Source organism: Callithrix jacchus, chromosome 1 (genome assembly GCF_049354715.1).
Source record: "Callithrix jacchus isolate 240 chromosome 1, calJac240_pri, whole genome shotgun sequence".
NCBI classification, from domain to species: domain Eukaryota; kingdom Metazoa; phylum Chordata; class Mammalia; order Primates; family Cebidae; genus Callithrix; species Callithrix jacchus.
The window spans coordinates 202,805,962-203,959,394 of record NC_133502.1 but is presented as its reverse complement, the minus strand read 5'-3'; the positions used below and the strand labels follow the sequence as shown (position 1 = coordinate 203,959,394).

The window sequence follows — 1,153,433 nt, the reverse complement described above, 5'->3', positions numbered from 1 at the left end:
AAACTTTTTTCTGAATCATATTATCTGCTTCCTTATATTCAGCACAATGTCTTATAGAGGACAGGGGATCAGGCAGCACTGCATAAGTGAATGAATGAAAGTGTGAGCCAACAGAGCATTCATGTAGAAAGGGACCCCAAACTTTCCATCTCTTCTGGATTCTAAATCCAGTGCTGACTCTTTAAATCCCATTGAACAGTACCCCTCAGGATTCCTTCTTGAGTCAGGAAGGTGTTAAACCATTGCCAGAAGAGACCCTCTACTATTCTTGATGCTGAAGCCTCACTTTCAAGCTGCCAGAACTCAGACGCCATGCCTGGTGGACTTATTGTCCAGCCTGCCCACGGAGCAGGTAATTAGTCTGAAATGTAGAGCAACGGCAAAGGTCAAACTCCCCCACTGTTGCAAGGGACAGTTTGTTTCCAACAAACTCTCATAAAGGACCTGGAATCCTCACCTCACATAGCCTTAGAGTCCTGAGAAGAGAGGGAAAAAAATGCTTTCCCATAAAGGTCCACTGTAACCTTGATTGTTGTTGTAGCATTCTACAAGGGCTGATAACTGCTGGGATCATACAACCGACGGTGAATTTGATTCAATCCTGAATTCCACTGCAGAGGGCTCTGGTGAGAACTGCTAACCTGTCTTAATGGAAGAGGACAAAGAAAGGCCACCTTTAGATTTGTGAGGTCACGCACAGCTCAGGAGGCATGAAATTTACTAAATTTGCTGCTAGCTCAAGCCATTTTCTCAAAATGACCATCTCTCTAGGGAGAGATATTATGCTAATACTGTTAGAAGCTCAGAGGTTAGGTAAAAAAACAATATAAGTTTGCTGTTTTGTCAACTTTGGTTTCTGCTTTAGCAGTTTAAAACGTAAAAAAAAATCAAGGAAGAATAGAAAAATAAGCAAAAAGACTAAAGTGGGAGGGAAATGGAGAGTCAGCATGCAAAAGGGAAAGAGCAGAGTAAATACAGAGAATGATAAAAGAATACAGTGGAGAGAAAGGGGGAAAAAAGTAGATTCTACCTCCCTCCTTTTTCATTTGAAGAAAGCTTGGGCATAAGCTTTTCATTTTCCTGACCCATAAAAATTGTCAGTGACCTTGTTTCTTCTCTTCTCTGAGCCTGGAACAGGTATTGAGGGATAATCTTAGAAAGTTTTAAATTGCCTGAGCACGGGGCTGAAGCCGCCCATTGACTACTGGGAGTCTGGTGAGTTCAACAGAGGATGTAGCATAGAAAAGGAATCAATCTCTGAATCTTGTACCTTTATCAGCCCATGCTGGCTGCCCTCCTCCCTCTCCTACCATCTCCCAGAAAAGCTTTCAGCTGAATCCTTCATGCTCACTCTCTTGGATAAACAGCTGCATGTAATCCCTTGCTATGCAGGAGACAAAGATTCAGCCTTGCATGGTTAGAGCAAGGACTCTGGGCTCTGATCTCATTCTCATTTTCTCCCTCTCTTTCTCTCGCCGCCCCCCCCCCCCCACACCCACCACCACAGGAAGATCAGGGAAGATTTCTGTGGGACCCCTGAGTTTCCCACTCAGTACACCCTCCCCAGACACACCTGGAAGCAGAAGTATAGGATATCCTCCTATCATTAAGAGACTTATAAAATGATATGGTCCACCTATCTTCAGCTTAATACCTTGCCCCTCCCCCCCCTCTTTTTTTTAAAGAGAGCAGGAGTAACACAAAGGAATTAAGCAAAAGGCTATTTCCACACAGAATTCTGATTACAAATTTCATGCTGTTTACATCTCTAGCAAGGTCAATTACAAATCATCTAGAGGAAATGGCTCTGCCAGTTTTTCCCATGTCTCCACTCTCTCTCCCCTGCCACTCTTGATATTCTTCTGCAAGGCGCCACCTGCTGAATAAAGATTGGGACATAGTTTTAACTTAAATTTTACTGCTTCTTAGCATTAAAAAGATGCAAGTTATTTAAAAATGGATATATGTCTTCAAGGTCACTATTCTGGAATTCAAAGATCAAGCAGATGTTGATTCATCAAAGAAAATTTGCCTTTATTTCAGTAGTTGAGGTAGAAAGACTAGAAAAGTGTAACCCAGCTATTAGGTGGATATCAGTGGCGTATACCTCTCCCCAGTGCATTGCCTGTGGAAGCCCAAAGATCTTCTCTTGTATTTTTGGAAAGTCTTGGAATCTTCCTTTTCCATACCCGCTTCTTCTTCCTGGATGCTGACTCATCATGGACTGCCTCTTTTCTGGGCTCTGGGTTGACCCAGATATGGACCTTCCTGAAGTGTCCACCCACCTAATAGGAACCAGCCCCACCAATGATTTGTGACACTAAAGGCCTTACGAAAGTCTTTAAAGGGGAAGAGGAGGTTACATGATAGTAATAAGCACACCACCCTTCTTAAAATATCTAAAACCCCCAAGAGCAATGGCAACAAAAGCGAAAATAGACAGATGGGATCTAATTAAACTAAAGAGCTTCTGTACAGCAAAAGAAACTATCATCAGAGTCAAAAGCAACCTACAGAATGGGAGAAAATTTTTGCAATCTATCCATATGACAAAGAGCTAATAACCAGAATCTACAAGGGACTTAAATAAATTTACAAGCAAAAAACAAACCCCATCAAAAAGTTGGTAAAGGATATGAACACTTTTCAAAAGAAGACATTTATGCAGCCAACAAATGTATGAAAAAAAGCTCATCACCAGTCATTAGAGAAATGAAAATCAAAACCACAATGAGATGCCATCTCACGCCAATTAGAATGGCAATCATTAATACGTCAGGAAACAACAGAGGCTGGAGAGGATGTGGAGAAATCGGAATACTTTTGCACTGTTGGTGGAAGTGTAAATCAGTTCAATCATTGTGGAAGACAGTGTGGCATTTCCTCAAGGATCCAGAACCAGAAATACCATTTGACCAAGCAATCCCATTACTGGCTATATACCCGAAGGATTATAAATCATTCTACTAGAAAGACACATGCACATATATGCTTATTGCAGCACTGTTCACAATAGCAAGGACTTGGAACCAACCCAAATGCCCATCAATGATAGACTGAATAAAGAAAATGTGGCACATATACACCATGGAATACTATGCAGCCATAAAAAAGGATGAGTTCATGTCTTTTACAGGGACATGGATGAAGCTGGAAACCATCATTCTCAGCAAACTAAACACTGCATGTTCTCGCTTATAAGTGGGAGTTGAACAATGAGAACATATGGGCACATGGAGGGGAATATCACACACTGAGGCCTGTTGGCGGATGGGAGGCAAGGAGAGGGATAGCATTAAGAGAAATAAATGTAGATGACACGTTGATGGGTGCAGCAAACCACCATGACATATGTATACCTATGTAACAAACCTGCATGTTCTGCACATGTATCCCAGAACTTACAGTTAAAAAAAAAAGTGGAGGCCACATTGGAGCTGGTGATAGGTAGAGGCTGGAGCAGTCTTGAAGCAAATGCTGGTAAAGCCTGTATTGCTGTGAATGGAGCTGAAGGGCTCAGAGGAAAAGCAGAGCTGTAGAGAAATCCTCATTCTTCTTAAAGATTACCTAGATGGTCAGCAACAGAATATTGGTAGAAATAAGAATAGTAAGAGGTATTCTGATGAGAGCTGAGATGGAAATAAGGAACAAGCTATTGAAGCTACAATATTGGTAGAAATATGGTTAAAGGGCATCTGATGAGATCTCAGATGGAAATAAGAAACAATGTATCCAAGCTGGAGGAAAGGCCATCCTTGTTACAAAGGGGCTGAAACCTTAGCTGAGTTAAGCTGCATCCTAGCACTTTATGGAAGGCAGGGAATAAGAGCAATGAACTAGAATATTTAGCAGAAAAAGTCTCTAAGCAGCAAAGCATTCAGGGTGTGGCATGGCTTCTCTTAACTGCCTATAGTAAAATCCAAGAAGAGAGAGTGCTTTAAAGATGGGAATTTATAATTAAAAGGGAGGCAAAAGGTAAAGATCTGGAAAATTCTCAGCCTGGCCATGTAAAAGAATAATAAAGCACACTTTGGAGAGATAATCAAGGGCACGGCCAAGCAACCATTTGTTAAGAACCTTAGTATTAACAGCAGAGAGCCAGGTTCTAGTCACCAAGAAAATGGAAGAATTCCCCTGAAAGTATATCAGAGATTTTTGAGACTCCTCCTCCCATCATAGCCCTAGAGTATGGCATGGGGGCAGAATGGTTCCCAGGGCACCAGGAGGACCCAGGGTGGTCGTGCAGCCTTGGGGGTTTGCTGTCCAGGGATACCCTCAAGTCTACACTCCTTTTCGGGCCCAGCTCTCCTCAGCTGTCCCAGCTGAGGCCAGGCTGTGTAACACAATGGAATGTAACTACATTGCAAAGTCCACACTTCAGAAAATTCTAATTTTGCATTAGGTTGGCAAAAAAAGATAATTTCACGTCAAAGACCAGGATCCCTAGAAAATGGAACCTGAAGGAAAATCCTGCCTGCAAACACTTCACTAGGAAGCCATTCTCTCAGCTAACCAGGTATGAGATCAAAGAGGGAGTGTGGCAAGGAAGGAGGGAGAGCAAACAGAGGAGTGTGCTGGTGACTGGCCTCAGCTTTGTAAAGGGCCAAGACATTTCTTGGTCTCTGAGGTCATCTTCAGAAGTGCTGCCTCAAATGACTGTCTTGAAATACTTGATGGGAAGAGGAACGGAGAGGAATTTTTCTATTTGAGCACATTTCTCGAACTGGCCAAATATGCCTGTTATTTATATATTTTGTTTTTCCCAACCCCCAAAATTTGTATGTTGAAGTATTAGCCAGGGCTTTAAAGGACAATTAAGTTAACATGAGCTCTTTAGGTTGGGCCCTAATCCAATATTACCTGTGTCCTTATAAGAAGAGAAGAGGACAGAGATACACAGAGAGAACCCACATGAAGACACAGGGAGAAGATGGCCATCTACAAGCAAAGAAGAGAGACAACAAAAGAAACGAATCCTACAAACACCTTGGTCTTGGACTTCTAGCCTCCAGAACCATGAGAAATAAATCTGTACTGGTTAAGCTACTCGGTTTGTGGCAGGGGCTCTCCCTGAAGACACTGCAGGTTTCATTACACACCACTGCAATAAAGAAATACCACGATAAAGTGAGTCACAAAGGTTTTTGTTTCCTGGTACATATAGAAGTTATGCTTACACTCTGCTGCAGTCTATTTAATTTGCAATAGCATTACATCTAAAACAAAGTATGAACCTTAATTGATGTATCCTTTAAATATATATTGCCTCCAAAATGCTAACAATTATCTGAACCTTCAGCGAATCATCACCTTTTTGCTGATGGATGATCTCGCCTTGACGTTGATGGCTGCTGACTCATAGGTTGCTGGTTGCTGAAAGCTGGGGTGGCTGTGGCAATTCACTGAAATAAGACAACAAAGTTTGCCACATTGACTCTTCCTTTCATGAAGGATTTTCTGTAGCACCAGATGCTGTTTGATAGCATTTTATTCATAGAATTTCTTTCAAAACTGGAGTTGATCCTGCTTTATCATTTAGATTTATGTCATGTTCTAAATGGCTCATTGTCATTTTAACAGTGTTCACAGCAGCTTCATCAGGAGATTTTATCTCAAGAAACCACTTTCTTTGCTTATGCCTAAGAAGCCACACCTTACCCATTCAAGCTTTATTAGGAGCTGCAGCAACTCCACACTCACTCCTAATGCTGGTTCTCTTGCTATTTCCACATGTGCAGTTTCTTCTTACACTGAAATCGTGAACTCCTCAAAGTCATCCATGAGGGCTGAAATAAACTTCTTCCAAAGTCCTATTAACTTTGATATTTTGACCTCTTCTCATGAATCACAAATATTCTTAATAGTGTCTAGAACCTAGAACAGTGAATCCTTTGCAGAAGATTTTCAATTTACTTTGCCCAGATTCACCAGAGGAATCACTGTCTATGGCAGCTATAGCCTTATGAAATGTATTTCTTAAAGAAGAAGACTTGAAAGTTAAACTTACTTCTTGAGCTGCAGAATGGGTGCTGTGTGAAAAGACACGAAAGCAACGTTAATCTTGTATGTTTCCATCAGAACTGTTGCACGATCAGATGCATTGTCAATGAGCAGTAGTAATATTTTGAAGGAAATCTTTTTTTTCTGAATGATATTTCTCAACAGTAGGCTTAAAATAGTTAGTAAATCATGCTGTAAATGATATGTTGTTACCCAGGCTTGTTCCACTGATAGATCACAGGCAGAGTAGATAGGACATAATTTTGGGGGCTCTAAAGTTTTTGGAATGGTAAATGAGTACATTTGCCCCTCACAAGAGAGTCATCCTGTCCTTTGAAGCTTTGAAGCCAGGCATTGACTTCTCTCTAGCTATGAAAGTCCTAGGTTTTTTGTTTTGTTTTGTTTTGTTTTACCTTGAAAATCTGTTGTTTAGCGGGGCCACCTTCACCAATGATCTTAGCTGGATCTTCTGGATAACTTGCTTCAGCTTCTCCATCAGCACTTGCTTCTTCACCTTGCACTTTTTGTGTTATGGAGACAAATTCTTTCTTTAATCCTCACGAACAAATCTCTGGTAGCTTCACACTTCCTTCTGCAGCTTCCTCACCTCTCTCAGCCTTCACATAATTGAAGAGAGTCAGGGTCTTGCCTTGGATAAGGCTTTGGTTTAAGGGAATGTTATAGCTGGTTTGATCTTTATTCAGACCACTCAAACTTTGTCTATATCAGCAATAAGGCTGTTTAGCTTTCTTATCATTTGTATGTTCACCGAAGTCACAGCACTTTTTTCTTTTTTAAGACAGAGTCTCACTCTGTTGCCCAGGCTGGAGTGTAGTGGTGCAATCTCGGCTCACTGCAACCTCCGTCTCCTGGGCTCAAGTGATTCTCATGCCTCAGCCTCTGGAGTAGCTGGGACTATAGGCACGTGTTACCACACCCAGCTAATTTTTTGTATTTTTAGTAGAGAAAGGGTTTCACCATGTTGGCCAAACTAGTCTCAAACTCCTGACCTCAAGTGATCCACCTGCCTCAGCCTCCCAAAGTGCTGGGATTAGAGGTGTGAGCCACCGCACCCTGCCTCACAGCACTTTTAATTTCCTTTAAGAACCTTTCCTTTGTGGTCACAGCTAGACTGTTTGGCACAAGAGGCCTCTTTGGCCCATCTCCACTTTTAACACGTCTTCCTCACTAAGCATAATCATCTAGCTTTTGATTTAAAGTGAGAGGTGTGTGAGTCTTCCTTTCACTTGAACACTTGGAGCCTTGTAAGTGTAACACTTGTAGGGTTATGAATTGTTATTTCCATACTGCTGTGTCTCAGAGAACAGGGAGGCCTGATGAGGGGGAGAGAAATGGGGGAATGGCCAGTCAGAATATTTATAGATTAAGTTCTCTGTCTTACATGGTTCATGGAGCCCCCAAACAACTAAAATGGTAACATCGCACATCACAAATCACAGATCACCATGACAGATATAGTAACAATGAAAAAGTTTGAAATATTTGAGAATTACAAAAATGTGATACAGAGACAGGAAGTGAGCAGGTACTGCTGGAAAAACAGCACCAATGGACTTGCTCAATGCAGGGTTGCCACAGACCTTCAATCTGTAAATAATGCAACTATCTTCAAAGTTCAGTAAAGTGACTTGCAGGAAAATGAGGTCTGCTTGTGCCTTGTTAGGGCAGCCACAGCCAGTGAATGCAAGACCCCTGGGCAATGACTCCCCCACATTTTTGGGGAGCCATAGAGGCAACTGTGGTGTGAACATAAGGAAAGCCTGGGAACAGGGGAGAGCCAGAGAGGTCCAGCAACCACCTGCAGCCCAAAGAATCAGGCCAGGTGAGCCCCTGTGCATGTGAGCGTCCAGTGCTTTCTCTATGGCAACAGGGGTGGAAGCATGCATGGTATAGTGGGTCAGGCTTGAGGCAAGGTACCATCAGGCCATGTCTGTTGGTGATATAAGGCAGCGGGCCTGGTGGCAGGGCAAACAGCATGAAGGCTAAGACTGAGTTCAAGGAGCATCTCCCTCTGAGGCCTCCAGCAATGAGGTTCAGCCCTGTAGGCCTCCTACAGCATCGCCAGTAGCAGGGGACAGGAAAGCATGACTGAGCTAATTCAAGGCAGCACACAGACCAGGTTCCACCAATGACATTCTCTTGTCCTTTTCCAGAGAATGGGACCATTACATTAACTTCATTTTGTAAACCGCTAGATGTCACCATTGTGCCAACTCCATCTAGCTGTACCAGACCACGCTCTGTGGAAGGCAAACAGGACAAGGACATAAGCCACAAAGGCCTGTGGAGGCTGGGAGGGCAGCTGGTAGAAACCCCTGAGTGAAGGACCAAGGTTGAGAAGGAGCTAACAGAAAGCGACAGTCTCCTAGATCTGGAGAACACGGCTTCGGATGACTTTCCAACAGTGTTTCTCAACTGTGGCTGCATACCAGGAACTTTCAGAAAACTTTAAAAAACTGATGCTTGGGTCCCACCCTCAAGAACGTCTGTGTGAATTAGTAAAGAATTGGGGCAGGCACTAAGAGTTTTGAAAAATCCCCCAGTAGTCTTAATGTAGAGCCAAGATTAAGATTGAGAACCACCGCGGGGCGTGGTGGCTCACACCTGTAATACTAGGTGATGTGGGAGGCTGATGTGGGAGGATCCCTTGAGGCCAGGAGTTCAAGACCAGCCCAGGAAAAATAGTCGGACCCCATCTCTACAAAAAAAAATAAAAATACGATTACTTGACCTGGTGGTTCACCCCTGTAGTCTCAGCTACTCAGGAAGCTGAGGTGGGAGGATCACTTAAGCCCAGGAGGTCAAGGCTGCAGTGAGCTATGATTACACCACAGCACTCCAGCCTGGGCAACAGTGAGACCTTGTCTCTGTTACCCAAAAGAAAAGATTGAGAACTACTACTATAGGCTATAATTGTAAATCCAGATTTGTATATGGAACAAATATTTATCAATTGCATTACAGTTGAAATGTACTCTAGGAGTTTGTTTTCATGAATAACAGAATAAAGGAAAGGCAATGGATATTTTGGAGCAGGGGTCAGATTGTGGAAATTGAACCCACTACATTGTGTTTTCCTATGATTGAATTTAATTTGAAAGGTATCTAACAAACATTTTATGTGGCACCCTGTGTGAGTATCACAACGTACGATCACTGTGAAGAACTCTGATGTTGAGGGCAGATTACTGTATGTCGCATCTGCTACCTCCTACCTTTGCAACTGTCAGTTCTGGAGGGTGAAGGTGGTGTGGAAAAGAACTTACAGAAAGGTAGGCAATGAAAGCTGTAAAGAGCTTACTACATAGTTATTAAAATGCGGCTGGTTTTTAAAGGTTAGTGAAGAGTCCATCTGAGACTCTTCTTTCTTTTAGAAGAATGCTCATAAACCTCCAATGGCCACTACCCTGGGAAAGTCTGGAATGCAGTGACTACAATGAATAACAGTGTTTGAGTTTTGTGACATGCTTATCTTGTTGATTGCTATGAAATCCAAGCAGCTTTGAAGACTTGGATAGCTTGAAACCTAAAACATTCATGCAAGGTGAAGGGGACCGACATATTCTTATTTTGGAAGCAAAAATAGAGAGAACTTCCAGCCTATTCTACATGGACTACAAAATTTTCATAGATCTTATTTCCTTGGCCTTCCATTTCTAAAATCCTCACCCTACTTCCTCTCTTTTCTAGAACACCTGCATGTAAACAGGTAAGAGTAAGATGGTAAATAGACTTGGTGAGACTGGAAGCTAACACCCCAAAACAGAGCACAGTAAGCTGTATGCATCCCAGCCTGTAAAATGAAAGCATAGCTTTCCTCTCCAGGCTTATTACAATGAGGTAAAGCTAGTCCTATGGCCAACACTCATTCATACCCTCTCCAGTCTAAAGAAAAGACTAGAAATTTGAAAAAGTTTTCTAAACTAAATGGAATTTGTGAAAATGTGGAGTAATTGCCTTTAGGGGAGAAAAATTGTATTTTTTCCTCTCCCCATCCAAGTCAAACTAGGGAGTACTCTGCAAAGACCACTTGAAGAAACTGCATGCCTAAAAGACAGGGGCCTGGCATCCCCTTTACCTTGTTAAATACCTGTAGGAGCAGTGGATCTGCCAATCTTCACTCTCTGTGTGAGCAAAGGAAAAAGAAAGAAATACAGTAATGGCTGGGTAAAAAAAAAAGAAGCTTGCAATAGGGTGGCCGGCACTTTCACTCCGTGGCAGGTAAGTATCATGAGTTTTCAGTGGGCCACATGGAAACTGATAATCAGCCAGTATTAAGCCTGTCTTGCCAGTGCCCCTCCCTCCCACCTGCAAGGATTCTGGCCAGTAGGGGTGGAGTACCATAGCAATACGGTATTTTTGAAAAGTATCACCTGGGGCAGAAGATATTTGGAGAAGTCAAAAAGTTTCTCCTACATGAGAGAATTATGCAGTGAGAAGCCTCAGGGACCTCTGGAAGCACTGAAATAGCCAGGGAAGAAGTGTCAACTGTAGCTGCAAAATAAAGGTGCTTTTGCTGCTTACCTATAATACCCACTTTCAGATCCTGCTTTTGGAGAACCCCAAAGCATTAGGAGGAAAAGAGAAGAGGCAATGAAAGAGAATCAAAAGGGCCTACTTCCCAGCATGCAGGGCAGTTCTGAGCTAGAGAGGGGAAATGCTTTGAATTGAACATAAAAACAAAATTTCAAGCTAGACTAACTGGGCCAACCATTTTAACACCACCTGTGGGATCTGCCTAATATGACATGAAGGAGCAGGAAAGGAAGAGCCAACAGCATTTGTGTGAAGACTTATAGAAAAAAATAATCATTTTGTCTTCTAGTCCACCAAATACATGATTGTTCAAAAAATTATGAGAGTTTCACCCTAGACACAGAATCCAACTTTTCTCGAAGACAGTTATTATGGAGGAGCAGAGACCCATTTGACTGTCCTATGCTTTTCCTATGATTTCTTTTTGGCTGCAGGCATGCCAGCCTGCACATGTGTCCTTGGGTGGCTGGTTATACGTTCTAGATCTTCAGTAAATGATCTGTCTCAAAGCACTTGTGACTCAAAGTTTCAACCCTAATGCAAAAAGTCATAGAAAGCATAAACTCCTTTTAAAAAATCTGAATCTGTAGGTAAGTAGGGCAGTAGGGAAGGGAACACTTGGCATAGCAAAATGGAAATAAGAAACCATGCAATTTGACCGGGCACAATAGCTCACACCTGTAATCCCAGCACTTTGGGAGGCCGAGGCAGGTGGATCAGTTGAGGTCAAGGAGTTCAAGACCAGCCTTGCCAATATGTTGAAACCCCGCCTCTACTAAAAATACAGAAATTAGCATGGTGTGGTGGCAGGCACCTGTAATCTCAGCTTCTCAGGAAGCTGAGGTGGGAGAATCGCTTGAACTTGGGAAGTAAGTTGCAGTAAGCCGAGATCACGCCATTGCACTCCAACCTGGGCATCGCAGCGAGACTCCATCTCAAAATAAAAACCAAAACCAAAATCAAAACAACAACAACAAAGTCATACAATTTAATCAGCTTTTAATGTTTTCTCCTCTCTTGAGTAGTACAAACTCAGTGACTCTCCTCATGTATCATATGCTAGAGACGAAATGTCCAATTGTTTTTGCTGGAAACTTGACAAGAGCCTGTTTCTTTAATCTTTCTAATGAGTTTTTGAAGGAATCCTGCTTAATAAATTCTCCTTTTGTAAAACAATTCTACTGGCTACAAACGCGAATGCTGAGGGAAGCACTATTACATCACCCAGTTTTCTTGTCCTTAAAACACTGAAACTTTTTATTTGTTTATGTGCTACTATGGCTTCATCCACTGAAATTTAAGCTTAAAAAGAACAGAGACTTTTTCTAGTTTGTTCAACTTATTGTGCTCAGCATCTGAAACTTTTTAAAAGCTGGATTAGGGGTCTCCCTTAGAGACTCAGTTTTAGAAAGAGATTTTCCCTGTGACAGACACACAGTAGTAGCCCAACTTATTTTACGTATTTTTTTTTTAGTACATGATCTCTCATAAAATGTAATAAGTGATGAATGTCATGTGAGCCATGCCCAGAAGCAAACGGCTTCGTGTTGATTAATTATAGACAGAAGTGGCCAGGCATGGTGACTCATGCCTGTAATCCCAGCACTTTGGGAGGCCGAGGTGGGTGGATCATGAAGTCAGGAGTTCAAGACCAGCCTGGCCAAAATGGTGAAACCCCATCTCTACTAAAACAAAACAAAACAAAAATTAGCAGAGTGTGGTGTTGGGCACCTGTAATCCCAGCTACTTGGGAGACTGAGGCAGAGACTGCTTGAACCCAGGAGGCAAAGGTTGCAGTGAGCCGAGACATGCCATTGCACTCCAGCCTGGGTGACAGAGCAAGACTCCTGCTCAAAAAAAAAAAAAAAAGATATTAGGCAGAAGCCTAATGAAGGGGGCAGCATTTGAGAGAGAGATTTTTAAGGAATGAGTATGATTTGGGGTGGAAATAAAGGGACAAGATGTGACCAGTATATACTGTAGTGATCAGGAGCTACACAGACTGGTAAAGCTATTTTATTTTCATCCTAATATGTCCTTCATGCTTGTCCCTTCGTTTATTTTCATTTATTACTTTGTTTTATAAATGTGTTCTGGGCATTCTTTTGCTATATTTCATCCACGTGCTAGAAAAGACTACAAAGATCCTTAAGCTGTATACTCCTTTATGCTGCTTCCAGGCAGTGAGGAGCAGATCAAGATACTTTCAACAAAACTTGTCTGCAGTAATTTCTACAATAGAGCCTTGAAAAAAATACTGGAATAAGGGCATAAACACAGTGCAAGGGGAACGCAGTTGAGGAATGGCCACCTTTGCTGTGGAGATGGGAAAGTCTCTTCCCAGAGCTGAGTCTCTAAGGGAGATCTCTAATTTAGCCTTTAAAAAAAAGGGATTCAACCGTTTTCCCAGCAGAGGAAACAGCACATTTCCACTCAAAGGTGTGGAGAAGTCAGAGTGTTTGCAGGTAGTTTGAGGTGTTTAAGAGACATTTCTGGGATAGCAGTGCTTGACTGTGATTAATTGGGTGTTAGAATTAGGGAAAGTGGAAGTTTATGGAACTCTTGAAGATACTGAGATTGAGAAGCTGATGAGCCCATTAAATGAGACGTTTTCAAGCAAAAAGTCTTACATTTTAGTGAAATGCAAAGCTGGAATCCTCTGATGGTTTTAGTGATCTTCTGAGTTGCAACCCTTCAGTAAGCCATTCTATGACTCTCTTGTGCTTCTGAGATAATAACCATGATTATATTAATTCTAGTATTACATAAATAGCTCTTCCTCTAGCAGTGAAATGAGTTATTTTCTACAACTCAGTAACATTCCCTGTTAGTTTCAGCTCCCTCCAGCCCCTCAATTCTGGTATTTCTTCCCTCAGTTCTGGTATTTCTCGCCTCTCCTAATAACATTGGTTTTTCTGCCTTAAAGGCTTTTCATCTGATTTTTACAAATGTTATATGCATACTATTTATTTTTTTCACTCATTTATTCATTCATTCATTCATTTATTCATTTGCTCTTTCAAAGATATTAATGAAAGAACTGCTAAGCCTTGGGGAAACACAGAACAATAAAACAAGTTCAGTCACACTTCCAGGGCCTCCAGGGTCCATGGGAGACAAATATGGAAATGTTGAGACCCACCCTTAAGTTGTATAGGGAAGAGGCTATGATGGAGCAGAATGAAATCCCTGATTCTACCAGGGTAGGGTCCGGGGAGCGGTGATCAGGCAGGGCTTCCCAGAGAAGGCAATGCTTCCGCCAGATCTCTGAGAAGCATGGGCCTTCACAAGGCAGAATCTGTGGAGAAAGCATTCTGGGAAGAGGTAGCAGCAGCGACAAAGTCACAGAAATCCAAATGCTTGAGTCACCAGGGAAATCCAGAGCAGTTTCTAATGAGTTTTTCCTTAGCATGCATTCTATCACCTCTGCTTGCCTCACTAGCTTCCTCTCATGCCCCTCTCCCCTCACTATAAACAACCTCTCCATCCCCTAGCTGAAAACACTGACAGCTGTGGAAGCCTTCACACCATCACCAACACATAGATATTGTGGGCATACCTGGGAATCCACCCAGCCATACGGAGTTGAGGAGCCAAAGGACCATTGCTAGGTGGTTCCCACTATCTGAACACAGGGAGGCAGTGTCCACCCACCAAAGAGAAAGGCTAATTCACAAACCTGGTTTCCAGCATTTTCCTGGGAGATCAGGCTCTAATTATCCTGTATGGGATGTCTTGTAGCATCTCAGAATTTTAATGAGGGAGTGGGAAAGCAGATGACCTTCGCATGTGACAAATAAAAAAATCTAGTTTTGTTTGTGGAGAAAGAACCTATCTGTTTTTCTGCACCAGGACCTTGAATCACCAGAGTCTGTCTGTCTGTCTCTGTCTCTGTCTCTGTCTCTCTCTCTCTCCCCGCACCCACCCGCCTTGAATTACCGGTCTGTCTCTCTCTGTCTTGTGCACATGCACACACACACACACACACACACACACACACACACAGTTTAGACTCTGTTTTTCTAGCTTCTATCTTGCCTGTCAAACTTCAGAGATACATTTTTTAAGCTTTATGTTTTGGACCCATATTATATTATTACCCTACAATAATGAACCATCACTAGCAAAGGGTGGACAAGAACTTGGCCAATTCCTGCTAATGCCTTGCTTTCCAGAAACTTTTCCCTCCCATCCATGCTAACTTTTAGGTGCTGTCTTTTTCACTATGTCCTTTGGTTCTTCCTTAAGACAGCCATGGCTGGGCGCAGTAGCTCTTGCCTGTAATCTCAACACTTTGGGAGGCTGAGGCAGGTGGAACACTTGAGGTCAAGAGTTCAAAGCCAGACTGAGCAATATAATGAAACCCCATCTCTACTAAAAATAGAAAAATTAGCTGGGAGTGGTGGTACATGTCTGTAATCCCGGGTATTTGGGAGGCTGAGACAGAAGAATTGCTTGAACCTGGAAGGCAAAGGCTGCAGTTAGCCAAGCTCCCACCATTGTGCTTCCAACCTGGGCAATAGAGCAAAACTGCATCTAAAAAAAAAAAAAAAAAAAAAAAAGACAGCCATTTTCAGAGAAATCAGCAGGTCTCTGGCTCTTGGGCTTAACCAGATTTGAGGGATTGATGTAAACACTGTAGAACTTCATGGGGTTTCCAGGTATCAGTTGCCATCTCTGAAAATGAAGACCTTGAAGAAGACAAGGCGAATGAGGAAAAAATATGAAGAATGGCATTATGCCTTATTGGGCAGCTACTGCCTATCTGCACTGTCCTAGACAGTAAACTTCAGGTTATTTAGACCTTTGGTGACCAAAGGCTGGCCTTTCCCAGGTCCTCCGAGCCTCCCATCTCAGCCCCTGACATGGCTGTCACCGGCAGCCTCCTGCTGGCTGCTCAGGCCTCTGGCTGCCACTGGCCCACCCACCCACCCACCAGCTCTGAAAATCCCTCCATGAGCCCTGAAGACAGACCAGCATGGGTGCGTGTGTGGCTGGCCCACCCTCAGCACCATTTCCTCTTTTGCAGGGGACTATGGCAGGTTATTTCGTCCTCAGACACCTTTCCAAAGGCAGCAATGTTGTAAGACCAAGGAAATGAAGTGCCAGCCTTTATTGGCCTGGCATAAAACATAATTTTAGGTCTTCTTGAAATAAAATGAATGCAATTAATGGCTTCAGGATCCCTTTAAGAAGGCCACACTGGCCTATGGTTTCATGCCTGAGAAAGTACATTTCTCATGTGGAACAATAACGTGGCCATAATGTCTACCGCAGACACTGAGGTCAAGGAGACATGCCACTCTTGCTGAACGTGGCAGAGACTCTGCTCACAGATAGAAACAGTGGATCACATTCACCTGTCACTTTCTGAGGTCACTTTCTAAAGCCCTTAACAGATTGTATTCACCTGTCACTTTCTAAAGTTTGCAGTGGGGAGAGTATCTCTTTCTCTGTTCCAATGTCCCAGCGCTTCATGTCAAAGCAGACCTAAGCTCCTAATGTAGTAACAATTGTTACATTTCTCAGCACAGCAGCCAGAATTTTTTTTTTTTTGAGATGGAGTTTTCATCAAATTAAGAAAATTTTCTGCCATTATTGTTTCAAATCCCCCCTTCTCTATTAAAGATTCCAACTGCATATATATGCAACCACCTGATGTTCTCAATTTAGTGACTGAAGAACTTTTAAATATGTTTAATATGTTTTGCTTTTGTGTGAGTTGTTATTGTTGTTCTTGTTCTTGAAGCAAAGTCTGGAGTGCAGTGACGCCATCATGGCTGACTGTAGCCTGAAACTCCTGGGCTCACGTGATGCTCTCACCTCAGCCTCTGAGTAGCTGGGACTACAGGAGCATGCACCACACTCATCTGGATTTTAATATCTATTTTTGTTCAGCTGGAGTCTCACTAGGTTGCCCAGGCTGGTCTTGAACTCCTGGGCTCAAGCTCTCTGCCCATAAGAGCTAAACTATATGAATCTCAGAAAAAAAAAGAGCATAAATCTTCATGAGCTTGGATTTGCCTATAAATTCTTAGATATGTAACCAAAAGCATAAGTATAAAAAAAGAATTAGGATTTAATCAAATTTAAAATACTTTTTGTGTCAAAGAATACAATCAAGAAGATTACAACCCACAGAATTGGAGAGAATATTTGTGACTCCCGTATATGATCAAGACTATTAGCCAGAGTAGAGAAAGAATACTGACAAATTAATGATAAAATCTCAAATAGATTTAAGAAATGAAAAAAGAATTTGCATAGCTATTGCTCCAAACAAGATGCACAAATTGGCAATGAACACATGGAAACATATTTAAAATCATGAGTTATTAGGGGAATTTCAGTCAAACCACTGAGCTACCACTTCACACCCACCAGTAGGACTGTAATTAAGTAACAAAGCAGTGTTAGCAACAATGTGGGGAAACTGAGACCTTCCTACATTGCTTGTGTGAATATAAAAAAGAAAAGATTTGGCAGTTCTTTTAACAGTAACAAACGGAATTACTGTAGGGCCTAGCACTTCCACTCCTAGGTATACATCCAGAAGAAATAAAAAATATGTTCACACAAAAACTTGAATATGGTGTTCACAGCAGCACTACTTATAGTTTAAAAAAAAAAACCCATCTGTCCACCAACTGATAAATGAAAAACATAACCAATTATATGCACACAATGGATGTTATTCAGCCATAAACAAGCGAGGTATGGATACATGCCACAACATGGAGGCACCTGAATACCTTCTGCTTACTGAAAGAAGTCAGAGGCCGGGCGCGGTGGCCAAGCCTGTAATCCCAGCACTTTGGGAGGCCGAGGCGGGTGGATCACGAGGTCAAGAGATCGAGACCATCCTGGTCAACATGGTGAAACCCCGTCTCTACTTAAAATACAAAAAATTAGCTGGGCATGGTGGCGCGTGCCTGTAATCCCAGCTACTCAGGAGGCTGAGGCAGGAGAATTGCCTGAACCCAGGAGGCGGAGGTTGCAGTGAGCCGAGATCACGCCATTGCACTCCAGCCTGGGTAACAAGAACAACACTCCGTCTCAAAAAAAAAAAAAGTCAGACACAAAAGGCAGCCGATTTGATGACCTGATGTGTATGAAATGTCCAGAATAGAAAAATCCATAGACAGCAGACTGGAGATTGGTAGGGTGAGTGGAGAATGAAGTTGGCTGATACAGGTAAGGGGTTTCTTTTCAAGGTGATGAAAATGAACTGAAGTTAGGTAGTCCAGGTAATAGCAAAACCAGAATATGCTAAAATCCACCAAACTGTATTCTTCAAAAAGGAGAATTTATGGAATATGAATTACATATGTCAATACAAAACAATACGACTTAAAATTTTATATTTTGTCAGCTGGGCCATGTGGCTTACACCTGTAATCCCAACATTTCAGAAGGCCAAGGCAGGATAATCACTAGGTCAGGAGTTTGAAACCAGCCTGGCCAACGTAGTGAAACTGTGTCTCTACTAAAAATACACAAATTAGCTGGGCATGGTGGTGGGCACCTGTAATCCCAGCTACTCAGGAGGCTGAGGCAGGAGAATTGCTTGAACCCAGGAGGCAGTGACTGCAGTGAGCCAAGATGACGCCACTGCACTCCAGCCTGGGTGACAGTGTGAGACTCTGAGGAAAAAAAATACAACGCACTGAAAAGTAGTCTACTTTTAACTCAGTTTTGGATTGTTGTTTGTGAAGGCCCTCGCTTGGGATAACAAAAACAAAGGGAGGAGAAGGAGAAACAAGAATAGATTCAAGAAATAGAAGCAGCAGCACATGAAAATGATAAGGAGAAGACAAACCAGACTGGAAGAAAGGAAAAAGAACAAGTAAGGGAATCAGGAGGCCCATCATACCTTTTGTCCACTTCCTGATTCATGAAATTTGAAAAAGTCCAAGACTAGCTCAACAAAAAAGCAAGAAGACACATATTCACCCCTGAAACATTGTTAGTAATCACACAATGCTGCCACTCACACCTGGCTCAGGTGCAGGCAGGAGGTCGCCCTCCAGATTCTGCAGGAGAAACAGCGAAGACTCCTCCTTGTCCTGGCTGCGACTCCACCGCTGCCACAGAGTCCCACGGTACAGCACCTGCAGCTTCTTACCCATCCTACCCCAGCTGCATGGGCTGACCCCCTGCAGTGCTCCTACCCACCTCCCTAGCCCCCAGACTTACTGCTGCTGCCACCACTACCACCGATGCCAACCACTACTGCTGCTGCTGCCCTCGACACACTGGCCCATCCTACAAGATTCCTACCACCTGGCCACCACCACAGCCCTGCCCCTGTCCCCGTGGCAGCCAGCCACCTTCCTACCTTGCTGGAGCTCTGCAGTCTCCATCATTGCCACCAGCCGCAATGAGGCAAGCCATGGGGCCACAGGCTCCAGCCTCCAGCATATAGCAGATGGCTCTTCTTTCTCCTGGCATGGAGCAGCTGGGTGGGCAAAGCCAGAAAAGCCTAAAACAGGATGCAGAGAGTGGTAACATTAGAACCCCACCTTGTCATGCTGGCCACTGGGTGGCAGGGGCCGGTTTCAGCAAAAGCACTCACACCCACCCTCCAAAGTTCTGCCTCTCCTTTTGGCCCAAGCTGGCCAGGAACTGGGGCCTGTAGCAGGGACTGGGGATACCACGGTGCCCAGACCTCCCACTCCACAGGAACCACTGGACCCACCTGGGCTGCACTCGGGAAGCAGGAGCAGCAGAAACTCAGCCCCAGCCAGCACTCCCCACCCAAGTGCTGGTTCTGGTTCCTGGCCTCCACCCACAGGGCCCTATCACCCCGTGGTGGCCACTATTGCGTGCCCCGGGGTCCCGAGTGGTCTCCACAACACAGAATGAGAAGGTGCGGGTCTGGGAACTAGGGTGGGTCTGGGCACCCTGCCACGCTCAGGATTCCCGCGGAAATATTGTGTGCCCCACATTCACGCAGGAGGAGATGGCCCTCTAGAGTCTGGAATCTGGGGAGAGAACCGCTCCTCTCTCGGAGACCACCACTGTCACTAACACTTCTGCTGCCCGCCGCTGCCACTGCAACCCCCAATAGAGCCCCTAACCTGTCGCTGGTATTTAGCCCCAGGATAAATCCAACATCCTGCCCCCCGACAGCCGGCAGTGTAGCACCCAATGGCAGCCCCAAACTGCCCCTGCCTCAGACACTGCAGCACCCGATGGCAGCTGCACCCCACCACCTGCTGTGGGCAGCACCCCGGGATAGTGCCCTCAACCTGCTCCCTGCTGTGGGCAGTGTAGCCACGGACAGCGTCTCCAATTAGACTCCTGCCATAGGCAGTGACACCCCAATGTGGCACCCAAACCGACCCCAACCGTGGGCAGTGCAACCCCGGATAGCGCCCCAGTCCAAGCCCTGCTGAGAGCAGTGTAGGCCTGGGTAGAGCCCTCAACCCACTCCCTGCCTCGGGCACTGCAGCCACAGTTAGCACCCAAACTCCCTCCCCACCTCAGCCAGTGCAACCACGGAGAGCACACCCAATCCACCCCTGCCGCGAGCAGGGTAGCCCCCATAGCGCACCCAACCTATCCCTGCCACGGCCAATACGCCGCAGATAGTACACCCACCCGCTCCCTGCCAGGCAGTGCAGACCCCTGATAGCACCCAATCCGCTCCTCCGCCACGGGCAGTTTATCTGGCCCCCGATAGCACCCACAACCAACCCTGCACCCCCTCTCCACAGGTAGTCCGGCCTCCGGTAGCGCTCCCAACAACCCCCCCCCGCCTCAGTGTAGCCCCCGATAATGCCCTCGACACCCCACTCCCTGCCGCGAGTAGTGTAGCACCCTATAGGAACACTAACCCATCCCCCACCACCGGCATTGCAGCCCCTGTGCCCCCAACCCCCTCCCCACTATGGGCAGTGCAGCCATGGATAGTGCCCCTACCAGCTCCCAGACGCCGGCAATGACGCCCTGGATATTACACACCCCACCCACCGTGGGCAGTGTAACACCCCAAAGTGCCCCAAATCCGCCCCTCACCGCCCGCAGTGTTGCACCCGATAGCACCCCCAACCTGTCCCCGACAAAGGCATTGCAGCACCTTGTAGCTCCAACTCCCCCCCACCGCGGCCAGTGCATCCCTGGATAGTGCCCCCAAAACACCACACTGCCACTAGCAATACAGCTTGGAATAGAGCCCCAACCCACCCCGAGCCATGACCAGTGCAACCCTGGCTAGCGCCCCCAGCCCACTCCCCTCTGTGGGCAGGGACACCCCAAGTAGTACACCCCAGCAGCCCCCCAACACGGGCAGTGACGCCCTGGATAGCCCACTGTTCACATCAGGGTGCCCCCAACCCACCCCTCACGCCACAGCCAGTGCGGCCTGGGATAGTGAACCTATCCCTCCACCAACCGTAACAGCGAGGCGAGCCATGAGACTGCAGGCTCCAGCCTCCAGCCTCCAGTGTGTGCGGTGGTGAGGGGCGGGTTGTGGGGGGCTACTCCCCCTTCTTCTCTAAGCCAGCCAGGCACGTAGTAGCTATGCTAGGCAAGCCAGAAAACTCTGGAATGGCGAGACCCGCTCGCTTAGCTTCCTTTATATAGTTCATGCAAATGAAGGGCTTGGACTACATATTCTGATTGGATGAGAGAAAACCTCTAGGTCTACTCTGATTGGTCTTTATTTTCATATTCTGATTGGATGAGAGCAAGCCTTAGGCTAACCAATCAGAACATGATAAAGTGCAATCAGGCAGGCCTATAGGTTTCTCTCATCCAATCAGAACATGAAAAACACTCCTTAGCGGGGGATGTTGTCTTGCCATGTCAGGCTCTTCTGGATTGGCCGATCTAGCTGCTCGTGCCCCGGCTTAGCCGAGAAAGAAGAGAAATCACCTGTCTCTCATGCTGGAGCCTGGCGCTTGCAGTACCGTGGCTTGCCTCTCTGTTGCGCTGTTGCGGTTGGTGACAGCAAGGGAGACTACAGGGCAGCCGAAAAGGTAAAAAAGATGACGGCATAGGTTCACTATCGCTGGCGCACTGCCTGGAGCATGGGGGACAGGTTGTGGGCCCCCTGCCGTTTGCAGTGGGCGCTATCCAGGGTGTCACTGCTGGTGCTCAGGGAGCTGGCTGGGTGTGTTATCTGGGATGCCAATGCCGGTGGAGGGGAGAGGATTGGCGACCCTATTAGGGGTATGCTTCCTGTGGCCAGGGGTGGGTTGGGACACTATCCCAAGCTGTACTACTAGCGGCAGTGGGGCATTTTGGGGGCACTATCCAGGGATGCACTCCCTGTGGTGGGGGGTGAGTTGAGGGAGCTATCAGGTGCTGCAATGCCCTCGTTGGGGACGGGTTGGGGGTACTATCCATGGCTGTGTTGCCCACAGCAAGGAACGGGGTGGGGGCACTGTCTGGGGCTGCAGTGCTGGTGGGGGGGATGGGTTAGGATCACTATAGGGTGCTACACTGCTGGCGGAGGGGAGTGTTGAGGGCGCTATGGGGGGGCTACACTGAGGCGGAGGTGGGGGGGTGTTGTTGGGAGCGCTACCAGGGGCCGGACTGCCTGTGGAGAGGGGCTGGAGGGTTGGTTGGGGGCTCTACTAGAGCCCAATACACTGCCTGAGTAGTGGGTACGGGGGGGCTGGAGGGTTGAGCCCGATACACTGCCTGGCAAGGAGCGAGTGAGTGTGCTATCCTAGGCTGTACTGGTTGTGGCAGGGACAGGTTGGGTACCCTATTGGCGGCTACCTGCACTATTTGTGGCTGCACTGCCCGAGGTGGAGAGGGAGTTTGGGGTGCTATCCGTGGCTGCACTGCTCTCGGCCAGGAGCGGGTTGTGGGCTATCTGGGGTTGCACTGCCCACTTTGGGGGGGGCAGGTTGGGTGCCATATGGGGGCATCACTGCCCACGGCGGGGGTCTGGTTGGGGGCACTATCTGTGGCTACACTGCCCACGGCGGGGTCGGGTTGCAGGCGCCATCTGGTGCTGCAGCATCTAATGCAGGGGCGGGCTGGGGCCGCCATCGGGTGCTACACTGCTGGCGGTGGGGTACGAGGTGTTGGCACTATCTCGGGGCTACACTGCCGGCAGTGTGTCAGAGGCTCTTTTGGGGGTTGTACTGCCAGCCGCGGGCAGCAGAGGTGTGACAGTGGTGTCTCAGAGAGGAGTGGTCCTCCTCTCCCCAGACTCCCTACTCTAGAGAGTCATCTCCTCCAGCAAGAGGGTACTGGGCTTGCAATGTTTCCGCGGGAATCCTGAGCAGGGCAGGGAGCCCAGACCCGTCGTGGTTCCCAGGTGCGTGCCTTCTCATTCTGTGTTGCAGAGACTGCCTGGGACCCCCGGGGCATGCAGTAGCGGACACCACGGGGTGACAGGGCCCTGTGGTGGAGGCCTCAGGAATGGGAATGGGCACTTTGGTGGGGAGGGCTGGCTAGCGCTGAGATTCTGCTGCTCCTGCTTCCCGATCATCAGCCCGGGTGGGCCCAGTGGTTCCTGTCGAGTGGGAAACCCAGGCACCATGGTGTCTCCAGTCCCCACTCTAGGCCTCAGTTCCTGGTCAGCTTGGGCCAAAAGGAGGGGCTGGACTCTGGAGGGTGGGTGTTAGTGCCCTGGCTGAAACTGGCCCCTGCCACGAAGTGGCCAGCATGACAAGGTAGGGCTCTAATGCTAACACTCTCTGCATCCTGTTCTAGGCTTTTCTGGCTTTGCCCACCAGCTGTTCGGTGCCAGGAGAAGGAAGGAGCCACCTGCCACATGCTAGAGGCTAGAGCCTGTGGCACCACGGCTCACCTCACTGCAGTTGGTGACAGCCATGGAAACTGCAGAGCGCTGGAGGAGTAGGAAGGTTGCTGGCTGCCGCCAGGGCGGGCGCAGGGCTGTGGTGGTGGCCAGATGGTAGGAGTCTTGTATGATGGGTCGCTGTGTTTAGGGTGACCACTTAGGGTGACCACCACGCCCAGTTAATTTTAGTAGAGACAGCGTTTGGCCATGTTGGCCAGGCTGGTCTCGAACTCCTGAACTCAAGTGATCCACCCACCTTGGCCTCCCAAAGTGTTGGGATTACAGGCATGAGCCATCACACCTGGCCCCACCTATGACTCCTAATCAGTCAATGTGTGTTCAGAGAGGTGAACCAAATCAATCACAGAGGTGAGTTAATTTGCCCAAACCAATTCACAGAGGTGAGTTAATTTGCCCAAATCACCACTTCCATGGAAGTAAGATTTAAGATTTGAATACTAGCACTTTAAGATGAAAACAATGAAATGGTACATTCTAAAAGCAGTCTATAATGCTGCACACCCACAAAGCCAGCTCCGGCCTCATGGAACAAGAGAGGACACAGCATACCCCAGAAAGCAATTCAGAACTGGGTGCAAGTACCTAAATGAGGACCTGGGCCAGTCCTGGACAGTGAGAAGAGGTCGCGTCCGTTCCAAAACACATTGTGGTCATCTGTTATTTATGATTGCATGTCATGTATTTGAATAAACTCAGGATCAATAACTTTAGTAAGCTGAGTACTGCCTTTTTTTCTTTTGCCTTTGTGGGTGTTTTCAAAAATATCTGATTTGCATCATAGCTCTATAAAGTAGGTAGGATAAGCATGAGAGTATTTCTAAATAGCATGCATTGAGGCCTGCCATGGTCTAAGCACTTTGCTCAATGACTTCCAGCTGTGGTCCTCCATCCCAACAGGTTGACTAAAGATCGAATATGATTTGAGATGCAAAGTGCTTCATACACAGCCTGACCTAGAGTGTTACAAAATAAAACAGAAATTATTATTTATGCCCTACCTAATTTTAAAATGAATTAAACTTACAATGATACATGAGATACTGTCAAATAATATGTTATAAATCCGGGGTGGGGGAAGAGTAAATACAAAACATAGAGTCAGGGTCAAAGTCAATATGCAAATGCTCACCATAAAGTCTTTCATATTTGTTGTGAGGGTAAGCCACAGAGTTGAATATGAATGTTCTCAGTCACTGTTAAATGAATTCCTGGCAAGTTCATTTGAAGTTATTGTTTGAATTAATAAATTGATACCTGGGCAATGAAATAAAAGCAAATCAGTTGCTCAGGAGAAATATGGTTATTCCCCATGGTGTAATAGCATAATATTCTGCGGAACATCCTTTATGTAGATAAAGCAATGATTTCTTAGACCTGTTTATGAGCATGTTACTCACCCAGGCAAATGTCCTATTCAGAGCACAAATAAGCAAGAGCTATGCAGGACGACACCGTGATGGTCAGTTGTATGGCCACAGGGCAGTGAGAGCTTCAGGATCCAAATAATTCATTCCCTCAGACTTAATTTTTTATTTTAAATGCGTGCACTTTTAGTATTTAGTTGTATTGTGTGTGATCTCAGTCCTTTAAAATTTGTTGATACTTGTTTCATGGTCAAGCATATGGTCTGTTGTGGTGAATGTCCAGGTGTGACTTACACCAGAGATGCAAGGATGGCTCAGCATACACAAATCCATAAACAGGATACATCACATAAAAAGCATTAAGGACATAAACCATATGATCATCTCAACAGATGCTGACATTTATTAAATGTTTTTTCTGAATCTCTTCGTGAAAAAAATCCTCAACAAACAAGACATAAAACATACTTCAACATAATAAAGTCCATATATGACAAGACAAACCCATAGCCAATGTTATTCTTAATTCGGAAAAGTGGAACAAGACAAGGATGCCCACTTTCACCACTCTTATAGTACTAGAAGTCCTTACCAGCGCAATCAGAAAAAAATTAAAAAATGAAAGACATCCTTTTATTGAAAACGAGGAGATCAAATTACTGCTGTTTGCTGATAATATAATCTTGTATGTAGAAAACCCTAAAACCTCCACCAAAAAATTCTTAGATTTGATAAATGAATAGGAAAGCTTTAGGATACAAAATTAAGATACAGAAATCGGTAGTGGTGCAATATTGGCTTACTGCAACCTCTGCCTGCTGGGTTCAAGTGATTCCTCTGCCTCAGCCTTGTGAGTAGCTGGGAGTACAGGCATGAGTTGCCATGCCTGCCAGGAAGGGAAGTGCCCTTCTATCCCTCATCTGCTAAGAGGACTGTCTAAAAGCTGGGCTTTAGGTGGCCTTTTCTGCCATCTCTTTCTACTACATTCTGGTTCTTTTTCAGTATGTAATTTTCAGTAATTAGTAAATTAGCTGATTGGCTAAATTAATTATTAAACTGCAAATTTAGTGATTAGTAATTTTAATAATTTCTAGTTCCTGCTGAAACCTATAATCTGTCTAATAAGCCTGCTATCCGAGTCCTGTGGGTCTGTGTCTATTATTGTCTGTCTATGCTAGTTTTTACACTTGGAATTTTACCTCCCTAACAGTGTTTTTTATAACTACGGTGTTCATAATCGTATCATCATGCCCAGCACGGAGGTGCTCAATAAAAATACATTTCCAATGTAAAAAATTTGAAATGTGGTAAAACACAAAAGATTTACTGTAACTATTTTAAAGTACACACTTCAGTGTAAGTACATTCATATTTTTGTGCAGCCAAACTCTGGAACTCACTAAATCCTGCCAAACTGAAACTCTGTCCCCATTAAATAAGTCACTGCTGCTCTCCCCCAGCTCTACTTTCCGTCTCTGTGAATCTGATTACTCCAGGTCCTTCACGTAAGTGGAATCATACAGTATCTCTCTTTTTGTGACTGTCTTATTTCACTTTGCCTAATATCCTCAAGGTTCATCCATGGGCTTGCATGTGTCGGAATTTCCTTCCTTTTTAAGGCTGAATAATGTTTGACTGTATGGAGAGACCACAGCCCCCTAGCCAGAGGGTTCATAGCCACCAGCAGGTGAGGGTCCGGGGTGCTGCTACTCGCCCTCTGGCATAGGCTTGCTCTCTGGCGTGGGTGTATATTTTAAAGAGATATTACTCCTAATATCTTAGTTGTTGTAGAGTATGTTTGAACACTTTTTGATGTTGTTTGTAGTATTCAGCATATGTTATTACTCATAATATCAAAGTATTTGTAAAGTATTTGTGTACACCTTGTGATATTATTCATAATATCTTACAGAGAGATGCTACAAGTCATGGGTATGGCCACTCCTCTGTGAAATGGTTCGTAATATTCAGGGGGAACCCGGGTGATATTACTCACCATATGGCAGGTGGTTGATGTGGGCGGTTGATGTGGGTGTACATTTTAAAGAGATATTACTCCTAATACCACCGTCGGGTTGACATGGGTTTATATTTTAAAGAGATATTACTCCTAATATCATAGCCGGTGTAGAGTATGTTGGAACACTTTGTGATATTATTCGTAATATTCAGCATGTGACATTACTCATAATATCAAAGTATATGTACAGTATTTGGGTACTCCCTGTGATATCATTCATAATACCTTAGGGAGACATATTACTTGTAATATCAAAGTGGCTGTACAGCATGTGTGTACACTCTGTGATGTTAGTGGCAATATCCTAGGAAGAGATGACACTCCTAATATCACAGTGGGAGTGCACCATGTGTGCACATCCGTTGATATTACCTGTAACATCCTAGGGAGATATTACTCCTCATATCAAACTTGGTTGACATCCTGTAATATTATTCATAATATCCTAGAAAGACATTTCTCCTAATATCACAGTGATATTACATACATTACAAAGGCTTAGCGCTCTGCCTCAGGACACTGGGGTAGAGACCACACATAAACACTTATTATGTTCCAGTAACCCACAGAATGGAAGAAAAACTCTGCACAGTAGATTCTTCATAAGTGTCTGTTATCCAGAATGTATAAATAATTTTTACAACTCAACAACAAAGACAATCCAATCTAAAAACTAATGAAGAACTTGAATACACTCTTCAACAGCAAGCACTTGAAAGATGTTTAACATCATTAGTCATAATTAAAACCATAAAGAGATACCCCTTAACTCACACTAGAACAGTTATGCTAAAAAAAAAGAAGTGTTGACAAAGATGTGCAGAAACCTGAACTATTAAACACCGCTCAGGACAATATGAAATGGTGCAGCATATGTGTCAAATAATTTGGTGTTTCTTCAAACAGTTACAAATAGATTTAGTGTATGACTCAGTGGTTCCACTCCTAGGTATATACCCCAAAGACCTGAAAATAGGTGTCCCAACAAAAACTTGTATGCTCTTTAAATGTGTCAAGATCATAAATATGCGGGAAAGTCTTGGGAAGAGTGTCAGGAAAACTGGATCAGAATGAAAAAACACATTATACTCCCAGGTGTGGCAGGAGGTAAAAGTGAAATGAGTTTGTAAACTGAATTATCACGCAGGAACTGTGCTGATTTCCTGATCTAGGGGTTATGTGGTGGTAACCTAGGAGAGTGTCCACGCTTTGGGTAAAATATACCAGAGTATTTTGTGGGACACTGCAAATCTGGTAGAGCAATAATTGCTGAGGACTCTAAGAAAAGAAACAGGTTAAATTTTGCACTGCTACTGCAAGTTTCCTAGAAGTATGACATTATTAAAAAGTAAATTACTTTTTAAAACAACCATATCAATGCTATGGCAGAAAAGCAGAGACATCACCAAAATCCACTATAGAGGATACGCTTCATCCAAAGCTGTGAATCCTTAAAAAGCCTCAATGTCAGCAGACTCCACTTAGTAGATACTATTTTTATTAGTATTAGAGGCTACTGTGTGGATACATTAGTGTTACGGAGCGGGGTGGATGTTAGTGTTAGGGCATGGCGTACATATTATATTGGTGTTGGAGAACAGGGCAGATATTACATTAGCATTAGGTCACCATGCGGATAGTATTACATTAGTATTAGAAGCAACAGGGTGGATAATAGATGAGCGTTGGTGTATGGTGTGGGTATTATATTGGTGTTAGGGCACGTATGGATATCACAGTAATGTTAGGGCATGGTGTGATTATTGTATTAGAGGCCACTGGGAGAATTTATCTTAGCAGCCACTGTGTCTGGGACGTTGACAATGATATCAGGGTGTAGTTGTAAGGATGGGATTTGGGGATTTCATTTTTCTAGATGAATTTCTTCCTTTGCTGAGTACTCCAAAGACTCTCTTCTCTGCACTCAGGGCTGTGGAAAGGAAGCCTTTTACTCACAATGAATAGCACTTAGTTGACAAGACCTTCATGCTGCCCTGAGGAAGTCAAAGCTCTTCGCTGCTTCTGGCACCTCAGAGGGAAGTTGGTCAGGGGTGGGTACGCGCGCCCTCTGGTGATGCCAGAGCTAAGCACAGACTCTTGCTCAGTTTCTCGTCGGATGTGCACCCCTGCCTGGCTGTCCTGAAATAACTATAAAATTCAATATTCAGTTTATTCAGTGTAATAATTTTGCAAATTCAAATGAAAATGAAGCCCACTGTAGCCATATCCTTCCCAAAAATGGTTATGGAAGACTTTGGAAGCCATTTAGAATGAAATACATATATACACAAAATAAAACCAAAAACCTACTCAAAATAGTCCATAGACTGTAATTTGAAATGCAAAACTATAAAAAATATAAAAGAAAATCTATACGACATTGGGTTTGGTGTTGAGTTTTAATGAACAACATCAAATGCCAACTCATGAAAATATTGATAACACAGACTTTATAAAACCAAGTATTCTACTGTAAAAAAATGTCTTCAGAGAACAAAAAGACAAGACAGATGTGAGAAGATAATTACAAAATACACACATGATTTTAAAACTGGTTTAATGACTGAACAGTTACTCAATCACAGCAAATATATCGATAGTAGGCTGGGCATGGTGGATGCCCATCTCTACTAAAAATTCAAAAATTACCCAGGCGTGGTGGTGCATGCCTGTAATCCCAGTTACTTGGGAGGCTGAGGCAAGACAATCGCTTGAACCTGGGAGGTGGAGGTTGTGGTGGGGCAAGATCACACATTAATTAAGCTGTTACTACATGTTAGTTACGGTGCAAACTCATTCCCACACATTATTACACTTAAACCTGCTAGCAAGCTTACAAAGGACATAGTTATTTTTTCCTGAAAAACTGAGTCTTGGACAGTCACGGTGGCTCATGCTTGTAATCCCAATACTTTGGGCGGCCGAGGCAGGTGGATCACCTGAGGTCAGGAGTTCGAGACCAGCCTGGCCAACATGGTGAAACCCCATCTCTACTAAAAATAAAATAAAAAAATTTAAATAATTTCCATTTGAACACTGCATAACACCACAGTGTTAGATGTAGGTCTTGAACGAGTTACTCCATCCATAAAAATAAAGATGGGGCTGGGGATTTAACCGAGGTCTCTCCAAGGTCCATTCTGACTCCAGAACTTTCCTGCCAGGCAGGCTGGAAGCATCATACATAATAATAATGGCAGACATTTATTTAGCAATGCTTCTTTCTCGCCACTCCACCATCCTAAGAGTGGCTGTCTTCTTAGTGCTCTCCACCTCTTCTACAGGTGAGCAAAGCGCTGCTCGGGGAGGTAGCTCCCGCCGGAATCGAGCAGCGAGAAACCGCTCCGCTGGGAATCGAACCCAGGGTCGGTCAGTGACAGCCGCGCTTTAGGACCCCGCGGTGCACGGAAGACCGGGTGGAGCGGCGCGCACCCCGAGCCCAGAGCTCATTAGCCGGGCGCCGCGGGGGCCTTCATTAAAGCTCAGCGACGCGGAGGCTGCCAGCGGCGGCCCTGCCTGGGCGCTCCGGGCCGGCCCGCACCTGCGGAGTGGGCCCAGGAGCAGCTGGAAAGGGGCGCGGGCTGGGGGGCCGTAGGGCCGCCTATGCTCAGGCACTGTCACCCACCCCTCCCCCAAGCCAGGGGAGGATGGGGGAGGCGGCGAGTGCACTCGGGTAAGGGGGAAACATCAAATCGGGGCTGGGGGGCCGGTGTCTCCGAGCTGCCCCAAAACCCTGGACAGGGAAGGCCGACACCCGCCCCACCCCCACACACTATGCACCCATTTCACAGATGCCACGTCCTAGCTCGAGGGTTAGGGCAGGCCCAGAACCGCGTCGCCACCGCCCGTTCGCAGGCCTGATTGAGAGGCGGGAAACGAGGGTGGGGAGGCCCCTGATGGAATACCTGGGCGGGTGCGGAGCGGGCCATCCAGGAAGAAGCCCCCACCCCAGCCTTGCATAGGGTAGTACAGGATAGGGGCGGAGAGAAGGGCCGTGGGCTCTGGTGGCCGACGGTGCCTCCGGCATCCGCCAGGGCGGGGGCAGCAGGAGCAGGAGCCCGCCCGCCTCCGCACCGCCTCGGCTCGCTCTCCAGCCCGACTCTGGTCTCCGCGCCCAGCTGGCCACCCATCCCTCACGGCCCGCCACGCGCCTCCGTCCGTCTCCCCGCTTCCCGCGCTTTCCCCACCTCCTCCCGCGTCTCTTGCGGGAAACTGATCGGTCCCCTCCATCCCACCCCACCGGTTGGCTGCAGTCTCTGCCCATCTCTCCACCCCCGCTGTGTGACTCTAGACCAGTGTCTTAACCTCTCTGAGCCTTGGTAAGTAGGCAAGTGGAAAAAGAAAAGTCAGAACACTCAGGTGACGGAACGCCAGCCTTTAATGGGTTAAAAGCGGGGAGTGGGGGATGTATGTGTATATACTTGCTTTTCTTTTCTTTTTTTTTTTTTTTTTTGAGACGGAGTTTCGCTCTTGTTACCCAGGCTGGAGTGCAATGGCGCAATCTCGGCTCACCGCAACCTCCGCCTCCTGGGTTCAGGCAATTCTTCTGCCTCAGCCTCCTGAGTAGCTGGGATTACAGGCACGCGCCACCGTGCCCAGCTAATTTTTTGTAATTTTTAGTAGAGACGGGGTTTCACCATGTTGACCAGGATGGTCTCGATCTGTTGACCTCGTGATCCACCCGCCTCGGCCTCCCAAAGTGCTGGGATTACAGGCTTGAGCCACCGCGCCCGGCCTATATTTGCTTTTCTATGCATACGTTTGCTTGTCTGTGCAGACAGCCTGGAAGAGGAGCGAAGTCGCTGGCGAAGCTGGCTGCCTCCGGGGAGGCAGCCTCATCCCTGGGGGAACGCGGGGAGGGGAGGGGAGGAGACGGAGACTCAGAATTGCACACTCCTCTTAAATATGTTAATGCATTAGCCACTCTGGCTAATAAACAAAATAAAATACAAACATTTACAAAACTAAAATTTAAGCATAATACTGAAGATTAAGCCAGATAAAGTGTGCGGAGCCAGCAGACACACAGAAGTTTCAGCGAACCGCCCTGTTTTGATGGTCACTGCTCACTAGGTTTGCGGTCTGCGGCTCTGGGTCCGGGTCCCCCTCTTCTTCCCCATCTCCCTCCGTCTTCCTGCCTCGCACCCACCTCGCCTTCCCCTCCCTGCACCCCACCCCCATCTCCTCGGAGGGTGGCAGGACCCTGGATGGAGGAGCAGGGCTGCGGTGGAGCCAGGGGGATGATGAGGAGCGGGGGCAGCTGAGCCATCTGCCAGTCCCCAGGATCCTGCTTGGGAGGGGATTCCCAGTCCAGCTTCAGATATCCCCCACTTCACAGACGCAGTGTCCCAGTGTAACCTCTGATGGCTGGAAGAGGTGGGAGTGAGAACTAAAAGCAGGGGGCGTGGTCAGGCGCGGTGGCTCTCGCCGGGTAATCCCAGCACTTTGGGAGGCCGGCGGATTGCCTGAGCTGAGGAGGAGTTCAGTTGACCAGCCTGGGCAACATGGCACAACCCCATCTTTACTAAAAATAAAAAAAATTAGCCGGGTATGATGGTGGGCTCCTGTAATCCCAGCTATTCAGGAGGCTGAGGCACGAGAATTGCTTGCACCCAGAAGGCGGAGGTTGCAGGGCTCTGAGATTGCGCCTCTGCACTCCAAACTGGGAGAAAGAGCAAGACTCAGTCTCAAAAAATATAAATAAAAAATAAAAGCAAAAATAAAAGTGGTGGGCGAAGCCCCCAGTGAACCACTGGAATCCCTTCTACATGCCCCTCCAAGACAAACACCCCCAATATGCACACACAGCCCAGCATCTCGGGACAGGCCATCCCAGGCACAGGCCCTGGCCTGCCCACCCTGCTCTTCTCAGCTCCTCCCCTCCCGGCCCCCTCCAGTCACAGTCCTGGCAAGAAGGATCCCGGAGATAGCAACTAGTAACTAGCCCAGCAGGCCAGGCTGAGGGTGTGGCAGATGTGGCCTCAAGGCAGGGGCAGGATAGGACTGGCCCAGGAACCAGGGACCCCATCTAAATCAGGGCTCAAGGGCAGGGAGAGGTGTTTGGTGACAGGACAGGGGGAATCACCCTAGCAGCCCCAGAAAGCCTGTCCAAGGGGAACCTTGGAACTTCCCTAGAAAGACCCTCCTCTTCCCGTGGTGGCTCACGCCTGTAATTCCAGCACTTTGGGAGGCCGAGGTGAGCCGATCACCTGAAGTCAGAAGTTCAAGACCAGCCTGACCAACATGATGAAACCCCATCTCTACTAAAAATACAAAAATTAGCCGAGCATGGTGGTTCATCCTCAGCATCCCAGCTACTTGGGAGGCTGAGGCAGGAGAATCACTTGAACCCAGGAGGCGGAGGTTGCAGGGAGCCGAGATGGCGCCATTGCACTCCAGCCTGGGCAACAAAGTGAGACTCCATCTCAAAAAAAAAAAAAAAACACCCTCCTCTCTAGTCTTCCTGCCTCCAGCTCGTCCCCTCCAGGTCACCATCCCCGACGCACAGTTCAGGGCATTTGACATGTGCTGTCTCTTAACAGGGCTTTCCCAGTGCACACCTGCCAGCCTGTCCCCCAGCTCCCCTTGAGGATCAAGTTCAAGCAGGGCAGGCTGGCATTCGGAGCCTCCAGGAGGTCCTTCCTGCTGTCCAGGTGCAGCCTCCTTTCTGAAAGTCCAGCCTCCACCTCACCCTCCATCTGGAGTGAAAGGGACCCACCTGCCTGCTTTCTGTGCTCACACTGTGCAGTCTGAAACCACAGCCCCCGAGCAAGCAACGCACCTAGAGGCCCGGACCTGACTCATTTCTGAGTCCTCGGGGGCCCTTGGACACAGGGAGCCTAGAAGGGCAGGGGAGTGGTGGCAAGTTCTGCAGATCAAGAGGGCTGAGCCAGGGCCCGGTGTGGGGCAGAGAAGCAGCCCTGCTCTAACCACAGACCTGCAAGGCCAGCCTGATGGGTCCCTGTAACAGGAGAGGAAACGGAGGCTCAAAGCCAGTGTCTTCTCCAAGCCACACAGGCCTTGTGGCCTGCACCAGCTGGCTTCCAGCTGGGAAGAGCCTGGAGGGCAGGAGGACAGGCAGGCCGGGGATTGTCCCCGTCTCTGTCTGCCTTGGGCTGGCTCTGGCCAAGCACCCTCCAGGCCTCCCGCTGCTGCCAGAATCGCTCCTCTTGGTTTCATGGTGCTGAAATTCCAGCAAAGCCGCCTCCTCCCTCTGTCCCCTGGCCTCGGGAAGTAGCAACTTCCTACTGTGCTGCCATCTCATTGTCCCTTTTTTTCCTTTTCTTCTCTTTTTATTTATTGTTATTATTAATTTTTTTTTTGAGACTGAGTCTCGCTCTGTTCCCCAGGCTGGAATCCAATGGTGCAAACTTGGCTCACTGCAACTTCCACCTTCCAGGTTCTAGCAATTCTCCTGCCTCATCCTCCCGAGTAGCTGGGATTACAGGTGTGCCCCACCACACCCGGTTAATTTTTGTATTTTGCAGAGATGGGGTTTTACCATTTGGCCAGGCTGGTCTCGAACTCCTGACCTCAGGTGATCCACCCACCTCAGCCTCCCAAAGTGCTGGAATCACAGGTGTGAGCCACCATGCCTGGCCTTCATTGTCCCCTTCTAACTCTTCCAATCCCTTATGCTAAGTTCCTGAGTTCCACGCTGGCGATTTTCAATTCCTGGTCTGGCTGAGTCCTGAGTGGACCCTGTGCAGGCCCCGCCCCATCGCCCCGCTGTTGTTCTTCACTCACAGTGGCCGAAGCTGCCTGACCCATAGGTTCCTTGGCCTCACTGAGTCCTTTGGTGCCTCTGGGTCATGCTGTGTGCCGTTCCCCCTGCCTGGCTGATCTTCTGAAGCCCTTTGCCTGGGCGGCTCCATCTATCCCTCCGCTCAGCAGCCTCTTAGTGGCGCCCTCCGTGACTCCCAGTCTTAATCCAGCTTGCTTCACAAGGTCCTGGCTTCCCCAAAGCCCTGGGCACTCACTGCCTGTGTTTAGGCATCATCTGATTATTTGCTTCATGCTGGGTTTTGCCACAGGACCGCAGCTCGAGAACCCCAGGAGGGCAAGGCACAGGCTCCAGAAATTGACACTGTGCCTGGGGGGGTGTCCTCAGTCAATACTTACTGAATGCATGACTTCATGGAAGGATCAAGGAGGGGACAACAAGATTGGCAGATGGATGCATGAACTGGGCCCGATCACAAAAGGTCTTAAGTGTTAGAGTAAGAAGGTGAGTGGGGCCCAGGGAAAATCTTTCATTTTCCCTTTCCTTACCAGATCCAGGCTTACGTTGAAAGCACAATAAATGCGTTTCCCACATCCTAAAAGTCTTCCCAGCCACCCCGGCCCTCCCCAGGCACACACGTACAAATTGAGCCTGGGAGGCCCAGCAGGGCCTGGGGGTGGTGGCTGTGTCAGGCAGTGTGGGTCACCTGGAGGCCAGAGTCCCTTATCAGGCTTTTCTTTGCCCAGGGCAGCCTCTTGGGCCATGTTGCTGGTTTCGCTCCTGTCTCCTCCCTTACCCTGAGAATCCAGAGGTGGGGTGATGTCAGCACAGCCCGAGGCCGCCCTCAGGGCCCAGCCACAGAGCCACTCTCAGAAAAGAGACACCGAGATTGAAAAGAGGCGTGGCGGTCCCTGGTGGGCTCCCCACGAAACCCCGGCCCGCGCTCAGGCTCTGGGCCCTCCTGGGCAGAGCTGTGTGGCTCTCCTGAATATGTTTTATGATTCCACCAATGGGAGGTACCTGGAATCGTTTCATTTGTAGAGACACAGACCAGTGGTTCCCTCCTCAAGGTGCTGAGGAGGGAGGGGGCATGGCACAGGGCGTACAAGCTTCTGTTCAGGATCATGCAGAAGCCCCAGAAACAGACAGGGGTCATGGCTGCACAGGACTGTGAATGTACCGAATGCTACAGACCTGCATACTTAACAAAGCTAGAATGGTCAATTTCATGTTAGGTACATTTTACCGCAATTTAAAACACACATGAGAAATGGACCTCCTCTACTGTGTGCAGCTGGTTGTTGTGGGGGTCACACCAGGGAAAGGCCGGGGTTCAACATCAGCTGTGCTGAGCCCCCCGAAGTAATGGAAGGGCTGCAGGGTTTTGACCTCCTTCTCAGGCCCGGGACCTTTCCTGAGCTCAGGGACATGGCTGACAGCAGGCCGAGCCCAAGGACCTGGGGTGGAGCCAGAGGGATCCTGGGTGCTCACTCGGTAGGCCTCTCCCAACACCCAGCCCCTCACCTAGTCTACACCTCCATCTGCAGCTCAGCAACACTTTCTCCCTTTAGAGGCTGCCATGGGTCATCAGGCCCACCTTCCAGGAGGGGAGACTGAGGCCCCACCAGGCTCAGAGACACCCCCATAGTCAAATGACCTGGCCCATTCCAAGTGGAGCCTGTGACCCCGCCCCACTCCCAAGCTTCTCCCACTGCTTTTAAGCCCAGCCCAGCTCAGCACTGGGAGCTTTTCTGGAAATAGGGCACTGCCTGCCCCATGTCCTGCCCGGAACTGGCCCCCCACCTACCCCTAAGTGTCCCCCCTTAGTGGGCAAATGCCTCAAGAGTCTTCCTTCCTTCCCTTCTCTCCTGCAGCCACTCTGAGAATATCCTCACAGAGAAGAAAGAGGCAAGGAGATTCCTTAAAAAGCCAAATTTCCTGGTGAGAAACTGCTATTAACCTCCTGGGAAGCTCCAGAGAAGAAATAGCAGGGAGCGGGGAGGCTGCCTGGCTCCTGGGCAGTGATGGAGAGCCGGGCGGCAGACTCCGGAGGGGCGTCAGGTGGTGGGTGGGTGGAGAGGTGGTGGCCAGTGATTCCCATCACACATTCAACGTCTGGCGGCTCCCACTGAATGAGCACCTGCTGAAAGCCGAGAGGCCTCTGCAGGCACAGCAAACCTGAAGGTCAGAGCCGCGTGTGCCAATCCCATGGCACAGATGAGAAAAGTGAGGCCCAGGTGAGGCAATGGGCACATGGAGGTAGCCAAGGTCACGCAGCAGTGGAAGGCCGAGACTGCAGCTCGGAAACCACATCATCTGTCTGAAGCTGAAGTCTAGGAGAGAAATAGATGGAGGGAGGGCGGCAGGGCAGAGATTGGATGGAGAGAGACAAGGAGAGAGGGAGGGAGAAGGGGAGGGATAAAGAGGATGGAGAGAGAGAGGGAGAGAGAGTAAGTAAGCAGCACCCTGGGAGGCGCCCACCGACCTCATCAGCAGCCAGGGGGCAACTGGGTGCTTAGTGGCAACATGGCAGCAAGGGAGGGGGGTGCAGCCTTGAGCGTGCCGAGCAGGCAGACCTCTGAGGCTCTCATGGCGGGGATGTAGGGCAGGAGCTGGAGGGGTTCAGTCCCTCCCTAATCCTGCCATCCCACTGCTGTGGCTAGCTGTCCCCTCCCCTTGCCCATCTCAGGACCTCCTGTGCAGCTGTGGAGGACGGAGACAGGTGGGCAGTGCCTGCCTTTCCTCCCCAGCTCTGGGCTGAGCCCACTGTGCCCACCAGCCTGGGTAGGAGGGAAGGTCTAAAGCCCTGGGTCTTGGTTCCTGCTCTTGGCCACTGCTGTGCTGTGTGGCCCTGGGCACACCACTTTCCCCCACTGGGCCATATTTCCAAGATGGTTGGAGGTTTCCCGGATGGTTCTATTTCTGGGGTTTTCACACTGTCTGAGAACAGCCCAGCTCAGAGAAATTTCTTGGGTGCTATTTGGAGAGAGCAGATTCTGGAGCCCAAACTTCACAGCCTGGCTCTCGTCCCTTCGTTAAGCACCTGCCATGTGCCAGTCACGGGTTCAGAAACCAGAAATACTGGTGCCGTTGGTAAACACCAACCCTTGACGATTCTGAACCTTGGTGTCTGTAAGGTCTGACCACACCACGGACGGCGAGGCAACCCCCATAACCTGCATGTACACCTCTGGAGGGCCTTCCAGAATTGGAAAACCTGAAGTAGCCAGAAGGAAGGACAATCAACCCCGGTGGCGCCTAACGAACCTGAGACCTTCTATTGTTTCTTGCTCTGGCCTCGATGGACAAGGCCACTGGACTTTGTAAATGACTTTGGCCAACCTCGTGACTCCACCCCCTATTACCCCCTCCCAGCTTGCAAAAACCTCCCTAAACCATAAGTTTTGTAACTTTCCACTGCCTTGCCCACAACCTATAAAACCAACCCCTATCCCACCACCCTTTGCTGACTCCCTTTTTGGTCTCAGCCTGCTCGCACCCAGGTGAATAAACAGCCATGAAGCTCACACAAAGCCTGTTTGGGGTTCTCTTCACTCACCGTGTGCATTTTAACACTTTCCTCATCTGCAAAATGGGTCAATGAGGACAGAGCCCCTCCTCAGAATGAGGAAAAGGCACAGATGAGACCATTTAAAGGAATTCTCCCCACAGGCAGGTGGCTACCAGGACCCTCCTCCTGCTGGGGCCCTGGGGTCAGACAGACCTGAGCACCAAGCCCAGCTTACCCACTCCACACTTGCACTGCCCTGAAGGAGCCCTGACCCTGACATTAGACAAGCACAGGGGTGGCCAGCCATCTGCATTAGTCACCCCAACCTGTCCCCTTGACCCCTCCTCCACTGTACCTCCCTGCATTCTTTACACCCCTTCCCCAAGACAGTATGAGGGCTTGGGTCCCTGGAGACCCAGCAAGTCTTCCCCTGAAAGCCCCCGTCCTGAAGAGGCACGGAGCCGAGGAGTGAAGCTGAGCTTTCTAGGTGCCACCCCCTGCTCAAAAACCTTCCCTGGCTCCCTATTGTCCTGCAAATGATCCAGCTCCTCCCCAGCATTTCAGCCCTTCTGAACCGGCCCATCTGCCCCTTTCTCCCATTACTGCCCTTTCTCCAATCTTCCTCTAGCAGCGCCTGTTCCCCAGCATCTCCTGCCACCCCCTGTCCTCCTGCGGAGGAGGGGAGAGAAGGGCCCTTCCAGGCAGAGGGACCATCCTGTGCAAAGGCTCCATGATACCGTGGGAGGAGTGCAGCGCGGTGGGCACCCCCTCCACCAGGTACAGCCAGGTCCTGTACTCTAATGAGCAGGGTCCTCCCTCCCATCAGTCCCCTGCCCACTCCCGGGTCCCACTGCTGCCCCTGGGTTTTTTCCACTCTGCTCTTCCGGAAATCCACTCAAATTTCTCGAGGGGTCTGGGAGCCACTGGGCTTCACTGTTGATTTTTCACAAGTGATTATTTGCGGCAGAATTTGTCACCTGCACAAAGAAGGGAAAATGAAACTTTCATCAGAAACAGTCTGTTGGCCCCTGAGCAGACTCAGCTTCGAGAGCTGAGGAGCAAGGTGTGTGTGTGGGGGGGCGGGTGGGGACAGGAAAAGGAAGGGGGGGGGGAAGGGAGGAGGGTGCAAGGTTACCCAGGGTCAAGCCCAGACAGGCAGGTCTGTTTCAAGCCCCCATTCACTTGGGGAAACTGAAGCCCAGAGAGCCTGAGATCATTGCCTGAGGTCACACAGCAGCTAAGGGACAGCTTAGCTGGGCCCACTCGGCACCCCACTAATGCTGGCAGGGCTAGTCCCCTTGGGCTCAAGTCACAAAAGCAGAGAGGAATATGGCAGATGGTCTGGTCCCAGGCCTCTTAAATTTCATAGAGAAACTGAGGCCCCCAGAGGGACCAGAACTTGCCAAGGACACATAGTGAGGCCACAGCAGGGCGGAGACTGGAAGGCAGAGACTCCTGAACCTCAGCCCAGCTCCTTCCTCTGTCCAAGGAATCCCATGATGAGGGGGGGGCCCCTGCTGCAAAGGTCTGCATCCCAGGTACCCTCCTCCCCACTGCCCAGCCCCTACGCCCCTGGGCTCTAAATGGGTGGCTCTGGGACAACCTGCTCTCCCTGAGCCTCAGTTTCCCCACCTGGAGATGGGCACCTCGCCCACCTATTTCGTTGTCTGCTATGAGGGTTCCCATCTGCTGGCCGATGTCCGCCTCTCCCACTCCCTGCCTCCCCCAGTCTGAGGTTTCTGTCTCTCTCAGCCCCAGCCCTGTGCTCCACTGTCTGTTTCACGCCTCCTCCACCTCCGCTGCCTCCGCCTTGGCCAGCTTCCCTCATTGCTGCGAGCCGAGCTGTCTTGCTCCCTCCCCAGTGCTCCCACTGCTCCAGCTCAGCGGTGATGATCAACACCCACGAGGCTGCCAGCCACCAGCAGGAGGGAGCACAGAGAGTGGGCCTGGCTGGCACCCACCCCTCGACTCCCAGACCCACCCCGTACACCAGCCTCCCCACTCACCTCCAGTTTGCACCCCCCAGCTCTATCCATCCCCTCTAGCTCCCAAACCCTTTCTAATCCTCCGGACCCCCTCCAGCTCTCTGCAACCCTCCTGGTCCTCACCTTCCCCAGTTTCCTCCAGCGCTTTTCCTCCTCATGTCCCTTATACCCACCTGGATCCCTCGGGCCAGGCTGCTGTCAAAGAGGGAGTGGGACAGAGCAGTGAGTGGAGGGGCCCGAGGGCTTATAGCACTGCTCACCCACCTGCCCACGTCCCCTGCCACACCCACCCCTTGCCCATGCCCCTTCACATGCCCACCTGCCCACAGCCCCCTGCCCACACCCATCTGCCCATACCGGTCCAGCCCATACCCACCTGCCCACATCCGTCTGCCTATGCCTGTCTGCTCACACCCCCTGCCCATGTCCATCTGCCCATGACCTCTGCCCACACCTGCCCACGCCCACCTGCCCACGCCTACCTGCCCACACCTGTCTGCCCACACAACCCTGCCCACACCCATCTGCCCATACCCCCTCTGCTCATGCCTGCCTGCCCACACCCACCTGGCTAGCAGGACCAGGGACTCTGAGAGTCATACTCAGCACCTACCACACAGTGGTGGCAGCCACCACCCCTTCTAAAGCCCAGTCACCACACTCACGCAAGTCCACACACACCCCTCCCACAGACCACCTACATTCACACACAAATCACACACTCGCCGCTTACCCAGGAGCCCTGACCCCATCCCAAACCCCGACCATTGTCGGCTCTCAGCACCAGGTGGACAGGGCAGTGGGAGTGGACAGGAGGGGCAGCGAGACCTGTGCGCACGGTGCCCAGAGCACCTCCTGCTGCCCCCACGCAGGTGGCCATCTGGGTCCTGGCCCCCACCCTCATCCTGGTGCCTCTGATGTGGCAGGAGGAGGGGGACGCTGTGACCCACTGTGGCCACACTGTCACTACTCCCCTTCCACAGGACACTCCAAGCACATGGCCTTCATGGGAAGCCCGATCCCCAGCATGGCTGCAAGTGTCCTCGAAGGCTGACCTCTGCAGGCCCCTTCTCCCGTCCTGGCACCACGCGTGTCCCCTCTGCCACAGGTGCCCATCCCTGTCCATGCCTGCCCTCACCCTGCTTCTCAGGTGCAAAGAAGGCACTGAGGGGTGACTTCCCTTAATGAGCGTCGCCATCCCGTGCCACCTCCATGCCCAGAGCACCCATCCCCTCCGCTCTGCCGGGGGCCCTCCCTGCCCTTCCCTGCTGTCAGCACTGCTCTCCCACCAGGGGCCAGCCCAGGCACCTGTCCCTGTGCGGCCACGCTCCCAACAATCCCTGCAGAGCAGGCCTCTCTGCTCTGAGCCCCCTCCACCTGGCGCTGGCCCCATCACAGAGGCCCACTTGGCCCACCACCTATCAACGCCCCTTCCCGCCCCCCCAACCTGTGAGCACGTTGGGTCTTGCCACACTGGCCTCCCCTTGCCATCCCGTCTTTTCCCCTCTTCCTCTGTCATTGTGCCACTTCCTCTCTGCCTCTCCCTCCCCATGATCTTCAGAAGCCACCTCCTCCAAGAAGCCTTCCCAGATGCTCTGTGGGGTGATGCTGTGAAGTGTGGTGTACAGGCTTTGGATCCAGGATGCCCTGGGTTCTCTCCCTGTCTGTGTGACCTCAGCAAGTTGCTCCACTTCTCTGAGCCTTAGTTCCTTACACATAACATGCATGAGTGACATCCCCTGCCAGGGAGTCAAACACCCTGGCACACAGTAGGTGCTCCTTAGCCCTGAGGCATACCCCCTCCCCAATCTCGGCTCACTGCAACCTCCATCTCCTGGGTTCAAGCGATTCTTCTGCCTCAACCTTCTGAGTAGCTGGGACCACCGGCATGCACCACCACGCCCGGCTAATTTTCATATTTTTAATAGAGACGGGGTTTCACCATATTGGCCAGGCTGGTCTCGAACTCCTGACCTTGTGATCCACCCACCTCTGCCTCCCAGAGTGCTGGGATTACAGAGAGCCACCACACCCAGCCTGACAGGGGGCATTGTTTTGTGCCGTCGTTTAGGTTGCTGTTACCCTCTTTTCCCCGCTGGCCCTGACATCTGCTGACCCCAAATCTCCCCGACTCAGTGCTGAGCACTTCCCATCCATCCTCGCCTGGAATCCTCTCCACCATCCTCTCAAAAACACTCACTCACCTCTCTGGGCCACAGACTCTTGGTTTCTTTGTCATTAGGACAGAGATGATAACACCGGCCTGGGGTCGATGTGAGAATTAAGCGAGATAATTCGGGAAAAGCGCTTGGCCCCGTGCCTGGCCCACAACTTGGCGGCCACATCACTCCTGGGTTTATAGTTAAGACTATTATTCTGCTGTGGCAGAGATCTGGCCTGTGCACAGCTGGGCACTTCCTCAAGCCTCCCAGACCAGGCCCCGGGAAGGGCTGGCATCGGGGGCCCTGGCCGAGGAGGGGATGGAGTGACGCTGAAGCAGGCGCCCCCAGCTGAGGCTGGATATGGGCGAGCAGATCAGCAGCTGTCCAGAGTGCCCACCTGCCTCCAGCACCCCCTGCCCCACCCCTCCTGCCCTCCCAACCAGTCCTGGCCCCAGTGGCCCTGGCTGCTGCTCTGTCCCCTCACCACACCCCCCCACACACCCCTCGTGCCTTCTTCTTATTTTTCTCTAAAACTCCTTCTCCAAAAGTTCATTTTGAAGGAAATCGATTTCCAAGCTGTTTGGAGATACAATTTGGTTTTTCATTTTGAAGAAATGTTCGTGAGGGAAAAGTTTGGAGACTTAATCGCCATGGAAGGCCGTGGAAACAAAGAATTCCTCTGCCCTTGGCTGGAAGCGAGGGGCCTGTGTTCATTCTCTTGCTGCGACAGCAGGAAACAAGTGCACATGGGGAGGCACAGCCCCTGTATGACACAGGCATGCACAGCACATGCAACACACAACCACACACACGTTGCAAAACACACACATGCACAGGGACTGCACACACCAAGGCATGCACACACAAGGCCTTTGGTGCCACGCCTCCGACCCATGCCTCCAGCCTCCAGCCCCCTCAGTGGCACCGGGAGACTCCCTCCCTCCCCCCGCCCCAGTTCTCTGTCTCTACCTCACACCCTAATGCATCTTGTTCTTGGAACCATCCCGTCTTCATTTTTATCTTATATAGATATTTTTTGAGACAGAGTCTCTCTCTGTCACCGAGGCTGGAGAGCAGTGGCACAATCTTGGCTCACTACTACCTCCACCTCCCAGGTTCGAGCGAGTCTCCTGACTCAGCCTCCCGAGTAACTGGGATTATAGGCGCATGTCATATTTTTAGTAGAGAGGGGTTTCACTATGTTAGCCAGGCTGGTCTCAAGCTCCTGACCTCAGGTGATCCACCCAGGCCTCTCAAACTGCTGGAATTACAAATGTGAGCCTTTTTTGTTTTTTCTTTTGAGATGGAGTTTCGCTCTTGTTGTCCAGGATGGAGTGCAATGGCACCATCTCAGCTCACTGCAACCTCCACTTGCCAGGTTCAAGTGATTCTCCTGCCTCAGCCTCCCAAGTAGTTGGAATGACAGCCGTGCTCCACTACACCCAGCTAATTTTGTATTTTTAGTAGAGGTGGGTTTCACCATGTTGGCCAGGCTGGTCTTGAACCCCTAACCTAGGCCTCCCAAAGTGCTGGGATTACAGGCTTGAGCCACTACGCCCGGCCTCCCATCTTCATTATTTCCTGGAGGGCTTGACTTCCGACGCTGTTCCAAAGGTCCTTTCCAAATCCGAAGCTGCGGATATTCATAATCAGACATCACTGCCTCACTCAAGAAGCTTCATGAGCTCCCGATTACCTGGCTGGACAATGATCCCATCCAAAATCATGGGCAGAGCCGCCCGCACCTCCGGCCGTGGAAACGCCTCTGCATTCCATGTCACATCTGCCCCAGCAGCCCCTGGCAGGACGGGCAGCTGCTGAGACAGTGCCTGGGGCCTGCAAGGGTGGCCTCCAGGTCCTAGATAAACACGCTGAGCCAAGGGGTTGAGGAACTCACACAAGATTGTACAGGGGATGGGCAGCAGAGCACACGCACACGCACATACACAGACACACACACATCACTGGCTGCAATCTCTCGTTATCAGTCCATTCTTTTATCTGGAAGATTCTCAAGAGTCCACCGTGAAGATGGGCCATCTGGGAAAGTCATCATGATGTGTGACACACTAAGGCAGGGAAGCCCCAAATTCCATGGATTGGGGGAAAGAAGAGGCCCTCAGTTCCATCTAGTTCAGCCCCTCTGATATTTGAACCCCTTTAAAGTATCCTTGCCTACAGCTAGCTACTCAGCCTGTACTTGCACACCTCCAGGGCTGGGGAGCTCACTCCCACCTGCCCATCTCTGATGGCTTGTGAAGGCTGGAGTTCCTCATTACGCTGAGATGAACTCTAGCCCTGGGGATTCTCCCCTCTTAGGTCTTGGGTCTCTGCCTTGGGGATCCAAGCCTCCTCTTCTTCCAGCTGTCCTCAGCCTCAGAGGCCCAGCTGGGATGCCCTCCTCATTCCAAGTCTATTGGCAGAGGATGGGGTGGGCCATATTGAGGCTGGAAGTTCACAGACATGTGCGCACATGTAGGAGGCATTTGGCCTTCACGCTGGGGAAGAAGGAGAGCAGAGGCATCTTCCTGGGGGAGGACCGCTCTCCGGGGCTGGGAGTGTTAGGTGAGCGGCACTGCACAGAGAGCAAGAACAGGCCCTCCTTCTCACAGACATCCTAGCAAGGGGGTTCCAGGCTCAGCGGAGATAGTACAGGCCCACGTGGCTGTGGGTTGATGAACAAGGAGCCCTGTGTTGGGGGCAGGGAAGGAATGAGGGTTTCCTGAGACGTGAAAGGAGAAACGAGGCTGAGGTGGGCACAGGGCCTCAGATGAGGGAGGGGCAGCCTTCCTGAGTGTCTCTGAGCTGATCACAGAAATCTACACACACACACACAACTCATCCCGGAGCCCTGACCCCATCCCACACCCCCATGCTGGGCCGGCTCTCAGTGCCAGGTAGACAGGGCAGTGGGAGTGGACAGGAGGGACAGCGAGGCCTAGGCTCACGGTACTCAGAATCCCCCCTGCTGCCCCCACACAGGTGACCTTCCTGGTCTTGGCCCCGTGCCAGCCTCAATCTTGGGAGCACATTCCGCCTGGCCCTCATCTTGGTTCCTCTGATGTGGCAGGAGGAGGGGGACGCTATGACCCATGGTGGCCACACTGTCACTACCCCCCTTCCACAGGAGACTCCATGCACGTGGCCCTCAGGGGAAGCCTGATCCCCAGTGTGACTGCAAGGGTCCTCGAAGGCTGACCTCCGCAGACCCCTTCTCCTGCCCTGGCACCACCACGAGCATCCCCTCTGCCACAGGCGCCCATCCCCATCCACGCATGCCCTCATCCCGCTCCTCAGGTGCACAGGGGGCAGTGAGGGGCAAGTTCCCCCAATGGGCATCGCCATCCCGTGCCACCACACCAGGGAGAACATATCCCCTCCACTCTGCCAGGGGGCCCTCCCTGTTCCCTTCCCTACCGTCAGCACCACTCTCCCACCAGGGCCCCAGGCACCTGTCCCTGTGGGCCCACACTCCCAACAGTCCCTGCAGAGCAGGCTTCTCTCCTCTGGCCCCCCTCCACCTGGCACTGCCCCATCACAAAGGTCCAGGGGAAAGCAAGGTCCGGAAGGTGAGGCCCAGCCCCGGGCCAGAGCAGACTTCCAGGCAGGGCTCCCGTTCCCAAACCCTTCCCTGTGGTCTGGGTCTCTCCTCAAGGCTGGGCTGTCCCACGGAGGATACTCAGGGGCTTCCCTTCCCTCCCCTCTGTCCTCAGCTCCCAGAACCCACCAATCTGTGTCCTATCTGAGGAATGTGCCACCCAAGGGGCACCTGGGGAGGGCGAGAGTCGGAGAGGATGTGGAGGTCCATCAGACCCTGCTGGGAGGGCAGCAGAGCATGAGGGGTCAGGAGATCATAGTTGCTTGGTGGAGGTGGTATAATGGAAGGCTTCCTGCAGGAGATGAGGTAAGGAGTGAGCCCTGGGGGCCGGGGAGATGTGTGTCTACCCGTCTTACACACTTACCCACTGGCTGGTTTCCCATCTACGGAGCGTTTACTGCATGCTGGGTACTTTACAAGTCAGCAGCGTGGTCCACAGATGTCCACAGGGCATCTCTCCTGCATGCCAGGCACTAGCCTGGGCGGGGCTGGTGACTCTGATGCACAGCTCTGGGTCCCTGCTCCCCACGGCAATGCAATACACCCAGAAACAGGCCAAGGAGGCCTGGGTGCAGATCCCAGCCCCGTCACTTAGTTGTCGTGCAGTCCGAGATGGAGCCAGGAGGTGGCACAGGGCTGTGAACTTGGGAGAGCCAGAGGCTGATGGGATGGGGTGGCCCCGTGGCTCTGCCCTGGCCTCCTCCTGCAGGGACAGGTGGCAGAGAGGCACTGGTGCGCAAGGCACAGTCTTACTGTGTCACCAGGCTGGAGTGAGTGGCGCGATCTCAGCTCACGGCAACCTCCGCCTCCCAGGTTGAGCGATTCTCCTGTCTCAACCTCCGTAGTTGCTGGGAGTACAGGTACCCACCACCACACCAGGCTAATTTTTTCTTTGAGACGGAGTTTTGCTCTTGTTACCCAGGCTGGAGTGCAATGGCACGATCTCGGCTCACTGCAACCTCCACCTCCTGGGTTCAGGCAATTCTCCTGTCTCAGCCTCCCGAGTGGCTGGGATTACAGGCACATGCCACCATGCCCAGCTAATTTTTGTATTTTTAGTAGAGACAGGGTTTCACCATGTTGACAAGGATGGTCTCAATCTCTTGACCTTGTGATCCACCCGTCTTGGCCTCCCAAAGTGCCACCGCGCCCGGCGCCAATTTTTTGGATTTTTAATAGAGGCAGGGTTTCACCATATTGGCCAGGCTGGTCTTGAACTCCTGATCTTGTGATCTGCCCGCATCGGCGCAGTGACTCACGCCTGTAATCCCAAAATGCTGGGATTACAGACGTGAGCCACGGCACCCCGCCTGTTGGGGCCATCTGGCCTTTCTGCTGCTGCAGAGCAGGCTGACACATCCCTGGGAGTCTCATGACTCTAACAGAAGCCCTGGAAGACCAGACTCCCTTGACGGCCAGTCCAGCCCTGAAATCACTCCTCTTACTCTCACTCTAGAGCCATCATCACCCGTGTCCCCTTCTACGACCTAGTCTCCACTCGGAAGAAGAAGATCGCCAGCAAGCAGTGAGATTCCTGGAGGCAGCACTGGGGGCCGGTCATCCTGGGAGTCCCGCGGCCTGCAGTGCCGGGACCCACCTCCCACCCAGTGCACTCTTTTGGGCCACAGACATCACTGCACTCCCCTGTTACCTCAAGCTGACTCTTGATGGGAAAGCAGAGGTCAGGAGGGTGGGTGGGGGGTACAGTGGGCTCAGAGTCCAGCAATGAGGTCCCCTGCCCTACATGCACTACAGGAAGGGGTGAGGAGAGCAGCCAGAGGAAAACCGGCCCAGAACGCAGCATCCTTTCTTCTCTCTGGGCCTCAGTGCCCTCAGCTCTGAAGGAGCTCTTTGTGCCTTGAGATGCTGTCAGGCCTCAAAGTAGGAGGAGCTGTGGGGTCCCCGAGTGTTTCCTCTCCTTGGCAAGGCTCTTCCTTCCACTCAAGTTCTCTCTGCTGGCCCCTCCTGTGTCCTCAGGTTGGGCTTGACCCTCCCTGCCTGAGCAGGGAGGTCCCTGGCCACAGTGGGGAACAGGTGGGATGAAATGTGAGGGCCAGAGAGTTAGCAGCTTGTTGGGAAGCATTGCAACAAGCAAAAAAACGGGAGGGCGAGGGAAGTCAAAAGCCTCAGCTTCCACTCTCCCCAGCAGTCCCCCATCCAAGCACCATCAAGGCCCAACTCCGCTTAGCTTCTAGGCTGAGGCATCCTTGAGCTACCATGACACCCAGCGGCTGCTGGGACAGACCCCCTCAGGGATGCCCCAGGTTGTGGAAGGGGCACAAGCGTGTGGGAGTAGGAAAGTGACAGCCTGAGTGTCAGGAGAAGGCTGGAAATCTTTGTGACAAGCAGGGGAAATTGGGAAAAAAACTGGAAGTGAAAAGCCTCTAGCCCCTGTCTCCCTAGGCAGTCCCCCATCCACACCCAAGCTGGGATGTAGCCTGCTTAGCTTCTGGGCTGAGGCACCCACAGGTTGCAGTGGCTATCAGTTACCTCAGAAGCAGGCCTGTTCAGGGAGGTCCTGGGCCATGGCTTGGGTGCAGGCAGGCTGAAAAGGGCTGGCTAGAGTCAGGGGGTATTTGGGAAGGGTGGCCACATTTGAGGGAAGGAGGGAAAGGAGCCAGAAGCCAAAAGCCTCTAGCCCTTTATACCCTCTGGCCATCCTCCATTCAAGCCCCAGCCAGGGCCAACCCTGCTTAGCTCCCAGGTTGGTGTGCCCTGAGAAAGCTATGGCACCAGGGATCTTACAGGGAGGAAATCTTACAGGGAGGTCCCAGGCCACAACAGGCTTGCAGGCTGATGGAATATGGGGCCAGAGTCAGGGGGCAGTTGAGAAGCATCTGGACAAGTCGGGGAAAGAGAAAAGGGTGTGGGAAGAAAAGAGCCTCCAGCCCCTGGTCTCTCCAAGTGGCCCCCCCCATCCAAGCCACAGCCCGGCTCAACCGTGCTTAGCTTTCACACTGGGGCACATTCAGGGTGCTATGGCACCTGAGGACTGCTGGGAGGACCTTCAGAAGAACGTCCTGGGCTGCCAAGGGGTGCAAGCTGGCAGAAAAGGTGGAGCCAGTGAGTCAGAGGGTGGTTGGGATAAGTGGGGCAACGTGGAAGAAACAGGGAAGGCACCAGTCTCCAGCTGCTGGTCTCCCCGGGTAGTCCCCCATCCAAGTGTCAGCCAAGCAAGACCCTGCGTAGCTTCCGGGATGTGGCACCCTAGGGCTGCTACGGTGCCTTGGGACTGCCGATACAAACCCAAATGGGGAAGGCCTGGGACAAGGCGTGGGTCTAGGCAAGTGGGAAAAAAAGATGCAGATTCGCGTGCGGTTGGGAAGCCCTGGGACTAGTGTGAGAAAGCTTGTTGATGTCTGAAAGAAAATGCCTCCAGCACCTGCCTTTCCAGGCAGTCCCCATCCAAGCCCTGCCAGGCCTGACCCTGCTTAGCTTCTGGGCTGTGGTGCCCTAGGGCTACTCTGGCACCTAGGGGCTGCTGAGACAAACCCACATGGGGAGGTCCAAGGTCTTGGTGTGGGTGTAGGCAAGAGGGAAAGCATTGGGACAAGAGGGAAAAGCTTGACGAAGATGAAGAGGCAAAAGCCTCCAGCCCCCAGTGTTTCCAGGTGGTCCCCCATCCAAGTCCCTGCCAGGCTGGTCCTTGCTTAGCTTCCTGGCCCCCACGGGCCGGTGTTTTCACTGCAGCCTGGTACCTCTTTGTAGTGGTTTGTACTGGCAGGCTCCGTGGGCCCCTGCAGCCTGAGGGTGGCTCATCCTGGAAGCTGAGCAGGGTTTGGCTTAACTGAAGCTTGGATGGGGAACCACCTGGGGAGATCAGGGCTGGAGGCTTTTGGCTTCCCGTTCTTTTCCCACTTTCCTCCTCTCATTGAAACACTTCTTAACCACCCCTGGACTCTCTGGACACCATATCATGCCCAACGTATACTCAGACCTCCCCGTGGGGGTCCATCCCAGCTGACTCCAGTTGGCATAGCAGCCTGAGGGTACCCCAGTATGCAAGCTGAGCAGAGTAGGGCATGAGGGACCACCTTGGGAGTCTGGTGGCTGGAGACTTTTGGACTCCTGCTAACTTCCTGCTTTCCTTCACTTTTGGCAACGATTTCCAACTGCCCCCTGACTCCCTAATCTCCCACTTCCTCCCGCCAGTGCCCCCACCTTGAACTGCAACTTCTCCTGGGGGGTTTGTTCCAGCAGCCTCCCATCACCATAGTAGACTGAGGACCCCCAGCCCAGAAGTTAAGCAGGGTTGGGCCTAACAGATGCTTGGATGGGGTACCACTGGAATGACCAGGCTTTGAGCTTTTTGGCTTCCTGCTCTTTTCGACCTTTTCCCCCTTGTAGCAACATTTCTCAACCACACCCTGACCTTCAGACTGCTATGGTTTGCAGAGGCTGCATAGATGAAGTCCCATAGGGAGGTGCCTGGCCACAGGTGGGGGGCAGGTTAGCTGGAAAAGAAATGCCAGAGAGTTAGCGGGTGGTTGGGAAGTGTCGTGACAAGCATAAAAAAAAACAACGGGAGTGGGAAGCCCAAAGCCTCTAGACCACAGTCTCCCCAAGTAGTCCCCGGTCCAAGCCCCACCAAAGCTCTACCCTGCTTAGCTTCTATGTTGGGGCACCCTCAGGCTGCTATGAAGCCCAAGGGCTGCTATCATGGTCCTCCTCAGGGACACTTCACAACACAGAGTGGGCACAGGAGTGTGTGGAAGTCAATAAGGAAAAGCCAGAGAATCATTGGGCTGTTGGAACGCTTTGTGACAAGCAGGAAAAATGGGAACAGTAAGAAGCCAAAAGCAACCAGCCCCCATCTCCTTGGGCAGTCCCCAATCCTAGCCCAAGCCAGGCTCGATCCCTCTTAGCTTCCATGAAATTTGGTGCCTTCAAAGAGGTGAGGTCCCAGGCCAGAGCAGGGGTGCAGGCAGGCGCAAAAGGGCTGGCCAAAGAGTTGGGGGCAGATAGAAAGAGTTGCGACAATTGGAGGAAAGCAGTAAGGAGGCAAGAAGCCACAAGTCTCCAGCCCCCTGTCCCTCCAGGTGTTCCCCCATGCAAGCCCTAGCCAAGCCTGACCCTGCTTAGCTCCCGGGCTGGGGCACTCTCAGCGTGCTTTGGTGCCTCTCTACCCGTTAAATACAAACTCCCTGTTCCCTCCTCTGCCAGCCCCTGGCAACCACCACTCTACTTTCTGTCTTTACCATTTTGACTATTATTTTGTTTTTGCTTTTGTTTTGAGACACAGTCTCATTCTGTCGCCCAGGCTGGAGTACAGTGGCTCACTGCAACCTCTGCCTCCTGGGTTCAAGTGATTCTCATGCCTCAGCCTCCCAAGTAGCTGGGATTACAGGCATGTGCAATCATGCCCGGCTAATTTTTGTATTTTTAGTAGAGATGTGGTTTCAGTATGTTGGTCAGGCTGGTCTTGAACTCCTGACACGGCCGGACAAGGTGGCTCACACCTGTAATCTCAGCACTTTGGGAGGCCAAGATGACAGATCACAAGGTCAGGAGTTTGGGACCAGCCTGGGCAACATGTTGAAACCGTCTTTACTAAAAATACAAACATTAGCCACGCACGGTGGCGGGTGCCTGTAATCCCAGCTACTCGGGAAGCTGAAGCAGGAGAATTGTTTGAGCCTGGGAGGCGGAGACTAAAGTGACCCCAGATCTGCAACCTCCTCCTCGGGTTCAAGCGGTTCTCCTGCCCCAGCCCCTCCAGTAGCTGGGATTACAGACGGGCGCCACCACGCCCGGTTAATTTTTGTATTTTTAGTAGAGACGAGGTTTCAGCATGATGGCCAGGTGGCTGGGATTCCCCCGCCTCGCCCCAGATCCCCGGGAGAGGCCAGCACGGCCCTCCCGTGGGTGTCACAGAGACAGATGCGATGCGGGTCCCTTTCCCTGGGAAGGGGCGGGCTGGGTCCAGTACGCAGGGTCCCTCCGGGCGCTGACCTAGGATGAAGTTGAGGTGCGGCAGGGCCGGACCCCAGGGCCCCTGCCTGCCTCCTGGGGAGCCGGGTGACCCAGGTAGCCCCGGTGAGGCCCCCGGGCTCCCACAGGACGGATGCGGACAGGGAGGCCGGGGAGGCCTCCCTGCTGGACTGTCCCTCCAGCCCCCCCAGGCAAAGGGAGCCGATCTCAGGACTGGGGTCACAGGGCTCCACTCGTGTGATCTCTAGGGCCCTACAGCCGGAGAGAGAGACCGGGCGAGGGGCCTTTCGTTCACCGCTGGGGCTGGGCAGACGCTCAGCCTGTGCCGCAAAGCGAAGCTGCTTCTGTGCAGTCCGAGCAGCGGCCCCTTTAAGAAGGGGTGGTGCTTCAGCCAGTCGCTAAGGACGCTGCCGGCGTGCGCGCCTCTACGGTAGCCGAGACGGCGCTTTCCGCGGGGCCCCGGCAGAAGCCGCGGCGTCGTTGAAGCGAACGGAAGCGGCTGCGATGTGGTCGGAGCGAGCGAAAGCGGCGGCCAGAGTCTGGGGCGTAGTCCTAGTGGGCAGAAGCGCAGTCGACGTCGCAGCGAGCAGAAGCGACCGCGCGGTCCCAGCCGGCAAAAGCGGAGGTCGCGTCCCAGCGAACAGAAGTGGCGGCGTCCAGAAGCGGCGAGCTTCGGAGAAGTAGTGGTGGCTTCCATGTGATGGAGGAGCTGGAGGGACGCTTCCGCGGTAAGTGGCGGGGCATGGACCCCCCCGAGAACCCTCCGGGCCTCCCTGCTCCTTCCCCACCGCTCGCTTTTGGGCCCTGACTCCTTGTGGGCATCTGGGCCCCAGTAGTCTGCGTGGCGGTGGTTGTGGGGTCCTGGCCGCCGCAGCGTGCGCACCCTGGCCGGGAACGGTGTGCGACCCGCGTCCAGCCTATAGCACCTGGCCCAGAGGCCGCGGTGAAGCGCGGGACCTGGGACCCTCCGAGCCCCAGGCCCTCTGAGCTGAGGTCCAGGGTTATTTTGATGTTTCAGGACCTTAAGAGCGAGACCTCGCTAGAACCCAATAGAACAGGTGACATTTGTAGTGTGAATTCTTTGAGGAGTCTCCAGGTATTTCGCTGTTTTCCTTAGTGTCTATTCTGATTTTCATTTACAGTGTATGAGTTCCCTTTTCTCCAAAACCATACCCGTGTTCCTTTTTTTTTTTTTTTCATTTGGAGACAATCTCGTTCTGCCCCGGCCAGAGTGCAGTGGTGCCATCTGGCCTCACTGCAACCTGCGCTCCCGGGTTCAAGCAATTTTCCTGTCTCAGCCTCCTGAGTAGCTGAGACTACAGGGGCCCGCCACCACGCCAGGCTGATTTTTGTATCAGTAGTAAAGACGGGGTTTCTCCATATTGATCAGGCTGGTCTCCAACTCTTGACCTCAGGTGATCTGCTGCTTCAGACTCCCAAAAGTTCTGGGATTACTGGCGTAAGCCACCGAGCCTGGCCTCTCCTATTTTTGAGAAACTTTCTAGGGATATTTAATAAGTGTGAGATTATCTGTGTGTGGGTTTCAATTAAACCACACACAGTTAATTAACTTTGTTGGATAGTTAATTTTGAGGACCTTTTATCTGTTGTTCGATTTTCTGTCGCAGAATTGTCTGTTCAGGTCCTTTGCGAAATATTAGATTGTTTTGCTACTTTGTAGTGTTTTTTTGTGTACACCTTAGATGACAACTCATGAATTACATGACTACCTGAAATTTTTGCCTAATCTATAGGATGCTTTTTTAATTTGGAAGGTAGTTTCTTTGCCGTGCAGAAACTTTTCAGGTTGATGTAGTCCATGTTTATTTTTGCGTTTTATGCATGTAATTAGGTCACCCATATGAGAAAATACTTATCAGTGACAAAGCATTTAATTGTCAAGGAGGTTTTTCTTCCAGGGTGTTTGTTTCTTTCTCTCTTTGCAAAGGTGAGCAGAGAGTCAAGTGACCCAGAATATATGCTCAACCTGTGTTTTAGTTAAAAACATTTTGTGGTTTATGGTTTTTTTTTCTGATCTTTTGGGGTTTTTTTTTTTTTTTTTTTAAGTAGAGACAGTTTCACCATGTTGGCCAGGATGGTCTTGATCTCCTGATCTTGTGATCCGCCCACTTCGGCTTCCCAATCTTTCTCTTATTTATTTTTTTTTTGAGATGGAGTCTGCCTCTGTCAGATCTTGGCTTACCGCAATCCTCTCAGGATCAAGTGATTCTCCGGCTTCAGGCTCCCAAGTAGCTGGGACTACAGGTGCATGCCACCATACCCAGCTAATTTTTGTACTTTTAGTAGAGATGGGGTTTTACCATGTTGGCCACCTGGTCTTGAACTCCTGACCTCAAGCATACGCCCACCTCCTCAGCCTCCCAAAGTGCTGGAATTACAGGCTTGAGCTACTGTGCCCTTCTTAAATGACACTGCTTTCTGTTGGAGTCCAGAGACTAAGTTTGATACCTCCCATTACTGGGCACCTTTGTACATCTATCTGTTCATTTAATTCAAATAGTTACTGAGAACCTACCAGGAACCAAGCTCTGTTCTAGGGACTGGAGATATGGAGGTAAACAAAACAGACATCCCAGTGAGAGGAGTAAAATCTAAAGAAAATCAGTTAAGTAAAATATATAATGTGGACTGTGCATGGTGAGGCAGGTGGATCACAAGGTCAGGCGTTCAAGAGCAGCCTGGCCAAGAGACCAGCCTGGCCAATATGCTGAAACCTTGTCTCTAAATTTTGTAAAAATACAAAATTTAGCCCGGTGTGGTGATGGGCACCTGTAATCCCAGCTTCTCGGGAGGCTGAGGCAGGAGAACTGCTTGAACCTGGGATGCGGAGGTTGCAGTGAGCTGAGATCACGCCACTGCACTCCAGCCTAGGCAACATAGTGAGACTCCATCTCAAACAAAAAGATAAAAACAAAATTAGCCGGGCATGGTGACAGACACCTGTAATCCTAGCTACTTGGGAGGTTGAGGCAGGAGAATCACTTGAACCCAGGAGTCACAGGTTGCAGTGATCCAAGATGATGCCATTGCACTCCAGCCTGGGGGACAAGAGCAAAAACTTTGTCTCAAAAACAAACAGGCTGGGTGCAGTTTCTTAAGCCTGTAATCTCAGCACTTTGGGAGGTCAAGGCGAGCAGATCACCTGAGGTCCAGAGTTCAAGACCAGTCTGACCAACATGCAGAAACTCTGTCTCTACTAAAAATACAAAATTAGCCGGGCACGGTGACAGGTGCCTGTAATCCCAGCTACTCGGGAGGCTGAGGTAGGAGAATCGCTTGAACCCAGGAGGCAGAGGTTGTGGTGAGCTGAGATCGTGCCATTGCACTCCAGCCTGGGCAACAAGAGCAAAACGCCATCTCAAAAATAAGTAAGGAAGTAAGTAAATAAATAACAAAAACTGGCTGGGTGTAGTGGTGCATACCTGTAGTCCCAGATAATTGGGAGACTGAGGTGGGAGGATCACTTGAACCCAGGAGGCAGAGGTTGCAGTGAGCTGTGATTGTGCCACTGCCCTCCAGCACCCTGGGTGACAGAGACAGACCCTGTCTCCAGATATTAGGTTGGCACAGAAGTAGTTGCAGTTTTTGCCACTGAAAGTAATGGCATTGAAAGTAGTGGCAAGCCGGGCGTGGTGGCTCATGCCTGTAATCCCAGCACTTTGGGAGGCCGAGGCAGGTGGATCACAAGGTCAAGAGACTGATACCATCCTGGCCAACATGGTGAAAACCCATCTCTACTAAAAATACAAAAATTAACTGGGCATGGTGGCACATGCCCGTAGTTCCAGCTACTTAGGAGGCTGAAGCAGGAAAATCACTTAAACCTAGGAGGCTGAGGTTGCAGTAAGCCGAGATTGCTTTACTGCACTCCAGCCTGGGTGACAGCGAGATTCCATCTCAAAAACAAAAGAAAAAAGAAGGTAATGGCAAAAAAAGCAATTACATTTGTGCCAATCTAACAGATACATAGATATGTAGATAATATGATCAATGATGATTAGTGAGAGTGAAAAAGAAAACAGAAAAGTGAACAAGGGTCTGGGTGCAGGGGTTCATGCCTGTAATTCCAGCACTTTGGGAGGCTGAGGTGGGCAGATCACCTGAGGCCAGTAGTTTGAAACCAGCCCGGCCAACATGGTAAAACCCCACTTCTAAAAACACACACAAAAAATTAGCCTGGCATGGTGGTGCGTGTCTGTGGTCCCATCCGCTCAGGAGGCTAAGGGGGAAGGATCCTTTGAACCCCAGAGGCAGAGGTGGCAGTGAGCCGAGATCATGCCATTGCACTCTAGCCCCCCACCAAAAAAAAAAAAAAGAACAAGGAACATAAGATGATAAGTGTGGTCTCCAAGTCTTGTTTCATCTTCCTGTGTCCATTATTTTTTCCACTGTACAAGTGAGAAGGAGGTTCAGAGAGGTGGAGTAACTTTCCCAGGGACTCACAGTGTCAGCTGAGTAGGCTGAGGTGTCAGCGTCCTGGAGGGACCCATCCTGCAATCGCTCTTGGCTGTGTTTCTACCCAGCGCCTAGGATGGAGGTGGAAACACCAAGAGCATCAAACTTGCTCCTAAGGGCTTAAGACCTGGCAAGCAGGTAGGTCAACCCCTGTGATCAGAGGCCACCAAAAGCCCTTGCAGTGCATCCATGAGGTGTCCAGGGCAGATGCTGAGGAATCACTATGGGAAAAGCAGGTGCAGAGGCTGGAGTGGAGGCTCAGGCTGATGAATCAATTCCAGAGATCAGGAGCAGAAGGCAAAGGCTTCCTAGGATTTTCTGAGACTGTTGGTAGCTCCCAGGCCCACCAGTCCTGGCTCTACTCCCATTGTGGGTTCTGCTTCCTGACCCCTTCAGCTCTCTTGTCTCCAGCCCCTACGCCTTCAGGCAGGGAAACCCAACGAGGGAAGTTGCCTAGTAATTAGCCACAGCCTGGCACTGAGGAAGTGACTGTCACATGCAAACAGAGGCCCCCCTCCTTCACCTGGCCTCAGGAGCTTGAGGTGCCTCCCAGACTGCTGGGTCGTGCCAGTGGAGGACGCAGGGGAAATGTATTCAGGCATAGCTGCCAGCCATGAAGGCTGGTCCCCATGACTCAGTTTCTGTGCAGCAGATGTCATGAACAAGGGCGGCAGTGTGGAACAGGGTGGGTGAGAGTCTGGACTTTGGAGCCAGAAAGATGTTCCCTGCCTTCCCCAAGCACACCAACATACTTTTTACACCTCTAAGAACCTAGTGCAGCCTCCCAGGTTCAAGCAGTTCTCCTGTTTCAGCCTCCCAGGTAGCTGGAACTACAAGCACATGGGCTATGCCTGGCTAATTTTTTGTATTTATTTATTTATTTTTGAGACGGAGTTTCGCTCTTGTTACCCAGTCTGGAGTGCAATGGCGCGATCTCGGCTCACCACAACCTCCGCCTCCTGGGTTCAGGCAATTCTCCTGCCTCAGCCTCCCGAGTAGCTGGGATTACAGGCACGCGCCACCATGCCCAGCTAATTTTTTGTATTTTTAGTAGAGACGGGGTGTCACCATGTTGACCAGGATGGTCTTGATCTCTTGACCTCGTGATCCACCCACCTCGGCCTCCCAAAGTGCTGGGATTACAGGCATGAGCCATTGCACCTGGACCCTCTGGTAACTCTCATGCAACCCCATTTTACAGATGAGAAAATTGAGACTCAAGTTTAGGCACTCTGTCCAAGGTCATGCAGCTGCATACATTTAGGAATTTCGGATGTTCATTTATGTAAACACGTCTGCTTTAGCAGTGCCTCTTCCATGAGGTAATGCATGTAAAAGCTTTTTTGTAGTAGAGCCATATAAACACGAAGCATTGTTACTCATTTTGCTGGACTCCAGTTCAGCCTAGGGAGTCCAGGAAGGCTGGGGGCGGGAGGCAGTAATTAAAGTCTAAAGGTCCAATGGCCTCTCAAAATTCCCTATTCTGGTTCCCTCTCTGAGGCACCTCCAGATTTTATCTTCTACCAAATAGAGTTTGTTTCTCAGAAGTTGCAGGATGTGGGCGGTTAGAAAAAAAGTCAGCAGTATCAACAACTACAAAACCCCCAGCAGCAGCCTAAACACAAAAGAGTTTGAATTTTGAACCAAGGGCAGGGTGAGACCTGAAAGTAAATGCTGACACATCCTCTTCCCCAGCTGTGAACTGGGGGTCTGAGGGCTGCAGCAAAGGTCATCTGTCTCTACATCTTTAGGCAGGAAGTGCAATTCAATCCTCCCAGTGACTGATCACTTTGCAAGATTAATGGAATCCTCTCCAACACTGGTCTCTATTCCAACAGCACAGGCAGTGAATCAACCTCTCTTACTCAGCAAGGTCAGCGGATTCCCAGTTTTAAAAGTTCAAAACTTTTCTCCAGGAACTCTGTCCCTCACTATTCCTTTGTGGGGCAAAATTCTGCATTCTAGTCTAAGACTGAAAGGTGGAATTGGAAAGTCTGAGAACTTTTCTAGGCTTTTCATCTGTTGCTACTTCAACTTTCAAATAAAATAAATTCGAAAGGCCTGGTTTTCCCTGAAAGGGTTAACTGCCAGCCCACTAAGCCATCCTCGGGGGATAATCAACCAATGACAATTGAGTATGATGGAAGTAATGCTTGGATTTTTATGTTCATTGGTTAGTGCCATCAATCCAGAGACTTTTTTTTTTTTTTTTTTTTTTTTGAGATGGAGTCTCGCTCTTGCCCAGGCTGGAGTGCAGTGGCAGTGTCAAAATCTCAGCTCACTGCAACCTCCACCTCCTGGGCTCAAGTGATCCTCCTGCCTCAGCCCCCCTAGTAGCTGGGATTACAGGCAAGTGCTACCATGCCCAGCTAATTTTTGTATTTTTAGTAGAGATGGGGTTTCCCTGTGTTGGCCAGGCTGGTCTCAAACTCTTGTTCTTAGGTGATCCACCTGTCTTGGCCTCCCAGAGTGCTGGGATTACAGGTATGAATCACTGCACCTGGCCCAAATAAACTTTTTTTTTTTTTTTTTTTGAGAGGGAGTTTCCCCTCTCACTGGGTGCGGTGGCTCACACCTGTAATCCCTGCACTTTGGGAGGCTGAGGTGGGCGGATCATGAGGTCAGGGGTTCAAGACCAGCCTGACCAATATGGGGAAACCCCATCGCTATTTAAAAAAAAAAAAAAAGCCCAGCACGGTGGCTCACACCTGTAATCCCAGTACTTTGGGAAGCCAAGGCAGGTAGATCATTTGAGGTCAGGAGTTCGAGACCAACTTGGCCAACATGGCAAAACCCTGTGTCTACTAAAAACACAAAAGTGAGCTGATTGTGGTGGCGGGCACCTGTAATCCCAGCAACTTGGAAGGCTGAGACAGGAGAATTGCTTGAACCTGGGAGGTGGAGGTTACAGTGAGCCAAGATTGGGCCACTGCACTCTAGCCTGGGCAACAGATCAACCTCTGTCTCAAAATAAAATAAAATAAGAATTCTAGATAGAAACTAAACTTTTCCCCAAATGGTCAAGGCCTGAAAGTCTATATGCATACATTTTGGTTGTCTTTAGTCCTTTTTTTTCTAAGACAGAGTTTTGCTCATTTCCCAGGCTGGAGTGCAATGGCAGGATCTTGGCTCACTGCAGCCTCCACCTCCCAGGTTCAAGTGATTTCCTGCCCCAGTCTCGTGAGTAGCTAGGTATGTGCCACCATACCTGGCTAACTTTATATTTTTAATAGAGATGGGGTTTCTCCATGTTGGTCAGGCCTCCAACTCCCAACCTCAGGTGATCCACCTGCCTCGGCCTCCCAAAGTGCTGGGATTACAAGGCTGAGCCACCGCGCCTGGCCTTCCTTAGTCCTTTTACTCAATCCACAAAAGACTGAGGAGTAAAAAGACAAGGTCTTTGGGGACCCCAATCATTTTAACAGAAATAATATGTGTCTGTTGCCCTCCCAGATTAAAACAAGTAAGAATGTTTGTTTCAAATTGCAAAGGTCATACAAATACGGCAAAATCTCAATCATTTGGCAACACTTGATTCTAGATGCACAAGTCTTTATTTATTTATTCATTTCTTTTTGAGAGAGAGTCTTACTCTGTCATCCAGGCTGGAGTGCAGTGGCACAGTCTCAGCTCACTACAACCTCTGCCTCCTGAGTTCAAGCAATTCTCCTGCCTCAGCCTCCTGAGTAGCTGGGATCACAGGTGTGCGCCACCACACCCAGCTAACTTTTGTATTTTTAGCAGAGACAGGGCTTTGCCATGTTGGCCAGGCTGTTCTGGAATGTCTGGCCTCAGGTGATCTGGCTGCCTTGGCCTTCCAAAGCGTTAGGATTATGGGCATGATCCACCTCGCTGGGCCTTATTTATTTTATATACCTTTCATTATGTTTGAAATATTTAGCTGGGTGTGGAGGCTCACGCCTGTAATCCCAGCACTTTGGGAGGCCGAGGCGGGCGGATCACGAGGTCAAGAGATCGAGCCCATCCTGGCCATGGTGAAACCTCATCTCTACTAAAAATAGAAAAATTAGCCAGGTGTGGTGGCATGTGCCTGTGGTCCCAGCTACTCTGGAGGCTGAGGTGGAAGAATCGCTTGAACCCAGGCGGAGGTTGCAGTGAGCCGAGATTGCACCACTGCACTCCAGCCTGGCGACAGAGTAACTCTGTCTCAAAAAAAAAAAAAAAAAAGAAATATTTAATAAATGTAAAAGGTCACAATGGTCATTAAAGATGTAAATAATATATAAATATAACCCTCTTAAAATTTTCTTTCCTCCTGAGAGGGGATCAAAGATAATGGTTTGCCATGCCATTCGAAGCTTTTCTTTTCTTTTTTTTTTTTTTTGAGACAGTCTTGCTCTGTTGCCTAGGCTGGAGTACAACGGCACAATCTTGGCTCACTGCAACCTCCACCTCCATGGTTCAAGCAATTCTCCTGCCTTAGCCTCCCAAGTAGCTGGGATTACAGGTGCCTGCCACCATGCCCAGCTAATTTTTGAATTTTTAGTAGAGACAGTGTTTCATCATGTTGGCCAGGCTGGTCTAGAACTCCTGACTTCAGGTGATCCACCCACCTCAGCCTCCCAAAGTGCTGGGATTACAAGTGTGAGCCACCATGCCCGGCCTTGTGTTCTTTTTTTGAGATGGAGTCTCCCGTTGCACAGGCTGGAGTGCAATGGTGAGATCTCTGCTCAGTGCAGAGATCCACCTCCCACCTCCCAGGTTCAAGCAATTCTCCTTCCTCAGCCTCCAAGTAGGTAGGATTACAGGCGTCTGCCACCACACCAGGCTAATTTTTGTATTTTTAGTAGAGATGGGTTTTCGTCATGTTTGCCATGCTGGTCTCGAACTCCTGACCTCAGGTAATCCACTCTCCTCTACCTCCCAAGTGCTAGGATTTCAGACATGAGCCAGTGCACCTGACCTTAAAACCTTTTTGAAAGGGGGCACACATATGTGCACAAATATTACTATATATAGCTTTTTTTTTTTTTTTTTAGATGGAGTTTTGCTCTTGTTACCCAGGCTGGAGTGCAATGGCGCGATCTCGGCTCACCGCATCCTCGCCCCCTGGGTTCAGGCAATTCTCCTGCCTCAGCCTCCCAAGTAGCTGGGATTACAGGCACGCGCCACCATGCACAGCTAATTTTTTGTATTTTTAGTAGATACAGGGTTTCACCATGTTGACCAGGACGGTCTTGATCTCTTGACCTCGTGATCCACCCGCCTCGGCCTCCCAAAGTGCTGGGATTACAGGCTTGAGCCATTGCGCCCGGCCGCTTTTTTTTTTTTTTTGAGACAGAGTCTCACTGTGTTGCCAGGTGGTAGTGCAGTGGCAGGATCTCGGCTCACTGCAACCTCCGCCTCCTGGGTTCAAGTGATTCTCCTGCCTCAGCCTCCTGAGTAGCTGGGACTACAGACACATGCCACCACACCCAGATTATTTTTTTTCCTTTTTGAGATGGAGTTTCGCTCTTGTCACCTAGGCTAGAGTGCAATGGCGCAATCTCGGTTCATTGCAACCTCTGCCTCCCGGGTTCAGGCGATTCTCCTGTCTTGGTCTCCAGATTAGCTGGGATTACAGGCGTGTGCCAATACACATGCCTAATTTTTAATATTTTTAGTAGAGACAGGGTTTCACCATGTTGGCCAGGCTTGTCTGGAACTCCTGACCTCAGGTGATCCGCCTTGCCTCGGCCTCCCAAAAAGTTGGGATTCTAGGTGTGAGCCACCATGCCTGGCCTAAATAATACTTAGAATGGCAGTTCTACAGACAACACATGGAAGGGGGTCCAAGATTATAGTCAGTGAAAAGCAAGATGGGAGACTGTGTATATATTTCTTTTCTTTTCTTTTTTTTTTTTTTTGAGATGGAGCCTTGCTCTGTTACTCAGGCTGGAGAGTAGTGTCATGATCATGGCTCACTGCAACGTCTGCCTCGCAGGTTCAAGTGATTTTTCTGCCTCAGCCTCCCGAGTAGCTGGGATTACTGTGGTGTGCCACCACATCTGGCTAATTTTTGTATTTTTAGTAGAGATGGGGTTTCACCATGTTAGCCAGGGTGGTCTTGAACTCCTGACCTCAAGTGATCCACCCACCTCACTTTTCCAAAGTGGTGGGATTACAGGGGTGAGCCACAGCACCTAGCTGGTGTGTATATTTCTGTGATATAATAATACAAGAAAATACGGCTCATGTCTGTAATCGCGGGACTTTGGGAGACAGGCAGGTGGATCACCTAAGCTCAGAAATTTGAGACCAGCCTGGCCAACACAGCGAAACACTGTCTCTACTAAAAATATGAAAATGAGCTGTATGTGGTGGCATGCACCTGTAGTCTCAGAACTCAGGAGGCTAAGGCAGGAGAATCAATTGAACTTTGGAGGTGGAGATTGCAGTGAGCCGAGATCATGTCCCTGCACTCCAGCCTGGGTGACAGAGCGTGACTCCATCTCAAGAAAAGAAAAGAAGGCCCGGCACGGTGGCTCACGCCTGTAATCTTAGCACTTTGGGAGGCTGAGGTGGGTGGATCACCTGAGGTCAGGAGTTCAAGACCAGCTTGGCCATGAGGGTGAAACCCCATCTTTAAAAAATAAATAAATAAATAAAATAAAAATAAATTAAGCCGGGCACGGTGGCTCACGTCTGTAATCCAGCACTTTGGGAGGCTGAGGCGGGTGGATTACGAGATCAAGAGATCGAGACCATCCTGGTCAACATGGTGAAACCCCGTCTCTACTAAAAATACAAAAAATTAGCTGGGCACGGTGGTGCGTGCCTGTAATCCCAGCTACTCAGGAGGCTGAGGCAGGAGAATTGCCTGAACCCAGGAGGTGGAGGTTGCGATGAGCCGAGATCGTGCCATTGCACTCCAGCCTGGGTAACAAGACTGAAACTCTGTCTCAAAAAAATAAAATAATAAAATGAAATGAAAAAATAATATAAAAATAAATAAATAAAATAAAAATCTATAAAATATAAAATAATATATAAAATATAAAATAAAAATAGTAAAATAATAAGATAAAATATAAAAAAAGAAAAGAAAAAAGAAAAATGCGGATCACGTTGGCTCATGCCTATAATCCTTGGCACTTTGGGAGGCCAAGGCGGGCGGATCACGAGGTTAGTTTACGACCAGCCTGGCCAAAATGGTGAAACCCCATGTCTACTAAAAATACAAAAATTGGGAGCAGGAACCCGCAACCAGGAACAGAGCCCTTTACTCCTCCCTCAGAATAAATGGAGACCAGAAATCAGATGTTTATGCCCAAGAAAAGCAGGATTTCGTTCAGCACTTCTCCTGGATCGTTAGGGTGCTGACTGAGGATGAGATGGGGCACCCAGAGACAGGAGATGCTATTGCCCGGCTCAAGGAGGTCCTGGAGTACACCACCATTGGAGGCAAGTATCACCGGGGTCTGACGGTGCTAGTAGCGTTCCGGGAGCTGGTGGAGCCAAGGAAACAGGATGCTGATAGTCTCCAGCGGGCCCTGACTGTGGGCTGGTGTGTGGAACTGCTGCAAGCTTTCTTCCTGGTGACAGATGACATCATGGATTCATCCCTCACCCGCCGGGGACAGATATGCTGGTATCAGAAGCCAGGTGTGGGTCTGGATGCCATCAATGACGCTGTCCTTCTGGAAGCATGTGTCTACCGCCTGCTGAAGCTCTACTGCCGGGAGCAGCCCTATTACCTGAACCTGCTCGAGCTCTTCCTGCAGAGTTCCTATCAGACTGAGATTGGGCAGACCCTGGACCTCATCACAGCCCCTCAAGACAATGTGGATCTTGACAGATTCACTGAAAAGAGGTACAAATCCATTGTCAAGTACAAGACGGCTTTCTACTCCTTCTACCTTCCTGTAGCTGCAGCCATGTACATGGCAGGAATTGATGGTGAGAAGGAGCATGCCAATGCCAAGAAGATTCTGCTGGAGATGGGAGAGTTCTTTCAGATTCAGGATGATTACCTTGACCTCTTTGGGGACCCCAGTGTGACTGGCAAAGTTGGCACTGACATCCAGGACAACAAATGCAGCTGGCTGGTGGTCCAGTGTCTGCAGCGGTCCACTCTGGAACAGCGCCAGATCCTGAAGGAAAATTACGGGCAGAAGGAGGCTGAGAAGGTGGCCAGAGTGAAGGCATTATATGAGGAGCTGGATCTGCCGGCTGTGTTCTCGAAGTATGAGGAAGACAGTTACAACCACATTATGGCTCTGATTGAACAGTACGCAGCACCCCTGCCCCCAGCTATCTTTCTGGGGCTTGCGCGCAAAATCTACAAGCGGAAAAAGTGACCTAGAGACTGCAAGGGCGGAGAGAAGGCTCTCAATAAATAAATTATTGTGTAAAAAACAAACAAACAAACAAAAAAACAAAAATTAGTCATGGGTGGTGGTGGGTGCTGTAATCACAGCTACTCGGGAAGCTGAGGCAGAGAATTGCTTGAACCTGGGAGGCAGAGTTTGCAGTGAGTTGAAATCACACCACTGCATCCGAGCCTGGGTGACAGAGCGAGACTCAGTCTCAAAAACAAACAAAAAAAAAAGTGGAATATTTTATAAATACAATAGAATTTGAAAAATATTTAACTATGCTTAAAAACAGTCTCAGATGCCCAACAGGTAGATTAAGAAAGTCTCTAATATCTCTGTTTACATTCCATTCCTGAGTGGTCTTTTCCAGCATTATGTGTTAATCATTCCTTGCTTTTATTCCTGTTTTGGGACTTTTGTCCCCCGACCCCCCAAAAAAAGAATGTATGTAGATACAGATATATCCCTTTTGGTCTACCTAAGTGGTCAGCACGATTTAGTTTTATTTTAGTATTCGTGCATCTTGTTTTGTTTTGTTTGTTGTGTTTTGGAGACAGAGTCTCAGGATGTCACCCAGGCTGGAGAGCAGTGGCATGATCTCGGTTCACCGTAATCTCCACCTCCTGGGTTCAAGCCATTCTCCTGCATCAGCCTCCTGAGTAGCTGGGACCACAGGGGTGTGCCACCATGGCTGCCTAATTTTTGTATGTTTAGTAGAGATGGGGTTTCACCATGTTGCCCAGGCTGGTCTTGAACTCCTGAGCTCAGGTGATCTGCCTGCCTCGGTCTCCCAAACTGCTGGGATTACAGGCATGAGCCACTGTGCCTGGCTTCAGTCCTGAGTTTTGAGAATATTCCTATGTCCTTGTGTAAAGCTCCTTTGAATCCTTGCCAAAACTCTATGAGGGAGGGGTTGTAATTCCCCACTTTTATGGCTGAGACTCAAAGAGAGGTCAAGTTGCGTGGCCAAATTTTACGGCTATGAAATAATGATAGTATTTGAACCCAGAGCTTATAGGAATCCAGGACCCACATGGTTGCCCACTTTGCTAAGCCTCCCTTCAGGGCTGTCCCATGGAAGATGCTAGAGATATTCTCTCTTTTTTTTTTTTTTGAAACGGAATCTCCCTGTCGCCCAGGCTTGAGTGCAGAGGTACAATCTTGGCTCACTGCATTGTCCGTCTCCTAGGTTCAAGCAATTCTCCTGCCTCAGCCTCCCAAGTAGCTGAGACTACCAATGCACACCACCACATCCAGCTAATTTATTTATTTTTTTGAGATGGAGTTTCACTGTTGTTACGCAGGCTGGAGTGCAATGGCACGATCTCGGCTCACTGCAACCTCCGCCTCCTGGGTTCAAGCAATTCTTCTGCCTCAGCCTCCCAAGTAGCTGGAACTACAGGTGCATACCACCATGCCCAGCTAATTTTTTGTATTTTTTAGTAGAGACGGGGTTTCAACTTGTGACTAGGATGGTCTCGATCTCTTGACCTCGTGATCCACCCGCCTTGGCCTCCCAAAGTGCTGGGATAATAGGCGTGAGCCACTGCCCCTGGCCTTAATTTTTGTATTTTTAATACAGACGGGGATTTCACCATGTTGGCCAAGCTGGTCTTGAACTCCTGACCTTAGGTGATCCACCTGCCTCAGCCTCCCAAAGTGCTGGGATTACAGACGTGACCCAAGGCGCTCCGCCAATGATTGTATATCTGTACCATTTGTTGCTGTCACTTCTAGCCCCTTCAAATGTAGGTACTGGGGTTAAGGAGCTGAATTTTTTTTTTTTTTAAAGACGCGGTTTCACCATGTTGGTCAGGCTGGTCTTGAACTCCCAGCCTCAGGTGATCTGCCTGCCTTGGCCTCCAAAGTGCCTGGATTATAGGTGTGAGCCACCACGCCCGGCAAGGAGCTGAATTTTACATTTATTTTAATTAAATTGAAGTAGCTGTACGTATGTAGCCTAGTGTATCACATCAGCCAGCGTAGCCTTAGAGTGCTTTCTAGAATTTGTTTTAACTCACTACCAGGCTACATATACCTAAAGGGCTGATTTGATGCAAGCTCCCCCTAATCAACCTTTCACAAACATTTGTGGAATGAGTGAAGGGTCCATGGGGTAAGGGGGCCAAGGACATCAGCAGAGGTTTCCCGGAAGAGGCCATCTGGTTCCAGTGTGAATGCTTGCAGTGTTAGCCCTTCAACCAGTCTCTCTGAGTGCCTGCCAAGAGCATGGCACTGCGTAGACTCCTGGGGATACCAGTTGGATATGAGGTTGTCCCACCTCAGATTTTACAAATAGACTTCTCAAGGACAAATAATTGGTAATAGGGTAGGAATCTGACACGTGGATGAGCACTTTCAGATATATATCCTACTGACAGTCAAGCACAAAGCGCAATCCCATATAGCTCTGTTCGAAATAGAAAAAGCCTGGGGCTGGGTGCGGTGACTCATACCTGTAATCCCAGCACAGCACTTTAGGAGGCCCAGGCAGGTCGATCACCTGAGGTCAGGAGTTCGAGACCAGCGTGACTAACATGGTGAAACCCTATCTCTACTAAAAATACAAAGTTAGCCGGGTATGGTGGCGAATGCCTGTAATCCCAGCTACTCAGGAGGCTGAGGCAGGAGAAGCGCTTGAACCTGGGAGGCAGAGGTTGCAATGAGCCGAGATTATGCCATTGCATTCCAGCCTGGGCAACAAGAGCAAAACTCTGCCTCAAAAACAAAAAACAAGCAAAAAAAAAAAAAAAAAATAGAAAAAAGTTGAATACCATCTAAAAGTTAGGGACTAATTAAATCATTCTTGCACCATTTATCTGCCCAATGAAATGCTATGAAATCATTAAAAAGAAGGCTGGACGCAGCGGCTCACACCTGTAATCCCAGCACTTTGGGAGGCTGAGGCCGGTGGCTCTCCTGAGCTCAGGAGTTTGAGACCAGCCTGATCAACAAGGTAAAACACCATCTCCTAAAAAAAAAAAAAAAGGTAACTATACATGCTGATGTAGAATGATTTCATATCCTTAAATTAAAACAAAACAGGGCCAGGCGTGGTGGCTCATGCTTATAATCCCAGCACTTTGGGAGGCCCAGGCAGGAGGATCACTTGAGCTTAGGAGTTGGAGACCAGCCTGGGCAACATGGCAAAACCCTGTCTCTACCAAAATATAAAAATTAGCTGGGCCAGTGGTGCACTCCTGTAAACTCAGCTCAGCTACTTGGGAGGCTAAGGTGGGAGCACTGGTTGAGCCCAGGAGGAGGCTTCAGTGAGCCTAGATTGTGTCGCTGTACTCCAGCCTGGGCGAAGCAAAAACCTGTTTCTTTGTTTTTTTTTTGAGATGAAGTCTCGCTCTTTCGCCCAGCCTGGAGCGTAATGGGGAGATCTCCCATCACTGCAACCTCCGCCTCCCGGATTCAAGCGATCCTCCTGCCTCAGCCTCCCCGAGTAGCTGGGATTACAGGCATGCACGACCAAGCCCAGCTAATTTTTTGTATTTTTAGTAAATATGAGGTTTCACCATAATGGCCAAGCTAGTTTTGAACTCCTGACCTCAAGTAACCCACCCGCCTCCGCCTCCCAGAGTGCTAGGATTGCAGGTGTGAGCCACTGTGCCCCGCCGTCACAAGACCCTGTTTCAAAAAAAAAAAAAAAAAAATTCCGGAGCTATGATAATCATATATGAATAGGAGAACTATGAATATGAGAACAACTTCAATTTCTTAAGAGGATTCTGGTTTCTGAGAGCTCCATCCAGGGTCTGCCTTTCCTTGAGAAGCAGGTCCCTCATCCTACTCAGCCCGGGATATGTCCCAATGGGAGCTGCATCTTCTTTTCTGTATCTTCTCTCTCTTTGGGCACAGAGTTGCTCAATCAACCTTTGATGAATGAAGAATGGATGGGGGTACCTCAGGCAGGATCTGACTGGGCCTTTTGTAAGATTGATGAGGAGGGTCCAGGAAATCACTATTATTGTTTCCAGTAAAACTGGCCTGGTGTTTTCCTGCAGGAGAAAGTAATCTCTGGGACAAGCACCTTCACCTTCTCTCTTCCCTCACCTACACTCCACTTCTCTGGGACAATTAGCCAACACTGGGAGCTCCAGGGTCTCGGCCCTTCCCCCTTTGGTCCAAAATAACCTCCTCCCCTACTTTGAGCAAATGGTTGGAATTCTTTCCACTGGAGGACAAAGCCTTTCATCTGCCAATTACCGATAAAGAGAAAATGCAAATATGGGGGGGGGAAGGTGATTCATCAAGGACCCAACATTTATTGAGTGGCCACTTAGGACCCGGTGGCAGGGCAGGCATTCTGGGGGCGGCCAAGGGGAACAAATTCCCGGCTGGCTCATTCTTCTGTCACGTTTCGGTTTCCTCTAGGTTTGTAAAGGGAGGGGATTAAATTAGATGACTACCCAGCCCCTTCCCACTCTGACAAGCCAGGAACTCCTCATGAGGTGATATATGGACTTAACTGTTTTTACACTAAGGTGGTTACCTGACGCCAGCTTTTGGGGCCACCATAAGGCCACTTGGGGAGAAAAAAAGGGCCTCAGGGAGAAAAATGAATTAGATCAAGCTTTCCTATTTTTTTTTTTTTTTTTTTTTTTTTTTGCTTTATTTCACTTAATTCACTTTGGATCACTCTCCAAGCTCATACACTCTGCTTTGAACATGTTTATTTCATTATGGGGCAGTAGTGAGGCTGGTAAGTTACAAAAAAAAAAAAAAAAAAGCACGTGATGGCCAAGCCAGGCTCCAGTGTGAGCCCTGGCAGCGGCACATATGAGCTATGTGATTCTGGGTGAGTGGCTTTGCTTTTTTTAGTCCCAATTTCCTCCTTTGCAAAATAGGAGCGAACAAGACTATCTCTTAAAGGGTTCTTGTGAGAAAGATAGTAGCAAATGAAATGGTCCACGGGCTGAAGGCGGAACTCCAGCTGAAGGCAGAACTCGTAGCAGTCAAACTAAGGGTTACTGATTGGATGCCGCAGAGCCAATGTGGGCGATTTCAGTTTGGAAGCAAATTTTGATGTTTCCCAGTCTCATCCTTGCTTAAAAGATTTTTATAGCTAGTGAACATGAATGAAAACAAACTTCAAAGAGCAGCCTTTGGGGGTGGGTGAGAAAGACTACAAAAAGATAGGACTGGAAACTTCTAAGGTGAGTGAGGGGGAAGCTTTCTTAGGGTGACCAATACGATGCTGATAGTGACATCCTATGTCAGGTGGGGAAGCCCCCCCCCCACGTCTATCTGGTAGCTTGGGGACCGTACAGGGGAAGAGCAATCAATCATTCAGAGTTACAATTTCTCTGAGCCTCCGTTGCCCCATCTGCAAAATGACCTGCTCCAACTATCCCACAGTGTTAATGGCAGAAATAAAATGTCAGGCTCAAAGCCTGCTCTCTACAAAGTCCCTTTATACTCGCCCTCTTGCCATGTCATTTTATCATCATCTGTTAACCCCCAAGGGCAGGCCTAGCAGGGCACTGCAGCTGGGGCTGGAGGAATGTTTAGGGCCAGATTAGCCTAGTCGACCTGAGCAAGCCTAGTCGACTTGACTTGCTCATTATGGGAGCACATCCCAGGACCAGTGCTGGGGTTGTCACAAACACTAATAAGTGGACAGGGACCTAATGACAGCCCTGTATGTACGGAGGATGCCGATACCTCTACTAAGAAGCCCTGTATGATTCACCAAGGGGCACCAGGGTCCCCCTCACCCATCCCAGAGCACCATGCACCTTTCGACCGACTCTTCTATAAACCGCAAGCAAGGGCTTACCCTTCGCTCCTGTGCGGGCGCCAGATCCGATTCTTTCCGTCTTTGACTCCTGAGTATCTATCTGCTCCCCTCGCCGAGCGCAAGAGTCTTTAAAAAACGTCCAACTTCTGTTTCAAGGCTGGTCGCCTCGTAAAGGACTCCACAGAGAAGGGCAGAATGAATGAAAGCCCACGTCATCCGGTCAGCTGCGGTCTGCAAAGGCTCTGGCCTGGCTGTATTTCCTGTACGTGTTTGTGTGTGTGTGTGTGTGTGTGTCCATATCTTTGAGTGCCGGGAGTTTAAAAGTTAGGCAATCCTTAGAGGTGTGGAGCTGAGCTAATTTTCTTCTGAGCCCCCCAAATGCCTCCTCCATATGGCAGGTCCGCAAATGGGGGGATCTGCAGAGGATCACCTCCCACGAAAAAGACATGCAGCAGCAAAACAACAAAAAAAATTTTTATATACAGAATGCTTTGAATTTGAGTCGGCCACACAGGTAATGTTGGGGGAGGGGTGGATAAAATAGGAAGAGGGGTAGCCCTGGGCCTTGGGGGCAGGGACGGAGGTGGGGGGGTCGTTTTTGGGGGTGCCAGGCCCCGGGGGCTTTCACGCCAGCTTGTTCGGCTTGCATTTCCGCGCCTCCCGCAGAGGCCAGCCGTGCAAATCTGCACCTCCCTCCCTGCCCCGCCATCTCTGGGATGCGCCTGCCGCCTGCAACTCGGCCCTCCAAAAGTCAGCTCTGCACACAACTCCAGGGCGGCGGCGCCTCCGTGCAGAGGCACACTCGTGACCCAACAACAAAACAGCGATGCCAGGGCGCTAATGGGCGCCCGGTGCCTCCCGGGCTCCGTCCCGCCCCACACCTCCTCGGGCCGCCGCCCCCACTTTCCTACGTCCGGGCCGAGAGCCCCCCCCCCCCCTCAACTCGCCCGGCCTTGAGCTCCGAGCGCGATCGGCAACAATGTTTACGTTCCGGGAATTATGAAGTCTACACCTCCCCGCCCCACAACTGCTGAAAATGGTTTCCTAGGACTTTGCAAACGGATCTGTCTAAGTGTTGGTGCAAAACTTTGTAGATCTCGGCTCTGGCTTGCTTTATTTTTTGGTTTGTTTTCTTTGGTCTTCCCTCCTTCCTCGGCCAAAATGCAGGGGGCAGGAGTGTTGACAATTAATTGGTGAACTCTCCTAAAAAAAATGGAGGCAGAGAAAGACTCTGGAAGAAGATTGGTATGTAGCTTCCCCCCCCCAAATCTGTATCTGGCATATGATAGATTTTTTTGGGGGGGGGTTGTTTCGCTGCCTTTTCTTTCCTTTTCTGTATTTTGCAAGAGGACCAGGAAAAAATAATAATAAATTGCATGCAAAAGGAAGCAAGCTGCTTACTCCAGTCCCTTTTGAGGCTTAGAGTCTCAGACACTTAAGTGGGGAGGTGGTATCGCGCAACGGTGTGGAGGAGGGCTGAGCAGGCTCGGGGTTCCCCCGGAATCTAGGGGGCTGCGGCGCTGGGTGGTGGAGGGAGGAGGCAGGGGAATGCGGGGAGTGCTGGGGGAGTCTCCTTAGGAAGTGAGTGTGCGCGGGCGCTTGTGGGGAGATGAGGCAGCTGTTGGTGCGTTTTGGGGTCTCCGATCGGAGCTTTGTGGCGGGCCGTCTGCCTCTCCCCCTCCCAAGCCCCGAACCTCCTCTTCCCACCTCCTCTTCTGCACTGGCGGGCGGACGGCGGGGGCGGCTGGGGTCTCAGCCCTTCCATTTCAGCTTTCCAGCTTCCCCGGTAGCTCGGGGGCGGCTCCAGCTTTGGAAATGCCGCCGGCCCCCGGTTCCGGCTTCCGGGCTCTGCCGCGGCGGCCGCCGGGGCTGCTGTTACCGCCGAGCTGGGCGCCGCAGCGGCTCCTCCTGGGGCCTACATTTGCCCCGCCAGCCCGTGTCCGGGGGCCCCCTTCCCGGGTAACATAACCAGGCTCCCGGCCGAGTGGCGGGGGGCAGGGGAGGGCCCCCAGATGTCCCTTCAATGGCTTCCAGAGACACAGGAGGGGAGTGCGCGGTGTAGAGCGCAGCTGGACCCTCGGGGTGCGGGCTCCTCTCCTTGTCCTGCTTTTCCGCATCTTTGGCAGTTGCGCAAAGTTGCCTGGGTTGTAATGGTGAGGTGCAGGGGGCGCGCGGCTTTTGCACCTGTTAGTGCTGGGCCCAGTTTTAGAGGCGACCCCTAGCTCCCCCAATAATGTCCCGGGCTCTCTGGTTTGGGTCCTCGCAGCCAGCTGTACCAGGGGGACTTCGTGCACGCCGTGGAGGGCAAAGGTGAGGCGCCCCCTCCCCGGCCGCCCTCTGCGCCGCGGCGGAGCGCACGTGGGGAGGGAGCTGCCGGTGGCTGGGTTCGTATTTCGCGCCCGGGTCCCCCATTCCAGGGGATCCGGTGACGAAACGAGGCCGAGCAATGGGAGGGGGTGTGGGGTGGGGTGGCGAGAGAGGAGGGCAGGCGGTAAGGGGGTGCCGGGCATGGGCCTAGGCCAGGCCCGCGCCCACCACCAGCCCCACGGTGGGCAGAGTCTGGGGGTCGGCGGACAGAGGGACCTGAGGATGGACTGGCAGGCCGAGGGAAGGCGGGAGCGTCGCGTCCTCCCCCTCCCCAGCCGGTTGCGCTCCCTGCGCTGCCAGGGGCCCATCCCCTGGCTGGAACTGGGTTCGAGGAGCCCCTCCGGCATTGGGTGAGGCCCCCCAGGCCTGAAATCTTCACAACCCGGCGCCCGCTCGGGGCCTGCCAGTGAGGAACTGGTGATGGGGGCGAGGCGAATGTTTGGGGTGATGCCCCCTTAGGCCTGGGGTCTGCAGAGCCGCGTTCCCCCGTGGGCTCTGCCAGATTGCACCAGGGACCCCGTGCGCCGCGAAGCTGTTGACCTGAACCCCGACCTGGGCCCGAGCTGTCTTGCACCACAGCCTTGACAGGTTGAAGCCGGGAGTTGGGGTCAGGGGGTGACTTCCCTTCAGGCTTCTGGGGGAGATCCCTGTCCCCTGGCAGTTTGAAGTGAGGAAATGGGTCTCCTCCCAGGTCTGAGACTCGGAGAACTGTGTCCCTTGGGGGCCCACCCAATTTACAGCGGAATTTGGGGACGCCTCCAGGGTTTTGGAGTCCTTCTGGGCCTGGGTTTCTTCCTGGCTCTCCTACTACGGGACTGGTGGGGGTCACCCTCCAGATGTTAAGGTGACATCCTCGCTTGCCTCTGAGGCCTCAGGAGCCCTGGCCCTCCCAGCCTGCAGCCAGTGAGGCTCCTGGTTGAGGAACAAGACTTGCCTGCGCGATTGGGGTTTGGAATATGCCCTACCTAGCCTTCCCAGGGTGGGCTCATTTTTCCCTTTTAGAGCTTGGAATTTTCTTTAAGTTACAAAGTTTCTATTCCTCCCCCCCACCTCTTGGAAAACCTTGCATCCCTCAGTGAGCGGATAACCCGAGTGCCTGCTTCCCTCCAGGTTCTGGTTGAGTGCCTATGGCTCTGAGGTTAGCCCTGAGAAGAGACGGTACCAGCTTCGAAGTTTTGCGATTTGTCTTTTGTGTCCATCACCTCCCGGGGCACTGGGCTCTGGTGCTAAGGGGTAGTTGTTGGGGGAGGGAAGAAGAAATTTCTCCCAGCCTGCCTGGTCCTAGAGCAGGGTGCTAGTCCCAGCTGATTTAAATTTTCTCTGCATAAATGGAATTTTCATATCCTTTCTTCCCCCATTTTTACTGAGTTGAGTCTTTTGCAAACAATATGCAAACTCTTCCTAGTCATTTGGGAGGAATTCTCAGCCCAGGATTTCAGAGCTTTTTCTCAGGCTCATTTGAGGAAGTTGAAGCTGACCCTGGGGGATGGGTGCTTTGGGTGGGTGGGTCTGAGGACCGGTATTTCTGCCCCGGAGAGCTAAAGTGTATCCTTAGATCTGCTGTCCCGGCTTCTTTCAAAGGGGAGGGCCCTGGGCTTTGCTCTTTAATTCAGATCTGGCTTCAAAACTTGAGGGAGGAGCTGAGAAACGGGAGCCCTTAGCCTGGAATCAAAATAGACACTTAAACTTCTCTTCCTTTAACTCCTTAGGAATCCCCATTCACTGTGAGCCTCTGGGGATCTGAGCTGCTGAGGTCTGGGCTTTCCCGGCTTTGGGTTTTGTTCTGTCTCTCTTCGGAGGGGAGTTGTCTTGGCCTCCTCCTCCCCCGAGGCTGTCCTGTGAACTGTTTCCCTGAGCTAGCAGCTTCAGTGGTCTGAGGCCGCTTCTGTCTCCCTTCTGACGGTGGGTCCGGTCGGTCGGTCGGTCAGAGAGGCCTTCTTCCCTTGTGGATTACTTTAGTTACCTGAAGCTTTGGGGTATGTGAAAATTTATCTCAAGCCCCGTCACCTCCATATTCAGGGGTGTATGTTTGGGTCAGATTCACTGGTTTCAGAATTGGGAAAGAAAGGAAATTAGTCAGCGGCCTCCTTTAACCTCCAGGACTTTGGGTAAGGATATGGGGACTGCACTAGAAAACCCCAGACATGGAGCGAACCTGGGAATTTTCCTGGGGTCCTTCTATGCTCCCCTTACGCAGCCTTCCCCCAGGAGCCTCCCTCCCTGTTATCCAGCTGAAGCAAGGACTGTGATGGCTGCAGCAGAATTTCACTCTTAAGACAACAAAGCTGTGCCCAGTTCCCTAGTTATTTTGGCACCAGATACACAGTTTCCAGGGAAACCGGCTTTTCCCCCCTCCCCTTCACTAGGCAGGATATTACAATAAGATTTTCAGTGATGCTCAGCTACAATGAGGGCCCTCCTCCCAGCCTCCTCTCTGGGCCTTCAGATCCTTCCAGGTAGCATTCTTCAATTTTGCAGTCCCTTTGCTTTCTGAGCGCGGCTTGGGATGCGTGTCTCTGACTGTCCCTCTTTCTCAGCTATGGCTGGGGCTCCTTTTGTGCGAGGCTCTTTGAGTCTTCCTCCTCAACCCTTGCTGGCCTTGGGCTGTTCATCGACAAGTTTGGACCGGTGGGGCATGCAGGGAATGACTGACTGAGTAGGCAGAGGAGCTGATCGTTGGCATGGCTTCTCTTGGGCTTTGCCTAATCCATTTCCCTATCATTTTCCAAGGAGCTTTTGCCGTACAGCTGGTGCCTGCACCTCCTGGACCCCCTGCCCCTTCGTCCATCAGTTTTCTTCCCGTAACCAACAGATCCCGGTTCATTTGCTCCTTTGTGACTTAACCAACTTGTTTTAATTCAAACAGATTTCAACTATGAGTACGTACAGAGAGAAGCTCTCAGGGTTCCCCTGATATTTCGAGAAAAGGATGGACTGGGAATTAAGTAAGTTGCTGAGACTAATCGCTCCTTCCCCCGTCTTCCTCCCTAACATACTTTAGAGCTTGGGATGGATTTCTTCCACCCTCTTCCCACCTCTCATCACTGAGAAGGATCTTTTTCATGATCTGGGAACAGCATCTCCTTGTTCAAGGCCTGACAAAGGGGAAAAGCTCTCCAAAGACTGGTCTTTTGCAGGGACTTTGGGCAGAGAGGACGTAGGGGAATTAAGCAGTGTCGACTTTTTTCCCTGACCCACCCCAGTTACACTCAGTGACCTCCTACAGTGAATTGTACCTCTCCTCCTTCCCCTTGCCCCAGAGCAGGAAACTGAGGCAGAGCCTGAGCAGTAAAGAGATAAGTCGGCCTCTAAGCCCAGACCCAGAGCACCTAGATGCACGTTTCTTATGCAGATTCCCACTACGTGTGTTTCCTGGGGTGCCAGTGTCTCCCCTTTCTTTGCCTGCCCCACAGCCTGCCCCTCCACCCTTCCACTGTGTCTGTTTTCATTCTCTGAGATCTGTCAGAGCTCCAGGTGGGGGAGAGGTCCTGGAGGCAGGCTGGAAGAACAGGTTTCTGCCCCTTGGGCATGGGTAGGGGAGGAGGCTTGGGGTGTCATCCCAGGCTGCCTCTCTCAGCATCTGCTGCCAGACTTGCTCAGGAGTCCATTCCTGTGAGTAGGAATGAAACCTTGGGTATCATTGTTAATTAACAGTGCATCGTAGCCCATATTACCAAGTCCCTGGAACTGGTACAGTGCATGTCTTTTTTTCCCTCTGAACTTAAAGGGGTCCCTCCCACTTCCCTTAAAGGGGTTCTCCCACAACTCCTTATGGAGAGTATTTTCTAGAGGGAGAAAGGGCTACCCACCCTGAAAGAAACCAGGTGTTTGAATCTCCAGCTCTGGCCCTTACCTTTGACCCCACACTTCAGGCTTCCTTGGAAAAATCGGGTAGATGGTGGATGTCCCACCCTCCGCAGAGGTTCAGGTTTGAGTTGCCTCTTGGGGTAGGCAAGGGCCTCAGTGCTTCTGGGATGACCTCCCTGGAGGCATCAACGGGTCCTCCTCCCTCCCTCTGGATTTTCTCATTTTGAGTTCTCAAACTGAGGGCAAGGGACCTCTCTTGGAAAAATGGTTTCCCCGGGCCAAGGGTAGCGTCTTGCTCTGCTGTCTGTGGCCCCTCACCACAGGTCTGTGCTCTTTCTCCAGGATGCCTGACCCTGATTTCACAGCCTGAGACGTCAAACTCCTAGTGGGTAAGTCGCTTGCTGTGCGTGTGGCTCAGAGATGCTGAAGTAGGGACGGGGAAGGAGGCACTCACCACCTGCCTGTTTAGACTTTTAACGGCCTCCCAAAAAGAAAGTTCCCACGGGAGGGGGCAGGAGCAGGTGTAAGCTGCAGCCATTTCATTCTGGAGAGCAGGTAGGATTGCAAAGTCAGAAGAAGCTGTATCGGAGGGCGTTGGCCAGTTCACAGTTCTATGAGACCCGTTTGGATTCTGCCTCCAGCCTGGGTGTCAGCAACACAATCTTAGATGTCTCCTCTGCGTTTGTCGGTTGCCTGGTAAATACTGGGTGTTCTGTGATCCCTCATAGACTTTCAGGCTTTCGAGGGGAGGGGCTATTCCTCCTGGTTCCCCCAGGTTCTAGACAGGCCTGGGGCAGGGCTTGGAACTGTGAGCTCAGCAAATGCACATGAGCTCCCTGAGCACCTGCAGGTGGCTGATGATTTCCACCTGCAACCTCTGCCTCCCGGGTTCAAGCAGTTCCACCTCAGCTTCCCGAGTAGCGGGGATTGCAGGCACCTGCTGCCACGCCCTGCTAACACATACAGGTTTTTGTTGAACATACATTTTCATGTATCTTGGGTATATCCTTAGGGTTGGAATTGCTAGATCACGTGGTAACTGTGTTTAACTTGCTGAGGAACTGCCAGACTGTTTACCAAAGCAGCCGTGCCGTTTTATACTCCCATAAGCAGGGTGTGGGGTTCCAGTTTCCCTGTATCCTTGCTAACACTTATTATTGTCTGTCTTTTTTTTTTTTTTTTTCTAAAAGATGGGGTTTCACCATGTTGGTCAGGCTGGTCTTGAACTCCTGAGCTCAGGTGATCTGCCCGCCTTGGCCTCCAAAGTGTTTGGATTACAGGTGTGAGCCACCGCGCCCGGCCTATTGTCTGTCTTTTTAACGATAGCCATGCTAGTGGCTGTGTATTGAGGTGATTTGATTGAAATGTTATAGAAGCCAACTCTGTTGTGGAGGAAAGCAGCTGGCCAGTCAGTGTGTCAGATGATCCAGCTGGAATAATTGACCCAAAAATATGTTAACATATGCAGGCTGGGCGTGCATGGTGGCTCACACCTGTAGTCCCAGCACTTTGGGAAGCCGAAGTGGGAGGATCACTTGAGGCCAGGAGTTCAAGACCACCCTGGGCAACATGGCAAAACCTTGTCTCTACAACAGACACAAAAATGGTCGGGTGCAGTGGCTCACTCCCGTAATCCCAGCACTTTGGGAGGCCGAGGTGGGTGGATCACCTGAGGTCAGGAGTTTGAGACCATCCTGGCCAACGTGGTGAAACCCCGTCTCTATTAAAAATACAAAAATTAGCTGGGTGTGTTAGTGGATGCCTGTAGTCCCAGCTACTCGGGAGGCTGAGGCAGGAGAATCACTTGATCCCGGGAGGTGGAGGTTGCAGTGAGCCGAGGTCGCGCTACCACTGTATTCCAGCCTGGCAACAGAGCAAGACTGTGTCTCAAAAAAAGACAAAAGAAAGCAGGAACAGACTCCGGCCCCCTCCCTTGGCATTTCTGTGATGATCAAGTGGGACAATGAATGTTACAGTGCTCTGCAGAGGGACAGCTGCTCTGAACTGGGAGGAGGCCCCCAACTGCAGTTGGCATGGGAAATTGTGATGCCCATTTTGGTCTTTGAGCTGCACGCAGGCTTCCGGAGAGGGTGATAGGGCACACTTGTTGTGGGTGACCTAAGTGCAAGTGTAACTCCAGCTGTCATAAGCAGAAGAGAATTCACTGGCTCGGGTATAGGTTCAGGGTGTAACCTCCAGGCACACTGACGTCTGGACGCTCCAACACGGGCTTGAGAAGTTGACTCTGTTTCTCTTTCTGCTTCCCACTTTGACTCCCTCTTTCTGCTTCATCCTATTTTGTTTTTAAAGATGTTTATTTGGGAATAGAGCGTTACAATGGTAATATGCGTGCTACAATAAACGATGTGTGTATTCAGAAAGGTAACGGAAGACAAACTTTTTTTTTTTTGAGATGGAGTCTTGCTGTTGTGGCCCACGCTGGAGTGCAGTGGGATGATCTCTGCTCACCACAACCTCTGCCTCCCGGGTTCAAGTGATTCTCCTGCCTCAGCCTCCCGAGTAGCTGGGATTACAGGTGTCCACCACCACGCCCCGCTAATATTTTATTTTATTTTAGTAGTGACAGGGTTTCGCCATGTTGGCCAGGCTGGTCTCAAACTCCTGACCTCGTGATCTGCTCACCTCAGCCTCCCAAAGTGCTGAGATGACAGGTGTGAGCAACTGTACCCAGCTGTCCGCTTCATTCTTGGCAGGCTTCTCCCCATGGGAGGGTAAGGAGGGTAAGGAGGGTGGGTGAAGAAGGAGCCCACAGCAGCTTCAGACATCTATCCTGCCAGCTCAGAGTCCTTCCCAAACTCTTGGTTGTTCCCTTAAGTGTCTCTGGATTGGCTCTGACAGGCTTAGCACAGCCTTGGGCCAGACTGGAGCTGCTGGCTGGGGTCAGCCCATCACAACCATGTGGACTGAAAGTGGGGAAGCAGTGATTCTCCAGGGTTGCTGGGTGACATAAACACGGCCCTAACAGACATGACTAGTTCTGCTGTGGAGGGCAGTGTGTGGGGAAGGCTGGGCCAGTCCTCCCAGTCACTGTGGGGTCATAGCCTCTGTCTTCCACTGTCTTGCCTTGCACCATGGTGGGTGGCTGTTTGAGAAACGGACTAGTGCACTACCAGGTGTCAGGACACAACCTGGGGCTGCAGTCTCTTCTCTAATGTCCTAAAATCACGCTTTTCTCTATCAGCAGTCTGTTCCAAGCTCCAAGCCCCCCCCCTTTTTTTTTTCCCCAAAAAGGCAGTTTCCATTTCTGTAACACTGTACCCTTAAAAAAAAACACCATTTATTAAAGTATAATATACATACCAAAAAGTGCACATGCGGTAAGCACATAGCTTGACTAATTTTAACAAACAGAACACATCAGCGTAACCAGTACCCAGAACCCCCCGTGTCGGCCCTCCACTGCTGGCAAGCCTGACTTCTAGCTGCATGGATACGTTTCACCTGTTTTCACACTTTCTGCCAGTGAAATCGTGGAGGATGTCTTCTTTAGTTTTTGGCTTCTTTTGCCCAGTTTTGTGGTTATATGATTCATCCATATTGTTTCTCAGGTGTAGTTGTAGATTTCTTTTATTTTTGTTTTTTTGTTTGTGTGTGTGTGTGTTTTCTTTTTTTTTGAGATGGAATCTCACTCTGTTTCCCAGGCTGTAGTACAATGGTGTGATCTCAGCTCACTGCAACCTCTGCCTCCCAGCTTCAGACTATTCTCCTGCCTCAGCCTCCTGAGTTGCTGGGATTACAGGCATGCGCCACCACACCCAGCTAATTTGTATTTTTAGTAGAGACAGGGTTTCACCATGTTGGTCAGGCTGGTCTCAAACTCCTGTCCTCGGGTGATCCACCTGCCTCGGCTTCCCAATTGTTGGGATTACAGGCGTGAGCCACCGCACCCAGCCTTATTATAATTATTATTTTTTGAGACAAGCTCTCGCAGCCTTGAACTCCCAGGCTCAGGCAGTCATCCCACTTCAGAATCCCAAGTAACTGGGACAACACGGGCATGCCTGGCTAATTTGGGATTTATTTTTATTGCTATGTAGTTTTCCACTATGTGACTACTTTACAATCTATTCCGTTGATGGTCACTTGGGTAGGTGTCAGTCTAAGGTTATCTGTAGAGTGCTATGAACATTCTAGAACATGACTTTAGGTGAACACTTGGATGCATTCTGTTGGTGATATGCCTATGAGTGGAATTGCTTGGGGCATTGACTATGCATGTGTGTTCAATTTTGTCACTACTGTCAGATATTTGTCCCGGTACTGGCTGTACTGTGTCCTCACCAAGACTGGGTGATTTCTTCTCATTAGAGCCGTGCTCCCATGCTGGTGGAAGTCGTATCTCATTGTGGTTTGAGTTGGCTTTTCTCTAATGACTAATGAAGTTGAGCTCTGTTTCATATGATTTTGTTTTATTTTATTTATTTATGTTTATTTTCATTTTTTGTTTGAGGCAGAATCTCTCTCTGTCGCCCAGGCTGGAGTACAGTGGCATGAACTTCAGCTCACTATACCCTCAACCTCCTGGGTTCAGGTGATCCTCCCACCTCAGCCTCCTGAGTAGCTGGGACCACAGGTGAACCCCATCATGCTCAGCTAAAGTTCTGTATTTTTCGGTAGAGATGGGATTTCACCATGTTGCCCAGGCCGATGTCAAACTTCTGGGCTCAAGCAGTTCTTCCGCTTTGACCTCCCAAAGTGCGGGGGTTACAGGTGTGAGCCGCTGCGCCTGGCCTTTGTTGTATGTTTGGATATCCTCTGAAATGTCTGATGAGGTCTTTTCTCCACTATTTTAAAGGGTCGTCTCTCATTAATTGTAAGTCATATTTACTTGAGCTGCCATAACAAAGTACCACAGACGGGGGTTTCAACAACAATTGACTTACTTAGGCTGGGTGCGGTGGCTCACGCCTATAATCACAGCACTTTGGGAGGCTGAGGTGGACGGATCACCTGAGGTCAGAAGTTGAGATCAGCCTGGCCAAAATGGCGAAACTCAATGTCTACTAAAAATACAAAAATCAGGTGACTCACACCTGTAATCCTAGCTACTTGGGAGGCAGAGGCAGGAGAATTGCTTGAATCCGGGAGGCGGAGGTTACACTGAGCAGAGATTTACAGCAGCCTGGGTGACAGAGTGAGACTGTCTCAAAAACAAAACAAAACAAAACAAAAAGAAAGTGTTTTCTGCCGGGCACGGTGGCTCAAGCCTGTAATCCCAGCACTTTGGAAGGCCGAGGTGGGTGGATCACAAGGTCAAGAGATCGAGACCATCCTGGTCAACAAGGTGAAACCCCGTCTCTACTAAAAATATAAAAAATTAGCTGGGCATGGTGTTGCGCGCCTGTAGTCCCAGCTACTCGGGAGGCTGAGGCAGGAGAATTGCCTGAACCCAGGAGGCGGAGGTTGCGGTGAGCTGAGATCGCACCATTGCATTCCAGCATGGGCAACAAGAGCGAAACTCCGTCTCGAAAAAAAAAAAAGTATTTTCTTACAATTCTGGAGGCAGGAAATCTGAGATCAATGTGTCAGCAGGCTTGGTTTCTTTGAAGGTCTCTGTCCTTGGCTTGTAGATGGCTGTCTTCTTCCTGTCTGCATGTGGTTCTCCTTTTGCATGTCCTAAACTCTTCTTTTTTGTAGAGATGGGGTCTTGCTTTGTTGCCCAGGCTGGTCTCAAACTCCTGGGTTCAAGTGATCCTCACCTTTGCAAAGTGTTGAGATTACAGGTGTGAGCCACTGTGCCCAGCCATTAAACTCTTATTTCTTTTTGAGATGGAGCTTTGCTCTTGTTGCCTAGGCTGGAGTGCAATGGTGTGATTTCGGCTCACTGCAACCTCTGTCTCCCAGGTTCAAGCAATTCTCCTGCCTCAGCCTCCCAAGTGTTGGGATTGCAGGCGCGAGCCACTGCGCCTGGCAACTCTTCTTATAAGGACACCAGTCATATTAGATGAGGGCTCACCCTAAAGATGTCATTTTCACTTAATTACGTTTTTTGTTTGAGACACAGTCTCACTCTGTCACCCAGGCTGGCATGCAGTGGTGCTATCTTGTCTCATTGCAACCTCTGCCTCCCTAGTTCAAGTGATTCCCTCCCTGGTTCAAGTGATTCTGCCTCAGCCTCCAGATTAGCTGGGACTACAGCCACCCACCACCACGCCTGGCTAATTTTTTGTATTTTATTATAGATAGGATTTCACCATGTTGGCTGGAATGGTCTCGATCTCCCAACCTCGTGATCTGCCCACCTCTGCCTCCCAAAGTGCTGGGATTGCAGATGTGAGCCACCACACCCGGCCTTAATTACCTTTTTAAACACCCTATCTCCAAATATGGTTATATTCTGAGGTGCTGGGGGGTTAGGATTTCAGCATATTAATATACACATTTTATAGGCAGACATGATTAAGACTATGACATAAGAGTTCTTTAGATATTCTGGATATGAGTCTTTTGTCGGATATATATATATTCCTAGGCCAGGAGTGGTGGCTCATGCCTATAATCCCAGCACTTTATGAAGCCAAGGTGAGCAGATGACCTGAGGTCAGGCGTTCCAGATGAGCCTGGCCAACAGGGTGAAATCTCATCTCTACTAAAAATACAAAAATTAGCTGGGGGTGGTGGTGGGCCCCTGTTGTCCCAGCTACTTGGAAGGCTAATGCAGGAGAATCACTTGAACCCAGGAGGTGGAGGTTGCAGTGAGCTGAGATTGCACCATTGCATTCCTGAATAATTGCAATTACTGGTGCATGCCACCACGCCCAGCTAATTTTTATTTATTTATTTTTGAGACAGAATTTCACTTTTGTTGCCTAGGCTGGAGTACCCAGCCTAGAAGTTCTGAATTTTAATACAGACTATTTAGCTCTGCTTGGTGCATTAATTCTTTTTGTGTCTTGCTTAAGAAATTTTTGCCTACTCTAAGGTCATGAAGATATTCAGATGTTTCTCAAAAAGCCTTATTGTTTGAACTATCACATTTGGATCTATAGTTCAACTGGAATAGATTTTTTTAATTTGGTAGAATATTAGATTAAGATCCCTCCTTTTTTTGCATATGGACGTCCAGTTGACCCAGCACTAGTATTATTAAAAAAAAAAAAAAAATACTGGCTGGGTGCTGTGGCTCATGCCTGTAATCCCAGCACTTTGGGATGTCAAGGTGGGTGCATCTCCTGAGGTCAGGAGTTTGAGACCAGCCTGACCTACATGGGGAAACCCTGTTTCTACTAAAAATACAAAAATTAGCCGGGCTTGTTGGGAGTTGCCTGTAATCCCAGGTACTGGGGAGGCTGAGGCAGGAGAATCGCTTGAACCCAGGAGGTGGAGGTTGCAGTGAGCCAAGATCACACCATTGCACTCCAGCCTGGGCGACAGAGCGAGACTCCCTTTCAAAAAAAAAGATTGCATTCTCTGTCCAGGCATGGTGGCTTAAGCCTATATATAATGCCAGCACTTTGGGAGGCCTAGGAGGGAGGATCGCTTAAGTCTAGGAGTTTGAGAGCAGCCTGGGCAACATGATGAAACCCCATCTTTAGAAAAAAACCCCAAAAATTAGCTGTATGTGGTGGTGCGCACCTGTAATCCCAGCTACTCGTAAGGCTGAGGCAGAGAATTGCTTGAACCCCAGAGGTGGAGGCTGCAGTGAGCAGAGATCATGCCGCTGCACTCCAGCCTGGGCAACAGAGAGGGATCCTGTCTCTAAAAAATAAGAAAAAGGAAAAGATCGCCTTCTCATGTGACCCTTTGTGTTTCTATATGAATCTTAAAATTACCTTGTCAATATTTCTTTAAAGGTTGCTGTAATTTTGATTGGCATCTTGTTGATTCTGTGGATCAATTGGGGAAATTTCTTATACTGAGTTTTCTATTCAGTGAGCACGGCATATTATTCCATTGATTTGTAGGGTTTTTGTAGATTTGCATCTCTTCGTAGATTTAGTCCTAGGAATTTGATTTTTGGGGGGGTTGCTCTTTTAAGTTAAGTAATTATAGCATCTATTAATAATATAATATCAGCTTTATTTAATCTTTCCAATTGATATGCCTTTTAATATATTTCCTTGAGTTGTGGCACTGGCCGGGACCTCCACGGTATACTCTGTTGTAGGGGTCCTGCTCTGTTGCCCAGGCTGGAGTCCAGTTGTGTGATTATAGTTCACTGCTGCATCTGCCTCCTGGTCTCAAGTGATTCTCCCACCTCAGCCTCCGAAGTAGCTTGGGACTACAGATGCGCCACCATGCCCAGATCATTTCTTTTTTTGGAGACTGAGTTTCACTCTTGTTTCCCAGGCTGGAGTGCAGTGGCACTATCTCAGCTCACTGCTACCTCCCCCTCCCGGGTTCAAGTGATTCTCCTGCCTCAGCCTCCCAACTTGCTGGGTCTATAGGTGTGCACCACCATGCCCAGCTAATTTTTGTATTTTTAGTAGAGATGGGGTTTCACCATGTTGGCCAGAGTGGTCTTGATCTCTGGACCTTGTGATTTGTCCACCTTGGCCTCCCAAAGTGCTGGGATTTGCAGGTGTGAGCCACCACACCTGGCAACCAGATCATTTTTAAATGTTTTCTAAAGGCAGGATTTCCTTATGTTGCCTATGCTTGTCTTTTTTTTATTATTTCCCAGAGACGGAGTCTCACTCTGTTGCCCAGGCTGTATAGTGCAGTGGTATGATCTCGGCTCACTGCAACCTTTGACTCCCAGGCTCAAGTGATTCTCCTGCCTCAGCCTCCTGAGCAGCTGGAATTACAGGTGCACATCACCGTACCCAGCTATTTTTTGTATTTTTAGTAGAGATGGGGTTTTACCATGTTGACCAGGCTGGTCTGGACCTCCTGACCTCAGGTGATCCACCTGCCCACCTCGGTCTCCCAAAGTACTGGGATTTACAGGCATGAGCCACTATGCCCAGACTTTGTTTTGCTTTTCATCCAGCCTACAATTAAAGATCATAAACCGGGTTTATTGTTGTTTCTTCTATCTCCATCACTCTAAAGCACTTCCCTAGTCTTTTTGTTTCTCTTTGCCTTTAGGGACTTAAACTTTCTTTGAAAAAATGGAAACAGTCTCAATTTGTTTCCCAGGCTTTTCTCAAACTCTTAGGCTCAAGTGATCCTCTTGCCTCAGCCTCCCAAGTAGCTGGGGTTACAGCGTGAGCCACCACGCCTGGCACGACTTGAACGTTTTTGAAGTCGCCAGTCCAGTTATTTTCCGGAGGTCCTTTGATGGAGATTTGATTGCTTTCCTGTGATTCTGTTTAGGTTGCATGTTTGGCAGGAAGATTTCATAGGTGAGGCTGTGTCTTTCTTAGTGTGTGACATCAGGGGTACATGCTGTCGCTGGGCCCCATCATCGGTGCCGAGTAACGATGGAGTTTGATTACTTGTCATAGTCGTTATCCATTAGATCTGTCCATTGTACCCTTTTCCGTTTGTAAGGAGTACATATTCTGTGTGGAGGTACTTGGGGTCTGTGAATGTCCCATTCCTCAACAACCTTTGCCTTATGGATTTAGAATATGTTGATTCCTGACAAATTATTATGATGGCGGTTGCCAAAGAATGTTGTTCTGTTTTTGGAGGAATTGGGCCTGGGGAACTTTTTTTTTCTTTTTTTTTTTCTGAGATGGAGTCTTGCTCCGTCACCCGGGCTGGAGTGCAGTGGTTTGATCTCGACTCATTGCAACCTCCACCTCCTGGGTTCCAGCGATTCTGCTACCTCAGCCTCCTTAGTAGCTAGGATTACAGGCAAGAACCACCATGCCCAGCTAATATTTTTGTATTTTTAGTAGAGACGGGGTTTCACCATGTTGGGCAAGCTGGTCTTGAACTTCTGATCTACGCGCCTCAGCCTCCCAAAATGCTAGGATTATAGATGTGAGCCACCGCACCCAGCCTTTTTTTTTTTGAGACAGAATCTCACTCTGTCACCTAGGTGGGAATGCGGTGGCATGATTACAGCTTACTGCAGACTTGACCTCCTGTGTTCAAGTGATCCTCCTGCCTCAGCCTCCCTATCAGCTGGGCCTGTGGCATGCACGGCTAATTGTTTTTATTTTTTGTAGAGACTGTCCGACCTACCCTCTGCAGGAAGACTGGGCTCATTGGGAAAGAAACCGGACCGCAGGCTAGAGGAAATCCTTAAGTTCAGGCTTTATTGAGAGGAAAGAGCCTCCGGGCGGGCCAGCCATGACGAAAAGGATAAATGGCCGCGCCGCTCAGAGGGGCAGGGTTGTTTTATAGGAAGCTGAAGGGCCGAGGGAGTGGGGAAGTGAGAAAGCTGAGGTGGTGGGCAACGTTTGGTCAGTTTGAACCCGGGAAGCTGGGCGGCGGGGAGCCGGGCAGTGCTGATGAGGCAGAAGCGGCGGGAGGGCTCGGGCCGGTATGTAAAGTGAGAAATAAGGGAGCCTCTTTGTGGGGGAGGGAGAGAGAGAGAGAGCTTTCACGGTAGGGACAGAGTTTTCCAAACAGAGATGAGTGTCACTATGCTGCCCATGCTGCTCGCAAACTCATGGACGCAAATGACCCACCCACTTTAGCCTTCCAAGGAGCTGGGATTATAATCAGCCATTGCACCAGAGCCCGCTTATTACGTGTTTTTTTTTTTTTTTTTTTGAGACGAGTCTCACTCTATCTCCAGGCTGGAGTGCAGTGCCACGATCCCAGCTCACTGCAACTTCCATTTTCCGGTTTCAAGCAATTCTGCCTCAGCCTCCTGAGCAGCTGGGACTACAGGTACGCACCACCATGCCTGGCTAATTTTTTGTACTTTTAGTAGAGATGGGGTTTCACCATGTTGGCCAGCATGGTGTCATTCTCTTGACCTCATGATCCGCCCGCCTCAGCCTCCCAAAGTGCTGGGATTATAGGTGTGAGCCCTGAGCCTGGGCATATTATGTCTTTATTGGATTTCTCTCTAATGAAAGAATCCAAGCCAACTGATGCTTTCTTTGGCCCCTTTCTTGAATCTTCATGGCAAATGACTTCATTCGGTATTCACACAATTATACTAATAATCACTGATCTTTTAGCAAACAGGCACCACAGGGCTTCACTTTCTTCTCCTCAAGAGTCGTATGAATTAGGTGTTATGTTCAGTTTTCCAGGTGGGACATTTGAGGCTCAGAGGGATTGAACCTAATTCAATAGTCGTATGAATTAGGTGTTATGTTCAGTTTTCCAGGTGGGGCATTTCCAGGAGGGATTGAACCTCACAGCTGGTAGGCAGCGGAGCCAGAACTGCACCTGGCCCCGGGTGTCTTCAAAGCCCGTGTTATGACCTGCTCTTCCTCCTCCTCCTCCTCCTCCTCTTCCACGCTTTCTTCCTTTACAGATTCACTGGGTGTCTGTGTTGTATCTGGCCTGGTGCTAGTCACAAGCTGTGGGGCTTGCCCTTGATGGACTGTGTTTTAGAAAATAAGTTCTCGGCCGGGTGCGGTGGCTCATGCCTATAATCCCAGAACTTTGGGAGGCTGAGGCGGGAGGATCACTTGAGCTTAGGCCTCACGGCCGGAAACAGTGGGATTTGAATCTGTGGCCAGTGCCCTTGCTAATCAGTGCTGCCTCCGTGACATGGATGAGGAACAAAATACAAAACCACTCCAGAAATGTGAGGATGCTGGAGAAGATTCCAGAACTGTGACGTGGAATGGTTCTGTGTGCGCTCGGCACAGTGGGGATCCAGGGAGTTTGGGGTCACGCCTGTGTATCACATTAGCCTTTAAGATGCCTTTCATCAGCCTTGTCCTGGCCCTGAGCCTGCAGCTCTCGGAGCTGATGGATGGAGCCTTCAAAACAGGGGCCACGGGGCCATGGATTAATTTCCGCAGCTGGAACCTGTTCTGCCTCCTCTGCCCAGGAGCCAGAGCACCCACCGATTACAGATGAGCCTGGGAGGGAGGGAGGGGAAGGAGGAGAGGGAGGGAGGCTGCTGGCCTGCTTAGGAACTCCAGGCACTGCCCCACGTGGAAAATTTCTCCTGTAACCCACTAACTTCAGGAGTGCAAGAGCCCTAGCAGTGTGGATCCCTTACTGGTCCAAAGGGTTGCTTGTCCCTTTCACCTGCTCGGGGGACGGCTGCTCCTAAAAGCTTGGAGGGCTGCATTCCATTGTTGTTACTGATATGTCCCCTCCGTCCCTTTGGGCCACGTGCCTCCCCAGTGCTGAACGTCTTAGAGACTTAGCTCGTGTCCTCGGTTCCCTTTCCCCTGTGACAGATCAGATTGGAGAAACTGGAGTGCTCACTCTTCATCTCTCAGCTCAGGCCAAAAGGGACTGGTGGCCTCCGGGTGTCCCCAGTGACCCCCCTGGACAGGCTTCTTCATCTCTTCCTCCAGCCCCACTGCCAGTACCCACTTTGTACATTTAAGGGAAGCGATCTGAGTGTTCAGGAACTAAAGCTGAGTGTGTCGCGCTGGGAAAGGACCTAAAAATGCCCCAGCCCAGTGGATTTCAAAGGGAAACCCCAGGAATCTTGTTCTGAATCCTGAGCACCCCACACCCACCTCCTGCATCAGCCTGGTGCTTGTTTTGTTTTTATTTATGTATATTTGGCTCTGATCAAAGCTTCTGTTTGAAGAAAGGTTTCTGTGGTGAAGGAAAGAAAAAGTATAAAGTCAATTTCTTCCTGCCTTTACGCACAAAGAGACTGAGGCCTGGAAAAGGATCAGTCCAGGCTGGGTGAGGTGGCTCACGCCTGTCATCCCAGTACTTTGGGAGGCTGAGGCAGTAGGATCACTTGAGGCCAGCAGTTTGAGACCAGCCTGGGTAACAGAGCGAAACCCTGTCTCTACAAAAGAAAAAAAAGCCACGCATGGTGACTCATGCCTGTAGTCCCAGCTGTAGCCTCCTTGGGAGGCAGATGTGGGAGGATTGCTTGAGCCCAAGAGCTCGAGACTGCCGGGGACCATGATGGCACCACTGTACTCCAGCCTGGGTGACAGTGAGACATCTCATAAATAAAAACTAACTCCCTAAAATTATTAAAAGTCCATTTTCATTGATCAAATTTCCAGTTTTTTCATATATATTATATATCATAGATGTTACTTCTTTTATTTATTTTGACAGTTGTATGAATCAGAATATAAATGAGGTCCATACACTGTGATTAGTTGAGATGCTTTTTTGTTTTGTTTTGTTTTGAGACGGAGTCTCACAGTGTTGCCCAGGCGGGAGTGCAGTGGCACGATCTCGGCTCACTGCAATCTCCGCCTCCTGGGTTCAAGCGATTCTTCTGCCTCAGCCTCCCGAGTAGCTGGGACTATAGGTGTGCGTTACCATGCTCGGCTAATTTTAGGAGAGATGGGGTTTCACCATGTTAGCCAGGCTGGTCTCAAACACCTGACCTCGGGCAATCCACCTGCCTCGGCCTCCCAAAGTGCTGGGATAACAGGCGTGAGCCACCTCGCCCGGCTGAGCCACCGCATCTGGCCAGGTTGAGATGCATTTTAAGTCTCCTTCATTCTCTGGATTCTCCCTGTATCTCCTTCAGCTCTTCTGGGTTGTTTGAGGAGGTGACCTGTTGCGTTGTTGACCTACAGAGTTTTCCGTTGCGTGGAGTTTTCCAGTGCCATACCCTTGGAGCTAACATCTTCCTCCTTTCTCTGTAGTTCTGTAAACTGATAGTTCGGGTCAGGGGTTGTGGTTTATGCCTGTAATCCCAGCACTTAGGGAGGCCAAGGCAGGCAGATCACCTGAGGTTAGGAGTTTGAGACCAGCCTGGACAACATGTCGAAACCCCGTCTCTACTAAAAATACAAAAAAATCAGCTGGGCGTGGTGGCGGGCACCTGTAATCCCAGCTCCTCAGGAGGCTGAGGCAAGAAAATTGCTTGAACCTGGGAGTGGGAGGTTGCAGTGAGCTGAGGTCGAGCTATTGCACTCCAGTCTGAGCGACAGAGCGAGACTCCGTCTCAAAAAACCAAAAACAAAAACTGGGAGTTGGATGTAGATGGTTGACCGGATTCAGGGTATCTCTCCTGCTACTGCATATTCATTAATTCATTCACTCATTCATTCATGGTTTCTGGCAGGACCGCTTCATTGTTGGTGCTTCGTTCTTCCATCAGGAGGCACCGTGATGTTGGCTCATCTCTCTCTCTCTCTCTCTGTAATGTCCACAGCCATTGGTGCTCGACACCTAGCTACATCAGGGATGCAGTGTGGTGGTGGCCTAATTTTTCATTTATTTGTCACTTATTGGCTGGAATTTATTAGGTTGGAGCACAACTAATTGCGGTTTTTGCCATTACTTACTTTTTTTTTTTTTTGCTATTACTTTCTTTCTTAATTTTTTTTTTTTTTTTTGAGACAGAGTCTTGCTCTGTCACCCGGGCTGGAGTACATAGGTATGATCTTGGCTCATTGCAACCTCCACCTCCTGGGTTCCAGCAGTTTTTGTGCCTCAGCCTCCTGAGCAGTTGGGATTACAGGCATGTGATACAACACACAGCTAATTTGTGTGTGTGTATGTGTGTGTGTGTGTGTGTGAGTGTTTGGTAGAGATGGGGTTTCACTATGTTGGCCAGACTGATCTTGAACTTGAGACCTGAGGTGATTTGCCAGCCTTGGCCTCCCAAACTGCAGGGATTACAGGTGTGAGTCACCGTGCCCGGCCGCCATCACTTTCAATGGCAAAACTGCAATTATTCAGCAGCGTAATATCTGTGGTGTGAAATGTCCCTTCATTTGTTTGGAGAAGGGACCTTCCTTCATGTATCAGACTTCAAAGCCAGCAGTCACCTCTGTTGCTGTCACCCTGCATCCCTGTGTGGTGGTGTGTCATGTCTGTTTCTACTTCTCCATGGGGGCTGGACCCCCGCTGTGTTGCATGAACAGGTGACCCGTGCATTTCTGCTTCTCGGGGGAGGGGAGGTCCAGGAAGCCCAAGTGCCCAACAGAACTGAATTTGCTTCCTTCTTCCACCACACCTACTCCAACCCCTCCCACAGACCGTGGCTTCCAGGACACCTGGGGGGCTAGAGGGAGCTCCCAGCACACAAAGGAAGCTGTCTTAGCACCAAGCCTCCCAATCTTTTTCTCCTAAGACAGTCGCTTGACCTGCCCAGGCCTCGTCCCTGCACTCTTCCCCCTCTGACTTCATCCCCAGCTGTTCCCCACAGCCCTTCCCTGGTCCTAGGTAGGAATACAGCTGAGTTAAGCCACTCCCTTAAGTCCTGACACCCTTTTTTGTAAATTTTTTTTTTAATAGAGACAGGGTTTCACCATCTTGGCCAGGTGGGTCTTGAACTGACCTCAGGTGATCCACCCACCTTGGCTTCCCAAAGTGCTGGGATTACAGGCGTGAGCCACCATGCCCGGCCCTGACACCCTTTCATCAGAGGGCGGGGCAGGCTGAGGTGTAGTCAGTGGGGACTCTGGCCTGGCCCTGGTCTGGCCGGGAGTCTTGCAACACGGCTCCCAAGTGGCATCTGTGATTCAAAAAGCAGCAAAGTACCAGAGGCCAAGAGGGTGCCTACGAGGTGCTGGGGAGGGCAGTGGTGGCAGTGGGAGGCCTGGTTATTGCTCATGAAAGGAGCCTGGGCCCTGTGGTTCATGCCTGTTATCCTAGCACTTCAGGAGGCTGAGGTGGGCAAATCACTTGAGGTCAGGAGTTCGAGACCAGCCTGGCCAACATGGCTAAACCCTCTCTCTACTAAAAATCCAGAGATTAGCTGGGTGTAGTGGTACGAGCCTGTGGTTCCAGTTACTTGGGAGGCTGAGGTTGGAGGGTTGCTTGAGCCTTGCGGAGGTGGAGGTTGCAGCGAGCTGAGATAGTGCCACTGCACTCCAGTCTGGGTGACAGAGTGTGACTCTGTCTAAAAAAAAGGAAAAAAGGGCTGGGTGCGGTGGCTCAAGCCTGTAATCCCAGCACTTTGGGAGGCTGAGGCAGGTGGATCACAAGGTCAAGAGATCGAGACCATCCTGGTCAACAAGGTGAAACCCCGTCTCTACTAAAAATACAAAAATTAGCTGGGCATGGTGGCACGCGCCTGTAGTCCCAGCTACTCGGGAGGCTGAGGCAGGAGAATTGCTTGAACCCAGGAGGCGGAGGTTGCGGTGAGCCAAGATCATGCCATTGCAATTGCACTCCAGTCTGGGTAACAACAGCGAAACTCCGTCTCAAAATAAATAAATAAATGAATAAATGAATGAATGAATGAAAGAAAAAAGAAAAGGAAACACAGGCCTTCTCCATACATTTCTGTCCCTCTGTGTTGAGCTGTACTGCCCAGGGCTGCTCAGGATCCACCAGGTGTCTTCCAGATGGGGATTCATTTTTTTTTTTTTGTCTTGAGACAGAGTTTCACTCCTGTTGCCCAGGCTGAAGTGCAATGGCACCATCTTGGCTCACTGCAACCTCTACCTCCTGGGTTCAAGCGATTCTCCTGCATCGGCCTCCCAAATAGCTGGGATTACAGGCATGCGCCACCACGCCCAACTACCTTTTTGTATTTTTAGTACAGATGGGGTTTCTCCATGTTGATAAGGCCGGTCTTGAACTCTTGACCTCAGGTGATCTGCCCGCCTCAGTCTCCCAAAGGGTTGGGATTACAGGTGTGAGCCACTACGCGTGGCCAGGGGTTCATCTTTCTTGTTACGCATTCCCAGCCAGAACCACTCCCAGGTCAGCGCTTTCCTTCACTCCATTTGTCTGTGAAGTCATACGTCATATCCCAGACAGAGCATAAAAGTAGATAACAGCCCTCGTTTCTCATTCAACAGAGAGTGAGCTCCTCGCCTGCCCCAGGCCCTGTTCTGGAAATCTGGGATAGAGCAGCTATCGAGACAGGCAAGGCTCCTGCCCTCAGGACACTCACAGAGCAGCAGGAGCGGAAAGACAAGAAACAAGTAACCGAGAAATACAGTATTTAGGATGAAATAGTATGAGGTCAGCAGTGGGCGGCACCTTTCTGTTTGAGAAGCTGCTAGGTAAACTTCGATCTGGTTTTGGGAGGTGTTGGCCATGTGATCAGCTTGTGCCACGCTCTGGGAGGGAGGCAAGGGGAGGGACCAGTCCTCCCCTGTGTAAATATTCCATGTTGATGAAGCCATGTAGGTATTCCCAGTCATTCTCTCGCCAACCCTGCCATAATATTCCTAGGCTGCCATAACCAAGTACCACAAAGTGACTGGCTTAAAACCATAGAAATTTATCCTCTCACACTTCTGCAGGCTGGAAGTCCAAAATCAAGGTGTCTGTAGGGCTACACTGCCCCGAAGTCTCTGTCTTCTGGTGGTGGCAGTGCTGAGTGTTCTTTGGCTGGTATCTGCATCACTGTGATCTCTGCCTCCATCTTCATCCAGCTGTCTTCCTTATGTGTGTCTGTCCAGATTTCCTTTGTCATGGCTGGGCATGGTGGCTCATGCCTGTAATCCCAGCACTTTTAGAGGCCAAGATGGTCAGATTACCTGAGATCAGGAGTTCAAGACCAGCCTGGGCAATGTGGTAAAACCCCATCTCTACTAAAAACCCAAAAAATAATAATAATAATAATAAATAAAATAGAATAAAAAATAGCCGGGAATGGTGGCAGGCACCTGTAATCCCAGCTACATGGGAGGCTGAAGCAGGAGAATTGCTTAAACCCGGGAGGTGGAGGTTGTAGTGAGCCGAGATTGTGCCACTGCACTCCCACCTGGGCGAGTAAGATTTTGTCCCCGCCCCCAAAAAAGTCCTTGTCTTATTAGGCCCATCCTAATCCCATATGACCTGATTTTAGCTTGATCACACTAGCAAAGACTTGTTTCCAAATAAAATCCAATTCACGGATATTAGGGATTGAACATTTATTTTTGGGGAATGCAGTTCAACTCATCATACCCCTCGAGGTATGTGGGTAGCAAAGACCCATTAGCAAATTACAGGGAATGAGCTTAGGCTGGGGAGGGGTGGCCGCCGATTTCTGTTTAGTGCCTTCCCTGCGTCGGCTCTTCGATGTGGGTCAGCTAATCCTAAAACCTTTTTGTCTTTTTAAAATTACACCGTGTTGGCCAGGATGGTTTATTTATTTACTGTCTTAGTTCATTTTGTGTTGCTATAAAGGAATGCTTGAGGTTGGGTTTTTTTTTTTTTTTTTTTTAATATAGTCAGGTTCTGTCGCCCAGGCTGGAGTGCAGTGGCACCATCTTGGCTCACTGCACCCTCCACCTCCTGGGTTCAAGTGATTCTCCTGCCCCAGTGTTCCAGTAGCTGGGATTACAGGTTTGCATCACTAGGTCCAGCTAAATGTTTGTATTTCTTTTTTTCTTTTTTTTTGAGACAGAGTCTTGCTCAGTCGCCAGGCTGGAGTGCATTGGTGTGATCTTGGCCCACTGCAACCTCCACCTCCAAGTTCAAGCGATTCCCCTGCCTCAGCCTCCCAAGTAGCTGAGTCTACAGGCCCATGACACCAAGCCTGGCTAAGTTTTTATATTTTTAGTAGAGACGGGTTTTCACCGTGTTGGCCAGGATGGTCTCAATCTCCTGACCTTGTGATTCATCTGCCTCAGCTTCCCAAAGTGCTGGGATTACAGATGTGAGCCATCGCACTCTGCCTAATTTTTGTACTTTTATTAGAGATGGGGTTTCACCATGTTGTCCAGGCTGATCTCAACACCCGTCTTAGCCTCCCAAAGTGCTGGGATTACAGGCGTGAGCCACGGTGCCCAGCTGGGTTGGGTTATTTATAAAGAAAGGTTTATTTGGCTCACAGTTCTGCTGGCTGTACAGGAAGCATGGTGCCAGCGTCTGTTTCTGGTGAAGGCATCAGGAGGCTTCTAGTCATGATGGAAGGGGAGGCTGAGCTGGTGTGTCACATGGCCACAGGGGGAGCAAGAGAGGGAGGAGGGAGGGGCCAGATGCTTCTAAAGAATCCAGCCTGTAGCCCCAGCTATTTGGGAGGCTGAGGTAGGAGGATTGCTTGAGCCCAGGAGTTTGAGGCTATGGTGAGCTGTGTTCAAGCCATTGCACTCCAGCCTAATGAGCAGAGTGAGGCTTTGTCTCAAAAAAACAAAAAATAAGCTGGGTGCAGTGGCTCATGCCTATAGTCTCAGCACTCTGGGAGACTGCGGTGGTCGGATCACAAGGTCCAGAGTTCGAGATCAGCCTGACCAACATGGTGAAACCCCATCTCTACTAAAAATACAAAAAATTAGCTGGGTGTGGTGGCACCTGCTTGTAGTCCCAGCTGCTCGGGAGACTGAGAGGGGATTGCTTAAGCCCGGGAGGCGGAGGTTGCAGTTAGCCAAGATCTCGCCATTGCACTCTAGCCTGGGAGACAGAGTTGAGACTCCATCTCAAAAAAAATTTTTTTATTTTATTTAAAGGGACCTAATTCCCACTCTATTAGTGGGAATTCACTTATCACACAAGGAGGGCACCAAGCAATTCATGAAGGATCCACCCCCATATCCCACACACCTCACACCAGTTCTTACCTGCAACATTGGAGTTTGGATATCTGTCCCCTCCAAATCTCAATTTCAACATGAGATTTGGAGGGGACAGATATCCAAACTGTATCACTTATTTGTATTCTTACTGAAAATATTAGCTGGGCATGATGGCTCCCGTCTGTAATCTCAGCACTTTGGGAGGCCGAGGTGGGCAGATGGCTTGAGCCCAGGAGTTTGAGACCAGCCTGGGCAATATGGTGAAAACCCATCCCTACAAAAAATACAAATATTAGCCGGGTGTGGTGGTGCATGCCTGTAATCCCAGCTACTCTGGTGGTTTAGGCACAAGAAGTGCTTGAACCTGGGAAGTGCAGGTTGGAGTGTGCTGAGATTGTGCCACTGCGCTCCAGCCTGGCCTAATGTTTTTATTTTTTAAGACAGAGTCTCACTCTGTCACCTGGGCTGGGGTGCAATGTCACGGTCATTACTCGCTGCAGCCTTGACCTTCCAGGCTCAAGCGATCCTCCCAAGTATCTGCCACCAGCTTGGGTAGTCCCAAGCTGGGACTACCAGTATCTGCCACCATGCCCTACTAATTTTTAAACTATTTGTAGAGATGGGGTCTTGCCATGTTGTCCAGGCTGGTCTTGAACTCCTGGGCTCAAGTGATCCTCCTACCTCAGCTTCCCAGTGTTGGGGTTACAGGTGTGTCACCACACCCAGCCTATTCTTGCATTCATCAAATATTTGAGTGCCGAATGAATCCCAGATGCTTGGTGGTTTTTTTTTTTTTTGGTCTACATTTGGAATAAGATTAAAAATAACAACTTAAAAAGGGCAAGTATCATGATACATACAAGGCATACATGTATTTGAAAACACTCCCAGATTTTTTCCCTCTCTGGGACCCTCCATTTAAAAACATATAAAAATCTGTTACTGAGATAGAAGTCACAGACTATACAGTTCACTTCCCCTCTTTTTTTTTGAGACAGGGTCTGGCTCTGCTGCCCAAGCTGGAGTGCAGTGATGGGTTCACTGCAGGCCCAACCTCCCAGGGCTCAAGCAGTCCTCCCACTTCAGCCATCGGAGGAGCTGGGCCACTGGCGTGTGTCACCACGCTTGGCTATGTTTTTTGTGTGTGGAGCTGGCATGTCACTATGTTACCCAGGCTGGTCTCAGACTTCTGGGGTCAAGCAGTCCTCCCAGCTCTGTCTCCCAAAGTGTTGGGATTACAGGTGTGAGCCACCGCATCTAGCCACACTTCACTTGTTTTTAGTATATTCACAGAGTTGTGCAACCATCATGGAAGTCAGTTTTAGAACTTTTCCATCATTCCCCAGCAGAACCCCTCACCCATTAGCATCTTGAATGTGGTATAGGGTCCTAAGCAGTACATTCTTTTTAAGTGACTGTGACGCTGGGCAAAGTCCCTAAGCTTTCCACCTCCTCACCTTCCCCACCTGTAGTTACAGATAAACTGACCGACCAAATAGGTAGGCACTCCACGTGAGTGTGAAGCACATGAACTCAGTTATCTCAGGACTGCTCCTGGGGGGAGCTATTTTTTTCCCCATGTTATAGAGGAAGAAGCTGATTCCCAGAGAAGCCAAGAGTCGAAGGCACAGGCTCGAGGCTCCTCTGGGAACCGAACCCTCTAGGATTTAACTGTGTGAGGGCAGAGGTAGTTGAGCTTGGCCTTTAATGCTCTTTAGCCTGCTTGCTACATGCTCAGCAGACCCTCTTGCACAGGGAACTTTGCATAGATGATTTTGAGCAAGATTAGGGGGGAGGGGGGAGAGGTGGGAGGCTGGCCACAGAGGGACTAGGGCACGGGGGTTGTAACAGGAGGGTTTCTGCCAGGTGGGCCTCCTGGAAAGTCTGAGTGAAGTCCACCTATTCCAGGCACCTGGGTAAGGATGGCGCTGGCCCTGCCAAGATCAAGGCCAGAATATCCAGCGAAGAACGGGACGCCCCCTGGTGGACAAAAGCTGTCCTCCCCTGGATAAGCGGCTTCACTCGATCCCTGGGGAGGGGACCTGGCCACTGGTCTGGTCTGGGTGGTCTGGGATTTTTTTTTTTTCTAAATCAAGACAGAGTCTCGGCTGGGCGTGGTGGCTCACGCCTGTAATCCCAGCACTTTGGGAGGACGAGGTGGGTGGATCACGAGGTCAAGAGATTGAGATCATCCTGGCTGACATGGTGAAACCCTGTATCTACTAAAAATACAAAAAATTAGCTGGGCTATTTGGGAGGCTGAGGCAGGAGAATTTGCTTGAATCTGGGAGGTGGAGGCTGCAGTGAGCTGAGAACATGCCATTGCACTCCAGCCTGGGCAACAAGAGCAAAACTTCATCTCAAAAAAGAGTCTCACCCTGTCAGCCAGCCTGGAGTGCAGTGGCATGACCTCGGCTCACTGTAATCACCACCTCTTGGGTTCAAGCAATTCTCCTACCTCAGCCTCCCGAGTGGCTGGGATTACAGATGTGTGCCACCATACTGGCTAAGTTTTGTATTTTTAGTAGAGATTGGGTTCATCATGTCGGCCAGGCTGGTTTCCAGCTCCTGACTCACGGGATCCGCTCACCTCTGGAGCTGGGATTACAGGCTGAGCCACAGTGCCAGGCCTGGTCTGGAGCCATTTTTCCACCTTAGCGTGTGATAAAGATTCAGTATTTGGGGGATGAGAGAAGAACCTGGGCTTAGGCTTTAGAATGAACTGGATTCAAATCCCAGCTCTGCCACTCAGGAATTGCGCATTCCTGGGCAAGTTAGTTGTCCAAGACTCAGCCTCTTCATTAAATGGGTGTAATTGAAGTTCTGCTTCACTGAGTGTGCGACCCCCTTGCAGACCCCTGCCCGGTACCCGATCCCAAGTAACAGCTCGAGCGAGAGTTGGAAGCCGAGTTCAGGTTTATTGGGACCAGCGGGCAGGCCAGGAAAGGAAGGAGATCGGGACTTGCTGCAACTGCGCAGCTGGGGTAGGAGGGTTTTATAGGGGGGTGGATGGGGCGTGGACACAGGGCTGGCAGAGTGTCGTAGGAGCTTAGGATAGGCTGTCCGTCTCTGGGCAGGCTGCTGAGGTGGCTCAGAGGGTTATGTGTTGGTTCGGGATAAGCCGAGGCTTGGCGGGCTTTTCTGTTGCGACGATTGGCTACTTGTTGCTGGGCAGAACAGAACTGGTTTGGCGGGCTTTTCTCAAGGCAGCAGGAAGCCTGAGGGGAAGGCGGGGGCAAGAGACTTGGGGGAAAGATGGTGGGGCTTTTTACCGAACATTCCCGACTCCTTAAAAAGGAAAAGGGGCGATGGAATCGATCTGGCTACTTCCTGCTGGACAGGGGCGGAGTGGGGTTTTTTAAGGAGTCTGGGAAGTCGGCAGGGGGTGGTATGCGTAGTTGGAGTGACGAGGGGTTGGCTGTAGTAACATCTGATGGATGGTGAGCCGGGTGAGTTCCTGAAACCGGCGCTGTAGAAACTGAAAAAAACATGGGGCAACTGGTAGGAGAAGGAGGAATCCTATGAGGGGGCCGAGGAGGGGAAGGAGATAGGGAAGAATGCCGTTCAGCCCTCCCCAGAGTGGGTTGTCGAGGAGTGCCTTTCTTCTTGCGGCTAGATTTTCCTGGAGGGTTTTTATCTTATCTCTAACAATGCCAGAACGGTTGGCGTAAAAACAGCACTTCTCATCTAGTGCTAGGCATAGTCCTCCTTTTTCTGCGGTGAGTAGGTCTAGGCCTCGGCGGTTTTGCAGGACTACCTCAGCTAAGGAATCAAGCTGATCCTGAATAACTTGTATAGTAGATGAGAGTAAATCAACATCATTAATCAGTTGAAGGGAAAGCTGATGATAAGAGTGTAAAGAGTAGCCAAGACCTGCAGCCCCTGTGGATAGGGCAGCGGTGACTCCAAGGGTAGCTAGCAGAGGAATGAACTGAATCGCCCGCTTTTTCCTGCTCACGATCACATCGAAACTGGGAAGAGGAATGGGATCATCCCCTGAAACTATGCTGGCATCAGGAAACAAGGAGGCCACCATACATATTCCTGTCCAGTTTTGAGGTAGATAAGAGAAGGCCATGTTGCTCCCGCAGACAAAGCTTTGTTCAGCAGGGGCATACATGCTGGAGTTGCTATTTACAAATTTGGAACAATTACAGGAACTCGTGATTGAACCTAAGTCAATGTCATAGGAATTATTCATGAGGGGCTTTTGATAGCAAGTGACATTAATACAGAGGTTTGACAAGGGTTGAACTGCAAAAGGAAGACGGAGAGTTCCATTAGTGCTGAAATTAGCAGTTGCAGGTAAAGCTAGAGGCATAGGTGTACCCAGAGGCATACAGATCCAGCAGTTGTTAGCTAGTGAGGAATTGCTATGTAAGAGGAAACTGTGAACTGCCTTAAGGAAGATTTTGGGTTTGGACATCTAAGTCTATCTGTCGAGACTTGGGTAAGGATATGGGGTGGTAAGATATAGTGGGAAACAATGCCTTTAGGATCTCTTTAACATGGTGGGACCTCATTTGATCATGTGGGCCTCCTCCATCACTGACACCAATGGTCGGGCTGCTTTCCCAGCATGCCATTTTTCCTAAAGCCGGGCAGGGAGCAATGGCATATTTATAGGTGATGCCCAGTGGAGAGGTAGAGGCCCAGTCACCTCCAAATGAGCCAGCATGATCGGCATTGATCCAGGCTGTAAAATAAGTTTTACTATTCCTTATGCAAGTGGTGTAAGTCTTATAGCAACTGCTGTGGACAGACAGATGAATTTCTGTGGAACAGTTACAGGCTGGTTGGGGAGACCCTGGGGAAGTTGTTGCTATGGTGGGTTTGTTAACGCATTTATAGTTTGTCCTGCCGCCGTAGCCAGTATGGTAGGCTGTACGTGTTCCACAATCAACTTGACTAGTGAAGGATGAGGGCGTAGAGAGTATAATCCCTCCTTTGCATTCACAGGGCTCACCATAAACAGAACTTAAAACTTGGTTGAGATCATACTGTTGCCCAAATCCACTACGAACTGTGGGCAAGAGGGTGGAAATTACAGCGAGTAGGGGCCACATGTTGGCTCGGGGTTGGAGAGGTTGAATAGGTCAGAGTTTATGTATTTTGAGTGATAGGGGACCTGTGGGAACGCACTCCCAACGGGGGTTAGGGGAGCAGCTTGGACACTTCTTAACCCTGGAGAGGTGTACCCAGGATGGGATCTGAGCAACCTTGATAGCCGTGGGGGTGGTTAAAATGACAGTGTAGGGCCCTTCCCACCGAGGTGAGAGGGGTTTTGGAGTGAGAGTTTTAATGAAGACAGAGTCACCGGGAGCAACTTTTCCTAGAGCGGGTGAAATTTCTGAGGTTTGGGGTATGGAAGCGTTGGCGTGTTCCCTGAGTAGATGTCTGAGGAGAGTAAAATAGGGAAGGTAGGTGTTCAGGGGGGAACTTTCCGGAGAAGGTGGAGTAGATAGCAAGAAGGGTCGCCCGTATAGGAGCTCGAATGGGCTGAGCTGTGAAGCTCCTCGGGGGCGGGCCCGCAGCCTGGCAAGAGCTAATGGCAGTAATGAGACCCACGACTGCTTGAGCTCGAGAGAGAGTTTGGTAAGTTGATCCTTGATTAGCCCGTTAGCCCGTTCTACCTTACCCGATGACTGGGGGTGGTAGGCCGCATGCAACTTCCACTGAATTCCTAAGGAAGCACAGACAGCATTAGTAACTTTGGAGACAAAGGCCGGGCCGTTGTCTAACTGAATAGTGGCCGGGAGCCCAAACCGAGGGATGATGTCCTGGATGAGGTGGGCAGCAACAGTGTCGGCGGACTCCGAAGTAGTGGGAAAAGCTTCGATCCAGCCTGAAAAAGTATCAACAATGGTTAACAGGAACCGAAATTTCTTATGTCTTGGCATATGAGTAAAATCAATTTGCCAATCTTGTCCTGGTAAGGAACCACGCAGCTGGTGTAGCCGTCGACGAAGGTGACAGGCCCCTTGCGAGTTTGTTTTTGCACAAATGGGACACTGAGCGTGGACCTGGTGGATAAGGGAAGAGAGCCCTTCTGGATGTAATATGGGCAAAAGGAAATGGAGTAGGGCCTTTGGCCCGATATGCAGGGAATCATGAATGTCCTTTACGATTGTAGTCTTTTGTGCTTGGGGGAGTATCAGAAGATCGCGGTTGAAGGCCCATCCATCCCTAAAGGTCACTTCAGGATTTTGCTGTAAAAGTTTGAGCTCAGAGTCGGAATACTGTGGTTTGTAGCAGCGTGACAGGAAGTAGATCTCCTTTGGGGGTGGGCAGGTTTGTGCAGAATCTCTGGCCGTCCTGTCTGCAAAAGCATTACCTAGGGCTACTAGGGACCCTGAGGTTTGATGTCCCCGGCAGTGAATGATGGCAACCTGCTTTGGGAGCTGGATGGCAGAGATGAGATCAGCTATGAGTCTCCCGTTAACTACCGGGGTGCCTTTAGTGGTTAAGAATCCTCTCTCCTTCCAGATCATACAATGGGAGTGGGCAATAAGGAAGGCATACTTTGAGTCTGTGTAGATGTTGACAGTTTTGTCTTTGGCCCACTTGAGAGCCCGGGTAAGGGCGACTAACTCAGCCTGTTGTGAGGTGGTTCCTAGGGGAAGGGAATGAGTCTCAATGACGTCTGAAGGAGTCACTATTGCATATCCAGCAATGCGGGGTTTTCCTGGGCGTAGAAAGGAACTCCCATCTACGAAAAGCGTCGCTTCGGCCTCGATAGGAGTGGAATATAGGTCAGGCCGTGGGGATTGAGTTTCAATGATAACCTCGAGGCATCGGTGATCTTGTGTTGGAGTGGTGGGGGAAGGGAAAAGGGTGGCTGGGTTGAGAGCAGGGCAGTGGGAGAGAGAAATATCGGGGTTCTCTAGGAAGAGGAGGTGTAGGAGTTGGACCTTGGACGGCCCAAGGTGTGGTAAGGCCTGACTGGACACAAGCTCCTGCAGTTTGTGAGGGGAGAATACTGTGAGTGGTTGCTGGAGGTTGATCTTAAGGGCTTCCGTCGTGAGTGTGGCGGCTGCTACTAAGGCTCGGAGGCAAGGTGGCCACCCTTTTTCTGTGGGGCTGAGTTGTTTGGAAAGGTATGCTAGTGGAAGGAGGGTGTTGCCGACCGGCTGAGCCAGGACTCCTACCGCGATGTGGGCTTTCTCGTCTGTATACAGATGGAAAGGAAGATTAGGATTGGGTAGGGCAAGAAAGGTGGAAGCGCATAGCGTCTGTAAGAGCGTACGGAAGGCTCGGGTCACTGTTCCCTGTGAGGTAAGTGGGCCTTCAGGGGTATCTGCAGCAGCTTGGTAAAGTGGCTTGGCTAAAAGAGCGAAATTGGGTACCCAGTGTCGGAAGAATCCCACTACTCCTAGGAAAGAGAGTATTTCAGCGGCAGACTGAGGAGGTGGGAGGGTTTTCAGAGCCTGTAGCCGGTCGGGGATAATGGATTTCTTCCCCGGGGAAAGCTGCAGGCCCAAGTAAATGGCTGATGAGGTAACGAGTTGGGCCTTCTTCCTTGAAACTCTATACCCTTTATCTCCTAAAAAGTTGAGCAGGATCGTAGTGGCTCGGGTGCACTCTCCCTGGCTGGGGGAACAGATGAGTAAATCATCGACATACTGGAGGACAACAGATGGGGCTAGACGGCAGTCTAGAAGGTCGGTCGCCAGGGCTTGGCCAAACAGGTGAGGGCTATCCCTGAATCCTTGGGGAAGAACTGTCCAGGTGAGCTGACAGGAGTTGTCAGTGAGTGGGTCTTCCCAGGTGAAGGCGAAAATGAAATAGGAGTCCGGGTGTAAAGGAATGGTAAAAAAGGCGTCCTTGAGGTCAAGGACTGAAAAGAAAGTGGTATCGGAAGGAATTCTAGAGAGTATGGTATACGGGTTTGGGACTACAGGATGTATAGGAACCACTGCAGCATTGACTAGTCGGAGGTCTTGAACGAGGCGGTGGGGGAGTTCGGGCTAAGAGAACTTGGTGAGTGGAGCAAGAAGAGCAGAGGTCAGGATGGGAACGCAGGTCCCAAAAAGCCTGAACATAAGGCACTTCCTTATCTTTGCCAGTTCGGCGGCAGAAGTTATCTAGGTCGCGGAGCACATTGAAATCGAAAGTGCCGGTGGGAGGCCAGTGCGACCTGTTATGGAGCTGATACCGGGGCCAGGCCACCTGGGAGAGGAAGATGAGCTTTTTTCGCCTAAGGGTTTTGGGAGTAGCCCAAGCGGGTAAAGTCGAGAAGTAAACAACCTAGTGGGGTGTTTTTAGGAATTTTGGACTCCACGCTCCCCATGGTGCGCGTGGCGAAGGATTCCTGCCAGTCGAGGGAGCTCGGAACAGTATCCGAGTGGGCTGGGGTAGTGTGGGGGAGGCGTCCCTCCAACCCACCAGCTACTCCAGAGGGAGGCGGATAGGAAAAGATCAGAGAAGGCGTCCCCTGTCTGATCGTTCCTATTTAATTCGGATTTGGGTGGGTCAGAGAAGGCGTCCCTTGTCTGCCGACCCAAGGCTCCTGGAGCCGGGTTGGAGGATCCTGCTCGGGCCGGCCGGCGCTTGGCGAGGGATCCGCGGACGGGGACTGAGAGGAAGGGCCTTTGCCACACGCACCACAGAAGGAGAAGGTAAGAAACAGGACTTACCTGGTTCGGAGTGCTGAGGCCGAATTGGAGGAGGGCTGGGGAGGTCGCTGGAGGGAGGGGGTCGCTAGGGGGGGCTAGCGACCCTCCGTCCTGGGTTTTCGGCACCAAATGTGCGACCCCCTTGCAGACCCCTGCCCGGTACCCGATCCCAAGTAACAGCTCGAGCGAGAGTTGGAAGCCGAGTTCAGGTTTATTGGGACCAGCGGGCAGGCCAGGAAAGGAAGGAGATCGGGACTGGCTGCGACTGCGCAGCTGGGGTAGGAGGGTTTTATAGGGGGGTGGATGGGGCGTGGACACAGGGCTGGCAGAGTGTCGTAGGAGCTTAGGATAGGCTGTCCGTCTCTGGGCAGGCTGCTGAGGTGGCTCAGAGGGTTATGTGTTGGTTCGGGATAAGCCGAGGCTTGGCGGGCTTTTCTGTTGCGACGATTGGCTACTTGTTGTTGCTGGGCAGAACAGAACTGGTTTGGCGGGCTTTTCTCAAGGCAGCAGGAAGCCTGAGGGGAAGGCGGGGGCAAGAGACTTGGGGGAAAGATGGCGGGGCTTTTTACCGAACACTGAGAACCTAAAATGAGATAAGCTTTGTAGAAGTGGTAATGATTGTAACTGGTAGAAAGAGTGCTCTGGGTGCTTGAGCCAGTCGCTGTATCTCTGGGCCTTGGTGTCCCCATTTGTAAAACAGGAACAGCCTTACCTCGCTTCTCTAGGGTTGCTGTGAAATTTACATTTTGAACTCAAAAGATAGAAATGCGCAAGTTCTCTTACATACTTAAGGGGTTCCTTCCTTCCTTCCTTCCTTCCTTCCTTCCTTCCTTTCCTTCCTGCCTTCATTTCCTTCCTCCTTCCTTCTTCCTTCCATCCTTCCCTCCCTCTCTTCCTCCCTCCCTCCCTTCCTTCTCTTCCTCCTTCCTGCCTTCTTCCTTCCTTCCTTTCTTTCCCTTTTTCCCTTCCTTCTCTTCCTTTCCTTTCCTTCCTTCCTTCCCTCCTTCCCTTCTTCCCTTCCTCTTCCTCCCTTCCTTCCCTCCCTCCCTCCCTTCCTCCCTTCTTCCCTTTTTTCCATTCCCGCCCTTCCCTTCCTTCTCTCCCTTCTTTCCCTTCCTTTCCTTCCTTCCCTCTTTCAAAATGGGGCAGCCTGGACAACACAGTGAAACCCTATCATGCTTGGCATGGTGGCTCATGCCTATAATCCCAGCACTTTGGGAGGCTGAGGCAGGCAGATTACTTGAGATCTTCCGCCTCCTAGGCTGGCCAACATCGTGAAACCCTGTCTCTTCTAAATATACAAGAATTAGGCAGGCATGGTGGTGCATGCCTTTGAGCTGAGATGGTACCATTATACTCCAACTTGGGTGACAAAGTGAGACTTTGTCTCAAAAAAAAGAATAGAGAAAACCCTGTCTCTACAAAAAATAAAAACCTAGTTGGATATGGTGGTGCCCACCTATAGTCCCACCTATTTGGGAGGCTGAGGCTGGAGGGTCGCTTGAGCCTGGGAAGTTGAGGCTGCAGTGAGCCATGATCATGCCATTGTGCCCTAGCCTGGGTGACAGAGCGAGACCTTGTCTCAAAAAAGAAACAAAAAAGGGCGTGGAATCTTGCCGTGTTACCCAGGCTGGTCTCAGACTCCTAGGCTCAAGCACCATCCTCCCAACTCTGCTTTTCTAAGTGCTGGGATTACACAGGGTTAGTGTTATTTTTCAGTTCCTACCACACGAGAGGCTGTGTTTATTCAACAAATATTGACCACCGGCCTGTTACGGGGCAGGTGCAGTGAACGGATGAGACTATTACCCAGATCAGCATCTAAGCTCCATGAGAGTTGCATCTAGTTCAAGGCCCAGCAAACTTTCTCTGTTAAGTGCCAGAGAGTCAGTACTTCAGGGCTTTCAGGACATTCGGTCAGCGTGGCAACTACTTAGCTCTGCCTTGGTAGCACGGAGCCACCCTATACAGTGAGTGCGGCCGTGCGCCAGGAAAACTTTGTAAATGGACCAGAGAATTAAGTTTCATAAAGTTTTTATATTACAAAATAGTATTATTCTTTTGAGTTTTCCCTCTCTGTGAAAAAAAAATGGAAAACCCCTCAAAACTAATAGCTCTTGGTAGGAAAAAAAAAAATTCAGGCTAGGTGTTATGGGTCACGCCTGTAATCCCAGCACTTTGGGAGGCTGAGGTGGGTGGATGACTTGAGGTCAGGAGTTCAAGACCAGCCTGACCAACATGATGAAATGGTCTCTATTAAAAATATAAAATTTAGTCAGGTGTGGTGGCACATACCTCTAATCCCAGCTACTCTGAAGGCTGAGGCAGGAGATTTGTTTGAACTTGGGAGGCAGAGGTTGCAGTGACCCGCGATTGCGCCACTGCGCTCCAGCCTGGGTGACAGTAAAAAAATAGTAAAAGAATGATTAACTTCTGGGTCACACCAGGGTGGGCAGCAGGCTGGATGGAGCCCTTGGGCTGTCATCGTTTGCTGACCTTTGCTTGGTTTAACCTGTAACCTGTTGATATGGCTGTGAACAAAGGTGGTCACTGGCTTCTTGGGGGTTTTCCTGTTTGTATATTTCTTTTCTTTTCCTTTTTTCTTTTTTTTTTTTTTTTGAAAAAATCAGGGCTGGTTGCAGTGGCTGAAGCTTGTAATCCCAGCATTTTGGGAAGCCAAGGTGGGCAGACCACTTGAGGTTAGGAGTTCGAGACCAGCCTGGCCAACATGGGAAAACCCCGTCTCCTACTAAAAGTACAAAAATTAGCCAGGCATGGTGGCCTGCACCTATAATCCCAGCTACTCAGGGGGCCGAGGCAGGAGAATCACTTGAACCCGGGAGGTGGAGGTTGCAGTGAGCCAAGATCACGCCACCGCACTCCAGCCTGGACAACAGAGCAAGATCCATCCCCCCAAAAAAATGAGTATAATTTAAAAAAATGAATAATGAACATTGAGTGTCCTGCCCAGCATGTGTCATATGACGTCACATGAATGACGGCAGAACAGAATGGAACAAATGAGTGAGTGCCCCCTACTCAGGAAGATGCAGCCTGTCCAGAAAGAAGGGAAGGCCCTCTACGCTAGGAGATGGGAAGCTTCTGTGTTAGCCCTGGAGCCCCTACCCTGACAAACCGTCAGCTCTCTCTGCCTTCCACCGTGCTGGGATTACAGGCCTGAGCCACTATGCCCGGCCAGCCTCCATTCTTGATACTTGGAATAGAGTAGCAAGCAAGAGACAGATAGGACTTCTGTCCTCAAAAAATAGTAGGGAAGAAAGAAAAGAAAGTAGACAAAGAAATTTGCTGGCCAGGCACGGTGGCTCATGCCTGTAACCCTAGCATGTTGGGAGACCGAGGTGGGTGGATCACCTGAGGTCAGGAGTTTAAGACCAGCCTGGCCATCATGGTGAAACCCTGTCTTTATTAAAAACAAAATAAATAAATAAATAAACAAAAGGGAATTTGCTATTTAGGAATTGTGATGGGCACTCGGGAGGAACGGGAGGCCCATTCACTTGTGTGTCAGACACTGTGACAGGTCATCATCATCTGATTTCATCTTTAAAACCAGCCCATTGGAATGGTTGGTAAGATGAAGATACAGAGGTTCACGGAAGTCCAGTAACTTTGCTGGCATCACATTCTGGGTGGGGAGACTACTAACAGCTCATTTTCTGCACAGGTAAGTGCTATCCTAGTGCTCTAAGTAGACAGAAAGGCTTTGCATGTGCAGCTAAGGGAGTCTTCAGTAGGCTGTGGGAGCCGTTGAAGGTTTTTTTTTGTCTTGTGTTGTCCAGGCGGAGTGCAGTAGCATGATCTCAGCTCAGTGCAACCTCCGCTTCCTGGGTTCAGGCGATTGTCCTGTCTCAGCCTCCCAAGTAGCTGGGATTACAGGGGTGTGCCACCATGCCTGGCTAATTTTTTTTGTATTTTTAGTAGAGATGGGGTTTTGTCATGTTGTCCAGGCTGGTCTTGAACTCCTGCCTTGGAGTTCCTGACTCCTCAGGTAGTCAGCCTGCCTTGGCCTCCCAAAGTGCTGGGATTACCGCTGTGAGCCACTGTGCCTGGGGCATTGAAGGTTTTAAGCAGAGAGAGGAGTGCCCCTGTCGGGGTTCTGTTTTAGAAAGCTTACCTTGGCTATAGTGTTGAGGGTGCGTAGGAGGGGCTATTCCGGAGACTCCTTTAGGAAGCCCTTTTTTTTTTTCTTGAGACGGAGTCTCGCTCTGTAACCCAGGCTTGAGGGCAGTGTCATGATCTTGGCTCACTGCAACCTCTGCCTCTCAGGTTCAAGTGATTCTCCTGCCTCAGCCTCCCAAGTAGCTGGGACTACAGTCTCCCATTACCATTCCCAGCTAATCTTCGTATGTTTGTTTGTTTATTTATTTCTTGAGATGGAGTTTCACTCTTGTTGCCCAGGCTGGAGTGCAATGGTGTGATCTCAGCTCACTGCAACTTCTGCCTCCCAGTTGTAAGTGATTCTTCTGCCTCAGCCTCCCAGGAGGCTGGGATTACAGGTGACCGCCACCATGCCTGGCTAATTTTGCTTTTTTTTTTTTTTTTTAATTTATAGAGATGGAGTTTCACCATATTGGTCAGACTGGTCTCGGACTCCTGACCTCAGGTGATCCACCCACCTCGGCCTCCCAAAGTGCTGGGATTACAGGCATGAGCCACGGTGCCCGGCCCTTAATTTTGTATTTTTAGTAGAGACAGGGTTTCACCATGGTGGTCAGGCTGGTCTCGAACTTGTGACCTCAGGTGACTGGCCCTCCTTGGCCTCCCAAGGTGCTGGGATTACAGGTGTGAGCCACCATGCCTGGCAATCTTTGTATTTTTAGTAGAGACAGGGTTTCACCATGTTGGCCAGGCTAGTTTCAAACTCCTAACCTCAGGTGATCCACCCACCTTGAGCTCCCAAAGTGCTGGGATTTTGGGTGTGAGCCTCTGTGCCCTGCTGCCCAGGCCCCTTTAGGATGCTTTTGAGGTCATCCTGGATTAGCGTGGAGGCCGTGGTAGTGCAGGGAAGCAGGTGGGTGGGAGACAGATCCAGGAAGGAAATGCAACAGGCACAGTGATTGAACAGTCATGGAAGAGGCATGAGGACTGGGGTGGAGGAGCTGCGTTTGTTTAGTGAGAGGCTCCCATGTAGGATCTGAAGACTTAAGTCCGCATGAGCAACCCGTGTGTCGCTTCTGCCCGCAGGGAGCCGGCGGCTTGTGGACGTGATGGATGTGAACACCCAGAAGGGCACGTAGATGAGCATGTCCCAATACTACGAGACGCCTGAGGTCCAGCGGGACAAGCTGTATGTCATCAGTCTGGAGTTCAGCCACACCAAGCTGGAGCACTTGGTCAAGCATTCGACCGTGGTAGGTCTGGAACCCAGGTACCCTCCCCAGACCCCTTCCACCTCATCTCCTTCCGTGTCCCCTGCCACCTGGGCTGTGCCTTGCAAAACTGCTCATGTGGGTGTGGCTGGCTGGGCTTGGAGGCATGGGCGTGACTAAAGTTGGTAACATGTTTTGTAGAGACAGGGATCTTGCTATGCTGCCCAGACTGGCCTTGAACTTCTGGGTTCAAGTGATCCTCCCACCTTAGCCTCCCAGAGTGCTTGGATTAGAGGTATGAGCTCCCATGCCCAACCCCCAGCAACTTTCATCCCTGTTGAAGGGACTCAATTCTCCCTTCTATAAAGCAGGGGTCCTGTCATCCCTGCCCTTCCTTCCTCCCATGTTGAGAATATGGAACCCACAGTGGGAGGTGGGGGGCACCCAAGGACTCCCCAGGGAAAAGGGGTATTTGTGTCTGGCTCTGCAATGGGGCAGTGCAGCGCTGACGCTGGTCTTTCAGGTAGACCTGGTGGACTGGGTGGACAACATGTGGCCCCAGCATCTGAAGGAAAAGCAGACAGAAGCCACGAACGCCATTGCAGAGATGAAGTACCCGAAAGTGAAGAAGTAAGACTGCTTGGCTGGTGGCTGGGGCTGGGAGGGGGGACTCCCAGTCCTGGGGAAGGGGAAAGGAGCCTCCTGGCAGGAAAGAAGGCTTGAGCGTCACAGCCGCTCCTGTTCAGAACTGAAGGACTGCCTCTGTGGGCACAGCTGGGATGGGAGGGACAGGTCCTTTGTGGGTACAGGTTGGCTGCAGGGCCCCTGATCTCTGCTGTGGACCCAGCTCCCCTGGGGCTCTGTGACCGATCTCTGCATCGGTGTGTGTCTGTGCGCAGGGCACAACTGTGTATTTTTGTGCACTCCCTCTGCAACAGTCTGGGGAGTAGGCGTTGCTGGGAGCCCTGCCCACGGTGGATGCTTCGGTTTCGGTGAGCGATGGGGAAGTCCTGGTGTTCTTTCGTTCCTTGGCATTGAGCCCTGGGTGCTTGTACCCAGGAGTTTGAGATCGCACCACTGCACTCCAGCCTGCGGGACAGAGGAGACTGTGTCTCAGAAAATAAAAAAACGGAAAGGAAAGGGGAAAGAGAGACAGGCTGTCCCAGGCAGGACAATCGCTCTGGGCTTCCTAGAGGAGTTGGCGCTGGCGGCTGCAATCCATTAGCATCTCTCTGCTCAACCCTGCTGCCAGGAATGCCCCCAGGAGCTTCAAGGCTGTGAACTTCTCATTCACTCAGTCCTTAATTCAGTGTGTAGTGAGTTTGGACTGTGTGCCAGGCTTTGTGAGGGAGGCCAGCCGGCCGGCCCTTGGGCTTCTCAAGGTTTTGCTTTCAAGCTCACTTGCTCTCTCCTTCTTTAATTACTTTGTAGGCATTTTTCCTCCCCTTCAAGCCAAAGCTCCATCCATGCCTTGGATCTGGGCTGCATCAAAGGCAGAGACTGGGCTGTGGGTGGGGAGGGAGAGGGCTTGTTTTCTGCTTCATTCTGCTTGGATTCAATCGCAGCAAAATTTACAGAGCTCCTGGCATGGGGAAGTAAAATGGCAAACAACACTAAAAGCCCCTGCCTTCTAGAGAACGTGCTGCACGTTGAGTATCTAGGGGGCTGAGGGGCCCTTCCAGTCCGGGGAGGGGAGCAGGGACAAGAGGAGTCTTGTTTGGCTGGTGTCATCAGGAACGCATCTTGGAGGGGACATTCTGCCAGAGCTTAAATGACAGAGGAGGCCAGACACTGTGGATCACGCCTGTAATCCCGGCACTTTGGGAGGCCGAGGGGGGAGGATCACCTGGGGTCAGGAGTTTGAGACCAGCTTGGCCAACATGGTGAAACCCCGTCTCTACTAAAAATACAAATATTAGCCAGGCGTGGCGGTGGGTGCCTGTAGTCCCAGCTACAGGAGGTGGGAGAATTGCTTGAACCTGAGAGGTGGAGGTTACAGTGAGCTGAGATGGCATCACTGCACTCCAGCTTGGGTGATAGAATGAGATCCTGTTTTAGAAAAATACAAAAGACAAAAAAAAAAAAAAAAGACAGCTGGGCATGGTGACTCAGGTCTGTAATCCCAGCACTTTGGGAGGCTGAGGTGGGTGGATCACCTGAGATCAGGAGTTTAAGACCAGCCTGACTTAACATGGAGATACCCCCTCTCTACTAAAAATACAAAATTAACTGGGTTTGGTGGCACATGGCTGTAATCCTAGCTACTCGGGGGGCTGAGCGGGGAGAATTGCTTGAATCCAGGAGTTGGAGGTTGCAGTGAGCTGAAATCACGCCATTGCACTCCAGACTGGGCAACAAGAGTGAAACTCTGTCTCAAACAAAACAAAACAAAACAAAAACAGCCAGGCACGGTGGCTCAGGCCTGTAATCCCAGCACTTTGGGAGGCTGAGGCGGGCAGATCATCTGAGTTCAGGAGTTCCAGACCAGCCTGACCAACATGGTGAAACCCTATCTGTATCAAAAATACAACAATTAGCTGGGCGCAGTAGCAGGCACTCGAAATCCCAGCTACTTGGGAGGCTGAGGCAGGAGAATTGCTTGAACCCGGGAGGTGGGGGTTACAGTGAGCTGAGATGGCATCATTGCACTCCAGCCTGGGTGACAGAATGAGACCTTATCTCAAAAAATAAATAAATAAAAATAAAAGACAAAAGCAAATGACAGGAGAGATGGGAGAGAAATGAAAAGGGGACTGAAAAAAGGCTGTGCGACTCAGAAATTATTAGTTACAGGCAGATGATGGCTCATTGAGATGATGGCTCATTGATTGAGATGATGGCTCATTGATTCATTGATTCATTCATTTATTCAGCACCTATGTCTTGAGTCCCTGATTGGTGCTGGGTACTGTGGTTACAGTAAGGAGAAAAATTAGAAGAGGTTCCTGCTTTCCTGGAGCCTCCACAGTATATGGGGAAGACAGATGTAAATCCAGTAGTCACAGAAACAGATGGGCGCTTACAGCTGTGGTGAGGCCCATGGTGCCCCAGAGCTGGTGCTAGGGGAGGAGATTCACCCAGTCAAGGTGTCAGGGAAGGTGTTCTGAGCTGGCATCTGAAGGCTGAGCAGGGTTACTTAGGTAAGGATGTCCGGGAGGGCTTTCCTGGCTGTGTGTAGATGAAGTGGGATGGTGAGGAGGGGCAGGGGAACTGTCGAAGGAAGGCCAGCGGGGCTGGAGCAGAGGCAGTGAATGCAGGGTGGGTGCCAGAGGGGCCGGGAGGAACAGAGGATCTGCACTTCCCCTAAGAACAGCTGGAATCCCCTCGAGATTTTGAGCGGAGAGAAATGTGTTGAGATTTGTGATGTGCAGGTCCTCCTGTTGCCATGGGGACGGGAGGGCATGGGGGCTTGTGCACATGAGGAGGCCACTAGGTGGTGTGGAATTGGAAGGGAGAGGGGAAGGGAGGAGGGACATAGATTTAGGAACGCAAAAGAGACTGTATTGGACAGAGTTCAGTTTCATAATTCATGCCTGCCCTGTCTTGCTCAGATACTCAGTATATTGGGCACTTTACTGAAAGATTCCTTTAAATAGTAAGCTCTGTTCATATATTTAGGATCCTAATTACCAAAACAAAAACAAAAACGAAAGCAAAACGTAATGCTCACACATTCCCAGTTTTCTTTTTCTTTTTTTTTAAACTGTTGTCCGTCATTATACACATACTCCCTCCCAGTTTGGTTTTTTTGTTTTGTTTTGTTTTGTTTTGTTTTGTTTTTGACACAGAGTTTTGCTCTTGTTGCTCAGGCTGGAGTGCAATGGCACGATCTCGGCTCACTGCAACCTCCGCCTCCCGGGTTCAGGTGATCCACCCACCTCGGCCTCCCAAAGTGCTGGGATTACAGGTGTGAGCCACCATCGCTGGGCTGATGCTCCTAGTTTGCTAGAACCCTACGTCTTGTGGTCGAATTTTGTGGCACATGGATCTATGGACTCCGTCAGTGGTCATGGAAACCGGTTAGAGGATTTCAACTTCCTTAGGAAGGAAATTGTCATCTTGGAAATAGTCCATTTGTTTTGCTGAAAAGAATGCCAGTTGCAGTTAATAAGCAGGGTAGTGGGTGAAGGGGAGAAGGAAAGAAAAGCACACTGCCATGTGTGTTCCTATGCAACTGTCTTGCATGCTCTGCTCATGTACCCCAAAACCTAAAATCCAATAAAAAATTAAAAAAAAAAAAAATCAGGGTAAACGCTGGGCGAGGTGGCTCATGCCTGTATCCATGCACTTTGGGAGGCTGAGGCAGGCAGATCATGAGGTCAGGAGATCGAGACCATCCTGGCCATGGTGAAACCCCATCTCAACTAAAATACAAAAAATTAGCCAGGATCAAGCCTGTAATCCAGCACTTTGGGAGGCTGAGGCAGGTGGATCACGAGGTCAAGAGATGGAACCATCCTGGTCAACATGATGAAACCCCGTCTCTACTAAAAATACAAAAAAAAAAATTAGCTGGGCGTAGTGGCATGTGCCTGTAATCCCAGCTACTCAGGAGGCTGAGGCAGGAGAATTGCCTGAATCCAGGAGGCAGAGGTTGCGGTGAGCTGAGATTGCACCATTGCACTCCAGCCTGGGTAACAAGAGCAAAACTCAGTCTCAAAAAAAAGAAAGAAACATGCGGGATAAAAAACCCCACCATGATGAAGTCCTCTGGGATCCTGGAACAGTTCTGTGGAATTTACTGACAATGACATCGTTTCTAGAAAATGTGGAGCTTTCATACTGGAGGCCCTGGAGGGCAGAGATGGCTGTCAGCACACCTGAAGGAGGGAAGGACTGCAGGAGGGAAGAGGGAACAGACAGTGCTCCCCACTGCCAGACTCTAGGACTTTTGGTGATGGATATAATGGGTTTAGGAGGTTTTTTTGTTTTTTTGACAGAGACTCACTATGTCACCCAGGCTGGAATCCAATGGTATGATTTTGGCTCACTGCAACCTCCACCTCCCGGGTTCAAGTGATTCTCCTGCATCAGCCTCCTGAGTAGCTGGGATTACAGGTGCACGCCACCACACCTGGCTAATTTTTGTATTTTTAGTAGAGACGGGGTTTCACTATGTTGGCCAGGGTGGTCTTGAACTCCTGACCTCAGGAATCTACCTGCCTTGGCCTCCCAAAATGATGGGATTACAGGCGTGAGCCACCGTGCCTGGCCAGGAATCTTTATATTTATTTATTTTTGATTTTTTGGAGATCAGAATCTCGCTTTGTTGCCCAGGCTACAGGGAAGTGGCACCATCCTGGTTTACTACAGACTCAAACTCCCGGGCTCACGTGATCCTCCTACCTCACCCTCTGGAATAGCTAGGACTACTGGTGTGTATCGGGCTTTTTTTTTTTTTTTTAAGTCTCTGTTTCCCAGGCTGCAGTGCAGTGGCGTGACCTTGAGTCACTGTAACCTCCTCCCAGGCTCAAGCAATCCTCCCCTCTCAGCCTCCCAAGCCGTTGGGACCATAGGCACACGCCAGTACACCTGGCTAATTTCGTTAAAGATGGGGTTTCACCGTGTTCCCCAGGCTGGTCTTGAGCTCTTGGACTCAAGCGATCCACCCACCTTGGCCTCCCAAAGTGCTAGGATTATAGGTCTGAGCTACCACCCCTAGTTGATATTTTTAAAAATTAATTTTTTTTTGGCTGGGCGCGGTGGCTCAAACCTGTAATCCCAGCACTTTGGGAGGCTGAGGCGGGTGGATCACAAGGTCAAGAGATCGAGACCATCATGGTCAATAAGGTGAAACCCCGTCTCTACTAAAAATACAAAAAATTAGCTGGGCATGGTGGCGTATACCTGTAATCCCAGCTACTCAGGAGGCTGAGGCAGGAGAATTGCCTGAACCCAGGAGGCGGAGGTTGCGGTGAGCCGAGATCGTGCCATTGCGCTCCAGCCTGGGTAACAAGAGCAAAACTCCGTCTCAAAAAAAAAAAAAATTTTTTTTTTTTTTTTTAATTTGTAGAGGTGGCGGTGGGGGAATCTCTGTGTTGCCCAGGATGATCTTGAACTCCTGGCCTGAAGTGATCCAGATTGTTGGGAATATGGGTGTGAGCCATCATGACTGCCTGGCTTAGGACTCAATGTTTTTCTTTTTTTAAAAAAAAATTATCATTATCGTTTGAGAAAGAAAAAGAGTTTTACTCTGTCGGCCAGGCTGAAGTGCAATGGCGAGATCTCATCTCACTGCAGCCTCCACCTCCAGGGTTCAAGCAATTTTCCTGGCTTAGCCTCCCGAGTAGCTGTGATTACAGGCTCCCGCTAGCACCCCCTAGTAATTTTTGTATTTTTCGTAGAGACAGTAGAGATGGGGGTTTTGATGTATTGGCCAGGCTCATCTTGAACTCCTGACCTCAAGTGATGTACCCGCCTCAGCTTCACAAAGTGTTGGGATTACAGGTGTGAGCCACTGTGCCTGGCCTAAATGAGTTTCATGTGAGAGGCTAACAAGGGATAGGAGTGATGGAGTTGAGTGGGGTAGCTGCAACTTCACGGGAGACAAAAGGTCTGTGAGGAGTATCTGATTCTGTTTGTTACCTTAGTGCAAGACACGATCCTAGGGAGTAGTGGGTGGACTTCAGTGTGTTAAGTCCCTGTTCTCATGGAGCATCCATTGTGGTGAGAAAAAAGAGACAGGAGAGCAAATGAGGGAATAGTTTAGGTTTCACTGTCATGAAGACACATAACGCAGGAAAAAGGATTGGGCTGATTAAATACCGAAGACAAGGTGCCTCTCTGCCACGGCCTTTTTCTTCATCTCTATCCTGCAGAAATGTGTTGGATTTGTAGAACGATTTGTCTCGGAAAACTCCTTATAACCATCTAGACCGTGGCTGTTAACTTGGGAGTATTCCTGCATGAGTTGCTTATTGCTATGTAATAATTATTCTAAAACTTCACAGCTTAAGAGAAATTTTAGCAGCTTAAAAACAGCCAACATTATCTCAGTTTCTGTGGTTCAGGAATTGGGGAACAACTTAGTTTGGGTGGTTCTGGCTCAGGGCTCTTACAAGCTTGTGTCAAGATACAGGCCTTGGCCATGTGTGGTGACTTACACTTGTAATCAGAGCACTTTGTGAGGCTAAGGGAGGTGGACTGCTCGAGCCCAGGAGTTCAAGAACAGCCTGGGCAACATAGTGAGAAATCTTGTGGTGTGGGGAGTGACGCAGGCCTGGGCTGCAGTCATGTGAAGGCTCAGCTGGGCTGCAAGATCCACTTCCAAGATGGCGCATCCCCATGGCTGTTGGCAGGAGGCTTCAGTCCTCATGACATGGCAGTGGGTTTTCCACAGTGAATGGTTCAAGAAACACCAAAGAGAAAGCCACAGTGCTTCTTTGACCTACTTTTGAAAGTCACATATTGCTTCTGCTATATCCTTTTTTTTTTTGAGACGGAGTTTCGCTGCTGTTACCCAGACTGGAGGGCAATGGCGCGATCTCGGCTCACCGCAACCTCCACCTTCTGGGTTCAAGCAATTCTCCTGCCTCAGCCTCCCGAGTAGCTGGGACTACAGGTGCGCACCACCATGCCCAGCTAATTTTTGTATTTTTAGTAGAGACGGGGTTTCACTTTGTTGACCAGGATGGTGTCGATCTCTTGACCTCGTGATCCACCCGCCTCGGCCTCCCAAAGTGCTGGGATCATAGGCGTGAGCCACCGCGCCCTGCTATATCCTATTGATTAAAAGCAAATCACTAAGTCCAGCTCATACTCAAGGGGAGGAGAATTTAGCTCCACCTCCTGAAGGGAGGTGTTACAATGCATTTGTAGATGTGTTTCAAAGCCTCCACAGTTCCCTAGTTCTATGACATGGGCTCACCTTTTCCACTTAGGACCCTTGGGTTCTGTAATGGATTCTGGAAATGGATTAGTGAGTCTCCTCCCCTCCTTTGCTCCTGTAGGATACAGGGTTTGTAGGCATTAAGTTTCTTGGTGGAATGAAGACACACTGTGGTCTGACAAGCAGTAAAGGGGCTCAAAAGCCCAGCAAAATGGGGACCTTACGTAAACCATGGGTTTAGCCCCCAGATAATTGATAGTTGAGTTCATTCTCTTCCCCATATACTTTGTGGGGGGGTGGCAGGAGGAGGAACTGGGGAAATTTTGGGGAGTGAGAAGCTGACACACAGAGAGGATGAAACGGAGGCATTGAGCTGAGCACATTTTGGGGCAGCCACTGCTACTCCCTCACGCCAGCCTTTCTTTCTTTCTTTCTCTCTCTCTCTCTCTCTCTTCCTTTTTTTTTTGAGATGGAGTCTTGCTCTGTATCCCAGGCTGGAGGGCAGTGACGTGAACTCCGCTCACTGCAACCTCTGCCTCCTGGGTACCGTTTCAATCAATTCTCCTACCTCGGCCTCTCAAGTAGCTGGGATTACAGGCACAATCCACCATGCACAGCTAATTTATTTTTGAATTTTTTGGTAGAGACGGGGTTTCACCATGTTGACCAGTCTGGTCTTGAACTCCTGGTATTACAGGTGTGAGCCACTGTGCCTGGCCACCTTTCTTTTCTTTTCTCTTTTATTCATAGGACTGCCTGATAAGTTAAATTTCCCTCCCTCCTTCCTTCCCTCCCTTTGTTCCTTCCTTCCTTCCCTTTTAATTTTTTTTATTTTTATGAGACAGGGGCTCTGTCACCAAGACTTCAGAGCAGTGGCACATTCATAGCTCACTGCAGCCTCAGAGTCCTGGGCTCAAGGCATCCTCCTCTCTCAGCTACTGGAGTAGCTGGGACTACAGGTGTGTGCCGCTACCCTTGGCTAATATTTTTAAAAACATTTATATGGCTGGACACAGTGGCTCACAACTGTAATCCCAGCACTTTGGGAGGCCTAGGCAGGTAGATTACCTGAGGTCAGGAGTTTGAGACCAGCCTGGCTAACATGGCGAAGCCCCATCTCTACTAAAAATACAAAAATTAGGTTGGGTGCAGTGGCTAATGCCTGTAATCCCAGCACTTTGAAAGGCGGAGGCAGGCAGATCACTAGGTCAGGAGTTCAAGACCAGCCTAGCCAACATGGTGAAATCCTGTCTCTACTAAAAATATAAAACTTAGCTGGGCATGGTCGTGGGCACCTGTAATCCTAGCTAATCGGGAGGCTGAGGCAGGAGAATCGTTTGAACCTTGGAGATGGAGGTTGCAGTGAGCTGAGATCACACCATTACACTCCAGCCTGGGTGACAGAGCAAGACTCCATCTCACACATGCACAAAATTTCATGTAGGCTGGAAGCAGTGGCTCATACCTGTATTCCCAGTGTTTTGGGAGTCCGAGCTGGGACGATTGCTTGAGCTCAGGAGCTCAAGACCAGCCTGGGCAATGGAGCGAGGCTTTGTTTCTAATAAAAAAAAAAAAAGAAAAAAAAAATCCAGGCACAGTGGTGTGCTCCTGCAGTCCTGGCTACTCAGGAGGCTGAGGCAAGAGGATTACTTGAGCTCAGATCATCAAGGCTACAGTGAGCTGTGATCATGCTACTGTACTTTAGCTTGGGCGACAGAATGAGACCCTGTGGTTTTTTTTTTGCTCTTGTTGCCCGGGCTGGAGTGCAATGGCATGATCTTGGCTCACTGCAACCTCCGCCTCCCAGGTTCAAGCGATTCTCCTACCTCAGCCTCCCTAGTAGCTGGCATTACAGGCGCACGCCAGCATACCCAGCTAAATTTTGTATTTTCAGTAAAGACAGGGTTTCTCCATGTTGGTAAGCCTGATCTCAAACTCCCGATCCCAGGTGTTCTGCCCTCCTCTGCCTCCCAAAGTGCTGGAATTACACATGTGAGCCACTGTGCCCTGCTGACCATGTTTATATATATATATATATATATATATATATATATATATATATATTTTTTTTTTTTTTTTTTTTTAGAGACTGGGTCTTTTGATTGCCCAGGTTGGTCTCCAGTTCCTGGCCCCAAGTGATCTTCCCATCTTGCCTCCCAGCTGGGATTCCAGGCCTGAGCCACTACACCTAGCTCTAGCAAGTCTTTCATCTCCTCTTTTCTTGTTTTTTGAGACAGAGTCTCACTCTGCAACCTCACTTCCTGGGTTCAAATGACTGTCATCCCAGCACTTTGGGAGGCCAAGGCTGGAGTATTGCTTGAGTCCAGGAGTTTAACGCTGACATCTGCCTAATTCTCCCCATAATTTCTCCAACATCTGCCTAAAAATTGTTGCATTTGCAATGACATGGATGAAACTGGACGATATTATGCTAAGTGAAATAAGCAGAGCACCGAAAGACAAACCCTGCATGATGTCATTCATGTGTGGATCCTTAAAAAGTTGAACTCTGCTTAGGAACTGATTCATTAAAGAAAATGGAAAGAAAGAAAGAAAAAATAAAAGGAAAAAAAAAATGTTGAACTCATAGAAGCAGAGAGTAGAATGGTGGTTACCCGGGGCTTGCTGTGGGGGAAGAATTAGGCAGATGTTGGAGAAATTATGGGGAGAATTAGGCAGATGTCAGCCTTAAACTCCTGGACTCAAGCAATACTCCAGCCTTGGCCTCCCACCGTTTCCAACCATGAATAGACTTTTCAACAAACGGTGGTGAGGCAACTGGATATTCATGTACAAATAAATTAATCTGGGTCCCTGCCTAACACCATACACAAAAATTAACTGAGAAGGGATCACAGACCTAAATGTAAAACTAAAAGCAATGAAACTCTTAGAAAACGTAAGAGTAAATTCTTGTGATCTTGTGTAAGGCACTGATGTCTCAGATACAACATCAAAAGCACAGTTGAAGACCAGTCAGAACCACCTAGTGAGACCTGGAAAAGGAGGAAAGGGAAAAAGCAAGAAAATAAAAAATTGAGCATCAGCTGAATTTAAACCTTTGGCACAGCAAAAGATACAATCAAGAAAGGGGAAGACAGCCGCAGAATGGGAGAAAAGATTTATAAATCATATGTCTAATAACCAATATATCCAGCAGAACTCTTACAACTCAGTATTAAAAGACAATCCAAGTTAAAAATGGGAAAAGAACATGAAGAAACATTTCTCCAAAGATAATATTTTAATGTCCAATGAGCATAGTATAAAGCATTCAACATCGTCAGTCTCTAGGAAAATGCAAATTAATCCAAAACGCGATGTCTCTTTCCACCCACTAGAATAACTACAACCAAGCAGACGCGTGACACCAAGTGCTGGAGAGGACGTGGAGAACAGAGCCCTCACACACTGCCAGTGGGAATGTAAAATGCTACAGCCACTTTTTTGGAAGATAGTATGACAGTTTTTCAAAACGTTAAAAATAAAATCGCCTTCTCTAGCAGAGCTGCAAGGGGCTCAGGACAAAAATAATAATAAAATAAAATAAAGTCAAATTGCCTTAAAGTCAGCAACTTTACTTCTAGGTATCTAACCAGGAACAATGAAAATGTATGTTCCCACAAAGACTTGTGGGTGAATGTTCACAACAACGCCACTCACAAGAACCAAAAAGTGGAGACAAGCCAAATGCCCATCAACTGACGAAGGAATTCAAATGTGGGGAGTACAAAGGAATACTATTCAGCAATCAAAAATGAGTTCTGAGGCATGCTACCACAGTGATCGACCTCAGCAACGCAAGGCTTCGGGAAAGAAGCCAGATGCAAAAGAACACACGTCGCATGATTTTGTTTATATGAAAGGTACAGAACAGCCTAATATAGAGATAGAAAGCAGCTTACTAGTTGACTAGGGCTGCGAATGAGACTGAAAAGTGACTCTGATGGGCACGAGTTTCTTTCTGGGATGATGAAATGTCCTTAAACTAGATTTTGGTGATTGTCACATAATTCTGCAAATATACTAAATGTACTAAAAATCATTGAATTGGACTAACTGCAGTGGCTCACACCTGTAATCCCAACACTTTGGGAGGCCACGGCAAGATCACTTGAGCCCAGGAGTTCAAGGACAGCCTGGGAAACATCTCTACAAATAATTTAAACGCTTTAACAGGTGTGGTGGCACAAGCCTGTAGTTTCAGGTACTCAGGGAGCTGAGGCAGGAGGATCACCTGATCCCAAGAGGTTGAGGCTGCCGTCAGCCATGATGGCACCACTGCCTTCCAGCCTTGGTATCAGAGTGATAACCCTGTCTCTCCCTCTCTCTCTCTCTCTCTCTCTCACACACACACACATACACACACACACACTCACACACACACACACACAAAATCATTGTACACTTAAAATGGGTAGATTTTAGTTTGTAAATTACACCTCTATAAAGATGTTAATTTTTTAATTAATTTTAAATTTTTTTTTTTTTTTAAACAGTTTTGCTGTTTTTACCTAGGCTGGAGTGCAATGATGCAATCTCAGCTCACCACAACCTCCACCTCTCAGGTTCAAGTGATTCTCCTGCCTCAGCCTCCCAAGTAGCTGGGATTCCAGGCTCCCACTATGATGCCTGGCTAATTTTTAGTATTTTTAGTACAGATGGGGTTTCATTATGTTGTTTAGGCTGGTCTTAAAGTCATGACCTCAGGTGATCCACCCATCTCGGCCTCCCAAAGTGCTAGGATTACAGACACGAGCCAGGCAGTTTTTTAAGTTCTAAAATTATACTATTTGCCCCTAGCACCAAGATTGTGGTCTCAAAATACCATTGCCCAATGAAAGGAAACAAGGCTTCCTGGAGAAAGTGCTGATTCCAGGTCTAGGCCGGAAATGTGTAAGGAGCCTGGAACATACTATCACTCTGGATAGCAAAGAATCCATCAAAGATTATTAGGATGATTTCAACATGTTCCAAGGGCCAATCTGAAGGGCCTCCTTCTAACCAAAGATAGGACATTTTGTACATTAGTAAGGATAATAGTTGCAGTGAATTGAGATATATCAGATATGTTTGAATATCTGCATTCATAATGATCCTTTTGAAAAAATAAAAGTGGGCTGGCACAGCTCCTCGTGCCTGTAATTTCAACACTCTGGGAGGCTGAGTTAGGAGGGTCACTTCATCCAGGAGTTCAAGACCAGCCTGTGCAACACGGGGACTTTGTCTCAACAAAATATTTTTTAAATTACTCAGGTTTGAGGGTCCGTGTCTTTGGTTTCAGCTACTCAGGAAGCTGAGATGGGAGGGTCACCTGACCCTAGAAGTTTGAGGCTGTAGTGGCATGACTGCTTCTCTGCATACCAGCCTGGGCAACAGAACTAGGCCCTCCCTGTCTAAAAAAAGTATAATTAGGCCGGGCGTGGTGGCTCATGCCTGTAATCCCAACACTTTGGGAGGCCGAGGCGGGTGGATCATGAGGTCAAGAGATCGAGACTATCCTGGTTGAAATGGTGAAACCCCGTCTCTATTAAAGATACAAAAAATTAGCTGGGCATGGTGGCGCGTGCCTATAATCCCAGCTACTCGGAAGGTTGAGGCAGGAGAATTGCCTGAACCCAGGAGGCGGAGGTTGCGGTGAGCCGAGATTGCGCCATTGCACTCCAGCATTGGTAACAAGAGCGAAACTCCGTCTCAAAAAAAAAAAGTATAATTAATAGAAGTGGTCACCATTGAAGGATATAAATGAAACAGCCCATGATTTTGAAAAATGGTAAACAAGAAATCAAGCCATGAAGTGGTGTTTTCTATATAAGTTGTACAAGTGAGTAACAGTTCATAAGAAGCAGCATCTCTTTTTTATATTTACTTCATTTTTTTTTTAATGCAAGGCTCTGCCTGGGGTAGCAGTGTCTCTTCATGCACGGCCCTTCTTAGGGTAGCCGTATCTCTTCGAAGGGTGGCAGCTCATAAACGAAGGAATGATACAACCAATGCCTTCATTGTTCAATCCGTAATTGATCAGTGGCCATTAACACCACCAATTAAAAAAAAAAAAAAGATCTCCAGAGAGTACACACCTCCTCCCAGAAGAAACTGGCACAGCCTTTTTGCCCTGAATCAAGTCCAGCCTGAATCTCACCAAGTCTTGAGATTAAACTACTAATTTATCAAAACTAGAACAAAGTGAAGAGCAAGTTAATCAACATCATAAGATACAATTAGCAAAATTCACAGTATGAGAAACAGCATAATGAGAATACACTTAGCATAATTCAAAGTATGGGGAAATGGCCTGATTTATTCAATAAATGGACTGCAAGGGACAGCACAGAGATCAAAGTGGGATGCTGTCAGGATCAAAAAACCCTAAGAGGCGAATCACACAATCCCAAAGAGAGACTTTATTTGGATCCTGATTCAAACAATAAATACATGAAACGACTGGAAATTTGGAGCTAGAAGGAGAGTTGACAGTGATAAAGAGCAATGGTGTGAGATGGTTGGTTGATGATGGTATTGGGATTATATTTTTTAATGACTTCTTGTCTCCGGGCACGGCGGTTCACACCTATGATCTCAGTAGTGTGGGAGGTCAAGGCGGGAAGATCCTTTAATCCAGGAATTGTAGACCAGCCCAGGCAACATAGCAAGACCCTGTCTCCACTAAAATACAAATAAAAAGATGAGCTGGGCATGGTGCGAGTCTGTAGTTGCAGCTACTCAGGAAGTTGAGGCAGGAGAGGCCACAGTAAACCAAGATCATGCCACTGAACTCCAGCCTGGGTGACAGAGACCTCGTGGTGAAAGAACAAACAAGAATCGTATCTTTTACGGACATCCACCAAGACGGTCAGGGAGGAAATTCTATGATGTGTGGGATTTGCTATAAAATCACGAGAGGAAGAGGAGAAGCATGTAGGAGCATACATGTAACGCGATCGGCCGTCAGATAACAAATATCTGAATCTGCTGCTGAGTAGGTGGAAGCTCACTACACTAGCTTCTTGTTCCAAAAAGCTCTAGAATAGAAAGTTTGTCTAAAAATCCACTTCAGGGATTTGTAACAAGCATTGAATAAGATCATGTATACAGAGTGTTTTCTCACCACGGCTTGCAGGTAGTCAGCACACAAACATGGTTCTTAGTTTTGTATAGTCCCCGTCCATGAATCACACCCAAAAAAGGTATGTTGTTCACACCAAGAGCTCTGGCCCGTGGACCTTTGTCCACTTGGTAATTCATTGGACTCTGAGGTTTAGAATGAGGAAATACCAGCCTTCAAAGCCCCAGGCCTGCTATGAAATAGCAAAGCCAATGGTCCCAGGTGCCTTCGTAGCACACCTAGTAAGTAGGATCCTTTTCTCTCACCTTGTAGGCACACTTGAGTCCATGCACTCATTTTTCATTCATTTCTTATATGCCGTGTATTGGGTACTAGGGATCCATAATACAGTGGACCCACAATTGACTGGAAGCATCGCTTTCAAAGCATCATTTCAGGATGAGTATTTCATGTCAAGTGGATTCAAGGAACAGTGCGAAGGATCCATGGCCTCAGTCACCATGAAGAGCCTCCCAAGAGCCAACCGTCCTGGGCACATGTGAGTGGAGACATGGAACTGACCCTTACAAGGTCTAGAACCTGACAGATCATACAAGACAGAAGCCCAAATAACTAAGAAGGGGACACTGAAGGTGAGAGGTGGGCCCCAAAGGATTCTGTGAAAATGCTTTGTGTTTGTGGATTTATCACGCAGAATGAAACCTTTGTTTTTATTCACAGGTTAGACACACTCTATATAGAATCTATGAAGGGACATTGCTGAATTTTTTGAGGCTTGTAGTGAAAAATGGATGATCTCAGGCAGCTCAGGATGAATAATGCAGTCACCAAGAGGGGCAGGGTGGCCACAGGTGGCCAGCATCAGGAATGGGCATTGTGAGCCATTGGATGGGGTTGTGAGAAGTGGCATTGTGAGTCACTGGCCTGACTTTGTGGGGGATAGGCATCAGCCAGGACCAGCAGCCTTGAGTCGGAAGCTGGTAGTGGGAGGAGGAGGAGCTCCGACTGCTCTCACGGAAGTGTTTGTGCCCTTGGCGCTTGCTCTGTTGCTTTGTTTTTTCCTTTGTTTTATTTTATTTTATTTTGTCTGTTGCTTTTTTTTCTTTTGCGTGTTGCTTTGTTTTGTTTGTTTTTGTTTTTTTATTTTATTTTGTGTTGCTTTGTTTTTAAAGTCCCCTTGTGGATCACACATGGGGAATTGTCTACGCCCCAGCGCTGGCCCCAGTTGTGCCTGCTGCAGGCCTGGTGGCCAGTCTGTGGCATCCACCACTGCAGAGCCTGCCGTGTTACATTTCGGAGTGGTGGAGGTCCAGGACACGCAGCCCATAAAATCTAAGAGGCGCAAAGGTAAAGAAGCCATGGGTGCCATTTGCTCTCTGGCACATCTCTGGTCACCACCTCCCCACCTCCTTCCCATCCCCTCACCCCAGCCAGAGACATCCTCAGCTTCCAGCTCCTTCCTGCCTATAGCCAGCTTTCCCGGGGCTGGGCATGGGGGACAAAGGCTAGTCCTGCCTCTTGTCTTCGTTGTTGAGCCTTCTTGCTTGAGGCCTTTTTGGTCTAGTCTCTCCCTTTCCCTGGTGAAAATTCAGATACTCCAGTTTTGGAGTCTCCATCCCATTCTCTAGCCTTGGCTGTCCAGCTACTATGGCACCTCAGTGAAGGAGCCGGTTAAAGGCCCAATGATTTCTTTTCTCCTGTTCGATAGAGAAGCTAACAATTGAGATAATTCAGACTCAAATATTTGGAGACTTGTTAAATTTGAAATCGAGTTTGCCACGGAAGAGATTATATGGTGTTCTTAATAGATGGTTTTAAGTCACCTTGACAGAAGCAGCTTTATGTCTTCCAATTGTAATTTGAAAACCAAAGGAAAAATTGAGGGACATGCTTAAAATGACTGCAAAAGGTGTGAAATTTTTCTGCCTGAGCTGTAAAAAAGTTGTTTTTGTTGTGGTTTTACCCAAAAGTTTAGCCGTGGAGCTCTGATTACTTCAACATTCCCACTTTGACATGAATGTCTCTTCAGCCCTACTCCAGTAACTTCACGGGCTTAGTTTACCTCCTTGTTCTGAAAGACAGGTAGAGCTAGCTCATGGTTACAGGTTCCAAAAGAGATGAAATGACTTTAGACTTGAATTTGGAAGGTAAAGACTTGGAGTTAGAAGGCCAGACCCTGCCTGTGGAAAAGAGTTTGTTTTCATGGCTCCCCTTCCTACAGGATGGAAAAGGGGAGGAGAGAGGAAACATTTCATGTTTTTGCTATGGTCAAATTGAAGACAAAAACTAACACTTGTAAGACAGGAGAGGAGCATTTTGGTACAAAATCAGTCAAACGTTTATGTATCACTATGTTCGTTGAGCAAATGGAAGCTACCAGACTCAGAAAACCAGAGATGCTAATGGAACTGACATTAGTCACCAGGGTTTTCTACTGAGTTCAGTGCCCAGGGTGAGTTTTAATAACAACCACCCTCCCCTCCACACACACACTTTTCTCAGGACTGGAAAGCTCAGGCAGCCCAGGATGAATAATGCAGTCACACAGAGGGAACTTCTGCCCACCTGTGTGGAAGCAGGGATGGGCATTGTGAGCCACTGGGTGGGGCTGTGGGACGGGGTATTGTGAGCACCTGGGTGGGGCTGTGGGGCAGGGCATTGTGAGCCACTGTAGAGCAGGTACTTATTCTAAACCCTGCCTATAGGTAAAAAGATTTTAATATAAAAAGACCTTCAATTGTCCCACACCTTCCTTCTGAACCATCCCTTCCCTGTGGTATACACGCCCTCGGTCTGAGGGCTGTGAGGGGTAATGGCACAGGGATCCACTATCTTGTCTTGCCACCCCTCAAGACACAGACATGGCTTCTGTTTATCAGTCCTTATTAAATGTTTCTAAGAAAAAAAAAAAAAATAAGCTGGTACTTCTACATAAAGGAGAAGTATGGAGCTGTAAAAAAGAGTAAGATGTCTTTTTATTGCTATGGAGTGATTCCCAAGATAGGGTACGCAGAAAAGCAAAGAGAACATGCAGTAATATACACGAAAGAAAGCAGGCAAAATAATGTGTATTTCATTATTTAAAAATAAAAGCCAATGTTGGGGAAGTCTTGATGATGACCTGTGACAGTTTTCTTCTAACTTCACTGGGCAGCCAAAGTGCATATTTTCTCAAAATTTCATTTTGCTATGGGTTCTGCAGAGGACGCTAACTGTGCACTTTTCGCCTTTGAGTTAGAGAAAACTTCGCTTTGTGATTCATTGTGCATTACGTGGTATACAGACTGCTCTTTCATTTTATTCTATCCTCTCAATGTTTCGAGTCAGGTGTAAAGTGGGAATTATACTGTGTTACATAAGAGGAGGCTGGTTCTAAGAAGAAGACTCAGTACATCAAGAGTGTAAATTCTAGATATATGGCATATAAAACTAGAATTTACAAAAGGGCATGCATATGGCCTGCTTTAAATAGTACCCTTTATTAAAAAAAACAAAAAACAAAAAAAAAACAACAACTTTTTTTTTCTTAGCTTACTAAAGCAATTAAGCCTCAGGATGAAAACAGCAATATTAGATAATGAGAAATAAAATGGGGTTACTTGTGACACAGTAATGCTTTTTATTGTGAAAAGACAGGGTCTTGCTTTGTCACCCAGGCAGTGGCGTGATCATAGCTCACTGCAGCCTCAATCTTCTAGGCTCAAACGATCTTCCCACAACAGTCTTCCATGTAGCTAGGGATACAAGGGCTCACCGCCACATCTGGTAATTTGTAGATTTTTTCTAGAGACGAGGTCTCACTGTGTTGCCCAGGTTGGTCTCAAACGTCTGACCTCAAGCAGTTCTTCTGCCTTAACCTCCAAAACTGTCAGGATTACAGCCATGGGCCAGCACACCTAGCCCAGAAATGTTCCTAAAAGTCTGAAACAATAAGTTAAATGCTATTAAGAAATATGTAAAAAGATAAACATATACTATGGCATATGAAATGTCACCGTTCAGTCATGGTCACAACAGTGATTAAAATATCCAACAGTTGAGGCAAGTCTGAGAACTGAGACGGACGTACAGGATTGGTTTGGAAGCCAGAATTAGGATTGTCAGAGCTGGGAAAGCAGAAGCAAGGCAGGAGTGTGCACAGGAGTGGGGCGCACAGCCGCTCCGTGGTATGCCGTGTGTCCTCTTTTACGGCAGGCCAGCTCCAGCCCAGCAGATGAGAATCACCAGATGGGTGGAAAGAGTGGATTCAGGTAAAATCTCAGACCGTGCTTCATAACTGAGACTTAAAATGTTTGCCTTATGGGTCATAAAACTACTAAAAGTGACAACATAGGGATAATAGAGTAGGTCAGTAACTGCGGTAAGCCACCTGCGACCTCTCCAGAGCGTCAACCATCCCACAGAAACACTGGGGCAGCAGGATTTCACAGAGCTTGTGAGAAGAGCTCTCGGTCCGGGGTCCAGGGCATGATCTAGAGGACTCAGGTGTTCCGGGATCTCTCTCCCCGGGGAACCAACCACATGATTACCTCAGACCTATCACTCCTCACTGTGGTGACGGCAAGTCACTCAAAATGTCTGAATTTGAATTCACTGAATTTGAAAATACGGGTTGTAGCCCCTTCCCTGCCTGTCCCTTGGGGCTGACTTGGGGATCAGGGAAATCACAGATCTCTGTCATGAGCTGGAAATCATGCGGCCATGGAAACTGTGAAGTCACTTTCCATCCTACCCTGCGCAGAGACACGCAAGCTCCCTCTCTGTATTCAACCACTACCAAGTGTCTGGATTATTCTTCCCGACATTGATTGAACATTTTAGGGCATTTCCAAAAACATGAGTCTATTTAAGTCTTTATCTGCATTTCATCCTTTTAGACACTATAGAGCTTAGTAGGTCTATAACCTAGATCTACTAATGTTTCCACATCTGAGAATAGGGAAGAGAGGCACAGAAGGGTTCATATCCCTCTCCCAGTTATGTGCAGATTCTAAGTAGGATTTGAACCCAGCCTATTTTTTGGTAACTTGGAACTTCTGCTTCTCTGTATTGTCTCATCTGAATAAAGGTATCTGCCTGCACAAACAAATCTTCCTAGAACCCAGATCTAATTCAGGTCGCATTGAAAAGCAGTCGGTGAAAACTAGGATCAAAAGTTTAAACTGAGAACGTTTTTACTAATTTCTCCGTGGTCCTCTGCCAGCAAGATGTCAAGCACTGTCTATTATGATGCATTTCTGCCTTGCAGGTTTGGCTGGCCGCGCCAGGAGCTGGGCAGCAAAAAGGAGGCGTAAGAAAATTTGCCACAGTGAAAATGAAGGTAGGGTGGAAATTATATCATGAAGTTGATTGAAGCAAATAATTTCAGTTTACTCATCCAGTGTCCCATATGAGAGAAACTCAGTAAATGCTGTGTCAGGTTCTTCATTTATTTCGTTCGTGCCCATTGAAATGCATTTAATCAACGGGTGATGCAACTACACAAGGAAAGTTACGTTGACAACTTAGAGTTTGGTTCTTTTTGTTACTTTATTTTTGTGAGAAGGTCTCATTTTGTCACCCAGGAGTGCATTGGTGCAATCACAGCTCATTGCAATCTTGACCTCCCCATGTTCAGCTGATCCTTCTACCTCAGCCTCCCAAGCAGTTGGCTGTAATGCACATGCTTTATACCAAGCTATTTTTTTTAATGTTACTTTTTTTGTAGAGACAGGATTTCACCATGTTGTCCAGGCTTGGTTCACTTTTGATAGTAAAGGACATCTCGAATATTTAGAGGTTTGCTTTCAGTTTGGGCAATTATGAATACAGCAGGTATAAACCTTCTTGTGTCTTGTTTGGAAACATAATTTTTACAATGTAACTAAGGCAATGCTAAAATTATGGTTACTTGCTTGTATGGTAAGACTACCTTTCTTTGTGAGAATTTCGGTAGAATTTACCGGTGAATTCATCTGAAGGTAGTGTTTTTTTTTTTTTTTTGAGAAGATACTAATTATTGATTCAATTTCTAAAATAAATATAGGCCTATTCAGATGATTCATTTATCCTGAGAAGACTTTTAACCTTCTGAAACAGATCCAAAAAATTAGCTCATTTCATATAATGTATCCAAGTGTGAGCACAGATGTGTTCACAATATTCCTTTATTATTATTTTTGATTCCACTCATCTTCAACTGATATTATTAGTACATCGTGACTTCCTTCTTTTCCTTTGTGGTTAGACAAGGTAGAGGTTTATCAATATTTTTGATCTTTTCAAAGAACTGGTTTTTGGTTTTGTTGATTTTCTCTGATGATTTCCTGTTTTTTATTCCTTTAATTTCTGCAATCATTATGTATTTTTTCTCTATTTGACATTACACTGCTGTTTTTCTTTCATTGCCCAAGGTGGAAGCTAGATTATGAATTTAGATTTTTCTCATTATTGACACAGCATCATGAATGTTACTCACTGAATATAATATCATTAAAATGCACAGTTAATAACTAAAATAATAAATATGTGTGCTTTACTACAATTTTAAAAATACAACAGGATAGATGATAATTGTAGTATGAGGATATGCAGATCCACAGAAGTTAAATAATCCTGTAACGTTTCATAAAATGTTGGGATTCGCCTAGACCTTCACGTGGGCAGCAGGTCTGATGAGATGCTCTCGCTGAGCCATGCAGTGCCTTTCTGTGTTAACCGGTTCTCAGACTATTTCACAGTGATGAGGTTGCCATAGCTGGAAAGCCCAAGGCTCTTTGGTTTCTTTCTGCCCCTCTCCTTTGCCTTCCTTCAACACCAAGGAGAGTGGTCCAGCAGCAGCTCAGTCCATGCTTGTCAGCAGCCCAGCTCCATACACTGCAGCTTCAGTCCACGTCCCCCAAGCCTCCTTGTGGGATTCCTCACAGCACCAGTGCACTGACTGTCTCTCTGTGTCCTCCTAGCTCCCATTCAAGACCCAGAGGAGGGTAGGACTGCGAGGATTGCGGAGGAGACGTCACCTCACGTAAGATGCATTTCTTTGTCTTGAAGAGAAATGTCTTTTTCTGGGGCTTCTAGAATGTCAAGTGAGTATCATTTTTGACTGCCATTGTGAATCAGGCCTCAGCTGTCAGAGCTTATGACCAACTGAGACCTGATTGATGATGTCGGTCCAAAGGTGACATCACTGACAAGCTAGTAGTGAGCCTATTTCTCAGTAGCAATAATTTTGTATTTGGCAGCCAACATGGACTTGCTCAATATCCCATGAAAAACCAGGTTCCCAGAAGGTGGACTCCTCCTGGAAGGCCCCTCTGCCTATTAGCTCTAGAGCCCGTCAGATTGCCCATGTTCCTTTTCATCCTGGGGGGGCGGTCTCTGCGTTCTCCCAACTCCCACCAGGTCCTTACGTGGTCATCCCGTGAATCAGCAGGACCGGCTCCTCCCTCTTCTCCAGGGTGTGGGATCCCTGGGGTTCAGAAACTACTCTCCTGAGCACCCGCATTTATCTCATCCCGGGATTAGGAGCTGCTGCAGGAGGAGAACCGGCAAAAGCTGGGCCTGAGCACCAACCTCAAGCAGGTGGAGGATGAGAAGCATTCCTTCTGGGAACAGCTGGAGAAGGAGAAGGAGGCCACGCACAACCTTGAGAAGCAGATTGCCACCCTCCACGCCCAGGTTTGGAGGCCCAGGGAACTAGCCAGATGCTGCAGGCTGGAGAGCTGCTGGCCTGGGCACTGCAGGGCAGCCTGCCGCTGAGCCAGCCTATTGCCTTCTTTTCCAGGGAAGCCCCCCTCCCCCCTGCTGTCCCACATCAGTGCTCTTAGCCTGAGTCCATAAGAGAGGAATCCAGGGGTCTGTGGACTTAGATGGGGGACACCACCATTTTCACTGCTATTTTACACTTTATGTTCGCCAGTCTAGCTACAATATAGCACTGCTTCCATTATGAACATAGCCACAAGCCATGGTGCTTGCAGTCCCTGCGCCCTTGTCACCTGGAGAAATGGCCAGTTACCCTGTTAGGGTCATGGCTGAGCTCCTTGGCCTCGTGATTGCCAGGCCTGCGCTGAGTTTGCTATCTGATGTGCTACCTGGGGTCACGTGGCTTCCTGAGTGATGGCAACTGCATTTCTCTATACTGGTTGCCTGGGTGATTCCTTATGTTTATTTCGTGCCTGTTAAAACATTGTCATGAGAAGGAGTCCCTAGTCCTCTCTATAGACTGTCAAGGGGTCCCTAGACTAATGTCAGGGCCCCTGTCGTAGATCCTATTTTAGGCCTCCACGTGGCGGGCCAGAAGGCCTGAACCACCTCAGGATGGGCTGGGAGTTCATTCCAAAGTCAGGGTAGGAGTCGCCTTTGAGCACATGTGATTGCAGGTTTATCTGCAGATGCAAGGGCTGAGTGATGGGGACCCCATGTTCACCCCCACAGGGCACTGGCCTTGCTCTCTGGGGGTGGTTCCCCAGAGAGCGAGAGGCTTGGTGTGGATGAGGGCTTGGAGTCCCCACAGCAGGCCTAGGAGTCAGCCTCCCCACAGCTTCACACACTAGATGGATGCCTTTGTGCAGAAACTTCATTTGTCCCCCCCCCATGGAGAGGGAAGTGACTGGGGGAGGCAGTTTCATAACTGGGCAGATCCCTGGTGCCCCTTTCACAGTGTGGCAGGCAGGCTCTTAGCTGCCCCAGGGACAGGTGTGTGACCTAAGCAGGTGCCATCTCGGGGATCTGCTTACTCCTTGCTCCTGCCCAGGTGGCCGACATGAAGAAGAGAATTGACAGTGTGGGGTGCCTGGAAACTGCAAAGGAGCTGAAGAGGCAGCTCCGGGATGACCTGGAGGGTCGACCTGAGAAGATGGAGAATACCAAGACATGGCTGCAGCAGGAGCTGGACAAGCAGCGCCAGAGGGTGTGCAACCTGCAGGAGAAGCAGAAGAAGTTTGACCAGGTGTGTAGCCATCCACCCCATCCTTTGCATTTCTCTCCTTCCGGCACTCAGCCCAAGGTGAGGGCCTCATCAGAGAAAGCCTGGGCTGCCTCGAGACCTTGCCCGGGATGGGTCATGCGGGGCCAGCACTTAGAGGACCCTTAGTCTCTGGCTTGTTGAGGGGCTGGGGGAGAAGGCCAGCGGAAGAGGGTGTCTTCATGCAGTGGGTTGAGGAGGAACTTTTCCTTTCTGGGTTTTCATGTTTGTTTTCAGATTTTCTATAATGAACTGGTTTTCCTGCCATTTACACCATTTATTTGTGCACTCATATTGCTTCCTTATTCCAAAAGATCTGAGGGAAGCTGAGGGAGATGTGAAAACCGGGGCGGGATAGACATCGAGCATGGAACTGCGGCGGCCGGGTCCAGCCCGCTGCGTTTTGGGGAGAAAGCTGGACCGAACGCACACACACACTGTGTCGTTCTTGTGTCGTCTCTGGTTGTTGCGCTGTGGTAGTGGGGTTGAGTTACTGCAGAGACTGTGGGGCCTGTATACTCTAAAGAATGCACTCTTGACTGGGCATGGGCTTATATGCCTATAAGCCCAGAACTTTGGGAAGCTGAGGCGGGCGGATCACCAGGTCAAGAGTTCAAGAGCAGCCTGGCCAACATGGTGAAACCCCATCTGTACTAAGAATACAAAAATTAGCTTGGGCCCAGCTGCTCTGCCCTGCTGGGGGCTGTAGCTCGGAGCCTGTGGGGCTGAGCCTCATGGTGCCCCTCTTTCCCAGCTCCTGGCAGAGGAGAAGACCATCTCTGCCAAGTATGCAGAGGAGCGTGACCGGGCCGAGGCCGAGGCCCGAGAGAAGGAGACCAAGGCGCTATCGCTGGCCCGGGCCCTGAAGGAAGCCATGGAGCAGAAAGTGGAGCTGGAGCGGCTCAACAAGCAGTTCCGCGTGGAGATGGAGGACATCATGAGCTCCAAGGGCAAGAGCGTGAGTGCCGGGCCCGGCAGCCAGGCCTTGGGAGGGGCCCGAGCGGGGTCATCACAGAGGGTCAACGCATACACACGTTCCGGGTCTAGCAGACCCAGGTCCCTGCCGGTCTCTTTGCTCCTGACTTGGGATCTCTGGGGCTCAGGTCCATGAGCTGAAGCCCAGGTGGCTTCTGGAGCTGCAGGTGGAGGAGTTGAAGACCCAGCTGGAGGAGCTGGAGGATGAGCTGCAGGACACTGAAAATGCCAATCTGCAGCTGGAGGTCAACCTGCAGGCCATGAAGATCCAGTTCGAGCAGGACCTGCAGGGCCGGGACGAGCAGAGTGAGGAGAAGCAGCAGCAGCTGGTCAGACAGGTGTGCGTGGGCTCCTGCTACCCCACGGTGGCCAGGGTTGCCCTGGCTTCACCCAGGCTTCCATTTCCTGGGCCCTGGACCACGCCTCCCCTCCCCTGTCCCTCCTGTCCAGTCCACTGTCCCTTGGGTCAGCGACTCACCTTCTTAGAGTTCTTAGAGTCAGTAATGCCCACTGGCTTCCGGAGGCCCCGCAGATCCTGCAGAGGCACCTGGGCTCAGAGCCAGAGCAGGGTCTCTGAGTGGGTCCAGCTTCCCAAGCTGTCAGTGTTCCTTCCTCCAGGTGCGGGAGATGGAGGCAGAGCTTGAGGACGAGAGGAAGAGGCACTCCATGGCAGTGGCCGCCCGGAAGAAGCTGGAGATTGACCTGGAGGCGCACATTGACTCGGCCAACAAGAACTGGGATGAAGCCATCGAGCAGCTGTGGAAGTGGCGGGTAAGGGCGGGCGGTGCCCAGCTGAGCCAGCTTCATGCGAGGGCACTGGGGTGGGAACCTGGCACGGTGGCACCTCGTGGGAAGGTCCTGTGTGCTTCCAGCCCCATCTCACTAATGGAGACACAGGCTCAGAGGTGAGTGGAAACAATAGTCCAACAGCAAACTTGCAGAATGGTGCATGGCTGAGTACATGAAACACAGAAGCAAACAGGCAAGTGCAGGCCCAGGCATGGGGGAGTTCAGAAGGCCTCACCCAGTGCAGACTCTGGGCTCTGGCGTGATGGCCTAGAGTGTGGGATACATCCTTGGAAATTTTCACCTCACCAATAATTGAAGAATAATGAACACATAAAAACAGCTCTGATATGTCATACTATGTAGCAAGAATAACCCTAGGTTTAAAATACATTTGAGTCAGTGTCTTGCTCTTTTGCCCAGGCTGGAGTGCAGTGGCGCAATCTTGTGTCACCACAACCTCTGCCTCCTGGGTTCAGGCGATTCTCCTGCCTCAGCCTCCCGAGTAGCTGTGATTATAGGTGCGTGTCCCCATGCCTGGCTAATTTTTGTATTTTTAGTAGAGACAGTGGTTCACTGTGTTGGCCAGGGTGGTCTCAAACTTCTGACCTCGTGATCTGACAGCCTCGGCCTCCCATATTGCTGGGATTACAGGTGTGAGCTGCTATGCCTGGGCAAAAAAGAATCTGTAAAAACTAACTGTGGGCAAGGTTGTGGGGCATGTTTTGCTGTTAGCATGTTTTGCTGCTGTGGACTGGCTGCACACACCCAGTCATGCACTTTGGCTTGGGGAATCTGTTTTTGGAGTTATCTGCAAATGGAAAAAAGGAATATTTGACAAAAATCTTTAGCATTAAAACAAATAGGAGGTGGGTAACAAAAGGAAAGGTGTTTCCTGCCTGTGGTGGGGACACCTGCCAGGATGGGCACTGGTTTCAAGCGGCAGGTGCGCATTAGCGGTGGCACCGTGGGCACTGGTCTCCGGCCCACACAGGGCACAGAAGTGGAAAATGAAGCTCAGCCTGGGCTTACGTCCACAGTGACCAACACTGTCAAAGTGTGCGTTATGAAGTGGGACACATTTTTGTCCTCAGCTTTTTCTCCCTGTCACCATGGTTGGTTAAATATCGAGCAGAGCACAGCCATCCCTGTGTGCGAGGTGACGCTCGAGGGTGGGGGTGGAGGGCCGAGGGCCAAGGACTTGGGTAGGGTGCCAAGCCTCTGTCCCTGCCCCAGGCCCAGGTTAAACACTGCATGCGTGAGCTGGACGACACACGCGCCTCTCGTGAGGAGATCCTGGCCCAGGCCAAAGAGAATGAGAGGAACCTGAAGAGTGTGGAGGCCGAGATGATCTACTTGCACAAGGTGGGTGGGGTGGCAGTGGAGAGCGGCACTGCTGCCCTGCAGCCAGCAGGTGGATCACCAGGTCAAGAGTTCGAGAGCTGCCTGGCCAACATGGTCAAACCCCATCTCTACTAAGAATACAAAAATTAGCTTGGGCCCAGCTGCTCTGCCCTGCTGGGGGCTGTAGCTCGGAGCCTGTGGGGCTGAGCCTCAAGGTGCCCCTCTCTTTCCCAGCTCCTGGCAGAGGAGAAGACCATCTCTGCCAAGTATGCAGAGGAGCGTGACCGGGCCGAGGCCAGGGCCCAAGAGAAGGAGACCAAGGTGCTGTCGCTGGCCCAGGCCCTGAAGGAAGCCATGGAGCAGAAAGTGGAGCTGGAGCGGCTCAACAAGCAGTTCCGCGTGGAGATGGAGGACATCATGAGCTCCAAGGGCAAGAGCGTGAGTGCCGGGCCTGGCAGCCAGGCCTTGGGAGGGGCCCGAGCAGGGTCATCACATAGGGTCAACGCATGCACACGTTCCGGGTCTAGCAGACCCAGGTCCCTGCCGGTCTCTTTGCTCCTGACTTGGGATCTCTGGGGCTCAGGTGGAGGAGTTGAAGACCCAGCTGGAGGAGCTGGAGGATGAGCTGCAGGACACTGAAAATGCCAATCTGCGGCTGGAGGTCAACCTGCAGGCCATGAAGATCCAGTTCGAGCGGGACCTGCAGGACCGGGATGAACAGAGTGAGGAGAAGCAGCAGCTGGTCAGACAGGTGTGCGTGGGCTCCTGCTACCCCACGGTGGCCAGGGTTGCCCTGGCTTCACCCAGGCTTCCATTTCCTCCTTCCACCTGGATTGTGTTAGGGCCCTGGACCACGCCTCCCCTCCCCTGTCCCTCCTGTCCAGTCCCCTGTCCCTCGGGTCAGTGACTCACCTTCTTAGAGTTCTTAGAGTCAGTAATGCCCACTGGCTTCCGGAGGCCCCTCAGATCCTGCAGAGGCACCTGGGTTCAGAGCCAGAGCAGGGTCTCTGAGTGGGTCCAGCTTCCCAAGCTGTCAGTGTTCCTTCCTCCAGGTGTGGGAGATGGAGGCAGAGCTGGAGGACGAGAGGAAGAGGCACTCCATGGCAGTGGCCGCCCAGAAGAAGCTGGAGATTGACCTGGAGGCGCACATTGACTCGGCCAACAGGAACTGGGATGAAGCCATCGAGCAGCTGCGGAAGTGGCGGGTGAGGGCGGGCGGTGCCCAGCTGAGCCAGCTACATGCCAGGGCACTGGGGCGGGAACCTTGCAGGGTGGCGCCTCTTGGGAAGGTCCTGGGTGCTTCCAGCCCCATCTCACTAATGGAGACACAGGCTCAGAGGTGAGTGGAAACAATAGTCCAACAGCAAACTTGCAGAACGGTGCATGGCTGAGTACATGAGACACAGAAGCAAACAGGCAAGTGCAGGCCCAGGCATGGGGGAGTTCAGAAGGCCTCACCCAGTGCAGACTCCAGCATCAGCTGTGCCCTGATGCTCCAGCCTTCTGGGCTCCAGCGTGATGGTTTTGAGAAGCAGCCTAGAGTGTGGGATACATACTTGGAAATTTTTACCTCACCAATGATTGAATAATGAACACATAAAAATAGCTCTGATATGTCGTATCATGTAGCAAGAATAACCGTAGGTTTAAAATACATTTGAGTCAGTTTATTTGAGTCAGCTCTTTTGCCCAGGCTGGAGTGCAGTGGCGCAATCTTGTGTCACCACAACCTCCGCCTCTTGGGTTCAGGCGATTCTCCTGCCTCAGCCTCCCGAGTAGCTGTGATTATAGGTGTGTGTCCCCATGCCTGGCTAATTTTCGTATTTTTAGTAGAGATGGCGGTTCACTGTGTTGGCCAGGGTGGTCTCAAACTCCTGACCTCGTGATCTGACAGCCTCGGCGTAAGCTGCTGTGCCTGGGCAAAAAAAAAATCTGTAAAAGCTAACTGGGCAAGGTTGTGGGGCACAGATATTCTGCTGTTGGCATGTTCTGCTGCTGTGGACTGGCTGCACACACCCAGTCATGCGCTTTGGCTTGGGGACTCTGTTCTTGGAGTTATCTGCAAATGGAAAAAAAGAATATTTGACAAAAATCTTTAGCATTAAAACAAATAGGACGTGGGTAACAAAGGAAAGGTGTTTTCTGCCTGTGGTGGGGACACCTGCCAGGCTGGGCACTGGTTTCAAGCGGCAGGTGCGCATTAGGGGTGGCACCGTGGGCACTGGTCTCCGGCCCACACAGGGCACAGAAGTGGAAAATGAAGCTCAGCCTGGGCTTACGTCCACAGTGACCAACACTGTCAAAGTGTGCGTTATGAAGGGGGACACAGATTTTTGTCCTCAGTTGCTTTTTTCTCCCTGTCACCATGGTTGGTTAAATATCAAGCACAGCACAGCCATCCCTGTGTGTGAGGTGACGCTCAAGGGTGGGGGTGGAGGGCCGAGGGCCAAGGACTTGGGTAGGGTGCCAAGCCTCTGTCCCTGCCCCAGGCCCAGGTTAAACACTGCATGCGTGAGCTGGACGACACACGCGCCTCTCGCGAGGAGATCCTGGCCCAGGCCAAAGAGAATGAGAGGAACCTGAAGAGTGTGGAGGCTGAGATGATCCACTTGCACAAGGTGGGTGGGGTGGCAGTGGAGAGCGGCACTGCTGCCCTGCAGCCAGCAGGCGGATCACCAGGTCAAGAGTTCGAGAGCTGCCTGGCCAACATGGTCAAACCCCATCTCTAAGAATACAAAAATTAGCTTGGGCCCAGCTGCTCTGCCCTGCTGGGGCTGTAGCTCAGAGCCTGTGGGGCTGAGCCTCATGGTGCCCCTCTGGTTCCCAGCTCCTGGCAGAGGAGAAGAATATCTCTGCCAAGTATGCAGAGGAGCGTGACCGGGCCGAGGCCGAGGCCCGAGAGAAGGAGACCAAGGCGCTGTCGCTGGCCTGGGCCCTCAAGGAAGCCATGGAGCAGAAAGTGGAGCTGGAGCGGCTCAACAAGCAGTTCCGCGTGGAGATGGAGGACATCATGAGCTCCAAGGGCAAGAGCGTGAGTGCCGGGCCCGGCAGCCAGGCCTTGGGAGGGGCCCGAGCGGGGTCATCACAGAGGGTCAAAGCATACACACGTTCCGGGTCTAGCAGACCCAGGTCCCTGCCGGTCTCTTTGCTCCTGACTTGGGGTCTCTGGGGCTCAGGTCCATGAGCTGAAGCCCAGGTGGCTTCTGGAGCAGCAGGTGGAGGAGTTGAAGACCCAGCTGGAGGAGCTGGAGGATGAGCTGCAGGACACTGAAAATGCCAATCTGCAGCTGGAGGTCAACCTGCAGGCCATGAAGATCCAGTTCGAGCGGGACCTGCAGGGCCGGGACGAGCAGAGTGAGGAGAAGCAGCAGCAGCTGGTCAGACAGGTGTGCGTGGGCTCCTGCTACCCCACGGTGGCCAGGGTTGCCCTGGCTTCACCCAGGCTTCCATTTCCTCCTTCCACCTGGATTGTGTTAGGGCCCTGGACCACACCTCCCCTCCCCTGTCCCTCCTGTGCAGTCCCCTGTCCCTCCGGTCAGCGACTCACCTTCTTAGAGTTCTTAGAGTCAGTAATGCCCACTGGCTTCCGGAGGCCCCTCAGATCCTGCAGAGGCACCTGGGTTCAGAGCCAGAGCAGGGTCTCTGAGTGGGTCCAGCTTCCCAAGCTGTCAGTGTTCCTTCCTCCAGGTGCGGGAGATGGAGGCAGAGCTTGAGGACGAGAGGAAGAGGCACTCCATGGCAGTGGCCTCCCGGAAGAAGCTGGAGATTGACCTGGAGGCGCACATTGACTTGGCCAACAGGAACTGGGATGAAGCCATCGAGCAGCTGCGGAAGTGGCGGGTGAGGGCGGGCGGTGCCCAGCTGAGCCAGCTACATGCCAGGGCACTGGGGCGGGAACCTTGCAGGGTGGCGCCTCTTGGGAAGGTCCTGGGTTCTTCCAGCCCCATCTCACTAATGGAGACACAGGCTCAGAGGTGAGTGGAAACAATAGTCCAACAGCAAACTTGCAGAATGGTGCATGGCTGAGTACATGAAACACAGAAGCAAACAGGCAAGTGCAGGCCCAGGCATGGGGGAGTTCAGAAGGCCTCACCCAGTGCAGACTCCAGCATCAGCCGTGTCCTGATGCTCCAGCCTTCTGGGCTCTGGCGTGATGGTTTCGAGAAGCAGCCTAGAGTGTGGGATACATACTTGGAAATTTTCACCTCACCAACGATTGAATAACAAACACATAAAAATAGCTCTGATATGTCATATCATGTAGCAAGAATAACCGTAGGTTTAAAATACATTTGAGTCAGTGTCTTGCTCTTTTGCCCAGGCTGGAGTGCAGTGGCGCAATCTTGTGTCACCACAACCTCTGCCTCCTGGGTTCAGCCTCCCGAGTAGCTGTGATTATAGGTGCGTGTCCCCATGCCTGGCTAATTTTCGTATTTTTAGTAGAGATGGCGGTTCACTGTGTTGGCCAGGGTGGTCTCAAACTCCTGACCTCGTGATCTGACAGCCTCGGCCTCCCATAGTGCTGGGATTACAGGCGTGAGCTGCTGTGCCTGGGCAAAAAAAAATCTGTAAAAGCTAACTGTGGGCAAGGTTGTGGGGCACAGATACTCTGCTGTTGGCATGTTCTGCTGCTGTGGTCTGGCTGCACACACCCAGTCATGCGCTTTGGCTTGGGGAATCTGTTTTTGGAGTTATCTGCAAATGGAAAAAAGGAATATTTGACAAAAATCTGTAGCATTAAAACAAATAGGAGGTGGGTAACAAAAGGAAAGGTGTTTCCTGCCTGTGGTGGGGACACCTGCCAGGCTGGGCACTGGTTTCAAGCGGCAGGTGCGCATTAGGGGTGGCACCGTGGGCACTGGTCTCTGGCCCACAGAGGGGTCAGAAGTGGAAAATGAAGCTCAGCCTGGGCTTACGTCCACTGTTACCAACACTGTTAAAGTGTGTGTTATGAAGTGGGACACAGATTTTTGTCCTCAGTTGCTTTTTCTTCCTGTCACCATGGTTGGTTAAATATCGAGCAGAGCACAGCCATCCCTGTGTGTGAGATGACAGTTGAGGGTGGGGGTGGACGGCCGAGGGATAAGGACCTGGGTGGGGTGCCAAGCCTGTCCCTGCCCCAGACCCAGGTTAAACACTGCATGCGTGAGCTGGATGACACACGTGCCTCTCGAGAGGAGATCCTGGCCCAGGCCAAAGAGAATGAGAGGAACCTGAAGAGTGTGGAGGCCGAGATGATCCGCTTGCACGAGGTGGGTGGGGTGGCAGTGGAGAGCCCCACTGCTGCCCAGCAGCCAGCAGGTGGCAGCACAGGGCTTTCAGCAGAGGGCAGGGCTAGGGTCCTACTCAGCTGGGAACAGCTCTCTTGTTACAAAAGGATTCCCTCCAGGGTTCCATTACATAGTGGGCCTCCGTGGTATGATGAGATTGTGTGTGAGTGAAATGCCTCACATCAGATGAGGCTCCGTGGCCGCCACCACCTCCTGCCATGACCGTGTTCTGGTGAGGGAGGGTCTCAGCATCCCCATGGCTGCTCTGTCTGTGTCGCACCTGAGTCAGTCCTGAAGTGTTTCCTGGGTCTAGAGGGTGCCCTGCAGTGTGACTTGCTGGGTGTGACTGCGTCCAGGGTGCAGCCATCTCCTGCCTGCAGGCTCCGGAGCTGACTCCGGGCTCTGGCTACCCAGAACAGGGCTGGGGCAGCAGTGAGTGGCTCTGTCCACGTGGTCTGCCCTGGTTAGGCCAGGACACTTGTTAGTCATCAACACACCGTGGCACCTGGCTTGATTCCTAGCACTTAAATGTAGTTGAGTTTTATAAACATACAATGCTTTTAAGCTATGACTTTAGGGGGGCACCAGCCCTGTGAGCTAGAGGAATCCTGGAGGAAGAGCTTTCTGGGGAGGTGGGGCTGGGGAAGGGCTTGAGAGGAGGGTGCCCAGGGCTGGGAAGGATGGTCTACTGGGGCTGTGGCTGCCTTCAGGTCACATTCTGGATCTTTGTGGCAGGAACTGGCAGCCGCGGAGCGTGCCAAGCGCCAGGCCGAGCAGGAGCGGGATGACCTGCTCGTGGACCTGGACCACCAGCGCCAGATGGCGTGCCACCTGGAGAAGCAGCAGAAGTTTGACCAGGTGTGTAGCCATCCACCCCATCCTTTGCATTTTCTCTCCTTCCGGCACTCAGCCCAAGGTGGGGGCCTCATCAGAGAAAGCCTGGGCTCCCTCGAGACCTTGCCCGGGAGGGGTCATGCAGGGCCAGCCCTTAGAGGACCCCTAGTCTCTGGCTTGTTGAGGGGCTGGGGGAGAAGGCCAGCGGAAGAGGGTGTCTTCATGCAGTGGGTTGAGGAGGAACTTTTCCTTTCTGGGTTTTCATGTTTTTTTCAGATTTTCTATAATGAACTGGTTTTCCTGTCATTTAAACCATTTATTTGTGCATTCATATTGCTTCCTTATTCCAAAAGATCTGTGGGAAGCTGAGGGAGATGTGAACACTGGGGCGGGGTAGACATCGAGCATGGAACTGCGGCAGCTGGGTCCAGCCCGCTGCATTTTGGGGAGAAAGCTAGACCGAACGCACACACACACTCTGTCGTTCTTGTGTCATCTCTGGTTGTTGCGCTGTGGTAGTGGGGTTGAGTTTCTGCAGACTGTGGGGACTGTATACTCTAAAGAATGCACTCTTGACTGGGCATGGGCTTATATGCCTATAAGCCCAGAACTTTGGGAAGCTGAGGCGGGTGGATCGTCAGGTCAAGAGTTCGAGAGCTGCCTGGCCAACATGGTCAAACCCCATCTCAGGAGCTGGGGGCTGTAGCTCGAAGGCTGAGCCTCATGGTGCCCCTCTCTTTCCCAGCTCCTGGCAGAGGAGAAGACCATCTCTGCCAAGTATGCAGAGGAGCGTGACTGGGCCGAGGCCAAGGCCCGAGAGAAGGAGACCAAGGCGCTGTCGCTGGCCCGGGCCCTGAAGGAAGCCATGGAGCAGAAAGTGGAGCTGGAGCGGCTCAACAAGCAGTTCCGCGTGGAGATGGAGGACATCATGAGCTCCAAGGGCAAGAGCGTGAGTGCCGGGCCTGGCAGCCAGGCCTTGGGAGGGGCCCGAGCGGGGTCATCACAGAGGGTCAACGCATACACACGTTCCGGGTCTAGCAGACCCAGGTCCCTGCCGGTCTCTTTGCTCCTGACTTGGGATCTCTGGGGCTCAGGTCCATGAGCTGAAGCCCAAGTGGCTTCTGGAGCAGCAGGTGGAGGAGTTGAAGACCCAGCTGGAGGAGCTGGAGGATGAGCTGCAGGACACTGAAAATGCCAATCTGCAGCTGGAGGTCAACCTGCAGGCCATGAAGATCCAGTTCGAGCGGGACCTGCAGGGCCGGGACGAGCAGAGTGAGGAGAAGCAGCAGCAGCTGGTCAGACAGGTGTGCGTGGGCTCCTGCTACCCCACGGTGGCCAGGGTTGCCCTGGCTTCACCCAGGCTTCCATTTCCTCCTTCCACCTGGATTGTGTTAGGGCCCTGGACCACGCCTCCCCTCCCCTGTCCCTCCTGTCCAGTCCCCTGTCCCTCGGGTCAGTGACTCACCTTCTTAGAGTTCTTAGAGTCAGTAATGCCCACTGGCTTCCGGAGGCCCCTCAGATCCTGCAGAGGCACCTGGGTTCAGAGCCAGAGCAGGGTCTCTTCCTGCTCTGTGTTCCTTCCTCGGTGTTCCTTCCTCCAGGTGCGGGAGATGGAGGCAGAGCTTGAGGACGAGAGGAAGAGGCACTCCATGGCAGTGGCCTCCCGGAAGAAGCTGGAGATTGACCTGGAGGCGCACATTGACTCGGCCAACAGGAACTGGGATGAAGCCATCGAGCAGCTGCGGAAGTGGCGGGTGAGGGCGGGTGGTGCCCAGCTGAGCCAGCTACATGCCAGGGCACTGGGGTGGGAACCTTGCAGGGTGGTGCCTCGTGGGAAGGTCCTGGGTGCTTCCAGCCCCATCTCACTAATGGAGACACAGGCTCAGAGGTGAGTGGAAACAATAATCCAACAGCAAACTTGCAGAACGGTGCATGGCTGAGTACATGAAACACAGAAGCAAACAGGCAAGTGCAGGCCCAGGCATGGGGGAGTTCAGAAGGCCTCACCCAGTGCAGACTCTTGGAAATTTTCACCTCACCAATAATTGAAGAATGAACACATAAAAACAGCTCTGATATGTCATATCATGTAGCAAGAATAATCCTAGGTTTAAAATACATTTGAGTCAGAGTCAGGCTGGAGTGCAGTGGCAAAATCTTGTGTCACCACAACCTCTGCCTCTTGGGTTCAGGCGATTCTCCTGCCTCAGCCTCCCGAGTAGCTGGGATTATAGGTGTGTGTCCCCATGCCTGGCTAATTTTTGTACTTTTAGTAGAGATGGCGGTTCACTGTGTTGGCCAGGGTGGTCTCAAACTCCTGACCTCAGGTGATCCACCTGCCTCGGTCTCCCAAAGTGCTGGGATTACAAGCATGCACCACCATGTCTGGCCTTCATGGGGCCTTTTTTTAAGCACCAGTAGTCAGTATTGGATGTGAATTTCCTGCCGTGGGATAGAAGGTGCCTGTCTGTGTGAACCCACTGTAGTTCACCTGTGTACCCGCTGGGGCTCAGGTCCATGAGCTGAAGCCCAGGTGGCTTCTGGAGCAGCAGGTGGAGGAGTTGAAGACCCAGCTGGAGGAGCTGGAGGATGAGCTGCAGGACATTGAAAATGCCAATCTGCAGCTGGAGGTCAACCTGCAGGCCATGAAGATCCAGTTCGAGCGGAACCTGCAGGGCCGGGACGAGCAGAGTGAGGAGAAGCAGCAGCAGCTGGTCAGACAGGTGTGCGTGGGCTGTTTTATGAGTTGGAACAGAAGGTGGCATTTCACACTTTTCTGCCTTTCCTGTTGTAACTGTTCCTGTTTGCCTGAACTGTTTGTGTGCTGCTGTTGTGTATGAAGATGTCTGACCACTAAATATTTTGCGGGAAGATGTTTTTGAGAGCGGTCCTGTGCAGCTGAGCTGTGGCTCCCAAGGCTCCGCCTTGCTTCTTTCTGGTGGGAGCAGCCAGACGCCTGATTTCCCTCTCGAATTTGCTTTGGGATTTGTGTGCCGTGCTGCGGCCTCTCTGGCCAGGCCCCACTGACTCTGACTCTGCCTCTGTCCCCAGGCATGGGGACCTGCTGTTTGCCCCGACGAATGCTCGGATGAGGAGGTGGATGGCAAAGTGGATGGAACGGAGGCCAAACTTCCAAATAAGCCTCCTCTCCTGCAGCCTGAGACACATGGACAGGCGGACACTGCAGCCTCCTCTTCCCAGACCCTGCCGAACACCTCCCCCGACCTTGGGACTGTTGTGAACGTGCCTCCCACGCCCATCCCGTCTCCCTCCAGGACCGAGGGTAGTTTACCTGCACGGTAGATTCAGTATGGTTTAAAAATCTGCCACCTGCACAGATATTTTTGAAAGCAGATAAAAAGGTTTTTTTTTTTTTTTCTTTTAATAAAAAAAATTCTGAGGCTTTCTCACTGCCTTTCTTTAGAAGAGAGTAGCTTGTCCTCACTGGTCTACACTGGTTGCCGAATTTACCTGTATTCCTAACCGTTTTCTATATGCTGCATTGAGCCTTACAGCAAGAAGGCATTTTTTTAAAGGAAACAAACTCTCAAATCATGAAGCGATACGAAAGCTGCATATGCCTACAAGGCTCTGAATTCAGGTCCCAGTTACTGTCACAAAGGAGTGGGTGGAACTCCCGCCCTCCCCCCTTTTTATATAATAAAAGTGCCTTAACATGTGTTGCAGCGGTCACCACTGCAGTAAGCTGGTCTACAGATGTTTTCCACCGAGCGTCACAATAAACAGTGCCGTGTGCTACCAGCTGTGTCTGTAGCATTCGCCTGTGGCAGGGGGGCCCTGGATGGGACTGGGCCTGGCTCCTGTGGCCAGTGCCGGCTCTGCCTTGTGGGGGAGCCAGACCGGCTGTTGCGTAGACTGGGCTAGCTGTGGGCAGTTGTGCAGAAAAGGTAAGGTGGAAAGGTGGGCTGGGCCAGATCTGAGGAGGCTGAGAGCATCTTAGAAACCTTGGTTTAAGGCTGGCATGGTGGCTCACGCCTATAATCCCAGCACCTTGGGAGGCCTAGAAAGGTGGATCACCTGAGGTCAGGAGTTTGAGACCATCCTGGCCCACATGGTGAAACCCTGTCTCTATTAAAAATACAAACATTAGCTGGGTGTGGTGTGTGCCTGTAATCCCAGCTACTCAGGAGGCTGAGGCAGGAGAATCAGTCTAACCAGGGAGTTGGAGATTACAGTGAACCAAGATCATGCCACTACTCCAGCCTGGCCACAGAGCGAGACTTGGTCTAAAAAAAAAAAAGCTGGACGTGGTGGCGGCACGTGCCTGTCATCCCAGGTACTGGGAGGCTGAGGCAGAATTGCAGTGAGCCAAGATTGTGCCATTAAACTCCAGCCTGAGTAATGAGAGAAAACTCTGGGATAAAAAGAAACCCTGGTTCATTTCAGATCTGAGCACCTACTAAGTGCAGCACGCTGAGCTGCGTTAGGGATAGAGGCACAAAATTGGCCCAGGCCCTAACGTGGGATCTTTTCTACTTAGTGAACAACACACCTGCTCTATGGAGGGGAAGTCCGGTGCTGCGGACGCCCAGTGGGGATTGGAAGCTCTTCATAGGACTGACAAAGCTTTTGTTCATTCATCCTTTCAACGGAGCCTGAGCGTAAACCAGCCCCTTGCTAGGTGCGGGGAGTAGGAGGGCAATGAAGGCAGATGCCCCTGTGATTGGTTGCAGGGAAGAGGCTTTCCTTGGAGAAGGCTGTGGCATTCTCTGGAATGCGTGCGTTTGGCTGGTGGGGTTGCTAGGGAAACCTTGTGCTGCTACACAGGACACCATCAGGCCTCTGACAGAAACCTGTGCAGCCTCTGAGCAGGTGCCCTTTCAGCCCCCAGGCAGGGAGGAGGAAATGACGGGAGAGCTGCTGAGACCGGGCACTGGAGAGCTTTGTGTGCTTCTCTTTCCCTTCAATAACGTTGGAGTTTCAGGGTATAGAGTCGGTCCATGCTTGTATACATCAGACACTTCTAGGTCAGGTTCCAGCTCCACCACTTCCTGTGACACCGGGCAAGGGGCTTTGCCTCTGTGCTTATTTCTCACCATGGCTCATGTTTCAGGGGTCGGCTTCGGTGGCCTGAGGTTCGAATGCCCTACTGCTTTCTCCTGGGCACAAGGGTAGTTCATCTGTACCATTGACACAGAATAGTTTAAAAAATCTGATGGGGGGCAGTGGCTCAGGCCTGTAATCCCAGCACTTTGGGAAGCCGAGGCAGGTGGATAATCTGAGATCAAAAGTTTATGACCAGCCTGGTGGCCAACATTGTTAAACCCCTTCTCTGCTAGAAATGTAAATTAGCCAGGCGTGGCAGATGCCTGTAATTCCAGCTACTCAGGAGGCTGAGGCAAGAGAATTGCTTGAGCCCGGGAGGCAGAGGTGGCAGTGAACATTGCACTCCAGCCTGGGTGACAAGTGAAACTTAAATAAATAAATGAATGAATGAATGAATGACTGCCACCCACACAGATAGTTTTGAAAGAAAAAAGTATTCTCTCCCTTTCTTGTAGTAAATGATAAAATTCCAAGGCTTTCTCACTGCCTTTCCTTTCGAACTATGTTTAGAAGAGCATAGTGTGACAAGCTCGAAGCAAATATTTGTTATCACTTAATTTGTCAGTGGGATTTAGGTGCGATCTGCTCATTGTCTCCACTGAGTGAGACCCTGTTGGAGGGAGAATGGCCTTGGTGGGAGCACCTTTCACTTAACTTCCATCTCCAGATAACTCAAGCAGACAGCATGAGATGCTATTTTTTGGCCAGGCGAGGTGGCTCACACCCGTAATTCCAGCACTTTGGGAGGCCAAGGCGGGGATCACCTTAGGTTGGGAGATTGAGACTACCCCGACCAACATGGCAAAACCCCATCTCTATTAAAAATACAAAATTAGCTGGGCGTGGTGGCGCGTGCCTGTAATCCCAGATACTCAGGAGGCTGAGGCAGGAGCCTGAGCCCAGGAGGCGGAGGTTGCGCGAGATCGCGCCATTGCACTCCAGCCTGGGTAACAAGAGCCAAACTCCATCTCAAAAAAAAAAAAAAAATTGTAAGTTTATATCTTCCCAGTGAATGGACCTTTTTATAGCAGCACTGTCTCTAAATATCACCGTTCCTCCTCAAGCCAAGTTAGTCTGCTCATGGTATAGAGCCCCAGGCTCACTCCGGCTGGTACTTATCTGTCATCTCCCTTCTCATCATTCTCAACCTTTACGCCTCTTGTAAGCTCCACACATGGGCTGACTCCGACCCCACTTTACCTTCTAAGCTCTATGTCATGAACAAGGGCCTATCTTTTTTTTTTTTTTGAGACAGAGTCTTGCTCTGTCACCAAGCTCAAGTGCAGTGGCGTGGTCTCAGCTCACTGCAACCTCTGCTGCCCGGGTTCAAGCAATTCCCCTGCTTCAGCCTCCTCAGTAGCTGGGACTACAGGTACATGCCACCATGCCAGGCTAATTTTCTTGTATTTTAGTAGAGACAGGATGATCTTGATCTCCTGACCTTGTGATCCACCCACCTCGGACTCCCAAAGTGCTGGGATCACAGGTGTGAGCCCGAGGTCCTATCTTGAGCTCACTGGCAGGGTGAAGTCACAGGGCTGTCAGGACTAGTACCCTCAGTACAGGGACACAGACTAGATTTTCCAGACATGGCCACTGGTGCCTCACTGGGCTCCATGCCAGCGGCCGGGCTGTGCCAGCCAGGGTTCTCAGCTCTCCTCACTGGATGCTGCCACCCCCTGGGTGTGCTCTGGTCTCTGCACCTCCCTAGACCGCTGCCTGGAGGACCTCTCTCCAGCTTTCCATCTCAGCCACTTTCCAGGGCAGCCTCTGCTGTCACCCCAGCTGGGGAACACCCCTCAGGGATGCTTAGCTGTGGGATCACCAGCTCCAGGAAGGTGGGGACCCAGACTGCTCGTTCCATTCCTCACTATGTTCCCAGCCCCAGGCTCACAGTAGGTGCTCATTCATTGTACAGCTACTGACAGTGTGAATGGTGACTGAGGTAAAGGGTTAAATGCACCCAAAGTCACTGTGAATTCAGCAGCTAAAGATCCAATGTGGGTCAGCTCTCCCCACATATGTAATTTCAGAAAAGGGCCCCGCCGGGCCTGGTGGCTCACACCTGTAATCCCAGCACTTTGAGAGGGCAGGTGGATCACCTGAGGTCAGGAGTTTGAGGTAATCTTGGCCAACATGGTGAAACCACATCTCTATGAAAAATACAGAAATTAACCACGCATGGTGGTGCATGCCTGTAATCCCAGCTACTAGGGAGGCTGAGGCAGGAGAATCGCTTGAAACTGGCAGGCAGAGGTTGCAGCGAGCCAAGATCATGCCACTACACTCCAGCCTGGGTGACAGAGAGAGACTCCATGTCAAAAGAAAAAAAGAAAGGGCCCCCCCATCTCCCAATAAAGAGGGTGGTGAAGTGCTTGGACCTGCTGGTGAATACCATGCCTCCACCCACAGCCTGTGACCTGGCAGGTTCCTCTTGGGCATCTGTGAATCAGAGGTGGTGGTGGCGAGGATGACGCCAGCCAGGGTGCTTGCACGGGACTGCTAAGGCAGGCGGATCACCTGAGGTCAGGAGTTCGAGACCAGCCTGGCCAACATGGTGAAATCCCGTCTCCACTAAAAATACAAAAGTTAGCTGGGTGTGGTGGCGGGCCTGTAATCCAAGCTACCCAAGAGGATGAGGCAGGAGAATCCCTCAAACCCAGGAAGCAGAGAGCTTGCATTGAACCAAGATGGCGCCACTACACTCCAGTCTGGGCAACAGAAGGAGGCTCCATCTCAAAAAAAAAAAAACAACAACTAAAAACCCCACAGGCAATTCCTGCGTATGGGGAAGGTAAACGTGTCTCCTCCACAGGTGCATGCAATACCTCTTGGACTTCCTCGTAATTGTATCATGGACTCATGCTTTTGGCTGAAAGACTTACCCTCACTTTACAAAGAAAAGGAGTACTTGTGGTAATACGACATGAATGTAATTTCCTTTGTTCAGCAAAACCTTTTACTGAGCACTTATTAAGCAGCAGGCATTCTCACAGACCCGACGAGAGCACGTTCCACATCATCCTTAGATCGCAGCTCTGAGGAGAGTGTGGATGTGACCCTCATCTTCCTTCCAGGTGAGAAAAGCAATGCTTAAAGAAGCTAAACAGGCTGGGTGCAATGGCTCACGCTTGTAATCCCAGCACTTTGGGAGGTCAAGGCTGGTGGATCACCTGAGGTCGGGACTTCGAGACCAGCCTGACCAACGTGGAGAAACCCTGTCTCTACTAAAAATACAAAACTAGCCAGATGTGGTGGTGCACGCTTAAGATCCCAGCTACGTGGGAGGCTGAGGCAGGAGAATTGCTTGAACCTGAGAGGGAGAAGTTGCAGTGAGTTGAGATCACTCCACTGCACTCCAGCCTGGGCAACAAGAGCAAAACTCCATCACATAAAAAGAAGAAAAGCTAAACAACTTGCTGAGCATGGGCAGAGCTTCAGGTTTCAGTTATGTGGACTGGCAGGCTTGATGCTTCAATTGCCATGGCAACGGGCATCTGTACCCTCCTCACCCATCCTGTTGTTCCTGCTTCACCCTCACTATGACGTGTTCTATCATTACCACCAGCACACAGATGTCCTATGCCCACTCCACATGTCTCTATCACAGCTCATTATATGAACTTACTTTTCAAATTTCCAGATCTCTTACTATTTTATTTTTATTTATTTATTTTTTAGACAGGGTCTGGCTCTGTTGCCCAGGCTGGAGTGTAGAGGCACGATCTCAGCTCACTGCAGCCTCTGCCTCCTGGGCTCAAGCCATCCTCCTACCTTAGCCTGCCAAGTAGCTGGGACTACAGGCACGCATCACCATGCCCGGCTAGATTCTGTATTTTTTGGTAGAGCCAGTGTTTTACTATGTTTCTCAGGCTGGTCTTAAACTTGTGAGCTCAAGTGATCTGCCTGCCTCAGCCTCCCAAAGTGCTGGGATTACAGCTTCGAGCCACCACAGCCAACCTTATTATGCATTTCTTACGGGCATTGAACATGTTTTATAAAAAAGGCTGGGCATGGTGGCTCACACCTGTAATCCCAGCACTTTCAGAGGCCTAGGCAGGTGGATCACCTGAGGTCAGGAGTTCGGGACCTGCCTGGCCAACATGGTGAAACCCATCTCTACAAAAATACAACAATTAGCCAGGTATGGTGGTGGGAGCCTGTAATCCCAGCTACTTTGGAGGCTGAGGCAGGTGAATCACTTGAATTCAGGAGATGGAGGTTGCAGTGACCTGAGGTTGTGCCACTGTACTCCAGCCTTAGTGACAAGAGCAAAACTCCATCTCAAGGAAAAAAAAAAAAAAGAAAAGAAAAATTGTGCTAAAATAAAACGTGCCCTCTTGGGTGCTTTGAAGTGTGCAGCCCAGCAGCGTGTGCTCATGCTGCTGTGTTTTCTGTGCTTTTACAAACCAGGACACCTGTCCAGGCCCCAGGCCCCTGGGCCCTGGCCCCTCGGGCATTTCTGCATTCACAAGCTCTGGTTCTCTGGTATCTTCTGGAAGGGGTTGTTTACCATATGGGACTGAGCCGGGAAGCCAAGATCAGGCTGGGCCGGGGAGGCCGAGTGCTCATGGCCCTGGGCCTGGAACTGCCACTCCTGTGGCTCCTTCAACGCTCTGGGCCCTGGGTGTCCCTGGGGCCTGCAGTAACACCCCAGGCTCCCTCCACTGGCTCGGGGACTGTTCAGAGATTCTGGCTTTGGGGCATCCGGACCACGGGAGCCTCAGACTCCCACTCCAGCCTCCTTTCTTCTGCCTCAATTTCAGCTTCCTTGGTCCGTATGTCACCTGGCATCCTGGCCATGAGAACTCCAATCCCGCCCTTATATGAACCAAGTCACTAACCACTGACCCCCTCTCCAGGCTGGGTCCTGCTGGGGAGTGCCTTCTGCCTGTGAGACAGGGGCACAGGCAGGGCAGCTTCTCATGCACAGTGCACAGAAAGCCACAGCCCCCCTCCAGCCCTGCCTCAGGACTGACTCACCCTTCCAAGAATGTGACAGAAACCAGGGGCACTTCACATCAGAAAGCCCTCGGGAAGGACGGTGGTCTGGGCACCTGAGCCACAGCATGGCCCTGGGGAGGGGCCGGGGAGGCCACCCAGGCCTCTGGTTCTGCCTCCTAGACACCGAGTCCCCCACAGGCCATGCCCAGGCTGGCTCCCACCTACTTCCTGTCCCGGTAATGGGAGGCCAGGACAGCACCCAGGCCACTCCCCAATTCATCTGCAGGCCCACAATAGCCGGCTCACATTCCCAGGCCGCTTAAAATGCCAGAGGCTAAACATTAGCCACCCCGCCTTTTGTCCTGTGGCCCTGCGTGTGGCCCCGAGGGAGCGCACCCACTGTGCCCAGCAGCTGTCACCTCCCTTACAATTAAAGCAATTGGACAGCGGCACCTTCCAGCAGACCCACTCTGAAGTGAGGGGCAGATTGGGGAGCTCCTCTGAGAGCTTTGGGTCTGTCATCCCAGGGTATAAAGCATAAGCAGGGCTCTGAAAACCCTTGTCACGGGGCTTTGTTATGGAAATCCTCATGGACTCTGGCCAGTCCTGGAATGGTTTTTAACTGGTTGATGTGCTTTGTTCAAAGCACTTGCAGTGGAAGATTTTGTTTGAGGAGGGGGCAGACTCGGGGGTAGGCTTGGCGGGCACAGCGGCCACAGGAGGATGCCCACCTCACGCCTGGAGATGTCCATGAGCACCGCGAAGCTGACTGTGTGGCTGCACTGGCACGTGACGTGCGTCCAGTTTCTGGACAGGAGCTCGCATCCCCGAGCAGACCACCCTCCGGTCCCACTGACGCTGCGGATAGGAGAGAGAAGGGGCGGGGGTGAGATGGTTCCCTCCATCCATGAGCCTGTCGGGGGCAGCCTTTGCCCAGCCCTAGGGGCTCACGGGCCACATTGGCCAAACCAAACAGCAGGTACTGTGAATGATGAAAGCCCCGCGTCCTCGCAGGCTGCTCACCACCATGTTCCTCACCAGCCCCCTGCACCGAAAATAAGACACCTGTTTGCCAGGTGTGGTGGCTCGTGTCTGTAATCCCAGCACTTTGGGAGGCCAAGGTGGGTGGATCATGAGGGAAGGAGTTCGAGACCAATCTGGCCAACATAATGAAACCCCATCTCTACTAAAAATACAAAAAATCAGCTGGGTGTAGTAGTGCGCACTGGTAATCCCAGCCACTTGAGAGGCTGAGGCAGCAGAATCGCATGAACGCAGGAGGCAGAGGTTGCAGTGAGCCGAGATCACACCATTGCACTCCAGCCTGGGTGGCAGTGCAAGACTCTGTCTCAAAAAGAAAAATAAATAAATAAAAGCCACCCAATGAAGGCAGGACCATGGGAAATCTCCCTTCCCTCCTGTGTCTTGTCAGGGCCTCCAAGGAGCAGCCTCTGAAGTTCAAGTTCTATGTGTCCTCTGGCAGCAGAACTCAAACAGGGCCGTCTCACGTCCACCACACGCCCTGCTGCTGGAACCGCCCACTGGGGTTCACAGAGCTGCAATGCACTCCTGTCTCCTTCTGAGGACAGACGCTTTCATGAGATCATCTCGCCTTCCTCTGACACTTGCATCTTCAGATTGAACAATGTTTTATGGGAGCTGCCCAGAAGCCAGGGCCCCATGGGGACTTCCACTTTTCCTGATGGGAAGCCCCAGATAGCAAGTTGTTATCAGGTGTGTCTCAGCTTCAGACAGGGCCCTGCCCTCCCAGACTCTGGGAAAATCACACCACCTCTCAGATCCTTAGTTTGCTCGCCTGTAAAATGGGACGTGGACACTAATATGTCTGCCATGAAGTTTATAATCTGGGAATAACAGGTACAGCATAAAGCAGACAGCAGGGCATCAGAGCCAGAGCTAACTGCCAGGATGCAGATGAAGGCCTGGGACAGACGGCTGGCCTGACGTCCCTCATGGTGCAAGGGGCTCCTTTAGTCTCCCCTTTATAAGCCAAGCGCCTATTGCATTCCAGGTACTGTGCTGGTTGCTCATTAACTAGGACTTGGAAGGCACAGAAGCAGGAGAAGAAGGCTGGGCTGAACAGGCTCCTGGCATGAGCTCGCTCACCATGGCGTGGCCCCCCGCACAGCCACCACTCATGGCTCTCCACTCTGCCCAGTAGAATGGTGGTGGGGGGAGGGGGGAGTGTTCCCGCTGCATGGACGCCACCAGATACACAATGTTCAGCCGATTTGAGCCTGGGGGTGCTCACGCTCTGACTCCCCAAGTCCTGCATGGTGTCTCCCCTTCCTGGCACTCCCTCCCAGTATGTGGAGACACATCGGGTCTCCCCACCAGCTTGTGCTCCCATCCTCCCACCACTCCCCAGTTCTAGTGTTTTCTTCTAAACAGAGACAGCAAAAGTGAAAACAAACCGGCAGAGTAGAGGCAAGCTCCTGGTAAAGACAGAGCAACTCAAAGAAGTCCAGGCCTCACATAAACCCTGCAGCTAAAAAGGCAAAGTGAAGAACAAACACCACCGGCTCCCAGGAGAGCTGAGCCACGCGAGTCTGAACCCACTCTCACGTGTGGGTGAGAATGTCATTCTGCTTTTTCTAACTACAAAACACCTTTCCCTCACTGGAACACACGCTGAAACACAGACTCGGGCGCACCACCTCCTGCCTTCGCCACTCTGCTGGCTGGCTCTCTGATGCTGCTTCTGGCCTGTGCTGTGGCCAGATGTGGCCACTTGGGGGTAAAGCCAGTCCCCAAAGCTGGGCTGTGTCGGCCTCTTGGGCAAGACTAGGATTGGGGCCCTTGTCTGGTATGGGGACCGCACACATAGCTGGGGGTTCCCACTGTCAGCAGAAGGGCTCCTGGGCCCAATCTCTGGGTCTGCCCTCCCGTGTGTGAACAGGTCTCTGTCTTATCCAGCAATGAACTGGCCAATACACTAGTATGGCCGCTGCATCTCGGGAGTCCGGCAGGTGAGGAGCCCCTTCCTGGGTGTCAGCCTTGAGGGATCTCTCTGTGCACCTGCATGTCTGCCTCTCCATGTGTGGGTCTGCGTGCACCTGTGTGTGTGCATCTGTGGGCATGCATCTGTGTGTATCTGCCCATGTGCATCTGTGTGTGTGTATCTGTGTATGTGCATCTGTGTGTGAATCTGCAAGTATGCATCTGCAGGTGTGCATCTGTGCGTGTGCACCTGTGGTTGTACATCTGTGGGTGTGCATGTGCACCTGTGCATGTGCACCTGCGCATTTGCACCTGTGCGTGTGCACCTGTGTGTGTGCATCTGTGTGCGCCTGTGGGTTTGCATATGTGTGTGAGCCTGCATGTGTGTGTGGGCCTGCATGTGTGTTTGCATGTCTGTGTCTCCATGTGCGGGTCTGTGTACGTCTGTGTGTGGGCATCTGGGGGGCTCTGATGCTTCCACAGGAGCAGAGCAGGAGGCTGACTGCCCCACAAGGGGCTGGAAGGGGAGACACAGACCACAAGGGACCATCCTCGTGGGACGCTCTACCACCGCTCCCCTGACCCTGCAGTGCTCTCTGACTTGGCAAAGTCCTCACATGGGGATGTGGGGCTCCCGGCGCCACACTTACGCCAGGGAGTGGTTCCAGAACACGCAGACGGGCTTGGTTCGCTCCTCCGTCTCCAGCAGGGCAAACTCCACCAGGACAGGCCTCTCCAGGGGTCTTGGGAGCGGAGCCCCCTCACTGTACATTAGCGTGCTCACTATCGGGGTATTAATGATGGGCCGGTGAGGCAGCCTGAGGTCAAGAAGCCAGAGCATGTGGACAGACACGATTAGGAAACATTCACACAAACGCCCTGAGGACATGCCACGAATGTGGCTCTAGGGGACAGAGAATCACACTCAGAGAGCTCAGAGCCGCAGGCCCCACAATGTCTTCATCCCCCTGCACAATGTGCAGGTTTTATCACTGACACAGCCCACAGGGAGATGTGTCATCTTCGGGTCAGAAATTCAAAAAGAAACAGAAGGCACAGGTGTGAAGACATTATAGTCGAAACAGTTAACGGCAGACAAACAGGTGGTGGCTTAAATGTCCAAAGACAGCAGAATAATGGCAGCTCTCAGGGGTGAATCACCCGGTCACTGAGAACCACGTGATCACGAGGACCCCAGAGTCAGGGAAGTGTCTGGGAAACTGCAAAAGGAGGAAAGGCAGAGGCTCGGGCTGCTCCCACTGAGGGGGCCACAAAGCTGCTTCCCGACATCCATCCTTTCCAGCCGGGACAGGCTGAGCAGCCCTAAAGCCCCAGGGCCAGCAGCAGGCACCACCCACGACAGCCTCGGGTAGGGCCTGTGGGGACAGCATGGGGTCCCTCAGGGCACAAGATGGGGTGTATGCTGAGGAGGGGGCATTTCTGGCAGAAGCACTGGGATAAGCCCAGGCAAAGGGTGTATGGTGCTCCAGGGGATGGCATCCAGTGGCAGACCCAGAACCTCCCTCCAAGGGACACCACAGGGCAGTGGTCTCTGTCTCTGGGCCAGGGTCCCGGTGAAATGCTGCCGTGAAGACCTGTGCTTGATCAAGATCAGAATTTTGACTTGTGGAAGCCTTGGGGACCTCTGAAACGGACCCTCCCCATGTCCACATGCCCAGGCCTTACTGAAGGCTTCGGTGGTCTGGGTCATAGCGCTCGGGCAGGAACTGCCCCAGGGTGCGGTAAATGATGACCAGAGCGACGGCGAACTGGCCAGCATCATCAGGGTGTCGCCTCCGCCTGCTGATCGGAGCCTCCCTCTCGGTGCCTGGTCCCAGTCACGTGGTCTGCGGCATGGTCCTCTGGCCGGCCGGTCTCCCCAGGGGGCCTTCTGCAAAGTGAGCAGAGCGTGAGGACTCTGGCGGGAACACCTGCATTCTCCAAGGCTGAGGTCAGGGCCAGCAGGCATTTCTCACAAACCAACAGATGTTCCACTGAAAACAATATGGCAGGTCCTCAAAAAATCAAAAATAGGATTTACCGCATGGCCCAGCAAGCCCAATTCTGGTTCTACATCCAAAAGATTGAACACAGGGACACAGATGCTTGCACACCCACGTTCACAACAGCACCATTCACACAGGCCAAAAGGTGGACACGACGCAGGCATCCATCAACATGTGAGAGGATAAACACACGTGGTCCATCCACACAATGGAATATTACTCAGCCTTCAAAGGGAAGCAGTCTGACACTTACCACGACATGCGTGAACCTAGAGGACATTACGCTCAGAGAAATAAGCCAATCACAAAAGAACAAATAATTGCGTGATTCCACCTATAGGAGTTCCCTAGAGGAGTCCAATTCAGAGAAAGAAAGCACAGTGGGCACTAGGGCTGGGGAGGGGTGTTGGCGTTTTGCGGGCTAGAGTTTCAGATCTGCAGGATGAAGAGAGTTCTGGAGGTGGACTGCTTCAACATGAATGTATCTGATATAGTCTGGATGACTGGCCCCTCCAAATCTCACGTTGAAATGTGATCAGCGTTAGACCTGCACATGGTCGGGGGTGTTGGGGGTCACAGGGGTGGATCCCCCATGAATGGCTTGGTACCTCCCATTGGTAATGCGCAAGTTCTCACTCTATTAGTTCCGGAGAGAGCTGGCTGCAGGGGCGGGGGGGGCTAGTCAGTTTCAAACCTCATCCTCTCAGTTTCAGGCACAGCCCCGTATCAGTCACCCCTCTTTTAATGACACGAGATATACCTGACAAAATCGCTTTAGTCACAAGGTTTCAGATTCTAAACGGTCCATTAAGGGGTTTACCTTTTCATGTCCTTTTTATTTTGGGACGGTTTTAGTGATTGTCATGGATCTGTGAAAAAGCACCTTAGGAAAATTCGAAATGTTTATACTGTTTTGTATCACCTATCTCAACCCAGGACTGAGGATTTACACATACACAGACGGCATTCTGGTTTGGGTTTTGTGGTTGTTTCTTTCAGGGAGGGGAAGGTGACTCTAAAATTTTTATTTCTATTTAAAGGCGGCCTTCCACCTCCCAACCCCCCACACAGGTTCTTTCTCTGTTGCATAGGCTGGGCTGCAGTGGCATGACCACAGCTCACTGCAGCCTCCATCTCCTGGGCTCAAGAAATCCTCCCGCCTCAGCCTCCTGAGTAGGTGGGACTATAGGTGGGCACCACCATGCCCAGGTAATTAAAAAAAAAAACTTTTTTGGTAGAAATGGGGTTTCCCTATGTTGCCCAGGTTGCTCTTGAATTTCTGGGCTCAAGAGATCCTCCCCATGTCAGCCTCCCAGGGTTGGGGTTACAGGTGTGAGCCATCGTACCCAGCTAGCAGCAGCTTTTCACTGCACACCGAAGACCAGTGTACACACAAATTTCAGTTCTGTTTTCTTGTTCACATTATCAGTTACGTGGCTGAGTATCCATCAGCTGAAATGCTTAGGAACATTTTGGATTTTTGTTTTTGAGACAAAGTCTCACTCTATAGCCCAGGCTGGTGCATCTCAATGCTGCAACCTCCGCCTCCTGGGCTCAAGCGATTCTCATACCTCCACCTCCTGAGTAGCTGGGATTACAGGTGCCTGCCACCACAGCTGGCTAGTTTTTGTATTTTTTAGTAGAGATGGGGTTTTACCATGTTGGCCAGGCTGGTCTCGAACTCCAGACCTCAGGTGATCCGCCCACCTCGGCCTCCCAAAATGCTGGGATTACAGGCGTGAGCCACCGCGCCCAGCCTGGATTTTTTTTTTAAGTATTCATACTTATGCTACAACGAGCACTTCCTTCCAGCGTCAGGTTGGTGCTCCAGAAGGTTCAGATTCTGAAGCAGTTCAGATTTCAGGATTAGGGTGCTCAACCTGTACCTAAGCGCTTGTTTGAAACAACCCGCGGCCACCAAAAGGACCTGGCGCTGGCCAACACTCAGAATACCCCAGCCCTGGATCGTCAGTGCCCAGAGCATGGCATATTCACCCTCCTGGGATGCTGCAGGGGGCCCCCCTCCCAGAACTCTGGGGGTGTCGAGGGCAGCAGCAGGTTTCTAAGAGCTTTTACCTTTTTCTTCAGGTGGTTTGAAGAAGTCAGCTGGGAAGGAGACAGAGGACTGCAGCTCCCTGGGGAACTCTTCCTGAATGGCATCGAACCGTGGCACTGTGGCTCCCCTGAAGTTCAACTTGTCAAAGATGTCGACAGCAAGAACTGGGAAAACAGTTCCTTTAATCAGACATAACCCCCACAGCTGTCTTGAACCCTTGCTGTTTTCTTTTTTTTTTTGAGATGGAGTTTCGCTCTTGTCACCCAGGCTGGAGTGCAATGGCGCGATCTCAGCTCACCGCAACCTCCGCCTCCTGGGTTCAGGCAATTCTCCTGCCTCAGCCTCTTGAGTAGCTGGGATTACAGGCACGTGCCATCATGCCAGCTAATTTTTTGTATTTTGGTAGAGACGGGGTCTCACCATGTTGACCAGGATGGTCTTGATCTCTTGACCTCGTGATCCACCCGCCTCGGCCTCCCAAAGTGCTGGGATTAGAGGCATGAGCCACTGTGCCCGGTCGCTGTTTTCAAAATGACTACAACTGTCACACTGATTGGCTGGCCTTATTTATTTATTTAATTTTTTTAAAAATTGGTTTTTTGAGATGGAGTTTCACGCTGTCTCCCCCGGTGGAGTGCAGCAGTGTGATCTTGGCTGACTGCAACCTCTGCCTCCCAGCTTCAACCACTTCTCCTGTCTCAGCCTCCCGAGTACTGGGATCACATGTATGCACCATCACGCCTGGCTAATTTTTTGTGTTTTTGGTAGAGATGGCATTTCGCCATGTTGGCCAGGCTGGTCGCAAACTCCTGACCTCAAGTGAGCCGCCTGCCTCAGCCTCCCAAAGTGCTGGGATTACAGGCACGAGCCACTGTGCCCAGCCTATTTATTTATATTTATTTTTTGAGACCAGGTCTCACTCTCTCACCCAGGATGGAGTGCAGTGGTTCAATCTCAGCCCACTGTAGCCTCAATCTCCTGGGCTCAAACAATCCTCCCACCTCAGTCTCCTGAGTAGCTGGGAATACAGGAGCATGCCACCACACCTGGCTAATTTATTTATTTTTTTAATAGAGAAGGGGTCTCACTACAGTGCCCAGGCTGGTCTCGAACTCCTGGGCTCAAGCAGTCTGCCCACCTTGGCCTCCCACACTGCTGGGATTACAGGTGTGAAGTACCATGCCTGGTTGACTGACCATCTTTAGAACAGAATCGATTTCCAGCTTCCTGCACCCTACATGTACCTACACCTGTCTGCAGTGAGCCTGGAGGCAGGACCCTTGACACCCACCCTTCTAGAGCCTCACACCTGAGGGTCTGGAGGACCTGCCGGCTGGACACCCAAGATCATGGCCCAACATCTCCCAAGCCTGGGACCTGGCCCCTGGGAGCAATGGGTGAGTCACTGCAGACTGTCTTCCAAAGACTCCATTCACAGATGAGGAAACAGGCCTAGCTGCTGGTTTTTTTTTTGAGACAGTTTCCTGTCACCCAGGCTGGAGTGCAGTTGCCCGATCTTAGCTCACCGCAACCTCTGCCTCCCAGGTTCAAGTGATTCTCCTGCCTCAGCCTTCAGCGTAGCTAGGACTACAGGCGTGCACCACCATGCCTGGTTACTTTTTCTACTTTTAGTAGAGACAGGGTTTCACCATGTTGGCCAGGCTGGGTCATAGGATTTACCACATGACCCAGCAAATCCACTTCTGGCTCTACACCCAAAAGACTAAAAGCAAGGACCCAGATATTTGCACACCCACATTCGCAACAGCACCATTCACACAGGCCAAAAGGTGGACATGACCCAGGCATCCGTCAACGGATGAGCTGACTCCTGACTTCACATGATCTGCCTGTCTTGGCCTCCCAGAATACTGGAGTTACAGGCGTGAGACACCGCACCCGACCCCTAAATTGTTTTTCTAAGAGCATGGCTAAGCATGGCCGGGAGCCCACCTGCTACACCCATGGGCCCAGCTCCTGGGTAGAGCCCCGATGATCGCGGGGTTCCACCCCCCATGCAGCCAGTGCCTTACTCATGTTGGCGGTGACAATGACGAAGGGCCGCAGGTATGTCCGCTGCACGTTGCGTGCCACGTTGCTGAAGTAGCCCTCGAGGTGCTGGAGCAGCTGTGCCGTGCCACCCTCGCTCCACTGATCTGCTCCCACGCTGTGCTGGTGGCCGGGGCCAGGAGGTTGCTGCCCGAGTAGATGACGTCCTGGTTAGACAGACAGCATTCAGTGCTCCGCCAGCGGAGGGAGGCCTGGCTCTCGGGACCAAGGGACACCAGCCCTGAAAGCCTTTGCTCATCTAGTGGGCTCATTCATTCATTCCGGCCCCGCACTTTAGACTGTGCGCTTTAACATGAGTTTATAATTTTTTTTTTTTTTTAGATGGAATCTCATTCTGTCGCCCAGGCTGGAATGCAGTGGTGTGATCTCGGCTCACTACAACCTCCGTCTCCTGGGTTCAAGCAATTCTCCTGCCTCAGCCTCCTAAGTATCTGGGATTACAGGCATGTGCCACCACACTTGGATAATTTTTGTATTTTTAGTAGACACAGGCTTTCACCATGTTGTCCAGGCTGGTCTCAAACTCTCGACCTCAGGTGATCCACCTGCCTTGGCCTCCCAAAGTGCTGGGATTACAGACATGCGCCAACACACCCGGCTAGTTTTTGTGTTTTTAGTAAAGACGGGGTTTCACCATGTTGACCAGGCTGGTCTTGAACTCCTGACCTCAGGTTGCTCTACCCACCTCGGCCTCCCAAAGTGCTGGGATTACAGGCGTGAGCCATTGAGCCTGGCCCAGTTTCCAATTTTTTTTTTTTTAAGTTTACCATCTTAAGAGGAATAGATGGTATATTTTTATATAGCTCACAAAGTATATAAAAATCCAGAGAATTCAAGATGCTTCATATTTTTGGCCTCATTTATTAGATTTACAAGCCCTGTTTAAATGCTTGGAAGATCTGTTTGCTAGCCAAACTGAAATACAAAAAGAAAAATCAAATATCTGACATATGATTCCATTTAAAATACGTAAGGGAATTTGATGGTCTCAGTTTATAAATAGGATCAAACATTAATCAAAGTTGAATTCAAATAGATAAGAAGTATTTTTTAATGTGTGATTTCCATACATCCCGAACCCCACCACATAAACTAGAGAGAATGTGGGTGATTCGCTGCCAGAGGCCCGAACTGTCAGAGTGAGCCCTGCCACAGGTTTTTTCCACATATACCCCAAGATGCTAAGCTGAAGACATGTGGAGATGTCCCTGGTTTTATCAGAACTCCTCCCAAACCCCACTGAGGCCACTGTGGACACACAGGCAGCTCCTCCAAGGGTGACCCTCTGCCTCTGCACCTCGGGGTCTCTGAATGACTGGGTGGAGGTGTGGGGCCATGTTCAGGGATTTGGGGACCACACCCAAGGTAGAAACCAGGGCCGGGCACAATGGCTTACACCTGTAATCCCAGCACTTTGGGAGGCTGAGGCAGGTGGATCACCTGAAATCAGGAGTTTGAGACCAGCCTGGCCAACACAGTGAAAACCTGTCTCTACTAAAAATACAAAAAATTAGCCAGGCATAGTGGCAGGTGCCTGTAATCCCAGCTATTGGGGAGGCGGAGGCAGGAGAATTGCTTGAACCCAGGAGGTGGAGGCTGCAGTAAGCTGAGATCATGCCACTGCACTGCAGCCTAGGGCAATAGAGCAAGACCCCATCTCAAAAAAAAAAAAAAAGAAAGAAAAGAAACCGGGAGGGAACTTGTTTGTAGAGTCACACATGGAGAACAAATGCCACTGGCCCAACTCTCAGGCTGGGACTCAAATCCCAGCGAGAGGACCCTGCCTTGTCTCTGGGAGCCTTGTGCACACCTGAAGCTCTCATGGGGGGCCCTGCATGGACTGGAAGCCCTGTGTGGGGCCTGCATGGATGGGGAGGTCCCTGAGGGCTCCCTGTGAATGGGGTGAGGAATGGGGCATCCCCCACGGGCTCTGTGTGGACAGGCACTCCTCTGGGGGTCCTGCATGGGTGAAGAGACCTGCCCAGAAGTCAAAGGAAACTTCTGGAGCCTCCAAGAGCCGTTTCCAAACATCAGCTGTGTGAGTCTCTTAGCAGACAGTGCTCAGGGGCTGACGACTTCGGCACATGGGGCGGGAGGGTGGAGATAGAGGCGTGGCCCTCTGAAAGCCCACTGCCCCTTAGGAGCTGTGCCTCTGGGCAAACCCCTCAGCTCTCTGTGCCTCCGTTTCCTTACCTGTCAAATGGGTGGATGATATTACATCATAGGCTGTGGGGAAGGGAGAGGGGGCTGATTCAGGTGAGCCACTTAGAACCTTTATTTATTTGTTTCTTTGAGACCGAGTCTCGCTCTGTTGCCCAGGCTGGAGTGCAGTAGCATGATCTCAGCTCACTGCAACCTCCACCTCCCAGGTTCAAGTGATTCTCCTGCCTCAGTTTCCAGAGTATAGTTGAGACTACAGGCACACACCGTCAGGCTGGTCTCTAACTCTTGACCTCAGGTGATCCACCTGCCTCAGCCTCCCAAAGTGCTGGGATTACAGGCGTGAGCCCCTGTGCCCGGTTAGAACCTCTTAGAAGCCACTTAGACCACACTCTGGGCACTACTGAGATCACCCACGGGGCGGTGACCTGCGCGTTTCCTCCCAGAAAACTCCCTAGCCTTCATCGTCAGTTTAGCTGGGGGCCGCACCTGCCGGGGCTCACATTTGCAAAATGAGTGTTTGCCTTGGGGATTCTGGACACAACCATCTTCTACAAGCTGGGGTCGACGCTCGGCCCCATAGCGCCCGCCCACCGGCATCCCTGAGTGTCCCCGAGCTGGGCCTGCGGCCATCCTACCTCGTGGAAGTCAGCATCCTGTGTGGCCGCCAGGTCGAATCCCTGCTGCCGGCTCTCGTGCTGCAGGATGCGGCCCAGCAGCTGGTAGGCCGTGCACCCGTCAGTGCCGGAGAGTGTGGCCGTGTGCCACATGGCGTTGCACAGCGCCCTCACCAGCCGCAGGGCCCCGGCTTCTCATTCTGGAACAGGGAGGCAGTTGCGAGGTGTGCAAACACTTGGTCGCTTTCAGTCCCTGCTGTTACTCAGAAACTCACTACCGTCTGGTGCAAGTTTCCTTGTCAGAATGGAAGTTCAAAAATCCAAAAGCCTGGCCGGGCGTGGTGGCTCATGCCTGTAATCCCAGCACTTTGGGAGGCAGAGGTAGGTGGATCATTTGCGGTCAGGAGTTCAAGACCACCCTGGCCAACATGGTGAAACCCCGTCCCTACTAAAAACACAAAAAATTAGCCAGGCATGATGGTGCGCACCTGTCTGTCCCAACTACTCGGGAGGCTGAGACAGGAGAACTGCTTCCATCTGGGAAGCGGAGGTTGCAGTGAGTTGCGACTGGGCCACTGCCCTCTAGCCTGGGAGACAGAGTGAGACTCCGTATCAAAAATTTAAAAAATCCAAAACCCCTAAAATGAGCACTGCTGATAGTTCGAACATGGAAAGGACGGGCTGGTGGGCTGCAAAGGACTCGGAGAGAGACAGCCAGTGGGAGACCCAGGAACAACCCCCGTGAGACAGGGCAGGATCAGAGGGCAAATGGGGTCAAACGCAGGGACCCTGTGTTCTCAGAACCAAAGACGCAGAGCCGGTGTCGGGGGACAGTACACGTGGGGGTGCCCAGTTCAGGTGCCAACGCTCCCAAGTCACAGGAGCCCATGGGGCCATCCCTGAGTCATCAGCTGTCCCAACACTCCCCAGCCCAGGAGCCCTGGCCCACGCAAACTCTCCTGCATACACGAGCACACATGCGCCCCCGCTGAGCATGCATCCCTGAGGCACCCCTACCACGGTCCTGAGGTCCACGAAGGAGACGGTGGTGCAGTTGAAGAGCTCTGGGGGCAGCCAGCGTCGAACTGCATTTCCTGGGGAAGGAGAGCAGGAATGCAAAGCCTGAAACTCACATTGGTGATCCATGCTGGTGTATTTCCATCCCCAATCTGAATGTACTCAAGCCCAGAACATGGTGTGGCGGTGAGAACCCCATGAGGGCCCGGAGGCACGGTGGTGCCTACAAAAGCCAGAGGCAGGGCCAGTGACTTCAGACGCTTGGGAGAGGCCCTACATCGCAGCACATTTCCTCAGAGACATCCAGACTCCCACCCTCAGGGCACATGTGTCGGCCCCAGGGGTCTGCACCCCTCATGCCAGGGCCATGGCCAAAGCTGCTTTAACACTGACTGACAACCAGGCATTTCAGGCGCCCAGCAAACAGCAGCCAGCACTCCTGAGCAAGTGTGTGAGGAAGAAACCAGCGGCCGGGCATGATGGCTCTCGCTTGTAATCCCAGCACTTTGGGAGGCCAAAGTGGGTGGATCATGAGGTCAGGAGGTCGAGACCAGCCTGGCCAATATGGTGAAACCCCGTCTCTACTAAAAAATACAAAAACTAGTTGGGCATGGTGGTGCACGCCTGTAGTACCAGCTACTCAGAAGGCTGAGGCAGGAGAATTGCTGGAACCCAAGAGGTGGAGGCTGCAGTGAGCCAAGACTGCACCACTGCATTTCAGCCTGGGTGACCGAGTGAGACGTCGGCTCAAAAAAAAAAAAAAAGAAATCAGCAACACCATCTGCCGGGCAGCCATGATGTCACGCGCCAGGGATCCGCTGCAGCTGGGCCTTTACTTGTGCTGCCTCACTGGACTCCCCAGGCATCCCTCACAGCGTGGACATGGTCACTGTCCCCATTTCACAGGGGACACCTGATGCAATGAACAATGAAGCCATTTGTCCCAGTGCCCCAGGCTGAGCGGCAGAGCAGGGAATGGCCGGGTGTGACTGGCAGGCGTCCCTGTACACGCTGTGCCGTTCCTGTGTCTATTACACCCTCTGCCTGCACTGTGTATTTACTGGTAGCGAAAAGGCGATCTAATTTCTCCCAGCACTTGGCCTGCATGTGTTCCGACATCTCGACTGGCTCTCCCACAAGGACGTGTGCCTCGGTTCCCCACCCGTGGACCCCACCGGCCACAGGGACTCACCGACGGACCCCTTGGGGCATGGCACTGCAGCCGGCTGCCCGAACTTGGTCTGTGGCCACCAAATGCTGGCCTCGAACACTTTGGGACAGCCGTTGAAGGTCACTGGGTTAGAGAAAAGAGAAGGCCGCTCAGCAGGGCACGCTGTGCTGACGGCCACAAACGGGCCCTGCTGTCTGTGTGCGCCTCCCCCCTGCAGGAGGCCCTGCTCCCACTAAGAACCGAACCCTAGCATCTCCCCCACCCCCCATCCACGCCAGAGCTGGAGAGGGGGTGACCAGGCTCTGACCCATGCCCTTCACACAGAACCAGGTTTCTAGAAGGTCAAGAGGACGTAGAACACAAAGGAGCCCAGGGTCCCCCCAAACACCCTGAGCGCACGCATACACGTGCACGCCAGCCCGGCGGCCTGTCCCTGCGCTGTGACCTGCAAGGAGTGAAGGGGCAGCTCGGACCTTCGCAGCCGAGTGTGGTGACCTCGGCGAACGGGTTGTCACAGCGGTTGCACTGGTGGCCGATGACACCAGGCTTGCAGGCACACTGCCCAGTGGTCATGTCGCAAGCACGGCTGTGGGAGCCATGGGGGAAGCAGTCACAGGGTAGGCAGGCGTCCTGGGCTGGGGCCTGGTAGTAATTCTCCTGCAAAAGCCAGAGGCAGGGCCGGTGACTTCAGACGCCTGGGAGAAGCCCTATGTCACAGCACATTTCCTCAGCAACATCCAGACTCCCACCCTCAGGGCACATGTGTTGGTCCCAGCCGTCTGCACCCCTCATGGCTACCCTCTGCCCACACCCCACACCCCACACCCGACAGGGGCTGCCTCCCAGGGCCCTACAAGGGAAGCTCTTCCCAGGACAGTGGTTCTCCCAGGAAGCATGACCTCCCTCCCTCACGTCTTAGCAAATCCCAACAGCGGGCACCTTCATATCTGTCCTAAAAAGAATCAGAGATCCAAATGGAGGCCCTTGGGTGTTTTTTTAATGTTATTTTGAAAAATCAGAGGCCAGGCACCGTGGCTCATGCCTGTCATCCCAGCATTTTGGGAGGCCAAGGCAGGTGGATCAAGAGGTCAAGAGATTAAGACCAGCCCGGACAACATGGTGAAACCCCATCCCTACTAAAAATATAAAAATTAGCTGAATGTGGTGGTGTGCACCCGTGGTCCCAGCTACTCGGGAGGCTGAGGCAGAACTGCTCGGACCCGGGAGCTGCAGTGAGCCGAGATCACGCCATTGTACTCCAGCCTGGCGACAGAGCAATATTCCATTTCAAAAAAACAAACAAACTAGAAGCCACCTGAACGTCTACCATTGAGCAGGCCAGGGTGACAATCAAGAGCTTGTGCTTTGGGTTCAGAAAGTCCTGGGTTCGTGCCTGACCCTTTTGTTTACCAGCTACACTGCCTGGGCCAGTCACTGGGCCTCCCCAGGCCCAAGTACCACCCCCTCCCCCCAGAAAATGGTGCAGGCTGTGTGACCTGGGCAGACTCGTGAGCAACGTTCAGACTGTGTGTCAGGTGGGACTCCAGCTAGGTGTAAAATGACAGTGAGTGGCAGGCCCCAAAGAGATGCTAAAACATTCACCACCACAGCTGGGGGGGAGATGGGGTGACCGCCATCTTTGTTTGTTTCTTACATTTTGTATAACTTTATTTTATTTTTTGAGATGGGGTCTCACTCTGTTGCCCAGGCTGGAGTGCAGTAGTATCACCGCTCACTGCACCCTCAACCTCCAGGGCTCAAGTGATCCTCCCACCTCAGCCTCCCGAGTAGCAGGGATCACAGGCATGCACCAGCACACCCAGCTAATGCTTTTATTTTTTGCAGAGATGGGGGGGTCTATGTTGCCTAGGTTGGTCTTGAACTCCTGGGCTCAAGTGATACTCCCGCCTCAACCTCCAGAGCAGCTGAGATTACAGGCACGAGCCACCATGCCCTGCCTATAACTTTGGATGAGAAAAAAATCATAGGCAAGTTTTCACCAAGGCACTCCCCAAGTTCCCTCTGCTCTGTCGCCCACTGTGCCGCCACCACCACCTGGTAACATGTTACACTGTCTCGACCCAGGATAGCTGTTTCTTTCAGGACATAAGTCTCACTTGCTGTTGGAAGCAATGAGGGCACTCGGGACACTACTGACATCACAGGACTACATCCAAGGGTGCCCCAGTGCCAGCTTCCCTCCCAGAGCCGGCCACATCTGCAGGAAGCTCATGTCCCCCGCCCAGGCTCCTGTCACCCTCGGACCTAACATTTGGGTTTCAAGTGACTGTGAGCTCCATGGCTGTGGTGTACATGAAGGTCCTGAAGGAGGTGATGGGAGGGGTCCCTAGCGTCTGTGCTGAGAACACGTGTGCACATCTGGAGACCATGAGATGGGAGCTCCGTGCTGCACGCAGGTTAGGACTGAGTGCCCTGGATGGGGGTGGGGCACAACTTACCAACACAATTAGTCATGCTTTCTATTTCAAAACTGCTATTGTCATGGGATGCTAGCTTGGTGAAGACCATGAAAATGGCCAGGCACGGTGGCTCACACCTGTAATCCCAGCACTTTGGGAGGCTGAGGCAGGCGGAGAGTTTGAGACCAGCTTGGCCAACATGGTGAAATCCTATCTCTACTAAAAATAGAAAAATTAGCCGGGCACGGTGGAGGGTGCCTGTAATCCCAGCTACCTGGGAGGCTGAGGTAGAATTGCTGGAACCCTGGAGGCAGAGGCTGCAGTGAGCTGAGATTGTGCCACTGCACTCCAGCCTGGGTGACAGAGTGAGACTCCATCTCAAAAAAAAGGCCAGGAAAACAGCCAACCAGGAGGCCAGGAGGGCCAGAGATGTGCCAGCCCTCTGAAACGGCTGGGCTTCCCACAGCCATGGACGCTGGGCTGGGAGCAGGTAGGGATTCCTGCTCCATGGATGGAGGCTGGCAGGGTTGAACCCGGAGTTTACATGCAGAAAGCAGCCATGGAATATTCACAGGGCACGGGGAGCAGCAAGGAAACCAAAACCACATCTGTGCACAACTGTGGTGTGATGGGCACAGACAGGTGTGCGTGGTGTGTGTATGGGCAGGGCATGTGCAGGCGTGTGAGTGTCTGCAGGCATGTGAGTGCAGGTGTGTGAGCGTTTACAGGCATGTGTCTGCAGGTGAGTGTTCATAGGCGTGTGTTTACAGGCATGTCTGCAGGTGAGTGTTCACAGGTGTGTGTTTACAGGCATGTCTGCAGGTGAGTGTTCACAGGTGTGTGTTTACAGGCATGTCTGCAGGTGTGTGTGTGTCTGCAGGCGTGTGTTTACAGGCATGTGCCTGCAGGTGAGTGTTCACAGGTGTGTGTTTACAGGCATGTCTGCAGGTGTGTGTCTGCAGGCGTGTGTTTACAGGCATGTGTCTGCAGGTGAGTGTTCACAGGTGTGTGTTTACAGGCATGTCTGCAGGTGTGTGAGTGTCTGTAGGCGTGTGTTTACAGGCATGTGTCTGCAGGTGAGTGTTCACAGGCGTGTGTTTACAGGCATGTCTGCAGGTGTGTGTCTGCAGGCGTGAGAGTGCAGGCATGTGAATGTCTGCAGGCGTGTCTGCAGGTGTGCGAGTGTTCACAGGTGTGTTCACAGGCATGTGAGTGTTCACAGGCGTGTGTATAGCGGCCTCCATGCGTGTGTGTGAGCACACACAGCCATCTCCCTGGGCTCAGAGCCTGGGGTGGGCATGCAGGGACCATGGGGCTTGGCCTCACCTTGCATTGGCACCGGCCATTGGTCTTATTACAGTCGGGATCGAAGCCTTTGCTGACAGCACAGTGGCAGGGTCCACAGATGGGGTTCCCCCACCAGCCTCTGGGGCACGGAAGGTCGAGTCTGTCGGGAAAATGAGAGGGCAGATGGAAGGTTTATGTAACGATGCTTTCTAGAACAAGAGGCCCGCTGGTGGCATGGAGACGGTTGACCAGGAAGCTTGGCTAAGCCCAGCTCGGGGAGCTTCCCTTCCACGTTACATGGCCTCAGTTTGCCCTCTACTGGCTCCCACCCTCACCTCCACCCACAGACTGACCATGCCCAAAGCAGCCGTGACAGCGTGTGTTCACTGTGTGTCCCACGTCCACGCCATGCCTGGATCACTGGGGTCTAATGACCACGGACCCCACTGCAAGGCTGGCCTCTCACATCGCAGCCCCACACAGGTAGACTGAGCTCAGCTGCCTGGCACCACTTCTCCAAGGCCACGTGGGGTGAATGGCAGCATGAGATGCCCTGAGGGAGGTTCCTGAACAGGGAGTTCTGCAGTTTCTGTTGTCCCCCAGCCCTATGGATGCTCAGGGCAGCCACGCCCTGGTGTAGCATGCCCTTAGGTCAGTGGCCCATGTCCACGCACTCAGAATCCAGTGGAAGCCAGTCCTGCTTCCCTGAGCCTCCCCCGCAGGGAACAGCAGATGCTGAAGATGAGTGACACTGCAGGGACAAGGCCAGGCCTCTGAGGCGCTGGCGGCGGCTGCACACGAGTCGCCCTACCCGTTCCTGTCATGGGCGGCACCTCCTGCAGCCCCACCTGCCTGCGATGTCCCCACCCAAGTGTCCTGTGGGCTCTTGCATTCCCCATCCTCGCTAACAGAGGTCCCTCTACCCAGCTGCCAGCCTCTCGAGTTCACTCACTTGGTGAGCAATTATTAAGGACTGACTGTGTACAAATCAGGGTCATAAAGACACCCAGGCAGAGATGGAGTCTGGTGTTTATGGATATGTGTGTGTGCGGTGTGGGGGCCCCAGAGCCTTCGTCTCCCTGCAGCTCTGGTGGTGGTGGTGCCAGGCATGGGGTTGCTGGGTCAGCCTCCTGGTAACACCCCCTGCTCTGAGCTGTGTTCCATGTGGCAGCTGGGGGTTCCCCAAAACCAGACCTGTCACTTTTGTGCTGGGCCCCCACAGCCTCCATACAGCCGAGCTCTGTTCCTGGCTTGTGGGCCCACCCCTGTCCTCACCCAGGCCTCTCTGCCTCCCCAGATGACCCCCAGGTTCTTTAGACCAGCCTCATCCCTTGCTCCTCTCCAGCTCGGCTCGGTTGCTTTTGCTCCCAGAATGCCCTCCCGCTTCAGCCTCCCTGGCTCCCACCTCCCTCTCCACTCCCAGGGCACCTCCTCCAAGCCCTCTTGCATCACATCTTGCTGACATCCAAGTGTGGTGTGGTGCCATCTTCTTGAGAGGTCACAAGCCCAAGGCCACAGGCTGCTTCCCACTTACGGGGCTGCAGCCGGGATCACAGCATCTGCTCTAGGCTCAGGTATACAAAGAAGAGAGTGTAGCAGGTGTCCCTGCACCTGATGCCCACCAGCAGCTGAGGCCCATGAGCCGTGGGGGCATCCCCTCCCTCCACGGGGGCCTGGAACTGTGGTTTATGAAGAACCAAGCTGCTCCACCTTGGACAAACTGATGCTCTGCCATCCCTGTGCAAAGGGCACTCCGGGAGCCCCGAGAGCACGCTACTGCCAGTCCTAACACCACCAGGATCTCCACACACATCAGACACGACTTCAACCCCACCGACTCGAGAAAGTGTTCTGTATAATCACACCCATCTCCCTGCATCTCAAGGGGCCTGTTTGCTCTGGGCACAGGACTCCAGATGAATGAGTCGTGTTACATGTTTCTGGGGTGGACACGTGATCCAACAGGGTTAGTTTGAGATGTCCAAATTGATTCTTACTGCCCAGGTACAGTGGCTCACGCCCGTAATCCTAGCACCTTGGGAGGCTGAGGCAGGAGAACTGCTTGAGCCCAGGAGGTGGAGGTTGCAGTGAGCCAAGATTGGCCCACTGCACTCCAGCCCAGGTGACAGAGCAAAACTCTGTCTCAAAAAAAAATATGTCCCTGTTATCCAGAGTTACACATATCTTTGGGTCAAAATAAGGAAGAGGAGACACCAACTCAAGAGCGAGGATGGCCAGGTGGACTCTGCAGGCATGGAGTCTCGCTATGTTGCCCAGGCTGGTCTTGAACTTCTGGGCTCAAGCAAGCTGCCTGCCTTGGCCTCTCAAAGTGCTGGGATTACAGGCATGAGCCACCTTGCCTGGCCAGCCTTGTCTCTCTGTCTGTCTGTCTCTCCCCCCGCCCCATATATATATATACACACACACATATATATATATTTTTTTAAGATGGAGTCTCACTCTGTTGCCCAGGCTGGAGTGAAATGGCACAATCTTGGTTCACTGCAACCTCAGACTCCTGGGTTCAAGTAATCCTCCTGCTTCAGCCTCCCGAGTAGCAGGGATTACAGGCATGCACAATGACACCCAGCTAATTTTTGTATTTTTAGTAGAGATGGGGTTTCACCACATTGGCCAGCCGGGTCCTGAACTCCTGACCTCAGGGGATTCACCTGCCTCAGCCTCCCAAATTGCTGGGATTATAGGCGTGAGCCACCACGCCTGGCCGGCAATAACATTTTTAATGTAGAGATGTACTACACTTAATTTAATGATTCCTTGGTTTCTGAAAACATGAGCCAGATCGTTCACGTTTCCAGCACTATAAATAACACTGCTATGAACATCTTTGTGCACTTTGGATTTCTTCAGTAAGACAGATTCCTCGACCTACAACTGAGGGATGAAAGGGAAAGCAGCTTGGAGGTGCTGCACAGGGCAAGGGTTGTTCTAACGCACAAAGCATCTGTGAGTTGCTCAGAGCTGCCCTGCCTAGGGAGAAGGCCCCACCTGCAGAGAAGGTGAGCTGCACCTGCTCGTCCACAACCTCCAGGGCAATGAAGTGTTTCTCATTGAAGCGGCCATTGTAGAGCAGCAGGCCGTTCCTTTCCTGGGTGGTAAACCTGCGGAGCCAAGCAGAAGCACATCACAGGCTGAAGACCCCAAGGTCAGAAGGCTCCCCAGGCGTGACAAGCCCAGCCAGAGGAGGGCGGGCGCTGGTGACCACGATTCAGGAAGAAATGGCCTCAGGCATGCATCCTTCCCAGGGAAGCAGAAAGCCCATCAAGCTTGATGAGCAGCATTCTTTTCTGGAAGTAGCAAACCAGAATCCATGGGGAATCTGGATACTACACCATGTAGAATGTGAACAGATCCCATCTGCGGCCAGGCGCGGTGGCTCACGCCTGTAGTCCCAGCACTTTGGGAGGCTGAGGCGGGTGGATCATGAGGTCAGGAGATTAAGACCATCCTAACATGGTAAAACTGTCTCTACTAAAATATACAAAATTAGCTGGGTGTGGTGACACACGCCTGTAGTCCCAGCTACTCGGAAGGCTGAGGCAGGGAATCGCTTAAACCAGGAGGCTGAGCCAAGATCGCGCCACCGCACCCCAGCCTGGGTAACAGAGACTCTCTCAAAAAAAAGGAAATATCCCATTTGCACAACATGCTATAAGCACAGCCCATAGCCAGGACACCTGTTACAGATATGTTTGGACAGAAAGCATGTGCTATATATTCTCTTACTTTCTTTTTTTGAGATGGAGTCTTGCTCTATCGTCAGGTGGGAGTGCAGTGGTGCGATCTTGGCTCACTGCAACCTCTGCCTCCCGGGTTCAAGCGATTCCCCCGCCTCAGGCTCCCGAGTAGTGAGGACTACAGGAGCCCACCACCACGCCCAGCTAATTTTTTGTATTTTAGTAGAGATGGGGTTTCACCATGTTAGCCAGATGGGGGCTGGTGGGCGGGGTCAGTGTCAAACAGCCCTGCACAGCTCCCCCGGCAAGCACCCTCCACCGCTGGGGATGGAGCAGTAAAGATGAGACCCAAAGCCTAGTGGAGGGTCGGAAGAATGCAAGCAGAAAGAGGAAAGGCCAGAAAACAGAAACCAAGGCCCTGAGAGGGACCCTGGGGAAGGAGGAGGAAAAAACAAAGAGCTGGGGGGATGATAGGCAGCTGGGAACGGAGCCCAGAGCCCACTTGGGAGCCCAGACGCTTGGCAAAGAGAAACCAGAAAGAGGAGAAGGGGCCGTGAAAGAACCCACCTGAAACAAAAGCAGCGAGGCGCCCCCCCAACCCGGCCCCTCGCAATGGCTCTCAGAGGCTCAAGAGGGCCCCGTCCCGCCCACAGCCCCACTGCTCCCGAAGTGGAACTGCCCTGGCAGCCTGGGAGGCATCTTACGATTTTGCTTTTAATGGCATTCCCTACAAAACCCTCGGTGATTTAGCATCGGCTCTGCTTGTTCAGCCACCATCACATATAGTTCATCAATTGCTGTCCAGTACCACAGTCTCACAAATATAAAATCTGACAAGCAGCAGCACAGCCTTCTCTTGTGCACACATGTCATTCAACATTTTTGGAGGTGGAGAGGATAGTGGTGGTCACCAGCTGCAGAGGGTGCAGGGAAGGGCTGGAGAGAAGTGGGTTCAGGGGTACAAATAAAGACACAGTAGAAATAAATCATTTTCTGTTGCTGTTTTGAGACAGAGTCTCTGCCGCCCAGGTTGGAGTGCGGTGGCACGATCTCAGCTCACTGCGACCTCCACCTTCCAGGTTCAAGTGACTCTCTTATCTCAGCCTCTTGAGTAGCTGGGATTACAGGTGCCCACCACCACAGCCGGCTAAATTTTGAGCTTTTAGTAGAGACAGAATTTCACCATGTTGGCCAGGCTGGTCTTTAACTCCCAGCCTCAGGAGATCCACCCGCCTCGGCCTCCCAAAATGCTGGGATCACAGGCGTGAGCCACTGTGCTCAGCTAGGAATACACTCTAGTATTCAACAGCATGGGTGGGAACACAGAATTAACAATAGTTTATTGCATATTTCCAGAAAACTAGAATAAAAAAGTTGCAGTGTTACCAATACAAAGAAAACAGAAATGTTCGAGGTAATCAATTTCCAATCACCCTGATTTAATCACTACATATTGTATAAGGTTATCAAAGTATCACATGCACCCCCACAATATGAAAAGCTACTATATATAACTTTTTTAACTTTTTTTTTTTGAGACGGAGTCTCACTCTGTCGGCAGGCTGGAGTGCAGTGGCGTGATCTCAGCCCACTGCAACCTCCACCTCTGCCTCCCAAGTAGCTAGGATTACAGGCACCCACCACCACGCCAGACAAAACCAACAAGAGCCAGGTTTTGCTCTTGTTGCCCAGGCTAGAGTGCAATGGTGTGATGTTGGCTCACTGCAACCCCCACCTCCTGGTTCAAGTGATTCTCCTGCCTCAGCCTCCCAAGGAGCTGGGATTACAGGCATGCGCCACCACGCCCAGCTAATTTTGTATTTTATTTATTTATTTTTTGAGACAGAGTCTCACTCTGTTGCCTAGGCTGGAGTGCCATGGTGTAATCTCAGCTCACTGCAACCTCCACCTCCAGGGTTCAAGCAATTCACCTGCCTCAACCTCCTGAGTAGCTGGGACTACTGGCACGTGCCACCACACCCGGCTAATTTTTTATTTTTAGTAGAGACAGTTTCACCACGTTGGCCAGGCTGGTCTCAAACTCATGATCTGGTTTGAGATCCGCCCACCTTGGCCTCCCAAAGTGCTGAGATTATAGGCATCAGCCACCACGCTCAGCCTAATTTTGTATTTTTAGTAGAGATGGAGGTCTCATTATGTTGGCCAGGCTGGTCTTGAACTCCTGACCTCAGGTGATCCACCTGCCTGAAGTGCTGGGATTACAGGCTAGAGACACCGAGATTGGTCTGGAGCTACTCAACTGTCAAAAGCCACACGTGGGGGACACAGACATCGCCATCTCGAAGGACACGAGCATGGAGACAGCTCGCCCCTTTCCTAAAGAGACCCATGTGACGAGGCGGGAGGCACACTCACGTGAGGGAGACGGTGAAGTGGAAGTGCTGTCTCAGGCCCCGGAAGGTGACAAAGGACCGGGGTGGGAAGCTCCTGGTGGTGACCTCACAGTAGGGCCTCTCGTACTTGCCGTGGGGGGGGGGCACATGCAGTGGAAGCCGCCGATGAGCAGGTTCACACAGGTGCCCCCGTTCTTGCACACCCCGTTGGCACAGTGGCCTGAGCAGGCGTCCACCTCGAAGTGTTCTCCTGCAGGGTGAGAGGAAGACACCAGAGAGGAGGTTACGGAGCAGCCAGGGAAGAGCCCACGGGCCCCTCGAGGACCCCAGGCACATCCCAGCCACAGAGTCAGCTGCTGAAAGAAAACCTGACTGACTCTGGGTCAGGGCTGTGACATGAACAGAATCCCCCCCCCCACCAACCCCAGCTCTTGGGGACTTGCCCAGAGCTGTGCCAGAGACAGCTGCACCCAGCTTCCAGTGGGCAAGCCAAGGATGGTAGCCGATGGGGAGGGGGTTCCAAAAATCACTCCCTGGGGTCAAAGAAAATGCATCAACAAGCCCTTCCCAGGCTCTAACCCCGCTGTGAGCACCCTGTGGGGTGAGCTGGACTCTTCTGAGGGCCTCACGCCCCACCCCACGCCTGTGCCCGTGTGATGGCAGAACATAGGGAGCCTCGTTGGAGATTCAGAGCATGCCGCCATCACACAGCCCAAAGGCCACTTCTGAGCAGGCTGCCTGCCCTGCCTGCCGCACGCCCTCCCACCCCACACACAGACCCCTCGCACTGTCTGGTCACCCCTGGATTCCAACTCGGTTCTAATCTTGCCCGTCTCACTCAGCAGCCTGTGAGCTCCAGAAGGGCAGGCATCATCACCCTGCTCTGATGTCCTCCCCAGAGTTTAAACTCCTCTGTGACAGGAAGGTTCTGGAAGCTTTCCTGGAGTGACCAGCCAGGCGGCCCATCGCACACTGCCTTTGCCCCTCCCTGTCGGCCCTCAGAACAGGAGTGCTCAGAACTTCATCTGCTGGGAGGGGCTCATGTTCGCCATGCTTCCAGCCAGCTGTTCCTGGACTGGCTACTGCATCCTCCTGCAGCCAGGGGTGTGGCCGGTGACACTCCCACCCCCACATGGGGACAGTGGCCTGCAACCCACACAGCCCATGCTTCCTCCTCTGGCTTCTGAGGTGAACACTGGCCGGAGTCTCCTCTCAGACCTTCAGGGGCTTCCAACGACCAGAAAATTTCCAGCAACATTCTCTCCCAGGTATGGAATTTTAAATGAATGCATTTAAAAAAATATTACATTCACATCCTAAACAAACAAACAAAAAAAACACAGTGCAAAATGTATGGTGTGGGCCGGGCGCCGTGGCTCACGCCTGTAATCCCAGCACTTTGGGAGGCCACGGCAGGTGGATCACCTGAGGTCAGGAGTTTGAGACAAGCCTGGCCAACCCGGGGAAACCTGTCTCTACAATATTCACCAACAAATAGGCTGTACCGCCACAACTGCACAGAAGGTTTGTATCATCAAAACCGAATCTGTAAGTTTCACATCTATAAGCAAACAACTGTAACCGGAAGCTGTGAGCAATCCAAGCCCTCCTATATCACAGAATTACAGCCAACCTCGGAAACGAAACAAATCAGAAAGTTAACTTGTTAATTCTTCCAGGGCTCCCGTGGCAATGCTGCGTCCTAATAACTCACTGTTGAAATAGCTCCTCTGAAACTGACTCAAGCAGCGAGCCAATCCGAGCTCTTCCTGGCTGTGGTCTTATAAATAAGGTCGCCTGCCTGCACCAGCACCCTTGGATGCATGGTCAGGCAAACCTCAAAGAGCCACTGGGGGACCTTTATTGTTCCCCCAGCCCCGCCAAGTGCTTCTTTCTCTTCTGCGTCTTCCAATACCAACACATTCTATTAGTACGGCCCCCCACCCCGCAGCACCACAGGCCAGCCCTGGCCCTCGGAGTCAGAGGCGTGGAGGACCTGCCAAGCATCTGACCACGGAGCCAAGGTTTCCTCTCCCTTCTGTGCACCTCCAGCCCCAGGGCCAGCAAGCAAGCTACCCACACTGGCTCCACCACTAACTGGGCAGGCCTCTTCAACAGCTCCCAAATTACAAGCCCGTGTCCAAGAGCAGAAGCCAAGATGAGATGAGGCTATGCTTTTCAAAGAGCTTACACAAAGCCCTGCACACAGCCACCCATCTGTTATTATCTCGAGGAGACAGAAAAGCAAGACCAAGGGGACACCGGCTACATCACAGGGTGACTCAGGGGCCGTCTGACAATCTCCAACGGTGCCACCCTGGAATTAATTGGCACATGGAAGGGTCAGTGATCTCTGATCTTCCCAGAGAGCCCTGTGGCTGGCTGATGAAAGAGCATACACAAGCAAACCCTGTGACCCAGATCACCCGAAGGCCACATTTTAATAGCTGTACTCAGGAGCCACTAGCTTGCTGAGGAAGGCGCTGAGCCCTGGTCTTGAACTTGGAGAAGCGCGGGCCTTCTCCCAAGAAAATGCTGACGGAAGTAGCATGGTGCCTCTCCCCCAGCTGGGCCTAAGTGGGACGCTTGCCCCAACATCTAACTGGAGGCAACAAATCCTTGCAGAGCTCCCCACGCCCGGCCCAAATGCACCCCAGCATGCCAGGCAAGGCCCTTGGTGGGTTCCTGAGGTTCTCCAGGCGGCCCATCCAGAGCCGCTCCTCCAGCCCTAACCGCCACTCACCAGACACAGACACCTCGGGGACGAGCGCCTCCAGTGGCCGCTTGTTGTCCAGGTCCCAGCTGAGCGGCAGCTCGCCCGCGGTGGGGTCCAGTAGCAACAGGTGCAGTTCGTTGCCACGAAGGAAGGTGTAGTTGAGGCTGTCCGACAGGTCGGGGTCATGGGCTGGGATGCAGCTGATCACGCCGGTGAGGAAGCTGTTCGACTTGTTGGTGACAGAGTTGTTGAAGAGGATCTGGAAGTTGGGCAGTACCGGAGGGTTGTCATTCTGGTCCACGAGAAGAATGCACACCGTGGCTTGGCTCACCAGTGGGGCCGATGTGGCCTGCACCACCAGCACGTACTCTCCCACCGGACCTCAAAGTCCAGCTCCACCAGGGCATGCAGGTCCCCATTCAGCAGGTCCAGCTGGAAGAAATGCCGAATGTCGCCCTCCATAATCTGATACATGAGCTGGGCATTGGGGCCTTCGTCAGGGTCCTGAGCACGGATCTTTGCCACCACCGACCCCACTGGGTTGTTCTCCTCTACAAACAGCTCCAGCTCGTCCTTCTCAAACATGGGGGCATTGCCATTAATGTCCAAGATGGTCACTTGGCTTTCCACCGAGGCGCTAAGGGCAGTGGGGCTGCCGTGATCCACAGCCACAGCCCAAAGGTTGTACACAGCCACGTTCTCCCGGTCCAGCCGGCGCTGGGTGTGGATGACACTGGACATGGGCTCGATGTAGAAGTCCCCATAGCCATCGTCCCCACCCTGGAAGGTGTACAGCAAACGCCCATTGGGACCCGAGTCCTGGTCCGTGGCGGAGACCTGGAGGATGCTGGTTGAGGGTGGAGCATCCTCAAAGATCGAACCCTGGTAGAAATCCCACAGGAACTGGGGCGTATTGTCGTTGGGATCGAGGATGAGGATCTCCAGGGTGGTGGTGTCCGACTTCTGCGAGATGCCGTTGTCCAGGGCCATGATGGTCAGCGTGTAGGCGACCTGGTGCTCACAGTCCAGCTCTATCATGGTGTACATGGTGCCACTGTCGGGATCATGGCACGGGGTCCTGAATCATGTAGGTGATGCGGGCATTCTCTCCTGTGTCCTCGTCGTTGGCACTGAGGGTAGCAATGGAGGTGCCCACGGGCCTGTCCTCACTGACGCTCACCGTGTAATGGGCGCTCTGAAAGACCGGCCGGTGGATGTTGGCGTCGGTGACGTTGATGAGGACATGCGCGGTGTGCGCCGTGTGCCGTCCGTCCGACGCTGTCACCGCCAGCACGTACTGCTGCTACTGCTTGTAGTCTAGAGGTGGCGCCAGGGTGATGAGGCTGCCTCCCCTCTGGCTGCTGAGCGCAAACCGGTTCCAGGTGTTGCCGCCCGTGAGCTGATAGGTGATCACACGGTTGGCGTTGCGGTCGCAGGCCTGCAGGGTCAGCACGCTGCTCCCCACGGCTGCATCCTCGTTCAGACGCAGCTAGTAGGTGGTCTGCGTGAACACCAGGTCGTTGTCGTTCACGTCCAGCACCGTGATGGAGACGCTGGTGGAGGAGCTCATGGGAGGCGAGCCGTGGTCCACCGCCTCCACCCCAAAGCTGTAATGCTCCACCTCCTCACGGTCCAGCTCGGCACACAAAGTGATCCAACCGGAGCTGTTGTGGATCTGGAAGGGGAAGTCCGGGGCCGGGACAGGGTTCTTAGGCCCAGCGCTGCCGCCCCCCAGAAAGGCGGAGGCCATGTCCACCAGGCGATAGTGCAGCCGGGCATTCTCCCCAGAGTCTGCGTCTACCACCTGAATGTGCACCACGGAGTAGCCCAGGGGCACGTTCTCCAGCACCATGGCCTGGAAGGGGCTGCTCACAAAGATGGGCTCGTTGTCATTGACATCCAGCACCTGCACAGACACAACCCCGGAGGAATTGATGAGCGGCGGCCGGCCCCCATCCTGGGCTTTAATGCTCAGCAAGTACTTCTGTACATCCTCGAAATCCAGGGGGTTGATGTCATCCAGGATCCCGCTCAGTGAGTGCAGGTAGAACTGCCAGGCCAGGTTCCCGCTGAGGAGGCTGTAGTGAATGGCCGCGTTCTGGCCCTGGTCCCGGTACGAGGCCTGCACGCGAAGCACAGCCGCGTTGAGACCCACGTCCTCGGGCACCTGGACCACGTAGTTCTGCTCGCTGACCTGGGGGTAGTTGTCATTCTCGTCCTCCACCTGGATGTACACGGTGGCCGTGGCGCTGAGTGGGCCTGGGTTGCGGCCCTGGTCGCTGGCCTCCACCAGCAGCTGGTACTCGGCTGCCTCCTCCCGGCCCAGCACCGCGCGCATGCTCACCACGCCGGAGCTCGCGTTCAGCTGGAAGATGTCGCACGCGCCCCCCAGCATGCGGTAGCGCATGTTGGCGTTGACGGGCGAGTCATCTTCGCTGGCGCGGATGGTCAGCACCTTGTAGTCCACCTCGAGGTTCTCCAGCATGGGCTCGCGGTACTCTGACTGCTGGAAGACCAGGCTGCGGTCGTTGGTGTCTTTGACCAATACGGTGATGCAGGTGGTGGCCTAGCGCAGCTGCGTGCTGTAGTCCACGGCTTTTACCCTGAGCACGTGCATCTCCTTGGTCTCCCGGTCCAGCTTGCTGGCCTTGCTCACCGCGTCCGTGGCGGAGCCGATGCGGAAGTAGCCCCGGGAGCGCTCGTCGAACAGCCCCTTCATGTAATAGCCCACGCGCTCCTCCTCGCCCTCGATGGTGTAGTGCGCATGAAGCTGGAGGAGGGGGGTGCCCGCCGGCTCGTTCTCAAACAACGCCACTTGGTAGTTGGGCATCGGGAACTTCAGGCTCCCTCTGCCACTCGTGCCCCGGGACCGTCACACCGGACCCGCCCGGGTTTGGGGCAAGTTCGGCGGAGGCGATGGCGATGGCGACACGAAGGTGTCCCCGAGGCGGCGGCCTCCAGTGCCAGCTCCACCGGGACGGCGCCAGCCGCGCATCGCAGGGCGCACAGCAGACACAGACAGATGGGGCGGCCGGGACAGCAGGGCCCGGGACGCGGTGGGCAGCTGCAGGCGGGGACGGTGGTTGCGGCCGCGCCGCCACCGGGCACCGAGAAGCAGAGCGCCCGGCAGAGCCCAGGCCCTGGGAGCACAGCCCGCGCGCGCCGGGCACGGGCTCGGCAGCCGGGATGGTGCGCGCGCGCCCGCAGGCGGAGGCTCAGCGCCGTCGGGGCACCGCGGGCCTCCAAGCGGACTTGCAGCAGCGGGCGCCGGCCAGGTGCATGCAGCTCTGGGGCCGGGCGCCCGAGACGCGCCGCCGTCCTGCCAGCCGCCCCTCGCGGCCCACGTCCAACAGCTCCCGGGGAGTTTGCGCGGCGCCCACCGCGTAGTACGGCGGGGCCCGAGGGTGAAGGTTCAGGCCCTGCCAGGGACGCGCAGCTCCCAGGCGGAGGCTCGCAGCCCCAGCGCCGGCAGGGCGGCGGCGGCCAGGAGCAGCAGCACGGGCAGCAAGCGGGGGGGAGGGGGGGGGCGCGGAGCCCGAGCCTGCCGGGCGCCCAAACACAATCCACGCACCCGCCACGCCTCCTCATCCACCCGGCGCCCGACCCTCGTGGCGGGCCGCGTCCTGCCTCCCCGGGGGTCCTGGCGGGGACTGTGGGGACCGCGCGCCCGGCCTCCCCCGCAGCTTCCACTTCTAGAGCACTTTGCGAGTTTGCGAAGTTGGTTTCAAGATGGCTCCTCCGCGCGTCCCGGGAGGGCGCTGCGCATCAAAGTGCGGCGGCGGCTCCAGGTGGCTCCTGCATGGGCTCGGCCTGGCAGGCGTGGGAAGCGGGGGCCCCGCCCCCCGCCCCCGGCCCCCGCCGCGTATTGTTCGGCGGGGGAGGGGGGCTGGTGGTCCTGGTTAAGGGAGCAGGGCCGGGAGAGGTGGGGCTGGGGCCCCCGTTGGCCGCTACCCGTGGGGCAGTGGCTCCACACCTCGGGCGCTGGGCCGCGGCTCAGAGCCTGGCTCCTCACCCCGGCAGAACAGATCCACAGAGACCGCCGCTAAGGGTGCCGCGCGGGTGGGACCCGGGGGCTGAGGGCTGGGGCTGAAGGGCCAGGGAGTCCCCCATTAAGTACTGCGGCGGCTGTCCAGAGGGGGTTACCCATTTTACAGCAAGAGGCACGGAGGCTAAAATGCTTCGCGCGGACTAAAACTCCCTGGACTTTGAAACCCAACTGGCAGCTACCGGATCTGCGTCCCACTTGGTATTAACTTAAAGAAGAAAGCCGGGTTGACATTAGGGATTTGGAGCGGAGGGCGGAGGCGCGCTCATCGGCGGCCGGCTCCGAGCGTTCGCGGACGCGCTGCGGAGTCCCAGAGCGTTCAGCTCCTCCCGAAGAGGGTTGAGGGGGACTGGGGGCCCTGGAAGCCGCCTGTGGCGAGCAAACACCCGCGGGGATTTAGAGCTGGCAACGGCCCCGCCCCGGCCTCCTGCGGAGGCCAGCAGTGCGGGGACGAGGGTAGTAGAGACCTTGGAGCTTTCAGAACCGTAACACACACACCCGCCTCCTGCAGGGAACCACGGGCGGGGCGGGGACAGCTTTAGGTCCCAGAGTCCGGTACACCTGCCTCCGGATCCGGCACAGCCATAGAGGGGGTGAGGGCTTAGGACTTCGCGAGCCCCCCCCCCCCCCACGGGCAGGGCTTTGGGACCGTGCGACATCACCCCTCCTGTGGGGCTTTGGGACTGTGCCACTAGCGGCTGGGAAGGACACGCACTCTCCCTCGGTGGCGCTGGGGCGCCTGAATTCAGGGCAGCCCTTAGGCCTCCCAGTGGTCGGGGACCCTAGGTGGAGGGCTCCTGGGGCGGGTCGGAGCCGTGGGTGAGAGTATTGCGCAGTCACCTCTAGAGCGGTCTTTTTGGCAAGGGAGGGTCGGATCCTGCAGCCAAATATCTGAGCTGAGCTTAGATGAGTCCAGTCTCAGCGAGAACCGTGGGCGGCTGCGGAGACCCGGAAGGGTTTCTCGCTGAAGCCAGCGGTATGTCTGTGTGTGTCACACCCATACTCAGCCAACTTCACTCAAAGCGTTTGAAACAATGGTTTCGGGCTGAATGAAGCCCAACGCGAGCATTTTCTTCCCAGTATCAACTATGTGAAGACGTTACATTGATCTAAAAGGTGGAGTTGCGCCGAGCGCGGTGCCTCACGCCTGTAATACCTGCACTTTGGGAGGCCAAGGCAGGTGGATCACGAGGTCAGGAGCTCAAGACCAGCCTGGCCAACAAGCTGAAACCCTGTCTCTACTAAAAACACAAAAATTAGCCGGGCGCAGTGACAGCGCCCATAATCCCAGCTACTTGGGAGGCAGAGGCAGGAGAATTGTTTGAACCTGGAAGGCGGAGGTTGCAGTGAGCCGAGATTGCGCCACTGCACTCCCTCACAGGATGCCAGGAAGGAAATGGAGCTACTACAGAGGTGGTGAGGTGCCAGGGCCCACGGGGGGCCCACCTGTTGCTCGGGGGCGAGCACCAGGCGCTGGGTAGACGGGGGTCCGTGCGTGCCTGTGTACGTGCGTGGGTGTAAGCGCACGTGTGTTTAGACAGCGCGTGCAGGGGCCGTGCGTGCGTTTGTGTGCGGTGCGCGCGAGTGTGTCCTGCGTGTGCACGGGCGTGGCGGCGGCGGCGGGCGCGCGACCTGGCCGCGGTAGTGCGTGCCCGTCGCTTTGCGCGCCCGCCCGCCGGAGCGCAGCATCGCCTGCGGCCAGGAGTATGCATGCGTGGGGTGAGTGAGCGAGTCGGGGGCCCGGGCGCGGTGGCCTGCGGAGAGCAGCCGCGGGGCGCCACCGTTCCGAGGACGCCCTGGCACCAGGCCCAGCCCCCAGGTCTCACGGCCGGCCGCCCCCTCCCAACCAGCTAGCCGCGGCCAGGGGGGCTGCGGAAGAGGCGGGGAGGGGGCGTCGGGAGAGGCCTGCAGGCGGCCAGGCCGAGAACCGCGTCCTCCCTCCCGGGTGCCGGCAGCGGGGGACCGCCGCGGAAGGGCGGGGCCCCCGGGCGGGCAGCCTGAGACCCTTGAGGAGCCCTGAAAACAAAAGGAGATGGCGACGACTCCTCCGAAGTCAAAACAACCTTCGCTGGCGGGGGCCCAATGCTGGGCAGCGGACTCCAAGCCCTCTGCCTTAACCCCTTCGCCGCCGCTGCCTCCTTCCTGCTCCTGGCAGGAGGCTGCAGGGGCCGACCCCACCGGGAGCCGGCGAGGTGCGGGCGAGGTGGGGACTCCTGGCTGCGGCCGGACGGGGGTGGGACGGCACCCAGGCACGCTGCGCTCCCGGCTGCCCTCTGGTCCCCTTTACCGCGCGCGTCCTCCCGCCCCGCCCCGTTTCCCACCTGGATTCGGGGTAGACTTGCCAACTCACCGCTCTGTGAGGCTGGGAGGGGACGGCTCCGACCCCAGCGCTCCGGCAGATTTTTTTATACCCTATCTCCTGTGCAGCTAGGCTTTTGCAGGCGGCGCGCTCCGCACCCTGCATGCGGGGGAGAGAGGTGCTTCCTCTCCTAGGGCGGGGGCACAGGTACGGCGAGGCCTCAGGCACAGAGCGCCCCGGGAGCTGGATTCCTTCAGAGCCCCCTATTCCTTCAGTTCTTCCCCTATCCGAGTGCCCGAAACCTACCTGCGCCTCTGTCCCTCCGTCTCGCCCTCTAGCTCTCTCTCCCTGTTACCCACCCCCCAGTCCCCGCGTCGGAGACACAAGCTGCTTCTAGACAGTGCTTTGGGGCCGGGCATGCCCTGCGCGTGCCGGAGGGCGCCCACCCGGACCCCCACCGGGAGCCAGGGTGGGACCCGAACCCCGCCGGAGATCGGCGTGGATGGCACTGGTGGGCAAGCTTGCACCTCCTGGGCAAGCCGGTGGCAGGACAGAGCCTAAGCCGAGGCTGGCGCCGAAGTGGGTTCGGGAGGACGCGCTGCCTTCTGCACCCGGGGCGCCACCCCACCCCCTCTTCCCTGGCCCGGAACGGGCTTGTTCTCGGGTTCCCGAGGGGTGGGGGGCAGGTCCACACACACCCTCCCCCGACGCGGAACGGGGGAGCCAGGTTCGCCCGCGGTTGGAAAGAAAGCCACCGCTCTTGCCGTCCCTTAGAGCCTGTCACCCGCGGACCTCGCTCCCAGCCCGAGGAGGTCACCCAGCGCCTGGCGTCAGGCTCGCGGGCTGCAAGGGTCCAAAGTTCACTGCAGGGAGAGGAGGGGGCGGTCAGAAGGTGGGGGCGAAGGTAATGAATGAAGAACTAGTCCCAGCCGTGGCCACTCACCTCGGCGCTGACCAGACTCAGGTAGCAGCAGAGAGACAGGAAGAGCGCCCAGCAGCGATTCCTGCCGACTCCGGGCCCGGCCCCGCGGGGCCCCGGACGCATAAACTGAGCGCGCCGCCCCCAGGGCCAGGGTGGGGGTCTGGGGAAGGAGGTGAGCTCGGCTTGGGTCCTCGGCGATCAGGCGCTCAGGCCGCTGCAGCTGCGGCTCCCCCGCATGGCCCCCGGGCGCCACTGCCCCCCGGCTCGGTTGCTGGGGGACAGGGGAGGACCTGGGCACAGGACCTGGATCCGAGGCCGCTACCTGGGCGGATCCCGAGCCCGAGTGAGCATCCATGGCGGGGGGGGGGGGGGAGGCTGCATTGTGAACATGCCGAGGCGTCTAGCCGTGTGGGGGCGCCCAGGGGACTCCAACCTCCAAGAGGAAAAGGAACACGGCAGTCGATGGTTCGTCTTCAATCGCAGGCTAAAGGCGTTTTCCTCTGCCCGCCGGCTTAGCTTTTTTGCAACATTTCCTGAAAAGGCCCCCAAAATAGGAAAGCGCAGGGCTGGGCACCTCAAGGCCCAAGTCTCCCCCAAAAAACTTTTTCCAAAGTTGGCTTTGCAACGGCGGCTCGAATACCCGGGCAGGGAGAGGTGCAAACTCCCGCCCGGGCTGGGTGGGGGGGGCGGGAGCGTGTGCGCCCTGGCGCGGGCCCCCGGTCGGCAGGCACCGCTGCTCAGCGCGCGCGCCATGCCCGCTCTGTGCTCCGCCGGGTTCCGCCGACAGGTGGACTCGGCGCGAGTCGGTCGGTCTGCCTGCCTGCCTGCTGGCTCACGGCTCTGGGCGTCCTCTGCGGGCTGCGAGCTGCGGCTGCTCCGGTTTTCTCTTTGCAACGAGGCTGGAGGGTGGGCTTTTTTTTTTTTCTTTTTGCGCGTGTATGTATGTGTGTGCGCGCAAAATATCTCTAGCTTGGGAATCAAAAATGGGCGCTGGCGGCCAGAGGGGAGCCCTAGGGAGGCAGCGGGGGAGGCTGCGGGCGCACGGGAAGGCAGGCGGGCCTCTCCCGGCTGCAGGAGGAGTTGCCACCCTTTCAGCTGTTCCGGCCTTTATAAAGAGAAGGGATAGTACGAGAGGTGGGTGGAGACAGCCTTTCCTCTTCTGGCCCGGTGTCAGCACCAGGAGCTGGGAGCGGGAGCTGGGGGAGGGCGGGGGCCAGGGCGGGGCGCTTAGGGGGTCTCCGAGAGCCGAGCAGCCCCTTTGTCTATGAATCTGGCCCCAGGGGAAGAAGAACTAGGGGCGACCCACTGTCCCACCCCTCAGCACAGTGACCATGGATAGGTTAGGAGCCCACGTGGTCCAGGGGGATGTCTCCAGAGCCAAGGCCAGCAGTCCAAGCTTTCCACCCTGGCACAGGCGTGGCGGGGAGGGACTCAGGCTTTGCAGCCTGGGAGCCTGAATTCAGGTCCTGCCCTGGCACTTGGGTGACCTTGGGCTAGTCACTTTCCTCTGTTTCCCTCCATCTAACCTCAACGTGAGGATGGGACTATTTTGAGGACTAAATGCCAGCAAAGGCAAAAGGCACCACAAGGTGAACCCACAAAACCAGGCAGCCAGCGCCCTTCAGCTGCAAGCTGGGTCCGAGTCTCCTCCTCCTCGCCGGTTGCCTGGCACAACAGGCCCTGCCAGCATTGGCTGAATTTGAATGTGTTGAACTGCAAAGTCACACAATCTCCCACAGCCTTGCGGCATCTTCCCAGGGCAATTAACAGGATCCTCCCGCCAGTCACCCTGCTGTTCACTATCTCCCTCAGCCCTGGGTTCGAGGCCCAGAGCCCACCCACCCACAACCAGTCTTCACACAGTTAACGCCTTCCACCCCCAGTCAGGGAGCTGCTGTGTCCCTGCCTTCAGCAGTCACACTGTCTCAGTCACAGTCACACGTACTCACGCTGGGCCCAGCACCCTCCTCGGGACATGCAGGCTCCTGCATCACCCAGCCTCCGGGCTTTCCGGCCCCCTTACCTCCTCTGCTTGCACAGTCTCTGTCTGTCATCCATCCTTCCTTTTGGGGTGCCAGCCTGCTTCTCATACAGGAGCACACTGAGAGTCACACCTGCAGTCTCTTCCTAAACTGTCTTCTTGGACCTGGACAGGGTGGAACAGAGGAGGGAGGACATCTCGGGTGGTCTTTACAGACCACTACAGGCACCCGCCCACTGCTGACTGCTACTCAGCAGCATGGCACAGTGGCAGAGAGGCAGTCTGAGGACACATCACCTTGGTTCAAATCCTGGAGTGGCCACTTGCTGGACAGGTGTCTCTGGGAAGGTTTTTTAACCTCAGCACCTCAGTGTCCTCCTTTATAAACTGGAGCTGGGTGTGGTGACACACACCTGTAGTCCTAGCTACTCGGGAGGCTGAGGACGGAGGATCGCTTTGAGCCCAGGAGTTTGAGGCTGCAGTGAGCCGTGATTGTGCCACTGCACTCCAGCCTAGGCAACAGAGCAAGACCCTATCTCTAAATAAATAAATAAATCTAGAATTGGAAGGGGCGAGGGATATCAGAGAGGCATGGCAAAATTTTAGGGGTAATGGAAATGTTTGTCATTTTTGATGGTGGTGATGGGATTGTGGGTGGATACATACATCAGGACAAAATGTGTGCACTTTATTGTACCTCAGGACATACGTAGAGAATTTTCACCCACCTCGAAGAGTGGTCTGGAGGCGCCCATGAGGTCCTCCATGTGGTGCTCAGCAGAACACCTTAGCAGGAAGCTAGTGTGTGGCTTCTTCCATGCGGCCTTGGAGTTGACTGGTGGCCCCACACTGCCCCCAGCCTTCACACAGTTACCTCTGTCTCTGACAGAGTGAACCAACCCAATTCAGGCCCCTATCTTTCAAGAGCCCCGTCGAGAAGGACAACCAGACGTATTAACAGATAAATTAGGAGACAAGGTGACAAGGGAGGTGGGGCAAGGGGAGGAGGAGATTATCCCTAAACACTGTATTTGAAATCTAAGGTCTAACAACTCAGGGATAAAAACCCTGTTCCACCGGATAGCTGGGTCATCTTGACCTTGAAATTCTGTGTCCTCCTCTATAAATAGAATGGTAGCAGCTACCATGAGTAGTGAGCTAAGGCGGTAGGTAGTGTTTTCCTTACTCTACCTGCAGCCTCTCCATACTCCTGTGAGATGTGTCATTCCTATCTTACAGATGGGGAAACGGAAGCACAGAGAGGCCAAGAAACTTGTTAAAGGTCACACAGCTCATAAGTGATAGGGCCAGGACTTGAATCTGAGCAGACCAGCTACAGAGCCCACATGCTGAAACCACCGTGCTGTGCTGTTTTCTGGTGGGTGATGCTGATGACAACGATGACACTTTTGACACTGGGCTTGCTTTGGTGCACACTACATGCATTCATGTATGGGAACATGCTCTGCTGGCTAAAAAGTAAATGCTGGACTTGTATGAACTCTGACTTAGGTACAAGTTGCGGGAGAGGGAAGGCAGGAGCAGCAGCGTGGAACACCTACTGTGTGCAGCCCCTGGGTGAAGCACTGAGAAATGGAATAGGAAGGAGACCCAGCCTTGGCACTCAGGGACTTCCCAGGCTCTGAGCAAGACAGACGCAAACCATGGCAATGCAGGTGCCAGTACATGGGTTAGAAGTGGCAGCAGAGGGCACAGCAGAGGTGGCAGGCACTGCATGCCAGCCGGGCCTGAGTGCTGTGCTAAAATCCTCTTTTTTGTACCCTCTCCTTGCAGGGGAGCAGGCTCTAAAGAACACCGCACCGGGGCCGTGGCTCACGCCTGCATTCCCAGCAATTTGGGAGGCTGAGGCCAGAGAATCACTTGCAGCCCTAAGTCCGAGACCAGCCAGAGCAACATAGCAAGACCTCATCTCTTTAAAAAAATTACCAAAAAAAAAAACAAAAAGTTGAATGTGGCCCCAGCTACTCCGGATGCTGAGGCAGGAGGGAGAACCCCTTGAGCCCAGGAGTTCAAGACTTCAGTGAGCTGAGATCACACCACTGCCCTCCAGCCTGGGTGACAGAGTGAGACTCCATCTCTAAAAACGTTGGATTTTTTTTTTTTTGAGACAAAGTCTTGCTGGACTGCAGTGACACCATCTTGGCTCACTGCAACCTCTGCCTTCCAGGTTCAAATGATTCTCCTGCCTCAGCCTCCTGAGTAGCTGGGACTACAGGCACGCATCACCACACCCAGCTAATTTTTATATTTTTAGTAGAGACAGGTTCACCATGTTGGCCAGGCTGGTCTTGAACTCCTGATCTTGAGTGATCTCTTCCCCACCCTCAGCCTCCCAAAGTGCTGGGATTACAGGCGTGAGCCACCATGCCCAGCCTAAAAATATTCTTTTAATAAATAAAGAACACCTGCTCCTCTTCCTCCTGCCAGGCTGGGCATAGCAGGCACCTCCTCCAGAAGGCCCGCCAGTCTTGGCACTTGTCCCAGGCTCCCACAGCGTGCATCCCAGGCCTCATCATGGCCCGATCGTCAGTCTAGCACTAGACTGAGCCCAGCGTGCTCCAGCCTCCCGCCAGCTCCCAGCATACAGTGGCTGTTCAAGAAGGGCCTGCTTGCTGAAGGAATGAATAAATTATTAAGACCCTGTCTGTTTCTCTCTCTCAGTCCTGACCAGTTATTGCAGAGATGCCAGGCCCTTCCTAAAGGGTGGAAAGAGTTGGGGGCTTGTAGCATGAGCCTCCAAACTTGGCAGCACGAGGCCCCTGCGGGGCTCCGCTTCCTGAGGTGTCAGAACTGGGGAGGGTCTGCAGTTCTGGGGAGGCCACCCTGAATGCACGTGGTCTCATCAACCTCAGGAGCACTTGAATGGGAGAACCAGGAAGGCTCCCGCCCATCTTCACATTCGGGCCACTGAGGAATCAGTTTCTCCAGCAGAGCAAGGGGTTGGGGGGCCCCACACCCCCATAACTCTCCACTTTCCACTCTAAGACAGGTCAGAGCCAAGTGGCCACAGCCCTGGGGGATGGGGGCACTGCCCAAGGTTAGACTGTGTGCTCAGCGCTCTCCAAGCCCTCGTCCATGAAGAGCATCTTACTCCCTGTGTGTGGGGGCCCGGGACGCTGGCTGGGGTGAAGAAATAGCAAGGAAGGAGTTGTGTTCCATCCCAGGGGCAAACTCATGCCCCCAAGTCCAGAAGGCTGAGAGTGACTAGTGCTGGGGGCCTGCCTCCACCAAGAGGGGCCAGCCACACCTGGGCCAAGCAGCTCTGCCTCTCCATACTTGATGGAGAGGAAGTGGGGCTTTAAGCTGGGGACCATCCAAGGCCGTGCCACAAATGGTCCGAGATGCCAGGCCCTACCCCACTCTGCATGGCCCTCCCCAGCTCCCCCAAACCCCTTGCTGCCCCATCCCCTGCCTCCCTATCTACAGGGCCTTTGGCTGGCCACAAGGCACTTCCTTCCCCTCTGCCTGCCTCACCCTCACAGTCACCCAGGGAGAAGCCACTGCCATCTTATGTGCCCATTGCACAGATGAGGAAGGTGAGGCTGAGAGAGGGCATGGGACTAGGCTTCCCATCAAAGACCACCTCGTTCAAAGCCTTGCTCTTTCATCTACTAGTTCTGTGACCTTTATTTTTTGTTTTTATTTTTATTTTTTGAGATGGAGACTCGCTCTGTCGCCAGGCTGGAGTGCAATGGCGCAATCTTGGCTCACTGAAACCTCTGCCTCCCAGGTTCCAGAGATTCTCCTGCCTCAGCCTCCCGAATAGTTGAGATTACAGGTGTCCGCCACCATGCCCAGCTAATTTTTACATTTTTAGTAGAGATGGGGTTTCACCATGTTGGTCAGGATGGTCTCAATCTCCTGACCTTGTGATTCGACCGCCTCGGCCTCCCAAAGTGCTGGGATTACAGGTGTGAGCCCCCAGGCCCGGCCACCTGGCTAATCATCCTGGATGATTTGGGTGGGCCCAGCATGATCACAAGAATCCGTGGATGTGCAAGAGGGAGGCAGAAGAGCGAGCGTCAGGGTTGGAGGGAGCAGGAAAGGCTGTGCCGCTGGCATTGAGGGGTGGAAGGAGCCCCAAGCCAAGGCATGCAGGTGGCCTCTAGGAGCTGGAAAGGCAAAGGCGAGCCCCTGAAGCCACAGGCCCTGCCCGCACCATGACTTCAGCCCACGACACCCATTTCAGACTTCCGACCCCCGGAGCTGTAAGAGCACACTTCCGTGTTATTTTCAGCCGCCACATTTGTGGTGGTTCCTCCCAGCAGCAATAGGAAACGAACGCAGTTGTAGTGTGGGCCCAAAACCACTTTCCTCTGAATTTACGTTTGTTTTGTTTTGTTTTGAACTGAGTCTCACTCTGCCACCCAGGCTGGAGTGCTGTGGCACAATCATGGCTAATTGCAGCCTCAACCTCCCAGGCTCAAGTGATCTTCCCATCCCAGCTTCCTGAGTGCGGGGACCATGGGCATGCAACGCCATGCCTGGCTAATTTTTGTTTGTATGTTTGTTTAGATGGAGTTTTGCTCTTGTCCCCCCAGGCTGGAGTGAAATGTTGAGATCTCGGCTCACTGCAACCTCCACCTCCTGGGTTCAAGCGATTCTCCTGCCTCAGCCTCCCAGGTAGCTGGGATTACAGGCACACACCACCATGCCCAGCTAATTTCTTGTATTTTTAGTAGAGAGGGGGTGTCACCATGTTGGCCAGGCTGGTCTCAAACTCCTGACCTCAGGTGATCCGCCCACCTCGGCCTCCCAAAGTTCTGGGATTACAGGCGTGAGCCCCCAAGCCCAGCCGTGTTGAGGTGTTGGAAATTGTTCTTCCTCACTGGTCTGGGACCCCACCCATTCAGCATGGATCCAGCCCCCTCTTGCCTGTCCCTCTGTGTGGAAGCACTCACAGAGGACTGGCAGGCGTCCAGGACCACTTTTCCTCTTTCACTATGACACACAGTGCCACAAGCGTGTCCATGAGCACGAGGGAGTGTTTCCTAAGACCTCCCAGGCTGTCCCTCACTGTGGGACCTCAGGGACATCACACCCACCCTCTGAGCCTCTGGGTCCTCATCTGTTAAATGGAGCATCATGGTCCCTCCCTCACAAAGAGCTCTCCCTATGCCAAGCTGGTGCCCTCTCCTCTCCTCTTGGCAGGACCCTACAGGGGGGGCGAAGGACACAGCGGGAGACTCCACCCTGACACTTAGCTGTGATCAGCATGTCAGGTCCTGCCCAGCTTGCCCTGTGGAGCGGAGCTCCAGGGAAGGCCCAGCCCAAGCTGCCCACGCACCAGGTTCACAGAATGAAAAATCTCAGTCATGGGTGCTTGGGCTGGGTCATCAGAGCCTCTGAGGTCAGGGGCTCCAGGAGGAAGGATCACAGTGGCACAGGGATGGGGACAGCAGGACGTTGGGAACAGCCGCCACACTGGCCACCCCTTGGCTGGCGACTATGAGCCAGTCACCATCTGTGCCAGGCCTCGGAGTCCTCCCCTGTAAAGGAGGACAACAATGACCCCTCCTGGGCTGTGCTGGGGGCCCTGCAAGGGAGCGAGATGTGAACGGAGGTGGAAATGACACTTCCTGGCCCTCAAGAAGCTCTGGTCTGGGCTCGAGTAAACAGGCTTTGACTTTGCAGGGAGAGGGGCTCCAAGTGGGAGCTGGGATCTCAGAGGACACCCGCTCCCCAGCCAGCCTGGGGAATCAGGGAGGCCTTCTGGAGGAAGGGGCATCTGGAACTCTTGGGGCCATGCAGCTAAACCCAGAAGTGCCCTTCTGTAGGGGTGGCTGTCAGCCCTCCTGAGGCACGGCAATGACCAGGCCAGGGCAGGAAGCCAGGCGGGGGCCTTCAGAGGGGCTTTCTGGGTGGAAGTGGAAATGGGCTTCCTCAAGGTGGAGAACGAGGTCGGGGCTTGGCCAACCTGTCAGGTGATTCCTCCTGGTCAGCCCCTGGCCTGCCCGTCACCAGGCACTGGTCAGGCCCGGGCTGCCTGATGCCCCCTGTGCTGACTCATGTCTGCCTGGCTGTCCCTGGCTGGAGGGAGGGGGTGGACCCTACTCCACACTTGACCTTATCAGGCCTTGCTGGTGTCCAGCTGCCTGGACATGGGCAGGGCCTCAGCCCCACAGGCCCGACTCTGGACCTCCCGACCCCCTCCTGACCCTGGTTGGGCAGGGTGTGCATGAGCTCATGGGAGCCCCAGGTGGGGCAGGATGGGGCAGGGCAGGCAGGGCGGCGGCCCAAGAAGGGATGAGGCCAACAGCCTGGCTGGGGTGCCCGTGGGGCCTGCCTGGCTGCCCCCTGCCCAGCAGGACAGGGCTGGGCACAGGCTATTTTTAGTTTCCAGGTGGGCCATGGATGTAGCAGCTAGTACTGGTACCCTACACTTCCACCCTACAGCCTGGCCTGGCACACAGCGCATGCACCTGGTATGAAGGCACACACGTGTGGACACACCCATGCACAGGAATGCTCTTGCAACTGCTCGATCACACACGAGCATGAACGTGCAGTGGGTGTACATGGACATGTGCCCACATCCGTGTACAGAGACATGCCCACTCCACTTCCAGACCTTCACGCAGACATACCAATGCTATTCACATGTGTACAAACATGCACACGCACCTCCCACAGGCACGCCAACATACACAGAGGCTGGCACATAAGGCCCACCTAGGTGTACACTTTGGGGGACACCAGCTGGCTGAGGGAGACCCAGGACCCCACCTGTGTGTGCACACGCCAAGTGCCAGCTTTAGAGACTTTCATTCCTTGCTGGCCCTGCTAATGATGCCCTCCAGGAGGTCCCAGTCTGGCAGCTGTAAACAGGCATGAGCACAATAGGACTCTTGTTGTTTCAGGCGTAGCACAGAGAAGTGATGACCCAGCCCGGGGTGGTCAGGGAAGGCTTCCTGGAGGAGTGGGTCCCTGAAGGAACAAGAAGGGAAGGATCTGCCTGTTTGAATGAAGCCAGCCTAGACTGAGTCATTTTCTCTGCCTAGGAAAATCACAACCACAGTGGTAAACCCTTGCAACAGCGCCCATTTACCACACACTTCCTCAGCACCAGGCTCCATGCGCGTCATCTCATCTCGTCCTCATGGCAACCTTGGGAGGCAAGTCCTGCTACGGTCACCATGTGCAGATGAAGCCCCTGAGGCAAAGACCGGCCTGGACACGTGGCTGGTGAGTCTGACCCCAAAGCCTGTGTTCTTAACCCAGCCTACAGGCTCTGATGGTGACTTCCTTGGCCATGGAGGCTGTTCCAGTTATCCATAGCTATGTTTCAAATAATCCCAAAATGTAGTGGCTTAAAGAGCAACCATTTATCTTGCTCACAGATCTGCAAGTCAAGCCAGGCTCAGCAGGAAGGCACAGCACTGCTCTATGAGGCATCAGCTAGGGCAACTTGAGTGGGAACTGGAAGTCCCATTGGCTCTGCTGGGGCTGAGAGCTGGCAGGGGTGGAGGGTGTTCCTTCTCACATGGGCCTTTCTTTCTGTGGGGCTGTTGAGCTTCCTCACAGCATGGTGGCTGAGTCCCAAGAGGTGGGAAGTGGAAGTTGCCGTTTCTTAAGACCTAGTTCCAGAAACTGACACAGATCACTGGCACCATATTGATCAAACATCCACAGAGCCCAGATTCAAGCAAAAAGGACATAGACTCCCACCTCTCAAGAAGAGGAGTATCAAATAATTGGGGGGAGAGCATGTTCTAAAACCACCAGAGTGAGGATGGCAGGGCAGGACTCCAAGGCAGGCAACCAATATCTAATGCAGAGCCTCCTGCCCTGTTCCAGACTTCACAACTCCAGCCAAGGCCACGGTCAGCCCAGTGCAGACTGCAGACTGCCCCCACCCACCCCTGCTCTTTCCTACACTTTCTTTTCTTTTCCTTTCCCTCCCTCCCTCTCTCCCTTGCCTCCCTCCCTCTCTCTCTTTCCCTCCCTCTCTCTCCTTTCTTTCTTTCCTTCCTTCCTTCTTTCCATCCTTCCCTCCTTCCTTTTCTCTTTCTTTTGAGATGGTCTCACTATGTCACCCAGGCTAGAGGGCAGAGGCACAGTGTTGGCTCACAGCAGTCTCAACCACCCCAGTTGAAGCAATCCTCCCAGCTCAGCCTCCCCAGTAGCTGGATCCACAGACATGCACCACCACATCCAGCTATTTTTTTTTCTTGTATTTTTTGGAGAGACAGGGTTTTACCATGTTCCCCAGGTTGGTCTTGAATTCCTGGGCTCAAGGGATCCACCTGCCTCAGCCTCCCAAAGTGCTGGGATTACAGGCTCTGTTTACATTTTGTGTGTGTGTATGCCAAGCACAGAGGGGCCACTGTGTGTGGCTACAGAGGCCCAGCTGGCCTGGCACCTCAGCTGGAAAGGCAGCCTCTGGGTAGAAGAGCTGGGTGCCCAGGTGGGAGGAAAGCATTTCACTCACCTGCTGCCAGAGCTCCCTCGTAGCCCCAGAGTTCCAGGCTTCCCAGTCCTATCTCCTCTGCTTTCTCCAAGCCCATTCCAGGGAAGCAGAAACCCAGACAGGTTTTGGAGGATGTCACTCCTGGGTCCTGAAGTGAGGTCTCAGAACAGATGTTCTCCCGAAGTCTCCTCTCCTAAAATTTTATAATTCCAGGGTTGGAAGTGTCCCATACTATAAAATCCAAAAGTCTATTTCCCTGCTTCTCTTTTTCTTATTTATTTATTTATTTATTTTGAGACAGGGTCTCGCTCCGTCACCTAGGCTGAAGTGCAGGGTGGCAATCATGGCTCACTGCAGCTGTGAACTCCTGGACTCCCACCTTAACCTCCCACCTTAACCTCCCAAAGTGCTGGGATTGCAAGCGTGAGCCACCATGCCCAGCCTCCTCTCCTTCTTAAGATTCTAAGTTTCTAATATGTTTTGACTCGGGTGGACAGCATCAGTCAAACTGCAAAGGGGCTTACCCTTTTACCCAGCAATTCTCCTTCTACGGGATCTTCTAGCCTCCAGAAATCATCAAGAACATGCAGAAGAGACACGGCAAAAGTGTTCACAGTGGCTTCGTGTGTAACCAGGAAAATCCGGGAGCTGCCCTCACATGCACCAACGGCCAGAGCCATTTCCAGAATGCAGCGTCTGGTACGTGCCTGTGAAACTTCTGCATTCAACACGCCACAGCCACATGTGGAGAACAGAGAGGAGCCCTGGAGGGAAGAGCTGCAGGTGAAGAAGGGCCATGGGGCAGGTGGCTACTAGTTTCCTGTAATAATTACCATACACCGAGTGGCGGAAATAACGGCTGTTTGTTCTCATAGTTTTGGAGCCTAGAAATCCAAAATCAAGGCCAGGCATGGTGGCTCATGCCTGTAATCCCAGCACTTTGGGAGGCTGAGGAGGGCAGATCGCCTGAGGTCAGGAGTTCAAGACCAGCCTGACCAACATGGAGAAACTCCGACTCTACTAAAAACACAAAATTAGCTGGGCATGGTGGTACATGTCTGTAATCCCAGCTACTCGGGAGGCTGAGGCAGGAGAATCACTTCAACCTGGGAGGCAGAGGTTGCAGTGAGCCGAGATCGAACCACTGCACTCCAGCCTGGGTAACAGAGCGAGACTCTGTCTCAAAAAAAAAAAAAAAAAAAGGTTCTAAAATCCCAGAAGAGAAGATGTCTTCAAAGATCCTTTGCCTCCCAGGGTCAATGTCGCCAGTTTTCTGGGAGGCCCGGAGGACCCCTCAGCAGTGAGATGGAAATGGTCAGCATGGCACGGTGGACGCCTCTGGGACCTGCCCAGCTGACCAGGCTGGAAGTTGTGGAGGCATCCTCAGGTCTCCAGGTGTTAAGCCTCCCTGAGTCACGGGCAATGTGACGGCTGACGATCATAGCCCAGCACTTGCTCTGGGTAGGAGCGGGGCACCTTGGGGTATGGCGGAGCTGGGGAGTAGGGGGCAGTGGACTGGGAGCTCTGCCTGGCACCAGCGACCCACTCGCCTATGACAGGCTCCTCAAGGGTCCTGAGTAGTCACAGATCCCAACCCCTCATTTTTGTTTTGTTTTTGTTTGAGACAGTCTTGCTCTGTTGCCCAGGCTGGCGTGCAATGGTGTGATCTCGTCTCACTACAGCCTCCACCTCCCAGGATCAAGTGGTCCTCCTGCCTCAGTCTCCCGAGTAGCTGGGATTACAGGCATGTGTCACCATGCTCAGCTAATTTTTGTATTTTTAGTAGAGATGGGGTTTCACCACGTTGCCCAACTCCTGACCTCAAGTGATCCACCCGCCTCAGCCTCCCAAAGTTCTGGGGTTATAGACATGAGCCATCACACAGGCCTCCAACGCCTTGTTTTATCGATAGGGAAATGAAGCCTGACAGAGAAAGGGCTTGGCCAGGGTCACCTCCTGAATTAGGAACCATGTGGCCTGTCCCACTGCTGCTCAGCAAGAGGCTCCCCAGCCTCCTCCACACCCGCTGGGGCGGCCCCAGTGCCTCCCTCTGCCAGAGTGGCCCTTCATTCTCCCAGCTCACCCTTCGAGGAGAGCAGGAGATGATCAGCTTTGTGCACAGATGAGGGAAACTGAGGCTCAGGCTGGTGAAGGGGCAGAGGGGGTCAGAACCAGTCGGCAGACACTCACTAGGCTCAGATCCCCCCTACCAGTGCCCCGAGGACACAGAGCCACCAGACCCCCGAGTGTGCTGTGGCAGATTCCATGCAGACCCATCCACCTGGGGCTGGGAGGAGCCCTCCTCACCCTGCCTGGCCTCCGAGGTTCTTTCTTCTTTCTTGATGGTGCCTTACTCCCCATCTCCTGCACGCTGTGCTGTGGCCCAGGACCCAGGATGGAGCAGGGTTTGCTGGACCATGACAGTGACGTCCCTGCCTGTGTCTGTGAGCCTGGAGGGATCGTCTGTGTGCCTCTCTGCTCACATCAGGGGCTGTGAGGCTGGGGTACTGCAAAGAGTGTGCCCTGGTCACAGATACCAGGTGTACTCAACCGAGCCCCTGTAGGTCTTGGGTAATTAATTAATCACTGGGCTGTGTAAAGATTAACAGCAGAACGGTGGGAGAAAGTCTTAACTCATGATGGGGGCACAGAAGGGGGGCTTTCCCTGTCCCTGGCAACCTCTGGACCCTGTGACATGGGTGAGGAGGTATGAAGGAGGCTGGCTCTGCACCCCCACCCCTTCCTTCTTCTCCCCCACCATCCCCAGCCTCTCCTAGTCTCCAAGAAGGGGCTCTGAGCTCACTGTCAGGGGGCTGAGGCATATAAAGTGGGAGCAGAAAGCAAGACCCAGGTTAGGCGTCCCTCCACAGGCACTGGCCAGGCTGTGTGGCCCTAGGCGAGTCACTGCCCAGTCTGAACCTTTGCTTCCTCATCTGCAAGAGGAGGGCACTCACAGCCGGTGGTTGCAGATTGGAGGAGAGGACGTCTGCCCTGTCCACGAGCCTGGTGCGCAGTGGGTGATCAGGACTTCCTCCCAGAGACCCAGCATCCCAGGTCCTCACACAGTGCCCTCAGATCAGAATCGCTCTCCTCCGAGAATAACAGTCAAGTTTGAGTCAAACCCCCAGGCAAGGGAAAGTGGCCCTTTCTCCAGGGCCAGGTGGGGAAGGTGAGTCAGCTTCCTCACCTGGGCTGATTCACACCTGTGTGGAGTGCAGGTGGGGAGGAGACAGACAGAGACGATTCCTCCCTTCGCTCTGGGGCAGCCCATTCCATCAGGCCGGAGCTGGGAGATGAGGGATTCAAGATGAACCAACGCCCCCAGAGGGGGTGATATATTTCCGAGGCCCAGAGAGGGGAGAAGATTGATGGCTTCACACAGCACCCCAGAAGCAATGCCACAACCCTGCATCCTTTCCCAGCTGCCCCCCCACCACCGTTAGGTAACAGAGCCCAGCCCCACCTCCCACCAGCCCACCCAGCTGAACCGGCCACCACCCCTCCCTCCAAAGGCGACCCCTCCCAAGGGGTCAGTGAGTCCCGGTGACTCAGGGTGGGAAAGACCCGTGAAGTTATCCAGCGGCCAGGGCCACCTCCTGAAGCTGTCCTGGCTGCTGGTCTGACCAGCCCAGGGAGTTTCCCAGCTGTCTCCTCCCCTGGCTGCAGGACGGAGCTGCCAGTGTGGACGGAGGATGACCTCACAGGCTCCCAGCCCCTGGCTCAACCCCATCGGCCCCAACTGCAGGCCTCAGAGGAACAGGCCCCTGGCCCGCCCAGCGCCTTCCTCGAATCCCCACCGCAGAAAGGAGTGAAGGAGACGCCTCGAACGCGGTGTTGGCGCAGGGCCCAGGGCTTGGCTGGAGCGGGAGTCAGGGAACACTGTGATCATTTCTATGCTCTGCGGGGCACCCACCGGAGCAGCCAAAGCTTCATCACTGAGCTCATCAGAAAGTGTTGCCCAGGACTGAAGGCCGCAGACACTGGAGAAACAGGGACGAAGGTTCAAATTTGACCTTCCCCAGTCTCGAGGCTTGGACCCCTGCACGCCCTCTCTCTGGGCCTCAGTTTTCTCATTTGCCAAATGGGGCAGGTGAGGACTGCCTGGACTGCTGGCTGCGAGGACAAAATCAGTGTCCCCAAAGGAAACAGGCACAGGGATGTGAGGAAGGAATCTTAGGGACCAGGCCTAGGGGACCAGGTCTGAGCTGTGTTCATCTGGGATGAGGAGGGAGCAGGGAACACCCCACCTCTCCCCACAGCCCCCCTGTCTGTAGTGCCTCCCACTGGCTGGCCCCACTGCCCAGAGAGCCCACTTCACAGGCAGGGGGTGAGGGCAGTGGGAGGGCCCGATGGGAATGCCTTCACAGCCCGTTCCTGCTGAGCACAGCCACAGCCAGGTTTCAGTCTGGGCCCTGGGGATACAGCGGTGCCCAAGACAGCCCAGCAACCCCTTCCACGGGAAGAGAGAGAGGGAGAGAGGAGGGGGTGAATTTGGAGAGATGTTTTAACCAAGGAACACCCAACAGGGTATTCAGAGACCACTGACACAGATGAGGCCCCGAGAGTTGGCATAAGAACCCCGACACCCGCCCCCATCGCTCTCCCAAAGTCCAGAGAGGTTGCTCAGGCTTGCAGGGGGTGGGGACCCAGGAAGGCTCAGTCAGCCAGCACCTCCCTGGGCCATTCCAGGCTTTGAGCTGCCATGTGGCAGGGCAGGCAGGCTGCCAGCCGAGGGAGCCCACCCCAGGGAGCCATGCACATTCCCAGACGGGCACATTCCCGGGCACATTCCTGCCGGGGAGCCACTCTGCCACCCGCACCGCCCCGCCTGCCCCGCACACAGTGCCCATTGTCTGCCCAGACACTTTGAGCTGCTGCCGCCCACCGGCCTCTGCCACATCCCCACGCCTCCCATTCCCGGGTGGGGCTCCACAAGCCCAAGCACCCGTCTCCCAGCCCCCGGCCCTGAAGGGCAGATGTCATTTTTTTTGGAACCAAGCAAGGATTAGAGGAGGGAAGTGACTTGCCCCAGGTCACACAGGCCAAATCCAAATCCAAATCCCTGGACCCGCAATTAATTACTCTTCCCTAAGAATCCTTCCTCCTCCAACCCTACACCTCTGGGCCGAGGGGCACCCTGGGGCAACAGCTTAGACCTTGCCTCCCGAGCACCTGCTGTGGGCCAGGCCCTGTGCTGCCCCCTGCAACCCTGCCTCTCTGGCAGGGCCCAGAAGCCCTGCTGGGTGTGAATTTCCCCAATATCACACAGGACCAAGAAGTGACTCAGGGCAGGAGGAGTTTGCCAAGGCCACCCAGCAAGGAAGCCAGTGAGCCAAGATCCAGGCCCACGAACTTTCCACCTCCTGCAGGGAACAGTGTGGGGCAGAGCCAGCGGGGGTGGGAGGGACCGAGGGAGCGTCCAGGGGAGAAAGTGTGTCCAAACAAAGCCTCGAGGCGAAGGGCCCTGCTCCGTGAAGCCAGGCATGCCTTTGTTTGCTCAGTCACCCAGCACCATCCAAGCCTGTGGTGTAGACGACACACCAGGCTAGGATGCAGGTGGGACATGGGGTCAGGAGTCGAGATAGCCTGCCTTCAGGGAGAGGGGTCAGACAATATGCACTCCTCGGGTCATAAAACCAGGGAGCAGCCAGGCACGGTGGCTCATGCCTGTAATCTCAGCACTTTGGGAAGCTGAGGAGGGTGGATCACCTGAGGTTGGGAGTTTGAAACCAGCCTGACCAACATGGAGAAACCTTGTCTCTACTAAAAATACAAAAACTAGCCAGACGTGGCAGCACATGCCTGTAATCCCAGCTACTAGGGAGGCTGAAGCAGGAAAATCGCTTGAACCAGGAGGCGGAGGTTGCGGTGAGCCAAGATCTCGCCATTGCACTCCAGCCCGGGCAACAAGAGCAAAACTCCATCTCAAAAAATATATAAAATGAAATAAAACAGGGGGCTGCCGAATCTAAAATATCAAGCCCCGCTTCCTCCCCAGCCCCCTTCGTGGTTTCCATCTCTCCTTAGCGCTCACGGGGCCTAGTTCTAACCCACTTCAGAGCCATCCATAGACAGTCACTCTACTGACCTTCCCTGCTAAGAGGCTTTGCAGGTGCCATTCCCTCCCCCAGAGAGCCTCAGGCCTTCTCTCTCGCTTCCTTCAGAGTCCTGTTCAAAAAAGACCACCCTATACAAATAGCAACTCCACGCTCACCCCAGCACCCAGCACCCACCTCCCTCGACCCTGCACCCTGATTCTGGCTCTTCCCACTATCTGATTTACCACTCATTTACTTGCTTTTCATGTGTAATGCCTGCCCTCCCATCCCCCTGCTAGAATGGAAGGTGTATGAGAGTTGGGATTTTCATCTGTTTTGCTGTATGAAGTAGATGAGGGGAGAATCTGAACTGATGATAAGATTATTTTAACTCAACATACCAGTAAAACCAGCTCCAAGATCAAGACAGAAAACGTTTCTGGCCCCCAAAAGCCACCCAGGCCCTCCCTCTGGTCAGTGCCCACCCCTGCCCTCAAGCCCCCAAGGGTAACCACTCTCCTGTCCAGGAGCCCGCCTGGTCCAGACCTCTGTGTCAGTGGGATTGGCGTGTGATTTCTTTTTCTTTGTTCTGAGTTTTGCTCTGGTTGCTCATGCTAGTGCAATTGCACTATCAGCTCATCGCAACCTCCACCTCTCGGGTTCAAGCGATTTTCCTGCCTCAGCCTCCCCGGCAGCTGGGATTATAGCCATGCACCACCACGCCCAGCTACTTTTGTATGGAGATGGGGTTTCTCCATGTTGGTCAGGCTGGTCTTGAACTCCCAATCCCAGGTGATCCGCCCACCTTGGCCTCCCAAAGTGCTGGGATTACAGGGGTGAGCCACAGTGCCTGGCCAGCGGTGTGTTATTTTTTTACAGGCATGGGCTTTCTGCACTCGGCATGAGCTCCACTCACGCTGCTGTCTGCAGCCAGGGTGACAAGTGGGCTTTTACCTTAAGCAGCAGGTGCAGGGATCCGGAGTTCTGGGAGGTGTGGCCGACCAGCCGGGCCCAGATAGGGTTGGAGATGAAAGTGAGGCAACGGCAGCTCATCGACAGCGTTTCAAGCCATGGAATTTGAGTAATTTTCTTTCTTTTTTTTGAGACAGAGTCTTGCTCTGTCACCCAGGCTGGAGTGCAGTGACGTGATCTCGGCTCACCACAACCTCCAACTCCTGGGTTCAAGCGATTCTCCTGAGTAGCTGGGAGGCACCACCATACCCAGCTAATTTTGCATTTTTCGTAGTAATGGAGTTTCTCCATGTTGGTCAGGCTGGTCTCAAACTCCCGACCTCAGGTAATCTGCCCTCCTTGGCCCCAAAGTGCTGGGATCACAGGCGTGAGCCACTGTGCCCGGCAGGAATTTGAGTCGTGTTGAACCGGCCAAGCCGCTGACGGAATCGTTTCTTGCCGCTGCAACCTTCAGGGCCACTCGCTGCAGGTCATGCCTCCTGCCCCCCATCCGCTGTGAGGCGCTAGAAGGACGGTTCGGAAACAGAGCCCTATTTCAGGAACAGAGAGTTGAGGCTTAGCCAGGGAGAGTGACCGGCCCCCACGTCACTCATCTGATAGGGTTGGGCCAGGACTCCTCGCTCTGTGCTGGAGACACCTGCACTGCCCTCTGAGTGTGCTAGGTCGGCTGGGGGAGGCCGGGCTCACACCCAAATCAGGACACAGCCTATAGTGAGGGTCTGGGTGAGCTGGGAGGTGTTCAGAATAAGAGAGCAACCCATGAAGGCTCCCGGGAGGAAGCAAACCTGGTGCTGAGCTAGAGGAGCCTTCAGCAGGGTAACTCCCACCTGAAGTCCCCATCTCCCTGGCAGTGATATCATTAGCAAGACAGAATGCTCGGGACACACAGCTGGAGGATGGGGCAAGCTGAGGCAGGGACCAGGTGGGTGGTTGGAAATACATCACTAGCCAGGGGACCAACCCCCATTAGCAGCCAATGGCCCCTAGAAGATGACTGGTCTTCACAAACCTTGGAAACCAGAGGAAGAGGCCATCAGGGTGGGGAAGGTGGCCCATCACCTCCTGTCCAAGCACCTCATTTACGGGGAGGGGAACTGAGTCCGGGGGTGGATAGTGACTATCCCAGGGTTAAATGGAAGTGTGGGGCAGATGCAGGAGAGGGGCCCAGGCCTCCTCCCTCCCAGCAGTGTTCTACCCTCCAAGCGTGTTCCCTGGGATGTCTCGCCCAGCCGCAGGCCACTCTGCTCCCGCACTGCTGGGCTGGGTTAGCGGAAGAGGCAGGAAGGTGGAGGAAGGCGAGGGCTGTGTTCAGGAGGGACCCCGAGGTCATGAGGACGGTCTACGCCCCCAGGGACTCAGGCAGGTGGAGGAGGGAGGGATCACAACTTAGAACTCATCTTCCTCCCCATCATGCTCCTCCCACAGCCCTATCCCCGCACCAGGTCCAGGAGCTGGCTACTCAGCGATTGTGTTTTCAGGAATTTTGCAAACTGGCTTCAAAACGCAGCCATGATTAGACAGCAATCTATTTTTTTTAGATGGAGTTTCACTCTTGTTGCCCAGGCTGGAGTGCAATGGCAAGGTCTTGGCTCACTGAAACCTCTGCCTCCCGGGTTCCAGCGATTCTGCTGCCTCAGCCTCCCAAGTAGCTGGGATTGCAGGTGCCTGCCGGCATGCCCAGCTTATTTTTGTATATTTAGTAGAGACGGGGTTTCGCTATGTTAGCCAGGCTGGCCTCAAACTCCTGACTCATGTGATCCACCCACCTCGGCCTCCCAAAGTGTTAGGATTACAGGCGTGAGCCACCACCCCTGCCTTTTTTTTTTTTTTTTTTTTTGAGACGGGTTTTGCTCTTGTTGCCCAGGCTGGAGTGCAGTGACTCGATCTCAGCTCTGCAACCTCTGCTCCCAGGTTCAAGAGATTCTCCTGTCTCAGCTTCCCAAGTAGCTTGGATTACAGGCATGTGCCACCATGCCTGGCTAATTTTTTTGTATTTAGTAGGGACGGGGTTTCACCATGTTGGTCAGGCTGGTCTCAAACTCCTGACCTCAGGTGATCTACCCACCTTGGCTTCCCAAAGTGCTGGGATAACAGGTGTGAGCCACCATGCCTGGCCTAGACGTCAAAGTATTTAAATTTACAATTCGGGGCGAGGCGTGTTGGCTCACGTCTGTAATTCCAGCACTTTGGGAGGTCGAGGCAGGTGGATCACCTGAGGTCGGGAGTTCGAGACCAGCCTGACCAACAGGGAGAAACCCATTTCTACTAAAAATACAAAATTAGTCGGGCGTGGTGCTGAGCACCTGTAATCCCAGCTGCTTAAGAGGCTGAGGCAGGAGAATCACTTGAACCCAGGAGGCGGAGGTTGCAGTGAGCCAAGATCATGCCATTGTACTCCAGCCTGGGCAACAAGAGCAAAACTCCATCTCAAAAAGAAGAATAAATGACACAAGACTACAACACAAAGATGCTGCTGTGGCTTCAAGGTCCTGCCCTCTCCTATCCCACAGCTGCAGGGGGTCCCGGCTGATCCATCTTCCTCCAGGCCAGTTCCGGCCTCTCCCCTTCTCCCCAGCTTCTCATTACACAAGCTTCTGCAAACACAGCTCCTCTAAGAGACCCCCCAACCCTCACCCTCCATCTCCCTGCAGAAGCAGGCCCAGCCACTCGCAGACCCAACACCCACTGGATCTGTGTCTTTGCGCAGACCTCTCTGCACCTATCGTCCAGATTGCGTCTGTCCTCACGCTAGACTGGAAGCCCCGTGTGGTGTGGGCAGGGCTTCTCACCGTCCCACTCGTGACGTCTCTCCAGCACCTAGTGCGCGGCCTGGCACACAGTAGGTGCTCAGTAAATACTCAGTGAATGAATTCATAGGAGGGCACAGGGCTCTACAACTGTGATCATCTGTGCCCATGCAAAGAAGAGAAGGGTTGGGGGCGTGGTCAGAGCCTGTCCCCGTCCTCCCCCAGCCCACCACAGCCTGCCCTGCCAGCCCCAGGCCGTGGCTCCCTCCCTACCCTCCCTCAGCCTGGACTTGCAGCAAGTGCTCTGGTCCTTCCCACAGCAACCCCTTCCCTTGGGGCTGGTGGGGAACAGGTGGGAGGAATTCCTGGCCCCGAGTCAGAGGAGGGGCCTGGCAGGCAGGCAGGCAGGCAGGCGGGAGGCAGTGCGCACACGCCAGGGACTGCTCCAAATTCCAGCTACCATGGGGCGGGGAGCTACCGGGGCGCTGGGAGCCCGCCAGACAGGGCTGGGGAGGGGCAGGGAGCCCCTCCTCACAAGAGCCAGGAGGGCATGGGGAGCCTGGGGCAGGAAGACCAAAGAAGTCAGCGTGGAGACAGGGAGGGAGGGCCGGCCTGATGGTCCAGCACCCCCAGCACCCAGATGGGAAGACTGAGAACTCCTGACAGCAAACGCTGAGCTCCTGACTCTTCCCGGGCCAAAGACCTGAGGCAGCCAGTAGTGCATGGAGAGAGGGTCGTCAGGGACCAGAGACCAACATTCAGGGATGAAGGCGGGTGTTTGAGGGCCAATTAACAGGAGACCCATGGAAAGAGCGCCGGACTGGCCAGGGGAGTCCTGGGCTACCTCAGCTCTCAGTGGGACCAGGAGTTGGCCCTGCCCCTGGCTGTGCCTGGACACCCCACTTGTCCACTGGGTGGTTGCCCAAGGTGAGCCCAGCTCTGCCCTCCCTTGAGACTGCTCTCCTGTTGCCCACTGAACTCCTAGTGGCTGAGGAATCTCTGTAGAGGGAGGCTCTCAGCCAAGCCTCTCCTGGGTCCCCATCCTGTCCCTGCCCCCTCCCCTTCCTGGGTCAGGGCCAGGTGCAATGGGCTCAGGCAGTGGCCCCTGCCCAGCTGTCAGCTCTGGAGCTGCCGCCAACACCCACACCAGCACACCTGGCCTGCTCCGTGCCACCCTGCCACCCCTTTCCCAGCTCCTCCCCTGGCCCCACCAGCTCCTGTGGCCCCCTCAGCCCACAGTGTGGTATCTGAACTGTGGACCACTGGACCAGACTTCCAGAACCACAGTGCCTTTGAACAGAGAATTATAGAACGACACAGTCGTACAACCAGGAAAGTCCAGGACCACGGACTACTGTCTGGTCCCAAGAACTCTTGGTACTAAATAATTTCAGGAATGCGTATCTTGCAAACAAAGATCCGACCCCATGGAAACTAGGACTTAGGAAATTTTAGGAGCGAGGGCTCTTAATTCCCAAGTAACACTCCCATTGTCCCAGAGGAGGGGAGCCCCAGGTTCTTCCCAGCACCCAGACTAACAGAAGCCCAGGAGCAGAGCCTGCACCTTGTGAGCCTGCGCCTGGAACAGAGAAGGCGGGAAGGGACAGGGGAAGAGAGAGGGTGCTTCTGTGCAAACTGGAGGCGCTGAGGGCCTCTTCTCCAGGCCCAGGGAGGCTCCCTCCACCTTGGCCAAGAGAGAGGAGCCGAACAGAAAGAACACGGTTGATGCCACAGGGCTTGGGCGGCGGGTGTGTGGTCACCGGGGGTGGCAAGAGCTCTCTCCTTCCTGGCGGGGGTTTGGAATTTTCTTCTGGTGGGAAGGGCTCACCCTCCTAGGCATAGAAAACCCTTGGCACTTGGCCCTTGAGGTGGGAAACGTCTTTGACAATCAAATATGATTGTCCTCCCTGCCCTACCCCCAGCCCAGTGCAGGGGGGAAACTGAGGCAGAGTCTCCATCTACATCAAGATCCAAATCTGTCCCTGGCAGATTCATTCCAGTCTTCCCCATCCCTGACCATGAAATGTCAGAGCCCAAGAGAGACACAGAGGTGGGGCCAGGTGAGTCCCTTCCAGGGCAGGTGGGAGCTGAGACCAGAGAGGGCAGTGGTTTGCCTGAAGTCACTCAACAGGCTGAGGTAAGGTCTCTTATTGCCTCCACTAAGGCTTATCTCCAGGGCCCCTCCTCCAGGAAACCTTCACAGGTCACCCTTCCTCAGGCCCCTCCGCCCCTTAAGCCTTTCTCAGCCACCGAGCAGTGTGCTGTAAGTGGTTCTGGCCTTGTTTTTTGGTGTGATGGAGTTTTGCTCTTGTTGCTCAGGCTGGAGTGCAATGACAGGATCTTGGCTCACTGCAACCTCTGCCTCCCAGGTTCAAGCAATTCTCCTGCCTCAGCCTCCTGAATGCTGGGATTACAGGCACCTGCCACCACGCCTGGCTAATTTTTAAAATATTTTTAGTAGAGACAGGGTTTCACCATGTTGGCCAGGCTGGTCTCAAACTCCTGACCTCAGGTGGTGCGCCTGCCTCGGCCTCCCAAAGTGCTGGGATTCCAGGAGTGAGCCACCACGCCCAGCCCCTGGCCTTGTTTTCTAAATGTTTGATGTGAGTGTCTCACCTTCCCAGCCTGGGCTGTGATGGTGCCTCCCCATCAGCCTGGAACCAGATGGAAACTGAGGCCTCCAAGCCCCTGCTGAAACTCCTCCTGTGGCTCGGCGCTCCAGGACAGTTGCCTCTTCCAGACTGGCTCCCACCCATCTCCTGGCAGCAGCCTCTCAGGTCCCAGAAGCTGATAATGGTGTGATAAATGGGCCTTTCAGAATGGAGGCAAGGGTGTGGTGAACTGAAAATCCTGAGCAAAGGGGTCGTCTCCTCATCCAGGGGAAAACCATTGCCAGGCTTGGGTGCTGGAAGGTAAGCAAGCCCCAAGGGGCAGGTCCCCGTGTGCTACAGGAACATCTCAGTAACATTCAAGCCCCATGGTTAGGCATCGTCTCTAGCTTGGCCTAGAGAAATTATGGCAACCTTCCTGTGCTTCCTGGGCTGTTCTGCTGGACCTCACCAGAAATGTGCCTGTGAGGTTCCAGGGCGAGCCTTACTGTGGACCAAGCTGTGAAACTGGGAGCTGCCTTGAGAAGACACTCCCCAAGAGGTTGCCAAAAACAGTGGTGTTTCTTTCTATGATCAAGGGGCTGCTTCTGTTCTCCTGATCAAGGGGATGCAGGGGACATGCTCAGAGGATCAGCGACCCCCCTGCCTAGACCTACAGAGACAGGGGAGGGTAGCATTGTGCAGCTCCCCAGGGAGGGCTGTGCAGCTGTGACACAACCCCCACCACCCAGTTGGAGGGATCTGGGCATGGCTGAGAGTCTGCAGCTCCACGGGGATCTCAGTGTTCCCCAGGCCCCTCACCCCACTCTCTGTCGTTTCTCTGAGGATGGCTGGAGGCATTCCCTAGCCAGGGGCTGAGGACAGTTCTTTTGTGCTATGAGTGAGCCTGGGGGTCTTCATGCTGCACTCATGGAAGATGAAACGTGAGTCCCCACAAGGGCTTTCCTCCTGTGCCATAGCCTGCCTGCTCCCTGACCTTTGCCTAGTTCTTCTGTTCCACATGTAGGCAAGACAACCAAGAGCTGTGCCAGGACTATTTTCAATATGTTCTGTGGCCTGGAGCCACAGCAGGGCCCCTTAGTGGCCCCAGCAAAGGCAATTGAGGTGGAGAAGCATGGTGACATACTGGGAGCCGCAGAGGTGCTGGCCCCGGGAGAGGCCACAGAGGAGGTGGAGGCCGCTGAGAGGATGGCATGTCAGAGAGGTATGCAGCCAGCAGCTACCTGAGTCTGATGCCTGAGCAGCAGGAAGTTTTCCCTGGACAGGGATTCCTGGGATGCAGTTCTTGCTTGCCTGGGAAAGATGTGGAGCCTAGTGAGGATAGAATGGTGGCCCTGAGAGGGGCGTCAGGGGGACATGAGGAGGGTTCCAGGAGCCCTGCTGTGGGCTAGAGGCAGAAAATCCTTTAGCCCAGGCCATCATCAGAGCAGGAACAGGGCTGAACTTTCTGGTCCCATCCATGAACTCGGTTAGTAGACCATTTACTCTGTGAAAGGTCCATGGTTGTTCCATCACCAAGGGGCATGAAAAGGCTGGAAGAAGGAACACTTCAGTGTAGCTTCCGGTTTTACAATGCACATTAGGTATAACAGCTACTGGCAAGCCCTGCGGTTGGAAAATGGTTAATTTTATGTAACCTTATAAGTCGGTAATTCTGTTCACTGTCCCAACCAACTTAGCAAACTGTAGAATGCTCCCTCAAGACACTGGTGTTTGTGTCACTAGTGCTGACGCGGGGTGAGGCTGAGGCACACAGGTGATCCTCCTCTCATGCTCCTCCCTCGGCAGCTCACTTGCTCCTACACATTCAAATTCTGGCCAGGTGCTGTGGTTCACACCTATCATCCCAGCACTTGTATTGGAGGGTGAGTCCAGAAATCACCTGAAGTCAGGAGTTGGAGACCAGCATGGCCAACATGGTGAAACTCCGTCTCTACTAAAAATACAAAAATTAGCCGGGCATGATGACAGGCATCTGTGGTTCCAGTTACCCAGGAGGCTGAGGCATGAGAATTGCTTGAACCCAGGAAGTGGAAGTTGCAGCAAGTCGAGATTGTGTCACTGCACTCCAGCCTGGGCAATAAAATAAAATAAAATGTATTAAAAAAAGAAATAGGCCGGGTACGGTGGCTCATGCCTGTAATCCCAGCACTTTGGGAGGCTGAGGCAGGTGGATCATGAGGTCAGGAGATTGAGACCATCCTGGTTAACATTGTGAAATCCCATCTCTACTAAAAATACAAAAATTAGCTGGGAAAATCGAGAGAAGTTCCTTATATGTAGACATGAATGGCTATGCTATGGCCACTTGCCTGTCTTAGGATAAATCATGGCTCCGGCCAAGCACAGTGGCTCACATCTGTAATCCCAACACTTTAGGAGGCCGAGGGGAGTGGATCACTTGAGGTCAAGAGCTCTAGACTAGCCTGGCCAACATGGTGGAACCCCATCTCTACTAAAAATACAAAAATTAGCCAGGAGTGGTGGTGGGTGCCTGTAACCCCAGCTACTCGGGAGGCTGAGACAGGAGAATCACTTGAGGCAGGAGAATCTGGGAGGTGGAGGTTGCAGGGTGCAGTGAGCCAAGATCATGCCACTGCACTCGAGACTGGGCGCCAGAATGAGACTCCATCTCAAGAAGGAAGAGAGGGAGGCAGGGAGGGAGCTTTGAAGAGATCCTTTGGTGGAAGGGAGAAAGGGAGGGGTGGACGGCTTTGAAAAGAGCCTTTGGTTAATGTCACATTTCTCTGCAGGGTTAACAGCTGTTTGGCGTTACAGTCTCAGTGTTACTGCTCTTGCAGTTTTGATCACCAGTCTCCTCACCATCTCTCATTGTCTCACTGCTTGCTGTCTCTTGCCATCTCTGTCTCACCATTGCTTCATCAATCACTGGCCACCATCCCCTGCTCTCATGGAGCCGCTGAATTCCCATTTTCAGAGCTGAGCAACCCCTTGTGTCTCAGGAAGTGAAACCCTGAGCAAGCTGTTTTAATTTGAGGTTGGAGGAAAACAGGAAAGGCCTCCGTGTGGGAATCAACAAATTCTGCCCTCTCCCTGCAGGCCTTAAGTACTCAGGTTCTATTGCACTGAGCCTTTTAAGGGCCTTTGGTTGAGTGAGGGTAGCTGAGGACAGCTTGCCTTCCACTGGGTTTTTAGCTCTCTGGCTGAGCGGAGCCTGCTGTCATGTTTTTGATACTTTTGTCTTCCCCAGAATCTTTGTAGCTTCCATGGTTCCTGTGGCTTCAATCCAGCAGGGCCTCTCAGCCTTTTTTTTTTTTTTTTTTTTTTGTGAGACAGGCAGGGTCTCACTTTGTGTCACCCAGGCTGGAGTGTAGTGGTGTCACGGCTCACAGCAGCCTCGACCTAGAGGGACTCAAATGATCCTCCAGCCTCAGCCTCCAGAGCTGGCATGGCTGGTGCGTGCTACCACACTGGCTAATTTAAAATTATTTTTTTGTAGAAACGAGGTCTGACTATGTTACCCTGGCTAATCTCAAACTCCTGGGCTCAAGTGATCCTCAGCCTCTTAAAGTGCCGTGATTACAGGTGTGAGCCATTGTGCCAGGCCTGCAAGCTTCCATCTTGTTAATTCCTGTCCTAACAGTCATCCCTCACTGTTGCCTGTCCTACCTGAGGCCAGGGGCCTGAAGCTGCCCTCAGCCAACAGCATAGGATGTCTGACGTGCCTCCCTCCAGTTCTTTTGGAAGTTAAGTACAGGGAATCATCCCCTGGCAGGGTAGGGAGGGATCACTCATGCTTGCCTCCTTTCCTTAGGGGAAATCTTCAAGCTGAAGGCAGAGCTCAACAGTGACAAGAAGGAGAAGAAGGAGGCAGTGAAGAAAGTGATTGCATCGATGACCGTGGGCAAAGATGTCAGGTATGCAGGAGTAGGCCTGGTGGCAGCTGGAAGCTGGCTGACAGGGGAGGGTTTATAGCTTGGGTCCACTTCAGTCTCTTCTTTAGGTTGTCTAGGGACCCATGTCTCCCCTCATACAGCTCCCTTCATAAAACTTTTTTTCCCCAGTAGAAGGTTTTGTTTACACAGGAAAGCCCCGGTACTGACAGGTCAGGTGGTGATGGAGTGAGTGAACTAGAGGAGGTGGGAAAGGCAGCAGGCGATGGAGTAGGTATGGCATGAACCTTCTCAGAAACTCCAGAGGATAACTACTGGCTGGGGAAGAGGACCCAGCCAGGTCTTATGGTTTTAAAAAAGAATGGGAGGCCGGGCGCGGTGGCTCAAGCCTGTAATCCCAGCACTTTGTGAGGCCGAGGCGGGTGGATCACGAGGTCAACAGATCGAGACCATCTTGGTCAACATGGTGAAACCCCGTCTCTACTAAAATTACAAAAAATTAGCTGGGCACGGTGGTGCGTGCCTGTAATCCCAGCTACTCGGGAGGCTGAGGCAGGAGAATTGCCTGAACGCAGGAGGCGGAGGTTGCGGTGAGCCGAGATCGCGCCATTGCACTCCAGCCTGGGTAACAAGAGGGAAACTCTGTCTCAAAAAAAAAAAAAAAAAAAAAAGAATGGGAAATCTGTGCTGGGTGCTGTGCCTCATGCCTGTAATCCTAGCACTTTGGGAGGCCGAAGTGGGTGGATCAAGAGGTCAGGAGTTCAAGACCAGCTGGGCCAGTATGGTGAGATGCTGTCTCTACTAAAAATACAAAAATCAGCCAGGCATGGTGGTGCATGCCTGTAATCTCAGTTACTCGGGAGGCTGAGACAGGAGAATCACTTGAACCTGGGAGGCAGAGGTTGCAGTGAGCTGAGATTGTGCCACTGCACTCCAGCCTGGGTAACAGAGTGAGACGCCGCACCCCCCTCCAAAAAATTAAATAAATAAAAATGGGAAAGCTGGACTTTTCATTTTAAATCTCCCTGTCTTAAGTGGCCAGATGATATTAAACCAACACTGTATGGTGCAAGTAAAACACACGTGCCAGATTGGATTTCTCTGATTTGTCACCTGTTTGCAACCTCTGTCGCACCTGATGGCTAGAGCAGGTCGTGTGTAGAATGGCTGCTGCACCTTGGCTCATGCTTCCCCTGTGGGAGTGCCCAGTGACCCAGCTTGTCTTCCCATCTTTAAAAACCCAATCAAGGTCTGCCTTTCCCCATTGCCAGTCCACTACCCCAAACTCAAAAGCATTTGCTCTCGGTCCCCATCACCCAGCACTAAATGGAGACTGTTCTCTTATGTGTACTTGTGTTTACCTGCTCACCAGATTGCAAAATCTCAAAGGCAGGGACTGGATTTTATAACAGCTTAATATTTGCACAGTATTTGAGAGTCTGCACAGAACATTTTCAGATTTGTTTTCTTTTTTTTTTGAGACGGAGTTTCGCTCTTGTTGCCCAGGCTGGAGTGCAATGGCGCGATCTCGGCTCACCACAACCTCCACCTCCTGGGTTCAGGCAATTCTCCTGCCTCAGCCTCCTCAGATTTGTTTTCTTAGTAGATCCTTACAACTCCCATATTGTAGGTAATGATGGTTTTACTGCCAAAGAAATAAAAACATAAAGCGACTGCCTAAGAGTCACCTGGTTTATGGCAGAACTAGGACTCAAGCCCAGTTCTTCTGAAATCCAAATCCAGGCTGCTTTCACCCATGCCCTCCTGGTACCCAGCCCTGTGCCTCATAGCTTGGGTGCTGAGATGGAGCAGCTCCCGTTCAGGTCCCAAGATAGGCTCCCACTACTCCAGACTTCCCCATGGATCACTCCCCAGCAAGGACCTCCTGCCAGCAGTTCCGGGAAGCACAGTTCCGGGCCACAAAGGGAGCAGGCGCCTGCTGGACAGCTGGGCCTGCTTCCAAGTCAGATTGCTTCCAGGACAAAGCTGCTCACCTTCACCCAGAACACCACTGTCACCTCCTCACAGAGGAGAAACATCTTTGTTCCTCGGTCTCAAAAGAGCTGGCTTTGTTGATATGATGGGCCCCAAAGAGCAAGTCGTCCTCATCAGCAGTTTTTCCTCCTTCCTCCTCCCCATTCTTCCTGAGATTGCACCAGGTGTGTCATCTTCCAAGGTGATACATCCATTTTGGCTTTGGCAGGACTCCTGCTTGTTGGGGCTCAGGAAGTTCACTTCGACCTCTTAAGTCTCTGTGTTGACATGTCCTTGCCTGTAAACACGTAAGAATTGAGAGGGGATCTGATGATTCCAAGATAGAAAATTGTTCTCTAACCAAATTTCATATTTTAAGGCCTGTGACTCTGGGACCATGGGTGCCACGTTGAGAAGGGTTCCACCCAGTGGTCATGAGCACAGACCTTGTTCCTCCTCCAGGAGCCTGGCTCCTCCAGGCAGGTTATTCGACATTGATGAACCTCAGTATTCTGTGAAATGGGGATCCTAGTTAAATGAGATCATGTATGTAAAGCTCTTAGCACCCAGCCTGGTGTATGGTATGTGCTCCATGCATGCTGTACTGGTTCTTAGTGGGTGTCAGAGCTTGCGGTAAAAGCAGTGTGAGCCATCCTACTTCCATGCGACCCTCCAGAAGCAGCAGCCTAATGTAAGGGGCCGTGTTAAGTATCAGAGAGGGAGAAAGGGTCATTTTCATTTACTCAGCACCTCCCAGATAACAAGGACCAGATACCCAAGAATGTTGTCTCATTCAGTTACCATAAAGGCCCTGTGAAGTGAGTTTCTGTTGCACCTTGCTTGCAAGTGAGGAAATTGAGACTCAGGGCAAGGGGCAGGTGACAAAGGAATTTCTCTGTCATACAGCTAGCAAGAGGCAATGCTGGGTTTGACGGGCTCCAGAATTCATGTTTGAACTGTCTGAAAACAACTAAGGACTTTTTCTGCTTTTATTTTTATTTATTTATTTTTGAGACGGAGTCTTTGCTCTGTCACCCAGGCTGGAGTGCAGTAGTGTGATCTTGGCTCACTGTAACCTCTGCCTCCTGGGTTTAAGTGATTCTCCTGCCTCAGCCTCCCGAGTAGCTGAGGTGCCTGCCACCTTGCCCAGCTAATTTTCTTCCTTTTTTTTTTTTTTTTTTTAGTAAAGATGGGGTTTCACCATATTGGCCAGGCTGGTCTCGAACTCTTGATCTTGTGATCAGCCCACCTCGGCCTCCCAAAGTGCTGGAATTACAAGGTGTGAGCCACTGTGCCTGGCCCTTTTTTTGCTTTTAAAATTACCATTTGGGATTTTCTACCAATAAGTGTTAATTGTTAACAGCACAGTTGATACCCTCCCTTTTACCAGAAAGTCATCCAGTGTGTCTCTCCTCTCTCTCCTACCCACTGTCCTCCCACCTACTAGTTAGCAGCCTGAAAATCTTCCTTTTTTCAGCCTTTCCCTGTGCCCTGGAAGATGGACAGCCTGGGGCTGATGGACAACCTGGAGCTGAAGAGGTATCTGGTATACCTCTACCAGATGAATTATGCCAAGAGTCAGCCTGACATGGCCATTATGGCTGTCTACACCTTTGTGAAAGTGAGCAGGAGCTTGGAAGGTATGGGGGAATGGGGTGCTTAAGGCTCTGTCTCCCCTCAGTCTCTTTGGGGTGGGGCCCTGTGGCGCTGGATGGAATCTGGACCTTTGGACTGCCCATGCCCACCCAGCCTGCAGGCCTCTTCCTCCAGCAGAGGGCTCCCACTTCCCAGAAAACCAGATGCCAAGGCCGCTGCCTAACTCATCCTGTGTGAGGTCCTGCAAGGCCTATTGATCCCCTCACCACCCTGATGGGGCCCTGCTGTGCATGCTTTGCCAGGGCACGAATCAGCAGGTGTCTGAGAGCTTCTCTGTTCCCCTTCTAGACTGCTGCTTTCTCCATTTTCTGTTCTTCAGATTGAATTGTCAGCTCTGTGCACCTTTATTTTAATTTCATTTTCTCCTAATGTTTACTACCTGAGAATCTTAGCTCGCCTGAGTCCTGTCCATGCTCAGATATGGGGAAATGAGGCTTCTGTGGCCCAGCAGAAAAATCGAGGGCTGTGATGCTAGGTGTATGTGAGTTTGAATCACGGCTCTGCTCTGTGGCTTCGGATGAGCTCCCAGCCTTCCTGAGAGCCTCAGTTTCATCATCTATAAAATGGGACCAGTATTGTATTTCTACTGTGAGGATAGGAGGAGATGATGCACAGAGCTGGCATGGGTGCTGGTTACATAGCATTTACTTTGGCTTCTGTTGGCTGTAGTTGGTAGAGATCCACAGCAGCCATCTGATGTTCTCAGCCTAGCAGGGCTCAGAGCTGCAGGCCTGGGAGAATATGAAGCCACAGATGGCTCATCCCACACCTGCCCTGGCTGATGGCTGGTTCCCCTCAGGACTGTGAGGACCCCAACCCCCTCATCCGAGCCCTTGCGGTGCGGACCATGGGCTGCATCCGCGTTGACAAGATCACAGAGTACCTGTGTGAACCACTCCGGAAGTGCCTGAAGGATGAGGATCCATATGTGCGCAAAACAGCAGCTGTGTGCGTGGCCAAGCTTCACGACATCAACGCCCAGCTGGTGGAGGACCAGGGCTTCTTGGACACCCTTAAAGACCTCATCTCTGACTCTAACCCCATGGTAAGCCATGCCACCCACCGTGCCTCCTCCACCGCCTCCTGGGTTACTTGGGAAGACATTGGCTTGACCCTTCACCAGGCAGTCCTGAGTACCTAGCAGTCAGAGCCTGGCGGGGGTGCCAGTTGTTCTTGTGCCTGTGGTGGTTCAGGCAGCCTCTTTGGAGGGAGCTGGACCTGGGTTCCCTTCTCCTCACCCTCTGACTAGCTGCACAACCTGGAGCACTGCCTAGGCTTCCAGGGCTGTCTTTTCATCAGTGACATGGATCTAATTCTACATGGTTGGCAGGAGTGCTTGAAGGTGACGTGCTGGACACACAGTGGGTGTGTGATCAATACTAGTGCCCTCTTCCCCCTCTAGTCACTATTACTGTTGCTGTCCTCTCACCAAGACCAATGCTGCATGTGGGGTGCTTTTCCCTTCCCCCATCTTTGCTGGGTTGTAGAGGGTCGCCCTTGAAGTAGCATAGCCTGGAAGACGGGACATACAGATGTAGCTGAATATGGAACCCCGCAATCTCATTACCCATGGTGGTGGCAGCAGTCTGGAGGGAAGTTTGGCAGCGCCTCTTTAAAATAAATGTTTAAATGAATGCACAAACCCAGCCATCCCACTCTGAGCAGAAACACGGAGCAACTGCCACACACAGTACTGAGTGGCCAGTACAGGGATGGGCACTGGAGCCCTGGACGGGCTGCAGGGAAAAGTCAGAAACAAAGCAGAATACACTTAAAAACAGCTGCCTAAGTCCGGGTGTAGGGGCTCACACCTGTAATCCCAGCACTTTGGGAGGCCGAGATGGACAGATCACCTGAGGTCAGGAGTTGGAGACCAGCCTGGCCAACAACGCAAAACTCCACCTTAACTTAAAAATACAAAAATTAGCTGGGTGTGGTGTCACGTGCCTATAATTCCAGCTACTAAGGAGGCTGAGGCAGGAGGATTGCTTGAGCCTGGGAGGCAGAGGTTGCAGTGAGCTGAGATTGCACCACTGCACTCCAGCCTGGGCAACAGAGTGAGACTCTGTCTCAACAAGAACAACAACAACCACAAGAACAACAACAACAAACAGGCTGGGCGCGGTGGCACACGCCTGTAATCCCAGCACTTTGGGAGGCCAAGGCAGGAGGATCACTTGAGGTCAGGAGTCTGAGACCAGCCTGGCCAACATGGTGAAACAAACCCCATCTCTACTAAAAATACAAAAATTAGCTGAATATGGTGGGGCATGCCTGTAATCAATCGCAGCTGCTCGGGAGGCAGAGGAAAAGCAGCTGCTCTAGTGGAAATGGATTGAGGGCCTGGAGCTTCACCTGGCAAGCCCTCTTCTCCAGCCCCCATACACTCCCAGCAGCCTCGAGGAACTCCACAGGAATCCCTTAGCTCCAAGAGGCACAGCTGACAAGCATTGAAGTGAGCTGCTATTGCTAATACACAGGGGTGCTGTGTTAGGAAGCTGGGAATGCTTTCTATGGCTAGGCACTTGGAGCTAGGTCTTTCTTGTTTTTCTAAGTGGCAGGCACACTTGTTTTTGTGCCAGGTTGCAGAGGAGTCAGCAGGGTGAGTGCTTGGAGTGGGTCTCGTTGCAGCTCCAGACCCTGCCCGCCGGGTCATATTCCTTTCAGAACATTTGACCTCTGACCAGCCTGTATCATCAGCCCCACTGCCCCCTGGCCTGTGAACAGCACCCCAGCATCTGCCCCTTTCACCCTCTCAACCAGGTGGTGGCCAATGCAGTAGCAGCGCTCTCAGAAATCGCGGAGTCTCACCCCAGCAGCAATCTGCTCGATCTGAACCCACAGTCCATCAACAAGCTGCTGACAGCCCTGAATGAGTGCACAGAGTGGGGCCAGATCTTCATCCTGGACTGCCTGGCCAACTACACGCCCAAGGACGACCGTGAGGCCCAGAGGTGAGCAGGCTGCCCCTTGCGTGCCAGCCCAGCCTGAGGACCCTGGCCCTCAAGGGCCCCAACCAGGCACCACCCATGGTGGTGGCAGCAGTCTGGAGGACAGTTTGGCAGCGTCTCTTTAAAATAAATGTGTAAATGAATGCACAAACCCAGCCATCTCACTCTGAGCAGAAACACTGAGCAACTGCCACACACAGTACTGAATGACCAGTACAGGGATGGGCACTGGAGCCCTGGACGGGCCACAGGAAAGTTCTCAGGCCTTAGTGGGCCCCTTTCTATGGCCTTGCCCCGCAGCCCACCCTCAGATACACCGAAAGGGAAGCCTGCCTGCTTCCCACCTCTCCAGAGCCAGGCAGGCAGGAGAGTTGCCTGGGGCAGTCAGCTCAGTGCCTGCTGAGGGTACAGGCACGGCTCGGCCTGGAAGCTCGCAGAAGTCCAGGGCACCTCCGTTGAGTTCAGGAGATGGGTAGCACCAGAGCCACTGCTCACTGAATTCTCACTGGGTGTCTGGGGCTCTGCTGGGTGCTTTCCATACATTACAGTCTTTAATGCAACTCTCATCATCCCCCATTTTCCAGATGAGGGCGCTCCAGCTTAGAGAAGTGGAGGCAATTGTGCAAGTCCCTCAGCTGGGGCTTACCTGACTCTTGGTCTTAACCAACCCTCCAAGTAGGAGGAAATGGGAAGTTGACATCTATACAGCATGTACTATGTGCCAGCACTGTGCTTTTTTTTTTTTTTTTTTTTTTTTTTAAAGGCAGGTTCTCTGTCCCCCAGGCCGGAGCTGCAGCCTCAACCTCCTAGGCCCAATCAATTCTCCCAAGTAGCTAGGACCACAGACGTGTGCCAACCTGCCCAGCTCATTTTATATTTTTTGTAGAGACAGGGTTTACCAGGCTGGTTTCAAACTCCTGGGCTCGAGCAATCCACCCACCTCAGCTTCCCCGGGCCTTGCTTTACATGCATTATCTCATTAAGCCTCTAACAACCCTGTGAAGTAGGGATCATTATCGTGCATCTATTGATGAGGAAACAGGCCCAGAGTGATTTGAACCTGCTGGGGGTTAGTTAGGCAGCAGAACCAGGATTTAGATCTTTCTCCTACAAAAAAAAAAAAAACCATGTTTGTTTGTTTGAGACAGGGTTTTGCACTATCACTCAGCCTGGAGTGCAGTGGCCCAATCACAGCTCATGGCAGCCTCGAACTCCTGGGCTCAAAGCAATCCTCCTTCCTCAGCCTCCCAAGTAGCTGGGATCACAGGTGTGTACCACCATACCCAGGTAGTGTGTAAAATTACTTTTAGTAGAGAAGTGTCTCACGATTTTGCTCAGGCTAGACATGAGCAAACGGGCGGTATCAGATTTCGTGTATCTTTTTTTTTTTTTTGAGACAGGCTCTCTCTGTTGCCCAGGCTGGAGTGCAGTGGTGTGATCTTGGCTCACTGCAACCTCCACCTCCTGGGTTCAAGCGATTCTCATGTGGCTGGGACTACAGGTGTTCGCCACCATGCCTGGCTAATTTGTATATGTTTTGGTAAAGACGGAGTTTCACCATGTTGCCCATGCTGATCTCGAACTTCTGACCTTAAGTGATCCACCTGCCTTGGCCTCCCAAAGTGCTAGGATTACAGGTGTGAGCTACTGTGCCCGGCCTGGACATGCTAGTTTGAGAACCAAAACCAGGATGTTTCCCTTTGTCTTTCCTGTTTGCCCCATTGGAACAGACGGACCCCAGCATCTGTGAGCGGGTCACACCCAGGCTCTCCCATGCCAACTCTGCTGTGGTACTCTCTGCTGTGAAGGTACTGATGAAGTTCATGGAGATGTTGTCCAAGGACCTAGAGTACTATGGCACACTTCTCAAGAAGCTGGCCCCACCCCTGGTCACACTGCTGTCGCTGAGCCGGAGCTGCAGTACGTGGCTCTGCGCAACATCAATCTCATTGTGCAGAAAAGGTACTGAGGTCACTACACACAAGTGCCATTCGTACCCCTTGGGGAGCCTCTTCTGCTGGGAATGGGGGCTCTCAAAGGAAACTGACCTGTCACCATGCAGGAAGTCTCAAATAGCTTAACCCAGATTAGCTTAACCAAAGGGGCAACTTTGCCCCCTGAGGGACATTTGTCAGTGTCTGGAGATACTTTGGTTTTCACAGCTGGGAGGGCATGCTACTGGCTTCTAGTGGCAGAGGCTAGGAGTGCTGGTCAGCATCCTACAGTGCGCGGAATAGCCCTTCACAGTTACTGTCCAGCCCGTGATGTCAGCAGTGCTGAGGTTGAGAAGCCCTGGCTTAACCTAACCAGGAAGCAGGCTGTGTAAAGACTAGCTTGGTGCTTAAACTAGAAATTGGGTTCACGGGCCGGGCGCGGTGGCTCACGCCTGTAATCCCAGCACTTTGGGAGGCCGAGGCTGGTGGATCACGAGGTCAAGAGATTGAGACCATCCTGGTCAAAATGGTGAAACCCCGTCTCTACTAAAAATACAAAAAATTAGCTGGGCATGGTGGCGCATGCCTGTAATCCCAGCTACTCAGGAGGCTGAGGCAGGAGAATTGCCTGAACCCGGGAGGCGGAGGTTGCGGTGAGCCGAGATTGCGCCATTGCACTCCAGCCTGGGTAACAAGAGCGGAAACTCCGTCTCAAAAAAGAAAAAAAAAAAAGAAAAGAAATTGGGTTCACAGTCCACAGAGCCATCCTGAAACGGGCGGTATCAGATTTCGTGCTTCTGTGCATTTCTGGGGACAGGGTCTATAGCTCTAGTCAAATTCTGAGGTTGGAGGACTGCAAGAATTTGAGGAACTGTTGGACTTTGCATCAGTCTCGAGGCCTGGGGGAGGGGTGCATCAGACTCACTGCAAATGCTGTGCCGCCCACATCCCTCCTCCCGTGAGAATGGCTGCAGCAGTGAGCCGCTGCACCCCGGGCACGCAGTCTGGTAGTTGAGGGTAGGCAAGAGCAGAAAAACCACTGAGTGGTGCTAGGTCTGAGGGGTTCATGGCATGATCCCCTTCTTCCTCTGAAGCGGCTCTGAGTGGTGGAGCCCTGCAGCTCTGGGGAATGGGATTGACCTTGAGTTCTCCTCGAAGCTCTTGGTCACATGGCTCAGTCAGCAGTGGGGACTTCACTGTAGCAACTATTGATGATTTGTATGTTACAGCAGGCCCTGTGGCTGGGAATGGGGCTACACAGAGAACTGGGGCCTCATTAGTCATTTTCTCTTAGAAGATAGTACATCCTCCTGGTTGTAACATCATTCTGGGTCTTAGTACTCTCTGGGGGACCTAGAGATACTGGTCGAATTGGGATATTAGGGAGGTAAAGATGGGAAAGCCTTCTAAGTTCCTAAACCAAGGGATGAAACTAGGGCTTCCCGATTGCAGCATTGGTCTTTATACGCCAGTGCCCTTGGGTCACGAATTTAATGCGGTGTAGTGACTAGTAGAGCAGATCAGTGTGCAGGGTTTCCTGTGCTATATTTAACAAGGTAAATCTCTTAAGAAGTTGTGTGTGTCACTCAGACGTGCCCTGCTCTGGTCTAGACATGTGGCTGGGCAGCTTTTGCCAAGTCCTAATTGCAGAAATCATCTTCCTGCTACCCACCTTGGGGTCTTGCCTTTCCCGTGGGGCACAACGAAGGCTCCTTGCTTGACCAGGACCTCTCCGCAGTGCACAGCAGCACAGAGTACTGTTTCCTCCTTTCTCTCTGTCCTGTCTTTCCCCTTCCTCACTGTCTGTCCTCATACCTTTTCCTTCCTCCTTTCTGTTCTGGAAAGGCATATGAGTAGGAGTCAGAGGCAGGTGATTCTTGTCCCACTGCCGTCCTTACTGACATTGGCCATGTGACCCAGTGCCAGCCTCTCATTCTCTCTGAAGTTTCCTTGTCCAGGAAAAATGTGGTGGGTGATACTGGTGGAAGGCAGAAGGATGCAGCCTTTGAGGGAGGAACAATGACACATGTGAAAGGGCTCAGCTCGTGACAGCTCCTGCCTAGCGATGCTTCTCTGAGGCAGGCATCGATCATGCTAAATGCTTCGCATCTCACTCTCATAGCAGCCGATGAGGTCTGTGTCCATGTTGGGGTCCCAAGACCACCCTCGTGCTCAAGATTCACTAGCAGTACTCACAGAACTCAGCACGTTTTTTTTTTTTTTTTTTTTTTGAGACGGAGTTTCGCTCTTGTTACCCAGGCTGGAGTGCAATGGAGCGATCTCGGCTCACCGCAACCTCTGCCTCCTGGGTTCAGGCAATTCTCCTGCCTCAGCCTCCTGAGTAGCTGGGATTACAGGCACGCGCCACCATGCCCAGCTAATTTTTTGTATTTTTAGTAGAGACGGGGTTTCACCATGTTGACCAAGATGGTCTCGATCTCCTGACCTCGTGATCCACCCGCCTCGGTCTCCCAAAGTGCTGGGATTACAGGCTTGAGCCACCGCGCCCGGCCAACATGTTTTTAAATATATTTTTTCTTTTTGAGACACGGTCTTGCTATGTTGCCCAGGCTGGTCTTGAACTCCTTCGCTCAAGCGATCCTCCTGCCTCAGCCTCCCAAAGTGCCGGGATGACAGGTGCAAGCCACCATGCCCAGCCAGGACTGAGCATCTAGCTATACCCACAGCAAAGATCTATCAGCAGCAGAGCAGGGCTGCCCGGCTGGAGAAGGGCATAGGGGAGAAGGACACAGGTGGAGTCTATGAGAGGCCTCCTTGTACCTGCTCCTTGCCATGGGGAGTCACACAGAGCACACTCCTCCCCCAGCAAAATGTGGCATCATGTGTGCAATGTTTCTGCCCAGAGAAGCCTATTTGAGACTTGGCACCCAAGCTTATTATTGGGGGCACCTATCCAAAGTGCAGACTCACAGGAGGGAAGCACGTGTCCAGCATAAACTATGTTCTTTGTATAATGGTCTAGGCACAGTTAAATACCTTTATCATTCAGGGAATGGTGAGAACACTTCCAAAATCCAAGTTGCCACGTGCCAGGCCTTCTGAGGCTAGCAGTCCCAGACCTGCAGTGGTAATGTGTTTCTGTCCAGTGTCATTGTCATTTCATGGGTGAGGAAACAGGCCTGAGGTCACAGGCTGGGGCTGGGACTGAGATGTGTCTGATGCCCAAGCCCATCCCGTGGGACCTGCTGCCTCTGGAGTCTCTTGCTGTGTTCCCTGTCCCTTCCAGCGATGTGCTCTCAGGTACACGGGGGCAAGTCAGAGCCTCGCTCAGGCCAGTTGGTGGGCCCTCTGCCCTGGAGCCATGGCAGTGACTCTGCTTTCACAAACATCAGGCTCCACGTCAGATCCCAGAAATGTCCCAGCAAATGTGGAGGGGGTTTTCTCACGGGGCTTATGGCTTGTTTTTTGCTCTCTGGGCATCCTGCCCCACCACCAGGCCTGAGATCTTGAAGCATGAGATGAAGGTGTTCTTCGTGAAGTACAATGACCCTATCTATGTGAAGCTGGAGAAGCTGGACATCATGATCCGCCTGGCCTCCCAGGCCAACATCGCCCAGGTTAGCAGCATGTGGTGATTAGGGCATGGGCTTGGTGTGAGACAGTTCCACCACCACCAAACTGTGGGCTCTGGGCCAGCTGACCAGTCTCACCATGAACAGTTTATCTCATGAACAGTGTTTAGCATGAGACACAGGACTTAGTAAGCAAGTAAAATAACTGATGCTTTTGTTGCTAAAGACTGTTTCTCGGCCAGGCATGGTGGCTCACACCTGTAATCCCAGTGCTTCAGGGGGCTGAGGCTGGTGGATCTCCTGAGGTTAGGAGTTTGAAACCAGCCTGACCAACATGGAGAAGGCTTGTCTCTACTAAAATACAAAATTAGCTGGGTGTGGTGGTGCATGCCTGTAATCCCAGCTACTCAGGAGGCTGAGGCAGCAGAATCTCTTGAACCTAGGAGGCAGAGGTTGCAGTGAGTTGAGATTGCTCCTTTGCACTCCAGCCTGGGCAACAAGAGCAAAACTCCATCTAAAAAAAAAAAAGAATGTTTCTCCCTATTATCACCTGTCATCCCTTACAAAGTGGTATTGGATATGTTAGCTACATCAACCCATAATAAGGTTGTCCAGCCCTGCTTTCCTTTTCAAGGACCTGCCAGCTCTCTCCCTCCCTTGGGCCTTCCACTTGGAGCAGGAGGCAGAATCCCATTCTCCTAGGGAGTCTGTGTATATTCACTGCCCAGGAGTGTTCCAGGGGATTGCCCTATCAGGTCCCCCCACCCAACCCCATCTTTTCTGTTTGGGCCACAGGTGTTGGCGGAGCTGAAAGAGTATGCAACAGAAGTGGATGTGGACTTTGTACGGAAGGCTGTGCGTGCCATTGGCCGCTGTGCCATCAAGGTGGAGGTGAGGGCCTGGGACTCTGTCCTTGGCTGGAGAAGGGAAAGGGAGCTGAAACCAGGAAACCAGTCTGATTCAAGCAGAATCTACCAGCTTGCTTGTGGTCTGGAAAGGCCTGAGGTTTACCACTGCCGCCCCCATGGCTAGCATGGTGCAGATCTGGTGAGGTTCCTTCTCACTCTCTAGTATCCTTTAGGCCTTTGAGTTACTGCAGATCAAATGAACCCATCATAATCAGGGTTTTCCTGTAGCGTTTGCTAAGATGCTGGGGCAGCCACAAGCTGGTGGTGGCCTTGGTAGACTTAGCATTCACTTCATAGAGCTCTGAGCAAGGGCCCTGCCTGTTGAACATTTTTTGGCAAATACTGTCATCATTCAGCTGCCCACATGCCTCTGTGTCCAAGCATCCCAGTGTCCTGGCATTTTATCCCCTTCCTTTCTCTGTCTGTGGAGATATTCCTTGACCACTAAGCCAGATTCTCCTTAAATGGGTCCACTGGTGACTAGAGGGTCCTGGGATAGCTGGTCAGCCCCTGCCTATGCCCTTGAGGCGTGCTCGCCTTGGAGCCTGTCATGCCATCCTGAGAAATCTCCCTCATAGCAGGCCATGAGAGCAGCATGTGAAAATAAAGGCAGAACCAGTCAGAGGTTCTGTGCGTGTTTTGGTCACAGGAGTCCCCTTTCTGAAACAAGTGAAAAGAGAGGTGGGGCTGGACTGCAGGTAGTCACCTTGCTCTCAGAAGCTCTGCCTCTGGCTTCTCCTCAGTTTCATTTCCTATGTCCCTGCCATCCTAGGGTCATGATTTGGTACTGGTTCTCCCATTTCCTGGGGAGAGGGTTTTCCTGTTTTCCTGTTATGACAAGGAAGGTGCTCGAGGAGTGACTTGGAGCCCTCGGCCAAGGCATGGTCATCAGAGGCTCTACTGGAAATGGGGTGCGGGGACCTGGCCCACATTCTCCTCTTCCCATGCAGCAATCTGCGGAGCGCTGTGTGAGTACGCTGCTCGACCTCATCCAGACCAAGGTCAACTACGTGGTCCAGGAGGCCATTGTGGTCATCAAGGACATCTTCCGCAAGCACTCTAACAAGTACGTGCCTACCCTCCCAGGGAGAGGGCATCTGCCTCTGCCTGGGGACGGGGATGGCGGGGCAGAAAAGGAAGGCGTTATCTCTCTCCTCTTCCTTACTTCTCTGCCACAAGCAGCATTCTCAAAAGAAACAGTTTTTCTTATTTCACCCACACTGCCCGTCCTCTGCTCCCCAGGCCAAAATAAGAGCTAACATGTGACAGATGAAACTCAGGTCTCCTTTACCCACCACCTTGGGGTCTTATGAGGCAGTTCCCCTTTCCTCCTGCCCCCTGCCCCCTGCCTGGCTTCTCCGGGTTGGCTGTTCTTCGGGGCTCACATACGGGCTGTGCTCTGGTCTCCAAGGTATGAGAGTGTGATTGCTACGCTGTGTGAGAACCTGGACTCGCTGGATGAGCCTGAGGCCCGGGCTGCCACGATCTGGATTGTGGGCGAGTACGCGGAGCGGATTGACAATGCAGATGAGCTGCTGGAGAGCTTCCTCGAGGGCTTCCATGACGAGAGCACCCAGGTGAGCCAGCAAGCCAGCCAGGGTGTGAGTCATGACTGGCAGCTCAGCCCCGCTGTGGCCCATACTGCCATGAAACTGTACCTTCCTAATACGTCATCAACAGCACAGACAGACAGATGAGTGCAGTGCGGGCGATGGGCACCACCCCTTTTCCTCCTCACTGCAGTACACTCAAGTCAGGGACACGAGACAGTCTGTGGGGGTGTGCATGGAAGGCAGGCAAAAGTTCTTGGTTAGGTTTTAATTTCATATTCATATTTCAATAGGAAATAACATTGACTTGGTTTAAAATTGCAAAGATACAAAAGCATATGACAGACACACATGCACCCTCCCTTCCTACAACACACACACACACACACACACACACAGAGCTAACATCCATCCATCTATTCATCCATACATACATACAACTGATTCTCTTGGTGCTTCTGTTCCATAGTCATGGCAAACACTGATTAGCAAGTACTGAACCACAGCTCCTGGGAGAAATACAGTGTGGTTTCTGTGAGCATCTAGACACAATGATTTTGTCAACTGATCAGTTAATAACCTTTTTAAATGTGTGTTTCTGTTTAAACACACATGAGTTATATATATTTTCAATTCATTGACACTGAACTCATGGCCATCAATACTATAATTCATGCCTCAGTGAAGCTGATCAAGCACACGTGTTTTCTCTGAGGCACATCACAGCCTTCTGTACTTGGGGACAGTAGGCAAGCCCTTCAGCAGTATATTGGGAGCATTTTAAACAAAGCAGTCAACAAAAAGCTCAAAAATGTGAAAACCATGGCACCAAATAGGCGGTGGGAAGGATGCTTGTTTAAGGATGAGAGCTGAAACACGAAGGCAAAGTGTTGCCTTATCTGACCTCAGCTGCGAATGTGTGTGTCAGGCAACTCAAAGCTTTCATGGCTGTGCACATATCTGCAAATGACTGCAAAGGCGCCACAAGTATTGATTTGGGGGCTACAAGTGAATTTTAGCAAGTAGGCAGATTCACACACATGGACTGCTCAAGTAGTGAGAATCAACTGTATCTATATTGCCCTCTCATTTATTTTTAAACACATTCAGATTGTTCAGGACCTTGCCTTTTTCTGTTACAAACACATCCACAGACCCTGCTCTCATTCATTTATGCTTTATTTAACCAGCCTCTCCTGGTGGATGTTTATTTGTCCAGTCTTGTGCTCATTTAAACAGGCTGCTGTGCGTAACCTGTGTCATTGCCCTCTCCTACCTCTGCTTCGTTTATGCCAGCCTGATAGCTAACAGGGGTACCTCACTGTAGTTCTGTTTGCATTTCTGTTATGAATGAGGTTGAGTGTCTGCTTGTCATTTGTATTCCCTTTTCTCAGTTAACTGGGAACAGTCTGTTAGTCTGTTTGAGAGCTCAGAAATGTTTGCTGCCAAACTGGGGCAGTGTAACCCAGCAGATCTGAGTGCGGGATTTAGTATGAGAGATCCCAGAGTCCATACCCCTCCTCTGAGCCTCAGTTTCTTCATTTGTGAAATGAAATCATTAGACCTTCCCTGATATTGTCAGATCATCAGCAGCATTAGATTCTCATAGGAGCGCATACCCTATTGTGAACTGCACATGGGAGGGATCTAGGTTGTGCCTTCCTTATGAGAATCTAATGCCTGATGATTGAGGTGGAGCAGTTTCATCCCCAAACCATCCCCCCAATCCCCATCTCCCATCTGTGGAAATGTCTTCCACAAAACTGGTCCCTGGTGCCACAAAGGTTGGGAACCGCTGCTGTTGGGGTGTGCTTCTGCCCCTGTAGTAGGTCAGTCTTTTGCAGCTAAGCCTGCTGAAAAGCCAGGGTGAGAGAAGCTGGACAGGGAGGGGTAAGCCAGGAGTCTGGTGCTGTGAACAGAAACAGAGCTCTGAAGTTTGAGATCCAGGCTCCTCCCTGTTGTGTGACCTGGAACACAGTTACTTGAACTTACCAAACCCGTTTCCTTGTCTCTAGTACAGAGTGATTGCAAAGACTGTTGGACATGGTGTGTAAAATGCCCACTCCAACACTCAGTAAATGATAGCTGTGGGGATGTGACGTAATTCAGTAGCCTGTTCACTTTGCGTCTTTGGTTCATGACACAGTTCAAAGCTCTTTTAATAATACTTGTTAGGGCCAGGAGCAGTGGCTCACACCTGTAATCCCAGCACTTTGGGAGGCTGAGGTTGGTGGATCACGAGGTCAGGAGTTTGAGACTAGCCTGATCAACACGGTGAAACCCTGTCTCTAAAAATACAAAAATTAGCCAGGTTAGCAGTTCACATCTGTAACCCTAGCACTTTGGGAGGCCAAGGCAGGAGGATCTTTTGAGTCCAGAAGTCTGAGACCAACCTGGGCACCATAGTGAGACCTCATCTATTAAAATTAGCTGGGTATGGTGGCACACACCTATAGTCCCAGCTACTTGGGAGGCCTAGTCGGGAGGATGGCTTGAGCCTGGGAGGTTGAGGCTGCAGTGTGCCAAGATCACACCACTGCACTCCAGCCTAGGCAACACAGTGAGACCTTGTCTCAAAAAAAAAAAAAAAAAAAAAAAAAAACCAGAAAACAAAAAACAATATTTGTTTAGTGCTTGACGATTTGAAGGTTTTTGTTTTTTAAGAGGCGGAGTCTCACTATGTTGCCCAGGCTAGCCTTGAACTTCTGGGTCCAAGGGATTTTGAATAGCTAGGAATATAGGCGTGCACCACTGTACTAGATTTGGCAATTAAGGAACTCATTTTAGATTGTCTCATTGAACCTCCTCATCCTTGGCTCCTAGGCCTCTCCAGCCATGGATAGCAGACTTAGAAAGTCTTGGTCAGCAGCTGGGAGAGGTGGCTCATGCCTGCAATCCCAGCACTTTGGGAGGTCGAGGTGGGCAGATCACTTGAGGTCAGGAGTGCAAGAGCAGCCTGGCCAACATGGTGAAACCCCATCTCTAGTAAAAATACAAAAATTAGCTGGGTATGCTGGCATGTACCTGTAATCCTAGCTGCCTGCGAGGCTGAGGCAGGAAAATCACTTGAACCCAGGAGGCAAAGGTTGCAGTGAGCTGAGATCACCCGGCTGCACTCCAGCTTGGGCAGGGGAGAGAGACTCCATCTCAAAAAAAAAAAAAAAAAAAAAAAAAAGTCTTGGCCAGGGTGGTATATCAGCCCAGCCTGAGTCTGGGCCTGTCCTGCTGTACCCTGTCTGAATGGCCGGGGTAATGACATCACTGCAGGAAGTCTGCCCTAAATATGCAGGCTAACGGCTTAGTGTGCTGAAGGGAACTGGAATGGATCGTTGAGCAGCACCCTCTGGCAATACAGCCCAAGGCATACCTGACCAGAACCACCCCAGATCTGACAGTGAGGAAAATTCCAGGCATCCAGCTGACTGGGTTGGGAAGAACTTTTTCAAGAGTCCCTGTGTGACGGCAGTAGTGGTGATAATGACTGTGATAATGACACTGGTTTCATAGTGAGCAGAATACATAATGCTGCTTCACATGTGTGGTCTCATCAACTCCACATTAACCTGTGAGGTGTAATGCCTGTTTTATAGATTAGGAAACTGACTCAGAGAAGCTAAATGACTTTCCCAGGGTCACCCAGCTGGGAAGTGATAGAACTGGAGTTCAAATTAGGTATGATCTGACTCCAGCTCCAGGCAAGCCGTTTTTAAAGCTCACAAGAATCCCTGAAGTAGGCCACACCTCTCTGTTACAGATGGGGATGAATGGCTTCCCATTGGCCGCCCAGGCAGGGGCTAGAGTCTAGAAGCCAGATGCTGGGCTGCCTCCTGCCTTGGAAAGAGCCAGCCTGCTGCTGTTGGCCCACGTGTAACCAAATTGCAAGGACTCTGCTTCATCCCAGAATTGGAGGGCCACATGTCCTACATTCCACCTGCTGCTTTCAGCCTTCCCTGCACAAGTGCCCTCCTGCTGGGCAGGTACCGGAGATGCCGCCAGCACGGCTGCTGCTGGGCTTCCTGCACCGCCACTCCTGCCCTCTTGCCGCAGACCTGTCCCTTGCACAGCCTGTGGGTTCCTGCACTGCCCCTGATCCCAGGAGCATCAGGCTGCCCTCTTGTCCTAGGACTGGCCACGACTAAGGAGGGATTATGTGTAGAGACTTGTTCTCGTATAGATATTTCTTCAGTCAGCAAGTATTTCTGAAGTGCCTACTATACAGCAGGTACTAAATCGAGCAGTAACTAGTGACACAGCAGTAAGCCAGCCAGACCTCACTCCAGCCCACAGGGAGCTAACTGCACAGGACAGCCAGCAACTGGTGGTGCTACGAGAGGTGGAAGAGGCTGCAGAAGCGTGGGGGGTCTGGAGGTAGGGTTGGCATGAGATCTGAAGAGCAAGGAGGTGTTGGCCAGGTTGAGGCCAGCTTCAGGGATGTCCAGGTGTGTAGCAGGGGCTGGTGGAAGGCCACTAGGAATAGTTCCCACCCTCTGACAGAAGCACGGCTCCCTGATGGCAGTCTCTCTGGGCCTCCATGGTACTGTCACCACTTGTGGACAGATGGCCCTGATAAGAAGCATACCAGCCACACATGTGAGCCTCTCATAGTGCTACAGCATCTAGAGCTCCGACAGGTTTCTAGAACCCTAGGGCTGGGTGACAGCCCCCAGCCTGCTTGGGTTTGCCAGATAGTCCATTGCTCAGCTCCTTTCTGAGTAGGTGATGCTGAGGTCTGGCTGGTCAGCGGCACCAACAACACCCATGGCGGCCCTTTGTCTGTGTGCTGTGACAACCCCAAACCTAGAATTGCTGTGCTTGGCTTCCAGGGACTTTGAACGCCCTTTTCCTCTTCAAGCCTTTTTGGTTTCCCGCTATCCCCGTGTGAAGCCCGCACGTCCCCCTCGTCACCACTGTTCCCTCCCTGCAGGTCCAGCTGCAGCAGCTGACCGCCATCGTGAAACTCTTCCTGAAGAAGCCAACAGAAACACAGGAGCTGGTGCAGCAGGTCCTCAGTTTGGCCACGCAGGTAGATGCTCCAGCCTCCCCGCCATGGCCAGCACAGCCCTCACTGAAGCAGGGGAGCTTTTGTCCCAGCAAGTAGACCTGGAAGTCAGGCCCATTCCTAAGACTGATATCTTGAGGGTGAGACTGGCTGCCAGCCCCAAAGTAACCCAAGCTCCCTGACTTCAGGGAGCTTAGAACACAAATTAAAGTTCAGTGAGGTCAAGTAGTGGAGACAAACCAGAGAGGACAAAGAGGGCCCGTGGAAACCGGAGGGTGTGCATAGGGGGCAGGAAGGGCAGGCCACAGAGGGCGGTTGGGAGTAGAGACAGAAGTGGCCAGGCTGGAGTACAGCACCATGGGGAATGGGCCGGGACCGGCACACGGCCCTGTAGGCAGTGTAGGGGTAGGCTCGTGGGAGCACTCAGAACGGCTGTCCACACCGGCCAGCCCCGTGCCCCACGTGGATCATGGGGCTGCAGAAAGCTCTCCTCCTCCTCCTCCTCACTTGGCTGCTCTGCTCTTGAGTTTCATGGGCTTCTCCTCACGCCCACAAGGACTCAGATAACCCAGACCTGCGGGACCGTGGCTACATCTACTGGCGCCTGCTCTCCACAGACCTGGTGGCAGCCAAGGAGGTGGTGTTGGCGGAGAAGCCACTCACCTCTGAAAAGACAGACCTCATCGAGCCCACACTGCTGGACGAGCTCATCTGCTACATCGGCACGCTGGCCTCCGTCTACCATAAGCCTCCCAGTGCCTTTGTGGAGGGGGGCCGGGGCATCGTGCACAAGACCCTGCCACCCCGCACTGCCTCGTGAGTGAGAGTGGCCAGTCATGGGCCTGAGCCTCGCACCTGCTTCCCCAGTTCAGCAGCACAGGCGCTTGGGCCTGGTGTGTCCCCCGGCAAGGCCTGGGTCTGAGGAAAGCTGACCACCTTTTAGCAGATGTTTATTGTACATGAGGTATTTGCTAGATGGCCTCATTCCATCCTAACGACAGCTCTGAGAGCAAATGTCCCCATTCGGCAGAACAATAGACAAGGAGAGCTTGAGTGACTGGTCCAGGACCCCACAGCCAGCAGAGCTGGAACTAAGACCAGTTCCGTCTCATTCCAGCACCCCGTCCATACCTCCTCTGCTGCTCCCAGGTGGTTGGTGTGGCCTGGCAGCACCGTTCTAGGGCGCTGGCATCCAGTTTTCTCCTTAGCATGTGCTAAGGGAAGCAGGCGGCCCTCTCCCTTCACTAATCCTCGAGGAGGGCCTAAAAGATGGGTCTGCTGTGGGAATGGGGAAGAAGTGGGGCCATGTGGACAGGCCTGTTGGGGACAGTGAAGAGACCCAGTGCCTGTGCTGGGGGAGGTGCCTGGAGGCTGGGGTCTCTTTGACCTTCCTGAGACATCCTCATGCCTCTGCCCTACTGACCTCCTCTCCCTTCTGTGTCCGGCAGGAATGAGAGCACAGAGAGCCCTAAGACAGCCCCTGCCGGAGCACCTCCTGGGGAGCAGCCAGATGTCATCCCCGCCCAGGGCGACCTCCTCAACCTGGACCTCGGGCCCCTGGTGAGCGGCCCACCCCTGGCAACCTCCTCAGTGCAGATGGGAGCTGTGGACCTTCTTGGCGGTGGCCTTGACAGGCTGGAATGTCGTGGGCCCTCTGGATGACGTTGATAATGGTCTTCAGAGGCGCACTCACTGATCGTGCCTCCAGGCTAGGCACCAGCTAGGTGCCTCCGATACATTCTATTGAGTCCTTACCATCTGCCGTCGGAGACGATTGTGAGCTCCCTACTTATGATAAGACGAAGAGAGAGGCCAGGCAGCCTTCCCTCCAAGGTCACACAGCCTGAGTGCAGACAGGATTCCACTTCCTTATTAGACCTTGGAGTCCCTGGAGACCCCGGGCAGGGAACCCTTCCTAGCCCTTGCCCTGATCCTGGCGTCACGGTCACCTTTGTCCTGTAAGGCAAGGGTGTTCCTGGCTTTGAGGAATCAGACTTGTGTCCACTTACCCGCATGCTGCCCCAGCTGGGAATAGCCCAGCCAGGTCTATTTGAGAGGGGATGTCAGGGAGAGGGGAGTGGTGAGACTAACCTGGGTATCTCCCTGGGGCATCCTCAGGCAACTAGCAGGGCCAGCCTCTTCATTTGGCTGTGCTTGGCTCAGGTCCCCATGAGGCAGCATGAGGGCAGGAGCCTGGCAATCAGTGCCCCTAGGGTGAGGCAGGAGGGTCTGTGGTGCAGGACAGGAGGGTGTTGGGTGAAGGTGTGGGGGTGGTGCCTTTCATAGAGACAGGTATGGGTCTCTTGTAGGCCCCAGCACAGCCTCACACCGCACTCCTCTCGGATGGAACTACAGTTGACTCATCTCTTCCCTTTCCCTTCTCTCGTCTCCGTCTTCCTTCCTGGCTTTTCTCTCTGCATGTGGCTGCCTGTTCTCTTTACCTGCCTGCTTCTGCTTGGAGATGGGGCATGAGCCTGACGGGATACAGTTCAACCCGTGTCACCAAGCCTTCGTTCTTGCTTCTCCCGAAAGCACTGGCCCAGTATCCCAAGGAACGGTTGATGTCAAAGCAGCCCCGCCTGCTGAGTCACTGCCTTGGTCCAGTGTCCTGGCATCCAGCTGCCACTGGGCCCCATAGCCATGGATTCTTGCCCAGACCTCACCACCCATGACACATCACCTTGTCATCCCGGGGATTGCCAGCCCTCAGTCCCACAACTCCCCTCTGATGTCCTGGAGGGAGAGCGCCCATCTGAATAGCGTGTATTGGGACCTCCTTTTATCCATGGGCTGAGTGTCAATTAGGGAGAGTCCCCAGCCCTTTGGAAACAGTGGTTATTCCTAAGGCTCAAGGCTTGCAGGGCATGGGAGGGCTCAGCCTCTCTTCTCCACCCACCCCTCTCTGTCTCATTTCTGTAACTTAGACTTGATGTGGAGGCTGCCCTGCCCCTGGCCCCCAGTGTATTCTAAAGAGCCAAGTGGCTCTACTCATTCCTAGCCTCTGATGCCGCCTGACTCTTTCCCCTGCTTTCCAGATTGGAGGCACCAACTTTGTGGCACCTCCAACAGCAGCAGAACCAGCCAATCTTGGAGCACCCATTGGCAGTGGCCTGAGTGACCTCTTTGACCTGCCAGTGGCGTGGGCACCGTCAGGATCACATGTGGACCCCAAAGCAGTAAGTCACCTGCCTTCTTTCTTGGCAGGAGCAAAGAGAAGTCAGACTGGCATATGGGCTCCTTTAAATGGCCTTGGCCGTGGAACTGGCTCAGGCCAGTGCTGATGAGGAAAGCCAGGGGCCATGGGGACACCGACGAAGAGGAGCTAAGTCAGGCTTGGCGGGGGCCTAGGAAGGCTTCTGAGAGGAAGGGTCACAGGAACTCGTTAGCTGAACAAAAGCAGGTAGAGGACTCCACGCCAAGGGAACAGCCTGCGGCAAGGCCTGGAGGGGAGACCCCAGCCTCTGCTGGGGAATCAGCAGAGGCCTGTCAGCTGGGAGCAGTAGTTCTCGGTGCCATCAGACCCAGCACTCCTTAGTCATCACAGACATTTTACGTTGTCAGTGTTCCTCTCCTTAAATGCAGTTGGTGGGCTGTGTAACCTACCTACACATAGCATTCCAAAAATACTCAGTTGCTTTCATTGCATGGAGACATAAAAGGAAGAGAATACAAGTATATGCATCAGTTTATAAATGCCTGGGCACGCCCTCCCACTCACCCCAGAAGACATGAAGTTGCCAGGTGTTTGCTGCAGGGCAAAGTCACTGTGACTGTCACAGCCACAGCCCAGGTGTTTGTAGTCCGGACCCCGTGTTTTGGTCAGTGGTGCCGTTCATTTCTGAAGTGGTCGCTGCCTTGCAGTAAGATTCTAAGAATGGGCTTCCCTCGATTTTCCTGAGAATTGTGTTCCTGGAAGTCTCTGGGTATGCTGAAACCATGCAGAAAATACTGGAGGACGCAGAACTGTTGCTTGGTGTGGGGTGGCTGTCTTGTGGCAGAACGTCCAGCATCCTTGACTGCAGCCCACTCCATGTTGTGCCGCCTGAAGATGCCCACAAATGCCTCCTGTGCCACCTAGGGTGCAAGCCTGAGACTCCCGGCTAGACTAGGGATCAGTGAGGGAGGAAGCTGGCAAGGCTAGGCTGTGTTTGCTCTTGATCCTGGCAGAGCCAGAGCCATGGAAAGTTTTGAGCAGAGGGATGAAGCAGTCCGATTTGCACTTGAGAAAGCTGGCTGCATCTGCAGGGAGGGGTGGGGCAGAAGCACTGGGGTGGGGGTGGGGGTGGGGTTCTGTGGCAGGGAGGGGTGCTGCTGCAGCTGGACAATGAGGGCGTCCTGTGGGTGGAAACAGACTGGAGAGCTCCCTGGAAGGGAGGAGCCAGGGCTGAGGGAAGGAGAGCTGAATTTCTGATGTGAGAACATGCGGGCCAGGCACGGAGGAAAGCTCAGTGTGGGCCATGTCAGTGTCAAGGAAGCTGCCAGAGGGAGCATGTGTCCCCCTTTCCCCGCTGAGCTGGCTTTCCCCACCATGTGCCAGCCGCACCTGCAGTGGTGGTGACTGGAGCCCCCTGGCAGGGTCTGGGCAGTGAGATGCCCACAGCAGACAGCAGCTCTGACACTAGCAGTCACACACTTCCGTGCAGGGACAGCACAGCTTTCCACAGCCACCGCCAGCACGTGCTGCTTCTGGCAGTCCCTTGCGGCTCTTCCTCCCATTTCGACGTTGAGAAATCTGAGTGCTTTTGCCTAAGGTCACATAGCTGGTTAGAGTCTGGAAGCAAAAGCTGGTGACACTAAAGCCTCTGTTCCAGACCCTTACATGATGGTGACCCCACAGAGTGTGAGAACCACCTATGCCCCTGCCTTCATGTGTGGGGTGTCAGGGCCAGCAGGGCCAAGGGAGTGTAGAATCATGGTATGACGTACAGCATGTGCAACTGACTACCTTGATTGGCTGTGCCAAGGCATGAGGCCAACCTGTACTTGCCAGAAGCCTGATATCACAGGCATACAAAGAACTAAGGGACAGAACAGCAAAGACTCCTGTAACCCTGTGGGTGCCAGCCCTTGCCAGAAACTGCAGAGCTGCCCAGAATAGACAGCCTGGAGCTGGCCTTTGGCAAGCTGGCACTAGACTTGTGTTTTTTTTTTTTTTTTTTGAGATAGTTTTGCTTGTTACTCAGGCTGGAATACAATGGCATGATCTCGGCTCATGCAACCTATGCCTCCCAGGTTCAAGTGATTCTCCTGCCCCAGCCTCCGGAATAGCTAGGCTTACAGGCACCCACCACCGTGCCCAGCTATTTTGCATTTTTGGTAGAGATGGAGTTTCACCATGTTGGCCTGGCTGGTCTTGAACTCCTGACCTCAGGTGATCCACATGCCTTGGCCTCCCAAAGTGCTGGGATTACAGGTGTGTTCATCTTAACAGTGTTATCTCTGCTTTGTCTTTGTAAAGAGTCAGATGAGTGTATCTGATGAGAGCATGCTGCAAAGGTGATCGTATCACCAAGTCAGGAGTCATCAGGGCAGGCTGCCTGGAGGAGTCCTTATGACATGGGCAGGACTTTCCCCACTGCCTTGGTCATGGGAGGGTTCTAGGGTGTGGGTGTACTCTCCCTTCAGAATCAGTCAGTAGGTATCCAAATCTTCCCAACAGCCCTGTGGCCACTTGGAATTGTTCATTCCTCACGTATTTCCACACCCCGCCTGTGGGGTTAAAGACATTGGCCAACCCTGCCGGTCTAAGGCAGTGAGGCTGGCTGTGCATCAGAACTTTTGGGCTCCTCAAGCATTTGGGTCAGCTGGAGGTGACAGTTCATTGGTTCATCCAGTAAAGATTGAAGATTATTACCTCAGTATATTGCTAGGACCTGTGTGAGACATCATGAGTCCCCATCCCCCGCCATGGATGATTGAGAGGAGGTCAGGGGAAAGGAGGCCCGATGGGGAGCCCAGGGAAGTGGTCCATGAGGGAGCCATGCCCCAGGTCAGGTTCAGCCAGCCTCACAGTACTCTTGGTGGCCATGGCACAGCTGGGAGCCGAAGCAGGCTGCTTTCTGTCCTCACAGATCTGGCCAGGGGGCACAGAGGGTGCTCAGGGTTAACCGAGCAGGATGGGGGTGGGAAAGCGTTTTCAAAGCAGAGAGGTCAATGAGCGTGAGCAAGCCAAGCCTGGGGAGCAAATGGGCACCAGGCTGTGGAGGCCACTGCAGTGTTGGAAGGGGCTTCTCGAGGTGCCATCATCAGACTTGCATTTCACAAGATGACTGCAGTGGCTGTGGAAAGGGGGAGAGGGTGAAAATTGGGTGCCACCTGGCAGCTGCTGTCTTACCTGGGGACATCTGGTGGGAGCTCAGATGCTGATAGTTAGTGCCTCTGGAGATGGAGAGAAGTGGGGGCCCTGGAGGCACATGTAGGAGGTGGCCTCTACGGGACTTGGGTTGCGTGACCTCTGCAAGGGGGTTAGGGTGGGGCGGGGGCTGACATCTGATGTTTCTGCAGTTTCTGGCACTGGGTGTGCTTTCGGAAGCTGTCGGTAGGGTCTGGGCCTTTTGATCCAAGGGGCCTGTGAGCTGTCCACAGGAGAGTAACCACCTGAGAAGTGTTTTGAGTCCTCAGGATGCTGCTGGTGGATGTCTGCCCCGGGCAGGGCTGTAACTCATGCTGATTGCTCAGCAAACACTCCCTAAACACTGGTTTCACACCAAGCTCTGAGCCAAGGAGGTAAAGACAGAAAAACAGAGCCTTTCCCTCAGCGAGCTCTCTGGGTACGGGGGAAGACAGACATAAGCTCATATTTATCTGCCATAACATCACTGGGATGAGGGAGCCTGGGAGCAGGCTTCCAGGAGGTGGTTCTTGAGCTGAGACTCGAATGACAAAGGCAGCTAAGCAGCAGAAGGCCTGCCAGGCAAGGGATCCTCTTAGATACTGTCCTTGGTCAGACCAGTTTCTATGGCCAAAGGCCAGCCCTGCCTCCTGCAAGGGAGGACAGGCGGTGATGGCCAGCAAGGCCCAGGCTGTGGCTGAGCCCCAGGATGCCACTGGGCACTGAGCTCTGTCCTAGGCTCATGGCCTTCCTCAGCCCCACTTCCCAAGAGAACCCTCCATTCTCCTCTGAGGACTCACGTCAGCCCTTGAATGCCCAAGTGCCTCCCCACCACGAGCTGCTCCAAGAGGCAGCCATGTCTTGGTGGTGTCCTAGGTGGAACACGGTATTCTCTTCCTGTTATGTACCTGGTCATCCCCTAGCAGTAAAGGTGGAGGTGCTGGATCTAGGAGGACCCTGCAGGAGAAAGAAAAAGCACCCTGAGGTGGGCTTGGAGAAGAGGCACCCACCTGCCCCATCCACACCCTCTTCCCAGCAGGTTCTGGCTCCCAGCCATGAAGGCCAAGGGGCTGGAGATGTCAGGCACCTTCACCTACCAGGTGGGCTCCATCTCTATGGACCTGCAGCTAACAAGGTCATGACTGACTTTGTCATACAGTTCAATTGCAACAGGTGAGCCCCCTGGGGTCAGCACACCTCTCAAGGGGAGGCCTATGAGAATCTACTTGAGTCTGTTCTGGGGATTGCAGGCAGGGGGGAGGGCGGTGTCCCTTTTCCAGAGGATGTTCCCCACCACCCCTTGGGCCAAACTCTCAAGTGCTTTTTTTTTTGGAGATAGTATTGCTGTGTTACACAGGCTAGAGTGCAGTGGTACAATCTCAGCTCACTGCAGCCTCCACCCCCTGGGTTCAAGCAATGCTCCTAACCTCCCTAGGAGCTGGACTACAGGTACATGCTACCCCACCTAATTTTTTGTATTTTTAGTAAAGATGGGGTTTCACCATGTTGCTCAGGCTGGTCTTGAACTCCTGAGGTGAGGCAATCCACCCACTTTGGCCTCCCAAAGTGCTGGGATTACAGGCATGACCCACTGTGCCCAGCCAAGCAGCTGGATTTTTACCCCCAAGTAACCTTTTAATACGGACTCTAAAATACCAGGCAGACTGGGGAATGGCGTCTCTCCTTTTAGTTTTTTTTCTTGAGATGGCAGTCTCAGTATATTGCCCAGGTTGGTCTTGAACCCTTGGGTTCAAGCGGTCCTCCTGCCTCAGCCTCCCGGGTATCTGGGACTACAGGTACATGCCACCACATCTGGCCCCTTATTTTTGACTCTATGTCCAAAGGAGTGTTTTACAGGAACTCCCTGCTCCAGCTGAGTAGCCCACTGCTGGCAAACACCCCACATAGCAGGAGGGGCCTGTCTTAGGGACCACCTCTCAGAAAGCTGGTGGGGAGTGGGCCTGCCTACCAGCCTCCCCAGTGTGGCAGAGGATTAAAGTGTCAGATGGGGCCTCTGGGAGCAGCAGATACTCCAGGTCCCTCCCCACCAGGTCCTCTACACTGGATGTCAGTGGGAAGGCTGCCTGTCTGGCACCATCATAGATCTGGCCAGTGAGGCTAGGGCTCCCTGGAGACCCCTGGCAGCCCCTCCTGATGATTCTTCTTCCTAAGCCTGCTCATGATGAGCCCTGGCCCCAGCCCCTTGCCTGTACCCAGGCCTGCCGCACTGACTGTGGGGCCTCCCACGGCCATGTGACTCCACAGAGGCTGTGAGCAGCAACATCTTCACTGTCACCAAGAGAAACGTGGAGGGCCAGGACATGGCTCTACCAGTCCCTGAAGCTGACCAACGGCATCTGGGTGCTGGCGGAGCTGCGGATCCAGCCGGGCAACCCAGCTACATGGTGAGAGCCCCAGCATCCAACGTGAGTGCCTGCATGTCCTTGGAGCCTCCTCTCCCTCCCAGGCCAGGGGCTGGGTATGGTGGAGGACGTGGTCCAAGCGTCCCTTCAAGCCTGGCTTGAACCAGAATCAGTTCTGTCCCTGGGAAGGACCTTTCTAGAAAGCTTCCAACTCAACCCCGTCAAGTTACCCAGATAAGACACCAGTGGGGTATCAGAACAGTGAGTTGGACTAGAAGATTGTGTAAAATTGGGCCCTGGGAGGTGGTGCAGTTGGCTGGGCACCCCCTGACTGGGAAGTGGCATTGCTGGGCACAGGCCCTGCCCTGTGAGTGCCTGCATGTCCAGCTGAGAGGACATTGGTTCCCAGGCCTTGAGGCAGACCTGTCAGGGGATGGCTTCCCTAGGGCACGAAGTTATCCAGGAGGCCTGTGATGCTTTTCCAGGGCCCTGGATAGTCCCATGCTCTGCTTCTCCCAGCACCCCTGAGTCTCTGGCAGGCATGGTCCTCCAGACACTGCCCCTCCTGGGCCCTGCTGGCAGCACTGGCTGGTGGGGGTGCTGCAGCGTGGCTTCGGTGGTGGTAACTTCTGTTTCCATATTTGGTTGCTGCATGTCACCTTCCCTGCTGGTGCCCGTGGTGCAGGACTTGGAGGTTAGCAGATCACTTTCTCTTTCCTCATCTGCCCTCCCCAGCCTTGGCTCCTGTCCTGGCCCCCATGTACCCCATGTCTCCTGTCTGCACTTCATCTCTTGGCCTCACCTCACCTGGCAGGCTCCAGCCAGGTGGCCCTGATTAAGGTGCTGACACCCCACTTCCACACATTCACAGTGTGCACAGAGCCCTTCCTAGGAGGCACAGAGGAGCCCTGTGGGCTGCTGCTGACCTGCAGAACTCCATTGTTCCCACTTCCCAACTGCACCGTGCAGAACCAGTGCTTTAGAGTGATGGGTGCAGGTTCCTTTCTACTCTGCCTGTGATCTCACGCTCAGTCCGCAGAGTGGAGGCAAAGTCTCTACCATGCCTGCTTCCTATGCAGGAAACCAGGAATGAGCCCAGCACCCCTCGGCGCTCCCCCTCAGCGCTCTGCACCCCTTGGGATTTTCTGTTGGGCTTCAGTCCTGAGGACCCCAGACCTTCAGGGACTCCAGGGGGTGGGGTACTCCCTGGCAGCCTGAGGCTCGTGACTCACACTGCTCGCCAGCAGGGCTCTGGTGACTGGGCTGACAGCAGGTGTGGGCTGCAAGTATATCTGGTCCACTCGGCTGGCTGCGACAGACCTCTCTACTTTCCTTCAGGTTTGTGTGAGGCACAGCTGCCGCCAGGCTGTGTGCACACCAGGCTCTCCCATTGGCTCCTGCTCTCCTCCCCACTGCCTTCCTTCCTGAGAGGAGCCCCAGGGATGAGCACTTTCTTCCCTACCCCTCTTTCCCCTGCAGCTGTCCCTGAAGTGTCGAGCACCAGAGGTGTCCCAGCATGTGTACCAGGCCTATGAGACCATCCTCAAGAACTGAGGCCCCAGCCAGTGCCCACCTCAGCCTCCTGCCCACCCCACTAAGGACCCCCTGGGAGTGGCAGCACATCTTCCTCCTCACAAGAGGGACCAGGCTGGGATCCTGGCCACCGAGGGGGCTCCCTGGTCCAGATGGCAGCACCCACCCAATCCCTAGGGTGGGCACGACCCATTACTGGGGTGAGAGCGCAGTGCACTCTCGTGCTCCAGGACGCCCCTGCTCCTGTGGCTGTGACATGTGGGGTCAGGTGAGGAGGGGACCAAAGGAAACAGCCAGAGCGGCCGCAGAAGCTGTGTCTGAAGGGTGAGTGTGGAGCTTGCCCCTCCAATTCACAGCCCCTGGCTCCTTGGTCTCTTGGGTTGGTGTTAAAGGGCCCCCCCGCTGCCACCTCTCATGTAATGGACCTGCCAACCTAGCTTAGGTCTGCAGGGAGGGGTACCCTTGGTACCAGGAGAGCTGCTTGCTTAGGGCCTGGGGCTCAAGGGGCTATAAGTGCCGGCACAGGGGCAGAGCTGGGTTGGGAGGAGCCCAGGGCCTGCACCACCCCTCTCACAGCCACCAGGCTGGTGCCCTGCAGCTGTGCCAGTTGGGCCACAGCCTTCCGAGGCTGACCTGCATGGTCAAGACCTGGCAGAAGCTCCCAGAGCCCGTCTCGGGTTCCTGTCCCCCTGGCAGCTGCACCATTCCCCACTCCCCACTTCTGCCCCAAGGATGGTCACTTACGATACATTCCTCACTGTCACCTCTGAGCCCACGACTCCTGCAGCAGGGACTGGGCCGAGGGATGGGGCTGGGTGAGCAGGTGTGCCTCCATTTCGGTTTCTTCCGGGTTTCTCTGTAGTGTCTGCTGCCCTCCTCCTGGCCTCCCAGGTTTCAGCTGTGTCTGAAAGAGCATTAGGTTTTCCTGTTACTGCTGTTTAATAATAAAGATTGGCTTTAGGTAATCACGGACACTTTTTTCCCCTCCACGGAATATCAGGATTAAAAGCTGCCTCTGAGTGGTTGGGGATGGTTTTTTGACCCTACAGTAACTAGATCTAACATATATCATCAGAAAATATATACTGTATGTTTATTCTTATTTTCAGAAAAAGAAATGAATAAAAATGATGACATGAAGTGTGTCCCCGGCCAGTGTGTCAGGCCCAAGGCTCTTCTGGGTGGGAGTCCAGGCTGCAGGGACCCCTTGGTCAAGGGCTCCAGTTGTGTGTGCATCCGTGGCCCCTCCCGTGGCATTCTGAGGACAGCACCTTCCCTCCATCCTGTCCTTGGCAAACTAACTGCTTTGGCCTGCTGCTGTCCCCGGCACCTCTCCTTCGATTGATTCCGCCTTCCCGGAGCTGAGGCTCTCACCTTGTGATGCTGGCCAGAAGGCTGGGTGCCCCTTGTGGGTTTCTCCAGCACTCTGTCATCTGGGAGGCTGGTAGGGGGTCCATGGGAGATCCCCTGATCCCCATAGGGGCAGCTGTGGAAGAAGGGGTGGATGCGTAGATCAGGCCAGCCACCGCCAAGGATACCTTGTGTGGCACCAGTCTGGCCCTGGCCTGGCTCCCAGGTGAGGGCAGCCAGACCCTGGGCAGGGCTTTGTCAGCCAAGCTGCCTCCTAGCTGGTAGGCCTCAGCCTGCTTCTGAGGGAGCAGCAGCCCAGCCCAGCCCAGCCCAGCCCAGCCGCCCCTCAGCCCGTTTTAGTCCCAGGCACTCCCTCATGTTCTGTGTGCACTTGCCCCCCCCGCCCCACCGCTGCGTTCCTGGCTGCTGGGTGAAGACAGCCTGCCCTCTTTCAGTCAACACAGGGGCCCCTGGCTCTCCATTGCCCCACCTCTGAGGTGTCACTGTGCTGCCCAGGGACCCCTCCATAGTCTAGAAACAACCCTGATTCTTGCCTCGTCTGAGAGTCCCTGCCCTGCCATGGAACTAGAGGCTGGTGAGCCCTTGATGAAAGGGATTGTCACCCTGCCGTGTCACCTGCCTCCCCTGACCCAACGCCTGTGTGCTCTGCCTACGGAGCAGCTGCAGTGGCTACCACTCGCGCAGCCTGCCGGATCAGCCATTCTGGGGGCTCGGCACTCAGGCTAGGAGAGTGCGAGTATGGGACTGCTGTCCATACCAGAGGTCCAGGACAAGCCACCTGGGTAAGGAGCGCTGGTGAGAAAAGGGGAACACCCCTGGACACCTCGGGTTTGAATCAGTCTGCTCAAGCCTCAGGTGATTGTGAGTGGTGCTTCACCACAATTGGGCCCTCTTTCACCCACACAGTGCCCAGCATATACTGCAGAGGCGTAAGCTACACATGGGGAAACTGAGACAGGGAGGGCCTTCATGCTCCCAGTCCCCCGCACCACTGCATCAGGAGAACAGGCACACAGGATGCTCCTTTGGGGCTTGGCCTTTAGGAAGAGTGCTTTGGAACGTAGCCAGTCTGTGCCCTTCAGCTTCCCTGTCCCTCTCACCTCCAAGGGTCATCACAGGCGGCCTCCCTCCTGCTCGTGTGGCCCTTTCTGGTCCTGACACGCCCAGGCCTCCCCGCCTTGCCTCCCAGAGGCTTTAGCATCCGGCAGCTTGGGGAACTTCCCTGGCTTTTCTTGGGAAGATTTCCCCAGTGTCTTGAACCTTCTCAGCCATCAGGAAATCCAACAAGAGCAACCAGTTATTTCTGGAGGGTCCAACACACCCAAGGGCTGATGGGTTCCCCTGTGCGCCAGACACTGCTAAGGCTGTTGTGGGACCTGGTTTCACACTTTAATCTTCAGCTAGTGGTTTGTGTTTGTTTTTATGGAGCAAGTAATTCAGGACCATGGCGAGGTCACCCAGACAGATTCAAGTTCTCCCTCTCACCCATCCCCGTCCTTAGTTTCCTTCCTAAAGGCAGACGTGGCTAGATTTTGCTTTTCATCCACGGATATTCTGCACATGTGTATAAGCAAATCCATGGAGAGATTTCCTAAACGAATGATAGCACACCTAGACACTGCCAGCCCGGGGCATCTCTGACCTGACAGTCATTTCTGGAGCTGTTTCTCTATCAGTACGAGCAGACAGACCCCCTCAGCCTCCCTTGTGTGGATTAGCCAGTCCCTGCTGTGGGGCATTCAGGCTGTTTCTGCAGCCTAAGAAATGCTGCCTCGAATACCTCCCACATAAACCCTTGCTCATAGGCAGGAACGTAGCAGCAGGATCCAGTCCGGAACTGCTGAACGGAGGGTATACACAAGATGCGTTTTCTATTTTAGCTCTCGTTTTGAAAAGGTAACACATTCACATGGGTCGAAATGTAAAAGACAAGATAGATATAAAAATCTTCCCTTTTCCCTCATTTTCCTCCCCAAAGGAAACCAACGTAACTATCCAATGAGACTCAATGGTGCCTAAGGTGGATTGATTTTTTTCCCTTCTTGTATAGAAATGGTAGCATGGAATATATGCTGGGCTTATATCGCAGAGGTTTTTTCCATTATCAGTCCATTAAGAGTGTAGTGTCCTCTTTTTTTTTTTTGAGACAGAGTCTCACTCTGTCACCCAGGCTGGAGTGTAATGGTGCAGTCTCAGCTCACTGCCACCTCTGTCTCCCAGGCTCAAGCAATTCTCCTGCCTCAGCCTCCTGAGTAGCTGGGATTACAGGCACACGCCACTATGCCCAGCTAATTTTTTTTGTATTTTTAGTAGAGACGGGGTTTCACCATGTTGACCAGGATGGTCTCGATCTCTTGACCTCGTGATCCACCCACCTTGGCCTCCCAAAGTGCTGGGATTACAGGCTTGAGCCACCGCGCCCGGCCATAGTGTAATTTTCTTCTAATTTTTTCTTTCTAGTGCTTGTCTGCTCTTGGCTTTTGCATTTCAATCCTGTCCCATCTGGGCTTTCTGTAGGAATGAGGTAGGGATCCAACTTCCCCTTTTCCCAGATGCTTCCCTACTTATCTCCACAGCATTTACGGAATAATTCATATTTTCCCCACAGATCTGAAATGCCACTTTTATCATATTCTAAATCTCCACATATATTTGGGTGTTTTTCTGGACTCTGTTCTATACCAGAGAATCTGTCTATTCATGCTTTGATAACTTTTATTTTTCTTTATTTTTTTGAGATGGAGTTTCGCTCTTGTTGCCCAGGCTGGAGTGCAATGGTGTGATCTCAGCTCACCACAACCTCCATCTCCTGGGTTCAAGCGATTCTCATGCCTCAGCTTCCCGAGTAGCTGGGATTACAGGTGCACACCACCAAGCCGGCTAATTTTGTGTTTTTTAGTAGAGATGGGGTTTCTCCATGTTGCCCAGGCTGGTCTCTAACTCCTGAGTTCAATGGATCCACCCGCCTTGGCCTCCCAAAGTCCTGGGATTACAGGCATGAGCCACCGCACCTAACCATTTTTTAAATTTTTGAGTCAGGGTCTCACTCTGTCACCCAGGCTGGAGTGCAGTGCTACGACCACAATTCACTGCAGCCTTGAACACCTGAGCTCAAGCAATTCTCCTGCCTCAGCCTCTCAAGTCACCGGGATTACAGGTGTGAGCCGCAGCTCCCGGCCATGCTTTGATAACTTCTTGTACCCTCTTATTCCCACTTCGTTCTATCTGAACTTTAGAACTAGTTTGTCCTTAAAAAAATTTGATTGTATTTGGATCACATCAAATGTTTACATTAATTTATGAAGAATGACCTTCTTATAATGATGCCAACAATAATACTGGATCTGGCCGGACACAGTTGCTCATGCCTGTAATCCTAGCACTTTGGGAGGCTGAGACGGGTGGATCACCTGAGGGCAGGAGTTCGAGACCAGGCTGGCCAGCATGGTGAGACCCCGTCTCTACTAAGAAATACAAAAAATTAGCTGGGCATGGGGGCAGGCGCCTATAATCCCAGCTGCTCAGGAGGCTAAGGCAGGAGAATCTCTTGAACCCAGGAAGCAGAGGTTGCAGTGACCCGACATCGTGCCACTGTACTCCAGCCTGGGCAACAGAGTGAGACTTGGTCTCAAAATAAATAAATAAATAGAACAATAATAATATTGGATCTTTATATGTGAAGATCAGGAGTAGATGCTTTCCCATTGTTTCGGGTTTTCTTTCATGTCTCTGTAATATTTTAAATTTTCTTCATGTAAAAGTTCTTATACACACATTTGTTCTACATATATTCATGAGTATTTCTATACTGACTTCTTTGCAAATGGGCCCTCTTCCATTCTTTTCCATACGTATTTAGAATGCAAACATGTATTTATAAATATATGTGGATATAGAACTAATACGCGTTTATAATATAAAGTAACAAAGTTACATCCTATATTATTTGAAAATGCCCATTTATTTGTTTTTTTTGAGACAGGTGTTACTCTGTCACCCAGGCAGGAGTGCAGTAGCACCATCTCAGCTCACTACAAACTTCACCTCCCAAGTGATTCTCCTGCCTCAACCTCCCGAGTAGCTGGAATTATAGGCATGCTCGACCATGCCCTACCATTTTTTTTTTTGAGACTAAGAATTAACTCTCACAACTCTGCATTCCCCTCCATTTTGCAGGGAGCAAATGGAAGTCGCAAGAGGCTCACTAATGTATATACAACACAAGTAGGTGGTAGAGCTGAAACTGAAAACCATGTCTGCCAGCTCTAAAGCCCATGCTCTAAACCCCTGTGCTTGGGCCCACCCAAGACACTCACTTTGCTTTCCTGAACCTGTTTCCTTGTCTCTTTGGCTGGGGTACTGAACCCAGACATCTCTCTTCATCCAACTCTCTTTCCAAAAAAAGTCCACTAAAAAACTCTACCCCCAAAATACAAAAATTAGCAGGGTGTGGTGGCATGCGCCTGTAGTCCCAGCTACTTGGGAGGCTGGGGCAGGAGAATGGCTTGAACCTAGGAGGTTGCAGTGAGCAGAGATCTTGTCACTGCACTCCAGCCTGGGTGAACTGAGGCCGGGTGTGGTGGCTCACACCTGTAATACCAGCACTTTGGGAAGTTGAGGTGGGCAAATCACCTGAGGTCAGAAGTTCGAGACCAGACTAGCCAACATGATGAAACCCTGTCTCTCTTGAAAAGGTAAGAAAAAAAAAAATAGCCAGATGTGGTGGTGGGCATTTGTAATCCCAGCTACTTGGGAGGCTGTGGCAGGAGAATTGCTTGAACCCAGGAGGCAGAGGTTACAGTGAGCAAAGACTGCAGCATTGCACTCCAGTCTGGGTGAAAGAGTGAGACTATATCTCAAAAAAAAAAAAAAAAGAGAGGGGGGTGGAGCTAAGCAATAAAGTCTAAAATACAGAGTCTTCTCTTATATTTACTAGATGTATAAAGAAGCCCTTGGTGAGACTTTTGGAAACACTGGCCAGGTACAAGGATGTAACGTGATCTAAGAGAGGGAAAATGAGGTTCTAGGTCCTAAGGTGAAAAAGGAAGAAGAAAAAATATTCCCATCTAAAGACTTCGGGTTTTAGCTGCTGAAGTTAGGGTTAGGTTCAAAGGGAAAAAAAGTTCTCAATACTTTTCAAATTTTTTGTCTTTCACATATGTAATTTTAGAAACAAGAAATAGAGACTGTGTTTTAAGCTAATAAAATAAATTTAAATCTATTTTTAAAACATAAGAAAATCACCTCCTTTGAGAATTAAAAAAACATAAGAAAATTAGTATTGAATATAGTATTTTTTCTCCAATGTCTCAAAATTGGTGACAACCTTTAAAAGGAAATTATGTTGAACTGAGTCTACTTCATCTCTAGAATTCAATTTCCCTCTTTAAAATGGGGAGATCAGGCCGGATATTGTGGTTCACACCTGTGAATCCCAGCACTTTGGGAGGCCAAGGCAGGCGAATCGCTTGAGCCCAGAAGTTTGAGACCGGCCCAGGTAACATGGGGAAATCCCGTCTCTACCAAATTAGCACGGTGGTGCGTACCTGTAGTTCCAGCCTGCTTGAGCCCAGGAGGAGGAAGATTGCAGTGAGCCAAGATCGTACCATTGCACTCCAGCCTGGGTGAGAGTGAGACTGTGTCTCAAAAAGAGAAAAAAAGAGGGAAGCGGGGACTGCTGTACCTCACATATTTCTTCTGACAAGGGCTAATGTGAGAATGAAAGCATGTTGACAAGAAAAAATATAAACATCATAAATATCACAAGACTTCATTCATACAAAGCTCTAAGAGGAAAACCTAAGCTATGGTGATAGAAGCCAGGTCAGGGGATGCTTCTGGGTAGGAAGGACTGAAAACAGGCATGAAAGGCCTCTGGAGTAATGGAAATGATCTCCATCTTGATGCAGATACTGGCCACACTGTACACTTAGGAGCCAAGGATTTCACTTGTAAATTAAACAAACATTTAAAAAAATGTGCTGGGTGTGGTGGCTCATGCCTGTAATCCCAGCACTTTGGGAGCCCAAGGCAGGTGGATCGCCTGCAGCCAGGAGTTCGAGACCAGCCTGGCCAACATGGTGAAACCCATCTCTACTAAAAATACAAAAGTTAGCTGGGTGTGGCGGCAGGCACCTGTAATTCCAGCTACATGGGAGGCTGATTTTTACTAAAAATACAAAAAATTATCCAGGTGTGGTGGTGTGCACCTGTGGTGCCTATAATCCCAGCTACTTGGGAGGCTGAGGCAGGAGAATTGTTTGAACCCGGGAGGCAGAGGTTGCTGTCAGCCAAGATTTGAGGCCCACTAGCAATAATCAAAGACTTCAAAATTAAAAGAAACTAAAGGCAGACAAATGTCACATGCAAATGTTCTTGTATCGGCATTGAGTCTCTCGACCTCATTCTAGAATCAGGTGCCAGTTCTCAACTCATCTACCAGCAGCTGTATGTGCAAAGATCTGCTGTGAAGAAAAAGAAAAGAGGTAGGCACGGTGGTCCATGCCTGTAATCCCAGCACTTTGGGAGGCTGAGGTGAGTGGATCACTTGAGTTCAGGAGTTCAAGACCAGCCCGGCCAACATGATGAAACCCATCTGTACAAAAAATACAAAAATTAGCTGGCATTGTGGTGTGCACCTATAGTCCCAGCTACTCATGAGGCTGAGACAAGAGAATCGCTTGAACCTGAAATGGCACCACTGCATTCCAGCTTGGGTGACGAAGCAAGACTCTATCTCAATAAAAGAAAAAGAAAAGCTCCTCCTGACTTGAAAACAAAGACCACAGAACAAGGCTCTTTGTGATCTCGGTTTTCTCATCTACGTAATGGGAACACTTTCTGCTGTGAAATCAACAGTGTAGAGCACCACCCACTCCATGCCTGGAACTGTGCCCCACACAGAAGCATGCTCCCAGCAAACAAAGGACAGTAGTCTTACTGAGCTCTTACAGATTCAGAGGTCAGGTAAAGGACTACAGGGGAATGGCAGTGATCACACCCCCAGAGGAGGAGGATTCTGAGACAGGTGGAGCAGCAAGCCAAGTTCTCTTAGATGAAGAGGGGGTTGGCTGGTCACGAAAAGACAGGTCAGATTTAGAGAGGCAAGAGTGGAGGTCGCACAGAAAGGCACAAGGGAGGGAACTGAGAACAATTAAATCAACACTAGCTGGGGAACAGGTTCTTGCTAAGTGATTTACAACCCTTCTCACTTAATTCTCATGGTAATTCATTTAAAAAAAGATGAATGAGAGACACTGAGAGATGAGTGATTTACCTAAGGCCAAAACAAGAAGTCTGTGAGCGCCCCCTGCCTGGCTGAAGGAAAGGATTTGGAAAGGAAAGGAACAGATGAGGTTAGGGAAGGAAGAACGAGATTCAGAAATGGTCTTGGATGCCAGGTGTGTTAGGTCCTGCCGGCAGAAGACACAATGGTCATGTCAAATGATAAGTCTCATGCTTTGCAGACTACTCCCTCCTCCCCGAAATACTGCCCTCAAATGCCAGGATGCTATGCTCTCTGCCTGCCCTCCTATGCCACTATCTGCACCTTCTCACTCTCCTTTGCTTGTTCCTCTCCCTCTCCTTCAACACTGTGTGCCCCAGGGCTCAGGCTGGTACCTCTTCTCCTCTCCATCTATGCTATTTTGCCTCTTTGGTGGTGTCATCCAGTGTCAGGGCTTTGCATATCATCCACACAGCCCAACCTCTGCCCAGAACTCCCAGCACACATGTCCAAACGTCTGACATCGCGCATCACTGTGGATACGGCTGGCAGGCAGCTCAAACTTAACGTAGTAATAACTGACCTCCTGCTTCCTTCCTTTCCCCAACTGGCTCACCCTGCAGTCTACATCATCTAGTTCCTGCCAGCACCATCTTTAACAGGCCAGGCTAAAAACCTGAGTCACCCTTAACAACATACTCTCTCTTAAATCTATTGGCAAATCCTATTGGATTCCGACCTTCAAAATAAATCTAGAATCCGTGAGCAGCTTCTTATCAGCTCCATCACTAACCCCCCAGCTCCAAGCCACCATCACCTCCCATTGAGAGTGCTAACAAAGCTGCTCCCACACTGCTCTGCTGCCACCCCATCTCAGCAACGGCCAGGACGGGCCTTTGCTAATCTAAGTAAGACAGCAGCACCCCTCTGCTTAACGTCCTCCAACAGTTCCCTGTCTTACTCTAAGAGCCAAAGTCCCTAGCATGGCCTCATAACCCACAGGCCCTGTAAGAGATGCCTGCCCTTCTCTCTCACACATGCACCCGGCTGGCCATTACCCTTTGAACTCTTCTCCCCACCATTCCCTCAGTTCCAGCGGCACAGGCCTCTTTACTCCTTGAACACAACAGGCATCCACCCCAGGGCCTTTGCACGTGCCATTCACTTTGTCAGGAAGGCCCTTTCTCCAGACAGCCTCACGGCTCAGTCCCTCACTCTTCAGGTCTTGGCTCAAATGTCATCTCTTTAAGGCCTTCTTTGACCGCTTCATTTAAAATTGCATACTCCCTCCCCCAATAATCCCCATGACTTCCTAACCCTCTTTTCTCTTTTTCCCTTTGAAGTACTTATTACCTCCATACTGTAAAATACACTTACGTTGTCTATTTTTTCACCCCCATACATTCCATAATGTAAATGGGGGAAAGGATTTTGTCTATTTTATTCACTATCGTATTCCTAATTCCTAGGTGTTCAATAAATATCTGAATGATGAGTGCTCAACTCTCTTCTTGGGGAAATTTCATGTTTTATAAACCAACCTCTGCTAGAGCAGCTTCTCAATGTTCCATTCACTGGGTTAGCCAGGATCAGAGATACATCTGCTCCTACTGTCAAGCTATTCTGACTACATGAAATTGAACATGCCAGATCCCTAGCCTGTTTACAGCCAATAAATGGAAGGTAAGTGAATAAATGATGAGAGAGAGAAGAAAGGGCAAGGGCAGAAGATCAGGTGGCAACATCTCCAGTGCGAGAAATGTTCAGTGAGGCCAAGTCACTGTCACCTGCTCCCATGGTACCAGCACAGAGTGATAGAGCTGCAGAAGGTCAGGGGGCTCTGACACAGGATATGACACAAGCACCAGGTCCTTGCCTCCAGGCCCACATGCCTCCGGTGTTCCTCTAACAGCCAAGCTCTTCACTATCGCTACACTTGCTGATCCTTCTGCTTGGATTATCCTCTCCTATCTGCTTCAATTTATCCTTCAAATCTCAGCTTAGGTGACCTCACTTCAAAGATACCTTCCCTTCTAGTGTGATACTTCTGATGCTTAAAAAAAGGAAGAAAAAGATGCCTTTCCTGCATGTACTATCTCTGTTATTGTTGTTGTTAGAGACAGAGACAGAGTCCTGCTCTGCCACCCAGGCTAGAGTGCAGTGGTGTGATCATAGCTCACTGCAGCATCGAACTCCCGGGCTCAAGCAGTCCTTCTGCTTCAGCCTCCTGAGTAGCTGGGACTACAGGTGTGTGCCATGCCCAGCTAAGCTTTTTAAGAAGAGTGGAAGAAGTCCTGAGTACAAAAAGGTCTCTGTTTGCAGAAGGAAGTAACACTCCAGAAGCCAAGGTCGACAGCCTTCCTCAGACACAGGCCCCCAGCAGGCATCAGCTGGCCTAGAGTCAAAGCACCCAAAATAACAGGCCCTGCACAAATTTTCCCATCTACCCCCACATAAACCAGGGGTGGAGGAGTAGGAGAGGATGGCCCGTATTATTTCAGAGCTGAGGTAAAGGGCCAGCCTATGAAAACCATCCAGGTCACAGTGCCAGGAAGCTGCTGAGCTGGGCTCGAACCCAGGGCTGACTGACTGGGAGTCAGGTGATCTTTCCATCATACCTCTGCGCTCTTCAAGCAGCACAGGGTGAAGCCTCCACTTGATCCACACTCAGCAGATGATCTCCACACAACCTCTGAGGGATCTGACTCTTTGGGAACTACCGAAGCTGCTCCTCATGACAGTTTCTAAGAGGTCGGAGGAGACTGGTGGGCTCACCTCAGGACAGAAAACCAGATGCTCTGCGCTCTGCTCAGATGCCTACTGTCTGTGACAAGTTGCTTCATCTCAAATCCTCCCTTGGAAGGATGGGAATAAGGTGACAATACTAAGTTTCTGTGACTTAAGTGGAACTAGAACAGATCATAGAGCTAAAAAAAAAAAGTATCAGAGTAACATTTATATACAGCTTTCTTCAGAAGCATGTGGAGGAAGCCTTTATGGGTTCACTCGCAGGTACATACCCCTAGGAGTAGACAGGAAGGTGGCAGGTCTTTCTCTTGTTGATGTCAGGGAAACGGAGGCAGAACTGAAGCAAGCTAATATCTGCAAAGGAATGAGGCTCAGATTCACATGGCCTAGTCCTCCAGCCAACAAACCATCTCACCACTCCCAAGTAAGAGGTGCTCTGTCCAGGCAAGAAGTCATGGGGCTTGCCTATGTCTTAGAAAGGTAAAGACTCTTCCTCTGGGTACCTTCTTCCAGAACCTAGGACCAAAAGAGCCCCTAGAGGTCATGTGGTTCCCCTCTCTTTACATTGAGAGGAATGCTGTTCAACCACTCTGAAGAGAAGGTTCTGGATGTCTTCAGCTTTCATGGATAGCCTGTTCTGTGTCTTACAGTTCCCAAAAGTCAGGAAAAACTTAAGACTCTTGCCCTGAAAGGCATCACTCCTAACAGCCTGCAGGATTGTTTTATCCTAAAGAAAGTGAATCAGATGCCCCTTCCGAAGATCAGACAAGAAGCAATACGGCTACATCCTGACACAAATCCAAATAATTACAACGGCAGCTAGAAGTCTTAAATATCCCCTACACCCCAACCTTACTCCATGCTTCCCTTTAGCTCTGTACTTGCAGGTCCCTGAGAACCTGGGCAGGAAATCTGACCTTGCCTCTACTACCTGAATGACCGTACACATGTGATTGAATCGCTCTGTGCCTCAGTGTCCTCGTGGATAAAATGGGGATATTTAATTCCCACAAAGGTTGCTGTGAAGTGTAAATGTGGCACTGCAAGGGAAGTGCTTAGCACAGTGCCCGGTACACAGTAGGCGCTCGATAGCCACTAGCAAGCATCTCCCTCGTTATTCTGCAGCCTTATCACACGTGTCCCCATTCAGTCAACTTGTTTTAGAGAATCCAACAGACAAAACAAAGCCCGCACGGAACCGTTTTCTTTTTTTCTTCATTTTGAACCTTGGCAAAGAGATAACGCCCTGAACAACGAGGAGGCCTCAGGACAGCCATGGGGGTGAGTCTGAAAGAGGAAACCAAAGCCCGAAGAGTTTTCCCTCCAGCCAGAGGCGGGCTCCTCAGGGCCTGAGTCCAGGAGTCTGCCTGGCGGGAGCCCCAGGCGGGGCTGTGGATCTGGGACGGTCGGGGAACAGGCCGGCGGCCAAGTGAGCGCGAATGTACGAATGAACCCGCAGCCCTTCCGTCTCCCGCTGGGTACGCCGCTCGCGCTCCCTGCAGCGCCGCGTCATGTGACCCCGCAAACTCCTCACCTAGGACCCTCGACTCCCCGCCCCACTTCTCCTGCCTCGCCCGGGTCCCCGCTTCCTTACCTGCAGGTCCCAACGGCTCCTGGAGTCACGGATCGGTTCAGCTTGGTACCAAAATGACCGCGGCCTCCCGGCGTCTCCGGACTCCTGGCAGCTCCGAGCCTGGTAGCTATTAACTGCCGGGCGGAAGTGAGCTGTCTACGCTCGGGCACTTCCGGTGGACGCAAGGCCTGAAGGCGGGGTTAAGGGTAAGACCCAGGCCGGGGTAGTGCTCGTGGGGCGGGGCAAAAAAGCTGCGGAGCCCACCGGTATTAACCCCTCGGCAGCCGCGGCGATGCTATGCTGCAGTCTTCCCCAGAGCCCTTGGAAACCCAGTCCGCTAACTAATTCAGCGTGATGCGAGCGGGCAAGGACGTAGGGACTTTGAAGTCCGTCTTCTGTGTAAAGACAGTAAGTCTGAGGTTCTAAGAGGGGCAGGGTTTTGCTCAAGGTCACTTACTTTTTTTTTTTGTTTGAGACAGGGTCTTGTTCTGTCGCCCAAGCTAGAGTGTGCAGTGACTGGAAGATCTGGGCTCACTGCAACCTCTGCCACCCAGGCTCAGGCGATCCTCTCACCTCAGCCTCCCAAGCAGCTGGGACCACAGGTGTGCACCACTACTCCCGGCTAATTGTTATTGTTTTATTTATTTATTTATTTATTTATTTTAGAGTCTGTCTCACTATATTGCCCAGGCTAGTCTCAAATTCATGGACTCAAGAGATCCTCCCACCTTGGCCTCCCAAAGTGCTGGGATTACAGGCATGAGTCACTGCACCCAGCCTTTTTTTTTTTTTTTTTTTTTTTTTTAAAGAGAGGCGTCTCGCTCTGTCCAAACTAGGCTTTTGAAAGCTCTAGTTTGGACCTTTCCATTCTTGTTTTTCTTTTGGAGACTCTGCCCGCTGCGGTCAAGCAATCCTCCTGCCTCAGCCTCTTGAGTAGCTGGGTCTGCAGTTGTGCACCACCATGCCTGGCTAATTTTTAGCAGAGACGGGGTTTTGCCATGCTGGCTAGGATGGTCTCGATCTCCCGACCTTGTGATCCGCCCACCTCGGCCTCTCAAAGTGTTGGGATTACTGGCGTGAGCCACCACAGCTGGCCAAGTAGAGGGTATTTAATCAGGAACTGCAGAACAACAGTGAATGTTTATGGAACACGTAGTGTGCCAGGTAGTGTGCAGAAAATCTCATTTGCTCCTGACCTCAGCCCCATGAAGAAGGGGTTGTTTTAGCTCCATTTCACCTTGGGGGGAACTTTAACTCTGAGAACTTAAATCAAATAGCATGTGAGTGACAGGGCTGAGGGCCTGGTCCCAGAGCCCCACCTCTTATGAGTCCCACTCATTCACCTAAAATATAATTGCCACTCCCACCTGAGCCAGGCACACTGGGGATACAACAGTGAACAGCATATGGCACAACCCCCCCTTGGGGGCTCATTGTTGAGTATGGGAGAAAGACAAATAAAGGGACAATTATAACTCAGCATGATAGTAGTACCACAGAGGCACAGGGGATGCCAGCACCAAAATCAGCCTGGGAAAGTCAGGGAAGGCTTCCTGGAGGAAGTGACACCCAACCTGAACCATGAAGGATGAGACTGTTACTAATAGTTAACCATCAGCCAGGCACTGTGTGAAGCTCTTCCGGATATTAATTCATTAAACTCTCCCAACAATTCCGTGACAGTCTCCAAGTAGAGATAAGGAAATGACCAGTGGGCAGAACTGATTTCTCCCCTACTTCCGTGAGGGCCTGGACCTTCTCTCCCACAGCTTGGTCTGGCAGGAGAGCTAAAAGTGTAATACTAGTAAGAGGAAGTATAGCTCGATGTGAAAGGTTGGATAATTACACCTTGCAGAGGTGGGTGACAGAAGCGGGGGTGGGAGGGGGAAGCAGGTCTCTAAGGGAACTTCACTCTCTGCCCCCATCACTAAACCCAGCTAGCCACACTGCTAGAGTCATCCACACCATCAAATGCTGACAGCTGCACTGGAACAGCCACACCTGGGGCATGTGTGGCTGCCCTGGCCCTCCGAGACCCCAGGCCCAGCAGGAGCTCCTTGCCCCAGGATGGGGGGAGCACAGCCTGGAGAGAGAGAGCACGTTCGCTTCCTCACAAGAAATACACACTTGCTGACAATAATACCACCTTCTGGTTTTTATTTTTATTTATTTATTTTGAAAAGGAATCTCATTCCTTTTGCCCAGACTGGAGTGCAGTGGCGCAATCTCAGCTCACTGCCTCCTACTACTCCTCTCAGGTTCAAGCGATTCTCCTGTCTCAGCCTCCCGAGTAGCTGGGATTACAGGTGCCCACTACCACACCCAGCTAATTTTTGTATTTTTAGTAGAGACCGGGTTTCACCGTATTGGCCAAGGTGTCCTCCAACTCCTGACCTCAAATGATCTGCCTGCCTTGGCCTCCCAAAATGCTAGATTACAGGCATGAGCCACCACACCTGGACCCTATTTATTTATTTATTTTTTTAAGAGATGAAGTCTCACTATGTTGCCCAGGCTGGTCTCAAACTCCTAGCCTCCAGCAATCCTCCTGCTTCAGCCTCCAAAGTTCTAGGACCACAGGTGTGTGCCACTGTGCCCAGCCAGGACACTTTAAAATTTTCCCCCAAATGCTTCTCTTTTTATACCCTGCCTGATTTGAGCTGGCTGGTGGAGACAGGACTCTCCAGATTTTTGTTTTCGAGACAGTTTTGCTCTTGTCCCTGCAATCTCCACCTCCTGGGTTCAACCAATTCTCCTGCCTCAGCCTCCCGAGTGGTAGCTGGGATCAGGCCCACGCCCCCATGCCTGGCTAATTTTTGTATTTTTAGTAGAAACGGGGTTTCACCATGTTAGCCAGGCTGGTCTCAAATTCCTGACCTCAGGTGATCTGCCTGCTTCGGCCTCCCAAAGTGCTGGGATTGCAGGCATGAGCCACCGTGCCCAGCCTGTCCAGTACTTTGGACTTCAGTTTCTCTTCCCTGAGAACTCTGCACCCACCATGTGCCAAACATCCTCATATGCCCTTGACATCGTCACTTCATTTAATTCTCACCGTTCTCGATAGGTAGATGCTAAGATAATCCCATTTTGCAGATGAAGACACTGAAGCCCTGAGAAGTTGAGGGACGTTCCAACTTCCCACAGCAGCAATGGGCAGAGCGGGGAGGCAAGGCCTGGACTGATGACGGCAGGGCCGGGGCTTTCTTCTCCACTCATCCCTGCCTGCCTCATGTGGTTTCATCCGATCCCAGAAGACTGAGAGTTCGTGCGGTCTCGTGAAATGACCACTGTGACCCCTGCCACTGGCATTCTGTGACCCTCAGCAAGTCCCTTCCCCTTTCTGACACCCAGAATCTCAGAGCAACGTCCTTACCGTCCTCCCTCCGCAAGGAACTGGTGCGTGAATACAACAAATTACGTATCCTTTCCCTCTGCGCCCACTAGAGGGCGCACAGGTGCCACTAACAGCCACCGTTCCTTCAAATGCCATCCTTGTGCAGGCCAGGATGCTCTGCCTTTCTGTACACATTCCCAGCCTTTCCACACTCTTCTTCCTCTGTGATTACTATTCCTCTACTCCAGTCTCTGCTTCCTTGCTGGTTTTTGTTTTCATTCTGCAGATCTCTAAAAGTTGCCACAGAGCCTTTCTAAAAGGAGGCAGGAGGTGCTTTTGTCCACAGCCTCAGGAACACCAGCCTCCACCTGCTTGCTGAGGGCAGGCAGCTTCCTGTCCCTCCCGCCCAGCCCAGGCCTGGCACAGCCCCTAGAGCAGAGGGGCCTAGAGCCTGCCGGGAACCCCAGCCTTTGCCCCCACCTATCCTTGCTCCAGATGTCCTCAGTACACCATCTCTGGTCTTCCTAGCAGCAAATTTCTGTTCAGCCTGTCCTGGCTGCACACCACAGGTTCCTTCTTGAAGGGCCCTGCTCTCTCAGGTACCCCTGTGCTGAACTACCCTCCACCAATACACTGAAAAAGCCCACGCTCGGCCGGGTGCAGTGGCTCACGCCTGTAATCCCAACATTTTGGGAGGCCAGGGTAGGTGGATCACTTGAGCCCAGGAGTTCGAGACCAGCCTGGGCAATATGGCGAAACCCTGTCTCTACTAAAAATAGAAAAATCAGCCAGGCCCCGGGTACAGTGGCTCACGCCTGTAATCTCAGCACTTTGGGAGACCAAGGCGGGTGGATCCTTGGTCAGAATATTGAAACCATCTTGGCTAACACAGTGAAACCCTGTCTCTACTAAAAATACAAAAAATTAGCTGGGCATGGTGGCATGTGCCAGCAGTCCCAGCTCCTCAGAAGGCTGAGGCAGGAGAATAGCTTGAACTTAGGAGGCGGAGGTTGCAGTGGGCTGAGATGGCACCACTGCACTCCAGCCTGGGTGACAGAGCAAGACTCTGTCTCAAAATAAGAGAAGAAAAACCAGCCAGGCATGGTGGCACACTTCTGTAATTCCAGCTACTCAGGAGACTGAGGTGGAAGAATCACCTGAGCTCAGGAAGCAGAGGTCCCAAAGTGCTTGGATTACAGGTGTGAGCCACTGCGCTCTGTCACCCAGGCTGGAGTGTATTGGTGTGATCTCAGCTCACTGCAACCTTTGCTTCCTGGGCTCTAGAAATCGTCCTACCTCAGCCTCCTGAGTAGCTAGGACTACAAGTGCATGCCACCATGCCCAGCTAATTTTTGTATTTTTCGTAGGAATGGGGTTTTGCCATATTGCCCAGGCTAGTCTTAAACTCCTGACCTCAAGTAATCCTCTTATCTTGGCCTCCCAAAGTGCTGGGATTACATGCATACGCCACCACGCTTGGCTGAGTTTTGTATTTTTTGTTGAGATGGGGTATTGCCTCGTGTGCTCAAGTGATCCGCCCGTCTTGGCCTCCCAAAGTGCTGGGATTACAGGCATGAGCCACCGCGCCCAGCCTGAACCTTCTTAAATAGTTCCCACAATCACATCAGTTCGACATCTGAGACAAATCTCTTCATCTCTATGTCCTGGTGTTTCTGTTTCTATGCTTGAACCCCGACTGAATCGCGGAGATACATTGATTCAGGTGTTCAACTGGTTCAGCTCCAAGGCAGGTCCTTAGAGCTCAGGATCTCCAAAACCCATCGGTCTTGGGTCCTCCCGTGGACCTGCTCACAGGCCAGTTTTCTCAACTGCTCTGGAGCTATCAGTGGCTGGAGGACAGACTTTTCCCAAGTCAGTGCCAACAGCAAGAAACTGCAGTTACCTGCCCATCCATGGGCCACACAGAACAAAGGAAAACCCAGAATCAGACCTAAAAACCAGATCCTCTGTATCAAGAGAGGATCCTTTGATAAGTGAGGATCTTGGAACTGGGCACTCTGGGAAAAAAAGTGGTGATGGGCCTCTGTGGGTGTTAACCCCCCACTCTCCTATCAGGATAGGGTTATTGCTCCCAGGAGTGGGGTTTGGGTCTCTGCATCCGGGTTTGGACTCTGCTTGTGTCCACTTCCAGTTGGGTAAAGAGGCATGTGAAAGCCAGGTGCGGTGGCTCACACCTGTAATCCCAGCACTTCGGGAGGCTGACGTGGGCAGATTACCTGAGGTCAGGAGTTCGAGACCAACCTGATCAACATGGAGAAACCCCACTTCTACTAAAAATACAAAAAATTAGCCAGGCATGGTGGCACATACCTGTAATCCTAGCTACTCAGGAGACCAAGGCAGAAGAATTGCTTGAACCTGGGAGGCAGAGGTTGCAGTGAGCCGAGACTGCGCCACTGCACTCCAGCCTGGGCAACAAGAGCAAAACTCCATCTTAAAAAAAAAAAAAAAAAAAAAGAGGCATGTGGAAGCTGTGTTTCCATCTGGGGCTGAGCTGGATTTCATGATACCCAGACTGTCCAGCCCAGGCCTCGGCTGGTTCCTAGGGGAACCTTGGACATTCCCAGAGGCCATGTCCAAGAGGACAGTGATGGCCCACAGTGTGACAGGGTGGCTGGGAAATGGGAAGAATCCAGGGAAGGGAGACAGCGTCTTGCTTGCCCGAGGGGTCTCCCATGTTGAACAGGGCAAATTCCCTGCACAGAGCGGCCAGCCACACCTGTCAGAGCTCTTGGGGCTGTGGCCCATCCGCTTTACCCTGGGCAGCTGGGGCTACAGAGCTGGTTAGTGCTATATGGGACCGTCACTGGGACTACACTCATGGGGGTGTGGAGGCTGGAGATGGCAGGCCTCCGCCTTGGGAAGAACTCTGTTACTCCTTTGTGAATTACCAACAGTGATCCACTGACCCCAGTTTAGGCCTCAGTTTCCCCATTCGTACAACAAGGGGACTGGACTGGATGATCACTCATTTGGCTTCCAGCTAGGACTTGTAATAATGGTGATGATGGTGACGACAATGGTGATGCCATTTGCCAAAAACTCACCATGTGCCAGACTTGATGCAAAAATTATTAAATTTGACTAGCTCCCTTAATCTGCAGAATATCCCAATATCCCCATGTGGCAGGCTCGGTTGTTATCCCCATTTCATAGTCGAGGGCATGCAAGCCTCGTGCAGTTGGAAAGGAGCTGAGCTGGGAGGGAAGGAGGACGGCTGGGAGGGGCCCATCCCAGAGTCACATGGATCTGGGTCGGGACCCAGGTTCTGCTGTTTCTAGCTGTGTGACCCTGAGCAAGTCACTTGCCCTTTCTGTGCCACTGTCTCCTCTGATGCCTACTCCTCAGGGCTGCTATATGGTCCAAAGGAGGCAACGAACCATGCCTGGTGCACAAAGAGCACACCGTGGTCGTCAAGCATTGCTCCACATCAAATGCAGCATTTTCTGTGGCTGGGATTTGAACCCAGTTCACCTGATTCCATGCCCTCTGGGTAAGTCCTCATGGTACCAGGAGGTGACATGCTGCAGGGGGTCCAGGACTCTAGGCAGATTCTGGTCATCCCCTAGAGGAGCCAGATCGCCACAGCTGCATCATAGGACAGCCAGGTGCTCAGAAAGCAGCCTGCTCAGCTCCCCACCAGACATTCTCCCCTCACCTGGCCAGCAGCCTCTGCCCACAGGAGCTTCCTCTGTGCCCTTTACCAAATGCTCTCGGTCCCCTCTGCAAGGCCCAGCTTGAATCCCACTTTGCCCCAAGGGGTGGGAGAGCCCTAGGACCAGGTCCTCAACATCAGTCCCATCCTTGGAGTCTCCAGAGCTGCTGTCCACCCTGAGCTCCCAGGGGACCATGACACTGTTGTTTGCCAAGTGTCCTGTACCTGTGCTCTTCCGGTATCAGCCATGGCAGTATAATCTTCCTTACTACCTTCAGGTGGATGCCACATGCCCTCAGCCAGGTGCTTCCCACCTACAATCTCTCTGGGGTCACTCGGCTGGTAGGGGACGGGGACAGGATTTGAACCCAAGACTGTCTAGTCTAAAGTCCACACTTTTTTTTTTTTTTGAGACAAGAGTTTCACTCTGTTGTGCAGGCTGGAGTGTAGTGGCACAATCTCGGCTGACTGCAACCTCCACCTTGGGTTCAAGCAATTCTCCTGACTCAGCCTCCTGAGTAGCTGGGATTACAGGCATGCGCCATGGTGCTTGGCTAATTTTTTTTTTGGCATTTTTAGTAGAGACGGGGTTTCACCATGTTGGCCAGGCTGGTCTCGAATGCCTGACCTCAAGTGATCTGCACCTTGAGGCCACCTTGGCCTCCCAAAGTGGTGAAATTATGGGCATGAGCCACTGCACCCAGCCAAAGTCCACATTCTTAACCACCCTTCTAATTCTCCTCCATCCCTGCTCCAGGCAACACTTCCCTGATTCCCTGACCTTCTCGGGGAAAGGGTCTGATCCAGCCCCTGTTGGACTGTTCGGCTCTGACTCTCAACCGGAACTGGAAGTGGAGCCATATTCACTCCAGCACGCTCCTGTCTCAAATCACTTGTTGAATGAATGAATCAATGTGCTGGTTGCCTCTATCTCAGAGAGTGTGAGGGTCAGAGGACCCAGAGAGGATGGGGTGCCTCAGTCCTCTTTGCCTGAAACAAAACTGGAGAATTTTTCTTTCATTTGTGACAGGGTCTCTCTCTGTCACCAAGGCTGGAGTACAGTGGTGTGACCGTGGTTCACTGCAGACTTGACCTCCTGGGCTCATGTAGTCCTTCCACCTCAGCCTTCTGAATAGCTAGGACTATAGGCACTCACTACCATGCCTGGATCCTTTCTTTTTTTTTTTGTAGAGATGGGGTCTTCCTTTGTTGCCCAGGCTGGTCTTGAACTCCTGGGCTCAAGTTATCCTCCCCTCTCAGCCTCCCAAAGTGCTGCAATTACAAGTGTGAGTCACTGGGCCTGGCCCATTCATTTTTTTTTTTTTTTGACAGTTTTGTTCTTGTTGTCCAAGCTGGAATGCAACGGAGTGACATTGGCTTACCGTAGCCTTAGCCTCCTGGGTTCAAGTGATTCTCCTGCGTCAGCTTCCTGAGTAGCTGGGATTACAGGCATGTGCCACCACATCCAGCTAATTTTGTATTTTTAGTAGAGATGGGGTTTCTCTATGTTGGTCAGGCTGGTCTCAAACTCCCGACATCGGGTGATCCTTGTGTTCCCAAAGTGCTGGGATTGTTTTTTTAAAGAGAGATCTTGCTCGGTTGCCCAGGCTGGAGTGCAGTGGCATGATTATGACTTACTATAATCTTGACCTCCCAATCACGGGTGATCCTCCCTCTTCAGTCTCCCAAGTAGCTGGGACCACATGCGTATATCACCACACTCAGCTAATATTTGTAGACACAAAGTCCCCCTGTATTGCCCAAGCTGGTCTTGAACTCCTAGCCTCAAGTGATGTTCTCTCCTTTGCCTCCCAAAGTGCTGGATTCTAGGCCTGAGCCACCACATAGGCTTTACTTATAACTTCTTCTTGGCTGTGGTCCACGGGTCTTGTTTTCTGAGTCCTCACGATCCCCATCACATGCTTCCAGGTTGACTCACTCCTTGTACAACCCTCTGACCCAGCGCTGTCCACAGCTATGCCCACAACTCTCCACAGCTATGCCCACAACTCTCCACATCTATGCCCACAACTCTCCACATACGGTGTTTGTTGAGCCACTTCCTTTCCTACACAGGCCACCAATATCTTTCTGTGGCATGTGAGACCCACTTCAGATAAATGTTTGGAATCCATGAAAGGCATAATTCCTTCCCTGTCAAGGGATATAGCTCACTGGTCAGAAATTGTATCTGTTCTCTGGGGAACCACTGTGTTCAGTCCCTCCTGGCTGACTTCTGGCCCCTTCTCTGTCCTCCCCTCCTTGTGTGTCTTCATTTCTCTCAAATCCCCCCACCACCTGATCAGATCTCCTTAAAGACCCTGTCTTTGCCCTCTGAGAACACCCCATGCTCTACCTCAAACTCTCCCCGCATTTCTGGCCCTGCATCCCTCATTCTCACACTCTACCTAGACTAGCACTTGCCAGTGGAGGGCTGGGGTGTCACAGCTTTGGAGAAGAGGTTTAAAGGTCTCCATATCCAGGAGCCGGCTCTGATATCTCACCCCACCTGCCTGAGGCTGATCATTAACCCAGAATTGATATAAAGATGGGCCCTGCCTGGAACGGTATAGCACTGCTGCAGCCATGGCCAGCACGGTTAGCCCCAGCACCATGGCTGGGGCCCCAGAGCCATCTCCATTGTCTGATCGAATCCAAAATGCTGCTGACATCTCCGTCATTGTCATCTATTTTCTGGTGGTGATGGCTGTTGGGCTGTGGGTAAGTGGAATCCCAGTGGCTTTTAGGGTGGGCACGAGGTTTGGGGGGGGTTACTTAAGGGGAGGAAAGGGTGTGGTTGTGACAAAGTTTTTCACAGATACCACTGTTATCATCAGAGTCATTTTCTTGCGTGTTGCATAAATAATTCTTAAAAGGAGCGAACTTACTCTCCCAACAATCCCACTGTGTGCAGAGCCAGCACCAGGACCTTCAGATTTACTTTGCATCCCCAGTACCTGCTATAACGAACAAAGATGTTACTTCTATTATTGTATTTCCTTGACTGTCTTTTGTTTGCTCACTTTCTGACTTAGTGGGTTGGACACTTAATTCGTTTATGTGGACTTTTCTTCTTAATAATGAGTTTGAAGCTGCAAATTTTCTTGCAAGCATGGCTTAGTGATACCTCACATGATTTTCCTAAGTGAGAATAATCAGAGCAGTTAAGACAGAAGTTGGGGATTATGATTTTTTTAAAGTCCTTTCAGCTCTGGGTTTTTACAAAGTGATTGCTTTTCAAGTCCTTTAAAATTTGATGCTACAGAACAGTTTCCAGGAAAATGTTTGTCTCTGTAGGAGTTGAAGTCACCTCTCTCAACACCCTGGCCAGAGCCTCTGGGATGTCTGGGCGTGCCTGCTGTGGCTTGACCCTCACCTGTCTTCCCTTCCATTCAGGCAATGCTGAGGACCAACCGAGGCACTATAGGAGGCTTCTTCCTCGCTGGTCGTGATGTGGCCTGGTGGCCGGTAAGTGGACCAAAGTTTCTTGGAGATAAATTTCCTGGGTGTGTGCTTAAAAGTGAACGTAGGCCGGGCACAGTGGCTCACACCTGTAATCCCAGCACTTTGGGAGGCCGAGGCTGGCGGATCATCTGAGATCAGGAGTTTGAGATCAGCCTGGACCACATGGTGAAACCCCATATCTACTAAAAATACAAAAATTAGCTGGGCATGGTTGTGCATGCCTGTAATTCCAGCGACTCAGGAGGCTGAGGCAGTAGAATCGCTTGAACCTAGGAGGCAGACGCCATAGTGAGCCGAGATCGCGCCACTGCACTCCAGCCTGGGCAACAAGAGTAAGACTCCGTTGGAAAAAAAAAGTGAATGTAGAAAACATTTAGAATGTTGACCATCTCTGATGTACATTGGTTGCCTACTCACTGGGGCTCCATTCCTAAATCCCTGACATCATGGCTCTTCCCTGTAATTCCAGGACATTACAATATATCACCTATTATGACAGCAGGTCCAGTCTGGCATTGAAGGACCCCAGTTCAGCCCCACTTCATATTCTTTTCTCCTGCTCCTATCAAGCATCTTCTCCTGGCTTCTTATAAGCTCTGCACATTCCTGCTTTGCTCCCAGTCCAGAGTGGATGCTGGCTGTCTTGTTAGGATTGGCATCCCCATCTCTGCTCTCCTCCTTCAATGCCCCGTCCCACCCCTTCCTCATCTGAGGAGCCTCCCGGCTCTCTCCATGGGTCTCTATGTCCCATGCAGTTACTGGCTGTGTTCCCTGTGATGGTGCTAATGCTGATGCCTCTTGATTCCTGGCCAGTGGGTGTTCTTGTGGGGTTTCGATATGTGGCCCCCACAGCCAGGGTCCCACTGCAGCAGGGGCTGCATCTTCCCCTCTCCATCTGGAGAGCATCACCTTGGCATCATATTATATGGTGGGTGCTTAGTAAATGCTTTCTTCACAGATCTGACTCATTTTCTAAATGGTATGAAGGGAAGTGGAGATGGGGAAATGTTCTAGCTGGGGTGATTGAAGCAGAACAACTGGAAGTTTAAAATGAAATTTTTTTGGGGGGCATCCAATCAGTCCTTTGTAGGACTGTTAACAAAACATGTAAGGCTCAAGCGATCTTGAAGCCACAAACCACCTAACGCCATCCTCTGGCCCCATGGAGCTGAGTAGAAAAGTGATTTTACAGAGTCCTTAAAAAGTGGGGAAAGGGCCGGGCGCGGTGGCTCAAGCCTGTAATCCCAGCACTTTGGGAGGCCGAGGCGGGTGGATCACGAGGTCAAGAGATCGAGACCATCCTGGTCAACATGGTGAAACCCCGTCTCTACTGAAAATACAAAAAAAATCAGCTGGGCATGGTGGCGCGTGCCTGTAATCCCAGCTACTCGGGAGGCTGAGGCAGGAGAATTGCCTGAACCCAGGAGGTGGAGGTTGCGGTGAGCCGAGATCGCGCCATTGCACTCCAGCCTGGGTAACAAGAGTGAAACTCCGTCTCAAAAAAAAAAAAAAAAAAAAAAAAAGTGGGGAAAGCAGCAGCACTGCAGGGTCCCACACCCCAGTTCTCTTCTGACAGAATTGGTGCTGATCCAGGCCCACTCAAGAGACCACTCTTGATCTTTGGGTCCAAAGAACAGCAGGCACTGTGATGGCGAGGGAATGAGTAAGAGGGTCTCCTGGCTGGAAGGATGGAGAGAAGTTTCCTCCTAGGCAGCTTTGTGGTCCTTGCAGCTGATCAAAGGGACAAGAGCTGATGGGAGGTCTGGCAGTGCTTGGCCAAGGACAGGCTCAACTCAAGAGAATTTTAGTAGATTGATCAATGCTTCCCCAAGGCAGGGGCCAACAAACTTTTCTCTAAAAGGCCAGATTATACATATTTTAGGGTTTTCAAGCCATAGAGTCTGTTGCAGCCACACAACCCTGCTATTGTAGGACAAAAAACAGCCCCAGTCCCCATGGAAAACCAATGAGTGTGGCTGTGTTCCAGACACTGAAATTTAAATCATATAATTTCATTTTTAAAGTTTCATATCTTACAAAATATTATGCTTATTTAGATTGTTAACCACTATTTAATAATGCAAAGATGTGAAAAAACAGTCTTGGCTCATGGGCCATATAGAAACTGACTATGGGCTGGATTAGCTCGGGGGCAGACATTTGCTTAACTCCTGCTCTAGGAGTAGTGACCGAAACATCTCAGCATCTGCCTATTTTCAAAAAGTCTGATGTGGATCTTTTAACTCCAATCCTAGTTTATCATCTTGCATTCCAGATGGGCGCCTCTCTCTTTGCCAGTAACATCGGCAGTGGCCACTTTGTGGGGCTAGCTGGGACAGGAGCAGCTTCAGGAGTCGCCACTGTAACATTTGAATGGACTGTAAGTGACTTCATAGGCTTTTCCTTTGAACCAAAACCATATCCAGTGTCTTAGTATGTTTCATGCTGCTCTGAGAGAATATCACAGGTGGGTAATTTATAAAGAACAGAAATGTCTCTTACAGCTCTGAAGGCTGGGAAGTGCCAGGGCTGAGGGACACACATCTGGCAAGGGTCGTCTTGCTTTGTCATCCTATGATGGAAGGTGGAAGGGTACTGGGGTATGAGAGGGAGAGTAAAAGAAAACAAGAGAGAGAAAGTGGGAGAGAGAGAGAGAGAAGAGAAAAGGGGAGAAGAGGGTGAAACTTGTTTTAAAAATCAGAAACCCACTCCTACTATAACTAATCACTATCTGGATAACGACATCCGTCTACGGTAATGCCATCCATCTATTCATAAGGGAAGAGCCCTCATGACCTACTCACTCCTCAGTGGCCTGACCTCTCAGTCCTGTCACACTGAGGATTAAGTTTCCAACACATGAACTTTGTGAGACACATTGAAACCAAAGCATCCAGGTATATTAATGAAAGTCGTTTTTCTGGAAGTCTGTACGGAATGCTTTCCTCTTTGATTTTTTGTCTTTCTTGTAGTCCACTTCTTGGGTTTTTATTTTCTTATTTGTTATTGTTTTGTTTTCTTTGCCAATTTTACTTTAAGTTCTGGGATACATGTGCAGAACATATAGGTTACCTAGGTATACATGTGCCATGGTGGTTTGCTGCACCGATCATCATGTCATCTAGGTTTTACGCCCCACATGCATTAGGCATTTGTCCTCCCCTTACCTCCCACCTGCTGACAGACCCCGGTGTATGATGTTCCCCTCCCTGTATCCATGTGTTCTCATTGTTCAACTCCCATTTACAAGTGAGAACATGTGGTGTTTGATTTCTGTTCCTGGGTTAGTTTACTGAGAATGATGGCTTCCAGCTTCATCCTTGTCACCTATAGGTGAGTGCCACCACACCCAGCTAATTTTTGTATTTTAGTAGAGGTGGGGTTTTACCATGTTGGCCAAGATGGTCTTGATCTCTTAACCTTGTGATCCCGTCTCGGCCTCCCAAAGTGCTGGGATTACAGGTGTGAGCCACTGTGCCCAGCCTAATATTTGCATATATATTTTTTTAGTAGAGACGAAGTTTCACCATGTTGGCCAGGATGGCATCAATCTCTTGACCTGGTGATCCGCCCACCTCAGCCTCCCAAACTGCTGGGATTAAAGGCGTGAGCCACCACGTGTGGCCAAAACCTATAATGTTTTAAGGAAGTTTACAAATTTGTGTTGGGCTGCATTCAAAGCCAGCTTGGACCACAGAATGGACAAGTTTGCTCTAGCACATGGCTGGACATGTGATGGATGTGCCGCCAATAGCTCTTGAGTTGCCTGAGTTTTTCTGTTCTTTTATGTTACTCTTTCTGATGTTTTCATGTACATGCATGTGCACATTGGGCAGAAGAGGAAGGCTGTGTAAAGGAAAGTTGGATCATAGTGAAAGTTTAAACAGACTATCCTAGGCTGAACTCAAAGTGATCGTGAGCAATCACAAATGCCTGTGCCCCGCCCCTGTTGAAGATTCTGCCCCTACTTTTACTTTAGTAATGTCCGGGAGTCCAGGATGGATCCAGCCTCCAGATATGCCCTCTGGCTGAAGCTTTGATAGTGCCATGGACACTAGAATGAAGTCAGTCTCCAGAGGCATGGCCAGAATGACCTATGGACCAAGTGGGTGTGACAAGCAGGCTGCAGAGAACTCAGTCGCCTCCTATGACTATGACCTTGGGCTCCCTTAATCTCTGTAAGGCTCAAGTTTCCCCTCTGTGAGATAAGCATAACTGTGCTTGTCACATCTGCCTCACTTAGACTGACAGCAGCATAAGTGATATATGAAAAGACTCTTCGTAAAAACTGCATATTTATGCTAGATTATTACCATCTTTGGATGTGGCAAGAGGTTGTCAGCACTGGGGATATTCTATTTCCAGATTCCCTTCTCATTGCTCTGTTACTCTGTCATTCATGCAATCCTTTGGCAAAGACTATATGACCTTGTAGGGGTTCCACTGGGATCAGATCCCTTATATTCTTTCCCTTTTCCACCACACATATTTTGTGGCAACTTAAGCCCCAGAAAATGGTGGCCCCTGAGTTATAGAAACACAAAAAAAAAGGAACTCACAGTTGTCTCAGGATAATTGTTTGAATGGGACAGGATTAAGCCAACTTTTTTTTTTTTTTTTTTAATTTTCAGACTCAGAGGTCACAACATAAGGACAAGCTCCACAAGCCAAGCCTCTTTAACATCTCCCTCTCTTATTTTGGTTCCTCATAGTCCTCAGTAATGTTGCCGATTCTTGGATGGATCTTTGTCCCCATCTATATCAAGGCAGGGGTGAGTATCTGTTACCAAAATGCCAGAGTTCAGTTCTAGGCACTGCTGCTCACTGCACAGAAAGTCAATCACTGAGACAATGAAGATTGCCAGGAAAAAAAGGCTTTTTGGGGTGCTGCAGCCAAAGAGATGGGAGCTCAGTCTCAAATCCATCTTTCTGATAGACTAAAATAAGGGGTTTATATAGCAGGGAAGATATGTAACCATGTGTGGGAAAGCAGGAATGAGGGGGCGGATAAGGAAGAGAAGTCGGTCAACAGGAAGCAGATGGTGGGTTAGACAATTATAAAAGGTGAGGGCTCTGGCTTCTCATTGTTCATGTGTGGTGATCTGGTGAGTTTCAGCTCTTTGACCCTATCCAGGAGGCCTGATGATTGATTTCCTGAGAAAGGAACTGAGATAAGACAAAGGTAACTTTCTCCAAGACTGGGAGGATCAGTTTCTATGCTTATTCAAAGAAACCACAGACATCAGTTCTATGGGATGATTGGGCCAGTTCCATATCCATAGGTATATTCTGGGTAAATCTGTCAGGTGTATCTTTCAGGCATTCATTCATTCACTCTTTCTCTTCAATCATGAAACCTGGGTTTCTGTCCTTCACCTGGCCTATTGTTAGTAATATACAGAAGACAAAAATCAAATTTCTTGCCTAGAGACATTTCCAGTATAGAATGTGGCCACAACCAGTTGGGAAATCAGTGGTGTCTCTGCATAATGACCCTGGAGCAGAGATGACAGGTTTGATGGCAGAGTAAAGATGAAGGCAGTGGAGGGGGAGGATTATGATCAGCTCTAAGACTTGAAGCTTGAGGTCACCATTAATGGAGCCAGGGATTCCAGATTAGAGGTAAATGATGGATGAAAAGGTGAGTGATGATTTCACTTTGCAACAGGATAAATGTTTAGTGCATTCAGGACACTAAGGTGGAGACGCCCAACTGGGAAAGTGAGATCTACAGATAGGTCAGGAGAGAGACCTTGGCTGGAGTTACCAATGGGCGTGGCCTTCTCTTCAGAAGCATGGTTTACGAATCCACTTTCTGCCAGTCACTGCGCAAGGTATCAGGGATACCTCTGTGAATAAGAAGCCATGGTTTCATCACAAGGAAGGGGCCATACACAGCTCTTTCACTTACAGGTGCTTAGGAAGTGCTGAATAATCTGAACACACAGGGACTTAAGGGTAAGTTCCTGTCAATGTCTGTCTCTGCAGGTGATGACCATGCCGGAATATCTCAAGAAGCGGTTTGGTGGGAAGCGACTTCAGGTCTACCTCTCCATCCTCTCGCTCTTCATCTGTGTGACTTTGTCAATCTCTGTGAGTTCAGAGCCTCCTGACATTTTAGCTTCAAGAGGTTGTCAGACGGCGCCAGGGGGCTAACATAAGAGAGCTGGATGTGTACAATGTCAACAGCCTTTCAAGGGTCAAGCCATATGGATGTCTTAAACTCTCAGGGGTGTCTCTTCCAAGTCTTATGGGGCAAAAGGGAGCTTCAAAGACCCTGTGTTCATAGAGTGGTAGACTTTTAAGTCATGAGAGACTCCAGGCTATAAATCTCCCCTCTCATCAAGGATATGAAAACAATGAATGTACAAAAAGAACAAAATGTCTCATTCAAGTAACACAGCTCTTTAGTAAAGGGAAGACTTCTCTGGTCTCCTGCTTTTTCCACCTCAAGATAACCTTTATATTCCTTCTCAGAGCATGTCCAGGTTTACGTTTTCATTTTCAGTTTGATTATCTAACACATGAACCACAAGGAAAGTACTTTGTATTATTATACTGATTTTTCTTAAATTCATTCTACTTTATCTAAGACCACCAAGGCAAGACACATGTCAAAAATTGAGTGTTAAAAAATTAAAGTACATTTTAAGTACTCTTTTATACAGTTACATTTTGGGGGCCAGGTGTGGTGGCTCACGCCTATAATCCCAGCGCTTTGGGTGGCTGAGACAGGTGAATCACTTGAGGTCAGGAGTTCGAGACCAGCCTGGCCAACATGGTGAAACCCCATCTCTACTTAAAATACAAAAATTAGCCAGGCATGGTGGTGCACACCTGAAATTTCAGCTACTTGGGAGGCTGAGGCAGTAGAACAGCTTGAACCCGGGAGGCGGAGGTTGCAGTGAGCTGAGATCACACCACTGCACTCCAGTCTGGGAGATAGAATGAGATGCCATTTCAAAAACAACAACAACAGAAGTTACATTTTTTGAAGATAATCAGTGAGGAAAGATGGAAGGAATTTGGAGCTTCAGCAGCACATGTAAAAAACACAGGTTAACTTATTTGCTCCTCGTGTGTCAGTCGCTAATGAAATAGTCTCAAGGTTCCAATCTAAGCAGGTGTATCAGAGTTTGTGAGAGAAAAAGCTGACCTTTCCTATTGCTCTTCTGTCAAACTGAGTCATTGTTGGAAGTGAACCAGCTGCTTAGATTAGACCGCATGAGCCTTCCCAGTGCAATGTGAGCATTGCCCAGCAATCATTGCATATTACTGAGCTTTGTGTTGGGGTAGCAAAGATTCTTGAGTTCACCATTTGGCTAAGGCAGTAAGAATTCTGCACATGAAATAACAATACATGTAAATGTACTAAGATACATGCTGAACTAGAGTGCATGGACAAGTACAGAAAATGTGCTGTGCACACCCTGAGAAGAGGATGCTCTCTGCTCTATGGCACTGGGGGTCGTGCTCTTGGAGAGGGTACTTAGTCCCCAAGATGGGAAGGTTAGGCAAGGCAGAGGGAAGCAGAGGAGCTCACAGGTCTCAGGGGCTTAGGGTCCAAGCGTTCCTCAAATTGCTGGACTTGCTAATCTCCCAGTTCTCCTCTGGTGCTGACATCTACAGCTTTATGGTTCTAAGGAGCATGAGCAGGCATGAAAGCACAGAACAGAGGACAATGCACAGCGAAAGAGCCCTCAAGGGATGCAGATACCCAGGTTGGAGGGTTACTGGTGGATGGAGAGGGACGGAATGTTGGTGAGTTGGGTGCGGGTGCAGGGAAGCCATTTTCGTGTCTGTGGCTGTGCAGAGTCCATGGTTGGCTGGAAAGACACTTTAGCAGGAGTCCATTCTTGCCTGCAGGTTTATGTTTTAAGTGACATTGATCATGATTAATCTTAGACATGACCTTTTGTACACTCTTAGACTCTGCTAACAGATTGTGTCCTAGTTACTTATTAAACAGATAATTATGAGATGTTAGGACAGGACAGTTTTCATAGGTCTCCTCTGCCCAGATCGGAAAAAGGTCATCCTGTTCACTGGTTCTCAACCTGCAGTTACACGTGCATTAAGATTTGATACAAACTATTATCTAATTTAAGTCTTTATTCAGACATTGACTATTGTTTTAATACAGTCCTTTATAGCAAAAAAATCATTGCAATTTCTTTTTACTATGAGAAATAATTTATAATCATTGTTGTGTAATTAATGCCACTGAATTATATACTTTAATGGTTAAAATAAATTTTATATCATATATGTTTCACCACAATAAAAAAAATGTCATCGGTGACTGAGCCTAGTGACTTCTGCCTACAATCCCAGCACTTTCGGAGGCTGAGGCAGGAGGATCACTTGAGGCCAGGTGTTCCAGACCTGCCTGGGCTAAATAGTGAGACCCTTGTCTCAAAAAGAAAAAAAAAATTATTTAGCCAGGTACGGTGGCTCACTTGAGCCCAGAAGCTGAATTGCAGTGAGCGAAGATCATGCTACTGCGCCCTAGCCTGAGTGAACTGGAGTAGTGCCTATCTCTACAAAAACATTTATTGATGCCATGTCAACTAACATATAATTTCAAAACCATGGATTTAATTATTTAATAGTAGTACATAATAGAAACAAAGGTCAAGGAATTCATAAGATGAAGTGTGTTTTAACATGGAAATGATTAAGTAGAACTACACAAAAAGTCAAAATGCTGTGGTGTAACCATCGCCCCTCTGTGGATGAGTATACAATCAGTATGAATGAAAACAGCCATAAATGCAGACAGAGGCAGATATGCACGAGGGGCACCACCACAGCTAACACTTTTTCTGAAATGGAGAACATTTTTTTAAAAGTGAAATCTTCCCTCAATACTAGTTGGTATTCCTGAAAACCCCCGATGTGCAATAGAGTCAGGTGGGATGATAAAATGTTACGTTTCATTTCAAATCTTGGAGAAAAATACAACCATCTCCTGCTAAACCTGTTTCCAGCCCCAAGTTCTACAAAGAAACAGAGACAGAGTCTTGCTCTGTCTCTCAGGCTGGAGTGTAGTGGTGCAAGCTTGGCTCACTGCAACCTCCGCCTCTCAGTTTCAAGTGATTCTCCTGCCTCAGCCTCCCCAGTAGCCAGGACTCAGGCATGCACCACCATGTCTGGCCAATTTTTTTGTATTTTTAGTAGAAATGGGGTTTCACCATGTTGGCCAGGCTGGTCTCAAACACCTGACCTCAAATGATCCACCCCCCTTAGCCTCCCAAAGTGTTTCTCACATGTCTTCAACTATTTGAGATTGTTACATACATCATTGCCCTTTAATCTAAAAAATTTCAGTGTAAATTTCCCCCCAGATTTAACATTCATGGATGATTCTATCTGATCCAATGATTTTTACCTGATCCAGTCTTTACTGTGGCAGTTGTAAAATGATGGTTTTCTAAACTGAGCATTCCCTGTATATCATTACTCCTAGAAGCAGGGATAATATTTTGCAAAACCACAGCAGAAGTATCAACATAGCGTGGATACAGTTATCTCCCATTTAAATTCCAACTCTGTCAACTGACTCAGAAGTACTCCTTTTTATCATCCTTTCTTCTCCAGTACAGGATGTGGTGTACAGTCAGGTATTACATTCAGTCGCCAAATGTCTTTAGCCTGCTTTCATCTGGAACATTTCTATGTACCCCTTTTCTGTCTTTGATGACACTGACATTTTTGAAGGATAGAGTCCCTCCTCCACTCTTCTTAATGTGACAATCTTTATTTTGGACTTGCCTGACATTTCTTCATAGTTGGATTCGGGTTATGTATTCTTCTTGGCTGGAATACTGCGTAAGTGATGCGTCCTACTAAAAGTATCCTATCTAGAAGCATTCGGTATCCATCTGTTCCTTAATGGTGATGTTAATTTTGATCACCTGATCGAAGTGTTGCCCAATTTCTCCAATATACAATTATTGTTTTATTTTCCCCTGTAACCAAAAGGATCTGTGCTAGATCCTTTAAAGCACTCAAATATTCAGTTCCTCTTCAAAATTTTCCAGTAGATTCAGCATTCATAAATGATCTTATCAGATTCAATCTTTACTAGGATGGTTGAAAAATAATTTTCCAACTCTAGCACTTCTTCCATAGTTCCCATCCAGCATTCAGCAGGCTACTGAGGGCAAGTCTTCCCTTCTCTATCTATCTATAACTGATGTGGACTGACACATTCCTATTTATCATTGGCTTACAAATATTATTATATGTAGTTATTTTGATACTCATGCCATATTTGGCCAGTGAGAGCTCCCCAAACTGGATTCTGTGTAAAGGATAGGGCATGATCCCATCATTTTATTGAGAAATTTCTAAAACTCTGGTGTAACAAAATGTTTCAGACTCATCTTGTACCAGACCTCCTCCAGCCCTCGAATCACCTATTTTTCTGGGACATTCCTGGCTCCTTTAGTGGGGAAGGGTTTTAGAAACCAAAATCTGAGTGCTAAGTGTGCTCATTAAGTTGACTTTTTTTTCTTGACTCTATTAGCTGACAGAATTAGGAAATAAATGCATACATACACCCATATAAATGCACACACATAAATACATTCATATACACACATACATATAGTTTCTGGGCAACTATATACATACATATGCATAGTTAGAAATCATGAGTTCACACTAATACCTCCAATTCCAATCCAGCTCTACAGAGTATTTTATTACCTTCTGCAATTCTATATTTATATGTTCCTTCTTCCACAATTGAGAATCCTGACTCTCCAAGTCATACACACACACAGGCACACACACACACAGGTACACACACACAGGCACATACACACATGCGTGCACACATGCACATACACAGGCACACACAGGCACACATGCGTGCACACACACATGTACACACAGGCACACACACAGGCGTGCACACACACACACACACACACAATTTCTTTGCTCCATCCTATAATGCATCAAAAATGGTTTCAGAAATCTTTAGGACATTGGTGTGGGTAAAGATTTTTTTGGATAAGACCTCAAAACCACAAATAACAAAAGCATAAATTGACAAATGGCCTCAACTGATCCACCCACCTTGGCCTCCCAAAGTGCTGGGATTACAGGCATGAACCACTGTGCCGAAAAAAAAAAAATAAGTAAATATTTTTAAAAAGAAAATGATGTCAGAATTGCCTCACCCATACTGCTACAAAAAAAAAAAACAAACTAAAAATGAATTCAGAACTTATTTGCAGTTCTCCTCCATCCGCAGCATAAGACTAGTGTATCATCAAACATGGTGTTCCTCATTTTGCCACATTTTGTTGCCACTTAATAGAAGTTTCTCCTCAGTGTAGGTCCCCATTCTGAAAGGGAGCTTTGGCCATTAGTTTTGAGAGCTTGTTTGACCTGGACTACTCTGAACCCTTTCAAAACTTACCAAGGAGCCCTTACAGATGCCCCCTGGTTATTAAAGCAAAACCCCTTCCATGCTCTGCTGTGGTCCTGCAGTTGTCCCACTGTGCTTCCCAGAGGTCACCTGGGGGCTATGTGGGGATGTCTATAAGTTTCTGCAGGTAAGCTGCTGTTTCTGCCTCCTCCCAGATCTTGCTGCCATGTAGGTTTTGTGGCTAAGGTTGATTTGCACCTGCCTTCTTGCCTTTTGGGCCTTGTGGAAATACCCCATCATCTAATTTTGTTGGTTTTGCTACGCACTTGCTCTGTATAATGTAGAGATTCATGGAAGTTCACAAACTATGCTGCCACATTCACCCTTTTTCTAGAATATTTTATCTATTCTAAGTGTTCCCCCACATATTTCATTAAGTAAAATCCCATGATAACAGTATAACAATATGTTTAACCATATAGGCTTCTGAGTCACACCACACAGGTTTAAATCCTGAGCTTACCACTTTCTATCCACGTCATCCAGGACAAATTCCCTAAGCCTCAATTTCCTCAGATGTAAAATGATAATACCTGCCTGTCAGGTAGTTTGGGGACAGGGAGAAGGGTAGGGGGTGAATTCTTTCAAGGTTTCAAGGAAGAGATAATCCATTGGCAGCTTAAGTTTTTCCAGAAGAGAGAAAATATGTTACCCAATTCATCTCTTAAAACTGTTCTGTTTATAATTTTAGAAAAGTTAAAACAAACAGATAATTATAAAAATTCTCATTGGCAAACAAGAATACTAATTGTAACAATTTCCTGCTAGCTGTTACATATGTATACTAACATATATAACTAATCATATATATATATACACATATACATATATATATAATCATATATATACATATACATATATACATATATCATTAGTTATATGTTAGTATACATATGTAACAGCTAGCAGGAAATTGTCCTGAATTATTCATGTTAATTATGCTGAGCCAAACATTGTAGATAGAAAAATGTACTTCCTACTGAAATATGTTTGCCTTAGAGAGATTTCTAAGTTGATTAGTCTCCTTTCTTTTATGGTTAGACCTAAGGGCCCCAGGATGGTCAGAGACACACTTATTTAGTTGAATTCCAACCAACATCATGAATTTACAGCACAGTCTGCATAACCTAAATTAATTCTGCATTTCTCCCTTGATTTCATAAATAACCATAACCCCCCAATTCAAACAATTATAAATCATTGTTCCATATATCTATTTGGAATATACACGAAACAAAGTTCTTTGGTTGCTTTCTATTTTTGTACATACGATCTTTTTTGTATGTGTGAGATAGAGTCTCACTCTGTTGCCAGGCTGGAGGGCAATGGAGTGATCTCAGCTCACGGCAACCTCCACCTCCCAGGTTCAAGCGATTCCCCCACCTCAGCCTCTCGAGTAGCTACAGGCACAGGCCACCAAATTAATTTTTGTATTTTTAGTAGAGACAGAGGTTTACCATGTTGGCTAGGATGGTCCCAATCTCTTGACCTTGTGATCCGGCTGCCTCAGCCTCCCAAAGTGGTGGGACTACAGGCATGAGTCACCACACCCAGGCCATTTTTGTATATATTTTCTATCCAATATATTAGGTTGTTGCAAAGGTAATTGCGATTTTTGCCATTAATCAATTTTATAGTACATGAAACACACACAATAGAATATATTCTCTGTCACAGTTGAGGGGCTTTCTATAAGCAATTACTCAGCTTCTCTAAGCCTCACGATACAGAAAAAGTTCTCAGGACATGTCACCTCATTTACAAAGCACCTCAACTGAGCAATGAACTAACTTCTATGAGAATATAGAAGAGAGTGAAGATAGTGAAAATTGTTTTTTGAGGCTTTATGAAAGGTATTACTCCAGGGCTGTCTCAGTGGATTCCTGAAAGTTAAGTAGGAGTCTACCAGGAAAAGAAGGGTTGAGAAGAGTGGACATTGGAGCAGAGAAACCAGTGGCCTGAAATGCATGATTCCTTCTCATTCTGACTGTTCCCTTTTTAGTCAGATATGTTTTCTGGAGCCATATTCATCCAGCTGGCCTTGGGATTAGACCTTTACCTGGCAATCTTCATCCTCTTGGCTATCACTGCTGTTTATACCATCACTGGTGAGTATGTTGGATATTTTGCTCACTCAGACTGTCTTCTGCTGATCCCAACCCAACCTGCAATTAGCATTCTCAGTGTTAGCTGTGTCACTGCTGAGGTAAAGACACCATTTCATTCCCACTATGTGAGTCAAGCACAGCACCAGAAACACAACTAGAGCATACAAAACAGGTAATTTGGTTCAGCTATGAGTTTGGTACCCAGATTGGCACTTAGAATTCTGTATATCATCCACAAGGAAACAGCAGCTCAGATAGGAGACTGGCAAATGCAAGGAGAGCTTCAAATGAACACAGGATGCCAGGGCATGGCCATGGCCATGAATGGCACAGTTGAAAGAGGAAAACTGGAGCAGTGGGTTACTGGTGGGAGACGATGTGTGCTGATAGTCCAAGCAGGCCCTGATGAACCAGGTATGTTGATATGCTTCTCATGTATATTAACTTATAAAAATTAAACAATACCAGCTGAGTTGGAAAACCTAAGGAAAAGTACCAGCTAGGACAATTTTGGGGACATTTTGGTGCATTTCAGCTGTCAACCTAAAATAAGCAACTCTCCAAAATGAGGTGTTTCTTTGGGAATAGTTAGGGTTTACAAACAAGGATACATGTGCTATGGCAGACCACAGGCACTTCCAAGGGGGCTGGGGCAAGGGGAGACTCATGAAGACAGAGAGGGAGAATCCACATAAGCTGTTCTGAAAGAAAGATGATTGTTTCACCTGCTTATTGCAGGAGGTAGAGTTTGTTCATTGGTGGCACTGGCTGTGGCTAGGAGACAGCTTCACAGAAGTGGCTTAACCAGAAAGTTCTAGCTGGGATAATGTCTTGCAGCAGTTCCTGTTACAGGTATAGGTGTATCAGGGCCTACCTACATGGCCTCCCAGCCCCATTTCGTTAGGGTGTGGCATAAGTATCTCTATTTTGGAACAGAAAACTTTCACAGAGCATGCATTTCAGAATAAGGGAGAGATAAAGGCATGAGTTTTCAGGATTCATCTTGTTTTCCCATGACAGTCTCATAAAGGGAATACCTTGTTGCCTGGCAGCCTAGTTAGTCTCGAATTGAAAAAGAGTTTTTTTTTTGAGACGGAGTTTCGCTCGTTACTGGAGTAACAATGGCACGATCTCGGCTCACCGCAACCTCCGCCTCCCGGGTTCAGGCAATTCTCCTGCCTCAGCCTCCTGAGTAGCTGGGATTACAGGCATGCGCCACCATGCCCAGCTAATTTTTTGTATTTTTAGTAGAGATGGGGTTTCACCAAGTTGACCAGGATGGTCTCTATCTCTTGACCTCGTGATCCACCCGCCTTGGCATCCCAAAGTGCTGGGATTACAGGCTTGAGCCACCATGCCCGGCCATGGGTTTTTTTTTTTTCACTATAGCAAAACACAAAACACAGTAACCATATCTGGTATTGAATTAATGAAACAATGTTATGTTCTGGCACTAGAGCAAAAGTGGTTTTGCTAGATATTTTAGAGTAGGTACACTGTGCTGAATGGGGGTCAACTGAGGGATTGTTAAGAGAAACTCTCATGGTATTAAAGTGCTGCCTTTTCCCCTACTTAATATTCAAAAACTCACACAAAGATGAAATTTCACAGTAATTCATAGAAACTTAATCAGAGCAAGGCATGAGAAGCAGAACCAATGCTGAGGAGACCATGATGCCAGGACAAGCTTGTGGCTCACCCAGGAGTCTTCTGCTGAGTCATTGTCAGGGTTCTGGGTGGAGAAGAACCTAGTGGTGAAGGTAGTAAATACATGAGGACACATGGATAAAATGCCTGGTCCTTTTCTCTCACCAGGGGGCTTGGCCTCGGTGATTTACACAGACACCCTCCAGACTGTCATCATGCTGACTGGCTCTTTTATTCTCATGGCGTTTGGTAAGTGAGAACCCTATGTGCAGTGCCCAGGGGCTGGAAATCATGGGACTTGTTTCTCTTCAGTTTGTCTGCTCTTTATGGGAATGCCTTCCAGGTCCATCTGGGCATGGTTTCCAGTCATTTATATAATCCCCACCACTGAAATATCTACCTGACTTCTTTCTTGCTTTATTATCTCAGCATGAGGGAATGGGTAGGGGAGGAGGAAAACATGACTTTCTTTTAAAAATTATTGCTTAGATAAGTTATCTCATTTAACCTTAATTTCTCTGTGTTAAGGACAGACAAAATCAGTACCATTGGGTTGATAATTTTACAGAAGTATTTGTGCATTAGATTCAAAGTCTGGAAACCTTTCATTTACATAGAATTTTTATGAAATGAAGGATTTAACAGTAGCAAAAAATCTGAGAACTGAATATTAGTTCGACTGACTAATACACAACCTATGTTTGTGTATTCTAACAATGTATTGCAGTGGATTTTCATCCAAAACATTCATAACCTCATTATGACTATTTTGTATGAAAATCTATTATAATACATTGTTACAGTACAAAAATATAGGTTGGATTTTTCTTCACAATGCTCACTTTATAGTATCAGTTCATTGCCATCAAACAATATTAATTTTCAGCTTGCCAATTTTTGTTTTCTCTTATTACGGTATTTATCTTTGCATAGGAAATCCATGTACACAGTAAAAAGGATACAGGGTGAAAATAAGTATCTCTTCCCTGTCCTGCCAGCATGCTCTACCCACGCAAGCTACACTGAATACAACAATCCTGAATGTGCCTGTATCTAATCACACAGCTTGTAGGTCCATGAAGCAAAAACTCAAAGAACTACAAAGACAACAAATATGCAATGACAGTGGGTGGTTTTAAACCAGTATAAATGCCTCTAGCTACACATGGCTGCTGAAAACTAAAAATTGTTTCTCTTTTACCTAGCCGTATTTCAGGTGTATAATATATGGCTAGTGGCTACCACACGGGACGGCATAAATACGGAACGGTTCTATCATTGCAGAATGTTTCCACTGCACAGTGCCACTCCAGAGGTTGTTAGCATCGATTCTTTCTGTACTTTCTATTCAGTTTTCCAGAACTTCTGTGCTGGTCTTATTCATGGTGCTTTGGTTTCTGACCCTGACTCCCTGGGATCAGGGTCTCTAAGCCTCAATTCCCCCATCTTTAGGCTGAAGAGGGGGACTCTCATCTCTTAGGGTCTCCTATGCATTTCTGTTACAGACCATGTTTAGCTAATCAAAGCAACTTCCCTGAGTTGTCTGTATCCTCCACTTGGCTAAGTTCCTGCCTTTGCACATTTATTTTGCACATGATCCCAGCACAGTGTTTGGCACGTAGTAGGCCTTTAGCTAAATAATCAAGCAAATTAATGTTAACTCAACCCTACAACTGCATAATACCTGATGGATTTTTCATCATTTAAAGCTATACTAAGGGACCCCAGATGCCTGAGCTCAGCTTTTTAAGAGCAAATACAATTCTCTTCTGCACCTGATTAGCCTTTCTAGATTCAATCAGGCTGCCTCATCATTTTCACTTGTCATGTCTAACCTGCCACCCCCAATTTCTGCTCATTATCTTTCCAACTTTTTATTGTAACAGGCAAAATAGAGTGTTGCCTCAGAAAACGAGATTGCAAGTAAGATCGAAAGAGCCGAACTCTGGGTCAAGAAGAGAGGCCTTTGGCTCCTGTTCTTTTCAGAGGAGTTGGGGCTTTCTGGTGGCTGATTCTATAAGGCTCACCTTCCAGTTTGCTTATGCTCTAAATGGTTGTGATACGTCAGTGTCAGCCTGTTGGGTAACAGCTTCATTTTTATCTTAAAAGAGACACTAACTCAAAACTTCAAAGAGCAATATAGGAAGACAAAGTCAGAGTTATTTGCTTTGCGTACTTCGTGAAAGTCAATCTGGTAGCATGGGCAATGCCAGTGGAGGTACCAGAAAGACATGGACCTGAGAGCAGGTCACTGAGGATTCCACTGGGCTGACAGGAGGTGCTTGTGTACTTTCACCAAAAACATAGTCACCATAAACACTGGCCGTCTTAGATTTCAGTAAGACATCTCATTTTACTCTGACACCTTTTCAGCATTTAACGAAGTTGGAGGTTACGAAAGCTTTACCGAGAAGTACATGAATGCCATCCCGTCCGTGGTCAAGGGGGACAACTTGACAATCAATGCCAGGTGCTACACACCTCGGGCGGACTCCTTCCACATCTTCCGAGATCCTGTCACTGGGGATATTCCATGGCCAGGAATTATATTTGGAACGCCCATTACAGCTTTGTGGTACTGGTGCGCAAATCAGGTGAAGTGTGTGTGTTTGTGTGGGCATGTGTGTATGCGTTTCTTGTTCTTTCTTGTCTCATAGAAAGATTTTCTATTTTGCACATATATCATTTAATGAGTCAAACATTTCATTGTTTTTTGAGATGAAGTCTCACTCACCCTGTCACCCAGGCTGGAGTGCAGTGGCATGATCTCAGCTCACTGCAACCTCTGCCTCCCAGGTTCAAGCAATTCTTCCGCCTCAGCCTCCCAAGTATCTGGGATTATAGGCATGTGCCACCACACCTGGCTAATTTTTCTATTTCCAGTAGAGATGGGGTTTCACCATGTTGGCCAGGCTGGTCTTGAACACCTACCTGACCTTGGTGCTGGGGATTACAGGGGTGAGCCACCATGCCCAGCTTCAAGAGTCAAACACTTCTAACAAAGCTGATTTAAAAATAGCTGCATGGCTCCCTGTTTTCTACCCTATTTCTTATACTTTATAGAGGCAAATGCTTTCAGCTCTTTTAAGGGAGTGTTTTGGCATTATTTCTGTTCCCTAAATCCTTGTGCTCAATGTGCAGTCTGTGAGCCATCAGCATGGACATTGTCTTGGAGCTCACTGGGAATAAACTCTATTACCCTATCTAGACCCTTAGAATTGGAGTCTGCTCATTAAATTGATCCCCAAGTGATTCAGATAAATGCTTATGTTGCTCCCTCTTGGTTTTGGGATTTTATCGGTGGCTACCCTATGATGAAGGATGAGTTTAGCTGTCCTTCAACCTTCCCTTCTCAGTCCCATGCAAGCACACCTGTTTCCCCATCCTCCCAATACCTGTCAGTAACAATTTTGAAGAGATCAGCATTCAGTGCCACCATTTCTGTGCTTACCCGAATGTAATTCACAGCTGAACCACGTGAACAGTGCCCGCTTTTGCCTTAGCTTTTTCTTGTTCCTGGAATAATTTCAATTTGTCTTTTCTTTCTTTTTTAAAAATATTATTTTCTAAATAGAGACAGGCTCTCACTATGTTGCCTAGGCTGGTCTCAAACTACTGAACTCAGGAAATCCTTCTGTGTTGGCCTCCCAAAGTGCTGAGATTACAGGTGTGAGCCACCGTATCTGGCCAATTCTTAATTTTTCATTTTGAATTTTCTTGCTAATTATTATTAATTGAATGAAAGGTTCTCTTGGAGCCTTTGCCCTCTCACAGTCTGGCAGCGCTCCTTCTGTTTGGTGTCCAACCTTATCCAATGAGACCTTCACTACCATCTTTGGAAATTTGTTTTTGCCTTGCTCAGCTTATTTCTTTTTCCAGTATCGCCTGTTGTCTTTAGTTTGTTCCGTCTTTCAGGGCAAATCAAAACCTTTAGTATCTTCCTGTGCTAGGCCTCCTAGGTGGTAAACATTGTGAATTAGCATATTTGAAATTGTCTTTACTCTAACCTTTCCTATTCAGTCCTAGGCTGGAAATAATGTTTCTTGGTCATAGGCTCACTGTCTTCTGGATTTCACCATCACTGTGGAAAAGCTTGAAGTTTTTTTTTTTTTTTTTGAGATGAGTCCTGCTCTGTCACCCAGGCTGGAGTGCAATGACACAATCTGGCTTACTGTAACCTCTGCCTCCCGGGTTCAAGAGATTCTTTTTGCTTCAACCTCCTCCGTAGCTGGGACTTCAGGTGCATGCCACCACCCAACCCTAATTTTAATTAAAAAAATTTTTTTTTGAGACAGTCTTACTCTGTCGCCAGGTGCCAGACTGGAGTGCAGTGGCATGATCTCAGCTCACTGCAACTTCTGCCTCCCGGGTTCAAGCAATTCTACTGCCTCAGCCTCCCAAGTAGCTGGGACTACAGGTGTGCACCATCACACCCAGCTAATTTTTGTATTTTTTAGTAGAAATGGGGTTTCACCATGTAGGCCAGGATGATCTTGATCTCTTGACCTCCTGATTCTGCCTGCCTCAGCCTCCCAAAGTGCTGGGATTACAGGCATGAGCCACCGTGCCTGGCTCTGAAGTCATTCTTGATCCTTTGGATATGACCGTGTCTTTCTCTCTGGAAGCTGGCCGTTCCTCAGACCTCAGTATTCTGAAATTTCCCCACAATGCACCATTGTGTGGATCTATAATTGTGAGCTTAGTCTGTTAATTTACGTCTTGGATAACTTGAGGGTATTCTAAGATTTCTTCCATTTTCTTTTCCTTTTGGGACCTTCTCTGTTTGGGTGTCGGTCTTCCTCAGCTGGTTCTCTGCTGTTCTCACCTTTTCTTCCTATTTTCCATGTCGGTCTTTTTGCTCTATCTTCTAGGAGACTTTCTCCACTTTATCCTGGACTTGTTCTGCCTTTGTGTTTACAACTTCAACGATGTTATCTTTTTCTGTCTGTTTTCTGAGTATTCTTTTTTATAGCACCTAAGTTTTTGTTTATTGAAGTTTCCTTCTTCCTGAAGAATCTCTGTCCATGTCAAGCTCATAATTTCACAATTTTTAGCCTGGTGTGAATCAGTGGTCAGAGTTTTATTTTTCTCTTTGTAATGAGTTTACCAAAATATCTACCAAAGAATGCATGATTTCATCATTCACATGTGGAACCATCTTTATCATGTATATTTCCTCTGACTCCCTAGCCTACCTCCTGCAAGTGGCCTCACCTTCCCCTTAGATCTGATGCTGGTCCTGCTCAACTGCTGACAGAGCCCCCTGCTCACCTGTGATTTGTGCTCTACCTCTACACCACCTTTGTCTAAAAATGCTGTCTGCTCCCCCAGCACCAAATGATACCATTGCTATCCTTAATGGATTGCTTCTCCAAAGAGAATTATGCAGAAAAAGGCATCTCTATTTTCTGACAATCCTTGAGAAGAAAAATACCAAGAAATTATGACATTATGGGTAGGCATCCTACTTTGCTACAAAATTCTTAGTTAAGAGATTGCATAACATAAGTAGGAATTCTGAAGTTCTCTGCATTATTTTTTCCAGGACTCTCATATTGGATTAATAACCAGGTGAGGGTTCAGAATATTCTGAAGAAATCTAGAAATCAGTGTCTCAGTGTTTTCTTCCAATGGCTGCTTGACCCTGGTGTTTCCATGACAACTAGGCTTGACTTGCCAAGGAGGTAATTGTCCCATAACAATAGGGAGATACTAACGATGCCTACGATATGAAAGACATGAACTAAACCACAGCTTACTGTGGTGTCAGCAGTGACAGCTTTGTACCCGGCACTTTACTTGCTGTTATCAAGCAAAAGGAACTCACTGCCTCATGCACTAGAAACCAATACTGTAACACTGTGTTTCTGATTTTTTTTTTTTTTTTTGAGACGGAGTTTCGCTCTTGTTACCCAGGCTGGAGTGCAATGGCGCCATCTCGGCTCACTGCAACCTCCACCTCCTGGGTTCAGGCGATTCTCCTGCCTCAGCCTCCTGAGTACCTGGGATTACAGGCACCCGCCACCACGCCCAGCTAATTTTTTTGTATTTTTAGTAGAGACGGGTTTTCACCATGTTAACCAGGATGGTCTTGATCTCTTGACCTTGTGATCCACCGCGCCCGGCCTGTTTCTGATTAAAGTAAAGCTTTTTATCACAAGCAGATTTATAAGCAGACAGGAGTCAAGCTCAAATCTGTCTCCTGCTGGCTTCAAGGCAGTATTTTTATTTAAAAAGGTTCAAAGGTGGATTCGGAGATTAGCACGTGATTGGTGAAAGGAAAGGGAAGGTCTCGAAAGACCCTGGGCATGTCGTTATCTTTTCATGCTACCTTGTAGGTTGCACGTGCAAATTCAGGAGGAGTTCATATGAAATATGCAGTGGAAATTAAGGGTGTTACCTCAGCAACCTTGCTCTGCACAGACTTCAGTGGGCCATTTTGGTCCCAGTCGATTTCAGCCATTTTTTTCTTGATATCATAAGTGGATGGAGTTTCAGTTTTTCTAAGAGTTGTTTCCTTTTTTTTTCTTTTTTGAGACAGAGTCTCTTGCTCTGTCACCCAGGCTGGAGCACAGTGGCACAATCTTGGCTTACTGCAGCCTCCACCTTCCTGGTTCAAGTGATTCTCCTGCCTTAGCCTCCCAAGTAGCTGGGATTACAGGTGCGCATCACCACACCTGGCTAGTTTTTGTATTTTCAGTAGAGACGGGGTTTCCCCAGGTTGGCCAGGCTTGTCTTGAACTCCTGACCTCAGGTGATCCACTCACCTCAGCCTCCCAAAGTGCTGAGATTACAGGCGTGAGCCTCTGTGCCCGGCCAAGTTGTTTTATTTTGTTGTTGCTGTTGTTACCTGCTATCCTGTAGGCTTAAGAATTTAGTCACTGTTTCTTTAATTCTTCGGGGCATGGTTTCACTACTGTTGTTCCATTGCAGCCTGGGAACTGTAGATATTCTAATAGTAGCTAAGGTGTATTGATTTCTCTGTACCAAGGGTCTTACATACATCATACCAAATATTAGGGAAGTCCTGCAACAGATAACCATATTTTCGAGAAGACAAACCTGAGCCTCACAGAGCTCAAATACTATGCAAAAGGAATCAAGATTCAAACCCTGATCATAACTCCAAAGCACATTATTAGACACTGATCATTACACGTTGTATACATGTATTAAAATAACACATGTACCCCCAAAATATGATAAACTATGACATATATAATACATAAAGATCTATATTTACACATATACATCATAGTTGTATATGTATCATATATAGAGATATATTTATATGTAGTTACATATGTATCATATACATATATATCATAGTTGTTTATATATAGTATTTTGGGGGGTACATGTATACATGCATGTATACATGCAGTTACTCTCAGCTGATTCAGAAATTTACATATCCTCAAACAACCTGATTCCAAGATCAGGTATACAACAGAATGTAGGTATACAATGTATAGTGATCAAATCAGGGTTACTGGGATGTTCATTACCTCAAATCTTAATCTTTTCATTGTGTTAACATTACAGTTCTTCTCTTCCAGCTATTTTGAAATATTTGATTAATTATCATTAACTGTAGTCACACTATTTTACTATGAAACACTAGAGTGCACTTCTAACTATATGTTTGTACCTGTGAACCAACTTCTCTTTATGCCCTGCCTCCCTTTCCCAGCCTCTGGCAACCACCATTGTATTCTCTACCTCCATAAGATCTACTTGTTTAGCTCCCACATGTGAGTGAGAATGTGCGGTGTTTGTCTTTCTGTGCCTGGCTTATTTCACTTAATGTAATGACCTCCAGTTCCATCCATGTTACTGCAAATGACAGGACTTCATTGTTCTGTATGGCTGAACAGTTTCGCATTGCGTATTATGCACATTTTCTTTATCCATTCACCTACTGATGGACACTCAGGTTGATTCCATATGTTGGCTGTTGTGAGTAGTGCTGCAATGAACACAGGAGTGCAGACAGCTCTTTGGTATACTGATCCACATCATTTCTTATTGTAACAAACACTGGAAAGGGTGAATGATTCGAAGGCTCACTACCTTTGAAATCATCCCCGGGTTGTTTCATGAGTGTGTCACGTTTTCCTGGCAGGTCATTGTGCAGCGCTGCCTGTGTGGCAAGGACATGTCTCATGTGAAAGCTGCTTGCATCATGTGTGCTTACCTGAAGCTGCTGCCCATGTTCCTCATGGTGATGCCGGGAATGATCAGCCGCATTCTGTACACAGGTGAGCCCTGAATCCGTATGTTCTCTGTTTTTTATGCTTTAATCCTGAGAAGTCTTTATAAAATGTCATAAGCATTGAGAAACCCCATTCTGGATGGGAGTCAAAGCAGAATTCTAGGTGAAGAGAACAGCTTTCTTAGCAGCTGGAGGCAGGAAAATTTGGCACATTGGACATTCTACTCCTTTATTCTTTTCATACTGTCTGCCTGTCTGGTTGACATTTGAGTCTGTGAGTTCTGTTTTCATGAGATGCTTAGATTTAAGGAAGCCCAGAGAATATGGCAAAACAACACTGCAGAATGAGGCAGAACTGGGTTAATTTGAGTCAAGTGAGCTGTACTGGCTGAATTTGGGGACATCTCTGACTGAGGTGGTCTTGGCCTCGCAACTGAATCAATTTTCACTGCTTTGGAATCGGGTTGAGGACATGTAAGTTTCTGGCTCAGCTGAGAAGAACCGCTAGTGTTGAAAATCTTCCTTTAAAAAAATTCAACTTCCTTTCTTTATTATGAAAAGTGAGGGAAATATAACCATATCTTTCTTGGCTAATTGAGGACTCATTTTTATTGGGGTAATCCATCAGATAACACTGAATCCACTTCATGTTTTCTCAACTGGACATCAGTTGATTTCCCTGAAATCTTGTTAAGTGAACATCACCTCTTACTACAGCTTTGTAATGTTTATAATAAAGAATGCTCACACCTGTCGGAGGCGTGAGCATTCTTTACTCTTATAAACATAAGCTGAGGCAGGAGAATCACTTGAGGCCAGGACTTTGAGACCGGCTTCAGCAATACAGCAAGACCCCATCTCTAAATAAAATAAAATAAAATATCTGAGCATAGCGGTGTGCTCCTGTAGTCCTAGCTGCTTGGGAGGCTGAGGCGGGAGGATTACTTGAGCCCAGGAGTTCAAGGCTACAGTGAACTATGATTGCACCATTTCACTACAGCTTGGGTGACAGAGCATGACCCCATCTCTTAAAAAAAAAAGTGTAAGTATCTAACTAGTGGGAAATGGCCAAAGAAATTTTATTGTGCACCTCCTTTATGGAAACAGGAGACCGAAGACTATCTCAAAACTTGGGAAAATACTGAGGTTATGATATTAAATATAAAAAGAGGCCGGGCGCAGTGGCTCATGCCTGTAATCCCAGCACTTTGGGAGGCTGAGGCAGGTGGATCAAGAGGTCAAGAGATCGAGACCATCCTGGTCAACATGGTGAAACCCCGTCTCTACTAAAAATACAAAAATTAGCTGGGCATGGTGGCATGTGCCTGTAATCCCACCTACTCAGGAGGCTGAGGCAGGAGAATTGCCTGAACCCAGGAGGCGGAGGTTGCGGTGAGCCGAGATTGCGCCATTGCACTCCAGCCTGGGTAACAAGAGCGAAACTCTGTCTCAAAAAAAAAGAAACTTGCAAAATAATGTCTCAACAACTATAATAGTTGTACAAAAAAGACATTTCTCTATGGAAAAGGATTAGGAAGGAATAAAAAGAAGCCACTGTGCTGAGGTGTTATTATTCTGGATGATTCTTTATCAGTCCTTCCTGTTGTCATAATGTTGTTTAAGCAAAAACAAAAAACCATCAAAGTATTGTGCAACTGCCACAGAGGGAGGCATGATCACACACGGGACAGTCACCCAACTGACCATCACAAGTGATGCCTCTTCTTAGATGTAGGTCAAAGATACGAGGCTAAATGTGACTGCACACAGGACCTAACTTCCTGTTGTTGCCAATGTCTGGAGTTCTGTGTTCCTATAAGAATTTCTTCTTTTGCTGTTTTCCCAGAGGATAGGGTCCACTCCCTCTCTTTGCTTAACTGCTCTTGCTAGGCCACATCCCAAGGAGGCCCCTGTCCCATGGGTCAGTGCAAGAGGCTATAGGGATGAGATACTTGGGGTTGTGTTCTATAGAGGGACCAGATCTATGGTATGGAGTTCAAAGTTGAATCTCCAGTTTCCAGGCAAATGTCTTTTCTTCCTTACGATCTTAAAACTTTTCTCTTTGCTTAATTGGTTGTGCCTATTTCTCTTTGCTTAATTGGTTGTGCCTATTTGGGCCTCACTGGACACACTTCTGAATCCCTTCCTCAGATGAGGTAGCATGTGTGGTACCTTCTGAATGCGTCAAACACTGTGGTGTTGAGGTCGGCTGCACTAACTACGCATACCCAACGATGGTGCTGGAACTGATGCCCCAAGGTAGGAAAATGTCCCTTCTGGGACAGCCCCGAGGAAGGATTGTGGTACAATTCTTCTACCTTCCATTAATTCAATCCAACTCATCAGACTCTTTCTTGAGCAACTTCCCCAGGCGACCAGCCGTGTGCTAGGCCTGAAAATTTCAGAGATGAAACAGGTACAATTACTGTTTTAAAAATTCTTACTCCTTCAGATTCAAGACTGTCTTCTGAGGCAACAAAGAACAGTTAAATAATCCATTTGTCAATAAAAGAGTTGCATAAGTTATAAACGTATAAACACAGGCCTAGAGGTAAACTATTCATCCTGGTTTTTCGGGGCTAGTGATGATCTAATAATAGCTCTCAATCTATTTAATCTGCAACCATTTACTGAGTGCCTACTAAGTGCCAGGAAATGCTTTGGTGCTAATAAAACATCAGTGGGGTAGGCGCAAAGTCCCCTACCTCTTGGAACTCACAATCTACTAGTGTGAGATGGAAAACAAATCACACATACGAAACACGCAAATAATTAGGATGTCAGAAGGTGATCATCGCTATGGTGAACAGAAACGGAACAGGGTACGGAGCTCAGGACTTGACCGGGTGATCTCGTATCTTAGGCTCATCAAGAGCTGGCTACACTTCTGCTACCTTCCTCAACACACGGAAGGGAAGGAGGGACCAGGGCCCACAAGCATGACCCCACATACTCCCCATTCACACTCTGTCCTGGGAGGCTTAGGGCCATTACTAATGGGCAGAGGGAACTGGAGGATGAAGTTCCCATCATGGTTCAAAGCTCTTGGCTTTGCCACTCCAAAGACTTCTTTAACAGAACCACCTACTGGATTTCTTCCTCTCCAGTTCTCCTAAGTTTTCAGGAAGCCAAGATTCCCTACCCTAAGAAAGATGGTGTGATGTTGTTTCTTCTCTTCTAAAACTAGGTTCCAGTAGATGATCTCTAAGTTCATGTTTAGGACTAAAATTATTTTTGCTTTAATCCGTCCCCTCAAGTATTTATTTTTTTGAGTTGCAAACAATTCAATTACACTCTTTAAGTTATTTTAGAATGTACAATTAAGTTATTACTGATTATAGTCACCCAGTTGTGCTGTCACATAGCAGGTCTTATTCATTCCCTTTTATTTGTATCCATTAACCATCCCCACTGTCACCTCTGGTCCCCCACTACCCTTCCCAGCCTCTAGTAACCATCCTTCTACTCTCTATATCCATGAGTTCGTTTTTGATTTTTAGATGGCACAAGTAAATGAGAACATGTAATGTTTGTCTTTCTGTGCCTAACTTAATTATACTGGATTATTCTCAGGTGACCAGGAACTATGCAGGAAACTCCACATGCTGATGAGTATTGAGAAGGATATCAGTTAACCAATGTTCCAGATGATGCTTTTACCTTTGAACACTCTCTGGTTTAGCGAGGCAGTGTCCAGCTGCTAACCAGTGCTTGTACTCTCTCCTGGCTCCAGGACTGCGAGGCCTGATGCTGTCGGTCATGCTGGCCTCTCTCATCAGCTCCCTGACCTCCATTTTCAACAGTGCCAGCACCCTCTTCACCATTGACCTCTACACCAAGGTGCGGAAGCAAGCATCAGAGAAAGAGCTCCTGATAGTTGGACGGTGAGTGAACCCTGGTTCCCACCTAGAATACTCTGAAGAAGTATGCAGAAGTGAACTAGAGTTCCCTTGCCTTTGGTCAAAGTAATCATAGTGTATCTGGGGAGAAGAGACATTGGAGTACACTGAATTCAAGTGAGCACTTTGAGTCCAGACACGAAAATTTGAATGAAATAATCAATTTTTCAGTCTTTCAAATGCTTTTCATGGGCCCTTATTTCTTCCCCTCCTCACATAACCCCCTGATCAACATCTTCAAAAAACTCCACCAGTGTTTTAACGGGGTGTAAAATTCCCACCTGCTCTGATAGGTAAATGCACTGTCTCTAGCAGTTTTCATGTATATCACATGGAGGTCATGGATTAGGTCCTCCACACACGAACACAGAGGAGTTTATCAGTCGCATTCATTAATGACTGGGCTTTATTACAAAGGAACGGGGAAGGGACTCATTCCAAGAGGATACTTAAGAGAGTTAAGCCAATCCAAGGGATCCTGAGCAGCCTGGGGGCCTTGAAGATAGTGGGAGTTAGATGGAAGAAAACAAGAGGAAAAAATGAAATGACCACACTCTCCTTTTTCCCTTTCACAATTTTCAAGTAGACCCTATATTGTTTTTCTTTTTTAGTTTTAACATAATTATTTATTTAATTAATATTGAAAATTTTCACTGCAAAGCAGCGTTTGATATCTTAGTCCCACCAGATTTGTTTCAAGGATTCATGGCTCTGCAGATGAACGAAGGGGTGAAAAAGTTATAGAAGAAAGATAAGGTCCTCTAGAAGCCCTTGCACACAGGAAGAAGACTGGAGAGTTTACATCATATTTTTGTATATTCCTAGTAGGAGCAAAAATGAGGTATCAAAAAGGATCTCTATACACACATAGACCAGAAAGTAATAAAAAAAAAAGCATGACATAAAAAATACTTCTTTCTATACATTCCTAAATTCACAGCAAGATGGCAATTATTACTTGAGAGTTATAGTCTTAACAGACATTATAGTCTTAATAGACATATATTTTAAAATCCTATCATTTGATAGAAATATTATCTGGCTTAAGCCTTTCATCTTATTTTATTTGTACTCTATTCTATCTGAAATTAGGTTCTGATTGTCTCAGTAGGAGATTCGGGCAATATTTGAGGGAATGACAGTACCTTGAAGGAAGTCTATGAAAATAATTGTGTGCTGCTATATTTCTTTTCACAACTCTACTAACATCATTAGTGAGGAATCCAAACTGCCCTGCATTCAGAACAGTAATATAAATACCCACGCGCCCTCCCGCGTAGCCAGCACAAACAATGGGTGCAAGTTTTCTGACTAAGCAAATACGCTCCCTACTTCCTGTTCTGTTGAGAGGAAGATGCCAAATGCACAAGGCAGCCATGAATTTCGTCTACGGAAAGGACCTTTTTCAAAGTGCTGCTAGTTGTATTTATTTATTTATTTAAATTGCATTTTAGGTTTTGGGGTACATGTGCAGAAAGTGCAAGATAGTTACATAGGTACACACACGGCAGCGTGTTTTGCTGCCTTCCTCCTCTTCACCCACATTTGGCATTTCTCCCCATGCTATCCTGCCCCAGCTTCCCCCCTGCTGTCCCTCCCCTATTCCCCTCAATAGACCCCAGTGTGTAGTACTCCCCTCCCCGTGTCCATGTGTTCTCATTTTTCATCACCCGCCTATGAGTGAGAACATGCGGTATTTCATTTTCTGTTCTTGTGTCAGTTTGCTGAGAAGGATGTTCTCCAGATTCATCCATGTCCCTACAAAGGACACAAACTCATCATTTTTTATTGCTGCATAATATTCCATGGTGTATATGTGCCACACCCAGTCCATTCTATCATCAATGGGCATTTGGGTTGGTTCCAGGTCTTTGCTATTGTAAACAGTGCTGCAATGAACATTCATGTGCATGTGTCCTTATAGTAGAACAATTTATAGTCCTTTCTATATATACCCAGTAATGGGATTGCTGGGTCAAATGGAATTTCTATTTCTAAGGCCCTGAGGAATCACCACACTGTCTTCCACAATGGTTGAACTAATTTACACTCCCACCAGCAGTGTAAAAGTGTTCCTGTTTCTCCATATCCTCTCTAGCATCTGTTGTCTCCAGATTTTTTAATGATCGCCATTCTAACTGGCGTGAGATGGTATCTCAGTGTGGTTTTGATTTGCATCTCTCTAATGACCAGTGATGATGAGCATTTTTTCATATGTTTGTTGGCCTCATGTATGTCTTCTTTTGTAAAGTGTCTGTTCATATCCTTTGCCCATTTTTGAATGCGCTTGTTTGTTTTTTTCCTGTAAATCTGTCTGAGTTCTTTGTAAATTCTGGATATCAACCCTTTGTCAGATGGGTAAACTGCAAAAATTTTTTCCCATTCTGTCGGTTGCTGATTCACTCTAGTGACTGTTTCTTTTGCTGTGCAGAAGCTGTGGAGTTTGATTAGGTCCCATTTGTCTATTTTGGCTTTTATTGCCAATGCTTTTGGTGTTTTGGTCACGAAGTCCTTACCTACTCCTATGTCCTGAATGGTTTTGCCTGGATTTTCTTCTAGGGTTTTTGACCCTATATTGTTATAGCATTTTTTGTTTTTTGAGACAAAGTTTCACTCTTGTTGCCCAGGCTGGAATGCAATGGTGTGCTCCCAGCTCACACTAACCTCCACCTCCCAGGTTGAAGTGAAACTCCTGCCTCAGCCTCCTGAGTAACTGGGATTACAGGCACCTGCCACCACATCTAGCTATTTTTTTTTTGCATTTTTAGTAACAACAGAGTTTCACCATGTTGGCCAGGCTGATCTCGAATTCCTGACCTCAGGTGATCCATCCACCTTGGCCTTCCAAAGTTTACAGGCATGTGCTACCATACCTGGCCCATCATAGCATTTTGTAAAATGTTCTTAAAAATCAAAGTACAGCACACATACAGAAAACAGTTAACACATGGATGCACAGCTAAGAGAGGTGTTGCAAAATGAGGACCCGTGTAACCATCAGTCAAGTCAAGACATGAAAATTACCAGCACCCAGAAGTTCTTCTTGGGCCACATCATTTCAGAGCTAAACACTGTGACTGGTGATGCTATAGTTTAGTCTTTTCCAACTTCAGGCTATTATATATAGAATAAATCAATTTGTATCCCTTGAAATAAGGATTTTTTTTAGATGGAGTCTTGCTCTATTGCCAGGCTGGAGTGCAGTGGCGCAATCTCAGCTTACTACAACCCCTGCCTCCTGGGTTCAAGCGATTCTCCTGCCTTAGCCTCCGCAACAGCTGGGATTACAGGCACCCACCACCACATCCAGCTAATTTTTGTATTTTTAGTAGAGACGGGGTTTCACCATGTTGGCCAGGATGGTCTCGATCTCTTGACCTCGTGGTCCACTGCCTCAGCCTCCCAAAGTGCTGGGATTATAGGTGTGAACCACCAGAGTTGGCCAAAATATGGCTTCTTTTGCTTATGTTATATTTGCAACATTCAGCCATGTTGCTATGTGTAGCTGTAATCATTTTATTTCTCTGTGGTGTTCCACTGTAGTAAGATACCACAATGTGTCTAAAGAAACTGACATCAAGAGAAGCTGACCAACTATTTAAAAGATTGTGCTTTGTTGGTGACAGTAACAACAGCTGTAGTAAATTAAACACTTGGGGAAAAACCCAAGGGCCTCACTTGGCCCAGAGCTTGACTCTGGACCAATGCTGCAGGAGAGGGAGTACAGGGAGGCAGGAGTGTACCTATAGAGGAAAAAGTACTGGTTGGTGTTCAGGAGGCCCAAGATGCAGTCGTGCCACTGAGAGGTATATGGTCTTGGACACATGTCCTCCTTAAATGATAAAGTAATGACTTTTCCATAAAAAACACGTATGTTTTTAAAATTCCTGCCTCATGGAATGTATACCTTTGTCAGGAAGATAGACAATTAATAAAGGTATGCTACCTCAGGTGACCAGAAATGATAGAAGGACAATTAGAGCAAAAAGAAAGGACTGAAGCAACCAAATCCAGGTACTCAGGAAGGCCTCTCTGAGGAGGTGGCATTTGAGCAGAGCCTACAGGAAGTGTGGGAGTGAGCCCCACAGTGCCCTGGGGAAGAAACAGTGAGGGCTGCATTCCTCCCATAGTAATGTTTGTGATATGTTTGAGCACAACCAGGAGTGAGGTCTGTCCATAAGAAGCCAATGGGAGAGCACAGAACAGGGTCAGAGGTGCCTGGAGGCAAGGGGAGGTCATGCAGGACCATTTAAGTCCTAACGAGACTTGGAATTTTATTCTATATGTGACAGGAAACAACTGGAACTGAGTGCATTGGGGAGCACATGATTTGCTTTTCCAATGGTGATCAAAACTAATGACAGGACGTGTAATTTATCGAATCCTTACTATGGTTTAGGCATCATGCTAAGACTTCCCGTGTTTTATTACATTCAGTTGTTGCAAGGGTGAACGATTCTGTACCATTTAAGTGAGACATCTGTGCTTCAGAACTCCTCCACCCCACAACTGCTTCTCTGTTTCATGTGAGCAGTGAGAGATGAATGGCCTTTTAGGCACAGTCTACTAAATTATGTTGGTTCATTTATTCACACAACAGGCACAGACAACCCTGGAGTTTAGAAGGGTGAAGCAGTCATGCTCCCTGGACAACAGGAGCCTTTAACACGCTTTTCACCTGCTGTAGTTCTCAAGTAGCAAAATGTACAAGTTAGCATTTCTTGCCAATTCACTCAGCATTCTGAGCTAGAATATGCAAACCAACTTTGCTCCCTGCAAGCTAGGAAAGGAAGAAAAATGGAAGTCTGCTTTATCATACAAATAATTGCTGGTTAATAGAAATAGTGTGGTATTTATTTCTGATTGATACACTACATGTGGTGCATTGGAGTTATTAATCAGTTGCTGATATTTTAACTATTTATGAATAGATATTTAATCTCATAGATGATGCTGTTATTATTAATTATAGACAAGTAATTGCTTTATTGGCATTTTACTAAAAGATCACCATTAGGCACAGCATGGGTTTATGTATGGGAAAGGACCTTGATTTTGTTGGGAAGAATCAATGAAGGGCAACAAGAGTGAACTCTAGAACTAAAGCACAGTGAAAGTGCCCGTAACGCTTTTGTTTAATGTTTAAATTATGTTGTTGTCTTCCCAGGCTATTCCTTCTTCTGTTAAGTGTCGTGAGCATTGTGTGGGTCCCATTGGTACAAGTATCTCAAAATGGACAACTAATCCATTACACAGAATCAATTTCTAGCTACCTTGGGCCTCCAGTTGCAGCTGTCTATGTGCTTGCCATCTTCTGTAAAAGAGTCAATGAACAGGTCAGTGAAAATGAAAAAATTTTCCCTGTTGGAGTGAGAAAAAAATGGTTTATTTCTCTGGGGTATCAAAATACATTCTTTCTACCCTATTTATACAAGTCATGGCCCATCTTAATTTCAGTTGAAATCAGCCACAATTCCTGATCCTTCCTACAGTATAAAAATAGGGCGCACATTCACAGTACAGTCTTTATATGTTTCTTACAAAATATTATGTACACACATGGTGCAGAGTTGAGGAACATGTTTGGGAGACAGACTGCCAGGGCCCATTCATGGCTATTCCACCTGATAGTATTGTAATCATAAGCAAATTACTTGAATTGAGACTCAAATTACTTGAGTCTCTCTAAAATGAAGATAATGATAGCATCTTTCCTGTGAGATTGCTGTGAGGATTAGGTGAAATAAAATATGTGAAATTCTTAGAAGAAAACCTACCACACTAGTAAGAATTTAAAATGTGTTCATTGCTATGTGATATATGTAATTAATTGATTACTGTGGATCATGTACCCTTAATTTTTTCATTGTTCCTTAGTACTAGCCTTACTATTATGATTTTCAGATGAGGAAAAGGTGAAGAGGGATTAGTATCTATGTGTTTTGCCTATGTTACTTAAAATTAATAAGTGGGATCTTGGGATTCAGGCCTAGATCTTCCTCCATCCAAAGCTCATACCATTAATCTCCATGCAGTACTGCTTTTCTAAAATATAACATCCTGAACAGAGGAACAGGGACACATGTTTCCACCTCATCAACTTCTTACAGAAATAAATTATCAAGCACTTCATAGAACTCTCAAAACTACCTAATATCAGCTCTGGAAATTGTGTAACATAATTGATCCTTCTTATTTTATTAAATAAATCACAAGTGTTTTGATCTAACTATAAAACAAAAGACAAGGAAGACTTCAGCTTGGGTCAGTATAGATCGTAGTGTCCTAGTATTGGAGAATCAACAATGGTGCAGTGCCCTGTGCCGTTCAGGACCATGGAAAGCAGCATCCAACTAAGAAGCATGTGTATTTGCAACTTTCTCGACTTTGGTAACCTTGTGCCCAAGGTTAGACATTTGCTGCTCCTTAGCTGAGAAAGCAGGCAGGACTATAATTATGACTTACTTGAATGAGCTTCTCATATTTACTAAACACTCTGATTTTCTTCTTGTTTCTTTTGCAGGGAGCATTCTGGGGTCTAATGGTTGGACTTGTGATGGGCCTCATTCGTATGATCACAGAATTTGCTTATGGAACAGGGAGTTGCTTGGCTGCCAGTAACTGTCCCAAGATTATCTGTGGAGTGCACTACCTGTACTTTTCCATCATTCTCTTCTTTGGGTCCATGCTGGTCATTCTGGGAATTTCCCTCTTAACAAAACCCATTCCTGATGTACATGTGAGTGATGAGTAATGGATATAAACTCATTTTAAAATAAGAGTTCTGGCCAGACACGGTGGCTCGCACCCGTAATCCCACACTTTGGGAGGCTGAGGCGGACAGATCACAAGGTCAGGAGTTCGAGACCAGCCTGGCCAACATGATGAAACCCTGTCTTTAAAGACACAAAAAATTAGCCAGGCATGGTGGCGGATGTCTGTAATCCCAGCTATTCGGGAGACTGAGGCAGGAGAATCACTTGAACCCAGGAGGCGGAGGTTGCAGTGAGCTGAGATTGCACCATTGCACTGCAGCCTGGGTGACAGGGCAAGACTTCGTCTCAAATAATAATAATAATAATAATAATTAAAAAAATGAGTTATGTGCCTTTTATTTTATGAGTGTATGAGTTCCAGGAAATGTATTCATTGCACCTCTAGAACTAGAAGAACCCTAAGAGATTATCATTCTGTCATTTAAATAAAGAACAGTTTGCACCTAGTATGTGCAAAGCACCAATGAATTAAACAGAAATTAGAAAATGGACATTATATTTTGTAAACTTCACAGTGTAGTCGGGAAGTAAATCTATAATATTGTCATAGGACACTAGGAAGAGAATAATTAGTGTTTCCTAAGATACTGGGAAAGACTGCACAGCAGAGCTGTCATCCGGGCTGTGCCTGTTTGGGCCAATAGGATTTCATATACAGCATGAACACTGATTAGCACAGAGATGGAGGGAAAGTACATGGCATCAGGGGGCAGGAAAAGAAAGGATAGATAATAAGATGCACTTTTGCCTTTCAACTTGGCAAAAATGTTTAACGTGAATAATATTTAATGTTAGCGCTTAATATTAGTGTTGTGGGAATATTCCCACAGTCCAAAACTGTTGGAGAGTACATAGATTTGATAATTTATAGTAGAGCAATTGGGCAGTATTTACCCATTTTTAAATTATTATACCTTATGAACCAACAATCTCAGTTTTAGGAGCTTATTGAATACAAATACTTGTGCAAGTAGGAAAAATATGTGTATAAGGATTTTCTCTGCAGGAGTTTTCAAATAGGAAATAACTGGGAGAAAATCCAGATTTCGCCATGAAGGGAATGAGTATACATAATCCCAATCAACTGACTGTGGTGCAGCTGTTCGGAAACACGAGGGAGCTCTACTATTTGCCTTGAAAGAAATGTTCATGATAAAGTGGAAAAAATATGTGCAGAATAATAATGAATATTAGCACTTTCTGAAATAAAACACATGCAGGCATATAGATGTTTGTCTAAGCATAGAAAAAAAAACCTTAGGGCATACTCACCTAAGATTTTCAACAAGAGGCATCTCAGCGAGTGGGGAGACACTACAGGGGCTCAGCAAATATTAATTATTTTAAAAATATAAATACTACTTATATGCTAATATTGTTTAAATTGTTTGAATTTATGACTAAACGTGGGTAGCTTTTATGTATTTTGTATTTATCATTCATAATTTTGGAAGCAATGCTTGTTTATATATTTTCTTGAGAAGTAGCCAGTAGTTTTGCGTGAATGGGAAACCTGAAATACAGCACAGTTCAAAATGTTTTACCAAGGACACGTCACAGAAATTCCTAAATATTTACACTGAATATTGAGAGTCAGATGAAAGAACACTAGAAAACATATCATAGTTTTAAAATAAATATATAGGTTAAATTCTTATTTGCTCATGGAAATAGCCAGTTTCATTACTAATTTTTAGGAAACAAATACTGTCTGAAGGACCAATGAGACCATTTTTGTAATTGATGTTTATGTTTCATTAACATGCTGTGAGGTGTAACTTTCAGAATGGACTGGTAAATATCATGGTTATTTCAGAAAAAGTCATGAAGAGTGTTGGGAACCCAGCCTACAAGTGCAGAAAATGAGATATCCCAGGATTACAGTCTTTCAGCAAAACTAGAAATTACTCAATGCAAGTTAAACAGAAATTGAAGGACTCCCAAGAATAAAGTTTTTAACAAAGAAAGTGGATCTAATACAAGAAATCCTTTGAATAAGAGCTTATGAAGATATGATTAGGAATCTTAGTGAGGAGGTGAAGGCACATGTTATATCAATAAAACCAATTACAAATTCTGGTAAATTTGTACAAGAAAGTCATGAGCCAAATTAAAATGAGGCATAAATTAGAATGATAGATTATAAATGTTTAAAACCCATTGAATAGGCTGGGTACAGTGGCTCACACCAGTCATCCCAGCACTTCAGGAGGCTGATGCTGGTGGATCAACAGAGGTCAGGAATTTGAGACCAGCCTGGCCAACACAGTGAAACCCTGACTCTACCAAAAATAAAAAATTAGCTGGGTGTGGTGGCAGTTGCCTGTAATCCCATCTGCTTGGGAGGCTGAGGCATGAGAATTGCTTGAGCCCAGGAGGTGGAGGTTGCAGTGAGCTGAGATTACACCACTGCACTCAAGCTGGGCAACAAGATAAAAACTCTGTTTCAAATAAAAAAAGATACTTGCAGCAATTTCCTTAGAATGACCCAGAGCTGGTATTTACTTGTGTCCAATCGGTACATACAGCATCAATTCAATTTTCAAAAAAATTTTTTTTGAGACAAGAGTCTTACTGTGTTGCCAGGCACCAGGCTGGAATGCAGTGGTGCAATCTTGGCTCACTGCAACCTCCACCTCCCGGGTTCAAGCAATTCTGCCTCAGCCTCCGGAGTACCTGGGACTACAGGCGCATACCACCACGCCCAGCTAATTTTTGTATTTTAGTGGAGACGGGGTTTACTATGTTGGCCATGATGGTCTCAATCTCTTGACCTCGTGATCCGCCTGCCTCGGCCTCCCAAAGTGCTGGGAGTAAAGGTGTGAGCCACCGCGCCTGGCCTATTTTCAAATTTTTAAATCAACATACAGACTGAGCATAGAAATCTTAATATATTTACAGAAAGTAATAACATTTATATAATAGTTAAAAATAATGGTATAGCTGACAGAAGTTTGGAGGTGGGATAGGAAAAGGGGTGTGCAAGGGTACTAATTCCGTCTGGAATTCAAGAATAGTATATAGATACTAGCTAAATATGATGGATCCAGAAAAAGAACTTAAACAGATAGTTTGAAAGTTATAAAAGCAACCACTAGATAAACAGAAGGAAATAATGATGTAGCTAATTAACAGGTGGATGTTAAGGACAATGAGTGAAGCTGGGGTATAGTGTAGTTTGCTAAATCTTCAACTTCATTGAAATTACAAATCCAGAAGTAGGTATTTTTAAGTATATCATTTGAGGTTCTGAATAGCAACCAGAAGAATTAAAAACAGAAATAATTTAAAGTGGTTGCGTGTTTTGGTGAGTGTGGCAGGCGGCCTTTTCTTTGTGATCTATATTCTCCTGTGTTTTGATATTTTTAAAACCCCGACAATAGGCAGAGGTACCATTCCAGAATATTATTGCAAATAGGCATTAGTAATCTGCCTATTACTAACATACTTTTGCATGGTTTCTGTTCAGCTGTACCGCCTGTGCTGGGCTCTTCGCAACAGTACAGAGGAACGAATTGATATAGACGCAGAAGAGAAAAGTCAGAAAGAAACAGAGGATGGTGTTGATGAAGGTAGTATTTGGTTTACATTTGGTTTTCATGCAGGAACTCTGCACATGCTTAATGGTTTTCTTTTACTGTCATTAAATTTAGCTTCTGAAAAAGCTGTTAGGTTTATGACAAACTGAAACTTTAACTTTTTACCTTTCTAACAACCAAGACAGCATATTAAATCCATCTATTCATCTGCCTCTCCATTGGTCTGTCTGTCCACCCATCATCCATCCATAGTTACTGAGATGACAATCAGTTACAAACTCACCTGTTCCTAGTTAGATTAAGTGTTCAATCTTGATTGACTGTAACTAAGCATCTAGCCCCACCTTCTCTCCAACTGTATTTCTCAAACATACCCTCCATTCCAGGCAGGCACGTGCCACTTTTCCCCACGTGCCAACCTTCCTAGAATATTTCTTCACTTTTCCCCATGTGCCAACCTTCCTAGAATATTTCTATCTCCTTTCCAAGAGAAGAAAATATGCTTATTCTTTAAAACTAAATTCTAATCTCACTTCCTTCATGAAAATTTCTCCATCATTCATCCCCATGACTCTTTGATTACCTAGTATTTTTTTAAACCACAGAGAAGGTTTAGCACTTCACAATATGTTGTTTTAAACTGAACAACAATTCTTTTGTCTGTTTTAGTTTGGTTCCTTCAAAGTGAAGGAAGAGTCGGTGCCTTCTGTTCCTTCTGATTTTTTTTTATTAGTGTTTCCGAGTATGACTGGTCTATCACTTTCTGGTTTGCTACTAAGTCTTTGGTTTTGATATTAAGATCACAGAGGTATCACGGAATGAATCAGAAATTAGCCCATTTTTCAATTTCATGAAAATATTTCAGTAAGATTGAAATAATGTTGCCACTGTTTTTTGGTATTTTGCCAATAATACCATTAGGGCGCTCTCTCTCTCTCTCTCTCTCTCTCTCTCTCTCTCTCTCTGTGTGTGTGTGTGTGTGTGTGTGTGTGTGAGAGAGAGAGAGAGACAGAGAGAGAGAGAGAGAGAGAGAGAGAGAGAGAGAGGCATACTTCTTAATTATCAAATTTATAGAACTATTTAGAGTTTTCATTTCTTCATTAATTGGTTTGGGAAGATCATATATTATCCTAAGATTGTGTCCATCTAGTGCACATTTTAAATATATCGGCATAAAGTTATTCATTGTGTTCACTTACCCATCTATGCTGCTTCTATAGTTGTGTTATCCTTTTAATCCCTAGTATATTTTTGTGATTTCTCTTTTTTCTCAATAAATCTTACTAAAGATTTGTCTAGTTTACTTTTCTCAAAGAACGAACTTCTGACTTTGTCATTTCTCTCTATTCTTCTTTTCTATTTCATCCCTTCTGTTTTTATTTGTATTCCCTTCCATTTATATTATTTGGGTTTATTCTCTTAATTTATCAAGTTGGATATTAACTCATTCATTTCCAGTAAATCTGGAAATTTTCTTTTTCTTTTTCTTTAATTGTCCTTTTCTAATATAAATAACTAAGGCCACATATATTTCCCTCAAAGTAATACTGTTTTGAATCTCACAGCTTTTAATTTGTATAATTTTCATTATCATTTATTTTTAAGTATCTTACTTTATGATTTTTATAAACATTTACATTTAGAAGTATTAAATTTTCCATTGCTGTAACAGATAGTGATATACAGGAGTCTCCTTGTATTTTTGCCAGCATAAGTTGGGGATAGATTTTGTGGAGTTTGGTTGATGGTAAAAGGGTTCATGCCTATACAATTTTGCAATACGCTAATTCCCCTCCATAGGGAACTTGCTTTCCTAGCGACAATATGGAAGAGTGCCTGTTTCCACGCAAACTCTCTAACGCAGTATGTTGTGAAACCTCTGAATTTTTGCCACTGAGAGATAGTAGTATAGGTTTAGTTTACATTTCTCTTCTTGAGTTTGAGAACCATGTGTCTTTTCTCTTTCAACTGTTTATTCAGCTCTTTAATATGTTGACATGGGGTGTTGATAGCCTGTTCTTATCTATTTTTAGAAACCCACTATATATTAGAGATATTAAACCCTTTGTAATAGAATTTGCAAATGTTTCCCCCATTTTGTCATTTGTTTTTACTTTGCTTACTGAATTTATGCCATAAAAAGTTGCCTGTTTTACATAATTAAATTTATCTACATTTTCTCAGGGATTCCCCTAACACTCCCAGGTGATTGTAATAATTTTTTACAGTCATCTGTACTACATTGACAAGGATTTCTAGTTCCTTTGTGGTCTAGATCTTGTGCGATGATTTGCTTATCTTTGTTTCAGATTATCCTGAGCAATCACGTGGATGCCTCAAGAAGACTTATGACTTGTTCTGTGGTTTGCAGAAGGGACCCAAGCTAACCAAGGAGGAGGAGGAAGCCCTGAGCAAGAAGCTCACAGACACATCTGAGAGGCCCTTGTGGAGGACAGTAGTAAACATCAACGCCATCCTCCTTCTAGCTGTGGTGGTCTTTATTCATGGCTACTACGCCTGAACTCTATCCAAGCCACTAGAATAATGAATAATTCTTAGTAATGAAGCAAAGGATAATTTTAGTGAAGCAAAGGATAATTTTCATTTTACAGTATGTGTGGCAATTTTATCCAATGAGATGACTATAGACTTGATATTTCGCTTTTGTTCTTCGTGTCATTACAAAGAGTTGATAATTTATAAAACTATAAAGTGACCCATAAGTGTGTAAACAAGACACACAGGTCTAAATCCTATTTTTCTGGCTTGAGGCGCAGGAAGAGGCCACCCCTGCCTGAAGTTGAGGAGGAGGTCCCTATGCAAGCGCGTGGCTGCAGCACAGACAGACCAGTGCTCACCGGGCCTGGTGCTCAGCATATTCAGGGGCCTGCAAGGATGGGTGCATGGTGTCAGTTTGCAGAACAAATGGGGCCTTGTTGTGGCAGGGGATGGGGAGCTTCCCTGGGCCTGGCCCTCCGTCTGGTAGAGATGACACCTCAGGCTGTGCAGTACGTGGCCCTCAGTCTGTCAGACATGAACACCTCAGGCTGTGCAGCAGCTCAGGGTCGTCCATCACCACACTCCCCTGGCAACACTTGCCCACAGCGGCTTGGAGAAGATGCCCATGACAGCCCCTGGGTTGAAACTCCGTGGGCCAGCATCTGCCTGAGACGGGACTCCTGGGAGGGGCTGGCCATTGTCTCTCTTGACTCAGCTGCTCTCAGCTCCCTACTGTGTCATCAGGTGCAGCACAGATGCTTCCAGGACAGGCTCTTCTACAAAAAAGGGGTTGTCTCCTGGGCCCGGAGTCACAGCATAGACAATGAAGGCAGAATTTGGATGAGGCCAGACTTACACAAAACCCTTCCACATCTTCATACTGGATTGTGTTAAACATAAACCTCCAAGAACCTACAGAAAAACAGGCACAAGGGCTTCTTAAACAAGAAGATAAACATCCTTGTTCTAGAGGAAGAGCCAAGAGAAAACGGTATTGAAGGAATTATTCAAGTAAAGAGGAAAACAAGGTGAGAAGAAGCCATGAGAGAATGAGGAGTGAGGAAATCAAACCATGGGGCCCCCAACAAGCCATGATGAGAGCTGCAGACATGGCCACTACGGCTGAGGCGGGGTGGCTGTAAGTGGAGCAAACGGAGTGGTAACAACGTTCTGTGATTATGGGTGTGAGCTTGGGGATGTTAGAGCACAATATTAGAATGTGCAACTTAAAAAACAGCAGAGGAAAATTTCATTTCTCCAGTGAAAAACAAGAATGTAGAAAAATGAAACAGAAACAAAAAATACATAATGTAGGGTAATTAACTTCCAATAGGAAAAAGTTCAATAGACATTTACAAAGGAGAAAATTGACTAATGAAATAAAAAGAAAGATAATAATAAAAATAACAAAGCCAGAACTCAAGGTGAACAAGGAAAGTCTTTTTAAGATTTATCATAGAAAATAAAAAACCATAAAGATTACATTACAAAGAAAAGAATTACATAATTATAAAGAGTGCTATTCAACAAGAAGACAACTATCCTAAATATGTGATACTTACGGTTTCTGTGCAGCCAACACAGAAACAAATTCATAAAACGAGTCTTAGAGACCTAGAAGAGACTACGGCCACACAGTTATAGTAGGAGATTTCAAGATCCTACTCACAGTATTAGATTATTAAGGCAGAAAACAAAGACACTCAGTACATGAACTTGACATGTCACCAAATGGACCGAACAGCCATATATGGAACTCTCTATCTCATTTGCACATGGCACATACTCTAAAATCAACCACGATTGGCCATAAAACAATTCGCAGCAAATTAAAAACCAAAATCTTACCAACCACACTCTCAGACCACAGTACAATAAAAATAGAACTCAATACCAAGAAGATTTGCTCAAAACCACACAATTACACGGAAATTAAACAAACTGCTCTTGAAGGACTTCTGGGTAAACAACAAAATTAAGGTAGATATCAAGAAATTCTTTGAAACTAACAAGAACAAAGATACAACATACCAGAATCCCTGGGACACTGCAAAAATGGTGTTAAGAGGAAAGTTCACAGAGCTAAAATCCGACACCAAAAAGTTAGAGAGACCTCAGATCAACCTAAATTGCACCTTACAGAACTAGAAAAACAAGAGCAAACAACCCTGCAGCTAGTAGAAGAAATGTAATAACTAAAATCCACCTGAATTGAATGAAATTGTGATGCAAAAAACTATACAAAAGATCAACGAAACCAGAGTTGGTTTTTTGAAAAAATAGACTGCTAGGTAGATTAATAAAGAAAAAAATGAGAGAAGATTTAAATAAACCACCAGAAATGACAGAAGTGACTTTGCCACCAGACTATTAAGAACACCTCTATTGCCTGGGGGGCCGTGGCTCACGCCTGTAGTCCCAGCACTTTGGGAGGCTGAGGTGGGCAGATCACGAGGTCAGGAGATCTAGACCATCATGGCTAACATGATGAAACCCTGTCTCTACTAAAATTCAAAAAATTAGTTGGATGTGGTGGTGCACGCCTGTAGTCCCAGGTACTCGGGAGGTTAAGACAGGGGAACAGCTTGAACCAGGTAGGTGGAGGTTGCAGTGAGCGGGGATCACGCCACTGCACTCCAGCTTGGTGACAGAGTGAGACTCTGTCTCAAAAAGAAAAAAAAACCACCTCTATCCACACAGACTAGAAAACCTACAAGAAATAGATAAATTCCTGGAAACATACAACCTCTCAAGACTGAACCAGGAAGAAATGTTCAAACCCTGAACAGACCAACAAATTCCAAAATCAAATCAGTAATTAAAAGCCTAACAACCAGAAAAAGCTCAACAGATGGATTCATAGCGGAATACAACCAACCATATAAAATAGAGCTGGTACCATTCCTACTGAAACTATTCAAAAAAAAAATTGAGAAGGAGAGACTCCTCTTTAACTTGTTCTGTGAGACCTATATCATTCTGATACCAAAACCTGTCAAAGACACACAACCACCAAAACTACTTCAGACCAGTATCACTGGTGAATACAGACACAAAAATCCTTGACAAAATACTAGCAAACCAAATCCAGCAGGACGTAAAAATGTAACCCACTACGATGGAGTAGGTGCTATCCCTGGGATGCAAGGTTGGTTCAAAAGATGTAAATTGATAAATGTGATTCATCACATAAACAGAACTAAAATTAACAACACAATCATTTTAATAGATGCAGAAGAGCTATTCATAAAATTCAGCATCCCTTCATGTTAACTCTCAACAAACCAGGCATTGAAGAAACAGACCTGAAAATATTAAGAGCCATCTGTGAGCAACCCATTGCCAACATTACACTGAACAGGCAAAAGCTGGAAGCATTCCTTGAGAACTGCAACAAGATAAGGATGCCTACTCTCACCACTCCTATTCAACATAGTACTGGAAGTCATAGCTAGGGCAATCGGGCAAGAAAAAGAAACAAAATGCATCCAAATACAAAGGAAGGTAGTCAAACTATCTCTGTTTGCAGATGATATGAATGACTTTATATTTAGAAAACCCCATAGTTCCAGCCCAAAAGCTCCTAGGCTGGGTAAATAAATTCAGCAATGTTTCTGGATACAAAATCTATATAAAACACTAGTAGCATTTCTATACACCAGTAACGTTCAAGCTGAGTGCCAAATCAAGAACACAGTACCACTGACAACAGACACACACACACATACCCCAGGAATCTACCCGAATGGGAAGTGAAAGGTATCTACAATGAGAACTACAAAACACTGCTGAAAGAAATCAGAGATGACACAAACAAATGGAAAAACATTCTATGCTTGTGGATAGGAAGAATCAATACTGTTAAAATAGCCATACTGCTCAAAACAATGGTTGTTTTTTTTTTTTGAAGCAAAGTCTTGCTCAACAGAGTCTTGCAACAGTCCAGACTGGAGTGCAGTGGTGCAATCTCAGCTAATCACAACCTCCACCTCCCAGGTTCAAGCGGTTCTCCTGCTTCAGGCTCCCAAGCAGCTGGGACTACAGGTGTGTGTCACCATAACTAGCTAATTTTGTGTTTTTACTAGAGATGAGGTTTCACATGTTGGCCAGGCTGGTCTCGAACTTCTGACCTTGTGATCTGCCCGACTCAATCTCCTAAAGTGCTGGGATTACAGGCGTGAGCCACCACGCCCAGCCAAGATTCAATGTTATTCTTCTCAAACTGCCAATGATATTCTTCACAGAATTAGAAAAACTATTCTAAAATTCACATGGAATTGAAAAAGAGCCTAAATAGCCAAAGCAATTCTAAGCCAAAGGAATAAAGCCGAAGGCATCACATTACCTGATTTCAAACTGTACAATAAGACTACAGTAACCAAAATAACATCAGACTGATATAAAAATAGACACGTAGACCAATGTAATGGAGAACCCAGAAATAAAGCTGTACACTCACAACCATCTCATCTTTCACAAAGTTGACCAAAAAAAGCAATGGGGAAAGGACTCCTTAGTTAATAAATGAGGCTTGGATTTTTGGTTACTTACTCACATGCAGGAGACTGAAAGTTGTCCCCTTTCCTATACCATATAAAAAAATTAACTCAAGATGGATTAAATGCTTAAATTTAAAACAAAACTATAAAAACACTGGGAGAAAACATAGATGCGCCATTCTAGACAGAGGCAAAGATTTGGCAAAGATTTTTGACAAAGATGCCTAAAGCGAGCAATTGCAACAAAACCGAAAATTGACAAATGGAATCTAATTAAACTAAAGATCTTCTGTACAGCAAAAGAAACTCTCAACACATTAAACACAGCTCACGGAATAGGAGAAAATAATTATAATCTATACACCTGACAAAGGTCTAATATCCAGCATCTATAAGGAGCTTAAATTAACAAGGAAAAAATGAACAACCCAATTAAAAAGCGGGCAAAGGACATGAGCAGATACCTTTCAAAAGAAGACAGACATGCAGCCAATAAGCATATGAAAAAACCCTCATCATCACTAATTATTAGAGAAATCCAAGTAAAAACCACAATGAGTTACTATCTCACACCACTTAGAGTGGCTATAACTAAAAAGTCAAAAAAATGACAGATGCTGGCAAGACTGGAGAATATGAAACACACAGTGCTGGTGGGCACACCACTGGCTGGGAAGTAAATTATTTCAGCCTCTGTGAAATGCAGTTTGGAGATTTCTTCAAAGAATTTAAGGCAGAGCTACCATTCAACTCAGCAATCCCATTCTTGGCTATATATCCAAAGGCACTGAAATTGTTCTACTATAAAGACATGTACATGCATCTTCATTGCAGCATTATTCACAACAGCAAAGACATGGAATTAACCTAAACGCCCATCAACACTAGACTGATAAAGAAAATATGGTATATATATACATACCATGGAATACTACTCAGCCGTAAAAAAGAATGAGTTAATGTCCTTCATAGCAACAACAATGGAGCTGGAGGCCATTATTCTAAGTGAGCTCATGCAGACACAGCAACACAAAAACAAACACCACATGTTCTCATTTATAAATGGAAGCTAAACTGAGTACACATGGACACAAAGAAGGGAACAACAGGTGACTACTTGAGGGTGGAGGGTGGAAGGAGGGTGAGGATAAAAAAAAAACTACCTATTGGGTACGGTGCTTATTACCTACCTGGTGACAAAGTAATATGTACATCAAACCCCCAGGACATGCAATTTATCTATAGAACAAACCTGCATGTGTATCCCTGAAACTAAAATGAAAGTTTAAAAGAAGATTAAAGTAAAAATTAAAAGAAAAACTTATCTACAGAAGCAGCAGTGATGGGTAAGCAGATCTTACAAATAACTTTATGCCAATATATTTTAAATGTGTACTAAATGGACACAATCCTAGAAACAAACTGTGAGGCCTTCACAGATGGAATCCTACTCAGCAATAAAAGACAACAAACTATTGAAAAATAAGACACTTTGGTGAATTGCAATATTGTTACACTGAACTCAAGAAGCCAGACTCCTACACACTTAGAGTCCTATTCAACAATAAAAAGAAAGAAACTACTATGTAACCAGCCACCTGGAAGAACATCCAGAGAAATGTGCTGAGTGGGAGGAAGCCCTTCCCCAGAGGTCACTTACTTTATGATTCATCCATAGAACACTCTGGACAAAATCATACATGTGGAGACCAAATGATTAGTTGCCAGGGGTTAAGGAAGGGTTTGGGCCTTGAGCGCTTCTGTGAAAGGGCAACATGGGGGAAGTCTGAGAGGGAAATGTTCTGTTCTTTGCTATATTCATGTCAATATCCTGGCTGTGATCTGTTGTTACAGTGCTGCAAGGTGTTACCCTTGAGGAAACTGGCTGGAGTACCGAGGATCCCTCTGTATTATCACAACTGCATGGGAAGGCTACAATTATCTCAAAATACAAGATTAACTTTTTAAAGAAAGGTTATATACTTAATGATTGTATTTCTGTACTATTATGGATAAAGAAAAACTATAGGATCAAAAAGAGAGCCGTGGTTTCCATGGCTGGGTTACAGACAGGCTTTGACTACTAAAAAAGCATGAAGAAATGTGGGGGGTGGGTGGAAATATGCTGTATCTCGATTGACTACATACGTCAGTGATTTCAAAAGGAAATTCTACTTTTTTTCCTACACAAAAGGAGTGGACTTTATAAATTACTAAAGATAGAAATAATTAAGACACTGTAGTCTGTCTTAAAATGTCTATTATTACAACCATGAAAAATATACTGAATAACTGTTAATATTCCCTACCAAGGATGTCGTGTAGTTTATTTTACCTTCCCCTCCTGTTTGACGTTTTAGGCTGTTTCCACTTTTCCCCCATGAACGCATTTATAATCTTTAACTGAGGGTTTATTTCCTCAAGACAAAGTTCTACAAGTGGAATTACTCGATTTAATCAGTTCCCAGACGCCGGTAATGACGCCCTGGATATCACTCCCCCCACCCACCGTTGGCAGTGTAACACCCCATAGCGCCTCCAACCCGTCCCCGACAAAGGAACTGCAGCACCCAACAGCTCCCACAACTCGCCCCCGCTGGTGGTGCATCCCCAGATAGTGCCCGCAAATGCCCCACTGCCGCTCGCACTGCAGCTTGGGATAGTGCCCGACCCGCCCCCAACCACGACGAGTGCAAACCCAGGTGGTGCCCCCAACCCACTCCCCTCCACGGGCAGCGACGCCCCACAGAGCACACAACCTGCCCCCCAACACAGACAGTGATGCCCTGGGTAGTGCCCACTGCCAATGGCAGGGCGCCCCCAACCTGCTCCCCACACCGCAGCCAGTGCGGCCTGCTATGGTGAAGCTAACCCGCCAGCTTTTTACCTTTCCGGCTGCGTTGGAGTCTCCCTCACCACCAGCAACCGCTACAGCCAGGCTAGCCATGACACTGCAGGCTCCAGCCTCCAGCCTCCAGCCTCCAGCATGCCTGGCAGGAGGCTGGCTAGTTCTCCTTCTGTAAGCCAGGCACCCAGCAGCCAGGCAAGCCAACTAAAAAGACTGGAAAGGCTGACCGCCCCACTTCACTTCCTTTATATATGGCGTTCATGCAAATGAGGTGCCTGGACTACTTGTTCTGATTGGATGAGAGAAAACCTCTAGGTTTACTCTAATTGAACCTTACTTCATGTTCTGACTGGATGAGAGCAAGTCTTAGGCTAACCAATCAGAACATGATAAACAAAGTGCAATTAGCATAGAGGTTTCTCTCATCCAATCAGAACATGTAGTCCAGAAACTTCCTTTGCATAACCTTGGTATATAAAATATGCTAAGGGGGCACTTAACCGTTTCTGGCTCTTCTGGATCAGCCCTTTTAGCTGCCCGGTACCCCTCCGCGCTGGAGGCTAGAGCCTGCAGTATCGTGGGTCACCTCACTGTTGTGGTTGGTGGCAGCAGAGTAGACTACATTACAGCCAAAAAGGTGAAAAGGTGACAGGATAGGTTCGCGATCCCAGGCACACTGCCTGCAGCGTCGGGGGCGAGTTGGGGGCACCCTGCCATGGCCAGTGGGCGCTATCCAGGGTGTCACTGCCTGTGTTGTGGGGGCTGGTTGGGTGTGTTATCTAGGGTGCCACTACCTGCGAAGAGGAGAGAGGGTTGGGGGCCCTATGGAGGGTGCGCTGCCAGTGGCTAGGGATGGGTTGGGGCACTATTCCAAGCTGTGCTGCCAGCAGCAGTGGGGCATTTTGGGGGCAGTATCCAGGGATGCACTGCCCGCGGTGGGAGGCGAGTTGGGGCAGCTATCAGGTGCTGCAGTGTCCTTGTCAGCGACGAGTTGGGGGCACTATCTGGTGCAGCACTGCTTGGCGGCGAGGGGTGGGTTGGGAGCACTATCGGATGTTACACTGCCCACAGTGGGTGGGGGTGTGATATCCAGGGTGTCATTGCCTGCTTCTGGGGGCTGGCTGGGGGCACTATCCATGGGTGCATTGCCCACAGCAGGGAGCAGGTTAGGGTCACTATAGGGTGCCACATTGCTGGCGGCAGGGAGGGGGTGTTGAGGGCGATATCAGGGACTACACTGAGGCAGAGGTTGGGGGGTTGTTGGGAGCGCTACTGGGGGCCAAACTGCCTGTGGAGAGGGGATGGAGGGTTGGTGGGAGGCGCTACTGGAGCCGGAGACACTGCCTGAGTTGAGAGGGCTGGCCGGCAGGTTAGGTGCTATGGGGGTCTGCACTGCCTGGCAAGGAATGGGTGAGTGTGCTATTCGTGGCCACATTGGCTGTGGAACGGGCAGGTTAGGTGGGTGTGCTGTCGGGGGTTACCTGCACTATTCATGGCTGCACTGCCCGAGGTGGGGAAGGAGTTTGGGGCGCTATCCGTGGCTGCACTGCCCGTTGTGGGGAAGGAGTTTGGGGTGCTGTCTGCACTGTCGGAGGCAGGGAGTGGGTTTGAGGGTGCTATCCCGGGCTGCACTGTTCCCGGCGGGGAGCAGGTTGAGGTGCTATCCGGGGTTGCACTGCCTGCGGTGGGAGCGGGATGGACGCCATGTGGGGACATCTCTGCCTGCGGCAGGGGTCTGGTTGGGGGCGCTGTCTGTGGCTACACTGCCCATGGCAGGGAATGGGGTGGGGGTGCTATCCCGGGCAGTGCTGCCCATGGCAGGGGGAGGGTTGTGGGCACCATCGGGGGCTGCAGGGTCTAAGGCAGGGGCAGGTTGGGGGCTGCCATCAGGTGCTACACTGCTGGCAGTAGGGGATGGAGTGGTGGCACTAACCTGGGGCCAAACTGATGGTGGTGGGTAAGGGACTCTTTTGGGGGCTGCACTGCCAGCGGCAGGTGGCGGAGGTGTCAGTGACAGTGGTGGTCTCTGAGAGAGGAGCGGTCCTCCACTCCCCCGACTCCGGACCAGACTCTAGAGGGCCATCTCCTGTGCGGCGGGCACACAACGTTTCCATGAAAATCCTGAGCACAGCAGGGCGCCCAGATCTGCCATGGATCCTAGGCCTGTGCTCTCATTCTGTGTTGTGGAGACGGTCTGGGAACCCTGAGTACACAGTAGCAGACACCACGGGGTGACAGAGCCCTGTGGTGGAGGCCTCGGGAATGGGAACCTACACTTTGGTGGGGAGGGCTGGCTGGGGCTGTTTTTCTGCTGCTCCTGCTTCCAGAGCGCAGCCGGGTGGGCCCAGCAGTCCCTGTGGAGTGGGAAGCCCAGGCACCATGGTGGCTCCAGGCCCCAGTTCCTGGCCAACTTGGGCCAAAGGAGAGGCTGGACTTTGGAGGGTGGGTGTGAGTGCCTTAGCTGAAACCGGCCCCTGCCACCCAGTGGCCAGCATGACAAGGTAGGGCTCTAACACTAGCACTCTCTGCGTCCTGTTCTAGCCTTTTCTGGCTTTGCCCACCCAGCTGTTTCTTGCCAGGAGAAAGAAGAGCCACCTGCCACATACTGGAAGCTGGATCCTATGGCACCACGGCTCACCTCGCTGCAATTGGTGGCAGTGATGGACACTGCAGAGTGCTGAAGAGGTAGGAGGGCGGCTGGCTGCCACCGGGGCAGGGACAGGGCTGTGGCAGTGGCCAGGAAGTAAGAGCCTTATAGGATGGGGCACTGCTTTGAGAGTAACAGCAGTGGTATTGGCATCAGCAGTAGTGGTGGCAGCAGCAGCAAGTCTGGGGGCCAGGAAGGCTGGTAGGAGCCTTCCAACTGCAGGTTGGCCTGGCTTGGGCTGGGTAGGAAGCTGCGGGTGCTGTACTGTGGGCCTCTGTGGCAACAGCGGAGTCGCAGCTGGAACAAAGAGTCTTCCCTGCTTCTCCTGCAGAATCTGGAAGGTGCCCTCCACCTGCTGGCACCTAAGCCAGGCATCAGTGGCAGCATTGTGTCATTAATAAAGTTTGGGGGTGACTGTGTATCTTTTTGCTTGTTTTTTCTGAGATAGTCTTGGACTTTATCAAATTTCATTTATCAGGGAGAGGTGGAAAGGTGTAATAGGCCTCCTGATTCCCTTACCTGTACTTTCCTTTCCTCTAGTTTTTCTACTCCTAATCATTTTCCTGTCTTCATTTCTTATGCTGTTGCTTCTTTTTCTTGTATCCGTTCTTGTTTCTCTTCCTCCTCCCTTTTTGTTATCCCAAGCAATGGCCTTCACAAACAATCCAAAACTGAGTTAAAAATAGGACTACTTTTCAGTGTGTGGTATTCCCTCCCACCACCCCAGATGGAGTCTTGCTCTTTTGCCTAGGCTGCAGTGCAGTGGCGTGATCTCGATTCACTGCAACCTCTGCCTCCCAAGTTCAAGCAATTTTCCTGCCTCACCCTCCCAAATAGCTGGGATTATAGGCGTGTGCCACCACACCCAGCTAATTTTTTGTATTTTTAGTAGAGACAAGGTTTCACCATGTTGCCCACGTAGGTGCTAGCTCTGCTTCCTTATGTGTCTACACAGTGGCCGGGCCATAACTATACTATGGAGGTTATGTTTATTGATATCTTGCAGACTCCACCAGCCAAAAAATTTAAGTTATTGAGATCTCAGATTAAAGAAATGTTATTTCATACATTTTCCAGAGGAATTCTACTTTTCTCTACCCTTCCAAATAGCAAAATCTAGAAGATACTCCAATGGGGGGTTTTATCTTAAACTGAGTGGTAAGTTTTAGGAAAAAAATAAAAGATTTTCAATTTGACTGTTCAGATTCAACCAAAGCCTTATTAACCTTCAACTGCAGCCTCTAACATCTTTGAGGTGTCACCGTACATATGAAATCTGATTACGTGGCACAAGACCGGTCAACCTGTCAACACAGTGCAGCTGTTAATGTCACAGCTTTGGTCATTAAATGCTTTTATAATAATTCAACCACAAAATGTAAAGATACTCAGTCTTATATGAGGGTTTTCTGCCACTGCTGCACAAAACTTAAAAAAAAAAAAATTAGCCAGGCCCAATTAATGAGATACCAGCAGATGCCATGTTGCAAATGAGCAGAAACCCTGCCTTGTATTTAGAGTAAGAAAGGCAGCAAGGCTAGGAAATACTATTATGTCTTTTGGGTCCCTATTCCTTAGACCTCCACATACTCTCTCTTCAGTGTGTGTCCCACTACCCATTCATCTAACAGCCCGATTAAAACCCTCTGGGTGCTCTCCAAGTAAGAGGGGTATTTAGGGTTTTGCTCAGTGCAGGGGTGATGTCTGAATGGGCAAACTGACAAAGCAAGGGACGAAAGGAAACATTCCCAAACAATATTTAATAGAACTTTCTTCATGACACCTCTCGGAATGTAAACAGGGCTTGGCGTAACGAACTTCCGTCTGACGGCTAAAGACTTGAATGACCGCGTAAGGCAGTTTCTTGACACCTACCCACCCCTAACAGATTTTCCTAAAACTCTGTGGAACAACCAAGGAGAAGGTATATTTCTCCCTTTCCAAAGGTTCCTCTTCCCAGAAGATTATTTTACAAGCACTGGCTCCTGAAAGCAGCAGCCTCCCCGTCAGCCACTTTGGCACGAGCAGTTACAGCTGCACACTTTGGAACCTGTCCTGATTTAAGTCTGACGTTGGAAGAGCATGTCAGTCTACTTCCACTTCACAGAGAGCCGGTGTCTAGTGGCCCTTCTGTCCAAGGTTCTATCCTTTGATCACAGCAATTGGTCTCAGTTTAATGGCTTTCTTGCTGATTCCAGCATCATGGCAGGTATTCACCACATCTGTCACATTCTTATAGGACTCAGGAGCCTGCAGGAGAGGAATTAAACATTGTACAAGTCCACTGAAAATGCAGTCTTTACAAGCACCAAACTTCACTTGTGATTAAATCAATGCACACTAAAATACAGGGAGTTTTTTTGCCTATCAAGTTAGCAAACATTTAAAAAATGAGTAAGCGTGATGTTGGTCAGTGGTAGCTTCCAAAACACTTTCATCTTGTTTTATATTTTTTTCTGTATTTTTTGAAACGTCTCCCAAGAACATGCATTACTTGTATAACTAAAAAATGTGTAAATGTAATTAAATAAAACACACACCAGTACCTGACTGGAAGGAAATGCACGAAACCATCATATGTTAGTAGTAATTATCTCTTGATGGTGGAATTATTGGCAATTTTAATTTTCTTTCTTTATATATTTATGCAGTTATCAAAAATTTTAGAATGAATATCTAGTACCTCCAAAGTAAGTTATAAAAATCGTATTTGTAGAAAACTAAAACTGTATGTGTGCATGTGTATATGTGTGTATATATGTGCAACTACACTCACAATTTCCATGACTTTCTAGTCACATTCCCACCCTTCCATCCTACCCATACTGCCTTGCCACCATTATTAGCACTAATGTCCTCACACATGCACTTGTCAATACAAGCTTAGGCCATCCAGACTGATTCCCGTACTGTTCTATACATAATACCCTTTTCTATCCCATCTCCCATTCCCTTCCAATGTCTGAAACCTTCCCACTGTGGCCTGTAGAACTCCTTCCAGAAGGAGCAAAATCCCCTCCTTCCCTTTAACATTACCTTCACCTTCTTGTTTTACTGAAACATGGATCTCTCTTGAGGATATCACTTTCACCTCCAACTTTCTGAAGTGGTAGCTGTTTTCTCTCCCAAACCAGGTCATGCCGTTGGTCCCAGAAGTGGGACAGGTGGTTGTTTTCTGGCTTTCATGGCTGTTTCTATTCTCCCTTTCTCCCTAGGCACTCCCAGTTTTGAATCTTGCAGTCATTACATCATACCACAAACTATCTTTGGCTACAGTTATCTGTGGGAGCCTCAATCACTCCCTAGCATTTCTTGATTCTAGCTCCTGGCAATCAGATAAAATTCCACCGGGCCAATGACTCTCTCTCTCTCTCTCTCTCTCCTAGATGAGTATTTCATACCTTTTCTCAGATCCTTACTGTCACTTGCTGATGTTACTATGTAATACACTGAAAAAAAAAATAGAAGCAGCCAGAATATTCATAAACCCGCTCACTTTATCTTCCCCACATATCTGTATCTAAACCTTCTCTCCTTTTTTGACAGGGTCTTATTCTGTCACCCAGGGTTGAGTCGAGGCACAATCACAGCTTGCTGCTGCCACCAACTTCTGGGCTCAATTGATCCTTTTGCCCCAGCCGTCTAAGTCATTGAGACTACAGGCTAATTTTTTTTATTTTTATAGAGATGGGGTCTTGCTTTGTTGCCCAGGCTGGTCTCAAACTCCTGGCTTTAAGCCATCTCAGCCTCTCAAAGTACTGGGATTACAGATGTCAGCCACTGTGCCCAGCCTCTTCTCTCCTTTTATAAAGGATGGATTATTTGTGCTCCTAGCAAAGACCAACCCTATTTATTAACTTGTACATCAGACGCTATCTCTATTCAAGGACACTTCTCCAGCAATTTCCTCCCTCTTTCCCGCATCGTTAATTTCTCTTGTAGATTCTTCTCATTAACATAAAAACACATTTTTCAGATCACGTCACAATTCTGTTCAAAATCCTCCAAAAGTTTTCCTTTTAATTAGAGTAAAAGCAAAAGTCCAAATGCTCTGGCGCCCCCTACCTCTCTGACCTCATCTCCCTCTGGCTTGCTCTTGTCATGCCTGGCCTTAGGCTGATCCGGCGAAACCTCGGCTCAGATTTTGTGCTTGCTGTTCTCTGCCTCAAACGCTCACCACCAGATACCCAGGTAGCCCGTTTCCTCTCTCTCTTCAGGTCTTTGCTCTATTGTCACCTCACCGAAGTCTTCTCCAACCACCTGTTTAAAACTGTCCCTCCCCGCCTCAACCTTTCCTTACCCCCTTTCCCTGCTTCATTATTATTTCACGGAACTTGTATGGTCATTAACACACTGTATATTTTGTTATTTGGAAAGCTCCGCAAGGAAGGGATTCATGTTTCTTTTGTCCACTGCAGTATCTCTAGCACACAGAAAAGTACCTAACTATAGCAGATGTTGAGTAAGTGTTAGCTGAATGAGTGAATGAAACAATCGTGTTGCAGGTGAAAAAAACAAAACCAAACAACCAAAAATCCAAATGTTAACTGTAGTTATTCCTGGCTGATTGAATTCTAAATGTTTTCTGTTTTCTTCTTTGCATTTTCCAAATCTTTTAAATTAAACATGTATTCTTTAGGGGAAAAATTAATAGTTATTTAAAAATAAGTCTCTGTCATACTCTGAGTCAGTAGTTCACTTTTTTTCTTTTTTTGAGATGAGTCTTGCTTTGCCATCCAGTCTGGAATGCAGCAGCACAATCACATAGCTCACCGTAACCCCAAACTCCTGGGCTCAAGCTATCCTCCAGCTTCAGTCTCCTGAGTAGACAGGACTACACCTGGCTAATGTTTGCCCAGACTGATCTTGAACTCCTGGCCTCAAGAGATCTTCTTGCATTGGCCTCCCAAAGTACTGGAATTACAGGCATGAGCCACCATGTAATTCCACTTTTGAGACTTTGTTCTAATTACTAAAACAACTGGAAAAAGCTTCATGCATGAAGATACTCATGAAAATTTAATTTATAGTAGCAAATATTTGAAAGCTACTTAAATGTCTACTACAGGGAGAAAGATACTCTGGTAGAATATTCAGCAATGATTTTAAAAAGTGACAAACAATTTCATAATATTGTGCTAAATTTTTAAAAGAACTACAAAATGTGTATTAATTATAATCATGACTAGCTTTAAAAAAAGCATTTAGGAAAAAAGTATGACAATAAGTATTTCTTTCTCTTTTTGAGATGGAGTCTTGCTTTGTTGCCCAGGCTGGAGTGCAGTAGCATGATCTTGGCTCACTGCAACCTCCGCCTCCTGGGTTCAAGCGATTCTCCTGCCTCAGCCTCCTGAGTAGTTGTGATTACAGGCATCCACCACCATGCCTAGCCAATTTTTGTATTTTTAGTAGAGATGGGGTTTCATCATGTTGAGCAGGCTGGTCTCAAACCCCTGACCTCAAGTGATCCACCTACCTCGGCCTCCCAAAATGCTGGGATTATAGGTGTTAGCCACCACACCCAGCTGACAATAATAAGTATTCTTAAAAGATAAGGTAATAACTATGTCAGGGCACTGAATTTCTGGAAGGCCTTCTTTTCTCTTAAATCTTTAAGAAAGAAATTATGTTGCTTTTAATTTAAATATGTACATATGTATACACATATATACAGAATTTAAACAAAATCTGTTCTGTGAATCAATAAAACTTTCCTCAAACATTTATGCCTTCCTTTTCAAACTTGCTTTCAAATTGAAACCTAAGTATACAACTGTATAAAAGCAAGAGTCAGCTCAAACTACTTTTGAAAAGCTTAATATGGAGATGGAGATTATATATAAATAGTGAAAAATCGTTCTTAAGGACTTGGCTCGTAATTTAACTCTGACCAAAAGAAAAGAAAATATAAAACTGAAATAAGATAAACCAAAAAAGATACGCTGAAATTGAGGTCATAAAATAAATAACCCAAACAATTTCTGTTAGTAATACCCCAAACTGCCATCTCTGTAGACTGGCATAAATTACAAATGGGGAATAATGAATATTTATCAAAATTTCACTTACCTCTTCCATAACCAGTTTGGGTGAAGCAACACGGATTGCAATTCCCATATCTGCCAATTTGTCTAAGACATCCTGGAAATCTAAATTACGTCGAGATTTTGCTCGGGACAATGCACGGCCCTAGAATGGGAAAGGAATTAACTTTACTTTAAACCCTAAGATTATACGCCCTTTCCTTGATTTTCTCCTCAACTAAAAAGGAGCTTAAAAACCCATCTTTTTTTACTTTATCAAACTGATAACATGCCTTTTGTTTTAAGCCTCCTCATATCCTTTTGGATTTTGGACCACAGAATTCTTTGTTGGGAGGCTGTCCTGGACAGGGCAGCATCCCTGGCCTCTACCCCCTAAAATGCCAATAACAACTCCCACTAAACCGTGACAATAAAAAAAATGCCTCCAGAAATGGCCAACGTCCCCATGGGGGCAGGGGGTTCATCTTCCCGTTGAGAACCACTGGGTTAAAATTAGGAGTTGGGAGGCAGCTAGAAATGAGAAACAATCGGAGAAAAAAGTAGGGCTAAGATACATTTGTGAAGGTCTGTCCTATGAGAAGGTATTCTAGACAGTTTCTCTTTCCCATTTCAACACTGGGTCAACACTCTGGATGGCTTACAAAAGGGGCTGTCAAACTACAGTGGATGAACCAAATTTGGCCCACCATCTGCTTTTTAAAAGAAACTATTTTGTTTTTTGAGAAAGGGTCTCCCTATGTCAGCCAGACTGGAGTGAAGTGGCATAATCATAACTTACTGCAGCCTTGATCTCCTGGGCTCAAGCAATCCTCCTGCCTTAGCCAGGACTACGGGTGTGTCACCACACCTGGCTGATCAAAAAAATTTTTGTAGAGACAGTGTCTCGCTAATGTTGCCCAGACTGGTCTTGAACTCCTGGCTTCAAGTGCTCCTCCTGCTCTGGCCTCCTAAAGTGCTATAATTACAGGTGTGAGCAACCATGCCTGGTCTCAAATAGTTTACAATGCCCATTTACACAGTGCTTAAGGTTGCTTCTGCACTGAAATGGCATAGCTGAATAGCTGGTACAGAGACTATCTGGTCCCCAAAGCCAGAATATTCATAGTCTGGCCCTTTATGGAAAGAGTTTACTGACCCCTGGGCTTAGAAGATGAGAGGCAGTGTTTTGAAATGTGTGTGTATGTGTAGACTGCACATTGGCTCTAATTTGCAAATAGGGCTTATCCTTCCAATCCTGAGTAGACCTACACAATAGGAAGGGGCAAATTAAACAAATGAGCAGGTCCAGTCAATCACTGAGATAAACTGTGCTATTAACTTCAGTTAAAGTTCCATCACTTTAAACCAGTTACAGTAAGCTCAGCTAGTGTGATAATTTCCCAGTCTGGATTTTTGGGACTTGTGGAGATAAGAAACGGTCCCTAACCCTACCAGATATCACTTAGGTAGAGACACTAGGTGGCCCTGTCAGTTCACTAAATAGCATACATTATGGGGAACAATTTGAAGTACAAGACAGGATAGACCCAAGTCTCAATTCTGTTACTGTTCAATCGGCTACGTTTACCAGTCAAAATGGAAAACAACAGCTAAACTGAAGAGAACATTTCTAAGGAAGTTTCTGTTTTCCTTACCGCTCCATGACAGGTTGTTCCAAAGGTCTCAGTCATGCCCTGTTCAGTGCCAGTAAGAACATAACTACAGGTTCCCATGGTGCCACCAATGAGTACTGGTTGTCCAGTGAGCTGAGGATGCACATAAGCCAAACATGTTAAAAATCAGAAAAGCATAAGCTTTTTAGGCAAAAAATTTAAGTTTTCTTCTGCACTGTAGAATTGCAGGAGAAACCCAGACCTCTAAACATGCAGCTTGTAAACAATTATTAAGACAGTACTTTGATAATTCAGAAGTGAAGGAAGAGGACAAGAGCGAAAATGTGAGGACCAGTAAAAATGCAGAAGAGTCAAAGTAAGAGCAAAGTGAAATCCAAAAGTGTAGGGAAGTGTTACTAGAACAACCATCCTGAGGAAAGGGATTTTCTTCTGTTCTGGGTTTCTCATCTGTAAAAGGAGCAAGCAGACTATGGGGTCTAACTCCACCACAGCCAGACACCAAGACGATAGGAGGAATGAAACAGGCTGAGTTTACTGTCTTCTGTAACTGAGTTACTCCTGTCTTCCACTAATTCAAAGGCCTCAATTCACAGTAGTGGAGTAATATATACTTCATGTGGCACTTTCTAGTTAGCACATGGGGACACTGCAAGCACAAATGATGGGGGGAGGAGTTACTGCTTCAGAGAAGATTGGGAATCACTGTTCTCACAGGTGACACAATATTTTATTTTCACAATTGCTGCTTTTCGGTTTTGGGTGACACAATATTTTATTTTCACAATTGCTGCTTTTCGGTTTAAATGTAATTTAGATTTGCAACAATCTAAATCATACTCCCACTGCTTAAAACCACAAACACAGGGCTACGTACTTGGTAATCAACAGCAATGAGTGGATGGTGAGGAGGGAACGCGCGGGTGGATCCCTTCCTGTGTACTAACAGTGTCCGTTCCTTTCCGTCCACCACATGCTGCTCCACTTTGGCAATGTTGTGAGAAACATCATAGATCACATGGAGGTCCAAGTCATCAGGGGTTGTGTTGAAGACCTTGGCAAAAGCCTAGGAGAAAATGTAGAAGTTACAAGCAGCCAGAACTTCAGACCTACCTTCAGCTCTTCGTGACTTATCTTATTGATTTCAGGTAGTCTGTTCTGAAGGGGGTGAAAGATTTAAACATTCAAAAATAGCAGTAAGATTATCTTTACGTAAAGGACAAAAGCTGTCTTTTAGACCACAAGGCAAATGCCACCACATCATTTTCATCTTTGGTTAAAAAGCTGCCTGGCTACTTTTGATCCCACCCTTCAAAATTGCTTCTTCCCCAGCCTTCTGAATCTTAGTCAATGGTACTCCTATTCTCTGTGCTGTTCAAGACAAATTCTAGGAATAATTTTGATTCTCTTCTCTCATTCCTTATGCCTGATACTCTATTTGCTTTAAGAGGACACCAAAACCAAACACCATAGGCTTTGATTGAACTGCACTATGTTTTAAAGCACTTAACTTCATCATGAATGACTCAGACAGAAAAGCAACTTCAACTCTACCTGACGGGTTAAGAAGGTCATGGAAGAGCGGTTGACCCAGGCATAGTTCCCAGCTGCTGCCATTCCCTTTAGGTAGTCTTGACCCTCTGGGGAAGCGATTCGAGCACAGGCCAACTGCCGATCATTGACTATAATCTTGTCTCTCTTCATGGCCTTCTCCATAGCTACCAGAGCATCTGGAATGAGAGCAGCAAAGTCCAAACCAGTTAGGTTTCCCTTAAATGAAGAGTTCAGATTTACTGAAGAAAGATAGGCTACATTCAAACTCATTCCACAAAAAAGCAAGTGAAAGACAACTTTCCCTTTGTTTCTGCGTTCTTCTGTTTGCTCGGTCAAGATGAATGTGAGAATCTTTAAGAGTGCAGTGACAGTATGTGAGACACGAAGTCAACATTTGTCCTCTTGGAACTTGAAAGAGAATGGGATGTGTAAACAAATAGCCACAATATGATCTCAACTACTCCTTTCTCAGTATTTGAATGAATGAGAATAGTAGTAGTAAAATACATTGTGGTACCACCATGGTTAATCAAATTCATGACAAAGTGCAGAGAAGCACTCAGCAGAATGCTCTGGAATACTAGTCGACACACTTCACACATCTGCTAGATTAAATAGTCTAAAGGGTCAGGCTGGCACAAATTTTTAAATTCTCACACAATAAAATGGACTAGAGGCTGATCTGTAACTTGAAATTTAAAGCTTATAGCAATTTCCAGGTGTCTATATACCTTTTCATTGATGCATACTCTTTCGCACATCCTCCAAGCTATCCAAAAGGACCTATCCATTATTTCTCTGCTTCCTGCTTTTGTTCATGCTGCCTTTTTGTCACCAATGTTCTTTGTGTGTAATTGTCCAAACTGTTCTTATCTCATGGATACCATCTGTGGACTGTCAGAGCTCAACACTGGATCCATGAAGCCATCTCCAAAATCTTCCCTAAATGTGTTTTGTCTCCCCTATATTATTAATTGCTACCTTTTAATATTTACTTTTCCTTTTAAATGAACATGACCTTTACTTCATGAGACAATTTGAGTACAAAGTATCTGCCTATTTCCTCAGCAAATCCACCATAACACTTAATGCTGCAGAGCAGGTATATAATACATACATCATTTGCTAAATGAATGCCTACTTCATAAATTCCACTCTTTAAATATGTTCTTGCTCTTTCTCGGCCAGATAGTAACTCTTAAGAGTAAATGTAACAATAACTGCAACTAACATTCATTGAATGCTTACTGTCAGACACCGATTTAAGTGCTTTACATATATTATTAACTTTCCATGATAATCTCATATAAAATAATTATTATACTCATTTTTTTTTAGACAAAGTTATAGCCCAGTGAAGTTAATTTGTGTTTAATTGTTGAGGACTCAGGATAAAACCCATGCAGTATATTTCAGGGTTTTTGTTCTCTTAAATTTCTCTCTGGTTGCCCATAAAATGCACATTTTGGTATGAAGTCTAAAATATACCTGTGGCTACTTGGTGGCCCAGGCCTCTGCTTCCACTGTGGATCATCACACACACCTGTCCCTTACGGTCGATGCCCATTTTCTTAGCAGCGTACTCATTGAAAATCTCATCCACAACCTGGATTTCTGCATAATGGTTGCCTGCTCCCAGGGTCCCCAACTGCAAACGTAAAAATGTCTGATAAGATAGTTTTTATTCTAGTTTTTGTTTTAATCTACTTAAAAACCAAAAAGATAAAAACAAACTAACAGCAAAATAACAAATAGTGTTCCAGTAACAAAAAAAAATTCCTAAGCTGTACAAGTGCCTCGTTCACAACAATAGTCTACACAACAAAATAACATAGCCTAGCTCCTGAATTTTATTATATCATTATATGCTTGGTATACACATATAAAAAACACAGCAACAGAAAAACAAACACTGCATGTTCTCACTCGTAAGTGGGAGCTGAACAATGAGAACATATGGACACAGGGAAGGAAACATCACACACCGGGGCCTGTCGGGGGATGGGGGGAAAGAAGAGGGGAACATTAGGACAAACACCTAAAGCATGTGAGTCTTAAAACCCCCATGACGGGTTGATAGGTTCAGGAAACCACCAGGGCACATGTATACCTATATAACAAACTTGCACGTTCAACACATGTATCCCAGAACTTAAGAGTAAAACAAATTAATTTAAAGAAAAAAGCTTCATAAAAAAAAATCAAGCTTTTAAATGGTTCATGGGATATTTTAAACATCATAAAGAGTCAAATTTTGGGATAATGTTGGTGAATGTTGACACTTAGACAAGATCCAAGTTCAAATGATTTTTAAAACACCTATGAGTTCATGGACATCCACCGTTATCTATAACTGAAAGAACATATACCACAACTAGAGCTAATATCAACAGACGGTTTAGAGAACCAGAGAATGTCAGTTCTGGGAGAGTCTTTAGAGGTTGCCTGGTTTTAACCATCCCAGTTTTCTAAAAGAAACTGAGATCCAGAGAAGACAGTCATGCCCATGTGTCACAGTGAATTAGTGGCAAAGCCTTCATAACTAGCTGTAATTTCAAATATCTAGTATATTCTTATCTCATGGGTACCATTTGTAGACTGTCAAAGTATGTGTGTGTGTGTGTGTGTGTGTGTGTGTGTGTGTGTGTGTTTATATATATATATATATAATTTTAACATATAAACCTTATAAATATATTCTATTTTTCTCCCATTCACTTCTAATTCATTATTTATTTTATGAAAATTTGCAAGCTCCTGATTGCTCTGTCACCCAGGCTGGAGTGCAGTGGCGTGATCACAGCTCACTGCAACCTCAAACTCCTAGGCTCAAGTGATCTTCCCATCTTAGCCTGTGAGCAGCTGGGATTACTGGCATGTGCTTTTATTAAAAAAATTTTTTTAGAGACAAAGTCTCCTTATGTAGCCGATGCTAGTCTTGAACTACTGGCCTCAAGCAATCCTTCCTCGATGGCCTCCCAAAGCAGGTGTGAGTCACCACATCCAGCCCTGATAGTTTGTTTGTTTTTTTTAATAAAAATGAAGCATAAACAAATTTGTATTTTTTGATATACCATAAAGAAACCTGGGAGGGAATATGTTTGCTAAATGTAAGATAGAGATTTTTTTCCACCAACAAAAATAAAATATGAGAAAAAATTAACATGTTGCCCCTCCAAAGTGAGTTACCTGAGGAAGGCCTCTTTTCTTAGCCCTTGGAGAGACCTTATTGGGGTCAGCTTGTAGCATCCTTCCATACTCCTCACAGTGCTCTTTGTCTTCAGCCCAGGCATACCCTTCTCTTAAGGACCAGTCCACCCCCATCTCCAAGGCCTCCTCCAAGTCTCTGGGTGAGTATAAAAGGTGCTAGTCATTTCACAGCAAAGGCAGATCAAAACCTAAGGATGACCACATCTTTAAAGGGCAGAGGAAAACTGGACATTTACTATCTCCGGTGTTCCTTGAGTCAGATACAAAGTTTAAGCTCTCAGTAACTAGTTTTGAGGAATGCAGTCACATAAATAATTGCAATATAAAATAGTAAATACCTTATTAGACATGATTATAGTTTACTTGACACTTACACGGCTCTTTGTTAATTTCCAGTCTTTTTTATATTCAGTTTGCCTCTCTGATCCAGAATTCCATGAGGCAGTGATTAAGCAGGCAAAAAAAAAAAAAAGACCCAAAACTTTGTAACCTTAATCAGCTATCACTCTCTATCACTAATTCAACCAGCTACACAACTTGATTAACCATTTATAAAGAATTATGCTCAAATAAATGAAGGCATCTAGAATTCCTCAAACAACACAGGATAACATTTTTTTTTTTGAGACTGAATCTCTCTCTGTTGCCCAGGCTGGAGTATGGTAGCACGATCTTGGCTCACTACAACCTCTGCCTCCCAGGTTCAAGCGATTCTCCTGCCTCAGCCTCCTGACTAGCTGGGTCTACAGGTGCACGCCACCTGGCTAATTTTTTGTATTTTTAGTAGAGACAGGGTTTCACCATGTTAAGTCAGGATGGTCTCGATCTCCTGACTTCATGTTCCACCCACCTCGGCCTCTCACAGTGCCAGGATTACAGGTGTGAGCCACTGCGCCTGGCCAACACAGGTTAAATTTTAAGCTCTATTAACATCATCACAAAAGTTGAGACTTACTGCACCTCCATTTTGAAGCTGAGGTACATTAAACCCTTAGTGGGAACAAACTTTAATCTTCATCCAAGGTCCAGCTGTCTTCTAAAACACTGGCAGGAAAAACTACACTTCTCAGTGTTCTCTCCCCACTACCCCAGATGACAGCCCATTTCAATATTTTTTTTTTATTATTTTTTACTGCTCCTTGCAGACCTGGGCTACCCCATAGGCACTGTGCCCAGAGTAGCCTCATTTCAGTATTATTTGGACAAAATTCCTATGTAAAACGTTTGCAAAGATGTTTGAAATTTATTTGTGTGTTCCAAGTATGCTTTTCAAATTGGGGCTACATGTCAGGGATCACGCGAAATCACAGACCAAGTATCTTTCAAGTATATCGATTTTACTTCGTGTGTGTGTGTGTGTGTGTGTGTTTTGGTTGGGAGGAGTTTGCTTTATCCTTCAAATTTATGTGAATTTTGCATTTGAATCAAATGTGTACATAATAGGAAAAACATGTTTTTAGCTGTTACGTTACAGCTGTTAACAGCTAAAAACATGTTTTTCCTATTACGTACACATTTGATTCGAATGCAAAATTCACATAAATTTGAAGGATAAAGCAAAATATCAAAGAAACATACCTAGCACACTATTCTGCTACTGAAGTACTCTGCAAAATTTAGGGTACACTGCTTTGCATAAGCTATGACACGGTAAAGTCTATGGCCATCTGAGAGATACACTATAGCATTATATTTAATTCTCTACTTACCAATCTTTTGAATGATACATCTTGCTATCATTCAAAAAGGAAGGTTGTGGTTAAATAGGCTAATGACAAAAGGCAGTGGGATTTGGAATATAGTTTCTGAAGTCAAAGAATCTTTGGTTTGAATACTGATATCACCTACTAAGATTAAAAAAAAAAATGGAGACAGGGTCACTCTGTTGCCCAGGCTGGGGTGCAGTACTGACATCGCAACACACTGCAGCCTTGAACTCCTGGACTTGCAAGGGGTCCTACCACTTCAGCCTCCTGAGTAGGTGGGACTACAGGTGCAAGCCACATGCCCAGCTAATTTTTTTTTTTAAGAGACAAGGTCTCACTATGTTGCCTAGGTTCATCTTTTACTCCCGGACTCAAGCAATCCTCCTGCCTTGGCCTCCCAAAGTGCTGGGATTCTGTAAACCCAACCACGCCTGGCACTAAGCTTATTACCTCTTTAAACCTCAGTTTTCTTTCTTGTAAGTTAGGGAAAATAATAGGGTTATTGTCTAGATGAAATGATACAATCAATGTTCAGTGCCTTACACATAGAAAGTGCTTGAGAAACATTGGTGGATATGATTTTATTATAAATACTACTCTGTCAAAGGCTGTTAGAACATCAGTTGAATAATGTCTCCAAAAAATGCACTGAGCCTCCTGCTGAAAAAACAGTTCTTACTACTTCCTGAAAAGTAACTGAACAGTCCTCACGTCTCAAGTGTACTGCACTGGAAAGGAAGCTGAAGGTCATGTGGTTACTATCTCTCCCATTCCATTTACTGGAAATGTGTGCTCTTACTTGGCATTCATTGGGATGACACCTTTTGATCCTACCCCAACAGGAATGTGGTCAAACATAGCTTGGGCAAGTTGCTCCTTCACAGGCTGGACATCACTTTCGTCTAAATTGGTTCTGAGCAAGCGGACACCACAGTTGATGTCAAACCCGACACCACCTACAAAATACAGAAAAGTTAGCAAAATCAGGAGGTCAGGCACTGTTAGCTTCAGTTTCTCACCATTAAAAGAGGGCTAGAAAGACACCCATTTTTTTTTTTTTTTTTTTGGGGGGGAGGAAGGCAGGAAGGAAGGGAATAAGGACGGTAGGGAGGAAGGAAGGGATGAAGGAAGAAAGGAAGGGATGAAGGAAGGAAGGAAGGGAGGAAGCTGGGAGGGAGGGAGGGAGGGAGGGAGGGAGGGAGGGAGGGAAGGGAAGAAAGGAAATCAAGCAATGAAAGAGACATTGCCGACCTGGATCTAGAGGTTTACAAGTTGATTTCTTTTTTTTTGAGAGAAGGAAAGAAAAAAAAAAAAATAAGTAAAGGAGAGGAAGAAAGAGGAAGAGAAAGAGGGAGAGTAAATGGAAATATTGCTTTATTTTGAAAAAAAAATTGGGTATTAATAATGGCCAATCAATGTTTCATTTAAACTAATGGGTAGGTGTGATGTGGTATTGACAAGAATGTATATTTTGTGTATTTGAAGTGGAGAGCTCTATAAATATTTATTAAGTTTACTTGTTCTGGATCTGAGTTCGAGTCCTTGATATCCTTATTAATTTTCTGTCTCATTGAATCTAAGTCTCCTATCTGGGTGTTAGGATCGTTATCTCTTGTTGTTGCATTGATCCTTTTACCACTATATCTTTGTTGCTTTAAAATCTATTTTATCCGATACAAGAATTGCAACTCCTGCTTTTTATTTATTTATTATTTATTTTTGCTCTCCATTTGGTTGGTAAATCTTTCTCCATCCCTTTGTTTTGAGTCTTTGTGTATCCTTGCATGTGAAACAGGTCTGGATGTAACATGCCGTTGGGTTTTGGCTGTGTCTTTTGATTGGGAATTCAGTCAATTTAAATTTAGGGTTACTGCCATTTGATGTTGACTGGCTTTTTTATCCATTTGTTGGTGTAAATTCTTCTTTATGTTGGTGCTCTTTACTTTTTGGTATATTTTTAGAAAGGCTAATACTGGTTGTTTCTTTCTGTGTGTAATGCTTCTTTCAGAAGCTCTTGTAAAGCAGGCCTGGTGGTAATAAAATCTGTGAGTTCTTGCTTGTTCATAAAAGATTTTATTTTTCCTTCAGTTGTGAAGCTTAGTTTGGCTGGATATGAAATTCTGGGCTGAAGGTTCTGTTCTTTGAGGATGTTGAATACTGGCCCCCACTCTCTTCTGGCCTGTAGAGTTTCTGCCGAGAGATCTGCTGTAAGTCTGATAGGCTTCCCTTTGTGGGTAATCTGACCTTTCTCTCTGGCTGCCCTTAGTATCCTCTCCTTTGTTTCAACCCTGGTGAATCTAACGATTATGTGCCTTGGGGTTGCTCTTCTTGAGGAATATCTTTGTGGACACCCATTCTTTTAAAGATAACTATTTTTTAAAGTAGACAACAAAGCGGTTGTCTGTAAAGCTTGATGACACCAAGATAATCTAAAGTAAGATAAATACTAAAGGCACTTTATGGGCCAGGGAGGCAGCAATGAACAATGAGTAACATGTAAAACAAGAGATCAAAATGTGCTTCTCTTTTTTCTTGACTACTGCTGTCAGGAGTTGATGGATTTTTTTCAGTCTTTACAAATAATCAACTTTTGACTTTGTTGGCCCTTTCTATCATATATCTTTACATTTCATTTTTACTCCTAATTATTTCATTCTTTCTACTTTTTTAGGGTATAATTTGTTGTTCTTTCTGTAACTTTCTAAGATCACTGATATTCCAGCCTTTCTTCTTTCCTAATTTGCACATTTAAGGCTACATGTTTCCATTCAAAAAGGACATTAACAGTAACCTCAAATTTTTAGACATAAGAACTTTTATTTTTTTTGTGGCAGAGTCTCACTGTCACCTAGGCTAAACTCTCACTGCAGCCTCTACCTCCCGGGCTCAAGCAATTCTCTCCCCTGTCTCCTGAGTAGCTGGGACTACAGGTGTGTGCCACCGCACCTGACTAACTTTTATATTTTTTGTAGGGATGGGGTTTCACCATGTTGCCTAAGCTGTTCTCAAACTCCTGGGCTCAAGTGATCCTCCTGCCTCAGCCTCCCAAAGTGCTGGAATTATAGGTGTGAACCACTTTGCCCAGCCTGTAAGCATTTTTTAAACCATTTACCCCCAGCTTGAGAGATGACTGGCAAATAAATGGCAAATAAAAACTGTATATATTTAGGTATACACAATGTATATATATTTAGGTATACACAATGTACATATATTTCTCAATATATATTGAGAAATAATTACCACAATCAAACTAATTGTCATACTCATGATCTCACAGTTACCTCCCTTCTGTTTTTTCTGGTGAAAACATTTAAGATCTATTTTCTTAGAAAATGTCAAGTACACATGTTGGGGAGGGGATGAGGATGGTCCTCAAAGAACAGGACCCCAGACTCAGAGCTTCTCAGAAGACAGAAGGTGGGCTTCTCCCTCTTGGGAACAGGCACTGGAGCCCTCTGCAGGTCACTGGCCACCTGGCCTCACACATTTCCAGGCTGGGCCCTGTGGGTCTGTCCCATGAGTGGTTCTTTAGTATGGTCGAGAGACCCTGGGGTGGCATTAGGGGGAAGACCATTTCAGGTCTGTATAAGATTCATTTTATAACACTAAGACATTATTTGCCTATTGTATTCATATTCTCCCACAACTGTACAGTGAGATTTTTTTCAAAAGCTATACGACATAACATCTTTGTTCTAATGTATAATGAAGCATGTACTTATGTATTCCTGTCTTTAAAATTTTGTTTTAATTTCTAATAAGGTAAACATTGATAAGAGTCTTTGAGCTCAATCCTCAATAATTTTTTTAAAGTGGTCCTGAGTGCAAAAAGTTTGAGAACTGCCGGTCTATACGACCTCAATGCTTTGAAATTTGACACCTGCTTTATGGCTCAGCATGTGGTCAGCTTTGGTAAACTCTGCACTGCCTGGCTGCACGGCATAAACACACAACCGCATATATATTAGAGGTCAAGGTGTCAAGTTTGTTATTGGATCATTCAAATACTATATATTCTTACTGAATGAAATCTGCAGTCACCTCAGAACAGCCCTACATGTAGGGCTCACCTATCTGGACCTTTTTCTTCTTTTCCTCTAGATCTTGACCACACAAATTCTTATTGCCTTAGCAGATTTTCTGTGTCTTCAAACAGATTTAAAAAAATATATCTTATCTAGCCTTTTCATTATTTTCAGCAAGAGATTGGTCTGGAACAACCTAGTCCACCACTGCTAGAAGCAGAACTCTCAAGGTGTCATTTAAACTTCGTTTATAAATTGACACTCTTTAACAGCAATTACTTCTGGTGTAGAACGTTTTCACTGAAAGCACCCCATAACCACAGCAGAAGGCGTCTACAACCTTCTGCATATTCAATGTTTTCACTGAATAACAATGATGATATTACTGAATATGTTCTATGTGCTTAGCACTGTTCTAAATATTTTACAGAGCTGAACACATCTAATCTAATAATGTGTGGTCATTAACACAAACTGTCCATGAGGTAACTGAGTTACAAAGATTTAAAAAATTTGCCAGTTTGCTTAATACTGTGACATTTGGTAGAAGCCTCCCAAAATTTTCAATAAAAATATGCTTTGCTTGATGTTTTAATAGCCTCTCAGTATCCACAATTAATACTTGCAGTAAATTTCAAAGAAAAAAAATGACAGAACATGGTGAGATTGACTCATGCATATGGGAAGAAGTGCTCTGTTTCCCAAAGGCTGTGGCCCATAGAGAAAAGCTACACACTTAACAGCAGACATGCACAGTGACCTTACCTGGGGATACCACTGCTTCAGGGTCATTCATATCAAAGGCTGCCATATTTCCAATGGCAAACCCATATCCTGAATGGACATCAGGAAGCCCAATAGATCGCTGAAACAGAATTAGAAAATAAATATAGCGGTTTTGACCTGCCACCTGGTTGCCTGATAGACCTGACACTGATTCTCAAGCTGCAGGCTGAAGCTTCCTAAATCAAGACTGTTTTCACAAAATCTCTATTGATGGAAATCATTAAGAACGCCTAATCACAAAGCTAAATACAGTGAGAAAAAAAACCTTTTTATAAGTTCTAAATGTTGATTAAGGAAATCCAAAACAGAAAAGCCTCAAAATAACACGATACAGGAGTAACAAATACTAAGCTTAATGTACTATTACATTTAAAAAATAATCTTGGCCAGGCGGGGTGGCTCACACCTATAATCCCAGCAGTTTGGGAGGCCGAGGTGGGTGGATCATGAGGTCAAGAGATCAAGACCATCCTGGTCAACATGGTGAAACCCTGTCTCTACTAAAAATACAAAAATTAGCTGGGCATGGTGGCGTGTGCCTGTAGTCCCAGCTACTTGGGAGGCTGAGGCAGGAGAATTGCTTGAACCCAGGATGCAGAGGTTGCGGTGAGCTGAGATTACGCCATTGCACTCCAGCCTAGGTAACAAGAGCGAAACTCCATCTCAGAAAAAAATTTAAAAATAAATAAATAAATAAAAATAAAAAATAATCTTAAGACATTGACAAACTGGTTTGTCAGGTTAAGAGGAGGAAAATAACTGATTTATATAGATCATTAGTTTAAGTAATCACAGACAAATGTAATCCATTTGATGGTATAAAGACTATAGACTTTCTACACATAAAGCCTAGAAAAGGTACCTGACCCAGGAAGAATGCAAGTCAAACAGAGCATATGTGGAGACACCAGACACTAACAAGTTCCTTATATGCACAAGCCATACCATTTCATTCCCCCTACCAAGTGCCCAACATGGTAACTGGTATAAAGAAGACCTCAAAAATGTCTGCCGAATAGATCCATTTTCAACATCTACTTCTAATGATAGAATATGAGTGTTAGACTGTGGTGGGGGCTTATGAATAGCTATGGTGTCCTTTCTTCCTCCCCTCAGTCCTCACCCTTAAACTTCTTTCCATTTCTTCTTCAGTGATCCTCTTGATGGAGCCACAGTGAAACTTACAAAGGTGGTACACTGATCCAGGAATAATGTTACCATGATAAAGAAACAAGAAAACATAAAAACTACCTCAAAGGCTCTTGAACACTTACAGATTCTAGCCAAAGGCATCCAGAAACTAAAATGCCACCCAGATTCAATTATTTCTTTAGGTCCATGGTTATTTCTTTTCATTTTTTATTTCTAGAGACAGGGTCTCACTTTTGTCCAGGCTAAAAGGGTGGTGGCGTGATCATGGCTCACTGCAGTGTCAAACTCCTGGGCTCAAGCAATCCTCCCACTCAGCACTCTGAGTAGCTGAGACTACAAGCATGTGACACCACACCTGGCTTTTTCTGGTAGAGACAGGGTCCTGCCATGTTGCCCAGGCTGGTCTTGAACTACTGGGCTCATGTAATCCTTCTATCTTGGACTCCCAAAGTGTTGGGAGTGGCATGAGCCACTGAGCCTGGCTTCATGGTTATGGCTGGTTGTCCAGTGGTCATTGTCTAAATGACACCACTATCAGGCATGGCCACTCATCCATTCAGTGGACTTTGAGAAACATAAATGATTAAAACTCTGAACTCCGACTCACATGAACAATTCCAGGGAGGGCTGCCACATTGCCAATCTGTTTCATGGCTGGCAGGAAGCCACCAACACCTGAAGACAAAAATTGAGCATTAGAAAAGACGACACACTTGATTTTTAGCATTAATTATATTCATTTTTCTAGACTGTAAAACATGAAGAGGTAGTCATTAGGGCTACTAAAACAACAGAGGCTAGAAGGATGTTTGAGATGCAGATGGAAGAGAGCTTCTTCAAGAAGGAAGTACACACACACAAAAGACAGTCACAAACGTGCTGTCAATGTTCTGCGTATACCATGAGAAGGTTGCTTGCAAATGTTGAACTGGGAGATGTAAAATATAACTACCGAATTTTATGTTATTAATATTCTAAAAAATATTTCAGTAGTTCACATTATTTATAAAGAAAATCAATGCTGGTTTATTCTAAGTGACAAAGAAGGGCTACGTGGAAGAGCTGCAACAAGGGATATGTGGCTGCAGTTCCATTTCTGCCACTTGGCAGCTGTGTTATTTTAGACAAGTGAGCATACCCTGGTTGGGGAGGGAGGGCTTTAGTCTGCCGATCTAGAAAATGAAAGGGCTAACATTAGATGCTTTCTGTATCATCACCATTAGATTATCACAAAGCTTTATGCGTTTTATCTCTAAACCTTGCTGCAGCCCTGCAAGATAGCTGTAATGATTTTATGATGAAATCACTGAAGTTCAGTCATTAGCGTACTGGTTAAGAACACTGTCTTTGAAATCAGACACTCCTGGATCTGAATTCTGGCTCTGTCACCAAAAAGCTATGTGACCTTGGGCAAATTACAATTATTTAACCTCACTGAGCTTTGACTTACACATCTGTAAAGTGGAAATAATATCTTCCTATTAGGGTTACTGTAAGTATTACATGAGATAATCTATGCACAGCACCTAGTAAAATGCCTGGTACATAGTAAGTGCAAAACAAATGGTAGGTCTCGCTATGATTACTGTTCAAGGAAACAAGTGCCACCCAGCTTCAAATGCTTCTGTAACGCCAACCATCTAACCATGTGATCACAAATAAGTAAGTTATTTTGGTCTTATATTAAGTTGTAATCACCCCTTGATAAGATTTTAAAATTACAATTATTTGAGTTACCACTTTTTCAGGCCACAGGGAAGGCACTACTATACTAACACAAGGGAAACTAATATACTTACCACCACCTCGACAGGCATTCCTTAATTCCTCAAACATCAGTTTCTCCAGAGCATCATTCACATAGAAAACGCCTTCAACCTGGTACCAAAGAAAGTGAAAAACAATGTTTGAATACATGTATGGCAAGCACAGGTACTGGATAGAATATACTGTATGCAATATTTGCTGTACTTTACTCTTTACAAAACACTTTCACATTACTTTAAGCATGTAGAAAACTTCCTATCAAAGACTATGAGCAGCTCCCATCTTAAATATACCTTAAGAAAAATGTTGCAATGTTCAAAAACTGTTTTGTTTATTCTCACATTCTCAAAGCTACATTTAAAAATTTAGCAGATCAGTCATCTTTCTGTATGATTAAGAGAAGTCTTCCAACTATGCTCTCACACAGCCCAAAGGTCTGAATCCTCAGGCTTCTAAAATATCAATGGATTTTTGAAAAACAAAAACAGAAACAAAAAAAAACCCAGATGAATAAAAATCTCAAGTTCTCATGAAGTCATCTGACCTTTTTTATTCTGTGTTTAAGCCAATAGTAAATTACACTTTATTGTGCTGTAGTGATGACTTACAAATCTCTAGTTAGGTAAATAGTGAGAAGAAAAATTTCACATGCAGTATGTAGTTGTGAGCTCACTTCTATTAGCTATATAATTTTTTTTTTTTTGAGACGGAGTTTCGCTCTTGTTACCCAGGCTGGAGTGCAATGGCGCGATCTTGGCTCACCGCAACCTCTGCCTCCTGGGTTCAGGCAATTCTCCTGCCTCAGCCTCCTGAGCAGCTGGGACTACAGGCACGCGCCACCGTGCCCAGCTAATTTTTGTATTTTGTATTTTTAGTTTCACCATGTTGACGAGGATGGTCTTGATCTCCTGACCTCGTGATCCACCCACCTTGGCCTCCCAAAGTGCTGGGATAGCTATATAATTTTTAAAAATAATCTATAGGCCGGGCACTGTGGCTCACGCCTATAATTGCAGCACTTTAGGAGGTGGAGGCAGGTGGATCATGAGGTCAGGAGTTCGAGACCAGCCTGACCAACATGGTGAAATCCTGTCTCTACCAAAAATACAAAAGTTAGTATTACAAGCATGCGCTTGTAATCCCAGCTATTCAGGAGGCTGAGGCAGGAGAATTGCTGAACCCAGGAAGTGGAGGTTGCGGTGAGCAGAGATCGTGCCATTGCACTCCAGCCTGGGCGACACAGCAAGACTCGGTCTCCAAAAATAAATAAATTTTTAAAAAACTATATAATTTTAAAGCTTGACAATAGAGGTGGAACACAAAAGGCAATGGACGACATATTTAAGTAACAAAAAAGAGCAGAACGTTTTTATCACAGGTCAAACATTTTGAAGCAGTTCAGTAATGGAGAACCAAAGATTTAACACTTAATCAACTGAATGTAGTTTTTATCAGAAAGATGACTTCATCACCACTGCATAAATAACAATACCCATTGATGGAAAATGTTTCCAGTACAATTTCTTAGGGGTCACATTTATTAATTCACCAAACGTTAACTGAGTATTCACTATTCATGAAGCACTGTCCTGGGCACTAGGGGAGACACAAAGAATATGACAAGATCTTGCTTTCAAGGAGCTTCTAGTGCACAATACAGCCCTTATACTCTCATAAGAATATCAGAGTGTAATAAGACAAGTGCCATAATGTAAGTACACAGTGCTATGAAAGAATCTGATGAGGAAGTGGCTCGACAGTCTAGGAGGAAGCTGGGAGAGGCTTCACAGAGATCCTGCTGAGCTGGCTCTTTAAATACAAGAGACATTCACTGGTGCAGCAGAACATCTAGGAACGGACAAAAATGACATAAAGATGGGAAGGGAGCATTTTAAGGGAACAAAAAGAAATTTTTAGTGCAACATGTGGATCTTGGGGGAGAACTGAAGATTCAGTAACAGAGATGATTATCAGTGTGAAATTCACTGTTCCCATGAGGATGAAAGCACAATTCATTCTTAGACGTTAATAGTGTTTTAAGAGCAAAGCATCAACATTTCAAGTCTCTATTCCCAAAGGAAAGGTGGTAGTAAAGTGCTGCACACATACTTAACACAAAACTGCCAAGCAAAATTAGACTTGCCCCTAGATAAAATGAGCAGCAGCGTGAGCATCAAAGGTTCAGTGAGAACACCTGCCAGACAGTGACAGTCTGTGCTATTATATCCTATAGATAATCGTGTCATGTGTGGTTTTTTTTTTTGGAGACTCACTCTGTCACCCAGGCTGGAGTGCAGTTAGCATGATCATGGCTTACTCCACCTCAATCTCCCAGGATCAAGTGATTCCCCTGCCTCAGCCTCATAAGTAGCTATGACTATAGTGCACACCAACACGCCTGGCTAATTAAAAAAAATTTTTTTTTTTTTTTTTGGTAGAGACGGGGTCCCAATATATTGTCCAGGCCAGTCTTGATGTCCTAGGCACAAAGGATCTTCCTGCCAAGCCTCCCAAAGTGATTACAGGCCATGAACCACTGCGCTGCCCCCAAGTTAGATTTTCTATTCCTTCCTTCAGGGGTATTGGTTTCCAGACAAAGAAGTGGCCAAACAGGAAATAGAACATATATTAATCTCTGTGGGCTTTTTCTCCTCTCAGTGTAAGTGACCTGCCAACAAGGGAAACTCAATAAGCTTTGATTCTGAATAAAAGAGTAGAGTGGCTATTGGGAACTGTTTACCAAGACGGACTTGGCACCTTCAGGGATTTCAAAAACTATTTAAAAATAAGTTGCAAAACTTCACAAATGTTTTCTTTTTTCACATTAATAAAAAGTATGAACACAGATGGTGATAAAGCCTGAAAGATACAGAGCCCAGGCTTTCAACTATCTGATGATCCTGAGCCCTCAAGTCTCCATCTGGGACGTCAGAGGAAAAAGTAGTGAACAAGGCATCAAGTCCTGGCTAAGATTCTTCCTAGGTGGGTAGAGGAAGCTGTGTCACTGACAGATGCTCGAGGTCCTTCCGTGAAGTGAGTATTAAAAAAAGCCCTGCCCTGTGCTACTGCAAGAAATGACATCGCTTAAAGCATTAAAAACCAACATGAAAGACTGAATGCTGAAAACTTGGTTCAGTGAACAAAGGTCTGTAAACGTTATATAAATAACCAGCATGACTCAGAGGAGGTGAATTCCAGTCCCAGCAATGGGACCCGGGGCTGGCTGTCCCACCTTGGAGTCCCACCTGAAGTTTCTGAAGACCAGAAACGTAAACTAAGCGTTTACAAGACTAATCTATGAAAACGCTTTGGAAACCCCAATTTCGTATTTATTTGGCTTCCCTATACACATCGTATTTAGGCTGTCCTCGTGGTTCGGGGACCTCTCCTGGCGGGAGGTCCTGAGCCCTCAAGTCTCCATCTCGGACATACAGGCTGGGCGGTCCCAGAACCGTGAGGGGAGAAGGAGGGGATGAGGGAAACTTTGCAAGGGACATGGGTGGACCCAGTGGTCGAGAGAGGTCCGGAAGGCGCGGTGGACGCTGGCCGGGCGGGAGAAGGAGCAGGGAAGGCCCAACCATTTGCTCTTCCGCCTCACCTGCATGTTGGGCACGAAGCCCTTCTTGATCCTCCAGCAGTTTTTATTGATTTTTTCCAAAAACTGCAGCTCATCATTATAGTTGCGACTCATGGCGGCGACAACGGTAACTAAACGAGCTCCGCTTCGAAGAGCCGCCGCCGCGTTGTCCGGCTTCTCAGAGCACCGCCTTCCAAGAACCACAGCGCAGGCGTGACCAGCGACGCAGCAGGATGAGCGACGGCAAGCGTCGAGGCTCAAAACTCTTCAGGCCAATGTTTTTCCTCTGGTTAAGTTATACTGTCCTCTAGTGTTTCCCTTTGGGATCTTTTTTTTTTTTTTAAATTTATTTATTTAAATTTAGGTGCATAATATATCTGGCATTTCTCCCCATGTTCTCTCTCCCCTCCCTCCCTTTGGGATCTTTATTAGTCAATTTCCTCTAAGCTACAGCTAAGCGAAATCCAGGAGTTTTTAGTTTTGTTTTGGAAATGCTTTCAGCAGCTTATGAAAACACCTCGAGTCTGGGTCAGGTCCAGTGCATCAGCTTGGAGTTTATACCCCCAGCAGGGAGGGGAAACAGATAAGCCGGCAGCTGAGAGAGAAAACTTGTTTGAATAAATACCATAGCTGAACATTAATGTTTCAGAATGAATCAACATACATCAAATAACTTTTTTTTGTCAGAAAGAAAAATCCCAAAGAATGAAGTTTGACAGCTTATCATTTATTCCAACAAACACTTGTGGGTGCATCAGTTATGACCAGACATGTACTACAAAATGATCAAACCACAACTCTTATGGATCACCAGAACTCCCAGTCTAGCCTCCTTTGATGATCAAGACCTCTTGGATCATGCTGGTATACGCCATGTCTCTTGTTCGTATTGATCAGCGAGCTTTAAGTGATTTCAGTTTCAGGTCCTGCCTCATGTAAACAACTACAACTTTGGGATTAGAAGGACTTGGATTCAATTTCTATTTGTGCCATTTATTGGCTTGGTGTGATTAACCCCTCTTATCTGTTTCATCATCTCTAAAATGGGATTGTAATTCTTTATTGAGTAGAAGACTAAATGAAGTGACACTAGAGGGGTAATCAGCACAGGGCTTGGCACATGGCAAGTACTCCATACACCATACTCCTCCTTCCATTCCCCCACCAGACTGTAAGTGCTGCAAAAACGGTTTGTGGTTGCCATTCATTTCTTACATTATCTACACTGGTTCCACTTTTCTTCTCTTCTGCCCCGGTTTCTCCCTGTTGATTAGGTGCTCTGACACATTAATATCATTATCAATTACGGATTGTTTGGGTTTACTCTGCACTGCCATTTCATTGAATCTGTTGAGGGTGAAAAATCCTAAAACTTGAAGTAACGCAACTTCTAGAGTTTCCTGTGGTTACCCTGTTTGTTTTTGGAAAGATTTCAGAGGTAAAGAATTCTCCTTGAAAATCAAGCCTTGACATCTGTACAACCTCGGTCTCTTTGCTTTTGTATGTCTTATTTTATTTTTAAAAACTTCAGGGCAGGATATTTCTCAAATAAAAAAAAAACCAAGATTGAAATTGATAGAAAACAATTTTAAGTAAACACAGAAGACAGTAACAGTGAATATAAAATGTTAAATCCAATATGCAGACAGGGGAAACCCCACAGAGGACCTAAGGGATCTCCACTGAGAATGACCAATACAAATACAGGCTTACAGTTTCTTACCCACCTGGTCAGAAGTACCTGCCTAGCTCTTGTCCCAAACAAACAAACAAACATAAACACAGGCACATATTTACACTCACATTCAGACACCTCTATCTAGCCCTTTAACACAGTCTGCCTTCATCTAGGTTCCTGAAGGCTTGAGAAAGAAAACTTTCTGCCTAAGCAATTCAGAAGGGCTTTACAATTCTAGTGTGTAGTGTCTTCCCCTTCTGGGTTTACAGTAGCTGTGGGATTAAGGACCATTTACTGCCTGGGTGAATTGTAAACCAGCAATCAAGGGGCTGACTTCCCCCTCCACCATCCACTTATCAGGTTCAGACCTTCCCAACCATGGAAACTTGGATGCTGCTTTGAGGATGTTTCATACTTCAGGTCGGTGGAAATCAAAAGGAAACCCTGAAAAGAATGTGACAATGAAGATAATGTCAAACCTTGGGCATGTCAGAGTTTGTCTGAGGGGAGAGAAAGACATGGTTTCTTTTTCTATTGTTTTATTTTTTATTTTTTGAGACCAAGTCTCACTCTGTTGCCCAGGCTGGAGTGCAGTGGCGCAATCTCGGCTCACTGCAACCTCCGCCTCTTGGGTTTGAGTGATTCTTGTGCCTCAGCTTCCTGAGCAGTGGGGACCACAGGTGTGCACCATCATACCTGGCTAATTTTTGTAGTTTTAGTAGAGATGGGGTTTCATCGTTTTGGCCAGGCTGGTCTCAAATTCCTGACCCCAAGTGATCCACCCACCTCAGCCTCCCAAAGTGCTGGGATTACAAGTAGAGCCACCATGCCCGTCTAAGAGATGGTTTCTTTACCAGGTCCTACAGAGTCAGGCCCTCCTCTACCCTTGCCCTGCTTTGTGAACACCCCAGACAAAGGAAAGGCCATTTTGGAGTACTGTCACCTGATGTGACTTAGCTATTTAGAAGCAGTCAGGAGAAGCAGGGAGGTGAGAGGGCATGCACAGTAGCATAGGGCAGCAGTCCCCCAGCCTTTTTGGCACCAGTGACAGGTTTCATGAAAGACAGTTTTTCCACTGACTGGGATTGGGGGTTGGCTTCGGGATGAAATTGTTCCACCTCAGATCATCAGGCATTAGTTAGATTCTCATAAGGTACATGCAACTTAGATCCCTTGCACACGCAGTTCACAATAGGGTTTGTGCTCCTATGAGAATCTAATGCTGCTGCTGATCTGATAGGTGGCAGAGCTCAGGCAGTAATGCTCACTCCTCGGCCACTTACCTCCAGCTGTGCAGCTGGATTCCTAACAGGTCACAGACCCGGACAGGTCCTGGGCCTGGGTATTGGGGAACCCTTGGACTGTACAGGATTGGAGAATTTCTTTAGAAACATATTTCCACCTCCCTAAACAAACAACAATGCCAATAAGGAAGCAAAAAAGGTATTCTGAAGTTAATTCTTAAGATTAGCCAGAAAACAGTTCGATCCCTGAACTCAGAGGAGTGTCTTTGGTTCAGGAAAAAGTCATCTGACTGGGAGAATCGGAAGAGTCAGTCCTGTCCCTGCCACGCTCCTTTCCAGCTGCCTGAGCTGCTTCTCTCTGAGTCCTACTTTCCTCATCCGTAAAACGGGACTAATAATCCCAGCCTTACAGGTTGTCTTATGGAATAAGTAAAATAAAGCAAGCTAAAGGGCATCTTCTTATACTGTGAATTTGGCTGCTAAGTGAAATTGATCTTGGTCTGATTTTTAAACTCAATTGTAAATGCTTTCTGTTAATTGTTATTCAAGAGTTAAAGATGTTTATAAAATTCCTTGGTCTGCGAAAAAGCAAAGCAGGGCAAAAATAAACAACAACAACCAAAACAACCAAAACAGGAGGAGGCTTAATCTGCTATGAAAAGAAATGCATCAGTTAAGAGGTGAGATTTGCATTCTTACCTCAAGAACCTCAATATCTGAATTGACGAATGAAATTTTGTGTGGATTGGGCAGAGGAAATCCTTGCTGCAATTTTGCTGAAATATAGAACAAGATGTAAAATAATTGGGGACAAGCACAGGATCTCGGCTCACCGCAACCTCCGATTCCTGGGTTCAGGCAATTCTGCTTCAGCCTCCTGAGTAGCTGGGATTACAGGCACGTGCCACCATGCCCAGCTAATTTTTTTTTGTATTTTTAGTAGAGACGGGGTTTCACCATGTTGACCACAATGGTCTCGATCTCTTAACCTCGTGATTTCTAAAACTTTTTAGAAAGAGACTGACTGATAGCTTTTTTTTTTTTTTTAAGACAGAGTTTTGCTCTTGTTGCCCGGGCTGGAGTGCAACAGCACGAACTTTGCTCACTGCAATCTCTGCCTACTAGGTTCAAGCAATTCTCCTGCCTCTGCCTCCTGAGTAGCTGGGATTACAGGTGCCCACCACCATCCCTGGCGAATTTTTTTTGTATTTTTGGTAGAGATGGGGTTTTGCCATGTTGGCCAGGCTGGTCTCGAACTCCTGACCTCAAGTGATCTGCCTGCCTCAGCCTCCCAAAGTGCTGCGATTAAAGGCGTGAGCCACCGCGCCCAGCTCAGACAGCTTTTTAATAGTTGATCTTTTCATTCTCTCTGGTTCCACGTTTGCATTCTCTCTGATAATGAATGTCCTTAGAATTTTCCTGGAAGAATTGCTCATTAATCCATGATTAATAAAAATGCACCTACAATTATGTTCATTTGGACAGCAGATAAATGCTGTCCATTTTTAAACTGCCCAATGTATATTGTGAAAATACCTAATTAGTGAGTCTTGAGAACGTTTGGTGTCTAATATAAAAAATATTTTCACTGCGCCAGACTGAAGATGCTACAGTTGGTGAACAACTGCTGTGCCAGGAGAAGGCCCAGGATTGTCATTCATGAAAACTGTGTCTATCCAGTTAAGGGTCCTTGCATAAGAACAACATAAATATCCTGTAGGGAAAATGATCTCATTTCCAGTTAACTGGAAGGAGATTCTTTTTTTTTTTTTAAACCGAGTTTTGCTCTTGTTACCCAGGCTGGAGTGCAATGGCGCGATCTCGGCTCACCGAAACCTCTGACTTCTGGGTTCAGGCAATTCTCCTGCTTCAGCCTCCTGAGTAGCTGGGATTACAGGCACGCGCCACCATGCCCAGCTAATTTTTTTTTGTATTTTTAGTAGAGACGGGGTTTCACCATGTTGACCAGGATGGTCTCGATCTCTTAACCTCGTGATCCACCCGCCTCGGCCTCCCAAAGTGCTGGGATTACAGGCTTGAGCCTAAGGAGCGTGGTTTTAATCTCTTTAACTCAACCAGAATTAGCCAGTCTTGTTGAGTTTGCAAATACAATTGCTAACTGGGCTTGACCTAGAATAACTAATTGTGCAACCACGTCATTGATGGTACAAACTTTGCAAATTCTGATGCTGGCCTGGATTCATTACAACATGATAGATGTACAAGCTTCAGGCTGGAAAGTCCCAAACAATCCCCAGTGCAGCTGATGCAGATGTTAGATGTTAGCCGATGTTAGAGCCACATTGTTTCTCAATAATCCCTTACCATTTGCCAGTGGGAGGACTCCAAAGTGAAGAATAGAGGACAGAATATTTTCAAACCTCAAGACCTAAAATAAAAGAGGAAATAGAATCAGTTGCCAAATCAGGCTTTTTTCGCTCTGTAACCCAAGCTGGAGTGTGATAGAGACTCTCTCCAGCCTTGAACTCCTAGGCTCAAGAGATCCTCCTGCCTCAGCCTCTCAAGTAGCTGGGACTACAGGTGTGCACCACTACAACTGGCTAAGCTTAATAAAAAAATTTTAGAGGCAGAGTCTCACTATGTTGCCAAGTCTCAAAGTCCGGGGCTCAAGCGAACCTCCCATCTTGACCTTCCAAAGTGCTAGGATTGCAGGTGAGAGCCACCATGCCTGATCAATCATGGGTGTTTCTAAAGCACTGTGCCTGGTTTGGATGTGCACTTTCCCAGAACTTATCAGGATAGAAAGCAATAACTAGGATCTTCTCGGAGGGATATACTAGGTTTGTAGAAAATCATATTACAGGGTTTTCTAACTTTTTCCCTCTTGAGGATGGACACTTCTGCTTCCCTCTGCACTGGATTTTGATGATAGCAAATTCAGAGGGACCACATGGTGGCAGCAAACGTTGCAGCTCAGATATCTACCAAGACAATCAAGAATAATTATTAATTTCCCAATTAGCCATTTCCTTTTACTTACTGGGAATCTCAGCACAGGCGTTCTCTTGTATTACAACATGCCCAAAGCTAATGCCATCCCCAAAACACCCAATTTATCTTTTAAAAATTATTTTATTTTATTTTATTTATTTTTTTGAGATGGAGGCTCACTCTGTCACCCAGGCTGGAGTCCAGTGGCACCATCTCAGCTCCCTGCAACCTCTGCCCCCTGGGTTCAAGCAATTCTCATGCTTCAGCCTCCCGAGTAGCTGAGACTGCAGGCACATGCCACCATGCCTGGCTAATTTTTGGATTTTTAGTGGAGACAGGATTTCACCATGTTGGCCAGGCTGTCTCAAACTCCTGACTGCTGATCTGCCCACCTTGGCCTCCCAAAGTGCTGGGATTATATGTGTGAGCCACCAGGCCTGACCCCAATTTATTTTTAATAAACGATGATAGTCGTATAACCTAAGCAAAGTGTTTGATCTTGGGAAGATTCAGATATTAAATGGACTACGATGAACATCAATTCATCAATAAACATATTTCGAGTATCATATATACTTAGCAATAATAAGAACATCTTTGCAGCTTAAGGGTGGCTTTAAAGTCAGACTTCCTGGGTTTACCTCTTGTTTTACCACTCACTAACTATATGATGTTGGGAAAGTTACTTAACCTCTCTGTGTCTTAATTTCTTCAACCATAAAATAAAGATAATACTACTAATCTCGTAGTGTTGTTGTCAGGATTAAATACATTAACATTATGTGAAATGCTTGGTACGTACTATCGTCATTTTTTCTAAAATGCCACAGTTAGCACACTCTGCTGTTGATACTAAGCAGTTAAGCTGGATCTTCCTGGAAGACTTGGGCTCATTTTCCCTGCTCTCTGGACTCAGGAAGCACTATTTGTGAGGCAGTCAGCTATGTATTCCCATGGACTACAGTCTGTCATCTATGAAATAGCTGTGCTCTGGGGTTGCTAACCAACCACTAGTCAATAATATTTTAGACCTCAATGTCTGGCATGAAAGGTATGACTTATTTTCAAACTTATTAATATTGTTACTCCTGGCTCCCAATCTTCTCAACCTAAAAATCAGGATGCTCTCCTAAAATTAAACAAGCAAACATCTTAACTTTTTTTTTTTGGAGATAGGTCATAGCTCACTGCAGCCTCAAAATCCCAGGCACAAGGAAACCTCTCGCCTCAGCCTCATGAATAGTTGGGGCTATAGGAGTGTGCCACCAAGCTAATTTGTTTTGTTTTATTAGAGATGAGGACTTTTTGTGTTGCCCAGGTTGGTCTTGAATCCCTGGCTTCAAGTGATCCTCCCACTTGAATAGTGCCCATTAACTAGGCACTATCCTACTGAGACATATGTACATCTCAGTTGGCTTCTTGGTTAAATTCTCTTTTTGGCTATTTTCTCCAGATCTATTCCTGTCTTATAACTGTTTCTGTTGAACATGGCTGAAAGGGACCAAGGTAGAGCTCAGGCTGTGGCTTCAGAGGGTGGAAGTCCCAAGTCTTGGCAGCTTCCATGTGGTGCTGAGCCTGTGGGTGCACAGAAGTCAAGAATTGGAGTTTGGGAACCTCCGCCTAGATTTCAGAAGATGTATGGAAATGCCTGGATGCCCAGGCCAAAGTTTGCTGCAGGGGCAGAGCCCTCATGGAGAACCTCTACTGGGGACGTGCAGAAGGAAATGTCAGGTCAGAGCCACCACACAGAGTCCCTACTGGGGCACTGCCTAGTGGAGCTGTGAGAAGAGGGCCACCATCCTGCAGACCCCCAGAATGGTAGTCCACTGACAGCTTGTGCTGTGACTGGAAAAGCTACAGACACTCAATGCCAGCCTGTGAAAGCAGCCAGGAGGGAGGCTGTACCCTGCAAAGCCACAGGGGCAGAGCTGCCCAAGACCACGGGAACCCACCTCTTAGATCGGCATGACCTAGATGTGAGAGCTAGAGTCAAAGGATATTATTTTGGAGCTTTAAAATTTGACTGCCCCGCTGGATTTTTAGACTTGCATGGGCCCTGTGACCCTTTTGTTTTGGTCAATTTCTCCCATTTGGAACAGCTGTATTTGTCCAATACCGGTACCCCCATTGTATACAGAAAGTAACTAGCTGGTTTTTGATTTTACAGGCTTATAGGAAGAAGGGACTTTTCTTGTCTCAGATGAAACTTTGGACTGTGGACTTTGGGGTTAATGCTGAAATGAGTTATGACTTGGGGGACTGTTGGGAAGGCATGATTGGTTTTGAAATGTGAGGGCATGAGATTTGGAGGGGCCAGGGGAGGAATGGTATGGTTTGGCTGTGTCCCCACCCAAATCTTAACTTGAATTGTATTTCCCAGAATTCCCACATATTGTGGGAGAGACCCAGAGGGATGTAATTGAGTCATGGAAGCCAGTCTTTCCTGTGCTATACTCATGATAGTGAATAAGTCTCACAAGATCTGATGGGTTTACTGGGGGTTTCTGCTTTTGCTTTTTCCTCATTTTTTCTTGCCACTGCCATGTAAGAAGTACCTTTCACCTCCTGCCATGATTCTGAGGCCTCCCCATGGAGGGCCTTCCATGTGGAACTGTAAGTCTAATTAAATTTCTTTCTATTCCCGGTTTAGGGAATGTCTTTATCACCAGCATGAAAATGGACTAATATGGTGGGAATTCACTTTTGTAGTTTGGCCTCAGAGTTCATGTATGAAACTATTATGCTACACTGCCTGTTGACATAAAAATGGCAGTAACTGAAATAATTATTGTGAATATGAAAACACAGAAGTGACAATAACTAGTTATTGTAAATATGGAAACAGTGGCCACTGTTTATTTAATGCCTACTATGTAGTCAATGTGCTAAGTGCATTGCATGCATAATCTCAGCTAATCCTTTTAATACCCCAAGTTGTAATTTCCAGCTCCTTACCTACTTGCCCCCCATTCTGATTTCCCTTTTTCTATAGCATTTTTTTAGTACACACAGTATATATTTGTTTGTTGCCTGCTACTCTCAGCCTGTCACACACATGTAAGCACAATCACACACACTCTGGAACAGGGTTTCCCAAGAGTGGCACTCTTGCCACTTTGGGATGGATAATTCTTTGTTGTTGAGAGCACTGTGAGATGTTTAGAAGCATCCCTGGCCTCTACCCACCAAGTGTCATTAGCATCTTTCCTGCCATCCCAGGCTGTGTCAACCAAAAATGTCTTCAGACATTGCCAAATGTTCCTAGGTGAGAATCACTAGTTGAGAACCACTGCTTTAGAATGTAAGTACCCTGAGGGTAGAGATTTTATCTGTTTTGTCTAGAACAGTTCCAGGCTGAATAAGTATTTGTAGGTAAATGAATACTGTTAATTCTAATAATTAATATTACGTAGTGCTGCCCATGAACTAGGCACTATTCTATCAGGGCATTCTGACACCACAATCCACTTAACTTCTCTGTGATAGTGACATCCACGGATGTATGAGGTAGTGATTTAGCTAGTCTTCCTGAAGCTTGAGGGAAGGGGGATTTCAAGTGTCCTCTTCCAATCAGGAAGTCGCCAGGCTGGGAACCCCCCTCCCGCAAAGGTATCCATACAGGCAACCTTGACCTAATTTTAGGAGATGGGCAGAAAGTATTCAAAAAGCAAACCTAATCATGGCCTAATAATTTACATATTCCTTTGGGATTCTTGTCTATAAATTAACTCTAGAGGATTATTTTATTGAGAAAACAGGCATTCCCTGAGAATGCCTGTTTTTATAGCATTAGACAATGTCCCAACAGTCTTTTGAGTTTTTTGAAAAAAGTATTTCTGTATAAATAAAGTAAATCATAGACTTTCTCTCTTGAGTGGTTAACGGGCTCAACTGTTGAGTAGCTACATACAGATTTTCAAAGTTAGGTCCTACAGTTATGGAGAAATCAAGGACTCAGAGGCACAGAAAACAATCAACTCGCTATTATATGTAATAGGAGAATCCTCATTCTTCCAGTGGCAGGTAACCCCAAGAGCTTGGATTCCTACCTCAATATTGCTGCGATTGGACTCTGGCAAAGCGAGGCGGAATCTAAAAGAAAACAAGAAAAGTTTGAAGGAGGGTAAATTTAATAACAACAGTCTTAGTAGAAAGAAACCAAAAAGAAAGAGGATATTTTTAGTTTAAAAGTCACTATTTAAAAAAACACACAAGGCCGGGCATGGTGGCTCACACTTATAATCCCAGCACTTTGGGAGGTCAAGGTGGGCAGATCACTTGAGGTCAGCAGTTTGAGACCAGCCTGGCCAACATGGTGAAACCCCGACTCCACTAAAAAAATGCAAAAATTAGCCGAGAGTGGTGGTATGTGCCTGTAAGTCCCAGCTACTTAGAAGGCTGAAGCAGGAGAATTGCTTGAACCTGGAAGGCGGGGACTACAGTGAGCCAATAACATGCCACTGTACTCCAGCCTGAGTATCAGTGAGTCCCTGTCAAAAAGAAAATAGATAAAAATAACACACAGACACACACACACACACACACACACACACACACACACGCAAATACAATTGGGAAGACACTGAATTCTATTACATCTTCCATCCCTATATTTTGCTGCTTAAGAAGCAAAGCAGGAATAGTTTAGGGCTTGGAATGGTAACCAGGGTGGGTTCCCCAAGTATGTTTGCTATACGAGACTTAATGTTGGCAAGTTGGAATGTAGAACAATCTTAAGAAACAATTTTCAGTCTTGTAGCTCTGAACTCAGTCTTGTAACTTCCCTGAGCCCTTATAATCCCAGTCCACTTAACACTAAATCCTATGCTCAGTCTAGGCCACACCCCTCAGAAGGCCACATTACTACTCACACCATTTTTCAAGCTGTTCAATTGTAGCACATAAGGGAAGCATTAGCTAAGAAATCTATCTGCTGTGAACGGTACAGTATAATTGTTAGTAAGATGCGTGGGTTGAACCCCATTTCTGCCTTTTAGTAACTCTATAGATTTACTTAATCTCTCTGGATCTTAATTTCCTCAACTATGACATATGGATAAGAATATGTGAAATGACTGTAGTTAACATAATATATTGTATAGTTTCAAATAGCTAGAGGGAAGATAGAACACCCTGGACACAAATAAATGACAATGTTTGAGATAATAGACACGCTAATTGCCTTGATCTGATCACTATACATGGATACATGCTGAAACATCACTATGTACTCCATGAATACATAAAATTATAATATGTCCATTAAACAGTAAAAATAAAAAAGAACAATACCTTCCTCACAGGGCTGTCATGAAAATTGAATGAAATGATGCACATAAAATGCTTAGAACTGTACTTAGCATATCCTTATCACTTGAAATATGAGCCATTTTTTATTAGGAAGAGAAACGCTGTTAGAACAGTACATAATGTCCTTGATATTCTTTTTCAAATATCAACAGAGCACTTGCTGTAGGTCCAAGTAGAGGGGAGTCCTCCTCCCTGACCCCTCTCCCAGCTTGGTAAGACTGAGTTACAGTGTGTCCCATTGCTTGATATTTTACGGGTATATTCATAAAAACTAAATGCCAACATTGTCTGTTTTCCCATTTTGCCAAGGGCTGATCCCTAAGTAATCCTCCCAATATATACACCCGATTTTTCTATGCAATAATAATAGTACTATGAAGAAATAGTAATGAATAAGGAAGATGCCTTGATTTTGCCGATGGAGAACTGAGGCTGAAAGAGGAGAAATATAAATGGCAGATTTGTTACTGGGACTCAGATCTCCTGATGCCCATCCCGGAGCTCTCTTTTTCGCATCTTGCTTTTCTTCTTAGCTTTCTATGGCCCACTCTTGCCCAGGTCTAGAGCCTCACTTCTGCATCAGCCTTCTAACGAATCTCCCCGTTTCCAGTCTTGACCCTCTCCAGTCCCTCTTCTATACCATCCCCAGTGTGAGCTGTGTTACAGGCATGTCTGGCGGAGACACTCTCCTGATCAAAATTCTTTAATGACTAGCGATAATGTAAGTGCCTTGAAGGTAGAGATTCTATCTGTTTTGTCTAGAACAGTTCCAGGCTCAATAAGTATTTTTAAGTAAATGAATACTGTTAATACTAATAATTAACCTTATGCAGTGCCGCAATGAAGTCCGAGTCACTTATATGGCGCATGAGCCTTCCTGTACCCTGGCTCCCACTTTCTTCTCTGCTCTCAACTCTTCGTTCTCTAACTTGAATTTTAACCTCAGTAACTCTGAACCGCTCAGTACTATGCTGTTTTATTCATCAGGTGCTATATAGACCTGAGGTTTAAAAAAATGTATTGGCTTCAAAACACATACCAACAAATCTTGAATACTTAAAATTAGTACATGCCTACAAAAAGTAACATTATGGACATAAGTCACTGCAACTCAACCCCATCATAGTTAAATGTCATTTGTATTTAATGTAAGCTGTATTTGAATAAATGCAATGTATCTTGGGCTGGAGTCTCCATGCATTAGAGGGGCTAAGGCCAAAGAAGACCTTAACAACTGTGAGTATTTCTGTACATTCCGTGACACTTCTGGCCACTGTGCGTTTGCACACATGTTCTCTCTTCATAGACTTCCCCTTTCCCCGTCTCTTTGACCAGATAACTTTTTTTTTTTTTGACAGAGTCTTGCTCTGTCAACCAGGGTGGAGTGCAGTGGTGCAATCTCAGCTCACTGCAGCCTCTGCCTTCTGGGCTCAGACAATCCTCCTGCCTCAGCCTCCCAAGTAGCTGTGACTATAGGTATGTGCCACCATGCGTGTTTGTATTTTTTGTAAAGGTGGGGTTTTGCCATGTTGCCCAGGCTGGTCTTGAACTCCTGGACTCAAAAGACCCTCCCACCTCATCCTCCCAAAGTGCTGGGATTACAGGCATGAGCCACTGCTCCTGGCCCTGGGTTAACTCTGTAATCTCTTAAAATTTAACTCAGGGTTGCCTCCTCTAAGAATCTTTCTGTTACTGCATTTAAAAAGCAGATATTCAGAGTAGAGGTAAGATTGCTCATACTCAGCCAGTGTCATGTTTGTGCAAATTAGGCTTTGAGATTGTTTCAGAGTGATGACTGAGACTCAGAAAGAAAGACAGTTAGTCTGGCAAAGAACAGAAGGAGTATCAGTGGCATGGAGGCTCAAACTGATTGCCTCTATGGAAAATGAGCACGAGAATCTGTAGAGCATCTTTGAAGGCAGTTCTGATGAAATATGAGGGGATTCTTCCCTCTGGTTACACCGCCTCTTATGATGGGCAAACCTATTCCAGTTTAGAAATTCAGCCTACACCTGAGAGTTTTCCTTTCATTCCAAGTCCAAGCCATGCCTGGCCACCCCAAGACCGCCTGCTATGGGTGAGCTTGTCTGGGATTTTCTATGAACTCGGCTATCCTTTCCTCCTATGGACATACTAATTCTGTCTCTTTCCTAGTTCTCTAGGCATACTTACCAGTTTCAAGTACTAATGAATGCTTTTCACTAAATGCAGAGAAATAGGTAGAGCAAAGAGTAAACTCTCCCAGCACCCTGGGAGGCTGAGGCGGGCAGACCACTTGAGCCTGGGACTTCAAGACACGCATGAGAAACATGGCAAAACCCCAGCTAAATTAAAAAAAAAAAGTTAGCCGGACAAAGTGTGGCATGCCGCCTGTAGTCCCGGTTCCTCAGGAGGCTGAGGTGGGAAGATTGTTTGAGCCCGGAAGGCTGAGGTTGCAGTGAGCTGAGATCACACCACTGCATTTCAGCCTGGATGACAGAGTGAGACTCTGTCTCAAAAAAAAAAAAAAAAAAAAAAGGCAAACTCTCCTTGCCCCCTGGCGCTGAAAAGCAAGTAAGCTCAACTCAGGCCACCAAGTGGCATCCGATTCCAGGCCCTTGAACTTTTATCCTCTGCCAGGTCCCTAACTGTTACTTAAAGTCCTGCTACTGGGAACTGATTCTTCCTGCAGAACCATGGAGTCACTAGGGAGGAAGGGAGCCCAAATAGCCCTACTTTGCAGACATATAAAAAACTATCCGCCCGGCATGGTGGCTCATGCCTGTAATCCCAGTACTCTGGGAGGCTAAGGTAGGCAGATGGCCTCAGCTCAGGAGTTCAAGACCAGCTTGGGCGAAATGGTGAAACCCTAACTCTACAAAAATATAAATAGAAAATTAGCCCAGTGTGGTGGCATTCACCTGTAGTCCCAGCTACTTGCAGGGCTGAGGCAGGGGAATTGTTTGAGCCCAGGAGGTTGAGGCTGTAGTGATCCATATTTGTACCACTGCACTCTAGCCTGGGTGACAAAGTGAGACCCTCTCTCAACAAACAAACAAACAAACAAGCAAACAAAAGTGTAGTCTATTTTTTCTGTATCCCACAAACATGTGCAATTATTATGTGTCTATTAAAATGCAAAACTTAAAAAAGTTTTATAGAAGAATTATTGCCCAGATTGAAACCAGAGCTAAAGTGCAAACTCTTAAGCATGGCAAAGGCCCTTCTGGGTGAAGATAGCAAATATGACCTAATGATAACCAAGTCTCAAGGTTAAGTGTCAAGATAGAGTGCCACAGCACTCAGTATTATTCCTCCAACTCTGTGTCCATGGCAGACGTTGAAAATCAATCCCACCACTCGGTACCCTTTGAACTTTTGTTGATGTCTTTGCCCCCTGACTCTGAACTCCTTGAGAGTAGAGATCCACTCTTAATTATCTTTGTATCCCAGGATTGAGTACAGTGCTTGGTACATTTAGGCATTTGATGTTCACTAGTTCATTGATTGAGTCATCCAGCAGTTATTTATTGTACATTTAATATATGTCAGTACTGGGACAGGTGCTAGAGATAGCACCATTGTGAGCAAAACTAGACACAGCCACTGTTCTCATGTTGCTTACAGCCTAGTGGGGTGGCAGTCATTAATCAAATCATCCCACTAATTGAGGTTTAATTACAATTGAGATAAATGTTCTGAAGGAAAGAAACAATTTCATGGAGCCCAAAGACAAAGGAACTTGACCTCACTTGGTAGATGTAGGAAGGTTTCCAGGAAAGGGCTGCTTCAGCTGAAATATGAAGGATGAGTAAGATTCGAAAGGCAAAATGGGGAAGGGGGTGGGGAGGGGTCCAGGCAGAGGCTGCAAAAGTCCCATGGAGGGAACCGAGAGCTGGGAGATCACAGCAGGGGCAGACAGGATTGACCAGGCTCAGTTCCTCTGGCTATGTTACAAGTTTCATCTTTATCCTCAGAGCAAGAAATCCATGAAGGTTTTTTAAGAAAGGAGATGGCGTCTGTGTTTTGTAAAGAGCACTCTGGCTGCAGACTGCAGAAAAGATTGGCAGGCCAATAGGCTACCCAGGCTCAGAAATGTGTGAGGCACTGTGAAGAATTGAACTTCTATATATAATTATGAGGGATGGCAACAAGTCATTCGTAGGAGGTAATTAGAGAACGACACAAAACGATGTATACTCAGGTGCTTCTTCATGGGTTTACACACCATACAGACTTGCTGCAGGAATTCTAAAAATGGTGTGAGGCTGGGCGCTGTGGCTCACACCTGTAATCCCAGCACTTTGGGAGGCTGAGATGGGCGGATCACCTGAAGTTAGGAGTTCAAGTCCAGCCTGGTCAACATGGAGAAACCCCATCTCTACTAAAAATACAAAAATTAGCTGGGCATGGTGGTGCACCTCTACTACTCAGGAGGCAGAGGCAGGAAAATCGCTTGAACCCAGGAGGTGGGGGTGGCAGTGTTGCAGTGAGCTGAGATCACAACACTGCACTCCAGCCTGGGCAAGAGTGAGACTCTGTTTAAAAAAAGAGGTGTGAAAAGATGAAGAAACCAGCATAGGCTGGGGTTGTGTGTGTGAGCATGCATGTATGGGTGATATGGGGCATGTCATGGGTGGAAAACATGTTTCCCTTTGACAGAAGACTTTGTACAGCCCTCTAGCATGCCCCTTTGGCACCCTGTAGTGTTTCTCCCACCAGGCTATGGACCTGAAAAATAGAAACCATTGTCCTTCAGTGTTAAAAATGGTGCAGAGGACATAACAGGTGCTCAGAACATTTTTCTTGAATGGATGTGTGGATAAATGAGCAGATGAAGAACTTGGGTTGGGTGGTATTTGTTGGAATTGGGGTCACTTTGAAGGTGAGCCAGTCTAAGGCAGAATGCTTTTTAGTGAGCTGAGGAAGTTAAGGTTGGCTGACTTAAGAAGTAGGACCAGTCGATGAAGAGCTGGAAAACCTCGGGGTGTGGATTTAATCCAGTGATGAAAAGTTTTAAGGGGAAGAATGTGTTGAACCCATTCCACTATTAAAGGACCTTCTTGATGAGTAAGAGTTATCAAATGTTTGAATCTCATTGTTTCCTGCAGCCTGAAAATTCTGGAAGAAGCTTCCATTTGGGATTTCCTTCTATGGCAGGGGCTACCCCACTGTGGCATTCTTTTGCCGTGGCTTCAAGAGTAGCTCAGAGGAAGGGTGGAGTTGGGATCAGCCCAGGTGCCAAGTCTGAGCTCCACTGACGTGTCCAAAGCATCATTGGGAAATGTTTATCTGCCCAAGCTTGAGGAGAAGAGTTAGGTAGTAATTCCACCTGCTTGGAATTTGCATTCCAAGTGATATTTGCGTTCTGTGACTATGTTGCTTGGGAGGAGTTGTAGGGTGTGTGTGTGTGTGTGTGGTATACATGTGTGTTGATGGTGGAGTTCAGTTTCGGAGTGTCCAAAGCCTCGATCAATGCAATGTCAAAAGAAAAAAAACCTCCAAAGTTATAAATGGCTCAAAAATAGTGTGCATCTGATTGCCTTGAGCTTTGCATGGGATTAAGAAAAGAGGGTTAGAATTAAGTCATCTGCATGATAGTATACCTAGAAGACCCCATTGCCTCAGCCCAAAAACTCCTGAAACTGATAAACAACTTCAGCAAAGTCTCAGGATATAAAATCAATGTGCAAAAATCACAAGCATTCGTCTACACCAATAACAGACTTAAAGAAAGCCAAATCAAGAGCGAACTGCCATTCGCAATTGCTACAAAAAGAATAAAATACCTTGGAATACAACTCACAAGGAACGTAAGGGACCTCTTCAAGGAGAACTACAAACCACTGCTCAGTGAAATCAGAGAGGACACAAACAGATGGAGAAACATTCCATGTTCATGGTTAGGAAGAATTAATATCGTGAAAATGGCTATACTGCCCAAAGTAATTTACAGAATCAACGCTATCCCCATCAAGCTACCATTGACTTTCTTCACAGAACTGGAAAAAACCACCATGAACTTCATATGGAACCAAAAGAGAGCCCGCATAGCCAAGTCAATTCTAAGCAAAAATAACACAGCGGGGGGCATCACACTACCGGATTTCAAACTATACTACAAGGCTACAGTAATCAAAACAGCATGGTACTGGTACCAAAACAGAGATATAGACCAATGGAACAAAACAGAGGCACCGGAGGCAACACAACATACATACAACTATACAATCTTTGATAAACCTGACAAAAACAAGCAATGGGGCAAGGATTCCATGTTTAACAAATGGTGTTGGGAAAACTGGCTAGCCATGTGCAGAAAGCAGAAACTGGACCCCTTCCTGACACCTTACACTAAAATTAACTCCAGATGGATTAAAGACTTAAACATAAGACCTGGCACCATAAAAACCCTAGAAGGAAATCTAGGCAAAACTATCCAGGACATAGGAGTAGGCAAGGACTTCATGAAAAAAACACCAAGAGCATTGGCAACAAAAGCCAAAATAGACAAATGGGACCTAATGAAACTCCACAGCTTCTGCACGGCAAAAGAAACAGTCACTAGAGTGGATCGGCAACCAACAGAATGGGAAAAAATTTTTGCAGTCTACCCATCTGACAAAGGGCTGATATCCAGAATTTACAAACAACTCAAGCAGATTTACAGGAAAAAAACAAACAAGCCCATTCAAAAGTGGGCAAAGGATATGAACAGACACTTTACGAAAGAAGACATATATGAGGCCAACAATCATATGAAAAAATGCTCATCGTCACTGGTCATCAGAGAGATGCAAATCAAAACCACATTGAGATACCATCTCACGCCAGTTAGAATGGCGATCATTAAAAAATCTGGAGACAACAGATGCTGGAGAGGATGTGGAGAAAAAGGAACACTTTTACACTGTTGGTGGGAGTGTAAATTAGTTCAACCATTGTGGAAGACAGTGTGGCGATTCCTCAAGGCCTTAGAAATAGAAATTCCATTTGACCCAGCAATCCCATTACTGGGTATATATCCAAATGATTATAAATCGTTCTACTATAAGGACACATGTACACGAATGTTCATTGCAGCACTGTTTACAATAGCAAAGACCTGGAATCAACCCAAATGCCCATTGATAATAGACTGGATTGGAAAAATGTGGCACATATACACTATGGAATATTATGCAGCAATCAGAAATGATGAGTTCGTGTCGTTTGTAGGGACATGGATGAATCTGGAAAACATCATCCTCAGCAAACTGACACAAGAACAGAAAATGAAACACCGCATATTCTCACTCATAGGTGGGTGATGAAAAATGAGAACACATGGACACAGAAAGGGGAGTACTAAACACTGGGGTCTATTGGGGGGAAAAGGGGAGGGCCAGTGGGAGGGGGAGGTGGGGAGGGATAGCCTGGGGAGAAATGCCAAATGTGGGTGAAGGGGAGAAGAAAAGCAAAGCACACTGCCATGTGTGTACCTACGCAACTGTCTTGCATGCTCTGCTCATGTACCCCAAAACCTATAATCCAATAAAAAATTTAAAAAAAAATAAATAAATAAAAAATAAAAATAAATTAAAAAAAAAAAAAAAAACTAACCTAAAAAAAAAAAAAAAAAAAAAAAAGAATTAAGTCATCTGGATAAAGACCCAAAAAGGGAAAGTGTCATTTAACTTGGCCTCTGAAGTAACCTAAAACATGTCTCCCATGTGGACCAAACTGTACTGAGGTTGCCTCCAAGGAGAATTATGTTAGGAACAACTCTCAATTGTAGATAGAGCAGTAAGAGTCTGGTTTAAATCTCCACAGCTTTAAAAACCATCCTGACTTGTCATGTCCCTTGAGATCAATTTTTCTCTCTTATTTGGTCAAAATTTGATCTTAGAATGGGGAAAGAGAATGAATTACTAGTACTATAAGGAACCAATTCTTCTTGATCAACGACTATATGCTGATTGCTGTGCTAAGTGATTTACATACATTATCTCATCCACCCATACAACAGCCTTATGGAGAGGTGTTCTGTTTTGCTGATGAGGAAACTGATACTTAAAGAGGTTAAGTAACTTGCTTAAGGTCACACAGGTAGCAAGTGGCAGAGGTAGAATTCAAATCCAGATATGCCTGACTCCGGAGACTGTGCTCTTAACTAGACATGCTCAAAGGGCTCAAGTGTACTACTAGAATTCCTAGCTTTGACTTTCTTTACCATTTCCTCCCCTTGATTCCTCAATGCAATGAGAAAAGTGCTGTGTTTTCTTTTTTCTATGTCACCACAACCAGCTCCAGTGTTTTCTCTTTCTTTTATCAATGCTGATTATTGAAAAAGGGCATGCTGCTTGTTTCAATTTAGTGTGACTCCATGCTCATGGGCTTCCTCTTCCAGGCAAGGGTATTTATTACCTAAATCTTTTTTTTTTTTTTTGAGATGTAGTCTCGGTCTGTCACCCAGGCTGGAGTATAACGGTGTGGGCTCAGCTCACCACAACCTCCACCTTCCAGGCTCAAGCAATTTTTTTTGCCTCAGCCTCCCAAGTAGCTGGGACTACAGGCACCTGTCACTATGCCTAGCTAATTTTTATATTTTTAGTAGAGATGGGGTTTCACTATGTTGGCCAGGCTGGTCTCGAACTCTTGATCTCATGATCCACCCGCCTCTGCCTCCCAAAGTACTGGAATTACAGGCATGAGCCACCACACCCAGCCTATTTCCTAAATCTTAAGTCTTATTTTCTAAGTTGTAGCTCTTCATTACATCAAAGACAGTATACTGTGGTAAGTAAACACGGCTTTGAAAGCAGACTAAACCAGGTTCAAGTTCTGGCTCAGCCATTTGATAGCTCTGTGACCTTGAGTAAGTTATTTAATCTCTACAAATTGTAAAATGGAGATAATTGTACCTACCTTTAGGACCATTCATTTAATCTATTGACATTTATTGAGCGCTGTGTCAGGCCCTAGAGACACAGAGTTGTAAGATTTAAATGAAATAGTAGAGGTGTTGGGCTTGGCACGGGACCTAGTAGACGATAAAGACCCAATAATAAAGAATAGTCATGAATTATGCAAAAAAGACTATTTCTCTCTTAGCTATTCATGGGCAGGATACAGGGGAGCGAGGTGTAGTCTGAACTGGGGGACTCTGGAAATGGTCTTGTACAGTTGAGCACTTCCTTGTCCTGGCTGAGACTGGCTCTAAATTTGAAATCATCGTCAAAGCCAACAGCTAAGAAATAGTCATTTTTTGGTACTATGATTATTCTTTATTTATTTTTTTTTTGAGATGAAGTCTCACTCTGTCGCCCAGGCTGGAGTGCAATGGTGTGATCTCTGCTCACTGCAACCTCTGCCTCCTGGGTATAAGCGATTTTCTTGTCTCAGCCTCCTGAGTAGTTGGGATTACAGGTGCCCACCACCAGCCCCAGCTAATTTTTGTATTTTTAGTAGAGATGGGGTTTTGCCATGTTGGTCAGGCTGTTCTTAAACTCCTGACCTCAGGTGATTCGTCTGCCTTGGCCTCTCAAAGTGCTGGGATTACAGGCGTGAACCACTGCGCCCGGCCCAGACTATGCTTTATTATTGGCCATTTATTGTCTACTAGGTTCCGTGCCAAGCCCAGCATCTTTGTTATTTCATCCAAACCTTACAACTCTGTGTCTCCAGAGCCTGGCACCGTGCTCAATAACCATCGATAGGTTAAAGGAATCGTCCTGGAAGGAGGTACTATTATCCCCGTTTTATGGTTTATGGAGATTAACTTACCCAAGATCACAGAGCTGTTGAATGGCTACCACACACAGTAACTCTCATACTTCTCACAACCTTCTGAAGTAAGCTTTATTACACCATTTTACAGACTAGGAAATGGAGTCCAAGAGCGGTTTAGAAACTTGACTGAGATGTCACAGCTAATTAGCGGCAGCACTGGGATCAAAATCAAAACAGCTAGTCTGACTCCAAAGCGTGTGATCCTACCCCCTGTCTGGACCACCAATACTGGGTTTGTCTCTCATTTCTGTATTTTCTGACTATGCAGCCAGCCCCAAGCAGCTCCAGGAAGAGGCACATTCAGGCAGGGGACAGTTAGAGAGGCCATGTGGTTCTGAGGAGAATAATTGGAGCCCCTGTGTTCCCTGGTTCTTCTCAGGGATCTTCCACTGATCCCCACCCACTTGATACTTTTCCTGCTGTGTCTCTCTGACATCACCCAAGACCAAACCAGCTCATCCTGAAAAGCTTGGGGAGCCCAGGAGTGGAGGAGCCAGCTGGGGCAGCCTGCATGGGAGGCAGGGCTAAAGGCTCCTGCTGCCAGAGCCCAGGGCTGTCGTTTCAACACAGCGTCTGCTCCTCTGTATTCTTGGCTCCTGGTGTGGCTGCTTTAAGCGTGAATGAGGCCCAGCCCTCCTGTCTTGCCGCCAGCAGGCTCACTGCCTGAAGTTTGCTATAGTACCCCATGTAGGAGCCACCCTCAGGCTCAATGGCCATGACAGGGCCTTGTGCTTGGAACACCCCTGTGTTTGGTTTAAATGCCCTGCCATCTCCATCTTGAGTTTCTTATTCCTTTTTGAAAAGAGGCTTTGCATTTTCATTTTGCTGTGGGCCCTACAAATTATGTAGCCAGTCCTGCTCAGACACGACTAAGGCATCATAGCACTCGAAGCCTCCCCAACAGAGAATCTGCAGGAGACTGCTGGGCTACGGACTACAAACCAGGAACGGATCCTAATTTCAGGGTTCATGTTCATGAAGTCAGAGCACTCTGTGGACTCTAGGAAGCCAAGAGAATGAATTCACGCATTTCCTGGCATGATGTAAATTTATCAGCTTAAAATAGTTTTTCAATTACTCCCATAAATAAACGTTAACATCCATTGACAGTGCTGTTGCTTACTAGTATTATAGAAACATTAGAGATAAGGATCAGTTTGATTGAAGCAGAAAAGTGAACCTGGTCTCCATGCTTCTTAAAGTCTGTTGTACCTTCTTGCCACAAGCCTGAAGTTGAATCACTATTAAATCCTTCCTTGAGATCCTGCCACTGAACCAGACAGGTTCAGAGGCAAAATGCTGTTTCTACCTTCTCTAGGAACTTTCTGCCTCAGTTAGCATCCCTGCCCCTGTGCCCTGCCCTGCATCACTCCCTGTATCTAGCCTTTCCTTTCCTCCTGCTCCTTTCTTCTTTGTCTTCTGATAGACTGAGGTCTTACCTGTACTCACAGTCCTGTTGCTCATGGCTTATCTCAGATGCTGCCAAGTTCTTACCTTTGGTTCCTTCCCCCCTCACCCTCCTGCTCTCTGGCTTTCGTCCTCTCTATCAGAACTGCGAAATAAAGATCACCCTTCATGACTCAGAGTTTCATCAGCCTGATTCCCTAGAAATAGAGTCACTTCATGACTTTTGGAGGCCTGAGGCCCTTTTGTCTTTGGGGGCCTTTCTTCTGTTAAACCAATATTGAAAATTATATTTTATAACTCTTTTGGTATAAAGATAAGTGTGATCAAGTCTAAGTTGTATTCATTTTTAAAAATTCTTATTTTTAAATATACTAAACATTTTCATGTGATTTTTTTTTTTTTGAGACAGGGTCTTGTTCTGTTGACCAGTCTGGGCTAAAGCAGTCCTCTTACCTTGGCCTCCCAAAGTGTTGGGATTACAGGCATGAGCCACCTTCCCCGTCCTTTCATGGGCTTTTAAAGTATTGTGGCTCTAGGCACTGTGCCTATTGTACCTAATGGAAGCTAATGAAGAAGTCAGGACTGCTTTGAAGGGCTTGGTAAATTTGAGCAAAGCCTTCATAAAACCTTTTCTCTCTGGGAAAACGTACTACCTTTTTTTTTTTTAAGTTGTATTTCTGGACACGGTGGCTCATGCCTGTAATCCCAGCTCTTTGGGAAGCTGAGGCCCATGGATTGTCTGAGGTCAGGAGTTCGAGACCAGCCTGGCCAACATGGTGAAACTCTGTCTCTACTAAAAATACAAACATTAGCTAGGCATGGTGGCAGGCACCTGTAATTCCAGCTACTTGGCGGGCTGAGGCAGGAGAATCGCTTGAACCTGGGAAGTGGGGGTTGTAGTGAGCTGAGATCGCACTACTGCACTTCAGTTTGGGTGACAGAGTAATGCTTTGTCTCAAAAAAAATTTTTTTTTCGTATATTTTTGTTGGAAAAACAATATAATTACAAAGAAAATTTTAATGAAAAAAGAACCCTCTCATAATCCCATATCTTAACACAACTCTTCATTTTTATTTTTGTGATTTACTTCATTGTCCAGATGCAAAGCTATTTTACACAACTAACAGCTGTTGGGTTTGTGCAGTTTTGTATTCGGTTTTTTCCATTTAACATAATTTTATTGAAAACATTTTCCATATTTCCACAATAGTCTTCATAACTACCATGTTGACTTGTGATTGATTGACTCCCCCCTGCTGGTTTCTCAATTCTTTTCTGACTCTGCATATGTCTATTTCATTGCTTTCTTTTCTTTCTTCCATACATTTAGTCTGGGCCACCTGATCTTTCTGTGAATTCTCCCCTGGTAGTCTGATTGATGACTTCAACTACCAGCTTTATAGGGCTGAGGAAAATAGGCTTTGCAGATGGTTCTGCTGAATGGCACTTAGTGTTGAATGATCTGCGTACATGGCCTGCTCGTGCCCTTTCACAGCACATTGCATGCATTTGACAGTCAGGCAGGCCATGGCGCAGATCTTGTTAAATTTTGGGTTCTAGTAATGGGATCAGGTTGTCAGAGTCTGGAGGTACCTTAGGCATGATCCAGTTCAACTTCATGATTTTACGAGCAATGGAACAGAGGCTAAAGGAGGTTTAATAGACTTGATCACAGTCATGGAGCCTGTGAGTAAGAACTGGAAACTTGGTTCCTTAGCTCCCAAATCTTTATGCTCTTTCCTCACTAGCACGCTCTATGAATGTGATAAAGAAGAATCTCAGTTTATATTGCTGTACTATTAGAATGTGCCCTTCGATTACAGAATTTTATATATACATATACTTTATATGTTATACAAAATAAGTAAAATAAAATATAGAAAATATATTTTATATTTAAATAAAACAATATTTTATATATTTACATATACATAATGTTTCATCTATTTTTTTTGAGATGGAGGCTTACTCTTTTGCCAGGCTGGAGTGCAGTGGCATGATCTCAGCTCACTGCAATCTCCATCTCCCGGATTCAAGTGATTCCCCTGCCTCAGCCTCCTGAGTAGCTGGGACTACAGGCACATGCCACCAGACCTAGCTAATTTTTTCTATTTTAGTAGAGACGGGGTTTCACCATGGACAGGATGGTCTTGATCTCCTGACCTCATGATCTGCCCACCTTGGCCTCCCAAATTGCTAGGATTACAGGCTTAAGCCACCATGCCCAGCCTATAAATATTATTTCCCAGATCACAACACTGCACTCTGGGAAATACATAATATTTATGTATTTAATTTATATATGCATATAAAAATTAAAATATATAAGAGATATATATATATTTTTTGAGAGACAGGGTCTCACTCTATTGCTCAGGCTGGAGTACAGTGGCACAATCATAGCTCACTGTAACTTCTGGGCTAAAGCAATTCTTCCCCCTCAGCTTCCTGAGTAGTTAGGATTACAGGGGTGCTCCATGATGCCTTGCTAAATTTTAAAAGAGTTTTTGTAGTCTATAAATGTAATTTACCACATAAACAGAACCAAAGACAAAAATCACACAATTATCTCAGTAGATGTAGAGAAGGCCTTCGACAAAATTCCATAGCCCTTTATGCTAAAAACTCTCAATAAACTAGGTATCGATGAAACATATCTCAAAATAATAAAAGCTCTTTATGACAAACCCATAGCTAATATCATATGGAATGGGCAAAAACTGGAAGCATTCCCTTTGAAATCTGGTGCTAGGCAAGGATGCCCTCTCTCACCACTCCTATTCGATATAGTATTGGAAGTTCTAGCCAGAGCAATCAGGCAAGAAAAAGAAATTAAGGGTATTCAGTTAGGAAAGGAGGATGTCAAATTGTCTTGATTTGCAGACGACATGATTGTATATTTAGAAGACCCCATCATCTCAGCCCGAAATCTCCTGAAACTTCAGCAAAGTCTCGGGATACAAAATCAATGTGCAGAAATCACAAGCATTCCTATACACCAATAACAGACTTAAAGAGAGCCAAATCAAGAATGAACTGCCATTCACAATTGCTACAAAGAGAATAAAATACCTAGGAATACAACTAACAAAGGATGTAAAGGACCTCTTCAAGGAGAACTATAAACCACTGCTCAAGGAAATAAGAGAGGACACAAACCGATAGAAAAACATTCCATGCTCATGGTTAGGAAGAATCAATATTGTGAAAATGGCCATACTGCCCAAAGTAATTTATAGATTCAATGCTATCCCCATCAAACTACCTATGACCCTCTTCACAGAACTGGAAAAAACCACCTTAAACTTCATATGGAAGCAAAAGAGAGCCCACATAGCCAAGTCAATTCTAAGCAAAAAGAACAAAGCTGGAGGCATCACACTACCTGACTTCAACCATTGTGGAAGACAGTGTGGCGATTCCTCAAGGATCTAGAAATAGAAATTCCATTTGACCCAGCAATCCCATTACTGGGTATATATCCAAAAGATTATAAATCATTCTACCCTAAAGACACATACACATGTATGTTCATTGTGGCACTGTTTACAATAGCAAAGACCTGGAATCAACCCAAATGCCCACGGATGATACACTGGACAGGGAAAATGTGGCACGTATACACCATGGAATACTATGCAGCCATAAAGAATAAAAAACTATGAGTTCGTGTCCTTTGTAGGCACATGGATGAATCTGGAAACCATCATTCTCAGCAAATTGACACAAGAACAGATAATCAAACACTGCATGTTCTCACTGATAGGTGGGTGTTGAACAATGAGAACACATGGACACAGGGAGGGGAGCATCACACACCGGGGTCTGTTGAGGGGGACTAGGGGAGGGATAGCAGTGGGTAGGGAGTGGAAGAGGGATAACATGGGGAGAAACGCCAGATGTAGGTGATGGGGATGGAGGCAGCAAACCACATTGTCATGTATATACCTATGCAACAATCCTGCATGTTCTTCACATGTACCCCAGAACCTAAAGTGCAATAAAATATATACAAACATAAAAAAATACAAATTAAAGAAAAGTTTTTGTAGAGATGGGCAACTCAATTTGTTGTCCAGACTGGTCTCAAACTCCTGGCCTCCAGCAATCCTCCCACCTTGGCCTCCCAAATTGCTGGGATTACAGGTGAGAGCCTGTAATATGGCACCTGGCCATGTTACGGGATTATATTCATAATTATTTTGTTCCCCATTTTATTGTTATATTACTGTAATGGAAAAAAGAAAAGCTTGACAGTACAATTTTTAGTAAAGTACATACTTTAAAGTTATCTGGTCCATTCTAGGAGAGGTGCTTAATTGACTCATGTTCATACAATGCTTAACTTCACTTTTTTTCTTTTTTTGAGATGGAGTCTCACTGTCCCCCAGGCTGGAGTGCAGTGGTGTGATCTTGGCTTACTGCAATCTCCGAGTCCCGGGTTCAAGCAACTCTCCTGCCTCAGCCACCTGAGTAGCTGGTATTATAGATCACGTGTTTTCTCAATGGTCACTTTTTCTCTGGTCAGTTGACTCACTTATTACTAAGGTATCTCAGCAGTCAAATTGATTGATCTTACCTGTTCAGCAGTCAAATTGATTGATCTTACCTGTTCAGAGACAAGGAGCACACCAGTCTTTGTCCCAAAATAACCAGGCCTACACTCGTACTAGCAACCTATAGACAATAAAAGCATTTATTAAGATGAGTCACTCTTTCCATTTTGGCTACCAATATAATTTCCAGTAGTTGAAACATTATAAGCCCAACTTTCTTTCTTAATCTAAAGACGTTGGAAGTCTAAAAAACACTGGAAATAAATACCTCTGAAAATCCTCTCTCGTAGTTAGGGAAACTACCTGCAAAGACTTTTTGTTTGATGATCCCCTTGGAATTATTTTTTTCTCCTAATCTCTCTTCTCTATGTATGTGTGTGTGTATGACATTTTTATTAGGTTCATTATATTTTCCCTTCTATTAGGTTGCATTTGGCCTTCATCTGCTCAAGTAAATACAAATTCTCCTTGATTGAATTATTTAGAAAAAAAAAGAAATCCAGCTCTCTATGTAATGGAGGTGGTGGGAAGAGCATGCATGAAGTAAAGATTGGAGAGAAATTTTACAATGATGTATGAGAGTGTGAGTTCTGGCCTCCCATCCTGCCACACATACCCTTCCCTCAGCTCTGTCTTCACTGAGATAGGGTTTTACCCTGTTGCACAGACTGGAGTGCAGTGGTGCAATCATAGCTCACTGTAGCTTCAAACTCCTGGGTTCAAAGCAATCCTCCCACCTCAGCCTCCTGAGTAGCTAGGATGACAGATACATAACACTACCACGACTGGTTAATTTTAAAAACTTAAATTAAATTTAAAATTAATTTTTTTTTTTAGAGATAAGGTCTTGCTATGTTGCCCAGGCTGGTCTCTAACTCCTGGCCTCAAGCAATCTTCCTGCTTTGGCCTCCCAAGACGTTGGGATTATAGGCATGAGCCATCGCCTCCATCCTCACTCTTAATCAATGTACCATCCCCACCCTCTTCAAACATTTAAAAGCTGCTGGCCAACAGTCCACAGCAGGAGCAGGACTGGCATCTACAGTCTGCTTCACTGTCTCCCCAGACTTACGAAGTCCATGGAAACGATGGTTTCAACTGTGGAGTTCTTGGTTTGGGTGAGCATCATGATGGAGGCAGGGATGTCCAGGGTGAAGTTGCCTGGTTGTAGATTGATCACGGGAGGCTCTGTGGCCATGATCCTCACCATGAAGGGCTGGGACAAGATGTAGATCTCTGCAATCTGCCCATATTCCGAAAAAGAAATAAAGACTGTGAGGCATGAGTTGATGAAGGGAAATCACAAGGTTAGAATGGCCTGTGGTGACTAAATCTTACATTGTGCAGTTAGAATAGAAAAGAAGTTCTTTTATAATAATAACAATTACACACAAAAATCAAACGATGATAACAGCTGGCAGTAACTGGACACAATTCTTGATACTACCCACTGTGCCAGGGGCTTAATGTATTATCACATTTAATCTTCACAAAATCCCTGTGAGGCAGATTCTATCGGCATCCCTGTTTTATAATGGAGAATGTGAGTCTTACAAAGGTTGACATTCTCAAGGTTCTAAGGGAATAAGTGGTAGAACTGGGAGTCAAATCTAGGTCTGGCCTGGGCCCAGTGGCTCATGCCTGTAATCCTAGCACTTTGGGAGGCTGAGACAGGTGGATCACTTAAGCCCAGTAGTTTGAGACCAGCCAGGGCAACATGGCAAAACCATGTCTCTACAAAAAAATAGAAAAATTAGCTGTGCATAGTAGCTCATGCCTGTAGTCCCTGCTACTCATGAGGCTGAGGTGGGAGAATCACTTGAGCTGGGGAGACGGATATTGCAGTGAGCCAAGATCATGCCACTGCACTTCAGCCTGGACGACAGAGAGACCCCGTCTCAAAAAACAAACAAACAAAAACAAATCTAGGTCTATCTGACTCAAGATCCTTGCTCTAAAACCAGGATGCTACATGAACATCTCTGTCTTCCAGGGTAATCCCTAGCCCATAGGTTCATTATGTTCAATACTTAGTGTGTTACGAAGGCACAGTATTAACAGTTTCTTTACTAAAGTTACAAGTGTGGGCACTAATCCTTCCTGTAAGAATTAAATCCTCGGACTCAAGATGGCGCTGTGAGAACAACCCAGGATTGGAGCCCGCGTTGAATTCGCAAACGGTGAGTCAGTGCTGCATTTCCAGACTGATCTTTGTTGCCCACAGAACGGGGAAACTCCCAAGTATAAAAAGACACGGGACGCCAGGCAGTAGGTCTGCCTGGCGAAGCCGGCAGCCGGGGCGGCGGCGGCCGGCCCTACCCAGCAATCCCCACAGGGCGCGCTTGTCCGGGTGCCTTGTTGAACCGGCAACCTGAGACTTGAGAGGGCTGGACTTGAGACTGAACGAGACTTGCATAGTAGCCCAGCCCAGGGGATTGCAGGGACAGATCGTTTGGGATACCCAGTGGGACGAACAAAACCGCGATTTCAAACTATCCCGGGCAGACGGTCCGAGACGCTCTGTGGGGGAGGGGCGTCCACCACTACAGAGGCAACCTGCCCCAACTGATATACACGCCCACTGCTGAGGCAGCCAGCCGTTGCCGAGGCAACCAGTCCCTACTGAGATACACGCCCACTGCTGACGCAGCCTGCCGTTGCTGAGGCAACACGCTACAACGAAGAGACTCCGCCGCAGGGCGTGGCGGAGACCACAGCAGAGCCGGCAGGAACAGCGTGAATCACACAACAGCTGGGCGGAGCCTCGGCAGCCAAACAGTGGCTAGTCTGCCTTTGAGCTGGGCAGGACACCTGATCGGACATCCAAAAATAAAGCCCAAACCCCTCAACACAGAGCATTTGAGAAAAAAAAAAGGGTTGTTTAATGAGCTGTGTTGCAGCAGAATCAAACATAGCAGCCTAACAGCCCTGAATGAACAACAGAGTGCACAGCTCAGCAATTAAACCCCTATAAAGTACAAACTGTCTCCTCAAGCAGCTCCCTTACCCCTCTATATCCAAAAGACTGTCATTAGGCAGGCATCATCCTGGGACAAAGAGAGCAGAAAAAGAAACTGGTAGCATCCCTCGCTGTGCCACGGCTACTAGAGGTGCACCCCAGACAAGCAGGGTCTGGAGCGGACCTCAACAGTCGTACAGTGAAGGGGCTAGACTGGTAGAAGGAAAACCAAGCAACAGAAATACTTCATCATCAACATTCTGGGTGTCCACTCAGAGACCCAAACGAAAAGTCAGCAACTACGCAGACGACCAGCGGACAAATCCACAAAGATGGGAAGAAACCAGCGCAAAAAGGAGGAAAACACCAGAAACCAGAACACATCGCCTCCTAGAAAGGACCAAGACTCCTCACCAGCAAGGGAACAAAGCTGGACGGAGAATGACTGTGACGAAATGACGGAATTAGACTTCAGAAGATGGATAATGAGAAACTTTTGTGAGCTAAAAGATCATGTATTAAATCAATGCAAAGAAACTAAGAACCTTGAAAAAAGATTTGAAAAAAGATTCGAGGAAATGATAACAAGAATGGATACCTTAGAGAGGAATATGAATGAATTAAAGGAGCTGAAAAACACAATACGAGAACTTTGCGAAGCAAACGCAAGTTTCAATAGCTGAATTGACCAAGCAGAAGAAAGAATATCTGAAGTCGAAGACCAACTCAATGAAATAAAACGAGAAACCAAGATCAGAGAAAAAAGCGCAAAAAGGAATGAACAAAGTCTCCAAGAAATGTGGGACTATGTGAAAAGACCTAACCTACGTTTGATAGGTGTACCAGAAGGGGACGAAGAGAATGAATCCCAGCTGGAAAATACTCTTCAGGACATCATCCAGGAAAATTTCCCCCACCTAGCAAGACAAGCCAACACTCAATTGCAGGAAATACAGAGAACACCACAAAGATATTCCGCAAGAAGAGCAACCCCAAGGCACATAATCGTCAGATTCAACAGGGTTGAAATAAAGGAGAGAATACTAAGGGCAGCCAGAGAGAAAGGTCGGGTCACCCACAAAGGGAAGCCCATCAGACTCACAGCAGATCTCTCGGCAGAAACACTACAAGCCAGAAGAGAGTGGGGGCCAATATTCAACATTCTTAAAGAAAAGAACTTTCAACCCAGAATTTCATATCCAGCCAAATTGAGCTTCAGAAGTGAAGGAAGAATAAAATCCTTTGCGAACAAGCAAGTACTCAGAGATTTTGTCACCACCAGGCCTGCTTTACAAGAGCTCCTAAAAGAGGCACTACACATAGAAAGGATCAATCAGTACCAGCCATTCCAAAATCACACTGAATGCTAAAGAGCTTCAACATAATGAAGAATCTACAACAACTAACAGGCAAAACAGCCACTTAGCATCAAAATGGCAGTATCAAATTCACACATAACAATATTAACCCTAAATGTAAATGGACTAAATGCACCAATCAAAAGACACAGACTGGCAAATTGGATAAAAATCCAAAACCCATCAGTGTGCTGTATCCAGGAAACCCATCTCACATGCAAGGATACACAAAGGCTCAAAATAAAGGGATGGAGGAAGATTTACCAAGCTAATGGAAAGCAAAAAAAAGCAGGAGTTGCAATTCTCATCTCTGATAAAATAGACTTTAAAGCAACAAAGATAAAAAGAGACAAAGAAGGCCATTACATAATGGTAAAAGGATCGATACAACAAGAAGAGCTAACGATCCTAAACATATATGGACCCAACACAGGAGCACCCAGATACATAAGGCAAGTTCTTAATGACTTACAGAAGGACTTAGACTCCCACACAATAATAGTGGGAGACTTTAACACTCCACTGTCAATACTAGACAGATCAACCAGACAGAAAATCAACAAGGATACCCAGGGCTTGAACTCAGACCTGGAGCAAGCAAACCTGGTGGACATTTACAGAACTCTCCACCCCAAATCCACAGAATACACATTCTTCTCAGCACCACATCACACCTACTCTAAAATTGACCACATAATTGGAAGTAAAGCACTGCTCAACAAATGCAAAACAACTGAAATCATAACAAACAGCCTCTCAGACCATAGTGCAATCAAGTTAGAACTCAGAATTCAGAAACCGACCCAGAACCGCACAGCTTCATGGAAACTGACCAACTGGCTCTTGAATGTTGACTGGGTAAACAACGAAATGAAGGCAGAAATAAAGAAGTTCTTCGAAACCAATGAGAATGAAGACACAACGTGCCAGAACCTCTGGGACACATTTAAAGCAGTCTCTAGAGGAAAGTATATAGCAATAAGTGCCCATATGAGGAGAATGGAGAGATCCAAAATTGACACCCTATCGTCAAAATTGAAAGAGCTAGAGGAGCAAGATCAAAAACACTCAAAACCCAGCAGAAGACAAGAAATTACTAAGATCAGAGCTGAGCTGAAGGAGATTGAGACACGAAAAACCCTTCAAAAAATCAATAAATCCAAGAGCTGGTTTTTTGAAAAGATCAACAAAATAGACAGACCACTAGCCAGATTGATTAAAAAGAAAAGAGAGAACAACCAAATAGATGCAATAAAAAATGATAAAGGGGAAATCACCACAGATTCCACAGAAATTCAAACCATCATCAGAGAATATTACAAACAACTCTATGCACATAAACTAGTAAACCTGGAAGAAATGGATAAATTCCTGGACTCCTGTGTCCTCCCAAGCCTAAACCAGGAGGAAGCTGAAACTATGAATAGACCAATAACAAGGTCTGAAGTTGAGGCAGCAATTAAGAGCCTACCTCACAAAAAAAAACCAGGTCCAGATGGGTTCACAGCCGAATTCTACCAGACACACAAGGAGGAGCTGGTACCATTCCTTCTAAAACTATTTCAAACAATCCAAAAAGAGGGAATCCTTCCCAAATCATTTTATGAGACCAACATCATCCTGATACCAAAACCCGGCAGAGACCCAACGAGAAAAGAAAACTTCAGGCCAATATCCATGATGAACATAGATGCAAAAATCTTCAATAAAATATTGGCAAGCCGATTGCAACAGCAAATCAAAAAACTTATTCATCATGATCAAGTAGGATTCATCCCAGGGATGCAAGGCTGGTTCAACATACGCAAGTCTATCAACGTAATTCACCACATAAACAGAACCAAAAACAAAAACCACATGATTATCTCAATTGACGCAGAGAAGGCATTTGACAAAATTCAACAGCCCTTTATGCTAAAAACCCTCAATAAACTCGGTATCGATGGAATGTATCTCAAAGTAATAAAAGCTATTTATGACAAACCAACAGCCAATATCATACTGAATGGGCAAAAACTGGAAGCATTCCCTTTGAAATCTGGTACTAGACAAGGATGCCCTCTCTCACCACTCCTATTCAATATAGTACTGGAAGTTCTAGCCAGAGCAATCAGGCAAGAAAAAGAAATAAAGGGTATTCAAATAGGAAAGGTGGAAGCCAAATTGTCTCTATTTGCAGACGACATGATAGTATACCTAGAAGACCCCATCGCCTCAGCCCAAAAACTCCTGAAACTGATAAACAACTTCAGCAAAGTCTCAGGATATAAAATCAATGTGCAAAAATCACAAGCATTCGTCTACACCAAAAACAGACTTAAAGAAAGCCAAATCAAGAGCGAACTGCCATTCGCAATTGCTACAAAAAGAATAAAATACCTTGGAATACAACTCACAAGGAACGTAAGGGACCTCTTCAAGGAGAACTACAAACCACTGCTCAACGAAATCAGAGAGGACACAAACAGATGGAGAAACATTCCATGTTCATGGTTAGGAAGAATTAATATCGTGAAAATGGCTATACTGCCCAAAGTAATTTACAGAATCAACGCTATCCCCATCAAGCTACCATCGACTTTCTTCACAGAACTGGAAAAAACCACCATGAACTTCATATGGAACCAAAAGAGAGCCCGCATAGCCAAGTCAATTCTAAGCAAAAAGAACACAGCGGGGGGCATCACACTACCGGATTTCAAACTATACTACAAGGCTACAGTAATCAAAACAGCATGGTACTGGTACCAAAACAGAGATATAGACCAATGGAACAAAACAGAGGCACCGGAGGCAACACAACATACATACAACTATACAATCTTTGATAAACCTGACAAAAACAAGCAATGGGGCAAGGATTCCATGTTTAACAAATGGTGTTGGGAAAACTGGCTAGCCATGTGCAGAAAGCAGAAACTGGACCCCTTCCTGACACCTTACACTAAAATTAACTCCAGATGGATTAAAGACTTAAACATAAGACCTGGCACCATAAAAACCCTAGAAGGAAATCTAGGCAAAACTATCCAGGACATAGGAGTAGGCAAGGACTTCATGAAAAAAACACCAAGAGCATTGGCAACAAAAGCCAAAATAGACAAATGGGACCTAATGAAACTCCACAGCTTCTGCACGGCAAAAGAAACAGTCACTAGAGTGGATCGGCAACCAACAGAATGGGAAAAAATTTTCGCAGTCTACCCATCTGACAAAGGGCTGATATCCAGAATTTACAAACAACTCAAGCAGATTTACAGGAAAAAAACAAACAAGCCCATTCAAAAGTGGGCAAAGGATATGAACAGACACTTTACGAAAGAAGACATATATGAGGCCAACAATCATATGAAAAAATGCTCATCGTCACTGGTCATCAGAGAGATGCAAATCAAAACCACATTGAGATACCATCTCACGCCAGTTAGAATGGCGATCATTAAAAAATCTGGAGACAACAGATGCTGGAGAGGATGTGGAGAAAAAGGAACACTTTTACACTGTTGGTGGGAGTGTAAATTAGTTCAACCATTGTGGAAGACAGTGTGGCGATTCCTCAAGGCCTTAGAAATAGAAATTCCATTTGACCCAGCAATCCCATTACTGGGTATATATCCAAAAGACTATAAATCGTTTTACTATAAGGACACATGTACCCGAATGTTCATTGCAGCACTGTTTACAATAGCAAAGACCTGGAATCAACCCAAATGCCCATTGATAATAGACTGGATTGGAAAAATGTGGCACATATACACCATGGAATATTATGCAGCAATCAGAAATGATGAGTTCGTGTCGTTTGTAGGGACATGGATGAATCTGGAAAACATCATCCTCAGCAAACTGACACAAGAACAGAAAATGAAACACCGCATATTCTCACTCATAGGTGGGTGATGAAAAATTAGAACACATGGACACAGAAAGGGGAGTACTAAACACTGGGGTCTATTGGGGGGAAAAGGGGAGGGCCAGTGGGAGGGGGAGGTGGGGAGGGATAGCCTGGGGAGAAATGCCAAATGTGGGTGAAGGGGAGAAGAAAAGCAAAGCACACTGCCATGTGTGTACCTACGCAACTGTCTTGCATGCTCTGCTCATGTACCCCAAAACCTATAATCCAATAAAAAATTAAAAAAAAAAAATAATAAAAAAAAAAATAAAACTCATCACCAATGGCTGGGCGCAGTGGCTCATGCCTGTAATCCCAGCATATTCAGAGGCTGAGGCAGATGAATCATTTGCGATCAGGGTCCCACTAATTCCACATTATGTTGTACAATTATTTCATTATATATTATAATATAATAATAATAGAAATAAAGTACACAATAAATATAAAAAAAAAAAGAATTAAATCCTCCACTTACATTAATAAATCCTTTATTTAAACAAATTATTTCAAGTGTGGTAGAACATTGTGGAAGGCACAGGTGATTTATTTTGTGAACTTACAGTTATACTCTAACTTGTGTGCTAATTGCACTTCAACGTGTACTGTTCAGTAAATATTTGTGGATACTTGATAAAGAGAAAAAACTCCCAAGAATAGACAGAGGGGCTTAAGTGTGGACCAAAATTGAATACATAGAACTCACAAGTCTTGCAGAAGTAATTGCAGTGGAGCCAAATACACTATCGAGACTCAAACCCTGAGCACTTACCCGGGAGAGCACATTGCCAAGGCCTTGAGAGTTTTGAACAAAGTGGTTGGAAATCTGGAAAAGAAAGTCCATTATGTCACTGTTAGGATTTTATCTGGATTGTCTACTCAGGGAAAAATGTAGTGTTCCCTACAATTTTCTGAACTGTGAAGCTGTTACACCATAAAATATTCAGTGTTTAAAGGTGACCTGTCATTTTATAGCCCAATCATAGGGAATCCAAGGTTCAGGGAAGTAAAGTGACTTGCCCAAGGTCACACAGGAAGTTATATTTCTTTTAACTCTGGGAACGATACAGTCTATCGTTAATGACTATAGAGTGTTTACATATGAATTGTATGAATATAATACAAAAATCTTTTATTGATACATATATATGTATAACATTTTCTGTGTACTTATTCTACAGTCATTAACAATAAGTCTTGTGTTATTGTCCTCACTTTTGAGGATTACTGAGATACAGGATGCTTACATAATTTACCTTTGCAGATGCATGATTTTCAAGTCTGCAGCTCCTAGAATTGTCTAATTCTCAGCATAGTACGGTAGTCACTGCTGCATACTTACCATTTTGAACATAAGCGTTACAATTACTTATATAATTAAGATATAGAATGAGAAGATTTAAAAAGAGATGCTCAAAAAAGTTTTTGGTTGACTGGCTAGAGACAGTGCTGTCATTATGAAAAGGAGGTGCATGACAGAATCAATGAATATCTCTATTAATACTGATCACTGTAGATAAACCAGCTGTAATTGCAACAAGGATAACTCTTTAAGTTAGCATAATACAGGGAATAATGATGATGATGATGATTAAAAGCAACAGTTATATAGCACTTATTCTGCGTTGGGCATTGGTCTGAATGTTTGACATGTATTTAAACCTTGTAATGCCCACATAATCTCTGAGTATGGAATTATTATTATCTGCCTTTTCCAGATGAAGAAATCCTGGCATATAGAAGTTAAATAAAGTGCAATTACCTCTAAGGTCACAGGCAATAAATGATGGAAAGGGGACTTGATATTATTTGAGATTAATCTAGAACAGTGGTAAGTGGTGAAGTATCATGAAAAAACAATTTTAGCAGAACTGGAAACCTGGCAACTCCCCAGCTAATACATCTTGAACATCTATAATCTGAATATGTGAAATTCCCAGTGCTTCAAAATCCAACGACTAAATGCTAACATGATACTCAAAGAAAATGTTTATTGTAACATTTTACATTTTGGATTTTCGGATTAGGGCTGCTTAACTGGTAACTGTAAATAATGCAAATATTCCCAAATCTGACAAAATCTGACATCCAGAATACTTCTGGTCCCAAGTATTTTGGATAAGGGATGCTCAACTCGTAACAATGGTCATTCCACAATTCCTTCATTCCTTCACTGTCTTGGCGGGAGTGAGACCCTGAAAAGGCCCAGGAATCAAAATTATGATATACAAATCCTATAACAGGATACTTGTAAAAAGGCTGAATGATGGTGCCCATTGACATCCTCAATTAACTTTCCTCACCTCTTTGGTGGAGAGAGTGACATTGAAAGCCCCAGCTGTGAAATAAGCAAATGATGCAGATTTAAAGAAATACTCGGCAATTCCTATGTAGAGCATGGAGTTGCTGCGTTCTGGGAGCAAAAAGGGAACTGGGGAGAAGTAGGGGTCAACAAGGTTTTCCAGCGGGTAGAATACACCCTGTGAGAAAACAGAGAGAAAGGCCAGTGTATTAGGTGAAAACTCAAATTCTAAGACTAAGAAGGTTGACCCTCTGAAGTCAGAATAATTCCAGAAGTGTGGGCCGAGCATGGTGGCTCATGCCTATAATCATAGCATTGAGGTGTGTGGATCACTGGAGCCCTGGAGTTTGAATTGATTGAATGATTGTTTTTCCATGATCAACCTGGGCTATATGGCAGGCTCCGTCTCTATAAAAAATACAAAAATTAGCCAGGTGTGGTGGCATGCACCTGTAGTTCCAGCTACTTGGGAGGCTTGAGCCAGGGAGGCTGAAGCTGCCGTGAACTGTGACTGTGCCATTGCACTCCAGCCTGGGTGACAGAGGGGGATCTTGCCAAAAAGAAGAAGAGGAAGAGGAAGAAGAATTATTCTAGAAACTCGGTAAGGATGACAAACTGATAAGGCCTTCTGACTCCTTGACCAGTGACTATATTTTAAAGCTCTGATGATTCTCGAGCATATTTAGGTGTATCTGTTCACTCCGGGGTTATAATCCAATGAGAATCCTTGTTCAAACTTTTCTCAGACAAAGAAGGAGGTACATTTAGCTGGAAGGACACCTCTGACTAGTTCTTGAGGTGCCATGTAGTGGTATCAAACACTTGACCTTCAAAATCTGTGTCTGCTGAGTACCTGAGGAATCATAGAAAGAAGGACCCAAGAATCCAAATGGTTTAAAGCATTTTTGTGGCGTATTTCAGCACTGCTCTTGTTAGCTATAGGGTGTTATTACAAAATCCTGTCTTGTCCAACATTGAACTGAGTTAAAAGATTCTGAAGAGTGAAATATAAGCCAATATGCACTTTAAAAGACAATGATATTAGCTTTGGGGCAAAATTAAACATAAGCACAATGATTGTTTTTCTATTATCAGTGAACACTGTTTCCATGTGCTTATGGCCCTGATAGAGGTCAGCAGCCCTCAGTTAAATCCACTGACCTAACACTTAGGAATAGAAGTGCCAATGTGTACTATCTACTGATGTGTTAAATTCCAATAAATGCAGACCACTCTACTTGCTGCCTCCTAACCTCAAACCTACTCCTAGAGGCAAAGACATATGATACTTCTGAAAAGGGCAGACATATGTTGTACAATACAATCATTTGCCTATCAAGAACACATTCAAGAGTCTTTCGAAAAGGTGTAAACATGAGGGAGTTGCATGAAAGAAAATGAAATTATTTGAAGAGCATGTATGTGTATTTCCTTCTGTACATAAACATTTTTTTTCTTTTCTTGAGACAGAGTCTTGCTCTGTCATCCAGGCTGGAATGCAGTGGTACCATCTTGGCTCACTGCAACCCCTGCCTTCCAGGTTGAAGCAATTCTCCTGCCTCAGCCTTCTGAACAGCGGGGAATACAGGCATGTGCCACCACACCTGGCTAATTTTTGTGTTTTTAATTGAGATGGGGTTTCACCATGTTGGCCAGGCTGGTCTCAAACTCCTGGCCCCAAGTGATCCACCTGCCTGGGCCTCCCAAAGTGCTGAGATTGTAGGTGTGAGCCACTGTGCCTTGTCCATAATCACTGTTTTCTAAATACTGGCTGTTGACAGCCAGGCTGAGGATTCTGAAGATGATAAAGTTACCTTCAAGTTCAGGTCAAGGTAGTTCTCAGTAATTTCTGGAGAACTGATTAGGGAGTAATCCAGCAGAGTATAGTTGTCAATCCTGGTTAAAACTAAATAACCAACAAAGAAAAAAGAAAATCCATATTCATTAAAAGCATAATATAATATATGAATGATGTCTATCTAGAACAATATAATTTTAAATTCTCTGTTTAAAAGATCAATTCCTGCTTTTCATAAGTAATACAAGTTATCTTTTAAAAACCCAGGAAAAGTAGATAAATCAATAGAAGAAAGTGAACATTTCTTTCCAATCATATTACTCTGAGAGAAACATCACTAAAATTTTGGTTTGCAGTGGGTCCCCTTATCTGCAGGGAATATGTTCCAAGACCCACAGTGGAAGCCTGAAACCGTGGACAGTACCAACCCCTATATATACTGCAATAAAAGGAACGTGAATGTGAATGTGGTTTCTCTTTGTGTCAAATTCACAGTTAGATACTGAACATTTTTAAACCACAGTTGACCATGGGTAACTCAAACTGCAGAAATCAAAACTGCAGATAAGGGAGGACTGCTATATACCTTTCTAGGTACACACATATACAAACACACAAAATGCATGTATAGTTGTTGTTTTTCTTTGTTTTTTTTTGTTTGTTTGTTTTTGAGACAGAGTCAGGCTGGAGTACAGTGGTGCAATCTTGGCTCACTGCCACCTCTGCCTCCTGGGTTCAAGAGATTTTCTTGCTTCAGCCTCCCCAGTAGCTGGGATTACAGGCACCCGCCATCATGCGTGGCTAATTTTTGTATTTTTAGTAGAGATGGGGTTTCACCGTGTTGGCCACGCTGGTCTTGAACTCCTGACCTCAAGTGAGACACCCACCTCAGCCTCCCAAAGTGCAGAGATTAGAGGCATGAACCACTGTGCCCAGCCATATATATATATATATATTTTTTTTTTAAAAGGAAATTAGTACATATACAAAACTTAAATCAACATTTAGCTGTACATATTGGGTTGGTATAATGAAAGACTTTTCAGTTGCATGCTATAAACTGCAGTTAGAACTTCATTTTTTTAAATAAGGAGTATGCATTACTGTTGTCATTAAAAATATTTCTAATAACAGATTGTGTGAGAGAAAATAAAATTCACTAAATTGGAGAAGTCAAGGAAATTCTTATGCATAGTGCTACTAATTCAAATAACCTTATGTGTTATCATTTTCAGAATAAAGCAGAAGTCAAGGGGACCAGGGTACAGTGCTGGGTGAAGCTCTGGGTGAAGTTCCAGAAAGCACAGATTTTAGTGTCTGAAGCTAGCTGTATGTGCAGTGACGAGAGGCTTTGGAGAGCTGCTTTCCTGATCACCATCACGTGTTCTACAATCTGAAGACCTACTCCTTGTTCTACAGAAAGTTAGCTGAGCATCAAGCCTTCTCTCTTCTTGCATGCCACAGAGGGAGATGAAAAGCAAGAAGAGATGAAGTGTCTTGCTAAGATAAAGGAACAATATTATCCTAAGCCACCACTGTTTTTATTTTTCACCTTTTTTTGTTTTGAGACAGTCTTGCTCTGTCACCCAGGCTGGAGTGCAGTGGTGTGATCTCAGCTCACTGCAACCTCTGCAACTCGGATTCAAGCAATTCTTCTGACTCAGCCACCCGAGTAGCTGAGATGACAGGCATGCGCCACCATGTCCGGCTAATTTTTGTATTTTTAGTAGAGACAGGGTTTCACCCTGTTGGCCAGGCTGGTCTTGAACTCCTGGCCTCAAGTGATTCACTTGCCTCAGCTTCCCAAAGTGCAAGGATCATGGGTATGAGCCACTATGCCTGGCTATTGCCAGTTTTTAAAATGCTTTTAAGTCCTAAATCCGAGGGGGGCAGGACGGTAATCATTTCACGGGTGAGGTGAGTGAGGCTCAGAGGTGAAGGAACTTGCTCAAGTAAAGCTAGAACATGGGAATCCTTGGCTGTTTCTTTCTTCACTACATCTCTTTTTCTTTCCCTACATCTCCAATCCATTCTATTTCTTTCATCCATCTGCATCCATTTATCAGTCTAATATATAGATTTATGAGACAGAGTCTCATTCTGCCACCCAGACTGGAGCGGAGTGGCATGATCTTGGTTCACTGCAGCCTCAACCTCCTGGGTTCAAGTAATCCTCCTACCTCAGCCTCCCCATAGCTGGGACCACAGGCGCACGCTACCATGCCTGGCTGATTAAAAAAAATTTTTTTTTAAATAGAGACAAGGTCTCACTATGTTGCCCAGGCAGGTCTTGAACTCCTGACCTCAAGCAATCCTCCCACCTTGACCTCCCAAAGTGCTGGGATTACAGGAGTGAGCCACTGCACCTATATTTCTTAACTTAATGGGCTAGGTGTTGTGTCTGATGCTGGGAGCACAGAGGTGAGTCGAAGTTCCTGCACCCAAGGAAATCATAGACTTGGCGAGGAGACAGACGTTATCAATAGGAAGTTATAATACAGCATAGCAAGGGCTGATCTAAACTGAGCTCCTGATGGTCCTGCTACAAACTTGTTCTTATGTTCTTTCTCATCTCAATAAATGCTAAATCTATTCTTCCAATTTTCCAGTTGCTGAGGGCTTTACCCACCAAAGTCACCCTTTACTCCTCTCACGACCCACATGTGATTTGTTGGACAAATACCACTGTCTTGCCCTTTGAGGTATGTCCAGCATCCCAACATGCCTTACCGTCTCCATCACTCCACCCTAGGCCAGCCAACATCATTACTTGTGTGGGTCACCGCACTCACCTCTTAAGTAGTCTCCTTGCTTTCGACCTTGACCCCCTTCCTTTCTGTCTATTTTAGCACAGAAACCAGACTGATCTCCCTAAACTGTAAGTTAGGTCATGCCGGCCTTACTCTTCAAAGACATCCCATCTTAGACTAAGGGGTGGACTTTGCAGTCCCTACACAGCCCTGAAGATCAAACCATCCCTTTTCCCCATCTCTGGCCTGCTTCCCCCGACCCCTGCTCCTAGTGTGTCCTCACAGCCTTCCCAGCACACTTGAGATATTCAGCTTCAGGGTCTTTAAAGTGCTTGCAGTTTCCTCAATCTGGAATCTTCATCTAGATTGAACAGCAGCTCACTTTCTACTGCACTTGGGTCCTTCCAGTAATGCCACCTGCTCAGTGGTGGCTTTCCTGGTCACCCTCTCTAGAATGGAAATTCCTCTTCAGCTCCTCCACTGCTTTATTCTTCTTCTTACCACTTATCACTGCCATAACATAGATTTTACTTATTTCACTTGCTTGCTGTCTGTCTCCTCCCACTAGTCCCATGAGGGCAGGTATGTCTGTTGCCTAGGAATATTGCTGCATCTCCAGCACCAAGAACACTGCTCAGTCTATTTCAGGTGCTCAGCATGCCACTGGGTGAATGAATGGATGGAGTGCAAAGAGAGAGAGATGTCCAAAGTATCATGTGAGCATAGAAGAGTCATAACTTATGGAGTGGGGGCTGTCAGGTAAGGTTTTCTAGAAAAGGCTGTGCCTGAACTGGGTCTTAAGTATAAAGAGGAGAGAACACAACATATAAAGAGGAATAGAGAATGGCAAGGATTCAATCCTCCAGGGTTTAGTACAGTCCTGGCTAAACTGCAGGTTTAGAAATGGGCACTCAACACATATCTGTTAAAGCAGTGGTCCCCAACTTTTTTGGCACCAGGGACCAGTTTAATGGAAGATGATTTTTCCTGGACTGGGGTTGAGGGGATGATTACGCGATGAAACTGCTCCACTTCAGATCATCAGGCATGAGATTCTCATAAGGCATACGCAATCTAGATCCCTTGTATGAGCAGTTCACAATAGGGTTTGCACTCCTGTGAGAATCTAATGCTGCCGCTGATCTGAAGGAGGTGGAGCTCAGGCAGTAATGCTCAGTTGCCTGCCCACTGTTCACCTCCTGCTGTGCGGTCCAGTTCCTAACCAGTCTGTGGCCCAGGGACTGGGGACTCCTGTGCTAAAGGAATGAAATGATGGAGGTGAGAGGAAGGTCTTCCAGGCAGAGAAGACAGCAAAAGCAAAGGCAAGGGGCAAGCAGAGCAGTGAAAGCAGTTTGATTGCTGGGGCAGAGAAAGGTAAAGAGAAAAATGAAGTAGAGAGAGGTAAGGAGGAGATGGGGTGTGGTGAGTCTTGTGGTCCATGCTAAGGTGTGTGGACTTGATGCTCAGGGCAGCCACTGTAGGCTGAGGACCGGAGAATAACCTGGTCAAGATTAGTGTTACTCCCTCTGAAGAGAAGGGATGTAGTGCCACAGCTTGGGTTAGTGCTCATGAAGGTTGAATTTCTGGACCTACATCTCATCCCCTGGAGCCACCCCTCTTGCAGCAGTGAAGTTAGTTATTAACCAAAGAGTGCATGCCCTATGCACAAGGCACGCCCTCCCATGAACCTTTCTGGGGCTCTAATTTGCAGAATATGAAGCAGGATGAAGAGCCTGAACTATACTGCCTTGTATAGCAAACCCAGAGAGTGCCAGCTTCTGAAAGTGGGAAGACAACCACCTGGAAAAGACAGTTCTAAGACTCACCCTCCAGTGTGCTGAGGTTGGCATTTAGTGCTTCGACTTCATTTGCAATAATAGGACAGAGCTGGCCACAAAGGAATAAAAAATAAAAGTTACCGTGTTGTACTGGAAACCCTTATTGATGGACAAACAGAGGCCTTCTGGTTAGCCGTCATTATTCCTTCAGTCATTGAGACTTTCCCTTAAATTTGTTGATGTCTATGGGGCTCACATTATGTAGGTATGGGTGGTATGTCACTGAATGCCAGCTCCACTTTGTAGCAACTGGGACTGTTCCCCAGTCAGCCCTGTAGGGAGTGCGTGAGCCCTTGGCTTTTCTCCCTGTGACATGATAGGGCATGTGCTCCAGTCCATGCAGTTACAGCTGAGGAACCTGCTGCTGGAGCTGCTGTGTCTTTCCTCACTGCCGGGGGTGCTGCCAGCTTGCCATCTCCTCTAGGAGCAGCTGCATGCCCTGCTTTGAATGCTTAGAGCTGAAGCTTTTGCTTTCTCCCTGGGCTAGGTGGAGAGCACATTATATCAGAGATCTATTTTGAGATCTATTTTGTTGCCACCTTTTTGGAATTTGAAAATTAGTCTTGAGTCAGACTGATATTTTGCCTGGAAGGAAGGGGCATAGGTATCAGCACTGATGTGCCTCTTGTGCGCTCATTGATGCACTTAGCATAGTGCTTCCAGCAGAGGCTTGCGTGCCTGGGGCCTAGGGTTGAATTCACTGGCAAGTTAGTTGTACTCTTTGATCTCAGTTTCCACATTTGCAACATCTGCATGGGGATAATAATTATATTCATCTCATCAAGTTGTTGTGAGTAGAAATGGAAGTAATTCGTGTAAAATTGCCTAGCTCATAGTAAGCACTCAACAGGCGTTATCTGTTGTTGTTTTAGCCCCATTTCATCTTCACTACAGCCTTGTGGGGGAGGGCATGACTGTCCCCTGATTACAGATGGGAAAACCAAAGCTTAGAGAGGTTAAGTGAGTTGCCAGGTGTTACCTAACTAGGATTTGAACTCCCATGGTCTCAGCATTCTTTTCTATCTTGCAGTGGCACAGAGAGAATCATGGAAGCATCTGTTATCTTTAAGCCATATGTCAATTTCAGGCAAACTTAATTATTGGCTTCTGTGACATAACTCATTCTTTGCTGGCCTGCTGTCAGAGACCAAAGGACTGTGCCTTGATTCAAACAGGAGAATGATCAAGTTTGGGTGCTTGAGGATGACAGTGCATTTTGCCAGGGAGTCTGTAATGTGCACATTCATTGGCTCTCAGCATGTCAGGTAAGGATAGAAAAGGACCATAAGGCTTCAGCATCCTGCACAGCTGTGCCACCTCCAAGATGAGCTGCTTGATGCTTCTGAGGGTTGATTTCCTTACTGACTTTCATTAAGCACTTAATGTCTGTCAAGCACTGAGCTGAGCACTAGAGAGATGGAGATGGCCAGACACCATCTTTGTCCCTTCTTTTCCAGAAAAGTCTTCCTTCTTTTCTAGTCCTCCTCATCCCTATTCTTATAGGGCAGGATTGGAAAGAGAGTGAATAGCCAATTCCATCTTTCCCTTCTTCAGACACTGACTTCTGAGACTGGAATACTTATAGCTTTGGAAGGCATCTTAATTGATTCTATTTTCTTAACTTAATCCTATTATATTTCCTGAGAATATCTTTTCATATCCTTCATTCCTTACATACACAAATCCTACCTATACCTTAAGATCTAGTTCAAGTTCCGCATCCTCTAAAAATTATCTCCCAGGACACTTCTAGGCCCTATTTCTTTAAAGTTTTCTATTTCTCTGAACCTCTCCTGTTCAATCTAATGATCATGTAAGTACGTACTAAGTTCAAGCACTCGGTTAGTTATTGTTTCAGAAGCCCGAATTTGGCTTTTCTGAATATACAAGTTTATCCCTTTATCCCATTCCCAACAGACCCTAGTCCATGGTAGCTGGGCATGCAATAGGTACATAATAAGTAAATTCTTGTTGGTTGTTTGCCCACCCTATGGTAAGAAATCTGAGAGATGTGCTGTTGTTTTCTTTATCTCTGCCTCCCCAGCACCTACCCAATGTTTGACACATGGTAGGGATTTGAGAAACTGTTATTAAGTCGAAAAGGATACTTAATATATGTGAAAGCGCCTTGGATAGTTCCTAACACACAGTAGGTGCTTAATAAAGGTTCCTTATTAAGAATTAATTAAAGGATGATAGAACTGCTACTGATGGCATTTTACTGGGGTTGTCTAACCTCTAAAGACTCACCATTTCATTTAGGTTCTTTAAAATGGGTTTCTCCATGGGTTCAGCAAATGAGTTATACAGGACACTGGGGAAAAAATGAACAAAAGAGGTTACTTAGAGACCATCCTCAGCCATTTATAAACCTTCCCTAGGTGATGCCTGAATATCCAGCCCCTGGATATTCAGTTGATATTCACGGCCCAACCCGGTGCTCTCACTCACCTGAGTTCTCCGGAAAATGAAACGTGGGCGTGGCTCACTTGGGCATAGCAATCTTGGAGCTTCAGGATAGGATGACCAAAGTCGTTTCGGGTTAGAATAATGATACCAGTAAAGTAGACTCCGGACAGAAACAGATCAGCTCCTCCTGTGTCTTGGCTGTTTAGAGAAAAAGTGCAGGGTTATCTAAGCCTGAGTTAGGCACAGAGATGGATCTTGTTTCTCCGATTACCCAGAGACTTTATACTCCTGGACTGCAGTGACTTTGTCATGTTCACCTCTGACTTCCTTGCACCTGCAACAGGTAGGAGCAGAGTAGGTGCTGAATGAATATTTACAGAACAGATGAAGTACTAAAGATGTGAAAGCTAACAGCTGTTGGGATATTCTAGTTATTTCACCCCGAGTGCTCTGGCCCTGGCAATGATCGAGCTTGTATTGAGCACCCTTCATATACAATGATTGGAGAGAGAAAATAAAAAGTAAGATTGGCAACATTTTATTCAGGAGAGGCATAGATGAAAAAGTAATGCTTAGATGTAGTCTGTGAACTTGTTGGGGGACTGGATTGTGTGTTACTTATTTCCATGTCCCCAAGACTTAGCATGTGGCCTGACGCAGAGTAGGTACTGACTATACAGTTGACGGGTCATTGAATAAATGAATGAATACATGAACCTATGCTGCTGTGGGGAACATGCCATTTCTCTACAATCTGTAAGACTGGAGTTCTTGAGATGGGGATCAATGGTACGTAGTAAGCACTCAGTAAATGGCTGTTGACTGACTTTGTGGATGAATGAATGTGTAATCCTGTGGCACCAGCCTAGGCAGACCTAAACATCATATTCAGAATAGTGGTTTACACATTGTAGCTGGCCTGTAAAAGTACCTTGAACCTGATCCCTTTCTTCTGTACAAGGGTTCAAAGGCCTTCCAGTTGGGTTTGGGCTTAAGCTGACTACCATCCTTCAACCTTCAACCTCTGTGTGAGGTAGGAAGTCTCCATTTCTCATTAGTTACCCCTGCAGATGGGGAAGTGTACTGAATGACTGGCTCAAGATCATGCAGTGATTTGTGGGTGGATCTAAAATGCTGAGCATGCATCTGTTTCTCTGATAGTCAGGGACTTCTAGTTCTTAGAGAATCTCAAATGACATTTGATCACTGGCTCTACCTCTGAGGGAAGAATGTTTTTCACCCCGACTCTCCAGCAGGGATTTCCTAATTTAAAACTCACCTGGAAAAAAGTCCTTTTAAGAAAGATTGTTAATAGTGAGGGAAAGGATCCCAATGCCAAAAACATTGGTGAATTTCTACATTTTCCATTTTTGCTCCACATTCTCCCAGAACAGCTGCAGACATGTCAGTGGAATACTCACAAAATTGGAGACTTGAATTCCCAGTCTGTGCTGATGTTGGCAGTGCCATGGTTGGTTAGTGCTTTGATTCCCACTCCTGGCACAAAAGCCAGTGAGGTATTTGGAAATGAAAAGGCATTGATTTTTATACTGTAAAACCAGAAACAGAAGTTAGGGCAACTCTTCCAGCATATCTCTTCATTCAAGCAAACTGGGAACACAGTCATAGAACTCTTACCACTGAGGCCATTGTGCATTCCTACAGAGAAAAGAACCTCCTGTCTGCAGGGCCATCTCTGGGCACTGCCTCCTAATTCTCCTCAAACTCTTAGCAGGAAGTCCCTCGAATCCATTTGATGAGGGAAATAGGTAAGCTTAGATATATATATATATATATATATATATATATATATATATATATATATATATATATATGTATAATTTTTCTTCTCTCTTTTTTGTTTTTCAGACAGGGTCTCATTTGTCACTCAGGTTGGAGTGCAGTAGTGCGATCATAGCTCACTGCAGCCTTGAACTCCTGGGCTCAGGTAATCCTCCTGACTCAGCCTTCCAAATAGCTGGGTCTTCAGGCATATGCCATCACACTTGGCTAATATATTTTATTTTTTTGTAGAGGCAGCGTTTCACTATGTTGCCCAGGCTGGTCTTAAAATCCCGACCTCCAGTAAGCCTCTTGTCTCAGCCTCCCAAGTGTTGGGATTACAGGCATGAGCCACCTCACCTGGCCTAGAAACACATTTGTAAATAATCAAACAATCTACTTCTTTAGTTTATTTAAAGACAAAAAGAGGCACAACATTGCCATCATTATTTTTCCTTCAGCAGTTCCAGTGTTTCACAAAAGGGGTGATATTCGTATTTTGCATGGCACAGCTTTTTTCATCGAGGACTGTCCCACACTGCAGGACATTTGGTGCATATGCCAGCAGTGTCCCTCCCCACCTGTCATTGAGACAATCAGAAACGTGCCTTCCTCCTGTTTCCAAATGTCCTCTATGTGGACAGTATCTCCACTAGTGGAGAAACTTAAAGAATTTATTTCCCCTAGGATTCTCTGGACTTTCAAAAGGGTAACCAGGAGGCAGTGAGTTGCATGTAATCTGCAAAGGTGGACGGCCACATGCATCATAATAAATTATTATGAACATCTGTTGAGTGATCGCTACCTGCCAGGCATTGCGGTAAGCGCGTTCCATGCCTTAGCTCATTTTAACTCTCACAACAATCCTAGGAGGCAGTTGCTGTTTCTGCAATCCCCATTTCAGAGATAAGGAGATAACAAAAGTGGCTGAAGTCATATATGAGTGGCATAACCAGACCCGGAACCCTCCCTAGTCTGACTTCAGACTGTGCTCTTCACCACAAGGCTATGCTACTTCACATAGTGTGCAAAGAGTGCTTGGCTTGAAGCCAGGTTTAGTATCAGCTGTAAAAACCTGGGCTAGGCACTTAACCACATTCAATCACTCAAAAGAAGTGCTACTCACAAGTGGTTTGGGGAGACAAAATGATTTCATCTGTATATAATTACTGCACCCAAGAAAGGCATTGTTGTAAATGAAGATTAGGAAAAATTCAAAACATAAATGTAATAGCTGATAAGAAAGAATTATTTGCTAATATTTCCTGTCCTATGCATCCTTTCCTACCTATTCTCTGTCACACACCCTGAATCCCACTGTGGGAAGAGAAAGGCAGAGATTAATTGAATATATCTTAGAAATATTTTCCTTTTGATACATGCAGATCTAACCAATTCTTCATAACTGCTGCAGAGCATTTCAAACAGTGGATGTGCCATTTCAAAAAGATCATTCCTATGTTGGTGGACATCTAGGTTCTTTCTACTACTTCTGTATTATTATACACAGTGTCACAGTGAACATTCTCATACATACTGCTTGTGTATATATGCTTCTCTAAGAGGGATGCTGAGAAGTGGAATCGTTGGGTCAAAGAGCATATATATGTTTTTAATATATATAAAGACATATACATATTATATACTGTATTTTGACTGTCCCTTTTCTATGACTAATTATGTTTAGATGCACAAGTACTTACTACGTGTATTACAATTGTATTACAATTGCCTACAGAATTCAGTGCAGCCACGTTATAGAGGCTTGTAGCCTAGGAGCAATAGGCTATTTCATATAGCCTAGGTGTGTAGTTAGCTATACCATCTAGGTTCATGTAAGTACACCCTATAATGCTTGCACAACTATGAAATCACTTAATAAGGCATTTCTCAGAACATATTCCTGTTGTTAAGTGATGGATGAGAGTAATTTAAAATCTTGTAGTACTCACATTTTAAAAAGGGAAGAGAGGTGCAATTAATTTTCTTAATATTTTTACTTAAGCCAATATATCTAAGACATTGTCATATCAATATGTAACCAATATAAAAATTACTAGTGAGATATTTCATTTTTTTAAAAAAGCAAGTCTTCGAAATCTGGTATGTATTTTATAGTCATGATACACCTGAATTCCAACATTGGGTTTTATAAGAGATACATGACCTGTACATGTTTCAGCATCCCAAATCAAAAAATGTTAAGTGCTGACAGGCTGCTCAAAGGAAATGCCCATTGGGGGTGCTGAACTGGGAAGTAAGTATAATGCAAATATTCCAAAATTCAGAACAATTAAAAATTTGCTATTCATCTTGTCCCAAGCATTTTGGAGAAGGGATATTCAACCTGTATTTAGATTTGATAACATTTCAGTTGAAAAAGCAAACTTACAAAATTGTTCCAAACATACTTAAAAGTTTTTCAGTAGCCAAACTGAGCATCAGATTTTCATAATTAAAATTAGTAAAAATTAAATAAGTAAAAATGTACTTCTTCAGTTGTATTAGTTGCATTTAGTGTTTAAGAGCCACCTGTGGCCAGTGGCTACTGTTTGAACAGCACAGGCCTACAATTATTGTGTTGGTTTATCTACCCCCTCCAGCGCTGCATGAGAATACCTGTTTCTCTCCATCTCCACCTACACATGATATTGTACAATTCTTCCTGTACTTTTCTGCTGTGGTATTCTGACTGTACTTAAGAAATTAGTTTTGTAAACATATATTTAATGTCCATCTCTCCCACTGGACTTCATTTATTTTTTATTTTTTTTTTTGAGAGAAGGAAAGAAAAAAAAGGAGTGAAGGAGAGGAAGAAAGGAAGAAAAAGAGGGAGAGAGAATGGAAATGTTGCTTGATTCTAAAAATGGGTATTAATAATGGCCGATCAATATTTCATTTAAACCTATGAGTAGGTGTGATGTGGTATTGACGATAATGTATATTTTGTGTATTTAAAGTGGAGAGCTCTATAAATATCTATTAAGTTTACTTGTTCTGGATCTGAGTTCGAGTCCTGGATATCCTTATTAATTTTCTGTCTTGTTGAGTCTAAGTCTCTTTATAGGTCTTATGTATCTGGGTGTTAGGATCGTTAGCTCTTATTGTTGCATTGATCCCTTTACCACTATATCTTTGTTGCTTTAAAATCTATTTTATCAGATGCGAGAATTGCAACTCCTGCTTTTTATTTATTTATTTATTTTTGCTCTCCATTTGGTTGGTAAATCTTTCTCCACCCCTTTGTTTTGAGTGTTTGTGTATCCTTGCATGTGAAATGGGTCTGGATGTAGCATACTGTTGGGTTTTGGCTATATCTTTTGATTGGGGGATTTAGTCGATTTAAATTTAGGATTACTGCCATTTGATGTTAGCTGGCTGTTTTGTCCATTCGTTGATGTAAATTCTTCTTTATGTTGATGCTCTTTACTTTTTGGTATATTTTTAGAAAGGCCAATACTGGTTGTTCCTTTCTATGTGTAATGCTTCTTTCAGAAGCTCTTGTAAAGCAGGCCTGGTGGTAATAAAATCTCTGAGTACTTGCTTGTTCATAAAAGATTTTATTTTTCCTTCAGTTGTGAAGCTTAGTTTGGCTGGATATGAAATTCGGGGCTCAAGGTTCTGTTCTTTGAGGATGTTGAATATTGGCCCCCACTCTCTTTTGGCTTGTAGGGTTTCTGCTGAGAGATCTGCTGTAAGTCTGATAGGCTTCCCTTTGTGGGTAATCTGACCTTTCTCTCTGGCTGCCCTTAGTATTTTCTCCTTCGTTTCAACCGTGGTGAATCTAACGATTATGTGCCTTGGGGTTGCTCTTCTTGAGGAATATCTTCGTGGTGTTCTCTGTATTACCTGGGGTTGAATATTGTCCTGCTTTGCTAGGTTGGGAAAGTTTTCCTGAATAATATCCTGAAGAATATTTTCCAGCTTGGATTCATTCTCTCCGTCGCATTCAGGTACACCTATCAAACGTAAATAAGGTCTTTTCACATAGTCCCATATTTCTTGGAGACTTTGCTCATTCATTTTTATCCTTTTTTCTCTGTTCTTGTCATCTTGTTTTATTTCATTAAGTTGGACTTCGACCTCTGATATCCTTTCTTCTGCTTGATCAATTCGTGTGTTTAAACCTGTGCATACTTCTCGGAGTTCCCATATTGTATTCTTAAGTTCCATTAATTCACTTATATTCCTCTCTAAATTGTCTATTCTCATTAGGATTTCGTCAAACCTTTTTTCAAAGTTCTTGGTTTCTTTACATTGGGCTACAACATGTTCTTTTAATTCACAGAAGTTTCTTATTATCCACCTCTGAAGGCTGATTCTGTTAATGGAATGCACTCGTCCTCCGACAAGCCTTGTTCCCTTGTTGATGAGGAACTGTGATCCTCTTTAGAGGGAGAGGCATTCTGATTTTGAGTATTCTCAGCCTTTTTATGCTGGTTTCTTCCCATCATTGTAAATTTATCCACCTGTTGTCTTTGTAATTACCAACTTTCAAATTAGGTCTCTGAGTGGACATCCAAGTTGTTAATTCCCAGGGCCGAAATTTGAGCAACCCACTGCACCGGCCAAAACAGTGGTGTTAAGACTGAGGATGCTCTTCTTCCAGGGAATCTCTGGTCTGGCTTCCTTCTTGAGTCCGTAATAGGCGACTCTGCCTTCCCAGAGCTCCAAACATCGGTCAGAAGGGGAAACAGTCCCGTTTACTCTGCACCAAGAGCTGCTGCGCTGAGGTGCTGGCAAAACCGCTGCACCGGCCACAAGAGTTGCGCTGGCGACCTGTGGGGCTCCTCCACTGGGAATCTTCTCCGTGAGCAACAAAAATTTGTCTGAAAGTGTGGCGTCCTCTCGTTCTCTGTGCTTTCACTGGAAGCTGCAATCCCGAGATGTTAGCGATCAGCCATCTTGGATCATTCCTCCCACTGGACTTTAATGGCAGGTATGTTGTTCACTACAATATCCCCTATTCCTTTATCTTTTTTTTTTTTTATACAGGGTCTCTCTGTCCAGGCTGGAGTGCAGTGGTGCAATCATGGCTCACTGCAACCTTGACCTGGGCTTAAGTGATCCTTCCATCTCAGCCTCCCATGTCACTGGAACTACAGGTGTGCACCACCCTGCCTGGCTAATTATTGTATTTTTGGTAGGGGTAGGCTTTTGCCCTGTTGTCCAGGCTGGTCTCAAACTCCTGAGCTCAAGTGATTCTCCCACTTTGGCCTCCCAAAGTGTTGGGATTACAGGCATGACTTGCACCCAGCCTAATATCCCCTATTCCTAGGACATGGCTTGGTATGTAGTAGGTGCTCAATAAATACTTGTTAAATGGCTAACTTTATACAGACCAGGGCCTTATCCAGGAACTTTACCTAAGTCCTCATCTCTCTTCCTCCTTGCCAAAAATCTCTTGGCTTTATAAATGTTATCATTGACATCAGGGGAACAATCACTCCAAAGGGTCAGAATAGCAAGGAAATATCACTGGACTTTTAAAGTTTTGGGGCAGCTTGTGGATCAAAGTCAGACAGAATTCCTTAGAAAAGCTTTTGTTGATGTTAAGTGTATTATTCATTTATTTATTTTTATTTTTATTATTATACAGTAACTTCTACTTGACTCTCCCTTGCTTTTTAAGACTGAGTTCCAGATGACAAAGCTATCCCCTCCTTATACTGCCTTTGGGACTTTTGCTGGAGACTATGAAAGACTGTCAGTTGGTGTCTAGACTTCCAATTCACTTTCTTCCCTAAACATCCCTGATTTTATTGGGAATGACAAAATTGTTTGGTTGGAAAACTAGTTTTCCAGTCTCCCTTGCTAATAAATGTGGCCATATTATTAAGCTCTGTCCATCGTTGGTTAGGCAGGATCTTGTTAGGATAGAACTTCAGAAAAATTCATTAAAAAAGAAGGCTGACTCAACTTTTAAGAGCCCCTTTACCCTTGTCTCTTCCTCCTTTCAGCTGCCTGAAACATGATTTGATGGCTGGAACCACAGTGGCCATATTGAGCCATGAGGGAAACTTGAGAATAGAAACCAGAGCTAAGGATAGCAGAACAGAAAAAGATAAGAAGGATGGATTCCGATGAAATCACGGGGCATCCATAGGATTCCTCCTCTGTTTCATTTGAGCTTCTTATAAGAGACAAAGTGCTCTTCTCTTTTACTTACTTTGAAAAATTATAGTTCACATAATCAACCTTTAGAAATTCAAGAGACTCAGAACCGCTTAAATCTGGGAGGTTCTTTTGCTTTAGCATCTGCTCAATCATCTCCATTCCAGCTTGAACACCTGTGAAGAAACGATAAAGTGTCTGTTGGTAACAACAAAGATAATAATAATGTAATAACATTAACCACACAAATGACACTTATTGAGTAAGACAAGCCCTTAGATACTTAGAAAATGGCAACCCCACAAATATGGGCATTATTGTTCCTGGTTTACAGATGATAACTGGTTCTCAGAGAGGCTAAGGAACTTGTTCAAGACTACAGAGCTGGCATGAGAAATTTTCATTATGTCATGAGGACTGAAGAGTTTCATTACAGGACAGAGTGAGAGGAAAAGTATAACATTTGCTTCAGGCCGGGAGCAGTAGCCCGTGTCTGTAATCCCAGCACTTTGGGAGGTTGAGGCAGGAGAATCGCTTGAGCCCAGGAGTTTGAGACCAGCCTGGGCAACACTGAGACCTTGTCTCTACAAAAAAAATTGAAGATTAGCTGGGTGTAATGATACATGACTATAGTACCAGTGACTCAATATACTGAGTTGGAAGGATTGCTTGGGTCCTGGAGGTCAAGGTTGCAGTGAGCCATGACTGCACCACTGTATTCTAGCCTGAGCAATAGACTGAAACCCTGAGCCTCAGAGGGGTTCACTGTTGCCCAAATCATACAGCTGAGAACTGGGGAAGCCGGTCGTCAAATTCAGACACTTTGGCTCCAGAATCTGTATGCTATGGCCAGTTCTAGGAGGTTATTCCACACTCTTATTTCCTTTCAAATTCTTTAAGTTCAAGAATTTTTGGCCTGAGGTTCATGGGCTGTAGGAAACTCTTGAATCACATGAAATTCTAATAAAAAACTGTGGGTGAGTCATGAGTGCATATGTGTCTCATTTTTCAGGGGAGAGAATCTACATTTTCACCAGATTGTCAAAGGATCCTGAGATTTTTTAAACAGTTAATAACCACTGCTTTTGTCTCACCCTGGAACAACCCCTCAGCTTCTTTATATGGAAGCACCACAGAACAGATTTCTCCGAGCTCACTGGGGGAAAGAGACCTTTCGCATGTTAAAGGACTTGAGAAAAGTTATCTCCATAGTTGCCTTTATCCCTTATTTTGCAGTTTAAGTTCCTTTCCAGTTATTCTATCCCTGTTGGGGATGAAGAAGAGCAGGTTTTATCCTCTAAAATGCCAGAAAAAATATTGCAATATGGTGGTGCAAAGACAGATATAAAAGATGTGAAGCTAGAACCAAAGGCACTGTCAGAGAGCTTAGGTTTGAATCCCAACTTTGCCACGGAATAGCTTGTGTGACTCTGCAAGTTACACAGCTTCTCTGTCCCTTACTTTCTTCATCTATGACATGGGGACATTAGCAACATTGGAGGGGTCTGTTCATACATGTGAAAATGACAGTAGCTGATACTTGTGGGGCCATATTTGCTATGGTCAGACACCATTCTAAGCACTTTACGTATGTTAATTCATTTATTTTCCACAACAATCCTATGGGCAGGTACTACGATTTTCACATCTATTTTAATAAGTATCTTGCAGGTACTACTAATAATAGACACATCAGATCTCTTTCTAGAAGATGTGGGAGCATAAATCATTAATAAAATTCAAAAAATACCTAATTTGTATTGAGTGTCTATATATGCGAGGACTCCATATACATTCTCTCCTCTCTCCTTGGGTCCTCACAGCAAACCAGTGGCAAGGTGTTATTAACCCTCTTTCACATAGGAGGCAGCTGAGGCTCAGGGAGGCCAGTAACTTGCCCAAGAGCCCAGAGCTAGTTCCTCCACAGAGGCTGGAGGAACAGGGAGTAGATGATAGAGTGTAGGTTTCAATATCAGGCAGCACAGACCTGAGTTCATATTTGCCTGAGTCCCTTACTGCTGTGAGACTTGGAAAATGTCATATTCCTCCTCTATAAAATGACAACAGCTTCTTGTAGGGTTGTTTGTGGTATTAGATCAACACACAGCCCAGAAAGCACATTTAAAGAGCCTGGCCATGGTAGATGCTAAAAAATGATTCTGAATTCAAATCCTGCCCTTCTCCACTAGCTTATGCCATATTTCCCATGGATGGGAATATAGCCCATGGATGATCCCATTTGAGCCTTACCTCACATTAAGTGTAGGTAGGTAGGCACCATTTTAATCATCCTATTTTCCATATGAGAAAATCCACTGGCCCAAGGCCATATATCAAGGAAAGCTACAGAACTGACATTTACAGCCATGTGGATAGATTTCAGATCTGTTCTTTTAATGACTCTTCTCTAGGGGGTGAAAAAGAAGCTGCACAACTTGAATACTGTTACAAGATATCTATTTCTGATATATATTTCTACGCACATCAGCACATCAGTATAGTAACAAGACACATATGTATATACACATACATATATGTCTGGTATGTATTTCTACATATTGTTCATGTAACATTTGTGCAAGATGGCTCAGTTTTAGATCACCTGCACTAGATGATGTACTAGGGGAGAAACAAGGAGTTGCCTCCAAATCCCTCTTCCCTCCCTCCCTCATTTATTTATTTTTTTTCTGGTATAGTAGAAGAAGCATTTCTTGGTTAGTCTTAGTTAGGTATTACTTGGTTAGACTAGCAGTGCTTAGGTTGACTGCTTTAGTTAGAGAGGATTGAGAAAGATCCATCAACCTACTTAGCTAATCTCAGGCAAAATTTCACAGGAGAAAATAGGTCCATATACTTGGATTTTGCAGTCCGTTCCCTCTCTACAATCTTCTCCCACCTCATCTTAGTCCAAGGAAAATCACATCCCAACATTTGTCTCTCCCTAGTATTTATAAACGTTCTCTAAAGAACTGGCTTTTAACCTTTCGGTGTCTCAGACTCCTTTGCACATCCAACAAATACTGAGCCTCTCCTTAGAAAAATGCACAGTCACCCATATTGCATTTTAAGCTAATTTTAGGGGATTCTAAGTCCCTTTTGAAACCAAATCCTTTCTGAAGCTCCAAGATGTTACTTTTACTTTCAAATCTTTTTTCCTCTCTCCTATAAATGTGTTCTTATTTAGAACCCTCAGATGTTCATAATGTACATACATGGGAAAGAGAGGGAGAGTGAGAATCTGTCCTGTTTGGACATGTCTCCCATCAAGTTGACTATTTTTTGGGCAACACTTTCTTCACAGCCATCTTAGCAGCTTCTGCATAAGGTACTGGACCACCCCACAGTAGAGTTCGTCTCAGTTGTGAGATGGCCCAAGTTATGAGCTGTTGAGTTTAGGTCACAGATCCCACCTAGTGGGCCGGAGGTCTGCTTCTGAAAGTATCCAACTCACCATAGTCAAGTGCCCTCTGAGTAATCCTTGCCTTGATTCCAGGGTAAATGGTGTAAGAAGATGATATGTAGAGATTCCACAGGAGGAAACATCCCCAGAGGACTGGGATTATCTTTGTACACATCTGAAATTAACTGACAGTTATGGTTCCTTTATTAGTCTTGACTTTCTCTTTGGTCAATTAAATCCAATATTTCTAGGTTTTCTCATTTTTATTGTTTACTTCCAGAATTCAATCCATCCATCCATCCATTCATCCATCCATTCATCCATCCATCCATCCATCCATCCATCTACTCAACCACCCATTCATCCATCCATTCATTCAGCAATTCATTTGCTGAACACGCCAGAATGTGTTCTAGGTGCTGAGAGTATAGTGTTGACCTACACATGGCCCCTGACCTATGCTTTTCACAGCCTAGTGGTGAATATGCATCCTTTAGGGCCAGCTCCATGTCCCTCTCTGTGAAAACATCCCTCACCAAGTCATTTTGCCCTGTCCTCATCACACTCTACTCTGGGATCCCACCACACTTTGCAGAATGCATATGTGTCCATTAGAACACCCGACACACCATGTTGTCTGTTTGCAGGCAGGACTCCTCCTCTCCACTGCGACACCCTGATTCAAGCCAGTACCATTTCACATAGATTTTTGTGATAGCATCTTTACTGGTCTCCCTGCTTCAGCCATTGCTCCTTTCTGGCCATTCTCCACACCACAGCCAGAGTGAGCCTCTTAAAATGAAAGTTAGATCATGTTACTCCCTGCCCCCATTAACACTCTTAAGTGGTTCCCCATCTTAGTGTAAACGCCAAAGTCATTTCATTAGCTATAAGGTGTAGAGGGCCTTGTAGCTGATGGAATGACTGTGCCTCTACTTCCCCACTGACCTCCATCCTTAACACACACACCTGCTTCTCAGGGTCCCAGTATCACTGGCTAGCTTGATCTTTCTTGAATGATCTAAGTAGCCTGTACCCCAGGATCTTTGTATTTGCTGTTCCTTCTTCCTGGCGTGGTCTTTCTCAGAGGTCTTGCACTTCTTCAGATACCGCCTCAAGTGCCATCTCAACAAAGTCTTTCCTAGTCACTCTATGCAGAACACGAACGTCTTCCCTGTGGCTCTGTTATTATGATTCCACCCTTGCTTTATTTTCTCCAAAGCACTTATCTTCATGTAGGGTAGTATACAGTTACCAACGTGTGTACTGTCTGTCTCCTCTACTGGCATTTTTAGGCTTCATGGGGAAGGACTTCATCCCTTCAGCACCTTGAATAGCAACTGGCACACAGTAAGCAATAGGGAACTACTGAATGACAGAATGACAGAATGAATGAACGAATGAATAAAGTCTCGTTCACAAGCTGTGAATTGGGCAATGTGTGCCTTATGGGTTCTCCAGAAACCCTTGATCTTAGTATACACTGTCCAGTATTGTGATTGCCTTTTTACTTGTCTATCCCTTTGTCATGGGGGTTGTGTCTTACTTCTATAACTCCAGAGTCCAGTAGCACACAGTAGGCATGCGAAAATTTTTGGTGAAATAAACATTCTATGCAAAAAGAGGGACCACTTCTTATTCACTGTTATGTCACCCATGCTCGGCATACATGAATAATCATTGTATGCTTGTTGAATTAATAGACCAAACAAATTAATGCCATCCCATTTTCTGGATAATGACGCACAGGTCCCAACAGCAGCAGTCATTTGGGTTTCTCTGAATGAAAATCACGTGAGTAATACATTCACAGGCCTTGTTTCTAGCTTGGAAATTAGAATCTGGGTGAGCTATCACTTCTGCATTCACACATGCAAAAGACCCACAGGTGGCAGATACCACGTGATAGCACACAAACATGAAAGAAATCAAGGAAGGCCCAGGAAGGTGACCTTGTGGATGTGGTCAAAGAGGAAGAAGTAGGCCAGGTGTGGTGGCTTATGCCTATAATACCAGCACTTTTGGAGGCTGAGGCAGGAGGACTGCTTGAGCCCAGGAATTTGAGACCAGCCTGTGCAACATGGCAGGACCCCATCTCTACAAAAATTAAACAATTAGCCAAGTGTAGTGGTGCACACCTGTAGACCCCGCAACTTCGGAGGCTGAGGTGGGAGAATTGCTTGAGCCTGGGAGGTGGAGACTGCAGTAAGCTGTGATCATGCCACTGCATTCCAGCTTGGGCAACAGAAAAAGACCCTGTCTCAAAATTAAAAAAAAAAAGAGAGAGAGAGAAAACTGTGAGAGACATGTGTTTAGACAGAGGGAGGGGTCAGACCAGGTGGTCAGGTAAGGATTCAGAGAGGACTAGGCTTCAGGAGCAGCCTGGGTGAAGGAAAAGAGGTCATTGTAAAAGGGGGAGCACTTGGTCGAAGTGGGTGAGAGGTTTCATTAAGGGGGGTGGGTAGGCTTAAAGGTGAGGCCATGGAGGTGGGAATGGGGAAATGTAGATAAAGGGGACTTCTAGAGAATTTGCTTGAAAAGAACAGAGCAGTATGATTAGGGATGGGTGTCCAGGCAAGGCCGCTGCTAGCCTATCTTGGGGTTTTGTATGAAATAGGAAAAGGCGTCCCTCTGGAGAGATGCCAGCCTCTTGGCACAAAGTGGAGCCAGTGGAAAGCATTTTAGGAAAACCCCACACCAGTGTGTGCAGCTGGTTGGGAGGTGGGAGGGCTATCCTGTGTACCCATTTGGCCAGAATTTTGTCTAGTGCACAAACTTCCCAACTTATACAGGGGGCCTGTGCTTAGCTTAGTGAATGCTCACGTGGGTACTTCGCTGGAGGCCAAAGGTTTAGAAATAGGGTCTTAACCTGTCTGTGCATAAGTTCATCTTCAAGTCTGGAAGGCTGGCTGGGTCAACCTGCTGACATCTCTCACCTGATGTCTTAGAAGCCCCCTGAACCAGTCCCTAAACACATGCCACGTTTTATGCCTAATGCTATTGCCTATGTTGTTCTCCTCCATTTAGGCCTGGAGAAGCCCTGCACATCCCTAAGGCCCATTTAAAACACCATCTTCTTTCTAAAGCCATTTATGACTTCCCTGAGCTGATTTCATTTCCTCTTGACCCCTTGATTAAAATACATATTTATTCATGTGTGTATGTTTCTTTTCTTGCTTATTATTTGCCTTCCCTACCAGAATATAAATGCATGAAGGCATAGACTGCATCTGGTTTGGAAGTCCTAGGTCTAGCTCAGTGCCTGGGATAGAGTGAGTGAATGAAAGGTGCTGGTAGAATGAATCAATAAATTAATAAATGAAGGAATATCCCTTACCTTATTCTATCATGTATTACAGTTCTTTGCAGAGATGGTTAACCAAGTATTTATGTACTAGGAAACTGCAGGCATCCATCAAAACAGATGTTGGCCACAGTCCTGGAGCAGGGGCCAGGAAGTTGCCTGCTAGATCATGGGGAGGACAGAGGATGTCTCGAAGGCGTGGCCAGGGTAGTTGGGGGTACTGGGAATAGGAGGGGAACACTCAGAGTAATGGCTTTTTACCATTAGCTATTAAGGCATTTTCATATTTTACCACTGATATGGCCTTATGAATCCAGTTTGATATTTCAGCCCTGAAGAGTTGGTTCTACAGGACAAGCTACAGAAGGAACTTGAGTAGTTGGGAGCAGAACTAAGAAAGGATGACTTGAGGATGATCAGCGTGCAGACAGCACTAAGGAAAGCACAGGGAAATGGGAGGGTTGAGAGCTGAGGGGAAGGGATATGGGTGGGAGAGGAGGATCTCTGGCCCAGCAATGAGTGATCTGAGGGTTGGAGGAAATGTGGTGAGTGGGACAAGGGAGTGTAAAGCCCTCCATGTCCTGGGAGGCAGATTGATAGTCATAGCATCTTAACACTCAGAATGGATGCAGGTACCTCCTGCAGTTACTAGGTCCAGCTTGTCTTCTGCTGTGCTGGGCCTTTCTTGATCCTTTAGCTGCCCTTGGGGGTTAGTCAAGGTGTCCTGGAAAGGGGGATAAGTAGAGAGGAACTATTGGAATAAGGAGAACACTTCTGGGGCTCAGGTTAGTGGCTACTGACCAACTGGTATAGAATCATTTCCACATTTTAACATATGGTGATGCTAAACTGAAAAGCAGTCTTTTTAAAACCAAACCATTATATATTTCATATAGAACTCTCCATTTCCAAAGTGAAGAAAAAAACACAATAAACCAAAGAAGAGATATTACTTGTGAATGAAATAACAACCAAAATAATACATTTTTATTTTTTTGTCCTTTACAAAACTCACATTTCTTTGAAGTAGATGTTATTATTATCTTACTTTGGTTTTAGCCACGTGGATATGGAGGCTTAGAGAATATGATGACTAGGCCAAGATCTCACAGTAAGGCACCTGGGAACCCAACCTTGTTCTTCTGGTTCCTAATTCTAGTGCTGATGGATTTACTTTTATTGAATGACTTGATAAATGCTAGGGTTTTAATTTTCTTCTGGGAATTTTAAATAAGAGTTGATTGACACCATTTTCAAGATAGAAAAATTCAATAAGCATCTAGGAATGTTCAAGCATCACAGTGCAAAGCCCTTCTTATTTTCATGGACACAACCGGAGTTTTAAACTCCCTGCCAGCAGCAAAACCTGTTTTCCCTTCTTGGTTAAAAAAAGTTTCTGAAGTGGTACACTTTGATGGAGATCCAGGAATCCAAAATTGCAGACAGGAAAACATAATTTTCCTCTAGAAATTTTATGAGTGAAAGAAATTACTGGGGCACGAAGGGGTGAACTGTACATAACTTTTGGTTGAATCGTTCATTTAGGATGATAACTTATGGGCAGGGGAGGAAAGGAACCTTGTCAGGCAAGGTGATGACTACCAAAAGGTTAAGTAATTTGGCTGACAAGTGCGGGGCCAGTCGCCTGCTAAAAAGGATCCAAGATCACTTAAAAATCCTGCCAGCAAGTTATCTATTTTGTTGCTTCTGGGGAATTGCTTCATTCCAAGATTCAAAATCTCAGTAGTCATTATTTTTCCATACAAATCTACAGACAGAATAATAATCCTAAATTAAATCGTTCTTGTGTGAGTCATCCTGACAACTAGGAATAAGAAAATGCCAGTCCAATTTAGAAAACACTTGACACTCACAGATGGGCTTAATACTACTGCTCCCTGGCAAGAGCTTTGACTGACTCTGGAAAAACTGATTAAGGGAGTAATGAATGGGTAAAATGTAGCCTTCAAAACAGAGGCGCAGGTTGAAAACAAGTTCAACAGGTTTAAAGAAGTCTAGACCAGAAGGGGATTCCAACATAATGGTTAAGACGAAATGACTGTGCATAATAAATCGGCGGGTATGGAAAGTGGGCAGAATATTTCAAGGGATCCAGTCCTCACATCTAGTTTTATAGCAAGATCTCTAATGAGAAGGAGCTTGAGAATTCACACCATGTCTTTCCCTAAAAACTCTATGCCTAACACCAACAAGTTCAACAGTCCAGGCAAGTGGGTGGATAGTTTTGCTCTGGTGGGATCTAGGTCACTGATGTGCTTTAAGACCCGCCTTGAAAGCAAAGAGAACATCACAACTCCTTAGTCCTAACCATGCTGATTTTGAGAGATAAGATAGAATTTTCTGCCACTGTGCTGGGCTCCCCTCTGAAATACAGGCCAAAGTAAGTCCAGATCACGAGCAACCCTCTTAACATTGTTCCATGATGCAAAACTAAATAGGGGGTTTAAACCAACTCTTTTCTGTCTTATAGCCATTTAGTTTTCACTAAAGCTCCTGCCTAAGAAGCCTCAAGATGGGCATGTGTGACATCACACAAACAAACAAACAAAAAAACAAAGAGAAAATTCTAGGCAGATAATAGTAATAACCCAGGATACATGACAGCTGCCTGTTCAAGGTATCCTACCAAATCTGAGACATCTCCGGTTTGGAGATGGCAGCTGGCAGAGACCCGAAGTTTGTTCACGATTCTTACCTCAAGCAGAGAAAGTGTCCAAAGGTGGGGAGCACGTTCAGTTCCCTCTGCCTTTGAAGCTGATGTGTTCTCCACCTTGCGCCTTAAACTCAGCTGCTGAAAAGCCAAGATAATTAAGTCTGACTCATCTCAGTGGTGGATTTTTTTAAATGCCTCTTTCAAAATGTGATACATAATTGCTTCACTACAATTACCCAATGGCATGAATGAACACTACAGTTTCTACCCAGATGAACAGACAATGCCACCTATGCAATAATTACTGTCCTGCAAAACACACACACACACACACACACACACACACACACACACGCCACACCTTGTGAAATTGTGACGGCGACTTTACCAAAATGATTGAAAATGGTGTTAAACTGAATTGGAAGAGGAAGAATTTTCTTTTCTGGAATAACAAGCTGGTTCCTCATGGTCAGGGTGCCTGCTCTACTGCCCAGAATACCTTTGGGACTGGTGGTGGATCATCAGATTCAGTCTGAAAGCATGATAGACTGGACAGGGAAAATGTGGCACAAATACACCATGGAATACTATGTAGCCATAAAAAACGATGAGTTCGTGTCCTTTGTAGGGACATGGATGAATCTGGAAACCTCATTCTCAGCAAACTGACACAAGAACAGAAAATTAAATACCACATGTTCTCACTCATAGGTGGCAGTTGAACAATGAGAACACATGGACACAGGGAGGGGAGCATCACACACTAAGGTCTGTGGAGGGCGGCTAAGGGAGGGATAGCGGTGGGTAGGGAGGTTGGGGAGGGATAACATGGGGAGAAATGCCAGATAAAGGTGACGGGGGGATGGAGGCAGCAAACCACATAGCCACGTAGGTACCTCTGCAACAATCCTGCATGATCTGCACATGTACCCCAGAACCTAAAGTACAATAAAAAAATAAAAATAAGTTTATATACATTTTATGAAGTGGGTTGGTTTACGGGGAAAAAAGTAAATAACAGTACAGCTCACATGGGACATAGATTTTTTCTTTTTTGTTTGAGATGGAGTCTCTGTTGCCCAGGCTGGAGTGCAGGGGTATGATCTCGGCTCACTGCAACCTCCCCTCCTGTGTTCAAGCCATTTTCCTGCCTCAGCCTCCTGAGTAGCTGGGATTACAGGTGTCACCACTATGTCCAACTAATTTTTGTATTTTTGGTAGGGATGAGGTTTTGCCATGTTGGCTAGGCTGGTCTCGGACTCCTGACCTCAGGTGATTGACCCAACTCGACCTCTCAAAGTGCTCGGATTACAGGTGTGAGCCACCGTGCCCGGCCTTAGGACATATAATAATTTTTGAAAAAAGGGCTCAAACAATTAGTGTCTAGGAAACAAAGATCTAAGAAGAGAGTGTAGCTAGTCTGTTGTCTTTTATTTGGAAGAGGCCTTAGAAATCGGCTAATTAGCTTTCCTAATTAGCTGTTTAGGGCACATTTGCCAAATTCATCTTTAAAAACATCAACAGCAGCACTCTATCCAGTTTCATTGTTTGTTTTAGCTTTCCATATTTAACTGAAGATTTGCTGGGAACGCCTGCTTCTTCAGCCTACTCACGATGGCAATCTAAAATGCAAGATTAATTACTATACTGTTGAACAGCTGACAGTGTGTTTGTCTTTGCAGATCAGAGAACACTCTTAATTAAGACTCCAAAAGAAAAATCATAAATAACTAGGTAGAAATGCTTGTTCATTAAAGGGAGACATCAGAAGATAGTGTTAGGAAACTGAGCATCCCCGTTCTTGGTTTCTAGAATGTCTGGGCTATAACCATATAGAATGAGCTAACTGAAGATGAAACATTTTTGAGATTGGAAGACAAATTATATTATTCTTGGTAGGAGACAAAAGTAGGAAGGAAGAGGGATTTATGTGCATATGGAGAGAGGAGCCACATAGGGCAGTCTTGGGGCAAAAGACATTGTGAGTTCTAATCCCTCATTGCCCCCCAATATTTGTGTTGATGAAATCTGGTTAGAAGGAAACCCTGAAGAGGGATATATAGGGTAAAGAAAAGTAAGAGCTAACATTTATTGAGTGTTCTGGGCACCATCCGTAAATGAATTGACTAAATACTCATCAAGACTGTATGAGGACCTGATATTATTTCCATTTGCTAGATGGGACAACTTGCCTAAGCTTAGACATTACAGCTAGGATTCAGGACCCAGGTGTTCCATTTTCAATGGTCTGCCTTTTAAACCACTATACTATGCTGCCTTTTTAGGAAGGTCACTAAAGGGCAATCCACAACCCAGGGTACGCAGAAGGTGGGAAGTGAGAAGGATGCTGCTGCTGGGCAACCCATCTGGTTCTCTGAGCTGCTAATTGAATCTCTGTAGCTCAGATGTATGTGTTTGTTTGAAATAGCTAGTTTTATTTCTAACCAGAGGAAGCTGCCTGGAATTCATGTGGCTCTGGAGGTGATGAGTCATCTTACAGTTCACCCTGGGAGGGAAGTCTGGCAGAATCATCCTGTCACCCAGCAGCAGCTCCTTCTCTTGTCCCTGCCCTGTCCCAGGCCACACTCCATTGATACCTGTGTAATGATGTTTCTGGGTGGATGTCAATGACTGAGCCAGGCAGTGACTCCTCCCACCATTCACACTCTGGAATGGTTTACAGCAGTGACGCGCTTTTGGTTTTGACAAATGAACCTACTCACATCAGTTCCTTCCATCGTTACTAGTTATCTAAAAGGGAGTCACTTTATATTATTGCAGTTCAAAATGAGTTTAAATTCATGCTAAAATTTAAATGCATATATGTATGACTTTTTGAGACATGAAGAATATTATGGAACCAAACAAACAAGATAGCATGATATTACTCTGAAACATCTGGGAATCAATGGTGTGAGCCTAATTGAAGTAAACCAAGATTTCCCTACTTTGGCCCTGTTGGCATTTGGAGCTACATAATTCTTGGTTGTAGGGGGCTGTCCTGTCTATTATAAAATGTTTAGCAGGCCAGGCCTGGTGGCTAATGACTGTAATCCCAGCACTTTGGGAGGCCAAGGCAGGCGGATCACTTGAGGTCAGGAGTTCAAGACCAGCCTGGCCAACGAGGTGAAACCTTGTCTCTACTATAAATACAAAAACCAGCCAGGTGTAGTGGCACACGCCTGTAGTCCCAACTACTTGGGAGGCTGAGGCAGGAGAATGGCTTGAACCCTGGAGGCAGAGGTTGCAGTGAGCCGAGATTGTGCCACTGCACTCCAATCTGGGCAACAGAGCAAGACTTTATCTCAAAAACAAATAAATAAATACAAGAATGTTTAGCAGCATCCCTACCACTATTAGCACCACAACCTCTTACCCTAGTTGTGACAAAATGTTTCTAGACTATGTCAAACGTCTCCTGTTAGGCAAAGTCACCGCAGTTGAGAGCCACTGAAATGAAGTATATGCAAGTATTCTATCTAACCCTTGCAGCAGAAAACAGCATTTCTCTCTGTGATCAGATGCTAATATTCCTAATAACATTTTTCTTAACTATCCAATAAATATGTGAACACATTCTTGTGATAAAAGAGTTAAATAATTACTGAAGTTTACAGATCAAATTGGGAAAATTCTTATCGCACCCCCCCCAACTTTGTCCCCGTCTCCCTCTCACTCTTTTTATCTCTAATTTTTAGTTTTTGAGATAGGGTCTTACTCTGTCACCCAAGCTGGAGTGCAGTGCTGTGATCATGGCTCACTGCAGCCTCAACCTCCCAGGCTTCAGCATTCTCCCAGGCTCCAGCATTCTCCCACCTAAGCCTCACTAGTTAACTGGGACTGTAAGCGCACACCAACATGCTTGGCTGATTTAAAAAAATTTTTTCCTGAAAAGACAGAGCTGGTCTCTAATCCAGTGGTTCTCAAGGTGGCTTTTACTCCCAGGGAATATTTGGCATCTTTGGATGTTACAACTAAGGAGGGTTCTACTAGCATTTTGCGGATAGAGACCATGGATGTTGCTAAACATTCTATGCACAGAACAGCCTCTCACAACAAAGACTTACGTGGTCCAAAATGTCAATAGTGCTGAGGCTGAGAAACCTCCATCTAACCCCCACATCCTATTACATTCTCTAGTGATAGATTCACGTTACAGATCTTAGCCTGCCCTTAGTAGTGTACACCTGTCAGATTCATGGCTTCCTACCATCTTCTGAATAGCCTTCCCTTTTGGGAGGGCGGGGAATTCCCATATTCTGTATCCTGCCTCCCCAAGGAAGGAGTTCAGACCCCAATTCCCAGTCTCCTTTGTAGCCAGGACTCAGGTGTCTCAGGTGCCAGACTTCCTCAATCATATCCCCCTATGAGCTTTTTATGTGGAAGTGAGCAAGGTGAAGAAACAGACTCTTCTGGAAGTTTGGCATTTTGTAGGAGGCTGCAACAGCATGTGGCATTTGATGTTAGCAATGGCAGTGGCAGCCATTCCCCAGTGATTCTCAGCAGTGGTGATGGCAGTTTCCTCCAGCAGCAATCCCAGTCATAGTAGTTTCCTCATCAGGCCAGTATTCAGCTTGGTTCTGAGCTTCATTCTTGGAAGCTTAGCCTGGGGCCATTTCTCCATCCTCCCTAGAATTCCGAGCTATACAGCATCGTTTTGTTTTTTTTTTTTTGAGACAGAAACCTCCACCTCCCAGGTTCAAGCAATTCTCCTGCCTCAGCCTCCCGAGTAGTTGGGACTACAGGTGCGCCACCATGCCCAGCTAATTTTTGTATTTCAGTAGAGACGGGGTTTCACCATGTTGGTCAGGATGGTCTCCATCTCTCGACCTCGTGATCCACTTACCTCGGCCTCCCAAAGTGCTGGGATTACAGACGTGAGCCACTGTGCCTGGCCACAGCATCCTTTTAATGCACACCTTTTCTGCTTAGTCAGCCAGAGCCAGCTTCTATTGCTGAAAATTAAGAACCTGAGCGTAAAGACTCCCCTTCTAAAGACTGTCTAGTGGCTTTCCATACATTCTAGAATATGTCCCAAACCCTCTACTTAGCCCAAGGTTCTTTATCTGGGATGTACCTATACTATCCATCACTCTGGTCATACAGTCTTCCTGGTCCTGCCACCATTCCTCATTGCTCACTACTAAAGAATCCTTGGCGGGGCCCGGTGGCTCATGCCTGTAATCCCAGCATTTTGGGAGGCCGAGGCGGGTCGATCACGAGGTCAGGAGTTCAAGACCAGCCTGGCCAAGATGGTGAAACCCCCGTCTCTACTAAAAATATACAAATTAGCTGGGCGTGGTGGCACGCGCCTGTAATCACAGCTACTCTGGAGACTGAGGCAAAGAACTGCTTGAACCCGGGAGGCAGAGGTTGCAGTGAGCCGAGATCGCACTGCTGCACTCCTGCCTGGACGACAGAGTGAGACTGTCTAGGGAGGAAAAAAAATCCTAAGGCACAGCAACCCTCCTCTCTGTACCCCAATCCTCAGGTCTGTATTTATGTCTATCATAAAGGAGAGACTTTTTACACTCTACTGCAAGAGCTGATTCACTCAGCTATACACTTTGCGTGGGCAGAAACACGTCTTTTTGTGAGTCTCCAGCATGTGGAGCATCTGTTACAAAGTAGACAGTACATATTTATTTGCAGAATGAAGGGCGCGATGTGGACAAGTGCTGCCACCTACTGGTAGAAACGTTTTGTGACTCTTACAAGGATTTGGACTATGGTTATCATACAAGGATGAAACTTGATTATTCTTTCTCATCTAAGTTATCATTAGTTAGACCCTCTATGGTAGTCAGCCTCCAGAATGGCCAGCAGCAATCCCAGTCTATTGGCATTCATGCCTTTGGTGGATTCACAGAAGGTTGGTTTGTAAATATGACAATAGCCATATGTGACCTCTGGAGCTAGGTAATAAAAAACATTGTGGCTTATGCTTTGGTCTCTCTGGAATCACTTGCTCTGAGGGAAGCCAGCTGCCGTGTCATAGGGACACTCAAACAGCCCTATGGGGAGGTTCATGTGGTGAAAAACAGGTCTCCAGCCAACAGTCCTGTGTCATCCTGGACGCCGATCCTCTGGCCCTAGCCAATAACTGCTGCCCTGGCCTACACCCTGACTGTAACCTCATGGGAGGCCTGGAGACAGAACCACCCAGCTACGTATCCGCAAATCCCTGACCTCTAAAACCTGTGGGACAACAAATGTTTATGGAATTAAACTTTGGGGTGATTGTTATGCAGCAACAGATTTCTAATAAACTGTCCAACATAGAGCACCGCCTACAAACAGCTCTACTTTTTTTTAAAGGCAGGGTCTCGTTCTGTGGAACCAGGCTGAGGTGCAGTGGTGCCATCACTGAGGCCTCAACCTCTGGACTCAATCGACCCTCCCGCCTCAGCCACCCAAGTAACTGGGATTACAGGCACGCACCACTACGCCTAAGTTTTTGTAGAGACGGGGTCTCGCCATGTTGCCCAGGCTGGTCTCGAACTCCTGGGCTCAAGTGATCCACCCGCCTCGGCCTCCCAAAATGTCGGGGTTACAGGCGTGAGCCACTGAGCCCGGCCAACCTAAGGACTTTTAACCTAAGTCTTCTCAGAGCAGATGCCGCTGGAGCTGGGGGCCGCGGAAGAAATGGCGTGACACTAGGTCCCGGGGAGTTACGACTGTATTATTGTCTGCAGCATCCCTAACAGCACCACGGTTGCTCCACGTTAGCAAGTTCAGGAAGTCTCATTCACCGCGGCGGAAGAGCTGGGAAGCCAACGTAAAGCTGCATCTCGGCGCCTGCGCACTGTGCCCATGCTATCAGGTAGAGCCGTTGCGCGCCGAGTCATCGATCGGTCAATTTCCCACCCCCCCGCAAGTCCCGCGGCCAGGCTCCTGTAAGCCGCCTGCCTGCCGCCCGCTCTCGGGGTCGGCTCCAGGGGGCGCCCTCAGGAGAGGGGCGGGTGCTCACATTCCAGAGACCGGCCAGCAGGGCGGCCACCGTAGTGGGGCTCTTTCCCCTTTCCGCCTCAGCAATCCCTCAGCTCCGTAGTCGCCACTCCGGGGTCGCAGCCGTTTGAAGCAGGAGCGGCTCGGCCCCCCCGCTGTCCCCGTCGCCGCCTCTGGGTCCAGGATCCTCGCGGATCCCGCCGCCGTCATGAAGCTGCGGGTACGGCTTGAGAAACGGACCCAGCAGGTGGAGGTGCCAGAGGCGGAGCCGACGCTGGGGCAGCTGCGCACGCACCTGAGCCTGGCCCTGCTTCCCACCTGGGGCTACAGGTAGGCGGGTGCCGGGGGCGGAGCGGCCCGTGGGTAGTGGGGAGTGCTCGAGGTGGGTGCTGGGCGGCTTGGAGTCATCTGTGGGCTGCCGGCGCGGGCGTGGCCGGGCGCTAGGCTAGATGCGTGGACGCCCCGGGGCCATCACGTGAGGCCCGGGCTCTCCCGAGCGTCGCGGAGCCCTAGGCTGCCGGCGACTGGACGCGCAGGTGGTCGTCGGTGGTCCGGCTCCTGGAGAACATGGCCCAGCCTCTTGGGGGCTCTGGTCCTCTGCTTGGTGAGTCATGGCTTCTGGTTTTGCAGTACACGAAACCAGGGAGAAGAGTGAACTCACAGTTCCCACAACTGGTTAAATTTCAAGTTGGAAATGATGAGCTTGGCTTAGGTTAAACCTTTCTGGACTGTCGGGGGTCCGAGTTAATTTCTTCAGCTGTTGGAGTATTTCAATGAAAAAGTTTGGAAATTGCTACAAGTTAAAAATCTGCCCTCCATCGGAGGCAGCTTTTATCGCTGCTGTGAAGCTGCAGCAATTTTAGGACTCTGTTAGAGTGGTTCGTGCACCAGGCACCGCGGTGAGTGCTTGGACTTAGCTGCTGCTGAAAAGTTTTAGAAAGTACAGCGTGTAGTCGTCTTTCAGACCATTCGATTTTCCTGGGCGAAATGTTGCTTTTTGTTAAAACTGAGGAAAACGTTGCTCTTGAGAGCTTGCAGTTTGGGGGCATAAAGTTGAGAAAGGATCATATTCGGTTATTCGTTTATGGGACTCCAGATAAGGTGCTTTGTTTCCCCAAAAGATATTTTTTTGGGGGAGACAATAATCTGGGAGTAAAGTGACAGTGTAAGAGTGGTCTTCTTCAAATACTGAGCTAGTGAAGTTGAAACTTGAGTGTGCTGAGGAAAAATAACAATGTTCCCCGTTTTCACCTTATTTTTAGGGATTGCATAATATGAGGCCGTTATTCCAAACTTCTCACCCTTTCATTTTTCAGGTTAAGACATTATTAGGTTGAAAGTAAGCCTGTTTTCTTCCAGATTAAAAAACAAACAAAAACCTTAAATAAGATGCTGACATAACTCCTTTTAAACATTATAGTAAGTGACATGCCTACTGTTATTTCTTGTTAAACCTGTGTGTTTTCCATATTGGCATCATTACCAGTAGGTTACCAGTAGAAGATTGAATAAATCTTCAAAATTAACTTATCTTTTAAAGGTGTATATATATTTTATTGTTTTTAAATTAGGCAGTCCTGAAAAGATGTGAAACTCAATATGGCTGTTTGCCCAAAGGGGCAAGTTGGTTTCTCTTTCAGATTTGTTTTTACAGTTGAGGCTGCTTACCTGGAAAGAATTTAAGCATCAACTTGTGAAAGTAAACTCTTTTTTTCTGAAAGTATACTCATCTTCTACTAAGTGAGCAGTTTTAAAATATGTCCATATGATATTATTTTAAAAATACTGAGCAAGTGGATCTAGGATTGTCATAAAATACTTTTGTTTCATTTTTGTTTTTTAAGAGAAAAGTGAAAGCAAGTTTATTTAGAAAGTAAAGGAAGAAAAGAATGGCCACTCCATAGGCAGAGCAGCCATGAAATACTTTTAAAAAGCCTGGAGTTTCTAGAATTTCATTTCCTGGAATTAAATACTCCTCTTAACTCCCCAATTTCAGAGATAGAACCCTGGAAAACTACATATTTCTTTAGAAATAGCTTTTCCCGTTTTCTAAAGTGGGAGGAAAAGCTGGTATATTTATTAAGCAGACCATGACCTTTTCTACAGATATTTGAATGTACATTGTACTAGATGCTGTTTAAAAAAGCAACCTTTTGCTGTGACAAATGACCCATAAACATGTAGTTCATTTGAGGTGTTTTTCCTTTTTCTGCCAAAGTTGGGATGGTGTTTTTGTGGGCTAGTGGCAGAGTTTCAACTTTTTGCTTATCAAAGCATTTTGAAAACAGAAACAGGGCTGCTTGTTTTCTGACAAACAGGAATGGCTTCTATTTCACTAATTTTAATTTCTCTCCCAAAGACACCTCAATTATTAAGAAAAAAATATATTTATGAGTGAAATAAAAACATGAATTATTTGGAGCACTTTTCAAAATACAGCTTTATGAGAATAAGTAAACAACATAATTTTTAAAGGACTTCATCTTTTGTTAACCTCTCAAAAAATTAATGAAATTAGCATTGCCAAGTGTACATATCTTTTAAAATGTTTTATAACGTTTTGTTAGTTATCCCTCACTATGTGATGAAGAACATTGTATTTCTCTAATGTCAAATATTCTGTGGTGCAGAAAGAATGGGATTTTGTTGCTTCAGGCTTATAAGAATTCTGAGCTTGTTTAGCAGTGGGCTTTTGGGTTTGTACTATGTCCCACTAAAAGGCATCATAACTGATCATCAGTACAAGGATGAATTTAGCTTGTCATCAGTAAGAGGGACGGATTTATACTCAGTCATATCCATATACTGCTCTAACTCTTTGTGATTATGAATATATGGATCTGGCATTTTGTAACCCATGTAAGTAAACTGTCCTGTAAGGATATTGAATAGACATCCCTGATTTCACTCTCATTTTGATCTTCCCAACTAATATTTGGTGGTTGCATTTATTTCACAAATTCTTTATTTGCCAGTGTTGAAGACATTGTTTGAACTGTTCAGACAAGATCCCTGATCTTATGAAACTTAAGTTCTAGTGGTAGGGGTAGGGTAGACAGATAATAGACAACTAAATATGATGTTTTCAAGTAGTGGTGTTATAGTAAAAACAAAACATAACAAAATAGAGAGTGCTGGAGTCTGAATGAAAGGCGTCTCTGAAGAGGTGACATTTAAGCTGAGACTGGAATGATGATGAGAAATCAGTCATGTGAAGATCTGGAAAAGCAAATGCAGAGGCCGGAAGGCTGCAGTGAAGTTGATCTGCTTTTTGGAAGGGATGGAAAGCTCATGTGAATAGAGAACAGTGAGCGAAGATGGATGGCACAAGAGCAGTAGGAGAAATGGGAAGAGGTCAAACGCTGGGCTTTGGAAGTTATGTTAAGGATTCCAAATAGAAGCCACTGGAAGATTTTAAGTAAAGGAATAATGGGATCTAATTTGTATTTTAAAGGCATTTCATTGCATCTTAGTGGCTATCACTTGTAAGACACACATTGTTTTATGTAGCAGTAGGGAAAAAATGCTGTCAATTGATATGTCATTGATTTTAGGAAGTATCCTAATTTCAAAGATGTCATAATAAAAAATGTGCATCTTAGAATTGAGGAAAACATGGATTAATGATAGCGAATTACTGTATCCTATCCCCCAGGTGGAGAGTTTTAGCTGTTAGAAATCTGTAAAGTAGCCCTTCATTGATAAATAGTTTTGATAATTTTCTCAAAACTTTAAGCTTGATATGGTGTTTCGTCCTATAGTCCTAGCTCCCCTGGAGACTCAGGTGAGAGGACTGCTTGAGCCCAGGAATTTGAGCTGCCATGAGCTGTGATCATGTTACTGCACTTCAGCCTGGGCAACAGTGTGAGTCCCTGTCGCTAAAAAACAAACAAACAAAAACTAAAATGTAGCTGGACATGGTGGTTTATGCTTGTAATCCCAGCAACTCAGGAGGCTGAGGCAGGAGACTGCTTGAGGCCAGGAGCTGGATACCACCTGGACAACATAGTGAGACCTAGTCTCTTCATTACTTAGTTCTTCTAGGGTCATATTTTGCACGTATATATGTTTCAGATGTGTCATTGAAGGTAATAGAAGTAGGTAGCTCTTACTATGCTTATCCATCTTTCTTGGCAGTTCTGATACCCGATTTGCAATTACATTGAACAACAAGGATGCCCTCACTGGAGATGAAGAGACCTTGGCTTCATATGGGATTGTTTCTGGGGACTTGATATGTTTGGTTCTTGAAGATGCCATTCCAGCACCTAATTTACCTTCATCCACAGATTCAGAGCATTCTTCACTCCAGAATAATGACCAACCCTCTTTGGCCACTAGCTCCAATCAGACCAGCATACAGGGTGAACAACTGAGTGATTCATTCCAAGGACAGGCAGCCCAGTCTGATGTCTGGAATGACGACAATATGGTGGGTATTAAAGACTAAAATATCAAATAGAGTAGGTGATAAGTCATAGTGAACACCTCAGTTGAATTCTGTGCCAGTCAGGATAGTTATCTTCAATAGATTGCAGACTACATTTTTATATAACTTTTTTTAATGGCAAAATACCTGTCCAATTTGGGCTGGCGTCCCAAAGTACCTAGTTTCTACCCGTTTGTTCAGATACTGTCCTTCAGATCAATTATCCCTTGTCTTCTGTTATTGTTCCTAAGCTCATGATTCCTAGCCTTGCTTCTCTGATCTAGTCTACTCATTAAGGCTATAGATGTGGTCCAGTTATTTCCAAATGACTTGCAGGATATTTATACCTGGATTTTTAAATTGTCATTACAGACTTTATATGTTGAACATAAATTTGGAAATATGTGTGTTGAGGTTCCCTTCTCTGTCAGTGGCACTGCTGACTTTCTGTGATTTTTGACTCCTTATGTCCAGCCCATTAATAAGTTTTGTCAGCTTTTCCATTTCAGGTTCCAATGGCTCTGTTCCTCAGTCTACTTTCTAGGTTTGCCTTCTTCCTACATGGTTCTGATTCTGTTGTTCCCTTCATATCTTTCTTAACTCTACCTCATGGATAAACTTGTGCTCATAAATTTTGAACTGAAAAAGACCGTATATCTCTAGTTCAGCCCTGTCATTTTACAGAAGAGGAAAATGATGTCTATCCTCCTGTACTTGTGCTCGAGGCTTTCTGAAAAGTTACTCCACCCAACTTTTTCAGGGCTAGTTTCTGTTCTTCCCTCCTTTAAACTGTCATCTCCAGTCGGAACAGACCATCATTGTCCCCTCCACCAGCTAACACATTCACCTGCCTGCATGCGTGTGTGCACACACAACCTGGTGACTGCTTTTGTGACTTTGCTCTTGCTGTTCACCCAGACTGGAACCTATTACCTTTCTTCCCTCTCTTGTCTGTATTTCTACCCATCTTCCTAAACCATTGACAACCATACCCCAGTAGTTTTCTTTAATTTTTTTTGTATTGATTATCTGATTATCTTTATTGCCTTCTACATGCCTCATCATTTTTCCCACCTTTTTTTTTTTGAGACAGGGTCTCACTCTGTCACCCAGGCTGGAGTGCAGTGGTACAGTCTCAGCTCACTGCAACCTTATCCTCCTGGGGTCAAACGATTCTCCCATCTCAGCCTCCCAAGTAGTTGGGACCACAGGCGCCACCATACCTGGCTAATTTTTGCATTTTTGGTAGAGATGGGGTTTCACTATGTTGTTCAGGCTAGTCTTAAACTCCTATCTCAAGTGATCTGCCCACCTTGACCACCCAAAGTGATGGGATTACAGGTGTGAGCCACTGTGCCCGGCCTTTATCCCACTTAATTTTTTGAATGGTACAAATGATCACCTTTTTTTTTTCAATACCAATACATGTGCCACCTTGTTAATTGTTTTGGGCATGTATGCTTATCACCTCACTTAATTGCTGGCCTTAAACATTTTTGAGTATAAGTATTCACGGTAACTGTCATGGCATTAAGTATAGACATATTAAAAAAACTTTTTAATAGATTGGTAAATTGTGAAAATATCTATGTCCAGATAACGGGATTTTAATTTATTTTAAAAATTATTATTGTATTTGGGTGTTTCTGCCTCATAGAGGCAAACTAGGGAATGAGTAAGAATATTTTGCTGTATATTTAAGTTATATTTCTGAGTCTTTTTTGCTGATAGACTTGTTTTGGGATAACTTAGTAGGGCCTATTACTTTTACTTCTGTGTACTTTTAAGATTGTCTAGGAGTAAGATGAAGCTTTTCATAGTGTATGTGATAGTTTACTAGTTTTTCTTTTCCTTTTTTTTTTTTTGGTTGGGGGGACACGGTTTCACTCTTGTTGCCCAGGCTAGAGTGCAATGGCACGATCTCGGCTCACTGCAACCTCCGCCTCCCAAGTTCAAGCTATTCTCCTGTCTCAGCCTCCTGAGTAGCTGGGATTACAGGCAGGCACCACCACACCTGGCTAATTTTGTATTTTTAGTAGAAATGGTGTTTCTCCATGTTGGTTAGGCTGGTCTCAAACTCCTGACCTCAGGTGATCCACCTGCCTCAACCTCCCAAACTGCTGGGATTGCAAACCTGACCAGTTTGCTAGTTTTCTTTTGGAAAATTTTGAGAAATTAATGTTGCCTGAAGTTACTAATTTCAGTTCTAAAATTTTGCATATTGCTTTATATTCTAAGACTTGTAAAGGGTCATAGGAAAATCTTAAGTATGAAAACTGAGCTTGAGATTTCATAAATAATGCTTTCAAGTACATTACACTCTGCTAATGTAGAATGGAGCATTAGAAAAGGAAAATAGATGAGTAAAACTTGAATCCATAGGAGGTAAATGTTACTCTTGTAGTTGTATATAAAATTTTCTTATCATATTTGAGAATTCATCTAGTATCTCTTGAGTCTTTAATGAGAAGCCGAGGTAACATGTATCAGAACGTAATATTAGCTCTCGTGCATCTTAGGCACTTGTTTTAGTCTTTTGTAAATGCCATATGGCAAAATGATCTGTTCAGAGAGGTGTGGGGCTCACCATTTTTTTTTTCATTTTCACACGTGAAGATTTTGATAAATATCCATATCAGAATAGCTCAGAGAATGTCAGTGGTTCTCATGGAGTAGGAGTAAGGTTTGACAAGCCCACCAGAGGATTTTGAGATCTCTCTCTCATATACTCATTTTCCGCATATATTCTGTCCCACACAACTGCCAGTAAGTAGTAAATGGCCAAACGTTAGGTGTAACGGTAAAGAAGCAAAACCTGTGTTTCATAGTTCAGTTGATATTACGTGGTTTTCAATGTAGTCGTTTCTGTTTTCTCAGAAAACATGGAAATATTTTTGTGCTCCTTTTTAAGTAGTGTGACTTGTCATTGGCCTCTAGGTTTTAACAAGTGACTGTGGAGCTTTTCCATAAGTCATAGGGCTTAGGTCCTCAGAGATTATGGAAGAACAGCTGTCACCTCTGGCTCCCTTACATTCCTCCAACCTTTTACACACATTGTGTAGTTTTAATTTCCTTCGCCCCTTTAATGGAAATACAAAGCCTAAAAACAAGGAAATGTATGCTTTGCATTAAGAGTTGAGCATATGCTTAGGAAACAAGCTTTCTGAGCAAATTTAATACAGGTAACGTAGTTTTTTTGAAGTCATGTATTACATCTCAAAGCCCTGAACTGCATGTTTGGAGATCTGGGTTCATTTCAAATTTTTATTAGCTGGATAACCTTGATTGTGTTATTTAATCTTTCTGATTTACAATTATAGGATCTATAAAAAGACAATATCTGCCATGCCTATTTTATAGGATTGTTATAAGGTGCAAATAAGAAAACATTTTGAAAATAAAGACATTATGAAATTGTAAGGTATTATCCTTCAGCATTTGTTCAGCAAAGATTTATTGAGTACTTGCAATGTGCTAGTACTTTATTGGGGTTACAAAAATGGGTGACATATATTCTGTTTTTTATAAGTTTGCAGTCATGGAAGGATGCAGATATGTAATCAGAAAATTGCAAGACACTTTGATAAGGTGCAGTAATTAAGGCCGTTGCAAGACAGAGTTGTGGTCATGTTACCTCTTTTGAAGAAGTAGAGAATACTGCAGTGAGTAAGAAGGCACTGGCAGAAAGTGAACTTGATAAATGAGTCAGCAATCAGATGATGAAGCACTTTGGATGCTAAGGGATTTAGAAATTTGGGCTTAATTTGTAGGCCTGTGTGTCTCAGTGTCCTCTAAAAATCTCATTTCATGAGATTGTGCTACAAAGATGCTGACTGTTGAGGACCGAAGATGATGTTTTTTGCTAAAGTGTTATACACACTATTATTACTGTTATTAGACTCTTCAGTGCTTTTATAATGCTAATAGTGTATTTTGTGAATATGGAGGGTGAGGTTAGGTGGCTGCAGCATATAGCATTTTCCACGTCTATTCCATGTGGACCACCTTTGTTCCTAAGAGCATCTAAGGCACAATTGAGGGAAGTGCTCTTGTCTGTATTGGGGGGGGGTACTGGTGAATTTTAAGCTGGAACATAGTACATGATCAGATTCTTAATTGTCAAGAAAACTCTGGCCGCAGTGGGTGGGATGTATTGGAAGACAATAAAGTAGAAGCAGGGATACTTGCAAGGGAAGCTTTGGCTGGAGGTCAGGAAATAAATGATGAGAGTCTGAAGTACCAGTGGAGTAGAAAGGGGCAAATTTTAGACATATTTAGGAATTAATTTCAGTGGAACTTTGAAGACTGATCAGATTTGGGACTAGGTTTAGCTAGGTAGAGGGAGGAGTCTAGGATGATTTCCAGGTTTTTGGCATATCAGCTAGCATTAATGGAGGTGAGGAATTCAGGATGGAAGAGTAGGTCACAGGCTTATTTATTTATGAGGACTCACTTAAAATGTCTCCCATTTCTGAACCCAGTGATGTACTTTGACTTTCAGCACTTAGTTCACTCTAGAATACAAAAATGTATTGTGTAAAAATAAGTCTTTTTAATGAATTCATTGTTTTGTTTTCCTTTTTTCAGTCAGGGCCCAGTCAAAATTTTGAAGCTGAGTCAATTCAAGATATTGCGGTTATGGAAGAGAGCACAGGTTTCTATCCCTCAGAACCCATGCTCTGCAGTGAATCGGTGGAAGGGCAAGTGCCACATTCATTAGAGACCTTGTATCAATCAGCTAACTGTTCTGATGCCAGTGATGCCTTGATAGTGTTGATACATCTTCTCATGTTGGAGTCAGGTTACACACCTCAGGTAATTACTGCAAGCAAAACACAAACATTATTGCTCCTACATGTGGATGGTTCCTGCTCTCAGGTTGCCCATAGTCTGAGAGTGGCAGAGATAGATAAATATATAAAGCACTGTACTGTATTGGTGAAGTTCTGGGAGAGACATATGCATATATAGGATGCCAGGAATTCATGGAGGAGAACATTTAGAATAGAGCTTCTCAAACTTTAATGTGCTTTGGAATAGCCGGGATCTTACTAAAATGCAGATTCTGATTTAGTAACTGTATAACAGATCGTGAACTTCTGCATATGCCTGCATAATACCAATGGTGCCGGTCTGTGGACCATGTTGTAAGTTACAGAGATCGAGAGTAATTTGGTGATCAGAGCACAGCTGCAGTGTGAGATGCACTGAGCCAGGAATTAGGATATAAAAATGTTGGGCTATTTCTTATCCTCAAGGAGTCCATGCATAAATGGGGGAGAGACAAATGAAAAGATAATTATAAATAACATAAGTAAACCTAGATAATAATACAATAGAAGTGTAATGGAAATATGAATAGAATGTTAGGGGGCAAAAGGAAATGGCAAACAATTTTTCTTTGAAAAAGGCTCTACAGTGGAAGTGATATTTGAGCTGGAGTTTTAAATAATATGGCTTTGCTAGGCAGAGAAGTAAGTCTTTGAAGAGAGAAATTCCTGTTTACATGATGTAATTTTACCTATTTGAACAAAAAATTTTGATTAAAAGTGTTATATTCTATAATATACAATATATTGTAATTATCCTACAATATAAAATATAATGGCAATATTAATGATTTGACGTATTTTATTTTATTTTATTTTATTTATTTTTTTTGAGACGGAGTTTTGCTCTTGTTACCCAGGCTGGAGTGCAATGGTGCGATCTTGGCTCACGGCAACCTCCGCCTCCTGGGTTCAGGCAATTCTCCTGCCTCAGCCTCCTGAGTAGCTGGGATTACAGGCACGCGCCACCATGCCCAGCTAATTTTTTGTATTTTTAGTAGAGATGGGGTTTCACCATGTTGACCAGGAAGGTCTCAATCTCTTGACCTTGTGATCCACCCGCCTCAGCCTCCCAAAGTGCTGGGATTACAGGCTTGAGCCACCGTGCCCGGCCTGACATATTTTATTAAGAGGACTATGTGGAATGATTATTTCAAACAAGTCAGGAGTTTTTTTGGTTTTTAATCTTTTTGAGAATAACACCTTTCTTCACTATTTGTTTCCTCTTCATTTCATTCCCCAGGGCACTGAAGCCAAAGCAATGTCCATGCCGGAGAAGTGGAAGTCGAGTGGGGTGTATAAGCTGCAGTACATGCATCCTCTCTGCGAGGGCGGCTCTGCTGCTCTCACCTGTGTGCCTTTGGGAAACCTGATTGTTGTAAATGGTAATTGGATAACATAGTTATGGTTGCTGGTTTATGGATTCTTATGTTTCTTTCCAAATGTGTTATAGCCACTTCAGTGATTGGCTATCATGATACAGTTGTGAGTCTTTCTCAACTTTAATTCCCAGACCACTGACCACATGTTTCTGGGAGATTATAGAATATGAGGTTTTTGGGTTGTTTAGACCAGCACCCTTCACTCTTAGGGCATCATTTTTTTGATGTCTTAATATTTGTAATATTTTGCTCTGGGGGGAGGTGTGATAATAGGAGTGAGATGAGCCTACTACACATGAACTCTTTTGTGAATATTTTTTCTTTATGCCTGTGGATGGCTTTATTTTTTTAATGAAGGTCTTGAACTGAGACATGAGGAGCTAGAGCTGGGGTCACCATTCATCCATTTGGCATCTCTGTGGCTAGCTATGCACAGCAACAGCATTAAGGTTACTGAGGCCTTAGTAAGTGTGCGTTTTATTTGCCGGGGCCTCCCCCTACAAATGTCACTCTGTATAAAGAACTTCTATTTCTCCTTTTTCATATTAAGAAATTTCACTGGGGTAGCAATGCATTCCATCTTTGTGTTTTATTTTAGTTCAGATCCCACTTTGGTTCATACCAACTCCTAGTGGTCTATCATAATTACACATACTGGAGATCCATTTGAATGGGTAGTAGCTTTCATTTTTATTCTGTTTTGTTTGTTTTTAGACTTTTAGTTAGAAAGATAGTATGGTAAGATTGGGAAGACTGCATTTTTTGTTTTATTGATTCAGTATAGCTCATCTTTTTTGTTTAGCAAAGCCAGTTGATTTGGTAAGGCTTAGGTCAAAGGTTTAAGTCAGAGGTTTTCAGTATGTTCCACAGCTACTCATTTCTGAAAGTTACGTAGAAGCCCTGTCACCACTTAAACCTTGAGCAGCAAATCTGTTTCATTTATTGAAGTTCTGTGTAAGATTCTGTTAGAAAACATTTTTTTTTCTGCTAAAATCTATTTTGAAAGCTACTGACCTATGCTGTCTTGATCTTTGAAGTGGAGGATAGTTCTCATTTCCCCTCTTACGAAATTTCTTTTTTCTTTTTATTTGTTTTTTTTTTTTTTTTTGAGATAGGGTCTCGCTCTGTCACCAAGGCTGGAGTACAGTAGCCACAGCACGGATCATTGTATCCTTGACGTCCTGGGCTCAAGCGATCTTCCTCAGCCTCCTGGGTAGCTGGGACCACAGGTGTGTGCCACCACACCTGGCTGTTTTTTATTTTATTTTTTGTAGAGATGAAGTCTCACTTTGTTGCTCAGGCTGGCCTCAAACTGCTAGGTTCAGGCAATATTCCTGCCTTGGCCTCCCAGAGTGCTGAGATTACAGGCGTGAACCAACACGACTGGCCTCTTAATGAAATCTCTGTTTCTTTAGTTATAAGATTCTTTGAAATGTTAACAGCTTTGGTGGTTACTTCACATTTGTCAGGGCATGACTGCCTGGTGACACTAGCACCTAACAGTGTCTCTTCAGCAGTTCATCATCATTAGCAAATGTAGCTTTTAGTTTGGCATTCTTGCACACAGAGTGTCAACAGTTACCGCCTTCATCTGGTAATCCTTCTGCTGTATCACATCAGACTTGCAAGGTTGGAGTTACCAGATAGTAAATGTGAAGTTCTAATTTTTGTTTTGATTTCTTAATGACGTGTGTAATAACCTCTATTCACTAGTTTCAGGATACTAAACATCTTCATGATTTCTTAATTTCTGATGTTTTGTTTCTTTACTGTTCTTGGCAAATCAGCTCTTGACGTGCATGGCAGCCAGCCACTCCAGGATTGATTCTTTGAAAAGGAGCAGTGTGTCTTTAAATCTTTCCTTCACCCAAGGCATCCTGCTTGGTCACATGTGCATAAGCACATCACTGGGTTCTTTCATGGAATGAGATGAAGTGCGTCTTTGTATACATGAGTAAAATTGAACCCTCTGGTGATGTCAAGAATATTGGTCCTTTGGGTCTGGAAGAGAGATGATGCTATGAAAACTAGCACGATTCTTTTAATGAACAAGGGAAGACTCATTGCCAAGGGTTAAATGAAAAATAAATGGAGTTTTCAGTGACTTCATTAGAAATAATGATTTTACTGTGTTTAGTTGCCTCTGATTAACCTTGTTGCATATCTTTCAATTACTAATAAGCTGCTGCTGGTAACACTTAGTGGATTTTATATAAAGATGCTTACTGTAGTTTTTAAAGGTGGTGGTGTAGAATGATTTTACTTCATATGATGCCAAGTTTCCACTTTTGAACCTGCTGTGAAAGAAAGAAATAGGCGAAGAACAGTTTGTTTTGTATAATGTGTCCTTAGTATATTAGGAGCAAGGAAATGCAAGCTCATACTAAAAAAGGCAATCGATGAAGTGACAAAATTTTTTGTTATCCTTCTTTTATTTACAGCTACGCTAAAAATCAACAGTGAGATTAGAAGTGTGAAAAGATTGCAGCTGCTACCAGAATCTTTTATTTGCAAAGAGAAACTAGGTAATATAAACATGATTTAACTTTTGGGATGAAGCTTTGTTAAATTCATGTAAGAAAAGCTGAAAGGTAATATTCAAAAGGCTGAGATTAAAGCATATTGAAGACAATGTGGTCTGTTTAAGAATGCAAAGGTTTAAAAAATGTGAAAGTTTTGCTTATAATTTGAGGACTTTCTTTCCTGTTTTTCTTAGGGTCATAGAGTGCTTAATTATAGTTTATGAAATAACACTAAGTTATATTATAATTCATATTATATTTTATGAAATAGCACTGTTACTTCATAAAATACAAGTAAGTAATTTGTTACACACTGATGATAGTTCATAGTTTCTGTACTAATTTTTGGAGATCTCTCTGGCATTGTATTTAACGAATATGGAAGGGATCTGTGTTTCGTGGAAATCAGTGTCAAGTGTATTATTGAAGATTATTGGAGGAAAAGCTGCAAGCAAAATGTTTGTTTAAACTTATATAAATTGAATTGCTATTTTATACAGATTGATACCTTAACAAAAGTTTGCATTCTAGGTATGGTTTTGCCTAAAGTCTGTAAAATTATTGATAGATGCAAAGAAGACTGGTTTTTCTTTTTATCATTTTTCAGTTAAACCCAAACTGTGAGAGGCAGTTTTAGGTGGTTGGAGGAGAAGAGATAAGTTGGAAAGCGGAACTGACATTTTTTAAGTGCCTGTTTCATTTTGGACTTGTGCATGTTATTCCATTTAATCTTAGTAAACTTAGGAGGGTTTTAAGAGCCAGGTGGGGGCTGGGCGCGGTGGCTCATGCCTATAATCCCAGCACTTTGGGAGGCCAAGGCGGGTGGATCACGAGGTTAAGAGATCGGGACCGTCCTGGTCAACATGGTGAAACCCCGTCTCTACTAAAAATATAAAAAATTAGCTGGGCATAGTGGCGTGTGCCTGTAATCCCAGTTATTCAGGAGGCTGAGCCAGGAGAATTGCCTGAACCCAGGAGGTAGAGGTTGCGGTGAGCTGAGATCGCGTCATTGTACTCCAGCCTGGGTAACAAGAGTGAAACTCCATCTCAAAAAAAAAAAAAAAAAAGCCAGGTAATGTTATGGTACAGTGGGAAGATGGCATTTATAGCAGTCCTTTAGGAAAGGCTGGCTAGATTGATATTGTTGCTTTGAAGACCTAAAGACTTATTCTTGTTCATTCCTAGGGGAGATCAGCGCTGAGATATTGACTGATACTAACTAAAACTGATAGGAAAAGGAGACAGCAGAATACGTATTTATAATGGTCTCTGGTTGGACATAGAATCAGAACTTCGACATTAGCTGAATTGAACATTTCTTTTTTTTTTTTTTGAGACGGAGTCTTGCTCTGTCACCCAGGCTGGAGTGCAGTGGTGCAGTTTTGGCTCACTGCAACCTCCGCCTTCCAGGATCAATTGATTCTTCTGCCTCAGCCTCCCGAGTGGCTGGGACTACAGGTGTGCATCACCATGCCCAGCTATTTTTTTTTATTTTTAGTAGAGATGGAGTTTCACCATGTTGGCCAGGCTAGGCTCAAACTCCTGACCTCATGATCTGCCCACCTTGGCCTCCCAAAGTGCTGGGATTACACATGTGAGCCACTGTGCCCAGCCAAGTTGAACATTTAATGTCAGACTAGGCCAGAGTTTTTCAATATTTTTATTATCATTTCCCAAAGGAACCTTTGGAGATTTTCCCCCCGATCTTTCTCCTTCATGAAATTTTAATACTATAAATATAGTATATTTTTATTTATATACTATGACCCTTTGAAGGATCACAAACCAATATAATAGTTTTTTAACCACTCAAGGACCAGTTTTTGCCCCACTGAAGATGCATAAACTGGACAGATGAATCTGTTTAGACTCTTTCATCATTAGGATCAGAACAACTTGAAATTCCTTGGCTATGACACTCCACATTTCTCACCGTATAGGTAGGACCTTGTTATGGGGTGTAGGAATACTCTACACTATACAGCAGTAGAGGTTTTTATGCCTATTTTACAGATCAGGAAACAGGTCTGGAGGAGGCTTAGTTACTTAAGGTTCACAGAGCTAATAAATGGTGAAATACAGAATTGGAATAGATTGGCTGACTCCTAGGCTTTTAAAACAGCCTTTACGGAAATGTAGCTCAGATTGCTATTCTTTATCTGGTTTCTCTTAAATAAGGAAAAAGGAAATGGGAGGGAGGAAGGATGTTAAATACTGCTACATTACAAGTTTATGGACTGTCACAATGAAGTATTTTTTATAAAGTCTTTTATGTTGGGTAGGAATATGCTGCTCATTTGGCAAGTCATTTTAATGATTTTTTTAATTGTGGCTTATAGCACCTAGTAACTACAACTAGGCACTGTTATTTATCCTTTTATTCATAAGTTCCTAATTAAATAGTTATATGCCAAGTTGCTGAAGGAAAAAATTCATTTAAAGAAAATCAGTTTTCATGCTTGAAAAAAGCCCTTGAGCCAGATTGATTTAAAAAAATGATATCTTGACAGCAAATTTCAACTCAAGATTACAAGTCACACAACAAAGATTTAGACTTCAGCTGCATCTCTCTCCTCCTTATCAATTCCATAATCCTGAGTGTTTTATTTGTTATAGATAGTGAAATACATAAATATGGAATGGCGAAGGAGCAAGCATCAATTGTCTACTGATATACTAGGCACTGCTTGTAGAGCTTTAAATCATAACAACAATTATTTGGTGTAGGGATGGTATCTCTTTGAAATAGTTGAGCAAAAAGAAGAGAATCAGAGGGGCAGGTTATTTGTCCAAGGCTATACACTTGGTAAGTAGCAAAACAAGAGGGAACCTCGGCTGCAATTTGGTAGTAAAGCTTCCATACTTTAATGTATGTGTGAGACACCTGAGGATCTTACTAAACTACAGGTTCTGATTTAGAAGGTGTGCTGGGGCCTGAGATTCAGTAATTCTGAACAGTTGAAGGTATTGTCAATTCTGGTGATCTGTCGGCCACACTTTGAGTAGCAGTATGGTGACTAAAAATGAGGGCTTTTGAGCCACACGGACTTGTGTTTGTGCACTGTTCTGCCACTTACCATGGGGTTTTGGACAGGCTCTCTGTACTGTGACCTGTTTTTAAAATGGAGATAGTAATTACTTAGGAAAGAACTTCTGATGTTGAAAGCTTGAAAAATGCTTGACACAGGTGCTGACACGTCATGTGATAAATGCTATTAATTTATCAGGATGTAAGCATTGCAGAAGCAGTTCCTCACTGTATCCTCAGTGCCCAGGACAGATTAATAGCTGTTCAGGAAATCATTGTATGTATGAATCTCACACAATAGTTTTTGTCTACAGTTGCAGTCTATGAGCTATAGAGGGTTGGACACAGCTTACTATTTTGATATCATGGAATTTTTAGCTTTTATATCTAAGATTCAGTTTTATCAGAGTCTTGCACCATACTTCTTCTATGAGAGAATTTGGTTCATGCTAATCTTTATTACTTATTTTTGAATATTTATTTACCATGTTGATTGGGTTTGGCAGAAATAGAGGACAGTTTTTTCTACTTGATTTTGGGCTTTGATTTTTCATTAAAAAATATTCTAGGGGAAAATGTAGCCAAGATATACAAAGATCTTCAGAAGCTCTCCCGCCTCTTTAAAGACCAGCTGGTGTATCCTCTTCTGGCTTTTACCCGACAAGGTAAGCGATGAAACATTGTCACAGTTCAAATGGCTATAAAGAATAGTAAGCATACTTAGTATCCTTGGTGAGTATGACATCTGACTGCCCTCTTTTCTCTTCCTAGCAAAATGTTCCTCTTTTAAGACTGAGCTTAATATTAATTCCTTAAATGCTATTTACTTTCTCTTTGTATCTCCATACCATTTTGCACATATTTTTATTGTAGTCTTTTTTCCATGTACTATCATTTTTGATATGATTTTTTTCCGCCTAAGGTTGGGAATACCTTGAGGGTAGGTAATATGTCTTACTTTTGTATTTTTGTGGTCTAGCATGGGGTCAGGAACATAACAGATGCGTGCTCTCTCTCGCTCTCTTTCCCCACCCCATATATATACATATATATGTATGTATATATATGTGTATATATATGTATGTATATATATATGTGTATATCTATACACACACACACACACACACATAAGGAAAAAGGAAATGGAAGGGAGAAAGGACATTAAATACTGCTAAATTAAAAGTTTATGGCCTGTTATAATGAAGTATTTTTAATGAAGTCTTTTATGTTGGGTAGGAATATGTATGGTCTGTAATTGGATCTAAGGTTTTTTTCTTTTTAAAAATCATTTATTGGAGGCTCTATGCAGGCACTTTGTTGGATATTTCACATGCTAATGACTTTGAAGTAAATTTTATTGTACTTATTTTATAAGTGATGAAATCATAATTTAGTAAGGTTTACAATTCACTCAAGATCCTTGTATTAGCTTTCTTTTACTTGTGTTGCAGTAAAAAAAAAATCTCAGTGACTTACAGTGAAATTTATTTCTCACTCATGTACGTGTTGTGTGTTGGTTTGCTTTGGCTGGAGGGTTGTCTTTATCCAGGACATGCTCCTCTTGTGGTAGAAGGAAAAGAGTGCCAGTGGCCCAATTATGTGTTGGTTAGTTCGGTGCTTTTGCTCAGAAAATGTATGTCACTTCCACTCACATTTCATTGGAAAAAGTAGACAAAAGTGGCCAAGCCTTATGGTAGTGGGATGGGAAAGTATAATTATGTGTAGGAAGTGATTGAGAACTCTAATACAATCAACCACAATTCTCCAACTAGTAGCAGGTAGTTTCTGACTTATATGAATAGATATGTGGCTTTTATTTGCTCTCTGTATGCAGAGAAATAAGTAATATTTTTGGTGTCAAGTTGATTGGTGGCATGTCTGTTATTACAGTAGTCTTCCCTTTAGTTGGTGATGAAGGAAAGGGAGTAATGTGAATTGAAAAGCACATGTAGATATGTCTTTGTTGGATTTTGATTATCTTTGCTAGTGGAGAATAGTACCACAAATATTTTGAAGGCGCTAATAACCAAAACATAATTTTTATTTGACTTGGAACATACTATTTTTCTTTTCCTTTCTTGGCTTTGTTTCTGAATTTCTCTCTTTCTCTTTAGCCTGCTAGACTTCAGATAGTAGTAATCGCTAACACTTGAGTGCTTATTGCATGGTGTACCCAACATTGTTCTAAGCACGTAATATATATTAATACATTTACTTCTCATATAACTCACTGAAGTAGGTGGGATGTAATATTAATCCATTTTACAGATAAAATTAAGTTAGAGTTTAACTAACTTGTCCAAAGGCATATAGTTAATAACTGGCAGAGAACCAGTTACAAAAGCCAATGAATTATTCATTTTCAGTAGTTGAATAGAGAAATTTTGTTGCATTGAATATTGTTTGAGACAGAAGAGGCCATTGGCTAGTATTTAGCAATTGTCATAATTATTTGATCTATATTAAAAAGCATTTGTCTTTCTACTAAAATATAAAAGGAATAAGGGCCTAGAGTTGTGTGAGTTAGTAGTAATTACAGTTAAGCTGGGGTTAAAATTTTTGTTGTAGATGATGCATATTTGTGGATAATTAAGAGTACCATCTAATTTTTTGCCTCTTTAGAAAGGAACGGTGGCAACTTCGTTGACTATGTAGAGAAAGCCAGATGTTCTTTTCTCAGTAATGCCTATGACTTCTCTTTTTTTCTTTTTAGCACTGAACCTACCAGATGTATTTGGTTTGGTCGTCCTCCCATTGGAACTGAAACTACGGATCTTCCGACTCTTGGATGTTCGTTCCATCCTGTCTTTGTCTGCAGTTTGTCGTGACCTCTTTACTGCTTCAAATGACCCACTCCTGTGGAGGTTTTTATATCTTCGTGATTTTCGAGGTGATTTCCATAATGACATACTCACAAAAAAGGGCTTTTTCTTATCATTGTCTTAATTGCTCAGCTTACCAAAAATTTTTAGTTATAGGATTTTTCTGTTGCAAATGATTATAATAAATAGCTTTAAAGAGACTCTAAGCTTCATATACCTATGCCTGTGTCCCCAAAACTCTCTCATTTTTGTGTTTTGCACAAGACAAATCACTCATTGCACTAAGAAGAATAATCTAATTAGTGATTTCAGGATAGAAAAATGGAAGTAAAACAGGCTTATTTTCTCTCTAGAAACCATACTCAGTATCTGACTTAGAAACGAGCTGGCATTTCTGAATTACTTTCACGGTTTAGACCAGTGTATAAGTCAAGGGAGTTTTGTTGACCCATGCCATGTTGCTAGGGCAGCTTTATTTCTGTATGGTCACATTATGGTGACCTGGTAATCACTGTGGCAGTGATGATGTTAGAACTTGTGCATCAGGATTTCCTGCTATAAGACCAAAAGCCTGATTGCGGAATTTTTTTTCTGCCACCACCATTTTACTACATATTAGTGTTTTTAGATTATTTGACCCTGGGATGAGTCATGAAATCCATTTAATGGGTCATATTACAAAAAAAACAAAACCCACAATGGGAAAATCCATATTTATTTTATAAATAGCATGCCTATTTATCAAATAGGAGTAAACTTTTATTTCACTTATGTAGAGGTAGGTGTATACAGTGTTGCAATGTAAAGTTTTTATGTGGTTCATATAAAAAATGTTTGAATGATAATGCTGTATGTGATGTTAACACATACCACCTTAGTAACTAAAAATCTGGTGGGCAGCTACCTCCCTTTAACAACAGCAACAAAAAAATATGTAGAGTCATTTGGATTGCTAAAATTTTTTTTTCTTTTAAAATTTCAAAATATAAGAAGTGTAAATGACCTGGTTTGTTCCTTTTCCTCTTCTTTGATTCCTGAGGTCCTTTTTCTGCTTTATGTATGCCCCTGAATTTGAAGTTTAAAATGTTATTTTGTTAAATTTGGCAGCAAGAAAGCATCACCTCAAAAAATAATTGTCTTATTTTATTTTATTTTTTGAGACAGGGTCTAGTTCTGTTGCCCAGGCTGGAGAGCAGTGGCACAACATAGCTCACTGCAGCCTCCAACTCCTGGGCTCAGGTGCTCCTTCCTCCTCAGCCTCCTGAGTAACTGAGACCATAAGCATGCGCCCCCATACCTGGCTAACTTTTTTGTTTGTTCGCTTATTTTTAGTGTAGACAAGGTCTTGCAGTGTTGCCCAGGCTGGTCTCAAACTCAAAAAAAGAATTAAAAGTAAATTATAGTCAAAAAGAGAAGACAGAATGACTGATGTATATGGAAGCACTGACAAAAAGCAGGGTATAATATAAATACTCATAAAAGGAACAAATACCTTTTCACTTGTATATTCAAATTTAGGATTAAAGCACAATCATTCTCTAATTTCCAGATTGTGATGCACAAGTTCATTTATAAGCTGTTCAGATTTTATAATGAATTTTTCTATAGATAAGAGACTAGAGCTTTTATAAATCTTATTCCACGCTAATGTAATAACTTGTAGAGAAGATAAGAGCATCTTTTATCCAAACTTTTTTGTATACTTAAAGTGGAATAGGTTTCTCTTTCCTCATTTCACATATTTCCAATAAATAAGTACATTAAAAAATACTCAGTTATGGTCATGCTTCTGATAGCCAAGTCATTCAGAACATGGTTGGGAGAAAATAGTCTGACTGGAATATGGATGAAAGCCTAAGTCGGCTTGACCCCCAGTAATGAATGTCGGCTGTAATACAGAAACTCAGAGGCTGTTACACAGTTTGGTGTAACATGAGACACTGGATTAGAAGTAGGTGACATACCTAAGTGAAATTAGGGGAGAAGATATAGTGTAGGACCAGGACCAGTTACTGCAGGAAGAGAGTAGCCACATGTTCCTCCATAGTCCCCGAGGAATCACTGCACTGAATTACCATGGGGCACAGAGCAGTGATGATCACCCTTAACCGTAAATGAAGAGTTTGAATTTAGATGAGAAAGTACAAATGATATAGTGTGTGTTATATAAATGATGAGTGGTTTTTTTTTTTTCTTATGTTTAATGGGTAAGTTTCACTTTTTTTAGGAGAAAAAACCCACTGTTTAATGCTGGATGAATGAAGTGTTTTTAAATCCTTATTTTTTGTTTTTCCTTTGTAGACAGTACTGTCAGAGTTCAAGACACAGACTGGAAAGAAGTAGGTATTTTTAAATAGTCAGGCTAATGTCCACAACACAGAAATGACTAGTGAATTAGTATATTAAGGGTGTATTTTCACTTTCATATGATATAATGAGATCTGTTTTCATTTAATTTATTGCAAAATTTTAGTAAATGAAAATGTTTTCAACTTTCTTAGACTCTGTCCTTATTTTCTGATAATTACATGGAAAAAATGTTAACACAATGATTTTCATCTTTACTTACTATAAAACATTCTTTTTTTGCAACAAAATTTAAATGAGTTGTCTTTGTGCTGGAGTAGTCATCATCTGTTCAGCTAGTTAGAATAGCACCTTATGAAAAGAATAAATTACATTGTTTCATAAGGTACTATTCTAATGTCTCCATAATAAAAACGGCAAGGTGGAGCAGCAAGTGCTGATGCAGAAGCTGCTGCAGGTTATCCAGAAGATGTAGCTAAAATCACTGGTGAAGGTGGCTGGACTAAACAATAGATTTTCAGTGTAGATGAAGCAGCTTTCAACTGGAAGACGATGCCATCTATTTCATAGCTAGACAGAAGGAGTCAGTGCCAGCTTCAAAGGACAGGCTGACTCTTGTTGGGGGCTAATGCAGTTGGTGATTTTTGAAGCCAGTGTTCATTGACCATTCTGAAAATCCTAGGCCTCTTAAGAATTATGCTACATCTCTGCCTTTGCTCTGTAAATGGTACAACAAAGCCTGGATGACAGTACATCATTTATGGCATGGTTTACTGAATATTTCAAGTCCACTATTGAGGCCTACTGCTTATAAAAAATATTCCTTTTAAAATACTACTGCTCATTGACAATGCAGCTAGTCATTTCAGAGCTCGAATGGAGATGTACAAGGAGATTAACATTTTCATGTCAGCAAACACAACTGCATTCTGAAGCTCATGGATCAAGGAATAATTTTGACTTTTAAGTCTTATTATTTAAGAAATATATTTTGTAAAGCCATAGTTGCCATAGACAGTGATGTTGTCAGAGGTGATGGATCTGCACGAAGGAAATTGAAAACCTTTTGGAAAGGATTTACCCTTCTAGATGTCATTAAGCATATTTAGGATTCATGGGAAGAGATCAAAATATCAACATTGGAGTTTGGAAGTTGATTCCAGTCCTCGTGGTTGACTTTGAGGGGTTCAAGATCTCAGTGGAGGAAGTGCAAATGTGACGGAACTAGCAAGAGAGTTAGAATTAGAAGTGGAGCCTGAAAATGGGACTGAATTGCTGCAATCTCATAATCAAACTTGAATGGATGAGAACTTGCTTCTTATGAACAGAGAAAGTGGTTTCTTTTTTTAAAAATGTCGTTATTTTTTGGGTTAAGGTGGTTTTCTGTTACATGGGTAAGTCCTTTAGTGGTGATTTCTGAGATTTTAGTTTACCGGTCACCCAAGCAGTGTACACTGTATCCAATATGTAGTCGTTTAGCCCTCACTTCCCTCCCAGCCTTTCCCCTTAAGTCCCCAAAGTTCATTATATCATTCTTATGTCTTTGCATCCTCATAGCTTAGCTCCCACTTATAACTGAGAACATATAAGATTCCGTTTTCCAGACCTGAGTTCCTTTACTTTAATTTATGGCCTCCAGATCCATCCAAGTTGCTGCAAAAGACATTGTTTCATTCCTTGTTATGGCTGAGTAGTATTCCATGGTGTATATATTGCCACATTTTCTTTATCAGTGGTTTTTTGAAATGGAATCTATTCCTGGACAACAAAGGATTTCAAATATTACCTAAATTTAGTTGACAAAACAGAGGCAGTGTTTGAGTAAGTTGACTGATTTTGAAAATTTTACTGTGGGTGAAATGTGATCCAGCAGCATCGCATGTACAGAGAACTCTTTCATGAAAGAGTCAGTCAACGTGGCAAACTTCACTGTTGTCTTATTTTAAGAAATTGCCACAGCCACTTCAGCCTTTAGCAACCAGCACCCTGATCAGTCAGCAGCAGTGGATGTGGAGGCAAGACCCTCTACTAGCAAAAAAGATTACAGCTTGCTGAAGGCTCAGGTGATTGTTAGCATTTTTTATCAATGAAGTATTTTTAAATTAAGGTATGTACATTGTCTTTTTAGATATAATCCTTTTGCACACTTAGTATAGAGTAAACATAGCTTTCATATGCACTGGGAAACCGAAAAATGTGTGTGACTCGCTTTATTGCATTGGTTTGGGATTAAATCCACAATATCTCTGGGGTGTGCCTATAGATCTTTACCATCAAAGCAAATTAGAACTATAGGGAAACATGCAGATCACTGACCTTATCTTGTTCTTTTATTTTTCTTTTTTCTGCAGCTGTACAGGAAGAGGCACATACAAAGAAAAGAATCCCCAAGAGGGCGGTTTGTGTTGCTCCTGCCATCGTCACCTCACCCCATTCCATTCTATCCCAACCCTTTGCACCCTAGGCCATTTCCTAGCTCCCTCCTTCCTCCGGGAATTATCGGGGGTGAATATGACCAAAGACCAATACTTCCCTATGTTGGAGACCCAATCAATTCACTCATCCCTGGGCCTGGGGAAACACCCAGCCAGTTTCCTCCACTCAGACCACGATTCGATCCAATTGGCCCCCTTCCAGGACCTAACCCCATCTTGCCAGGGCGAGGCAGCCCCAGTGACAGATTTCCCTTTAGACCCAGCAGGGGTCGGCCAACTGACAGCCGGCTTTCGTTCATGTGATTGATTTGTAATCACATTTCTCAAGCTCCATTTGTTTTTGTTTCTAAACTACAGATGTCAACTCCTTGGGGTGCTGATCTCTAGTGTTATTTTCTGATTGTGGTGGTGAGACTTGCACTCCCAGAAGCCTTTTAATAGATATATTTATAGCTGTAGGAGTGGTATGATCCAAAGGTTCCTCTGTGACAAGGTTGGCCTTGGGAATAAGTTGGCTGCTGATCTGCCTGCTCTGGGTTCCCCTCTAGATTGAAGGTTGTTTCCTGATGATGTTCTGTACCAGATTAAAAAAAAAGTATAAATTACATGGTGTTCTTGACTTTTATTACAGAAAGATATGTAATAAATATTCAGAACAGATTCACAATGTTACTTGGACATTTCAGAATTACCAGAGAACATAGTGTAGGCAGATAATTTTTATAAGGGGTTTCTGTTTTTTGGTTTTTTTTTTAAGTGGGACCCTGTCTTCTGATAATGGCCTGATTTATGAAATGAATGAAAGCAGAGCTAGTTTGGTTGAACTGGACTTGGGGTGGGTGCTTTGGCCACACACCCACTCAGTCCATCTCTTCTCTCTCCAGGTCTGTCTTGGGTTCTGTGGTGAAACTTTCTGGGCTATGAAGCAATGCTGTTCAAAGGCCATTTGGTATTAGGGAGTCTTGTTTGTGGCTCCTGGGATGAGGTGGTTATGATTTTGTTTTCCTTGTGTTTTGAACACTTAGGCCCCTAATTTGTAGTCTAAGTAGAAGATATCTTTTAAATAAGTTTTGCTGCTTTGAGTGCTAATCAGGTACTTGTTCTTCAAAGATAGCCTCCTTTTATTTGAAGAATATTTTGCTTTTCAGACTTAAATACACAAAGTTCAAGATTTATTTTCTCTACAACAAGAAAAAGGCCAAACACAAATGACTTATACAAATGACTATAGAAACATGCTATAGTGACAAAATCTGAATCACAACATAGGAATAAAACACTACTAGCATCTGCAGAAAATAGGAATATTGCCAATGTCTTCCTGCTTTTTTAAAAATTCTGTTTTGCATATAAGGAAATGGCTTGGAATGTTATGTGCTGCAAGAATATTTTGAGTCCTACATACAAGTGAATTTTTTTTTTGCTACACATGTTTGAGTTGCTTTTTTTTTCATCACAGTGAAGAAAATTCAGTCAATATGATTTTTTTGAGGCCATGTTACTTTTAGTAGCTTAATGTATGTTAAAGGGTGGGGTTGTTAACATTTCTTTCTGTGGTATTTTGCAATATCTGAGCTACAGTACAGCCTTTTAAAAATGTGTTCACTAGATGCCGTATGGCTTTAACTGGGTCTGATTAACAAGGTCCTCCTGAAGCTTTGTTGGGTCAATATATATTCTGGTTTTCTTTGTGGCTTTGCAATGCTGCACTATGCAGGGGGTGTATGTATGTGTGTAGTGGGCATGGGAGGATATAGTGATGACCAGAAGCACCAGATACTATAAAACAAGTGTTCAGAACGCAGTCTTTTTTGAGTGGTCCTTGAGAACTCTATGGATGGTGCTGGTGTCCCGAGGATAGTAGTGCTGCTCTCCATCCTCACTTCAGACTAACTGGCAGATGTTACAAATCTCTCTTAGTTTAGGATATGGGCAGTGTGCCTAAACCTAAATTTGCAGATCTCTCACAATAGTTTTTTATAATTCTTAAGACAATCCTCAAAGCATTTCCTCTTGAAAACCTGAATTTATAATTAGAAGCTTGTGAAATCCTACATTCTTGTCATTCAACTGAGGCTGTTGAGCTGTATGTGTTGCTGGTGTGTAATGAGAGGGAAACAATAGTTTAGCAGTTAACCTATTCACTGCATGATTTTCTGAGATCACCTGGATGTATTATAATGGAAGCAAGAGAGGTTAGAGTGCCATAGCAAGCATCTTAGTAAGATGTGGTTGGACATTGTTGACTTGTAGTCCTACAACTTTCTGTAGCCCTTTATTTTTCCCTTTACTTTTATTAACAGGAGCTTCCTCTGCCCCATTCCCCCCATTTATAAATGAAAGACAGATTTGATATGGCTGGGAATCAAATCATGGAAGATGTCCTTCCAACTTAAGATTTTGAGATTCCTTGTGTAAAAAATGTTGAGTTCTGACTCTGACTCTTGCTTGGGTCTTTCCAATTCCTGAGACCACTGCTTTGCTTATTGCCTCTAATTCTTCAGCGGAGCTGGGCATTTCTACCTTTGCTCACCATTCTCAAGGTCCACCACTAAGGCCTGCCTTTCTCCTACTCTACGCAGTAGCTGCGTGATTACAGAGCTTCAGAGAGGAGCCGGGCAGGTCCCAGTGCTCTGCTTGCCATATGCATGAGCAGTGCTGCTTTGGGTAGTCTTTAGCTGACTGTAGAAGATGTGGAGTGGATAAGATTATTGGGAAGCACTGGGTGAGTCACACAGAAGAAATATTTAATTTTAACTGACCAGCTTAAGTGTCACTCCTGAGATTCTCCAACAGGTTACAGTACTTAGTTTCTGCTATTCCATAGCGAAACAGCATGTTAACTGAGTGCTAAAGAAATACGACCTTGCTTCTGCTCTAGACTCAGTGAAAGACCGTGGAGAGCAGTCACTTAGAATATGAGAGTCTGGAAACAAATTACAGTTGGGAAGACCAATCTGTATAAAAATAATGAAAGGGATTTAGGATTTTCAAGGATTAAAACACATATGTAGTCAGATGCAGTGGTTCACACCTGTAATCCCAGCACTTTGGGAGGCCTAAGTGGTTGCTTGAGGCCAGGGGTTTGAGACCAGCCTGGGCAATATAGCAAAACCTCATCTCCATAAAATAAATGTATTTTATACACATGTTGTAGAAAGAACGTTTAGTTTTAGATTGATTTCCCTTACAGGAATGCCTCAACAGTTCCAATAAATATTTCCCAAGCACTTTCTTCTTTTCCTCTTGGCCTGCTAATTTATCTCAATGCAAGGTCTAAGTGTCCACATCTCATCTCTTTCAGCTGCGTGTCTTGTCTGTGGAAACAGAAGGGAGCCTCTGTGTCTCTTATGCATTGTGTTTGATAAATGAATGGCTTTAACTTGTTGCCCAGCCTTCCAATTTCTCTTTTACCAAACCAAAAGTGCTGCTTTCTATTAGACTGAAACAATTTAATCAGCAGCGACTCAGGAGTGTAGGACAGCTTTTGACACTTAGTATAGTTAGTAACCAGCTAGCTTGCCTTCTAGGATAAAGGAAAAGCAGAGATGCAAGTGAAAGTGCTCCTGTGCAATGAGCCATATCTCCAGGATAATTAAGCCACCAGAGTTCTGCAAGGCTGACTTAACGAGCTTAACCCATGACTAACCTGCATCCTTTCACCAATTCAAAACACGTAAAATGAGCCACCAGTGTTTTACGAAGTTGAATAAAGCATAAGAGACTGGTCTGTCCTCAGGCGCTGGAAGGGGCAGGTCCTGAAAGGACTCTGTGTGCTCCTGGGCTGGTTCGAGCTGAGGCTGTGCTGTTTGGAAACTCTATGTTCTGTTGTGTGATGCACGGTCTGTGTACTTCCTTTCCTTGGTCCTGGACGTTTGCTGTGTAAGCTGTGGGGTTGTCCTGTTCTGCTCACTACAACCTCCCTGACCAATGCTGACAATGGCAACTCCCCAACGGCTCACAGCCCTGCAGTCACCTCACCTTCTTGTGGGCCCCAAGGAGTGGTCTCATGTTCTCATTCTGCCTGCTCCCGTTCTTTTTCAGATTCAGTTTAGAACTTTTGAGGTTGAAAACCTGCCATTGATTTTCTTTAGCTTCTTTTCTCAATTAGCTCATTTGATTGGGTTTCTGTTGGTTTGATTCTATTCCTAGGCAAGTGACTTCCATATATTGATACTCTTAGAAAAACATCCTTTTACTCCAATCTTAATACTTTTGTTTGGATTTTATTTCATAGTTTTCTAGGAGGGCCAAGCTAAAACATGTCCTAAACACCTGCTGGGTGCCAAGCAATGTGCTCTGAGCGTCACTCTTATGGGTCATACACAAGACACCTGCACTAGCTTGCTTTCCCCTGGACTCCTTTCACAGGGAATCCAGATGAAAACTTCCAGAAGGCAGCTGATGTTCAGTTTTATGGCGTTTGCTGCTGTGTTTGTACCATGTGAGTGAAGGGCTATGATCCTTAAATTTTGGAAAGAAAGAACTGAATGTTAGTTCTAGCCTGAATGGATCTGAATAGTAGTTAATTCAACAGGGACTGAATGTTAGGCTAGAGAATGTAGTAATAAAGAGAATATAAGGAACTGATGGAAGAGAAAGGATATTCCACAGTTCCTGGAAAGCTGATTTTACATTTGGCCAAAGTACAGTACCATTTTGTCATGCTGACAGGAGGAAGAGCTGGAAGAAATGTTCTCTGGCTGGTAGAGTTGCCCACTAAGGCTGCGTTTTAAAATCTCTGCTTATTGTGCAGAAGTCAAATAAGCCTTTGTTGTGTTGCAGCTTCCCCGAGTCAGCTTGGAGGGAAAATGCTAAGCTTTCTCTGCGTCACACTTGTGAAACAAAGCAAAAAGCAACAAACATAATGTTTTAGAATCTATATAGAGTGACTCCCCTATCCCTCCTTTTTTCAAAGGGCATTTTGAAATGCCCTTTCCCATTTCAAAATGTTACAATTACTAAAGGTTACATTTTTGGAAGGAACATGTGCTAGCCTCTGTGAGAAAACAGACTATTTTGGGGATCTGTGGTTGCCATGAGACCTATGTGTCCTTGGTCTCTATATTCATACACAGCCCAGTGGGAAAACGATTTAAATGTGTTGGCTATAAACTAGCGTCATGTCATGGATCTGGATGTATATGTGCATGATTATAAAAATCAGGATGCCTGATTTGGAGTTTGGAAGGAGTTTCTGCTACTGCAGTACACAGATACTGGAGTATCCTTTGAATGCTGAGGTGTGTCTCAGGCCAAGGGACAGAATATAGGAAAATTTAGGCCATGCAGTCATTATTCATGGGCCACTAGTTTTACTCACTAAAGGGCTGAGTTCCTAGCTGCATTGGAGACTATAGCACATCCATACATGTAGCATAGTTTCTCATTCAGTGACTTTCCCACACAGCCCAGCTCAGGGCTGCTGGTCTTACTTCTAAGTGCATTTAAAGTGGGGAGATTGACAAAGATGCAGGTTCTGGATCTTGTGACCAGAAATTCTGACTCTTTTGGTCTGAAATGAAGCTTCATCTGCCTTTGTAACTAGCTCTGCCCATTGCCATGGTCCACACTTTGAGAAACTTTGTCCAGCCTATTACCACTCAGTTATGTGTTTTGAGCTATCTTTTATTACTAAGTGAAAATTGGGTGAGATTGTTGAAGAGAGACAATTGTCGCAGGTGTTTCTTCTATTCTTAATCTGAAACTTGTGGACCTCATGGTCACACCCTGCCCTACAAGTTTTACCCTTTTATTCAGGATGCCAAATGGCATTACTTATTATTATTTGAAAGGTCTACCCCTGAATAAGAAGGGTGGATTTTCTTTTTTAAGTGGAAGAAACCAAACTTCAACTCCTATAGCTCCCTCTGCCTGAATCCTGTAATAGACTGCTGTTATAAGCAGTGCTCCAAGTCCTTCTAATGGGGGGACCTCAACTGCCTTTGTCAGGAAAGAAGTGCCCAGGAACCTTCAAGCCTGAGAGGCTGGCATTTTGGTTCTCTCAACATGTGAGTTATACTAGTGACCTCTATCTTCTCAGGGACAAGTGGGGAAGCCATTCTCCTCTTGAAGCAGGTCTCCAGAGAATTATGAACAGATAATGAAGCTACAGAATTTTAGGATGTGCACTTGTCAATTCCCAGTTATTATCCAGGCATGTGTGTGTGTGTTTAAGTAATGGGACTCCTAGAACCATTGGCAAATCATCAGACCTCACATTCATCAATATTTATACTCTCTTCTGTTAGATTTCTTTGAACAGAATAGCTTTAAAAAGTACCCGCATTTGACATTTTGAATTTCACCTCCTGTCTCTTTTCCTTATGCCCCACTTGGCTTTCTTCAGAAGTTGCAAGGGGGTGGTAAAAGAATTAAGTGAGCAGCAGCAGGAGGATGAAGCAAAGTTCTACCAGATTATAAACGGTCTGATCTATTCCCTGCCATCACCTGACCTCCCCCCAAGCATGACTGAGATATTGACCCCTGGACCCCCACCTCCACCACCTTGGGGGTCTAGAAGAATGTGTTGAGAGTGATACCTGCAAAGCAGCAGCTTCATGTGTCTGACTGCCCACTGCATCATCTCAACTGCCTCTGGAAAGGATTCTGGCAGCTCCTGGCCAAACTAGTTCTCTTGCTTTGCACAGGCTGAGCAGAAAGAAAGGAGATAAATTACTGGGCACAGTGAGCTCCAGACATGCCAGACATTCAGGGACTGTTCTATAACACAGAACTCAGCCAAACGTAGGATGGAATAAGGGTGGTGGGCTTTTTGGGTACTAGAAAGACTACCAGGCCTTTGCTTGTTCACCTCCCACCTAACACCATGGCTATTTTATTTGCTGCTGATCCTTGCCGGTGTTAATCAGGCCTGAGCCTACCAGTCTCCAGCTGCCAAATTATGGCTCCCAATGGTCACTGGCAATTGGACCCATCTGATCTTTCTTATGCCAGGTCTACTACTTATTATTGAATCCAAGACCAAGGGTCTTGAACAAGAGGAGAGAGGACTTCTGAATTAGCTCAGGCTCTCTTGCTCTTAAATACTGACCTGATCATGAGTGAGGGAAGAGGGCAATGTGGAGATGACCACCCTAAAGGCCAAGTGGCTCTCTGACAGCCAGCTGCACAGCTAGCGCTTTTGATACTGAGCCAGTCTCCAGCCAATAGCTTGTCAAAAGCCAGCTTGAAGGCAGGCTTTTCTGAGGTTGAGAGTTCTAAGTGACTCAATGCCCACAGGCCCAAAACCACTCCAGTTTGGTTTTGGAGGACCAAAAAGGAGATGATTGCTTTCATGCTCCTGGGAGCCTGGATGGATCTCCGCTGATTGATTACCGAGCAATCTACATTACTTGGGCATAATTAGAAGCTGCACCAGGCCAGAGCCACTTCTATTTTTACTCCCCTCTCTCCCTTCCCTATGGACAGCAAGGGGAAGACATACCTCAGGTTGCAAAGTGGGAGGTAAAGGGCTAGCATGGCTATGTTATAGCTTCTTGGGCTCTCTTTGGGACCAGGAGAACTTCTGGCACCTACAATGTTTCTAGCACCAGGTGTTTGGTGATTTGGATCTTCCCTGAACCCTATGTGAGCAGGGCGGCATGGGGGAAGATCACTGGGAAAGGAGTTAGACTACTTTTTCCAGCTCCGCAACTAACTCGTTGAGTCATATCAGTGTGGATTTAACAAAGCTGATTTCTTTCCTGCAGGAATTCCAAGAGCCTTTGATGTATATTATATACAATGCATCTCCAAAACAGAAATACAAACTGATTCCTAAACATATTTGACCATGGGGCCATTTTGAAACTGAGTAACTTACCAACATCTTGCTGTACAGAGTTTGTGAAATGCCAAACTAGAAGTGACTATCATTGCACTTTGGATCCTATGGCATTGATCTGTTGATTCTCTCTGGTTCCCAGTAGAGCTGTAAAAAGGAAATGGCATCCCTGGTGGGCAGCCAGAGAGATCAAACAGTGGTGTAACAGAATGGGTACAGGAGCCCTAACCTAACCCTTGTCTTGGGAAGTCCAGGGCCTCCTTCTCCTCTATGAACTAGTTGTTACTCCTACAAGAACCTGTGATCTGCTCTTGGCTGTCCAAATAAGAATAATGCTCTAGGTATGAGTGTCATTACAATGGCCCCTCTGTTTCTTTTGTGTTCTGAAAGACCCCACTTGTCACACAGGGTCTGGTTTCTTTTTTGGCCTCAGGACCCCACTAGTGGCTGGATGTGATGGGGCCCTTTGCCTGCTAAGGGCCAGTCTTGAGCGTGGATGGAACTGGCATGGGCAGGTGGTGAGTTCCCCTGGCTGGGATTTTCTCTTTTTGTTTGCAAAACACTGTTAAAAGATTATTGCCTCCTATATTGCTGAGGTTTGACTACAGTGTCTGCATTTGATGGAGGTGGGGCGAGGCCTAGAGGGGGCCTTTGCCCAAAGATGAGCAAAATGCTAATAAGAAATATGAAAACTAGCCACTTGCAGACATCTCACTTGGTTATCTGGCAGGGAAGCAGGCATGTGGGTAGGCAGAGGGATGTGATGCCCATCTCTCAGGCCTGTTTTGAGGAACCTGGAGGCTCTCAAAGGCCCACCTCTCAGTCAGACAATGCTGGAATGTCACGGTAAAGGAATATGGGAACACATATAGATAATCAGATCCTGGGTCAAAGGCATTTAAAAGTATGTTCTCAGGCCCTCCATTCTGTTCCCATCAGGAACCAAGGCTGAGAAGGAAGATGAGGCAGGAGGGGGACGAGTGTAGCAGAGCACTGTTCCCATCCCAGCCTGGGTGGTGTTAGTCAGAGAACAGGCTGGCAAAAGACTTCCTCAGGTTTCGGATGGTTTCGGCCTTGGCCTCATCTTCACTTGGGTTCCCACGCTGGGAGGTGTCGGATGTACTGAGGCTGTTAGTCAGGGACTGAGATTTGCTGAAACAGAAAGTCAGGGGAGTTGGGGAAGACAAGGTGAAGATTATCAAAGAAATGGGTCTTGGGGGCTTACCTGTAAGCCAGATGGGTAATCCCATCGCCACAAGGACATTAAAACTGGAAGCCAGGCATTCCAATGCTTACATGACGTTAGGTACATCACACACACAGTTTAATCTGCAAGGTGGTTGTTTTCCTCATTTCTTAGGTTCAGAAATTGGGGTTAACAGAGTCAAGTAACTTGCTCAGGTCCTCATAGCAAGTAATGGGGGAGCACCCAGAGCTCACATTCTCTCCATTATACCAGGCTGTTTAGGCAGCAGGCATTGTTGGAGAGTAGCTTGGCTGCTCTCCTGCCTATGGATACAAACCCACTTTGTAAACTGCAATGTGCTGTATCAGCATCAGGTTATAGTTATTTCCAGCATTCGTTTAGGTATCAGGAGGCCTGTATTCTAGAACCTTCTCTGCTCATTGATGTCTGTGGCCTTGGGCAAGGAACTTACCTTCTCAGGGCTTCCTTTACCTCACCTGTAAAGTGCAGGGTATGTCCTGCTGACCCTCAGGCTTCTTCCAGCTCTGACATTCAGGGCTTCAATTCCCACCTCTTCTCCAACACCTTTATGGCCAATTCTGTCCCCTACCCCCTTTTGGAATTCTTTTTGTGCCAACTTTTTAAATGGCACATGCCATTCTGAGTGCTTCCCAAATGATAGCCTGTAGCAGCTGCTTGCTGAACACTTCCCCTGTTTGAGGGGACAGGGGTGTAAAGATGAATATGCTTCAGGCCCTGCCTCGGGAGGCTCACAGTCATAGGCGGGGAGGCAACAGATGTAGGAAGAGATGATGTAAATGTGTCAAAAGTTCAAGAGCTCTGCATGAGATGCTGTCATCACATTAAAAACTGGGGACTTTAAAGCAGGGACTGTCTTTTATTCCTTGCTATTGCCCCTCAGAGAGTCTTATCTAGAACAAGGCACAGACTAGGTATTTGCTAAATACCTGCTGACTTGAATAGAACCAAATTCTTTAAAGCAATAAGTCAGGAAATTTACATGTTTTTAGCTAGAATACTGTAAGGTCAATGACCAAACCCGGTTGAAGGCCCAGAGCCCTTGTCTGTCCTGTGATTAGCTGGGCTGATCTCCTAATGTGGTGACAGGCTGTATGCAGATAAGTCTGTAGTGCCAGCAGCATTCTAAGCACCAACTGTGCATAAATTCGTTGCAATCCCTATAATAATCCTGTGAGGCTGTTGTCCCCATTCTGCATGTGAGGAAATTGAAGCACAGCAAGGTTAGGCAACTTGGCTGAGGTCGTGTAGTTTTAAGATCCAGGCATTCTGACTCTGGAGTCTGTGTGTCAACTCCTATTCCATATTCCCAGGAGGGCCATTTGCTAGCATTCAAACTAAAAATACATTTATCCTTTGATCTAACAATACCATGTCAGGTTATTTTCTCTAGAGTGAGTCTTGCAACTATGAAAGTATATGTTCAGATTTATTAATTGCAGCATTATTTGTAAGATCAAACCAAGTTTCTATTTGTGGTGGATTAGTTAGATAAATTATAGTACAACTGTCCAGTGGAATACTATATAGCCATGAAAAATAAAATTCCAATGAACTGGGTGCTCCAGGATTTATTATTAAACATGAAAAGCAGGGAGCAGAATGGTGTGGATAGTGAATACTCCTGTGTGTGTAAGAAAATGAGGGAGAGGATTCGAACACTTTAAAAATTATTTATGCAAACATTTTTATTTGCATAAATAATTATGCAAAAACATGAAAACTATGCAAATATTTTCATTTGCATAAGGAAGCACTGAAAGGACCTATAGGAACCAACAAAAGTCATTTCTGGGGACAAGGTGTAGTGAAGCATTGGATCAGAATGGGGCGGGAATGAGGCTTTTCAACATATATCTTTGATATCTTTTATTTATTTATTGAGACGGAGTCTCACTCTGTTGCCCAGGCTGGAGTGCAGTGGCTCAATCTCAGCTCACTGCAACCTCCACCTCCCAGGTTCAAGCTATTCTGCCTTGGCCTCTTGAGTCTCTGGCACTACATGTGTGCACCAACACACCCAGATAATTTTTGTATTTTTAAGTAGAGATGAGGTTTCACCATGTTGGCCAGGCTGGTCTCAAACTCCTGACCTCAGGTGATCCACCCACCCTGGCCTCCCAAAATGTTAGGATTATAGGCGAGAGCCACCAAACCTGGCCTGATATTTTTTTAGATCTTTGAACCATGTGAAGATATTACCTAATCAAAAAAATTGTTGTTAGCGTGATCCCTAGACTGGATGTCCTGGGTTCAATCCCAGCTCTTTTAATTATTAACTGGAAACTTTGGCAAGTTATTTAATCTTTCTTTTCTTACTCATAAGTACAATGGGGATAAAAAATAGTTATTAACTCCTAAGCTTGTGAGAACTTAAAAAAAAACCAAATAGGTAAAGTGCCTGGCACATAGTAAGTGGACAACAGCTGTTAGCTGTGAACTGTGATGATCAACATTTGGCCTTGCAGGAAGGTAGAGCTTTCCAAAGAACAGTTACTTGGGACCTCTCTTTAGGACCTCAAACCAAGAGATGGGCCTGAGAGGAAACAGGATGTATGTATGTATTGTGATGGATGGCTTACAAAAATGACTGCCATGATTCCTCTTGTCCCTGTAGCCTGCCCTTTTGAGAAGTGACTTCATGACTCCTCCCACCGAGTTTATTTCCTACCTCTTGAATGTGGGTTTGGCCCTGTGACTTGCTTTGACTAAAGCATGTAATAGAATAACACTTCATAACTCCCAAGGCTGGGCCTCAAGAGACCTTGCAACTTGTAGTTTCTCCCTTTTTAAAGCAGTTCTACCATGTGAGAAAGCTCAGCTTAGCCTTGGGGAGGATGAGACCCCATGGAGACAGAGAGGCCTGGCTGACAGCTAGCACCAACAAACAAAAGTATGTGTGAGGCCTTCTTGGACCATCCAGCCTCAATGAAGCTGCCAGATGACTGCAGTTGTATGAGTGATCCCAGGAAAGCAGGGTTGCCAGGTTTAGTGAATAAAAATGTGCAGATCAATTTGCATTTCAGATGAAAAGCTAAGACCTTTTTTTAGTGTAAGTATATTCCATGCAATGTTTGGGGCATACTTATACTCACAATCATCTGTTTTTTTTTAAATCTGAAACATAAATCTAACTGGGTATCCTGTAACTCAATAGGAGACACCAGCAAAAGAACCTCCCAGCTAAGCTAACGCAGAATAAGCAGCTGAACCAAAACATTATGAACAAAGAAAATGGTTGTTTTCTTCATCCACTAAGTTTTGGGCTGGTTTGTTGTGCAGCAAAAGATAACTGATATGTGTTATAGGGAGGGTCACGGTGGTGCCTAATCTATACTCTCACCTTGCTGGGCCTCCCCCCAAAATTCCATCCTCTAGTTCTCTTTTTACGTATTTAAATTCTAGGCAAGGCCTCATTGGGTCCTCCTTTGTCTCCAAGTCCCTAACCCTGAATCAGTCAAGCTCTGCCTACACCCCAGCGCTATCCTATACCTTTTCCATTCCCAAAGCACTTACTTGAGATGTGGTTGGGGTGGTGCTGGCTTCTTGGACTCTTCACCCTGCTGGGAGGTGCTGCGGCCCTGCACAGGAGGCCGGGGCTGTGAGGTGAGGGTGGCACCTGGCTTGGAGGCCTGGTTTGGGGAGCTGCCACTGGATGCCCGGGATAGCTGCGGAGAGCCTGGTGACCTTTGCTGCTGTGGAGATCCCGACTGGGGGCTCAGGGGCTGCTGGCCTTGTGGGGAGAGCCTCTGTTGGGAGGGGCTTCCAGATCTCTGGGGCTGAGGAGACTGAGCTTGGCGAGGGCCTCCTAAAGGGCCAGAAAATAAAAGGTTCAGTTCAATTTTTTTCTTAGGATAAATATGGCTGTACACAAATAATGTTGCTTCAAGAATGTTGATTGCAGTGAATCAACATATAACAATGAAAAATGGAAAACCATATAAATGCCTAACCATAAGGAAGTAATTAGGAACATTAAGATACATCTGTATAATGGAATATGCTGTGGTCATCACATAGGATGTGGCTGAGTAATATTAAATGACACAGAATACTGTTGGTAACATATGCTAAATATTATACTGCTGAACAAAATAGCTTAGAATACAGTACAGATGATGTGATTTTGGCACATATGTATAAACATACATAAAAAGGAAGGACTGAAAGATTGTACTCTAAAACTAGTGTGTCTTAGATTTGAATGTGCATATGAACCATAAAGATTCTGTTAGAGTGGTTCTTGGGCTGCGTTACGAACTGAATTGTGTTCGCCCTGTCCCGATTCATATGTTGAAACCCAGACCCTCACCCTCAATGCAATTCTATTGGAGATAGGATCTTTAAAGAGGTAATTGAAGTTAAATGAGGTGATAGGGTGGGACCCTAATCTGATAGGCTTGGTGTCCTTATGAAGAGGAGAAAGAAACATGAAGAGTGTCATGTACCCGGGCACAGAGAAAAGGACATGCGAGGATACACAAAGAAGGCTGCCATCTGCAAGCCAAGGAGAGAAGCTGTACCCAAAACCAACCCTGCCAGCACCTTGATCTTGAACCTGCCACCTCCAGAGAACTGTGAAAAAAACTCTGTTGCTTAAGGCCCCCCAGTCTATGGCATTTTGTTATTAAGGCAGCCTGCAAAGACTAACATAGGCAGGGTCTGCGATTCTACATTTCTAATGGGTTCCCAGCTTATCCTACTTTGAGTAATGAGGCACTAAATAATAATTACAAAAGTGGTGGGATTATGAAGGATTTTAATTCTCTTTTTTTCTCACTGATGTCTTCCACACTGAAGATGTATTTCTTTGGAAACAATGAAAAGAATTAACTCTTACTTTTTGGGTTGCTCTCTAAACTTTTCCCAGAACTTTCAAAAGCAGCATATCATCTGATCTAGAGAGGCCAGTAGGGAAGATACCATTCTTCTCATCACATATTGGTGGAGACTGAGTCTGATAAGGTTTTCCCACTGGAAGAGTAGCCCCAGAAAGCTCAAAGAGAATCTTGGTTTCTCCCTGTCACCACACAGGGCACACAGACTTTCTCATGCGAGCCAAGGGGCATCTAAGCTTGGGGATGTTGTAGCCACCCAGAAATGACTTTGAGTAGAATTCCAAGGCCCAAAACCATCAAGGTACACTCTCCTCACCCTGAAATTCTGGGGCTCAGCACTGTTGATGGTGAATTGCATTTTGCCAAAGCTGACTGGCTGCCCGCTGGTCTCTTCTCCCTAGGACCTGCTGCAACTGGGAAAGTGGGCTTGTGCTGGGGTTATTCTTGCCACGTTTTTTTTTTTTTTTGAGAGCACTTTAGGCAGGTTAGGAGACTGAGAATTAAAAAGTGCTGCAACCCATTTCTGTGACCCTTTAACAATGGGGCTCCTACTGAGCATCTGTTACGTCACTAGCTTTGGACTGGGCATCCCCACAATAGCTCTGTGGGTTAGGCATGATTTTTATCCCCTACCCCTGGCCATGGGAGTGCTGCCTCTGGAACTCTACAGGGAGTCATGTGTAATTATAAATTTTCTAGTGGGCACATTTTAAAAAGTAAAAAGAAATAAGTAAGCATGATTTTAATTGTGTGTGTGTGTGTGTGTGTATGTGTAATTTTTTTTTTAAAGAGATGGGGTCTCTGTCACCCAGGCTGGAGTGCATTGGCATGATCACACTGCAGCCTTGAACCCCTGGGCTGAAGCCATCCTCCTGCCTCAGTCTCCTGAGTAGCTGGGACTACAGGCCCACCACAACTTTTTCATTTTTTTGTAGAGTTGGGATGTCGCTGTGTTGCCCAGGCTGGTCTTGAACTCCTGGTCTCAAGCACTTCTCCCACCTTGGCCTACCAAAGTGCTGCGATTACAGGTGTGAGGCACTGTGCTTGCCCCCCATTTTTACAAAGGAACTGAGACCCAGCTATATTATGACTTGCTTAAGATGTCACTACAAATAAGGAGACAAGCCCAGATTCAAATCTGGATCTCTTTGACTCAAAAGCCCTGTTTTGTTTATTTTTCCTTTTTAAAAACTATACCACACAGGGCTGCCCTGAGTCCTCATAACAGCTGTATTGCTAATTAAGAAAAGGTGGCTTCCTTCAGCAGAAGCAGCTCAGAGCCAGATGCCCAGGGAGCAAGGACTAGATTTCAGCCAGCCTACCTATCACATGTCATGTCAGCTGAGCACATTTTCAGAGGACATGCCATCTGTATAACCTCCATGACCTGTGGAGTCTTGTGGCGCTGACTCCCCACTGGCACAAGGAGCCTCAGGTCCTGACTCAAAGCCTTGCCATTAACTCACTGTGTGACCGTGGGTAAGTCACTCCCCTTCTCTGGGCTTCTGGGCCCTCATTTGTAAAATGAGGTCATTGGACTGTACATCAAACATCCTTCCCAATCTGAACATTTTCGTAAGCTTGTGGAACACGAAATTGGATTACATTGCAAGCCGCAGTTTAGCAGCTGATTGTGTTACACAGCTTTCATTCATTAGCTCTTTCATGACTGTGTAATCTCAGTAGATGGGAGGTCACATTTATTTCAAACTCAAACACCTCTAGGGCCAGCCAGGTATGTAAATAAATAAAGCAGGTAAATATAAGAAAAGTAATGTGGCTTTCGAAAATTTTCCCACTCGAGATAAAAACATAGTCCAGAGAACTATTTCTCTAAAGAGGTGCAAGCACAAAGAACATAGCAATTGCTACTCCCTTTCACTATGGGAGTGAGGAGTAGGGCTGGAGGCAAATGTAGGAGCCCCTAGGAGCCCTTGCTCTGCCCAAGGGAGCTGCTGTTAGTAACGCCAGGGACAGCTGCTGTACAGAAACACAGGCCTATTGTTTCTAGAGCTTCTGTGCTGTCAAGAGATGCTGAAAGTCTAGATGTTTAAGTTACACCTCCTGATTTATTTTATTTTGTTTCTTGGAGACAGAGTTTTACACTGTCGCCTGGGCTGGAGTGCAGTGGCATGATCTTGGCTCACTGCAACCTCTGCCTCCTGGGTTCAGGAGATTCTCTTGCCTCAGCCTCCCAAGTAGCTGAGATTACAGGTACCTGCCACCAGGCCCAGCTAAATTTTAGCAGAAACAGGGTTTCACCATGGTGGCCAGGCTGGTCTTGAACTCCTGACCTCGTGATTCGCCTGTATCGGCCTCCCAAAGTGCTGGGATTACAGGCATGAGCCAGCGCGCCCAGCCCACCTCCTGATTTTTAAATGTTGGTTACTTTTGGGTTTTCTAAACCTACTGCAGTTCAAAGAAAACATTTGTTTTTTACTTTTATCTTCAGTTTTCCCTGACTCACTCCCCTTCCCAGGTTGATATCTTAGAAAATCTGGATACCGATTCATTAATTCATTAACTCTTTGTTGAGTTTCTACAATACACCTGGGATTTATGGAGAGACACCCTAGTTATTGGATTCAGAGTCCAGAGTGCTAACCATTACACCATGGAACGCCCGCCCTAGTTATTTCTTGCAGCTTCTGGCAAAGCAAACAATTTAGTATTTTTTATTTGAGCACATACAAAAAAAACCCAAAAACTTATATATAGGAAGTATTTGCCTAAGCACAGAAATAGTGCCAAGAATCAAGCTTATTAACAGAAAATTTCACTTTTACCAACTTGAAATGAACAGCAAGTTCAAATAATAATGTGATCTTGTTAATTGGGGAACTCAATGAAAGTGTTGTTTTTTAATTAGCCTTGTTATTTTTAATCTGAGTGTTAATTCACTGGGCTTTTTCTTTAATTACCTTAATTGGTTTTAAATTGATTGTTTTTCAACTCACTAAAAGTGTGTTTAGCCTCATTTCCCTTAAAATAATATCTCTTTATCAAGCATGTTTTACTCTGGGCCAGAGAGGAAATTAGAGTACAGTAGCTCTCTGTTTTAAAAGGGCTCTGTTCAAATGTGCTTTTAAAAAGTAGGTCCCAGGGCAGAGGAGAGAGGAGGGTGTGGGGCAGAGGCACAGCCAGGAGCCTGGTAGAGTGAGGAAAATGTAGTTTTGGAAGACTTATTACTATAGAATTGTTGCTGGGCATGGGAGCACTGCATTACTTATAAGGATTGACGGGTTGATGGGTGCAGCAAACCACCATTGCACATGTATACCTATGTAACAAACCTGCATGTTCTGCACATGTATCCCAGGGCTTAAAGTATAATAATAATAATAATAATAATAATAATAATAAAAAACCATGAAAAGCAATACGTATCAGACATGTTATTAAATGTAAGCATGATGTCATAGTTATTAATAGTAAATTAGTAGTAAGAACTAACACCTTCTAAGCACTACCTCTGTGTGTGATACCTTGCTAATTGCTTCACCTGCACTTATCTCATGGACAAACACCCCATCCTTAAACATGGCAGCTGTTATTTCCTCCTTTACACTGAAGAAACTGAGGCCCAGAGAAGTAATGTGACTTGCCTAACACTGTAAATGCAGTGAGACATGGAACTGGATTCAGACACACTAGATCTGCCTGAGGGAGAATACTGATGTGCATTTACACAGGCATACTTTGTTTTATTTCAATTTGCAGATGCCATGTTTTTTCAGAATTGGAGGGTTGTGGCAACCCTGCATTGACCAAGTTTGTCGATGCTGTTCTCCCAGCAGCGTGTGCTCACTTCGTGTCTCTGCATCACATTTGGCAAGTGTCACAAATTTCACACTTTAAAATTTTTATTATATCTGTTATGGTGAACTGTAACCAGTGATCTTTGATACTACTATTGTGTTAATAATTGTTTTGGGGTGCCATGAACCACACCCATATAAGAGAGTGAACTGGCCGGGTGCAGTGGCTCGTGCCTGTAATTTCAGCACTTTGGGATGCCGAGGCAGGCAGATCATGAGGTTAGGAGATCCAGACCATCCTGGCTAACACAGTGAAACCCCGTCTCTACTAAAAATACAAGAAACTATCTGGGTGTGGTGGCACACGCCTGTAGTCCCAGCTACTTGGGAGGCTGAGGCAGGAGAATCACTTGAACCCAGGAGGCAGAGGTTGTGGAGAGCTGAGATCACGCCACTGCACTTCAGCCTAGGGGACAGAGCAAGACTCCGTCTCAAAAAAGAGACAGTGAACTTACTTGATAAATGTGTGTGTTCTGGCAGCTCCATTTACCAGCCATTTAGCCATTTCCCTGTCTCTCTTCCTCTCCTGGGCCTCCCTTTCTCCTAGACACAATATTGAAATTGGACCAATAAATAACCCAACAATGGCCTCTAAATATTCAAGTGAAAGGAAGAGTCACATATCTCCTACTTTTAAAGAAAAAACTAGAAATGATTAAGATTAGTGAGGAAGACATGTAGAAAGCCAAGACAAACGGTAAACAGGCCTCTTGCACCAAAAAGTTAGCTAAGTTGTCAATGTGAAGGAAAAATTCTTGAAGGAAATTAAAAGTGCTACACCAATGAACACACAAATGATAAGAAATCAAAACAGCCGAATTGCTGATATGGAAAAAGTTTGAGTGGTCTGGACAGAAGATCAAACCAGACACAACTTTGCCTTAAAAAGCCTACTCCAGAGCAAGGCCCTAACTGCTTTCAATTCTATGAAGGCTGAGAGGTGGGAAAGCCATGAAGAAAAGTTGGAAGCTAGCAGAAGTTGGTTCCTGAGGTCTAAGGAAAGCTGTCTCCATAACAAAAACCGCAAGGAGGGCCGGGCGCAGTGGCTCACGCCTGTAATTCCAGCACTTTGGGAGGCCGAGGCGGGTGGATCACGAGGTCAAGAGGTCGAGACCATCCTGGTCAACATGGTGAAACCCTGTCTCTACTAAAAATACAAAAAATTAGCTGGGCATGGTGGCACATGGCTGTAATCCCAGCTACTCAGGAGGCTGAGGCAGAAGAATTGCCTGAACCCAGGAGGTGGAGGTTGCAGTGAGCTGAGATCGCGCCATTGCACTCCAGCCTGGGTAACAAGAGCGAAACTCCATCTCAAAAAAAAAAAAAAAAAAAGAACCCGCAAGGTGAAGCTTCAAGTGCTGATGAAGAAGCTGCAGCAAGTTATCAGGAAAATCTAGTTTAGATAGTTGACGAAGGTGGCTGTGCTAAACGACAGATTTTCAGTATAGATGGAACAGTCTTCTACTGGAAGAAGATACTATTTAGGGCTTTCATAGCTAGAGAGGAGAAGTCAATGCCTGGCTTCAAAGCTTCAAAGGACAGGCTGACTTGCTTACTGGGACTAGTGCAGCCGGTCACTTTAAGTTGAAGCCAGTGCTCACTGACCATTCTGAAAATCCTAGGGCCCTTAAGAATGATGCTAAATCTACTCTGCCTGTGTTTTGTAATTGGAACAACAAGGCCTGGATAACAGCGTAGCATTTACAATATGGTTTACTGAGTATTTTAAGCCCACTCTTCAGACCAACTGTTCAGAAAAAAGGTTCTTTTCAAAATATTACTGCTCATTGACAATGCATCTGTCCATGAAATAATTCTGATGGAGATTTACAAGATACTTTTGTTTTTGTGTCTTTTAATACAACCTCTATTCTGCAGTTCATGGATGAGGGAGTGATTTTGAATTTGAGGTGTTATTATTTTAAAAATACATTTCATAAAGCTATAGTTGCTATAGACAGTGATTCCTCTGATGGATCTTGGCAAAGGAAATCGAAAACCTTCTGTAAAGGATTTACCTTTCTAGATGCCATTAAGAATATTTGGGATTCATAGCAGGGAATCAAAATATCAACATAACAGGAGTTTAGAAGTTGATTCCCATCCTTATGGATGACTTTGAGGGGTTCAAGATTTCAGTGGAGGAAGTAAGTGAAGATGTGATGGAAACAGCAAGAGAAAAGATGTTACTGAATTACTGCAGCCTCATGATAAAACTTGGATGGGGCCAGGCATGGTGGCTCTCGCCTGTAATCCCAGCACTTTGGGAGGCCAAGGCTGGTGGATCACAAGGTAAGAGATCGAGACCATCTTGGATAACACAGTGAAATCCCATCTCTACTAAAAATACAAAAAAATTAGCTGAGCGTGGTGGTATGCACCTGTAGTCCCAACTACTCAGGAGGCTGAGGCAGGAGAATCGCTTGAACCTGGGAGGCGGAGGTTGCAGTGAGCTGAGATGGCACCACTGTGCTCCAGCCTGGGTGACAGAGCAAGACTCCATCTCAAAAAAAACAAAAAGCAAAAAACAAAACTTGACTGGATGAGGAGCTGTTCTTATGGATAAGCAAAAAAGTGATTTCTTGAGATGTAATCTATTCCTGGTGAAGATGCTATGAAGATTGTTAAAAAGACTACAAAGGATTCAGAATAGTACATAAACTTAGCTGGTAAAGCAGTCGCAGGTTTGAGAAGATTGACTCCAAGTTTGAAAGAAGTTCTACTATTGGTAAAATGCTATCAAACTGCCTCAAGTGCTGCAGAGAAATCTTTTGTGAAAGGACAAGTTAATTCATGCAGCTAACTTCACTGTTGACTTATTTTTAAAAATTGCTTCAGCCACCCCTTGCTTCAACAACCAGTACCCTGGTCAGTAAGCAGCCATCAGTATTGAGGCAAGATCCTCCATCAGCAAAAGGATTACTCTTCACCTGGGGCTCAGATGATTGTTAGCAATAAAGCATTTTATAATTAAGGCATGTACTTTGTTTTTTCAGACATAATGCTATTGTACACTTAAGAGACTACAGTATAGTGTAATCATAGCTTTTATATGCACCAAAACATTTGTGTGACTCACTTTATTGTGATATTTTACTTTATACTGGGTGGTCTGGAACTGAACCTGCAATATCTCTGAGGTATTCAGTTGTGTACAATTTTATACAATTTTCCTTTTCTTAAAAATATCTTCTGTTTTCCAGAAAGAGAAACACACACAAGAAAGATGAATGAGGCATTTTATCTAAGACCTGTGCAAAAGGAAGCCATTTGGTGGCCAAGGTTGACTTTGTTTCAAGAAGTAATGAATTGGTTGCTTTTAATAACAGTGACCAGGAAGGCCACATGATAGTAATGACTTCTTTCTGATATGTTTTTAGATCCTTAAAAGATTGAAGTGAACTGCCTGCTCTGGTTTCTTCATGCACAGGTGCTCTGAAGCTCCATGTTGGTGCTAGAGCAAGTGTGTCTGGGAGGTTTTGATTGCAAGAGAGGATACAGGGCGGATTGCTCTCAAGGCCTGCATGCAAGAATACTGGAGCAGCTGACATTTGTGGAGAAAGTTAGCCATTGCCATGATTGGTTTTCATCCTTTTATCAATAGTGTGTCCATTCTCCAATAAGTGGTGGCACTTGTGTGGTGTAGTAATGCTGGAATATAGTTGAGGAGGAATTTCGTGGCCAAGGTTTAGATGATGTTCCATTTTTCTTTCTTTCTTACTCTAGCTGGTTGACTCACAAATCTATCATCAGGCACCACTCATTGCTATGAATAAATACTTTCTAGAAGGTATGAAAGGCCAGACTTGTAACTCTACCATTTTCTGCCTCCCTGGGCAAAGCCTCAACTTTTACCTCTCTGTAAAAAGAAAATACTTGGGAGGCCAAGGTGGGTGGATTACCTGAGGTCAGGAGTTCGAGACCAGCTTGGCCACATTATGAAACCCTGTCTCTACCAATAATACAAAAATTAGCCAGGTGTGGTGCTGTGCATCTGTAATCCCAGCTATTCAGGAGGCTGAGGCAGGAGAATCGCTTGAACCTGGGAGGTGGAGGTTGCAGTGAGCCAAGATCACACCACTATACTCCAGCATGGATGACAGAGTAAGACTCTGCCTCAAAAGAAAGAAAGAAAGAAAGAAAATACTGATGTTTTCACTGTACGATGGCTGGGAAAATAAAAGTGAGGAAATAGGTGGGACATTCCCTGGCACAGTGCTTGTTGCTTAGTGGGTACTTAATAAATTAACCTTCTGTTTCCTTTCTCCTTTCTTGACTTTTTAAAGAGGTTGACCAACCCCGTAGTCTCATTCATTCTGAGGATAAAGTATTCAGATGCAGTTTCCCGGAGCCACTTGTGGGAATCACATGTGGATCTCTCAGTGCATTTCAGTACCCTCATGGCGTGCTTTCTCTCAGTGGCTTGTCCTGGGTCCTACCTTGCGGAGGTGGGCGTGGCTGGGGCTGTCCTAACTGAGGCCCCAGCTGGGCTTGCCCTGGAGATTTCACTGATTTAGTCTGTGGAGCCTAGAGTAGAAGAGAAAAGAAGCCTGTTGATATCACCACAGCCCTTTACTTATGGATGAGAAGGCAGCATTTATGAATATCTTCTTAGTGTACAGTTCTGGAGTGGACAGTGTAGTGAAATTCTACATGTGTATACATTGGTGTAACCACCGCCCAGATCAAGACATAGGCCATTCCCCGTGGTGAAGCCTGCCCCATGAGCCTTCCCAGCCTCATCAGTATAATAACTATGATTCTGATGTCTATTATCATAGATCACTTTCTGTGGGGAAATCTGGGGTGGGAGGTGGAGGTTTGGGTACTTGCTTTTACATAAAGCTGGGGAGCTGGCAAATTCTTTGGAGAGCAGTCTGGTAGTCCCTGCTGGGAACTGTAGAGGGGAGGAGTGATGTGGGAGCTCATCGAGGTTGGGGAAATGGGAGACACAATGGTGTCCATTGACTGGTTCCCTGGGAGCACACAGAGGGCCTATGTGTCCATATGGTCTCACACACGCACACACACACATCCTACTCAGGCCCGGCACTGAGGGCATGGAAGGGGCAGCAGTCAATCATCTCTGCCCACAGATGCCCAAAGGCCACCTGAGACAAGACTGTTCTCCCCAGGATGGTGAGCAAGGGAAGAGGCCCCAGAAAGCCTCCTAAATTCCCCCACAGGTGCTTCTGTGGGGCGGGATCTGAGGGATCCTATTTCCCCTTCTGCAGGCTGTGGAAGTTCTCCCCCATGTCTGGCCCTCCCCATTCCTTCTCCCCAAGGTAGTTTCTTCCTGGGAGTATCTCCTTTGGATCCAGGGGATCCCCTTTTCCAGACAGCCTGGCTTTTCTCATCGCTACAGAGTCTCCTTCGATCCTGAGGGTCTTACCAAAGGTCTCAGGGGCGAGGGCGCTGTGCCTCCTGGCATCAGGAGTTGGCTCATTTTGGAGACAACAAGGTCAGCCATCAGCTGTTTGTCCTCTTCCACGTGCTCTCCAATCAGTGGCATCGAGCTGTCCATTACCTGTGGGGAAGAAGGGAGAGCTGAGGGACCCCCATGCCAGGAGAGGCTGGTGGTTGGGCATCACATCCCAGAAGTGAGGGCTCAGGGCTCAGGACAGAAGTGACCACCAGATGGCAATGTCCTCCATGCAAACCACCTCCAGCTGGGACTGGGACGGCAGAGACACCAGTTCCCTTCTGTTCAGTCTAAACCACTTGCTGGCTACAGTTCAATTAGGCCCACGTTTGCTGGATGACAGCCATGCGACCAGGGCCAGGGAGCCTCTGACGACCTTTTCTGTACTCTTCCTCGGGGAGCCGCTCTCCGCCCCCTCATTTCTCACCCTGGCCCCCTCCCAGGGTAGGGGCTAGCCGCATCTCCTTTGGCCCCAGGTCAAGGGTTTCTGTAGAGCAGAAACAGTAAAGATGACAAAAATATGACACAGGCTGGGGTTGACCCAGGATTCAGAGGGAAGAGGGAAGAGGAAAGGCCCCGTTCTCCAGGGCCCTGGCAAAACACAGGCAGGAGGGAAACACGTTCCACAGGGAGCTGGGCTGATCTCAAAGGAAGTGAGGTGCTTCTGCGGGGCGGGGTCTGAGGGATCCTATTTCCCCTTCTGCTCTTTTTACAGATAGAGCAACTGAGGCCCAGAGATGGGAGGGGACTTGCCCATGGTCACACAGGCCAATGCTCCACGTGATTCTCTGGACAGGGAATCTATGGGAGGTCTTGAAGGGATGTCTGTCAGGCCTTGGTGGATCTGCAAAAGAGCTGGCCTTGCCACCCACCCTTTTTGCTCCACTGTAGGAGTGGCGACCTGTTCCCCTGCTCTGGACTCGTTAGGTTTTCTCTCTTCTCCAGGTTCTTATGTATTCCCTCTACCTACTCTTTACCTGGCCAACTCCTTTTCATCCAGCAGGGAACGGTTAAGTAGGTCTTCCTCCAGGAAGCCCTTTCTGACTGTGCAAGCTCTATGAGCCACCTCACATCTGTAGTGTGCCGGCCTCACTTGGTTTCACACTGGACAGCTTATCCACAGCACTGTCACCCCCTGCTTACTATGTCTCCACAATCAGACTGTGAGCCCCCAAGGTCAGGCATGGGCCTGCATCCTGTTAAACAGGTGTGCTGCCAGTAGATATCTGTGTAGTGGAGGAATAAGAGGCCCTTGCAATAAGCCCTGCTCATAAGGATAAGGATACTAAGAAGCGCTGTATTTTATGGGGGACTTCCGATGTGCTATGCACTATTCTAAGCATCAGGTATGGAGGATCTCTAATAAACCTCAGAATAGCTCTTTGAGGCAGGTACTATTATCCTCATTGTAATGATAAGGAAGCAGAGGGTCAAAGAAGTGGCAAGGTCAAGGACACAGCATCCAGAACCCATGTTCCTCCCACTGCATCAGGCTAATTCCCACTAACCATTGGAGCAGCACACCAGGGTAAGAACTGGGAAGAGGGAACCTGGGTTCCAGGCTTAGCTTCTGTGGTGGACTTGCTGTGTGGTCTTGAGCAAGTTTCTTTTCCTCTACAGGCCTATTTTTTTTCTCAACAGTGAACTGAGGGGTTTGGGCAGCTGCTAAGACCCTTCCAGCTAGGACTTGCAGGGATCTGTGAGTTTAAGCACCCACTTTGATTAGGAAACTGAAAGGCTAGCTTCAGAAAGTGAATACTACTTCTAGAAGAGTCCTGAGCTCTGTGCAGGTGGTACCTGAGATTCGGGACTCTGGGATCCCAGTGCCCCCAACAGGGACAGTCTCTCAGTCACCACTGGCTGAGCTCTGACTGTGGAGTCTGCCCCGAAGGTACACAGGCTTCCTGCAGGCTGCCTGTCCTCTCTCCCCCTGCCCTGCCCACCCCATTTTACTCCAGTCTGTTTCCTACATTCCTTGCAGTGGAAAACAGCCACAAGGAAGCTGAGGTTCATTTTGGAATCCCCAGGGTAGACACGGCCAAAGGAAGTGGCTGTGCTGGTCTCCCCAGGGAAACATTTTCCAGTGAGCCAAGTCATTCCCCGGACAGGTCAGAGAGGACAAGTTCAAGGGTCTTTCCCCATGAGTATTTCACTGTGAGGCTCTTCACAAAACATTTCACACACATTTTCTGTTCTCATCACAGAGGTGGCTGAAGAAACCAGTGTTTTGGGACCTCTTCTGCCTTTTTTTTCCCCTAACTGGGGGAAAATACCTTTTATATTTCTGGTAACAAGCTTCCCATCTCCCCTGACCCCACTCCAAACTCAAAAGCAAAGGAAACAGCTCTGCAATGTTTTTGTGGGGGAAAAAAATCTGAAAAGCTATCTTTCATTTTTCCTCTGGAACATTTTTGGGAGATGTTGTTTTCTTGTTTTTTGAAGTCCAAGCCCACTACTTTTACTTTTTTTTTTTTTTTAAATGTGAAAGGTCTTTCATCCCCAACCCTCTGAATGGCTAAAGGCAGGAAGCCTGGGCCCATGAGCACAGAATTTTTTTTTTTTTTCCTAAGCGTGAAAGCTGAGACTCGGAGAGGCAGGAGCTCAAAGAGAGTGCTGGTGCAAGGGAGGAGCTGGCTTTTGGGGGTCAGGGGAGTCCAGGAGCTCCAGGAGACAGGCCCCTGCCCCTGTGTTTGCCATTGTACTGTGTTCACCGGCGTGGGGGCTGGCTCCCAGAGCAGCGGCTCAGTGAATCAGTGAATGAGGGCTTGTGTGCCAAATCTGGGTTCATGTCTGGTGGTCCCCGTGAGGGGATGCAGAGGAAGGAGGGCTGGGTGGGGTCTTAGGAGCTGCTGTGCTGGTGGTTCTGGCCCTACCTCTGGTCTGAAGCTCCCACGGTATCCCCAGGAAGGTGGGGACCAGCTCCTCCTGGGAGGAGGAATACAGGTCAAGGAATCTGTTCCCAGCCCCTTCCATGGCTCCTCGGAGAAGGGGCTACTGGGGGAGTTTCAGGTGTGGCAGCTGGAGGGAAGGCCATTCCCGGCCTTGAGAAGAGAGCTGTTCTCCAGAGTGGGACTGGGTCTACTAATACAGATGCAGCTCTTCCTGCAGGAGCCTCCTGGCCTCTCTGGGGAGGAGACAGAGCTGTGTTCATCCTGGACTCCCTCCTCCTACCTCCAAGGCCTGGGCATGAACACCCTTCTGGCATGGCTGGGCTCCCACCCACTGAGTCACCTGGTCCTGCTCAGCCGTGGGCCCCTGGGGAGTGAGGTAGACATGAGGGACGAGAGGACCAGCTGGCTCCTGTGGTTACCCCAGCCATGTGCTTCCCATTAGCCGCCCACGCCCCAGGGAGGGGACAGCCACAGGGCTCTCCCTCACGTGTCCTGGCCTTGCGTTAGCACCGCCCATGGGAGGAGAGGGCTGAGAGCAGAGCTGGGGCTGAGAGTGTGGACATGGGAAGTTATAGAGGTGGGAGAGGCCAGAGGGGCCTTTTCAGGGGAAAGCAGGGGAGGTGGAGAGCCATGGGGTGTGGGGTAGGGGGCAGGGAAGAGGGGCTGGGGAGGGGATGGGAGGGTTGTGGGATCCTGAGAGACACCAGAAGGACATGGAGGTGAGGTGGGGGGTGGTGGGATTCAGGGAAGCATGGAGAGGAAGCAGCAGGGATGGGAGGCTGGAGGATTGGGAGGGTCTTGAGAGAGTCCAGGACTCACAGCCCCTCTGTGAGCCCTCTCTTACCATTCTGTTTCCCTACATCTTTCCCTCTATTCATATCCCTGCACCACTCCAGCCTTCTTCCAAACCCTCAATGCTCGGCCACTGTTTCTCACCCTCTTCCCTACCAGCCTGTGCACCCCCTGTCTATCATGTCCATGCTGCATCCCCAGAGCCACACCCATGCCTAGCCCATGGGAGCCCCCTAAAGTCATGTTTGTTGAATGAACAAATGATAGACTCTTTGTATGGTGACCAAGGATGGGTGCCCATTTTACATGCTTGGACACTGAGGAAATGGAAGGGGCCTCATGGGACAGAATCCTGCTGACACTTGGCCAGATGCTCTCTCCCTTCCCTTAGGCCTGGGAGTTGGGGACGTTGTTAAACCTCATGCCCAGAGGTCTCCCGGCTCAGTTTTGAGTCATGGCATGAAGGCTTTCGATGCCTCTAAGTGTGAGAAGGAGCCTCCAGAAGCAGCTCACTGAGACCTGGGCTGCATGTGCCCCAGAGCCAGGACACAGCTGATGGTGCCAAAGACCATGCTGGGATTCCCTCCTGCTGGCACGCCTGCCAGGCTGGACCAGCCAGGAGGACTGCCTACTTCATCTCTCACCTCTATGATGTAATCTCTGCCGTCCTTGCTGTGGACGGCCTTGACAGCACAGATGTCCAGGCCGCCAAACATCTCCGAGCAGCTGTCCACCCACAGCCTGTACCTGCAGGGACAGATGGACAGACAGTGAAGTGGCCTGGGAAAGTGGGGAAGTGGGGTAGAGGGAGAGAAGTTGATTCACATAGAAAAACAGGCAGGGAGAGACAGTGACACACACATCCAGAGATGGAGAGAGGCAGAGAAGCAGCAAGAGAGACAGAAAGACAGAGAGAGAGTTGGAGTGCAAGACTCAGAGACAGAGAGGGAGGGAGGGAGGCAGGGACACAGATGACAGTGAGAGAGAGACCCAGAGAAAGAACAAGAGAGAGCCAAGAAGGAGGGGAGATAGGCAGGGCGAGGAAGACAAGGAACCACATTTGGGAGAGATCTCCCCCAACCCCAGGACTTGCTGGCTCTACAGTAATGGGGAGCTTGCCTCGCCCCCATCCAGAGCCATCCCAGACACTCAGCCACCTGTGTCTCTTTTCCCTTGGGAAAGCTGCTCTAAGGGCTCCAGAAATCCCTCCCAGGCTGCCCTTCCAGTCCCAGCCCTGGCTGGACCAAAGGCTGTGGGGAACAAAGGGTGCATTTTCCCCTGGCCCGGGGCGGTTAGGCTGGGGAGCCTGGCAGGCTGCTTCTGCCCGGCCCTCTAGACCCACTGCTTTTGTTCCCTTTCCAGCCACTTGATGTCTGCAAGGCCAGTTTGCTTTGCTGGGGACAGATCTCAGCACTGGACTTTGACCCTGTAACAAGGGGGTGGTTGTATCTGAAGAAACTGTCCCAGCTTGCACTTAGCTTCCCTTGTGGGATGGATTTGGGAGTCACAGTGGACTCTGTCTGGGAAATGTGAATGTTCTTGCTTCTCTACCCACTCTCCAGGGTCACACAGGGCATGCCTCCTCTCACATTGCTTTGTGTTCTGAGCCATAAGTGCTGGGATGAGGAGGAATTGTGGCTGGAATGCTCTCAGAATGGATTCTCCTCTTATCCACCAAGGCCTACCGAGGCCCAGCTCACACATCAAGGCAGTAAGAACACCAGGATTACCTAGATCTCCTTGGCTCCCAGTCCAGTTTTCTCATTCAGCTGTAGCAAGGAGCATGTGAGATCATCAAAGTAAAAGGAAGGATGGAAACTCACACCCATGGAGCTCCTGCTATGTTCCAGGCATTCTGGGCCTGGAGACTCCTCATTCCCTCAAATCCTAGCACAACTTTATGAGGAAGGTTTTAACCCATCTTACTGATGAAGGAGCAGCCTCAGAGAAATGAGTAAGTGACTGTGAAGCTTCCAAACCCAGATCCTGTCTGATTTTAGATTCCCAGCAAGCCACCCTTCCTCTCATTCTGCAGGTGCCCCAGCACATCCATTCTCACTCAGCATGGGAGGCCAGGGACCTACATTCTTACTATTCATTCCTTAATAATTTTGGAGAAGCCTCTCCCTCTTATCATAAAATGGGAAAGCCTAGATCTTATTCTGATTGTACATCAGAATCACTAGGAGAGTTAAACACACAAACAAGTAGGCAGACTTGGGGCTCCACCCTGTGTTAGACCAATTTCTATAATTCTTTAAAGCGTTCCATGTGATTCTGATACATGGTCACATTTGGGGACAACCTTGAGTCCTCGGAGCTCGTAGAGTCCTCTGGAATCTCTGATCAGAGTCCTCGTTTTTGGCACCAGTGGCTTACTTGTGGGTGTCACATACTTAGGTTGAGCTGTGCCTTGAGACACACTCACAGATCAGGTTTCTTCTCAGTGGAATGTGGAAGTCTGAGCTGAGGTCCAGAGGCAACTGTTTCCAGAGGATGTTTTCAAATGACAAACCTCAGGGTCCTCTGCTGGCTGCAGCCTATGGGGCACAGGCACCCCAAGGTCTAAGAAGGGGCTGCAGGCATATGGAAGTGTGAGAGAGTTTGGAGAATGGGGGGCCTCTGCTCCCCTCCTGCCAAGTGGGATTAGCACCGACCAAGCAACATCATTGGTTTTGCCCAGGAGTCAGGCCACCTAGCAAGCAGGCAAGACCAGGTGGAGAGCGGGGTCAGGGCCTGCGTATGAGTTCCTGTATGGATTTTGCCCCTGTGGGGGCAGGACTGGGGATTTCTCCACTCCAGACCCTGGAGTACTTCCTGTGACTGCAAAAGGGAAAGTGGATTCTAGGCCTGAGCAGGCCCATTCCCATGGGAGGTTCCTCCAGGGATGGTCTATGCAGCAGAGGACTGAGCAGAGCCAGGGATAGGTGGACTGCTGGGGACACCTGTGACTGACTCAGGAGGCACTGGGTAAGGCAGCACTCACATTGGGGAAGGACCATAGAGAAGACAGCCATGACTATCCTGTGAACACCTGTTGGGGGAAGGAGGTGACAGGCCACAGTTCACATGATTCAGTTGTGCCAGGTCATAAGCACAGCTGCTAGGAGACTCATTAGCACAAGTGGGTTCCCAGGTTGAAGATGACAGCTGCCCCCTGGGGTGGATAGGAAGGGCAGGTGTGCCTCCCTGCCAGGGGCCAGTTCTGGATTAGGTGCTGCACATCCCTCTCTCATTCAGTCCTCACACCTGCACTCTGACTTGGGTATTACTTCTTTCATTCTGCAGTTGAAGAAGTTCAGAAATGCTAATGAGCATGCCCAAGGTCACACTCTGTCTTGGTTGCTGTAGTGGGTGGTCCTGCTCCAATCTCCAGGGGTGCAGACCTGACATAGGCCTCCAATTACAGCACTGAAATGTCTTGGGCCATAGTGATTGGTTCAGGGATGGTCACGTGACCTAAGCCAGGCCAATCAGTACATTATGGCTCAATTTCAGGCTTTGGTTGAAATGGTTTGGAAAGAGAAGTTTTCTTTCTTTTGAACTAGACACTGTGAGGATAGACGCCTGGAGCTACTATGCGCCACCATATGAAAGAGCCTGCCTGGATGAAGCCAACACAGAGAGAAGCTGAACTAGCGTGGGCAGAGAAGGCATCCTAAAGCCTTACTGACACTGTACATCAGGAGTTGTCAGTGACATGAGCCAGTAAATCCCCATTTTTGTGCAAACCAATCTGATTGGTGCTGTGGCACTTGCAACCGATACAGAGCTCTTAGAGGGAAGGACTGGGTTCTTTCCATCCTTTAGTGCTCAGCACAACATGGCATGCAGTAGGTATTCAGTAAGTGTTTAGAACAGAGCTTTTTGAGCTCACAGCCCATCCTCTCTCCACTGCTATTGTACGCTTGCTGGCAGAGGTCCCAGGGCATGCAGGCAAGAAGGTATCTATGTGGCAGGCCCTGAGACCAGCTGACTTGGCCTTTTTTTTTTTGAGACGGAATTTTGCTCTTTTTACCCAGGCTGGAGTGCAATGGTGCAATCTCAACTCACTGCAACCTCTGTGTCCTGGGTTCAAGCAATTCTTCTGCCTCAGCCTCCTGAGTAGCTAGGATTACAGGCACATACCACCATGCTCAGCTAATTTTGTATTTTAGTAGAGACAGGGTTTCACCATGTTGGCCAGGCTGGTCTTGAACTCCTGACAACAGCTGATCCACCCAGCTCAGCCTCTCAAAGTGCTGGGATTATGGGCATGAGCCACTGTGCCTGGCTGGCCCTTCCTTAGGGGGACTGGCACACAGTGTCTAAAGGGAGAAAGACCTCAAAAAAACCTTCAGTCAGAGAGTATCCCTAAAACATGCATGATTCATGGGGTGTCTACCTCTCCCTATTCATATTGAGATGGAAGTAAGCCTGGGAGAGGAGTGGACTCTCCAATACCCCCAGGCCCCTAATAATGTTTCCCTGCAGCTGTCAGAGCACAGGAGGGACTGGCCAGGGCTTCCTGACCTCTTCCTATGGCTTGGAGTCATGACAGCGGGGTTCTACTCTCAGCTCTGTCATTAATTAGCCTAGACAAATCTCTTCCCCTCTCTGAACTTTCTTCTCCCATCTGTGAAGTGGGGTTATTTGAATACCTGCCCTGTAGGTTACTGTGGGCAGTGAAGATGATCATGCCTAGAAAAGTGCTCTGTGGATGGTGAGGCACTGGACAGAGGGCAGAGTGGCCATCTTTTCAGGGATCCTTGTTGCATTCCCCCTTCACCTCCTACCTTGGCAGTGCCTCTCCCTACACCTCCTTTGTCTCTTACCTCTCCGTCATGGCTACCTGCTCCAGCATGGCAGAGCCTGTGTTGGCCTTCCAGTTCCCAGATATGGAGGTTCTCCTGTACCAGAACAAATAACACATTGAGGGAATTAGGGACCCTTGTCACTGATCTGGTTTCCTTCTTTGCTTTGACTGTTAGGAAGCTCTCATTCAAATATCTGGCTCACATAATGGCATGTATTCTTAGGTACACACCTTGTCTTCAACTATATTTTCCTATGTTTATTTCCCTTCATGCTGCTTGTCTTTTTATTTGTTGGACCTTAGATGTTGTTTTCTAAGTCATTTTTGAAATTGAAATATTAAATTTTAAAATGCCTACATCATCAGATGAAATCCCCCAAACTTTGGCCTTCTGTTTTTGAGGAGAATGAGGGCAGTGTGTGTAGCCTCTGTTGATTCTGGAATTTTTTGAGAGCCCCAAAATGTTAGAAAAGTGATCCTAAGAGAGAAGTGACTACTTTTCTATGGTGAAGATTAGGAAGGCCTTCTGATCTCTGACTGTCTTGCCACCCTTCTCTCTTCCCTTGCCTTTTCTGCTCCAGTAACAACTGATCTCCCTTCTGGTGCTGTGCTGCCCATGGCTCTTTCCCAGTGTCATGGCCTCTGCATGTCTTCTTCCCTTTGCCCCATAGAGTCTTTGTCTCCATCTTTGCCTCCCTAAGTCTTATCATCCTTCATGTTTCATCTGACACATGACTTCCTGACAGGCCGCTTCCTCAGCAAAAATAGACTGCTCACTCCTCCACCCTACACTAATGCTCAGTAATGCTCATCTCCCTTCTGATGACGGCTTTAGTGTCCTCTCTTCTTTGATGGTGGGGAATCCTGAGGGTAGGGGACATGGTTAACTGCATCCCTTGTATTCCCAGTGGGACCTGGCATGTAGTAGGTGCCCAGTGGGTACCTACTGGGTGAGGAACTGTGTACACTGAGGGAGAATCCAGACAAGCTATCTATCACTAATGGTGCATGTGGCCTCGGCAAAGATTGAATGAGTTTAAGCAGAGTGGTGGTGGTAAAGGTATTTGTCTTATGGTCAAGGGAAAGTATTTGGTTGAGATCAAAGGGTGAACTGGGGAGAGGAATTGACACAAAAATATATCATTTGTAAAAGAGAAAACCAAATGTAAAGATGCTGAGAATAGATGACCACCAGGAGCCATGAGGCACTGTACTGTAGTTGGAAAAGTTGTTTCCCATGGGGCTACAGGTGCACAGTTCTGAGGCTGGGCACATACACTGAGATGGAACAAAAAAGTAAATAGATGGTGGATGGGGAGCCAGATTTTCCCCTGTTGGAATGGGAAGTTACAGATTAGCAATCAGGAAAGGCTAAAATGAACCATGGGTACTGGATGAAAGTCAGGGACATCAATATGACTCTGTTTAGCTTCACAGAGATGGGGATGGGTATATATAGAAATAATTACGGATATATGTGCATACATGGGTAAGGATACACACATGTGTTTCCTTACTGTGTCTGTTAGGACCTAGAAAGAACGACAGCCCAGTAGCAAGAAGCAAAAAGGCCTGAGTGCAGGGCAGGGAGTGGGCCAGAGAGGAGGTTGAATGGCTGGGGACATTCTACATTGAAGTCTGACACAAACCCCCTCATTTGGAGGTGGGCCAGCCCAAGGTCCAGGAAAGTCTGTAAGTAATGACAAAGTAGAGCTGTCAGGCCAGAAAGGCTCAGCAGAAAAAAATGCAGCAATGAGGTAATCCTCAAGAAAAGAAACTGGGACAAGGTGTTGTCAATGTCAAGTGGAAGCTCTAACAATGAAGAGAGGAGGGAAATGATATCATGACTGACGGCAGGGGCCTCAGGAATGCAATGGAATGAGCCATAACTCAGAGGGGGCAGGGTGAAGGTGACGTTATCACCCCAAGGCCATCTGAGAGCAGTGGCAGGTCTGGCCTGCCTCATGGGAGGAAGAGGGTGATTGATAGAATGAGGCAGAGTTACTCCTTGAGAACGAGCTCCATCCCTTTCCTGGAAATACATCCTTCTAGGCCAACTGCCTGCAGCTCCTCTAGTTTCTCAAGCAATGACAGGATGCGGTAGTCGCAACAGAGACTGTATGGCCCATCAAGCCTAAAATGACCACCTGACCCTCTACAGAAGAAAGTATGTTGACCCTTGGTCTAGGCAATCTAGTCAGTGCAAAAGCAACCATTGGCAATCCATAAATAGGTGTGCATGGCTGTGATCAACAGAACTGTATTTAGAGACAGGTAGCAGCTGGATTTGGCCTGATTGTGGTTTGCCGACCCTAGCATAAAGCACAAGCTACTTCACACAGAAGTCCATGGATGGAGGGACTTTCTAGCTGTCCAGGGCTAACCCTTGCAGTCCTCAGATATGGAGCCCTGCACACAGTCAGTGCCCAATAAATGCTTGGCAACCAGGCAATGATTAGCCCTCTGTGGTCTCATTTCAAGTGGAACTATTGATAACATTCCAGAGTGAAAGACAGAGAGGGCTTGGAGCAAAGACCTCTTCCAAGAACAAGACAGTACCTATTCCAGAAGGCCCCACTCATCCCTATAACCACAGCCCCATGTAATCCATCCTTTGCTGAACCCTCTCTAGGGTGAATGAAGGCAGCTTTTCTTCTGCCTGGCATTCTTTCCTTTTCCTTTAGATATAGCACCTCTACTTCCACTGGGCAATGGCCCTGCCCATATTGCTTGCCTTCATGGTGGGACTCTCCATACTGATTTTCTGCTTTTCTCTAATCAATAAAACGTGATCAAAGTTGAACTAATCAGTACTTTTTCCGTGGAATCGCAATCTAGAGTAAAGGCCTGAAAATGACTAGGGCAGATTCATTTACCAGTGGGGATGCCCAAAAATCATTTATTATTTCTGGCTGCCCAAATTCCTGGGGCTGCTCTGTGTCCTAATATTTCTGAAATTGATAATTTAGGTGGGAGATGTTTTATTTGCTTTTTTGAAGCTTCCGATAACCCATGGTTTTCTAATAAATTCCCTTAAAAAAAAACCCCATTAAATGAATGAGATGTGGTTTCTGTCGCTTGCAGGCAGAGAAACCTGGCATAACTTCATAATGGGTCTTATTGGCTTCAGAGAAACCCCTTTGCAACTCACAGCCTTATGGTCACCTTTTTATAAACACAGATCAGATCCTTTGCTCAGAAGGAAAGAGAAAAAAAAAAATCCAAAACCTTCAGCAAGGTATTCAAAGCCTTCCTTGATTTGTCACTAAATGTCTCTTTCAAAGACATATCCTGTGTGTACTTGCAGTTCCCTAGACATGACAAGTGCCTTTCTTGCTCTAGAGGAAACTGCCCTTGTTTGGATAGACAGATACCTGCCCAGGGATAAGCAGTGACTGAACATCAGTCCCTTAGCTGCACTGATCAGAGAAGAAGGGCGGTAAGGATACAGGAAGGAGGAGAATGATGCTCCTGTGGAGGAGACAGTGGCTGGACATGCACTTCTGGTCTCCCTTCCTCCCACGCTCCCCCAGTCCCTTCCTCAGAGACTCACATGTACGCCTTGTAGTTGGATCCAATTTTCTGGACACGGATGTCATACTTGGAGTCGATGAAGGCCTCGGTGGTGGCATAGGTTTTGGCCATGGCGACCACACTGGTGATGTCCTGGAAGTCAAGCTGGTTTTCCACTTTGATCTGTGTGGGAGGACGATGGGGATGAATGCCACCCACCCTGCGTTCACTGAGCCCACCCTGTGCCAGGAACGAGTGCTCATCTCACACAAATTTCTTTTAGAAGGTCACCTCCCGTCAGGGCAGACAGACACAGGAAGCAAATCATTCCACCACACATTGCGCAAGCTACAGAGAGGAAGGGAGCAATTCCGCTCGGGTGTTCGAGAAAGCTTCATAGAGGAGGTGAGCTCTGAACTGGGTTTGGAAGGATGAACACGTTTCAGATGGATGAGGTAGTGGGACCATCCTCCAGAGATGCGTGAGGAACCCACACTGGGGAAAGGGCAGGTGGCTCAGACTCACTGATAATGGACACTGCACGGGCCATTGGGGGACAGACTGTGGAGAGCTACAGTCTCTGGGAAGGAGCTAGGATTTTAGCCTGAATTTTCTGGAAAGCCACTGAAAGAGGGAGTGGAGTTTAGACAAGGAAATGGCTTAGTTTGTGTTTAATCAAAATCACTGAAGCAGTTGTGTAGAGCATTGAATGGAGGGGTGTGATATGAGACACGGAGAGACCAGTTAGGAAGAAGGGAGTGTTCATGTGTGTGTGGTATGTATGTGTAAGGTGCGTACATGCGTAGAGTTTGTGTTGTGGAGTTTGTGGGAGATGTCTGTGTGTGGTGTGTTCACATGTGTTTGATGTATGGTATGTGTGGTATGTTCTTTATGTGTTCATATGGTGTGTGCATGTAGTGTGTGATATGTGTGTGGTATGTTTGCTGTATGTGCTGTGGCTGTGTGTTGTACATGTGGTGTGTGATATGTGGTGCTTCTGTGTGTATGTGTGTGTGCATGCAGGCATGCACTGGAGAGTCTAGCTTCTCTAGGCCAGAGGCTGGGGGAGAAATTCACACTGTTTACTTGGCTGAGTCAGGAACACAGAGAGGTGTCCTGGGCTTGGGGAGAGGTCCCAAGAGAGCTTCCAAGGCCAAGCACAGAGGACAAAGCCAAGGTTCCATGATAGTGATCTTAAGACAGAACAGAGGCTGACTCCCAGCGGCTATGGACAGCTGGGCCAGCTGCTCCCTCCCACTGGCCATGGGAGCCCTGCTTGTTCAGAAGTGGCTTCTCCTTTCCCTATCACCCTCACCCCGACAGCAGAGGAGTTCTGATGCTGGGTCAGAGACGGGCAGAGCCCTGTGGAGCAGCTGGGCACTGGGCGGTCCATGTGGGGTTGGTCTCAGACCACACCTCATCTCACGTCCTTCTGATCTCCCTCTCAGCCCTTTCCTGCCTGTCCTTCGAGGCTCAGTGCTGCCTTGACAACTCCATCCCTCCCACAAGAATGTCCACTCACACTTGTACCAGCTTTAGCACTTATGCAGGGTCTTTACAGCTCTCCATGGGGCCCAAACAAGATTGTGAGCAGGCAGGCAGGCTGGGCACTTAACAGATTTAGAAACTGTCGTGGTCACTTAACAGATTTAGAAACTGAGATTTCTTGACTTGCTCAAGGTTATAAAGCAGCTGAGCCCAGAGCTCAGCTTGAAACTCTGGACTCTGAAGGCACAACTTTTCATTGCACTATCTCAGGTGCCTGCCTGTTCTACCATAATGACATAAACAGCAACAGGAGAGAGGATGGACAAGCTGTCTCCCTTCTTGGCTCTGTGAGTGATGACTCCAAGTCTCAATTTGCAGAGAAAATAAAGGTGACCAGGCAAGAATTCCCTATCTTCCAACCCTTTCAAACTCATCAGCTGTCCCACTTCTTCCTCCCAGCTTCAGTGGCAGTGGTGTGCCTCCTCCCTTTGTTCTAGGCCTTCTAAGGCTCTGACTGCTGGCTGTCCCCGCTTCCTTTAACAGGACCCCTTGGTTTCAGCTGGGTACCTGGCCTCCTCAGCTAGAGATTACTTTGCTTTAGTCTCTCATGCAGGTAAATGTGCCCATCTACAAGCTCTGGCCAGTGAAAACTGGGAAGCTGTGATATGAGCAACCTCTGGGTGGTGGCCTGAAGATGAAGATAATCTTCCTGTCCTTTTTCCTTCTTTGCTCTGGCTAGGAGCATGATATGAACATGATGGTATGAGCAGCCACAGCCATCTTGGGCCATGAGATGGAAGCTCCATGTTGAGGATGGCTGAGTAGAAAGATGGAAGGACTTGAGTCACCAGTACTGTGAAGCTCCTTATCAGCCCTTGACTTGGAGTCTTACATGAGAGAGAAAAAAACTTTAATCTTGTTTAAGCCACTATTCTCTGGGTCTTTTTCTTTTCTTTCTTGAGATAGGGTCTCAATATATTACTCAAACTGAGTGCTGTGGCATGATCATGGCTCACTGCAGCCTTGACTTCCTGAGCTCAAGCAATTCTCCTGCCTCAGCCTGCCAAGTAGTTGGGACTACAGGCGTGTGCTACCACTCCCTGCTAATTTTTGATTATTTGTAGAGACAGGGCCTCACTATGTTGACCATGCTAGTCTGAAACTCCTAGGTTCAAGTGGTCTTTCCGCCTTGGTCTTCCAAAGTGCTGGGATTACAGACTTGAACCACTGCGCCTGGCCCCTATTATGTGGGTCTTTGTTAAAGCAGCCAAACGACATTTCTGCTCATTTTTTAAAGTCTCTTGCTTTTCATTGATTCTTTATGCTTTGGATTAACATGATCAAGAATTCACCATTCTCCTCAACATGTTCCAGCTTTTTAGAACCTCAGTTACTTGCCACTATTTCTACACCTTCATTCCCCACTTGCCCCTCAACCCACTTTCTTTAGGTTTCACTCACTACCATTCCCCTGAGACTGATTTGGCGAAGGTCCTGTTTGGTCCCCTCTTTGGCAAATCCCACAGAGGGCGTTTGGTCCTTGTCCTGCGCTGGCCCTCTGTAGCACCTGAAATTGGTGAACTTTGGGAAGTACGATTTCCATAGCATTGTTTTTCCAGTTCTCACCCTTCCTTTCTGGCAACTTCTTCACAGTCTATGTTGCCACCTCTTCCACCAATGCCCCTTTGATGGTCCTAGGGTTTCATCTCAGCCAATATTCAGGGTCAGGTGGAGAGAATCGGAATTGCCAAAATGAAAGAATGAGGTGAGTTTTTACAGGGACAGCTTGTCTAATTCACATTTCTGTCCTTGGTGGCTTTGGGAAGAACCAGAACTTCTTCGGCACCTTGGTTTCCTAGGTAGCACAGAGTGGGCTACCTTGGAGATATCCAACTGTCCACAGCATCATTTTCCTGCCTACCAGTCATGATACACCCTGATACAGGGGCATGTGTCCACCCAGGGTGCACTTTACACTCTCTCCTCTCCCTAGCATCTTTGTACGGCTGTGTGGCCACATTTTAGCCAAGAAGATGTGAGCAGAAGAGGTGTATGAACTTCCAGGATGTGTTGTTCGGGCTTTCTACTCCCCTCCTCTCTCCCCTTGCTGGCTGGAGTGTGGACCACCTTTGGCAGTGTAGCAGAGGAAAACACACTAGGGATGGTTGATCAATAAGATGGAAGAAGCCCATGTTCTTGAAACCATGGTGGTTCCACACCAGCCCTGGGCTGCTTTTGTGCAGACCAGAGAAAGGAAGTCCTAGTTTGTTTACACGATTCTAAGTCTTTGTTATGGCAGCTGAAATTTATCCCAATGATTATACAAGCCGTAAGTAAATTTTTGTTGACTACATCATGCATTCTTTCACAGGGTAGACAAAGAGAGCAAAGGGAGAAGGCACAGACACAGTGGTTTAATTCACTCAGGAGTGGGCCGCCACCCTCTGGGAACCTGCTCTTCTGTCTTAGTTTGAGTGGTTTTGCATGGGGGTTCCCATTCTTTCCTCTCCAACAGTGAACATAGAACCCAGGTCTCTCTCTCCCTCTATTTTTCTTTTTTGAGACAGTGTCACTTACTCTGTTGTGCAGGCTGGAGTGCAATGGCATGATCTCGGCTCATTGCAACCTCTGCCTTCTGGGTTCAAGTGATTCTCCTGCTTCAGCCTCCTGAGTAGCTGGGACTACAGGTGTGTGCCACTATACCTGACTAATTTTTGGATTTTTAGTAGAGATGGGGTTTCACCATGTTGCCCAGGCTGGTCTTGAACTCCTGACCTCAAGTAATCTGCCCGCCTCTGCCTCCCAAAGTGCTGGGATTATAGGCATGAGCCCAGGTCTCTTTTACACAGGTCTTTCAAAGCTTCAGAAGAGGCCCTGGCCCCAAATGTCCCTTTTTATCTTATTATTTATTTATTGATTTATTTATTTAAAGAGACAGGGTCTCACTCTGTCACCCAGGCTGGAGTGCAGTGGTACAGTCATGACTCACTGCAGCCTGGAACTACTGGGCTCCAGTGATGCTCCCACCTCAGCCACTTGAGTAGCTGGGACTACAGGCATCACCACATCCAGCCAATTTTAGGTTCTTTTTCCTTACAGAGGGCCTCCTACACTGTATGATGCCTGGGCAATATAAAACTGGTTCTACTGGAACCACCATTTCTGTCACCCGTTAGACTGTGAGCTTCTTGAGGACAGACGAGTGTTGTTCCCAGCTGTTGCACTGGTGCCAGGTACATTGCACACACTCTATACAAGTTTGCTGGATTGAATTTAAGAAGGCTGGATCAAGATCTGCTTATAATTTGGGGAGGGGAGGCAAGAAACTGTAAGGAAAAACAAAGGAGTTAAGAAAAAAAGGCAAAGAAACTGTGTTTCAAGGAAATTTATCTTTTACAAAGGGGATATTTCCATGCATTCTTGGGTGGGTGCTAAGATCTCCAAGGGTGACTGCCTCCTTCATGAGTTCTTGCGAACCGGAAGAATTCCAGGATTCTGGTCAAGGGGGCAGGTGGTCTGGAACCTGGGTGGGTGGGTGCTGGAGGGGACTCTGGTATGGTCCTCAGGCCAGAGGGTAGGTGAGGCGAGAGGGCACTGGGGACACAGCCCTGAGGATGGTGAAATGGCTGCTGGCCTGGGCAGGGAATCTTGGCACTCTGTTTTATTTACTGGCTGGAAATCCCTCCAAGGGTTCACAAAGACAAGCTGAAAACAGGAAGCCCTCAATGAGCTGTGATTCAAGATTACCCATTTGCTTCCCCAGGGGCTATGATTGGGCCACTGTGAACTCTCTAACTCTGAAAACAGACTCACACCCTTGCCTCCCTTGCCCTTCTCCCTTCTCTTATCTTCTCTCTCCTCTTTCTCCTTCTCTTCCTTCCTTGCCTCCTCACTCTCTCCTCCCTCCCATTTCTCCCCTTTCCTCTCTCCCACACTCCTTGCCTTCTCTCTTACTCTGTTTTGTTTTGTTTTGTTTTTGAGACAGAGTCTCGCTCTGTTGCCCAACCTGAAGCACAGTGGCGCCATCAGGGCTCACTGCAACCTCTGCCTCCCAGGCTCAAGCAATCCTCCCACCTCAGCCTCCTGAGTAGCTGGGACTACAGGCAGATGACACCATGCCTGGCTATTTTTTCTTTGTCATATTTTTTGTAGAACTAGAGTTTCCTTATGTTGCCCAATCTGGTCTCGAACTCCTAGTTTCAGACAATCTTCCCACCTTGGCCTCCCAAAGTGGTGACTGGCATGAGCCACCGTGCCCGGCCACTCTTCCTCTTACTTTTAATGGCATCTGTCTCCCTCTTGCTCCTCTTTCCTCCTTGATTTTTCCTTGTTGCTTACTCCTTCTCTTATCTTTCTCCAGTCTCTCCCTTCTACCTCCTTCTCTCCTTCAGTTTTCCTGACCTCTTTTCAATGTTGCCATTCTTCTCCTGCTTCCCATTCTTCTTCATTCCTTCCTCTCTGCCTTTCCTGCCTCCTTCCCCTCACACTTCCCCAATCAGGTTTTCACTCTTCTCTCCTGCTTTCTAAATTGCTTTACCCGCCTTGTGTGCTTGTATGCACACATGTGTTTATGTGTGTGTGCATGTGTGAAATTGTTAATAACCAATGACAAAAAAGGTCATTGGTCACCTTTGGAGGATACTAAGACACTATCTCATTATTCTGAAAAAAATGAGTAAATAAAGTGATGAAGAAATGTTCTCTTTGATGATTTCTACCTACTAAATGCAAGGGCAAGAGAATTAGAACATCATCTTTCTGCAGCCCCTAATGCAATAACAGATTGAGGGAATGCTGTTTAATGCCAAGGCCATTGGCGAAAGGCTGATGGGAAACTTGATTATGTGTGGATCAGCAGACAATACCTGAGCTCAGGGACCATTCTTAACATCTCAGAAGAGAGACTTGTCAGTCAGATGTGATGCAAGAGAACAGCCTCTACTGTCACCCTGCACCTAGGAAGTATTCTTGCCAAAATCCAGAACCTGATTCAGATAAAAATCTCTGCATTTAACTACCAGTTTACAGGAAATACAGGTGATAGAGGAACAATATGGAGCTGCCACTGGCCAAATTAGCATGTAGAAAATTCTATAGGAAAAATGGCCTTCTCCCACCAATAAATAAATGACAAGGAAAAAAAAAAAAAACAGAGGAAAGGGAACTGTTGTAGATCATAAGAGGCTTATGTCATACTAACCACGTGAATATGAAGGCCTTGTCTGCATACAATGGAACACGTCAATTAACAGGAGGCTATTAAACACCGATGATATACTAAATGATGTTAAAGAATTATTATTATGTTTTTAGGTGTAATAATGGTCTTTGGCTATGCTAGAGACAAAAAAGAAGCTTTTATGTGTTAGAAATACACGCTGAAATATTTATGGGTGAAATGACGTGATATCTGAGATTTGCTTTAAAATATTCCAGTAATCTACAGAGACAGGAAGCCAAGGAGCAATTGCTGAGGGCTTAAGAGGGAGGGGAATGAGTAGTGACGGGCTAATTGGTATGGGGTGATGAAAATGTGCTAGAATTATATGGTGGTGATGGTTCCACTTGTAGATTATTCTAAAAAAAAAACACTGAATTGTACACTTTGGAAGGGTGAATTTTACAGCATGAGAATTAAATCTGAAAAAGTATCCAGAGGTGTTTGGGAGGAAGACTGGAGATGTATACAAAACAAAATTGACCATCAGCAGATGGTGGTTGAAGTTGAGTCAAAAGTTTTTTTTTTGAGTACGAGGCAAAAGGTACATGGGGTTACAGTTTACCATTTTCTCTTCTTTTGTGTATATTTGAAAATTTTCATAACAAAAGTTAAAAACAAGCAGGATTAAAGGAGAAAAAGGTGAGAACATAAAGCTTCACTTGGACTGGGGTTAACAGTGGTTATCTCTGGATACAGAAGTGACCCCTTTTTTTGTGTGTCTGTTGAAGCAAAGAAACTTTGATCAGTAATATGATTCAGTCTCCCTATGAGAAAAAAGCACTATATGCCTGAGAGAATTACAACCCATTCTTGCAATAAAATTATATGATTTTTCTCCTGAGCTCCTCCTATAGAGGATACTAATATGTAACAGAAGTAAGCCTCAACAATGCCCTCTGATGATTGGCTGTTTCCTATAATGTCCCTTAGTTAGGCTCCTGTCTTACTCTGCGGGAGCTGCTGTAACAAAATACCAGAGACTAGGCAGCTTAAACCATAGATATTTATTTCCCGCAGTTCTTGAGGAATCGCCGCACTGTCTTCCACAATGGCTGAACTAATTTACGCTCCCAACAACAGTGTAGAAGTGTTCTTATTTCTCCACATCCTCTTACTACGGAAGCCATTTACCAGCATGTTTAAGAATGCAAGCTCGAATCGCAACTCCATCACTTATTCGCTGCATGACCTTGGGTAAGTTACTTAACCTCTCTGTGCCTCGCTTTCCTCATCAACAAAATGTGGATAACTTGAACACCAGATTGCTGTTGAGCATTCAATGAGATACTACATGTAAATGCATTAAAAGAGCACCTGGCTCATCACAAATGCTCAATAAATGTTATAACTAGCATTATTATTCCTCTTATACCCCCAGCACCCAGCATAGGGCTTGACACTTAGTAGGTCCTCCATAAATAATTGCTGAAAGAATGAATAAAGGGGCCAGTCACGAGAACTGTCGGGGGGAAGAGAGTCTAGGCTGAGGAAAAAAGGAGGTGCAATAGCCCTGAGGTTGATGCTGAAATTCATAAGCTTTAATAGAAAACTGGGCCTTAATATCTTCTTATGAAAGCTGAGGGCTAACGGAATAATTTGAAGGAGGGGGCATCCCATCTCCCCTGGGAGATGAACACAAGGAGTGAGGATAAGATGCTTCCCAGAAAGTGACTTGAAATCAACCGTGATACAGAGACACATGAGCAACTGAAGCTCGTTGCCCTATTTCAATCACCAGAAAACATTTAAGGCAACTGTGACCAGTTGCTCACCCTGCTGAGTCTCTCTCCAGCAAGACTCCACAGAAGGCCCGGCTTGGAGCATGCTCCCCGCTGGTGTGATAGCTGGGACATACTGGTTTTTCAAAAATAAAGATAACTGCATGAGGCAATCTACTGAACCAGGTTATTTACAAATCAGTGAAAAGTCGGGAGGACGCCTACCAAAAATCATCATCGTAGGTTCGGAACAGTCACTCTGTGGCCTTGCTTTCTGGCAAAAGTTAGCTGGCAAGGCCAACTGGATGTTCAGGCCACTCCTAGTTGGAGATAATAAAACCATAACCCGGGCACACAAATGGATGCTTGTTTTCCTGTTTTTATAACAGGAAGGCATGCATCCAGCTCATTCCAAAGTGGTATCAGCTCATTAAGAAACTAGTCGAATGGGGTCAAGCGGGATGGACTAAATCTCTGTTTTACCTCCCAGGAAATTCTTAACTAGCCTGCATGTCCCTGACTCTCAAGATAGGATTAAGTATAAGTTCTGTGTGACTAATATTAATACCAGGCCATGCTCACAGGGTTTAGCTGAGAATTGATTTCCAAGCTCATTGTCAAAGGCTTAGAAGAAGTAACCGTAAAGCAGAGGTTCCCAAGCCTTCTTGGCTTACGGTGCCCATCTCGGGAATTTTTTCATGACATTCCTAGGGTCAAAGAAGTACTAAACAGATTGATTTATTAAGTAGTTAAAACGAAATAGCTTAATAAGTGTTTACATTCTAATAATTTAGTAACCATTTGAAAAAAAAGTACAGAATATTTTTATTTCATTCCTAAATAACTACAATTAATTACTAATGGGATGTGTGTGCCTCTTGGGCAGCGCACAAATTCCCGAACCTTAGAATCACATTGGACACTATCACCCTCATTTCCTGTTCCATGTGATTTTCACATGGCACTTAGTTTTTGGCACAACCACCACCAAAAACTCAGCTTCACAAAGATGCAACATCACCGAAGGGAACATATGATCTAATCTACAGACGGAGCTACTTTGGCCATTAATTTGCGTGGCATCTGACAGACGCTGAGAATTGCTATGTTTCCCTTGAAAATTAAGAATATACTGTGCTACCCCCATGAGTCTGTGGTGCTCCACGACTTCTCGGTGTAGAGTTTGGGAGCTGGAGCCCTAATGTGATGCCTTTGGAGTTCTCCCCTAAAAGTAAAAAAGAGAAGTCTCTAGTGGAGAGTCCCAGGGGAAAAAGCCTGCCTGCTCCTCATGTAAAACACAGGTCTGAGAAGCCTGTGGGGCGGGGTGGGGGGAGGAGGTATACCCAATGATCCAATCTATAGTTTTCTTGGTTTTCTTTCTGTAGAGATGGGATCTTGCTGTATTGCCCAGCTGGTCTCGAACGACCTTGAACGGTACTCCTGCCCTGACCTTCTAAAGTATTGAGATTACAGGTGTGAGTCACTGCGCCTGGCCTAGCCAATCTATACTTTTAAAAAGTCCACATTTTAGGAATATTAAAAGGATATCACACTTTTTAAGATGATACAAACTCTGTTCAAGATAGCTGCATCAGGACCATATTCTTAGTGCATACAAAGGCGGGTTAGTTGGTGAGAGTCAGCTCACTATTTAGAATAGTCGGTAAACATATCTGAAAAGAAAATGTTGCTCAAATGCTGTAATAAAAAGAGGATTATGGTACCATTCTTATCACAGAGGAGCTCACAGTCCATGGGAAACATGAACAGATAATTCTATAGAGGGTGACCAACACCTCAATGGGCATGTGGCCAAGGGACCCTGATTCACGAGGGGAGGGGGGATGGGTGCAGAAGCCTTCCCTGGTGAGGGGATGGAGTCCACCTGAATTTTCTTTGTAGTGATTATAGAGATTCAACTGCAAGATGACAATTCACAGTGGGTGTTGGCATTGGGGCTTTATCTTATTTTCGTACTCATTCTTTCAAGATGTCTTACCTACTTTTTATTGGGCATCAATTATGTGCCTGCAACTGTACTGCACAGTTTACATGTATTATCTCACTGAATCTTCAAAACAAGTGGATGAGCCTCTGGCCATGATATACCCAGACAAGCCCTGTCTCTCTGTAAACAACTATAAAACTGGAAATAATTTATGAGGCAACTGTTTCCAGGCAGCAGAAATAGGCAATGCAAGGCTGTGATCCTAAAGAGGGGAATTGGGAGGGGAGTCCCATGTTCACACAGCGCCTTTCCCAGCTTTGTCACACACCACTCTGCCCTGGCCTGTGACACTCCAGCTTACTAGTCTGGCACTTCCTAAACAACCCAAACTCTTTCCTGCCTTTGGGCTTTTGCAACTGCTATTCCCTCTACCTGGAAAGTTCTTCATTGTTCTGTGCTTGGCTGGCTTGTTGTGACTTTTTATATTTTTTGTGTAAGTGTCACCAGGTCAGAAGATTTTTCTCTGCTAGTTCTACTGTGTTTGTCTCTATTTTAACAATGTCTTCTCCACCTAGTACCAAGTTGAGTTTGTAACTGTGTATATATTTGCTTTTGCTTTGCATTGTCTGCCTATTCCACTAGACTACTACTTCTCTACCCAGGGCTTAGCACAGCACCTAGCACATGGTAGGTGCTCAATAAATAGCTGCGGAATGAATGAAAGGAAGAAGGATTAGATTGGCCCCTCTCCTTCCTGGAGCAAGTGAGGGAATAAGGAATTAGGAGGAAAATTGGAGAGAGGCAATTCCTCCTTCCGCTTTACAAATGTTACTGAAGCTCAGAAACCCTGTAGGGTGCATCTGAGAAGGCTTTGTGAGGGATTAGGGACTTGAAGACAGTGTATGTCCACTCAGTAGAGCCTCTTGGCAATCTTGGGAGGGAGATGTTGTCCTTCCCATTTCATGGATGAGGCTCAGAGATGTGAAGAACTTGCCTGAGGGCACCCAGCTAGTAAGTGGAGGAATGAGGATGTGAATCTGGGCCTGGAGAATTCAGAAACCCATAATCTGTCCATGATCTTGCTCTGGTTTGAATGCAGAGGAACGAGGCAACTTTTCTCTTTTTCTATCTTTTCTCTCTCCTATCTCTTCCCTTCCCTACTTACCCTCATGTGGGTCTTTTGCAAGCTCCAGCAACAGATGGGCTTGAGCCGGCAAAGTGCAGGTCCCAAGAGTGCCATGGGGCAGGTGCCCAGTCTCTTCCTGGAAGGACCCAGGAGGGCAAGCTGTACCAGCCAAACTCTATTGCCAAGGTATCCCACACTGGAATCCTGGCCCTGATGATTCAACTCAAGGGCCTCTTGGCCAAGGTAGCCTGTGCCAGGGGACCCTAACATGGCTGGGGCTCAGGGCTGACTCACAGGGCAGGCTGCCACCACCTGAATCACCCGCTCCACCTCTGGCTGGAGAGAAGAGGCTGGGGAGGCTGGGGCGGGGAACTGGTCTGGGACCCTGTGACTCAGCCTGTGAATACATAATGATGATAGTGATTGTAATAACAATAAGGGACAGTGACAGCTACTTCTAACGAGTGCTTTCTATGTGCTGGGTGCTATTCTATGCACTATATACAGTATTCATTTAGCCTTCATAACAATCGTATGAGGTCAGTACTACTATTCCCATTTCATACATGAACAACTGTGGCCCAGCAAGGTTATGTTACTGGCTGCAGGATTCACAGCTGGAACAAAAAAAGCTGAGAAGTCAACTGACATCTGTCTGACTCTAAAGCCCAGACATTCATTCAATTAATACTTATTGAGCCCCTACTACAAGCCAGGCACTGTTGTAGGCACCAAGGAGACAATGGTGGGCTTGGGTGAGAAGGTAAACAAATAGATATATGACATATTAGGTGGAGATGAGTGCTACTGTTAGAGTAGCTAGTCAGGCAGACATGAGCAGGGCCGGCAGGGCCCTTCACCACCCACCAGAAACGTCAGGCGACCTTCAGATGATGGTCAGGCAGTTTATAACATCTCGCTAAAATAATAATCGGTTGCAGCTGGCACCAGGGAATGATGGTCTCCCAATACATAGGAAAAACCTGAAACTGGTGATCAGCAGCTTCCCGATAAGATCTCAGGAGTTGGGCAAGTGATCTCAAGCATGTGCAGTAAGAGGCAAAATGGCACAGTGTAACTGGTCTATGTGACCTTCCTCTAGGAACGCTGGACTGGTAAGGGAAAAAGGCCTCAGTGAGCATGCGCACAACTTCAGTAAACACACTGCCTGCGGCCCCTCCCAAGTTCTGGCAGGTCACTGCGCATGCGGACAGTCCACCTCAAGGGAAGAATCAGGGGAGAAGGAATGCAAGACCCTGGAACAACCCCAAGTCAAAGGTCAAACTGTGCACTTGATCTCTCAGGTTGCCCGCTTGGCCCTCTTCCAAGTGTACTTTACTTCCTTTCATTCCTGCTCTAAAGCTTTTAAATAAACGTTCACTCCTGCTCTAAAGCCTGCCTCCCTCTGCCTTAAGCCTCTTGATCAAATTCAAGGCAAGGATGGAGGCTGCTGAAGATCCATTCACTGCCACTAATATACTTTGGCGCTGTGTGACTTGGATACGTTCCACTGCTGACACTACGGGGAAAATAAGTTACGTGAAGTGGGGTAGGGATGATTGGGGGTCAGACTTGGGACACTATTGCTCATAGAGCAGCTGGAGTTCTCCCTAATAAGATGTCGTCGAGTAGAGAGACCTAAAGGAAGTGCAGAAACAAGTCACAGGCCTATCCTGTGGATTCCAGACAGACAACAGCAAGAGTCAAGGCCTGAGGTGTGACACTGCTGTGTGTGCTTGGCGAAAAGGCCATTGTGGATGCAGGGGAGTGGACGGAGGGTGGAGAGATGGGCTGCAGGTTAGAAAGATGGGGAAGTGGCCGGGCACAATGGCTCACTCCTATAATCCCAGCACTTTGGGAGGCCAAGGTGGGTAGATCACGAGGCCAAGAGATCAAGGCCACTCTGGCCAACGTGGTGAAACCCTGTCTCTACTAAAAATACAAAAATTAGTAGGGCATGGTGGTGAGTGCCTGTAATCCCAGCTACTCATGGGCCTGATGAAGAATCATTTGAATCTGGGAGGCAGAGGTTGCAGTGAGCAGAGATCGTGCCACAGCACTCCAGCCTGGCAACAGAGTGAGACTCCATCTCAAAAGAAAAAAAAGAAAGATGGGGAAGGGAGCAAGTCATGTAGGGTCTCAGAGCCACTGCAATGACATTCATTTTTACTTCCAATGGCATGAGGAGCCACGGAGGGTTTTAAGCAGGGGAATCACATGATCGGACTTACGGCTTGAAAGGATTTCCTTGCTGTTTGGAGACTAAAACAAGGGCTGAAAAGCAAAGGACCCGTTGGAAGCTCACTTTCATCATAGAATCCCCATTGAGAAGGGGCAGTGACTTGAACGAGGGTGGTAGATTCTAGAAATATTTTGAAAGTAGAGCTGAAAGGATTTGCTGATGGGTAGGATGTGGGGTGGATGTGCATGAGAAATGCAGGAGAGAAGGATGATTCCAAGAGCTGTGGCTGGAGCACTTTGAAAGAGGATCTTGGGATCTCGGATTTCCTCCCCTCCCTGCCATCCCCCGCTACAAATGGGAAAGGCTATAGAGGAGCAATTGTGCTCACGATCAGAGTCCTTGTGGACTGCGCCAATCAAATGACAGAGAAAGTCTCCTTCCAGGCTTTTCCTGTTCCTAGTGGATGTGAACAGAGATCCTTGCAGCCCAGAATGCCACCAGCAGCCAGCGTATGTCAGGGGAACTTGCTGGAGAAGGAAGCTGCCCCTGAGGGCAGCAGGCAGAGACAGACAAGCCTAGGGCATCGGTGACTTCACTGAGACTCCTCACCAGGTCTTCATGGTGTGTAGGCCAGTTTGAGCTGGAATTTTCCATTATGTGCAGCCAAATAATCTTGATAGAGGGTTGGTGCCTTCACTGGCTACTGGCTGCCCAAACCGGCCTTGCTTGCCTATGGGTGTGTCTGTAGGGAAGGTATTTTTACTGAGGCTCTACTCTCCAGAATTTATCACTCTGGAGGGACTTGGGGGGGTCCTAGCTGGTTTTCTTCAGCAGCAGAAGACCTTTCAGTTGGGGGGATGATATTAGGGATATCTCTTACTTCCAAACTCTGGCAGTTTCCTTCTATAAAGAGGGAACAACATCCCTGGCCTGTCGGCTGCCTGCCACTCAGTCCTCCCTGGAGGTGACATTCTGATCAGAGGGTTTGAAGGAGAAACATGGCAAGTATAGACCAGTCCATTCTTCTCTCCTTTCTCTTTGCCACAAAGAGCATGGAATCTACTTTGCTTCTGTCTGGAGAATTTTCAGGCCAGTCTCCTATGTGGGGGAGTCTACAGAGGCCCAATGCTGCCTCCAACGCTTGGGTGGCAAATCTGTCTCATTCTGGGGTTCAGTCCTGAGGAGCCCATTTGCCTGCACATCAAAGCCACATTCCTCCACACCTTTATTTGTACTCGGGTGATATATTTGATTTTGTAAATTCCTTCCTCTTATGACCCCCCAGCATAGAGCCTGCAACATGGCTGACTGGTTGGAAGAGCATATTGAAGGAGGGAAGCCAAGTACCATGTGGGTGGAATGCTTCTTCCAATCCAAGATCCAGTGAATCTATTATCTGACAAAAAGAAGCAGCCCGGGTCTATCGAAGAGATAATATCTCCCCTGCCAATACTTAATACTGAAAGGCATGTATACAATGGTTCCTCGTGAGACTTTGCACAATGGATAACAAATAGCACCGTTACCCGTGGTTTTATAAAAGTTGCTGAAACTTCTCTAGCCCACTGGAAACTTCCTCCTGCCCTTTCCCGCATTCATTGCATGACCCCTTGGCTTTGTCTGGCTGACAACAGGGCAGCGGCTCCTCCAGGACTTATGAAGGTTTACTTTTCCCTTGCTCAAAGTGATCCTTGATAAATCTCCCCTTCATGGTCTGAGAACTTGACCTTCAGTTAAGGAACGATCTGGGTTAGGTTGGAGGGGCATTGCTCACCCGTGAAATGATTGCCCCCCCACCCCACCCAGTGACCAGCCCTGTCAGAGAGTGCCTCTCTGCCTGGTCTCTGCCTAACACTCCCCACAATCTGGTCTTTCACTGGGAGTGCCCACAGTGGACTTGACTGGCTCTGCCCCCTGTCAGCACTTCACTAAGCTGCTCCACCCTACTCCCTTTTCTGCCCAACAGGAGAATAAAGGAAGCATCAGTGCCCCCGGGCGGGATTCCAGATTGTTTGTAATGAAAACAGACCAAGCCAAGCAAACAAAGCAGATGCTTGGCCTAAGCCTTGCTTATTATTTCAACCTCACATGGACATTTCATTGCTTCAGGCCATGTCTGCAGGTGATTGGCCCAGGGTCCTTCCTTTCTATTGTTAAGGGGCACCAGCCTGGGCTTTCATGGGAATAACACACGACCAACCAGGCTGAACTCCAATTCCAGCGGGAAAGAGACCTCACTGGGTGACCTTGGCAAGTAACTTTCCCTCTCTCAACTCTCAGATTCAAATTTTGACCATGCAAGCTTAGGGTAGAAAAGTAAATCAAGGTTGAGAGTGGCCTCTGAAGTCAAAGCATGTGGCTTTGAGTTTGGACTCACTGAATGCCATAAACTCATTGCGTTCCCACTCTCTCAACTGTTGACTGGTTATTAGTACCCCTTAGTGGCACTATAGGTAAGAGGTTTAAGTAAATTAAGCCATGGGCAGTTCCCCAGGCAGGGCCTAGCATGTAGCATGCACTCGATAAATTCATCATGATTATTATGAATAATACTATGAAGATCACAGTCTGTAAGGGCAGTGAGACATGTTAACGTTAAATATACCAGTAAGTTACAGACGGAGCCCCAGAATTCTGTATAAGCACAGTGTGGATGCAAAGCAGGGAAGGTCATGTCAACTGAAGGTGTTGGGGAGAAGTTCAGGAAACTCTTGAACTTGAGCTGAGTTTGGTCTTGATGAGGCTGACACAGGTGTTGGGCACTTGTGGAAGATAAAATGGAGGGGAAAGGCAGAGAAGCCTGGAACAGCCTGGCATGATCTGGGATTGGAGAGTGGTTGGGTGTGGCTGGAGCACTGGGTGTGAGGAGGCATGTGCTGAGAGGACCCCGGAAGAGTTGATGGGTCAGGGTGTATCCTGTAGGCTTTACCCTTGGACAATCTGGAACCATGTTGGGTTTTAAGCAGAGAAAGTGATGTAGTCAGTTCTGGGTTTTAGGACCCTTGCTTCAGCAGCCACTATGGCAAATGGATGGGAGGGGCCAGCCAGGGGGCCACACAATCCTTAAGCAGTGACTGCTGCAGTTTAGACCAGAAGTGATGCAGAGCTGACCTGAGACACCTAGAGCAAGCAGGCAGGAAAATGCAAGACATGCTTGAGCTGGGAGCACAGGACTCAATTATGAAGTAGATGTGAGGGCCCAAAGGGGAGCCAAATGATAGAGCCACATGCTGGCCGTGACTGCACGTCCTTCATACTGGGAATCCTGCCCTGCTACAGATGAGGAGGCCCTGGGAGGGTTGAGTCACTTCTTCCAGGTCACATAGCTGGTGAGCAAAGGAGAAGGATGCCTACCCAGAATATCTGGCTTTGTAGCTCCGAGCTGTAATGCAAGGCTGCTTCTCTGTAACCATGACCAACCTTTATTGATTGCTTTCCATATGCCAGGCATTGTTCTAAGTAACTTTCCCAAGATCACACAGCTGGTAAATGACAGAGCTGTGATTCAAACCCAGGCAGTACTCCCAGACTACCCCAAAACAATGCTCCCAGACTGCACCCAAACAGTGCTCCCAGACTGTACCCAAACAGTGCTCCCAGATGGCATCCAAACAGTGCTCCCAGACTGCACCCAAACGGTGCTCCCGGACCGCATCCAAACAGTGCTCCCGGACTGCACCCAAATGGTGCTCCCGGACTGCACCCAAACGGTGCTCCCGGACCGCATCCAAACGGTGCTCCCGGACTGCACCCAAATGATGCTCCCAGACTGCACCCAAACAGTGCTTTTGGACAGCACCCAACAGTGCCCCTGGACTGCACCCAAACAGTGCTCCACCCAAGTAGTGCTCCTGGACTGCACCCAAACAGTGCTCCTGGACTGCACCCAAACAGTGCTCTGGAACTGCACCCAAACAGTGCTCTTGGATTACACTGCTTATCACTATGCTGAGTTGCTTTGGGTGTCACAATGATGCAGGTGAAACCGTGGGAGTGGATGGGATTGTCTAAAGCATTGTTGCCTCTGGAACTCTAGTGAGAGCCACATGTATAAGTTTTCTATTAGCCACATTAAAAAAAGTAAAAAGAAATAGGTGAACATAATTTTAATAGGATATATATATATATATATATATATATATATATATATTCTACACACATATATGTAGAAAATAGCTAGCATGCATCTATCTATCTATCCATCCATCCATCCATCTATCCATCCTCGAGACAGAGTCATACTCCATGCCCAGGCTGAAATTCAGTGTGCCATCCTAGCTCACTGCAGCCTAGAACTCCTGAGCTCAAGCAATCCTCCCAAGTAGCAGCCTCCCAAGTAGCTAAGACTATAGGCATGCACAACCACACCTGGTTAATTTTTTTAATTTTTAATTTTTTAGAGATGAGGTCTTGCCATGTTGCCCAGGCCAGTCTCAATCTCCTGACCTCAAGTAATCCTCCTGTTTGGGTCTCCTAAAGCACTGGGATTACAGGTGTAAGCCATTGCACCTGGCCAGGATATTTTGTTTAACCCTATAGAAAATAAGTTCTAATTTCAATGTGTAATCTATATAAAAATTATAATTGAGATATTCTATGTTCTCTTTTTTGTAACTCTATTCTTGAATATGGGTGTGTATTTTATATTCAGCCTATTTCAATTGAGCCACACGTCAAGCACTCAGTAGGTGCATGCAGCTGGTGGCTTACAGAATTGATTGGTGAGAAGGAGAGAGGGGGCAAGGTCAGAGCCATAGGGCACATGGACACTCAAGGGAAGGGTGGAAGAGAAGCTTGCAAAGGAACCTAGGAAAGCCTGGCTGGAGACAAAGGAGGAAAGGTGGCCAGCATGGTGTCCCTGAAGGCAAGGTAAAGATTGTGTGTCAAGAGACAGGTACAGCAGCGACGCAAGCCCGAGGAGAGCAAGCAAAACAAGGGGCTGAAGACTCTATCAGGTTTTTCTATTTGAAGGTCATGAATGATCTTTGCCAGACCAAACTTTGGAAATGGTGGGAGCTGATTTAGGGAGCTGGAGAGAGGGAGACAGCAACTACAGGCTCCTTTTCAAGAAACTTGGCTGACAAGGTAGGGTAGAGGGCACAAGGGCTCAGCAAAGACTTATTTATTCTTTCCAAATCTGAGTGAGACTTGAACATGCTTCAGTGTTGAAAAGATGCTGGCCAGGAAGCAGCATTGAGGGCCAGGGGTGAGGAGGAACGGACAGGTAGCCAAGTCCCAGAGGCTATGATGGAAATGTGAGCCAGAGCTCAGAGGTAAAATGAAGTCTAGAAAGAAGAAAAGACTCCATTGAGATGAGAAAGAAGGTGTGGGGGCAGGCAGAGGTGCAGGAAGATGAGCTTTGATTCAGGGGAGTGGATTCTCTTCTTTGGTGGGGAGGATGTGGGGCTTGAAGAGAGCAGCAAAGTGCTGGAAATGCCATAGTGAGATTGGGAAAGGTAACTGACTAGGGAGATGTAAAAGCTTCATCAGGACCCACTAGGGCCCTGCTGAGGTTGGAGATGAGGCATTTGTAGCAGCAGCATGAGATCGGTGATGAGGTTTTCTCCAGCTGTGCTCAGCAGTGTCAGTTTAGGAAAGGAGAAGGCCCATGGGTGGATTGATTCAAGGTTGAGAGTTCTAAGGCAGGTGCAATAGAAAGATGAGAGAGATTATTCCTTCCTTCTTTCCTTCCTTAATTCACCGAAAATGTATTAAGTGACTGCTCCATGCCAGGTATTGTGCTAGGTGGTGGAAACAGAACGCAGAGCCAAATGAGATAAGATTCCTGCCTCCATGGAGCTTATGGCAATAGTTTTCTGCACATTCTCAATTGGTCCTTAATATGGAAGGGGAAGAGAAGGGTTACCTACTGTGCCTCAGAAAATTAGATAAAAAATTGGGATGAACTGATATTTAACATTTTATGGAGTTGGCATGGTCTTCTGGGTGGTCATGGGAAAGGGTGGCTACTTTGGACAGTGAATACTAATCTTGAAGTTACGGAAGTAGGGATTATCATCCACATTTCCCCAGATGGGGCTGATAAGCCTCAGAGGCAGCACGTGACCAGCCCGAGGTCACAGAGCCAGAAAGTGGAAAGATTGTCTGGGTCCAGAGTCTGCTGTTTTTACTTTTCTAAGACTCCCAAGCTGATAAAACCCCAGGAAGAGGAGGTTTATTGAACTCCTTGTGGAAATAGGTTCTCTGCCTCCCTTCTTCTTCTCTTGCCAACCTTGGTTTGGGCCACAGCCAGGCTATTTATGCACTGATGTTGTTTGCAGGGGGAAGCTTGCTAATGAGGATGATCCCCAGTTCCAGAAGGGACTGGACAGTTGTGGCTGCATAAAATCTCTGGATGATTAAAGCTCCTCATGGGAGAGGCAAGGCTGTTAGAATCTTCCTGGGGTCGGCAGGCAAAAGCACAGCCAGACCTTTGCTCCTAGCTGCTGTGGGGAGCTCTGCCTCTGGGGGTTCTGAATGACACCAGACTGGGCTCCCTATGCCTTTGCTCTTGTTTCCTTCCTGGAATGCTCTCCTTGCTCCTCTACCTAATTCCTACTCATTTCTCAAAACCCTAAAACTCAGTTCCTCTTCCAGCTCCTAGGAATTTCACTTTCCTCCCCTGGACTCCCACAGGGCTTTGCATTTAGTCCATATTGAGGGTACTGTGCTAAGCACTGGGAATAGTCACAAATAAGACATGTATATTCTAGTCAGGAAGATGGAAAACAAATTAGCAGATAGCATCTTAGTCCACTAGGGTTGCTATAACCAAATACCATAAACTGTGTGGCATATACGTGACAGAAATTTATCTCACTGTTCTGGAGGCCAGGAAGTCCAAGGTCAAGGTGGATTCATTGTCTGGTGAGGGCCTGATTTATTCCTGTAACCTCACAGGATGGAAGGGAGAAACAAGCTCCCAGGGCCTATTTTAGAAAGACACGAATTCAATTCCTCAGGGATCTGCCCTCAAGACCTAATCACCTCCCAGAAGCTCCGCTTCCTAATTCCATCACCTTGGGGATAGTAGGATTTTAGCATACAACATATTTTAACATAGCTCTAGCAGACAGATAGGTGGATAGCTAGGTAGCTAGCTAGGTTGGTAACAAACTGGTAGAAAATAGCTAGTTTGCAAAGACTGTGAAAGACACAACAGGAGTGTGTGGTAGGGAATGTACTACTTTGTATTACCTGAATATTTAGGGACCTCCTGAAGCTGATCAATCAGGCTGGGTTTGTAGAATTCCATCTGATGGGTGTTTAGGCTGCACTAGCCACACATTCTTCCCATGGAAGTCACAAAGATGTTAGAGAAATCAGAAAAAATTTTGCAGGCAGCACAACGAAAGTATAGATCAGGGGTCAGGATGGTGGAGGTTCACAGCCCAGCTTAGGCACTTACAAATGCCATGACTTGAAATGAGTTCTTAAATCTTTCTGGGGTCCAATTTCCTCATGTGTAAAATGGAGATGATAATATTTATACTAATCCTCACTAGTATAGTTGGGAGGATTAGAAATTCTATCTATCTATCCATCCATCCATCCATCCATCCATCATCTATCTGTATCTATCTATCTATCTATCTATCTATCTATCTATCTATCTATCTATCTATCTATCATCTATCTACTTCTTCTAAGGGATGGTTGTTATTATTGCATGCATAAGAGTTTTAAAAATACAAACTACTCCACAAATGGAAGGTATGGCTTTGAGCATGACTTGGGAGTCAGGCTTTGCTACCTCCTAACTATGTGATCTTAGGAAATTTCTTAACTTCTCTAAACCTTAGTTTTCTCATCTATAAAATGGGCTTTGTAATAGTACATGCTTCACAGAGTTAACTGTGAAAATTTAGAAGTAAACTGGCCCAATGATTTGAACATTGCCAGGTGCAAAGCAACAAACGTTAGCTGTTTGTCATTAACTGTATGCACCTTTATCAAAAAGGCATCTAGAGATTTTGTAAAGTCCAGGATACATTAATGGCATTAAAGTTATTGTCCTCATTTTCCTAGCCCTGGGGCTTATGTTATCTGGGCAAGGACACCTCCCTCCCAGTCCTCTGAAAAGTGTTTTTAATATGGGCAATGCTGAGGGTGTGATAGGTGCCACACAGCTTCAACTCCAAAACTAAAATTGAATATTTTAATCAGAAAACAAAAACCTCCAATTCTTCCTAGCCTCAGCACAATGCTCTACACCTTTTAACTTTGGTAAAGTGAGTCACATCCCAATATGCATAAAAAATATCTTTACTGCTTTTGGGAAATGTTTACAATGGCCTTTAATATCTCAATATTTCACGAGAGCCAGACAGATAAGGAATCTATCCATCCCCTGGTGGGACCCCATGCTCAGCATCCTCCTCCATTGTCTGTCTTTTGGATCTGGACAAACACCTCCCAAGTTCTGCAGGACAGTCAGCAAGCTTTCTAGTCCTCCCTAAAAGGCAGTGTGGAGGGAGATTGGTTAAATACCATGTTTAATTGACCTCAGAAGCTGTGCATGAGCAAGCACCCAGACTGGAGCGCAGTGGTGCAATGATAGGTTACTGCATCCTTGACCTCCTGGGCTCAAGCAATCCTCCTGCCCAGCTCCAGTCTCCAAAAGTGTTGGGATCACAGATATGAGCCACTGTGTCTGGCCCTCTGGCCATTTCTGACAACAAAGCAGCCCCAGGACTTCAGCAACTTCAGCTCATGTCTTCCACTCCTCTGTTCCCCATCCCATTCTCACCAACCCTTGGCTGGAGCCAAGGTCTCAGGGCCTTGTGTTGCCCCTGCTCCACTCAAGAACACCAACCATGGAGAAGGGCTGGAAGCAATGGTGTCCTGGAGCTGGCTCAGACTTGCTTATAAGAGGTGATGGCTAAATATTTAGACATTTTGTGAGCCAGTTATTAGATCATTGTTAGTTTGAAATCATTTGTGGTGGAAGTAGTTATACCCCAGAAACTGGCAAACACTGCATATTAGGGTTTTTCCCCACTTCTTTCCCAGAGAGCCAGTTTGCGAGCACACTGCTTTCTGGACAACAGTTGCTAGTGACTGTTTTCGGTATTCCAGGTAAGGATGTGATGTGCTGCACAAACGGTTTGATTGTCAGTTTGTTTAAAATAAAATATTTAAAAGCTTGACTTTAAGGCATCAAAAAAGAACACTCAAATGTTTGACATGTATCAGCTGGCTGGGTGACACTTTTTGGTGTAGTCCTCAGAATTAGGCCTCTCAGTCCATCTTGTTTTATTTAGAGAGATTGCAGAGAAAACTGGTAAAATACTGGTGATTTTGTCTACACTATGGTATTGAAAGATACAAAATATAAAGTGAATTTGGGTGCTGAGGCGAATACAGGATTGAGTTCATCCAAAGGGTCTTACTGCTCTCTTGATGGACTCTATCACACATGTTGTAAATGAAAAGTTATTGAATAAAATTATAGATCAACTAATGCTACTTTTATCCATAATTTCAAGTTCCCTGCAGGATTTCATGTGAAAGGAGAGCTTTGAGTGGCCCAGTTCACTCATGTTTCAAAAGAGGACACAGAAGCCCCCAGAAGGGAAGTCACTCTGCTTTGGTGGTACAACTGGAGAGGAAAAGGAAAAGGAAAGAACAACTCACAGGGGAAGGAAGGGATTTATTTTTTCAAGTTAGGACTCTTCATCTCTCTCTCAGGGTCCTTTCCTTGATGAGAATAGAAGTGAAAGTGTCCAAATTTCATTATTTCTGCAGGAAACAAAAGCACCACCATGAGCCGGGTACAGTGGCTCTCACCCACAATCCCAGCCACTTGGGAGGCTGAGTGGGAGGATCACTAGAGGCCAGGAGTTTGAGGCTGCAGTGAGGTATTGTCATGCCACTGTATTCCAGCCTGGCACCAGAGACAGACTCCATCTCTTAAAAAAAAAAATCACCATCACGCTTGATGCCAACAGCACATGAACATAACCCATGCCTGCTAGTGTTTCATAACGTGCACCTAGAGGGGCTAATGTGGTTTGGCCTTGCTGATTTCTCTGACCTCATCTACCACTCCCCCCCCCACCCCTTTTAGGTCCTAGAACTTGCCAAGCTCAATGTTGTCTCAGGGCCTTTGCCCTTGGTACTCCCTCTGCTTGCAAAACTCTTGCTGCAGCCAGTCCCATAGCCAGACAGCTCCTTCTCAGGATCTGAGTAGCTGATGGATCATCCCATCTAAAGCAGCCCTTCTGTTACTCCCGGTCACATACTATTGCATTACCCAGTTTTGTGTTCTTCCTCACACTTAGCACTGTCTCAACTTATGTTGTATTAATAGTATTCTATACCCTTCAAAAGAATAAGCAAAATAGCAAAATATAGGCTCCATGAGAGTAGGGACTTGGTCATTTAAATTCACAACTGTATTCCTTGCTCCTTGTACATTAGCAGGTGTTCAGGAACTATTTACTGAAGGAATAAAGGGATGTTGACCCTGGTACCTGGGCGCTCGTTTGACCTAAGGGGGTGGTTCAAACTGGATTCTATGGAGGGAATGGTGCCATGCCGGGAGACTGGCTGGGTGGGTCTCTAGATCTCCTTTTTTTTTTCCATCCAGAACAGCTCCACTAGGATCTGTTTAATACACTGAGTGTTTTCATTGTTCACTGGACAAAGGGCTCAAAGACAAAAGAGCAAGGCCAGGTCACTGTTGAGGAAGCATTGGGTAGAAGGCTGGACTCCATGTCTTTGGAAGTCCTCTTTGACCCCAATACTTGTGAGTCCACGAATGAGACACAAGTCCAGTCAGCTTTGATATTGAGATGTGGTGGCAAGAAGAGAAGGATCATAACAGACGTGTTCTGGTGAGGGAGTGGGTGGGGTTTCCCCAGGCATGGTGCTGGGGGTCTTCAGGAGGGTGGTAGCCTAGTTCTAAGTTTTCCCTGTAGCTGCCTCAGTTACCTGCCCCTGAATCATGACCTGTGATGCACTGGCTGATGCTTTTAGCTGAGGCCACATTTGAGGATCCAGCATTTGCCGACCACATCTTTAAACATAATGTTTGCTCCTGCACTCACCAAGAGAGCAACAGTCTTGCTCTCTGCGGTCTCATTAAATAGGATTCTATTTTCACAGCCCTCACTTTTAGAACATTCTTATTTGCTGTCCCAGGCTCTTGGAGAGGCAGCCCAAGAGACGCTGCTGCTAAAATGACTCTGGGCACAGTAGAGATGGGGAGATACGGAAATGAATAGCAGCTTTGTTTATTTGGCATGGGACCAGACAAGAGGAGCTATATAAAAAAAATAAATAAAGTTCCCCTTCTTTCCACAAGAAAAAAAAAAAGAACCGATTTTAGCTGCATGGCCAACAACACAAGTTCCCTCACAGAACAGAACAAATGTGAGTAGATTGAGATTAACTTTGTGGGAAGAAATGTTTAAAAATAAAATAATGAATGTTTGTGGGATAGGGCTGGTGACTGCGTAATATCAAGAATATTTGAGATGCTCTCATTAGGAAGCCGGAAATAAAGTGCAGCAATGACCTGAGTATGGGTCTATCAACTCATAGGCACACACTGAGGCATCCATATATACACAGGGTCCCCAAGTATGCCTGGTTCCCTCTCCTGCAGACCTGGCTTGAGGTCTTCCCACCATGGGGAGGAGATAGTACCAATTAATAGTACTGCCATTCTCGGAGCATTCACCATGTGCCAAGCTCTGTGCAGAGTGTCCCGTGCACACCTTAATGGACATAATTCACCATTATTCCCATTGGCTTCGCTTCTCTGAGCTTCAGTTTTCCCTTCTGTAAATGAGTTTAATGAGATTACCTACCCCATAGAGCTGCTGTGACAACTGAATAAGAAAACACACGTGAAATCAAAGCCTAGTGTGTAGTCAATAAATTCATGGTTTATAATGGTTATTATTGTCCATAAGGCACTTCAAATTCAAAACGTTAAAACCTGAACTCATTCTCTTTCCCCTTCAAGCCAATTTTCCTTGATTGTGCATTTCAGTAATGGAATCTTAATAGCCTTGAGTTCTTCTCCCACCTGGCTCAGTCAGTTCCCAAATTCATTCAAGTCTGCCAGTTTTCATATCACTTGACTGCATCCTTATCTCATTCTTCTCTGCCTTCCTTCCTGCCTGGGGACAAACCCTTATCATCTCTTCCTTGAACTGCCATAGTTTCTTCCCAACCTGAAGAAAGATTAGGGCCCAGGAGGCCCTAATCCCCACCCCCACCCAGCCTCCACTCCGCTCCACTCTTCACACCACTGCCAGGGTGTTTTTTCACTTATGAATCTGACCGTGCCTATTCTTTGCTTGAAACCCACCGGTGGGGCTCTCTCACAAAGAAGATAAAACCCATATTCTAGAGTGCAGCATGAAACACTCTCATGATCTGGCCCCAGTCTCATCTTTTCTTTCTGGTCTCACTCCAGCCCAGGGCTTGTCCACACTGGCTTCACATTAGCATCACCAGGGGATAAAACAATGCCAGTTCTGGGCCTTACTCCAGTCAATCACATCAGAGTGCCTGGGATGAGGCCCTGGGCAGAAGTGTAATTTACAAGCTTCCTGGGTGCTTCAAATGCACTGCCAGGGTTAAGAATCACTGTTTCCCCCATTCCAAGCAGCTTGCTTGGGCTTTTATGCTTTTGTCTGTAGATCTTGCTGTCTTGGATGGTTTTCTCTGCTTTTTCTACCTGTGATGTCTCCTTATCTTTGGAGACACAGCTGAAGTTTCCCCCCTTTATAGAAGTCTTCCCTGGGACCCCGTGAAGGTGCTCCTGTTGCCCATGACATTTCCTGCTATGACAATGTAATCATTCATTTGCATGGCTAGATTCTTGGGAGGCCCAATATGCATTCATCTTTGGATCAGCACAGTGTTGACGTGTCTAAGGAGTGTCTACAAACACTTACATGCTTTTTTGATAAATGAAAATATCATTGGAGATTTGTCCTCCATCGTGACTCTGGATTCTCAGCTCTTGGCTTGTGTTTCTGCTTTAGGATTTATTCATTCTACTTTGATCACAGCACATTGTCTACATGATCTTCCTCCACCACCTGTTCCCACTCTGGGAGCTTATTTCCTACCACTTCTCACCGCAAGCACTCACTCCTGCCCCATTGGCTTCCTCCCTGTTCCTGACCACATAGTGTGGCTCCTGCCCCAGGGCCTTCATCTGTGCTGCTGCTATCATGCTCTTCCTCCACATGTCCACGTGGTTCACTCTCTCCTTCCTTTACATGGCACCTCACAGAAAGGCTTCTCTGATCACGTTAGTCGCACTCTGACTCTTACTTGGTGTCTTTCTTTTTCAGAGTCCTTCTCATCTCCTGACATACTGCAGATTTATTTGTTTATTCTTCTATTCATTTGCTTCCCTCCATAGAATGTAAGCTGCATGGGGACAGAGACTTGACTGTGTTTGATATTGCATCTCTAGTGCCTAGAATAGTGCCTGGCATGAAGAAAGTGCCTGGCATGCTATAAATACTTCTTGAATAAATGAATGAATGAAGATGAAGATGATTTGCTTTCTAGTAAGGCATTATATATTCATTCCTTTCCTTTGTTCCTTCCCTCCCTCCCTCCCTCCCTCCCTCTCTCCCTCCCTCCTTCCCTCCTTCCCTCCTTCCTTCCCTCCCTCCCTCCCTCCCTCCCTCCCTCCTTCCCTCCCTCCTTCCTTCCTTCCTTCCTTCCTTCCTTCCTTTTCTCTCACTCTGTTTCTTTTTGACAGGGTCTGACTCTGAGGCCTAAGCTGAAGTGCAGTGGCCTGATCATGGCTCACTGCAGCCTCGATTTCCCAGGTTCAGGTGATCCTCCCACCTCAGCCTCCTAGGAAGCTGGGACTACAGGTGTGCACCACCATACCTGGCTTTTTTTTTTTGTATTTTTAGTAAAGATGGGGTTTTGCCATGTAGTGCAGGTTGGTCTTGAACTACTAGACTCAAGATATCCACCTGCATCTGCCTCCCAAAGTGTTGGGATTACAGGCACGAGCCACTACCCCTAGTCAAGCCAATATTTTTCAAACTGTGAGTTTGAAATTGGTATCAGATTAACTTAATGGATCACAACCAACATTTTAGAAAATAAAATACACTAGAACTGCAGATATCAAAATCCTTGAACATAGTAAGGGCAAGTATTATTCTGTAAAACTTATCTTGGTCAATATACAGTATCTAGGAATCAGGTGGCAAGGCAAAATGTATTCCTCACTGGGGTTTGTTGTACACAGTTTTGGAAAAGCATTGTGTTAAGTCAGGGATTGGCAAACTTTTTCTGTAAAGAGTCCAGTTGTAAATATTTTAGGCTTTGCAGGACATAAAACTATTCAACTCTGATTTTGTAGTGTGGAAGTATCCATAGACATTATGTACACAAATAAGCAGGGCCATGTTATAATAAAACTTTATTAACAAAATCAGGTTGGCCTTTGGGTGGTAGTTTGCCAAGCCCTGCACCAGACTTTCATCTAACCTGTGTCTATGTTTTATATGTATAAATTCCCTTTACACAGGAGTTATGTCTTTTTCATCTCTGAATCTTAACCATTGAGTGTGTCATCCCAGCATCTAGCCCATTGATTAAACATAACAAATGTTCGTGAAATATTTGCCAATATATTCAGTGAACATTTATTGGCTCCCTAACTCAAAACAGCTGGGTGCCAAATCCATCATTATTTGTTGAATGAATGTAACAGCCATGTCTTAGTCTGTTTGGGCTGCTGTAGCAAAGTATCTTAAACTGGATAATTCATAAACAACAGAAATTAATTACTCAGTTCTGCAGGCTGGGAAGTCCAAGATCTAGGCACCAGCAGATCAGTGTCTGATAAGGGCTTTATAGATGGTGCCTTTGCTGCATTCTTACACAGCAGAAGGGGCAAGGGAGCTCCCTCACACCTCCTTCATAAAGGCACTAATCCCATTCACGTGAGCGGAGTCCTCATGACTTCATCATTTCCCACCTCTTAATATTATCTCACTGGGTATTAGGTTCCAACATATGAACCTAATGTTTAGGAAGACAACAACATTCAGACCATGGCAAGCCATTAGTCTCAAATTATTAAAAGCCTTTGCCTCTCCTCCAACTCTTCTGAAGATCAGGACTTAGAGCCCAAAAGATGTTCTTGCCCTAGCCGCTTGGGTCACTTGCTGCCAGGGACGGGAAGGGGTGGTGGGAAGGTGATGGATACAACAGGGTTTGATGGGCTGTTTGGGGAACTGTCTAATTAACCTGCTTATCAGTGCTGGTTCCCTTCCTTAGCTCTTTCCCTCAATAAATGAAAACTCCTTCTGTTGTTATTGAGCTCCCGGGTCATTGGTTCTCTTGAATCATATAAACCACATGTTTATAGAGTTACAGTGTGACCGTGGAATTGAATGGAGGGGAAGGGAGGCACCAGAGAAGTGTCAGCCCTGAAAGGCAACACCTCCTCTTCCCAGGCTCCTGCTCATTGTGTAGGGCAAAGGACAGGGTTTTCCTCTGTCCAGGGGCCCTGGCCTAGGCAGGGAGGGGAGCTGAGGTCAGTGGGTGCAGCTTGTGCATCCACAGACCTTACAGCCTGGTGGGGGAAGGAGATGGCCAGGCCCAGAGTTGAAGATAACTTAGATCATGCGTCAACAAACTATGGCCTGAGGGCCAAAGCCAGCCCACCACCCGTTTTTGTACAGCCCATGGGTTAAGAAGAGTTTTTAAAATTTTTAAAACTTACTATGTTCAAGGCATTCTGATATCTTCAGTTCTAGTGTATTTTATTTTTTAAATGTTGGTTGGGATCCATGAAGTTGATTTGATGACCATTTTCAAACTCACAGTTTGAAAAATATTGGCTTAACTAGGGGCAGTGGCTCATGCCTGTAATCCCAACACTTTGGGAGGCAGAGGCAGGTGGATAGCTTGAGTCCAGGAATTTAAATTTTAAACCCTTATTCATGGTTTCACTTTCTGTGCTTTCAGTTACATACAGTCAACCATGGTCCAAAGATAGGTGAGTACCATACAGCAGGACATACTGAGAGGGACAGACCACATTCATATGACTTCTGTTACAGTAGATTGCTGTAATTGTCCGATTTTGTTATTATTTATTGTTTCTTCTCTCTTACTGCGCCTAATTTATAAATTAAACTTTATCATAGATGTGTATGTATCGGAAAACCCAGTAAATGTAGGGTTTGGTATTCTTCATGGTTTTAGGCCTCCACCAGGAGTCTTGGAATGTATCCCCTTGCCAATAAGTGGGGACTAGTGTAGTTGGGGAAAAAAAAACAAACAAAGAACAATATTACATGAAGTGTGAAAATGATATGAAATTCAAATTTCAGTGTCCACGAGCAGAGTTCCAGTGGAAGATAGCACTGCTCATTCATTACGTGTTGTCTACGGCTGCTTTCCCACTACAAGGGTAGACGGAGTAGCTTCAACAGAAACTATGTGGCCTGCAAAGCCTCAAATAGGTACCGTCTGGCTCTGTGCAGAAAAGTCTGATGACCTTTGCCTAGATCACGGTCTAGTAGCATTGATATCACCTGGGAGCTTGTTAGAAATTCAGAAGCCCAGGCTGGCGGGACTCCAGACCTAGTGAATGAGAGCCTGCATTTTAACAAGATCCCCTGGGATCTGTGTGCACAGTCAGGTGTTAGAGGAAGCGAATCAACATCTCTTAAGTATCCACAACTTTTTAAGAGTGTGTTATCTCAATTAGTCTTTAGGTTAATCTCTTTTCCATTAGGGCATTTATTGGGCTCATTTTATTTTTATTTTTTTGAGATGGAGTCTCACTCTGCCACCCAGACTGGAGTGTAGTGGTGCATTCTCGGCTCACTGCAACTTTTGCCTCCCAGGTTCAAGCAATTCTCGACCTCAGCCTCCTGAGTAGCTGGGACTACAGGTGCCCACCACCATGTCCAGCTAATTTTTGTATTTTTAGCAGAGACAGGTTTTACCATGTTGGCCGGGCTGGTCTTGAACTCCCAACCTCAGGTGATTGGTCCACCTTGGCCTCCCAAAGTGCTGGGATTATAGGCATGAGCCATTGCTCTCGGCCAACTGGGGCTATTTTACAGATGAGAAAAACAGAGATTGCAAGTCAAGTGCTCACCCAAGGTTATATAATTAGGAATTGGCTGAGTAAGATTTAAACTCTTAGGTCCTTTGTACATCCTGTGGCCTTAACCTTTAAGCCCAATAGTTCCCTGTACAGAGAGAGTAAGGTCAAACTCAGTGTCTTTTGTCTGAAGCTGGAGGCACTAAACTGGCAGCCTGTTTTATTTGACGTATACAGTGTTTCAAAAGATTTTTAAATTAGTTGTCAATATTATAAAGTCAGGAGTCTGGATATTGGGGACCCAGAGAACTGATTCTTAGAGAGAATCTGGAGATGAGGCTTCCCTGGCTGGGACTAAGTTGTGACTTCCCTTGCAGGATGGCCTCAAAGTCCCAGTCTGGGTCCCTGACTCATGGTAATGCCTGGTCTGACTTTGTATCCCTTGGTCAAAACCAGTGGTTAAGCAGAACAGCCTGCAAATCACCTGGGAATTTTGTTAAAATGCAGATTCAGATTTGGCAGGTCTGGAAGCAGGTCTGCATTCTCCATTTTTTTTTTTTTTTGAGACCGGGTCTCACTCTGTTGCCCAGGCTGGAGTGCAGTGGTGTGATCACAGCTCACTGCAGCCTCTACTTCCCAGGCTCTAGTGATTCCCCTGCTTCAGCCTCCCAGGTTGTTGGGACCACAGGCACATGCTACCACAACCAGCTAATTTTTATTTATTTATTTATTTATGTTATTTTTGTAGAGACGGGTTTTGGCAGTGGGGGCTCTCTCATCATGTTGCTCAGGATGGTCTTGAACTCCTGGACTCAAGGGATTCTCCACCTCAGCCTCCTAAAAACTGCTGGGATGACAGGTGTGAGCCACTGTGCCCAGCCTACATTCTGCATTTTTTTTTTTTTTTTGAGACAGAGTTTCGCTCTTGTTACCCAGGCTGGAGTGCAATAGTGCGATCTCGGCTCACTGCAACCTCTGCCTCCTGGGTTCAGGCAATTCTCCTGCCTCAGCCTCCTGAGTAGCTGGGATTACAGGCACACACCATGCCCAGCTAATTTTTTATATTTTTAGTAGAGACGGGGTTTCACCATGTTGACCAGGATGGTCTCAATCTCTTGACCTCGTGATCTACCCGCCTTGGCCTCCCAAAGGGCTGGGATTATAGGCTTGAGCCACCGTGCCTGGCCACGTTCTGCATTTTTAAGGGACTCCCAGGTGATACGGATGCGGCCAGTACTTCCATAGGGCACACTGAGTATCAAGGCTGTCAAGGACTGTCTGACTTCAGGGCCCATTTCCCAGATCATCCAGATCGGTGCCCTTGGCTTCTGATCTGTTATCTGTTGGAGTGGCTGGGAGCCTCTAGGTCCTTCTCTTCAGCTGTTAGCAGCCTCCTTTCCTGAAGCAGCTGAAGGGCCTTACTTCTCCTGCATGCTGATGCTAAGAATGGGCTGTGCCTGAGCATTTTGGCTAAAAAAGCCCTCAATAGACACACAGGCTGTGTTCCAAAAGGCCTGGCAGAACTCTCTGGAGTCTTACCTCCTCTGGCATGGATGCCAGAACCAGTGGAAAGAACATGTGTATGTGATATGAAGCCCTGTGCAAATCATTTCTCCTCTTTGATCTCTGCTTATCCCATCTGTAAAATGAGTACCATTGAAACTGCCCTCACAGGGTTAACAAGAATTACATGCTGGGTCCTGTGCAGAAATACAGTTGTATTAAGCACTAATCAGGCTGCACTTTGGCCCACTTCCTTGCAACTCAAAGTCACGTAGCACTAGATACTGACCATCTGCATCTGCATTGTTCCCATAGATAGAATTTCTAACCTTAGAATCATAGGTTTTTGTTTAAAATTGATTTATACCCCCATTGTTCCTATAGATACGATCAGCGACCATGGACTCATAAACTTTTTGTTTAAGAATTGCTTAAGATGTTCTTCCGATCCTGAATTCCAGAAGAACAGCTAATGCCAACCAGTTTGAAAACACCCACAGAGGAATCGAATCAGCATGACAATGCAGTTTCTTCCTCTCCCTGTCCCATGACTTTACTCTGCACTCTTTGCCCAATCAATAATCCCGACACCTTGGCCCACTTAAAACCCCCTGAAATCTCTAGCTTCAAACTCCCCGGAGAGGTGGATTTGAGCCTTCCTCCTGTCTCCCTGTTTGGCTGCCCTACGATTATTAAACTCTCTCTCTGCTGCATTCCCTGTTGCCTTGGTTTATTGACTTGCTGTGCATCGGGCAAACAAACCCATTACGATTACATCATGATGCAATATCCACCTCAGAGGACTGCTAGGAACCTCAAAAGGTTCCTAACATGGATATATTTTGTAAATTGTATGTGACTGTCTGTTGCTGGGGAAAAGCAAGGAGCTTTTGGTGACTGGAATTCGGTAAATTATAATGTCCCCCACTGCACCGGGTGATGTGTGCCCCTCTTCTGTCTGAGGGTCTCCTAAGAGGAAGAATTCTCTGGCCTTTGTTAGCTGCCATGCCAAGATGGCTCAACAGATATCATTAGGAAGACAGAAAAAAGAAATCTTATTGCTTTTCAATGTCTGTCAATTTAAAAAAATGATATTCTTTGCTTTTTATGGAGGGGTTCTGTGCATCAGTGCTCATAAGAGGAGGCAATTTACTTCTTCCAAATGAGTCTGTTCTGGGGCCTCTGTCCCTCTTGACAAAATGGGACTTATAGATGGTGCACACTGTTTTTAAAACACAGGGCCAGGCTGTGGTATTCTTCTTTTTCTTATCATTCTTTTGAACTAAATGTTCTCGGTCTTGGCCTCAGGCCTGGTGTGAGATCAGTTGACTAAAACACAAGAGCAGTTCATATGCAAAGGTCAGTGCTAGTCTCAAAGGTACTGACATGTTTCTCGGGTGGGGACTTGTGAAATTCTTTATAAATAAACTCTCCAATTATGTTGGCTCCTTGCCTTGTACTGGGAAGAGATGATTCTACCAGGGCATTTTTGAGGGTCCCTGGCAGCTGACCTCAGTCCAAATTCTGCTTCCACCACTTACCTGTGACCTTGGGCAGAATGACTCTCCGAACCTTTACAAAACAGGGATCAGAAATACCTGTGAATACCTCTGAAAGTTAGAGAAGATGCACAAGGCACTCACTGTGGTGCATAGGCACTTGGGAATTGTTAATATCCTCCTTGTCTTTGCTTATTCATCTGTTTAATCTGATCTGAGTTATCCCAGAGAAGCTAAGGCCCAGGGAAGCTAAGAAATTTGCTCAAGGTCACAATGCTGGCGAATGGTAGAGCCAAGCTCATAACCTCAGAATCAGTTGCTTTTCCCCATCATCAGTCTAAGCCCAAAGCCCACACTCTCTCTCTCTCTCTCTTTTTTTGGAGATGGAGCGAGCTCTGTTGCCCAGGCTGCAGTACAGTGTCATGATCTCAGCTCACTGCAAACTCCACCTCCTGGTTCAAGAAATTCTCCTGCCTCAGCCTCCTGAGTAGCTGGGACTACAAGCTCACACCACCATGCCAGCTAATTTTTTGTATTTTAGTAGAGACGGGGTTTTACCATGTTGCCCAGGCTGGTTTCAAACTCCTGAGCTCAGGCATTCTGCCCACCTTGGCCTCCCAAAGTGCTAGGGTTACAGGCGTGAGCCACCACACCTGGCCATACTCTCTTTTGCTTATCTCCCTGTCTCTTATTTCCATGAAGCTTTAGACTTTCTAATGCACAATTACTCACTAGCTCTCCCAAGTGACTGGGTGAGGAAAATAATGAAAAAAGGGAAATCACATTTATAGGGAGTGTGGGGCTGGCAGGATGACCCAGATTCCCCAAACCAGGCCAGCACTCTTTCCCATGAACCAGGGATAGTGTGAGGATGCAGGAGGTGGCACAGGAAGATCTCAGGAAGAGAGCTTTAAAACCTCATATGAAAAATGACTTCATGATCCAGATGGTCCTGTCTTCAACAGGTGAAAATCAGGTTACATGAAGGCGTAGGATGACTGTTTCAGTTAGCTCTGTGTGTGCTTAGAATCACAGCATTTTAGCTTTCAAAGGCAGGAAGCAAATTTAAGGACTCTCTACAAGATGTGTGTATCATATATATATACATACACACAGTCAAACATACACATGCAGGTGATTCTCATTGTGAATGGTAGTTATGCATTATAAAGTTGCAGTGAATACTGAATAAGCTAATACTGACCCATTGCTCCTAGGAGAAATACAGAGTTAGGTTCCTTTAAGCCTCTGGTCACAATATTTTCATCCAGTGATTAACATATAAACTTGTGGTATGTGTGTTTCTGTTGAAAGACATCTTAATATATATTGTTGATTCATTGACATTAAACTTAACATCAATGGTACTATAATTTATGCCTGAGTGAAACTTATCCAAAACATGTATTTTTTTTCAAAAAGCATATCACTTAAGACTAGACAGCACTTCAACACTACACTTCAGGGGCATTTTAAATCATGATATCATCAACAAAAACCACAAGAATACATAAATGTGGCACCAAATAGACTGTAAGAAGAACACTTGTTTACGGTTTGAGAGCTGAAACCAGGAGGCAGAGCGTTATCTTATTTGACTCAAATTTTTCACCACTCTGAACAGGTCCGTGAATGGTCACAAAAATGCTTTGAGAGTTCGTTTTGGGGCTACAAAGGAATTTTTGCAAGTAGATGAACTGGCAAGCATGGAGTCTGTGATGAGATGGACTGTGTATATTGCACTTGTTTTCCACAACTTCATGGCAGAGGCTGTGTAAAGGGAGCACAGTGCCTAAAATCTTCATTAAGGCGTAAGGCACTGATGCATTTCCTCTCGAGGGCCCACTGTGTTCAAGAGAAGCAGAAAATAAAGGAGGCCAGTGGCCATTAAAGGGAGTGGCAGGTAGGTGAGAGAGGACATATGGAAGGAGGTGGGATTGAGAGGGAGGATAGTGGGGATGGGGTGGGTCCCTCATGATTTGGCAGAGTCCCAGAACTCCCCTCCCTCTGAACACCTCGTGGGTGAGTGTCTCTCCTCTGCCCTTTTTTTGGATGGGCTTCTGGTGATCTGTGAAACACAGAGACTCCCCTCTCTGGTGGTCTCCCAGTTGTGGGGAACCTTTTGATTTCTTAACTGTTCCCCTGGGATCCATTTCTCTATTTGCTCATTTTCTAGTAGTCCCTCTTCATCACTGTGTTATTGAGCCACTGACTCCCACTCCAAAGGCAGACCATGCCCAGAAAGCTCATTAATTGAGTCAGCCTAAGAGAAGGGATCTGAGTCTAGGTCACTTGGAGCTGATGACAGCAGTGAACCTGGCCAAACCAGGGTGTGCAAGATGCTGCTGTTGCTGCTGAAAACACTGCGTGGAGGAGTGGCCCCTCATCACCCAGAACAGAGAGGGGTGTCTGCAGAGGTTTCCCAACCTGTCACTCATCACTTTAGGGTTTTCTTAGAAGGACAACAAAACCTGTGCCTGCATGAGGGAGTGCTAGGATACCTGGTACCATGTCACTTCCCTGAGCTCAGCCAGACTGCTTGAGGGTTGTGCCCCACTCCAACATTTACTGCTTGTGCCTCAGTTTCCTGATCTGTAAATGTAAGTTCTAACAGTACCCTCCTCATAGGGTTGTTATGAGGACTGCCCTACATATATACATATAGCACTTAGAACAGTGCCTGCACAGAGGAAGCTCTATAGTACCCTGGTTTTTATTATTGTGATTATTATTATTGCTCTTATTATTATGTCTCTTCTCATCTCTGAAGAATGAAATGGGGCTGAATGATCTCAAAGGCCTTTCTTTCCTTTCCTGTTCTGTTACTGGGGATGCTCACTTGCTGTGCGGCCTTGGGCAAGGCCTTGTCCTCTCTGGGCCGCTAGTTCTTTCCTTCTAAGTGAGGTGCTGGGAGTCAAGCCCTGAGAGCCTGAATCTATGAAATAAGGATAATATGACTCCTAGAGTGGGGTTCATTTGTTACTACAGCCCCTTCTGGGGATGCTGGGTTTCCTTATTTTAAAAATTTACTCATAATTCAATTCAATTCCTCTCCCCTTTTTGTCTATTATGAGTAATTGCTTATTTCATCTTAGCTGAGATAAATGGTTTAGTAATCAATATAACAGTGTATATTTGTAGTGGGTTTTTAAAGCTCCCATTTACTGAACTAGCCACCTTCCTAAGCCTGGATTAATTTATTATATCATTATTACAACCCTGGGAGGGAGATTATTGTCCCTGTGTTAAAGATGATGAAATCGAGGCATAGAGAAAAATTAAGCAACTTGCCTAAGGACACACAACCGATAAATAGTAAATCCAGATTCAAAGCAGGAACCTCGACTCCAGATTCTAGAAGCTTAACTCTGACACTATATCAGCAGTTGGCCTTGAACTTAATTTCTAATCCTATGATGGAAACACTGAGGTAGGAGGCAGGTCTTTACTCCAGACCAGACTGAAGACTACTGAAGCAGGGAAGAGGCAAAAACACGTCTCCATAAGACATGCCCACCAGTGCCATGCCTGTTTACCCTTGCCGGTAACTTGGAAGTTACTGCCCCTTTACATGTCAATGACAGGTCCATCCCTTTTCTATAAATTTCTGAATAGCCCGTCTCTTAATTTGCATGTAAATAAAAGTGGGTATAAATATGACTGAAGAACCGCCCCTGAGCTCCTACTCTCAACACACGGCCTGTGAGGTAGCCCTGATCTGCAGAAGCAGTCATGGAGCTATAATGCTGCTGACTCACTTGCTCTGACTCAATTGCTGCTCAATTGAATTCTTTCCCGAACAAAGCCAAGAAACTTCCCAGGCTAGGCCCCAGTTGTGGGGCTTGCCTGCTCTGCATCAACATGATACTGTGCAATTCCTTCCAGTGGTCTGACTGCTCATAACACTGGTTAAAACCACAGAATCTCATCGTTGGAGGATAATGTAAGGGTCACCTCCATGGTGTCTTAATTGGGTTGGTCATAGGCAACTAATGAGAAGCTGAAGGAAGTTATAAACCCTTTTCCCCCAAAATGTTCATGTCACATTCACACATAAACACACATGCAAGTTTGTCTCCATTTCAGGGGGTGCAAACATCTCAGACTAAGAACCTCACATAATACCTAATCTCTTGAAACTCTCAATAAGTTTCCTAACTCTCTCATCCTTGCTCCAACTGTCCAGTGATGAAAACCTCTTACCTAAAGGGCAGTCCAATAAGATTTGCCTCTGATTGTTAGAAAGCTGCTCTTTCCACAAGACCGATATCACTGAGTGGGTCCCAACCCTGCCCACTCAATGACAGGCAAAATCAGTCTAATCTACCTTCCCATGACAATCCTCCATGTTTCTGAAGATGCTGGTCACACTGTCTCTAGTCCTTCTGGGGTATATGCCTCATCCCTTCACTACTTGGTTCATTCTTCCATACAGTAATTTGTCACTATCCCTCTCAAACACTCAAAATCGGTGTAACCCAGAACAACACAATCTTCTGGCTGTGGATTGGCCAGCTGGGTATGGGGCTCTCATTTTTGTTTTGGGTATCATCTTTCCATTCATATATCCTAAGGGTTAATTACATTTTAAAATCTTATTTTGAAATATAGCACAACTATGGAGAAGGGCAAAAAACAAAAAGAATAATTCAATGGACTATCACAAAGCAAACACCCACATAACTACCCCCAAGTCAAGAACTTGAACTTTGCCCACTTTTGCCTCATCTCCTGATTATCCCCTCCCTCCTCTCCAAAGATAACTTGTATTCTGACTTATATGGTGATAATCTCTTGATTTTCTTAGAAGTTTTATCACTTAAATATTTATCTGAGTTAATGCTATTTTATATAAATGGAACTATAGAAACAGGCAATCTTTTGTTTCTGACTTATTTCACTAAATGGTGTGTTTGTGAGATTCATTCAAGTTGCTATATGTAGTTGTAGTTAACTAATTTTTATTGCTGAAAATATTTCTGCAATTGATTTTTGATTTATCTGTTCTATTAAATGGACATAAGAATTTTTGGCAATTATGAACAAAGCTACTATAATCATGCATTTTGGTCACACATGCATGTATTTAGGTTGGGTATACCTAAAATAACTCCTGTGTAATCAGCTTAGTAGACAATATCAAGCTGTATTCCAAAGTGGTTGTACAAACTTATGCTTTTACAAACCATTTATACTTTCTGTGTGTATGTTCCAATTACTACATGTCCTTATCAACACTTAGCATTATTAATCTTTTTAATTTTGGCCATTCTAGTGGTATCAAGTGGCATCTCATTGTGGTTGTAATTTGCATTTCTCTGATGACTAACAAAGTTGAGCCTATTTTCATCTATTTGTTTGGCATTTGTTAATTAGAGCTTTGGCAACCCAGTCCTCATCTGAGTCATACTCAACTTGTAGCCAAGTGAAATAAAGTTGCTGACATATGATGGTTTTTAGTCATATCTCCCCTACTGACTTAGGTTGGATTTTGTGTCCCTAGAGCAGGTCTGAACATTCTTAATAATGACAGGTCATATTTCCTGAGTGGCCATTTGTCCCAAGCACTGAGCTGTGTGCTTGACATACATAATGTCTCTTAATGCTCACAACCAGCTTATGAAGCTCATACTATTACTATGGTCATTTTACGTAAGAAGAAACTAAAGTTGGGGAGCCAACTTACCTAAGGTCCCTTAATTATTAAGTGGTGTGACTTAGATTCAAATCAACACCCTTAGCCATTTTAACATTCTGCTTCCAAAGATGGAGATGTATGCCTGCATTACAAAAAAACTTTAAAAATTGCTAAAAATGGAATAAGACAAACATGCCATTGTCAAAAGGAGAAAACAGTTCCAAAGTATGACAAAGGATTAATGATCTGCAAACGTGAAGTGTTCTTACAAATTAGTAAAAGGAGAACCATTTCAACAGAAAATGGCCAAAGGTTTCTGGAGTCAGATAACTCCAGGAATTTCTGCTTACTTTTCCATGGTCTTGTACCGCTACACTGTATACAACCAAATTTATGACTCTAAGAATTTCTGCACTAAGAGCTTACTTTAATGCACTTTTTGACAAACCTATATGTCAAAAATAGACTTTAGCATCCTGAGTAATTATAATTCTCCAGAACATACTTTAAAACATGTTGAACTCTATTATCAGCATGGTTTCCTCTGGTTTCTAGTCTGGTAAAACGTTCAGAAAAGGAAATGAAGTTAGTTTTGTCCAATGTTTCTCAACCTTGATACTCCAGTAGTCCCTTCTTATCTGTGGTTTTGGTTACCCATGGTCAGCTGCGGTCCCAATATATTAAATGAAAATTTCCAGAAATAAACAATTCCTAGGTTTTAAAGTACACTCCATCCTGAGTAGTGTGATGAAATCTTGCGCCACCACCTCCATTCTGCCTGGGACGTGAATCACCCCTGTGTCCAGCACATCCATGCTGTATACGCCACCCACCCATTAGTCACTTAGGAGCCATCTCAGTTATCAAATCCACTGACACAGAATGTTCAAGTAACTGTTATTTTACTTCATAAAGGCCCCAAAGTGCAAAAAAACTGTATCTGATTTATATATTAAACTTGGTCATAGGTATGTACAGGAGGAAACAGGATGATTCAGAACTATCTGTGGTTTCAGAAATCCATTGGGGGTCCTGGAATGTATCCCCAGCAGATAAGTGGGATTGACTATATTAACATTTTGGGCAGTACAATTCTTTGTTGTAGGAAGCTGTCTTACGTGCTGTGGATGTTTAGCAGCATCCCTGGATTCTACCTGGTAGATATCAGTACTAGCCCCTCATCGTCCTCAAGTTGTAACAAACAAAATTGCCTTCAGACATGTCCAAAGATCATTTTCCTCCCAACCACTTGTCTAACCTTACTGACTTTTCATGTACTTACGGTATCCCCATGAATGTGGTCCAGTACTTACGGTATCCCCATGAATGTGGTCCACTGTCTAAGCACTCCCAAAATGGCATAGAGTTTCATCATATTTTGATTTCTGTTTCTCATGATGTCCACTATTTTTTGTTTTAATACAAGGGAGTAATTGTTCTATCTCTTATCTTCTAGTCTGTTTTGTTTGTTAGGGTTTCTTAAATCTCCAGGCACACCCAACCACATGCAGTTCCCCTGATGCCAGGTTTCTTCTTACTAGTTGAGTTTTCTCCTTTCTCTGGGCATGCTCTTAATCACTAGCACCAATGAAGGCCATGCACTTGTCTTTCTAAATCAAGCTTCAATTCTCCCAGGATGCCTTTTCCATCAAGGTGGAATTAAGTTCTTTACTCTAAGCCTCATACCCTCTGCACAGCCTTCTACCAGGCCCCCCAAAACACATTATGCATATTTATGCAACTATCTCTCTAATTATTTGAGGACAAGGACTGGGTCCTATCGATTTTCTGATTCTCAGCATAGAGTAGGCACTAAAGTATGAGAACAAAGGAGTAAAGTATAATTTGGGATGGGCCAGCAATCGCAGCTGCGGGGGCCTGGGTAGATTTCAAGCAACACTGAGCTCATTGGCAGCCTCCTTACCAGCTCTCTCCTAGGAATGCTCTCTTTGCTAATCTCCAGGAAGACAATCTTCATTCCCAAGAGAAGGTAAAAGTACCACAGGAGCTACCGGCTTTGTTTTTTTCTCTCTCTCAACTATGAATATGACATCACTTGCTTCGTCAACTTGGTCCAGACTGTTCCTGCAAGTTTCCTCATTCCAAAATAAGAAGAAAAGTCCTTTTCCCTTGATCTCAACATTTCTGCAAACCTCAGTTTATTCTGTTCTGTGTCTTTTTTTTTAATCCTTGGAGTGCACCCTCCCCCTTCCATGTTTTGGGAGGCTCCTCTGGACCTGAGTCTCAGAAACAATCCCCCTCCCTATTGCATCAGTCTCTTTAAGTATTTCCTTCTTTTTATGTCCTGTTGGGGATTATTTTAAGCTTTAGGCACAGAGTTTAATTCTTGGGAATGCTTTGACTTCACCAGAGCTGTCCAAGATGGTGGAAGTGGGGGGAAAGAAAGATGTAGGTTACAGAAACATTAACAAGGGGCAATTGACAAAACTTGGAGACCATTTGGACATGGGGGAAGGGGAGATGACTCCCACATTTCTGTTTTGAGGCAACTGAATGACCGGTGGTTCCTGCTGCAGAGATGGAGGTCACAGGAGGAAGCAGAGGAGGAGGAGGGAGGGGAGGGTTTCTGAGAAGATGTTGAGCCTGGTCTGGAATGTTTAGGCTCTGAGGTTTCCATGGGAGACAAGGCAGAGATATAGAGGGGCTAACTGGATATAAGAGCCTGATGCTCTGGGAAGGAAATATACAACTTGGGAGTCTGTTGTCATGCAGAAGGCAGCTGAAGCTGAGGTAGTTGACAAGAGCACTCAGGGATGGTGTGCAGATGGAATAGCCATGGTTAGGGAGATGCAGGAAGAAAAGTTCTTGAAGGAGACCAAGAAGGAGTTGCCAGAGACAGAGATGAGGAAAGCCAGGAGAAGAGCATGCACCAGAGGCCACTGCATGGAGAATTTGGGATAGAAGTATGGCCAGACACTTTAAAGATAGAGGTGGATTCCAATAAGGATGGAAAAGTGCCCACTGAATTAGCAACAGAGGATCATTGGAGACCACTGAGAGGACAGCTTTAGTGGAATGAAGGGGCTGGAGCCATCTGCTGGGCTGGAAGAGGGTAGGGGAGGAGAGGGAATGAGGGGCAAATATAGGATGATGGCTAAAGAGGGGATCATTCATTCATCCACCCAAGCAAGAAGTGGGGCAGGCAGCCTCCCACATACCAGGTGCCACTCAGGTCCCTGGGATACCGCAGTGGAAAAACAGGCAGAACTTCCTGCCCTCACGACGTGTAATTTCTACAGTGATATAGTCTGGATGGAGGACTCTTTTTTAAAGATAGTTATTAGAATTATCATTTGACTGATGAGGAAACCAAGAAAAGTTAGATGGTAACTCACCCAAGTTTATGCAGATGTCCAAGCTGTGGGTCATGCCCTGACCTGCCTGACCCATTCCTTTTTAGGCTGCCTAAAGGGAACAGAGTTTAGGCATACAGAACCATAACAGGGTGGAGAAGAATATAGGTGTGAGGTGAAGAATTATTCCTGACTGGGTGGGCTTATTCAAAACAAGGTGTCTACTTGGCCCCACATTGTTTAGCTCTAGCTGTACTTTATCTAGGACCCACTGTGTTGGGCATTGTGTTTGGGGTCAGGTTCCCTCCAATATGGGTGGCAGGTACTGAGATTCACATGTTCCCACTTGGTTCTGTCTGAGCCAGAGGCTTGAGAGGCAAACTGTGGGAAACCCCCAGGGCCCTCTTTCCTGTGGGACTCTGATACATATGGTCTGACTTGAGCTAAACCATCTCCCCATCCCATTGTTGAGGGTGAACACATTGATCCAAGCAAGGTTCCATAGGATTAGACATAGAAGTGCTGGACAAAAAGAGGGTCTTTATCCTTTGGGGATGGTGAGTTTAGGTATCAGGTTGGGTGGCCCACAGCAATTTTGACAGTCTGAAGAAAATGCCAAGTAGAGATGAACAGAGACAAGAGATCAAGAGGGAGATCAAGCTCGATTTCATTTGAACTCCTTGGAGCCCGCTCTGCTCAAAATCTACCAAGAACTATCTCAGACATCCTAATGTCTTGAACATTTTGACACTTGTAACTGAAAGAGTCTGACCAACATAGTTTGTCAGGATGTTATTTGTGACTGTGTGAAATTAATGTATTATTGACTTTTGCAGTTGACTGACTCTGGGGGCTTCTTCCATGGAGCCAGATGTGTTTGCCATTTTCTAGGTGTCAGCCCTACAGTGACTGATATGGTTTGGATTTAGGTCCCCACCCAACTCTCATGTCAAATTATGATCCCCAATGTTGGAAGAGGGGCCTGGTGGGAGGTGATTGGATCATGGGGGTGGATTTTCCTCTTGCCGTTCTTGTAACAGTGAGTGAGTTCTCATGAGATCTGGTTGTTTAAAAGCATGTAGCACCTTGGCCAGGTGTGGTAGCTCACACCTGTAATCCCAACATTTTGGGAGGTAGTGGCAGGCAGATCACTTGAGGACAGGAGTTTGAGACCCAGTCTCTACCAAAAATACAAAAAGTAGCCAGGTGTGCTGGCATGCACCTATAGTCCCAGCTACTTGGGAGGCTGAGGCATGAGAATTGCTTGAATTTGGGAGGTGTGGAAGTTGCAGTGAGCTGAAATCACATCACTGCACTCCAGCCTAGGTGATAGAGTGAGGCTCTGTCTCAAAAAAAAAGTGTAGCACCTCCCCCTTCTTTCTCTTCCTCCTGCTCCAGCATGCCTGCTTCCCTTTCGCCTTCTGCCACAATTGTAAGTTTCCTGAAGTCTCCCCAGCCATGCTTCCTGTACAGCCTGTGGAACCACAAGCCAATTAAACCTTTTTTCTTTATAATTACCCAGTTTCAGGGATTTCTTTGTAGCAGTGTGAGAATGGACTAATACAGTGATAAAGAGATAAGTAAGACATGGGCTTACAACATGGCTGTGGTGACAGCAATCCCTCACAAAAGAATTACGGTTAATAAAATGCTCCACATCCCTTTCTCTTCAGCTGCAATCATAGACAATGATTAGGTAGCAATTCCAGGTAGTGTTTGGCAAGGAAGGACTAAACTGAAAAGATGTTCTGTGTACCAGGAGCTCTGAGGAAGTGGGCTGGGGAGGGGAGGGAGATGTACTGTGGATTCTTTTTGACACTCTGTTCTGGGTGCCTGTGCTAAGGGGTTGATGGGGGACAGAAGGAGAGAGGACTAGGTGATCTGGGGAATCTGTGGGTGTGTCCACTGTGAGTAGAAGGGCTGTTTCTCATACCTTTCCCATTCCAGCGTGGGCATGTCCCAGCTTGACCACCACCGGGAAGTGTGGGGCTGTGACCTGAAAGAGACAAGAGGAAGTCACTCTTAGCATCTTAGAGGATTGCCACCAAGTCTCTGGGCACTGCTTATTCCATAGAAAGATCCATTCATCTGATATCATCAGGAATCCTCATAAGAATGCCTTGACAGATGGTCACCCTGCTATGGTTCAAACACCCTCAGTGTCAGTGCTTTTGGCTTCCAAAGGAAGCTCTGAGCTTTTAAGACCAGCTTACCCTGGTGTCTACAGTGAATACATCCATGTTAAAAAACAGCAACATTTGATTTTGATTCCAAAAACAATAAGTACCCACTATAAAAACTTCAGATAATCTATTGTGAAGTATAAAGAAGCCAGTAAAAATCATTCTCAGATGACTAACAGTTTTGGTTTATTATCTGTTGGTCTTAAAAAAATTTATATTTAGGTTTTCTCTTGATTTGTTCTGCTTTTACAAAATTGGAAGTATAGGTTGGATAGTGCATATCCAACCCTGTTTCCTGTTCTTTCCACGTAATATTATGTGATGAGAATACTCCTGGTGTTTATTACTTATTAACTTAATAATAATTATGAAATATTTCACATATGGAAAAAGCTTTAAAGATCAATACTATGGACATCAGCTTGCTTAAGAAATAAGACATTACCTAGACAGCGGAAGCCCCTGATGTTCTTTGTGATCACACTCTCTTTCCTCCCATCCCAGAGGTAACCATTATATAAATTACATGTTTATTATTTTCTTGCATTTATTTATAATTCTACAATTATATATGATTCCCAAGCATATATATCTACATCTATATGTATATATAACATAATTTTAAACTTTCTATAAAGCTGGGTGCATGCCTGTAATCCCAGCACTTTGGGAGGCTGAGGTGGGAGAATTACTTGAGCCAAAGAGTTCAAGACGAGTCTGGGCAACACAGTTAGAACCCATCTCTACAAAAAATTAAAAACAATTAGCCAAGCATGATGGTACACACTTGTAGTCCTAGCTACTAGGGAAGCTGAGGCAGGAGAATCACTTGAGCCCAGAAGTTGGAGGCTGTAGTGAGTTGTATCACTGCACTCCAGCCTGGGTGATAGCATGAGATCCTGTCTCAAAAAAACCAAAAAACACCCCAAAAAATCCACAACCAAAAACCCCACAGACCTTTATATAAGTAGTATAAAAATACTCTTATGCAACTTTTTTTGCATACAATGTATGTGAGATTCATGTAATTGATATGTATAGCTCCGATTCATCTTCATTGTTGCATAGTATTCCATTTCATGATTACATCATCATTTTCCATTTCTTGTTGATGAAACTTTAGGTGGTTTCTGTTTTTCAAATTATAAATAATAATTCTACAAACATTCTTTTTTTTTTTCACCAAAGGACTTTAGTTACCTGGCTGAATCATCACACTCAGCCACCCATGCAGAACTTAGGAACCATCGGCAGTCCAGGGGCTGCCTGGATCACTACTTCAGCTTGTTTTATCTCATTTTAAGGTGGAGCTTGAGGTGAGGGGAAATGGTGTTCTCTCTCTTCCCTTATTCCCCCTGTTCCCTCAAGTCTAATCATATGCTACATTGGTGAGAACTGGAAAGGGCACACTTGCAAGAGTGCCAGCAGATCTGCCGTTTACTCCCTGTTTCACCTCAGGCTAGATATTTAACCTCTCTGAGCCTCAGTTTTCTTATCTGCAAAATTGAGATGATCATGCCTAACTCACAGGATTATTTGGGCAAGAAGAAATAAGGGATGTGAAATCGCTTAGCACCAAATGGTGCTGAAACCTGAAGTGTAAAGTAGAAGCAAGGGGAGGAAGGACTGACTCTGGCTTTGTGGGGATCGCAGAAGAGGTAAAAGAAGACTGGATGACCAAGGAAGGAGAGCCAAGGCTCTGGCCTGGCAGCATATGTCAATAAAGGAAGGAATAAAATGAAGTCCAACAAAGACAAATCAGGAGACCACACCAGAGCGCAGAGTTAGGGGGTGACAATAGGTTGGCACTTTCAATATGAAAGAACCTGATCAATTACCTTATGGAACCCCCATGCTACTGTGTTGTGATAGGTGGAAGTCTAGGAATGGCCCTGAAGATATCACCTTGTGATCACTGAACCTTGTGAGTGTGATGAGACTGTCACACAATGTTACGTTATATGGCACAGGTGACCTTAAAATAAGGATGGGCCTCATTTGATCACATGAGCCCTTAAAAGCAAATAACTTTCTCAGGCTGGTGGCAGAAGAGGAAGTCAGAGTGATTCAAATCACGTAAAAGACTCAATATACCTTTGCTGCTTTGAGATGAATGGGGACCAGGTGTTTAGGCATGTGGACAGCCTGCAGGAGCTGAAGGTGGCCCCTGGGTGAGAGCCATTAAGAAAACAGGACCTCACACCCACTGTCACAAAAAACTGAATCCTTCCAATAATAAGAATGACCTTGGAAGAGAATCGAGCTCCAAAGGAGAATGCATCCTGATTTCAGCCTTGTGGGAGCCTGAGCAGAGAACCCTGTCGTGCCACCTGGACTTCTGACCTACAGAACTGTGAGATAATAAGGAGGTGTTCTTTTAGTCTGCCAACTTTGCAGTGATTCATTAGGGCAGCAACAGAAAACAAATACACATGTCTCCGTAGGAACCAAAGCCCAAAGAGAGACGAGATTGCTTTCATGGCACACAATGGCAGAACTGGAAATCAAATTTATGTGTCTTGACTCTTAATCAAGTTTATGTGTCTCAGTCAAGCACTCTCTCATCAAAAGGCACACTTTTCTGGGAATCATATGCATATCTGGGGTGTAATAAATGCTTCCCCTCATGATAGTGATAAAAAAAAATCAATTCTGGGCCGGGCGCGGTGGCTCACGCCTATAATCCCAGGACTTTGGGAGGCTGAGGTGGGTGGATCACGAGGTCAAGAGATCGAGACCATCCTGGTCAACATGGTGAAACCCCGTCTCTACTAAAAATACAAAAAATTAGCTGGGCATGGTGGCGCATGCCTGTAATCCCAGCTACTCGGGAGGCTGAGGCAGGAGAATTGCCTGAACCCAGGAGGCGGAGGTTGCGGTGAGCCGAGATCGCGCCAAGAGTGAAACTCCGTCCAAAAAAAAAAAAAAAAAAATCAATTCCGTGGGCACGATTGAATGAGAACTGTGTGGCGAGCTCTATGTTTTGTGCTTGTTGGGGTACACAGAAGGTTGAGACAAGATTTCTGCCCCCAGAGGGTTTATCATCTGTTTGGACCCATGGGCTGTACAATGAAAGAGCAGAGTGAGACAGCAAGGTAGGAAGGGATGGGGTAGGTTGGGGCCATGTGCAAGTCTCCAGAGCAAAGATAGCAACATTTTTGGCACCAAGGACTGGTTTCATGGAAGACAATTTTTACATGCTCTGAGTGGGATGGGGTAATGGTTTTAGCATGATTTAAGAGCATTGCATTTATTGTGCACTTTATTTCTATTATCATTACATTGTAATATATGAAATAATTACACATCACACCATAATGTAGAATTAGTGGGAGCCCTGAGCTTGTTTCCTTGCAACTAGACAGCTCCCATCTGGGGGTGATGGGAGACAGTGACAGATCAGCAGGCATTTGATTTGCATAAGGAGAGTGCACGCTACATCCTTTGCATGTGCAATTCACAACAGGGTTCCTGTTCCTGTGCGAATCTAATGCCACCTCTGATCTGACAAAAGGCGGAGCTCAGGTACTCATGTGAGCGATGGAGAGTGGCTGTAAATACAGATGATGCTTTGCTCCTTTACCTGTAGTTCACCTTCTGCTATGCGGCCCTGTTTCTAACAGGTCATAGGCCTGTCCTGGTCTGTGACCCTGGGTGGGGAACCCCTGCTCCAGGGGAAATGAGGCTCTGACCAGGGTTCTGAAGGATGAGTAGGTGGTGGCTGGATAGAAGGCACAGAGTTCCTCCAAGGGTGAACGGTGCAGAGCACCACAGTCTTCCCATGGGCATGTGTAGATTCTTCAGGAGCTCTAATAAACAAAGACCCATAGGAAGGAAGGATTTATTTTAGCCACATAATATCTTTTTTTTTTGAGGCAGAGTCTCTCTCTGTTGGCTAGACTGGAGTGCAGTGGCATGATCTCGGCTCACTGCAACTCCATCTCCCAGGCTCAAGCCCCTCAAGTAGCTGGGATTATCGGTGTGTGCCACCACGCCCAGCTAATTTTTGTATTTTTAGTAGAGATGGGGTTTTACCATGTTAGCCACGCTGGTCTTGAACTCCTGACCTCAGGCAATCTCCTGGCCTTGGCGTCCCAAAATGGTGGGGTTACAGGTGTGAGCCACTGTGACCAGACACTTAATATGATTTTATCTGCAATAAAGCTATTTTGCAGGGAACTGCTGAATAGAATTCTATATTTGAACTGCATGTCCTTCTCCAGGCTTCTTAAATGAAATTGGAGGAAAGTATTAATTGTTAGAAATTGTGGAGTAGGTGCTGTATCTGGATTTAGAGAACACAGAAAGTCAATCTAGAAAAATCTGAGAATGTTTAAGATATTTCACAGAAAACATTTCAGAATTCATCGAAAGCAATGAATTTTCCTGATACTAGGGACACATTTCCTTTGCCATTTTTTACTTAGACTTGTTGAAAACAGCATTCTTTTTAGAACCTTGTATGGGCTGGCAAGACTCCCGGCTGGTGCTGGGGACAAAGAAGAGGTAATTTGGGGCCAAATTATTGGGGCCATTTGAAACCAAAGAGGGGAGTTAAGGTTGCTTGGATGGACAGTGGGGAAGCAGGAAAGTTCTGGAACCAGAGGGTGACCTGCCAGCCTAGTTTGGAATTGATTCTAAAGACACTAAATGCCACAGGTTGGGTCTAGACTGGGAAGAGATGGTAGAAGGAGGGGGTGCACTTCCAGGAGCTTTTCTTTTTTCTTTTTTTTTTAGTAACACTTCTTTATTGAAATAATAGTATTAAAATGACTATAGAAATTCAAGAAGAAAATTGTCTACAATCTTATCTAATTAAATCAGTGTTTGTATTGGTCCATGTTACTTTATAATTTTTCTATGTTCAATAAAACCCCCAGGATGCTTTACAACAATATTAGAGGTAGAATTTTGCATCTATCTTCTCACTTAATGTTATACCATATGTGTTTCTTATTTTTTCTACAGATGATTTTATTTTCTTTTATCTTCCCCCACACCCGTTCTCCAGCCCAGGTAACTAATCTCACCTGACCAGTGTGTCTGGGGCGTATTCCTCCCCATCCCTTACCATGTGCAATCTTTGCAAATCATATATGCACGGATATGGCTGAGGCTGATGTTTGTATTTTTGAAAATAGCTCTTATCTCTGAACATCACACCATACATGCCCCTCCTCCCATGTCAATAAAGATGGTCTTATCCTGGTAGTTTTAATAGCTGCACCATCTACACATGCACACATGCACTGATTTCCTAATAATAGACATTTGTATTATTCATTGTTTCCCTCCCTCACTCTCTGCTACTATAAACAAGACTTCACTAAACATCTTTATGCACCCATCCTCATGAGCTAGTGTTTTAATTCGTACAGACTAGGAGATTTTCAAAGGAAGAACCAGCAGAATTTGGAGAACTTCTTTAAGTTTCTAAAGTCAGTTGTTAGAGCTCAAGAAATAAAAGTGGGTGCCACTGCATTGCATACGGGTGAGTCACCCACCCTATTACTTCCAGGCTAAAAATGACTGTATTTATTGAGTGTCATGTAAGGGCCAGGAATGGGACCAGACACTTTATGGATGGTAGCATCCTTTCCCTCCCCCATGTTATAGATAAGAAAACACAACCTTTTGCTCAAGGCCAGACAGTGAAGATGGTGGTGCTGCCCTGCTGCCACCCCCACTTCCTAAGCTGTTAAATGGGTTTCACAGCCATTCCCACTTCTACCCCTTTGCAACATGCCAGCCCCTCCCCAAACACAGACAGGTCACAGAGGACAAAAAAACATCTTGTCGGCTATTTTCTCTCTTCCTTTCCCAACAATAGCTTTATTTAGTTCCCTGGGGATGCTGAGGTCTACATCAGCCTCTCATGGGCTCCCTGTCCCGCTCACATGCCCCGGGTGCTCCAGAGTGTAGCACTGCCCAGTGGTGTGAGAGGCCTAACATCCTGTCAGAAGAGGCAAAATAATTTTGGAAAACAGAGATCCCCACCCAGATAAGGGCTTTACTCAAAATAATAAGAAGAAACAAAAATAAGTGGGGGTAGCCCAGTGCCATGCTGGATGTTCCCTTGGGAGGATTAGAGTCAGAGATGTGGAAGCCCAGGTCAAGCTCATCAAGCCGCATCCTCAAGCCACAGAGTCAGAGAACCAGGACTTTAGAGTGGTCAAGGCAGCCTCCCACCAAAGGAGGCAACTCCTCCTACGTTCTCGACTCTGGAGATTTAAACAGGTAGTGTCTGGTCCTACGTAAATGATAGGAAAAGCAAGATGGAGAAGAATCTGGAGGAGGAAATCAAGGTCCCAAGTCTGGGAAGACTTGTAGGAGGAGCTAGCCTCCATTCCATGCCTCCAAGGCTCTGCCTGATCCAGCGCTCCCCCAAGTCTTCTGTTTCATCTCCTTCTCCTCAGCCCAACCCCTATCTCTCAGTTATGTTCCAGCCCACTGCCTTTCAGTTCTTTACTGAATATGCCATAATCCCTCCAGCCACAGGTCTTCTCATATGCTGTTCCCTTTTTTCCTGAGAGACCCTTCCTCACATTCTTTTCTAGGCCAATCCCATCTCATACTCATGTCTCCACTGAAATTCTCTGTCCTTGGAGAGCCCTCCACGGCCACTTGTCTCCAGTAGGTCAGTAGGTGCTTCTGGTTATCTTCTCTATCTCACCCTTAGTTCTCCTTTCTTAGTTCTAGCCACCATTTGGAATTATACAATCTTTTTTTTTTTCTGAGACAGAGTTTTGCTCTTGTTGCCGAGGCTGGAGGGCAATGGCACAGTCTTGGCTCACCACAACCTCCACCTCCCAGGTTCAAGTGATTCTCCTGCCTCAGCCTCCGAGTAGCTGGGATTAAAGGCATGCACCACCACGTCCAGCTAATTTTGTATTTTTAGTAGACACGGGGTTTCTCCACGTTGGTCAGGCTGGTCTCGAATTCCCAACCTCCAGTGATCCCCCTACCTTGGCCTCCCAAGGTGCTGGGATTACAGGCGTGGGCTACCACACCCAGCCCATTTTTTTTTAAAACTCTCTCCACTCCCCATAGGTGATCTGAGGGCAGGAACCTTTGCTTGTCTTGTTTACCACTGCATCTCTAGACTTTCCACAAGGCCCAGCACACAGTAGGTACATTTGTTGAGTGGATGTAAGAGAAAGTCTCCCACGACAAGTGGGAGAAGTCATATGCAAACAGGCAGAGTCAGGAGGAATGTAGGGGCAAGGAGTTGGTAAGGTTGATTTGAGTGGAAGGTTTCTTGGGGGTGTAGCCAGAATTAGGGTAAACAGATCCTGGCAACCTTGTGAGGGGTCCGGCACAAGGTAGGAGTTTGAACTGTTTTGTGGACACCAGCTGAAACACAGGTGTTTCGAGGGTTTGGATGCAGTGGGGTGGACACCTGCAGAGCAGACTTTAGGAAGAGTTATCTGGAAGCTGTGGAAACAGAAGCTCAAATCTCTGGAGCTCTTAGTGTGTGCCAGGCATGGGGCTAAGACCTTACATAGATCGCCCCATGTAAGCCTCAGACACTTCTATGAGGTAGCTGCTATCTTTATTCATTTTACATACCTAGAAATAAAAGCAAGGAGAGGTGAAGTTTCTAACGTAAGATCACTCAGCAAGAAAGTGGAGGAGCTAGAGCCAGAGCTGTCTGCTTCTGGACTACTATGGTCATCCAGCATTTCCCCTGTGCCCAGAACTGGAGCACGTGGGTGGGGGCCAGCAGACCTATTAGAACAAGACTGGCTGCTGTCATCACCGGATAGAGCAGGGCAAGGGGGAAGCAGCATGAACAGAGGTAAGAAAGACGCCAGTTGACTTCTGGCTCCCACACTTACAGCTGTGAGCCCTTGGACAAGTCACCAACCACTCTGTGACTCAGTTTCCTCATGCCCCAAATAGGAAGATCACTTGAATCCCACCAGATTGATGGGAGGAATGGACATTATAATAAATTTCGGTAACTGAGGAGTTGATCACTGAATGACTGTCGCTAGTGGAGAGGCGCAAATGAACTTAGAGGATGCCTAGGGTTGGGCCTGGAGTAGGACGGCAGTCTGTCCTTGTTCTCATCTCCTCCACATCTACGATCTCAGGGGCATGGCCACAAGGGTGGGCTGGGGGGTGTCAAAGGCTGATCCATCACTCGCTGGAAGCAGGAAGGGAAGGGAAGGGGAAGGAAGCCTGAGGCCTAGGTTGTGAGCAGGGAGCACATTATGAAGCCTTTGACAGAAATGGGGTATCCCGGAAATGGGGTTTGTGGTAGACATTTAAAGCAGACTCATTCAACAGAGAGCATGGGAGCATCCCGACAGCTGCTTCATAAAGCATAACCTTGGTGTGTAGCATCTGACAGACTCTCCTTGGAATTTTAAGCATGGCACATAGAGACACTCCCATCAGGAGAGCACAGACAAGTTGACCTTTGCAACTCCTCTCCAATTCTGCCATGTTGTGACAAATCTATAAAATGCCACCAAGAGAAGCGAAACATGGAAATGCAATTATGTTAAGACAAAACTCCATGGCTTACAGGGCTCTGTGTCATCCGACCCCTGCCTTCCTTCTGCTCTGAACCCATCTTACCCAAACTCCCTCATCAGCCTCACTGTCCCAGGCTCACTGGCTTTCTCCCCAACCCTGAAACTAGTGCTGTCCCCTCTGGTCACAGGTTCTTTGCATGTACTGTTTTTGTTGCCTGCAGCGAAGTTCCAATCCGCTCCTCTTCATTCAGCCAACTCTTCTGCATGCTTCAGATGTCAGCTCCAATGTCACCTCCCCAAGCAGCTGGCTTGCATCTCCCTGTCTAGGTCACAGCCTGCTCATCTCTTCCTCCTTCTTAGCCATTTTAAATGGATCCCTGTGATTGCTGAGAAATGTCTGACTCTGTCAGAAGTGGTGGGTCAGTGTCTGTGGCTGCTCGACATTGACCCCTCAAGCCTCTCCTGAATGACAGACCTGTCTCCTGACCCTGGCCACCAGGTGCTCCTGCAGAACTTGCAACTCAGCTTTTCCAAACAACTGCATGAATTTCCATAAAAAATGCTCTCTCCTCTTCCTGTACCCCAGCCTCAGTCAACGCTGCCACCACCCACCCAGGTGCCCAAGATAGAGATCCTGCCTGCCTCCATCCTTATTCTTGTGCTGACCCTGGTCAGGCACACAGGAGGGCTCAGGAGATGTTTGCAGAGTGAGGTCTGTGGTCTCCCTACCCATCCTGGAGCTCTCTGCCCTTCTAATCCCACCTCTGAACTCTCTGTATCACCTCCTTCCACTTTTAGTGTGTCTTGGAAAAGTACCGGTAGCATATTCAGAAAAATTAAACGAAACCTGCCCTACCAAAAAACAAATATTCCTTTCTCTTACATTTCCTGTTTCCCTGAGAAACGGAATAGTAAAAAATAAACAAACTGATAGGATGGAAATATTTGTCTGCTTTTCTTGTTCTTGCCTGTGTGATGTTTATAGCATAGAACAGGCTCAGTCTCCTACAAGGATCCTTCTGGGTGACACTCACCCTGCAGACAACATCCCCAGCAAACTGGCTCTGGGGAGGGTCCGAATTATCCTGAATGACTGGGAGGTGAAGACCACCCTCAGTCCCTATATGCAGCCATAGGATCGAAAACCCTCTGGGCTTGCCACTATAATTTACTTTTTTTGATAGTCTTATTTCAGCTGCATCTGTAGAGGGGGAAAAGCACCCCTTTCAAAGTCAGGTGATCCTTTCAAAAAAATTATTTATTTTTGACATGGAGTCTCACTCTGTTACCCAGGCTGGAGTGCAGTGGTGTGATCTCAGCTCACTGCAACCTCCACCTCCTGGGTCCAAGCGATTCTCCTACCTCAGCCTTCTGAGTAGCTGGGATTATAGGTACATGCCATCATGCCCAGCTAATTTTTAAATATTTTTAGTAGAGGCAGGGTTTCACCATATTGGCCAGGGTGGTCTTGAACTCCTGACTTCAAATGATCCACTCGCTTTGGCTTTCCAAAGTGTTGGGATTACAGGTGTGAGCCACTGCACCTGGCCAAAGTCGGATGATTCTAAGTATGGGAATTACTGTTCTTCTTAATTACTTCAGAAAATAGTAAAATAGCAATTACTTCACTATCCATATTTCTTTGCTTTAGTTGATGTTCACACATATAATGTCTTAAGATTAAAGATAAATGTAAACTTTTGTTTAAAAGTACTGTTGTCTTGGTATTGCATAGGACAAATACTGTTTACTTGGGACGGTAGGCAAAGGCATTTCTTCTGGTTCAGGGAAAGTATTTGTGCAGTGCCATGAAATTAGGTGGAAGACAGAAGGTAGGCTTTGAAGCCAGGCTGACTTGGGTTTAAATGCCAGTAGTGTCAGTTCCTATGGGGATACCCTTGGGCAAGTTTCTTTCTTTTCTTCTTCTTTTTTTAATTATACATTCTGGGATACATGGGCAGAATGTGCAGCTTTGTTACACAGGTATACACATGCCTTGGGCAAGTTTCTTAGTCTTCCAGTCTCAGCTGCTTTATCTATAAATGGGAATAAGCACACTGAAAGGTTGTTGTGAAGATGAGTTTGAGTTTTCATGTAAAATACAAGTTATAGATATCTGGATTCTAGCCAGAAATTCTTTGGAGCTAATTTAAACCAACATGCAGTTAAAATAAGTACAACTCCCCCTTCTTCAAAACTTGATACAGCTATGGCCATTGCTCTTTTTTTTCCTTTTAAAAAAGTTCTCCTTTTTGTACTATTTATTGTAAAGATATTTGCTTTGAAATTATTTTTAAAGTTGTCATTAAATTGAATAATGCTTATTTGATATTCCTTATATGAATAATGATTCTATGTATTTATTTACCTGTGCAGAAACATACTTAAACTCTAGTGATGGCACCCTGCCTTGTGCTTTGTTTTTTTAAGAGACAGGGTCTTTCTCTGTTGCCCAGACTGGAGTACAGTGATGTGATCACAGCTCACTGTAATCTGAAACTCCTGTACTCAAGTGATCCTTCAGCCTCAGCCTCCCCAGTAGCTGGGATTACAGGTGTGTTCCACCACACCCAGCTAATTAATAAAAATGTTTTTTTGAGGATATAGGGTCTCACTTGGTTGCCCAGGCTGATCTCAAACTCCTAGGCTAAAGTAACCCTCCCACCTCAGCCTCTCCAAGGTTTGGGATTTCATGTATGAGCCACTGCACTTGGCCTCTGCCTGGCTTTTATCCTGTAAATCTTGCATAACCTCTTTATGTAATTCAGTGAAATCTGACCCACCATAGCTGCAGAGATGGTACCTGAATTTTTAAACTGTTTAAAGCTGTTATTTCACAGCTTTAAGATACAATTCATATACCATAAAATTCACCCTTTTAGAAATATACAATTCAGTGCTTGTAAGATATTCACAGAATTGTGCAGCCATCACCACCACCTAATTTTGGAATGTTTTCATCACTTAGAAAGAAACCCGATACATAATACCAGTCCTTCCCCATTTCTCTGGAGCTCCTTTCAGCCTCTGATGACCAATGCTATACTTTCTATCTCTACAGATTTCCCTGTTCTGGACATTTCACACACATAGAATCACACAATATGTGACTTTTATGACTATTTTCCTTCATCTTCTATGTGTTTCCAAGGTTCATTCAGGTTATAACATTTATCAGTGCTTCATTCCTTTTTATTGCCACACAATATGTTGTATGGATGGTGTCTGACATTTAAATACACTTTGGAATGGCCTGGATATGTATTTCCAGTGATTGCAGACAATGAAAGCAAACAAATGTCCTAGCAAATCTCAAGAATATGGGTAATACTTTGGCAATGCCCCAATCAGAAATGATTACTATATGGGGCATGTCAAGACTATTTAACATTTGGGAGGAAGGAGGATTTTACAGGTGAACCAACACTAGTTTGCAGGGTCTTGTATCCTGCAAAACCTTTTCGGTCTCATCCCCAGTGGTATTTTTGGCCCTTTGAGAGCAGAGGGATGGAGCTGATCTTTTGTACAATTATTGGGGTGAGCAAGATTTCTGCTTCTGGCTTATTCTTACTCACTTTGTTATCCTGTGAGCAAGTTGATAAAGAGAAGGGCTAAGAAGGAAGAATGCTCAGGTGCTGTGACGGGATAAGAAACATGTATTTAGTCTATGCTTCCAGTTCCTGAGAGAGCTCCTGAAAGCCTGAGTGATGGGGTGTTAGGAGCATCTTTTGTTCTGAGGCCACTCTTGGTGGGCTCCTGGATAGCTTCAGGATGGGGCTGGTAACCAGATGGAGGCTTGAGTCTTTCAGTCCCACCCTTCATCCTCCGGGAAGGAAAGAAGAGATAGAGATTAAGTTAATAATTGTTCATGCCTATGTGATGATTCCTCATAAAAATCCCTAAACTATGAGGTTGGAGAGCTTCCGGGTTGCTGAATACTTTCGTGTGATAGGAAGGTAGTGTGCCCCAACTCCATGGGGACAGAAGCTCCTGTCCTTGGAACCCTTTTGGATTTTGCCCTATGTTCCTCTTCATCTGACTATTCTTTGAATCTTTTCTAACATCTCTTAAAATAAACCAATAAATATAAGCAAAGTGTCTCCTGAATTATGTAAGCAGCTATAGCAAATTATTAAATATGAGTAGGGAGTTGTGGGAACTCCAACTTGTAGCCAAGTCAGATAGCAGTGTGTGTACCCTAGGCACCCAAATTTGTAGCTGGCATCTGAAGTGGGGGACAGTCTTGTGGGACTGAGCCCTTAATCTGTGGGATCTGTGCTAACTCCAGGTAGTTAGAGTCAGAATTAAATTCAATTGCAAGACACCCCATTGGTATCCACAGAGAACTGGATAATTGCTGGGTATGGAAAACCCACACATTTAGTGTCATAGTATTTTGAGTAGAAAAACAGTTTTGCTTTAGGGGCTAAAGAAGAAAGTATAGAGAAATATTGGAAGCCAAGCATGGTGGCTCATGCCTGAAATCCCAACGTTTTGGGAGGCTAGGTAGAAGAATCGCTTGAGGTCAAAAGTTAAAGACCCACCTGGGCAACAGAACAACCCGCATGGAGACAGTAAGATTCTGTCTCTATAAAAGAAAAAAAAATCAGCCAGGCATGGTGGCACATGTCTGCAATCCCAGCTACTTGGGAGGCTGAGGTGGGATGATCATTTGAACCCAGGAATTGGAGGCTGCAGTAAGCAGTTGCACCACTGAACTCTAGCCTGGGTGACAAAGTGACCCTGTGTCCTAAATAGATTAAATAAATAAATAAATAAATATAAATGATATGGTTTGGCTCTGTGTCCTCGCCCAAATCTCATGTTGAATTGTAATTCCCGATGTTGGCAGGTGACTGGATCATGGTGGCAGATTTCTCCCTTGCTATTCTTGTGATGGTGAGGAAGTTCTCATGAGATCTGATGATTTAAATGTGTGTGGCACTTCCGTCTTCTCTCTCTCCTGCCACCGTGTGCAAACGTACCTGCTTCCCCTTCACCCTTCCACCATGACTGTAAGTTTCCTGAGGCCTCCTCAGCCATACCTCCTGTATAGCCTATGGAACTGTGAGTCAATTAGGCATCTCATCTCTCTCTTTTTTTTTTTTAAAATAAATTGCCCAGTCTCAGGTAGTTGTTTATAGTGATGTGAGAACGAACTAATATGATAAACAAATAGATAAATAAATAAATAAATTGGTACGGGGTACCATGAGCAGGATGGGAGAGAGAATTATCTCTAGCCCTCCCTCCTGCTTATAATGCCATTGCCTTCTCCCTTCTGAAAATGACATTCATTTTTCAAAGGCTCTTAGGCCAGGGCTAACTTTGAAGCCATTCAAAGGGGAAGTTCTGAGGCGTGGAGTTAATCCTACCAATAAGGAAAGTTAAGGTTGGGTTTGCCCTGATATATTTATTTCCATGTTTATTTGAGCTTTGTGAAGGCAAGGATGGTATTCATTTTGTTCATTGGTTGCCCAGCAGGGAGTAGGTGCTCTGTAAGTATTCACTGATGGGATTCATTGAACGAATATAGGTACATAGATTGCCGAGAGCTCTACAAACATCAGGAGCTGTTGCTGCTACCATCATCATTATTACGTATTGACTGAACTGCCTTTAGAGGTGCCCTCTGCCCTGTGTCAAACCCTTTGCTATTCCAGGTGACTGATGCTGTCTTGGTGTCTTTGTTGTTATTCAACCCTGCTTAGGGTACACAACCCTATCTTTAGCCTCTCCTTCACCCTTCTTTCCATTTATGGAAGAGGCTGCAGAACATAGTGAGCACTTAAAAGTATAGGCTTTGAAGCCAGACCACCTGGGCTTGAATCTCGCTCTACTACTGCTGAGCTGTGTGTCCTTGGGCAAGTTGCTTCAATTCTCTGTGCTTCACATCTGCTCTGCATTTATAAATAGGGCTAAAAGTAGGAGACTCCGCAGAGGTTGTCTCAGGGTTAAAATGAGTTAACTTACATAAAGCACTTAGCTGGGCATACAGGGAGTGCTGGCTCTTGGTATTATTATTGCTAACCCAACTCCACTCCTGCAGCTGCTATTCCATCTCACTCCATTGCTCTCAGCTTTCCAAAGTGGCACCTGGCAGGAGGAATCTGGGCCTCCGTGGTGGAGGCTGGCAGGAGTTTAATGGGCTACCTGTGTGCCGTGTATCTGCACCAGATGGATGTGTGTTGGTAACAGGGAAGGATGCCCTGAGATACTGATTTTGAGCCCAAAGTGAGAGACAGACAAGAGTCACTCCAGCTCTTTCCTGGGCCGGGGGTCAGACAGCTCTTCATGGACACAGAGGAGGGATTTGATGACCCCTTGAGGGTTATTTCAGCTGCCAATACCCCCAGTCTTCTTCATTACGCTATACTGGGATCTCCCCTTGACTGGACAAGGATGTGAACCCTGTCGGACCAGATGTGGTTAGGTGGGGACTCAAAATTCAACCAGAGCAGCAGAGCTCCTTCATCACACGGAGGAGGAAACGGAGGTCTGGGAGGCAGAGGCTGTGGGCGGGTCCCATTTCTAGTCACCATCCTTCAATCTCCACTTCATTCTACGTTTATAGTTATTATTAATGAGATACAAAGGGCAGAAGGCATCGCCTGAACCTTATAAATAAGGAAACAGAGGCTTAAGGTTATAAAATAAAGCTGCGAAACCTAAGCCCTTGAAACTCAAGAGAAGGATCCCCTCCTTGGAATCCAGAAGTAGTTTTGTTCCATCCCAGGTCTCTGTACTGGCAAAATAAAATTTATGGAACACATACCATGCTGGGCCTCTGGAAACAGCCCCTGACTCCAAGGGACCTTTTATTCTGCAAATTCCAGACAAATGTTGAAAAAAATACTGACAATGAAGAAGAATGGTTGGAAGTTAAAAAGTTACCCCCACTGCGGTTGGGAGCCGACAGTGATGGACATACTGCTACGTGCCAACATGCTTTTACCTCCTTTGATCCTCGCAACGATCCTTTGAAAGCTACAGATGGGGGGCTGGGTGTGAGTAGCTCATGCCAGTAATCTCAGCACTTTGGGAGGCCAAGGCGGGCAGATCATGAGGTCAGGAGTTCGAAACCAGCCTGGCCAATATGGTGAAACCCCGTCTCTACTAAAAATACAAAAATTAGATGGGTGTGGTGGCACATGCCTGTAATCCCAGCTACTTGGGAGCCTGAGGCACAAGACTCGCTTGAACCCAGGAAGTGGAGGTTTCAGTGAGTCAAGATCACGCCACTTCACTCCAGCCTGGGCGACAGACCAAGACTCCATCTCAAAAAAAAAAGAAAAAGGAAAAAGAAAAAAACTACAGATGGGGAAATGGATTCAGGAAGGGAACAACAGAGGTACAGGGTCACAGTAATCAACAGGGCTTGGCTCTATCCAGCTCTGCCTCATTCTGGAGGAGGTAGGAACAGTCACCAGGTGGGAATGCCACTGCTCTCAGTTTAGGGAGTGGGCTTTGAGGGAATGCATGCTCTAATGAGGGAATCAAACTTGTAAGAGGCTGGCTGTGAAGCAGTTTCAAACCCACCGCAGTGTCTGAAACATCACTGCAGTGTTCAGGGAGATATGACACAAGCCTCTTTTTCTCACCTATCTTCAGGGAGTGGAGATTTGGGAAGAGGAGGGCCATTCTGGGGCTTGTTTGTGGCAGGGCTGGGCAAGAGGAGGTCCTCCGGGAAGAAGGGGTATCTAGGTATGACTGGGACAGCTTCTCAGCTGCAAAGTGGAGGAAACACAATGGGGCTGGAGTCTCCCTAACTTCTGTGAGTTAACACGTGGGAATGGATTGGCTGAAAGCCAAGCTCCAAGACCCTCCCTGGGTCATGACTGCCCTGGCAGATGGAGCCTTCCTAGGCACCTGAGGCTCCCAAGGAATGCGGGATGCCAGGAGTTTCCTGCAAGCTGTGAGGAGAGAGGGGCACTCCCTTGGACCCAGCCAGGAGCTGGAGGGGGGTGACACCACTGAGTTTCTGTGTAGGAGCCCCCAGGGAAGGGTGTAGGGTTTGCAGGGCATGCTCTCCTGCATTGGGGCAGGAGGTGAGGGGTAGCAGGAGCCTCACGGTGGTGAGCTGGTCCATGGTCCTTTATTGCAGGCTCAGTGGCCCAGAATGAGCTGGGAAACTTCCAGCATCTCTCACAGAGGGGTAAATGACCAGAGCGCAAACAAGACTGGGGCCTTTTGCTAAGGGCGAGACATGTCTCTGGCTCAGGGGCCCCTTTAAGGGAGGAGTCATTGCTGACACCTGGTGATGGTGATAGAGGCTGCAATTGTTCAGTGTCTCCCTGTGGGGCTCAGGCAGCAGTAGCTGCACAGACACAGGACATTGAATCCACACAAGAGCCCTGTCATAGTGCTGAGTATAATAGTATCCCAAGTTCACAAACAAGACCACCGGGACTGAATTCAATAGCTTGTCCAGGCAAGGCTGAAGCCAGAATCCATGCTTGGGGACCAGATTGCCTCTCTGGGGGACACAGAAAGGACCCTGCCCCTGCCCTCGAGGGGTTCCCAAGCTGGTGGGAGCAGCAGATCCATAGCAAATGATTTCAACCCAGAAATAGAAATATTCAGGAGAATTAGGAAAAAAAAAATGCTACAGAAGCAAAGAAGAGTGAATGGTCACCTGTGGAGGAGAGGAGGTTGTTGGAAGAGGCATCATGGATAGTGGACAAGGAGACATTTGCACTGAGCTTTGCTGGTCAAGCAGGAGTTTGCCAAGCAGAGGAAAGGACATTCCAGGCAGAAGTAGCCACAAAGGACACAAGGCACAAAGGTGTGAAAGTGCCTTGTGTTGGAGGATTCAGGAAACAGAGGTGGGAGGTCAGTGGAAGGTGCCCTGGGAGGGCAGGGCTGGCCCAGCTTTCACATCTAAGAAGGGCCTCAAATAGAGATTCCTCAATGGTCTCTCCAAATGAGGGTAGACACATAGTTCCTGCGCCGTGTGTGCGTATGGAAGTGGTTGTGCATTGGCTTGTTAAATGTGCACATTAAAACTGTACCACAAATTCAGTTCTTCTGCCCCCAACCAACTTGGAGCCTCAACAGAAAAAGAAGGACTTTCCTCATCTGTTATAAATACATGCTGATGTATTTTCAGATGAAAGGACATGTTTTGGATTTGCTTTAAAATAATCCAGTGTGGGGTGGGGGTAGGGATGGGTGGGGATGTGGAGGTGATGAGATTGGGCACCTCCCGGATCTGGGCGATGGCCATGCGGAGGCACCTCACATTGCTGACTCTGCTTTTGCCTACATTTGAAGATTTCCATAACACTTTTTTTTTTTTTTTTTAACAGAGAGAGACCCCCTTGTTCTGAATCATCCTGTGGAGCTCAGGATGCTCAGTATAGGGAGAGAGAAGGATGAATGATGAGGGAGTGGGGTGGGACCCAGGGCTGAAAGGTATACTTGGAGCCGAATTATAAAAAGCCTCATAAACTATTCTGAGAAATTTGGACTTAATCCTGCAAACAGTGGGAAGCCCAGTAAAGAATTTTTAGCAGGGGAATGACACCATTAGAATCTCATTTAGGAAAGAACTCTTCTCTGGCTGGCACCTGGAAGATGGGAGGGGTGTGTGTGTGGGAGGCAGGGTTAGGGAGAGGAGGGGTTGGGGTCAGGGAGAGGACCTTGCCCAAGACTTCTGGAGAGCTTGTCAGCTGTGAGTATAGGTGGGGGACCTGCCTTCTCCTCTATGCTGTTACTGGAGCAGGATCTCTTCTGAGCAAGACCTCTTCTATCTCTGCCTTTCTAGTATGCACCCATCATGATTTCTTATCACAATAAGCAATTCCTTATTCAAAACATCAATAAGGATCACTTAGTGACTCTCCCCTGGCTAGATCTTGCCTATCTCCATCTCTTCTTACCCCCAGAGCCTGGCATGACATCTGGTAATAAACCACTGCTAAGTGAATACAGAAATGTATAGCACAGGGCTCTACCTAATCACTAAATCTTTGAGGATGGAATGACCAAATCCAGCACAGTGCCTGACACAGAGTTGTAGGGTAGCCCCTCAATAAATGAGTGGGAGTTGAACGGAGCCCATTTGAAATTGTGGGAAACTGGTGCCTGAGTGGGGCAAGGAGGGTTCAGGTCTCCCCTTAGGAAAAAGCAATTTCCTCCCAGCACAAGAGCTTCCAAAAAGGCAGTGGTTTCCAAGCTGAAAGTGGATGGGAATAAACAAACCGGGCACAAGGTTTGTCTATGAATGTGTCAGCCCTCGAAACTTATGTTTCCAGGTCTCTCTTGGCTCCTTGATGAGGTGCTTCCTCCATTTCAGATGGATAGTGTTTCTCTCCCACTTCTAAAAAAAGCTTCTAGATGCTTTTAAATTAGGCAAATGAGCAAGGGCAATGTTCATTTTCCCCCCTTTCATTCTGAAAATGTGTGGTGTGCCAAAAGGCCTTTGGACGGAATGTTCAGAGGCTGCACAATAGAATGAGAGAGGCTGCCAAGCTCCTAAATCACTAACCAGACAATCTCAGGCCCTGGGACTTAGAGACCCCCGGGGAAAACATCATGAGCTGAGTCCTCAGCAAGTGAAAAGATGGCCCCCAGCCCAAGGTCTCAGCAGGAAAGAAAGCCCCTACCTTGAAGAGCTGAAAGTTCAAAGTAGGCCACAGCTCCTTAAGCTCAGCTCTCTAGGAGTTGCTTGGTGATGGAGGACCTTGGGTCCCCTTCTGTAAAACCTCAGGGAGTAGATCCAATGCCAATACTTCCTTTGTGAACCTCAGTTTACCCATTGGTAAAATGGGTCTAACTGGAAGGACTGCAAACTAACAGAGTCTAAATGCAGGTGTTTCTACCTGTGACCTCCTCTCCATAGAATCTGTGAGGTCCAGAGCCCTTGATAGTCAGCATCTGGTTGCAGAGCCAGCAGCATCAGCATCACCTGGGCCTTTGTTAGAAATGCAGACTCTCTGGCCCCACCCCAGACCTGCTGCTCACATTCTGGATTTTCACAACATGCTTAGGTGATTCATGAACATGCTGAGGTCCAACAGCACTGGCCTATCTAACAATATGATTGTGGCTAAGTCATTTTATTATTGGGTTTTAATTTATTCATTTGTAAAATAAAAGATTAATTTAAATGGCTTATAGACCTGAAATCCTTTAAAATTCATGGCCTGCTAATAAATATCAGCCTTGCATCCCAACATGTACACAGGAGTTCCACCCCTGTTCTGAAATACAAGGTTTTGAATTGGGTCAGATAATCAACAAGGACATGTTCAGTGGAAGTCACTGGGCCAGGCTGTGCTAGAGTGATGTGGAGGAATAACATTTATTCTGGAGTGTCCAGGAAAAAGCCAATGGAAATACTGTGTCACACTATGAGCCCTTAAATCTCAAGTTTTGGTTTGGAAAATAGAGGCTCCCGTCGGAGCATCGGACACAGTCCCAACTCATGTTAGACTGATTGCACTAATAGTATCAATTACTGACTTTCCTGTGTCCATGGCCTTTACAGCATGACTTTGCAGTTCCTTCCACCAAGAGATGGCATCTATTTCCCCACCCCTTGAATCTGGGCTGGACTTGTGACTTTCTTTGGCCAAGGCAGTGCAGCAGAAGTGTCCCAGTTCTGCCTAGGTCCCCAGAGACATTGCAGGTTTCAGCTCTCTCTGGGGCCCCCGTCATCACTAATGTGAACTAACTAGCCTGGGTTAGCTGGCTAGAAGATGAGAGAACACGTGGAAGAGAGCCTACTCATCCCACATGAAGACAGCCAGGACTGGCTGACAGCCAGCTGACCTCCAAACACAGAAGAGAACCCAGCCAAGATCAGAGCTACCAACATGACCACATTAGGCCACTGATGCATGAATAAGTCCAGCTGAGACTAGAAGTGCCACTTAGCTGACTCATAGATTTCTGAGCAATAACAAGTTCTTATTATTTTAAGCCATTGAGTTTTGAGTGGTTTGTTACGCACCAATAGCTAACTTATACATAAACCTTAAAGATCTTAAATCAAAAACATTACAAACTTCTAAGATTGCCTCTAGCTTGAAAACGCCATGGTTCTTTTCAATAGAAAGGTTTAGAATATGGGGTCAAAAATGAATGCCTTCAGGGGCTTTGTGAGTGAAGAGAGCAGCACACTACAAAAACTTTTTTTATGTGAAATCACAAAAGGCATATTTTTCTACTTCCACAAAGAAATCTTGTGGCTTCCATTTCCCTTAAATCCTCTCAGTTTACCTTTTGTTTCTCCACTTTTGGTATAGATATGGTAAATAAGACACATTTTCTTCTTTCCTAATGATAAGACCAACCAACACGCAGCCTCAGAGTGGGGGAATAACCTGGAGTGGTGGGGACTGGGGGAAAAGAAGGAGCATATACTTGGATTCAGTGGGTCAGTGGTTGTCTTAAAAGAAAGAGGGCCCAAATTGCCAGATCTTCTCAGTTTTCAAAAGAATCTGGAAGCCTGCATTTCTGGATATGAACTTACCTAACTTTCAAACTTGGGTTCAAATTGTTTTAAGAAGCTTCACAACCCAAACAAAACACCTTTTTTTTTTTTTTTTTTTTTCAGACGGAGTCTCCCTCTGTCACCCAGGCTGGAGTGCAATGGTACTATCTCTGCTCACTGCAACCTCTGCCTCCCCAGTTCAAGTGATTCTCCTGCCTCAGCCTTCCTAGTAGCTGGGACTATAGGTGCACACCACCACACCTGGCTAATTTTTTGTATTTTTAGTAGAGATGGGGTTTCACCGTGTTAAACAGGATGGTCTCAATCTTCTGACCTTGTGATCCACCCACCTCAGCCTCCCAAAGTACTGGGATTACAGGTGTGAGCCACCACACCCGGCCGCAAAACATTTTTGATGGCTGAAATTGGTCAACAGCTGGAGACTCCTGGTGTGAGGTGCTAATGCAAAAGGACTCTGGAGCAAGAGCGCAGGACCACATAAGACATTTATACCAGACCCTCCATACTCCCTGGGGCTTACCAGGAGAGCATCTCTAGCCAGGGAAGTCTCCCTCTGCTGCGCCACTTGTGTGAAATGATGGTACTGCAGATTTAGGAGGCTCAGACAGGCTAGAACCACTCTGAGGGCCAGGTAAAGATGGTCCTGGTAACTTTTTTTTTTTTTTTCATTTTAGGGGCCCCTCTGACCTGTGATTTCACGATCTCATTACCCCAGGGACTTCAGGAATTAACCAGGAACTTATATTCCAGTTTTACCCCTTATTAGGTATTTTAGAGGGGATGATGGTTCACTGAAAGACTGGGGTTCTAACAGAAAAACCATCTCAGATTAAGGGTAGGCAGGACAGCCTGGGCTTTGTGGCTGCTGTTTGCATGTGCTGTGTGGGTGCTGGTCTGCACAGGAGCCCTGGGCTTGGGGGTAAGAAGAGGCAGATCTTGCCAAGCCATGCACCTGGGGCTGGGAACTGCTTCTCAGCCTGATGCAAGTACTGCCTTCACTAAATTTCCCTTACAGGGGGTGCCTTTTACCCACCTTGCCAAGGTCTCTCTATGTGCTAATCTCTACTCCAGATAGAGGGAGAAGGACATTATGGAAAGGCTAAGAGGAGTTCACAGAATTAGGTACCTTCTCTGTTAAGCACTGGCTGCAGCATTTTGAAGTTAGGAAATATGCCCATTTCACAGAGGGGAAAACTGAGGCTCAGAGAAATTAAGAGACTCATTCACGTTCACCCAGCTAAGAAGAGGAAAAGCAGGCCTCTTTACTCAAATCCATGTGTCCATCCTGATCCCCAGGTGAGACTTCCCGGGTCTCCACAGGTGAGGCTGAGGGTGGTGACAGACAGGTATAACTCCTGGTATAACTCTTCTGTCTGACCTGGGCAGGCATTTTCCCTCATTTCCTCCCCCCCTACAGGAAGGGTGGAGTGCACTCTGTAAGTACAGGCTAGGGGTGGGGAATCTGAACCCCACAAAAGGCCCTGTTTGCTTACAGCCCGCACAGCTGGGCCGGATTAGTCCAGCTTCGTAAATAGCTTTCGAAAACCAGCCGGCTGGAAAAGTCCACTTTGTCCTGGAGAATGCACAGGGGCCCCACCCACATTCATCACTGTCCCCTGCCCTGTCTCCCCAACCCTGACCTCTCTATCTTGTGGCCCATCTCCACTTCCTACTCTGGGCCTCAGCTGAAAAAAAAACTCAGCATTCCCCCCAAACCCCAAATCCCCGTTCCCACCTCTATTAAACTCTTAAAAGAGAGAACTGGAAGGAGAGGCAGAGAAGAGGAAATTCCTTTTAGGTCGAGCTGCCTGGATTTCCTTTTGCATCCTGCCTCATTTCCATGAAGCCTACCTTTATTGATTTGGGACCTGAGTCTTGAGGAAATTGGGGGCTGATTTTGGGCCATTGAAGGCCAGGGCTGCTTCCTTCCTGAGGGGCAGCTGAGAGGGGGGCCCAGGGCTGGCCTCGGAGGAGAGCAGCTGGAATGTGTTTTCTCACAGCCACACTTTGGTTAACATTTCAGAAAGTCAGAGCTGGGAGGGGCTTCCAGATTAGCAAGTCCAAAAGGCTCTGACCCTGGGTTCCCTTGTTGAGCTGCAAGGGAGCTGTGGAGCTCCAGAAATCAGATGCAAAAAATGTTCCTCTGTACTAGTGGGGAATTGCATTTTTGCAGGGAGAGGCTCCAAGTTTCTTCTTTTCCTTAAAGGGGGCTCAACAGAAAATCAAACACTGCATATTCTCACTCATAGGCGGGTATTGAACAACGAGAACACATGGACACAGGGAGGGGAGCATCACACACTGGGGTCTGTTGGAGGGGACTAGGGGAGGGACAGCGGGGGGTGGGGAGGGATAACGTGGGGATAAATACCAGATATAGGTGATGGGGGGTTGGAGGCAGAAGACCACCTTGCCATGTATGTACCTATGCAACAATCCTGCATGATCTGCACATGTACCCCAGAACCTAAAGTACAATTTAAAAAAAAGCGGGGCCTGAGACACTCTTCCTGAAGGTTAAGGACACTGGATGTTTCTAGTTTAGCTCAAGTTTTATGTAGAATGGGAAACTGAGGCCCAGCAAGGGGACGTGACATGCTCAGGGACATAGATGTGACTGAAGTCATTTGAGAGCACAGCAGAAGTGTAGTTTGGGGTGAGAGGGTGAGGGAGACTTCTTTCTGAACACATTTACTAAAGTGGGGCCTTTTCAACGGTGTCTACCACAATAGGTTAGCCAAATAGCTGTGAGAAAAGGGATTAGACTTTAATGGAAGGAGCATAAAAGTGAGATCGTGAACCCCAGGGAGAAGGTTGTCACAAATTGTCAGAGGATAGATTTTTTTTTTTTTTTTTTTTTTTTTAGTTAAGATCTCATTCTGTTGTTCAGGCTGGACAGCTGCGGCATGATCATCACTCACTGCAGTCTTAAACTCCTGGGCTCAAGTGATCCTCTTGCCTTGGCCTCCATAGTAGCTGGGGCTACAGGTGCATGCCATCACATCTGGCTAATATTTTATGTTTTATTTTTTGTAGTGATGGGGTCTCATTATGTTGCTCAGGCTGGCCTTGAACTCCTGGGCTCAAGTGATCCTCCCATCTCAGCCTTCTAAAGCACTGGGATTACAGGTATGAGCCACCACGCCTGACCAAATTTTTGTAAATATGTAATGTGTACTTCCAGCAATCAATATTAGTCCTTCCATAACCCAACCTGCTTGCCCTGCCCAGCCAGCAGGCCCAGCTGGCAAACCTGGATATGCTCCTGGATCCCTGGAATGTAGACATGCCCCTTCCTACTCCATTCCTCTCCTCCTCGCCATTCATTCAGCCAGTATTTATTATTGATTTCTTTAACTCTGTAAGAGATGTTGGGTATATAGTGGTGAACAAGGCCCCTATCTTCATAGGACTTATTTGAGTTGAGGAAACTGATGGCATTTTTCTAATAATAAGAGGGAACTTGGGTCCAGGGTAGGGTGGCAGAATTCTGTCAGAAAGAGGCTTCTCTGTGAGTGTGAGATGTCTCCTCCCACTGTCAGAGAGGGCTCTGATGGGAATCAAGGACACCAATGCTCATTTGTTTCAGATTCTATATTCTCCATTTTGACAGGGTCCCCAAGGTTCTCCTGAGTCCAAGGACACTGCCGCCTCCCAGCAAAAGACAAATGATGCTCACAAGCATGCCAGCCCTCTCCTATGAGGCAATCCTCGGAGGCTGTTGCCAAGATCAACTGTTTGGACTTCTGCCTTGAAAGTTGATCTTCTTCCGAGTCTGATTATTGCTTTTATAAAACATGGGGACAATGACATCATTTCTCCCTCCCTGGCTTGGGGATTTGGTGGTAGGCATGAAGTCAGGGTTTGGAATAGTGCCTGTTCTCTGCCAATACCCAGGGAGGCCTGGGGTGGGGGCTCTGGAGTGAATTGGGCTTGCTGGGGAAGTCCTCAGAGGCTGGGTGGCAGGTCACTTTCAAATCTGTTGCCAGCATCTGGGTCTGCCTTGCAGTCTCAGGAAGGGAAGCATTCTGAGGAGGGCTGAACTGACGGTCGGTGGATACACACCGGCCCAGTCATACACATTGTCAGTCTATTGAAATCATTTACTGGGAGACTTCCAGTACAGCCACCTCAGCTGTACTGGCTTCTCCCCTGGGCCACCTCTCCATAACTCCTACCATCTAACACCTGTAGGAACCTGTCCAACAGTCCTCTGATTGTTGGTGCCTGCACCACATCCGTGGATAAAAGTTTTGGTGATGACTCCAGGATCGGGGTGGAGCTGTGAGGACTTGGGCTAGGCCTTTAGTGGCTGGGCACCTGCTGGAAGGCACTGCCATGTGGAAGGAGGCAAAGTCCACATCTTAACCTCCCAGGTCTGGACCCTGCCAACAGGAATTCCCTCCTACCACCATGGGACCCACTCCTTGCACAGTCAAGTGTTAGCATTTCCTCGCCAGAGGCTGGAAGGCACCTCAGGGGTATTCTAGTCCTGCTTGCTCATTGCACAAGGAGACTCCATGGCTCAGAAAGAGGATGTCACTTTCTCAAGTCATTAAGTAAGCTGATGACGGACCTGAGCCTTCTGTTTGACCTCTGGGTCATGATTCCCAGGGCATGCAAAGATCCTGGCTTCAGAGACCATGAAGACATTCTAAACCTTCTCCATCCCTTGTCTGCTGCCTTTCTGTACCCAGGGTTGGTTTACTGGAGTACCCAGCATTTTCTCTGGTTGGGTGGATTTTAGAATTAGCTTCAGCAGGAAGCCGATCACAGTCATGCCACTCCATAACCTGGCATGCACCTAGGTAGGAACCTCAGTCTGGCAGCCCACAGACTGAATGTAGTCTGATTGCATTGGGACCACCAGTGTTGTGGAATTTTCTTTCTAATGGAATAGATTGCCCAACTTACAAAGTGAGGGATGGAATAGATTGCCCAACTTACAAAAACCTGGACATGGAGCTTTTTGGAAAAATGGTTAGATCCAGCCACCCATGTGCCACATTTCTATAGGGAAGGCCAGCTTCCTATAAATGGGACAGATGCTCTAGTTTGTCACCAACCGCTCCTTTCTCCCAGCTGGATTTGGTCATCTGCTGGCCTGAAGGCACCCAAGTTTGCCATCCCTGGCCTAGAGTTATCTCAGTACATGACACAGCCTTGCTTTTTGTTTCTTGGAAAAGTTGGGGTCCAGATGGAATAAATAGACCACATTAGCATCCTTTTTCTTTCTCTACACATTCAGGACTTTTTGAATAAGGGAAACGTTTGGGGTCTCAGGCTCATCACAGGGACAGTCATCAGTTGACCACTGGGCTGTGACTTCCAAGACTCCTTCCTTCTGCTCTTCCCACCTCCTTGCCTAACAGTGCCATGCTCTCCAACCAGGCTACCCGACTCCTGACATTCCACGGCTGAGGTTTGTAATGAGTTGTGCAGATGCTTACTGAGCACCTGCAATGTCAATGCCACGTGGGGATTCAAGCATAAGCAAGACACATTTTTGGATGCTAGTTTCAAGGATCTAAGTCTTATGCAGAACAGATAAAGACACTGACAACTGATAGTCAAGGCCAAATATTAGGAAATATCATAAGAAAGATTTCAAATCAGAGCTCACGTCTACTGGGTGGAGAAGGAGGAATGAGGAAAGGCTTAATGAAGGAGGAGGTGTTTGAGATGGACCTTGAAATGACTGTGATCTCAAGGGAAGGAAATGGTTGGGGGTAGAGGGAGGAAAGGGTGTTCCCAACAGGCAGAGGGAATGGCCTGAGAAGAGGCTGGGTGTGCGAGGAGACTGTGCTGAGGGTGCCCCTCGTACAGTACAGCTTGGCCAGCACTCACAGGCAGGACACACCATACATCTTTACTGGCACCTTCCTCTGTACCCAGGGATACACATCCATCTCTCTGAGCAGGGACATACTCAGAAGCTGAGACTTCTGTCTACCTCCCAAACCTGACAACTCCATGTGCTGAGATGTTGGGGATGATGTGGGACCTAAGGTCACAAAGGTGGGCTGCGGTCATTTCTGGGAGGACTCTGATCGTCCTGGTAGGAAGTGGGGTTGGAGAAAGGCAGGGAACCTGTTCAAGTTTAGGTAAAGAGACAAGAGTTCTTTAGGAATTTACACCTTTGAGTAAACAAGGACTGGGAGTAGGTTTTTCAAAGGGAAGGCAGGAAGGCAGGAAGGCAGGAAGGCAGGAAGGCAGGAAGGCAGGAAGGCAGGAAAGGAATGGGCCCTTGGGCAGAGCTGAGAGAGATGGGGAAAGTGTTGACCTGCTCCAACCAGGGGATGGTGTAGTAGGGAGAAATGTGGGAGCATAGATTCACGAACTTGCCACAAAAGAAGCACAGAATTTCTGATGTGGAAGAGGCTTTGGTGCTACCCAGTTTAATCCCCTCATGTTATGGAGGACACCACAGTGTCTAATATATAGTAGGTATTTGGTGAATGTGTGTTGCAATGATGAAACGTTGATGTCTACCTAGAACTGACCTCGTAAAATGGAAAGTGAGGTCCCTGGACACCTGGTCGGTTGGCAATAATTTCCATGTAAAGGTTTTGTCTCCCTGCAACCCCAGCTTTGGAGGAAGCCCCCAAATGATGCTCTTATGCCCCCTCACAACATCTCAGTTCCCACAGAGAGCCTGCCACTTGCTGAGGCATCGGGGGTCAGCAAGCTGTGCAGTTCCTCCTTCCTTCCCACCCGCCCTTGCAGGCTCGTTGTGTAGGTGGGCGGTGGCATGCGGTGGGAGGGTTAACTTCCTGCAACAGCAGCAGGGCTGGGCATCCGAGCTGGCACAGTTCAAGTGCAATACAGCATTCTGAACATTTGGGAACACAGGAAGGGCTGCGTTTTTAAAGCTCCCTTTGTTTTCAAGGAGGGTCCAGAGTCCATGGGGAGGAAAGAAACAAAACCAGGAAAACAGATAGTGTGTACATATGCTGCTGCTTCTGTGAGCCCTAATGCTTTGCTGTCCCTCTACGCTTATGCACACCTACACACCCAGACTCATACGGGCAGGACACACCACGCATCTGTACTTGCACCTTTCTCTGGCACCCCGGGATGCAGACACACATCTACCTGGGCAGGGACACACCCAGAAGCTGAGACTTTGGTCCACAGAGACACCTCCCAAACCTAACCACAGAGGGCCATCCACACACGCAGATGGGCAAGTGCAATCATACATACATGTAGGAGTGCGGTACTTCCATGCACAGACACACAGACACACACAGAGACATGTTCAGAAACTTGAAGACCCCCCATACTTACAGAAAGATCCAGACTGAACACACACATATGTGCAGCCTCGTGTACACATCCATCTTCTCTTGAAGAAGCTTCACCTGTACAGACACAGAGGAGCATTTTTCCCAAGGGTTCAGGGAGCCTGCACACCCTCAGCCCTGCCCTTGGCTCCGGGAGAGTGTGGTCAGGCAAGATACAGTTCCACAAAGGCTCCACGGTACAGGGGGCAATGAGTCCTTTTGCTTTTCCCCTTGCCCTTGATGCTAGTGTTTCTAGATGCTTCCACGTCATGTCCTCATTTAATTTACAAGTTTGAATTCTTCTTTCACAAGGTAAATTGAAGACCATTAGTGGACGTGAGGGGAGATGAGGAGGAAGAGGCCCTGGAAAGACATCTGGGACTGGTGGGGGCAGCAGGTGGATCACCTGCCCCTGCTTGGGCATTTCCCTACATTCCCCAGCTGGCGCTGACAAAGTGCAGCCCCAAAGAGGCTGGGCCAGAGAGTTGGGAAGAAAAGCTCTCGGGGGACTCCCACAATTCCTCTGACAATAAAACGAGACAGAAAGATTAAAAGTCATTCAAATCTTTAGTTATAAGCTGGAAGACGCTGGGTTCTTCCTCCTGTAAGCTGTGCTGGTTGCTGGTCATACTTCCTGTGGTGTGCTTTCAATTTCCCTAATTGTAACTGAAAAGTTAGGGTCTTTTCTCTGGAGGAAGAGGCTCTGGTCTCCCAGGTGCGCTGTTGGGCTCTTTAGAGAGGGAACTCAGACCCAGCAGGGCTCCTACACCTGGGTAGGTAGAATTGCTCTGCCTCTCAGAAAGAGAACCTGGAGCTCTCTAGGCAATCTGGGAAGCTATGAGCTCAGAGCCTGAGAGGTGAAAGGTGAAGATCCTCCTCTGCTGCTCTGACCCTGTCGTGTGTGCTCCTCAAATCCGTGGTGAAATCCATCCCACTCAGAAATCATTTAGGATTTGAGTGTGGGATCTGGGTCACTGATAGCACAAGAGCAGCCCTGGAGGTAGAAATAGAGGTTTCCTGATTCTCTAGAAATTTGCGTAAATATATTAGGAGATTGTGAAATGAATGAAAGTCCAAGAAAAGCACATCTAGATCTGTGAGGCAAGGAGAGGGGCCGAGATGCCATCTGGGTAACATATGGAAAAGTGTTTGCAAACTTTAAGCACTATGTAATGCAAAGAATCATTTGCTATCCTGGTTATAATATATACAAAAATCTTCATCAAAATGTGTGCGTTGAACGGTGGAACCTAATGATGAAAGAGGCTTGTAAGAACAGGCTGGCCCGGTCAGCCCTGGGACAGCCAGCCCAGGCTTTCTCAGGCAGGCAGAGCATTGTGGATGGTAGGTTGGTGGGCAGAGGTTTGCTTGCTGGACCCAAACACTTCCTTTTTCTCTCACTATCGTTCTTGTGATTCACAGGTTTATTTAAATGCTTCATAAACATTTTTCTTTGTATTTTGCCAGAGTCACTCCCTGGGAGTCTCTTTGCAATCTTCCTTCTCATCCAGTTCCCAATATAAGGCATCTCCTTCAAAGTTCCTTGAATCCTGATGGTGCCCTTGACTGGGAGAGGCCACACAGTGGGGTGGTTAAGAGGATGTACCCTGGAGGGGAACAGAGCTGGATGATCAGGGCTAGGACTAGGGTGAGGAGGGTGAGACACTTAACTGAAAATTAAATAAAAATGAAAATGAAATGAGATGAAAATTAAATAAAAATCTGAGATGGTGCCTCCAAATTCATAAATCAAAATAAATATTTTAATGGGATTTTATGTATGTATGTATACATGTATTTTTTAGAGATGCTATATTACCCAGGTTGGGCTAAAGTGATCCTTCTACCTCAGCCTTCCAAATAGCTGAGGCTGCACATATGTCCCACCACTCCTGGCTTATTATTGTGATATTTAAGTAAATGAGTATCAATGCAAATAAATCCATCATGAGCAAAATACTAATATTTTAATGAAGATAGGATCCAACCCTGTCTCACTTGCCTCCCTTGATCTGTTCCTTTCTGAATTTGTATCTCAGCTCTGCCTCTTATTAGCTGTGGCACACTTAAAAATCATTGATGTGCACATTACATACAGTAAACTGTATACTTTTAAAGAGTACAGATCAATAAATGTTTATATATGTGCACAGCTACGTGACCAACCCTTAGTCAAGACATAGGCCATTTCCATCTGTGCAGAAAGTTCCCCCTTAGGACTTCCTCTCTTGCTTAAAACGCTTCAATGGGTGTTCACTGCTGTCAAGATAAACATCAAATCCTTTTGTCCTGGCCCTTTCACAGGCTGCGGGTGTGTTCCCTACTTTTCTATCAGAAGCCAAATACAGGTGCTTGACCTGAAAATGCCAGTGTATCCAGCACATCTCACTGCTGAGCCTCTCAAAGCTGACCTTGGCCCTGAATTTAACAGTAACACTGATTCCAACCCTAATGCTAACCCCAGCAAGAGGGAGATTTAAAAATACCTGCAGAGGGCCAGCACGCTGGCTCATGCCTGTAATCCCACCACTTTGTGAGGCCGAGGCAGGTGGACCACCTGAGGTCAGGAGTTCGAGACCAGCCTGGCCAAAATGGCAAAACCCTGTCTCTACTAAAAATACAAAAATAGGTTGGGTGGGGTGGTATGTGCCTGTAATCCCAGCTACTTGGGAGGCTGAAGCAGAAGAATTGCTTGAACCTGAGAGGCAGAGGTTGCAGTGAGACAAGATCACACCACTGCACTCCAGCCTGGGTGACAAAAGTGAAACTCTGTTAAAAAAAAAAAAAAAAAAATCTGCAGAGGCCAGATGATGTTTGCTATGTCGGCTTTTTGTGTGTGTTTTGAAACGTTTGTCTCTTTAGGCTCGTAAGTCATTGAGCACGTCACATCCTCTGTACAACTCTGCTTAAGGCTAAGTCTGCAAATCCTAAAGTTCCTTCAGGGACAAGAAGAAAAGAAAAATAAATTCACCTGAAGTCAAGTAATTTTGCAGATGTTTAAAGCAGGAAGGACCTTAGGAAACCATCTGATACAACTCTGGGCTTTTGAAAATGGGCAACTTTAGAAGTGCTGTGTCTTTCCTAAAGTTGCAGTAGTCTAATTATTACACTTTTTATTGAGAAACAACTATGTGCCAGGCATCGAAGTACTTTATGTTCTGTGTCTTATTTAATCCTCCCAACATCCTGTGAGGCAGGTACTGTTAAGATTTTCTGCTTTACAGATGAAGACACTGAGGCCCAGGCAGGGAAGTAACTTGCCCAAAGTAACACAGCAACAAGTGGTGATGTATTATTTGAACCCAGCATAATCCAACTCCAGTACCTCTACTCTAAAGCCTGCATTGCCCAAGCCAGAGCGCTTTTTATGTCACCAAAGGCAGGAACAAATAGTCTAGGAGGTGAGGAATTTGCCTTTGGCTCTTAGATTGACTTCCTACAAAAACAAGTCAGAGAGTGAAGAGCCAGGATCTGTGGGTTTACTAGGCGCCGGAGGGATGCTGAAGGGGCAGATAGTGGCTGTCCCAGACAGATAAAGACCTTGTGGCAATTCCTGGACTGGGGATCTCATTGCTCAATTCGAGGGTATTGGAGGCATGTGAGTGGGCCTGCGCCCATATCACTAGGCACGGTGTGGAGCCCTGGGTGTTCCAGCATTCACTGCCAGGAAGGGTTGATGAATCTCCCAGGATGTTATTGCAGGCAGTAGCTTAGTATTAGGAAAAGAAACTTGAACGGGCAACCTGGACCTGGGGTTCTGCTCTCCACTGGGCAGTGTGTTATGGTGGTGAGAGCTCTTGCCTGGGCATTTGGAATCCCAGCTCTGACATTTACAAACATGGGACCTTGGGCAAATTATTTCTTTCAGGATCTCAGTGGCTCATGCACAAACAAGACCATGTTTGTGAGTGGTGCAGTGTTTGATAAATCCCAAACTAATGGGAAATAGCAGTGTGACCTTGGCCGAGACACCTTCCCTTTGGGGCCTTTGATCTTTCATCTGTGAACTAACGGGAGATGGGCCAGAGAATCTCCGAAGTTCCTTCCTGCCCTGAGGTTTGATGCCTGAGAATCTGCAGCCTGGTGCTTAATAGTTTGGGGCAGGAAGCTAGGGGCAGAGCAAAGGCCTTGCAGGCATTCAACAGCTGTTTGGCAATCATCCTCCTTAACTTATTTACTTCTCAGCCTGGCTCAACTTTTGATTGTATTACTGGCGGAAAAATAACCCCAAAATCCAGGAAAATCGCTGCTTCACTGTGTTTTCTTACTGTTATTTTCTATTTATGTGACGCATACAGGGTTTGCAAGACTCTGGACTGCTGTGGATGTCTTTGGTTTCTACTTCTATTAGTTCATTGGGTAGTTATGGATAATAACAGAAAGCCTGTCATTTGGCCAGCTGCTTGACAGTTTATATAGTGGTCAAATGTGTTCATTCTGAAGCCACAACCCATTGGTTCTAACCCATTTCCTCCACATAGAGGCTCATGACTTTAGGCAAATTACTTCTCTGCTCTGAACCTTGGTTTCCTCATTTATCAAATGGGAGGAATAACTGCACTTTGCCTCATAGGGCTGTCGTAAGGATTAAGGGATTTGACGTCATGTACAGCATTTAGCACCAGGCCCATAGTAATAACTAAATTGTCAGCTATTATTTTTATGAAATGCTTCATATTTATTTTCTGACTTGTCACACCCATCCCTTCCATCAGACTGGTTTGATTTTATTATCCCAATTTTTTAGTGGAGCAAACAGACTCTGTGGAGCAGTGACTTGTCCTGGGTCACACAGTTAAGTGGTAGAGCTCCTGGGGTCCTAAGCTGGGGTTTCTGAAACCTAGGGTAGGCCATGCTCCACTATCTTCCCCTGCCCTTCTCCCATGACCAAATTTCTCCATGGAATAATAAGGCAATATTGGATGAAGTAACCCCCAAACAAGGTTGGTCCTATGTGCTTAGGCATTAAGAAAAGAGGGGAATCCTGGTTGTTGGGAAGGCCTTTGGGCCTCGGGTGGTATGCCGAGGACAGCAGATTTTGATCTCTGAGGCAGAAGGAGCAGGGAAAGGAAAAGTAATCTTTTTTAAAATTTCGAGACAGAGCCTTGCTTTGTCACCTAGGCTGGAGTGCAGTGATGTGATCACAGCTCTCTGCAGGCTTGACCTCCCAGGCCCAAGTAAGCCTCCTACCTCAGCCTCCCAAAGTAGCTGGGACTGCAGGTGAGTTTTTCTCAACACCATTTTTTTTTGTAGAGAAGTATTTTCACCATGTTGCCCAGGCTGGTCTTGATCTCCTGGGCTCAGGCAATCCACCTGCCTTGGCCTCCCAAAGTACTAGGATTACAAGTGTAGCCACCCCACCTGGCACAAAAAAGGCATCTTAGGAGGGAACTGGCACTGGCAAAGACTTGGTTTTAGAAATGGACAGCCTATTCAAAGGACCATCAAGGGACTGCCACCTGGGCTTTTGGAGGGAAGTTGTAGGAGATAAAAATGGAAGCAATACTTGCTAACATTTACTGAATGCTTACAAGGTACTGTTCTGAGCACTCTATATGTATATGTAAAACTTACTCAAGTCTCATAACTGTTTTTCCAAATAGGAACCAATATTATCCCCATTGTATAGATGAGGAAACTGGAGGCACAGAGAGGTTTAAGTAACTCGCCTGTGGCTGCAAAACTGATAAACAGCAGAGCCCCATTCAAACTGAGCAGGCAGTCAGGCACCAGAATCTATGCTCTTAACCACTAGGCTATGCCATCTGGCTCGACAGAAGCATGATAACCCAAATCAGTTCAGGATTCTCAGCATCTTCTGCTACTTGCTGTGGCACTGGATTCAAATATATGTTCCTGTGTTCACAGAGGCAATGTAGAGATAGTGCATATGGGAATGAGGGGTTAAAGGCATCTCTCGAGTAGCTGGGATTATAAGCGTGTGTCACCATGCCTAGCTAATTTTTGTGTTTTTAGTATAGACGGCGTTTTACCATGTTGGCCAGGATGGTCTTGAACTCCTGACCTCAAATGATCTGCACACCTTGGCCTTCCAAAGTGCTGGGATTACAGGTGTGAGTCACCATGCCCAGCAACAGTTAGTTTGTCAACCTATGGTTCCCTCCTTCCCTCTTCCCTTTAGTAGTTCCCAGTGACTATTCTTATCTTTATGTCCATGAGTACTTGATGTTTAGCTCCCACCCGTAAGTGAGAAGATGCATTATTTGCTTTACTGTTCTGCATTAATTTGCTTGGGATAATAGCCTCCAGCTGCATCTATGTTGCTGCATAGGACATGATTTCGTTCTTTTTAATGGCTCCATAGTATTCCATGGTATAGACATAGCACATTTTCTTTATCCAGGCCACCATTGGTGGGTGTCTAGGTTGATTCCATAACTTCGTTATTGTGAATAGTGCTGCAATGAACATGTGAGTGCATGTGTCTTTTTGGTAGAATGATTTGTTTCCTTTTGGATATATATCCAGTAATCACTGTGTTGAATGGTAATTCTGTTTTAAGTTCTTTGAGAAATTTTCAAACTGCTTTCCACAGTGGCTGAACTAATTTACATTCCCATGGACAGTGTACAAGCATTCCCTTTTCTCTGCAGTCTCACCAGCATCTGTTGTTTTTTGACTTTTTGACGATAGCCGTTCTGACTGGTGTGAGATGGTATCCCATTGCGGTTTTGATTTGCGTTTCTCTGATAATTAGTGATGATGAGCAGTTTTTCAATATGTTTGTTGGCCACTTGCATGTCTTTTTTTGAGAAGTGTCTGTAAATGTCTTCTGCAAATTTTTTAAATGGGGTTATCGGTTTTTTGGGTGTTCAATCATTTAAATTCCTTATAGTTTCCTCATATTAGACCTTTGTCAGATGCATAGTTGGTTAATATTTTCTCCCATTCTGTAGGTTGTCTGTTTACTCTGCTGACAGTTTCTTTTGTTGTGCAGAAGCTCTTTAGTTTAATTAGGTCCCTCTTGTCAATTTTTGTTTTTGTTGCAATTATTTTTTAGGACTTAGTCATAAATTCTTTCCTAAGGCCTGTGTCTAGAATGGTGTTTTCTAGGTTTTCTTCTGGGATTGGTATAGTTTGAGGTCTTACATTTAAATCTTTGATCCATCTTGATTAAATTTTTATATGGTGAAAGGTAGGAGTCCAGTTTCATTCTTCTGCATATGACTAGCCAGCTATCCCAACACCATTTATTGAATAAGGGAGCCCTTTTCCCATTGCTTATTTTTGGCAACTTTGTCGAAGATTAGATGGCTGTAGGATGTGCAGCTTTACTCCTGAGTTGTCTATTCCATTACACTGGTCTATGTGTCTGTTTTTTTTGGTACAAGTACCATACTGTTTTGGTTACTGTAGCCTCTTTTGCTTCTCTCATGTCTGTGGACTAAGTTTTTCTTTTTCTTTTTTTGAGACAGGTTCTTACTCTGCCCAAGATGGAATGCACTAGTGTGATCATGGCTATAATGGTGCTATCATAGCTCACTGCAGCCTTGATCTCCTGGGCTCAAGTGATACTAGCGTCTCAGTCTCCTGAGTAGCTGGACTACAGATGCGACCACATCTGGCTAACTTCTAAATATTTGTTTTGTAAAGGCAGGGTCTTGCTATGTTGCCCAGACTTTTTTCAAACTCCTGGCCTCCAAAGTGCTTGGATTACAGGTGGTAAGCGACCACATCCCTTTTTCTTGCATGAGTGCTGTTGTCAGAACCTGTAGTTTAGCACTGAATTAGATGCCACTTAGTCTGGTTATCAGATGTTATAAAGACCTATCCCTTTCCCATTGGATCCTAATCCAGTTCTTCAGTCTCATCCTCTTAAATGCCACTCCTTTCTACAATCCATACATTCTCAAACTGCAAAACTGTGCTCTCCACAAAAATGCAAACCACTCTTGCCTATTTACATTTGCACCTGCTGATCCTCCATCTGAAGTGCTTTTTCTCTCCTCCCTCTGCCTGGTGAAGGACTATACTGTCTTCAAGTCTCCATTGAGGCCTCACCTCCTCCAGGAAGCCTTCCTTGGTACCCCCTAAGCCACATTGGCTGCTTCCTCTGCCCATACTCCAAGGAATTAACCTCTATTATAGCATTTATTCCATGCCTCCCTGCTAGATTGTAAGCTCCTTGGAGACAGGGACTGCCTTGTTTATCGTGTACCCAGAATTGACCACAGTGCTGGCACAAGGTGGCTATTTAGAAAGGGTTGATGAATTAATAAGACATTATTAATCTCATTTGGATCAAAGTCTCCTTGAGGGATGATTTTGAGTTCCTAGACCAGTGGTTTTTAAACTGTGTTCTTTAGAGAAATAGGGGTTCCACTAAGAGGCTGCAGGAGTACTACTGGCGGGGGAACAGGGGCTGAACAGACAGGATTCCTGCCCCCAGCTCCTCACAGTCTTCATAAATCTATTCATATTTGTCAGAGCACTTGAATTCATCCTTGATTTAGAAACAGAGTCCCAGGGGTATTATAAATAAGCATTGGGCTTCAAGTCAGGAGGCTCTGGTTTGCTCTGTAGCTTAAAGCTGGGTGTGCTTGGGCATTGGCTCATGTCTCTGCCTCTGCAGCAAAATGGGGGTGACCAAACCAGCCTCACAGATTGATTATGAAGATTAGATGTGGTCCCGTGGCATCATCATATATGAGAAAAACCTCAATACATTGTGCATGAATGTCAACAGTGGTGATTAAATTACTGTTGTCAGGTAGGGCTGGCCTCTTTCTGACTTGTGATCTGAACCATGGGGCTCATGTGTTCAAAATGAACATCAGCTCACTGGCATCCAGGGCTCTGCAACTCCTATGTACTTCAGAATCCCTGGGGAGCTAAAGGTTAAGATGTGAATTCTGGGTCTCTTCCTAAAAAGTTTGATTTCAAGGGTCTGGGGGCCCAGGAATGTGTATTTTGAAGAAGTGCCCCAGACCCTGAAGTTCTACGTTTAGGTATTTACCAAAGTGAAAGAAAAATATAATGTCCACATAGAAACTTGCATATGAATGTTTGTAGTGGCATTTTCCCATTAACAGAAAAGTAGAGACTATCCATGTGTCCATCAAGTGATGAATGAATGAACAGAATGTGATGTGTCCATGCAAGGAAATAATATTCAGCCATAAAAAAGAATGAAGTTCTGATACATGCTACAACATGGATGAACCTTGAAGATGTGCTTGGTGAAAAAAGCTGGACACAAAAGTCTATGTATGATTTCATTTTTACAAAATGATCAGAATAGGCATATCTATAGAGACACAAAGTAGATTAATAATTGCCTAGGGCTGTTGGGGTGTGGGAGGAGGGAAGGAGAGAAGGGAATGACTGCTCAATGGATGTGATGTTTCTCATTGGGGAGATGCTCTAAAATTGAAGGTGGTAATGGTTGCACATATCCTCAAGTATACTAAAAGCCACTTCATTGTACACTTAAAATGGGTAAATTGTATGGTAAGTGACTTATATCTAAATACAACTGTTATTAAGAAAATGAACGTGTGTCCCCTGAGAAAGTGGGGGACCTCATTGTTTGATAAACTTTTCAGTGATACTGATTGCCCTTCTCCAGCCTCCAAAGATGGAAACCCCCATATTTCCACGACATTTCCTATGGAAATCCTCACTCTGTACCGATTAAGTTTCTGGTTAAGGGCTGGGCGTGGTGGCTCACACCTATAATCCTAGCACTCTGGGATCTCCTGCCTCTGCCCTTTTAAGTAGCTGGGATTACAGGTGCATGCCACCATGCTCGGCTAATTTTTGTATTTTTAGTAGACATGAGGCTTCATCATGTTGGCCAGGCTGGTCTCAAACTCCTGACCTCATGATCCACCCACCTTGGCCTCCCTAAGTACTGAGATTACAGGCCTGAGCCATGTGCCTGACCAAGGTGGTGAGATTTGAGCAGAGATGTGAAGGAAGTTTATCTTCACACTTTTGTGTTACTACCTAATCTTGCCTCAAAGGGGCCTACTTAAGTCTCCTGCTGAAAGCCCAGAGGGTCCTTGAAATCATTACATGTTCTCACTCATAAGTGGGTGTTGAACAATGATTACACATGGACACAGGAAGGAGAACATCACACATTGAGGTCTGTTGGGGGATGGGGGGCTAGGGGAGGGATAGCAGGGGGTGGGGAGATTGGGGAAGGATAACATTAAGAGAAATACCTAATGTAGGTGACAGGGAATGAAGGCAGCAAACCACCATGGCATGGGTATACCTATGTAACAATCCTGCAAGATCTGCACATGTATGCCAGAACTTAAAGTATAATAATAACAAAAAAAGAAAACAAAAAAGAGATCTCTAAGAATAATGAGAGGGCAGATTAGGAATGTGTGTGTTGTGGGGGGGGCAGAACAGGCTTATAAAGAAAAGATAAATGAAGAACAGAGGAGGAAAAAGAGAGTTATAGTAGAAAGAAATCAGAAGGCCCCATGCTCAAATCTCAATATTTCAAAGCTCTAATATTTTATTATTGGTGTGAATTTGACCTTGAGTTTAGCCTTCTCATTTGTAAAATGGAGATAACAATACTTCTCTTACAGGGCAGTTCAGAGCATTCACTGAGATGAGAGGATGTGCTTAAAGAAAGAGATAAGGAGCTGGGTGTGGTGGCTCACGCCTGCAATCCCAGCACTTTGGGAGGCTGAGGCGGGTAGATCACAAGGTCAGGAGTTCGAGACCAGCCTGGCCAACATGACAAAATGCCATCTCTACTAAAAATACAAAAAATTAGCCGGGCATGGTGGTGGGCACCTGTAATCCCAGCTGCTCGGGAGGCTGAGGCAGGAGAATCACTTGAACCCAGAAGGTGGAGGTGGTGGTGAGCCACTGCACTCCAGCCTGGGCAACAGAGTAAGATGTCGTCACCAAAAAAAAAAAAAAAAAAAAGAGAGAGAGAGGTAAGACCGATGGTGGGAGAAAGGAACTACTATTCAGGGAGGGAGATGGGAGACAGAGTCCAGTTTCACAAACATATACTGAGTACCTACTGCGTGCCAGAAACTGTGCTAGGTGGGACATACAAAATGGAATTTGAGCTCATTGCTACCCTTCGAGGAGCTGAAGTTTAGTGGGGTGACAAGACGTATAAGCAGAAAGTCTCAGCGCAGGGCCCCACATTCAGGATTGGAGGCTGACAGTGGAGGGGAAGGGCATGGGATGGGGAAGAGGAGGAGGGTGGTGCTCTCCACCAGACCCTGAAGCCACACTGAGGATAAAGGTCCTCCTTCTAGGTGCCAGGTGGCAGCTTTTCTGCCACATGAGTGTCAGGGACCCTGGAGATGCCTTTTCCGCAGGCCCTGACTCCATGTAACCCTCCCAAGTAAACATCATCCAGCCGAGACAAGCAGGAAGTGTGCTGGGCAGGCGGATAGACTGGCGCGCACACATGCAGGCGCATGCACAGGAAACTGAATTGGTGGGCAGGTTATTTTTGTTTTTCCCTTTCCTACCACCCCTGGAGCAATCAGTGACATTCCTTTCCCTCCTAGACACACAGGTTTGTGTACCAGAGCCTGCCGAGAAGTAAAGAAATCCCCATTGGAAGAGCGGCAGCGGCCTCTATCCCGCAGCCTCCTCCCTCCCTCATTCCTGGGGAGGCTGCCTGGGGCCTCCCAGTGCTGTGGCCTTGGTGACTTTTCTCCTCTTTTTCTGACTGTTCCGGGAAAGAGGAGGGATGGGGGAGAACTTGGGTCAGTCCTCTTTTTGGAATCACGGTGCCTTTGGCCCTCCTGTGCCTAGCTCTCCCTGGCCTCCGCTCAGTTCTTAGAACAACTTCACATGTCATAGCAGGAAGTGGTTGGGGAGAGGATAGTGAGAGGTGGCGGACACAGGAGGAGAGAAGAGGTTCCCAGGTCTCCCTGGGGGAGAGTCCAGAGAGGGCTCAGGGGCAAAACTGGGCCTTTTGACAGTGACATTCTTCCTTTGAAACATTTTTCCTAAGTAGATTAAGAAGACAAGACAAGGGGCCCAGAATCCTCCCTAGTAATTAAAGCCAGTAATTAAAAGAGAGCTAAGGACCCAGGAATGGCAGAAAAGTACCTCCCTGCATATTAAACTTGGCTGCTTTAGTAATTTACTCTATAAGTAACACATGCTTTCTTTAAACACATGTGTTTAAAATTCGTGAGGCCAGATATTTCTGAAACATGAGTTGGTAATTTTTTGCACCTGCTATGTCCTTTCTCTCTTGAGACCCTTCTCCATTTGAGCCAGTGGGCTGTTCTGTGGCTACTGCTTTGGGAAAGGGATGTAACTGCTCCCCGCTCTCTGCTTTTGTTTCCAAAGCCCAAGTTTTTTGGAAAATCAAAACAACTCTTGGCATAGAAGACCACAGGTTTGGGAGAAATATGTTGAGTGAGAGCTGGGCTTCTCACCTCTGAGATGAGACAAGAATTCCCTGTCTGGGGGAAAGGGGAAATGTGAAGGTAAATCCACATAAGGGGATATTTTGGGGGTTGGGGTGGGGTGGGAGCCATACTGCACTTCTGGTGCATGAGCCTTGGGATAAAGAACAAGTCCCAAGGGGGATCCAGGCAAGGAGGGGACCCGCACACTATTTTTTGGGTAGAACTGTGTCACTGGAGAAGGAAGTGGCTGCTTGAAGCATCTAGGTGGATAGAGCTGTGGACAGAATTTCCAGTGCCTACTAAGGTATGAGAACAGCAGGAAGATTCCTGTGCATCCAGGAAGTGCACAGAGCAGTGGAGAGGCACGGAATGGATCCCTGGCTCAACAGCAACCCGTGTGGACCATCAGCTGAGCACCACAGTGATGGATATCTCCATGAATGCCATTTGGACCAATAACATTGCTATTTCTTCCCACTGTCTTTCAACTAACTCAAGCTCCAAAAGTCTGGCACAACTCTAGGAGAAGTGGAGGGAACCCCAAACTGACTTTCATTCATGCTGTGCTTAAAATAGGAAAATCCACTTACATTTCTTGCATCTGAGTCCCTCTGGGCAGGTGGATGGAGAACCTGACTCATAAGCTTGCTTATTTAGTGTTGGCAGTTTTCATATTTACAGCTGAGTTTTTAACACCTGCCCAGCATTTCTTTGTGCTAGATCATTTTGGAGTAATAGAGGGATAAAGAAGATGTGTTATAATAGGTGCTCCAAGAAGATTGCAAATACAGTGTTATAGGAGCAGGAGGATGTTGAGAAAGTCTTTCTAGGCCCTATAAACTATGAATAAGGTTTTTCTCAGGTTTGAGTGAAGGACTGAGGCACTTCTAATTTGACTGCCTTTGTGAGCAGAGAATGAGAAACAATGAAACAGTGGGAAGAATGGAGGCGGGTTTTGCAGGAAGACAAGAACAGCAAATGACAAGGCCCCCCTCCCTTTGTGGTTCTGTTTTGGATGAGACATTCCAGGTGGAGCAGCTGAACTGAGTGGAGACCTGTTTTGCTTGTGGGAGAGGTTTTGGTTCTGTATGGAGAGTAAAAAGCCATCAGGCTAAAAGACAAGGGCTGGCTTGCCTGAAGCCCCCTGCCTTCGTTGGTTGCTGGGAACCAAGTGAAACGCTCTTGAACTTAAGTCAGCCCAGGTCTGTGTGTCCCTGTAACTGCCAAAGGCTTGGGGGCTTGTCTGGTCACCTGTTTTACATGTCTGGGTTTTACCTCTTCTACTTATGCTCTATGCCATGAGAGAACTGACCTTTGCTCTTCTTGGAAGATACCACCCAGAATGCCCTCTGCAGGTCTATAAGTTCCAAATCCAAGGGAGTCAGAGGGGGAGGGACTAAGGGATCTCAGAAGGCCTCTTGGTGGTCTTTTCTCAGAGCCTACTGTGGGCTCCTCTTCCAAGGTTACAGGTATATAAGGTAGGGGCAGAGCTCCTGGTGGCACCTGAGATAATTTTGGTGATGCTTGAAAATGTCATCAACAGACTGAACCATATGCTGAGAAAGTTATTTCCTTTTTAATTAATTTTTTAGCCTTGAGGTTTTTTTTTTTTTCTTGTGTGTGTGTGTGTGTGTGTGTGTGTGGTGTTTTTTTTTTTTTTGAGACAGGATCTCATTCTGTCACCCAGGTTGGAGTGCAGTGATATGATAATGGTTCATTGCAGCCTCAACCTCCTGACTTCAAGCAACTCTCTATTTTTAAATTTTTTTACATTTTTTTTTTTTTTGGTAGAGATGGAGTCTCACTATCTTCTCCACGCCAATCTTGAACTCCTAGGCTCAAGCAATCCTCTCACTTCAGCCTCCCAAGTAGCTGGGACTACAGACACATACCACCAAGCCTGGCTAACTTTTAAAATAGTTTTTGCAGGGATGGAAGAGGGTTCTCACTACATTGTCTAGGCGGTCTGAAACTCCTGGCCTCAAGCAATCCTCCACACTTCAGCCTCCCAAATTGCTGGGATTACGGGTATGAGCCACCACACCTGGCTTACCCTTTGAGATTCTCTCAAGGAGAGTCTTAGTTTGGTGCCAGTGCTCTTTCAACACCTCCCCAATACCTGCATATGTTTATTCAAGAGAAAATTTCAAAATATCAATAATTAGATGAATTACAGAATATATGGCACATAAATATGGTAAAAATTTTATTATGCAGCAATCAGAAATGATGAGTTTGTGTCGTTTGTAGGGACGTGGATGAATCTGGAAAACATCATCCTCAGCAAACTGACACAAGAACAGAAAATGAAACACCGCATATTCTCACTCATAGGTGGGTGATGAAAAATGAGAACACATGGACACAGAAAGGGGAGTACTAAACACTGGGGTCTATTGGGGGGGAAAGGGGAGGGCCAGTGGGAGGGGGAGGTGGGGAGGGATAGCCTGGGGAGAAAAGCCAAATGTGGGTGAAGGGGAGAAGAAAAGAAAGCACACTGCCATGTGTGTACCTAAAAAAAAAAAAAAAAAAAAAAAAAAAAAGTAAATAAATTTTTAAAAAAGGAAAAAAAAAAAAAAATTGTAAAGGCTGTGACCAACGATTGAAGTTTGGGAAACCTGACTTAAAGTTTTGGCCCCAGTAAAAATCCTGCCCTTAGCAGTTTAATGGAAAGTACACAGCATTGGTTAGAAATATCTGCATTTGAGACTTGGCATTGTAAAGCCCTGTTTCGCACATATTAGCTATATGACCATGGGTGGGCTGATTAACCTCTCAAAGCCTCAGTTTCCTTAGCTTTAAAATGGGAATGTACTACCTCTTGAGATTGCTGAAAGATTAAATGACATCATACACACAGAGTACAGGCTGAGCTCAGAGCCTATACTTAGGGTTTGCTAGTGGACAGTTATGACTTTTGTCACTGTTCAAGAAGCAACCCTTTTACTCTGATGTGCCACACACAGTTACTGGCTGTTCATACCAATGAATGTGTGTTTTACATTCTCTCCTTGCAGTGAGTTTGGATGAGCACAAAGTAAAACAAAGAGGCCCCTGGATGTGGAGGAGCATTCAAAATTAGGAAACAAATATCTCCTGAACACCTATTATAGTTGATTGTATCATTGTTCCTAATTCTTCACCCCTCTCTGTATCAATACCTGTTGCCAGGTGATTTGATAGTTTCTTCTATTAGAGGAGGAGTATATTTCCCCTACCCCTCATTTTGGGCTTGGTCATGTCATTTATTTTGGCCAATGGGGTGGTAGCAAACATGACACAAACAGTGGCTGAAAATGTGCTTGGGCGTTTGGGTATGACCCTCTTGTACTGCTGCAATTGCCGCGCAGAGAACATGTCCTGGCTAGCTTGCTGGTCCACTCAGAGTCAGGCTTAGATCAGCCAATTCCCATCTGATCGGTGAGAGCAAGAATAATTATTTTTTAAGCCCCTGAGCTTCAGGATGGTTTATTATGTTTCAAAATAGATGTTAACGACCTCTAGTATGTACTGGGTACAGGCATTTTTATATAGTCTATTTAATTTCATCTCCAAACATTCCTATTTACTAATGAGGAAATTGAGACTTTGAGAAAACCCTCCTGGTCCAAGATCACACAGAAAGGAAACAGCTGAGCTTGGAGGCAACCCTGGTCTGACTTTCAGAACATGCTCTCCTTACTACACCATGGAAGAATGGGGTGGTGGGAGGTGGAACACAATGAAACTGGCTTTGCGGCTGGGGCCAACGCTGGTCCCATCTAGAGTCAATGATCATTGAGACCACAAGAGCCAACATCATAAATCTAGAATTGTGACAACACAGGATGACTCAGGCAGGGGGTGGCTGGACAGGGAAACCCTGGTGAGGGGCTGGTTGGTTATAAAACCTCAGTCTAAATAGGGATAGGGCGGTAACATTAGTAGACAGGGCTGGGCCACAGAATTGGGTGGTTTAGGACAAATAATGACTTGAAATTTATTTTGGAAAATATTTTCCCAAGTGTCTCACTGGGCTTTGTGGGAATGAGAAAACCGGTGGGGAAAAAGCCAAGAGAAAAAGCTGATGAAGTTGAGAAGGGGTTCCTGATGAGCAGGCTTTGATTTCATAAAATTCAGAGCATCAGATGTTCCTGGAGGCAAACTCTTACTCAGGCTTTAGAACTCTTCCCAAAATTCCCCCTCTCTGTGAGTTCTCCCACCTTAAGACAGACGCGATCTCAAATTTCTCTATTCATTCTCCAACAATTAGACAACAGCCAGCATTCATTGAGCATGTACAAATTGCCAGGCACTATTCTAAGTTCTTACTATTCTAAGCTCTTTACACTTTTCTTTCCTTCTTTCTTTCTTTCTTTCTTTCTTTCTTTCTTTCTTTCTTTCTTTCTTTCTTTCTTTCTTTCTTTCTTCTTTCTTTCTCTTTCTTTCTTTCTTTCTTTTTCTTTCTTTCTCTCTCTCTCTTTTCTTTCTTTCTCTATCTTTTTTTTTGAGGCAGAGTCTTGCTCTATCACCCAGGCTGGAGTGCAGTGGCACAGTCTTGGCTCACTGCCACCTCTGCCACCTGGTTTCTAGCGATTCTCCTGCCTCAGTCTCCCTAGTAGCTGGTACCACAGGTGTGCACCACCATGCCTGGCTAATTTTTGCATTTCTGTAGAGACGGGGTTTCTCCATGTTGGCCCGGCTGGTCTCGAACTCCTGGGCTCAAGCAATCCCCTCATCTTGGTCTCCCAAAGTGCTGGAAGTGCTGGGATGGCAGGCCACTGTACCCGGCTGGACTTTACACTTTTATTGGACCTCTCAATCTTCACAATAATCCTAACAGAAGATACTCCACTCTTTCCTATTATACAAATGAAGGAGAAAAACAGAGCCCAGAGATGTAAACTAAAAAGCTCAGCCTCACACAGCTGGTCAGAGGCAGAGCTGGAACTCCAATTTGAGAGAGTATACTCTGAGTCACTATGCCGTGTGTTTACTGTACAGCGCTGTGACAATCTGAGTCTCTTATTAAATGAGACAATGCATGCCAAGCACTTAGCTTACTGTCCAGCATTAGAGAGGACCAAAAGGATTATAATACCAAGTATTCTTATGCTGATATGAATTTTGTTTTATTACCTTATAATAGCTGCTTCCTCAGTCCTCCTTAGAGAGGAGAGTCTTTGTGGAGAACATACTTAACGATTGGAATAGAAGGTAGTCTTTTGAGGGTCTGGGGTCAGCTGGAGCCAAGGCCTCATGGCTGGCAGGGCCTGGGGAGAAGAAATTTGAGATCTTGGCCAACTGTGAGGGGTCTGAGGAGTAGAGACAGAGGAGCACAGGAGGCCAACAAGACAGAGAAGGGCTCTGTATTGTGAGATGACTCTCTTCTTGGGACCTCACTAAGGCGGTCAGTGAGTCTACTAAACACACTGCCCTTGGTGGGAGACATTTTTGGTTGTGGTGGGAGCAGGAGAACCCATTGAATTTGGTTCCAGCATTGATGCTCATGGGGTGATGGCCATGGGGAAGTCAGTGCCCCAAAGAAAGTACAGAAGAAGATAAGCCCACCAGTGATGAGCAAGAATCTGAGGAAGGCCAGATAATTTTTCTTAAGTCAGGAGGTCACCAGCTGGCCTCTGGGTAGGGTTGTTATTTTCAATGTCGTGGTTAACATTCCTGCTTCTTTCCATGGTATGTGTGCTCCTGGAGCACACAGTGGGGGCAGGATCATTCCTCTGACTCCCCCAGGGCCAGCTCAGTGCTGGGAACTCAGCAAGCCTTCAACACACGCTTGAATGAATGAATGAATGAATGAAAAGACTTTAAAATGAGGATGGCCCATGTTTGCTCAGCTAGACATCAACTTAGCTGTGCATGATATCTCATCATAAGAAGGTGCTTTAGACATCTCAGTTTGCCATGTTCCTAACCTGCACCCTGATTCCCAAACCGCTGCTGATGCTGCAGCCAACTCCATCTCTGAGTTGATCCCTGAGATTCACCTTAGGGGATAGTGACATATGGGCCTCATGGCTGCCCTTTCCTCCTCCTCACTTGGGCTGACATTAGAGCAGCGGTTCCACTGTGAGTCAATGTCTGGAATTGCTACTGGTATCTTGCGGGTAGAAGCCAGGGTTGCATCTAAACATCCTATAATGCACAGGCTAGTCTCCTGCAAGAACTAGCCTGCCCAAAATGTTAATAGTGCCAGAGTTGGGAGGCCTGGCATTACAGTGTCATGGTTCTGAGCATACTTACTGGAATTTAAGAGAACTGGTTTGATTCCAGACTCTGCCACTTACCTTGAGACAGAGATGATAATTGTATTTACCTGTAGGGTCATCAAAATAATTAAATTGGGTCTATCAACAACCAACTTCTGCCATCTCTTCCCTGCTAGTCACCACCAAATCACACACGCTCAATGTAGAACAGCCAGCCAGATTTCTCTATTTCTCCATTTCTGGTCCAGGAACAGAACTCATATGGGTTCTAAGGCCAAGCAGGTTATTTGTTCCATGAGCCTTGACATGCTTCAGCCCTTCCATGCTAAGGGCATCCTTCCCACACCTAAGTCTGGGATGTAAGTGCCTTTGTTGGAAATGGGTAATTGTTTTGCTTTAATCGTCTCAACTGGGGAGTTGAGTTGGGGCATAACAACATTGTACATGAAAATGGTTATATGCAACTAGGCAAATGAGATTAATATAAAAATCCAACTTTACTAAAGAAAACACTTTCTGGTGGGGATTGGGGGACCAGCCGCTTGGTTCTAAGAAGCAGAAGCTCAGTTCCTTGGAATTTATGGTATAAAAACTTAATGCACATCCACAGAACATCAGAGCAGGAAGTGATGTCAGAGACCATCTTGTCAAACCCTCTTTGAGAAACTGACGCCCAAAAGGAGGGGAAACTTCCCCAGGGTCACTTCCTTGTTAGTGGCAGAGAGGAGATCAGAATCGAGAGCTCCTGACACCCTGTCTAGGCTGGCTCCACCACACAGAATTGCCTCTTCCTAAGGGGAGTCCCTATGAGCTTAGCTGTCAAGGAAAAGATGACATCTCCCTACATTTTCAATTCAAGCCTCATAGTAAACAAGAATTTAATGTTCAGAGCTATCTCTTGCAATGGGGCTTTCATTGCAAGTGTTTTTTCTTCTCTTGGCCTAGAGGCAATATTGAAGCAATTCCCTCTGTGGGTGCCTTGCTCCATATGTAAACACATGTCTACCATCTATACACAGGCACACACATTTGTCATTTCTTCCCAGAATGACTTAATGATTTCCATGTAACCAATATGCTGCAGCTGTTGGTTTCCTTGAGGCTGAAGTGCTCAGAAAATCATGAGTTATCAAATTGCTTTCCCATCACTGTTTTTCCCAAACTGGACACATTTTCTCTCCTTTTTCTTAAAAAAAAAAAAAAAAAAGTATGATAGGCCAAGATGATGCCCTTAGGCTTTAGAATTTTTTATTGGTGGCAAAGTGACAGCTAAAAAATCCCTATCAAGTTATTTTCTGAAGTTGACGTCTTTTTAGTTTGTTTCATTTATGATTGGCAGTACAGGCCTTTGTTTTTGAAGGCCTGTACTGCCAATCATAAATGAAACAAACTAAAAAGCTTTACAAAAAAAGCATGTGAAAAGATTAGAAAACAAGGTAGGAAAAAAATGCTAGGACTTTGCTTCCAACCAAACCTAGAGTTAGTGTCCCTTATGAGAGAGGCTGCGGGGCAGGGCCAGGCTCATGCTGTATTTCTGTATTTCTGGTGAGGCTTCCTTTGGAGGAGAATTTTAGTTTGCTACACGTGGCAGCCAGCTTCCCAACAGGAGATGCAGGAGGTGAAAGGTTGGGGGTCAGGAGGTGGGAAGTGGCTCTGGGGAAGACAGTGAATTGAGTCAACAGGATCAGAAAGACTTGGGTCCACATTCTCACAGCCACTTAGTAGCTTTGTGACCTTGAGAAAATTGTTCAACTTCTCTGAATCTCAATGTCTTAACTCCACACACAGTGTGTTTTCTCATCTGGTATTGACGTTCAGAATGGATGCCCAATCAAGGTATCTCCTCTCTCTCCCTGCTTCCTTTCCAACCTTTTGAAGTCTGAATTCTGGCTGACAGAACGTAAGAGGTAGGTGTGTTCTGTGAACACATGACACTGCACCATTACTATCTGCCTGGCCTTGACCCCGACTTCTTTCAGAGAAAAGTTCTCTGCTTACCTGGACCAGGTGCAGATCTTCCTGCTATAATGCCAGGTCCTAGTACCTACACTGGGAGCCTGTGGTGTCCAAGGTGTCTCCTGTCAGGCCTATGCCTGAGAGTTAAGATAAGTTAAGCAACCAGGTAAGTCAGCCCAAAGCAGCCTGGACCTGCCAGGTTGCCTAAAGCCCTTTTTGTCTGTTTCATATCCTCCACCCCAGCCTGACACCCACTCCCCTCCCTCCACTTTCTCAGTTCCTTGGTCCTGACTGTTTTTCTTGTCTGGACTGTACTACTACTCTCACCTCCAGCCTGCTCCCTCTGCCACATCCATCTTCTCAAAGTCTGGCTCCAATCATACCTGATTTTAAAACATAAACCTGTCAATGGCGACCTCCTCAAGTGACCCCCAAATCAAATTCCTTAACTCTGCCTTCAAAGCCTTCTGTAATTTGGTCCCAGTCTTATCTTCTGTTGGTCCTTTTTGTGTCCCGTACATGCCACCCAGACAGGACAGCTTGTCCCCTGCCTACCTGGCTCAGAGCCTATGCTCTGGCTGGGTCACTCTTGGAGGGACTTCTGCCTCTCTCCACACTGAGATCCCATTCATGTCCATATCCAGCTGAGAGCATGCTTCCCAGCATGCCTGCCTAGCCCCCTCACATGTGTTCGGTAGCCATTTGCTGCTGCTACTTTGGGCTGGGGCTGGGCTCCACCCCTTGATATTCCAGGTGCTTGTCCCTTTCTCTTCTGACATTTACCATGTTCTACGTCCTTTTGTAGTTACTTGTGTATATGTTGCATTTCTTCTACTGTGTTGTCACCTCTTCTAGGGCAGGAAAGGAAGCTTCATGCATTTTCCCCCAAGCTACAGGGCAAGTTTAGAATAGTGGAAGAAATTAAGCCTTAAAATCACATGACCTGGGCTCAAAGCTGTTATCGTTTGAATGGATATGTCCCTACAAATTTATATATTGTAACTTAAACCCCAAAGTGATGGCATAAAGAGGTGGGGCCTTTAGGAGGCTTCAGAGAGCTGCTTGGCTCTTCCATGTCTCAAGCTATGTGAGGACGCAGCATTCTTTTCTTTTATGCCCCTTCTGCCATGTGGTGACACAGCAAGAAGTGCCCTCTTTGAAGCAGAGCGTCCTTATCAGACACTGAAGCTGTTAGCACCTTGAGCTTGGACTTCCCAGCCTCTAGAACTATGAGAAATAAATGGCTATTCTTTATAAATGACTCAGTCTGAGGTATGTTGTCACAGAAGCAGAAATGGACTAAGACAGGGTTCTCTAACCCCTTGGCCACAGACTATGGCCTTGGTACCAACCTGTGTCCTATGAGGAACTGGGCTGCACAGCAGGAGGTGAGCAGCAGGTGAGCCAGTGAAGCTTCATCTGTTTTTATACCCACTCCCCATTGCTTGTATTACCACCTGAACTCTGCTTCCTGTTAGATCAACAGCAGCATTAGATTCTTACAGAAGTGTGAACCCTATTGTGAATTGCAAATGCAAGGGATCTAGGTTGCACGCTTCTTATGAGAATCTAATGCCTGACGATCTGTCATTGTCTCCCATTACCTGCAGATGGGACCGTCTACCTGCAGGAAAACAAGCAGGGCTCCTGCTGATTCTGTGTTAGGGTGAGTTGTGTAATTATTCGATTACATATTGTAATGTAATAATAATAGAAATAAGGTGCACAATGAATGTACTGTGCTTGCATCGTCCTGAAACCATCCCTCCCCCTCCCTGGTCAGTGGAAAAATTGTCTTCCATAAAACTGATCCCTGGTGCCACTTCATGACCATTGGAGAACTAACCTCCCTAAGTGCAGTCACCCACTTCACTGGTAAAACTGGGGGTGCAGGATTGTTGTGAAGATGAGAGGATGTGGTCTCTGGGAATGCCTGCCGTGTGGTAGATGCACCACAAACAGTAAGTGTCCTTCCTTAGCAAGGAGTTTTGAACGGCTCATAACACTACCGTGTACTGTTTCACAAGTCTATCTTTTCATCCTGCAAATTTCTGCAGGGCAGGTCTCACGTTCCCTTTCAGCACAGTGGTTATGAGTCAAACACGTTGTGCTCCATTTCTCCATTTCTGACTCTCTCACATACTTGCTGCTTGACCCTAGGCTAAAGCAGCCTCGGTTTGCTCATCCATAAATTGGGAAAAATAACATAATCCACCTTATAGACTGTTGAAAGGATGAATCTATATGATGTATGACAACTGCTTGGTTCATGGTAAATTCCCAGTAAATGTTAGCTGCTGTATCAGGATAGCGGTTTTTGAAACGATGCAGAAAGGGCTCTCCTTTGCATCTCCTTGGCTGGAAACTTTCTGCTATTTACTCAGCACGTGCTTGTCTTGGGGAGGTTGAGGATTGGGATGTTACCAAAGCAAAGAGAGGTTGCAGATCGATAGTCAATGTTTAACATTCAGAGTAGGAGTTTTTGAGTCTGTAAAAGAAGGCTTGTTGGCCAGGTGTGGTGGCGCAAACCTGTAATCCCACCACTTTGGGAGGCTGAGGCGGGTGGATTACCTGAGGTCAAGGAGTTCAAGACTAGCCTGGCCAACTTGGCAAAAGCCTGTGTCTACTAAAAAATACAAAAAATTAGCTGGGTGTGGTGTTGGGAGCCTGTAATCCCAGTAACTTGGGAAACTGAGGCACAAGAATCACTTGAACCCAGGAGGCAGAGGCTGCAGTGAGCCGAGATGGTGCCACTGCACTCCAGCCTAGACCACAGAGAGAGACTCTGTCTCAAAAACAACAACAACAACAAAAAACAAACAAACAAACAAAAAGCCTTATCTTAAGCAAAATCAGAATTTCTAAATTATTTTAGCTGCTATTGACTTAGAGGGAGCAGGACGTAGGGTTTTTTTTTCTGTTTCTGGATAGGGCAGCTATCTCTTCTATTCAGGCTGAGCAGGAGGCTGAAGGTCCGTAGGAGGAAGACGGGTTGTAGGAACGTCCATACCAGAGAGGACAAAGAAGAAAGCCTTTAATTGCAGGGCACTGTGGCAGGGAGACATGGAGAGAAGGAAAGAGAAGTGAGAAGCCCCTGTGCCCCTGAGGCTTCTGAGCTGAAGCATTAGTCAAGGGGTCCTTGTTGGGTGGAGGAGAAAGCTGGCAAGGTGGGTGGGGAGCTTCTGCCCATTCTGGCTTGGAATTCTGGGAAGAGATCCCCTCCCAGCCACCTCCTGCCCTACCTACTCAGCATCAGTCTTAGCCTAAGACTGCATTTGCCCTCCTGAGCCTCCCTCACTTCTTGTCTGACATGGAAGGGAACCAGAAGCTCCCATAAGCCACTGAGAGAGACACAAAAGTTGGCTGAGGCTCACACAGGGGTGCTGGCCAAGGAAGGTTGTTGCCCCAGGGCCAAATGACCTTCAACCAGGGGTCATTCGCATCCAGGCTGCTCAGGCAGAGTGTAGCGGGTGGCACCACCCTGAGAACGAGGTGGGGCTTGGTAGGAAGGGCTGCAGACTGTGCTCTCCAGGGCCTTGCCTATGCTCAGAGGACACAGCAGCCACAAACTGGGCTCCAATGCCACTCATCAGCTGAATGCTTAGGACAGGATCAGGCCAGCCCCTCCTCAATGCATGCCAGCCAGTCACAACCAAAGTGCAGACCTATAGTCTCCCAGTGGAGACTGGCAAGGACCGTGTCAGAAGACCTTCACCCTCTCTCCCCTTGCCACCCAGTCTCTGGCATTGTGCTGGCACCTTCAACAAATTCTTTTCTCTCCTCTCCCCTCTTCCTAGGGCAGCGTTTGCATCTTGTTCATCCTCAGTCTCCCTCAGTGCTCTGCAGAGAGTAAGTGCCTCACACAGTGCTTGATGAGTGGATGAGGGAAGGCTTGTTAAAGCCCCTGGGATGGATTTAAGGACATTAAAAGCAAGCTGAGAGGGAGGAGAGAGAGAAAAGGAGGGTGGGCCAGGAGTCAGGAGACGTTTCCATTCTTGCTGTGAACAGGCCAATCGAGGCAGAGGGAGAATAAAGGCAGAGCCCAGGGTGAGGTCAGGGGGGCTGCAGACTCCCTCCCCCAGAGCCCAGGAGAAACCAGAGTTTCAGTGACAAAGTGGTCAGTGACAAACAGGTGGGAGATCCCTGGGTAGGCTGTGCTGGCAGCACCCTGTGCTCATAGCTGGTATTTGACTTCCCGAATCCCACTTTCGGGTGGATGGGTGAGAGAAGCAGGTGTGGTCCAGCAGGCTGCAGACTGAGTTGGTGTCTGTAAGAGGCAGGGGTGGGTCCCCCTGGAGACTGGGCCTTGGCAGGCTAGAAGCTGGACAGTCAACAGCCCTTCCATGATGGCAAAAATATACATCTCTCATGCTCATTGAAGGCTTTGTAATTTACACAGGCTACAGGATGACTATGGAGTCGCCCATCTCATCCATAGGTATTTCAGGCAGGTACCATGATCAACAGATGCTATTATACCCCCATTTGATTAGTGAGGATGTTCGGGGTGACAGTGGGATTTAGGATAAACATGGGGTCGGTATGTGTACAAAAATGAGGGTGCACTTAACTTCCCCTACTGCTAAAAAGGGGACATTGAGCTGGAACTTGAAGAATGAGCTGTTCTCCATCTGAGGGAGAAGGCAGAGAAAGGGCATTTCAGGCACAGAGAACAACATGTGTGAAAGGATGGGGTCATGAGGAAGCATGTTATGTGTCGCAATAGTAACAGGAATTGCTAACATACATTTCGAGCATACCATGTGCCAGGCGCTGTTCAGAGGACTTCACATACTGAACTCAAATCAGTTATGACAACAGCCCAATCTGGTAGATGCTAGCATGAGCTTCATTTTATAGATGAGGAAATGAAGGCACAGAGAATTAAGTGATTTCCTTAGTGTTGCAATGTGAGCAAGTGGTGGAGCCAGGACTGGAACCTACTGGAGAGACAGGTGTCGTACAGTGTAATCAAGGTGGTAAGGGCTAGACAGGAAGGGATGAAGCATGTGGCTAGAGAGTTGGAGTGGACTGATGATAAGGGAAGGTATTTAGAGTTTATCCAAGAGGCAATGGGGAGCCATTGATGGTCTAAGTGGGAGAGTGTTGAAAGGTCCATGTGGCTCAGGGAAGATGAATTGAGAGAGAATAAAGCCATGAAGAGTGTGCTGGGGAGGTAGCCAGACCTTTACTGTTACATGTAAGCCAGACTGCTTTTTCCATTTGGGTAACCATCACCCACTCTGGAGCTCAACTTCAGGACATGGATTATACGACCTCACAAACTCTCCCTGAGAGACAAGAGCTCCACCTGGACCTGTAACATGACTGGTACCTCCCACATCAGATTCTGTGCACCCAGTAACTGCATTTGGCTGTGTTTTCCTTGGATTACTAGACATTCTTTACCTCTTTATTTAATGTAGTAGCTGGTGTTCCTTTTTACCCTGGGAGCACAGGATAGCATTAGAGTCTCAGTGGGAAGCTCTTCCACTGGGTACGACCCTGGACAAATGTCTCCTCCCTACTTTCTTTGCTGCTTGCCTCGTCTCTTATATATGCATGGGCTGATTCTGCCAGGCAGCCAGGTGGCGAGTTGACCTGCTCACCAGTCCCAGTTCTAAAGCTTGGCTGTGTGACTTTGGGCAAGTCACTGTGTCTTCCTGGGATGCATCTGAGAGGAAGGAGGCTATACTGGACAATACAGACAATATCTAAACTGTCCTCCAGCAAACCATGTTTGCTATTTCCAGAATCTTTACTTCTGAGAGTCCAATTTTATTCAACAGTTCAATGCATATTTGTAGAGTCAGGCATGGTGCTAGGGATATGGTGGTGCAAGACAGAGAGAACTGTCACTATCATTCTGGCTGGTCATATACAGTAACTGATCCCTTTGAACATCCATGCACAGAACACCCATTACCTACTGGATCTTCTGCTAGAGGCTATGAGAGGCATATAGAAGATTAAGATATGGTTCCTGCTCTAAACTAGCTTCTCCTCCAAGTCCAGCTCCTTAAGAGGAGATGGTCAGCTGAATGTGGACAGGAGGACATCTTAAAAGGTGCTCCTTTTGCTTGTCACCTGTAACTCCAGTCAAATAAGTAGCAGTGCCAAACCTGGTTTCTTTTGGGCATAGCTTCTGGTTCATAGCATCTCTGATACTAGCCCCAGGTGCAGCTAAGTTGCGAAATGGACATGGTTCCGTGCGTCCACCAGGTGGCGGCATTCTAGCATATTCCCTAACAGCTGGGGTCATGGAGAAACAGCACCCTATGTTGGTGGAGGGGAGAGACCACTTTCTCTCTAATCCAGGGCCCATTCACACTGATCTTCTGGAAAGTCCTGGAGTTAGGGGTTTGTGGGGAAGGAATGATGGTTGGGCAAAGGAAAACGGCACTAAATGCTCCATCCAACAAACCTTTCTGGCTGCCTTCTGGAGCTCCCCTTGTCCCTAAGTCTGTGTTTGGTGATAAATTTGCATCATTACTTATTTACTTATCATTATCTTTCATACAGTTGGCACCATGTCTATTTCCTCTTGGAATCCATGGTGCCTACACAGAGTCTGGCCCAGAGTAAGGATTAAGGCTCTTTGTCAAAAAAGTGAAGCTTATTTTAAGCAAGAACTTAAAACAGACTCTTACCTAAGGCCCACCACCAAGGTGATGGCTTCTTGGGCTGTTAACATCCTTGACCTCAAGATGGAAATTGCAAGATGGGAGACTGAGCGTGCCATGGGAGAAATGGCTAGGATCAACTTTAATCTATTTCTGCTCAAATATGTCAACCTTGTCCACGTCAACCAGGATGTCAAGGTGGAGAGGACAGAAATTCTGGATCTGACTGAGAAGCGTTTTCATCTACCAGAGAAAGCTTTGGCCTTTAATATGGGTTTTTACATCATTTTCATCTCTAACAGAGACAGAGAGGCATGAGTTGGGTCCACCGGTTGGGACAAGCAGGTCCAACCTGCTTCTTGGCCACCTTAAATTCCATTCAGACCCCTCCGCCCTGCTGCCTAGCACCTCCACCTTCCCCTCTGGAGTTCCAGCAAAGAGGAAGGCAGTCAGAGCCACTCTGAAGGGTCCAACCTCCTTGCATTCCAGCCCTGGTCAAAGTCAGCCCGGGAACAAGTGGAGAGCCCCTCTTGAAGGAAGTGATTCAGAAACCACGATGGCTTGGCAGCCTGCCATGACTCATAGCACATCAATGGGGGAATTGTCTGTGGAAGCGGAGAATACCAAAGCTCTTTTCTTTCCTTTCTTACTTACTTTCTTCTTTTTTCTCTCTTTCTTTTTTGCTCTCCCCTTGGCGGCATTGTGCAACAGCAGGGCTGCCCAAAAACATGTGGTTCTCATCATTGGCTTCACAGCTGCCTTAGAGCACTATGGAGAAAATAAGGCAGAGAGGGAACAGGACACAAGGGGACCTGCTGCAGCCAAGCGGGGTCCCTCTCTTTTACTCCACCTTTCTTGTCAATACCAACACCCTCAAAGAGCATCTGGAGTATAAGGGAATAGAATTTTGGATCTGGGAGAAAACTTAAAGAGTATGTCTCATCCAATAACTCTATGTACAGATGAGGAAACTGAGGCCTCAAGAGGGGATGTGAGTGGTTTGCCAAATGTCCACAGCCAAGTAGCATGTTGCATCTTGCCGCAGTGACTGAATTTTCTTAGCCTCCAAGTCAGGAAATGTAGTTTGACAAAGAATAATTTTTTTCCATGGACTGTGACAGATGAAAAGTCATACCAAGTTTAGTTATAAATCTCTCCATTGTCCCTTTCCCCTTGTCTACCAGTTTAGGGAGTCTGTTCTACCCAAAGTCACCTGTGGGGTCACGTGCAAAATCTAAAGGTCTTTTTGCAGTTGTCATCTGATTGGCCATTTCTGTAGCCAATTAGTGCCCATGGGTTTCCAGGCATTCCCCCTATGTATCCCCTCCTACGTCTTAGCTTCTGCTTTTCAGCATTCTTTTCTTCCTTGGCTCTCAGACTCCTTAGTTCTATAGGGCTCTCTTACCTTACTCATATCCATGTTCATGGTTTTACTGGCTATCATTCAGCTGAGGACTCCCAAATTTTATCTATAGTCTGGTCATCATTCCTGAGCTACAGACGTGTATATACAGCCGCCTTCTCAATGCCTTTCTTGGATTCCCCAGAACGAACTCATCATTTTCCTCCAAAGCTCTTTGACTACTTTGATTTTATTACCAAGTAACTATGGAACCAGTATAGTTAGTGTTCCAAAGCACGTGCTTTGGCATCTTATTGACCTGGGCTTGACTCCCAGATATTCCACTTAACTGGCTATGGGGGCTTTGGCCCAGCTACTTACCTTTCCAATTTCCTCATCTGTAAAATGGGGATAATAAAAATGTCTACTTCACAAGGCTGTCATTAAAAGGAAATGAGTTAATACAATAGCATTAGCACAATGCCTGGCATATAGTAAATACTCAATTACTGCTCAGCCGTGATCTTTATTATGTACCTCAGCATCCACCCTACTTGAGCCACACTGAATTCTTAGCATTTAAAATATTTACTGAACACATATGTGTTCTAGGCACTGTGCTTAGGACAGAATTACATGAAAGGATAAATAAATTTTCTGTTTTAAAATAACCTTACAAAGTATCCCCATTTTACAGATGAAGAAGACAATCACATTCTAAGAAAAGCAAACAACCAACAGACTCCCTCGTATTCCTTCTTACTAGCCAACAATTTATACTGAATATGATGACACGGGGAAAAAAAAGAAAAAGATATGCCAATTCATAGTTCGTTTTTCTTTTAGTCCTTCCTTACTCAACAGTAAGCCTCAAGTAGAGAGGGATGGAGAAAATGTGTGCATCAAGAAGTGAAATAAAAGCGGTTGAGTTAGTTTTGGGCAGCATTTGCACTATTGAGGTCAGAAGGAAATACCGACCTGGCATGTGTTGTCACCCAAATCTCATCTTTAATTGTAGCTCCCATAATTCCCACATGTTGTGAGAGGGACCAGGTGGGAGATAATTGAATCATGGGGGCGGTTTCCCCCATACTGTATTCATGGTCGTAAATAAGTCTCATAAAATCTGATGGTTGTGGCTGTCTTTTCTCTTGCCTGCGCCATGTAAGACGTGCCTTTTGCCTTCTGCCATGATTGTGAGGCTTCCCCAGCCACATAAAACTGTAAGTCCATTAAACCTCGTTTTCTTTATAAGTTGCCCAGTCTCAAGTAGGTCTTTATTAGCAGTGTGAGAAATGACTAATACAGCATGTGTGAACTATGAAATATGAATTGCATAATTTTATTGATTCTGCTTATGAATTCAATGTTTTCATATTTGCATTTAAAATTTTGCATTGCATAATGTAAAAGTAAATGGTAAAATCCATACTAATAATGTAAAACTTCATTTATGTATTTTAACTAGAATGATATTAGATAGCAATTAAAAAAGCACTAAGACAAGTCAAGTGAGAGACAGTGGAAGAAAAGAAAAAGGTTTATATTTAGTATCTTTAACAGCATTTCCCCTGACACAACACATTTTGAAAAAGGAATCCTGCAAATTATGTAGCCGTCCTGACTGAGAAAGTAAAATGTCTTTGAATTTTAGGCTTGGGAAGAGACTATGAAAAGTGTCTCAGGGAACCCTGCTCTGCTCACCACCCACCATATTTCATGTGAAGATGCAGAGAGCTGCAGAGGATATTAAGGTCACACAGGGAGCAAGTAGATAAACCAAGACTGGTGCCCATGCTGTCTCCATTCCTTCCTAGTCTAGCTTTCTTCACCTAATATATGCTCTTCCTTCTGTCAGAAATCCCACCTCATGACTAGGAGATAAGATTTCCCCTTTGCAAGTGAAACCATTCAATCAGTCCTTGGCTGATGATGTGCAAAGTGATATGACTTCCATCCAAGGCTAGGGAGACTTGACCAGCAGTTGGTTAAAAGTAATAAATTATTTTCAGGGGAAAATCAAGTGGTCAGCATTTTAGTCCTTGTTTTTCCTGACCTAACAGCAGTATTTATTTATTTATTATTTTGCATTTCCATAGGTTTTGGGGGGAACAGGAGGTGTTTGGTTACATAGATAAGTTCTTCAGTGGTGATATCTGAGATTTTGGTGCATCCATCACCTAAGCAGTATACACTGTACTCTATTCGTAGTCTTTTATCCCTCAACCCCTCCCACCCTTTCCTTCCAAATCCCCAAAGTCCCTTGTATAATTCTTTTTTTTTTTGACAGAGCCTGCTCTGTCACCCACGTTAGAGTGCAATGGCACCATCTTGGCTCGCCACCACCTCTGCCTCCTGGTTCAAGGCATTCTCATGCCTCAACCTCCCACATACCTGGGACTACAGACATGTGCCACCATACCTAACTAATTTTTGTATTTTTAATAGAGACAGGGTTTTGTCATTTTGGCCAGGCTGGTCTTGAACTCCTGGTCTCAGGTGATCCACCTGCCTTGGCCTCCCAAAGTGCTGGGATTACAGGGATGTGCCACTGCACCTGGCCCATTGTATCATTCTTACGCCTTTACATCCTCATAGCTTAGCTCCCACTCATGAGTGAGAACATATGATGTTTGGTTTTCCATTCCCAAGTTACTTCATTTAGAATAATGGTTTCCAATTCCAGGTTGTTGCAAATGCCATTATTTTATTCCTTTTTATGGCTGAGTAGTATGCCATGGTATATACCACAGATTTTTATCCATTAATCTCGTTGATTAATGAGCCTTTGGGCTGGTTTCGTATTTCTGCAGTTGCAAATAGTCAGCAGCAGTGTTTAATCACATGCTCTTCTATCAAACACTCATGTCTTTTAGACCTTTAGGATCCAATGTCCTACCTTGCTAGCTCATGTCTTTTGGCCTTTAGGACCCAATGTCCTACCTTGCTAGCTGGTCCCCATCACAGGCTCCCCGCTCCCACCTTCCTGACTTTGTAACAGTGTCTCAGGGGTCAACTCTCAGACCTTTTCTCTTTTTCTGTCCATGCTCATTCCTTTGGTAACCTCATGTAGCCTAATGACTCTTAATGCTATCTATATGCTGATGACTCATCTGTTTATATTTCTAGCCCTGACCTCTCCCTGAATTTGTTCTAACATGTCCAACTGCTTACTTGACAGCACTCTGATGTCTAAAGAAACCACACATTAATATCTGTAACTGAGCCTTTGACTCTCCCCAGCTCCAAACTGAGTTCTACTTCCGTTAATGGCAGCATCAGGTCAAAACTCTACAGCTATCTTGATGCTTCCTCATCTCTTACACCTCACACCCAATTCATGAGCAAATCCTAAAGACTCTACCTTCAAAATACATTCAGAATATGGTAATTTTCCACTACCATTACTGCTTCACCTTGGTCCAAGTTACCTGCATTATGCCAGTAACCTTTGGATTGGTCTCATTTTGGTCCTTATCTCTCTCTTACACAGAAGGATCTCCTTGAACCACATGTCAGAGTGTGTCAGTCCTCTATTAAAAACCTCTCAATGGTTTATCATCTTATTCTAAAAAACGGCCCAAACCAAACAAACAGCAAAGCAGCCACAGAACCTGATAGCAGTCAGCCCCCAGGGTTTTAGGACCTTATCTTTTTTGTCCCCTTTGTCCACTCTTTCACTCTGCTCTGGCCATGTGACCTTCTTGTTCTCCTAATTCACTGAGGACTCTCCCACCTCAGGCCCTTTGTCACTGCTGCCCCTCTCCCTGGAATGCTCTTCCCCAGGAATCTGGAAGGCTCCTTCCTTCACTTGCTATGGGTCATTATCACCCTCTCATGAGGCCTTTTCTAGTTACCTTGTTTAACACAGCAGCCCCTTTTGCTCCCCATGAACATTACCCATCTCCTATCCCTGATTTTTACTCCCAAAGCACTTATCTCCATCTAACATGCCATCTAGTTGACTTTATTTTCTGTTTATTGTCTGTTTCCCCCTGTTGAAATGTGATCGCTTGTTTGTCTGTTTTGTTCAAGTATCTAAATCTGCCTTGTAGTGGGCTGTGGTCTAAGTAACATTATGGCCAAGAATTTACCAAAGAATAATGAACTACCTCCCCACCTCGACAAAGCTCCAAGAATGTCTTTGACTCCATATTCCAGCCTCTACCTGGAATGTCCTTTGTCTGTTTCTCTGAATACCATGCCATCCTTCAAGGTCTGGTTGAAAAGTGACCTCCTCATGGAAGCCTTCCCCAATCTTCTCCTTTCCCGACCTGAATTGACTTTTACTTTTCCAAAAAACTAAGCAAAATGCAGAAGGAGAGCTCTCTTATATGATGTATTACAGAGATTAAAATGAACACACACCAAAGTATACAGTGGTATGTATTTGGAAGGCAACCCAGCAATTTGGCAAATTGAAATGTGCATCCCCTTTGACCCAGCAATCCATTTCAAGGAACTTGTCCTACCCAGAACCTGAGCAAGGGTGCAAAGACACGCATGCCACGACTTTGCAACACTTTTCTATGATCAACAGGGGCTCGTTTAATAAACTTTAGTACCATAGGCTACTGCAGGCTGATGGAAAAAATATGTCAAGATATTTGTCATCTTGAAAAAACTAAGTGTCAAATGATATGCATAGTATAATCCCTTCAGTCTTACAGAAAACATCCTGGAAGGAAGGAGAGAAGAAAGAAAGGGGAAAATGGAGGGAGGGAAGAAGAAGGAATGAAGAAGGAAGTAAGGGAGGAAGGGAGTGAGTGAGTGAGGAAGACGTAATGAAAGAAGAAAGTAAGGAAGGGAGGAAGGAAGAGAGATTGTATGTTGCCCTGCCTGAGATTTGGCTCTTAAGTCTGCGAATAAGACAAAAAGGGACATAATTTAGCTGGGTGCAATGGCACATGCCTGTACTACCAGCTACTCAAGAGGCTGGGCAGGAGGATCACTTGAACCTGGGAGGCAGATGTTGCAGTGAACCGAGATTGTGCCACTGCACTCCAGACTGGCAGCCTAGGTAACAGAGCAAGACTCTCAAAAAAAAAATGAGGAGTGAATCAGACTTGCTCTTATAAGGGTCTTATCAGGGGATATTTTTCTCTAATAAAATAGGGGTGGGATAATAAAATTTTTTGGGTTAGTATAATGGCACTGTTCCATGAAGACCTCAGGGAGTCAAGCTCCTTCTAGCTTGTTGCTTTCATTGCATTCTCAGTTTTCTTATCTGAAAAGAAAAGAAACTCTTTCTTTTCTGCCAGAGCAGAGTGAAAGAGTGGACAAAGGGGACAAAACGGGTAAGGTCCTAAAACCCTGGGCTGACTGCTCTCAGGCTCTGTGGCTGCTTTGCTGTTTGTTTGGTTTGGGCCGTTTTTTACAATAAGATGATAAACCATTGAGAGGTTTTTAATAGAGGAGTGACACACTCTGACATGTGTTGGGGGAGCTTTCTAGCTTGTCATTCCTTATGGGGCAGCAGGTTGATGAGGATTAGGGAGAAAAATCTTTGGGAAGAGAAAAATGGAACCCCATGGTCTATTCCTGAATTCTCCAAGGGATCCATTTGGTCCCAACCTCCAAGTAAGGTTCATTATATCTTCTCTAGCTTTAAACATTACTTCTCTAGTTTGAAGTCATAAACACTAGTGTATGCAAATTAGGCATCAGAGAAAAGAGAAGGGCTGTCATTTGCAACAGTTAGAGTGACCACTAGAAAGATGGCAGAACCTGTCAAAGAAGAAAGCATAACAGTGACAGTAATCATGGGGACATTGTTCTCTAATGCCCATTCTCACTTTTTCCAAGGTTAAAAAACTCTTAATTTGTAGTTTTATACATGGTTGTCCAGAGTCAAGGCTATATTTTCCAGACTGTTTTCAAATTAGTTGTAGCCTGTGATTATGTTCTTGTGAGTAAGATTTAAGTGGAAGTGTCATCTGACAACTTCTGGGAGACTTCCTTAGAGGGGAGCTGATGCATTCTCTCCCTTCTTTTTCATTCTTTTTTTCTTCCTGTTGGCTGACATGCAGATGGGATGGCAGGATAAGGCAGCCATCTTGGGCCGTGAGGCAGGTATAGCAACACGTGTACTTTTCAGATAAGAAAACTGAGAATGCAATGAAAGCAACAAGCTAGAAGGAGCTTGGCTCCCTGAGGTCTTCATGGAACAGTACCATTATACTAACCCTAGACTGCTTACTTCTGGACTTCACTGCACAAAAAATTTAAACTTTTATCATGTTTAAGGAATATTATTTTGGGCTTCTGTTACTTATACCAATTTATATACATAATCGTGGTTTCTTGGGAAGATATCAGAATTGGTAATAAGATTCGTTTTATTTCTATCTTTTCCCCTAACTTAAATGCTTCTAAGTTTTCTTGTTCCCAATATAGAAATTAAAACTAGATATATCTCCCTTACATGCACTGAGTTTTATATTATAGTAAAATACATTTCACAAAAAAGAGAATAGAGATTTGAGGACTGGATACAAAAAAGTCTGAGGGGATCTGATTACATTGGTGTATTTTGGCTTTAGGCTATAAGGGGGAAGAGATCCTGCTTAATTAATTAATTTAAGCACAAAAGAGAGAGAGGATTAAACATTCAAGTTATAGTAAGTCCAGAAATGATGCTGGGTCTCTGAAAAGCTGGAAACAGGGATCCTCTGTGTCTCTTAATCCTACTTCTCTATAGTTTGGATTCAGTCTTTTTCATAGTGGCTTTGTGGCTTCTTCCACAAGGTGAGTTTTGTTTCTTACAGCATTAGCCGTTGGAGAGGGATGACTCCCTTTCTTCACTCTGTTGTGAGGACTCTCAGGGAAGAGCTCTAACTGGCCAATCTTGGTTCAGCTGCTCTCCCTAGAGACCTATCAGTCTTTGCCAGGAAGTATGCTGTGCAAAAGGACTGTTCTTGCAGAATGTGGCTATGTGGATTGTATATAATGAGCATGTGTTACTTTTATCGTAAGCGATGAGATGAATGTCTGCAGTAATGAGGTAAGTGTGGGATGTGGTGAGTAGGAGGATATTGGGGGATGGGCTTCCTAAAAAGACAATGCTAACAGCACACCCCTAGGTGACCACTACGGTGTTCAGGAATAGCAAGAGCAATTCTATTGACAATGGAACAAAGTGTGGTCAGGAGGCCCAGATTCTAGCCCTGGCACCATAAAGCTATTTGGCACATCTCTTTTTTCAGTGGGTTACTTACAGTTTACACATTTGTCAAGTGATGACGTAAAATCAGCTTCAATTAGCTAAGATGTTTTCAAAGCTTTATTTGGTTTACAGAGATTTTGGGGGGCATGGGTTAGGGTGCTAGGGATCCTCACTAGATCTTCTTTCCATTCTCTACAAAACCCGCCCACTTTCACACACACTCACACATGCATTCACGTGCACTCTTACACACTTACACTCCCACCCATGCTCACAGACACACATTCACACATTTCCTATCACATACACGTAACCACTCACACTCACACCCACTCTTACTTCCTCACATTCATCTGCACACACACTCATCCATATCCTCTCACATTCATCTCACATACACACTCACACACCCACCTATAAACACACCCTAACTCACACACACGGACACACCCACACACTCTCACAGTTACACAGACACACACACACACACGTAGCGTACACAGAGTCACATTTGTTCTCTAGAGCTTGCTGGATTGGATGATCTCAAGTGTCCCTCACAAGTTCTCAGCATCTGTGGTTTCATTCAAATTGGGAAGTGTCCAAGGCTTTGAGCCCTAAATTCTGGAGAACAGCAGTTGATACAGAGGAGAGTAATTAAGAGGGTCCAAACAACTATGGGAGACTTTCTACGCTCACTTGCTCTTCCTCCCCAATCTGTCATGGCCAGAAGCAGGATATGTCCTTTAGTGATAAAAGATAAAGAACAACTGTAGTCTCCTGCGGAGCTGCACTTATGAAAAAGATCTGCATCTATTATTATATAAGGTCTTGCCCATCCTTGGGTCCATCTATACAGTACAGATCTATCTTTAAACATATGTAAACATAAAATCCAAACACAGTAAGACTATCTGGCAAAAAGTAAAATAAAATAAACATATGTAGATAAGGAATAAAATTCTGACTTATGGTATGTTTTAGTTTGGAACTATCTTCTCAGTGAACAGTCACCAAAGTAAAGAAACTGATGTGTGCGGTTGAAGAGAAATGGATTGTCTTGGATAAGTCTCAGCTCTAAGTTTGGGATCAGGCATCTTCACCCCTGGGGCAGGTGTGTGCTTCCAGTGTTCCTGCTGCTTGAGGCAGGGATGGCCCAGCCATCCTTTGCTATCCCTCTGATCTCTCCACAGGCTGCTATGCCCTTCTGCCTGGTGAGAAGACAGACTCTCCCAAGCACAAAGCCACGCTGTCTTGAGCTGGCACCTTCCTGTGTGGGAACCCAGAGTCACTCTCAACAGCCCTTTCTTTCTCCCCACAGCCTGTGAGCTGGGGAGGTGGCCAGCTGGGTGGTTCCCACATTGGGAAACTGGGTGGGGCCTGGGGAGCCCTTTGGCCTTGATCAAGAAGCCAGACCCAGGCCCCTCCCTGGGAATTCTATATAATGCAGAAGTGGCAAGAGAAAGAGAGCTTTGTGGAGAGTTGCCTCCCATTAGGACATGGGATGTTTGGCCACTGACACTGATGTGGGCAGAAATAAGTGGCTGTTGTTTTCTCAGGGCTGGCACCTGGTTAGGACAAAGCCCAATCTCCTTTGGAGGACCCCAGATGAGGTTCAAGTGGGAAAAAATGGATCTCAGGGCAGAATGTGATGTGGATTCCATTCTGGGTGTTGAGAAAAATGTAAAACAATAACCCTTCCTCCTCCTAAGAAGTAGAGTAGGTTCAGCAGGATGAAGGAGGTTTCTTGGGAATAAGATTAGGTAGGATGTTCTTTGGCAAAGGAGGTCATGCTTTGAAAAGGAGGGTGCTCTATGGAGCTGTGGGGGAGAGGGAAGAGGGGAAGTTCCCACATATAGGGTGTTGTGTCAGAAATGAAAGGGAGGCAGCTTATCCTTCCTCGCTATCTCCTCCCCCAGACAGGGACCCAGCAACAGGAGTCAAGGTCTGCTCCCAACACAGCTGAGCGGGACCCTCCCCACTGTGGGTCTTAATGCAGAGCATGGGCCATTTGCTCATTACACACGGATGAAATGACCAGGTCTGTCTTCCATGTTTCAGGCACAATAAAGAAAATAAACAAGACATTTCAAGAAGCTCATTGTGTACTAGGGAAGGCAGACAAGCCAACAGACAAATCTGGCACAGCACCATGATAGTGGAAGGCTGACAGCTATGGCAGTTCCCAGGAGGGGATCCCATCAGGAGATGGAGAGCCAGGGATGGCTTTCTGGAAAAAGAAACATTTAAGCTGAGAGGTCAAGGATGACTTGGGCTTAGTTGGATGAAGGAGGGACAGAGGGCGTATTCTAGACAGAAGGAATTGTATGTGCAATGGCTTACGGGTTAGAGAAAGATGGTGAGTTCCAGGAGTTCAATATGGCTGAAGGTTTTACCATATGTAAGTTCCCCAAATGAGGTGATGCCAGAGAAATGAGCCTGGATCTGATATGCAGGACAGTGTCGAGGAGTGTAGGCTTTCTCCTGGGGGCAAAATCATCTCCTGGGGGCCCTGATGGGCATGGAGCTCAAGAGTGGCACAATTGTGTGTGAGCTACTCTGTGGAGGTATGGCTACTCTGTGGGAGTTGGACTCCAGGAGGATAAGACCAAAGGCAGGGAGGCTGTTTCTGAAACCCAGGCAAGAGATGGCAAAGGTGAGAGTGTGGATGGTGGCACTGGGGATAAGTGCTGTGTGGGAGGAGACATAGATGGAGGGCATCCTAGATGTAGGGAGTGTGGGAGAGGGAGAAGGAGAGGTCAAAGGTGATGCCAGGTTTCTAGTTTAGCAGAGGTTGCAATTTTTTCCAAGCTGTGAATTGCACCCTTCCAGCTCTGGGGAAGCCAATTATGCAGCCAGTCTAGTCTGTTCCTGAGGGATGGTTCTGGAGTTGGAATTAGGAGTCGGGAGGGACCTAGGAAAGGAATGTTCCAGTGAAGATAGTGGTTCTGATAGAAAGACTGGACTCTGGCCTGCATATTTCTTATCTGACTCTGCCACCAGAATGTTCACATCATGAGGGGAGGGGCTTTGCTTCTGTTGCTTTCTTTTGTTGCTACAGATAATGCCTATCAGTGCTACCAGTTGCTAGAATAATGCCCGGCATGCAGGAGATGCACAGAAAATATTTGTTGATGGGAAAATGATGGTGGTTACAGGTGCAGGATTAGGGGGCTTTACCATTTCAATCAGTGAAACAGGATAATTGGATCCCTTAGATATGTCACAGAAATGTTGCTCTGGTTTCATTCCTTTTGATCAAAGGTGTCTAGGGTGATGCAGATAACCAGAATGGAGAGAAGAGGGATAATGGCATGTGCATGCACACGTAGGCATGTGAAGTACACATCCTAGTTGATAAGCAAGGAAATATACCATGATGGCTTAATAACTGTTTCATTGTCATCCTCAGCATGGGTATGATCACTAGCTTAGACTGAGGAATTAACATGTACCAGACACTAAACTTGCAGGTGCTTTATATCCGTTATCTCACCTAATCATCACAGAAACCCTATGGAGGAGATCCTGTTGGGATTATAGTTAGACTTACGCAGAAACTGACTCAGAGGTTACAGAGGGGCCCCTTGTCACACACCTCAGATGTGTTGGGCCAGAGACTGAACACAGTTATGTCTGCATCTAAGGCCACTTTCCCTCTAGTCTGAGCTCTTGTTTCATAGAAGAAACAAATGTGGTTGAAACAGAAACTATGGGTAGAGAGAAAACCCTACAATGTCCCAGGAGGCCTCTAGGTTTGTTAAGAGTCCAAATGGAATGGCAAACCTGCTTTGGCCCCTGACCTGGCTGGACAGTCAGGAGGAAGCATCATCTTGTGGGTTTGTTAATTTATCATCCACCTGCAAGCCTTGTCATATAACTTCCAGACCTGATAAAATACCAAGAGACCCTCACCTAACACAACCCTGTCTCCAGCTTCATGTCTTTCCAAAACCACCCTCGATTCTGGGATGGGAGAGCCAGGAGCGGGTGCCTGCCACATCCTCTCCTGGAATCACAGTGCAGCAACCTGGGGCCATTGTCCAGCTGCCTGGGATATGGGGCTTCTCAGGCTGGGGTGATTCTAGAACCACTGGGAGAATGGCTGGCATTTGGGGTGCTGGGCTCATGCTGGAGATATTTTTAAAAAGTGCTTCGTGCAACTCTGGACCCCACCCCAGCCCCAGAGTAACCCATTTCTCCTCTTGCACCCAAGAGCACCCTCTAGAGAGATGAGTTACTGCTCTGGGGGAAGGAATTTACTATGGAATCTGAAGTCAAAGGTGCCACTTTTCTGATTATTAAGCTAAAAGCCAGCTAAGCTGCCTGAAGGCTGACAGATTCAGTTGCCTGCTTATGCTGTTTTTCTTCTCACTGCAAACTTGATGAAAGTCTCCCTGAGCTAGCAAGTGGTAAGGGGGAAGTGACGTTATAGACAGGCCCAGTGAGCCTGGAGAGTTTCCCCTTTGCCCTAGGAGCCCCACGATGACCAGAACCTAATCAGTGCCCAGGTGTCCTGCTGGTTGTTGTTGCCTGAGGACCACAGGTGAACTGGAGGAAATGTCCTTCTTGAAGACATTGTTCAGCTCTCATCCAGACTGTCATTGTGTGATCAATCCCCTGTCCAGTGGTCCAGGGAACTCTTTCAGCACCAGAATGAACTCTGAAGATGAAGACCACTACCTGAAAGGTTTCTCAGATGATACTGGCCCAAGATCTCCCCCGAGAAGTCCTCCCAGCACCTGCTCTTGAGCACCCATATTGAAAGCAATACTGTCTTTCATCAAGCTTCCTGCCTTCCCAGCACAGTGAGTCCACTTGGAGAGAAGTTCCAGGTGATGTCCACAATGCTGGTTCATTAAGGTGTGTCCCAGGGGCTGGAAGCCAGTCCAGCCTTCCCATCAGGGAAGGATCTGGGTATTTGGAAGGAGCTGGGCAGAGGCAACAGGTCCCAGACAGCTTGGCACCAGCAAGATTTATCTGGGCATTTGTCAGAGAACTGCCAGCTTGTCCTAGGGAGTTTCCCTATCTGCAGAAGCCCAGAGGTGTGTGGACGGGGCCCTGTGCCAACGCAAAGTCTCAATTTAGCCTCCTTCTCCAGACATACACCAATCATAACAGCTTCCATTTTCAAATGGCGCCCACATGACAGGCTCTGTGCAGCCAGCTCTATATGATCTCATCACATCCTTTTGAGAACCATGCACACTTAGGGATTATTCTTCCCCTTTACAGGTGAGAAAACTCAGCTCAGAGGCTGGTGCCAGAACCACGACAATTTGAAGTCTAGTCAGTATGGTTTCAAAGCTCAAATTCTTTGCAATTTAACGCAGCAAATACATATTGGACATATGTGTTGTGGCAGACATGATGCTAGACTCAGGGGCTTCTGAGATGGATAACACTGTTCCTATCCTCTAGGAGATTACTAGAAGTTTTGATATCCCTGAAAATGCTCTAGCACCTGTGATTGAGGAGCATAGAGGAAGGAGGAATTCACTCTTTCTGGGTAATCAGTGATGATTTTTTCAGAGGCAGTGATCCTCCATCCGACTTTCGAGGAGTGTGCCAGGGGAAGATGACCCTGCCAAATGTGCTAGTATGTAACACATCTGTACTAGGATATTTACTGCACTGTTGTTCATGGAAGACTTGCAGGGGGGTGTGCAAATCATAAATCCTCATTGGTAGGGTAATGGTGGAACAAACTGTGGCCCAGTCACATCAAAGAATATTTAGAAACCATTGAAAGAAACAAATTAGAGCCATATCAAAATGACACAATATTGATTGAGTGAAAAGCTGGAGACAAGTGCGTGTGTGTGTGTGTCTATGTGTGTGTGTGTGTATAAATAGCCACGTATGTTGATAGGAATTCAGAGCAAAGGATTCCCTGCAGAAGACACAACATGGTCAGAGTTAAGGAGATGTAAATAATGTCTGGGGAACTACAAAGAGCTCAGTTCTGCTGGAGTGTCATGAGGAAGGTGAGGCCTCAGAGGGAGGCAGGTGGTTCCCAGGAGCTGAACAGTAGGTGTGGTTGGAATGAGAGTTTGATTTGGCAATTGGATAGGCATCTTTAGGAACTGGCCCAATTTGGAGAGACTCACGGCTGAATTCAGACTGGGATGGGTGTTGTAATGGTCACAGCCCTACCAGAAGGGGTGGAAATGAATTTGGCTCTAGAATGGAAGTCCAGTCAATGGAGTGAGGCAGGTAAAACATTGGACAAGAGAATCCAGGCACCTGCGGTCCAGTCAAACTCACTCTGGGCTCTCAGATGTCCCTTCTTTCTGATCTCTCCTGTCTATTCCCACCATCTCTTTAAATGTGTGCTGTTAGATCACACCCCAGCCACATCCAGGCAAGGCCCCTCAACAATTAGTTCAGGCAGGACTACAAACTCTAACCACATATCTGTCCCCACTGCTGCACTGAAAATACCGTTACTAAGATCATCCCTGTCCCTCTTCCTCCTCATCCTTCTTCTTCCTTCTTCTCATTTTCTCCTCATCCTCTACCACCTTCTTTCTGCTTCTTCTCCTCCACCTTCTTCTTCCCCTCCTCCTTCTTCTTCCTCTTCTTCTTTCTTCCTCTTCTTTCTTCTTCTCTTCCTCCTCTTCTTCCTCTTCCTCTCCTTCTCCTCTTCTTCCTTCTGCTCCTTCTTCTTCTTCCATCAGAAGCATTTGACTAAGGAGCCATCCTCTCCTTTGCAAAACACTTTTCATCTCAGCTTGTGTGACAGGACAACTCATGGTTTTTATTTTCTTCCTTCATCTTCTTTTCTGGCTCTTCCCTTTTTAAACTCTGAAATTTAACTACTGCTCTATTTCTTTGACTATTTTAGATGCCTTGTATAAGGGGAATCCTGCAGTGTTTGTCCTTCTGTAGCTGACTTATTTCACTTAGCATCATGTTTTCCAGTTCCATCCATGTTGTAGCAAATAGCAGGATTTCTTTCCTTTTTTAAGGCTGAATAATATTTCATCATATTAATATACCACATTTTCTTTATCCATTCATCTGTGTTGCTTTTGTGTTGCTTCTATATTTTGGCTATTGTGAATAATGCTGCAATGAACATGAGGGTTCAGGTACCTCTCTGAGATCCTGATCTCAATTCCTTTGGATATATATCCAGAAGAGGGATTGATGGATCATATGGTAGTTCTACTTTTAATTTTTAAAGGAACTTCCATACTGTCTTCCACAGCAGCTGCACCATTTTACCTTCCTACCAACAGTGTATAAGTATTTCAATTTCTCCATAACTTCATCAAGTTATTTTTGTTTAATAACAGCCATTCTAACAGGTGTGAGGTGATATCTCAGTGTGGTTTTGATTTTTGTTTCCTAATGATTAGCCATGTTGAGCATCTTTTCATATACCTGTTGTCCATTTGTATGCCTTCTTTGGAGAAATATCTATTCAAGGTTTTTGCCCACTTTAAAATTGGGTAGGGTTTTTTTTGGCTATTGAGTTTTAGGAATTCTTTATATATTTTAGAAATTTATCCCTTACAGCTTCCACAGTAGTTTTCTTCATGTTGTTGCACTAAATTATCTTGTTTATTTACTTTGTCTATAGCCTTCTTCTCAGTCTCTTCTGCTGGAATATAAACTCCATGAGGGCAGGGTCTAGTCTGCTTTAATTACATTCTCAGCACTCAATGCCTGACATGTAATAGAGGTTCACGAAATAGTTTGTAATTGAATGAATGAATAATAACTATTGATTTCTACTTCTAAAGGGTCCTTCTTTATTTACTTCTAAACTACAGCTCACCATGGTGCTTTGGATAAATCTCTCATTCTAGCGACATCCTCAGATATTCTGCTTCCTTTTCTGTGGCTCCAGCTCAAATTCAATTTTCTCCATGTGGTCTCCTTTGACTTTTTTTTTGAGACAGAGTTTCACTCTTGTCATGCAGGCTGGAGTACAATGGTGTAATCTCTGCTCACTGCAGCCTCTGCCTCCCAGGTTCAAGTGATTCTCCTGCCTCAGCCTCCCAGGTAGCTGGAATTACAGGCACCTGCCACCATGCCTGGCTGATTTTTGTATTTTTAGTAGAGACAGGGTTTTGCCATGTTAGCCAGGCTGGTCTCGAACTCCTGGCCTAAAGTGGTCTGCCCACCTTGGCCTCCCAAAGTGCTGGGATTACAAGTGTGAGCCACCACACCTGACCTCCTTTGACTTTTTACGGCAGAATTATTCACTCCCTTCTCTGTGCTCCCACACCCTTTGCCTCTGCCTGAAGTCATGCACTTGTTTAACTCTACTCTATAGTACTGTTTGTTTTCTCCTTGTTTGTCTTCCCCAGAAGACTGTAAACTCTTTGAGGACAGAGGTCATGCTCCAATTTTTTCTTATTCCACAGCATCTAGTTCATTGTTTTTTTCAAATCAAGATACCTTGTTGGATGGGACAGGATCTGGCTGGCAGCACTCTCACACCATTGCTTGCACAGACTGGCCAACTGGTTTACCTGGTTTGCCCAACAAAGCCTCCTTAGATCTAGGTGGCCTTCCTGTTCCAGAAGGCAATTCTGTGTACTCAACTTGCTAATGGGTTTCATCCTTTGGATTCAGATTTTCCTATTTGTTCAGAGTTGCAAATTTCAGTGCCAAGCTACAAGTCCAACTTCATTCATTATCCTCTTGTTTATGTTCATGGCATATTTCAAAGTCAACATCTAAAGTCAAAAATCAAAGGATTTCCAAACTTAGTTTTTCCTTTTTCTTGAGGTTCCTTCCATATATCTAGGTTATTGCTAACATCAAATGTCCCAGCTCCAGAAATGTAGGCTGGGCTGGCTTTTTTCTATTCTCTGGAAGAAAGCTGTGAAACTCAGCAAGATGTGATTCCTCCCCTTCTTTGCATATCTTCACTTGTTAAATTCTACTTATTATTTAAGGCTCAGCACAATAAATCTTTTCTATGTTTCACATATCACTTGTCATGATAAGTGAGGTGAGAGCTTGCCTGGCAGACTCAAAAAATGGCAAGAAGGCTGATGTAGCTTGGTGAAGTGAGGGAGGCCCGAGTATGGGAGATGAGGTGATATAGATGACAGCGGTTATGGAGGGTGTAGAGGAGTGATTCTCAACCGGGGGCCATTTTGACCTCGGGGGATATTCGGCAATGTCTGGAGACGTTTTTGGTTGTTACAACTTAGGAGTGGGGGTGGGATGCTACTGGCATCTAGTAGGCAAAAGTCAGATATAGTGCCAAATTGCTTGCCTGCCAGGTTTGAGGAAGTAGAGAAGTAGTTCTCAACTAGGGGCCATTTTGACCCCAGGGAATATTTTGCAGTGTCTGGATATTTACCTTGTGCCTTGATTTGTTCTAGATACACTTTTACCTACATGCCCTCTAATCTTCTCAACAGCCATGGAACAAACATATGATCCCCTTTACCATATAAGAAAACCATGACTCAGAGAGGCTGAGGTTCTTGGTCAGTATTCAATCAAGAATATTAAGTATTCTTGGTTCCTGGTTGTTGCAGCTGCTGACTCAATCCACCATTCTCAATAGTACCTCCCTTTATTCAACAAAAATTTAGCAAACACTTCCTATGCACCAGGCAGTGTTCTAAGCACTTAGAACACATTAGTGGATATAGCAAACAAAAGAACTTGCCTTATAGGTCTATGAAGGCATATAGATAATTATATTCTAGGAAGACATATTACAAATGATAAATAGACTAAACAAGTTATGAAGTACTAGAAAGTAAAAGGTATGAAACAAACAGCAGGGAAAGTGAGATACAGAGTCCTGGAGGGATGGGATGGTGGACTCAATTTCAAACACAGTGATCACAAAGCCACGTTATGATGGTGATGTTTGAGCAGAGACTTAGCAGAGGTAAGAGAGTTAGGCACGTGGGATTGGGGAAAGAGTCTGGGATCTCAGTCTGTGGAAAGAGCATCCCAGGCAGACAGCCAGTACAAAGGCTCTGAGGTAGGAGCTTGCCTGGCAGGTTTGAGGAATGGCAAGAAGGCAGAAGGCTGATGCAGGTAGGGAAAGTGAGGGAGGAGAGGGTATAGGATATAAGGTGACAGGGCCTGCAGGTGTTGCAGAGGGTATAGAGGGTGTAGAGGAGTGGTTCCCAACCAGGGGCCATTCTGACCCCAGGGGATACTTGGCAATGTCTGAAGACATTTTTTGTTGTCACAACTTAGGAGTGTGGGTGGGATGCTACTGGCATCTAGCAGACAAAGGTCAGGGATTCTGTCAAACATCCTACAAGGCACAAGTCAGCCCCCACAAAAAAGAATTATCCAGCTCCAAATATCAATCGTGTAGAGACTGAGAAACTCTGGTTGCAAGCCTTATAGGACTTTGGCTTTTGCTGAAAGATGGGATACCTTTTGAGGATCTTGAACAGAGAAGTGACATGATTTGACTACATTTTGCAAGATGCCTCTGGCTGCTGTATTGAGAATAAATAGGCTATAAGGATAGAGGTAAGGGAGGAAGCAGGGAGGCCAGTCCGGAGATTACTGCAGTCAGCCAGGAATTAGATATAGGGCAACTCATCCCCTTCTAGGTTGGAAGGTTCTGGAAGCCAGGGAGGAAGGGCGGTAGCATTTAGGGAGCACCCAGAGGGTGCTAAGCTTTCATATACTTATCTTTTTAGACTCCAGCTGATCTTTATTAGTCCCAGCACTTAGATTGGAGTTAAGTTGTTTAAGGAGTTTGACATCGCCGAATGTAAATGAGGCTTTGAGTAGAAAGACGAGAATGTTTTTATCACACAGCTTTTGACCATTCAGTGTTTATTTTGGATAGTGTTATTTCTCCACCAATAGGGTGGATGCCTGGACTGCAGGTAGGCACATGGCCTACTGAAAGCACACAAAGAAACTCTTGGAGAAGCCCAGATGGAGATCTCCTGTGGTACCCATTTGTTATCATTCGGCAAATATGCCCTAGGGAGGTGCCTTGGTGAAGCTAGCTGTGACACATTCCATTAAGAATAAACATTTGCCTAGGGCACCTGAAGCCAGGCAGCTTTTGCCACTTTTCCTGGAAGAGGCAAGCTCTTAAAAATATCTATATCAGGGACTTTTCTCCAAGAACTGGAAGGTCATCATGTAAGAGTGGACATGTAGGTGTGAGGGGGGTTGCATGGGAGCAAGAAGCTCAGCCAATAAAATGCCAGATGGTGACTCATAGCAATTGATAATGGAGCAAGCTTGTCTCTGTCGTGCCAGTGTGTGAAGAGGAGGAAGGCAGCAAAACACACTGCCATATGTGTACCTATGCAACTATCTTGCATGTTCTGCACATGTACCCCCAAACCTAAAATGCAATAAAAAAAAAAAAAGAAAGAATTCACAACTGTATCACCAATGGTGTGGTCCTGCTCTCCCTTCTGCAGGGTTGTCGGGGGGAGTGGAGAGGGGGATGGTATAGGAGATGCTGCTGATGACATTTTCTCCATCCTAATTGCCTCCCCCATTCCTGGGGTAGGTGATCAGGCTGACCAAGCCCCTCCTCTGTGGAACTCTCTCCTCTCTAGGCTTCCATGGCCATATGTTTCATGCCCTCAGCATCTTCCTGGTGCCATTCCTTCTGCCTGGAATACTCATTTCCTAGTGCTCCGCTAGCTCTGCTTCACAGATTGGGTGGCTTAAAAACAGCAGAAATTTATGCTCACAGTTCTGGAGGCTGGAAGTCTGAAATAAGATGTTGTCAGAGCCACCCTCTTAAACCTGTATGGGCTTCCTGTCCCTAGCTTCTGGTGGTTGCTAGTAATCTTCAGCGTTCCTTGGCTTACAGCTGTGTCACTCCTATCTCTGCCTCTGACAGCACATTATAATCCCCTGTGTTTCTATTTTCACATGGCTGTCTTCCTATAAGGACACCAGTGATATTGTGGTGACATCTATAAGATGTCCTCATGCTGGTCCTCATGCTCAGTACTTCAGAAGGAAGCACTTACTTGGAAATAGGGTGCTTGAAAATGTCATTATTCTTATCTTTTTGTGGGGGTGTGGGGAGATACAATTTAATCCATAACAACATCCTTCGCTACTTTTCCCTCATAGTCTGGAGGCAGACTAGCAAGGAAGCTAGCCCTGCAGTCCCCGGGAGAATTCTTAGGCTCTCACTGAATGGATGGATGGAGGTCTCTTCAGACTGTTGTTTTGCTGCATTAGTGGTCTTTTGGTCTATTATCATTCATTCCTAAAAGGAACAGTCCCCTTCCCACCCATGTGATCCTAACTGAGCATCAAATACGATGCATAGAATTCCAAACAACAGTGTTCAATCAGAGTGCTGCATCCCTCCAAGGAACAATGGTTGATCCAGTGGGGGAACATGACCCAAGAAGGATGATCAGAGTTTTGTTTTTTGTTTTTTTTTGAGACGGAGTTTTGCTCCTGTTACCCAGGCTGGAGTGCAATGGCGCGATCTTGGCTCACCGCAACCTCCGCCTCCTGGGTTCAGGCAATTCTCCTGCCTCAGCCTCCTGAGTAGCTGGGATTACAGGCATGCACCACCATGCCCAGCTGATTTTTTTTTTTTTTTGTATTTTTAGTAGAGACGGGGTTTCACCATGTTGACCAGGATGGTTTCGATCTCTTGACCTCGTGATCCACCCGCCTTGGGATTACAGGCATAAGCCACCACGCCCGGCCCCTGATCAGAGTTCTTTTATGAAACACTGAAATATGGCGTTCGGAGAGTAGGTATTCCTTTCTTTTGAATGCAGTTTGAAATTGCAGAAGGCTTCTTGTCTACCATATAAAGTGAACTCATCTAAAGAGAGAGAAGATGGTGATAAGAACCCTGGTGACATCATTTCAGGCCCTGGATCCAGCTGTGCCTGAAGGCATTGCCCCTGGAATGCTAAGAAACAAAAACAATGACTTTCCTTTTTATTTTCACTACTTGGAGTTGGGTTTCTGATACATTCATTTGAAAGAGTTTATTAATTCAGCTGCCTTCCACCATTACCAAGCTCTTTTTTTTTTTTTTTTTTTTCCTGAGACAGTCTTGCTCTGCCACCATGCCTGGCTAATTTTTGTATTTTTAGGAGAGACAGGGTTTCACCATATTGGTCAGGCTGGTTTTGAAATCCTGACCTCAGGTGATCCACCCACCTTGGCCTCCCAGAATGTTGGGATTACAGGCATGAGCCACCGGGCCTGGCCATCAAGCTCTTTCCTAAAACAGCAACCACATCATTGTCAAACATTGCCATTAACACTAACTTCACAATGCAAGGCACTCCACAAAGCACTTTCTTGCACCTGAAAGCACTGAATTAGGATTCCCCTTGCTGAACTCTGAGCCCTCAAGCACACCATGCATTTGGCAAAATGTCTTGGACATTTTTTGACATCCATGGCTTTTTAACTGTCATTGCTACAACATTCATGAAAAGGGGTTCATAATGCAATAAAGAGAGCTCTGAAATAGAAGTCAGAAAATGTGGGTTCAAGTTCTGGCTCTTCCAATTATTAGCAGTTTGACTGTCAAAAATTGACTTGGTTTCTCTGAGCCCCATTGTCTCTATCAGTGTAACAGGCACACTCATTCCTGCCCTCTCTACTTCTCAGGATTGTTGGGAGGATGAAATGAGATTAAGTAGGAATTGGCAAACTGTGGCTCATGGGCCAAATATGGCCCACTGACTCTTTTTTACATATAAAGTTTTACTGGGGCACAGCCATGCCCCATTATTTACATATGGCTACCATTCCTTTCACACTACAGCAGCGGAGCCAGGGGAGAGATTTTATGGCCCATGTCAAGGGCATTTTTCTCTTCTATTTACTATCTGGGCTTTACAGAAGAACTTTGACAACTCCTGCTCTACAAACACAAGGTATGGTTTCTGTTGACAGCAGGGTTTCCTTAGGTAATCCCTATGTCCCTACCTGGAAAGCTTCTTCGAAGAGCTTTTCTAAAGCGATAACATCCAAAATTGGCAACGTGAATGATGAAAATGAGAACACACTTTCTGGAAGGCAATTTTACAACACTTCAGAAGCCTCAAAAATACAGTCATGTGCCACATAACGACACTGTAGTCAATGATGAATCGCATATACAACAGTCGTCCCACAAGTTTATAACAGAGCTGCCCTATACAGGTGTACCATTTTTTATCTTGTAGCCATATTTTTACTGTATCTTTTCTATGTTTAAATACACAAATACCACTGTGGTACTATTGCCTGCAGTATTCAGTAGTATAGTAGCATGCTGCACAGGTTTGTAGCCTAGAAGCAACAGGCTATATCATCTAGACTAGATGTGTAGTAGGCTAGACTGTCTAGGTTTGTGTAAGTGCACTCTGTGATGTTCATATAATGATGAAATTGGCTAACAATGCATTACTCAGGACATATCCCAGTCATTAAGTGATGCAATACTATACAACATTCATCCAGGCCTCATCATCTCATTTCTAAGAAGTTGTCTTAAGAAACAATCAGAGTTGAGCTGCATCTACAAATTTAAGAAATGATGCTGGAATACTTACTTAAATTATTCAGCAAACTATATATATAGTCTTTCCACATTATGTTTCCAAAGAATTTTTAACAGGATGAGGAAATGCACTTGTTATAGTATTAGTGAGAAAAAAAATCATTATAAAACACATTTAATATGATTCCAATTTTATCAAGTAAAACTAGCGGGAAACACATCCCAATTTCATGGTGATTTTCTCTGGGTAGGGGGATTACAACCGGCTTTTATAATGTTATTTTCATTTCTTGTTCTTTATTTCTTCTTAATCCAAAAAAGAATAATTTAGTGAATATGAGTGGCATAAGCTTGAGAAATAATTGATGATTTGAGTTACCCTCTTATCATTATATAGAAACAGGGTATTATCCTCAACAGGGGCCATGTGGGGCATGTGGGTGAGTGGAAGGGGATGAGGGACCCTGGAGCAGGAGGAGAGTCTGTATCCCACAGTGACAGTGACTGCTGCCACTCAACTATGTCAACCATCACTATGCAGAGATCTGACATAGACTGAGTGTTGTATATCTTTTAGATCTCCTTTTTTTTTTTTAAAGAGAAGTCAGAAATTTAGATTGCTATGGCGATTTACCACACTGATATGTGTGGGTCAAATAAACCACTTATGCCACCTGAATCCAGCTTCCCAAGTCACCTATTTGAAATGCCTGCTCTAGAGCCATGTGATTTTGGCGCTGAAAGTGAGCTCAAGAGGGAGGTAGGAGTGGAGCACCTACTCTCTTGTCTAGTCCAGTGTTCCTCCAATTTTTTTTTTTTTGAGACAGAGTCTAGCTCTGTTGTGCCCAGGCTGGAGTGCAGTGGTGCAATCTCAGCTCACTGCAACTTTCACCTCCCAGGTTCAAGCAATTCTTCCCCCTCAGTCTCCAAAGTTGGTGGGATTATATTTTTAGTAGAGACGGCATTTCACCATATTGGCCAGACTGGTCTTTAACTCCTGACCTCAGGTGATCCGTTCACCTCAGCCTCCAAAAGTGCTGGGATTACAGGCGTAAACCACCACGCCTGGCCTAGCTGCTCCATTTGATTTCCAGGTTATGAAATGCCCTATCCACAGTCACACAACTAAGTATCAGCAGAGCCGAAACTGGAGCAAAGAGGGGTTGTTGCTTTTCAGACCAGAACTGACCATTGTACCTCTCCCCTCGTATAGCTTTCTCCATCTCAGAAAACTGGTGCCAGCACCACCCCAGGTGCCCAGGCTGAGTGTTCTCTTTGGTACTCATCACACATGAAGACCCAGCAGGCCTTCCCTTTAAATATATCTTGTCTTCATCCTGTTTCCCTCTCTTTCCATTGCTATCCTCTAAGTCTAAGCCCCCATTACCTCTTGCCAGGCCCATAGCAATAGCTTCCTAACTACTCTCTGGTCCTGTCACTCTTCTGCTTAAAACTTTTATTGGTTTAAAAAAGAGTAGGTAAGACCCTGCTCCACTCCTGCCTCCCTCTTGAGCTCACCTTGTATCCCTCTTCCCCTTACTATAGTCTTTCAATTCCTCCAACCTGCTGTCTTCCTCCCACCTTGAAGAACTTTGTCCATACCTCTCTGCCTGTCTGACATTCTCTGTTCACATCTCTCCATGCTGTTAATTCCAAAGAACCCCCATGGTCTCTGAATAGTGCTGGCCCATCCTAAGTGCCATGTATGTATCAGCTGTTGTGATTTTTATTGTTATCATCTCAGCCCAAATGTCACCTTCCTAGGTTAGGTCATCCTGTGATTCTCCTTCATAGCAATCGCCACAGCCATAGTTCAGTACCCAACTGCCCTTATTTGTTTCCCAGACACTGCTTCCTTGAGACTCCAGGGCACCTCAGGACAAAGACTGAGTTGGTCTTGTTCAACCCTGTATATCCCCAGTGGATGTCACAGTGTACTTGAAAGCACTCAGTAAATATCAATTGACTGTTTCTGAGTAAATGCTTACATCTGTACACCTGTGTAAACTCTAACATCCAGTGGAGCCTTCAACCCCACTACCACTTGGCCATGTTCAGATGAGGAAACTAAAGGTCAGGGGGTCCTAAGTGACCATGGGTCTATGGCTCAGGGAACATAAACTCCCGCCCCTGAGGCCTTAGCATGGTGCCCTGGCCTGTGCTTCTGGTTCTACTGGCTGGGTGAACAGTTACTTCTGCTGCTTCCCGTTCAGAATTGGTCAACATATATATTTTTCAGTGGTAGGAAGTCTTGCCCAAGGTGGGAATGTTACTGGGTTAATATCTGGGAGAAAGAGAAATATTTTTCCCTTTGTTAGCTGGCTCTGGGCAGCCTGAAAACTCTTGATCCTCACTGTCTGCTGCTTGGGACATAATGACCTGCTTTCAATCCCTTTCAATTATGGGATTTCAGATAGGAATTTGGAAAACAATCTAAATCCCAAAGCTTGGATGGTAGCCCATGTTTCATTCCACATCTCTGTACCCAGTTTTTCAGAGAGATTATTTTTCACCTGCTTCTCAGGCAGAGCCTTGTCCTCCACACCTTTTACTCCCAAATTCCCTGCCTGGGGACTGTCCAGCCATGCTTCTTTCTTGATTTCCTCACTGGACAGAAGCCTCCCTTTTGCCTCCTATGCTGGGCTGTGTTTTTCAGTGCTGGTGGTTGTCCCGAAGCAGTCCTTAGCAGGTGAAATACTTGGGCTGGTGCCTAGGGAGAGGCAGCTGTGGGCAGGGGTCTAGGAGTGAGCAAAGCAAAGCTAGGTTTGAATGCTTGCTCTTCCTTGTGTTAGCACTGGGGCCTTGGGCAACTGACCTAAGATCCCAAGCCTCAATTTCCTTAACTACGAAATAGGAATAATCATTTATATCTTTTGGGATTTGTGGTGGAAACACCCAGCATATAATAGGCAATTTTAAAAATCATTTTCTTTTCTCACCTAAATTTTGGTAGGACTAAGGATAGTGGGGTAGCAAGTACCATTGAACATTACAGTGATGGGTTGGAGAAGGGAGAATCTCTGTGGAGATTGGGCAGCTGAGAAGTCTAGTCTAGGTCAGAGGCTATAGCAGTCTCTGGCTTTGCTGTATGTCAGTGTGAGTGGAAAGTGAATGACCTCTGGACATTGGAGCCGGACAGATCTGGTTCAAATCCCAGCTGTGCCACCTAATGGTTGGGTGACTGTGGGGAATTCAGCTGCTCTGAGCCTTAGTTGCTGCATCTATAAAATAGGGACTCCTGTGTCACAGGGTACGATGAGGATTGGAATAAGATACAGAAAGCCATTCATTCTGCCCAGTGACCTTTACTCTGTGATCTTCTCCTGCTCTAAAGGAATGGGGCTACTCTGCCCCTGAGTTTGCCCCCAGGGCCTCTCCTGGGGAGGAACAAATGGGAACTGGAATTCTTACCTGCTTTGCTTCCTAAATAACAAAAATTACAGTACCTTCTCTTTATTGGGCACCAAGTGTTCTTAGTGCTTTTTAATAGTGAGGAGACTAAAGCCCAGAGGCTGTGACTTGTCCAAGGTCACCAAGAGGGTTGAGGAGAGAGCTGGACTGTCTAGTCCCCTCTATGGACTGAATGTTTATGTCCTCTCAATAATCATGTGTTGAAGTCCCAAATCCTAATATGATGGTGTTAGGAGATGGGGCCTTTGGGAAGTGATTCATCATGAGGGCAGAGTTTTCATGAATGAGTTCTCAATGTCCTTATAAAAGAGGCTCAAGAGAGATCCATCTCCCCTTCCACCCTGTGGAGATATAGCTATCTATGAACCAAGTGCCATCTATGAAGCAAGAAACAAACCCTTACTACACACTGAATCTGCTAGTGCCTTGATCATGGACTTCCCAGCCCCAGAATGATGAGAAATAAATTTGTTTCAGCCTCCCAGTCTATGGTATTTTTGTTACAACAGCAGAAATGGATTAAGACACTCATACAGCACATACTCTTTCCTCACACCAACCTCCTCTCTGACTCTCTTCCCACCACTCTGAGCCTGGATTCCTGAGGCTCAGCTGGATCTGAGCCAGCTGTTATGGGCTTATTTGGATGGGTCACTCCCATGGGAGCAGCATTTCACCCCATTTCCGTGCACTCAGGAGCTCCTTCCAGCTCTCAGTGCTCCCAGTTTACTAAACTGCACTGTCCCCAGCAGGTCAGTCAGGCGATATCAGGAGGGGGTAGTGGTAGGAATTCTCTACCTTCCCTGCATCTCTACCAGGTGGGAGCTGTGGCAGGCAGAAGGGCTGATCGGGTGCTCCCAGGAAGACAGGGAGGAAGAAGTTAAAGATGATCAAGGAAGGGTGCCAGGGGACAGTTCTGATTCTAGGGCAGAGGCCAATTTACCTACATCTCTTCTGCCCATATGGGAAGCAAGGGCTCACGAGCCTGCTTCCTGTAAATGGGAGAGAGAGGTCCATAAACATCACACTCCAGAGGCAGAGGCTGGACTGATAGGAAAGAGGAGGTGGCATTGAATTTGAGCCCCACAGGATGGGGAGGCTGTGGGCTTAGGCTGCTGGGAAAGTCAAAATGTGACGAAGAGGGAGCTCATGGTGACGCATTTGTGGAATAAGCCCCTCCTTTAAAGCTTGGTTTCTCAGTCCATGCTTGCCTCCCTTTTTTCTCTCCGACAGAACGTCACTCCTCTGCATTCCCCTCCCACTCCTGCAGTCTCACAGAGACTAACACGTGGCCTTGCTGGGTGCCCCGGTCCCTTCCCTGGGCTCTGTGGAACATCAACACAGCTTGATTCAACATCAGGAAGAAGACTACTACCAGGACAGTGCTGTACTTGCCAGACTGGCCAAGAGGAGGCCACCCATGAAGACTGAGCAAGAGGCAGCCAGTCACCCTCTTGAGCTCCTGGTTAGCTGTAAGGGAGAACTTCCCTTAGCAGGTAGATCTGGGAAGGAGTAGCCAGAGACATGGTCTGCCTTTACTTTTCTGGGAAACTTTAAAAAAGAAGCCAGATGTTTGTGTGTCTGGTAGGATTTAGGCAAGGTCTTGATTAACAGAGGAGAAATAGATATTTGCCCTCCCGGAAAGTATGGATACTTCTACATCCACCCTACATCCATCCATCCATCCAACCATAATCTCAGGGCATTTCAGTGAAACAGATGAGGGCAAAGCCTGGGATTGGGAGACTTTGCAGGGAGCATCCCAGATCAGAAGAGAATGAGCGGAAAGTAGCTATGAGGGAGGAACGCTTGGCTAAGCCACCTTCAGAATCTTGTGAGCTGGCTTAGCCAAGTGTAAGTGAGGCATGGGGTAGAGGGAGAGGGACAAACAGGAAGAAATGCAGCCACATGCTAAGATGCTCACAATACAGGCAGAGTCTAGAAGACACCTCTATGCCCTCACCATGTTCTCTGAAAACTGTCTCTCACCTCCATCCATGGAATGAGCTCCTGGAGTGAAAGTTTATTTTCCCTGGATTTCAGACCCTGGCTACAGCAGGTGGGACCACGGTTAGACCCCGGAGTCATGCAGGCCAGTCAGATCATCTCTCTTGAAGATTTGGAACAAAAACAGGAAAACAATTGGGGTAATTGATAGCCTTGCAGGAAGGAAGTGATTTTACTCTAGAGCTGGTGTGGTCATTGTTTTTTTTTTGTTGTTGTTTGTTTGTCATTGATAAGGAAAAGAAAAAAAAGGCACACACACAAAAGATGCTCTACAGAGAGAAAAAAGAGAGAAGCAGACATACAACCAAAGAGTCTTAATGTAACACACAAGCTAGTAGTAGGTCCTTCCATTCAGAAACTGCTACAAACACCCACTGCCTGGTCCAGAGGATCTGAGACTCAGAGCAGCCTGGGAGGTGGGGAAGCCCTGAGAAGCCCCCTCTGCATCCCTGTTGGCCTGCTGGAGCTCAGAGGATGGCCAGCAGTTGATCCTCTACTCAGAAATGACCTTTGCTTTCTTCTGCACCATTTCTGACTCCAGCATAGCTTGTCAATTAGTTGCGTTTAGGCCCTGGGACAGCAAACCCAAGCCTCTGACACAGGTCACTGACAATTGCGCTGTGGGCTCCAACCACCCCGGAGGCCTTGTCATTTGTGAAAGACCCACGTGCTTTTCTGTCTCCACTGCCTCTGCTCTGTCTGCTTGATCTGAACCGCAAAAAAGGATAGCCATTCTTTAAAGTTCAGCTCACGTGTCACCTACTCTTCTGAAGCCTTTTCTAGCTTCCTCAGGCATAATTAGTCATAATTAGTTCCACTCTCCCATCACTTCCCAAAGCTCTTTTTTTGTAGGTTCTGCCATTATGGAATTTTCCATATTTTATTATACATATTTGATATTTCAGTTACCCTTCAAAATACAGATGTACTACATGTTTTCGGTATAAAGTAAAGAAAAGAGTCCCTTTTCCCCTCAATTCCTTCCAGCACCATTTCCCAAAGCTAATCACAATTAGTAATATATTTGGAGGGTTTCCAGAAACTTTTATGTATAAGTAAGCATACATAAGGATGGATGGATGTACAGTAGCCTCCTTATCTGAGGGGGGATACATTCCAAGACCACCAGTGAACTCCTGAAACCCCAGATAGTACTGAACCCTATATATATACTTTGTTTTTCCAATTACATATATACATGAAGTTTAATGTATAAATTAGGCACAGTAAGCAACAGCAATAACTAATTATACAGCAATGACTAATAATAAAATAGAATAATTATAACAATACATCAGCATCACTACCCTTGTGCTGTGGGGCCATTATGAAGTAAATCAGGTTGACTTGAACACAAGCCCCATGACACCACCACTGTCGATCTGATAACTGAGATGGCTGATAAGTGACTCACAGGCAGATAGTGTAGACAGCATGAGTACAGTGGACAAAGCATGATGCATCTCTTTGGGAGGACAGAGCTGGACAGCATGAGATTTCATCATTCTACTCAGAACAATGTGCAACTGAAACTTTACGAATTATTTATTTCTGGAATTTTTCATTTAATGTTTTTTGAACTGAGATTGGGCTTGGGTAACTAAAAACCGGGAAAAGTAAAATCATGTATAAGGAGGACTAACCTGTATAGGCAGTTATTTGACCCAAATGGTGTAATATAATGTTGTTTTTCTGTAACTTGTACTTTTTTTGCTTTTTCTTTTCTTTTCTTTCTTTCTTTCTTTCTTTTTTTTTTTTGAGATGGAGTCTTGCTCTGTCACCTAGGCAGGAGTGCAGTGGGGCAATCTTTGTTCGCTGTAATCTCTGCATTCTGGGTTCAAGTGATTCTCCCACCTCAGCCTCCCGAGTAGCTGGGATTACAGGCATGTGCAACACACCCGCTAATTTTTGTATTTTTAGTAGAGATGGGGGTCTCACAATGATGATCAGGCTGGTCTTGAACTCCTTACCTAAAGTAATCCACCTGCCTCGACCTCCCAAAGTGCTGGGATTACAGAACGTGAGCCACCATGACTGGCCTATAACTTGTACTTTTATTGAACATCTTTATTTTTGTAGAAATGTACAGTCTGTTTTCATTAATGTTCTGTTGGCTATATTTGGTTGAAATCTGTCATCTTATTTTATTCTCTTTTTTTAAATAAAATGTTTGTTTTCTTTTTTTTGCTGTAATTTTGTGGTTTCTTTGTTTTGTTTGTGAGCTTTTTTTTGTCTTCTCTCTTTCTAATGGTTTGGAAGGTTTATAGTCTAGTTTTTATTCTTGAACTGGTTAGCATTATACTTTAAATAGTATACTTAAACATCTATTTCTTCATTTACCAATTTTATTCTATATCCACAGACTCTCGACTATGAAAGATGTAGAAACTGGGGCAAGTATACCTTTCCCCATATCCCTTCCCCTGCCACAAAGAAGCCATTTCTTTTTATTCTCTATGGTTTAGGATATTTACCTTCTGTTTTCTAACCAGGAGCCCCTCAGCTGTTTAGCCCTAGTTTTGAATTTAAATAAATACCATGTTTACCATCAACGAATGCTTGCATTCTATAACTTCTCTATTCCTAAAGTGATAATATTGATACAGTTGACTGGAACAACACAGGGTTGAACTGTGTTCATCCACTCATAGGTAGATTTTTTTCCAATAAATACAGTTGGCCCTCCATGTCCCTTAGTTCTGCCTCCACAGCTAAAGGCAGATGAAAAAGATGGTATTCTCAGGATATGAAACTGTGTATAGTCAGGACCAACTTTTTGTATCCACAGGTTCCAAAGGGCCAACTGTGGGTACTAAAGTATGCATGAATTTTGGTATATGTGGGGGTCCTGGAACCAATCTCCCATTGATACTGAGAAATGACTGTTATTCTGGGGGAGGGTGACTAGATTTCATGATCAAGTTGTCCACCTCCTCTATTGAACTTATGAGTGCCAAGCACTATTTTCTCTGAGTCTGTGTTGGTGAAGAATGTCTTTCAGCTACTTTATACATGAAAGTTAACCAGACTGGCTATCACATTTGAAAATGTGCTTATTTTAATACCTTCAGAATTTTGTACCTGTTCCTTTTGGCACTAAAAGGTAAAGGAGGTCAGCCTTATTTTCCCTTCAGAATTTTGACTGAACATTGTCCATCCAAGTTCCATGACATATTAAGATCATTTTTAATTCTGTAGAGGCAATTCTTTCATTCAGAAAAGTTTTCTTTTATACTGTCTTTGACTATGTTTCTGTCCCATTGCTCTGTTCCTTTCTTTAGGAATACCTATCATGCATACTCATATTTCATAAGTATTATTTTTAATTATTTTATTTCATTGTTCTTATTATTTCTCTATCAACTGAATAAATTCCACATTTTGCTGATGCTAATTTTCTCCTCTGTAATGGCTTTCATTATCATTTTCATTTTTTTGTTCCATGTTAGATCTTTTCTGCTTGTTTGTAGTTTTACTTTGGAAATGTCTTGTTCTGGTCTGTTATTTTCTCAGGCATGGGGTTGAGCTGGGGCTACCAGCAGATTCCCTTTGAGTATGGTGTCTCAGAATTTCTTATCAGATATGCTCTTCCCTGGGACACATTTTCCCTGGGTTTTGAAGCATTCTCATGAGTATGAGATCAGTGTGGATCACCAGAAAGGACCATAGCTCCATGGTCCTCTAACTGGTCATTTAATGTTTATACATCTCTTCTGCTAACAAGCTGCAACGTTGACTGCTGCTCCCTCTCTCTTCCACCTCACCTCCAAGACATTTAAGCAATGGAGGTCAGGATTTGTACTACGGGCTATCCACATAGTGTCTCCCTATCCACACCCCTGTCTCCCTTGCCCTTTGCCTTACAGAAATGAGTCACCACAGGGAACTTTACTCTTCTCTGACTCACCTACTTTTCTACTCCTTTTTTCTCTCTCCAATAAATATTTATTCAGCCTTTAGGGATCTTTTATCTTACTTTCAAGAAAATCTGGCAACACATAGGACTTATTTTTTTTTGCCTTCCTTTGATGAAACCTAAATTTCACTGAATGTGGCAGATATGGGTTTTAGACTGTTTTCTTTAGAGTAACATTAGCTTCTGTAACAACTGACTGCACCTCCAAATTTCAATGGTTTAACATGTTATATATTCATTTCTCACTAGTGTAAGGGTACAGACCTGACGCTCCTGGTCAGCAGGCAGATGCCATATGGTGAGTCAGAGGTCTGGGCTCCTTCTTTTTTGAGGGGGTCTTGGAGTACCCTGAATTCTACTAGAATAAGGGCAAAGAGAAAGAGAGTAGAGAAAGTATACCCATCTCTTGATCATCTTGGCCCAAAAGTAACACAGATCACATCTGTTCACATTTCAGCTTTGAGAACTCGTCACATGGCTCAACTAAATGTAAAGGAGAGGCTCAGAAATGTGGTCTCTGCCTCGGCAGTTGCTCCTTACCCACTCCTCTCTATTATGGAAAGACAGGAATGAACTGTGGTGAGCAGTTAATCATCTTAGCCGATAGCCAAGATAAAATATAACAGAAGATGGAAGCTTCTGTTATATTTTTATTCTTTTTGTTGCTTTCAGTGGGTTTCAGAGAAAAGAGTACAATAAATATCTTTTAACTTGTTTACAAGTATGTCTTTCCCACCTATCTGTGACCTCCTCTAAATGGGGACCATGACTTAAATTGTTTTCTATTTTCCAGCACCCAGCATGATGGCTGACACAGAGCAGATGCTTAATAAATGTTTCTTGGATGAAAGAATAAATGCATTCCTGTCCTGAGTGGGTAAAAACTGCCCTTCCCACTTTCCTTATTCTCAATGTACTCTTCCTATCCCCTTTCCTCTCTCTGTAGGAGAAAGTTAAGAGGAGGAATTGTCACAATGGCTCCAGACTCTTTTCTCTGTTTCCCCTTCTTATCACGGTTGGCTTAAGGCTTATGTCTCCTGTCACCAGCACTGATTTAGCTCTCTCCGGAATGAAATTTCATTCAAGCTTTGCCTGTGGTGCAGCAGGCTTCTGGCTGCCAAGCCGTTTAATAATGTCCCTCCTTGCAGCACGGGGAAAGACACTGGGGAGAAAAAAATCTCTCTCTGTCCAGGGAACCATAACTTACTGGTGAGGACACCAGGTGCCCTATCACTCCAGCTGGTGTTAAAAGTCATGGTGTGGGACTAGGGTGTGGATTGAACATGTATGAAGGAGCATGCTCAAGAAGAGACCCTCTCCTGCTTTAAATGCCCTGATCTAAGTGGGCCACTCTGTTAAGATCCACCTACAGTGGCAAATTACTTTTCTAAAATAGACAGTCCTCAGGAAGAAACATCAACAGAAAAGGAGTAGAATGGAGGAGCTCAGAGTATGATCATTGGAATCCAACAGATTTGTGTTTAGATCCTGCTCTGCCATTTACTGGCTGTATGACTTTGGTCACATTATGCAAGCAATTGAGCTTCAGTTTCTTCATTCATAACACTGAGATAATTATATCTATCCTGCTGGGTTGTTATGAGGATGAATTGAGTTCAATTCCAGGCATGTAAGAGACATTCAATATCTTTTGAATGAATAAATGTCAAATATACATAAAGTTCTTAACATACTTCCTGGCATGTGATAAGCAATCCATATAGGATGGCTGTATCAGTAATGATAGGCTAGGTTGGCTAGGTTTACAAAAGTACCAAATTTCCCAAATCCCATAACCGATTGAGCATTTAGAATTCTTCACCTCTTCACATTCCTCAGAAAAAAATTCACATGGTAGATTCTACTGACAACTTCAAGGGGAGGTCTGAAGGGGTTTGACATCAGATAACTGCATGAATCTCTACTGATCATGGTTTTTGTCCTCCGTTTCTTTGGCTGAGATGCTAACTAGAGCTTCTCTTTCACTCTTACCTTACCAGAATTGTGCACAACATTCTGCCAACTTATATCTATCTACTCTATTCTCTACCTGTATCTCTGCCATAAAATCTCTTACGCTTTCTTTCACAGAACAATTCATCCTTTTCCCAGGTATTTCAAACCCAAAAATGTGACACTTTTTTTTTTTTTGTTTGTTTGTAGGACCTACCTCCTTAGAAGCTAGTGTTTTATAAATAATAATCCTTGTTTGTTTTTATTCATCATTAGAATGTCTGTAAAGGGCCATGAAGGTGAATTATTAGTTCTGCTATCCTTAGTACCTAGCAAAGCTCCAGAATCATTTTAGGCAGTTAGTAAATACAATTAGAAATACGCATTGTTATTGAAAGAATTTTAGAGCATCTATATACCCTTAATGTCACTCTTTGGTGGTGAACTGAGAGCTAACTGTAGCAAGTAAATATTATTTATCTTCTCTGTACTTGAAGAAGACATGGGACATTAATTTTTGCGAGTACTCAGTGACATGAGATGGAGGAGAGTAGATAATGTGTTCTAGGATGGTGAGGTGACACATTGTCTTCATTTTATCTACACAAGGTTGTGAGTCCTCAGTAGGTCATCCAGGTTGAAAATTAGAAAGCCAATAGGAGATTGACCAGAGACAAACATCTGGACTTACTCTCCACTGAACCAGACATTCAGCCTTGGCGCTAGACACTCTGAAACTTGGCCGGGTTTCCCACAGAGCTTGGCCCAGGGTCTCCAATGGCTCCATTGAGCTTGGCGGAGCACATTGACAGAGTTGGCCCAGAAAGGCTCCAGGACAACACCCAAACTCAGCAGTGCCCCCACCACGGGGTACTTGTTTTGGGGGCTTTACCTGATGGAGGGCAGGGCGTGGACAGCCCCTGGCATGTGGATTAAAGTTAGTTCTGACAACCCAGACCTCCACATGGGCCACTGGGTTCCCCTGAACCCTGCTGGGCTCAGTTCAGGAGAAATGCTCTTGCCAGTGGGCAGGGAGGTTTAGCATTCCACCCCTGCTCTTTTAATCCCCTCTGTGCAGGAATGTTCCATTGCAGAGACAGCAGAGCTTGCAGAGACAGGAGGTGGTGCCAAAAGGGAGAGAGTGGTGGAGAAACAATTTTGATGAGATTTAGGGTAGTGTGTGTGCGGGGTTGGGGGTAGGCGCTAAGTCAGGCTGTACCAAGGACTCACTGTGTGACCTTGGGCAAGTCACATTCCTTCTCAGGGTCCAATTTGTTTACATTCAAAAGATAAGGACAGACAAAAAAAAAATGTAAGATTCATTTCTGGATAAAGTTGTAAAATTCTAAAATTCTGAAAGAGCTAAATGTTGTAAGCTCTAAAAGTTTTAATTGTGAAGTCCAAGCTAAGATTCTGTTTTTAATCTACAGGGCCTCTCCTCTAGAGAGATTTGTATGCAAGCACAGTTGCAGGAAACAGGGTGTCTATCTTAATGGGAATATCAGAGTCAATTCTGTCTCCCCTCATCTCAATTCTAGAATTTTAAGCACCTTGAGGCAAGGTCTATTACTCATAATGCCCAGGACATAGAATTCCTCTGAATGTAATAAATAGAAGAGCTCTTTGAGGTCATTGAATCCAATCTTCTTAGTTTTAGATGGGGTAATGGGACCAGAGAAGGGAAGTTGTTTTCTCAGTATTATACAATAAATCTCAGGCCCAGAACTCAGGTTGTCTGATCCCAGAACAAAGCTCTTTCCAACAATCGAAAATTTCTGCCTGAAATTTCATATAAGGTCTCTGAATTCCAAGGCTTTCAGATGCTTCATCTTTTAAAATAGGCTTGACTCCTCCCTCCTTTGGGCGACTTTCAGGTTAACTCAGAGATTGACTATGGGGACTATGAGAGTCTTAAGCTCATATAAAGTCTGTGAAATTCCACAGGCTTAAGTATCTCTTTGGGAATCTTAGAGATTTTGCCCAAGTAGCCCATGCCTTGGACAGCAGCCTCCCTGGAAGGGATGTAGCCTCCTGTATATCTGGTCCCAACTCCAGCTCCAGGATAGGATCTCTGAGCTGGCATGACATGGCCCTATTGTAAACAAGGGAGGGTCATGACCCTCTACAAATGACTAACATGCTAATTTGAAAAGTCAGCCTGGACTAGAAAAACAAACAAGAACAATGAAATTTAAGGCAACTTTTTAGACAACCAGGAGGCAATGGGAAACTCAGAAACATGAAAGAAGGAGTCCCCAGCAGCCATTGTCTCCTTCATAAACACTCACTAAGCTCCTGTCACATGCCAACCAATACATCAGGCAACTTTGGAAGACACAAGAGGACAACACATCAAGCCAGGCCTCTAAGACCTCACAGTTCTAGGGAATTAGACAAGCATTCATATGGCCAGTGCTTCTAGGGTGTAAATGAAAAATAGCTTTAAACACCATGTAATATGAAGCAGCCTCAGTCTAGATTTCTTTATTGAAATTCAGACCAGCAGCCTGCCTAACATCAACCACTTGGATGTCTCATAGGTAACACATCTTTAAAACAGAACTCATGGTTTTTCACCTCAATTTTCCACTGTTCCGTTAGAATAAATGACACCATCAGTTATTCAGTTGCTTATTCCAGAAATGGGAATCATCCTTGATAACCACCTCTTCCCCATCAACCTCCTCATATTCATTCACTCAATCAATCACTAAGTCCTGTAAATTCGATTTATATTTCAAATATGCCCCATCTTAACTGCTGATTCCCTGAAAGCAAGTCAACATAATCACTTTTCTCAACAGACTCAGAATTGGCCTTACAGAATCCACTGTTGTTTCCAATCTGTTTTCTGCAGAGTAATAATAAGACTGATTAACAACAACAACAAAACCCACCACAGACACACACACACACGTTGATTCAGTCACATTCTTGTTTAAAAAGCTTCAATGAGAACTTGTGATTCCATCCATGAATAATTAGCTGTTACAGAAACTGCCCTCCCACTGATGTAATTACTTAGCTGCTCATCAGAACAAAATCCAGTGCTCTTGAAATACATACTATAAAATCCACCACCTAAGAACATACTCACAATATCCAGCATCCAATAAAAAAACTACCAGGTATTTAAGAAAGCAGAAAAATATAACCCATAACCAGAAAAGAAGAGGTCCAGTTTCAATCTTCTGCATATGGTTAGCCAGTTATCTCAGCACCATTTATTGAATAGGGAGTCCTTTCCCCATTGCTTGTTTTTGTTGACTTTGTCAAAGACCACATGCATATAGGTGCATGACTTTACTTCTGGGCTCTTTATTTGGTTAAATTGGTTTATGTGCCTATTTTTGTACCAGTAACATGCTGTTTTGGTTACTGTAGCCTTGTAGTATAGTCTTAAGTCAGGTGGTGTGATGCCTCCTGCTTTGTTCTTTTTGCTTAGAATTGTCTTGGCTATTCAGGCTCTTTTTTGATTCCAGATAAATTTTACAATAGTTTTTTATGGTTCTGTGAAGAATGTCATTGTTGAAATGATAGGAATAGTATTGAATCTGTAAATTGCTTTGGGGAGTATGGAGATTTTAACAATATTGATTCTTCCAATCCATGACCATGGAATGTTTTTCCATTTGTTTGTGTTAGCTCTGATCTCTTTGAGCAGCGTTTTGTAGTTCTTATAGCAGAGGTCTTTCTCCTCCCTGATTAGCTGTATTCCTTGGCATTTTATTCATTTTGCAGCAATTGTGAATGAGATTGTGCTCCTGATTTGGCTCTCAGCTTGGCTGCTGTAGGTGTATAGGAATGCTTGTAATATTTGTACGTTTTTTTTTTTGTATGCTGAAACTTTGTTGAAGTTGTTTATCAGATTAAAGAGATTTTGGGCTGAGACAATGGGGATTTTCTAGATATAGCATCATGTCATCAGCAAACAGGGATAGTTTGTCTTCCTCTCTTTCTATCTGGATGTGCTTTATCTTTCTCTTGCCTGATTGTCTTGACCAAGACTTCCAATATTATTTTAAATAGGAGTGGTGAGAGAGGGCATCCATGTCTTGTGCTGGTTTCAAAGGAAATGTTTTCAGCTTTTGCCCATTCAGAATGATGTTAGCTGTGGGTTTGCCACAGATGGCTCTTATTACTCTGAGGTATGTTCTTTCAATACCTACATACTGAGGAACTTATAATTGAATTGCAGAAAACAGCGAAACAAAGAGGAACTTTCAAAGCAGTCAGAAAAAAATACATCATAAGTACAGAGAAACAAAAACAAGAATGAGAAACTATGCAAGCCAGAAGATAATGGGATGGTGTATTTAAAGTGTTGATGTACAAAATGCTAAAATTAGAATTCCACAGCCAGCAAAAATATCTTTGAACAATTAAGAAAAAAAAATGAAGACTTTTACACATCTATAAAAGCCAAGATAATTCACTACCAGCAGATTTGCCCTAAAAGCAGGAATCTTCAGGCAGAAGGGGAGAGACCAAAGTATAGAAAAAGGGACACCACAGCAAAGAGAGGGGGCAACTGAGGAGCAGATGGAGGATCTGAGACGGGAGACTCAGAAAGAATTAATTTGCAGCACATTGACTTTGATCCAACTGATTGGGAGCCCTTTGGTGCTGAGGCTCCCTCTGCTCACTGACCAGTCTCTTTCGTATGTATCCCACAGTTGTCTTTTGTCTCTTTTCCAGTAGAGTCCTGAATCTTGTCCCAGGACTGCTCCTTTTCCTTCTCTCTGTTTCTAAATTGCTCACCCCAACCCTATTCACTCTTCACTTTCTTCCCTGATCCCTGGCACTTCTTAGAGGGCTGGACATTTCTCTGTGCCTGCCTCCCTCCTCTCCCCAAGAACGCATCTTCCTTCTGTTGTCTCCTGTGTCAGCACACCCACATTTAAATGCTTGCTCACCCTTTAAGATGACCTCCTTCTATGACTTTTACTGTTTACTGTCCTCCCTTCAGTAGCTTTTGAATTTTTCTCATGAGCATACATTGCTTCCATCATATTAATGATAAATAATAATGATGACATTGATCAAAACCCATGATGGGTAATGAGTGAATGCATAAAGACTCTCAGTCCCAGACTACCTCAAATGATGCAAGTTTAGAGGATCCAGGAGCAGATGTGGACATGTTTCCTAGCCTCCTTTAGAGCCAAGGGCACTTGCCACACAGTGAATCTGGGATTCACGTTAGTGTAAGTCAGAAAAACCCCAGGCCATATGGAGGAAACTTTAGTCATCTCTTTCACTCCTAGACCTCAACTCGTAGTCAATTGTGATTCTGAGAGGCATGGGCCTCAACCTTTCTTCTCCCAAACACCCTTTTCTTGGATGCTCAGAATCTTCACCTCCTCCCCAGCCAACCATGCTTCAAGGCTTCCCTTTGCTCAGGGCCACTGCAAAAACACATCAGGTACAGAGTGTTAGATAAATTGACCAGGGTTTACTTTTGGTTCTGCCTCTTACTCATCTGTGTACCTCCAAGTAAGTTAACTTTATCTTCCTGGGACTTGCCTTTTCTGTGAACTGGGAATAATCCATCTCTTGAGACATCTGGGAGGCCCAAATGAGATAATAAGTGAGAGTAACCAGCATGAAATGTAAATATTTCTTCCTTTTCTTATCTGTGTCAATTACCTCCAAGTGATAATGGTTTGGCCTGCTGCCTCCTGATAGTCTTGTAGAGAATGCCTTAAGCCCTGGTGCCACAGCAGGCCCAAGGGGAAGGGGCTTGGAGGCATTGTGTCTCATTTCCATAAGCACTCCTGAGCTGTTCACTTCACCTGCCTAAGCCTTTGTCTCCTCAACTGTAAAATGGGCATCATTGTGCCCCTTCATAGGGCCAGTGTAAGAATTCAAAGGGAAATTTTGTGAAAACACTTTGTAATTTGCCAGTGCTTGTCAGCACAGATGAGAAACTAAGACTTGGAGCCATTAGATGGTCTGCTCAGGATCTCCCCACCTATGACATTACAGCTTAGCATTCACATCTGAAAGCTGGATTATAAGTGCATATGAATAAGAGCCAATTACATATAATTGTTAATACTGTCTAGTAATAAGAAAAAAAAAAACACTATCACTAATGGAGTGTGTGATCTGTGACAGGCAGTGGTGTGGCCAGGTTGGAGGTGGTTGCAGTGGTCGACACAGATGATGGAAAGTATTTATTACTGGCATTGTTTAGAAACGGTGGTGCATGGAGATAATACAAAGCAGCTCGGATTTTAGTCAGCTTTCTAATAGTTTTTAAATTATCTGCAGACAGTGCAGCCCCTTTTTGCCTGCACTCCAGGCAGCCCATTCCCATCATGCTGTAGTAGGCAGTTTCAGAAAGCTGTTTTCTCTAAGGCTCTGACAAGCCCGTGTGGGAGGTGCACTTTTCTGCTCGTTTACAAAAAAGGAAACTGAGGTGCAGTTGAAGACATTTTCCAAGGAAGACACAGTTTTAAAACTGTCATCCTCTCTCCCTGATGGGGCTTAGAGGTTCTCCAGAAAAAGCCTCAAGGGCCAGGGTCCTCAATGAGCCCTTTGGGGACCCTACCAGGTGGCTTGGGGAGAGAGGGCTGCCCTGTTCACTTCACAGAAGCAGCTTGCCTGAGGCAGGAACTCCCGGGTCCCCTCTGGTCTTTACCATGCTTGCTTCCCTTTCCTCACCTTCACACCGTCTTCCAAGAGAAAGGCACCCAGAACTCAATGCAGCCAGGAAGCACACCTTAAAAACCTTTAAAAAAGTGCAAGATGCATGTGCTGTTGCTAAGTAGCTCAATGACCACTCACAGGGCCCTTGAGCCAGCCATTTCCTGGCGTGGGAAGCATGATGACTCCATGCTGAAGGAGTTTTGCTGCAGGCTGCACAGCCCCGATGGAGCTGCTCTGGGGGGCTAGGCATGGGTCTGGCATGGAAGAGAGAAGCACCTGGACCCTGCAGGACAGTGACAGGAAGTGGGGCCAGCTCCTGTCTTGCAGCAGCAAGCAGAGGCTAAGAGCACAGAGGAGCTGAGGTCCCAGGGCAGCGTGGCTCTGGCTGCACTGTGGCTGGGGCCAACAGGCCTGGAAATATCCCAGCTGTAGCTTTGTTCTGTGCCCTGGGGAAAATGACCTCTTGGAGGCCCTTCCAGGATGAGACAGACAACAATTTTCTGGATAATTCAGGCTCCAAATCTCTCTCCGCCTTCGTTCCAATTATTCAGGGTTATTGGGGAATTCTGAGGAACAACTTGAACTGCATTAAACCAAGAATAGGAACCAATGGCTCAAATGGCTGAATCTAGCACAAAACCCAAATATTAATTTTCTATAAACGTAATACAAAGGGAATCAAAGTTGTTTTTGTTTTTGAACAAAACTGAACCCAAGTGGATCAGTTGGCACTTGCATCAAAACTCTCTGTGTCCTAAAATTAACAAACCAGAACAAAATTGGAAAATAGAAACTTTTTTGAGTGAAAACACCATTTCATCAGGTTTGTTGAACCGGGATTTTTTTATGCCCCTTTAAAAGATGGAAAAAACTTCCAAATGTGAAAGTAATAATCTCCGTACAAAATATTCAGAAAAACCCAGTTTTAAAAGAATGTCACCTCTAATCCCACCAGTGGGATATTTCCAAAGCTTTTTCCTTTTTCTTTTTTTCCCCCAACTCTTTTCAATGCATCTTTTCTCTTTCTTTCCTTTTTACATAAATGTGATTGTTCCATAAGGGTTATCTTATCTTCTGCTTTTTAAAATTAAGACCATATCATGGGAAAATTCCCTATCAATATCTAGAAAGCCAAGTTATTATACTTCACTTTTGAAAAGTATTCCACTGGACATATGCTGCTTTACTTCACTGATCGCATTACTCTATGAGTAGTTATTTAGGTTACTTCCATTATTTTACTTTTACAAATAATACTTCAGTGAATGGCTTTGTGTATGTATCTTCATACCCTGGACTGATTATTTTGGATACATTACCCCAAAAAAGTGTTTCTAAGTCAAAGAATATATATATATTTACTTTTCATACATATTTCCAGCTACCCCTGATATGGTTTAGATCTGTAACTCTGCCCAAATCTCATGTGAAATGTAATCCCCAGTGTTCTAGGTGGGGCCTGTTGGGAGGTGACTGGATCATGGAAGTGGTTCCTCATGGTTTGATACCATACGCCTTCGAGCTGTCGCCAGGATAGTGAGTTCTCACAAGATCTGGTTCTTTAAAAGTGTGTAGCACTTCCTCCTCTCTCTCTTCCTCCTGCTCTGGCCATGTGAGACATCTGGCTTCTGCTTTGCCTTCTGCCATGATTTTAAGTTTCCTAAGGCCTCCCCAGAAACCAAGCAGATGCCAGCATCATGCTTCCTGTACAGCCTGCAGAATCATGAGCCAACTAAACCTCTTTTCTTTAAAAATTACCCCATCTCAGGTATTTCTTTGTAACAATGCAAGAATGAACTAATATATGCCCCTCATGAAAGAGCATAACAATTTTCACTCCCACTATCAGCAGATGCACATCCCCATTTCTCTATACCTTGGCTAACAGTGACATGCTGGAGAAGTCACTCACTTCTCCTTCCACATCTCCAAAGGGAGCAGTCCAGCCCACAGCCAAAGGGTGACCAATCGTCCCTGTTTGCCCAAGACTGAGGTAGGTCTTCGGACACAGGAATTTCAGTTTTCAAACCAGGAAACTCCTGAGCAAACTGGGATGAGTTGGTCACACTACATAGCCCATGACAGGCTGTGCCTCCATACAGACTTAAGAATATGTCCTAGCAAACAGATATCCCAGGAAGCACCAAATCTGCATCAACATCAAAGGAAACCATGCCACAGAAAATAAAATGCTACTGGACAAATCCCCTTGGAGTGACCTTCCCAGTAACCCAGTTACGTGTGACTATGATGAACATGAGGAACACAAAAGGAGCCATGTGGTTTGATTCTGTATGCAGCTCAGGACAGTGGTCTCCTTGCAAGGAAGAACACCTCCTGAAAGCTGGGCAGCCAGGATTTTATGAGTGCACATGTTCCAATGCTGAGTTTTGCCTCAACTTATTGAGCCAGAAGTGGATATCTGGCCCCAGGATGTCTAATGACTTCGCATGGGGAGATGATTTGAACGAATTGGATTTATTCTCTTGGGAATTTGTTTAGGGAACAAGAAAATAATTTCTCAGTTAACAGTGAGAAATAGGTCTGAAGGGTCATTAACTAAAGGGTGACCAAAAAGGTTTAAACACCAGCCAAAGCAACGGGGGAGAGGAAACTAAGAGTAAAGAAGAGGAGCTGTTTCTAAGTAAGAGACAGAGAGAGGGGCAAGCAGAGTAATTGTGTTGTTTTTATGGAGAAGAAAGATTCTTCAATGTTCCTGCACATCCCAAGGCTCTCTTGTTGTCCTTCTCCAGATTCCTGTGCAACTGTCCTCAAAATAAATGCCTACGCCTCTTCCTGCTCATCAACTTGCTACCACTGGAATAAATCTCAATTCCTTGCAAGTCAAGAGGTCTATTCAACACTCCTGGGTATCACCTATCATTTCCACCCTTGGCAACTGACCTCATTGACCAAAATGGACTTCTTATCTAGTTTTGTTAGAATTTGCATTTCTTGTATAATACCAAGTCCGAACATCTTCTCAGAAATGCTTGCTTCCAGGGGGATTCTTACTAGATGAGGACAAGGAACATGGGCCAGGGGCAGGTGGAGAACGAGGCACAGGACAAGATTCACTGGAAGCTTTGATGGGGTGTCTGATGCCCTCTTTTCTTAACCTCAGCTTGACAACATGCCTCAGCTTTCCGGCACTCTGGCCTGGTGACCTGAGGGTGATCACATGGGCCACAGTCCTACTTCTTGGTCTGGCTTTTTAATCCCAGGCTAACAACCTCACCAAGATTAAACCCATCTCTGCTGCCGAGAAGGAAGAATTTCACCTTGACTCCACAATCCAGTCTGCCTTTGCCCTTGGTCTTTCCTCTGTCAGTTGCACTCTTTAGTTTTCTCATGGCCACAGGTTCCTTTTCATTTGGGTTTCAGCTCAAATATTAGCTCATTTGGGAAGGCTACCCTGACTGTCTCAACTAATGAGGTTTCTGCTTCATGCACTCTTCCTAACATTGCTGTTTGATTTTCTGTATAGAACTTATCACTATTTCAAAGCATATGATTCATTTTTGTTATTTGCCTCCTCCACCAGATACAAGCTCCTTGGGACTTGTCTAGGGTGTCTTGCTCACTGTATCCCCAACGTGTATGACAATGCCTTGCAGGTGAGCTGGTACTGACTGCTTGACTGAATTAATTAATTAATGACAGGCAAATAAAATTTGCTGCAGCAAAAGTGGCTTAGCCCCTTGTCATAAACAGTCTGAGCAGGGATAGCTCACAAGACCATGTGATTTGGGGTTCTGACATATTTCCCAGAAAATCAGGTGTGGCATTTCTGCTTGAAACTTTCAGTGGCTCTCCACTGCACTTGAAATACCAGGGCCTGCAGGGCTTGACCTCTGTTCATCTGCTCAGTGCTCTCTCCTCCCCTTTGTCCCTTTCTCACTCAGCTTCAGCCCCACTGGCCTTCTTTGAGATCCTTGAGTCAAGAAGCTTTGTCTGTCTCTGGGCCTTTGCATGCACTGTTCCCTCTACCTGGAATGTGCAAATCCCTGTTTTATCCGCAGTCCAGAGAAACTTTCTGTGACTTTCATATCAAAGCTTCTTCCACTGGGCTTGACCTCTATCACTTCCACTTGCTCACTTCCTCCAGTGCATGTGCTGTGATAGTTCCTTATTAATTTGCTTTTAGATTATATGCCTCTCCCCATTCTCTTCCCCATAAATATTAAGCTTCATGAGTGGAGACACCCTATGTTTTCCTTTTTTTGGTCTATCACTATATCGTCAAACCCAGGACAGGTGCTGGGCAATTATTTATTGAATGGATGGATGAATGAATGAGCTATTCTAAAATCAAAGCCAGCCACTGTAATAGGTCACCTCTAACATTTAACTGACTAATGGTCAATAATTCTGTATATTATATTAATTTAGTTGACAGAAATTTTCTGCATTCAGTCATCTTCAGGGGTACACCGGAAAGTTATGGGCTTAAGAATAAACACTATAGGCTTTGTAGAAACTGTTTTGTGGACTTTCAACTTCACCTACATTTTTAAAATTTCTGCTTCCAGTTCCTCCATGGCCAGGTGCACTTTCAGGCCCTTCCTTTGCTTCTCATGCAAGCCTTCAGTGGGCTCCAGCTTACTGCTGAAGATCATGTGGGTTCTGTCTTTGGGTCATTTTGACTATCTTTGCCTTGGAGACCTGTGCCTTCACTCAGACTTGAGAATATGTCTTAGCAAACAGATATCCCAGGGAGCACCAAATCTGCATCAACATCAAAGGAAACCATGCCACAGAAAATAAAATGCTACTGGACAAATCCCCTTGGAGTGACCTTCCCAGCAACCCAGTTACGTGTGACTATTAAGGAGGATTCTTACTAGATGAGGACAAGGAACACAGAAAGAGCCATGTGGCTTGATTCTGCATGCAGCTCAGGCAATGGTCTCCTTGCAAGGAAGAGCATCTTTTCCTGAATGCCTTTAGCTGATAAGGTTAGTTTTTCCATGGAAAAGCCTTAGTTGTCCAAAATGTGTTTGGATTTCAGCTGAAATTATATCTGTTTAGGCAGTGAGATCTGAAGGACCCTCGTGCTAAGTGGAAAGGGCATTGTACAGGAGCCAAAAGACCCAGACTCTGGTCTTATCCTGCAACTAACTGTTATATGACTCTGGTCAGGTCACTTCCACTCTGTGGACCTCAGTTTCTCCATCTGTAAAATGGGAGTTTGCCTGGCTGGTTTCTAAGGACACTTTCATAACAATTTCAGTGGTTCTCAACCCTCAATGCAGGTTAGAATTGCCTTGGGGAGTGGGTAGAGCCCCACTACCAGCATTTTTTAAAAAAATTCCCAAGAGATTCAGAAGCCTGGCATATTCTGGAATGCCAGCCCAGGACAGATGACGAGACTGAAGACTGTGGACCAGCTGAGACTTTCAGTAACTTTTCTATTTTTTTTTTTTCCTGAAGTGTCTCTGGCAATGCTAGATGACTAGATTCTAAGTATAGCTCATGACCTGTGTATGAGCTATTTAACAAACTCTTCTTACATGATTACCTAAATCTTGTTGCAAATGCCACCCCAGTAGACATTATAATCTCTGATTAAGATAGGCTTTGTGCTGCTACTTCCTGGCTGTGTGAAGTTGGAAAAATCATTTGATCTTTTATTTCCCCATGTATAAAATGTGGGCAATATTTGTACCTCTTCTAGTGTTTCTGTGGGAATTACATGAGGCCATGCACATAAAGAACCCAACATCATACTTAGCATATGGTAGACGCTCAGTGAATGTAAGATCCTCCCACTCATCTCCTGTGGCAATTAGTTTACATATCTTTGCATGGGACAACTTTCCCCAAAGTATGTTCTGTGGAGCACTAGTTCCTCCAAGATGCTTCCCACAAGGTAATAAAGGAATTTTATGGTGAAATACATTGGGAAAACCTAGATTCCCTAGTGTCTTCTTGAAGTGGTATTCCAGCTCTCTGAAAAAAAAAAGCCTCAGATATATAGTGTTTGCTTATTTTCATGGAATAAATACTACTGTCACCATGGCCAAGTCCAAATTACCAAAGTTGTGTCACTGAATGGTAAGAGGTGGTTCCAGCATACTACTAAAGTAATTGCTGGCATTTTGTAGTCTCTGGTATGTCCTGTAATGAATAAAGCTGTTTATTTTACTTAGTTCAGTGTTTCCCAAATGTATGGAACCTTTTTGTCTCCTAATACCTCTTGACATCCTGTGGCATTGGTGTTTCCTGAAACACACTTTGGGAATTTCTGATGTCAAATATCGTATATGTTTGTTCATTTCTAAAAATTCATCAGCATGCTACCATTTTTAAAAAGTGAAAGCATGGTCTGTACAATTAGGGGCGGTGTGCTAGGAAAGAAGTGCAGAGAAGACATGAAACAGCACACACAAAATGACTGGTGAACAACGGCCGTGCTGTAACCAAGCACTCCAAGGAGGCTTTGATTCTCAATGCAGAGAATGGGCCTGGAAAGGGCTGGAGAATCCTGAGGAGCCCTCTGAAGGAGGTGGCTGCCAGCTGAGCCTTAGAGCACTGGATGGCTTAGGAGGATTTGGAAAAGATCAGAGGAGAGAAAGGAATCTGCAAATGGGTAGAGCCCACACAAAGATCTGGGCAGGACAATGAGGCTGTGTTTGGTGATCATGCCCCAACCCCATCTGATTTCCTTCAGGGTCTTGCCTGGAGCAGTTGGTACATCCATCTCCAAAGAGCAAAGTTCCCACTTGAGCACCTCATCCCTTCCTGTCTGCCTTCTAGAAGATGTGTCTGTATGTGTCTTTCTGAAACTGGGCACATATCTCTGTGTATGAGTGCTTGTCTGTCATTCAGAGGGCTCCCTAGGCAACCAGGTATGTGGATAGAACAACTTAAGAACTTCAGATGGCTCAAGCCTGTAATCCCAGCACTTTGGGGGGCCGAAGTGGGTGGATCACGAGGTCAAGAGATCGAGACCATCCTGGTCAACATAGTGAAACCCCGTCTCTACTAAAAATACAAAAAATTAGCTGGTCATGGTGGCACGTGCCTGTAATCCCAGCTACTCAGGAGGCTGAGCCAGGAGAATTGCCTGAACCCAGGAGGCGGAGGTTGCGGTGAACCGAGATTACACCATTGCACTCCAGCCTGGGTAACAAGAGTGAAACTCCGTCTCAAAAAAAAAAAAAAAAAAAAAAAAAAAAAAGAACTTCAAAGTTTAATGCTCTTGGGTAGGAGAAGCTTCTGGAGCTTACCATGGAGGCCAAACTCCATATTGAAGGAGGAGGCCATTCCTCTGTCCAGCTGGCAACGTTTTGATGTTTACCCTAGGGCCCCACGTGGAGCTGAAGGTGGCCAGCTCTTGTTATATCAAGAAATAACATAGCTGTTACTTTTTTTTTTTCTTTTTGACACAGGATCTCACTCTGTCACCCAGGCTGGAGTGCAGTGGCATGATCTCAGCTCACTGCAACCTTTACCTCCCATGTTAAAGTCCTACCTCAGCCTCTGTAGTAGCTGGGACTACAGGTATGTGCCACCATACCTGGCTAATTTTTTGTAGAGACAGGGTTTTGTCATGTTGCCCAGGCTGGTCTCAAACTCCTGGGCTCAAGTAATCCACCCATCTCAACCTTCCACAGGGCTGGGATTACAGATGTGAGCCACCAAGCCCTCCCCAATTTATTTTTAAATTATGGTAACATACATAACAACATTTACCATTTTACCTATTTTTAAGTGTATAATTCAGTAGCATGAAATACAGAACACTCACACTGCTGTATAACCATCACCACCATCCATCTCCAAAATGGTTTCATCTTCACAAACTGAAACTCTATACCCAGTAAATGCGAACTCCCCATTCACCTCTCCTATTATTACTTTTTGACCACTCCTTGGGTCCTAGGCAGTTTTCTAAGAAACTTACATATATCAACTCATTTAATCCTCTCGTAACTCTGCAAGGTAACTATCTGCCCTTTACACATGAAGAAACTGAGATTAAGCAGCTTGCTTGAGTCCACAGAGCTAGCAAGTAGCAGACCAGAATGAGAGCTCAGCTAGGTCTGACCCCTGAGTCCATGATGCTATACTCCTGTCTACTTCAGAGCCAAGTCTGAACTCACCTAAAATTCTGTAAGAAGAAAGACCTCTGTAAGGTCCCTTGAGTCTCCTGGGTAGATGAAGGCTGGAAGCCCTGTGTTTTGGGCCCAGTACCTGACATCACCCATCTTTCCCGTACCAGATGAATGAGGTCCCAGAAATGGTGATCTGGGGTGGTCAGGCTGCCCTGAGCAGTGAGGGCTGTGCATGTGGCTGGAATGGATGCTGCTTCTCTGATTTGTCAGCCAGACATATCCAGGAAGGAGTAGGGGACCAGGTCTGGCAGTCCCAGCCTCTGAGGTGGCTCTTTATTCTGGGGGTGGTGGTAGGGGTTATGGGTGATGTCAGACTTGGGCAAGCTAAAGGCTGGGGCCAGGAAGTAGCTGGCAAGACAAGTTCTTGGCAGAGATGGCTCACTCTGCACTTGAAAACAGTCATTGCTGAGCTGCCTCCAACTCCCAAGAATAGTCAAGCTGAAGAATGGGGAGAGAGGTGAAGGATTCTTGGCTGTTGAGACAGACTGCTGGAGTCTGACTGACAAGACCTGTCAAACACCTTCCACTGGGGATCTGACTTGAAATGGAAGCTTTAGTTTCAGTTTCTGCATGAAGGCCTGGTATGACCTCACCCCGTGGTCTTAAACCTTAAACCTCATCTTAAACCTTCCTGTTTGTGCATGCAAACGTGCGTGTATCCATGTGGGTTCAACACGTTTAAGAATGAGGCTCTCTGTAGCTATTTCAGATCCAATCACGTCAAGCCCAGACAAAGATTTGAGGCGACTAGCTTGTGTTGTTTCCTGTCAAATTCCTTGGCCTTCTTGGAATAAGACTCATAAGGTTAGTTTACACAGCCAGGATGTCTTTCCCAGCTGGAGCAGAGTGGGTGGAGAGTGATTGGTGCTGTGCTACTCCCAGTTTGGCGAATAGACAGTTACTTTGCAGGAGTCCAAGCTGGGGAGTCTATGGCCTTGGCCCCCATATTCTCCCATATCCCCTTCTAGGGCCCTCCCTGCTGCACTGCCCTCTCCATGGGAATCACCCCAGATTCTGCTTACCAAGTCCACCATGATCTCTGCTATGTCCACGGTGTGCTTTAAAGGAACACTGTTCTGACCTCAATGCTCTGCCAAGGGAAAGACTACAGACTGCTTCTTTGAGCAAGGGGTGGTCACCTTGTTTGGGTAGGACCGAAGGTGGGCATCTTTAGCCATAGACTATAACAATTGATTTATATGTTCAAGGAAATAAATGAAAAAAGATGGAAAATTTCCGCATAGTAATGAAACTGACCAAAAAAAAAAAAAAAAAAAATCGGCTGGAAACTCCAGACTTGAACGATAAAATAACTCATTTTAAGTGTCCAAGAGATAGGTTTAATATAACTTTAGACACAGATGAAAACAGGATCAATGAACAGGAAGACAGAGGATAAAATACATGCGTGACTGATCACATCCTTAGAGATCTCCCACAACTTCACATGACTTACCTGCTGGCACCCAGGGTTCCTAGTAATATTATTCTCTCCTGTCCCATTTCTCCTCTACATCCAACTTATTCTTTACCAACAAAACAATGACAGCTCTCTGCTGCCCCTGGTTCTTCTGGTTCTTGGTGCTTCAAGAGCTGCAGCTTAAGGTACAAACGTGGCCACGTCCAAGAACTACACCACACACAACCAGTCCCGAAAATGGCACAGAAATGGTATCAAGAAACCTCGATCACAAAGATACAAATCTCTTAAGGGGGTGGACTGCAAGTTCCTAAGGAACATGTGCTTTGCCAAGAAGCACAAGAAGAAAGGCCTAAAGAAGACACAGGCCAACAATGCCAAGGCCATGAGTGCAGGTGGCAAGGCCATCAAGGCCCTTGTAAAGCCCAAGGAGGTGAAGCCAAAGATCCCAAAGGGTGTCAGCCTCAAGCTCGATTGACTTGCTAACACTGCCCACCCCAAGCTTGGGAAGCATGCTGGTGTCTGCATTGCCAAGGGGCTCAGGCTATGCTGGCCAAAGGCCAAGGCCAAGGATCAAACCAAGGCCCAGGCAGCAGCTCCAACTTCAGTTCCGGCTCAGGCTCTCAAAGGTGCCCAGGCCCCTAAAAAGGCTTTGGAGTAGATATCTCTGTCTGCCAACTTGAGGGACAGAAGGACTAGTGAGACCCTCAGGCTGCCATCTGCATGGGACTGGGGTCCTCCTGTGCTATTTGTACAAATAAACCTGAGGCAGGAAAAAAATGGACTGCTCTCTGTTCCCAAACATACTATGCCTATTCTTGCTTCTGTGTCTGCTCCTCATTCCAGGAAGTCTTGACTTCCATTTTTATCTAATGGACAGAAGATCAGCTTCATCTTCCAAGGACAGGCTCAGCTATCACCTTCTCTACGAAGCCTTCCTTAGGTTTCTTCTGGTTCTTCCCTCAACCCCTTTTTGAGGTTCTGGGAAGACAGGGATTCCTCTAAAAGATTATTAGCACCATATGCTAAAATTACTCAATATGTCTATTTCTCTCCTAGAATAGGACTTCACTAAAGGTAAGGTACACATGTTATTCATCTTTTTCATCTCAGTTCCTGGAATAATTCCTAGCATGCAGTCGGTATTAAATATTATAAGGAATAATGCAGTAACTAAACTTCTTTAGAGTCCACAGTTGACTATCTTACTAACCTTTGATAAACAAATACTGGTGAAACTGTGACTTGATGTTTAAAATCTCATTTGTCCATTTGTTCCTTTTCTTCACCACCCCACCAGAATATAAGTTCCATGAGGGTAGGTGTGTGTGTGTGTGTGTGTGTGTGTGTGTGTGTGTGTGTGTCTGTTCTGTTCCCCATTGTATCCAAATACCCAGCATATAATAAATGTTCCAGAAATGAACACTATTAACACTTATTTATTGAGGCTGAGCATGGTGGCTCATACTTGTAATATCAGCACTTTGGGAGTCCAATGTGGGAGGACTGCTTGAGGCCAGGGGTTCAAGACCAGCCTGAGCAACACAGTAAGACCCCATCTCTACAAAGAAAAAAAAAAGCCACGTGTGGTAGCACATTCCCATAGTCCCAGCGAATTGGGAGATCAGGAGGCTGAGGTGGGAGGATGGCTTGAGCCCAGGAGTTTGAGGTTACAGTGAGGTATGACTGTGGCCACTCTACTACAACCTGGGTGACAGAGCAAGACTCTGTGTCTAAAAATAAAAAAAAAAAAAAGTGAAGGGGACGAGGGGACAGCTGGCTACCCAGTTTGGGCACTTTGAGTCTGCTGACAATTGGACCCCAGGAAGCAGACAGATACCCAGAGCAGAGGGGAGATGCTGCAGAGAAACTTTGAAGAATAGCCTAGTAACTTAGCACACACTCTGAAGTCCAGTCTTTTCAGTTTAAGTCCTGGTTTTAGTTATTTAAGGGCAATGGTAGTACCTTCCCTGTGTGCTTTTTATGAGGATAGACTAAGATCTACAGCACAGAGCATGGGATATTGTACCCACTCTACAATGGTTATCTTTCATTGTATTGTTTGGCTGTGAGTCCAGCCTGAGTTTGTCTTCTGGTTTGGTCACAGATTTCTCTGTTCCTGCTAAGGCCTTTGGGCTCCATCCCTGTCCTTAAACATCTACCAAGCGCTAGTAGTTTACGTGTCTCTTCTCATTTGACGCTCACCACATGCCATGAGGTTGATGCTACTGGTACTGGTTACAGTTGAGGAAACACATGCTCAGAAATACCAAGTGACTTGCCCAAGTGAGAAGAATCAAAATTTTAAGGTAAGTCCTTTTTGCTTTCCAAGGCTCATGGCCCCAGCCTGCCTTGCCCAAAATCACACTTGGCTGAACCAAGGGTAGAACCTATGTCCTCGGGACCTCCAAATAGTGTTATTTTCACTGCCCAATGAATAGTATCAGTGTTGGGATTCTCACTGATCACTACCAGTGTGCTTCTTGGCCAGAGGAAACTGAGGACCAGAATCCACAAACTAGGCCTTGTGGCCTCAAAGCCCATGGCCTTCCCATTGTGCCACCCCACAGGTGACACCTTGGCAACTCTCAGTACAAGGAAACTGTTGTTATTATTATTAGGCATTGCCTGGCTTGGCTTTCAGGCCTATAAAGAACTCAGCATGATTAGAAGACCCACAGCTCAGAAGCCCCCTCCTGAGGGCTCCTCTTAACTGCCAATGGGGACATTGCTCTTGCCTCTACCCCCACCTCCCTGCAGCCCCTTCCCCTGCCATTGAAATAGCTCTGTGGCCCCAGAGGGAGGGGGAGGAAAGGGCTCCTTAGTGCACATATTCACATCCAGGTTCTTGGGGGCTTTCCTTTGCCTCCTGGGCTCTCAGAGTTGCAGCTGGAGCCAGAGAATCTGTTTCTCATTAGCTGTACTTTTGCTGTGAAATGAAGTGCTCTTTGAACCTGTGGAAGCAGGAAAGCCATTTACACCCTTGAGAAGACAGGGACATCAGCTTTGCCAGCACATTCCTTTGGCTCCTTTTATCTCCTAGGTGGAGCTCCTGGTGGTGGGCAGGCAGCTGCTGCTGCCACCTCCCCTGGTGCAGCCATGGGGAAAGATGGCCTGTGGAATGGGCAGAGGGGAAAGAGGGAATCGTGCCTCTCTCTCAATTGGGGTAATAGAAGCCCATTCTGACTGGAGTTATTTGCCCCCTTTCCCAGCCTCCATCTTGCTCCTGATAACCTCCTCTGTCCCCGGTGTCTTCAATAAAACCTCCAGAAACCATCCATTCATTCATTCATCCATCCATCTACCCATCCATCTATCCATCTATCTATCCATCCATCCATGCATCCATACATTCCAAAAGCAGCTTGTGGGTCCAGAGATTCAGAAAATGTCAGAATGAAGAGAATCCTTTGAAACTCATTTCCGTCTCCTTTATTTTATCAATAGACAAATCGAAGCCTAGAGTTAACTTGTTTTAGGACATAGCACACTTTTAGATTCATTTTACAACTACTTATTGAGCGCTTTTTCTGTGCCCCCAGCCCCCACTGGTGGTACAGTGTAGATATCACTGTGAAAACATGCACATCTCTCAGCCTTCATTATCATTGTAGTGAAGGGGGCAGATGGTGAACAACTGAACAATTAAATAAACATGACAATGTCAGATGATTAATACTTGGAGAAAACAACAGAGGTTTCGAGAAGAGTGAGTGGGAGCAGGGAATGACTTTAGACAGAAGGGTCAGGGAAGACTTTCTGGGAAGGGGACATTTGAACTGGAACCGACTGATGACAAAGGGTTGGCCCCAGGAACATCTGGGGGTAAAGCCTTCCAGGCAGGGAAGAGGCTGGTGCCACAGTTCTGTGGTAGGAAGGCGCTTGCTTAGCTTGCTTAAGAAGCAGAGAGAAGACCAGCATGGCAGGAGCAAATGCGCAAGAGAAGAGTGGTGGAAGATGAGGCCAGATGGTTCAGTGCATCTTGGAGGGTCTGGAGACCATGTAAAGAGCTTTGGCATTGTCCAATTGGAAGACATAGAGGGTTTTAAGCAGGGGATTGATGAAGTATGTTCCCAAGCAGATCCCTCTGCTTGTGTCAAGGGGAGGTAGGGGCAACGTACCCACAGGGTGGTGGGTTGGGGTTGCCTAAGTAGACTAAATAAACAATGATGATGGCTACCAGCATCTCTCCCTTGACTCTTGATGGTGTAGCAAGGTGGAGAAAAGAGAGCAGAGCCAGAAAATAATTTGGAGATTGAATCAAAGAGTCCACATAATTTGCACATGGCTTGGATATGAGTTGTGAAGGAAAAAGGTGAATGGAGGGTTTTAGGCTGAGAAATCTGGATTATGCCCCTCACTGAGACAGAGAAGACCGAGGGAAGAGTAGATTTCAAGGGGGAAATCAAGAGTTCTGTTTGGTTGGATTAAACTGGAGATGTCTCTTAGATACTCGGACAGTGCCAAGGAGTCAGATGGATGGAAGTCTGGAATTGGTGGCCGAGGCCAGTTTCCCATAGGGCTCCACCCATACCCAGATGCCTCACAGGGGTGGGGAGGAAGTGCTGGCTCTCAAAGGGCTGTCCACTCTGGGCAGCTGATTCAAGGCTGCTAAGAAGTCACTGCCAGTCCCCCGAACCCTATCTCTAGGCCAAGGAGGTGGCTTTGGAGCTGTCAGCATTCCAACTGGACCTTCCTTCTGGAGTCCCTCCCTAGTAAAAGCAGACCTAGCTAATAACTCCAGAACTGAGGGTGGGAGTAGGGGATGTAAAATAGGGGACTAATAACAAAAACCTATGCAAGGAGACTGCTTGTCTTGGTCCTGAGCTTCTTCATAAATAATCCGCACCTCAAATGCCCTGCACACTCTGGCAGATCAGCAACATGGGTCCAGCTAGCTCTATTTCATTGATGAGAAAATGGAGGCTCCAAAAATTGAGTGACTTTCCCAAGGTCACCCAGATGATGAATCCAAAACTCAAACCTGAGCCCTCTGGCATCACATCTACCGCACCCTGCTCAATAGTAACCCATCTGCGGCCAGAAAGGTCTTATTTTGAGACAGCCAGCAGCAACGGCTGTGGAGCCAGATCACCAGGGTTCAACTCCTGACTTGACCACTTGAAGGTAATGTGACCATGGGCAAATTAGTCAACACCACTTGCTTCTGTTTCCCGACTATAAAATGGGGACAGAAAGAGTGCTGACTTCAGAGGATCAACATTTATAACGTGCTTAGAACAGTGCAGGAAGGGCTATACATGTGTTAGCTACCACTGTGCTCATTACTTCATATACACTGAAGAGACCTAGGGACTGCCTAGAATCTAGAGAGAGGATCCAGTCACCTCATGTAAGAGATGGAGAAACTGAGGCCCAGAAAGGAATGGAGCCAACCTCTTAGGCAAGTAGGGCCCAAGAATCTGGCTAGTGGAGGAACTCTCCCTACTTTCTGAAAGTCACCCTAAGCCAGACTATTTTTTCTTCAGGAGACGGATGTCCAAGCTCTATATACCCTTAATTCATGTGGAATTTCAGCTCTGGGCTCGGCTCCCAGGAGGAGCCCCTCCACCCCTTTATGAAAATAGAGCGGAGTCATTCGGCAAAACCTCAAGCTAATGCTTTTAAGGAACTGGCAGGTTGAAACAGGAAACTGTTCTAAGTAGAAACCACAGAAACAGCACATGCTTGTGGCTGCCGGCTGCCGGCTGGATCCTTGCCGGAGGCCCCGGGGATGGGGGAGCTGTAGGCCATGCCACGTGAGGGGGGCCTCAGGAACCTAGCCCTGGTGCTGCTTACCGTACGTGGCCATGTGACAGCAAACGCCACGTCTTGTGGGCATATTTTAAGGTCAAAGCAAGGTAGGGTAGTGACCAATAGGCTGCTAGTATTAGACACAGAAAGCTAGTGTCAGAACAAACCCGTTCCTTTCTGTGCAAGCCCCTCATGTTTGTGTCAGTTGGAACCGAGGCCCAGAGAGGGGTAGCAACTTGTCCAAGTCATCCAGCAAGGAGTGGTGAAGCAGGATATTAATGTGCACTTTCTAGCACCTAATCTAATGCTGTTTAACAATAGTCAGCATATATCCTGTCATCCACCCATTCACCTCTTCCAATATAGGGTAATTTTTTGTTTTGTTTTGTTTAGAGATAGGGTCTTGCTATGTTGCCCAAGATGGCCTCAAACTCCTGGGCTCAAATGATCCTCCTACCTCAGGCTCCCATGTATCTGGGACTAAAGAAGGGTAATTTTGTAAGAGCATAAATTTCAGGTCAGAAGACCGGAGTTCAATGAAGACAGCCTACTTCCAGCTGAGTGAGCTTAGGCAAGTTACTTAACCTTTCTGTGCCTCAGTGTCTTTTTCTCCTCTTCCTGTTAATAAAACGAAGGACAGTAACATTACTTACCTAATAGGATTTCTGGAAAGATTCCGTGTGATAATCTATATGAACCTCTCCATATAGTGTCTGACAAATAGTAAGAGCTCAATACAGTTTTTATTTTTTTCATGTATTAAACGCCCAGTAAATGACAGCCATGTTGTCACAAAGAGATCAGTCAAGTGTGGGGGACAGAGAGAGTAAATTATGACTAAAATTTATGTCTAAAATTTTATGTCTAAAAATGCCACCAGGGAGGAAAGGATGCCATCAGAACCCCAACCCAGTTGAAGGACCTGGCCACAGGGAAGAGGCAGATGCTAAGAGGAATAGGTGGGCCAAACATTTGTCAAACACCTCTTTTGTGCAGAGAGGAGAACCCCTGCTCAGGGGTTTCTTTACACCACAGCAGGTTTTCTGCTCTTTTTGAGGATGATCCCAGTAAAGCATGCCCTGGTTTCCTGGGGGAGGGGACGCAATGCACAGGGTCATCCCCACTCCAGAGCTGGGATGCCATCTGAGGCCATAAAACAGGATTTAACTATTTCTTATGAAACTTGGCACAAACTTTTGCTTTCAGTCTTTAGAACAATTCCCCACTCCTCCACTCCAAAGATGCCCACGTCCTAATTCCCACAGCCAGTAAGTAGACCACTTTGCATGCCAAAAGGGACTTTGCTGAGGTGATGAAGAGAACCATCTTGAGATGGAGAGATTATCTTCCATCTGACACATGGACTGATGGGTCCATGAAATTAGGATGCAGAAGCATCAGAGTCAGAGGAGGAGATGTGACAACAGAGGCAGACGTCAGAGTGACCCAAGGCAGGGGCCATGAGCCGAGACATGCAGGCAGCCTCCAGAGATGGAAAAGATCAGGAAACAGGTCCTCCCCTAGATCCTCCAAAAGAACCAGCCCTATTGACCGACCCTAGACCTCTGACCTCCAAACAGTAAGATCATAACTTTTAAGCCACTAAGTGTATGGTCTTTGTTATAGCAGCCTCAGGAAGCATATATGCTTAGTCAACCTTTAGTCTGACCTTAGTCATTGTAGCCCTGTCCTCCATTATGTGTAGTTTGAGTCTTATTTGTTGCATAATCCCCAACATAAGTAAAATCTCTCCTGAGCATGACATAAAAGGCCCTATTTGCTCTGGCTCCTTCCTGGCACATGCCTCTTTTTCATCTCTTTTTTTATCCTAGGAGAGGGTCTTAAAGAAAACAGGAATATGTTAGGTGTGCCATGTGAGCTCTCATATTTCCCATGAAATATTCAATAAAGTCTAGATAATAATAACTAGTAACCCAGTATAGGTTCTTTTTGGGTACTCAGAGGGGATCTGAACTCTGTATCCATATTGGCTTTACAGTGTCATGTCCACAAAATGTGGCATTATGATCTGGCTGTTGATGACAACAGCTCTCATCTCCTGTCTCCAGCCCTCCCCAGTGTACCTGAATCAGTTTTTATTTTCATGAATGAGAGCCCATGTTTTGCAAGGGGGAGGGTGCTGGGATAAGGCATGGGTTGGAGAAAAGAAGCTTGAAAGGGACAAAATGGATCTGGATTTGGCTAGTCTCTGTCTGCATTACATCCTCAAAGGCCTGGAGGGCATTAGAGAAAAAATCTGATGAAACTATTTAATGGCAATGGTGCGACTCTTGTTTCAGCTGGACTGGCCTCTTAAGTGGTTCCCCCCACTTACTATCAGTCCCCACTCTTACTATCCCACAACCCGTTCTCAACAAAGCACCCAAAAATCTACAGATAGAATACAGAATCAGTTACAGTCAGTCCCTTCCCTGTCTAAAAACCTCCAATGCTTGCACTGAAATTGGAATGAAGTTTTTTTTCCTCAACTGTTATTTTAAGTTCAGGGATACATGTGCAGGATGTGTAGCTTTCCTACATAGGTGGCCATGGTGGTTTGCTGCACAGATTATTCCATCACCTAGGTCTTAAGTCCAGCATCCATTAGCTATTGTTCCTGAAGCTCTCCTTCCTCCCATCCCCCACCCTTCAACAGGGCCCAGTGCATGTTGTTTCCCTATGTGTCATGTTCTCATAATTCAGCACCCACTTATAAGTGAGAACATATGGCATTTGGTTTTCTGTTCCTGTGTTAGTTTGCTAAGGATAATGGCTTCCAGCCCCATTCATGTCCCTGCAAAGGACATGATCTCATTCCTTTTTATAGCTGCATAGTATTCCATGGTGTATATGTACCACATTTTCCTTATCCAGTCTACCATTGATGGGCATTTAGGTTGATTCCATGTCTTCACTATTGAGAATAGTGCGGCAATGAACATACACATGCACATATCTAAGTAATGGGATTGCTGAGTCAAATGGTATTTCTGCCTCTAGGTTTTTGAGGAATTGTCACACTGTCTTCCACAACAGTTGAACTAATTTACACTTCCACCAACAGTGTAAAAGCATTCCTTTTCCTTCACAACCTCTCCAGCATCTTTTATTTTTTGACTTCTCAGTAATAGCCATTCTGAGTGGAATAAGATGGTATCTCATTGTGGTTTTGATTTGCATTTCTCTAATGGTCAGTGATGCTGAGCTTTTTTTCATGTTTTTTGGCTGCATGTATGTCTTCTTCTGAGAAGTGACTGTTCATGTCCTTTGCCCCTTTTTAATGGAGTAGGGTTTTTTTCTTATACATTTCTTTAAGTATCTTGTAGATACTAGATGTTAGACCTTTGTCAGATAGATAGATTACAAGAACTTTCTCCCATCCTGCAGGTTGTCTGTATACCTATAACCATCTGTTCTTTGACAAACCTGAACAAAACAAGCAATGGGGAAAGGATTCCCTATTTAATCAGTGGTGCTGGGAGAACCAACTAGCCATATGCAGAAGAGTGAAACTGGAACCCTTTCTTACACCATACACAAAAATCAACTCAAAATGGATTAAAGACTTCAGTGTAAAATTCAAAACTGTAAAAACCCTAGAAAAAAATCTAGGCAATACCATTCAGGACACAGACACAGGCAAAGTTTTCATGATGAAGATGTCTAAAGCAATTGCAACAGAAGCAAACATTGATGAGTGGGATCTAATTAAACCAAAGAGCTTCTGCACAGCAAAAGGGTGGAATGAAGTTTAATTGCCTATTTCTCCAGCTTCATCTCCCATCATGCTCCTATGTGCTTCCTGTGCTCCAGCCATACCAGCTGCCTCTGGGCCCAGCTCATACCAGCTGCTTCATGTCTTAGGGCTTTAGCTCCTGCTCCTCTTTATAACTGGAAAGCCTCCCCTCCAGACCATTGCATCTTGGTTACTTCATATGATTTGGGTCTCTGCTGAAACATCAGTTTCTCAGAGAGGCTGACCTTGACCATGTATCTCAGTTTGGGTTCCTGCCAATCAGACACCGAAAGAGACTTGGTATAGGTGGATTATTTGCAAGGCCATCTCAAGAAGTACAAGGGGTTGGGTGAGTCAGGAAAGTGTGACACAGATAGGTGTGTTAACAGGGTTGTTACTGAGTTGGTTACCCCTGAGGGAAACTGAGGCTCAGTCTTGTTGGGAACTCCTGAGGTGTCATGTGGAAAATGCTTGTGAATTGTCCCACTAAGAGATAGAGGAGTTGAAGTATTTATCCACGAACTCTTGCCCTCCTTGGTTGAAGGTTGCCCCGTGGGGTAGTCAGTCCCTGTGTGTGTCCAGAGTACACTCCTGTGGCACCAGAAAGCCTTCAGAAGGAGAAGAAGAGATGCAGGGGTATGATGTCTGCATGCCTGGGCACTGACCATAGAAAGTGTCAGTGAGCTCAATGGTGGGCCCTGGAGACATGGGGTGCAGTTACCCCATGCTAACAAGTGCTTAGTGCTTCTCCACCCAGGCAGTTTTATTTATTTTCCTTCTAGTTCTCACTCTGTCTGAAGTTTTCTTGCTCACTTATTCAGCTATCCATTTGTTAATTGTCTGTTCCCCCTACCCACAACTAGATGATCAGCTATACAAGAACAGGGACCTCTCATTCTTGTTTACCATCCTCTTTCAGGGCTTGTGAGCAGTGCATGGCACAAAATAGATCCTCAGCAAATATTAAATGAATGAGTGAATGAATGAATGTACTACTTCATGGCATAGGGGCAAAAGCATGCTCCCAATTCAGCAGACAGTTGACTCCATGTGGATGATGGACATGGATAAGTTGCAGGCAGAGCCAGTGGGAGAGGAACAAGAGGGCTGATACTTATACATAATTACAATTGGTAGCCTGCTTTTTGTGCACAGATGGAAGGCACCTTCAGAGGATCCTCCAAAGTAACTGGGAACTACACTGATGGGGACTGAAGTCCTCCTATTACACATTTAGGAACTTTCAAGCCAGGAGTCACTGTATAAGTAAGAGTACTGATGTTTGTACAAATACTTCCTCTTTTAATAAATTAGAGTGGGTTCAAGGTTACCCCCATAATGACATCACTCTCACTGACTTACAATTCAATCTGTTTTCTTGAGTGGGAGAGAAAAGGTTGAATTTACAGCATGCACTTGCTCAGCAGGCATGTGAAGCATGATCCATTTTGACTGTGCTGCAGTAGGGCTTGTGTTGAAGGTCATTGGAATCCCTTCTCTTCCATTCACTTGCTGGGTAACCTTGGGAAAATGATAATGCAGCTTTGAGCCTCAGTTTCTTCTTTCTTCATTATGAAATGAGAGTGGTAAAACTACCCTATAGGGCTGCAGTAAACCTTAGTAGTACTTAATAGTGTGCCCTAAACATAGGCAGTCATTCATAGATAATGACTGCTTTCTATAATACTACTACCAATGATCATAAAGTGAATGACAATGGTAAAGGCTTAGATTTTCATGAGGGCAATGCACAGATGCTAGACTATTTCTCTGGATAAGTTATAATTGCCCTTGAGATCACAGCACACCAGCACTATAGAAGTCACCTAGTCTACTGCCTTTAGACAATGACATTGCCTAAGACAAAGAATAATCATTGTAATGGTGGCTACCATTTACCAAATGCATACTTTGAGTATATTTCATCCCATGGCACCAACTAAACCTACTGTGAGGTGGCTGCATCAGACCATAAAATGGTTGGGTACCATTAAACATGTGCTTTAATTGGTTCCCATCACTTTGACACTTGGCTTACTGAGCAGCCACCTGAATAGGCTGTGGCTTTGCATGTGTTTCTGCCTTTAGAGAGAGAATGGGCTAGACATGCAGATTCCAGGATTTTCCCATTTCAGCTGATTTTCTCATCATGACTCAATAGACTGGTATTCTGATCTCCATTTGATTTCCTACATAACTTGATGGGAGAGAATGAACTGACAATGTGTTCAAGAGGATTCTGGTCTAAATGTTACTTAAGGTTCTCATCTCACTTTTTTAGACAGTAATGTTGTGGGTTTGCTTAACAAGTATCCCCACCTAAATGGTGTATTTGCTCATGATTTGCTGATAAATTCAGGTTCTGGCATCTCTTGAGGCACAGAAACTGTGATATAATGAGGGGGTGTTGTCTTACAATGCTAAATTTGTGGTAATTTGTTACGAAGCATATAGAACTAATACAGATCTCAAAGCCTTCCTTGTCTTACCTTACCTACCCAGCATATCACTTGCCACTCTCCCTTTTGCCATGTTTTGGTTTCTAGAGTGCCCTCTCTGGTGGCACATACTGTGCCTCTGCCTGGAGCCCATCTTCTACTTCACCTGAAAAACTCTGTCACCTTGTATGTGTCACCACAAACATTATTTTCCAGGATGGCCTTTCCTGACCCCCTGGACAAGGTATGTCACCAGATGCATGGTCACAGAGTCCCTGTGCTTTCCTCTCCATGACACTCACCCCAGTGCTGATTGCTTGTCACCTGGCTATCTTCCCTGCTGGCCTATGAGCTCCATAATAGCAGGGCATATCTGCCTCATCTACCCTGGCATCTGTAGTGCCCAGCCCAGCTCCTGGCACATAGTTGTTTCAGTGAGACAATGACTGCAGTGCCTCACAGGGGAAAGAGTCTTGGGTTGAGAATCAACAGCTGCCTTTTGCTGTGTGACTTCAGTTCTCTGGTCATTACAGCTTCAGATGCCATCCCAGGACTGGGATTCAGGACACTTAGGGGTTGGGGGCATCTTCACACTCAACTTAAGTGGGTGACTTAGAAAAAGTAACTTCTTTCTGATACCCCCAGCTCCACAATCTATAAATCTGGGATGAAGCTGCCAGCCATCATTTCTGAGGAAGCTGATAGAGGACAAGTGAGATCATATCCAGGAAGTTCTCAGAAAGGTACAGCTTCATAAAAGCCTATGATCAGGCTTTTAGATTCAGGACACAACCCAGGCTCTTGGCTTGGCCAGCAGTGATGTCAAGGCCAGTCGAGGTAACTGCCAAGGCTGTGGGGCCTTGCCAGCAAATATCATGGGGTGCTACTCCCAGCCTATATACCAAAGTCTGTCTTATGTCTAAAGTAGATACAGGATCAAGACCAAGTATGAAGACTTGGGGGCTAGATCCCCCATGGCTAATGACAAAGCCCTTAACAATGCTTCCAAATGTTTCCAAATACATTACCAAGAGACAAGCCACCAGAGGCAGTAGCGTGATGTAGAGGCCATATGGTGTGATATTTAGAACTCGAGGCTCTGAAAGCAGGTCACCTACACTGGAACACCAGATTTACTGCTCACCTTGCTGTGAACCAACAATTTCTCTGGGCCTTAGGTTTCTCATGTGTAAAATGAGGAACAATTATAATGCCTATGTGCAATGTTTTGCAGAAATTGAGAAAATGCATGCAAAGAGCTTAACACAGTGAATTAGCACAGCAAAAAATGCTTAATGCATGCTTGTTATTATTGCTATTATTATTGTGTTGTTTTGTTTGTAGTAAGTCCCTGCAGAGATGCAAGCATTTTCACTTGCTTAATACTAATGGTGAACCTCTGTTTGAGATGTATTTCCAATGAGATCTTATTCTTTCATTAGATAGTAAAGCAGGGACCCATTTGTGGCCAAGTCATGGTCTTTCTCTAGGCTCCATCCCCAACACTTAGGACAGTGCCCAACACACAGCAAGGTTGCTGAACCAATGGATTTGATCAGATCTACCCAAGAACTCTGGAGGCCCTGGTTATTATTGGTGCCATTTTCCAAATGAAGAAGCAGAGTACCTTCACCATTTTGCAAATGAGGAGCAGAGTACCTTCACCATTATTGTGAAGTTACATTCTCACCTGCCTAACTCCAAATCCCACCCTTTCTACTACCTTTGACTTCTTGGTGACTCCCCACACTAATCTAGTTCAGTAAGATGGTGCAGGCAGCAGAGTGAAGTGGTAGAACCATGGACTGTGGAGCCAGAAGGACAGGTTCAAATCCCAACTCTACTGCTTCCCAGCTCTATGACCATGAATGAGTCATTCAATCTCCCCATGCATCCTAATTTTATCTGAAAAATGGGGATTAACATGTCTACATATTCTATGAGGTAAATCTTACTGCCCGCTTGACAAATGAGGATGTTTCACACAGGTGAGCCCAATCACTAAAGATCATAAGGTTCCTGAAGGTGAGAACCATGTTCATTTATTTCACCAGACGTACTTAGAACTTACAGATGGAAACCATATTTATTAACCATCCACTAAGTGCCAGGCAATGCATTGGGGGTTTTATGTATGCTGTTTCATTGAATCCTGTGATCAACTTTATAAAGCTATTTCCATTGGAAAAAATCAAAACAAGACAAAAACCTGAGGTTCAGAGAGATTTAAAAAAAATCATCTAGGTCTTCATGGCTGATAAGTGATTCAAATTCAGGATAAACTTCAAAGTCATGTCCTTTTCCCCATGCCATGGTATCATTCAGTAAAGCCTGCAACTGGAGCACTGGGGGAATTGGCTGATCCCTTTACATAGTGGCTGAGAATGGGGCGCAAAGGCAATGTAAGGAAGTGGCTCCCAGATTTCCAGCTCTTGAGAAGTCTAAATCTAATGCCACGAAGCAAAGCTTGATTGAAGGGGATCACAGCAGCAGCAGCATCAATAGCACTTTATCTTGCCCAACCAGGATATGTCAAGGGGCAGGGCGGAAAGAGGACAGCCATATCACACAATTGTGATGACGCATAGACCTTTCTTGGGCAAAATGCTGCTCAAGTCCCGAGGGAAACAGCATGAATACCTCATTGTACCCATGGAGGAGGAACTAACAAAGACGTCTTATCTTCCAGCTTCCTATTCCAGGATCAGAATTATCTCTGACATTCTGGGCTATTGTGAGTTCTCCTCTGGCTGTCTGGGTCCAAGAGAGTGGTACCTAGTAGCTGACTCTTGGTTTCTATTTGATGTCTAACATGGCTGGCACCTAGTGGAGCTCAGTCTTTGCCATATCTGTGGCAACAGCCTTATCCTATTCATCTCTGTGTTCCAGTATCTGGCATAGGGGTTGGTGTGAAACCCAAATTTACAAAATGCTGAACCAAGCCCAAGAGTTTGGCTAAGTACAAATGGCTGAAAGCTTATGTGATGCTCTTGAAGCCCTCAGTATAGATATCTCAGATGCGTCCAGCTAGGATGCTGAATGATAAGAGCTGGTGCGGGGGGGGTGGCGTGGATTTTGAAGTAATGGGCAGTGGCCTTCATGAGGACACTCTGGACAAGGAAGGGCATTATAGGATCACAGGGCCATACTTAGTCAAAGCCTGGTGGAGATGACAGAGATTTACACTAGGGAAACCAAGGACTGACAATTATTCAAAAGGACCAAAAACTGGCCAGGCACAGGGGCTCATGACTTTAATACCAGCACTTTGGGAGGCCAAGGTGGGCAGATCATGAGGTCAGGAGATAGAGACCAGCCTGACCCACATGGTGAAAGCCTGTCTCTACTAAAAATCCAAAAATTAGCCAGGTGTGATAGCAGGCGCCTGTAATCTCAGCTACTTGGGAGGCTGAGGAAGGAGAATCAGTTGAACCAGAGAGGCGGAGGCTGCAGTGAGCCGAGATTGCACCCACTGCAATCCAGCCTGATGACAGAATGAAACTCCATCTAATAAAAAAAAAGGACCAAGAGCCAGGGTTGAGCCAAGCAAAGTGCCAAGGCTCTAAAGGAGATGCGATCTGAGTGAGAAAAGGTCCAGAGTGAAACAGACTGTCTAGGGCCGTTGCTGTCATGGTCCGTGTGTGTATTAAGCAGCTGAGTCTGCTGCTTTAGAGGGCCTGGGGTGGGTGGACAGATGTGATCCCTTATGTGGTGTCTGAATGTCAATAGCTCGGAGGTCTCTTTGCATGTGAGAGCAATTGGAAAACTTTCTGAGCCCTGATTAGGCCGGTTAACAGTATGAGTGGATACACACATGCAGGATATATCTTGGAGGGTGTTCTTAGCCTATGGGGCCAACAACCTCATCGCCTCTATTGTCTCAACTACCCACCTTTATCTCTAGGTGCAGGGGAAGGTGGGGAAAGAGTATGGTTGGCTGCTGTTTTGTACACATCCCCGGCTGCCCTAGCCTTTGCACATGTGACCCCAGGGACAGGGCAGAGACCCTGATCCAAGCTTAATCAGGTCTCTTTCCTAGGAACTTGGAATGGGTGATGGAGAGCAGAGAATAGGCAAGCAGACTGACAGACAGACAGACAGACAGACAGACAGACAGACAGACAGACGGACAGACGGACAGACATCTTCCTGGGAGGCTGGCCCTGTGATGGCTGTCATGCTTCCTGCTGTGTGGGTTTGAGAAGCAGCAGAATCTCATCTGCAGGGACAGAGAAAGATAATGACAACACACAGAGTGGGGCTGAGATCAGAGATGAAGACGAAGTCCTGACAGTGTTCCTGATTCTAGGACATTCCTGGATTTATTGTTGGCTTTGGATTCCACAAGACATTTCCCCCTAGGTCTTGGGCTAAATCTCCATGGGACCATGCTTACACTGGTGTCTACTACTTGTTATCAAGGGGCTTCTTCCTAATACCGTGTGTCCCTCATGGCCTTTGACTCTCCTCAATTCAGTGTTGCTTTTCAGGGTGGATATGGTCTTCAGCATCCATTCTACTCTTCTTCCAATGTGCCTACCTGTTCTGGAAGGATCACAAAAAGCTAAATCCACATACCTAGGCTTCTTGGGACGTAAGGCTCCAGGTATGATTTAGGTTTCCCAATTAGGGGCACTTGCGCAGGATTTAGGAGTGGAAGTGAGAGGCGGTCACACTCCATGTGCCTCCCCTGCCATCACTGGCTTCTTCCATGGGAATATTTACCGAGACTCTGGTTTCTGGTCACTGGCTCTGTGTGTGTTGAGGGGCAGGACACAAGACATCTGCTTTCGGCAGGCTCCTGCATCAGATGGAGTGGGTTCAAGCCCCACATCTGCATTTCTAGCTGTGACGTTTTGGGTAAGTAACTTATCCTCTCTGTGTCCTAATTTCCTCATCAGCAAGAGGGGGATAGTGGTGGCACCTACATGACAGGATAGCTGAGGTAATACATGTAAAGTGCTTAGGGAAGTATTTGGCACATAGTAAATTCTCAATCAATGCTAGCTATTATTATTACTATCACTACTATTAGCAGTTCAAACCCATAATGTTGCAGTGGGAAGCAAAATAATTTGTATCAATGACTGAGTATAGGCTGGGACATCATTCCTGTTTTTATTTTTTTTCTCCCCCAGCTTCTCTGCAAATCCAGCCCTGGAATTTGATGGCTCTGGAAGTTATGATCATCTAGGAGGGGATCTGTCTTATTCCCAACATGACAGATCTTCAAGCGTCACCATCAGCTGACTGCCCTGAGGCCTCCCACACTGACTCCTGAATCACGGTCAGCAGCCCCTAGCAGCCAGAGGGGTCATTGGACTTCCCAGCCCACAGAAAGGCTGGTGACATTTCCATCCTTTTATGAGCTAATACCTTGGGCTCCCACTCATGTCTGGGAACTTGAACCACTCCAGCCTGCACCCTTATGTTGGTTTGTTGACAAAGCAGAGAGCTTAAGCTGGCTGGTCCAAAGGCAGAGAAAGGGACCAGGACTTTCAGAGGAAGAGGCCCAGAGGCAGAGGGATGGGAGCAAGAGGCTCCTGCCCAGGAAGCTCTATTTGGTGGGCAGAGGATTTCTTAGAATCAGAGTTAGAACTCATGTAGTTCAACCCTCTCATTTTACTGTGTTTTTGTTTAATAATTTTAAAATCTGCTTTATTGAAATATAATTTACATGCAATAAAGGCATTGGTTTTATGTGTTCAGATTTTGTGTGTGAAATACTAAAGGACTAATGGATACACCCATGAGACCACAGCCACAATCAAGATATAGAACATTTCTATCATCCATGAAATTCCCTGATACCCCATTGCAGTCATCCCACATCCCAGACAATCCCTTACCTGCTTTCTGCACCTATAGGGTAATTTTGTCTTTGCTAAAGTTTCATATAAAAGCAGAATTACATGCAACTGGCTGGTTTTTCTCAGCATAAAGTATTTGAGATTCATCTATATTGCTGCTTGTATCAACAGCTTGTCTTCTTTTGTTACTGCATACTGTAAAGTACTTACCCCATTCTTTTGATAATATTATCCGACATTGTGGATTCATGTGAGACAAACACAGTGTTAATGCTTTGTATAATTTTGTTTTCTCTGAGACCCTACAACGATATTATGAGATCATGAAGGGGAAAACTGAGGCTCAAGAGTGATAATATAATTGTCCCAAAACATGCAATGGGCAAAAAAATTAAAAACCTATGTTTGAACAAGACAATCTGACTCCAGAATCTTTGCCCTTAAGAATCATGCTCTACTGTCTCCCATTTTACAGACTGAGAAACAGAGACAGGAATGGAAACAATCTGACCAGCATTATATTGTGTTTCAGCAGAGTATTTTTGAGAATCTAAGGGCTCAGCATATCCTAGCATATCATGTGACTTCCTTTGAAGGGGGCCTAAAGACCCCACCAACCCCTTCCTTACTTGCCTGAAGCCTGTGTATTCTTTAAATGCTCTCCTATTATTTTTTTTCACTAAACATTTACCAGCACGGGGGCAAGGCATACCAGTAAGCAAGCAGACATAAATCAATGGGTCCAAAACACCAGCCACAGAAAAACAGAAAGGGGAGAATTGCAAACAACAGTTCAGGATTTTTGTGTGTGCTAAGTTCAAAATGTTTACTGATGGTATAGACTCAACAAGCCAACTGGAGCTGAGCTCCCAATCCAACTGATTTTTATAGAACAGTCTTAATAGGTCAGCTCGGTGTTATAGACTGTAATATTTATCACCCAAACCTCAAAACAACCCATGAGGTTAGGTACTCGCATTCTCATTTTGCTAAAGAGGAAACTGGAGATTAGTAAAGCCAAGTGATGTCACTGAGCCATTCTTCGGGATCTTTCCTATACACAGTCTGATTCTGAAATCCTTTTTCAAAGGAGATGAGGGAGCCATATTTCTTCCTGTCCACCTAAATAATGATTTCAGAGATGGTATTAACTACCACATCTCCCAATGCTCCTCTCTACTTCCCATCCTCCTTAGGGGTCAGGCTCAAGCCTCTGACTCATTCTGAGAAATGGACTATGAGCAAAGGGATTGAGATGTCACTTGTGGGCAGAGGCAGGCTAGAGCTGATGTGCCTCCTCCATGTTGCTCTGCTTTCTTGCTGTGATGTCTGTGGAGGCCATGAGCTCCAGAGAGTGCGGCGGCCAGATGGAGGAGGACTGCCTGACCCATATCAGATCTCACATTGTGACATCTTCTTGTGGTAAGCCACAGAGATTTCCAGGGTCTGTCTGTTGCAGCAACTAATTATCAATTATCCTGGTAGCAATACAGTCATCATAACCACAGCTACCACCACTTGCTTAATGTTGAGCCTGTACCAAGCTCTGTACTAAGCACTCCACATCTGTCAAGTCCTTAAATTTCAGTAGCTCACCTGCAGACTTATCAGATGTGTGGTTTCGGGGAGGGGAGGTGGTCTGTGTTTGTTAATAACATATGAGGGAAAGGCTATCACTGGGAGATAGGATTCTCAGCCCTAAGCGACTCTACTACCACAGATAACACCTGCAGAGCCACAAGCCTGACAAATGCCTGCTCCTTTGAGTGTGGACACGATGTCACTATGTAGAATGCAGATTTACTTCATCAATGAGCAAGAAACACAGCATTCAAAGAGGAAAAATAAATTGACAGGTGGGATCCTTCCCTGTCCTGTTGGCAAAGACAGAGCACCAGGATGAAGCTCCTGCTGCATGACTCTGAATCTGAAGAAATGCTTCCTGATATCTGATTTCCAGTAAAAATGAATCCCCTCCATTTATTCCATATTGGCTTCCTGTTGCCCCTAGGAATGACATCCTGGGCTCCCAGTGTAAGTTCACAGGCAGGGTTAGGCTTTGGTGGAGGAGATGTGTGAGCCAAGTATTAATGCATGAGTAGGAATTTGTCAGCCAGATAAGGGAAAACAGAACATTCCAAGATAAAAGAACAGCAGGCAAAGACAGGGGATTATCAGAAGAGAGGAGTAAGCATGTTTAAAAATGATCAAAAAGCTCAGTGTAGCTGAAACACAAAGCATGCCATAGAGGTCAGGCTGGAGACTTAGGTAGTGAGGGAGGCCCTCCTGGTCCAGCACAGCCCAGGACCTTCCAGGTGACTGGGTCTAATCCTGCATTCAGGTAGGAGCCCACTCACTTGCAGATAAAAGCTGAATATTCCAGCCTAACTTTTCTTGTATAATAAATGTTATATTTTCTTTCTGATCTGCTCATTCTTTTTTATTTCTTAATTGGCTCTAAATGTTGGCAGGAAAGATGGGATGCTATTTATTGTGTCTGATATAGGTTTGACTGTGTCCCAACCCAAATATCATCTCGAATTATAGATCCCATAATTCCCAAGTGTTGTGGAAGGGACGTGGTAGGAGATAATTGAATCAGGGGGATGGTTTCCCCCAGGCTGTTCTCATGGTAATAAATAAGTCTCATGAGATCTGATGATTTCAGAAGGGGTTTCCCCTTTCACTTGGCTATCTTTCTCTCTCTTGTCTGCCGCCATATAAGATGTGACTTTTGCCTTCCTCCATGATTGTGAGGCCTCCCTAGCAATGTGGAACTGTGAGTCCATTAAACCTCTTTTTCTTTATAAATTACCCAGTCTCAGGTATGTCTTTATCAGCAATGTGAAAATAAAGTAATACAGCGTCCTTTCAAAGACCCCAATAGTGGCTACTACATTCAACTCCATTTCACAGATGACGAAACTGAAGTTCAGAGCACTGAAGTTACTTGAATCTGGTCTTATCCATTACTGATATCCACCTGGTCCACACAGGTGTGGCTGCATCAGCTGTTAAAATATTCAGATGTTTCTGTGTTGGTTGCTAATTAGCTGCTGCCCTGATCCCCCACCTCCACCTCTACCCTGTGATCTAAAAACTAAAAGGATAATATCAGGCATAGCAGGAGCTTTTTGACTCTGCTCCAAAGCTATAATTTACTAGTTAGTTCCTGAACCATGTCAGTTGTTAAATATTTTGAGTATTACCCCTAGCTACATGGCTCATGGATGCCAACATCAGTTTGAACCCAGGTCTAGCTGGTTCTAATTCCAGTGCTCTTTTCATGCTACGAGTCACATCAAGCTCAGAACAAGTGGAGAATAGTCCTGCTGCCCGCTTTACATGCCAGACCACTATGGAATCTAGAATTCAGCTTTGAAAGACATACATTGAGAAAGATGCTAAATCCCTGGAATTGTCCAGAGGAGAGTGACAGAGGTAAAGAATGACTTGAAACCCCACATCATTTAAGGAAATGCTGGCAGCATCAGGGATGTTAACTTGGTGAAAAGAAGATTCAGGGGACATGAGAATGGCCTTCTAATATTTGTAGGAAAGTTGTGTGAAGAGGGTTAGACTCAAAGTGGAACTTGCACCAGCAGGTGTGATTACCAGCCAATTTGGTGCTTGTTCATTCACTAGGTAAATAATCTCTGGACAACTGTTTGGTGCAGGTACTAAACTGGGCTTGAGAGGTACAACGTTGAAAATTAGCTGCCACTAATGGGGGAGATGGGCACATTAACAGATGATTACAGCACAAAAATGAGAGGTGATGGACAAGCTTGGGGAATGGAACACTGAAACCCTTTGAAGGACTGGGCAAACTCTTGGAGAATAAGGGTTTTGATCAGAATCTTAGAGAATGTGTAGGAGATTGCCAATCAGAGAAGGGAAGAGAGAGGGAACAGCATATACAAAATAGCAGAGTTGTGAAAAGATGCGATGCACAATATCTAAAAACAGGTGAGACCCAGAGTGTGGCTGGAATACCAGGCTTGTGGGGTAGAAATGCAGTTGGAAATTGGAGATGTCTTAGGAGTTTAGACATAACCCTTGGGTCAATGAGGAAAGACTGGAAGTTAACTAACAGGGAAATGATGCCATTATGATGCTTTTTCAGGCTCAGATTTGAATTCAGTTCTAAAAGATCTTTTTTTGAATTAGAGCCATGTAGAGGTGAGGTGAGTTGCCTAGGAGGTGATGAACTCTCTGTCACTGGAGGAATTCAAGGAGAGATGGGAGGGCCATTTTGAAGGGATGTTAGCCAACAGATCTCAGTATCCAAAGAGGGATCAAATGAGGTGATCTTGATGGTCCATTCTAACCTTGGGCTTCTCTGAGAACTGAAAATCACAGTCCTGTGGGGGCTGCCAGCAACGGGGACAAAAGAAGGTTGGGGCACAGTAGGAAGAACACTGTAAATAAATGTTACCATTTGGACTCTGGCTTAATTTTATTTCCAGGTGGCTGAGAAAAGGGAGACACTAGATCTTTATCCAGGGCAGGAAGAACGGGTTCCAAACGTCTTCCCCCAAAATTCTGGGGGATGAGGAGTTGATATTAGGCTGATACTTACATACATGGGAACTGTTCTTAGCATTTTATATTGGTCAACTCATTTAGTCCACACACAGTCACACATAGTGATATTATTATCTATTTTACAGATGAGGGAACTGAGACACAGAGAGGTAAGCAACTTGCCCAAGGGGCCAAAGCTAGGATTCAGACCCAAGCATTCTGGCTCTAGAACCCAATTCTTGAACATTATACCATAGTAACCTCATAGGACAAGCTCTAAGAATTAGTAGAAACCTTTATTTGTCAATAGTTGAATTAGTGGGAGACAGTGTTCACCTTACGTATCAGTTTCTCATAGGGTCTCTTTAGCATCTTCCCAAACATTGTTATTAATCAGATTATAGTCAAATGTCCCAAGTGAAAGGGTTCCAAACTCTTCCTCATAACTAAGATAAGGCAAATAGGAAATTAGTTCTTTGACTCAAGTATTTACCTTTCTAGTTGAACACTTCCCATTTTTCCAGACAGGAAGTTAAAGCATCAAACCTTTAGTCCCACAGCCCAGAATGACTCCTAGGTCTTAGCTTGGACTTTTATAGGGTCTCATGGAAATCTCTGGAAAAGTAGAGAACAAAAGAACCAGAGACCTGGCTCAACTAAGAGCTTACAATATTCTCTGGCTTGGCAGTGGAGGCAAGGAAGAGAAAGGTTGGGAGACGATGAGAAATGAAGGGAGGATCTCCACCAAGGATTCTGCTGTTGGAATGCCTATTCTCTGCCAGGCACAGACATGTTCTTTCTCACTTTATAGACAAGGAAACAGGATCAGAGTAGAAAAGCAATTCACCCACCCAGTGAGGAAGCACATGAGCTGGGATGTGAATTTAGCTCTCAAAGCCCATGTACTTTCCATTTTATCCTATGGTCTTCCCATTTCACCTCCTTGGGCTTGTTTTCTCATTAGGAAAACGGTTAAGTCCACACTATTAACAACTTTCCCCATAGTGCATACTAAGTTTTAAAATAGTCCATCTTACGCCATTAATAGCAACACTAGCAACAACATCAGTTCACATGAATAGCTATCGGGTCCCTGAAACTGTTCTAAGCATTTTATAAGTATTTTCTCATTAAATTCTCACTAAGACCCTATCACATATGACCCCCTCTGTTCATAGGGAAAAAAATCAGAGAAACTAAGTAACTTACCAAAGTAACATGGTGAATTGTGCATGTGAATTCAATAATAGTGAATAATAACAAATCAATAAAAACCATGAAGTAATCAAAGACTGCTCCAATTGCCAATCAAGTGATCAATATGAGATAATCAGCATTTTTTAACACCGGCTATTTCAGTTTCCCCCTGAGTATAAATGTATAATTCATACGTGGCTTTGGGAAATATAGAAAGTTGCCAGTGGATGCCTAAGCCCTGGTGGGGGAGGAGGTGGCCTTGTGGGATGTCACAGTCATCTGATGCCTAATATCCCAGCTCCAATTCTGAACACTCAATATCTCACCAGCAGAATGGAAATAAAGGAACAACGCTTGGGTGGCTTCTGTAGATAACTCTGGGCCATCCTCATGCCCTGAGCCAGCTAGTGGCCTAGAATTCCTTCTAACTAGGGGCAGTGGACACAGAGGAAGGAAAGAAAGGTTGGAGACAGAGGAGAGGGAGAGAGCATTAGGAAAAGAGAGAGGTGGAGAAGAGGCTGAAAGCTGAGACAGCTGTCCCTCCTACCTGCTGCTGACCTGCTTGGGAAGAGGTAAGTCTCACAGGTTCCATGAATTTCACCAGCCATTTGCCCACTTGAGCTAGATAAGGTGCGTGGTCTGTATCCTTGGGGCTCAGGTGATGACTGTCTTTAGCTGCCTCTCTCCTTGGACTCTAATTTGCACAGGTGGGCTTGAAGACCCACCTGGGATGTCAACATTGCCTCCCTCTCCTGTTCCTCCCCTCTTGGAGACTGGGTGGCCTGAGGCAACTGCAGAAGGCAGTGAATTGGTTTTCTGGGGTCTAAGCCTCATTTTGGGGGCCACTTTTTCTTTTTGGTGATAGCTGTTTCCCTCCAGAAGCAGCAGGTGTCATGGAAAACCGAGCTCTGGAATCAAACAGACCTAGGTTCGAATCCTGACTCATCACTACTCCCTGCATGATCTTGAGCAAGTAAATTTTCAGAGAGAACAACAGGAGGTGCCACACCAGCTGGGTGGAGGGATTATTCACTAGATGACCCCTTTCATGTCCAATCCACCCGTTTCTCTCACTTCTGCTTCTCAGTGCAAAGCTATAGAGAGTAGTTTGTACATTAGGGCCCTCAGGAGTTCAGAGCAGATGTCACCTTCTCTGCATTTTGATAGAGAACAAACAACTCTATGAATGTGTTTATCAGAAGTTTAAGCAAATCTCTTTCCCTTGTTGGCCACTCATATTTCCCTTCAAAATGTGGAAATGGATGGCATATCTTGATGATTCCTGAAATTATTCTGAGTCTGAAAGGCTGGGCACTCCCAGGAGCCCAGTCCAAGGTAAACTGAAATAGACAAAACACCAATAAGAAGCAATCTGTGAGAGCCCCTCCATGTTATTCTAGCTCTATTCATTATTGCCTGCTTTACTCCTAGCAGTATGCCGTGTACTGAGGGAGCTAACAGGCCATGTAATAATAGCTAAACGTCACCACTCCTGAGGGCCTAGAACACTGAGAAATTCATCTCCTTAATCTTTAGAACCCAATCCTTCCCTCCTTATCCTCATTTCACAGGTTAATAAGTAGAGATGGTCAAATGCAAATTTGGGTCTAGCGGACCCTCAAGTCCATGCTTTCACCCAACATGCTACTGTGAGTGTCTCTCTTTTAGTGTAGGAGAAGCGGCTCACTGTGTCAGTAAGGAGGCGGGATGTTGGATAGAAACTCTGCTGAGAACTAACACTATCACCACCACCACCACCACCACCACCACCACCAAGGGCAAGTGCAGAAACAAGAGCAATTGCCCATGCAGCAGGGCGGTCTGACAAGAGGGCAGACCCTTTCAGAAAAGAACCAGTGAGACCGGCAGGGAGCAGAGAGGGGATAGCGGGAGAGCGGGAGAGCTGGGGAGTTGGGCTTGTCCAGGAAGGCTTTCTGGAAGGTGAAGGAAGGACAGCAATGTTTACCCTGTGCTAGGCATTTCAGAGAAGTGATTTCATTTAACAAAATGTAAGAATGGCTCTGTGAGGGAAGAAGCGGCACTCTTCTGACAGGTTAGGAATTACGGGCTGGGAAAGGGAATCAGTGGTGCAGAAGTTCACTGCTAGGAACCAGAAGTCAAGATTTAAACCCAGCCAGCAGGGATGAGGGTCTCTCTCTCTCTCTCTAAACCCTGTGCTCCCAGCACCCAGCTGCCCATCCAGAACAGACGGAGAGCCTGGACTTTTGCTTTCACTGATATTGGCTCCTGTTCCCCATGTACACCCTCAGCTCCCCCAGCTTAAGCGGGTTGTGAAGTCACTGCCTGTCTTTCCTGTCAGCTGCTTTAGCCTCAGGCCACACATCTGGAGGGTGGGACTCCACTCTTCTTCAAACCAGATGTTCAGGGATGGAAGGGGAGGGTGGCAAACTGTCACTGATCAATGCCTCCTGTTTGTCTCTTCTCTGGTAATACTCTTTCCTTTCTTGTCCAGGGAATGTGCAGCTTTGGGCAGGGGCCTTGTCAGATTCCCTCAGTGGCTTCCCCCTCCCACTGCTCCGGGAACTGGTGACTGGAAACTTGAGAGGTCTGCAAGACGCAGCCACTGCACAGCCCTGGATTAGTCATGGCCAAGGTATTTGGCGCCTTCAAGTACCTGCAGAGCCTTCCTGGGAGGGGAAGGGGAAGAGAGGAGAGAAAGGAGACCGAGGCAGAGAGAGAAAGAACAAGACACAGACACAGACACCCAGATAGAGCAGAGAAAAACACAAAGGTGGGGAGAGAATAAGGGACAGAAGGGAGAGAAAAGTAATACGGAGAAAGAAACACAGACAGGAATATAGGCAGAAAGCCAAGAAGAGAGGAAGGAGGACAGAGGCAGGATCAAAAGGCAGGAAAGAGACGACGTTCCAGCCGGTGTGGTGCTGACCAGTCATTCCTGCTGCTTAGAAGGCAATTTTATAAAAGAAAGGAGAGGGCGAGGAAACAGTTACTCCTAAGTAATGAAATTGACTTTCCAGTTTGAAGTCAGATCATGATGTTGACTCAGGGCTCTTTGATTTTTGAGATCAATTTTCCAGTTTCACAGTCACCTCTTAACAATTTTTGTCCAAACTCAGTTTCCTTATCTGTAAAACAAGTTAAGTGACAGTTACTTCACAGAGTTGCTATGAGGACTGAGTGGAATGCAGGAGCCCACATACACTGTGGGATGCTGTGCAAGGATTAGGTCTGCTGTTGCAGCCTAAGGGACAGAAGAAAAGGAGCTCCAAGAATTTCCCACTTTGGGTTTACTTTTGTGACCAGTTGGTGCCCTGTCCCAGGAAGTTGATCTGATTGGAAATGGATCTCCAAGAAGAAACATTAATCTTCACATAAAAGACACCCAATATTTTCAGCAGATCCAGCTGGGTAATCATGAGAAAGTCACTTCAGCCCTCTGGGCCTCTCTGAAATGACAGCTGGACTAAATAATATTTTAAGGCTACTTTTAGCTTGAAGTGTGGACAAACCCATGACCACAGGGATAGGAGGTGCTAGTGTGGTAAGGGCTTCACCATGGGATGAAGTCTTTCATATTTGGATGTGACTGGGTGAGGGTTGGGCTCTTCTCAGATGTCCCATCCTCTAGGAAACCTCCTCTGATTCTTCCAGCACAGTTACAGTGCCTTCCTCTGGGCCCCCAGTCTAGTGCTACCCCAACATATGGCATGGTTGTCTGTGAGGTGACTGCTTCCTAATTAAGCTACGAGCTTCTGAGAACAGACAACCTTGTTGAGCCCCAGGTGCCCAGTGTCCAGGGCCTGGCATTTGTAGGTGGTCAGTGGATGCTTGTGGACTTGAATGGGACTGAACTGCCAACCCACATTCTTTCCCATTAAGCCAGACATTTTCAAGGAGGAAGGGCTGGGGCCAGACTTAGTCGCCAAAGGCTTTGGAAGCAACCTTTGGACAATTTGTGCTGTGCTCCAAATGCTTTCTGGGAGCCAACTGAGATTCCAGGGCAGCTGAGCCAAAATGGGTGGGAGGTAGACTGGCTGGAGGGAACCCGGGTGGGGTGGGGGACAAGAAAGGAGAACTAACTCAATACAATGGCTAGCATTTCTCCAGTATTTTATACTTTATATAATATTTCCACAACATTATTTTGTTTGAGCCTCATGTGACTCCAAGGGCTAAGTAGAGCAGTTCCAATATCATGACTTTTCTTTTTCAGATAAGTTGGACAAGATTGAGAGAGGTACAGCGACTTGCCAGAAGTCACACAGCCAGATTTGAAGTTAAATCTTGAATCCTCAGATTTCAGGTCCAGTATTCTTAAAAAAAAAACATTGGGAGGTTGGGAGGTGGTATCCACGAGCCTGTGTTATTTTCCCATTCATTGGTGGCTTAATGAATTGTTCAGTCTTTATTAACCCATCAATATTTAAAAATTACTACAATTGAGGCTGCTATTGATGGGATACCAGTAAAGTGTTTTGTTCTAAGCCCTTTATCAACATGATTGTATTTGATCTGATCTATGACCCTATAAGACAGGTTCTATTACTAACCCTATTTTCCAGATGAGGAAAGTAAGGCTCAGAAGAAATAAGGAACCAACTGAAAATCACAAAGCCAATGAGTAGCCTAGATTTGAACCCAAGAAGTCAGATTCCAGAGTCTGAGCTCTCAACCACCCACCATACTGCTAAGATTTAATTCTCTGCACCAAAGCAAAAACCATGCAGTGAGTGGGTTCCAGCACCCAGCGATGAGCTCGTGCACCAGTGTCAGTGGAGAGGTATGTTGTTGGCTCTGTGTCTCCAGACTTGGAGACTGACCCGTCCTGGGCCTGCCCTGTCCACTCATTCCTGATTCTTGCCTAGGCTTGGCCATTACAGATACACTGGCCACTATTTGCAAAGCTGGAGCAGCACAAAACTAATGGACTCAAGAGAGAAGCAAACAGAGGCCTTGCTCATCATCCAGAGTCCACCAGCAGCCTGAGCTCATCACCCAGAGTCCACCAGCCTGGACACTGCCTCATGTCCTGGCATTGGGGAGCAGTGGAAAGAGCTTGCTGTTGGGGTCAAACAAAGCCAGGTTTCAATCCAGCTCTGAACCTTAGAAGCTGGATGGCCTTGGGAAAGGTAGGTAATCTCACCAAACCTCAGTTTTTCCACTTGTAACAGGGGCATAATATGAGTCTCATAGTATGAGGATTAACTAGAACAACCTACCTGAGGTTGTTCTAGTTAATAATATAATAACCAGCACATAGTAGATATTTACAACTCTTCATTCAAAAGAGCGTGGCCCAGGAGAAAGAGCATGGGATTTGGGGTTAGTCAGATCTGTTTTCAAATACTGGTTCTGCCAGCTATATAAGTTAACTTACATTTTAGTTAGACAGCAACCCCTCTGAGTTTTAGGTTTCTCATCAATAAAACAAGGCTGACAACAACTACCTTAGAGAAAATGGCAAAATCAGGAACAGGTAGGGGTGTGATCAGAGTTCAGTGAAGAGTATCTTATACCAACAGTAAAAGGTTGATTCTCCCCTCTTCCTTTCCTTGGAGTGGAGCATGGGAGCATTCATCCATTCTTTCATGCATCCACCCAACATTTGGAGACATTATTTATATTATGGGCTTTTAGCTTACTTATGGGGGTACCAGGATGAGTTTCTACAGCTCACTATTTTTGGAAAAGAGACTGATTGCCATGTAGATAAATAATGATATAACTTGGAAGATGGTAGACTGAGCTGTTTGCTAAGTGCCCTTGCCAATCTGAGGACAGTGCAGTTGTCGGGAGGTAGACTCAGGCCTTATCTTCTACCAGAGTTAAGGCAGCCCCTAGAAGGCAAAGGCCAACTACGATGGAACATTAGCAGCCCCTAGTCTCTGCCCCAGATATCTCTAGTAACATCTGTGGCCTCTGTCTCCCTCGGCCTTCCTGAGCCATCCCATGGCACGGTTCTGGCTTAGTGAGTGACTAAAACTCCATTCTGGTGATACTCTTGGGATCTGTTTCCTGGGTTTTCCTATGGGGCTTATTGAAACTCTGGGACATTCTGCCCGCTGCTCCCAATTCCCTCTCTATTAATAGCTGACCCTGCTCAGCTGTGTTAGTCCACTTGGGTAGCTGTAACACATTACCAAAGACTGAGTCACTCATAAACACAGTTTCTCACAGTTTTAGAAGCTGGGAAGTCCAAGGTCAAGGTGTTGGCAAATTTGGTGTCTGGTGAGGGTCCACTTTTTGGTTCATAAACAACTTTCTGCTCACTGTGTCCTCAAATGCCAAAAGCAGCAGGGGCTCTTTCTGGGGTCTCTATTACAAAGGCATTAATCTCATTCATGAGCACTCTGCCTTCATGACCTAATCACCTCCCAAATCCCCCACCCCACCCCAATCCATTACCTCAAGGGTTAAATTTCAACACATACATTTTGTGGCGGGGGTTGGCGGGGGTGGGACACAAACATTCAGTCTATGGCATTAGCCTTATCTGAAGATCCCTGCTTTGCAGTACTGTTGGTCTAAACTCCCACCCAGCCCTCTCTGGCAATGATAAACATTAGTTGGGTAGAAACTGAACTGTGGTTGGAGGGAAGAGTGAGGTGAAGAGTTCCAGGTCAAACTTAGGATGCCAAGCTCCTCTGGACGGTCACGAGGCAGGGCTAGATAGGGGTCTGTTTGAATGATGCCCTCCCTAAGTGCAGTAGGAGTCAGTGTCTACTACAAATAGAGTTCAAAGCCATGAGCCAGGATTAAAGGAGGGTTGAGGTAGGGTCAATATCAAGGGTGGTATCTTTTACAAATTCATTCTGTAGGCACCTGCTAAGTGTCAGGCCCTGTTCTAGGTGCTAGGAACGCAGTGGTAAATAAGATCTATGTGGCTGGAGATAGGCAACAGACACACAAATATGTCACTATATAGTATGTTAGCTTGGAAATGAACGACAGTGAAAAATAAAGCAGGAGAAGGGGACAGAGAATGCCATGGGTTGGAATGGGTTCAAGTTTCAGTAGTGCAGCCAGGGAAGCCCTCCATGAGAAAGCGATATTTGAGTAAAACTCTGAACTAGGTGTGGGACAGAGAATCACACGAATATCTGGGAGAAGACTGTTCCAGGGCAAGGCAAGGGCAATGGCCCTGAACTTAAAGCACACCTGTTGTGTTCAGACTAAAGCCAGGGTTTCATATCTATTAGGGCTCCTATTGCCTACACCCCTTCTGCATATTGGGGATGAGGTCTGAGAAATAACATGTAGCATCTTGTCGGGCATGCCAGTGACTTAGACTCTTTGTGGGATGGGGTGGAGTGCTAGAAGGGTGACCTACACTTTGCAGTGTCCTTCTGCTCTGCTGAGAATATACTGGAACTAGGCAAGGGCAGAAGCCAGAAAGCCAGCTCGAAGGTGGCTGCATTGGCAGGTGAGAGATGGTTGGATTCTGGAGGGATCTGGACAGTGAGATTACAGGGCTTTGTAATGGATTTGACTGGGTGTGAGGATGGGTGGTGAGAGAAGGGGCACTCTAGGAAGACTCCAAGGTTTGGGGTCTAAGGCACAGTTACCTAAGCTAACTTGGATAAGAAAGGCTGAGGAGGGCGCAGGTTGCGGGGTGGGGAGAAGATCAGGAGTTCAGTTCTGGAAACGTGAAGGTGAAGGCCTATCAGATGTCCATGGGAGACACCTCATAGCAGTCTCTGATATGTGAATCTGGAGTTCCAGCTTTTCAAACCATGACACTAGGTTAGAGCAACAAAGGAGAGAAAGTATGTGGGCAGGCAGGAAGGAAAAGAGGACCAGGAGCCCTGAGCCAAGCCCCCAGCCCCCAGTCCCTAGTCAGTGTCAGGGGGCATTGAGAGGACCTGTGACAAGCAGGGGCTGGGAAGGGTAATCCAGTGAGGCCAGGAGAGACCCTGGTGAGTGCATCATCCTGGAGCCAAGTAAAGGGGGTGTTTCAAGGAGGAGCAATGGACCAGCTGTAGGTTAAATCAGGTAAGATGGAGCAGCGACCTTTGGAGGTTACTGACCTTGGCAGGTACAGTTCCAGTGCAGTGGTAAGTGGCAGTAGGGCCCACAAAAGTGGCCTCTGCTCTGGCTCTGAGAAGTTAACTCAGAGTTCCAAGGTAAGACAAAAGTGCTTTTGAAAGAAGAGGGGTGGGGTAGGGAAGCAAGGCATGCTTCTCCAATGTTCCCTGGGATCTGGGGAGTCCAGGTGTGGGTGGTCATGGGAGGGATGGGGGGACAACTCTCTTGGGTAAGGTGTGTCTGACTCAGCCATTGTCAGTCAGCATGCAGGCCTCCGTGGCGCCCAGCAGAATTGGCCTGTGGGCAGTTTCTGGTGGTGACCTTCGCAGAGGGTATTGACAGCAGTGGGATATCATCACCTTCAGTCAGAGTTGCAGAATCAGTACAGGAGGAATAATGCCACTTGTTTGCCAAGAGGACAAATTCTGGGAGCCTTTGTGACAGGCCCTCTCAAAGTGGTCAAGGAAAGGCTTGCAGGAGCTAAAATGCTTAAACAGTGGGAACGGAGCCAAAGAAATCTTGTTCTATTATAGCCATAGTGATTGTTTACTCCCAGACTGGTGAGGCCAGAGCCAAAATAATAGGAAGCATTTACTTAGCACTTACTATGTGCCAGCTAGGCACTGTCTAAGTGCTTTATGCATGTTCTGATATTTGAAAGCATAAACGATCCTTCTCTGAGGAAAAGCACTGCATGCTACATATTCTCTAGGTTGTCCGTTTATTATCTGCCTTCTCCCTCATTAGATGGTAACCTCTTGATGGCAAGATTTGTTGAATGGTGCATCAATTCCTAGAACAGTGCCTGAAATATAGTAGATGCTCAATAAATACTTGTTGAGTGAGTACATGACTACCAGTCCTCTAGGCATTGAACTTCATGAGCCCTTACTGTGAATTCTTACTGAGGGGAAAGCTGGGAACATCAGCCAGCCTTTATTAAGCACCAACTGTGTGCAAAGTGCTAAGCCTACGCCCTCTAAATATGGGTCCATATCCTCCAACCACTGAGGGCTATGTTTCCTGGTCACTGACTCAGTTTAGAACATTCCTCTCCCTGCTTCTCACCAAACATTTGCTCTCCTCATTACCAAAATCTTGCTGATTGACATGAGCTCTCCTCCACCACAGAGCCACCTCTGATAGAACTGGCCTGCCTCTGGCCCCAGCCTCCCTTCAGCCTCCTCAGCACAAGGTTTTGGATCTGAGCTGCCACTAAATTAAAATGACTCATTAAATTACAAAACCTATAATATGAATGACGACTGCTGCTACTACTACTTGTATGACTGTGTTTGTTCTGAGCACTTGCCACGTGCTGGGCCTCTATTGACCCTTTCCAGGCATCGTCTTGTTTAACCCTCGCACCACCCTGAAAAGTGCATCCTATTTCTTTCATTTTGCTGACAAACAAGCAGCACCTGCTCTCAGCCAGTCATCTGCCCTCCTTCTGGGAGGCCTGGCTCCTGTGTCGATCTCTTTTGTCCCCAGGAGAATTTCTGAAGCAGAGATGGTAGGGCAAGGCTGGAGTGCAGAGTGTTTAACCATGGGGAGCATGCATGGGGGCCGGCTTCAATGGCAAAAGGGTGTGGGAAGCAGAGAAGTGGGGCAGAGGTGAGTGGAAGCCCCAGAATGTAGCAAAGGGAAAGCCGAAGACTCTGGGGACAGCCCCAGCCTCCCTCAGAACCACTGAAGCCACCAGAAGGGTCAGGGATTGGTCCCAAACAACATGGACTTCCTCCTGGTAGTAAGCCCAACTGGAGAACCTCACCAGAGGCCAAGAAGAGCCTTGGGAGCCCCCTAAAAAGATATATGTGATGGGGTTCCACTAGCAGCACTGCCCCTCTCCCTCTCTGCCTGAGCTCTCCTCACCTCCCAGACAACCAAACAGTGGAGCCTGCTGGGGTCCAAGGGTCAGGTGGTGTGAAGGGTCAAAGGTCACGGGTCCTGTGGGCCTGCAGATGCAGATTCCATGACTCCAAGTCAGGCGGGTGGGAGCTCCTTCCTAGCCTCAAGGAACAACCCCAGGGGCCCACACTTGGCCACCTCCAGAAATTCTCAATTCCTGACTCAGGCTGTCTCTAGAGGGGCTGCAGCTGCCTCCAGAAGACCCTGACTTCCCCATGATGATGACACACAGGGAGCTTCCTGAGGAAGGGCTGGCTCCATCTCAGGAAAGGCCCAGACCCAACACACTGCCCAGAGGCCTTCTGGGCTTCTTAGCCCACCAAAGACCTTCCCTGGCTCCCCACATTTCACAGGAAAAATCCCTATTTCTGCCTTCCAAGGTTTCCACCACCCTTTCATTCTCATCTACAGGATCTTCAAGAAGCCCCACACTCCACAGGCATCTTCATTTATCCCAGACACTTCACGCTCATTGTGCCTTTCATCTGATCCCTCCTTTGGCCAACACAGACCAAGGGGTCACCCCAGGCCAAGCACTCCAGGCCCTGTCCTTACAGAAGCCAATGAGAGAGACAGGGGCCTGTTCTCGTGGAGCTCACGTGCTAGTGTGGAATTCTTATCCCCATTTTACATATGAGAAACAGGCTCCGAGAGTGTGTAGATAGCACAGCAGTGCTCTGCATACAAGGTTCTGCAGAATCTCGCCTTGTCTCAGCTCCTCCACCTGGCTTCCCCTTCCCCTCACTCTGATCTGCACTGTAAATTCCAGCAAGTCCCCAGACATTCCCTGAGCATACAATACAGTCCTACACCTTGATGCCTTTGCTCCTTCAGCACTTGCTGAAAGGGAAGGTGAGCATCTCTACGTAACATTGGCCAAACCCTTGTCCAAAGTCTCCAGGTTGAGAAATCACTTTCATGTGATTCTCCTGGTGGGTGGAGCCTTGGTCAGGGCCAGAGAGGCCTCAGAAATTATCCCTATCTTAGTCACTTTTCTTGCCATGGGCCCCACAGCTGGCCCAAAGAAGGAGTTGGAAAGTCCCTGGATAGAAAGGAACTTCTAACGTCTGTTCCCTGTACGAGAACAATGTGAGACTCAGCACAACTCCAAGTCCTTCCCTCCCAAACCTGGCATGGGGACTCAGGGAGTAGAGAGCAGAGCAGAGGGGCAAAAGCTGCGAATTGGTCTGGGGAAGGTGGGAAAGGTCGGAGGAAGGAAACAAACATTGAACATTTACTGAGAACTACTGAGTTCCAGTGCTTTTTGCAAAGGTCATCTTTCGAAATCTCATCACTCCAATGAGGTAAGACTATTATAATTCCCATTTTATCTAGGCTGAAATGAAGGCTCAGAGAAATTAAATTACTGGTTCAAGATGGAATCTCCGGGTTCAAACTGGTGGATGCTCTTGTCACTTTCACTCTCCTGCCTTCAGACCCACCACAATGACTGTTCCAGAGAGGAAAGGAATCTTGAGAGCCCTTGAAGGCTGATCCTCAAAGTGTTCAAATGTTTCATGGCAAGATCACCTTCTTCTGGTCCAAGAGGCTCCCATTATGATGGAGAAACGAACACCAGGGAGGTGTTTCCTGGTTTCAACATCTGGAAGTGGCAGAACCATGATTAAAACTCAGATCTTTTGACTCAGTGTTCTTTCCATTAGTTTATCTACTCTAAAGACAAACAGCTTTCTTGCCCAGGAAATCATGCCTCAAGTCTACTGCAAATCCCATAAGCAAAGCATCCACTATTCTGTCCTCCAAGGAAGAACACTTTGTCATTCTGTTGTGGGCAACCTCCATCTACTACAGTGGCCCCAGCCCTACCCTCTCACATCCCAATGCCCTTCTATAACGTACTTTTTAATGCCCCTTATACTATGTTGAAATAAAATTCATAGTGAACCTACATACACAATTTTTTTAAAAAAGTTAACTGGAAGGAAGCTGAGGCAGGAGAATTGCCTGAACCCAGGAGGCGGAGGTTTCTGTGAGCCAAGATCACACCATTGCACTCCAGCCTGGGTAACAAGAGCGAAACTCCATCTCGAAAAAATAAAAAGTTAATTGGGGTCCCCTAACTGTAATATAAAGGAAAAATCAAATAGAAATAATTTATAATGAAAATGGACAGTCTAATGCTTGCACCTATGCATGGAATTGCCATGCATTTTACAACTACATATGCAGACTGATGCATATGCGGACTTGGATTTGAGCAAGTCCCCAGACATTCCCTGAGCATACTATAGTCCTACACCTTGATGCCTTTGCTCCTTCAGCACTTGCTGAAAGGGAAGGTGAGCATCTCCAAGTAACACTGGCCAAACCCTTGTCCAAAGCCTCTCTAGGTTGAGAATTCACTTTCCTGTGCTTTGACAGTTTGGATGTTCCCTCCAAATCTCATGTTGAGATGTAATCTCGGTGTTTGAGGTGAGGCCTGGTTGAAGGGGTTTGGGTCATGGGAGTGGATCCCTCATGGTTTGGTGCTGTTCTCAGTATAGTAAGTGATTTCTTTCTTGCGAGATCTGGTTGTTTAAAAGTGTGTGACACCGCTGGATGCAGTGGCTCATGCCTGTAATCCCAGCACTTTGGGAGGCTGAGGCAGATGGATCACCTGAGGTCAAGAGTTTAAAATCAACCTGACCAGCATGGAGAAACCCCCTCTCTACTAAAAATACAAAAAATTAGCTGGGCATGGTGGCACATGTCTGTAATCCCAGCTACTCAGGAAGCTGAGATAGGAGAATCACTCAAACCTGGGAGGCAGAAGTTGTGGTGAGCCAAGATTGCGCCAATGCACTCTAGCCTGGGCAACAAGAGCGAAACTCCATCTAAAAAAAAAAAAAGTGTGTGACACCTCCCCGACCCCTTGCCCCCTCTCTCACCATATGACTCTGCCTTCCACCATGAATAAAAGCTCCCTGAAGCCCTCACCAGAAACCGAGCAGATGCCAGTGCCAGTCCTGTACAGCCTGCAGAACTATGAGCCAGTAAACCTCTTTTCTTTATAAATTATCCAGTTTGGGATATTTCTTTACAGCAATGCAAGAAAAGCCTAACGCACTGACTGAAATGTTTCATTAGTAACTCAAATGCCAGAAGTGGGACTGCCATTGCCATCAGTGACTTTTTTGAAATAATCAACAACTGCTGGAAATGTTTCAAATAAAACGAAGGATAATTGTCCCTTAATTGACACAGTGGTTGCATTTGGGGTGTGGGGGTTGGAGGAAAAGCAAATATTGAAAGTGCTTCCTGCCACTCACCATTACCCCTAGTAATCCACTAGCAAAATTTTTGCTTCCTGTTCTCACAATATTATGTTCTGCTGGCATAGAGGTCTTAGTTCCAGAGGAAGGAATGCTGCTACCAGGAGACACAATTCTATTAAACTGGAAGTTAAGATTGCCACCTGGACACTTGGGGCTCCTCCTACCTTTAAGTCAACAGGCTAAGAAGGGAGTTACAGTGTTGGCTGGGGCGATTGACCCAGACTATCAAGATGAAATCAGTCTACTACTTCTTAACAGATCCATTAGGATGTCTCTTAGTATTACCATACCCTGTGATTAATGTCAATGGGAAACTACAACAACCCAATCCAGGCAGGACTACAAGTGGTCCAGACCCCTCAAGAACAAAGGTTTCGGTCACTCCACCAGGAAAAAAAACACACACACACAACCTGCTGAGGTGCTGGCTGAAAACAAAGGGAATACAGAATGGGTAGCAGAAGAGGGTAGTCATTGATACCAGCTACGACCACGGGACCCGCTGCAGAAATGAGCAGGTATTTCCTCCTCATTTGGTTAAAAACATGTTTTTGCATGTATACACTTGTACTAAGAAAATACCTTCATTTTATTTCCTTTTTCTTTATCATGTGACATAAGATATATTAACTTTATATCAGCACTTAAGTATTGTTAACTTTATGTAATAGTATTTTGGTTGGGGATTGGTTTGTTTCCGGTTGTACAAAGGATAGTTGTATTATATTAGACATATTTATGACCTTATATTGTCTTTATTTGAAGATTATGTATGATCTCAGGAAATGTGTATGGGTTCAAGTTGACAAGGGGTGGACTTGTGATGGTTAATACTGTCAACTTGATTGGATTGAAGTATGCAAAATAGTGATCCTGGGTGTGTCTGTGAGGGTGCGCCAAACAAGATTAAGGTTTGAGTCAGTGGGCTGGGAAAGGCAGCGCACCCTTCATCTGGCCGGCACCATCTAATCATCTGTCAGTGAATATAAAGCAGGCAGAAAAGTGTGAAAAGATGAGACTGGCCTAGCCTCCCAGCCTACATCTTTCTCCCATGCTAGATGCTTCCTGCTCTCAAACATCAGACTCCAAGTTTTTCAGTTCTGAGACCTGAACTGGCTCTCCTTGCTCCTCAAGCTTGTAGACAGCCTATTGTGGGACCTTGTGATTGTGTAAGTTAATATGTCCCTCTAGGGAACTCTAATATACTGCCCAAATATCAAATACTTTGTGTTTGAATTTAATATGGAATTAGGTTCTAGGCTCAGATAATTATAAATGACTTTTCACCTATGTGGTGTCTGGTAGGACCAAGTCCACCAGTCCTGTGGTTAGCAGGACAGCTCTTGGCTGTGCAGACGCTCCTGTGTGAGCTCCCAGTCCCCCTATCTGCCCATAGTGCCCACTGCTTGTGATGATAACCAACAGTCTTCCCACAAGTTTCTAAATGGCATTCCAAGGGAGAGTCCTGTCCCCATGGAGGACTGTTAATCAAACCTTTAAGCTTTACTCATAAGATTATCTCCTAACCTCTCAATATCTCTCTAAGTTCTTCAAGACCTATACTTAGTTGTGGCAGCCAGATGGAAGAGGCAGAAGCAAGAGGAGGTGGAAGGAGCCCCGGAATTAGACAGGAAATTCAGCTTGGCTTACTCACTGCTGCACTCCCAGGCCTCGCCAGCACACATGAGGTGTTCAACAAATATTTGTGACATGAAATTATTAGCCATGTTTAATGGGGAAATTATTTAATCTTCCAGAACTGTCAATTCCCTCATGGTGAATGGATGGTCACACCATGGAGCTCTTGAGAGAACTAAATAAGACCAAATATGAGAAAGCCTAGGACATGGACAAGGGACTCAGTGACTATTAGTTGACATTAAAATTGTGGCCCTGCTACCATCAGGCTGGGATGAAATTCTCAATCATGGAACAGATAACAGAGGAGTATTTTCAAATCAGCCTGTGAATAGACTACTTGAATTTTTGGAAGGTAATTTCTTCCAACCTTGAACTCTGGCAGTTCTGAGACCCTTGTCTTGACAGAGCTGGTGGTGAGGAGAAAATGTTCCCATCCACCCTTGACCTGCTTGCTTCCCACATGCCTACCACCAGCCAGCACCACGCAGGCCTGTGGCCCTTCCTTCACTGGTCTAAAGGAAGCTCTTCCTTCATTCTGCTCCTGCCCTGCCCTTCAGCTGAAGGAGAGGAGAAGCAAACAATTACTGAGCACCTCCTGCATGCTTGGAGCTTTATTTTTCCCCAAGTCATGTTACTAAATCTCACAGTGGGATGAAGGTGACCAACATCTCACGTGTGAGGAAACGGGGCTCAGAGATGATGGGTAATGTCACGTGCCCAGGGTCTCAGAGATGGAATCTTCTGGAATGGTCTTTCCTTCCACCACAGTCAGGGGAGGCTGACAGAAGGCACATGCAGGGCACCTCATGGGCAGAACTCACATCACACCAGCCTCCCACCGTCTACCTTAGCCCACACCCACAGTGCCCAGGCTTCTGAAATTCACCAGAGTCTGAGGGTGGGGCTCCTCTACCCTTCCCCACTGGTGCAGAGAAGCAGTATAAAGATAGGGAGAGAAGATGAGGCTTCAAATGCCAGGGTTACTGGGAATGAGTTGGAACTGGATCGATGGATGGAATTTTAGCAGGACCAAAGAGAAACTTAGAGTATATTTGAGAGTGAGGTGCTTTAGAAAACACTGATGGGCCAGGAGACTTCACACCGCCCAGGCAGCTGGTCCAGGGTCAAGGAAACCCGGCATCACAGATATTGTAAGGGGTTTCTTTCTTATAATGTTCCTCTCAATCTCCCATTTCCAGCCTGTTCCCTCTAGCAGGGGGAACTCCTGGGGTACATGGTGTCCCAGCCAGCTCTTCGATCTAGAGGACAGTGGCTGCTGCCAGCCTCTGAGGATTGGGAGCTGGGGAGTTGGGAGCTGTGTCATCTGCTGGTCAAATGCTGCAGGGGGGCCAATGCATCTTCAGTTCTAGTCTTCATCCTTCCTGCCAAAAAGGTGCTGTGTGACCTTTGTTGCTTTCCTGGCCGCAGTTTCCATATTGGCAAGATGAGGGGATGGGACTAGTTGATTACCAAGAGCTCTCTATCCTTTGATTTTTATGATGGGCAAGGGCCCAGGGAAGAAACAGAACATGAAAGAGAGGCAGGGGTGGCTGGTGGAAGCCATATGCATGAGTCATGAGAAGGGGTATGAGATACCCAGAAGAAGCTGAGCAAATTCGCAGAAAATCAACACCCCAGCGCAGGTCACTCCTAGCCCTTCTCTGACCTGGAAGAAAGTGGGGGACAACAGCAAGGTCAGGCCTCCCAGAGGCCGTGGGATGCAGCCAGCTTGCTACTGAGGGCTGGCAGCCCAGTTTTGAGTACCTCCTGGAGGCACTGGGGCAGGTGCTTCTGGTGGGGGTGCCTCTAAAACCCCAGAATGCAGTATATAGTCCCACAGAGGCCAGGTCCAGCAGATTTCTTTGGTGATAACAGCTGCTTTGTTTTTGGGTCGGGGGGAGGCAACAAAATTCCTTTTAAAGCAAGATTTCCTTCCTCCATTTATTTATTTATTTTTGCCCAGTGATTCAGCGAAACAACCTCAAAACCAATCTCCAATGGGAGGCAGGAAGAACCAAACCCTCAAACATTAGTGTCTTTGTGAGGTTTTGCCTTGTGGAATTTTCCTTAAAATAACTACACCAGGAGATTGTTGGGTGCAGGACAGGGAAGGGGAAGACCTGAAAACAGGGTCCTGTGGGGCTTGTGAAGGACTCAGATGCTCAAGTGAGGACTCTCAGGAGCCCTCCCTGAGTGTCCCCTGTCCTCAGTGAGGGCTTAGTAGGTGATGGCATAAGTTTTCTCATCTCACAGACTCCAGAGGGTGCCATCTTCCTGAAGACAGAATGAGGCAGTAGTGTGAACTCTAAGTACAAGAGAAGGTACTCAAGGCAGCATGGTTATAGCAGTGGGCTAGGATTGATGCCCTCTTGCTCCCTGTCCATACATCCTTCCCCCAGTTTCTAATGTAGGCTTTGCTTCCTGTAACTCAGTGGGAACAACAAACAAACAGAAAATGTCTTTCTTTTTGTTGTGACCCATCTGTATTGGAAAAGGACCAACAAGATAAAAGGTTATGGTGGAAATGGTGCCAGATTAGAAATTAATTCAGGATACCTGGGCTCTATTTCAGCTTTGGTGTATTAAGCCGTGGGACCTTGGGAGGTCATTTCCTAAAGGGCATAAAGATGCCCAGGGTCACAGAAACCCAGTGTCTGCAACCAGGAAGTCAAGTGATCTCTAAAAACAGGTCTGCTGATGGGCAGAGCAAGGTGGGGTGGGTGCCCAGGCATGAGAGTTACATGGGCTTGGGGGCATGCCCTGGTTCTCCACTTATTGATGGGATGAACTCGGGCAAGTCAACTCCTTCTTTCTGAGCCTCAGCTTCCCCATTTGTAAGGTAAGGAAAATAGTACTTCTCTCAAAGGGCTGTTGAGAGAATGCACAGACAAGTGTTTGGTAAGCTATAAAGCATGAGTCAAATAGGAGATACTTTCATTACTCTAAACACTTAGGAGCCAGGAATATTCATCACATAGTCTTCAAGGGGACCAAGGCTAAATAACAATAGCTACAATAACAACAATTAGTATCCGTTATTGAGTGCTTACTATGTACCAGACGCTGTTTTGAATGCTTTGAATGTATGAACTCATTTCATCTTTTTTAAAAGTATAACATAAATATATGCAGTAAATTAGTAAAGTACTCTAATCTTAAGAGTACTTCTTGATGAAGTTTTACATTCGTACACACCATATGAGCTCATTTAGTCTTCACAACAACTCTACACTGTTTATTTCCATTTTAGAGATGTGAAAACTGAGGCAGAGCCAGGACTCAAATCCAGACAGTCCACATGCTAGTAGCCATGCAGTACTGCCTGGATGATCCAGCACATTGAGATGAAGAGGGTGTTTGGAGTGACTGGGAGTCTAAGAGGTCCCTGTGAAGCCAATGGAAGATTCTGCCTTAGTAGGAACATTTTTTTCTTTTTCTTTCTTTTCTTTTCTTTTTCTTTTTTACTTCCCCAGGTAAGGAAAGGCCAGGATCCCAAAACCAGGGAAGAAAAGTAGAAAAAGCTAAAAGGAAAGGGGAAGGAGATCAGGGTATGGAAAAGCAGGCTCAGATAGCAGGGGGAGAGGTTTTGAGGGAAAGGGGCAATTGCTGCTGATGACTGAGGCCTCAAAAATTGGAATCAACTTTTTTGAGGAATTGGCAGATAGAGAAGCACAGAAACAACATTTCCCCATTTTCTGTAACTGCCCACCACTTCCAGGCTGGGGCCGGCTCATTTCCCTATGGATATCACCCCCCAGCCCCCAACCTTTGTAGAGAGGCAGGAAAAGGCTGTGCTGAGAAAGCAAGTTTGGAAGAGAAGAACCCAACAGCTCACTGCTGCGGATGCTGGAGGAACCAGTGGCGTGCTTTTGGGTCATGAGAAATGGAACAGAAATACAGCAGAAGGCAGCCTGGTGGCCTGAAAGAACACTGGGCTGGAAGGCAGGTTCTGGTCTTGGCCAGGGTTCCAGTGTTGGCACTGGCTGTGGATTTACATAATCTCCCGCTGATACCCCAAACTTGGGAAAGTCACGTGATTTCTCTGAGTCTTGATACTTCCCCACTATGAAATTAGGGGCATTTAAAACTCAGCACAAATTCTACCTCACGATTGGAGACCCCCAGGTGGGAATATGAGCTCAGCCCCTCCAGCAGGTTGAAGTTCACATGTGTGAATATTGCAGTGGGGGAGCAATGGCAGGCCTTCCCCATCTGTCCTCATTCTCATGTCTGTACATTCTTCCTCCCTCAGTCTCTCTCCTCAAAGCTTTTAAGTAGGTTGTGAAATCATGACTGAGGCAATTGACGGCATTTCCTTATTTGGTAGGTGGGAAATCATTCCCCACCCCCACCATCTTGTTCTTCCAGGTCCCCATCCTGCGCCCCCACCCCACCCCACTGTTCAGTTTCCGACTTCCCGAGGATCTTTGAGACCTCACTGTTTGCTGGCCTGGATGACAACTAGTTTTCCCTGGTTTGAGAGTGAGAGTGTGTGTGCTTTGACCGTGTGCACCAGAGGGCCAGAGAGGCAGTGGTGAGGGTCACTCAGAACAAGCCAGTCCCAAGAAGCTAAAATTAGCTCTGGGAACTGGTATGTCAGGGTCTTCAAGGAGCAGCAGCTGTGAAAAGAAAGTACAAAGCTAGGAAATAAAATACAGCCCATCCCACACCCACCACAATCCTCGCTCGCCCACTTCATCTGCCCTGGGGTCTCCTCAGTTTCTCACTCACTCCTCCCGGGATATCTCTGGCCAAGTCCATGAGACCGGTCAGTGGGAATTTCCCCCTGCATGCTGTCATTTTCCTCTCTGGAAACCGCAGAACAAGGCGGCTGAGGATTCCTGATAGGACAAAGTTTAATTGGAAACAGGAAAGTGGAGGACAAGTTTAACGCTGGGGTGGTGATGATAATGAGAAAATGACAGGCAAGAGGGTGACAGTGGAGGAGGGTTGCATGGCGTGGAGGGTTTGGCACAAACAGAAACATTCCCCCTGGGAGAGCTGGACACGTGAGGGAGACTTTGGACATGGCTGGCAGGAGCGGGAGGCCTGGGAAAGGCTAGAGACAGTGGAGGGGAGGAGTAGGGCTGGGAAACTGTGTACCCCTTTGCACAGAGACAAAGACTGGGTGTTCAAAACAAGATCACATACCACTGAATGCAGGATCTTGTGTTTCTGAGTGGTTGGGGCTTGTATCTCAAACTCAGGTTGTGTGGAAGAACGTCAGAGAAGGACTCCTGCCAATCTGAGATGGAGAACCCATAGGGAGTGATCCCTCATAAGCTGGGTCTGAGATTCCAGTCCTGTAAACCCAGGGGGTCCCCGAGCTCTAGGCTTCCTCTTCCAGCTCCTTGTCCAGATGGGAGAGGTTAGTTTTCAAGGTTTATTTTCGTTATTGTTGTTGTTCATTTGGTTTTGTTTCTGCTGAAAAACCAGGTAGGTTGCACCTTTGCGGTTTGGAGAACGGGAGGTTTTCAGAGCCATACAATTCTGCCGGCCATGGGGAGAAAGACTGGGGTGTGGGTGAGACATAGAGCCTTTGGAAAAGGCACTTCGGGAAGGGATCAGGTGGAAGTGGATATATGCTGAGCAACTTTTGTGCTTTCCACAACCCCAGCTATGTGTCTGCAGGCTTTCTTGTTCTACTTCTCATGATCACCTAGAATAGAAGCTCTGAGAGGAAGAAACACATAAAATTTTATTTACCAAAAAATTCCTAGCACTGGAAACAATGCCTGGCACATAATAGGCCCTCCACAACAACCTGTTCAATCAGTGTGATACTCACAGCAGCTCTGCAAGGTCACTGCTATTGCCATCTTTTGTAGATGAGGGACCTGACGCTCAGAGACATGGAATCATTTTCTTAATGTCCCACAATGAATGAAAGCCAAGATTTGAATCTCCGTGGCCAGAAGGCCATACCTATTGCATCAGGCAGCTAATCCTATTCTTATGTACTGCTGTTTCACATAGTCACCTAATTTTGTTCTAGGTTCCTGTTCCCACTGTCATGAGGCCTTCTACTGTCATCATGTCACTGAGAAACAAACATTGATATTTCCCCCCAGGTAATTAATCCTTTCTCAAAATGAAAGAAAAGGAAAGGAAAAAGGAAAGGAAAGGAGGAGGGAGGGAGGAAGGAAGGAAGAAAGAAAGAGAAAGAAAGAATGAACAAAGGAAGGAAGGAAGGAAAGAAAGAGAGAGAGAAAGAAAGAAAGACTTGTACCCTTCAGAATAAACCCTTCCAGAGGTTTACTCTAGTTGAGTGGGAATGGGTCATAATAGATCCCAGCTGAATGGTACACTGACTGGGTTACACTTGATTAGAGAATTAAATACACTGATACTAAAATACAGGCCTTATGTGTGCAATTCTGATAGACAGCTGGGTATCCATAGTACATCTTTTTTATTTTTTTTTTGCCTTTCCCCCATGGCCTCAACTTCCTTCTCTCCTCTGACCATTCTTACATTTCTCTTTTCTTCCAAATCCAGATCAATCATAGGCCTGTGCCTTCTGGAATAGAATGAGTCCTATTCTCCAATCATTGGGATTGACTAAATCCTTACTGTACATCAGGGATGCCACACATGTTATTTGTGTACTTTCCACATCTGGCTACTCACAACTCCTTTCCTCTGCCCACAACCACACTTGGGGTTTTGCCTTTGTAAATAAAGTCAAGTGTTCTTACCCTCAAGTAGCCTTCTCTTCTTATATTAGTCTCAATGTTTCTTAAAGGAATATTATCTGGTTACTGCTTTCATATCCCCTGCAATCCAGTTTCTGCTCCCACTACTTTCCTAGGATTGCTCCTTCAAATGGTTGCTGGTAACTTCACACACACACACACACACACACACACACACACATTTATTTGTATGATTTATCTCCCTCATTTTGAGATCTGTGTTTTGACTAACTTTTCATTTGATTGGAATACATTTTTAAGTAATTTTCTCAGAAAGGGCCTGTGATGGTATCCTAGTGTGTTAGAGCCCCTTTAACATGAATGGCATCATGACCAGAGAAGGGAATTCTAGCTCATATTCATGTCTCTCATTAGTATGAGAACATTGTTCCACTGTCTTTGAACTTCCATTGTTGCAGGTGAGTGATCTGGTATCAGCTTTCTTTTCTTTTCTTTTCATTGTGAGTAGACTGTAATCTCTCTTTCTCTGAAAACACTTAGGATTTTCTCTTTAGACCTCAGAACTGTCACCAGATTTTGTCTTTGTATTGATTTTATCATTCATCTTTCTGGGACTTGGGGACTCTTCTCTATCAACATTTCCTTTCCTTGTTGATCTTAGTCTCCTGACTTTAAATATCATCTGTGTGTTGACTACTCCCAAATTTCCCTAGACTCGATCTTCCCTTGGATGTCTAACAGGCATTTCTAGTTTAACATGTCACCCTTTGATCAGACAATTTAGGTATGTCTTTAGTTCAGAGGCATTTTCTTCTATTATATCTTTTTAAAGTGTCACTTCTCTTCCAGTTACTCCTCTCTCTCCTTCCAAAGTTCCTATGATTTGTATATAGCTCAGTTGGGTCTGGTTCCTTCATGCTCCCTATCTTTTTGCTCATGATTTCCTTTTCTTTGTATTTCTGCTAAGTGTGCTGAGATAACCCAGCCCTGGCTTCCTTCTGGGAAAATTCAGTGGCCTTTCTCCTTCTCCTTGGTCTCCCTGAATGACTTTTCACTCGTTTTCTTTGAACTGTCTCATTTCTAAGCATCAGAAAAAACAGGCTTCATCTACATATTCAGCCCCTTTTTCTACCTTCTTTGATGGATGCCTTTCCTCTCTTACCCCTAAAATTAGGATGTCTAATTTATGCCCAACCCTCTTCTCTTTATATTTCTCTCCTTAGAGACCTCACCTACTTTCTCAGGTTCAATTGCCACCTCTTTGCTGACGATTCTACGTTTATCCCAGACCTCCTTCTGAGCTACAAGCCGTATATATATATATATATATGTGTGTGTGTGTGTGTGTGTGTGTGTATATATATATATGTATATATATAAACAACTGCTTCCTGGATATCTAATGCACATATCCCATGGCCACTTCAAACATGTGTTCAAAACCGATCTTGCCTTTCTGTGTACTATAAACATTTAGTTTTATCTTATTTTTCCTCTCAGTTGCAAAGGTGATCAAAATATACCACATCTGAACATGGCTGGAGAAAACTGTAACCATTAACTGCAGGCCTCATCCCTGGTACTTTCCAAGCCCATTCACTCTCCCAATCTTCCAGGCAACTATTTCACATTGCATCCTTTCATCTCCTACTTCTCATATGTCCTTCTCCTCTAGATTCTCAGTGATGTTGATTTTGTTTCCTATTTCATTGCAAACATTAGAAGCAGTAAGAAGAGAACTGCCAAAGCTCTCAGCACCACATCTACCCACCTTCCAGTACCTATCCCAGGTACTCTGCTTTCCCTCTTGTTCTTTTGGATGAACCCTGTGCTCCTACTCCATGGTAACCCTTCACTTGTGCTCTAGATATCACCCTTTCACTGATTCTAGGACAATACCCCATCCATATCTCCTCTTTCTCCTGCATCTACTTTTTGTTTTCTAATAGATCATTTCCATTAATTTCAACACACCATTGTACTATCTTCCTTAAAAATAAAAACCCTTTCTGGACTCTATATTATCCATCAATTACCACCCATTTCCCTCTGTTCTACTTTATAGCAAAAGGTCCGTATCTCTGGATTCTGCTATCTCTCTTCCATTTTTCTCTTGACCTCACTCCCACCCCTCCACCTGCCATGGTCATCAGTGACCTCCATGTTGCCAACTATAATGGCAGAATTTCAGGTCTTGTTTTACTTTGCCACTAAGCAGCATTTGACACAGTTGATCATTCCACCTCTTTGAAACACTTTCCTCACTTGGCTTCTGGGACACCACCTTCTCACTCTTGATTCTCACCAGCTGCCTGAACTCAGTCACCTTTGTTGATGGCTCCTTACCTTCCTGACTTCTAAACACTGTAGCACTTCTGGCTCTGCTCTTCTCTCTCCACACTCCCTCCCCTGTTGGTCTCATTCAGTCTCATGACTAAATATCATCCATGCGTTGACAACTCCCAAATTTACATAGATTCAACTGCTTCTTCAGCATCTCCCATTGGACGCCTAATAAGCATTTCTAGTCTAATATGTCGGTAGGCAAACCCTGACTTCCAGCCCCCTGACTGTTCAATCTGCAGCTTTCCCCATCACAGTTTATGGCAACTCCTTTTATTTGCTCAGTCCCGAAACCTGTGAGTCACCTTAACTTTTTCTCTTGCACGCCACATCCAATCCATCAGCAAATTCTCCTTCAAAATAAAATCAGAATTGACCCCATTTTACTACATCTATCGCTAACTCCTGATCAAGGCGAATTCACCTCCATACGCTCTCTTTGTTTCTGTCCTTGCCCCCCATCCAGTCTCTTCTCAAAGCAGAGTGGTGATGCTTTCAGCTGTAAGTCAAATGCCATCCTTCTGCTCAATGCCCTGCAATGACTTCCCATCTCCCACTGAATAAAAAAACAAACTCCTTACTATGGGCCACAGGGCCTGTGTGAACTGTCCTTCCCTATCCTTATAACATGTCTACCCTCATGTTCTGTCTCTCCTCCTCACTGCCTCTGCTCCCCATACTGCTCCTACAACACCCCGAGTGTGCTACCATCTCAAGGCCTTTGCACTTGATGTTCCCTTGTTCTAAAACCTCTTCTCCCAGAAACCCACATGGCTCTCTCTCTCTGTCCTTATTCATGTCTCTGCTTCATTGGAGAGACTTTCATCACTAATCTATAAATACAGCAATTATGTGGTTCCTGAAACTTCATGTACCCCACTTAATAGGTGTAGGGCCCTGACGTCAAGGCTTTTCTCCTCTGTAAGGTAACTATAGCTAGAGCACCAATTTTATAAGGATGCTGGGAAGATTAAGTAGGTTACTTGATATGTAGCACACAGAAGAGTGAGTAGCACATATGTGTTCAATTAAACCTTAGTTATTATGTATTTATTTATTTATTTTACTTTAAGTTCTAGGATATATGTGCAGAATGTGCAAGTTTGTTACACAGGTATACATGTGCCATGATGGTTTGCTGAACCTATCAATGCATCATCTAGGTTTTAACCCCAGATACATATATATATTAGGTATTCATCCTAATGCTCTCCCTCCGCTTGCCCCCCCCACACCCCCGACAGGCCCCGGTGTGTGAGATTCCCCTCCCTGTGTCCATGTGTTCTCGTTGTTCAACTTCCACTTATGAGTGAAAACATGCAGTGTTTGTTTTTCTGTTCCTGTGTTGGTTTGCTGAGAATGATGGTTTCCAGCTTCACCCATGTCCCTGCAAAGGGCAGGACAATTTTCCTTCTTGAAAATGGAGATAATATCTGCCTGCCTTCCTCACAGGAAGGGCCACAGGACACACTGATGCCCAAAAATGTCTACATCATATTTGGTGTACATGATTGGCCATTTCAAATACCCTACAAAAAGATTAACAATGCCCATTATTCATTTTCAAGCTTGGGGACTATATTAAACAATGCACACTCCACATGGAGATTACCCGTGAGTCCATGTGGTATTCATTCATTTCCAAGGCAAATGGTCATTCATCACATTTGTGCTAGAGTGTTACTGGCCAAGGAAGACACCCAGAAATGAACCTAGATCTCTCTTTCCATGGTCAAAATTAGAAAGGGGAGAGGGAGTACATTTTTTAGGAGGCTGCTGCTTGGAAGCAGGTTTGTATGAGGGTTAGGGAGCATAGCCGTTTAATGTGGGAAGGGTGGTTGTGTGCATGAGGCTGGACTAGGCTGTCTGGAGAGCAGTTTTATCCCAGAGAGGATGGGGCAAAACCCTCCTAGGACATCTGAAAAAGCCATTAAGCCTGAAAAACAAGGTGAAGAAAGGATCCTACATTGGAAAATAGATCTCTGCTAGAAACTTCCCTCATTCTTTCTGTCCCTGAGAACAGCACTGGGACACAGAGGGGAAAAAGCAGGACAAGAAGGTCAAGAAATGCTGCAGATGTTGGTGGTGTTTTTGTTCTTCTTTTTTCTTTCTTTCTTTTTTTTTCTTCAAGAGGAGGGAGGTAGGTATGAGGGAGACAAAGGCAGTCCTAGGAAGTATCTAACAAAACAGAGAAGGCTGGTGTGATCCAGACACAGATGGGGAGTGAGCCTGGGGCTTCCAGAAGGGCAGAATCAGAGGTGGGAGCTGACCCATCTTAAGGAAGCTTTCCTGTCTTTCTAGAATAAGGGTCAGCAAAGCTTTTTTGTAAAGGGACATGAGATAGGCTGAAGTGTTCCCGCTCCCTCCACCAAAGATATCCATATTCTGACCCCTAAAGCCTGTAAATGTTCACTTATTTGGAAAAAGTGTCTTTGCAGATGTGATTATATTAAGGCTTTTGAGATGAGGAGATTATCCAGAATCAGCTGGGTGAGCCCCAAATGCAATAACCTAAATCCTTAGAAGAGAGAGGCCGAGGGAGACTTAAGACAGAAAATGGTAAGGCAACGGGACCATGAGGCCAGAGATCAGATGATGTGGCCACAAGTCCGGGAATGCTTGCAGCCAGGAAAAACTGGAAGAAGCAAGAGAAGGACTCTCCCCTCAGACCACCGAAGGGAGTATGGCCCTGCCAATGTTTTTTTTGTTTGTTTTGTTTTTGAGACAGAGTCTTACTCTGTCACCAGGCTGGAGTGCAGTGGCGCGATCTTGGCTCACTGCAAGCTCTGCCTCCTGGGTTCAAGCAATTCTCCTGCCTCAGCCTCCTGAGTAGCTGGGATTACAGGTGCACACTACCATGCCCAGCTAAGTTTTGCATTTTGGGTTGAGATAGGGTTTCACCATGTTGGCCGGGATGGTCTAGATTTCTTGACCTTGTAATCCACCTACCTCAGCTTCCCAAAGTGCTGTGATTACAAGCGTGAGCCACTGTGCCCAGCCCTGCCAACATCTTGATGAATAGCCCAGTAGAACTAATTTCAGACTCCTGGCCTCCATAACTGTGAGAGAGCAAATCTAGGTTGTTTTGGGTCACCAATTCTGTAGTAGTTTATTACAGCAGCCACAAAAATCTAGTGTAAGCTGGATAGTAAATATCTGGGGCAGTATGGCCTCCCTCGCAACTACTCAACTCTGATGTCGCCATGTAAAAGCAGCCATAGGTAAAAATAAATAGGCAAGGTTGTGTCCTAATACAACTGGGAGCGCAGGCCCAGTCTAAAGAATGCAGCAGTAATTCAGCTTCAGTATGTTGTTGCTGGCTGGGGATAAAGATCTGAGACCCTCCTGTTTCTCAAAAGAAGTGGGAATTATAGATTTTCATGAGAAATTTTCTGGATTTAATTGTTGGTAGCTATTTTCAATTCTGGTTGATGTCAAGCACATCTGTTCAGCCATATTCAGCCCTTGAGCTTCCAATTTGCACCCACTGGTCTATTGCATGCTGGGCTCTGGGGTGGGCCTTGAGGACAGTGTCTGTTTGTAACAGGATCATGGTCAAGTGAGGGAGACAGACACACTGACTGTTGTGAAGTATTACAGGGCCTGCAACTGAATTAGGTAGAGAGTATTGTGGGGAGGAAGGGTTGCTTCTATCTGAAGAGGAAGGTGGGAGAGTGAGGAAGGGCTACAGGAAGAACTGATTTTCAAAGTGAGTCTTGCAAGATGAGCTGGAGTCAGAAGTGGACAAAGTTTGGAATGGAACTGCTGGTAGGAGGGCTGACAGAAGCAAAGGAATGGAGACCCAGGGAAGCAGAATGTGTCTAAGGATCAAGAAGTTCTAGTGTGCTGGTCCCAAGGACAGGAAAGAAGATGAGATGGGCTTATAGGGAGAGCAAGGGAGGGTCTTGAGGAGATAGCCATGAACAGATCTTGTCCTGGGGACAAGAAAAACCATGAGGGTTTGTTATGGATTGAAAAATGTCCCTCCAAAAATATATATTCAATCCCTCACCCTTGGTACCTGCAATGTGACCTTATTTGGAAACAGAGTCTTTGCAAATTTAATCAAGTTAGAATGAAATCAGTGGATTAGGGTGGGTTTTAATCCAATGACTGGCACCCTTATAAGAAGAGGAAATTTGGACACAGACACCAGAGAATGCCATGTGATGATGGAGGTAGAGGTTAAAATTGGGAATGCCCACAATTGCTAGCAACCACTAGAAACTGGAAGAGATAAGGAAGGACCCTCCTTTCCTAGAGCCTTCACAGAAATGTAGCCCTCCCGACACTCTGGATGCAAGGCTGGGTAGGGTGCTGCTGGAACAGCAAAGGTCAGAGTTTTCGAGAGCCTCAACTAATGTTCACCCTCTCCTCTCCTCTGTTCTAAGCTTTGCACTTTTAGAAACTGAGCAGGGGTCATGTCCGGTTACCCATTCCACTCATTAAACAAATGCTCTCCGAGGGCCTTCATGGAGCTGGGGGAAGATAAGACAAATACCTGTCCTCAGGAAGGCCCCCAGCTTTGTCCTCTGACCCGTCTGCCTCAGCCTGCTTGGACAGCCATAAACTTAACAACAGATTTTATTTTCTCATAGTTCTGGAGGCTGGATGTCCAAGATCAAGGCTCTGGCTGGTGAGGGCTCTCTTCCTGGCTTGTAGACAGCTACCTTTTCACTGTGTCCTTATGTAGTCTTTTCTTGGTGTGCATGCAGGAGTATGGAGGGGTAGACTAGGGAGCAAGCTCTCTGGAGTTTCTTCTTATAAGGACATTAGTCCCATGAGATTAGGGTCCTACCCTTATGACCTTGTCTAATCTAAAAAGCTCCTTATAGTCCCTATCACTAAATACAGCTGCACTGGAGATTAAGACTTCAACATGAATTTTGGGGAGACATAATTCAATCCTTAGCACCATCTGAGCCACAAATACCTGTGGGATTCCAAGAGAATAGTGACCTGATCCTCCCTGTCCCCACTTCCCATAGCTGAAAGCTGTTGATGAGGAGGGTGACAGAGGCAAAACTACCACTTCTCCTTTGCATCGCAGCAGAGAGTACATGTTTCCTTAGTCTAATGCATCCTCCAGTCTGTGCTACCCAGAAGGGTGGCCCCAATCATACAAACTTGGCAACAGCCAAACAACCCACAAACCTCAAGGTATCATGGTAGTACAGCCATAAGTCCTTGGGATCAGGAGTTCTGCTGACAAGGCTACATTCTGTCACTTCCTGGATGTGACCCTTTGGGATAATCCCTCCACCTCTCAGAGCCTCAGTTTCTCTTTATGTAAAGTAGGGTGATTTAACAATAATAGCTACTGTTTGTTTTTGAGTGCCTGCTAAGGGCTTAGCATCTCTTGTCAGCTGAAAAATGGCCTTCCAAAAGGCATCCATGTCTAATCCCCAAACTGTGATGTTACCTCCTGTGGCTAATGAAAAGGATGGCAGGGGGCTGTGGGGATAGAGTTTTGCTAACGTGATTAAGTGAAGAACCTACAGATGAGATTATCCTAGATCATCCAGGTGGGCTCTAAATACCATCACATGTATCCTTATATAAGGCAGACAGAAGGAGATCTGGCACCCTCACTGAGGACAAGGCCATGCAGATGGTGGCAGAAGTCAGAGCTCTGTGTCCACAAGCCAAGGAACAAGGACAGCCATCAGAAACAGGAAAGGATCTCCCCTAGAACCTCTAGAGGGAGCACAACCCTGGCGACACCTTTTGTTCAGCCCAGTGAGACCAGTTTTGGACTTCTGGCATCCAGTAATGTGAGGGAATGAATTTATGTCATTTTAAGCCACTCAGTGTATGATACTTGGGTGTGGCAGCCCAAGAAAAGAAACACACACCCATTATCTTGATAAATCCTCAAAGTGACCCATGAGGCAATAAGATATTCATGCCTTACCAGGTGCCAGGTAGTGTTCATTCAATATTCACAACAGCACTATAAGTCAGATACTGTCAACATCCCATTTTACAGATTAAGAATTGCAGCCCAGAGAAGTGATACCTAAGGTCACATAGCAGGCACCTGTGCCAGGCTTTGAATGAGGGGTCTGGCTCCAAGTCACTGCCCTGGCCACCTTTGAGGTGAGTTTCTGCACCAGAGTGGATGTTCTTTCTCCTGAGCCAGCCATGCAGCCTTGAGCAATGGCTTACCATTCTCCCTCTGCGCTACCCTAAGTAGCCTCTTCTGGGATCCCAAGAGGATCAGATGGAACAGAGGACATGAAAAGCATTTTGTAAACTGTGAAGCACAGTGCAAGGAAGAGGCATAAGAATTCAAAGTGGAAGCAAACCTGCTTACCTGGCTGGCCATGGCAAGGCTACCCTGATCATCACTCTGAGATAGGTGGGGTCACCAGCAGCAGGAGCCACCGCTTTTCCCTTGAGCACACACAGGAAAGTTCCCAAGTCTGGAAGTGCCCATGGGTAACCTCACAGATACTACCACCCAGAACACGATGCTGACCTCATGGCATGATCAATGGATGTCATGTGAGTTCTTCAACCTGAATCCAGCCTTGCACCAGCTCATCAGCACCTCCTCCCCATCTGCCCTTCTCTGTAATGTCAAATTCAGCACTGATTCCTCCCAGAATCACAGAATTTCTTTAGCTGTAATGACTCCTTCAATCCACATAGACAGGCGGTGACATTCCGTGACCCACCCAAGACCACACAGCTAGTGTATTCTATCTAAAGCATCCTTTGTGCCCTAGCTATGGGTCTCGGTATTCTCAGCTCCCCATTCATCTCAGGGACTGGACATTCTTTCTCGTTGGAAGAATCCTAAAAAGGTGAAACTGGCATTTGGGCACATTAGATTTCATTTCATGGTCTGAAGCCAGCCCACTCCCTCTTTTTTCCAATTATTATCACACAGAAACCTGCTTAGGAAAAAAAGTCCTTACTCGGTGCAATATTGTCTCCAATATGTTAGGAGGGACGTTACCTCAGTGGATTTGTCAGAGCCCCAGATGCCAAGTCTATCTCAACATTCTGTCATCGGTTCACCATTTTTGCATCCATACATCCCACATTAATTGACCTTACTGAGCTCCTATGTTGGGTACTGTGCTAGATGCTGGCATATAAAGAATACCCCCAAAGAACTCTCAGATTAACAGGGAGAGAGACAAGAAAATAAATAATTGCAGCATTTCTAAAACTCACATATTAGCTTTTCTTGCTTATGATTTTTGTCATTTTTCTTGTTATAGTTCACTCTTCATATTTACTTAGGATTTTCTTTGAATCGACTCAGTTTTTTCTGTCTTATTTAAATGCTAGCTTTGGGTTTATCCTAAGCAATACTATCCATGAATTCATGGGTTTAATTGGCTAGTTTTTTCTGACTACATGTTGTACTATAAAGTTAACCATTAAATAAAGAATTCCTGGGATGCCACCTAAAACCATCCCGCGTTTCAGAGGTATGTGAAGCTTCCAGTGGGAAACACTCCATTATTGCTAAGGAGGCCCATATGTGTTAGAATAGTCTGCCAGCTGCTACTCCAAGAGGACGACGCTTTCATCCTATCCAGTGCTGGTTGGTGAAGACACATTAGGATTAATGGTTTGATACCATCTCAAGGAGGACATTTTATGGGAGGAAGCAGATAAGTCTGTGCCTTTCACCCAAGGATCTTAGAAACATTAACTTCTCAGTGTTCATACCCTCTAAGTGGAGACAAGGCCATTCTCATGCCTAATTTTCTAGACCAGAGGCTGCAGGCAAAGGTGATCTGTCATGTAAAACTGCATTTTTAAAATCTCCTATTTCCATCAAGATGCAATGACGGATGACATTCCCGTGGGAGCCAGCCTCAGGGGTTTGTGCTGACTGGAGTGTAATCCCCAGGGTTTCATTTAACTGCAGTCCCACCCAAGAAAGCACGTCAACATGCAAGCAAAAGAGGTTGACATTATTTTAAAGATAACCTTCAACATGCCTGAATTTATTTCTTAATAAGAAAGCAACACACAAACACCAGGATTTTTACTATCAATAATAAAAACTGATTTGTAACACCTCCCTCCAAATAAATGAATATACCATCCTATTGGATACTTCTCTTTTCCTTTATTAATTTACTCCATAAATATTTATTAAGCACCTCTTATGTGCCCAGCTTGCCTTAGGCACTGGGGTCAGAATGATGGCTCAAGACAGACAGTCCCCACCTTGACACTGCTAGTGAGAGAGGCTGACATTAATCAAATCATCATCCAAATGAATGTAAAATGTGATGTGTAGCCACAGAGGATTGATCCATGGTGCTGGTTTACAGCAGCAGATTCTGATCTAGAATCAGAGGTCTGAGAAGGCTGCCCTGAGTGAATGGCAATGGTGAATGATGGATTTAAAATATGAAGTAACCAGCCAGGTGTGGTGGCTCACACCTGTAATCACAGCACTTTAGGAGGCCGAGGCGGGTGGATCACTTGAGGTCAGGAGTTTGAGACCAGCCTGGGCAACATGGTAAAACCCCATTTCTACTAAATATACACAGATTAGCTGAGCATGGTGGTGCACACCTGTGGTCCCAGCTACTTGGGAGGCTGGGGAATCACTTGAACCTGGGAGGCAGAGGTTGCAGTGAGCCAAGATGATGCCACTGTACTTCAGCCTGGGTGACAGAGTGAGACTTCATCTCAAAAAACAAAAACAAAAAAACAAAACAAAACAAAATATGAAGCAACCATACGAGAAACATCACTAGTCACCCCTCATTAAGTTTCTTCCACAAACCAGACTGTCTCATTTAACCTTCGCTGCAACTCTCCGAAGCATGCATTAATATTCCCACTTTACAAGAGAGGAAATCTTGGCTCAGAGCAGTGTAATGACTTACCCAAGGGCACTCAGTTGGCTAGTGGCAGAGCTAGGAATCAAACCAAACTGCGCTTTTCTCCCAAATGCGGTCTCCCCAGGAAATGCATAAATAGGAAAAACAGGACCACCAGCTGTACATGCTTTTCAGGGTACTACCGTGATGTCCTTGCTAGCAACTCCTTTAAGCTTTAGTACCATCGAGGGTCCAGGTTGGGCAAGTACACAAACCTCCACTCTGTCCTGGGATAACCTGGGCAGAAAAGTGAAACACCGCAGAGAAGCTGGAACAAACAGCTCCCTCTTATGGTGAGGCTGGGCAAACATCTGCATCTGCCTCCAGGCCTTGCCAAGGCCCACATAGAAATGGCCTTACCTGACTGAGCCCAAAGCCTTCTGCCCTGATCTCTGTTTTTCCTTGTGTACCTGCCTGGTTACAAAGGAAGCAGCTGCCAGCTCACTGGTGTGGGACACCACATCTGGTTTGTGCTTTGCTGAACTGTGCTGGAATTTCTTGGGCTGCAGCTGGCCCTGCGGGGAACCAGGTTCTCAGGAGTGTGTTCTATGGGGTAAAATTACAGGTGATCGGACACCTGCTGTAGGAGATGGAGACAGAGCAGCACCTGAGTGGACCCACTCAGTGCAGTACACTGAAACTCTGGTTTCCTTTTTGCATTGCTGCAGGCCTTGGTATTTTCTACCTGTGTTATCAGAGAATCTCTGGCTGAGGACCTCAGAAATTTCTGTCCCCATCTCCACCTTGGAAGCCTTTCCACAAAGCGCTTTGTAACTCACCAAGTACCTTGCATATGGGAGGGATTACACCTTGACCTCAAATATTCACTGTTTTCATCACTGGCTCAGAGCCTGGGCACTGAAAAAACACTGCCTGTTTGGAATCCTGGTTCTTTGACTTACCAGCTGCGTGACCTTGGACAATCTACTGAACTTCCTGTGCCTTAGTTTCTTTATCCTTAAAATGGAGGTAATAGTAATATTAACCACCTGTAGGCTTGTTACTATGAGGATTAAATGATATTGTGTAGGTAAAGCACTTAGTAGTACCCAGGATAATAAACACTTAATGAGAGCAAGTTGGTAGTGTTATTGCCTGCCTGCCCGCCCACCTTCCTTCCTTCCTTCCTTCCTTCCTTCCTTCCTTCCTTCCTTCCTTCCTTCCTTCCTTCCTTCCTTCCTTTCCTTCCTTCCTTCCTTCCTTCTTCCTTCCTTCCCTCCCTCCCTCCCTCCTTTCTTCCTCTCTCCCACCCCCTCTCTTTTTCTCTTTTTTCTTTCCCCTCCCTCCCTCCTTTCTTCCTCTCTCCCACCCCCTCTCTTTCTTTCCCTTTTTTCTTTCCCCTCCCTCCCTCCCTTCCTTTCTTCTTTCCTTCCTTCCTTCCCTCCTTCCCTCCTCCTTGTTCCTTCTCTGCATCTCTCTTTTCATTAAGAAATCTTTTAAATTGTATAAAGCACTGGAACTAACAAGACCTGCATGGCTCAATAGCTCATAGTCTTATTCAAGGTTCCACAGACAGAAAGTGGACTCTCTGGGAAGTTCCATCTTTTAGGAATTCACTCTTGTCTGACTCCTCCATCATCCTCCCTCTCAACCTTATGGTATCTAGCATAGTACCTTATACAACAAGTACATCCTCAATAAATCCCTGAGAGCCTAAATAGATGATGGTGGTTAAGGACACAAATCTTAGAGAGCAAGATTACAAAGGTTTGAATCCTGACTCTATCACTAATAGGCTGTGTGGTCTTGGGAAAGTTACCTAACCTCTCTGGGTTTCAGTTTTCCCCACCTATAAATTGGCATTAGGATAATGCACTTACCCCACAGGGCTGGGCTGAGGCTTCAAGGAATTAATAATAAAATATTTATATCAGTGCTTGCCACATCGCAAGTGCTACTTAGGTGTTCACTATTATTATTATTGTTGTTGTTGATTGGCTGAGGTAGGGCTGAGGCACAATTGCTATTTAAGGATCTCACAGTTTATTTTCTGATACTTTTCTCCTCCAGGAGCTGCCTTAGGATTCTTGGCCACAGAGAATTGGATTTCTGAGTAGATTTACAATAGAATATGCTTCTCCTCCTCCTTTCTCATTCTCTTACAAAACAGTTTTCTTTTTTAAACAGAACAGACAAGCAATGGCAAAGATTTCTTATTTCACAATGAAGTTTTCCTTCCATGCGTCCTCTCCTTTCTATCTTCTCAGAAGGTGGTTTTTTTCCCCTTCAGAACTTTCTTCCTGAAGGAAAATTCCATAGTAAAAAGAAAACAAAATAGGTTTCAGGCATTGTAATTCTTTTCTTTCTTTCTTTCTTTCTTTTTTTTTTGAGACAGAGTTTCACCTTTGTAGCCCAGGCTGGAGTGCAATGGCATGATCTCGGCTCACTGCAACCTCTGCCTCCAGGGTTCAAGCGATTCTTCTGCCTCAGCCTTTCAAGTAGCTGGGATTACAGTTGGGCACCACCATGCCCAGCTAATTTTCTATTTTTAATAGAGACAGGGTTTCACCATATTGGTCAGGCTGGTCTCGAACTCCTGACCTCAGGTGATCCTCCCACCTCGCCCTCCCACAGTGCTGGCACTACATCAATATATATTTCCTAGAAATAAAGGCACCATCAATTTTGCAGTGCTTCCAATTATCTCCAGACCCTGTGTTTTCTGGGGCTTTTGTCATTCTCTTTACTCTGTTTGGAGGGTGAGCCAATGTGGCTTCCTTGATCCCTGACTCCTGGTATTCACAGCCTTACATAATCCCCTCACCTGGAGTGATGGTGGGGCTTGTGACATGCTTTTGACCAATAGAATATGGCACAGGTGACAGGACATACACAACTATGTGAATACAAACACTCATGTTACATGAGACTGCAACATCCGTCTTGGGAGGAGGCACTCTTTCCTGCTGGCTTTGAAGAAGCAGGTTGCCACATGGTGAGTTGCTTATGGAGATAATCACATAGCAAGAGAATATGAGTGAATTCTAGTTCGCAGCCAGCAAGAAACTGAGGAACCAAATATTGCCATCAATTAAGTGAGTGAGGAAGTAGGTGCTTCCTCAGTTAAGTTCCAGATGAAACTGCAGCCCTGGCTGACATCTTCATTTCAGCCTTGCAGAGGAGCCAGCTGCATCATGCCCAGACTCTAGCCTCACAGAATCATGAGATAATAAATATGTGTTATGGTAAGCTGCTACATGTATGGCAATATTGTCACGCAGCAATAGATAGGTAACTAACAACAGTGGTATCTCTCCCTCACCTGACTTTGGAAGTTCTCTACTTATGTTAGTGTCCTATTTAAAACAGAAGTTCTGGAAGAGAATAGCATATCGCAGCAGGTGTTATTTGCACACTGCATGAGGTGTGGCCATAAAATAATGCTGCTGGTTTTCTAATGGGCACGAGAGAACAAATGCATGCAAATGCTCCTGTTTATACCAGGGCAGGGCTTGAGCCCCAACTGTGTGCAAAGCGCTGGGCTGGATCTTGTGAGGCAGAGGAGCCATCTCGCCCCTTCCTGCCTTCAGGTGTGATCACTTGGTACAAAGGCTATTGGCAGCTGATCTGTTTTCCTTCCTAATTCTCTTCCCTCTTTTTGTTACTTTTCTTTACTGAAGAAGAGGCAGAGGAAGAAAAAAGAACAAAGAAACATGTGGATGCATATGGTCTGTTACAACTGGAGGGGATGAGAGGGGTCATTCAGTGCAGCTTCATGTTGTGGAGGGTCATATGGAGACTCCACGGCTCCTAAGTGCCAGAGCCAGGGTTAGAATGTCTTCTGACACTTGACCCAGTGCTCTTTCCTTCAACTAAAACCTGCTATTTTTTTCCTTGTGAGTACTAGTAAGTTGACATCATGCTTCTGGGTAGAATCTTGGTGCTAAATGTTGTCAGAGGGTCCCTCTTACTTTCTTTTTGTTCTTGGCCAAAAGGATCCCCTCCTCTGAACCTCAGTCTCCTCCTCTATAAAATGGAGTCCTGGGGGACTGATGGAATAACATATGCATGGCTCCCAGCAAGTGGGAGAGAAGCACTTGGCTTGCTCCCATTAGTGTGTTCTCTTGTGAGGATTTCAAATGTTCATGCATCCCACTGTGCACTCAAGTGTTGGGAAAACATTTATTGTGCCTGACATTTTCCCAGAGGGTGATTAAAACAAAGTAGTCAAAATTTGCCCTTCTCTGATCACCTTAACTAAAGGAGCCTCTATATGCTCCTCATCCCACAAGTTACTCTCTTATCATCTTCATTGCACTCATGACCCACTGAGACGGTTTATCCGTCTGTTTCTATGTCCACAATGCCAAAGCAAGCTCTCTCAGCTCTCAGAACAGGACCGTGTCTGTCTTGCTTCCTGCTCTATCTCTGTACCTGGAACAAGGTCCGGCTTGGTGTAGGGGCTCAGTAAATAAGGGCTGAAGGAATGACAGAACCTGTCTTGCTTTTGCCTTTGAGACTTGGCCTGAGAAGAAGGAGGAGAAATCTAAGGAATTCAAACCACTTCAGAGAAGAAGAAGAAAAAAAAATACAGCATTCTAGCAAGATACAATCCCATTTACTTATTGCACACTTTCCACATCTTAAGCAGTGCTTGGCCCTTAGGGCTCCCATTTAATTGGGATATCTCATTTAATTCTCATATCCACCTATGAGGTAGGTGCTCTTAGTGCCCATACTTATAGCTGAGGAAGCTGAGGTCTAGAGAAGTGAAATCTTTTGCATAAGAACACACAGTAAGAGGTACAATTAGGGTTTGGAATTCAGGCCTGTGTGTCTCCAGGACAGAGCTGCTCCACACTGCAAAATTGATGGTGCCTTTATTTCTAGGAAATACATATTGAAATTTTCAGGGGACAGGGGCATCAAGTCTGCAACTTCTTCAACAACTAAAGGAGGGGGGATTTAGTAATATGTTAACATTTGGGGAATCTGGTTAAAGGTATCTGGTAATTCTTTAAATTATTCTTGCAAATGTTCTGTAAGTGAATTATGTCAAAATAAGACATTTTCAAAAGCTCATGGTGGGAAGAAGATGAGATTTGTGTCATGAGATGAAGGGCACAGGTCTTGCTTGTCTAGAATAAAGGGTGGGAATGGGAGGCTGGGGCAGACTCTGGGGGCTAGAAAAATCAGCTTTCATCAGGGAGGCAGTGTTCAACACTGATAGGACCCATGACGATATTCTGTCTTTAGCCAAGTCTGCCCATACTTCAGCATCCCAAAGGTGCCGATTTTTTTTCTTTTTTCCTTCCTTCCCTCCCTTCCTTCCTTCCTCCCTCCCTCCCTCCCTCCCTCCCTCCCTCCCTTCCTTCCTTCCTCTTTCCTTCTTCTCTCTTTCTCTCTCTCTCTCTCTTTCTTTCTTTTTTGAGACAGAATCTCACTCTGTTATCCAGGCTAGAGTGCAGTGGTGCAATCTCAGCTCACTGTAGCCTCCGCCTCCTAGGCTCAAGTGATTGTCCTACCTCAGCCTCCCAAGCAGCTGAAGTGATTGTCCTACCTCAGCCTCCCAAGCAGCTGTGATTACAGGTGCATGCCACTTGGCTAATATTTGTATTTTTAGCAGAGACAGGGTTTCACCATGATGAGCTGGCTGGTCTCAAACTCCTGACCTCAAGTGATCCACCTGCTTCAACTTCCCAAAGTACTGAGATTACAGGTGTGAGCTGCTGCGTCCAGCCCAAAGGTATCAACTTCTAAATCCAGACTGTTTATTCCTGTGGTTACCCATAGGCAAGCACACAGGTGATTATGAAGAGCATCTTTCTCCCACCATGTGGTTTCCCTCCAGGGCCCAGGCACCACACCATCCTCTTCATCCTGAGACAGGAGAGGGGCACTGAGTGCTGGGGCTTTATGCACTTGTCATGTAACTGTCCTTTGAGGAAGTGGAAGCAAATACCCCTACACATTTGAGAAAGCACCCAGAGAGGGTAATTAGCTCATCCTAGGTCACACAGGGGGCAGAATTGAACTAGAACATCAGTGTCATGGTTCCCAAGTGCTTACTTTCTTCTTTCTTTCTACCACCATCATTTCATTATTAAGGGCTCATAGCCTTGAATCCTGAGTCCTTTCATTGTAATACAGATATTGTCTTGACACCATCTTCCTCCCCTCCCCTTCCCTTCCCTTTTTTTGAGACAGAGTCTCACTCCACAGCCCAGGCTAGACTGTAGTGGCGTGATCTCAGCTCACTACCATATCTGCTCCCCAGGTTCAAGTGATTCTCCTGCCTCAGCCTCCTGAGTAACTAGGATTACAGGTGTCTGCTACCATGCCTGGCTAATTTTTTGTATTTTTAGTAGGGACAGGGTTTCACCATATTGGCCAAGCTCGTCTAGAACTCCTGACCTAGTGATCTGCCCACCTTGGCCTCCCAAAGTGCTAGGATTACAGGTATGAGCCACCTCATCCAACCCTTTCTACTGTTTTCTAGAGTAGCTGTCTGTGGGGGAAGTTTATATGTACTCATCCTAAAATATGTGCTTTGGGGCCAGACAGACCTCAGTGACATCACTTCCTCTGGAATGCCCTTGAGTAAGTGACTTAACCTCCCTGAGCTTCAGTTTTCTCATCTGGAAAAATGAAGATAACAATGTCTACCTTGCTGAGTTATTGTGAAGATTCTGTTTCAAAAAAACATTTACTGAGCCTTGATCTGGGAAATTGGGGACAAAGCAGTGAACAAGACAGATGTCTTGCACTGTCTTCTTTGTGCAATTAGAAACAGTAATTGTTTAGAATTAAAAGACAATTAATAAACATTTTAATAAGATTTTTTCAGATAGTGATAAACTCAGAAAAGAAAAATGCATCTGAAAAATGAGATGTTGGAAGCCTCCAGTGACTGGGGACGGTTGTGCTCCTCTGTTAGGGCACACCTCCATGAGAAGGTAGCATCTGAGCTGGAAGCTGCAGAATTAGAAGGTTCTAGCTGGCTATAGCAAGACCTGAGAGAGGAAGAGGGAGGGTTAGGGCAGTCCTGGAGGTGGGACTGAGTCTGGCCTGGTTAAAGGATGAAAAGGAGGCCAGTGTAGCATTAACACAAGTGACAGCAGAAGAGACAAGGCCAACCATAGCAGGGGCAATGCTATGCTAAGGCTAGAAGGTCAAGGCATTTAGATTTCATTTCAAGTGCATTAGAGGTCCACCACAGAATTTTGAGAAGAAGAGCAATATGATCTCATTTTTTTCTCTTGAAATTGGATGATACAGTCGGCCCTCTGTATCTGTGGATTCCACATTGGCATTCAACCAACCACGGATGGAAAATATTTGGAAAAAAATAATAAAAAATAACGGTACGATTATAAAAAATAATAGGAATTTAAAATACAGTATAACAACTACTTACATAGTATTTATATTGTATTTGATACTGTAAGTAATCTAGAAATGATTCAGAGTATGTGGGAGGGTATGTATAGACTATATGCAAATACTATACCATTTGACATCAAGAATTTGAGCACCTGTGAAAGTCCTGCAATCAATGTTGTTATTACAGGACCTGGAACATGATAGATATTTAATAAAGAACAGCTTTATTATTGTTTATCATTCCTAGGCATTGCCACTAATCATTACAAACTTCCAGAAGGTGGATGGCCTGTGCCTACCTTCATTCTAGAGGCATGCGTGGTGCACCCACCTGCCTGGGGAAAGGGGAGAGGAGTGGGAGTAACTCCGGACACCTCTGACTTCCTCCCTCCTCCTTGCCACATGCCCCCCCACCCAAAGCCAGATGCCAGTCACCTCTGCCAGGCCATGGGGCAGCCAGGGTAGGATCAATGGGTCCCCTCCAGCTGGCTCCAGCTCCAGGCCTCTGAGCCGCCTTCACTTTGCCTTAAAAATGCAAAGCATTCCAGCCATTTTAATTACTGGGCATTGCATAAGCCAGCAACTAGTTCGTACAAAGGAGCAACAGACAAAAAAATGATTTTTCAACATGCCTTCAGCCTCTCCCCTTTTTTCCTCCTGAAATCAGCCCCCAATCACTGCCTCCCAGGCCTAGGAAAGCACTTCAGATATGTGCAATCTTTTTTTGAGTTTGTTGATATGACATCAAGGTCTTTTTTCTCTAAATACTTGAGGCAAAAAGTAATTCCAGCTACCTTCAAGTGTTTTGGAAAGTTACTGGTCATATTCCTCCTTGACATGCTAAGACAATCAGAGGGCTCCATATCATATACACTGATAACTTTGTTATAAAACAGAGTTCAGTCTACAGTAGGTCTGTCCAGGCACCAAGTCAGTGTGTTTTCAGTTTCTGAAATTCTAAAATGACTTCACTATAAGATATTCCTAAGAAATGAACCCCAAACATAATGTTCCAGCAATGCTTTTCTGTGGAGAACTATTAATACTTAAATATTTATGTAATGGGGAAGCTTCCATGTTTCTTAATTCTGATTTTTCAATAGCCTCTAAACTTTTTAAACTAAATCTAATGTAATAATTTGTTGAGGACCTACTGGGTATCGGTATTGTGCTACATTCTTGGAAGAGGAAATTCAATTAGCTCTGTCAATTAGCTCACTTTCTAAAGAGGGAAAGTTACACAGAAACTGACAATCCCAGCACAGGGTGATGAACTTCAAGTCAGATCATCTCTGATGGACACACCCAGCTTGGGTGGGAGGAAAGGCTACTTGTAGATTGTCTTAATAATCTTGACAGTGGCCATTCACTGATTGGTTTGCTCTGTGCCAGAAATTCTGCTAAATCCTTTTCATATATGTTATCTTATTTATTCCTTGCAACACTGTGAGGTAGGTACTATTGTTGTCCCTATATTACAGACCAAGGTATGGAGGCACAAGAAAGTTAAGTTTCTTGTCCAAGGTCACACAAGAAATGGCAGCAGTGAACTGCTAAATATTTAACAAGTAGCTCTACAGTACAAAGAGCCCTCATTTGCAGTGTTTGCCAATTTCTGTGGTGTAAATACTCCCATCATGACCAATTTTAAGTTATCAAGGTGATGCTCCTCAACATGCAGTAGCATGTTATGTACTATTTCCACCATATGGACAAAACAAATGGAAATTACCCTGATGGCATAGAGTATGCTGTAATAAATAATTGAGGAGTGAGAAGTATCAAGTGTTTATTAATATAATTTATTAGTTATAACTTTATATAATTAAATTAAACTTTATTTATTTTTAATTGAATTTTTTTTTTTTTGAGACCAAGTTTCACTCTATCACCCAGGCTGGAGTACAGTGGCATGATCTTGGCTCACTGCAACCTCCATCTCCTGGGTTCAAGCAATTCTTGTGCCTTAGCCTCCCCAGTAGCTGGGACTACAGGTACATCCTACTATGCCCAGCTAATTTTTTGTATTTTCAGTAGAGATGGGATTTTGTGATGTTGGCCAGGTTGGTCTTAAACTCCTGGCATCAAGTGACTCGCCTACCTCAGCCTCTCAAAGTGATAGAATTATAGGCATGAGCCACTGTGCCCAGCCAATATTTTAAATAATGCTTATGTTTTAATGACTGACTTGCAAAATTCTGAACATGTATAACAACTGGCTCTGGGCAAGCCAGGGTGAGCCAGCTCCGGCACAGCACTGGAGTCTCTAGAACCTTGCTCTTCACCACTGCAGATAAGTAAGGGTAGCTAGGAGGAAAGGTCAAGGGAATCGTATGAACAAAGACCTAAGATGTGACTACTGGAGAAAGAAAACACAATCACATTTAGTGTTTACAACATCTTTTTAACTGATCACTGGAGTACACAGAGATAGTGAGGAGTGCAGGATTGGATGGTGAACTTGGAAATCTGGCTCCACCACTGCTTAACTGCATAACCTTGGCTACATTACTAAATGTCTCTGTGTTCCAGTGTTCTTTTCCAGAAAATGGGCATGATCATAATAGCCCCTACATCATAGAATTGTAAGAATGACATACCTTTACACTTGTGTAGTACACAGAATAGGACCTGGCACATAGCAGTGTTCAGTAAACCTTAGTTACTTATTGTTTGGTCTTTGCAGCTGCCTCTGTGAATTAGATGTTTGCCTTCACTTTATAGGGATTCAATTTATGCATAGAGAGCAATGGAGGAGACCGGAGGACATGGACTCAAACATTCTGATTCCCATCAGCACTTACCCCAAGGGCTGGAAGGCATATTTACCTGGCTGAGTACTGTTCTCCAGGAGGGCCTGCTGACAAACTCAATGCCTTATTAAGTGTTGCTTCTGATAGGGGCCATATCTAAGTAATGTTTCCTTACCCTTGATTAGTGGGTACAGGCATTCAGGGAAGAAAGACCCAGTTGGTTTCAGAAACTGGGCATTGTGTACCTTAGTTTTCACTGCTGATGAAGAGGGATGGCAATGGTGATCTCATCTACCTCACAGTTTCTGCTATAAGAATTGGTACAAATTAATATATGCAAACCACCTAGAAGAATGCCTGATATCCAATATGCACTCCATAGGAATTAGTTATTACTATCAAGTGTTTTTAATTCTCTTTTGCCTCCTTTCTTCCATTCCTTCTTTGAGTTAATTACAAGGTCAAATGGGATATAAGCATTCATCTTTATGCCCCTGGGGTCACAGCCTGGTATACATAGTCCTCAGTGAGAATCTACTATGTGCCAGGCACTGTGCAATGCATCTTATTCAGCTTACGGTGTTTGATCCTCATGAAAATCCTATGAAATATGCGTCTCTCCTCTATTTTACCATGAGACAGCTGAGGCTCAGAGGGAGGTTAAGGAACTTGTTCAAGGTCACAGTGAAAAAGCAAAGAAGGATTAAAACTCAGGCTTATGACATCACAGGCCTTGGTTCCTAACCTCCTTGTTGGGTTGCCTTCTAGAATATTCCATGGGAAATTTTGAGAGATGGTTAAATACAACCCATCTGGTTTTACATTTGAAGAAAAGAGTCACTGATTTACTCAAGGTCACATGGCTATTTTATGTGGTAAGACTAGGATAATAACCTAGTATATTGCCACAATCTCATGCTTGAAATTTCAGGAGGAAATGAAGCCAGGTTCATTAGCTGTTAAAATATACTGATGAGTATGCCATCAGCTTGCCTCTGGGCTCTGGGCCCTATCTTTGTAATAATTCAAATGTAATTTTCCTATAGCATCTATGAAAATTTTGAGTAAGGAAGGACACACCCACACCCTTAGAAATTGCCTGCCAAGTCACTTCTCCTGCCTTCTCTCCACTGCATCAAATGAAACAGAGATACATCTCACTTGCCTGCTGATAAAGCTCCCTCCCTGGCCCTCAGAGGTAGGTACTATGCTTCTCTCTGCTTGGCTGCATCAAGAGCTCTGAGCATTCAACGAGAACCCAAAAGACAAAGAAAAATATCACCAGCACTGCAAATGCCCCAATGAACCTGTGGGCACATTGACTTTGAAGTCTTCAGAATGAGTGCTGGTTTGGAGAGAGACCGCCGTGTCTGAATCACAGCTCTGCTACTTCCTTACATGTAAGAAATTGAACATGCAATTTAACTTCTTTGAGCCTCAGTTTCCTTGACCATAAAATGGGCATAAAATAGTACCTATTATTAAGGGTTGTGAAGATTAGAGGGAATACTGCATTGAAAGTGCCTTGCACATAGTAGGTATTCAACTAATGTAAGTTTCCTTCTCTTTTACTTGTCTTAGAAACATTTTCCAGCTTATCATTCCAAGGTTGATGAGTTGCAGAGCAGGGAGACAATTATTTACTGATTATCTCTCATGGGCCCAGCAGAATTAGAGCAGCCTGGAGTGATGGGAAGATGACAAGATACTAAGGGGTCTGATTCTTTGTTTGCCTCTGCCAATAATCTGGTGTCTACTTCTTTAGGTCTGTTTCTGTATCTGTAAAATGATGGAGTTCAACTTGGTAACCTACAGCTTCTCTGACCTTCTGCCTTACCATTATATGACTTCCTAAACACCTCCCTGCTGCCTGGTTGGATAGTTAGCTCCATGATCTCATGGCACCCTTGACTATCCCATTGTAGTTCTTACCACCAACTATTATTTTCTTGTCTTTTTCTCCCAGAAGACTGGAGTTCCTTGGAAACCGGGCTATGACTTGTTCATGGTTATATCTCCAGGGCCTAGTATGGAGTAGTAGACATTCTGTCAATGTCTGGTGAATATTTGAAGGAAGGAGTAAGGAAGGAGAGAACCCTGACCCTTTCCTCCAAAGACTTGATCATCACACTATGACACACACACAAGCTGTGAGGCACATAGAGAATGTCAGTGGGGGATTCATGATTAAGGGCACACCCACAACTTGGAAACAAGACCATCTGTCTTACTGAAGGCATACATTCATGCACCATGCATGCGCTTAGCCATTTGTGATAGTAAATCAAGACACAGCAAGGGCAGAGTTGAAAATCTACGAATACCAGAGCCCATACTAGTTGACCTGGGGGGAATCTTTGACTTGTATACTAAAATGTAGAAGCCAAATGAATTCCAATATTACAAGTACAAAGAAAGGAACAGAGAGATGGAGTGGCCAGCGTGGTGCCAGAAACCAAGAAGACCCAAGAGCCCAGAGTCACCATTGTGTGTCCAGCGCTATTACTGTTCAGGAAGAGAGGCTTTGGCCAGTGGTAGTGAGCACTGGAATTTTCTCAACAAAGCCTTTGCTTCCATTAAAAGGAGAATTCCAGGGTATCTCAGCTGAAAGACCCTTCCTATGATGCCCTCAATCCCTGTGTTCTAACCCTACACACACCAAAGCAACCTTCTGAGGAGAAACTAGCTTCACATGAAGCTCTCTGTGACTATCAGGAGGAAAATATGGCAGTGGTGTTGACATGAGTTCTCTAGCCTATGAGACAATGAAATACCTTACGGGAAACAAGCCCAGTGGGATTGTGGTTGGTTTGCTTGGCTCTTACAGTCCTGAAGACTGATCAACTGAGGGAGCCTCATTTAATTGAGTCTCTGAATCCCAGGAGCTGGATCCCAGAACCTCTGTTGGGGTGAATGTGTGAATGTGATACTCTGACTCCTCCTTTTCTCCACTCCATTCATTGGTTAGTTTATTCCTTTAATATTTATTAAGAGCCTACGATGTGCAGATGCTGTGCTAGGCAGTCAACAGAAGCACCTGGATTTGTTTGCTGTCTATTGGAGAACCAGGGATATCAACCACTAGGGCAACAGAGTGTGCGAGGTGCCCCGTTGGAAACCCAGAGGACCCAGTGTGGATGGGACATGAGTGAGAGAAGAGGAGAGGCCTGAGAGGGGGTGGTCCATTCTGCTGCGGCAGAGAGAGAACCAGAAAACATTCACTAAGTAGTGACTTTAGCTGAATCCTGAAAGACGAATACAAGATTCCTGGCAGGTGAGGTGGAGGAGGGTGGGGGAATATATTGGTGGAGGTTGGATTCCAGGCCAAGAGTGCGTTGTGAACAAGGCTCAGAGAAACTGATAGCTGGAATATAATGGGTTGAAGGAGGGGAGCATGGGTTTAGAGAGATAAGCAAGAACAGGAACTGCTGTTGTATAAATGCAGGGGCAGCCATCTCATTGTATTCTATGTGAAAAGGGCCTCCTCCAGCTGTGGATCGTGGGGCCCTGGGGAAGAGCTAGATCACAGAGGGCCTTGTTTGTCTTTGGAGCTTAAGACTTTGTTCAGAAAGCCACAGAGCATGAGTGAATCATTTCAAGCAAAGGATAGCATGCTTTCAGATTTATATTTTAAAAAATGTACAGAAGCAGCAATGCAAAAGTTGAGGTTGCTAGAGAAAGACTCTGGGGAGGGTAACTAATTATGTCAGTATTGAAATTGCCAGGAAAGAATCCCTGGGGGCCTTATCCAAGGTAGAAATGGTAAGCATGAAAGGAAAGAGGGTTAGAAGAGATATGGAGGGTGAGAATCTGTAGGACCTGGTGGGTGATGGTGTTATCCTCTTGAATGGGTAATCCCAGAGAGGACTGAGGGGAAAAGACAATGAATTTTGGACACCTGGAGTCTAAGGAGGCCCAAGTGAAACTGGGCAGGAGGAAGTTGGAGATAGAAGATAGGCAATCGGAGGGACAGGCAATCCAGTGCACAGAGCATGGTAGAGATCACGGGAGTGCGTGGGGTTGGCCGGGGAGAGTGTAGAGGTGAAAAGGGTAGGAGAGAGAGCCAAGGACAGAAAATTGGGATCCAGCTACATTTTAATTTCAGGAAGAACCTGAGGAGTCTGCCAGTAAGACTGAGAAGGTACAGTTGGAGAGGGAGAAAGCAAAATCCCAGAGAAATCAGGGTCTCAGCAGCCAAGTTTAAAGAAGGATGCGATCAATGGTGTTAACTACTCTTTGGACGGTCCCCACAGCACAGGACAAGACTGTGTTAGTTCCAGCAGGTTCGCTGAAGAGAGCTCAAGTGCCTTGCAGAAACAAGACCTCCAGCCCTGTCTAACAGGAGACCAACCACATGTCCATCCCATTCCCTCCCAAGGCATGAGAGCGCACAGCTGAGACACTCATGTGTGTTCTCTATGTGAAGCTGAGCATGCAACCTTCAAAGAAACCACAAAGGAGCTACTCCACAAAGGAGCTACTCGTTTTTAAAGGAAAAACACATGAACTCCATGGGCATAAGGAAGACATTAAAACAGGGTTGGGGAAAAGTTCTTCTCCTTCCATTTCATATTACCCTTCTCAGAAATAATTGACTGCTGAATATATGGTCACTAAAACACACACACACACACACACACACACACACACACACACACACGAAAACAAAAGCTGGAATATTTGACTTTACTTCCCATTTCCCACCACCCTAGATAACATAGGATATAGCATGGCTTTATTGCACACATGTGTTTTCTGGCTTAAAAACCCTGGGAGTAGATCCCTGTGGAAAGAACTATGAAAACTCCAGGATTCATGTGAATGTAGCCAGAGACTCTTGCGGAGGGGTCTTCACTTCACTGGCAAGGCTGGGGGAGAGCTGGGGCAATTTTACTGCCATGAAATTGGCTCCAGATGGAGGCAAGGAAAGGTGTTTATCCCCTGCTGGTGCCAGACACAGACAGAGCCTGCAGTACCTAGCATCTTAGGCTCAGAATTGCCCTGTGCCAGGCAGCAACCCCACTGAGGGTCTGGCCAGGGCTCACAGGGAAATGAGTGGACCAGGCTGTCTGCTGCTTGGAAAAGGCCATTTTGAATATAATGACTTTCACGTGGACTATGGGACTTGGGGGAAGGCATTGTGGTTAGGATCCGGAGGGGAAGAGGGAGGAAAGCAAAGAGGAGCTTCCCTATCAGGCAACAGAAATGACAGCACCTTCTCCAGGTTGAATTTCCAAAGCCCAGCTCTTCCCTGGAAGAGTGGGGCTGTGGCATCCTCTGCAGTGTTCCCAGACTGCCCTAAGGCCCCAAACCAATGATTCACAACAATGTTGCTTCCCCAGAGAGCGTCTCCCCTTTGGGTTGACATGTGGCCAGCTCAGGGGTGGAGGAGCTCCGGCAGCCACGAACCCAGACGGGATGTTGACTGAGAGCTTTGTGGCCATGGCAGAGGGGAGGGGTGAGCATCACCCACTCAAACGCACCCGCACCCCACCGATGAATGTGGAAATGTGCTGTCCCGCCCTCACACAGAGACAACCGACCAGGACTGCAGGCTGAGCAAATGGATGTTCTCTGGCTTATAGTGCCCCCTAGCACTGGCCAGAAGGATAGAGCTCCGAGAACTCTCCAAGGAGCCACCACCTACCTGCCTGTCTGAATGCTGGAAAGGAGTTGGTGGTGCTGATCACTGGACCCATTCAACCAATTCTTATTAAACTCATTGTTACCAACAGTTGATCCCTGTCTTCTAGGGGCTTACAGCTCAGGAAGGGAAACAGATGGGTAAACAATCACATTCGAGTCAGCTAAGTATCGTCAAAGAAGTTAATACGGGGTGCTGTGGGTATACATGGGAGGGGAATCAGAGGAGGTTTCCCAGAGGAGGTGACATCTAAACTGAGATCTGAAGGATGTGGAAGAGTTTGATGACTTTCGAAGACCAAAAAGAAAATGGAGATAAAAAAGACACCTTCCAAAACTTTTAGTGCTATGACCCAAGAGGCAAGCAGGCAGGTGAAGACATAACTACACTGGGCACCGCCAGAAGCCAGATCCTGTCTCTCCTAGGTCTTTAGCATCACAGGCTTCTCTGAAATTCCATTTTCAGCATTGATTCTTGGGGGAGGTAGCAGTTTAGGAACTCAGTGTTGGCTGGGAAACTGATGCGTGGTCTTCAGTCTTAAGTACATTCCTGTGTGTCAAACCTGTTTAAACAGCAAGACCCATCTCCCCTTCAGAAATATTCACTTCTCCTTGAGGATTTCCCATGGAATCTTAGAATTTTTGAGGCAAGAGAGATCCTGGGGACCACTGAGTTCTATCTTTTGTCCAATAAACACAGAAGTCAAAGTTGACTCCTGGACAGGCAAAGTGACTTGACCAAGGCAGGTGCACAACTACTCTGCAACATTCGGAACAAATCCCAGGTCTTTTGATTTTTTTTTCCCCACTCTACTCTCTTTTCATTTCCCAGAAACAAAGTTTTCATGTGCCTTTTTATAGTGATATGTTTGGAATGCATTAGCTCGACATTTAGAAAGGGGAAAAAAATAAACACACAAGAGATAAACCTGTCATGAGGACAAACCTGTATTTCTTCTGATTGGCTCAGAGGATGATTATTATCATAATAGAGAATTATTTAATCAGTGCAGGTTAAAGTTCTCTGTGGGCTGGGCACTGTACAAAGAGACTCAAATGGATCTATCTACAGATCTCAAAAGCAGATATGAGATCTGTGAAAGGCTGGTGTTTCCAAGGCCACAGTACAAGCTTGGGCCACACCCTAGAGCTTGGAGGACTGAGGCCTGAAAAGGGGCAAGTTCCTTCACCTGTCTGAATCTTATTTTTCCCACATTTAAAATAAGGATGGGTAGTTTCTGAGGTCCTTTTTACAACTTCTCTTCCTACAGACTCCAGCATCCTATAACTTGATACAAAGAGGGTGGATATGGATATGGACTCATGTTTCCTAGAAAAGTTCTAGGAAAGGGAATACCCAGTCATCCTGGTAGGTGTGTAGACAGGCCAGATAGATCTTGAAACTTAGTTCTTCCCAGATTTATAAATCTATCACTGTTTTTAGCTGTCAAGAGAAAGCAGGAGAGCCTGTATCTTCACTCTTACCATTAACCTCAGGTCCACCCCACCTAGCTTATTAAATGATGTTGAAAAAACAATTCTTACATATTACTAGGCTCATGAAGGGGGTAGCCCTAGCAGGAGGACTTCCCTGCACAAGGATTCATGGAGTTTGCTCTTTCTCTTCCTTAGGGTGAGAACTGAACTGCCTTCACATGGCGGGTAGAGGGGAACTGACTCAGGTTAGGAATAAGGCAGAACATCCTAACTGAAAAGCTCTTGGAATTTGTTAAACTTCGAGACACTGCATGGACTGGCTTAGGACACGGAGTGAGAGGAAATTAACCAAAAGGTAATTTCATTACCTTTCAGCTGGAAAAAAGATCAGATTCCACTTGCGATTTCATAATTAGGTAACTGCCGGAATAAAATGCTTCAGATGCTTTCTATGAGAAAACTGCTGCTTGAAGTTCAGCAGAAGTTATCTACTTGATACTTATATTTCAGGAAAGGCTTTCCCTTGGAGAAAATATCGGCAGATTGGACAAAATTATAACAGGAAAAGAAAGAGAAGAGAGGGCCTCTATCATGTAAGATGCTTATTCAAAGTGGATTTGGTCTGGAAAGTCTTATAAAACCTTCCACATGACTGTGGAATAAGTCATGTGGAGTGCGGGGATAAGCGAAACTCTCAAATTCCACCACGTATGCCCTCATTCAACCTGGATCCTTAGACTGGCCTCCAGGGCACTCTGCTCAGGATTCAGTGGGCTATTGGCCACACCCATGCTCCAGTCTCCTGAGACCCTATTTGGTTCTCAGAGAGCTAAAAAGCAGTGTGGCTAAATATCCTAGGCCTCAAAATATTCCTACTGTGGTTGGGGAAGTAATACAATCATACCCCATAAAACAATGAAAACAGTGCTGGAAAAACATCGAGTGACAGAAACATCTCTATGGGTTAGGACACAGAGTGAAGACAGGGAGGGTTTTTAAAGCTGGGTGGGGAACAAGCCAGAATGATGTGGAAACTGGTTTCCCTTTCCTATGGCTAAAATGCTCAAGGGGGGAAAAGGAGTTTCAAAAATGTTCTTGGAAATACTGCCTCTCACAAATTCTTTGGCCTCTGCTGTCCCACTGTCACTTCTCTGAGAGGTAACCAGAGGAGTTCTGAGAAAGAAGCTGAACTTGCATTTCTCCCTGTTTTTATTTGTTCCAAACTTGTAGCATTTCTGCAGCTCAAACATATGAATCTTTAACAGGATGAAGTGGAAGAGAAAGGGAGAGAGACAAGTGTAGAAAGATGGAAGATCCCAGCTGCAAACGGCCACTTGCAGTTATATGGAACAGATGCTGAAGTTCGGGGAAATGCAAGTCTCTCTGCAGATGGGAAGGGGCAGTGGAAAGGGGTGACTTGAGTTCCTGGCTGGCCACCAATCATCTTATCACCTGGAAAGTGGGAGTGATACGTGCACTTGCTTTTCCTATCTAGAAGGATTATTGTGAGCACTATAATGAGGTAAGGTACGGAATCCTGTTTTTAAAAATACAAAGCAGAATCAAGATGTTAATAATAAGGATAGTAATTGTGTTCGTTATTTGCAATCATCCGTTATAGCTAGCAGTCTAGGATCCTGGATCGCTCTCCTGGTTTTACTACAGTTTTGGATCAGCTCACCCACAAATCCCTTGCTGAAGGGTGGCGACCTGTCAGCAGCCATGGGTGGGGAACCATTTCCTCTTGCCTTTCTACTTTCTGTCTTGCAAACATGCCCAGGACGTTTGTACTTGTGTTCCTCCTCCCTGGCACTCTCTCCCGTGGCTTGTCCAGAGCTGATCCTCCTCTTTGCCCACTTCTCAGCAAGGATGGCACTTCAGGGAGCCCTTCCCTTGTTAGCACAGAGAAAGCAGCGCCTTCCCCGGTTACGTTCAACCCAGAACTCTGTTTTCTTCATAGCCCTAGCATCATAGAAAATCACCCTGTGCATTCATGGATTTCCCTGGGGGCAAGGGCTTTGTGTTGCTTAACCCAGCATCCCGAACTGTGTTTGTTGAATGAATACAGAACCCCGTTTGCTCTGGGGGAGCACAGAAAAACAATCTTCTATCATATATCATAGCCAGCTGCAAACAGCAGATGGCTTCTCATATCCCAGAGAGTAAGAACCAGAGAGAGAGAGAGAGAGAGAGAGAGAGAGAGAGAGAGAGAGAGAGAGAGAGAGAGAGAGAGAGAGAGAGATGTGTGTGTGTGTGTGTTTGGGTCTTTCTCCTCTGCTCTCTCCAGAGAAACTGGAGGGGTAGCAGTTAGCATCCCCGATAGCTATTCCACCATGTGCAATCAAGGACTCAAGGACATGGCCAACCCTGACTCGTGGAAGGGGTTCTGCTGGGGTGGGTGAGTGGCGGTAGTTGGTTCTGGTTTGGGTCAGAGGCACCCAGTGGCGTGGGGCGAGGGCGCATATGAGAGGGGGCCCCAGGGCGCCGCTCGGAGGACCCGGCGGTAAGCACTGGTCCCGGGCGCACCCCAGCCCACCCACTCGCGTGCCCACGGCGGTATTATTCCCTATAAGGATCTGAACGGTCCGGGGGTGGCCCCGCCCCGCTGCCCCGCGCCCCCGGCCCCGCCCCCTTTTTGGAGGGCCGATGAGGTAATGCGGCTCTGCCATTGGTCTGAGGGGGCGGGCCCCGAGCACCCGAGGCGGGGTCCCCGGGGGCCCAGGCTATATCACTCAACCGCCCAGGCAGCGGCGCAGAGCGGGCAGCAGGCAGGCGGCGGGCGTTTAGACGGCTTCTCCTCCTCCTCTTGCTCCTCCAGCTACTGCTCCTTCGCCGGTAGGCCGCCCGCGGAGTCCTGCACCAGCGCCGAGGCAGCCTCGCCGCGCCCTATCCCGTCCCGCTGGGCACTCGGAGGGCAGGGCGCCGGAGGCCAAAGTTGCCCCGCACGGCCCGGCGGGCGAGCGAGCTCGGGCTGCAGCAGCCCCGCCGGCGGTGCGCACGGCAACTTTGGAGAGGCGAGCAGCAGCCCCGGCAGTAGCGGCAATGACTCCCTGGCTCGGGCTCGTCGTCCTCCTGGGCAGCTGGAGCCTGGGGGACTGGGGCGCCGAGGCGTGCACATGCTCACCCAGCCACCCCCAGGACGCCTTCTGCAACTCCGACATCGGTAAGCGCTACCGGTGCCCCGCCCGAGCCCCGCGCTGCAGCCGGGACTGCTGCGCGGCCCAGGGAGGCAGGACAAGCCCCACTCCTTTCCTCTGTCCCAAGAAAGGGGCAAACGGGGTTGGGGCGGAGTGGAGAAACTCAATGTCCTTGGCCGGGGGCGCTGGCATAGCCAAGAGGGGAAGATGGCCTGCAGAGGAAACTCGCTGTGGCTGAGCGATCCCTTGGCCGCCTTTGCTTTCCTAACTTAGGGCGTGAGGTTCCTGCCTGTTCTTTTGACATCTGAAAAATGTCCCCATTCACTACTAAAGGAGGAAGGGCTAGAAGAGAAGGGTGGGGAAAGGTTCTCAAAGCTTGGAATGCTAACTAAAGTGCTGGGAAGTTGACTAGTTAAAAAAAAAAGTTGCCAGCCATGTGCACGGAAAGTTGCAGGAGAAACTTGGAGTACTCCGAATTTGCATCATCTCCTGTGCCCATGAAATTTATTCTTTTCACTGAGACCCAACCCAACTGCAGGCTTCCCAAGCAAGCGCAAACCGAGCTTCTTGGACTGCCAAGTTTGGGTGGATTTAAGGGGGAAAGGAGGAGAAAGCTGTGGCGTTGACCCACCCCCTGGAGGCACTGTATTTGAGAGTGTTGATAGCCAGCAGAAGGTGGTGTGTGTGAGGGATCACTTATCACATAGCTGTGAAAATTCACAGGAAGGCTATTTTTTTTTTCCTTGAATGTGTGTGGGGAGGGAGAGAATGGGTAGTGGAAAACAGATTTGTCACTAAAAGAACAAAGCTGCCAAGGGTCACATCTGGATGACAGTTCCAGACTGGACTTAGTGTCTTGAGTAGAGTGATCCTGTAAGGAGCAGGAGGTCCTACTCCTTAGCATGTACAGAGGGCCTTGAGAGCATCCTGGGAGGCTTGTCTGGGAGTGTTTGGGATACCCGTGGCCAAAGGCGGGGTGGCATCTGGAAAACATCTCTCTCTTCCTTTCCAGCCTATAAAGCATGCAAGTCCAGTGGCCCTGCTGGGATAGTGTGTGTGCTGAGCTGGGTGGTGGGGTGGGACAGCCTTGCCACCCTCTGCCTGTGTCGATTCAGAGGTGAAGAATGGAGCGTGTGTGTTTTAAGTACAGTCATAAAGGAGAAGGAAATTTTCCACTGAGTCTTGGGTGAGGGACTCTACCAGTGTGTTGCAGTGAGGAGGGGGAGGAGGCAGGAGCTTGGCAGGGGAGGCAGTAGAGGCCGGGAGGGGTGCTGCTGGTGGACTGGACTGAGCCTAGAGGTCAAAGTGGGAGTGTGGTGACCAGAAAGTCAGTGCAGCTAAAGGGGTTTGTGTGATCTGAGGTCACCCTTGTTAGAGGTTTCCTGGGGCTGCAGGGTGCATCATTCCCTCTCCCTGGGGAACCTAGCTGGCCCCTGGTTTGTGTATTGCTTAAAAGATCCTTTTGGGCAGCCTGAAGCCTGGGAAAGGTTTTCCTCCCTCCTCCTCTTACCGCCTCCACCCACATTCCACTTACTCTTTCCCTCCTCATTCCAGTTTGTGACATGCCCACCTGATTAGTATGGGGAGTTGCTGCTGCTTCTGAGTTCCAGTTTTGCCCAGCGGGAGCACACATGCACCGGCCAGGAGGCTGGCAAGTGGAATCAGGGTGTGCAGGGGTGCAGCTCAAGTCCAATTCTGCTGGAAAATGGGCTGGGTGGGTTCACCTGGGGTTTTTTTTTTGGTATGCAGTGGGAGTGGGTCCCCATTTTTCCCCCTTGCCCTTTGTTTTGGGGTTTCTACTCTAGAAACTGACCACAGAAAAGTGAAAACAAGCATGAGTAAATCCTGCTCCAATGCAGGCCCTCCAGTATGTTTACTGCTTAGGTTTCCTGCGGTGGGTCTGAGCGATGCAGAAGTTTCTCACAATTTCTCTGGATTGATTCAATAAATACCTCCCTCACTCCTTTTAATAAATTTCCCAGAGAAAAGCTAAGTTACCAGGAAGTACCCAAAGAGCAGGAGATTGTGGTAGCAAAAAGAAAAAAAGAAACAAAAAATCTTCGATGCTCTGGCATGGATCCCAAATTGTCCCGCCTGGGTTTGGTGCACTGCACTAGTGGCAGGGATGAGCTAATGCTTTTAAAATGGGAGGTGTGGGTGTGGGCTGCTTGCCTGCCGACCTCCTGCACCTTGCACAGCACCCTACTGGCATCCAGTACTTGGCTCCCAAGTATCCTTGCTCAGAGCCTTTCTGGTTTCCAGTCTGGCTTAAAACTGTCCATTCTCTCCCTCAAGAAAATATGTAAGAGCTCCCAATTCCTTTGGACCCACACAATCCTTTCATTCAACTTTGTAGCCCCCTAAAGGTGTTCATTCCTGCCTATCAACTTCCTCTTCTAGAACCTTCATGGTGGTGTTCTCTTCACGGCTTGGTGCCATGTTGGCCTAGCAAAAGGCATAGTAGGCCTGGCCCGGCCCTCTCCAGGGGGGCTGCCGGATGGCCTTTCTTCCTCTCTTTCCTCGTCCACAGGTGTCTCTTTTTGTCTTTTGTCCCCAAAGTCCTAGGGCCTGGCACAGCATTCTGGGGGAGGAGGAGTTAAAAGGTGTTTCTATAGCAACTCCAGGTCCTGCACCCTATGGAAGTGTTTAGGAGAAGAATAAACTACATGCTGACTTATCAGACACACTGTTGGGGAAAGAAAGGGACTTGGCAGCCGACGGGATGTCTGAGGTCCCCCTCCCTGGCCAGTCATTGCCCCTGAAACTCCTGAAAAAACCTTGACTCTAGAGGAGGCATGGGAGGGGGCTAGGGACGAAGAAGGTGGCCTCGGCGGGCAGATCCGCTTTGGCAGCTCCATCTAGCTCAGGAAGGGCTGGGCAGTGCCAAGGGCTTTCTGAAAATGTGTGTGTGTGTGTGTGTGTGTGTGTGGCTTCTACAAAAGAGGTGTTTAACTCTAAAAAGGATGTAGAGAGGCCAGGTGCCTCTCTCAGTCAGTGCCATGGGGGGGTGCAGCAGAGACAGAATTTTGCTTCAGAATGCCAAGCCCTTCTCTCTTTCTCTCCAGCCTCCTTTGCATGGGAGGAATGGGGCTGTGTTATGGAGTGTGTTCAGGGCCTGCCTCTGTGCCTGCTGGGAATTTGAGCATGAGGCTCAGCTTGGGGGCTGGCTGCCAGCCATGGAGGATGGCCCCTGGATATCTCCAAATTGTTTTGACAGGGCCCAGTGCCAGCAGATTCTTTCAGTATCAGATCTGAGGTTGTCATTTTAGTAAAGAAGCCATTTTCAAAGAAACCAGATCCATTCCCTCTCCCTCTCACACACAATTACACCTCAACGTTGGGCTTTGCAACTTAAGGAAAAAAGAAATAATCAGACTTTGGAGAGGTGCCAGCACTTGGTAGGGCAAGTCTGGGGGACCCAGGCTACGGATGTCTTGGGAACCATGGAAGGAGGAGAGCTGCTATGCAGCTGGAGAAGGGAAGAGACAGCTCTCTTGGTGGCAAGCACTTCCCCAATGCCATCTCTTTCACCCCTTCCTCCACCCAGCAATTTTAAGAGTAGGTATTGTACCCATTTTTCAGATGAAAAACACTGAGGCTGAAGAGATTGTGCTTGTCCAAGGCCACCTAGTTGCTAAATGATAAAGCTAAAATGTATTATCAGTTATACCATCCTTCAAAAACTTTTCAACTTTGATACATGATATTCCAAAATGACCAGGAGATGGAATGGTTGATTAACATTTGAAGAATGCTTTGCTTCTACATTTGGATTTTCCTTAAAAATATGAAGACAGCTAGAATGGCCAGAGGTTTTCATTATAAATCACCTTTAGGGAGGGAGAGCTTATTATTATTTTAGAGTATCACAGACGAAAATTCTAATGTTCTTTGGCTATTAGAACTGGAAAAGACCCTCAAAACCATCAAGCCACAGTAATGAAAGGACTTGGTTTGTCTCACTGTGGCCCAGGGAGAAATAAAGTTAATAGAGACAAGACATTTCAGGACTTCAAGACTGCTTACAGGTGGGGATGAGTTAGGGCTCCCCAGGGGGAGCCAAGGTGGTGGGAGGAAAGCAGAGGGGGAGTCAGGAGACTGGGTCCCAGTTGGAGAAGGTGCCCCTCTGACAGTTCTGTGTCCCTTTTATAGTCCCTGGATAGATAAGGCTAGAAAAGTGGCCACGGAAGTGGCTTGGGTGAAGGGATTTTTGTTTTGCAGGAACAGCAGGAATCATTCAGCTCCACTGCTGAATGGCACATTCCAACAGGTTCATTAATTAAAAACAAAAACAACAACACAATTCTCCATTGCACTGGGCTTTCACCATTCCAGCCAGTATGGATGAGGAGGCCCCTTCTTCTACCTTTTGTGGTAGTCAACTCCCAGGTGGCCTCAAGAGGCAGGGTAGGGTAGTGGAAAGGTGATGGGGAGGGCAAATCTGAGCTCCACTCCTTCCTCTGGGGCTTGCTGGCTGTGTGTGCCTAGGCATATATGGGCTATCTTTAAGCTTTAGTTTTCTTATTTATATAAGGAGAATAACAGTTTGTACCATCTTGGCCTATTTTTACCTATATTTTAAAAGCTACAAGTATATGAATGCATCCTATGTCCATGTATGTATCTTTGTGTGTATCTATGATATATCCATCTCTATCTATCCATCTATCTGTCAGAGTAAAATCCTTTTTGATTACTTTTTCTAACTCTAGTCCCTTCTCCAAATCCTTTTTTTCCTATACATTTATATACATAGGTACCCATAGCAAATTTATAGTAGTTTTTCCCTTAGAAGCATTAATAGTAGGACATTAAAATAGTGGAATACCACATATAGTATTCTGCTTGTTTCCCATTTAACAATGTGTAATAGAGCTCTTTCTAAGTTAATTTATATATAAATGTCAGAGGGGCACGTTCTCTAGCTGGGACCCAGTCTCTTGACCTCCCCCCAGCTTTCCTCCCACCACATTGGCGGAGTAAATACCTCCCCTGGGGAGCCCTAACTCACCCCCACCTGTAAGCAAAGAGTCTTGAAGCCCCAAAATATCCGGTCTCTATTAACTTTACTTCTCCCTGGACCACAGTGTGACAAACCAAGTTCTTTTATTACTGTGGCTTAATGGTTTTGAGGAGATATATATATATATCTCCTCAAAATATATATTCTCAAATATATATATATACACACACATATATATATATATTTCTTTTATGTATTCCATGAGATTAGAATTTTAAACCGCTAGTAATTATAGAGTGATTATTATGTGTCAGGTATCATTCTAAGTTATTAACTTACATTAACTCATTTAATTCTCTCAGTTTTATGAGGGAGGTGTGCTATTGTCATCTCCATTTTACAGCTGAGGAAACTGAAGCTTAGAAAAATTAGGTAACTCTTTAAGGTCATACTGCTAGCAAGGAATAGAGCCTGTATTTAAGCCTCTGCACACTGGCTCTAAAATATATTAAACAACTATACTATATATCACACTATACTGTATCATATTATATATAACTACATACTCTTATATTATTATAATCATATAATGTGCATTTTCCATTTTAATTGTTTCTGCCAATTTGCCCTCCACAGTGGCTGTGTTAACATAGTTCTTTTCGTATGTTCAACATGAGGGGATAGAGGAATATTATAGCCCTGTGCTTAAGAGACTTCCATGCATCTCTCAAATAGAAATCAATTTATACTTTTTATTGACTTTCTGAGCTTTTTTTCTTCTTCTTGTCTCTTTCAAAGGGAGCAAAATTAGGGCCACGAAGACCAAGTTAATTCGAGTATTTTCATAGGGAGAGGAAGGCTGCAATGCCAGGAAAGCTGTGACCCTTGACTTGTTGCAGTGTTGGAGTCATTCCATTGAAGACTGTTTTATTTATGTATTTATTTTGCTTTCATAATAAGCAGTAGACTATTTATTACACGAAGTTGTTTGACCTTGAGGACTTACATGGATTCGGGTTCAAAGGTATATGTGGCTGTGTTTTGAACACACATACACAAGATGTTGCTTTCTGACTCAAAGCTGTCCACTGGCCAGGCTCATGGTGGCAGCAAAGGCATTCATCTGTCTCCCTTCTTGTTGCATATGGATGGTGATTGGGTAAGAGTGGTGGAATGATCACAGGGTGGAGGATGGACTGCTGAGAGGGAGGATGGGTGGACCCCAGCCAAGAACACTAGGATCTCATCATTATGGGAGCTAGAAGGGCTGGTTCAAGAAAGAATTCCTGTTCTGATAAAAGCTCTTCAGTGGACTCTTAGGATAAAGTATCATAAAATGGCTTTTACAAGGGCCAATATGGACCCTGTCTACCTCATCATCACAGTCTCATCACTGGCCCTTTCTGCTCCAGCTGTTCACACACTGTCTCTCTGGCACTTGGCCTATGACACCCCCTCGGTTTTGAACACTCATTAACTTCCCATTCTCTAGGTCTCCTTTGGTTCCTTTCCCGGATCACTCCTTGGCATTGGTATAGATGAACAGTCAGAAACCTTGCCCATATTTTGATCACCAAACATAAAACTGTAATTACTTTCCATAGTAAGTATGGTACATTTACTATGTGCCAGGCACTGTACCAAGCTCCTTACTTGCATCTCGGTCATCTGTGAAGTGGGTGTTGTCCATCCCAGCAGCCTGGTGAAATGTCTCAGGCTAGAGAAGCCAATGGCTTGTCCACAGTCACACCACTTGCAACCTACACTTGCTTAGCCTATCTCGAAAACCTGTGTTTCCAGTCAGTCTCATATAGACCAAGGACTACAACTTTTTAGACTTGGGAAGATTCTACCCATTTTGTGACTTTTCCACTGACTCCCTTAAGTCTGCTTATCTTTGATTTTCTTCCTCTCCAGACATGCCATCCCTCCTGTCTCCAAATTTTATTACTGTATAGTCAGTTCTGGGATCCTAATATAACCAAGACTTACATCCTAACCCAGTGCCCTTTCAGCTGTCTCAGTGGTTCCCAGCCTTTTCAACACTAAGGAATATTTTTTCTTATTACTTTTTCCCTTCAATAAGTTCTGTGTTTGGAACAAATATCCATCACAATTTCATGTGTTGAGTGTTGAATAATTTTCCATTAAAAAACAAATTAAAATATAACTAGAACTGCCTATACTAGCCAGTCATTCTTCTGACACTATCAGCTAATATGCTAATTAGTTACAGCCCAAAGCAAGGATGGTTAGTGTCTTCATAAGCCTGGGAAGCTTTCCTATGGGTTCCTGGGTGATTGCATTGTCGGATTTGGGTTGGCTTACTGATATGCCAAAAATAGCTCATGGCCTCTTTGGTATATCGCTGTCCTTTGCCCCTCGTGAGAATGGTGCTTTAGTTTCATGCCAGCTTAGCATCTCTCCGCCCTGTGGGCAGGTCCCATGCATTTACTGCCATTGTCACTTCTCCCTGTTACCCATAGTGTTGCCACCAGGCCTGGCATAGACAGCAGATAACTTATGTGTCCCAGTCAAGGTCCCAATCCTTTCAGAGGAGGGGACATGGGTTCAGGTATTTTCCTATGTTCATGTCTGGGCATCCAGGGGCACACAAAGTATAGATTCTAGCTAAAGAGACTTACTAAATACTGTTTGACAGGAGGCCAACAGGTGTCTATCTGGGCTGTAGTGGAACTAAGAGGTCTTTGTTCAGTTGTTAAAAAATTAATGTTTGTAGCTGCAGAGAGGCCCCAGAGAACCTTTCCTGACCCATTTAGAGGCCATCTGTGTGGCTAGGATGGCTTTGCTGTCACAGAAGGGATGGTCCACACTACCCAACACTCAAGTCTGATTTATGTTCATGTAAATCCAATCACCTAATGATGGCATTCACGGCTTGGAGACAAGAAACTGTAAGTGTTTCCAGGCCTGCAGCCACCTGGCTTTTTGTGGGGGTGGGGAATGGAAGAAAAGCTGTATGATTTGGCCTCAGAGAACCCAAGGTAAAGTTCAGTTGGTGGAAAAACAGAGCCCTGAATGATTGGGGGGGAGGGTGTTGGGGAGCAGAGAGGGGAAGTTCTGAGCTGACCAAGCCTCCAAGAGCCCTTCCGGAACTAGAGAGCTTAAATATTACATGGCAGTTATCCCTTCTGCCTCTGCCCAACTTTGATCCCTCTCAGAATGAGGGTGCCAGGCATAGGGCAGCCCAGCTGCCTAGAGAAGAGCTGTTTCATTCAGAAATTTCAGGGGCTCCTGCAATCCCTGGGTTAGGATGTGGGGATGGTGAGTTTTGCAACAAGGGTCAGACTTCATGAATACTTAGTTTCTTGACTTGAGGTGTTTGACTAAAGTGTTTGTATTTCACGTATTAGGAAGGGCTCTCTTTTGACTCAGACTTTATCATCATGAATAAACTGCCTGCCTTTTAGATTTGGAAACATGATAGTTCCTGTGAGCTCTGCTACTTCCAAGCTTGGGCGAGTTCTTTGGCCTCAGTTTCCTCATCTCTAAAATGGGGAGAAATATATTAAGTGCTACATGGTAACTTCATTGGAAATTAAGTTAAATACTTCACAAAATGTTTAGCACAGAATCTGCCATATAGTAATAGCTCCATGAGAATAAGCATGAGCTTTTAGTAGTAGTGTTGTTATATTATAGAGCAGAGCTGATATTCTCACTTCATTTTTGGTGAGGAAAATGGGGCTCTGAGGTGTGATGTGATGTTTTCCAGGGTCATATACAGAGAGCTGAGTTTCAAAATCTTGGTTTGACTGCCCACTAACTCCAAATCTAATGTGTTCCATTTTATCACAGTGCTTCCCACAAGACAGAGAAACAACAAAGTTCCTACTCTGTTTTCACAGCTCTTCATATTTTAGTCTTAAGTCCATTTTATCTCATTCAATGACAAACTCCCAAGGAGGGCAAGCAGGATGGTGGTGGGGGCAAGTCATAGTTCCCATTTAGTGGATGTCAGTATTGAGAATGGCAGGGTTCAGTGGATACATGGTATGAGACTGAAACTCATGTCTTCTGAGGCCAAGCCAACACTTGTCAAGGATCTGGTGCTGCCCTTCCCTCTTTAGACATCTCCCACTGATAAACAGAGGTAGAAGTCACTGGCATAGCCAAAGAGAGGGCCCTAGAAATAGGTTGGTAACAAAGAACTTGGCTGGAGAGTCAGCACCCGCTCCCCTATCCACTGCCAGGGCTGGGGGGTGCAGTGTGGCATGGAGGAGGAGCAGTGGCTAGAGTCAGGAGGCCTGAGGTCTAGTTCTACTTCATCATCTGACTGTTGAGTCACCTTGGTGATGTTGACCTCCCTGGGTTTTGGTCTCTTATCTGTAAAACAGCAGGACTGGTTCTATGTGGTGTGTATACACTTTTTTCCCACATGTATTTCACTGAATGCCTACTATGAGTCAAGTTTTTCTGGCTTGAAGTTCCATTGGAAAGGGCTCTCTACTTCAGCTGAACAACTGAGCACCTAAATTTGTCAACGACACCCTTTAGTAGGTAACTTTGTTAGAAATATGGTCTATAAAGATAAGAGCCAGGATCTCTGTGGTTGCAAAAGTGGATGTGGTTCTGAACAAAACCTCTAATGAGCTGAGATACTTTATCAGATGACATATGTGACCACCAGACTTCCTGTTGGAGCAGGGCTGATTTGCCAAACAGAGCAACCTTGCAGGCTTAGTCGATGGCTAAGAATTAAGAGTCAAGGTCACTTTAGGGCCTGTCATTGATTGCGGGAAGGCTTGGTAAATACTGAACCTCATTAACACCGCTAAAGAAACTGATGGACAAGAAATGGGATTAAGAAGATTCAATACTCATCAAATAAGGCTTTCCTTATCCACAGTCTACCTGAGTAGTCTCTCACTCTGGAAAATCTGGTTCATGGCTCAGCTCAAACATTTTCTTTTTCTTTTTCTTTTTTGTGATGGAGTCTCACTCTGTTGCCAGGCCGAAATTCAGTGTCGCAATCTCGGCTCGCTGCAACCTCCACCTCCCAGGTTCAAGCTATTCTCCTGACTCAGCCTCCCAAGTAGCTGGGACTACAGGTGTACACCACCATGCTCGGCTAATTTTTGTATTTTTAGTAGAGACAGGGTTTCACCATGTTAGCCAGGATGGTCTTGATCTCTTGACCTTGTGATCCGCCCACCTCAGCCTCCCCAAGTGCTGGGATTACAGGCATGAGCCACCATGCCCAGCCAGCTCAAATATTTTCCACAGCTGAGAGGACTTCTCTTGTGGAAGACTGGCTCACATGAACACATGTGTGATCTGATGGAACCTTTGTTTAAGTGAATGAGGAGGGCATTTGGAAGACTCAGATCAAAGATGTGTCCCATTGGGCAGTCACTATCTGCCCCCTTGATAGGGAGAAATCCCAATGATGGGACAGAAAGCTCCAAAGATCCTGTGGAAGTTTGGAGAATCAAACTTCACCACTGGAAGGACTAAGAGATCTTAGAGAATCTCAGAATCCATGTTGGTCTCTAGGGTACAGTTCTGAACACATGTGTGCAGTGGGAAAAGCTTATAGTTGAGGTGGGAAGGTAGGTGTGGGTTCCAGTTCCTTCTTTGGCGGATTCTCTTTTGGCCTGGATTTCCTCACTTGTCATTTGGCCATGTCCCAAACACAGTGCCCACAGGGACCAGGCAAAGAAGCTGGATACTTGGGTATTAGACATATTGAGATATTACTCACTCTTACCAAATATGTATATGGTTCCCCAGTCTCTTCCATTTTGGAGGGTTAAACAGGTACTAAATATGATTTCTTTATTATAAGACAAGCAATAAAATAGTGGGCAAGTGTGATGATAAACAGCATCTTAACTGTGGCTTTGGAGTTGGGGAGACAATACAGCATGGCAGTAACTGTGGTAAACCATACAGTCCAGGTCCCTTCTGGAGGAGACAGCTGCTATCTAGCTCCAGCCTATCAGAATATGAGTCCAGTGATGCCAGATTTTCAGTCTCTTAGGATAAGCAAGAAATCCAAATTTTTAATGTAAAGTCTTCTGAAAAGACACACACACACACACACACACACACACACACACACACACGGACCAAACAAAACATGTCCATGGGCCAGATTCAGCCTTGTGGGTCACCAGCTTTATGACCTGGAGTCCATTTGATCTCTATAATTTCCTTTCAATCTTCAGATCTCTGAGTGAGTAACATCAGTAGTTTTTTTCTGGCAAAATGTGTCCTGCACTTCCCACACTTTCTGAGCTGGAGCACAGGTTCCAGAGTTAGACCACTTGGCTCGAACCTTGGCTTCATTCATGGCTAGCTGCCTGTCCCTGGACAAGTTAACTCCCTGGTCTCATTTTTCCTATCTGTAAAATGGAGTATGCAATAGCGCTTTTAACTCCATAGGTTGTGGGAGGATTCACTGACATAATGGAAATAAAAGGCCTGGCCCATTGCCTGGCATGTAGTAAGGACCTGATAAATGTCAGCCATCATACTATTACTGCTTGGTATTACTGCCTCCCATTAGATGGGAGCCAAGTCTTGCTCACCAGCTCATTGCCTGATGCTAGTAGGCATTCAGTGAAAAGATCATGAATGAATAAGAGCATTTGAAAAAGACAGCATTCCAGCCTTTCCAGGCAATAGTGTACGTGTGTGTGTGTGTGTGTGTGTGTGTGTGTGTGTGAGAGAGAGAGAGAGAGAGAGAGAGAGAGAGAGAGAGAGAGAGAGAGAGTCAGATTTGAAATGTTGGGAGCTGAGCTTAATGAGAAAAAGCCATTCCTAATTGCTAAGCTACTGTATTAAACAGTGGCAGGTACCTTGGAAAGTAAAACAGGAGCCATTGCCCATCTTTTTTCTAATGGAAAAGACAAGAGATGGTTTGACCAGAGTGGAGATTTAGAACTTCAGGTGCTGATAAATATGGTAACATCATAGGGTGCTTTGGCAGCTGGACAAGCCAGAGGAGATTCCTGGAGGCTAAAATATAATGCCCCATCTGGATAGTTAGCATCTAGCTTTTATTTTGTTTTAAAAAGTTAATTCCAAATAGTTCAAATTCCTTCTGGTATCCCTCTGAGAAGAGTTTCTTACTGGGTGGCTCATGATTAGGGAGACAGAAAGTGAAAAAAGCTAGATTAGTATTCCCAGGAGAAACAGTATTGTGGCTATATGTGAGCCATGTATGCAGTTTTAAATGTTCCCATAGTCATGTTTCAAGAAAGGAGGAAAAAGTGAAATTAATTTTAATACTATACTTAACCCAATATGCATATAATATGATCATTTCAACATGTCATCAATTTTAAACTTACTAATGAGATCTTACACTTTTAAGTTTTTGACATCCAATATGTATTTTACACTCATAGCATATCTCAGTTTGGACTAGTTGCATTTCAGCTATCTGTGGTTAGTAGCCAACATGTCAATACTATAGCACAGGTCAAGATAATATTTGCAAAGGCAAGGCATCTTCCCCTCCCCACTTCTACTTGTTTCACGAATCGTGCACAGGGATGTGGGGCTGTTGGAGGTACATTAGGGGCTGACCAAGGCTCAGAGGCTACTGAAAGCTTTGCTGCAAGTAACTTCTAGGACGTGTGGGTCCCAGTGCAGGGAACTCAAGTTCTGTGACACTGGAGAAGCCATCTGACCCAGTTCCCTCACTTGACAGATGGGAAAACTGAGGTCCAAAGAGGTACAGCAGCTTGGTTTAAGAGACAGAGATGGAACTGGAACAAAAATAATAATGATTTGATAATATTTAACATTCATTGATTTGTTTTTATATGCTAAGACCTTTTCATGCATTATCTCCTTTAAACTCTCATAACCATTCACTGAGGTTGGCACTCTTATTGCTACTTTGCAAATCAAAAAAAAAAATGAGACTTAAGAGGAATTAAATATGAAAGCGGCTACTATTTATTGACAACTGTTTTAAGATCTTTATATACATATGTACACAAATAAATTCTATTATTTACTATAAACCTACATGTCAGAAATTATTAGTATTATCATCCTCCTCCACTTCATTCCACTTTGCAGATGAAAATACTGAAGCTGAGAGAGGCTAAGTAACTTGGCTAGCATGTACCTACATAGTGAAGCCGGATTTTAGCCAGGCCTCCTGACTCCAGAGTCTGAGCTATCTCACCAGTTCTGCCCATGTTCACCCCATTGCTTGATGGCAGAGCCAGTATTTGAGCAGGTGTGTCTGGTCTGTGGTCTGTGGTCTTCACTGCCTCACTATATAGCCCAGATTTTTCTGCTCTTGAATCCCAGCACTTTCTGCCTTACTATGCTGCCAGTAAGGAACAGAACAGGGAGGCTTTTGACTGAAGCACTGATTGAAGGACCCAGGCAGTGCAGGCATGTCTCCTCTGGCTTGGCTGGTTCCCAGGCTGCCCTAACCCATGAAGGCCAGATTCTTGGCCAAGTTAAGCAGGGTGGGAAGAACACTTGTTCATTCCACCTTCCCAGTTGGGCGAGGTCAGTGTACCAGGTTGGAAAGAGTGGTATGTGTCTAATTGCAGGGGTTGGGGGGCCCAGAGGATTAACACTCTTTAAATAGACATCAGAAAACTAAGAATAGCTTTGCTGCCTGGGAATTGATGGAGATTCCTGACTATGGGCCATCATACTCAGTAGGTGCTCAATAAAATTGGGTGAAATACAGGAATAAACGAATACTGGAAATGGGTCATTGGATGAGCACTTAGCCAGTAAAACTCTGTGCTCTGTATAAAAAGAACTTGGGACTGAGGTTATATGAGTCTTTCTGCAGGCTGGAGGCCTGTGTTACCTTTACTTCTCCAGTTTTGCTGTCTTGAGACCAACTTTTTTGGTTTTGGTGAGGAGAACAGCAGGCAGTTCAAATGTCAGGGAAAGATAAGTTGAGCTTGCTTTTTCTTATTTCTGCCTCATTACCTGCCATACTGCCAGGTTAGAAAGATGGAATCACTCCCTTTTACCCTATCATCAAGACTTCAGTGTTCCCTGGAGCACTCTAAATTTGCCATCAGACTTGGATAGTCCTCTAATACCAAGCTCCCAGGTCCTTCCTGAAGGCTGCCTCATTGTCTTGCTGAGAAGAACTAAGGTCACTTTCCTGGCAGGAATTCAGCAGCACCTCTTGTTAAGTCATTAGGCGTGCTGTAAGGATGGGCAGGCAACATTACTTTGTACGGTGAGAAGGCCTAAATCAGTGTTTCTTGAGGTGTGATCCTCACACCACCAATCTTAAGAAATGTTCTTTGGAGCTGGGCACAGTGGCTCACGCATGTAATCCCACCTTGGGAGGCTGAGGAGGGAGGTTCGCTTGAGCCCAGGTATTCAAGACCACCCTGGGTCACATGGTAAGATTCTCTGTCTCTACCAATAATAATAATAAAAAAAATGTGACCCCACCTGTAGTCCCAGTTACTCTGGAGGCTTAGGTGGGAGAATCACTTGAGTCCAGGAGGTTGAGACTGCAGTGAGCCATGATTGTGCCACTGCACTCAGCTGGGGTGACAGAGCAAAACCCTATCTCAGAAAAAACCCCTGTTATTTGGGAAAGCTGTTTACTGTATTCCCCTCTTGGAGATACATGTGACTATCAGCATAGTAAAGGTTCTGATAAGTCCTGCTACATGGTGACTTGTTCAGCTCAGTTTAATCCAGTGTTCTCTGAACATATCTAGCAAAGGAACTAATATCCCCCAGAAGCACCTATAGATGCAGTTGGTGACACACTGCCCAGATGAGGATTCTGAAAACCCCTTTTGCCCACTTGCCTACTATGCAATTGCTGAGTAGGGAAGAATAAAGTAAGAAACATCATCTGCATTACACAAGGAAGCTGCTCTTCTACAGTTGCCAAACAGAAATGGCTGTAGTGGTGCCAGTGGGTGCTTTGTAGGGACTAGAAGAAAAAGGAGGAAGGGAAGACTGACCTTTAAGGTCACACATTTGCCAGATTTAAAGTTCCTTCCTGTGCTCATGACTTGTTTTATAATCTTGCTTGGCTCAGTTCTGGGCACACATCAGATTTTTAAATCCTAGTATCTTGTTTATACCATTAAGGATATGATGGAAGGACAGCATGGTGAGTGTGAAGGTGAGATGTTTCTGATTGAAGGTCCATGGGGCAGGCACTCTGGGAGCAAGTAATGAGCAGTAGGGCACATACCAGTGCAACCCCACCCTGGTACCCTGGTCATCTGGGCCAGATCTCTCCCCTCTCTGTTCTATCTCCCCTCTCTGTTCTATCCTCATACATCACCATCCTAATAATTTTACAGATAGGAGCATCTTTAGGATTCTGATTAAAGCTTTGCATACATATTTCAAGAGGTTCAGAAATTCTCCTAAAAGCTATCTTGGATCATTAGAACACTTGCCCTAGAGTATCACTGAGTCAGGGATGGTGTTTAAACAGCAACAACCCCCCACCCCCACCCCACCAGCCACCAAAGAGGTAACCTAACTTAGTCTAAAATTGTCTGGAAATTAATGGCATCACCACTTCAGTAGCTGCTCAGAACACTGTGGTGAAGAAATTGGCTGATGGATATTTTGCAGCAGTCTACAGGATTTGAGGTGGAATGCCATCTTTCTGGACATGGCTCTGCTGGGCAAAGCAAGGATGGGCACATCCAGCCTATGCAGTCCATCAGAGTTACTCACATTTGTACTGGGAGAGTCTTAGCTACCCCTGGGGGTGGGGGCAGTATGATAGTGTAAAGGGGCCAGTGCCTCCAGAGGATGGGGCTCCAGGCCTGGCTCTGCTCCTTCTGCAGTGTGACCCTGGTTGAATGGACTTCCCTTTAGGCCTCTGGATGCAGCCAAGAGGTAGTCTTGGGTTCCCAAGTAGTCACCATTCAGACTCTCACTTTCAGAGTATTTAAAGGAGGAGGAAAGGAAACAGAAAGATAGGGCTCGTGGACTTGAAAGGCTGCATGTTTGCCGCCACCCCATTCGCTCCCCAGGGCTGGGTGTTTGTCTGTCTCCCCTCCAGGGCTGGGCCTCCTGCTTAGCCTCCAGCTCTTGCACCATTAACTGCAGTCAGAGAAGCTGTTGTTGCTGTGGCTGGCCTAGGGGAAAAGTCTCAGGACAAAACTGCTTCCACCTGGATCTGGAGAAGGGGAAGTGGCTGGCAAGACAGCAGCAGGGTAGGGCTCAGAGACCAGGAGGAATCCAGGCTGGGTAAGAATTCCATCATGGGGCTCTGAAGCCACTGGCCAGGGCCAGGCAGGCTGTAGATTTCAAGCCAGGCAGCGGGGTCACTTGGCCCCTGCAGCTACTCTTCGCCCCCTCCTGCATAATTTCCTATTTCCTGCCTCCTCCTCCTCTGACACAGTTATAAATAACCTTGAGGCTGTGCTCTGCGCTTAAGTATAGGTGAGCCAGAGGAAAGTGGAGGGGATAAAGGTGGAGCTGGATCTGCCACTTGGCCAGTGGGTCATAGGGTTTCAGGTTGCTCGAGGGAATTTTGTTTTCTTGTTTTTTCCACTAGGGAGTGAGGTAGTGAAAGAGGAAATAAGCTGTGTTGGCATGGGGAGGCTTGGCCTCTTGGGCTGGTGCTGGATTTCACCTGCAAGGAGCTGCCTCTGCTCACTGCAGATCCCCAGGACTAAAGGTCTGGAAAGAGGCTTAGTGAGAAGGCATCTCAGGACCCAAAGAGGACAGGGTGCCTTGCTTGTCAGGTCCTGTGGTTTCCTTCTCAAGGCCCAGCCTGGCCCCATATGTGAGGCCAAACATGTAGAAGGCTGTATCTCATCTTCTACCTTTTTTCTCAACTGTAGGTATGTGATTTCCAAGGATGTCCAATGACTGTAAAGGTCCCATTAATACATACGCTATAAACAGATTCATTCCTTGAACACAGATTTATGGAGCACCTACTATATTCCAGGCACTGGGCAGAGTGCTAAGGTCACAAAGATTAATCAACTGTGGCCTCTACAGCCTGTACCCCTCTTGGCATGGATCTGCCCTTCCCCCTCCATTGTTTGGACAATCAATGACCTGGAGTAAGCACACTCTAGGTCCCTGCTTCCTAGCACATCTTTGTTTTCAAAAAACAGAAGAGGAAGACTCTGAAACAGCCAATGTATTAACTTTCTGGGAGCCCACTCACTACCTGGCTTCCTGTTCTGCCCATGGGAGCAATGGAAGTTCTTGCAACCGTGGTTGTTTTCTGTGATATCCATCCTACCACATGGCTTCCTGGGAAACCCATTAGCATTTTGTTGTTTGTTTGTTTTGGAGCCCAAGGTAATCAGGGCCTTGAAGGGATTTATTTTTATTTATTTTTTTTTTTGGTGTGGGATGTGATACAAGCTTCCAACACCAAGAGAGGGTGCTTTTTCGATTCCTATGAAGGTGAAGTTTAGGTGTCAATTCTGGCTCAGCAGGGCCAAGTCAGCCCTTTTGCCCTGTTCAGGTCATCTCTGAGGCTGGCTCCTGTGCCTAAGGCCTTCTTCACTCCCTCAGGGCATGATCACAGGGTATTTCCTCAGCATTCTTCCTTTTTCTTCCATGTGTGTGTTGTGTGTTCTACTCTGTGTGTCCTTCTCCTTTGCGTATGTGTGTCCTCCTCCTCTGCCCATCTACCCATTCCACTGCAGCACCTGGCATCACCTAGGGGCCTGGAAAACCTGCACCTGAAATATGTGACCCGTGGGCACCTGGCTGTTTGGCTTTTTTTCCCCGCTTAACCCCATTTACTTTAAGGATGGAGACAGTCTTTATGGTCAGGCTTCGACTTTTCCTGACTCATGCTTAGTTGGAATATACTGCTTCTGCCACATGCTTGCTTAGGGATAGGCAGGGGCCCAGAGAACACAAGTCATGGCATCACCAGGACCTGATTACCCCTAGGCACAAAGGAGCACCTGGGACCAAGGGGAGGTTTAGGGCTTGGGATACGTTCTACAGTGAAGGATCACAGAAGCTTACTCACACCTATTTAAAAGCCAAGTCAACAGCTGTGGATTCTTGGAAGGAGGGAAGGAGGTTAACTGCTTACTTATTAAATTAGAAGTGATGTATGAAGTATAAAAAGAACAGATTTTGGCAGATATTGCTAATTAATTCTCTTACTGCTTATTTTATGGATGATAAAGGATAAAGAGAGACATGCTAATTGGCTGCAAGGTCTCTGAGCCAAGCACGAACAATCTGAGAAATCCAGGTGCCTTCATGCGCTTTCAGTATGATTTCATCCCTGCACTAGAGAATTCATACTTTTGAGCATGAGGAATACCCACCAGTGTAGTCTCCCAGGTTCTTCTGAAGGGCTGGTTTGGAGAGACAATGTAGGATACTGAAAGAGATGAACTTAAAGTCTAAGAAAGTTGAGTGGAATCCCATTTTTGCCTTTTACCACTGGAGTTAGTTGACTAAAATGTAAATTCTGAGTCTTGGTTTTCCCAATTGCAAAGTGGAAAAGACCCCATTTATAATGCAGGTGGGTGAGAGATGCCAGCAGTGACAGGGACTTTCAGGAAAGGCTGAGCTGAAGCTGAATCTGAAAAGCACATTCTTTACATTCCAATGAAGATCTGCACTTCCTCTTCTGCCAACTGCTAAGGTGTCATCAGTGCTGTGCTATTAAACTCAGAAGTCAAAGAAGGTGTGTGTGGCTCTCATAGCTAGAGTTTATAGAAACGGATTTATTAATATAATGGATGGTCCAAAGAAAGGTGAATGACATGGTAAATAGACAGGGATGGAGTGGAGACCTGTCTGCCCTGGTCTTCAGGCTGGTTCTGAAATCACAGAATTAAGAAGATCTCAGCTGAGGGGCAAGGCAAATTGGATGGAAAAGTGGAGGCCCAGAGAAGTGAAGCCCTTTCTCAAAGTCACACAGTGGGTGAGGAGTGAGGGGAAGCAGCTTCCATGGGTTGGATTCCTGAACCAGGTATTTGTCACTATCCCATGTAGCTCCTCTTGTCACCACATATTCCACTCAGTGGAGGGATACTTCCTGGGAGACAAAGAGGGCCTTATGGTTCCCCCGTCACTCACTGATTTCCACTGCCCCCTTCTGATTATTCTGTAAGAAGTTGGAGCTCTGTGTGTCCTATCCCCAACTCCTCATCTCCGAGGCTGGCTGCAGTGCCCAAAGTCTTCCTCGCTATCTCTGGGTGTGATCATAGGGCATTTCCCCTTCATGGGATGTGCTTCATGTGCTGATGCCTCTGGGGATTTCTAGATGATGTCCCTGGACTTGGCAGAGCAGCATGGGGAATCTAGGACTTGTATTTCCTATCCTTATGGAGTTCGGTCTCTCACCTTCACAGGCCACTGAGGAAAAGCAACTGATGTGATCTCTGGGGAGGGAAGTATGTGCATGCGAGAAGCCTCAAAAATGTGCATACCCTTTAACTAGCAATCTTACTTCTAGAAACTTAGTTTTAAGAAGTAACCAGGCAATGGAGTCCATTGTTCATCCCCAAATTAATCTAAATGTCTATTGCATTTGGAAGCTGTGGGTGGGGTGGATGTCCTCTGCCTCTCTCTTAAATAGATGAGCCAAATTTGCACCTGGAGGTGGCCAAAGAGAGTGTCCTCTCAGAATCCAGGATACAGTGGGCCCTCTGTGTCCCAGCCCCAAAACAGCCAGGGCCCAGTGGATTAGCACAGAACCAACCAGGCCTGGAGGGTGGTGGTCTGGGATTGGGTGAGCAGCCACCAGCAAGAGTAGCAATTGGAGGGAAGGAGAAGCATTGCTAAGAGCAACTTAATGGGACATGAGGGCATGTCTCTGGACAGAAAGTATGGTAACTGGCAGAGCAGGAAGAAGCTTGGTGGGCTACCTTGGTGCTAATAATAGGCCATATAGGAGCAAGGGAGGCAGCTCCAGACTTGGAGTGAAAAGATGTGGGGTGCGGTCAGAATGAACTCCCCAGCCATCTATGTGGTCTGAGGCAAGTCACTTTACTTCCAGAGCCCCATTGCCACTCCTGTAAGATGGGGCATCCCCACAGTTCCCTGCCACAGGTCATTATGGGTGAAGGTCTTTTGACATCTATAGCTATAAGAGTCGTGGAATGATGTCTTATGAAGTCAGCCCATAGAAAGTCAAAAAGCCCTTACATTCCTGTAAAATACAGTGCTATCTCTCCATAACTCCACCTGAGCCAGCTGTTCCTTCAGTGTTGCGACAGATCACTATTTTTTTTTTGTTGTCGAGTAGCTTCAGGTCGAGCAGCTGAGGTGTGAGAGAGAGGGTATCACGAAAGTCAATCTCGGGATCTGTCTTTAAACTCCATAGTCATATAGGGACTAGCACCACCAGAGACAACAGCAGATCCCTGTCTGAAGCTCACTGAAGAATCAGGGGTGGGAGGAATTGCCCTTTTAAAATGGAGAATATATGTATTTTTTATATATATATATATATATGTATGTATGTATATATGTATTATACATATATATCCCCAAATGCAGACTGGTTAGAGGCATGCATGTATGATGTAAATTCCTTGTATACAAATAAAAGGAAGTTACTTGTATTCACCGAATGGGTTATTATGATGACTCCCTTCATAGGAAACATTTGGATCCATTTCCTCTGCTTTCGATGTTGTTCTTTTGCTTCTGAACCAGTGTTCGAGCAGACGTCTTTGATACTGTGCAAAGAGATGGCAGTTTGCATTCACTCCTTGACCAAAAGAGATGCTCCCTACTCATGCAGAATACTAACATTGCCCATGACAACCAGAGTGCTTTTATAAGAAAAGGAACACACAGAAGGCAGAAAGGGACCTTGTTTGGGGAGGTAGCCTTGAGCAGTGACTTTATGACATAAATGATTAGGCTCTTCCTGGCCCCTCCTGTCTTGGGATGTCTACTCAGACCTTGCTTGGAACTTTGAAATCACAGGCTGGGTCCAATGAGGGTAGAAAAGGGACAGGACTCAGGCAGATAGGATTTCTTTCAGGTTTGGTCAACAGCTGGCTTCTAGGGGGCAGGGACAGGGACAGTGGGTAGAAGGACATGGGGGAGGGAAGAGTAAGCTTGTGGGACCTGAGAAGCTGTGTCTAAGGCTTCCTTAGTTATACTGAATGCTGCATGTAGAGGTCTTCAGAGTGGCCAGTTGATGGCTGGCAGAAGGGGTTACTGACTTGGATTCAGTTACTACTAAAATGACAGGTTTAGAAAGAGGAAATAAATTCTAGAACCAGAAAATAATCAGGTAAGTATGCTGGGATATGTGTGTGTGTGTGTGTGTGTGTGCGTGCGTGCTTGTATATATAATAAATATCTGTATATATGTATATGTACAGATATAAACATACAAGGATGTTTATCATAAGTTGTTTATAAAAGTATCCAACAGTTCCGTACCTATGCAATTGAAAACAATATAGCCATTCAAAGGGATAAGGCAGTGTATATGAACTGATATATTGGGATTGAAATAAACCAGATCACCAAGCACTTTCTGTATGATTCTATTAGGAGGGGACATATTCACAGATTTATATTAGCATAGGGAAAAGTCTTGAGGGTAATATAAACACAAAGCATAGTCATAACTGGACAGTGGGAGTTTAGGTTATTTACACAATTATTTTATAGAGTTTTGTTTGTTTGTTTACTTTTACCCCCCATCCTTTCTTTAGTGAAGCTGTATTATGTAAGTTAAAAAGAAAATAATGAGCTGGGCATGGTGGCTCACACCTGTAATCCCAGCACTTTGGGAGGCTTAGGCAGGAGGATCACTTGAGGTCAGGAGTTTGACACCAGCCTGGCCATGATGATGAAACCCTGTCTCTTCTAAAAATATAAAAATTAGCTGGGCGTGGTGGTGCACACCTATAATCCCAGCCACTCAGAGGGTTGAGGCAAGAGAATCACTTGAACCCAGGAGGCGGAGGTTGCAGTGAGTCGTGACTGTGCCACTGCACTCCAGCCTGGATAACAAGAACAAAACTCCGTCTCAAAAAAAAAAAAAGAAAGAAAGAAAGAAAATAAAGAGCATGGAGAAAGTGGGAAGCCAGTCCCATTTTGTTAAATTTTGGGAAAGTTCAGTATCTGCATTATACAGATGGCAGGCAGAGTCTTGTAAAGTTAATACTTTAAAAGAAAAAAACCAACAGCAACTGGATATTCACTACATGTCATCCTGTTGACTATTCTTTTCCCTGAACTTCCTGGAATCTTAGATAGCATTATATGTGAGCTAGACTCAAATGTACTATGTGTCTTCAGATTCTGCGAACGTTTACCAGGCACCAGGGCATCCACTGTCCAGTCCAAAGCCTGCCACTCAGAAGGAGTTTGTGGGAGAGCGAGTTCATGGGGGAGTGAGTACATGTGGCAGGTATGAAGCAGGGTTTCTGTATCCTGCTCTCCTACTTGATCCCCAGGACAGCCCTAGGAGGTTGCTGCCACTGATTTTATTCCACTTGAGGGAACCTAGAGGCAGAGACAGGATTTGAATCCAGGCCTCCAGCTCCAAACCCTAGCTGAAGGAAGCAAGCTGGAACCCAAGATGCTTTCAGTCCCTGCTGCTCTGAGCACTGAGATTTATTCACTGGAACACTGGAGTTTTGCTGATCATTGTTCTCACAGGGGCCCACACTGAAGTTAAAAATCCCCTAGTGAATAAATCTCCAGCCTCTCCTACTCTTTCCTTCCCAGTCTTGAAAATGAGGGCAGGAGAGATGAGCTTTGGCCAGGAATTCAGTGAGTGATTTTGTGTAGAGTGTCAGCTTCTCCACATTGCTGGGTGTTAGCTTACCCTGTCCGGCACCAGCGGCAAAACGAGAGCCAGGCATGGCCTATAGCAAAGCTCCAAGTTTAAATATGTGAATTCATCTGGGCCTGGACAGCTGCATAGCTCAGGCAGGGTAGAATCTGCCACCCTACCCTGTTTCCTTGAAATCTATACAGGAACACAGTTCCAAACAGCCTGGTGCCAGGCCCTGCAAGCTCCTACTTGTACAGATGGATTTTAAAACATGTGATGATCTCTACCTCCTCCCATGCCTCTGAGCTTTTCTAGGCGTCAGCATGAATCTCATGTGAGTTTTACAATGACCAAGGAAGGGGTGGTCATGACAATTATGAACTCCCTTGCTTTTACTCCCCCCACCACAATCCCTTATCCAACAAGCAGACAGTGAACTTTAAAAAATGTCAGTCACATCTCTGCCAGTGCCCTGCTTAAAGCCCTCCAGTGGCTTAATTCCTTAGCAGGCTCTAGAAGTTTCTATGGGATCTGGCCTCTGTCTCCCTTGGGCTTGCTATTGCCACACACTTCTAGCTATTCCTCAAATTCTCCAGGGTTTGTCACTGTCTCCATTGAACTTGCTATCCACTCTTCCAGGAACACCTCATCTCCAGATACTCATTGGCTGGCCCCTTTTCATGAAGGTCTCAACTCAAATGTCACCTTTGTAGAGAGGCCTTCCTTGCCTCCCTTTCCCTCCCCCCAGCCTCATTCTCTAGCCCCCCGTGCCTCCTAGCACCTGACGTCACATTAGGTTTTTGTTTTACTGTTTCATCTGATTCTTCCACCATTACTTAGGCACCAGGAGAGTAGAGATCTTGTTTGTCTTGTTTACCACCTAGAAGATACTTGAAACTAACATTTGTTAAATGCATGAAAGAATGCCCTTTTGACAGCTAGGAAATTGAGGCTTAGAGGGGTGAAGTGTCTTGCCCTGGTTCCCCAGCTAGTGAGTGGCTATGCTGAACTCAAACTTAGCTCCAGTGCGCAACCTTCAAGTGGGTGAAACTCAAGAAGGAAAGTTCTTACGGGGCCACTTAGGAGCAGAAAGCCTCTCAGGATGACATTCTTTTATGTTGATGTGAAGTAGAAAATATTTCAGAGATACAGGCTTCTGGGAGATTCTGCCATCTGTCAGATGCTGTGTTATAGCCAGCCTCAGAAAGAGGTCAAAGATCCAACCCCTGGCTGGTTGCTGTGTACCCAGGAAGGAAGGAGCAGAATCGAAGGAATTCTTTTCTACTCTCCTAGATGAGCTTTCTAGACCACAAGCAGGGGATACTCATGCTTAGACTTTAAGGGCCTTTATTCAATCTCTTTGCTTTCCAGTTGGGAAAGCCCAGGGGCAGGAAGTGACCTGCCCAATGCTACCCCTTGAGTTAGTGGTCCAGGCAGTTAGAACTAAGGTTTCCTGATCCAGCGGGAGTTCTTGCCTACCCACTATAGGCTCTCTCGGCTGGTTCTGGGAGACAGAGGTCTTTCCTTCCCTGTGTTTGCCTCATCAGCACGCCGGACTGAGCCTTCCCAGATTCAATGCTGGAGCCAGGGGTAGGGAGGGGTGTAGCGCCTGAAGAGTACATGAGCCAAGCTTGGGGAGACAGTCACATAAGGAAATTCATATGCTTCCTCTCTCATTAGAGGTCCCCACAATGGGGAGGGGAAAGACAAAAACAAAGATCTTGGGCACATTGGCCCTTACCTCCCCTTTGCCCCAGGGGCAGTCTTGAGGGTTGAAGGAGACCACCAGCCTGCTCCCTGTAGTGGACTTTAACTTGGCACATGGAACCAGCTGAAACTGGCACAATTTCTACCCTCAGAGTGTACCTCTGAAGAAGACGGGTGGGGATGAAAGAGGAACTGCTTAATTCAGCTCAGCACTTCTTAGCAGCACCCCCACCCCATTGCCGACTTCAGTCCCAAGCCAGGGAAGCTGCGCTGAACATTATTGATACCCTCTTTGATCTAAACCCTCCTTTCATCATCACGCCTGGTGGTTCAAAGAACTGCTCCCCCAGCTTACTATGCCTGTTGGTGCCAAAAGAATGCCCATAATTATTACCAAACAGTGAACGGAGCAAGGAAACATGCCCCCTTTGCCCAGCTGGCTCCCAATTGGCACTTCATTACGGCAAAGACGGAGGAGGCGGGGGCCCCTGGGCCTTCAGCATTTCATTTGCACCCACATGTAGGCTCGCTCCTTGGCCTGGGAATTGATTGGTGCCAGATGCTCTATCTAGCCAGCGTCCCCACCGCAGCAGGGCCGCCCGCCTCCTGTTTCGTGAAAAATGGCCCTGGTTTCCATCAGACCCTAATTGGACTGGGTCTGGCCTTCATTCTAGCCCAGCCTCTTCACAGACTGCTGACCACTAGTTATTCTCTCCTCCAGACAGGACAATGCTGGTCCCCGGGCACTGACCCTGGCCCAGGCAGGCCTGCCAACTCCATGGCTCTCATTTCTCACTTTGCACATCAGCGCTGGCTCCCCACACCCACAGCTCCTCCAGAAGGAAGCTTTGGGGGGACGCCTCACCATGCACTCTGACAAACCACTTTTGGCTCAACCAAACTAGACCCCACCGTTGGGACCAAGATGTGAAATGAACATTTTCCAGAGACGCCTCCTCTCCCTGCCTCTTGCTGGGCCTCTCTGCACTGCTCTGGGGTGTTCACTGCACTTGGACTGATACCAGTCAATGTCCCTCGCTTCAACCTGACCTGAAACTGAAATGCCCCGAACAAGAGTAAGTGGGACAGCCGACATTTCAGGAGGAAGAAGGTTGGTAGCCAGGCTGCTGCAAGCTTGCAAGGCCCCATATGGGTCCCAGCTAGTACTTTGCATTTTCTTTTCTCTCTTCTTGGAACCCCTTCATCCTTTTTCCCACTGCCCTCTAGCCTCTTTACTGCCTTGGGAAAGGGGGCCTCTTGCAAAAGAGTCATCACCGCTGCTGTTTACTGAGTGGTTACTTTGCAGCAGGTGCTGTGCAAAGTCCCTCAAGGCAGTCTCTCCCTTAATGCCTACAACATGCTATAAGCCTTGTTTGATAGCATCTCCCTTTTCAACGTGAAAAGAGGTTAAATGCTTTGCCCGACAGTCTATAGCTAGGAGAAACTGGAGCTGAGATTCAACCCCAGGGTTGGGGTTGAATAGATATGCAAGTTAAATGAATTCTTGCTGGAAAACACCAGAGGGATCCACAGCCCCCCCACCCCCACCCCCGCACAGCTGTGTGTCTGCCCCCCAAGGCCATGGAATCCCATGGTTGTTTCCTGTACCCAGGGCTGGGGAGCCAGCCAGTCACATGGACCACAAGTGTATCCGCCACATGTTTCTCTGCGACCCCTGGCTTCTCCCAGTGGATTCTGCAAGGTGTTTCCTGCAGATCTTGCTGACGGTCTTTGCTGGCACGTAGCAACACCTACCCAGAACACCATGATCTGCTGATCTCAGCCTGGATGGGGTTTTGTTTTTGTTTAGCCTTTAAAAAAAATGTTTTTTTCCTCAACCAGGGGCACAGGCGTGGGGAAAAGGAGAAAAATGAAGGTAAAAATATTGAATATCCCTTCTGTTTCAAAAATAACAGCTTCCATGGCTGGGATGCAGGCTGGCTAGGTTCATGTTGGGCTGAGGTTCAAGTGGAGATCAAGGTGGCAGCCCGGCCCTTACAACTGAAGCATGCCCTTCAGGAGGGTGTGGGAGCCTAAGGCAGAAGAGAGCTCCTTCATGTTTTAAAAACAGCTTTTTTTCTGAGGCTCTCAAATAATGTTTGAAATCAGCCATCCGAGATGCTCTACCTTTCTTAAGAGGGAAGATGGGGCTGGATGGTGTCCCTGGGAATTGAAAGATCCAGAGGAGAGGTGAGTTGTTTAAAGTTAACTCAGAACATTAGAGTGGGCTGATGTCCTCTGAAGAGTCTACTTGTCTATGAGAGCTGTCTTGATGATCAGGGCAAGGGGACTGGATTTTCCTTTTCATGGCTGTGACCATTTCCAATTGATATGTGGGGGTGGGGGGCAGTAGAGCCTGGTCCCCATGGAGATGTTATCCTGGAAGCATTTTTATTACTGAGGATTAGCATATAATTGGAAGATTGGAGGCAGAAGCCCTCATCTTCTCGGCATTCCTTGGAATTCTTCTGTATGTAGATTTCGGAACATGCAGAGCAAAAGACCTTACTTAGCATTAATACCAGGCTCCACCTGCCCCTACCTGGCATTAACGGCCAGTGCTCCCCTAACGTACTTTAACCTGTGAAGTTATCCCAGGTTTGTTTCATTGTTACTAATTTACTCTTGGCTGGACTGTCAGCCTGGAAAATAGGATGTTACTCCCTGCCACCACTTCCACCAAAAAAAGATAGCGGCTAATAAAGAAAACAGATTGTGGAGGTTCACTAAAATTGAGGCAAGGAGCTGAAATGATGAGCCCTCTTCAGGGGCAGGCAGGGGCAGGCATGACAGACCATCAGCATTGTCACAGATCAGCAATGTTGCACTAGTTAACAAATGAGCCCCTCTCAGTTTGAATGGTGCAGCTGATGAACCAGGTGGGATGATTAGGGGCTAACTCTGTACTTGTTTCTGTTCCTGGTTTTGGCAAGTGCAGATCATCCAGATAGATCCTGGGCTGAGAAACAGATTGAAGACAAAGCTAGAAAAGGCAGCTGAAGCATCGTAATGTCTTGCTCAAGTTTGAATTTTCAGACATGATTCTAGAACCTAGCAAACAGGGAGCACATGACAACTTGGACCATTACAACGAAGAGAAAGTAGAACCCAGGGGAAATGCATGAGTGAGAAATATAAGGTGATGGGATGGACTCTTAGATTCTAAGGTTAATTGGGATACTAGAATATGTCCAGTCCAATGTGTTCATTTTGTACCACAAAAAACAAGGGCTCCAAGAGAAAATGATTTGTCAAACTCAAATAGAAAATGAATGGAAGAAGTAGAAAGAGAATATAGCTTCCAACTCCTGGCCCAGGGCTTTTCTTGCTATTCAATACTTTCTACGTAATAAGCTTTTTTTCTTTTGTTTTCCCAAAAAGAATTATTGTACTTGGCCACCCAGAGGAGTACAGTTATTTAGTAGAGTAGGTTTGTTTACCAAATTACATCAAAGTTGGGAGCCAGAGTCTGATTTGAAAACCTGTTTTATTTTATTTTACCGTGATAACACTTAATGTGAGACATATCTGCACCCCCCACCCTTTTTCACTCTGTCACTCAGCTGGAGTACAGTAGTGTGATCTTGGTTCACTGCAGCCTCAACTTTCTAGGCTCAAATGATCCTTTTGCCTCAGTCTCCCAAGTAGCTGGGACTACAGGTACATACTACCACACCTAGCTAATTTTGTGTGTGTGTGCTTTTTGTGGAGTCAGGGTTTCACCATGCTGCCCAGGCTGGTCTCAAACTCTCGAGCTCTAGGGATTCACCTGCCTTGGCCTCCCAAAGGGCTGGGATTACAGGCCTGAGCCACTGTGCCCAGCAAGATCTACCATCTTAACACATGTTTTAACACTAGAAGTACTTAATGGATGATGGTAAAGTCTTAAGCTGTCCTACCAGCAGTAAAAATATTCCAATTAGGGAAGGTGAACTCTCAACTTTGTATACTGAGCAGTGGCTCCCAATAAATTTGCATTTATCCCCTGACAAAGCAATTAGAGAGTCATTGGCCCCCAGCAAGGCTGAGATGGTCGAAGGACATGGGACCATGTCTTAAGCAGGGAAAGACCATCCAAATCTATGAAAATATTTATCCTGGAGATGATTTTGGAAACATGACCACTCTTTTCAAATATCTTGTTTTCTTGGAAGCCCAAGATGTCAACTAGGTGGGAGAAAGCCACAGGGAGGCAGTCCAAAGGGGAATTTTTTACAGTCAAAAAACTGGCTTGACATAGAACAGGCTGACCTAGGTTAGAGATGGTTGCACACTGGGCAGCTTATCCTTGGGATGGGACTGTAGAATAAATTCCAAGGAGATTACACTGAGTGACCCTACAGGTCTCACCCAACCTAGAGTCTGTGGCCTGTGAAATGTGCCCCATGCCACTGTGCTATAGTTAAAACATGCCTAGAAGGCAGGGAGGACCCAGAGATGAAAAGGAAGGGCTTTCAATTCAGGCTAACCAGATGGGCATGCTATTTTGAGTACAGATGGGGTTTCACTATGTTGGCCAGGCTGGTCTTAGACTCCTGACCTCAGGTGATCAGCCTGCCTTGCCTTCCCAAAGTGGTGGGATTACAGGCATTAGCCACTGCACCTGGTGGAGCCCACCTTTTAATAGGAGCCTCCCATGGACAGGCAGAGCCAGAAGTGTCACATGTGGTCACTGGTCACTTAGGCAAAACCCTACCAGCCTTCAGATGTGCAGTGGAGGTGGCAGAGGGAGGTGGCTGGTGCTATGTATGCTTTGCAGATACTTTGTGGTATGGTAATTGCACTAGAGGACTCCAGTGTCCAGAAGCAGGCATGTGCAGTTTATCATTACAGCTCTTCTTCAAAGAGACAGCCGGCCCAATGCTGTGTGGGGAGAGGTGCATTCCAGGTGGCCCATAAGCCCAGAAAATATGACTCCCATCTGATACAGGACACCATCCTGGCATCTGGAGAGGGGTCTGTATGAGACCCAGAAACTGCTGGATCTACAAACAGACCTAGTTTGTTGAACAGACCTAAGGAGTCCTCCATTCAAGCTTATGTCTGTCACCCAGGGAACTGGATATTCACTTCAGTCAGAATGAACTAGTGGCCTCCTCTTCTTCTCTCCAACCAGGGTCTTTGCAGTCCTCAGCCATGTGACCTCTGACATGCCAGGCTTGGTTTGTTTGCTGTGCTTGTTTGTGCAGTTTCCATTGTCTGGATCATCCTCCTCCTTTTCTTTCCATGATCAAAACCCTACACATTCTTCTGGGTCAGCTCATGCAGTGGAACTGGCATTGGAATGCTACAGCTAGTTGTATATAGTGGGTAAGAGAGTGCACAGCAGAGAAAAACAGGGTGTAGACTCCTCTTAGGAAGCAATCAATAAGACCAAGATGGAAAAGATGTCTTATTTCACCCAGCAACTATTTACTGAGCACCTACTATGTTTCAGACACTGTGAGATGCTGCAGTTAGATACAATGGTAAGCAAAGCAAGATGTAATCCTGGCAGAATTTAGTGAGTGTGTGGGGGCAGGGAAGAAAGATGATCAGACATTACTCAAATGAATCTACGAACATATACTTATGTACACAGTAGGGCCCCTGAGAATAGAAAACATTGATTCTGTTCTAGTCTGATGTTTGCAGGAGGTGGTTGGGGGTGGCTTTACGTGACAAAGTGTCCTTTGATTTTAAATGTGAAGTATGAGTGGCAGTTGATAGGTGATGGGGAGCAGAAGAGGGTCTCATGAAGATAGAATGGCATGTGCAAAACCCCAAGGCTTTGCAACTGAGAAACTTAGACCAGGGCTGCTGATCAGATGTCCAAAAATGTATACTTGTTCGCCCCTTGCCATTTTCTTTGGTCCTAAGGCCTGAGCTCCCTGTCTTCAAACCATGGGGCTTCTGGACTTCTCTCTTCCTGCCCTTTGTCTGCAAGCTAAGGTACCCTCAACCTGGCATTGAGAGCCCTGGGGTCCACCCAGTCTGTAAGTGGAGATTCGAATCCAGACTTCACCGCTGGATGAGATTCTTAGACATTACAATAGTTATGGGGAGTTAACTCCACCTCAAAGTTCTCACCAGCTGTGACTTATACAAGCCCTTCTCTCATAATTTGGCCTTGGGAATTTTCCCTGTCTCTGCATTTCCAATGCATTTGATTGGGTGGGGTGTTTCAGATTTGTTAAATGTTTTGTAGTAGAAAGAGTGTGAGCTTTGCTGCTGGGCATATTTGGATTCCCAGCTGTGTGACCTCTGACAAGTTTCTTAACAATCCTGAGACTTGTTTTCTTTCTATACTCAGTGGAAAGAAAGTTACACATTTTGGGAGTTGGTTTTAAGATTAAGATACACTATTTATAAAGTGTGTCTGTCTTGTTCACTTTTCTGTTTCTGCCACCTGACACAGTGTGTGGCACATAGTAAGTGCTCAATGAATACTGAATGAATAAGAGGTTTAGCACTATGATTGCACAGACAAGATGTTCATAGGGTAGATGGTCTTTTTCTTCTCTATCAATAACTTCATCTCCTTGTCACACTGCGAGGCCAGGGCAAGTTGTGCACAAATAACAGGTTTGGCTTTATCATACTGCCGTTACCCACTTTGACCAAAGACGGCAGCAGTTAGCATTCTTTACTTATTTATTTTATTTAAAACAAAAGTTTCCTTAAAAGGACTTGGATCTTCTCTCTAATCATTCCTCCATACCCTCAGCGTTATGGTTTCCTGATAACAGTCTTAGGGCTTGAAGACCTATGTATGGGCTCGTTTTTCTCATACCTGTTTCTGAGTGCCCACTATGTGAGTGAGGTGATTGCAAGCTGGTGGGGAGGTACTGCATGAGCCTGGGTAGGGAACACCTGCTAAAGCAGGTGGGCCTTCCAAACTATGTCCCTGGGCGTCCACGACCTTTCAGGATGAAGCTTGTCGAACTTAAAGGTGAGAAAAGCCTACACTATTTTTAAAGCCACAGGAAGGGTAAGTTATAGGTGTACCAGGGTCTCCTTGGCATCTGTGCTGTATAAATTCCAGAGACAGAGCAGCCATCGACTCTTGTTCAAACCACAAGAAAGTCTCCTGCCCATTCCTGGTGCATTTTGGGAACAGATTTAATGTCTGCAAGGGCGCATCTGCAGGTCTAGTGTGCAAAGGCGGGTGGTCCTTTGGCTAACCGTGGACCTGCTCCTAGACCTACCCCAGAGTCCCTCAGTACTCCTAGCAAACCAAATCCCAATTAGGAGAAAAACAAAATGCTATAGATGGCTCCTGAGATGTTGCCAGCTGTTTGGGCTTCACAAATGCCCCGACCTGAAAGCTAGAAGTTCTGAGAACCGTTTGAGGGCATGGTATTTTTCTGGGCACTGCTTCAAAGGGGCTGTGGTTGAAGACCATGCTGCTATTCTGGTGGCCACTTGTGTGGGATAAAGTTTCCCATGGGCTCCTGTGGAGAGGCTAGAGCAACTCTCGGGATAGGGGGTGGTCTCAGCCCCCCTCACCGAGTGCATGTCTATGGCAGTGAGCAAGTCAGCGCCTCTGACCCTTGAGTGGACTTAATCTTTTGAGAGGTTAGTGTGCCCCTTAGACTTGGTGTTTCCTCAGAGCACAGCACAGATGCCAAGCCGAAACACCCAAGCTGAAACCACTCCAAGAGGTGAAAAGGCTTGAGAGGAGAGAAGGTATAGAGGGAGATAGAGATTCATTAAATATTCACTTTGAAGATTAGAAATGGGATGTGCACTGGAATGAGACCATTTGTGGGTCTGAGACAAAGACCCAGACTTGTTTCTAGGGGTTTTTTGGGGCTTTGGGGGCCTCCTATCAATGGACTGTTTGGGCATCCATTTGGATACATGCAATCCTAAAGTCTATGGAGCAGTGACAGAGTGTTAAGTCTTTATCACTAGCCTCAGAGAGTAGAAGCCCATCCAAGAAATGGCACTGTCCCATGTTGGAGCAAGACCCAACCTACCAAGCTGGGAATTACTGCCTGTTCTTTGTTGGACTTTCTGTTTTCTGTCTCTCCAGTGGGCCAGACTCTCCAGCCTCCAGGCCTCTCCTTCTGCTTCAACCATGACCAGAAGGGCCTTTCCTTTCTCTTTCTCTTGACTATCTCTAGTGATTTCTCTGATCCCAGCTCAGGCAGGATGTCTCCCTCCAGCACCTCCAGGCTGGCTGGGTGTGTCTCTCGCATGCTACTGTGGCTCCCTGGATATAACCATCTGTCTTCTTGTCTCACCGGAATAAAATAAGGTTCTTAAAGGTAGGAACTTTGTCCACCTGCTTATTACTGAATCCCCAAGAAATGGCACAGGATCTGAGATGCATAGTTCCTCAAATACTTCTGAATAAATAGCAGATGAGTGAATCAATGAATTTCAAGTATACTTGAGAAGAAGAAGAAAAAGAAAAAGGATTAGGAGGAGGAGAAAGGGAAGGAGGAGGAAAAGGGGAAAGAGGAGGGGGAGAATGGGAAGGAGGAAGAAGTGGGGGAGAAGGGGGAGGAGGAGGGCAAAACAAAACAAAATAAAACAAACATCAAACACTAAGGCAGAGAGGGACACAGGACCTGGAGATGGGGCCTGAAGAAACAGCCTGCCAGGCTCTTCATATTTCCTGAGAGCTTCCGCCAGCTGGAGGCCAGGAGGCCTGCAGAGGAGTCAGCAGGTCTGGCAAGGAGTGCCTTGAGTGGAGACTCCTGGGGCTAATTTTGGTGTCACCATTGACTTTCTTTAGGGTGCTGAGTCTTGGATTCCTCATGTTTTGGTAACATTTGGGTGCTGTCCTTCCGTAGACATATCAACAAGTTCTCCAGATCACATTTTTACCTGCCTCTTCCTTTTCTGAGTAACCCTATGGAACAAGGACTCCTGACCCACAGCACTCCAAGAAGCCAAACAAAACCATCCCCCATCTTCGCTATTGTATTACCTCTGGTTCCCTCCCACAGCCTCATGCATTCACTCAACATTTTTGGGAACCCTGGCCACATTCTAGGCTCTATGCCAGGTGCTGGAGTCTCACATGTAGTCCCTGCCATCTGGTAATTAGTGATGCTAGTGAGTGTCCAAGGAACTGATCGTGAAAGAAGAACACATGCTGGAAGAAAGAGAGGGAAGTCGAGCAGAAGAGAGGTGGACTAGCTTGGCCTGGGGTGGGCAGAAGGCTTCCTGTAGGAGGTGGCATTTCAGCTGGATGGGTTTTGCAGGAAGCCAAAGGTGCAGGCAGATGCGCAGGGAGGAAGCAATTCTCACCCAGGCAAGGGGTGCCATAGGACAGGTTCGTATAGTGACATGGGCTGGAGGCTTTAGAGTAACAGGACTTGAGGTGTGGTCCCAGCTCTGAAGAGCCATATATATGTCCCTGAGCTATGCTGCAAACCCAAGGGAGGTGTAGGTGAGGATGTAAATGAGGGCTGTGGATCCCATTTGTTCCTGGGACAATATGGGGGACTTATGGGAGAAGGACTGTGTTTCCCACTGTCTATCCTTTGGGACTTTGACATTTCTCATCTGACAGCCCTTTGCAGAGTAAAAGCCTCAGTGATTCTAATCATGCTTGGTGAACACTGTGGGGCAGTTGCCTCATTGGACCCTTAGAAACCCAGGTCACAGAAACACCATCACCTTTCTGACATTCGAAGTCCTCCCTCTCCAGGTAAGTTGGCCCTGAATCCAGGAATCAGCCAGCCCTGGGACTTTTGCCCTATTCCAGGCCAAGGGATCTGTACCTTTCTCCCAAATTGCTGGTGGCCCCAGGAAGAAATCAAGTGTGGCTGACTTTAAGCAGTTAAACATCAAATGCATTCATCCCAAGTCTAGGCATATACTTAGGAGTGACTCTTAAATTTGGTCATTTCATTGTGTAAAATTGAGGTTGTGGCTTAACACATGAAAGCCAGCATGGGATGCTGATTTTGTGTTGTGTTCTTTTGAGCAATCTCAAAGTTCCAGGCAGCCTGATCTTCCTGAGCGCCTGTGTTCCCTTCCCTCCCCTCCCTGGCCCCTTCATTTCATCTACAACAGATGTCAGCAGGGGCCCTGAGTGTTTCCCAGACCACTCAAGCAGAAATCCATCCTGCTCAAAAGGTGAGGAGAGCCAGGAGCTCACAAAGGTTCCTCCTCCCCTTCCCCAGGAGGTTCAAGACAGGGCATCCCCTGGACAGACCTGCCCTGGGGACCCCGGAACACAAGGCAGGCACTGAGAAGCAGGAGTGCCTGGGCAGGGAGGTTTTCATATCCTCCAAGTCTAATAGCTTTCCCTGAGATGGAAACTTGGGTTGAAATGATTTGCAGCTTTCCAGATTTTCTGAGTGTATGTCTTTGGGTTTATTTTTAGCCACAGGCGTTCATTTCTTGCCAAAAAAACCTGCTTAAATAAAACCAAGATTAATATTTTTACTTAACGGAAAGAGTTAGTCAGGACAGGCTTTGAACTGGGACTCCTTATCTTGATGGGGAGTGCATATTAATGGTCTGGCCTTGGCTTTGACATCAACAAAAAGGGCCTTTGAAATGGACAAGAGAGAAGGGCCCTGGGGGACCAGGGTAGGATGCAGGAAGAGCTTATTTGTGGGACTTTTCTGGAGAGTGGAGAGTTCCTCTTCACTCAGGCTGCTTGCTATTCCCCACCCCCAGCCCCCAGCCCCCAGGCCCCATGGTCTTGTGGTGGGAAGGGGGAGTCATCGTCTTCCTGGAAAGGCAGGATATCTGCTCTGGCTTTGCTCAGAGCCCAGCTGTGATTCTGCCTCATTTCCAGATGCTCTCTTTACCTCCCCCTGCCCAGATCAGGTCTAGACTTCTGCCTTAAATTGAGTCAGACAGAGCAAACTGAGTCTCTTCTGCAGGATGGGCTGAGGCTCAGATCTGATGCCATCTCTGGGGTGCTTTCCTGACACCCCTCCCCTGAGACAGACTTCATGTCCTCTTGGCTCTGTCCTGGCTTTCCATCCTGGTTTATATTGCTGAGCCTGCCTTACTTGAGTGTTATTGCCAGTCTCTCTTACCTCTGGCTCTTGAGTTCCTAGGAGGCTTATTTATCTCCATATCCCTATATACTTCTAGCACAATACTCAAACACCTTCCTGGTTGCTGAACGGTTGTTATCTGACCCTATGAACTGAGAATTGCTATTATCCCCTTTTGATTGAATAAGAATCTACAAGTAATCATCAGCAATACAACAGTGTATCATCTGTCTAGCTTCAGGGTTACAAAGTACCTTTGTATGTATACATTGTCTCATTTAATTAATCAGTCTAATTAACCTCAGACTCCCAGTGTTGGGAGAAACCTTAGGGAGAGTGTGGTTTTGTGGTTTCTAAGTTATTTGTTTTTCTTCCATGAAAGCCTTGCTGGGGGACACAAAAGGCTAACAGATGATATGATATATTGTTATATTGCTGATGGCAATTACTTCTAGATTTTTATTACTAATCAGAGGACGTGTGTGTGTGCGCGTGTGTGTCTGTGTGTGTGTAAGTGATTGGGAAGGGTTGTAGGTGGGTGATGAAAGGAATCTGAAGCTTGCTGGGAGCTTATCAAGGGTCCTTCCTTTTAGGTATCAGTCTTCTCTGATCCTCTGCAGTGAAAGTCGGGTGGTGCAGTACAATTATGAACTATTTTGCAACAAGTGTGAATCCCATGTAAAGGTTTTTAGGTGGTCTGCTGTCCTGGGGGACCTCCCTTTTTTTTTTTCCACTAGGATGCAAAACTCCTTACAGGCTACCTGATCTCCATTTTCACAGTTGGAAAATAGGGACACTAACAGTCACAACAGTAGCCACTTTACCAGGTTACCAATGAGGACAGAGTAGAAGAACCATGCACACATTGCTTGGCACCTAGGAGGCATAGGATAAATAGTAGTGGTTGGTTTTTTTTTTTTGAGATGGAGTTTCGCTCTTGTTACCCAGGCTGGAGTGCAATGGCGCGATCTCAGCTCACCGTAACCTCCGCCTCCTGGGTTCAGGCAATTCTCCTGCCTCAGCCTCCCGAGTAGCTAGGATAACAGGCACGCGCCACCATGCCCAGCTAATTTTTTGTATTTTTAGTAGAGACGGGGTTTCACCATGTTGACCGGGATGGTCTCGATCTCTTGACCTCGTGATCCACCCGTCTCGGCCTCCCAAAGTGCTGGGATTACAGGCTTGAGCCACCGCGCCTGGCCAGTAGTGGTTGTTATTGGTATGTTCTAGTTCCTTTCCCTCTCCTCTAGATTCACTGATGTGATCCTAAGAAAAGCAAGCAGTTTGTAGTTCTTGAATGGGTGAGCAGCTGGAAGAGTGAGAGAGCCTGGCTCTGCCCTCCTGGGCAGGCTACAATGTAAAGTATCCAAGGTGGGCAGGAAAAAGACTGGCTTGGTGGGCTCCAGGCCAGCCTCCCTGTGGGGCTCTGACTTAATTGCCTTTGCCAGGAGCACTCTGGCCTCAGCAAGGCCCCTCCTTTTGTCATCCTGTGGGAGATGATAAAATAAACATGAAGGGGCTATGAGACAAGCTGCGTGACAGAGATCCCTCTTTCCTCCTTTTTGGTGTGCTTTCATGGGGTGGGCATCATTCTAACACTTCCAGATCCCTCTTTTCCTCCAAGTTGAGGCCCAAAATTTGAGCCCATGGTCCAGGCTTTTCTTTCTACCTAGAACCTGCCTGCTGGCATCCTGTGAGAAGAGCAGCCCCTTCCCTGGGGTTGACATTAACAGGGACTTCTGCTTTTGGAGAAATGCAGTCTACCTGCTAACCAGATGTGCCTTATTTATCCTTGCTCTCCTTCTAGAAACCATGCCTTAAACCAGCAAAATCATTCTACAGGGCCTAAGGGAGAGACAGGAGTGTGTGTGTGTGTGTGTGTGTGTGTGTGTGTGTGTGTGGTGTGAATCAACTCCTAATTCATGGAGAGGATTTGTACTGCTCTTCCCTTGATGCTACCATGGGAGGAACTCAGAGTCCTAAGTTAGTACACATTAATTAGTTAAGGTATCCTTGATCCTCAGACCAGACAAATAGGTAGCATTGTTGCTTGTTGCTTGGCTTTCTAGCCTGCCAGCAGGAAAGTCCAACCATCAGTTCCAGGGCAAAAAGGATCTGGGTTTGGTTGATGGTGGTTGGATGGGGGATGGAGGCAGAGAGAGAAAGGGAGGGAAGCTCAAGGGTGTCTTCCCCCACTCTGAATATGCTGATGAACAGCATGTGTGCAGTTTCTGGAGACATACCAGTAAGCTGTCCTGGAAACTCAATCCCAATTGCCGTTGGAAAATTGTTCTTTGTTCAAAACTTGTGCCACTGTGGTTCACATTGCTAGAGATAGAGGTGGGGAGAGGCAGCATAAAGTTATATTTATCGAAGATGTGTGCCTTGTTTGCCTTGCTTTTGCAAGCTCTTACTAGCACTGTCCCCCAAACAAATATTCAAAGGAAGCAAAAACAGTTCAATAGAGATATACCTTTATGCCTCTTAGGTGCGTGACATATTCAGGAGGGCCCCATGTATATTTATAGATCAATGTTCCAATTATTTAAGCACACACATCCTAGTTAGTTTCTTCTTAGATACTTTTACATTAAAATACTGCTTATTCCTTAATCAACTTCTTCCTTGTTTCTTTCTTCTTCGTCTTCTTTTTTTTTTTTTTAAACCAGTGAGACAGAGTCTTATTCTGTCATCCAGGCTGGAGTGCAATGGCACGATCATGGCTCACTCACTGTAGCCTCAGACTCCTGGGCTCAAGCAATCCTCCCACCTCAGCTTCCTGAGTAGCTGAGATTATAGGTACATGGCATCATGCCCGGGGAATTTTAACAAATTTTTTAAATTTTTTATTGTTTGCAGAGACAAGGTGCCACTGTGTTGCCCAGGCTGGTCTGGAACTCCTGAGCTCAAGTGATCCGCCTGCCTTGGTCCCCCAAAGTGGTGAGATTATAGGCATGTGCCACCACACCCAGCCTTTTCCTTGTTTGTTTTGACCACAATACCCCTAGAAGCCCAGATTCTCTTTCTAAGAGCAAAAGGGATTCTAGAGAAAGAGAGATTCTGAGGCTGAGATTCAGGCTGCGCTCCACCTCTCCCTTCTCTAACTGGTGCTTCTGTTCCTTGGAGATTAGTCCCGTAGCCATAAACTTGTAAACTTCATCTCCCCACTAGACTAGCCATTCGTGGAAGCAGGAAATAGGACTTCTATTTCTTGTTGTCACCCTCACCAGCACCCAACTCAATGTTCCAGACACCAACATAGTTCACGCCTATGTTGGTTTGGCTGTTAGGGGGCAGTGGGTAGACGATGTCGGGCCATACTCCAGCATGATTGGAAATACACACAACCTGTGTCCAGCCTCTCCCATCTGTAAAGCTGGCTTCTAGCCATCACAACAAGGTGGAAGGAATGGCTGGATATGCTGCCAGCTACCAGTATGAAAAGTGTCTTCTGTTGTTGGAAAACCACAACCTACCTCATCCCCACTTCCCTTGTTCCCTGTGGCTCCTAGGCCAGTAAATGCCTCTGGAGAACCCTGATTGCCAAACAGGAAAGTACAAAATAGCACACATTTGAATTACAGAGGAGAAACTGGAGGAATACAGACATATTAATACACAAACCAAATAGGTAGCTCTGGGGTTGGCCAGAAATTCTACTTTGGAAGGATTCTGAGAATCTATTTGGAGGGCAGAATATCATTTAATTTTAGTTCAGTTTGGTGAAGTTTTGTTTTTGTAAGAATAACACTGATGTGGCCTCTTCACTGGGCCATCTCTGCCTCAGATGTTTGGAGCCATGACTGTGATCTTGTTTGGCTGGTCCTGGGAGGCCATTCTTGGGTTACACATGGGTGATGAGATGGGATGGGAACCTGTGATGGAGTAGGCACTCCTGGCCCCAAAATACCTCCTACCCTTGTTCTGACTACTTCATCTGTGCTTCTCCATGTCTCTCTGAAGTTCTGCAAGGCTAGAATATTTGTATGAGCAAACACATGGGGTTTGGGATGGACTACACACTGTTCTCAGTGCTTATATTAATATTACCCTCACAGCAAATTTATGAGGCATTGTTGCCATCATTCCCGTCTTATAGATTAGGAAACCAAGGCATAGAGAGGTGAGCAACTTCCTGAAGGTCAGCCAGCACCATGGCTGGGATTCGAACCTTGGCCATCAGGCTCAAGAGACTAGGCTTTTCAATGCAATACTATGTTGCTGTCCCAACAGTAATAAGCACATCACTTGTAAGCCACATGAGAGGCACTGGGCTAAGAAAGTCAGAGAGATTTAGGAGGAAAAAACCCTAAAGAGATCATACAGTAATGGTGGAACCCAAACACCAACGCAGGTTTCTGACTACAAAAATGTATTATTTTCACTAAACTATCCTCAGATGAAAAGGTTCCAAGCTCAGGCCATTCGGGGTAAGGAAACGAGTTGGCTGGTTGTAGGTGCAGAAGCTTCCAGCAATATTCAGCTTTACGGGGCAGGTCTGCTTATGACATCTTATGTCTAAATCAAGCCAAGCCATTTTTTAACCAGGATGTTGCTATTTAAAGGAAATCCCTTTTGCCTTGCCCCTCCTGCCTCCCTGCCAAGACTCACTCCCTTATTTACCTTCTGTGTTAATAAAGCAGGGAAGATGGGTCCAAATCACTTCAGGAAGAATCAGTAATAAACACCTGACAGACATGCCTCTGCCCAGAGGTGAAGCTGTTATAACCTGTCTATGAGAGTTAATATACAGGAAACAGTCCCCAGGGCCTCTGGGAGGCTGGCATGTTGTCAAGAATACTACTGCAATGTTAGAAACAGAGGTGGATGCAGGATCTTGAGAGACATTGGCCTGGGATCTTGCCAACCTCTCGTTTTTACAGCAGACTTGGAAACAACCACTCGCCTCCTCCTAATTTGAGCTGCCTCAGCTAAATTGCTAACTTTGCCAATGACTATGTGTTTTGCCATCCCTGGCAGGGATGGTCTGAAGGGGCCATTGATTCATCTGAACCCTGACTTCATGTCTGACTGGAAGGGTAGGATCCAAGCTCATTTGGAAAGAAACAAGACAGAATCCAGTAGGAATGTGGAATCCGTTCTTAGTAAAGAGTTTTTTAAAAAAAAGAGATTAGAGTCAAAGAATTGGGAAACATAATGGAATATACACAATGAGGAAAGATAATGGAGCTACCAGAATGTGTGTGTGTGTGTGTGTGTGTGTGTGAGAAGGGTATTTTACTGAACACGCATGTATTATCTACTCCTTTTTGGGCTAAGTGCAACTTGAGATAAGAAAGAATGATAGGATCTCAGGGCTGAAGGATTTCAATTCGTAATTCCAAGTATGACTGCACAGGCAAGCCCCATTCCAATTCCTGTTGAGGTCCTAGCATGGAAGCATTCAGCAGCCCTACCGCACCCCCTGATAGAGGCACTCTCTGCCCTGATGGCAGCCCCCCTGCCTTTTGTTGTTGGTTCTTATTATTAGATGAATTTTTTTCTTTGGTGGAGCCCATAATGTTGCTCCCTGCAATTTCCAGTTTTTATTTTCAAGACCTGTCCATTTGCTCCTCCATGTGCTGATTTTACAAATACTTGAAGACAACTCTTGGGTGCTTCTTTTTCACACAAAGTAGAAAGAGAAGCACAGCCTTATAGTATCTAAAAGTCAAGTCCTCTCTTCTTTGTGTTCCCAGTGCATGTGGTAAATGTCTCTCTTTCAGCCCTCGACCTACTGGGTGTAATTATTTTTGTACTCATAGTCAACAAATATCTACAAGGTAACTCCCTTCTGCCAGACATTGTAGTGGGAAATTTCATAAGATATTTTGTGCAATCCTCATTCTAATTCCCTGATGTGAGGAGAGTTACACCCTCTTTATAGATGAGAAAATTGAGGCTCCAAAAGAGGAATTGGCTTCACTTCTCAGTCAGTTTCCTTATCTAGATAATGTGGATGCTAATACTGCCCTTATAAGGTAGTTAAGAGCAGTAAATAAGTGAAATGTACATGACATATAGTAGGTATGCAATACATGGGAGCTGTTTTCATTGGAACAGTCTTTCCACGGTTAGCCCATTTCATTTTTGGTGATGATAGTGATGATGATGATGATTATTATTATATTAATAACATTTGTTTAGTGCAAGCTATGTCCAAGACAGTGTCAAGAGTTTCACATTTGTCATCTTGACTAATCCCTTTAATTCAGGAGATTAGTATCATTATGATTCCTGTTTTATAGAAGAGGAGACCAAAAGCAAAGATCAGAAAAGTTCAATCTGGATCCTAAGCCCCCACTCCCAATTGCTCCTTTTTCTACCACAACCCCATAAAGCTTAGACTCTATTGCATCCCCTGCTGTCTAAGCACTGGATACCAGTGGCTCAACCAGAATGCTAACTGGGGGGCACTGTGGGAAGCTGGGGTATACCACAACCCTGTGGACATGTCAAGATGTGGCGACTTAATGCATGCAAAGGAAGAGCCCCAAATGAGGTGGTTAGAAAGGTGTCCTAGTGGAAAGAGAACAGTTCGGGGAGACCATGGCATTGTCAGGTGGGCAATGGAGGGGGGACAATGGCTCTAACAGGAGAAGTAGATTTTGGATTATGGTAAAGCCAAAAAGTCAGAAAAAACCCCCAGGGTCAGAGAGTGACTATAGCCTAGGAAGTTCTGGAGCTGGCAATTGTGAACATTTGGGGTAATTAAGTTGAATGGTGGCTGCTGCTTTTTCCTCCAACCTTCCTCTCACTCCAGGGAATTCCCAGTCCTTTTTTTTTTTGAGGCAGAGTCTCACTTTGTTGTCAGGCTGGAGTGCAGTGGCATGATCTGGACTCACTGCAACTTCCGCCTCCCAGGTTAAAGTGATTCTCCTGCCTCAGCCTCCTGAATAACTAGGACTACAGGTGCATGCCAGCACATTCAACTAATTTTTGTATTTTTAGTAGAGACGGGGTTTCACCATGTTGGCCAGGATGGTCTCGATCTCTTGACCTTGTGATCCACCCGCCTCAGCCTCCCAAAGTGCTGGGATTACAGGCCTGAGCCACCATGCCTGGCCAGGAATTCCCACTCTTATAAACAATCATCTATTCCAGTTGGCTCCAAAGTAAGAGAGCAATTCCAGGCCCCAGGGAGGCTAGCACGCCCGCCCTGAGATGCTGTTCCTGATGTGGCTCAGGCCTCCCTAACCTCTTATTGTCTCCCTCTTGCTGTCTCTGCAGTGATCCGGGCCAAGGTGGTGGGGAAGAAGTTGGTAAAGGAGGGGCCTTTTGGCACACTGGTCTACACCATCAAGCAGATGAAGGTAGGTAATGTCATCAGCCTGGCTCCAGGAGGGTGTCTGGGTTTTTGCCAGAAGAGACCTGGCCAAGGGAGACAAAGTGGGTTGGAACTGGGATTGTGTCTAAGCACCAGCCAGACCCAGCCCTTCTGACTCCTGGAAAGGATGCTGCTAAGGCAGCATTAAGGGATGAATAGGGAGGGGCATGGGGCTGCCTCGTCCCAGAGCCCACGCAGGTGGAGTCACTCCAAGGCACTTGTTAGGAGGCTCAGCTCTGGAGCCAGATGGCAGATAGCCTTGTTAGCTGGTAACCATGAGACCATGGCCAAGTCACTGCCCGTCTCTGGGCTTTAATCTTCCCAATTGTGAAATAAGGCCGTTGAACTAGATCATCTCTACAGACTCTTCTGAGCTCCGACTATCCTGGATTCAACAGTGCTTACAGGTCTCAAGCAGCCACTGAGGTTACAGCTTAGGTTTACACTCCTCAAATCTTTACATGAAACCTGTGCTGATCATAGGAAGCTCATCCCAAGGTAGAAACTGCACTTTCTTTCCCTATTTTCTCAGCTGATTGTCTTCTTGCATCCTAGCTAATTAGCAACATTTGCTAAGCATATTCTTATCATTAAACATATTACCTAGCATATGAACATCATGAAGCACAGTAAGGAGGTCTGTCTTAAGAAAAAGAACACCAGCTTTGAAATCTAGAGAACCTGGCTACTAGTTTCAGCTTCACTCCTAAATAGCCTGCTTACCTTGAACTTGTCCCTTTTCCTGGGCCACAGTTTTGCCATCTGTTAACAGTGTGGAGTTGGGCTTGATGCCCATCTCTAGCTCAGGCATTCTGATCACCCTGAGATCTGGGCTGTGATACTTTGTAAGGAGCGGGTGGTATACAATGGAAGAGTGAACTGGTGATTGCCTTAACACAGAAGACTGGGGCTTCACCTTGAATAACTCAGCAACTGGTTCTTCACTCCATCTCTGTGAGCACCTCTCTATATGCAGAGCTCCGAGCCAGGAGCCAGGGAGGCCATGAGGTAGATAGTTTCCACCTTTAGGGACTAGAGTTCCTAAGGTGGGAGAGAAGAAGCATGTGTGTGTATGACTCATCAGAAATTCAATGTGGGGTGTGCTGAGGTCCACAGGAACTGTCCAGCCCTTTAACTTAACTGCTCATATTTGCGTCCCCAGCAATTACGATAGGACCTGACATGCAAAAGGGACTTGGTGAATGTTTATCTGTCTAATAGGGACATGAGGGTGAAACTCCACAGGCCTGGAAACTCCCCAGAGGAGACAAGCCACAATGTCCAGTTAGAAGGGAGTCGGGGAATGATGCAGCCCATGGTGGTACCCAACCTCCAGGCTTCCTTATTCCCATGTCCAGGGGCCTTCGGCTACATGTACTAATTTTGTGGAACCTGTTGCTTTGGATTCAATTTTGCAAACACCCACAGCCTTCTGGTTATGTAATGTCCAGAGTCAGCCCTGGCCAGTTGCCCTTGGCTGCCTAAGCTTGGTCATGAGACCAGCTTATGTCTTCAGATGGCCCTGGGGAGAGAAGAATGGGTGGGGGGTGGGAAACCAGGAAGAGCAACAACAACCAAAAAAACCCACTTTGCAATCTCTGGCAGCCAGCTCGGGAATGCCAAAGATTATTAGACCAAAGCAGAGGTTCAGAAAACACATGAACCTGCCTGGTCTGGAACAGTCTTCATTACGAGATACTTTGTGGTCAGCAGAGAGCTGAGCAAGAAATAGCTGGGAGGCAGCAGTTCTTAAGCCCACCTAGTTTCCTTCCTACCTGGAGACCAGGGTGGAGGAGACCTGGAGAGCCTGGAGACCAGGGTGACCAGAAGCCCTTCCTGTGGGCAGAATGTCCCATTCCTCCCTGCTGGTGTCAGACTAGCCATTGGGAGTTGTTTAGAGACCAAACAACATTTGCTAGCCCATCACTTCAGAATACACACTCACACTCCCAGACTGGTGGGCTCAGCCTTTCCATTCACCATCCTTCACCTGAGCTCATGAATCATGGTGCTGGGAATTAGATGTAAAATCCCTCATCCTACTTCTGACAGAGGCTCAAAGAAGAAATGACTTGCCTAGAGCCATGCATTTAATTAAGGACAGATCTAATCCCCAAGCTGAGGTATCAGAATTCCTTCCCAATCCCCAGTTCTCCCTGCCCAAATCTCCCTGCCATCTTACTTTAATCATCAGTCACCATCTCATGCCTTTTATTCACTCTGACCCTGCTACAGTCAGGTATTAGGATCCATAGAACTGGTCAGTGCCCTTCTATCCAGAGAGGCCACTGGAATCTGCTTGTCTCTAGGGACCAGCCTGCAAGTCAGTGAAGATACACACTAGAAGTAGAAGTAATAGTCCGTCCATCTATCCTCTCATGGCTCCCTCCTACCCTCTCTCTGTGCTTAGTACTGTGCTATGAGCTGGAGATACAAAGATAATACTGGTTATAATTATGATAAGACTCTGCGTAAGTAATACTTACTGAGCATTTGCTATGTGCCAGACATTCTGCTAGGCCTTTGCATAGATCAGTCCTTATACTAACACTGTAAAATAGATAACAGTTTGTCCTCTATTTGACAGGTGAGGCAACTGAGACCTGGGAGGTAATATAATAGTTAACATCATATGGCCAGAAAGTGGCAAACCCTAGCAAAAGTATAGGATCTTTGCCTATAAGGAGATAACACAGTATGGAGCAGCAGGCTGATTTCATCATTCCTACCCACTTTGGGGTAGATAAATGCCCACTCCATTTGTATTTAGCAAAAAGAGGTCAGCTTGGGTCTGTTGGTTTATCATCCAGCAGTGTAGGGCTGAACTTGTAACATCCTGCAAAGGGTGTATCAGAAAAATCTTTGTAGGAGGGAAGGGAAAGAGGTCACAGAGGCAAGCCTGCATAAGTTTTGGCACTGGTCCCTGGGAGGCTTTGTTCTAGTAGATTAGAGAGTCTACCCTAGAGAGTCAGACAGGGTGAGCAAGGGCTCCCTTGGAGCAGGACTAAAAGAGCTTGGAGAACCTGAGACTCCGAGCTGTCCTGTCTGACCTCTGTCTTCTCTCACTGATGAAAGGCAGGCAGACCATCACCATCTGCTAACACTGAAGCCTCTGACCCAACTCTCAGAAACAATTTCAGTATACAGAGACCTGTGATGTGTGTGGGGGAGGGAACAAGGGTGTCAGAATGTTGAGAGAGCTTACTGCAAACCCAAACTTGGAGATTAGCTGGGGCTGAGGCCCTGGGCTGTGAGGTGAAGGTGAAAGTTTCCAGAACTGGCCGCTTTAAGCTGTGGGGACCTTATCTCCCCATCAGGACCATGAGAAACTGGTCCACTGTGACAGGAGTTATTGTTTATGTAGTGGAGACATGCTCTTTGGCTGGCTGCAGTGGACAGAATGTGGGGGACATTATGTCCCAGCTGGTCCTGGTGGGGTCCCATGGGGAAACCTGCTGCTAATGTGCTTTGTGTGTCCTGACTATAAGCAGAGCAGACCTCCGGGGACTTCCTTCCTTTAGTGGTTTGTCTAATCAAATGAGCAATAGCAGGGTCTTGCCTTTGAAGCTCCATCTGGAAGCATCTTTGACCCCCAGCCCACAGGGAACCATTCTTCTTGCAATGCCTGTGGTGCTTCCTGGTGTAGGACTCTCATCTAGCCCTTTGCAGAGACTGGCTCAGTTTCCACATTCTCTGACTCTCATCTAGCCCTTTGCAGAGACTGGCTCAGTTTCCACATTCTCTGCCTGTCCTGCTAGACAACCTGCTCTGTAGGAGAAAGATCATGCCCCTGGTATCTTGGTCGGTCTGTAAATAAGAAGTTGTGGGTTTAAATTAGTCCATGATGTAAACCAGCATCCACGACAATGTTGATCTTTGGTAGGCATGCAAGACATAGTTGGCATCACTGTGGCAACTCATGCTGTCAGTGTAAAGACCAGACATTTTACAAGAAATACACAAATGTCCCCAGTCTCAGAAACTTCATTTTTACTTTATTTGTCCCTTCACTCCAAGGGAAGCTAACTTCTTTGAACTTTGTGTGGATGCTACCAAGTAGAGGGGCCCAAAGGCATGTAGAACCCAGCTGAAAAAGAACAACCCACTTATGTCTGAAGTTCGAAACCAGCTTTAACTATTCCTTAAGAGACGAGGAAGGGACTTAGGAGGAAGGGAATCAAACTTTTTCCTCCTCTCCTTACGAATTTCACTGTAACTGGTTCTAAGCTAACTTTTATTGACTGTTGTATGCTATTCTAAATCATTTGCTTCTCTCAAATACCCTATGGAGTACGTATTTTGACCCATTTTACAGATGAAAAAACTGATGCCCAAAGAGGTTAAGCAACTTTCCAAGTGGCTAACAGGTGGCAGAAAAGATTCAAGATTCAAACTCTGGCTGTCAGTCTCCAAAACCTGAATTTACCATTCATCTCCATGGCATTGGTTTGGATTAGATTATCTCTTAACATCTTTTCCAGCTCTGAGATTCTAGGATCCTCTGATGTCAGGACATTCTAAACCTATTATAACTCTCCTAAATTTGTCAAACCAATTCTAGGTCTCTACGATTACAGACATGATACTTTTAGAATCAGTATTTAAATCAAGGTAGGATTATTATTTAGGAAACACAACTATGTGAGTAGAATCTACCTTTGCCATGTTGTTCTTTTCAGAATTGACCCTAAAACACAGCGCTATGTTTGTCAGAGCCAGTTATTTGCAATGTATCAAAATTTCGACTCTCGGAGTTAAAATGCACGTTCCTTCAAACTTCAAAGTAACTGTGGTGCCAAGCTGATTTTGAGGAGTTGAGTTCTTACTGAGCAGTTCAAGTGACCGGGACTGTAACCAGGGGCTTCATTTTCACCCACATAGCAGTAGGGCAGTCAAGGGGAAAGACTGACGCAGAGAAACGCGGTTCCAGTGGGCTGGGTCCAAAAGACCTAGAGCGAGTGCTTAGTTGAAACATCTGCCAAAATCTCAAGGAACACCCACACAAAAATAAGTTGCTCAGCACAGAAATCAGAGTAGGGAATGTTCTTCGAAGGTCGTACTCCATGGCAGGCATACAGCAGCATGCTTAAACATGGTTCCTGTTAAGGCTAGAGAGGCACCATTCACTTTGAGGAAGTCATCATCGTGACTCTACCCACCCTACGCCCTCATGGCATAATTGAATGCTGAGTGTGGACAGCCCTTCTTCCAGCACTTGGCTGCATTTTCTTGCTCAGTTGGAAGGCTTGGGGAAGAAGAGGGATTCAGGAGGAAGACCATCTGAGTCCATCACAACAATGTGTGCTTTTAACAAGGCAGGGGCACCCAGACTCAGTAGGTCCAACAGACCAAGTTAAGATGTTAAGGTCTTGTGGATCACCTACCCCCTGCCAACTAGTCACCACTTAAAAGATGAGAAAACGCTAGCTCACAGGCCAAATGAGAGGCATTTAGATGAGGCACCAATGAAGTGATGTCTGGCTTTGTATTAATTACAAGTAAATTAATAACATATGCCAGGAAGCAAAGTAGAGACATTTTCCTATTATAAACCCTCAAGACAAGCCCAGAGACTACCAGTGGTCCAGGGCCTGTGTACTCTGAGAACTGAGGGGATAACAAGACTGTGCAACACCTTGGTACCCACCCACCCTTACCAGATCCCACAGTTCACAGCATCGCCTTGGCACACTGGACCTGTGTAATACTCATGGACTTGATCTGGAATCACAAAGCGAACTCAGCTTCTGTTGCATTCACCCCAGTGACTGTGAGCACACACCAATGAAGGAGGAATAGTAGCCATAAATAAAAATAGCTTTTGCCTACTTCTGGGACCTTCCTAGGCTTCTGAGGGTGTCTTGGAAGCCAGTCTAAGACAATGGGTAAGAGCATGGACTCTGAAAGCAGGTTCCCCAACTTAGAATCCCAGCTCTGCCATTTCCCGACTGTATGGCCTTAACAAGTTACTTAGCCTGCCTGTGACTCAGGCTCCTCATCCATAAAGTGAGCATAATAGTTCCTACCTCATAGGGCTGTCATGGGGATTTGTGGGCTAATATTAAAGAAGGTTTCTCAACCTCAGTACTATTGACATTTGGGGCCAGATAATTCTTTGTTCTGGGGGCTGCCCTGAGTACTGTGGGATGTTTAGCAACCTCCCTGCCCTCTACTAACTGTTGTGACAACCAACAATGTCTCCAGATATTGCCAAATCTTCCAAATATTTCCTAGGGGGCAAAATTGCCTCTAGTTGGGAACTACAGTACTAGATCATGTCGTAGATACAAATAGCCAAATATCAGTAATTTTGTATAGTTCAGTCTAATAACTGTAAGTGTTTAACAGTTAAAAATCTGTGAACTTTGTAGATATGTTATGTGCTTCATCTGGGATAAAGGAACCCAATGCTTTCCTCAGATGCTCAGAAGAATAAAAAACATGGAGAATTCTAGCCTGAGTTCAACATTCACCAGTCAAATAGAATTTCTATAAAGTGGGGTTCATAATACATCCCTCACAGGGCTTTTGTAAGGATACTGCAAGGGGAATGTGAGTGAGAATGTTTTTGTATGCAGGAAAGTTTCACAGAGATATCATGAGAATGCTGCCTTCATGGGACTTAGGTCCTGAGGCTGACAAAGAAAAAGGACCCTCATCACAGCTACATCTCTGGATTTCTGAAAAGGTGCTGGGATGTGAGAATTGTGTAGCTGAAGAAATGTTGCAGAGCAGCTGGAATGGGGGGTGTGGCTGGCTGCACAGGAAAGTTTCTCTGCAAAGGCACTAACCTGGCTAGACAAGAGGGTCAGTGGCTTCGTCTGGGGTCAAGGGGGCCCTGGGGTGGGTAGATGAATGACCAGCCACTTGACAGCTGAATAGGGGAGCAAGTTTCCCTCAGACCCAATGTCAGCAAGCCTTCTGGGTGCTGAGCCTCCTCTCATGTGTTCCTTTTATTTTATTGATACATAATAAATGTACATATTTTGGAAGTACATGGGGTATTTTGATATATTAAAAAATGTATAGTAATCAAATAGGGATATTCATAACCTTAAACATTTATCTTTATGCTGGGAATGTCTGAATTATCCTCTACCAGGTATTTTGAGATATACAATAAGTTATTGTTTACTGTAGTCATTCTACTGATTTGTTGAACACTGGGTCTTACTTATTCTGCCTACTTGTATTTTTGTACCCATTAATTGGGTCTCTTTCCCCCACTTCCTGCTACCTTTCCTGCCTTTGGTAACCACCAATCCACTGTCTATCTTCATGAGATTTACTTTCTTAGCTCCCACATATGAGTGAGAACATGGTATATTTGTCTTTCTGTGCCTGGCTTATTTCATTTAGCAAAATGATCTCCAGTTCCAGTGGTGTTGCCACAAATGACAAGATTTCATTATTTTCTATGGATGAATAATATTCCATTGGGTACAGATGCCAGATTTTGTTTATCCATTCATCTGTTAATGGGCACTTCGGTTGATTTCATATCTTGGCTATTGTGAAATTGCTGTGGTAAACATGGGAGTACAGACACCTCTTCCATATTCAGATTTCCTTTCCTTTGGATATATACCCAGCAGTGGGACTGTGGATCATATGGGTGTCCAAACCAGAAAGGAAGAAGTCATGATGTTCCTTTTGCCCACAGATGTACCGAGGCTTCACCAAGATGCCCCATGTGCAGTACATCCACACAGAGGCTTCTGAGAGTCTCTGTGGCCTTAAGCTGGAGGTCAACAAGTACCAGTACCTGCTGACAGGTAATGGCCAACTCTAGCTTCTAGGCCAGGGTTTGGCCAAGATCCACTGTTTCTTGACTTCAGAAGAACACAGAAGTAGTTGACTCATCAGATGTCTAGCAAATTGTAAGAAGTCTCTAATGTTGAATCCATCCTACTTACCCAGTGCTAAGAGCTTGAGGCTCCTACACCTAGTCTGGACTTTGGAATTAGCTCCACAGCTCACCTTGTGGAGGAATCTACTAATTTGTAGTTTCTCAACTTTACTGTAAATAAAAAGGGGTTGTCTCTTCCTCTTCACCTCACAGTCAACCTGATAGACCTATCTTTGAAAGGTATTCATCTTTAGGCAGTCAATGTAGTAAAGGAGAAAACAAAAACAAAAAATCATTATAAAGGGAGTAAAGAGTTGGTCTCTAGTCCTAGCTCCAATATTTAATAGGCTTGGGACCTTTGGCAAATCACTTTACCAGGGAGGGCAAAATAAAATCATGGTTCTGAGAAGTACCCAGTCACAGTGCCTGGGCTAAGTGGGAACATAGTAGGTTTGAATTCTTTCGTGGTTAGACTCTGGACAAAACAACCCTCTCCTTGTTTTCTTCTTCCCTCCTGTAGGTCGTGTCTATGATGGCAAGATGTACACAGGACTGTGCAACTTTGTGGAGAGGTGGGACCAGCTCACCCTCTCCCAGCGCAAGGGGCTGAACTATCGGTACCATCTGGGTTGTAACTGCAAGGTAAGCCCTGGAGTCACTGGGGGAAGGAGGGGAGGTGCTGACTTGCAGCCCCAGAAACATCAGCTCCAAATGCCGCTCTGGGCCCTCGTGCTGGGAAGGCTGTGCTTGTGTTAAGCCAGGGCAGAGGGGTAGGTCTGAGCAGACTTGGTAAGGAATGTTGCTCCCAGGTGGAGCAGTGAGGAAGGCGGGGAGGGAAGAATGCCTTTCTGCTGTATTTGGCTGCCTCCATGATGACTACTTGGAAGCTGTTGGAGAAAGAGGGCACTTGAGTCCCTTGACCCACCTGGCAGTTCAAGGCTGTAGATATAGGATCCTGATACTGGCAGGTTCTGCCAAGTGGTTTCAAGTTGGCTCACCCTGGTGGCTGACTCATCAACCCCACCCCAGGTGGGCAAACAGGCCCAGGACTGCAGATATCAGATGCTACAGAAGGGCTCTCTTCAACCAGGCCCACCCCGCTGGCTCAAGTGTAGGGGGCCAAGGCACAGCCTTCCTGCTATGGGAGGGAGTTGGGCCATTCTCTCACTTAATCTTCAAAACAACCCTTTGTGGTTTTAATTACTATGATCTCCATTTTGTAGATGAGAATTCAGAGAGCTTAGGTAACTAGCCCTAGGTCACACAGCTCACTGAATCTGGTTTCCAACCTAGGGCAACTAGAAAGTGTATGCTCTAACCTTTCTAATTCCTTTAAATAACTGAGGTCTCCCATCTATTTGAGATGAAAAAGCCCTCTCAATGGTCTAATCCTGCTACTTACTGGCTGTGTGACCTGGAGCAAGTTAGTTTCTTTATCTGTAAAAAGGTAGATAAAACTGTTATGAAAATTAAAGAGAATAATATAAAAGCACTTAGCAGAATGTCTTAGATAGCAGGTGCTTAACAAATGTTTGCTAGTGCTATTTATATTATTATCACTGAGGGACTGATGTGGCTAGCTTCCCCTGCAGTGGTCCCAGGGTCTGAATCCAGACTCAGCAGCTTCAGGCCTGGGCATATGATGAAGGAGTCTATCAACCGCTGGCTCTTATCTAATTGCAGATCAAGTCCTGCTACTACCTGCCTTGCTTTGTGACTTCCAAGAACGAGTGTCTCTGGACCGACATGCTGTCCAATTTCGGCTACCCTGGCTACCAGTCCAAACATTATGCCTGCATCCGGCAGAAGGGAGGCTACTGCAGCTGGTACCGAGGATGGGCCCCCCCGGACAAAAGCATCATCAATGCCACAGACCCCTGAACGCCAGACCCTGCCCCACCTCACTTCCCTCCCTTCCTGCTGAGCTTCCCTCGGACACTAACTCTTCCCAGATGATGACAATGAAATTAGTGCCTGTTTTCTCGCAAATTTAGCACTTGGAACATTTAAAGAAAGGTCTATGCTGTCATATGGGGTTTAGTGAGAACTATCCTACTGACCCCATTCTGTCCCTTCTTTTTGGTTTTGACATCACTCATTTCCACCTGGGAATTTCTGGTGCCAAGCCAGAAAGAAGGAGGAACCTGTATTCCTCTTCTTCGTGATAATATAATCTCTATTTTTTTAGGAAAACCGAAATCTAAAAACTATTCCATTTGGGCATTGTAATTCCCACCCCTTTTTCTTCTTCCCCACCTCAACATCTCCTAGACCCTCCTCTCTTTGCCCTTCTCCTCCAATACATTAAGGACACAGACAAGGAAGTTGCTGAAAGACCAACCACTTCAGGATCAGTCAAAGGCAGCAAGCAGATAGACTTAAGGTGTGTCAAAGATCTTATACACCAGGAGCTGCCACTGCATGTCCCAACCAGACTGTTTCTGTCTGCGTCTGCTTGTGAGACTGAGGGAGGGAAGGAATAAACTACAAGAGAGTTGGAGATGATGCAGCACACACACCACACAATTCCCCAGTCAGTGATGCTTGGGTTGACCAGATGTTCCTGAGTCTGGAGCAAGCACCCAGGCCAGAATAACAGAGCTTTCTTAGTTGGTGAAGACTTAAACATCTGCCTGAGGTCAGGAGGCAATCTGCCTGCCTTGTACAAAACCTCAGGTGAAAGACTGAGATGAATGTCTTTCCTCTCCCTGCCTCCCACCAGATTTCCTTCTGGAAAACTCTTTGGTAGATTTGGCCGGGAGCTTGCCTTTATGTAAATTAGAGACCTACACACCATCCACCATCCACAGATATAGCCAAGTAGACTTGGGTAGAGGATATTATTTCCAGAATAATGTTTAGCTCACCTAGGGAGATATGTTTGTATACACATTTCCATATACCCACGTGGGGACATAAGCTAATTTTTTTTACAGGACACAGAATTCTGTTCAATGCTGTTACATATGCCAATAGTTTAATCTCTCCTATTTTGTTGTTATTGCTTGAAAAAAATCATGACATTCCAAGTTGACTTTTTTTTTTTTTCATTTTAATTAAAATTTGAAATTTTGAACACCCTCAGCACCCTCTCTTCCCTATCACAGGTCATTTGACCTCTGTCCGTCTCCTTTTCCCTGTTCATATTTGGGGGGCTTCCTTTAACTGCCTTCCTGGCTTGGCTCAGATAGCAGATAAGAGTGTAGTCAATGGCCTGGGCACAGGAGGGAGAGCTGTAGAGTGTCCTGCCTTGGCTGGAGGGACTCCTCTCCTGGGCGTGGAGACAGGTTGGTCCCCTTTCCCTAGCTCCCTGGTAGGTGAATGCCACCTCCTGAGATCCTCATCTCTTGGAATTAAAATTGTTGGTCACTGGGGAAGCCTGAGTCTGCAATCAGTTGTAGGGTTTCTGTTGTGTTGTTTGGTAATATAAGTTCTCCTATTGAATAAAATTATTTTAAGTTTTGGTGTCAAAAAATGAGATATTGAGAGTAGGTGATAATGTATATTTTACAGAATGGGGGGGTGGTAGGATGGTGACATTGAACATGATTGCTCTCTCTTTTTTCAGCTTATGGGTATTTATCTTCTATTAGTATTTGTATCTTCAGTTCATTCCACTTTAGGAAACAGAGCTGCCAATTGAAACAGGAGAAGAAAAAAAAAGCGGCAAACAACACATTATAATGTCTTGCACACACACAAATGCCCAGGCAAGGTGCTTGGCAGAACCCCAGATCGGGAAGACAGTACAGGCACTGGATTTCCTTGGGTTCTATTTCATTACCTTGTACCTTTCCCATTGTGGTCATGCCATTTGGCAGTGGGGGAATGGGAGGATTGGCCTTCTCTGTGAGGCAGTGTGAGCAGATGAAGCTGAGGCCAGCAGGTCAGTGGTTTTTAAGGGATGAGCCCAGACTTGATGTTTTGGGATTGTCCTTATTTTAACCTCAAAGTCTCGCATGGTGGGGCATGACTGACCAACCTATGCAAGCTCCCTCCTGCAAGAGGACATCAGTGTCTTCTCTGTGAGGCATCTGGCCATTCTCACTCCCTGGTGTGGTCAGCCCCTCTTACACAAGGAGGGACCTGGGTGAAGGCTGAGCGTGAGGCACCTGAAGTTTCCCTGCAGAGTCGATACATTAGCAGAACCACAGCCCCATCTGTTAGGCCTTGGTGAGAAGGCCCTGGACAAAGAAGGGTCTTTCACAAAGCAATGTCAGAGGGCGGTTTTGAGCTTTCTATAAGCTATAGCTTTGTTTATTTCACCTGTTCACTTACTGTATAATTTAAAGTCATTTATGTAGCTGAGACACTTCTGTATTTCAATCATATCGTGAACATTTTATTTTGCTAAAACTTGTGTCATGTGTAGGCTGTAATATGTGTACATTGTGTTTAAGAGAAAAAAAATGAAACCCACATGCCACCATTTTCCTGAATCAAATTCTACAGTCGAATGGAGAGTAAAATACTTCTAGGCAAGCAGCTAGACTGGTGAATTGGGGGAACTAGAAGGAACTGAGACTCCTCCAGCCTCCTCCCTGTTGGAATCCCAATGGTTCCTGGAGTAGGAAAAAGTGTTTAAAGTACATTCATGTTCTTGTTCTATGTCACCTGGCCCTGGGGAGACTACCATTTACTTCACCCCAAGTCCTGTTATCCTTCTAGTTGGGAGGCTATGATTTTCCTAAGAATCCAGGGCCATGGGAGATACAATTCCGAGTCCTCATTGCCTCCTTTGGGCATCTCTTCTGCCTTCCAATCAAGGAAGCTCCATGCCCAGGCTCTCACCTCTCAGGCCAGTGCTCTGCTCTGTCCAGGGCAGGTAATACTGGGAGACTCCTGTCTTTACCCTCCCCTCGTTCCAGACCTGCCTCATAGTGGCAACATGGTTCTTGAACAATTAAAGAAACAAATGACTTTTTGGAATAGCCCTGTCTAGGAGACACTGTGTCCCCCAGGAGACACTACCCTTCGGACTACACCAAGATGGCACCCAAGTGTCTGGCTTCTGGCTACCTAAGGTAAACATGTCGCTAGAGTATTTTTATCAGAGAGCAACATTCTAAAAATCTGACGGCAAACACAAAACAAGATGGGAGAGAGTAGGGGAGGTAGATGTGATAACAACTTCCAAACTGGTTTTTTGGAGGTGAGAGGAAGAAAAGAACTTTGAGAATAGTTTATGTTTTGGGGGTAGGGGCTTCTTAGATTCTCCCACTTACCTTTCCCTTTAGCCAGTCTGCTGTCCTGAAACCCAGAAGTGATGGAGAGAAACCAACTAGAGAAAACCCTGTCTAGAAGGAATGTATTTGTTGCTAAATTTTGTAGCACTGTTTACAGTTTTCCTCCATGTTATTTATGAATTTTATATTCCGTAAATGTATATTGTCTTGTAATATTGCATAATGTTCACTTTTTATAGTGTGTCCTTTATTCTAAACAGTAAAGTGGTTTTATTTCTATCACACATCTGCTGTCTTTTGCCTTGTCTTTTGACCGCCACTGGGAGTTATGTACACAAAAGCAGGCCGTGGAAGTCTGTCCCGGACTCCAGGCCTGGACCCGTCTCTCCTGCCATGCACTTCTGCAGCCTGGCCCCACCCTGCTCTAGTCCTTTTCCCTTGCAGGAATCTCAGGAGAGGTGCTCTGCCTTGACTTTGCTCCCTGATTCTATTGCTAGAGTCCTCCCTAGTTCTGCTGAATCTGGATCTATTAATATATCTGTACCTAATCACCTACTGGTGGTACAAGTATCCCCAGATTGGAGTCCTCACTCAGCCCTCCTTGTTTTCTTCCTAAGAATCCCAACCTGGTGGAGGTGGGGAGGGGCAGCCTGCAAACAGCAGTCCTTGCCGTCAATTGCCTGCTTGAAATTCTAAGTATGGCTTGGCCTAGTTGGGAACACCAGGAACTCGAGGTCTCACGACAGCTGGTGACCTTTTCCCAGTGCTTATAACAACCTCCTTTCAGAGTTTACAGCAGGGCCTTCCCTGTCAATGGGCTGGGCTGGCTGCAGACCCCTCACCCGACTTTCATCCCACCATTGACAATGTTCCAGGTTGCAGCTTTCACCCTTCTTTTAAAGCTACTCTTATCATATGCCAGGTGCAGCACTTTATACACAGGATCCCATGAACTCTCAACTACTCAGTGAGGTTGCTCCACCATTATCCATGGTTTTTACCTGAAGAAGTTGGGGCTCACAGAGACAAAGTCATTTTACTGAGACCTAGTGTGTAGACAGAACGGGGATTCAAACTCAGGCTGGTTTGATAATGAACTCTGAATATTGTCCACTGTAAGTATGCATATATAGTGGGGAAAATTCAGGATTTGGGGATATGCTGGGTTTCACATGTGCCCTTCTTATCTCAACCAGCACATTCTGGATTCCGTGACTCTTGCCCAACAGATGTAGGGTAAAGGTCATCAACAGAAAATTCTGCTTGGTTAGACTGCTTCCTCCTGGTACCTGCAGTCCTATCCATCAGTGTCTCCAAACAGGGCTGTCTAGTCCAGCAGTCCGAGCTTGGACCCTACAAACAGATGCAGTAAGTCCCCAGCTGGGACTATGGGATACCCTATTAATTATTCTGTTCCTAAAGACTCATTCCCTGCAAGGCCAAGTGCAGGGTCACAGCTTTGCATTCCTTTGAGCAGTTTAAGAAGACCACAAACTATGCAAGCAGACATGTTGCAGGCTGTTTCCTAATGCTCAGAGTTCCCCCCACCCCCAACTTCTTCTGACTTGAGGTGGAGAATCCTTCACCTTATTCAAAAAGACATTCACCTCTTCCACCCAGGTATCCTTCAAATGGGAAGCTGTACCACATACTCTGAAGCCCTAACCGCTTCCCAGAGGAGATCTCAGGTGCATTCAGAAATTAGAAAGTGAAGAGGACATGTAAGGAAACTGCCCTTCAACAATCAATGCAAATCAAATATTAATATTACTGCTTTTTATTAAAATATGAGTTGAAATCAGGTTCCACAAAAGGCTCAAGTAAAACAACATCCAACCTTGAAAACATCTTTTACCTTTATAATCAGCCTCTGGCTCCAATATTCCAGCAAAAGTTGTCCCCTGATTTGCTGAAAATCTCCAATGTCCAAGGAATGTGGTCCACCTTTGTCATTTGCCCTACTGCCTGAATTTCACCTGGAGAGATGACTTTTCTTAGGAAAGCCAGATATTCCCATAGGACACTGTGGCTCTGCCTTAGAGTCTGCGTGTTCAGTGTATAACCCCTAGAGTCCCCCTCCTCTGTCCAAAGGGACTGAGGACAAGACATCTGTTATTCATTCCACATCATGAAAAGAAACAGTAAAAAAGCGCACTCACCATTGGCTTATGGTTGGGGAAAAATGTTTGCTCCACAAGTGGGAACTTCTCAGGACCCAGGGAATGGAAGATCTTAATGAGTTGAGAGAACTAGGATAGAAGAGGAGAGAATATTGATCAACCGTTGTTACACAGGATGGCAAAACCTCCCACTTGATCTGGGGCCTCAAGTATCTGATTGTTCTAAGCTGAGCTTCAGTAGGTGCTCCCTGCCTATGGGATAAGGACTAGTTTCCTTGGCTAGACATTCATCCTCTCCATCATCTATATGTATCAACCCCTCCATTTCTGCCCAAGTCCTAGTAAGTAGGCAGAACACTGGGTTTAGCTCAGCCATATTTAATGAGCACTTACTACAGCCTCAGCATTTCACACAAGGTCCTTCTCCACGGTACAACCTGCTGATGTTCACGCCCTACTCCCTGCCTGCAATGCCTTCTTTCTAGAGAGGCAGCGCTGCATGGTAATTGAAGATGTGGATGTGGATCCAGCCTCCCTGGGTTCAAATTCTCAGTTTGCCACTTATTAGCTGTGTGAGCTGGGAAATCAGTTCAGGTTTCTGAGCTTTGGTTTCTTCACTTGTATACTGGAGATAATGAGAGATCCAACCTCATAGGATTGTTGTAGGAAAGCAGCGTGTCAAAGGCAGTGAGTGCTTGGTCCACAGCAGTGCTAAAATGCTAGGTGTGATTATTAGTATTTTCTCTGCTGTTGCAACCCCTCTCATTTCCAATAGCTCAAGCCCACTTGAGCTTCCCACTTCTCTCCTCCTACTTCAACACTTGCTTGTTTTGCCAGGTATTAGCTATTGTCTCCAGAGCTCAAAGGTGAGCTCCATCACTATGCTTTATTATTGAGGCAATAAGCTGAACATGGAGGGTAGGCCAGAGGGAACATAGCTGCAGGTACATGACTGTGATACTAATGTCTTGCTGGAGGGAAGCATGGGGGGTGATGGGACCTGGAAGGGGGATGGGGTAGGGGATCAAGATGATCCCCTGGCGCAGATGACTGAAGAGAAGGAGAATGGGCACTCCAGGTGTGCATTAAGACTAGTGTGTGCTGGAGACCCTCTACTGCTGCCATGCTGTGGCATCAGGTGTAGGTGATGATGAGAGATGAGGTCGAAGGGTGATCCATCACAGACCACCAGCCTTAAAGGCCTGACCAAAAAGGTTAGAATTCACCCAGAAGGTGAAGTAGAGTTTCTGGTGGATATATGCAGAGAAGAGCGAATCAGATTCTGAACAAGATAAAGAAATCTATCAGAATCTGTGTTCCCATGCGGATGCCCAGTGGTTAAAGGAGGGGCCAACCTGACTTGGGGATCACTCAACACTAAGAGCCTGGACACTGAGAACAGAATAACTTAGGAACTTTCTGCATCAGCCCAGGATTGGTTGGCAAACCCTTGGAGCACAACAGATGTGCACAACATGGAGTCAATTTGGAGGGTTTAGGAGAACTCAGAACCATGGGAAATGATGTATGTGTGTGTGTAGGGGTTCCCTTATTTTGCAGACAAGGAAACTGGAGTCCAGGAGGGAGAGTAATTCCACAGGTAACCACATGACTTTTGAAGAGGCCTAGCTCTACCACTTACTACTAGCTATGTGAGCCTCAGTTTCCTCATCTGTAAGATGGAGCTATTAGCAACTCCCACTCATAAGGGTGCTGAGGATTAAATGCAGTATGCACGTTAAGGGCTCAGGATAGTGCATGGTTAGTGATGACAAATTGTGGTTGCTACTCTTGCGATGACTGTGGAAGAAGGTGGAGAAGGGCTAACTATCTAGGATCCTGTCCTAACAGTGCCACTTGAAAATCTTGGATGCCATTGGTCAAAAAGCTCAGTTAGGGCAGAATGAGAAGGAGACCAGGGCCATGACAATAGTGGTAAAGTCTATCCATACTTATTAAATTAATGCATGTGGCCATTCAGTAAATACTGAGTGTCCCAACTCTGCATGGGACTTGTTCCAGGTACCTAAGGCAGTGATCATTTTTATCGCCTGTTGAGTGTGTACTTTGTGCCAGCCACCTTATAAGCACTTTATATCTATTAAATCATAATCCTACCAGGAAGGCCCTATTATGATCACCACTTTCCAAATAAGGAAGCTAAGTTCAGAGAGGTTAAGGGAGTTGCTCACAGTAGCACAGCTCATAAGTGGAGAAGCCTGGACCTAGGAGTCTGGCTCCAGAGCTCACAATCTCAACTACCACCCTATACCACCCGGTGATTACAGACAGATAGCAAAACACCACAGACCAGACAACTATGAGCTTCACAGAGCACATTCTACATACCCCTAACCTCCACACTACCTATCCTCTTTCCATCCTTTATCTTCCCCCTTGCCACTGATCATAGCACATATTGTATATCTGGCATATGTATTAAAGCATTACACATGCCCCTGCTCACTAGAACATAAGATCCACAGGGCAGGAGTTTTGGTCTGATTTGCTCACTGCCACGTTCCTAGGACTTAGGACAGTACCTGGAACAGAGTAAGTACCCAAGAAGTATTTGTTATATGAATGAATAACTTCTAATCGGGGGACAGATAATGCACAAATGAATGGATGAATTTATCATTCTAGGTGGAGATAAGCAGGAAAAAAAATAAAGCAGGGTAAGGGATTTGAGAGCACTCAAGCGAGTGGAGGAGTGGTATTTTTATTTATTTATTTTTATTTTTTATTGCATTTTAGGTTTTGGGGTACATGTGCAGAACATGCAAGATAGTTGCATAGGTACACAGATGGCAGTGTGTTCTGCTGCCTTCCTCCCCTTCATCCACATTTGGCATTTCTCCCCAGGCTATACCTCCCCAGCTCTCCCCACTCCCGCAGCTGTCCCTCCCCTATTCCCCCCATTAGACCCCAGTATGTAGTACTCCCTTCCCTGTGTCCATGTATTCTCATTTTTCAGCACCCACCTATGAGTGAGAATATGCGGTATTTCATTTTCTGTTCTTGTGTCAGTTTGCTGAGAATGAGTGGTATTTTTAGAACTAATTAACTAACTTCCTTCCTTCCTTCCCCCCTCTCTCTTTCTCTCCTTCCTTCCCTCCTTCTTTCCTTCCTTCCTCCCTCCCTCCTTCTTTCTCTTTCCTTCCTTCCTTCCTTTCTTTCTTTTCTTCCTTTCTCTTTCTCTTTCTCTCTCCCTTCCTTCCTTTCTTCCCTCCCTCCCTCCCTTCCTTCCTTTATTTCTTTCTTTCCTTTTCTCTCTCTCTCTCTTTCTTCTTTGCTCCTCTTGCCCAAACTGGAGTTCAATATTCAATGCCACAATCTTGGCTTACTGCAACCTTCACCTCCCAGGCTCAAGGGATTCTCCTGTCTCAGCCTCTTGAGTAGCTGGGATTACAGGTGCGTGTCACCACACCCAGCTGATTTTTAGTATTTTTAGTAGAAAAGGGGTTTCACCATGTTAGCCAGGCTGGTCTCAAACTCCTAACCTCAGGCGATCTACCCACCTCAGCCTCCCAAAGTGCTGGGATTACAGGTGTTGGCCACCGCGCCCAGCCCAGAAGTCTTTCTTTTAGGTAACATTTGGATGGAAACTCAAATAAATCAAATGAATGACTGAAACTAATGAATAAAAGAAGAGAAATTAAACATTGCATGTTGGGGAGAAATGGCTTAAGTTTTGGCTTTACCACTCACTGGGCAAGTTGCTTAACCAGCCTGAAGCTGAGCTTCTGTCTTTGTAAAATGAAGGAATAACACTAACTTCACATGAGAGCGACAGAATGTGTGCCAGGTAGCATAGTTTTCTGGGACATAGTAAGTGCTCAAAAATGGTATCTGCTGTTAACAACAATAATGACAGAATGTTCATAAAACAATATGGTGCATCTTTATGACTAATATTATTATAACAATACTGTATCATAATGTTACATAATAACATGTTTTGTTATATATTATTAATAGTACATATTATGTCACTGTATTATAGATTATATATTACACAGATCAATTATTACATATATTGTATGTCACATATTACATGTAACATATATCATCTACTCTACATAAATGTGTATGTATTTATTATGAATATTATATATAATATATAAAATATAACATATTATTAATATAATAATTGTTAGGCAACAATTCCAACAAGAGCCCTGAGAGCCAAGTTTAGTTTAGTGGCTTAAGTAAGAACGTTTACTACTGAGGCCTCCATGCTAGGGAGTGGGCTCATCACAGGATGGGAGGCCACCCACTGCCTCCCAGATCCCTCTAGGTCAGCCTGACCTGTCACCTACCACCCAGGGCTTGCTGCAGAAGTTGTAGACAGAGTAGAGAGAGTTGACAGCAGGCAGTCCTCCATACTGCAGGCCGATGACCAAGCTGCGGTAGTCTTCCCCCAGGGCCATGCTGTAGGCGTGCTGGCGGACCAAGATGAAGTCTGGCTTGAAGGATCTGCTGAGAACCAATAGCAGTGTTACCACACTGGGGCACTGATGAAACACCAGGGTGTCCAGCCACAGCTTTCCGGGGATAACAATCACTTACAAGTGGGCAGCTTAGTTCAGAAGGGGGAGCGGGAGGGGTATAGGGGGGTCAGATGCAAAGACACAGCTATTCCATTATAAAGCCAGAGGGCTGGAAACATTATATATGCTCGCTCGCTCTCTCTCTCTCTCTCTCTCTCTCTCTCTCTCTCCCCCCCCTTTTCTTCTTCTTTTTTTTTTTTTTTGAGATGGAGTTTCGCTCTTGTTGCCCAGGCTGGAGTGCAATGGCGAATTCTCAGCTCACTGCAACATCTGCCTCACGGGCTTAAGCGATTCTCCTGCCTCACCCTCCTGAGTAGCTGGGATTACAAGTGCCTACTACCACGCCTGACTAATTTTGTATTTTTAGTAGAGAAAGGGTTTCCCCATGTTGGTCAGGCTGGTGTCAAACTCCCAGCTTCAGGTGATCTGCCTGCCTCGGCCTCCCAAAATGCTGGGATTACAGATGTGAGCCACCACGCCTGGCCTCTCTCTCTCTTTTTTTTAAGGCTTTTTCCTTAATTTCCTACATTGAACATCTATTTCATTTGCAGTAAGAAAAAAATATATTAGATAACTTAGTGAATCGACTGAGATTTGCAAGGTACCATGCACTCTACTGAATGTATTATCCATGGTGAGGGCAACTGCCCTGGGAGGTGGATGTTGTCATCAATTCCCATCACACAAACGAGCACTCTGAGGCTCAGGAAGACTAAGTCACTTGTTCAAAAAGATACACTGCAGAGAGGCAGCAGGGCTGGGTCTGTGTAGCCTTGCAGCTCCAGCTGTTGTTCCTGCAGATCTCAAAACAAATGACCTGTCTTATGTTTTTTCAAGTAGCAACCTCTGGAAAGCAGCAAGAGTACCAATGTGATGGCCAAGTCCATGCCAGGCTGTTTGCCAGGTCCCTCTAGAGATAGGATCCTGAGGAGTGCTCAGAAACAGACCGGGGTAAAGGTCTGAACCATATCCCCATTTTATAGATGGGAATACTGCAGCCCAGGGAACTTTCCCGAATCACAAAGCTTGGGAGCAGGAGAGCCACATTTGAACTCAGGTCATTTGGCTCCAAGTCCGCATGCTTTTTACTCCATCATAGGGCCCCAGGAGGACGCACACTTTGTTTGATTCTCACTGCCAAAGATCAAACTATGTTTGGATTCCTAACTTTTAAGTCACACAAAAAAAATCAGTCTCACTGTAGGAATGAGGTTGATATTCAAAACGGTATGACAGTATTCGTATCACTCTGTGGTTATGGTTAGAGCTAGAATCTTGGAATTACAGGAACAGAGTGATGGAAGAAGGAATGAAGAGAGAGTGTGGGTGTCTCTGACAGGCGATAGGGAGCACTTACTGCTCTCTATTTTATAGAGACAGGGTCTGGCTATGTTGCCCAGGCTGGGGCAATAGGGAATACTTATAATCATTTGCTGCTTTTATATGATTTCAAAAGTAATACATATTCCTTGTGTAAAACAAAACAAAAATTCATTGGAATGTCAAAAAGTAAACAGAAGTACCCATAATTTTACAATGCAGAGAAAATTCCTAACAACCTTGGTATATACATTTTTGATCCAATGATCAATTTCAATATATATAATATGTATTCATATTCATAATTGCTTTATACTTTTCTATTAATTATAATTTTGACGTTTTCCACATGATAGCATTGTGTAAATATTTTCTCTACTATCAAAAATATCTTCCAAACTATAATTTTTAATTTCTACACATAGTTCACTGAATAACATATCATAATTAAGTCAACCAATCATCTACTATTATCGGGTAGACTATTTCCAATATTTTACATACAAATAAGTGCCATCATTTTAAACCATTTTCATAAGATAAATCCTAAGAAGTAGGACTAATGGATTAAAGGGTACAAGCTTTTTGTAAGTTACCCAAAAAAGTGTCCCCTTTTTAAGATACATCTCAAAAAGAGAGTTTCCGTCTCATTACAGCCTCACCAGCACTGCAGTTTCTGAAAAAATATTTTTTTCAATTTGACAAGAGAATTCCCCCCAAAAGACACCCTGTATCCTGCTATTGTTTTAGTTTGCATGTCTCTGAGGCTAGTGAAATTAAATACATTTTATTAACCATCTGCATTTCCTTTTCTGTAAAAATCTGTTCACATCCTTTTCCTTTCAAAATAAAATAGGGCCTCTGGTTTCCCATGGAGGTGAGTTCTATGTATTAAGGATACTGCCCTTTATCCATCATGTGTGGCAATGCTTTTATTAGATGCTTGCTTGTGTGTGTGTTTTTTAAACAGATGTGCATCTTAAAAAACAACACATATATACATTGTCCATGGCCCTGGTTCTGACCATGAGACATCCACTCTTCCTTGGCAGCATGGGTTCTATCACAGGCAACAGTGGCACCGAATGTGGTATCTCACTAGGGATAATCCCATCCTTCTCCATGAGGAAATAATGAAACTCCTGCTGACTAGCCTCCTTATCTTGGCTACAAGGTCCCACATGGGTTGGCCCCTGCCTGGGGCCATTTCTTTTCTTTTTAAAAAAATTATTTATTCATTTTCTTTTCTTTTTAAAAAAATTATTATTTTAGAGACAGGGTCTCACTTTGTTGCCCAGGCTGGAATGCAGTGGTGTCATCACCCTCACTGCAGCCTCAAACTCCTGGGCTCAAGTGATCCTCCCACAACAGCCTCCTAAGTAGCTTGGACTACAAGTGCACACCACCACATCCAGCTAATTTTTTTTTTTGTAGGGACAAGATTTTGCTATGCTACCCAGGCTGGTCTTGAACTTCTGAGCTTAAGTAATCCTCCTGCCTCAGGTTCCCAAAGTGTTGGAATTACAGGCACGAGCCACGCTGCCCAGCCTTCCGTCCTCATTTTCTATCTTTCTCCCTCCCTCACTGCCATGTGAGCCAAACTGACCACCTTCCCTTCCTTCAATTCCCTAGATGCTCTCCTCCCACACTGAGTGTAACCACCTCAACCTCAAAGCCACTGTTCTATCTACTCTATCAAAATTTGTCCCAACCCTCGTTTTGCTGTATTTTCTTTATTCATGGCTCTTTGATAATTTTATTTCTCCTGTTTGTTTAGTTGCTTAACTGTCTAGTTCTCTTCTCTAAAGATGTCAGCTCAATGTGAACAGAGGACCTGACTGTCTTGGACAAAATAGACCTTAAAAGTATTTTTAAATGAATGATTCCATTAATGAATGCATATATGAATGCATGAATCAATGAATGAACATGATATGAAATGACCATTGGAAAGGGGAGGGATCACTTTCCTTGTGGTCCTAGAGAAGAGAACTAGACTGATAGACAAAGTAGCCAGGAGACAGCAAGTAGCCCTTCATAACTATGTGGTTGCCTTATAAGGTAAGAAGTTCCACATTGTTGGAGGTATGTTAACACCACGAAGAAGTTCATAACTCCAGGGAATTCAAGTTGGCCACCATGACTTCTTAAGAGTCTCAGATCTAACGTGAAAAATAAGCACTTTCCATGCACAATATATCAGGCCAAACCAGGCACATGTTATAGTTTGAATTCTGCCATTCCCTGCTACAGAATGCATACAGTCCTTCTTGAAAGTCTAGGGTATGATGGATTTGCAATGAATATAGAGTAATTACTGACTTGAGCTGGGCAACCTGTGGCATTCAGTTCCTCCCTCTGTACCCAGCACCCCAGGTTCTCCATCTGGCCAGGGAGTGGCCAAGTCCTGCAGTCACCCCAACATTTAAGGTTGTGACCTCAATAGTTACCAAGCCCTGACAGTGGGCCAAGCACTCTGGGAGAGGTTGGAGAACCCAAGATGACAGGGACGATTCCTGATTTTAAGAAACTCACAACCCAGGAGGAGTTGGGTGCAATGCGCCCTAAGCATTTGTTAAATTAACAAAGGAGGGAGGGAGGGAGGGAGGGAGGGAGGGAGGGAGGGAGGGAGGGAAATAACTGAGGCATGTACAAGGTGCTAAGGTGGTCCAAAGGATGTATTCAACTCTGTTAAGGGATGAGTGTGAGTGAATGTGTACTGGAAGGCTTGGTCTTAAAAGAAAAGCCAAGGTTTGCCAAGTGGGTTGGGTCTGAAGAGTATTCTAGGCCTCGGGAAAGGCACCCACCAGTGACTGGACGAATGGGCCTTCATAGTTGGGGGTATAATGGACTGTGCTGGTTTTTGTTTTATCTGCTCTGCATCCTTCCTTTTTCTAGAAACAGAGCTCATGGGGAGATCCTCTCTGATCACAGAACCCTATTTCCCTGGGCTGTAACTGGTCTAATGATGGAACCCCTGATGTAAAATGGGCCTGTGAGAACATTCTCAGGGATGTTGTATCTGAGCTCCGTAAGACAGGAGTGGCCAGCTACGTTGAAGTAGTGTAAGCTGGGCTGATGGAGACCATTTTCTTGATACATGAAGAAATCCCATTTGTAGCAAAAGTGCCAGCTGGGAACAGAGATAAGGAGGGAGGCAAGACATCTGCCAACATTAGATAAGCCGCCTGGATGCGGTGTCTCATGCTTGTAATCCCAGCACTCTGGGAGGCCAAGGCAGATGGATCACTTGAAGCCAGGAGTTCGAGATCAGCCTGGCCAATGTGGCAAAACCCCATCTCTACAAAAAAATTTTTAAAAATTAGCTGAGCATAGTGGTGTACACCTATAATCCCAGCTACTTGGGAGGCTGGAGCACGAGAATTACTTGAACCAGGGAGGCAAAGATTGCAGTGAGCTGAGATCGTGCCACTGTACTCCAGCCTGAGTGACAGAGAGAGAATCTGTCTCCCCCCTGCCAAAAAAAAAAAGAAAGAAAAGAAATCCCACAACTCTTAAAGCCCCTTCCTTCCCTTCCTGCTGCAGAGCCCCACTGAGCCCAAGACCTGGGTCTCTCATGCCTGGGCAAGACCTCCTTTAATCTCACACAAACTGGCACATACTGGCCGCAGGTTGTAGCTGGGTTTTCCTTTTATTTCAGCTTTAACCTTAATATGAGCTATAATATTTTGGTTCCTGATCCCAAGTCTTTCTCAGAAATGGCTGTTGGCACTTAAGAGGAAATCAAGAACAAGAAATAATTAATGGTAAAGATGGGACAGGTGATGCGTCACAGAGGGATTACTGAATGCTTCTGGCAGCGTCAAAAAGCTGGAGGCCAGAGGTGAAGTGACTCTTAACCATTGGAGAAGTGTAATAATTCCCTCAAATATGCAGAGGCCTGTGGTGGCAAGAACAGCTTTTGGCCGGGCTTTGCCTGGGACCTAAGTTAATGAGCAGAAGCCTCATTATTCTCAGTCACTTGACCACTATTTCGTAACTGTCCCCTGGTCCCCAAGAGCCAAGTTGGCAAAGGGTGATGTTCATGCTGATTTTGTTCACATGCTGAGACCCATCACACCCAGAGCTGATCCCAGCCAGGCCTGGGAAGGCTCCAGACTTTCTGACATCCATGTCAAATGGCTGAGAGACTTCTCGCTTTCTTTTCACTGTCTCCACACTCTCCATAACACTTCACCTTAGAAAATTCAACCTTGGGTATCAAATCTGGGGAAGAGGACAAAGGGAACTGAGTAAACCAGCAAATGAGGAGGGGGAATCAAAACAATGAAACAAGCTCCATACTCCTGCAGGCTTAGGGTACGGCTATTGTGCTGCAAGGATAAAGCCGAGAAAATGTGCATGCTTTGCAGAGGGAGGGGTTTGAATCAGCCATATGGAAGGATTTTGGGAATTAGTGATGCTTCCCGCCAGCCTGAGGACTGCAAGAAATTAGTCCAGGTCGAAAAGAAATAAGGTGGCAACCAACCAAGAATCTGGTGAGAAGCAGACAACAGGATGCAGCAGGGAGGGCTGTGGGGCCCTCACAGCAGCTGCCAGATGCACACTGGTGGGGAAGGGGCCCAGTGGGGTTTACAGACAGCCTGGCTCTCTGTTGAATCTGGGGGCCCTCTTTGTAAAGTGCTAGAAGATTAATAAAACACAGACATGAGTTGCTGGAGGAAGAAAGCTTCCTTGTCTCTTGTTTTAGCCTCAGAATCCTGCTATCTTTATCCTGGTCTCTTCCTTCCCTGTCATTCCAGAGACTAAGTCCTTGAATCTCTGTCCTTGCTCTATCCTCTTCCTCCTGGTAACCCTGGAAACCTCACATATTGTGGGTTGAACTGTGTCCCCAAGAAGATATGCTGAGGTCCTAAGCGCTGATACCTGTGACTGCGATCTCATTTGGAAATAGGGTTTCGCAGATGTAATCAAGTGAAGATGAGATCATACTGGAGGAGAGTGAACCCTAATCCAATAACTGATGTCTTTAGAAGAAGAGGGAAATTTGGAAATAGACACAAACAGAGGAAGATAATGCCATATGATGAGGAAGTCAGAGACTGGAGTGATGTGTCTACAATATGGGAATTCCATGGATTGCTGATGACCTTTGGAAACCAGGGAGTGGCAAGGAAGGATCCTCCTCCAGAGCCTTCAGAGGGAGCATGGCATGGGAGTCTTGATTTCAGATGTCTAGTCCCCAGCATTATGGGAGAATGAATTTCTATGATTTAAGCCATCCATGGTGGAGGTGCTTTGTTGTAGCAGCCTCAGGAAACTAATACACTGCATGTCCCCACTATTCCCTTTTCTAGTATCTTTCAGGACTTTCTGGCTTCCTTTGTTTTGGATACCCATGCATAGCTCCATTCCCCACTTCCTAAAACAGCAACCCTAACTTAGTCTGTTTGGGCTGCTAGAAAAAAGTACTGTAGACTGGGTGACTTAGAAACAACAGAAATTAATTTCTCACATTCTGGAGGCTGGGAAGTCCAACATCAAGGCACCAGCAGATTTGGTCTCTGGTGAGGTCCCCTACCTTGCACCTCCTCATTGGGTCCTTACATGGCAGAAGGGGCAAAGCAGCTCTCTGGGACCTGGGGTCTTTTTTTTTTTTTTGAGATAGAGTCTCGTACTGTACTGTCACCTGGGTTGGAGTGCAGTGGCAACATCTTGGCTCAGTGCAAACCACTGCCTCCCAGGTTCAAGCAATTCTCCTGCCTCAGCCTCCCAAGTAGCTGGGATTACAGGTGCCTGCTACCATGCCCAGCTAATTTTTTGTATTTTTAGTAGAGACAGCGTTTTACCATGTTGGCCAGGCTGGTCTTGAACTCCTGACCTCGTGATTCACCCACCTCAGCTTCCCAAAGTGCTGGGATTACAGGTGTGAGCCACCAGGCCTGGCCTCTGGGGTCCCTTTTGAAGATCCCAAATCCCATTCATGAGGGCTGCCCATTCATGAGGGCTGTACCCTCATGACCTAATTACCTCCCAATAGCCCCACCTCCTAATCACATTGGGGGTTATGATTCAACATAAATTTTGGGGGGACACACATATTCAAACCATAGCAAACCTCAACAATAAGAAAACCTTCACTTCAAGGTTCCAAATGGGCTGGCAACTAAATCACATTCATATTTATATAAAAGAAGGAATAAGTAAACAAATGGATAAATGCGTGGAGGTTTGTTTGGATGGATGTTCACCAAAATGCTAACCTGGTTGTTTGCAGAGTGAGATGGGAAATGGGAATGATTACATTCTTCTTCATACTTTTTGGACTGTCTGCAGTGTTTAAAAAAAAAAAGAAAAAGAGGGCAGAGCATTTTTACACTCAGGAAAAAACAATGAGATTATCTTCATTCTGGAAAAAAAATCGAAAATGTAACAATGAAGTCATATCATGGAAAATGCTTATGGTACAATTTCATGTGACATAAAACAATAGGAAAGAGGACCTGTTTTATAACTAAAGCACTGTAAAAATGATAGGCCTGGAAGGAGAGATGGAAAACCGCTCATTTGTTAAGGTGGTCAGGTGGCAGGTGATTTCTCTTCTTTTGAAAATTTCCATTTTCATCATATCACAGTTTGTGCATTTACTAAAACTTTTGGTTGGTACACTTTGCATAAATAGATAAGTAGACAGATGATAGATAAATAGTAGAGAGATGAGAGATGATACATAGATAAATAGATAGATAAAGAAATAAGTCCCCTGCACTTGGCCTTGCAGCCATAACTAGTCATTCCCCTTTCTCTGTCCATTGCTATGCCTGCTGGACAAGGCAGTCTATGCCTACTGGCCCCAATTCCCATGTGCCCATCTCCACAACCCTCTGCACCTGGTTGTTAGCCCCTTTCCACCCCAATACAGTTGCTCCAAAGTAACTTCTAAGTGTGAAACCCCCAGATCAGATGGCTTCTTCTGGGTCCTTACCTTACCCAGTTTCTAATTATAGCTAAAATATGATGAGGCTCTAATAAAATACAATGAGACTCTAGGCCCTCTGCATAACTTCACTCATTTAAACCTAACAAGGAAAACCTACAACGAATCTGAGGCACAGAGCAGCTAAGGAACTCGCCAAGGTCACACAACTATTGGTGATGGAACCATGAGTCAAACCTCATAGCCTGTTGGCTCTAGAGTAGGGTTTGCCAACCTCAGCTCTGTGGACACTTTCAGGCTGGATAATTCTTTGTTGTGGGAGGCTGTTCTGTGCCTTGAAGGATATTAGGAGTATCTCTGGCCTCTATCCACTAGATGCAGCAGCACTCCCGTGCCCAGTTGTGACAACAAGAAATGTCTCCTGCCATTGCCAAGTGTCCCTGGGTGGAAATGCACCCTGCTGAAGAAGCCCTGCTCCAGAGCTCCTCTTGTCCTCTGTGGCTTCTGCAGCATGATCATTGCCCCCTTACTCTACAGACCCTTTCCATCTTGTCTCGAAGGCACCCTCTGCCCTTGTTTCCCAATTCCCAGCTCCTTCACTATTTTCTCCCTTACTTCAGCTCTTCTCCAAGGCTCAATATTTGGTTCTCTGCTTCATGGAATCATCTCCATTCAGGTACTTCCCTTACCTTGTCCTCTTAGGCAATAATGAAAGTGTGATTTGGATTTATAGAGCACTTCCTTGGTGCCAGGAATCAGTTTTAGGATTTTACTTATGTTATCTTTATCCTCACAATGACTCTACAAAGTAGATACTATAATAACAGCTACATTTTTCAAGAAACAAAGCATAGAGAGATTAGGCACAGCCAAGAAAGTGTCCAGCTGAGACCGGAGTGCCAGTCTCTGGGCTTTGACATCCTGTGTACAATCACCGTGCAACCAGCACCTTCTACCACCCTGAACCTCTCCTCATCACCTCCAACTCAATGTGACTGGACCCCAAGTCATCAGCTTCCTGCAAAGTAGATCTGCTGACTTCTGTTAAAGGTCTGTCATGCTCCCAGGAACTTGGCATCCGTCACCCTGAAGTCATGTGCAATTCTTCTCCCTGACATTCCTTAAGTAAGGAGCCACCAGCTGCTAAATCTTCCCTCCAGAAGTGTCTAGGATTGGTCCCTACACTCCCCACTCCCCATTCCCACTGATTTTTCCTCCAATGCCTCATGGCTGAGAAATCTTAACAGACAGCTTCTTACCAGCTTCTAAATCCTCAACACAAGTCCCTCATCTTATTCCTCTCTGTGGCCCAGGCCTAGTCCGGGAAGTACAGTCCAGGGCCTGTACTTCCGAGTACCGAGTGTTATGTGATTCCCCTGCCGCTACCCAAGGGCCCAAGCAGGTGCCATCAGAGCTGAGGGAGATGGACATCTTCAGTTGTGTCTTCTCATGCACACTCTCTGTTTCCATATAAAGCACATAGAAATATCCTTTATTTCCACAATGCTCTCTTCAACCTTTTTTTGGAAGCAGGCATGTCCTTTCACGTGTCTTTTATTTTTCCACTCAACAGTGACTTGAGTATGAGGCATATTTCACCTTTCTGTAGGAGGGAACAACTGCTAAGACAAAGGGCAGCCAGCTGAAGCCTCTGTGGAGGATGAGGAGGGAGAAATCAGGAGAGGTGAATAAGCAAATCTGGGCCCAGGCTAAGGTCTAAGACATTATGGCCATGTGGAAATGAGGGGCCTACATGGCCCCTGTGACTTTTCAAAAGATGCCTAAATCTGGATATTTATGTGAAATTCTCAATTACTTAAATGTTGACAATGCATTCAAAAAAATTTTTTGAAAATTACTCTACTAACTGGTTTTAAAAAAAGGTAACCAACACACACATAAACACACACACACATTTTGAAAACAGTAAAGCACTCTGCAATCACTAAGTGTCCTGGAGGCCAAGCAGAAAGTAGGCTCCACCTCCCCCAACATCACATCTGCTGATGCCTTGGTCTTGGTGTTGGGAGCGGTGGGGTCTACTTTCTAGTTCATAGATGGTACATTCTCATTGCATCCTCACATAGTGGAAGGGGTAAGGCAGCTCTTTTGGGGTCTCTTACTCATAAGAGCAATAATCCCATCCATGAGAACTCTGCCTTCATGACTAATCACTTCCCAAAGTCCTCATCTCCTAATATCATCACCTTGAAGGTTAGGATTTAAACATTTGAACTCTGAGGAACACAGACATTTAGGCCACAGCAATAAGAATAGAAATATACTTTTCTTCTTCCCTGAGTACCTAGCAGGTGTTAAGCACATAGTAGGTACTCAGGGGATCTACATGGAAATGGCTCCACAATGGAAATGGCTTCCCTTCTCAGAGTCCTGGTGATATAAAGTCAATAACCCTTTAAAAAAATAATAGAAAACAGAGGATCAGAAAATGGTTAAAATAACAGGAGGAGTGGTGGGAAAAATCCAAGACATCTTCTAGTCCCAGCTCTGCTCTTGTATCTTTGAGATTGTGGCTTCTCTTCTCTCAGCTTCAGGTTCCTGATTGGTCAAAGGAGAGGTGGGCTATGTGACCTCTGGGGGACCTTCCTGGGATGACTGTCTCCCAAGCCAGAACTTGGAGCCAAGGCTTTCAACCCCCACCTCCTATTGTAGCTGTATGTTGTACATTCTGTCAGGTGTTATTGGTTAGTAAGAATCAGGATTACCCACTATTGGGTATTTGCTGAGTGCCAGACACTTGAAAAGTGTCATTTCAACATGATCTCATAGCATCCTCACTCCAAACCCCTGTGAAGTAGGTACTTCTCTTGGGCTGGGTTCTCTAGAAGTGGAGGCTAAAGTAGGGATTTGTAAGCAAGTTATTCTTGGAGGGAGTGCTCTTCAGGAAAACCATCCGGGGTGAGGGTAGCAACACAAGGAAGGGGAAGAAGCCAAGAGGGACATCATCTTGGAGAAGTTCTGGCCTTGGCCTGGTCCACAGGTGGCCTCTGGGGCAAAAACAGTACCTTGGAGTTGACCCACCTTGAGGAAAGCAGGCTGGGCTTCTGTATCCCCAAGAGCAGGCAGTGACTGACCCCTGATGGGAGGTGGTGGAGAGGGTTTATCCTCTCAGTTATCTCAGGGATACAGTTACCATCAGCCCAAAGAATGGAGAAGGCCACAGATGCAGCATTACCATGACACCTGCAGCTGCTGGCAAAGATGTGAGCAGAGAACCGACAAGTATTTACACTCCACTATTACTAGCCCATTTTGCAGATGAGATAACTGAAACCTGGAGTAGTTAAGTATGTTCATAAGAACTACTAAGTACAGAGATCTGTACTGTTAGACACAAGTCACGTGTCTTGTAAACAGCCCTCGCCCCTTAAGGACATGGCCCATGTCTGAAGTGCCTGTTTCCCCAGCACCCAGCAAGGCAACTGCACCCAGGGTCTGCTGAGATGTGCTTGGAAGGGCTGAGTTTGTGAGCTGCAGCTCGCCAGGGCCATGGGGTCTCGGGTGGCATGGCTCTAGGAGGCAGAGGGGTTAGCCCTCACCCACGTGGGGGCCTGGGGCAGTCTTGCTCTGACAGCTGCCTGAGCTCCAGCGCTGTCAGCAGCCTGCTCAGCGCCTGGGCGGGCCTCCTGCCAGGCTGCTGCTTGGGGAAGGAGAACATTATTCATTGGAGAGATAAGGCAGCTGATGAGAGATGGGCCTCAGAGCAGCTGTTCCCCAGCAGCGGCTGGAACGGATGCTGGGGAAGTGGAGGGGAGGAGAGAGGATCAGGGGAAGGGGAAAGCCCATTTTGAGATGAAAAATGATGGTATGGCTGAGGGGTGATAGGAGAGCACATTTCAAACCTAGGCTGGGCGCTAATATGTACTTATACCCAAGGCCTTCCCCATACATATCTCTGACAAGCCACATCTGTGCTCTCTCAGGTAAACTACTGAACTAGTAAGAGGGCTCACATATCAGCTTGCTCAGCAGAAAATATCTGCCTGGTAGAGTACCCCTCCCTAGCTGGTTACTGAGTGCAAGCCTGAGAAACTGGGCCTGAAAGATGCTAAACGCTCCTGCCTGGGCCACAGCCCTAAATCACCCATCTCTGCCCCAGAGCACCCAGGTGGCACTGATCTCAGGCAGCCCAGCCACTTCTCGCTGGTTTTCTAGCTTCTCCATCTACCCTCAAAGCTAGCTGACACAGGATGGACTTTTCCAGGTTGAGGGGCAAGAGTGGGTGAGCTTTATTTTATCCATTGTTTGGTAGTTTTTTTTAAAGGAAAGGAGACCTCGAGGCAGGGTGTGGTGCCTCATGCCTGTATTTCCAGCACTTTGGGAGGCCAAGATGGGCTGATCACAAGGTCATGAGATCAAGACCATCCTGGCCAGCATGGTGAAACCCTGTCTCTACTAAAAAATACAAAAATTAGCTGGGCGTGGTGGCATGTGCCCATAGTCCCAGCTACTCGGAAGGCTAAGGCAGGGGAATCACTTGAACTCGGGAGGTGGAGGTTGCAGTGATCCGAGATCATGCCACTGTACTCCAGCCTGGGGATAATGCGAGGCTCCATCTCAAAAAAAAAAAAAAGGAATCTTGAGGGTTTCCTGGGAGACAGGGGAGGGCAGGATTTGAGGGGTGCCCTCATCCTGCCCTCCCCTTTCACCTGACATCACAGGTGAAACACCCAAAGGTCTTTCCTGACAAGCGGCCTCTCCAGCCTCTTCCCCTGCCCGTCAGTTGGATCACCTTCCTTTCTGACCACACCGGAGGGTTTCCTCAGAAGCCAGGGACTTCCCTGTCCCTGTGTTCTAACATGGACTTTCCCACCCTGACTGCCTGGCTAACATTTTATCTGTCATCAGTACAGGGAAGGGTGTAGACAGGAGTTCTTAAAAGTATCTATGATATATTTCTTTTCATTAAAAAAAAATCTAAAACAGATTCAGCAAAATGTTAAGATTTGACAAGCTCAGTTGTGAACATAAGGGAAAGAACAGTTAACATTTAAGAGCATTGGGCACTTGTATTTTGCAGAGTATTACCTTAATTGATCCTGACAGTTGCCCTTTGAAGTGTGTGTTTAAATGAGACAGAGGCACAGAGAGGCCAAGTAGCCTCTCCAATGTCACACTGCAGATGCAAGTAGCCTGGCTCCAGGGCGGGAGTCTTAACCACCATAGTTTATGAGTGTTTGCTACATTATTCTCTGTACTTTTTCTAGGCTTAAAATAGTTCAGAATTTTTTTTTTAAGGACCTGAAGCAAACATGGCAAAATGTTAATATTTGTCAAACTAGTGTGTTCAACTATCTATGTTTAAGATTGTTCTGAACTTCACAATATGTATATGAATATTTAAAAAGAAAACAAAAAAAGCCTCTCAGTACTATTACCAGTTCTCCTCAGAAGTCTTCTGAAACCCCCGCTGCCAATATGCTCCTCTAAGCCCTCGCTTCTCTGAACTATTTTCCACCAGGCCCTGATCATGTCACACACTAACGGTTGCTTTACTTCCCATTTCCTCCTCCAGGTTGTGAACTCCACCAGGGAGGGGTGATGTTGAATTTCATCTGAATTTCCAGGGTCTGGCCAATTGCAAGGAATCCAGAAGCTCGATAAAATTATTAAACTAAAGGGAGTTATTTAGGGGGCTCCCATGGGTGAGTATTGAGCAGCTATGTAATGAGGCTGCAGAGGGTGCAGGAAACAAATGTAAGCCCTATCCTCCCTGTTGGGGACATATGGCAGTAATTTTTAGGATCATCACCCAGTAAGGGTTTCCAGCATAAATGCTTCCAGCTGCACCCTCTACTGTGGACAGGAACCTGGGAACCTCTTAAGACAGGAACTTGGTGGCTTCCAGCTCAGCTTGCATGCCCATCAAAAGAAGCAGAGGGTAGGAACAGCTTTCTAGAAAGCCCTCTGGGTTTTACCCACTGTATCTGGGGCTGTGTGTCTTTGCTGGTTTGGCAGTTGTCAGAGCAAACCTCTTCATTCTAGCTTAGTGGCTCTCCAATCTTAGCTGTATATTGCAATCACCCAAGGAGCTCTCAAAAGTAGTCCTTCCTTCTCTTTTCCCTGTCCCTAGATATTCTGATAGAATTGATCTGAAGTGCCCACCTGGACTTGGGAATTTTGAGAAACTTTCTAAGTAATTGTAATGAGCAGCCAAGGCTGATAACTCCTGTTAGGTTCTCTTCGTAAAAAAAAAAGATAGTTGTTACCAGGTGAATTGTGATGATGTCTTCATTCAATGTATATTTACTGAGCATCTATGCTATTATGTAAAATGCACCAAGGAAGAAAAGGGTTTGAGATTACTGTCCTATGGCATAGCTAAATTGACGAGAGAAATCATTTGGCAAGTTTAGGCGTGTACAGATCCAACAGCTGGCCTCAGAGTGGTATTAGAATCTTGGTACTTCCTAAGCCCACATCAGACATCGCTGATTACAGGATAATTTCCTGCTGAGTCCACAATGGTGGCTGATCAATGGCTGCTGGACAAGACAGCAAGGTGGTAACAATACTTCAGTATGTTTCCTCAAGTTTCAGCTGGGACTTATTCTTTTCCCTTGTTAGGTGGGACTTGATATACTCATACCAGCCAAGAAACAGGATAGCATGCAGCTATTATGTAAGTCAAAGTCTGGTCGAACCTGGGAAACATTTCTAAGCTAACACATTTCCGAACAAATATACTCCTAACAAATTTCTAACACTGCTGGAGCATGGACTACCCTTTGAGAAGTACTGGCTAAGGCCAACACTGGCTAAGCATACATGAGCTCATTCAATCCTTCCAATAGTCCCAGGGGTCAATTAATTGCATGTTTACAGCATGGACTTTGGGCTCCAGTCCCAGTGCTACCATTAAACGACTGTGTGATCCCAGGAACACTAGTTAACAGTTCCATGCCTCAGTGTACCCATCTTTCAAAAAGAAAATGGTACCAATAACATGTACTTCATGGTGTTGCAAAGAGAATCATATAAGCCAATCCACACAAAGAATTGAGGCAATAAATTTCAGATGTTTTTCCATGACAATGGATTTAAAAAACTCCTGTATACAGTTCCAACTTGTTTTTCTTCAAAGTAGCATATCTTGAGAATCATTTCATATCAGTACAAATGAAGATGCTTCTTTATTTATAATGTATGTGGCTCTACCCTAATTTATTTAACTAGTTCCCTACAGATGGACAGTTAGGTTGTTTCTAAGCCTTAGCTATTAACAAGTACTTCTGAGATGGAAACTAATCTTAACACTCACATAATGTATAATTTCAATTGCCTGCCATTAATTTTGAATGGAATGTGGTGCATAAGAGTATTCATAGAATTTTATGCACCATGGAGCTGGGTGCAAAAAAAAAGACTTGACAGTATCTGCTTCGATCTTCTGAATATGAATATGATTTTGGCTGCAAATAACAGTGATGACTAAATCAATAAAGAAAATGTATGAGCTCACATCACTGAGCTAGGGCAATCACAGGGTCGAGTAAATCAGAGGCTCAATGTCAGACTCAAGGACCTAAATGCTTTGTGTCCTTCTGACTCCTATTCTCAAAGATGAACTTTTTTTCTCATACTCTTCCTTCATGTTACCAGGGAGCCACCCCCATGCCCTGGGCCATACCCTCATGGCTGTGAAAAACAGCTCTTTCTTATGTTGCTTTTAAGAAGCATGGTGGATGTTCCAGAATCCTCCCAGCAGGTACCTCTCAAGACTAACTGGTCAGAATTGAATCATACTTCCTTTCTTTTCTTTTCTTTTTTCTTTCCTTTCTTTCTTTCTTTTCTTTCCTTTTTCTTTTTTCCTTTCTCTTTCCCTCCTTCCCTCTTTCCTTCTTTCTTTCCTTTTTTCTTTCTCTCTTTCCTTCCTTCCTTCTCTCTTTCTTTCTTTCCTTCTTTTCCTTCTTTCTACTTTTTCTTTTCTTTTTCTGAGATAGAGTTTTGTTCTTGTCACCCAGGCTGGAATGCAATGGCAGCAATCTTGGCTCACTGCAATCTCGACATCCTGGGTTCAAGTGATTCTCCTGCCTCAGCCTCCTGAGTAGCTGGAATTACAGGCACCCACCACCAAACCTGGCTAATTTTTTTATTTTTAGTAGAGACAGAGTTTCACCATGTTGACCAGGCTAATCTCAAATCCTGACCTCATGTGATCCACCCATCTTGGTCTCCCAAAGTGCCGGGATTACAGGCATGAGCCACCATGCCCGGCCCATATTCCCTTGTCTAAACACTCCTTTCCCAGTGAGAACAGAATGACCACAGCTGGCTGAAACAAACCAAGATTCACCTTGTGACAACCAGAGAGGGGCCTATGTTTCCTTGAAGCACATGGCCACCAAACAGCTGAACAAACTCAGGATTTAGCAAGCACGAAAGAAGGGGCTCAACCAACAGTAGATAGCACACCTTTCGAAACCTTTATTTTCACGGACAGCCATATGTGGTTCTTGTAAAGAATTGGCTCATAAGCTTATGTGTTTTAAAGAACAATACCACCAAGTATATTTACAATGACATACCTGGATAAATTTAAAAAATGCAATAACTCAAAATCTCCTAGAAGACTTTAATAAGGTCTGGCAACCCCTTGACTTAGAATCAGAACACATAAGCTTGAGAATCTCAGTCACTTCTGCAAGGCCTTGAGAATGTTTCTTTAGCTCTTTTTTCCCTTGTGAAAATGGAAGCTTCGAGGAGCAGTAGGTGTCGGGCATAAAGGAAAACTGCTTTGCAGTTAGACCTGGCTTAGGGTCCCAGCTCCCCCAGCTATGTGACTATGGACACGTTTTGAGCTTCAGTTTCTTCACTGGCAAAATGGGGAATAAAAATGTGGAATTCATAGGGCTACTTAAAAATATATACTTTATAGAGGTATAGAGGTATAATTTGCATAAAATAAAATGCACCCATTTGAAACGTACACTTTGATGAGCTTTGACAAATGTAACACCCCTACACTCATCATGCCAAATAAGAGATATACTTTTGTCATCTTCACAGTTGCCTTGTGCCCCTCTACCCTGCCCTTTATTCCCTTGGCTCTGGGCAACCACTGATCTTTCAGTGACTATGGATTAGTTTTGCCTGTTCTAGATTTTCATGTCAGTGGAATCATGGAATATAGACTCTTTTGTGTCTAGTCTTTTTTTCCTCAACATAATGGCTTTGAGATTTGTCTTCATAGTTACATGCTGTGATGTATAGACTGGAAGCCAGACTGCAGGACCCTGCCTCTGATGTTCAAGCCCCTACATGCTTCTTCTGGGTGGGGGTGGAGGGGGTGGGACTCTGTGACTGACTTGCTGAATATGGCAAAGCAGATGGGATGGCACTCTATGATAATGCTATGTTAGATTAAGTCTCAGTCCCAGATGCGTTCTCTTTCTCCCTTTCTTGCTGTGAAGTAACGTTGTGTTATGGCAAGACCCATGGAAAGGCCCACGTTACTCAAGCCTGTAGTCCCAGAACTTTGGGAGGCCAAGGTGGGAGGATCGCTTGAGCTCAGGAGTTCAAGACCAGCCTGCGCAACACAGAGAGACCTCATCTCTACCAAAAATAAACATTTTCTGGGTGTGGTGACGCACATCTGTAGTCCCAGTTACTCAGGAGGCTAAAGTGGGATGATCACTTGAGCCCAGGAGTTTGTGGCTCAAGCTACAATCACTCCATCATTGCATTTCAGCCTGGGCAACAGTGAGACCTTGTCTCAATTAAAAAAAAAAGGAACTGTATGTAACTTCCCGCTGACAACCAGCAAGAAGCCAAGGCCCTTAATCTCATAGTCACAAGAAAACGACTTCTGCCAAAAACTCAAGTGAGCTTGGAAGTGGTTCTATTGCCAGTTGAGCCTCCAGATAAGAACCGAGCCTCAGATGACATCTTGATGGCAGTCTTACAGAAGACCCAGCTAAGCCATGGCCAACCCCTGCCCCCACAAACTGTGAAATAATAATATGTGGTGTTTGAAGCTGATAAGTTTGTAGACAACTTATTTACATCTCTTAGTAGTTTGTTCCCTTTTATCCCCAAAAAGCCTTTCCTTATGTGCATGTACCACATTTTGTTTATTGTTCATGAGTTGATAGGCATTTGGGTTGTCTCCAGATTGGGGCTATGATGAGTAAAGTTGCTATAAAGATTCTTATAAAAGTCATTTAGAGAATATATTTCATTTCTCTTGGGGAAAAGTCTAGAGGAGAATGATTGCATCATATGGTGCCTACATATTTAACTTTAGAGGAAACTGCCAGACGATTTTCCAAAGAGGCTGTACCATGTCACATCCCCATCAGCAATGTAGGAAAGTTAGTTATTCCACAGCCTCACCGAAGTTTGTACTGTCAGTCTTTTTAATTCGATACCTCATTATAGTTTTAATTTTCATTTTCCTGATGATTAATGATGTTTAATATCATTTCATGTGCTTGTTGGCTATTTTTGGATATCTGCTTGTGTCAAGTGGCTATTTCAGTCTCAAGAGATTGCTATCCCTAGGGATGTTTTAAGAAATCATATATATGTAACACGATTGGCATTTAATAGACATTAAATAAAAGAGAACTATTATTCTTGATGTGATTATTTTAAAGGCCACTTAGAGATAAAGTTATATGATTCCATAATGGGCCCACAAAGTATGCTTTTAAGAATCTGTTCTAAATCATGTTCTCTTGGGGAAAAGTCTAGCAGGGGAACAGTTGGATCATATGGTGCCTATATATGTAACTTTATAAGAAACTGCCAAACTACTTTCCAAAGAGGCTGCACCATGTTACGTCCCCACCAGCAACGCAGGAGAGTTACAGTTACTCTACAGCCTCAATGACAGATTTGACTATCAGTCTTTCTAATTTGACATCTCATTATAGTTTGTATATTCATTTTCCTGATGATTATCGATGTTTAATAGAGGAGAAAGGGAAAGAAGAAAAAGGTTAAATAATAGAGGAGGTGAAGCAGGAATGCAAGATGCCCCCAGGATTTGAGATGGAAGACTTCATGGGCGGGAGGTACCAGTCATGCATCTCAAATCTGAAAACCTGAATTCCAAAACGTTTGGAGCACTGATATGATACTCAATGGAAAAATGGAAACAGTCACTGGAGCATTTTGGACTTTGGATTTTTTTCATTAGAGTTGCTCAACTGCTAAGTATAATGCAAATACTCCAAAATCTGAAATCCAAAACCGGTCTCAAGCATTTTGGATGAGGGATACTTAATCTGTATTGCCCAGTTTAGGGGATAATGAGTTTTTCCTCAGAGACATTGAGGTTGAAGGGAAAGCTGGCCCTCCAAGTGGTTTCATCTGGGCCTCAAAGTAGGGTGAGTGCTGAGGAGCCCAGCTCTGCCAGACGTGGCATCCCAAAGGGTGCCGAACACCTCTATTTAAAGCAGCAGAGATCTCAAGCATTTTGTTACAATCTGAAGTCTATTAGTGCCTGTGTCAGCCCTGCAGTCACTGGGGTGGAGGCTGCAGGACTGAGCTAAGCATGTGCAAGAGGATTGTAGGGATCTTGGAATAACTCTATCAGGGAGGCTAAAGTTAGTTCATCTCCCTCCTCACCACTCCTCTTGCCCCAACTGTAATTACTCACCTTTGCCCCCAGCTCCATTCCTGGGGTCTAAATACCCTTGCTTCAGGGGGGGCCTTGGAAAGGTTTGCTTTCTAAAGCTTCTGGAATGCAATAAGGGTAAAATGAGCTTCTCAGGGCCCAAGTTTTCCTCCACAAGGAAAAAAAACTTTTATAGGATTTTTTCTGTGAATAAATGTGACGTGCTTATTTAAAGAAAAGAAAATCAAATGGCACAGCAAAGTATAAAGAAGAGAGTAAAAGCAGGAGTCCCAGGATTTAAAGATAATGTTTGTACTTCAATGTGTTCCCTCTCATATTTTCAATATGTAAACATTTCAGTGCATATATTTGTAAATAAAACAGAATCAAACATATATGCCATTCTGTAATCTTTTTTAAACTTACCAAATCCAGGGATCCTTGCATGCCAAAATATAAACTTTTACACGTTTTTATTGAGTATCTAGTATTTCACAGTTGGTGGCATTTAGATTTAAAAATATATATGTTACGAAGACTTCTAGGGAGAATGCCTCTATATCTTTTTGGATTTTCCTAACTTTTCATCAAAAGTCATTAGTAGGGAACTTATTGAATCAAAGATTATGAATGTATAAAGGTATACTGTCCTCTTGGAATACTTGTATTAATTTCCATGTTTATCAATAATTTATTCAAAGGCCAGTTTCATCTACTCTCAGCAACATTGTTGATCTTTTATATTTTTGGATTCTAAAAAAAAAAAATATTTTCTAGTTTCCTCCATTTGTTCCTGGGTAATTATTGAGATTTAGCTTTTTGTTTGTTTGTTTGAGACAGGGTCTTACTCTGTTGCCAAGTCTGGAGTACAGTGAAGCAAATATAGCTCAATACAGATTTGGTCTTCCAGGCTCAGATGATCCTTCCACCTTGCCTCCCAAGTAGCTGGCACCACAGGTATGTGCTACCTTTCCTGGCTAATTTTTGTGTCCCTCCCTCCCTCCCTCCCTTCCTTTCTTTCTTCTCTTTCCTTCCTTCCTTTCTTTTTTTTTTTTTTTTGAGAAGAGTCTTTCTCTAGCCCAGGCTGGAGTGCAGCAGCACCATCTCGGCTCACTGCAGCCTCTGCTTCCTAGGTTCCAGCAATTCACTTACTTAGCCTCCCAAGTAGCTGGGATTATAGGCATGCGCCACTATGCCCAACTAATTTTTGTATTTTTAGTAGAGACAGGGTTTTACCATGTTGGCCAGGATGGTCTTAATCTCTTGACTTCATGATCCGCCCACCTCAGCCTCCCAAAGTGCTGGGATTACAGGGGTGAGCCACGGTGCCAGGCTATTTTTGTATCTTTTATGGAGCATTTTCTCATGTTGCCCAGGCTGGTCTCAAACTCTTGGGCTCAAGCAGTCCTCCCACCTTGGCCTCCCAAAATGCTGGGATTACAGGTGTGAGCCACTGTGCCTGGCCTGATATAGCACTTTTTTAACCTGTTTTTTCACAGGTCACTTCTTCTTTCAGACAAGTTGCCTGTTTATATGCACTGCTTATTTTTAGATTAGGATATCCATCTTTACTGATTTACAAGAACTATTTATTTATATATGAGTTCCCCTTGAGTCTCCTGGAATGGATCCTCATTTGGCTCATTGCACTTTCCTGCTAGTCCTTTCTTGGACTGCAGAGGATGCAACACTAATAACTTCATTCATTTCCTAGACTCCCTTGCAGCTGGGAGTTTAACAATGAGCAGATTCAGCCAACTGGAAGCACTTGCTGGACTCTGGGAGGCAGAGCTGAGACTGCAATCACCTCCCACCTCTTTGGCTGTTCCCTGTATGCAGACAAGTTCCTGAAGACATAACTGTATGGAACTGTGGTTTCTCCAGGGCCCTGCTCCAGCTTCTGAGGTACCAAGCAGGAGCTGAGGTGGCAGCAGCTTCCAGATTTTGCTTTCTGAATCACAGCTAGGGTAGAGGGCTCTTGAACTGACACACTGGCCATCTGGGGGGGCCAATTCTGCAGGGCTCAGAAGCTTTCTGGAGGTCACTTCTCCAGTCCTTTCAATGACATTCTCAAAAACTAAAACCATGTCTCAAGCTCCTTTCTGCATAAAATCCCTATAATACTTCCTGTTGCCTGTGCTGAGTCCCAGTGGATTTTTCTGGTACTTTCCATGGCTTCTGAATCCTGTCACTTCCTTGTACTTTCCCAGGTCTTCCCCCATCCCACTCCAGCCACAGAGCATTTCCTCTTCTCTGTAAGGAGGCCAGAGTGCTCACTGAAGTGCCCTCAGCATTCTCAGAAGATTTACAGAATTCTTCACATCCAAATTTCTTTGGAAATGATATAGTAGAAACCATTGAGTTTCCCATCCGACTTCAGTTCAGATCCTGGACCAGCAATTGCTGCTTAAGCAAGGTGCTTAAACTCTCTGTGCCTCAGTTTGCTTATCTGTAAAAATTACACCATAGTGATGGCAATGCCTAATACAGGGGCCTGTTCTCAGGGCCATGCACACCAAGGTGGGCAGCAGGTCCTCAATATGTACTTCCGTATGACTCATTCAGCCCCCTTTTCCTGTCTTAATGTGACTGTAAGAAAGTTGCTAAGCCCTCCAAGCCTCAGCAGCCTTCCTTAATAATAGGAACCTTAATACCTTCCTCAGAGAACTGCTGTGAGGACCAGAGTAAATCAGATAATTGGAAGTAAATTCCAGGTCTATATAAAAGGCATTATTTGGAGACCAGGTATCATTTCAAGATTCCTTTTCAGAAGAAAAAAAAAAGCAAGCCAGGCATGGTGACTCACACCTATAATCCCAGCACTTTGGGAGGCTGAGGCAGGTGGATCACAAGGTTAGGAGTTCAAGACCAGCCTGGCCAACATGGTGAAATCCTGTCTCTACTAAAAAAAATACAAAAAAATTAGCTGGCATGGTGGTGCATGCCTCTAATCCCAGCCACTTGGGAGGCTGAGGTAGGAGAATTGCTTGAACCCAGGAGGCAGAGGTTGCAGTGAGCCAAGATCACATAACTGCACTCCAGCCTGGGTGACAGAGCAAGACTCCATCTCAAAAAAAAAAAAAAGCTACTCTATGCACAGTCATTGTCTTATTCAACAAATATCCTTGCCCTGCACCTATTCTAGGCAATGTGCTGGGAGTTGAGGATACAGAGGTGAATGGGATAGATGTGATCCTTGGTCTTGTAGGATAGTGTGGGACATGACAAAATCCAAAACCTGTGTAAACACACACATGCAATTACAAATTGTGATGAGTGCTGTGAAGGAAACTGGAGACTCAAAGTATTAAAAACCAGACATTAGTACCAGCATGAGAGAGATGTATTTTATGATCCCTGAAAGTAAAGTACTGGAGAGACCTATTTTAAAGAGGTGGTCTAGGAATTCATTTCTGCTAAATGGACATATAAACTGGATACCACAGCCACCCACAGCCCCCAAATCACCTCCCACCCATCTCCCATCTCCAGTCTTCTGCTGTAGGTCTTAGCCAGGAAGATGATGAAGAGTTCTTTGTCCCTGGGTTATCAGGGAGGCTTCACGAATACCAGTTTACTAGAGACTGGGGGTAATCTAGGGAAGCTGTCTATTTCTGGGGTGGGCTAGGTAAATAAGTGAATACTGAAAACTTAGAGAAGTGATTTTAGGGGAAAAAGAGAGGAGAAGCTTAGAGAATATGAGAAACAGGACCATAAAGAGAAGCTTGGGAGAAGAAGAAACCAGGAGATGGCCAGAAATTCTGATAGTCTGGAATCTATTTCTGGACCCTATAAAATAAAAGAGATGGGTCCTGCTTTTTCTAGAGACAACATGGTAGAATAGAAAGATCTAAATCAGGGTCAGCTTGCCTGGGTTCTAGTCTCACTCTCTCACTCATATGACCAGGGGCCCAACACTCTGACCCTTTTTCATCTGCATTTCCTCCCATTTGCATATGAGAATAATCACGTTTGCTCTGCCCACCTCCTAGAGCATTATCCATTTACTCCATTCCTCAACTACATATTGGGATTAATTGGATACCTGGCACTGCCCTAGGCACTTGGCTGTGGAGATGCATGAGACACAGCCTTTGCTGTCACAGAGCTCATGGAGCCCTGGAAGAGACTCACATAGACACAGACATTGCTAACATGGCAAAGGAAATGGTGAGGACACCACAGGAGCAGAGAAAGGAGGCTGATATAGTCTCCTGGAAGAGTCAACCCTTCAATAGTCTTAAAAATCAGTAGAGTTTGACAGTAAGTAGAGATTAGGAATTAAGGAACTCCAATAAGAGAATAGTTGTATAAGCACTTTGCAGCTGTGTGATTGATTGTCCACGTGTGGGGAAGGAGTATTTTTACTCCAAAGTCTGGTTAGGCCTAAGCAAACCCAACTGGCCCACATCTCCACAATATGCGTCGGCTGTTCCCTTGGATGAAAATGCCCTCCTCTATTTTGTCTGCTTGGAAAATACCTACTCATCCTTCCAGACTTGGCTTCAACATCCCCTTCTTTGCAACGGAAGTCTTCTTTGAACATGGTTATGAGCTGGTCTGTCCCTCACTGGGCTTCACTGTATCCCATACATTCCTCTCTCATGGCCCTCAGTCCTTCAGAAGGTACAGATGATGGCACCTTCTTTCTTGCAACATTATCACAGCCCAGTCAGATAGTGGGCACTCAATAAGCATTTGTTCAACTGGATTTTGAGTCTTGTTCTAGTGTAGATGGTATCCTGGGCCCCTGTTACTGGCCTACTTGTGTGTCAATTATCCTTTGAAGTCTTTGCCTTGCAATAAATACTTACGTCTTCTACACAATAAGCTGAGAGCAAGGGCCTGGTGAATCACGCTAAGAAACAAAAATTGGAGAAACAGTGGAATGAAGGCTTCAGTCACCAAATTATAGCTTAGGGAATAAAATATCCTTCTCTTTTAAATATTATAGAAAGAAGAAATAGTCAAGGGTCCTAATTCTGTTCCTACTACTGATTCTGTGACTTTGCACAGGCTGTTGTGATAAATGCTGTTGGTTGGCTAACCCAGCAACTCAACCTTCTTCTCATTTGTCTCTTTCTATTGCAGAGGGTGGAAATCCAGATATTTAATCTTGCCAGACTCCCTTGTAACTAGGGCTAGTGACACACGACCTAATTCTGACCAATGAGGCCAACACAGAAATCAGCTAGGGACTTTTGGGAAAGCATTTGCTCCCTTAAAGGAGGAGGCTTGAGAGGAGAAGAACCACCAGGCATGACCCTTTCCTCCTGATCTGACATTGACATGATGCCTCCACCTATGGCAGTCAAGTTGGGACAGCATGATGCTTCATCTTATGTGTCAACTTGACTGGGCTACAGGTGTTCAAACATCTGATTAAATGTTATTCTAGGTATGACTGTAAGGGTGTTTCTCGATGAGATTTGCATTTGGATCTGTAGACTGACTAACACAGGTTGTCCTAGCCATTGTGGGTGGGCTTCATCAGATCTGCTGGAGGCCTGCATAGAATAAAAAGCTGTCTCCCTGCCTGACTGTTGAAGTCAGAATTGCAAGTAGGAGGATAATGCCAATATTTCAGGGGTTTCTAGAAATGTAAATGATCCGTAGTATAAGCCTCACTGTAAGAAGAGGCAGATGAAAAGTACTGAAGCACTGTTAGCATGAAAATAGCAAACCATTCAGCTGTAGTTTACATCTCAGCTGATATGAGTGACTGAGGGGAAGGCAGTTAGGTGTCTAGTGTGTAGGGCATGACCAAGAATAATCCTGTATTGAACTGGAGGACTATGCAGGCACCAAGAAGTGAGCTGAAATTTCATCACATAGAAAGGTGTGGGATGATCAATGAATGAGTAATTAATAATTTTTTTAGCAGGTGTGTTGAAAGCTAGGACATCAGTCTCCTCCTGACTCTGGACTTAGACTCAGACTGGGACATGCTCCATTGGCTCTCTTGGGTCTCCATCTTGCCAACTGCAGATCCTGGAATTCTCAGATTCCATAATCCAGTTAGCCAATTCCTCATAGTAAATCTGTAGCTATACTTGCATGTACATCTATCTATCTATTTACCTATCATCTACAATTGGTTCTTTTGCTCTGGAGACTCAGACTAATACAGACAGTATAGTATTGAGCATGATAACAAAATGCCAATAATCTAAGGATGACAGGAAAGAATGGCCAATAGTGCCCTGATCCTTGATGGCAAATCTCTCACCGCACCAAATCTGGAAATACCTAGACTCTTGCTGTGTGACAGAAAGAAATGTCTTTATTGCCTATGCTGCTACATGTCAGGTTTTCTGTTTCTTGCAGCTAAAAACATTCCTGACCCATGCAATTATCCCCCATCTCTGAGCCTTATTTTTTTGGTTACACAATGGCCTTAAATGAAACCAACAAACACTTCCAAGTGTTTCCTAGATGCAGGGCCCTGAGTGAGGAGCTCAAAGGGAGTCACAGAGTAGTGCTTAAGAGTATTAGAAATTCCATTTGACCCAGAAATCCCATTACTGGGTATATACCCAAAGAACTATAAATCATTCTACTATAAAGATACATGCACACGTATGTTCATTGTAGCCCTGTGTACAATAGCAAAGACCTGGAACCAACCCAAATGCCCATAAATGATAGAAAGGACAAAGAAAATGTGGTACATATACACCATGGAATACTATGCAACCATAAAAAATAATGAGTTCGTATCCTTTGTAGGGACTTGGATGAATCTGTAAGCCATCATTCTCAGCAAACTGACACAAGAACAGAAAACCAAACACCGCATGTTCTCACTCATAGGTGGGTGTTGAACAATGAGAACATATGGACTCAGGGAGAGGAGTATCACACACTGGGGGCAGTTGGTGGGTAGGGGAGGGAGAGCAGAGGGTGGGGAGGGATAACATGGGGAGAAATGCTCGATATAGTATACACCAAAGTAAGAAAAAAAAAAAAAAACAGTAGGGACTCTGGGGCCAGGCTGCCAGGCTTGGAAGCCCAGGCTCACCATCCCAGCCTGTTATGTAACCTCTCTGTGTATAACAAGGGTCATACTAGTACTATTAATATTTAACAGGGTTGTTGGGAAGATTAAACTAGTAATCCATGTAAGGCCCTTAGAATAGTGCTCAGCACATAAAAAAGTGCTCAATAAATGCTAATATAGCTAAGAACTAGACATAGACCAAGACTTCTGAGAGTTTAGAGTCTAGCTTTCAAGGCAAGAAATATACACATACAAATATGACATTGAAACTATGAAGATATACATGTATAATTGAATATAGAAAGAATCATTTTACTTCTTAATTCTAAACTAAACTTAGCCTGTAATCCCAGCACTTTGGGATGCTGAAGTGGGAGGATCACTTGAGGCGAGGAGTTCAAGACCAGCCTGACTGACATGGTGAAACCCCAACTCCCCTGAAAAAATACAAAAATTAACCGGGCGTGGTAGCATATGCCTGTAGTCCCAGCTACTCGGGAGGCTGAGGCAGGAGAATGGCTTGAACTCAGGAGGCAGAGACTGCAGTGAGTTGAGGTCATGCAACTGTACTCCAGCCTGGGTGATAGAGTAACACTCTGTCTCAAAAAATAAAAATAAATAAGGTAAACTTAGCCGCTCATTGTCAAAAGGCATAAAGGCTAAAAACTTAACTGTCCCCAGAACACTTAGATAAATAGGTAGATGATAAAAATATAATAACATGTTAGTCAAATAAACTAGGCATTTTGGGGCTAGCCTCAGAATTTAAAAGTAATTACAACCAAATAAAATGGGAAAAGATAACATTTCATAGTATTTTATAGTTTTTAAAGCATTTTCATGAATTCTAACAACTTTGTAAAGAAAGAGTAAATGTGAAATTTTTTCCACATGTGATCTCATTGTGGCCCTTGCCTTGTTCAAAGATCTGTTTAATTCTCTTTTTACAGTTGAGTGGTCATGGGCTTATGGTGAGACTTACCTCAGATGATGCAAGTCAACATAGTTTCTAACTTTTCTTAAACAACTTTAAAAAATGCAAGACATTTATCATCAAAGTGGTGGCTCAGAAGTCATGTATTCCCCAGTGATGTTTGGTAACCTATGTCCCTATCCCCACTCTGGTCTCCTGAAAAGGGCTTTAAAGGCCTCTCTCTCTCTGAGGCCTTGAGCTATAGGAACTGTTACACAGAGATGCTTTCTGGCCTGCTTTGAGTCTCAGAAGTTACCACTCCCTGGGGCCAAGTAGGTTGGGAAGAACTTGCTCCTGACTCCACCCTGGCCAGGCCACCTGCCCTACCGCTGAGCACTAGAGGCCTCTCTAGAATGTGAATACCTGGACCTAGCGCCATGGATGTGAGATAAGAGTGCCAGCAAACCTGCTACTTTCTTCTCTGAAATCTCAGATTCCTGAGGCATGACTCTCCCTCTAATCTCCTGAGATCTGAGGACCACACTTAAGGAGTCTCACACATTCAAGGTGGTGCTTTAAGAGCTGGGCTGCTGTCTTGGACGCTGTGTGCAGCTTATCCCTACCTGGGAACCGGGTCCTTGCCTTCCTGAAGCAGAGTCTCAGTCATGACAATCACAGTTACACATGGAGGGGGTTCCCAGGATGCCTAATGGGCAGGCACTGTAAACCTGCTTCCCTGCCAGCCTCCCATTCTGCAGAGAAGGCAGTCGTGGTGTCAGACCTGAATTCAGAGGGTTAAGAACACAAGGTCTAGAGCTTGATGATCTGGGTTCAGATCCTGACTCAGCCACTTCTTAGCTTTATCATCTCAGGTAAGTTACTTTCATGGTCTGTGACTCAGATTCTTTGTGGAAATTGAAGATAATAATAGCACTTACCTCACAGAGTCGATAAGAGGATTTAAGTGAGTTAAAGAAAAAAATGCCTGGCATGTAGTCAGCACATGTTGAATTTTAGCTATCTTATTTGCTTTGTGATTTCTGAGCAAGTCTTTTTTTGGGTGGTCGGGGGGACAGGGTCTTGCTGTGTTACCCAGGCTGGAATGCAGTGGTGCAATCATAGCTCACTACAGCCTTGAACTCCTGGACTCAAGTGGTCCTCTCACCTCAGCCTCCTAAGTAGCCAGGACTACAGGCAGATGCCACCACACCCAGCTATCGTTTTTATATTTTGTAGAGACAGGGTTTCACTATGTTGCCCAGGCTTGATCAAGTCTTTAACCTACCTGAACCCCAGTTTCCTCATCTATTTAAGAGGAATAATTAAATGTCCCCAGAGTTCACTCTCATTTCTCCCTTTGGTAATCGCATTACACTTGTAGTTACTCATCTGTTGTCCACCTATCTGCATACATTTGCAGTAGGCACTGTGCCCATTTACTTCCATCTCCCAAGGCTTAACAGAGGGCTTGACAATAGCAGGTGCTCAGTAAACATTCATCAAAGGAAGAAATGGCACTGTTGTCAGGATCGAATGGAACCAAGATAGCCAGTCTGGTAGAAAAAAACAGTGAAATTCCTATGCATACATCTGTGTATGTGTGCAAGTCTTGGGGAGGGAGGAATCTGGGCCACTGAGAAATGGGCTGGTGTCCTAGCTTAGTTATTACAACCTGTGTGACCACAGGCAAGTAGCTGACCTCTAAGTTTCAGTGTCTTCAGCTATAAAAGGGAGATGGTGGATTGACCTGATTAGGAAGATTAACCAAGGTAAGTTATGGTTAGCATCAAGTACTGTACCTGGCTCCTAGTGGGTGATTCACAAACAGCAGCCCCCTTACCCACTCTTCTGATGCCTATGAACTGAGCCAGCGCACAATGAAAATGGCAATAATTAACACATATTGAGCACTTACTGTACACAGGGCACTGTGCTAAGAACATTGCTTATATTATCTACAGTGCAGTGGTTTGAAATAGGGTTTAGGAGAAAAAATCCTTTCGTAAGCAGGAGAACCCCAACTTTGCACCAAATTGCTCACCAAGGGAAGGAAGTGGAGGCACATTCCAGGCAGCCCCCTAGGTGGTGCCTATTCCCAACATACATTTATTTTGCATGAGCATAGGGCTTGGTTCTGGGGATAAATTCTTAAGCAAGACAATATGAAACAATTTGAAATAATATGATGAGCTTATAGTCCATGCAGTACCCAAATTCCAGGCTGGGCTAAGTCAAGGAAGAATGTAGTTTCTAAACACAAGACAGCAGTGACAAGGAATCAGAAAGATGGGTGTAAGTTGGACATGCCAAGGATATTTTCTGGAGCTGGGATGGCAACAAGGGTATTCCAGGTAAGACTGGCCAATACCTCCAAGGACTGAGATAGAGGAAGCCATTTGAAATACCTTTTCCATTCAATCTCCACAAACATGTTGTCATTCAATAAAGATTTGTTGAATAAATACTCTGTGCCAGGTGTTCTTCTAAGGGATTTGGCAGTGAAAAACAACAAAAATCCATTCCTTCTATATTTTAACAGAGATATCCTTTTTTTGACCAACTAGCCTTTTGCAAAGACTTTGATAGTTGTACTATTCTTTTATAAGTAAGATGCCAGCTTCCATATTAGACTGTAAGGTCTATGAGGCCAAGAGCTGTATATACTCCTTGCTTCATCCTCAGTTTCCCAGTGGAAAGCCTGGCAGACTGCCTGTATTTTTTTTTCCTGAGGATTTAAATACCTGGACATGTATACTATGGTCATTATCTCTCCATCCTAGCCAGAAAATTGACATCTATTTAGCATTTTTTCTGGGAAGACTTAGAGCCTAGTACTTTCCTACGTATATTCTAAGATGGCACATTTAAATATTTGATCAATATCTGCCCCTTGTCCAGTAGACTATAAACTACATGACGGCAGAGAAACTATTTGGTTTACTGATGTAGCAACAGCATCTAATAGATGTATCTAGCACAGAGTTAGCACTCATAAATGTTTGTTGAATGAATGGGTGTTAGGATCTGGAAAGGAAAATGTGATGATGCAAAATTTTGCAACTTGCAGTCTTTAATGCTGATCAGTCTAGCTGGGTACTGGGAGCATGTAGATGGCATATGCTTAAGGGCTTATGAATAGGAGTTGGCATTTTAATACAGTAACAAGTACTTGAACATTGACTAATACACGGTTATGTGTGACAAAGTGCCACTTTTCTGGTATATTTAAGTGCTGGAAAACAGGCTTTGGAGCAAGTGAGATCTGAGTTCAAATCTTAATTGTGCTTCTTACAGGCTGGGTCTTTGGGTGATACTTAATCCATCTGAACATCAGTTTTCTCACTGGGTCATGAGCACTGAATTAGCAAGCATGTAGTACAGTGTCTGGCTTTTAGTTGATGCTACATAAATGTTCCTGCTTCTTACTTCCTGCCACTAAAGAGAATCTTCTCCCTCATTTCAGGCTCAAGACCAATTCCTTATCTCAGTGAACTCTTCCCTCACCGCACAGCTCACAGGCATCCTGCTTGTCTTGGAGCTCCCCTCATAATGATCAGCCATGCATCCTGCTTCACATATTTAGCTTTCTATTATCAAATACTTCCAATATGCCTAATATGCACCATATCCTTGTGTAGGTGCTTTACAGGTTTTATTTCCTTAATTCCCAGGACAACAGTCTGAAATCAGTTCCCATTTTACAGATGAGGAAACTGGGGCCAGTGAGTTTTTACTAACTTGCCCGAGGGCACACAACTGGGAAGCAGTCCTCCAGTATTCAAACCCAGGCAGTCTAGCTGCAAACACTGCATTTGGAAACCCAAGGGCTACATGGTTTTTCTGTCTTACAATGCCAACCAATCATTATCTGAGCTGGGTCAGCCTTGCTGGCTGGAGCTGAAGCTACTGGAGGGGAGAACAGCCCAGCTTCTGCCTCCCAGCATCTTTGTTCTTCTGAGGAGAGCAGAGCCCCCTCTTGGAAAGGGCCCAGAGACATCTATGAGACCTGGGAGGCTGCACAGCTTTGTCAGTCCACATGAGAATGGAACCAGCAGAACCCCAACTTTGCACCAAATTCCTCACCAAGAGAAGGAAGTGGAGGCACATTCCAGGCAGCCCCCTAGGTGGTGGCTGTTCCCAGCACACATTTATTTTGCATGAGCATAGGGCTTGGATCTGGGGATAAATTCTTAAGCAAGACAATATGAAATAATTGAAACAATTTGAAACAATATGTTGAGTTTATAGTCCATGCAGCCCCATATTCCAGGCTGGGCTGAGTCAAGAGAGAATGCAGTCAGTGAGGGTTTCTAAGCACAAGTGAGTAGTAACAAGGAATTAGGAAGATGGGTGTGGGTTGGCCATGCTAAGGATATTTTCTGGAGCTGGGATGGCAACAAGGGTGTTCTAGGCAAGACTGGCCAATGCCTCTTAAGGTAGAGGAAGCCATTTGAAATACCTCTTCCATTCAATCTCTGAAATCATGTGAAAAATACATTGTTTTTTCTATTAGCCTATTTTTCAGATGAGAAAATTAAGGCTCAGATAGTACCTTGCTTATGGTCACCTTGCTAATAAATGGTAGAGCTGTTCACTCCAAAGCATTCATACCAGGTTCTGCTAATAGAGGCTTTTATAAAACAAGCAAATGCAAAAAGGATGGGATTCATGGGCAGGTTTATGGGCCTAGGTTCTAACTGAAGATTAGATACCATCACTGACCATGGGAAAATTACTGGAACTTTCTGAGCTCCATTTTCCATATCTGTTGGCAAATAGACAAGATTTAAATATATCTCAACTCAGAGTTTGCAAACTAGTATGCTGTATTAAGTATAACCCCTGGAGGCAAAAACAAACAAACAAAAAAACCTGGTAGTTCTGGATGTATTTTACCAAAGACACTGAGATTTAAAGCAGTTAGCAACTTTCCCAGTTTACACGGATAAAATGTGACAGTGCCAGAATTTAACTATGGTGGTCTGGATTCAGTATCGTAGTCTTAAGTAACACACTCTACTGCTTTTCAAGTACAGAGAAATGATAATTGATGCTTAGCCTCTATGTCTGGGACACATTAGGGAGTGGTGGGGACTATGGTGAGCTATGGAGTCCATGCCCTGATTAAAGGGACCCTCCTGTGATGGATCTTGGGTAAGGCCAGTGAATGTTTGGTGCTCCAATTTTCTCCTCTATAAAATTGCCATAATTATCTCTAGCTCACAGGATTGTTTTGAAGACTAAATTAATTAACATGCCTGGCACATAGTAAACATTATGTAAGTTCAAGCTGTTATAACCTGAAAGATGATCTTTGTCTTAAACATTCATTTTTTAAAAAAAATACCCATCTAACAAGTTCTGTGTCTTAAACATTCAAAACACCCACTTACATATAGTACAGGGAACTGGGCACACCACTGATGATCAAGTTTTGACAGCTTCTCTGGGGCCTTTTCCTCCTCCTTCTGAGCAACGCTAGAGCCTGTGGGTTGCGGGGAGGGGGCTTGGGAAAACAACCAAGGTCTCTAGGCCACAAGCCATGAGCTTCGCACATCAGCAGCAGCCTCCATAGCTGGCTGCTGTAGCCCCTCACAGAGCTCATAGTTACCATCGGCCTCTAGGCTGTAAAGAATGTGAGGTGCAGTGGGCAGGCTTCCAGGGACCCAAGAAGGGAGGCTTCATCCTTTCAGGATGTCTCAGGCTTCAGATAAAACCCTTCCTGTGTTCCAGCTCATAGCTGGCAGGGGCAATCAGCAATGACTGATAACAATGAGTGACTTGTCGAAAAGATGTGTGTGTGAACCAAACGCCAGCTAGCTGGAGCAAAGCATGCATTCAGGAGGCTGGTGGGAAGACCATCAACTGCACAATGGTTTGTTTTGGACCTACTACTGGGCCCTGGGCCAGGCATTCAGAAGGTGGTGAAATTAATAATAGCAGTTCACCTGTATTTAGTGCTTCAGAGCACTACAACAGACATTATTTCTCTTGATCCTTGGCAGAAGTCTGATGTAAGCAAGCCTAATTTCCTTGGTTTGAAGATGGGTAATAAATGAGACTGGTTTAAAGTTATACAGCATACAGAGATATTTGGTCAAACCTGTTTCTTTTTCTGCCTGGGTATCTATCTGGACTACATTTCCCAGTAGGCCTTGTGGGTTGAGTGTGGGCATGTGACTGAGCTCTGGCCAATGGGATGAATGGAATGCTAGTGATACTGCTATATGGCTCTGGGAGGCCTGGCCCATAAAAATCTTTCCAAGTAGTCTATCCTCTCCTCCTCCCTTGGCTAGCAGATGCAGCTAGTCTGCAGAGGGCTCTGAGCACCTAGCAATGGTGGAGCCACAGATGAAAGGTGCCTGATTGGATTCCTGAGGAATTCTGCAGAAGGTCATCTGCTGAATGCCACATTCAACTCTTGAGTGAAAGAGACATAGGCTTCTTGTGTGCTAGACCACCAAGTTTGTTTTTTTTTTGTTTGTTTGTTTTCATAACAGACAGGCTGCCCTAATATACATGGTAAAATGTGGGTTTTAGAGGCATTTTGCTTGTACATGTGACAGTTTTTTCTACCATCCTCCAAACAGGCAGAAAAATCTCCCTATGCACATAAGAGTCTTGGGATTTTATAAAGCACCTGGGCAAGCAATGGGATGGTTTCTTCCTTCCACTCCACTCAACACTGGGCTATGACTCTTGTCCACTGTGGGAAGCTTTCAGGTGGGGTAAGATGTCTGGGCTGGCCACAGCTCTGGTATCATTTGCTCAGCCCTTCTCAATTGTCCTGGTAGAAAATAAAGTATCAGTATTGTCAGGCATTCTTTGAATTATCTTCTCTCCTGTCCATGGATAATGATACAAATTATATATCATCCCTAGGAGAACTGTGAAAAGTCATCATTATATGCTTTTGTGTTCTGTGGTTCAGACGAGAGCCCCCAATTGCAAGCCCCTTCCCCGCTCTGAGCTTCAGTTTTCTCATCTATAAAACCACAGGGTGGAATTAAGTAAACTTAAAGTCTCTTGCCAGCTCTAATTTGCAATACTCTCACAAAAAGGAATATTTTGTATGAGTTGGACACTTTCCCACATTATTTCACTTAGTCATGAAATGAAGCAGGATATAAATCAGGTATTTTGGGGATAAGAACAGAGAAACTGGAATTGACCATCTTTAGTTGTTTCCTACAAAGTTTGTATTCAATAAACTTTAGGGGAGGGGCAAAGTAACACACAGCATTTCTTTAGCTTGCAACTTCACTGGAGCTTGCAATCTGGTTGGGAGAACAAAAACCACACTTAGGGAACCAACAAATGTGCCAGAGAGAAAGGCATAGAGTCTGCATGGTCTGGAAGACAAAGGGGGACAGAGGGAAAGAGACCTACCTCGGCGGCCACCCTCCACCCCACCTCAAAATTCCTGACTGCAGACACAGTTACACTCTGAGCACTTGCCGTGCGCCAGACACTGGTTGGGTGTTTTGCTTTCACATAGCATTTGATTTTCACAGGCACACTGCCAGGAGGGCATGATTCTATCTGGTTAAAGAAGTGGAACCTAAGAGGCACATGGACACTAAGTCACTTCACCAAGGCTCCCACATAGCTGATAAGTACCAGAGCCACAAAGTTTGAAGCAGGTCTATGTGGCTGCAAGCGCCTGTATTCCCTCCACTCTGCCTCTGTCCTCCTATACAGGCAGCTCTGGCCTGAGATCTGCACTCACTTCCTTGGATCTTGAAGAAGAGATGCCAGCACCCCCTCCAAGGGCTTCATGCCCTTTAACAGTCATTAATCACAGAGTCAGGTCGCCTAGGGAAACCTCAGCTTGCAGGGGCGTCCCATGGCAGAGAGATCCAACATTCACAGAAAGGTGCAGCAGGTTTGGTATCATTGGCAAAGCCCTGGATGTTCTAACTGGGAAATCCTGGTACAAAAATTCCAAGGTTTGCACAGCTGGAGGCCCATGGGAAAGACCTAGGAGCAGCTGAAACTAACTGACCCCACCTGGAAGCAGATCCCCTCCAAGGACACAGAGGGAAGAAAAGCGGCAGGAAGTAGCTGGTCTGGTTGTTCTCAGGAAGCCGCATGTCCTGGAAGAGAAAAAAGTCTTTCCCTACAAAGATCTGGCATTTTTCAATGTGTGCTCCTGGGACCCTCTGCAACACAGCTCACTTAGCATGCTGAAAAAGGGGATTCTCGGGCCTCAAACATAATGAATCAAGATCGCTTGGAGTACGGAACAGGAAACTTCACGTAACCAAGCTCGTCAGATTGTTCTAATGCTCACCAGAATTTAAAAACGGAAAATCCCACTTCTTTGAAATGATTCTACCTAGTTCTTCCTTAGCTGCCCTATTCATTTCTGCCATTTTGCCCATCAGTGACTCTGAACCCCAGAGGAAACATAATAAAGATATTAATATCTATTTTTTTAAGCTCTGGGATACATGTGCAGAACGTGCAGGTTTGTTACCTAGGTATATATGTGCCATGGTGGTTTGCTATCCCTATCAACCTGTCATCTAGGTTTTAAGGCCCACATGCATTAGATATTTGTTCTAATGCTATCCCTCCCCTTGTCCCCCACCCCCGACAGGCCTTGGTGTGTGATGGTCCCCTCCCTGTGTCTATATGTTCTCATTGTTCAAGTCCCATTTAAGAGTGAGAACATGCAGTGTTTGGTTTTCTGTTCCTGCATTAGTTTGCTGAGAATGATGGCTTCCAGGTTTATCCATGTCCCTGCAAAGAACATGATCTCATTCTTTTTTATGGCTGCATAGTATTCCATGGTGTATATGTGCCACACTTTCTTTATCCAGTGTATCATTGATGGGCATTTTGGTTGGTTCCAAGTCTTTGCTATTGTAAATATTGCTGTAATAAACATATGTGTGCATGTGTACTTTATAGCAGAATGATTTATAATCCTTTGGGTATATACTCAGTAATGGGATTGCTTAGTCAAATGGTATTTCTGGTTCTAGATCCTTGAGAAATCACCACACTGTCTTCCACAATGGTTGAACTAATTTACACTCCCACCATTAATTAATAGATATATTAATATCTATTGTGTGCTTGTCTTGTGTCCCAGATTCCTGTAAGCATTTTAAATGAATTAAGTCATTTAATATCCTCACAACATCCTTACAAGGAAGGCACTTTCACTAGCCTAGAATTACATATAAGGGAACTGAGGCACAGAGAGGCTAAGAAGCTGTAAAAAGCCACACAGTAAGTGGCTGGGCCAGAACATAGACCCAGGCAGTCTGATTCCCAAGCTTGACCTCTAAAGGGCAGGGGTAAGGGTAGGTTAAATCCTGGTTCCTTCACAACCATTAGCTGTGTTACCCTGAGCAAGTGACTTTGCCTCTTGGAACCTTCCTACAGCATGCAAACACTGTGGGAAGTTCCATTTATTGAAGACTCATTCTGTGCTAGGCCCCATTTCCAGGTACTTTCATGCATTCAACAAACATTCAGCAAATGCCTACTATGTGTCAGGAACTACTCGAAGATCTGGCCAGGCTGGGAGGTGAGTGAAGCACTCACCTTGGGAACTGAACGGGGGTGGGAGTAGGGAACCAAAAAATTCAGTAATCAAGGGAAACAGTATTTTAGTATAATATTTTAAAAAATCAAATTAACAAGTTATGGCACATGGGCTGGCCACCTGTTTTTGTAAATAGTTTTGAAGGAAATAAAAAACAATAAAGAACAAAATACTAAAAACCTTGCTCTAATGGAGCCTACACAAATGACCTCATCCAATTTTTACCATACATGGTCCTAAAAGGCTTGTATTAATATCATTACAAGGTCACATACACCACTCTGTGGGTAATTAAGGATTATAGAGGCTGACAATTATGGAGTACCAGACACTAATTTTTAAGTGCCTTATAAGTATTATTTTATTCCTTGCAATCTCCCTACAAGGGAAGAATCATTATCATCTACCTTGTATAAATGGTGAAACTAAATCACACAGAAGTCTTATAACTTGTCCAATGCCAACACAGCCAGTAAGGGCTAGAGTGGGGATTTTTAACCCAGACAGTCACACTCCAAGAGATCATACCTGTTTTCTTTCTTTCTTTTCTTTTCTTTTTTTTCTTTTTTTTTTTTTTTTGAGACAGTGTCACACTCTGTCGCCCAGGCTGGAGTGTGGTGGTACAATCTTGCCTCACTGCAACCTCCACCTCCCAGGTTCAAGTGATTCTCCTGACTCAGCCTCCTGAGCAGCTGGGATTACAGGTGCCCACCACACCTGGCTATTTTTTGTATTTTTAGTAGAGACAGGGTTTCCCCATGTTGTCCAGGCTGACCTTGAACTCCTGACCTCAAGTGATCTGCCTGCCTCAACCTCCCAAAGTGCTGGGATTACAGGCATGAGCCACCTCGCCCAGCCTGCCTGCCTTCCTTCCTTCCTTCCTTCCTTTCCTTCCTTCCTTCCTTCCTTCCTTCCTTCCTTCCTTCCTTTCTTTCCTTCTTCCTTCCTTCCTTCTTCCTTTCCTTTCCTTTCCTTTCCTTTCCTTTCCTTTCCTTTCCTTTCTCCCTCTCTCTCTCTTTCTTTTCTTTTCTTTTTGTTTCTTTTTTCTTTTTGTTTCTTTTTGTCTCTCTCTGTCACCCAGGCTGGACTATGGTAGTATGATCACAGTTCACTGCAACCTTCAACTCCTGGGTTCAAGTTATCCTCCCACCTCACCCTCCCAAGTAGCTAGAACTACAAATATGCTCCACATCTGACTCAAGGCCATACTTTAAACCAGAGGTTGGCAAATTATAGCCCATAGGCCCTATCTGGCTTACCAGCTGTTTTTGTAAATAAAGTTTAATTAGGACACAGCTCTACTTAATCATGTGAACCGTGTATGTCATGCCGTAATGACAGAGTTAAGTAGCAATGAGAGACCACATGGGTTGCAAAGCTGAAAACAGACTAGGACCATGACTTCTAGGGTCAAGGGCAAAGCAGTTTAAGCTGGCTAATACTATGGATTTAGATGGAGACCACTGAGACACTCTAACTAACTTGAGATAGGCAGAACACTAGATAAAGAGAGAATTAAGACATTCTAAGAAACCCTAAACCTATCAATTAATTTAGGTTGTTAGGGAACATTACCATAGCAATGAGATCTCCAGAGAAAGACTGGACATTCCCAAGTAAGGCCCATCTAAATTCTTTCTTTAGGCTTGATAGGCTTCATCACAATATGATACACTGAGGTTCGCTCATTCATTCATTCAGTCAACATTTATGAAGCCCACTCCCTGGACTAGGCGGCATGCTAAACCCCGGGAAAAAAGGATGTATAGGCACCCATGAGGGAGGTACAGAGCAACATACAGTTGACAAGTCATGGTCTTTAGAGATACACCTGCATTCATACCCCATCTCTGTTTTCTTCTGGCTGTGGACATAGCCTCACTCTCTGAGCTTCAGTGTAGAACACTGGATATACCCCATTGGTTAAGGGCAGGTTAAATCCCGGTTCCTTCACAATCATTAGCTGTGTGACTCTGAGCAAATGACTTCGCCTCTTGAACCTCAGCTTCCTAATCTGTTTACTACAGGGACAGGATCTAGGCAGAGCTGCCTAGCACACAGTAGGCCTCTGTGGATGGCAGCAATTCTTTATTATGATGATGGAGACAGTTTAGGAGAGCTGTTTGCTGAAAGACCGCAAATCCATTATGCATGTTTTATCTTTGTGCTCCCAGGGTCTTGAATAAACAATGTCTTCATCCAGTTTTTAAAAGACACTCTAATTCTGTCTCAGAATATACCGCCTCCCTTACTTCCCCCCCAGCTGAAATTTGGCCAGCTCAGTGCCTGGCTGCTGGCCTGAATTTCCAAACACTGCTGGTTTAGCATTTCTCAAATGTATCCCATTAACACTATGAACCTGTCAGCCTTCTCTCTCCTCTTTGAGCTCAGGTCCGACCATCATGGCAAGAGACAGAGCCAGCAGCGTGAGCCCAGTCTCCAAGACTTGCCTTTGTGAAGCAGGGCAGTGCCCGGGTCGGTTGGCCTGGGACTAGGGGCACCTGTCAGCATTTGCATGAGGAGATGTACATACAGGCAGTGTGCTCGGAGACTTGGAGAGGGCGCGTTGGAATGAGGGGCTCTGGGAAATGCAAGCAAAATACATTCTCTGGGTTGGCACTGGAGGGGAAAGAACAAGACCTTGAAGGAGGCTTAGCAAAAAGCTACTGCTCTGGGAATCAGGAAATAGCTCTGCCCTGGCACGATCTCCAACTCACCCTGTGTGTCATTGAGCATGCTACTTGCCCTCTCTGTGGCACATTTATTTTGAAATGAATGGGTTAGGCTAGCCCACAAGTTTTTAAACTCTTGCCTGGCAGTGGAACTCTTTTTCAGAAAAAATTTTACTTGGAATTTTGAGATATAAATAGATGAAAGTGGAACTAATTTTCTGGTTCAAAGAGATGGGGGTGTGGAGAGGGGAGCTGGAATTCTGCCCACTCTATCCCATACCCCTCAAAAGCTCAAAGAAAGTAGGAGACGCCTCTGTGGAACAGGGTTCGAGAACCACATGACATGATGGACGATCTGCCCTGGCAGCCTTGGATGCTGGTAGCTACAGCTGCCACTGCTGATAACAGTAATGGCTATTATTTATTGAGTACTTTCTTTGTGTGAGGGACTGGACTTTACTTCTGTGTCCTTTACTTCAAGAGTTAGTAGAGAGCTCTGATTCAAACCCCAGATTCACCAACTGAGCAGCTGTGTGACCTTTAACAAACTATTTGGTTGGTGCAAATGTAATTGCGTGTAGAGCCTCAGTGTGAGAGGCCCTGCTAATACGTGCACGTCAGAGGCAGCAGGGGCCACATCCAAAGAAGAGTGGAGCAGCAGAATTAACAAAAAGTGTGGGGGAAAAAAAAAGAAAGAAAGTAATGGCAAACATCACAATTACTTTTGCACCAACCTAACCATTAACCTCTTGGTGGCTCAGATTCTTCATCTGGAAAGTAAGTTGTTCAGAGGATTCAAGGAATTAATCTCTCTAAATGTGCTTATAACAGTGGCAGGCACATAGTAAGCAATTGATACTAGCCATTTTTATCATGGCTGCAGATTATAGCTAACCTTTCTAAGCACCATTCTGTTTCACAGGTGAGGGAGCTGAGGCTCAGAGAGGTGAAGTAAGTCACACCAATAGTAAATGACAGAGGGAGAACCTGAATCCAGGTCAGCTTAACTGCAGGCTTGTGGTCTTAACAACCTGCCTAAACTGCTTTGTTCTTGACCCAAGAATTCACATGCAGACATAGGGTCAAAGCAATTTGCACGAGGAGTTTCCAAGTCTAGATAGAAGAGTTGCTAATGATGACTGTAATGATTTATGCTTATAGGTGCTCTGGTTGGTGTCAGCAGTCTGGGGTCTGGGCCTCTTCGCAAATCCAGATCCCACACCAAAAGGAGGTATTTGGTTATCAGAGCCCAGGGTTATACAATGTTCTTTCCTGCAAGCCACATTCTCCAGCCTTTCCTACTGACCTATAAGACATCTGTCCAAATTAGAAAAAGGGTGGAGGCAGCCCCAAGCTACAGCACTGGTGAGCAGACATCAGGCTGATTTTCAAACCCTACTTGGAGGACACCGCCTTTGTGCAGTGCACAGGCTGCACAACCTTACACAACCATCTTGACTCTTCTCCTGCTTCAGTGTTTGCTGGAGAGAAGTGCAGAGAGAATAAATGCTGCCAGATGGGAGACAAAGAATGGTCTCAACCTTGCCCTGACACCTGTGGGGGCCCAGGGTGAGGGGCAGCAGGAGCATGGAGGCGGCGTAGGCAGGAAGCAAATGCAAGCCACACAGTCACTTTATCTCTTTATGTTTCTTTCTCTCAGCTCCGAGGGTGGTAATAAAAGATGGCTGTATGGCTCTCCCCAGGAAACTGAATAGGAGCCAAACCATCATGTGGTGAACAAATGCTGTGACTGCTCCACTGCAGAGCTGCTGCTGCACAGTATTAAAAAGGTGACAACCTCTCCTCTGACTCCTGAACCATGGAAATGGGCAGTCACCAGCCCACCCACTCAGAAAGCCCCAATGCTCTGTCACCAGCAGAGGCCCAACACCCACTCCAACATAAGAAAAAGAAGGTGGCATGGTGTCGTTGTCAGAACACGGACTTTAAATTCAGACAGAGCTGGACTCAAAATCAACTCTCCATCCTCATAAGCTGTTGAACTCTGGGTAAGACACTGAACCTCTCTGAGCCCTGATCTCACATTTATAAGATGTAGCTTATCATAAAAATTGAGCAGGGAGAATGTAAGAATTAGCAATAATAAATGCAAAGTGCCCAACACAGTTTCCTGACACATAGCAAGTGCTTAATATATGGCAGTTATAATACAGTTTCTGCACTGACTCAGCAAAGACGGACAGTTGCCTGCAGATGGGCACAATGAAGGTCAATATGAAAGGGTATCAGCGGTTTCTCTGAGGAGTGAGTGACATTTGAGCTGAGGCAAGGATGAGCAGAAGTTTTTAGGTGAAATAAGGAGGGAAGAGCTTTTCAGGCAGAGGGAACAGAATATGCAGGGACCTGGGGTAAGAAAGAAGAGAGAAAGATTGAATAGCTGAGAAAAAGTTGATGTGGCTGAAGCTGAGACAGCAAATTAAAGTTTTAGAAAGCTCACTCTTGGCTGGGCACAGTGGCTCACACCTGTAATCCCAGCACTTTGAGAGGCCAAGGTAGGAGGGTACGTTGAGGCCAGGAGTTTGAGACCAGCCTGTGGAACATAGTGAGACCTCCATCTCTACTAAAAATTATAATAAATTAGCCAGGGGTGGTGCCATGCACCTGTAGTCCTAGCTACTCGGGAAGCTGAGGCATGAGGATCACTTTAGCCCAGGAAATAGAGGCTGCAGTGAGTTACAATTGTACCACTACATTCTAGACTGGGCAATATAGCAAGACCCTGTCTCTAAAAAAAAAAAACTTACTCTAACAAGGCTACATACTGATAATCCTGGATAATTACAACAATATGACATCCTGGCAAAGGCAAAACTATACAAAGTTTGTGAAAAGATCAGTGGTTGCCAAGATTTGGGTGGGAGGGGTGATAAACAGGATGTTTAGGGGAGTGAAAATATTCTGCAATGGCAGATACATGTCATACATTTGCCAAAACCCATAGACTAAATAACACCAAAAGTCAGCCCTGAGGTCAATTATGGACTTTGGACGATGATGGTGTGTAGATGCAGATTTGATTGCAACAACTATACCCCTCTGGTACAGGATAGTGAGGGAGGGAAGCTCGGCATGTGTAGGGGCAGAGGCCTATGCAAACTGTATTTTCTGCACCATTTTGCCATGAACTGAAAACTGCTCTAAGAAGTAAAGTCTATTTTTTTTAAAAAAAGAAAAAAATGGAAAAACTCTCTGGCTGCTGTGTAGAGAAGAGATTGGGGGTGGCTAGAGGAAAATGTGGACCAGTGAAGTTTTTCTGTTTTCTTGCTGGGCTCCTAGGGGCAAGTTATAGACGCTCTGAGAGCTTCAGTTTTTTCATCTGTGATATGGGGACAAGAATATAAAGTGAAACAGTGTGTGAGGAAATGCCTTGCAGAAAGCCTGGCACAGGGCAGTGTTCAATTCTCGCTGGCAGACTGGGGAAGATTGACAATGCCAAGAACCGCAAAAGGTGTCAGGACACAAGAGCTCTTTGTGCGGGAGAGTGGGCATCCTGTGGTGCTGTTTTGTGACGGGGCTCACTGTTTATTGGCAGGAACAAATGAAAATAGTAAAAGTCTCCCTGTTTAATGGAAGAGGCAAAAATATTTACCCAAGTATATGTTCCAAGCATAAAGCTGTGTTTTGTGCTTTGATGAAAATCAACAATATTCATAGCTAAGAGTTTTGGGTGCTGACTACATGGCATTGTTGCAAGGCATTGTGGTAAGCCCTTAATGTGAATTAGCTCGTTTAACTCTCCAAACCATACCTTGGATTAGGTTCTATTATTAGCTCCATTTTGTGTTTGGGGAAACTGGGGCACAGCGAGATTCATTAACTTGTCCAATGTAAGTGACAGAGCTGGCTTAAGAGAGAATCAAAAGATACAAACCCAAGTTAACAGAGGACATGGGATGAGCATGCATAGAACAGTTTTGAAATAGCACAAAAAAAGATGAGTTATAGTCAAGGACTAAATCATGTAGAAAGCAGCATGGTATAGAAGTTTAGAGCATGGATTTAGAATAAGCCAACCTGGATTTAAATTCTGGCTGCTCCATTTTTTGGGTGACCTCAGGCAAGTTATTTAGCTACTCTGTGACTCAGTTTCCCCATCTGTAATATGGGAATAGTAACAGGCCATATCGTGTGGAGTTGTTTTGAGGATTAATTTGGAAAATGCATGTAAGCTCACTAGTTTATCAACATTATATGGCAAATAGAAAGAACTTGGTACATGTTTGAAAACGAAGGCTATTGAGATTTCTAAAAGAGTAAATTTGGAGCTTCAAGCAAGGAGTGGGGCTCAAACCAAGGACCCAGTTGGCTGCAAAGATGAAAGTAACTTAACCTCTGCCTTCAGGGACCTGCCAGTCTGGTAGGCAACGTAGGTTCAAATGCTAATTATTTTTTTAAAGCAGACTATAAGAATTATTCATTCAGCCAAAATAATACCATTCATTCTAGGGATGGAGTGATTTATTTGCAAAACAGATAAATTTCCTGCCCTCAAGGAGCTTATATTCTGGTGCCAGAGGTACGTAAGGAACATATAAGCAAGAGTAGCAGTAGCAGTGAGGGCTGTTAAAAAATAAGGCAGGATGAGGGTATAAAGATTCACCTGGGAGGTTATTTTTGACAGGATGGTCAGAAGGAAGTGGTAATATTCAAGCAAGGCCAAAATGTAGTGAAGGGGTGAGCAATGTTAATATCTAGGGGAAAATTTTTCCAGGCTGAGGGAATAGCAAGTGCAAAGGCCCTGAGGAGAGAATATGCTTGACCTACATAGATAGAACAGCAAAGGATGGAAGTACCATTGTGGGTAAAGGGGAGGAGGGTGGAGAGGCAGCAGAAGCCTAGATCATATGAGGTTTTGCAAGCCATAGTCAGGACTGTGGATTTCATTCTAAGAGGGATGGGAAGCCAAACTCATCTTTTTTTGTGCTATTTCAAAACTGTTCTATGCATGCTCATCCCATGTCCTCTGTTAATTTGGGTTTGTATCTTTTGATTCTCTCTTAAGCCAGCTCTGTCACTTACATTGGACAAGTTAATGAATCTCGCTGTGCCCCAGTTTCCCCAAACACAAAATGGAGCTAATAATAGAACCTAATCCAAGGTATGGTTGGGAGAGTTAAACGAGCTAATTCACATTAAGTGCTTACCACAATGCCTTGCAACAATGCCATATAGTCAGCACCCACTGCAGGGTTTTAAAGATGCATTTAGCATTTGATTTAGTTTCAGAAGAATCACTCTGGCTGTTGTATAGAGAAAAGATTGAAGGGGGAAATTGTGGATTAGCATGTCTTCAAATTCTTTGGCCCTTCTTCCACTGAGAGGTGGGATGTCCTTAAACCTAGGTTTCCCCTGTGCCTATCTTTGGCCACTAGAATGAGGTAGAAGTGATGCTCTGTAACTTCTGATGCTGGTCCTTAAGATACCTGCAGCTTCTGCCCCTCTTGTAATGTGCCCTCTTGAAAACCAGCTACCACAGGAGAAATCTGACTATGGTGAGACCACATGGCTGCGAGGAAGCTCAATAGCCACCTGAAGAAGCACCAAGGCACCAGACTGAGTGTGAAGCTTACTTGGACCTTCCAGCCAAGCCAAGCCACAAGCTGAATGCAGTCCAGTGAGTCATCCCAGGCAACACCACATGGAGCAGAAGAACCACCCAACCAAGCCCTGCCCAAATTCCTGGCCCACAAATTGAAAGCAAATAAATGGTTGTGGGTTTATGCCACAAAGATTTGGGGTAGTTTGTTCCACAATAAGTTTTATACAAATCTCAATTTTATAAATGAGGATATAGGTCCAGAAAGGAAACAATTACTGTCAATAAGTGGTTGAGGTAGACTTTGATCCTATAACTTCTCTAGGCAAGTTCGATTTTTTCTTTTTCTTAGTTTATGACTGTTATTAAAATTTATTTTAGCTAACAGTTTAAATTTAAAATTTTTTAAATAAATTTAAATTTAAAATAAATTTCCAAATTTATTTTAAAACCACATAGAACAAAATGAAATCATATGATATATCATTCTGTGTTTTAGTTGCCTGAATGTTGCTACTTTTTCCAGGCTAGCTGTGTAATGGCTTTTAAAGCAGGGTCTGTAGACCACTGGTGTTGGAGTCACTTAGGTGAAGCTTGAAAACATGCAAACTCCTGGGTCTCACCCAGGAACCTGACTTTCTGGTACCAGGGCACAAGCATTTGCATTTTAATAAGTAGGGCAGAGGTTTCCTAAATTATTCACATCACAAAAGGTTTGAATGTCAATAAACTAGTGGATCAACAAGCCCTCAGGAAGCAGATGGACATTTTAAATGAAGATGGACAGTTTGCAAACAGCAAATGAAAACTAAATGGAGCAGTCCATCCCTGTTATGGGGCTCTTCTCACTACACTGGGTTGCCTGGGTGAGGTGGGGGCCCTAAGGTGGTCTCCCCCCAGCTCTTCTCCCCATGAGGTTCATCTCAGGGAGCCAGGAAAGTTATGCAACACTAGTCCTGGGGAATGAGATAAAGCAGGGGTAGAGGGAACATTCAGAGAGCATTCACTATGTTTCAGGCACTAGCAGTTGAAAGACTTCCTCATTTAGTCCTCAAAAAGAGGCATTCTTTCCATTTTACCGTTAAGGAACCTGGAAGTCAAAGACGTAAGATTACTTGTGCAAAGCCACACAAACAGCAAATGGGGAGTCAAGATTTCAACCTAGGACTGCCAGACACCCAATGCTAGTGTTTTTTCCAATATTAAGCTGTGCCAACCAGGTGGAAAGAGCGTGTGATATGAAATCACATCAGAATTGGAGCCCCATTCCTCCACTTGTCAGCTATGTGGCCTTGCATAAAACGTCCTTTCACTTCTTTCAAAGAAAGGATGAAATGTCCTACCACTGAGAAGTACTGGGTACTCAGCAGCTGTTTAGTAAAAGGTGTTTGCTTCTGAATGACAAGAGGCCAGGATGCTAAGGCCAAAAGTTTGAAGTGACCACTGGGCAATTTCTCACACAGTGGCATGTGTCAAAGCAGGACAGGCCCCATGCAATGATGGAGTGGGACCCAGAGCTGGAGCCATTCCGGGTGTGGCTCCAGCATGTGGGAAAGTGCGCAGGGTCGGCAGGGCACAGCCAGCAGCCTCGCAGTCTTTCCCATCCCCAGTTTCTGTGCTTCTGGGAATCAGGAGCCACACTGTTTTTCTCCGTCGGACCCGAGCTCTCTCTCCCAGGGGAGTTGGCAGATCTGCCATTGGCCTGTTGGCTGGAGGTGCACAGCAGCGGAGCCTGGCATCGCTTTACAGGCTCACACTGCCTCTTTCTTGTGCTGCTTTCTTCCCATTCCCACGCCCCACCTCTGCAAGTCCCCAGGGATCCTGCTTTCTCCGGCAGTAGCAAAGGCAGAGGCCCCGGGCGAAGAAATTAGATGGGGCCTCCCCCCTCCAACGCTGCTTTGCTGAGCCCCTGGATGACCCCAAGTGCATGGCCTTACAGACCCCATCCCCTCCTGGGGACAGAAGGCTGTGGGTGGTGTGCTGTCAGGAAGTCTGTGCCTGGTGCAAGCTAAGGCCCGACTCCCCTCAGCCGTGAGCTTTTCACTTTGCAGAGTTGTATTATTCAGGCAAAGAGTCGGCCGGTCATGAATGCCTTCAGCAAAGACTTAGGCGTTGTGCCAGGCACTGGGGCCACAATTCGAAAAAACAGTTCTTAACTTGATCCTCAAGGAAGGTTCAGTCCAGGGGGAGAAGGGGAGAAGTAAATAATAATGACCCTCCTGAACCAGTTACAGCACAGGAAGAGCAGTAAGACTAGGACACATAGCTGCAGGTGAAGGGCTGGTGCATTCCTTCATTCATTGAGCAAATAGTTATTGAGAACCTGATATGTGATATTGGAATATAGTGGGAACAAACCAATCTTTCTGTCTATCTAGACTTTCTGTTCTAGAAAAGAAACAACAAAATAAATTACACAATAGTGTGTCTTATATATCTATATTATTTAGTATTATATTATATAGTATTATATGTCAATATATTATCAATATAGCTAGAGTCATTTCAGGCAGTGATAAACATTTGAAGGAAAAAAAATGCGTAGTTGGCCTAGAGAGTAGGGACAGTATGGTCTGGCAGGGTCTCCCTGAGGAGGGGACATGTGATCAGAAACTCAGGAGGTGCATAGGTGAGTGTGGTCACATCCATAGGAATGCTTCAGGAAGGAGAGCTAGCAAGCACCAAGCTGGTGCACCAGATACCATGGACATACTTTACACATGCCACAATTAGGAAGTGAGGACTCTTTGTCCCCACTTCAGGTGGGGAGACTAAGAGCTGGAAATAGGGAGTGACTGATCCAAGTCCTTGCAGCTGGGAGAAGGCAGAGCCGAGATCCAGCCCAGGCAGCCTCCTTTGCTTATGCAGGTGGCCTCTGTGCCATGAAGCCAGGCCACCTACCTGGGCTCATCCTAGATGCTTTATGAGCTCAGAGGCTGGCACCAAATTCAACTTCAGAGTGAGATGAGAGAAGGGGCTACGGAAGCACAATCTTGATGGATGACAGTGAGGAACGTGCCAAGCCAAGGAAGTCTCTGCCTTTCTCCTTCCCCTTGTCTGGCCCCCAAGCTGTCACTTACCTGTGTGCACATTCACCCAAAGTGAAGAGGGAGTGAAGCTCCACCCCCCCATACACACAGGGCTCGTTCTGCCCACTCTGTTTCCCTCTCCACTTAAGTCACCTCCTCAAGAGGCCTTCTCTGCTTCATGCATCTCAAATACCAACTTCTCTGTGTTCTCTCTGTTTGCTTCGCTTGTTTCTCACGACCTGCCCTTAGCCCACATATCTGCTTACTTATTGATTGATTGTTTTCTGCAACTCTAATATCAGCTCCACAGGAGCTATTGTCTGTTTCATTCACCACTGTACCCCCTGTGTCTGGCACACAATGAATGAAAGGAAGGAAAGGAGGAAGCAGCTTAACGTATATGGAAACATTTAGGAGAGGCGAAGGGAACACTTTTCCAAACACACGCAGGTACCTGGAAGTCAGTGCAGGAATTGTGCTCTATGTAATGTTTGCCAGAGTCTGCCTAGCACTCAGAACTTGCCTCTAATAAATTCTATTGAATGGATGAATGAATGAATGAATGAATATCTGGAATTTGAAATTAAAAGTTCAGGAGGCCCATAAGAATCTGGGAAATTATGTATGAAATAAGAGCAAAGAAATGTTATTATAAAAATTAAATTTCTTGATGGGATGTTAGAGAGGTCCCAGGATAGAGATTCAGGAGTTGAGGGCTGATTGTGGCTCAGGAGCTGATATGCTGAGAGGATTTGGAAAAGCCATCCTTCTCTCTTCCCCAGGCCAGTGTACCCATCTGTAAAATGGGGACACATAGAAAACTCTAAGGGACTCTTCCGACTCTGGAACTCCAAGATTTTATAGACCATCCCTCCTCTGGGACAAGCCCATTCATCTCCCTCTTGCCCCAAACATCCTCCCTGCAAACAGTAAGCCAGGTGGGCACTGGGGAGGGAGAGGATTTGAGAGTCTCTGATGCCTTTCCTCAAGGTCTTGCATTACTGATGCTTCCTGGCTCCCTCTCTTCAGCCCTCTCTGAGGTCTGACCTTCTAATGAGCGGAAGCACATTATCAGCCACTGCGGTTTGAACGGGTGCCTGTAATTTAGTGTTGCCTAATGCTGGAAACTGAGAGCAGAACTTGCATAATTAGATTGGGGCCTCATTAATGTCTGCCTCCTTGGGTGTTTTTCATTCTGGTTTCTCCTGCCCTGTATTTGCAATCCCCTCTGTCTGTATAAACACGGCTGTCCCTTTTTATCTCTCCCTTGTGGAGCCAGGCTGGAATTTGGGTCCAGGACAGCCAAGGCACCCACAAAGCATGAATTTTAACATGCCCCAGATGGTCCTTGCTCTGCTTTCTAAACAGAGAACCTGAATGTCTGAGTTGCACTTACACACCTTGAGCTGGCGGGTCATCCACCCTGGGTTTGGACAAAAACCAGAGGAAGGAGGGCTATCAATGCAACTGCTGCAAATACCGATGATTTAACCAACTTGTGTGCAATGCTTGGCCATTTACAAAGCACTCCTAGAATCCGACCTTGTGAGCCGGGACTTACTTGGTTTGTTTTGTTCCTGGTCCCCTGAGAGTTATTCTCTTTTTGTGCCCTCCTGACCCCACTCTATGCTTTTTCCACTCTTCTCTGCCCTGCTCTAAGCTACAGAAGATGGGTCCCTGTGGGCAGCATCAACTCAGTTCCCTTGCTGAATGGTTTCTGCTTGCCTTTGGCCAAAGTGAGGCCCTAGCAGGAGACTGGAAGGCAGAGGGAGAGAAGTGGGGTGGTACTTCTCTCTAGTGCCCACCCTACTTTGTGCCATGAGTTTGGAGGTAGCTGAGTTCCTTCCCAGTTATAGCTTCAATGGACCAGATCTCCTGCTCAAGTCTAGATTAAACCTACTAGATTTAGTCTAGTAATTCTATTTTCCCCTTTTGTCCCTTCATCCCTAGGGATGATAATGGTTTCCTTCTGTTGGATTCTAAATACCTCGTGTTCTCTTAGCCCCTCACACTCTTTTGTAAGTTGCCCCTTCATTATAGCCTCTTTATTTAGACCATTTAGGGGTGAATTCTGTCTTTTGCCTGGTCTCTGTCTGATATAGTACCCAATGTCTGAAATGGTCCCTGGAACATAGTAGGTCCTTAATAATTGTTTGTGGAATGAATGCACAAACTTTTCACATATGACACCTCATGTCATCCTTACAAAAAGTATGCAAAATAATATTATTACCTTTTACACATTAAAAAACACTGAGGCTCAGAGATGTAAATTCTTATACCTGAGCAATAGATTTCCAAGGGAGGGCAACACTCCCATACTATACCCTGAATGAGCTGTAGCTTCACTCTGTACCCTGGAGAAATCTCTACATACTGCTGCTTTCTGTCCAGAGACTCAGTGTCTACTCACACCAGCCTGGTGTGGGCTCAACAGGACCAGAGGCTGGTGGAGTGGACAGAGTAAAGATTCAAAGACACTTGGAAATTCACCTGGTATAGAATCAGAGACCTGGGTTCAAATCCAAGTGCTGACACTTTCTAAAAGTGTGATCTGGGGCAATGAAATCAATGACAATGACTTAATCATTCCAGTTGTGACTCAGTTTCTTCCTCTGTAAATGGTGCTATAACAATTATTATTACACACTTAAGTTAGTGATTATTCTGATGCAGGCATTGTGTTTAGCACTTCACATATACCAACTCATGTAATTCTCACTGCAACCCTAGGAGGAGGATTCTTCTTCTTTTTATTATCATTATTATTATTAGTAGTAGTAGTACAGATAAGTTACTGCCCATGGTCACACAGCTGCTCTTACCATGGCAGATCTGGGATGTTCACCAAGGCAGCCTGCTCCAGAACTGTATTCTTAACCTTTAGGCAATACTGGCTGTCTACATCATTATTAGACCATCTCATGGGTTTGTAATGACTAGATAAGAAGATCATCTATGATGGGCACTTAGCACAACCCTGGTGCACAAGGTCCCATCAATAGTGGTGACTGACTTTTCCTTGCTCCCTGCCTAAAGGTCAGATGCATGGATCCTCTCTCTATTTTTCTTCCATGCAGTTGTTTAATTGTACTCTTGCATACCATTCATAATGGGAAATGTATGGCTTCTTTAAGCAGCTTTGCCCCTTGCCACACACAGACCCTGGAGCCAGATTGCCTGGGCTTGAATCCCAGCTTTGCTACTTACTGGCTGGAAAACTGGATGTCATTATCCCATCCATTGGTGTTTCAGCTTTTTTATCTATAAAATGGTGATTTTAATAGCACACACCTTATAGGGTTGTTGAAAGAATGAAATGAGTTAATTCATGTTAAGTGCTTGGAACAGTGCCTAGCACGTAGGACACGCTATAGAAGTTGTTTGCTAAATAAATAAAAGTTCATGAATTTTGTATGTGCAATTCAAGCTGGCTTAAACAAAAAGGGATTTTTTTGGCTCAAGTCTGGGGATGAGTCTGGATCCAGAGCCTTGAATAACATCATCAGAACATTGTTTCTCTGTCTGGCTGTGTTTTCCTTTACCCTTGGCTTCATTCTTGGCAGATGGTTCTCTCAAGGAGAGAGATGGCCACCAGCAGCTCCAGACATACATCCCATCAGCTCAGTGTTCCCAGCAGAACATATGTGCCTTTCATCCAAGAGTTCTGGCATTGGCCTGGCTTGTGTCCCAGTGAGATATTCCAATTGACTAGGACCGGTCATGTGCCATCAGCTGCATTTACCACACAGACTGCCAAGTTAGGGAGAAGGTCACCTCAATGGAATCCTAGGTGCTGTACCCCAAAGTGGAAGGAATGGATATGGAGAAAGCCAGCAGTGGTCTGGTCTGCCATCCATCCTGGTTACCTGTATTAGTCAGGGTTCTCCAGAGAAACAGAACTAACAGGATATATCTAAGAGGAGATTTATTATGAGGATTGGCTCATATGATTACAGAGGCTGACAAGTTCCATGAGATGCTGGCTGTGAGCTGGAGAACGAGGAAAGCTCATAGTGTGATTCAGTCAGAGATTGGAGGCTTGAGAACCAGGAATGTCAACTGTATAATTTTCCAGTCTATGGCTACAGTCTTGAGAACTGGGTGGCTGCTAGCACCAGTCTTGAAGTTTGAAGGCCTAAGAACCAGGAGAGCTTTGATGTGCAGGGGCAGGAGAAGTCAGATATTGCAGGATGAGAAAGATTTAGCTCTTCCTGTGTCTTTTTGTTCTACTGGGACCCCCAATGGATTGGATGATGCCTCCCCACATGGTAAGGGAAGATCTTCCTTGCTCAGCCTACTGATTCAAATGCTAATCTCTTCCAGAAATACCCTCATAGACACACAGAGAAATCACATGTTATCAACTCTCTGGGTAAATTAACCATCACATCATCTTCCCTTGAGAGAAGATGCTCAAAAGGGAAGCACTTGTGAGAAGCACTCTCTCACAAGGTGCTCCTTGTGAGAGAGACTTCAGGAGATAGAGGCCTTGCTCACAATACATACTGGAAGTGCTTATAGGCAATTTCAATACAATGTCTATGTGTCTTTGGAAGAATATACAGCAAGTCAACAGCACTGCTCAAGATTCCTACTTTGGGAGACCATAGCTAGGGCTCGTTATGGCCCTATATGCCTGTGGAAGTTTCTACTGTTTTTATTTACTTACTAAACTTTTATTTTAGGTTCAGGGGTATATGTGCAGGCTTGTTATACCAGTAAACTTGTGTCCCAGGGGTTTGCTGTACAGATTATTTTGTCACCCAGATACTAAGCTTAGTACTCAATAGTTATTTTTTTATCCTCTCTCTTCTCCAACCCGTCAACCTCAAGTAGGCCTCAGTATCTGTTGTTTCCCTCTTTGTGTCCATGAGTTCTCATCTTTTGGCTCCCACTTATAAATGAGAACATGTGGTATTTGGTTTTCTGTTCCTATGTTAGTTTGCCCTACCTGAAAACCTAATGGATGAAGATCTGCATTTGAACATGAGATCTCCAAGAGTGTGTATGCACATTAAATTTCAAGAGGCAATGCTGTATTCATTCTCTAGGGTTGCCACAGTAAGGTACCACAAACTTGATGGCTTAAAACAGTAATGGCCTCCAGTTCTTTCCATGTTGCCACGAAAGACATGATCGCCTTTTTAATGGATGCATAGTATTCCATGTACATACAGGACATTTTCTTCATCTAGTCTACCATTGATGGGAATTTAGGTTGATTCCATGTCTTTGCTATTGTGAATAGTGCTGCAATGAACATTTGCATGCATGCGTCTTTACAGTAGAATGATTTATATTTCTTTGGGTATATACTCAGTAATGGGATTGCTAGATCAAATCATACTTTGGAAGATTCTACTGATTCCCCCCACTGTAGGACACACTGAGTCATGAGCTACTTGGTGTGTGTGTGTGTGCACATTCTTGTGAGTCTGACATCCTGTAACAAATCTTGCTAAAGCGAGCTAGTTGGCTGAGATTATAAGCATCATCCTGGGCATGAGATAGAATATATCTCAACAGCCATATGGGCACATGAACACAGGCCTTTGGCTATACAGGCACTGTCATCACAGCCCTGGCTACTCGAAATGTGATCTTCCAATGGCAGCATCGGCAGCATCTAGGAGCTTGTTCACATCTTTGCTGCTCAAACTGAGTCCGCAAGACCAGATGCATTGGCTTCACCTGGGAGTTCAAAGAAAACTCAAAATCTCAAGCCCAACCTGAAGACCTAATGGATGAAGATCTGCATTTTAACATGAGATCTCCAAGAGTATGTATGCACATTAAATTTCAAGAGGCACTGCTGTATTCATTCTCTAGGGTTGCCACAGTAAGGTACCACAAACTTGATGGCTTAAAACAATAGAAATGTATTCTCTCATGGTTCCAGAGGCTAGAAGTCCAAAATCAAGGTGGTGGCAGGCTGGGCATGGTGGTTCATGCCTGTAATCCCAGCACTTTGGGAGGCCAAGGTGGGAGGATCACTTGAGCTCAGGAGTTAGAGACCAGCTTAGGCAACAGAGCAAGACCCCATCTCTACCAAAAATTTGAAACTTAGGCAGGCATGGTGGCATGTGCCTATAGTCCAGGCTATTCAGGAGGCTGAGGTAGGAGGACCACTTGAGCCTGGAAGGTTGAGGCTGCAGTGAGCAGTGATCACATCACTGTATCCCAGCCTGGGTGACAGAGTGAGACCCTGTCTCAAAAAAAAATAAAAAAATGTTGGCAGAGTTGGCTCTTTCTGAGGGCTTGGCAGGAGATGCCTATTAACAAAGACCTGGAACATTTCTGTAACTTTATTTTTGTAAACAATCTTGTAAATTTGGAAAGAATATGGCAGGTCTAGAATAAGACTTGGAGATGTCTATTTTTGCAAAGTGATTCATGTGTTCAGGCAGCATACCTAAGAGTATCCTTAGCTTTTCAGCCAATCCAGTCCCAGTGCAGGGCCACCACGAGAACAATCTGGGAATGTTCCTTACTTTGGCTGCCACTAGAATCACCTGAGGAGCTTTAAAAATACAAATACCTAAATCCCACTCTCAGAGATTCCAGTATAATACGTCCCAGACATTGCCTGGGTATCAGGATTTTAAAATAATTCCTAGGTGATTCCAATCTGTTGCTAAATTTGAGGACCAATGGGATAGATTTTGTGTGTGTGTGCGGCCTGGTCTCACTCTGTTACCCAGGCTGGAGCACAGTAGTGCAATCGTGGCTCGCTGCAGCATCCACTCCCAGGTTCAAGTAATGCTTGTGCCTCAGCCTCTCAAGTAGGTGGGACTATAGGTGTGCACTACCACACCTGGATAATTTTTGTATTTTTTGTAGAGACAGCTATGTTGCCCAGGCTGGTCTCAAACTCCTGATCTCAAGCAATCCACCTCCCTGAGCCTCCCAAAGTGCTGGAATTACAGGTGTGAGCTATTGTGCCCAGCTGGGATAGATGTTCTTGTTTCTACATGTTACAAATGAAGGAGATCCGGCCATTCTTCCAAATAAGGAAGTAGGACACAAGTCCTACCTTTTGCCCAAAGTACATACTTTAAAATTTCCCTTTGTGGAGGTCTGTAAATGTTTTAATTTTGCTACCATTCATAAAATATGAATGCAGACAGATCCCTAAATAATAGCATTTTAGGCTTTTTACAGTTCTTATATGAAAAATGAGGGTGTCATGAAAAAGTACATGAATGTATATATTTAGCATTATTCCCCAACTCTCCAATAATCATGAACTTCTTTATTTCTCCTTGTAGTTCTGTCAATTTTTGACGTATATCTTGAGGTATATATAGTGCTTATAAATTTAAAATTATTTCTTCTCAGTAAATGAATCTTTATCATAATAACTGACTTCCTTTTCCCTAGTAAGGCTTTTTATCTGGAAGTCTATTTTCCCCTCAGATATTAATGCAGCTCTATCAGTTAGCTTTCTTTCACTCCATAGTTGCATAGTATATTTTCCCCCTTCAACTTTCAAATTTTCTGTATCTTATGTTTTAGATGAATGTCTTGAATGGAATACATTTGGATTTTTTAAAATTTACATGATAATCTTTCTTTTTAATTAGAGCATTTAGTCCATTTACATTTAATGTAATTATTGGTATACATACTTTGGTGATAAAAATATTTAACAACTCCCAGAGTACTTTGTGGGGTTTGCAATTCTTAAAAATGACCATGAGAGGGCGACTCCAGAAGATGCACAGGCATTTATCGCCTTGAAGAGACAGAAGAAACCATGCTCACTCTCTGGGGTTCCACTACTACTTCTGAGGTTCTTCCCTACAATGTCTGGGCATCCTCTGGGCAGGGGAGAACAAGAATATGGGCTGGAGGACAGGAGTGTGGTGGGCTGGGGGACACAGAAACAGTCCCACAGGGTTAGGGTGGCTGAAGGCACTCAGCAGGCCCAAAGCAATGGCTATTTACCAACTCAAAAAGAAAAATTTCAGTATTTCAATAACCAGCACTGTTATATAAGCAATTCAGAACGATATCAGATCAGACCTGTTGATATATTGGGTGTAAATCAACTATTTGCTTTGTGTTATTGTGTTCAGTTTTAAAGCCTGTTATTAATAAATTTATTTATTTATTCTTTTTTTAAAGACAAGGGCTTTCTTTGTCACTCAGGCTAAAATGCAGTGGCATGATCATGACTCACTGCAGCTTTGATCTTCCTGGGCTCAATCGATTCTCCCAACTCAGCCTCCCCAAGTAGCTGGGACTACAGGTGTGCACCATGCCCTGCTATTTTTTTGTATTTTTCGTAGAGACTGGGTTCCACCATGTTGCCTATGCTGGTCTCAAACTCCTGAGCTCAAGCAATCTACTCACCTGGCCTCCCAAAATGCTGGGATTTACAAGTGTAAACCATCATACCTGGCCATGTTTCTTCTCTGACAATATAAGGGCCTCCCAGCATCTTAATTCCATTTACCCTCAACCTCTACTAACTTAATGTTGTATACTTTAATCCCTCATATATTTTTAAATCCATAAAATTATTTGTATTGTCCTTTGAAGACATCATCTATTAATACCACCTTCTTTTCTCTTCATATAATCTTGCAGCCCTGTTAATCTGAGATCATTTTCTTTCTGCTTGAAGTACATGCTTTACAATTTCCATTTGTGAAGGTCTGTAAATGTTTTTATTTTGCCATCATTCATAAAAGATGTTTCTCTGAAGATAGAATTATAGGTTGGCAATTAATTTCTCTCAAAACGCCGAAGACATTTTTCCACCATTGTTCTCTGGAAGCTGTCAGTCTATTACTTTAATAAAATTACAGATGTTCCTTGACTTAATGAAGGGGCTGCAACCCAATAAATCCACTGTAATTTGAAAATATCCTAAATTGAAAATGCATTTATTACACCTAACCTACCAAATGTCATCGTTTAGCCTAGCCTACCTTAACCATTATCAGAACACTTACATCAGCCCACAGTTGGGCAAAATCTTTGAACAAAAAGCCTATTTTATAATAGAGTGTTGAGGATCTCATGCAATTTATTAATGTTCTGCTGAATGAGTGTCACTTTGCATCACCATAAAGTCAAAAAAATCATAAGTCAAACCATCATAAGTCAAACCACATACAGATGGGGACCATATATAATGTGGCTTTTTCCCTCTGTCTTTTTCTTTCTAAATATCACCATTGTGTCTTGGTGTGGAATTATTTTTATTTATCCTGCTTGAAATTTACTGAGCTTCTGTTTCTGGTGGTTTGGTATCTTTCTGAAAGAATCATTTCTTTTACCTCTCTTTTCTGAGACTCTGATTAAATGAATGTTAGACCTTCTCCTAGGATCTAACAATCTTTCCTGCACCTCCAATCTTTTCCTCTTTGTGCTTCATTCAGGATAATCTCTTCAGTTGTACCTGTCATTTCATAAATGCTTTTTCAGTTGTGTCCAATGTGATCTTAAACACAATAATTTTGAGTACTGTAGTTTTCATTTCTAGAAGTTGTGTTTTTTAAAAAAACTCATTTATGGTATGCGGCTCATGCCTGTAATTCCAGCACTTTGGGAGGTTGAGGCGAGTGGATCGCTTAAAGTCAGGCATTTGAGACCAGCCTGACCAACCTGGTGAAACCCAGTTTCTACTAAAAATAAAAAATTAGCCAGTTATGGTGGTGTGGGTCTGTAATCCCAGCTACTTGGGAGGCTGAGGCAGGAGAATCGCTTGAACCTGGGAGGCAGAGGTTGCAGTGAGTCAGCATCATACCACTGCACTCCAGCCTGGGCAAAAAGAGTAAAACTGCATCTCAAAAAAACAAAAAACAAAAAAGAAACCACCTAGTTACATCACATTTATAGTATCCTATTCTCTGCAGTTATCTCCAAATCTGACTTTTTTCAATTTGATATGTATAGTTTTTAAAAATAATCTGTCTGATAATTCTACCTTTGAGTTTCTGTCTCCATTGTCCACTGTTCCTGTTTCATTTGGTTATCTTTGACTATGCGCTAGCTATTATACAAAAAAATTATTTGAAGGATCATTTGAAGCCTAGGATGAAAGTGTCTTCCTTTATATAGAATTTTCTTTTATTTCTGGCATGTCTGGGATCACCATAAACCAAGTTCAATGCTTGAGGTTTCCTGGAGGGCTGAGTTATTCAAGCTGCAATTCAAGCTGCAAGTACTTTGATGGCTCACCTACTTGTAATTCATGTTTACCTAGAAGGTGTAGTCCTCTGGGGGATCTCAGCTTATTGTGGAGAGGATCTACAGTTATACTCCCTATTGTGAGTGGCCCTGAGTATTGATTTCTGTCTCCCTTGCCCCCACTAAGCTCTCAAAACCAGTTCCAAATTTGGCTGACCTAGCGAATATTCTCAGGATACAGGTGGCTTTGTACTCATTTACCTCTCTGGGTTTTCATTTTCCCATCAGTCTCTTCCTGGTAATTCCTTACTATCACACCAACTCTTAGAAGGCCTTGAAAGACTGTACTTATTTAGTAGTTTTTAAGTTGTTTTCAGTAGAAAACCCGGTCCAAATGACCTAGCCCATCATTACTGGAAACAGGAAGCCATGTAATATCTTTCATGGCATACAGCAGGCATTCAATAAAGAATGGCTGAATTAGTAGAATTATCATAATTTCCCAAATGATATGGTTTGACCATGTCCCCACCCAAATCTCATCTTGAATTGTAGCTCCCACATTTCCCCTGTGTCGTGGGAGGGACATGGTGGGAGGTAATTGAATCATGGATGGGGGTGGGTCTTTCTCATGTTGTTCTTGTGATAGTAAATCTCAAGAGATCTGATGGTTTCATAAAGGGGAGTTTCCCTGAACAGGCTCTCATTCTCTCTTGTCTGGCATCAGGTAAGATATGCCTTTCACTTTCTACCATGATTATGAGGTCTCCCAAGCCACGTGGAACTGTGAGTCCATTAAACCTCTTTTTCTTTATTAATTATCTGTTCTCCTTGGAGTCATTTAACAGGAATTATCAGCAGCATGAAAACGAACTAATACACCAAACATGGTACCTTTTTTTGGGGGGTCTGTCTTTATTTGCAGAGGCTGTTTCCTACTCTTAGGATATATTTCTCCTTCCCTATACCCAATCTGAGAATGTCCACATTCTACCATTGGACCAGGTTCAAAACAAATGTGACCTTTTCCTAAAAGCTTTTCCTGTTTTCCCTCCTTACCCAAATCTGAATCCTATCTCTTCCTTCTCTAAACTCTCATGAGATCTAATATATATCATTCTCTGGGTAATTAACTAGAGAGCAATGTATTTATACACCTGCTTATCTCTCCTATAAATGTACACATTCTTATCATTTCTGGCTTCTAAAGAAACCCCTCACTTGCTCTCCGATTCAGCATAAATTACAAACAGATTTTTTTTGGACATATTATATATCTAGTGCTTTTAGTTCTGGTCTACTTGGGGATGATTCTATGAACATTTAGACTGCCATACTGCAGGAAGCTGAATTTCATTTATTCTAATAAACCCTTCCATTTGTACAGCACTTTAGAGTTAATAGGGTAATGTCACACATGTGAGTTTTTGTAAACTTTAGCAGCCTCTAACTTCAGTGCTGCTATCATCATGCCGCAAATGAGAAGTAGAGGACACAAGAGACTAAATAATATGTCACAGCAGAGCCTCAAAGCCAGAAATGGAACCCAAGTCTTTTCTCTCCAAGTCCAGGGCTCACTCCAGGACACCACAGGTGCTGCTTCTAAGATGTGTGCCGTTACTACAACCACACCTGGGAAGCAGACATTCTACACAGGAACGTATATGTGGTGCAGGATTCAGGTTGCAGGCAGTGGACAGAAGGATGGGCTACATGAGGTTCCACATACGCACTTCTCAGAAGGTTCTGCTTTTTTTAGTCCTACTTACCTCACCACTTTGGTCCCATTTCTCACAACCTGCATGTCCACCATGCAGCCCCCGGTCACATAGGCTGCTAGGTTCAACTCTGAGAATTCAGCCTGAAGGAGAAAGCAAAACAAAAAAAGGATTCATCAAATACCAATGGTAGTAACAATGGTTAACACATACTGGGTATTTAGAGTTGCCAAATACACCTTTAAAGCTCACTTCAAACTTAGGAAGTTGGTAATATTATTTTCATCTTTCTTTTTGAAAGATGAGGAAGCTGGGGCTCTGAGAGGCCTGGTGACAAGTCCAAGACAGCATAATTAATACAAGGCCAAATTGGATTCAGGTTCATGTGTCTCTGATTAAAGGACCTATGCTTTTAATCCTTGCTAATTTCTGCCTCTTTTAAGGTGGAAGAAGCAACTATAGCTCCAAGACTAGAACGTGCCAGATGCTGTTCAATGGGACATTTTCTCTAGATTTTTTTTTACCTTCATATTCTACAGTAGTATGGCATCATGACTCCATGATAATTTATTGCTATTAATGGACCCATCCCCCACCCTGGTCATCTGCCCAGTTTTCTTTGCTTGGTAATGCTCCATCCATCTGGTTACAGCAGCAGCATCATGTTTGTTCACTGACATACTGCCCTTTTGGTCACAGTTGATGGGGTAAGCATCTGACTTGAAATGGAAGAATGAGATATCCTTCCCTGAGAGTTTGAATTAATGAGTGAGTGAGTCATGCAGTTTCTTTTTTGGTGGTTGTATCTTTAATGCACAACCTTGGGTGCCATTTAGGACCATGTTTTCTGCCATCTGCACTGGGAAAGCACAGAAGACCAGGGTGGGGGGGGGGGTGGAGAGAGAGAGAGAGAAAGAGAGAGGAATGTCACAGTCACCAAGACAGGGGCAGGGGCAAGAGATGATGTTTATGTGCCAGCTACAGACCTACTTTGGATTTTGTGAGTTCATCTTTTGGGTTGCCTATTTGTTTAAGCAAGGCTTTTGTGGATTTCTGTTGCTTACAGCCAGAATCCTATGGCATACATCTCTCTTACCAGATGACACGATCCTTGGGATTTCTTGCTATGATCATCTGTCTTAAGTCTTTCAGGGCTGCTTTAACAGGTGGATTAAAAAGCATAAATTCATTCCCCACAGTTCTGGAGGCTAGAAGTCCAAAATCAAGGTGCTGATAGGGCTGGTTCCTGCTGAGGGCTGTAAGGGAAGGATGTGTTCCAGACCTCTCTCCTTGGCTTGTAGGTGGCCATCTGCTCCCTGTGTCTCCTTACATTGTCCTCCTTCTATATCCAAAGCTCCTCTTCTTATAAGGACACCAGTCATATATGCCACTTTCACTTCATTATTTTATTTTAATTTATTTTATTTTATTGAGACAGAGTCTTGTTCTGTCACTCAGGCTGGAGTGCAGTGCTGTGATCTCAGCTCACTGTAACCTTCGCCTCCCGGGTTCAAGTGATTCTCCTGCCTCAGCCTCCTGAGTAGCTGGGATAACAGGCACCCGCCACCATGCCCAGCTAATTTTCGTATTTTCTGTAGAGACAGGGCTTCACCATGCTGGTCAGTCTGGTCTCAAATTTCTGACCTCATAATCAGCCCGCCTTGGCCTCACAAAGTGCTGGAATTACAGGTGTGAGCCACCATACCCGGCCCACCCTTAATTTAATGGCCTCACTTTGAGTTGATTACCTCTTTAAAGACCCTATCTCCAAATAAGGTCACATTCTACTGTGGGTTAGGACTTCAACATATGAATTTTCGGGGTCACAAGTCAACCTATAACACCATCAGCTAAAGTGCACAGCACCAAACTGTGCCTTATACACAGTAGATACCAAAAGCAATTTCTTTGTGTTTAATGGATAAACATAACCACTCACTTGTATAAGGCACTCACTATGTGCCAGGTACTGGCCTAAGCACTTTACATATATGAATTTATTTAATCCTCGCACTTGTCCAGTTGAGGAAATGGAGGCAGAGACAAATAATGTGCACAACATCACATAGTAGGTAGCAGATCTGGTTTTTAAACCCAGGCAGCATGGCTCCAGGGCCTGTGCTTTTAACTGCCACCCTCCACGTCCTGCACTGTTCAGCTGAATGAGGCATTTGGTGGGTTATAACTGGGAATTTTAGGGACCCAAGAAACAACCCATTTGAAGAAACAAGTTTACATTGAAGGGAAATATCATTTCATGGTGATTTAACTGTATCTCCTTGGAGTCATTTAACAGGAATTATGACCAAAGACCCAGCCATCTCCCCAGATAGCATTAAAGCAAACTGGGAGTACTTAGCCTTTTGCTGTAATTAATAACCTCATTATGCTGTGGCAAGGTGAAAAGAAAAGATCACTGTAAATGAGTCCAGGTTAGTAAATAGTGGTAATGATCTAGTTATTAAGTCTAACGCCTTAAAAATTCAGTCCTATCATGTTCAAGATTCTTAGTTGGCAAGGTCACAAAGAAGAATTAAGAAGAAAAGTTGTTGCGTATGTGTGCAGATAAAAAGACATTAGAATAAAGATGCAAAACAGGATACCTGGTCACCAAATATATGCAGAGAGGGAGTGAAACAGAATCTTGGAAGATAGAATCTCTGATTCAAAAGTGGCAAAGACCCAAGGGCTGTCTTGCTACCCAAATGGAAAGAGAGATACCTGGAGAGAAGTCACACTCAGGCTTCGATATACAAGTTAGAGGTTCATCTTGTTCAGAGGGGGGTGTCTAGAGTTATTTCTCAGTTGTGGTTTATGAATAATTACAAGAGATAACTTCCTGGGCTGCAAGGTAGCCAGCCTCTGTGGGATCAAGCAGAGAGCTGGCCTAGCAAAGAAAAGGGGCATTCTTCTGTATTTAACTGTCTAAAACCTTCAACACCATGGAAATGAACACAGAGGTGTCCAAACCACCTCCCCTTCAAGACGGCTCGATAGCTTTCATGGTAGAATATGGAAGAGCCACGATTTGGAAGACTCTTACAGCTCTCGTAAAAACTGTAGTGAATTGAATTGTATTTCTCAAAAAGCTATGTCCAAGTCCTAATCTCTAATACCTGTGAATGTGACCTCTTTGGGAACTAGGGTCTTTTCAAATGTAATTCAGTTAAGGATATCAAGATGAAATCTTAGATTGGTGCGAGTTGCAGGGAAGGCACACCAAATCCACTAACAAGTCCTTAGAAGAAAGGAGAAGAGGAAAAGACAGAAAGACACAGGAAAGAGGACCATAGGAAGACAGCAGCAGAGATGGAGTGATGCTGCCACAAGCCAAGAAATGCCGAGAGTCTCTAGAAGCTGGAGGAGCTAAGGAAGGATTCTCCCCTAGAGCCTTCAGAGGGTGTGCACCTCTGCTGAAATCTTGATTTGGGAATTCTGGCCTCCAGAACTGGAAGAAAATAAATTTCTGTTGTTTTAAGCCACTCAGTTTATGGTAATTATTAGAACAGTCCTGGAAACTAGGAAACTAAAACAGTAACTCTGGGAATTGAATGCAATTTCAGTAACATATTCAAAGTCACCAGGGCTCAAAGAAGGTCATTGTGGCTGGGTAAAACTCCTTTATCCACTTCACCAAACACATGCACATAGAAATCTGCACCCACATTCATTCTTTCTCTCTCCTCCCCCTACACACAAACAAAAACGTTAGTTATTCACCTATGTCACAAAAAGGTTATTATCAGAATTACTTAAATTTTCTGCATTAGCTAACCTTTTGACCGCAAATTATTTTGACATCCACTGTTTTTGGTGTGATTTTTTTTTCTTTTTTGAGATGGAGTTTCTCTCTTGTTGACCAGGCTAGAGTGAAATGGCGCAATCTGGGCTCACTGCGACCTCCGCCTCTCAGGTTCAAGCAATTCTCCTGCCTCAGCCTCCAGAATAGCTGGGATCATAGGCATCTGCCACCTCATCCAGCTCATTTTTGTATTTTTAGTAAAGACAGGGTTTCACCACATTAGCCAGGCTGGTATTGAACTCCTGACCTCAGGGCGATCCACCCACCTCAGCTTCCCAAAATGCTGGGATTACAGGCGTGAGCCACCACACTCAGCCAGTGTGGTGTCATTTTAATACTACACATTAGGCACTATGTTATGGATAAATGAGTACTCAGAGAGACCACATTCACATGTAAGCTATTCAATATATTAGCTGATGAGTTTAGTCAAGTTACTAACTGATTTGAATATCAGTTTTGACATCTTTAAAGTGGAGATAATATCAATAATATCTATCTTTAAATGTTTTTATGATGATTCAAGACAATGTATATGAAACATCTAGCACAAGGCTGAGACTCAGTAAATAGTTGCCATTATTATTTTCAAATATTCCATTGTCTTGGTCAGCTTAAACTGAAAGCATCGAAACTGGTGTATGCTGAAAAAGAACAACTCCTTCAGCTATTTATAACATATACATTTAAAATATATATTGAGGTGTAAAATATAACGACTTCTGCATATGGCAACAATGAAGTACCAGAGAATACACATACACTCCCATCTTAAACAACAAGAAAGCCAGACAAACTGCATTAAGTATCAGTTTTCAGGAACTAGACAACAGACATCTCAGGACTATGATTCCTGCAAAAAGGAAGCGAACAAAATTATCCCTATGTTTATCCTAGCTTACTGCCTAGAGGCAGTTTCCAGGCAGCAGAGCAGCATGGGAGAATACAAAAAGAGTTCATCGGTTTCACTGAGTTGAAGATACACAGATTGAAGTTCACGGTAGCCATGGTGGCTAAAATTTGCAGGACAAAGTATAGGGAAAGACGGATCTGCATAGAAAACAACAACAACAACAACAACAACAACAAAAAACAAACAGAAAAAGGAACCTCACAAACCCCAGGAGGATCTACATCTTTTGCTGAGTACTAATTTGAGCATACATGAAACTAATCAAGGCCAGGAAAAAGCCATCAGGAAACAATCTCCAGAATCCACAAGGCTGGGAATAATCAACGTGCTCACCAGCTAGAGGGCAAAGACCTTGTCATATGAATAGGTTACTCAAAAATTTCATAGTGGGATTAAATTATCCCTGGCCAAAAGCATGCTCTGGGTCTAGGGCGACCAGCTTGTCCTGGTTTCCCTTGGGCTTTCCCAGCTTTAAAACTAGAAGTCCCATTTCTCAGAAACCCTTCAATCCCAGTTTTAAAGTGAAGGTCCCATGTCTTGGAAAACTCCTTAGTCTCAGGCAAACTAGAATAATTGATCATTCCATGTAGATCTGTCCCAAGAAAAGCTTAAAAGCAAGTCTTGAATGGATCAAGTTTATTACAAGTAACTTAATGGCATCTCAGAACAAACTAAACCACTATTTAAAGGAATCTAACAAAACCCAGCACCCAACACATCAAATTCACAACATAAAAGCAGTGACATTCAATCATAAATTACCCGGCATACAAAGAAGCAGGAGAATATGACCCATAACAAGGAGAAATCAACCAATAGAAACAGATGCAGGAGAGATGGTGGGAAGAGCAGAAATGGAATTAAAACAACTATTATAAAGAGATCCTCAAGAATATAGAGGGAAATAACACAATGGGAAAGAAAGAAAAATATTTTTAAAATTAAAAATGAAACTTCTAGAGATAAAAATTATAATATCTGAAATAGAAAATGTACTGCTAGGATTAACCACAGATGAGATACTTGTATCAATATGTTCTCACACTGCTATCAACCACCTGAGACTAGGTAGTTTATAAAGAAAAGAGGTGTAATCAGCTCACAGTTGTGTCAGCTGAACAGACTTCTGCTTCTGGGGCGGTGTCAGGAAAACTTACAATCATCATGGAAAGCAAAGGGGGAAGCAAGTACCAGCCTCACAAGTCAGAGGAATATGAGAGAGAGGGCAAAGGGGGAAGCGCTACACACTTTTAATCACCCAGATCCTGTGAGAACTCTATCAGAATAGCAAGGGGGATGGTGCTAAATCATTAGAAACCACCCCTGTTATCCAATCACCTTCTGCCAGGCCCTACCTCCAACAATGGGGATTAGAATTCAACATGAGATTTAGGTGGGGCACAGAGCCAAGCCATATCACACTGCAGAAAACAATGCTAGTGAACTTGAAGATAAACCAATAAAAACAATCCAAAATAAAGCACAGAGACAAAAATACTAAAAAAAAAATAAGAAAGAAAGAAAGAAGAGTGAGTTATGGATATTAAATAGTCTAAAGTCTCGGTAGAGACATAAAAAATAATTTTTTTTAAATGACCAAAATTATACTGGGCACAGTGCCTCACACCTGTAATCCCAGCACTTTGGGAGGCTGAGGCAGGCAGATCACCTGAGGTTGGGAGTTCGAGACCAACCTGATCAACATGGAGAAACCCCATCTCTACTAAAAATACAAAATTAGCTGGGCATGGTGGTGCATGCCTGTAATCCCAGCTACTTGGGAGGCTAAGGCGGGAGAATTGCTTGTATCTGGGAGGTGGAGGTTGCAGTGAGCCAAGATCATGCCATTGTACTCCAGCCTAGGCAACAAGAGCAAAACTCCAACTTAAATTAAAAAAAAAATGGCCAAAATTTTTGCACATTTGATGAAAACTTGACCCAACAAGTTCAATGAATCATTAGCAGAAGAAACAAAGAAAATAAACAACAGGGCATATAATAATCAACTTATTAACAAGTGATGATGAGAAAATCTTCAAAGCAGCCAGAGGGGGGAGAATATATTTTATATAAAGAGAAACAAAGATGAAAATGATAGAAACTTCTTGTGAGAAAATAGAAAACTAGAAAACAGTAGTAAATCTTCTGTAAAGAACTAAAAAAACAAAAAAAACAAAAAAAAGGAAAAGAAAACCAACCAAAAAACAACTGTCAATATAGAATATTATACCCAGTAAAATTATCTTTTAAAAGTGAAGGCATAGGCCAGGCACAGTGGCTCATGCCTATAATCCCAGCACTTTGGGAGGCCAAGGCAGGTAAATCACCTGAGGTCAGGAGTTTAAGACCAGCCTGACCAACATGGTAAAACCTCACTTCTACTAAAAATACAAAAAATCAGCCAGGTGTGGTGGCACACACCTGTAGTCCCAGCTACTTGGGAAGCTGAGGCACAAGAATCACTTGAACCTGGGATATGGAGGTTGCAATGAGCAGAGATTACACCACTGCACTCCAGCCTAGATGACAGAGTGAGACTCTGTCTCAAAAAAAAAAAAAAAGTGAAGGCACAATAAAGACTTTTTCAGACAAAGAAAAGTTGAATTTATTATAAGTCCAAAATATGTTAAAGGAAGCTCTTCAGATAGAAGGACCATGGTACCAGATAGATATTTGTATCAACACAAAATAAAGAGTTCTAGCTATGATATATATGTGGATAAATACAAAACATTTATTTTTCAGTTTAAAAATCTCCTATAAAAGATTACTAACTGTTTAAAGCAAAATATTGCACTGCATTATGGGAGTTTATAACCTGTAGAAGTAAAATGTACAACAACAAGGACACAATGAGAGGGAATTGAAATGGAAATACACTGCTGAAAGGTTATCATGCTCTATGTGAATGAAGTGGAATACTATTTGGAGGTAGATACTGACGAGCTAAAGATGTATATTTTAAACCATAGAACAGTACCTTGAAAAGGAAATATAGACAAAATAAATGCAATAAAGTATACAGATTTTAAGTTTATAGCTTGAAGAAGTTTAATCTATTTATGCTGTGTAATCAATCCTCAGATCAAGATAGAGATCATTTCTAGAACCCTTGAATGCTTCCTCATTCTCATTCCAGCTGATATTGCCCCCACACCATGATGCTACCATTTTAATTTCTTCTATCTCCATAGATTAGCTTTATATGTTCATGAACTTGCTATAAATGAAATCTCACAGTACAAGAACCTTGGTATTTGCCTTCTTTCATATCCGTGATTCATTCATGCTATTGTGGTTAGCAGCAGTCATTCTTTTATTTCTGCATAGTATTTCATTGGCTGAATATTCAATAATGTGCTTATCCATTCTGTCAATAATAGACACTTTAACTATTTCTACTGATTGGCTACTAAGAAAAAGTTGCTATGCACCTTCTTATACATCTCTTTTGGTGGACAAATACATTGATTTTCCTTGGGTATATATCTAGAAGTGGAATTGCCGGGTCAAAGGAAAGGCATAGAGTATTTATAAGATATAGATGGAGAATTTTCCAAAGTGGTTTTGCCAATTTAGATACCCATGAGCAACATGAGAATTATAGTTGCTCTATGTCTTTTCAACACTTGGTATTGTCAATATTTTTAATTTTAGCCATTCTTCAGGTGGGTGTGTAGTAATAGTACATTGTGGTTTTAGTTTGCATTTCTCTGATGATTAATGACACTGACCACATTTTCATGTGCTAATTAACAATTTAGGTAATTTATTTACTTATTTATATTGAGACAGAGTATCACCCTTGTTTGCCCAGGATGGAGTGCAATGGTGCCATCTCAGCTCACCAAAACCTCTGCCTCTTGGGTTCAAGCAATTCTCCTGCCTCAGCCTCTCAAACAGCTGGGATTACAGGCATGCAACACCACACTCGCTAATTTTGTATTTTTAGTAGAGATTGGGTTTCTCCATGTTGGTCAGGCTGGTCTTAAACTCCTGACCTCAGGTGATCCGCCCACCTCAGCCTTCCAAAGTGCTGGGATTACAGGCGTAAGCCACTGTGCCCAGCAACAATTTAGGTAATTTAATTTGGGGAAGTGCCTGTTCAAGATTTTTGTTTATATTTTTATTTTTGTTTGCATTTATCTTATTAATTTGTAAGAGGTATCTTAAAATACATTCTAGATATGAGTTCTTTGCTGGATATAGTCATTTGAAAATTTCTTCTTCCATTCTGTGACTTGTGTCTTAATTTTCTTAAGTTTTTAATGAAGAAAATATTTATACTGTAACAAATATTGTACTTCATATGTGTATATGAAGTATAATTTAATATGTTTTTATTATCTTTAGCTCAAAAAATGTTCGCCCATCCCAAGGTGATGTAAGCACTCTCAATATATTACAGAATATATTTATACTGTAATAAAGATTATACTTTATATATACATACGAAATACAATTTAATATGTTTTTACAGGTAATGTTTTTATTATTTTTAGTTTAAAAAATGTTTGCCTATCCCAAGGTGATGTAGGCACTCTCAATGTTTCCTGCTAGAAGCTTCTTTGTTGTATATTTCACATTAGGTCTGTAATCCATCTAGAATTTTAAAATATATATTATGTGAGGTGGGACTTAAGGTTTAGTTTTTTCTCATATGGCTATTCATACACTTTGGTACCATTTATTGAAATGAGCACTCCTTCTTAAAAGAATTGCATTGGTGCCTTTGCCAGTCCATTTAGAAATGGACTCATTTCTAAATTCTCTACTTTATTCTATTTATTAATTTGTCTATCCTGTTTCAAGTTGCCTCAATTAATGTAGCTTTACAGTGAGTCTTGACATCAGATAGTATAATATCCTAAGACAGAAGTGACTCAAGTCCTAGTGATGACAGGAGCAAAGGCAAGGTAGGATGACCACCTTCTGTCCCCTTAACCTACTGATCAGATAAAACGTCTTCCTATTTACTCACTGCAAAATACACATAGACACTGGTCAATCAGACGACCTCAAAGGCTCTGCCCTGAATAAACTGATTGTACATTTCTCTAACAATATTGACTAAATAGAATGTTCTACTATTCCTTGCTTTGCACTCAACCCATCATTGCAGCCAGACCTTTCAAAGACCTCCTCAAGGAAGTCCCCACTTCTCTTAACGGTTAAGAAAACGTGTTTTTTTTTTTTTAATTAAAAAAAACCCACAATTCCCAACAGCTTGTTAGTATAGTCTGCTGGTTGAGAGGGTGATAAATGGAGGAGAAAAAGCAGATCTATTCATCTATTCTTTTAGATCATCACCTATACTGAGGAACAGCTCTTACAGCATCTTACTATTGCCATGCTCACACACCTCTAAAGATTTCTCTTTGCTTTATAATGAACTTTCACATCTCAGCATGGTTCTAAACATTCTTTACCATTTTAACTACTTTTCCACCTTGCTGAAAGCGTGAGCCCACTCTCTCATTTGCATTATTTTTGGTGCATTTGTTGCTAGCCAGTGCATTTTAAAAAGTTTTTTCCCTTATTTTTAACAGAACATAATATATTGCTTTGGAAAATGAAGATGGCTACATGTAATCCTGGTTGTTTTAGGAGGGAAAATAGCCATGTTATACATTTGTAGGAGATTACCTCTAGACATCATTAAGGACAAATTGGTTTTAATTCTTTGGTCTCTAGATGGGACTATATATAGGCACAGACAGAGCTCTTGATATTTTGCTACTCTTGTTAAACTAGCTGTGAGAGGTTTTCTACATTGATCTCAATGATAACTGAATGTACTGGACTATCTGAGCTTTTCTGTTTGTGTATAACTCTTTAAACATGTATTTGGAGGAATGAAGAAATAGTGGAAAAAGGATTGGCCTGAAGTCTGGAGACCAGAGATCTAAATCTTGAATTTGACATTGACCCAGTGTATGGCCTTAGGCAAACCTCTCACTTTCTCTCTACTCTTTAACTCTCTTCATCTTTAAATTAAAGAGCTATAATTAATTGAGTCAATTATGTCCATGGTCTATTTAATTGTTATATGTCTGTCTTTTTCTCAACCAATGTTCCCTGACTATGATCAAAGAAATCATCCATTATTATAGCATACTTTACGAGAAAGAAATGCCAAGTGGGAATATTTTTTAAAAGAAAGCTGTTCCAGCTCCTGGCACACAGTAGGTATTCGAAAATACTTATCACAAAAAATATCGTTTTTCTGTTTTACTGATGAATGGATACCCAAACACATTAAGTAATTTGCCTTCTGAAACTGCATTGCCAGGACCTCCAGACTGTGACAATGAGGAGGATGTTTTCAGGCAGAGAGCAGGGGAAGGGCTCAAACTAAGTTTCTATGAATAAGAGCACAGGTAAGAACACAGGGCTATGGGGCCAATGGAATGGTGAGATGTCATTTTTAGCTGGGACATGGAGTATATGGAAGAATATAATAGAAGGCAAAGGTTGCTGGGAGACCACTTCATGAAGATTTTGAGTTCTACGTGAAGGAACATAGGTATTACTCTATAGCATATTCGTCTTCTATTGCTACCATAAAAAATTACCACAAATTTAATGTCTTCAAACAACACAAACTTATTTTATCTCACTGCTATGTAAGTCAGAAGTCCAGGTTAGCTTGACTGGTTTCTCTGTTCTGTGTTGCACAAGTCCCAAATCAAGGTGTTAGGCAGCTGGGCTCTTATTGCAAGGCTCTGGGAAGAAGCTGCTTCCAGGTTCCTCCAAGTTACTGGCAGAAGTCAGCTATCTGCAATTATAGGACTGAGGTCTTCTCTTCCTGGGAGAGACTCCCAGCTGCTTAGGGTAGTGTGCTTTCCTTAGGGTGTTGTACTCTCATCTTCAAACTAGTAATGGCACATTGAGTCCTTTTCACTTTTCAGATTTTTACTTCTCGTCTGCCACATCTCCATCTCTAGTGTGAGAAAGTTTTCTACTTTAAAGGACTTGTATGGTTAGATGGGGTCTAGTTGGATACTCAGAATCCTCTCCCCATCTTAAGGTCCATAACTATAACCACATCTGCTAATTTCCTTTTGAGTAACATTTTCACAGGTTCCAGGGACTAGGGCATAGACACGGTAGGGGGCTACTAGGAAACACTAAGGGTTGCAGAGGAGGGAAGTGACTCAATTCCTAACAAATATTTATACAGGATGTTCTAAGTTCCAGGCTCTGTTATAGGTGCTAGATATCACTGGAATCATCCACTAAGAATATCTCTTTGACATTCTCCTAGGTCAGAAGGAGGTACAGGTTGAATATCTCTTATCTGAAATGCTTGGGACCAGAAGTGTTTCGTCTTTTGGATTTTTTTTTCAGATTTTGAAATATTTGAAGTATAAATATTTATAGGCAAATAAATACTTAGCAGTTGAGCATCTCTAATCCCTAAATCCAAAGCCTGAAATACTCCAGCGAGCATATCCTTTAAGCATCATAACACTAAAAATTTTGGATTTTGGCTGGGTGCAGTGGCTCACACCTGTAATCCCAGTATTTTGGGAGGCCAAGATGGGAGGATCACTTGAAGCCAGGAGTTTAAGGGCAGCCTGGGCAGCAAAGTAAGGCCCTTACATCTTTTTAAAAAATTAGCCAGGCATGGTGGTATGCACCTGTAGACCCAGTTACCTGGGAGGCTCAGGCAGAAGGATGCTTGAGCCTTGAGTTCAAGGCTGCAGTGAGCTTTAACTGTACCACTGTACTCCAGCCTAGGAGACAGAGCAAGGTTCTATGTCAAAAAAAAAAAAGTTTTGGAATTTGGAGCATTCTGGATTTTGGATTTTCAGACTTGGGATGCTCAACCTATACATGCCTGTTTGTAATTAAACTCATGTCCAGTTTCAGGAACACACACACACACACACACACGTGCACACACACAGGAATAGAGATGGAATGCATTCAATTTCCTGTAGGGTATTTGGCTGCATTTTCACCGGCACTGGCACCGGCACCTGGCAAAAATCTAATGCCAAGCAGATATTACTGAAAGCATGGGGTATTCATGTCTAGTTACTAATAATTGCATTTGCCATGATAATAATGTTGATGACAGCATGGAAAATGGTAATTGTAATCATCATTATAATATTAAGTTGAAGCATGCTATTAGGCCAACAGGTCAATAGGAAAGAAGCAGAAATTGAAACTTTGAAGTGGATGACTGACTGGAATGTAAGCAAGAAACCAAGAATGTGTGGAAATATGGAGGTAGCAGCTATCAGCTTTGACCTTGAAGCCTGACTGAGGGAGGATTTTGACGCAAAGAGATGTTGGCCAGAGTTCCTGAGAAAGGCAAGATGTTGGCAGATAGATTTGTCTGGAATCCCAGGGTGACTGATAAGATACTGGAAATTCCTGTCAGTTGGCGAAGAAGTATCTGGTCCAGACTGTATCCTTAAACCCAACCCTTAGGTGTGTTCCCCTGCCCATGACTTTAGGTGCTCACATATTTTGCAGAAGGAGAAACAGAGAGAGAAAAAGAGAGAGAGGTGGAGACAGAGACAGATGGACAGAAAGTTCACAGGAAAGGGTCAGCACTCTCAGCACCTATCCCAATGCCAGAAGGACTGCATACCCTATGCTCTATTCCATAAGTTTTCTGACTGCATCTCTTAAAGAGAAGCAGTTAGTCTACTGGTCAGGACATCATAATACCCTATGCTCTATTCCATAAGTTTTCTGACTGCATCTCTTAAAGAGAAGCAGTTAGTCTACTGGTCAGGACATCGTAATACCCTATGCTCTATTCCATAAGTTTTCTGACTGCATCTCCTAAAGAGAAGCAGTTAGTCTACTGGTCAGGACATCATAATGCTACTTTTGCTAGTGGACAGGGTCATGGCCAGGGGTGATTCTGGCCTCCACATTCTGCCTCGCTGTAGCTACATGTCTGTTGATCTGGGTAGTCACTGTGTTAACTTCCTCTTTCCTGCTTTGTTAAGTCCTGAAAGATGCTATCTTTAAGCATCCATCTTTCTGCAACTCTGTCTTCCAATCCATGAGCTGGCATCAGTAAATTATAATTCCCAGGAGCTTCTGATTCCCAGGAGGCCTGGATGTCGTGCTATTTTTTCATATTGTCATTGTTAGGCTATGTGACTATTGAGTAAGAACAGCACATATCTAGTTAGTAACAAAACCACAGATAAGGTCTGGCTTCAAGGGAGGGTAAGAGGCTTCACTGCTTAGTTTCTAAAGCCTAAACTGAGGGATTCAGCCGAGATTTAGCAGAGAACCTGGAACTAGAGGTAGAGCCTAGGGCAACTAACACTAGACTAATTTCAACCATGATTTGCTGTTCCTCCTTTGGTTGTTATCCACTTTAGGAATGTGAAATGAGGGGCGTGGCGGGGGTGGTGCTGGTGATTGTCAAGGAAGGATTATGCATTCCTGAACTCTCTCAAATTATCATCAAAATTCTACCCTAATTCCTAGCAGATTGATATATTTACTCTTGGGAATGAAACTGTATCATTAAATTCCTTTTAAAAAACATCAGCAGTCTGCATGTATTGGGATCTTCCTCACTTCCTAAGTCCTTTCCTAGCCAAAGAGACTCATTCAGAAAGGATAAACAATAGCAGTGATAGTAAAAAGAAAACCCAAGCCCTACATGACTCACAAGGTCCCACATGATTTATTCTGATGCCTCCCACCATCCCCTAATTCCAACTTGCTCAGCCATTGCCACACTGTCAAACATACCAAGCAAGCTCCAGCCTCCTGTCCCCACCACCACCCTGAGCTGGTAGCATGGCCACCTTCCTCAGGCCATTCACAGTCCTTCTCAGTGGCACCCCCAGCCATACCCTCCCTGCAAAGCATCCTACTGGGCTCCATATCCCATTTCCTTGCTTATTCTTCCCCACAGCACTCACCCCTATGTGACATAAAGATTCATGCCCATCTCTATTAAATAATGGTCTACCTCTCTCACTTGAGTAGAAGTTCTGCAGGACAGAGATTTTTGTCTGCTTTGTTCACCACTCTATCTCAGCACCTAAAACAGTGCCTGGTATACAGCAGCAACTGCTCCATCAATACCACTCAATGAACCAATGCCCATTTTGCAGATGTCAAAGATAAGACTTAAGGAAGCACAGAGACTTTGTCCCAAGTTCTACACTGGTAATTATGTCAGCTGGGACCCATACCCAGGCCACATGCTTCACAAGTGTAATTTTCTGGAGGGCAGGAGGTGACATTAGGTGGATGCCAGTTATTTGAGGTGACTCCCATTGGAGTGTGCAGAGCTGGGTCAGCTCGGGCTCAGCTTGTGGCCTACAGTCGCTCTTGTCTTTCACCTTTCCATGACTTGTGCACACCAGTTTGCAGCATCTGTTCGTGAAGCCTGTGGGCCCCTGCCCCTCCTCCACTCTGCCTCTTCTGACTGCCCCACTGATGGCAGACACTTGGCAGATGGCCTGAGGCCTGCAGTCGGTAAGAACTGCTTCCTGTCCACTTCCCGGCACAGGCTGTATTTTTAGCTCACTGCACTTGGGAGGATCAGTGACTTCCTTGGCTGGCATCTCGGCTCTTTCCCACCAGTTCAGACTCACCTTGCAGACAAAAAAGGCTTTGAGAGTCTGCCCACTCACCTAGTAGCCCATTCCAGACAAGGAAATCTTGCTCAGGAGCAACACCCAGCATCTCAGTGAAGGCCTGGCCTACCAGAAAAATCATAGCATGCCTGTGTGTGTGTGTGTGCATGCATGTGAATAAGGTGTGTGTGTATACGTGTGGGCAGGCAGGGTGGGAAGGAATAAAAATTAAAAATGTCCAAGTAAATATATAAACACAGAAAAAATAATAAAAACCTATATTCCTAAATGTTTACGTATTAGAATATTAAAAATTAGGACAGGTTTGTCACATTATATTTGAAAAATCAGACTGGGCTCAGTGGCTCACATGTGTAACCTCAGCACTTCGGGAGGCTGAGGGAAGGAGGACTGCTGAGCCCAGGAGTCCAAGACCAGCCTGGGCAAACATAGTGAGACCTCGTCTCTACAAAAAATTTAAAAATCAGCCAGGTATGGTAGGTGCATGCCTATTGTCCTGGTTACTTGGGACTTGAAGCAGAAGGATCACTTGAGCCCATGAGTTCAAGGCTGCAGTGAGCTATGATTGTACCACTGCGCTCCAGCCCAAGGAACAGAGCAAAACCCTATCTCAAATAAATAAATAGAATTTAAAAATAAACAGCAATGTTTTGCAGTTTACAAAATGTTTGGTATAACATAATGTTTGCCAGAATCAGACCACATGAGTTTGAATCTGAGCTCCATCCCTGCCTTGATGTACAACTTTGGGCAAGTTAGCCTTTTTATGCTTCAGTCTCTCATCTGTAAAAAGAGGCTACGGTGCCTTCACAGGGCAGTTGTGAGCATACATTAATTAATCCACTTGAAAGCTCTTAGCAAGGTGCCCAGGTGAAAATAAATGTGTAATGAATGTTAGCTATCATGGTTATATTAATTAATTTCATTATCACAATAACACTGATAGAGCATAAGTATTATCCTCCTCACAGACAATGACAAAATTGGAGAAGAGACATGTTTTAAGAGGAGATCTTAGCAAATGACTTGGCTAAGATCACAAAGCTATGTGCCAGAAAGCAAGGACTTGAACTCGGAGCAGTCTGACTGTGTTTGCATCCATTCATTGATTTAGCACAGTCTTATTGAGCAGCTACTCTGACAAGGCTAGGGGCTGGTGACACAGCAGTGAAAGTAACAGACAAAATTCCCTGTCCTCACAGAGCTTATATTCTATTGCAGGAGGCAGACCATTAACAATAAATATGAATAATACTTTGGAAGAGGAAAGAGAAATCCTGGCAAGAAGATAGAGTGCCAGGAATTGAGTTTTGTGTTAAATAAAGGGTTCAGGAGAAGGTGAAATTTGATTAGTGATAACAGCAAAGTGAGGTAGCGAAACCTATTAATAAGGTTCAAAGGAGGGGGCTTTCCAAGCAGAGTGAACATCAGGTGCACAGAATCTAAGGCTGGAGTATATATGCAGAATTCAAGGAAGAGCCAGAAAGCGAGTGTGCTGGAACAGGGCTAGTAAGGGGGTGAGGGAAGAAGATGAGGTCAGAGAGGGGATGATGGACTGGATCACAGCAAGGATTTAGGATTTTATTCTGCATGAGATGGGAATATTAGCATCTTTACCATCCTTACCACCAACATCATCATCTCCACCATTGTAATGAAGATAATGATGGAGATGATTCTCCTCCTCATTACCTACCTCTTTCTTCAGCAACATCATCATCATCATCATCACACTTGGCAATATAAGACGTCAGCGAGTCAAGTTAGAGAAAAACCACCAGTTAGATGTGTTGTTCTGATTTTTAAGACATTTCTTGGCTCTGAGGCAGGGAGCCAGGTGATCAGGCTCGGCGGGTCCCACCACCACACCCAAAAAAAAACAAAAAAAAAAAAACAGCAATTGGAAATGCTCTGGGTTGAGAGTTTCATGGCAAGCACAGCTGAACCTGGGATGGTCCATCTCTGTGGGGGAGGGGCATCTGACATTACTGAGGCACCCCACCCCTACGGAGGTAGTCGCCATTACTGAGGCAGCCCACCGTTGCCGAGGCAACCAGCCATTACACAGAGAGTCCGCCATTACAGAGGTGGGCCACTATTGCTGAGGCAGTACTAACCACACCCATATAAACAGGACTGCAGGGAAGTTCATGCAGCAGCAGGGTGGAGCCCACAGCAGCTCAGCAAAGCCTCTGCAGGCAGACAGTGACTAGGCTGCTTCCTTGCTGGGCAGGGCAGCCCTGATAAAAAAGGTGGCAGCACAATGGAAACTCATAAATAAATCCCTAACTCCCCAGGACAGAGCACCTGGGGAAAAAAAAAGGGGCTTTATGAGTTCTGATGCAGCAGACTTAAATGTACCTGCCCAGCAACTCTGAATGAACAATGGAGCTCACAGCTCGGCACTTGAACTCCTATAATGGACAGACTGTCTCCTCAAGCAGCTCCCTGACCCCATATATCCAAACAGTCACCTCACAAAGGACTGATCAGACTGACATTTGACGGGCATCATTCTGAGACAAAGATAGCAAAAGAAGAAACTGGTAGCAACCCTTACTGTTCTACAGCTGCTGCAGGTGATCCCCAGGCAAGCAGGGCCTGGAGTGGACCTCAGCAGTCCTACAGCAGAGGGGCCAGACTGTTAGAAGGAAAACTAAGAAACAGAAATAACTTCATCATCAACAAACTGGACGTCCACTCAGAGACCCAACCTGAAAATCAGCAACTACGAAGATGACAGGTGGATAAATCAACAAACATGGGAAGAAACCAGTGCAAAAAGAAGAAAAACACCCCAAACCAGAACACCTCTCCTCCTACAAGGGATCACAACTCCTCACCAGCAAGGGAACAAGGCTGGATGGAGAATGAGTACGATGAAATGACAGAATCAGACTTCAGAAGGTGGGTAATGAGAAACTTCTGTGAGCTAAAAGAACATGTTCTAACCCAACAAAGAAACTAAGAACATTGAAAAAAGATTTGACAAAATGCTAATGAGAATGGACAACTTAGAGAGGAATATAAGTGAATTGATGGAGCTGAAAAACACAACACAAGAACTGCGCAAAGCATGTACAAGTTTCAACAGCCAAATTGACCAAGCAGAAGAAAGGATATCAGAGGTCGAAGATTAACTCAATGAAATAAAACAAGAAGGCAAGATTAGAGAAAAAAAGCACAAAAAGGAATGAACAAAGCCTCCAAGAAATATGGGACTATGCGAAAAGACCTAATCTACATTTGATAGGTGTACCTGAATGCGACGAAGAGAATGAATCCAAGCTGGAAAATACTCTTCAGGATATTATCCAGGAAAACTTCCCCAACCTAGCAAGGCAGGCCAATATTCAAGTCCAGGAAATACAGAGAACAACACAGAGATATTCCTCAAGAAGAGCAACCCCAAGGCACATAATCGTCAGATTCACCAGGGGTGAAATGAAGGAGAAAATGCTAAGGGCAGCCAGAAAGAAAGGTCGGGTTACCCACAAAGGGAAGCCCATCAGACTCACAGCAGATCTCTCAGCAGAAACCCTACAAGACAGAAGAGAGTGGGGGCCAATATTCAACATCCTCAAAGAAAAGAACTTTCAACCCAGAATTTAATATCCAGCCAAATTGAGATTCATAAGTGAAGGAAAAATAAAATCCTTTGCAAACAAGCAAGTACTCAGAGATTTTGTCACCACTAGGCCTGCTTTACAAGAGCTCCTAAAAGAGGCACTACACACAGAAAGGAACAACCAGTACCAGCCACTCCAAAAACATACCAAATGCTAAAGAGCATCAACAAAATGAAGAATTTGCATCAACTAATGGGCAAAACAGCCAGCTAGCATCAAAATGGCAGTATCAAATTCACACATAACAATATTAACCCTAAATGTAAATGGGCTAAATGCACCAATCAAAAGACACAGACTGGCAAATTGGATAAAAAGTCAAAACCCATCAGTGTGCTGTATCCAGGAAACTCATCTCACATGCAAGGATACACAAAGGCTCAAAATAAAGGGGTGGAGGAAGATTTACCAAGCAAATGGAGAGCAAAAAAAAAGCAGGAGTTGCAATTCTCATCTTTGATAAAATAGACTTTAAAGCAACAAAGATCAAAAGAGACAAAGAAGGATATTACATAATGGTAAAAGGATCGATACAACAAGAAGAGTTAATGATCCTAAATATATATGGACCCAATACAGGAGCACCAAAATATATAAGGCAAGTTCTTAATGACTTACAAAGAGACTTAGACTCCCACACAATAATAGTGGGAGACTTTAACACTCTACTGTCAATATTAGCTCAACCAGACAGAAAATTAACAAGGATATCCAGGGCTTGAACTCAGACCTGGAACAAGCAAACCTGATAGACATTTACAGAACTCTCCACCCCAAATCCACAAAATATACATTCTTCTCATCACCACATCACACCTACTCTAAAATTGACCACATAGTAGGAAGTAAAGCACTCCTCAGCAAATGCAAAAGAATGGAAATCATAACAAACAGTCTCTCAGACCACAGTGCAATCAAGTTAGAACTCAGAATTCAGAAACTAACTCAGAACTGCATAGCTTCATGGAAACTGAACAACTGGCTCTTGAATGTTGACTGGATAAACAATGAAATGAAGGCAGAAATAAGATGTTCTTCAAAACCAACGAGAATGAAGACACAACAAACCAGAATCTCTGGAACACATTTAAAGCAGTCTCTAGAGGAAAATATATAGTAATAAGTGCCCACATGAGAAGCAAGGAGAGATCCAAAATTGACATCCTATCGTCAAAATTGAAAGAGCTAGAGAAGCAAGATCGAAAAAAACTCAAAACCTAGCAGAAGACAAGAAATAGCTAAGATCAGAGCAGAACTGAAGGAGATAGAGACATAGAAAACCCTTCAAAAAATCAACAAATCCAGGAGCTGGTTTTTCGAAAAGATCAACAAAATAGACCACCAGCTAGATTAATAAAAAAGAAAAGAGAGAATAACTAAATAGATGCAATAAAAAACAATAAAGGGAATATCAACACAGAGTCCACAGAAATTCAAACCATCATCAGAGATTATTACAAACAACTCTATGCACATAAACTAGTAAACCTGGAAGAAATGGATAAATTCCTGGACACTTGCCTCCTCCCAAACCTAAACCAGGAAGAAGCCGAAACCCTGAATAGACCAATAACAAGATCCGAAGTTGAGGCAGCAATTAAGAGCCTACCACACACAAAAAGCCCAGGTCCAGATGGGTTCACAGCCAAATTCTACCAGACACACAGAGAGGAGCTGGTACCATTCCTTCTGAAACCATTCCAAATAATCAAAAAAGAGGGAATCCTTCCCAAATCATTTTATGAGACCAACATCATCCTGATACTAAAACCTGGCAGAGACTCAACAAAAAAAGAGAACTTCAGGCCAATATCCGTGATGAAAATAGACGCAAAGATCTTCAATAAAATACTGGCAAGCCGATTGCAACAGCACATCAAAAAGCTTATCCACCATGATCAAGTAGGATTCATCCCGGGGATGCAAGGCTGGTTCAACATACACAAGTCTATAAATGTAATTGACCACATAAACAGAACCAAAGACAAAAACCACATGATTATCTCAACTGATGCAGAGAAGGCCTTTGACAAAATTCAACAGCCCTTTATGCTAAAAATCCTCAATGAACTAGCTACTGACAGAATGTATATCAAAATAATAAAAGCTATTTATGACAAACCAACAGCCAATATCATACTAAATGGGCAAAAACTGGAAGCATTCCCTTTGAAATCTGGCACTAGACAAGGATGCCCTCTCTCACCACTCCTATTCGATATAGTACTGGAAGTTCTAGCCAGAGCAATCAGGCAAGAAAAAGAAATAAAGGGTATTCAAATAGGAAAGGAGGAAGCCAAATTGTCTCTATTTACAGACGACATGATTGTATATCTAGAAGATCCCATCGTCTCCACCCAAAATCTCCTAAAACTTATAAGCAACTTCAGCAAAGTCTCAGGATACAAAATCAATGTGCAAAAATCACAAGCACTCCTATACATCAATAACAGACTTAAAGAGAGCCAAATCAAGAACAAACTGCCATTCACAATTTCTATAAGGAGAATAAAATACCTAGGAATACAACTGACAAAGAAACGTAAAGGACCTCTTCAAGGAGAACTACAAACCACTGCTCAATGAAGTAAGAGAGGACACAAACAGATGAAGAAACATTCCATGTTCATGGTTAGGAAGACTCAATATCATGAAAATGGCCATACTGCCCAAAGTAATTTACAGATTCAATGCTATCCCCATCAAGCTACCAATGACCTTCTTCACAGAACTGGAAAAAAACACCTTAAATTTCATATGGAACCAAAAGAGAGCCCGCATAGCCAAGTCAATTCTAAGCAAAAAGAACACAGCATGAGGCATCACACTAATGGACTTCAAACTATACTACAAGGCTACAGTAATCAAAACAGCATGGTACTGGTACCAAAACAGAGATATAGACCAATGGAACAGAACACAGGCCTCGGAGGCAACACAACATATCTACAACCCTCTGATCTTGACAAACCTGACAAAAACAAGCAATAGGGAAAGGATTCCCTGTTTAATAAATGGTATTGGGAAAACTATCCATGTGCAGAAAGCAGAAACTGGACCCCTTCCTGACACCTTACACTAAAATTAACTCCACATGGATTAAAGACTTAAACATAAGACCTAACACCATAAAAACCCTAGAAGAAAATCAAGGCAAAACCATTCAGGACATAGGAGTAGGCAAGGACTTCATGACCAAAACACCAAAAGCATTGGCAACAAAAGCCAAAATAGAGAAATGGGACCTAATCAAACTCCACAGCTTCTGCATGGCAAAAGAAACAGTCACTAGAGTGAATCGGCAACCAACAGAATGGGAAAAAATTTTTGCAGTTTACCCATCTGACAAAGGGCTGATATCCAGAATTTACAAAGAATTCAAACAGATTTACAAGAAAAAAAACAAACAAGCCCATTCAAAAGTGGGCAAAGGATATGAACAGACACTTTACAAAAGAAGACATACATGAGGCCAACAAACATATGAAAAAATGCTCATCACCACTGGTCATTAAAGAAATGCAAATCAAAACCGCATTGAGATACCATCTCACACCAGTTAGAATGACGATCGTTAAAAAATCTGGAGACAACAGATGCTGGAGAGGATGTGGAGAAATAGGAACACTTTTACACTGCTGGTGGGAGTGTAAATTAGTTCAACCATTGTGGAAGACAGTGTGGCAATTCCTCAAGGACCTAGAAATAAAAATTCCATTTGACCCAGCAATCCTATTACTGGGTATATATCCAAAGGATTATAAATTGTTATACTATAAGGACACATGCATACGAATGTTCATTGCAGCACTGTTTACAATAGCAAAGAGCCGGAACCAACCCAAATGCCCATCGATGATAGACTGAACAGGGAAAATGTGGCACATATACACCATGGAATACTATGCAGCCATCAAAAACGATGAGTTCATGTCCTTTGTAGGGACATGGATGAACCTGGAGACCATCATTCTCAGCAAACTGACACAAGAACAGAAAATGAAATACCACATGTTCTCACTCATAGGCGGGTGTTGAACAATGAAAACACATGGACACAGGGAGGGGAGCACTACACACTGGAGTCTGTTGGGGGGAATAGGGGAGGGACAGTGGAGGATGGGGAGTTGGGGAGAGATAGCATGGGGAGAAATGCCAGATATAGGTGAAGGGGAGGAAGGCAGCAAATCACACTGCCACATGTGTGCCTATGCAATTATCTTGCATGTTCTTCATATGTACCCCAAAACCTAAAATGCAATTAAAAAAATTTAAAAAAAGAAATTTCTTAATTGCAAAGTTTTGTTCCCAAAAGCCTAGATGTACACTTGTTAGGGGTTGAGGTGGGGTTCTGGTGACTGGAAGCCAGAGGACCAGGATGCCCTAATTCTGTCCTGATAGTTGTCCCTTCCTGCTCAGGGTTCCTGAGAGAGTTGTACCCCCAAAAATCAACCACACCTGAGAATCAAAGTAAAATATCCAATGCCCTTTCCCCTATGCCAGTAGAGATGTCAAGGTTGGGGAAAGCCTTCAATAATGTACCTAGGACAGGAAGGATGTGCATTAAAGGGGAGAAAGGGGAGCCTTTAAGGGGAACAGACCACCACAGCCTCACCTCTCTTCACCTCCAGAGCTTTTAGAAGAATGAGAGACAGAAACAAATTTTGCTAAATGCAATGAACTTTTGCTATCTGCGGTGGATAGGTCAAATGTTCAGAGATTTTTAAGACCACAGCTTAGGTACAATCTACAAATTAGATTGTACAATTAGAACAGTGGTAATGTTTCCTTGAAATTCACGTTGCATTGCTATGAGCTGGGCTCCACACACTTAGATACCATTCTGCCGAATGTTCAGCAAAGTGTGTGAAAAGTAGAGATACGGCCCTCAGGCTCTCCTGACGGATGGATTCTGGGTGCTTTAAGATGGAGAGGTGGAAGCGCAGTCCATTGTTGGGAGCTAACACTCAGTAGTACCACAGGTGGGTAAGAAACTGCAAGAGGAAAGCAGCCCGGGAAGACAGGCTGTTTGGAGTAAGAAAAGGCATTGAATGCTGCTGGAGCTGGGCACTGTAGACTCTAACTCTGCAGACCATAGTGAGGGGACATATTGAAGCAGCTGAAGCAGGGCTGGCACAATTATATTTCTGTAAATTTTTTTTTCGAAATGGAAAATTCAAAGTTATATTGTGATGAGAGGAACATCTTGTTCATCAAAGCTCTAAGAAATTCAAATGTTTTATCCTTTTTTTTTTTTTTTCCATTTTAAAGGTCCAAATCATTCTCAGGATTGTAGGAAGGAAAAAGGCACTTCCTTTTCTATTCTCATTGCTACACCCATATTGCAGACCTGATTCTAGAACTGCTGTCTCCCTGTATCTCATCTACTCCCCACTTGATCCAATCTGCACATCCAGGGGACAGCCCTGCACCCCCAGGTGAGGACCTACCACTTCCTACTACTGGGACCTCCAGGAATACAGCATTTGCACCTCAAACACATAGACCCTGCTGTTCCTATGGAAGCTCCAGCTGAGGGCCAGACACTTTGAAAGGCCGGTAGGTTCAGCACTCAGGATGCTAAATGCTGCAAAGAAAAACAAGGCAGATAAAGTGATAGAGAGTGATGGAGAAATGTGCAAGGAAGTGCCATTTCAGGCAGTGGTTTGGGGGAAGGGCAAGCATTTCTGAGGAGATGACATTTGGGCAAAGCACCTGAATACAGTGAGGGCAGGAGCCATGCGGACATCCAGGGGACAAGGGACCACACAAAGGCCTTGATGGAGGATGCACTCGCTTGATATTTTAAAGGTGTTTTTTTCATTGTAGTAAATTATAAACAACATAAAATTTATCATTTTAATCCTTTTTAAGTGTACATTTTAGTGGCATTAAGTACATTCATGGTGTTGTGCAACCACCACTAACCATCTCCAGAACTTTTTTTTTTTGAGACAGAGTCTCGCTCTGTTGCCCAGGCTGGAGTGCTGTGGTACGATCTCAGTTTACTGCAACCTTCACCTTCCATTCAAGCAATTCTCCTGCCTTAGTTTTGTATTTTTAGTACAGATGGGGTTTCACCATGTTGGCCAGGCTGGTCTCAAACTCCTGACTTTAGGTGATCCACCCACCTTGGCCTCCCAAAGTGCTGGGATTACAGGCGTGAGCCACCACGCCCAGCCTCAAGAACTTTTTCATTACTACTTGTGATGGTTAATACTGAGTGTCAACTTGATGGAATTGAATGATATAAAATATTGATCTTGGGTGTGTCTGTGAGGGTGTTGCCAAAGGAGATTAACCTTTGAGTCACTGGGCTGGGGAAGGCAGACTCACCCTTAATCTGGGTGGGCACCATCTAATCAGCTGCCTGCAAATGTAAAGCAGGCAGAAAAACGTGAAAAGGCTAGACCGGCCTAGCCTCTCAGCCTACATCTTACTCCCATGCTAGATGCTTCCTGCCTTCTAACATTGGATTCCAAGTTCTTCAGCTTTGGCACTCAGACTGGCTTCCTTGCTCCTCAGCTTGCAGACAGCCTGTCGTGTGACCTTGTGATTGTGTGAGTTAATACTACTTAATAAACTCCCATATATATATGACTAATACACCAATAAAAATGTTATATCTACTCTTTTGTTTTGTTTTGTTTTTTGAGACGGAGTTTTGCTCTGTTGCCCAGGCTGGAATGCAATGGCACAATCTAGTCTCACCGCAACCTCTGCCTCCCAGGTTCAAGCGATTCTCCTGCCTTAGCATCCCAAGTAGCTGGGATTACAGGCACTCACCACCACACCCAGCTAATTTGTATTTTTAGTAGAGACAGAGTTTCACCATGTTGGCCAAGCTGGTCTTGAACTCCTGACCTCAAATGATCCACCCACTTCGGCCTCCTGAAGTGCTGAGATTACAAGTGTGAGCTACCGCACCTGGCTGCCCCAACTAACTTCTACCACATCTCAATGGATTTGACTACTCTGAGTACTTCAGATAACTGAAATCATACACTGTTTGTCCTTCTGCGTCTGGCTTATATAATTTAATATCATGTTTTCAAGGCTCATCTATGTTGTAGCATGTGCCAGAATTTCCTTTTTTGAGGCTGAATAATATTCCATGGTATGGACATACCACATTTTGTTCGCCCATTCATCTGCTGATGCATATCTGGGTTGCTTCCACCTTTCGGCTATTGTGAACAGTGCTGCTGTGAACACAGGTGTGCAAATATCTGTTCAAGTCCCTGGTTTCAATTCTTCTGGGTAAATTCCCAGAAGCAGAATTGCTGGATCATACAGTAATTCTATGTTTAATTTTTGGAGGAACTGCCATACTGTTTTCCAAAGTGGCTGCATCATTCTACATTCCCACACCACTGCACAAAGATTCCAGTTTCTCCACCTTCTCACCAATACCTGTTATTTTCTGTTGTTGGATTTTAAGGAACAGCAAGGCAGCCTATGTGGCTGGATCAGAGTAAGCCAGGAAAATAGGGTCAGGAACAAGGTGAGGGCAGGCTAATCATAAAGGGTCCTTAGGTAGTGGGAAGGACTTTGGCTATTGCTTGGGATAGCCAGGCTTGGAGTGAGGCTGGCACCTTTGGAAAGAGGTGACCTGCAGAGGGGAATAATCTGATTTACAATAAGGAAGTTAAGCTCAATGCTTCTAACTCCAGAAGCATGAGGGCTCCAAGACTAGCACAATCCTCTTTTCTCCCAAGCTGCCCAAGGGTTAAGTAAATACAAACATGGGTAAATGCAGTGAAAGGAGATATTTCCTTCCCCTGGCTGACACACCTGATGCAGGAAGCAGACTCATGCTCTCTGGGAATGAGAGGCCTGGCTGGACTTGTGCTTCCACGAGAGAACGAGCATCGCCTGGATGCGGGATGGCTTAGCACTTCTCATGTGAGTTTCTGAGAGCTACTGAACAGCCTAAGGCCCATCTGTTTTCAATCTTGTTAAAAGGGCCTCATGTGCTGGCGCCTATTTAAAATAATGCACACATGGAGTTTTTTAAAAGAAGAAGAAAAAAGGCCCGTGCTCTCCCCGCCGGCACAGCTTATGTGTTTATTTTGGAGCAAGCTCTGGAGCAAGACACAGCTAATTTCTCTTCCCGAGGTTGATTTGCAAGTCCCCATAGGCTTTTGCTCCAAGCATTTAAGGCAGCTTGGTATGAACTGGTAACCCCTTCAAAAGTCCGCTATGAAATATCTCCAAATTAAGGCTGGGCTCAGGAAAGAGGGAGCCCAAGGGCCACTTTTCTCCTTGGAAATGGGTTGTTTCCCTGATCCTTTTTCCCTTAATAGGGACTTATGTTTCTAAAGGCTGAATTTCTCTTCTTCTCAGATGCTCATTTTCTTCCCAAGGGGCTACCGTGGTTCCAACACAGCATGACCCAGATAAGAGCTTTGAGCTAACCTGAACCTAATCCCCAAAATGGGGACTGCAAGGGACAGTGACAGGGAAAAGAACCCACTGTGACCAATGCATTCCACATCCAGAAGCAAAGGCAAGGAGGTTTCTCTGTCCACATTCTGAGGAGCAGCAGGCCCTCTGCACTATTCAGACAACCACATGCTCCACTCAAAATGAAATTCACATGTCCAGTGTCCACTAATAGCTGTAAGGGATCATTTCCAACCCTGTAGGCTCAGAGAAAACACCTCATAAATGTAGCATCACTTCCACAGCCTCATCAACAGCAGCTCCACACATCTCAGGGACTTCGTAAGTGACTCAAGTGACTCCCCATAGACCCAGAGCAAGGGAAGTGCAAACAGGATACAAGCAAAACAGGACAAGTGTGTCTGGAGTGGCCTCCCACTGATGGCCCATGTTGCTTTCTGCATCTTCACATATGGATGGTAGCAATGCCCAAGGGTGGTGATGACAACAGTTATCCCAGCCAGTACATTAGTAGAAGTAGTCATTGCAGTCTTTTGAGAGGTAGAAACAAAAAGGGTGATACCAGTAGTAACAGCACTAGATGTGGCAGCTGTATGAATACCATTAGTAGTTCCAGTGACAATATAATAATTATAATATTACATACTATATTTATATTATATTAAAATTAAAATCTATTATGGTTTTTTTTTAGCACTTACTATGTGCCAGGCACTGGTCTAAGGGCTTTGCATGTAGTAATGAATCCTGACAGTAGCCTGATAAGATAGGTCTTATTATCCCCACTTTAGAAAAGGGCACTAAGGCATGATGAGATGGAGTATGTTTCATGAGGTCACATAGCAGGGAGGTGCCAAACCAAGTATGCAAACATGAGTCTGACTCCAGGGTCCCTGCTTTCAACTGTTCCACTAGGCTCCTCCCAACATGCGGCAGAGTCCAAGGTGATGGGAGCAGCAGGACAAAAGAACCCCAGTGAGGGAATTACTTCTCGGAGGGGCACAATGGCTCACCCCTGTAATCCCAGCACTTTGAGAGGCTGAAGCAGGTGGATCCCCTGAGGTCAAAATTTCAAGACCAGCCTGGCCAAAATGGTGAAACCCTGTCTCTACTAAAAATTCAAAAAAATAGTAGGGTTTTGATATGGGTTGGCTGTGTCCCCACCCAAATCTCATCTCAAATTGAACTCCCATAATGCCCAGTGGGAGATAATTGAATTATGGGTGCAGTTATCACCATATATAAAATTATTCTTATGGTAGTGAATAAGCCTCATGAGAGCTGATGGTTTTATCAGGGGGTTCTGCCTTTGTGTCTTCCACATTCCGTCTTTGCCTTCTGCCATCCCTGTAAGATGTGACTTGCTCCTCCTTGCCTTCCATCATGATTGTGAGGCTTCCTCAGCTACTTGGAACTGTAAGTCCACTTAAACTTCTTTCTTTTGTAAATTGCCCAGTCTCGGTTATGTTTTTATCAGCAGCATGAAAATGAACTAACACAGGCATGGTGGTGCATAATCTCAGCTTCTGTAACCTCAGTTACTTGGGAGGCTGAGGCAGAAGAATCATTTGAACCCAGGAGGCAGAGGTTGCAGTGAGCCAAGACTGCACTACCGCAATCCAGCCTGGGTGAGAGAGTGAGACACTGTCTCAAAATAAATAAATAAATAATTACTTCCCAAGAGGCAGCCTACGGAGAGGCCTCAGACACTTTTTTTTTCCTTGAGACTGTCAGTCAGACTGGAGTACAGTGACACAATCACAGCTCACTGCTGCCTCAATCTACTGGGCTCAAGCAATTCTCCCACCTCAGCCTCCCCAGTAGCCACAATGCCTGACTAATTTTAAAAATTTGTTTGTGAAGACAGGATCTCACTATGCTGTTGCCCAGGCTGGTCTCAAACTTCTGGGCTCAAGTGATCCTTCTGCCTCAGCCTTCCAAAGTGCTGGGATTACAGGCATGATCCACCCTGCCCGACTTCAGACACTTCTTTTTGAGGCTCAAAAGGTTTAGAACCTTCCAGCTATGCCTCAAACAGAGCAGTAATTTAAATTTTGTAATCTGCTTAAATATTGAATTTTACATAAGATTTAATTGGAAACAAAAGTGTTCTATTTTGAAAAACTGTTAGAAAGCAGCAGTGCTGAGGCTTTAGAGTTAGACAGATATGATAACTTTGTCTTTTGTTGTCTGTATTCTGATGCTTTGACTCCTGGGCCTTGCTGGCCCTGGATAGACTGCCCTTCCTAGGTTAGCCAAGTCTTGGAGATACCAAAGAGCATGCCTGGACCATGCCCTCTGAATGCAAACCAAACAATGCAGGTTCATACTCCTAACCACCTCCTCTATCTATGGGGCTCTCACACTGCAGGGTACTGCCCACTTGCCCTGATCACCCCAGGAACAGGTACCAGACAACCAGGGACAGCCCCTACTCTCCAAGGCTGGCTGAAATAATTCAAACTCACCAATCCTAAACCTGTTTCCCTACCTTGCTCACTCCTCCCCACAAATCCACAATAAAGGCTCTTGCCCACATCTTCCCATCATTCCCTCTGCCTGTGAACAACCCTGGTGCTTCCCCTGGGCCCCCTGCCTACATGTGGCATGGGATGCTGTGCCTCCTCCTTCTAGTGGACTGAGTATAAGAGCTCCTTCCTTCATGACAGTCACGCATGTGACTGTGCGTCTTCCATGCTCAACTAAAACAAATCCTGGGCATGTTTAAAACAACAGGCTCGAGGCCAGGCATGGTGGCTCATGCCTATAATCCCAGCACTTTAGGAGGTTGAGACGGGCGGATCACTTGAGGTCAGGAGTTTGAGACCAGCCTGACCAACATGGAGAAACCCTGTCTCTACTAAAAATACAAAATTAGCCAGGCATGGTGGCATATGCCTGTATTCCCAGCTACTCGGGAGGCTGAGGCAGGAGAATTGCTTGAACCTGGGAGGCGAAGGTTGTGGTGAGCCGAGATCATGTCACTGCACTCCAGCCTGGACAACAAGAGCAAAACTGCATCTTTAAATAAATAAATAAAACAAAACAAAAAAACAGGCTCTGCCCAGCTTCCACCAAGCCCCTCAGGATTTTGACAGGTCTCTGCTGGGCTGCCGGGTACAAAACCTGGGACACACTGACCGTTATGGATCATGTCACAAATAGTCCTGAGCATGGGGTCAGACGGACCTGGGTTTCAGTTGCATTTCTAGAACTTCCTAGCTGTGGGATCTTGGGGGAAATCACAGGCCCTTCTGCCTCAATGGCTCTAACTGTAAAAACAGGGCATAAGGCCCCGACCCTCTCGCTATCCTGAGGCTGCTAACAGGAATTGCAGGAGAGAATGAAGGTGAAGTTTCTCCAGAGTGAGGCCCACAGCACCATAAACTGTCTTTAGGGTACCCTGGGGCTTCTTGCACAAAGATGTGTTTTGGGTTGTTGAGTCTAGAAGAGAGTTTCTCAATCTTGGCACTATTGACATTTTGAGCTAGATAATTCTTTGTTGCAGGTGGCTATTTTGTGTATTGCAGGATGTTTAGCAGCATGCCTGGCCGCTCTACCCACAGATGTCAGGAGCTTTCCCCTGTTGTGACAACCAAAAATCTCTCCAGGCATTGCCAAATGTTTCCTGTTGTGAAGAGGGGGGCAAAAATCACCGTGGTTGTTAGCTACTAATGCAGAAGAGGAGACAGGTTAGGCTAAGCTTATCTTCCAGGTTAAGCTTATTCCTAAGATATATATATATATATATCCTTCCAAGGATGCCCAACAGTTCTCAACCCCAGACACCTCTGCGGTACACTAGGGCTTTAAGGAGTATGGCTGGAAAACAGTTGTTTTAGTAGACACTCTAGGCTAGAAAAAGTAGAGTTTTGTTATCAGTGGGTTTTGATTTCACCCCCATCATATATTTACCAACTGAGCTCATCTCATGATCCAACTACCTTATCCATAATTTACCATCCTGTTTAAGTAGCCTGTGAGAACTGAAAGTTCTTTTCAGGTCATCCAGTGGGTTTGGTCTTGCTGCCAGCTCTGGCTGCTGTGCAGAGAAAGATAATGAGGCCGCCCCTCAGCTGGGCTGGAAGGCATTGCCTTCATTGAGCAGCAGTGTCTGCCATGGCTCGGGGAGGGTTGGAGGTTGCACATGCTCTGTATATTTCCCAGTTCCTCCTTTTACAAATTAGTCAACTGAGATTTCTTATCTCACAAAAGTTCCCTTAGTGTTAACTAAAACAGACCAAATTCTCAACGTGTACTGGATATAGTAGCGCTGCGGTTACTAGCTCCATTTTGTGAATAGAGAAATGGAAGCTTGGAACCTTGAGCCTCTTCCTTGAAGTTCCCCAGGTAACAAGGGACAAAGCCAGGATTCAAGCACTTGTCCATCTGATTCTAGGCACAGCTCTGTCCGTCAGACTAAAGTGTCTCATAATATGGCTTCTTCCTACTGAGGCAGCAAAAAATGTTCCTCCACACAAAGAAAATACTATATAGGAGTAATAGGAATCAGTGAGAAGGAGCCCATTTACTTTTAGAATCTTAACGTAATTTCCCATTAAATACATGCAGAGCGTGGTTGAGGTAAGAATGTAAAGAAACCCAACGCCATGCGGAAGCAGCATGACGAGGAGAGCAGATGAGATCCCAGGAATGAGGGGTGAGTTAGCTGCGGGAGTGAGGAGGATACAGTGTTTTACAGACCATGGGCAGCTTGGGAGCCAGAGAGATAGAAGTTCAAATCCTGGCTCTGCCAATTCTGAAGCTGCATTGCTGGGTCTCTCTGAACCTTATTTCTTCATGTGTAATAGTAACAGATAACTCACAAGGTCACTGTAAGCAGAAAATTTGGTTATATACAGTAAAATCTTGGCAGAGTATCTGGCATCTATCTAGCTACCTACATACCTACTTACCTGCCTATCTCTCTTTCTTTATATAAATATTTATCTGTCTATATATATAAATAATAATGACAAGCAATTTCTCTCTACATAAAAATGTATATATATATATATAGATTTGTATATGTGTATATACATTTATATATGTAGAGAGAAATTGCTTAAGACATTATTATCTCTATTATTGACATTACAAAATACTATTTTTTCTTTTTTTGAGACAAGTCTCACTCCATCACCCAAGCTGGAGAGCAGTGGTGCAATCTCAGCTCACGGCAACCTCCGCCTCGTGGTGTCAAGTGATTCTCATGCCTCAGCCTCCCGAATAGCTGGGATTACAGGCATGTGCCACCACGCCCAGTTAGTTTATTTATTTATTTGTACTTTTAGTAGAGACATGGTTTCAACATGTTGACCAGGCTGGTCTCAAACTGCTGGCCTCATGTGATCCACTCACCTCAGCCTCCCAAAGTGCTGGGATTACAGGGATGAGCCACTATGCCTGGCCCAAAATACTAAATTTAATGAAGGTGTTTAGGGGAAGGAAAACCTAGTTCTGAACTGATTAGAGACCACAAAACAGAAGCCTGGGGAGAGAGTTAGGTTCTAGAGAGATGGAGAAAATATAAGCATATGGATAGATGGATGGATGGATGGATGGATGGATGGATGGATGGATGGATGGATGGTTGGGTGGACGGATGGATGAATGGATTACTGAACCAATGGTCAGATGCATAGGTATTCATTTTATAGAAATAACATTTTTGAATACCAACAGGTAGAACTTGAGGGAAAGCCACCATAAACAAGAAACTTTCTAAATTAATTATTTGCCTCCTCCAATGTCTCTCATGGGACCACTAAGCAGAGAGAGGAAAAGAGAGGTGGTGAGAAAACAAGGCTGGTGCCAGGTTAGGAAGGGCCTTGGTGCTGCCTAAAGACTTTGGCCTTCATCCCATAGACATCGAGGAGCCTGCACCGTGGAGAGCTAAAGGAGCCCGTGAGAGACCAAAGCAATTGTGCAAGAATAAGCAAATTAAGACGAGTAATCAAAATCTGGTTCTGTCCAATGAATGCAAAGTTTGGGGTTTCTGGCATTTGGCTGGCCCAGCAAGGGGAGGTTCAGGCCCCTCTGCTTTCCCTTGCTTTTCCTGGCAGCACTAGAGGGGAGAGCCTTCCCGTCTCTTCCATGTCTGGACAGAAGGCAGGCTCTGAGGTGGGCTGGGTGGGGAGGACACTGGTTCAGTTCCATTTTAAACAGGCCAAGAACTCACCCATTAGCTCATGAGATGAACCTCAGGGTTGCTGCTTAGGGAGGAAAGGAAGGTTCCAGCTACATGGATTAAGAGAGGTCAGAAAACCCAGAGAGGCTGTCTACCGTCCCTGAGAACACAGATCTGAAAAATTGCTTTAGGTTGTAAGAAGCAGGTCATTTTTCAGGTCTACCTAGGCAACAGGTGAGTCGGGAAAACAGGCAGACACAGGTTATGATCACTATTCTCCCATTAACTAAGCAATGACCTATTTTATATTTTACCTCTCCAAGCCTCAATTTCCTCATCTGAACAATAATGAGACTTACAGCTCAGGACTTGCTGAAGGATGAAATATGTTGAGAAGTTAAACACATTAGGGCAATAAAAAGCACATAACTGAACTAACAGTTTATATTCCTTCTTTACTGTATTCTCAGAACTCCCCAAGTACAACCCTTGATGCCCCATGATAGGATTTAGCTTCCTTTCCTGTCTGGTGCTGACCTTTTATCATTGCCAAGTTCTTCCCCATAGGAGGTCCAAAGTCAGACTTGGCAAGGAGAAGACAAGGGCAGATAGTAGTTTGAGTCTACAGTAACCAGCAGCACGACCCAAGCAAGGAACTGCACCTTGATCAGGCCCCATTCCACAGACGAGATAGAAAGGTGCTCAATGCAGGGGTCAGTGGTGTGGGCTCTGGAGCATCTGGGTCCACATCTCAGCTCTGCCATCTCCTAACTGTCGCCTTGGGCAGGACACTTAACCTGAGTCTCAGTTCCATCGTTACTCTGTGGGGTGGTGATGAAAATTAAATATGTGTTTACAGATAAACTGCTTAAGAGGGTGGCTTGCCCACTGTGTAAACGTTAATGTCAAATCTTACTTTACCTGCACTGTACTGTAATGTATCAATGATTTATCTGCATGATTCCTGCAAGGCTAGTGCTTTGTTTGTGTTGTTCACCATGCAAAAGGATCTTTGGGTTCTTGCAGTAGACTGAAGCTTTTCTCTTTAGCTTCTTTCATTTTTCCCTACTTCAGATAAGTTTGAGAAATACATATTGAACACAGATTAGGTGTCTGGGTTCTTGGAGTACCTACTATGTAGCTGAATGAGTGCCCTGTCAGCCTCCCCAACATAGGCCACCATAGCAGTGTGTACCCTACTTTTACACCTCCTGAGTTTGTAATTATGGCATGTGTGTGTGTGTGTGTAAGAAAGCGAGAGTGATAATATGATTAATTTCTGTCCCCTGCCATTAGATGTTAAGTTCCATCAGGTAGAGAGTTCATCTGTTTTTAATCTCCATTGTAACCTGAGCACCTAGCACACCGGCAGTCAATGAATATTTGCAGGATGAATAAAGATACTGTCCCTGTTCCCAATGACCCCAGTGTCTACAGGGAGCGAGGGGCAGGTAAATTAGTAATCTCAACATCATCTGGGAAGTGTCAGGGTAGACACTAGGGATGAGGTGCTGTGAGAGTACAGGGAAGAGGCACCTCACCTTGGCTGGAAGAAGCAGGTGGGCAGAGGAAGCAGCACAGACATCATGCTGGAACTAATGTTTAAGAATTTATGGCAAAATCTAAGAAAGGATGTCCCAGGAGGAGAGACTTGCATAAGCAAAGTCATGGAGATGGAATACAAGATGGTATTACCATGGGTGGGCGTTGGGGAACCATAGTAGTTTGGTGAGATCGAAGTCTAAGGTAGAGTATGGGAGGAGTTGAGGAGGGAAAGGCAGGCAGAGTGAGCTCATAGAGGGCCTTGTGTGCAGAGCTTGAGACCCACAAAACATGTCTAATGCACACATCAGCACTTTATGCATAAGAGTAAAGTCACAAAGCCTTCCCTGGATTTTACTTCTTCAGGATACACCTTCCCAGATAAGCCAGCATAAAGGTTAAGAACCATAAACAGGGCAGGCATAATGGCTCACACCTGTAATTTTAGCACTTTGGGAGGCCACGTGGTGGGGATTGCTTGAGCACAGGACTTTGAGACCAGTCTGGGCAATATAGTGAGACCCTGTCCCTACAAAATGTTTTTAAAAATTAGCCAGGTGTCATAGTGTGCACTTGTCATCCCAGCTACTCGGGATGCTGAGGTGGGAGGATGGCTTGAGCCCAGGAGGTGGAAGCTGCAGTGAGTCCTGGTTGTACCACTACACTCCAGCCCTTTAAGACCCTGTCTCAAAAAATAATAAAGAAAAATAAAAAGAACCATAAACACAGACTCTGCAGTTAAACTGACTCTGAATTCTAGCTCTGCCACTTGTAAGCTGTGTGGTCTTGGGTAAGCCTCAGGTTCCTCATCCGGAGAACAGGGTAACTTATAATACCTACTCATCATAGAGTGATGATGAGTATTAAACACACTAATCCATATAAAATGCCTAGCATGTGCCTGGCACTTAGTAAGCATATGATTAGACACTGGCTATTATCATTAATCCCTTCAGAGCCCAGGTTGTACAGCTATCATCTGCCTCACACACCACCAGTGGAAACTCTCTCATGTCACCCTCTAAAACTCCATGAGATGAGGGGGCCAAGACTGGACCAAGACAGGTCCAGTGTAGGTTGAATTCTATCTTAAAGTAAACAGTGCCTTAGAACTACTAAAATCCTATGGGATATTAAAGATAGACACTGTAGGGCACATAAACTCATTCTCTGATATCAGCCTCCCAGCTCCTTCCTGAGGGACTAGCAAATCTGCCCAGACTGTGTATGATCCAAGGGAAGCAATTTCAATGCATAAGTCCTGTTTATATGTCAGCCCACTCCCTTCCTCAGGAGACTATTTCAAGTGGGCTGGGAGATTCCTTAGACAATCTAATAGATTAGTTTCCAGTTTAGCATAACAGCCAGACAGATTTTTGCAGTGAAGTCATCCAAGTCAATTAAAAGGCATTTTTCCCTGCTGTGAGTTCAGAAGTCCCTTTGGTTCATTCCAGTTTTCTGGGATGCTTTATAATAGGTTCCACCATAGGTTAATTAATAACCCTTGATTCCCACTGAAATGCAAAGGCTCAAATCCAGTGTGTAAGCACATCCAGGCAGAGGCTGCTGGCAGGGCCGGGGTGAGCCCAGTGGGGACTCCTCTCATCAGGGAGTGGGCCAGACCCCAAATGATGGAGATAACAGCAAAGCTGGCAGAAAATGTAGAGTAGCCATGCAAAAGCTGAAGGCTAAGCTGGAGAAGTGGTGTAACCAGGGGCAGTAGAGCATGGGGAGGGAGATCATCAACAGATGAAAGAATCACAAGGCTGGTGATTAGGCAGATTGGGAGCACGTGGAAATGTGCAGCATGAAATAGGTCAGTCCAAGTGGCTGGACTAAGGTGGTGAACAAGAGGAAGTTGGCAATGGCTCACTTTCAAGAAATGTCAACTCAAACACATCATGTGGGTCTGATTCCAACCTCTCTGTCTTAAGGAAAATAGGTCATCTCTTATCTTCTAGTTTCAAATGTGAATTACAAGTATGAGAATAGTTCAAGGGGCAAAGGGACACAGTGGTGAGAATGTACATGCATTCAGTTAACACTTATGAAGTCCCTTCTATGTGCCTCATACCCAAGCACTGTATTCAAGGATAAGGTATCTTCTGCACCAAATCCAGAGCTTTTTCTGCCTCCAGTCTCAAGCCACCATTTCTATCCAGCAAATCTTCTAAGACCACTGGCAGCCTGTGCATTCTAAAATGAAACCATGATCATATACTCCATGGCTTAAAAAGTCCAATACATACATGCTGCCTCTAAGACATAATTCTTAGTTGCATGCTTTGCACTAATAGCCCACCCTGAATAGACTGCCCTCCAACTTGTCAGCTTCGTCTCCCACCATTCCTTCTCATGTACCCCATACCCTGGTAATTTGTCCTGTATGTGACAAGCTGAGACTTGAGTCATACTCTTTAGCTAGAGGGCCCGATATACACATTTACCCACTCACCCTCACCTAATTCTTGTCCCCAAGCCCAGTTGCGCATCAGCTTCTCTGTGAGGTATTTCCTAAGAACATCCCAAGGCTAGACAAATCTTTACAACAGCCCTCATCACAACACATTATGGTCACCACCTTCAATGTCCATCTTCCTACCAGATAAAGAACTCTTTGAGTGTGGAGGGCTCTGTCATTAGGACAAAGTACAGAGCAGGTACTCAGTGAGTGTTTCTTGAATGAAGGAACAGGTTCAGATAAGACAAGCTCTGTTAGTTTTGTTTGTTATACATCCTTCAAGAAGTTAAAGGGCTTACTCAGTTCTTCAGAATATCTACTTAGTTTCCACTGGAGTCTCATTTATCGATGGTACTAAGAAGGACCAGCGCTGATGCTGATGAAGTGGCAGTGAGGAAAGGTGAATTTCCAAACACAGCAGCTAAAGGCTAAGGAACTCTGAGCTGGGTTTCCCAGTGTAAGAGGATGGACTCCCTTTGACTCCCATCCCTTCTTCCTTCTCATCTCCATTGCAGGTGCTGAATAGTGCCACCAAACCAGGATGCTGTACTCTCCTCCAGCAGGAAAGGAGAGTCTAAAGGATCATGCAGTGGGCAATGCAGCCCCTGTTGTGTTTAGAATCAGTGGAGCTCATTCAACCTTGGTCTTGGCATTCCTCAGCCCTCATTGCTTGGGACTAATAGCTTCTTAAAAGGGAAAAACAAAAGATGGCATGGGCAGGGGGAGAAATGTAGTATGAAAAGCAGTGACCTGGGAGATGAAAGCTAGTGTTCTCCACACTTTGGACTCCAACAATAATTTCATGTGTGTTCTAAATAACTTCCCCTCTTTAAACCTTTCAGCTGTTAAACAAGGGAGTTGGATTAGATAATCTCCTAGGACACTCCTTGGCTCTATCCTTCTATGACTATGTCACACCTTCAATTCACTCACACATTCATTCAACAAACATTCATTGTATTTTTCTTCAGGTCCAGAATCTGTGCTATCTACTATCAAGGAGAAGTTCGAAATGTATGACAGGTGCCAACTGAGTGCTGTATATTAATGGGAAACATAATTGAACATACATGTAAATAATCAAAACACACATATAAGCATGAGCTTTTTATATTTTTTATCCCACAGACTGCACTGCAGACTTCTTTAGTGCATGGATCATATCCTATTTCTGAATGATTCAAGAGACTGAAGCCTAGAAATTACTCAGCAAATGTGTTCAGTGATGTGAGGCTGAGCATAAAAATAGTTATAACATTTATTAAGCACTTTCTATATGCTAGGCTCTGTTTCAAATGCTTCATACAGTCTTACCGAAACGTATTTCTTCATAGAGTAACGTATTTCAATCTCACAACAATTATATGGGCATTTATTATTTTACATGAGGTAACTGAGGCACAGGACAGTTAAATTACCTCAGGTTACTCAGGAAGTGGCAGAGCCACGATTCAAACCTAGGTGGTCTGGCTTCAGAGTCCGATACTATCCAGATAGTCTAAAGATGTACAGCTTAGCTGGGTCTGGTGGCTCATACCTATAATCCCAACACTTTGGAAGGCCAAGACAGGAGGATCACTTGAAACGAAATGATGAGTAAGAACCATTGGGGTTAGTCAGAAAAAGAGGAATGTTTTGCTGGGAAAATACCTCATATGAATTTGTAATTTACTCAGTAAATCAAAAGAGGGGGTGAGCCAGGAAGAGACTGTGGGATACGTACTCAAGCTAAGAGGGAAAAGGCAAAAAGCTTTGTAAGCCAAATTCATCACCAATATATATTCTGATAGATGTACTTTGGTTAAGAAGTAGGACCTTGGAGTCAGCCAGACCGGGGTTCAAATCCCAGCTTCACTGCATTCTTACTAGCTGTGTCATGTAGCTGGGCAATTTATTTAAGGGCCCCAGTTTCCTCAGCAACAGGCATACTGTGTGTATTGAATGAGTTATTACATGGAAAATACTTAACGTGGCGCCCAGCAAACAGTAAATGTTCAAGAAAAGTTTGCTACCATCATCAATGTTACTGTTTCTCCATTTTCTGTAGACTTCTTAAGTTGATGAGCCTAACGGTAGATCCAGGACACTGATAAACCTACATTAATCAATGCCATGGTTAAGAAGGGAAACACTTGCTAATGGGCCCTAGTATTTCACCTGCTTCTTTTTTTTCATTCCCCCAGCTGGTTCTTAGATTTGAAGAGAAAAAGGCCTCCATGGAGACCTGCACGCTTTTTAAAAATAATACAAAACAGAATGTCTGAGGTCAGGGTAAGCCAAGCCAAACAAATAAATCTTGCAGGATTGTGTTAACAAAACAAGGCTTAGTGGATCAGAGTGGTTAGAGTTCTGTCTGACTCAGTCCTCCAGAGAAACACCAAGCTCTGGTGAATTTCAAACACGAGGAGGTCAAATAGGAAGATCAAATTATGGAGCACTTTGGAGTTCAACATCCATGCCTGGGCTGTAACCAGGAGAGCATCCTGTGCAGGATGGACTCCAGAACTCACAGGTCACATACAGTCCTAGAAATCAAGACCACAGGAGTCTTATGGATCAATTCTACATGACCTTTATGGAGAGTAATTTTGCAATATCTATCAAAATTATAAATATGTTATATCAGGTTGGGTTCTCTGGAAAGCAGACCCTGGGATGGATATTATCCTGGGGGAGGTTTATTAGGGAATTCTCTAGAAGCTCCATCACTGGAAGGGGTAAAAAAAGAAAGGAAGCAGGACTATGAGAAGTTGGGCCACACAGAAGTCTCAGCAGAGGTCTCCAGCAACTCTGCAAGAAGCTCTGAAGCTAGATAGCCCTTCAGAGTTATCCCAAACTGGGGTGATGGGGACAGGCATTTATTATAGTCTTTGATGGCCAGTCATTGGATATAACTGGCACCAGGAAGGAGACGTGACCTTGGGAGAGGCAGCTCTCCTCGCCTGAGGCACTTTCAAGGGGGAATGACAGATGAAGACTACTTTCTGGTAGCAATTCCAGCAGCTGGAAGAAAAGTTCTTCATACAGCATGCACTACCTGCAATGTTTTGGAACAAGTTATCCTATTTCTAGAAGTGAATCCTACAGATTCACTAATAAATGTTTGAAATCACATAAGTTTCGCATTATCTATAATCATAAAATTATGGAAAACAAAATATGGTGTATCCACATGACAGACCCCAGGCCATCATTAACAAGAATGAGGCAGGTCTGCATATACTCTCATGGAATAAATGCCAAGAAATATTAAGTGGAAAGGAAGGTGTAGAGGAGTCTGGGTAAGTAGAAAGGCATGTGTACATGTCGAGCAACCAAAGGGGTAGACTATGCCAGTCACTGTCTATTGCCATGCATCCTTCCATATTCTCTCCTGCGCTATGGGAGCTGAAAACCTAAAATCTGCATTTTGCCACATGATTTCAGCTCATTTCTACCAATGGAAGCCATGCAGGAATTGAAGCTAGGAAGAAGGCAGCAACCATTCTGCTTTTGTTAGTAGTTACAGAAGTTTCACCAACAGCTACAGGAGTTTGAACAGGTGGTAGCAATTCTTGCAGCCTCAATGAGAGCACAGATTTAGCCAGGTGTGGTAGCACACACCTATAATCCCAGCATTTTGGGAGGCCCAGGCAGGAGGACTGCTTGAGCCCAGGAGTCATAACCAGCGTAGGCAACACAGTGAGACCTTATCTCTACAAAAACTAAAAAAAGAAAAAAAAAGCTGGGCTTGTTGGTGCACACCTGTGGTCTAAGCTACTTGGGAGGCTGAAGTGGAAGGATCACTTGAGCCTAGGAGTTCGAGGCTACAGTAAACCACGATCACACCATTGCATTACAGCCTGGGTGAAAGAGGGGGACTCTGTCTCAAAAACTAAACTAACCAAAACAACAATAACAACAACAAAAAGAGTACAGGCTCCTGATTCCTTGGTGACAATAGTGGCAGTGACAGTAAATGTAGTACTATTGTGCCTCTGGGTAAAATGATTTCCCCTTTTGATCCATTTGTAATCAATCCTCCTTATTAAATTCCCCTCTGAAATACATAGCATGGTTTATGTTTTTCTGACCAACTACACTTTGTGAAACGCATATATGTGTATTTGCTCATTTCACTTAAAACTTCTCTGGAAAGTTGCCAAAAAAACTAGTGATAATAGTTAACTACATGGAAGAGAACTAGATTGGTAGGGGCAATCTTTTTATCACATACTATTGTGTAGCTTTTCAATTTTTAACCATTTGAATATACTACTTTTACCCCCCCCCGCCAAAAGAAAAAGATTAATAAAGGTTATCTCCTATTAAGCACATTAATGTCCTGTGAAATATTCCCCAAGTTAGCCATCCAGTTTCTGCTACAGCGGCGCCCTACCTACCGAATCGGCATGGCCCATTCCTCATCAGTCAGCGCTACTTAAGAGTTTCTGTATATACCAAGCTGAAATCTATCTTCCTGTAGGATTGCACCAATAGACTGAACTCTAACCCCAGTGAAACAATAGAGGGTGGTGCTCAGCACAGAAACCTCTTCAAGATGTTCAGATTCCTCTTCAGTCACCCATTTCTGCTGCATGTTTAACACCTTTGAGCCCAGCTTCTTTAGCTGCAGAAAGAGACAAAGTACCCATCTTTTTTTTTTTTTTTTTTTTGAGATGGAGTTTTGCTCTTGTCACACCCAGCTTGGAGTGCAATCGTATAATCTCGGCTCACTGCAACCTCCGCCTACCAGGTTCAAGCAATTCTTGTGCCTCAGTTTCCCGAGTAGCTGGGATTGCAGGTGCATACCACCATGCCTAGCTAAGAGATGAGGTTTTGCCATGTTGGCCAGGCTGGTCTTGAACTCCTCAGGTGATACACCTGCCTTGGCCTCCCAAAGTACTGGGATTACAGGAATGAGCCACTGTGCCCAGCCCAAAGTATCCATCTTAAAGAGGCATTGTGAGGTTGAAATAAGATTATGCATGTCCAGTGCTTTAACCAATACTTTTGGTTATTGTTCTTGATATTTACAACACTGGAAGAAAAACCTATATAGTGGATAAGAAGAGGACCCTGAAGTCAGAATGACTGGGTCAAAAACAGACCCATGCCACTTATTATCCGGGCAACCTTAGGCAAGCCACAAGCCACAAGCCACTTACTCTCTCTGAATCTCAGTTTCTGAAAGATGGAGGTTATAACAGTACATACTTCAGTTATAAAATGCATTTACCTTTATCTCATAAGGACTTAACAAATGGTAACTTACTTTATCAACCATACTTGTTCAAGTGGTAGATATTTGTAAAGAGTAGACTGGGACCTATCAGAGACTTTTCTTCCTCTGGACTAAACATCTCTAGTTCCTTAAACAGGTCCTCTTTCCTCATTGGTCTTAGTTTCTTTTACTCCAATCCCTTTTCAGAAGGCATTCAAGGTTGCTGCAACCTCCTTCCAGTGTGACACTCAACTGCATCTCTTATTAGAGTATCTCATAGCAGTGTGTGTGTGTGTGTTTGTGTGCGTGTGCACGTGTGTAAGAAGGGGTGTATGAACTATCACTTTCCTGCATTCTAACTGCTGTGCCTTGATAGTGCAGCCTGAAGTGGCATCAGGTTTTGGGGGAGTAGCAATCTCAACTGTAGTTTATCGAGCACCTAATACATGTGCCGGAAACAATGCTTAGCATATTACATTAACTCATTTTTCACATAATAACTCTAGGGAATAAAATTTATAATCATCATTTTCAGGTGAGGACATTGATTTAGAGATGTTTTAGGTAAAAGCAAACACAGCTAAAATATGACTGAGCTGAGATTCCATCTTCAGTCTATCTTATTCTGGGGCCATGATCTTAACCCCTACACCACCTTTCCTCCCACACTAATTAAGCTGTGCACAACTCAAATGTTAGGTCTTTTTGGTTTTTCTCATGTGATGTTAATAAGCTGAATCTCCCCAATCCTGCTCCTTCACAGCTCAGCCCATCAGCTTAGTCATCAGTCATCTTTTTTTAGTTTTTGTAGAGATGGAGTCCCACAAAGTTGCCTAGGCTGGTCATGAACTCCTGGGCTCAAGCAGTCCTGCCTGGGTCTCCCAAAGTGCTGGGATTATACAGGCGTGGGCTGCAGCAACCAGCCAAAACTGCACTCTCACTCTCACTGAGACTGGAGGAACTGCCACCACCTACTCAACTTTATATTGTATTCCTATTCAATTCGATCACATCAAATTCAGTCCAGCAAATTCTCTCTCCTGTCTAGTGTAAAGTCATTAGCAAATGTAATTTGAGTCACTTAATAGTGACTTAATTTAAATCACTATTAAGAAGAATAATAAAGCCAAGGACAAAGCCTTTCAGCAAGCCATTAGATTTCTTCCAAGGTGTATTTATTTCTATCAAGTAACCATTTCCTAATAAGGATGTTGTTCAACCTGCTACCAATTGACCAAACTGAATTCCAACCTCCACTTCTCTACCTTTTTGACCACTGTTTCTTGAAATATCACATGGTCTTTATGGTCAATATCTACAGCTAAAGTCCATTCTAAGAAAGGTTGTCCCAGAAAGAGTTGTGGGTTGAAGGCTGAAGTGCATAGGAGAAAATACAAATACGGGGTCCGAAGTGTTTAAAATGTTTTAAGGGGAATATCTCACCTTTCCATTCAGAAGACATTTATGTCCAATATATAAAGAGCAGAAGATAAACAGAGCTCCCAACAGCAGCTTCCCTGGACAGCATCCCAACCTCATCCCAACCCAACATTACACAATGACAGGTACTCAAAGGAGCAACTAGTATTCATATGTAAATCCATCGCTTGTCCGGCTTTCTTCACTGGATTGGGAGTTGCCCAAGAGCAGGGTTTATACCTTCTCTAGCCTTTTTCTCCATCTGCTAGAGCAAGGCATTAGTGTTCTTTCTGCCTTGGTACCTGCATTAAAGAGGAAAGACTGGCTATGCATGGTGATTTCAGTCTTTTCTTTTAAAAGTTAGAGACTGAGGCTCTACCCTACTAAGTCCTAGTCCACTGATGGCCCAGAACTGTGAGTCTATTTAATATTAATCCATTCATCAACCTCATTGCTTGGTCCCACAGAGGGGTGACTTGTGCCTGTGGAGAAAAAAACCCTTTGCCTCAAATATAAACAGGGAGAGTTTGACATGCCAACCATCCTGGCCTGATCCTCTCAGACCCTACTAGCATACTGCTGTGAGGCCCCTGCAGAGTCAGCAGGGCATGGTGGGTAACAGAATGCAAAATGATGCTGTCCCCCAACGGGCCTCCCCAGGGTTTCTTGATTCCTGGCTCTGTAAAAGCTGAGGCAAGCAATTTTTAGACTTGGGGAAAAGAGGATTGAGAGAAGGGGCGGAGGCTTCCTCTAGGCCAACCATAACTAACTCATTCGCTCTGTCCAGCAAAACCCAGACAGTGCAATTATCTGGTTAATTTGGCCCTTGGTTGGGAAACAGGCTCTCAAAATGTGAGGCCAGCTCAGACTAAACAGTGGCTTTAATCTTGAGACTTTTCCCAAGTGCTAAAGGATGCATGTGAGATTCCTGGGGGGTTGCTTTTATGTTCCACCCATTGATACAGATGGGCAAAGACAAGTGATTCTGATTCTAAGATGGATTTGGAAAGGTATCTCTTCTGGGGAAAAATGCCCAAGTGACCTGCTAATTGGTTTCCTGGCTAATTCACCTTCTGGCTTTCACAGAGGGGCATGGCTGGAAATCAGAACAACTCTAAATTAGCCAAGGTTTTTCAGTGTGATTGTAGCTCTCATTGACTGGCTGAGTGTCCCCAGAGCCCCTGGGTGAGTTATTCTTAGGGCAATTCCCTGATGGTCCTGCTCATAGATGTTGTACCTTACAAGGTAGGCCAATGGCATTGGTGAGATAAAAGGGGAAAATTAAAACATGCCCCTGGGGTTTCCACAAATGGGATGAGGTAGGGTGAGCTCAGCTGGCAACCAAGCATTTGCCAGATGGTTTATGAAAAACCCAGATTTGTGAGAGGAGATTAAAAAGTGGTGACTTATCACCCTTGGAAACTGACAAGCAGCCTGGAATCTGTAGAATCTGTCAGTTATTCATTCAGCAAATATTTCCTTCAATTCTCTTTTGTGCCAGGCCCAGTGCTACTTAGGGTAAGATCCAGACAGTCATGGTCTCTACCCTCATGCAAATCATCTCACCCAAAATGTATGGGTAAAAATTCAGATAAGGGTCAGGAAGGAAAAGTTGAGGGGCTATGAAAGGGAATAACCAGGTTACCTGATTTAAATCTGGAAAAGCCTCAGAGAAGGAATCTTTGAGGAAAGGATTTTAAAGCTAACATTTCAAAGGACCTAATCTGCTTTTTTAGGAAGATCACTCTAGCTTTGATATGAAGAATACATTGGAGATGGGTGGAAAACATGGCATTGTGAGGCAGTTGATGAGGAAGACTGGAAAAGAGTTTTGGGTGGTCCAGCCAAGTATCTAGGTGATGGGGATGAAGGGAGAAGTGGAAGGACTAGGAAATATCAGATGCAGAGTCAGGAGGATCCAGGCATTGAATGAGTGTAGTGGTACAGGGAGAGGGACACGTCTGGGAGGTGGTGCAGGTTTCTGGCTAAGGTGGAAGGTTGGTCACACTCTTCACTAAGAGAGGGAATTAGGGAGGAGGAGTAGGATGGGCACAGGGGAAGATGATGTGTCCTGTTTTGGAGAACCACACCACACTCCCTGTCACTCAATAACCTCTACTTTTGGTCTCCTTATCTTTGCTTACACTGCCTCCTCCATTCATACGCTCTTCATACCACTATCTCTACTTGTTGACATCCTATCCATCCTTTGATCTATTTCAAACACCACTCCCTTCTCAGGGCCACATTTGAGTCTTTCAGTTGACTGTGACCTCTGCTGCCTGGAGCGCCAAGTTTGGACCTCTCTTCTCTAGCTTCCACTTGTAAGAATCCCAGCTTCACTGCATGTGACTTGCCTGGGCAATTTATTTAAGCTCTCTGGGCCCCAGTTTCCTCAGCAACAGGCTACTGTGTGGATTGAATGAGTTGTTGCATGGAAAACACTTAATGTGGCACCTGGCAAATAGTAAATGTTCAATAAAAGTTTGAGACTATCATCAATGTTATTGTTCTGTAGGCTGGGTAGGGTGGCTCATGCCTGTAATCCCAGCACTTTGGGAGGCCAAGGCGGGCAGATCAGGCTGGAGTTTGAAACCAGCCTGACCAACACAGTGAAACTTCATCTGTACTTAAAAAAAAAAAAAAAAAAAAAAGAAAGAAAAAATTAGCCAGGCATGGTGGCACATGCCTCTATTCCCAGCTACACAGGAGGCTGAGGCAGAAGAATCGCTTGAACTCAGGTGGCAGAGGTTGCAGATCACTCCACTGCACTCCAGTCTGGGCAACATTAAAAAAAAGAAGAAGAAAGAAAAGAAAGAGAACAAGACAAGACTCCTTCCCTCCTAGACCACAGGCATTTGGGGACTGGGCCTCTGCTTCTATATACTCGTTCTCTACATATTAGCTAGCTAGTATAGTAGACTCTTGACAAATATTTGCAAAATGAACAAAAATAACCTGCTCCCTGCCATGGAAGGAAAACCAGTAGACACTGGGTTGACTTGAAAGCCACAGAATCATATTGAAATTCAAAGTGTAGGTGTTTTAATATTAAGCCAACTCAGCTTGATGCTTAGATGATCTTTCTGTTTCTCTGACACACTAAGTTCAAAAAGTGCAGGGAGAACAGTCACACCCCCATCTTAAAATTTGTATTTCAAAATCATTTTTCCAGCAAGGACTTTGTCTATATTATTTACTATTTGCCTTTGATGAGGAGAAGAAGCAGGAAGAGGAGGAGGAGAAGGAAGAGGAGGAGGAAGATAAGATGCTAATGATAAATGGGTATTTACTAAGTGCCTAGTATGTGCCAGGTACTGTTGTGTGCACTGTTCATCGACTAACCCATTTGATTCTCATAGTACCCTATGAACACAGGCTGATGCTATTATTAACCTAGTTGAAAAGATGAAGAAATCAAGCTGGAGAGAGCATTAAGTATTACTCAACCGAGGTCACAAAGTTAATAAGGGGTAGTATTGGGATTCAAACCTGGAGTATGGCTCCAGAGCCCATGCTCAAATGTGCTCTCCTAAGGCTGAGCACAGTGTTTGACAGAGAGGAGGTTCCCACTGAATGAATAGGAGAAAGCTTTGATCTGGACCCAGGAGACCACACCTCCTACTCCTGATTCTGCCACTGCCTCCCTACACAGCCCTAAACAAATCCCTGTTTCTTTTCACATAAAATGAGGGACCTAGATATTGATATTAATAGCAATAGTGGCCGGGCGTTGTGGCTCACATCTGTAATCCCAGCACTTTGGGAAGTCTAGGCAGGCAGATCACTTGAGGTCATGAGATCGAGACCATTTTGGCCAACATGGTGAAACTCTGTCTCTACTAAAAATACAAAAATTAGCTGGGCTTGGTGGCGTGTATCTGTAATCCCAGGTACCCGGAAGGCTGAGGCAGAAGAATCACCTGAACCAGGGAGTCAGAGGTTGTAGTGAGCCGAGATCATGCCACTGCACTACAGCCTGGTGACAGAGCGAAACTCCATCTCAAAAAAACAAAACAAAACAAAAAAAAAATAGCAATAGCAAGAGATAGTATTTGTGATTCTGATGCCTTCTGATATTTTAAATAATTAAATAATTTAATCCCCACAAAGATATGGAAATTGAAGCAGAGAGAGATCAAGTCATCTGTCTAAAACCTAGAAAATGAGAGAGGCAGGTTCAAGGCCCTTCTTTATGCTCCTAAACTATGGTCTCTAGCCCCAGTGGCTGCAAGGAGATACCCCGGGGGCCACAAAGAAACAGTATGAAACAGACAGACACTGGGCTCCACCTGCCCATTTTCATCAGAGCAGCTTTACGTGTCTCTCTTTTGTAGAATGAGTTCCTATTTGACATTTCCTTTAAAGAAAGGGTCTCTGCTAAAACACAAAAGGTTGAAAACCACTGGCCCAAATAATTCTGAAATTTAATGAGACTCCCAGGTATAAGCTTGGACTTTTCTGGTAATCTTGGCTCATTATGACCACATAAGATGGAGACCAAGATTGAGTGTAAGAACAGCCCCAACTGTGGAAAAGGTCATATAACAGTGCTAAAGACACAGCTCCCACCTACCTGCTCTACTCGGATCTCAATCTCTCCATTCACCTTCTTCCCATGGAAATACTTGGACCTGTAAAGGAGAAGAAATCAGCTGGGTAAGGATGCTGGCTGTTTTACTCTTTTCTCCCTTCTCCCAAAGGCCTTACCCCAGAGGTGCCTACCGAGACACACCCTCGGCCATCCTACTCTCTCCTCCCACCTTCACTGCTGATTTTCTTATAATTTATAGGTGGTGTGTGGTAGAGGGGAGAGGGTGGATAGGAAGACTAGAGTTTCAAGTTCTGGTTCTGTCATGTCACTTGACCCCCCTGCATCTCAGTTTTAGCCTCTGTAAAAGAATGATATTAATAACTGTGCTACATATTTCTAAGGGTTACTTTGAGGATTAAATAAGAAAAAGAATCCCATATAAAAAGGTTCTAAATGAAGGCTATGCTAACTACCCTAATCCGATCATTATACATTACATGTATTGCAACACCACTACTTACCCATAAATATGTAAATTATTGTGTATGAATTTGTTAAAGAATTAAAGGGTATTTACAGTGTTTTATCCACATTTCTCTTAAATTCATGATTTTCACTATGTTATCTTCACATATATGTTAATCCTGTCTCCCCTACCCTTTGAAGGCAAAACCACACATGGTTTATCTTGGTACACTCCCATCCTCCAATTTAGTCTTCAGAAATATGTTGAATGTATAAAAGAATGATGATTGCTATAAAGTGTGTAACTTAAAGACTTTAGAAAATACAGTTTTGTTCAATCCAGTTTCATTCTCAACTATATATTTTTGTGTTCTTTTAACATTAAAAAATGTTATGGCATTTTAGTTCTTAACAAAAGTCAATGTTTTGGTGATGCCCATTATCCAAATATTCTAACTATCCAAAAAAGAGAATCCTGCATAAATAAATAATGCAGTATTGTTTTATTGAGTTATACCTATATGTCCTATGTACTCCACCAAACACTTATTATAGATCTATCCACTCTCACCCATTTCTCTATTTTTCTTTATCTAATGAAGCAGTCCTCATTTGTTCCTTTGAACATCTACCATCTATCCATCCATCCATCCATCCATCCATCCATCCATCCTTCTTTCCATAGACTTTCTTCTACAACCCTGCCTCTGTCTTCCCCATCATCAGTACATGACAACCCTGTCTACCCATTGCTTAAGACAGAAATGTAGACATCATCCTTGATACCTCTTACTCCCTTTCTGTACTCACTGATTCTATATTTTAATTATTTCCCAAATTCACTTACCTGGTCATTTTTCTCCATAAGCACCCTAATCTTGACCTATGATTCATCTCTCTACTGAGAGTCTCTTCACATTTTCTTCATACTATTTATTACAACTATAATTAATTATAATTAGTAACTGTGTTTAATGCCTGTGTATCACTAAACTATAATACAGCTCCTTGAGGTCAAAAACAACCTATTGTCTTCATCATTTTCTTCCCAACACCTACCAGAGTGCTTAACACTTAGTAGGAGCTCAATTAGTATTTGTTGAATGAATACATGAGTAAAGGGACCAATGAAAAAACACTTGTTGAGTACCAACTCTGTGCCTGAAACTCTGCTATAGAGTTTAACCTACAGCCTTTCTCATTTAACGCTCACAACTACCACCATGAAGTAGGTATTATTATTTCCAACCTATAGATGAAGAAACTGAAACCCTGAGAGACTAAATACTTTGCCTAAGGGATTTGAACCCAGGACTTCTAATTGCATATTTGTGCTTTTGCTCATCTCTGAAAAATAGCAGTGAAAATTGGGGTCTTTCTGGGTTTAGATATCATCTCACAAAAAGTAACAAAAGTTTCCATTTTCTCTTTTTGATTATTGGTATGATGACACTAATAGTTCTTGGTGACTTGCTGTGAACTGGGCATGGTGTTAAGCATTTCCACAAACCTTCTCTGGTACGGAGACAGCTCTTTGCTTCCTAATATTCATTCTCTCCTTTTTCCGCAGTAAGAGAGTTTACAGACTGGTACATAAAAATGTGCATCCCAATGCTCCCATCAGCTGGGTGCAGCCACATGATGATATCTAATGGATAATTTTTTAAGCATTAAAGAATCTTCTTAGTCTTCTATTCTTTTCCTTGGAAGATTGGTATCATCAGCCATTTTTTTAGCCTTCCATTTGTGAAAGAATCCTTTCTATGAATTCACTAACTGCTTCAGCCTGTCTGCTTCCAAAGTCTCTCTACCTATTCTTAGCTGATGACGGTGGAGTTAATTTCTCCCCAAGACTGACTGACAGCTCTGATATTAGCACCACTTTTTCTTATATCCTGATGGGCTTAGATGTCAACTAGGCAGGACTTTAGTAGGAAAGGAACTATTAGTGGGACTCAGAAGCAAGATTTTTATTTTTTTCTCTCAGCAATGGTCTTCAATAAAATACCTGTGTGGACAGCCTCATGCAAAGAGAATCTTTTCACACGGTTTGTGAACTTTATCAGGAATCCTTAAAGGTAGTATCAGCAAATTCCAGACACCAGGACAGGTCCATGTCTAGTATTTGCAGCATCTGGGGCAAAGCAACAAATGGAAACCTATGTGTCATATGTCTAATATTTAAAATTGACAAAATCAAGCCAGCAAACATTCGAATAAAAGATGTCTGTCTCCCTTCCTTGACAGACACAACTTCATAATGACCTTAAAGACTCAGAATGTAGACTTCTCAGAATTTTTTGCACTCTACCCAGCACATGGCAGCATGGGGATTGACACCTTTTGGTTCTCAGACCTTACCCAAGATCCTCCCTAATTCTCCACCCACTCTCCTCTGTCCTGCACCATTGAGGCTCCTGGTGGGGGTATGTAGATGGCCCAGACCACGTGGCCAAGCTTCTTCTACTCCCTTCCCCTCCCCAAATGGTTGTCCTTGGCCACCCCATAAAGGTTGGACCAAGGAATTGGCCTTATATAGGACCTGAAGTTGAGCTAAGGTCTCTTTGAGGAGGAAATTCTAGAGTTTGGGTACACAGGTCAGGGCCTAAGAGTACAATTTGCAGGGTCTTTGTAGGTACATCCCCTCTGTCCTAACTCCTCGTCCTGTCAAGAGAGGTGTGGCTAATAAGGGCCAGAGCAGGATCCAAGGTAGGTGTCCCTCTTGGATTTAAACAAGTCATTTGCTTTTAATCCAAGCTCCAAATTTAAAAGAAGTACTGGCTGGGCCTGGAAATGGGAATGGTAACCTATGATTACAATCACTAGCATACTGGAAAAAAACATGGATTTGCAATCATACGGGCTTGGGCAAAATCTTAGCTCTGCTATTTGCTGACCATGTGTTCTAAGACAAGACACTTAGCCTTCAGTTTCCTCATTTGTCAAGTGGTGATAGTCACAACCAGGGAAGGGTGTGGTAAGAAAGTGACTTAATCCTCTATGCAACAAGGAGGAAAACACAGTGGATTCAGGACAGAGAGCCTGGATACGACCCCAACTCCTCCACTCACTTGTGCAAGCTTGGGTAAGTCAAACTCCACATGCCTCAGTTTCTACACTTAGAAAATGATAATAGTAGCAGCTACCTCACAGAGTTGTTATGAGGATTACATGGAATAAGACATACAAAACACTTAAAATAGTCCCTGGCATATAGTAAGCTCCAAAGTGTATAGCCCACAGCCTGATACAGAATCCACAACAGCAAAGAGCTATCGAGTGTTTACCCTGTGCCTAGTGGGGGCTGCGTTGTGGGGACCCACAAATAAACAAAGCAATCTTACCCTCTTGAGGATGACAAAGCAGAATTATGGTTCACCTCACTTTGATCTGTACCAGAAGTGCAAGGAATGATGGCTGGTGATGGGGATAAAGAGGTGGCCTTGGTCTATAAGGACAGCCAGCCCCTTCACATCCTTCTTCCTATTTGACCTTCATGCCAACCCTGAGGGGTGGTAGGGCAGGGATCACTCCCCATATGTTCCAGATGGAGAAGTCTCTGCTCAAAGTCACATGAGTGATCTGGGTATTCAAACACTAGATGGAAGAATTTCCAGCCTCTCCTGGAGATACTCTCTAAGTGATCTTTAGGTTTTTTGGATCCAGTCCAGAGCCCTGGCATCCTTCATCATCTGGAGCCTGCTGGCTGGGGTCCACTTACCCCTTTCACTTCCGTCTACCTCATGGCCACATTCAACTTCCTGCGCTTCTCTAAATACTCCCTGTGCTGTCATGCCTCTAAGCCTCTGCACAGGCCATCCTCTCTGCTTGGCGCTTCTTTGGTTGCCTCTTTCTCGTGTTCCAAGATCCCCATGAGTGATATCTACTCTGCTGAGTATTCCTTGATAGCACCCCTTCCCTGGCTGAGCTGAGTGTCCTCCCTTCCTACAGGACGGTGCACTGACAGACATTCCAGCCCTTACCACTCCACGTTGTCACTACGCATCACTTATCCATCCTCTGCCCCCAAACATCTAGTCTATGAGCTCCTGGAAACTAGAAACTGAGTCTCAATGCTCAATGTGTCTCCAATATCCGGCATTATGAGCTAGGGCCGAGGACATAGGCTTAACAAATGTTTGCTGACCCCGTAAAGAACAACTGTCTGTAGGGTGGCCTTTCCTGGAGACACTTGACTGCCATCTACTGGCACACCAATGTAATAAATTTACAGATCTACAGCCATTGCGATGTGGGGGCATGTTCTGAGGCCAACCTACACAACTGGCAGCCCTCAACTTGATTCTAACCTGGAACCCAAAGCACTTTGCACTACTACTAATACCACCCAAGCAGCTGTGGTCTCAATGAGGCCTCACCTTCCCAGGAGAAACATTTGTTTTGCCCATCTCTGGAATGTTTACCGCAGGGCCTGGCAGACAGACTGGGGCTGAAGCTGAGGGTCAGGCAGTCCATCCCCCTGCCTGGCTGCAAGTCAGAAGTCTGTCTCCTGATGGGCCACACAGACTGCTGCCTCCTTGCTGGGGGCTCATTCAGGCTTGAGCCACCTCTAAATGGTTCTGTCTGGCAGAGGGAAGAGTAGGGATGGTCTGGAATTCTAGATGCCTTTGGGGGCTGGGGTTGCTGCCTCTGTAATTGACTGGCTGTTTGACCTCAGGCAAAATGGATGGACCTGCTGTGTCTAAGGGCTTTGTCTCTCATGGCTGTCTCCTTTCCTCATGCTCTAATATGTTCAATCTCATAACGAGCTCCCTGAATACCTCAGCCAATCAATCAAGTCCTTGGCCTGGGAAAGAAGGTGGGGGGAGCTCTGGATTCCATGAAGATTCTGTCTCTGTGGGTGGCCTCATATTTTACTGCCACATCTGAGGCCCTAGGAAGAAGAATATCATAAAACCGGTGCTGCCTGGGGTGGGAAATCCCTAGTTGGGGGAGGTGGGATGTGTGTACGAGAGAGACTGATGAGGAATGGGTACGGGGCTCTTTTGTGGCTGCAGCAGGGACAGAAGGAGAATTTGTACAAACAGGATCTAACTGTGTTCAAACAGGCCTTTTTTCCCCCAACAAGTTGATCCTGTATGTAGAGTCAATGCAGCCAGGGCTTGGTGATGTCCTTCCAAGGAAGGAGAGGTCAGGAGTATCCTGTCCCAGGCATAGCTGTCTCTCCACAGGTCACCCTCACAGGGGCTAGGGTAGAGATAGAGATTTTCATGTTCCTGATGCAACATTTCAATTGCTGATTTGTGTCCCAGGCAGAAGCAGGGGAGACAGCCAATGGGCCATGCAGAAAATGGTTAAAGGCAAAACACTCAGGCTTTTCTAGTTAGCCAGAGAGTCACGTGGCAGGCTGGATGGGCAGAAGTGTAGCAGAAGAAAAACCTTGGAATAGACAGGGACCCAAGATCTGATTCTAGCTCCATTATCTTCTCCTGAGAATAGCTCACCCTCCTGGCACCATCCCACTGTCAGATAGAGAGAACCCCCAATGCCCCAAACAATGGTGCAGCCTCTCAGTACTCCATGCAATTAGCCACATCCAGTGAACTAGGAAGGAAAGAAATGCTCCATGAGTAATGAGACTCCCTGCACCTGCATGGGGATCTGCAGAGATACAAAATTAAGATCCAACAGGGCCCTGAGCCAGAGGATGTGACAAATGATCCCCAACTTTTGCCTCTGAGAACAATAGAGAAGGAGATTTTGTGGGCAGGACCTGATCACAACTCACATCACTTATTCACTCCCTCATTCAATCACTATTGAGCCTTATATGGACCGGGCATCATACCAGGCATAGGTGTAGATAGAGCAGATATAGTGGCAGATGTATGCTTGTTCTTGGGGAGTTTACATGCTCATTAAAAAGACAAAAATTTTTTTAAAAAACAGATAAAAAGAATGAGTACTATGGATAACATGCACAACCAACGTGGGGTGCAGGGGAGATTGGACTTCAGTTGGTAGAACACACTTCTTTTAAAGACACTGAACATACACAGATCAACCACCTACTATGTGCCAGAGTCTACAGGCTTTAAGGAAACAAGTACGAAGACAACATAGCTAGGTCTTGGTCTCAGGGGGCTTTCTACTTAATGGGAGGGACACAAAAATAGAAAATGACCACACTAAGCATTCATACAAAAGTCCCTCTCATCCCACAGAAGCAGCAGCCAACCCAGTCTGAGGGTCAGGGGCCACTTTCCTGAGGTCACCATCCAGCCATCCACCCAGTGTTTGGTACCCAGTCTTTGCCAGGGGTGCAAAGATTAGTGCAGCAGGATCTGGATGTGTGTGTCTGCCAAAGGGACACAAGCAAGGGCAAAGGAGGTAGGTATGCCATGGGGGCACCCAGAAAAATAATGAATTTTCCTGGGTGTGTCCTTTAATGTACAACAGGCACAGAGCAGAAGCCCTGGGTTTGAGTGGGCAGCTCTGGCACCTGCCACCTGATTGTGGACCAGCCTCTGCTTCTTCTTCTGTAGATGGGGATAAGAAAATCTACTCACAGGGCTATCAACAGGATTAAATGGAGACACAGCTTTAAAGGCCTCTGTAACCTGCCAAGAATGTGCTAGCAAGTGAACTGCTCCCTGGTGGGCTGCAGGGGTGGAACTTGATCTCCCCAGGTAAGGAAGTATGTGAGCACCACTAGCCTTAGAGAGAAGCCCAGGTCCCATCCAGCTATTTATTTCCTAGTGCTGCCTCAGGCCAACAGTAACCTTCCTGAACCTTGGTTTCCTTATCTGTAAAAATAAGGATATTACTACACCTGCTGTAAGGATACCATGAATGATACTCCTGACATATGGCAGGTATTTAATTAGTGTTCATCCCTTTCCCTCCTGTGCTTCAACATGATGAGTGGAGGATCAAGATCAGCTGGGTATGTCCCTAAGAACATGACAGGTCATTTTGTCTCTCCAAGGGAAGAAGGTGGCAGCATCTGCCTTGCTCTAAATAAAACCCTGCTTGGTGTCTAGCATGATGGAGACCTTCCCTATCTAATCCCTGCAAGCTCCCCTTCCTCTTCAGCACAGAACTTTAGGGTAAACAAAATCATCAAACACCCACTCCCAGTGACTGCAGGGGACAGGCTAGAATGTTATCTCCCAGTCTCTACCCTTCTCCTCTAAAAAGACACGACAGTGTGTCACCCTCATTCCTACAGATGTCTACAAGTGTACAACCTTCATTCCACAGAAGGGGTTAACATTTAGAAGGCTACATCATACCTGCAGCAAACAGTTATTGAGCAACTACTAAGGGCCCAACAGGGGAAATGCCCATAGGAAAGGTAATAGACTAAAAGGTAATTCATACCAAGGTGCAAGTGACTAATATCTGATCATTCCAGAAAAGGGTTTTTGATGGCATAAGGAGGATGTTAAGGGGATCATGGGGATAGTGTATGTCTTGTTTGGGAAGGGAATTTGGAGCCTGTCAAGGTGAAAAGTGCAGAGCACCCAAAGAGAGGCCGAGAGCACTTATTATCCATTTGTCTACCCACCTACCCACCAATCTATCCATCCATCCATCCATCCACATATCCATCCATCCATCTTTCCATTTATCCATCCATCCACCCACCCACATACCCACACACCCATCCACCCATCCACCCATCCATTTGCCCATCCATCCACATATCCATCTATCTAGGAAATAATCTATTCTCAGCACTGTGCTAGGTAGGCCCTTGGAACTGCACTGAACAAAACAGCCCCCTTCCCATCCTGGTGTTTATTGTCTAGCCAGGAAAGAGTCCCAGAAAAGGAACTATACCAAATAGTTACTCTGACTCCTGTCTTCTTTATCAGAAGCTGCCAACTAGAAGACCCCATAGAATCCACAGTCTTGTTCTGTTGCACTTAAATTGTATACTTTTACTTTTAAAATAGAACATTCGCCGGCGAGGTGACTCATGCTTGTAATCCCAGTACTTTAGGAGACTGAGGTGGGCAGATTACTTGTGGTGGGGAGTTCGAGACCAGGCTGGCTAACACAGTGAAACTATATCTCTACTAAAAATACAAAAGAATTAGCTGGATGTGGTGGCCCATGCCTGTAATTCCAGCTACTTGGGAGGCTGAGGCAGAAGAATAGCTTGAACTCGGGAGGCAGAGGTTGCAGTGAGCTGAGCTTGCACCACTGCACTCCAACCTGGGCATCAGACTGTGATTCCATATAAAAAATAAAATAGAACATTCAGATAAAAATTCAGGTTTCTGACTTTTCTTGAAAATCAATAACTTGACAACACCAGGCCCTTAGTCCCATGTGGTAAAAACTGGCTGCGTGGCCTGCAGTTCCTGCCTCAAAGCGGGCATCAGTTCTCTGGCCCAACACAGTTCCCACTGCTCCCTGTCAACTCTGCAACCGAAGCCAAGTGGCAGATAACATTTGTCATAGAGCCTATGCTGCCGTTTTTCTTAGAGCAGGGAAATATTTCTCTACGCCTGTGCTTTTTCCTACCACCTGCCCCTTCACTCACTGACTGATTGGTCCCCTATGAGCAGCTGCACAGGCAAACCCTAATTTTGCTAAGCCTATTCTGAAGATTGCAATTAGCTCAGTGTAAATCTTGAGGAAACCCACACTCCTGCCCCTCCTGCAAACCCAGGGCAGGAAGTCAGGAAAATGCAAATGAAGCACCATCCCTTCTCCTGCTATCACAGATGGCTTCTCTCCTGTCGAGGATGCATGTCCCAGGCAGGATTCCACAGGCCCTAGGGCTTCCTAGACTTTCTGTAATGAGGCTGGCATCTGCCCAGAGCCCTGTTTCCCCAGGGCAAGACTGTTATTCAGGCAGAAATCTACTCCACCCCAGGATTAGCTATTGCTCAAGAAGACCCATGAATCCGAGGGACTCTTTGGAAAGAAGGTCACTTGGAGAGCCTGAGCCAGAAAGCCAAGTTGTGGAGGATAAAGCAAGACTCACAAGTTAAATGATTAAACTCCTCAGAGTTTGCCCAAGGCAGGGGCATGAGAAGTGACTAGAGAAAACATCAGAGAGAAAATAAAAGACTTCAGGTCCAAGACTGCTTTTTAAAGGCTTGTAGCCCGGACCCATTATTTTTCCCAAATAGGTAGCCAAGCTGTGTCTAAACACCTGCAAGTGACAGGGAGCTCACTCCCTGTGACCAGGCACCTACTTGGTCTCTGGATGACTTTGCCAGTTAGAGGAATTTTCTGTATATTGAGCTGAAATGTATCTCCCTCTTTGTTTTCCCCCACTGGTTCCAGTTCTACCAGGTGGGAGCCTCATGAAATAAGTCCTCTAGCTTGGGGGTTTCTAAACTTGGCTCTACATCATTTAAAAAATTCATCCCCTGAGCTCCAGTCTAGATATTCTGATTCCATCACTGTAGGGGGATGTCTCCATGTGGCCTGTCCTGTATCCATTCTGCCTTATTCTGGTAACAGCAGCTCTATTTGTATTTGCATTGGTGGAAGCAAGCCTTCTTTTTGTGCAGTCCTGGTGGGACTGGCCGAAAGTGCCTGCAGAGCAAGGAGTGGAACAAGCTGGGCTTGTTCTTCCCCAGGAATTTGATTTTTGAACAGAGAGAAACAAGGATGAAAGCAAGTAGGAGCTGATTTATCTTGGGACTGTTTCTACTACCTAGATCTGTGGAGGGGGCCCAGGGATCCAGGGACCCAACAGCCTCATCTTTCTGACACTCAGGTCTTCTTATTTTTCTTTGCTTCTGGGAGCTTCCCCATACATTTTCAATAAACCTCTATTTTGTCTAAGTTGGCCAAAGTCTATTTCTTTTTCATGCAAAGGACTGTATCCAACACCGAGCGGGTGTAGGTGGTGTCTGGGAATCTTAATGTCATTGTGATAGAAAGTCTTTTGGGGGCCATGCTCTTTGTCCATCCTCACTGTTTCACATAGAAACAGAGACCAGAGAAGAAGGTACCCCCTCAGCCCAGCTCCAAGATCCCACAGCATCTGCAGAGTTCTTTAGAAAGGCAGTCAAGACAGAAATTTAGGAAGAAACAGCACCCATCAGATTTCTCCCCACACTCTCTTCAGCTCAAAGACATTTCTCCCAGATTTTCTAGCCCCAGTTTCCGAGGGTGAAACTCTCCCCCGAGACTCCACCAAGGCGGGGGTAACAGCTCTTCACTGTTCCCCCCTCCCCCCCCCCAAAGAGCTGGGTAGGAAGCGGTAAGGGCACCAGGCGGCTGGATTGGATGGCATGAAGACCTCATGGAGAGGGGTCAGCACTTGAAAAATTCCTCAAGTCAAAGGGCTTGGGGCTTGGGTGCCGCACAAGGCCCTCACTGTGTGCACATTGTCTCCCTGATAAAAGGGGCCGGGCCTGGGAAAACGGAGCCGTCTCCAGGCAACGGGGTAGGCTGTTGAGGAATGCCCAGGACCCCTCCCTCCCCCAGACACCAGGGCCAGGACAGTGAGGGGGTAGGCAGGGGCAGGGGGTGCAGCGTGGGTGCCCAGAGGGAGAGAAATGAAGTCCAGAGCCACTCCAGGTGGTGTTGGGTGGTGTGTTTAAGTCATGGAATAAAACAAGCAGAAAGTGACAAAACTCTTTTCATTAGGCCCTCAGCCCCTCCAGCCATCCCAGAAACCCCTTCACTTCCCCAAACAAACATGCACGGCCTGCCCTTGTTCAAGGAGAGCCTTAGGGGTAGGGGAAGGTGGAGAGAGGCACAAGGAGTTTGTTCCCCAGAGCCAACTGTCTTCAACAGAGAGCTGTGTGTCTCCACTCTAAGCCTCTCAACTAACTCTAGGAGGAGGGGACTGACTTGGAGTCCACACCTCATCCTCACAGTAGAGGGACTGCCAGCCCGCCAGGATCTCGACACCCTCCTCTAGAGATTCTGGAAGACGGCCCTCCAGCACACCCAGCTGAGCTGTGAAGCAGGCCAAGTGGCTTCCTTCCCCCTGGCTTCCACAACAACTATATTCACAAGCAATTAGTAATTGTAATTAATTGTTAATAACAGTTCCATTTCAGGGCCTCTTAGGACCACCTAAGCCATGTACTGGCTCCACCTATGCCATTATTTCTAATCTTTCCAGTTCTCCTTTCAGGGAGATGATCCATGACCCTGCCTTCCTGCTGAGGAATGTGAGGTTCGGAGGTTGGATTTGCCCAAGGTCACATAACTGAGAAGGAAAACAGGGACCAGAGCCCACAGTACCCAGGCCGTCTGGCTCTGGACTGTCCCTTCGGCTTTGCTCCCTCCCTGCTGGTGACACACAGTCCTCATCACAGGCAGGGTAAGCGGCTATCTGTGAATGGGGTCAACAGGGAAATCTGGTTTGGCTCTTCCCAGCCAGAAAGTGAGGAAGCTGTAAGGTCAGCCTCTCACTGGCCCCGTGGTAGCAGGGCCAGTAGGGTTTTTTGTGCTGCCCTCCATAAGCAGAGAGGCCAGATGAAATCCAGGATATCCAATTAAATTTGAATTTCCAAAGAACAATGCAACATTTTGCAGTATAAGACTGTCCTAAATATTGTATAGGATAGACTTAGACTCATTCATTGTCTATCTGTTAACTGGGTGTCCTGTATTTTTATTTGCTAAATCTGACAACCCTACCCCCAAGCCACTCACTGCTGGTGGTGCCAGCTCTGAGTTCATCCCCTATCCTTCTTCCAGGTGGTAAAGGTAGATGAGAAAGGTCCTGATCACCACAGGGCTGATCAAGCCCACTGCATTCCTCGCAGGGACACACCAAGACACCCTGTAGTCCTCATGCCTTCAGTCAAAGCAGCCTAAAGCAGTTTGGCCTCTAACGGAAAGGCTGGCCTCAAGTTACCAGCTGTACCAGAAGGAGGAGGGGAAGCCTTGGAAATAACATGGAAGTATCAGGTATTCTCCCTGAATTCCAGGGCAACTGAATAATTTCTAAAACTCTCTTCCAGGCATCCTCAATCCTGAACTTTCCCTTAATAATAGTAACAGCATCTATTCATTCATTCCTTAAATCATCCATCGATCCCAACCTCCCATCCATCTATCCTAGCCAGGCATTGTGCAAGGCTCTGAGGGTCAGTGGTTGCATAGGGAAGGCATAAACTCTGCCCTTGGGAAGCTTATATGGGTAAGACCAAACAAAGTAACAGGTAAACTAAGCACCTACATTGAAAAACAGCCATGGAGGAGAGGAACTCAGCATTCTTACTGGATACTCGTAACATCCCTGTGAAGTTAGTCATATAAGGAAGGTGGTGGCATTGTGATCCCACTTTACAGACAAGGAAACTGAGGCTCCAAAAGGTACAGCATCTTGGCCAAGGCAATAGAGATAGTTAGTGGCTGGGACTTCAAGCCCACACTGCCACCTGTCAGCCTAGAGTTCTCTTGAGTATTATCTTCTTTTCCATTTAACTGTCTTGGGAATCATGTCTGACATGTATTAGGAAATCACATCTTTAATACAAAACATAGAGGAAAGAACAGAGAAGATCTTGCCTGAGATCCTTGGCACTTTAAAAAGAGAAAAATATTCTATGCACATCCAGGGACAATTTCTGTAAAAGGTCCAATCTGCAAACCTGAGCTCATAAGTGTATGTATGGCTAACGGAATTCCCTTTTCCCTGGGCACCTTTAATGTTCTGGCTGCCTGGAGGGCTCTGGCAGGGTGGGGCGACCTGGCTGGAGGTAGGGCACCTTCCTCTGAGGGTGAGGTCACCGGAATCCTGTGCTTGGCTGTGCACTGTAACACAGAGTGCTGCCGCCCATTGCCTCACACTGCTATCAAACGCTAGGTGTCTGGGTGTTGTGAGGCCCCAGGGTCCTGCTGCCTGAGGCCAATGCCCTCAGGAATAGCACAGGAGGGGCTCAGCTTCAGGTGGGAGTAATCGGGGAATGGCATAAGAACTACAGTGCTCAGGCTGGTCCTTTGGATGGGCCTGAGCCAGATCCTAGCCATTGAACCCCTGGTCAGGGGAAGTGGAGTCCTCCTCACTTGCCAAAAAATGATGATGTAGACATGACCCTATCCTCAAAGAGCTCTGTCATTCATGTGTTTATTCAATCATTTGACCAACACTCTTCAGTATTTATCTCGTGCTTCTCACTGAAGTCCTAACAGTGGTCAGCAGGAGGGTGGCATCATTAGAAATTCCTTTGAAGGAATGAGTCAAGTTCAAGTCCCAGCCCAGCCCTGCTTCTGTTTTGCCTCCTTGAGAAGGTGCATGGTTTCTCTATGCTCTGCCCCCCTCACCTTTAAATGAGCCAACAGTCAACTCTTGCTCACTGGCAAATGCTTAACAACCAGTTCTCTGGATGGGGGAAAAAAGCCCTGCTTCCTAGCATTTGCCAATTTCCACAGTGTAAATGCTCCCAGAATAGCCAATTGATTTTCTGCTGGACTGAGTCAAGGTGAGAGGGAAAAAGAGAATTTTAAGAATGCCACCAATGTCATTCTTTGGTTTCATCATCATACTCCCAACCTTGCCATTGCCAATATCAAACCACCTCCTAAATTCTTCAATCAGTCGACAGACATTTCCTATGTACCTATTATCTACCCTGTTCTAGGCATGGGCAAATACAGACATCAAGTAGAAGTGGGTGGGCAGGTAATGGTGGAGGGCACACAGGTGATGATCATACAGCGTAATAATTCTTGGAAAATCTAGAAATGCACAAGGTGCTTAACCATGGGTATCAATAATCCTTGCTTAGTAGGAAGGTATAGTCTGATATTCCCTTCACTGGATGGATGGATGGTAGCTGAGGAGGGTTTCAAATCAAGGACACCCTTGTCATTTCTTCCCCAACAAATAAAAGAAAAAAGAAACCATTGGGAAGGGTGGGGAATAAAAGCGAAGATAACAATAGATCATTGTGGAAATGGAATAGCAGATATTCGGAGAACAAGGCTGCCAGCAGAGGAAGATGACAGGAGAGTCAGGGCTCCAGAGACTACCTAGGGAGGACTGTGGTGGGCTGGGGAGGAACAACTTCTATTCACCACTCCAACGCCCCTCCTCCCTGCTTTATCCAGGCTTCAGAAACCTTGTGGGATAAACTGAGGGAAGGGAGGTACACTAACTCCACCTGCTTATGTTTTTTTTTATTATTATTTTTGGGGTAATGTTAAAGGTTTTCATTTTGAAAACCAAACCTGAAAAGGCCGGGCGCAGTGGCTCATGCCTGTAATCCCAGCACTTTGGGAGGCCGAGGTGGGTGGATCACGAGGTCAAGAGATCAAGACCATCCTGGTCAACATGGTGAAACCCCGTCTCTACTAAAAATACAAAAAATTAGCTGGGCGTGGTGGCACGTGCCTGTAGCCCCAGCTATTCAGGAGGCTGAAGCAGAAGAATTGCCTGAACCCAGGAAGCGGAGGTTGTGGTGAGCCGAGATCGCATCGTTGCACTCCAGCCTGGGTAACAAGAGCGAAACTCCGTCTCAAAAACAAAAACAAAAACAAAAAAAGAAAACCAAACCTGGGATTCTGGCAAATTCTACAGGAACAGTAAAAAAGTCTCTCCACTCTCTCTCTTTTTTTTTTTTCTTTTTTTGAGACAGAGTCTAGCCCTGTCACCCAGGCTGGAGTGCAATGGTGTGATCTCAGCTCACTGCAACCTCCACCTCCCAGGTTCAAGCAATTCTCCTGCCTCAGCCTCTCAAGTAGCTGTGCACCACCACACCCAGCTAAATTTTTGTATCTTTGGTGATCTTTTGTGATCTGCCTACCTTGGCCTCCCAAAGTGCGTGGATTACAGGCGTGAACCACTGCATCCAGCCCCCTGTCCTTTTTAAACACAATTTCAAATAGCAGCCTTACAATGAGTATGGCATCCTGGTAAGTAAAGAGCCAAGATTTTAGATGGAAGTGAATAAAAATAGAAACTCCTCCACTGTGTGTTCTATGTTACTTATGCCTAAGGTAAGGTGAGTTTCAGACTCCATTATGTACAATAAAAGTTATCCTGCTTGGACTAGGGTAGGGCAATGACATATGCTAACTGAACAGTTATTGTGTGTTGAGTTCCAGGGATATTAAGAAGAGTAAGAGACCAGCCTTGTTCTTGCAGAAGAGACGATCATAATACAGATACAGCGTAGTATGTGTGCCTATAGCACAATGAAGTATGTTTTAAGTTATACAAGGGAGGTCAATATTAACACTGCTGGCAGTGTGGGGTATGCCAGGGAAGACTTCACAGAAGAGGGGGCACCTGAGCAGGATTTCAAAGATGAATAGAAATTGGCCAGGTGTACAAGACATGGCAGGATATTCCAGGTAACAGGGAACAGAATGTACTAAGGCAAAAAGGTGTTTGAGAACTACAAGCTGTTTACTCTTACTGCAGAATAAACAGCACAAGGCCAGGCATGGTGGCTCACACCTGTAATCCCAGCACTCTGGGTGGCCGAGGCAGGCAGATCACCTGAGGCTGGGAGTTTGAGATCAACCTGGCCAACATGGTGAAACCTCATCTCTACTAAAAATCCAAAAATTAGCTGGGTGTGGTGGCCCATGCCTGTAATTCCAGATACCCAAGAGGCTGGGGCACAAGAATTGCTTGAACCCAGGAGGTAGAGGTTGCAGTGAGCCGAGATTGCACCACTGCACTCCAGCCTAGGCAACAGAGTGAGACTCTGTCCCTAAAAAACAAAAGAAAAACAAACAACAGCACAGGAAGCAGAGCTGGAGGCAGAACTAGCAGGAAGGAAGGCAGGGTAGGCATGTTTATGACTTTGACTTTGAGGGCAATGATTCCCACCACAGGATTATATTAATAAAAGCAGATCCATGGGGAGGGGGCAGACAGGAGCAAAGTGTAACTGGTTAGATTTGTGTTTCAGAAAGATGACCCTTGGGTGGTCACATGGAAGGTAACCAGGAGGTGAACTCAAGATAGGAGGCTTCAGACAAGGAGCTGCTAGAAAATTCTAGGCAAGAGAAGTAGTGGAGTGGCAGTGGGGCTGAAAAGAACTGAGTTTGATATCAATTAATTGTAATTCTCTTTACCCTTATGGTTCTCTAAACCGACAGATTAGGCCAGGGATGGTGGCTCACATCTGTAATTCCAGCACTTTGGGAAGCCAAGGTGGGAGGATCACTTTGGGAGGATAGCTTTAGCCGTGGAGTTCAAGACCAGTCTAGGCAATACAGTGAAACCTCACCTCATTTAAAAACAAACAAATGCCAATTGTCCCCCCCACCCCATCCCAAAGGAGAGCACCACCTTTAGTTCAGACCTAACCGGAGCCAGGCCTTACACCCTTGCCTCGCCAGGCTCAACCTCCTCAGGCACCCCTAACAGGATCTGTAAATGTCTGGCCATGAGTCCTCCCAGCAAAGACAGCTTTGGGACTAGAGACCCTCTATTTCTCCTGAAGATGAAAGGTCTTTGTCCAGCTCACTAGCCAGGTTTCCGATCTTCCTCAGGGGACCCAGGCTGGCTCGAGGTCTACAAACTGGACACACCAGGGGAAAAGAGTGGTATCCTGCAATTCCCCCACCTGTCCACAATGAAACCTGATTCTAGCAGAAGGCCCTGGACCAGGAATGGGAAGACAGAAATGCCTGTCTTCCTGAGAAGGGCTGAGAAGGGTAGAAAAGGGGGCAGCATCATTGTCCCTGTTGGGGTGGGGGCAGGTTCACTCTCCATCCAGACGGCAGCTCCTCTTCCACTCATTATCATCTGAAAGGGGGACGCAGGGGGCCCTGTGAGCTGGCTGCTTCCCTTTAACCACTTCCTCCCCTGGAGACAGCTCACACAGTGCAGGAGGGGTTGGGGAGGGGGTTTGCCCAGAGGAACCCAGGCTCTGTAGAACCGCCCAGGCATTGCGGGGATGCCCCGCCACCTGCTGGCTGCTCCTGGTGCCAGGGGATAGGCATTTTTCCAGGATTATTCAGGGCAGAACTGAGACTCTAAGGCAGCCAGCATCAATTTGGAGAAAGCTAGGAAGGCATTGAGATTCAGCGAGGTTCAGGAAGTTCGTGAAGAATTTAGGATGGAGTTCTGTAGGAGATGCCGATGTGTTGGTGGAAGGAGGTCTCTGTCACAAATGTCTAATAATTGCAGGGCCAACTGCCACGTGAGTTAATGAGTCTTAGTTTCTTACTTCTCCACTTTTTCACCCACTGAGGGGCAAGAAGAACACCATAAATCAAACGTTGTCAAGTCCTAATTAAGTGTGGGCATAGGGCATATAATTGAAATATACTAGGAAAAACTCCTCTGGCCAAAGCAGTGTCCTCACCAGTGCACACAGCTTAAAATTCACACACTGGTCCTTCCTGTGAATTAGAGAGACTGAATACCAAAGTCAAAATTTAAATGTTGTGGCTGAGGCCATTTATTGCATTTCAACCTCATTCACTATTCCCCTACCCTACTGTATACTATGTACACCACATGAACACTGGAGGAACATAGATTAGTAAGACCCAACTTTATCACCCAGGAGCTACAGGGAAGAGTGACAAATAGACCAAGGGGTGAAATAAATAGCACAATGGGATAAATCCTAATCCAGACTGCCCAGTATTTGGCATGAAGAAATTAAACAGACATGCCTACAAGGGGCTACTATTAAGATGATTAATGTTGCAAGGGTCACAATAGTCTTCAATAATAACACACACTTACATGGCACTTACTGTCTACCGGGCACATCCTATGCACTGTTATACTAACTCAGATCTTAACCCTACTTACTTACTATATTAACTCTATGACATAGGTACTATCATTGTTCCCATTTAGGTGCAGTAACTTACAAAGGTCATATAGTTACCTCAGGGTAGAGATGGAATTTGAACCCAGATAACCTAGCTCTGACACCTGTATTCTTAACCATTGCACCATACTGCCATTTAAGCTCAACCTACATGCAAAGACGTAACTTCCCTGAAAATTGCTGAGCCGGGGATAACAGAGCCAGCAGAGAACACTCAAAATCAAGGTCAAATGTTGGGTTGAAGAGAGATAGAAAACTTCAAGAACCATGCAGGCATTTTGACTATAGGCAGGTGGGCATTGTTCAGGGAAGAGGGCCTGGAAGCAACACCCTGGCAGACATCAACCCCTAAGCCCAGAGGCTAACAGTGATACTTCATATAAACACATAAGCAGAGATAAACAAAGTTTCATAATAAATGCGTTTAAGCAAGCAGCAACACCTAAGATGATTCACACACACTGCATCAGAACAGAACAGAGGTGACTCACATGACCACTCTAGTTAAGAAGAGGCAATTTTTGAGCAGGTAAGTGAAGACTGATGTCTGAATAGGCTGAACATACTTCAGTGTTGACTGTATATAGAGTATACATTAAAAACTATAAATACAAAGCATAGGTTTAATCACTCCCAACCTAAGTTAATGTCTTAAGGAGTGAATATGCGTGCATACATGCACATTAGACTAACAGAGTATCTGGTATGCTTAGTGAACGTGATGCATTCATTTATTCAGTTAATACATAGTTACTTGGTGCCGACTGATACGGTTTGACTGTGTACCCACCCAAATCTCATCTTGTAGTTTCCATAATCTCCATGTGTTGTGGGAGGGACCCAGTGGGGGGGTAATTGAATTATGGGGGCAGTTACCCCTACACTGCTGTTCTTGTGGTAGTGAGTTCTCACAAGAGCTGATGGCTTTATAAGGAGCTTCCCCCTTTGCTCAGCACTCTTTCATTCTCTCTCCTGCCACCTTCCACCATGATTGTAAGTTTCCTGAGACCTCCCCAGCCACACTGAACTGTGAGTCAATTAAACCTCTTTCCTTTATAAATTACTCACTCTCAGGTAGTTCTTTATAGCAGTGTGAGAATGCACTAATACAGTAAATTGGTACCCCAGAAAGTGGAATGCTTCTGTAAAGACACCCGAAAATGTGGAAGCAACTTTGGAACTGGGTGACAGGCAGAGGTTGGAACAGTTTGGAGGGCTCAGAAGATAGGAAAATGTGGAAAAGTTTGGAACTTCCTAGAGGCTTGGAGGGCTCAGAAGACAGGAAGACATGGGAAAGTTTGAAACTTCCTAGAGACTTGTTGAATGGTTTTTACCAAAATGCTGATAGTGATACGGACAACGAAGTCCAGGTTGAGGTGGTCTCATATGGAGATTAAAAACTTGTTGGGAACTGGAGTAAAGGTCACTCTTGCTATGCAAAGACACTAGCAGCATTTGCCCCTGCCCTAGAGATTTGTGGAACTTTGAACTTGAGAGAGATGATTTAGGATATCTGGCAGAAGAAATTTCTACGCAGCAGCAAAGTATTCAAGAGGAAATAGAGCATAAAAATTTGATAACTTTGCAGCCCGACAATGTGATAGAAAAGAAAAATCCATTTGCTGGGGAGAAATTCAAACCCACTGCAGAAATTTGCATAAGCAACAAGGAGCTGAATGTTTATCACCAACACAATGGGGAAAATGTCTCTAGGGCATGTCAGAGATCTTGGGGGCAGCCCCTCCCATCACATACCAGGAGGCCTGGGAGGGAAGAATGGTTTCATGGGCTGGGTCCAGGGCCCCCCTCCTGTGTGCAGTCTCAGGACTTGGTTCCCTGTGTCCCAGTCACTTTATCTGTGGCTAAAAGAGGCCAAGGTACAGCTGAGACTGTTGTTTCAGAGGGTGCAAGCCCCAAGCCTTGGCAGCTTTCACATAGTGTTGGCCCTGCAGATGCACAAAAGTCAGTATTTCAGGTTTGGAAACATCCACCTAGAATTCAGAGGATGTATGGAAACATTTGGGTGTCCAGGCAGGAGTGCGCTGCAGGAGTGGGACCCTCATAGAGAACCTCTGCTAGGGCAGTGAAGAAGGGAAATATGAGGTTGGAGCCCCCACACACAGTCCCTACTGGGGCACTGCCTAGTGGAGCTGTGAGAAGAGGGCCCAGCATCCTCCAGACCACAGAATGGTAGATCCACTGCCAGCTCACATTGTGAGCCTGGAAAAGCCGCAGACGCTCAATGCCAGCCTGTGAAAGCAGCTGGGAGAGGGGGCTGTACTCTGCAAAGCTATAGGGGTAGAGCTATTCAAGGCCATGGGAGCCCACCTCTTGCATCAGCGTTACCTGGATATGAGACATGGAGTCAAAGATTATTTCAGAGCTTTAGGATTTAATTACTGCCTCACTGGATCAGAGTTACCTGGATATGAGACAGGAGTCAAAGGAGATTATTTCAGAGCTTTAAAATTTAATTACTACCTCACTGGATTCTGGACTTGCATATTTTGGCCAATTTCTCCCATTTGGAATGTGTGTATTTACCCAATGCGTATACCTGTATTGGGTCTAAGAAGTAACTAACTTGCTTTTAATTTTACAAGCTTCTAAGAGAAAGGGATTTGCCTTGTCTCAGATGAGACTTTGGACTTGGACATTTGGGTTAATGCTGGAATGAGTTAAGACTTTGGGAAACTGTTGGAACAGCATGATTGTGTTTTGAAATGTGAGATTTGGGAGGGGCCAGGCATGGGATGATATGGTTTGGCTGTATACCCACCCAAATTTCATCTTGAATTGTAGTTCCCATAATCCCCACATGTCATGGGAGGGAAAAAAGGGAGGTAATTGAATCCTGGGGGTAGTTGACACCATGCTGGTGTTCTCATGGTAGTGAGTGAGTTCTCACAAGAGCTGATGGTTTTATATAAGGGGCTTCCCCCTTCACTTGGCACTCAATTCATTCTCTCTTCTGCTACGTGGTAAAGAGGTGCATTTCGCCATGATTGTAAATTTCCTGAGGCCTCCCAAGTCATGTGGAACTGTAAGTCAATTAAACCACTTTCCTTTATAAATTACCCAGTCTCAGGCAGTTCTTCAAGCAGTATGAGAACGGACTAATACATCTACTATGTGGTCGCCTTTGAAGACATGCACATGCAACCCTGTTCTCCATCCCCAAAGGCCATCCATGAGTCCATTGTCAGACTTCTCTGGTTCCCATCCATGTATTCCTCTGCTCTGGAAGCAACGCTTCCCTGTCTCCACAGTTGGGCTCACCCGCTGAACTGTAATTTCTATGTCTCCAGCTAGACTGATAACATTTATCACCTCTGAGTACCAAACAGCTGGGATAGGGACTTAGTCTCCAAATGCAGCGTCACATAAGCAGGAGCCTGTTCCCTACTATACCCATACATCTCAGTTTTGCCTGGCACCTAATCAGTGCTCAGTAAACTACCTGGTAAATGCAGTGATCTTGACACAGGTGTCAGGTCTCTGCTCCTGGGAAGCTTACCAGCTAGGGGGCACTGCCTGAGAAGAGGCTGACATGTCTGCCCACCTTTGGTGTTCAGAAGACAGGCTCTGGAGCCAGACTGCCAGTACCTGGAAGAGCTAAGATGCACACTCAGGCACTCTGATCCCAAGGGCTTGGCATAAGGACTGTGGACTTGTATTGCTTTCTTTTATCCTCATAATAATCTCATTTTATGGGGGGAAGGTGGCTGAGGTTGAAAGTTTAATCTGGCAAGTACCCCCAGATGTATTTCAGATTTTAAAAGTTCTCCATTGTTAGGAAGGTAATATGGTGAATATGTCATATTTTATATAACACTTCCAGTGGGCTCTGAATTGTACTCCATATCAAACATATTCAGATGCTTGCAGCAAATCAAATGAACAAACACATTTAGTATAATTATAGGCTCGCTTTCCTGCAGATTAGGCTTTGCTACCAAAAGAATTGCAAAATATTTTCTAGTTTCCAGAGTGTATTGAATTTGGTATTTGCAGGTGAAGGACTGTGGACTCGAAAATATAAAGCCCTTAGAAGAGAATGTGGCACAAATTAGGTGCTGTGAGCCTAGCATGCAGCAGCCACTTAGTTTCCTTCTCTCCAGCCAGGCTCTGATAGCACCTGAGCCTCTCATAGCTCTCCCCTTCTATTTCCTCAAGAGATGACATAATCCCCAGTCCTCTCTTGTCCCAGAAGGGGGTAGCATTTGCAAATTCCTGCTTACCAGTCTGTATGGGCATCATCAATTACCAACAGGATCCTGGGTCTTTGAACAACAGGCGTGGAGGGACCAGGAGGCTCCATCAGCCCTGAGGAAGCCTGAGGGGCCTGCTTCATGGCACTGGAGAGGGAGCTAAAAATGCTGGATCCTGGAGAGGAGAAGGAGGCAACCAGGGGCTGGGGGTGCCTCCTCTCCATGGCCGGGGAAGCAGGTGAGCTGGACGAGCTATCTGGGCGTTGCAGGTCCGTCATGTAGCCATTAGGCAGGTTGGCCACGAAGCTGCTGTCAGAGAGACGTCGACGGAGGAAATTCATGGCTGTGGATGGATGGAGACGACTGGTTCCTACCCAGACGTGTGTAGGTGAGACCCAGAAGACAGGCTGCCAGGTACAGGGAGTTGTAGGACTTTAGCCAGAAGAGCCAGGGGGTTTTTGCACAACCAGCAGTCAGCTTTAGCTGCCTTTATTTACCTGCTGGAAATAAGCCAATAAATACATAAGTGGAAATGACCTCCACCCTCCTTAAGAGCAAACAGATACAGCACTTTCCTGCCCTACTGCAGGTGGCAACATAAATTAGGACATCCTTCTGGAAAGGAATTTGGCAACATGCATTCAAAAGATAGCTTTTTAACCTACAGTTTCCATTTTCTGGAATTCTATCCCAAAGATAGATTCTAAGTTACAGAAAATGCTTCATGCACAAATATGTTTATCACATATTATTTACATTAGCAAAATACTGGGAAGTATCTCAACATTCAACCACAGTTTAATGAATAAGTCAACTACAGCCCAGTTACTCAATGAACCTTTTGTGGCTATTTTTAAAGGTGTCCTGAAGAAGGGATTTTAGTAACAAAAACAATTTCATGTTCTAATGAGAAATTTAAAAGATAATGATTCAAAATTATAGGAACGAGGTGACTACAAAGATGTACAAGCTGAAAGAACAAAACTTTGGAAATAAAAGAAATCAAAATGTTAACAGTGATTATATTTTGGTAACACAAGTACATGCCATTTTTTCTTTTCCTTTCCACTTATATTTTTCAAATTTTCTAGAATGCATATTACTATGGTCTGGCATGCCCACCACCTCACCAAATTTATATGTTGAAGATAATGTTGAATATGATGCTTTGGAAATGAGCCCTTTGGGAGGTAATTATGGTTAGTGAGGTCGTTAGGGTGTAGCCCACATGATGGAAGTACAGCCCTCATAAGAAACGATGCCACAGAGCTTGCTTTCCCTGCACCATGTGAAAGCAAAGGTAAAAGGCTGCCATCTACAAGCCAGGAGAGGGACCTCACCAGAGCCAGGAAAGCAGACACCCTGACCTTGGACTTCCCAGCCTCCAGAAATGTGAGAAATAAGCATCTGTTGTTTAACTTACCCAGCCTATAGTATTTTGTTATGGGAGCACAAGTAGACTAATATATATATATATATATTGCTTTTCTAAGTTTAAAAAGCCAAACAGTTCATTCGAGATCAAAATATCCCATTGAGAACAATGACTATTTAAACCATGGAATTAGACTTTATATTTTTGTTATGATTATTATATACAATGTATTTTTTTTTTTGAGACAGAGTCTCACTTTATCATCCAGGCTGGAGTGCAGTGGCATGATCTTGGCTCACTGCAACCTCCACCTTCCACATTCAAGTGACTCTCCTGCCACAGACTCCCAAGTAGTTGGGATTACAGGCACCCATAACACCCAGCTAATTATTGAACTTTTAGTAGAGATGAGGTTTCACCATGTTGGCCAGGCTGGTCTCAAACTCCTGGCCTCAAGTGATCCTCCTGCTTCAGCCTCCCAAAGTGCTGGGATCACAGGTGTGAGTTATTGCGCCCAGCCAGTATTTTTATTGTAGTAAAATTTACTTAAGATTGAAATGCACAATTCTTAGGTATACACTTCTTTGAGTTTTGATAAATGTATATATTGGCATAATGTTTATTATATTCCTATTACCTCAGAAAGTTCTTTTGTGCCCCTTTTAGTCCATCCATACCCCCAATAGGTAATTACATTTCTGATGCATGTCACCATTTAGTTTTACCTGTTCATGAACTTCATACAAATGTAATCAAATATATTATGCTTTTGTTAATAATTTCTTCCCTCAATGGTTCTGAGATGCAATATGTTGTATATATCAGCAGTCATTCTATTTTTAGAATCACTGAATATCATTCTACTGGATGGGTAAACCATAAATTGCTACTCCAGTCTCCTGTTGACAAAAATTTGAGGTCAAGCATGGTGGCTCACACCTGTAATCCTAGCACTTTGGGAAGCTGAGGTGGGCGTATCACCTAATGGTAGGAGTCTGAGACAAGCTGGGCCAACATGGCGAAAACCCTTCTGTACTAAAGATAAAAATTAAAAAAAAAAAAAAAAAGCTGGGTGTGGTGGTATGTGCCTGTATAACCAGCTACTTGGGAAGCTGTGGCACAAGAATCACTTGAGCCCAGGAAAAAAAGGTTGTAGTGATCCAAGATCATGCCACTGCACTCCAGCCTGGGTGACAGAATGAGACATTATCAAAAAGAAAAGAAGAAGAGAAAAAGAAAAGAAAGAAAGAAAGAAGAAAGAGAGAGACATAAAAAGAACAAGAAAATTTGAAATGTTTCCAGTTTTCAGGCAGGATCACAAGGTCAAGAGATCGAGACCATCCTAGCCAACACGGTGAAACACCGTCTCTATTAAAAATACAGAAAAATTAGCCGGGTGTGGTGGTGCACGCCTGTAGTCCCAGCTACTGGGGAGGCTGAGGCAAAAGAACTGCTTGAACCCGGGAAGCGGAGGTTGCAGTGAGCCGAGGTCGTGCCACTGCACTCCAGCCTGGCGCCTGGTGACGGAGTGAGAATCTGTCTCAAAAAAAAAAAAAAAAAGAAATTTTTATTTAGATCTTTTCGTGGAGATGGATGGATGGATGGATGAATAGACTCACTGATAGATATATCTAGGAGTTAATTTGTTGGGTCATGGGGTAACTTGATAAGAAACTGTCAAAAAGTTTCCCATACTGGTTGTTTGATTTTGCATACTCCAGAGTTCCCATTGCTCCACATCCTTTCTGACATTCGGTTGTTGTCAGTTTTTTTCATCTTACCCATTCTAGTGGATGTAACATAGTACCTCATTGTGTGTTACATTTATTTTGTCTGATACTTAACGAGACTGAACAAGTTTTGTGGGTTTACTGGCCAGTAACATAACATCTTTTGTGGAGTACCTATTCAAATCTTTGGCCCATTTCTAAAAGGTGGTTTATCTTTTTATTTTTGATTTGTAGGAGTTCTTTATATATTCTAGAACAAGTCCTTTGTCAGATACATATATTGTAAACATTTTCTACCATTCTGTGGCTTGATGCTTCATTTTCTCCATGAGCAGAGCATAGCAGAATAAAACAACTCTTTAAAAAGTGAATTGTTTGAGATAAAAGCATCCCAATAATAAAAAATATATATACTGTAGGATGAGACCACACTTCCATTAAAGTATTCCATATTGGGAATACTTTACATATCATTTCATATATATGTATCTAGACACACACACATATATATACATATAGGTAAATATAAACATATACTTCTATATACATATATAAAATCTATTATAAATATATGCATATGTATAATAAATTATACATGTTTTGCTAAACAGAAACTAATTCATCAAATTTTTCATTTATGGTTAGTGTTTCTGTGTCTGTTCTTAAAAATCTCTGCAACCCCAAGATTGCAATCATACTGTTCTATTGTGTCTTATAGAAGCATTATAGTTCTAGCATTTCTATTTAGGTCGGGGATTCATCTAAGCTTGATTTTTGAGTGGTATGAAGTAGGGTATGAAGTTCATTTTCACCTCTGCTCATTTATCCAGGTTGCAACATTTATGAAAGTATTTTTCTCCCACTGAATTGCTTTGGTGGCCTTGTTGGCACCAATTGGCTGTACATTCGTGGGTCTACTTCTGGACTGTTCAGTATGTTCGATTAATCTATCTGTTCTTATATTTCTTGATTGCTGTGGCTTTCCAGGAAAGTTTTAAATTCAGGTAAAGTGAGTCCTCCAACTTAAATTTTCTGCCTCAAGATTGTCTTAGGTATCCTAGATCTTATGATCCTATTTTCTTATGCATTTTAAAATCAACTTTTATGAAAAAGTCTGTGGGGATATTGTTCAAGATTGCATAGACTGAGTAGAATTGTCACTGAAAAATATTGGGTTTTCTACTTTATGAACACAGTAGACCCCTTCATTCAGAATTTTTTTTGTGATTTTCAATATGGAGATCTTGCATATATTTTGTTAAATTTATTCCAACTTTTTTGGCATGTTTTTGACACTTTTCTAAATTTCACTTTCCATTTGTTTGCTGCTAGTAAAATATTATATTCAATATATTGACATGCTAAATTCAAGTATTGTTTCTACTAGTTGTTTATAGATTCCTTAATGCTTTCTATGTAAATAATCATGTCATCTAGAAATAGAGAGACTTTTACTTCTTTATAATCTGAATGCCTCTTACTAATTTCCCTTATCTGATTGTCCTAGCTAGGACCTCCAATACTGAATAGAAATCATGAAAACATGCACTTACCTTGTTCCTAATCTTAGGGGGAAAATGCTCAGTAGCTCACCATTAATGTGGTGTTAACTGTAGATTTTTAGTAAGTTAACTTTATTAGATTCAGGCAGTTCCTTTCTATTATTATTTGGATGTGAGTTCATATCATGAATGAAAGTTGAATTTGCCAAGTGATTTGCTAAATCTATTGAGAGGATTATATGTTTTTGAAACCATTTATTTGCTTAACAATGTAGTAAATTACATAAACTCTACTGGATCATAGTGTGTTACCCTTTTTATATATTGGTGGATTCAATCTGATAATATTTTGCTAAGGATTTTTGTGTCTATGTTCATGACAGAAACATTGGTCTGTAGTTTTATTTTTTGACAATGTCTTTGCCAGGTTTTGGTATCAAGGTAATGTTAACCTCACAAAATAGGTTGGGAAGTATTCCCTCCTTTTCTATTTTATGAAAGAGTCTCTGTAATATTTTTTTTTCCTAAAATTATTGGCAGAATTCAAATGTGAAACAATCTGGGGTTGGTTTTTCTTTGTGGGAAAGTCTTTAATAATGAATTAAATCTCCTTTATAAAGTTATTCATGTTTTGTGTCTCTTTTTATCTCAATTTTGACAGTATGTGATTTCAAGTATGTTGTCCATTGCATCTTGGTTGTGAAATCTTGGTTGTAGGATCTTATGATTCCTCCTGATACTGGTAATTTGCTTTTTCTCTTTTTGACTGATCCATGTTGCTAAGAATTTATAAATTTTATTACTCTTATAAAGAACCAACTTGCAGCCTTTTCAATTTTCTCTGTTGTCTGTTTTCTATTTTACTTCTTTCTGTTTTTTATTACTTCCTTTCTTCTTTTTCCTTTTAAGTTTAATTTGCTTGTGTTTTCTAGAGTCTTAAGCTGGAAACACAGGTAATTAATTCTAAACCCTTTATTTCCCCAATATAAGTATTTAAAGCAATGTGCTTCCCTCCCAGAAATTTTAACATGTTGTATTTTCATTAACATTCACTTCAAATTATTCCTATATCCCTTATAATTTTTTGACCCATGTATTACTAAAACATGCATTTAATTTTCAAATTTCAGTGCTCTTTAGATATTGTCTTGTTAATGCTTTTAATATAATTCATTTGGGATAAGTGAAAATAGTCTCTAAGGTTTTAAGCCTTTGCCATTCATTAAGATTGATTTTATGATTCAATACAATCTATCTCAATGAATGTTCCAGATGCACTTGGAAAGAATGCATATTTTGCAGTTGTTGGGTGTAATGCTCTACAAATATTACTTAGATTGTTTTCAAGTCCAATTCCCCAGGTAGCTGATGCTCCCATGGTAACTTGTAAACAGGAAGTTTATCAGGCAGTGCTTCCATTCATGCTCAACAGCTGTAGGCAAGAACAAAAAGATTTGGGCTGAGAGACATACTGAACTACCACACGTTCAACAGAGGCATCAGTTGATCTTACTGGGCACATGGACCTGGGACATCTCTTTAGATGTCCTCATTATCCAGCCACTCTGTGAGCTTATTCTCTCTGCCCACTGATCTGTCAAACCAGCAAAGCTGCAGCTCCCCATTTTAGTTCCAGCTGCTCCATGCCAGGTGGCCTGGGAACAGCCACCTAAATGTGTATTTCACTAAGTGGGTGTGGCTTCCTTTCTTCAAGGGTCAAATCCTGTCCACATTCTATCTATTTTTTGTTTTTTTCCAGCAACCTCAAATCGTTTGAAATATTTTGTCCAAAGTTTATCATTATCATCTGGGAAAGGTTTAGCCCAACACAAGCTACTGAGTCATTACTGAAACTGAGCCTCTTCCATTTTTCAAATACCAGATGGAAAAGTTAACAAAATATTAGTGTTAAAGGAACCTTACAGTTTGTTTAACAATTTCTTCTTCAGGAACTCTGGTCAACCTTCCACTGGTAGGAGCTCCCTGACGTTGAGAAGAATCACCTCTCATAATCTTTTGACCTACTCCAATGTTAGTCAATGGCTTCTCTGGTAACTTCTTCCCTCTACAGTCTCCAGTGGAACTTACAGACTGGCAAAAGGAGGCCAATTATGAACACGCAAACAAATATTTATGGTTTGGGGTAAGTGCAGGAAGGAATACACAGAGTATGGTCATTGAAATTCACTTTGGGGCAGCACTTCTTCAGAAAGGATGGTTAGGGAAGGCTTCTCTGAGAAGCTTACTTTTAAAAATTTCATTTTTCATTGACAAGCAATAATTTTATCTATTTCTGTGATGTTTTGCTATGCTTACATAGTGGAATGATTTAGTCAAGCTGATTAACAAATCTATCACCTCACATACTTATTTTCTGTGAAAAAACATTTAAAATCTACTCTTTTAGCAATTTTGAAATATACAACTCATTATTTCCAATGAATTATAGTGACTGTGAAGTCACTGTTCTGTGTAAAAGATCACAGGATTTTCTCTCTCATAACTGAAACTTTGTATTCTTTGACCAATATGTCCCCTTTTGCTATTCAGCCACCTCTCCAGCCTCAGGCAACCATTATTCTACTCTCAACTTCTATGAGGTCAATGGTTTTAAATGCCACATATAAGTGAGATTATGTGGTATTTGTCTTTCTGTCCTTGGTTTTTCTCACTTATCATAATGTTCTTCAAGTTCATCCATGTTGTAGCAAATATAAGAATTTTCCCTTCCTTTTGTCTGTTTGTTTGAAATAGGGTCTCACTCTGTTGCCCAGGCTGGAGTGTAGTGGTATGATCATAGCTCACTGCAGCCTCAACCTCCCAGGCTTAACTGACCCTCCCAGCTCAGTCTTCAGAGTAGCTGGGACTGCAGATATGTATTATGATGCTCAGCTGTTTTTTTAAAAAAATTTGGTGGATGGAGGGTCTTACTATGTTGCCTAAGCTGGTCTTGAGCTCCTGGCCTCAAGCAGTTCTCCAGCTTTGGTCCACAGAGTGCTGGGATTACAGGCATGAGCCCAACCCCCTCTCCTTTTAAGGCTGAATAGTATTCCATTGTGTGTATATATACCACATTTGCTTTTATCCAATCATCTGATGATGGGCACCTAGGTTGGTTCCACATCTTAGCTACTGGGTATAATGCTGCAGTGAACATGGAAGTGCAGGTATCTCTGATATATTGACTTCAATTTCCTTGGATACATACCCGGAAGTGGGATTGCTGGATCATATGGTAGTTCTATTTTTAGTTTTCTGAGGAACCTCCATACTGTTTTCCATAATGGCCGTATTAATTTACATTCCCACCCATGGTGAACAAGATTTCCCTTTTCTCCACACTCTCTCCAACACTGGTATCTGACATCTTTTTGATAATAGCTATTCTAACAGGTGTGAGGTGAGATCTCATTATGGTATTAATTTGCATTTCCCTGATGGTTAGTAATAATGAGCATTTTTTTCACATATCTGTTAGCCACTTGTATGTCTTCTTTTGAGAAATGTCTATTCAGTTTCCTTGCCATTATTTGATTGGATTATTGTTATAGAGTTGTTTGAATTCCTTATATATTTTGGCTATTGGCCCCTTATCAGATGTATGGTTTGCAAATATTTTCTCCCGGTCTGTGGGCTGCATCTTTGTTAATTGATTCTTGCTGTGCAGAAGCTTTTTAGTCTGATGCAATTCCATTTGTTTATTTTTGCTTTTGGTGCCAGTCCTTTTGGAGACACTTGGACAATGTCCAAGAAATAATTGCCCAGACCAATGTCATGGAATTTTCCCCCTTTCTTTTAGTAGTTTTATAGTTTCAGGTCTTATATTTAAGTTTTTAATCCATTTTGAGTTTTTTTTAAATATGATGTAGATAAGGGTCCAATTTCACTCTTCTGCCTGTGGATACCCAATTTTCTCAACATCACTTATGAAGAGACTATCTTGTCTCCATTGTGTATTCTTATCACCTTTGTCAAATTTCAATTTATTGTAAGTGTGTGAGTTTATTTCTGGGATCTCTACGCTGTTCTATCAATCATTATGCCCTTTTTTTGTGTGTGTGTGTTTTTTGTTTTTTTTTTTTGAGATGGAGTCTCACTCTGTCACCTGGGCTGGAGAGTGCAGTGGTGCAATTTCGGCTCACTGCAACCTCTGCTTCCTGGGTTCAAGTGATTCTCCTGCCTCAGCCTCCCGAGTAGCTTGGACTACAGGTGTCCATCACCATGCCCTGTTAATTTTTTGTATTTTTAGTAGAGACAGGGGTTTCACCGTGTTGACCACGCTGGGCTCAAACTCCTGACCTCGTGATTTGCCCACCTCAGCCTCCCAAAGTACTGGGATTACAGGCATAAGCCACAGCACCTGGCTATGTTGTTTGATTACTACAGCCTTGTAACAGCTTACAAATGCATCCAGCTTTCTTCTTTTTGCTCAAGATTGCTTTGACTATTCAGAGTCTTTTGTGGTTCTGTACAAATTTTAGGATTTTTTTTTATCTCCATGAAGAATAACATTGGAATTTTGATAGAGATTGCATTGAATCTGCTGATCATTTTGGATAGTATGGGCATATAATTCTAATCCATGAACAAGGGATATCTTTCCACTTATTTGTGTCACCTACAATTTCTTTCATAAATGTTTTATAGTTTCCAGTGTAAAGATCTTTCACCTCCTTGGTTAAATTTACTCCTAAGCATTTCATTTTTTGGGTGCTATTGTGAGTGAAACTGATTTCTTAAGATCCTTTGCAGATAGTTTGTTGTTAGTGTAAAAAAATACTACTAATTTTTATGTGTTCATTTTGTACCCTACAACTTCACTGAATTTGATTAACAGCTCTAACAGTTTTTTTTTGTAGAATCTTTATGATTTTCTATATATAAGATCATGTCATCAGCAAACAGAGACAATTTCACTTCTTTCAGGAGTGATCTTTAGGCTGAAACATAAAGAATGGGGAGAGAGAAGTGTATATGCAAAGGCAAAGAGGTAGGAAAAAGCAAAGCACATTTGAAGAACAGAAGGATGGCCAGATCCATCAGGAAGTTAGAACAAAATTCTTATAAGGTAATGTTTAGAAAAGCAGAGAGGGGTCGGATCATGAAGGGCCATGTTGAAATCAATTTTGATTTGAAGCCAATCGTGAAAGTACGCCATTGGAGGTTATAGACAGCAGGGATATCTAGTCTACATGACCACTGTGTGGAAATAGACCTAGAGGGTGTGTCTATGAAAGGAGTCAGACAGGTTAGAAGGCCATTGTAGTCATTTTGGTCCACAGGTGTGAAAGTGGGGAGCTGGATTACATAATTTTCAAGGTCTTTTCCTCTGGAATCATTAGGACAGGACACAGGGTATCACTTCAATGCCAAACTTAATCTGATGGCAAGACAAGATGCAGATGAGAGGGATTCTGGTGAAGACCTAGGAAAAGAAAGGCAGGAAGACAGGCTGGGATACCAGTAGGCGTGCTGGGTACCCAGCTGCCCTAGCATTAGCCACTAGAGGGCAGGAGTGACCATACCAGACAGGAAAAAGAGACTTTATAAGGCAACTTTGCAAGCTTACTTATTGGAGGCTGTGGCATGAAGGAAAACTTCATTGGGAAAGGTTAAAGAAAGGTTGAAAGACTTTCCATACTTGGTGGTGATGCCAGAGCCAGAAGTAAGGTAAAAATCATAAGGACAGGTTTTTCATCAAAACAGGAAGAATGAGAGCCGCCCCACAGTGGCAACAGCTACTTTGAGAAGAGATGAGCCCCTGATCAGTCAGGACAAGAGTGGACCTGTCTGCTTGGGTGCCTCATAGACACCCCAAACTCATTTCCTTGCTCACCCTCAGATGAGTTTATGTACCTGGGTTCCCCACTTTTAGAACCCTATGATATCCACTCACTGAGGTCTCATGCTTTGCTCCTCCTTAACCCTGGCAAGTTTCAGTCCAGTCTCCAAGTCTGTCAACTCTATCTCCACAAACATCTTCAGCATCATCCCCTCCTGTCCATCATTCCTACCATAGTCTTGGTTCATGTGGTGCTAAAGCTCTCTCCCCTTGCCTATTACAACAGCCTCCTAATCAGCTCCCTCCCTCTAAGCTCAATCATTCAATCAACTTTCCACAGAGAAGAGAGGAGAGCTTTCTAAACTACAGCCCTAACCAGAGGAAATCCCCTCATGGCTTTCCACCTACTCCTAGGATGAAGGACACATCCTAACCCAGAAAGACCTTCAGGGTTTAATCACTGCCATCTTTTTCAAGGTTTTCCTTGCTACTTTGGCCATGCGAGATGAAACTCTTCCAAAGAGTCATGCTCTTCCAAAAGTCCATGTCCTTTGTATGCTTTTTCCTCTGCCTGGAATACTGCACCTTTTTCCCCTTTTCCTTCACTGCTTGGATACCTACAGAGGCAATGAAACTCAGTAGCTGGGGGCACAGGTTTCAAAGGCAGACAGACTCTGGTTCTAATCCCAGCTCTGCTACTTACTAATGTAATAGCTGTGAGGGCTGGGGTGGCTTATTCAACCTCTGTGCCTCAGTTTCCTCATTTCTAAAGCAGGGATAAAAAATAATGGCTACTTTACATATCGATGTGAACACTGAATGAGATGGCAGATGTAACAGTGCAATTACTGTTGACATGTCAGGCACTACACATACTAAGTACTGCCATTATTTATTTATTACAATTGATTTTATTGTTGTTTTTGGTTTGGGTTTTGTTTTTGAGACTGGGTTGAGGCTGGAGGGCAGTGGTGCATATTGGCTCACTGCAACCTCTGCCTTCTGGCCTCAAGGCATTCTCCTGCCTCAGCCCCCCAAGAAGCTGGGACTACAGGCGTGTGCCACTACACCTGGCTAATGTTTGTATTTTTTGTAGAGGAGGGGTTTCACCACGTTTCCCAGGCTGGTCTTCAATTCCTGGGTTCAAGTGCTTAGATTGTAGGTGTGAGCCACCATGCCCAACCCCATTGTTTATTCTTAACAATCCACATGAAGCTATTGGGAAGATCAAATGAAAAAATGCACAAAAGTCCATGTCCTTTGTGCTTTTGAAATAATGAATGAATATATAAATAATAGTAACGAAACATCATTTTTAGTAGTGGTATCTTTATAATATCATCAAGATGCAGAATTATTATTCCTGACTTCAACCATCACTGACAGTCATTAATGCTTACAGACTCTGTGAACACAGAGAGGCCCCTCAATCTGGGCCCAAAAGTACCTAACCAAACACACTCAGATTTAATTCCTTCAGAGGAGAAGCATTCAGTTGAATAGTTATTCATGGAAATGTGTTTGTTCACATAGACCCAGTCCTAGGAAAACTGAAAAAGTGGTGGGATTTGTTTCTGGATCCTGTACCTCTTTTGAAATCCATCTTCCTCACTTCTGCTTCCTCTCAATACCTCACCCCTAAGATCAGATCTCTTGGCAGGACCTTGTCATTGGAGCCACTAGCTCAGAGAAGCCTCAGGACATACGAGATGGGTTATTCAAGCATAATAGAGGGTGTCTGAAGAGGAGGACAGGCCAGATGCCAAGCCCAGGGCATCCAGCACCTCAATACAATCATGCTATTAAAATGATTCTTCCAATGGTATAAGGTATAAAGCTTGAAAGCAATCTTTTAGCTCAGTCTTTAAGATTCAATGAGGTGACTCTAATGATGGTACTTTGGGCACCATGACAGGCAAAAGGGGAGAGATTTCTTTTGCATGATTTGGTCATAGAAAAGGCCTAAAAATCCCAAACTATACCACTCTTCCAATGAGTCATGTTCTTCCAAAAGTCCATGTCTTTTGTATGCTTTTTCCTCTGCCTGGAATTCTGCACCTTATTCCCCTTTTGAAAACAAACACTACATAAAAGGGAGTCTTCAAGTGTAAGCCCCCTCCCAAACCCCGGCTAAGGACCACAATGGCCTCAGTACTCTGGTGCTGGACACAGGTAGACAGAAGGCAGTAAGCTTGAAGGTTAAGCTCATGGATCCTGGGACCAGATTGTTTGGGTTCCAATCTCAACTATGCTACCTACCACCTACAAAGCCTCAGGAAAGTTTCTTAGCTCTTTGTGCCTCAGTTTTCTTTTCTGAAAAATGGGTATAAGAGTAACTACCTCATAGAGTTCCTGCAACTTAATATAGAACAGTGCCTGGCACATGGTAAACAATCTGTGGCAGCTGCTATTATTATTCCAATTTATTTTTAGACAATGTGTTTCCCATTGCCAGAAGGTCCGACAGTGTGATTAGTGTGGAAGGCAACACAGCAGGAAGTGCAATATTTATATGAGAATGAGCTTTGGCATGGATCTGACTTTAAGACCCACCTCTGCCTCTTGCAGCTGAGTGACATCTGAGCCACAGGTTCTTCATCTGCAAAGTGGGGATACTAATACCTTGCCCTTCCTACTTCACAGGTCTTTGAGCAGACCAAGATAAAATTCACTAAAGTGCTTTCCCAAATGTTTATTTTTTAAGTTAACATAGAATAAAATAGACTTTCGGGGTATATAGTTCTATGAATTTTAGCACATTCATGGAACCCACCACTACCAAGATATGGAACCGTTCCATCATCCCCCATAAAATTGCTTTTTAATCTTGATGGCATAGTGTTTCACAGTCTAACACCTGACTCTCCTACAGTGGTACAATAGATAAGAAATATTCAAGGCTTGGCACATTTCTTAGATAACAAAGAATGAAGATGAATTCCAGTGATTGAACTTCCTAGGCATTAGTTGTCTTTGCACTGGCTGTTCCTTCATCTGGAACTCTCTACAGATATATGCATGGCCCACCCACCCCTCCCTCAGGTCCTCCTGAAATGTCACATTCTCAGTGAGGCCTCCCCTCTGACTGCCACTTTCTGGTACTTTGGATCCCACTGGTTCTTTTTTTCCATAGCATGCACCATCTTCTATAAGCTATATACCGTAACTTTTTTTTTTTTTTGCTTATTGTTCATTTTCTGTTTCCTTTCATAGAATGTAAGCTCCCCAGGGAGAGAGAACATTGTCTGATTTGTCCACTGATGCATTCTAAGAACAGTGCCTAGCACACAGTAGAGGCTCGATCAATATTTTGGGGTAAACCGGTTTAAAACAACAAGGATGAAGTTAAACTATCTTCACTTGTTTTTTGGTCAGATTCAATCTGTGATCATACAAAAGAAAGCAGCTGTCACAGTAAGCCTAAGTGGAACCAAAATTGGCATAATACAAAAGACTATCTGATTCCCCCTGCCCCCCATGTAAACATAACACAGCTCATAAATTCTCCATTCAGTGAGTGCTAAAACAATTTTTTTCTTTCCTATTAGGAATCAGTATCTGGGCAATTAATGCTGAAATGCTAAAATCTCCTCTGCACAAGCAGAAAATTTAAAAATTAATGGAGACAACATAACCTGGGCTTCATCAGTGTATTAATGAGCATGGAGAGTAAAGTCTAGGGAGAGGTTGAGAACCCTATAGACTGTGTCACTCCAGCTGCAAAGCTAAGAGATGCTTAACTTCCTGAAAAGCAGGTCCAACATGCATCTGCGGAGGAAGCAGCTCTGTCCTACTCCTTTCTCACACACCGACCTGTAGGCACTTTTGTCCCCAAAGCTCTTTTCCAGACATATCAACATGAAAACATGCACTGTCTTTCATGAGTTCAAATCCACCCACACAGGCCTTGATCTCCTGTGGGTAGCATCATTGTTCCCATTGAGTAGGACATCATGGGTCCCCAGACAAGAAGAATTTGGACTTTAGAAACAGGATTTGTAGGTGAGTGAGCCTCCTGCACAAACAACTCCCTCCTCTGGTTGGAGAACACTCCAGGGTGTCAGGAAATTTTGTGGGAGGGGGTCTCCTCGAAGTCAAGAGAGGAGATGAGATTCTTCCATTTATTTGCAACCACTCCCACAAACTGAAATACATTCAAATAGAGAAATGCCAAAACAAGGTCCAAAAAAATTTCATGTAAATGAACACTTACATTTAGCAAATTAAAGCATTTAACTTCCTAAGATTATAAAGTAATGATAACTAAATTATCTACAAGATATTCACAGGATTTACATATGAACAGAATTTATAGAGCCCCACAGGCAACACTAGCCAGAACAGGGCACAAACTTTGAATTACCTAATAATCATGTTGGATTGCCTCTAGCTTATCAGGACCCTCATCTGAAGGTCATGTCAAAAATCTAAGTGGCCAAGCATGGTGGCTCATGCCTGTAATCCCAGCACTTTGGGAGGCCGAGGCAGGAGGGTTGCTTGGGTCCAGGAGTTCGAGATCAGCTTGGGCAAAACAGGAACACCCTGTTTGATATGGTTTGGCTCTGTGTCCCCACCCAAAGCTCACTTTGAATTATAAAAATCCCCATGTGTCATGGGAGGCCAGTGGGAGGTAACTGAATTACAGAGGTGGGTTTTTCCCATGCTGTTCTCATTATAGTGAGTAAGTCTCATGAGATCTGACTGTTTTATAAAGGGAAGTTCCCCTGCATATGCTTTCTTGCCTGCTGCCATATAAGACATGCCTTTGCTCTTCCTTCACCTTCCACCATGATTGTGAGGATCTCCAGCCATGTGGAACTGGGAGTTCATTAAACCCTTTTCCTTTACAAATTACCCAGTTTCAGGTATGTATTTATTAGCACTAAGAGAATGGACTAATACACTGTCTCCATAAAACAATAAAAAAAAGTTGCCAGGCATGGTGACACATGCCTGTGGTCTCAGCAACTCAGGAGGCTGAGGTGGGAGGATTGCTTGAGCCTGGGAGGTCAAGGCTACAGTGAGTCATGATTGTGCCTCTGCACAATCCACATGATTCTGAACACTCCGGGTGACAGTGAGATGCTGTCTCAAACAAACAAAATCTAAATGGAGGCCCTTGATAAGCTGAGATCTGGAGCTCAAGGCCCTTGATAAGCTGAGGTCTAGAGCTCAAGGGTCACCTGAGCCCCTCTGTGATTGTTGCTTACGATGAACCCTTCACAATAAATTTCAATGATTTTTAGCAATACTCACCTACTGTAAAATAAATCATATATGTATTCTGATCTATTTCACAATATCATTTCTGCAATTTTTGGTTCCAAACCTGAGCTGGAGAGATGTCCACCTTGGTGATCATCTAGAACACTGGACCCTCTGGGCTAGATCCTCCCCTAAGTGTGGACACATACCATATGTTCCCTGAGTACTGCAGGTGCTCTCTTAATGACAGCTCTTCCCATAGGCAGCAATATCTACTGGGCACAGCTTCCTTCTCTTTTGTGGCACGACTAAGTCTTGTTATTTCTCAGAACTCAACTCCTGTAGCAATCATTCAGAATGGTTTTCCTGACCACCCACCAGCACCTGCCAGGCTGGGTATGGTGGAATGGGATTCCAGTGTTCTTAGAGTCCACTCAAGTTTCTTTCCATCACAGACCTATGGCGTTTTTGATTCGTTAAGTATCAAACTCTAATATGCGCCCATCTCATCTGGGGAGTTTTCTAACCAATACAAATTCCCAGGCTTCATCTCCAGAGGCTCTGATTCCATAAGCTGGAAAAGTAGTAGCCTGGAAACTGCATGTGATGAAGCTCTCTAAATGACCCAAATGATCCACTGCAGCTGGTTTAGCTCTCCAAAATGGGACACTTATCCCCTAGGGATTTCCAAGATGATACATAGGAATACAGAAAAAAATGGCTAGTACTTTCATTCCAATCTTTGATATCACCCTTAAATTTCTTTTTTGCATGTATATTTTATGGATGCAATATATTAGTAAAGTATTGTCAACCTTTAAAAAAGACACTATGGCTCACGCCTATAATCCCAGCACTTTGGGAAGCTGAGGTGAGAGGATCACTGGATCAAGAGATAGAGACCATCCTGACCAACATGGTGAAACTCTATCTCTACTAAAAATATAAAAATTAGCTGGGCGTGGTGGTGCATGCCTGTAGTCCCAGCTATTCGGTAGGTTGAGGCAGGAGAATCACTTGAACCCAGGAGGCAGAGGTTGTAATGAGCCAAGATCGCACCACTGCACCCCAGCCTGATAATAGAGTGAGACTCCATCTCAAAAAAAAAAAAAAAAAGACACTAGAGAAAACTCTCTGTAGCTATGCTGGGTTTGTCCTGGAATACTACAAAGATTACAATCCGGAATGCATGAAATGACAAGCCACCAGTGCACTCAATGAGGGAAAGATAAAGGGAAGCTTTTATAGCAATGAGAGATTTACATAAGCTGCTTAGAAAGACAGTTCATTGGTTCCAGGGGCTGCCGTTAGTTCACTGGGGGAGATGCCATTACTGGGCAAGTGTTCTTCCGAGAACATCTTATGTGAATTACTGCGGTAGCAAAAAATGTCTAGTGATAAGCTTTATCAAAGCAGGAGATGCATGAAGGACATCAAAGTGATTTTAGAAAGTCCTTAGAAATAGATCTCATCTCAAACATGTAAATATGAGTCTCTTCTCCTTCCTGGCCCCATTTTGTCTGAGACTGACAAAAATGATTTCATCCTGGTTTCTGCAACTTTCGAAGTATTCATGATTTATAAACAAATAAATATGCTTATGTTGGGGAGGGCAATTCATAGTTTGAATCATTAACCACAATTCTTTACCAGCAACCCCCAAGGTCTATGCAACTTGTCAAGTGAGTTTGCAGTTCTCCTAGTAGAAGCTGAGTGACTACTACTCTGCTCACTGATTTTGGGTGTGACTATGTCAGGCTCCATCAAGTGACCAGTTCTGATGGATCAGGGGAGACTTGATAGAAACTAGTTTTGAACCATGGGCTTAAGAGACTTCCCATGTTTCTACTTGCCCTCTTGCACCTCTGTCACTGCCATGAGAAGAACATGTCCTGACAGTCCCACAGATCCAAAGAGCAAGTTAGAGGAGAACTGGACTGAAGCTGCACCTTCGAGCTACCCAGATGGCTGCATCTTAGAGCCCAGCCAAGATGAGTCAACTCCCAGCCAATCTGAAGACATATAAGCAAAACAAATGTCTTTCATTCATGCCACTGGGAGTCTGTTGTTTATTATAGTAACTCCTAATAGTGATCATTGGTTCAGATCTCAGGTTCATTGAGGTTGTATCTGTATTTCAGCTCTGAACCCATAGCACCTTGTAAGCCCTTAGTTAATAACAGAATAAATGGAAGTTTTCTCCATTTTCTGGGAAAATTCTGATTGATACTCTCTTTGGCCCTGTCTGAAAGGGCTGATGTTCAACTCATTTTTCCAAAACCAACCCAGGGCTAAGGCTCCTGGAGTGCTCCAGATCACCTTTTCTGCCAGTCAGACTCAGAGCTTGGTATCCAATGGTACCCTGGGCTGCTGCATTATCCTTAGGTCAAATTACTACACCCTATTACCTCAAAAATAAAATATCTGAGTGAACCAAGGGCTGACCTTAGCCTAGGCTCTTCTTTTTCCTTACCAGTTGGGCTCTCCATGAAGCCAGTTCCTGGTAATTCAGTGAGTCCCAATGTCCAGCCTCTGCCTTGAATCTCACTCCTTGACTGAGGTACTGTTGCCCCTGGGAAGACCAACTCCCCAATTCCTAGGAGAGCATCCAAAGCTCCCAAAGCTATGGCTGTCATGCCCATCGACCCAGTTAGGAACCCACACCCTAGTCATTTCCAGAATCAGAGCTAAAAATCCTTCCTCAATTCCTGACAAAGAAAACTGAGAAAGCATTGGTATCCTGATTTTGTTGAGTAGACCTGACAATTGTATACCGTACAAACTCCATCTTTTCTGTTTTTATCCCATTAGAAAAGGGCACTTCCCAGGAGGCTCGTTCTTGGGGAAACCACCTTTCTTTCCTTCTTCCCTCCAATACTTCCAGCCTCCCTTCTTTCTTTTCCTCCTTCTTGGGTCTATATCTTCCATTTCTTCATTAAATCAGAGCTGCTTTTTCAGGAACTAAATTTGAATCTGAAACAGACTTGAGAGTTGATATGATTTCTTACTCAATATAGAACTTCCCTTTGTGGTGTTTCCAATGTCAAATTAATTGCTATCATTTACTGAAGACCTATAAAGTGCCAAACACTCTGATATATATAGCTATCTGACATACTCATATATATATACATATATATGACATACATATTCTAATTCAGATGTTAACTAGAATCTGTCATGTGATATTATCATTTCTTTTAAACAAACAAAATGAAAACTTCAGGCCAGGCATGGTGTCTCATGCCTATAATCCCAGCACTTTGGGAGGCTGAGGACAGGAGTTTGAGACGAGCCTGGCCAACATAGTGAAACCCCATCTCTGCTAAAAAATACAAAAATCAGCCGGGCATGGTGGTGGACGCCTGTAATCCCAGCTATTCCAGAGGCTGAGGCATGAGAATTGCTTGAACCCAGGACTCAGGAGGCTGAGGTTCAGTGAGCTGAGATCATGCCACCAGGCTGGAATGCAGTGGTGCAATCTCAGCTCACTGCAACCTCTGTCTCCCAGGTTCAAGGTTCAAGGTTCAACAGGCACACGCCACCATGCCCAGTTAATTTTTGTATTTTTAATAGACACAGGGTTTCACCCTGTTGGCCAGGATGGTCTCAATCTCTTGACCTCGTGATCTGCCCACTTCAGCCTCCTGAAGTGCTGGGATTACAGGCCTGAGCCACTGCACCCAGCCACAAAAGCTTATTAACACTCTTTGTATCTAACAGATGTGAAGGCTGAGGCACAGGGAAATGAAGTGTCTTCTCCGAGGCTGTGTGTCTGGTTCAGTGGTGGAGCTGGGATTCAAACCCAGGCTGTCTAGGTCCTGGGTCCACTTTTAACTACAGTATGTTGCCTTCCCAGGACACATTCCAGATCAGAAGCAGACAAGGACAGAGCAAAGAGGAATCCCAGCCTGTGGTTCCCACACCCTGCCCTTTCCCCTCCAGCATGCTGGCTCCAGTCTCATCATCAGCAAGGAACACAAGTGGAAATCCAACTCCACATAAGTGGAGGGAGCAGAGAATGAGACTGCCTCAGGATTTCCCTGAACTTATCATAGATCCTTCCTTTTCAGCGCCCAGCCCTGAAGCCATCTGTGGAATGCTAATATGCACCAGCTTCAGAGAAGACCATGCTTCTGGCCTTTCATGTGACTTAGGGGAAGGCTGAGGATGCAGCTGCCAGCACAGCCAGCAAAGCATTTGAATTGCTGCTGCCCAGCAAAAGGCAGATCATCTTTCCAGGGCAACCATGGCCCATATTTATAGCTTGTAATTTCCAGTCTGCAGGCTGGATGATCCATGATGCTTGCTGGGCAGAGGAAGGGAGTAAGCAGCAAGGAGGGGCTGGCACAGCCCACTAGGAAGTGTAATAAAAACCATGATGGCTCACACCTGTAATCCCAGCACTTTGGGAGGCCAAGGTGGGTGGATCACGAGGTCAAGAGATCGAGACCATCCTGGTCAACATGGTGAAACCCCATCTCTACTAAAAATACAAAAAAAAAAAATTAGCTGGGCATGGTGGCGCGTGCCTATAATCCCAGCTATTCAGGAGGCTGAGGCAGGAGAATTGCCTGAACCCAGGAGGCGGAGGTTGGGGTGAGCCAAGATCGCTGCCATTGCACTCCAGACTGGGTAACAAGAGCTAAACTCTGTCTTGGAAAAAAAAAAAAAAAAAAAAAAAACATGATGGTAGTGGTGGTGGTGGGTTTGCTTCCATTAACTGAGCCTCTTTTAAGAATCAGTCACTGCTCAGACAGTCACTACATGATCCCCAACTCTCATGACAACCCTGACCAGGAAGTCAGGAAGTGCTATCACCTCATTTTACTGATGAGGATATTGAAGTCCAATGATGACCTTTTTTTTTGAGATGGGGTCTCACTCTGTTGTCCCAGCTGGAGTGCAGTGGCACGATTATAGCTCACTGTCACCTCAAACTCCTTCGCTTAAGCAATCCTCCAGCCTTAGCCTACCAAGTAGCCAGGACTACAAGTACAGACCACTATCTCCAGCTTTTTTAATGTTTACTTTTATTTTTGTAGAGACAAGGTCTTGCTATATTTCCCAGTCTGGTCTGGAACTCCTAGCCTCAACCTCTCCTCTCAACTCAGCCTCCCAAAGCGCTGAGATTATAGGGTTGAGCCATCATGCCCAACCCTAAAGATGATAAATAATTTACTTATAGTCACTTAACTTGTAATTATCTACAATAATTACAGCTCTGTCAGGCACTGCTCTGACACCTGAACTCATGCCACCATCCTCCCTCCAGCCTTAGGAGGCAGGTGTGCTGGTATTACTCGCCCTCACAGATGTGCACATTGAAGCCCAAAGTGACCCCACTAGTAAGTGACAGAGCTGCAATTCAAACCCAGGCACTCTGGCTCTGGTAGTCACAGTCCTAACCACCAAACAGCATTTTCCCTCCATGGTATTAGAATTCAAACCCAGCTCTGACTGGGTCCAGGGCCTATGGATTTTCCACTACATCACTGGGCCTTGGGTCTCCAGGAGCCTGGAATCTGACTTTTTGGGCTTCAAAGTTAGCTCAGTTATACAGAGGCACTTAGAACACCATTCCACATGCCCTGACCCTCACACAGCAGGTTCACGTCTCTGTTCCCTCTTTCGGCACATCCTTCCCTACGTTTTCCTACTTTCATCAGTTGGCTATTTTTTATTCATCCTCACTCAGCTCATCACCTCCTCTAGGAAGGCTTCCCTGACTACTCCTCACCCACCAATTGGGCCTAAGTGAGCTGGTGTGTGTTCCTGAAGTGCCCTGTGCAAGCCCATCATTGTGGGTTTGGGGGAAAGGTAAAAGCCTGGCTTTGGACACACTGAGTTGGAGATAGCAGCAGGCAGAGCCAGGCACCCCATCAATGAGAGATGCCTGCACTGCCAAGATCTGGGAACCAGACCTGACTCCACAAGCTGCTCCTTTTCGCTGGAGAAGAAAACACATGGTGACAATTAAGTGTCCTCCTTCCTATAGACAAAGGGGACATTTTGGAAGCCTCACTTAGGCCTGTGATGTGTGTGAAATGCAAAGGAAGACACTGAAATGAGGAGTGTATTCCAGTCACCTGGAATACCTGGATGAAGCTATCCACAGGGAAGAGAGAGCCAGATACATACAGAGAGAGATGAAGAAAAGAGAGAGGCTAAGACAGAGAGATAGACACAGAGGGACAGATATAGAGAGACTAGAGAGACTGTAACAGAGACACAGAGAGATAAGTCAGAGAGACTCACAGAGAAACAAAAATATATAGAGACTGAGAGATAGAAATGCAGAGAGATAGAGACAGAGAGAGATAGACACAGAGGGACAGATATAGAGAGACTGTAACAGAGACACAGAGAGATAAGTCAGAGAGACTCACAGAGAAACAAAAATATATAGAGACTGAGAGATAGAAATGCAGAGAGATAGAGAGAGAGAGAGATAGACACAGAGGGACAGATATAGAGAGACTGTAACAGAGACACAGAGAGATAAGTCAGAGAGACTCACAGAGAAACAAAAATATATAGAGACTGAGAGATAGAAATGCAGAGAGATAGAGACAGAGAGAGACAGACAGAGACCCACAGAGAAACAGATACAGAAAGACTGAGATAGAGACAGAGACACAGAGAGAGAGGCAGAGAGAGATAGACAGAAACAGACCTCCAGAGAGAGAGAAACAGATATGGAGGTACAGAGATAGTGACGGAGTCAGAGAGACAGAGATTTATAGAGACAGACACAGAGAGCTAGACAGAGACTGAGAGAGATGGAGACAAAGATATATAGAGATACAGAGACAGAGAGACAGATATACACAGAGACAGATAAACAGAGAGATGGAGACAGAGAAAGAGACAAACAGAGACAGAGAGGCACAGGCACAGAGACACGCCCCTGCTGAGTGCCAGCTGTGAACGCGGCAGCTCTCAATCTTACCACCTTCAGTTGCCCACGGCCCCCTGCCTAAGGCAGGGCAGATGGCCAGCTGGGCGGTGCTTCTGGTAGCCGAGTGCTGCCCTACTGAATAATTTGGTGAGTTCCCTCTGGAAAGCAGAGAAGTCAAAGCGAATAGGTGTCTGAAACTCATCACGTCCAAGACACAGCTCCTAGGGTCCTGCCACCCACACTACAGACTGCTCCTCTCCCACCCTCCCCATCTCAGGAAATGACTCCACTCAGTGTTAAGACTAGAAATATGGGGGGTCTTCTAGGATTGCTCCCTTCCTCTCACCTCTCAGACCCCAACCACTACCAACCTTTATCTTTAAAACAGCCTCAGAAACCATCTCCTTTCAACTCCAAGGTTACCGCTGGGAGCCAAGCCACCGATATATATCTCTCCCCTGGACAAAGGCAGTTCTCTGGCTTCCTGCCTCCCCACAGGTTCTCCCTGTTTACTCTTCATAGGCAGCTGCCCTCTTCTAATCCTTCTGGGTCCCCCTGTCCTTTGCGTAAATCAAGCTTCTTTCACAGCCTGAGGGCCCTCTTCCTCCTCTCATTTTCCATATCCAAGCTGTCCTTTCTTTTCTCAAATAAGCCAACCCCATTCCCCCAGCAACCCTGTCCCCCATGCCCTCCTCAGGGCTGTAAACCAAAAATAAAATCCTAAGCCTCCAGCTAACTGGTTGGATCCTCTCTTGGCCAAGAGGACCCCAGAGAAACCTGAAAACGGAATTCTTGGCTGTGATGGGGAGGGAGGCCAGACATGACCCATTCTACGCCCTCCCTTTTGAAGTTTAGGCAGAACTGACCAGCATTAATGTTGAAAAACAGATCACTGGCCAGGTGCAGTGGCTCAAATCTGTAATCCCAGCACTTGGGAGGCTGAGGCAGGTGGATCACCTGAGGTCAGGAGTTCGAGATCAGCCTGGTCAACACGGCAAAACCCCATCTCTACTAAAAATAAAAAATTAGTTGGGTGTGGTGATGGGTGCCTGTAATCTCAGCTACTTGGGAGGCTGAGGCAGGAGAATTGCTTGAACCTGGAAGAGGGAGGTTGCAGTGAACCGAGATTGTGCCACTGCATTCCAGACTAGGTGACATAGCAAGACTGCATCTTGAAAAAGGAAAAAAGATCATTAGACTGACAAAATGTTAGTCTTTGTGACAATAAGGTACCAGATTATAAACAAGACCTGAGGCCAAACAAGGCAAAGGTTAAGCCATGCTTTACAAACCATAAAGTCTTATTAAATGTTTTTTTAGTTCATCCCATATAACATGGCTTACCTTCCACCTGATTCTAGTATCTTTACTGAAGCATTCCTTTAAGCCTTAAGACAAAGCTGGACTCTTTCAACAAATTGCCAACTAAAGAATCCCTAAAGCCCACCTATGACCTATAAGTGCCCCAACATCACCTTGTGCCAGCTTCAAGATGTCCTTTTTTGTGCTGAAAGAATATACACCTCCCATGTGTTGATTTATGATTTTACTTTTAGTTTCTATCTCCATGAAATGTATGAAACTCAACTGTAACCTGACAGCCTCAGACACATGTTCTTGGGACCCCTCGACTTCTCTCTAGTCCATGGTCAAGCATATATGCTCAGAATAAACTTTTTTTTTTTTGAGATGGAGTCTCACTCTTGTTGCCCAGGCTGGAGTGCCATGGCACGACCTCAGCTTACTGCAACCTCCGCCTCCAGGTTCAAGCTATTATCCTGGCTCAGCCTCCTGAGTAGCTGTGACTACAGGCGCCCGCCACCACACCCAGGTAATTTTTTATGTTTTTAGTAGAGGCAGCATTTCACCTTGTTGGCCAGGATGGTTGCAAACTCCTGACCTCAGGTGATCCACCCAACTCGGCCTCCCAAAGTGCTGGAATTACAGGCATGAGTCACCGTGCCCAGCCCAGAATAAACTCCTTTAATATACATTACAGAGCTTGGTTTTCCTGCTCACAGGCCTTTGTACCAGCCATTCCCCTGCCTGGAATGTTCTTCCCTTGCTTCCTCCTTGTCATTCAGCTCCCACCCCAATGTCACCTCCTCAGAGTTCTTCCATGACCACTCCATTATTGTAACCCCCAGCATCTCTCGTCCTCTTCAACTGCGCGCTTCTTCCATTATCCCATGGTATTTTCTGTTTAGCAGGAAGGGCTTTATTTCCTGTCACACTCCCCCATGGTATGGCCTGGGACCCTTCTCACTCAGCCCCCTATTCTCAGTGCCTCACCCAAGGCCTGCACACAGAACTCACAAGGGGTAAATGTCTTGGAGGACTCTGGGTCTCCAGGAGGTCCTGAGCTCTGGGCTGGTAGAAACAGTTTCTAGGAAAGAGATTCCTGTGGAATAATAGCACTGTACACTGTGGCACTTGGGCTCCAGCTCCTGCAACCCTGACTGGTCGACGGGGAGACTAGGCACAGACGACAGACTTGTCCAGGGTCATTCAGCCAAGCAGACGCAAACCAAAGCCACAGCACAGGTCTCCAAGGTACAATTGTCACAATTAAAAACCATCACAATTAGCCAGGCACAGTGGTAATCCCAGCACTTTGGGAGGCTGAGGAGTGTAGATCACCTGAGGTTAGGAGTTCAACACCAGCCTGGCCAACATGGTGAAACCTGATCTCTACTAAAAATACAAAAATTAGCTGAGTGTGGTGGTGCATGCCTGTAATCCCAGCTACATGGGAGGCTGAGGCAGGAGAATTACTTGAACCCAGGAGTCAGAGGCTGCAGTGAGCTGAGATCATGTCACTGCACTCCAGCCTGGGTGATAGATTGAGACTATCTCAAAAAAAGAAGAAAAGAAAAGATTCTCAGGATGTCAGTGTGTACTACTTTCTGTTTTTATTTTTGTTTTTTGTTTTTGAGACAGTCTTGTTCTGTCACCCAGGCTGGAGTGCAGTGGTGCTATCTCAGCTCACTGCAACCTCCGCCTCCTGGGTTCAAGCAATTCTCTTGCCTCAGTCCCCCAAGTAGCTGAGACTACAGGCACACACCACCACACTCAGCTAATTTTTGTATTTTTTTTTAGTAGACGTGGAGTTTCACCATGTTGGCCAGGATGGTCTCGATCTCCTGATCTCGTCCGCCCACCTCAGCCTCCCAAAGTGATGGGATAACAGGTGTGAGCCACCATGCCAGGCCAGTATTTACTACTTTCTAGCCACTCACTTCACCTTCTCTCCAGAGCATTTTTCTCCTAAATAACTAAATAAAAATAACAACCATCATGTGGCTGTTTACTCAAGCCCTGAGCTAATTATAAGCACCATATTATTATTCCTCACACAACCCTATAAAGCAAAAACTATTTTTAAACCTATTTTACAGATGAGGAGCTTCAGCAACTTGCAGAACATCATGCACCAGGTAAGAGGCAAATTTTGCCTCTGGATCAATTTAGTCTATCTCAGGATGCAGTCCTTCAACCACTGTGATATCCTGGTCTGCTGCCCGGCCCTCGTGTCTTCTCTCCTGGTGCCAAGATCAATAGGGTTCTCCTTGATACCTGACGCCTTCTGGGCAAGACTCTGTGGCAGCCACTGCAGTGCCCTTCACCTTGGAGAGCTTGAATCTGGTCACTGGCTCAGAAAATTCCATGAACAGCAGGCTCAGTGGCAACTACGGGGATACATTCCCCATTTGTAGGCTAGGAAGCATGCAGCCTTATTGCTGAAGGAAAGGAGCAGTGTGGGCATATTGTCACTAAAGAAAGCTGGGTGGTCACCAGCACTGGCTTGCTGTGTGATAGTAATAATAATAATGATGACGATAGTAATAATGACAATAATAATAGCAGCTAACATTCATATAATGTTTCCTAAGTGCTAGGTACTATTTTAACCTTCATTCATATATTAAATCAATTAATGTTAACAGTTGTAGGTGGAAAAAAATTAAAAATCTTGGGACCCCCCCCCAACTTCTTATGCAAAAGGGACAGTTAAGCCCAGAGGCTGAGTCACTGCAACACCCTCTTTCAAATGAATACTTGTTACTAACATTATGCATCAGCCATGTCCCTGTGGAAAGGCAGAAAGCCTCAGGCATCTGCAAAGTATTGTCCCCAAAGATCATTCATAAGTGACCTTGGCTGGCCTCCCATAAACAAGGATACACCAAATGTAACTTTAGGTCCACGATCTAAATCAAGGTCTTTATTGTTATTATTATTTTATTTGAGACACAGCCTTGCTGTCACCCCTGCTGTCGTGCAGTGGCATGATCACAGCTGGCTGCAGACCTAACCCTAACCCTAACCCTAACTCCTGGAGTCAAGTGATCCTCCCACATCAGTATCCTGAGTAGCCAGAACTATAAGCACGTACTACCAGGCCTGGCTGATTTTTTATATTTTATTGTAGAGACAGGAGTCTCGATATGTTTCCTAGGCTGGTCTTGAATTCCTGGCCTCAAGTGATCCTCCTGCCTTTGTCTCCCAAAATGTTGGGATTATAGGCATGAGCCACAGCACCAGCCTAAGTCTAGCTCTGATTCTACATTATGATAAGCTAATAATGTTGACTACAAGCTTATCTTCCCAGGTCCAGGACAAAGTCAAGACTCAATCGCCACCCACCCAGAGACATCCATAACTGACTCTTCCATTACTTCTTTTTTCTCTTCAGCCATTCACCTTATGTAAAATGGAGATTTACCAGGTACTAAGGAAAGTCTCACAGGAGTATAACCATTTGCCTTACTGCCTACCTGCCTCTCTTCATACATGCCTTCCTTCTCTTTAAGACAATGTATGAAGACTAAATTTCCTGAAACCTCTTCGGAAAAGCAGCCTCAGATATGTCTGTGGCTTATGTTTTTCCCAGACATGTCCTGAAGCTGTCTTAATAAACCTCGATGATTGAGATTTATGCCTCAGTCACTCATTTCAGTTGTCACAGGGGACCAGAATATGCTATCCCAAAATATACTACTTTGGCATAAGGATTATTTTGAGCTGAAGGCAGTCAAGAAGCAGCAGATATAATAAAAGCTCTCTGCTCTCCCTGTGTTTGCCTAAAAGCAGGACAGAAATTTGCAAAGCTGACCCCCCAAACCTCTAGCAGAAAGGACAGAAATTAATCACTGATAACTTCCCTCATCAGCCCGAGGCACCAGAGGCATCTATATAACAAACTTTACTGGCTTCTATCAGCTTCCCCATATATTTACCTTCCCACAATTTGCTGCCCTGGAAATTCAAAATCCTTTTTCTTTGTCTTGTTCCTTCTCTAAAAATGTATTTGTTTGTTTGTTAAGATGCTGTAAAGCCCAAGTTCTAATCACCCCTTTGAGTTACTGAACTCCAAATGCTTCCAAGTATATGCATGGCTGCACTGAATAAATTAAGTATATGCACTTCATAAACTTCTGTTTGTTTTTCTCTTTTTAATCTTTTATTAGTCTAATTTACAGGGCCTCAGCCAATGCAACTAAGACAAATAGCAGAAAAAGGTTTTTTGGGTTTTTTTTCCTCCACATATGGCAATCCTTTGTTGTTATCTCTGTTTCACATATGGAAAAAAACGAAGGCTCAGAATGGCGGCATCACTTGCCCACCTGCCACAGCTATAGGACTGGGCCCAGATGTTTTGGCTCCAAAGCCTGTGTTCCTTCCTCCCCACACAACCTACCAGCGGGCTTCTTTCTTCATTTGAAATTGAGGGGCTCCGTCCTGAAGAACTCAGGTGCCTATCCTGATTCTCACTTTCAAGAGCAAGAACCATACCCAGAAAAGCATTTTCTTTCTCTGCTTTCCTTTATCCTGATTTCCAATAGTGTTTGTCAGACTATATTAATCATAGTCTGTTGCATTCTTGCTACATGCCAGGCACTTGGCTAAGCAGCTCCCCTGCACTCTCTCCAGTATTTCTAGCAATCCAATGAAGAAGCTTCTGTTATCCTGACTTTATGCTGAAGCATCTGAGGCTCAGAAAGGTTCAGTAACTTGCCCGAGGTAACCCAGTGAGGAAGCTGCTGGTGGGACTCCAGAGTCTAGAACTAGCAGGCTCTTAACTACTAGTGCTGCCTGCTTGCCTGTTTCTCCTCCCCACAGTCCCACAGCCACTGTGCTCCTCCAGTGGAAAAGAAAGGTGTTACCTGTACCTCCAGCTCTAGCAGGAGACTGAGAAAATGCTAGCTGGGTTGATACTGAATTAACGAATAAGTAGATGAAAGGCAGGAAAGAAAAGGAGAAGAGAAAAAGAAAGAAAGATAAAAATTAGGATGGAATAAAATAAAGAAGAAAAATGCAGTGAATAAAATAATAAAAGTAAATAAAGTAAACAACAACAACAACAAAAAGGAATGAAAACAAAAGATCCAGAAAATGAAACAAGAAAAAAGAACTAGATTAAAACAATACCCAGGCAATCTGGTGCCCTGCTGGCTCCCTTTCTCAGCAGGGGCTGCTGCCTCCCAGGCTCCCCACCAAAAACTGCTTCCTGAGCCCTGGGAAGTGGCTGGGCTTTTGCCAAGCAGCAGTAATGCCCCCTTAGGCCAGGCACCAAGATCCCTGAGGTTGATGGCATGCCACAGGCAGAGGGAAGCAGAGCCTTCACATCCTGGCATCAGATTTCCACCAAAAGATCCCCAGCTGCTGTCATTAACAGGCAAGGAAGGGATTTTTCACAGCCAGGATGGGAATTACTGCTGCAGTGCTGCCTCCTCCAGCCCTGCAGGAAACAGCCATTCCTGCTGCACTGGCTGGCTGAACTGCTGAAGAAAAGCCGACTCGCCTTCCAGCCCACCCACGTTCTCTTCAGCTCCACTGTGAGCTCTGATTGAGCACTTCTCACATCCTTTCCCCAGGGTCTGGACCTGCTGAGGGACACAATCCTCAGAACAGCAGAAAAGAAAGCCCTGGGGGCCTTCAAGAAAGCCTCTAGGGCCACAGAACTGGGCATGACATCAAAACCCATGACTGCCCCATCCCCAACATGCTGCTACACCCTACTTTATTAAAGAGGCAGCCAGGAATGGAAGGAGAAATCCAATGATCCTGTCGCCCCTGCCATCCAACCTAAGGCACCAGTCATCCTATTTTAGAAGAGTCAAGCTGGGAATCTTGAGTAAGAGTCAGGTTAGAACTGAGCAGCTCTCAGCTGGGCACTGTGGCTCACACCTGTAATCCCACCACTTTGGGAGGCCAAGGCTAATCCCAGCACTTTGGGAGCCGAGGCAGGCAGATCACCTGAGGTCAGGAGTTTGAGCCTCATCAACATGGAGAAACTTCATCTCTACTAAAAAAAGAAAAAAAAAAAAAAACACACACACAAAATTAGCTAGGCTTGGTGGCTGTAATCCCATCTACTCGGAAGGCTGAGGCAGGAGAATCACTTGAACTGGGAGGCAGAGGTTGCAGTGAACCGAGATTGCGCCATTGCACTCTAGCCTGGGCAACAAGAGCAAAACTCTGTCTCAAAAAAAAAAAGGGACTGGGCAGCTCTCCCACCCCTAAACTATGCCATGATTAGCTGAGGTAGTGCTCTATGAAACCCTGGCCAAAGGATCCCTGAGGCTGTTCTGGGGCTTCTGCCTCTCTGCTCCAAGTCCCTGGCACTCTGTTCTGCAAAATCTGCAACAGCAGAGCAGAGAGCCCTGGGCAGGAATTCCTTCCTGCTTCAAGTCTCCAGGGCTCATCTCCCAGGCCCCTTCTACATACAAGCCCTTGAGATGCCTCCATGTGAATCATCCTCAACATTCTGAATATGAGCCATTTAGTGAGGACTCTGTGTGCCAGACTCACGGCAATCCTGGGAGATGGGCGTCACCAATCCCACTGTATGAATAATGACATCAACACTCTACAAGGTAAGAAGACATGTCTAAGTCACCCAGGCAGTACAGTGTGGAGCCAGCATTCAAATTTAGGTCTGCTTAACCCCCAAGCCCATGCTCAAAGTTACTATGCCATGATGTCTCCAGGAGGTGCTTTTAGCCTCTATATTTTTATATTTATAACATTTTCTTACTTCCTTAAGCTCTTTATTCAAATGTCACCTTTTGGTTTTTTTGAGAACGAGTCTCGCTCTGTCACCCAAGCTGCGGTGCAGCGGCACAATCTTGGCTCACTGCAACCTCCACTTCCTGTGTTCAGGTGATTCTCCTGTCTCAGCCTCCCAAGTAGCTGGGATTACAGGTGCCTGCCATCATGCCTGGCTAACATTTCATATTTTTAGTAGAGATGGAGTTTCATCATGTTGGCCAGGCTGGTCTTGAACTCCTGTCCTCATGTGACTGGCCTGCCTTGAACTCCCAAAGTGCTGAGATTACAGGTGTGAGCCACCACGTCCAGCCTCAAATGTCACTTTTATAAAGATAGTAGTCCTTCCCTCAACACCCCTTCTCTCCTTCCCTGTAGTTTCTCTATCATATCCATTATCATTTAACATATTATATATTTACTTTTGTAATGCATTATTTCTGTGCCCTCCCAACTTATATGTGACCTACACAAAGAAAGGTATTTTTGCTTATTTTTTTCACTGTCATATATCCAGCACCTACCAGTAAGAGTTAGCTCATAGAAGATGGTCAAAAGATATTTGTAAATCAAAAAACTTAGTGAATCTATCTCTTGTACTATCACTGCTTTCTTAAATGTCTCTAGATTATACACTTTTTAAGGATAGGGATCCTAAAAATTCACCTCCATCCAACCCCATAACAGAAAAAAAAGAGTTTATTCTGGGAGCGTGGACAAATAAAAGGGATGCTTGGACCCTTCCTTAATCTTTCTCAATCCCTAGCTCAGACATGCATCAACTCTTTCATGGACCACAGCAAAGCTATGCATCCACCGTTCTCCATACATCCAATTAATTCTCCTTCAAATACATTTCCATATCACTGACTGCCACATTTTTTTAAAACTTAAGTTGAACCACATCATTCCCTACTGAAACATCACATTTACTCCTTGATTTATGTCTGATTTGGTTAGGTTTTCTGTCCCCACCCAAATATCATCTTGAATTGTAATACATCTATATATCCCCCTTAATCCCCATTTGGTGTCAAGGGGGAGACCAGGTGGACATAACTGAATCATGGGGGTGGTTCCCCCATGCTGTTCCCATGATAATGAGTGAGTCTGACAAAATCTGATGGATTTATAAGCATCTGTCATTTCCCCTGCTTGCACTTCTCCTTCCTGCTGCCTTGTGAAGAAGGTGCCTTGCTTCCCCTTCCACCAAGACTGTAAATTTCCTGAGGCCTCCCCAGTCATGCTGAACTATGAGTCAGTTAAACCTCTTTTCTTTAAGAATTATCCAGTCTTGGGTATGTTTTTATTGGTAGCATGAGAGTGGACTAATACAATGCCCAAGCTCTCATGTAGCACTAGGAACTCTCTAACCTGTGCCAGCTTCATCTCCCACCAGGGTGTCCTTGCACAGTAGGTCACTGACACTTATCCTCTTACTGGCCATGCATGTCATGCCTTTGCTCATCTTGTGTCTGCTACCTGGAATGCCATCCTTTTTAATTCACTTCAAAATCCCTCCCCACCCCATTGGGTTAATGAGCTCCATGCACCTTTCAAAACCCAGCTCAGTTATTAGCTCATTCAGGAAGCCTCCCAGGTACTCACCTCTTTCTCCAAGATCATGCTCCTTCTGCATCACCTGGAGTACTTCTGTGCAGCAAACTCAACCACTCAGCTGCTAATGACTGAATGTGTGTGTCCCCCAAATTCATATGTTAAAACCATAATCCCTAATGTTATGGTGTTTAGAGATGAGGCCTTTGGAAGGTGATTAGGTCACAAGGGTAGAGCCCTCATGATGGGGTTAATGCATTTACAAGAAAAGACACAGAGCTTGTTTCCTCTCTCATCTGCAAACCAGGAAAAAGGGCTCTCAAGCAGAACCTGACCAGTCTGGTACCCTGATCTAAGACTTCCCAGCCTCCCCAACTGTCTGTTGTTAAGCTACCCAGTCTATGGTAGTTTATCATAGCAGTGCAAACTGACTAAGATACCAACACAATTGATAACTTGGAAATAAAAGTATGAGGGTAGGGGGCAGGAAAGGCTTCCAGGCCCACCTGTCTACAGCACCTCTCTCTAAATCTTATGAAAAGAAGCAGAGCCCTTTAGTCAGATCATTCTTCCTTAGGAAACAATGCACATATATTTCATAATTTACTTTCCCATACTTTAGCCAAATGGATGTGGTAAATCAGACAGAACCTTGCTGGAGGAAAGTACCCTGGCTGCTTAAAGCAAGAGCAGTTATGGAGAAAAACAGATTTTGAAGAACTCTAAAAACATAGTAATCCAAGGCCCTTTCTCATAAGAGCAAACAGTCCCACATAGAACCACCACCCTAAAGGGCAGTTGACACCTGGTCCCATGACTGTTCCTGTCCCGAGCATGCTGCTGCACCCTACTTTGTTAAGAGGCAGCCAGGAGCAGAAGGAGAAATCTAATCACCCTGGAGCCCCTGCCACCCAACCCAAGGCAGCCAGTCATCCTATTTAACGGATGAGTCAGGTCAGAAGTGAGCAGCTCTCCCACCTCTGAACTGTGCCATGATTAGCTGAAGTGGTGCTCCATGAAGCCCTGAGCTGCAAGTGGAAGAAGCCCTGAGCTGCAGGTGGAAGCCCTGGGGCTGTTCTGGGGTTTCTGCCTCCCTGATCTCATGATATGCTAACACTTCCTATTGCTCTTTCAAGTCTTACAGGCCATATATCCTTTTGTTATTAACTAGACAAGAAGGAAGAAAAAGAGAAAGTTTCAACGCAAGGACTAAAATCAAAAAAGGAAAATCTTTAGAACATAATATTGAAATAGTCCTTAACAAGACTAACTCTAAGAATAACACATAAGCCAGTGACTGGTAAATAGTATGTACCTTATGCATGTTGTTGCTGCTACTACTACTTCTCTGCCTTCTCATACTCAAACGATGCCTCTACAAGGTTAGTACAGTACAACGTTTAAAAGCACAAGCTGGCCAGGTGCAGTGGCTCACACCTGTAATCCCAGCAGTTTGTGAGGCTGAGGCAGGCGGATGACCTGAGGTCAGGAGTTCGAGACCAGCCTGACCAACATGGCAAAACCGTGTCCCTACCAGAAATACAAAATTAGCTGGGTATGGCGGCGAGCACCTGTAATCCTAGCTACACAGGAGGCTGCGGCAGAAGAATTATTTAAACCTGGGAGGCAGAGGTTACACTGAGCCGAGATCTTGCCATTGCACACCAGCCTGGGCAAGAAGAGTGAAACTTCATCTCAATAATAATAATAATAATAAATAAATAAAACACAAGCCATGAAGTCAAAACTACCTGGGTTAATATCCCAGCAATTCTGTTTCTTAGCTCTGTGATATTGGGCCAGTCATTCATCTTTCTGTGTGTTAGTTTGCTCATCATAAAACAGGGATAAGAATTCTAGCTCATCTATAAGCTAGTGGCAAGAATTAAGTGATCTAAGCCACATAATGTGCATTGAATTATACATCACACACAGTGAGGGTGCAACAACCTAGTATAACTAGATGTGGCTCTGGCATTTTCAGAAAGTGGGCAGGATGATGTACAAAAGAAGATGTAGAGTCTGTGAGCTCCAAGGAAGGCCCAAAGCGGTACTAGGTACAGTGCGTTCTTCCACCAACCTTCTGCCAACACACCACCTCCAGCCAGCTGGTTCACTGTAGCAGTATCTTTCCTCAAACATGCCTAGTCTCGTGAGACTTTGAACGCACAACAGATGTTCTGTACACCTGGCTCTTGGACTGCCTGGTACATTTTACCACGGCAGGCCCCCTGTTAATAACTGAGGAGCTGATGAATTGCTTCTATCACTTTAGACTTACAGACTCATTGAGCACAGGAGGTCAAGTGACTCCCATGCCATCCTAAGCAGACACGTGCTCTTTGATCAATCATCATCACCATCACCCAGCATAAGCTTATTCTAGCCTCCAGCCATTCTCTAACCTTATTCCAGATGTTCACTTCTGCTTGTGCCTCTGCCTGGTTGTCATTTCTCCAACTTTCTCCAAGTCAGAATTCCTACTAAACACTGAAATCCCATCTTAAACATCACCTCTTCTGTGAAGTCTCCCAGCTCCCCCTAGGGTTTCTCATAGTGGGTTAGACCAATCAACTACACAGAATTATTTCTGGTGCTTGCTAGCCACTCTCCTACTTTAGGAATCAGGACCTAGCAACCTGCATTTTTAACAACCTTCCCAGATGATTCTTAAACACATTACAGTTTGAGAGCAGCTGTCCAGGCAGCTAGCCTTGCAAACCTTACACTTAGCCATTTCGCCCTCACCTGTGCTCCTCTGATACTTTGCGCATGACCTTTGAAAGCACAATTGGCTGTGAACTGCTTACAGTATATCCCCTCTCTCCAGACAGTGAGCCACTTGAGGGTAGAAACTTCGCCTGATTTATATTTAAATTCTCAGCATCTCCAGGTGTGTTACCACTCTCGCCTTCCTTTTCCCTCATATTCCACATCTCATTCATCAACCAAGTCAGGTATTTCTACTTTCAAAAAAATTTTTCACTACCCACACTTCTTTCTTTCTTTTTTTTTGAGATGGAGTTTCGCTCTTGTTACCCAGGCTGGAGTGCAATGGCGTGATCTCGGCTCACTGCAACCTCTGCCTCCTGGTTTCACACTTCTTTCAACCCAAGGACCTTAGTCCAGCCTATCATCATCTCTCCCCTATGAACTACACAATGACCCACTCACTGACCCCACCTTCACCCACTATGGCTCTCTTAACACACAGCATTCAGAATGATTCTTTAAAGACGTTAAATAATTGCAAGTCACATATCCAAGAAAGTAGTGGTATATAAAAAAAAACTCAACAATTAAAAAAAAATTTTTTTAAGTGTAATAGACCTGAACAGACACATCACCAAAGAGAATATAGGAATGGTAAATACACACTCAAAAAGATATTCAACATAATTAGCAAATTAGGGAAGTGCAAATTAAACCATTGAGATACCACTAAGCTATAAAAATAGCTAAAATAAAAAATACCAACAATGCCAACTATTGATTCTAGTGCAGAGCAATTGGCACTTTCATACGTTGCTGATGGAAAGGCAAAATGATATGGCCACTCTAGAAATTAGTTTGCAAGTTTCTCATAAAGTTAAATGTAAACTTATCATATGTCCTAGCAATCTAACGCTTGGGTATTTACCCGAGAGAAGCAAAACCTCAGATCCACACACAAACCTAAATACAAATGTTTACAGCAGCTTTATTCCTAATCCTTAAAAACTAGAAACAACCCAAGTGTCCATAATCCCTTGAAACAATCCAAGCAATAGACAGACAATCTATGGTTCATCTCTACAATGGAATACTAGCCAGCAATAAAAGTGAATGACACATAGTAACATGGACAAATCTTGAAGACATTATACTGAGGGAAAGAAGCTATTCTCCAAAGGTTGCATACTGTGTGATTCAATTTATACGACATTCTTTTTTTCTTTTTTTAGAGACAGGGTCTCACTCTGTGGCCCAGGTTGGAGTGCAATGGTGCAATTGTAGCTCACTGCAGCAGCTCACTGCAGCCTCAACCTTCTGGCCTCAAGCAATCCTCACACCTCAGTCTCCCAAGTTCTGGGATTAAAGGTGGGAGCCAAAACATCCAGCCTAGATGGCATTCGTGACAAGATAAAACTATAGTGATAGAGTGCAGAGTTGTCATTGCCAAATGTTAGAGGCGAAGAGCTTGTGACTAAAAGCACAGCTGGAGGGAGTATTTTGGATGGTGGAACTGTTCTGTGTCTTCATTGTGGTGGTGGTGGCTGAATACATGTATTAAAAGTCATAGACACCCAGCACTTTGGGAGGCCGAGACGGGTGGATCACGAGGTCGAGAGATCTAGACCATCCTGGTCAACATGGTGAAACCCCGTCTCTACTAAAAATACAAAAAATTAGCTAGGCATGGTGCATGCCTGTAATCCCAGCTACTCGGGAGGCTGAGGCAGGAGAATTGCCTGAACCCAGGAGGCGGAGGTTGTGGTGAGCCAAGATTGCGCCATTGCACTTCAGCCTGGGTAACAAGAGCGAAACTCCGTCTCAAAAAAAAAAAAAAAAGTCATAGACAGTGTGGCGATTCCTCAAGGACCTACAAATAGAAATTCCATTTGACCCATCAATCCCATTACTGGGTATATATCCAAAGGATTATAAATTGTTCTACTATAACGACACATGCACACAAATGTTCATTGCAGCACTGTTTACAATAGCAAAGACCTGGAACCAACCCAAATGCCCATCAGTGATAGACTGGACAGGGAAAATGTGGCACATATACACCATGGAATACTATGCAGCCATAAGAAAGGATGAGTTCATGTCCTTTGTAGGGACATGGAAAAACCTGGAAACCATCGTTCTCAGCAAACTGACACAAGAATAGAAAATCAAATATTACATGTTCTCACTCATAGGTGGGTGTTGAACAATGAGAACACATGGACACAGGGAGGGGAGCATCACACACTGGGGTTTGTTGGGGGGAAATAGGGGAGGGACAGTGAGGGGTAGGGAGTTGGGGAGAGATAGCATGGGGAGAAATGTCAGATATAGGTGATGGGGAGGAAGGCAGCAAATCACACTGCCATGTGTGTACCTATCAACAATCTTACATGTTCTTCACATGTACCCCAAAACCTAAAATGCAATAAAAAAAATCTCCTGAAAAAAAAGTCATAGAGCCATACACCAAAACAAAGTCAACTTTACCATACAACAATTTTAAAAGATAAAATCAATTAAAAGGACAATTCAAACTACGTAATCTCCTTGCTCAGACCTCCAACACAGAATAAAATCCAAACTCCTTTACACAGCCCATAAGACCACACCAGGCCTGGGTTTGGGAGCCTCTCTAAAGGCATCTTCTCCAATCCTCCCCTCCCCTTCCTTTCTATCTATCCTGAAGCTCACCTGCAGTTCCGTCTGCCAGGTACTCTTTTCTACAGATGTTTCCAAAACTCATTCCCAAACATCATGGCTCTATTTATATATTCACTCCTTAGACAGGTCTTCTTTAACTGACTTTTCTATAATAGTATCTTTAATAGTATTTTCCTTATATGGATTCATTTTTCTTCATGACACTCATTACTAAGTGGCATCATATATTTGTTTTGTGGTTATTTTCTACCTTCCCTCTGAGAACATAAGATACATGAGGGTAACCTTATCTGTACTATTCACCAATACATCCCCAGCACATAGAATATGCCTATCACAGGATAAGAACTCCATAATATTTTTTGAATGAATGAATGAATGAATGAGCACACCCAAGAAACAAACATTCAATAATGAAATTCCCAATGCTTTGACCGTGAATCCATACTCTGACTCAAAAATTTCTTTGTATCACCCTCAAATCACTTGCCTACATGGCCCCTGAGTAAAGTAGTCCTAACCCCAAATATTTAATTCAGCTATTGGTGCTTTCAAAAAATGTGTTAAAGTTCAACATCTCCCTAAATTGTGCGGCATTCTGGTGCTTTGTTAGAAAACTGGCAAAAGGTGCCAGGCTGTAAGCACAGCATTCTTAGAGTAATGCCATGTGAAGTTTCCTGAGTGCTTGCAGAAAGCTATCTAAAAGTGTTACTAATATAAGCAAAGAAGTTTGAGGTGAGACTGAAGAAAAAAAATAAAATAAAAACACCGCTCTGTAACATCTTTCCAAGGAGAATGAATACATGAGCATTTACAGAACACCTGCTCTAGAGGTTCCACTCTGAGGGTTCTCATTTAATCCTATCCTTCAAGGTTAGTCCTGTTAGTCCCATTTTCACGTGAAAACACACACACACACACACACACACACACACACACACACACACACACACAGAGAGGTTAGGTAACATGCCCGATGTCACACAGTGATAGATAATGTCTGGCGTTTTGAACTCAGATCTGTGTTGCCTTCAACTCCATGCAACTACATTCTTTTTCCACTTTGGACTTTAGGAGCAATATTCAGGGGCATGAGAATGAACACTGGCTGGAGGAGGCAAGCAGAACATGCCAACCTCAGGTAGGAAACACCAAACAACCTGGACAGAAGTGGTCAGGTTCTTCTCTAAAATGTTTCAAAGACCAGCATGGACCAGTCTACAGGAAGGAGCAAGATGCTGATTACCTTCCAACAAATATTTATTGAACACCTACTATGTAGCAATAGCTCCTGAGTTAGAGGTTTCTACATATATTATCTCATTTAATTTTCATTATCATTTAAAAAAACTATTAACATGTGATATAGTTTGGATGTTTGTCTTCTCCAAATCTCATGCTGAAACGTGATCCCCAATATTGGAGGAAGGGCCTGGAGGGAGGTGTTTTGGTTATGGGGGCAGATCACCCATAAATGGCTTGGTGTTCTCTCCTTGGTGATGAGTGAGTTCTTGCCCTATTAGTTCACAAAAGAGCTGTTTGGTTGGTTGGTTGGTTGGTTGGTTTTGTTTTGTTTGAGATGGAGTTTCACTCTTGTTGCCCAGGCTGGAGTGCAATGATGTGATCTCAGCTCACCGCAACCTCTGCCTCCCAGGTTCAAACAATTCTCCTGCCTCAGCCTCCCAAGTAGCTGAGATTATAGGCATGCACCAGCATGCCCAGCTAATTTTGTATTTTTAGTAGAGATAAGGTTTCTCCATGTTTGTCAGGCTGGTCTCGAACTCCCGACCTCAAGTGATTCACCCACCTCAGCCTCCCAAAGTGCTGGGATTACAGATATGAGCCACTGTGCCCAGCCCAGAGCTGGTTGTTAATAAGAGCCCGGCACATCCTCCTCTCTCTGTTGCTCTCTCTCTTACCATGTGACATGCTTGCTACCCCTTCACCTTCTGCCATGAGTTGAAGCTTCCTGAGGCCTCACCAAAAGCTGAGCAGATGCCAGTGTCATGCTTGTACAGCCTGCAGAACCTTGAGCCAAATAAACCTTTTTTCTTTACAAATTACCCAGTCTCAAGCATTCCATTATAGCAATGCAAAATGGACTGAAACAATATGTATGAAGATATTAGAAGCTGTTTATCCAGATTGAATAACAGAAACCTTGCAAGCAAGTACACACTCCTAAGAATTCCCTCTCCTTCACCCCATGCCAGCTAGAGATTTGACAGTTCCCTTAAAAAGAGAGCAGTATGAAGATGCAGACAACTGTATATAGACCTTCTTTTCCTACTTCTTTTGCTGTAGGCCAGAGTTTGGCACACTGGATAGCACAGGGAATTACTATTCAGAGTTTCATACACAAAAACCATGTTTAATACAACTTTTTGTTGATTAAAATGTTTTTGAGGCTATTTTTGGCTACACACGATTTTCACACCATACTGTGGGTTTAGAAACTAAAGAATGAGTAAGATGCAGTGTTGCTGTACCCTCAGATTCCTCCAATTTGCTCCAGCTTGATAAATAATCAAGATATGTTAACTCTAGAAAGGAAGTTACAGATTGCCAAGTTCTACTCCTTCCCAGGCTTCAGTGATGACAGGGGCTTGGAAGGTGGACTCCCCCTGCTGGACAGCTCCACCATCAGCATGTTCTTACTCTATCTGCTCCTCTCCACCTTCCACTGCTGCAGCTAGCAGCCCTGCAGAATAATTATAACTCTGCTTTCCTGTGATAATAATTTGAATTTTTGAAGTCTGTTATTTGGGTGATACTTTCTTAATGCTATAGTGATCATGAAATGGGTCAAGTATCTGCATTGTACTTTTTAATAACTACTGGATGGTTTTTATTCTGGGTGCTCATTCAAGCTATTGACACCCGCCTCCCCATTAGGCAGCTCCACCAATTAATTAAATTCAATATTTTGGGAGCTGCTGTCTGGAAGCAAGCCTCTTAGTCGGGAAGACAAAAAACAGAAACCACACACCATGTGGCAAATGCTCTTATAGTGGCATAGATTAGGTGCCAGCCGCACGCAGGAGGAAAGAGTCAGGGTCTCGACCCATCCATTGGGAAGGACTGGTGACCTGTGAGCTAGAAGATCCCAGGAAACACAGCCTGAGCTTGCTTGAGGAAAGTGACCAGGTCTCATACTCAGCTTGCCTGTCGCCCTCTGTGTCTCAGACACCAGCCACAATGCCAAGCAGAGGAGGTGTTCCTTAAGTCTACTCCAACCTTTTAGTACTAGAAAGGGTCTGGAAGTGAAAATAACTAAATGCAACTCACTCACCCCATGGGTCTTAAATGAAAAAGTGTTGTGGGTTTTGGGGTTTTTTTTAAAGTTCATAAAAATACAACTCCAAACACCTAAGACAGGGAGTCTTGGTCTCTACTTCTTCCCATTTGTGAACTCATTAAGTGGCATGAGACAAATCCCCTAACTTCTGTGCACCTCCATTTTCTCAGCTACAAATTGAGGGGCTTGGCCAGGCATGGTGGCTCACGCCTATAACCCCAGCACTCTGGGAGGTTGAGGCAGGTGGATCACTTGACGTCAGGAGTTCGAGACCAGCCTGGCCAACATGGTAAAACCCTGTCTCTACTAAAAATACAAAAATTTAGCTGGGTATGGTAATCCCAGCTACTCTGGAGGCTGATAATGAGAATCTCTCGAGCCTGGGAGGAGGAGTTGCAGTGAGCCAAGATCACACCAGTGCACTCCAGCCTGGGTGACAGAGTGAGACCATCTCAAAAAAACAAAACAAAGCAAAACAAATTGAGGGGCTTTATCCAAAGGACTGTGAAGTTCCTTTCAGACCCAGAGTCCTCCAATCTTGTGTGGTCCCAGTCAGCGAGTGGATAATCTTCAGTGACCTGGCTGAGCTAGTTTATCTCAAAACTAGCACATGATTTCTACTACAGAGAACAGCATGCAAGGAAACAAAGGCAGACAAAAGATTCCTGCTCCAGCCCCATCATTACCCTGCCATGGATCGCTGCCTCAGTACATCTGCCTAAATACCAGCCTTGCCAATGACCAAGTGGATCATCTTGGACCAGTCACTCAACCTCCTTTAGCCTTGATTTTCACATCTTTAGAGTGGGGTTAATTCTACCTACTCCCAGCACAGTTATGATGGTGAAATAAGTAAAAACCTGTGTAAAGCACCCAGCACCTAGAGGACCTATGCTATGTATCCCTTTATGCAAACATTCTTTACCCATTGAACCCACTTCACTTTATCATCAAAGTCAAATTCCAAAGGCTTATAGCAATCTGAAGCCCAGATGGCCAGAGCTAGAAAGGCTGTAAAAATTAATATGTCCAACTCCTTTCTAACTCTGTGATTTATAAGCAAGGGAACTGACGCTCAGAAAGGTTCAGCGACTTGCTCAAGGGCCTGTATCAGCAAAGCCTGGCCTAGAACACAGGGTGGCAAACACCAAGGACCAGACAACACACAAAGATATCCCTTTGTAGGCTCCACACTCTGAAATTGGGAACCCCTCATCTATAAACCAATTCTGAAAAAATAAAAATAGAAGAACTTTCTATTTCTGTATTTTTTTTGGAGGACCACAAGAGATAGCCAGCATCATAGTATATCTAAGAAAGGCAAGAATTTCTTGAATTACTTATGAAATGAAGGTCAGTGTTTCTTGCTAGCAGGTTTCCCCAGCTGTTCTGTTCCCCTCTCCCTTCCCCACATCTACTTCTTTCAATTTAAATCTTGAGGCACATATGCCTGCACTGGGACTCTTTCTGGGCAAGGTGAGAAGTTTTACGCAGAGGCAATAATCCATGTCCCATTAAACACACACACACACACACACACAAAATCACCATTATGCTATCCATAATACAAAAAGAATTCCTCTTTCCACCCCTAAGAGCCCCAGCCTGGGACACCTAGAAAAGTACCCAAATACATTAAGGAACACCAACAACTCAAGGGTCATGGAACCAAAGGTCCCCCCAAATGACAAGATCAAAATCCATGAGACCATTCAGGAGTTTCTGGAGAAACCTCAGCTCCAATTCTACAAGGGCCACTGGACTGAGCTGGAGTGCTCTAGAGGGAGTTCAAACAATACAAGGAGGAACCGGGTTAGAACTGGTTGCAGAGATACAGGGATAACCTGATCAGCTCCCCACCTGCCCAGATTCCCAAAAGAAAGCATGTATCTTCAGGGAATATCTGACAGAAAGCTACACCAAGAACATGCTTTCTTGTAGCACCTGGTGAGCACACTTCCTAGCTAGCTGCCTGCTAAAACTTGGATTAAGAGGGCCCTAATCCAAGCCTCTCATTGTGTACTTCAGCAAACACACCCAAAGAGGGAAACCATTCTGCCCAAGCTCATATCACAAGCCAGTGGCAGCCAGTGGCTTGAGCTTGCACCTGACCTTCAGTCTAGGGCTAATCCTCCCCACACCCCACAGCTCCTTCTTACCAGGCCCACTCCCTCGTCCAAAACCTTGGGCTCACCTCCTGGTTCTAAGGATTCTGCCAGGTTGAACAATGTTCAGAAGCAGGTGGCAATTTAGCAATTCATTCAGAGGGACCTGGGGCTGTGCCCATCCCCGGTGGCAAGGAGAGACTGCAGTAAGAGACTGCAGTGTGGAACTTTGAAAGTCCTTTCTTCTTTAAAGAATCCTCCTCTTCCTCTTCCTTCTCCTCCTCCTCCTTCTCCTCCTCCGTAGTACTACAGACACATGTGCTTTACTTGGGAGGAGGTACAGAGGAGAGTGTGGATGTGTAAGGAGGAGAGTGTGGATGTTTATTGAAAGGAGAAGGGCAACAATCTGCTGGGCCCTGCTGTATACTCACACCTAGCAGAAGAGGAACGGCAAAAAGAGAGAGAGAGCTCTAACTGCTTCCACAAAATTATTAACCCTTGTGCTCCAGCTCCCCTCCTCAAACAGCTAAAGCAAGAGAAACAATACACTTAACCAATGGAGCGCCAGCCAAAGCCATTACATCATCGGTCAGCACCATCATTGGCTAATAATTCCTAGAAGGCAAAATTCTGCTTCTAAGTGCTTAACCCTTTCATGCTCAAAGAGGATTTGTTTGAAACCAATGCTTTCTGAACTTGCTTTTATCAGAATCATCCAGGGTGCTTTCTAAACATACAGATCATCATTTTTCACTTCAAGCCATCTAAATCAGAACCTACAAAGAAAGCATGGAGATCTGTATTTTACATGACATAAACAGTGTATATCAGGCAACCACTGATCAACTCAGAAACTCTTCACCTCATTTATTCCCTGCACTGAACAATGGTCCATATCTCAAGTATAAGAAGTCAGGTTAAGAAAGGATAAGTTACTTGAGAAGGAGATGGAGACTTGCTTTGAAAGACAGGCTGTTTGGACTTGCCCTCGCTACCCCTTTGAAGCTCCTGCTTGAAGTCAAACCAAGCCATTTATTTACTTATTGCCTCTAGAGTCACAGAAAATGTGGACTCTCTTGATGAGCTGGAAAATGCCAGGAACCTGGGATGAATGGGGAAATAAAGACAATGGCATATTATTCTGTTTCTTGGGCTCATTCCTTCTGCTTCTGTTGCAAATTCAGCTTTTTCACCTGGAAGCCTTCCCCAACCACCCAGCAACCCCCAAACCTGGGATAGATGCCCCTGCTCTGTGCTCTTAATGTCTCCTGTAGTGGTGGGCTGCAGTTACTTGTTTACTGGATAAACTCCATGAGATCAGAGCCATGTCTACTTTCTCCACTAACATATACCCAGACAGTACCTGCCACATGTGAATACTCAATCATGACTGAAAGAAGGGAGGGAAAGTGTTTGCCGAAGTTCTAAATGGCATCATGCTTAGGTGGGAAAGACAAAGGACTGGAAGCCTGGAGACTCAAAGAAATAAACTGATTTTGGGCAAGTTCATTTGGACAGGGGAGATTGGGTTGATGTCCTTACCTAAAAATGAGGACAAAAGCACTCTCCTATGAATAGTTACAAATATCAAATTAAAGAATGATCCAGGCTCTGATTTTTCTCCTCCTCTCTCTCTCCCGCTTGAATTCATCCATTTTATTGGCTGACATCTAAGTGCTGACAATTGCCGTATTTATATCTCCAGCCCAGACTCCCCTCCTAGACTCCAGACTCACAGCCAATGCCTGTCTCTATGTGGATGTCTTTTGGGCATCTCCAAGAGAGTATTTGAATTGTGTATCCTCAGCACAAACTGCTCCTAGTCTCTGTTATGTGAATAGTGCTACCATACACTCAACCTTTTGTTTTGTTTTGTTCTGTTCCGTTTTTTCCAATTAGGTAAAATTTACATAACACAAAGCCAGCCATTTTAAAGTAACAGTGCCAATGTGTGGCATTTACTACCCTCATGATGATGAGCAAACTGTCACCTCTATCTAGTTCTAAAATATTTTCATCACCCCAAAAGGAAACCACTTAGACATTAGCAGTTAACCCAGTCCCAGGCTCCCCTCAGACCAGCACAAACACCAATCTGTTTTCTGTCTCTATGGATTTACCTATTCTGGATGTTTCACATAAAGGGAATCACACGATATGAAACCTTTTGTGCCTGGCTTTTTAAACATGTTTTCATATAGTATTTTTAAGGTTCATCCACATTGCAGCATGTATTAGTACTAAACTCCTTGTTATGACTGAGTAAATTCTATTGTATGTTATACTACATTTTGTTTATTCAGTCACTTAGTGTTGGAGCTGCCAGACTTTTGGTATCCAACCAATCTTAAATCATAAACCTGGCCACCATCCTTCTTCCCCCGCTTTCCCGTATTCCCTGCATTTAAAGTATCAGCAAGTCCTAACCATTTTGCTTCCGAAATAGAGCTCAAATCCTTTTACTTTTCTCCAACACTATTACTGTCCTCTAGCCCAGACACCAATATATCTCTCACCTAGCTTCTAACTGTGACAAGATCTCAGTCTTTCTTCTCTCTATTCCACTTCTCACCTGGTAGCTGAGATGGGTTCCTTTTAAAACATAAAACAGATCATCCATTCATTTAAGCACTATTTACTAAGCACCTTTCTTCAGGGAGTTTGCCTCCCAGAGGCATAACAGACAACACACAAATATACACTATTATATCAGGTCATTACTAGGCTTAAAATCCTTCAATGATTCATTGTACTTTAGATAAAAATCTAAGCTCAGCATGGCCTCCAAGACCCCATCACCTTCAAACTCAGGCCACTCAACACAATTTGCCCACTACGAACCCCAACCACAATGGGCTCCATTCCTCCACCACATGGTCCTTGAAAAAGCTGTTCTCGCTGCCTCTTGATCTTGGCATTGCTGGATCTTTCTCATCCCCCAGATCTCAGTGTAAATATCACTTCTTTAGGAGACCTTCCCTGACTATCCTGTTAAGCACATCTACCCTTCATTCATTTCACTCATTGAAGAAATATGTGCTAAACCATGTGCTAGGCTCTTGGGACAAAGCAACGTATGATCCCCTGAAGCCTGCAGTCTAAAGGGGAGAGCCAACAACAGGAAAGTACATAAAATAGATAAATGACTGTTATGAAGGGAGAATAAAAGGGAGGAAGTACAGAAGGCCTTTCCGAGAGGGTTATATTGAAACTGAAAGACAGGGAGTCAGTTGGACAAAGAGTCCTTTATTCTCTATCACATCCTGTTATGTTCCATCACTCGACATTTGCTTTTGACGAATCCAGGTATTTAATGTCTATCTCCTCTAACAGACTGAGCTTTCTCCCCGGCACCTAGGACAGCACCAAGACATCCACCTACTTGGAGACACTCAATACACAGATTGATTAATTAGTAGATGAATGAATGGATGATTGATCAATCAATTCACCAATAAAAGCACTTTGGAAAGTTACAAATCATAGAATTGTGGGTGGTTTTTATCATTATTATAATTATTACTTTGTGGCAAAAAGACATCAACTTTGTTGGGTTTTAGAAAAGGCTGGGTTTACTATAAAATGAGAATAAAAGTACCTAAGTTGGAGTATTACTGGACAACTAGGAGAGAATGTGTATACATAATAGACACTCAAAAGTAGGAAGCAGTAGTCTTTGTGGCCATTACTATTAAAGGCTCCTCACATTATTATTAAAGGCTCCTCAACTCAAATTCCAAAACTCATTTTCAGTTGTAGTCATGAAATGTAAAGGTGAGAGAAATGAGTACTTTAAAAATATCTACTACTGCACCAGACACAGTACAAAGAACTACCTCATTTGTGAGGTAGGGCAGTAGATGCCCTGGGGCAGCTCTCAACCCCGCTCCAAGACCAACTCAGGACTCCTCCACGTCCAGCTGCTAGCTGAGTCCCTAGTCAGGAACCACCTTGCTGAAAAGACATCCTAGCTCCCTCCCTAGAGCCAGGCTGTATTCACTGGCTGGTCAACATTAGGCTTCAAAGGCCCGGTCCCTTTATCTCATGGGATGGATTGAAGCCTCTCTTGCACTGCACCATAGATCAGCATCTCCCTCTGTCCAATCCTTCTTCCCTATCTGCACACAAACGTCAGAAGCACCAAGTCTTTCTCCAGGGAACCTGAACCATGACAGGTAAGTATGATGATTTCCTTTTAAATCAGAAAAAGAAGGTTCATGAAGGTTGCTAATGTACCCAGAGCCTATAGCTAAAGTGACTTTCTGGTGTGATTTCCCAGCAAGCCCTTGTTCTTTCTACTACACCAGTCTACACACAGCCCTGCCTTCAATGGCTGAGAGACGGAGTCTCTGCGAAACCGAAAGGGGAATCCAGGGAGAGGGGAAGGGCACACAGAGGGCTTGAAGATGTAAAAAGAAGAGCAGAGGCACCCTTCAGAGTCCTGATGACAAGACCGAGCTCACAGGCTCCAGAAACAATATCAAAATGATATGCAGGCTGCAGAAGCAAGCCTTACACGGGCATCTGAATTCATGTCCAGAAGCCAGGGAGCAGGGCTGCCGGGCAAAGGCACCACCCTTAAGTGGGGAGAGTATCCGCAGCCAAGGTCCAGAAAGTAACTACAACTTACCAGCTTTCTGATGCTCCGGCCTCCATCCATTGTCCTCAGAGCTGCCAAAGTGACCTGATCACTGTCCACGGTCCTCCTTCACTCCAGGATAAAATTCTAAATATTCTAAGATTGCACTTTAAGGTCTGTGCATGTTTTAGCTCCCTGCCATGTCGACAGCTCATTTCCTGCCTACAACAAGACCCAGTCCTATTCCGTTATCTGCTGTAGAATTATTTGATGTTCTAGGTCAGGAAACTGGACCTTTTCAGTTTCTTAACCTTCACACAAGAAAATCCACCTGGAATTTCTGTTACCACCCCCAACACAGTTTTCAGCCTGGCAAACCCTCTGACTTCTAGTCAATGGTCACCTCCTCTCTGAAGCCTTCCTGGCTTCCTCACCGTCCTCTTCTCCATCTCGTGTCTTCCGCACTACCCTGCACTGCAAAAATTGCTCCTCCTTCGGTACCTCTTAGCCCCAGGAGCTCCCCAAGGCCATTCTTCATGCTGCTAGGGCTTGGCACAGGGCCTGATACTCAGAAAGAGCCAAGTAAGTGCTGGATAAATACACGAGGTGCTGTATCCAGACCTATTCTCTGCTCCTAGATTGGCCAGGGAACCACTGACATTTCATCCTGACTGGAAATCGGAAGTGGCACAATAAATCTGACCCCCAACCCCAAGGCAACAGGTCATGAGGGGTCTGGGAACCTAAGGCAGGTGCTAGGAGCAGGCAGACAGCAGAGGTCCAGCCGCTGCGGTTCCTGGTTTCCCCGCAAGCTCTTCCCTGGGCCGGGCTCTGGGTGGAGGCAGTCTTAGGATCCACAGTCTTGCGCGCCTCCGACTCCCGGCCCGGCAGGCAGCCCCCGCACGCCTGTCTGTCTGTCCCAGGGTCCGGCCCAGAGTCCGGCCCAGGGCCCGGCAGCGGCAACCTGAGGAGACACCGTGACGCGCGGCTCCTCGCCTCCCTCCCTTCCCCTCAGGGCGCCCGCGTCCCGCGGGCACAGAGCCGGAGCTCCCGGGGACGTAGCCCCACGCGAGAACGCACCAGCAGCCCCCGCTTGGGGTGGGGTCTCCCGGCTGCCAGAAAGCCCACAAAGTCTACTTTGCGGCGGCGCGCTGCTTACCGTGAGAGCCGCCAGGAACGCGGCGCCCTGTGGTGCCTCGGCGCGGCACCCGCCAGTCGATCCGCTCCGGGTCCTGGGAGCTCAGCCTCTGCCCCTCAAGGCGCGCGAGCGCCTCCGCCCGGCGTCCGGGCCTCCCCGCGCCGCGGCGCCCCATTGGCTCGGGCAACGAGGCCCCCGGACGGCCCCGCCCACCCGCGCCCACTCCCCCGCCCGCGCCTCTCCCCTCAGCCCTGCTGGGTTCATCTCTCTAGGCAGGTAAAGTTGCTTATGCACTCTGAGCTCCCACCGGGCTCAGGAGCCCAGTTAGCTAATAATTTTGGATCCCAGGAGAGTCTAGACGCCTCTCGGGGAGTGTGAAGAGTGCAGTGTCCTTGGAATTCAGTTTTGAGAAAGTCAGCTGACCTCCCGGACGTCAGGTGGCACCTCGGAGAAACCAGGGCCCCCCGTGTGAGCAAATGTCCCAGGCTGTGGGCAAGGCCCTAGGGCCAGAGTGCAACAGAGAACGAGACAAAGTCTACTGTCCTCGTGGAATTTGCATGGTGGAGGTGGGGGTAGGTTATATATAACACACAAAAAAAGAGAATGTCGGCCGGGCACGGTGGCTCAGGCCTGTAATCTCAACGCTTTGGGAGGCAGAGGCAGGTGAATCACGAGGTCAGTAATTCAAGACCAGCCTGGCCAAGATGGTGAAATCCAGTCTCTATTAAAAATGTAAAAATTAACTGGGCATGGTGGCGGGCACCTGTAATCCCAGCTACTTGGGAGGCTGAGGGCAGAGAATTGCTTGAACCCAGGAGGCGGAGGTTGCGGTGACCCAAGATGGCGCCATTGCACTCCAGCCTGGGCGACGGAGCAGACTTTGTCTCAAAAAAAAAAAAAAAAAAAATCAAAACAAAGTAAGAGACTATCAGATTGTGATATGCACTGTTGTTTCAGAGGTGCTGGGTTGGTGTGGGGGTGGCAAGTGGCAAGAAAGTGATTAAAAACAAGGAGCCAGGCGCAGTGGCTCATGCCTATAATCCCAGCATTTTGGGGGAGGCCGAGGCACATGGATCACCTGAGGTCAGGACTTCGAGGCCAGCCTGGCCAACATGGTGAAACCCCATCTCTACTAAGAATACAAAAAAAAAAAAAAAATTAGCTGGACACAGTGGCACACGGCTGTAGTTCCAGCCACTTGGGCTTGGGAGGCTGAAGCTGGAGAGTTGCTTGAACCTGGCCTGGGAGGTGGAGGTGGCAGTTAGCTGAGATCCAGCCACTGCACTCCAGCCTGGGCAACAGAGCAAGACTCTGTCTCCAAAAGAAAAAAAAAAGAAAGAAAAAAGGGGTCTAGGACTGCTATAACTAGGAAGGTCTCTGGGCCAATTGTGATATTCGAGCTCTCTTGAAGGACAAAAACGATTCCAGGTCTGAAGCAGGAGCATTGCTGACAGAGGGGTTGGTAGATGTGTGGTTCTGAGGCTGGAACTGAACTCCAGGGTTGTTGAGTGAAATGAGCAAGGGGAGAGTGGGTTATGGCCACAGAGGTAGACCAGTATGGAATCACTATCACCCAGAACATTGTAGGCCTCCGTGAGGATCAGGGCTTCATCATGTCAATCTGGGGAAACACAATTCAGGCAAGAGATGATGGTGATGAAGACCAAGGTGGTGACAGCAAGATGGGGAAAAGATGGACCCACTGAAATGTGTGTCAAGAGTAGCACAGAAAGGCTTGATGATGGATGAGGCTGGATTTAGGGGATGTTATGGTTTTAATATCTCTCCCAAAGTTGTTATGTTGGTAACTTAACCCCCAATGCCACTGTGTTGAGAGGTGGGACCTTTAAGAGGTGATTCGATTAATGCCAGGAGTGGCCCTCTCAACACGGCTCTGCTGCTCTCTTTTTCTGCCTTGTGCCATGGGATGACTCAGCAAGAAGGACTTCACCAGATTCAGCCCCTCAATCTTGGGTACCCCAGCCTCCAAAGCCATAAGCCAAATAAAGTGATGTTCCTTATAAATTACCCAGTCTGTGATATTCTATTATAGTGACACAAAATAGACTATGACAGGTCAACGTAAAGGAATGAATGAAGAAAATCTCCTGTGTTTAGTTTGAGCTACTGTGAGGTAGTGGTGCTATTACCAAGCTCAGGAAGGTTCTCACCCAGCCTCTTCCACTTACTGCATGAGCTTTAGTAAATGAGCTTGGTAGCTAAGAGGGAGTGACTCCAACCTCAGTAACTAAGAGGGCAGAAAACTAGCTCAAGGATCACAAACTTTAATACTGATGTGGCTGGGCAGTCATACACCTAGTGAAGTGGGCAAGAATGTATTAGAAAGGAGGGGTGGGGCTTGTCAGACTGAGATATGTGCACCTGCCTAAGGGGACAGTCACTGCTCAGCTCAAACTAATCTTTGCCATATGGGAATGGAGACCCAGAATTGCTAGAGGTTCTGATTTTTTTTTTTTTTTTCCTGAGGTGGAATTTTGCTCTGTCACCCAGGCTAGAGTGCAGTGACACAATCTTGGCCCACTGCAACCTCTGCCTCCCAGGTTCAAGCAATTCTCCTGCCTCAGCCTCCCAAGTAGCTGGGATTACAGGCACCTGCCACCATGCCCGGCTATTTTTTGTATTTTTATTAGAGACAGGGTTTCACCATGTTGGCCAGGCTGGTCTCGAACTCCTGACCTTGTGATTCGCCTGACCTTGTCATCCGCTGGCCTCCCAAAGTGCTGGGATTATAGGCATGAGCCACCACGCCAGGCCCTGATTTTTGTGAGAGGCCAGAAATTCAGATTATGTTAAATATCTAGTTTTTTAAATTCTGGTAATTAACTAAAACTTTTTTAAAAGACTGTATTGGCCAAGACTGTTGGACAAAATCAAACCCATGTATGGACTGGATTTGTCCCCTTACGTACTATTTCTACCTCTGGATTAGACAGTACCTCCAGCCCTTTAAAGAAACCCTTATAGTGTCTGTCCAGATTGAGAAGAATAATGGAAAATAAGAGGATCAAGGAAATCCCAACTGAAAAACCCAGCATAGTCTTTAATGGCATTTGGCCAGCCCCTGCCTCCATCTACCTGGCATATTTCTTCCAAGCCTCAGTTTCCCTCAGGTTAGAGCACAGCTCCTCCAAGACTCCTCCCAACTGTAACCTTTGGAGGTATAACATCATCATAATTTTTCTTAACTACTGGTTTTCAAATATGCACAGGAACGTTGCTTGGGGAAACATGGAAGGTGTGCTCATATCTGGGTCTGTAAATCTAAAAAGCCTCAGCACTCTCAGTCTGAAGCAAGGAATGAAAGAGGAAACAGAGTGGGATAGAGGTTTAGATGAGAAGCCAGGCAAATTATTGCATGGAAAATTATTTTTTATTGCACTCTGAATAAGGAAAAATGGCAATTAGATGCAGAAGAGCTTAATGGTTTCTACTAAAAATTCATTGTATTGTGGCCACTTCTCAATATATATTACCACAGGTGTTGCAGTAATGAGATTCTCCCATCATGCACTGGAGGTCAACTGCATTCTAGCATTATTTATTCTTATGTACTGAGCTCATGTAATGAAAAAGGCCTGAAATCAGAAAATCACACTCTGTAGAGTCAGTCCCTTTTGTTCCTATCTTCTCCACCTTAGACATAATTTAAAGCTGGAGAAATGGCTTATGATTTTATAAATTGCTGGGATTTGTGTAGGAGGGTCAACATGGATTAGGAACTAGGAGACATGACACTAAGTCCTTGAATAACTTCTTTATCAGTAGGAGAATTGACAGAAGGTGGCTTCCTAGAAGATTTGTTTCCATTTGTGCTCCACATTTCTTCTGGGGGATTTTTTTGTGCATTTGTGGTGACCTGGTAATTCCCAGGGACAGATTCTTTCACAATTTGCCACTCTCTAGCTCCCCCAAAAATTCTTGAGGAAAGGATGTCATCTAAGTTGAGCCTATTGGATGCTCACTCCTGGGACTTTTCCTCTCCTGAAAGTGACAAAGATGAAGAGGCAGATTGGACATGAGACTGCTTGCTTACGGTGACGGTGGTGGCAGCAGTTTCCTGGACTGTTGATCATGAATCTTGTTGCCCAACCTCCAGAATTTCCTAGATTTCTGTTTCTTAAGTCTGGTCCTTCCATCCCTGTCCGCTACCCAATTTTATTTTGTGAGTCTCCCATCTCTGTTAAACTGTCTTCTTGTGTTAGCTACTCCAGTTATTTCTTATGCTTTTAACCAGAAATTCTCATGGATCTAGGAAGAAAAGAAACATATTGCATCATATGATCCTTTCCCCAGGGCAACAATTCAGCACAGGAATTTGCATACAGATGGATGCACACAGGGTGATAGGTATACATGTTCCCTCACTACTCAGTAAGAAATCCAACCCCATGGGGTGCTGGTGGTAGTGTTTAAAGGTTATTTGTTTTCTGAAAAGAACCCAAGTCTGCTATTCTTAACAGATTTTTTTTTAAGTGAGCAAGCTCTTACAATAACAAAACCACTCTAGAAATAGCCCTCTCGTATGTAAATTTTGTAGTTTTCAAAGTACTTTCATATAAATTCCCTCATTTCATATGCACTTCTGTGAAGTAGGCAGAATAGATAGTATTCACAGTTTATAGATTATTATAATCATAGCTACCATTTACTGAACACATGTTATGTACCAGGCACTGCTAAATGCTTTATGTATCCATATGCCTGTCTTGTTAAGGAGGTATTATTATCCTCATTTTATAGGTGAAGAAATGGAGGGTGGCCCAAGGTCATATAGATAATACATAGTTGAGGTGAGAACTCGAACTCAGTTCTCTCTGACAACAAAGGCCATGTGTGATTTTAGCACACACAGCTTTCTGTCATGTAACATAACTGATAAGTGACAGAGCTATACATGGGACCTAGGTCCTATATCAGGACAGTTTCTACTTCATTCAGCTAAGTCTTAACCATAGTGACCAACAAGAGTGGAATATTTTTGGTTGTCCATCCTTAGCAAGATTTTTAAGGTGATAGGAAAAGCTTTTTAATATTTTCCTTTATATACTTATCATGGTGTCTAAACTCCACATAATTAAAGATGAATTGCTAGGTGTGAAAATTGGTGGGACTGGAGTTACAAATTCAAACCTTCCCGTGAGGGTAAAATGCTAAGTTTTATCAGCTGGAGGAGTAAAGTGCTCTTGAGTCTATCCAAGGAGAATCAATGACCAGGTGAAAGTAGGACTGTTTGGTTTGACTTGTTTCATATTTGAATTAAAAAAAAATCTTTTGGGAAGATGGGGAAGTTAAGGATAGAATAAAAGAAAATTTGAAAATATTAGTTTATTCCTTAACATGAGGCAATTTGTTTTTTCTCTGAGACCTGGTCAAATGAGGAGAGTGTTTAGAATTTCCTGACATCTGTGGTTCTCTCCTGAAATTCCTGAGTAAAGGCTCAGACATGACATGTCCTGGTCTGGCACTGAGGTTCATTCTGAGCTGAAGACTTTGGGAGATTTCTGTGCTAGCTTGTTTGCAGCACAGAGAATTTTTGCTGACGTTGCAAAGGATTGTCATGGCAACCAGAAAAATAAGTTTCCAAGTCCCTGGAGTCCCCCTTAAAGGCAGGCAGATGTCAGTGGGTGTTCATTTGTAATTAAGGGTGCTTGAAGGTTTTAGCTGATCATGTCACTTTCAAAGGTGCTGTTCTAATACATCGGCCTCCACGACTCACCAGGGAGCAGCTGCAGCAAGGCAGAGAGAAAACGAAGTCCAATGGGAAGAGCCACTAAAACACCTTGGCAGCAGTTCTCACTGGTGGCTGCGTGTCAGAATCACCTCTATAACTTACAATGCGCCAGTGACCTGGCCCCAACCGAATCCGTTGACAGGGAGTGGCGCCAGGGTATCAGAAGTTTTATGTATTTTTTCAGCCTCCTAGATGAGATGACACTAATGTGTAGTCAAGGTTGTGAAGGCCTGAGCTGAAGTTAATGTCTCAGGTCCACTTTTTGGACTTTGTCTAGCCTTTTCATTTCAACTTCTTGTAGCCTCTTCATTTCTCCAAACGTTGGATTCTTCATCTGTAAAACTGAGGTAATATAGCTCTCTTTTCAGAATTGTTGTGAAGTTTAAACACTAGAGTGCCTGGCAAATGGGGCATCCTCAATATTAGTTGCATTTGAGTTAGAGCCAGCATGGGGTTGAAAATTCAGAGGCACTTTCCTTTGGATGAAAATCTTCCTTGTTGTTCACTTCCACTTAGAGTTTCCCAGGTCTCTCAGAGCAGGGATCCAGCAAAGAAGCTGGATGGACCACCTTTGCATGTCTTTTTCCTTCCATCCCCACATTTATGACATGAGTTGGTCTCCATATAGACCCCATCATTTCAAACAAACTTAATTGCTAGAGGAATAGCCAGGCTATACTGAAAATTGATTGTTTTTTCTTCATCTACATGGAGAGGAAAAAATTATAGAGGCTAAGAGCATGAGGGTTGGACCCAGACTATATGTTAGAATCCTGGCTCTGCTACTTGTTAATTGGGTGACTTTGGGCAAGCTAGTTGCCTCAGGCTTTGCATGTATAAAAGGGAAATAATAATATCTAATTTGTGGGGTGTTACAAGGATGAGATCTGTTAAAACATAAATTTCTTAGAGTGGCGCCTGGCACATACTAAGCACTCTTTAAGTGTTATCTATTTTACTTGCAGCTGAATAATCAACTCTGATTTCTCAAAGCACCAACACATGTATCTTATCATTCAAAGCTCAATGAGTAGACCCCTTGATTAGATTATGAGGGGATGTGACCCAAAGATATGGAGCTAATGTATAAGCCAGATGCTTAACCAACATTAAGCACCTGGTTTCTGTCTTGTTTGTGCCAGACCACAACTATTTTATTGAAGTGGGGGGCATGGGTTATATGACAGCATCCAAGTCTGGCATCTGCCAGAATCCACTCCTACCCTCCTGGAGGCAGCTGTGAAGATAGCAGCATGTGCTCCTCTTGCTCTTCCCTCTTTCACCCTTCTTCTCTTTCCTTTGACCCTTTAGAGATTATCAGCTGACTATAGTATTCCACCCATACCTATCTTTCTGGTAGCTATATATATTGTAGGCAGGCCTCTTGGAAAATAATAAAAATTATAGGCATCATCATCATGACTGTGGCAGTTGCCATGGAGGGCTTCTCATATGCTAGGCACTGTGCTAAGCATTTTGCTTGATGAAATCTCCCAACAAACCTGAGAGATAGGCATGGACTTTATGCCCAGCTCACGGAGTGTGCAAACTAAGACCTAAGAAGGTTTATTAACTTTCTAAGAGGACAAAGTTGCTAAATCAGGAATCAGAGTTAAGCACATGATTTCATGAGCCTGATCACTATGTTCTCTGTCAGTTAAACTCTGGATCAGGTTTCTGTGGTTAGCAAGCTCTTTTCTCCCTTCCAGGGATTCTGCTCACCTTCCCTGCCTCTTTAATACTGTTAACACCTGTTTTGTTTCATTGATTCCTTTTTTCCCAGTTATGACCACTGGCAGGGCTCAATGTCCCCATTTCTTTGTCTTATTACTTTTGAAAATAATCTCAACTGTCCATGTAAGCTAAAAGAGGATTATCTCTAGTAAATTCAAGGTAAGAAACATGGGGAAGTTAGAGATCCTTCAGAACTCTATAAAGTTCTCATATTTGAGCTGTAGCCTAGTAAGAAAAAAGTAAAGGCCAGGCGCAGTGGCTCACGCCTGTAATCCGAGCACTTTGGGAGGCTGAGGAGGGTGGATCATGAGGTCAGGAGTTCCTGACTAGCTTGGCCAACATGGTGAAACCCTATCTCTACTAAAGATACAAAAAATAAGCCGGGCATGATGGCGCACACCTGTAATCCCAGCTACTCAGGAGGCTGAGGCAGGGAGTTGCTTGAACCCGGGAGGCGGAGGTTACAGTGAGCCAAGATCGCGACATTGCACTCCAGCCTGGGTGACAGGGCAAGGCTCCATCTCAAAAAAAAAAAAAAAAAAAAAGAGGGAAAAACAAAAATGGGCTTTGAAGCCACACACACCTGGTTTGGGTCCCAACTCTGAATTTCCTTACTGTGAGACACTCTTTGTGCCTCAGCTACTTCATAATAATAGCTGTATCTTAGGGTTGAGAGGTTAGGGCTAAAGGGACCATGGATCCTGAAACAATGGGTATAAACTATTCAAGTGCCTTCTGATGTGAGGGGCTAACTACACCCTAGTGAAGACCAATTTAAGGCATTTCCTCACCAAGCATTTTCAATCCCAATCACTTATCCAGTTCAAAATGTATCTATTTTCTCCTTTATATCTCTAAGCCAATCCTAAACACTACATTATATTGAATATGTACTATTTATCAAGCCCTTTCAATAGCATTTGCATATTTTTATTTTACTTAGTTTTCACAAAACCCTCTAAAGTTAGTACTATTGTTGCTTAGAGAAGGGAACTGGTGTGCTCAAGTTTTGGCACTTCTTTGTTGGTTAAATGGATTAATTAATCCATGCATTGTGTGTTACCCTTATGACATGGTGTATTTATATTCTTACAAGAGCTTTCTGGAGACTTCGTGCTCTCCAAAGGAGGGCCATTAATAAGGAACTCTCAGGTACGGTCACAGGCTGACAGGGGTTGTGCTTTGTCAGGAGACTCTAGACACCTTTCAAATTCTTCCATTTACACATCAGCTTATCCCTTCTGTGCATGATCTATTTTCTAGACCCATCTGTTCCCATGCATGTGGTGTTATTTAATCAAGAAAATATTTTCTCTCATTTCCTTTTTGGTGTTAAAGGAATAATTCGTCAGCAGTAACCCTCAAGTGACCATGTGCATCAAGAGAAAGGAGTTGATGCTTTTTCAACATTTAAAATGCTCATATGCCACAAATGAGCTGTTTTACTTCTAGGGACCATCCCTAATGACAGGTTCCCTCATGTGCTGAAGGAGGTGGCCACAATTTGAGGATACCCATTGTAGCATTGTCTGAAACCATCCAGCAGTTCATCAATAGGGAATGGTTAAGTATACAATTGCAGGGCCGTATATGTGGAATATTAGAAGGCACTAAAAAGAAGGTGGCAGATCCATATGTGTTATAATGGCCAAACATTATTGCTAAATGAATAGGGCAAATTGAAGTAAAATGGATATAGCATGTATGTACACACACATACATATACATACACATCTACTCTAAGAACACAAAAAGTGCTAATAATTATCTCTAAGGGCAGCAAGGAGGGAACCTCATTATATGCATGTTTTTGTGGGTGGATTCCAAAGGGGACTTTAGCTTTTTCCATGTTTGAATTTTTATTAATTTTATAATTATTATGGATATACAGTAATTAAAAATCTAAACTCTTGCATTTTCTTTATTTGAACAATGCAGTACAATATTTTTAAATGGGAAGTTTTGGAATGGAAACTTGTAAAAAGGTTCTGTTTTCAGTGTCATAAAAAAGGAAGCACACACGACTGGGAGTCAGGGCATTCGGCGGTGCGACCTCAGGCAAGTAAAGTCCCTTCTCTAGGTGTGTTCCTCCTGTGTAGAATGAGGGGTTTGGGCCTAGTCAATGGTTTTCTAATTACTTTCCAGTGCCCCAGGATATCCAGAGGTGGCTCAGGTGCCATTGCAAAGCGTGTGTACATGTGTTTGGGGCAGGGGGCAGTGAGGCTTGGAGAGACAGTTAGAGAAATAAAGACAAACAGAAAGAGGGTAAAAAAGAGAGAGGAAGGAGAAAAGAATTGAAGGAGGAGAAAGGCAGAGAGGGAGAGAGAAAAAGAGAGAGGGGGAAAAGATTTTCTTTTGTAAAAGAACCAGTTTATTCAGATGTGATTGACATACAAAAGAGAGGATTTCTAAGATCCATTCAGCTCAGCTATTCTAAGCAGAGGCAAAAAGCAACAGAAGCTAGATAACTGGATTTAAATTGTACTGGGTGTGTTGGGGGAAGGCAGAGAAGAAGCACCTGGCTAGAATATCTCTAACTTGCCATCGGCAAGAACGGATTCAGCCTGAACTTCAGCCATCTGGCCACACACTGATGCCTCCATGCTGGACTTTAGAGACATGCTGATGCTTGTGGGGTGGGATAGAGAAGATGGTGGTGGTGCTGCTGGCATCTAGTGGGTAGAGACAAGTGATGCTGCTAAAATCCTACAGTAACCGGCACAAACCCCATAACAAAGAATTATCCAGTCCTAGGATAAAATAGCATCAAACTGAAAAGCCCTGGTATACAACAGAGGTAAACAAATCCCTGTAATGACCCCTTCCCTCCAAAAGCTCTTGTTCTGTGCAGCCGTGAGAGCATAGCACACTAAGTGCTGTGCAGGGAGCGGGACTGTGAGAACATAGAGAAGAGGCACCTGAACAGCTGAGGCTTCTGGCGGAGGTGGTGTCTGAGTGGAATCTTCAAGAACATGTGTGAGTGTTCCAGGCACATTTTGTGTGTTCCAGGATAAGTTGTAGGATTTGGGGAAATGCGCAGGAAGGGTGAACAGCATGAGCAAAAGCTCGAAAGGAAGAAGGAGTTTGGGTTTCTTAAAGTGTAAGAACAGAACAAGAGTGGGAGCAGAGGCTTGGCAGGCAGTTGTGGAGAGCGGGGTGTGATGTGATCAGCCAGAATTTCCAAAGTCTGTTTTCCAAACACTAGTCCTTCAACACATGCCAAAAAATAAAATAAAAAAATTTTTAAAAGCCAACATCAAATAAGAATGAGAAAGTAGTGAATGCTACCTCCTCCCCTTTTGGAGATTTGCAAGGCACATTAGTATCATGCAGCCTCTGGCAAATTTCGCGTTTAAAAAGCTTGGTTGATTTCATTTAGTTTAACCCAGAGTCTTCCAAAGTTTTTTGACCATAAAACTTCTTTCCCAGACACCTGTCTACATACAAGAGGATTCACACTCACACAAGAGGATTCTACAGACCCCTCTTTGGGAAGAGGAGCCACAGGCCATTAAGATATTTATGGATTGTCTTTAAGAAATATAGTGGCTGGATTTGAGTTTTGGGATGATCTCTCTGGCTTCGGTGTGAAGGTAGGTAAGAGATGTTTATATATGTTGTTAAAGTGTATTTCATGATGCTGTGATTTATTGATTCCTGGGCCATCTCTCCCACTAGACTCTGAAATTTTTGTTGTAGGGAGCACATTTATTGATCACTGTATCCCAGTGCCTAGATAAGCCTGAAAGATAATAGCCACATGCTCCCATTTTAAGATAAATAAATGGATATTGCTTTCAGGCATTGTACTACACATTGAGGTTGAACAAGACAGATGGAGCCCCTGTTCTCACACAGTCAACGGAGCAGCAAGCACGTAGTAGATACTTTATATTAACACATGCTTATGGACTGGTGGAATGACAAGCATAATAAATAAGACAGAAAGTGGCAAGGCTTATAAATTAAGAAGGCCCTGTGAATCTGCATTGTAAACTAGTTACTTGATTACTTCTGATGTCCAGAAATAACACAAGTTTGGGAACTCCTGTGCTGTCAATCAGAGATGAGGTCTTTTTAATTGGCCTACTGAGATTAAGGACCCAGCCTTGCTACACTGGCTGTTCCTGACTCTTGCCATCAAGCCTCTGGATTCTCTGTTCTAGAGCTACTAGCCTGCCTTTTCTGATCTTGTTTTGATACTCTAAATGCCGCTTGGAGCACTACAGGTTCTTTATAGCCCAAACCTTGATGGAACCCTCACTTTAATAGATGCCAAGTGGGTTGCTTTCTTCTGGTTTCTGCCTCCCTGCCCTCCCCATGCAGAATGTACTCCTCCCTCATGGGATAGTATCACATCCCTGGGTCCACAAGAGGGTCTCTCGAGATGTGCTTGAAAATGCCTATGAGGCAAAACACATTTCTGTTTTAATGTAGGCTGTGTACACAGTTAAGCTCTGTTTTATTTTTGATGTGCAAATTAAAAAGAAGAAGAGGAGGAGAAGGAGGAGGAGGTGGGGGAGGAGGAGGAGATGTCTGTGTGGTATTTTAAGAAAGGCTGGGGGCACTTTTCTTGATTTTGCCCTGGATAGGATTTTCCAGGAAAATGAAAAAGAATGAAAGGGCCCTCTTTGACTGATTCATGGCAAAAGGAATCATTTTCTTAGCTGGCTGATCAGGAGAGAATACATAGTTGTGATTGACTTAACTGGTGGTTTCAAATTCCTGCTGGTGGACAAACTTCACCAGTATCATTTGGGAAGCTTATGAAAAAGTGATGCTCAGGCCTCATCTGAGATTTATTGAATTAGGGCTCCAAAGGTAAAGTACTGGAATGTATACTTCTAAAAATATTACATGGAGATACTGATACATAGTCTGGATTGGTGGATGGTGATCTCGTGTAGGTCGGTGATGGAGCACTTCTCAGCTTGGCACAATCTGATTTTCTCATTAAGCCAGTTCTGACTCTGTTTCCCAAGTCTAGATCCAAGCTCAATGTCACCCACCCCAGGCCACAGGGCATAGGCCGAAGACCCTTTCTTATCTGTTCTCCAGCCCAGCTCATGCCACTGAAGGTTGTTCACAGTCTTGGCTGTCAAACACTGGTCTATGAAACCCCAGGGATGGCCTTCATTCCAGCTGTACTGCCTATGAATAATGCTCAGCACAGACATTTCTGGGCAAGGGAGAAAACCAATTTTTCCTGCAGCTGTCTCAAGGCATATACATTTCCTATCATTACAGTTCATAATTTCCCTGATGATGACAACATCATGTCAACTCTCATCCAATTTAAACAGGTCATCTGTTGACCAATTTTTCCCCCATAGGGAATGAAGTAGTGGTAAAACGCCTTCTATTTCTGTTCAGGAAAAAACAGAGGATTTTGTTTTGTATACTTTAAATTTCATTCCTAAAGTTTAAATAAACTTTGCAGACATTTTCTCATTTGCTGTCATCAACAACTCTTTAGTACAATAAAGGGGCTTGCAGGTCCCAATCTGTGTCTCTAGAGTGGGGCTGATGTATGAAGGATCTGTGTGTATGTACATAACCCTGATTATTGAACCCTGGGCCAGTCTCTGAATATTCAAAATCCTATTTTTAAAAGCCCAATCTACCAATCAAAAGGAATGTTAAGCTATGCCTGGTTCTTTTGAAGACCAATACATTGAATCCATTTTATAACCTAGAACAATTTTCTAATCTCCTTAATTTTTCCCTCCATTCTCTCCCACCTCTTAGATGCTCTAGAGCCCAACCCTTATAAAGTCTCCCCGACTCTCTCTAACACCCAGCCCCTGCAACTTTTATTTTTATTTCCTCTTGGCATTTCTTTTGGATCTCCGAGCCTGTCTTGCCATTCACATTCTTCATATTCTTTTGAATTTATGTCACAAAACCCTGCAAATTGAAATAGCAAGCAAAAGCATCACTGATTGCTAACCAAGTAAAAAGAAAGTTGCCTTAATAGGCATGAGGTAGAGGATATGGTAGCTGAGAACGTATACATGCTAATAAGCCTTATCTCCCTCACATGTATGTTTGGGATTATTGTCCGTACTCCAGACCACAGCCCTCCAGACAGCAACTATAATATCATTCCTATAAATCTCCCATGGCAGCATGAGGCCATCCACATCTACTGCCTTTCCTAACTAGAAGCTTCCTTCCTGGCTCTTGCTCTCTCCTTTTCCCCTTAAACTCTTCCAGGCTTATTATCTGCTCATTTTGGTGATTCATATTATGTTTGTAGGCTGTGGACTGATGTCAAAAGGAAAGCAGTGTGACTGGCTGAATCAGCTGAGATCTAACTCAGCACTTGTAAATGTCAGGAGGAGAACATGTGACTTGATTTTCTGTCTCCCTCCTCACTCTTCTTAATGGCCAGGATCACCTACTCCTTTACCAAGACCCCTTTTCACCTCTCTCCTCTATAGAATTCCATGCATTCATACATTGTTGTGACTTATAATAAAGTACCTTTGATATGATTTTCCTCCATAATCATGACCACAATGTGAGTCATAATCTGAGTAAGGAATGGCTTAAGAAAAATAAATAAATAAAAGTCATTGTTCTGGCCAGGCATGGTGGCTCTTGCCTGTAATCCTAGCACTTTGGGAGGCCAAAGCGAATGGATCACCTGGGGTAGGACTTCCAGACCAGCCTTACCAATATGGTGAAACCTTGTCTCTACTAAAACTACAAAAATTTGCCAGGTGTGGTGGTGCCTGACTGTAGTCCCAGCTACTAGGGAGGCTGAGGCTAGAGAATCACTTGACATTTATTGAGTTTTTATTATGTACCAGATACTGCTCTATGTGCATTACACTTGTTAACATTTAAAATCATTATAACATAGGCATGTTATAGTTATTCGCATTAGCTAAATTTTGCTGATGAGGAATTCCAAGCTTAGAGAGCTTATGTAACTTGGCCAAAGTCACGCAGGCAATGAGTGGTGGAACCAGAATTTAAATGCATTCCACTGTTATAGCCTGCATCATTAACCGCTATGCAATACCTGTGTCTCTCTTTTAATCCAAGTAGCTAATTGGATTCTTTACCAAGAGATCGTGATAGCCATCAATCCAGTGAAATACCTATGTTTCTGAGGCCTGAAAAGGTAAAGGCTCGGTAGAGAGGGAGTTGTGGTAATTAATATGTGATAGAGACAGAATCAAGTCCAGATCTTCTTACTCCAAATACCATGGTCTTCTAACTTTAGAATACTTGAAGACTTTCATTAGTGGTGACAAAGAAAATCCTTATGTCTATCTGTAGGTGGATTTACTTAATTTGTTTTATCAAAAAATTTATTTGATCTTCCTTAGTGAATCAGTCACCTGTGCCTCATTTCCTCTGCTTCTGTTTCCTACAATTCTACACCATGTGGTGAGAAATTGTCTCATTATTCCCCAATGCCCTAGTGAGGAATACTAAGTAAAACAGCGCTCATTATATAGATAAGGGGACTGAGGCTTGGAGAATGTTAGTAGCTTTCCATGATTACATAGCTAGTAGGTGGTAGAATCTGAATAATCGTTGAAAGTCTCTTGGAGAAGCAAGATGTATGGCAATTCTTATTTACTCAGTAAGGGCTTCTTTGAGAAGCTTTGCACTGACCATTACAGTAAATATAGTCTTGAGTAATTAAATTTATAATTTTATTTTCCTTCACAGTATCACATTACTTCCCCTTCAGAGATGCTTCTCATAGCTATTTTAATTGAATAGAATTAGAGAAACATAACAAATGGAAAGTTTTCCTTTCAAGAGCCCTGGGGACTATCCACCTAAAATGTATCTTCCAGATAAGATGATGTCATGCAGATTAGACATGGCCTTAGAGATTGATAACACGTTTTCTGTGAGTGAGTCACCTTCCTTTGGGATGTCAGAATTAGGCAGTATCAAATCTAATAAACACTGATAGGCTGGAAAGAATTATAATGTGTTCAACAAGGTCAAAGAAATTCAGTGTCTAAGGCAAGGGCAGTAGAAAGTTGAATCTATTTCTCCTCTGCCTGACCTTGAAACTCATTTTCAACCCATGATTTCAAATATATTAGGACACAGGAAATAATAAGTTATACTCTTAGAAAATAAGTCTTCCTAACTGACTAGATAAGAAATTTCTTGACACCTAATTCAGAGTACCTGACTTCTTCCTTAATTTCTATTTGAGAAAGTGCCATGGTAAACCACACCCATGTCACTGAATACACACACAATTCTGCTTGGTGGTGACAGTATACTTGTGATAGGATTTATTATAAGTAGATTAGTTCTAAGAACTTAGTTCTTGGCTTCAGCTGTGTGGCCTTGTGGATGCAGTTTCTCTGTTCCAAGGACTCATGTTTGGTAATTTCTAGGATTCTTTTGAAGATATTTTTGAATACCTAATTGGATGTGTGTTTATCTGTTTTGAAGCACCAGATTTTCATGAATACGGAAAGGAAAACTTCAGATTTATTCTGTCAATGGGATTTTTCTGCTGTCCATGGTGCTGAATTGTATTTTACAAGCCCTTCGGATTTCAAGTGTGAATATTTCAGCTGGAAGAGGGAAAGATAAAAGAGAAATAGTTATATTTCATAAAAGCTTACAGACCTGTCAATTAGTGCTTATAAATAAAATGAACACAAATGCTTAAGATAAGCAGTATACCTATAGAAATTGTAACTTTTTTGAGAGAGAGTCTTGTATCTTTAGAGCTGGGATGTTACATGACCCAGAGTTCATTATTAATGAATTTTTTTTAGTGAATGGTGAATAAACTCGGTCATAGTGCTCAAAGAATTGGATATATATTTAATGTTCAAGCGGGAGGTCTCTGGAATCAGACTGCCAGGGTTCCTATCCTGGTTGTACTACTCACTAGCTGTGCAACCCTGAGCAAGTCATGTCAATTCTACCCAATAAGACTATCTCAAAGGGTTTTTATGAGGATCAAAAGAGTTAATACACAAGAAATGCTCAAAACTGAAACTGCAACGTGTAAGTGCTATGTATTATTGTTATTTTATTATGATTCCTCATTTGCATTCCTTTTTAAAAGGAGATTTAGAAATAGTACATACAAATTACATAATGATGATTAAAATTATTGAGTGCTTATTATGTACCAGATATACAAATTTACTAATTACTTAAAATAGTACATGATCTAGGTACTATTATTATTCCCATTATAAAGTGAGGAACCTCATAGAGTGCATAACTACCCCAGAATCACATAGTAATTTTAGAACCCAGACTTAAACCTAGGCTGTCTAGAAATCTGGGCTCTTATTTAGGCTTTATAAGACTAATAAGTCTAAATAAGATGTCACTTTACTGCTTCTCAATATTTGGATTTCCTAATGTTAGTAATATAGGGAGCAGATTGGGCATGAAAGGGGAATTTTCTATAAATGACAAGTCTTTCTTTAATATTGAGCTTTAACAGCCTCACAATAAAACAAGATGAATTTCTAACATTTTAATCTTTTTTTTTTCATTGAGGCGATAGAAAGAGAAGGGATATTTGTCCATGTCTTTTCCAGTCAGTACAATTAGCATGTAGATCCTAAACATACACTATATATATTTTACCTGATCATCTTGACACAGGGATTAGAATACTTTATGCTTTTTGGTTTACTCTCTTCACCTCTAATTCAGTTATTAGAATAATTTTGACGGTGCAGTTTAAGGTTCATTCCATCATTAGTCTAAATTTTAATACTGAACATTCTGAACCTTAAATTTCACTTATACACTAAGTATAATAATCTGTAGTTCATGCCCATCCAGGATAAATGTATTTACGCACCATTGTTTCATTTGCAGTTTTTCAAAACTAGTCCCCTGTTCATAGAAATCTGAATTGCATGTATTATTTGCAATTTGCAGTAGAAGACTGGCGTAAAAAAAGTTATAATGAAAGCTACATTAGTATTGTTCCAGAAAATAACTGGTAATGGTATAATCAATGTTTCCAGGGTGATTTTTCTTCCACTAGTTTTGACTGCTTTGCCTCCATCTATCTGAATGGAAAAAATGTGGAGTATTATTTCATGATTGTTGGTCATGGACTAAATTATCTAGAGCCCTGCAGCTTTACAGATAATTTGGTTTACACCTCTAAGTCTGCCAAGTTGTCATCATCTATCCATATTTATATAAGTCTTTTTTCTTATTAGCCAGTGATAGGCATAGCTATAGTACATCTTTAGTAAGAAATGTACCAGGACACTCGGGCAGTTGGAGCCAGCACTTATTGAGCACCTACTATGTGCTAGGACATAGGCTAAATTCTTTGCTACATTATCTAATTTAATCCATGTAATAATCTATTTAAACATGTACTGTTATCATACCCATTGTGTAAAGGAAAAATACAGAGGCACAGAAAAATAAATTAACATGTTCATGGTTGCATCAGATAGTTATGAAAATTACTGATGGGGATTTGAAGCCAGGCAGTCTGACTCCAGAACCAGTGCTATCTGTCACTATATTCTACTGCTTTCTTTGCACTATGTTTTTTGAATCCTTACAAATCAATTCAACAATATTGAATTAGGTTTTGTTCTGTGCCAGGGACTATGCAAGACACTGGAGATGCTAAGATTATTAAGATGTAGTCTCTGACCCTAAACTACTCATGACTTAGTGTGAAATTTGTTGCAATAAAGGCAGAGAGGGTCAGAAAAGTAAGTGATTGCCTCAAAGGGGAGGGTTAGAGGAGAGGTCAGGGCAAGCTCCACAGATGAGGTGTCTCTTGATCTAAGTTTTAAAATGTCAGAGGAAACATCAAGTACAAAGGCATGAAAGTATGAAACTGCATTAACACCTTAAATAGGTGAGAGATAGCACACCACAGTAACTACAAGCATGGATGCTGGAGCCAAATGGCATGGGGTTGAATCTGGCCCTATTTGGTGTCAGTAGTGAGTTCCTTAGATTTTTGTGCCTCAGTTTCTCATCTATGCCATAAGGATAGTAATCCTGATAACTCCCTGATGGTGCAGTGTGATGGTTAAATGATTAAGGTACATGAAATCCTTAGAGGCAGCAGTGCCTGGCAAAAGTTCTCCATGATAGCTAGTTATCATTCTTATTATCTACAACTTTTATTATTTTTGATCCCTATTAACTACTCACTGCTATGTTAGTGGTAAGATAGGCTAGATTGGACCACACTCTGTTATTTGCTTTCAAGTGTCTCTAAACTTTCCAGAGGCACAAACCCGGTTACCAAACTCTAGTTTCCTTACAAAGTTGGTTGGTAAGAAATGACTTGTTCATTCTTTGAAAAGCCTAGTGAGTAGTGCTGCTTGGGTCTTTCCCTGCAAGACATAATTTTACTCTGAGCCCCAAGAAAAGAGGAAGGAAGGACAAGATGAACAGGAATGATCTGTTGAGGGCAAAACCCATGAAAATTGATGATGGTTCTTTTCTCCTACGGTGGCATCATTGGCCTGGCAGGGCACAAGAGAGCTATCAGAGGGACCCTCCTCTTGCATGTGCAACTTGTCCTCATTCCCTCCCAGTGCTGGGTTTCTTAGAGCCAGAGGTGGCAGGCATGTCGAGGTAAGGCTTCTGTGGATCCTTGCCTCTTCCTCTCAAGTGTTCCTTTGTAGATTTTAAAATTAAAAAGTGCATTAAAATTTATTTTATAATTATAGCCCCAGAAAACACGAGTTTCCATCTTAGCTTTGACATTAATTGAGTAATAGTCATTGCAAGCACGTATGCAGTGCCTACTATGTGCCAGATGTTTTCTAATCACGTTACTTGCATCAACTAATTTAATTCTCACAAGAGCTCAGTGAGTTGTTATGTATGTGTATTTGTCAATCTCAGCTAGGTTATGCTGTGATGCCAAAAAGCCACCAAATCTCAGTGGTTTGTTTCTCACTTATGCTCTTTGTTTGTTGTAGGCTCCTGGGAATTCTGTTCCACTCTGTATTTACCACAAGATTCAGGCTAAGAAAATGACTTTCATATAGAATGTTTCAGATTTTATGTCAGAGAACAGGAAAGGATAAATCTCACATTGGCTCTTAAAAGCTTCCACAAGGGGATAACACACTCACGTCAGCTTGTATTTCATATCCAGACCTGACTTCAAGTGGGCATGGAAGACGTGGCTTATGTGCCTAGAAGTGGAAGTATCAGAATACTGGTGAACAGCTCTAGTGGCTAATATAATATATAATTATTAGCAGCATTTTGCATATGAGGATACTGAAGGACAGGGAGATTAAGTAACGCCCAAAGTTACATAATTTATAAGTGCCAAAGCTGGGATTTGAATTCAGGCAGTTACCTCCAGAGACTACTCTTAACTGCTGTCCATAAACCTTTTCTGAGGAACTGAATCTGTCCAATTTTCAGTTTGCCCATCTGTAAAATGGAAAAAGAAACTTTTCCTCTATACCTTACAGGGATGCACTCAGAAGTCATCCATCCATCCATCCATCCATCCATCCATCCATCCATTCTTGCAGTAATTGGCACATAGTACTGGACTGAACTGTTTTGTCTCAGAGTTCATATGTTGAATTCTATTCCCCAATGTGAGGTATGTGGAGATAGGGCCTTTTGAAGGTAATCACTCTCTTGGGAAGAGAACCTTAACCAGGAACCGAATTAGCCAGCAGCTTGATCTTGGACTTCCCAGTCTCCAGAACTGTGAGAAATAAATAGCTGTTGTTTAAATCACCCAGTCTATATAACAATCTATAGCTGCCTGTACAGAATAATACAGATACAATAGAAAGTAACAGGAGAAGATTCTTTGGATTAAGATGTCAAGGAAGGACCATCTCCCAAAGTAACCTGTGAGCTGAGTTTTGCATTTGAAGACATAGGGAAGAGAAAGAATGATGAGTAAAAGACTGAGGCAGGAATGTGCATTGCGTCTTTGAGGAACAGAGGGAGTCAGAGTAGCTGGAATACAGTGATAAGGAAGAAAACAGTAGACAAATAAAGGTGCAGGGAGAAGCACGGGCCAAGTCAGAAAAGAAAGATAATATATACCAGGGATTTTTATCAACCTTTTTGAGGGATTAACCCTTTTTGAGCATCTGCTGAAAACTATGGATGTGCTCATCAGAAAAGACCGCATTTATATGACATTTTTCATAAAATAACAGAGATTTTGTAGCCTTCTATCCTCATGTATATCCAGAACCTAGACTGGGAACATCTGACAAATATAAAGACAACTTTGAATAGTACATAGGGAAAGAGAAGGGAGAAAGAAATTTTCATTGTCTGCAAGCTTTCTCTGTGCTGGGAACTTCACCAATTATGATGAATTAATTATTTAACATTTTTCATGATCCCATTTTATAAGTGATAAAACCAAGATTCAGAGAAGCTAAGCAATATGCTTTAGGCTAAATGAGTAATGAAAAAGAATTTAAATCAAGGTCAGCTTCGCTCCATAGATGTTGTTGTTATTGTTAGTATTATTAGATGTAGGGTCGAGTTTTATTCTGCCAAAGGTATTTTAATTATTTGGTGAAGGCTCTACAATTTCAACCAGCCAAGGCAGTAGCCATTTTCTTTTCACTGGCTCTAGTTAAATAGCAGAGCAGCTCAGATCCTAAGTTTCCATTCTCCACTGCCACACTGTTTATAATGTCAGCCTTTATTACTCCCAGTAGAACAGTGAAATACCATCCCTACACAACTACCAATTAAGGCAGCTTCAATTCTATCTACATGTTCTTCCTCTGTGCAGATGCCAGCAGATCTGTTTCAAGACCCTTTCTGATTGCTTAGTATTCTGCTCAGAGGAGTCATTTGCTGATCATCTTCTTTCTTAATTAGGGATCTAATGTATTGCAGCTGATCCTTGAACAAGGGAAAGATGGAGATCTGGACAGGAGGTGTGACCATTCGTTTCAAGGTGATCAGCTTTGAAGCTGCTTGACATGCGATATTGATTTCCTTGTGCCTGGAAAATCTCCCGAGAGAGGTTTCTGATCTCAGAAGTCTGAGCAATGTACACATTTACTTATTCACTCACTGTGCAAGGCCAGGAAATGGCCTGGAATGAAATGAACAAAGAAATACCTTCTCTGAAAAACCAAATGCATGGGGATGATTGCAAGGCTCCTTCTGGACCAAAATGAAGAAGAGATAGTTAGCAACAGACTAGTTCTCTCCCCTCCTTAAAGCCTTATACAGAATATAATACTTAATAAATTAGCACTTATAGTAGACACTCCAAAGATATCATTTCTAATATCAAAACACTGTCAGTTTTATTGCTGCTTCTTATGAATGAGGAAATTAAGGCTTAGAGGTGTGAATTACTTTGGACAGTGTCACACAGCAAGTAAATACCTGAGCTGGGGAGGAAAACTCATGTCAATGGGAGTCTCAAGTCTTTGTTCTTTCATTATGCTGGGCTGCCTTAATTTTTTAGAGATGGCTTGCCTTCCTTGACTTTAAATTTGTTGTAATTTTGGGCCAGTTAAGTCAGCATCATTCAGAGATAGGACTTCCTGCTGATGTAATTTTTCTTCCTTAGGTATCATAGACAAGTAATTACAGAGTGCAGTAGAGCTAGATTACAATACTACACATTGTCAGGATGTGTCACCATATTATCTAATGTGATTATTTGTTCAAAAGTACTCACTGAACACTTGCTATATGAAAGTCTCTAGGGATACAGTCATGAACTGACAGAATCTCTGTTTCACTAAGCTTACATTTCAGTGGAGGAAAGTCTGAACCACAAAAAAATTTATAATATATCAGAAGGTGATCAGTGGAATAAATAAATGCTGAGATTTAAGGCTAAATTAATCAGCTGTGTGAGTTTGAAGTGTGTTATATGAGGGACAACTATCTCTAGTGACATGAAACCAGCTGCCATACAATATGAGGTAATCTCTCAAGAAAGGTCCCTGCCACTGACTCAGTTCAACCAAGCAGTGAAAATGACCAGTGCCCCCACTTCCACAGTGAAACAGATTGGGAAAGGAAAAACTCCAGGAAATAGTGTTTACAGGGTTTACTGCCTGAGTGCTCTATTAAAACCCTTCGCTGTTGCCTGTAGAATAAGTCTCAATCTTAGCTCAGTCCACCAGGCCCCTCAGAGTCTAATTTGCCTCTTCAGCCTGATCTCCAGCCATATCCTCCTTAAACTTTACACCCCAGTAAACCAGAACTGCTTTTTATCTCCCACGTGAGTATGCTACTTCACTATTATAGCTCATTGTTGATAATGACCATTCCACTGGAAAGTCATGTTTATTTTTTCTCATTTATTTAATCTCTACTTCTCTTTTAAAATCAAATTTGGGGCCGGGCGCGGTAGCTCAAGCCTGTAATCCCAGCACTTTGGGAGGCTGAGGCGGGTGGATCACGAGGTCAACAGATCGAGACCATCTTGGTCAACATGGTGAAACCCCGTCTCTACTAAAATTACAAAAAATTAGCTGGGCACGGTGGTGCGTGCCTGTAATCCCAGCTGCTCGGGAGACTGAGGCAGGAGAATTGCCTGAATCCAGGAGGCGGAGATTGCGGTGAGCCGAGATCGTGCCATTGCACTCCAGCCTGGGTAACAAGAGCGAAACTCCGTCTCAAAAAAAAAAAAAAAAAAATCAAATTCGGTTATCAACTCCTCCAAGAGGTCCTCTTTGGTTTCCCCAAGCTGAGTTAGGTACACTCTCTCTGATGCCATCCCTTGATTTCTAAGATGTTTTATGATGGGCTGCTTCTGTATTTAGTTTTCTGCTTGAAGGAAGAAACTAGGTCTTGTTGATCTCTATAGCATCATTGCTTAATACTGTGCTTTCTCATAGAAATATAATGCAAAGCCAGGGACAGTGGCTCAGCCTGTAATCCCAACACTTTGGGAGGCCAAGGTGGGAAGATGGCTTGAGTCCAGGAGTTTGAGATCAGCCTGGACAACATAGTGGGACCCTGTCTCTCCAAAAAAAAAAAAAAGCCAGGTGTGATGTCTCACACCTGTAGTACCAGCTACTTGGGAGCTGAGGTAGGAGGATTGCTTGAGCCCCAAGGGGTCGAGACTGCAGTGAGCCATGAGAGCACCACTGCACGTCAGCTAGGTGACAGAGTGAGACCTGGTCTCAAACAAAACAAAACAAAACAACAAAAAGAAATATAATGTAAGCCACATATGTAATTTTAAATTTTCTAGCAGTCACATTAAAAAGTAAAAAAAAAAAATAGATCAAATTATTTTCAAAATGTAATTTATTTAATCTAATATATACAAATATTACCATTTTAACATCTAATCAATATGGAAAATTATCAATAAGATAGTTCACATTCTTTTTATCGTAACAACATCCTCAAAATCTAGTGAGTGTTTTACACTGACAGCACATCTTAATTTAGAAGCTAATTTTCATCAGAAATATTTTATTTATTTTTTATAAAATATATTCTCCAAAACAGTAGAATTGGTCAGGACTGGTAGTGGACACCTGTAATCCCGGCACTTTGGGAGGCCAAGGCTGGTGGATCACCTGAGGTCAGGAGTTCAAGAGCAGGCTAACCAACACGGCAAAACCCTATATCTACTAAAAATACAAAAAATTAACTGGGTATCGCGGCACATGCCTGTAGTCCCAGGTACTCAGGAGGCTGAGGCAGGAGAATCACTTGAACCCGGGAGGTGGAAGTTGCAGTGAGCCGAGATCACACCACTGCACTCCAGCCTGGGTGACAACAGAGCAAGACCCCATCTTAAAAACAAAACAAAACAGTAGAATCACATGCTCAAGCTGTTAAAAACGTACTTAAAAGTTTTCTAAAAACAAAATGGAATACCAAAACATCATTTTCATTTAATTTTCAAATCTATATTGATAAAACTGGCTCATCGGTTTTAGAACAATCAATTTGACTTTGTAGCCAAAGCATATTCCTTTCAAAACCGTGTCCGTCCATAGTAAATTTACTAACTTTTATGTCAACTCAGTATCAACATTGGGTTCAAAGGGGTATTGCAAAAATTTGAAAGCAGCTCTAAATAAATAATATAAATACAATGCTTGTCCTGTCATTTTTGCAGCCAATGTACATAATACTGTCAGTTACAATCTTCTGCATATTAATTCACCTTAGAAAATATGGAATGTAATTATTATTGATTTGTATAATGATAATGATAATTTCAGCAAATTCTCATACTGGTCTTGCTGTGTCACAAGTAAACCTCTTCTTTCCATGAAACTTCAAATTTAGCTTGTTTAGGAGTGGAATATTGTCTAGGAATGGAATCACAATGTCATTTTTTGTCTTTCATTTGGTGAATTTTGTTTCAAGTGTGTCTTGAATTGAAGTTAATAATATAGCAAATTTTAGTATTACTGTTCCACCACTCAACTGATAAACACTGGCAAACATCACAAAATCATTAAGTTAATTGTCTTCTATTTTGTTCAATAGATCCATATTTGGCAGTGATTCACAACTTTTACGTGTATATACTGAAAAATTTTAACACCTGTGCACATGACACCTTTCACAGAATATGCTTCGGCGTACAAATATTTTCACAGTACTTAGTAAAATGAAGCAATAAAGATAGTATCAGCCTGTTGTTATAAATTCCAATAAATCTGGATATAAAAATATCTAAAATAGCTTGAGTGTCATCCACCATGATAGAAACTTTTTTTCCCCACATCTAAGTAAAATTCTTCTTTGGTAGACAAAAAATTGTTTAAAATAACTTTGCTACAAGTTTCATATTTTAGGTCATGGGTTGATAACAGATTTCTTTCTTCTAAATTTGCAAGCATTTTGAGACAACCTGCCCCTAAAGTATTACTTGGGTAGTGTTTCCATTATTTTCCACTCATTTAAAGCTAAAATGAAGTCCTTTCAATTTTTTTCAAATTTGAATCAATTTCTCTTTGATATTGTTAGAAAAGTCTTCTATTCTAGGGACAAATATTTGGTGGCATAATTGAAGGTCTTCCACTTTTTATAAAATAACATTTTTAGTATTTTTCTTCCTACAAGCCTGGATTCTGTTAAAAATAATGTAAATATTTTGACTGATGTTTAATTCTGATGTCATGTGGCTAGTTCAGTTAATCATTTTTTAATTGTTCAGGAGGAACTTACCAAATTCATTAAGTATTTGCTGTAAATGTCTTGATACTGTCTATTACATTTTTCTTTCTTTCTTTCTTTCTTTCTTTCTTTCTTTCTTTCTTTCTTTCTTTCTTTCTTTCTCCCTCTCTCTCTCTCTCTCTTTTTTTTTTAACAAAACAGAGGGCTTCTTAGTTTTGTTCTGCTGCAGTAAATTGCAATTACCATTCATTGTAAAATTTACATTATGTTTTCTTCTAATCTCTTATTTTCTTTCCTATTCTAATCATAGTATTAGTTTCTGCATCTCCATTGTTTTAGTTAGAAAAATTTGTCCATACTTATTTTTTATGCTAAAAATAATTTAATTGTATTATAAGTAAAATAATAACAAGCTCTTCAAGTTAATTACCAATTAAAATTCACATAGTTACCACAGTAATTAGAGTTGTTAACATAAAATATTCAAGGATAATGTTACAATATTATCCTTGCTGTGTAGGAAAAACACATTTAAACTGAATCAATCCATCCACACTGACTAGATCAGTGATGTACTTATGCATAATAGTGGAAGTCACAGATACATCCAAAAAGTGCATCACTATACAGCACTGCTATCTGAGGCCATGCAAAGGCTAAAGTGAGGTAGAGTTCAATCAAAACAATAATGTTGAGTTTAATAAAAAAATTTTATGATGTTTCCATTTTAAAATTTAAATCTAAATCTAAATTAATAATAAAAATTTTAGGCTGGGCACGATGGCTCGCATCTGTAATCCCAGCACTTTGGGAGGCTGAGGCAAGTAGATCACCTGAGGTCAGGAGTTCAAGACCAGCCTGGCCAGCATGGCAAACCCTTGTCTCTACTAAAAATGTAAAAATTAGCCAGGCTTGGTGGCACGTGTCTGTAATCCCAGCTACTTGGGAGGCTGAGGCAGGAGAATCGCTTGAATTAGCAAAACATAGGTTGCAGTGAGCTGAGATTGTGCCACTACAGTCAAGCCTGGGCAACAGAGTGAGACTCTATCTCAAAAAAGTAAAATAAAATAAAAAATTTAACTTCTCAGTAACACTAGTCATAGATAACTGTGTTTAATAGCCACATGTAGCCTGAGCAGCTATTGTATTGGACAGCACAGGCCTAACACACACACACACACACACACACACACACACACACACACCCTTGATATATACCCCAGCTTTGCATCTGAAACCCAAAAATTAAGACCTAAACATAGTTGCATTATAATCAACCATTCTTTAAGATCAATGACACAGAGATGATATCCTATTTTTAATAGGCTAATGGGGATCCTAGATGTTGAAGTGGTCTAGACAACCTTCTGTAGTTGATGGCAGCATGGCGTCATGGAAAAAGTATGCACCTTGGGCCAAATGACTGGGGTTGTGGTCTCCACACCACAGCTCATTAGCTGTGTGTTAGATTTCCCTTCTTCAAGAGAGACAGCTTATAATACTTCACATATTTTCTGTGAGGATCAAATAAAAATATTTCTATTCATAGGTTTTAAAACACAGTCCAAATGTTAGTATTTTTGTCTTGTCTGTGCCAGTAGGAAATCTGTCTCAGGCTGAATGCCACACCATTCAGAAAGTATCGATGTCATAGGAAGCAGGATGGCTTTGCTATGTTGTGAGGGAGTACCGTGTTACTGGCACAGCATGTATAGGCTCAGCCAATACCAGAGAGATGTCCAGACACTAGTACTTAATCACACTTTTGTTTATTTATTTTTCAGGCAGTGGAACTTAATACTTAAGAGCACAGGCTCAAGAGCTGAGGGTTTTGAATCCCCAAATTCTAGAGTATTTATAATTTAGGATTAGTAATTGTAAGACTTTGAGCACATTGACTTGCCATGCCTCATTTTTCTCATCTGGAAAATGGGGATAATAGTAGGTCCTATTTCACAAGGTTAATTACAGTGTGAGATAATCCTTAGAAAGTATTTAAAAGAGTGCCTGGTGCATGTTAAGTTCTCAATAAACGGTCAGCAATTGTTATCATCTATGCTGAGTCCCCCATGGATGAGCTTCTGGGAATTTCCTTCCTTTCATGATTTCTTTCCATCTGCTTCCTCATGAATTCCTCTGTATTCCAACAGTATCCTGTTTTCAAACTAGGTCATCACAACTCCAGATCCATTTCGACACTGGAGAAAATAAGTCTTTCATTTTCTTCAGAACAGAGTATCTGTTAAGACAACTCTTCTTGCTGACTTTGACCACCAAATCCATCTCACAGCTGAATATAGATGTGTTACCATGCTAGGTTGTTTCTTCTCCTCCTCCTTCTTCTTCTCCTTCTTTCTTCATCTTTCTTTTTTTTCTTCTTCTTCTTCCTTCTTCTTCCTCCTTCCTCTTCCTCCTCCTTCTCCTCCCCGTCCTTCTTCTTCTTCCTTATTTTTTGAAACAGGGTCTCACTTTGTCACTGATACAGGAGTGCAGTGGCATGATCATAGCACATTGCAACCGTGAAATCCTGGGCTCAAAAGATCCTGCTACCTCAGCCTCCTGAGCAGCTGGGACTACAGGCACATGCACCACATCCAGCCAATTTTTAAGTTTTTTATAGAGATGGGGTCTCACTATGTTGCTCAGGCTGGTCTTGAACTCCTGGGCTCAAGTGATCGTCCTACCTTGCTCTCCCAAATGCTGGGATTACAGGTACAAGCCACCATGCTTGACCTTTTTTTTTTTTTCTTTTTTGCTTCTTTATGTAGCCTTACAGAAGAACTTCCTCTTAAGAAGGGGATTGAGAATGAAAAGAAATCTCATTCATTTATCCATGTATTCATTCCACAAATATTTATTGAGTAATTTGTGTCTGGTACTATTTATGTGCTTGGGAGTCAACTGAGAATAAAATGATAAAAAAAAAATTCCTGCCCTCGATCGATCCAAGATGGCCGACTACTAACAGCTCAGGATTGTAGCTCCCAGTGAAAGCCCAGAGAACGAGACGACGCCACACTTTTAGACGAATTTTCGTCACTCACCAATCAGCCGATTCCCAGTGGAGGAGCCCCACGGGTCGCCAGCGCGACTCTTATGGCCACCGCAGCAGTTTTGCAGGCGTCTCGGCGCAGCAGTTCTTCATGCAGAGCCAACGGGACTGCTTCCCCTACTGACCGGAGTTTGGAGCTCCGGGAAGTCAGAGCCACTTGTTGCGGACTCAAGAGGGAAGCCAGACCAGAGATTCCCGGGCAGAAGAGCACCATCAGTCTTATCACTGCTATTTAGGCTGCCACAGTGGGTTGCTCAGATCCCAGCACTGGGAATCAATAAGTTGGACGTCGACTCAGAAACCTAATTAGAAAGGCGGTTCATCTACAATGAAGGGGAAAAAACAGCCTAAGAAGGCCGAGTATACTCAAAATCAGAAACCATCAGCAACGGAACAAGCCCTGATGGAAAAGGACTGTGTTCCATTATCTGAAGTAGGCTTTAAAAGGTGGATGATAAGAAACTTCTGGGAGTTAAAGGAACTTGTTCTAACCCAATGTAAAGAAACTAAGAACTTGGAAAAAAGGTTCGATGAAATGTTGAAAAGAATAGACAATATAGAGAGGAATACAAATGAACTTATGGAGTTGAAAAATACAACACGAGAACTTAGTGAAATATGTACAAGCTTAAACAGCCGAATGGATCAAGCAGAAGAAAGGGTATCAGAGGTCGAAGATCAACTTAATGAAACAAAACAACAAGACAAGAATAGAGAAAAAAGGATAAAAAGGAATGAGCAAAGTCTCCAAGCAATATGGGACTATGTGAAAAGACCTAATATACGCTTGATTGGTGTACCTGAATGTGACAGAGAGAATCAATTCAAGCTGGAAAATACTCTCCAGGACATTATCCAGGAAAATTTTCCTAATTTAGCAAAGCAGGACACTATTCAACCCCAGGCAATACAGAGAACACCACAAAGATATTCCTCAAGAAGACCAACCCCAAGGCACATAATCGTTAGATTCACCAAGATCGAAACGAAGGAGAAAATATTAAGGGCAGCCAGAGAGAAAGATCAAGTTACCCATAAAGGTAAGCCCATTAGGCTTACAGCAGATCTCTCAATGGAAATCTACAAGCTAGAAGAGAGTGGGGGCCAATATTCAATATACTTAATCAACAGAACTTTCAGCCCAGAATTTCATATCCTGCCAATTTAAGCTTTACATTTGAAGGAAAAATAAAATCTTTTAGGAACAAGCAAGCACTCAGAGATTTTATTACCACCAGGCCTGCTTTACAAGAACTTCTAAAAGAAGCATTATACACAGAAAGGAACAACCAGTATGACCCTTTCTAAAAATACACCAAAAAGTAAAGAGCATTAACATAAAGAAAAATTTTTATCAACGAAAGGACAAAATAGCCAGTTAATATCAAATGGCAGCAACCCTAAATTTAAATTGACCAAATCTCCCAATCAAAAGATACAGACAAAATCTAACGGTATATCCAAAGATATACATAGACTCAAAATAAAGGGTTGGAAAAAAAAAAAGTACCAACCAAATGGAGAGCAAAAATAAATAAATAAAAAGCAGGAGTTGCAATTTTCACATTTGACAAAATAGATTTCAAAGCTACAAGGATACAAGGGTAAAAGGATTAATGTAATAATAAGAGATCTTAACACCCAGAAGATACATAAGACCCATAATGAGATTTAGATTCAACGAGACAGAAAATTGATAACGATATCCGGGACTGGAACTAAGATCCAGAACAAATAAACTCAATAGAGCTCTCCATTTTAAACACACAAAATATACATTATCCACAAAATCTAACGATATATCTAAAGATATACAAAGACTCAAAACAAGGGGATGGAAAAAAACTCGCCAACCAAATGGAGAGCAAAAATAAACAAATAAAAAGCAGGAGTTGCAATTCTCACACTTAATAAAATAGATTTCAGAGCTACAAGGATGCAAGGGTAAAAAGATTAATGCAACAATAAGAGATCTTAACACTCAGATACATAAGACACATAATGAGATTTAGATTCAACGAGACAACAAATTGATAACGATATCCAGGACTTGAACTCAGAGCCAGAACAAATAAACACAATAGAGGTCTCCATTTTAAACAAATAAAATATGCATTAACCACTTTAAACAGTCAAAATATTGATTGGCCATTATTGAAACCCATTTTAGGAATGAAGTAATATTCCTTTTTCCCTCTTTTTCTTTTTTTCCCCTTCTTTTTCTCTTTTTCCCTCAAAAAAAAAAAAAAAAAAAACCACCCCACCCCAGCACTCCCTACCCCCCAGCAAAAAAAAAATTCCTGCCCTCATGGAGCTTCTGTCTTAGTGGGATGAGTTGGACAATGAATAATTATAAATAAGCACATCATTCACTATGTTAGAAAATTATAAACACTGAAAAAAATTGAGTAGATTGAGGGGATGGGGGTGTGGGATGTAGGGTTGAGTAATAATTTAAACAAAATTCTCCAGGAGCGTCTTACCGAGAATAGGGCATTGGGCACATGCTTGAAGAAGGTCGATGAGATAACCACAGGGTTATTTTGGGGGAAGAGGGTGCCTGGCAGAGAGAATAGCACAGGAAAACTTCTAACTTTCTGAGCTTCTAACATGTCTGAACTTTCAAAGCACAGCAAGGAGGCTGATGTGTCTGGGAGTGGAGTGATAGTGATGGGGCCATAGCATGTAGGGCTTTGTAGGACATTGTAAAGACCATGAATTTTACTTCCAACAAAATTATTTGTTGACACAGGATGTAGCTATGGGGTTAGAGTTCCTATTGCATAGTTACTTCAAGTCTGATTTAGGCAGTGACAGTATAAATAGATCACAAAATTAGATTGCCAGAGCTGTCAGAGGGCTTTAAGGAAATTGAGTTCTCTTGCTTATCAATCCTTGAATTATTTGGAAAGCATTGCTACCATATCGTCAGTTTGCCTCCTCTTGGACACCCTGGTGATAGGGAGCCTTCTTCTTTCCAAGGCAGCCATCTTTCTAGTCCTGTATGATAGAAGTCTCCCTTTTATAGAGCTGACGTCTGTCGGCCTGTCATTGCCATCCATCATCTTTATTTCTACCCCTTGGAGACCTTTCAGGATAAGTATAATCTCTCTTCCTCATGACAGCCCTTCAAATATTTGAAGATGATTACCATATCCCTAGAATTTTCTCTTCCCCAAGCTGATCAACTCCAGTTCCTGCTATAATTTCTCATATGACAAATATGTCCAGCATCAGGTCTCTCTCTCCTCTGACTGTGCTCTAGGTCTATCTACTTGATCTCCAGAAGGTAACCCAAGTATGTCCGGCTGAGAGAGACCAGGCTAGAGACATCCCTTCCTTGGGCCTGGCACAGTGGCTCATGCCTGTAATCTCAGCACTTTGGGAGGCCAAGGTGGGTGGATTGCTTGAGGTCAGGAGTTCAAGACCAACCTGACCAACATGGTGAAACCCCATTCCTTCTAAAAATACAAAATTTAGCCAGGCATGGTGGCAGATGCCTGTAATACCAGCTACTTGGGAGACTGAGGCAGAAGAATACCTAGAAGCCAGGATGCAGAGGCTGCAATGAGCTGAGATCCCACCACGGCACTCCAGCCTGGGTGACAAAGTGAGACTCCGTCTCAAAAATAAATATAAATAATAAATAAAAATAAAAAGAGATATTCTGTCCTTGAACTGGGCCAGGTTCTAGGTGATAGCATGGTAGAGCAAAAAGACTGAAGTCAGATAGACGTGGACAAAAATCCCAGCTCTGCCCCTTCAGTGTTGTGTGACAGGTGGTTTAGTCTTTCTGAACCTTTACTTGAACATCAATATCTGATAATACCAACCTTGGAGATTTGTTGTGAGAGTTGAGTGATTTGGTGTGTTTACAGTTGCCTGGCACCTCATAGATATTCAAAGTTAATTTCTTTATCTCCTCTGTTCCTTTAATACTCTTTTCCTTCCACTATCCACTCTAGAGCTTCATTTTCAAATCTCACAAAATCCAGCTTCTTGAATCCCTAGCAGAAATAGTCTTTATGCTTTTCTTCTAAATCCTTAATAAGACTATACAGAATCTCCAGGGATTCTTTTCTATTTTCTTCAACAAATTAAGAAATAAAGGAGAGATGTTTCATTGGCTCCAGTCCAGCTCCTCAGGCTGTAGAGGTGGTTTGGAGTCATGGGCAAGTACTATGGGGAGGAGGGATTCAAGTGATCTGCCTATGTTCTGGCTGCCTAACCTTATAACAAGATCTGGAGGGCTTTGGAAGTGTCTGGGTCTATTCACTCGATAACTGGATATGTTCAAATCTCTTCTTTTACTGCAGGCAATTGGCTATAGTTTTAATCTGGGCAAGACTGGGAAATCCTCAAGTAACTCTCCAGAAGTTTCTTGTGCTGGAATTGGAGGATTTTACACACACACGAAGTGTGTTTAAATACCACCCTTGGGTGTCTTGGGGTTTTTATGCCCCTCCCCTGGGCCCCTTTACCTTGCCTCCTGAGACACAAGATGGATGAAATACCCCATGGAGGAAACACAGCACTGGAGGAAGAGATGGCCAAGGATAAGCTTTGGGTATGTCTACATTTAGGGAATTAGAAAAAAAAGAAACAATAGCCAAAAATGAGAGAAGTCAGCAAGTCTGGAGGAGAACCAGGAGAAAGCGACTCCATTTATCCTCCTTCTTCCAGAATGCCAGAATTATCAGACATCCTGTCTATATCTTGCTCTTCTGTCCTCTGGAGTCCTCTTCACCAGACAGTTAATTTCTTTAAAATGTTAAGTACTTCACCAATTGCTATAAACAGCCGTAAGGTGCACATCCAACACCCACTATGCAGATTAAACTATTAATATGGAGAAAAGAAGCAGCAGAAGAGACAATCAAGTTTAATTTGAATTTTCCCCAAGTAAAGCATAAGTCAGTACAGAGTGCTGTATGTTAATAGCCTCTGAAGATACCTCTTTCCAAGATAATCAGATTCTTTTCTCTGGATATTAGCATTATCAGCTCCAGTGCCTCCTATTAAGAGATCTTTGTTATCCCAATTATTTCTAATATGGCTATAGCGAATTAAATAATTAACAGTTGAAGTCAAATAGGAAAGTGGTTGTACTTTTTATGACTATCAGTTTCTTTATCTAAAATAATGGGTACAATACCACAGATCTCTCAGGGTTGTTGAGGAAATTAAATGATATGTTTGTTCAGTACTTTGAATGGTCCTGGCATACATCAGGAACTTAATTATATGGTAGCTGTTACTATATAACTAGATACACAAAACCATTGGAATGTCTATTTTTCTATCTCAAACACTTAGTATTTGCCTTCATAAAGCTTTCATTGAAATGAAGCCATACAAATAAGCTAGTAAAATATGTAAGCCAAGCACAGTGGCTTATGTCTGTAATCCCAACACTTTGGGAGGCCAAGGCAGGAAACTCTCTTGAGCTCAGAAGTACAAGACCAGCATGGGAACATGGTGAGACCTTTTTTTTTTTTAACCAAAACTCAAAAAAATTAGCCAGGAACGATGGCACGTGACTGTGGTCCCAGCTACCTTAGAGGCTGAGGTGGGAGGATCACTTGAGGCTACAGTAAGCTATGATCACACCACTACACTTCAGCCTGGGTGACAGAGCAAGACCCTGTCTCAAAAATTAAATAAATAAACTTTAAAAAAAGATATATATATAGCATGTAGAGTGGATCAAAATATGCCACTCCAAAATGTGTCACTTTGGCACAAATATTACTTTATGCTGGAGGCATCTGTGATTCAATAGATGCAGAAAGAAGCCTTCCTAGAGTTTGCCTTCTCTAACTAAAAGTGGAAACTTCTGAGAAATGAGGACTTTTGTAAATCCCACCCCCAACCGTACCTTCCCCAGGGAAGTTTCATGGCTGTGAAGAGGACAGAATGTGAGTACCAAGATGTAACTGAATAAACAAGCTTTACACTGTTAGTTTCCCCATTTGCTTACCTTCCCACAGATGCCAACCCGGGAGACCTAAGAAACCTAAAACTTTATCCTTTGTCTAAGCATTTATCTACAAATTTATTGCTCTTTAAGATGCTACGTAAGTCCAAATTTCAACCACTCCTTTGAGTTACTCATCATCAGGTTTCTCTCATGTGTTAAGAAACTGTGTTTCTCTCCTGTGAATATAAATTGTGTCAGTCTAATTTGCAGGGTCGTAGCCAGAGAACCTAGGAGGGTAGAGGAAAAAGGTTTTCTATCCTTCCAAATATGTGTCAAATGGTACAGAGCAAAATAAGGCATGGAAAATAGCTAAGGAGTGTGGAAGAGGAGGATGCTAATTTAAAATGAGAAGGTGGGCAAGGCGTGCTTCCAGTGAACAGTATTTTCCTCTTACTTATGCCTGAGGGTGCCCTGAAGGTTATATTATGTTTTCTAATAAGGTTTTATTGTGGGCTTGGACAGCTTGCAGTTGGCATTGAATACAGTTTGGTAAGCAGAGGATGACACTAAATACTAAGCATAGGAAAATGCACAGATTGCTGAAGAAGCACATAGGTGTGCCAGGCCTGGAACAGGATTGGCCAGATCATGAAATGCTTTCAGTGCTATGATTCCACGCTTCCTATGATGCACTCCAAGTCAGGAGGAGAAACAAAATCCTCCACTGCATTTCCATAACAGCTGTTTCAAGATTGGACTCTTAACTTTACACAGATTATTGGATCACAGAGAAATAAACAGAGGAGAACAATAAATCTAGAACCTATACTATCTAAAATGGTAGCCATTAAACACATGAGGCTATTTAAATCCAAGTTTGGTGGGATGCAGTGGCTCACACCTATAATCCTGGCACTTTGGGAGGTTGAGGTGGGTGGATCACCTGAGGTCAGGAATTTGAGACTAGCCTGGCCAATATGGCAAAACCCCATCTCTACGGAAAAAAAAAAAAATTTTTTTAATTAGCCAGGCATGACAGTGTATGCCTGTAATCCCAGCTACTCAGGAGGCTGAGGCAGTGAGCTGAGATTGAGCCACTGCACTCCAGCCTGGGTGACAGAGTGGGACTCATCTAAAAAAAAATTAAAAATTAGATAAATAAATGAATAAATCTAAGTTTATCCAAAGAACATAAGGAAATCACTTCCTCAGCTGTATTAGTCACATGTGCTTAATAGCCATGTGGCCCAAGAGTGTAATAGCTACCTGTGGCTAGTTACTAGTGTAGAGATAGAACATTTCTACCTTGCAGAAAGTTTTATTGGACTGTACTGGTCTAGGTAATATTTTTAGAGTGGTGCTACTCAACGTTAATATGTACATGAATTACCTGTGATCTTGTCAAAAAGCAGAGTTTGATTCATTAGGTGCAGAATGACTCATCAGGTGCAGATTCATTCATTCTGCATTTTTAATTAGCTCCCTGGTGTTCCGATGCTGCTGGTTCACCACGATTTAGTAGCAAGAGCTTAGAGATTGCAGCTTGTTCTCCAGTGCTTCTAGAAAATACATGGTGCCCAGGGAGCTTCTGCATTAACTTCTTCCACATCCATTCGGGGTCTTACTCCCTTGGAGGTAGAAGACCTGCAGTATATTATCCTCACTGTTCTGTACTAGAGGTTCATTGCTTATGGCAAGTGCATAGACTAAAGACCTAAATGCTTACATTAAATTTCTGGCTTTGGCATTTATTAGCTGCGTGAACTTGTGCAAGTCACTTAACCTCTCTGTGCCTCAGTTTTCATAATCGAAACAGGAAAAATAGTAATACCTCAGAATGTTATCTGAAATTTTGTAAGTAATCTATACATGTCAGCTATCATATTTATTAATCAAACAAGTTCAATTGCAAGGCTTATTTTCTCATATATCTACTCTGTACTAGGAACTAGGGAAAACAGGTATGATCAAGACATGGTTCTTGACCTTGAAAAGCTCTCAGATAGGATTCCCATATGTCTGGCATTGGCATGAGATTCTATGTATTCTGTTTAATAAATGAAATAGATGTCTCATGATGTTACATGGCACATTTCTATGAAAATCAATGCTTCTCTCTCTTTTTTTTTCCTGAAACTTGAATTCTTTTTATTTTTTATTTATTTTATTTTATTTTTAAAATTTTTTTTTTTGAGACAGAGTTTTGCTCTGTCACCCAGGCTGGAGTGCAGTGGTGCAATTTCAGCTCACTGCAACCTCCACCTCCTGGGTTCAAGCGATTCTCCTGCCTCAGCCTCCTGAGTAGCTGGGACTGCAGGCACATGCCACACCCCATCATTACTTCTCTTAACTTGCTGTTTGGTGTTTCTTTTGATGTTACAGGACAACCCTGCTTGTAGCCTAACCAAGCAGTTAAGGTACCTACATATGCAATAGGAAGATATGTCAACAGGCTCAGTCCCTGCACAATGTCACATTCAAGGAAAGACAGCATAGCAACCAATGTTATTCAAAGCAAATTTATGTTTTTGTGGGTTCCTTTCAAACCGTGTCCCAAAGGATGCAATTTACAACTGAAAGCAGTCTTTTAAAATATTTTTTTAAATTCCTTTCCATTTCCTTTCTCATTCTTTTTCCTACCAAATGTTTACCTGAAATCAAGTCTGTAATTCTTTTCTGCCTCTTTCTCTCTGTTTCCCATTCATGTGGTAGCCTGAAGTCTTGCCTCTCATGCCCATCCCCTCACCCATAAGCTGTTTCCCTTTCCTTCCTCTTCCTCCAGTCCTGATGTTCACAGGCCCCATTCCATTTCTACAAGCCTGCACTCCCAGCTGTTTCTACATCTTGCAATCTCTTGGGAGAGGAAATCTGACTCTATTTCTCACTGCATCTGTGTGGAAATCTGCCCATTTCCTGGTTAACAAGGGAGAGTCAGAAACCGACCCTGACAGAAAAAACTTCTTCCTTCATAGAAAGGATCTTGGAGGATGTGGTATGCAGAATTTTCAGATGTCCCCTAGGATCCCCACCCCCATGGTATATATGTCCTATATAATCCCTGAGTCTATGAACATGATGGCTATTATTCCTGTGATAAGGTGACACAGTCACTTAGAGATAATTCAAGGTACGCTTGACCTAGTCAAATGGGCTCTTTAAAAATGGAAGTGTTTCTGAGGTTGGTCATTGAAGAAGTCAGAGATGTGCTCTTGCTGGGCTGGAAGAAGTAACAACCATGTTGTGAACTGTCCATAGGGACCATGAGGCAAGGAATGTGGGTAGGAGGTAAGAGAAGCCCCTGATAAGGAAACAGGGACCTCTATCCTACAGCTTCAAGGAGCTGATTTTGGCCAACAACTTCAATGACTTTGGAAGTTGATATGGTTTGGCTGTGTCCCCACCCAAATCTCATCATGGATTGTAGCTCCCATAATTCCCACATGTTGTGAGAGGGAGCCAGTGGGAGATAATTGAATCATGGGGGCAGTTTCTCCCATACTGTTCTCATGGTTGTGAATACATCTCACAAGATCTGATGGGTTTTTTTTTTGCTTGGCTATCACTTCTCTTCTGTCTGCCACCATGTAAGATGTGCCTTTCACCTTCTGCCATGATTATGAGGCCTCCCCAGCCATGTGGAACCATGAGTTAAATCTCTTTTTCTTTATAAATTACTCAGTCTAAGGTATATCTTTATCAGCAGTGTGAAAACAGACTAATACAGAAATGGATTTTTTTTCCCCAGAGTATCCAAAAAGAATCACAGCCTGGATGACACCTTGATTTCAGCCTTGTGAGACCCTGCAAAGGGAACCCATCAATGTCATCGCTGGACATCTGGCCTATGCAACTGTGAGCTAATAAGTAGGTGTTACTTTGGACCTCTAAGTTTGCCATAATTGTTACCTAGCAATGGAAAGTCAACATAGAGGGAGAGTAAAGACAGATAGGATAAGAAAGCTTTTATATGAATGATTTCTGATTCTGTTGGAGATGAAAGTATTACCAGTCACACAGAGCAAGGGCTAGGGGCTAAATGAGCTGCACTGATGGAGATGCTGATAGAAGCCTGTGGAGGGGACCTTGTGGCCTAGGACAGCAAGAAATGCTCCATAGGACAGATGGAGCACATACCAGTGACAATGGGAAGATTTCATAGCTGGAGAGAACAAGGAAAGCCTTCGGGTAAAGAGAGTGATTTAAGCAAAATTGTGTGAGCAGAAACATGCAAGAGGTGCTATACGAAGAGTGAGTAGGCTGCTACCGATCCCATCTATCTTCCCTGTCTGACTTGATTGCAGCCATTCCAGACATTTCCCTGAACATGTTATGCATTTTCACATCTCCAGGCATTTGCAGAGACCCCTTCTTCTGCCTATAACTCCTTTTCTACCTTCCTCCCTTGTCTTTCAAGACCCAGCCCAAGACTACAGTTCCCAGTCTCAGAATGGTGAATCCGAAGCCCAAGTTTTCATGGCTCATAAATAGAATCTGAGACTTCAATAGACTCGTTCTTTCTACTATCCCACTTTTAGTAAAGAAAGGAAAGAAACTCTTTGCTAGGTCAATAATCAACCTCAAATTTATCCTTTTGCTCTAATTCTCATTTCCAAATGGCAGGCTTTCTTACAGTGGAGCACACCCACCAGGCTGGCCAGGCTGGCAGCCCAATTCTGTAGGAGCCCTTGGCTGTGAATTTATACAGCAGCTGGAACTGTAAGGAGCTTCCCGAGGCTCCCCGAGAGAACTGGAGGGCCCCAGGCTCTTCCCACGGCATTCTTGATCATGTTCTCATTTCCTCCTCCAGAAACGTGGGGCTAAAATAAGCCCAGAAGCTGAGGAAGGGCTGAGTCAGACCCTCAGAGTGGAGCAATCACTGCGTGGCTGCTCCTTGTAAGAAACAACCCGTTTCGCCTGAGTTGTTTATTGCCAAGAGCTGTAAGTGAAAAATGAGCTCTCCTAAGACAAGGTGGGAGGAGGCTCCTCTTCCTGGAGATGGCACAATGCTTAACAGCTTGGAAATGTTCTGTGCCAGTATGAAAGGAGTGGCATACATCCCTTGGAGCAGAAAAGCCTGGTAACAAAGGGGAAGGAGCCTGGGCTGGAAGCCAAGTGGCATGAGGGTTCGTCTCAACTTCATTGCTTACCAGGGACATCAAATGAATGATACCCTTACCTCCTCAGTCTCCCTTTTCTCAGTTGCAAGATGAAAATGTAAGCCCAGATGATGTTCGAGTTTTTTTTCTGGGCCAGGCTTTCTTTCGGTTTGTCCAAGCAGCTCTCCAAATGTCAGGTCTCCAAACTCACTCTCAGGCCCTGAATGATGTGAGCTGTTAATGGTGGAGAAAGGAATTCCATTATGGCCTATGGGAGCCATTGCTTCATTGAGTCAGGTTCAGTCAGCACCCACTGATCAGGCACCTTTGCTGTCCAGCATCTGGGAAATGGCTGGGGATACAGAGGTGAAAAAGACAGGGTTGCTTCAGTAACTCACCTTCCAGCAGGTGAGAGTATCAGTAGAAAATGTGGACAAAACAAAAAGATGACCAACAACACAAACCGCTAAGCCCTGAACGAGTGATCTGGGCAGGTAGCTCAGAATGAGGAATGGTTCACAAGAGTCCAGGTGGGAGTGGGTTTCAGCTGGAAATTCAATTCTGTTACTGTTAGGTTGGTACAAAAGTAATTGCAGTTTTAGCCATTACTCTTTTTTCTTTTGAGACAGAGTCTCGGTCTGTTGCTCAGGCTAGAGTGGAGTCACTCGATCTTGGCTTACTGCAACCTCTGCCTCCCAGATTCAAGCAATTCTCCTGCCTCAGCCTCCCGAGTAGCTGGGATTACAGGCACCCACCACCACATCCAACTAATTTTTGTATGTTTTGGTAGAGTCTCGGTCTGTTGCTCAGGCTAGAGTGGAGTCACTCGATCTTGGCTTACTGCAACCTCTGCCTCCCAGATTCAAGCAATTCTCCTGCCTCAGCCTCCCGAGTAGCTGGGATTACAGGCGCCCACCACCACATCCAACTAATTTTTGTATGTTTTGGTAGAGACAGCATTTTGCCATGTTGTCCAGGCCGGTCTCAAACTCCTGACCTCAGGTGATCCACCTGCCTCAGCTTCCCAAAGTGCTGGGATTACAGGTGTGAGCCCCCGCACCCAGCCACGCCATTACTTTTCAAAAAAACTGCAATTACTTTTGCACCAACCAAACATATTTTTCCCATCTCAATAAAGTTTTATTGAGAAAGAGGTCGTAAGAAATGACTAGAGAGGCCAAAATTTACTTTTTTCAGATGATCTCACATTCTAATGTTCATGTAATTTTTCCCAGACAGCAAGAATAATTCAGGGTTGGTTTTCATCCCAATGTTTCCCCATGCTTGAGAGAAAAACCATTCACACACAGCGATGGGGGCAACTAAACTGAAAAAACTTCCAATGCAAGAGTAAGAGACTAAATCATTACTGAAGAGTTCAGGTCATATTTCGATGATACTCTCTCTCTCAGATTCACAGTCAGCACTTCCAAAATGTCTTTCAAACATTTAAAAAAATTATTAATGAAATTTGCATTTTAAGCCACAATTAAAGCAAATGTTAAGATTTAATGACATATTTTAATATTTCCAAATATCACACTGGGTGCAATGGCTTATGCCTTTAATCCCAGCACTTTGAGAGGCCAAGGCAGGCAGATTTGTTTGAGCTCAGAAGTTCGAAAGTAGAATGGGCAACATGGTGAAACCCCATCCCTACAAAAATTAACTGGGAGTGGTGGCATGCAACTGTAATCCCAGCTACTTGGGGGGCTTGAGGCAGACTTACTGGAGCCCAGGAGGTCGAGGTTTGCAGAGAGCCACATTCACACCACTGCACTCCAGCCTGGGTTACAGAGCAAGACTTGGTCTCAAAAAAAAAAAATCATTTAAAAGGCTATATTTAGTCAGGTGCAGTGGCTCATGCCTATAATTCCAACACTTGAGGAGACTGAAATGGGAGAATCACTTGAGGCTGGGAGTTTGAGACCAGCCTAAGCAACAAAACAATACCCTGTCTCTAAAAAAAATATATTTTTTAATTAGCTGGGCACAGTGGCACATACCAGTAGACCTAGCTACTAGGGAGGCTGAAGAGGAAGGATCACTTGAACCCAAGAGGTTAAGATTACGGTGAGTTATGATTATGCCACTGTACCCCAGAACGAGACCCTGTCTCTAAAATATTTTGAATATAGGCCTTAAAGGCTTCATTTAGTTTTATGATGTTCGCATTGGGATTTTTTTTGTTTGCCATCAACTTTTTAATTCAAAGCTTGAAAAATAAATTAAAATAATCAAAATGTAAGACATCATGCATACAGAAAATGAATAAAACAGAAGACTGAATAAAATGTACTACATTATATATTTATAAAGCAAACACTATATAGCTACCAGTCAGGTTCTATGGTTCTATAGATTCCCTCTATTTTCATCTAAATTCATCTAAATTATATGTATGCAATTCGTAACCGTAACTGTAATGAGCACATAAGGCACCTAGGGTGCTTCCTGCTATACACTCAGTACTCAGTAGATAGTCATCCTAACTTGTGAGTCACTGATTCATTCGAGAAACATCCACTGAGTATATATTATGTGCCAGCTTTGTATCAAGCACTGGAGAAAGAAAAATTACTAGACATAGTGCCCCATTCCAGCACCACAGGGGAGACAGACACATGTAACTGAAAGTGATTATAGCTCAAGTTGGTGGAGAGCTCTGCCCGGCGACCCTAGGGCATAGAGGAAGTTCATCTGCAAAAGGAGAAGGAGCAATGAGCACAAGTAATGACATACAAGTAATTGCCACCACAAGTAATGACATGAGCAAAGGCACAGAGACCTGGGTGAGCAGGCTCATCTTTGTGCACAGTGGGGCAGGCAGGATGGGGAGTTGGGGGATGGATCAGGAAAAAAGTTGGACTTTTTCTTTGGGAGCAGGGGAACTAGGAGAATCATGTAAGTACATCAAATCTATGGCAAAGATTTTTCTCACAGTGGGGTGGAAGTTTTGGGCTTGTGTAGAAATATGTACCTCCACATAATAATAATAATAATAATTACTATTATATTTATTAGCAATTATACTACTGCTGCTGAGCCTCCTGAGCATTGCACATGTCTTATGTCATTTATCACCACAAAAGTCCCCTGAGGTGTCTGCTGTTATTACTGAGAGGCAGTAGAATTTAATTATTATGAATGCATGCTCTGAAGCTAGGTTATTTGTATTAAGGTCCTGGCTCCACATTTAGGCAAGTAGCTTAACTTCCCTATGACCCAGTTTTCTTACCTTTAGAATGAGATAATAAAAGTGCCAAGTTGATGGGGTTGTCAAAAGGATTTAAGAAAATTCTACCTGTGAACTGTTTAACATCTGTCCAATACATTGTGTTTAATGAAGGTTGCCTCTTATTGACCCATTTCACAGAGAAGAAAACAGGCTTGGGGAGAGGAAGTCACATTTCAAAGGTCACATGGCCAGTAAGTTGAAGGTTTTGGATTCAAACCCAGGAAGTCTCAACACAGAGCCCCATCTCTTCACCATCTAAGAAGCCAGGTTAGGTTGCTAAAGTTGGGATTTTCTCTGGCAAACTTTTGACATGCTTAACTCTGTTTCAAAGACTTTCCTTTTTTTAAAATTAAAAAAAGAATGTTGGCTGGGGCTGGTGGCTCACACCTGTATCCCAGCATTTTGGGAGGCTGAGATGGGTGGATCACCTAAGGTCAGGAATTCAAGACCAGCCTGGCTAACATGGTGAAACCCCATTTCTACTAAAAATACAAAAAATTAACCAAGCATGAAGGTGTGTGCCTGTAGCACCTGTAACCCCAGCTGCTTGGGAGGCTGAGGCAGAAGAATCACTTGAACCTGGCAAACAGAGGTTGCAGTGAGCTGGGATCACACCATTGCACTCCAGCTTAGGCAACAACAGTGAAACTTGGTTTCAAAAAAACAAGTTAGCAGACAGGATCTGGCTATGTTGTCAAGGCAGGAGTAGATTGACTGTTCATAGGAATGATCATGGCACACCACAACCTGGAACTCCTAGACTCAAATGATCTTCCTGTCTTAGCCTCCTGACTAGCTGAGACTACAGGCATGCACCACCATGCCTGATTCAAGGACTTTCTTAAGTCATCCCCTGCCAAAATGTCCAGCCAGAAGGGGATGAGGAAATGTTAATCTATTTGGTTATTGCTACCCGAAGGAAACATTAATTAGTTAGTTAATGGATTTTATCAAACATTTATTCACTTACTGATATATGGTTTCAATGTTGTTGCCTCCAAATCTCATGTTGAAATGTGATCTCCAATGTTGGAGGTGGGGCCTAGTGGGATTGGGAGGTGTTTGATTCATGTGGGCAGATCTTTCATGAATGGCTTGGTGCCCTCCCTGCAATAATGAGTTCACTGGAGATCTGGTTGATTAAAGGAGACTGACACCTCCTCCTCTCCTTTTTGCGCCCACTCTTGTCATGTGACACCACCTGCACCACCTGCACCTTCTGCCATAATTGTAAGCTTCCTGAGGCCCTCACCAGAAGCATGCTTCTTGCACATTCTGTAGAACCATGAGCCAAATAAAGCTCTGTTCTCTGTAGATTACCCAGCTAATACTTTATGGTAATGCAAAGTGAACTAACACACTTACTCATCCCCTAAGGGTTCAGCATCAAATTTTGTCATTTCATGTAAATTATCTCAGATACTGTCCACCACCAAAAGTATCTGACTGTTCTCATTTTCAAAGTGGAGATATTGATGCTCAGAGGAGTTAAATAACATGTCCAAGGCCAGACAATTGCTGTTGACTTTCCAATGTCTACCCCACACCATCTGTAGGATGGGGCCTGATTAATGTGAGCTAGTCACAGAAATCATATCTCCATTTCCAGTGGGAGAATTCTGACCTAAGCCAATTAGTGCAGAGTATCGTGCAAGCTGTAGGGATTAGTTCAGAAATGAGCAAACATTTGAATAAAAAAGGTGCAAAGGGAAATTTTCTGGGGCTTCTGCAGATATTGTCCTCATTCTCTAGAGAAAGCATCAGCAGGAGAAAGTTGATCCTTTGAGATTGCTGTGTGTGGATTTGAGGTCTGGGGATGCTGTGGCCACCTCACAATCACCTTGTGTGTGACACTGGTGCTGGGGTGGCAATGGCCAGGAGAATCACAGAGACCACTGGATAAAGCCAATCCTGAAGCTTCCGGCTCTGTGGGCCAACAGATGTCCTTATTGTTCCAACAGTCTGAGTAAGAATTTCTGCACAGCTCACAAAGCGTGGAACTTGGTTCCAAGTGCAAGCCTAAACTGGGGCTACTCTCCAATTCGTGCCTTCTGACCATGCCCGGCTGCAGACAAGGTTCTTCTATTCAAGTTGTTTATCATTTGGCAGGAGGTTTTTGGCATTCTGCTATAGTGGCAATTTGGTCATCATGAGTCACAATGCCAAGCTGATGGTGGTTTGAGTCATTGTTTTTCTGTTGGTCTATTTCTTTCATAATAAATATGTATTGCTTAGATAATAAAAACAGCAAAGGGAAAAATTTCATGTGAGGCAGAGCTAAACAAAAAATCTCTGCTTTTAGGAGGTTTATGTAAAGATCAAGCTGTATCATGTGTGTTTAGCATGGTTTAAAGAATCCTAAACTGGGTGAGGCCCAAGACAGATAAAAGACACTGAGCCTTTTATCACACCACTAGGCACAGGTGACTTTTGATACCTCTCAATTAATTAGGAGAAGCTTGTTGTAGTTATTCTCAAACCTCGCTAATTTACCCAAGTGAATGGGTGAAGGCTGGGTTGAGAAGAGATGGGAGAGGTGGTAAGAATCCTCTGAAGCCCATTTCTGGAACCTTGGTTTCTCAGGATCCCTGCTTCCTTGGTGGGTGTCCTTTCTGCTCTCCTGCAAGTGTCCCTTCTGAGCCTCTGACTCCCTAGAACTGGCCCCAGCTAACCCTTTGTTGCTAAGGATGTATCATCTTGCTGGGCTTTACCAAGTGCATTAATAAAACAGCTTCTATAATTATAGCCACACAAAGATAGGCAAGGAAAAAGCCCCAATGTGGAAAGCAGAAACCCAGTCTTCAGCTGGAGCCCAACTCCTGACCCTCCCACCCCCAAAGGCATAGGCTGAGGTTCCTTTCCACTCACTGATTGGATTAATTTCAGTCTCATTGACAATTCCCTCCTCCAGCCTCACTTACCTGTTGTTTCTAATCTCAAAAAATGTCATGGCAACAAAGATCAGAGGAAAGATCTCAGTGTCTGGAGTCAGAAAGACATATGCATTTGCATCCCAACTCTGCCTCTTGCTAGAACTCTGATTTTGAGCAGGTTGCTTGAGGTCATCTCCCTCATCTGTAGGTTATGATGAATTAAATGATGTAAAAGAAACCATACAAATGCATGAAATTACTGAGGAATTTATGTACTTTTGGAGGAATTATGAGTTAGGGAAGCAAGAGGGATGCCTTTATTTTCTCCCAGGGGTGAGAATGGAAGGCAAGGAAAAGTATTATAGCTGAAGGAACAGACAGTGTAAGGCCTGGAGACAAATAAAGTTCAATGTAGCTGGAATGGAGAATATGGGAAATAAATTAAGGTTGGAGAGCTGAGGGTAATCTACATAGTTCAAAGCCGTATAAGGACTTAACACATTATCCTAAGAGAAGGGAGGAGTCATTGAAGGGTTTTAAGCAAGGGAAGAGCTTGACATGTGTTTTTAAAACTTTACTGTGCCTGTGTAGAGCATAGATTGCAGGGGGTCAAGGCTGGAGATGGCAGCCCAGTTAGAAGGCTGATGAACCAGTCCAGAGGATGGGTGGTGGCCTGAACCAGAGAGACAAAAGTGGGATCAAGAAAAGTAAACGGCTGTGCCACTTGCTATGGCTTCAAGGAAGTTACTTAACTTCACTGAGTTAAGTCTCAGGATTTTTTCCCATTGTTTATGGAGGACAGTAATAGTATCCGCATCCTAGAATTTTCAGGGAATTAAATGAGAGAATACATATAGAGCACATAGCACAGCATCTGCCACATCATAAGCACTGACAAGGTGGAAGCAACCATTGCTGGAAGTGGAAGTCATGTTGGCAAATATCACAGGGTGCATTCAGGGCATGCTGCTTAAATGAATGAAATAAGTGAATAGACAGTGCGTGTAAGAAAATGTCCTTTTCAAGACTGAAATCTTGTTTAAAAGGTATAAATAGTACTGGTGAGAAAGGACATAGAGAGTTGGGGGAGGGGAGTTGTCTAAAGAGGTCAATGTGCTCTCTTCGTGAGCTCTTCTGAGAGTTAGGGCACAAAGAGAATGTGTCCAAATGGTGAACAGGTGGGGCAGGCAGGCTGGAATCCCTTTGAAGAGGGTCAGGAAACAAAAGGCTGTAAGCAGCACAGATGTGTGAAAAAGCTATTTTTAGTTTGGTACAAGAAGCCTACAGAAGTAAAACCCCTAACCCTAGTCCTCTTTGCCTCTGTCATCTCTACCAGAAAAATCAATCATCATGTCAGGAGGGCAGGTGTTAAAATTGGTCAGAGGAAATAAAAATCCAAAAGAGATGAAGATATAGTTAGAGAATGTCATGCTCTATTAAATGCATTCAAGTCTCATTGCTCAGACAAATGACATGTGAGGGTTCAACTCAAAATATGAATGTTTTGTTGTTTTTGCAGGTTTTAAAGGAATATATACTCATTTTTAAGACTAAAACTATCAATAGAAACTATTTTGAGCACCAATTATATGGCAGGAAGTAGGCCTAGAGCTTTGTATATATTTATGTCATTTAATTATCACCCAAACTTATTGTATATGTATAATACCTTACCCATTCTACAACTAATGAGCCCAAGACCAAGAGAGCATAAGTGACTTTCCCAGAGTCACACAGCTAGTTCTATGACTTGCTCATTTGGACAAGTTACTTAATCTCCCTAAGCCTCGGTTCAACTCCTACAGAGGATAATGGCCTAACTGGCTTGGCTGACTCGAGTTTCCAATCCTCTCTCCCAGTAGACTGAAGTGTGCTTGGACATTAGAACCACACTCTCATTCAAAACCTTCTTTTATATATATATATTTTTTATTGCATTTTAGGTTTTGGGGTACATGTGAAGAACATGCAAGATTGTTGCATGGCTACATATATGGCAATGTGGTTTGCTGCCTTCCTCCCCATCACCTATATCTGGCATCTCTCCCCATGTTATCCCTCCCCAACTCCCCACCTCCACTGTCCCTCCCCTAGTTCCCCCCCCATAGACCCCAGTGTGTGATGCTCCCCTCCCTTTTTTTTCTTTTTTTTTACAACTTAATAACTTTATGTCTTCAGGCCAGTCACATAGCCATGTGCCTCAGCTCCTTTTCTGCAAACTGGGGACCTTAATAGTGACAATGGGCTGTTGCAAGGATTAAATTAGCTAATACAGGCTAAATGCTGAGAATAGTACCTGCTCTCTCATAGCTAATAGCTGATATTAATATAAGTGGTAGCAGTAGTATTTCTATTCTGTTTTGTTAGGACAACATAACTTATTCCAGCAAGGTTCATTAGAAGAAAAAGAATGGACTTTCAAGGGCAGGCAGATCTCTTCTGAGAATTCAAGGAGTTCACAACTGTGAAACACTCAGAATAGTGCCTGGAAAATAGTCAGGCTTATGTCCATGTTTAGTCATTATTGTCTATAAATTCCACAACACAAGCTCTTAACTTCTATTTGCTACTTATTCACACTACATTATCATACCTAAAACAATCTCATCATCCAGAGACAGATATTGTTAATAGTTTCATGTATGTCTTTATTTTTGAAGAGACTACATAAATGTGTTTATATGCCATGTTTATGTTTAACTGAGTTAAACACAGTGGGTGCGAACTCTGGCATTGGCAGATAGTAGATCTGTGGCCTTAGGGAAGTAACTTCACTTACCTGAATCATAGTTTCTTTATCTGCAAAACAAAGATAATAATCATATTTTCTTATCTGCAAAATGAGGATAATAATTTCATAGTGGTAGTGAGGACAAAATATAGCATTTTAAGGCACTTAGAACAGAACCTTGTCACATAGGCTTGAAAAAGAATTAGTAATTTAAGATAGATGTTCGACACAATGGCTGGAGTCATCCTTATAAATCAAATTGTGTTACTTTTCTGATTAAACTATGAAATTTTCTTATTGTGTTTGGAATTAAATTCATATGCCTTAACTTGGTCTATGTGAAGGGTTTTGCTAGCCTAAAAATGTTATTTTATTTTCTACTTAGTTCAGAACTGATGAGATATAGATGAATGTATGGTGTGTATGGTTTAAATTTGTGGCATAGAACTAAATTGTATGCCTCCCCAGCCAAATTAATATGCAGAAGCTCTGACCCCCCCACCAACATGACCATATTTGGAGGTAGGGGCTTTAAAGAGCCCAAAAATATTCCAGTTGCAGTCCCAGCATATGGAGACATAAGAAGTGGGGGACATGAATTATCCTACTAAGAATCTACAAGGCCACGAAGGAGGAACCCTAATTCAGTATGACTGGTGTCCTTCTAAAGAAGAGAAAAGGCTGGGTCCAGAGGCTCACACTTGTAATCTCAACACTTTGGGAGGCTGAGGTGGGCACACAAGGTCAGGAGATTGAGACCATCCTGGCCAACATGGTGTAAACCCATCTCTACTAAAAATACAAAAAAATTAGCTGGGCATGGTGGCCCACACCTGTAGTCCCAGCTACTCAAGGCTGAGACAGGAGAATTGCTCGAACCCAGGAGGCTGAGGTTGCAGTGAGCCGAGATTCTGCCACTGCACTCCAGCTTGATGATGAAGGGAGACTCCATCTCAAAAAAAAAAAAAAAAAAAAAAAGGAAGGAGAGTTACCAGGAAAATGCCTAGCGGCCTTTCAAAGTCTCACATCTACTGAAGTTCAAATATCTTCTTGCTGTTTCCAAAGGAGCAGTGATTCTCTTTCTCTCTCCCTCTATCAGTCATCTATCTACCTAGTTATCTTCCTACTTACCTATCTAATTTAGGTCTTCCAAAACTTGTGTAAATCCTCACACTGGCAGACTCTAGTTTTCAGAGATTCTGGGATATGGGGCTCACAGTCACAGGTTTCTGGCCCTTATGATACATGGAAAGATCATGGAAGGGAGGATGACATTGAGTTGCTAACACAGTCTGGTGCAGATTCTCAGAGTAAAGGATGCTGGACAAACACCGCATATGCTACCTTGAGTCAGATATTGCGAATACTTCTCTCACATTATTAACTTTTTTTTTTAACACGTAAGCGTTCTAAGGAAGCTTAATCTGTTTGAGCAGTTTAGGGGGTCTTGGAGATATTGAGGAGATTAGGGAGGATCAAGATAAAGAAAGAGAAAGAAAAAATGGATAGAGAAAGAAAATGGAAGTCATAAACTCTAGGTTGGTGAACTTGGCGGAAACTCTAACATCAAAAAGATGGTACATGAGGACTTGGAAAATAAAACTACTCACAAAAAGGCATCAGACATTTACAAAGAACAAATTGTACCCCAAATTACCTTATTTATTTGTTTGTTTATATATGAATGACTGAGGGGATTACTGAACACATCGAGCATGTGGATTCTCATGAAGCATTTACCAAAATCTCATTAGGTCTTTGTGAACAAATGGCAAAATACAGGAGATACAGGTGGCACTACTGCTAAGTGGAATCATAACTGAACGACTGGATCCTGAGAATGTAACTAATGGACACATGACAGCCTGGAAAAAATGGTCTCATTAAGGAGTCCTGTTTGCTTTTGTCCCGTTCAACATTTTTATCATTATTTCCTTTGAGACTAGTGACGGCTCTCTAATCAAATCTGAGGATGCACCACAGCAGAGAGAAAGGATAAATAAATTGTATAATAAAATTAGGATTCAGTAAACTATCAATAGGCTGGCATGACGGGCAGAAGGAACAAGTTGAATTGTACTAGAAATAAATCTAGAACATTTCTTCTGAAACTCAAACAGTATAATGAGGGGAAATGAAAAAATTTAACAAATTTTAAAAAAAGGAGGGCTAAGGCGGTGCGCAGTGCTGACAGCTGAGTCAGCTCACAGCCTCCCAGCCCCCTTAAAAATATAAATAAATAGTAAAAAAATAATAATGAGGGGAAGTGAGGGGGGTGGCTTAAGAGCAGACTCTGAAAAAAGACTGAGGTCTTGTTTTTATTGTAAGTCACCTTAGACTCTTGGATCATATGGAACTGTCAAAATACTAACATGACACTTTGGGTTGCATTTACAGTATTGCGTTGAATAGAATAATGCCAGGCACATATACATGCTCAACAGATACTACGTAAAATAATGAATGAATTAAGGTGTCTTCTGGAATATTATGTTTGATGCAGGGCAGGTTCTTGGCTTCACTAAGGAAAGGATTCGAGAGAGAGCCAGCGATGGAAGAAAGCGGCTTTACTGAGGCTGCAGCAGTGTTATAGCTCTTGGTGACTGCTCCTTGCAGAGCAGGGCGAGCCCATAGGCAGTGCAACAAGAGTATCGGCATATGGGTGGTTTGCCATCATATTTATACCCACTTCAATGACATGCTAATTAAAGGGCAGGCTATTCAGAAATAGCTAGAAAAGGAGTGGCGACTTCAGGTTGTTGCCATGGCACTGATGGGAGTTTCTTACACCGCTGATCAGTGAGAACATCTGGAGGTGCTTCCGGTGCCTCTCCCCAGTTTCTGTCAGTCTGCAATCTGGTCTGGAGGTGAGTCCTATCTGCTCTCTACCTCATTCCCCACTTAGAGATCAGAATTTCTCTTTAATCTTAAGAGGGTTGCAGAAAGGCGGAGGTCCACCTTTTGTAAACGCTTCCTGCTGATTTATGGGCATAGGCCCTGCCTGGCATTGGAGAAGTAAAAATTTCTGGATACCTGATCTAAGAGGCTCAAAGGCAGGATGTTTTTATTCTTTGGGTCGGAAGACAGGATAGCTTGGAAGCCTTGTGCCAGCATTGTCCTCACATGGGACTGCTGTAACCTGGAAGACACAAACTTTACTAAGATTTTTGCTTCCTGCTGTCTCTCTTGCTGCTTGCTATCCCTTGCCATCTCTGTCTCACCAGCCATTATCTCTCACCATTGCCTCATCAATCACTGACTACCATCTTCTCTTTAGTCCTGGCTGACTCAGGAAAGAACTCAAGAGCAAGGCTGGTTGTGGTGGCTCACACCTGTAATCCCAGCCCTTTGAGAGGCTGAGGCAGAAGGATCACTTGAGCCTAGGAGTTCAAGACCAGCCTGGGCCACATAGCAAGACCCTGTCCCTACTTAAAAAAAGAATTCAAGAGCAAGCTGGTGATGAAAGAAAGCAGCTTTATTAGAGTGGCAGTGAGGTCACGTCAGTGTAACTGCTCCTGTGGAACAAAGCCAGCACATAGGTAGTGCACCGAGTAACAACATATGGGTGGTTCGAGGTCATATTTGTATCTACTTCTAATGACATGCTAATTAAGAGGGGGGTCATTCAGAAATAGCTGGACAATGAATGATAACTCTCTGGGTATTGCCATGGGAGGTAGTAGCTTCAGGCTTCTCCAGACATCAGTAAACTGTAGGAGTGCTGGTGGGAGTGTCTTATGGGGATGGGCAGCGAGGGCAACTGGAGGTGCTCTCAGCACCTCTTCCTGGTTTCTGCCAGTCTTCCATCTGGTCTGGAAATGAGTCCTGCCTGCCTCCTACCTCACGTGGAGTTACTCAGGCATTCATTTAACAAATATTTTTTGAGAAGTATGCTCAGAATTTGATTAGGTGCTGGGTACACATAAAAGAAAAAAATAGACAAAATCTCTACCATGAAGGAATGGAAATACTTATTGAGCAGCCTACAGGTATCATGCACTGTACTGAGGCTGTGAAGATGAGTGCAGGTCCTGCCTTCAAATTCTTGTTAAAGAAACAGATATATACAAACAGTCACAACCCAGGAATTTTACACGCCGTTACTAGAAAGAGGAAGGGTTCCAAGAGATGGGTACCATGAACTCATTATAGAGGGCATCTGGGAAAGACCTGCAAAGCATACCAGTATCACCTTGTTTGTAGGTTTATGAATGGGACATATGCAGGTTGCTTTTTGTGCATGTGATGAAGAGGTATTTGATCATAATCAGGACCCACCTTTACAAATGTGTTCAGAGCAAGGCAACTAGAATTGTGAGTAAGCCTGAAATTTGTATCACAGAAGAATACAAAATTTTGATTTTTTTTTTTTGAGAAAGAGTATCCCTCTGTCACCAGGCTGGAGTGCAATGGTGCAATTTTTGGCTCACTGCAACCTCCACCTCCTGAGTTCAAGTGATTCTCATGCCTTAGCCTCCCGAGTAGCTGGGATTACAGGCATGTGCCACCACACCCAGCTAATTTTTGTATTTTTAGTAGAGACAGGGTTTCACCAGGTTAGCCACGAAGGTCTTGATCTGACCTCGTGATCTGTCACCTCAGCCTCCTAAAGTGCTGGGATTACAGGTGTGAGTCATTGCACCCAGCCTATTTCTTTTTTTAGTACACTTTATTTTATTTAGTCATCTCGGCTGGAGTGCAGTGACACAGTCTCGACTTGCTGCAGCTTCTGCTTCCTGGGTTCAAGCAATTCTCATGCTTCAGCCTCCCAAGTAGCTGGGAGCACAGGCACCTGTCATCATGCCCTGCTAATTTTTGTATTTTTAGTAGAGATGCGGTTTCACCATGTTGGTCAGGCTGGTTTCCAACTCCTGACTTCAGTGATTTCTGGACTCACCCCCGCAAAGTGCTGGGATTATAGGGGTGAACCATGGCAGCTGGCCGGAATTTGGATTATTTCTAGAACCTTGAGATGAGAAATCCTGGAGGTGGGGTTTGCTTGATGGGCACACAATATATGAAGAGCTATTATATAAAATAAAGAATGGTAATGTACTATTTGGCTGCAAAGGATGGCTTTAGTACACAACTGGAAATTTCAGGGAACACACTTAGGGCTAAATATGACCTAAATGTTAGGGCTAAATATTAGATGAGGAAAATCTTTCTAACAGAGCAGTTTTATCAGTGGAAGGATATATTTGTGAAGCAGGACTTTCCCTGTGGTGGAAGGCATTCAAACCAAAGTTGGAGAGGCCCTTTCTAACGCAATGAAGAGTCAGTTGCTGATTTGTGTTTTGGACTAAATGGCCACTGAGATCACATTTAGCCCTGAAATTCTTATATTTTATAAACTTGTATATGCTGGACTTAAAACTTTTTATCATGCATTGCTATTTTGCTTTGTGTATATAAATCAATGCTTGCTTAATTCCAATGTGAACTTCCCCAGAGCCTGAAAAAAAGACTAGGTGGTGTATTGAAGAGATCATGGATTTGAAATCTGTTCTACTTCCAAAAAGCTGTGTTTCTTATGGGCAGGCTCTTCACTTTCTCTGCAATTCCACTTTCACATCTATAAAATGTATGTAGTAAAACTTATTCTGTTGCATTGCTATGGGGCAAGATATCATGTGTGGGTAAATCACCTTGAACAGAGTGACACACAACATGGATTCACATTTAATGGAAATTATATTTGCTTCAGTTCATTCTCATATGCTGCCACCCCATTGGCACCTCATGCTGTGGAATGCACAGATCAGTTCTGTCCCCAAAGACATTGGAAGACAAAGGCCAAATGCTGGTTGCAATACTGTGGCCCAAGCCAGAGAATCCACGATGGCTGATTCTTCCCCCAAAGGCAGGGGGATTCTGCTCTGTATTTTGTTCTTTCAGAGCTCTCTCTCCTTCTTTACACTATTCCTTCCTGGGGTTTTCAGTGTTCTTCACTTTAGGTCCTGATGCTGCTTGTGTCTGGGTCAGTGGTTTCTGAGCACCCTCTAGAGACAATGTACATTATGAACAGCATATACAATTCTCTTTGTGGGGGTGAAATTCAGTGGGAGTGTCTTCCAAACTAATATGTGATACATTGGGAGGTTTTTAAGTGACAGCATCCGTTACCCGCTGTAACACAGAGGCACTTTCCTCAACATTGGATTAAGCATTGTGTGTTTGCCTATTAAATCAACTTTAAAGGTAAATTCTGGGAATAAAGATCTTATTTTTCCTTAAGCATTCTCATAGTTTTTGGGGATTTGACCTATGGCTCAACCACTGTACTGCTTCTAGTTTTCTAACATTGTCAAGGGAAAAGCAGATCTACGTGAAGTGCACAGCGAATTTTATCCTCATAATGTTTTATTTTGTATAATTGCAGATAACGTCCTGGGAAAGAGTGAGGAGTAAGTACCATAAAGTACCATAAAGTAACTGACTTTGTGAGGGACCAACTTGCCGCTTGAGTGTATAGAAACCTGATTCTGGGATCCTGCTGGGAAGGAGGATTGGGGGTCTCCTGAGAAATAGTGATTTTGCCAGTATGGAACTCTGCCCAGAGAGGCTGTAAGAAGGTTTGTTAACTCAGAGCAAAGACCAGGGAATCATGTGTGAGGCAGCATGGCTTCAGCTGGAGGAAGAGTGGGTGAGTCATTCTTTCTAATGACTCATCCTGATATTTTTGTTTCTAAAGGCTGGATTCTGGGGAGCATCTTCAACATGAAAGAGGACGATCCCCAAGGTAGGGAACTACTTTCCAGGTAGGACCTGACAAGGAAAAGGTTTTTTTAAGAGCCTTCAGGTTATCCCTGCTGCTTGAGGGGCTGAAGAAGAAGGTAAGAAATTAGAAAGAAAATGAAAATATGTGTGAGGTTTGGTTTGTTCTTTTCAAAGTTTGTTGTCATAAAGGAAAGAACTGTCTCTATGGGCTATGAGGGTGCTGTGTTCATTAGAGATGATCTTTGCAGTACACCTGCTCTTTTCTGCCCAGGGAAACATCAAAACCTTTGGTTTGAATTAATCAGCACTCCTTGGTATTGTGCACAAGGGATGTAGGGCTGGGCATTGAGCATCATTTGTAATGAAAGGAAGGAATCTGTGGGACACATCTCTGTCACAGGCAGTTACTTGAACTTAGAGAAAAAGTTCTTCTGCTGTGCCAAGGGGAAATTGATAATCACCCTCTGAACTTTTAAGACTTGTTACGGCATGTTCATGTTTCTGTTCTCACTGTGGGTTTAAAGGGATCTCCCGGGGTGGATGGCAGAGTGAATATTCACTCTGGGCTCACTGGTACATCTCCAGCCTTGTGGGAAGGCAGGGGAGAAGTTTAACCTTGAGCACATTTGCAGCCTCCACTCCACACCCCTAACACAGATTCTGAGATGACACTTCTTTATCTTCAGTTCTCTAATTTTTCTGGAAACCAAGAGTTTCTTCCCACAGAAGATGGCATTACACTATTTCCTGTCTTCAAAAATTAGGCTTCAGTTGTTCTCTAAGTTAATATTCGTAACTTAAGTTCTAGACCTTTTATTCACAGATTGTTAAAAATTATGCAGGAAACTCCATATGATAAAATGTGCTGATATCACCTAATTCTGTCCATGCTGTGGATGACATTTTTATCTTTGGAGGATCCTCATTTCACATAATAAGATACAAAACTAAGTGGGCACCCTCGATCCAGTCTGGGGCACTTCATTAAAGAACTGAGTTTGATGCTGTCTATTATTTAATTTTCTTCATGAGAACTCTGAACCACCTAACCATTGCCAGCACCCTCTTTTGAGACCCTTGGGGTCCAGCAGAGAACATCTGAGAGGGTGAGATGGCACACGTGAAGACATCCCTGGTTCCTCCCTGAGATTTTCCTGCTACCATTAATTATCTTTTTCCTTAAGGTAACTGCTCTGACTTCTAATGACTTGTTTAGACTTCTCTAGGTTTGGACTATTATACATAAAATAAATCAATATGTATTTCTTGGTGTCTGGCTTTTTTGCTCACATTATGATTTTGAAATTCATTCATGTTCTTAAGTGTAACTGTAGGTCTTTCATTTCCGTGTTGCATACTATTCCACTGTAGTCACATATTGTAGTTTATTTACTCTACTGTGGGTTGACATAAGATTTTTTAAAAAATAATTATGCCTATGACAAGTAATGGTGCTTTGAGTATTTTTGTCAATGGCTTTGGAATACTGACACTCGTTTCTGTGAAGTAGATTTTTAGAAGGGAACATATATTTTATTGTCATGAATAGTGCCAAATATTTTTCAAAATGGTGATGTTAATTCATTCTCCTATAGCAGCATATATGAGTAGACATTACCCAAATCCTTGTGAACTCTTAGTTTTATCTGTCCCTAAAAATTCCATCACTGTGGTTAGTCTTTCATTTGTATAGCATCTTATTTAAAAATTTTGACTAAAAGTTTTGTTTTAATTTAATGATACAGGCCAATAGGTTTGTGTACACCTATCTCACCACAGCATGCAAGTAGTCATTGACCAAAACGTCCTTATGCCACATATGACTTTACTTAATAAACAGCTGCTTAAGTTATTAAAATGAAAAGGATAATTGACACACATCTGAGTCTTGGATAGTATATGGGCACTTCTCTGTGTTGCCTCCTTGAAGCATCGCAATCACTTTGAGGCATAGTTTGGTTATATTCATTACACAGATGAGGAATGTGTGTCTCAGTTAAGTAAATTATTCATGAGACACACCAAGAGCTGGATCTCTCTAACACCAAAGGCTAATCTATAAACTAACATGCTGCACTGCCTGTAATGGCGAAGTAGATTTGCCGTAAAGTGAAGTTTGCTTCCACAGCTGGGCATGTGAGCTTAGCGGGGTTCGTGTTACCCATTGATTTATGGGTTTGAAATTGGTCTTGCAGAAACCCAGATGGAGAAGCTTTTGACTGAGGGAGTGAAAAATGACTGAAAGGATAGATGAATGCATTTGAAGGATTATGCTTCCATAGAGCATGTTGTTGAGCCTCTTGGAATAAACACAGATACAATCAAACAGAATCACCCAGCATAACTCTGTGGGTGCCCATTCTATCCTATCCAATGAACCTCTGTTCTTTTCCATTGGTCTACATCTCTGTTTTGGTACCAGTACCATGCTGTTTTGATGGAGAGAAACAGAACCTTGTGCAAACAATCCACAACACGACATACCCCTCATAAAGTTTTGTTTCTGTGTTGCAGGTAGTACATGTGTTCCCACTGAAGCATGGCTCTAGTAAGTATTCTGGAATTACTGTAGAGAAAAAAAAACTGGATGCCAAGAAAGGTGTGGCATCCTTGCTGGTTTCAATGTGAAGAGCCACCCTGATTTGGGGATTGTGATAGGAATAAGCATACTGAAATTGTTTTTTAAAAACCTGAATTCCCCAGGGAAAAATCATGGCCAAATTTTGAGGTAGCAGCTATGCTCCCTTTTGGGTGGTACTGAGTTGGGTCCTTGAGGATTGGTGGTGTCTTGTGTGAGGCTGCATCATGTGATGTGAATGTGTGTGTTTCTGTGAAGGTGAGGCTGTGTTTTCTCAGAAGAGATTTCCCATTTACACAGCCCAATTGCCAGTGTCCACTTCTAAAAAGTAAAATCCACCCCCGCTCTACTCTGTACAGTGACTCCTCCACCCTCACCAGAGACATCCCTGGGTCTGGCTTATTAACCTCACTGCTCAGATGGAGAACATGAAGGGCCAAGGAGTGGCCCCAGCTCCCAAGTTTCTGAATGAAAAAGTGAAAACCTGAACCCAGGAGTGTGAGCCGGTGCTGACACTGGCAGCTACTGAAAGGCACTTAGTCATGGGGTGTTCGCTGCCACACAGGGAGTCCAGCATTCATGTATAAGCCCTAAAGCACTGAGCCTAAGAGGTTACAGGCACTGCCCATCATTATAAAGTGGCCTCCATGGTCACACAACCCAGGGCGGTTACAGGCACATCTCCCCACACACTGGCATAGTCATGTGTCAAAAGCACAAAGATCCCCGGGTGTTTGGGTCAGCTCACAGATCCCTTTTTTTTTTTAAGTTTTAAGTTCAGGGGTACATGTGCAGGATGAGCAGGTTTGTTACATATGTAAACGTGTGTCATGAGGGTTTGTTGTACAGATTATTCCATCATCCACATATTAAGCCTAATATCAGTAATTTTTCCTGATCCTCCCTCCCTCTCCTCCCACCTTCCACCCTCCAGTAGGTCCCAAGCTCACAAATTCTAAGAGGAGTGGGGGACCACACAGGTCAGGGCGGCCCACCTCAGTTGTGAAGTTAATTTGCTCAGCAACTGGCCAAAGCCTATAAGGATCAGTGATGTATTTTAGTAGATTTAGTAATATTATCTTCCCAGGCCCTAAAATGCTCAAACCCGGCCAGCTGAAAATGGTGAGGAGAGGGACAGGTAGGAAATCTATGCAGCACTTTTTATAAGCCTGGTTTCCATCCCCTTGTGGCAACTCTCTTGTGCATGCGGGTTAAAGACCCTTAGTCTCAACCCAATCCTCCTCCATGAGGATCCCTCTCACTATTTGCTGGCTAGCGCAGCGTAAGGCCACCAGCCCAAGGGAAACAAAATGTTGCTTTAAAACAAGTGGGCAAAAGCCCATCTCCACTAAAATACAAAAATTAGCCGAGCATGGTGGCACATACCTGCAATCCCCACTACTAGGAAGGCTGAGGCATGAGGATCGCTTGACTCTGGGAGGCAGAGGTTGCAGTGAGCCAAGATCGTGCTACTGCACTCCAACCTAGGCAATAGAGAGAGACTCAGTCTCAAAAACAAATAGGAAAACCTTTAGCCCTTTTCAAGCTCAGTTGTGCTCAGTAATCAAAAAGAATACTTGAACTTAAACACAGGACAAGGGTTATGGGTGTACACACATGATGACTTCAGCCATTTCTCCGTTTGCCACCTGATTACGCATTAGAATGGCATCTTTACTGACCAGAAAGCCAGTATCATAGGTGGTAGAGGAGGCACTCTTGGACTTGAGACAAGAATATTGTTGTGTAGGAATGTCATCAATTGTGTTAAAATTATTCTCCATGGGCTAGAGAGCACATAGCATGGCGTTTAGAATGAGATAGCTTTGATCAGCTGCGAGGTCTCAACACTTACCAGCTGTGTCACATTGGATAAAGTGCTTCATCATTCTGAGACTTTGTTCTTTGTTGTTTGTTTGTTGTGAGATGGAGTTTTGCTCTTGTCACCCAAACTGGAGTGCAATGGCGCAATGTTGGCTCACTGCAACCTCCTCCTCCTGGGTTCAAGTGATTCTCCTGCCTCAATCACTGGAGTCCTGGGATTACAGGCATCTGTTACTCCACCCAGCTAATTTTCTTTATTTTTAGTAGAGATGGGGTTTCACCATGTTGGCCAGGCTGGTCTCGAACTCCTGACCTCAGGTGATCCACCTGCCTCGGCCGCCCAAAGTGCTGGGATTACAAGCGTGAGCCACCGTGACTGTCCAAGACTCAGTTTTTCAGGGAAAAATAACTACATCCTTTGTAAGCTTGCTAGCAGGTTTAAGTGTAATAATGTGTGGGAATGAGTTTGCACCATAACTAACATGTAGTAACAGCTTAATTAATGTGTGATTTTGCCCCACCACAACCTCCACCTCCCAGGTTCAAGCAATTGTCTTGCCGTAGCCTCCCAAGTAGCTGGGATTACAGGCATGCACCACCACGCCTGGGTAATTTTTGTATTTTTCGTAGAGATGGGCATCCACCATGCCCAGCCTACTATCGATATATTTGCTGTGATTGAGTAACTGTTCAGTCATTAAACCAGTTTTAAAATCATGTGTGTATCTTGTAATTATCTTCTCACATCTGTCTTGTCTTTTTGTTCTCTGAAGACATTTTTTTACAGTAGAATACTTGGTTTTATAAAGTCTGTGTTATCAATATTTTCATGAGTTGGCATTTGATGTTGTTTGTTAAAACTCAACACCAAACCCAATGTCGTATAGATTTTCTTTTATATTTTTTATAGTTTTGCATTTCAAATTACAGTCTATGGACTATTTTGAGTAGGTTTTTGGTTTTATTTTGTGTATATATGTATTTCATTCTAAATGGCTTCCAAAGACTTCCATAACCATTTTTGGGAAGGATATGGCTACAGTGGGCTTCATTTTCGTTTGAATTTCCAAAATTATTACACTGAATAAACTGAATATTGAATTTTATAGTTATTTCAGGACAGCCAGGCAGGGGTGCACGTCCGACGAGAAAGTGAGCAAGAGTCTGTGCTTAGCTCTGGCGTCACCAGAGGGCGCGCGTACCCACCCCTGACCAACTTCCCTCTGAGGTGCCAGAAGCTGCGAAGAGCTTTGACTTCCTCAGGGCGGCATGAAGGTCAGGGCAACTAAGTGCTATTCATTGTGAGTAAAAGGCTTCCTTTCCACAGCCCTGAGTGCAAAGAGAGTCTTTTTTTTTTTTTTTTTTTTTTTTTGAGAAGAGAGTCTTTGGAGTACTCAGCAAAGGAAGAAATTCATCTAGAAAAATGAAATCCCCAAATTCCATCCTTACAACTACACCCTGATATCATTGTCAACGTCCCAGACACAGTGGCTGCTAAGATAAATTCTCCCAGTGGCCTCTAATACAATAATCACACCATGCCCTAACATTACTGTGATATCCATACGTGCCCTAACACCAATATAATACCCACACCATACACCAACGCTCATCTATTATCCACACTGTTGCTTCTAATACTAATGTAATACTATCTGCATGGTGACCTAATGCTAATGTAATATCTGCCCTGTTCTCCAACACCAATATAATATGTACGCCATGCCCTAACACTAACATCCACCCCGCTCTGTAACACTAATGTATCCACACAGTAGCCTCTAATACTAATAAAAATAGTATCTAAGTGGAGTCTGCTGACATTGAGGCTTTTTAAGGGTTCACAGCTTTGGATGAAGCGTAGCCTCTATAGTGGATTTTGGTGATGTCTCTGCTTTTCTGCCATAGCATTGATATGGTTGTTTTAAAAAGTAATTTCCTTTTTAATAATGTCATACTTCTAGGAAACTTGCAGTAGCAGTGCAAAATTTAACCTGTTTCTTTTCTTAGAGTCCTCAGCAGTTATTGCTCTACCAGATTTGCAGTGTCCCACAAAATACTCTGGTATATTTTACCCAAAGCGTGGACACTCTCCTAGGTTACCACCACATAACCCCTAGATCAGGAAATCAGCACAGTTCCTGCGTGATAATTCAGTTTACAAACTCATTTCACTTTTACCTCCTGCCCCACCTGGGAGTATAATGTGTTTTTTCATTCTGATTCAGTTTTCCTGACACTCTTCCCAAGACTTTCCCGCATATTTATGATCTTGACACATTTAAAGAGCATACAAGTTTTTGTTGGGACACCTGTTTTCAGGTCTTTGGGGTATATACCTAGGAGTGGAACCACTGAGTCATACACTAAATCTATTTGTAACTGTTTGAAGAAACACCAAATTATTTGACACATATGCTGCACCATTTCATATTGTCCTGAGCGGTGTTTAATAGTTCAGGTTTCTGCACATCTTTGTCAACACTATTTTTTTAGCATAACTGTTCTAGTGTGAGTTAAGGGGTATCTCTTTATGGTTTTAATTATGACTAATGATGTTAAACATCTTTCAAGTGCTTGCTGTTGAAGAGTGTATTCAAGTTCTTCATTAGTTTTTAGATTGGATTGTCTTTGTTGTTGAGTTGTAAAAATTATTTATACATTCTGGATAACAGACACTTATGAAGAATCTACTGTGCAGAGTTTTTCTTCCATTCTGTGGGTTACTGGAACATAATAAGTGTTTATGTGTGGTCTCTACCCCAGTGTCCTGAGGCAGAGCGCTAAGCCTTTGTAATGTATGTAATATCACTGTGATATTAGGAGAAATGTCTTTCTAGGATATTATGAATAATATTACAGGATGTCAACCAAGTTTGATATGAGGAGTAATATCTCCCTAGGATGTTACAGGTAATATCAACGGATGTGCACACATGGTGCACTCCCACTGTGATATTAGGAGTGTCATCTCTTCCTAGGATATTGCCACTAACATCACAGAGTGTACACACATGCTGTACAGCCACTTTGATATTACAAGTAATATGTCTCCCTAAGGTATTATGAATGATATCACAGGGAGTACCCAAATACTGTACATATACTTTGATATTATGAGTAATGTCACATGCTGAATATTACGAATAATATCACAAAGTGTTCCAACATACTCTACACCGGCTATGATATTAGGAGTAATATCTCTTTAAAATATAAACCCATGTCAACCCGACGGTGGTATTAGGAGTAATATCTCTTTAAAATGTACACCCACATCAACCACCTGCCATATGGTGAGTAATATCACCCGGGTTCCCCCTGAATATTACGAACCATTTCACAGAGGAGTGGCCATACCCATGACTTGTAGCATCTCTCTGTAAGATATTATGAATAATATCACAAGGTGTACACAAATACTTTACAAATACTTTGATATTATGAGTAATAACATATGCTGAATACTACAAACAACATCAAAAAGTGTTCAAACATACTCTACAACAACTAAGATATTAGGAGTAATATCTCTTTAAAATATACACCCACGCCAGAGAGCAAGCCTATGCCAGAGGGCGAGTAGCAGCACCCCGGACCCTCACCTGCTGGTGGCTATGAACCCTCTGGCTAGGGGGCTGTGGTCTCTCCATACAGTCAAACATTATTCAGCCTTAAAAAGGAAGGAAATTCCGACACATGCAAGCCCATGGATGAACCTTGAGGATATTAGGCAAAGTGAAATAAGACAGTCACAAAAAGAGAGATACTGTATGATTCCACTTACGTGAAGGACCTGGAGTAATCAGATTCACAGAGACGGAAAGTAGAGCTGGGGGAGAGCAGCAGTGACTTATTTAATGGGGACAGAGTTTCAGTTTGGCAGGATTTAGTGAGTTCCAGAGTTTGGCTGCACAAAAATATGAATGTACTTACACTGAAGTGTGTACTTTAAAATAGTTACAGTAAATCTTTTGTGTTTTACCACATTTAAAATTTTTTACATTGGAAATGTATTTTTATTGAGCACCTCCGTGCTGGGCATGATAATACGATTATGAACACCGTAGTTATAAAAAACACTGTTAGGGAGGTAAAATTCCAAGTGTAAAAACTAGCATAGACAGACAATAATAGACACAGACCCACAGGACTCAGATAGTAGGCTTATTAGACAGAGATTATAGATTTCAGCAGGGAACTAGAAGTTATTAAAATTACTAATCACTAAATTTGCAGTTTAGTAATTAATTTAGCCAATCAGCTAATTTACTAATTACTGAAAATTACATACTGAAAAAGAACCAGAATGTAGTAGAAAGAGATGGCAGAAAAGGCCACCTAAAGCCCAGCTTTTAGACAGTCCTCTTAGCAGATGAGGGATAGAAGGGCACTTCCCTTCCTGGCAGGCATGGCGACTCATGTCTGTACTCCCAGCTACTCACAAGGCTGAGGCAGAGGAATCACTTGAACCCAGCAGGCAGAGGTTGCAGTAAGCCAATATTGCAACACTACTGATTTCTGTATCTTAATTTTGTATCCTAAAGCTTTCCTATTCATTTATCAAATCTAAGAATTTTTTGGTGGAGTTTTTAGGGTTTTCTACATACAAGATTATATCATCAGCAAACAGAAGTAATTTGACCTCCTCATTTTCAATTAAAAAATGTCTTTCATTTTTTAATTGTGCTGGTAAGGACTTCTAGTACTATAAGAGTGGTGAAAGTGGGCATCCTTGTCTTGTTCCACTTTTCCCAATTAAGAATAACATTGGCTATGGGTTTGTCTTGCCATATATGGACTTTATTATGTTGAAGTATGTTTTATGTCTTGTTTGTTGAGGATTTTTTTCACGAAGAGATTCAGAAAAAACATTTAATAAATGTCAGCATCTGTTGAGATGATCATATGGTTTATGTCCTTAATGCTTTTTATGTGATGTATCCTGTTTATGGATTTGTGTATGTTGAGCCATCCTTGCATCTCTGGTGTAAGTCACACCTGGACATTCACCACAAGAGACCATATGCTTGACCATGAAACAAGTATCAACAAATTTTAAAGGACTGAGATCACACACAATACAACTAAATACTAAAAGTGCATGCATTTAAAATAAAAAATTAAGTCTGAGGGAATGAATTATTTGGATCCTGAAGCTCTCACTGCCCTGTGGCCATACAACTGACCGTCACGGTGTCGTCCTGCATAGCTCTTGCTTATTTGTGCTCTGAATAGGACATTTGCCTGGGTGAGTAACATGCTCATAAACAGGTCTAAGAAATCATTGCTTTATCTACATAAAGGATGTTCCTCAGAATATTATGCTATTACACCATGGGGAATAACCGTATTTCTCCTGAGCAACTGATTTGCTTTTATTTCATTGCCCAGGTATCAATTTATTAATTCAAACAATAACTTCAAATGAACTTGCCAGGAATTCATTTAACAGTGACTGAGAACATTCATATTCAACTCTGTGGCTTACCTTCACAACAAATATGAAAGACTTTATTTGCATATTCACTTTGACCCTGACTCTATGTTTTGTATTTACTCTTTTTTCCCCTGATTTATAACATATTATTTGACAGTATCTCATGTATCATGGGCCAGCCACATGGGTATCTCATGTATCATGGGCCAGAGCTGCCACCCACATGGGCCAGCCACACATGCACCCATGCTGGTTGGTCTTCAGGGCCATGGAGGGATTTTCAGAGCTGGTGGGTGGGTGGGTGGGCCAGTGGCAGCCAGAGGCCTGAGCAGCCAGCAGGAGGCTGCCGGTGACAGCCATCTCAGGGGCTGAGATGGGAGGCTCGGAGGACCTGGGAAAGGCCAGCCTTTGGTCACCAAAGGGTCTAAATAACCTGAAGTTTACTGTCTAGGACAGTGCAGATAGGCAGTAGCTGCCCAATAAGGCATAATGCCATTCTTCATATTTTTTCCTCATTCGCCTTGTCTTCTTCAAGGTCTTCATTTTCAGAGATGGCAACTGATACCTGAAAACCCCATGAAGTTCTACAGTGTTTACCTCAATCCCTCAAATCTGGTTAAGCCCAAGAGCCAGAGACCTGTGCTTCCCAGGTTGAAAGCACAATGGTGGGAGCTTGGCTAACTGCAGCCTTTGCCTTCCAGGTTCAAGCAATTCTTCTGTCTCAGCCTCCCAAATACCCGGGATTACAGACATGTACCACCACTCCCAGCTAATTTTTCTATTTTTAGTAGAGATGGGGTTTCATTATATTGCTCAGGCTGGCTTTGAACTCTTGACTTCAAGTGTTCCACCTGCCTCAGCCTCCCAAAGTGTTGAGATTACAGGCAAGAGCTACTGCGCCCAGCCATGGCTGTCTTAAGGAAGAACCAAAGGACATAGTGAAAAAGACAGCACCTAAAAGTTAGCATGGATGGGAGGGAAAAGTTTCTGGAAAGCAAGGCATTAGCAGGAATTGGCCAAGTTCTTGTCCACTCTTTGCTAGTGATGGTTCATTATTGTAGGGTAATAATATAATATGGGTCCAAAACATAAAGCTTAACAAAATGTATCTCTGAAGTTTGACAGGCAAGATAGAAGCTAGAAAAACAGTCTAAACTCTGTGTGTGTGTGTGTGTGTGTGTGTGTGTGTGTGTGTATGCTCAAGACAGAGACAGACCGGTAATTCAAGGCGGGTGGGGGGAGAGAGAGAGAGAGACAGAGACAGAGACAGAGACAGAGACAGAGACAGAGACAGACAGACAGACAGACAGACTCTGGTGATTCAAGGTCCTGGTGCAGAAAAAGGTTCTTTCTCCACAAACAAAACTAGATTTTTTTATTTGTCACATGTGAAGCTCATCTGCTTTCCCACTCCCTCATTAAAATTCTGAGATGCTGCAAGACATCCCATACAGGATAATTAGAGCCTGATCTCCCAGGAAAATGCTGGAAACCAGGTTTATGAATTAGCCTTTCTCTTTGGTGGGTGGACACTGCCACCCTGTGTTCAGATAGTGGGAACCACCTAGCAATGGCCCTTTGGCTCCTCAACTCTGTATGGCTGGGTGGATTCCCAGGTATGCCCACAATATCTATGTGTTGGTGATGGTGTGAAGGCTTCCACAGCTGTCAGTGTTTTCAGCTAGGGGATGGAGAGGTTGTTTATAGTGAGGGGAGAGGGGCATGAGAGGAAGCTAGTGAGGCAAGCAGAGGTGATAGAATGCATGCTAAGGAAAAACCCATTAGAAACTGCTCTGGATTTCCCTGGTGACTCAAGCATTTGGATTTCTGTGACTTTGTCGCCCTGCTACCTCTTCCCGGAATGCTTTCTCCACAGATTCTGCCTTGTGAAGACCCATGCTTCTCAGAGATCTGGCGGAAGCATTGCCTTCTCTGGGAAGCCCTACCTGATCACCGCTCCCCGGACCCTACCCTGGTAGAATCAGGGATTTCATTCTGCTCCATCATAGCCTCTTCCCTATACAACTTAAGGGTGGGTCTCAACATTTCCATATTTGTCTCCCATGGACCCTGGAGGCCCTGGAGTGTGACTGAACTTGTTTTATTGTTCTGTGTTTCCCCAAGGCTTAGCAGTTCTTTCATTAATATCTTTGAAAGAGCAAATGAATAAATGAATGAATGAATGAATAAATGAGTGAACAAAATAAATAGTATGCATATAACATTTGTAAAAATCAGATGAAAAGCCTTTAAGGCAGAAAAACCAATGTTATTAGGAGAGGCGAGAAATACCAGAACTGAGGGAAGAAATACCAGAATTGAGGGGCTGGAGGGAGCTGAAACTAATAGGGAATGTTACTGAGTTGTAGAAAATAACTCATTTCACTGCTAGAGGAAGAGCTATTTATGTAATACTAGAATTAATATAATCATGGTTATTATCTCAGAAGCACAAGAGAGTCATAGAATGGCTTACTGAAGGGTTGCAACTCAGAAGATCACTAAAACCATCAGAGGATTCCAGCTTTGCATTTCACTAAAATGTAAGACTTTTTGCTTGAAAACGTCTCATTTAATGGGCTCATCAGCTTCTCAATCTCAGTATCTTCAAGACTTCCATAAACTTCCACTTTCCCTAATTCTAACACCCAATTAATCACAGTCAAGCACTGCTATCCCAGAAATGTCTCTTAAACACCTCAAACTACCTGCAAACACTCTGACTTCTCCACACCTTTGAGTGGAAATGTGCTGTTTCCTCTGCTGGGAAAACGGTTGAATCCCTTTTTTTTAAAGGCTAAATTAGAGATCTCCCTTAGAGACTCAGCTCTGGGAAGAGACTTTCCCATCTCCACAGCAAAGGTGGCCATTCCTCAACTGCGTTCCCCTTGCACTGTGTTTATGCCCTTATTCCAGTATTTTTTTCAAGGTTCTATTGTAGAAATTACTACAGAAAAGTTTTGTTGAAAGTATCTTGATCTGCTCCTCACTGCCTGGAAGCAGCATAAAGGAGGTATACAGCTTAAGGATCTTTGTAGTCTTTTCTAGCACGTAGATGAAATATAGCAAAAGAATGCCCAGAAAACATTTATAAAACAAAGTAATAAAGAAATGAAAATAAACGAAGGGACAAGAATGAAGGACATATTAGGATGAAAATAAAATAGCTTTACCAGTCTGTGTAGCTCCTGATCACTACAGTATATACTGGTCACATCTTGTCCCATTATTTCCACCCCAAATCATACTCATTCTTTAAAATCTCTCTCTCAAATGCTACCCCTTCAAGCTTCTGCCTAATATCCCCCCATTTTTTTTTTTGAGCAGGAGTCTTGCTCTGTCACCCAGGCTGAAGAGCAATGGCATGTCTCGGCTCACTGCAACCTTTGGCTCCTGGGTTCAAGCAATCTCTGCCTCAGTCTCCCAAGTAGCTGGGATTACAAATGCCCACCACCACACTCTGCTAATTTTTGTTTTGTTTTAGTAGAGACAGGGTTTCACCATTTTGGCCAGGCTGGTCTTGAACTCCTGACCTCATGATCCACCCACCTCGGCCTCCCAAAATGCTTGGTTTACAGGCATGAGTCACCATGCCTGGCCACTTCTGTCTATAATTAATCAACACGAAGCCCTTTGCTTCTGGGCATGGCTCACATGACATTCATCACTTACTACATTTTATGAGAGATCATGCACTAAAAAAAAAATACGTAAAATAAGTTGGGCTACTACTGTGTGCCTGTCACAGGGAAAATCTCTTTCTAAAACTGAGTCTCTAAGGGAAACCCCTAATCCAGCTTTTAAAAAGTTTCAGATGCTGAGCACAATAAGTTGAACAAACTAGAAAAAGTCTCTGTTCTTTTTAAGCTTAAATTTCAGTGGATGAAGCCATAGTAGCACATAAACAAATAAAAAGTTTCAGTGTTTTAAGGACAAGAAAACTGGGTGATGTAATAGTGCTTCCCTCAGCATTCACGTTTGTAGCCAGTAGAATTGTTTTACAAAAGGAGAATTTATTAAGCAGGATTCCTTCAAAAACTCATTAGAAAGATTAAAGAAACAGGCTCTTGTCAAGTTTCCAGCAAAAACAATTGGGCGTTTCATCTCTAGCATATGATACATGAGGAGAGTCATTGAGTTCGTACTACTTAAGAGAGGAGAAAACATTAAAAGCTGATTAAATTGTATGACTTTGTTGTTGTTTTGATTTTGGTTTTGGTTTTTATTTTGAGATGGAGTCTCGCTGCGATGCCCAGGTTGGAGTGCAATGGCGTGATCTCGGCTTACTGCAACTTACTTCCCAAGTTCAAGCGATTCTCCCACCTCAGCTTCCTGAGAAGCTGGGATTACAGGTGCCCACCACCACATCATGCTAATTTCTGTATTTTTAGTAGAGGCGGGGTTTCAACATATTGGCCAGGCTGGTCTTGAACTCCTTGACCTCAACTGATCCACCTGCCTCGGCCTCCCAAAGTGCTGGGATTACAGGTGTGAGCTATTGTGCCCGGTCAAATTGCATTACTTCTTATTTCCATTTTGCTATGCAAAGTGTTCCCTTCCCTACTGCCCTACTTACCTACAGATTCAGATTTTTTAAAAGGAGTTTGTGCTTTCTATGACTTTTTGCATTAGGGTTGAAACTTTGAGTCACAAGTGCTTTGAGACAGATCATTTACTAAAGATCTAGAACATATAACCAGCCACCCAAGGACATGTGTGCAGGCTGGCATGCCTGCAGCCAAAAAGAAATCATAGGAAAAGCATAGGACAGTCAAATGGGTCTCTGCTCCTCCATAATAACTATCTTTGAGAAAAGTTGGATTCTGTGTCTAGGGTGAAACTCTCATAATTTTTTGAACAATCATGTATTTGGTGGACTACAAGACAAAATGATTGTTTTTTTCTATCAGTCTTCACACAAATGCTGTTGGCTCTTCCTTTCCTGCTCCTTCATGGCGTATTAGGCAGATCCCACAGGTGGTGTTAAAATGGTTGGCCCGGTTAGTCTAGCTTGAAATTTTGTTTTTATGTTCAATTCAAAGCATTTCCCCTCTCCAGCTCAGAACTGCCTTGCACACTGGGAAGTAGGCCCTTTTGATTCTCTTTCATTGCCTCTTCTCTTTTCCTCCTAATGCTTTGGGGTTCTCCAAAAGCAGGATCTGAAAGCGGGTATTATAGGTAAGCAGCAAAAGCACCTTTATTTTGCAGCTACAGTTGACACTTCTTCCCTGGCTATTTCAGTGCTTCCAGAGGTCCCTGAGGCTTCTCACTGCATAATTCTCTCATGTAGGAGAAATTTTTTAATTTGGCTTCTCCAAATATCTTCTGCCCCAGGTGATACTTTTCAAAATACCTTATTGCTATGGTACTCCACCCCTACTGGTCAGAATCCTTGCAGGTGGGAGGGAGGGGCACTGGCAAGACAAGCTTAATACTGGCTGATTATCAGTTTCCACGTGGCCCATTGAAAACTCATGATCCTCACCTACCACAGAGTGGGAGTGCTGGCCACCCTATTGCAAGCTTTTTTTTTTTTTAACCCAGCCATTACTGTATTTCTTTCTTTTTCCTTTGCTCACACAGAGAGTGAAGATTGGCAGATCCACTGCTCCTACAGGTATTTAACAAGGTAAAGGGGATGCCAGGCCCCTGTCTTTTAGGCATGCAGTTTCTTCAAGTGGTCTTTGCAGAGTACTCCCTAGTTTGACTTGGATAGGGAGAGGAAAAAATACAATTTTTCTCACCTAAAACCGTTACTCCACATTTTCACAAATTCCATTTAGTTTAGAAAACTTTTTCAAATTTCTAGTCTTTTCTTTAGACTGGAGAGGGTATGAATGAGTGTTGGCCATAGGACTAGCTTTACCTCATTGTAATAAGCCTGGAGAGGAAAGCTATGCTTTCATTTTACAGGCTGGGATGCTTACAGCTTACTGTGCTCTGTTTTGGGGTGTTAGCTTCCAGTCTCACCAAGTCTATTTACCATCTTACTCTTACCTGTTTACATGCAGGTGTTCTAGAAAAGAGAGGAAGTAGGGTGAGGATTTTAGAAATGGAAGGCCAAGGAAATAAGATCTATGAAAATTTTGTAGTCCATGTAGAATAGGCTGGAAGTTCTATTTTTGCTTCCAAAATAAGAATATGTCGGTCCCCTTCACCTTGCATGAATGTTTTAGGTTTCAAGCTATCCAAGTCTTCAAAGCTGCTTGGATTTTGTAGCAATCAACAAGATAAGCATGTCACAAAACTCAAACACTGTTATTCATTGTAGTCACTGCATTCCAGACTTTCCCAGGGTAGTGGCCATTGGAGGTTTATGAGCATTCTTCTAAAAGAAAGAAGAGTCTCAGATGGACTCTTCACTAACCTTTAAAAACCAGCCGCATTTTAATAACTATGTAGTAAGCTCTTTACAGCTTTCATTGCCTACCTTTCTGTAAGTTCTTTTCCACACCACCTTCACCCTCCAGAACTGACAGTTGCAAAGGTAGGAGGTAGCAGATGCGACATACAGTAATCTGCCCTCGACATCAGAGTTCTTCACAGTGATCGTACGTTGTGATACTCACACAGGGTGCCACATAAAATGTTTGTTAGATACCTTTCAAATTAAATTCAATCATAGGAAAACACAATGTAGTGGGTTCAATTTCCACAATCTGACCCCTGCTCCAAAATATCCATTGCCTTTCCTTTATTCTGTTATTCATGAAAACAAACTCCTAGAGTACATTTCAACTGTAATGCAATTGATAAATATTTGTTCCATGTACAATATCTGGATTTACAATTATAGCCTATAGTAGCAGTTCTCAATCTTTTCTTTTAGGTAACAGAGACAAGGTCTCACTGTTGCCCAGGCTGGACTGCTGTGGTGTAATCATAGCTCACTGCAGCCTTGACCTCCTGGGCTTAAGTGATCCTCCCACCTCAGCTTCCTGAGTAGCTGAGACTACAGGGGTGAACCACCAGGCCAAGTAATCGTATTTTTATTGTAGAGATGGGGTCTGACTATTTTTCCTGGGCTGGTCTTGAACTCCTGGCCTCAAGGGATCCTCCCACATCAGCCTCCCACATCACCTAGTATTACAGGTGTGAGCCACCACGCCCCGCGGTGGTTCTCAATCTTAATCTTGGCTCTACATTAAGACTACTGGGGGATTTTTCAAAACTCTTAGTGCCTGCCCCAATTCTTTACTAATTCACACAGACGTTCTTGAGGGTGGGACCCAAGCATCAGTTTTTTAAAGTTTTCTGAAAGTTCCTGGTGTGCAGCCACAGTTGAGAAACACTGTTGGAAAGTCATCCGAAGCCGTGTTCTCCAGATCCAGGAGACTGTCGCTTTCTGTTAGCTCCTTCTCAACCTTGGTCCTTCACTCAGGGGTTTCTACCAGCTGCCCTCCCAGCCTCCACAGGCCTTTGTGGCTTATGTCCTTGTTCTGTCTGCCTTCCACAGAGCGTGGTCTGGTACAGCTAGATGGAGTTGGCACAATGGTGACATCTAGCGGTTTAAAAAATGAAGTTAATGTAATGGTCCCATTCTTTGGAAAAGGACAAGAGAATGTCATTGGTGGAACCTGGTCTGTGTGCTGCCTTGAATTAGCTCAGTCATGCTTTCCTGTCCCCTGCTACTGGAGATGCTGTAGGAGGCCTACAGGGCTGAACCTCATTGTTGGAGGCCTCAGAGGGAGATGCTCCTTGAACTCAGTCTTAGCCTTCATGCTGTTTGCCCTGCCACCAGGCCCGCCGCCTTATATCACCAACAGACATGGCCTGATGGCACCTTGCCTCAAGCCTGACCCACTATACCATGCATGCTTCCACCCCTGTTGCCATAGAGAAAGCACTGGACGCTCACATGCACAGGGGCTCACCTGGCCTGATTCTTTGGGCTGCAGGTGGTTGCTGGACCTCTCTGGCTCTCCCCTGTTCCCAGGCTTTCCTTATGTTCACACCACAGTTGCCTCTATGGCTCCCCAAAAATGTGGGGGAGTCATTGCCCAGGGGCCTTGCATTCACTGGCTGTGGCTGCCCTAACAAGGCACAAGCAGACCTCATTTTCCTGCAAGTCACTTTACTGAACTTTGAAGATAGTTGCATTATTTACAAATTGAAGGTCTGTGGCAACCCTGCATTGAGCAAGTCTATTGGTGCTGTTTTTCCAGCAGTACCTGCTCACTTCCTGTCTCTGTATCACATTTTTGTAATTCTCAAATATTTCAAACTTTTTCATTGTTACTATATCTGTCATGGTGATCTGTGATTTGTGATGTGTGATGTTACCATTTTAGTTGTTTGGGGGCTCCATGAACCATGTAAGACAGAGAACTTAATCTATAAATGTTCTCACTGGCCATGCCCCCATAAATGTTCTGACTGGCCATGCCCCCATTTCTCTCCCCCTCATCAGGCCTCCCTATTCTCTGAAACACAGCAGTATGGAAATAAGTGTTCAAGTGAAAGGAAGACTCACACACCTCTCACTTTAAATCAAAAGCTAGATGATTATGCTTAGTGAGGAAGACGTGTTAAAAGTGGACAGGCCAAAGGCTAGGCCTCTTGTGCCAAACAGTCTAGCTGTGACCAGAAAGGAAAGGTTCTTTTTTTTTTTTTTTTTTTTGAGACGGAGTTTCGCTCTTGTTACCCAGGCTGGAGTGCAATGGCGCGATCTCGGCTCACTGCAACCTCCGCCTTCTGGGTTCAGGCAATTCTCCTGTCTCAGCTTCCTGAGTAGCTGGGATTACAGGCACGCGCCACCATGCCCAGCTAATTTTTTGTATTTTTAGTAGAGATGGGGTTTCACCTTATTGACCAGGATGGTCTTGATCTCTTGACCTCGTGATCCACCTGCCTTGGCCTCCCAAAGTGCTGGGATTTGTCGGGGTCCGGCACGTCTGCCGGGGGACTGCCGACCCGCGGGAGTCCCCAAGACCGCCAACGTAGATGTCTCGTTCAACCTGAGAGAGAGAGTGCGCGGAAAAGAAAGAATATAGAAAAGTAGAGTCTGGAGGGCTGCGTGAAGATATGGCCAAAACGCAGCAAATTTATTTTTGTGGGTTACAGCTTTTATACCTTTTGTCTTGTTTACATTTACGTCATCTCAGCAGAAAGAAACAAAGGGGAAAACAGAAAGGAAACAAAAACTCCATAAAATAGATATCCGGGGCTTGTGAGATCCTGCTCAGGAAGCAGTTTAAGGGGGCTAGTGGTAGTAGTTTACATTTCAATGATTTTACATTCCAAAGATACAATAGCACCCTTAAGGTGGCTGGTTAAACCTGTTTTGCATCAGGAGCTAAAACAAAGGCTTGGCTCCAGGGAAAATATGGGCAGAGGTCTCTGCTCCTCTTAGACATTTCAATTGCAGCAAGTTTATTGCTTACACAGAGACTGAAGGGGGACATGGAAGCAGACAGCACAATGTCCTCATAAACTGCAGGCCTTTGCTTTGCATTCTGTTGTTGCTTTTAGTGAGTCAGCTTACGGCTTTGTCTCACTCGACAGCCCTCGAGGTGAGGAAATGCAGTACAGGTCCAGCAGCCAAACTGAGACGAATCAACTAACTGTCTCGAGCCTTTGGCGCGAACACCACATCTCCCGTTTTTTTACTTTGCAAATGAAGTGTAAACAGCTTCAGTTGCATCTCTCGGAGGGTGGAGAACACAAGATGGAAGACATATGGCAGGCACAACATTAAGCATTACTATTATTAATATGTAGGGTGTAGTACATTTAAACAGACCACACAGGAATTTCATGTCCGAGCAGCAGTCAGTGGCAGCTGTCACCTTCACTAGGAAGACAAGCTAGATGGACAGCATTGTGGGGTAATGCTCAAAAGCCTCAGGAGGGATTGCCGGCTGGGCACATCCCCGGTGTATGCTGGCCTTACTGCGGCTGTGCCTGTCTTAGGTTGTCCTCCCCTGAGGATCTTACCCGTCATTGACTAACCAGCCATCCCTTCAGGTCCAGCATCATAGTCAATATTATCTTTAGAGGCTAATGGCCTTGCAAGTGATATTAGATTATATGTCACTGAGGAGCACATGCACCCACATTTCTTCAGCTTGAGCCCGCCACCTCTGCTAGGACTGACATTCTGTGTGCCTCTTTTTTGTACAAACACCTCAAATGTTAGCTAACGCCTATTTTACTGTCTAACTTTAAATGATGCAGTTTAGCTTCTAACTTGTCATCAATAGACATTTGAGATCCCATAGCAATAGAAACATTTTTGGCTAAATGATTCACATATACAGCAGTATTAATGGATTTTGAAAGACTAACAGCAGCTGTAGAAGTTATCACAGACACAATGGCTATAATTGCCGACATAGAATCACAAGAAAAAATGGCTAGCATGGCTAAAAATAGAGTAACCGGATTAAGAGAATGTCCTTGCTGACGAACAATGTGTGATGCATCAGCCACTAGGTGTCACATCTGGGTCCAGGTCGGGACTGGAACCTTTTGAGGAGGTATCAGCTGGTGCCGCTGGCGATGGACACAGCAGGATGTCGTCTTCCATAGGTGTAGACATCGGATTCTCAGGGGAAGGGAGTTCGGTGAAGTCATCTGAGGGCTCGGCTGGAGATGTCAGTCGAGAAAGAGGGATGGTCACTGGCTTTAGAGAGGACTGTCTTCTTCGGGGCATGCTTGACGTGTCGCTCAGGCACCCAGATAGGTGAGGGGGCAGACCTAGGAAAAACATAAACGTGACCTCTGCCCCAAACTAATACAGGGTCAGGGCCATTCCATTGATTAGAAAATAAATCTCTCCATAACACCATAGGCGTGGCTGAGCTCTTTGGGTGCTAGAAACGATTAGCTGCTGAGTGACCTTCTGCATCAAGGGTTAAAAAATTTAGAACATAAAGAGCATGTCGAAGTACATCATGTGGAGACTTGTAAAAGGAAGGAGGTGAATTATTTAGTTTAAGTAATAAAGTTTTAAGGGTGGCATGAGCACGTTCAACAATTCCCTGTCCTTGAGGATTATAGGGAATTCCTGTTTTATGAATCACCTGAAATTGAGAACAAAAGGTTTGGAATGAAGAGCTGGTGTAAGCTGGAGCATTATCAGTCTTCAAAATTTTTGGTGCACCTAGGTTGGAGAACACTAGTAGACAATGAGCAGTCACGTCTTTGACTGCCTCTCCTGTATGGGCTGAAGCTATTATGAAATGAGAAAAAGTGTCAATAGTTACATGCACATATTTTAAACGACCAAAAGAAGCAATATGGGTGACATCAATCTGAAAGATGTGGCCAGGTTGTAGACCATGAGGGTTTACTCCAGTATGTGTGGGTTGAGGTAAATGAGTCACACAAGCAGGGCACTGCTTAACAATGGCACGAGCTTGTTCTCTGGTGATCTGAAACTGCAGTCGCAGGCTACGGGAGCCCTGGTGGTGCAGGGCATGGGACATCTCAGCCTGTCTTAGAGGAGAGAGGGCAGAAGCGATCATTGGGCGTGTGAGAGCATCAGCATTCCTGTTGCCTGCAGAGAGAGGACCGGGTAAATCAGTATGTGCACGAATGTGACCAATAAAGAATTGATGAGTCCGCTTGCAGATAGTCTGCTGTAAAGGAAGAAGTAGGTGTATTATAGCAGAACTGTCAGAAAATGACAAGGGTGCTGTCTCTAGCAGATTGATCAGGTTAACTACATATTGACTGTCAGAGTATATATTAACTGATTGACCACAGGTGGAGAGCACATGTTGAACAGCAAGCAATTCTACCCTTTGGGCGGAAGTTTCAGGTGTCTGGAAAGAAAAGGGAACATCATCAATTTGTCCAGCAGCAAGTCCGTTTGAGGAACCGTCTGTGAATGCCAAAGCGGCCTGAGAAATCGGCTGCAAAGAACATGTCTTGGGGAAAATAAGATTACATCTGGAATAAAAATGCAGTATTTTGTCTTTGGGATAGTGGCAGGAAAGCTGCCCTGTGAAATTTGCAAGAGCTAATTGCCATGAGTCAGAAAATGACCACAACCAAGATTGTTCTTGGGTGGTGTAAGGAACAATCACAATAGGTGGGTCAGAGCCAAAGAGAGTGAGTGCCCTGAGGCGGCCTTTGGCGATTAGCATAGATACTAAATCGTGATAAGGAGTGGCAATACGAGGCCGACTGGCAGACAGATGGAGCCACTCTAAGATTCCTTTTTGCCAGAAAAGACCTGTGGGGGTGTAAGAGGTGCGTAAAATGCATAAACACCAAGACACTCCAGTAGTGACACGGTTTAGTTTTTGTTCTGAGAGAGCATCTTGCACCAATTGCAAGGCATGTCTAGCTTCATTAGTAAGTGTCCGGGGAGACTTTGGGTCTGCGGGGCCTCTGAGCATATCAAAAAGAGGCTTAAGCTGACCGGTAGTTAATTTAAGACTAGGCCTGATCCAGTTAATGTCTCCCAAAAACTTTTGGAAATCATTCAGCGTAATGAGATGGGCAGTTGATAAGACAGGAGTCTTATAGGACACTTGATTGGAATCAATGAGGCGACCCAAATAATGGAAAGGAGTTACCTTTTGGACTTTGTCAGGAGATATAACTAAGTTTGAATTTGTAAGGAGGTCGCTTAAATCCCGAAAGGCTTCCTGTAGGAGGCCAGGGGAAGGAGCTGCCAAAAGGAGATCATCCATATAATGTAACAAAAGGACATCCGGATAGCGCTCACGGACGGGTGCAATTACCTGAGCGACAAATTTCTGACACAAGGTAGGGCTGTTCGCCATACCTTGAGGAAGAACCGTCCACTCATAGCGCTCAAAAGGCCTGTCAAAATTGGTTGCAGGAACACTGAAGGCAAACCTGCAGCAATCTTGAGGTGCCAAGGGGATGGAAAAGAAGCAATCTTTCAAATCAATGACTAGTAATTCCCAATTTTGAGGAACAACAACAGGCGAAGGGAGACCAGGTTGCAGTGGTCCCATGATTTCCATAATTTCATTCACTTTCCTAAGGTCTTGTAAAAGTCTCCATTTACCAGATTTCTTTCTAATGACAAAAATAGGAGTATTCCATGGACTGGCAAGTAGTATTAGCATTTTCATAGGCCAATTGTTTTGTAAATAATTGAGCTGACTCGCTATCTCCAAATTGCCGTTTGACTGCCTGCATTAATCGAGAGATAAAATTTTGGTACGGTTCCTCATTTCCCTGTTTAATTTTGGTAATTTCATCAGTAAATTCTCCATGAGTGGGAAGCTTTCTCCAGGCACGCAAAGCTAAAGCGTTTACCTGCCCAAATGCTGCTTCTGGGAGGGCAACTTGTGCCTGAACACTTTCATAATCACCTGTACCTTTTAACATCTGTAAATTAACTCCCACTCTTTGTCTCTCATTCTTTTCCGCCAACTCGAAAGCGGCATCATCATAATAAGCTTTCCACAATAAGTAGTCGCCACCTGAAAGGCAGGCATTGGCGATGCGATGCCAATCTGCAGGGGTCATGGCCTGAGTACCAAAATTTTCAAGTAAAGAGAGAGTATAAGGTGCAGTGGGTCCGTAATTAGTCACTGCCTCCTTGAAATCTTTCATGAATTTTGGTGGAATAGGTTCATAATGGCGAACAATCTCGCCGTTTTGATTGGTCACCTCTATAACAGGACAGACGAGGTGAAGGTCAGAATCGGGAAATCCCTGTTTCATAGACTCAAAAGCATAAGTAGTTGCAAGGATAGGTTCTCGTGGCGTAGAGCACACCACAGGCTTAGAGGAAAGCGTAGTAACAGCAGGGAAAGCTTGAGGTTTGGAAAGCGAAGCCAGAAGCCTGGATAATTCCTCGAGGGTAGAAATTGAGGGCACAGCTGAAGCCCTTACCTGCGCGCTCTCTGAAGCACTGATTTCTGCTCCGGCTCCGATCTTTTCGTCCAGAGCTCCCCCATTTCTGGCTTCATGTCCGACTCCGAGAGCGGAATCGGGCTCGTTTAGAGGATTGCAAGGTGGTAAATTACCGCCGCCCCCTCCACCATCAGGATTAGATTTGCTAGAGAAAGAAGAGGAACTAGAAGCAAGAGAAACACCAGGGGAGCAGTGAGGCAGGCAGATAGCCTGGCGCAGGTGAGGCCAGACCGAGAGAAGCAATTCTGCCTGCGGAGAAAATTGATGAGCGGCGGCATATTCCTCAATCTTAGTTCCTATTTTACTCCACGTCGATTCATCTAACGATCCCTCCTCAGGGACCCACGGACACAATACATAAACAATCTCTAAAAACTTAGAAACATGCTTCTTTTTTACATCAACACCTCTATTTCTTAACATTTGATGTAATAACTTCGTGAACATCAACTTATTTTTGGACTCAGACTGCCCCATTTTACTCCAGATGAATTTTGAGTCCAGAACTACAAGAACCGCGGCTTTACCTTGTCTCCTTTGATTTGGGGTGCGTCACTGTACCTCTCGTACTCAGGTCCCTGTTCCAAGGCGCCAGTTTCACCTCTCGTACTCAGGTCCCTGTTCCAAGGCGCCAGATGTCGGGGTCCGGCACGTCTGCCGGGGGACTGCCGACCCGCGGGAGTCCCCAAGACCGCCAACGTAGATGTCTCGTTCAACCTGAGAGAGAGAGTGCGCGGAAAAGAAAGAATATAGAAAAGTAGAGTCTGGAGGGCTGCGTGAAGATATGGCCAAAACGCAGCAAATTTATTTTTGTGGGTTACAGCTTTTATACCTTTTGTCTTGTTTACATTTACTTCATCTCAGCAGAAAGAAACAAAGGGGAAAACAGAAAGGAAACAAAAACTCCATAAAATAGATATCCGGGGCTTGTGAGATCCTGCTCAGGAAGCAGTTTAAGGGGGCTAGTGGTAGTAGTTTACATTTCAATGATTTTACATTCCAAAGATACAATAGCACCCTTAAGGTGGCTGGTTAAACCTGTTTTGCATCAGGAGCTAAAACAAAGGCTTGGCTCCAGGGAAAATATGGGCAGAGGTCTCTGCTCCTCTTAGACATTTCAATTGCAGCAAGTTTATTGCTTACACAGAGACTGAAGGGGGACATGGAAGCAGACAGCACAATGTCCTCATAAACTGCAGGCCTTTGCTTTGCATTCTGTTGTTGCTTTTAGTGAGTCAGCTTACGGCTTTGTCTCACTCGACAGCCCTCGAGGTGAGGAAATGCAGTACAGGTCCAGCAGCCAAACTGAGACGAATCAACTAACTGTCTCGAGCCTTTGGCGCGAACACCACAGGGATTATAGGCATGAGCCACCGCGCCCGGCCCCATTTTGCCTTTACATTACTGATTTGTGAGTTCTTTACGTACCCTGGATATTTGATCTTTTAAATTGTAAGCACTACAAATGCCGGCTCCCACTCTGGTTTCTCTTTCACCCTTTTATGGGGGAGCGTGGGGTGTCCCCGAGGAACCAGACAGAGCTGGGGAGGTGGGAGGGCACACTGCTGTGTTGCTGGAGACCCCAGATCACTTGCTGGCCAGGCCTGGCCTGCAACACACACGCCGGGAAGGCCCTCAGCTTCCACGAGCAGGAGGCAGGCCAGCCCAGGTGAGTATAGGGAGCTGGGTGCACCAGGTCTGCCCCCTGCACAGCGGCTCATCCAGCACAGAAGGGCTCACCCCACCCCAGGCTAGAGTGCAGTGGTGTGATCTTGGCTCACTGCAACCTCCACCTTCCAGGTTCAAGCAATTCTCCCTGCCACCATGCCTGGCTAATTTTTTTTTTTTTTTTTTTTTGAGACAAGAGTCGCACACTGTCACCAGGGCTGGAGTGCAATGGCGTGATCTTGGCTAATTGCAACCTCTGCTTCCCTGGTTCACACAATTCTCCTGCCTCAGCCTCCTGAGTAGCTGGGATTACAGGTGCACACCACCATACCCAGCTAATTTTTTGTATTTTTAGTAGAGATGGGTTTTCACTCTATTGGCCAGACTGGTCTCGAACTTCTGATCTTCCTGCCTCGGCCTCCCAAAGTGCTAGGATTACCTGAGGTCAGGAGTTCAAGACCAGCCTGGCCAACATAGTGAAACCTCCAATTCTACTAATAAATAAAAAAATTAGCTAGGTGTGGTGGCGTGCACCTGTAGTCCCAGCTACTCAAGAGGCTGAGGCACAGAAATTGCTTGAGCCCAGGAGGTGGAGGTTGCAGTGAGCTGAGATTGTGCCACTGTACTCCAGCCTGGGCGACAGAGCAAGACTGTCTCAAAAATAAATAAACAAACAAATAAATGTAACTCTAGCCAAGTCCCACAGGGAGAAGGCTGCAACTCTCAGGCACAGTGCATCAGACACCAGACAAACAGACTCCAAGTTCCAAAACAAATGTTCTTTTAAAAAAGTGTCCCCCTCCCCACTGAGTCCCAAGGAGCATTTACCTTAATTGCCTCTTCTGTTAACAGTCTTGCTATTTTGTATCTGTCTAATTTGGAGGACGTATGTAAGTATTTATAGTCTTCTTGTTTTAATTCTGCAAAAGAGAAAGAGGACATCAAGTCAAAGGAAATGGCATCCAAGGCTGGTGTGGTGGCTCATGCCTGTAATCCCAGCACTTTGGGAGGACGAGGCAGGTGGATCACATGAGTTCAAGACCAGCCCGGCCAACAAGGTGAAACCCCGTCTCTACTAAAGATACAAAAGTTAGCCGTGTGTGGTGGTGCACGCCTGTAATTCCAGCTACTCAGGAGGCTGAGGCAGGAGAATCCCTCCTGCCAGCTCCTCCTGCCACTGTCTCCACCCCCGTCCTCCAAAAACTCGTGTCTGTCCAGCCAACTGATTTAGACTAAAGCTCCAAAGCACCTCAGTGGGGATGGCTCGAGAACAACTGTATGTCCGTGTGGAGAGGGCAAACTGTAACTGCTGCCTGACAACACGCCCAAAAACTAATCTTCACTGTGTGAAAGCTGAACACACAGAGCCTCTAGGAGAAAACATGGAGAATGTCTTCATGACTGTGGGTCAGGAGAACATTTCTCAGACCGTCACCAGAAGCCCTAACCATCCACGTTAAAATCAGTGTGCTGGACTTCATCAACATTAAAATGTTCTGCTTTGTTAAGAAAATGAAGAGGTAAAGCACAGACTAGAGAACAAATTCAAAAGACATCTGCTCACCAGGCGCGGTGGCTCACACCTGTAATCCCAGCACTTTGGGAGGCCAAGGCGGCAGATCATAAAGTCAAAAGTTCAAGACCAGTCTGACCAACAAGGTGAAACCCCATCTCCACTAAAAATACAAAAATTAGCTGGGCATGGTGGTGTGTGCCTGTGATCCCAGCTACCCAGGAGGCTGAGGCAGGAGAATCACTTGAACCCAGGCAGCGGAGGTTGCAGTGAGCCAAGATCCCGCCATTGCACTCCAGCCTGGGCACAGAGCCAGACTCCATCATACACACACACACACAAAATGACACACGTCTAATGAGGCCAGATATGAAATGGCATATTCTGAGGCATGCCATCCATGAGTCAGCAAAATCCATCCACCATCATTAAGACCAGAGCCGTGGGGAACGGGTGTGGCCGGAGAATGGCACAAGAAACCAACAGCGTCAGAAGTGTCCGAGGCACGTGAACCAGAGCAACTCCATCTTGAAAGGGAGCTGTGTAAAAGGAGGCTGAGACCTACCCAGCTGCTGCATTCCCAGGTGGTGAAGACATTCTAAGTCACAGGATGAGATGGGAGGTCGGCACAAGATACAGGTCATAAAAGCCTTGCTGATAAAACAGGGTGCCGTAAAGGAGCCGGCCAAAACTCACCAAAACCAAGATGGTCACGAGAGTGACCTCTGGTCATGCTCACCGCTACACTCCCACCAGTGCCATGAGAGTTATGAGTGCCATGGCCACGTCAGGAAGTTACCCTAGGTGGTCTAAAGAGGGGAGGCATGAATATTCCACCCCTCGCTTAGCATATCATCAAGAAATAACCATTAAATGGTCATGCTGTGTCTATGGAGTAGAAGAGGGCAAGGGCAGGAAGGAAGAGAAGGGAAAGTGCACAGCCCCCCATGACCCTCCAGGAGAGCCCTTCACACCCACACATTTAATTTCCCAGCTTCCCAGGAAGCTGGCCAGTGGGATTGGGGCACAGCAGGCAGGACCCAGCACCCCCAACACCCATGGGGTCCTCCGCCTGGACCATCCAAAAGAAGGCGCCTGGTTCTGCAGCTCAGTGATGTGGCCGCCCCCTGATTCCCTGATTTCCTGGCAGCAGGCTGCAGCCAGAACTGCCTCTGAGCCTCGGAGCCGCACAGCTCTGGGTGAGTGGCTGGCATGCAGGCACACAGGATACCCACTATTTTCTTTGCTCCCATCTCCATCCAAAGAAGCCGACCAGAACCCCTTCCTTTCTGGCTCCATGCTGGCCTCAGACAGCTCACCCTTCCCTCCTCCAGCCCCTAGAGGAGAGGGTGTGCTGGTTATGAGAAACGGGGAGGGTGTGGAGGGCCCCAGGAGCGAGAGGGTTCTGAGGCCTGAGCTGAGGGTCAGGTTGGGGTTGGGGGTCAGGTGTTAGTTGGGGGATCAGGTCTGAGTTGGGGAGCAAGTCTGGGTTGGAGATCAGGTCTGGGTTGGGGTCAAGTCTGAGTTGGGGGTCAGGTTTGGGTTGGTGGATAAGTCTGAGGCTGGAGGTGAGGTTGGGATTGGGTCAGGTCTGGGGTTGGGGTCAGGTCTGGGGTCGGAGGTCAGGTCTGGGGTTGGGGTCAGCTCTGGGGTTGTGGATCAGGTCTGGATTAAGGACTTAAGTTTGGGGTTGGGAATAAATTCTATGTTGGGGGTCAGGTCTGCGTTGGGGGTCAGGTCTGGCATTGGGGGGGGTCACATCCAGGTTGGGGGTCAGGTCTGGGGTTGGAGGTTCAGGTCCAGGCTGGGGGTCAGGTATTGGGTTGGGGATTGGGCCTAGGGTTGGGGATCAGGTCTGGGGTTGGGGTTGGGGTTGAGGTTTGTGTTGGGCATTAGGTCTGGCTGGGGAGTCAGGTCTGTTTTTGGGGTCAGGTCTGAGGCTTGGGGGTCAGGTTTGAATTAGGGCCAGGTCTGGGTTGGGGAGCAGGTCTGGGTTGAGTGGCAGGTCTGGGTTGGGAGATCAGGTCTGGGTTGGAGCTCAGGTCTGGATTGGGGGCTCCGGTCTAGGGGTATCAGGTCTAGGTTGGGGGTCAGGTCTGGGATTGGGGGTCAGGACTGGGTTTGGGGTCACGACTGGTTTGGTGTCCCGTCTGGGTTGAGGGGTCATGTCTTGGTTGTGAGGCAAGTCTGGGTTAGGGGGTCATGTCTGGGCTGGGGGCATCAGGTCTCAATTGGGGATCAGGTCTAGGTTGAGGGGAAAGTTTGAGTTGGGGGGCAGGTCTGGGTTAATGAGGAGAGGTGGGTTCTGAAGGCAGAGGGGAGTGGACAGCTGTGGAGTTTCCAGAAGATGGGGGAAGGTGGGGAGAACAATTCTGAGCTTTCGAGGAGGGCGGGGGTGGGTAGAGCTGCGCAGGTGTCCTTGGGTTCCTGGGATTCCTAGGAATTCTGGGGTCTAGAATTCGGAGGCCCAGGGCGGGGTTAGGCCTGGAGTTCGCGGGTGGGGGGCGGGTCTGAGGTTCCGAGGTGGGGGTGTCGTGCTCACCGGGGACTGGGTCAGTGGCTCCCATCGCGCCCCCGTCCGCATTGGCGCCGCCCAGCGTCCTGCGGTTGCCCAGAGCAACGTGCTGGGGCGGCCCCTAGCATTGTGCACGCCGCGGACGCCGGCGGCTGGCTCGGGGCGTGGGGCTACACGGACGGCGGGGGACGCGAGGGACGCGAGGGGCGCGGGGGGCGGCGGCGCGCGGGGGCCTCGGGACCTGATGGGCAGCAGTCGGCGGCGTTGGATTCCCAGTCCAGGTCCCAGGCAGCTGTTGGAGCAGGCGCGGCTGCCTGGGGCGCGCCATGGTGCCTACTGGGGAGGGCCTGGCTGTAGCCCAAAGTTATATGCTGCGGCCCCGCACCCCGCTGTGGGCGTCACACTCAATCCCCCACCATGTCACAAAGACCCGCGGGTCAAACCCTGCCCCTCCCTCTCAGCCCCCGAGCCTTGCCGGGCGTTCCCGCCCTTCCTCGAGGCTCTCACGCCGCCCTCTCTCCCTGGGCCGGGCCCCCACGCGAGGCTGGAGGGGCGGGTGAGGATGCAGCGGGCTCTGGGCTTCTCTGGGGCTGCGTGCCGGGGGTCCTGGTGGTTGGGGGCGATGGGGTGACCGCAGCAGCCCCCCTCCCGTGGCGGAACCTGGGAGGCTTTGGTATCTGTAGAGCCACTCGTGGGGTCCCACACAGCTGCCTACCCCGGGCGTTCTGAATCCACCTAGGTCCACACAGCCTGTGTCCTTGGCCTCGCAGATCAGATCACCACCCCATCAGCTTGGGTCTGATCTGGCACCTTGGAGTGGGGATAGGAAAGACACATATCCCTATCAGGACCCTGACTCATGGGACCTTTCCAAAACCTAGATGTCATCTTTGTTGTTTATTTTTTGCCTAAAGTTGAGGGAGCTGATTTATTTGGTTTTAAATCAACTTTATTTTGCATTTACCTTCCCAAGATACCCCAAAAGGGAGGCTCTGGCCAGACTCTGAAGGGGCTGATGGGGATTGAAGTGGGGGTGAGTAGCACTTCCCCTGGCTGGTGCGGTTTCTTTCCAGCTGCCTCCCTCTTCCCCCAGCAAAGCCACTAGGCTCCCACCAGCCCTCCAGTACTGGCCTCTAGGGGTTACACAAATCAGCCTGTCTCCACCCGCCCCTCCTACCTGTCAGTCTCGATGCCTTCAGACCTTGGGTGAGCTGACCCTGCCAAGACCCAACATTGAATAGCCACAGCCACGTCTACAAGTCGGCGTTTATTGCTCAAGCGTATTAAACAAAAATGTAGATTGAAAGAGACAGTTCTTTTAAACCCATCTGTCCGGATTTGTTAAGCTCTCTAAGATAAGAAAGTGTGAGCCAGTAAAAAACTCCCCAGGTGCCTCATTCTGGCTCTGAAACTCTCTCGTCTGCCCCCAAGAAGACATCAGCTCTCCCCGTGCTGTCCCTGCAGCTCCCACCCCATTCCCAGGAGCTGACCCCACCTGGCCCCTGGCCTCGGAGCTGACGGAGGCAGGGGTGTCCTGCAGACGGGGTGGGGTCTGCATCAGGTGCCCATGACAGCGGGCAAGCCGGTGTGGATTTCACCTGGGAGAGCGAAGGCAGCCTGTGTCACTTGCACCTGGGCTCTGGAGGAGCGGCCCCCGAGGCTCTCCAGCCAGGACAGCGGTGCCCAGCCTTGCTCTCACTGTCCAGGAAGCGCTGCTGGGCAGGCTGAGCCTAAGGCAGGTGCACCTTGCAGGGAAGTGGGTAAGGTCCCACCAGGCTGACTGAGCGCCTGGGATAGACTAAGAGTGGAGGGAGGAAGCGGGTCAGAGTGGGCCGGAGAGTCAGAGACCACAGTGGGAGAGTCCACTCCAGCCCAAGCTACAAGAGAGGTGGGCTGGGGCCTGCTCAGGGGGACTCTCAGAGGCTGAGCCAGGGCCCTTCCTCAGCCTGGGAAGCTGCAGCCATGCTCCTGCTATTAGGACATGGGAGCCGTTTGGAACTGACTGATCTGAGGCACAGAATAGCCAACATTGGCCTATTTTAAAATTAAACTACCCTAGGAGTTGAAGACCCCACCTGCAGCCTGGTCTGCCCTCACACAAGGGAAAGGGAGGTGTTAGAAGCAGCAGTTCAGGGCAATTAGGGGCTCTGCAGTTCTGCGCTCGGGGCCAGGCTGGGCGCTGCTGCCCAGTTTCCCTATCTGGGGGTCACTGGGCCATTTGCACCACGACGGCTCTCCAGGCCTTCTCCTTGTCAAACTCCTTCAGGGGGCTCCTGGACACCTGCTACAAGGCAGAGACAGAAGAGGTGTTACTTCACAAGGGCCACCTGTGCCGCGGGAAGGCCGACATGCCCCTCGGCCACAGCAGGGGGCAGCAGCGAGCATTCTCTTAACTTCAGAAGTTTTCTTTGAATATGAAGGAAGGGGCGGAAATAACTCCCGGGTCTCTAGGTAAAGAGATAAAGGCCTTTACTCCCTCGCTGCCCAGGGAACGCCTGTGTCCCCGCACACGTAGTCTCTATGGAGCCTGGGGTAGCTCAGCCCTTCACTCGGACCCTTGCCCTGGCTCTGGGGGGCTGGGAGGCCGCCCAACGGTGGGCATGTGCCTGATGGCCGAGGAAGAAGACACTAGAGGCAGAGGTGACCAGATGCCTCCAGGCACAAGGAGGACAGTGCCAGCCTCAGCTGCCCACCCTGAGCCCTGGCAGCCCACCCTGAGGCCCTGGGACCAGCAATTCTGGGATCTGGGGGGGGCACCTCATGCGTCCGACTCTGGGCCTTGCTGGTTAGGAAAGAAACCCAGATGGAGTCTCATTTCAGGCCCAGGGACTGCCACGCCAGTGGGGAGACTGAGCACAGCCAGGAAAAATGGCAGCAAAGCAGCTGCACCAAGGAGGTGGGTGAAGGGAACAGCAGTGTGGAGGGTGGAGGGTGGGAGCGAAGGGTCGGCTGAGAAATGAGCCAAGGGCAAGAGGGTGTCCAAGGGCGTCCTCCAGGACTTAGCTGGCATTGGAGGCTCTGCACCGAGGCTCTGCGGCCGGTGGTGTGCCGAGCCCAGGAAGGCAGGGTGCGTGGGGCAAGAGCAGCGGCTGGTCCACCCAGGGTGGCCTGGAAGTGGGCCAGACCCAGAGTCCACTGAGTGGCCACCCGGGTGCTTGGGCAGCAAGCTGACAGTCCTCGAGGTCACTGCACCTGAGGGTCTGTGGGCAGGTTTGCCTGGGAGAGCACCGCCAGGCCCCGTAGCTCAGGGAGAAGATGCTGAGCCTCTGCCTTTCAGGTGTGGGGCATCAGGACTTGGGGGTAGCGGGACAGTAGGCAGGGCCCAGGGGAACAGCATTCAGGTGGTGACAGCCAGAAGTTGTTGACACCCCAGCTTTATGGAGCCCCAGATGCCAGGCTGGGTGGGCACTGCCTTCCCTGCAGAATTGGTGTCCCCACCAGAGGCCAGGGAAGGAAGCTTCAGTGACTTGTGGGAGTCCCCACAAAGTCCTCTCTGTGTCTCTAAGAGCAAATCTGAAAGCCTTAGGTCCAGGACATTTCCCAGGGATGGGTCTGGCTTTACCTAAGCTTGGTGTTTGTTTGTCCTGTTAAAAGACATTTTATGGCCTGGCAAGGTGGCTCACACCAGTAATCCCAGCGCTGTGGGAGGCCGAGGCTGGCAGACCACCCGAGGTCAGGAGTTCGAGACCAGCCTGACCAACATGGCAAAACCCTGTTTCTACTGAAAACACAAAAATTAGCTGGGCTTGGTGGCACATGCCTGTAATCCCAGCTTCTTGGGAGGCTGAGGCAGGAGATTCACTTGAACCCAAAGGCAGAGGTTGCAGTGAGCCAAAATCGTGCCACTGCACAGAGCGACACTCCGTCTCAAATTAAAAAGAGACATTTCTTCAGGGTTTTTCTGGGCTGTTTTTAAAAATACAACGCGGCATGATGAGTCTTCGAGGGTCATGCTGTGTGGCCCTCACCAGGATAGGTACCCCTGCCACAGGTAACTTACCTGTGGGCCACTCACCTCCCCAGAGCACCCCAACCCTCAGGCCACTCACCTCTCCAGTTGGGCACTCCTGTGGGTCACTCACCCCCACCCTCTGCCGTGTGCCCCCCCGACAGGTCACTCACCTCCCCAGCCAGGCGTTCCTGTGGGCAGGTCGGGGTGTCCCAGGACGCACCCTGCAGCCTTGTGCTGACCTTGAAGCGCACACACTGGATGGTGGTGCCCGTGTTGAGGCCAGCCTGCAGCAGGAGCACCAGCAGCAGCAGCAGCAGGAGTACATCATAGGAAGGCTGCAGGCAGGCGGAGGCGTGAGCAGGTGGCCTGGCCACCCTCCAGCCCAGGAGACCAAAGTGGCCTTCTCAAAGAGCCGAGCCAAAATCGGGAGCCCCAGTAACTCAAACCATTGTTATTTCAACAACCTGATAATAATCATTCTAGCCCAATTAATGAGGTCGATTCTGCTTTACATGCCATTGGCTTGTGTTCGACAGACAGGAATGCAAGTGACCAAGCCACAGCCAGGCCCTGTGGCCAGTGCTGGCTGCTGGTGGTCAAGTCACTCCACCCCTCCTGCCCCAACACTGCAAGGCTCAGTCCCAGAGCCAGCAAGACTGTCTTCAGGAGGCAGAAGCACTGTGGCTTCCTGTTCCAGGTCAGCAGGACCCTGAGCAGAGGAGAGAGAGGGCAGCGGTCCCAGGGGGATGGGGACACAGGCCCCAACAGCTTCACCCCTGAGCCCCAGCTGCTGGGAAGGAAGGGGCAGGAGGCAGCCAGGCGAGCTCAGCAGGGAAGAGGATGGAGGGAGCGGCCGAGGATGCAGAGGGCAGAGAGTGACCACAGAGCACCCAAAACCCTCTGTGACCCGTGGACAGCTTTCCTGTGTTGGCCCAGGAAAAACAAATGCTCACACACAAAAGGGCCAAACATCTATCTGGTATCACTGCTAGGAAAAATAAGACAAACAGAATGAACAGCTCTTCTCAAGTTGATATAAAACTTTTTTTTTTGAGATGGAGTTTTGCTCTTGTTGCCCAGGCTGGAGTGCAATGGCATGATCTCTGCTCACTGCAACCTCCACCTCCCGGGTTCAAGCGATTCTCCTGCCTCAGTCTTCCCAGTAGCTGGAATTACAGGTGTGCACCACCACACCCAGCTAATTTTTGCATTTTTAGTGGAGATGGAGTTTCACCATGTTGGCCAGGCTGGTCTCAAACTCCTGACCTCAGGTGATCCACCTGCTTCAGCCTCTCAAAGTGCTGGGATTACAGGCATGACCCACTGCTCCTGGCCTGGATTTTAAGTCATTATTAGAAAGTCTGGTACTTGTGTTTCCAACTGGAGTCTACCCTGGAGGATGGCGGAGGCATGCGCCCCATGTGGCCTTTGCTCTTCAGTTCTTGAGACACCATCAGTTGCAAAGACCATGCTTTCTTTAGTCTCAAAAAAAAAAGTCCAGAGCCATTAAGGAAAATATCAATTTAACTATATTTAAAAAAAGCTTTCACAGAACAAAAATCACGACAAGCAGAATGAGAAACAGCTGCCAGGCTGAGACCACTGTCTGTGTCCTCAATCACAAATGGAGCTGGTCTCCCAGGCACCAAGGTTAGTGGAAAATGGGCAGAAGACATGAGCAGAGTCCACTGAGAAAACAACGCAGATGCCCTCGTGCTTTCTAAGAGGCCCTCATCGTCACCCACATGGAGACAGATGTGCTCCCACCTCTGTCACCAAACCTTGGCATCACACCCTCTGGTGGGGCTGTGGAGAAGTGAGCACCCTCATGCCATTGGCAGGAGGGAAGGTGGACGGCCTCCATTGAGGAGTTTATTGGGATTTAACAGTGTTATAGCTGCACCTACCCTCTGCCCAGCAGTCTCTCTCCTAGCTGGATGTCGTAAAGATTCGCTGCACAGATTCAAAAGGAAGCTGCCTGCAGGTTGTTCACAGAGGAGTCATTTAAGTAGCAGATGGTGGGAAATAACTCAGTTTCCATCCCTGGGGACTGGCTGGGTGACCGGGCTACCTACATGCAAGAGCGATGAAGGAATTTGGAGGAGCTCTGATCTCCTTGGGTATCAAGGGAATGCCAGGATAAATTATTAAGTTTAAAAAAGCAAGCAAGGGGCTGGCCACAGTGACAGGAGCCTCTCATCCCTGCACTTTGGGAGACCAAGGTGGGCAGATCGCTAGAGCACAGGAGTTTAACACCAGTCTGGGCGACAGAGGGAGAACCTATCTCTGAAAAATACAATAAGTAAATAAATAATTACAAAGCAAGGTACATGGTTGGGCACAGTGACTCACACCTGTAATCCCAGCACTCTGGGAGGCTGAGGAAGGCGGATCACTTCAGGTCAGGAGTTCGAGACTGGCCTGACCAACATAATGAGGCCCTGTCTCTACTAAAAATACAAAGATTAGCCGAGCATGGTAGTGCACACCTATAACCAAGCTGCTCCGGAGGCTGAGGCAGGAGAATTACTTGAACCCAGGAGGCAGAGGCTGCAGTGAGCCAAGATTATGCCACTGCACTCCAGCCTAGGTGACAGAGTGAGACTGTCTTTAAAAAAAAAAAAAGCGAGATACAGAATAGTGATTACAGTGTGCAAGCTCTTTTGTAAGAAAGGAAAGAAAAGAATCGTATGGTTGCCTGCAAAAGGAGCAGGTCAGTCAGGGATGAGACCACAGCTTCTCTGAGCACAGCTTTTATATAGTTTGGCTTTTGAACCACATATTTTATATATTCAAAAAATACTATTTTAAAAAGAAAAAAAGCACCAAGCCCTCAAGCAGAATACAACCAGAGACCATTAAACATAACTGAGCATCAGATCCACAGGACCACCCAACACAAAAAGGGGCCTACTCCATTGGCATGTGGCCACCCTCCCTTAGCAGAACGCATGCTGACGGTGAAAGGGAGGCCTCAGGCTCATTCAGGAGATGGCCCGGGGTGGTAATCTTGTCTTTTGTAATCATGAACAGTTACATGCATATTGTAAGATAAAATGAAGTAGCAGATATATTACATGTCACAGGAAACAAAATATTTAGAGTGTGTGTGGCAGGGGAAGCAAGCATAAGAGCAGTCAAGAAAAAAACCCAGGCCGGGCAGGGGGGACATGCCTGTAACCCCAGCACTGTGGAAGGCCGAGGCGGGCAGGTCACAAGGTCAAGAGTCCGAGACCAGCCTGACCAACATAGTGAAACCCTGTCTTTACTAAAAATACAAAAATTAGGCCAGGCATGGTGGCTCACGCCTGTAATTCCAGCACTGTGGGAGGCCAAGGTGGGCAGATCACAAGGTCAGGAGTTGAAAACCAGCCTGGCCAACATGGCAACACCCCATATCTACTAAAAATACAAAAAAAAAAAAAAATAATTAGCCAGGTGTGGTGGCACGTGCCTGTAATCTCAGCTACTCAGGAGGCTGAGGCAAGAGAATCGCTTGAACCCAGGAGGCGGAGGTTTCAGTGAGCAGAGATTGTGCCACTGCACTCCAGCCTGGGAGACAGAGTGAGACTCCATCTCAAAAAAAAAAGAGAAAAAGAAAAAAGGCTAAATGTTAAATTTGAATTGGAAATAACAATATAAATGCATGATCTTTGAAAATACATGTATTTCCCAGCTGTGTCCACGAAAGGGCTCTGAAGCAGTGGCACCATGGAAGGACAGAGGACACGGAGGCCCAGATCTTGACTCCACGTGCCTTTCCTAGCCAAAGGGACCAGAGCTGTTCTGGGGCAGGCACAGGACATGGCAGACATGTGCCATCTTCAGAGTCAGCCAGGGAATGTGGTGGCCATAACAGGAAGACGCCACGCTGGAAGGGGCTATTTCTAGCCATATCTGGGCCAACCTGAGTATCAAGAGTGAGAGTTGCAACACTAAAAATCACGAGAAGCCCATGAGTCCTCCGGCTGCTCAGAGAAAAGGAGGGCTGCTCTCTCTGCAGCGAGCCAGTCTGCAAGCCAAGGAGGAGTGGGAGATCCCACACAACCTTCTCTTCACCCGCCATGTGAAACAAACAATTCAGGCAAGGCCGTGCCATCCATGCTAACCCACAGGGCACACATGTGGTGAAAACAAGTGTCTGTGCAGTGCCAGGGCCTGAGGCCAAGGATCCCTTATGGCTGCAGAGGGAACTGAGCTCCCAGGGGCACTTGCAGCTGCTACAGGGTGGGAACAGGGCCACAGGTAGGACCACCTGCCCGACAATGAGCCTGGACTGCAAAGAGTCAGTGTCACAGGGAGAGTGGGTGCCACCTGGATGGAAGAGACGGAAGGGACACTGGAGCCAAGGCACAGTACCCACGGCACCCTGCCCTGAAACCTCCTCATGGAAGCATCTTCTGAGGGTACGTCACTTTACGGAAACTGGATGTGAAGAGATACCCTGAAATCACTTTAGCCCACTTAGGTATGACAGTGGCATTGTGGATGTGTGGGAGGCTGTTCTTTAGGAATGCTGAAGTTCTTAAGAGTGAAGGCACTTTGGGAGGCCGAGGCGGGCGGATAACGAGGTCAGGAGATTGAGACCATCCTGGCTAACATGGTGAAACCTCATCTCTACTAAAATTACAAAAAATTAGCCAGGTGTGCTGGGGTGCATCTGTAGTTCCAGCTACTCAGAAGGCTGAGGCAGAAGAATCACTTGAAATGGCAGGCAGAGGTTGCAGGTGGAGATTGCAGTGAGCCGAGATAGCGCCACTGCACTCCAGCCTGGACGACAGAGCAAGCCTCGGTCTCAAAAAAAAAAAAAAAAAAAAAAAAAAAAAAAGTGAAGCCTCCTCGGTCAAAGACTAACACTTTCAGATACTTCCAAAACCGGATACCCAGGCAGTGACTCCATCCCCCATCAGACAGTAACTCTATCCATCCCCAAGGCAGTGAGTCCATCCATCCATCAATCAGGCAGTGATTCCATCCCCATCAGTACACACATGTTAACCTGAGAAACCGCTTGAGTACAGGTCTTCTAACAATTTGGGTGGCAATACCACTAATATAGGGGGAAAAAAAACACCAGGTATCTAAGAAATACATCTGGCCACACATGCCTAAGCCTTATAAGTCCTGCTGGAGATAAGTTCATAATGGGCCAGCTCAAAGTCATGGGACTTTGAATTCTCCTGAAATTCACCCATGAACTCAATGCAGTTTTGATGCAAATCCAAAAAGTGTGTCTCATAAACTCAGGACAGTTTCTGAAATGAGCTGAGGGGACATAGAGGGTCCCAGATCCCTGTGAAGCAGGTGGTGGCCTCAGATCCAGGTCAGAATTGAGGCCCCGAGGCCCTGGGGCCAGGCTGGCGGCAGGAACGACGTCACCACTGCCCGGGAACAGCAGAGGAGGCCCCGCCTGGAGCTGCCCCTGAAGCGGTCGCTCCCAGAGTCCTTTGCAAAGCCAGCAAGGGCCAGGCCAGGGCACCGCATGTGTAGAGGGCTCTGAAATAAAATACAACTCACTTTTATGGCTGGCGGGTAATCTTTAAACATCTCCACGATTCTCATGACGCTGAACGACAGATATCCAGAGGCTGTGAACAGCAGCGGAGATGTGAGGCTGCTTATGGCAATCAGCACTTCCACCTGGAAAAGGAGCGCACAGGGGGCGTGGCCAGGACTCAGTGGGGCGTGGCCGGAGCCTGGGAGCCCACGACAGGGGGGAGTGGACAGGGCTTGGGGGTGGGGCCAGAGCGTGGGAGCCCAGGACAGGAGGCGTGGCCGGGAGCCTGGGAGCCCAGGACAGGGGCGTGGCTATGGCTCAGGGGGCGTGGTCTGGAACCTGGGAGCCAGGCGCAGGGGCGTGGCCAGGGCTCAGGGGGGCATGGCCGGGCACTTCCGGGCTTAGTTCCAAGCTGGTTCCCTGCGTGGCTCCCTCTGAAACCTCTGCCTTTTCTTCTTTTCTTTCTATTTTATTTTAGACGGAATTTCGCTCTTGTTGTCCAGGCTGGAGTGTAATGGTACGATCTTGGCTCACTGCAACCTCTGCCTCCTGGGTTCAAGCGATTCTCCTGCCTCAGCCTCCCAAGTAGCTGAGATTACAGGCGTGAGCCACTGCATCTGGCCTGCCTTTTCAGTCAAAGCAAAATGCCACGAGTTTTTAAATATTTATCATCCAGGCGCAGTGGCTTATGCCTGTAATCCAACCACTTTGGGAGGCCAAGGCAGGTGGATCACCTGAGGTCAGGAGTTCAAGACTAGCCTAGCCAACATGGTGAAACTCTATCTCTACTAAAAATACAAAAACTAGCAAGGCGTGGTGGTTCATGCCTGTAGTCCCAGCTACTTGGGAGGCTGAGGCAAGAGAATTGCTTGAACCTGGGAGGCAGAGGTTGCAATGAGCCAAGATCCCATCACTGCACTCCAGCCTGGGCATCAGAGCAAGACTCTGTCTCAAACAAAACCAAGAAACAAAAAGCATTTACCTACAATTCTTCACTGTTGAAAAAGTAGCCCTTCCGCATGGGTCACCTCCCTCACTGCTCTAAAGTCTGTCCTTTGAACACATCCCAAACTTTTCCATTCGACCCATCAAGTCTCAGAAATAACCTTCACTCATACCAAGTGCAGCAGTCACCTTGCAGAACACACAGGCCCCACATTTTGGCAGCAGTCATTAACAATGGGCCAGCCTGAGAAGGCACAGACGACGCTTAGGTACTGGTCTCCCTCTGTGGCTTGGGCACAGAGACCACTCCCAGTGTCTACACTGCTTTGTTCACGTCGGCCTGTCCCTGGGAACAGTCCCCACTGGGCTGGAGGTGGACAGCCTATGTCCGCCACAGCCCCTGCCCTCCTCAGCCCATCCTGCAGCTGGGTCACTTCAGTCTCAGGCTGGAGCCTGGTTACACGGCCCCGAGGGAGGGCTGGGCCAGGCCCTGGCCCCGCTCAGTGGGTCTCTGGCACTCAGAGGTTAGGACTTCACCTACCAGACACTTGCTAGGACACTCTGCTGTCACATGACTGGCAATGGCACTTGGAAAGCACTAAAAGAAAGGAAAAAGGAAAGATTCTGGAGGAAATAGTCCAAGAAGTCAAATTCCAAACATGTGCTCTCCCACAAGTTACCCTTCCATCCAGGCTGCCTGGCTGGTGCAGAGCTTGGGGGGTCAGTCCCCAAGGGTACAGCTGGGGCAGGAATGGGTCCGCAGGGAAGCAGGGGTGGCCTCTCAGAGGCTTTGTGTGCTCTTTGTTCCTCAACCATTGGTTTAAAATTTTAAGCCTGTAGAAAAGCTGCAAGAGCAGTGCAGTGAGTGTCAGAGGCCCCAAAGTCACCAGTCCTACACTCAACGTCTGTGCTCTCTCCAGCTCTCCCAGACTGCCTGACACCTGAACACCTGAGTGTGCTGGCTGAACTCGGGGCACACGCACAAAGCGGCGCCACACCCGAGAGACTGCACATGGGTCTGATCCACCCATGCCCAGATTCTGCCGATTGTCCTCGTCATGTTCTTTTACTTTTTGTTCTTTTCTTTTTTTGAAATGGAGTCTGGCTTGTCATCCAGGCTGGTGTGCAGTGGCGCAGTCTTGGCTCACTGCAACCTCTACCTCCTAGATTCAAGCCTCATGAGTAGCTGGTATTACAGGTGTCTGCCACCACTCCCAGCTAATTTTTGTATTTTTAGTAGAGACAGGGTTTCACCTTGTTGGCCAGGCCGGTCTGGAACTCCTGACCTCAGGTGATCCGCCCAACTTGGCCTCCCAAAGTGCTGGGATTACAGGCTTGAGCCACCATGCCCAGCCCTGACCATGTTCTTTCTAGAGCTATTTGTTTGTTTGTTCCTGATCCAGGAATCAGTCAGCCATCGCACTCAGAGTCTCCCTGTGGGTCTCTGTTAATCCAGAAGTCCCTTAGCCTCTGTCACCTCCATTACCTGGACACTTCTGGGGAGTGCAGCCTGTCAGCTGCAGTTAGGCCTCGTGTAGGATAGGATTTCTTCACAATGAACCCTGGGGAGCCACGGAGGAGACTCTGCAGTGCCCCAGGGTGTGGACTGCCCCTTCCTGGTTCCTCTGTTGAATGGGTACCTCTTCCTTTTTATAACCAAGAAATGCCCTTTTCCCACTTATTGTGAGGAGCCTGCTTTAGTTCCACACAATACGGGCAGAGGGAAGAGAGGGAGGACGGATCCTCTCCATGCTCTTCATCCCCCTGAAGGTGGGGGCTGCATCAGCCAGGAGCTCCAGTGAGAGGCAGAGCAGGATACAGACAGCTCCAACCAGCACCTGATGGGCATGGGGTGGCTCTCAGGGAAGATGGAGAGAGCAGAGTGGCCCCTGGAGCAGGATGGGTATGCAGGACAGGAGGGGCCGTGTGGTGAGGGCCGACTGCAGGGACAGGAAAGGGCATAGGGCGAGCGCCTTCATTCTCAACTTTTCCGAGGCATTTGGTCTCTGTCCTCCCTCAGCTTCAGGATGTAACCCCTGCATTTCAGAACCTGGGGTTGGATGTAATTCCTGCATTTCAGAGCCTGGGGTTTGGTGTGCACACACACAGGCATCATTCTCTCTGTAACAGACCTGTCTGGGTGGGCACCCACGTGAGTTCTATGTCTTGGTAGCCAGCCCTGGTCCTGCCCCTTCTGGGGATTTGGCTCCATCCCAGCTCGACCCTGCCTGGGTCTCTTTCCTGCTCTGAGTCCTCTGTGGTTCACTAGGTCGGGCACTTGTGCCCTAGGGACATTACTCTGAGCCCACTCGCCCCCACAGGGAGCTGAGCCACAGCTGCCGCCAATGGGATGTGTCCGCCCCAGCCATATGGCTCCCAGGCAGGGGTGGGCCTTCTCGGTAGCTTCAGGAAGAGCCCCCCTACAGCCCAGGAGGAGCCTGTAGCTGAAGCCGTGTGCTCACCATGACCACTCATGTATATAAGAGAAAGGGGCAAAATGTAGAAACCCACTTGACATGGGACAAACCAGGGGCTGGCTGTCAATACCAGTGTGCAGGCCACTACTCAGCAAGTTGCCGAGGACTGCGCAGGGTCTGTATCTGGAGGCAGGTGGGCGGTGGCTCTGGGTTGTGACATAGGCTGGAGGGGATCTGGGGTGTGGAGGGATTGCTCTAGACTCACTGTTCTGAAGGAACACACCTATAATCCCAGCACTTTGGGATGCTAAAGCAGGCAGATCGCTTGAGGTCAGGAGTTCAAGACCAGCCTAACCAACAGGCAAAACCCCCTCTACTAAAAATACAAAAAAATTAGCTGGGCATGGTGGTCCATGCCTGTAATCCCAGCTACTCGGGAGTCTGAGGCAGGAGAATTGCTTGAACCTCAGGGGCAGAGGTTATAGTGAGGTGAGATCACACCACTTCACTCCAGCCTGGGCGACAGAGTGAGATTCCATCTCAAAAAAATAAATAAATAAATACAATAAAAACAGTGCCCGTGTATTGTACATGTGGCATGTGCCAGGTGCCATGTGACACATCTGCTACGATAACATTTAATGTAAAGCAACAATAGAAATATGCTGCATTGCGTAAAACACATATTGTAATATAAATGCATTACATATTGGAAAGTTATGTAGAATAGGTTGGGCGCAGTGGCTCACACTTGTAATCCCAGCACTTTGGGAAGCTGAGGAGGGTGGACCACAAGGTTAAGAGTTTGAGACCAGCCTGGCCAACATGGTGAAACCCTGTCTCTACTAAAAATACAAAAAAAAAAAAAAAATGAGCCAGGTGTGGTGGTGCGCGCCTGTAGTCCCAGCTACTCAGGAGGCTGAGGAAGGAGAACTGCTTGAAGCTGGGAGGCGGAGGTTGCAGTGAGTCGAGATCACAACACTGCATTCAGGCCTGGGCGACAGAGCAAGACTCCATTTCAAAGAAAAGAAAATTAAAACAATAATAAAAATTTATGGCCCCTATTCACATGTTAAAAAAAATTAGAATAATAAAAATAATTGGTATTTTTTCAGGAAAAATAATATAAAATAATCATACAAACTAATATAAAAGCAGTTAATATTTTGACTCATCTAATCCTTAACTCCCCAGTTCTTCTGAACTGGGGCTGGCAAGGACCCTCCTTGGTGCCTCCCTGTCTGAGTGCACCAAGACTGAGCTCAGGGCCCAGCCACGTGGGATCTGAGCGGCATGGCCCAGAGCAGTGGCGGGCGGGCCAGAGGAGGTACTCACCGCCACTAGGATCCAAAAGAACGTCACCGAGAGGTGCGGACCGGAGACCGAGTCATCCACGTTCAGAGCAATGATCCCCCCGAGGACAGCAGAGATGCCAGCGATCACCTCAACCACCTGGACGGGATGAGCAGCATTGGCTCACTGGGGCAGCCCGGAGGAAGTGGAGACACCCCCAGGTCCCCAGAATGCACCCTGCAGACACAGACCCCAGGAGCAGGGTGCGGTGGGCTGGCCCCAGATCTAACAGTGGAGGAGCCCACCTGGATGGACCCCCAGCCTCACCTGGCCCAGCCCACTTCTGCCCTCAGCTGCAGCTTTTCGCGTCCCATCCTTCCTGGAGTAAAACAGTTGAAGGGGTATTTACCCCACAGCTGCTTTTGTCTACAGAAACTGAGGGTATTGACCTGACAGTGGTGAGGGCAGAAAAACAAGACCCTCAGATCCCCCTCCCTGTCCCCACAGTGAGACACTGGACCACATGCAGGCTCAGGAAAACAGGGCTGGGCAGGAGAAGCTTCCCACAGGACACGCCATCAGTGCCATGTGCCACACTGGAAATCACCACCTCTTTCCATGGCGACCATCCATCCACCTGGATGTTACCACTCCTCTTCCAGAAATTTCTGCAGAATCTGTCCCTTAATTAGCACATACTTACAAGTGGGTATAAGTAGGAGGCAGTGCCGTCTCTGAGCTGCTGCTTGGGGTGCACTGCCCATAGGGGAGCCCTGCCCATCGGGGTGCACTGCCCATGGAGGAGCCCTGCCCAGGGAGGAGCCCTGTCCACTGGGGAGCCCTGTCTGTGGGGGAGCCCTGCCCGTGGGGGAGCCCTGTCCATTGGGGAGCCCTGTCTGTGAAGGAGCCCTGCCCATGGGGGAGCCCTGTCCATTGGGGAGCCCTGTCTGTGGAGAAGCCCTGCCCGTGGAGGAGCCCTGCCCATGGGGAGCCCTGTCTGTGGAGGAGCCCTGCCTATGGGGAGCCCTGCCTATGGGGGATCCCTGCCCTTGGAGGAGCCCTGCCTATCGGGGAGGCCTGTCTGTGGAAGAGCCCTGCCCGTGGGGGAGCACTGCCCATGGGAGAACTCTGCCCGTGGGGGATCCCTGACCATGGAGGAGCCCTGCCTGTTGAGGAGCCCTACCTGTGGGGAACCCCTGCCCTTGGGGAAGCCCTGCCCATCAGGGATCCCTGCCCATGGGGGCGTACTGCCCATGGGGGAACCCTGCTCTGCCAGGAGCAGCACCTCTGTTGCCACTGCAATACAAGCTGCCGTCTGTCACCACCAGCTCACTCCTGAATTCTTTCCTGGACGAAGCCAAGAACCCTCCTGGCCTAAGCCCTGGCTGTGGGCTCATCCACCCTGCACCATCAGGGCTGCAACCAGCACCACCAGACCCAGGGAGGGCTGGGAAAGAAACAAATGCCCAAAAACTTGCTCCCATGAAAAACAGCTGTGAGACTCAGACACAGCTGAGAGAGAGAATGACATAAGATAAAGAACAGAATACGGTTACGGGCTCTTTATAAGAACTATACTAAAGCAGAAAACCCCCACAAAGGACGGCACCTCGGCCTCTGCAGACGGTGGAGAGATGGGCTGCATATGTGCCAGGTCCAGCTGTGACCGGCAGGAAAGCCAGGCACGAGGAGGCCTGGCCAGCAGGTGCGTGGGGGCCAGAGGGGACATGGGAATGGGAAAGCCTGGCCAGCAGGTGCGTGGGGGCCAGAGGGGACCTGGGCAGCCCCTAAAAATACAGGCCTCACATCTGGAAGGCACAAAACTCCAGATGAACAAATAAAGCTGAATTCCTAGCCAGGCATGGCGGCTCACACCTGTAATCCCAACACTTTGGGAAGCTGAGGTGGACGGATCAAGAGCTCAGGAGTTTGAGACCAGCCTGGCCAACATGGTGAAACCCTGCCTCTACTAAACATACAAAAATTAGCCCAGTGTGGTGACACACGCCTGTAATCCCAGCTACTTGGGAGGCAGAGACTGGGCAATCGCTTGAACTTGGGAGACAGAGGTTGCAGTGAGCCCAGATCATGCCACTGCACTCCAGCCTGGGCAACAGAGTGAGACTCCACCTCAAAAAATAAATAAATAAATAAATAAAGAAGCTGAATTTCCACCTGACAGAGACCATGGCCACCAAGCAGAAAACTCTGGAAACAGACCCCCCACAAAGGACGGCATCTCGGCCTCTGCAGACGGTGGAGAGACGGGCTGCATATGTGCCAGGGAGAACTGTCAACCTGGACTTCTCTCCAGGCGAACTGTCACTTAGGAATGCAGAGACCCAGCCCAAACTGGAGAAGCCTATTGAAAACCACCTTCTAAAGAATGATGCAGAATGGGGCAGGGCGTGGTGGCTCATGCCTGTAATCCTGAGAGGTGGAGATTGCAGTGAGCCGAAATCACACCACTGCACTCCAGCCTGGGTGACACAGCAAGACTATCTGAAAGAAAGAAAGCAAGAGAGAAAGGAAAGAAAAAGAAAGAAAGAAAGAAAAAGAAAGAAAGAAAGAAAGAGAAGGAAGGAAGGAAGGAAGGAAGGGGAGGGGAGGGGAGGGGAAGGGAGGGGAGGGGAGGGGAGGGGAGGGGAGGGGAGGGGAGGGGAGGGGAGGGGAGGGGAGGGGAGGGGAGGGGAGGGGAGGGGAGGGGAGGCCGAATGGAAATGGACCCCAAGGGATGATGAAATGCTAAATAACAGAGGCACTGGGAAATGAACACGGAGTAAGTCAGGTGCACAGGGGGCCATCCCATTGTTGGAGGAAAAAAGCTAAATGTCACTAAATCTCACAAGCTAGACAACAAGGCCAAGGTGGGAGCAAGTGGGACAGACACCGTGTGACGTCTATCAAGGAGCGTATTACAATACAAAGGACAGCTGCTAAAGAATACTGAAAAATTTCCCATTCAAAATTCGAGGGAAAAGGAAGGACAGAGCCTCAAGCAATTCGAAAGAAGACAGGGAAGTGGGGGTGGGGGGAGGGCATAGGGAAAACAGAAAACTAAAGAGGTGGTGAAAATAAATACACATTTATCAGCACCAACTCTCAAAGGAAATGGGCTACATTTGAAAGGCTAAGGAGAGAGAATGACATAAGATAAAGAGCAGAATACAGTTACGGGCTCTTTATAGGAACTATGCTAAGGTATAAAGCAAGAAAAGTTGAAAGTAAGGACAAAGAGGCCGGGCCTGGTGGTTCACACCTGTAATCCTAGCACTTTGGAAGGTCTGGGTGGGTGGATCACTTGAGGTCAGGAGTTCAAGACCAGCCTGGCCAAAATGGTGAAACCCATCTGTACTAAAAATACAAAAATTAGCCAGGAGTGGTGGTGGGCTTCTGTAATTCCAGCTACTTGAGAGACTGAGGCAGGGAATCTCTTGAACCCAGGAGGTGGATATGGCAGTGAGCCAAGATTGCGCTGCTGCACCCCAGCCCAGTTGACGGAGTGAGACTCCATTTCAAAAAAAAGCAAAAAAGAATTCCTCAGGACAGTAGTATGGACACACCTACAGTGATCACCAACTACCCCCTAAAAATTACAGAGCATCAGCACCTTTCACGATAAGGTACATAGTTGCTAACAATACTAACAGAAGACTAGAGTCTCTGCAGGTGAGGCTCACGTGGTTGTGCACAGTCTACACAGCCAACTTGGCCATCTCGGAATAGAACCGTAACATTTAATCTGGCCTCAGCCACTCCCGACAAGGTAAGAGAGAAGAGAAAGAAAACAGAAGCTTTTCTTACTGAATAAGATTTCAGGACCCGAGCAGGAAACGGCACTTCTTCCAAAATGTTGGCGCTGTCAGCCATGGAGGCCTAGGAAGACACAGAACTGTCACCCACAGCGCACAGGCATGGGGACTCAGCACTGCTGCTGAGGGGCAGCATCTGGCTGCCAGGGGCCATGGGCCAGGTCAGCCTGCGGTGTAGACACAAGACCACCTCAGAGTCGCCCGTGGATCTTTGGGCTCTAGGAAGCATTCACACACACTGTCCTAGCATATGGAAATGCGTTCACAGGTATTTGCACAATCCCCGTTGACAGGTATTTTTAGCAGATGTGGTGTCTCCTGGTGATACCCCTCAGGACAAGCACCTGACCGAGTCAGGTTTAGGGGGACGTGGAGGGGGAGGGGGCAGCATCCGTCCTCACCTCCCTGCAGCCAGTGGCCACCAACCCCTCACCCTGCTCCAGACCCCTTCCTGGCCCCGGTCTCTCTTAGGACTGCCTCAGAGCAGCTCAGATCAGCCCTCCAAGGGTGATGCTGAGACCCACCCAGCCGGTGGGGGCGTGAGTGGCACACCCTGGGACGCCGCCTGCATCCCCTGCCCTTCAGGGTCAGAAGCTGCACCCACCTTCTTCTTCTTGCAGTACTCCTCGCTGGACCGTGCAGAGATGATCACTGTGGCCGCCATGAGCAGCTCCAGCAGGAGCAGCAGGATGAGGTTGAAGTTGATCTGGCGAGGGGCACATGCTTCAGCACTGGGCCGCCTTTCTCACGCTGCCTCACCTCAGCGTGCACAGGGCCACCTCAGGCAGGCTGCGCAGGGCTCTCGGCCGCCGCGGGCCCCGCTTTTCCTGTCCAGGGCTGGCTAGGAGGCACTCTGGGCCACATGCTATCTCTGTCTCACATGGGTTTTATGGGTCTTTTGGTTTTTAAAACCACTCTTAGTTCAAAGGCTGCACATAAACAGGACTGGATTTGGCCTTGGGCTCTGGTCTACGGACCCCAATCTAAACGTTCCTTGTTCCCACAAAAGCCTGTACAGGAATGTTTATAGCAGCTTCACGCAAAATTGTCAAACACTGAAAACAGAGTTTTTTGTAGGATAATGAAACTACTGTGGGCCCAGACTCTACTTGTAGTGATATGAATTTACACATGTGTTAATAGTCATAGAACCACACATTTTAAAAAGTCAATGTAGCTGTCTGACATTTTTTTTTTTTTTTTGAGACGGAGTTTCACTCTTGTTGCCCAGGCTGGAGTGCAATGCTGTGATATTGACTCACTGCAACCTCCGCCTCCTGGGTTCAAGCAATTCTCCTGCCTCGGCCTCCCAAGTAGCTGGGATTACAGGCATGTGCCACCGTGCCCAGCTAATTTTGTATTTTTAGTAGAGACGAGGTTTCTCCACGTTGGTCAGACTGGTCTCAAAATCCTGACCTCAGGTGATCTGCCCACCTCGGCCTCCCAAAGTGCTGGGATCACAGGTGTGAGACACGTGCCCGGCTGAGATTTTTCTCTTTTGGCGTCGTAATTTAAATGACATTTTCTCTCTTTTTTTATTTTTCATTTGTTTGTTTGTTTTTGAGATAGCGTCTTGCTCTGTCTTCCAGGCTGGAGTGCATTGGCGTGATCTTGGCTCCCAAAACCTCCTCCCCCTGCATTTTCCCATTTTTATTTAGAGATACATAAAGCAACTGTTTTACAATCTGCATCGTAGATTGGATGAAACATGGGACTATGTTACCGTCAATTTTTAAGGACCATCGCAAAAGGCATTGTTTACCAGTAGAATCACAAGGCTCGGTAAAGACAACTCTTTTCTTTAGAAGCATAAATACAATTCTCAACATTTGTCAGACTCAAGAGCTATGAGTAACACCTGTCACCTATTTCCAACTCACGGATTGGGGTGTGGAGCTGTGGGTGTCAGGTCAGCGGGAAGCTCGCGCGAACTCACGTTTATTGCGGATGGGTTCAGGACTAGTTTGCATCCAAACCAAATTAAACACGTAGTGGTCACAGCAAATGTGGAAACAAACAATATCTGAAAGTTGGGAATCTGAAAAACAAGGCAGGAGGGGTTTTCCTTCTTTGAATAAAGAAAGAAATAAAAGCAACCAGAAACCACACTTCAGGCCCTTAACTAAAAATCATAATGGTTAGGCCACAATGGTGGGGAGCCCAGCGTGCTCAGCCCTGTCTCCTCTCCATGCGGCAAAGGCTGGGCAGGGCAGGAGCTCCACCGTCCCGGGGGCAACCCGCACCATCCGGCCGTGCGTGCGCACACACACAGGCACACATTGGTACCCTGTCTGTCGGCCCCACCGTCTTTCTTCCTGGCAGAGGCTGGGCGCAGGCTGGACTCACCATGTTGGCGTTCCTCCTGGAGACAGTGAAGCTCACAATTGCTGAGGGGATGCACTGGAAAGAAAGGGGAACCCTGTGAGCCCGGGAAATACCCTCACACTTGTGCTTCCAGAAGGATTCCAATCATATTAGAAAAACCATGTTGCCAGTCCACACAACACAGTGGGTTGACTTGACTAGAAGGCCCCCAGGTACTTCTTAGATGCAATTTCTGGTTGAGATGGAGTCTCACTCTGTTGCCCAGGCTGCTCTTGAACTTGGGGCTCAAGCGATCCATTCACCTTGGCTCCCAAAGCTCTGGGAAGAGTCAAACTCAAGATTACAGGCGTGAGCCTGGGATTACAGGCATGAGCTACTGCACCCAACCCCCAGGTACTTCCAAATAATTTATTCTGAAAGAAATGTTTATTTTTCTCATGTGTTAAAAGATATTGTTAATGAAGGCTCTTCTAGCTGAAGAAGATTTAAAGTCCAGAGCGTAACTCACAAAGGCCCAAAACCTAGTCTTTGCTGAAAATTACCCAAAAAGGAAAAAGTATCAGCCAGGAGCAGTGGCTCCCAACTCTAGTCACAACTACTCGGGAGGCCGAGCTGGAAGGATCTCTTGAGCCCAAGAGTTCGAGGTTGCAGTGAGCTGTGATTACACCCTGCACTCCAGCCTCAGTGATAGAGCAAGAACTTTTCTCAAAAAAAAAGAAAGAAAGAAGAGGTTGGTCTGAGGTGGATGGATCATGAGGTCAGGAGTCCAAGACCAGCCTGGCTAACATAGTGAAGCTGGGCGTGGTGGTGTGTGCCTGTAATCCCAGCTACTCAGGAGGCTGAAGCAGGAGAATCGCTTGAACCTGGAGGCAGAGGTTGCAGTGAGCTGAGACTGCACCACTGCACTCCAACCTGGTCAACAGAGCGAGACTCTGTCCTGAAAGAAGGAAGGAAAAAAAGAAAGAAAGAGAGAAAGGAAGTCCAGGCTTTTGTCAGCCCAGGCTGCACGGAGCCTGGGGTCCCTGCAGAGAGGCCTGTCCTGCAGCCTGGCTCTGTTCACATGAAGGAAGGAAGGAAGGAAGGAAGGAAGGAAGGAAGGAAGGAAGGAAGGAAGGAAGGAAGGAAGGAAGGAAGGAAGGAAGGAAAAAAGAGAGAAAGAGAGAGAGAGGGAGTGAGGGAGGGATGGAAGGAACGAAGGAGAAAGAAAGAAAAAGAAAAAAAGAGAGAAAGAAAGGGGCAAAGGAAGGAGAAAGAATCTATGTATGAGAGAAGCAGAAAGGAGTCCCAGAGCCCCTCAGCCTTCTTGTCCCCTCAGAGCCACACCAAGGCTAGGAGTCCAGGGCCAGGGAGGGAGGTGGGGAAGTCAGGGGAGGGAGGTGGGGATGTCAGAGGAGGGAGGTGGGGATGTCAGGCCAGCCCAGGCCTGTGGGCCTTGCTCCTGAAGCCATGGGACCATGGGCTCTAAGGCGGGGATGCAGGCAGGGGTGTCTGAGGGGCTGAGCACAGGAGTGCTGGGTGAGGAGGCAGGAGAAGCCCCGTCGGGGCCTGAGTGAGGGGCAGGGCTGGGGCCAGGACAGCCAGGCTCAGCTCAGCACCCACTCAGGTGCCGCAAGGGCCCACGGTGGAGAAGAAAGACCAGGGGCAGGGCCAGAGCTGGGCAGGGGCAGGCACTGGTCTTTGGCCACCGCTGAGGCTGAAGGGGCACGGCCCACTGGGACAAAGGTGGTTCCCCCAGTGAGGACAAAGGCCACGGAGAAGCTTCCAGAGAAAGCAGCAGAGTGGGATGGGTCACCTGCTCCAAAGAGCTTTGTTCTAAGAGAGCAGAAACCCAGGACAGCAGTGGGCGGGGCGTCCACTTTGTTTTTAAGACATTTGGAGGGTGCTGCTGGGGACAGTCACCAACAGGGGCCTTACGGGAAGGGCAGGGGCCAGAGACCCAGCAGCGGTTGGGAAGTGAGAGGAGGGGGAATGCTCCCGGCCAGCTGGAGCGGAGAGGACACAGGGTCAGTGGCTTGTGGGCCAGAGCCCAGGGGTCCGCCAGCACTGTGCTCTAGCCTCTGGGATGCCGGGGGGGCCATGGCCACGGGGCTTACAGAGGACCAGGGATCAACAGTTATCTCTCCTCCCCTGCTCAGAGGATCAGTGGGTCCCCACACTGGCCTTGGCAGTGGATAAGTTTCTAGAAACACAGCACAAAGCTTTGGGAGGGTATGGGGCACAGGTCTCAGTCCCCTGAGGGCAGATGCTGCGCGCTCTGGTAGGACAGAGCTGTAGCCTCAGAATCAACATGTAATTCCTTGCACAGGCATCTGCAGACCCAGGTTCAGACCTGCTCCATCAGTAATTTTCAAAGGTGATGAATCCTACATGAAACTAAAGACATATGAAGAGTTTTTTGTCTTTTTTTTTGAGATAGAGTTTCACTCTTGTCACCCAGGCTGGAGTGAGGTGGTGCGATCTCAGTTCACTGCAACCTCTGCCTCCCAGGTTGAAGCCATTTTCCTGTCTCAGCCTCCTGAGTAGCTGGGATTACAGGCACCCACCACCATGCCAGGCTAAGTTTTGTATTTTTAGTAGAGACTGAGTTTCTCCATGTTGGTCAGGCCAGTCTTGAACTGCTGACCACAAGTGATCCGCCCCCCTCGGCCTTTCATATTGCCGGGATTACAGGTGTGAGCCACCGTGCCGGGTGCATATGAAGAGATTTTAATGAGAAACAGGTGACAGAAACCCACACATCTCAAAGCAAAGAAACGAGCTCGTGCCGGCGAGCTCAGGCACCGGCAGAGGCCTAGAGGAAGCTGCTTACCGAGCCTGCAGCACAGCGCAAGTAATCCATCTCGGCAGGGAACACGTTCCCCAGGTACAGCGAAAACCCCGACGTCACGAGGAGGCAGCTCTGCAAGACAGCAACAGGAGCCCAGGTTACAACCGCCCATCCTGGTCTGGACACTGACCCTTCACCTTCCGTTTCACTGTCTGTGTGCATTGGTGACTCACCCAAACCCCACAGCACCCACCGCACCTGCACCCAGGGCCCGCCCAACCTGGACTCCTCCCTGTAGGGCAGCTGCAGTCACACCGCAGCCGAGGCAATGGACCAGCCTCCCCCGGCCATGTCGGAGCATGGACCCTCACACTGTTATTTGGAGGAGAGAAGAAGGGGGATATGCCAATATTTAGAGCAAGGGACAGCACCTCTTCCCCCAAAATGCCCCCTCCCCAACATGTTGGGTGTGCAGAGTCTTCCGGATCCCACCCCCAGATCCAGACGTGAGACTGGAAAACAACTGCTTATCCCCCTCCCTCTGCAGAACCTAATTTCCAGATCTGGAAAATGATTCCTCCAGTCAGGGGCTCCAGGCCCAGGGGGTCCCTGCAGGAGGCAGGGATGGGGGCTCTCTTTGACATGTGCAGCAGCACCTTAGGGGGAGACTGAGGGGGAGTCAGTGTCAAAGGTCACTGGGACCTGGGGTCCTGGCAGAGGAAGCGCGGTCTGGGGCAGAGGGGACCCGGCTGGGGCAGGGGAAGGGCTGCCACCAAGTCTAGGGCACTAGGCTGAAGCGGGCAGAGCCGGAGATGGCCACCAGCACTTGGGAGCTGCCTCTGTCCCCAGCTCCAAGGGGTATGCCTGTCTTGATGGGCATGCTCAGGGCATAAGAGGTGGGCAGGACCACTGTGGGTGCTACAGGGGCAACTGGCAGAGGCTGGGGCGCAGGGAGGGGAGAGATCGAGGCCTGGATCTCATTCTCAGCAGAGGCTGTACGGAGCCTGGGGTCCCTGCAGAGAAGCCTGTCCTGTGGCCTGGCTCTGTGCACACTCAGGCCAAAGTGGCTCCTCCAGTCATCTCTGTGCCCACGGCTATGCGGGTAATGACCAGGACCCCAGGGAACTCCCTCAGACATCTGGCACTGCCCATCTGCCCCAGGCCTGCTCCCTCATCCACCACCTCCTCCCAGCCACCCTCCCCCTGCCCCTGCCCTGTCCCACCCAGGAGGAGGTCCCCCAGGCTCTCTTGGTTAGGCCTGACCTGAGAACCTGAGGTGCCTCCTCCCACCTTTACAGGTGATCCCTCAGAGGACCCTCGGCCCCAGAGCTGAGGGTCATGGAAGCTCCCTGGGCCCATGCATGGCCCTGGGACTGTCCGTGGCCTAGTGGGACTCAGCTGCAGCCTGGAGCAGCTCGCAGCTGGCACAACAGACACCCATAAATTAATAAAAATAACTCTGAAAACACAAGCAAAACAAGCTCATCAGCATCCAAGAGTTCTGCAGCAGCAGGGTGAGCCTGAGAGCTGCTCTTTCTGTCCATCTGGGGCTCCAGGGTGCTGCGGTCCATCACCGGAGGGACCAGGGGCTTGTGGCACTCCAAGGTCTTGGCGTGGAGGTACTCACCCCCATCAACACGGAGAAGACCCACATCTTGTGGCTGAAGCAGGGGGGCAGTCTCTTCGACAGCTGCAGGTCATTTGGCTTCACATCCGGGGCGTAGCTGGTGGGGTCTTGCCGGCCCCGCTCCAACGTGGGCATCCGGTCATAGGCCAGCTCCTCTCTGAATGGCTCCTGGGTCATGGCACTCAGGGACACCACTGCTGTGCTGAGTGTACAGCCACCTGTCACCAGTTCTTTATCTGGAATAAAATTATCACTGGTTTTGGCCACTCTGAAAAAGCTTCAATAAGTTGTTTCCAATAAATATTTTTTAACATAAGAAATATTGTTCATACTGAAGTGCTATAAACTTGAAGAGGAAAATGAGCACTTGACTCTCAAAATATCAGACCTGAATGGTCTGGATTCAGGGTAAGATTCTAGGCTTTAAAAACGTCATCGATCCATCCGGACACTCCAGATACAATACCTGACAGCCTCCCTCGGCAGCTTTGTCCATGACCCCTGACTCCGAGGACTCAGCACATTAAACTGCTCCGATTGGTAGCTAAACAAGAGATTGCAAAATACGCCTCTACTTATCGGCTTAATGTCCGAGCACTTACCTCCCGGCCACGGCTGCTGGGAGCACTGGTCTCCGGGCGAGGGACTACCAGCAAGAACTATTCACAGATGAAACAAAAGCTCTGCAAACTTGCACTGAAGGCAGGGGAAGGAGAGCTGCCTCCTGAATATCAATGAGGGGAGGAATCGGGTGGATCCTAGACGCGTTTCGCCTTGGTTGTGTAAACCACTGCCTCAGAGCTGCCAGGACCTAACTAGGAGAGGAAGGGCCTGCCTGTGCCACCCACCACAGCCGTCGGGGATCTCAGAAGAAAGAAGTGTTCCGAACAATAGAATCCCACCAAGTACACATTCCAAGCAGGCCCTGTTTCTCAAAAGTAACTACTTACTCAAAGTGTCTTAGACAGCTTTTCAAGCAGCCTTTTTCTATCACCTTCACAAGGTCACAGAAGCATCCGCACACTCGGCAGGGCTGTGTGGCCCTCGGGCCACTCCGGATTCGGCCCTGCGGTTTGTGTGGGCAGTGCAGATGGCTGGTAGGCCTGGTCCCGCTGCCCCCTTTATCTCTGCTCACCAAGCAGTGAAAAAACACAGCAATGCGCGTCGCCCAGAGACACTGGCACCCTGACAGTTACAGCGACAGATTCTTTGTGCACATTGTAAAAAGGCTCAAACCGAAGTTTCTGAAAAACCAGCTCCTTGAAGCATGAACCCACATTAAAACTTGAGCAAAGTCCTCAGGTTTCACACCACGGGATGGTCCGTTGTCTTAGTCTCAATCAAGCAAGAAGGACGAGAAATAATTTTCACAAACTCTAATCTATAAAGTCAAGAACTATTTTGAATGGATTGAGAAACCTCCCAAACTTCTTTACTATCTTTTAAAGTGATAAATGGGATTAGTGGGAATCGGTCCAACTGGATTGAACCCTCCTGTGTCTCTTTTTGTTTGAAAAAAAAAGTTAATCGGATTTCAACATTTTTTCTTTCAAAAGTTATTCTCCATTAAGAAACACAAACAAGCGGCCCCGAACCAGAGGTTGCAGAGCAAACCCCTCAGCTTCCCAGATCATAAGTCATCACTTGAGAAATGCTCCTACGTTTCTACTGGCAACACTAGTTTCTAGAAGAGGCCCTGTTATTTCATACACTCTCCCAACAAATTCTTGCTCCTAAAATGCCCTTCCTCCCTCTGCCTGCTGATGTCCCATCATCCTTAAACATTCAACAGACATTTATGGGGTGGACAAAGAAGCGGACGTCCTTCCTACAGGCTGTTTACATTCAATGAGGCACAGGATAAACAAATTAGTGTGTTATACGGCGATATGGTTTGCCTGTGTCCCCACCCAAATCTCATCTTGAATTGTAATTCCCATAATCTCCACGTGTCGTGGGAGGGACCTGGTGGAAGGTAATTGAATCATGGGGGTAGTTACCCCCACGCTCCTGTTTTCCTGATAGTTAGTGAGTTCTCACGAGATCTGATGGTCTTATAAGAGGCTTTTCCCCCTTTTGCTTGGGACTTCTCCTTCCTGCCATCTTCTGAAGAAGGACATGTTTGCTTCCCCTTCCACCATGACTGTAAGTTTCCTGAGGCCTCCTCAGACCTGTGGAACTGTGAGTCAATTAAACCTCTTTCCTTTATAAACACTTGACTCTAAAATTACCCAGTCTTGGGTATGTCCTTATATCAGCATGAGAACAGACTAATACAAACAGTGACATGTGATTTCCTCTATGAGGAAAGAGAAGTCAGGGGAGAGAAATGAGGGGCTGTTGTTTGCAGGGGCCAGGGCAGGCCTCAGTGGGAAGGAGGGGCTGACAGAGCTGGAGCAAAGGCTGCAGGCGGGGGAGGACGGGTGAGGACCACACGGTGGGGGGTGCAGGTGGGACAGCACGGTACCAGCATCTGTGAGTGTGGAGACAAATCTGCTTTGACTCTGAGATGAACCTGATGTGGAGGGGTCTTGGCAGAGCTGTGTCCGGTCACTGGGTGGAAAACAGGCTGGGGAGTAGGAGGAGCAGGGACTGCCTGACATCAAGGTGGCAGTGGGAGGCGGTTCTGAACAGGGTTTGAAGAGCAGACACAATCTGCTGTCAGAGCGATGTTGCTGAGTTCTGTCTGAGCAGTGAGAACAGAGATGAGAAGACCAGGGTAGAGCACGTGTGGAGCAACGATCTGCAGTTCGTTTCTGGACATGATGAGGCTGAGATGTCCGGAGCATTTGCCGAAACAGCTGAGTCCAGAATCCTGGGGAGCAGCTCAAGCTGGGGAGCTGAGGGGCAGCCCTGCAGGTGCAACGCCTCCTGCAAGCTGCCCTGGCAGGAAGCCCATGAGCCACAGGCAGCTCACTCTCATTTCCAAGGTCGTCTTCTCCCACCAACCAGTAAGTCTCTGGGACCCTGCTGCTCCCATGTGTGTTCCTGCACCCAGCCCAAGATGCAGGCTTAGCAGAGATTTGAAACGCTAGGGAGCGCACCATGCTCTCCCCTCTCGCAGGAAGGAGCTATAGTTACACTCTGCATCCATGGACAGCCCAGGCTGTCACCAGACTGACAGATCTGACCTAGTAAAATAAAGATACGTCAATCAACAATAAATCAGACCCTCCCCCCAACCAGCAATAGCAGAATACACATTGTTTCCAATGCCACATGGGACATTTATGAAAGGAGACCCCATGAAAGGGGAAAGCTTCAATCAGTATTAGACACTGAAGTCATCCAGGTGTTACTCTCTGACCATGACCAAACTAAATTAGAAATCAATAACAGTAAATTATCTAGAAAATCCTCTAATACTTAGCAACTAAACAATATACCTCTGCAAAAAAATCCCATGAGATCACAAGGGAAATTAGAAACTGAATGAAAATAAAAATACAAGTCAGATTTTATGTGATGCACCTAATCCGAGCTTAAAGGGAAATCTGTGGTTGTTTTAAATGCTTATATTTAAAGTAAAAGAAAGTCACAAAATTAATCATCTAATTGTCTACCTTAAGAAGCTAAAAAAATACGCTGGTTATTCTAGTTAGAAGAGGGAAAAAAAAAGAAGCTAAGTAAAGCTAGTGACTACCAAATTGGGCGGCACACATAGAGAGCATTTCTCTCAGCTCTGGCTTGGAGACTGTGAAATGAAAAGTGGAAGAGCCTCCCTCCGTGTTCCCCACGTGCACCTTGATGCTGCAGCCCCGACGCTCTGCTGCGTTTCTGTTTTGACCTTATCTGGGAGGTACTTGAGTCACTTGAACCATACGCCTGTATCTTTTATTAATTCACCAATGTTAGTATTTGTGGACATCATCGTGAGAGATGTAGAACTGGCTCATTCACGCTACCCTGTCTTTTCCTCTCTCCATTTTTTAATTATACTTTTTCCTCCAGAGAATTCCTTTGAACTTGAAATTATACCATAATCCTTGTGTTTTTATGTGTATTTACTCTGGGTTCAGAATCTTACAAAGGGGATCTTGAACCCAGAACCTGTGAAGATGATGCTTACCTGGTTCTCTGAGCTGTGGTCACGTAGCTCACACACAGCCTTCCAAAGCAAGTTCTCGTACCAGATTCCCATTGATTTTAAGACACACCATTAATTTGATAATGAAAATAAAAAATGGAAACATAGGTTGTGAGACTCATTCTGATCTGAGAAATGTGAAAATGTGGACAAGCCGGCCCCTGGGTGTCCAGCAAGTCCCAGTCCTGTTGGTGGTCAGTGGCCCTTTACTTGCTCCATCTTGTAAGGAATGCAGGACCTTTTCTGGTGTGGTAAAGAGTGTACATCTCTACTCACAATTCTTGCTTTTATAAATTAGTAAGAGATTTTTGATGTACTTTTCAGTATCTTCCAGATGATCCCACAGTTTTTGAACTTTTAATATGGTGGAAAATATGAACAGTTTCTGTACTGTGAGCCCTTCTCACTTGATGAGAGTGATCCCCTTTGGTATAAACTTGAATGTACTTTTGGATTTATTTATATTTTATTTATTTGGATTTATTTTTTATTTTCTTGTGGTAAAATATGCGTAATAAACCATTTAACCCTACTTAAATGTAGGTTCAGTGACATTGAACACATTCATATTGTCGTGCAGCCACCACCACAGTCTGTCTTCAGAACTTTTTCGGCATCCCAGTAGACACTCTGTACCTGTCAACAGTGCATCGGTGTTCACTTTATGTCTCTGTGGAGTTGCCTATTCTACCTCATATAAGTGGAATCATCCGTGTGGCTACTTGACTTGTTTTCAAGGTTTGCCCATATAGCATGTATCAAAAGTTAATTCTTTTTTATGGCTGAATAATATTCCATTGTGTGAATAAATTACATTTTATTTCTCCATTCCTCTGTTGATGGACACTTGGGTTGTTTCTGCCTTTTGGTTATGTGAATTGTGCTGCCATGAACAAGTGTCTGAGTCCCTGTTCGGCTCTTTTGGGGCTACGCCTAGGAAGACAGTTGCTGGCCGATATGGTAAGTGGAGGTTTGACTTTGTGAGGAGCCCAGTGTTTTCCACAGCAGCTGCACCATTTTATGTTCCCAGCAACAGTGCATGAGGCTTCCACTTTCTTTGTATCCTTGCCGACACTTGCTGTTTTCTTTATATTTCTTTTGACAATAGCTATTCCTCACAGACGGGAGGTAGTATCTCACTGTGGCTTTGATTTGCATTTCCCTAATGATTTGAAGCGCATCTTTTCATGTGCTTATTGGCCGTCTACGTATCTTCTTTGGAGAAATGGCTATTCAAATCATTTGCCTGTTTTAAAATTGGGTTGTTTTCTTGTTAAGTTGTGGGAATTCTGTATATATTCTGGATATTAATCTCTCTCTCATCAGATACATGATTTGCAAGTATTTTCTCTCATTCTATCAATTGTCTTTTCACTTTCTTTGATGCACAGATGTTTTAAATTTCGATGGAAGTCTAATGTGTCTCTTTTATTGCCTGTACTCCTGATGTCACACTTGAGATTGACTAATCGAAGATCACGAAGTTTTTTCTGCCAAGAGTTTTATAGTTTTTGCTTTTAAATTTAAGTATTTGATTCATTAAAAAAATTTTTTTTGAGACAGGATCTCACTTTGTCAGCTAGGCTGGGGTACAGCAACACAATCACAGCTCACTGCAGCCCCAACCTCCCAGGCTGAAGTGATCCTTCTACCTCAGCCACCTGAGCAGCTGGGACTACAGGTGTATGCCACCACACCCAATTTTTGTAGAGATGGGTCTCCCTATGTTGCCCAGGCTGGTCTTGAACTCCTGGGCTCAAGTGATCTGCCTACCTCAGCCTTCAAAAGTGCTGGGATTGTAGGTGTGAGCCACCATGTGTGGCTTGTTTAATCCATTTTGAGTTAATTTCTGTGTATGGTATAAGATGAGGGTCTACCTTCATTATTTTGCCCATGGTAATTTTCCCAGGACTGTTTTTTTTTTTTTAAGACCTCATAATTGCAGTTTATTGAATGGTCCTTGTCAAAAATCAATTGACTACATATGCAAGGGTTTATTTCTGGGCTCTCCTATTATTCCATTGGTTTATATTTCTGTACTTACACTGGTGCCACACTTGTCTGATGACTGTAGCTTTGTAGGAAGTTTTGAAATCAGGAGGTATGAGACCTTCAATTTTGTTACTCCTTTTCAAGACCATTTTGGCTATTCATGGTCCCTTGAGATTCCATTAAAATTTTAGAATGGGTTTTTCTATTTATGTAAAAATAGACCCATAGGATTTATAGGGATTGGGTTGAATTTGTTGGGTTTTTGTTTGTTTGTTTCTTTGAGACAGAGTCTTACACTGTCACCCAGGTTGGAGTGCAATGATGTGATCTTGGCTCACTGCAATCTCTGCCTCCCAGGTTCAAGCAATTCTCATGCCTCGGCCTCCCAAGTAGCTGGGATTACAGGTGCTTGCCACCAAACCCAGCTAATTTTTTTTGGTATTTTTAGTAGAGATGGGGTTTCACCATGTAAGCCAGGCTGGTCTTGAACTCCTGACCTCAAGTGATCTGTCTGTCTCAGCCTCCTAAAGTGCTGGAATTACAGGCATGAGCCATGACACCCAGCCTAAATTTGTATAATAGATCACTTTGGGTAATATTGTCATCTTAATAATTAAGTCTTAAGATTGTCATCTTTCCAATTTTAGTATATGTGCTGCCGAAGCGAGCACGATTATCATCTTAATAATATTAAGTTTTCCAATTCACGAACCTGGTTGTCTTGCGGTTTATTGAGGTATGTAATTCATTCATTAGTGTCATTGTATGAGTCTTCCATCTCGTTAGTTAGGTTGCTAAGTGTTCTATTCTTAGGAATTAACCTGTTGACCTAGGAGTGCTGTTATAAATGATATTGGTTTTTCTTTTGTTGGAATTGTTTTTATTAATTTCCTTTTCAGATTTTTCATTGCAAATGTATGGAAAAACCTGATTTTTGTGTATTGACTCTGTGTCTTGTGCTGTATTCATTTATTAGCTCTGGCCATTTTTTTTTACTTATGTGTGTGGAATCTTTAGAGCTTTCCACAGATAAGATCCTTCCATCTGTGAGTAAACATAATTATATTACTAATCTGACAATTTGAAAGCCTTGAATTAGGCATGAGCATCCTTGCCTACTTCCCCACTTTAGGGGAAAGAAAGCTTTCGGCCTTTCACCATTGAGTGTAGTGTTCGTTGTGGGTTCTTTATTTATGGCTTTTCTTGTGTTGAAGCGATTTCCTGCTCTTCCTTATAGGGCCCAGCCCTTTTGGTACAGAGACAAGAAACTGTAGAAATAAAAGACACAGACAGAGATAGAGAAAAGAGTTGGGGCTCGCGGGTCCACTGCCAAGCAAAGCACAGAGACCTGCAGTGGCACCAAGTGCCTGGACACTCTGAATTTTATTGAGTACAAAGCAGTGGGCAGGAAAGGTAGGGTGAGGTAATGGTGGTTGGTGATAGATCAGGTAAATCATGTGTCTTGAAGATAGGGGTCCCAGGACTTTCAAGTAGCCGAGGCGAGGAGAAAACCTAATGCATTAGCATTCTTTGCATATTTGTCAGAAATGTCAAGGACACTAAGATTACGTTACGATTATAATTGTTATCTTTTAAGAAAAAGAGAAACCAGGTGCAGAAGCGGGGCATGAGAGTAGACATGGAACGTGACCACTGAAGCCAGCATCACATAGAGACAGTTAAGCCCCCAGATGTCTGCGGGCCTCCCTGACAGTCGCCAGGCCTTGCCACAAGAACTTGGAGAGGCAGAGTTTTCTCCTAACTTCCCCAGGAAGGAGATGTCTCGGTCATTTTGGACATCTCCTTCCCTAGCTGGCTGAACAGCGGGCACTTTCACAGCGCTGGCGCTGCCGCACAGCCGAGGCGCCCTCCAGCAGCCCTATGCGGGCGTGACAGGGCTTAGAGCATCTTACCTTAGGATCACTTTGTTCACAATGTCACTTCAGTTCCATGCTTCATAACCTGATAGTCATTAGTAAAATTAAAGGTTATATTGAGTATATGTCTTTATGATTATAAGTGAGTAACTATAAGATTATATATGATTATATAAAGGAACAACCATGTGCCTACATTTCTAATTCTTTCCTAAATCCGTATTAATATGGGAACAGACTGAGGCTTCAGACCCTTGCCCTGGCACTTGCAGGGTTTCCCCCCTACACTTCCTAGTTTATTGAGTGTTTGTATCGTAAATAAAAAGGTGTTGATTTTGTCAAATGCCTTTTGTACATCAGTTGAGATAATCCCGGTTTTTTCCCTTCATCCTAGCAATGTGATATGTCGACTCATTTTCATATGTTGAAACACTTTTGCATTCTGGGATAAATGCCACATAGCAATGGTGTGTAATCCTTTTAACATGCTGCTGCATTCGCTCTGATAACATTTTGTTGAGGATTTTTGCATCGGCGTTCATAAGGGTTTACTACAGACTCAACATTGGTGTCCCCAAAATTTGTGTGTTGAAATCCTTACCCCAGTGTGATGTTATGAGGAGGCTGTGGTGGGTGATTAGGTCACGAGGGCAGAGCCCTCATGAAACATGCCCCAGAACCCCTTTGCCATTTCTATCATGTGAGAATGCAGCAGGAAGAGGGCCCTCGCCAGACCCGGAATCTGCCAGGGCATTGATCTTGGACTTCCAGCCCTAATGGACCCAGACAGGCATATCAGCCTGTAGTTTGCTTTTCTTATAGTCCTTGTATTATAATTTAAAGAGCGGTTTGTTTGTTTTACAGGTAGAAGCTGTCTCTGATAAGTGGGAAGATGACAGCAGAAACCATGACAGTCCCTCAGACTCTGCCCCCCGAGTGTTGATTGGTTGTGTGACTTCCATGATGGAGGGTGCAGGCCGTATCAGTGAGACCACGTACTTCTCTCTGGAGAGTGTGTGTGAAGGTATGCAAGAGTGGTCTATGTTTTACATTTTAAATTAGGTTTTGTCTTTTAAAGAATTGTTACTGGGCCAGACACAGTGGCTCATGCCTGTAATCCCAGCACTTTGTCAGGCCAAGATGGCAGGATGGTTTGAGCCCGGAGTTGGAGGCTGCAGTGAGCTGTGATCCAGCTCCTACACTCCAGCCTGGATGACAGAACACAACCTTATCTCTAGATTTGCCATGGCTCCACACATCATTGAAAGGATCAGCTTTGGGCATGCTTTGTTTGTTGAGAGGGTTTGGGGATTAGAGTAGCTTCCCCAGGTGCAGGCTTCACATAGAGGCATCTGGATATTGAGTGACCTTTGGCAGGGGGACCAAGTCACTGGTTTTTTAATTTGTTTTGTTTTTTTGTTTTTGTTTTTTGAGATGGAGTCTCACTCTCTCACCCAGTCTGGAGTGCAGTGGCATGATCTCAGCTCACTGCAACCTCTGCCTCCTGGGTTCTTCTGCCTCCTGAGGAGTTGGGATTACAGGCGTGCATCACCTAGCTAATTTTTCGTGTTTTTAGTAAAGACAAGTTTCACCATGTTGACCAGGCTGGTCTTGAACTCTTGACCTCAGGTGATCCACCCACCTCGGCCTCCCAAAGTGCTGGGATTACAGACATTAGCCACTGCACCAAGCCAGATCACTGTTTAAATTTGTGCTCTCCTGTGTTTTGTGCTCATTTGTTAAGTGCAGTCAGTAATTTCTGAGTAGTTTGTTGCTTTCATATAATTGTAACGATACGATCTAAGTTCGTGTTACAGGCATACTGAGGTACTGTTTAAAGTGCTTTAGATGTTTTAAAATAGGGCTCAGGGATAATTTTGTACCTTTCCAAAAGTATATATCCATTTTTTATTGCATTTGTTTTTGGCTGATCTGAGGTTTTGTTTTGATACCTAAAGAAAGAATGTGTGGATGCATTGACTCAGCTGAATCTGGTTACTGTGGTCTTGCTGCCTGTGGTGGTGAATACAGAGCTGGACTCCATATTCAGATGTGTTTCTTCCTCTCAAGGAGAGATAGACCTGAGCATACATTGTGATGGGGCAGGAATTGGAAAAGCTGCCTGGGGAGGCGCCTGCTGAGCTGAAGTCCACCCGCACAGCCCACAGCACTGCCTGTCAGAAGATGAATAGAAGCTTTCTGCTTTAAGCTTGGGACAGGAGGTCTAGGGGGTGGCTCTGCCCACCAGGAAGCTGCTGAATCACTCTTTGATCTTGGTTTTTCATTTTTCTGTTTTGAGATACAGTTTTGTTCTTGTCACCCAGACTGGAGTGTGATAGCCTGATCTCAGGCCTCCCGGGTTCTCCATCTCCCAGGTTCAAGCAATTCTCCTGCCTCAGCTTCCCGAGTAACTGGAATTACAGGTGTTCACCACCAAGCCCAGCTAATTTTTGTATGTTTAATAGAGACAAGGTATCACCATGTTGGCCAGGCTGGTCTGGAACTCTTGACCTCAGGCGATCCACCCACCTCAGCCTCCCAAAGTGATGGGATTACAGGCGTGAGCCACCACACCTGAGCTTGACCTTGGTTGTTAATCCTAGGATCCCCCAGGATGAAATTGATAGGTGTCTACCGGGATTTTGGAATCTCTGTGCTGCCAGAGAAATGCTCAGTTCTGTGGAAAGGCTCCTGTAATTGTTAAGGCCACTCAGTCCTGCCAACAGGAAGCCCCTCTCAGGGGCCTCACAAGGAAATGGCTCAAGAGGAGGAAGACCAGAAATGTTTGATGTTCCTGATGTTGATGGGGCAGAGGAGAGGGGAGGGGAGGGGAGGGGAGGGGAGGGGAGGGGAGGGGAGGGGAGGGGAGGGGAGGGGAGGGGAGGGGAGGGGAAGGGAGGGGAGGGGAAGGGAAGGGAAGGGAAGGTTTCCCCTGAGGAATAAAGATGGGTAGGAATCCGGAGCCCAGGCCAAGGGATTTCCCACTGCAGGAAACCTCAAGTGAGACAAAGTCAGGTCCTCCTGAGGCTGAGAGGGTCCATTCAGACCATGTCAAAACTGCTGTGAACACAATCACAAAACCTAAGGACCACAGCAAAATAACTATTTTGAAAGAGAAAATACAAGGTGCAAAAAGGATGGTACAGAGAATCTAATACAGAGGTCAGCAAACTTCTGTTGAGGGCCAGGTGGTGCAGCTGTGGGCCATGCAGGTCTCCTTCAAAGCCCCTGCCCCTGGATGGTGGCACCACACGGCTGAAAGCAGACATAGCTGTACCTGAGCAAGAGGTGTGGCTGTGTCCCCGTCAAACTTTGTTTATAAATTCTGACCTAAAGGTGACAAAAGGAAGAATGATGCTACATTTTTCATTTACTTTGAGAGAGTCAGAAAATGCTGTTTCCTTCTTGACATTAATTCGACAAATAGTAGAGCGCTTACTCCGCCAGACACTGCTTCCAAGAATTCGCATTTTGATAGGAGAGAGAACAGACAATAAGCAAGTAAACAAAGAAACAGCATCTTCTGCTCTAGAGCAGCTGTCCAAGGTGGCGTGGGAGGACTGGGGTGGGCGGTTTGGAGTTCCTTCCTGAGTGTAGCCTTGAGGCTGGGGCAAGCTGAGTGGGTCACAGGTGTGGTGGAAGGGTCCAGGTGATGCCAGCTGGCCTGGGTCAGGTTCTGTACTAAACACAACCCTCTGAGGTTACCTAGGTGAGGTCTGATACAAAAGGGCAGCAGAGGGGAACACATGGTTATAGCATGGGAGGAAGCAAATGTGGATAGCATGCTGGGGCACGTGGCTGGTGGAGGAGACCATGCTGGTGCATGTCGTCCCCCCAGCCCTGGCCTGCGGAGGTTTATAGACGACACATGTGAGATGGGAATTCTTAACATTAGTGGTGGGGCTTAGGTCCTTTTGTACATGAATGTCTGGTAAACCCTTTGCCATTTGGGTGAAGGCAGCTAAAATGTAATTGGGCACTCAGCTAAAGCTCAGTTTCTCACCTTCAGCACTCCAACATCTGGGCTGAAACACTCTCTGTGATGGGGCTTGTCCTGGGCACAGGAGGCTGGTTAGCAGAGTCTTGCCCTGGTCATGTTATGACAACCTAGAGTGTGTCCAGATGCCACCAAATGGCCCCTGAGGACAGAACGGCTCCTGGATAGGATCTACTGGCCTGAAGGTGGGGTCTGAGCTGTGAGTGTTGGCTCCATCCCGGCCCTCTTCATTCCCAGCTGGGCACTGGGTAGTCCTGTGATGAGATTGCGATTTCTCAGATTCTTATTATAGTCTGTGTAGCTGCAGCACCCAACGTCCTTACACATAAGGGGATTTTGTTATTTTCAAATTATACTAGTCTGTGCATCTACTTAGAGTGGCAGTCCCCAAACTTTTTGGCACCAGGGGCCAGTTTTGTGAAAGACAATTCTTCCATGGACCGGAGAGGGAGAATAGTTTCAGGTTGATTCAAGCGCATTGCATTTGCTATGCACTTTATTTCTATTATCATTACATTGCAACGTATAATGAATAATTATACAACTCACCATAACACGGTATCTGAGAGCCCTGAGCCTGTTTTCCTGGAACTAGACAGTCCCATCTGCAGGTGATGGGAGACAGTGACAGATCATCAGACATTAGATCATCATAAGGAGCCACCTAGATCCCTGGCGTGGGCAGTTCACAGTAGGGTTCCAGCTCCTGTGAGAAGCCAAAGCCCCTGCTGATCTGACGGGGGGCAGCGCTCACACTATCTTGTAAGCAGTGAGGAGCAGCTGCAAATACAAATGAAACTTTGCTTGTTCCCCCCACTAACTTCCTGTTGTGCAGCCTGGTTTCTAAGAGGCCACGGACCGGTGCCTTCTGTCTATTCTCTGCAAGCCCGCCCTGTGTGGCAGGCCTTGTTCTTGGTACTTGTGGAAAGCACCAGCAGAAATTGGCAGGGGGCGAGGGAGTGAGTTTGAGAGGGGCACTCCCTGCCTGGTGCCCATTGGAAGCCTCTGTCCTTCCCATGAGGCCACAGCCCCTCACAGCCGGAGCTATAGCCAGAATGACCATGTGGTTTTGCCTCTAAACTGGTACATGTTTGAGAAGGAAAGGGGACGTTAGAATTAAAATTAGATCATTGATTTTTGAAATATGTATTGGTTAACAGAGTGATTTTATTATGTTAGTGGACTTTTAAGGTAGTATTCAGAAACTATAAGAAAAACAGCTGGGCATATTAAAACAATGTCATACTGATTATCTAGATAGACATTATATTCTTGGGACATAGTAACATACTTAAATATTTTAACATCTGAGACATATTTTTCAATATGATCTTTCTCTTATTATTTCATATAATTGCCTGGTATCTTCTTCAAAGTTACATTTCATGGTTGATGAATTTGAAATTGAAATTGTAAACACCTCTTTCCTCTAGGCTTTTTTTTTTTTAAAACATGGTCTTCCTCTGTCAGCCAAGCTGGAGTACAGTGGCTCAGTCATAGCTCACTGCAGCCTCAAACTCGTGGCCTCAAGCAGTCCTCCCACTTCAACCTCCCTAGTAGCTGGGACTACACGCGTGCACCTCCATGCCCAGCTAATTTTTGTGTTTCTTGTACAGACAGCGTTTCACCACGTTGGCCCAGGCTGTTCTCAAGCTATGGTGTTTTTAATTGAGGAAATATTAGTAAGCTCAAAGCAAAATCTGTGAAATGTAGGACATTGACAATGATGTATATTTTTTTCTATGGAAATATATTACTATTCCAGCCCAGATGTTTTCACAGATACTATCTTTTTGCATCGATTCAGAGCCGATAAGTAGTCAAACATTTTTATAAACCGATGTTATCAAGTAAGTTTGTCTCTGTCATTCTTTTCGTGTGTAGGCCTTCTTTCTCAGTGTCTCAGGGCCATTCATGCCATTCAGAATATCAGCTTGTCCAATTTTAAAAAGGATTGCTTCGAAAGATTCTTCTGAAAGTTTGAAATATTCTCAAGTCCAGTCTTAGAATCTCAGAATCTGTGGATTCCATTTGAGCTCCTGAGATCTGATTGGTTCATTTTCTCCATTGCTTTTGTATCTTCCTGTTCATCAGCTTTATTTTCAATAACTGCAACTTGTAAAAGGCATCAAAAGAAGGTTTTGGGTTCTACGTGTATTAAATAATTAAAGATTTTCAGCTGATTTAAACAAAGTGTAGCCAAAATTTAGATACCTCACTTAAAAAGAAAGTAAAAGGAGCATCATCACAGGACCTTTCAGTTGATTTACAGAATGGTTCCTCAGGTTCAGGCCCTTGTAAAATCCAGGTGGTGGGAGCAGCAAAGAGAAAATGAGGGCTGCCAGCCCCCGATGGTCTGCATAGCTTCGTCACAGGAGTTCGGCATGTATGCATGTCACAGAAGTTCAGGTACATGGATGTGCTTGTCTTCCAGCTGGCTGCAGCCCCAGGCATGTCTGGAGGATCATATGTGCGCCACAGGCATCCAAGTGCATTTCTGCGCCCTTGGCTCCATAGCGTGCAGGGTCTCATCTGTGCTGTGGTGCTTTACTCTGTTACCGTCCTCTTATCACTGTAGAAAGACATATTTTTATCTCCAGTGTTGAATTTCTAAACTTAATTTACAGTAGCATTCACCGTAATGTCAGATATTTCTCCTTCAATAGAATGGTCTTCTGAAATCTTTACTTTTGTTTGCTCGTTTTTGTTTTTTAGAGACAGGGTGTTACTCTGTCGCCCAGACTGAAATGCAGTGGCACAATCACAGCTCACTGCAGCCTGGAATTCCTGGGCTCAAGTGTTCGTGCCTCAGCCTCCTGAGTAGCTGGGACTGCAGGTCCACGCCACCATACCCAACTAATTTTTTTTTTTTTTTTTTTACAGATGGGATCTCACTGTGTTGCCCAGGCTGGTCTCAAACTCCTGGGCTCAAGTGATCTTCTTGCCTCAGCCTCCCAACATGCTGGAAATCTTTACTATGATGCCATGATTCTGTTGGGGAAAAAAAATTACTTGAATTTGTTTAACTTTTTTTTTCTTTAAAGTAACCTTACAGTGTATAGAACTAGTACATTAATAGCCATTGCTTCACTTTTCATTTACATCCAGGGAAATTTAGAATAAAAATTAGCAAATTTATGTTAAACAGTTGTGGAATAAATGAAGGCATGGTTTACAAGACGCTATATAAATGTATCTCCAGAGTTGAATGTGTTAAATTATGGTTTTAGGACATGGTCTTCTTAAAATGCCCCCGACCTTGAAGTCCATGCCCTAGCGTATTTTAGTGTCTTCTGTTTTCACATGGACAGTGGTCTCACCATGGCTCGCGTGTTGAATATAGATGTCAGCTGATATTTGGGCTGTTACACGTTCATTACCAGCTTTCTGGAGAAACCAAGGCAGTGTTCAATAGAGCTGCCAGAGTGTGTATTGCAAAATAACAAAAATATTTTAACTACCTGTACAATGACAGACCTGTGCAGATCAGCCCTCTGTTCTATCAGCACCACTCAGCCGCTTCATGTCACTGACCCTGCAGTTGTCCACCAGCCACAGGAGGCCCAGCAGTGTCTTGTGTTTGGCAGGCCATGGCTTAGGCCTCCCCACAGCTCTCTGGCTTACTGAGGGGCTAGCTGGAGCACTGGGTGCTTCCTTCACACTGGAGCACAGGTGCCTCTCTGTCCCCGAGCACCCTGTGTGTGTGTCCCCAACAGGGAGGTGCCACAAACACTGCAGGATGGGGGACAGGGCATGCCACCTGCCCTCAGATATGCCACATTGGGCAGGACTGCCACAAGCTTGCACACTGCGCCTTCTAGAGCCTGGAGGTGTGAGTTAGAGGCACCAGCTCAGCCCATTTTATTGCAGTGGTTAATAATGATACTTCTGGGTTTTTATTGCAAAATTTGTTTCTAGCAGTAGTAGAAGGTGCCTTTTTAATGTTCAAATGTATCCTCAGATACGATAGAAATGATTTCAGTGCATCACAACCTCAGAATAACTTGTGCACGTCAGTACTACCACGGCTTTTTCCACGGGCGGTTTTAGGTTTGGAGCCCTGCAAGGGGGACTGGGTGGAGGCTGAGTACTGGATCCAGCCCGGCATGTGGAGCAGCGAAGCCACTTCAGTGAAGCCACTGAGGTACAAGCACGTGGACAAGGTAGTGTGTCGACGAGTGGCTCTTCTCTCTGCTTCTACCATTCCTGCCATCGGGGGTAATTGGCACAGCCCAGAGTTCTCCTGCATGTGTTGGAAGCCCGGAAAAATAAAGCTTAGTCATGGCCAAAGAGGAATGTGTCTCCCTATTGATGAGGTTGTATTCCCTTAAGGAAACAGAGTGTGCTCACGCACTTAAATCCTAAGGCATGCAGCTTACCGACAGCACTGAAGTGTTCTAAGGAGAAAGGTGTGTTGGAGAATCGTGGGACGAGTGGTATGGGACGTAAAACTTGAGCTTCCTGGTGCAGCTGCTGGGCTTTGGGCTGACTTTGGCATGAGTTGGACCCTGGCACCTTGTGCAGCACCTGCTTCTAGTGACACTCAGCTCTCTGCTCCCAGGTCTGCGTCTCTAGCCTCTGTGGAAGGAACGGGGTGATAGAGGATAGCATCTTCTTCACCTTAGACTCTTTGAAACTGCCAGACGGGTACACACCCCGGTGGTCAATGCAGTGGTGGTGGAGAGCAGCCAGTCGTGCTACGTCTGGAGGGCGCTTAGTTTGACCCCAATGAAGAGGCGGTAAGAAAACACTTTTCTGGCCGGGCGCAGTGGCTCATGCCTGTAATCCCAGCACTTTGGGAGGCGGAAGCAGGTGGATCACCTGAGGTCAGTAGTTCAAGACCAACGTGGCCAACATGGTGAAACTCCATCTCTACTAAAAATACAAAAATAATCTAGGCATGGTGGTGCATGCCTGTAATCCCAGCTACTTGGGATGCTGAGGCAAGAGAATCGCTTGAACCCAGGAGGCAGAGGTTGCACTGAGCTGAGATTATGCCCCTGCACTCCAGCCTAGGCAACAGAGCAAGACTCTGTCTCAAAAAAAGACTGTCTTTTGGAGGCTTCCAGCCATCTCCATGGTTGACTGAAGGTGGAGTTAGGGGTCCCTTTTTATCCTTCATCTTACATTGGTGATTGCCATCTTTTGGTGGATTTTCTCTTTTATTCTTTCACATTTTGGCATTGAAAAAACATATTGGACATAGTTGGTTCTTAAAATTATCTATTTTCCTGCATCTGTGTTCTGTGTGTCACACATGACGAGGCTTCCCTGAGCTCCCTGTTTGCAGGCAGTCCCCGCTCTGACCTGCTCCCTCTTTTCCTGCCTTTCCTCCTGTAAACCAAAAGGTATCTGAGACAGGTCTCAATCTAGTTAGAAGTTCATTTTGCCAAGGTTAGGGACATGCCTGCAATAAAAGACCACAAATCCATAGGAACAATCTGTGGTTCATGCCTTCTTCCAAAGATGATTTTGAGGGCTTCAGTATTTAAAAGGGAAAAGTGGGCTGGAGGGAAAGAGGGTGTGGTCACAAGACTGAGTTCACATTTGCAAGAAGAAAGGAAAAGGAGCAGGGAGGGAGAGTGGGTTATGTAAATCAGCGCTTTGATGTAAGATAAGTAGAGTAGCTACCTGTGGAGATGTTGAACCTGGTCTCTGTAGCTCTCGGCTTAGGGACAGCTTAGGGAAGAAGGAAAGGCAGCTTCTTGCATGACTCAGCTTCCAGCTGAGCTTTTTCCTTTTGATGTGGTGAGTGGAGTCCCAAGTCTTTATTTTCTTTTCACACTCCTCACTCACCACCTGTGAGCTTCTGAGACATCTCCTCCATCTTTCCACTTATTTTTATCCTGGTAGACTGTAGGTTCTGTCTGCGGAAAGCATCTACTTTCCCACCCCTTATCTAGCACCTGGCTGGGCTTCTGGGTGCAAGCAGACAGCCCTGTGTGAACTGAGCCCCAAGGGTGTGCGCACTAAGGGAGCTGCTGGAGGGTGGACTCGGCTGTGGGGGGTGTTGTGGGACAGAATCTGGTGGGCTGTGCCTCCTGGGCACCTTGCCCCACAGCCCACTGGCAGATGGTTGTTTGGCTACTCAGAGCCCAGTTTCCCCTCCCCGCTGGACCCTGCTTTCCTTTGGGAGGGTGCCTAAGACCCGTCTCGTAGAGCATGGATGTTGCATGCACTGCCCTCACTCCCTCTCCGCACAGAGGCCCAGGATGCACAGAAACTCTGCTTTCAGTCCAGTCGGGGGAGCCTGGTGGTGTCAGGAAATAAGAGAGGGCAGGGTTCCTTGATCTGCATTTCCTCCCTGTGTCCCAGTCGGACTCCTCAGTCTTCTTGTCCATTCTCTGACCTCATCCCCAGGTAGAAGCTGTGGTGTCTCATTCTTGCCTGAGGCCTGGGAAGCATGGGCCTGCAGTGTGGCCTGGGCCAGCTCTGGGATTCACTAGTGCCGCTAAGGAAACACTACAGCATTAAACCTGTGCTTTCCTCACTCTTTTCCTTAGGCTAGAAACGCTTGAAAAAGACCTGTTTCTGCCCCAACAGCATTTCCCCACTGAGCCCTCCTGACCATAGATTAGAAGCAGTTGGGATGGGTGAGCCAGGAAAGCCTGGGTGCCTATTCCTCAACTCGTGGCCACATGTGGGGTGGCTCCTCTTCACTCTAGAAGCAGACACTGTGCCAAGCAAGATCCTGCTCTCCTCAGTCCCACGGCCTTCCCACGCCAACAGCTCCACAGCTTCTCCTGTGGGGGCTGAGCCACAGGCCTGGCAGTCGCATCTGACGACTCCTTCCTGCAAATCCCCACCCTGCCCATCAGCAATGCTGTGGACTCTCTGCCCCTGCGCCTCCCTTGTCATGCCTGGACACACGAAGGGAGAGCCGGACAGGCTCCTGCCAGGAGGGGCTGCTCTGTAGCTGGGAACCTCACTGAGTTTGTAGCAGGGGCCAGAATTGTGGGGAGCCATTCTAGAGACCCCATTTTCTTAATGGCACCTCAGATTAGGAAGTGGCGTAAGGCAGGTTTACCTTCTGGAAAGAGCTTGTGGACAGGCAGGGAGGAGAATCAAGCCCGCAGTGTCAGTAGAAGAAAGGGAAATAAATGGGTTCATTTTCAGGGAAAGGTAAAATCTCACCTCATTTCTAAAGAGAAAAACTGGCCAGGCACGATGGCTCCCAGCACTTTGGGAGGCTGAGGTGGGTGGATCACGAGGTCAAAAGATTGAGACCATCCTGGCCAACATGGTGAAACCCCATCTCTACTAAAAATACAAAAATTAGCCGGGCATGGTGGCACAAGCCTGTGGTCCCAGCTACTCTGGAGGCTGAGGCGGAAGAATCACTTGAACTCAGGAGGCAGAGGCTGCAGTGAGCCAAGATTGCACCACTGCCCTCCAGTTTGGCGACAGAGCAAGACTCCATCTCAAAAAAAAAAAAAAAGAGGAAAACTATTCATTTCATTGTCTTCAAACACATCAAAGCAACAAAACTCTTTCCAAAGCAAGTTTCGTGGATTCCTAAGAAGCAAGGCCTCCTTCCTCCCCTGTAGCCTGGGAGGTGGCTGGAGAGAAGAGGGGTGCAAATGCCTCCCTAACTGTGCTCTGAGCGGGAGGTGGGGGAGTGCTGGGGAGCATGTTCAGGATACTGATCTCAGGCTCATCGCCTGTGGCTGTTCCCTGGGCTGCTCCCTTTTCGCTAGACTTTATGGAGTGTACAGTTTTCTTCCCTGTGATTTGCCATCCTTCTTAGAAACCCTAAGTCCTGTGGAAGCCCTGCCTGCCCCCACCAGCAGTCTGTCCTCAGGAGCAGTGGCAGGTGAAAACAGGACAGTGCTGCTGCAGAGGGACATCTCTCTGGGGCTCTTTTTTCAGCCTTCACCCCCATTGATGAGGCTGCTCAGTTCTATGGAACCATCTTATTGAAGGACAAAGGTGATATTGAAGTTACACAGATGACACATTTTGGAACCTTACAGGAAGGAAGAAGTAAAACCATGCTGATCTGGATAGAGTAAGTTTGAGCTGAAACATTTTGTATAAAGGTACATTAATGGCTTTTAACTGTGATTTAATAATTTCTGCAAAAACGACTTTACTTTGGCTGCTTATTTTTCCCTTTGTGAAAATCTTTTCAAAATTTTCTACCTCAAAATATACTTTTTATTTATATTCATAAGGGTATTTGCAGTCGCCATTTCCTAGACTGAGTTCTGTGTTTTATGAACTGAATATTTTGGTTTTAGAAATCCTGGCTGTGTTCACGGTTAATTTTCTTTTTCTAGGAATAAAGGAGACATTCCTCAAAACTTAGCTGTAACCTGGCTGGCTGGGATCAATCTAAACAATTCAGATTTCAAATGCTGGATAAAGACCAGACGTGCCCCATGGCATCTTTGGTTTCTGTTCCTGAGAAGGAAAATTCATCAAATGAAAATATTAATTCATTAACTAGCCACACAAAAAACAAAACCCTCAGATGTCAGAGAGTAGTTTGGTGAACAACAGAGAAATCTCTCTAGGTAGTGGACATTTCAGCTGTCACTGCGGGAGGTCAGGTGGGCTGAGGGCTGTGTGGTTGTGAGCTCTGGAGGGGGCCATGGGGCTGTGAGCTCTGGACAGAGGTGAGCAGCTGGGGATAGAACACCCAGCAGCTGTGGTGCTTTGTGTGCTGAGCTCTTCGGCTTCAGGCCCTTCTCCTCTTGCTGATGAGGTTTGGGAGAGGGACAGAAAGCAGCTTGACAGATACCAAGAGATGCTTCAAATGGCAGCCAGCTTCTGAGTGCTTCTAAGCAGGGGAAGATTGCCAGGCACTCCAGGCCATGCAAGGCAGGCCTTCTCTCCCAGCACTGGGATCATCCCAGCTCCAGCCCTCTCCTACTCCAGCTGCTTTCTCTGTTTCTGTTCTTCCAGCCACCATCTGAGGCTTTGTGCCGTGTTTTTGTGTGCGTCTGTCTTTGTGAGTGTGTGAGTATTCATTTCCACTGAGCATGCCAGCACTGTTAAAAATAATTTACCTTTTTGTCTAATTTTGTATTAAAATTTTATTTCCCAGGCAATTGTACCCATAAAGGAGAAAATGGAGAAAAAGGCAACATTCTATCAAGGAAGCAGATGACAGAGCCTGAGCCTGGGGGGCTTGTACCTCCAAGGGGAAAAACCTGCATTGTGGTCATATGTGATGCAAAGTAAGGGCCTGGAGGTCTGGAGAGAGCCACTTTTTAAAGTTTCTCTGATACATCTAGGTTGGGTGTTATAAAAGGTAACTCCTTTGAGGTGGGCGGATCACCTGAGGCCGGAGTTCGAAACCAGCCTGGCCAACATGGTGAAACTCCACCTCTACTAAAAATACAAAAATTACTTGGGCCCCTGTAATTCTATCTACTCAGGAGGCTTGAGGCAATAGAATCGCTGGAACCCAGGAGACAGAGGTTGCAGTGAGGCAAGATTGCACAACTGCATTCTAGCCTGAAACGGAACAAGACTCTGTCTCCAAAAAAAAAGAAAGAAAAAAGGTGCTCCTGAGTGTTTTGATGTGACAGAATCCTAAAAAAAACCATTGGTCTAGAGTCTGGATACCGAGTGTGACCCACTTAGGGCAATGGATTCTGTAACTTCGCACCACTCATGAGGGTCCCTCACCAGATGGCCTGACTCCCACTTCACAGAGAAAACAGGGCATCTCCGATGATCTCTGAGATCCGAGCTCCGTGTGCTTCTGAGTCCTGCTGTTCTGAAACATCACATCAGCTCCTCTTCACTACCTTGCCCGTGCTTTCCATAGCCAAGCCCTGGGACCTCAGTCCATCTCCATCCTGTCACCTGGGCATTTGGCCAAGGCATGGATAGCACAGTGTGCTGACGGAAGGGCAGGGACAGCCACTTCCTAGCTGGGATGCCAGCATACCCACCTTGAGCCTACTGCTCTCCCTGGTGTGCTTGACTGCATCAGCTGACCAGATAGGCCCTGTCCTCCAGCTTCCTGTGTCCCCACATCCCTGCCTGAGCTGCCTGAGAGTGCATGGTAACCTTCCAGCTGGGTGTCTAATTCTAAATCTTTTTAAAAACTTAAATCTGGTTAAATCACAACTTATCAACATCAAGCTGTGGGTGGCAAGTGCACAGTCAGCTGTGTGAGGTGCAACCAGCTTCTTTCTTTCTTTTTTTTTTTTTAACATTATGACAAAGTAGAAATATGTTTTTTAAAAAAAGCCACAGGTGGACACAAAGTGTAGTCAGGATGAGAGAGCCCCAGTTAGAGCCACAGCAAGGGTTGGGCAGGAAGTGCTTCAGACACAGTGCCTATTTTTGGTCATGTCATACAATTCCGACTTAAAGTTGGGAATTTCGAAAATTTTTCCTACTCTTAAATGTAAGAATTACAAGAAAGTCTATTGTAGATGCTTAATTAATTAATTTATTTATTTTGAGATAGGGTCTCACTCTTGCGCAGGCTGCAGTGCAGAGGCATGATCACAGCTCACTGCAGCCTCCACCACCCTACGCTCCCACCTTAGCCTCCTGAGTAGCTGGAACCACACACATGTGCCACCATGCCTGGCTAATTTTTGTATTTTTTGCAGAGACAGATTCATCCTATGTTCCCCAGGCTGGTCTCAAACTCCTGGGTCTAAGCGATCTGCCTGCCTCAGCCTCCCAAAGTGCTGGGATTACAGGCCTGAACCACTGCACTCAGCCCACAGATGCTCAATTTTATCTTGTGAGAATTTTAATTACATAGCTTATTTTAGAAGATCTCCTTTTTCTCTGTAAAAATAATTATTGAAGACTAAAGATGACTGTTTGTTAGCTCTGTCACTTTTCTTGTATGTACAAAGGAAAATTGTGTTGACTCTGCCTATCTTATTTATGACTAAAACTAAATTTCATTTTTTTTCAAGAGATCCTGGCCGCTGCAAGGAGCTCCTTTTGCTTTGTTTTTCCAATTTCCTAATTGGGCAATACCTGGAAGTCAATGTTATCAGCGGGGAGGAGTCACTGATTGCTGTCTGTGAACCATTTTCTTGGAAAAAGCCTAAAAGTTCCCAAGCATTAACATCTGCCAAAACTACAATTGTTGTGACCACACAGAAAAGGTACCATAAGTGAAAGGAGTATGTCTGATCTGGCAGCATTGTCTGTGAAGGAAAGCGGATATGCGCTGGCAGGCAGTGGGCACCACCTGGCTGGGGAGGTGACAAAGAGGGTGAAGCAGGGGTTCGAGCCTCTTTCCATGATTGTATGGGGGCATGGGGGCACATTTCCATAGAGCTCTAAAGGTCAAGGTCTGTCTCTGCAGCTGCCCAACAGCAGCGTGAAGCCCAAGGAAGGTGGCCTTCACTCCCCGAGGCCCCACTCTGCCCTGGCAGTTCTCAAGGCAGTTCTCAGAGCAGGCTGGCCTCACCCAGCCTCCGCTACCTCTCCATCCTGATGAGGCCTTGGTGTGCAGTGCACGGCATCCCCATGTAGCTTGTACCAGGGGCAACAGGATTGTGGGGTCACCTGAAGCCTGTTTGAAGATATGGTACCACTTAAGAATGAAGTTACAAGGGGCAGGGCATGGTGGCTGACGCCTGTAATCACAGCGCTTTGGGAGGCTGAGGCAGATGGATCACCTGAGGCCAGTAGTTCGAGACCAGCCTGACCAACATGGTGAAACCACATCTCTACTAAAAATAAAAAAATTAGCTGGGTGTGGTGGCAGGTGCCTATAATCCCTGCTACTCGGGATGGCTGAGACAGGAAAATCTCTTGAACCCAGGGAGCTGAGGTTGCAGTGAGCCAAGATTGTGAGCCAAAAAGAATGAAGCTAGGAGAAGCAGTGTGTGATCTTTTACTTGGGGCTGGGGAACATGTGGACCACCCAGATTTTAACTGGAGTACAGTCTCAGGAAAGTGCTTCACGTTCACGTGTTCTCTTCTGTAGCTGTAAAACCAAAAAGCCCCGAATAGCCAGCTTTAAAGTATAATGACTTTGTCCCTCGTAATGTGACTTTTCCTCCATCAGCTGTGATACCTGATGGGTTTGAGCTCTGCTACTACCCCAGAGCACCCTGAGGGTGAGATGGGTCACTTTTCCAATGTTGGAAAATTCTGAATTTCTTTCTTTTTTTTTTTTTTTTTTGTCTACCTCTCACCTGGAGGAAAATCCTGAATTTCAGATCACGTGTTGCCCCATGATAGTTCAAGATGAGGGATTATGGACTTACTACTAAGTTGCAGACTAAAGGAAAAACCTGTTAGCAGAGAAGAATATCATGTGATTGTTTACCTTTGAAGGTTAGACCATCGTTTGAATCACAGCACCACCACCAAGAAGCTGTGTGACCTTGGGCAAGTTTCTTAGCCTCTCTGAGCTTTATTCTCATTTGTAAAATGATAGTCCCTGTCTCATGTGGTTTGAAGATTGAATGAGGTCAGGCAGGTAAAATGTGTAGTTTCCTGGCACAGAGCAGTTGCCCAGTAAGGGAATAAGCAGCTGTGGTCCCTGGGCACATTATTATTGAGAAGGAGGGGCTCACTGCCTGATGCACTAGAGGACATTGCTGTGACACTGGGTTTCTGAGAAAAGAGCTTTGTATTGAAAAACCAACCCCCAAGGAGACAGGAGTCAAGCTCAAATGTGTCTCTCTGTGCTGGCTTTAAGACAGTAGTTTTATCAGAAAACGTTTAGCAGGTGGACTCTGGGATTAGTCGGTGATTGGTGGAAGGAAAATGGAGGTCTGGAAAGTCCCTGGGTGTGCGCAGTTACCTCTTCACGCTACCGCACGAGTCACATTTGCCAGTTCAGAGGGAGTTAGCATGAAGCACACGGTGGGAATCCAAGCTGGGACATCAGCAAGTTCTACACAAACTCCAGTTGTCCATCTTGGTTCCAGCTAATCTCAGCCAGTCCTTCGATGTCATAAATAGAGGGAGCCTCAGTATTGGAGTTGTTTCTTCTCTTATCACCCATCCTGCAGGCTCAAGAATTTCTGTTGGTCTTTGGTTCCTTTGACTCTTTGGGGCACAGTTTCTTTATTTCTGTTGATTGATTGATTGAGATGGAGTCTCGCTTTGTCACCCAGGCTGGAGTGCAGTGCACGATCTCAGCTGACTGCAACCTCCACCTCCTGGGTTCAAACAATTCTCCATCTCAGCCTGCTTAGTAGCTGGGATTACACGTGTCTGCCACCATGCCCAGCTAATTTTTGTATTTTTATTAGAGACAGCGTTTCACCATCTTGGCTAGGCTGGTCTTGAACATCTGACCTCATGATTGCCTCAGCCTCCCAGAGTGCTGAGGTTACAGGCATGAGCCACTGTGCCTGGCCTGGGGCACAGTTTTGACATCAAGGGGCTGTAGGGATGTAACCCAGAGAAGGAGCAGGAAAGGCCCTCAGCTGGCCAGGCAGAGCAGAGTCCTGGAGGATCAAGTTTTAATTGCAGGAGCCTTGGAAGATCCCTGGTTCTCATCTAATGACACACCAGGCAATTTTCTAGTTATCATTTGGCTTAACACAAAGTGAAATACAGAGTGACAGCCACAAGGATTTTAACCCTCTGGTCAGTTACTTCCCTGTGAATATTAACATGCTGTGTGGGAGCGTCTCTAAAACAAGGACATTAGTTTCCTGCCAGTCAGGTTGGTGACCCAGAGTGTCTGGCCCGGGTTGGCTTGAGCACACCTGCAGCATCAGGTTTCTGGACTTGCCCACAGGGCATTGGCGGGTGCCCGCTTCTAGAGCTGTCCATCCATGCTGGCCATCACAGGCCCTGAACATCCTGTTAGGACCCCTGGTGCCAGGCAGCTTTGGCTCTTAGAACAGTGTGTTCACTTAGCAGACCTGTTCTGGGGGTCTCTGTAGGCCAGCACCTTCCCAGTCGAGTTTCCAGCCACCCATCATCGTAGCCACATTTTGTTAATCCAGCATGTCGGTTGAGGCCATGTCGTTCTGTTAGCTGTTCGGGCTGTTTACCTAAGCCTGTAGTGACCATCCTAGTTTCCCTTTACTTTGTTCATGCTAGTAATCAGTGCTTTCCAAACCACCTCACACATGAGCACTGACATAACCCTCGCCACAAACCGTGGGGAATGTCTTCACCCCGTTTCTCCTGTTGAGGGCTGAGTCAGTGGAACCCAAATTGAGATGACGGCGAGTGCGATAAGGAGAGCGCTTCTCAGGTGAGACTGCACTGAGACGGAGAGCTAGGAGGGAGTGAGGGAGAAAGGCCCAGCATCCTTAGCCACTGGATTCAGGTTCATCAACCTCACTCTGACTTTCTGCTTCCCTGTTCTCTCCTGGTTTCTCCTCCCGCGTCTGTCCCTTTCCCGTCGTTCCTGTTGCTGCATTGGGCTTGCCTCCAGAGCAGCGATGTTCTTCATCCCGAACAAACCGACTTTCCCCAGAGAAACCACAGGCTGGGAAACAAAACAAAAACAAATCGAAAGCAGGAGCCAGACAGAGCAGCCTTCTCCTAATGCGTGCTTTGCAGGGATGGGCCCAGATGGGGTCCTGATGACAAATACAGTAGGAAGAGCTCAGCTCATAGGTTAAAAACAGCTGTTTTCAAACTCCTGGTTCCAGGAGACTCTGGGGGGGTCCAGCCCTGTTTTCCCGCACTTACCTGTTTACAAATGGTAGAGCACCTTGTGAGAACTGTGTGAGGAAAGGATCCCAGAGCTAAAACAACAGCTTCAAACCACCACCTTAGACCAGCTGTCCATACATCAGTTCTTTTCAGTGAGGGGATGAACTTTGGTCTTCCTAAAGTAGGAAAGGATGTCTGGATAAGAATGTCTAGTGATGCCTGGTTTTAACTTGGGAACTTAATTGTTTAAGGAACTTAAGACGACAACTTCCAAGTTTTCTTCCACAATATCCAATCCCAGACAGACTTAGAAAATGTGTGGAACAAAAAGTTGACATCCTGACTTTCCAGCCATTACTTGCAGACGTAGGAAGTGTCTGATGGCGTGTGGGGTGTTTGCATCTTTTAATGCTCTTGTTTTTTGACAAAGCCAGGAGGTTCCTTCTCAGGTTCAGACCTTCATCTGGCTCGTTTTCTTCACAGGTAGCTGGGATAATGAGGGTCACTGCCAGCCCTGAAGGATGAAAGATGAGGGATGAGGCACCTTAGTACTCACGCCGCCGGACCTGCTGTGCACCAGGGGGGTGCGTCCTGCAGCCTCACTGGGTCATACACGGGGCCTTTGTGGTCCGGAGCAGAAGAAGAACTGAGGGATAACTCTGCCATCAGCCCAGCCTCTCTTGCTAGACTAGGCAGCCTTTGTTATGAGCAGGAAGCAGTCCAGCCTCTTAACATCACCCTGACAGAGCCAGCAGGCCAAGGGTCCAGGGGAGGAGAACCCAGGTCCCCACCCACACGGGAGACAGAGGAGCATGTTCTGAGTTGGGTAGCTGGAGGAGAAAAGTCCAGGAAGGAAGAAAAGTCTGAAATTTGGCAGTTTGAGGGGAGAACGCTATCCTTTCCCCAGGAGGGCTTTTTCTTTAGGGGTTTGAGGTGTTCTGAGAGTCCCCAGCTAAATTGGAGTTCTAGTGCCAGAGCAGCTGGCAGCCCTGTCCTAAGGAGGATGAAGGGACCAGGACCTGGGTGTTCACCATGTACCTTTCAGGGGATCCTTGTTTTACCAGGAAGACGGGCTGTTGCCTAATTACCTCGCCCATGACCAGGGGTTCCTTGCACAGGAAACTTTTTTATACTGGCAGACGTCCCAGTGGCTCCTGTCTGACCTGTGTCCAGGTTATGCCTGCCTGACGTCTGGCACTGGGAACCCAACCTTGTGTTCCCCAACACCAAGGAAAACTCAGGCTGGGCAGCCCTGGGTTCTTGGGATGGAAGGTGCAAATTCAGTCCACTGCCGTGATAGAAACAAGTTCAAACATGTATTACTTACAGATTCTGGGTGGGGAGGATGCCGTGAGTCAGGAGGGCGGTCTTCTCTCCCCCAGTCACTTTGAGTTTGCAGGCAAATGCCTGAATGGTTCATTGAAAGGAAGTGACAGAAAAAGCTGGACCTGGGTCTGCTGGGCTGGGGAGGTGCTCCTCAGTTCCTTCCTAGGGCCACCGATTTGATGTTTGATGCTGTAGCTTGTAGTGAGTTTTGTAATCAGGAAGTGTGAGTTCTCCAGCTTTGTTCTTTGGCAAAATTTGTTTTGCTTTTCGGGATCTTCCATATGAATGTTAGGATGCATTTTTCTATTTCTGCAAAATCCGTCATTGGGATTTTTTTTCCCCAGAGATGAAGTCTCACTACATTGCCCAGGCTGCTCTCAAATTCCTGGCTTCAAGTATTCCTCCCACCTCAGTCTCCCAAAACGCTGGGATTACAGGCATGAGCCACTATGCCCAACCTGTCACTGGAATTTTGATGGGAATTGCATTAAATCTGTAGATTGTGTTGGTTAATATGGACATTTTAACTATTAAATTTTCCAGGCTATGAACATGGAATGTGTTAACATTTATTTAGTTCTTCTTTAATTTCTTACAGCAATGTTTTTTCATTTTCTCTGTAAACGTTTCTCACTTCTTCGGTTAAATTAATTCTTAAGTTGCTGCTGTTGTAAATGCAATTGCTCTCGTAGTTTCCTTTTCCTGCCTGCATAGTTGTTATTTAGAAATGAAGATAAGTTTTGTCCTTTGATTTTGTACCCTGCTACTTTGCTGAATTTATTTATTCTAACAGTTTTTTGTGGACTCTTTAGAGTTTTGTGCATATAAAATTATGCCATCTACAAACAGATAATTTTACTTCTTCCTTTCCAATTTAGATGCCTTTCATTTCTTTTTCTTGCCCGATTGCTCTGGCTAGAACTTCTAGTACCACGCTGAATAGCAGTGGTGAAACAGGCATCCTGCCCTTGTTCCTGATCTTACAGGGAAAGCTTCCAATTTTTCACCTTTGAGTATGAGAATGATGTTAACTGTGGGTTTTTCATGTGTGACTTTTATCATGTTGAGGAGGTGGTTTTCTTTCTTTCCTTCTTCCTTCCTTCCTATCTTCCTTCTTTTCTTTCTTTCTCTTTTTCCCTTTCCTTTTTGTTTCTCTCTCTCTCTTTTTTTTTTTCTTTTTTTCAATTTTTTTGAGACAGGCTCTCCTCCTGTCACCCAGGCTGGAGTGCAGTGGTGTGGTCGCAGCCCACAGCCATGACTGCAGGGGCACACTATCATGCCCAGCTAACTTTTGTATGTCTTATAGAGACAGGGGCTTGTGATCCTCCCGCCTTGGCCTCCCAAAGTGTTGGACTTACAGGCAAGTACAGGTGTGAGCTACGGCACCCAACCTGATTTTCTTCTCTTCCTAGTTCATTAAGTGTTCTCACGAAAGGGTGTTAATTTTGTTAACCAGATGTGGTGCTAGCCAGGTGTGGTGGCACGCACCTGTAATTCCAGGTACCTGGGAGGCTGAGGCACAAGAATCGCTTGAGCCCAGGAGGCAGAGGCTGCAGTGAGCCAAGATTGCACAATTGCACTCCAGCCTTGGGGACAGAGGGAAACTCGGTCTCAAAAAAAAAAAAGCATCTTTTTTGGATGCTTCATCTGTATTGAGATGATCATGTGACATTTCCCTTCTTTCTGTTAATGTGTGTTGTAACAGTAATTGCTTTTCAAATGTTAAAGTCTCCCTGCATCCCAGGAATAAATTCCATTTGATCATAGTGTATAATCCTTTTATTTTATATATGTGTTTTTGAGACAGGGTCTTGCTGTTGTTGCCCAGGCTGGAGTGCCATGGCTCAGTCACAGCTCGCTGCTCAATCTCCTGGGCTCAAGTGATCCTTCCACCTCAGCCTCCCAAGTAGCTGGGACTATGGGAAGGAGCCACCACACCCAGCTAATCTTTTTCACATGCTGCTTAATTTTGTGTGCCAGTATCACGGTGAGGATTTTTACATCAGTGTTCTTATTGGTCTGGAGTTTTCCTGTAGTGTCTCTGTCTGGTTTTGGCATCAGGGTAATGCCAGCCTCATAAGAATAAGTCAGAGAATGTTCCCTCCTCTTTCATCTTTTTGAAAAGTTGAGAAGGATTGGTATTAGTTATTCAGGTGTTTGATAGAATTTAGTTACGGAGCCATCAGGTCCTGGGGTTTTCCATTTCAGAATATTGATTACTGCTTTAACCCCCTTAATAGTAATCGGTCTGTTCAGATTTTCTGTGTCTTCATGGCTTAGTCTTTGTAGATTTTGTGTTTCTAGGGATTTGTCCATTTCATCTGGGTGTTGGTATAGAGTTGCTCATACTCTCCTATAATCCTTTTTATTTCTGCAGAATCTATAGTAATGTCCCTACTTTCCTATCTTATTTTAGTAATTTGTGTCGTCTCTTTTTTTTCTAGTTAATCTGCTAAACGTCTGTCAGTTTTGTTGATCTTTTTAGAGAACCAACTTGTGGTTTTCCTGATTTTCTCTGTTGTTTTGCAGTTCTCTGTTTTGTTCATCTCTCCTCTAATCTTCGTTTCCTCCTGCTGTATTTGGGTTTGATTTGTTCTCATAGTCATAAATTCCCCCTCAGCACTGCTCGCGCTGCTCCTGTAAGTCTTGGCGTGTTCTGTTTTTGTTTTCATTCATCTCTTAAGTATTTTCTAGTTTTTCTTATGGTTTCTTCTTTTGCTTTAATTCCTATCTTTGCTCTTTTGCACATAATGTTTTTTCTTAGCCACTTCTAAGATTCTCTCTTCGATCACTGGCGCTAATAGATGCGGTTTACGGTGTGTGGTGGTTCACATTCTTTTCTTCCTGTTCTCGTGCTTGGGGATCATTGGGATTCTTAGATATGTGGGCCTGAGTTTTCTTCAGATTTGGAAATTTTCAGCCACCATGTGTTCAGACGAACTTTCTGCCCTCCCACTTACTGATTCCAGGCATGCTGCTGCACGTTTCCCCCCGGCTCAGTCATGCACAGCTCTCCTTCCTCCAGTCCTTTCTGTGTTAAATTTTGAGTCGTTTGCATTGCTCTATTTTTTTCTTTGCAATGTGTCCTCTATCCAGTATGTTTGTTTTTAATCAGACATTGTAGTTGTCATTGCTACAAGTCCCATGTTGGCATGTCCCTGCTCCATGAGCTCCCAAGTCTATGCCTCCCCTGTACCTACTTCACCCACCTCCCCCCATCGATGCCTCCCCTTTTCCTCCTCCATGCTCCCCCTAGTCTCTGCCTCCCCTATTTCTGCTCCACACATCCTCCCAGTCTCTGCCACCCCTATTTCTGTTCCATGCACCCAGCCTATGCCTCTCCTTCCCTGCTCCTCATGCCCAGTCTCTCTGCTATCTGGCTGTCCGTCCTGCAGTCTTAACAGCTGTTCCCATGTCCTTGCTACTAATTAACTGTGTTTGCGTTATTCTTGATTGTGTTTGTATCAATAAATTTTTCTCCTCATTGTGGGTTGTAGTTTTCTGCTTCTTTCCATGCCTGGTAATCTTGTTTGGATGCCAAACATTCTGAATTTTGCTGTGTTTTGTGTTGGATGCTTTTCTTTTTTTAAAGAAATTTTCAGGCCGGGCGCGGTGGCTCACGCCTATAATCCCAGCACTTTGGGAGGTGGGTGGATCACGAGGTCAAGAGATCGAGACCATCCCTGTCACAGCCCTGGTGGGATTGCTGTCCTGTGGACACTCACTGGATGTGTGGGGGCAGCCGGGATGACCCAAGCCTGACTCAGCACCCACAGAGGTACCCGCTCCGCTGGGGAAGTTGCCGTCCTGCCTGTGGCGGTGATAATGGAGTGCTGCGGGATGTCTGGCAGAGGCTGTATGTTCAGGCCTCCTGCTGTGTCTCGGCAGATGATAAACATGCTGAAGTGAAAGAAAATCGAGAACCGGCTTTGGAGAGAATAGAGGACAGCCACGATGTGATGGTGCATCCCCTGCGGGCCTCCTAATCCATCAGCCTCAGCCGATGTGATGGTGCATCCCCTGCGTGCGTCCTGATCAGCCTTGGCCTCTCCACGGCTTCTCACATCATCACCCTGCTCTGTGCCCACTTGCCCATGTCCTGGGGGATGGCAGCCTGGTGGGGGCAAAACCCCAGTCACAGCAGGGCCCCTTGACCTGGGGCGAGCCCTTCTGTGCTGGATGAGCTGCTGTGCAGGGGGCAGACCTGGAGCACCCAGCTCCCTCTACCCACACTGGGCTGGCCTGCCTTGTGCTCGTGGAAGCTGAGGGCCTTCCTGGCGTGTGTGTTGCAGGCCAGGCCTGGCCAGCAAGTGATCTGGGGTCTCCAGCAACACAGCAGTGTGCCCTCCCACCTCCCTAGCCCTGTCTGGTTCCTCGGGGACACCCCACGCTCCCCCATAAAGAGGGTGAAGGAGAAACCAGAGTGGGAGCTGGGATTTGTAGTGCTTACAATTTAAAAGATCAAATATCCAGGGTACGTAAAGAACTCACAAATCAGTAATGAAAAGGCAAAATGGGGCCGGGCGCGGTGGCTCATGCCTATAATCCCAGCACTATGGGAGGCCGAGGCAGGTGGATCACGAGGTCAAGAGATCGAGACCATCCTGGCCAACAAGGTGAAACCTCGTCTCTACTAAAAATACAAAAATTAGCTGGGCATGGTGGTGCACGCCTGTAGTCCCAGCTACTTGGGAGGCTGAGGCAGGAGAATTGCTTGAACCCAGGAGGCGGAGGTTGCGGTGAGCTGAGATCGCGCCATTGCACTCCAGTCTGGGTAGCAACAGTGAAACTCTGTCTCAGAAAAAAAAAAAAAAAGAAAAGGCAAAATGGGCACAGACTTGATCGGGAGCCTCCCACGAGGCCAGTGAGCTCACTCTTCCAAGTTCCTGGAGTCAGTGGCCTTCCCACAGACCCCATAAGTGCTCCAGCGGCTCTGCAGATCCCGGGAAAGAACATTCCTCACTGCTCTGGAGGCTGGAGGCTGGAGGCTGGAGGCTGGAGGCTGGAGGCTGGGTCAGGGGCAGCATGGCTGGGCTGGTGAGGGCGCCCTGCTTCACAGACAGCTGACTTCTTTCTGCTTCCTCACACAGGGGCAAGGGTTTTTCTGGGGCCACTTTATAAGGGCCTCATGCTCACAACCTAATCCTAGAGCCCTGCCTCCTATGCCATCGCCTGGGGGTGAGGACTGCAGCACATGCATTTCGGAGGGATGGAAACATTCTGCTCACTAGGTGTGGAGGAGAGAGATGCAGGTGGCAGTTACCTGATGGGGGTGACTGCGGGACTTTGGTTCTGTCGACCATGCTGTTTCTCACCCCAGGATACAGTGGTTAGTGGTTAGCGGTTAGTATGATATCATCTACACTTTAATATTTTTCTTTTTTTTTTTTTGAGACAGTTTCGCTCTTGTTACCCAGACAGGAGTGCAGAGGCTCGATCTCAGCTCACTGCAACCTCTGCCTCCCAGGTTCAAGTGATTCTCCTGCCTCAGCTTCCCGAGTAGCTGGGATTACAGGCGCACACCACCACACCTGGCTAATTTTCGTATTTTTAATAGAGACGGGTTTTCACCTGTTGGCCAGGCTGGTCTTGAACTCCTGACCTCGTGATCCACCAGCCTTGACCTCCCAAAGTTCTGGGATTACAGGTGTGAGCCACCAGGCCCGGCCTTAGACTTTTATATTTCTAAGACAATTCACAACATATGTTAAAAAACAAGACTTCTATCTGAAAATGACAAGGAAAGTGACAGATGCCACTCCAAGGGTAGGAACAGGAGGTCAGACCATGAGGGAAGCGCAGAGGGCCTGGGGCCCAGCTCCGTCCCTGGGGTCTGCACAGAGCAGGGTGGAGGGAAGCCCAGCCTGTACTCACAGGGCACCGTGTGGACCCTTCCGCCTTGTGGAATGTCACATGCGGGATTCTGCCCGTGCAGGTAAATGTGCATGTCTGTGTGTCCACACGCACCTGTCTGCAGAAACCAACTCAGATGGGTGCTCCCCAAGGTGTCAGGTCAGAGATGATCTCTTGGGGGAGGATTTTGAAGAATGTTTTCCTTTCTTGAATCTCTTTGTATGATTAGAATTCTTTTCAATTCTTTTTTCTTCTTCTTCTTCTTCTTTTTTTTTTTTTTTTTTTTTTCAGACAGAGTCTCTATTGCCCAGGCTGGAGTGCAGTGGAGCAATCTCAGCTCACTGCAACCTCTGCCTCCTGGGCTCAAGTGATTCTGCTGCCTCAGCCTCCTGAGTAGCTGGGACTGCAGGTGCACACCACCATGCCCAGCTAATTTTTGCACTTTCAGTAGAGACAGGGTTTCACCATGTTGGCCAGATGGTCTCAATCTCTTAACCTTGTGATCCACCCGCCTCAGGCTCCCAAAGTGCTGAGATTACAGGCCTGTGCCATCACACCCAGCCTGGTTGGAATTTTGACTCAACAAGGGCCATAGTTGGAAACAGAAAAGTACCAACAGGATGTCACAGCTATCAGCAGGGCAGGATCAGAGGCCGGTACCTGGGGCTCAGGTGGGGCTCTGCGGGTGGTGCAGGCCTGGGGACCTCCATCCCGGGGACTGTGAGCTCCTGGATATGAAGTGTTGTGTATTCTGCCTTGGCCAGCGGCTCGTCCCCACCCCAAGGAGACCCCATGTGGAGGGCTCAGGCCCCACCTGCAGCTCCCACATCAGGGCTGGCTCCTCAGAGCACCAGGCCCCTGAGTGGAACCCTGTGTGGTCCTGGCTGCACCCCACGCCCCGTGTGCAGGAGCACAGCTGCAAGCCTCACGCCACGCATAATTTATCCTCTGATGTTTGCCTCGCTCCGTCATGTCCCGGCTGGCGTTAACCTTGACTGCTGGCTATCAACAAAAACTTTCTTCTTGCTAGTCTAGGTTGGTAAAAAACGAGATGCCCTACCTCCTCTGGACCATCAAGAGGGACATCACTGACTATCACAACCTGACCTGTGACCAGATGCTGAACCACTATGCCAAGACTGCCTCCTTCACCACCAAAGTGAGCCGCTGCTGAGGGTGGCGGGGGGGCTGGCAGGAGCCAGCAAGGGTGAGGGAATGGGCCTCTGCAGCTACTAGGGACCCTTGGTGGTTGGTCAGTGGCCATGGGTAGCCATAGGTGGCCACCACTCACCTCCTGGATGCCTCCCGGGACTCCTGGTCTAACGCCATTGCCAGAATCACTCAGTGCCCACCCCACCCCTAGCACCTCTGGGCCCTTTGCTCTGTGTCTCTGGGTGAATCTGGGGCCATAGAAGCCCCCTCCTCGGGGCACAGAGGCCAAGCCAAAAATGGGGCTGAGTGGGAGCTGCCACTGGGCTTTGGGCCCTGAAGGGGCTGTGGGTCCCTAGCGGCAAGGGTGAGACCCTCCGCTGCAGGGGTCCCTGACTGGGAATGTACGTCACTGGGCACTTTCCCGCCTCCCCCGTCCCTGGCCCTGCACAAGGCAGCTGCCATACCTTTCCACCAAGGCCCAGGGTTGGGGCCTGGCCAGGATGCAGGGTGTGGGGACCCTGCTGAGGGAGGGGTAGGGCAGAGGGGCTTCCCTGGCACAGGGGCCCCCTCAGCAAGCCAGGTGTGGCTGCCTCAGCACAGTGTATGGGGCAGGGGCAGGGGATAAGGTGCCCTTCCGCACCTGCCATCCCGAGGCCTCCTCCGGGTCAGGCCAGGGCTGGCACTGCTGGTGGAAACATGGCTCCTGCAAAGACCCTGTGTGCAGAGCCTGGCCTGGGGCCCTGAGGGGCTGAGAGACTGAGGACAGGGAGGGAGAGGGGTCTGCTCTAGGGGTGCCCTATGGTGCCCGGTGGTCAGGTGAGTCTGAGGTGGACAGTGGGTCCTGCCTTTCGAGTAAAGCAGAGTGGAGCTTCCCCTCAGGCCTGACACATCGCTGTCTGGAGATCGGGCTGGGCCTGAACATGCGGAGCCTGCCCTGGTAGGTCCCGGTGAACCCCGACTCCTTCTTCCCACACTGCTACAGCCTCTGCACCGACAGCGAGCAGCAGGAGTTCCTGGGTAAGTGACGCAGCCCCGGGGCCCAGCCAGCACCCCAGCTGAGCACCTCTGGTCCCCTGGCAAGGGCTCATCTGGAAACTTCCGTGGGCAACCTCGGAAGGGGGAGGGGCACTGCGGCTGTGGAGCGGGTGTTGGTCAGGGTGGGCGGGGGAGGCCCTGATGGCTTGTGCCAAAAAATATATACAGATGGAAGACAAGCATATGAACACATGCTCAACATCAAATGCCACTGTGGAATCGCAAATCACAACGAAATGAGGCACTACGACAGAAGGAGAATGGTACAAACAGAACACTGACAACATCAAATGCTGGTGAGGACGTGGAGGACAGGAACTCTCCCTCGTTGCTCGTGGAAATGCAAAACGGTACGGCTACTTTGGAAGACATTCTGGCAGTTTCTTACAAAACTAAACATACTCTTGCCACACCATCCACTAAGTACACTCCTTGGTATTTGCCCAAAGGAGGTCACAATTTATGGCCACACAAAGACCTGCACACAGATGTTTATGGAAACATTATTCATGATTGTCAAAACCTGGAAGTGACCAAGATGTCTTTCAGTAGATGAACAGATAAATAAACAGTGGTGGATCCAGAGGTGGAATATTACACAGCACTAAAAAGAAATGAGCTATCAAGCCGTGAAAAGACTTGGAAGAATCTTAAATGCATATCACTAAGTTAAAGAAGCCCATCTGAAAAGGCTCCATGCTACGTGGTTCTAGCCACATGGCATTCTAGAAAAGGCAAAACCATGGAGACAGTAAAAGGATCAGTGGTAGCCAGCAGCTTGGGGTGGGGTTGGGGGCATGAGGAGACAGAGCACAGAGAGTTTTGGGGCTGGGGATCTTCTCTGTCTGATACTGGAATGGTGGATACATGTCATCATACATTTGTCCAAACCTGCAGAATGTATAAAACCATTTGGGTTACCATGATGTGTCAATGTAAGTTCATCAACTGTGTTAAAATTATTAGTTAGGCCGGGTACAGTGGCTCAAGCCTGTAATCCCAGCACTGTGGGAGGCCAAGGTGAATGGATCACTTGAGGTCAGGAGTTCGAGATTAGCCTGGCCAACATGGTGAAACCCCATCTCTACTAAAAATACAAAACATTAGCCAGGTGTGATGTTGTGTGCCTGTAATCCCAGCTACTCAGGAGGCTGAGGCAGGAGAATCACTTGAACCAGGGAGGCAGAGGTTGCAGTGGGCCAAGATCACACCACTGCACTCCACCTGGGTGACAGACTGAGACTTCATCTCAAAAGAAAAACAGAATCGTTAATTAGGAGGCCATCGGACTGAGGTGGCCCAAGTGACCTCGTGTCCAACATAAGCAAGCCAAAACCTAACTCAGAATTGAAAGCAAAACCTGAGCACAGCCAGTCGCAGGCAGCCAGCTGTGCAAAGTTCCCACTCAGCACAGATGAGGCCACTGCCCCAGCGTCCAGCAATCGGGATTTGTTTCCTCCGCTTCCATGTTTACCTAGAAGAGCTTTTCCCTTGGTGGAGCCCTGCAGCCATCTGACTGGTACAGATCACTGTTGCTCAAATACACACTAAGAGTCTAATGCACTCATGTGCATCTGTCAGCAGTTGCAGTAAAGGCTAACATGGTGAAACTCTGTCTCTACTAAAAATACAAAATTAACTAGGTGTGTTGGTGGGCACTTGTAATCCCAGCTACTTGAGAGGCTGAGGCACAAGAATTGCTTGAACCTGGAAGGTGGAGGTTGCAGTGAGCCAAGATCTTGCCATTGCACTCCAGCCTGGGCAACAAGTGCAAAACTCTGGCTCAAAAAAATACAAATACAAATAAAAAATAAAATTATGTTTTCTTATTGACTTTCAAGAGTTCTCTGCATACTCTGGATAACATTCCTTTATTAGATGTGTGCGAATATTTCCTCCCAATCTATGGCTTGTCTTCTCACTGTCCTTTACAGAGCAGAAGCTTTTCATTTTAATGAAGTTGAACTTATCAGTAATTGCTACTGTGGGGCACTGAGAGTCAGGTGGCAGGGTCCCCCTATTTGTTTGGGGAGGTGGTACTCACGGAGCCAGTGGAGGATGGGGCCGTTCAGGGAGGAGAAAGTCACCTGCACAGACGCAGGTGTGGCATCCAGGGTGGCTGCCCAGAGAAGCTTTGTGGGGTGTTGGGGTGCCTGCCTGGGTATCGGGGCACAGAGGGAGTGGAGCTGCCTTTGTCCATGGCTTTAGGCTTCACTCCACGAGGTGGGCGGGGCTGCCTCCTTGTGGGGGTCCACACTCCATGTGCCTGTGTTTGGGTTTCAGATGCTGAAAATGCTGAGGCAAAGCTCAGGGGCCTTCCCCGGCAGCTTGTGGACGTCACATGCAAGGTGTGCCAGACCCACCTGGGGAAACTGGAGCATGAGGACATCGACATGGCAGAGGACACCATGGAGGACCTCACCGAGGCCGAGTGGGAGGACCTGACCCAGCAGTACTACGCCCTCATTCAGTGAGACTTGGGCAGGCCCTGGGCTCACAGATCCCGAAGTATAGCCTCCCTCAGCACGCGCCAGAGCCGGCGAGTGGGGATTGCAGGAGCTGCAGGGGCTGTGCGGCCTCTGGGAACTGGGTCACCTGTCTGGGCTTTAACTTACCTGTGGGGTATTCTTGTTGGGTATTGGGGTGTCCGGATGTTGGGGCTTCTGTCTGGGTGTCGAGATGCTTGTTGGGTATTGAGGCACTTGTCTGGAGTCTGGGATGCTTGTTGGGTATTGGGGTGTTTGTCTGGATGTTGGGGTGCCTTACGGGTATCAGGGTGCCTAGGCCCTCTGTTGCCTGTCCCACCAGGCCCTTGGTGACTGTTGAGAGGATGTTACCCCCCTCGGGGTGCCTTTGGGGAGTAACATTGTCTTGTGCATCTTCAAAATCCAGAAGGGTGTGATGTCATTTGAGCCCCCCACAGTCTGAGACAGGCAGGTGGGGTTTGTCTGTTTCACAGCTGGGACACCTGCCTCAGTCTTGGCCATTGGCAAATGACTGGCAGAAGTGCGCTTGGGCCCAGAGCTCCCGGCTCGCCAGCCTCATTACCATTCACTGCTCCAGGGGTCCAAAGGCTGACCCTGGCCTTCCTGCCCCTGCTGAGGGCCGAGTTCTTCCCAGAGCCAGAAGTCCAGCACTCCTTTTACAGCAGCCACCAGAGAGAGGAACTGGGCAGAGGTGGCCCTGGCACCCCAGAAGCATGAGCAGCTGCCACGAGGGGCGAGTCTATGAGGTCTGTTCACGCTGACACACGTGGGGTCAGTGAGGTCCATCCACACTGGCACACGTGGGATCTGTGAGGTCCATCCACACTGGTGCATGTGAGGTTGGTGAGGTCCATCCACACCAGCACACATGGGATCTGTGAGGTCCAGCCACGCCGGCACATGTGGGATCTATGTGGTCTGTCCACATCGGCACACGTGGGATCTGTGAGGCCTATCCACACTGGCACACGTGGGATCTGTGAGGCCTATCCACACTGGCACATGTGAGGTTGGTGAGGTCCATCCACACCAGCACACATGGGATCTGTGAGGTCCATCCATGCCAGCACATGGGGGATCTATGAGGTCTGTCCACACCAGCACACGTGGAATCTGTGAGGTCCATCCACGCTGGCACATGTAGGATCTGTAATGTCTCTCCACGTTGGCACACATGGGGTCTTTGAGGTCTGTCTATGCTGGCACATGTGGGATCTGTGAGGTCTGTCCATGCTGGTGCATGTGGGGTCGGTGAGGTCAGTCCACACTGGCACACATGGGATCTGTGAGGCCCGTCCACATCAACACACGTGGGATCTGTGAGGTCCATCCACGCTGGTGCATATGGGGTCGGTGAGGTCTGTCCACACTGGCATACACAGGATCTGTGAGGTCCATCCATGCCAGCATACGTGGGCTCTGTGAGGTCCATCCATGCTGGCACATGTGGGATCTGTGAGTTCCATCCACGCCGGCACACGTGGGGTCGGTGAGGTCGGTCCACACTGGCACACATGGGATCTGTGAGGTCCGTCCATGCCAGCACATGTGGGATCTATGAGGTCTGTCCACCCTGGCACACTTGAGGTTGGTGAGGTCAAAAGGAAAGCTATATGATCATCTCAAAAGATGCAAAAATTGGTGAAACTTAATACCTGTTCTTGTAAATTTGTATAGCAAACTAGGAAATGAAAAAACTTTTGTTTTTGAGATGGGGTCTCATTCTGTCCACCTAGGCTAGAGTGCAGTGGCATAATCATAGCTCACTGCCACCTCAAACTCCTGGGTTCAGGCAATCTTTCCACCTCCGCTTCTCAAGTAGCTGGGATTCCAGGCACATGCCACCACACTGGCTAATTTTTAAATTTTTTTGTAGAGACAGGGTCTTTCTATGTTGCCCAGACTTGTCTTAAACTCCTAGCCTCAAGCCATCCTCCTACTTTTGTCTCCCAAAGTGCTAGGATTACAGGTGTGACTGACTTCCACACAACGAAATCTTTTCATTTGAAAGTTTAAGAATCCAACAGCTAACATACTTCTTAGTGGTTATATATTATTGAAAGTGAAATCAGAATGAGACAGATGCTCACCATCAGACTTCTGTTCAGCCTTGAATGGTCTGACTAGTTTAATAGTACAGGGAAAAAGTAAGGCATGAAGATGAGAAAGGAAAAAAGAAAATTCTTATTTGTAGATGACATAATTGTTTGTATAGAAAATTTAATATTTAAATAATTTAAATAAATTATGAAGTATTAAAATTAAGTGAAATCAGCAAGGTCACTGGGAACAAACTTAACATACAATATTTCATCATGTTTCTTTTTCTTTTTTTTTTTTGAGGAGGAATTTTGCTCTTATTACCCAGGCTGGAGTGCAATGGCGCGATCTCGGCTCACCTCAACCTCCGCCTCCTGGGTTCAGGCAATTCTCCTGCCTCAGCCTCCTGAGTAGCTGGGATTACAGGCACGCGCCACCACGCCCAGCTAATTTTTTGTATTTTTAGTAGAGACGGGGTTTCACCATGTTGACCAGGATGGTCTCGATCTCTTGACTTCGTGATCCACCCGTCTCGGCCTCCCAAAGTGCTGGGATTACAGGCTTGAGCCACCGCGCCCGGCCAAGATTCCATCATATTTCTATGTTCTAGCAGCAATTGTGAAATGAAATTCTAAAAACACAATACACTGACATCAAATAACAACAAACCTCTAGAAAAAAATATGACAAAATACATTCAAGACCCTAAATTGAAAGTTATACAATTAAAGAGATAGTAAATACCTAACGTGTGTGAGCATGTGTATGCCATGTTAATAAATCAGAAGACTCAATGGTGTAGAGATGCTTGGTTTTCTCAGACTATCAATAGAGTCAATGTAATCCCACCAGAATCCTGAGAGGTATTTTTTTTTGTAGGGGTGGGGTAGGGCAGGAAAAACTAATGAACTGATTTATATAGAAATATGAATAATTTAAGAAAAGCCAAAACAGACTTGATAAAGAAAAAATTATAGGACTTGTGCTCCAAATTTCAAGACTTACTCTAGATTTATGATAGTTAAAATGTGATATTGGGATAGGATCTAAGCTGGGCGAGGTGGCTCACGCCTGTAATCCCAGCAGTTTGGGAGGCTGAGTGGGTGGATCACGAGGTCAGGAGATTGAGACCATCCTGACCAACATGGCGAAACCCTGTCTCTACCAAAAATACGAAAATTAGCCAGGTGTGGTGGTGGGCACTTGTAATCCCAGCCTTGGAAGGCTGAGGCAGGAGAATTGCTTGAACTGGGAGGTGAAGTTTGCAGTGAGATGAGATCGCACCACTACACTCCTGCCTGGGAGACAGAGTGAGACTTTGTCTCAAAAAAAAAAAAAACTAAAAAAAAAGAAAGAAAAAGATGCCAGGCACAAAGGAGCACAGTGTGTGGTTTCACCAACAGGAAGTTCAAGAACAGGCTAGCCCTGTCCAGTGATGGTCAGCATGGCCACTGGTCTCCGCTGCCTCTTGAGGAGCAGAGGCGCTCCTGTCTTGGTCCGGGGACCGGTGCACGTGCGTACATGGATGTACACATTGTGCGATTTGAACTTTTCGAGTATGGCAGGATGCACTGCACTGCATTTTCTTAGACCTGAATTAAAAGGAAGTCCCCGGGGTGACCACCAGGTGACAGCACCGGACCCCCACGTGTCCCTGTGGCTGACTCATCCCAAACCACATCACGAGGGTGTGTGTGTGGGTGTCCACGGGAGCTTCTCAGCTGCTGCCGGAGAGGCTCTCTCTGGGAGCCCCTGGTGCCTCAGGCCTGTCAGTCCTCACCTACTGGGCTCAGAGGATCCCTGGCAGGTGTGCCCCAGGGTCAGGACTCAGCCGTGGCTGTGCCCTGCTCACTGCCAGCATCTGGAGGCCCAGCTTGTTCTCTGTCGAGTCTGGGACACACATTTCATGGTTTCTGGGTGTTGCCAGCTCCTGCGTGGTGCTCTGCTGGGCTCGTGAGCAGCTCTAACCTTCACTGCTCTCAACCTCCCCGCAAAGCAGGGGCAACACAGCAGTGCGTGCACCTGTGGGGAGGGTGGTCCTGCTCAAATCCCACCTCCCAGTGTAAGGGCATCCCTGGCTGGGGGCTGGGCTGTCCTGGGAATGCCGTGAGGGATTCCTTCCCATGGGATGGCCACAGCTGTCTTCCTCCTGAGCAAGTCACTGCAGCCCTGGGTCACTGGAAGCTTGCTGGTCCCATGGGCGGCGTTGGTTGTAACCAGCATGGTGAAAGTCCATGGTGACCCCTCCTATTTACATGCGATTGTTTTGGGCCGGCCCATGCAGCAAGGACGGGGCTATTTCAGGGGTGCAGGGTCGGGGGGCTGGCTGCACCTGGTTTGCTTCATGTCCCCACCACAGCGGAGGGTCCTGTTCCCATCCTGGGGCCAGGAGTGCATGTCGCTCACCAGGGAGGAGGCGTGTTGGCTGGTGAGAGCTGGGAGGTGCTGCCCACCTGAGGTTACCGTCACTCCTTTCTGGGAGGGGCCTGTCACACAGCTCCACAGTGCGGGGCCCTTCCCATGTTGTCAGGGACACCCCAGCCTCACTTCTCCCTTCAAGCCACCCCAGCAGGTGTGAATGGAGCCCCACCTCAGCTCAGACCAGCCAGGAGAGTCACGGCTGGTGTCCTTGGAGACCCACTGGCCCTGCTCCTGTGCCCCAGCTGCCTTGTCAGGATGTTGGAGTAGGGGGCTCCACGCTGGGCCTTCTTCTTTGCAGCCCTGAGTCTGCCCACACAGGATGGGTCCAATGGGCCCTGGGGTGGCTGCTGGCACCGCATGGCTTCCGCTCTACCGTCCGGGCAGCAGGAGTGCACTCCTGAGCTCTAAACCCGATCAAATAGCTCTCCTTACCCGCTCCTTTTTCCCTGTAGTTATGACTTCTGGAGTCTAGCCCATGACTGCAAAGCCACCAACAGGGTCTTTTTATGATGCTTTTCCTACCTTATGCCCCTGTTTGGTGGTTTTCTCTGGAAGGACTTATCTGGGGGTCCCAGACCCCCCGTTACTGAGTGCACCCTATGGGCTCCCTGGAACCTGCTGGCACCCCACTGTGACTCTCACTCCAGCCCCAGCCTCCATAGAGGGTTGGAGTCCAGGCCTGGACCTCCCCTCCCTCAGCAGGGCCCAGGCCCCACACCAGCTGCTCAGCCAGCTCATGCATGTTCCATTGACCACACACAGACACACGGAGGGCCACAGACACTGAGGCCCCTATCCTTGGCTTAGGGCGGGCCCAACCTCGGCCTTGACTCACTGGACACACACTTTCTGGGCACCCTGGTGGGTCCCAGCAGGCCCTGGGTGTGTGGGGACAGAGCCCTGCCCAACAGCAGTGCCTGGCCTGCTGTGCCGAAGTTCCCTTGCAGATTTGACCTCCCAGTCCTCGGCCCAGCCTCCCTGCATCTCCCCTCTGGGATGAGAGCCCCGAAGAGCAGGAGCTGCTCCCACCTCGTTCTTCTGCTGCTCACATCCTGCTTGTGCCACGCAGGCCCTGGCCTGTCTCATGTGCCAGGCTGGCCCAGCCCTTCCAGGAGACCCAGTTTCAGGCACTGCTCAGCTTCCACCTGAGGTTCCCGGAAGCCAAGGGCTGCCTTGCATAGGCACTGGGGGCTCTCCCCACCCAGACGGTGAGGAAGAGTGACTCAGCCTGGGGCCCGGAGTTTGCTGTCGGTAGTGGGTGCCCCAGCACTTCTGGGCTAGGCTGTGGCTGCTTGGGAACCTTTAGCCCCAGAGGCTGGGAAAACTGGGGAGTCTCCCCTTTATCCCACATTCCTGCCCCACCCTGGGATTCCTTCTGTCCCTCCCCCACCACAGCTGCAGCAAGTGTACAGGCTGGGCTTCCCTTCACCCTTCCTGGCCTGGGCAACCTGAGGTTGACTCCTGGCCCCAGTACATGGGGGACGGGGATTGGCACAGGCTCACCCCACTGAGGAGGGCTAGCCAGAGACCTGAGACAGCCTCAGGGCAAGGCCAGTGGCTGGAGGCCAGCAAGAGCCAGGCCAAGGCCCCAGCATTTTGGGTTGAGAGGGCCCCTGTGTGAAAAAGACACATGGTGGCCACACCAGCCGCCCTTGCCTGTCCTGGGACACTCCGAGAAACAGTGTGAAAGTCCTGGAAAAGCAGCAGCTCCCATGCAGAGGTGGCCTCGAGGAGTGGCCCCACAGTGGACAGCACCTACCTGCTCTTGCTCATCACGGCTGCTACCTCTGAGCCCACGCAGGAAAGGGCACAGGCTGCAGCCACCTCTCAGACCACGGGCACCACGTGGGATGTCGGGCATGGGGCCTGCTCCCTCCAGCAGCTCCTAGCATCAGAACAGCCCATGGGGCCTGGTGAGGTCTGACCACAGGTTGTGGGCAACAGGTCTTCTAGCTCCACTGGGAACCCCAACCCAGGCCCGGCTCTAAGGTGCCAGCGTGCCCAGATGGCCTGCACCAGCTGCAGCCTCTCATGGGAACAGGAACACCCTCAGCCTTGACACTCCCACCTCCCTACTGACCTGTACAGCCGCTGACCTGCCCTGGGACTCTGGGGGGGCTGCCCCAGCTGCTGGCCCTCAACTGCAGGCACTGCCCTGTGCCCACGACCCACTGGGTCCTGGCCCAGCTCAGCACCAGGCATCTGAACCTGAGTCCAGGCACAGCAGCGAAGGAGGAGTTGGGGTGGGGGCTGCTCTTCTCCAAATCCCCCAGCTGGTTGGGTGCTTCTAGGCAGGCCTCACCTCGAGGGGGGCTGGGAGAGGCAGAGCTGTCCCACTCTGGGGTGAGGGGCCAGGTGGAGGGGCGTTAGGCAGGGTGAGGAAGGGGACCTCCCCATCCACAGATCCTTCACCCCAGCGTCATGATGCCCCACCCCTGACCCCCTGCCCACGTTTTTAATTTTTATTTATTTGAGAAGTAGTTTTGCTCTTGTTGCCCAGGCTGGAGTGCAATGGTAAGATCTCAGCTCACTGCCACTTCTGCCTCTGAAGTTCAAGAGATTCTCTCCTGCCTCAGCCTCCTGAGTAGCTGGGACTACAAACGCCTACCAGTTCACCCGGCTAATTTTTGGCATATTTAGTAGAGACGGGGTTTCACCATGCTGGCCAGGCTGGTCTCGAACTTGTGACCTGGTGATCTGCCCGCCTCAGCCTCCCAAAGTGCTGGGATTACAGGCATGAGCCACCGCGCCTGCCCGGCCGGCGTTTGAGTGGAGGTCTTGGTTTTCTGAAAGCTGGGGGAAGCAGGTGGGCTCCATGCAGGAGCGGGTTGGGAGCCACCTGGGGCTGGACTTTCCGCTGGGCTGCTCTGGCAGGTGGTGCTATGCCCCCGAGGGGCCTGCCTGGGGGCGTGGCCTTGAGGGGCGTAGGCGTTGCCTGTTGGTGGGTGTGGACTGAGGGACCCACGGGGCGCCGGGATGAGGCCAGGGGCGCGGTCGGGGGATGGGCTGGGGCGGGGGAGGACGTGGGCGAGGATTCAGGGGTCTGTGGCCCGGCGCGAGGGTCACCGGGCGTGGGCGCAGCGTCTTGGACGCCGTCCAGAGGTCCCGGGGGTGTGGGACGTCATGGGGCTGGACGAGAGGTGGTGGGTGCTTGGGGAGGGCTCGGGGCGCGTCTGCAGGTGGAGGAAGGCGCTGTCGTGGTGGAGGGTCCCAGCGCCCGGGGGCGGGGGCAGTCGGGCAGAGGGAGGCGCGGCTGGATGCGGGGCCTGCACCCGCTGTCTCAGCACAGGTCTCTCCCCAGGGCTGCAGAGGGACCCCCGAGTGCCGCCTTGCCTCGTGTGCCGTGGTCCTGCAGGACGCGTCCTTCTTGCCGCTGGGCGGGCGGAGCTGCAGCCCGAGGACCCCGTGAGCCGGGACCCACGCGGGGACCAGGATGATGACCCGGAGCCAGACGCGTGTCCGTGGAAACCTGCGCGGAGCTGAGGCTGAGAACACGGCACTGTTGCAGAGAACCCGCGTCCTCGCCGGTTTTCCTGGGTGCCCCGCGCCCGGCATCCCCGCGCCTGCCCCGGCCCCCTCCAAGCCACCCTGGGGAAGGCACCAGCCCGTGGATCCCAGGCGGACGCTGGTTCGTTCCTCCCGCGTTTGTCCAAGTCTTGGCGCCGCCCAGGCTCTCCCACCCGCGTTTCCTCCCACCTGGTGCCCAGCACGGGCGCTGAGGGAGACCAGGGTTGGACCGTGCCATCCCTTTGCAGTTGGGCTTCTTGGCGCACGGGAGGTAAGTGGGCCGTGTGACCGTGCTGCCCTGGAAACCCAGATATGGAAAGACTCCCCCTGCCACCCCAGGCCTTGTCCAGGAGGTGGCTGGGGCCTGCCCGTGAGCCGATGGCTTTTCTTGGATACTGGGGCCTGCCCGTGGCCTGGCTTTTCTTGGATACTGAGCAGGGCCAATCCCGCAGCCCTCAGAGCCAGTACCAGAGCCCCCATCCTCGGGTTGGAGAGGGTGGCTGGGCCGGGGCAAGGGCCTGGCTTCACCATCCTTCCTGGCCTTGGGACCAGCACCAGCCACACCCCATGGGCCGTCCCCACACGAGGTCACTGGCTACTGGCTGCCTGCAGCCCCTGCCTGCATCACGGTGCTGGGAAGACGCCTTCAGGCAACTGGGTGTCATGGTGGGGGCCTGTCCCAGTGAGGCCTGGAGACAGAGAGGTTCAGGTGTGAGGGGCCTGGGGCAGGAGAGACATTTGTCCTTTCTCAAGGATCCTGCTGGCCGTGCCCATGGACATCGCCTGGGACACCTGCCATGGCTCAGCAGCCCACCCCGCCGCCCATAAGGAAGGCTGGACGCCAGGCTGATGGGTGAGGCCCAGCTGCAGTATCTGTCTTACAGCCCAACCAGCATGGGACAGTGGGTGACAGAGACCATCCTGGGCCACCCCCAAACATACCTGCCTGTTGACCATGCTGTGGCGTGGAGGCCAGCACCGGGCACTCTGCAAGGCACCATGGCCACAGGCACACTGTGGGCGGGGGGTGCTCAGCCCCATGGACTCTGCCCAGCAGTGACTGCAAAAGTTCCAGCCCATGGAGGTGCGGGCAGGGCCGAGGTGCTGGCCCAGGATGCAGGGAGGTGGGCAGTGGGCGGTGGCAGAAAGGAGGGAGGAGTTCATAGCCATGGCAGGCCCCTGCCGCCTTCCCTTCCCTGGGACCCAGTCCCTCCCCTGGGACTCAGTCCCCTGGGACTCCCTCCTGACACTCCCCAAGCCCACAGTGTGAGGCTCATGGCCTCTCCGTCTGGGGGTGGTGCCACTCTTCACACTTGGGGGGTCCTGTGGGTATTCCAGGCAGAACACCCCAGCTCTACACTGCCTCCATCCCCCACCACACACACACACACACACACACACACACACACGCACGCGTGTGCACACACACACGTGGGGCCGTGCCCTTTCAGGAACAGAGGCAGGAGCTTCTGTGCTGCCGAGACATGGAGATTGGGCTGAGCACAGGGACTCTGTGCCTGTCCAGGAAAAGAAGAGCCAGGTCGCCCAGAACCACACCCTGGTTCTCTCCAACCCCCTGCCCTGGCTGGAGGCAAATGGGAAGCAGTGAGCTTCTGCCCAAAAACTTTTCTACGCATTGGATGCTCCAGGTAAGAAGAGGACTCAGAACAGCTGCCTGAGCAGAAGCTGAGCCCCAGAGTTCCCAGCCCTGGGGGCTGCCCTCTGGAGTGCGGGACCTCACAGTGAGGACCGAGCAGGGGGGTGGCCTCTTGCATCTGGAGGGGAGGCAATGGCTGAGGACTTGGGTTGGAGTCTCAGGTCCCAGGAGAGGGCTCTCCCTTAGAGGCCAGGGCCGAAGCCAGGGGCTCTGGGGTACCAGTGCCCAAGACAGATTCTGCCCCCCCTTTGCCAGCCCAGCCAGCTTTCCAGGGTCCTTGTCTACTGTCCCAGCCTCATGCATGCCTGAAGGGGGTGCACACAGGCAATGCCTAGATGCCGCTGGCCTGGAGCCATCTCTGCTCCAGTGGCACGCCCCATGGGGAACCCCATTAGGGTGTTTTGGGACTCCAAAGACCTCAAGGTTTCTGGATGCTTCCTTTGGAAACCTAGAAATTCCACAAGTGTGTGGCCACAGTCTCATGGCCCCAGGCCGTGGAAAGTCTCCGGGCTGCTGTCTGCAAAGGGAGCCCTGTCTTGCCAGGAGGGGCGTGTCCGCTTGCTCCTGCTGTGAGAAGCGGCCTTCTCTCCTCTGTCTTTGGGGCTGGAGCAGCTGCCACAGGGCACCCTGCAAACTTGCCCCACTCACGTCCACAGTCTCCAGTGGGAGCTGTCACTGCACAGCCACATGCTGGCTGGGCAAGTACTTGCGTTCCTCGGCCTGACCTGGGGCACCTTCCAGAGCCTGGCCATCCCCAGGATTTCGGAATGTGGCCTCTCTTGTTCTCAGGTAAGCTCCTGCCTCCTCCTAGGCCCTGGTTTCTCCTCAGGTGGGTGTGGCCTGATGCTCTCAGCACATGGACAGGGACAGGTGAGGGGTTGCAGGAGCCTGGGGGCGCCTGTTGGAGCTGGTGAAAGGAGGCTGGGAGACCTGGCCTGACCCTGCCGAACTGCTCTGGGAAGTGTTTGCTGGAAGCTCAAGGCAGGGTGAGCCCACCTCCGACCAACCTGTGACCTCCAAGGAGGCTGTTAGAATCTAGCGCAGCGTGCAAGCCCATCCCGGGCTCCCCACCCCACCCCCCAAACTGCTCTGAGCCATCAGGAGCCAGTGGCGACACACAGGCTTGTGTAAACACCTGCCAAGGAGACACTTGGGGAAGGTGCCTGGGGGGGTGGGGTGTGCCCCCGCTGCAGGGCCGGCTGACTCAGCCTGACAAGAGAGGGTGTTTCATCACCTGCAGGAAGAAGTGTGCCAGCCGTCCCAGGAAGGAGCACCAGTGCCCAAGGCTGGCTGAGGCACAGTGGGGACACTGGCGTGGAAAGCCCGGAGGGGGTCCTGGGAAGGGGGAACTCCCTGAGGACCTGCTGGGTGCACCGTTCCTGGTATAGGGACAGCAGACAGCAAGATGTGCCTTTAGGGTGGTGGCCTGGTCACCTCAGGGGACACTTTCAGGACACCCAGCAGCTCCACAGGGCCTGAGATGGGTCCAGCAGCGGGCTCAGGGAGGGGAGGGAGCGGTGGGTGTGGGTGCATTCGTGGACCAAGGAAGAAAGGAGGCTGGGATGCACAGGAGTGGGTGGGAGCAGGCGACAGGTGATTCAGGTGGGAGAGGTGTTAGCTGGATTCCCTCCTGCAGGGGAGATGGAAAACAGGGAGGGACAGGACTGGGGTTCCTGGCTGGGGGAAGGGAGGAGAAGTGAGAGTTGAGACTCAGAGGCGACTTTTGCCTGTCGGTGGATGGAGGAAATGGCTCCTGAGTTGGGAGACCTGAGGGAGGCAGCCTTGAAAAGTGAGCTGGAGAACCTTGCGGAGGTGGCTTCGGGGTGTGCCTCCCAGTGCCAGGGGGGCGATAGGGCTGTCCCACACTGCTATGGGCAGGGTGACCCTGGGGAACAGGTGAGGCCAGGACTGAGCCCTCCCTACTGCAAGGAGAGGGACAGGGGCAGGGGCAGGGGCTGAGGCAGGCGGAAGAGGCTGAGGAAGGAGGGGAAAAGCTGCAGGGGAGGGGAAAGGAGGGGTTCACAGGGCTGAGGGAGGGTCTCATGGAAGATAGGGTGGGGAGGGCTGACCAGGAGGTGTGGAGGGGTAAGAGGAGTGGGAATCTGGAGGTGGGTGTAGGGGCGCTGCCTGGGGCAGCCTTAGGCCAGGCGGTGAATGTGAGGGGTCATGGGACCCCCCTGTCTGAGGTGGGAAGCCTGGGAGAGGAGGCCGGGGCTAAAGCTGGCCTGGGGGAACCTGCTCGGGTGGGGGCGGGAGGCTGGGCCTGATGCTGGAGACCTCTGGGGGGGACGGGGCCCACATGGGTGCCAAGATAAGCCGCCTTGGGAGTTCCCTACAGACACCTCGACGCTTAGCAGCTGGGAAGCCCCGAGAAGCACAACGGAAAACCCCATAGCTGGGAGGCGCCCAGGACCCAGGCTCAGCCCCAGCTCCCCCCAACATACCCCACAGTGTGCCCAGGGCCCAGGCTCAGCTCCAGCTCCCCCACATCCCCCACAGCGTGCCCAGGGCCCAGGCTCAGCCCCAACTCCCCCCACATCCCCCACAGTGTGCCCAGGACCCAGGCTCAGCCCTAGCTCCCCCCCATCCCCCACAGTGTGCCCAGAGCCCAGGTTCAGCCCCAGCTTCCCCCAACCCCACAGCGAACACAGGTCCGGCTTCCTGTGCCCCTCGGGGGATGGGCAGAACCTCGTGGACGTCCTTCACCCCTGACAGTGGCCTCTCCTGCAGCCCCAGACACACGGGGCCATGGGGCCAGCCCTGGGTGGGCTTCAGCACCGGCTCTGGGCTCAGAGTCCAGGAAGTCAGGAGAAAGAGCTGACCCCCTTCCCATCTCCAGACCACCCTGGCCTCTAAGCCCCCAGAAGGGGTTCTTTCTCTCCCTGATTTGGAGATGGGAGTCCAGGTCACAGCTGATGCCCAGAGAGGCTTCAGGGCACCTGGTGGGAGGGGTGGGGACCTGCCACTGCCCCCCTATAGTTCCATACATGGGCCTCACTGGGCCTCCCACACGGCCTCCCCGGCTCCTCCTGTGCCCAAGCTGTTCTGCACTGCCCCCACCTGCCCACCTTCCATCCCTGCCACACCCTGCCCCCACTTGCCCACCTCCCACCCCCACACCCTGCTCCCACCTGCCCACCTCCCATCCCCACCCCACCCTGCCCATCTCCCATCCCTGCCACACCCTGCTCCTGAGCCTGCTCGGATCAATTCCCAGAGGCTGCCCAGGTGAGCCCAGCCCCTTTAGCCTGGCAGAGCCCTTGGCCGCCTGCAGTCACCTCCGCCAGCCCCTCGTTTGAGGCCCTGCTCCTCACCAGGGGCCGAAGCTGGGCTTCCATCCAGCCGCCCCCATCCAGCCGGCCCTCCACCCTCAGGCAACCAGTTTTGTGGCCATTGCAGACGGAGGAGGGTCCCGCATGGTGGTCTCTCTCTGGGGAGTTATGGGGTGGTCTGCAAATGGGTGGAGACAGTGGGGAGAATGAAGACTCCGAGGCCATCTTAGGGTAGGGTCCTGGGCTGGACCCTGGAACAGAAAACAGATTTCACCAGGATCCCACAATTCCACATGCAGGCTGAGGGTCACTAACTGCCACCCATGTGTGGCTCCCAGGTTTTGCAAATGCCCCAGAAGCTGTTGAGATTTGGGGAAACTGGGTAAACTCTGGTCACCATTTAAACACATTCCAAAATAAAAAGTATTTAGAAAGAGGCGGGAGATGTAGACACTGGCCATAACAGCTTCACAATTCAAGGAACAGAAGTGGGCCCGTCTTTTGCTTTTCCATGTTCCCACCCGGGCCAGGATCAGAAGTCCAGCTCTCCACCTTGAGCTCCCCCGACTCCCACTCCCACTCCCACCCCCACCCCAACAGTCTGGGCTCATCCAGTCCATAGAGGATCAGCTCTTTTCAAGAATGGAGCGCTGTGTTGACCAGGGGCTGCACAGTCCAGCACCCCAGCACAGTGGTCTGGACTCCGGGGTCCTGCCCTGCTCTTAGGGTGCCAGTGCCACCCTGTGCTCTCCAACCTCAGCTCCCATGCCATTGTTGCAGGGGTGCCAGGCGCCTCCTGCCTCACAGGCCACTGGGGAGCAGCCTGTCCCACAGACCCTTCTAACCCACGGGAGCCACAAGTCCTCCTCATGCACCTCTGAGGGTGATAATATATTGGGACCACAGCTTTCCCCAGGACCGTCCAGGGCACAGTCCTCCCACCACCAGCTCAGCCTCAGTTCCCTCCAGACCCATGAAATTGACCTCTACGAGTCCCCCAAGCACCTCTTAGGTTTCTAGCCTGCACTCCTCAGGCTCCCCAGACCCCTCTAGCTCCTCTGGAGCCCTCTGTTATTTTCCCGCCTCTCTCGTTAGTTACATAAAGTGTAAGTTGCTGATTTCCCGGGTTTCAGATCGTTCTGTCTCCCCCTTCTTGGAATGTGGGCTCCTCTAGAGGAAGGGAGGGTTCACTGTTTTCCTCTGTTCACAAATCCCAGCACCTAAGCAAGCCTGCCACATGGTGGGTGCCCCGCCAGTGTCCACTTAACAAATGCGCAAGTGGGTGGGGGAGCCGGGCCTGAAGGTCCGCAGGGATTCAGACCACAATGTTTACTGAGTGACCGCGCGTGGCAGCCCTGGGCAGACCCCTGACACTGAGGGCAGCCCAGGACCCTGGGAGTGAGGGCCAGGGCAGGAGCAGGACAGACTGGGGAGGGGGTGCCTGCAGCCACTCACCCTCTCACTGTTCTGTTTCCAGGGCTTCGCCTGCAGGAGCCACAGGAACCGTGAGTACATCTCAGCCCGGGCACGCTCAGGGCCTGACTCCCCCGTGCCCCTCTCAGTAGACCCAGGTCCACCCAGGCCCCCAGGGCCGCTTTGTCCACCGTGGGAGGCAGGTCTGTCCTGCACTGTCCCCAGAAGTCAGGGTTCCCCTTCTGAGCAGGGCGAGCCGCCATCGCTCACCGATGGGTATGGAGTCCTGGACACACCCTAACCCTAACCCTGGCTCCTGCCCAGAAGTGGGTCAGCTGCAGATAGAGTCCCACGCCTCCATTTAACTCACAATACCTCGCTGTGTTCCAAACCCCGGCCCAGCTGCCATCCCACCAGCAGCAAGTGGAAACCCCCCTGTCATCTAGCACAGCTTTTCCCTCTGTAAAGTGATCCCTCCTGGGCTTTGCACAAATACCTTGGTTGTCTTTGTAAACAGCGTATGTATTTATAAAGGACGCTGAGTGATGCCGACAGTATAAGGAAGAACGATAACACTCACTGGAAAGCCTCCATGTGGGCAGAAACAGCATTCACCTCGACAAACATTGCTCTAGAGATTTGGAGTTTTTTCTTGTAATTTTTGCATTTTATAAGAAGAGAGATGAGGTCTCCCTATGCCTGGTTGGCATCCAAACCCAGGCTGTTCTCAAACTCCTGGGCTCAAGTGTTCCCCCTGCATCAGCCTCCCAAAGTGTGGGATTATGGGTGTGAGCCACCCCGCCCAGCCTGTTCTAGACTTTTGTGTATGCAAATATACAGATGTTTGCAGAATAAACAGATAAAAATTATTTTATAGAAATTACCTTATATCATTTAAAGTATTTTATGTATTTTTACTTGAATTTAACAGAAAAATAAAGAGATGGCTAAACTTTAATTAAATGTTTCTTCGCCTCAAGGATCTCTAAGCTTAAGACGGGCGATTAGATCAGCCTGGCCCTGTGCAAGGATGACACGTAAGTTTACAAAGCGCTTCATATTAACAAACAACAATACATACAAAGCATGGCCGGGCATGATGGCTCACACCTGTTATCCCAGCACTTTGGGAGGTTGAGGCAGGCGGATCACCTGAGGTCAGAAGTTTGAGACCAGCCTGGGCAACATGGTGAAACCCCATCTCCTAAGAATACAAAAAAAAAAAAAAAAAAAAAAAAATAGCCAGGCATGGTGGCACTTGCCTGTAATCCCAGTTACTTGGGAGGCTGAGGCAAGAGAATCACTTGAATCTGGGAGGCAGAGGTTGCAGCGAGCTGAGATTGTGCCACTGCACTCCAGCCTGGGCAATGGAGTGAGATTCTGCCTCAAAAAAAATTAAAAAAAAAAACAAAAAAAAACTCTTTAGTATTTCTAATAGATTTCCTATCTAGTCTCAAGTTTTTTTATATAGATGATCACGTATTCTGCAGCTAATGGCATCTTGTAAACCTGTATGTTGGGCAGAGGGGGTGGATTTTGTGGACTTGACTCAGCTCTCCAGGGCAATGCTGAATGAGGGAATTCCTGTCTGAGTCCTGATACTAATGGTAATGGTTCCAAAGGTTTACTGTTCAGTGTTCATTTATTGCACTAGATGGCCCTGATCTACACAAAGAGGTGTCTTTCTTTTCCTAGTTTGCTAAGCATTATTTTATCATGAATAGGTGTTGAATTGTATGAAACATTTCTGCAGCTATGAAAATTATGTTTTCTACTTTTCTTTTTTGACATGGAATCTCATTCTAGTTGCCCAGGCTGGAGTGCAGTGCCACGATTTTGGCTCACTGCAACCTCCGCCTCCTGGGTTCAAGCGATTTTTCTGCCTCAGCCTCCCAAATAGCTGGGATTACAGGCGCCTGCCTCCACACCTGGCTAATCTTTGTATTTTTAGTAGAGACGGGGTTCACCATGTTTGCCAGGCTGCTCTCAAACTTCTGACCTCAGGTGATCCACCCACCCTCGGCCTCCCAAAGTGCTGGGATCACAGGTGTGAGCCCCCCTGCCCAGCCCCAGGGTGTTTTTAAACACAGAGTGGTCCTCAGCCTCCTCCTCTGTCAACACCAGTTTGAATTCCCAATTCCCCACCACGTTTTCCCAGTCCCTGCACTTGTGGCTGCTTCTGTAACCCATTTGTTCCTGTTGAGCCCCTTCTCCCTCCTGAAGTGAGCACATCAGTTAGGCACTCTTTCAGGAAGGCTCCGTGGGTGTTATCTGTGTGCCTTATTTGGGGTAAGGCAAAACATATTTATTTCTAAGTGTTAATGATCAATTTTAGTTTCACGGTTATTTCCATGCAGTAACCATGAAGCCTGTTCAGTACCACACATCATTTGGGTGTTTCTGCTTCACCCGCCCTTCCCTCTACACACCCTTCTCTTCATTTTGTCAGCATAGTTGGAAGAAGAGCCCGTTCTTATTTTATACACTTTATTTTACAATGAGCAGCTGCTCCTTCTGCACCCCTTTCACTAACTCTGTATATGTTCTCATTTTTTGTGCTAACCGTGAGTCCTTCTCCTACGTGGCTTCACCAATTTTTTTTTTTTTTTTTACTTTCTGGTTTTGATTCCTTTGTTGGTTAGCTGGACAGACCTTTGCCTTTTCTCTAGAAAGGGTCAAAAGATACAGGTTTCTCATTTCTTGCATAAAGGAGCTTGTCTTTTTTTTTTTTTTTTTTTTGAGAAGGAGTCTTGTTCTGTCACCCAGGCTGGAGTACAGTGGTTTGATCTCTGCTCACTGCAACCTCCACCTCCCAGGTTCAAGTGATTTTCCTACCTCAGCCTCCTGAGTATCTAGAACTACAGGTGTGCGCCACCACACCCCGCTAATTTTTGTATTTTTAGTACAGACAGGGTTTCCCCATGTTGGCCAGGCTGGTCTTGAACCTCTGACCTCTGGTGATCCATCCGCCTCAGCCTCTCAGTGCTGGGATTAAAGGGGAGGTTTTCGTCTTTTTGGACTCACACATATGGATGACAACACAGACACTGAATTCTAAGGCACAGACATTTCTCTAAAGATTGCTGCACACCAAGCCCTGGGTACGATTCTCTAAGGGAAGGAAACACCAGCCTTGGAGCCACAGCTCCCCACTTCCCGATACCCAGCATGACCCAGCTTCTTATCCCCAAACCATCAGGCTTCATTTATTTTTAAATTTTCAATCTGTAGTTATTCTTTGCTAGTATATAGAAATACAGGGTTTGGGATGCTGAGGTGGGTGGATCACTAGAGGTCAGGAGTTCAAGACCAGGCTGGCCAACATGGGGAAACCCCATCTCTACTAAAAATAAAAAAAATTAGCTGGGCATGGTGGCAGGTGCTGTAATCCCAGCTACTCTGGAGGCTGAGACAAGAGAATCGCTTGAACCCAGGAAGCAGAGGTTGCAGTGAGCTGAGATTGCAGCACTGCACTCCAGCCTGGGCAACAGCGAGAATCCATCTAAAAAAAAAAAAAACACCAAAACCAAAACCAACCAACCAACAAAAAAGAAATACAGTGAATTTTTTTTTGAAGCAGAGTCTTGCTCTGTCGCCAGGCTGGAGTGCAGTGGCACAATCTCAGCTCACTGAAACCTCCGCCCACCAGGTTCAAGCGATTCTCCTGCCTCAGCCTCCCAACTAGCTGGGACTACAGGTGTGAGCCACCACGCCCAGCTAATTTTTTTTTGTATTTTCATTGGAGACAGGGTTTCACCAAGTTGGCCAGGATGGTCTTGATCTTTTGACCTTGTGATCCGCCTGCCTCAGCCTCCCAAAGCGCTAGGATTACAGGCATGAGCCACCGCGCCCGGCCCAGATTTTTTATATATTGATCTAGTATCCTGCAATTTTGCTAAACTTATTAGTTTTAGTGCCTTTTTTGGAGACACTAACGTTTTCTACAGAGGCAATCATGTCATCGGGAAAGGAACACACTTCACTTCTTCCTTTCCAAGCGCAAGTCTATTTCTTTTCCTGCCTCATTTCGTGGAGGAGGGTGCCCCACTGCAGTATTGAGTGGAATTGAGAAGAGCAGGGATTCTTTTGTTTTTGATCTGGGGGAAATAATCTATTCTTTCACTGTGAAATGTGATGTTAGATATAGGTTTTTCACCTATATCACACATTGATCATCTTTAACAATTTGAGGAAAATTCATTCCCTGTTTGCTGAGATTTCTTTTTTTAATCAGAAATGGATGACAAATTTTGTCAAAAATGTTTCTGTGACTATTGAGATGATAAGTGGTTTTTAAAAATTTTGTCAGTCGGGCGCGGTGGCTCACACCTATAATCCCAGCACTTTGGGAGGCCGAGGCGGGTGGATCACGAGGTCAAGCGATCGAGACCATCCTGGTCAGCAAGGTGAAACCACATCTCTATTAAAAATACAAAAATTAGCTGGGCATGGTGGTGCTCACCTGTAGTCCCAGCTACTCGGGAGGCTGAGGCAGGAGAATTGCTTGAACCCAGAAGGCGGAGGTTGTGGTGAGCCAAGATCACGCCCTTGCACTCCAGAATGGGTAACAACAGCGAAACTCCATCTCAAAAAAAAAAAAAATTTTTTTTGTCAGCTGGGCCTGGTGGCTCATGCCTATAATCCCAGCACTTTGGGAGGCCGAGGTGGGCAGATCACCTGAGGTCAGGTGTTCCAGACCAGCCTGGCCAACATGGTGGAACCCCATCTCTACTAAAAGTACAAAATTAGCCGGGTGTGGTAGCTCGAACCTCTAATCCCAGCTACTCAGAGGCTGAGGCAAGAGAATCTCTTGAACCCGGTAGGCAGAGGGTTCTCAGTACACCAACATCCCACCATTGCACTCCAGCCTGGGTGACAAAGTGAAAACTCTGTCTCAAAAAAAAAAAAAAAACTGTGGACATGGTGGATTACAGTGGTTGATTTTCTCATGTTAAGCCAGCCTTGCATGTGTGGGACAAACTGCTGCAGTCATCATCTTTCCCTCTGCCTGTGGAGCCACCTCCTAACGTTTTGTTTAGTGTTTATTGCCCTGCAGTTGCCTCTTCTTATAATGTCTCTGTCGGGTTTTGGTGCCTGAGAGTGAGTTCTGAAGGATCCCTTCATCTTCAGCTTTCTGGAAGCATCAGTAGAACCGGCATTCCTTCTTCCTTAAGTATTTGGTTTCATTATTTTCTTTACTGCTCTTCTGCTTTCCACGGCCTAGGTTTCCACTCTGATTTTATTTTTCTTTTTACTTTCGGTTTCATTGCTTCGTTCTCTAGTTCCTTCAGGTGGAAACTAAGGTCACTGATTTGAGATCTTTCTTCTTTTCTAGGTTGAGTTGAGTGCTGCGAATTTCCCCCAAAATCCTGCTTTAGAAGCATCTAAGAGGTTTTTATATGTTGTCTTTTTCTTTTTTTGTAGTCCAGAGGTCTTATTTTTTTAGCACCTACTATGCCGTGAATTCATAAGGAGTAGGTTCCAGCTGCTCAGGCGCCTTCCCACTGGTTCTCACGCAGTGGGCTTCTCCAGGCGGAGCAGGCTGGGGCGGGCGCTTCGGCTGAACTGGAACCTTTCTCTCTGGCTTCCTTTTCTCGTCATTTTCCTTCACGTGTTTCAGGAAGCAGTCTCGGCTCTTAGAGTCCCTAACATGCTCTATATGCACATTGATTCTCTTGGCAGGAATCTTGCCCTTAACTTGTTCATTTTCAACAGTGCCAGCAGCACGCTGGGGAACACTGTCAACTCTTCCGGCTTTGCCGTGGGAACACCTGTGGGCTTCCTTTACAAACAGTTCCCTTCATGTCTACAGTATCACCTTTCTTATGGAGTCGCATATATGTGGCCGAAGGAGTGACTCCATGTTTTTGTTTTGTTTTGAGACATAGTCTCGCTCTGTCACCCAGGCTGGAGTGCAGTGGTGTGATCTTGGCTCACAGCAACCTCTGCCTCCAGGTTCAAGCGATTCTCCTGCCTCAGCCTCCCCAGTAGCTGGAATTACAGGCTCCTGCCACCATGCCCAGCTACTTTTTGTATTTTTAGTAGAGACTGGGTTTCACCTTGTTGGCCAGGCTGGTCTCGAACTCCCAACCTCGTGATCCGCCCACCTCGGCCTCCTGAAGTGCTGGAATTACAGATGTAAGCCATTGAGCCCAGCGAAAACATCTCACAAAATTACCACAGTTACTATTTATGATATCTCTATTCCTCCGGTGCCCTTTTCATCTGTTACTATTTTCCTTCCTGCCATAAGGACTTTCTTTAGCACCCTTTGATATGTGGGTCTTCTGGTGAAACTTCTTCCAGCTTTTGTCTGCAAAAGAAACCTTTACCCTTAATTTGGAAAGGGGTTTTTTACATGGTATAGAATTTTCTCTTTATCATTGGTTTTTAAGCAAATTGATTATAGTATGCCTTGGTGTCATTTTCTTCGTGTTTCTTATATTTAGCACTCATTGATTTTCTTGGATCTGTGACTTCCGTAGTTTCATCAAGTTTGGAAAATTTCTATCATTTTTTTGAGTTTAAATTTTTTTTTAATTCAGTCTCCATAGAGACTGTCAAAAATTGCCAATGCTGACTATATTTCAAGTCGTCACTGCGGGGTATTGGGAAAAGTTTTCAATTAGCAATAATTGCACCTTGGATAAACCTCACTGGCTACGATACTGCCACTGCACAAAGCTGAGTCTTTAAAATTTCTTCCTTTCCTTTAGGGACTCCAATTATACATATATGAGGTCACCTTTGGTTGTTCCACAGGCCACTGATGCTTTGTTCATCATTGTCGTCATCATCACCATCATTTCTCTGCTTCTTTTCGGATAGTTTCTATTGCTGTGTACCCCAGCATCTCTCCCTCTCTCCCTTCCCCCATCTCTACAGTGTCTAATTTTCTGTTAATACTCTCTGATGTATTTTTCAGTCAGACATTGTAGTTTTTGGTTCTAGAAGTTGGATTTGGGTTTTTTTTAAAATATGTATCCTATGTCTATAATTAACTTCTGAATGTATGGAATACAGTAATAATTGTATTAATGTTCTTGTCTACTTTTTTTTTTTTTGAGTCAGTGTCTCCTTCTGTCACTCAGGCTGGGATACAGTGGCATGATTTCGGCTCACTGCAACCTCTGCCTCCTGGGTTCAAGCAATTATCCTGCCTCAGCCTCCTGAGTAGCTGGGATTACAGGCATGCACCACCATGCCCAGCTAATTTTTATATTTTCGGTAGATATGGGGTTTCACCATGTTTGCCAGGCTGGTCTCAAACTCCTGATCTCAAGTGATATGCCTGCTTTGGCCTCCTAAACTACTGGGATTACAAGCATGAGCCACCATGCCCAGCCTCTTGTCTACGAATTCTGTGTATCAATATTGTGTTAGTTTTGGCCAGATGCAATAGCTCACACCTGTAATCCCAGCATTTTGGGAGGTCGAGGTGGGTAGATGCCTTTGGCCAGATGCAATAGCTCACACCTGTAATCTCAGCATTCTGGGAGGTGGGTAGATGCCTTTGGCCAAATGCAATAGCTCACACCTGTAATCCCAGCACTTTGGGAGGTCGAGGTGGGCAGATCCCTTGAGCTCAGGCATTCAAGAACAGGCTGGGCAACATGGTGAAATCTTGGTCTCTACAAAAAATTCTAATATTAGCTGGGTGTGGTGGTGCACACCTGTGGAGGGAGAATGACTTGAGCTCAGGAGGCAGAGGTTGCAGTGAGGCAAGATTGCATACTCTAGCCTGAGTGACAAAAGTGAGACCCTATCTCAAAAAAAAAAAAACAAACTTGTGTTAGTTTTAATTGATTTTTCTCCACATTAGGGTTGTTTTTTCCCTGATTCTTTGTATGGCTTGTAATTTTTTACTGGATGTCAGACATTGTGAATTTTACCCTGTTGTGTGCTGAGAGAAAAAACATTTTCTTTACTCCCACAAATATTCGTGAGCCTTTTCCTGGCATACAGTTGTTTCTTGGAGACAACCTAATCTTACTGGTCTTGCTTTTTCAGTTTGTTAGAAAGGACCAGAGCAATGCTCAGTCTAAGATTAATTCTCCCCTTCTACTGAGACAGACTCTCCTATGTGCTGTACCCAGTGCCCTTTAAGTCATGAGGTTCTCAGTCTGGCTGCAAACAGGGGCTAGTCCCAAGCCTGTGTGAGTCCAAGATACACTCCTTCAAATTCTTTAAAAGGTTTTTGAGACGGAGTCACACCCTGTCACCAGGCTGGAGTACAGTGGCATGATCTCAGCTCACTGCAGCCTCTGCCTCCTGGGTTCAAGCGATTCTCCTGCCTCAGCCTCCCGAGTAGCTGGGACTGCAGGTACATGCCACCACTCCCAGCTAATTTTTGTATTTTTAGTAGAGATGGGGCTTCACCATGTTGGCCAGGCTGGTCTTGATCTCTTGACCTCGTGATCTGCCTGCCTCAGCCTCCCAAAGTGCTGGGATTACAGGCATGAGCCGCCTCACCTGGCCTTTTTTTTTTTTTTTTTTTTTTTTGGAGTCTCGCTCTGTTGCCCAGGCTAGAGTGCAATGAAGTGATCTCTGCTTACTGCAACCTCCACCTCCTGGGTTCAAGTGATTCTCCTGCCTCAGCCTCCTGAGTAGCTGGGATTATAAGCACCCACCACCACACCAGCTAATTTTCGTATTTTTAGTAGAGACGAGATTTCACCGTGTTGGCCAGGCTGGTCTTGAACTCCTGATCTCGGTTGGTCTTCCTGCCTCAGCCTCCCAAAATGCTGAGATTATAGGCCTGAGTCACCACACCTGGCCCATTCCCTCAAATTTTTCTGGGTGGTTCTTTCTCCGCTTCTGGTTGTTCCCTCACACGCATGTGTTCATGAATACTTCGAGTACCCGCAAAGTGAATATTCCCCATAGTTCTCTCTCTGCATTATCCTCTCCCCTCTCATACTTGGTCAGGAAGCCCCTGCTGCCAGGGCGCTCCATCCAGCTCCTCAGCTCAGGGAGTGTGCCAAACTCCACATGGGACGCCACCCCCACCACTGCCTGGGAGCACCCTCAAGATAGTGGGGCGTTCACAGAGCTCCCTGGATGTTCCCCGTCTCCCAGGACTCACCGTGTTTCACTTCCTCACATTCACTGTCTTGAAACCGTTGCTTTCGGTTAGAACCCTCCAGTGGGTTACACCCTGTGGAGAACTGGCCTGCAACCCATCAGAGGCTGAAGTGGAGTGTCTCATTATTATAGGAGAGAGGCTGGGACTGGCTGCACCTGCTATGCTTTTGCTTCTCCCTTAGTCCCTGGTTACCTCATTCCTTACTCTCCTGCCTCAGCAGCATGCTGCGTTCAGTGTGGGCTCCGATGAGCAGCAGCTGCACTGTCTCACCCACAGCATGTGGGTCCCATGCCTCCGTGGCCATGCCTTCTGTAAAGGAGGTGGCAGTCCTCCTGTGGAATGGCAGGTTTGCCAGCCTCGTGGCTCACGTGAAGTTCTGCTCTGAGTCCTACCTGTAAACCTGGCTGAGTAAAGGCAGCAAAATTGCTCAGCCCCCAGTGCCCAAAATGATACCCCAGCTCCACCTTGCCCAGGTCGGTTAGACTGCCAGCAATGGCATTTGGTCTCAAAGCCAAAGGCCCTGGGGGCAAGTCCTGCCTGTGACGATGCAGCTACCTCCCTGGGATGGAGGCCTGGGCTGCAGCAACCTTGGAGTCATGCCCAGATGTCCCAGCAAAGCTGTGCTGGCCGTTTCTGCTGTTTGTCTCTGAGCAGAGCTTGCCAGCAAGGCAGGGTAGGCCCCATGCCCCCTTGCTGGCCAGGTGGGGCCGCAGCTTTCACGGCTCTGATGCAGACTGGTGTACAGTCTGCTCCCCTGACCCAGGCCCACCCCGGGGTACCACTGACATTTCAGAATGTGTCTCAGGTGGGCTCCCCACATGCCAGGGGGCTTGCTCCCCAGTTGGCTTGGGGTGAGATAGTAAAGACCCCCTAGCAAAAGACTTTGCAGCCTCCGGGCTCTCCCCATTCACAGAACCACCCACAAAGCCTTTCCAAGCACCAGGAACTCAAGGCCTCATGCTCCTTCTCCCTCCCCAGGGAACATTTTTAACAGCTTCTGCTAGCCACGCCCCGTGTCCATGTCCATGTCAGTCCTGGAGGCCCTGACCCCCTCCACTGCCATGCAGTGCATCACCCCTAACAGCTGCTCACTGTTCCTGCGTGTATGCGCCTCCATCACCCTGCATGGTGAGAGGCGGCCTCGAGGGTGGGAGTGACACCTGGAGGTCAAGCAGTGGGCCCAGGTGCCTTTTATTCCCATCAAACCTTGGGCAGCCTGGTGGGGGACAGGGTGTTGCTCACCAAACTTCACGGAGAGGTGGAGGAATGGGGTCCCATGCCCCATCCAGACCCAGGGGTGGCCTGCTCTGACACACCCCGTGGGCCCCTCCTCCACCCAGAGCACCTGCAGGGCCTGGAGGCCTGCACCACAAGCCTGGACACCCAGGAGACACGGTGTCAGAGCGTGTGGGTGGCCAGGGCCTCCCACCAGCAGCAGGTGGGGCAGGAGGTGAGGCCAGTGCCGGGCTCTGACGTGGCAGCCCATCCCCAGGCTCTGCCACTCAAGTCCCAAAGACTGGGTTCCCCTCCTCCTGGGTGCTATCCCTTGCCCTGGGCTTGAGCCATGCAAGTGGAACTGGCTTGGTTGGGTGGGCAGTGCCAATGGGTCCACGCAGCTCACACCTGCACCTGCTCAGCTCACACCTGCACCTGCTCAGCTCACACCTGCACCTGCTCAGCTCCAGATGCATTTTGGCGGCTTTGAGGTGAGCGTGGCCCAGAACCTCTATGTCACCCTGAGAACCATCCCTCATTTCTGCAGGGTCCAGCTGGACCAGAGGCACCTCATGGAAGATAGAATCCCCAGGGCTTCCCTGGGCACAGCTGCCGTTCACCCTCCATGGCCTGGCCTGGGGTGGGACTTGCCCAGGGCAGGGGCCTGGACCTCATGCTGGGCAGATCCCTGCAAGGCCTTTGGCTTAATTAGAGGTCCGAGGTCGTATTGCAGAGGCATGGGGCGGGCGGGGGTGGGGGGCCGTGCAGTGAGAGCAGAGCAGCCCGCACCCCGCCATTGCCTCTGGGTTTTGCAGGCTGCGGAGAGGAGGACTTGGGGAGGAGCGTGCCCGACTGCCTCGGTGAATTCCCCCTTTCGACGCCCCTGGGAAGACGCCCGGACGCTGCGACAGGCTTCCTCTCCCTGGGGTCTTCTGCCCACTTGGGAAATCCTAAAGGGTCCTCAGGTGGGCGACTCCCAAACGCCTGAACCAAGCAGGAGCCGTCACGTCGGGGCTCTCGGGACAGACAGAGCCTAGTGTCGGTGACCGCTGGTCCGAGCACAACCCCGACTTGCCGCCCTCCTGCAGCCGGGAAGCTCAGCTACTGGGTGGACCGGAGGCGCAAGGCGATTCTGGTACAGGTGCCCCGGGCCTCAGGAAGCCGTTACTACTTTGTGCGGCTCTGCCTCAAGCTGTTCACCTGCAAGGACGTGGGCGCCCCCGTGCTAGTGAGCGCCCTCCGCCCGTGACTAGGCCCTGGCCCCGCTGAACCCAGGTCGCGCCCCGCCCCGCCCACCTCCCCGCGCCCCGCCCCGTTTGGCTCAGGCCCCGCCCACCTCCCCGCGCCCCGCCCCGCTTGGCCCAGGCCTCCCCAGACCGCCCCACCCGCCCGCCCGTGCAGCCCCTCAGCAGTCCTTCTGCGCTACAGGTGAACTCGAGTAGCGTCTCCCGGGCGGTCTCCTTGCCCTACAGCCAGGAGCTGCCATGCCTGTGCCTGGAGGTCGGTGGAGGTGTGGCCTGGACTTCGGGGTGGGTGGAGAAACAAAGAGATGAGCGGGCTGTCCTGACCCCAGTCCCTCCCGCAGGGCTGGTCTGCGACCCCTGACGCCGTGCGGACCCAGATCTGCCCCTTTGAAAACGGCAAGTGTCGTGCGATGCCAAGGGGCGGAAGGGTGGGAATGACTGCGGCCAGTCTGACACCACCATGAGGCATGACGTGGGGGGATGAGACAAGGGGCAGGCCCGGCCTAAACCCCTGAGCCTGCTTGGAAGGGCCTGTCACTAAGGGAACCTGAGCGCGGGTGTGGATGTGCACAAGTGTGTGTATGCACGCGTGTGCAATGTACCTGTGTGCACATGTGGACCAGCTCACCTGGGAAAACCAAGTTTGTCAAGAGGGGCTGTCTGAGGGCTGCCCTGCTCTCAGTTCTGCTCAGTGAGGCTGTATATACACACACACACATGCACACCCATACAGGTGCACATGCACGCCCATTCCCATGGACATGCACCCATGTACACACACATGCACTCATGCACATACACACCCATACACTGCATAGGCAGGCAAATCCATGCACAGGCACACACATACACATCCACGTGCACATGTGCAGAGACTTGGGTCAGAGCTCACAGACCATAGGAGGACTGCTCTGGACCCTGGCCCATGATCACTGTAGTGGGTGCTAGACCCCATGGGCCCACTGGCAGCCAGGGTAGGGCCCAACTGACCTGTGTTTGGGGGAGGGTTCCTGCAGACACTCAGGCCCTGGAGATGCTGTGGGACACAGTCTACTACCACCCTGGGAGCCAGACACTGAGCTGGGAGCCTGCCTGCCCTGTGAGTGGCCAAGTGAGCCTGTGCTGGTGCCCGCGGCCCGGGGACAGCTGCCATAAGCTGCAGCATTCCAGCCAGCTGGCGCATCGCAGAGTGAGTGCCCACAGGGCAGGGGTGGGTGTGGGCATGGATGTCACAGCCTGACCTGAGCCCTCCTCAGGTGCAGTACCTGCTGGTGGACACCCAGCCCCAGCTCTGCCTGAAGGTGAGGGGTTGCTGTGGCCTGCCACTGCCCTGCTTGGGGATGGGCCCGGGGCATGAGGGCAGGGAGTGGGGCAGGGGCCCTCGCCCAGCCTCTAGGCAGTCGCTCAGAACCCCCTCCTGGTCTGACAGTGGGTAAGCTAAGGGCCCAAGAAGGAGAACTGGGCCCAGAGCACCCTGAAGTTGGCCCAGCCTGTCTCTGCCCTGCACACTCTCCACCCACCCACACTCCTCACCCCGCTTTGCAGTTCTCCACCAGCTGGGGATCCTGGGTGCGGTGCCCTTTCAAACAGCGTCCCTTCCCAAGTAAGTTCTCCATGGGGCCTGTGCAGTGTGGACGTGGCATGGAACACCCTTCACTTCACTCTGTGTTGGATGGGGAGGCAGGACGACAGGGTTTGGGGCCAGTGTGGGGCACAGTGGGAGGGGGAGGTACAGTGGGTGGGTGCCGGGCCCACCGGGGAAGGAAGGGAGGCAGTGGGTGATGAGCCAGATGGGGTCTCACCCTTCACCCCCCGCAGCCTGGAAGATGACCATCCAGCCTTCACCCAGGCAGGGCCACCTCCGGGCCACCTTCTTCTCGTCCAGCCTGGCCCACTTCCAGGTGCACCTGTGTCACAGGAGGAGGTCACAGCTCCCAGCCTGCCAACCTGCACTCCAGGCCAGCCCACTTCCTCCAGCCTCAGTGAGCCGGACGGGTGGGGCTCTATCCTGGGGAGGTGGGGGTGGGTGTCAGGACCCCATCACTCCCCTGGGGGGCCTCTGCCCCACCTAGGCCCTGAGCCCACCTGGGGTCTATCCTACCTGGCAGGGAGGAGTGGGGGACCTGCTTTGTGGGTGCTGAGTGTGGTTCCTGGTCTGCCCTTCCTCCCATTGCCTGTGACTTGCCCTCCCCCACCCAGGCTGACCGTGAAGCTGTCCCTGCCATTGCCTTCCTGGATCTTCCCAGGGAGGAGGCCTGTGCCCCAGGCATCTGCATCCAGGTGGGTGTCACTGCTGTGCCCAGCCCCTACCCATCTCCTCCACTGCAGGATCTCAGTTCACACACCTCCACTTCCCATCCCCCATACCTCAGAAGCAGGGGAAGCAGGGGAAGCAGGAGGCCATGTTGAAGAGCTGCCTTATGCCTGTAGGACCTCAGTTCACACACACACACCCACTTCCCATCCCCCATACCTCGGGGAAGCAGGGGAAGCAGGAGGCCATGTTGAAGAGCTGCCTTATGCCTGCAGGACCTCAGTTCACACACCCCGCACTTCCCATCCCCCATACCTCGGGGAAGCAGGAGGCCATGTTGAAGAGCTGCCTTGTGCCTGCAGGGCTGGAGGACCGACGTGCACTTCTCCGTCCCACAGCAGCTCTGCAACCTCCACACCAGGGGGTGCCCAGCTTTCAGGGGCCGCAGGGGGTCGAAGACTGGACTCAGGCTCTCCCAACCTCCCTCGGCGGGCTGGGCATGGCGTGCACTGAACAGAAGACTGGGTGGGGGAGATGGGGAGACCACGCAGCCCTGAGTCAGGCTTCTGCACCAAGCCGAGGCCTGTGCCCACCACTGCCTTCCAGCCTCGAAGTTCCCTCTACCACACACAGCTGGCCTCCTGAATGCCCTCCCTGGCCTCGCTCCATCACTGGCCTGGCCTCCTCCCCCCTGGGGGTCCACCTCTCCTGATCAGAACTCTGATTCCAATGGCAAGCAACTTGGGATGTCCCTCTGCCCACCAGCCACCGAGGCCCAGGCTCCCAGGACCCAGGGCACATCAGGACAGGACTCTGCCCAGTGGACAGAACTAAGCACGTGTGTCCTGGGTGTGGTCAGGAGCTGGCCTTGGAGTCCAGGAAGGGTCAGAGCTGGCACTCCCACCTGCCCCCTCTCCCTGTGAGCTCAAGAGCTCCCCTAGCTTCAGGTGGGATGAACTGCAAGAGCCACAGAGGTGGGAGGGGAGGGCGGGGTGGATAGAACAGCTGGGCGCCCAGAGCCCCTGGAGACCCTTTCCAGGGAGCACCAGCGGCCCAGGCAGTGGTCTCTGGAATGTCCCCTCAGCTCAGCCAAGCCACAGCCATTTCAGGGCAGCCTGCAGCCTACTACCCCCCAGGATGACCCACACACCTTTATCTCCCCCTTCTCCCAGCAGGACTTTTTGGTCAAGCCTGGGTTCCCCCCCACCCCAGCAAAGATCACCTCCAGCAGATCACAGACCAAAGAGGTGATGGCCCCCTACTGGTCGAGTGTCCCTGGGGCTGGACCAGCCACTGTGGAGTGCCTGTGCTACGCTGGGAAGTCCACGGCCCCAGAGATCAGCCCTTGAGGCAGCCAAAGGGCTGGGCCTGGCTCAAGTGGGGGAATCTTGGCAGACCTGGGGGACACACATGCTGCTCTCGGGGTCAGGGTGGATCCCTCCTTCACTTGTCTGATGAGGGTCCCTACAGCCAGGAGGCTGATGTCCACAGCCACTGCCCTCCAGGACTGGGCAGCCCCTCCCCTTCCCCCACATTGTCTCAGCCTCCCACAGTGTAGGCAGGGCAGCGGGGGGTGCTCCACATCTCTCTCCAGCTGCACCCAATCCCTGGAACCACAGTCTGAGGTCAGGAATCTCCTTACGAACAAGTAGGTGCCAGTGCCACACTGCTGGGGGGCAGGAGGCCAAGGCGCAGCCCGGACAGCTGAGCCAGGCCCTGTCAGAGTGCGGGTGGTGTCACCTGACCGTGGGGCACAGGCACCTGCTGGCTCTCCTGGGGCTGCAGCTCACAGGGGCTCCGGGTCACATAGGAGACCTTCAGCCCTTTCCTGAGTCCCATGGGAACAGCAAGACCTGGATGGGCTGCCCCTTCCCCAGATGGCCAAGGTGCTGGCCCTGCCATGCTGGACCCCAGCCTCCCTCTCAGACAACTCATGGTCATGGCCACAGTCCCTGCCCCTGAAATCAAGGTCCTGGAGGCCTGGTAGCCGCCCAGAGCCTCGCCAGTGCTCCAGGGTGCAGGATGCAACCCATCCTTCCTGTAGCTGACCAGGCCCAAGGTGGTTGATGTGGGAAACCCCCAACACGAACACCGAGGAAGGAGAGCTGTGCAAACCCCAGGCACAATTGGTGCCTGAAGAATATCTTAGTTTATAGTGTTATTACTCAGCTATTTCCTTTATGTAATCCTTTATGTATAATCATATATTAGTTTATAGAATTAGTGCCTGAAGTATAACTTACTGCTTACATGTATCTAGCTTCTGTAATCATACTTAGTACTTACATCTAGCATACTTAGTTCTGTATAATATTTCTATATAATTACATAGGTATTATAGTTGGAGCTGTACTGACACATTTAGTGCTGATTTATAGAATCCTTCTATATAGCCATATAGTAGTTTATAGTAGGAGGAATGCCCAGAGCAGTCACAGAACAGAAGCAGTACATGGGAAAAGCCAGACCAGGACGAGAACCAAAGACCCAGGCAGTGACGTCCCTGCCTGAAAGGGCATATGCTGTATGGCAGGCTTGGAGCAAGAGCCTCTCCTCCTGATAAAGGAGCTGTAGTACCTTGCATCCAGTTCCTGTGGAAAGTAGGCCTCAGGCCTGAGATCCTGGAAGTAACTGAGGGAGAAGAATCCCTCTGGTGTGGCCAGTCACGGTGGCTGTACACCCTGTCAGTCTTTTCTCGCTTCTGTGCTAGCTCAAATCATCCTCCCATAAATATCTTAAGAGAAGAGCACACGTCTGTCAGCTCCTAGTGCATTGGCTTACAGTATCCTTCTATTAGAAACCCTTTGAGGTCTCCAGCCCCCAGATAAGAAGTGTTGTGCACGACATCTGCTGCACACAGTCCACCTCCTTGCCTTGGTGGCCTAATGGGCGCGGACCCCTTTTCTGTACACGACCCTCTACTACTACTCACGACCCACCTCTGCCCAGGTGACCTAATTGGGTGGCCCCTTACCTGTGAGTCACATGATTATGTATGCTCTATCACTAAGCCTATAGATGACCTCACCACCCTTCCCCCTGCTTGTACCTAATACAGACAGACGCTTCTGGACATTCAGGGCCTCGCCTGCCTCCACTCATAAGTGGCGTGGCCCTCAAGTCCAGATGCTCTTTTCCAGTCCTTCAGTGTCCTGTCTCTTCTTGGATCTTGCACCTCAGCACAGGATAAGGGACACCCCACGACCCTGTGGGGCCAATAGCCCTGCAGGTCAAGGATCACCCCAGCTTTTGCCCAGAGCACCCCCCACTGGCTGGAGTCACTTCTTCTGTCTGTGCACCTGAGTGCTGAACTTCACTGCAGCACCTGCCCTGCCTGGACCCCTCCAGAGGGTCTCAGCTTCCCCAGATCCCAGCCCCACTCATGCAGCAAGATTCCGCCACTTCCTGTGGCCTCAGAGGCTGCATGCCTGGGGGCCCTCTGCTGGGATGTGGCACATCCAGGCCCCAGCCAGGGGTCCCCAGCAGTGATCTGTGCAGTGGGCCATGCGGTCAGCCCTTGGAGAACTCCTGTGTGGGTCATGTCGCCACCGGGCTCCCCTGCTGAGCTGCCCTCTGGAGCCTAGACATTGTCTCACATGAGTGCTGTGCAGGGCCAGGTGCCTGGCCGGACAGACATACTCCCACTGCTGTCCAACCCAGGCTGCCCTCTTTCACCCGGCCACCGGTCGCTGGGCCTTCTTTTCCCTCCTGTGATGGAGGCTGCTATGCCCCACAGACTGGAGAAGGGACTGGAGGGCCAGTAAGTCCCCTCCCCTCAGTAAACACCGGCCCAGTGCCTGCCCCCATGGGCATGTGGGGGGTAGGGAACACCTTGGGACTCAGCTAGGACAGGGGCAGGGCATCCAGGAGTGGATTTGGGGTCAGCTAAGGTCAGTGTCACATGGTGTGACCAGACATTCCCATCCAAATGTCCCCATAAAGGAGCAGTGGTGGGGATGCCCTGGGGATGCAGAGGCCAGGCTGGGTGAGGGGCTTGAGAACCTGGGTTTGGACACCAGTGGCAGGGAGGCCAGTGGGGGGCATGGAGAGGGTGTCCCAGCTGCCCTCCCTAACCTGGAGGTCAGGGGCACTGGGTGGTGGGAGGGTGGACAGCACAGGTTGCGACTCTGCACTCTCCATGTCTCCTCTAGAGACCCCTGTCCACCCCTAGTCAGAAGACAAGTGTCCCGGCTCAGCAGGGCAGCCCCCGCCCCAGGTTCCTGCACCCAAGTCCTGGACAAGCCAGGGGTGCTACCTGTGATGCACGAAGACCGCTGCTCTGACCCAGGGCTATTCTGGGAATCCTGGCTGGCCTGGAGGTGGGGCTGGGGAGGATTTGCCAGCACAGGGTCATGGGGCTGAGCTCCTACCTGACCAGGTGTGGGCTCCCTCAAGCCTTTGCTGTAGCCCTGGCCCTCCCACACATGGGGGAAACTGAGTCTTTTGGGACTCTTAAGAGGCTGTGTTCAGATCTCAGCTGTCCCACCGTCCCTCCCAGACAGGGGAGGTACCTGCTGGAGGACACACACTGCTGCCAGCAAGCGGCGGTGGCACTCAGGGCCGGTGCTGAGCTGGATCAGCTGCCCCAGCAACCGACAGGGGGTGCCCACAGCCCGGCACACCCACCACCGCAGCCAGGGACGCTGCCCTCCCTCCACCACCCCTGCCGGAAACCTGCCCCCACATCTGCCAGCAGAAAAGTACTGAGGACGTCGGACCCCAGAAAGGGGGGTGCAGTAGGGGCGGGCAGGGGCACCTGCACCGGTGCACAGCCCTGCTCACATCTGGGCCACAGTGTAATGTGGGTGAGCCTTGGATGCCCGCCGGCCTCATTCACTCATCACACACAGCTGAGTGGGCCCTGGGCCCTGGGCACCGACCCAGTGCCAGGAACAAACACTGGCAAAGATCCCTGGACCTGCAGCTGGGGACCAAGTCTGGGGCTGCCTGGCACTAAGGACGGTCCAGACAATCTGGGATCAAAGAGCCTACCTTTGCATGGGGGAGACAACCACAGCCAGGTGACATAGTAAGTGTGGGGGGCTGCAGTGCCAGTGTGGGGTGAAGAATGAGGCTGGGAGGGCAATTGGGAGTGTGTGGAGCTGCAATCTAAAATAGGGTGGAGCCCGGCTCGGTGGCTCCCGCCTATAATTCCAGAACTTTGGGAGGCCAAGGCAGGTGGATCACTGGAGGTCAGGAGTTCAAGACCAGCCTGACCAACATGGTGAAGCCCTATCTCTATGAAAAATACAAAAGTTAGCTGGGCATTGTGGTGGGCACCTGTAATCCCAGCTACTCAGAAGGTGAGGCAGGAGAACTGCTTGAACCCAGAAGGCAGAGGTTGCAGTGAGCCAAGATCATGCCACTGCACTCAGCCTGGGTGGCTGAATGAGATGCCATCTCAAAAATAATAATAAACTAAAAATTAAAATGAAATAAAATAGGGTGGGGCCAGGCACAGTGTTGCACACCTGGAATCCCAGCACTTTTGGAGGCTGAGGCAGGAGGATTGTTTGAGCCTCGGAGTTGGAGGCTGCAGGGATCCATGATTGCATCACTGCACTCCAGCCTGGGTGACAGAGCAAGACCCTGTTTCAATAAATAAAATATAAAATTTCAAAAATAGGGTGGTCCCTGGAAGGCTCAGACAAGGTAAAGCGTGAACAGGGACTGCAGAGGCAGGGCCTTCGAGTGGCCAGGCTCTAACAGAATCCCTGACTGCCTCACAGAAGAGCAGCGAGAGTCAGCTTGTGGAGGGCAGGCAGGTGGGGAGAACTGCAGAAGCTGAGGCCATCAGGGTGTCCTGGCACGTGGGTGTGCATAAAAGAGACCAGTGTTGGCCAGGCGTGGTGGCTCAAGCCTGTAATCCCAGCACTTTGGGAGGCCAAGGTAGGTGGATCACGAGGTCAAGAGATCAAGACCATCCTGGTCAACATGGTGAAACCCTGTCTCTACTAAAAATACAAAAAATTAGCTGGGCATAGTGGCGTGTGCCTGTAGTCCCAGCTACTCAGGAGGCTGAGGCAGGAGAATTGCCTGAATTCAGGAGGCAGAGGTTGCAGTGAGACGAGATTGCGCCATTCCACTCCAGCCTGGGTAACAAGAGCAAAACTCCGTCTCAAAAAAAAAAAAAAAAGAAAAGACCAGTGTTTTGGTCTTAGCTCCTTGTGGACAAATTTGTGGATATTGTGGACAAGATTTTTTGTGTTCAAAAGACAGAACTCAAAGTGCATATCTGATTGATTCCTTTTGAAAGGCTAATCAAAAACTCGAAAGAATGCAGCTGCTTGTCTCCTACCTATCTATGACCCAGAAACTCCCTCCCTGCTTTGAGTGGTCCCACCTTTCTGGGCAGAACCAACGTCCATCTTATATGCACTGACTGATGTCTCATGTCTCCCTAAAATGTATAAAACCAAGCTGTGCCCTGACCACCTTGGGCACACGTTGTCAGGACCCTGAGGCTGTGTCATGGGCGTGCATCCTCAGCCTCGGCAAAATAAGCTTCCTGAATTGACCAAGGCTTGTCTCAGATACTTGGGGTCCACAGATAAATCTTTGTATATTGTATGCCCATTATCATAGATTGATAATCATTGTTTTATGAATCGGTCTTTTCAATCATGCAGAAAAAGCAGGAGTTACAAACCAAAACTATCATACCCCTTTATTTTATGTTTTCCTGTGTCGTTGCCTTTGCAAGTGCTTTCTTTCCGCACACGGCTGCACATTCCCGCTTCAGACCCTTCCATTTCAACCTGACAGGCGTCCTTTAGCATTTCTAGCAGCGCAGCTCTGCGAGTAATGAACTCCTGAGCACTTACGTTTTAATGTTTCCTTCATTTTTGAAGGCTAGTTTTATTGGACTTAGAATTCTTGGTTGACAGGTTTTTTTTCTTTCTTTCTTTCAGGACTTTAAATATGTTATACCATTGCCTTCTGGTCTCCAAGACTTCTGATGAGAAATCTGCTACAAATATTTTGATTAGTTGTTTCTGTCTTGTTGCTCTCTTTGTCCTTCTTTTTCTGACAGTTTGACAATAGTGTTTCTCACTGTGAATCTCTGAATTTTTCTGGCTTGGAGTTTTTTGAGATTCTGGGATATGCAGATTCATTTATTTCATCAAATTTGGAGAGATTGAGGCTATTACTCCTTCAGGTAATGTTCTTCCCTTTTCTATTTCTCTTTTCCTTTTGGAAATCCCGATGTGTGTGTTGGTACACGTGATGGTGTCCTGGGTCCCTCAGGTTATTTCATTTTTCTGCATTCTTTTCTTTCTGGTCTTCAGAGTGGATAATTCCAATTGCCTTATCTTCAGGCTCCCTGATCCTTTCTTTTGTGTGCACAAATCTTGCACTGAACCCCTCTAGTGAACACTTTTCTTTTCTTTTTTGAGACAGTCTCGCTATGTTGCCCAGGCTGCAGTGCAGAGCCATGAATGTGGGCTAGCAATCTTCCTACTTCAACTTCCCAAGTAGCTGGGACTATAGGCATGCATCACCATGCCTGGCTAATTTAAAAAAAAAATTTTTTTTTTTTTGTAAAGACAAGGTCTCACTATATTGCCCAGGCTGGTCTTGAACTCTTGGGCTCAGCATCCCAAAGTGATGGCATTACAGGCATGAGCCATCATGCCCAGCTGAATTCTTCATTTCTGTTACTTTGCTTTTTAGCTCCAGATTTTCTACTTGGTTCCCTTTTATAACTTATGTATATTATTGACATTGCCTCTTGGTTCACACCTTGTTCTCCTGATTTTCTTTAGCTCCATGTCCATATTTCCCTTTAGCTTATTGAATATATGTATTCTTTTTTTGAGACGGAGTCTCACCCAGTCTGGAGGGCAGTAGCGCTACCTCAGGTCACTGCAACCTGCTTCTCCTGGGTTCCTGAGAACCTGAAATCACAGGCACATGACACCACATCTGGCTAATTTTTGTATTTTTAGTAGAGACTATGTTTTGTATGTTTAGTAGAGACATAGTTTCACTATGTTGGCCAGACTGGTCTTGAACTCCTGACCTCAGGTGATCTGCCCTCCTCTCCCTCCCAAAGTGCTGGGATTATAGGCATGAGCCACCACACCCAGCCTGCTTATTGAATATTTTTAAGATAGCTGATTTAACATTTTTGTCTAGTACTTCCAATGTCTGGACATCTTCAGAGATGGCTTCTATAAAATTACCTTTTTTTTCCTGCATGGGTCATACTTTCCTGTTTTTTTTGTATGCCTTGTAATTTTGTGTTGGAAGTGGACATTACGAGTATTATAATGTGTGTCTTAGTGAGGGGGAGACCCCCTCACCTTCAATTTCACCTCCTCCCTCCCCGCCTTCCAGATGGGAAGGAGGGTGAAGAAGGAAAAAAAATGAAAAAAATAAGAGCTGAGAAATGACTCCCTCTTTAGTTTCCAGCATCTCTGCTATATGTTAACCTTGAAAGAGCTGCAAACGAATGCCATCTCTGCCGGCTGGAGCCCGGCACCGGGTCACACCCTACATCTCCACGGGCCAGGCTCCCTCCTGGAAACACCTCTGCCAACAGCCTGTTGCTTCTATCTTGGCTCTGTAAGCCCCTCCCCTGCTGGTCCCTGCTCACGCTGCATATGAATTAGCAAATCAATGAAGCCAAAAGACTGAAAGGTCAGACATCCAGCAAATAGACAATGACATAGTTCCGCCTCAGTTTCCCCTTTAGCACTGTAAGCCCATAAAGGGGGAGAGAAGCTGCAGCTCGGGGAGCTCGGTGGATGAAGCTATAGCACCCCACAGCTCCTGGCCTAATAAAAAGCCACTTCCTTCCTCCGTTTGGTGTTTGCGGGGTTTGTTCCCGCTGCTCCTGGTTCATTAGTCCACTTGTGTTTCCAAAGGAGCACCTCAGGCTGGGCGACTTACACAGAAGAGAGGATTGCTTAGCTCGTGGGTCTGCAGGCTGTACTGGAAGCATGGCCCAGCATCTGCTTCTGGCAGCTTTCACTCATGGTGGAAGGTGAAAGGGAGCTGGCACATCACATGGTGAGAGATGCAAAAATGAGGAGGGAGGTGACAGGGTCTTTTAACAAGCAGATCTCAGAGGAGCTAACAGAGGGAGAACGAACTCTACCCGAGGACAGCGCCAAGCCATTCTGAGTTCACCCCCACGACCGAACACCTCCCACCAGGCCCCGCCTCCAGCATGGGGATGAATTTCCTCATGAGATTTGGAGGACGAATATCCGAGCTGTATAAATGTGGTTAACTCTGAAAATCAGTTTCTCCTTCCTCAAAAATTGCCGTTGGGGGTTAATTTTTTGAGATGGAGTCTCACTCTTGTCTCAGAGTGCAGTGGCCCAATCTCAGCTCACTGCAGCCTCCACCTCCCGGGTTCAAGCAATTCTCCTGCCTCAGCCTCCCAAGTAGCTGGGATTACAGGCTCCCCCCACCCCGCCCAGCTACTATTTTTGTATTTTTAGTAGAGACAGGATTTCATCACGTTGGTCAGGGTGGCTTCAAACTCCTGACCTCACGCGATCCGCCTCCTCGGCCTCCCAAAGTGCTAGGATTATAGGCATGAGCCACCACACCTGGCCAATTACCTTTTTTTTTTTTTTTTTTGAGGCAGGGTCTCACTCTGTCACCCAGGCTCAAGTGCAGTGGTGCAATCTCAGCTCACTGCAACCTCCGCCTCCTGGGTTCAAGCAATTTGAGTTTCTCCTGCCTCAGCCTCCTGACTGGCTAAACTACAGGCTCCCACCACCACACCAGGCTAATATTTTTGTATTTTTAGTAGAGACGGGGTTTCACCATGTTGGCCAGGCTGCTCTCAAACTCTGGACCTCAGGTGATATGCCCGCCTCAGCCTCCCAAAAGTGCTGGGATTAAAGGCATGAGCCACCGCACCCGGCAGTATGTTTAGTGACCTTTCCGAACTATGTTTGCAAAGTCCGTAACCCGTTTTTTTTTTTTTTTTTTTGAGACGGAGTTTTGCTCTTGTTACCCAGGCTGGAGTGCAGTGGCACAATCTCGGCACACTGCAACCTCCGCCTCCTGGGTTCAGGCAATTCTGTCTCAGCCTCCCAAGTAGCTGGGATTACAGGCACACACCACCGTGCCCAGCTAATTTTTTGTATTTTTAGTAGAGACGGGGTTTCACCATGTTGACCAGGATGGTCTCGATCTCTCGACCTCGTGATCCACCCGTCTCGGCCTCCCAAAGTGCTGGGATTACACGCTTGAGCCACTGCGCCCAGCCACTTTCAACACTTCTATCTAACATAGTACTGAACGTTTTAGCGAGCAATTAAACAAACTAAAAAGCATTTGAATTGGAAAAGAAGAATTAAAATTATCGCTTTTAGGTGGTCTGATCTTAGATGCAGAAAATCTTAAAGAATCCATAAAGAAAAACACTTTTAAAGCGAACAAACTGGGCCAAGTTGCCAGACACACAAAACCTAGTTGCATCTGTATACACTACCAATGAACACTCCCAAATGGAAACTGAGAAAACAATTCCATTTACAATAGCATCAAAAACGTAAAATACTTAAGAATTAACCAAAAAGAAGACTGTACACTAAAACATCTGTATACTGCTGAAGGAGATTAAATAAGACCTAAATAAATGGAAAGATGTCTGTGTTCATGGATTGGCAATACTACCCAAAGCAGGCTATGGACTTGGTGTAATCCATATCAAAATCCCAATGGCGTTTTTTGGGATTTTTGCAGAAATAGAAAGCCCTATCCTAAAACTCATATGGCATCTCAAGGGATCTGACTGAATGGTCAAAGTAATTTAAAAAAATGGCCAAGTCGGATTCATACTTCCTGATTTCAAAACTGACTACAAAGCTACAGTAATCAAAATTGTATAGTATTGGCATAAGGACAGACATGTAGCACAATGGAATGGAATTGAGAATTAAACTCTCACATATGGTCAACTGATTTCCAACAGGGGAAAAAGCCATTCAATGGGGGAAAGGAGTATCTTTAACAGACGGTGCTGAGAAAATGTTATCCACATGCAAAAAATGAACTTGGACCCTGACCTGACACCATATTCAAAAAGTAACTCCAAATGGATTAAAGATTAAACTTAAGAACTCTCTCTCTCTCTCTCTCTCTCTCTCTCTCTCTCTCTGTCTCGGCAGAGTTTAGCTCTGTTGCTCAGGCTAGAGTGCAGTGGTGTGATCTTGGCTTTCTGCAGCCTCCCAGGTCCAAGTGATTCTCCTGCCTCAAACTCCCCAGTAGCTGGGACTACAGGCAAATGACATCATGCCTGCATAATTTTGTTTTTTTTAAAGTAGAGATGGGGTTTTGCAATGTTGGCCAGGCAGGTCTTGAACTCCTGACCTCAGATGATCCACCAACCTTGGCCTCTCAAAGCCCTGGGATTACAGGCATGCGCCACCATGCCCAGTCAGCAACATTTTCTTAAATATGACACTGAAAGGATAAGCAACAAGAGAAAAAAATAGATAAATTGGATTTCATGAAAATTTACAACTTTTGTGCATGAAAGAACACTATCAAGTGACTAAAAGGTCAACCCACTGAGTAGGAGAAAATATTTGCAGCTGAGATCTCTGATAAGTGTCTAGTATCTGAAATATATAAAGAATTTCAACAGCTCAACAAAAAGACAACCCAACTAAAACCTGGACTTGAACAGACATTTCTCTGGAGAAGATATGCAAATGGTAATAAGCACATGAGACAACTCTCAACATCATTAGTCATCAGGAGACCCCAAATCAAAACCACGGTGAGATTCCACTTCACATCCATCAGGATGGCTATTATTAAAGTAATAATGTGGGCCCAGGCACGGTGGCGCATGCCTGTAATCCCAGCACTGTGGGAGGCCGAGGCGGGTGGATCACAAGGTCAAGAGATCGAGACCATCCTGGTCAACATGGTGAAACCCCATCTCTACTAAAAATACAAAAATTAGCTGGGTATGGTGGCGGGCGCCTGTAATCCCAGCTACTTGGGAGGGTGAGGTGGCAGGAGAATCGCTTGAAGCCAGGAGGAGAAGGTTGTAGTAAGCCAAGATCATGCCCCTGGACTCCAGCCTGAGCAACAAGAGCGAGACTCCCTCTCAAATAATAATAATAATTTGGGAGGCCAAGGCAGGTGGATCACGAGGTCAAATCATGGAGATCATCCTGGCCAACATGGTGAAACCCAGTCTCTACTAAAAAATACAAAAATTAGCTGATGTGGTGGCGCATGCCTGTAGTCCCAGCTACTCAGGAGGCTGAGGCAGGAGAATTGCTTGAACCTGGGAGGCAGAGGTTTCGGTGAGCCGAGATCGTGCCATTGCATTCCAGCCTGGTGCCTGGTGACAGAGAGAGACTCTGTCTCAAAATAATAATAATAATAATGTGTTAGAAAGGATATAGAGGAACTAGAACCCTCATATAATGCTAGCGGGAATGTGAAATGGTGCAGTCACTGTGGACACAGTTTGGTGGGTCTTCAAAAAGTAAAATATGAATTACCGCATGTCCCAGCAACTCCGCTCCTAAGTCTACACCTCAACGAATTGAAAACAAGGATTCGAAAGATATAATGTACACTCATGTTTCATAGCAGCATTATTTCCAGTAGCTAAAAGGTGGAAACCGCCCACATGTCCATCAACAGGTGAATGTGATCAGCCTTAAAAAGCAAGTTCTGATCCATGCTACAACACAGACAAGCCTTGAAGACGTTAAGTGAGACGGGGCGCAGTGGCTCATGCCTGTAATCCCTGCACTTTGGGAGGCTGAGATGGGTAGATCACTGGAGGTCAGGAGATCGAGACCAGCCCGCCAACGTGGCAAAACTCTGTCTCTATTAAAAATTCAAAAAAATTAGGGGGGCATGGTGGAACACACCTGTAATCCCAGCTACTCAAGAGGCTGAAGCAGAAGAGTGGTTTGAACTGGGAGGTGGAAGCTGAGATTGCGGCACTGCACTGCAGCCTGCGACAGACTGGAACTCTGTCTCAAAACAACAACAACAAAAAAACAAAAAGAATGAAGCAAAATAAGCCAGGCACAAAGGGCGCATATTGCGTTATTCCACTTGCATGAACTGTCTAGAATAGGCACGTTAATAGAGCTGTAATTAGAGGCGACTGTGAACTGAGGGGTCTGGACAGTGGGGAGGGACCGTTTTATGGGCCCAGTTTCTGTTTGGGGTGACTTTAAAGTTCTGGATCATGCTGACTGTGGTGGAAGTACTTAATGCCACTGAATGGCACACTTAAAATAGTTAAAGTACTAAAGTTGATATATGTTTTACCACAATGATGTATGCTTAACAGCACCACGTGTCACTCCTGGTTCATCCTAAATTAACCCGGGGGTGGCCGTCTGTAAAGTTTCTCTTTTTTTTTTTTTTTTTTTTAATTTTTTATTGGATTTTAGGTTTTGGGGTACATGAGCAGAGCGTGCAAGACAGTTGCGTAGGAACACACATGGCAGTGTGCTTTTCTTTCCTTCTCCCCTTCACCCACATTTGGCATTTCTCCCCAGGCTATCCCTCCCCACCTCCCCCTCCCACTGGCCCTCCCGTAAAGCTTCTCACATCTGTGACAAGTAGGCTAGGCTGGTCTTGAACTCCTGACCTCAGGTGATCCATCCACCTCAGCCTCCCAAAGTGCTGGGATTACAGGCATGAACCACCGTGCCCGGGCATGATGATTTTCACATGATGACCTTGTAACCAGCAACCTGGCTAAACTCATTCATTGGTTCTAGGAGGTTGTTTGTTCTTGTTTGTTTTGAGACAGAGTCTCACTCACTCTGTTGCCCAGGCCAGAGTGCTGTGCTGTCATGCATCTCTGCTCACTGCAACCTCCACCTCCCAGGCTCAAGTGATTCTCCTGCTTCAGCGTCCCAAATAGCTGGGACTACAAGCACCCACCACCATGCCCAGCAATTTTTGTATTTTTAATAGAGTCAGGATTTCTCCATGTTGGCCAGGCTGGTCTCGAACTCCCGACTTCAAGTGATCTGCCTGCCTCAGCCTCCCAAAGTCCTGGCATTACAGGCATGAGCCACTGCACCCACCTCGTTCTTGTTTTTAATATGGTCCCTAGGATTGTCTACAGAATCATGTTTGTCTGCAAATCAGGACACTTTTGTTTCTTCCTTCACAGCTGGTATGCCTTTCATTTCTGGTCTCGACCTTTTGCACTAGCCAGAACTAGCACGGTGTTGATAAAGAGGGTGAAGGCAGAAATCCTACCTTGACCCTGGTCTTAGGACCAGGTGGAAGGCATCTAGACCCTCCCCACGAAGTATGTGCGGTTAGCTGTAGGATATTTGTCGATGTCTTTTTTCAGGCTGAGAAAATTTGCTGGCTGTAGAAATCAAAACAATGTTGTGACTTCTTTGTAGCTTCTGTGGGTTCTGATGAGAAATCCACTAATTCAAATCATTTTTCTTTTATAGATAGTACAAATTCAGATAATAGGTTGTTTTTCTCTGGCTGCTTTTAAGATTTTTATTTTTAGGCCTGGCACAGTGGCTCACACCTATAATCCCAGCACTTTGGGAGGCTGTGGGCAGATCATGAGGTCAGGAAATCAAGACCAGCCTAACCAACATGCTGAAACCCCATCTCTACTAAAAATACAAAAAAATTAGCTGGGCATGTTGGCCCACACCTGTAGTCCCAGCTACTCAAGGCTGAGACAGGAGAATTGCTCGAACCCAGGAGGCAGAGGTTGCAGTGAGCCGAGATTCTGCCACTGCACTCCAGCTTGATGATGAAGTGAGACTCCATCTCAAAAAAAAAAAAAAAAAAGAGGAAGGAGAGTTACCAGGAAAATGCCTAGCGGCCTTTCAAAGTCTCACATCTACTGAAGTTCAAATATCTTCTTGCTGTTTCCAAAGGAGCAGTGATTCTCTTTCTCTCTCCCTCTATCAGTCATCTACCTACCTAGTTATCTTCCTACTTACCTATCTAATTTAGGTCTTCCAAAACTTGTGTAAATCCTCACACTGGCAGACTCTAGTTTTCAGAGATTCTGGGATATGCGGCTCACAGTCACAGGTTTCTGGCCCTTATGATACATGGAAGATCGTGGAAGGGAGGATGACATTGAGTTGCTAACACAGTCTGGTGCAGATTCTCAGAGTAAAGGATGCTGGACAAACACCGCATATGCTACCTTGAGTCAGATATTGCGAATACTTCTCTCACATTATTAACTTTTTTTTTTAACACGTAAGCGTTCTAAGGAAGCTTAATCTGTTTGAGCAGTTTAGGGGGTCTTGGAGACATTGAGGAGATTAGGGAGGATCAAGATAAAGAAAGGGAAATAAAGAAAATGGATAGAGAAAGAAAATGGAAGTCATAAACTCTAGGTTGGTGAACTCGGTGGAAACTCTGGGAGAGTTTCTAGATGGCAACATCAAGAAGATGGTACATGAGGACTTGGAAAATAAAACTGCTCACAAAAATGCATCAGACATTTACAAAGAACAAATTGTACCCCAAATTACCTTATTTATTTGTTTATATATGAATGACTGAGGGGATTACTGAACACATGGAGTGTGTGGATTTTCATGAAACATTTACCAAAATCTCGTTAGGTCTTTGTGAACAAATGGCAAAATACAGGAGATACAGGTGGCACTACTGCTAAGTGGAATCATAACTGAAGGACTATCCTGAGAATGTAACTAATGGACACATGACAGCCTGGAAAAAAATGGTCTCATTAAGGAGTCCTGTTTGCTTTTGTCCCGTTCAACATTTTTATCATTATTTCCTTTGAGACTAGTGACGGCTCTCTAATCAAATCTGAGGATGCACCACAGCAGAGAGAAAGGATAAATAAATTGTATAATAAAATTAGGATTCACTCAACTATCAATAGGCTGGCATGAAGGGCAGAAGGAACAAGTTGAATTGTACTAGAAATAAATCTAGAACATTGCTTCTAGACCTCAAACAGTATGATGAGGGGAAGTGAAAAAAATTTAAAAATTTTTAAAAAGCGGAGCTGAGGCAGTGCGCGGCGCTGACAGCTGAGTCAGCTCACAGCCTCCCAGCCCCCTTAAAAATATAAATAAATAGTAAAAAATAATAATGAGAAGAAGTGAGGGGGGTGGCTTAGGAGCAGACTCTGAAAAAAGACTGAGGTCTTGTTTTTATTGTAAGTCACCTTAGACTCTTGGATCATATGGAACTGTCAAAATACTAACATGACACTTTGGGTTGCATTTACAGTATTGCGTTGAATAGAATAATGCCAGGCACATATATATGCTCAACAGATACTACGTAAAATAATGAATGAATTAAGGTGTCTTCTGGAATATTATGTTTGATGCAGGGCAGGTTCTTGGCTTCACTAAGGAAAGGATTCGAGAGAGAGCCAGCGATGGAAGAAAGCGGCTTTACTGAGGCTGCAGCAGTGTTATAGCTCTTGGTGACTGCTCCTTGCAGAGCAGGGCGAGCCCATAGGCAGTGCAACAAGAGTATCGGCATATGGGTGGTTTGCCATCATATTTATACCCACTTCAATGACATGCTAATTAAAGGGCAGGCTATTCAGAAATAGCTAGAAAAGGAGCGGCGACTTCAGGTTGTTGCCATGGCACTGATGGGAGTTTCTTACACCACTGATCAGTGAGAACATCTGGAGGTGCTTCCGGTGCCTCTCCCCAGTTTCTGCCAGTCTGCAATCTGGTCTGGAGGTGAGTCCTATCTGCTCTCTACCTCATTCCCCACTTAGAGATCAGAATTTCTCTTTAATCTTAAGAGGGTTGCAGAAAGGCGGAGGTCCACCTTTTGTAAATGCTTCCTGCTGATTTATGGGCATAGGCCCTGCCTGGCATTGGAGAAGTAAAAATTTCTGGATACCTGATCTAAGAGGCCCAAAGGCAGGATGTTTTTATTCTTTGGGTCGGAAGACAGGATAGCTTGGAAGCCTTGTGCCAGCATTGTCCTCACCTGGGACTGCTGTAACCTGGAAGACACAAACTTTACTAAGATTGTTGCTTCCTGCTGTCTCTCTTGCTGCTTGCTATCTCTTGCCATCTCTGTCTCACCAGCCATTATCTCTCACCATTGCCTCATCAATCACTGACTACCATCTTCTCTTTAGTCCTGGCTGACTCAGGAAAGAACTCAAGAGCAAGGCTGGTCGTGGTGGCTCACACCTGTAATCCCAGCCCTTTGAGAGGCTGAGGCAGAAGGATCACTTGAGCCTAGGAGTTCAAGACCAGCCTGGGCCACATAGCAAGACCCTGTCCCTACTTAAAAAAAGAATTCAAGAGCAAGCTGGTGATGAAAGAAAGCAGCTTTATTAAAGTGGCAGTGAGGTCACGTCACTGTAACTGCTCCTGTGGAACAAAGCCAGCACGTAGGTAGTGCACCGAGTAACAACATATGGGTGGTTCGAGGTCATATTTATATCTACTTCTAATGACATGCTAATTAAGAGGGGGGTTATTCAGAAATAGCTGGACAATGAATGATAACTCTCTGGGTATTGCCATGGGAGGTAGTAGCTTCAGGCTTCTCCAGACATCAGTAAACTGTAGGAGTGCTGGTGGGAGTGTCTTATGGGGATGGGCAGCGAGGGCAACTGGAGGTGCTCTCAGCACCTCTTCCTGGTTTCTGCCAGTCTTCCATCTGGTCTGGAAATTCATGTGGAGTTACTCAGGCATTCATTTAACAAATATTTTTTGAGAAGTATGCTCAGAATTTGGTTAGGTGCTGGGTACACATAAAAGAAAAAAATAGACAAAATCTCTACCATGAAGGAATGGAAATACTTATTGAGCAGCCTACAGGTATCATGCACTGTACTGAGGCTGTGAAGATGAGTGCAGGTCCTGCCTTCAAATTCTTGTTAAAGAAACAGATATATACAAACAGTCACAACCCAGGAATTTTACATGCCGTTACTAGAAAGAGGAAGGGTTCCAAGAGATGGGTACCATGAACTCATTATAGAGGGCATCTGGGAAAGACCTGCAAAGCATACCAGTATCACCTTGTTTGTAGGTTTATGAATGGGACATATGCAGGTTGCTTTTTGTGCATGTGATGAAGAGGTATTTGATCATAATCAGGACCCACCTTTACAAATGTGTTCAGAGCAAGGCAACTAGAATTGTGAGTAAGCCTGAAATTTGTATCACAGAAGAATACAAAATTTTGATTTTTTTTTTTTTTTTTTTTGAGAAAGAGTATCCCTCTGTCACCAGGCTGGAGTGCAATGGTGCAATTTTTGGCTCACTGCAACCTCCACCTCCTGAGTTCAAGTGATTCTCATGCCTTAGCCTCCCGAGCAGCTGGGATTACAGGCATGTGCCACCACACCCAGCTAATTTTTGTATTTTTAGTAGAGACAGGGTTTCACCAGGTTAGCCACGAAGGTCTTGATCTCCTGACCTCGTGATCTGTCACCTCAGCCTCCTAAAGTGCTGGGATTACAGGTGTGAGTCATTGCACCCAGCCTATTTCTTTTTTTAGTACACTTTATTTTATTTAGTCATCCGGGCTGGAGTGCAGTGACACAGTCTCGACTTGCTGCAGCTTCTGCTTCCTGGGTTCAAGCAATTCTGATGCTTCAGCCTCCCAAGTAGCTGGGAGCACAGGCACCTGTCATCATGCCCTGCTAATTTTTGTATTTTTAGTAGAGATGCGGTTTCACCATGTTGGTCAGGCTGGTTTCCAACTCCTGACTTCAGTGATTTCTGGACTCACCCCCCGAAAGTGCTGGGATTATAGGGGTGAACCATGGCAGCTGGCCGGAATTTGGATTATTTCTAGAACCTTGAGATGAGAAATCCTGGAGGTGGGGTTTGCTTGATGGGCACACAATATATGAAGAGCTATTATATAAAATAAAGAATGGTAATGTACTATTTGGCTGCAAAGGATGGCTTTAGTGCACAACTGGAAATTTCAGGGAACACACTTAGGGCTAAATATGACCTAAATGTTAGGGCTAAATATTAGATGAGGAAAATCTTTCTAACAGAGCAGTTTCATCAGTGGAAGGATATATTTGTGAAGCAGGACTTTCCCTGTGGTGGAAGGCATTCAAACCAAAGTTGGAGAGGCCCTTTCTAACTCGATGAAGAGTCAGTTGCTGATTTGTGTTTTGGACTAAATGGCCACTGAGATCACATTTAGCCCTGAAATTCTTATATTTTATAAACTTGTATATGCTGGACTTAAAACTTTTTATCATGCATTGCTATTTTGCTTTGTGTATATAAATCAATGCTTACTTAATTCCATTGTGAACTTCCCCAGAGCCTGAGAAAAAGACTAGGTGGTGTATTGAAGAGATCATGGATTTGAAATCTGTTCTACTTCCAAAAAGCTGTGTTTCTTATGGGCAGGCTCTTCACTTTTTCTGCAATTCCACTTTCACATCTATAAAATGTATGTAGTAAAACTTATTCTGTTGCATTGCTATGGGGCAAGATATCATGTGTGGGTAAATCACCTTGAACAGAGTGACACACAACATGGATTCACATTTAATGGAAATTATATTTGCTTCAGTTCATTCTCATATGCTGCTACCCCTGGCACCTCATGCTGTGGAATGCACAGATCAGTTCTGTCCCCAAAGATATTGGAAGACGAAGGCCAAATGCTGGTTGCAATACTGTGGCCCAAGCTAGAGAATCCATGATGGCTGATTCTTCCCCCAAAGGCAGGGGGATTCTGCTCTGTATTTTGTTCTTTCAGAGCTCTCTCTCCTTCTTTACACTATTCCTTCCTGGGGTTTTCAGTGTTCTTCACTTTAGGTCCTGATGCTGCTTGTGTCTGGGTCAGTGGTTTCTGAGCACCCTCTAGAGACAATGTACATTATGAACAGCATATGCAATTCTCTTTGTGGGGGTGAAATTCAGTGGGAGTGTCTTCCAAACTAATATGTGATACATTGGGAGGTTTTTAAGTGACAGCATCCGTTATCTGCTGTAACACAGAGGCACTTTCCTCAACATTGGATTAAGCATTGTGTGTTTGCCTATTAAATCAACTTTAAAGGTAAATTCTGGGAATAAAGATCTTATTTTTCCTTAAGCATTCTCATAGTTTTTGGGGATTTGACCTATGGCTCAACCACTGTACTGCTTCTAGTTTTCTAACATTGTCAAGGGAAAAACAGATCTACGTGAAGTGCACAGCGAATTTTATCCTCATAATGTTTTCTTTTGTATAATTGCAGATAATGTCCTGGGAAAGAGTGAGGAATAAGTACCATAAAGTAACTGACTTCGTGAGGGACCAACTTGCCGCTTGAGTGTATAGAAACCGGATCCTGCTGGGAAGGAGGATTGGGGGTCTCCTGAGAAATAGTGATTTTGCCAGTATGGAACTCTGCCCAGAGAGGCTGTAAGAAGGTTTGTTAACTCAGAGCAAAGACCAGGGAATCATGTGTGAGGCAGCATGGCTTCAGCTGGAGGAGGAGTGGGTGAGTCATTCTTTCTAATGACTCATCCTGATATTTTTGTTTCTAAAGGCTGGATTCTGGGGAGCATCTTCAACATGAAAGAGGACGATCCCCAAGGTAGGGAACTACTTTCCAGGTAGGACCTGACAAGGAAAAGGTTTTTTTAAGAGCCTTCAGGTTATCCCTGCTGCTTGAGGGGCTGAAGAAGAAGGTAAGAAATTAGAAAGAAAATGAAAATATGTGTGAGGTTTGGTTTCTTCTTTTCAAAGTTTGTTGTCATAAAGGTAAGAACTGTCTCTATGGGCTATGAGGGTGCTGTGTTCATTAGAGATGATCTTTGCAGTACACCTGCTCTTTTCTGCCCAGGGAAACATCAAAACCTTTGGTTTGAATTAATCAGCACTCCTTGGTATTGTGCACAAGGGATGTAGGGCTGGGCATTGAGCATCATTTGTAATGAAAGGAAGGAATCCGTGGGACACATCTCTCTCACAGGCAGTTACTTGAACTTAGAGAAAAAGTTCTTCTGCTGTGCCAAGGGGAAATTGATAATCACCCTCTGAACTTTTAAGACTTGTTACAGCATGTTCATGTTTCTGTTCTCACTGTGGGTTTAAAGGGATCTCCCAGGGTGAATGGCAGAGTGAATATTCACTCTGGGCTCACTGGTACATCTCCAGCCTTGTGGGAAGGCAGGGGAGAAGTTTGACCTTGAGCACATTTGCAGCCTCCACTCCACACCCCTAACACAAATTCTGAGATGACACTTCTTTATCTTCAGTTCTCTAATTTTTCTGGAAACCAAGAGTTTCTTCCCACAGAAGATGGCATTACACTATTTCCTGTCTTCAAAAATTAGGCTTCAGTTGTTCTCTAAGTTAATATTTGTAACTCAAGTTCTAGACCTTTTATTCACAGATTGTTAAAAATTATGCAGGAAACTCCATATGATAAAATGTGCTGATATCACCTAATTCTGTCCATGCTGTGGATGACATTTTTATCTTTGGAGGATCCTCATTTCACATAATAAGATACAAAACTAAGTGGGCACTCTCAATCCAGTCGGGGGCACTTCATTAAAGAACTGAGTTTGATGCTGTCTATTATTTAATTTTCTTCATGAGAACTCTGAACCACCTAACCATTGCCAGCACCCTCTTTTGAGACCCTTGGGGTCCAGCAGAGAACATCTGAGAGGGTGAGATGGCACACGTGAAGACATCCCTGGTTCCTCCCTGAAATTTCCCTGCTACCATTAATTATCTTTTTCCTTAAGGTAACTGCTCTGACTTCTAATGACTTGTTTAGACTTCTCCAGGTTTGGACTATTATACATAAAATAAGTCAATATGTATTTCTTGGTGTCTGGCTTTTTTGCTCACATTATGATTTTGAAATTCATTCATGTTCTTAAGTGTAACTGTAGGTCTTTCATTTCCGTGTTGCATACTATTCCACTGTAGTCACATATTGTAGTTTATTTACTCTACTGTGGGTTGACATAAGATTTTTAAAAAAGTAATTATGCCTATGATAAGTAATGGTGCTTTGAGTATTTTTGTCAATGGCTTTGGAATACTGACACTCGTTTCTGTGAAGTAGATTTTTAGAAGGGAACATATATTTTATTGTCATGAATAGTGCCAAGTATTTTTCAAAATGGTGATGTTAATTCATTCTCCTATAGCAGCATATGTGAGTAGACATTACCCAAATCCTTGTGAACTCTTAGTTTTATCTGTCCCTAAAAATTCCATCACTGTGGTTAGTCTTTCATTTGTATAGCATCTTATTTAAAAATTTTGACTAAAAGTTTTGTTTTAATTAATGATACAGGCCAATAGGTTTGTGTACACCTATCTCACCACAGCATGCAAGTAGTCATTGACCAAAACGTCCTTATGCCACATATGACTTTACTTAATAAACAGCTGCTTAAGTTATTAAAATGAAAAGGATAATTGACACACATCTGAGTCTTGGATAGTATATGGGCACTTCTCTGTGTTGCCTCCTTGAAGCATCACAATCACTTTGAGGCATAGTTTGGTTATATTCATTACACAGATGAGGAATGTGCGTCTCAGTTAAGTAAATTATTCATGAGACACAGCAAGAGCTGGAACTCTCTAACACCAAAGGCTAATCTATAAACTAACATGCTGCACTGCCTGTAATGGCGAAGTAGATTTGCCGTAAAGTGAAGTTTGCTTCCACAGCTGGGCATGTGAGCTTAGCGGGGTTCGTGTTACCCATTGCTTTATGGGTTTGAAATTGGTCTTGCAGAAACCCAGATGGAGAAGCTTTTGACTGAGGGAGTGAAAAATGACTGAAAGGATAGATGAATGCATTTGAAGGATTATGCTTCCATAGAGCGTGTTGTTGAGCCTCTTGGAATAAACACAGATACAATCAAACAGAATCACCCAGCATAACTCTGTGGGTGCCCATTCTATCCTGTCCAGTGAACCTCTGTTCTTTTCCATTGGTCTCCATCTCTGTTTTGGTACCAGTACCATGCTGTTTTGATGGAGAGAAACAGAACCTTGTGCAAACAATCCACAACACGACATACCCCTCATAAAGCTTTGTTTCTGTGTTGCAGGTAGTACATGTGTTCCCACTGAAGCATGGCTCTAGTAAGTATTCTGGAATTACTGTCGAGAAAGAAAAACTGGATGCTAAGAAAGGTGTGGCATCCTTGCTGGTTTCAATGTGAAGAGCCACCCTGATTTGGGGATTGTGATAGGAATAAGTACACTGAAATTGTTTTTTAAAAACCTGAATTCCCCAGGGAAAAGTCATGGCCAAATTTTGAGGTAGCAGCTATGCTCCCTTTTGGGTGGTACTGAGTTGGGTGCTTGAGGATTGGTGGTGTCTTGTGTGAGGCTGCATCATGTGATGTGAATGTGTGTGTTTCTGTGAAGGTGAGGCTGTGTTTTCTCAGAAGAGATTTCCCATTTACACAGCCCGATTGCCAGTGTCCACTTCTAAAAAGTAAAATCCACCCCCGCTCTACTCTGTACAGTGACTCCTCCACCCTCACCAGAGCCATCCCTGGGTCTGGCTTATTATTCTCACTGCTCAGGTGGAGAACATGAAGGGCCAAGGAGTGGCCCCAGCTCCCAAGTTTCTGAATGAAAAAGTGAAAACCTGAACCCAGGAGTGTGAGCCGGTGCTGACACTGGCAGCTACTGAAAGGCACTTAGTCATGGGGTGTTCGCTGCCACACAGGGAGTCCAGCATTCATGTATAAGCCCTAAAGCACTGAGCCTAAGAGGTTACAGGCACTGCCCATCATTATAAAGTGGCCTCCATGGTCACACAACCCAGGGCGGTTACAGGCACATCTCCCCACACACTGGCATAGTCATGTGTCAAAAGCACGAAGATCCCCGGGTGTTTGGGTCAGCTCACAGATCCCTTTTTTTTTTTAAGTTTTAAGTTCAGGGGTACATGTGCAGGATGAGCAGGTTTGTTACATATGTAAACGTGTGTCATGAGGGTTTGTTGTACAGATTATTCCATCATCCACATATTAAGCCTAATATCAGTAATTTTTCCTGATCCTCCCTCCCTCTCCTCCCACCTTCCACCCTCCAGTAGGCCCCAAGCTCACAAATTCTAAGAGGAGTGGGGGACCACACAGGTCAGGGCGGCCCACCTCAGTTGTGAAGTTAATTTGCTCAGCAACTGGCCAAAGCCTATAAGGATCAGTGATGTATTTTAGTAGATTTAGTAATATTATCTTCCCAGGCCCTAAAATGCTCAAACCCGGTCAGCTGAAAATGGTGAGGAGAGGGACAGGTAGGAAATCTATGCAGCACTTTTTATAAGCCTGGTTTCCATCCCCTTGTGGCAACTCACTTGTGCATGTGGGCTAAAGACCCTCAGTCTCAACCCAATCCTCCTCCATGAGGATCCCTCTCACTATTTGCTGGCTAGCACAGCGTAAGGCCACCAGCCCAAGGGAAACAAAATGTTGCTTTAAAACAAGTGCGCAAAAGCCCATCTCCACTAAAATACAAAAATTAGCCGAGCATGGTGGCACATACCTGCAATCCCAGCTACTAGGAAGGCTGAGGCATGAGGATCGCTTGACTCTGGGAGGCAGAGGTTGCAGTGAGCCAAGATCGTGCTACTGCACTCCAACCTAGGCAATAGAGAGAGACTCAGTCTCAAAAACAAATAGGAAAACCTTTAGCCCTTTTCAAGCTCAGTTTTGCTCAGTAATCAAAAAGAATACTTGAACTTAAACACAGGACAAGGGTTATGGGTGTACACACATGATGACTTTGGTCATTTCTCCGTTTGCCACCTGGTTACACATTAGAATGGCATCTTTACTGACCAGAAAGCCAGTATCATAGGTGGTAGAGGAGGCACTCTTGGACTTGAGACAAGAATATTGTTGTGTAGGAATGTCATCAATTGTGTTAAAATTATTCTCCATGGGCTAGAGAGCACATAGCATGGCGTTTAGAATGAGATAGCTTTGATCAGCTGCGAGGTCTCAACACTTACCAGCTGTGTCACATTGGATAAAGTGCTTCATCATTCTGAGACTTTGTTTTTTGTTGTTGTTTGTTTGTTGTGAAATGGAGTTTTGCTCTTGTCACCCAGGTTGGAGTGCAATGGCGCAATGTTGGCTCACTGCAACTTCCTCCTCCTGGGTTCAAGTGATTCTCCTGCCTCAATCACTGGAGTCCTGGGATTACAGGCATCTGTTACTCTGCCCAGCTCTGGGGGTGGGGGAAACAGAGTGTCACTCTATCGCCCAGGCTGGAGGGCAGTGGTGCCATCTCGGCTCGCTGCAACCTCTGCTTCCCGGGTTCAAAAGATTCTCCTGCCTCAGCCTCCTGAGTAGTTGGAATTACAGGTGTGTGCCAGGCTAATTTTTTATTTTTAATAGAGGTGGAGTTTCACCATGTTGGCCAGGATGGTCTCAATCTTCTGACCTCATGGTCCACCCCACTCGGCCTCCCAAAATGCTGGGTTTACAGTGAGAGCCACCATGCCTGGCCTCACATGGAAATTCTTGACTAGATCTCTCAGCAACCCTTCCTCTCTGTGTCAGTGGGGGCCACACCCTGGTTCCCCTTCACTCTGTGTTCGTTCACCTGCTTTTCTAAAATGTCCAACCTGGAAGTTTGTTAGCTGTCTTCTGGCTAACATCTCTGACTTGCTGTGTGACTCTGGGCTAGATGCTCACCCTCTCTGGGCCCATATTCATGCCTGTCAACAGAGGGGCTGCACTCGCCTGGCTACATACTGGAAAGATTGCGACATACTCCCAAACCCCAGCTACGTACTGGAATCATTTGGAGAGGCTTTTAATCATTTTTATTTTTATTTATTAATTTTTTTAAGAGACAGAATCTCACTATGTTGCTTAGGCTGGTCTTAAATTCCTGGCCTCAAGGGATTGTCCCCCCTTAGCCTCCTGAGTAGCTGGGATTACAGGCATGAGCCACTACGCCCAGTTTGGAGAGCCTTTTAAAAATGCCAGTTTGGCCAGGCGTGGTGGCTCAGGACTGTAATTCCAGCACTTTGGGGGGCTGAGGTGGGAGGATCATTTGAGGTCAGGAGTTGGACACCAGCGTCGCCAGCATGATGAAACCCCGTCTCTACTAAAAATACAAAAATTGGCCGGGTGTGGTGGCAGGTTCATGTAATCCCAGCTACTTGGGAGGCTGAGGCAGGAGAATTGCTTGAACCTGGGATGTGGAGGTTACATCGAGCCAGGGTTGCACCATGGTAGTCCAGCCTGGGTCATAAAGCAAGACTCCGTCTCAAAAAAAAAAAGTGAGTTTCTGGCCCCTCCTCAGACGTGGTGACCCAGAACCCCCAGGGGAATCTGTAGCCACCTGGGTCCTGGCCCCAGGCCCATGCCTGGGAAGCACACGCCTTCCAGTTAGGACGGTAAGCTCTACCCCAGCCCCTTCCTGGGACAGATGAAAATCCTGAGAGCCAGAGAGCGACATGCAGCAGAGTTGGAACTAAGGGCCAGGTGTCCAGCCTTCCAGTCTCTACTTCCACGGCGTTTCCTGCCCAGCCTCTGTCCACTCTGAAGGCTGATATGAAGCATCTAATGACCACATGCAGGGAGGTGGTGGGGGGCATGTGATGAGCAGGCAGCCCAGACCCTGCCTGTAGCAGAGTCCCAGTCCTCTTGTCTGACCCCAGGGTTGGGGGGCCTGGCTCACCTTTCTGAGCCGACAATTATAGGGTCTCTTGGATGCTCCCACACACTGTGAATGCCCACAGTCCCCCCACGGGGTGCCTGGGAAGGAGAGAAGCGGTGGTTTCTAGGGAGAGGGACGGCAGGTGTGCCAGAGCGGGGCTTGGTTTTCTATGGCCTTGAGGGACTGATGTTCTTGTCCTGGCTCCTGAGAAGGAATGGTTTGGGAGAGGAACTGATTGAAATGTACTTTGCGTTTCTGGAAATTAAAGTACTCAATTTCAGAGCATGGCGGCAATTAGTGTTTAATCAAGGGAGGATATAGCATGGGTGGCTGTGCCTGGGCTGGGGAGGACGGGTGGGCTGATTACCCGTCCTGCTTCCTGCTGGGGGGCTGGTCTCATCCCTCCCCTTCCCCAGGACAGATTAAAGGTGTGAATTGATGAATCAATTTGTTTTCTGGCGGAGAGAAGGGGGAACAGAAATCTGATAATAGCTGGAAGCAAGTCGCTCCATCCTGTTCTACAGGAGTTACCCTTGAGGAACTGGAGGCGGGGGAGGCAGACCCAGTCGAGGGGGCCTCAGTGTCTGCCTCTGACACCATGCACACCTGAGTTAAAACCCTGGTTCTGCCATTTACCAGCTGCATGACCTTGAGAAATCCACTTCACCTTCCATCTCCTCATCTCTAAGGGGGACAGCCCAGTGGGGTAGCTGGGCTAATACTGGTCAGTATGCCTTCGGCAGTGTCTGGCACTTAGTGGGCGATCAGTAAAAGAGAGGGGGACACTGGGGGCAGGGAGGGATGGCACTGAGACAGGAGAGGGACGATGGGGGCGGGGAGGGATGGTGCTGAGACGGTTGAGCCCCACTGGGCTGGGCTTGAGGTACACTGTTAGATGGTTCCCTGTGGGTCCAGCAGACAGGGCACCATAATGGGAGACTCTCGGTAGAGGGCAAAAGCTTCAAAAGCAGGCAGCAGCAGCCCCCATGTGGTGGCCGGGAGCTGGTCTAGCCTCCTCCTTCCTTCCAGAAGTCTCCCCAGCATCCTCAACCAGGTCAGGTCCTCCAGCACAGCTCACCATCCCATCAGCTTCCCTGCTGCAGCCCTGTGAGTGCTGGGGGTGCTGTGTGTGGTCGTGGGCCCCTGACATGCCCAGTTCATAGCAGGTGCGCAATCAGAGCAGAGCTGGGCACTAGTGGCCCAGGGTGACAGGCTCTGGCTGGCTGGAGCAGGGCTGGGTCGGGTCAGGAGAGGCTGGGCTGCAGCAGAGACAGCTCAGGTCTGAGTCAGACAGACCCTACCCATTCATATCCCACCCATTCCTCCGAGTGTCAGGGAGGGGGCAAGTTGGTACCCCTCTCTAAATCTCATTTGTAATTTGTTTTCCTGGGCTGGTGACTAAGAATAGTAGCATTTGTCTTCTGCCTTCTCCTGGCAGGTGGATGCCTTAGCTCAGCTCCAAGGGACGTTCTGGGTGCTGAGAAGGAACAGGAATAGAGAAGGTGGCCTCCCTCCTGCTGAGCACACACCAGGCCCTGCGTTAAGCTCTCTATGCACTTTGACTCCTCATCACTCCCTTGTAAGGCAGGAGTCATTATTCCGCTTTCCCAACAGAGAAACTGAGGCTCGGAGAGGTTTTTCTGGCTTGCTCACGCTCAGCAGAGGAGCCAATTGTTGAGCTTGGGGCTGTGTGACTCAGAGCCTGGGCTCTGTCCAATCCCAGCTGGCAGTGGGGGGAGGAGGGGCCTGGGCGGGAGGCTGCAGCTGGGCGTGGGTGGGCAGGTGGGTGCACAGGCCCGTAGATGCTGGCTAATGGACCTCAGTGGGCCCGGCACTAATGGGCCTTGGGAGTGCCAGGCGTAGATTTAGTGGAAAGGCAGGTGCTGGCTGCAGAGGGCCAGGAACTCTTCTGCCCCTCCTTTCCCTGCCCCATTCCTGGGATAGGGGCTCAGGGAGGGGGCATTCGCCTAGCTTTGCCGCTGACCTTACGGCTGGGTCTCAGCTTTCCCTTCTGCCCAACGGGTTAATCACTCCCTCCTCTCAGGTCTCGTCTGAGCACTAAGAGCCATACTCTATAGGAATGAGTTCTGCCAGCATCGGGGGACCCCTGGAGTAGTGACCCCCACCCCAAAAAAATGCGCTCTCTCTGGAGAATCTCAGCATTTCAGGGACACAAGCAGGTGTGCCCAGATTATGCCAGAGACTCCCTTTTCTCCTCCCCACCCCCAACCCCTGGCAGTCCTAGGTGAGGGACTGCACAGCCAGGCCTGATTGGGTGGGTAGGTGGCGCTGGCACAGCCAAGAGATGCCCGCTTCTGATTGGGAGGCCGGTTTCCATGGCGACCAATTGATTGCCCGAGCTGCAGACTCAAGGGGAATGAGCAATGGGACCTTTCTCCCAAGCTTGGCTGCTCAGGCTTGGGCTTGGAGGCCAAGGCAGGGGTGACACCTATGTGTCCTTTCAGGGACAAGGGGTCCGCTAGGGAACAGAAGGGCACCTCAGCCCAGAAACCACCACTGGGTACCTGCTGTGTGCACATTCTGAGCTAGCAATGGAACAGGAGGAGGGGGCTTAGCATTTATGAAGCAATACTATGTGGAAATGAAGCTCCTGGGACTGGAACCTGGCCCGGCGGAGTCCCAAGCCTGTGAGCTCAGCCACCAGGCTGTGATGCTCGTCCATGCTGCTTGTGAAGACTAAGCACATTTATGGGATTCCAGCAAGCACCTTGGGACTGCCCAGACTGTCACCCCGCTGACACCAAGCTCTGAGGGTGAGGAAGAGACAGTCATTGCTGAGGGACATCAGGGCTGGAGTTGAGGAAGAGGGTTAAGTGTTTGGGGTGAGGATAGGAAATAAATGCATGGCAGCGGGGCACTGGCTTGGGCAAAGGCAGGGAGGTGGGATGAGCAGGTCACGTGGCAGGAGTCAGCCCCTCCACCTGTGATATGGACCTGAAAAGGAGGAGCGGTGGTCATCTCTCTGTTAGCTACACGGGTCTGTGCTGGCCACACCCTACCTCCCATCATACCCCTTTCCCATGCCCACCTTCCCACCTATTCTGTCTATTCTGCCTCCTCCTCACCGGGGCTTTGGTGAGTCTCTGGCTCTCTGGCCACAGGGGTCCCACCTGCCAAAGGAGAAGGCTGGCACCAGTGCCGCTGCCTCCAGGACTTCCGCAGGGGAGGGTCCTTTCTGAGATTCCTTCTTTCTTTCTTTTTTTTGTAGATGGAGTCTCGCTCTCTCTCCCAGACTGGAGAGCAGTGGCACTGTCTTGGTTCACTGCAGCCTCCGCCTCCTGGGATCAAGCAATTCTCCCGCCTCAGTTTCCCAAGTAGCAGGGATTACAGGCTCATGCCACCACACCCAGCTAATTTTTGTATTTTAGTAGAGATGGGGTTTCACCATGTTGACCAGGCTGGTCTTGAACTCCTGACCTCAGGTGATCCGCCCACCTCGGCCTCCCAAAGTGCTGGGATTACAGGCGAGAGCCACCACCTGGCCTCAGATTCCTTCTTTCTTCTTTTTCTCCTTTTTCCTTCTTCACTGCACCCCCACTCCCCACCATGAATACTCTCACTGTCTCTTTTCCCGCCCCGGGGGTGATTTTGTCTGATTGATTGCCCAAGCAATCTGAATTGCTCTGAATCGGAAATCTGACTGATCCCTGCCCAGCCCCGTTTCCATCGTGAACCCCATGCCCTGGTCCCACCCTGCCCCTGCCCTGCTCCCTGGCTCCTGCCTTGCCTGGCTGTGCCCCTCTTCATCCCAAACTCTCACCCCAGCACTGCCCTACTCCCACCCCTGCTGTGCCCTGCCTGTCCCATCCCTGTCCAGCCCCTCCCCAGCCCTGGCTTCATCAGAGCCTCTGCCACAGTCTTAGGTTCCCAGATGGACTCACTTAGGTCCTGGCCTCATTGTCATTCTGTCCACGCCAGCATCAGTCACTAGCTGCAGGCCCTGTTGGGGGTGGGGGCGGGAGAGAGAGGTTGGGGCTGCAGGTTGCAGGGAGCTCTAGGTCTGCTCTTAGCCTCCTCTCTGGGAAAAGGGCTGTGTCCAGGCTGGAAATAGCTGTCCATTATTGAGTACCTACTGTGTGCACAAGAGATAACAGCATCTCTAACCCCCAGTGTCCCCGGGAGACAAGCGTTCCTCTTCCACTTTGCACTGAGAGCAGAAATGACATCTCCAAAATAAACAGCTTCGGGATTCATTCCCGACCCAGGTCCTCCTGGTCAAAGCCTCTGCTCACTGCCTCCTGCTGTGGGATTTGGGAAACGTGGGACTAGCTGGCCCCTACTGCAGGTGACCCTGGACCCTGAAACCCTGTAAGATCTCCAAGGATGGTCAGGGCCCCCAGAGGCACAAATGGGGGTAGGCTGAGGAGGATAAGCAGGGAGGGGGAATGGCATGAATGAAAGCTTGGAGGTCAGGACTGCATCGGAAGACAGTGTGGGAGACGCAGCAGGAGACAGGGCTGGGAGGTGAACCAGAGCCACTTCATACAGGGCTTGAAGACTTGAAGGACAGGCTGGGCCTTGACAGAGGGGACCTGGGAAGTCTCTGAACGTTGGTGAGCCAGGGAGGGAGAAGATCCCAGCTGTATTCCTTCCTTCCTTCCTTCCTTGACTCATTTATTAAAAATTGATTGACTTCTCTGGGTCATGCCTTTGCTGGGACTGGTGATTCAGAAATACTAGTCATAGGCTGGGGGTGGCTCATGCTTGTAATCCCAGCACTTTGGGAGGCTGAGGCGGGTGGATCACTTGAGGCCAGGAGTTCGAGACCAGCCTGGCCAATATGGTGAAACCTCATCTCTACTAAAAATATAAAAATTAGCCAGGTATGGTGGTGGGCACCTGTAATCCCAGCTACTTGGGAGGCTGAGGCAGAAGAATTGCTTGACACCAGGAGACGGAAGTTGCGGTGAGTCTTGATGGTGCCACTGCACTCCAGCCTCGGCAACAGAGTGAGACCGTGTCTCAAACTGAAAAAAAAGAAAGAGGAAGGAAGGAAGGAAGGAAGGAAGGAAGGAAGGAAGGAAGGAAAAAGAAACAAAGAAAGAAAGAAAGACTAGTCACAGTTGTGGCCCTCAAGAGGCTCACAGGCTCACCACGAGAAACTCAGGCATATCCATAAAGGTTCCAAAGTCCCACTGGTACCAAGCTAGCTTTGCATACCAGGGCAGTGGCAGAAGGGGGAGAGTTCTGGAAAATCAGGTCCTGAACTGAGTCTTGGGGATCAGGTAGAGGATGCAAGACTCGTTGGACTGGGAAGAAAGGAGATTCCAGGCAGAGGAAACTGCATGGGCAAATTCCTGGATGCTTGACACGACCTGCTGGGCTTAGGGAAGGGCCAGCAGTTTGGGGGGTTGGTGGAGGGTGGCGGCTCAGCACCTGTGCTGTACTGGGGGGCCAGGGAGGAGGCAGGCAGCCCCCGCTACAGAGTTGGGGATGAAATGAAGAGGGGGAGCAGGGAGACATGGAAGGAGATGATGGAAGTCAGAGTTGAGGGAATGGAGAAAGACTGCAAAGTCGCTGGGCACTGTGGCTCATGACTGTAATTCCAGCACTTTGGGAGGCCGAGGCAGGCGGATCACCTGAGGTTGGGAGTTCGAGACCAGCTTGGCCAACATGGAGCAATTCCTTAGCCAGGCGTGATGGTGCTAGCCTGTAATCCCACTACTCGGGAGGCTGAGGCAGGAGAATTGCTTGAACCCGGGAGGTGGAGATTGTGGTGAGCAGAGATTGCGTCATTGTATTAAAAGCCAGGCTTGGTTTCTGGTTGTACCAAAACAGTTGGTGGACAGGAATTGGCCTGGGGGCTATAGTTTTCCCACACTTTGGGGGGATGGTTGGGAGGTGGCAGAGCTGGGGTTCAAAGTCCGTTCTTACGTCCCATGGGCTTCTGGACCAGATCAGCTCCAAGTATGTGCCAACCTCAGCCCCCTAATTCTTTCATCTTGGGATGGACAGAGCACCCCGCTCCTAGGCTGCCAATCTTGGGGAGGAGATAGTGTGCTGGGCAGGTCACTAGCCCTGAATCCCCCAACTCCAAAAAGGGTCCCTGCCCAGCCACTTGCCAGCTGGGAAGACTGGAAACAAACAAACAAACAAACAAAAACACCTCTCTGGGCCTCAGTTTCCCCATCTGTAATGGGGGGCATAGCCGATAACTCATCCGTAGGGGCGCTGTGAGGTTGCAGTGAGAATGTACCTTGAAACGTACCCCCACCCTGCGGCTGCCTCAGTTTCCCTCCTCCCCTCCTTGCCTCTGAGCCTGGTCTACACCTGCGCCGCGGCATCTCCCGCCTCCCCCCACCGCCGTCCCCCTCCTTAATGCGGAGAACGACGTCCTGGGTGTGTCCCAGCTGCCTCTCGCGCGGACGTTTACTCGAAAGCTTTGAAAAACCGAGGTTCCCTCCTTAGGGGTGGCGGCGGGGATGGTGGGGAGGGGGGCGCCCACCCTCGGGAGCTTCCCCGGTGGGCGGAGGCGGCCGCTCCCAGCCTTTTCGGGAGATCTATGGCTGATTATTATGGAAATCAGGCCCCGGCAGCGGGACGGCTGGCGCTGGAGCAGGAGGCACTCGGTGCGGCTGAGACGCGGCTTCGGGCTGCTCTGCCAGCCAAGGGGGCGGTGCGGGGGGAGGGGACGTGGGGGTCTCCCGCACTCCTGGGACACGCGTGTCCTGTTCTGGCCTTGGTCCCTTGGTGACCCTGTTCCTTCGCAGGGCTGGATGGGCCGAGCTGAGCCAGAGGGGCTGGGGCCGCACACAGAGTGCGTTTCCGCTGGGCCCGGGGGCCTTGATATCAGCGGTGCTGGGTATTTTCAGCGCAATCAAAGGCAAAGGCAGTGGGGTTCATGCCACCACCCCAGGAACAGAACTGGGGCACGTAATAAGCTCAAGCCCTGTGTACTGGGCGCGTGTATTTGACGCCCAGCACGGCGCTCAGGGTGCTGACGGCTGCTGATCTATTTAAATCCTCCCTTTGACTTGGGCACTTTCAGGCCCATTTCATAGATGAGACAACAGAGACCCAGAGAGGCGAAGCTCACACGGCCCACGCAGTCGAGGAGCGACCCGAGCTGGGAGTTGGCCAACTCCTCTGGCCAGTTCTTTTTTTTTTTTTTTGAGATGGAGTCTCACTCTTGTCTCCCAGGCTGGAGTGCAGTGGCACCATCTCGGCTCACTGCCACCTCCGCCTCATGGGTTCAGGCGATTCTTCTGCCCCAGCCTCCTGAGTAGCTAGGACTACAGGTGCACACCACCATGCCAGGCTAAACTTTTTGGAGTTTTTAGTAGAGACAGGGTTTTACCATCTTGGCCAGGCTGGTCTCAAACTCGAACTCCTGACCTCATGATCCGCCCACCTGGGCCTCCCAAAGTGCTGGGATTACAGGTATGAGCCACCGTGCCTGGCCCTCTGGCCAGTTCTTACACCTGCGGTCATCCTGTCTCCAACCCAAGGATGATGCTTTTGACCTTCCAGCTGCACCTCCAGCTCTGGCCTGCCCTATGCCTCTTTGCAGGGGGATTCTACAGATGGGGAGAGAGATGGCATGGCTAATGCCAGGGAGAACTGAGGATGGTGGGTTTTTCTGGTGCTGAAGGGCCCTCAGTTTCCCGCTATTCCTTCTATCAGCACCATAGGGTTGAGGTGAGCCAGGATCCCCCACCCCCCCACCCCTCAAGGTGCAGGAAATTCCATCATTCAAAATCCATTTCCTTTATATTGTCACATTCTGGGGAAGGGCTCCAATCTAAGCTTAAAAGTGATAGAGAAAAGAAAAGTGGGAAAGTCAGGCGGATTCGGCCACTCTCTAAGCCAGAAAAATGGCCCCAGCAGACAGGCGAGCAACAGCTTTGGAAAAATCTCTAGCAATCAAGAACAGCCATGGGGATTTGTTATCTTTGCTCTGTGATGAGCTCAGGCAAACCGAGAGGAAAGGCAGAGAAACCCGCAGGTGAATGGGCAAAGGATGGAGCAGATGAGTCACACTAGAAAAGGCACAGATGCTTGTAACCCTCATAGGGGAAAAAGTCCATTCCCACTCAGATCTGAAAGGGATGCAAATGTTAATCAATGCAGTTCCATTCAGATTCACAAATATTTTACAACACGAAGTTATTTAATCTACTGCTGAGTAACTGTCACTATCTTTTTGTTGTTGTTGTTGTTGTTGAGATGGAGTCTCGCTCTGTCGCCCCAGCTGGAGTGCAATGGCACCATCTCGTCTGACTGCAACCTCCGCCTCCCAGGTTCAAGCTATTCTCCTGACTCAGCCTCCCGTGTAGCTGGGATTACAGGTACGTGCCACCACTCCCAGCTAATTTTTTTTTATCTTTAGTAGAGACGGGGTTTCACCATGATGACTAGGCTGGGTTTGAACTCCTGACCACCTGGTCTGCCCGCCTCGGCCTCCCAAAGTACTGGGATTGGAGTGCCCAGCCAGCCGTCACTATCTTTAACTGAACTCTTGGCTACCCTGGCAGTCCAGCCTCCCAGCAGCTCCAATTCACAGATAGAAACCCAGGCTAAGAGAGGGTAATTGCATCATTTGCTCCAGGTCAGACCTCTGGTGAGTAGCTGAGTGGCCTGTCCGGTCACAAAGCGGTGGTATCAGTAGTTCTCAAGTGTGATTCGGAAAACAGCTGCGTCCGCATTGCTTGGGAGCATTCTGAAAACACAAAGGTTAGGCTTCACCCCAGCCCCAATGGATCAGAAACGCTAGGGCTGGGGCCCAGCAATCTGTTCTAAGGAGCTCTCCAGGTTTAAAAACTAATTATTTTTCTTAAAAAATAATTTCTTTGGATCAAAGGTTGGTCCTCTATGGGCTCTCATTTATGAACTGAAAATCTCTTGAGGTAGGGAGAAAGAGAATAGTTAAGCTTTAGCCTCAAAGGATCAAAGGGACTGGAAAGGTCACAGAATTAATCCTCCCCTTCTGCAGGAGCCTTCCAGCTGGTGGGCGCTCCTGGCCTTGACGATTGGATCGGATGCCTCTTCCTGGGGATGTGTGACTCTGGGCAAGTTACAAGCTCTCTGAGCCTCGACATCCTCATCTGTTAAATGGGAATAATCCTGTTGGTCCTGTGGGCTACTGGGAGGATCAGATGAGATGAAGTGTGTTCGACAGATGTTGGTGCCTTCTGCCTTGGTCTTCTTCATGGATGCTCCGTGCTGGGTGGCTTAGGGCATGTCCCTGAATGTCTGTGAGCTTTGGTTTCCTCGGGAAAGAACAGGAAGGATGCTTTTCTAGAGCACGGCATTTCTGGATGGGGCTGGAGGGCCCTGTACAGAAGCAGAGATTGGTGAAAAAGGAGGGAGCTCCTAGGCCTTGGAGTTTGGCAGTGGAACAAAAACTTCGAGCCTGGCAACCCCAGACTAGGAAGCCAGGCCACCAAAAGCCAAACTGTGGAACCTCTGGAGTCTTAAAGGGGCCCTGGGGACAGGGGTGGTCAGGGAGGGCTTCCTGTAGGAGGAGAGCTGGCAGGATGGCACGAACAGCCCCCACTACCTTCCATGGTTCTGTCCTGTCCAGAGTCCTTGATCTCAGCCCTCTAGAGGGAGACTCCATCAAAAACATAACAGTGACAGCTGGTATCTGCTGCAGGTGTGCAGCAGAGACCAGGCTCACCCAATTCAGTGTCGGTCCACACGGTGCCACTTCAGGGCAGGACTCGGGGAGATTCATGGTGAAGAAGAGTTCGCTGGGTGAATTGAGTGGCAGTAGAGGCTGACCCCGACCTGCTCTGGAGAAAACAGCTGTTTTTTCCTTCTCCAGCATAAAGCAGCCATGGGACCCAACCCTTCCAGTCCACAGGGCCACCCACAGTGACCCTGATTCCCTGCTGGGATCTGGTGGATTGTCTGATCTCTAGGGTGACCCTACGTCTTGGGGTGCCTGCAGCAGTCCTGGTTTACCCCTGTTGTCCTGACGGCTCCTGGAATCCAGCAGATTCCAGCATTCATGGAAAGGGCCAATGAGGGATGATGAGTTTGTGTCGGCCCTAAATTGACACAGGTTTCAAATCAGATGGCGCTGGTCAAATGCTGGCTCAGGTCCTTCTTGGCTGGGTCAGAGTGAGCCTCAGGACGCTCCTCTGTCAAGTGGGAATAGCTGTGCCTCCTTAGGGAGTGCTGGGAGGTTGGAAGGCAGCATGTAGGTGGAGGCGCTGGCCTTAGTGAGGGCTCCATGGTGGGCAGCTCTGGCTGTGATATATTGATGCTGGGCATGCTGGGTGTGGGCAGGGCTGTCTGGGGCAATCCAGGGTCTTTGTGGGCTACCTTTTTTTTTTTTTTTTGAGATAGAGTCTTGGTCTGTCATCCAAGCTGGAGTGGCAGTGGCATGATTTCAGCTCACTGCAACCTCCGCCTCCCGGGTTCAAGCGATTCTCCTGCCTCAGCCTCCTGAGTAACTGGGATTACAGGTATGTGCCACCACACCTGGCTCATTTTTGTATTTTTTGTAGAGACGGGGTTTCAATGTGTTGGTCAGGCTA

The 1,153,433-nt window shown here is 46.3% G+C and overlaps 15 protein-coding genes, 7 long non-coding RNA genes, 1 other non-coding gene and 4 pseudogenes across 63 annotated transcripts in view; 15 read left to right on the top strand and 12 right to left on the bottom strand.

The window, feature by feature from the left end:
* The window catches only part of LOC108588990 (uncharacterized), a 90,909-nt gene extending 69,796 nt beyond the window's left edge, over positions 1 to 21,113 (bottom strand). The window contains exons 1-2 of the long non-coding RNA XR_004730318.3: positions 20,954 to 21,113; positions 18,896 to 19,039 (exon numbers count right to left, since the gene is read on the bottom strand). This is a non-coding gene — a long non-coding RNA (uncharacterized LOC108588990). The remainder of the gene's footprint in view (positions 1 to 18,895; positions 19,040 to 20,953) is intronic.
* A 324-nt stretch (positions 21,114 to 21,437) lies between these two features.
* LOC144579539 (uncharacterized) lies at positions 21,438 to 24,051 on the top strand. Its single transcript, XR_013527350.1, has 2 exons — positions 21,438 to 22,834; positions 23,233 to 24,051. It is a non-coding gene; the product is annotated as an uncharacterized LOC144579539 (long non-coding RNA).
* A 6,151-nt stretch (positions 24,052 to 30,202) lies between these two features.
* On the top strand, positions 30,203 to 37,975 carry LOC144577971 (uncharacterized). Of its 2 annotated transcripts, none has more exons than XR_013522841.1 (4): positions 30,203 to 30,398; positions 34,759 to 34,952; positions 36,323 to 36,389; positions 37,586 to 37,975. It is a non-coding gene; the product is annotated as an uncharacterized LOC144577971 (long non-coding RNA). The 2 variants fall into 2 exon arrangements; XR_013522842.1 differs by having other exon boundaries at positions 36,323 to 36,685.
* A 14,096-nt stretch (positions 37,976 to 52,071) lies between these two features.
* Positions 52,072 to 121,064, top strand: LOC144577970 (uncharacterized). Its single transcript, XR_013522836.1, has 7 exons — positions 52,072 to 52,363; positions 75,409 to 75,487; positions 76,692 to 76,738; positions 109,561 to 109,727; positions 109,887 to 109,980; positions 110,209 to 110,315; positions 120,855 to 121,064. It is a non-coding gene; the product is annotated as an uncharacterized LOC144577970 (long non-coding RNA).
* Positions 63,301 to 64,545, top strand: LOC144577964 (farnesyl pyrophosphate synthase pseudogene; annotated as a pseudogene). The gene has a single exon (XR_013522816.1). The product of XR_013522816.1 is annotated as a farnesyl pyrophosphate synthase pseudogene (transcript).
* Positions 121,065 to 125,546: 4,482 nt separating the features above from the next.
* Positions 125,547 to 146,437, top strand: LOC144576379 (uncharacterized). The gene is made up of 23 exons (XM_078339185.1): positions 125,547 to 125,926; positions 129,828 to 129,899; positions 131,521 to 131,582; positions 132,083 to 132,235; positions 133,314 to 133,508; positions 134,278 to 134,481; positions 134,627 to 134,836; positions 135,117 to 135,269; positions 136,521 to 136,649; positions 136,863 to 137,066; positions 137,212 to 137,379; positions 137,681 to 137,833; positions 139,118 to 139,246; positions 139,456 to 139,659; positions 139,805 to 140,014; positions 140,316 to 140,468; positions 141,752 to 141,880; positions 142,634 to 142,756; positions 143,478 to 143,681; positions 143,827 to 144,036; positions 144,334 to 144,486; positions 145,246 to 145,455; positions 145,784 to 146,437. Exons 1-23 carry the CDS (start codon positions 125,770 to 125,772, stop codon positions 146,033 to 146,035), a joined length of 3,837 nt encoding a protein of 1,278 aa, XP_078195311.1. The 5' UTR covers positions 125,547 to 125,769; the 3' UTR covers positions 146,036 to 146,437.
* Positions 146,438 to 153,468: 7,031 nt separating this feature from the next.
* LOC118151450 (cadherin EGF LAG seven-pass G-type receptor 1-like) lies at positions 153,469 to 164,766 on the bottom strand. Its single transcript, XM_078339204.1, has 6 exons — positions 164,635 to 164,766; positions 161,800 to 161,962; positions 159,787 to 159,930; positions 157,391 to 157,595; positions 156,355 to 156,522; positions 153,469 to 153,601 (listed from the first exon to the last, which is right to left on the bottom strand). The coding sequence occupies exons 1-4, from the start codon at positions 164,764 to 164,766 to the stop codon at positions 157,543 to 157,545; spliced, it is 492 nt and encodes a 163-aa protein (XP_078195330.1). The 3' UTR covers positions 153,469 to 153,601; positions 156,355 to 156,522; positions 157,391 to 157,542.
* LOC128928918 (cadherin EGF LAG seven-pass G-type receptor 1-like) lies at positions 164,674 to 187,627 on the bottom strand. Of its 4 annotated transcripts, none has more exons than XM_078339201.1 (8): positions 186,564 to 186,887; positions 176,583 to 176,810; positions 173,518 to 173,630; positions 170,548 to 170,668; positions 167,275 to 167,458; positions 166,823 to 166,924; positions 165,631 to 165,707; positions 164,674 to 164,813 (listed from the first exon to the last, which is right to left on the bottom strand). In XM_078339201.1, the coding sequence occupies exons 5-8, from the start codon at positions 167,372 to 167,374 to the stop codon at positions 164,784 to 164,786; spliced, it is 309 nt and encodes a 102-aa protein (XP_078195327.1). In that variant the 5' UTR covers positions 167,375 to 167,458; positions 170,548 to 170,668; positions 173,518 to 173,630; positions 176,583 to 176,810; positions 186,564 to 186,887; the 3' UTR covers positions 164,674 to 164,783. The 4 variants fall into 4 exon arrangements, with proteins under 4 accessions (XP_078195327.1, XP_078195326.1, XP_078195320.1 ...); XM_078339200.1 differs by lacking the exon at positions 186,564 to 186,887 and adding an exon at positions 179,304 to 179,441; XM_078339194.1 differs by lacking the exons at positions 164,674 to 164,813; positions 165,631 to 165,707; positions 166,823 to 166,924; ... (1 more) ...; positions 170,548 to 170,668; positions 173,518 to 173,630 and having other exon boundaries at positions 186,564 to 187,627.
* On the bottom strand, positions 179,134 to 181,761 carry LOC144581425 (cadherin EGF LAG seven-pass G-type receptor 1 pseudogene; annotated as a pseudogene).
* A 7,627-nt stretch (positions 187,628 to 195,254) lies between the features above and the next one.
* Positions 195,255 to 199,354, bottom strand: LOC144577966 (uncharacterized). Of its 2 annotated transcripts, XM_078339190.1 has the most exons (4): positions 199,262 to 199,354; positions 197,479 to 197,718; positions 196,976 to 197,147; positions 195,255 to 195,471 (listed from the first exon to the last, which is right to left on the bottom strand). In XM_078339190.1, the coding sequence occupies exons 1-4, from the start codon at positions 199,313 to 199,315 to the stop codon at positions 195,401 to 195,403; spliced, it is 537 nt and encodes a 178-aa protein (XP_078195316.1). In that variant the 5' UTR covers positions 199,316 to 199,354; the 3' UTR covers positions 195,255 to 195,400. The 2 variants fall into 2 exon arrangements, with proteins under 2 accessions (XP_078195316.1, XP_078195318.1); XM_078339192.1 differs by lacking the exon at positions 199,262 to 199,354 and having other exon boundaries at positions 197,479 to 197,645.
* A 17,273-nt stretch (positions 199,355 to 216,627) lies between these two features.
* LOC100395824 (AP-1 complex subunit beta-1-like) lies at positions 216,628 to 236,358 on the top strand. Its single transcript, XM_035291159.3, is given in 12 exon segments — positions 216,628 to 216,769; positions 217,604 to 217,849; positions 219,568 to 219,758; positions 221,497 to 221,654; positions 221,657 to 221,717; positions 225,147 to 225,267; positions 226,018 to 226,113; positions 227,081 to 227,196; positions 227,542 to 227,707; positions 232,605 to 232,703; positions 233,236 to 233,495; positions 234,128 to 236,358. Coding segments are annotated over 12 exon segments (1,851 nt in total). The 5' UTR covers positions 216,628 to 216,646; the 3' UTR covers positions 234,342 to 236,358.
* On the bottom strand, positions 236,353 to 255,959 carry LOC103790434 (uncharacterized). 2 transcript variants are annotated; one of them, XR_004732933.3, is made up of 4 exons: positions 255,845 to 255,959; positions 243,651 to 243,810; positions 239,919 to 239,967; positions 236,353 to 238,957 (listed from the first exon to the last, which is right to left on the bottom strand). It is a non-coding gene; the product is annotated as an uncharacterized LOC103790434 (long non-coding RNA). The 2 variants fall into 2 exon arrangements; XR_004732932.3 differs by having other exon boundaries at positions 237,990 to 238,957; positions 239,811 to 239,967.
* A 28-nt stretch (positions 255,960 to 255,987) lies between these two features.
* On the top strand, positions 255,988 to 307,920 carry SLC5A4 (solute carrier family 5 member 4). Of its 8 annotated transcripts, none has more exons than XM_035270719.3 (15): positions 255,988 to 256,029; positions 266,230 to 266,301; positions 268,574 to 268,678; positions 271,011 to 271,070; positions 272,287 to 272,391; positions 279,744 to 279,849; positions 281,665 to 281,745; positions 283,870 to 284,090; positions 289,622 to 289,757; positions 291,863 to 291,970; positions 293,445 to 293,595; positions 298,778 to 298,946; positions 300,134 to 300,349; positions 303,856 to 303,958; positions 306,235 to 307,920. In XM_035270719.3, exons 2-15 carry the CDS (start codon positions 266,233 to 266,235, stop codon positions 306,444 to 306,446), a joined length of 1,842 nt encoding a protein of 613 aa, XP_035126610.3. In that variant the 5' UTR covers positions 255,988 to 256,029; positions 266,230 to 266,232; the 3' UTR covers positions 306,447 to 307,920. The 8 variants fall into 8 exon arrangements, with proteins under 8 accessions (XP_035126610.3, XP_035126614.2, XP_035126628.2 ...); XM_035270723.3 differs by having other exon boundaries at positions 256,020 to 256,231; XM_035270737.3 differs by having other exon boundaries at positions 256,020 to 256,231; positions 270,930 to 271,070.
* A 10,239-nt stretch (positions 307,921 to 318,159) lies between these two features.
* RTCB (RNA 2',3'-cyclic phosphate and 5'-OH ligase) lies at positions 318,160 to 342,054 on the bottom strand. The gene is made up of 12 exons (XM_009009721.6): positions 341,874 to 342,054; positions 338,308 to 338,386; positions 337,116 to 337,183; positions 335,336 to 335,435; positions 331,342 to 331,498; positions 328,816 to 328,972; positions 327,115 to 327,274; positions 325,627 to 325,802; positions 324,950 to 325,138; positions 324,097 to 324,207; positions 322,488 to 322,607; positions 318,160 to 318,668 (listed from the first exon to the last, which is right to left on the bottom strand). Exons 1-12 carry the CDS (start codon positions 341,964 to 341,966, stop codon positions 318,561 to 318,563), a joined length of 1,518 nt encoding a protein of 505 aa, XP_009007969.3. The 5' UTR covers positions 341,967 to 342,054; the 3' UTR covers positions 318,160 to 318,560.
* A 1,318-nt stretch (positions 342,055 to 343,372) lies between these two features.
* On the bottom strand, positions 343,373 to 412,076 carry BPIFC (BPI fold containing family C). Of its 2 annotated transcripts, XM_054240628.2 has the most exons (20): positions 411,772 to 412,076; positions 410,177 to 410,285; positions 406,227 to 406,268; positions 405,373 to 405,468; positions 403,293 to 403,380; positions 399,404 to 399,537; positions 396,008 to 396,128; positions 389,478 to 389,606; positions 388,099 to 388,254; positions 387,898 to 387,961; positions 385,636 to 385,696; positions 381,076 to 381,167; positions 379,263 to 379,439; positions 377,732 to 377,785; positions 369,823 to 369,993; positions 368,804 to 368,871; positions 351,776 to 351,818; positions 347,100 to 347,163; positions 345,474 to 345,550; positions 343,373 to 343,974 (listed from the first exon to the last, which is right to left on the bottom strand). In XM_054240628.2, the coding sequence occupies exons 6-20, from the start codon at positions 399,525 to 399,527 to the stop codon at positions 343,852 to 343,854; spliced, it is 1,524 nt and encodes a 507-aa protein (XP_054096603.2). In that variant the 5' UTR covers positions 399,528 to 399,537; positions 403,293 to 403,380; positions 405,373 to 405,468; positions 406,227 to 406,268; positions 410,177 to 410,285; positions 411,772 to 412,076; the 3' UTR covers positions 343,373 to 343,851. The 2 variants fall into 2 exon arrangements, with proteins under 2 accessions (XP_054096603.2, XP_078195299.1); XM_078339173.1 differs by lacking the exons at positions 379,263 to 379,439; positions 406,227 to 406,268; positions 410,177 to 410,285; positions 411,772 to 412,076 and having other exon boundaries at positions 343,719 to 343,974; positions 405,373 to 405,445.
* A 127-nt stretch (positions 412,077 to 412,203) lies between these two features.
* Positions 412,204 to 436,637, top strand: FBXO7 (F-box protein 7). Of its 3 annotated transcripts, none has more exons than XM_009009737.4 (9): positions 412,204 to 412,608; positions 416,416 to 416,710; positions 421,295 to 421,522; positions 422,780 to 422,921; positions 425,360 to 425,443; positions 429,038 to 429,133; positions 431,182 to 431,358; positions 433,592 to 433,629; positions 435,949 to 436,637. In XM_009009737.4, the coding sequence occupies exons 1-9, from the start codon at positions 412,487 to 412,489 to the stop codon at positions 436,333 to 436,335; spliced, it is 1,569 nt and encodes a 522-aa protein (XP_009007985.2). In that variant the 5' UTR covers positions 412,204 to 412,486; the 3' UTR covers positions 436,336 to 436,637. The 3 variants fall into 3 exon arrangements, with proteins under 3 accessions (XP_009007985.2, XP_078195297.1, XP_009007991.2); XM_009009743.5 differs by lacking the exon at positions 412,204 to 412,608 and adding an exon at positions 412,622 to 412,882 and having other exon boundaries at positions 416,568 to 416,710; XM_078339171.1 differs by lacking the exon at positions 429,038 to 429,133.
* A 491-nt stretch (positions 436,638 to 437,128) lies between these two features.
* On the bottom strand, positions 437,129 to 940,748 carry SYN3 (synapsin III). 7 transcript variants are annotated; one of them, XM_035270622.3, is made up of 16 exons: positions 940,659 to 940,748; positions 892,065 to 892,534; positions 869,699 to 869,756; positions 821,074 to 821,165; positions 760,399 to 760,558; positions 756,116 to 756,205; positions 718,755 to 718,866; positions 544,228 to 544,301; positions 515,745 to 515,807; positions 471,153 to 471,295; positions 467,619 to 467,693; positions 463,449 to 463,551; positions 459,092 to 459,226; positions 458,139 to 458,226; positions 448,560 to 448,851; positions 437,129 to 444,970 (listed from the first exon to the last, which is right to left on the bottom strand). In XM_035270622.3, the coding sequence occupies exons 2-16, from the start codon at positions 892,373 to 892,375 to the stop codon at positions 444,838 to 444,840; spliced, it is 1,929 nt and encodes a 642-aa protein (XP_035126513.1). In that variant the 5' UTR covers positions 892,376 to 892,534; positions 940,659 to 940,748; the 3' UTR covers positions 437,129 to 444,837. The 7 variants fall into 7 exon arrangements, with proteins under 7 accessions (XP_035126513.1, XP_035126550.1, XP_035126522.1 ...); XM_035270659.3 differs by having other exon boundaries at positions 760,399 to 760,555; XM_035270631.3 differs by having other exon boundaries at positions 892,065 to 892,531.
* LOC128929330 (large ribosomal subunit protein eL29-like) lies at positions 617,535 to 622,486 on the top strand (annotated as a pseudogene).
* LOC144577950 (uncharacterized) lies at positions 647,777 to 649,954 on the top strand. Its single transcript, XR_013522786.1, has 3 exons — positions 647,777 to 647,901; positions 649,483 to 649,572; positions 649,832 to 649,954. It is a non-coding gene; the product is annotated as an uncharacterized LOC144577950 (long non-coding RNA).
* TIMP3 (TIMP metallopeptidase inhibitor 3) lies at positions 697,889 to 754,240 on the top strand. Its single transcript, XM_002743712.6, has 5 exons — positions 697,889 to 698,297; positions 740,825 to 740,907; positions 748,585 to 748,696; positions 749,291 to 749,412; positions 750,454 to 754,240. The coding sequence occupies exons 1-5, from the start codon at positions 698,177 to 698,179 to the stop codon at positions 750,649 to 750,651; spliced, it is 636 nt and encodes a 211-aa protein (XP_002743758.1). The 5' UTR covers positions 697,889 to 698,176; the 3' UTR covers positions 750,652 to 754,240.
* A 15,607-nt stretch (positions 940,749 to 956,355) lies between the features above and the next one.
* On the bottom strand, positions 956,356 to 1,140,909 carry LOC118146826 (uncharacterized). 11 transcript variants are annotated; one of them, XM_078339159.1, is made up of 8 exons: positions 1,025,453 to 1,027,281; positions 1,022,012 to 1,022,103; positions 999,793 to 999,890; positions 989,157 to 989,176; positions 980,347 to 980,618; positions 960,449 to 960,525; positions 960,216 to 960,278; positions 956,356 to 956,687 (listed from the first exon to the last, which is right to left on the bottom strand). In XM_078339159.1, exons 5-8 carry the CDS (start codon positions 980,545 to 980,547, stop codon positions 956,684 to 956,686), a joined length of 345 nt encoding a protein of 114 aa, XP_078195285.1. In that variant the 5' UTR covers positions 980,548 to 980,618; positions 989,157 to 989,176; positions 999,793 to 999,890; positions 1,022,012 to 1,022,103; positions 1,025,453 to 1,027,281; the 3' UTR covers positions 956,356 to 956,683. The 11 variants fall into 11 exon arrangements, 9 of the variants coding, with proteins under 9 accessions (XP_078195285.1, XP_078195287.1, XP_078195288.1 ...); XM_078339161.1 differs by lacking the exon at positions 989,157 to 989,176; XM_078339162.1 differs by lacking the exon at positions 999,793 to 999,890.
* On the top strand, positions 1,023,403 to 1,027,497 carry LOC118151447 (uncharacterized). The gene is made up of 4 exons (XM_078346422.1): positions 1,023,403 to 1,023,895; positions 1,025,220 to 1,025,767; positions 1,026,185 to 1,026,244; positions 1,026,396 to 1,027,497. The coding sequence occupies exons 1-4, from the start codon at positions 1,023,403 to 1,023,405 to the stop codon at positions 1,026,450 to 1,026,452; spliced, it is 1,158 nt and encodes a 385-aa protein (XP_078202548.1). The 3' UTR covers positions 1,026,453 to 1,027,497.
* On the bottom strand, positions 1,026,466 to 1,050,942 carry MLC1 (modulator of VRAC current 1). Of its 8 annotated transcripts, XM_078339141.1 has the most exons (13): positions 1,050,797 to 1,050,942; positions 1,050,313 to 1,050,390; positions 1,049,847 to 1,050,082; positions 1,048,262 to 1,048,351; positions 1,045,474 to 1,045,527; positions 1,045,064 to 1,045,165; positions 1,043,732 to 1,043,833; positions 1,043,120 to 1,043,191; positions 1,039,358 to 1,039,474; positions 1,036,147 to 1,036,203; positions 1,034,681 to 1,034,803; positions 1,029,334 to 1,029,498; positions 1,026,466 to 1,027,495 (listed from the first exon to the last, which is right to left on the bottom strand). In XM_078339141.1, the coding sequence occupies exons 3-13, from the start codon at positions 1,050,021 to 1,050,023 to the stop codon at positions 1,027,418 to 1,027,420; spliced, it is 1,137 nt and encodes a 378-aa protein (XP_078195267.1). In that variant the 5' UTR covers positions 1,050,024 to 1,050,082; positions 1,050,313 to 1,050,390; positions 1,050,797 to 1,050,942; the 3' UTR covers positions 1,026,466 to 1,027,417. The 8 variants fall into 8 exon arrangements, with proteins under 8 accessions (XP_078195267.1, XP_078195270.1, XP_009005484.1 ...); XM_078339144.1 differs by lacking the exon at positions 1,036,147 to 1,036,203; XM_009007236.5 differs by lacking the exon at positions 1,050,313 to 1,050,390.
* LOC100395531 (RNA helicase Mov10l1-like) lies at positions 1,054,822 to 1,076,751 on the top strand (annotated as a pseudogene).
* IL17REL (interleukin 17 receptor E like) lies at positions 1,098,435 to 1,119,399 on the top strand. Its single transcript, XM_035292422.3, is given in 15 exon segments — positions 1,098,435 to 1,098,630; positions 1,102,591 to 1,102,618; positions 1,112,590 to 1,112,739; positions 1,112,952 to 1,113,061; positions 1,113,291 to 1,113,406; positions 1,113,643 to 1,113,686; positions 1,113,915 to 1,114,054; positions 1,114,255 to 1,114,326; positions 1,114,412 to 1,114,466; positions 1,115,087 to 1,115,259; positions 1,115,327 to 1,115,371; positions 1,115,616 to 1,115,673; positions 1,115,889 to 1,116,052; positions 1,116,270 to 1,116,350; positions 1,116,687 to 1,119,399. Coding segments are annotated over 15 exon segments (1,533 nt in total). The 5' UTR covers positions 1,098,435 to 1,098,528; the 3' UTR covers positions 1,116,882 to 1,119,399.
* Positions 1,109,072 to 1,109,212, bottom strand: LOC118147931 (U4 spliceosomal RNA). Its single transcript, XR_004734639.1, has one exon. It is a non-coding gene; the product is annotated as a U4 spliceosomal RNA (small nuclear RNA).
* On the top strand, positions 1,136,813 to 1,152,373 carry LOC144577942 (uncharacterized). Its single transcript, XR_013522778.1, has 4 exons — positions 1,136,813 to 1,136,857; positions 1,139,349 to 1,139,382; positions 1,151,116 to 1,151,237; positions 1,151,882 to 1,152,373. It is a non-coding gene; the product is annotated as an uncharacterized LOC144577942 (long non-coding RNA).
* Positions 1,152,374 to 1,153,433: the final 1,060 nt, after the last annotated feature.

Excerpts from the sequence above, each read along its gene's own strand:
- LOC144576379 (XM_078339185.1), top strand. The coding sequence starts at position 125,770 with ATGGGGAATTGTCTACGCCCCAGCGCTGGCCCCAGTTGTGCCTGCTGC. Across the intron at positions 139,247-139,455 it reads AGATGATCCACTTGCACAAG|CTCCTGGCAGAGGAGAAGAA; the intron begins GTGGGTGGGGTG and ends TCTGGTTCCCAG. Across the intron at positions 139,660-139,804 it reads TGAGCTCCAAGGGCAAGAGC|GTCCATGAGCTGAAGCCCAG; the intron begins GTGAGTGCCGGG and ends TCTGGGGCTCAG.
- LOC118151450 (XM_078339204.1), bottom strand. The coding sequence starts at position 164,766 with ATGTGGCACACGGCCACACTCTCCGGCACTGACGGGTGCACGGCCTAC. Across the intron at positions 161,963-164,634 it reads AGGATGCTGACTTCCACGAG|CAACCTCCTGGCCCCGGCCA; the intron begins GTAGGATGGCCG and ends CTACTCGGGCAG. Across the intron at positions 157,596-159,786 it reads CAAACCACCTGAAGAAAAAG|AAGGCCCCCTGGGGAGACCG; the intron begins GTAAAAGCTCTT and ends CTCACTTTGCAG.
- LOC128928918 (XM_078339194.1), bottom strand. The coding sequence starts at position 186,897 with ATGGATGCTCACTCGGGCTCGGGATCCGCCCAGGTAGCGGCCTCGGAT. Across the intron at positions 176,811-186,563 it reads TGAGTCTGGTCAGCGCCGAG|GAGAACACTTCGAGGTGGAC; the intron begins GTGAGTGGCCAC and ends CTCACCCTGCAG.
- LOC144577966 (XM_078339190.1), bottom strand. The coding sequence starts at position 199,315 with ATGGGGAGTAAGGCACCATCAAGAAAGAAGAAAGAACCTCGGAGGCCA. Across the intron at positions 197,719-199,261 it reads AACCTCGGAGGCCAGGCAGG|GGCTCCTCTCTGTTCTCCAC; the intron begins GTGAGGAGGGCT and ends TCTTCCCTCCAG. Across the intron at positions 195,472-196,975 it reads CGAGGGAGCTCTGGCAGCAG|GGACCCACTCCTCCAGGAAG; the intron begins GTGAGTGAAATG and ends TTGTTCCTTCAG.
- SLC5A4 (XM_002763487.6), top strand. The coding sequence starts at position 265,420 with ATGGCCAGCACGGTTAGCCCCAGCACCATGGCTGGGGCCCCAGAGCCA. Across the intron at positions 298,947-300,133 it reads GTAAAAGAGTCAATGAACAG|GGAGCATTCTGGGGTCTAAT; the intron begins GTCAGTGAAAAT and ends TTTCTTTTGCAG. Across the intron at positions 300,350-303,855 it reads AACCCATTCCTGATGTACAT|CTGTACCGCCTGTGCTGGGC; the intron begins GTGAGTGATGAG and ends GTTTCTGTTCAG.
- RTCB (XM_009009721.6), bottom strand. The coding sequence starts at position 341,966 with ATGAGTCGCAACTATAATGATGAGCTGCAGTTTTTGGAAAAAATCAAT. Across the intron at positions 335,436-337,115 it reads CCCTCCCTGGAATTGTTCAT|CGATCTATTGGGCTTCCTGA; the intron begins GTGAGTCGGAGT and ends ATTCTGTTTCAG. Across the intron at positions 328,973-331,341 it reads GTCATCCCAATGAATGCCAA|AGACTTGGAGGAGGCCTTGG; the intron begins GTAAGAGCACAC and ends ATACTCACCCAG.
- BPIFC (XM_054240628.2), bottom strand. The coding sequence starts at position 399,527 with ATGTGTACAAAGATAATCCCAGTCCTCTGGGGATGTTTCCTCCTGTGG. Across the intron at positions 377,786-379,262 it reads TCACTCTCTCCACCAAAGAG|ATTTCCAACCACTTTGTTCA; the intron begins GTGAGGAAAGTT and ends TTTCTTTTCCAG. Across the intron at positions 369,994-377,731 it reads TTGGCAATGTGCTCTCCCGG|ATTGCAGAGATCTACATCTT; the intron begins GTAAGTGCTCAG and ends GAATATGGGCAG.
- FBXO7 (XM_009009737.4), top strand. The coding sequence starts at position 412,487 with ATGAAGCTGCGGGTACGGCTTGAGAAACGGACCCAGCAGGTGGAGGTG. Across the intron at positions 425,444-429,037 it reads TATTTGCAAAGAGAAACTAG|GGGAAAATGTAGCCAAGATA; the intron begins GTAATATAAACA and ends AAAATATTCTAG. Across the intron at positions 433,630-435,948 it reads AAGACACAGACTGGAAAGAA|CTGTACAGGAAGAGGCACAT; the intron begins GTAGGTATTTTT and ends TTTTTTCTGCAG.
- TIMP3 (XM_002743712.6), top strand. The coding sequence starts at position 698,177 with ATGACTCCCTGGCTCGGGCTCGTCGTCCTCCTGGGCAGCTGGAGCCTG. Across the intron at positions 698,298-740,824 it reads CTTCTGCAACTCCGACATCG|TGATCCGGGCCAAGGTGGTG; the intron begins GTAAGCGCTACC and ends CTGTCTCTGCAG. Across the intron at positions 748,697-749,290 it reads GTACCAGTACCTGCTGACAG|GTCGTGTCTATGATGGCAAG; the intron begins GTAATGGCCAAC and ends TCCCTCCTGTAG.
- SYN3 (XM_035270622.3), bottom strand. The coding sequence starts at position 892,375 with ATGAATTTCCTCCGTCGACGTCTCTCTGACAGCAGCTTCGTGGCCAAC. Across the intron at positions 718,867-756,115 it reads TCCCCAACCATAAGCCAATG|TATCAAAGACGTCTGCTCGA; the intron begins GTGAGTGCGCTT and ends CTCTTTGCACAG. Across the intron at positions 467,694-471,152 it reads TCCAACTACAAGGCGTACAT|GAGAACCTCCATATCTGGGA; the intron begins GTGAGTCTCTGA and ends GTTCTGGTACAG.
- LOC118146826 (XM_054240594.2), bottom strand. The coding sequence starts at position 980,547 with ATGGCTCCCATAGGCCATAATGGAATTCCTTTCTCCACCATTAACAGC. Across the intron at positions 960,526-980,346 it reads AGAAAAGGGAGACTGAGGAG|ATGGGCAAACTGAAAATTGG; the intron begins GTAAGGGTATCA and ends TCCATTTTACAG. Across the intron at positions 960,279-960,448 it reads GTTAAGAGTAGTCTCTGGAG|GCACATAAGCCACGTCTTCC; the intron begins GTAACTGCCTGA and ends TTCCACTTCTAG.
- LOC118151447 (XM_078346422.1), top strand. The coding sequence starts at position 1,023,403 with ATGGTCACGAGAGTGACCTCTGGTCATGCTCACCGCTACACTCCCACC. Across the intron at positions 1,023,896-1,025,219 it reads TCGGAGCCGCACAGCTCTGG|GTGGGGGTGTCGTGCTCACC; the intron begins GTGAGTGGCTGG and ends TGAGGTTCCGAG. Across the intron at positions 1,025,768-1,026,184 it reads ACGCGAGGCTGGAGGGGCGG|ATACCCCAAAAGGGAGGCTC; the intron begins GTGAGGATGCAG and ends TACCTTCCCAAG.
- MLC1 (XM_078339141.1), bottom strand. The coding sequence starts at position 1,050,023 with ATGACCCAGGAGCCATTCAGAGAGGAGCTGGCCTATGACCGGATGCCC. Across the intron at positions 1,034,804-1,036,146 it reads AGTGTCCTAGCAAGTGTCTG|GTGGAAGTGCTGATTGCCAT; the intron begins GTAGGTGAAGTC and ends CTCCTTTTCCAG. Across the intron at positions 1,027,496-1,029,333 it reads AGGAACGCCTGGCTGGGGAG|CAGGTGTCCAGGAGCCCCCT; the intron begins GTGAGTGACCTG and ends TCTGCCTTGTAG.